The following is a 1,153,433-nucleotide window of genomic DNA, read 5'->3' as shown; positions in this document are numbered from 1 at the left end:
GGGCAATAGCTTGCTTAGTCTCCACACCGGCCCTAATTGCTAAGGATGCCTGGCTTCACCATGGGGGGTGCCCAGGAGTTGGGCGCCTCACAGGAACAGTCCAGGACGGGTTCCTCAGCGGTTGTGCAGTGCGGGGACACACTGGTAAGTGTAACCATGCGCTTTACAAGCTTCAGAATTACAATTATTACAGGGAGAGTTCACCAGTCTGCAGAAGCACGGCTGAAACAGTGAAGGTCCCCGGTGCAAGACCGAGCAGGCGCATACACACAAAGCCAGTTATGGTTCCTTTGAAGGTGAGCATTAATATTTGGAGGAATGGCTAAGGACTAAAGGGCCCGGTGGTAATGGATACAGCGCTTAGCGGAGCGTGGGCCAAAGTATCAAAATATAGAAGAGATTGAGTCACCTGGATCAGCTGCCCGTAATTGTTGGCTGAAGATGGGTATTCCCACTGCACCGCGGGAGTGACCATGTTCCGAGAGACAAATAGTTCCCTGTGACGTATATCCCATAACTCTCTGCACAAACAGGCTCGCTCTCTCTTTTATCTCTCCCGATCATGCCATCTGGTCTCCATTTCCCACATAGTTGTTGTCAGACTGGGGAATTTTGTGAGCATCTTACTTCCTACAGTTCCCTGTGACGTATATGATGAGAGATTCAGTGAAGGGGCATAAGCAATGAACTGACTTCTGACCTCCGATCCTAACAAAAAAGGCTAAGGCTTTAAGGGGAATCAAATCCTAAGGGCTACTTGGAAGCAGTAGAAATGCATACTAGGCTTGTGATTAGGAAAGGACCGAGAAGACCCCTGATATGTGAGCGATAAAAGGATGGGAAATGGAGACCAGATGGCATGATCGGGAGAGATAAAAGAGAGAGCGAGCCTGTTTGTGCAGAGAGATATGGGAACTAAAGAAAAATAAGCATTAAAAATGCAATAGGTCTCGCCTTTTATTAAGTTAAAGCCATTCGCTTTACTATACAATAACATTAGCAAAGCAAATGGCTTTAACTTAACCAAAGGCGAGACCTGTTGCATTTTCAATGCTTGTCTGTTGCATAGTCTGGAATAAAGGTAGAATAAAAATTGCAAAGACCAGTGAATGAAAGCTTTTCATCCTTACCTTTTGGCACGGGGCAATCTAATACAGTTTTAACCAAGACAGGCGTAGGCATATATCATTCCCATAGATGACATGTCCAAAGAATTCAATAGTTTCCTTTCAAAATTCACATTTTTGTTTCTTCACCACAATACCTCTCTCAGAGAAGATTTTAAGGGCCTTGTGTAAAATATGTTGTGCCCAAGAGCAAACTGAAGACCGGTAGGTTTAGAATTTTGTATTTCTCGTTCAGATGACATGTAGAGTTTCCAGAGCTGGCTATATTGTCTAAAGGGTTTGCAGTCACCTTCTCACAGAAAACAAATGTTTACATTCCACAAATGAAGAACTTGTGCGGAAAACTGCATGAAAATCTATTTCCTATGCTGCCCTTGCTGGACTAACATCCTCACTGTTGACTTAAATTGCCCTCATCATTGATGAACAAAAGACCCTTGTCAACAGAACAATCCTTGATGACGACCATGACGAGATCATAGTAGGTTATGGCACCAACAACAAAGATACTGCTGCTGATGACCCTATATGCGACCATTCTAAAGATGTCGTCCCCCCCACGCCCACTTTGCACCGGCGACACCATCGATGACAAAACCGTAGACAGTTGCCTTTCCTACAGCTACTTTTCACCCATCAAGGTGACTGCAAACATGCCCACCCAGATTCTGAATTCATAAGTAGAGGCAGCTCTCGACAACCAAGACCACCTACAGCTCTACGTAACTAGATGTGCCATACATCCCTGAATTGGAGAAGGATCAGGATGAAAAGGGGTATGACTATCAGCCACAAACTTTAATCACCGACTGTCCTCGTTTCAACGGCCCTCCTCACTACGGTAGTGCCAGAAGTCTTACAGGTGCCTGTTGCATTTTTTCCCCAACTTTGCAACAGATGATGAATACCTTTCAAAGATAACTTCCTCAGAAACCTGCAGGGCAACCTACACTTGCACTGCCCTTGGCACCTGCTTTATTTACACTGCCTCCACCACCTTGTCCACCTCCAACGAACATACCTCTCAGACATAAATGACTTGGTGGTTTACTGCACCATTGTGTCACAAAAAGCGATGCTACATCAGCACATGCCACTGATTAATTTGCACCCAAGAGTCTAAGGCCAGGCACTGCCTCCCTCAGAGTTACTAAATGTAAGAGTACTTGGATGAATGGCTCATCAAGGCCCCAATAAGAAAAGAGGCAAATACTTATACTCATGCCTGCATCTTTGTTATACAGCTTGGGACTGACTAAAACAACAAGAAATCCTCCATTGAACTGCACACAAACATTCTGTTCTTTGGAGTAATACTGAACACACAATTGTGAAAGGGCCTGTTCCTTCTCTGGAAAAAGTGATGAAGTTTCAGGCCATGGCAAAGAACTTCTCTACCAGTCAAAATGTCACAGCACAAATCTGCTGGGTCTGATGTCAACCTGCATAGGCATTATACCCATTTTCAGGCTCCAAGTATGACCTGTCCAACAAGAGCTGGGCATTGAATGGAAAGAAAGAGAGCTCGTGGGACAACATGGTCCAAGACACAAGATGGCTGAAACTAGTGGTGTTATGGTGGAGATTTCCCTCAAATCGCAATGCAGATCTATTTTACCATCCTTTATCAGACAGAGTAGTGCTATTCTGTGTACCTTTGGCCAAATTATTGTTCGAGGCATATGAGCTGCAGATCTCACACTGAGCTTTAGATCGCCACCTGGTGTTGGGCTCGGATGATTGCATGTTGTTGTCTTGGAAGAAGTCTTTGTAGTCACGAGATAGGTGACTCCTCCCTTGGACGATAGTGCGCATGGGCATCGACTCCATCCTTAGATTGTTTTTTTCCACCACTGGGTTCAGATGTAACTTTTCTGCTCCGGTTCGAAATCTACTTTCTAAGTAGTTTGACGCGTCAAAAATGTACTTAAACTCTTCTAAACAACTTTCGACATCAAGAACCATCAACTCGATCTCATCAGCTCGATTCCAGTCGTCGACGAGGGCCGTTGGGCCTATCCATGCCGTGAGGCCTACAGCTCATGGAAAGGACGCCGTTCAAGAAATGCCCTCAGTGTGGAGCACAATTCCCACACAGTGACCATCACAAGGTCTGTAACCTGTGCTGATCACCAGAACACGACGAGTCCAGCTGTCCAGCCTGCGCATCCTTTCGATCCAAGAAGAACATTCGAGATAGAAGGGCCGTCGACACATCATGCCGAGATCATCTCCAGAACCAGAGGACATTTTTGATGAGGGTCCAGATGTCCCAGAGGAAGATTCCGAAGATCTCGAAATCGTATCTGGGGCAGGTGACTCCATACCTTCGGGTCAACGCGTGAGTACTGCTGACCTTGCCCCAACCCCAATACCCAAATCGAAGGCAAAGGTCGACACTCCACCTCCGGGGTCCAGTCGCAACCGAAAAACTACTTCAGAAGCCCCGCCTTCGAGTTCGGCTCCGAAGAAAATACAAAAACCTTCCGGTAGCTCGGGACCGAGCTAACCGCATGTGCCGATACCACCAGCTCCCTCGGCACCGAAACCGAAAGAAGTCCCGGTTCTGAAACCATCAACTCCAAAAGACAAACCGGCTCCGAGAAAAATATGCCTGCTTCCGACGCTTCCAAGCCGATGAAACCAGCTTCGGCTTCAAAGCCAAGATCTTCGGAGCCAAAACCTACGCCAAAGGACTCTGCCACAACTCCTAAGGCTAAGGACAAAGAAAAGACACAACCACGCTCGGAACTGAAAAAATCGGCACCGAAAGCGGTTCCTGAAGAAGAGGAGCTTTTTCACCCTGATCCTAAACAGAAAAAGATCTACATTGACCCAAAGACAGGACATGTTTCTACTGTGCCAGACAGAAAGAGGAAGTTGGGTACAGCACCTCCACCTCCAGTGCCTGTAAAGAAGGACTGCCACATCACCTATGCGCCCCTCTTCTCCTATACCTCCCTCTGGTCCACCTCCTCTTCCTTCACCTCCTCAAAATTCTCCTCCTCATTTTTCACCACAACCTACACCTCCTCATAATAATGATGATATTATGGGGGGAGGGGACGACCCAAATGACCCTTTTAACTACCCAACAGATCCACCTGACTGGGAGTACCCAATCCCACTGGATGTCCCACCGGATGTACCAGATATCCCTGACCCATATACATACCCATCCAAACCATCTCCTTCAGAAGATAATAATGGGTTTGGACAATTACTCAATAGAGCTGCCATCCATCATGGGGTCACAATGCACTCAGATGAGGCAGAAGAAGATGTTCTACTTGACATTTTTGAACAATCCCAAAAGTCAGTTCAGATATTACCTATGATCAAAGGGGTCATTAAGCATGCACCAGAAGTGTTTAAAGATCCTGTATGTGCTAAGATCATAAATACCAGAATAGAAAAGAAATATAGGCCTGCTCCTGGGGATCCTGCATACATTAAGGGACAACTACCTTTAGATTCCCTAGTCATTTCAAACGCTAGAAAACAAGCAAACTCCCAAACATCAGGTGAAGCGCCACCTCCTGATAAAGAGTCAAAGACGATAGAGGCTTCAGGCAATAGAATAGCTGCCCAAGCAAGTAACACATGGTGCATAGCTAATACACAAGCCCTCCTCGCAAGATACCACAGGGCTCATTATGATCAGCTAGAAACACTCTTATAGCATCTACCTGACCAATATAAAGCTTAAGCTAATGACCTTATCCAAGAGGGTAAGCTAATTTCTAATGCTGCTCTCAAGTGCGCACTTGATGCAGCAGACACTGCGTCTAGAGCAATAAACACTAGTGTCCTCCTTAGACGCCATGCATGGCTACGCATCTCAGGCTTTAAGCAAGAGGTGCAAACTACCATATTAAATCAGCCATTTAACCAACAGCATCTTTTTGGCCCAGCTGTAGACACAGCACTTGATAAGGTGAAAAAGGACACTGATACTGCCAAATCTATGGGAGCCTTGCAGTCCCCACAAACAAGAGGCTCCTTTTGTCGCTCCTTCTATAGAGGAGGCTCCATACAAGCTGGCGCAGACAATTCGGCTTCCTTTAAAATCATTACACAAACATCCTCCAATAGGGGATATTTTAGAGGAGGCTACAGGGGCAACAACAACAACGGGAGAGGTTGAGGTAATTACAACAATCGAACCTCTCTCACCACAAAACAGTGACTTCCTTCCGCTCCCCCAACAACATTCCACTCCTGTAGGGGGGAGACTAACACAGTTCCTACCTGTCTGGAATTCCATCACAACAGACAAGTGGGTAAGACAGATTATCCAGTATGGCTACTGCCTAGAACGTACAGCTTCCCCTCCACATATACCACCCAGACCGTGTCCAATGTCTACAGAACATCTTGCGCTGCTCAAACAAGAGGTTCTATCATTGCTTCAAAAGGACGCAATAGAGAAAGTTCCATTACAACATCAAGGGACAGGGGTTTACTTGCTGCATTTCCTAATACCCAAGAAGGAAGGGACACTAAGACCAATTCTCGACCTCAGGCCCCTCGATCTGTATATACACTCAGATCATTTTCATATGATCACTTTACAACAACATGCTCCCATTGTCGCAACAAGGCGATTTCCTTACTACTCTAGATCTCAAGGACGCCTAGTTCTACATTCCCATACATCCTCACAGGATGTATCTAAGGTTTGTACTAGAAATACAACACTATCAGTTCAAAGTCCTTCCATTCGGGGTCACAACTGCACCAAGAGTGTTTACAAAGTGCCTAGTAGTTGTAGCAGCACATCTCAGAAGGCAACACATCCATGTCTTCCCATAACTAGACGATTGGCTCATAAAAGCCAAGTCATTCAATCACTGTGTCCAACACATATCTCAGACAATTCAAACATTGCATGACTTGGGGTTTACAATCAACTACACCAAGTCCCATCTCCAGCCCTCTCATGTACATCAATACCTAGGGGCTACAATAAACATGTCTACAGCTCTAGCTTATCGCAGTCCAGCCAGGATACAGAGCATTCAAGCCTTAATCACAAGGTTTCAAGACCGACACACTCTCCCAGCCAGTGTTCATGCTACTAATAGGCATGATGGCACCTTGCATTTTTATTGTACCATATGCAAGACTGCAAATGTGCCCATTGTCTAGCACATCAGTGGAACCAGGCTCAAGGACAACTTACAGACCTGGTGTTGGTAGACAGCCGCCCCCATCGCTCTCTGCAGTGGTGGAACACCAAAAACTTGTCCAGAGACAGTACTTACAACAGACACATCCCTGACAGGATGGGGAGCCCTTCTCCGACACCATACAACTCAGGGAAGATGGATCACGCAACAGAAAGTGTTCCACATCAGTAACCTGGAGCTGCTAGCATGCTGCCTTGATTTCCGGACTGATGCTGGTCTTCACGCGACGCCCCTTACTTTATTCAAATAATTAAGGATAAACAACGCATGGAAGATTGTTCTACAGTTTGATACGGATGTTTCCGCTGACTCTAAAAACATGCACTTTTCAGAGACGTCAGCGCCAAGTTGACGGCTGTGACCATTGATCAACTTCATGGTTTTTGTCTGTCTTACATAAACAATATAAGAGTCTCTTTTAGCAAATACCACTGTCCTGAAGATGGACTGAAGCCACAAAGACCGAAACGTCGACTCTGCCTTCTATTCCTGAGAAACTGTGTTATTCTCTAGCAACATATATTCTCATAAGGAGATCTGTCGCCTTTGATTTTGTTGGAATAGATGTTTGTCATGAACTGTTAGGTTAATCTGATTTCACTTCCTTTCATGACCGTTTGCTGATTTATTTCATGTGTTTGTACTCCCTTTTAAATGTTTCTATACATAAAAAAATGTATACTTTCAAACAATTAGGATTTCCCGTGTTTTCTGTACTGATAAATTGCATTGGTTGGTGTTGTCTAATGACACGTTGGTGTTTGTTCCAGATGGACAAACCCTCTAAGTAATTTTATATTTACATAAGTTTGTTGCAAACAAATACCCTTGTAGGCATCTTTTACCTGTTATAGCAATATTCCTAGCACTCAAGTCCTTCCAAGTACATGTACAAAACAAAGCTGTCCTAATCCGGACGGACAACATGACCGTCATGTACTCCATTCAAAAACAAGGAGGCACACATTCTCTGCAACTGTTCCAGCCTGGACAGAAAATTGGGAGATGGACCATTCCACAAAACATATATCTACTAGCAGAACACCTTCCAGGGGTTCACAATCAGATTGTAGATCTGTTAAGTCGACAGACACAACAGATTCACGAATGGGAACTACATCCGCAAGTTCTTCTACCATTCTTTCACAAGTGGGGTCACCCAGACATAGATCTGTTCGCCACACACGAAAACGCAAAATGCCCAACCTTCGCCGCTAGGTTTCCACACCTGCTGTCCAAGGGCAATGCGATGTGGATGAACTGGTCAGGCAGATTTGCGTACGCTTTTCCGCCACTCCCACTAATACCACTAGTAGTGCGCAGGCTAAGACAACAGTCTCTCAAAATGATCTTAGTAGCTCCCACATGGGCACGCCAACTGTGGTTCATAAGGCTGCTAGAACTCTCTCTAGTTCCACACCAAAGACTGTGTCTGACACCATCCATGCTAACGCAGAACCATGGAGACCTCAGACATCCAGATACAAGTCAACTGAATCTGGTGATCTGACTCCTGAAGTCTTAGAGTTTGGTTACCTTAATCTGCCACCAGACTGTATGAATATCATTAAGGAAGCCAGAACACCTACTACTAGAGCTTGCAATGTGGCAAAATGGAAAAGATTTGCCATTTACTGCACCAATAATCAAATTGATCCCCTGGATGCTTCCATTCAGAATATCATATGCTACTGTCTACACTTACAAAGCTGTAATCTAGCATATTCATCTACACGGCTACAAGTATGCAACTGTTTTTGGAGCCGGTTATTTTAATAAAAAGATTTTAAAAAAAGCATTCATGGAAGGATTAAAAAGAATCATTCCTCCTAGGTTGCCACCCTTTCCAGTGTGGAACTCACACATTGTTCTTACCAGGCTCATGGGACTCCCTTTTGAACCTTTACACAAATGTGAATTGCAATTCCTCACATGGAAAACAGCTTTCCTTATTGCTATTACCTCGGTCAGGTGAGTGGGTGAGATTTGAGCTTTCACTGAAGAACCATTTTTACAATTACACCGTAACAAAGAAGAACAAATCCAAAATTCCTTCCTAAAGTCATTACTTTCATCTAAACCAATCAGTAGAGTTGCCAGTGTTTTTTCAAAACCCAGACTCTGTAGCAGAAAGAGCTCTACACACCCTAGAAGTGAAGAGAGCCCTTCTCTATTACATTGACAGGACTAAATCCTTTCGAAAAACAAAACAATTGTTTGTAGCTTTCTCGCCACCACATAAAGACAACCTCATCTCCAAAGCTGGAATTGCAAGGTGGATTGTAAAATGCATTCAAATATGCTATCAAAAGGCAAAACGTACTTTAACAATTCCTCCTAGAGCCCACTCCACACGCAAACTAGGAGCCTCTATGGCTTTCTTAGGGAACATTCCCCTAGAAGACATATGCAAGGCAGCAACATGGTCTACAACACACACCTTCACTAAACACTATTGTGTTGATGGGCAAGCCAAGCAGCATGCTTCTCTAGGCCAAGCTGTCCTCAAAACTCTCTTTCAAACTACTGCAACAGATACAGGTGACCACCGCTAGGGGAGACACTGCTGTATAATCGATGGTCAGTGTGAGATCTGCAGCTCATATGCCTCGAACGGAAAATGCTACCTACCAGTCTGCATCTGTTCTTGGCATGTAGAGCTGCAGAGTCTCACACGCCCACCCGCCTCCTCGGGACCAGTATCTGTTCAAGCTCTATCTTACTTACATATACACGCATAGACATCCTTTTTTTCTTTCTACTAACTCCATCATTTCCCATCATGGCGAAAAACAATCTAAGGATGGAGTCGATGCCCATGCGCACTATCGTCCAAGGGAGGAGTCACCTATCTCGTGACTACAAAGACTTCTTCCAAGACGACAACAACATGCAATCATCCAAGCCCAACACCAGGTGGCGATCTAATGCTCAGTGTGGGACTCTGCAGCTCTACATGCCAAAAACAGATGCATACTGGTAAGTAGCATTTTCCTTCTCGTCTGTTACTCTAGCATTGTGGTCGGTGAACACCACATGTCTTTTGGGGTGGGGTGGGGTTAGAGAGAGAGAGAAAGACAAACACACATTGCTTATAGTCTCAAAAGAGGCCAAAGTCATACTAACCTGAGCAATACTCACCCAATTCATATCAGATGGGCCAGATGCAGCAAAGTTCACCATCAGATGTGGACTGGACACTACCAATTCACTAAGCAGAGTGATTGCTTCGTCGGTGGCCCTTCAAAGCCACGCCTCGTTGAGGTTTTCAGGAGATGTCCAAACTTCCCTCATGGACATGCCCTTAATGGGTCTCGCCTTTTTGGAAAAAAAGCAGATTCCGCACTGGAATTCTTTAAGAAACGCAGACCTATGGCTGGCTTCTCCATAGCCCCCTGCCAACCCTAGTCTGCTTTTCACCCCTTCCGTTGCTACAATAGTGACTAACAACCGCATCCTTTCCCACCCAGCAACCAAGGCCAACTGGTTTCCCAGCCATGTGGGAACACCAACCAGAAGTCGCGTCAGTTCACCAAAATCATCCCCCACACACCCCGGCAGCTGGGGTCTCCAAGTTCATTCACTTATACCAACAAGGATGCCCAGTGGAAGGCTGGATTTGCTATCCCCTGCCCCATTGGTACAACATATCATCAGACAAGTAGGTTGAATCCCTTTTGAGGAACCCCATCCCACCCACTTATGAGGTTGACGATCGATCCTTGCTACATCAGGAACAGTTGGCTGTTTTGGCCAAAGGAGCCATTAAGAGGTCTCCTCCATCAGCAGTAGGTCCCGCTTGATATTCCTGCTACTTCCTGGTGCCTAAAAAGGCAGAGGCCTCCACCCTATTTTGGCCTGCACCTTCACAACGCTTTGCTGAAGAAGTAAAAATTTGAAATGCTCACATAAGTACAGGTCATGTTTGCTCTGGACCCTGGGAACTGAATGGTGATGACTTGCAGAATGCCTATTTCCAACCCACCCCCCCCCACCCGTCTTGGCTGCCCACAGACGTTACCTGTGATGCACGGTGGTTCCAAAAGCACTTTCAGTTCGCTATGCTCCCTTTTGGGGTTACCAGCAACCCTCTTGTATTCACAGAGGGGATGGCAGTGGTTGCAGCACATCAGCGGTTTTTCAGTCTTCCCCTGACTGTACCATTGGCTGTCAAAGGAGGGCTTACCCCAAGTAGTTGTCTCCCACCTCCATACAGCAGCAGACCTCCTGCATTTGTTGGGGTTCACTATCAATGTGCCAAAGTCACACTCTACTACCTCTCAGATGCACTCTTTCATCTGAGATGGTCTGGACACAGTGCAGTTGTGGGCTTATCCTTCAGAGCAGCGAGTCCAGGATATTCAGGCTATCATACAATGTTTTCAGCCTCTATCCTGGATTTCAGTGAGACTAACTGAGGCTGTTGGACATCATTGCCGCCTGCATCTTGCTAGTGGCACATGCCCGTTGGCATATGCAGGCTCTGTATTGGGACCTGAAGTTCCAGTGAGCACAACATCAGGGAGAACTCTCTGAACTGGCCCAGATCTCGGAGGGAACTGTAAAAGATCTGCAGTGGTAGATAACGAGCTGTGATTGGGTCAGTGGATACCCCTCTCCCTTCCCCAACCGGAAATGACTGTAGTGACAGATGTGTCACTGCTGGGATGGGTCTGCATTTGTGAGAGGTGGAGATCAGAGGACTCTAGATAAACTCAGCCCTCAATAACTAGAGGATCATGAATGGCATCTCCCTCTAGAGGTGGTGCAAGGTCTCTTTCAAGAGTGGGGAAAGCCTTGGTTAGATCTGTTTGTCACTGCAGAGAAGGTGAAATGTCAATGTCAACAGTTCTGCCCAGGAGTTAACAAGGCAGCTTTCGCTTGGAAGCGCATGCCGTCTCGAGTGGTGCTCAGACCTCTTATATGCATTTCCACTGATACCACTCCTGCCCAAAGTTCTCAAAAAGATCAAGAACGACCAGGCCCAAGTCATTCTTGTGGCTCCAAATTGGGCACAGAGTCTAGTACCCTGAACTCCTGAGCATTGGCCCTCCAATCAGGCTGCCTCTTTGGGAGGATCTTCTGTCTCAGCAATAGGGCAGGGTACTGCACCTTAACCTGCGCACACTCCGGCTTCATTCTAGCAGATTGAGCAGCGGCAGGTGAAAGCCTTCAAATTCCCTCCCTATTCTGGCAACTAGGTGTCCTTCTGCCAAGAATATATCAAGAATACCAATATACTCTTGCTGTTGGGACAAGTTTGTGGCATGGTGTGCAGCCCAGGATTTTGGCCCTCTTTCTGCATCCATATCCAAAGTTCTATTATTTGTTCTTTCTCTGGGCCAGCAGAGATTTTCTCTTGGCACGGTTAAAGGTTACCTCTCAGCGATTCTGATATTCTTGCGGTTGCCGCACCAACCTTCATTTTTTTAAATCACCAGTTGTGACTAGGCTCCTCAAAGGTCTTCAGCAAATGTTCCCTCCAAGGCCATTTATTATGCCCCAATTACATCTCAATCTGGCCCTGACTTTTCTTATGTGCCCCTCTTTTGACCCACTATACAACTGCACACTTTGTTTGCATATGAAGGAAGGTCAGCAAATTGCAGACACTACCTGAGCACCATAAATTTTATCCAGACAAACTGGTTCTAAGAATCCGTGCATCCTTCCTTCAGAAGGTTGTGACAGCATTTCATGTTGGACAAAACATCACGTTGCCTACCTTTTTGCTCCGTCTCATCCTTCTAAAGAAGAGGTGAAACTCCACCCTTATTTTCGACACTGCCAAATTGGTAAAACCAAAGACCAAATGGACCTTCGATAGAAGACTCTTGGTCAATCAGGAATATATAATGCATATGAAAAGATGGGCTCAAGGCTTTTTCGACTGTAATCGGTTTAGTGCGTCAAGAATAATGGTCTGGGACTGCTTTAAAGCCGCAATAAGGGGAGAAACTATCTCATTTGTAGCCAATAAAGGGAAGAGTGAGGATAATATTAATGCACAGCTCATGCAAGAACTTTCTGATCTTGAGACCCATCATGCTACTCAGATAGGTCAGGGTGATTCAACTTCAGAAACCTTTAAAAAAATACTGATTCTAAAGAACAAAATTAATAATTCTTTAATTCAGAAAGCTGCTGAAACCTATCAAGCAAACAAAACCAAGCTATATGAATCGGGGGAAAATGTTGGCAGGCAGCTAGCTTTACGAACACGCCAAAAACAATCACATAGTAGCATAAAGATGATTGAACATGAAGCCAAGGAATACACATCCACGCAGGATATTCTAAACATATTTCAAAAATATTATCAGAAACTCTATCACAGTGATGTGTCATACTCTGACGCGGATATTACAACATTTTCGAACAACTGGCTCCCAGATCAAGATTTAAGTGCTAGGATTGATGATAGGGTCAAAGTAATTCTGGACAGAGAAATCACGTATACTGAGGTAGAGATCGCCTTATCCGAACTTGCCAACGGTAAAGCGGCAGGGCCCGATAAAATTCCCCTAGACTTATATAAAATTCTAGGTAATCAAATAATACCTTTATTAGATTTGTTTCTCGGAGTACAGTATCACTCAGTTCCACCTGACTCCTGGAAACAAACGAATATAATAATTTTCCACAAAAAAGGAAAACCATCTCATCTCCCCTCATCATATAGACCGATATCCCTGATAAACTCTGACTCAAAGCTTTATGCCAAAATACTAGCCAACCGGTTGAGTAGGGTCATCAAACATCTCGTATCCCCCTGGCAACACGGCTTTATTCCCGGAAAGGGCACTACAGATCATACCCGGAGAGCCATTACCCTGTTTGATATCATGGGCACCACGGGGGGCGAGATGGCGATGATTCTCCTCGATGCCGAAAAGGCTTTCGATCGAGTATCATGGCAGTTTCTATGGAACATCTTGGAACGAAAGAATTTTGGAAACAACTTCATTAGAGCTATTAAAGCCATATATATCAACCCTAAGGCAAACATCTCTATATGCGGCGTTGAGTCAGAGTTTATTGAGGTGCAAAGAGGTACAAGGCAGGGGTGTCCATGCTCCCCGATTTTATTTGCCTTATACATAGATCCCCTCATTCAGAAACTCCTTTTGACACCCTCAATCCAACCAGTTAAAGTAGGCTCATATTTCACCAAAGTCATGGCATACGCTGATGACGTTGCCGTTATAACCACTAACCCTACCGATGCAATTCGGGAAATTGAATTAGTTACTCAGGCCTTTGGCACCTACTCAGGATATTCTTTAAATAGGGATAAAACTATGGTGTTAGCTACTGAAAATATTCAATATGAAAGCTCTCTTAAAGTTAAAGAGGCTACATACTTAGGAGTATGCCTCTCTACTGAGGTGGAAAAAATTAATTATCTGAACTACACCCCCCTCATTGATAAAATTAAAAAAGATCTTAAAAGAATAGACAACCTACATTTATCTATAATCGGAAGGGCAAATTATATAAAAATGAATATTTTTCCACGGGTTCTCTACCTTTTTAGAGCGATCCCGTTGTTAGCGGGAACTAACTTCATTAAGACCATTGATTGTGCCATCACTAAATTTATATGGAGTTATGGTAAGATAAGAAGATCCCTCCGCTTAATGTCGCTACCACAGGATAGAGGAGGACTAGCTATTCCTAATCTAGAACTATATTTATGGGCAACATTAATACAATCTATGGATCCTCTGCTTACTGATAAAAAAATTATTAGCTCATTGCCCCCAGATTTATACATTCCTTCGATTTATGAGCTTAGCCTTGGTGATAAGTGCAAGGGGTTATTTTTAAGGCAGGTAGAGCCGTCGTATTATAAAAAAATTAAACTGAAGACAGTTTTAGATGCATGGGCTGTGTGGAAAGCTATCTCTAAATACCTATCTATTCCCACTTTTACAAAATATACCCCTTTGTGGCATAGTAAGATTATCTCCTCCTCTCTTAATGATGCTACTTCGCAGAGGTGGGAACGTCTAGGTATCAGTACAGTTGGTGACATTTTAGGACATAATATTCCCATATCTTTTGAATCTTTTCAAGAAAAATACTCCATTCCCACTTATGACTTTCTCAAATATTTTCAAATATTGTCGAGTATCCGCAACGTTATACCAATAATAGTACTAGATACCTTGCCTCTTTTTGAAGCTATAGGTAAGAAAACTACAAGAATAGGGGCTCTTTATCAGATGCTGATGGATAAAACCCCTGATGATCTTGAACGAACTGAACAATTCTAGGCTGTAAAATTAGCAAACCCTAATGTCGATATCGATCTCTCAATTGCTCTTTCGGCAAAATACTTTATAGCTTCCAACTTAAAAGCACAATACTATAGAGTTATATACAATCTATACTACACACCGGCAAAATTATTTGCTTGGGGTCTTCGGGCCGACGATAACTGCCCAAGATGCAAACAACCACTTGCTAATCTACTACATATGTTCTCAGAGTGCTCTGAACTGACAAGGTTAAAGACGATGATATTGGAGTTTTGGGCCCAGGTCTTTGGACATCAGATAAGAGACTCATTAACTATGTATATATTAGGCCATGATGATTCACTGGGCCATAATAGTGAGGAACAAGCGGTAGTTTTTCTGGGGTATGCCGTCTTTCGTATCATTTTGGCAGCTCGCTGGAAAGACCCGGAACCCCCTACTTTTCGTATGTGGCTAAGCCGATTCCTCTCAATCTATAAACAAGAAATTGCAATATATGCTACTAGAGGTAGAAAATTAAGAGCAGTAGGAGCACAGATCTGGGGACCCCATCTCTAGATGGTATACAAATGAGATGCGCTATTCAGATTCTGCCAGTGATTAATCAATTTGATTCTCTGGTTCTAGATTTTTATCTTTTATACTCTCTCCTCAGTATGTTGTAACTATGCCATTTGATATTGTATATCTTTTTTACACTATTTTTCGTTAATTAAGTTATGATATCAATTGCTACATTTATATTCTGTTTTTCTCCTGAATTTGTATTACGTTTGAATTTGCCAAATAAAAAAAAAAGAAGAAAAAAAAAGTGACTTATGTATGTTTAGATAATATAGTGGGCCCCTTGATCAAAATAAGTGGATAGGTAGAGGAAGATCAAAATGTAAAGTGATCACTGGCTAGTCATTTGCAATGGAAGCTTCTTCAGCATAGCCCAGCATCGTGTAGCTCCACTCCATCCTGAATGTGATGGCTGGAGCCATATATAGGCACCAACCAGGCGTGCTTACGTCAGTTCCCTTCTTTCCTCACCTCTGTACATGGCCACAGGGCTAGGTCCTCTTTTTCTTGTCATTTGACGGGCTTAGTTCTTCTCTACATAAAACTTTTTCCACTGTGCAAGGGAACTGTCACCACCTAAAACTATAGGCTGTAAACCTTGTGAACAAATGTCTGTGATGGATACCCACAAGTTGTTGGGCCACAACTCCAAATCATGTGGGGAGTGTGCCCTGATGATTTCATTACAAGACAGGAGAGCATCACCAGAAAGTGCATAAATGCCGCTCCTGTTTAGAGTCAAAGGCACTGACCCATTCCGATTCTTGGGCCCAGTGCCGCAACAGTTCATTGTCACACTCCCAAGTCATCAGTTACATTCAAATCGAAGAAGAAACGCATGAAGTCCAAGTGCTCCTTATCCCAGTCTCTCCACCACTCTTTGTGAAAAGTCACAAGGATATCAAGGTGTACCTCAGTCTTGCTCTTGGTCCCCTTCTGAGGAGCAGATTGTGCAACTGGTTCTGATGCACCCTGAGTTTCTGGGTCCATCAGCGATACTGCACCAAATTGAGGCAGTTAAGGAAGCCATGCTTGGCACCTTACTGGCTCCCTTTGGTGTGCCTTCTGTCCCCACTGCTCTGCAGAGGCCTCCAACTGAATTACAGCTGGTGGGTCAGCCCTCTGTGCCAGCTGTGCCTCCTGAACCTCCTTCAGTTGCATCTTCAACATCCAGCGCCTTCTTCCATGTCACTTCCTGCCTCATTGACTCCGCCACCGCCAGAGGGCACGTCAAGTCAGTAGTTCTGTCTGACTCCGAACCGAATCAATTTCAACCTCAAACTAAAGAGTCAACGTGATTACGGTGATTCTTCCCACACTACGGTAATAACAGTTTCTATATGGTTCTAGACAAGGTAAGTAGGATGGATGCTTTTCATTACATGGGGCTGGTACCCCTGGTCCTTCTGCAGAAGAATCCGTGTCCTCGGAAGGGTAACTACAAGGGCAGTCAAGTCAAGGTCCTAAATTTGCAATTACCATCCTATGAAGTAAAGACTAATGTCCTCAGAAAGGTCCTGCAACCCAATCTCCCTCTGAATTGAATATCATCATAGACACTTGGGCAAAACCTTGCTCATGCCCATCGATTACTATACAAGTGGCAGATCACCAAAAGACAGCTCCTAATGTTCCTGCCTTTTTTTTCTTATACATAGTATCCTACCCCGGAGAGTCTGTTGGTACAGGCTTCCACCAACTGAGTCAGCTCTAATTCCTTCCTTACAACTCGAAAAGATAGGGAGCTGAAGAGAATGGAAGTTTTTGGTACAAGGATATTTTCCTCTTCCAGCTTTGGCCGTCAGTGCCAGTGGTTTGCTGCGACGCTACTCCCATGCATTATGGGACTACGTGACTGAAATTTTGCCAGCAGTTCAGAGTCAAATTAGCGCAGACCATTCAGGATGTGGCCAAGTATTTAATCAGGTCAGGACTGGACACAATAGACTGCTTGGACAGAGTTGTCCATACAAACATGGTGCTTCTCCACCCGCAAAAATGAGATCCTTGGGCTTTTCTTGTGACGTCCAGGCATCACTCATGGATGTGTCTTGCCTTTTTGGCGAGAAGGCTGAATCCACTCTCAAGTGCTTTAAATAAAGCAGGACAACTGAGCACTCCCACTGCGCACACCTTCGGCCTTTCTACACCTGTAGTATCTACACAAAGGTCACCTCTTTCGAGGCAAGGCTAAATCTTTGCCCTCTTTAACCATCAAAGCCCACTATTCCAACACCATATACTTCAGTCTTTTCAAGGTCGCAGAAGAGGATCCAGCAAGCAACACCATCAAACGTCCCATGTCCCCAGCCCCTCCAACTGCAGCCTCTAAGCCTCTTTAGTTTCCCCTTGCAACACAAGACCACCCCATGGGAGGCTGTGTCACTCACTGGGAAGAGCCCTGGTTCGATCTCTTTGCCACCACTAAGAATGTGCAGTGACAGAATGTTTGCATATTGGAAGAAGGCTCTCTTTTGGATACACATTTGGCTTGGAGTGGAGCTTGGGACTCATATTTGCGCTTCTGCCACTACCTGTCATGCCACTAGTTCTGAAGCAGTTCTGGAACGACTGGGCCCCAGTCACCATACTGACTCCAGATTGGGCCAGAAGGATGTGCCCAGAAAATCTGGGCATGTGAATCTTATCTCAAATCATGTAGCTGCTTCAGGAGGCTTTTCTGTCTCCGAGGCATGTCTTGCACCCAGGCCTATGTAATGTACACCTTCATGCGTGGAGATTGAGCAGCAGCAGTTCTCCAGTATTAGGGGTGTCTTTCATAGATTCACATGCCTGAATCATTCCCCGTCGTCGGAGTAGGAGTCCCACGGTACATAAAAAAAGCAGTAATATGCCATTTGTACATAGCAAATAACAGTTATACTAAACCAGGAAGTAAAATAGCCCTAGCTACCATGGAAAAAACTTCCACATTAGTGACTATCTAAGTCATTATGTTAGACCAAACTGCAGCCAATCAGGCCACAGCTCCCACCAGAATACTCTCCCCAGAGACCCAGGCTGTCAGATTTTTTACCGCACGTCGTGTGATAGGGAGTCTCTCTGAGCTCTGCTCAGTTTTTTCTCTACTTTTGACAGTTATCACTTTCAAACATGTCTAAATCAAAGTCCCTGTTCAGGGCCTGTGAATCCTGCGGAAAGGCACGGCTGTTCAAGGAGGATCCGCATACTCTCTGCATCTACTGCTTGTACCCTGATCATCAGGCTAAGGAGTGCAAGATTTGTCGCACTTTTCCTTCAAAGACCCTCAGGGACAGAGAGGATCGCTTGCTGCTATGGATTCAGCGGATTAAAGACAAGGATGTCCCCCTCTCAGAGGTAGGAAGTTTGGCCTCAGTGTCTTCTATGGGATCTAGAAAAAGGATAGCTGAGGGTAAGGTGACTTCTCCTAAGCGTAAGGTGGCGAGGCAGGCCCAGCTCACTCAGGACGCTGTTGAGCCTTCTACCTCAAAAACAAAGAAATCCTCTGAAAAATCTGTGAGGCCACCAGACTCAAAAAAGACTGTCTTTATTGTCACCTCAGAGGCCTGTAACCAAGGCAGCGACTTCTCTGCCGGTTTCCTGTCAGACAGCCACTGCAGTGACTTCTACTATGACCTTTTCCTCACCGAAACCCTCTTTGGTGATGTGTTCAGGGTCCTCTCCAACTTTTGTTCATGTCCAGATTCGTCCCATCTCGTCGACGAAGAAAGTTACACCTCCCGTCGACGAGCCTCCGTCGACAAGAAGCTTGCCGTCGACGACGGCCTTACCGTCGACGAAGACCTTACCGTCGACGACGACACCGTCGACGAAGCAGCCGTCGACGATCCCATCGTCGACGAGGAAGACCCCGTCGACGACCCCGTCGACGAAGTCGTCGTCGACGGTCTCGTCCACGAAGAAGATAGTTCCGTCTACGGCCCCGTCGACGAAGAAAATGGTCCCGTCGACGATTCCGTCGTCGACGACGAAATCCAACGTGTCGACGAAGACTAAACAGCCACAGTCGTCGACGGAGCAATTATCGTCGAAGAGTGCATCGCTGACGACGAAGTCTAAGCCGCAAGACACAGACTTTCCAGTGGCTCAAGGGAATCCAGCAACACCAAAGCTGTCATCTTGCACAGATATCCAAGTCTGGTCAGCAAAAAGCAATGTGATACCGCTGCCATCTCCAGCCACCACTGCGGCTCTATTGCAAAAGCGTCCATCCCAGTCTGCATCTATGTCGCCACTAACGATGCCAGACAGGCTCTTGGATTCTGAGGAAGAGGACTCTGGTGACGAATTATTCCAAGCAGCCAAGAGTCCATCGGACTTGCTTATACTAGTAAAAGATCAGGACGAAGAGGAGCAAGTGACACAACCGCCCAGGTTGGACACTGCACCAACACCAGGGATGCAGATGCTTATGGAACTTTTCCAAAATTGACAGTACATGTTGAGCGATTACTATCGCCGTTTTCCACCTTCAGAGTCTGGCGAATCACAAATCTCTTCTCCACAGCCTCGAGTGACCCCGAATCCAATGCCTGCTATGGCAGAAGAAACGGGGCATACCCCATCAATACCGGTGACCAACAACCAAACGGAGGATGAGAATACTGATGAGGAGGCTCAGGAAGAAGGTGAATTAGATAAAACGGACTCGTCGGAGTATGAAGATTATCAAGCTGACACACCTTCTCCGGATGAACAACCAAAGGCTGAGTCGCCACCCGTGGATTTTGCGAATTTCCATAGGATTATGGACAAAGCAACTAAGATTTCTCATTACCATGGAGACTAAACAGGACGATTGTTTCCTGTACGACTTTAAGAGTTTGTCTCAGAGGCAAAGTTGGTCTATTCCTATTATAGACTTTATTTGGAAAGAAGGGCTAAAGATCATGGCCACGCCAAATTCTTTACCTGCGGTTTTACCGCGAGTGGATAAGAAGTACAGGGCACCAGCTTCTTCACCTGCTTGCCTGCTCGGCCAGGCCAAGACGGAGTCAGTTATTTCGCAAGCAGCTCAAAAGAGAGCAAAGAATCCGTCATCTCAGATCTCCACTCCTACGGACAGAGACGGGAGACGACTCGATACCATTGGAAAAAAGGTATCGACTATTGCAGCGACCACAGTTAGGGCTGCTAATTCGCTGGCAATTCTCGGCAGGTATGATAGACAAATGTGGTCAGACATATTGCCATACATTCAGAAACTGCCTGAACCAGACCGGACCGAAGCCATGAAAATTCTGCAGGAAGGGGAGTGTGCTTCGTCAGAGATCATTGACGCTGCAGTGGACGTAGCAGCTACAGGATTCAGACAGTTGGCAGGAGCTGCTGTCCTTAGAAGAGAGGGATGGTTGAAATCTACATCCTTTAGACAGGAGGTGCAAGCCAAGGTATTAAACATGGCTTATGATGGCGAGTACCTATTCGGCTCGCATGTGGATGAGGCTTTGCAGGCCATCAAGAAGGATACAGAAACTGCACGATCATTGGGTACTCTGCAGTATCGGAAGTCTTCCTTTCGTGGTGCTAGAGGAAGAGGGAACTTCACAAATAGAGGAGGATATTACCAACAGCGTTCATATACGAACAACCAAAATACCCAGAGGTACCAGCCATATAAGCAACAACCTTATGGCCAGAGAAGAAATAATTATTCACAGCCCGAGGGAAAACAACATATCGGGGTAGAGACAACACTAACAAAAAGTGAGAATCGCTTCCTGCCACCACTTTGTCCCAGCCAGAAACGAATTGGAGGAAGAATATCCCTACATTGCTCAAAATGGTCAAACATTACCACCGACAAATGGGTGCTGGATGTGGTTTCCAAGGGCCACATATTAGAATTTCTAAAAACCCCTCCAAATTCACCCCCAAAAGGACCGCCCCCAGCACATCTCAAAGAGCTGTTCATCCAAATCAATACAATGATTCGAAAAGGGGCAATCGAGAGAGTACCTCAACATCAGAGAGGAAAAGGTTTTTACTCTCGTTTTTTCTTGATCCGCAAAAAATCGGGGGAATGGCGCCCCATCCTCGATTTGCGTGCCCTCAACAAATACATCAAAAAATTAACGTTCAGAATGTTAACACTCCAAGAGATCCTCCAGTTTTTGGCAGAAGGGGACCACTTGGCAACACTCGACCTTCAGGATGCTTACTTCCACGTACCTATTTTCCCCAGACACAGGAAGTTCCTAAGGTTCAGAGTGGCTGGCAGGGATTTCCAATTCAAGGTGCTTCCCTTTGGACTACGTTCAGCCCCAAGGGTATTCACAAAGATGTTGGCACCTGTAGCGGCCCACTTACGATTACAGGGTATTCAGATATACCCATATCTGGACGATTGCCTTATCAAGGCCAATTCCTACGCCACAACAAGCAGACATGTCCAGAAATGCCTTTGCCTGCTTCAAAGCCTGGGTTTCTCAATGAACTTCGAGAAATCAGATCTGATACCATCACAAAGGAAGTCTTTCCTAGGAGCAACGCTGGATTCCAAGCTCGCTCACGTCTTCATTTCAAGCGAAAGACAAGAGAAGATCCAAAAAATGGCGACTACACTCCTCAGAAAAGAGTGCATTTCTGTTCGAAAATTCAAATCTTTCCTAGGGATGATCTCATCGTGCATCCCTCTCACTCCAAATTGCCGTCTGAGGATGAGACCCTTACAAGAGGAACTCAGTCACCAATGGGTGCAGGTATCAGGTTCCTTCGAGGATATCATCACCTTAACACCTCGAATGAAGAATGCAATCCTGTGGTGGAGTCAGAAACACAACCTGCAAGTGGGGTGTGCTTTCCTCGCAGAAGTCCCCAGATTCATCGTAACCACGGATGCCTCGCTAGAAGGTTGGGGCGCTCACCTTCAAGGGATGACGATCAGTGGCAAATGGGACAGACAACAAAAGAAATGGCACATCAATCTATTGGAATTATGGGCCATTTACCTCGCCATGAAATCTTTTCAGGCGATACTGGAAGGCTCGACAGTGTTGATTCGAACAGACAACACAACGAGCATGCATTACCTGAACAAACAGGGGGGCACAAGATCAGCCCGGTTGTCCCAGCAGGCTCAAGAGATCTGGAATTGGGCTCTGACTCACGACATCAACTTGTCAGTGGTGCATGTTCCAGGAGTAGCCAATGTGCTGGCAGATTCCCTGAGCAGGTCCAAGAGCAGCACTCACGAGTGGGAACTGCATCAGCCAGCGCTGGATCGGATCTTCCAGAGATGGAGTCACCCCGATCTGGATCTTTTCGCAACATATCAGAACAAGAAATGTACACACTTTGCGATCTGACAATTCAAGAAGGCAGGGTATATCATCCGGACCCTCATTCTCTGAAATTATCGGCTTGGCTCCTCAACACCATGAGTTTGCACACTTGAATATTCCGCATGACTGTCAAGAGGTCCTAGCCAATGCTAGAGCACCTTCAACGAACAAAGCTTACAAACTTAGATGGAAGCGCTTTTGTGTTTGGTGCCAAACTATGAATTTACATCCCATGAATGCGGAACCGGAAAAGATCTTACCTTTCTTTCTACAGTTGGCTAAATCAGGTTTGGCGCACTCAACACTTAAAGTGTTTTTAGCGGCTATATCCCGATACCGTCAGGATGGTACGAATTCTCTATATTCCTCAAGAATAATCCAGCAATTCTTTAGAGGTTTATTTCGTATGTTTCCTCCAATATGTCGGCCACCCCCATCCTGGCACTTGAATATAGTACTAGCTCAGCTCATGCGCCATCCCTTTGAGCCAATCCATAAAGTTGATCTCAAGTTCATCACTTGGAAGGTTGCATTACTGCTGGCGTTAACATCAGCCAGAAGGGTGAGTGACATGCAAGCGTTCACGTCTAAGCCACCTTTCTTGCAATTCACAAATGACTCTGTGATACTACGCACCAACCCAAAGTACATGCCCAAGGTGCCATCGGATTTTCATTTAAATGAGCCAGTGATACTTAAGACATTCTTTCCGAGTCCGCAGTCACCAGCTGAGCGGACTTTACACACATTAGACATTAAGAGATGCCTTAAGTTTTATCTTTCAATGACAGCTGCCATCAGAAAGACGGATCAGCTATTTGTAGCGCATGGCAGACCGAGACAAGGCTGTGCAGTAACTAAACAGACTATCGCCAGGTGGGTCTCATCCACGATAGGGCTCTGCCATCAACAAGCAGGTAAACACTTACAGACCTTACCTAGAGCACATTCTACGAGAGCAGTCTCCTCTTCAACTGCTTTGTTTGCTGGTGTGCCTCTCCTGCAGATCTGCAGAGCTGCAACATGGTCCAGCAGGCACACATTCACGAGGCATTACTGTCTGGATTCTTCAAGTGATACCGATGCCTCAGTGGGGAGAGCAGTCCTGCGTAATCTTTTTCAATAAGGTGAGCCTCTGATGATCTCTCCCACCTCCTCTTGCTCTTTTGACGCTTTAATATGTTATTGCATTACTTATGTTCATGCATGAACACTGTCACCTTAGCGTCTAAGAGCGATATATTATATTACTGCTAACTACTCGGATTCAGGCATGTGAATCTATGAAAGACACCCCTAATACTGGAGAAGAACAATAGTTACTTACCTGTAATCTGTGGTTCTCCAGTATTGGTGTCTTTCATAGATTCACATACACCCACCCACCTCCCCTCAGAGTCTCACCCAGACTGTTAGATATATATATATATACTCAAGTACACTCCGGTGCTACAAAATCTGACAGCCTGGGTCTCTGGGGAGAGTATTCTGGTGGGAGCTGTGGCCTGATTGGCTGCAGTTTGGTCTAAACATAATGACTTGGATAGTCACTAATGTGGAAGTTTTTTCCATGGTAGCTAGGGCTATTTTACTTCCTGGTTTAGTATAACTGTTATTTGCTATGTACAAATGGCATATTACTGCTTTTTTATGTACCGTGGGACTCCTACTCCGACGACGGGGAATGATTCAGGCATGTGAATCTATGAAAGACACCAATACTGGAGAACCACAGATTACAGGTAAGTAACTATTGTTCTTCACTGCAATCTATTTACTCCTAAAGTAGTGGACATAATCCTGGCAGCCTGGTGTCCCTCTTGTAAATCCATTTATGAAGGCCAAGGGGTCTGCAGTCAGTTCAATTGCATTAAGCAGCTACCAGTGCAGGTTTGTGCAATCTCCCCTGAAACCAGGATAGAATCAGACAGGTTCCACTCGTGCTGGGTGCACTGAGACTTCAGGCTCCCTTGCAAAGGCCACATATGGCACCTATGCACGAAAGAGTGCGAAATATTTCCAACATGACCTCACTTAAGACCTGAAGTTGTTGCAATGTCACTGATGAGTCAGGGTGGATTGGTATCCGGTGCAGAATCAGCTCCTCTGTGGGAGACCAGAAGCAAGACTGAGAAGTACTCCAACATCCTTGCAACTTCTCTGGCTGATAGTGATAGCACTGGAACGAACCCAGGTTGGCCTTCTTGTACTTCTACTTACTGGAAGATTTGTATCACGACAAGGGTCTGTCGTGGGAACTACCTAGAGAACGGGAACATGACTGTGACTTTGACCGGGAGAAGGACTTTCACATCTTCTTTTGGTTTTCTGCTATATACAGTTTTGCTCCTCGTTCGCAGATCACCTTCCTATTCATGAGGGCACACTATTCACGGGACTTGGGGGCATACTTCTGTTGCATAATTCTTGTAGTTTTAGGAGGGGACATTGTTCCCTTGCACACTGGAAAACAGGATAATTTTCAGAAGAAACTCAACTGAGGAAAATTTGGTAGCGAGCTTCGGACCCATGTAGGAAGGCGTAGAAAGAAAGGAACGGACGTCGAGACACAGGGGTGGAATCTTCTATGCAGCTCCATCATCACTTCTAAGGCAAAACAGAGGCAACATGGAGCCACATGATGACACCCACTGGTATGCTGGAGCAGTACTATTTAAATCAGCTGGATCCAGTCTATTGCTAGGGGATATTCTACAGGTGAGGAATCCTCAGTTAGAACTATCCATCAGAAATTAAGGTTTCATTTCTAAAGGAACAAAGTAAACTGTCATTACCCATATTTTGCACCTCCTTTATTACACCGGTCTTTTGCTACATTGAAGTTTGTTATCCCTGCCTTTTAGACCTACCAGGCCACATCACTGGCCTCGATTTGGGGGAGGGCCTAGGAAAATCAGCAATACAGCACCTCCACCAGCTGCTCTTCATGGTGTCTTTCTTGGCTAGTCCCTGTCCCAGCTACCCAAATAGTGTTTAAGGCAATCCCAAGTCTCGAACTCCAACCAACTCTTTCTCAGGTGGCCATGTACAATGGTCTCCATCCCCCCTCCCCCTACCCTATATCAGATTAATGTTATATTGATACAGGGTTTTATTTCACAACGTGTGGAAGGGTTGGTCAAGAAAAATAAAATCAATAAGGATTCCACTTCTTATTCAACCCAGCAAGCTCACACACCAATTTGCAGCATTTGAGCGAGTCGACACAATAGGCGAGAACTTGTCCCTTTTAGCCCTGGCTTCCATTGGTGTGTTTGTCTGCTTGTCTTGAAAGCTCATGCTTTACTACTTCAAGATCTAGATAAACAACATGAGGAGCCACATCCATCATGTATTATACTATATGAATCCATGCAAGCCAAGTTTCCCCTTCCAGCTAAAATGTCCATACTTTTCGCAAGACTATTCATTGTGTGTATGGGAAGGAATGTTCGTCGTCTTCACTATGTGGTGTTCGTGTCATAATGCAGAATCGTGTTTACTTTATCTATACCCAATATAGATCTCCTTATCTAAAAATATGTATGGTTCATATGCTTAATATTCATATATCATATCATAGTCTTTATTTCGATTATAGAATCATAAAAGACAAATACAAACAATAAAATAAATCCATTAGAATAAATAGTTAAAACATACACAAGATTCCCTAAAACAAGTATTAAACCACTTACCAAGACTCTCAATTTAGAACGATAATTGATACACAAGAAGTAAAAACACTCAGCATCTAAATCTTTATATGAATAGAAAAGGATAAAAACAGTTCACACTGCCCCACATCTTAAATCACCTATGGAAAGACATATCTTTAGACCCTGAGTTTATTGGCCCGAAGCCTCCATGCCCACCCTAGGAATTTAGCGATAACAATTGCCTCCTCGGGGCATGTTTGTAAGATCCTCAGGGCTTCAGTGGCAACCCTTGTGCCAAGGACAAGACATATTGGTTTAAGCCATTTCTTCCTCGGGACACTGTAGGCCGAACAAACAAATAAAATGTGGGGAATAGTTTCAGGATAAGTCTGACACAACGGGCATAAGTCCGTTGTGGGCCTAAGCCATCTACTGGTGAAAACTCTTGTGGGCAAGGAGCCTACCCTAAACTGATGATAGAGTTTCCTATCTAGTGGTTTTAAAATAAGATCCCAGTAGGGGTCAAACACAGGTACATGCTTAACGGAAAGGAAGTCTCTAGTTAGGGAAGGTCCTGTTGTTCTAGAAAAGCGTTTCTCCATCACAAAACCCATGTAAGTGGCCTTAAACTCCTTTTTAGAGGGAAAAGGAGTTGAGTCAGGATGATCCCACAAGGTACTCAGCCCCATAGCAACCAGGGTATCTCTAATATACTGAAGCCATTTGATCTTCGATACAATCCCAACCCCCCTGAAGTCCAGGAGGGCTTTAGCATAAAGATCAAGTTCAGGGGTGGCCCACAACCTTCTCCAGAGGGCTAGAGGCCTAAATCTGACCAGGTCCTCAATATGGTGACAGCCCAGGTCCAAAAATAGTGGGACCAGGGGAGAAGATTGTGGCAGACCTGTTAGAGCCCTCATAAATTTGTTTTGGGCTATAGCCAGACAAGTTAAGTACTCATGCCTCCATAATTCTGCGCCGTATAAAACGGCTCTGACCACCTTGGTGTTCTATAGTGTAAGTACTGGGGCAATAGGTTTAGTATGTGACAGTCTGTGTTCTTTGAGTACGGCCCCGGCAAGCTGAGCGTGCTTCAAAGCAAGCACGTTAATTTGCGGTTTCCAGTGCAACTTTCTGTTTAGAGTTATACCCAAATAAGTGAACACATCTGTCTGTTCAAGGGCAACATTGTTCATAAGGACTTTTCCCCTGACCGCTTTTGATTTATGGAGAATCATAAATTTCGTCTTTTCCACGTTTACCTCCAGCTCATGATCTCGGCAGAACTCCTCAAAACGTGACAGGGCCACCTGCAACCCAGATTGGGTCTTGGATAATATAAGAGTATCCTCCGCGAACATGAGAAGGGGGAATTGTATTCCCCCAAGCATAGGCGCGTCGGTGGGGCATGTTGAATAATATTGAACTACCCTGTCAATAAATAGGGAAAACAAGGTAGGCGCAAGGACACATCCTTGGCGCACTCCCTTTTCCACCGGGAATTTATCAGTGACCTCTCCGTGTGAGCCCCATCTAACCTGGAATCATGGAGCTTAACTAGCATCCATAAAAGCTCCAGGGGCATTCCCAGTTCTAAGAAGGAGCTCCACATTTTATTACGTGGAACGAGGTCAAAAGCTGATTTTAAGTCAATAAATGCCACATAAAGTGTGCCACCACCTACGAGAACAACCCTCCAGTATATCATCACAAACCTCAGGACCTGGTCAATCGTGCTAGTGCAGGGCTGAAACCCTGCCTGCATTGGTGATAGAATCTTAGCATCCTCTACCCACGATTGGATCCGGCATAGGACTAATCTAGCAACAATTTTTTGTATGCAATCTAACGGGCCTGTAATTACCTGGCTGCGCTCGCTCCCCCTTTTTGTAAACCGGAATTTTTACCGCTCCAGACCAAGTCCCGGGGATTTGCGCACCACTAGCAAAGGAGTTAGCCAAGAAAGTAATATAGGGCACCCAGTTGTCCTTATCGTGGATGTATAAATCAGCAGGCACGCAGTCCGGTCCCGGGGCCCTGCCTCTGGGAACAAGAGAAAGAGTAGTCTGAACCTCATAGTTGGTGAATAGCAGAGTTGGAATTAGGCTGGTTATTTTAAACCCATCTAAGTTCATATTAATGATGGAGAACTGGGCCCTAAAATACTCCGCCCACTGATCTGGCGGGACATGATTGATTGCTTTAAAAGGCATCCCGTCGCTCCCCCTTTTCACCAACTGCCAGAAGTAGGTCATGTTCTTCTCTTTGCTCGCTAAGAGAAGATTGTTCCAACGATCCTCATCCCATTCTTTTTTGGCCCTAAGCTGGGTTGCCTTGTAATTGACCCTGGCAGCCTTCACTTCACCCATATCTTTGGATCTGATGGCTTTGGACAGCTTACGGTAGGCCTCTCGGCAGTTTTTATTATACCAAGAGGCCTTTACAGCCCTGGCCTCCACCTTTTTTTTTTTTTTACATGTTTTAATAAAGAAATTTCTTAAGTTAGAAAACAGGTCACTGTGGACCTGTGGAGAAATTAAATCTATATCTGCCTGTGTGGGGCAGTTTTGGAAAAGGTAGATAGATTGAGCAACCAGGTCCTTCATTATAGCAAGATCCCCTTCGTTGTCAGCAAGGCTGGTCCATCTTACTCTCCTCATGTCCTGTGTGGGGCAGTTTTGGAAAAGGGAGATAGATTGAGCAACCAGGTCCTTCATTATAGCAAGATCCCCTTCGTTGTCAGCAAGCCTGGTCCATCTTACTCTCCTCATGTCATTGGATAAAGAAAATTCTCGCAAATGTTCACCTCCCTGCTCTGTTCGATAATTATGAGATACCAAGGCCTTAATTAGCAGGATCAGTGGGTCATGGTCGCGTTTCGGCCTTGCCTGAACCCTCATATCGATTAAGGAGTTCCAGCGTTCTACATTTAAGAAAATATACTCTATGCGGCTTCTCCTGCCACCATAGTTATAAGTGGGAGCACCCAGCCGGTCCGAAACAGTCCTCCCATTAACAGCACGCACACCCCTTTCCAGACACAGCCCTTTAAGTTGAAGGGCAGCTTCTGTCCATTTTCTAACTGGGCACAAATCTAAACACGGGATTCCCCACTGCTTATCCTAGTCTGCACAAAGGTTACAATCCTCCGAGTCCAGCGGTTCGAAGGTGCAATTAAAGTCACCCATAATTATCAAATTGCACACTTCCCTCTGGTGCTCTATGAGGCTATCCAGGAGAGCAACGGTCTCAGATCTCTTCCCTCCCGGAAGACCTCTAGTGTACACATTAAAAACTAAGATTGCCGGGGCGTGGCTTAGCAAGCGGCAATGGCGGTCGCAGCTTACTAGAGCTCCCGCTTGCCCGCGACATATCCGCTCATTTATCCTGATCCCCGAGCCTCTACATCACACCCAGAGTGAGGCGATAACTGCTGTGAGTGCCTGAATTCCTCCGGTGGGGTCGGCGGTGCCCCGGGCACCTTGAACGCGACCGGGAGACAGCAAGGAAAGTGCGGCCTGGTGCGCCGCTGAGAAGCAGGGGACTCGATTTTGGCGCACCTGCAGTGGGGGACGCCAGTGTGGCGTGACCGCCCCGTCGCTTGTCTGGCACCGAGATAGCCCAGCGAGACGCAAAATATTCGGCGCATTTCCCCTGAGAGCCCAGCGGGCCGATTGAAGATCTGAAGGGGTGTTAGCTCGTCCTGCTAAACGTTGCGGCCTGGTGGAACCAGCGAGGCCGGGGGACTCGAGTTTCGCGACCCCCGCCCGGGGCTCGCTGTGGATTGCGGCCGCCTCCGGGGCCAGACGCGGCCTCAGCGCCGTGATTGGCGGGGAACCTTCTTGCTGCCCCTGCACAAAGGGCGGCCCGGAGCACAGTGGGACGACGGTCTGTGGGCCCTGTAGCAGACGACGAATCGTGAGTACCCGCGTCTGGGCCCCAGACGTCCATGGCGGTAGCAGCCGGACCTATCACACGTGGGGAGTGCAACACGGCTCGACTAGTGCAATAAAGGACTTGTGGGCTGCTGGTGGGGTGTGGTGCGGATCCTGGGCCTGCCTTGACCTGCCTTAGCTGGGACACGAGACCAGAAACACGGGGGAACACACCCGGCAGTGGGAGCGGTCGGTTGAGTGAGTCCCTGCTGGGCTGCACAGACGTGATAAGAGACCCCATATTGTCATACCTGTGTTGACTGTTGGTGGCCCGTTGGTGGTTGGTAATCATGACCCGAGGAGGAGGTGGTGGTACAACCAAGCAGCCGACCATAGATAAATTCACGGGACCCACTGGAGGCCCGGGCCCCTCGGGTGGGGGACACCAACAACCCCCCCCAGGGGGGGGGCCGGACAATGCAGCTATTATGGCCGCCATCACCCAGTCCAGGGATGCTGGACGCCAAAATAGGCGCAGTTGGTGTTGATGTTACTTTGATCCGCCAAGATCTCCGGAACGCTGTAGCGCGGATTACCGAAGCGGAATCCAGGATCTCGGTGGTGGAGGATGATATGGGCTCCTTAAAGAAACGACTGGCAGTGGTGGAATCTGTGCAGAAGAATCTGGCGCTTAGGGCTGAGGATGCGGAAGGACGTGCTCGTCGTAACAACCTCCGATTCATTGGTTTTCCGGAACGTTGTGAGAAGGGGAACATGGAACAGTTTCTTGCTCAGTGGCTTCAGAGCTGGATGCCTCCGGAGCCCTGTCCAACTGCTTCATCATTGAACGTGCACATCGCGCCTTGACCCAGAGGCCGCCGGAGGGCGAACGGCCCAGGGCGGTGATAGCGAGACTGTTGAATTATCACGACCGAGATGCCATTCTGCAGGAAGCAAGGACCAGGGATGCCCTCCTTTATGAAAATCGAAAGATCATGATCTTCCCAGACTATACTAAGCTTGTGCAGCAGAGGCGACAGTCCTTCATGGATGCTAAGGCGAAGCTGCGGGGATTGAAACTCCAATACTCGTTGCTATACCCGGCTCACCTGAGGGTGATCTTTCAGTCCAAAACGTTGTTCTTTGATTCTCCGGAAGATCTATTTAAGTGGACGGATGAAACAGTGGCGCTCAGGCCACATGCTCAGCCGGGACTGAATCCGGGATCTTCGAGGGGGTCGTCGCAGGAACGAGGAGATCGACCGCCCAAGAGTAGGAGAAATCGGAGATCCCGATCACGGAAGCGGTCGGCCTCTGTCTCTGATGCACAGGAAAGTGGCAGACCTGAAGACTCGGACCATTCTGGGAAATGACACTGATGAACTCAGGTACTCTGTGTTCCCTGTATGATGGTGTGGCTCCCGGGGATTGGAGAAGTGGCGGCTATGGCCCGGTACACTGGATGCTTATTTGATGCCTCAGCGTCATCTCGAGACTGTGTTCTTGGACTTGAGTGGGGTGGCGGGAATGGCTCGGAGATCACAGATTGGGGGCAGTCCCTCTCCTACGTTAGTGGGATTTGTTTGGGGGGGGGGGGTGGCGGCGATAACTGGGTTTCCGGGAGTTGGGATCCATTGGCATGGTTGGTCTTAGGCCCTCTGTTTTGGGTTTGAGATTGCCCATGCCGCGACAGATGCTTCATGGTTTTGTGAGGTATAGGGGGGGGAGTTGGGAGGTGCGGGTAGTGGGTACAGTGTTGGTTGAGGTGGGGGGAGTTTGGGGAATGTGGGAGGGAACAGCTGTTGCTTTTCTTGAAGTTATCGAGAGTTTGGGCCGAAGGGGGGGGTTGCACGTGTTTTATGTGAAGATACTGATGTTGATGCGTGGTGGGTGGTGTGGGCGCAGAAGGCCTCCATGGCGGGTTCCACCTGACTATGGCTGATATGGCACACGGACTCCCAGTGGAGTCTCTACGAGTGGATACATGGAATGTCAGGGGGATGCTGAACAAGGTGAAACATGGGGCGGTCCTCCGCTGGGGAAAGAGAACCGCTGCAGATGTGCTCCTGCTTCAGGAGACTCATATGATGGGGTCGAGGGTGCTCAGCCTGCAGCGGTTTGGTTATCAGCAAGTCTTCCACGCTGGCTTTTCCAGGGGATCCAGAGGGGTGGCTGTTTTGATCCATTTTAGGGTGGCCTACATACATGAAAAGACGTGGGCAGACCCGCAGGGACGCTATTTATTTGTCAAGGGCATGGTGGGTACTGAGCCCGTAGTTCTTGGGAGTGTCTATGCCCCCCCCCCCCCTGCAGTGGGCCCTGGCTGAGAAGCTGTTCCAGATGTGGGAGGATATCCCAGAGTCCATGGCGGTAGTTGGGGGAGACTGGAATGAGGTGATGGACGTGTGTAAGGCCGGTCCCCCCTTCTCCCCCCCGCCCCTCCCTCCTCCCCCCCTACTAGGCTGCATGCAATGAGTGATGGAATGGGCTGGATTGATACCTGGCGACATATGCACCCCATAGCGCGCGAATATACGTTTGTATCTGCTGTACATGGTTCCTTTTCACGCTTGGATTATGTGTTTGTTCCCAGGGCGTGTATGTGCAGGGTGCGAGCAGCAGACATCTTGCCAAGGGGACTGTCTGATCATTCCCCAGTGTCGATTGAAGTAGAACTTCTTAAGAAACGTCAACCTTTCAGATGGCGGATGTCCTCGTGGCGTCTCCAACAGCCTGGTTATGTCAAGCATCTTCGGGAAGTCATAGATCATTACTGGCGGGAGAACCTAGTGGAGGATATTGACGCGGTAGTGGTGTGGGAGGCCTTGAAGCCCACTGTGCGAGGGGTCGACATTGCGTGGAACACTGCGACCCGCCGTGGGCGTCGCGAGGCGATCACGGCGGCTGCGGCACTGGTGGAGACACTGGAGCAGCGGGGTCGGGGAGGAGGGGATGAGGTGGGCATACGGCTACTGCTTCAGGCACAGCAATCCTATGCATCGGTCTTACTTGATGAAGCCAAACAGGCGTGGCTGGCCACGCGGAGCAGGATATACCAGTGGGGGGATAAATCGAGCTCCCTGCTCCATAGACTATGCCAATATAGCATTAAACCCGACACGCTGCCTGGTCTTATAGCTGAGGATGGGGTGGTCATTACTGATCCTGCCAAATTAGCAGCGAGCTTTGCCACCTACTTTGCGACGCAATATGCTCCGTGTGAGAGCTTATCAGAGGAAGAGGTGGCTAAATTTATTGCTGACCTGCCCCCTAAAGCAGTGTCAGATGAGGTTAGTGTTGAGTTAGGATATCCTTGGACGCTCCTCTTACGGCGGAGGAACTGGGGGAGGCTTTGGGACAGCTCAATGTAGGTAAGGCCCCTGGGCCGAGCGGCTACCCATGTGAATTCTTTAAAAAATTTCATACGCAATTAGGACCCCATTATCGTCGTGCGCTTGAGGCGGCACGTGCTCAGGGTAGGCTGCCTCCCGATTGGCGCCATGCCGAGGTAGTAGTTTTCCCGAAACCGGGTCGACCCCCCGATAGACATGACTCATATCGCCCCATCTCGTTACTCAACATTGAAGCCAAAATACTGGCCAAGGCCCTGGCGAATCAGTTGCTTCCGTATATAACGGATCTAGTACACCCCGACCAATCCGGCTTTATGCCTCGCAGGGCTACGCGCTATAATATTCGGCGTGCATGGGTTGCGATAGATGCTATGGGGGCCACGGGTGAGCAGGCAGCCTTGTTGCTTGCTGATATCAATAAAGCATTTGACTCAGTGAGCTGGACGTATCTATTCGCGCTCCTGCCCCGTCTCAACCTGGGCCCAGTGTTTCTGTCCTATATTAAGCTGCTCTATACAGATATCACAGCTGCAGTGCGTGTGGCCGGGGCGGTGTCGGAGACCTTTCGCGTTGGCCGGGGAACCCTACAGGGATGCCCGTTATCCCCATACCTATTCGCCCTTACTATGGAGCCGTTGGCCGCCTGGGTCCGTATAGATGCACAAATGCGAGGATTTGTGTGGCCCGGGGGTCTCTCTGATAGAATTGCGTTGTACGCGGACGATGTCCTTTTTTTCCTCACCGACCTGCGACGCTCAGGGCCGCGGGTATTGGAAATTATGCGGGTCTTTGGAGAGGTCTCGGGCCTTTACCTGAACTTAGGTAAATCCACTCTGTGGGTCCTTGGGGGTGGTGTGGTGGCGGATCCCTGGACATTGGACCTGCAGGTAGCGGTCGGTGGCTTGAAGTACCTGGGAGTGTTCCTCTCGGAATCAGTGAACCTCGCATGGGAGCGCTCCGTACTGCCGGTTTGGGAGCGGGTGCAGGCTGACGTGAAAACTTGGTCTCGGATGCCTCTTAATATATTTGGCCGGTCCGCCATCTTCAAGATGGTGGCGCTTCCACGCCTCCTATATCAGCTGCAGAACTATCCCCATCCAGTCCCGTCCTCATGGTTTCGGCAGGTCAACTCGGTCTTGGGACGGTTCCTGTGGGCTGGGGGGCCTGCCAGGGTGGCGCTGCGTACGTGCTTCTTATCTACATATTGTGGAGGACTCGCCACCTCGGACCTCATGTCCTACTATCAAGCTGCCCACCTGCTTATCCTCAATGACTGGTGGTACAGCGATAGGGGTGATCCGGCCTACGCGTTAGAACGTGTTTTGATGGGTGAAAATACGCTTCACATACTTCTCTACTCTGCTCAGCTACGGCGGGAATTGTCCCGAGTCACAAAAACTGTCTTCATTGTATGGCGTCAAGCGTTGCGACGTATGGGCTGGTGGGGTAAGCTGACTGCGGAAACACCACTATGGCATAACGGTCGACTGCCTGCACTGGCATCCCTGTCGGGTTTTGATGGATGGGACGCGATCGGGATCTCGTTGTTGGGACATGTGATGTCTGGGGTTGCCCTCAAGTCGTTCCAGGAGCTCAGTGCGGAGTTCCACATGCCACGGACCCAGTTCTTCCGCTATCTGCAGCTTCGGCATGCACTAACACCCAGCATTGCCGACTTGGACTCGCTCCCCGAATTCAGCCCTATTGAGGCGAAACTGTTCATGGGTGACCTCGGAGACAAAAAAAGTATCCCGTATATACCAAACGATGGTCACTCACTGCTCTTCCGACCTTCTTCCCCTGCGGACGGCCTGGGAGGCGGATATTGGTCCCATGAACGAGGATGATTGGCGGGAGGCTCTGGAATCTCCGCGAGGGACTGCCATCGCAATGAGGCTTAGGTTTATCCAATTCAAAATTCTCCACAGGGCTTACTACACCCGCGAGCGACTATGGAAAGCTGGACTGATTGACTCGCCGGAATGCCTGCGTTGTGGGGTGGAGATGGGCTCGCTGCTTCATACTGTATGGCTGTGTCCGAGAATAGCTGGTTTTTGGAGAGGTGTGTGGAACTGCCTGTCTGAAGTGCTGCACTGGGACCTACCCCGCACCCATCGTTTAGGACTGCTTCATATTCTTGAGGGAGTGGGGGGGAATATTTATAAGCGCCACTTATTGCTACTAGGGCTTGTCCTAGCCAAGAGAGACCTAGCACGGGCTTGGAAAGACGAAAGGGCCCCTCCTCTGTGTGCATGGAAAGCAGGATTAGATTTTTGTATGGGTCTGGAGCGACCGATATTTGAAGCGCGAGGATGCCCCCGCAAGCACTTTAAGATATGGAAAAGGTGGGCCGATTATAGGGACTTGCCACTGGATCCCCCAGTCGAACCGGAGGAGGGGATCTAGACTTCCTCCTCTGCATGGGCCTGTGACCTGCGCCATGCCTGCCACTTTATGCTCACACAACGTGGTTTCTTCTTCACACGTGCACGGGGTTAGGGAGGGACGACGGGGAGGGATGGGCTGTGGGTGGAGGGAGTTTTGGGGTGGGGGTGAGGTGGGGGGTAGTTTCTAAAGTACATGTTTTGTCATGATTCTAAATCGGACTCTGATCCTGCAATATATAATGTATTCAAATGCCTGGTGGTTTCTCCTGACTGTGGGGTGCCACATTGATTGCCGTGCTTGATTTATTCAATAAAAATCTGTTGTGAAAAAAAACAACAAAAAAACAAGATTGCCGGTGCGTGATTTACCCGAGGCCGTAGGGCCAGGATGTCAGGGCTGTCCGTGGAGACCTCCTCAACTGTTAACCCACTTTGCTGTCTCACCCAGCATATAAGTCCACCAGAAGGTCTACCTTTTCCGCCCCCCTATCACTGGCTTCGAGAAATTTAAGAACCCGGGATGGTGGACCTGGTCAACAGACCAGGTCTCCTGGAAAGCCAGTAGGTCAAATTGTTCAACAAACCCAGCCCATTCCGCCAATACAATTTTAGATTGTAAGCCTGCGATATTCCAGGAACCAACTGTCATTACAGGAGGAGGGGGGTGGGGGTTGGCTACCCTTGGACACCCTGGGGGAAGGGAAGATTTAAATTCCTTCTCCTCAATAGTACCACTTATCCAGTATTATGGGTGTCTTTCATAGATTCACATGCCTGAATCATTCCCCGTCGTCGAGACGGGAGTCTCCGGTACATAGAAAAGTAATGTCCTATAGACATACATAGAGAAAAGTAGGCCTAAGGGCCTAACCTTAGTAGCCTATCTATGTCCTTTTGTAAAAAGGACCAAACTCCAGAAGTTAGCCAATCAGCTACCACCTCCCTCTAGAACCTTCCTGTCAGGAGCCTCAGTCTCTCAGATTTTCTACCGCACGTTGTGCTAGGGAGTCTCCACCTGAGTTCTCCTCAGGTTTCCTAGTTTTATCTCTTTTCCTCACAGAATTTGGATATTTCCTTCATAAATCAACAATGGCTGATCAACAGAAGAAGGGTCTCTTCAGGGCTTGCTCATCTTGTGGTAAGAAGAGGCTCCACGTCGATGACAAGCATGAAACTTGCCTATACTGTCTTTACCCAGACCATTCTCCTAAAGAATGTAGAATTTGTAGAACATTCTCTACAAAAACACTAAAAGACAGAGAAGGAAGGTTGCTCCTCTGGCTGAACAGGCTGAAAACCAGAGACAACCTGGAGTCTTCAGAGGACGGTGAGATGGCTTCAGTTTCCTCTAAATTATCCCTGAAGAGGGCAAGGGTTGCTTCCCCTAGCCCTACAGACGTTCCTCCTAAAAAGACTGTCAAAAAGTCTTCAGAGGCAAAATCTACAACGTCTGACAAGGAGGTTCCTGCCTTCAGGAAGCCTACACCATCGTCGACCACGATTCCGTCGACGCTTCCCTCAGCGCTGAAGAAAACTGTCTCCACAGTCTATGTTTCTACATCGATGATGACGGTGTCGACGACGATGGTGTCGTCAGCATCTTCATCGACGACGACGACCACTCCATCGTCGACGGCAGGTAAGCCTGTTTCGTCAATCGTACTCATTAAGAAGCACTCAACGTTAATCAAGATTCCGTTGACGACGACACCAGCGTCGACGACGAAACCAAAACCGTCGACGTCTGCACCGTCGACGAAGACACCCTCGTCGACCAACGTGCCATCGACGAAGACATCGACGACGGTAAAGACATCGTCGTCGACGAAGACACCGTCGTCGAGCGCTCCATCGACGACGAAGGCACCGTCGACGAGCGCACCATCGACGACGGGACCGTCGACAAAGGCACCGTCGACCAAGGCACCGTCGACGACCTCCCCATCGGCAATCGGAATTCAGTCGACGACGACGACGACACCACCGTCGACGCTATGGAAACAATCGGATTTGATTCCAACGAAAAAGAGTACAAAAATACCAATTACACCAGATTTAACGTCTCCAAGCAGGGTGCAAAAATTACCCCCATCTTGTCTGCTGCAAGACAAGGAGTCAGACGATGACCAGTACGGTCAGGCCACCAGTCCTTCAGATCTCATAGTGAAGTGCCAAAGCACAGATGAGGATGGCGAGGATGTGGTTTTTACGGAGGAGGAGACTCTACATTCACAGGTCCAGACGCAAGTCGCACCTACAGTATGCCTTCCGGTGTCTATAGTCTCAGACCTTCGCACGCAGAAGCTGGAACAAGATCACAGCCGACCAGCTCGCCGCATCCCTGAGCCAGTACCCCCCCACCAGCTCAGAGGACCCCAGCCAGGCCGCTGACAACCTCACGAAATGGATCAGCAACTGCGCAGACGACCTCGCCCCACTGAAGACCCCGCCCAGCAGACCGGGCAGTAAGAAAGCACCCTGGTTCACCGACTAACTCAAGAGCTCAAAGAAGAACTGCCGAGCCCTCGAAAGAAACTGGCGCAGAGACCCAACACCAGACAACATGACCACCCTCAAGCTCGCCACCCGAAAACACCATCAACTGATCCACGCCACCAAGAAAATTGCATTCAAGGAACGACTGGACAACAACGCACACAACAGCAAGGAACTCTTCAACATCGTTAAAGAGCTCTCCAACCCCAACGCCGGAAACAACGACATCACCCCATCGCAAGACCTCTGCAACTCCCTCGCCTCCTACTTCCACGACAAGATCGCGGACATTCACAACAGCTTCAGCACACAACCAACGCTCCCCACGACCACACCTACGCCCCCCATCACCACCCTCCGCGGCTGGACCCCGATCAACACCAAAGACACCATCCGCACGATGAACACCATCCACTCCGGATCTCCAACCGACCCCTGCCCTCACCACGTCTTCAACAAGGCCGACGCTGTCATCGCACCCCACCTGCGGGACATCATCAACACCTCCTTCGACACCGCAACCTTCCCGGAGAGCTGGAAGCACGCCGAACTCAGCGCTCTACTAAAGAAACCATCAGCGGACCCCACCGAACTCAAAAACTACCGCCCCATCTCGCTCCTCCCGTTTCCAGCCAAAGTCATCGAGAAGACCGTCAACAAGCAACTGGCCGCCTTCCTCGAGACGAATGGATCCCTCGACCCCTCGCAGTCTGGTTCCGGGCCAACCACAGCACCGAGACCGCCCTCATCGCAGCCACCGATGACATCCGAGCCCTGCTCGACAACGGGGAGACAGCAGCCCTCATCCTCCTGGACCTCTCCGCGGCATTCGACACTGTCTGCCACCGCACCCTAGTGCAGCGCCTCAGCAACGTCGGAATCCAGGAGAAGGCTCTGGAGTGGATCATCTCCTTCCTCGCCGGAAGGACACAGAGAGTCCGCCTACCCCCGTTCAGATCAGAAGCCACCGAAGTCATCTGCGGCGTCCCTCAGGGCTCCTCGCTCAGCACCACCCTCTTCAATGTCTACATGAGCCCCCTTGCGGCCATCGCACGCAAACACAACCTCAACATCATCTCCTACGCCGACGACACTCAGCTGATCCTCTCCCTCACCAACGACCCCACCACCGCCAGAGCCAACCTACACAAAGGGATGACAGACTTAGCCGAGTGGATGACGACCAGCCGCCTGAAACTGAACTCAGACAAGACGGAAGTCCTCATCCTGGGCCCCTCACCCTCCGCCTGGGACGACTCCTGGTGGCCCCCTGCCCTGGGCAGCGCACCCAAACCAACAGACCACGCGCGCAACCTGGGCTTCATCCTGGACTCCTCCCTCTCCATGACCAGACAAGTCAACGCCGTCTCCTCGTCGTGCTTCAATATCCTCCGCATGCTACGTAAGATCTTCCGGTGGATCCCCACCGAGACCAGGAAGACGGTCACCCAGGCCCTCGTCACCAGCCGATTGGACTACGGCAACGCCCTCTACGCTGGAACCACCGCCAAGCTCCAGAAGAGACTCCAGCGGATCCAGAACGCCTCGGCAAGACTCATCCTCGACATCCCCCGACACAGCCACATCTCCGGACACCTCAGAGACCTGCACTGGCTCCCGGTCAACAAGAGAATCACCTTCCGTCTCCTCACCCACGCTCACAAAGCCCTACACAACCAAGGCCCTAGATACCTCAACAGCCGCCTCAACTTCTACACTCCCACTCGCCAGCTGCGATCGTCCAGCCACGCCCTCGCCGCCGTCCCCCGCATCCGAAGAGCCACAACAGGAGGAAGGTCCTTCTCCTACCTGGCCGCCAAGACCTGGAATTCCCTCCCGACCCACCTCCGCCTGACCCTAGACCACCTCGCCTTCAGGAAGCCGCTCAAGACCTGGCTGTTCGAGCAGTAGCGGACCCCCCTCCCCAGCGCCTTGAGACCCGCCGGGTGAGTAGTGCGCTATATAAATGTTCTGATTGATTGATTGACCTACAATTGTTGATCCAAGACTACAAAAAGCGATTTCCTGAATCGCCATCGGCCCCTTCAACGGAGAAGCCTCCAGTTACATCTGGACCTACCCCATCTCCAAGATCTAGACCGCCACCTTTGGTGATCCGTCAGGAGAGAGAACCAGTACAACATATCCCCTCTTCTGACGAAGAGGGCGAGGAACAAGAAGGGGAGGTACGGGACGACCTGTCCGACCATAGGGACGATGAGGACTACATCGCTCCTTCTCCGGCCACACCTGAGCCCACTACCTCGGACTCGCCGCCAGTGGACATTGGCGGATTTCACAATTTAGTGGAGAGAGCGGCCACAAGATTCCATATGAATATGGAATCCCATGAAACAGACTGTTTCCTATATGATTTTAAAGACCCGGTTACGATCAATTCCTATCATTGATCACATATGGGAACAAGGGCAGCAACTGATGCAGACACCAGCCTCGGTCTCCGCAATGGTACCTCGACTGGACAAGAAGTATAAGGCACCAACAACAGCACCAGCCTGTCTTACTGGGCATCCCAAGCCAGATTCCGTGGTTATCCAGGCGGCTCAAAAGAACTCTAGAAATCCGTCCTCGCCTTTGTCAGCTCCACCAGACAAAGAAGGCAGAAAACTAGACAGTATTGGCAAACGCTTTTCCACCACGTCGGCCATGACTGTCAAGGTAGCTAATGCCATTGTGCTTCTAGGACGCTACAACAGGCAATTGTGGGAGGATATTGCCCCATATCTGACGGAACTGCCCGAAAACTTAAAGGAGGAAGTTCAATCACTCCTTAAGGAGGGCCAAACATCGGCATCAGAACTTATTGATTGTGCCATAGACGTTGCAATGACAGGCTTCAGACAGCTAGCAGGAGCCGCGGTCTTTCGAAGACAAGGGTGGCTTAAGGCAACATCCTTTCGTCAAGAAGTCCAAACTAAAGTACTCGACATGCCCTACGATGGCCAGCACCTCTTCGGGGAGAAAATTGACGAGGCCTTACAAACAATCAAAAAAGATACGGACACGGCACGAGCACTTGGCACGTTGCAGTTTAAAACCCAGTCCTTTTGAGGGAACAGGGGTAGAGGTCAGCCCTCTTACAGAGGACAATACCAGAGCAAATCCTCGTACTCCTATAACCAAGGCCGATCGCAATACCAGCAGCGACAACAGCAGCAAGGTCGCCAGACCTCGTACGGAAGGTCCAACTACAGGGGAAAAAAACAGAGGAGACCCACTGGCGTACGCCAATGACCATTTCCAGCAGCCAGTCCGTACATCATCTCGTTCTTTCAAACTTGGAGGAAAACTAACACACTTCCTCCACAATTGGAGAGTAATAACAACGGATCGGTGGGTGCTCCAATTGATCCAATTCGGCCATTCGTTGGAATTCAACTCAATTCCCCCGATAACTCCTCCTCGCAAGCTTCAACACAGACATTTACGATTACTCCTTCAAGAGGTCTCTTCAATGTTAAAGAAAGGAGCAATAGAGCGAGTTCCATCAGCTCAGAAAGGGACAGGATTTTATTTCCGCTTCTTTCTAATACAAAAGAAAGGGAAGAAATGGAGGCCCATCCTAGATCTCAGGGCACTCAATACATTCTTGAAGAGTCAATCGTTCCGTATGGTGACTATCCAGCAGATCTTGGGGTCACTAGAGGAAGGAGACTTTGACGTCTTTAGACCTGCAAGACGCATATTATCACATCCCTATCCACAAACGCCACAGGAAATTCCTCAGATTCGCTGTAGCGGGGCAGCACTACCAATTCTGTGTCCTCCCATTCGGCCTCAAATCGGCACCTCGAATGTTCATTCACCAAGTGCCTCTCCCCTGTGGCAGCTTTCCTACGACAGCTTGGACACCAAGTCTTCCCCTACCTGGACGACTGGCTAGTGAAAGCGCCATCTATGGAAGGCGCAGCAGAGTCCTCCAACGCCTGTCTCAATATTTTCCAAAAACTAGGCCTGACGCTCAATCACGAGAAGTCTACCTTACAGCCCTCCCGAGTTCTTACCTTTCTTGGGGCAACTTTGAATACGGAATGTTCAAAAGCATTCCCATCTCGGGAGAGGAAGCACAAGCTGATTACTCTGGCCACCGCAGTGGCCTCGAAGAAAACCCTACGGGTCCGTACTTTCAAGTCCCCCCTGGGGATGATGTCCTCGTGTATCGTCGGCTCAGAATGCGCCCCCTGCAGGAGGCCTTGACCAAGCAGTGGACTCAAAGTACAGGCTCTTTCGAGGATCACATCGTGATTACTCAACAAATGACCAAGGCCTTGCTCTGGTGGAGGACGCCCACGAACCTCTCGCAAGGACTACCATTCTTGCTGCCTGCAGCTCCACACGTAATAACTACGGATGCCTCCCTAGAGGGATGGGGAGCGGTCCTTCAAGAATTGCAGATCAGCGGCAGGTGGACGGACCAGGAACAGCAGCTCCATATCAATCTCCTGAGGGCAGTTTTCCTATCTCTGCAGGCCTTCCTCCCGCGCATCAAAAACTCCCCAGTGCTTGTCAGAACCGACAACACCATGACAATGCACTACTTGAACAAGCAGGGAGGGACACGTTCGCTAACACTATCTCGCGAATCGCAGAAAATTTGGAACTGGCTTGTGCTCCACAATATCACACTGTCAGCAGAGTATGTCCCAGGCAAGGACAATGTCAAATCAGATGCTCTAAGCAGACCGAGATCGCTGTCCCACGAATGGGAACTCGAACAAAAAGTGCTGAACCACATCTTTCCGGAATGGGGGAGACCGCAGATTGACCTCTTTGCCACCAGGAAGAACGCCAAATGCCGCAACTTCGCAAGTTGGCATCCCCAGTCGCGGTCCCTCGGAAATGCATTTTCCATCGCCTGGCGCAACGTGTTTGCGTACGCATTTCCGCCATTTCCCCTGATACCAAGAGTCCTTCGGAAAATGAAAACGGAGCACTGCACCCTGATTCTCATTGCCCAGTTCTGGCCGAGACAGCACTGGTTCACGGACCTCCATCGCCTCTCAGTCCAACCGCCAATCCGTCTGGGCCAACATCCATCCCTGCTCACGATGTCCAACGGCCAGATACTGCACCCGAATCTGACATCACTTAGATTATCAGCATGGCTCCTGAGTACCGAGAGTTCTACCAACTAGACATTCCGCAGGAGTGCAAGGATGTCCTCGCAAAAGCAAGAGCTGACAGCACAAACAAGACCTATTCCTTAAAGTGGAAACGCTTTTGTATTTGGTGTAAGGACAAAGGTCTCCATCCCTTTCGGGTTACTCCGGAGCAGATCCTACCATATCTGTTACACCTGGCACAATCAGGACTTGCGCATGCCTCTATCAGAGTCCATTTGGCAGCAATTTCCAGGTTTACGAGAACTTCAAAAGGGCCCACTCTCTGGTCCCACAGGTTAATAAAGCAATTCCTTAAGGGGCTCTACAGATCCTTTCCTCGACCACGGAGAGTTCCACCAACATGGCATCTCAATGTGGTTCTCAACCAATTGATGAAACTCCCTTTCAAGCCCATCCACAGGGCAGATGTCAAATACATCTCCTGGAAGACAGCCCTCCTATTGGCTCTGACCTCAGCTAGAAGGGTCAGCAAACTGCAGGCTCTATCCATACAACATCCTTTCATGCAGTTCAAGAAATACAGAGTGGTTCTGAGAACTAATCCTCGATTTATTCCTAAGGTCCCTTCGGACTTCCATCTAAATGAACCCCTAGTCCTCCGATCATTCTTCCCAAATCCCAGTACTGCAGCTGAAAAATCCCTGCACTCTTTAGACCTGAAGAGGTGTCTTAAATTTTACCTTGACAAAACAAAACATTTCAGGAAAACGAATCAGCTATTCATCGCTTTCAGCAGACCGAGGAAAGGCATGCCACTTTCCAAACAGAGTATTTCACGTTGAATATCCTCTGCAATTGCCTTTTGCCATGACAAAGCCGGACGGCCATTGCACTCCAAAGTAAGAGCTCATTCTACAAGAGCTGTGTCCACATCGGCGGCGCTATTCGCTGGGGTGCCGATATTGGACGTTTGCAGGGCAGCGACCTGGAAGTCGCCGCACACCTTTACCAGGCACTACTGCCTGGATACGGAACTGATGCAGGATGCAGCCGTGGGCCAGGCTGTGCTTCGCCATCTATTCCAGTGAGGTGAGCCTTCCTCCTTCCCACCATCCTTGGCTGGTATGCACATTTATTTACTTGCTTATTGTTACTTGTTGATGGTTTCTAGTCGCATGATATGTACTATCTCAGACTGCTTATGCTGTTCCATCAGAAAAGTGCATAATGTATTGCTTGCTACTCTGATTCAGGCATGTGAATCTATGAAAGACACCCATAATACTGGATAAGAAATGCGTTACTTACCTGTAACTGCAGTTATCCAGTATTGGTGTCTTTCATAGATTCACATGCAACCCTCCCGCCTTCCCTGGAAGGTCTCACTTCTCTCTCTAACATATATTACGCCTACCTAGCTTGGTGCGTACGCAAATCTGAGAGACTGAGGCTCCTGACAGGAAGGTTCTAGAGGGCGGTGGTAGCTGATTGGCTAACTTCTGGAGTTTGGTCCTTTTTACAAAAGGACATAGGCTACTAAGGTTAGGCCCTTAGGCCTACTTTTCTCTATGTATGTCTATAGGACATTACTTTTCTATGTACCGGAGACTCCTGTCTCGACGACAGGGAATGATTCAGGCATGTGAATCCATGAAAGACACCAATACTGGATAACTGCAGTTACAGGTAAGTAACGCATTTCTTCCCAAAGGTGACTGAGTAAGTGTATAGCCCGGGGGATACTGACTGACCTGTTTTACCTGCGCTTCCCTGCAATGTTTATCATGAAAAGAGCAATCGCTCCCTTCATCCACCACTAGGGGAATATCTCTGGGTCTAATAGGGAGCTCTGGTGTATTGCAAGTGGAGGGATCATGTCCAGGTCCCTTCATATCCTTAAGAGGACAGAGCCCATTCGGGGCACTAATATCAGGGCTCGGCAGTCAATCAATGTCTTCAAGAGAGGCAAGGGCGTTGAATTGATTGAAAAGGTGGATGGGATGGTAGCTTTGACCAAACGGCTGCATGGGCCTCCGCCTTCCATCATAGCTAGGGACGTATGAAGGACGGTAAAAATACCCCAGGGGAAGAACAGAAATGCCTTTTCGCTCAGTAGCAGCCCCCACATTCTCCAAAATGTGCTGGACCACCCCCTTTTTGTAATTATTTGGACCAAACCAGGGGAACCAAAACTTAAAACCACACAATCACCCCAAAGCGTCTTTTGTGCCTTTTGTGACCCAGGAGACTCTGCGGACCATTTTAAATTCTTTAAACAATTGGTTGGTAAGCCCCGTCCTTGAACTCAATGGGTGTAGGGCCTTATTTCTTAAGGTCAGCCAATCTTCGGTTACCAATGGCGCCAACTTAGGGACATTGCCCATGACCATGGTATAAGGGGTGGCTTCCTGGGGGAGATGTAAGAAGGTGAGCTCTATTGCAGCATCAGGAAGACCCATTGTAATGGAGGGAAGTGATCGTCGAGCCAATGAGGCTGATTGCAGCCCCATTAGAGAAGATCCCCCCTGTAGATCTGGGACTGGATGACTAGGATTCGTAACTGGAACAGAGATAATTAGTTCGTCCAGAACATCCCCTCTTACTGGCTGATCCCCACCTCCCTTATGTAAAGCCCCCCACCCACCTACTAACTGTGCTGTGACTTGAGTGGGGGACGGTCGAAGTGAAGCCTGTTCCAATTTGCCCAATCTATCTGGCTTAATTTGTGCGTTAGGGGTTCGAGGAGATCGGCCATGCCCTGCATCAGTCGTTTAAAAAAGGACTCCTCAATCATGTTTAAGGGACTGTTAGCTATTGTGTCAGGTTGATCTGATTCATTAAAATGAGTGTATCCATCCTGCTCCCTCTGTACTGTTTTCCGTTTCACTCCTGCAGTAGACTGTAAATTATCCTTAGGAGGGCCCGTCCTTTTCTTTGAAGGGGGTTCTCCTTGTCCAGCCTGCAGGGCTTTTTTGCCACGTGCAGTAACCATTGCTGGACATGAATTATTAGCAGGTGGAGATGGAGATTCTAATGGGATCTCGGAACCACAACTTTGCTGGCTTGGAACAGTAGGGGGTGGTTAAGGTGAGGGGCCTGTGCATGTTGCCACTACCTGGGGGCTTACCCTCACATTTGAAATTGGAGGTAAGGGTTCTAGGGAAAGCCTTCTCTCGTTTATCTGAATCTCATGCATCAAAACCGATTCTGCCCTAGACAGGAAGGTATCAAGCGTGCCCACAACCCCCGCCCCTAATTTGCGCTTACAGGAGGGCCCCTTCCCCACCGAAGACATTGCCTCAAAAAATTTTGAAAAATACACTTCCCAAACACCAATAAAATAACAATGACAATGATCAAGAAATCCGATATGACTCAACCCGACCCTACCAGTTTCGTGCAGGCCCACAACGGGCACCCCAGCCCCCTTTTCTGCACCTCCTGGCAACGTGCGTAGATCTCCTTGTCAGATCCTGGCAAAGGTCCAGAACAGGGTGCCCTACAGTAGGTAGCAAAGATGATGATAGTGCACAGTAATGTTGTCAGTAATGTTTGCTGTTAGCTATATAGAAAGTTTACCCAGATCAATTGGTGCTTTTAATAATAGTTTTGTCAGCCTTGAAGGGTTATTCCTGGAGAATTGTGAGTAATTCCGGGGTTTACAATGATGCCGGCAACAGGCGTAACATCAACCAGGTAGCCCCACAAGCAGCGCGGTGCAAGCGATAACCCTGCACCGCTGCTCCTGCTCTAACTCCAAAGCTCCAACCCAGTTCTTTCCCCAGCTCCAGCTCAACCCCCTTAATATTTCAGTCTCCAGGTTATGTACACAGAGTCCCTTGTAAAATAGAAGAAATCAAGAAAAAGGGCCCGGCCGCTCAGACGGGCCCGTTTTGGTCTGGTCTTTGCCCGCTCGGCGTCCTCCGCACAGCGGGTATCCCCACGACTCTTGAGTCTTGAAGCGCTCCTGCACTCGTGACTCCTCCCGCAGGGCCAGCTGGCAGGGACCTGGTTAAAATTAGCAATGCAAGATCGCTGAAACATGGGCTGGTGACACAAATACAGCCAAGGCCAGTCTTTCAAAGCTTCCAATATTATGCCAATAGTATGTCTATGTTGCAGTCGCAGTCTCTATGAGAAATGTGAGTGCTAATAGCCCACTATGTTCAGGTGCTCAAGTAATCTCCCGGGCATAAAGGATGAGGTGAAGGGTGAGGAAAAGAGCGGGAAAATAGAGGCAGAGAACTGCACTCAGAGTTCTGCTCTGCGTTCTATGTACTTCCTCAGCGCAAGCCTCCTTTAGACTTCGCTTGGACTCCATGCACTTGGAAGGTTCTCAGCACAGTCCTTATTTTGGAAATAACTGGATAAGGATTAAGGGGAAAGGGGCGAGGTGGGAGAGGGAAGCATCGCTAAACTTGATTCTCCTAAAATCGCTCTTCACTCCCTGCTCCTCTGACCCACTGCTCCACAATGTACCCCACTCTGCCTCACCTCGCTCGTCTGAGCTGCTCAAGCTGTCTGCAGGCTGTCCCATGTTCGCTAATCGTCACGCCTCGGCAACCAGTCAGCTCCAGGACTGGGTCAGGTCCAGTAACTGGCGGCAGACCCAAAAACCGGCAGAACAAGCAACCGGTAAAAAATCGCAGCAAAACTGCAACTCGTAACCCCCGCGGCAGCTTAATTTAATATTAGTTTAAAGCAAAAGCACTGGTTGATATGACTTCCAAGAGTTTATTTTAAATAGTGGTCACAAGGCCTGTAAAACAACATACTATTCACAACTCTCCTGAACTTTTCCTGGACACCTGCTTAACAAATCAGAGTTCTGTTAATATGGAAAACGATAGTGTTAATATGGAAAACAATACTTTTATTTATAAAAACGAAATCATGTCCCTAGTAACTAAATCGGCCATCATGAACTCCACATCAACCCCAACTTGCAAATACATAGTCAGGCAAGCTTTGAAACCTAGGTCCGGGGTTACTGATTTATAGGTCACAGGTGGGATGATGGGTAGCAAACAGATAACCACACAAACAGGAAACCCTAGATTGTTGTTGGTCTCTGAGGCGGAAGCCGGGGACATAGGCGCTTGCACTTTTAAAACACTGTTTACTCTGTTATCCCTGATTGTATCTGCCCGCATATTTGCACAGTATCCTGACCCACTGTATGACATCCTTCCTCCCAGCCGAGTTTGGCGCTGATGCGGGAAACAACACAACGAGGACATTGACGCTCGCAGTTTAAAAAAAATGTATTTGCTTATTTGGAACCCTGATTTTATCTGCCTGCATATTTGCACATTCCCTTGACCTTTGTCAATCTTCCCCTCAGCCGATTAAGGCGCTGAGGCAGGAAGCATCTTAACGAAGCGGAGCCGCCATATTGGAGCGAGGCTGGGGGTGGAGTTCTAGTTGTTTTCCCTCCCACGCCCCCCATTGCATAAAATGTCCCCTCCTTCCCGGCCGCGCAGAGGGCGCGTGCAGCGGGCGCGCCGTCAGCGTGCCGAAGTCGTGCCCAAGTCCAGCCCGCCTGCGCCCGTCCGCGACCAGAACGCGGCCGGGGCCATCCACGCTGCTGGACAAATAAGTCCGGTAAGATTCGTTTACAACCTAAGTACATTACTTTCCTTGCGTCCTTCGGAATGTGCCCACCATCAACTCAACCCTCTAGATCTCTACAGACGGCACATCAAATGTTCATTCTGTGACTCCTCATTTAACACCTTAGGTGCCCCTATTAAATCCCCTAGGCAGATATTATCGAGAGCTCCAAACTTGCCTATATTCATTAAACTGGCTCTGATTAATTGCCGGTCGTTAGCCAAGCACTCTCTCGACATCCACCAATCTCTATCAGATAATGATGGGACCTTTTGTTTTTGACCGAGACATGGCTCTCGGAAGATACCAACCCTGCCATCTCTTTGGCTATCCCAGAGGGCTATAGCATTATTTGTGCTAACCGTCAAGGCGGTAAAAAGGGGGGGGGGGCGTGGCTTGGTGGCCGATGGAGGAAGACGTGTGAGCGCTGAGCTCCACAGCGGCCTTCCCCCATTAATCCTGCCGTAACTGATCCTGGTGGCCCTGGCGCCCTGAGACTGCCCGTGTCTCCTCCTGTACTCCTGGGGGCCTGCCCGGAGGCGGTGGTGGCGAGCCCCCGGCTGCATGGAGCCCGCACCGCACCGACGGATTGGTGGGCGGCGCCGGCCATATTGCGGCCTTGAAGATCAGCCGCATCCCCGGCCTCACGTACTCCGGCGGCCGACCTGCGGTGATACCTGGCCGGCCGCTGGCTGCCGAGTGGCCTGGAGCCCCGGGTGCGGAGTTCACCGCAGCGACGGGATTCGACCCGCTTCCTTGTGGGGTGCCTGTGGGGACCCGTCGGGGGAGCCTACAAACGAGAGGACCTGGTGAGGTGCCCGGCCCGGGGGGGGCCCTGTTGCTGCCCGGCCGAGAGGCTCGCGCTTGGGGTCGGACTTCTTCCTGTGTGGCCCGCCAGGGACACGGCGCCCGGCGCTGCCCCCTCCCGGCTTGATTTGGGGCCCCCGCTGTGCACCGCCTGTGGAGCGCAGGCTTGAGGTGCGGACCGTTACGGTGCAAGCCGGAGGAGGGGGGTGCTGCGGGCCGAGGGCCCCGGGACTGGGGTGCATCCGGACCTTGAGGCTGCCGACCTGGGGGGGGGACGCCCCTGCGCGACCCCTGGCCATCCTCCATTGAAGGACCCTACCACCACCGGCTGACGAACTGGTGATCGGCACCTGAGGACGCCCGGGGGCTCCTCTCTTGGGGCCCGGGCACGCTGATCCTTGACCCTCGTGCACTTGGGTCCCTGCACGGCCGCCCTGCCGCCATTTTGGACTGACGGAACTGCACGTCGCAGTTGGATTTGAGGGAGTGCTGCGGCAGGGGGGGCCCTTGGTGGCCGGCGGCCTACGTTATATCGAGGGGGTCCCTGGCATCGTCGGAGAGTGGCTGGTTTTGGGGACAGGCGAGCCCAGAGGAAGTGCCGCACGTCAGGAGGCCCCGAGGATTGCGGACTGGCGAGCTGTACACGGGGTAAGACGTTGACCCTGTTGCTGCGGGGGAGAGACGCGGCTGCCCTCATGGGGAAACGCCCCTTGAAGCCCCCCCCCGGAGGCTGCTGGGGGGCCTGTGGTTGATGGGGGCCCCATTTCGGACGCTGTCCCGGCGGCGGGTCTGCCGCAAAGTCAGCTGGAGCAGATCCTGAAGGCCATCGCTGATACCAGGGAGGCCCTGCATCGTGATATCGGGCAGGTGTCCACGAGCCTGGGCCTACTACGTGCAGACCACGGCAAATTGGCAGATCGGGTCAAGGAGACCGAAACCCGGATTGAAGCGCTGGAACCTTCGTCGAAAGCGGCTGGCGCCTTGCTGGGGGAGCTGCAGCAGAGGGTGCACCTGCTGGAACAGAGGGCGGAGGACGCAGAAGGGCGAAACCGCCGCAACAACATTCGCGTGGTGGGCCTGCCGGAGAAAATTGAGGGGACCGACATGCTGGGCTATCTGGAGGTCTGGCTACGGGACATGGTTGTCCCGGAGGGGCTGTCGCCGTTCTACACTCTAGAGCGGGCCCACCGCGTGCCGGCTCGCCCTCCGGCCGAGGGCCGACCTCCCCGCCCGGTGGTGGCGCGGTTGCTGCACTACAGAGATCGAGACCTCATTCTGCAAAGGGCGCGAGCTTTGGGGCCTTATAAAGTGGACAATGCCCAGGTCTCCATATATCCTGACTACTCCTGGGAGGTCCAGCGGCAGCGATCTACTTTTTTGGCGGTAAAGAAGGCGCTTCGGGAGGAGGGCGTCCGCTACTCTCTCCTGTTCCCAGCCCGCCTGCGGATCATACTTGATGGCAAATCTTCCTTCTACGACAACCCCGATGATGTCTGGGACTGGCTGGAGCTCTACAGGACCGGTGCGGATGCACATCACGCGCCTGAGGAACAGCGGCGGGCGCCGCCGCGGCCTAAACGGGGCAGGCGACGCAAGAAACGTCCGCCGAAGGATGCCCTCCAGGCGGTCTCCGACATCTCCCAGGCGCTGGACTCCGCGACGGCTGTGGAGTCGGGGTCTCGAGGTGGCACTGGCGGGGGGACCTCGGAGGACTCGGTGACTGGGGACCCCGCACCTCCGCATGTCACGCCTGGGACTGCAGATGGTCTGATGGACGAGTGAAGCTGCTGTTCTCCTGAACTGGTATCGTATGACCTGCTGTGTTCGTGCACTGGGATGGCGACATTGGCCTGCTGGGCCCGGGACTGGAGTTGGGCGGCCACCTCCTGTTGTGCTGATAGCTTTACTTGTGGAGGGGATGCGGGGGGCATGGGGCGCGTAGGGGAGGCCTCACGAACTCGGGGGAGTGAGCTGCTGGCGGTCTGGCGAGAGAGGCAACAGGCCGCCCCCTCATTTTTTCCCGCACCTATTGTGGGACTCTGGTAGTTACCAGGGATTGTTGCTGTTGGGTGCTACCTATTTGGATGGGTTTCTGCTGTTGGGGACCTATTCTGGGGAGGGGTGGGACGTGGGGCTGTTGGGATGTGTCGGGGTTCATTTCATGGGGAGTAGCCAGTGTGCGTGCGGAAGTTGCCTTCGTTGGGGTTGTGCTTGTTCTGAGGTATGGGGACCCTCCTTGACCTGAAGTGTGTGACCTGGAATGTGAGGGGTCTGAATTCCATGTTGAAACGCCACAGGGTCCATGCACATCTTGTCCGCAGGGGGGTGCAGATCGCCTTCCTGCAGGAAACTCACATTGATCGAACTGAGGGGCGGGCCCTGCAGCGCAGGTGGCGGGGGCATGTGTTTTGTACCACTTACTCGGCGTTTGCTCGGGGGGCTTTGATATGGGTTCGGGCGGGGGTTCCCTTTCAGCCTTTAGTGACGATAATTGATCCTGAGGGAAGGTTTGTTGCTGTACAGGGCCGCCTAGATGGGAGGGACGTGACACTCTGCAGTGTCTACGCCCCGAACGTGGACCAGCTTGCCTTCTTTGCGCGACTGTCTGGGAAGCTGGCGACTGTCCTGGCTGGCACGGTCCTGCTTGGGGGGGATTTTAACTCTGTGTTGGACGTGGGACTGGATCGCTCTCACCCGCCACTGGCGCAGGCAGCGGCTCACAAGTTAGCGCAAGGTAGAAGAGATTGGCAGGGTAGCTGGGGCCTACTCGATGCATGGCGGACCCACCACCCGTCGGAAAGGGATTACTCCTTTTACTCCCCCCCGCACGATCTGCATGTTCGCTTAGACAGCATTCTGTGCTCACTGGACATCCAGAGCCTGATCCGCCATAGTGAGTATTTGACTAAAACGGTGTCTGACCACAACCCTTGCCTAGTGTCGGTACAGTGGATGCGACGACGCCAAGCTATTCCAACGTGGCGGTTGAACCCACTGACGCTGGAAGACCCGGTGTTTAAGGCAAGTGTGCGTAGTGGGGTGGAGGGGTATTTTGACACCAATGTGGACACAGCCTCCAGCAGAGCTGTGGAATGGGACGCATTTAAGGCGGTGGTTAGGGGCGTTTGCATCTCGGCCACCGCAGGTGTCCGCAAGACCCTGCTGCAGGATGTGGAGCGCAGTGAGGACCGATTGCGCGCGGAGGAACGGCGCAACCACACGGACCCCGAGGCTTGTGGCGCGGTTTCGGAGGCGCGAGAGGGGGTGGCGACGGCATTGGAAAAGCTGCGCTGCTTTGATTATAAGGAGTTCCTGGTCCGGGCTCACGCTGAGCGGGACAAAGTGGGTTCGTTGCTGGCGTGGTTGGCCAGTCCTGGAGCCCGTGGCTCCCCAATAGTGGCACTCGCCACCCCGGAGGGGCGCATGGTCTACACGCAACTAGACATTAACGACCAATTCCTTCGGTATTATGAACACCTTTACGTGAGCAGGATGCCGGGCCTACCGGCAGGGCTGGAGGAGTTCCTGGTGTCGGCGCAGCTACCCAAGCTCGACCCGGAGCATGTGAAACAGCTGGGCGGAGACATCTCCGAGGGTGAGATCAGGGTGGCCATCAAACACATGGCTCGCCGAAAGACTCCGGGCACGGATGGACTCCCGATAGAATTTTATGCGGCCTACGCGGATGTGCTGGTTCCACGACTGCGGGCGGTTTACCAAGAGGCCTGGGACTTGGGGCGCTTGCCGGCGTCTACTCGCGAGGCCTTGGTGATACCCTTACTGAAGAGAGGGGGTGATGCGAGCTGCCGCTCGGCGTACCGCCCGCTCTCCATGCTCACCACGGATTATAAGATCCTCAGCCGGGTTCTCGCGACGCGGCTATTGACCCACATGCGCTCCCTGGTGCATAGCGACCAAGCGGGCTTTATTCCTCAGCGCACCACTGCCACCTGTGTGCGCCGGCTGCTCAGGATCATGGGGGGTGAGGCCGCCAGCTTTCCGAATGCCGCAATCCTCTCAATTGACATCGAGAAGGCGTTCGACAGTGTCGAATGGCCGTACCTGCTCCGGGTCCTGGAGACATTTGGGCTGGGTGAACGCTTTGTGAAGTGGACTGCCTTGCTCTATGCTGCGGCCACGGCCCGGGTCAAAACGGGGTCCACCATTTCTGCCTCGTATGTGGTGGGTAGAGGAACTCGACAGGGGTGCTCTCTGTCACCCCTGTTATTTGCACTGGCCATAGAACCGCTGGCGGCGCATGCCCGGCTGGGACGGGCGTATGCAGGGCTCCCGCTGAGAGGCGACGCCCATTACATCTCTCTCTATGCGGACGATTGCCTGTTGTTCTTGGCAGACGCGGGCGATTCACTACGCGGGGCCGAACAGCTCCTGTCGGACTTTGGTCGCCTCTCGGGGCTGCGAGTTAACTGGGGGAAATCTTGCCTCTTCCCGTTGACTCCGAGGGCCGATGACACCCAGCTAGAGGGTGCCTTGCAGTGGGAGCACCATTGTCTCCCCTATTTGGGCACGCACATCTATCACTCGCCTGCGGCCCTCCTCGACGGCAACATCAACAGGGCAATTCGGAACCTACGGGGTTGCATGGGCTTCTGGCAGACGCTGCCGCTCTCGGTCGCGGGTCGAGTCGCGCTGCTGAAGATGGTAGCGCTTCCCCGATTGCTGTATCTGTTCCGCACTCTGCCGATCTGGATACCCGTATCGGTTTTCAGCGGACTCCGTTCCCTGATGACGGGATTCATCTGGAGCTCGGGCAGGAGACGGGTTGCGCTGACCACGCTGATGCGCCCCAGGGCGGACGGAGGCCTTGCCGCCCCGGACTTCGAGTGGTACTATCTAGCAGCGCAGTTGCAGTGGCTGACCCAGGCAGTGGCTTTGGAGTTCCGTGGCCCGGAGGACGCGCCAGGAAAATTGTTCCCGAGGTATATCATCTCTTTTATAGTTCTGGGACAGAAACTGGACCTAGCTTTGCTCACTTTGGAGGAACGGACGATCCGCAGCTGCTGGCTTCGGGCGCACAAGCGCTCTGGTGCTGTTCGCCCTTACGCCCCAGACATCCCGCTCGGGATGTGCACTGCCTTCCCTCATGGTGGCGACTGGTCCGCCCTAGCAGTCTGAGAGGAACTTGGCCTGCATATGGTCGGCGACCTCTACAGGGACGGCTCGCTGCTCCCGTTTCAGGAGCTGTAGGACTTCTACGGTCTGCCGAGGGGTGGGTACCTGCTGCATGCTGCATTGGTGGCAGGTGTTCGCCGATATTGGAGGAGTGGGCTCACTGAACCCCCGACTTCGGAGTGCTGCCAGTATGTGGTGACGGCCGCTGGCACTTATAAGGCCGTCACGTGCCTTTACCGACGGCTGACATCTACGGCCTTGCGACCCTTAGACGGGCTACAAGCCAAATGGGAAGGGGACATCGGGCGTCCTATTCCTGACACGGTGTGGCCACAGCTACTGCGCAGAGCGTGGAAGGGCACAAGGAACGCCAGGTTCCAAATGGTCCAGTTTTTCACTCTACACCGAGCGTACCTAACACCGATTAAGCTCTCGCAGTATTTCGAGGGGGCTTCCTCGCTATGCCCCAGGTGCGGAACCGCGGATGCGGACTTCGCCCACATGTTCTGGACCTGCACCAAGCTAGCGGGTTATTGGGAGGCGGTAGTGTCTTGCCTGAATGCTGTCACGGACCGGCAGATCGATCTTGACATGGGCACATGCCTTCTGTTGTGGTTCCCTCACACCCCTCGCAACCGAGTTACCAGCAAATTTTGCGACCTGGGTTTAATACTGGCTAAGCGGGAGATCTCCATGCATTGGAAGTCAATTCGAGGCCCCAGCTACCTGCGCTGGAAGACCACACTAGAGCGCTGGGCGAAAGCGGAGAGTACATTGCGGCTGCGACAGGCTAGGAGTCTTGACAATGACAAAGCGCTGGAGGTGGCCAGGGCGTGGGAGGCCTTGGTGGTAGCGCTTCAATTGCCGGATGACGACCAGAGCGAGGATGAGGGGGGGACCCCGGGGTGAGGGCACCGAACTTGGGATTCTTCACACTCCCCAAGGTGCACACACTACTTACACTTACCGCTGGCTGATCTGGGGGTCGGGACTCTCCGTTGAGGGGGGCCTCTTAACCTCCATTGTGGTCCTTACTCAGGACGAGTGCTGATAACACATCATCGACTGGAAGAGAAGAGCATGACACACTGGCTACGGGGGGAGGGGACTGTAGGAGGGGGGGGGGGGTCAGTTGGGGACTGGTCATTATAAACGGTGTAGTGTTGGAGTTGTGCTGCTTTATCGCATCGTTAACCGATGCCTGACTTGCTTTATTCTGTATTGTATCTCTCCACCTGCTTGCCAATAAAAACCGTTTTTGCAAAAAAAAGGCGGTAAAAAGGGGGGCGGGGTGGCCATTATCTATAAAAACAAGTGGGTCATCTCATCCGGGACTTTTGACCCTATCGACAGTATCGATGGGCTTCCTTTTTGCGTGAAATGTTCGGCTTCTGTATCCTTCTCCGGCTTCCTTCTATATAGACCCCCTTCCTCTAGCCCTTCCCACCTCCCTGCACTTTTAGATTACATCACCCAGTCCTGTGCCCGGTACGCTAACTTCTCGGTTCTCGGAGATTGCAATTTACACATTGACAACCTCTCTTGTCCAGCCAGCTCTAATTTTCTATCTTCTCTGGCTGCCTGTAATATAAGACAGTTGGTCACTTATCCCACCCACAAGACAGGTCACACTCTGGATTTAATTCTTTCCAATATTCCAGATATAATAATCGAAGCCCCTCTTCCAGTCATCTGGTCAGATCATTGTTTAATCCCTTTTTCCATCCGTTTGACCCGCCTAGACCGTCCTATTTCCATTCCTCGAGTACAAGGAAGAAATTGGAGTAAAATCTCCTTGTCCTCTATGGAAGAGCATCTTAAAGACAGCAGTCCCCCCCCTGCTATCAATTTGGACTCTTGTATCACCAATTTGAACACCTGGATTACTAATGCAATTGATGCTTTAGCCCCCCTTAGATCAATAAAGACCTTTAGGGCTTCACCTGCAGCCCCCTGGTACTCTGACGAATTTAGTCAACAAAAATCATTCTGTAAAATATTGGAAAGGCGTTGGAGATCTGGGTATTCTGCAGAATCCAAATTGGCGTACCGTAAAGCCCTTAAAGATTACCGAAAACAAATGATAAAGCACAAAAGAGGTTTCTTAGCGGAGAAAATTAATAAAGCTAGCAACGCCCCACGAGAAATTTTCTCTATCGTCAGATCCTTTACTGACCCTCAGGCTCTGATTCGTCAACAACCTACTTCTCAAGAACTTTGTTCCCAGTTGTCCGAATTTTTTGAGGACGAGATTGCTCAGATACAGGCCTCATTCCCCACCAGTACCATTATTGATCATACTGAGAATTGTACCGATATTACCACTCCCGGTCCTATCCTCACTGATTTTGCTATTATATCAGAAGAGGCCTCCTTACAGGAGCTGCTAAGATGCAGATCTGGATCCCCAGGGGATCCCTGGCCAGTAAAACAATTTAAAGCCTTGGCCCCTCTTCTCAACCCCCACCTCAACACAATATGGAACGCTTCCCTTAGCACAGGTCATTACCCGGAAGAATGGAAACAAGCCTACCTCGTTCCTCTCTTAAAAAAAGCCAATTCCGACCCTGGTAATCCGGCTAATTACAGGCCAATATCCCTCCTCCCGGCCCCGGCTAAAATACTTGAACGGCTCGCACATCAGCAAATTGCGAGTTTCATTGAGACCCATGATCTTTTTCACGATTCCCAACATGGTTTACGCAGAGGATACAGCACGGAGTCAGCCCTCATAGAGATGGCAGACTCCGTGCGATGGGCTCTAGATAGAGGATCGCGGGCGGTGTTGGTGCTGCTGGATTTATCAGCAGCATTCGACACCGTCTCTCATCCAATCCTTCTGGATCGTCTGAAATCCATTGGAATCCAGGGCAATGTACTCAAAAGTTCTTTCCTATCTAACCGCACTCAACTAGTGCACACTCCCCCTTTTAAGTCTTCCCCTAAGCCATTGAAATGGGGTGTCCGCCAGGGCTCCTCATTAAGCCCTTTACTTTTCAATGTCTATTTTTCCCCGCTAGCTGAGATGATTTCTAAAACTGGCATCAAAACTACATCCTATGCGGATGATATTCAGCTGCTTTTTACCTTTGATAACCCCTCCACTATCACTTTTGATCCCCTCAAATCCTGTATCCGAGACATCGCGCATTGGATGGATCGCAACTCCTTGAGACTGAATGCTACCAAGACGGAAGTGCTGTTTTTTAATCAACCATCTCCTTTAGACCCTAACATCTGGTGGCCGGTTGATCTGAGCCCAGCCCCTAGCCCTAAAGAATCAGTTAGGAATCTTGGAGTTCGCTGGGACCAACAGCTATCCTTGAGCTGTCAAGTCCAATCAGTCATAGCTGCCTGTTTTTCCAAGATTAACATTTTAAGAAAACTGATTAATTACCTTCCAAGAGATCATAGAAAGACAATAGTCCACGCGTTGATCATCTCCCATCTGGACTACGCTAATGGACTTTACCTAGGACTTTCAGTTGGCCTTTGTCACAAACTTCAAACCGCCCAAAATGCTGCTGCCCGATTGATAGGTGGTCTCCCCCGGAGACACCCCATCTCTTCCTACCTTCATGACTTACATTGGCTCCCCATGAACAAACGCATCGAATTCAAGGCAATGACACTCGCCTACCGCTCTACCCAGGGTAATGGATCTGCTCACCTCAGATCAATTCTTCGTCCTTACTGTAATTCACATTCCTTACGCTCCAATTCCAAAGGCCTATTGGTCATTCCGAGATTCAAAAAATCTCGCTCTGGAGGAAGAACTTTTGAACTAGGCGCGGCCCAGCGGTGGAACAGGCTCCCTTTTAAACTACGCATGAGCAAAACCGAACAAGAATTTCGCCGCGCTCTGAAAACCTTCCTGTTTTGCCGTTAACCACCCATCTCTGGTCCATTTTTGAGATCCGCAATCATTTAGCGCCGGGACACCCCGTTGGGGTAGCTGCGCGCTTTATAAAAGACACAAAATAAATAAAATAGATCAATCCCATAGTTAGACTTTACAATGGTCATGGGAGAATGACCACAAAATGGCACACAGGGCCAGAGGGGGTATGCGCGCTCCTAAAACACCATAAAGCCAGATGCCACAGGGGTAAGGAACATATAGTTAATCAGAAGACAACACATGCAGTGATCACACACTACCAATGAACACGTTATTTTTGTCCATGCAAGGTCAAGGCCCACCTGTAGTAACCATTTGACCATTCATTTATTACTCTAAGGCGACAACCAACATTCCTCACCATATATGGTTCACTGGAAAAATGTACAAACTGAATGTAGATTGAGACTGTTGAAGATGAACCACCTGAGGAATATATTACTTTTGAGGATATTGAAATTCCACTCGCATACCAGGATCATGATCTCTGGTTTAAAGGCGCCCTAAAACATTACAATTGCATTACAAGGCTGGGTCCACTATGTAGACCAGGAGCAACATGGCCGATTTTAGCCGGCTACACACCTCATCCTGACGTTGAAGCAATGTCAGACGTAGAATTACTTAATCAGATACAAAAATTTATAGAATTACACAGTTAAACCACAACTTTCTGGAGGTCCTGAGAAGGACTCTATTAAACACAATCTTACCTCTTCTAAAAAGAAGTGGGAAAATAATAAACAACATTCAAAAGAGAAATGTTCTCAATCCTGACGTAGGTCTCCTTAAAAGGAGCCCTCTGAAAGGAGGTATAACCTCAGGAATAGGGATAATTTGAGAAAACCTGATAGGTATCAAGATACTGATACACGTTCCTCTCGTACCTTTCAGATATCGTCACAGACATCGGAAAGAAGACGACGGTGATAACTAAAAAACGCGTGACGATCAACACGTTTAGAAAAACAAACCAAAACCTCAATTCTCCAAGAAGAAGGTAGCAGGTCTGAAGATCAGACATGCAGAGGATTCTGAGAACACAACTCCAGTACGGAGAATGGGCTCAGACAATGCTGGACAGTGCAGCAGAAGTAACAATAGCTCGCCAGAACCTGAAGGGACTTCTGGAGACAGTGCACTTGTATGAGGATATTCAAGTTGAGACTGTAGACACCAGGGATAGTTCTCCACATAGGTTATAAGAAATAACACTCCGGATGGAGGGAGACATACCAAGAAAAGTGAAAGCACTCTTTTGGGAGCATCTTTCAAAGGGTTATGACATACTCTAGCAGAACAGCACTGGCCACCAGATTTTGTCAGGGAGTGCCCACATGGCGAAGACAAAAAAAAAGAGGGAGGTCCCCTTTTGATCCAATATGGAACAGGGGAAAGTATAAAAAGCAAAAGCGTCCCTATTACAGAATTCACATCTGAAAGATTTTAAACAAATTGATGTCACATAAATTAGAGATCGAACAGGAACACTAATGCCACAGTATCCACAACATGATTTCCAAAAAGCATAAAAAGTAAAGTTAAAAACAAAAATTATTCATCAAAAACATAATCTATTCAATACAATACATTGTCATATATGACAAATTCATAAATAACAATAAAAACACATGTTAAAAATACATTTCCTTGGGGGGCGTCGCTAGGCGAGCCAACATGGCGGACGCGGCTTAACTGAGCTCCGTCCCGCCCGGCTTTCATCCTGTAAATTATCCTGTCTCCCTCGGCTCCCGCGAGGCCCAGAGGGATTGATCTGTTGCCAGCAGCCAACGGCGAGCCTCTGGTGGCAAGTTGGGCGCTTCGGAGTGCCTGGCTTCCGGAGCCCTGAGCCGTGCAGAGCAGTGTGTGGCCCGGTGAGGCAGGGCGAGACCGGGGACCTTGATTTTCGCGAGTCCCGGCGGCTGTTGCGGAGGTGGCGCCACAGCCCGCCGAGAGCGGAGCAGGTCCCTAAATCTGCGAGACCCGCGACTGGCTCCTGAGGTGCATGCCAGCCCCCTTGGAGTTCCCGGGGGACAGTGTTAGCGGGCTCCGAGGGAGGGGCCCCTTCCCCATATTCCGCTGGGGCTCCCGCGCGGTAAGGCCTAGTGCCAGGCGGAGGAGCCGGGGGCTTAAGTTAGACGCGGCCCCGGCTGCTGACTCCGGCAGCTGTGCCTGCAGTGGGTGCTCGGGGGGCACATCGGCCCTCGGAAGAGGCATCCAGCATGCGGAGGAGATGAGGCTGGCCCGGAGTGGGGCATCTCGTCCCTGGGGAAGGGCACGGGCCTGGGACATTGCCGGTGTGCGAGGCTGAAGGGGGCTTGCAGACCATCCTACAGCGGTTAGATCGGGCCGCGGTGGTGGAGACAGCAGCGCGGAGGCCACAGCAGTGTCCTGCGGCCTGGAGTGGGCGCTGGCCTTCCTAAATTCTGGAGCCGGGTGACAAGAACGGGGGGCATGAAACTGAACAGCCGGCCCCAACAACGGGCGTCCATGACGAGGGACAAGGGCGGTGGCGGGGCCACGAAACATGGGCCCATTGATAAGTTCACGGGCCCTGGCGGAAATGCAGGTGCTGCGGGCGGTCAACAGGACTCTGGACCGGCTAACGCAGCTTTGATGGCAGCCATAAGCCAGTCCAGGGATATGCTGGATGCGAAAATCGGCGCAGTTGGGTCGCATTTCACGTTATTGCGCCAAGACTTGCGAAACGCCGTGTCCCGCATCACGGAGGCAGAAACCCGGATCTCGGGGGTGGATGACGACATTGCGGCCCTGAAGCGTAAAGTGGCCAGCATGGAGGGCATTCAGAAGGGCCTGGCACTGCGGGCTGAGGATGCGGAAGGGCGGGCCCGGCGGAACAACCTGCGTTTCGTCGGACTCCAGGAAGGCTGCGAGAAAGGCAATATGGAGGGCTTCTTGACACAGTGGCTAGAAAGTTGGCTCTCCCCTGATTCCCTCTCAAGATGTTTTGTGATAGAGCGGGCGCACATGGCTCTCATGCAGAAGCCGCCGGTGGGGGCACGCCCACGGCCTGTAATAGTCAAAGTGCTGAACTATCATGACCGCGACACTATCCTGCAGCAGGCCAGGGCCAAGGAACCCCTGCTATACGAGAACCAACGTATCCTGATTTTCCCAGACTACACGCGCTTGGTGCAACAACAGCGGCAATCAAGGCTTGCCTCCGAGACCTTAAGCTCCCATATGCCTTACATTTCCTGGCCCGCCTGCTGGTGGTTTTTCAGTCCCTCACCCACTTCTTCGATACTCCTGAGGAGGTATTTAAATAGACCGATGAAACGGTGAAAGTGAGGGTGCACCGCCGCCGGGATTGGAGTCGGATTCATCCTTGAGTGAGGCACAATCGCAGACCTCTCGGGGCCTGCAGAGGAAGGGGAACTGGAGATCCAGGTCCAGGCGGCGGTCTGCATCCGGCGGTGCCTCGAATAAGGGGAAGGAAGCCCCTGAACATCAGACAGTAGACCCTTGACTTTTCTAACTGGCGGGCATGAGGGAATTGGTTTGCATTACATTTTTGCATAGCTATGGGTTGATGTGCGCTGTTGATGTTACTGATTTGCAGGCGGGAGGGAGCTGGTGTGTGGATATTCGCAAGACCATGAGTGAACGTGGGTGGTGGTGGGGCGGAGGGAGCGGTTTTGTGGGCGGACTTGTTTCCCCTTTAGCTTAGGGCTTGTTGGGGTTGGCTTAGGGGTATGGGTTGTTGGGGGGTGGGGGGGGGATCCATTGGTGTGGACAGCCTCAGGTCCTGCGTTGGGGGCCGAGAGTCTTTTACGCCGCGACAGGTACTTCAATGTTCTTGAGGTATGGGGTTGGGGGGGTGGGGGTGAGGGAGAATGGGTGTTTTTGTTCCTGTGGGGGGTTTGGTCTGGTTGGGTATGGGTTGCAGTCACATAAAGGTCTCGCCGATTGTTGTGCATGCACCTACATGGTTCAGTGTGCGGGCTTCTGCACTGAAAGTTCCCTGATGATGAATCCTATGGGTAGGGCGCTGGGGCCCAGAGGCACTATTCGTGTCCTTAGTTGGAATGTGCGGGGAATCCTAGACAAGATCAAGAGGGGGGCAGTGTTACAGCAGGCAAAGAGGGCTGGAGCTGATGTTTTGATGCTACAGGAAACTCATCTATTAGGTACTAAGACACTGTGCTTACAGCGGTATGGCTACCAACAGATTTTTCATGCAGGCTTTACTAGGGGATCCAGGGGGGTGGCCATTTTAGTACATCGCAGAATTCCATATGTTCACGCTGCTCAATGGATTGATACACTGGGACGGTATTTATTTGTTAAGGGGATGGTTGGGGAGGAGCCTCTGGTGCTGAGATGTGAGTATGCCCCGCCCCATCTGCAATGGTCGTTGGTAGAGAAGCTGTTTGCGGTGTGGGCTGACATCCCTGATGCGTTAGTAGGAGGGGATTGGAATGACATCATGGATGGACTCAGGGAAAGGTATAGGCTTGGGGGGGTCAGGTAGTGGGCCATTCCATCAAACAGAGACATGGTTAGGGGCTTGGACTGGGTGGACACATGGTGGCACCTGCATGGCAACAGGAGGGAGTACACATATCTTTCAGCTGTTCACAAATCCTTCTCCAGACTGGATTATATCTTTGTTCCCAGGGCAGTAGTTGGGAGGGTGGAGTCGGTGGATATACTACCGCGTGGGCTCTCAGACCGCTCCCCCATTACAGTTGACATTTTCTTAGACAGGGGGCGGCAGCCGTTTCGATGGTGCCTATCCGTTTGGCATCTGCAACACGAAGAGTACCATAAACATATGGACGAGGCCATAGCTGCATATCTCGTTGAGAACGTAGGGTCTGTTGCCGGTGCCGGGACTGTGTGGGAGGCCCTAAAACCCACGCTACGGGGGGTAGACATTGCTTGGTGTGCGGCTGCCCGGAGGAGGCGCAGGGCGGAATTGGTACTGGCTGAGGCTGAGATTGAAGCGTTGGAGCGTCCGGGCAGTGCTGAGGGTGAGGGTCAAGTGGTGGGGCAATTACTACTGGCGCAGCAGTCCTATGCCTCTCTGCTGATGGACGAGGTACGCAGATATGGCTTGCGACGCGCAGCAGGATATATCAGTGGGGGGACAAATCGGGAACGATGCTGCACCGGCTGTGTCAGGGCACCTTCCAGGCGCAGGCCCTGCCGGGGATACTGGACGGAGCGGGTGCCTTGGTCACGGATCTGAAAGAGTTAGCGGAGGGCTTCGCTGCATATTATGCAGATATGTATGCCCCGAACGAATGTCTCAGTGAAGAGGTGGTGGACAAGTTTATTGCTGACTTGCCGCCTCGTGCGGTATCGGATGAGGTGCGAGAGCACCTTGAGCTCCTGCTGACGGAGGAGGAGCTGGGTACAGCCCTAGGCGAACTTAACACAGGAAAGGCCCCCGGACCCAATGGGTTTCCTAGTGAATTTTTCAAGAAATATCACCTACAGCTGGGTGCGCATTACACGACGGCCCTGAAGGAGGCCAGGGAACGAGGTAGCCTCCCCCCAGATTGGAGACACGCTGAAGTGGTGGTGTTCCATAAGCCGGGCCGGCCCCCAGAGCATCACGCGTCCCACCGCCCGATCTCTTTGCTAAATGTGGAGGCCAAAATCTTGGCCAAAGCATTAGCTAACCGGCTTTTGCCCCATATCACAGCGCTGGCCCACCCAGACCAGGCTGGTTTTATGCTCCGGAGGGCGACCAGACACAATATTCGGCGAGCACATGTAGCGGTGCTGCGGTTCAGAGTGCAGGGGAACATGCGGCACTTCTATTAGCAGATATGGATAGGGCATTTGATTGGCTGAGCTGGGTCTACCTGTTTGCGCTCCTGCCTCGGCTCAACTTAGGGCCCCACTTTCTTTCATATTTGCGACTTCTGTATACGGATTTGACAGCATCGGTACGAGTAGCGGGAGCTATATCCTCCAGATTCTCCATCGGGCGCGGTACCCGTCAGGGCTGCCCCCTTTCCCCGTACCTCTTTGCTCTAGCTATGGAGCCGCTGGCGGCATGGGTGCGCATTCATGCACAGCTGCGAGGGTTCGAGTGGGAGCAGGGACTGTCTGATAGGATCGCGCTCTACGCGGACGATGTCCTCTTCTTCCTTACAGACCTTAATAGGTCTTGGCCGCGCCTTCTGCGAATCCTGCAAATCTTTGGAGAAACATCAGGGCTCTACATGAACTCTCGCAAGTCGACCCTATGGGTGCTGGGGAAGCGCTCAGGAGTGGGGAATTGGGCATCTACACTGCAGGTAGGGGTGGGTGGCATTAAGTACTTGGGGGTGTTTATATCCGAGGTTCCCACGGTCTCCTGGGAGCGGAATATCACGCCGGTTTGGGAACGGGTCCGGGTGGATATTAAGACGTGGTCCCGCATGCCGCTGACCTTATATGGTAGGTCGGCCATTTTTAAAATGGTGGCCCTTCCCAGACTATTATACCAACTGCAGAACCACCCCTACCCCATTCCGCCTCAATGGTTCCGACAGGTAAATTCCGTACTGGGGCAGTTCCTCTGGGCGGGGGGCACTATACGGTAAGCACTGCGCACCTGTTACTTATCTACCTATTGTGGGGGCTTGGCAACCTCTGATATTCTTTCTTATTATCAGGCCTCCCACCTCCTAGTCTTGAATAAGTGGTGGTATGGCGACAGGGGAGACCCGGCATATGCCTTAGAGCGCAGCCTTATGGAGCCTCGCACGCTACACACCATTCTGTATGCGGCGCAATTGCGGAAGACACTACCACCAGCCACGCAAGTTGTGTTTCAGATTTGGAGACAGGCTCTGCGTTGCATGGGATGGTGGAACACCCTGACAGGTGAAACCCCCCCCCTGTGGCACAACGGGTGGATTCCTGGGCTTGCGAACTTGCAGGGCTTCCGGGGATGAGACAACATTGGAATTTCGACACTGGGAGATGTGCTGTCTGGTACGACGCTTAAGTCCTTTCAGGACTTGTGTAGGGAATTTAGTATGCCTCGTTCTCAGTTTTTTAGGTATCTTCAGTTCCGCCATGCCCTCACCCCGAGCCTAGAGGGCCTGGACTCCCACCCCAAGTTTAGCCCCCTGGAAGCAAAGGTGTTTATGGGAGATCTGGAGATGAAAAAGATATCACGCATATACCAATCGCTAGTCACACACTCTGCCCCTACATTGCAACAGCTCCGGGAGACCTGGGAAAGGGACGTGGGAGCATTGGAGCAGGAGGATTGAAGGGAGGCACTGGCAGCCCCCAGGGGTGCAGCCATAGCGATGCGCCTACGGCTCATCCAATTTAAGTACTTGCATAGAGTTTACTTCACCAGGTAGCGGTTATGGCGGGTGGGGCCGATTGCATCTCCGGACTGTCTCAGATGTGGCCAGGAAGTGGGGACGTTTATACACACAGTATGGAGTTGTGTCTCACTAGATCGGTTCTGGAAGGGGGTCCTGGATTGCATGTCTGAGGTTCTGGGGTGGGAGCTCCCCCATACACCGCAGCTAGGCTTATTGCATGTGATGGATGGGGTGGGCGGTAATGTCTATAAGAGGCATCTACTGCTGTTGGGCCTCACATTGGCCAAAAGAGACGTGACTAGAGCGTGGAAGGATCCGCGAGCCCCTTCTATAGTGGGGTGGAAGAGAGGGCTAGACTTCTGTATGGGGATGGAGCAGCCGATTTTGGTAGCCCGGGGATGCCCACGAAAGCACTATAGAATTTGGAAACATTGGGCTGACTATAGGGGCCTGTGGCTTGAGCCGCCAGTGGACCGGGAAGATCTTTCGGAGGTGACATGAAGGGGCCATGGTAAAGGGGCATACATGTAGCCATTTTACTGTTCAATATGGAGGAGATGTGTGACGGACTTAGTGCGACTTGGGTGGGTGGGAGGGGGGAGTTGGAGGAGGGGGGTTGGGGGGGGTGCTTAGTATTGCATTGTTTATATTTGTTTTTCAAAGAAAATTCGCTTGCATCTCAATTGATGTGGTATATTTGTCCTGCAGATATCTCTGGTGTGCTGAGCTCTGCGGAATGTGTGCAATCTATCAATAAAATCTGTTTAAAAAAAAAATAACTTTCCTTGTTGAACAATACAGTAGTTCAGAAAAACAGTTGTCGATGCAGGGTTTTGGGTAAAACACCTTCTTCAGGACAGTTTTTCTAAATGGCGAAAAACATATAATTAATCTCTAACATAAGATCTGTACACAATAACTATTTAGGTCCCCTACTTTTTTTTTTTAAAAAAGACAACATTTAAACCGCTCTACGAATGAATGAAACCTGATTTTAAAAGTACACATTGGACGCAAGAACACACAGATATCCTGCGCTCACTTCAAGCTGACATCTTAGTGACAAAACACTTATAAACACGCGTAAACGTACGCAACTTAGTGATCCAAATCATTCCGGGACAATGCGGATTCACCTACTTAACTTTTAACAAAGGTGAAACAGTACCAATTGCATACAAATCACATTTGTATACACAAGTAGAAATGAAATTTACATCAACAGAAAAAATTCTGACAGCAGTTCAAACCACTGTAGCAAAGGAAAGAGGCCTTGCACAAGGGAAACGCATTATGGTTGTAACTCCTGTACCAGCCTTAGAAGCAGTTACAAAAGCTAGCATTCCAAATGCAAAAGCTTTACATCCAAGATGGATACAATGGGTTAATTCACTTGCTGCAACTGATGTTGAATAGGTTTTGGATCCTTATTTGAAAACTCAAGCATTCCTGCAATATGAACACGAATGTCCTCTGCCTACTGAAATTCTCCCTCTTGACCAGTACGAATTTATAATTTATACTGACGGATCTGCACAAACCGCTATGGGGGGTAAGCAAGCTTATAGTGCAGCATGTGCGATCGTTAAAGGCGGATGTGCGATGGCAAATTCAGACCAATGCTCACAAAAACGCAATCTCTAGCAGATTGTACAGCTCAGAGAGCTGAACTACAAGCATTCAAAATGGCACTTGAAAATACGGATTGCGAATTCCCCACGCTCCTAGTGTGCGATTCTTTTTACTGTGTTCAATCATAATAATGAATATATACAGAATTGGCTTCAAAATGGTTTCAGAGATGCAATAGGTGGCACAATCAAGCACAAAACACTTTGGGAACAAGTAGTTCAGTTGCAAAACGGACTATAAAACACTCATGTGATACACACGCTGAGTTATCAACATGATGGCGTTCACGTTGAAGGGAGTTCATTGGCTGATGAATCCGCGAAGGGGGCTGTGTAAATGGCTTCCGTAGCTGCAATCACTTGTTCAAAAACAAAATAGACGGTGAAATAATACTGGCTGTCAATGCTTCAAGCAAAGGCAGCGGTGCCGTGTTCCCTCAAAGGTTTCCACTCAAATACTCATATATAATTGATGCGAACAGCATTCCGTTTGCTCAAATGCCTGGAGTGGGGGATAGGGTAATCCCAAACATGTAACGAAGAGCAGCTTTGATTTATGAATCACATCTGGAAGAGGATCTGACACATCAGGGGATCTCAAACTATTTTAAAACTAAAAGAGATGTACTGGTGGCCAGGAATGAATACATTGATTCACATTTTCATCAATAACTGCATAACAGATATCGCAGTACAGAACGCCACCAGGCACCTGACTACAACATAGCCAGCCCAGTTCAGACACCATTGTTAGACAGCATTAGACTATCTACATGCAGGTGTCCTTTTGAACAAATGCAAACCCACATACACTAAGTCATGTTTCCTTTGGATGTGGCCTCAGCGCCCGGCTGACACTCGCACTGTTATAAAAGATTTGAGAGTCTTTATCGGCACATACGCAATTGGCACACCACACTCTGACCAGGGTCCTACGTTTAGCTCTCAAGCTTACAAAGAAGCCATGGCCAGTTTGGGCGTAGCATTGCAGTATTCTTCTCCATTCCATCCTCAGGGAAATTCTGTTGTGAAAAGAAAAAAACGGGACATAAAGCAGTCTATAACAGCTAGGGTATTAGGTTCAGGTGATGGGTGGGTCAAACATCTTTATGGGTTCCAACGCTCATTAAACAATTTGCCAAGACGTTCTCTATGGGGTGTCACTCCATATGAGGTTCTATTTGGGACTAGAATGTTGGTACCGGACCATGACATGAAAGTCACAGTGGTGGAAAATAAGAAATTTGATATCCAAGATCATTTGGCTGTTTTACAGAACTTAAATGAACTAAGATTGAAACAAAGCAATGTGTTCCTGAAGCCAACCACCACTGGGGAAAATCCGGCTGTCCCAGAAAGGCCTGTCTGGATCCCAAAGCTTGGTGATCTAGTCAGAGAAAAGATCGCAGACAAGAAGGAATTTGGGCCTTCTTACAGACAACAAGTACCTGTCCTAGCAATCCACTGATAAAGAACAGTACTTTTGCCGCTCCTTGCTGGTAAAAAGGAGAAAAGATTTGTGTCCATCGACCTGATCAAACCACACTATGTGGCCGATACTAAGCAGTAGGCCAAGTGGACTCCGACAATGTAGCAGACGCACCCCTCTAGCTACAATCCAAGAGGTTCAAACTGAGAGACTCATCACCTTTGAAGATTCTACAGTGAGAAATGAAGGGCTAAGAAGCAAAGCTATGGAACTCATCCCTCTTGAAACCCAAATAACATTTAGGGGTCGATTCCGATCCGGTAAAATAATCCGGCGTATGAATCGTATCCGGAGCCGTTTCCGTACGACTCGTACAGACGCCGTACGACCGGACGATTCCGATCCCGATCGGCCGACCCGTACACGATTCGTACGGTACACGTCGATTCGTACGGAAAAGCGCACGATCACCTACACACTGTACGGCGCGTACCCCCCATGATCGCAGGGGTACGCGGCGTACCCCTGTGGTCATGCGGGGTATGTGCCGTACACCCAGCGTACATGGGGTACGTGCCGTACACTCACTGTACATGGGGTACGGTGCGTACCCCATATACGCTGGGTGTACGGCACGTACCCCGCATGACCACAGGGGTACGCCGCGTACCCCTGCGGTCATGGGGGGTACGTGCCGTACCCGGGGGGGGCGTTCCGTACCTGTTTCAGCACGAACTCTGCGTTTACGACTGTTTTCGGCTCCCGTAGGAAAAGGGTCGTACGGCGCGTACCCGACACGAATCGTACTTGCTGGGTCGTAAAAACGTGCCGCGATGTCGCGTACAGCGGGTTCCGAGTGAGATTCGTACGGAGATTTGAGTCGTACGGAGTCCTGTACGACTCGTACGGAGTTCGGCACCTAGTACGGATCGTACTTCATCGTACGTACGGGACGTCTACGGATACGATTCGTACGGGGAAAAAACTCTCCGTACGACCATTCGGAGCGCATTTTACCGGATCGGAATCGACACCTTAGTCCTGATAGACCATTCCAACCATTGACAGAACTTCCTCTGGCTATTCATTAACTTTGATACTTTTTCTGAGGATCCCAGCGAACCTGAAACAACGCCAGCGCAAAGAACTTTCAAAGACAAGCAACAGATTTTTTTCATGTCCTGAAAAAGACTTATCTGGTTTCACTATGGATTGTTTTGGGAATATTTTTCTTTCTACTTTGGTTAACTCTGGTAATAACTCTGGGTATGCTGATAAATGGAAGATATATTCAAATGGACACAGCAAGTAAAAGAGTGAACTTACTTCTCGAGCCAAACAAATCATCCCATCGTGAAGCAGTGAACATCAGTCGTTCCTATACCAGATGGTATAGTTTGGGAAAGAACTGAATATGACATTTTTGGCCCGTCTGAACTTTTGAAGATTCCACACTTATTTATGATTTCATTAAGTGACTTTATTACCTTTAGTACCTTTTCTGATGATTGGGACTTTGAGAGTGTTAATACATGATGTCTGATTTAGAAATGTCTGCAGAATTTACAAATCAAGAATTTTTAGACGGTTCGTCAGACTATGAACAAATGTATTGGGATAACCCCTATGGTCATCATTTCTTGCATAAGACTGCAACACCTAGAAATGTATTTATGTATAACCAATGGGAACATTGTCCTACACCTCCAAAGGGGAGCTCAAAAACTTATGCAAAGAAATGTCCTTATTTTTCAGGGTTCAACTTGTCAAATCCAGAAACATTTTATTTTAAAAATATGAACAAGACCGGAACAAAAAATATGTTAACCAATACAAAACAGATTGATTCTGCAGCCTTTATTGCCCAACTGTTTAGACAGGGTTTCGACTTTTGGAAAGACAACATTGAGACAAAATCTGTCTGGGGTACAAAAGATTGGCAAGGGCAGGGGATAGAAGCTTTGTTTCGAGCCTGTATCATCCCTAAGAAAATTATGTTTTTGAATGACACTGTCCAACAAACGTCTTGCCTTGGGTTAGCCAAGATCAAAGACATGAACACTCCGTCCATACCTGCACCTGCAAGTAATAGCACTACACAGGGGGAGGTCGACGTACATACTATTTTGCATCACAACAGATCAGATCCAGATTGGAACAAATGGTTGCTATGGCCCACAGACACAAACAACTGTCAAGATCGATTCCTGAACAAAATACAGAGTTTCACTATCAATAGGCCAGACCCACGCTATGTTCAAAGACAGCATCCAGGGGTAGTAACAACATCCAGTGCAGGGAAACTTTGCCTTGATTGACTACAGAAAGCTACACAAGAGGATGTGGACAAGACATAACTTTACATCAAGAAGGCACAGACCCTAGGGAATTCTTGCTAGGACCAAGAAAACTGCGTCAAAAAATGTTTCATACATGCCGGTATCTACGGCGCTTATAATGAAATATGGAAGGTTACCCCAGCAGAAACTGCAGAAAGAATACGAGAAATTGATCATATTGATTTAGAGCAATCTCTCGCTGTAGTAGACAACGGGTGAACTACTGTCGCCCATGATATATTCATTGGACAGCATTGTATCTTCTGCCATTGACATCATGGAACAAGACTTGGTCATGTTGCAACATAGTCAGGTCTCAACTACGTTCTATCATGCTATTAGGCTGGACGCTACAAAACCTGCATGCAGGCTATGTGCCTTGGCATTTAATCAACACTACGTCACTGTATTCAGAATTCAATCTCACTGATAAAAAGATCAAACTGGCACAAAGGAGAGCAGACTATACGGTGCTGAGCATTGAAAAACTGGAAAAATTACCATTCATGGTGGCAGAAAAACCAGCTACTGAATGGATCATACTTGGTAAAATTACTCTGCCTGTTACAACTTTCCATTTTCAGTATTGCCTAAAACATATACCACCAGGCAAAAATGAAAGGTTGGGTAAAGAATACATCAAGACATCCTGAGTTTTACCTTACACACACAGATTGTTGGAGTGGGGGCGTGAAGTGTTTCTTACCGGTACAAACTGTGAAAACGCACTAAGCGGTTCTCTCTTATGCCAGGGTAATAATTTACACGGGGCCTGCGATGGTTCCACTACAAACTTATCCTGCCACCTGCAAGGTTCACCAGCTGCAGTGATTAATCCAATTTTGGCTAACTTTCAAATGGAAGTTACATTATGTTGAATGATCACAGCTGCTGTGGCATGTTGCCAGGTATTCCATATCTAGTAACGGTTACATCCAGGGTCACTTGCTGTATGCAAGACAGCTAGGGAGTCGCCTTTATGGCCTTCACTGAACATCTCTTCTATACAAATTGATACTCTAAGCCGAATGAAAGCCATTCTTTTACAACAAACAGTGCCTCTGACCTCGGCCAAAGAAACCTATGATCTAAAAGTCGCAAGGACTTCAGCCGAGATACAAGCCCTTTTGAATACAAATTGCCCTATACATTTCTCAGAAACGTTGGAACGTATCTTAAAAATGTCTGATACGAGCGGTATTATACATGTATTTAAGAACGTGTGTTCAGGACTGTTAGCACCTTTTCAAGCAGTCCTCTGAATAATTCCCAACTTCGTGCACTCTATGTTTGATGGACTGCCACTACTGATAGCACTCGTTGCAGGGATCCTATTTTTGCTCCTACTGCTGCGATATGGCAAGCCAAATCACCAGCGTCACTCCAAGCACCATAAAGAGAGCTCTATTGGAGATGAAGTGTCGTGAGCGCATCGTCCACATTTTAGGTTTACCTCATCTACAATAATTAAATATCACATGGTTTTGGTCATTCAGACCAATCTGGTAAGATTACATCTTACCTGTTCTATGCTGCCTGCTTTGCGGTGAAGAATCCGTGCTAGACATCTGTCTAACACTTCCATCAGTCATGCCTATGGATATCGATACTCTGCTAGATCCGGTAACGGCCCATGCTCTGTGTTGTCCCCAGCGGCTACCAATCCTGATGACGGCATTCATTGATATCTCATAGATGCAAATTGCTACTGCTGAGGTACGAGAGGAAACAACAGGCGCGCAGGTAACATCCGATATGAACATTGCTGATGCGACCAATGCTGAAGGCTATGCTTCTCATCTATGTGCGGTTAGTCTTCTAAACGAGGTAATACAACTTTCACCTACAACGGTAGACTACTTTTTGTCAGGATTATAAGATTTCATGTTTTCTCCATCCCCATACACTGACTTTTGATTCAGCACAGAGGAAGATTCTGAATTTGACCTTCATTTTTTCAAAACAATGACTAAACTTGGAACTTTTTCCTATGATTATTATTTTTGTTTAAATTTGTATTTTTTCCTTATTGGCAAAGTAATCTGCTTACAGTAGAGCTATTCATAGAGAACAGGATTCTTTGAAAACACTTTCAGAGACAATATGTCCCCTTGTCAATAACAAATTGTTTTATGTAACTTGACATGAAATGGTTTCGACCTTTTTCTTCTGTATATACGAGCCATTTCATCATGTGTATATATAAATATATATATGTATGTTCATTCATTTAGCATTCACTGTGAATATATGCTTGGAATGGAACATTGCTTTAATATTTACAGCACCGTTGCATTTTATGCATAGCAATAGTTTTAATGCGTTTTTACAATGTATTTTAGACATGTTTTTAGCACTTCATTTGTAGCTATATTTTAGATATGTTTAGCATGTTTAGAATTTAGTAATGTTGTTCATACGGAAGTGGAGTAGGTGTTGTGTGTAGATTTAGATACCGTATATAGGTTTCCCGATTTATGCCCTTATATAGACAAAATTCGCGTTGCCCACATTTAGGCATAGAAATCCTACCCTTATTTAGGTATATCCATGCTAACTAAATACAGGCATGGCCACCTTCATCTGTCCATCCACGTCACAACGAGTTCTTGGAAAACTAGACTCTTAAGCCTTTAGGACTTGCCCTTGCTTGGATTATTGATTTCTCCAAGAACTCATTTATTATGCCTGAACATCTATTCCTTAGGGGTTCATTCATGACGTTCCTCTGCCCGACTTTTACGTCAATACTGGCATTCCGAAACCCCTTCACAGTATAAATATGCCTTCACTTGCCATGGCATACCACGGTTCGGCTGCATACTTGCCCAACACGGCTCGCCACGGCAAATTCGGAAGGAAGTCGAGTCCCCGCTTGACGCACTGACTAGACGCGACGGTCATCCTCCTCGCAGAGAATCCAGCTCCAGTGTTTCTGACCCCCCTTGATGGGTGTTAGAGATCGAGACCCGGAAAGAGATTCCAACCTCTCTCATTCGAAGGTATGAAGCGGACTAGAACCCAGAGGGACTTTTGCCAAATCTTGGCAGCACCAATCTTAAACTATAGCTGAACTAGACTATAGACAAACATCACCTACTTCTTACCTCGTACTACACTTAGGTTAGGTACACTGGGGTAGTACTAGCTAGAAGCACCAGATGAGTATTCACATTTTAGCCTGTTATTTATTTATGTATTTTTATGAATATACGTCATAGCTAGAAAACCATGCTATTGCAGTATTATTTCATCTTACTGCTAACACTGTGTGTATTATACTTTGCATTCTGTTTTACGATTGTAGCAGTTCATATCTCTTGCATGAGAAATAAGACTGTTCAATAAACCCTTTTTATTGAAACGCTCGTCTATCTATTTCTGTGTAAACTCTGTAGAAATGAAGCATGCACGATTGACTGAGTGAAACTGTTATCTATTGTTTCCACGATTCTAAGACTGTTCCGATTCTAAAGGAAACAAAGTTGTCATGTTTATGCGGTTGTCAGAAACTAATCCCTTCTTGTTTATTCAAGAAGTTTCTAGTGACCTCTGAGTTAGCTGGCCCATACAAGTAATTAAGTTTAATGTACTCGATAGAGACATACTGACCTCAGTTCTATTTGAAAGCAATAGTGTATATTATTCCAATGCGCAGAGCCTATCAGGGATATAGGAACTACAATACAATACAGTTCTCAGACCATGTGCCTGTAACTGTTCTCCTGGCCGCTACATTTAATTAAACAAACTGTTCCTTTTTTGCCAAATACCTCTGGCTAGCCAGCCAGGAGGGATTGGGACCTCGTACCTGACTGCAGCCAAAGGAAGGTGACCCTGCCCGGACAGATTCAAATTGTGCATTGACAAAGGTGGGCAGATGCCACAATTGTTTGGAAGTTCTGCTGAATCCGCGGGGCGGAGAGCCATCCTGAAGCAGCCATCACAGAGCGTAAAAGACCACACCTGAGCCGGATACATTGTTTTTTTTTTTTTTAAAGCATTTAGCATGTGGCAAACTAGGGAGAAGCGTAAAAAGATAACCTCAGCACCCTTCCACTGACAGGGTATGGCATATTACCTATTTTATATGTCCCAACTGTATCAGTCGTAAAGCGCCCTCTGAGGCGATCCCGCATAATTCACCTCTTTTCAATATCATACTAGTAAAGGTGAATATTTATTTATATAGCTCTTTACTCCTAGGATTTCTCAGTGCTACCAGGTTCTTAAACACAGTACCTCAAAGGAGTGAGAGGTGTTGGTCGCTTGGACCTCTGGGCATGACACAGAGCATGTGCTGGACCCCTGGGTGTGACACAGGGTGTGATTCAGACTTTAGGAAAAACTTGGACCCAGGAAACTGGGCATAACTTCTGTGTGACCAAGGAGGGCCGGAAATTCCAAACTTGCTACTCTTTGGTGTTTGTGACTACCATCTTTTTCTAGGAGCGGAGGGTGGCAAACTATCCACTTCACTCTCTTGCTAGAGGATCAAATATGTTGAAACACATCCATTTTGTTTTGGATAAAGTAATTTTTTCTCTGTCGATTATTGACGAAATGTATTACTGTGTACAATTTTATTGCATTTAATGACACTGAAAACTGTATTGCGTCCGAATTCATGAACAATTTGTTCTAATCCATTGCATACCCGCCCTCTGTTACAATACTACGTATGCAGTCTTATCTTGTTTTATGTAAGATATTGCCAGCGCTGAGCTCATAGTACGTACAATTGTAGTGCCCCACATAAATTTGCCCCCACGATTAGAACAAACTAAAAACTCCCAAAAGATTTGAGTTGTATTTGTCCACAAAACTACTAAAATTGCCATGGAATCCCCATTAAAGCACATAGAAACAACGGTTCGACACACAGGTAAAGAAACTTAATAAGTTTTGCCAAAAATTGCACGCACACATAAAGGCACACACATTTGCCTGGCCTAAGAAGGGAACATTTGACATCAACATAATTGAGCATGCTAATCCGATAGAACTGAATATACGTGTCAAAAGAGAGAGCCCTTACTAGAATTATGGGCCATCTTCGTAGATGCTTAGAGCCACAGCCCTACCACTCTGGTAGCAAGCAAGCCGCCAGTACCTCCCCCAACCATAAGCAGGAGCTGAGGTGCTCACGCCAGCTCCCCCCGCATTAGAAAATTAAAATCCAACAAGAAAAGAAGCAGACAAGTCCCCCACCGAAAGCACAGTTAGGCCAAGCACGAGAGAAATAAAAGCAGGGTAGCCCATATGCTTCCGGCGCAACAAAAGTTCCTTGTAAAGGTCACCAAAATCACAACACCCCCGTCTACCACGTCAAACACATAGGACCTCGACAGCAAGAAAAACACACACTCCCATAGGTGCAGGTGAACATGCTCGAGTGACTGGAAGGTTTATGGTTGATAGTGCTATAGCGAGTGGGGGAGCGGAACGGAGCTCCAGTCCCCTAGGAACCAATGACGAGGGTGAAGCTACAGGATCGCCCCAGGGAGCCGAGGAGACAGCAGAAAGTGAACTCGAAAGCAAACCCAGTTCATCTGGAGCAGAGCGTAGTCCAGAGAAAGAGACAGGCCAGACAGGGTGTGAGAGAAAGGGCACACAAGCACACATGCCACGTTCTTTCAACACAGTGCCAATCTGAAGAGGAACCCATAGTAAATTTACTCTTAAACAAACACCTTATAACTTCCTGCTAGACAAAGGAGCAACAACGTCATGCATAAAACATTTCTCCTCGTTGCGCCTCGCTATGCCACCTCTAGGGTGGCGTAGCATTCACACACATTTTAAGATTTATGATTTCTCGTAAATCTGGAGATGTGCCTTGTTCCATGGGTGCTGCGTGGGAACACCCACAGCAACACCCATGGAACGCCCCTTCCACGCACACTGCTGCGTGTGAAGGGGCCATATTTACGAGGAGAGGAAAAGTCACGCAGGGTGGCTTTTTCTCTCCTTGTAAATATGGAGGAGCCCCATGCACCGGCAGTACGTCACGAAAAGTGACATAGTGGTGGCGCAGGGGCTTGTAAATCTGCCACTCTCTGTCTACTATGGGTAATCCCACACTTGTTTACTCTTGAGGAACTGCCAGGTCAAAAGGGACTCACAAATGGGGAACTACAGCGCCTGGTAGGGATCTCTCACATCACCTACAATTACACTAAACAGAATATTAGTATCCCACATGCAGTACATAGCACCCTTCTACGCAACATTTGGCACTTCATTCGGCTCCCTAGCAATAGCCAGGTCGTGTTATGTCTGCTGATCCCATCTGTGGTAGGTGCAGCTAGACTTTACCTGTCGCAAGGGGTAGCCCCCGAAAAGGCAAAATGTCTTATTCACCTTTACTTATGTAGAATACGGGGCAAGACTCAGCCCAATGGAATAGAACCTCACTGGGTAGTTGTAAACCCGACCTGATATGACATGAACCAAACAGCATCATACTTCTTCACTGAACCTAATGATAGCCAAACCGAGCTGGACAGGATGCGTAGAAAGGGAACCGTAGGGGAAGACACTGTCTGGCCATGAGATATTTCAGGGAGGAGATTCTAGGAGGTAGCGAAGCCCCCAACTCAGTGCACAGACATGTCCGCTCCTGCATCTGTGGACCAAGGGTAACACGTAGCGTATTTGAGGGCGGTCTTTCTTAACAATTGGTCTCCCAAACAATAAGTCACGTGGGGGAAGATTGCACAAGAGTATATCCACCTCACGCCAGGAAATATGGGACACCAGAGTGAGGGGGGTTTACACTTTGTTAGACAGGCTAGGCCAACCTCCGATTGTTCCGAAGCTAACACTGTATTCCTTATGTTTCAGAGATGAAAGAACACTTCAGCTAGGCACCAATAACTGTGGCATAATATTGCACATTCCAGATATGCAGTGGGGCACCTCCACTCTTATGGATCACTATTTGCAATGCATCGAGTTTGCCTATACTCGGCTAGTCCTCGCATGGCGCAGACTCTGTTCCCTAGTAACCATGTACACCCCGACCCTGGTCATTCCTGGAGAAGAACTGACTGGTACCAACACCCATTAAAGAAATAGACAACCCTGCTGCACCAAACTCATCTCAAAAGATCTTGACTATTTTGGCTAGGCTCAGTTCAAAGACATTGCAGAAAATTTCAGACTGTTCGCAGAAATGCACGTCGGCAGGAGGGTCTGTACCAGTACTTAACATGAAAGAAAATAAAAATCAGTGCCAGTGCTCTGGTCAGGGGGCCACTGTAGCTTGCACCACACATTGTGCCTGCCATGCTGCCTATGATAGTAACAACACAGCCACTAACCATCAAACTCCTACAAGTGTGACAATTTTGATTATTTCAGGCCCCCACAGCTATGAAATTGGCCTGGGCGGCAGGTAATAGTTGTTTTTAATGTATATTCAATTAATAACTAACTGTTGTTGTGGGCATCTCTAAATAACCCAGACTATGCCACCTTATGGGAGACGGTTGTTGACAATTAAGTGCCTGTGCCTTAGCACTGGAAACCACTGGCTCAAATTAAGCACTGGTCTAGACCCCCGTTTTTGCCTTCTGTGTCACTTTCACGCCGCTGCGGCCCCGCCCCCGCTGTCCTATTCGCCGCCCCACTCCCGCCTCCTAGCTGCTTCTCTCTCCCACAGCCCCTCATATGGAGGCCGCGCAGCGGTGAAGGGAGCGACCCTTGACCCTGTCCTGAGGTAGGTCACCGCCCCCAGCCGCCAAGCGGTCCTCCTGTGACGCTGCCCCCCACTTTCTGCTGTAATCAGACCGCCTCTCCCCCTCGAAGGTCGGCCTTGCCCTTGCCTGTGCTTGTTTTCCTGCACGCGTCCTCCGCCGTTTCTGTTGCCTCTTTGTTTTTTTTCTCTCACTTGTTGCCTTTATTGTACTTATTGACTGCCACTGTTGTGCCCTGTGTGTACCCGCCCCCGGTCCCCTGTTTTTGCCTTCTGCCGAGGAGACAGCAGAAAGTGAACTCGAAAGCAAACCCAGTTCATCTGGAGCAGAGCGTAGTCCAGAGAAAGAGACAGGCCAGACAGGGTGTGAGAGAAAGGGCACACATGCCACGTTCCTTCAACAAAGTGCCAATCTGAAGAGGAACCCATAGTAAAAGTACTCTTAAACAAACACCTTATAACTTCCTGCTAGACAAAGGAGCAACAACGTCATGCATAAGGGAGGAGATAGTCTCTTTGTCAGAAGACAGTATGGTCATGCAAGGGTTTTCGGGTAAGGCGACGAGGATCCCATTTACAAAACCCCTAGAACATGACTGAGGAGTGGTACCAATATGATAGGCATTGACCCAGGGATGATTATTTGAGCCAGAGGGCAGAGGACATGGCTATAGTGCAAGACTGCATCTGGGATGGAGTAGGAGACCCCAAGTGGAACTTCTCCTACATGCAGGAATGCCTAAAGGGGCGTGGCTAGCGGCCGGCGGAGATGGTGGCAGACTAACGAGGCTCCCGAACCCACCGCCCGTAATCCGCAAAAATTATCCTGCATAAGACTCGGGAACCCCGTGAAACTACCGGGTGACCCCAACAACACATCGCTGCCTGCTCTGGTGCCGCGGAAGAGCCTTTTCCTGCACCGAGTGTGACGTACAGGTCCAAAACCACGCTGCGGACCTGAGGCGCAAGATGGCGGAGGCTCCATAACCGCCGGGACGCCGAGACCTGAGGCGCGAGCCCTGAAGCCCGCTTGAGAGACCAGGAGCGTGACCCGGGAGTGCTCGGAGGCGACTGCCCGACGACGGAATCCTGGGACCCCCTGCGGTCGAGGGGAGCCGCTGGAGGACCGGGCTCGGCGCCCCGCTGCCCTGGTGCGGCCCCTCCCTGTCCAGAAGGCTAAAATCGAGACCCCGGCGCCGGTGAGGCCTACTACCCCCGAGGTGAGCGAGCGCGCCCGACCGGCGCGGCGGACCACTACTGCTGCTCCGGCACGGCCGGCGCCCCTTGGGGGGGTGTCTTTCCCGCGCCGGGACCCCCGGAACCGCGCGACCAGCGCCCGTGAGGTGACGCCGAGGGGTGTTTCCCTACTGCCCGGAGGGACGACAGCTCTGCCCCTGTCCCTGGAGCCGGACTGAGACGCCCGCCCTCGCAGGGGGACGCTGTGGGTACTTGGTGGCTGAGTGAAATCTGGAGGACGTGTCGGGCCCTGATATTGAGGAGTGGCAGGACTGGGAGCCCCGACTCCGCCGCGACCTCCAACAACGGTCTGGGTGGTGAGCCGAGCCTACCGCATCTCTGTTGGCCTGGAGTGCCGGTCTGGCCGAGGGCGCTCTTGCGGCCCCCCCGACCCTAGGGGAGCACAAGCTGACCCGACTGGCCCTCGGCCTGAGGGCGGTGGTTCCGCGGCGGGGACCCGGACTGCCCTGACTCTGCTGGGGCCCGCGCCTGGTGGAGGCTTTGAGGAGCGACGTCACCTGATCATCAGAGGACCTGGGAACCCGTGCTGAGCCTTGCGTCCTCGGCCTCCCTAGAGGAGCTGCCGTCCACGGCTTGGTGGGACGCTCGCGAGGACCCCCGGACCTGGCAGGGGGGGACCCCCAACCGGACCAGACACGCCCCGATAGGGTTGCAGATCACGGTTCCCCTGGGGCCGCACAAACGGACAGGGGGGCGCCGGTCAGCTAACAGCTCGGCGGAGGGAGGATCCTGAGGGGCGCGGTGCATCGCCCTCCCCGGCGTACAGCAGCGGGCCGCGAAGCAGCCTGAGGCAGGCCTAGTTGCCACAACGAAAACTGCGCACCAGCGGCCCCTGGGACGGCGGAGGGCGCGATCTGATCTTCCGGGTTCTCCCGCGGAGAACCCCCACAGCCGCACCACATAAAGGCAGCCGGGCTCCCTTTTACACACCACTGCCTGCTCCCCTGCTGTCACGCTGCAATGGGGAAACCGAAGGGAGCGAGAGGAGATGCCAGCCCCGCTACGGACCCTCCGGAAGAAACCCCTCCGCCACCTACAGACCTACAACAAATGCAGGACACAATTCTCCGGGCGATTACAGACACGAAGGATGCCCTACACCACGATATTGCACAAGTTTCAACGGGTCTTGGACTCCTTCGTGCAGACCATGCAAAACCAGCGGATAGGGTCAAGGAGACGGAGGACACCATTGCGATCTTGGCACCAGCACAGAAGTCGATGGAGGGACGCCTCACCGAAGCGCTGGACCGCATCCAGGCTCTAGAGAGACGGGCAGAGGATGCTGAAAATCGTAGCCGCAGAAACAACGTGCGCCTTGTGGGCCTTCCGGAGAAAAAAGAAGGTACGGACATGGTGGGCTACCTAGATGACTGGCTGCGGACTGTAGTGGCCCCTGAGGGCCTCTCCCCCTTCTTCACTCTGGAGAGAGCACACCGTGTCCCATCCAGACCCCCAAAGCCGGGCCTGCCTCCTCGCCCAGTGGTCATCAAGCTGTTGCACTATAAAGACAGGGACTGGCTATTGCAGCGGGCCAGGGAAACAGGGCCCTTCCAAGTGGACAACAGCAGGGTGACCCTATTTCCGGACTACACTTTTGAAACGCAGAAACTGCGCGCCTCTTTCCTCTCCATCAAAAAGGAACTACGCACGGAAGGCATCCAATACTCTCTGCTGTTCCCAACCAGGCTCAGAATAGTGGTGGATGGAAAGGCACAGTTCTTTGCGACTGCGGAGGAGGCCTGGACCTGGTGGGACACCTACAAAGCAGGCACAGATTGAGCACGATTTAGGGCTGAGGAGGAGCGCCGAAATCAACCGGTGAGGAAATCACGGAGACTCCGGAGGCTGAGACAGCGCACCAGGAAACCAACGCAATCTCAAACGGAAGGCGAGCGGCAGGCGGCGCTCCAAGCGGTGAAAGATGTTTCGGGATCAACTCTGCTCCGATCGGAGAAAGAATCGGGCTCGGAAGAACGGGGTTCGGGCTCGGAGACTGAATTATCGGAAATGAGCAAAACTGGAGGTCCGAGAATCACGCCACAGACTTCGGAAGTGATAATTGGCAGCTGACCTTCTGGACATGGCCATGGGTCACCTGGCGATGGCATGCTGAATGGCCTCTATGCACACCTGAGCAGGACGCTGTTAGACTGAAGTATCGTAAGTTGTGCTGTATATGGCGGGAGGGAGTTGTGGAGACGACATCGGAAACTGCCAGTAACTAGCTCACACTCCCCAGAGCCCATAAGGCTTCCGTGATACTAATCACGGTCACATAGAAGTTTAGAGCACGATTGCTCACCTGTTTGGATGGGAACTACTCAGTTGCAGTTAGGTCCTATTCTGGGGGGGGAGGGAGCCTGGAGTAGTTGGGGGAGCTCAGGACTCAGTTCAAGGGGGGGGAATGTAGGGACAGTTGGGAGGGAGGGAAATGTTGTCGAACCTATTGTCTGGCTGCCAACCAAGTTTGAACTGACTCGTAAACAATGGGGCTATGGCTAACATGGGATCATTGAAATGTGTGTCCTGGAATGTGCGGGGGTTGAATACTATGATAAGGAGGCACAAAATCCACTCTTATTTAGTCCGTAGGGGAGTGCACATAGCATTCCTGCAAGAAACTCATTTGACACGGAAGGAGGGAGTGGCGCTACAGCGTAGATGGAGGGGCCACCTCTACTACACTACATACTCTGCCTTCGCTAGAGGGGTGTTGATCTGGATAAGAGCGGGCGTCCCTTTCCAGGTCACTAGACACACTGTGGACCCGGACGGGAGATTTGTAGCGGTTGAGGGCCTACTTAGAGGCCGACACATAGCACTTACTAGTGTATATGCTCCAAATGTAGATCAAGCGACATACTTTATGAAACTCTCTAGGACTCTGGCCAGCTACTTCACTAGTCCATTGCTGATAGGGGGGGGACTTTAACTCAGTTGCGGACGCCTCTCTAGACAGATCACACCCACCATTGCAGGCATCCCCAGTGTATAGACTAGCAAAGCACCGAGCGGACTGGCAGGGAAAATGGGATTTATCGGATGCTTGGCGGATACAACACCCGGGGGAACGAGACTACTCATTTTACTCCAGCATTCATGACCTCCATGTCCGCCTCGACGTCTTCCTATGCTCGCAAACAGTGCTCCCGTCAGTAGCCCGGACTGAATATCTAGCACGAACGATCTCCGATCACAACCCCTTACTCCTCACGCTAGACTGGATGAACGAACCCACACTTATCCCGACATGGCGGCTAAGGCCGGATACGCTAGATGACCCACCTTTCCGTGAGGCGTTGGGAGAGAGGATCGCGCAGTACTTCGTGGAGAACGAGGACACTGCCTCGTCTAGGGCTATAGAATGGGATGCATTTAAGACAGTGGTGAGGGGACACTGTATAGGAAAATTTGCGGGGGCGCGCAGGACGCTGATAGATGACTTGGATAAAGCTGAACTGAAATTGAGAAACGCGGAGCGGGAGCGCCCCAACCACCCTGAACTTAAGAGTACAGTCAGCGATGCGCTGGAGGCAGTGGCGGTAGAAGTGGAGCGCCTCCGCAGCTTTGACTATAAAACGTATTTGACGAGAACCCTCGCGGAGGGTGATAAAACCGGCACGCTCCTGGCCTGGCTAGCGAACCCCAGCCGCAACAGTAAGCCAATTATGTCCCTCAAGGGGAGTGGGGGCGACATGCTCCATACGCAGCCGGATATACTGGACTGCTTCCGCTCCTATTACGAACGGCTATATCAGAGCAGGCTGGTGGACCGGGGCGCGGCAACGGACGCCTTCCTGGCCGACCTGCATTTGCCCCAACTGACTCGGGAAGACGCTGAATCCCTAGGCAGCCCGATAGACTTGACGGAAATGAAGGGAGCAATAAAACATATGGCACATAACAAAACGCCGGGACTGGACGGACTACCCGTTGAATTTTATGCCAAATACCTTGACCAGCTGGCCCCTCGCCTCCGAATAATTTATAATGAGGCCAAGGAGGTGGGCAGACTTCCTTGTTCAATGCGTGAAGCCATAATGGTACCCCTCTTAAAACCTCGGCGAGACAGCACAGACCCAGCGTCCTACCGGCCGCTGTCTATGTTGACGACGGATTATAAAATCCTCAGCACAATATTGGCCACCAGGTTGCTGTCCCATATGCAAGGACTGATCCACAAAGATCAATCGGGATTCATACCCACAAGAAACACGACGCACAACATACGCAGGCTACTCAGACTGATAGATAATCCTCCTCCCGAGGCACGGACCCCCCTGGTGCTCGCGGTCGATATAGAGAAAGCATTCGACAGCCTAGAGTGGGATTACCTTTATAGAGTACTGAGGATCTTTGGACTAGGTGAGGGATATATAGCTTGGACGAAAGTACTGTACGCGTCGGCGAAAGCAAGAGTGAGGATCGGAGCCTTGGTGTCAGAAAGATACAACGTGAACCGAGGAACCAGACAGGGGTGTGCACTGTCCCCCCTACTATTCGCGCTCGCAGTGGAACCCCTGGCGGCGACTGCCAGACGGGGCGACCACTACTGTGGTTTGACCTCCGGAGGAACCCGCCATTTTATCTCCTTGTACGCAGACGACCTGCTCCTCTTCTTAGAGGATGCCGTGGAGGCGGTAGCGGGTGCCGAGAGACTGGTAGAATGCTTTGGCGACATCTCTGGTTTACGGGTGAACTGGGCGAAAACCAGTCTCTTCCCCCTACGGAAGGAGGAGGTGCATCCCCCAGCCCACTCGATGTTGAGATGGGAGCCCAACTGCCTGAGCTATCTGGGGGTACACATATACCATGACCCTGCGGACTTATTGGACGGCAACATTGGACGCTGCATCAGAGCCTTACAGAGCAGTATGACCTTTTGGGCAACCCTGCCCCTATCCATGACGGGTCGAGTGTCACTGCTGAAAATGATAGCCCTCCCAAGGCTGCTATATTTTTTCCGGACCCTCCCGGTATGGATACCCGGAGCAACCTATAAACGGCTTAAGTCGTTAGTAATCTCCTTTTTGTGGGGAGCGGGCAGGCGTAGAATTGCACTGGCGACGCTGACCCGCTCGAAAGACGAGGGTGGCCTGGCGATCCCGGACTTTGAATTATACTACCTGGCGGCCCAATTACAATACTTTACGCAAGAGGTTGCGAGAGCTTATCGGGGTCCGGAACATGATAGGGAACTGGGGATACCCCGCCATGTCCTGGCATACATTACTCTGCAACAGAAATTGATACTCAAGGGACTATCTTTGGAGGAACGAACGCTTCGGCTATGCTGGAACAGGTCACAGAAGCGAGCAGGGCCGATACACCCATATGCGCCCGAAATCCCACTGGGTATGGTGACGGCGCTACCCCATGGGGGGAACTGGTCGGGACTACAGGACTGGCAGGCTTACAAATGATAGGGGACCTCTATGACGACGGAGTTCTGGTACCATTTCAGACACTTCAAGAGCGCTACGACCTTCCAACGGGCGACTATTTAACACACACAGCAGTAGTGAGGGCCATACAAGCAAACTGGGGAGAGGGGCTGATCAAGCCAAAGACAACACTGGTGTGCCAATACGCAATGATGGCGGCGGGTACATTTAAAGCAGTCACATGCCTCTATTCCCGATTGTCTTCCGAAAACATTCAACCCCTCACTCCACTTAAAATGAAGTGGGAAGCAGACCTGCAGAAAGAAATCCCTGACACAACATGGTCCCAACTAGTGCGCAGAGCTAAGAAAAGTACCAGAAATGCGTGCTTCCAACTTATCCACCTGTACATCCTCCACAGAGCCTACTTAACCCCGAACAAAGTAGCAACATACTTCGGAGTAGCAGACGCAGCTTGCCCTAGATGCGGCCTCATAGAGGCAGATCTACTTCATATGCTCCGGGGGTGCCCTCACATACAGGAATATTGGAATGAGATAGGTGACACACTGAACGCAGTAACGGACAGGGAACTGCTTTACGACAATGAGGTCACACTCCTTCATTGGTTCCCACACACACGCAAAAACAAGCTCACAAGCAAATTCATAGACATGGGACTGCTCCTAGCCAAACGGGAGCTGACCAAGGGATGGAAATCAAAGGCGGGACCAACACACAAGAGATGGCTGAACGAATTCCTGAAGTGGGCAACGGCAGAGAGTACGATCAGATACCAACTGGCCCGCCGCAGTTCAGACGAGAAAGCGCAGGATGCGGCGAGGGCGTGGGAGGCGGTGGTCCAGGCTCTGAGGGACACTACACTAGAGGAACTAGAAGGGGAGGAGAAAGAAGGCCCACCAATTCAACTGGCACCCATCGTTCACCCAGCACTGGTACCAGACACACACATACAGAGTAGCACGTGAAATTCCTCCGTCCACTGCCGTAACTATAGGTACTAGCACCAGACATAGGCGTAGACACACAGTGAGGGTGGGGGAGGGGGGCGCAGTTCAGCATGAGCATTGACATAATACAACGATTAATATTGGGGGTAGAGCGGGAGGAGGAGAATAAACACATGAAGCAGAAGGCAACTGAACTATCCTCCCCCTACGAGAACCAGCACACCTATGAGCATACCAGGACCACGAGAATCGCCGCCCGACCTCCGGGTTGAGGGCTAAATGGCTGTGTATCATATGGTGGTGGGGACCGAGCCTGCAACTACGATGTACAAACTGTTGATGTGTCACATGTATAGCTCTGCAATAAAAATTGTTTTACAAAGAAAAAAAATGCAGGAATGCCTAAAAAGATGGGAATGCTATGTTGTGGAGAAACCAGTAGAGCCACTTGAAATAAGAATGTACCCGTTACTACAGAGGGGCAAGACGGGGATTGCATATGTGCCATGGACCCAGATGGACAAAGGGGTTCAAAACAAAGTTACTGACATTATTGGATGGGACAGAGAAATTAATTTCATGCTTCGAGAAGAACACTGCAGGTATCAACCTAGCGATAGGTGTCATCAAGAGCATGCTAATTAGCCTAACACAGTGTTTGCCCAAGCTTAACTTCCAGCAATTACGCTAACCAATATAGAGTGTGACAGGCCATGTTTAATTCGTACAGGCACTGGATATAACCAGCCCTGACAGATATTCCATGAGCACCCAAATGTAGGAGGGTCAATGGCAGAGACCATGGAGCCAGGGGAAAGCATAACAGATTTTCTGAGGAGAATGATGGAACAATGGGGTCAGGAGACAGGATAGCCGTGAACCGATAGAGACCCACAAGTCACATTTTTCTACAATATCCTTACAAAGATACAGAGCTGGCTGGACAGCGAAATTGGTTTAGATACCAAACCCGGGAGATACAAGCCATATACTACACTACCACAAAAAGAAGCAAGAAAAGGGTAGAGTAAAACAGAAGCAGGCCCAAAGAAACAACTTGAAACTGGTTCAACACAAATTGAAAAAGACTGCTCTCGAGGGGGCAGCAATGGCTGCAACTGTGCAAATGGCACCAGTCTCAATGGGGGCTCCACTGCAAAACCCCAGAGGATTCCAAACCGGATATGGAGGTAAAGTCCAAGGAAGTTGGCAGCAACCAGACCATAGGGATTGCTACTATTGCCATAGACCGAGTCACCTACCAGAGAGATGTCGGATAAAGGCATACCATGAGCAACAATAGCGAAACTAAAGAAAGCCGCCCAAAGCTATACCAAAAAGAAGGTTACATAGACCAAGGTGAGGTCAAGAACAGCCAAAGCCTGGTACCTGGAAGAGACGAGGGAGGGCCACATTACATGCCCAGTACAGAGAGAAGCATAAACCCATGATCCCAGGGCACGCTGCAAACACCAGCAGCACTAAACCGCGACACGCCCCTCATCATATATTTCTGTGCACATGTAGACTGAAAAACACAACACACAGCAATGACACACTCATGCACGCTCCAGGCAAGACATGTTTGTTGAGAAGTAGTGACATCCAAGGAACCCCTGCTAAAACATGATGCTGTTCGTCCCTATGCCCATTAGACAACACCACAAACATATTTTGCATCAATCTAAGCATCCCATTTGGAAAGTGGGAGGCTCAACAGCCTATAGAAAGAGTTGATCCGTCCAGGTAGCTAATAACAACCCTCACTCCCCGATATCACTAAAAATCGCTAATAAAGAAAAGAGTTGATCCATCCAGGTAACTAATAACAACCCTTTTTCTCCTAAATCACTAAAGATGCTTAACAGGGGTCACCTTCTGGGCCTCACTAAATCACGACTTCTGGAGTGTGCTGATCAAACCCGCTAGGTTAAAAATACAAGTACTCCAAAAGTCAAATAAGGACGGAGCATATGTAATGATTCTGAATTAACCATCAACAGAGTTTTTCAAAACTAAGTAACAGAGAAGAAAACAAGAGTGCACCAACGTGATGTATCATTAACCTTCCCTAAGCAAGAAAGAGTTAAACAAAAAAAAAAAGGCAATTTCACACTCACGCCAATGGAGGGAGGAAACACCCACAGCCTGCTTAACACCCTTGTGGATGCACCATACCTTCATGTAGTCAAGCCCTTCCATGAACTAAACTTTGCAAACATTTTCCGTTTGGGCAAAAGAAACACAGCCACCAGAAGAGCACAGATGGCTCTAAAGGGAATCCCACCTCGAATGACCAGATCATGACAAAAGGTATATATATTTTTGTACATATGTACTCTGGGGCAGATTTACAACAAAGTAACGCAGCAAGTCATTTTGCTGCGCCGTGCCGCTTTAGTTTGGAAAGCCCAGAGATGCGACATATTTACAAGAATATGTCGCATCTCTGTGCTTTCCCTGCGCTGGCGCACAAATTGCAGCCATGCGCCGGTGTAGGCAGCCTTGCACCATGGTGCAAGGGTGCCTGCGTCGTGGGGAGATTGTTTTGTGCAGGAAGGGAAACCTTCCTGCACAAAAACAATCACAAGAGGCTTTTTCCTCTTTCAATGCGTGCTGTAGAATGCAGCACGCATCGAAAGAGGAAAGAACGAGGAGAAATTAAAACATTTCTCCTCATTGCGCCTCGCTATGCCACCTCTAGGGTGGCGTAGCATTCACACGCATCTTAAGATTGATGATTTCTCGTAAATCTGGAGATGTGCCTTGTTCCATGGGTGCTGCGTGGGAACACCCACAGCAACACCCATGGAACGCCCCTTCCACGCACACTGCTGCGTGTGAAGGGGCCATATTTACGAGGAGAGGAAAAGTCACGCAGGGTGGCTTTTTCTCTCCTTGTAAATATGGAGGAGCCCCCTGCGCCGCCAGTACGTCACGAAAAGTGACATAGTGGTGGCGCAGGGGCTTGTAAATCTGCCCCTCTCTGTCTACTATGGGTAATCCCACACTTGTTTACTCTTGAGGAACTGCCAGGTCAAAAGGGACTCACAAATGGGGAACTACAGCGCCTGGTAGAGATCTCTCACATCACCTACAATTACACTAAACAGAATATTTGTATCCCACATGCACTACATAACATCCTTCTACGCAACATTTGGCACTTCATTCGGCTCCCTAGCAATAGCCAGGTCGTGTTATGTCTGCTGGTCCCATCTGTGGTAGGTGCAGCTAGACTTTACCTGTCGCAAGGGGTAGCCCCCGAAAAGGCAAAATGTCTTATTCACCTTTACTTATGTAGAATAAGGGGCAAGACTCAGCCCAATGGAATAGAACTTCACTGGGTAGTTGTAAACCCGACCTGATATGACATGAACCAAACAGCATCATACTTCTTCACTGAACCTAATGATAGCCAAACCGAGCTGGACAGGATGCGTAGAAAGGGAACCGTAGGGGAAGACACTGTCTGGCCACGAGACATTTCAGGGAGGAGATTCTAGGAGGTAGCAAAGCCCCCAACTCAGTGCACAGACATGTCCGCTCCTGCATCTGTGGACCAAGGGTAACACGTAGCGTATTTGAGGGCGGTCTTTCTTAACAATTGGTCTCCCAAACAATAAGTCACGTGGGGGAAGGTTGCACAAGAGTATATCCACCTCACGCCAGGAAATATGGGACACCAGAGTGAGGGGGGTTTACACTTTGTTAGACAGGATAGGCCAACCCCCGATTGTTCCGAAGCTAACACTGTATTCCTTATGTTTCAGAGATGAAAGAACACTTCAGCTAGGCACCAATAACTGTGGCATGATATTGCACATTCCAGATATGCAGTGGGGCACCTCCACTCTTATGGATCACTATTTGCAATGCATCGAGTTTGCCTATACTCGGCTAGTCCTCGCATGGCGCAGACTCTGTTCCCTAGTAACCATGTACACCCCGACCCTGGTCATTCCTGGAGAAGAACTGACTGGTACCAACACCCATTAAAGAAATAGACAACCCTGCTGCACCAAACTCATCTCAAAAGATCTTGACTATTTTGGCTAGGCTCAGTTCAAAGACATTGCAGAAAATTTCAGACTGTTCGCAGAAATGCACGTCGGCAGGAGGGTCTATACCAGTACTTAACATGAAAGAAAATAAACATCAGTGCCAGTGCTCTGGTCAGGGGGCCACTGTAGCTTGCACCACACATTGTGCCTGCCATGCTGCCTATGATAGTAACAACACAGCCACTAACCATCAAACTCCTACAAGTGTGACAATTTTGATTATTTCAGGCCCCCACAGCTATGAAATTGGCCTGGGCGGCAGGTAATAGTCGTTTTTAATGTATATTCAATTAATAATTAACTGTTGTTGTGGGCATCTCTAAATAACCCAGACTATGCCACCTTATGGGAGACGGTTGCTGACAATTAAGTGCATGTGCCTTAGCACTGGAAACCACTTGCTCAAATTAAGCACTGGTCTAGACCCCCGTTTTTGCCTTCTGTGTCACTTTCCCGCCGTTGCGGCCCTGCCCCCCACTGTCCTATTCGCCGCCCCGCTCCCGCCTCCTAGCTGCTTCTCTCTCCCACAGCCCCTCATATGGAGGCCGCGCAGCGGTGAAGGGAGCGACCCTTGACCCTGTCCTCAGGTAGGTCGCCCCCCCCCCCCAGCCGCCACGCGGTCCTCCTGTAACGCTGCCCCCCCGCTTCCTGCTGTAATCAGACCGCCTCTCCCCCTCGAAGGTCGGCCTTGCCCTTGCCTTTGCCTGTGCTTATTTTCCTGCGTGCGTCCTCTGCCGTTTCTATTGCCTCTTTGTTTTTTTTTTTGCTCACTTGTTACCTTTATTGTACTTATTCACTGCCACTGTTGTGCCCTGTGTGTACTCGCCCCCCGGTCCCCTGTTTTTGCCTTCTGTGTCACTTTCCCGCCGCTGCGTCCCTGCGGCCCCACTCCCCGCTGTCCCATTCGCCGTCCCGCTCCCGCCTCCCAGCTGCTCATCCCTCCCACAGCCCCTCATATGGAGGCCCCGCAGCGGGCGTGCCAAAGGCAAGCCCGTCTGCGCCCGTCCGTGCCTGGACCACGGGCAGCACCAGAACCCCTGGCCACCGCCGGAGCCAGGGTACCCGATTGAGATACGACACCGCCGCCCTCAGTGCACTCAACACCGGACAACCAACCGCATGCTACCGAGCCACCCCGAAACGCACCCACAGACCCTTCACCTGCCTAGCCTGCAAATTCACCTGCCTCCGATCCTGCACCCTGCCTGCCAGACCTAACAACAACCACCTCAAGTGCATCCTCCTCAACACCCGCTCCGTCCACAAGCACGCCATCGAACTCTGGGACCTCCAGAGTTCGAGAGGGAAACCTGAATGAACGCCTCCTCGGCCCCCGACATCGCCAAAGCCATCCTGGACGGCTACAAGATCACCCAGAAGGACCACGTCAACCAAACCGGAGGAGGAATCGCCATCATCTACAGGAACACCATCAGCGTTACGGCCAATGCCGAAGACACACTCTCCACCGCTGAGCACCTACACTTCCAGATCCACACCGACCCCAAAACCACACTCAGAGGGACCCTCATCTACAGACCCCCGGGCCCGCGCACACAATTCAGCCAAACCATCGCCGACTTCGTCAGCCTGCACGCACTAACCTCACCAGAATACATCCTCCTAGGGGACCTGAACTTCCACCTGGAAAACAACAACGACAACACCACCACCACCCTGCTCGACAACCTCGGACTCAAGCAACTGGTGAACACCCCCACCCACTATGCCGGCCACACGCTGGACCCCATCTTCTCCGCTAGCAACCACGTCTCCTTCAGCTACTCCACCGGACTACACTGGACCGACCACAGCTGCATCCATTTCACCTACAAAAAGACCACATTCCACCTTCGCACGCTACAGATCCCCCGCAGATGCTGGAGCAAAGTCACCACAGACCAGCTAACCACATCACTGAGCCAGAACCCACCAGCCGACACCTCTGACACCAACGACGCAGCTCACAATCTCACACAGTGGATCACCAACTGCACCGACAACCTTGCTCCACTGAAGAACCCCCCAGGCAAGACCAGCAACAGGAAAACCACATGGTTCACCGACGCCCTCAAAGACTCAAAGTAATCATGCCGAACTCTTGAAAAACCCGGCGCCACAAACGGACGACAGAAAACATGACAGCCCTCAAGAACGCTACTCGCGAACACCACCAGCTGATCCGCACCACCAAAAGGACATCGTTCAAAGAGCAGCTGGACAGCAACACCCACAACAGCAAGGAACTCTTCAGCATCGTAAAAGAGCTCTCCAACCCCAGCGCCAGCAACGACGACATCACACCGTCGCAAGACCTCTGCAACTCCCTCGCCACGTTCTTCTACCGCGAGATCGCAGATATACACAACAGCTTTGATGCCCAGACTCCGCCTCCAATCACCAAACCAATGACCCCAACCACCACCCTAACCGACTGGACCCCCATCAGCACAGAAGACACCACCCACGTCATGAACACCATCCACTCTGGCTCTCCCTCTGACCTATGCCCCCATCACATCTACAACAAAGCTGACACCATCATCGCACCGTCATAAACAACTCCTTCGCATCAGCCACCTTTCCAGAGAGCTGGAAGCACGCAGAGATCAACGCCCTTCTGAAAAAAACCACAGCTGACCCCAAAGACCTCAAGAACTTCCTCCCCATCTCTCTTCTTCCTTTCCCGGCTAAAGTCATCGAGAAGACCGTCAATTAACAGCTGACTGCATTCCTCGAGGCAAACAACTCGCTCGACCCATCCCAATCCGGATTTTGAGCCAACCACAGCACCGAGACAGCCCTCATCGCAGCCACCGACGACATCAGGACCCTGATGGACAACGGGGAGACAACCGTCCTCATCCTCCTAGATCTCTCAGCCTCCTTTGATACCGTCTGCCACCGCACCCTAATAACCCGCCTCTACAACACTGGAATCCAAGGAAAAGCACTGGACTGGATCACCTCGTTCCTCTCCAACAGAACCCAGAGAGTCCGCCTCCCGCCGTTCCACTCCACGGCCACCAAGATAATCTGCGGCTTACCCCAAGGCTCCTCGCTCAGCCCAACCCTCTTCAATATCTACAGGAGCCCCCTCGCCGACATCGCACGCAAACACAACCTCAACCTCATCTCCTACGCCGATGACACCCAGCTGATACTCTCCTTCACCAAAGACCCAACCACCGCCAAAACCAACCTCCAGGAAGGAATAAAAGACGTTGCGGAATGGATGAAGCTCAATCGGCTGAAACTGAACTCAGACAAGACGGAGGTCCTCATCCTCTGACAATCCCCATCCGCCTGGGACGACTCCTGGTGGCCCACAGCACTGGGCACCACACCGACACCCACAGACCACGCACGCAACCTGGGATTCATCCTGGACTCCGCCCTCACGATGACCAAACAAGTCAACGCCATCTCATCCTCATGCTTCAACACCCTGCGCATGCTCCAAAAGATCTTCTGGTGGATCCCCACACAAACCAGAAAGACGGTCACCCAGGCCCTCGTCACCAGCAGACTGGACTACAGGAACACCCTTTACGAAGGAACCACAGCCAAACTTCAGAAACGACTTCAGCGCATACAGAACGCCTGCGCACGACTCATCCTCGACATCCCTCGCCACAGCCACATATCTGCCCACCTGAGAAACCTGCACTGGCCTACCGTCAGCAAGAGGATCACGTTCAGGCTCCTCACCCACGCACACAAAGCGCTCCACCACATGGGCCCGAATACCTCAACAACCACCTCTCGTTCTACACTCCTACGCGCCAGCTCCGCTCCGCCAGCCTCGCCCTCGCAGCCATCCGACGGATTCACAGAGCCACCACCGGAGGAAGATCTTTCTCCTACCTTGCCGCCAAGACATGGAACTCCCTCCCCGCACACCTACGACTGACCCAGGACCATCTCACCTTCAGGAAACACCTCATGACCTGGCTATTCAAGCAGTAGTGGCCCCACCCCCTTCTCCCTTCAGCGCCTTGAGACCCTCGCGGGTGAGTAGCGCGCTCTATAAATGTATTAATTGATTGATGGATTGACCCTTCTTTGCCCTGCAGACAAATCAAGCGTCTGCTGGCTCCAGATCACTAGATAGGAGATGCTTAAAATGATGAACAGCACTGAGCTCTGCCTCAAATCGGTCAAGGAAGAACTGCAAGCAATCCATCTCAAGGTGATGCACCTCCAATATGTTTTAGACTTGATGACCGCAATGGAGGGAGGGGTGTGTGCCAAAATTGGTGTAGCCAGCTGCACCTTTATACCAGGGAATGACATGGACAAAGGAATTCTGACATTTGCCATCCAAGCATTACACAATATACAAAGAGGCATGGGTGAGGAGGGAGGTGCTCCTGAGCAGGAGTGGTTTTCCAATTGGCTCTCCGGGCTTCCACAATGGTTATTCTGATTGTGCAAATCACTGTTGCCAGTTATTGTTGTGCTTCTATTCACATGTGGAGCTGTACAATTAGGAATCACCGGCTGTAAAACGGTAGTTAAACACCATAAAGTCAGATGCCACATGAGTAAGGAATATATAGCCAATCAGAAAACAGCAAACATGCACTCCCCATGCCAGATAACTAGTCAAGATACCCACTGGGCACATTGTGTTCACACATGGTCAAGGTTCACCTGTAGTAAGGAGTAGTTTCTGTCCTGTAACTCCAGTTCTGTAGTAGGGGTATCTCTGTTATAGTCATAATCTAGTGAATAGTCCGCCCATGTGCGTGGACCCCGGAGCAATCAAAAATAATCTCTTACAGTGTCAAAAAATGCAGAAATGCATAGACACTTAAGAGAGAATTTAAAGACAGATAATGCAGCCAAAAAGGCTACACTGTCCAGTACTTCAACTAGAATTTCCACCATGAAATCCACAAAAACAGCAAAAGCCTGTACAGATTTCCATTGCTTTAACAGCAAACTCCCTCAGGAATGATAGAGAGAAGAACCTGGACAGACAAGCCCCATAGGCTGCCATTATGTGGCTTAAATAGGATACTGTGCCTTTAAGGAACCTTCCAGAACCTTCTCCCAGTATCCCAGAATGCATAGCAGGTCCAACTTAGTTTCAGTTCTTTTTGAAGGCGTAAAAACGCCAGACCTGTAGCGTTATGTATCTGAACAAATCTCCACCGGGGAGGAGGGCGGGCGCTTATGACTATAACAGAGATACCCATACTACAGAACTGGAGTTACAGGACAGAAACTACTCCTTCTGTAGTAGGGGATCTCTGTGTATAGTCATAATCTAGTGAATAGAATGGCAAGCCCATCCCCACATCAAGCGGCGGTGGAGAATATGAAAATTACGCCACTATTGTGCGAACAAATTCCGCAGCGAAGCCTGCCCAACCTGAGCGTCTGCCCTGGCATCAGTGTCCAGGCAGTAATGCTTAGCAAAGGTATGGACTGACTTCCAAGTAGCCGCCTTGCAGATCTCTGCAAAGGGAACATTGCGAAGCATAGCTGTCGTGGCAGCTTTGCCTCTGGTGGAATGAGCCTTAGGTTTACCCCCTAAGGTCTTATTAGCTTTGCAGTAACACAATTGTATACAGGACACAATCCACCTAGAAATGGACTGTTTAGAGGTAGCAAGACCTGTCCTGACTGAGCCATAATTAATGAACAATTGGTCAGACCTACGAATATCTTTAGTCTTATCAAGATAAAACTTCAGCACCCACCTCACATCCAGGGAATGTAAAGACCTTTCCGCTGGAGATGACGGATTCTGAAAGAACGTAGGCAAAGTGATAGTCTGATTGATATGAAAATCAGAAACAACCTTGGGAAGAAATTTAGGGTGAGTACGCATAACAACCTTAGCAGCATGAAACACAGTATAAGGTTCTTGGCAACACAACGCCTGAATCTCACTCACCCTGCGGGCCGATGTAATGGCCACGAGGAACGCCGCCTTCCAGGACAGGTGCTGCAACGAAGCCTTATGAATGGGTTCAAAAGGCTCCTTCATCAATCTGGACAGCACCACATTCAAGTCCCGCGAAGGAAGCCTGACAGGAGGGAACACTTTCTTCAAGCCTTCCAAAAAGTCTTTGATCACAGGGATCTGGAAGAAGGAAGTCTGTGAAGGGCCTTTCCTGTAGGCAGTCAAAGCAGCCAGATGAACCTTAATGGAATGGACATTAAGGCCCGACTGCGCCAGATGTAGTAGATATGGAAGGATGACATCTTCCTTGCATGTCGTAGGGTCATAGTTCTTAGACTTGCACCAGATGCAAAACCTCTTCCACTTGTAAGCATAAGAAGTCCTAGTGGAAGGTCGCTTAGCCTCCTTCAGTATGTCCATACAATCCTCTGGGAGACTCAGATGGCCATATTGCACTATTTCAGGAGCCATGCCGCCAAACTCAAAGACGAGAGGTTGGGGTGAACCATCCGCCCCCCGAACTTCGTGAGAAGGTCCGGCCTGCACGGCAGCTTCATGTGAGGAAGGAGAGAGCGGTGAAGCAGGTCCGTGAACCACCACTGTCTGGGCCATTCCGGGGCAATCGGGATCATCCGCGCCCTGGACTGGGACAGCTTGATGAGAACCGCCGGAATCAGGGGAATTGGTGGAAAAGCGTACAGAAAGCTGTTCGACCAGTTGATCCATAACGCGTTCCCCAGCGTCCCCGGCTGGTAGTACCTGGAGGCGAAGTCTCGGCATTTGCTGTTTTCGGCAGTGGCGAACAGATCCACGTCTGGAGTTCCCCACCTTGCGAAGACTTCTCCTAGTACTTCGTCGTTTATGACCCATTCGTGGTTTTCCTGAATGAGTCTGCTCAGTTCGTCTGCCTGAACATTCTGCACACCTGGCAGATGGGTGGCCGTTATCGACAGTCCTCGAGCCAGAAGCCAGTGCCAGATCGTCTGCGCCTCCTGCGACAGAGTGCGCGATCTCGAGCCCCCCTGCTTGTTGAGGTAATACATCGTTGTCGTGTTGTCTGTCTGAACAAGCAGAGAGTTGGTCTGAAAGGACGGGTGAAAAGCCTTCAGTGCCAAGTGCACAGCCCTGAGTTCCAGGAAATTGATGTGGTACGTGGACTCCATCTGGGACCACATCCCTTGAATTTGTAGGTCTCCGGAGTGCGCTCCCCAGCCCTGGAGAGAAGCATCCGTCACGATAGTCTGTGTGGGAATGTCCTTGTGGAAGGGAACCCCTCTGAGGAGATTCTCCTTCGAGCACCACCACTTCAGAGACTGAAGAGCATGCAGAGACAGTCGTATCTTGTCGTCCCAAGATCCTCTCCTCTGGTCCCATTGATCCTCCAAGCACTCCTGCAGCGGTCTCATGTGCAGCCGCGCATGTGGCGTCAGGAAGATACACAAGGCCATCGATCCCAGCAGAGAAGACACCGTCCTCACTGTCGTGGATGGAGTAGACATGAGAGCCTGAGCCTTCCGAAGGAGTGATAAACGTCGCTCTTCCGAAGGAGACACGCTTGCTGACAGCGTATTGATGGAGGCTCCCAAGTACTGGATGCGCTGGACCGGAATCGGGACCGACTTGGACATGTTGATGTGCAACCCCAGCTTGTTCAAGAGAACGCACGTCTTCCGGAAGTGTGCTTGAGCTTCCGAGAAGGAGGAGGCCTTGATCAACCAATCGTCCAGGTACGGGTAGACAAACACCTTGTTCTTCCGCAGGTGCGCCGCTACCACTGCCATGCATTTCGAGAATGTCCTGGGTGCAGACTTCAGCCCGAAGGGCAGCACCGTGTACTGATAGTGATTGGTGCCGACTTGAAAGCGCAGAAACTTCCTGTGTTTGCATGCAATGGGCACGTGGAAGTATGCGTCCTGTAGATCTATGGCACACATCCAATCTCCTCGTTGCAGCTGAGGGTAGATCTGATGCAACGACAGCATGCGAAACTTTTCTCTGCGAATCCACTTGTTTGCCTGTCGCAAATCCAGAATGGGCCTGAACTCGTTTTTGTCCTTCTTGCGGACAAGAAAGAACCGAGAGTAAAGACCTCTTCCTCTTTGAGACAGAGGTACGTCTTCTATCGCCCTTTTCCTTAGCAGAATGTCTGCCTCCGCCTGAAGCTCGCGCAGTTGATACTGCGAGCTGACAGGAGGAATCGATGGAGGAGGGCTGGTGAAACGCAGACTGTATCCATTGCAAACAATATTCAGCACCCACTTGTCCTGAGTAATTTTTCTCCACTCTGCCAGAAAAAATTGAACGCTTCCCCCCACCGGAGCGGGTAACGGACGAGGGGGAAGTAACTGCTCAGGGTCGAGACCTGGCCGGGCCCTTGGAAGCGGTAGAGGACTGCTGTCTACCTCTACCCCCCTGGCGTTTCTGGAAGGGCCTTCTGTACTGCTGCTGCTGATGTTGTCCGGCAGACTGCCCCCTTCCACGACCCTGCGACCCGAACTGGCGGTAGGGTTTCTTCTCCTTGGGCTTCTCCAAGCCCACCACCGTCAGGGTCTCCGCCTCGGCCTTCATCCTGGCCATCTCGTCATCCGCGTGTTTTCCGAAGAGGGTATCTCCGGAAAACGGGAGATTCGCCACACGTTGTTGTGCTTCCGGTTTAAGCGACGTCAACCTGAGCCAAGCATGGCGTCTCTGGTTAATCCCGTGGCAGTATCCGTGCGCAGACAGCAAGGAGATAGCCGCCGCGGCGCTGATGGCCTGGTTAGAGACCAGCATCCCCTCCTGGACGATCTCCATGAAGTCCTCTTTGCGGTCTCGAGGAACGAGGTCTGCAAACTGCTCCATTGAGTCCCACAGTGCACGGTCGTAACGTCCCAACAACGCAGAGTCACTGGCAGCTTTCATCGAAGAGGAGGACGTACCACACGCCTTCCGACCAGCAGAGTCGATCCAGCGGCTCTCCTTGTCTGGAGGCACCGTGGATGCAGGGGAGGTGGCATGAAGCTTCCGGGCCGCCGTCACAATTACCGAATCCGGCACCGGGTCCTTTCTCAAGAAGGCTGGGTCCGAGTCCGGAGCTCTGTACTTTTTGAGGAGCCTGGAAGGCGCAGACTTCACCACTGCCGGTATCAGGAAGAGCTGTTCAGCCGGCTCGAGGAGCCCCGGCACCAGAGGCAGCAGGGGGCGAGACATGTGTTTTTTATGTAATGTCTCAAAGATCACCGATGTCGAAGGTGTAGGCGCTTCAACCTTGATCCCCAACTTTGCCGCTCCACGCAGGAGAACCTCCTGGAATGTGCCTATATCGTCTATCGGGGACACTCTAGTCTCCGGCGAATCAGACAGGGTGGGAGAGTAAGAACGGGTCCCAGATGCAGAACGTGACCTGGACCTACGCCTCCTATGGCGATGCCTGCATCTCGATGAAGAACCACGTCCACTCCTAGATCTGTCCCTTCTCCCCGAGCGAGACCTCGATCTCTTGGGTCTCGGACGTTCCATTGGCCTCCCTGGTTCAGAAGCCTTAGGCTTCCTAGGAGTCTTCTTCGGTGGCGTCGGAAACTTGGGCATCGACACCGCCCTCGGCGGAACCGGGGGCGGGGGAGTAACCGGACGCGGGGCCTGCGGAGCCGGCAGAGGAGGCACCTGCGGAGGGGTCGGAGCCTTCATAGGCGGACCCTTCGGTAAAGGAGGCAGCGAAGGAGGTGCAGAAGGCTTCTTCGGGGCATAAACCTCGGAATACGCCGTTCCCGGCGAGCCATCATCCTGTTCGGACCGTGGGGAGCCCCCCACAGTCCTAGGCCTGTCCTTACGGCCTCCAGACGCTGAAGATCGGCGCCCAGACGACGACCGTGGATCCTTAGACGTCGAGCGGCCCTTCGGCGTCGACGGTTTCTCACTCTTCGACGTCGACCGGTGTCCACGTCTCGACGTCGACCCCGACCAGATGGACGAACCACGAAACCTCGACGACGAGCGATGGTGCCTCGACGGCGACCTCGACCTCTTCGTACGTCTCGACCTCGACCTCTTGGATCGCCTCGACGTCGATCTCTTTGAACGTCTCGACGTCGATCCCTTTGAATGTTTCGACGTCGACGTCTTCGGCGCCGGAGACTTCTCCCGTCTCGACGGCGGTCTCGACGACGAGGATCCCCTCGACGACGATGTCCTTGACGGCGAACGCCGACGCCGGGTCCTCCGATGTCGACCACTCGACGCCGACGGCGACGACGACGAGGAGATCGACACCGGCTTCGACGGCGGCCGGAACACGTCCCTCGACGTCGACGGGCGACGTTTTCTCAACCCAGAGCCCTGGGGAGACCGGGAACTGGCCGTGGACCTCCCTCTCGACGTCGTGGTCATCGCAACTGACCCAGACGGAGATCTTGGGCGCGGGCTGGACTTCCTGCCCCTGGGGAGCCCCCCCAGAGGCCTCAGCATGGGCAGAAGGAGCCCCTCCTGACCCACCTCGTGCCTTCAATCTTCTTTCTTCAAGTCCCTGAAGTCTGATTTTTCTCCTGTCCTTCAGGGTCCTTCCAGAGAAGCCTCTACAGATCACACAGTCCTCAGGGATGTGGGAAGAGGGAAGGCAGAGGATACAGACCTCATGGGGGTCTGACTTGGCCTTCTTCCTGGAGCACTCCGGGCATTTGTCAAATAATGCTGGCATTATGGACAATAAAAGAGTGCAGGAACCCAAGAAGAAAGTCACTAAAGTACTTTAAAAGCACCAAAAATCGAATTTAGTGTAAAAACACCAACAAAACCCTTGAAAAGGGAGAGCTCAATGCTCCAGGGTCCTGCTTGCAGGAGCCGGAAAAAAGAACTGAAACTAAGTTGGACCTGCTATGCATTCTGGGATACTGGGAGAAGGTCCCGGAAGGTTCCTTAAAGGCACAGTATCCTATTTAAGCCACATAATGGCAGCCTATGGGGCTTGTCTGTCCAGGTTCTTCTCTCTATCATTCCTGAGGGAGTTTGCTGTTAAAGCAATGGAAATCTGTACAGGTTTTTGCTGTTTTTGTGGATTTTATGGTGGAAATTCTAGTTGAAGTACTGGACAGTGTAGCCTTTTTGGCTGCATTATCTGTCTTTAAATTCTCTCTTAAGTGTCTATGCATTTCTGCATTTTTTGACACTGTAAGAGATTATTTTTGATTGCTCCGGGGTCCACGCACATGGGCGGGACTATTCACTAGATTATGACTATACACAGAGATCCCCTACTACAGAACCAATAGACCATTAATTTATAACTCATAAGACAGCAATCAACATTCCTCATCATATATAGTTCGCCGGAGAACTTTACAACCTTATGAAAATTGTATTGAAGAAAGACGCTGTCAGAAATGGGGGTCTCTATTTGGCAGAGGTAGGTACCTTTGACCAAATAGGGACCCTTGCTTGTAGTCAGGGTAAGTGGCTACACTCTAAAATAACCCCTGCTCACCTCCTTGGTAGCTTGGCACGAGCAGGCAGGCTTATCTCAGATGCAGGGTGTAAAGCAATTGTGAATAAATACAGTAATACAGTGAAAACACTACAAATGGACATCACAACAGTTTAGAAAAATCAGTAATCTTTACTAGACTTAACACAAGACCAAACGACAAAAATACACAATATTGTAATCAAAAATAGACTTTAAAATGGTAGAAATGGCTTAGTTCAATGTAGATGGTAAATGCGACACTTTACTCTCAAAGGGCCCGATTCACAGAACTAACTTAAGACAAAATCCTAAACGTATTACCATTTTGATATTCAAAGAAGGCACTTACTCACTTTGGTATTCACAGAAGATATTTAGTAGTCCTAAAGTTAGGAGTCCTAACTTTACTAGACCTAAACTGAGAAAAATCGTAACTTTAAGACTTTTGGTATTCACAGAAGGCATTTAAGATTCCTAAATGCCTTCTGTGAATACCGAAAGTCTTAAAGTTAGAATTTTTCTCAGTTTAGGAGTAGTATAGTTAGGACTCCTAAATGCCTTCAGTGAATACCAAAATGGTAGTAAGTTTAGGATCTTGTCTTAAGTTAGTTCTGTGAATCGAGCCCAAAGTACCTTAGATGCATCATGCAAAACAAGCAAAAGAGTCGCAGGGAAGTTGATGCTCCGTTCCTTACACTTAGGGGAGTGGATGCTTCTGTTCCTTAGTGCTGTGCAGGGGAGTTGATGCTCGCTTCCTTACTGTCAAGTCAAGTCAAGTTTAAATTTATATAGCGCACTACTCACCCAGAGGGTCTCAAGGCGCTTGAGGGAGGGTGGGAGCTTTACTTGTCAAATATCCAAGTTTTAAGTTGTTTTCTGAAGGAGAGGTGGTTCTGTGTGAGGCGGAGGTGGGTAGGGAGGGAACTCCAGGTCTTGGCCGCTAAGTAGGAGAAGGATCTTCCTCCCGTGGTGGATCTTTGGATGCGTGGAATTACGGCGAGGGCTTGATTGGATGATCGAAGGTGGCGGGTGGGGGAGTAGAAGGACAAGCGCGTGTTGAGGTATTCGGGTCCTAGGTCGTAGAGGGCTTTGTGTGCGTGGGTGAGGAGACGCTAGGTTATTCTCTTGTTGACGGGGAGCCAGTGAAGGTCTCTTAGGTGACCGGAAATGTGAGCTTGGCGGGGGATGTCTAGGATGAGTCTGGCTGAGGCGTTTTGGATGCGTTGGATTTTTTTCTGTAGTTTGGCTGTGGTTCCGGCGTAAAGGGTGTTTCTGTAGTCTAGTCGGCTAGTAATCAGTGCATGGGTGACCGTCTTTCTTGTTTCGGTGGGGATACAGTGGAAGATTTTGTTGAGCATTCGTAGGATGTTGAAGCATGATGATGAGACGGCGTTGACTTGTCTGGTCATCGAGAGGGAGGAGTCTAGGATGAAGCCCAGGTTACGTGCGTGGTCTGTTGGTATGGGTGCGGTTCCCAGGGCCAGTGGCCACCATGAGTCATCCCAGGCGGAGGGGGATGATCCTAAGATGAGGACTTCCGTTTTGTCTGAGTTGAGTTTTAGACGGCTGTTCTTCATCCACTCGGCTACTTCTTTCATCCCTTCGTGTAGGTTGGTTTTGGCGGTGTTTGGGTCTTTGGTGAGGGAGAGGATCAGCTGGGTGTCGTCTGCGTAGGAGATAATGTTGAGGTTATGTTGGCGCGCGATGGATGCGAGGGGGCTCATGTATACGTTGAAGAGGGTGGGACTGAGTGAGGAACCTTGGGGTACGCCGCAGATGACTTCGGTGGCCACTGATATGAAAGGGGGGAGGCGAACTCTCTGGGTTCTTCCGGCGAGGAACGAGATTATCCAGTCTAATGCTTTTCCTTGTATTCCGACATTGCTGAGGCGCTGTATGAGGGTGCTATGACAGACCATGTCGAAGGCTGCGGAGAGGTCGAGTAGGATGAGGGCAGCTGTTTCTCCGTTGTCCAGTAGAGTTCGAATGTCGTCTGTTGTTGCGATGAGGGCGATCTCGGTGCTGTGTTTGGCTCGGAAGCCGGACTGTGAAGGGTCGAGGGATTTGTTGGATTCGAGGAAGGCGGCGAGTTGACTGTTGATGGCTTTCTCAATGACTTTGGCAGGGAAAGGGAGGAGCGAAATGGGGCAGTAGTTTTTAAGTTCAGTGGGGTCCGCTGTAGGTTTCTTCAAGAGGGCGCTGAGTTCGGCATGTTTCCAGCTTTCCGGGAAGGTGGCGGAGTTAAGGGAGCAGTTGATGACGTCTCGGAGATGGGGTGCGATAATGGAGTCTGCTTTGTTGAAAATGTGGTGGGGACATGGGTCGGTTGGCGATCCTGAGTGAATGGTGTTCATCAGGCGGATGGTGTCTTCCGTGGTGATTGGGTTCCAGGCGTAAAGGTTGTTGGAGGGGGGTTTTGGTTCGGAGGTTGGTGGGGTGGGCTGGTCTCCAAAGCTGTTATGTATGTCGGCGATTTTGTTGTGGAAGAACGAGGCAAGAGAGTCGCAGAGGTCTTGGGATGGAGTGATGTCGTTGGTGCCGGCGGAAGGGTTGGTAAACTCTTTGACTATGTTGAATAGTTCTTTACTGTTGTGGGCGTTGTTGTCGAGTCGATCCTTGAATGCTGATTTCTTGGTGGATCGGATCAGTTGGTGGTGTTTGCGGGTGGCGTTCTTGAACATGGCCAGGTTGTCAGTGGATGGGTTTTTACGCCAGGCTTGTCGAAGCGTCGTTTCTTACTATGGCCCGGTGATGAGACAATATGGCGCCGCGATGAGACGATCCAGTGCAATGAGACAAAATGGCGTCCTTGATGCGATAAAACAATGTGGATGCGATGCGTGCACGCCCGACGGCCGTGCGGCAAACTTGGTCAACTTCTGAGCCGCGACAAGCCCTGCAAAACGCTTCTCCTGTGATGCAACGGCAACCTCTGTGGCAGCGACATACTTCTCCGGTGATGCGACACGCTTAGTCAGTGATGCAACGGCGAACAGCTGTGGCGGCGGCACGCTTCTTCGGCGATGCGGCGGCGACACGCTTCCCCTCGTTGCATTGTGCTTTCCATATCCTAGCGACACGCAGTCTTCTCAGGGGGCCCAAACAACAGTAAGCACCTCTCTGCAAGTAGAATTCCCAGCAAGGAAATTCAGAGGGGAAGCTGGTGGTGAAGTTTTGTATCCCTGAGACTTCAGGCAGGAGGCAAGCACAATTCAAGCCCTTTGAGATTCTTCTTTAAGATTGCAAAAGTACACACAAAGGTCCTTTTCTCCTTTCCTTGGCAATAAAGTAACTACTGCAGGCCAACCCCAACAGCACTGGGGTAGTTTCTCCTTCAGCATCCTTGGTTCTTCTCCTAGGCAAAGAGTCGTCTTGATTCCCAGAAATGATCTAAAGTTCTGGGGTCTGGGTCCCCTTTTTTTATACACACTAATCCTTGGTCTCTGAAGGCAGAGTGTGTCTGCACCTAGTCCAAACCAGTCTTGGGTGCATTATGCCAGTGCACGACTTCTTCCTTTGTCAGTGTGGGCCAGGGTCATCAGACGCACCACAGGAGGTGGAGCCAGCATTGTGGAAGGCAGGCACAGCCCTATTCAGGCCCATGTGCTACTACTCCCACCGGATGTATGACGTTACCACGCATCCTTTTACAACGCCTACCTTTACCACGCAATTTTTACAACGCAGGATCCATTACAACGAAGTACTATTACAACGCATTTTTTTACATCGCATATACCTTTACAACGCATCCCATTACAACGTAAGTATTGGTAAGTATATAATATATTTTTAAAAATGTAATTAATTAAAAATAATATAATTTATTTTAATTTTAATTTATTTTTACCCCGTACCCCTTAATTAAAATTAATATAATGTATTTTAATTTAATTTTAATTTAAATTTATTTTTACCTTGTACCCCTGTACCCCAAAACCCAAACCTAGCCCTGAAACCTTAAAAATACCCCTTTACCCAAAATTCCAAACCTAGCCCTGAACCCTAAAAATACCCTTTTACCCAAAAACCCAAACCTAATCCTGAACCCTAAAAATACCCCTTTACCCAAAAACCCAAACCTAGCCCTGAACCCTAAAAATACCCCTTTACCCAAAAACCCAAACCTAGCCCTGAACCCTAAAAATACCCCTTTACCCAAAAACCCAAACCTAGCCCTGAACCCTAAAAATACCCCTTTACCCAAAAACCCAAACCTAGCCCTGAACCCTAAAAATACCCCTTTACCCAAAAACCCAAACCTAGCCCTGAACCCTAAAAATACCCCTTTACCCAAAAACACAAACCTAGCCCTGAACCCTAAAAATACCCCTTTACCCAAAAACCCAAACCCAGCCCTGAACCCTAAAAATACCCCTTTACCCAAGAACCCAAACCTAGCCCGTAAAACTTAAAATACCCCTGTACCCAAAAAATGCGTTGTAAAGTACATGCGTCGTAAAAGTACTTGCGTTGTAATAGTATCCGTTGTATAAGTATGCGTTGTAAAAGTTTTTGCGTTGTAAAAAATCCGTGGTAATGGTATTGCGTTGTAAAAAATGCGTGGTAAAGGTTACATACCCTCCCACCACTCCCAATGCAGATAGGTCTATTCAACCTAGTGCTGACTCACCCTGTCTCCTGGAATCCTCCAGCCCTTGTCACTCAAACTCCAGGCATAGAATGCACAACCTAGCAAAGGCAGGCTTGGATAGTTAGGCAAGAAAATACCTACTGTCTAAAAGTGGTATTTTCAAACACAATGTTAAAACCAACTTCGCTAAAAGATGTATTTTATCATTCTGAGTTCAGGCATACTAAACTCTAATTTCTACCTAGTTCCTTGAGTCAGTTAGGATTATAAGATGTTATAATCAAACTGCCCATTCTGGCCTATGGGAACTGATAGCCTTGCAATAGTGAAAAACGAAATTGGCTGTAATTCACTGTCAGGGCATGCCACACACATCAGGGCATGCCCTACCTTTTTATATACAATGCATCCTGCGCATGGGGGTACCTTGGACATACCTTAGCGATGACTAACATGTAGACAAAGGAAGGTTTAGGGACTGGCAAGTGGGTGCACTTGCCAAGTCGACGCACTTGCCAAGTCGACATGGCAGCCCCAGACTGCACACAGGCTCTGCAATGGCAGGCCTGAGCCACATTTTACAAGCTGCTTCTGTGGGCGGCACAATTAGTGCTGCAAGCCCACTAGCAGCATTTGATTTACAGGCCATGGGCACACATGGTGCACTGTACTAGGGTCTGACAAGTATATCAAATAAGCCAGTCATGGAGTCACTAATCCTATACAACACTTTACAATAGGGAGCACGTACACTTCGGCACTGATCAGCAGTGGTAAAGTGCCCAGAGTCATAAACCCACCAACAACAGGTCAGAAAATAAATACAGGAGGAAGGCAAAAAGTTCAGGGATGACCCTGCAAAAAAGGCAAAGTCCAACAGACACCAACTGAATGTAGATTGAGACAGTCCTCATACCCTGTGCATGTTACTGTTCTCCCAACTGCTATGATTAATTAACCCCTTCGCTGCGGCGGCTATTCCGCCGCAGCGCTAAGGGGGTGGTGAGGTGGCGCGGCGGTCCCGTGCTCGTGACGGAACCGCTCCGTCACGGAACGCGGGTGAGCTGTGCTTGTGACAGAACCGTTCCGTCACGGCCCCGCCCGCTCAATAGAACGCGGCGCGCAGGCGCTAAATCAGCGCCTCGCAGGCGCGGCCTTGACGGAACCGTTCTGTCACCAGCACAGCCCACCCGAGGCTCGTGACGGAACGGTTCCGTCACGAGCATGGGAGGGGTTAAACATCTTCTCCTCTTTTGCCAAACGCCGCTTGTCTTTTGTTTTAAAAGGTAATTTGTTCTCAAATTTTTTAACAGCTCAAAATATTGCTGTGAAACTGGCATAATCCAAAAATCTTTTACAATACTTAGAAATTCTTTTAGAAGCGTAACTCTCAAGGCAAAAGTCAATCTGGTTTAATACTCCTGTTTGTGCGCACATTTTGCTCTGGGTTCACCTCACAAAAGTGATGCACTGATTTTGTTCACATCAATACAACCAACTGGTATGAGTACTTAGTGCAAGCTAGGCACTATAAAGAATCTGCTTCGAGTAGTGAGGGAAAATTTGCCTTCATGTTGATTTGAACATACATGTGTCAATACCATAGATTATTGATTCTCAGAGAATTCAGTTGATCTTGGGGTTTACTCATTTGACGTCAATCTGATTCTCGAGGGCAGGAAGAAGTATGCCAGAATAGGTCATTGCATACCCACCAAAGGAGAGCTGAAGCAGATGAGGAGGATGCAGGCGTCATGTGTCCATGGCTAGCCTCAGTGCACCCAAAGCCATGACCTCAGTCACTTTTGCAACCAGCACACTAAGGTATAGTTTTGAGCCCAGCAGTATATCACAATATAACTTTCATGCACAGACATTTATAAAAGGCAACCAAGGTTGATTTGCTGGCATTCCTGGTTCAAACAAGGTGTCCAAACCTGAGGACCGTGTTTCCAAGATGTTGTTCTCGATTTACCTAAATGAGCATATTCATGATGTATGGGCAGATGTGGCTTCCCAGACCATAATGCTCTGGAAGTAATTTGTCACCTTACTGTTGGTTGCTAAGTGTTGGTAAGACAATTATTTTCATGACTTCAATAAGTCATGCTACCTTGGCCGTTTATATGTGCTAGGGAATCCTAGGTGTGGTTCCTCTCCTCATTAAGCTCAACATCTATGAGCACCCACCAGGTGTACTCCCATAACAAAGCTGTAAGACATCAGAACTGGGCTCAGATGCCAAGGAGGCACCCAAAATGCATCCCTCCTTGCAGGAAGATCCAGCCTATGAGACACTGATCACAGTGCCAGGAGGGTGAAACTGGAGTGTATGCCGATAAATCTGTGCTCTGTACACATGATACCACCCATCTGACAACCTGCATCCTATCCTGCTCCCCCTAAACACTACCCCCCCTCCTTTTCAACATAAGGGAGGGTTTTCTGGTCAGCATAGAAACTCTTTTGTGTTTCATAATAGGGGCATTCCTCAGCAAATTACAATGTATAAGACTGAAACACAATCTGTGTATGTATATGGCAATTAGATCACGAGCCTAGCCAAAAGGTGAAAGACCCTGTAGTGTTTCAAACGTCACAGTTACAATCAAGCAGAGATTTGACAGTAGACGAGTACTGTTATACACTGTTATGTAGTTGTTTAAATGTGCCTTCAGCTCTTTCCTAAATTGGAACAGGTTTGGGGCAACCCTGATGGATACAGAAGTGTTGTTTCAGATCCGGGGTATATAGATGCCTAGCATTGTTTTTCTTTTATGCACCACTTTTCCAATAAGACCTGGCTGCAGCTGTATCAAGAGCCACCAGAGGTGATGAGCTGATCAGTCAAATAGGTAGGAGTGTAGTTAGACATGCCAATCTTGGCATGGTATTCCCCCAAACTTTATGCCTTCATTCCCTTACTTTGTTGAACTTGTGTTTGTTGGTATTAGTACGCAGCATTTTACCGCTAATAACCAGTGCTATAGTGCTTTTGTGTTCTCCTTAAAACATGGCCAAATAGACCTACAGCTAATTGGCACATTGTATTTATTTGTAAGTACCTAGCAGATGATATTACCTGTACCCAGGGCATACAGATTAAGTGCTACTAGTTGGCAGCTGCCATCTTTGTGCCACCTACTAAACTAGCATTGTACAATATGTCTCAGGCCTGCCACTGCAGCTTGTAGTAGTTATTAAATTGCCATTTGAGCCTGGCAAAAGAAACCTTTTTGCATGGCCTAAACCTTCCTTTTAAATACTTTTAGGTCACCCCAGAGTAGACCCTAAAGGCCCATAGGGCAGGGTGTATGGCGTTTAGAAAGTGGGACATCCAGGTTTAGGTTTTACAAGTACTGACTGTGGAGAAACTCCAAAAGTAGTCATTCACTGTCGCAAGGTCGGTCTCTCCCATAGACTAATACTGGGTTACCTAATTGCATTTAATATGTGCTAACAGATTAGGCGCAGGTAGCAATCTGCTGCTTACACTAAAATTAATTCCAATTTAAAATCCTCTCTAATGGTGAAGTCAAATTATCTGTCACAATTTTGAAAAGCCACTATTAGAAAGTTGGCCTTTTTGTTCCCAACCCAACTGCCTTTCTGTCAGTATACGGGGTCACATGGCTATGCTATTGCAGATTGTGTATTGCTTCCAGGAAGTCTAGGTGTGATGCGAAAGTGTCCTCATCACAGGGTGGCCGTGGAGGAGCTGTACCCTGCCGCGATTTAATTTCAAAGGGCCCTACCTGCACCACACACAAAGCAACCTAGCACCAGGCTTTCCCTTGCCACCCTGGACAGTTTTGAGCCATGTCTTGGGGAAGAACTTACCAGAACTAGTTTTGGGGGTAGGTCACGGGATTCCCCAACACAAAGGCTGGTACCACGCATCCAGAACCACACATCCGAACCTATGGAAGAACCATAAGACGTTCCGCCCTGCTGCTTGACGAACTGTCTTGCTGTTTGAAGAAGGAAAATTTGACCTATTTGCCTTGATCCCAGAGTGACTCCAACAATCAATTGGATGACCTCTGTGAGCCACAGAGGTGATGGAGAAAGGACTCGTAGAAAAGGGACTTGCTCGGACACAACCCTCTCACGTAACTTCTAACCTCGTATTAACCTTGTATTGTGTAAAATGAATATGCACAACAGACTCCACAAAAGAAGCTTGCCTATGTGTTTTACTAATAAGTAACTCGGGCGAGATTCTAAAATGGCCGCTAACTGAAAAGCTTTAGTGCGCATGCGTCTACTGCATCTACTTAGTTTGACGTGCTGTGCTTGGAGGGAATTTCTTGCGCTTGCGCAGTTGCTAATAACATGGCTGCTTTGAAACTCATATGCTTGCCATCTGCTTCGCTGAAAACTAAAATAAGCTATCTTACCAATGCTAATGCGGGGAAAGCATTAATAAGTAAATGAGGTTAGAATAGAGATAGGTGGTATACAGTGAAACCATTTATTTTTTATTTTAACATTTATCTTTTTGACTCTTTCAATCGTACTTATAAATGGGCCTTTTGCGTGAACCAAAGTCTGTTCTCGCCTGATTGCTGCACATGTGCAGTGCAATTAAACTGGAAGAAGTAATGCGACTCTTGAATACCATCCAAGGTCAAAAAAGGACACATATCCTGGGAAACGGAACAACAGTCTACTGACATGGATGGGAACCCATGAACATTTACAATTTGTGACAATTAAGATGTGAATGCGGGTGGGAATAAAGACTGGTGAATAAACATTAAGGGGTGGGATTTAGAACAAGGAACCAAGAGAATATATTAGAAAATAAGTATGGTATCCAAACGATGAACATCTATTAAAGGTCATGAAAGCAAAGCTGATACCATCTTTGGCCTATGGCTCAATGATTTTTCGTGGTAAAGACGCGAAAATTCATGATGACCTACAAATAAAAGTCTTCAAATCAGTCTTTGGGATCCCTAATTATATAGGACATGCTAATGTCAGATTAGAATTTGGTCTGAAAAGGCAATCTTTGATACGGCAATCTGCCTTTTTAAAAATGCTATATCCTCTGTATCGTTCAGAAAAGGTACCCGTACAAACCAGTAATGGCAGGAGATAACGCAGTATGAGCATGTTAGGAGTTGGCAAGTCTTTTTAAGTGAGAGTTTACATAATTTTAAGTGCCCAACCTTTGAAGAAGTTAGGAGCAAAGTAGTTTTTAAACAAACAATAAATCGTTCAGTCACTTTACTATTGAGTCTTCTGGATAAGGATGAGCTCAGAAAAAAGAATCACTCCTGGTCAGTTATCAACTCATTTATTAAATTAGAACCTCAATCATACCTGATGACCCAATCAAAACCATTTTTAAGGAATACATTTATCTTATTGCGGTTTGAGAGATATCAAACAAAGGATGGAATACCTAAATGGGAAAAAAAACGGTCAACTAAAATTTGTAGGTTATGTGGCTTCCATGACGAATCATTAATACATATTGTAACTACATGCCCCAACTGTTAGAAGAGTGGAAGACTCTGTTGAGACCTATTTTTAATGAACTAGGGGTAAGAACATGTTGACACGCCATTATTATCTGTTTTACTGGGACTATGCCCTGCTCGATCTCTCAATTTGTAAAGTTTATTAATATTGCCGAAAAAAAACTAATAACCAAAACCGATAATGATTGTTAATACAGTAACATGTCGTCAAAGATTTTAATGTAAAAACGTACATTTTCTACAAAAGTGCTGTATACAACTTCGAATTGAAGCTTCAAAATGTTTTAATGGGCAACAGTGATTGGGTAAACCAATTCAAGAGTTAAGAAGAAAATATATTTAAATTTTAATAATAGTTTTGGAAACTGTTCTCTGGCCATTAGCACAAATGCTCTTTATTCATTGCTGCTCTCTATTATTGCTGCTAAATTGTTTTAACTTATTGTGTTTTATTCCTGATTGTAATGATTTTTATTAATCAACAAATAAAGCAATTTTACAAAGCCAAAAAGTATGGTGTGATGATCCCCTCCCTTTGCCTGTCCAATCAGTTAGTATTTTTGTAAGCTCGATACATTAATGGGTGGTACATGAATACCAAAGAGTATAATTGAGGGAGTTCTTAGTTAGATGGAGATATGCTGAATGCTGCTGAGCTCGGGATGCTGTTGGAGTGACGAGAGATGCTGAAGAATCGAATTGCAGAACCATTTATTTTAAACTAATTCATCTAGAAGAAGATTGTGGAAGAATCACAAGGAGGAAGAGAGTGTCAGAGAGGGGTGCTACACATGCGTCAGTGGTAGAGAGGTCATCTATCTTGTCCTGATTCATGACCCAAAGCCTTTGGTCGCCAGATCTTTCCTTGGGGACCCTTCCCAGCTCCTTGGACGGGGCGTTGGTTTTCGCACCATACTTGGAAATATAATTATATGTCTGTATATGTGCCTATGTCCTTTTCTCTCCATCCTCTCCTTTCCATGCATAGTCATTGCATAGTATAAATGAATGTATTTCATAGTTGTATAATTGAATCTTTCTTCCTATGAGAGACGAAGACTGTTCTGTACTTTGTAAGTGGTTCACATGAAATTATTCTTAGATGAAGATTTAAAATATTTCCCAACTCTGTGATCATTCATATTTGTAAGTAAGTTGATTTCTGTCATTTCACCATCAACTAGTTCAACTAATGGTCCATTGACCAGAGGAAATAACTTTTTGATCAGTGAAAGATTAGTTAGGAACCAGAGGTAACTAATCTTGATATGGTAAGAAACTCATAAACATGACCCCAGTTTTTATTGCCAGGTTGTTGTGAATGTGTATGGGCCGAGGTGAGTATACGGTGTTGGATTACCTGTTGCTGGTAAGCAGCTGCATCACTTTTCTGGTGGCAGAGCTTTGGTTATTATTGACTAGTTTGGTGATTAGTATTAGGTATGTTATGCTTAATCCCTTTGGCTCTGCGTAAATTGTCATGCTGTGTGTGAGAACAAATGATCGCGCTGGTTTTAGACGGCCCCATCCTGAGCACCGAATCGGTTAAAAATAAAAAGAGTTTGCGTTTTCTTTTATGTTGTCCAGAATTCCTGGGAAATTGAATAGCGGGTGGTGACAGAAACCACACTGCAGGTATGTTGGAATAGCGCTGAGAAGCTATGCAGTGCTGGCAGTGTTAAACTAGGGACTATTTTGTATAAATGTGAGAGTGATTGATAGCAGAGTTTGCTGGTGAAACTTCGGTCTCATATCACCTAGTAAGGGTAACACCGAAGGGCTAGCAGGTTCCTCCGAGCTTGTTTGAAGGGTAAACAGAAAGTTTTACTCGCAGTGTATGAAAAGTAATCGGAAGGTCTTACTCAAAGAAGAGTGAGCGGAAGGTTTTACTTGCAGTAGAAAGAACTAATCTATACTTTGATTTAGTGGAACAGACAGAGTAGCATATGTTTTTATATTGCTACTAAAGGATTTTATTTGAAAGGAAAGTAAAGAAAGAATTTTCTCGATTTACCTTGTAAAGGGAGGGTCAGTTGCCAGAGATGCACTGACGTCACAGAGAGCTGCGCTGGGATAGGTGGAAGCAGCGTGCGTACGACTGACGCAGATTGGTAAAAGAGAAGTCGTAAGTAAGGAGCAGGACTGATGACATCGGAAAGGCCGCGTTAGCATTGGTCAGACCACAAGCGTGACCTGAGGTCTGATTGGAAGCTTGAGTGAAAGCTGAATTTAGATTGGCTAGCAGAAAATTTGTGTGCTGGATTTTCATTTATCCTTTTGGTACGAGTTTGCGTAGACAGGAACCTCGAAGTTGGCAGATTATTGTTCTATATATCGAGTGCTCAAAATGTATGGAGAAAGGAGAAAAATGTCATTTATAAAGAAAATTGAGAACTTCTTTAAGGAAGACAACCCTGTTTTGAATAGAAAGGGAACTCCTATTCCGCCACCTAAAACGCCTGCTTCATTTATGATGGAGAGAGGTTATCATACATGTGAATGAATGGAGAATTGAATGGAATACACACAGGATGATGGTGTCTTAGCTTTTCCAGAGCATGGTACCTTTAATGGGAGAATTTTACAGAATTTGAGGATGCAGATATAAGAATTAGAACCAAGACCTAGATTAACGCAGTATGAAGCATCAGAAGAATGGGAAACTGAGTTATTTGAGAAGTTTAGAAGAGGAAAATGTACAGGATTTTATACAAGACGTATGAATGGCTCACGTGAAGAGCAGATGAAACAGTGGAGAAGATCAATGGTATGAGAAGGTTTATATCCACTACTAATGGCAGATGAACAATCAGGGAGTAAGTGAAGATGAATTACTGGAGGATATTTGAACTAAAAACCCTCCACCGTATCAAGAAGGACCAAGTAGAATTACCCTAAGTGCACCAGTATTAGGACCATCTTGGATTCCACAGGTTTTACATGATCAGACAGTTAATAGAGTACTATATGATAAAGAAAAAGAAGCATTGAATGAAAATAGAGAAGAATTAATACAGAAAATGACTCAACTAAATGTAAATCCTGAAGCATTGATAATACCCGTAACTATAAGTCCTGTTGTTCCCTTGTATGGAGACAAGGTAAATTGTCCAAAACCACAAGCTGCTGCAATTCCTTTGAACAATCCCAGAAAAGAAATTATAATAACTGATGACCAAGCCAGTGAGTGTGTTTCAGGAATATCAATAATGGATCTACCAATAAGAGACTCAGTGAGCGAAACCCCAAAGAGAGCTGTGCCCAGGAGTCAGGAGTGCCACAGCAGTAACTCCAGAAGACTTAAAAAGACGGGTACAAGGGATTGAAAAACAAAGTTCACCTCCAAAAATATTAGATATTTACAAACTGAAAGTGGAATTGGAAGAAATTATAGCTGGAAATGTGGGGATAGATAGATTAAACCCCTAGAAGGAGGAAGAGTTGTTGTTTATATGCAGGAGTATAACTAGAAATGCAAGTTGTTTCATGAGAAATTAACAGAACTTTCTTCTGAAATGGGAATAGACATATGGAGATCGAAAGTATTACAGAAGCCCTATAGAGTGGATTTTACTGACAAAGATTTAGAAAATATGAATGTGTCTGGAAGGAAGTTACAAGTGAGAGTTGCTGAATATTTTGCAAAAATGGGGGACATTGATAAATGGAGAGTAAGGTGATTAAAGAAAAAGGAGGAAGCACAAGCAAAGGAAGCGTATACTGCATATTTGTTGAAAGAGGCAGGGAAGGTGGAAAGATTGTGTCCCTTGAGAGAGGTACCTGGTGGTGGATATGTTCTTGTCCCATGGAGCCGACTAAGATATTTTGTCCTTCACAAATGATTTCCCAAAATTAAGAGAGAATTCAGTTGAATGGTACAAACAAGTTGAAAGATTTGTAGAAGGTTCTGTTGAAAGATTTAGATGGACTGTTTGACATAGTGGTGCCTGCAGATTTATGGACAGAATATAAAATCACAGTTGACTGGCCTAGTGAAGACTATCCAAGAGATTCGAAAACAGGAGCACCCTCAGATGATGTAGTGAAGAAATATCACCAAGTAATTACTTTCCTGAAAGGGAAAATTTCCCCAAAAGAAAGTGATTGGGTAAAGATAGATAGAACCACACAATAATCAAATGAATCTGTTCATGCTTATTATGAACGATTGTTACAGGCGTTTACACAGTTCAGTGGTTTTGAAAATATTGGAGACAAGGTAATGGGTCATTTCGTGTATTGATTTGTTTATGGTTTGAAACCTGAGATTAGTCAAATGATTCAGCAACATATGCTTTGATGACATTTTGAAATGATATTGAGGCTAGACATAAAAAATGAAGAGAAAATGATGTGAGCATAAGTGAAATTGGCAAAAGAGGAAATCAAATTTAATGTTCTGACGGAAGATCAGGCAAAACAGCAGAATCAGAATGATAATGTGAACGGTGGTGGTAAACCAAAGGGATGAATGAATAGAGAGGATGCAAAGAAAAGGTTTCCTTGTCATGGATGCGGAAAGCTTGGACATTGGAAGAACGAGTGTAAGAATATTCAGAAAGATAATGGCCCAAATAAAAATGTAAATCCACAGACGCAGAATGAGGTGTATGTGAATCAATTGCAGGCGGTAGTTAATCAACAGTGTCACTTGCCACCTGCCCCATGCCAAATGTTGTGAACCAGCAAAAGTACAGTGCGGACGCCGGATTTCAAGGAAGTGGTAAGAAAAACGCTGTGGTTTCACAATACTTTTTGCAGAACAATGAAGAAAATAGTTATATGCAATGACGGTGCATGAGGGAGGAGGAAGAGGAATGCATACTTGGCGCATACTTGCCAGGTCCATTTATTGATGGGAATGTAGAAGGTAATGATATCACTTTTCTATTGGATACTGGTGCTACCCGTTCTACTGTGAGAACAGCAGACATCTCAAACCTACCCCTCTCTGGAAAAGCGATGTAATTAGTTGGAGTCTCAAACCAGCAGATTAGAACCCCAATCACAAAACCTATGGAGGTGCAAATTGGAACTTTTAAAGATATGCACAAATTTGTAGTCTGTGATTTTAGTCCAGTGAATTTATTAGGATCTTTTGAGCAGCCTTGATCCAAGTACCTCCGGGGCTTTTTCAAATATCAAGGGTGGGAGTGGAATTGCACACATTATTGCACACCGGATGGTGTTGCTTTTCAAACCCTTGGAGAAGTAATTATAGTGAACAAGAATTGTGAACAAGAATTGGGGAAATACAAAGTCCTACTAGCAGACTATAAAAAACTGAAAGCGACTTACTTCTCTAAGGAAATTAAAGAGGCAGAAAACTCCTCCAAAGAACTCTTTTGAATGGTGATCAAACTGTCCACTCCCCCTGTGAGAGAAAGGAGCAACCATTTGCAGGTATTTTGCGACAATCTAGCCAAGCACTTTCAAAATAAAGTTTTCACCACCTTTGATAATGGGGAGCATTCAAATCTGAAGAAACATAACATTTCAAAGGTATCACGTCCTAATGGCCCCACATCTGCAGAATTTCGAGAAGTAACAGTCGCTAAGATAAAGATTCTTATCTCTAAAATAAGATCAGGCTCCCCTTATGATCCAGTCCCACCCTTGATATTTAAAAAAGCCCCGGAGATACTTGGATCAAGGCTAACTCTCAGTTTTAACTCTATGTTTATAGATGGCGTTTTTCCTTCCATATGGAAGAGAGCCTCGATACTACCTCTTCAAAAAAAAAAACTAATCTTGATGCTCTGGATCCAGGGAATTACAGGCCCATTTCGCGTCTCCCAGTGCCAGCTAAACTAGCAGAAAAAGTTGTTAATAACCAACTGACTATATACCTACATGAGCATGACATGCTGGATGAGGTGCAATTTGGGTTCAGATCAGAGAACAGCACTGAAACTGCGCTGATTTAGGCCACCGACGAAATTAGAACAGTCATGTACACAGAGGGTGCTGCAGCACTGGTGTTGCTTGACTTGTCGGCGGCCTTTGATATGGCAGATCATAAAACCTTGCTAAAAACTCTGGGTATCTCCGGAAAGGCCTTGACACCTATCTTCCTTTCTTGAGGATAGGATACAATCGGTGGCCTTGGGGAATCTGACCTCTTCATCTTTCCCTGTGGAGTTACACAGGGTTCTTCTTTAAGTCCCACTCTTTTTAATGTTTATGTCTTGGAACTGGCATCCCTTATCAGATCTTTTGGGATGACATTAACATCATACGCAGATGATACCCAAATTGTGGTAACCATTACCAAAAATACATCACCCCCAGTAAACAGGTTTGGGGATTGCATGACAGCAGTTAGCTCCTGGATGAGCTCACACTGTCTTAAATTAAACTCTGGGAAAAGGGAGGTGATTCTATTTGGTAAATTCTCCACTTCATGGTCACAGATTTGGTGGCCAAATGATTTAGGATCAGCACCTGTCCCGGTTCCCAAAGTGAAAAACCTGGGTGTGATTATAGACCAGAGACGTGACTTTGAAGCTCAAGTTAAGTTAGTGTCATCTTCCAGCTTCTTCATGCTAAAAGCCATTAAAAAAAACCCTACCTCTGATTCCCACAGAAAGCAGGACAACGGTAGTTACATCCCTAGTCCTTTCCAGATTGGATTACTGTAACGGGCTATATCTCAGCATACCAATTAAACAATTTGAAAGGCTCCAGATGATCCAAAATGCAGCCGCTAGACTTCTCTTGGGGATTCCCAAATTTCTTTCTGTGGGTACCCACCTTCAAAGGCTGCATTGGCTGCCAATAAAAAAAAGGATCAAGTTTAAAACCCTGTGCATTACATACAAGGCACTTCATGGGGCCGGCCCTCAGTTCCTAAGATGTTCACTGAACTGGTACTCCCCAAACAGATGTCTGAGATCACAAGAAGAAAAAGTCATACTTTCCCAGAGAGTTTCTAAGTCTTACTGGGGTGGTAGAAGATTTATGGTGGGAGCTACCACGCTTTGGAACTCCCTCCCGTTTAACATCAGAAATCTTCCCTCTCTGACTATGTTCAGAAAAGCCGTTAAAACCAGGCTGTTCATTGATTAAACCCTTTACCTGCTTCTCGGTTTGCTTGCGCCAAGACACCATTGGTAATCATTCGCTGTATACATTTATAACATAACATAACAGATATGATATATAAAATAATTTTAGCTAAACAAGGCACCGAAATAGATGAAATGTATTCTCTGATAACAAAGAATGAATTACCAGAAGAGCTGAAAATGACTGTGAATCCAGAAGTATGGGACTTTACCGAAAAGGAAATAATGGCAAATGTAGACCCAGTGAAAGTAACTGTAAAAGAAGGTGCTGTGTACCCCAACATCCGACAATACAAAATTAGTCCAGAAGTTAAAGCAGGAGTAGCTTCTGAAATTGACCGCAAGGTTAAACAAGGCATTTTAAAGGAAATAATGAGTAGTCCTTGTAATTCACCTATAATAGGTCTTAAAAAGCCTAGCGGATAGACTACCGGATAGCGCAGGATTTAAGGAAGATTAATGAAAGTGTAGTACAATGTTGTCCTGTAGTACCAAATCCAGCAGTAATTCAATATCAGATACCCTGGAATGCTGGATGGTTTACTGTGATTGATGTAAGCCAGGCCTTTTTCTCAATTCCTTTACACCCTAACAGCCAGTATCTTTTTTCTTTTAAATTTGAGGATCGTATTTTTGTATGGAATACAGTTCCTCCAGGGTATACAGAAAGTCCTTCAGTTTTTAAACAAATTGTGAAAAAGTGGTTGGAAAAGATAGTTATGCCTCGAAATTCAGTCCTAGTGCAGTATATCGATGACTTGCTTGTAGCATCAAAAGCTAGAGAGGACTGCGTTACTCATTCAATCGCATTATTAAATGATTTGGCTAATGGGGGACACAAAGTATCTCCAAAGAAATTCCAATTTTGCCGAACAGGAATAGAGAAAGAGGAGTGAGGAAAGTGACCACTGAGAGAATTAGATAAAATCAAGCAAATGCAATTACCCCAAACTCAGAGAGAGATCAGAATGTTTCTTGGAGTTGAGTGATACTGCAGACAGTGGATTGTAGGATTTTTCTTACTGGCAAAGCCATTAATTCAGATGACACAAAAAAGAGTGAAAGACCCAATAATTTGGGACGATGAAAGCGTAGAAGCATTTGTAAAATTACAAAACTGTTTCTGTGAGGCCCCAGCTCTAGCTATGCCTGATTATACGAAAGAATTTGCACTATTCTGTTGTGTGAGAGAAGGTTGTGCACTCTCAGTCTTAACCCAAAGACACAGATTAAGCCGATGTCCAGTAGCATATTTTTCTGCTACCTTGGAATCTGTGGTTTCAGCATTTCCTGGCTGCCTAAAAGCAGTAGCTGCAACTCGTAGGAGCATAGAACAGAGTGAGTCAGTTGTGATGGGACATCCAGTAAAAGTATATGTTCCACATTCAGTCGAGATTCTATTAACTAGAACTCGAACACAGCATCTTACCCCTAGTTGGATGACTAAGTATGAAAGAATAATTCTGGGAGCAGAAAATGTGAATGTTGTTAAGTGTACCATGGTAAACCCGGCTACACTATTCCCAGACTCAAGATGTGAAGAAGTAAAGGATGAGGTAGAACATGATTGTTTAGATGTGACCGAGATGTGTACTAAGCCCCGCCCTGACATGCAGGAAGAGCCTCTGAAGGAGCCCGACCATGAACTATTTGTTGATGGCTCCTGTTTAAGGCTTGAGTAAGGTGGACTGAGTGCAGGTTATGCTGTATGCAAATTAACTGGAGTTGTTGAAGCATCCTGTTTAGGTGGAGTCAAGTTTGCACAAGTAGCCGAATTGATAGGTTTAATAAAAGCATGCAAAATTGGGAAAAATTGAAAGTGATCATATTTACTAATAGCCAATCTCGTTACAGAGTTGTGCATGACTTTGGCCAACTTTGATGCAGAGGGGATTTTTTACTTCTTCAGGATCCCCTATTTGGAATGGGTAATTTGTGAAAGGACTATTAGAAGCAATACAATTGCCAAAAGAACTAGCAGTGGTCAAGTGTGCTGCTCACTAGTAAGACAATGACTATTTGACTACTGGTAATCGATCTGCTGACCAGGTTGCTCAGTATTGTGCTAAAAACTACATGTCAATAAACAGAAAAATGGAAACAAGTGGAATCAGCTGCCAACGTATGTCCTTCTCAGCTATCGAAACATGGTAGGAGGTGAGACAGTTGCAGGATGATGTGGAAGAGAGTGAAAAGGAAAATTGGATAAAGCAGGGTTGTAAAAAGAGGCAGAAGATGATGTGTGGGTGTATCATGATGGCAGACCAGTTATGCCAGATGGTTTCTCACAAATGGCAAGAATGTACTATGGAGACACTCATGTAGGCAGGGAATACTATGGTATGACTATTCAGACAACATTGGTACAATCCAAGGTTTAGGGTAGTTGCAGAAAGCCTTTGCCAGAGATGTTTAATTTGTCAGCAAGTAAATCCATGCAGAAAAACAGTGGTCAGTTGGGGAAAAATTGGAAAAGCAGAAGGACCTTTCATTAGGTTACAGCTAGATTTCACAGCATTACCACCATGTAGGGGAATGAAACATGCCCTTGTGATTGTGTGTTTGTTTTCACGATGGGTAGAAGCATACTGTGAGAAGTTGGCCTGATATGCAGTGCTTACTATTCTAGTGATCACTATGTATCAGTCCAAACAACCCTTATTGATGATTGGTTGTAAGTCAACCTTATAGACCAGCTATCCTAGTAGCATGGATACGAGCAGTCTAAGGCTAAGACTCTAGAGGGTGTGTTAAGCCAGCTGTTTTACCATCACATTACCCCTTGAACACCAAGTGAAAGGACACCACACAAGTTGTTATGAAAATAAACAGATATTTATTTATAACAAGTCTACCCTGAACTCTTTATGAGTCAGGGAGCTAAGCACACAACAAAACTCTTACGAAAATACTTTAAGTCGCACAATTTACACAAATGCCCTAGGGGCACGAAAAACCATATACTCAGTAAGTGGAATGCGAACTTGCTAGCAGCTAAGTAATACTTTTCTAGACTCAGGAATCGCTAGGCCTACAATTCTAAACACTGGGAATAGATGCAGGAGTCCTGTGGACGTCGTGTGCAGAGTGGGAACTCTCACGCGTAAGGCGGGAAAAAGTCTATGGAGGCTAGCAGTTGCAAAGTTACTGTTCTCGGGCGAACCCGACTAGGTGGGACGAAAACGGGAGTGGATCCGAACACTTGGAGTGTTGGACTACGCTGGGGCACCGGAGTGCTGGATTTACCTAGCCCAGGGGCTGCGGCTGCATAGGGTTCAAGTTGCGTCGGAAACCCACGTTGACGGACCAGGAGCCTGAAGAAGAAGTTGCTGGCAGGCGGCCAGTGAAGAAAAGTTCGAAGAGATCCAAGCCTGGATCAGGGAAGAAGAAAACCTGAAAGCAGAGGGGACCAAGTTCTGAATCACTAGCCAGTGATTAAGTGGGCACCAGGATGGCACCGGGCGAAGTCACCGCAGTCAGGTGAGTGGGCGCTGCTGGGCTCTGCAGTCCCTCGGACCAGGAGGCGTTGTCGGCGACCAGGATGGAGGTGCGAGCTGTCCCACGAAGGTTCTTGCCGTCGACGTCGCTGGACCCAGGATTGGGGCAACAAGCCTTGGCAAATGCAAGGCCCACGCAGTGGACCTAAAATGGCGTCTTGAGTGGACCAGGAGGGTCCAGGGTGCTTCTCTGAAGAAGGGAAGCAAGGGCCAGTCTGGAGCAACCAGACCAGCAGTGTTTGTTGCCGTGGAGCGTCGTGAAGGGGCCACTAGCCAACAGGCAAGCGACCTGGACAACGCGGTGAGCAGCCAAGAGCAGAAGGGCCCCACACAGATCTCGTGGATGCAAGGGGGCTGAACTTCGGTGCTGGAGCTGCTCAGGGTCGGGGCTTCTCTTACCCCAAAGCACTCGGTCGAGGGTCACTCGGTGGTCGTGCTGGACAAGCGTCGTGCAGTTCAGAAGATGGCCGGTCCCTCGAGGTCTCGTCGCACCTACGGATCACAGCTGGGCTGATGATGTAGGTTGAGGTCAGAGGTGCCAGGGAAGCCGGTTCTCGTCGTGCTGAAGCAGTCTTGATCCGAAGGAGAGACTGGCAACAAACCGCGAAGCTTGGTTGGTGCCTGCTGCTGCAGGGTGACTACTCCTTAGTCACAAGGGAGAATCTTGGGAAGAAGTCTTGAGTTCCTTTCGTGGAAAGTAGTTTCAGGATTCAAAGATGATCTGATTTGGAAGGGGGCCAGTTCCTACCTTTATCCTGCAAAAAGGGGCTGGCACGCGACTAAGTCCTGCCCTATGGGTGGGACTAGGAGGGGGGTGGTTACACCCCTCTCCTTTGGCGGGCTTTCTCCAGCCCAGGGTCTGGTGTGCCCCTGGAACTGGTTCAAGCCGGCCTATGCACAGTGAGCACCGGGGTGCCACTTGCAGTCACCTTCCTCTGAAGCCCTGCCTACCTAGAATACACAAAACCCTGTCTGGGACGGTGCTGGCACCACCCCTGGCAGGAAACCCTTTGTCCTTGCCTCCTGCTCTGGGAGGACTCCCAGCAGCAGGAGGGCAGACTTGTGTCTCGGTGGCAGCATCCATTTTGTGGAGCTAAGGCTCTGTTTGACTTTAACCGGGGTTATAGGTTACATACATGTCGTGTCCCTCTAGAAGGGTGGAATGCTAACCCCGTCGCCAGAATTGGCGAGGGGTTAGTATTCCAATTCGTATGACACCTTACTCGACATGTTTTGATAAAGCGATACCAGAGTTGGCATATAACCGCGAGGATTATAATGCACTTAAGAGTATATGGTATGCGATATCATGGAAACGGCTAAGGGATAGATCCCGAAAGCCGCAGACAGGCTCAGCTCATGCCAGAGCACTATCTCACACGATTCCAAGCACTCTGCCTTCAGGATTGTCAAGGCCTGCCATAGGAATGACTGATAGGAGATCTGTGTGTCCATTTTAGGGTTAGATATAGGTATACTATATCTAAAGCAAAGGGTGATTACACCACCTTGCCCCAGCTGTCGTGCAGCCAGTTGTGTCAGATTTGGATGGCCAGCCAGGGGTGGCATAATACATGCTGCAGCCCCTGGTAGGCCCTGGGTACACCTATGCCCTGGGTACCTAAGGTACACTGTACAGGGACTGATAAGGTGACTCAGTATCCAATTAGATATGTACCTAGGGTACATGGAATCCATTTTACAGAGAGAGCAGTAGGCCTGGGGTCCTGAATAGCAGGGCCCCAGGTCAACTAAGTCAGAAAACCAGAAAAACACCAGGCAAAAAGTTGGGGGCAACCATAGTCAGGGATCTACCTTCCTACACATACCCTACTAGGAGAAATGATAGCATAAAAGTTGCCAAATTATTGTTAAGAGTATTAAAATCTGCGTTTTGGTATTCTAGTAACTTTGAAATCAGATAGAGGACCTCATTTAAATAATGAAATAATTTGAATAATCTGTGAAGCATTCAAAATTGAACAGAAACTGCACTGTGCATACCGCCCAGAGGCTTCTGGAGTGGTAGAACAATTGAATGTCACAATCAAAACCAAGACTGCCGAAGGTGTTGGCATCCACCTCAATGAGTTGGTCAGATGCATTGCCTCTTGTACTGATGGGACTCAGAAGTATTCCTGACAGAAACACAGGACTGAGTCCCCATGAGATTATCATGGGAAGAGCACTGAGACCGGCATGGTTGGCTGACCTAGTGCGTTCTGTCTCGCATCAGGTTGGAGAAGATGCAGTGACCAGGCAGTCGGATCAAGCACATGATTTGAATCCTGGAGATTGGGTGTTGGTAAAGAATCACACCAGAGAGTCGTGCATAGCACCCAGGTTGGATGAACCACAGCAAGTCATATTAGTCACCACCACAGCAGTGAAGTGTGCAGGTTTGACAAACTGGATACATGCCAGTCATACAAAAAGGGTGACAGTCCCTGATGAAGAAGGACCGCAACTGACTCAAACAGTTGAGGCTGCTGATGGTTGTGCAGTCGAAGAATCTAGATCACAAGATTCTAGGGAGACCGACAGAGAACAACTGAGCACAAGTCCGGAGGACTGGATACCAGTGGTTAACATGCCTGAGGTGGTTAACAGAATTAGATTAGAGGAGCAGGAGAGGACCAGATAGGTATAGAAGAACAAGCTCAGGAAGAAGTAAACAAAAAAACTGGAGACCCTGAGCAGGACCAGATAAGGACAGAAGAACATACTCAGGTACACAGATCAACCGAAAGACCTGAGCAGGGACAGACATGCATTGAAGAACACGTTCAGGCAGCAGAAGATCCAATTGTAGTAAGACCTGAACAGGACCAGCTAGGAAAAGAAGGACAATTACGGGAAGAAGAAGAACAGTCTAAGAGTATTCGAACAGGAACAGTTAGAAGAGGAACAAGTTCAGGCAGAAAAAGCCACACAGACAAGACCTGAACAAAGAAAGGTAGAGAGAAACTCTGAAGACAAGGAAAATCAAGTTGTGCCACAACATAACGAGAATAAAAGAGCTTGTGAAAAAGACGTAGAAAGTGAAAGTGCAGTGCAATTTAAATGGGTCAGAAAAGGTGATAATTGGCCAGGGGGAGTCAAAAGGTTGAAATATTACTTGAGAAAAACAAATGAAGACCCAGAACAAGTAAATGAAGTTACCAGTCAAACTGAGACTGAGCAGTCAGTTACTACAACTATTAGAAGTCCAAGATTATAGGTCTTGAACAATAAATTCAAGGGACCTGAATGGACTTACGTGATTCTTGAGGAATTCGAGAATCTAGATTTAAATGAAGAATCTGATGAAGAAATAAATCCAGAACAGATTGACAAAGGGTAAGTCAGGCCTCCTTGATGTACTTAAAGAAAAGAAGAGGAATCTTCTTAAGTCAAAATGGCTGAGAACAGGGTTGCAGAAAGACAAAAATGAAGTTGTGTAAAGAAATGTTTTAGAACTTGCATATGTAGTATATTATTAGTGATCTCAGTATGGCTATTTTTAACATTAGCAGTTCCTTATCTTATGATAACAGACAAAAAGAATGATACAAACACTAATTTAAAGATTGCTAACCAGAAAGGGAATAGAGAAGAATTAGAAGCAGCAGATGAGATAGATTTACATCACACCATAATAGATAATGACACCTCATTAAATCTATTTACAAAGTTGTTGTTTCAGTATGTAGACACATTGTAGATTAGTGATTGTTATGTGTGTATGAAATTACCTGCTTCAGTAGCAGAGGGAGTAACGTACCACCATTTACCTTTAACATATGGTATTTAATTTTTTTTGTCAAATCTGTTTATTAACATTTTATAGTTCTCAAAGTACATTACAAAGATCAATCAATGTAGCACGGCGATCCGGTCACGCCGGTTCAACATTCAGGCACCATAAATCAAGACAGAGTATAAACATGAAGACGCGCTGACTGTGTTTCATAAGTAAAGGGCATTTGCTCAGAACTGGCTGGTACGTGGAGGGCCTAGCTGGCAACCTCCAGATTAGTTCATGACTATCTACTGATTCAGTCTTGCACAGTAACATGTTTGTAGGGTGGATTCCTCTGCTATGAACTTGCGCATAAAAATGACATTTATCTAAAAATTGTAATGAAACTGAAACAACAGCGGCAAAATCACAGACACTCGTTTATGCTGATCCTCCTCCCGTCCCCCCTTTCCCCCCTCCTTAGCCCCCCCCGCACGCGCAACCCCATCTATGAGCGGACATGCATCGCAGGCCTGCATGCCCAGAGGCTGGTAGACTGCATGGCAGATTATCCGGACAGAGGAACAGCCCACGGTGCGCTCCAACCCACCAGAACATCCATCTAGGTTGCTTCAGCATCTGACTCGCCAGTCCCCCCCCGGCAGTTGTAAGGCATTGAGCATACGTTCCCACTGCTCCGCCATAGGTTCTTTTCGGAGCCCTGTCATTTCCTCCCTCCGAATGGCTATCCATTCCGATCGGGCCCACGCCTGGAGGGAAGAGACCCACGCCTGCGCAGCAGGTGGTTCGCGCGCCTTCCACTGCCTCGTAAGGAGGCGCTTCGCCACCACCAACCCCAGATCTAAGAAGCGGGAAGATGCCTTATCTTTGGGCGATCTCTTGAAGTGGTGTAAGATGTTCTCAGGCCAGTTAAAGGGAATGGTGCGACTCGTACACGCCCGAGCATCCCACATATCACATTCCAGTAAGCACCCAGTCCTGGCCAGCTCCATAAGAGGTGGAGAAGTCCAGCGTCCAGTTCACCGCACCTGGGGCAGGACGCATCGGAACGGTGGAAGTATCTATTGATTAGCTCAGGTGTGAGGTAGGCTCTATGGACGACAAAGAGTTGTATCTGTCGGAAGCGCATATTTCGGGGAATGCGTACCGGGCTTTTAAGAATTCTCTCCCACTCCTTATCAGTCAGTGCCCGTTTCATGTCTCGTTCCCACTTGCCTCTGAGCGGAGCCAAACTGGTCTCTGTGTGGGCCCTTAGCGACGCGGCAAACCAACGGACCAGGTGCCTACCCCTCCCCATAACGTGAAGCTATTGCATGGTTAAATGTTGTTCAGGCTCTGTCGCCATGTCTCCCCATCTAGCCGACATCTTTGCTATGAGGGAGCGATGCAGTAGGAACCCCCCAGGAAGGAGCCCGTCCCCGGATACCAGCGTCTCATAGGCCACCAGTGCTCCATCTCTGAAAAGGTCACCTCGAGTCTGGACATCAGCCTCTCTCCACTGCTCCAGCATGGGGTGCGTGAGAACCCCCCCGTCTCCTGGAGAGCCCTCCAAGGGTATAGCCGGCGCGTACGGGAGCACCTTTCGTGTGAGGAACAGGGCTCTACGAAAGCATTTATACGCCACCCCCAGCAGTGGCGGAGCGGGCCTCTGAGGCACCGTCAACGGGTGGAGGGGCTTGGTGATGCGACACAAAGAGTACGGCGGCTCGATCGTAGCAGTGTCTTCCCTACCCCTATCTGCCAACCAGCGAGCAATCCATTGAAGCTGCGCAGCCAGATAGTAGTGCTCAAAGCAAGGGGCGGCTAGCCCTAACCTTTCCGTTGGCAGAAACAGTTTAGTCAACGCTACCCGGTGCCGGGACGTGCCCCAGATGAAGTCCCTCAGGACCGCATTGAGCTTTGAGAAGAAGGAGGCCGGGATGAACAGGGGCAAATTGACAAAATAGTATAGGAGCCTGGGAAGCATGACCATTTTGGCAAGGGCCACTCTGCCCGTGGTTGTCAGCGGAAGCGTGGAGCAGAAGCCTATCTGGGATCTGAGCGCTGCCACCACTCGCCTCAGGTTTCCGTTGAACAGGTCAGCTGGTTGGCGATAGATCTGGATCCCCAGATATTTAAAACTATCTATCCCGCTATCAAATGCGTATAAACAGGACTTGTCCACATTCACCTGAAGCCCCGAGACTTCTGCGAACTTACTCAGCAGCTGGGCCAGTTGCTCCGGTATACAACTCACGTCTCGCACAAATACCAGCAGGTCGTCAGCGTAAAGTGAAACCTGATGTGTTGCATCTCCCAGAGGGATTCCCGCATCTAAAGTCTGCCGCATTGCCTCCGCCAAAGGCTCTTTCGCCAGCGCAAATAGTAGGGGGGACAGGGGACAACCTTGCCTAGTGCCCCTGCCCACCGCCACCGCTTCAGAGATGTAGGGGCCCAGTCGCACACAGACTATAGGGTTTTTGTAAAGAAGGTCGACCATTTGTAGGAAGTCTACGTCAAACTCGTAGCGCATCAGCACCTCTGCCAGATATCCCCATTCTAGGCAGTCAAAAGCCTTTTCCAAGTCGAGCATTAGGCATCCCGCCCTGGGCCATTCCTTCGTTGCCTCAGCCACTACTCTAAAGAACCTCCTGAGGTTCAAGGATGTGGACCGCGCCGGCACAAACCCGTTCTGGTCAGAGTGTATAAGGTGTAGAACCACCAACGCTAGCCTCTCAGCAAGCAGCTCTGCAAGGATTTTATAGTCGACATTGAGCAATGCCAATGGCCTGTATGAACCGAGTGCTGTTGTGTCTCTATCTGGCTTAGGCAGTGAGACCAGGAATGCCTCCCGCATGGACGGTGGAAGCGAGCCCTCATCGATTGCTGTGTTGTACATGTGAAGAAGTAAGGGCGCCAGGATGTCCCTGTAGGCCTTATAGTATTTAGCATGCAGGCCATCTGGCCCCGGGGTCTTCCCAGTCACCAGAGCTTGAATCGCATCTCCCACTTCCTCCAGTGTGAGGGGGCGTTAAGGGCACCCTTGTGCTCCTCCGAGACCACAGGCAAGGTGACCGAATCTAGAAAGTTTTCTAGCGCATGTCTGGTACCGGTTCCACGGGCCCTATACAGCTTGCGTGTAGTGGCCGACCAAAGCACAGTGGATTTCACGCTGCGTATACACCACCTCCCCCTCCGCAGTGAGAAGAGCTCCTATTGGGGCACCACAGCCTTCTCTCTGTATCAACCAGGCTAGTAGTCGGCCGGCCCTATCCGCCCTGGCGTGCGTTCTAGCTGTGTGCGCGAATAATTGTGGCACCTCAACTGTTCCACAAGAGCTGCATATGTCTAGCGCGCAGGTCGCTCAGCGTGCGAGAGTGTTCACCCGTCCCTTCGCCCTCCCTCTCGTATTGCAGGAGCTCATTTTCCAAACGCGTTAGGGAAGCGGACAGTGTTTTGCGTATGTTCCATGATGGCCCCCACGCAGTGCCCCCGGATGGCTACTTTGTGTGCATCCCATACCACCGCAGCACTGCTTGAAGACCCCTCATTAACCTCAAAGTAGTCAAGGACAGCCGTGCCCAGCGAGGAGCGGAACTCGGGATCCTCGAGCGCAGCAGGCTGTAGCCTCCACGTAGGCACAGGCGAGCGGTCTGCCTCCCAACTAAGTCGAAACCATAGGGGGTTGTGATCAGAATGTGTTCTCCCCAAGTACTCCGACTCGGCTAGTAGAGGGAGCAACGATTGGGTGCCAATTATCCGGTCCAATTGGACATGTAGATCATGAACTGAGGAGTAATAGGAATACACTCTGTTTGTGGAATGCTGTACGCGCCATAGGTCTTGTACCTCCCAGTGTGCGAGCCAATCTCTAAAAGCTTGCGCGTTGGACGTCACTGCTGCAGTTTGGAGTGGGGGGAATGAACGGTCTAGCCTCACTTCCAGTACCATGTTAAAGTCCGCTCCTAGCAACCTGGGGAGGCCAGCATATGGGTGAAGGACCTAATTCAGATCCGCCAGGAAGGAGGGCTGGTCCGTGTTTGGGGCATAAAAGGATCCTAACAAGACTTCCTGACCGTTCAACCTTCCCTGCAGAAGGCAGTACCTTCCCTCTGGATCCACTTTCACGTCTTTGCAAATGAAGGGGACACCTGCTCTCACCCATATCAATGTGCCGCGCACGTGTGCAGAGAAGGTTGTGCCATAGAGTGGCCCCCACCAGCGCCTTCGGATTCTGTCAAGTTCGACCTGTGTCATGTGTGTCTCCTGAAGAAGGGCAATCCCCACCCCATGACGCTGCAGGTAGGAGAAGACTGAGTAGCGCCTTGTCGGTGTGTGCATACCGCGGATATTCCAAGTCAGTAGTGTGTGTCATGTGCCATCATGCACCGCGCCCGCGCAGTGCCAGGGGGAATGCCTCCGGGGGGCCAGTGGACAGCATCTGGGGGTGAATATCAATGTGCCGCATAGTAAACATGAAAACAATTAAAAACATGGTAACTAAAAGGGCGAGGCCCCGATAGGGCGTACGTCCAAACTTCAACAAGATCCACCCTCCAAGGAAAGTGCTATGTCAGCGCAGTGGCTGTCTGAGTGAGTGTGGTGCCAACAACCTAATCGTTTCCCGCCCTAGTCGCAGACACCCAAGCTATCAAGGAGCGCAAGAGGGATCTAGCGCAAGCAAGCGCATAGGGTCGGTGCGGGTCTTCAGCAGAGGAGCCCAGGAACGGGGTAAATACCTAGCGCCTTCCGCTGCAGAGCAGTAGCCGCTCCCACATGCGCTTGACTAAATACCATCCTATAACAGCACGCGCATATGTGTCAGAAACCTCCCTCCCTCCGGGCGTAACACCATGTACATCGCTAGTACAGAAAGGATACAATGAACAGCATATTCAGAAGCATGGGGCCCCTATTGGACCGGTATAATCTACTGTTCAGTCAAATGAGTTGGTCGGCTGTTTGGGGCGTCACCACTGGCATGTTCATGTCCTCAGAGATCATCGTGGATGGGGATGATGAGCCACTGGTTTCCGGATCTCTATGCAGCTGGGAGTCCATGCAGCTGGCATCATTCGCTACTCCCAAGGTCGCAACCGTTTCCAGTGCTTCTTATCTTTCCAGTCTCATTTTCTCCAGGCTAGGTGCAGCTGAGCCCGGGCCTCCGCGGCCCTCTCTCCTCCTGCGTCTCCTTTAGCGCTGCTCCTGCCACCGGCCATCTTCTGAGCCCGTAGGCTGCGCCCCCATCCACTGACCCGTCTCTTCCAACCAGTCCCAGACATCCGATGTACCGCTTTGGCCGCTATAAGTGTGGCAGGGTATGCTCAGACGTGAGTCCCTTGCTCACTTTGCCACTGGATTCAAGCAAGCCGGGCTGAAGACGGCTGGAATGCCAGAAACCGGTTCTCGGAAGCTTGTTTCCGGTCCAGGGAAGGCATGGCTTGGCAGTTCGGGCTGGACTGTTCCCATGAGGCACAGGGTCAGACTGATGTGCATATAGCCATGTCTGAACTGGGGTGGCAGAGTGGGCTAAAGAACGGTGATGGATCAAACCCAGATCTTTTGACTGGGTGTGAGTGTTTGATTGGTTCAGATGCTCCGTCCATCACTACCCCCTTTTGTACCGCTCAGACATCCGATGGGGCATCGAAGAATCGAGCGCCGTCCTTCGAGATCATGCGGAGATGAGAGGGGAACAACATGGAGTAAGGCAACTCGATCTCCCTCAGCATCTTCTTCACAGCCATGCACGTGTTCCTCCGCCTCTGTACTGCTGCCGTGTAGTGTGGAAAGAGCATCACACAACTGTTTCTCACTGCAAGTTCTTCTAGCTTTCTAGTCTCGCGCAGCACCACATCTCGGTCGCGATAATTTAGGAGCTTAAAGAGGAATGGGCTGGGTTGGGCTCCAGCCCTGGGCACCTGTGCTGGCACCCTGTACGCTCTTTCGACTGCGAAATGTGGGGACAGCACCCCCGGGGGCAAGATCTCCTACAACCAGCTCTCAGTGAACCGCTCTGGGTCTTTCCCTTCTTCGCCCTCCGGCAGGCCAACCACCCATACGTTATTGCGCAGGGAGCGCCCTTCCGCATCCTCAATGCGATCCTCTAACACATGCATTCTGTCCATGATATCCTGGAGTGCCCAAGTATGCATTTGCACCACCGGTTGCAGTTCTTGAAGTGACTGACGTTGTGCGGTAACCGACTCAGACAGCTTGCGGTGGTCAGCATGTAGGAGAGTAAAGTCTGAGGTGACCTTATCGATCCGGGCCTCCAGCGACGCTTTAGTTTGCTCCAGGGTGTTTCCAATGCGTTCCATCGCCGCCAACACAGTATCCATCTTTGCAGCTAGGACAGCAGTCGGTCCCATGTTTCCACTCTAGTGCCCGCGGGGCGAGTCATCATCTTCGGACGCCTGCTGCCTTTGCTGGGCCTTGTCACTGAATCTGCCCATTGCCAGCTGTTGCACGGTAGGCATCCGCGTTGGTCACCGACAACCAGTCTCCCTGTGGCAGGACACCCCTCGAAGGCTAGGAGAGAGGCCGCCTCGCCCGTTCCTCCGCAGTTCCGACAACAGTGAGTGGTCGCCTATCTCCGCCAGGCGACTACGCAACAGGGTCCTGGCATCAAGTATCTCCTGTCGACTCAGGCGGTGTCACAGTCGGCAGCTCCGCTTCGTCCCCTTGTCGCAAGGGGGGAACTCCCCTATCTCTCGCTTCAGGGGCCTTCTCTCCTATGTCTCCTCGCCAGCAAACTGTGCTCTCTCCTTGCCAGCTTCTCTGTGCAGTGTGGGCTTGGTGTCTGAGATGAGAGAATCTAACCTGCTCAGTCCAGTCTCAAACACCTGATGCTTCTCTTGCACACGGCGCGAACCACGCTGCAGGAGGGGCCTCCTCGATTGCGAAGGCGGGAGTGATGGCCCCTGTCCTAAGACGGCGCCCAGTCCTCCGTATATCTGGCCGCAGTTTCGCAACCCTCGTGCCTCAATGCCCGGGAGTCATTGGAGCGTGTCACAGTTACTAGCACCGTCTGCAGCAGGCCACCTCCCCTGTCGCCACGCTTGGCTTGGTGCAGCGACCCGAACTGTCAGTTGTCTATCAGCCACCCACTCATGGCCAGAACGCAGGGGTGATGCGCTTGAAATTGACTAAACAAAATGGCTCAGCCACCCATCTCGTAGCCTCCGCTGTGCCTATTTAAATAGCTAAGGTGCTCATAGAGGTCCGCTCCGCTGTGAGGCAGGCCCAATTCCTGGTGCCAGTCCAAGCCCCTCACCAGCTCATTCGCGCAGTGCAAGCATGACCTCCAGTGCCTCCTTGCCAACAAACTGACAAAAGTGATGTCTTTAAAGTACCTCGGAGGGCAGTAGTATCTGTCCCCATTCACTGGTGAGGCTGCTTTCCCCCTGTATAGGCTCAGTGCTGGGGCAGTTCTATCAGTGAGTGGTCGCCTGCAATTACTCAATAGAAGGCAGAACTCAGAGGGTGCCTCCTCGCCCAGTGCCAAGATCTCAACAGGCCTCTGCTCTCCGCCGCCCGTCCTGCCTCTGTAGGCCTCCAAACACTGCCACAGTCGCTCCAGGCACCTCAAGGCGGCTCCCTTCCCCTGTATGTCAGCGCCTCCACGGAGCCTTCCCAGTCCGCCCCGGGTCCCGCTCCTCACCGGTCAATAGCTTTGGCCTGTTTAGCAGTCCCCCTTCCTCCGCAGGTCGGCAGCGCTACGTTCCGGCGAACCCACAGAGCCCCACGGGCCTCAGATGTCGAAGGGGCAGCATTGCGGGGCTCTGGGCCCGCCACACCTTCCGTCCGCCCACTCACAGGCGCAGGTCTCTGTTTCCCCGCCGCTCCGGGTTCCGCCGCCTTCTCAGGCTCAGCTCCGGTCCTCTCCCTCCACCAGCCCTGCAGACGACACTCCTCCGCCGAGATTGCAGGGCGCCCGGCTTGAAAGCGGCGCACGGGCACCTCACTTCATCCTGGCGGCAGCTCCAGCCGTTCTAACGGTCGCCTGGCCCCGGGGCAGTTTCACGCCTTTCCGCAGTGAGGCCGCACCGGTCCTGTGCTCTGTCAAACTCTGCCGCTGCGGCTCCGAACTTCAGTCTTTTGGTCTTCCCGGGCTCTTCACTGCTTCCCCTGCACCTGCTCTGCAATTCACAGGCACAGGGACACCTCTAAAGGATAATATCCAGGAGAACGAAGGGGTCCAAGGACGGAGCTCTAGCAGGACACGTCCGCCATGTTGGCTGGCTGGCCACGCCCCCTCAAACACATGGTATTTCATGTAGTATATTGTCAACTTCATTTTATAGAACAGGAAACCTTCCATATTATTATTCTAATATAGATGTAGTATTTACAGAAATTCCTATTCGAAAGAATATGAATCAAGTACTCAGTAGTCTAGATGCACGGTTTATGGGTGAATTTTTCCTAACTATGAAGTCATTAGATATAGAAAAGGCACATCAAAACAATCTAACATGCTAATTACGTGAAGAAGAGAAAGTATTTTTAAATTTAGTTGGAGAGGAGGCAGGATTTCCAAAGAAAAGCTACAGAACAGAAACACCATATTACACCATGGGCTGAGAGAGAGGGAATTTATATAGCTGGCAAGGCTCATGCTGCGATGTCCCTAGACTTTGTGAAGACAGGGAAAACATGCCTTCATAGATTAAAAACGTATTATAATAACGTATTTATTGGTTCCAGTGAATGTAAACATAACTTCTTAATTTTGGGAGGTTAGGGACTAAAAGGGGGAACTGATCCAGTATTTCCTGGCGTTTACTCCGTGTGTGCGAATCAAATCAAAGCTTATTATGAGCTGCCTGGTGGTGACAATTCTGTTTTCCCTCCAAATTTCTCCTTTGCTCTGTGCTAAGACCTGTATGTTAAAACAGTGCACCCCCAGCCACCATTTTGTGTTCACAAGCCAGTGAAACCAGCACCCCTCCCCCCCCCCACCCCACAGCAACAGGGATTTTCTACATTAGAGGGTGCTTCTGTGAGCTGTTTAAACTGTGTTTTACTAGGGCCTGTGCACTTCGTTTTTTGTCAGCAGGGGGAGTAAAGTTTTATTCAAACAGTATTCCTAGATTTTCAAGTTAGTGAAGTCCAAAGTGTGGGTTGAGCCTGTCTGTCTCCTAGGATATTCTGAACAGGAGAAGCAGATGCCCAGTCCCCACCCCAGGCCAGCAGACCATTGGCTATTCAGCTACAAGGCAAGTCTGAGATGTCCTCTCACACCTGCCCAGGCCCCTTAAGGCCTTGCTGGGTGCACCCCAAATCATTCTCCTCCATCTTGTGAGTTGTAGCCTCCCTGTGCCCCAGATTGCAGTGAGCAGAGTCCAGGAAGTGGTAAGGAGACAGACTAGTGCTGTCTCTTCCCAAGACAAAAAGTTGTTTAAAAAACGATTTTCACTTTGTGTTTACTGTCTATGCCTGTGGTTGTTACAGTTAAAAATTGTAGTTTTAGCCTGCCCCCCCCCGCAACAGGGATTTTCTACATCAGAGGGTGCTTCTGTGAGCTGTTTAAACTGTGTTTTACTAGGGCCTGTTAACTTCGTTTTTTGGTCAGCAGGGGGAGTAAAGTTTTATTCAAACAGCATTGTTAGATTTTCAAGTTAGTGAGGCCCTTACATGCTGAAGTCCAAAGTGTGGATTGAGCCTGTCTGTCTCCTTGGAGATTCTGAAAAGGAGAAGCAGCTTCCAACTTCCTGGCCAGCAAACCTTGTCTGAGGTTGCTGGGACCTTATATGGTCTGCTAGTGGTTGGTACATGTCTACACTATTGGATTAGGGTTAATGTCCTCATTGGTTGGATATTTGAGGGTTCGGATTGGTTTCTGGATCTGTGATTCAATCATTGTAGGGTTGGGACTAGGACTAGGGTTAGGGTTAGGATTTCAATTCAAAGTAGGGACTAGGGCTACCTTTGCCATTGGTTGCATAGACTTGTTTTGGGACTACTGGTAGGGCTAGGGCCTTTATTGGACGAAGAGATCAGGGTTTTTGAACTGACTGGGTGCTTGGACTAGGGCTAAGATTGGCTGTAAGGTCCTGGTCTCCTATTGGCTCTGGATTTTAGGGCTAGTGTTGTGATTGGATAGTGTTAGGGCTAGGGTACCCATTGGCTGAAGGGGTCACCTGATTACTTGGGCTATAAAAAAAGGCCAGGATTGGGGCGTCTCAGCCCGGGCGTCGAGGCTAAGGGCAGAGAGGACAAGGGCAGTTTCCTGTTTGAGCCTGTTAAGGGCAGGGACGACAAGGGCAGTTTCCTGTTTGAGCCTGTTCGGGACTAGGGCCAGAAATGCTGCCCTTTTTCACATTTAGCAATACCCAGCCCACACCATCCACATCCACAAACAGAGCAGCACACTCACACCAAAAGTACACCACGCACAACACTATGCACAAATGAATGTACCAGCCTGCACTACAAACCCAACCAAACCACATCTACACACCCTACTATCCCAACTACCACACATACCCCCATCACCTACAAACAGTACACAACTCTAGCCTATACCACTAACCAATACACTCATCACTAACAACGCCAATCAACAACATACATAACTACATCCCATTCAGACACACTCTCCCTGTTGTAATTACACCTAACAGACCACCTTTTATCTCCTACTCTACCCCTCCTTGCATCATGACACCTTTTACTATACTGATCCCCTAAAACAAACCTTTCTAAACTCTTTCCTCTGAGTCCTCCCCTCCAAAACTCCTTTTTACTCATCCAAAAGCCTCCTCCTATTGCTAAGACCTAAAAATAAATAAATACATCTTTCACTCTTTTATCCCTCCACTGTCCTTTTCAATCGAAATTAACAGTTCACTTCTCAAATTCCATATTAAACTATACTAATATACTACCCACTACTCAAATTACTTCATATTTTTTTACTATACTAATTTTCAACAGTAATCCTTTATGGGTTCCGGAGTTGCATGCTACTCGCCAGAAAAGCGCTTCAATATCCATCAGGGGTAACAAGTGCTATATGAATGCAAATCTTTCTTCCCCTTTTATCCCTCCGCTGTCCTTCTCACTCCAAGTAACTGACTAATATCCACCACTGAAACTACTTCCTATTTCACCATATTAATTCACCACTAATCCTTGGTAGGCTTCCTGAATAGCGTGCGTCAACAAGCGCTATATAAATACAAACCTTTGTCCTCCTCTATCCTGCGATTATTCCAAATAACTGACTAACCTATCCACCACTTAATATGAACTTGCATGTCTCACTATACTAATTCAACACTAATCCTCTATGGGTCCCGGAGTAGCGTGCTACTCGCCGAAAAAGCGCTTCGACGCCTCATCAGGGGTAGTAAGCGCTATATAAATGCAATTACAATACAATATTTAGTGCATGAATACCTTCAGGGGGGGTCGTTTTAAATTCACATAGAATCTGTCAGTTGTTAACAGTAGTTGATCGTCTTTCGACTGATACTGCTGGAGGTTTCTTGATGATTAATACAGAAATGGTTGCAATTAGATCTACGGTTTTGCAGAATCGACTTGCTCTTGACATATTATTGGCCAAAGAGGGTGGAGTCTGTAAAATGTTGAAAGTGCAACATTGTTGCACTTACATATCGGATAAAAGCACAGAAATTAAAGGATATATAAAGAATATTACGAAAATGCAAGAAGAATTAAACCACTGGAGGCTGACAGTGTATGGGAAAGACTAACCAAAAATATTTCTTCAGTAGGGACTTGGTTTACTAATATAGGGAAAAGTTTCCAAGGATAAGTAGTTTTCCCTTTAGTAGGTATAGCAATAATAGTTGTCAATAATAATATGGTGTAAGTGTTGCACTAATAGGTTGAGAAGGAGATATGAAATAAATAGAAAGAGAAACAAAAGAAAGTATGAAGAAATACAATTAGAAGAAATGAAAGGAAAGTTATACGAAAGAACTAAAGATGAAAGCAAGCATGAAGAAGGGAAAGAAAATGAGAAATGCCAAAGTTGGAATGTGAGTAGGGATAGGTAATGTTGTGATAGCTTTAAATTGCCATCCGAGAGGAGATTGATGGAGCAAGGACTCACAAGCCTCCACATGACTCCCTGAAACTGACCATCCTGGACCTGCCTGAGCTCTGCTGCTGGCCTCTGGCAAAGTGAATTCTGATTACCAAAGAGGTAATCCCCTGCCCAACCCACACCCAGGTCCTGGACCCTTGGCTGATATCAGTGACAACTCTTCAAGAAAGAAGGAAAATCCTGACGACTGAGCTCCTTGCGACTGTGCAGTAATTTAGTTGTGCCGAGAATCGACAACCGCCAACATAACTCCACAGCAGGAAACTCCACAGCAGGACCTGCTCTGTGCACTGGCAGCAATCGGCAATGCAAGACTCATACTTTGCACCGACAAGGGCAATCAACCAATACCACGCTCCAGTGATGATCAGCTCTATGATTCAGCAACGACCATCCGCAGGATTCGACCTCCTTCTCGCGCAGAAAGCCGCCTCCTCCTCACAGTCGCCACTGTGGACAGAACTTATCATGCCAGACTTGAGAAAGGCACTCTTCAGTGAGACTAACTTGGTCCTTGCAAACGATCCACACTCGATCGCAGTCAGCCTGAACTTGTTACTTTACCCCAGACCAGTAGCAAGTAAGCATAAATTGTGCTTTGTGCTCCTTAACGCCATTTTCACTAAAAACTTAAACACGGAATCACCAATTGGATTTTGTTTGTTTTGGTGTCATTGTATTTATTTAAATGTACTCTATTTTCCTAAAATTGGTTTGGGATTATTCTTGGGTTGTTTTCAGTTTATAACCATTTAAAGTGTTGCATAAATACTTTACACACTGTCTCCAAGTTACACCTGACTGCTTTGTGCCAAGCTAACAGAAGGTTAAGCACAGGCTAATGTAGTGACTTTTGTGGTTCACTCTGATAAGGAAGTGTTTATTTGAGTTGGGCTCCATTCCCTCTCAACTAATAACATCATTTTGTTACAGGTGCTTATTGTGAAGGCTTTGAAAATACAGCTAGTTCCGAGGATGGTGCGGGACAGCAAAACATTAAGCATCGGCTGAAGTGCAACAGTGCTATGGACCCAGTCAACCACCAATAAACATTGTTACAATTTTGAGGCACAAAAATGATCAATGGAGCAGTTTGTTTTCTTATAAAATACTGGTGCAAGGACTGCATGATCTGCCCCAACACTGCCAGCAACAACTCATCAAGAAATGAAGTGAATTGTGACTTTTCTATAGCAGCAGATACAAAATTATCAGTTTTCCAGATTCCATGAGTAGCTCTCACCATTTTCTCTTTATCTGGATACTTCTAGTCATATTTATCCTGTCGTACTTTAAGGATTACAAAAACTAGATTGCACAGGGAAAAACAAAACTGGATGAGCTACGTGCATGAACTGGAGTACACTGTATGTGGAACTAGACATACCATACACAGTAAAGTGGTGAATCAATAGAAAAAGGCACTTCCCTAAATGATGTCAATATTGAGCAGCAGAGAAGACTCATGTATTCTCTTTTGAAGGAAAAAAGTTGTTTTACCAAGATATTCCACTGAAGATCAAGAAACATTTTGCAGAAAAAAATATGTTGATATTCAAATATTAACTCAAAGGATTACAAGTGCAGCTCAATGAACACTGGGGCAGACTTACTGAAATATCTTTAGCATAGACAATATTTTTTTCGTGAACGCAATAGTGAAAAACCACCTCGGACGTGACATGCACATGGAATGACTCAAATTTTAGCTGGCAAATCCTCTCTCTTCCAATGTCCCGTGTGTGATGTTGCAAACATAACAGCCAAACTTACCAGAATAAATAACCCTTACCACCTATCCTATTTACAAAAAAGGCTTCTGTAAGACTTTTTTTTTTTTTAAATACACAAAGGCCTAATTCCTCTCTTGAGATCATCACATTTTGATTAGTAACTTCAACCTTTAATAGAGAAATGATAATAAACGCAACTCATCTATAATAGATCTTTTTCTCCGGACTAACAATTTACAATATCGTATCTATTGTAAACTCTAGAGACCTCAATCACCTCAACAAGAAGGCACTAGTTAGTATGATCCACTAGGCCAAACTACCAGCGGAGATTGAGGGTGACATTGCCAAACTAGTACAGCAATAGGACAATATGATTCTTGCTCTCACTGACAATCATAAGATCGAAACATACAGATGCTTCAAAACGACTCTAAAGAACTTTGCTAGATCATTCTGCAAAATCAACATAGGACACTCCACCTCCCACAGTAGAACCCAAATCCAACAATCTAGCCTAACACCTTGCAAACAAAATCATGAAGATTAGGGATGATATAGTCAAACTATCACCTTCCTCTCCCACCGATAACCCAAGTTCCATAAAGAAAAATACTGACACTACCTGGAGTACGTCCACCCCCATCACCATAGATAAAATGAAAACTGCCATCACAAACACAAATGTGTCAACCTTTGTGTTAGATCCCATCCCACCATCCCTACCCAAAGATCACTGATGCTTTTGCTCCAAATTATCAGATCCTCCCTAAACACTGACTCTTTCAAAATAGGACACAGCCATTCCCCTGTTTAGGAAGTCAAGCACAGACAACAATGTGCCTAAAAACTACAAATCTATCACAGGGACATCTTCGGTATCAACTATCATTGACAGATGTGCTACCAGTCAGCTAGAATACACCAATCATCTATTAGGAATCATCAAAACAGGGTTCTGTGCACTGAAACCCCTATACTTATAATTGTGGATAATGCTATACTTTTCTCGGATGACGAAGATTGTGTGCCTCCAGATATCATTCCCCTGTCAGCAGCCTTTGATCCAGTTGATGAGTATGGCCTCTTACAATTCGCAGAAACAGAATGGGTAAAGGAGGAACAGTGCTACAGTTTTTCAGCTCCTATCTCTGACAAAGCATCCAAGTAGGAAACTCTCTAGCTCTATCACAGTACTTTTTGGAGGATATGAGGGCTTCAGTCTCACTTTCTTGCACGTCCATCGTTATGTGGAATCACTAGACAATCTACCAGCAAAACACTAACACCGTTTTGTGATATGCTGATGATAGTCAGTGCTGCAGCCTTACAACCCTTACCTCCTCCCTTCTGGATATACAGAACCCCATGTTAAACATGAAATTAAAGTGGAAACCATAAATATTAAATTTCACCTTCTCTCCCTTTAAAAAGAAAATGAATTTACAGCACAATCGTCAAGAAAATACAAGGATATCAGCCTCACAGCAAAGACTATCTTCACAGCTACATTACTTGGCATCAGGCTTGACTACTTCACCTTGAGCTACATATCAAACAGATGGGCAGACAAGGAAGTCAGTGTTTTATCTAAAGATTCTTGTAACCGGACACATTATTTTTCTCAAAAACAAGACTTCCAGATGGCTGTCCAAGCTAACGCCATCTCACATACATGCTACAGAAGTGGGCTGCTGCCTAAATGTCTCCTAGCTCCCACCAAAGCAGCTCTCCACTCAGCAGGGTGTACGGTCTCAACCATAAAAAGCGCATCACACCAGTCTTTTCTTACAAACCGTCTGCCCTGCCTGTATGGATCCTATACAAGGTAATGAAATAGAACATACTTAAATACTTAGTCTATACAACTTCAGCTGTCTGGCAGAAAATAACTTTGAGAAGCAAAGACCTGATCAAGTGGGATACCCTCCTATTCCAAATGTTGTTCCCCCAGAGTCATACTGTAGAAATGCTATAAGGATTTGGAATGCTATGGGGACATACCCACAGATATGTCGCATCAATCTCCAATTTCAAGAGGCCCAAAACAGCATTTTATAAAACAATTTAAAAAAAACTTTCGTAAACAATACCACCTATTATATTTTGTCTTTTCAAATCCTGTACCACAAAGACAACCCATTCTCTTCCGAGAGCTAGATTACAAGTTTTCAGACATGCGTTTTGCTTGTCTCACTGTGCGTCTGTGCCTTGCCTCTGTACAGCGCTGTGCCACCCTAGTCTAGGGTTCTGTCAAGTTATATGAAGTACCTAAATAAATAAGTAAATATATAATCCCTAGAACGAGATATCAGCCACTAAAGGGCAAAACTATTTTGCAAAAGTTTTAGACACAGGTAGCATTTTACTTTTCAGTTTTAGCATAAATCCATTCTGAGAAACGTTCATGATCTGTGCTAATAGGTAAACAGCTCTGTTAAAGCCTACACTAATATCAAGAAACCGTACCCAGAGGCAAGGCTTCTGTCAAATTTTGGGTTATGAACAGTCTGACAACGCACAGCACCTGGAGACCAACAGTTAATTCACCTCGGACTGGATTCTGCAATACTCTGCAGTCCACCACTTTACCACTTCTTGCTGCACCAAAAACCAAATAAGTTATGAATTATTTGGTGATATCGTTTTTGCCGTAGCCAGAGTGAAATCATAGAACTCCCTTCCCAGTCAATTTGAGAACAGTGAGCCCTTTGATAAAGTTCACAAAACTATTACAAATCAGCCTTTTAGCACTCTAAATCTCTTATATACCTTGCCCAGTGGTTATGTTGCTTTAGTCTCACAGCACCAAGAAGCTTGGGTAATGCTGCAATAAGTAAAGTAAATTTGACAGAACACTTGTAAAAACCACCACCACTTAAGAAGAGGTGACCCAGACATCATAATTTGAACTGTTTGTAATACAACTAGCCTTATGAGCAAAAAATCAGCTGTGTAAAATAAGAGGCCAGAATTACTCACCGGATGATAGTCTGTAGAATTGTTTTAACCACCTCTTCTAAACACACACACACACCTGAATACTGCATTAACACACAGTTCGTAAAACTGCACAGGGTGGTATATAAAAATAGACCAAACAAGCATTTGCAATGCAATAGGTCTCGCATTAGGAAATTGTGAGCTATTGGTATTGTAAATAACACATTTTTTAAATATGTGTTGGCTTTGAAAATATATAAATTAGTATGGAATGGTTATTCATAAAGCCAATAGCTTACACTTTTCTAATGTGAGTCCTATTGGCTATGGCAATGCTTGTTGGTAGCAAGCAAGGACAGTGCAGTTGTGGTGCTGTGTGGTGGTGTTTCCGCTGAGTGATGTGGTGGTGTCCCCGCCTGATGTGGTGGTGCCCCCGCGTGAGGTGGTGGTGCCCCCGCGTGAGGTGGTGGTGCCCCCGCGTGAGGTGGTGGTGCCCCCGCGTGAGGTGGTGGTGCCCCCGCGTGAGGTGGTGGTGCCCCCGCGTGAGGTGGTGGTGGTGGTGCCCCCGCGTGAGGTGGTGGTGGTGGTGGTGGTGCCCCCGCGTGAGGTGGTGGTGCCCCCGCGTGAGGTGGTGGTGGTGGTGCCCCCGCGTGAGGTGGTGGTGGTGCCCCCGCGTGAGGTGGTGGTGGTGCCCCCGCGTGAGGTGGTGGTGGTGGTGCCCCCGCGTGAGGTGGTGGTGGTGGTGCCCCCGCGTGAGGTGGTGGTGGTGGTGCCCCCGCGTGAGGTGGTGGTGGTGGTGCCCCCGCGTGAGGTGGTGGTGGTGGTGCCCCCGCGTGAGGTGGTGGTGGTGCCCCCGCGTGAGGTGGTGGTGGTGCCCCCGCGTGTGGTGGTGGTGGTGCCCCCGCGTGTGGTGGTGGTGGTGGTGCCCCCGCGTGTGGTGGTGGTGGTGGTGCCCCCGCGTGTGGTGGTGGTGGTGGTGCCCCCGCGTGTGGTGGTGGTGCCCCCGCGTGTGGTGGTGCCCCCGCGTGTGGTGGTGGTGGTGCCCCCGCGTGTGGTGGTGGTGGTGCCCCCGCGTGTGGTGGTGGTGGTGCCCCCGCGTGTGGGGGTGGTGCCCCCGCGTGTGGGGGTGGTGTCCCAGTGTCGCAGGGATTCCGTTCTCATACAGAACTGTGCATGGAGACTTGGAACCTCAGTGAATTAGGGTGTGCCAAAACTCACCTTAGTACCCAAAATCCCCTACCAGACTAGCTACAGTGTCTCATTTGTTATTACAAACTCCCAATGTTTAGACAAACCAGAACCTGGACTTAGAACACCTCAGGTAACATGGAACACATGAACACTCTTTCGTTATACAATCATTTCAATCCAGAACAAGGAGTAAATGAGGACGTTTGCACATTTGAAATGTTTATTTTCTAATGCAGTGTTCTCAAGCGCAGTATCTTAGCTAATACAAGCCAACATATTATAAGAAACAAAGTAATCAGCATAGTTACTAGTCCATAGAATACAAAGGGTGAAAGCATGTTAAAATGCTAGAGGGAAGAAGGCTAAAAGTGACCTAATTCTCACCCTCCCTTGCTAGTACATTATATTATACATAAGGTCTCTTTGGGTTTTAGCAGGGCGGCCCCATACCTCAGATCATAGTGGTAATATCATCTTCCACCAGCTCACTGCATGCGAAGCACCATCAAATGTGTGTGTGTATGCTCTGTGTAATGCAATATAAAACGCGCCTAAAGCCAGAATTTGGCCGCAGCTGCATGCATATTATGTCTAGGAACGTGCGAAAATCAGACCTCACAACAACCACTAGGTCGAGATATCCTTGAAGGCTTCAGCACTCACTGTACAGACACAGCTCACCAAGCAAAGCTGATATCAGAGCAACAGCATATTATTCTCGTGTGAAGCAAAACATTCTACTAGGCTCAAAGGTAAAGTAACAATTATGTGTCGTGTGCAGAAGCAGCAGAAAGGTAAAATGGCGTTTAAACTCCTAATAAGCTCATGCTAACTTAACACAGCGTGTAGGCAAAGCATATCTATATATACACCCTCCCTTGATCCGAGCACGGATAAGATAAGGGGCACATATTTGAAATGCAGAGTTCAAGAACGATAGTCAATTTAAATTTGAATAAGTGAAAAAATTAAAAAATTTGTCACTCAAAAAAACAAAATCTCAAACTCATGACAGTTTAGTGTTCGCCTTCATCAAAGTCAATAGGTCTGGGTCTCAAAACATTTTTTTTTCAGAGCCTCAAAAAAATAAAAAATGTCCAATGTCAATAAAGGCATCGACAGACCTCAGCCTAGTACTGAATATGCAAAATAAGCAGCAACAGCTTCCAAAAGGAAGTCACTGTTCTCATTCCGAAAATAATTCAGACATCCAATTCAATAGTGGGAAAGCACACACATGCTCTTCAATTACCAGAGCCTCTAGCACCATCAGAGGACAACTCGGTGGGTTCTCGATGAAGCTGTGTGCCAAGAATTCTTGCGCCGCTGCAAATACATTCCAACGACCCAGTATTCCATGCATCGCTGCAAAGGCCATAATCCCTCCGTCAGAACAAAGCAATTCATGAGCAACTAAGGGGCTCATGAGTTGATTAAAATCACTTCAGGAGACACCACACTGCAGAGACACAGATCCAGGGCCCAGTCGAAATCGCAACTCAGGCAATAAAAAACACAGGCTGGACACGTAAAATAGGAAAATCGAAACGATAATCCATAAGCTGCACTTGAGGTGGCGAGCGGCAGCGTGCCATAGTATTCAAGCATCCTGTTGCAAAACAGTGCTAGCCGGGACTGCTTGTCTTTAAACACAGGATGTGCATCCATTTTGAATAAAACAAAATAGCACAAGAACGCCTGCAGCCAGTGCCAGTAAAACAGGAAATCCACCAAATAGGCTGGAAAAGATCGAATGGAAGAAAGCAGGAATGACCCCAAATATATTTTGAGATGAAGTCACAAGACCGCTGCTAACTACTTTAAAATAGTGCGCCAGCCCCGATGTGGAGGATGCATTAAAGATTGTGTGAATTAGTTCACCGAAATGCAATGGAAGGTCAGTATTTAATAAAGCATGCACCTCTGTGTGGGTGTTAGCTACGTGAAGGACAAATGTTTCACGAGCAGATGTCAGGGCAACTTCTTTTTGGGACAATAGAGCTCTTATGCGACTCATCTTATTGAACTCTGCTTTCAAGGTCAGAATCCTCGGCCAGACGGAAACATCCAGTTTCCCATGCGTGGGTGGATACATCACATTTTTACAGCAAGCCACACGCTCACTGACTGTAACGACATAAGCGATGCATTTTATTAACCCACAGCAATCTTCATTGTTTAATAGTAAATAACTCCCATTTGCCAGTAATGTGAATGTGGGAACGATTGCGGGAACGGGGGTACCTTTCAAAACACAGGCTAAATTAGGCTCGTTTTAATTACAAGAGCCGTGTAATTGGATATGTCTACACATTAATGAGTGATCCGGTGTTTCAGTGCATTCCTCACCTTTCAGATCAACTTCCTTGCCCTCTCTAAGGAATCTATATGTAAAAGGAAGCGACCAGGCTTCATGGAGATAGGAGCTACCAAGAGGCTCATACCTACCAATGGCAAAATACTGCATACAATTTTTAAATTCGAAAAGAGCAATCGGTAGAGTTATTAACCCATGGATAAGCCACGTTGCAGTAGTGGCCTCTGCCACAGAAAATGGTAAAGATTCCAAACGTTCAATATGTAACATGGAAAAAGAAGCATCCTTCATTGAAAGTAAACGTTGCTTATCAGTCAAATTAAACGGGGCAAATAGAGAACAGGTATTCATGTAATGCCATGGAACCTTCCCGGCCTTAAGTGTCTGCAGGGTCCAAGCAAACTGCATAACAGAACGCAATTGATTTTGACCATGTTATAACACAGACACTTCATCTTGCACAATATCAACAACAGATGACACAATATTATCCAATGTGTAAATGCGGGAAGAAAAAGTGTTAATGCTATTATCTACCACTGCAACCACTTTTTCTAAATTAGCCTGATCTATAGCCCTAAGGCAGGTAGCCGCCTCAATCTGTGATGTTTTCCAGAGTTCATTATAAACCGCATATATCCATCTTTTAGATCTACCTTTAGCCGGGCCTTTTATGAAATGATTCAGATCAACATCGTCAGTCAGCTTAGATAAATGCAGTTTAACTGACGCCAAGGTAGAATGTTTGAGCCAATTCTGACATAATTTGCCTACTGAATAGGTAGTTACAGAATGGTCACTCTCAAACCAGGGATCGACCCTGACCTGTGTAAAGCCTTTAGCTAAACCCAGAAAACGATGTTGGCACGAGTCAGCACTTCTGTGCCAGAGCAACCAACCATTGGGATTCAAACTGGATATATTAAAGGACGAATTTAGCAACAGAGTTTGCAACGCTCTGATCGAAAATTTTGTAGTATTACCCCAACCTGAATATTCTTCCAAATCAGGGAAGAAGCATTTAATTTCTTAGAAGTAGCCAATCCAAAGCATGTTGTCTGTGAAACAGTAGAATTCAAAAACAACATATGATTCGGGATGAGACATGCACGGTGCAAAGCCTCAGTGCCTTGTACCTGCCAATTTTTAGAACCCCAAACAGATTTAAGGTCAACTGTTTCCTTCCACAACTTGTAGCCTCCAACAGCTAGCTGGTCTAGAAAGGACTTAGAGTACAACAATTTAGTATCGGTAAGTCTAACCTTGGACGTGGATTTTTCTGTCATTTTAAAATAAAATGATGTAGTATTGGACTGATTAAAATCAGTAAAATAAGTGTACTTTTTCAAAAAGGTACTCGAACTGCCTTGCATAGGAGCCGGACAATGTTCCCATTGTGTATAATTTACAGTGCTCCTCCTGGAATTAGTTTTATGTAGGTAGTTGTTACCAAAATGTTGGTAACAAAATAAATCGCCATAATTAGCAGATTCTAAATACAAATCTTCAGCATCAAAGGCAGCATATTTCAAATCAGAAAACAATGCGTCTACATCCTGAACATCCCAATCATCAGAACGTATGTTTTGTTTAACTACATCCCCCATGTTAACTCTAAGCACATTGGGGACATTGATAACCTCAGTGGGGCCATGGATTTGAAATTTAACAGCATCCCATACAATCCCATCCAGTACAGACCAAGCAGTGATGTTAACAAAAGCCAAGTCTCTCTTCAATCTGTGTGCAGTATGTGAGGAGGAATGGGGTGCCAATGTTCCATTGAGATGTCAAATGCATGTTCTCTCTTCGACAGTGTCCATTGACGATTCGGAAAAAATAAAACACAAAACCAATTGACATAAAAAGGTAAATCGAAAAAAGCACCAGCCAAATATATGTCCAAGGGGGAATCAAAATTTTTTTTTTAAACCATCTTGCATAGACTGCAATCCTTGAAGGCTTTCCTGATGTGTGTCTGAAACAGTGTCAAATGAAAGTCTGGATTCTGTGGCCAAGCGAGTTTGTAAATCAGGCATCGATAAGTCAGTTGGGTAAGTGTAGTCAGTTTCATCAAGGTGAGTACCAGGCAATGTACTCAATAAAGGACTAAGAATTGCAGGCATCTCAGGGGCAACCTCAGGCTCGGGATTTGAAGCCGTGGCCAATACAGAATTTCTCACAATCGAAGGACATGAGAGTGCCGGTGTCATACTAAGAAGAATCGGCCACTCTTTGTATCTTGACATTGTCAATGGAGATATACCTGTTTTCTTTACGACCTGGGAGTGGTGGTAAAATGACTCTTCTTGTGCCTTTCACACCAAGCACTGGAACTAGAGCTCGATAAGAGGGACCAAATTCTTTCTTGTTTTCGATCTTCTCCCGAACCAATTCTCCAACTTGGGGTAGCCAGCCAACTACCGGGATCTGCAACACATCATCCGAGGTGGAGGGCAAATGTTCCTTTGCAAGACTGTCTCTCGTCTCCTGTAGAGTCTGTAAAACATTGCAATGTTCATCTACGTCAAATGAGGCAGCAACAGCCACCGAGTCTAGACCGTCAAGGTCCGGTACATACATCTTGATACCAAAGAGCATTTCGTATGGGGTCCACCCACCCAGAGATCTTCTAGGGAGATTATTAAGAGCACGCTGTACGCCATTGAGGTGGGCCAGCCAGTTCCTTCCAGTGCCTATAACTCGAGCTGTCAATGATTGCTTTAAGTCACAGTTCATTTGTTCCACAACACTATTACCCTCAGGTCTGTATGGAGACGAAAACTTGACTTGGACCCTCAACAAAGCCATGGCATCCTTATACGCCTTAGAGGCGAAAGCAGGACCCTGATCCGAATGGAAGGTACCACAGGCAAAAATACCTACAAAGACACGTAAATCCCTTGTGACAGTCCGTGAATCAGTGCTGCGGTGAGGCCAGACCCACACAAAGCGTGTGCATGAATCAACTGCTATTAAGATGTACTTATACGCAGTATCAGAAGAAAAAGGACCGCAGTGATCTAAATAAACACAACCAAGTGGTTTATTAGAAATGAACTGTGTTTGGGGTGGACGCGCAGCAGTGGAAGGCTTAATCTGCTGTCAAATTTCACATTAAAGGACATAATCATGCGTCTGTTTGTACAGTCCCCACCACCAAAAACGCTGTTGTAACTGAGCCACAGTGGCTGAAACGTCTGCATGCGCAGACGCAACTCCTTCATGGGCCGCTGTGATTAATGTATTTCTGTGATCCGAGTTGGGAATCAATCTTTCCCCAACGTCGGGTATTTTCACATAAGGAACCGTATCGGGACTTAAGTGGTATGAATACTTCGAAGGGAACCCCTTAGGATATTTACCTCCCTTCTCAGTGGCATCAACAGCTGCCAAGATATCATCATCAATCTTACTTTTGGACCTTGTAACTGCTGCAACTAAATATGTCGATACTGCTGATTTTGCTGCCTCATCTGCAAGCGAATTGCCAACAGCGTGGACTCCCACGCTCTGATGACCAAGAGTATGAATTACAAACACGAGTGGCAATTGCTCCTTAAGCTCAGCCACCTCGGACCCAGTTCATTTTATTTTTTATTGTGCTACCCTTGGAATCCCGAAAATCATTCTGAATCCAAAAGAACAAGTTCTCATTGTAAGACTGGACACAGTAGTAAGAATCACTTACAATAAGAGTCGTCACACTAGGATCAGCGTACTCTAATGCAAGCATCAGAGCACGAAGCTCTGCCAATTGTGCGGTGCAGTCCCCTAGAGTCTGCGTGTGCACGACTCTGGACTTAAACTCATCGTTCACCATGGCACCTACCACAATGGCACAAGCAGAAACATATGCGTGTTCAGACCCATGCGCAACCTGCGCCGAACCATCAGTGTATATGATGCAATGGAAATCCTCCATAGGCCGCATAGTGAAAGGAGCAGGATGAACGAATTCATATTGCAAAAACTCCTGCGACTGTAAGGGAGGCATCAAATATAAAGGTGACATCCTGAGATGTCAATGATGCTTCCCATTGTATCCACCGAGGGTGCAAAGCTTTAGAATTAGGTACACTGGCTTTCGTAACTGCTTCTAATGCAGGAAACTGGGTAACAATCAACATGCGTTTTCCCTGTGACAGAGCACGTTCCTTAAGAATCACCATCTGCACTGCCGTCAAAACTTTCTCTACAGTCGAAAATCGCATTTCAGCCGAAGTGTACAAGTGTGACTTGTAGGCAATAGGTACTGTGTCTCCTTCGTTAAAAGTAAGGTAAGTGAAACCCACCACCCCAGGGATGATTCTTATAACTAGGTTGGTGTGGTTATCACGAGTCAGCAAAAATTTAGATTCGAGCAGATCAGCCTGCAAAGATTGCAGAATAGCTGAGTGTTCTGGCAGCCAGCACGATTTGGTGAAAGTAGGTTGTATCAAAGCATACAAAGGCTTGATACGCTGGGCCTATTCAGGAATGTACGTCCACCCAAAATTCAAAAATCCCAGCAAAGACTGTCATTTTTTCAGAGTTGTCGGAGCCAAAGTTGTGCGCATTTCTCCAAGAAGTGAGGAGCCAATCCTCGACCTTCATTGTTGAACTCGTAGCCCAGGACCAACACTGTGTACTCAGTGCAATGTGTGATTTTGCAAAGTTGAATTTGTAACCGAAGTCCGCAAAGCTACACATTTTGCAGTCAACTCGACACAGATGCTTCTAAAGTTCGTCGTCTGTGAGATAAATGTCATCCATATACGAGCATGCACCTGGGTCGACTCTAAGAGAGAGACTATGCAGGCAGCAAGTACCCCAGGACTATTCTTATAGCCCATTGGTAAACGTTTGAACTGCTTTTGTTCGCCGCCGCATGTAAAACTGGTCCATTGGGAGCTTAGACCATCCAAATGGTGGGCATAAAAACCGTTGGAAATGTCAAGCGTTGTTTTAAACCGCTTACGCACAAGACTATCCACTAAGGCAGAGCTGTGAGTATTCTTTACTGCACAGGTACGGCAATGAGAGTTTAAATGTCGGTAATCCAATACCAAACAATATGATCCATCTGGCTTGGTCACAGTAAAAAAGAGGGTTATTCATCGGTGACGCACATGTTTCAATCACTCCTTGATATTCCAATTGCTCAAGGATTTCCGCAACAGAAGCCTTAGCTTCGCGCCTAATGGGATATTGAGGTTGAGGCTGTGGCATAGACCGCAAAGGAATCTCGTGGTGTGGGGAGAATTTATCCCAACCACAGTGTGTACGGTACAGAGCCGGCGCAGGGGCTTTAGCCCACTCTTCTGCAAAATTCAGCGCATGCCTAATTCGAGACTGTGTGCGCGTGAAACTAGGGAGGATTACCTCCTCCCCCCTCGGAGCTCTGAGAACAAAAGGTGGGGGCCAGTCAGCCTCCGCTAACAAAATGTCATAGGTAGTCTTAAGATTTTCCCAAAATACCCCTTTTATGGTACGCTGTATGTCACCTTCAATAAACTGGACTATTTCAGAAAGTCTATCAGGGGGAGCTACTCTGGTGTCAGCCGTCTCCACAACAACATGACGGTCAGTCGCTGTCACCTTCAGTAGTGGATGCAGAGCCTCTCACACTATGTTAATCTCCGCCGCGCTGTCCAGCAAGGTCAGAGCCCATGTCTGATTCCGAAGCTGCGTTCTCACTATCTGTGGCATATCTCGCTGTTAAAGCGGCGACTTTCTTTTTCTGAAACTGGGGTCTTTTCGGTGTAGAATCGTCCTGCTTGCCTTTACCGTCTTTCGGGCGGGGCTAGTCACGTCCTTGCTGGCCACCCCGACCTCTGCCGCCGCCGCCTCCACCACCGGTCGATGAGTCCTGAAAAGAACGAGGAGAGCGTTGATCAGAAACCTGAAAAACGATCAGGTGATTTTATCGTCACGCAAGTCATAAATATACGTTCTGGGGGCCAGGCAATGAGACGCAGGACAAGACTTCTGTCTCTGTTGTTGTTTACCGTTTTTGTTTTTTCTGCCAATTTTGTTTTTTGGTCTTGGGCTGTTCGTCAGTTTCTGACTTCTGCCCTTGGGGTTGTTTTTTCTCTTTAGTAGAAAATGGCTTGAGACCCACACTATTGCGGTCTACGGTTTTATAAGCCGCCACAATAATTCTTGCTAACTGTCTGAGTTTGTCGGCATTGGGAATCGCCTGCAAAGCATTGGACACCTGAAAGTTAACCGCATCTCCCTTGACATTCGGAAGTATGAGATCGGAAACTACATCAAAGGAGCCACAGAGGCGAATACCCAATTCAACCGCCTCAGGTCCATGCTCATCTTGAACACGTTTAAGGACAGTCGGAAGGACAGTCATAGACGGAGTGCCGTAACACCTCGCATAGACTGCTGCAAATGTTTTTCGCCATGTCTCACAGTCACCAATTTCTGGGGTCAAGTATTTCGGCATGCTAATTGTCAGAATCCTGTTTTTCACCAGGAGTCGTGTTAGGAAATATTGCTTCCAGCTGGTCAAACTTTTCGGCAAGCCAGAAAGGAAAATCATCCTTATCCTGGGGGCGCTTGCCCACCATCTGGGGCCCTGCCCGGGAGATTACAGGTAATGTATTGTACTAACGACATAATTACGCTGATTGCGACTACATGTATTCGTCTTAACTCAACTACGGAACATGCCCAGCGTTGAGGATGAGGTGTAAATCCAGCCAAAACAGGCCAAGTCGCGCCTGGAATGGACAAAGGACCTAAACTCTGAGCTGTCAAAGAGTGCTGCCAAGCATCAATAGGAACTTCCTGTGCCCTATACGGAGCATATTCCTGTGGCACAGCAGTGGGAGTGTACGGGTCGAACACAGTAGTATTTGCGTTCACAGCTGGGAAGGTCACCCACTAGTAAAAGATTTCATAAGGGTAAGCCACCTCTGCACTCACCACCATTATTACGGCCATGACATCCACAGGAACATTATAAGTCTGCAAATGATTGCGCACCGCAATCTGACTATGTTGCGGAATGTTCACCGCGGCCATAGTGACACAGAAAGAAAGAGTTACATAGTAAACCCTGTAGCACAACTGGGTAGTAATTCAAGGACACCGTTTTGAAAGATTCAAGCTTGAAAAGATCTATGTAAATATAGGTAGGTTTGTCCGACACCACAGTTAACCGGAAACAATAGTGAAGGGGTTAAGGAGTGAATGTTGCACTACTCAAGTGTCATGTAATAAGACCACCAACGGTTGGGCGCCATGTCGCAGGGATTCCGTTCTCATACAGAACTGTGCATGGAGACTTGGAACCTCAGTGAATTAGGGTGTGCCAAAACTCACCTTAGTACCCAAAATCCCCTACCAGACTAGCTACAGTGTCTCATTGGTTATTACAAACTCCCAATGTTTAGACAAACCAGAACATGGACTTAGAACACCTCAGGTAACGTGGAACACATGAACACTCTTTCGTTATACAATCATTTCAATCCACAACAAGGAGTAAATGAGGACGCGTGCACATTTGAAATGTTTATTTTCTAATGCAGTGTTCTGAAGCGCAGTATCCTAGCTAATACAAGCAAACATATTATAAGAAACAAAATAATCAGCATAGTTACTAGTCCATAGAATACAAAGGGTGAAAGCATGTTAAAATGCTAGAGGGAAGAAGGCTAAAAGTCACCTAATTCTCACCCTCCCTTGCTAGTATATTATATCTAAGACGGTCTCTTTGGGTTTTAGCAGGGCGGCCCCATACCTCAGATCCTAGTGGTAAGGGATCACATCATCTTCCACCAGCTCTCTGCATGCGAAGCACCATCAAGTGTGTGTGTGTGTGTGTGTATGCTCTGTGTAATGCAATATAAAACGCGCCTAAAGCCAGAATTTGGCCGCAGCTGCATGTATGTTATGTCTAGGAACGTGCGAAGATCAGACCTCACAACAACCAGTGTGTGGAGATATCCTTGAAGGCTTCAGCACTCACTCTACAGACACAGCTCACCAAGCAAAGCTGATATCAGAGCAACAACATATTATTCTCGTGTGAAGCAAAACATTCTACTAGGCTCAAAGCTAAAGTAACAATTATGTGTCGTGTGCAGAAGCAGCAGAAAGGTAAAATGGCGTTTAAACTCCTAATAAGCTCATGCTAACTTAACACAGCGTGTAGGCAAAGCATATCTATATGACACCAGAGTGATGTGGTGGTGACACCAAAGTGATGTGGTGGTGTCCCTCGAGTGATGTGGTGGTGTCCCTCGAGTGATGTGGTGGTGTCCCCCGAGTGATGTGGTGGTGTCCCCCGAGTGATGTGGTGGTGTCCCCCGAGTGATGTGGTGGTGTCCCCAGAGTGATGTGGTGGTGTCCCCCGAGTGATGTGGTGGTGTCCCAGAGTGATGTGGTGGTGTCCCCAAGTGATGTGGTGGTGTCCCCAAGTGATGTGGTGGTGTCCCCAAGTGATGTGGTGGTGTCCCCGAGTGATATGGTGGTGTCCCCGAGTGATATGGTGGTGTCCCCGAGTGATATGGTGCTGCCCCCGAGTGATGTGGTGCTGCCCCCGAGTGATGGAGGGTGAAGTTGACGTGTTTTTGCTGAAAGTTTGTTTGTGGCCACTTACAAAGTAGGCATGTAAACGTGCTCAACATCTGAAGTTTCATTTAGTAAGACAGTACACGATAAAAAAGCCTGACTTCGTGTATCTGTACTTTTTTTTTTTACTGAATGAAACTGAAAAAATAAAGCAACAGTGAGGGCTATAGAAAGAACCTTGTGTTGGGGCGCATTGAAATTATTTTTAATGAACAAGGCACTAGTGGGTTCCATTAATTCCTTTACAACAGCACTTTACACATTTCTTCAATGCTAAAAAGAGCAGGGAAGAGGTAGAGGGTAATTCCACACATATGTGAAGCGATGAAAGCGAGCATCAGGTAAAAATGTATGCAACGAGAGCCCGTGTGGATGAAACCTCGAGTACGGTGGAAAGACAAAAACACTTAAGTAATATATTTTCGGCAAAGGAATGAATGGCAGAAGGGGCAGAATGAGGTTTCTGCCCGTGGAAAGAGAATGAGGACCAGATTTTCTAACGCATGCAACGCAGTGCTGCGTGAAAATCTGCAGCGCTGCGCTACACGAAGCAGAATAAATAGTGCAATGCTATATATATTTAATAAGAGATACTCACTGATCTCACGTGAAAACAAGCTCTCGGCATTGCTGTGGCGGGGGCGCATTCCTTTGAAGTCTGATGAGGGGGGGGGACGCTTGGGAGCGGCAGCCTTTGAAGTCTGATGCAAGGCACAGTATAGGCATTTGACACAGGAATTGATTAGTGAAGGAGACAGCTCGCTGGAGGTAGGTGAGACAGACAAGACCGAGAGATGGGGATTAGTGAAGGAGACAGCTCGAGCAAACTTTCCCGGGGAGCGGCAGGTCTCATCACAAGGAGGATTAAAAAAAAAAAAGCTCTCGCATTGCGGAGGCGGGGCGGGAGCGCATTCCTTTGAAGTCTGATGCGAGGCACAGACAAATGATGGTTTGTGACGTGCCTGGTTTGTGCACACGCATAGGTCACATGAACTGTGGCTAATCCGCCGTTTTGGCAGACTTTTCGGACCGCTTACTAGAAATATCACCAAACAAGCATTGCTAAAGCAATGCTTTAGGTCGAGACCTAGTAAAGGAGACTACACAGACATAAGAATCAAAAACCTCTACCATACGTACCTTCCTATAGAAATGTCCACCTGCAACTAAATCCGCTAGGAAGTATTTGTCTAGAAACATACAAGGCCCTCACAATTAAAAATAGATCATTTCTGTATGAAGTTTTTTTGTGTTACAGAATTTTTGGCAGCAGTTTGAGTCTAGATTTGTATAGACTATATTTTTTTCAGTAGGATTTGACATGGACTCCGCACAGAAGCTTGCGGTTGACATCAAATAATACTTCCCAGATAGGCCTTGCTACATTTAATTCAAACATATAAGACTAACTATTCAAACGCAGATATGGTTCACTGGTACAATGCGACACTATACAATTATCAAGTAATAACAAGCTTTGCCAAAGCCAATAGGTATTGCTTAAGCAAGAGAGATTGGCTTTGCTAATGTTTTTAGCCATGTTGTACACCAGTGTGGCTACTCTCCAGCATGGCTAAAAGTTAGTGGCATAGTGTAGAGTAGCTTGGAGTGTCAGAGTGGAATGGTAGAGTGAAATAGTGTCATGGAGAGGTATAATGTGTCATGTTTTACAGTGGTATAGAGCGAAGCAGCAGAGTGCATTGGCATAGAGAGCAATGCTGCTGAGGGCAGAGGCATAGAGCACATTAGTGCTGGGTTGGATTCAGTGGTGGAGAGTGCAGTGTTGCAGAACATAGTGGCGTAGAGTCCAGTGATGCAAAGTAGAGTGCTATTGAATAGAGTGCAGTGGCAGAGGGTGGAGAGCTGCAGATTACAGTGGAGTGATATAGGGTAGAATGGCGTAGTGTGCATGGACATAGAATGCAGTACTGAAGATTAGAGTGGTGTAGAGTGCACTGTTGCAGAATAAAGTGCAGTGGTGTAGAGTGGCGTGTAGTGCATTGGCATAAAGTACCGCAGAGTAGAGTGTAGTGGACTAGGGTGGATCAGAGTGCAGTGCCTGCGAGTTGTGCTGAGTAGAGGGAACTGGTGTAGCATGCATTGCCGTATTGTTAAAAGTATAGTGGTGTAGAGTGCAGCTGTATAGAATTCAGCTACATACAATGAAGCATTGTAAAATGCAGTGGCATAGATTAGAGTTGTGCAGTGGCATGGAGTGATGCAGCATGGAGTGGCGTAGTATACAGTGGCATACAGTGCAGTGGCGTAGAGTAATGTGGTGAAGAGTGGCACACAGCAGAGTGGCATAGAGGTCAGTGGTGGAGAGTGCAATGGTACAGACTAGTGGCGCAGAATGCAGTGGCGCAGAGTGCAGTGTCATGGTGTGGTGTAAAGTGGCATAGGGTGAAGTGGTGTAGAGTAGTGTTGTGGTGTAGTGCAGTGTTGCAGAGAGCAGTGGCATAGCGCACATTGGCAGACTAGAGTCCCGTAGAATTGAGTGGTGCAGAGTACAGTGCAATGGGGTGCAGTGACGTAGAATAGAGTGGTGGGAGTGCAGTGGCGTAGCATGGTGCAGCGTGCAGTGGTGTAGAAAAGAGTGGCATGGAGTAGAGTGCAGCAGCATAGAGTGCATGGTTGCAGTGGTGCAGGGCCTTGTGTAGTGACAGTGTGTTGCAGAGTATAGTGGCATAGTGTTGTAGAGTATAGTGGCAGAGTGTGGACTAGAGTGAAGTGCTGCAGGGTATGGTGTCGTAGAGTGCAGTTCTGCAGGGTAGAGTGCAGTGTTGCAGGGATGAAAGCGTTGGCAGAGTCTGTTTTAAATGTCATGGAATTGGATACTTGATAAAAATATCTTTTGGAAAAAGACACCGATGTCTGGAAATTGATTGAAAACAAAATATATATGGTAATTGAAAATAGAGTGATTACAGATGCATGCAATTCGAATTGGTGCAGAGTAGGATACTACCATTACAGACAACACATTTTCAATTGAAATGACCACTACATTTGTATAGACATACAGTTTTACTAATAAAAATATACAGTGCACAAACGATAATGTCTGCAAACGGCATCACCTCATGGATTTGTTTTGACCATATTAAAGTATTTGTTTGCAAGTTACTTCAGAATTAACAAAAAATGTGCTTCATGTATGTGAACTACGTGTACAGTTCATTTGACTGTTTTGCTAGAACAAAACTCTTCCCTACCCCCAGTATCCAGAAAGATTGCTGCAAAAATCCTGTTACTATGAAGTCACAGAAAGAAAAGTAGCACCAAGCTCCATTGGAAGACAGAGCCGGACATTTGACCTCTGTCTTTGAATGCACAACAAATGTGACATGAACAACATTTACAGGCCTGTTTATAGAAAGGAGCAATCATAGAAAAATACAAGGAGAGGTATGTGTGAAAAGGCGTTGCTCCTTGGGAAGGACAAACTGAACCATGACAGCATAAAACAAATAAAGCCAGCAAATAAAAGCTAGAAACAGTGTGTTACAACCCACAAAGCCAATGGTAAGCAACAGGCGAAATGCATCCTAAGGAAGCTTTATGAATGACAGCTGGGCTGTCTGGTAGGCTTCGATCTAATGATTTTTATGTAAAACTGATCCTTTACGATACAATGTTTAGAAAATTTACTTTTATGCTGCCTGTTACTAGGTTTCCATAACTTGTTATCTAAGTCAGTGTTCCTTAAACTGCGGTCCAGGGATCCTTGGGGTCCACGTCGCCCTCTCATGGAGTCCACACCTGCTTAGAAAATCAACTAGTATTAATAAAGTGTATATAACTAAAGAAGAAAAATGTAAAACTGAAAATGTTCTGCAAATATGAATGATTCATTATAATACAGACAAATAACCGCAATTGAATTTAGAAAAGCTCCAACCTTTCCATTACAATTTTAAATACGTTTTAGTGTATTTGTGCACAGAATAAAATATTTCATCATTTGTGTATTTGTTAGGCGAATGCTTATTTCTGAACTTGTGTATTGTGTTTCAATTCATATCATTGAAATTTCTTGGACTGAGTCCCCGGTTTTAAATAATGACTCAGTGGCCGTCCCCAGATTCCAATATTGATTTAGTAGGTGGTCCACCGAAGTCTAGAGGTTAGGAACCACTGCTCTGGATATAGGCACAAAAGAAATGAGACCGCTTTGAGAATCACTGCTTTCCTGTTGGTTGGTTTTTTAATCCAACAAACGCAAAAAATCAGGCAGTGGTTACAAGCTAATAAGGCGCACACTGCGACAGAAGACAATGCATTACATTTTAAACAGATATTTAATGGGACAGAATTTGATTGGAACAAAGTCAAATTAAGTTCATAAAATAACCGCTTGTTTACTGTATAAAGCTTATGTCTGAAAGTTATCCACATTAATTGCCTGGGAAGGTAGGGTTGTCACCACAGTGAGGCTGCTTGCATTGGAATGCATGTGGATAGTAACACAGCAAGTGCTGATGGCCCAGGTGACCATTTCCTCAGAGCTCGCACCCAACACATTTACCACACCTAGTTGAAGTGGACATCACTCCATACCTAGCCTGTTGATTGTTTAAAAAAGCCCATCCTAAACATGAAAAGCTTTCCTAAAAGGCCCTCAATTTTGATGCCATCAACAAAATCTTGGTTTGGGACAGAAAAGTAGTAGGAAGACCCACAGAACAGGTAGCTGTGGTCCAACTTGAAACCAAAATATTTCTAGCAATACTCTGTGTAATGTATTTCCTCGAACAAGCAGGAGTAACAAAGTACAAGTGAAAGGTAAATATATATGACCATTTCATAATTGGGTTTGTAGCTAAAAGGTATGAAAAACTGAAGTGAAGTGTTACATCACCCAAAGATGGCGACTGTGTGATTCACAAACACTTCGCGAGTGGCTCAGAAGTACAGACCAATGTCCTATTGCTGAAGAGGCTGTTTATAAAGCTAGAAGCTTAAACAGGAGCTACTCCTGGGTACGGGGACTTTGGACTCTGCATAGAAATGGGGCTGTATTGTCCGGAACCTGAATCTGATGTTTGGGTACTCTTGTTAAACATGGGTGCTCCCTCTGGGACTGTTGGGGCCTCCCTCACTGATCTCCAGTTGCTCTCTGTGTCTCGAAAATTAGTAATAAAAAAAGGGTTGGGGAAAAAAGCTTCACAAATCAGAAAACAGGACAAGTAGGCTTTACATTCCTTTGGCATTTCATGGGCCAGATATTTAAATTTTGTATGCTTTATCACAGCAGAAAATCTGTATTAACACATAGGCCTTGGACTAGAAAGGGTGCAGCCTATACAATTCACCCAACACTGCCAGGCCAACTTCTACTGACTTAAGATTGGTAATGTTTGACAGTTTAAAGCACTAGTCTCTAGCCCAAGGCGTTCAAAGAAGAATTGGCCTAAACCATTGCAAACCCATTACCAAGGGCATTGCAGACATACAAGACAATATTTGTACGTAGAGCTCCGCCGTGCAGGTTAATATTCTACAAGTAACATTAAACATTGTCTTTCGATATTTTAACTAACTACTTGGAAAATTCAGAAATTAAGTAGACTTTTAATGATCTTTTAAAAAGTGACATAAGCAATTTGTGTCTCTCTCCCTCCATCTTTACGTTCAATCCAATTCACTAGCATCAGTTTTTGCACAGGTGTGGGCAATAAAAGCTTACAAAGCTCTCAAATATATTTATGCTAAAAGAGGAAACCATCTAGTAATTGCTCTCAAATTAAAGTTGGGTTTAGTTTTGCCAAATAGAAGGCACATTTAAGTCTCCATCCTAGCAGGTAGACTATTTCATGGGGCTATCCTGAGCCGGTTTACTATTAGTTATGTCATATTAGCTCCTATGCCCTAGAATATAGAAACCATTGAACAGGTTTGATTCGATTTTGTACAAGGCAAGCTTGTTTCTTCCAGTAAGAATTTGGATACAACCTTAAGTGACTCAAAACACAGTGGGTGCTGCAGGAAACTGCCAGTTGAAAATCAGCAGCCTCCAGGGCAAACATTACAATCAACCTCGTCATGTGGACTGTAGGTATCGTTTTAAATCTGAAGAATAAAAATTGATTTGCAAATATGACTGTGTTAACTTATCAAAGGTCTATAAAAAAAATTCATTACAATATGACAGACTATGCCAGAGGTGCGAACGTTTTATCTTTGAAAAGTGCGCCCCTGCAATAAAAAAATTGGAAACAAAAACCATTTTTAACATTGTTCTTTTAGACATTTCAGAAAATTGGTAAAATATGCATCTCAAATTTACGTACACTTCATTTGCTTCCATTTTAAAATTTGTTCACACCTTAGATAAAATTGTAAAAAAAACATTGCTCTGAAATGGATGAACATTGTTGATAAATATTAAACAGTTAACACCTAATTTCCCACACCATTTTAAAGTATTTTTTTGTTGTTGTTACGAATGCAGAATTACTTCATCAGTAGAGGATATAACTTTCCACTTGGACGACTAGTACAGGACATCATTGAGTCAGAGCAAGTGAAAGAATAAAACAATGGCCCCCTCTAAATTTCACAATCACTTCCTTGGACAGCCTAGTTTGTTCGGATATGAAAAATAAAAATCCGGTTTCCTTGATTAGTAGACTGTTGTTACGGACATCCTTATACAGGATCCCTGAGGCTTCACATGGAGGCCAGGTTTTTAGCTGTGACAGATTTGATGCATACACGAATGATTTACCTGCTTGTTGATCACAGTAACCTTTGGTATGACCATCAATCTCAAGTCTTGCTACATCACCGTCTCTCACCCTCCTGATAATGAATGAACATAGGTAAATTCCTCCCACAGATCTTAAAATCGAAACTGCAGATACAGTTATACAGGGGTAGGATATAAGAGTGGAATCACCCCTCAGTAAACCAGATGCCAACTTCAGTTTCCAATTCGGACTCCTTGATGTCCTTGTTCCTTATCTGCTGAAACTTTAGACATGCTCCACAATTAGGTCATTTCCCTGATCTACACAGCAGTTTGGGATGAACCAAAAGTGTTTGGCCATGCAAATTAAAGTGTGAATGTGACGGTTTAGTGAGAGACATGAAGTGACAGAACTGAATTTGAGAGTGAGAGTGTGCAAGTATGTTGGAGTGAGAGTGTTTATAAAAATGTGCTTGGTGTTTGATGTGGAGTAGGGGTTGTGTAGGTTAACTTTCAATTTTCTCTCAGAGATCAAACGTCATGGATTTATTGATGACACCAGATTTTTGATCATAGAACAGTAAATCCAACTCCATAATCTATACACTTCAATTACCAAGGCTGAAATTGAGAACGCGTAGAAGAAATGGTTGCACCTTTAAAAAGCCTAAAAGTAAAAACAGTCCGTACATATGCCAGCTGTTTGGTGAGGCCGCAAGCCTTACTTGATGGGTAGAGTCAAGGAACAAGCACCTTGGTATAAGCCATTACTGAGAGTTAGCACATGTGCAACATTTACGGAGAGCGGAGGCAATGGAAATGGGTGGATCAGGTTCGAAAAACAGCAAGCTGAGGATGAGGCCCTAATTTGAGGTCTCAAAGTACAAGTTCCATTCTGACCACATCACCTCCACCTTGCACCAACAAGATTTCCAAATCACAAGCCATCATTCTGTCGAAATGTCAGCCTGCATGTCACACCCCAGATGTCCCGGTTCCGTTTGTTGCCCACAGTTGGTCTTGCAATGGTAGTAAAATGGGAGCAGTTTATGCTTAGGTGAGGCAGTGTTTCTTTGAGGAGCTGGAGCGAACTATCAGTCACAATTCCAAAGACACTGAGTGCCTTTAAACCGGGAAGATTTCCAAGTTCACTAAAAAAAAAAAAAAAAGTACTTCAGTCGACTTTCTAAGACAGCAGAGTATAGAACAACAATACTTTTATGGGAACCTTCCATTCTTATTAGTTGGTCACCCTATATATTCTCTCTCATCCTAGATGATAAAACATGCGTAACCACTAAACCATAACTAAATATAACGAAAGCTAATAAATTCTACTAAATCTTCAGCTTCTCTCAATGTTTGCTTGAGTCAAATTATTTTCTATTCTATTCTATGGCTGGCATCTCATTTTATTTAGTGTTTGACTATCTTTGAAACTGCTATTCATCTTAATAAGAAATGATCTAGCATAGGATGTAGCTTTATGATCACCATTTTCCTCTCCCATCAGGTTTATCATGCCGTTACAGTTACCTCATGTCCACCCCGCTTTTAAGATGGCGACCAAAGGTAGGAGCTTACAGAGGAAGGTGTACGTCACAGGATACACCAAATGGGGGTCCATCGACGCCCAGCAACAGCAAAAAAACTAAACAGCAGGACTACAAAATAGTGGAGAAATCTAGACCCAAGCAATAGATGGCAGAAAAATGCACAGCACGTGGATTGAGAAAAGATTCACAATACAAAAAAGAAGAAATACAGTATTTGCTTGCAGTTTACAGGTGTGTGTTAGAGAGAGTTTGTTTAAATATCTAAATATTCATAGATCCATAGTGGGGCTCTGGATGAGACCTCTTCTTCCATTTGTTTATTCAACTTTCTTATTTTGCTTTCTTCCAGAACAACATACATTATGGGACAATGGCTAAGCCCACTTCAGCCATTAGCTCTCTTGCACTGCAAGTGGTGGAATTGGTCCTGATCAAATGGGCCCCTTTGCAGATAAAAGTTCACTTTACTTCCAAGACTTTTGGGCCAATACTTCATTTTGCCAACACTTTTTTTTACAATTGTCTTTATCCTTTTTGTAGTCATCCTTGTGTGTTCTAAAAAGGGTATGCCTGTTTAAGTACACATTGCACACTAAGAAGCACTTTCCCTGTTGTACTGAAACTATATGTGATTTAATTGCTTTACATTTTAAATGTTTATTGCAAGTCTTATTTTTAAGAATATGCTTGAGCTCCAGTGCACGCTTCTTCCACACGGGGGTTCAAATAATGTATAGGCTGCACAGAGCTGAGATTATTGCATTCATTACAAAGGGACCAGACAGTCAACAAGCTTGAAACGTTTGTTCTTGGCAGACATTTTGTCCTCGTTAAAATGTGTTGAATCCAAAAACCACACACACAACAGACCACAATAGGCCCCATTACGAGTTCCCTGTTATCTCTGCTGGCAGATTCCGGGGCTGGAATTAATGATATTGGGAGGCAATGCCCCATGGCATAATGCAGATTCCAAGTTATTTCCCATAGAATATGGAATAATATGCAGATCTGGTAATAGTGAATCCAATTTCGCTTATTTTGCCTCTTCTGACAAAAATAAGAGTCTAATCCGCAAACATTTATGGCCTACTTGTTGTGGGTAGTAAGTGCTGCAGGGCCTTATTCTTTTGCTCGTGGGATGGTGGAAGGGTAGCAGGGAGCTGCAGGAGGGCTGGTTCCTTTTTCCATCAGATGAGCAGAGAGCTTCTTCTGCTCCCTCAACTGAAGGATGCTGGCAGCCAGGGGCTATGTGCACCAGATGCCCACAACTCTGCAGGGAGGTCTCGCCTCAATGTCTCTGAGCCTCAAATGATCAAATATGGAGTTTGTGGACCTCATCCTTCTTTTGGGGGAGGGAGAGGGGGGGCATCGGGAATGAGATGCCATGAGCAGTATTACCCCAATATACCTCTTCTGGCAACTAGTAATGGGGCCCAATGAGGGAAAGGAAAACAGCTGAGCTGAGATTCTCCATTTCACTCTTGTGTATCAGAGAAGAGTGAAAAAGAAAAGAGATAGGGTGGATAAACACTTTAAAAGCACCTCTACAAAACAGCCACTTCTGTGCATATTCAGGTGGACAGTCTACAAATTGTGGATTTTCTAACTCGAGACTCTCACCATTTGAGAACAAGTGTGTCATTTGTTTAGACAGTCTTCCCTGAAGGGTTGTTTGTGGACTTTCCAGCAGTCACAAAACCCACCTCCACTTCCTCTCCTTGTGAGCAAAGGCTTATTTGGCTTATTCTATTTGGCTTTTACTTTCATTTTAAACATCTATTCAAATGCGTAATGGGCGAGAAAGATTCTCTGGCCAAGCCGTCTTTAATTTAATGTCTGTGGAGCAGGAGGTTGCGTGAATAGCAGAAAAAGTCCAGGCTTTCAGATGAGAATTGCTGGGTGTGGTGAGGGCAAGGAGTTAGACAGTTTTAGAGAATACATTGCACTTCCCCACTAACACTCTCCACCGCCATGGTTCAGGGTAAGTACCAGGTCAACCAAAGACACCAACGATGAAACTGACAGGCCAAACGACCCACTTCCATCTCATAAGAGAGCCAATCCACAGCTTTTCACAGCATGCATGAAGCAAAGAAGAAATTACTTCAGCGGTCATTCACACCCAGGACATAGGAGATATTCTCCAACCTAACACAGCAGGATGTATCCTAAGGCATATCTGTCTACCTATCCCCCGAAGGCATACCTGCCCCAAATCCCCTGAAGAGTTTGTCTGACTGCATACAAATACTCATGAACCAACCAATGCATGTATCTACATGTATGCATTTGCAGCAAAATGTGCTTAAAAACTGGCAGCCAGAGGCTAAATTTAGCACTAACTTGTGTAACGAGAAGTAAAGGGGCAGTGTAACTTACAGTAACGTGGCAGGTGAAATCTGATAACATCGACTGAGAGACAGGTTATTGAGGTAAATGAGCTGATGAAAGTCTGGAAAACACTCCGATGTCAGCATTACGCTGTCGCTAGAAACATAAAAATATGCAATTTGAACAAATTGAGTAACCCACAGGATAGTATGGTTTTTAAATTTTAATGCAAGATTTCATATTAAAACAACCGGTCCCTTGTCTTTAGGAATACAACAGAGGGTACAAACATTCTGTCAGATAGAGCAAGGTGTTTACAATTTTGTTTTTTTTAACTATTTACCTGTCAGAGGACCACTGTCAACAGAAACGTCTCAATGACATCTAAATGGTACCTAAAGTGCACCAAACCCCCCAACCCCCATTATGAAGATAATATTATACGCAAAGCAAAACATTGGATTAAAATTCAATTTTCTTCCAAGCCCGCTAACCTTGGTATACGGATATTTTTTTCATTACCTCATTCCCATTAATTGCAGCTATCCCATTGGAATGTATAATGCTACAACGCATACATTTACAATGCATGCCTTTACAACGCAGTTTTTACATCGCAACATACTTTGCAACTCATTCTTTTACATAGCATGCCATTACATCGCATTTTCAGAAACTACCTTTACAAAGCATTCCATTACATCGCATTATACCTTTACAACGCATACCATTACAATGCATACCTTTACATTGCATTTAAGATAACTGTTGGATAGTATAGGGGTAATAATTACTATTTCAACTCCAATGAGTGCAACAGTAGGGTAAGTGTCAAATAGTGTAAGGGTACTATGTAACGGTATGCACCGTAAAGACTTGCGAAGTAATGCCTGCGTTGTAGTGACATGCATTGTAATGACATGCCTTGTAGTGACATGCAATGTAATGGCTGTATTGTAATGACATGTTATGTAAAGGATGTTGCGATGTAATGACTGCTATGTAAAGGTAGTGCGATGTAATGACTGCGTTGTAAAGGTCGTTTCCCTCCCATTGCTCACAGTCAAGTGCCATTTTTCACAACAAATTAAATTGTTCCCACTGGGGACCACAGTATGGTTTTAAGCAACTTCTCTGTGCTGCCATGCAGGGGATTGCAGGATTCCTAGGAGGGCTGAATGCAGGACACCTGGACTTTTGACATACCACAGTCAGTGTGCACTGCAGGCACACCTGGGCAAAGACGGCCTTAAAGAATACTGGATGCTGAAGGATGCTGCAGTGGCCTGGATGCTTGCAATGGCTGCCCACTGCACCAATTACACATAGTAAAGTGTATTCAAGGTAGCAGTGGCCAAATAAAGACGAGTTAAATCACCAATTCAGTAAAGAAGCATAAAAGCAACTACTTCCCTAAATTAATGGCAATGTTATGTTATGTTAAGTGCGTTTTATAAAGCGCGCTGACACCGAAGCTTCCTGGCGCTGATAGACAGAATAGATGAGGGGGGGAGCCGAGATCTAACCAGAGGTGGGGAAAAGGTGGGTTTTCAACATTTTCCTAAAGTTCAGGAGGGAAGGGGAGGATTTGATGGGCAGAGGGAGGAGGTTCCAAAGCACGGGGGCCAGGTGAGAGAAGCGGCGGCCGCCGAATCTCTTAGTTTTGCTCTTGGGGGTGATCAGCAGATCGCGGTGAGCTGATCGAAGATTGCGTGTGGGACAGTGAGGGATTTTAAGAAAGCGGGACCAGGGCAGTAAAGTGCCTTAAAGGTGAGGCAAGCCACCTTGAAGGCGACCCTTCGATCGACTGGGAGCCAATGAAGGCACGTAAGCAGAGGCTTAGCTGATTGCCATCTAGGGGTTCCATGAATCAGGCCGCCTGGTTCTGGACAACTTGAAGGCGTTGTATAAGAAATTGCGGTAAGCCGTGGTAGATGGCATTAGAAAAGTCCAGGCGGGAGAGTACCAATGAGATAACGGTTTGGGTGAGTGCCGCCGGGGGAAGAAGGTAACGGACTTTGCGAATCCTCCGGAGTTGGAACATACAAGAGGAAACCACCGCTCCAACTTGAGCCCTGAGGGAGAGCTCGGTGTCAATGATGACACCCAGACTCTTTACTGTTTTTACAGGGGTAGGGGGGGTCCGAACTCCGACGGCCAGAACTGTGGACCCCAGTAAGCGTGACTGAGCCCTGGGAGAAGGAGCTCAGTTTTACCGGGGTTCAACTTCAATTGGTTCTGGTTCATCCAGAGTTGGATGTGAATCATGGCTCCGTGAAAGGTTTTGACAGCGTGTGGTTAGTTGAGGGAGAAGATGATTTGTAGGTCGTCCGCATAATTGTAGGTGACGATATCCCATTTCGAGAGTGACTGAATGAGTGGCCGGAGGTAAATATTGAAAAGGAGTGGGGAAAGGGAAGATCCCTGGGGGACACTGCAGGACGGCGGTCTAGGGGCCTAGGCGGACCGCCTGTGTTCTTCCGGTAAGGAAGGATTTGATCCACTCAAGAGCAACGCCCTGGATGCCTGCCTGCTCGACACGGTGGAGAAGGATGTTGTGATCCACCGTGTCGAACGCGGCCGACAGATCCAGTAGGACGAGGGCTTGGGGGATTCCCGCGTCCGCGCCGCTCCTGAGTGTGTCAAGGACTGCCAAAATAACGGCTTCAGTGGAGTGGGCAGGTTTGAAGCCGGCCTGATTCGGCTCGAAATAATAGGAGGATTCTATGAAGCTGGACAGGCAGCGGGTAACATGGGCCTCCATAAGTTTGGAGAAATAAGGGAGAAGGGAGATGGGGCGGTAATTCGACGGCTCCGACATGTCCGCACCAGGTTTTTTTAGAAGAGGTACCAGGATGGCATCCTTAAAGGCGGTAGGACAGATGCCACTGCAGAGAGATCTGTTCATTAGGTGTAAAACACTATCTGGTAGATTGAGGCAGATGCTCCGCAGGACAGAAGGTGGGCAGCAGTCATTCGGAGAACCAGATTTCACACGAATGGCTAGTTCTGACAGGGAAGTGGAATCTAGAGCAGGGAAGGAAGTAAGGATCGAAGGGTTGTTAGAAGAATTATCCGGTAGTGGCGATTGGGAAGGTGGAGGGATAGATTTTTTGATTTTTGAGATTTTTTCTACGAAGAAGGAGTTCAGAGTATCACAGGCCTCCTGAGTGGGGGTCTGGGCTGGGAGAGTTCTGTCATCTGTGGTTAACTCATTCGGAACTCTGAACACCTCCTTAGATTTATCAGTTGCCTGGAAGATCCTGTTGGCAAAGTGTTCCATTTTGGCAGAACGGATAGCTGTTTTGAAATCTTTGCGTGCGGCCAGATAGGATTGTTTGGCTGAGTCCGAATAGTCATGTCTCCAGGTGCGTTCTAACTGGCGTGTTTTTAATTTCCGGGCTTTAAGATCGTCGGAGAACCACCTATGAGAATTCCGATGTCTAGTACAGGGGAATTTGACTAAGGGGGCAAACCGGTCGCTAGCCGACTCTAGCCAGGAGGCAGTATCTCGTTCTAGTCCGTCGATGTCGTTGAGGTCGTGGATGACTGGGCATGAGTCCGCCAGGGTGGTGAGGAAGCCCTGGGAGTCGTATGAGCTCCATTTACGGGAAAAGCCACCAGCCATCAGAGGGACGGGAGTCTGACCGGCAACTGTGATGATGGTATCCACTAAGTAGTGATCAGACCAGGCACAAGGAAGTATGTCTGGTGGGGACAGTGCCAGATTGCAGGTCCAAATCTGGTCCAAAATGTGTCCCTTAATATGGGTGGATTGAGAGACCTGTTGGACGAGGTTCAAATCTCTAGAAGTCTCAAACAGCTCAGTGGCATGAGGGCCAGCGTTGGTGTCGCCGAACCAGTAGTTTAGGTCACCGAAGATAGCGAAGCGGGAGTGCAATGTAAGGAGAGAAGACAGTTGTTCACTCATAGTGGTGGAAAAGGATGGCATAGGATGTGGGGGCCGATATAATAGGAGGAAGGTAAGAGGGCCGGTATTCGTTTGCACGCTAATGAGGAGATTCTCCACCTCAGGGAGGGGAAGAGAATATGAGGAGATGGAATTCAGGCGTTTGGATATGATGGCCGCTACCCCGCCCCCGGGCCGGTCGCCAGGACGGTCGGCGTGAAGAATGTAATAATCGGGGGGGGGGGGGGGGGGGGGGGGGGGGGGGGAGCCGCCAGAATGTCTGGCAAAGATTCTGAAGTGAGCCACGTCTCCGTGAGTAGAAGGATATCAGGATGGGAACTAGAGAGCAGAATGAAGATGTCCTCAGAATGTTTTACCAACGAGCGAGTATTCAGGTATGGTACCCTGATGGATGTGGAGTTCCTAGTCGACGTGGTTGGAGGTAAGCATCCGTCGACAAGGGATTGGTCAAGGCGCGAGATGCCAGCAGCAGAGATGTGTTGCAAGACCATAGAGGATGGTAGTGTGGCAGAATTCTGTAAATCTCTAAGTGCTTGGGGGGAATATCTGATAAAGTGGTCAGCATGGCGTGCCCTCTGGCCCGTCCTGGCGCGGACGGGCGCAGACGGGCTTGCCTTTGGCGCGCCCGTCCGCTGCGCGGACGTGGAAGACACATGGTTTAAGTAAGAAGAAGCAGAAGGGGGCGTGGCCTGTTGTCGAGGGGGCGTGACCTGACCAGGCTTCCCCACAATGATGATGTCACCAGGAATGGCGGCCCGCGACAGCGTTAAATTGGCTGTGCAGGGGAAGTGCTAGCAAAGGTGATGGTAAGTGAGTAAAGTTAAAATCACAAAGAAAATACAATTTTTAAATGAGACTCGTTGCTCCCGGCTTTCCGCCTCAGGAGTTCTTTCTATCAATAGTTAGACACTGCTCAAGTTAGGCCTTGTTTCATGCGAACAAGAAAACAGCATACACACGTGCACCTGGATTGCCATTTTGGTGTTTGCTTAGCTCTGACAAAATAGAAGCAACAATAAGAACAAGGGAGGATATCTTAACAATGGGAGACATATCTGACAGCAACCAATTACAGACAGATGGAAAATTTCAGTAGTTTTGTCTGTCTGAGCCAGAGATATAACTGAGTTTTCAACCAGGTTTCGTCTCAGTTAGTTTCATGTTTTATTTTTACGGCATACTTGATTTGCGAACCATGCATGGCCAAACTTACCCAGCAGGGGTTGGCCACAGGTATCCTGGCCCAACCCACCACAGGTGGCCAATGTTAGCCAAGTGTAGTGAGTGTTGACAGTAGGGCATCCTACCCACCTCAGTGGGCAGCTACCCCTTGATGGGCACAGCCGAATGCCGCAGGGCATGCTTGTGGGGAGACCCAGTGCCCAAACCTAACTGGGCATGACCTTCCGCGATGCTCAGTAGGAGTTAGCTGCAGGCTCTGCGCCTACCTGCAACGGGTCCCAGCCATGCAGCACAAGGCCTTCTGTCAGATCTACATACACCTCAATGGGGATTAAGCGCAGAGCCTGACCACAATACTCTGCTGGTGGCCAACTCTCACTGCAGACAGCCTGCTCCCAATTTGCCACTGGTGGCCAGCTCAAGCTACATGCGGCCTTTGGTCGTGCACAGTGTTGGGGCCTGCGCCCAACTTGCCATAGTGGACAGCCAATCCCCACTGGTAGCCAGCATGGGCAGCCTTACCCTGCTATGCACGTCCTTTGACTGCTTTCTATTTCCTCCAAAAGGTTATTATTTTTTATCTTGTATTTTTATTTTAAATTGGAAAATTATTTTCCCCATATATTCTCATGTTTTAATTTCAGTGAAAATGTTTTATGAAAAGTGAGACGTTCAGCACATAATGGTACCTTTTTTGCGACTCACAAAATGGCAGCTGCGAGATTATATCTTCAAATACACACGAAACCACAAAGAGCACACTTTGAGTAAAGTTCTACTTTTATGCAAAGTTTGGTGTATATCTGTTCATCCGTTCTGGTCGCAGGCATGACTAAAATACCCTGAGCTAACGTGGGGAAAAACTATTATTTCGACCCCTTCCGCTTAGCTTTTTTCCTTTGCACGGATCTTCATGAAAATTAGCATGCCAAACCTTAGCTAACTACACCTAGCGATTGCCACATACATCCATGTGACCAAAAGGTATAGGCACATCAGAAAATGCATTTAAACAGGAAGTGAAGCTGAGCCATAACTACACATTGGCAGTCACCACCGTCTAATTATAGTTGGCGATACTAAAGGGGATGATGGACGGAGCGTTTGAGCATATCAAACACTCATCCCCAGTCAACTGATCTGGGTTTAATCCATCATCATTCTTTAGCTCACTTTACCACCCCAGTTCAGACATGGCCATATGCAAATAAGTCTGACCCTGTGCCTCATGGGAACAGTCCAGCCAGAATGGCCAAGCCATGTCTTCCCTGGACCGGAAACAAGCATCCTGGGACCGCTTTCATGTTCATAACCCTCATCAGCCAGGCTATCTAGAATCCAGTGGCAAAGTGAGCAAGGAATCCACGTCTGGGCATACCCTGCCAACTCAGGGCGAACAAAGCGATACCAGGGTATGCCCTGACATGGGTCCCTTGTTCATTTTGCCACTGGATTCAACCTAGCCTGGCTGATGACGGCTATTTAGCCAGAAACCGATCCCAGGATGCCTGTTTCCGGTCCAGAGAAGACATATCTTGGTAGTTCGGGCTGGACTGTTCCCTGGAGGCACAGGGTCAGACTGATTTGCATAAGGCCATGTATGACGGGGGAGGTGGAGTGAGCTAAAGAATGATGGATTAAACCCAGATCAGTTGACTGAGGATGAGTGTTTGATTTGATCAAAAGCTCCGTCCATCATCCCCTTAGGTATCGCTTAATTATAGTTGGGGCAGAGGTTTATTAGGAAGCATGTTTTTGTTTCACTAATACCCGCCACTGTTTGATGAACCTGCATGGAAAACCTTACAAAGTTCAAGGACCTCCACCCTTTTCTGGAAAGTTTTGGGTAGAGGCCAAGAAAACAAGCATTGGCATAGCCAATAGGTCTCGCCATTGGGCCCTTAGGAGTGTTTAGCCATGCAGCACATTATCCCCACTCACAAGCCCACTCACTCCAACAACACATAGCACACTGGGACCAGTAGGGCCAATGTTATGAGAAAGTAAAGTGATCAGACAGTGCCTACTCTTGTGGGGTACAAATAAAAGAACTGGAAGAGGCACATCAGACATGGGTCAACTTAAAATCTAAGCAGTCTTCAGAAAAAAAGAATAGTCTACAACTGTCAACAACCACAGAGGCTATTTGCCCTGTTGGTGCTAGTGTGGTGTAGTGAGGAGCAAATATGCTAGAAGGGTAGCTAAATAGCCATCATAATTATTGTTAGCACACCATGGATTGGCCCTTGTGCTAGGACTGGTGATCCAAAATAGCACCACACACATCATCCCAGGCACTTAACGCAGGACAGCTGAGAACCAAAGCACTGCCCTCTGGAGATAAAAGGGAGAAAAATCAGGGGATATTTATCCAGCGGATTAATAATCTTTAATGTTACTTCAGATAGAATAATAACAGGACATATACACCACCATTGCATCAAATAATAGGGGGGCCTGTAGCCTCTTTCTGCCATTGAGCACGCCAAGCCTCTCTCCCACCAAAACCTCCTCAATGGGGTCAGACAGTGTCCATCATTTCCGGCGGCGTCTCAAGCCCTTACCAAGCAGAGAGGATTGACCTGCCAAGGATTCCATAGAGTGCCCGTGGAGGAGGGGCGTGTTCTAGCTTTAGAGCGCACAGTTCATGCACTCTGCGTCCAAACCTCATCTTTGCAATCAAAGAGCAAACTGGAAGTAATAGGTTAAAAGGGCAGGATCCCTTCGAAAGAGAAGTGCTCAGTGTCGTGCATTGGAGTTCTTGGCAAATCACAGTCTAGCGTGACATTCCCACAAAGCATGAACAAGCCTAAGGGGTGAAAATAAACACTTGCACATAAATGTATATCCACAAATCCTTTTTGGGAAGCCAACTCTAGTAACTTAGGGCATGTTGTACTGACTGTTTACTAGGGAGGGACGAATATTGTCAACTGCACAATTATTAAAAGTACAATTATTGCATCAAATATTTAACACAAAGAATACATGATAGGGAATGAAAACAACATGGAACAATCCTTACAGCAAACACCGCATCACTACTTATTCTGACGTTTTTCGCCCCAGAATCAGGGCACAAGTGTTCATAACTGTTCAAGGGGTAACGGGTAGAGACGGATTCCTGAAATTCTTACACTTTATAGCGACCACAGGAACGTGATTCTTAAAACTACAATAAAACCTACAGATGTTGGGAGTGACACCAGCCAAGAACATGCTTCCTGCCAGCACTGAACTCAGCAGGCCAGGAGGAAAGGCTCAAATACTGCAGAGGAAGATAAGCAAAACAAGCAAAGCGAAAGCACAGCGTGTTGCGTGTAACCTGACTCACCAGGAATGCAGCTGCCACCCTGCGCGCCGCTGCTCGCTCCAGAGAGCAAAATGCCGTGTGAGTGACACATTGGAAAGCAGGTGGATATGCACCCGCCTTTGGCCATTTGCTTGCTTACATTATTGAAAAACACACGCAAAACCCAATCCAATGTGTGGGAGGAGTCAGACCCAACACAGAGAACTTTAGAGTGCTCACAAGAAGCCTCCCATAGATCAGTGTGTGCGTGCTGCGCTAAGTTTGACCTAAAAAGGATGGTGGAAGACTGGGTTTCCATGTTAATTACCAGCTCTCACTCAGATTATTAAATAACTGCACATTAGATTAAAACAGATTTAGAACCACATTAAATGACATTTGCCCAATTAAATAAACTTTAATTAAATATTATATAAAATTATATATTTGGCACCCGTAGTAATTAGTGCTTATTAAAACTGCATTCTCTTCAGAGCTAAAATAAGTATCCTTATAAAGCATACCTCCTCCTCATTTTTTTTTTTCTTCAAATATTTTTATTGGGTTTTCTCAGTTCGAAATTTACAACAAACAATAAAAAACCCCACCCTCCCCTTGTCTTTCACACAGTACTGAGCATCAGAGCATTTTATCACGTGACCACTTTCCGGAAGTTACACAGCCAATTGCCAACAACCCGAGAAAGGGGGCAGGCGGCGTTAATAGCAGTCTTCCCCGTCATAGCAGTTTATCCATTCTGTCCTCCCAGGTGATCTACTCAAGCACTCCCGTTAAGCAGCTAATCTTTCCCCACGCTATTGATGCGTTCTTCCTCCCCCGCAGTTCCAGCCTTTGCCCCCTCCCCACCGCCCTTGCCATGCATATGTGCCTGCAACAACCCCCAGAAATTTTTAGGGCGGTTCCTAGGAGGTAGCAGTTCGTTATAGTTTTCTGATTGTGTGCAGCAGTACAGCATATCCCGCGCCCAACATTTAACCGTAGGCGTCGGTCCTCTCATCCAACACAGGGCTTCCTCTCTTTTAGCCATTAGCATACCCATGCCCACCAGTCTGCGGGATGCCCTGGGCACCTTTCTGGTATATCCTAAGAGCGCTAGCGCAGGATCTGGATCCAACTCAACCTCAGTCACACTGCTCAACTCCTTAAAGATGTCCCCCCAAAATGCCTGCACTCCCGGGCAAGACTATGCCAGGTGCAGAAAATCCGCCTCTGGGGCGAGGCACCTCTCACACTCCGCATCCTCACGGAGGCCAAATCTACGTAAACGCTCAGGGGTGTAGTAGACTCTATTAATGAACTTAAAGTGGACCATCCTGTGTCTACCATTGAGTGAAATTCGCCTGGTAAGTTCACAGCAGTAACGCCACATTTCATCATCAATAGCTGTTTGCAAATCTCTTTGCCACACCAGTCTCGCCACTGTGTATTGATTCTTCCTATGCGTCATTGCAATCTTATAAAGGTTTGTTACCAACTTGCGTGGGGTCTCTGTTTTAACCACATAGGAAAGCTCAGGAACTTCAGGCGGCTCTGCAAGGTCGTCTCCTAACTGCTCCAGAAGGGCCCTACGCACTCTATAATACTGGAAACGTTGTAGTGGCGGGCCCGCCTCCCCAGTCCCGCAGATCTGATCCCAGGTCTTGGCCTTGCCTTCTAGGAATAAATCTCCCGCTTTCAGAATGTTTAGCCTGTGTAGGGAGTCTATCACTCCCCTATCTCTGCAGGGGAGCAGCCAGTGAGCCCATTCTACTGGCATGATTGGCGAGTACAACAATGCCCCTCCCTGTTGTTGCAGTAGGCAGTGCCAAGCGTGATTGGTGGATGTGATGGAGTCCACTATTCCCGTTTTTCGGTCTACTGCTTTAAATACCGTTGCTGTTAAGGGAAGTGGATCTGCAAACAGTGTTTCCATGCGCAAATGCGGGATGTGTGGGTACCCATGTATCCAGGTGTGCATGTGTGCCCCTTGCGCCACCCTGTAGTAAAGTTAAAAAATCAGGGGCGCCCAAGCAATATGGAGTGAGTATCTTCCATCTGACCCGTGGCTGCCTACCCGCCCACGCGAACCTCACCATGATGCATGTTAGTCGTTGGAAGAATTCCCGGGGTAACGCCATTGGGAGATTTGTGAAGAGAAAGAGCATTCTTGGAAGCACTACCATCTTCATGACAGATATGCGACCTAGGAGGGAAAGCGGTAGTCTACTCCATGTTTCTACATCATCTTCTAATTTGCTAATGGCCACGCCACAGTTCTCTCTAAACACAGTCTCTGAGTCTGCATGCAGGCGTATACCTAGATTTCTAACCGGTTCCGTAGTGCACAGTAGTGGAAATTCCATTTTGAATTCTTGCGTGGCCGGGTTAAGGGGGAAAGCCAGGAACTTCGATCAGTTAACCCTCAGGCCTGAAAGCGCACCGAAGTGCACCACCTCTCGGAGCACCGCAGCTAAATTATTTTCCGGTTCACGGACATATAGCAGCTTGTCGTCTGCATACATGGAGACCACGATCTTGTAGGTGGGGAAGCAGATACCTTCATGTCCGTCATATTCCCGAAAAGCGCAGGCCAATGGCTCCGCCACGATAGCATACAGCAGAGGAGACAGTGGGCAACCCTGACTGGTTCCTCTGCCTATTGAAATGGGGTCCGTAACCAAGTTACCAAGGCGAATCCTCGCCAATGGTCTGTTGTACAAGGTTCCAATCATTTGCAGGAACGGAGCTCCCAGCCCCATCCTCGTTAATACTTGCCTCATGAAGGGCCATTCCACGGAGTCGAAGGCCTTCTCCATGTGTAGTAACACCGCAACAGCTTTAACGTCTTGCTTTACGTGTTGCATTGTGCCTAAGACCGTGCGTATATTGTATGTGAGGTTCCTACCTGGTATGAAACCTCCCTACTCCGGCGCAACCAGCAGCGGGGCAAGAAGCGCAAGGCGGTTAGCCAACACCTTAGCGTATATCTTTGTGTCCACGTTCAGTAGGGAGAGGGGTCGAAACAAACTGCACTCATCAAGCGGCTTCCCAGGCTTGGGGATCGCTACCATAATAGCTTCTCTCATTGACTGCGGCATGCACCCAGAGTCACACAAATCACCATACAGCCTCGATAAGTGAGGGAGCAATAGGTCCTGAAATGCCTTATAGAATTCTACCGTGAGCCCGTCTGACCCCCGGAGCACTGCTAGACTTCATGCTCGCTATAGCTTCAACTATCTCGTCCCTCTCTATGGGTTGCATTAAGAATTCACTGTGTGTGTCCGTAAGGGTGGGGAGCTCAATATGCTCCAGGTAATCCACTATCTCCTCCTCTCAGTCCCCACTTTTAGTAGAATACAAATCCATATAGTATTGTCTGAATCTTTGTGCGACTTCTGTCTCCTCCGTGAGGACTACTCCTTCAGCTGACTTAACCCCCGAGAATTGTGTTGTACCCCGCCTCCCCTTTAGTACTCTTGCAAGGGTCGAGTTCGGCCTATGCCCCTCGCCGTACGTTCGGGCCATGGCATACTTCCCAATATGCTTAACCTCCCTGTCCGCTTCTTCATGGTACTCTCTGAGTAAAGTCTTAATCTATAGCTGTGACATTTTTTACCGCTCCTCTAATTGACCCAGCCGCTTCTCCAGTTCATTTAATCTGCGCCTGATGGACCGGAGGACCCCAGGGTGTTTGGACATAGCAATACCTCTGACATATACCTTAAACGCCTCCCAAATAGTTTGGAAGTTGTCTACTAAACCTATGTTGGCTTCAAAGAACACTTCAATTGCTTCCGCTAGTTCTCCCCTAAACAGTGGGTCTAGGAGGGAGTAGGGCGGGAAGCGCCAAGTAAAAGGACAAATTGTTTTCCTTGGGGTGGCCAAGACCAGCAGGATTGGTGAATGATCAGAGTGTGCGTGGGAGAACCCTGCAGTCCCGCAGTTGTCCCATCAGTGGAGAAGACCTCCTCCTCAGTTTTAAAGTGGATAAAATGTAGTTGAGGACAGAGATACAAATTGTATGGGTTTTTAAACATTAATTACCATTTGGGGAATTTTGGGAAGCGATACAGAAAAAAATTACTGAACGAAATTATACCAAATTTGGCAAAAAGTTAGAACTCTGCTCAGAATGCATGCAAATCAGTTAAGCTATTGTTGGGAAATTAGCATTTAAAAGAAGCTCAGATTGGGCATGGAGGGGTTAAAAAATGTGTTCCATCTGGACTGATGGTTCTGACTGGCCACTTTAAAGGGGACTAGTCAATCCTGATTTACTGGCCACCAACTGAATAATACAGGAAAAGCACACCTTTGCATTGTGTTACACTACCAACATGACTATAGCTCATGTGGCGGCACAAACAATGAAATGTGTGCTTTTCCGGAGTAATCCATTTACCTCTACAGGGCTGTCTAAGGAACCGAGCGGCCCATTTTGCATTATTGACTCCGTCTAGGAATACTATTGTATGTGTTGGTGTGACCACTTGCTCCACACAATACAAAGGTGTACTTCTCCGTTTCAAGGGAATTTTTGTCTAACTACTTTCTTCTGATGAGACCTGAAGTCTAACTACAGGTTGAAACATTGACATCCCCTCTCTAAGTTGCTTTCAAAACATGTTGCGTTTCGGTAGGAGATACCATATATGAACATACAGGATCTCCACTTAGGTTTGTTAGATATAAAATTCTATACAACCTTGGGATCTGTTCAGTGTCTTGTTCTATGGGGGTGTGGGGAATATTATATATATATATACACACACACACACACACACACACACATATACATTACATGTATTTGAATCCAAGTTATTGGTTGCTCCAAAGCCCGCCATGACGTCCAGGACGTAATGAAGCAGTGCTCAGGTATTGCACCTGACCTTGGGCGAGTTCTGACAGACTTGCCCCTGTGGCTATGAATACTTGGATTGACAGGCTAAGGCGTGTTGGGGACCCGAGGGAGAAACTTTGTTCAAGGTTTTCAAGACTGCACTTTAAGTTTCCTTTTTTCGCCAGTCACTTTGACGCCCAAAACCACTGTGTTGAGACTGTATAACGCTACCTACCTGGAATCCTGAATTGCATTCTGGTTGTTGCAGTTCCGTGGTACACAAGGAACTGTAACAGGTGCGTGATATGACATCAGGGAGCGTGGCCGCTCGCTCTAACAAGAAGGTGCGGCTGACTTGGAACATTTAGCGAGATGGAAGTATGTGCGATACATCTTGGGCGCTGATGAAGGCACAAAATTGCCGAAATGCATTCGCCATTTAAACAAGAATAAAGGTGCTTCCAAAGGATCCCCCCGTATGGCTGCTGTTCTTCATTTTGTGGTGAAGGGTGTTTTCATATATATATATATACATATATACGCCCCCCCTCCTTCCGGAGGGCAAATGAGTCGCACTCGCTGCACTGGTTCTTAACCTTTTATTGAGAGCAGCTTCAGGCAGGTTTTTCAATTGCGGGTAATCCTGACGCGTTTCGTTGACGGCTGTCAACTTCCTCAGAGGTCGGCCCAGCAAATGGAGAAGCTGCGCGGGGTCAGAAGAGTCTATTAGTAGCGTAACTGGCCCTCTAGTGGACACCTGTTGGTGCTTGCTCAGCATGCTGGTATATGTTGTTCCCCAGCCTTCCATTCACTTACTGCCAAGTTGCTCACTGTCTCTCACTGGAACCAGAGGTATCCAGTCGTGTAGCTCCTCGTCGCAGTCTTACTTTGAAAGGCTGCAGAGGAAACATGCCCCACTCTGGTGTTAGGCGGCAGACGGTTTCCCATTGTCCATATTACCGGAGTTTCAAAGTGTGTCCTTTTGGTGCGGGGAAACGTGGCGCTCTTGCTGTCGGTGCTGCACTCTGCGACAGGACACGGTCACCAAGTATGAGAACGTGGGCCCCCCCCCTTCCGGAGGGCAAATGAGTCGCACTCGCTGCACTGGTTCTTAACCTTTTATTGAGAGCAGTTTCAGGCAGGTTTTTCAATTGTGGGTAATCCTGGCGCGTTTCGTTGACAGCTGTCAACTTCCTCAGAGGTCGGCCCAGCAAATGGAGAAGCTGCACGGGGTCACAAGAGTCTATTAGTAGCGTAACCGGCCCTCTAGTGGACACCTGTTGGCGCTTGCTCAGCATGCTGGTATATGTGGTTCCCCAGCCTTCCATTCACTTACTGCCAAGTTGCTCACTGTCTCTCACTGGAACCAAAGGTATCCAGTCGTGTAGCTCCTCGTCGCAGTCTCACTTTGAAAGGCTGCAGAAAAATATTTTCAACTTAAGAAATTAACATCTATTGTGAGTGACCATTCTGGGAATACATGGCCTAATCGGCAAGATTCTGAGATGTTAAAAAATCTTGCATGGTTTGGCTACCAATACAGAGCAGAGGTACATTCAACTCGGGAAATCCTAAAAGACACTGGGGTTCCATTGGTAAGCCGTGACAGAAGCCCGTTTGGCCCTTCATCAACATTTGTGCCAACTATGCCAAAAGATGCCACAGACATTTTTAGTGATATGGTGACAGAAGACATGAAAAAAACTTCACAAGTCTATCAGAAACAAAAACTACAAGATGAAACATACAGAGCTGCAATACTACAATCTTATGCAAAAACTAAAACAGGTTAAAGATTTGATTATAAATGAGGCAGACAAAGGTGGCAACGTTGTCATCTGGCCATGAGACCAATATATGACTGAGGCAATGGTCCACCTGAATGACTCTATATGTTATAAGGAGGCTACATTTACAGTTCTGAACAAAATCAAAGATATGGTGCAGAAAGAACTGTTTCAATGGAAAAGACAAGGCCTTATAAGCAAAAATGAGTTTATGTATTTGAAAAAAGATCACCCTATCACATCAACTTTGTATTTTATTCCCAAGGTCCACAAACAAATTGCTCCAATAAATTCTGCCCAGAACAGTTCTTTCTGCACCATATCTTTGGGGTGGCGGTCCCAGGGGTTTGGGGGGCCTTTGAGCCCACTCAACCATTTTTCTTTGAAGCCCCGGGGGTGTCGGTCCTCGGGGCTGGGGGAGGCTGTGAGCCCCCCCCTGCACATACTATATTAAAGCCCTTTGGGCCCCCCATTACATATCAATATTGCCCCCGGGACTTGGATCCCCCCCGGGGGCTAAATAGCAACGAGCCAACGTTTCACTTTATTTTCACAGCAGGAGCGACGCACCCTGCGCGGATTTTGCAGATTAAAAAAAAAATGTTTTTGGCCGTGGGGGTCTTTGTGGGATCCCCTAAGCAGGCCTTAGGGGGTCAGGCGGTTTCTACCCTTTCCCCTTTTTGCGTCTTAGTTTGACTGATTTCTTGTCCCTCGGTTCTACCGAGGCACTAGATGTCAGCCAACACTTCCTGGTTTGGAGTGTTGACCGCCAATTAGGATGAAGCTCGTGCTCTGGAGGGTGCGCGGATCCTCCGCAGGCATAGATATCACTATCTTTATTCCTTAGTTTCTCAAAAACTACTGAACGGATTTACATAATTTATAAAAAAGTTCGCTTTCTGAGCCAACCAGTACCTTTTTGCCAAATTTGGTGTAATTCCGTTAAGCAGTTTTTGCTATAACAGTGTCTAAAGTTTCCAATGGGAAACTTGATTTTTTGAATTTCTCAGGAACTACTGAATGGATTTAAACAGTTTTAAAAAATTGTGCTTTCTGAACCAAGGGCTACCTTTTTGCAAAATTTGGTGTAATTCCGTTCAGCAGTTCGGGCTGTAGCCGTATCTAACATTTCCTATGGGAAATAACATGGGGGGCGGGCGGGCACACGCGCGCGGACACACACACACACACACGGTCGGCCGGTCTCTCTCTCTCTCTCTCTCTCTCTCTCACATTGGGCGCAGGGCCAAGACTGATTTGCATATGGCTGGGTCCAAACTAGAATGGCATGGTGAGCAAAAAAACGATGGATTTAGGCCCAGATCTCTGAACTGGGATGAATGTATGACATTGTTCTGCATTCTGTCCATTAATTGTTTTTTGCATTTGCATTTGTTTTCAAACAGTCTCCATTGTGTACTTCTTAGTCCCATCACCACGCTACATGTTGATCTCACCCATGTGCTTTTCCGCCACACCTTTCTGTGCTGTGCTTTCGCCCTGCATTGCTCTTTCGCCCTGCATTGCTTTTTCACCCCTGTGCTTCTCCCTGTTCCATACTGCGCTCTCTTGCCGGTCTGCCTCTGTTTCCCTTTGCTCCACACTGCTCTCTTGCCAGTGTTGTGTACTTCTACCGCTGGCCACCATGTTGCTTCCGACCACATCCTCCGTGATCCTTTGCCCCACCAGCAGCCTCCATGTTGCTTCCACCTAAGCTCTACTTGTTGCTCCCTTCCAACCACTTAAAAAAACAAAACAAAAGAGAAAGTGCGCTGGTACTACCTTTTTAAAAAATCTTTTACCAATTTAACTTGGATTAGTAAATAAAAATACCCTGCCCATTCATTTGGTGGGGTTGTGTATGTGTGATGCAGGCGCTAACAAAAGGAAACTGCTGCTGTGGCATAGCATCTTTTTGGGGAATTCATCTTTAGCAATGCAGCGCAGAGAAGCAAAAAAACATTGGCAAATTCAAAAATTACAAAAGGCGATATATACTAGATTTGCCACTGCTGGTCTTACAAAGCAGTTGCCTTTGTGAAGATGGGCAAAAAAGGGGGAGAGGGTAGGGGGAGGGGGTAGAGGGAGGGGGAGGGGGGGGAGAGCGATCTTGCGAAGGCCCTGACCACTCTATCTCAATGCCGACTTTTATAACAAGGAGAACTGTACTCTTCTTCCTGTGCCTTCTTCCATGAATGTTTCAGTTCTTGTTTGGTAATACATTTCCTCATACCTCTGAGTAACTTTCTGTTGTAAACTCTTTACATGAAAATATGCGGCAGGGCTATGTGCTTAGTATTCCTTTTTCCTGCCATTTCTATTTCTACAAGTTCTGCTTACTAAACTAACGTTTCCTCTCTTGTATCTCCTAATAAAGAACAGATTTTTTTCCCCCTGTCCCAGTTAATATTTCGACCTATGCAAATCCCTACCCGTTACACACATTCCCTGGTTTTCTTTCAACCAATCACTTGTAAAGCGCACTACTCACCCATGAGGGTCTCAAGGCGCTGAGGGGAGGGGGGTGCTGCTACTGCTTGAAGAGCCAGGTCTTGAGGAGTCTTATGAAGGAGAACAGGTCCTGGGTCTGCCACAGGTGGATAGGGAGGGTGTTCCAGGTCTTGGCGGCGAGGAAGGAGAAGGACCTGCCACCTGAGGTTCCTTGCTGGATGCGGGGGACGGCGACGAGGGCGAGGCTGGCGGAGCGGAGTTGACAAGTGGGGGTGTAGAAGCGGAGTCTGCTGTTCAGGTAGGCTGGTCCGGTGTTGTAATTCTTGCAATCTGTGCTTTCACAGTTCATGCATGAACTACCCTCAAACTTCTTGCTTGCAAATATCATAGTTCATTAAAGACATTTCTTGCAGAAACATTCAGGTTTCTAGTACTTCCATGAATTACGTTTGATCTCTGAATATTGGTGCTCCCCAAACCATGGCATTTACCATATCTTGCAATTCAAAACTCACAGGAGCATCTATTATGTAGGATGCCACACGATTCTAACTAGTTATCTTGAGTTCTTAATTTTCACTAAGAATTTTTCTTGTGTTCAAATATATTAGGACACCAAAGATAGGAAAGCACTAGTGTGTTATGTCCACTCATTTGCCTTTCAAGACCCCTTGTTCTGCTGCCTGGTTTCATAAGTTTTCTGCAACCACATGCTCCTCCTGCTTGTTTGTTTACTCACCTGTTGGTCTTTTTCAAGATACCACTCAAGCACTATGATCTGTAATGACTGCTTTATGTAAGTTTTGTTATATTTTGTCCCAATGCGGTCCTTGTAAATTTACGGTCAACGCTGTATAGCCTTTATAGAAATATATTTACTCAATGTATTGATGGGGGAGGGCTGGGGTGGGTGCAGGGAGGAATGAAGGTCAAATATAGAAAACATTAATACGCTATACACTAGCTAAACGAGCCAGGTCATTTACCTACCTTAGATCCAAGTTGGTGATATTAGGACATCGCTCAACTAACAACTTGATATCTGCAGAAATAAGAAAATAAAAAGGTTTATTTTACTGATAAATCGCTAACAAGCTGAACAGTCACTTAAAATTAAGATAGGTCTGGGGGGAGGGGTTAGGGATCAACTGTGGGTCTTATAGTGTTTCCATTTTTCATGGTAATTTGCTGTAGAATTTCTTATTTCTCTATAAAGGCCGTTCCGGCCTGGATATTCTGCTAGCATCCAATGAAATCTCATCCAATGAAATCTATCATGAAAAATTAAAATTAAAATAGCTACAGGGATACTGGCAGGCCGTTGTTGAGAAATAACACAAGGTTACTGGATTGTCGATCAAAGAGTCCATCCGCCACTTCTTGCTTGGTGCAGTGCCACCACCCAAGAGGAAGGGAATACAACAAGTTTTTACTACTAGGACAGGTGCGAGGGACAAGGCTGGGGACACAAGGAACAGACTTAAAACCCAGGGGTGAAGGGCCTGATGGAATGTGCCAGTACAGAGGAAATACAAATGAAAATGGTTCGCACAGACAAGTATTTGGCTGATGACTTAGAGAACTGGTCATCAAAGACCAGAGATCTGATGGTGGAAATTAGGGGGTAGATGGAGGGGAGCTATGGAGGCAGATAACACAGATCACCCCACACATGAATAACAACGGTATTGTGTGTGTGTACATGTGTCATGAAGGTGCAGGCTTCAATAATATGTTATGATGTAAAAAGCATAAATATATATATATTTTTTTTTATACACAAAGATAACTGCCGAATGTTAAATTGGTACATTTCAATTCAATGCATATGTATTTTTAGTGATCTCTCACTATATATACATACACACACACACATATATATATATATATATATATATATATATATATATACATACACACATAGCAAGAGATCACAAAAACTCATGCATTGAATAAGCAAAATCTATGTTTTTTTAAATACATTTTTATTTACCAACATGAGTATATATATAAAAAAATAGAAATAGTCTTCTTATGTAAACAATCCAAATACATAATATCAACAATAATAAAGCATAGTACATATCGTACAAAATTATACAGAAGTATACCTTTAGTCTTGAAGCAGTGACCCCCAAATTTTCTTAAATTTTCCAACTGAGCGATTACCCCTCCCTTTAGATGAAGCTTGTTCCATATCATGTATCTCTTTAACTAGTCCCTACCAAACTAAAGCTGATGGAGAACCGCATGATATCCAAACGCGAGCTATTGTAAGCCTGGCACAAACTATTAAAATAGTAATTAAATCCGCTTGGCTAGATCTTATGTTCTGTCCACTCATCATTACATCTATTACTGATAACTTTATTGGTCTCCCTAGTTTCTGAAACATTATTTGAGACACCTTTTGCCAGAATTCTGCTAACTCGGGACATTAAAAAAACATGTGTTTTAAATCCGCTGCCGGTAGTTCACATTTAGGGCATTTTGTCAGATCACAAGTATAGTTATTAGATGCCCATTTAGATATTCTTTCAGGGGTATAATATAGTAAACATATGGTTTATACTGTTGTAGCTTCAGACTGGATGAATGTACAGACCTATTAATACTGCCTAAAGCCAGTGAGACAGTGTCAGCCAAGATTAATGTCCCCATATTTTGACTCCAACGGTCTGCTAGTCTAACACAATCGTCTACCTTATAAGTGTTTAAACTTCTATACCCTATGCTAATCAGAGATTTACAATTAGCCCCTATAAAAACAGTTCCATATGTCAGCATCCAACACATTAGACAATTTCATAGTGTGTATAAAGTAATCTCGAATCTGATAATATTTGAATTGCATATTTTCTGGAAGATTATATAAAATCTACAGGCTCTCGAATGTGATAAAACCATTATGACCGTACAGATCCTCTAAACACTTTATCTCACTACTAGCCCATCGTTTTAAAGCCCCCCCCCCGTGAAATATTTCTGGGACACCGGGATTGTCCCACAAGGGAAGTTTGACATGAAAGAAAGATGTATTGCATTTAGCCATAATTGCCCGCCAAATATTTACACTATCGCAAGCAATCTTAAATTTAACCCGCTTGCAATAATTTGGGTCGTTAGTTCTAAAAAGGAACATATTATGTTCTTCCCCTAACATTAATTTATAAAAGAAAAAGGTACTGCCCATAGGATTCATTAGGCTGCGGAAGTGGCCCAAGAATGCTGCCCAAAAGTATCATTTAAAATCAGGAAAATCAAGCCCCCCCCCCTAATTAAATGGAAGCTTCATTAAAATCAATAGCTCGTCGCGCTTTCTTGTACCCCCTTATGAAGCTGCTACAGACCCCATTCAACCGTTTAAAAAAGGAGTTATTCACTCGTAGAGGAATAGACCTGAATAAATAGAGGAATTTAGGGAGAATTTTTATTTTTATTATATTTATTCGCCTAATAATACCCATGGGCACTTTATGACAATTCTTAAGTGACTTGACAGTTTTTTTAATAATGTCTCATAATTTAGTATTACGATCTTCTCTATACTAGCTGACACTCTAACCCCCAGATAAGTGGCAACACTGCAGACTCCCAGAACTGGAGTCGGGGATTTATAATTTAATATGACTTGGGTTTTGTGTTTAATTTATAGCCAGAGATTGCGCCAAACTTCTCAGCCTCTTAGACTATCCCCTTCAATGCTTCATCGGCGTCAGCTGAATATACAGCAATATCGTCTGCATACGCTGTGATTTTAAGGCTATGCGTCCCACATACAAAAGGGCTTATTCAAGACTGATTTTGCAGAGCAAGAATAAATGGTTCTATTGACAGAGCAAACAATAAGGGTGATAGAGGGCACCCCTGGCGGGTGCCACGAGAAATTGGAAAAATAACAGATTGTAGTCCAGCATATAAGATTTTTGCAGTAGGATGATCATATAAAGCTCTGAGCCATTGCATAAACCTGCCTTTAATACCGAATGCAGATAGTGTAGTCCAGAGAAAATCCCACCCCACTCGGTCAAAAGCCTTCTCAGCATCTAAGAGAATCATACAGAGTGGGGTGGATTTTATCCTAGCAACATCGAATGCTGTCACGGCCGTGTTTACATGAGCAGTGGTGTCCCTACCCTGAATGAAGCCTTGCTGTTGAGGAGACACCAAATCAGGCATTATTAAAGCGAGCCGAGTCGCCAGAATTTTAGCAAAAAAATTAGCATCGTGTTTATAAGCGATATTGGCCTATATGACCCGTATTTTTCCGCTGGTTTATTTTTAGAAAAAAGACAATCTGTGCGATGTTCCATGAGGCAGGGGCTTTTCCTCTAGCCCCAATAAAGCGGATTACTTGATTAAAAAGTGGAAGTAGTTCATCCATACAGATTCTATACAATTCAAGAGGTATTGAATCTTCTCCTGATGCTTTACCAGAAGGCAAAGCGTCAATAGCCAACTTAATCTGTCAATGTAACATCTGCCATCAGTGAGTCCGAAGCTTCATCTCCCATCCTTTTAACTAAATTAGTCTGTAGATAGCTATCTATATCGACCATTTCCGTTCGATTCACTGGAGTGTACAGATAAAAAACAATCTATCTATATCTATATTTATATATACACACACACCATTTGTATTGGGGGAAAAGAATGTATATCCCATTTCAAACGTGTTACAAGGTGACTAACAGTACACTGTTGGGTGTGCCAAACTACCTGCAACGGTGTTCATTATTCATAATTCCAACACTGCCAAAAGTAAAGGCAATATTTGCTCAGGGCATATACAGAGCAATATAATTAATTTTGCAGTCAATATAATTAATTTTGCGGGCATTTCTGAACGGCATGCTTTACTTTCATACATGATGTTGCCGAACTAAAAGAAGGTACAATACTGCTGTACAATTGCATATAATTGTCAATCATTCTGCATTTGTCAAATCTAACACCACAAACAAAACAATGCACTAACTAATATGTACTGAACAATGGTCAAATATCAGACTTTCTGTACACTGTAAGTGTGGGAATCTGAAAGTACGACAATTTTGGCTTGGCTTCCATTTATTTATGCGCATTTTCTTTAACAAGGTGTCCACAGTTGGAATGCTATATTTATTCGGTCACAATCAGATTCCCTTCTCCTGCATATTTGGTTCAAGCTTTGGTTGTTTCTCAATTCAAACCAACTCTTACGTTTATTCTTTATGTTGTGCTCCTGATTCCAAACCCTGCACTAAGGTCTCTTTCGAGACCACCTATCTCTCTTCAGGGGTTCTCGTGCTACTCCACCACCAAATGTTGTCACCTAGTTGAAGATCTTTGGTAGTGCAAAAGGGATGTTAAAAATAAAGCATTACTGCTTTTTTGGAGCTGCTGTCAACGTGGAACGTCCATCCCTCCAGTGCGATGGCCATTGTAGAGCTTTTTTATCTTATGTATAAGACACACAATCTAGCATTCGTCTTTTTTGTTTTGGCCTTCTCCTGATTAACTTTTGGTAGTATTGATCACAATGTGGCAAAGTCACATGAGAAATTGATGTATATTTTATTATAATACAATTATTTTGTTAAGGCCTCCTTGCACCCCTCTACTTGAATGTTTCCAAAGAACAAATACATAGAAAAGTAGTGATGGTGATAGAACGGATGACTAATGAAATTCTGAGACACCAAAAATCCATGCAGGACTCTTTATTGGTTATTTTGGGGGGAAATTATAATGTTTATCAGAGTACTTGCTGGAACGCAGTCTTTTTCATATTGGTAGATTATATAGCTCCAAAGATGCATTTAAAATTAAATAATACAATTAAACAAATAAAACTAGTCAAGTATGATAAATGGCAGATCCAGTAGGATGTTGAGAACATTTTCAGATCTAATAATACACATTTATCTAAAAGTACAATGCAAAATACTACTGTTCATCATATGGGAGTGCTCTGTAGGAAACGTTACCAGCTATCTGCAGATTTTGTCTATAACCGCTGGCGTTTAACTGTGTCACGCTTGAAGGAATATGGTTGATCAAGGCTTTAATGTGATCTGCCGTGAAGTCGCACCAAGATATGTTCAGCTCCTCCAACCTGTTCAGAGAACACAATGTGCAGCCATCAAATCACAGTGCATTCAGTAGAAAAGGGTAAAGTAGAGCAATTCTACGAAGAAGGCAACAACTGGATCAAATATTTTATGATACAAGCCAACACATACATTACAAACGGTAGACTGTGCTGCTGAATTTCTACTTTAATTTGGCCAGGAATATTCACATACTTTCATGGATTGCATCTGAAATAGATTTAATACGTTTTCAACCAAGGGATTACCCAATGATGCATGAAATCCAAAGAGGTCTGCTGGATGTTGGTCAGCTACCCAAGCTGGGGACAACGCAGGTCACTAATGCACCAATTGATGCATCCAAAGTAATTACATTTTGGTTAACTTTAGCTAAGGTTTTATTCTAAAAAGACAACACAATATTCGCATTGAGAGTATATAGCATGGTGCAATATGTTAGTATGTGCACAATACAAAGACTACTAGCTCCAGAGTGTTAGACCTGTCTGGATTTTTTGCGCAGTCCCTCCTCATTATTCTTTATTTTGTCCCCTTTTTGCCCCTCATACCCTTAATATTTTTTGTGTCTACTACTTTTTATAGGTGTTGGTCAAGGGGATAGGTGTTCTTTCTTCCCCCCATAGTCTTTTACCTCAGGCCCAGAGGCCTGTTCTGACAGGAAAGTTGGAACCACACAAAATGGTGGCTTCCAACTGCCCCAACTGTCGCACTCAGGACTTGGCCATAGCCTAACATAGGGCATTCCAGAACCTTCTGGTCCATGCTGGACCATTGAAGGGCAGCCTATAAAAGGCGGAATGCGGGGCAGCCATTTTGTCTACCTGTGGAAGTCAGCTGGAGGACAGGTGGTAGCTGAGGGTGGGAAGAGGTTAGACTTAGGGTTGATCTCCTGGACTGGGAAGCTGCCTTATTGGTCTAACCCACTATTCCCCTGTTGGTTACTTGTCTTGGCCCCGCTGTGGGAAGTTACTGGAGACCCTGGGCGCCTAGCTTGCCCCTTTTCTAAAGAATATAGGGGAAGTCTGTAGGAAAAGGAGACTGCAGCGCTGCGGAGCGCAGTCCTCTGCCCAGTTGGAGGGACTTGTGAAAAGTGTGCCTTTATCCTCAGCCTCTGTCCAGAGACTGGTAATTGTGCTAGACTGTCCCCTTGTTCATAATTCCCTGGAGCGTCACTTCTCACCTGCTGTGGTGGAGCGCCACTGAGGAGAACAGAAGCCAGGAGAAAACGGGCTGTTCCGCCCTTCTACCCCCCCAATCCAGCGTGGAGAGCGGCGTCGCTGTAGATCTGCCACTGCCAGCCCTGAGGCGAGGAGCGGAGAAGAAGGGCAGCGCAGCGCGACCAGCGCGGTCTCTGTGAGAGAGACACTAGCTCTCCGCGCATGCCTCGTTGAGCCGCCAGGCTCCGTGAGGCGGAGCCGGATCAGTGAAGGCGGGAGTAAGGAGAGCTTCGCGCATGCCCCCGTGATCAGCGCGTCCCCTGCCGGAGTGAGAAGGAGAGCTTCGCGCATGCCCCCGTGATCAGCGCGTCCCCTGCCGGAGTGAGGAGAGCTTCGCGCATGCCCCCGTGATCAGCGCGTCCCCTGGCAGTGTGCGGAGGAGCGCCGGGAGTCCCTCGGCGGTAGCTGTGCATAAGAGCTTCTCTCCCCCCTGCTCAAGCGCCCTACAGTGAGGCAGGCGCGAGCGGGAAGGGGGAGCTTAGAAGCCCAAAAGCGGCTGAAGAGTTCTGAGGCATTCTGCCTCTGTAGTGCTGATGTTACACGGAGGAGAGCTGAGGGGCCCCAGAGGCTAGTATAACTCGCCAGCACGTGGCTCTCTCTCTTGTCCTAACCACTGTCCCTCCCTCATCCTCTGGTACAACAAGAATATCACCGCCTGATAAACAAGTAAGGAGGTGTTTTGGAAGGGGAGAGTAACGCTATAACTTAACCAGGAAATAACTCAGTCATTGATCATTATTCCACAGTGGTACAGCCTACGGTGGGGAGGAACTTGAGGAAATCCTCAGTGACTATGTACTATAAGAAGGAGGTTACTGGTACTGTGTAAATCAAGCATAGTGTACTCCATAATAATCCCCTTCAACTACTTTTGGGGCCTAATTAAATGCTGATTTAAGTGGGCCTAACCCAATTGCATTCAAATAAGTAGTAGAAAATCTAAATGTCTTCTATGTAAATGAGAGTGTTGCTCTGCTTGGATTTAGGAGCTGTTCTTGCCAAAACTTAAAGTAATGCTGTGTTTGGAAATGATATAAAGTAAGCTGAGTACAGTCATTACCTAATTGAATTATAAAAGAGTAAGAGTTATTTGCCAAATGTCTAAGTGAATTATCTATTTTGCAAATGTTGGTTGTTCTTATGTCCTAGAATTGAAAAGTATTCCTGCTATATTCCACACAACCTGAATGGTAATTTAACTGTGAATTCTAAAAGTGAAAAGAGCCAAGATATATATATATTATTTTTATAAAGCAGTGCTTATTTTCCTATACTTTGGTGTAGTGTTGTTTTTGTGTGCTATTGCGTGGTTTTACTCTTGGGTGGGCTGCAACCTTAACACTGTGCCTCTGAAATGTATGTCTTGCCCTAGGCCAGGCTACCCCAGGTTCTAACATTTGGTGCCTAGCGGTGGGATTACTGACTTAGTTGCAGCTACTCACTAGTAATTCAACGCAATACACTAACCTACACCAGGAGTTTTCTCCTTGCGGCCCTCCTAATTTGAATTTTGTTTTTTCTAAAATTTATTTCTGGTGGTGGGTGGAGGTTAACCTCAGGTCACTTCGTGGTTTTCTCCTGTGAGTGATTTTAGTCCATGGCAAAGATGGAGTTGAATTTTAAAGAGCTGGAAGCCAATACTGTGGCCCAACTCAGAGATTGGTGTCAGCATCAAGGGGTATTTTTTAATAAAGGTGCCAAGAAAGGAGAGTTGCTGACAAGCATAAGGGCATGGGTGGAAGCTCATTTAAGGGAGGAACTAGAAACTGAAGAGGGTGACCGGGACACTGTCACTGAGGCTGCATTGTTAAACCAAGTGGGAGGTGGGAATCTGCTGACAGGTCCCAGGATACCTTCAAGGGCAAGCAGCAGCGTCTCAGACAGGGGTTTAACTGAAGCCGAGCTGGAAGATAGGAGGGAGGAGAGGAGAATGAAGCTGGAATTAGCTAGGATGGATATGGAAAGGGAGGAAAGGAGGTTAGCTCATGAGCGAACCATCAAGGAGATGGACCTACAAGCTGTCCTAAGAAGGTCTCCCCATCCTGATAATGGTGGCAGCGAAAATAAAGTGAACACCAGGGAATTCAGACCCTATTTACCCAAAGATGTCATTGCTAGCTACACCCCAGGTGATGACATTGCCAAATGGTTGGCCGCCTACGAGGTTTCTTTAAGGGCTCACAGGATCCTAGAAACTCACTGGGGAGGTGGGCTGTATAAATACATGCCACCTGCTGGCAGAGACACCTTGTTGGCTCTGGAGCAGGATGAGCAAACCCACTACCCTGCCATGAAGGTGGCACTGGTGAAAAAGTTTGGACTTACCCCTGAAAGGTACCGACAGAAGTTCAGGGGAAGTCACAAAATGAGTACCCAGAATTGGGTAGACTTTTTAGACTACGCCAAGAAAGCTTTGGAGGGTTGGGTCAAGGGCAGCGAGGTAAAAGACTATGAGGGGCTGTACAATCTATTTTTGAAAGAACACCTCCTCGAGAAATGTTTTCCCGAGTTGCGCCAACACCTGGTGGACAGCAAGCTGACCGATCCCCGGAAGCTTGCAGAGGAGGCGGACACTTGGGCAAGTACCCGGGTGTCCTCCAAGGGGACTGGAGGGGATTCTCAAAAAGCCGGACAGGGCGCCCCCCAGAAGAAAGAGGGAGGAGATAAAAAGAAGGAGTTCTCCAAAGGTCCCCAAAATAATTTCCAAGGTAAGGGAGCAGGTTTCACCCCTAGGGCAAACCCACCCAGAAACCCTAATCCTGGCCAAAGCCAGCAGCCAAGGGTTCTCCACTGTTTTGAATGTGGTGGTGTTGGACATTATAAGGGAGATGTCAGATGCCCAAAGAGACCACCCCCTCCCACCGGAGGAAAGTCACCGGGAGTAGCTAGTGTAGCGCTCGGGGAGGAGTTGCCCTTAGATAAGGGGGGTGAGTGGGCGGGTGTCACCTTAGTGTCCCTGGGAGAGCGGGAGATGGTACCAAAGATCCAGGTGCCCCCGAATACTACAAAGTATGGGCAATGGGTTACCATCAATGGCCAAAGAGGGGAGGCTCAGAGATACAGGAGCCAGTATGACTATGGTGAGAAGTCAACTGGTGTCTCCAGGGCAGGTTGTTCCTAATGTACTCCACCCCGCCGCGATGGCTGACGGCAGAATGGGCCACTATCCAGTGGCTGAGGTTCCCTTTGAGTGGGAAGGGGTTGCAGGTTCACTTCGAGTTGCCGTAAGCCCTGCCGTGCCAGTTAATTGTCTGTTGGGGAATGACATGGAGCACAACACTTGGAGAGAGGTGGAATACCGGACGCATTCTGCGATGCTGGGTACACCTGACTGGGCCTGTGTAAGCACACGGTCTGCGACTGCCCGGAGAGGGAGTTCGCCTGGGTTGGAGCCTGGAACAATGGCCCAACCTGCTGCCAAAAAGGGACAGAAACGGAGACAGGGACAGCCTGCTTCGGCTTCCACGCCCCATGGGACAGATCGGCCACCTGCGGTGGTAGGCCAGGAGTCCATGGAGGGGGGAGTAGACTCTCTGGAGGATTTACCCATCCCTGCTGAATGGCATGTGGAGGGAGGTCCTACCAGAGAGGAATTCTGTAAGGGGCAGAGGGAGTGCCCTACCCTTGAGGGACTGAGGCGTCAGGCTGAAGCCCAGGCAGCAGGTGATGCTACGGGACACCACCATATTTACTGGGAGGATGGCCTCCTCTACAGTGAACCTAAGGTACCTCTACCTGGCTCATCAAGGGCCTTGGTGGTCCCGCAGCAATACCGAGCCTTTCTGCTGGAATTGGCTCATGCGATACCACTGGCAGGACACTTAGGCCAGGACAAGACCTTTGCACGGCTTGTTCTCCACTTTTACTGGCCTCAGATGAAAGCGGCGTCCAACACATACTGTAGGACATGTGTATCCTGCCAGGCCAGTGGGAAGACAGGGGTGAAGCTAAAGGCTCCCCTGGAACCACTTCCTGTCGTTAGCACCCCCTTTGAAAGGGTGGGCATCGACATTGTAGGGCCATTGGATCCACCAACAACAGCTGGTCACAGGTTCATCCTGGTTCTGGTGGATCATGCCACACGGTACCCAGAGGCCATCCCTCTGAGGACTGTTACTGCACCTGTGGTAGCTAGGGCCCTGATGGGAATCTTTACTCGTGTAGGATTTCCGAAGGAGGTTGTGTCTGACAGGGGGACTAACTTCCTGTCCGCTTACATGCGGACCATGTGGAAGGAGTGTGGGGTGACCTACCGGTTCACCACTCCTTATCACCCCCAGTCCAATGGACTGGTTGAGAGGTTTAATAAGACCCTGAAGGGCATGATAAGAAGTCTGCCGGAGAGCTTACGGAGGAAGTGGGACGTCCTCCTACCTTGCTTGCTGTTCTCCTACAGAGAGGTGCCGCAGAAAGGAGTGGGCTTCAGCCCTTTTGAATTGTTGTATGGGCACCCTGTGCGTGGGCCTCTCAGCCTGGTGAAGGAAGGATGGGAGAAGTCTCCCAGAAAACCTCCCCAGGATGTGGTGAGCTACATGTTGGCCTTCAGAAGCCAGATGGCCAAGTTGTGGAAGCAGGCTGCTGACAACTTGGAGGCCAGTCAGGCAGTCATGAAGGAATGGTACGACCAAAATGCTTGTCATGTATTCCTATAGGTTCTGAATCGATCCCCCTATTCCTGACCCTATTCTGGTTAAACTAACTATCAACTTAACTAACAGTCAGCCCATGAGGCAAGAACAGCCCCCATGATGCAGATACCGATATCTGACGCAGTCACACTACGGCACAGGAACGTGTTATCTGATTAGGTCATAACGCTTGAGATCTAATTAGACAAGCGACATTCCTCCAGCCCCTGATAAGGCATACGACGTTCTCATAACAAATCAAACCTATGACAACCTGGAAAATCCGTGCGGCCATTGTTTTGATTTCACAGAGAACTTTAGTAAAGAATGTGCTAACGAGCAAGTCGTATGACATCTTTATTGACGTATCTATGTCCATCCTTACGTCAATCTCGGCACCTTTAAAGTATAAATATTGCCGATCTTGCCCTATGCAAACACACGCGTGGTGACAAGACGGAGCAGCCCTACTTGCCGAAGCCGAGAGCAGAAGCAGACCCCGCTGGCAGCAGCCCCGCCTTCCTGACGCGCTGAGAGACGCGCTGCTATCTCAAGCCGAGAGACCCAGCACCGGCGTTTCTGGGCAGCCCTCGCAGGCAGCCTGGAATATCGAGAGCAGAGAAAGAGATACCATTCCTCATTCATCCTAACTTCCAGGTACAGAACTGAAGAACCCCTCACAGAGAATTCTTTAGTTATTCACTTGGCAAAAACAAACTTAACTTAAACTGTAACTTTCTATTCCCGCCCACGCATTAGACTTAGGTCAGGTACACGGGGTAGGCGTATTTAGAAACACCAGTTGAGTACGTTTAGTCAAATGTATATGTGTATGTAAATATATTTTAATCATTTTAAACATCATATGGCTCAGAAACCATATCAATGTTTTTACAGTATTATTTTATACTATTGCTTTTAATGTATGCACTTTACTTAACTATAAGTATTGCAATAATATCGATCCATTTCTCATGTATGAGAAAAGAGACTGATCAATAAATAACACCTTTTTATTGAACACGCCCGTCTCTTCCTTTTCTCTACAATCTGATGAGACTAAGAATGCACGTACTGACTGAGTAAAATAATTGCCTTGTGCTCACACGACTCTTGAGATTGACTCTTGATTAGGGGAGAGCAAAGTTGTCATGTTCTATGGTTGTCAGAAACTAAATCCCTTCTTGTCTAATCAGGGAAGTTAATTCCTCCTTGAACATTCGAGAAAGTTTCTAGCGAACTCTGAGATACGCTGGCAAACCCAAAAATTAAGTCTAGTATCGACAGTAGTAGACCTAGTTAACGTCTGGTCTAGGCCTTTACTGCTGTAGGTATTATTCCAATGCGCAGAGCCTATTGGGAAAATAGGAGCTACACTACATGGCGCCCAACGCGTTTGGAAAGGGCGATAAAACTAACGTAAGACATTTAGAGTAACTCAGTCGTGCTTTCTCACTCAGACCCCTTTTTCCATTATACTCCAAAGACGTCTGGAGTGGGTGAAAGGTAATATCCTCCAAAACCTCGCAGGAGGGAACTCCTATGTATGGTTCTTGGTATAGTCAACGTTGAAGGATAAAAACATTCCCAAAATATTGTGCATCTAATCTCTGTTTCCATAAAGAAACCTGATCTGCAAACAAACATAATACCATCCTGTCTGTAAAATGGCAGAGAGTGATGATGAAAGAGAGGCAGTTAGATTAGCAACTGAACTCGCAGATGCTGATGCTACCATGCAAGCAGCAGACCCGAATATAACACTCATTCCGGTCATTAAAAGGAGATCTATAACTTTAAAACTTATAGAAAATGGACTGACACCTAGAGGTGGCACAGTCATATTCGTAATCGAGGCACACGAATATCGGCAGACAGAGGTATACTATTCATGGATACATTTTCCAGCAGCAAATGCTGTAACAAAGTACTTCCACTATTACAAAGTAGAGGAACCTCCTGAAACGTACACTCCTTTCGAGGAGGTGGAAGTACCACTCAAATTCCAAGAGCATTTGCTCTTATTTGATGGCGCCCTAATACATAACAATCACATTACAAGGCTCGGTCCTTTAGGAAGACCAGGAGCAACGTGGCCGGTCTTAGCCGGATACACACCACATCCAGACATCGAAAGAATGCCTGCAGCAGAGCTGTTAATACAGCTAAAACAACTACTAAAAATTCATAGACAATTAGTTCAGTATGTAATGCGGACTTCAACAATTCAGCCAGCGATTAAACTTCCACAGCTGACCCCTCACCAGGGGAACACAAATAAAATTACACCACAGAACATCCAATCCTGCCTAGGTAAAGTTCCAGCTAAACGGGAACAGATACCATTCTGGTTGGCACAGAAAATTACCCAAATAGAGGCGGTGTTTCCTGACACCACCCCATTAGAAAAACACAGGATTCTGACTATATGTCTCCCAATGGGAATCGCACCACACATTGAGGACTGTGACACTTGGGGTACAGTCTTTGCTTCCATCTACACAAAAACGCACGGTGTTCCATCCATTTCGGTAATACCAGATGTGCTAAAACAAATTCAAGATGAATACGGTCCAGAACCTGCTTTAACCCTTGGTATGAAATTACTAAAAGACTTCAAGCAGGTCTCGGCTATATTATTAGCCAACATAAAAGGTGAGGCAGCAAACGTGGCGATCCGCCAGAGGTTAAAAGAGACAGATATAGCAGACCAACCAGCTGAAATTGCCAGAATCATAAAAAAATCCTACGAAGAACTAGGCAGAGATAGTCTAGGTGGAATACCAGTAAAACCGCAACTGACTACAAATCCAGAAAAAATATTTTTTAATAATAATTCACCAAAAAAGAACTGGGATGGAAACAAACAATCCAATCCTAAAGAAAAGAAATTCCAGTCCCGAGGGAGGTCTCCCAGGCGAAGAGAGAAATCTCCAAACCAAAGACAGAGGTCACCGCAGAGTGACCCCTCTGGGAATAGATATAACCTTAGAAATAGGGATAATATTAAAAAACCTGATAGATATCAAGACATTGATACACGTCCCTCTCAATCTTTTCAGACTTCCTCGCAGAAATCGGAAAGAAGAGGACGATCAGAAGAGCACGCCAAGTCCAAAGACAAGGAACCTGCTCAGCCAAAAAAGAAATTACAATTTCCAAAAAAGAAGGTAGCCAGTATCAAGGTAGTTAAAAATGCCGAGAATACGGAGGACACAACTGAAAAACGGAGAATGGGCTCAGACAATGCTAGACAGCGCAGCAGAGGTGAGCATAGCTCGCAAAGTCCTTATGAATCATCTGGAGACAGTGGACACGAATGAATACCTTCAAGTGGAAACTGCAGACACCAGAGTTAGCAAGCCCCACAAGATATACGAGATAACATTACGTATAGAGGGAGATACGACTAGGAAAATAAGGGGACTATTTTGGGATAACCTCTCCAAGGGCTATGATATCCTTCTAGCTGAAAAAGACTGGCCACCAGAGTTTGTCAGGGAGTGCCCTCATGGCGAAGAAGTAATTATGCCTGCCTTCTCGAATCAAATCCCGATTCATAAAAAATACACACTTGCTAGAAAGTGGGCAGTGGCCTTAGCACCTGCTTTATATAAAAATCATGTAGGATGGGATGAGGACTCCCCTCCTCACAAAATCCAGTTAAAATCACAACCTACTGCACAAAGGCAGTACCCAATTAAGCAAGAAGCTAAAAAACAGGTAAATGAAATACTAGATCAGCTAGAATACCAGGGGGTGATTGAAACTTGCACCTCACAAATGAACAATCCTTTGTTTCCGGTCTCCAAACCAGACAATTCATATCGTCTAGTTTTGGATTACCGACACCTTAACACATGTTGCAAAACCTTTGCAGTGCAAAACTCACACAGTGCTGCACTAATGAATAACATAGTGCGCAAAAAAATACAAAACAACCTTGGACATCTCCAATGGATTCTTTTGTCAAAACATAGCACCAGAGAGCAGATATTTAACTGCATTCTCAGTAAATGGCACTCAAAAGCAATTCTGTCGGTTAGCCCAGGGGTACAAGAACAGCCCGGGGGTATTCTCAGCGAGAGTAACAGAATTACTACAACTATATGATGATGAAGCATTATCTTATGTCGATGACATTTACTTAACAGATGATGACTTGGAGACTCACTTGAAAAGGGTGAACACCATAATACTTGGGTTCGCTGCAGAGGGTTACAAATTCAACTTTAAAAAATCCAGAATTGCCCATCTGACAGTCTTGTACGTAGGATATGAATTATCAAGTATAGCCTGGTTGACAATTTTCTAAGAACTAGAAGAATTAAAAAATCTAAAATATGAAAAGACGTATCCTCTGCCAATCGACATTCTGCCTCTACGACATTACGCCTGTGTAATCTATACTATGCTAGGTTCTAACTTGACGGTGATAAACAGACTTCAGAGAGCTCAGAATGCCGCGGCGCGCACTCTATTCGCTCTGCCAAAAAAATGCCACACCCCCCCTATCCTCCATCGGTTACATTGGCTTCCCGTTAAACAACGTATCCAGTTCAAAAGCCTTTGTCTAATTCATAAAATCCTGTACAATACTGCCCCTCAAACCTTGCTGGGACTCTGCTCCTTCTATGTCCCCTCGCGCGCCCTTCGTTCAGCCGACCTGTCACTGGCACGCACGACTAAGATCCGCAGGTGCCGAGCTGGTGGTCGCTCTTTTAGGCATCTGGCGCCGAAGCTGTGGAATTCGATTCCCCTTGGGGCTCGGGCCACTTCTAACCACTTGCTGTTCCGCAAACAGATTAAAACTTGGCTGTTCTCTTCCATCTAGCTCCACCTTCTCTGTTGTGTTGCACTGCTTCTAGGTATGTCCGCAGCGCTGGGACGCCCCATTGCTGGGGTAGCCATGCGCTATATAAGCAGGATTAACATAACATAACATACAGACGGACATGCTCAACCCTCCGTTTGGGGAGAACAAGCATACAACCCTACATGTGAGATTACAAAAGAAGTGTGGCGCGGAGGTAAACTAAGACCTCTATTAACAAAATCACACTCAGTAGAAACTAATTCAGAACTACAAACTGAAATAATAGCTTTGAAAATGGCGCTAGATAATGCGGATCGCGAATTCCCGACACTTATAGTGTCAGATTCATATTACTGCGTCAAAGCATATAACAAGGATTTGCAGACATGGATTCAGAACGGTTACAAAGATGACACAGATGCACCAATAAAGCAGAAACTGCTCTTGGAACAAGTAGCTCTTTTGAAAAAAGAACTACCAAAGACTCACGTGACACACTCACTGAGTCATCAGCGTGATGGCGTTCACGTTGTGGGGAATTCATTGGCTGAAACAGCCGCAGCGGCAGCCACTAAATCGGCTCCCGTAGATCGAAAAAAGCGTACATTAAAATACATTGACGGTGAAACAATGCTGGCGGTGAAAACGTCATCAAAAGGCGACTGCTCAGCGTTACCGATCAACTATCCACTCAATTATACATACATAATCGATGCGAACTCCGTCCCTTTTGCTCGAATCCCTGGAGTGGGGGATAGAGTGATTCCAAACATGGACAGGAGAAGCTTGTTAATCGCAGACGCACACATGGGCGAGGGTCTCAGACACCTTAAATTAAAAGATTCTCTGGAAGAATTACAATCACGGTACTGGTGGCCAGGCATGAGCCTGCACTACACCATGTTTGTAAAAAACTGCCCAAACTGCAACAGAGATCGCAGTGGGGAGAGAAACAGTTTAATACCTCGTCGTATCAAGGCAGATAATATTACCAGCAAAAAGAATGGCTTGCGATTAACATATACAGGCTAGTTTCCACTTATAATGTAGATCACCAGCACTCGGCTGACGTCCGGACTATTATACAAGATTTGCGAGTCTAAATGGCATATACGCTAAGAGCATGTTACGTTTGACCATTGTTTTCACTCAGGCATACCAGCCTGGGGGGAAACATGGCCAAATGAGCACAGTCCAGCGGGAATCTTCTCACTTCCTTCCTGAGGGTACTGGATGGTGTAAAGAAAAAACCAAGGCAGAAAGCAATCTATAATGGAAAGGATATTAGGTTCGGGAGCTGGGTGGGTCAAACATCTAATAAGTGTCCAACGTAGTCTAAATAACTTGCCAAGAAATTCTCTGAAGGGATTCAGTCCGTACGAATTATTATTCGGAACTAGGATGTTGATCTCTGACCTTGATAGTCAGACTTCAGTGGTTAAAGAAAAAAGCTTTGATGTCAAAGACCGTTTGGCTATTTTGCAGGACTTAAACAAAACAAGAAAAGACCTGAGCAACATACAGTTGAAACAACAGCCAACGACCACTGAAGAATCACCACCTGTCCCAGCAAGACCTGTCTGGATTCCAAAAGTCGGGGATCTAGTCAGGGAAAAGATCGTGGTAAAGAAGGAATTTGGGCCTTCCTACAGAAAAGCAGTTCCTGTCTTGTCTGTCAACGGGACAAGATCAGTTGTACTACCGCCACTTGCTGGTAAAAAGGAGAACCGAGTTGTATCCATCGACCTGGTAAAACCACAAAATGTGGCCGATAACAAACAGTTGGCCAAGTGGACTCCCAATAAGTAGCAGAACACCAAGGTTTGCTACCAGCACAGAGGTCCTAACAAAAAGGCTCATCACATTCGAAACGCCTAAAGAAGAACAAGAAGGACTATGCAACAATGCAATAGAACTCAGACCTCTTAAAACCCAAATAAAGACATTTAGCAGAGACACACCAATCTATACTGAAGTACCAAGTGAAAATGCAAAAAACAGAAATCCTGAACCGATTGGAACAATTGACAGAACTGCATCCGGTTACTTCATCAACTTCGATGATTCCTCTGACGGCTTCAGTGAATCAAAGACACAGCCATCATCAAAATCCTTTAAAGACAAAGCGAATGAACTTTTGAAACATCTGAAAGAAACATATCTGGTTTCTCCATGGATTGAATTTTGGGTGGGTTTTGGTGCATTTATCCTCATACTTTGGCTCATCATGGTATTTACTTTGGGACGCTTCATTGAGGGAAAATATGCTAAAATGGACACAGCAAGTCAGAACATCAACTTGGTCCTCAAACCACACACATCTTCACACGTCGAGAAAAGAGAACTTTCTTCAGCCAACTTCACAGCCAATCCTATACCTGGTGGGGTAGCCTGGGACAACACTGACTATGAAATTTATGGTCCGGTCGAGATCCTGAAATATCCACACCAAATCAAGATCTCCTTGAGTGACTTTGCAAAACCAAACTCATTTGCTGATGATTGGGACTTCGAAAGTATTAACAACATGATGTCTGACTTAGTAATGTCTGCTAAATTTACAAAACATGATTATTTGCAAGGTTCTACAAATTATGATAGTATGTATTGCTATAACCATTATGGTAACCATTTTTTACATAAATCTGCACAACCTAGAAATGTTTTGAATTACAATCAATGGGAACATTGTGCTACACCTCCAAAAGGGAGCTCAAGAACCGTTTACGACAAATATTCATATTTTTCAGGTTTTAACATAAGTAATGCTGAAACATTTTATTTTAAATTGTCAAACAAGACAGGGATGAAAACCATGATAACCAACACAAAATTGATATATTCAGATTAATTCTTTGAAAAAATGAATACATTTGGATTTGATTATTGGGACAAAAATGTTGATTTGAAAAGTGTTTGGGGTACAAAAGAATGGCAAGTACAGGGTATAGAAGCTTTGTTTAGAGCCTGCATGATCCCAGAACAAATGATATTTTTAAATGACACTGTTCAACAAACCACCTGTCTTGGCTTAGCCAAAATCAAAGATTTAAATAAACCGTCTATTCCAAAGCCAACAATGTTTAGCAATAGCTCTGATACAGATGAAGAGATAGACGTAAAACATATATTAAACCAAAACAGAACACATCCTGATTGGAAACAATGGTTGATCTGGCCCACAGATACAAATAACTGTCAAGATAGATTCCTGAACAAAACACAGGGTTTCAAAATGACCAGGCCAGACCCTAGATATCCCCAAAGACATCACCCAGGGATAATAACAACCTACAGTGTGGGCAAATTATGCCTTCAATGGCTACAAACTTCCACACTGCCTGAAATTAAGCAACACCTAACTGTACTTACTGATGGTGCTGACTTGCGTGATTTCATAATGGGACCACGCAAACAGCGTCAAAAGCATTTCATAGCAGCCTCTGTATATGCAGCATACAATAAGGCCTGGAAGGTTACTCAAATTGAGACAGCAGAAAGAATACGGGAAATTGACCGTATTAATTTGGAAAAATCACTATCTGTAGTGGACAATGGGTTAATGACTCTGTCCTCCAGAATTTTTTCATTGGACAGCATTGTGTCTTCAGCAATCGATATATTATCGCAAGACTTACTGTTATTACAACATGGTCAGTCACAATTGCGTTCCATTGTACAGCTTGGCTGGACGTTACAAAATCTGCGTTCAGGCTATGTGCCTTGGCGTTTAATCAACACAACGTCACTATTCCAAATCTTTAACCTTACTGATAGACAAATCGGTATGGGGCAAAAGGGTGCTGATTATACAATCTTGAGCATTGAAAAACTAGAAAGATTACCAATGACAATGTCAGAACGACCTGTCAGTGAATGGATAATCCACGGAATCATAAATATTCCAATCTCAACCTTCAGGTTTCAATACTGCCAAAAATATATACAGGCTGGCATGTACGAGAAATTGGGAAAGGGGTACCTTAAAACAACTTGGAACCTGCCCTATTCACATGCATGTGTCAGTAATAAAGGACAGAAAGTGTTTCTTAGTGGCAACAATTGTGCTATGTCACTAAGCGGCACGCTTCTGTGTAACGGTATTAGTTTGCACGGAGCCTGTGAAGGGAATTCATACAACCTTTCATGTCACCAGCAAGGCGCACCTGCAACTGAAATAGAACCATTCTTTCAAAGACTCTATAATGGGAGTTACATTCTTATTGTAGACCGCAGATGTTGTAGTCTTATGCCCGGGACTCCTTATCTAGTCACTACGACGGCGAAGGTCAAGTGCTGTGGACGTTCTTTATTCCCCAGCTCCTTTCCAGACAGGGAGGCAAGGGCATGGCCCAGTTTGAAAATTACTTCTATTCGAATAGATACTTTAAGCAGAATGAAAACAGTGCTTCTTCAGACGCCTACAAGGCTCACGTCATCAAAAGAAACGTATGATCTACAAGTCGCAAGGACGACTGCAGAGATACATACATTATTATCAACTAATTCCCCCGTACATTTCGCGGAAATCCTGAGCGAAATCTTAAATATTTCTGATACCAATGGGATCTCAGGGGTATTTAAGACAGTATTTTCGATGGCATTAACACCATTCAAAGCCATACTGGGTATTTTTCCAGATTTCGTCCATTCGATTTTTGGCGGACTTCCCCTGATCCTGGGACTAATTGCAGGAATCCTATTCTTAGTCCTTATTTTTCGTTATGGCAACCCATGTCACAGATCAAACTCTCGCGACAATGGAAGATACGATCCTAGCCATTGGATACCGGGACCGGATATCAAAAATCCTGGGACTCTCCCGGCTTAGAGACCTAAACATGACTTGGTTTCTATCATTTCGACCAATGTGGCAAAGGTGTGTTTTACCTGTACTAAGGTGTCTGCTATGCGGAGAAGAATGCGTGTTAGACACCTGTCTGACGCTACAATCGGATGCGCCAGTGGATGCAGATACACTGTTGGTTCCTACCAAGGTTCACGCTTTGTGCTGCCCTCAAAGGCTGCCAATCCTGATGACGGCATTCCTGGAATCTTCACCACTGCGATTGAAGAGTAGTGAAGTTCAAGATGAAAGCAGCATCGAACAGGTACGACCTTCTGTCAGCAATGCGAATCAGAATGTCAATGCAGACAATCATGCGCACGAATGCATGGTTACCCCTATTTCCGACTTAGTGGAACTTTCCCATGAAGCTGTTGACAGTTTTTTCGAAAGCCTGAATGATATGATGTTCTCTCCAGAACAGAAATAGAGACTTTTGAGCAAGCTCGCACACGGCGTTCCCTGAATTTGGCCTTCAACTTTAAAAATAAAGTCACATGAACAATTCTTCCCACCAGTTCACGGACAACAATTTTTTAGCAGCCCCAATTATTTTTCACAAATTTTTCGGGACACTTATCTTCTGCTTAAAGTAAGAAACTATTCCTAGAGAATTAAGATTTCTATTTTTAGATACTTTATAAACTTTAGTTGCCCGCTGGGATGTTCACAAATATTTTATTATGTGATGAGATGGTCTCGAACTTCCTTTCTGTATAGCTATATTAAGAGCCATTTCATGTGTATTTTTCAAATACCAAATTAGCAATAATGCATACAAATGCATACAAATGCGTGTTTACTTTTGCATTTAATTCATAGCTTAAGTGCATACAATATATATGACTGCAATTTTTCAGTATATTTGAAAATTTCAAAATGCATTTATGTATTTTGGGGTGGTAAGGTATACACTATACTCTATAGTATGTTGTACTATGTTATACTATGCATAGATTAGTAAATATGTCCATAGTTAGCGTGGAGTGGGTGTCATGTATTCCTATAGGTTCTGAATCGATCCCCCTATTCCTGACCCTATTCTGGTTAAACTAACTATCAACTTAACTAACAGTCAGCCCATGAGGCAAGAACAGCCCCCATGATGCAGATACCGATATCTGACGCAGTCACACTACGGCACAGGAACGTGTTATCTGATTAGGTCATAACGCTTGAGATCTAATTAGACAAGCGACATTCCTCCAGCCCCTGATAAGGCATACGACGTTCTCATAACAAATCAAACCTATGACAACCTGGAAAATCCGTGCGGCCATTGTTTTGATTTCACAGAGAACTTTAGTAAAGAATGTGCTAACGAGCAAGTCGTATGACATCTTTATTGACGTATCTATGTCCATCCTTACGTCAATCTCGGCACCTTTAAAGTATAAATATTGCCGATCTTGCCCTATGCAAACACACGCGTGGTGACAAGACGGAGCAGCCCTACTTGCCGAAGCCGAGAGCAGAAGCAGACCCCGCTGGCAGCAGCCCCGCCTTCCTGACGCGCTGAGAGACGTGCTGCTATCTCAAGCCGAGAGACCCAGCACCGGCGTTTCTGGGCAGCCCTCGCAGGCAGCCTGGAATATCGAGAGCAGAGAAAGAGATACCATTCCTCATTCATCCTAACTTCCAGGTACAGAACTGAAGAACCCCTCACAGAGAATTCTTTAGTTATTCACTTGGCAAAAACAAACTTAACTTAAACTGTAACTTTCTATTCCCGCCCACGCATTAGACTTAGGTCAGGTACACGGGGTAGGCGTATTTAGAAACACCAGTTGAGTACGTTTAGTCAAATGTATATGTGTATGTAAATATATTTTAATCATTTTAAACATCATATGGCTCAGAAACCATATCAATGTTTTTACAGTATTATTTTATACTATTGCTTTTAATGTATGCACTTTACTTAACTATAAGTATTGCAATAATATCGATCCATTTCTCTTGTACGAGAAAAGAGACTGATCAATAAATAACACCTTTTTATTGAACACGCCCGTCTCTTCCTTTTCTCTACAATCTGATGAGACTAAGAATGCACGTACTGACTGAGTAAAATAATTGCCTTGTGCTCACACGACTCTTGAGATTGACTCTTGATTAGGGGAGAGCAAAGTTGTCATGTTCTATGGTTGTCAGAAACTAAATCCCTTCTTGTCTAATCAGGGAAGTTAATTCCTCCTTGAACATTCGAGAAAGTTTCTAGCGAACTCTGAGATACGCTGGCAAACCCAAAAATTAAGTCTAGTATCGACAGTAGTAGACCTAGTTAACGTCTGGTCTAGGCCTTTACTGCTGTAGGTATTATTCCAATGCGCAGAGCCTATTGGGAAAATAGGAGCTACACTACATGCTCACCCGGTGGAGTTGGAGCCTGGCCAGAAAGTTTGGGTGATGGAACCTGGAGAGCTAAGTGCCCTTCAGGATCGTTGGACAGGCCCATTTGAGGTGTTGGAGAAGAAGGGTAAGGCCACTTACTTGGTGGATCTTAAGACCCCGCGGCAGCCCCTACGGGTGCTGCATGCCAATCGCCTCAAACCCCACCATGAGAGGCCAGAGGTCATCCTGATGTTGGTGACTGATGGTGCTGAGGAAGCAGAAAGCGAGCCTCTCCCAGACCTCTTTTCATGTCAAGAGAAGGATGGGTCGGTGGAGGGAGTGATTCTCTCCCCGTCTCTCACTCCTGAGCAACGAGAGGATTGCCGTCAGGTATTGGGGCAGTACTCTTCGATGTTCTCCCTTGTCCCGGGAAGAACCCACCTGTGTACCCATGATGTGGACACAGGAGACAGCCCCCCAGTGAAATCCAAGACCTATAGGCTGTCGGACAAGGTGAAGGCTAGCATCCATGGCGAAGTTGCCAAGATGTTAGAACTAGGGGTGATAGAACCATCCAGCAGCCCTTGGTCCAGTCCGGTGGTGCTAGTCCCAAAAGCCGCCCCACCGGGCACCACACCAGAACTGAGGTTCTGTGTGGATTACCGAGGACTGAACTCAGTTACCAAGACTGATGCTCATCCAATTCCCAGGGCGGATGAGTTAATTGACCGGCTAGGAGCTGCCCAATACCTAAGTACCTTTGACCTCACTTCAGGGTATTGGCAGATCTCCTTGACAGATGGAGCAAAGGAAAGGTCAGCCTTCTCCACGCCTGAGGGACACTTCCAGTTCTGTGTGATGCCCTTTGGGCTCAAGAACGCCCCTGCCACATTTCAGCGACTGGTGAACCAGGTCCTCTCTGGAATGGAGGGTTTCTCGGCTGCTTACCTGGATGACATTGCTGTCTTCAGTAGCAGTTGGGAGGACCACTTGCAACATTTGCAAGCAGTTCTCCAGGCGCTGAAACAAGCTGGATTGACCATCAAAGCCAGCAAATGCCAGATTGGGCAGGGGTCGGTTGTGTACCTTGGACACTTGGTGGGTAGGGGGTCAGTGCAGCCCCTGCAGGCGAAGATTGAGGCAATCATGGCCTGGGAACCCCCCCAAGACAGACTGAGGTCCGAGCTTTCCTGGGCCTCACAGGTTACTACCGTCGCTTTGTGAAGGGGTATGGCACTATTGTAGCACCCCTCACAGAGCTCACCTCTAGGAAACAACCTCGACGGGTAGTTTGGACAAAGGCTTGTCAGCAAGCCTTTGAAAAGTTGAAGCAGGCTATGTGTGAAGCACCGGTCCTGAAGGCTCCCGATTTCTCCAAGGAGTTCATTGTTCAAACAGATGCATCCGAACATGGCATTGGGGCAGTGTTATCGCAACTAAATGAAGAGGGCCTGGATCAGCCTGTAGTCTTCCTATCCAGGAGACTGCTTCCCCGGGAACAGAAGTGGACTGCAATTGAGAGGGAAGCTTTTGCGGTGGTGTGGGCTCTGAAGAAGCTGCGGCCATACCTCTTTGGCTCGCACTTCCTGGCTCAGACTGACCACCGCCCCCTTCGTTGGCTGATGCAAATGAAGGGGGAAAATCCCAAGCTGTTGAGGTGGTCCATCTCCCTACAGGGAATGGACTTCCGGGTGGAACATCGGCCTGGAGTGGACCACGCCAATGCAGACGGTCTCTCCAGGTATTTCCGCCTTAGTGAAGAGGACTCCCAAGGGGTTGGGTAGTTCTCCCCACTTTCAGCTGGGGGGGACGCGTGTTAGACCTGTCTGGATTTTTTGCACAGTCCCTCCTCATTATTCTTTATTTTGTCCCCTTTTTGCCCCTCATACCCTTAATATTTTTTGTGTCTACTACTTTTTATAGGTGTTGGTCAAGGGGATAGGTGTTCTTTCTTCCCCCCATAGTCTTTTACCTCAGGCCCAGAGGCCTGTTCTGACAGGAAAGTTGGAACCACACAAAATGGTGGCTTCCAACTGCCCCAACTGTCGCACTCAGGACTTGGCCATAGCCTAACATAGGGCATTCCAGAACCTTCTGGACCATGCTGGACCATTGAAGGGCAGCTGGAGGACAGGTGGTAGCTGAGGGTGGGAAGAGGTTAGACTTAGGGTTGATCTCCTGGACTGGGAAGCTGCCTTATTGGTCTAACCCACTATTCCCCTGTTGGTTACTTGTCTTGGCCCCGCTGTGGGAAGTTACTGGAGACCCTGGGCGCCTAGCTTGCCCCTTTTCTAAAGAATATAGGGGAAGTCTGTAGGAGAAGGAGACTGCAGCGCTGCGGAGCGCAGTCCTCTGCCCAGTTGGAGGGACTTGTGAAAAGTGTGCCTTTATCCTCAGCCTCTGTCCAGAGACTGGTAATTGTGCTACACTGTCCCCTTGTTCATAATTCCCTGGAGCGTCACTTCTCACCTGCTGTGGTGGAGCGCCACTGAGGAGAACAGAAGCCAGGAGAAAACGGGCTGTTCCGCCCTTCTACCCCCCCCCAATCCAGCGTGGAGAGCGGCGTCGCTGTAGATCTGCCACTGCCAGCCCTGAGGTGAGGAGCGGAGAAGAAGGGCAGCGCAGCGCGACCAGCGCGGTCTCTGTGAGAGAGACACTAGCTCTCCGCGCATGCCTCGTTGAGCCGCCGGGCTCCGTGAGGCGGAGCCGGATCAGTGAAGGCGGGAGTAAGGAGAGCTTCGCGCATGCCCCCGTGATCAGCGCGTCCCCTGCCGGAGTGAGAAGGAGAGCTTCGCGCATGCCCCCGTGATCAGCGCGTCCCCTGCCGGAGTGAGGAGAGCTTCGCGCATGCCCCCGTGATCAGCGCGTCCCCTGGCAGTGTGCGGAGGAGCGCCGGGAGTCCCTCGGCGGTAGTTGTGCATAAGAGCTTCTCTCCCCCCTGCTCAAGCGCCCTACAGTGAGGCAGGCGCGAGCGGGAAGGGGGAGCTTAGAAGCCCAAAAGCGGCTGAAGAGTTCTGAGGCATTCTGCCTCTGTAGTGCTGATGTTACACGGAGGAGAGCTGAGGGGCCCCAGAGGCTAGTATAACTCGCCAGCACGTGGCTCTCTCTCTTGTCCTAACCACTGTCCCTCCCTCATCCTCTGGTACAACAAGAATATCACCGCCTGATAAACAAGTAAGGAGGTGTTTTGGAAGGGGAGAGTAACGCTATAACTTAACCAGGAAATAACTCAGTCATTGATCATTATTCCACAGTGGTACAGCCTACGGTGGGGAGGAACTTGAGGAAATCCTCAGTGACTATGTACTATAAGAAGGAGGTTACTGGTACTGTGTAAATCAAGCATAGTGTACTCCATAATAATCCCCTTCAACTACTTTTGGGGCCTAATTAAATGCTGATTTAAGTGGGCCTAACCCAATTGCATTCAAATAAGTAGTAGAAAATCTAAATGTCTTCTATGTAAATGAGAGTGTTGCTCTGCTTGGATTTAGGAGCTGTTCTTGCCAAAACTTAAAGTAATGCTGTGTTTGGAAATGATATAAAGTAAGCTGAGTACAGTCATTACCTAATTGAATTATAAAAGAGTAAGAGTTATTTGCCAAATGTCTAAGTGAATTATCTATTTGGCAAATGTTGGTTGTTCTTATGTCCTAGAATTGAAAAGTATTCCTGCTATATTCCACACAACCTGAATGGTAATTTAACTGTGAATTCTAAAAGTGAAAAGAGCCAAGATATATATATATTATTTTTATAAAGCAGTGCTTATTTTCCTATACTTTGGTGTAGTGTTGTTTTTGTGTGCTATTGCGTGGTTTTACTCTTGGGTGGGCTGCAACCTTAACACTGTGCCTCTGAAATGTATGTCTTGCCCTAGGCCAGGCTACCCCAGGTTCTAACACAGAGTAATGGGTGTGTACTAAGTTTAAGGAGAAATTAAAGGAAGTAATGCAACACCAGGAAACACAGTCCAAACTGATGTTCACACAGATAAATATTCTCTGTGTAGTCTGACTAAATAAACAGTCCAGCATCTGGAATCAGGCCAACAGTGTACATGTTGATTTACATCAGGCAACAAGACTTATTTCGAATTCTTCCTAAAGTGAGCTGGAACCTGGATCCAGAGCTATGCGTAGTGTGACTTAATTATTGAAAAGAGGGTGGAAGAGGCTGAAATCAGTGTGAATCCCAACACAGATTATTAAACAGTGAGCTGCTTCTTGACTATATTTTTACCAAAGCAAAATACACTCTTAATATAGGGTTGGATAGTAAATAGGACAGCATGTTAACCCCTTCCAGGCTGATGACGAGCTCAGCTCGTCATGAGCGTAACCTGCCGTGCGCTCATGACGAGCTGAGCTCGTCATGTAACGCGGTATTTTTAAAATTACCGCGCACAGCGGGAAAAGCCGCCGCATTGATGCGGTTAAGTGTTCGCTACGGAGATTGGTGTGCATACTGCAGGCCACATGTCTGAATCTTGGCAGGTCAACTCAGCCCTTAATACTTCGGAGGTTGTTAAACTGACTACCACTGGGATCTGTAATGATAAAAACCTCTTATAAATTAAGAAAAACACATTTGGCTTCAACCACTATAAAGACCTAACACATTAGTGTCTGCATGCAGCTGGGCAAAGCTGGATTGTTTTACCTGCATCTTGGTAAGTTCAGAAAACAGCTATACTTTTTAAATTGCTCTTCTTATACATAAAAGCTCGAACTACACAGAAGAAGCAACAAATGGAGAAACCAGTCCCTTTTAATTTCCTGGCAGTCTGATCAGTATGCAAGAAGAGGCCAGCTAGGAATGACCCTTGCTCCTGAAGACGGACTCCGGCACTGTGTCCCAGCAGCTTCTTTGAAGGGTGTAGATTGTGTTAGGCTTATGGGCTGCCAACCTGGGCACGTTCAGTGGTCTTCTACATAAGTGGTGGTACCGTAAGCAAAACGTATCAAGTCTTGAAGACCATGGTATGGAATGCATGAAGGTCAAATAGGACTAGCAGAATAACAGACTGGTGTGCATCTATTATGTTACTTTTGATGATATTCATAGCTTAGGGCTTGACAACTCAAGAGTTCCATAGTTACCATAAGAGCAACATTTGTGTCGGAGGACATTGAAGAGGACAGACTTTCCATTTTTTACTCATTCTGTGTAGGTGACATAACCTACCACAATACTGAGCAGAATTGATTTGTACTAACACTCTCAATGAAAGTAAACTTCCTTTACCACCTATACAGGATCAATACTTAGTTTCTTGGAATCTGCAGATACGTATCTGCTAAAAAGACATTCTACACATTTTGCCCAAATAGAGAAGAGTTGCAAAAAACATCCCCTTGTTCTTGTGTTTGCATCACGAAGATGGATCAGGCAGCTTTTCACTATGTACATAATGTGATGTAACTTTAAATCGTGGCATTCACAAACAGTGTACAGCTGGTTGAGCCTGAAGGGAAGGCCTGGGAAGCGTGCTACATTGCAAATCAATTTTAACACCCAATTATTCAGAACAATTCCAAAATATGTGCTTTCCACGACTATGAACTTTCTCTGGCTCCTGTGGCAAGACCACCAACACTGTTTAACACAGACAAAAACTGCAGTGTGGATGTTAGTGCTTTAGCGTTTGTAATGTTGCATCCACCGAATAGCAACCCTAACGACGAGGCTGGTGGCCGCATCGGGTGCTTTATTTGAAGTTTTTATTTAAACCCTTCGACGCTCATGACGAGCTCAGCTCAGCTCGTCATGAGGTACACCTCTCGTACACTCATGACGAGCTGAGCTCGTCATGAACCGCGGGTTTTCGAAATCTTCAGCGCACCGCGGTTAAGGCGTTAACAACCTTAACTTCCCCATCTACTTAAGGACCCTCAAGATCAAGAGTGGTTGAAGAGTATTACAAGGTGAAGGTTAGTCCTCGGTTGGTTCACTCAGACAAGTAAGGTACACAGGTGTAGAACAACAGGTGTTTTTATTTTTAGGTTTCCTCATAAATTTGATTGCAAATTTAAGTGATTATTTTATAAAATGGGGAGCTGCTTTTTAGATTTTCTGTTGGCAGAAGTCAACAGAGAAACCAACAGCACCGGGATAGTAAACTCTTTTTAATACCCATAAGAATGGCCTTGGCAATGGTTGAATCTCAATGGTGTTTCCATGTAAACCTTGGAGAGACGCGATACGACATTCAAGAGCCTCAGCTGCTGTCATAACAAAAGCATTAGTCACCTACTAAAGTAAATTGCCTCTTCTTGTCCAAACATCTAAAATACCTCTACAGAGGAGGAGTGCCAGGTAGACAGTTTTAACACACAAGCAAAACTGTGGAGTAAACAACATGCTGAGGAGAGTGGAACTATTGTTAACAGTGTCAGGAAAAAAAAAGGCAGCAATTGCCATGAGGGAGAACAACATCTTATCCTACTCCTAACAGGCTCTCAAAGACAGGCTCAAAGCTGATGTCAAAGCAAGGAATGCGCAAACCCAGAGAAAAGATCACAAATACAGAGTACAAACATGATAAAAAGTCATCAACATCATGAACCAACAACCATGTAGAGCAAGAGAGTATGAGAACCACCTTCTTAAGTTGTGTCAGAAGAGGCGACAATAAAAACGTAATGCAACTCCACAAAATTCAAAACCATCAACTTGCCTTTGCTCAAATGGGTAGGACAGTGGTGAGGTGCAGTAGTTCTAGAGACACATCCTCATTTATGGACAGAAAAAGTGTACTACTATAAAGTGTGCGCTTCCAATGTCGTGATAGTGAGGATATCCAACAGCATATATCCAGTAGAAGAACAGCATGTGAGTTGCCACGTGGGTAAAGCCTACATGGGTAAAGCCTTACCGAGAGCAGTTGATTAGCACCTCCTCTAGCGTTTCAGCAGAGAAACCAGAACAACCCGAGAGGTTTAAACGAATCAGTTCTGTATTCTGTGCAATGGATCTGAAAGAAAAACAAATGTATTAACTTGTTTCTGCTTCAAAGATTCTTATATTACATCTCAGATAACACAAATGATGAAATACACAGATCCTTCAGCATCTCACTTTTATTTGTCCTATTTTTTTTTTTAATTATCCTAACCATTTAAACTATTAATAACAAAAGGGTACGACCCTCCCAGCTTGATGGACTTCCAGTGGCAGGCTTCGACAGCCAGCATCTTTTTCCTACAGACAAGTCCAGTCCATATTTGTTTGACCTTTCAAAATATAACCGGCACCTCTGTCCTTGCCATAGGATTGATGCAGGTGTTGACTTGCCCCGCAAACTGGACAAAGTAGTCAGCAGGAGTGACAAATGGCGGCAGTTCATTTAGCTGCACAAGCATTTCTTGTTTGAGAAAAAAAAAGGTCAATTTATTGCATGTATGTACAAAAGTCTCCTTTGTATAAACCCGTAGTAGGAGAAAGAGCATTGATAGCGCGACATAAAAATGTGTTTAAACTAAATTGGTAACAAAAAAAATCTTGAAGTGATCCTACATAAAAAGGACAGTATAAAATTCTGTCCCGTACCTGGGATGATTTGTGGACCCCACACTTGCTGAAAACACTACAAATGGTTTGGAAGACTATAGAACGTTCACTGGTGCAGGTTTTTGGCAAAGGCACTAAATGAGATTAGTAAAAAGTTATATGTATGCAGAGCATTTTGCAGTAGGCCCATCAAAAGCACATCTGGAACCAGAAAGAGGATTTTTATTCAATATTCTACACAGAGGCCGACATCATTCAGCAGCTTCCTCATGTCTGGTTATCCTAACATGGTGCCTGCAACAAATGCCATGGACACTGCAATCTTGCATTAGATTTGAAATCGCACATAAAACCCCTCAAATTCACATTTCCATTAGCAGAGTAAAATATTTTACCGAACAGGCTAACTTTTTTTTAAAATCTTACTGGCCATGGCTTGTGGAGTTTATCTAAATAGCAGTGGTAACTTTTCAAATACATATCAGTCACATATTCTTTGACTAGGTTTCGAAACAGTACCATAAATCGATCAGCTGACTAGCAATGTATTGAACAGATAGACTAAGGGCCTGGAATGATGTATGGAATTTTTTTGCAAACAAAACTCACATCACCACCCTCCCCCAAACCAGATTCTGGAATTTATTGAGCATGATCAAGCCTGCCTACTCCGTGTACTAAGTACAGGAGAAAAATGGATAGATTTTTTGACAGTGTACTCAAAATCTTCATGTTCCAGGACATAATGGTATTTTCTCCTCAAATCTCGCAAAGCTTTGACCTGTTGAGATTAACCAGGAGATGTTGACTTTATCCCAAAAAAAAGGGCAGGGTTTGTGCCAGGGTTGGAATTTAATGGGTTAGTTTTACTCAAGCACTAAGAATAGTCAATCCAAAGTATTCAGAAGCATAATGTTCTGAAAGCTTTGCTTGTGTATACTAAAACATTCTTGCTCGCTACAACATTTTTCGGTTTGGATTTTGACAACATAGCTGTTAAACAAACCTACCGTCTAATAAACTTAGATTGGGACTTGGGTCCACCCTTGTAACAAATTGTTTTTTCTGGACCAGTCTTTCAGCCATTAGCTTTTGACTTTATCAACCACATCAACCCAAGGGAGAACCTACCCTCTTGACTGCTAGTGTTTAATTAAATCTCCAATGGAGTGGTTGCTTTGGGTCCATGAATGACTATTTTCGAATTACAGTCTTCTGTCAGCTGCTCAAGGCTCCTTCCACTTCCCTATCTTGTATTAGCCTTGGTTGCTGTCGCACTTCTTAGAACCCCCCACACCAGAGTTTCACCCCCACACCGAGTTTAATCCCCCCCCAGGACAGTAATGAAGACAATGGATCTTTCAATATAGTTTGTACTTCGTTTTTAGGGCTCGCCTGCTGATGCGCTTCAGCGCATAGCTGGCGAAGCTCTATTGTGGCTTAAACAGAGGTTAACCACCACTGGCGATTTCACTGGCGATTGCATGTAGTGCATGTGCTTTTTAGGTCATTGCGCAAGTGCAAGCCCTAAAAAGCGCGTGCACAATGCCACCAGCCGCCTGCCTGCCTGCCTCGCATTACCACATCAAAGGCAGCCCTCCGAGCGCATTTCTCACCCCCTAATTATTCACGGCCGGCCGGCCGGCACATCAAAGGCTGCTGCTGCCGTGACTCGCATTTCTCCTCCCTCCTCCCCTATCACTGCCCAGGCCGGCCGTACTTTCTCTTTACACGGGCGCCCATTCCTGAATCACTTGAAATCTCTCCACATTATTTGCATTTTGTTAATTAATAAAATACCGCTATCTGTTCTGAACTTTACCATGGTGCTCGGCCCCTTCTTTCTTCATTTCTTACTGACACGTGTCAAATATATTTTAAAAATGTACGTTGCGTAGTATATTTTTGTCATTTTTGCCCAGTGTTTTATAACGGTATTGACAACATCGAGTCTGCTGTGTCCTAGAATAAAAATGATTTGGCGTTGTGGTTATGCAAACACTTTCCTTTTTTGATAGCATAAGTCATATGCTTGTGTTTTTATGTGGACATTTTGCATTTGCAATGCCAGCTTCCATGCACGTTGTGAAGGAGGGCTGCCGCCTTGTCCACGTTGACGATGATGCTTGATGGGCGCATGCGATTTGTCCAATGCGCTATTTTCCATAAACGTGGGTTCTCCGGTTTCAGTTAAACAGTTACAAGCTGTCTCTGGAATGCGGCCAGGAATCCCCCGACGTATCTGGCTCAAGGTTGCAGTAGGAATGTTTCTGTTACATTTGGCAGCAGTGCGATGACATCGTGCTGTTGTTTTGCTTCGGTAGAAAAAAACAGGTCGGGGAAGGCAGTACCAGTGGATGCTTTGCTAGGGTACTCCCAATTCAGGCATAGGACGCACGCAAGGGCTGCATGTGCAGGCATTCTCCACGAGGAAAGATTGTATGGCTTGGAGCTAATGTTAATTACATTCTGTTTTTGCATGCCGTGTGTCTCTTGCTACATTTCATAGCATCTCGAGGTGTCGAAGGTACATCGTAACCCATGTAGAAAAATTATTTTCCATTTCCATGGTGGCCTATTGTTGAAAAATCCTTACTTCACCCGTAGAAGTTAAAACAAAACTGGAGCTTGACAATAATACATTTGATTCATGATTGATGCTACAAGAAAGCTAAGGTTTTTTTTCTGAAATAACTAGTATCGCTGTAGTTTAATTTGAACCCAATTATGAAAATGTTTCTTATTTGATGTTTGCATTTTGTGTTTAAGGGTTCTTCCGAGGCCTATTTAAATGAAGCATAGCCACCACAGTTTAAAGGCCACAATCTCCAAAACAAGTCTTGATGGTTAACTCGCCACAAATGACAGTCGGGGGCATTTACATGGCATAATGTATCCTAAACCAGGGTATGCAACAGCTGCACCATTGGGTACTTCACATTATGTAATGCATTGCTGTTGAATTTTCACAGGTAGAAACGTTTTGATCATACGTACTGCAGAGACAAACTTTATCTACATTGAATGATTGTTGGCGTACATTTGATCATGCCATACGGATCTCTATTCTGATTTGTGTACGTTCAGTCAAAATATCTCGAATCTTCAAAATGTGTGGTATAAGAATACAAACCCATTATTAAAGCTAATGCACAACCCATAGCCGTTTGAGAGTCACAGTTTATTTTTTAGGCTCTATCTCTTACGGAATATACGGCTTGAGAGGATTTTAGGTCTGATTTATAACACACCCTTGATTTGCACTGACAGTCTTCGTCGTTCAAAGTCCGTCCTGATAAATTTCGGTAAATGCACCACTTGTCTCACATTTCAAAGGGGAGATTTAAGCACAAAAGGAAGCAACTCTTCTCCGGAACTCGTGCAGGACCAGTTCGCAGCAGTCATCAAAAAAACAATATAAGTGACACAGATACCGTGTTTCTACGTTGCACTTAATCTTCCCATGGAAAGTACCCACAAAAAGCTAACTTTGATACCTTTGTTCCTCATCGACGTCAGTTTTCCATGACGGTAGGTGCTGTCAATTAGGTCATTCCGTACCATCCGACTGCGGCAAAACTGCAGTCCTAATTTTATGTCTGTTATGGCCTGATTTTTGCTTTTAAAAAATCTGACCACCATATATCTTAAGTGATCAGAAACCAACATATATCATTCAAAATGGAATGGAGAACTGGAAAGGGATGCTTCCCCACAGGTGTCCGACATCTCGAATCCGTCGCCCAATTTATCTTCCCAGGCGACAATGTATCAATCTGACATCATCCCACAAATGGATATTGGCAGATATCATCCTGTCTTCCTCTACATTTTTCAGTTTTATTGCTGAGTTAATTCAACAGCATTTTCAAACCGAGACATTTGAGAATGACATATTAGCTTTTGCTGGAAACTCATCAACGGCATCTTGTAATTTAGGTCTGTGTTCACTGTGCCAAAGGTACCATTTAGCGTTGATAGGTGGAAGTACAGGTGTAAAGACAAACGTGTTAAACTTTTTTTTCTTTTTAACAAAGAGGCCTCCTCCAGTTCCTGAAAATAAATATTGTGCAGCAGAACCTAAATGGTTCGAAGAAAAATGTGCATTTCAGAAACTTTTCGTGCCCAACATCACAATTTCTCTGGCCCAAGATGATGTAAAGTGTCTATATTCTCCGCCGGTAAATAATTTCCCCTCTTGACGAAATTTTGTGACTCCCTACCAAAAGACAAGTGTTGGAAACTCGCCGACAAGCACACAACGAGGTACGGTCACGTTTACAGGTGAATGTCCACATGCATGAAGAAATTGAATGAACGCCACGAAACAGATTTATTTGTACCGTGTTGCACAATTGGAACCAAACTAGTCGTTCCACGGTCAGCAGTTTAACCACTCTGATGCTGAGTGAGTAAGCACTCAGATTCTAATATTGCAAAACAACTTTCTTGAAGTTGATTTGAAATACATCTCCAGATAATGTACTATCCGTTGTTTTATTACAACCTGAGTGTTCTGACCAGGGCCTCCTCGTAATAAGACAATTGAATCCAGCTCCACCGAGGCACCCACCATACAGCTCCACCGATGCACCCACCACACAGCTCCACCGATGCACCCACCACACAGCTCCACCGAGGCACCCACCACACAGCTCCACCGAGGCACCCACCACACAGCTCCACCGAGGCACCCACCACACAGCTCCACCGAGGCACCCACCACACAGCTCCACCGAGGCACCCACCACACAGCTCCACCGAGGCACCCACCACACAGCTCCACCGAGGCACCCACCACACAGCTCCACCGAGGCACCCACCACACAGCTCCACCGAGGCACCCACCACACAGCTCCACCGATGCACCCATCACAGAGCTCCACCGAGGCACCCACCACACAGCTCCACCGATGCACCCACCACACAGCTCCACCGATGCACCCACCACACAGCTCCACCTACACAGCTCCACCGATGCACCCATCACAGAGCTCCACCGAGGCACCCACCACACAGCTCCACCGATGCACCTACCACACAGCTCCAGCTACACAGCTCCAACAATGCACCCACCACACAGCTCCACCGATGCACCCATCACAGAGCTCCGAGGCACCCACCACACAGCTCCACCGATGCACCCACCACACAGCTCCACCTACACAGCTCCAACAATGCACCCACCACACAGCTCCACCGATGCACCCATCACAGAGCCTCACCGAGACACCCACCACACAGCTCCACCGATGCACCCACCACACAGCTCCACCTACACAGCTCCACCGATGCACCCATCACAGAGCTCCACCGAGGCACCCACCACACAGCTCCACCGATGCACCCACCACACAGCTCCACCGACGCACCCACCACACAGCTCCACCTACACAGCTCCAACAATGCACCCACCACACAGCTCCACCGAGGCACCCACCACACAGCTCCACCAAGGCACCCACCACGCAGCTCCACCGAACGACCCACCACACAGCTCCACCGACACAGCTCCACCGATGCACCCACCACCCACCTCCACCGACACAGCTCCACCGATGCACCCACCACACAGCTCCACCGATGCACCCATCACAGAGCTCCACCGAGGCACCCACCACACAGCTCGACCGATGCACCCACCACACAGCTCCACCGATGCACCCACCACACAGCTCCACCGATGCACCCACCACACAGCTCCACCTACACAGCTCCAACAATGCACCCACCACACAGCTCCACCGAGGCACCCACCACACAGCTCCACCGAGGCACCCACCACACAGCTCCACCGAGGCACCCACCACACAGCTCCACCGAACGACCCACCACACAGCTCCACCGGCCCAGCTCCACCGATGCACCCACCACCCAGCTCCACCGATGCACCCACCACCCACCTCCACCGACACAGCTCCACCGATGCACCCACCACACAGCTCCACCGATGCACCCACCACACAGCTCCACCGATGCACCCACCACACAGCTCCACCGAGGCACCCACCACACAGCTCCACCGAGGCACCCACCACACAGCTCCACCGAGGCACCCACCACACAGCTCCACCGAGGCACCCACCACACAGCTCCACCGAGGCACCCACCACACAGCTCCACCGAGGCACCCACCACACAGCTCCACCGAGGCACCCACCACACAGCTCCACCGAGGCACCCACCACACAGCTCCACCGAGGCACCCACCACACAGCTCCACCGATGCACCCACCACACAGCTCCACCGATGCACCCACCACACAGCTCCACCGATGCACCCACCACACAGCTCCACAGATGCACCCACCACACAGCTCCACAGATGCACCCACCACACAGCTCCACCGATGCACCCACCACACAGCTCCACCGATACACCCACCACCCAGCTCCACCGATGCACCCACCGCCCAGCTCCACCGATGCACCCACCGCCCAGCTCTACCGAGGCACCCACCACACAGCTCCACCGAGGCACCCACCATGCAGCTCCACCGAGGCACCCACCACACAGCTCCACCAATGCACCCACCACACAGCTCCACCGATGCACCCACCACCCAGCTCCACCGAGGCACCCACCACCCAGCTCCACCGATGCACCCACCACCCAGCTCCACCGACACAGCTCCACCGATGCAACCACCACACATCTCCACCAATGCACCCACCACACAGCTCCACCGAGGCACCCACCACACAGCTCCACCAAGGCACCCACCACACAGCTCCACAGATGCACCCACCACACAGCTCCACAGATGCACCCACCACACAGCTCCACCGAGGCACCCACCACACAGCTCCACCAAGGCACCCACCACACAGCTCCACAGATGCACCCACCACACAGCTCCACAGATGCACCCACCACACAGCTCCATCGAAGCACCCACCACACAGCTCCACAGATGCAACCACCACCCAGCTCCACCGATGCACCCACCACACAGCTTCGCCGAGGCACCCACCACACAGCTCCACCGATGCACCCACCACACAGCTCCACCGATGCTCTAAGCTCCACCAATGCACCCACCACACAGCTCCACCAATGCACCCACTAAGCTCCACCGTTGCACACACCACTCAGCGTAACAACAGCATCACTCGGCGCAACCACAGCATCACTCGGCGCAACCACAGCATCACTCGGCGCAACCACAGCATCACTCGGCGCAACCACAGCATCACTCGGCGCAACCACAGCATCACTCGGCGCAACCACAGCATCACTCGGCGCAACCACAGCATCACTCGGCGCAACCACAGCATCACTCGGCGCAACCACAGCATCACTCGGCGCAACCACAGCATCACTCGGCGCAACCACAGCATCACTCAGCGCAACCACCGCATCACTGGTTCAAATATGTTCTTTCAATGTTTCAAGCTGTTTTCAAGCTTTCTTGCTTTATTACAAATCACAAAAAGATGTTAATATTTCACTTCTGTTCTTGGATTTTCGTCACAATAAAAAACACTGAACATAATCTTCACAAAAGTTATTTACAAAAGTTTAAGCTATTGCCATTACAAATTAAATAAATTATTTAAGTATTAATTATTTAAAAAAATTAAAAGCCATTGTTATTTGTAATATCAATACATCTAAGTCACGTAAATACAAAACATGTTGCATTACAAATGCTATAGGTGTTAGCGAAAGTTAGAACTATTGGCATTGTAAATGACAAAGCTATTAATTTAGCTATTTTAAAAAATAACACATAAATAAAAAAAAAATTCATTTATAAGACCAATAGCTCAAACTTTCCCAATGCGAGCCCTATTGCATTTCCAATGCTTGTTTCCATTTGTTTGGTTTAAATGTTGACAATGCTTGTTACTTAGGAGAAAGTAGTTTTATGTTATAAGATCCCAGCTACGTTATATTCAAACTACAATTGTCGGAACACTTAAATTATGCCAAGATGCCGCTCACCGTAAAATTTCATCAGACAGCACCAGTCCCTCCAAGCTCAGGTTTTGCATTTTATGGCAACGGCAAAGGATGCTTTGTAGAGCAGCAGTGCTTATTGTGCAGTTCGAAAGATCCATATGTTGAATACGCAGAGGGCTAACGAAGAGAAGAAAGTAAACTTTAACAATGGTTAAGGGACGGTACAGTTAACTTTCAGAAAATGATTACACTAACCGAAGATAAAAGCAAGCAGCTAAATTAGGAGTTAACCTACTTGCTGTAGGCATCTGCCTAGAATGTATAGGAATAGATGTACAATTATGAAAATAACATCCCCAGGCAAAAAGATCACGAAAAGGTAACTCGACCTGTAACTGCATCATCATACTATGAAAGGACTCAGTGTACATAAGACCAAAATTTAAAAAATAGATTCATTTTATTGATATATTTTCGTCTCTTGCAAATTCCTCAATCCAGCCATAATAACAAGCATTGGCAAAATAGCCAATAGGTTTTGCCAATGTGAGAGTTATTTGCTTTGTCAAATTCTTTTTTTTGTTGCATATTACACAGCAGCGTGAGCCAGCACTAACCACGTCATAGCACTTTTTTTCTTTAAGCCATGTTGCACAGCAACATGCGTGCAACATATAAACGACATTGACAAAGTCAATAGTTCTCACTTGCCTGATGCCTATTAGCTTTGCTAATGCTTGTTTTTACTCACCGTGGCATGGAGGTATTTTATTATTTACTTCCTTCCCCTCGAGCTACTCTGTGCTGGGATGTGATATCAATCACATCCCAAAGACAAAACATGAATAGGGTGAAATGCATCCGTCATTAATAAGCATCTTTGAGAGATATATATTTTTGTTGGCAAAGACACATTTAAAGTGCCACTGCCTAAAACATTACTTACACAACCGGAAGATTTTGTTAGAGGGGACAGATTTCACCCCACTTGCCCCTAAAAGGACCAGCGAGGTATCAATATAAGGAGTGTAGTTCTAAAGTCCCTAACATCACACATACACTCCTTATGACACTTTAAGAACAGCCATATTTCTCTGGCTTGCCTACCCCCACATCCCCCTCCCCCAGCAGCAAGTTATATTACTTTGCTCCCCAGTAGGAGGATCAAAGGCCTCTCCACACACCAGTCATTACCAGTGTTTGACACAGTTCCTGGGAAAAGAAAGGGGGAGGGTCTGTACCTGCTAATTAGACCATGTCTACAGAAGCAGAGGAGGAGGGCTAGACCTCAGGCGTAAACACAAGAGTTTTGGGGAAAGGAATCAGGCAGATGTCACAATATTGGGTTGTCCTAGAATGCTGGGCAGTAGGGTTAAGAAAGTGATAGAGTGAGGACATGGAGCACTCTAGGATTGGTGCCTGGGTTTTAGACTTTTCCACCCCCACTTAAAAACCCATGCACAAGGGAGACACAAATGGAAAGAAACTGGACCTGGCACAGACAACATCCAATGAATGCCTAGCTGGAAGGAGAAGCTACCAGATGCCCTGCAAGGATGGACTTTGGGAGTCTGATTGCAGCGGACTCTGGACTACATTGGGTGTCTCCAGGGCCAGTGGCACTCGCTCCTATATGCCTCTGAGGAACAGTTGGGGGAAATTGGCCTGATTGAGGGGGCCTTGTGAGTTTTCCTGGGACTTCGGTGGACTAGCCCTTTAATCCACTGACACACATGCGACCTTCAGGAAGTCAGGAGTCCTTGGTGAACGCGGCAGGGAAGTTGTTTAGCTGGCTGTTGGCATAAGGCAGGGCAACACTCTCCCATAAAAAGGAGACGAGCACCAGAAGCCAGGCAGGGGACAGGTCTGGAATAGGGTGCTAGAAAATGAAGCTTCCCACAGAAAGCACCCTTTAGATGCCAGGAGGCCTGAGGAGAATGCTCATGCTCGAATATCACCCCCCTTCACACATCCCCTATACCCCCACCCGCCTTACCCCCATCCCACACCTCACACGAGTCTCGCAGAACCCACCTCCACCGCACTGAGCATATTTCCCACGCCCCGCGACACGACCAACTCTCACCCTTTCTCCCCCCCACTCTCACTCCCCACCACCCTACCGGCCAGACTCACGGAACACACCACCTCCCTCAACCCAACCCCTTATCCTCTATCCCCCCCCCCCCAACTCTTAGCCCCCACCATCCTACCGTCATTCCTTCCTTCTCCAGCCTACACTCATCCCTCAACTCACCTGCGCCTCCTTCCTCCAGCGCCACCACCTACGCTACCAACCTCCCCCTGTCCTCATCCACGCCACCCATGCCCCTTGCTCACAAACTCTCTCATCCATCGAATGCCACCCCACCTACTACGGCCGCAGAGCCCTTTAACCCACCTACTACGGCCGCAGAGCCATGTACCATCGCGTGCACATCCCGCCCCATTCGATCCAGTGCCCACCCCATTGCCCCACTCAATCACTCATCCACTGTTCTCACTCCCAATACCATCCCCAATCCAACTCTGGACATGATCATATCCACCCTCCAACAAGTCAAAGAAGATCTTCAATCCATCAAAGAACTTCTTTTCACACACCCCAGACACCCCCTACCCTCCACTTCTGCGCCCAACAAGTATACCACTCGCCCCTCAAACCTCTTCACTCATCACTCCCCGCGCTGGCCCTCTATCCCCGACCGCAAGGTCACCGGCCGCCCCCGTCGCACCCTACACCCCCTCTCTGACCGAGACTTGCACACTCTACTCCGCTCATATGGCCCAGGTCCCACAAAACTCCCACCCACCACACACCTTCCCATACCCACGATTCTCACAAATCCCCTCAGGCCCCCCACGCGGAGCAATAGAGGCTCCGTCACCTGTAATCTCAGAAAAGTCCCCCTCTCCCTAGAACACTCTCCCACTCTCCTCACCCCCAGACTAAAGTGTATCCTGCTCAACTGCAGATCGGCCCCGAGACACTCCTCCTGCATCGCGGATCTCATCTTATCAATGGACCTCGATCTAGCCATTCTGACTGAAACGTGGCTAACTGAAGCCTCCACACCTATAATGGACATACTAGTCCCCCCCAACTATCACATTATTAGACTCGACAGAAATGGCAAGACGGGCGGGGGAATCGCATGCATCTACAGGAGCAACCTCGTTGTCACTGTAGGTCCCTCCCCCTCCCTCTCCTCCTGCGAACTCATCTGCCTCGATATTACTAGCGAGGGCAAACCTGTGTGCTCCCTTCATGTTATCTACCACCCACCCAGAGACTACCTCACCTTCTCCCAACAACTCATGGACACGATATCCACCAACGCCGGTCGACAGATCAATCAAATCTACTTGGGAGATTTCAACCTCCACTGGAACGACCAGAAAGACGCTGTGGTGAATAGCCTTAAGACTTTCCTCAACGCGCTTGACCTCACCCAAATCTGCAACCGTCCAACACATGAAAAAGGCTCTATCCTTGACCTTATCATCGCCAAAGAAGACTCTACCCAGCTGGAGGCAATCGAACCCTGTGACTGGTCAGACCACCACATCATCACCTTCTTCATCAACGAAAAGGTCAAACTTAACCCGGCTCAACCTGCCAAAACCAAGATCTGGAAGAGGGACTTGAGGAATCTTAACCCAAACTCCTTGCCTGCCCACACAGGCAGTCTCCTTCTTCCCACGACGGGCGTCTCTGATGTGCATTCACTGACCGACCTCTACCTAGACACTATGTCTGCAATAATCAATGAAGCCGCACCCCTGCAAATGAAGAGTCGCCACCAAGAACTCGAACCCATGGTATGATGGTAGACTCAATGAAGACAGACGTGCTATGCGCATGGCAGAGCGCACGTGGAGATCTGACCCCTCAGCACTGCACCTTCGAGCGCTTAAGAGTAAGAGAAACGCTTACTTCAGAAAAATCAAACGCTCGAAATCAGTCTTCTTTAGCCAACAGCTGGATCAAGCAAAAAACCGACCAAGAAAACTTCGAGTTAGTAAAAACCCAAACCAAGACGCAACCTCTACAACCTAACAGCTCAACAAAGGATATTCCAAGTTGCGAAGACTTTTCTGCTTTCTTCAAGCAAAAGACCGACAATATAAGAAGTGATCTCCTCAAGGATGTAAGTCGATACTCCTGCTCCATATGCATAACTAACACTCAACCTAAAAACAACGCTTCATGGACGTCCTTCGACACCTATACTGAAGAATCAATTCACAAGCTGCTCGGCACCTTGAAACCCGCCAATCACCTCACAGACCCCCTACCTGCCAACGCTGTTGAAGCCCTCACCCCCCTGCTCCTCCCACTCTGGACTAAAATCATCAACTGTTCCTTGCAACAAGGACTCACCCCAGACTCCCTCAAGATAGGGCAAGTCACGCCTATACTCAAGAAACCCACAGCTGAACCGGCCGACCTAAACAATTACCGACCTATCACCAATATCCCCACTCTGGCCAAATTGCTAGAAAAATGCGTACAACTCCAACTGACAAAACACATTGAGCAGTTTGACCTCCTCAACCCTCACCAATCAGGATTCAGAGCAAAACATAGCACGGAAACGGCTATGACTCACATAATTGATGACGCCCTCCAAATCCTTGATCACAATGAGTCCTGCCTCCTCATCCTCCTCGACCTCTCCTCAGCATTTGATACGGTCAAACACGAGAATATACTGGAGCTGTTAAACACCAGAATGGGCATATCCGGGACTGTTCTCAAATGGTTCACTTCCTTTCTGCACAACAGGTCTCAGAAGTTCAAGATCAACAACGCATTGTCCTCGCCTGTACCCGTAACACTAGGAGTCCCGCAAGGCTCCTCCCTATCCCCCACATTGTTCAACCTCGTCATGGAACCACTCACCACCTTGCTTCAAGCATCAAATGTACACTTCCATATGTACGCTGATGACACTCAGCTCTACCTCAAGCTTCAATCCCCTGAAGACATTAAACTTTTGAATGCCACACTAAGAAACACCCAGGCATGGCTGGCCGACAATCACCTTAAACTAAATGCTCTGAAAACTGAGTTCCTTCTGATCTCAACTCCTGCGAAAAAGGCCATCACCCAAACCTGGCTCAATCATCTAACCGCTCTAAATGTCCAGCCCACCATCGTGGACTCGGCGAAATCCCTTGGCATCACACTTGACTCCAATCTCGACATGCAGCAGCTTATTAGCAAAGCAACTAAGGGAGCCAACTTCCAAATCAACACGCTGAGAAAACTCAAACCCTTCCTACCACCCAAGGACTTCCGAATTGTTGTACAAGCCCTAGTCATTCCTCGCATAGACTACGGAATTGTGGCTCTCAGCGGGCTCCCCCTAACAACAACGGCGCCCCTACGAGCCTCCTTGAACGCGGCCGCGAGACTCATCACTGGTTCAAGAAAACACTCGCATATATCCCCTGACTTAAAAGCCCTGAACTGGCTGCCTTTTGAAGCCAGAGTTCCGCTGAAAATTGCCTGTATGACACATTCGGCCGTACACCACAAGTCACCCAACTACCTCACTCACAAGCTGACTATATCAGGAGGCTCAAGATCCAACAGAAGCACCAAGAATCTCCTCCTTAAACCTCATAGAATCCGGAAGGAAAAAACATACAAACGCTCCTTCTCAGGTATGGCACCTAGGATCTGGAATGCACTACCGCCAGAAACTAGGCTTATCCCCTCCTCTGTACTCTTCAAGAAAGAGCTAAAAGCCATCCTTATGGCTAAGTTCACCTGAACCCTATTGCTACTGGAACAATGACAGTACATGGCTCCTATATTATCGGCTACCTGGATGCTTATCTATGTTAGACTCTTTTATGGCTGCTACTGGACCAAAATCACTGCACGGATGCTATATTATTGGTTTCCTGATTGTTTATTAAGGCTGTACACTATGACTTGAGTGCTTTACTAACTTGCAATCCACTCACTACTGCCTACTATTCTGTTTTCAACAGTGTGTTTACTCACCCTCTGGGGTGCTATAATCTTATTCGAGTCGACATTGCACGGCTTCTATATTATTGCTTATTGATTGTTATTAGTGTGCATACTCTTGTGCGATTGCTACCCTAATTAGCAATTCACTCCCTACCGAATTCTATACTGTTTTCAACAGTTTGTCTATCCTACCTACTGTTTCTGTAAAGCGCTCTGATATCTGCAAAGATCTTGTTCGCGCTATATAAAACTTTAAAAATAAATAAATAAATAATGGTGGCTAGGGCTAGCTCACAGAATGAATACAAGCCAAAGAACAGTGAGATTGGTCTAGGGTTGAACTTACAAGCATTACAAGCGTGGCGAAACCCTGAGGAAACATCTGGCCCAGAGGCACCATCTCTTATGGTCCACCATAAAAGGGAAAAGTACAAGAAAATCAGGAGCCGCCCCTCCGCCAATCAAGATACTTCACAAGCATGCACCTTTACCATAAACATCTAGGAGGGACTAAACATTAGAACTTACTTCCACTTGGAAAGAGTACATTAAAGCAGTTTTTCCATATTTGAAAGTCGTAAGCCGATTTTGGGAGGGTCATGAAGATCCAGGCAATAACTTAAGATGCCTTCAAATTCCATATTTATGTTGTCACACTTGCTTTGCTTCTAAGATGTCAAATGTCAGACTATGTATTGTCCGCGACACCTAGGATAAGTGCCAACTCCCTGAGCACAACCAATATGAACGAATTCCGTTTTTTCAAATTTTGTTCCAATGAAGTTCAAATCAATACTGTAGTGGATTATTTCATCTTTTATTCCATGTTGTTTTCACGTGAATTCTTTAATCATCACATTAAAGTGGAACGTTTTCATATTTCAAAGCTGGTGTGACATTTAATTCATAATAAGTTCATCATCACCCAATGCATTTCGGACAACGTCCTTCATCAGGGGTGTTTAGTGATGGAACGTAGACCCGCGCGTCTACTTCATACGCCCTTCGCGAAGTATGAATATGAAAACGTTCGCCGCCAAAAATTGTTGGAGGATGCCCGTTTTAGAGACACTTCATACAACTGTCTCAGATTATTTTGGGGTTAATCAAGACACGGCAAGGGACTCCCTCGTTGATGGGATGCATTTAAGTTTGTGATTTGTGGCCACTGCATGGGACAAACAGTGGGAGTAAAAAGAGAACTAGACAGGGAACGAATAGTTTCTTACCGGTCGGTGTAGTTTTGCAGCTTGAAGATCTTTCTAGATTCACTATGCTGTGCATTATTCCGCGGTCTAGTGGTTGGTTCCGGAATGGTAGTCTTTTCTTTGTTTTTTTTTTTTGTAGCCCAGGTGGGCGTCAACGTCCCACCTTTTGGTGTCCTTCCTGTGACGTCGGCATGCTTTCTGTGGAAGCTCCCACCGTTGGGTGCCATCTTCGGATTCTTTTTTTCCCCGTTTGTGTTTAGTTTCCGAATAGTATGGCAATGTTTGAATATTTGTTTCACCGCTTTTTTCTTCAAAAGTCTGTTTAAGTCTTTGCCCCGTTTTTACCACCTCTTATTCCAGTCTCATCTTTCTGGCGGAGGTGGGTGGGTTCGTTAGTGAATCCAGAAAGATCTTCAAGCTGCAAAACTACACCGACCGGTAAGAAACTATTCGTTTTGCAGCGTGAATCTTTCTTGAATCACTATGCTGTTCATTGACTTTGTAGCGGTGTTTTATCATTGTGCGGCTGGGTGGAAGATGTGCTTTGATTTTTGAAAATGTGTTGAAGCACCTTCTATCCTACTTGTGCTTCTTTGTTCATTTGTATGTCCACACAGTAGTGCCTTGTGAACGTGTGCACTGAAGCCCATGCTGCCACCAGGCATATGTCCTGAATGGGAGTGTTAGCCAGGAAGGCTATTGTTGCTCCCTTTTTCCTGGTTGAATGGGCCCGCGGCCCCTCTGCCAGTTCTTGCCCAGCTTGTTTGCGGCAAAATTGTATTGCTTGCGCGAGCCATCGTGCAATTGTCCCCTTAGTAACTGCTTTTCCCATGAAACTGTCTGCGAATGACACAAAAAATTGTTTTGTTTTTCTGTGATCCTTAGTTCTCTCTATGTAGTGCATGACTGCTCGTCTGGCGTCCAGAGTGTGCAGTGCCCTTTCTGCGTTTGTCGTTTGTTTCTGGAAGAAACTAGGTATTTGAATAGTTTGGTTGATGTGGAACTTTGACACCACCTTTGGCAAAAAGTGTGGGTCTGTTCTCATAACCACCCTATTGTTGTGAATTTGTATGTAGGGTTCTTGTAGCGTTAACGCCTGTAGCTCGCTCACCCTGCGCAGCGAGGTGATTGCCACCAGGAAAGCTGTCTTCAAGGTTAGCATTTGTAGGGAGGCCGTATGGATCGGTTCAAAGGGCGCTTTCATGAGTTCCGTCAGTACTAGGTTGAGGTTCCACGCTGGTGCTGGTAACCTCTTTGGCGGTGCAATCCTCTTTGCACCTTCCAAGAATCTTTTTACAATTTGTGAAGCAAAGAAGCTTTTCCCTGTCTCTCCTCTAGTTTAAGCGCTGCACCATAGTGTGAACCTCTTCCATTTGGGCACGTAGCACTTCCGCATGCTAGGTCTTCTTGCCTCTCGAAGTACCTTCAGGGTGCTCTCAGGTAATTTAAGGTGTGCGAACTATGTCCTCAGGAGCCAGGCTGCCTGGCTGAGGCTTTCTGGCTCTCAATGCAACACCTCTCCATTTTCCATGGAGAGTAGGTCTTTCCTTCTCCCAAATCTGTGTGGTGCACTCTGTGTCATCTCCATAATCTGTGATTACCAGGTCTGCCTGGCCCACTGTGGTGCCACCAGTATCAGGTTCATGTTGCTCGTTCTGCACTTGCCAAGTACCTTGTGTATCAGGGGGATCGGCGGAAAAGCATAAGCAAATGTCTTTGACCAGCTTATCCATAGGGCATTCCCCAGTGACCCTTCCCCTGGTTGCCTGGATGCGAAGTGCTGGCATTTTGCATTCTGGCGTGTTGCAAACAGGTCTATCGCTGGTGTTCCCCCACCTGTCGAACAATCTCCTTGTCTCTTGGGCATTGAGCTCCCATTCGTGTGAAGCCGATGTCGGTCTGCTGAGCCAGTCCGCTTCCACGGTGTCCTTCCCTGGCAGGTAAATCGCCAGTAGATCTATTTTTAGTAGGATGGCCCATTTCCATATTTCCTGCGCTAGTTCTGACAGCGGGGCTGACTGTGTTCCTCCCTGCTTGTTTATGTAGAACATCGCTGTTGTGTTGTCTGTCTGGATAAACACTATTTGGTTGTACAGCTTCGTCAGGAATGCCTTTAGTGCGAGGAACACGGTCTTTAGTTCCAGGTAATTGATGTGTTTGACCGCATCCGCTGGTGTCCACAGGCCCCTCCCTCTGAGTTTTTTCATGTGTGCTCCACATACCTTCTGGGAGGAGTCTGTGGTGATGGTCACAGTTGGTGTTGGTGGTGTTAGAGGCTTCCCTTTTGTTATGTTTCCTTTGTTCCACCATGATATCTCCTTGTGCACTGCGTGCGTTACAACCACTAAGTCTTCCCAACAACCTGTAGCTTGTGACCATTGGTCCTGTAGCCACTCCTGGAGTGGTCTCATGTGGAGTCGTACATTCGGCACTATGTGTATGCATGAGGCCATCATGCCCATTATCTTGCTCGCCGTCCTCACGGTCAGAGGACGCCCCTTCTGGTAGAGGTGCTCTTCCTTCACCAGTGTCAGCATTCTCTTCTCGCTGGGGAACACCTTCTCCTGTACGGTGTTGATCTGCGCACCCAGGAAAATGTTCACTTGTTCTGGGTTCAGTGAGGATTTTCCCCAGTGGATGGAGAAATCCAGGGCCATCAGTGTATCGGCCACTCCCTGTGCGTGCCGTTTGCATGTCTTGTATGATCTTGCCTTTACTGGCCAGTCGTCCAGGTAAGGGTATACGTGGATCCCTTCCCTCCTTAAGTGTGGTTGCCCCTTGGTGCTGATTTCAGTCCGAATGCCAGTGCCGTGAATTGATAGTGATCTGTGTCGATGACAAATCTAAGAAGATGTTTGTGCCGCCTGTTCGTTGGGATGTGCAGGTAGGCATCTTTGAGGTCTATGGTGACCATGAAGTCCCCGCCTTGTATCTGTGAAAGGACCTCTTGCAGGGAGGTCATTTTGAATTTTTGGGTTTTTATGTATTTGTTGAGGAACCTTAGGTCCAGGATGGGTCTCATTGTTTCGTCTACCTTTGGTACCAGGAAGTACGTGGAGTACACCCCATTGTTCCCCTCTATGGGAGGTACAGGCTCGATAGCCTCCTTCAGCAGGAGTTCTTGTGCTTCCCCTTGAAGTAGCTCTAGTTCCTTCTTTGCTAGTGCTCTTTTTGGTTTTCTGTTTGGTGATGTTTTTTCCAACTCTATGCAGTATCCGTACAGTATGGTGTTGAGAATCCATCTGTCTGTAGTTACTTTCTTCCCCTCTGGAAGAAACGGTTCAGTCTTCCACCCAGCGGTGTTACGTGCTCTTGCATGTTTAGTCTGAGCCACTCCTCTTTGTTGTATCTGTGCTCCACCCCTGGAGTTTTTGAGAGGGTGTGCACTAGTAGTGTGTCAGAGTCCCTTGGAGGTGGGTTGTTGTCCACCTCTTCTGTTGTTTCCCCGGCCATTCCCATTCCCGCGAAAGGACTGGCCCCTCTGTTGGTATTGCCAGTGCTATTTTTGCTGGCCTTGTTGTGTCTGGGTGTCGCCCTGGTGTGCCTGGTGGAAAGTTTGGTGCGACGTTCCCGGTTGGTTTCTCCCTCTCCAGTTTGGTCTCCGTGACGGGGTTCCTCTCTTTGTTCCTCTGAATTGCAAGGCCCCCATGGATCTTGCGGTGTTGTCCTTTTTCAGCTGGGTGAGCTTTTCGTCCACTGGTGCTCCGAACACTGTTTCGTCGTTGAACGGGGTGTTCAGGATGCTGTGTTGCACCTCCGGTTTAAAGTCTGATATTCTGAGCCAGGCTTGTCTCCTTTCCGTGATGCCCAGCATCATAAGTCTGCTGGCTGTGTCTGCACCGTCCAGTGCTGTTTTTAGGCAAGAATTTGCCACGTTCTTCCCCTCCTCTACCAGGTGCGTAGCTCTTTGCTGGTATTCTTGTGGGAGGTGTTTGACTAACTGGCCCAGGTCATCCAGGATCTGGTATTGGTGTCTGTTCAGCAGAGCGTTGGAATTGGCCATGCGCCAGTGCGTTGCGGCATTCCTCTCGATCTTTCTCCCAGTCAGGTCCATCCTTCTGCTCTCCTTGTCTGGGGCCTTGAAGTTGTCGGGACATTGGCCCTTTTCCTTGCTGTTGCCGCAATGATGGAGTCTGCAGTGACCGTTCCCTGGATGTAGGGTGGGTACTTGGGGGAGTGCTTGTACTTCTTCTCCGTCCTGGGTGTGACGGGTTTACAAGTCGCAGGCTCTTTGAAGGTCTCTCTCCCTTGTCCTTTAATGCTTTCGAGCAATGGCAGGCACTGGCTCCTAGTTTGTATTGGGAGCAGTGTTTCCATGAGGAAATCCGCCTTCGGCTGTTCCTCCTCGAGTTTTACTTTGAACGCTGCTGCTGCGTTCTTGACGACTTCATTGTAAAGTCCAATGTCGTCGGGCGGCGAGGGCCTCGCCGGATATGTGTCCACTCCCTCTTCTGGACTCTCGGCTTCGAGGTCCTGCAACTCTAGGTCCTGTGTGTCAGAGTATGACGAGCCCTGAAAAGTCCTCTGGTCGTCATCTTCCTCCTCCTCGTAGTAGAGGGTCTCTTCTTCTCGATATGCCAGATCTTTCTGGCTCTCCGACGGTCCTTCGACCTCGAACTCCTCTTCTTCCTCGACGAACTCGACCACCGGTGGATTTGGCTTCGACGGAATTGTATACGCTTTCATCCTTTCGTCGAAATCTTTCTTTCGCTGAAGGATGTTCTCCATCTCTGCCTCGAGTCTTCTCTTCTTTCTTTCCATCTCGGCCGCCTGTTCGGCGTCGATTGGTTGTGCCGGTCTCTTGGTCTGGCTTGATGGCTTGATAAACCCCCAACACCTCCTTCCCAGCCCCCAAATCCCCTTGGACCGACAGCCTCATACCACTGGCCAACTGACCTGTAGGACATCTTCCGGACAACAGACCTATACTTACCCACCGAGCGACATTATGGTTTTCTTATTATTTTTGTTTGCTTTAATGGAGTTGTATTCAATAAACAGAAACTGCATTGCCTTCTCCGAATGTGCAATACAATTGCAATATTTCTAAGGTGGTCCCTATGACCATGACACCCAGAGCATCAAGTAATGCTAAATGATTGAACACAGTGTAGTAGTAAAGACATGAAATAAGCCAGACAGCACCTGGTCGCACTATGAAACATATATATCAATACAGGCTCAAGTGTAACCAAATGGGGCCAACATATAAGAGATAACACCAACCAATCTATGGCACTCAATGACCAATTGTTGACTATTTTAATGGACACTGTGTCATTCCAATAATGTACATTAGACAGATGTTTTGAGACAGTGTACTGAGTAAATGACCTCCTGTATTAATGAACACAACTGTACTGTTACCGATTTTAAAATTTGGCAATAAAAATATTTTGAAAAACTCCCACAAAAGGCTGTGATTAAAAAGTGTCACAGTCTTATTTAAATTTTCATCAAATTTCAGATTCTCGTGTTTACTGCTACATCAGGTTATTTCCAGCACAAGCAAGGAAGCTACTCTGGAAACTTCATTATCAAGGTGGAAGTCACAGCTTTGTGATCATTTGTGATCCAAACAATGAAATAGATATTAAAGACTACAAACTGGATGGGACATGCTCCTAAATCTATGTTCAATATGTGCATTACAATAGGCCTTCCTTCTGCAATCAACTACACAGAACTGGCAATTAAGATAATGATCACAACCACAGGAGTGCACCAGAAAGTGATTATCTGCTTTGTAAATTATTTTTTTTTAAAACAGCACAATAGACAAAATAAATACTGTGCTTTATGGTTGCACAACCCTGGTGTCCTTACCTGGAGGTTTTAAACAATGGATCAGCAACACAGGCTCGTGGGCAACGAAAAGCAACAATGCCAGCAGAAAGCACTTGACCAATAACTCCTGGGAGCAGACTTTTACCTGTCAGATCGAGACTGTGCCAAAGTGACTCATCAAACCTAGCCAGGAAAGAATATGAGGGATCATCAAATAAAGATGAAAATGTACATATTATTCGTGCGATCACTCGCTCTCTGATAATTTCATTGATAAGGGAACTCAAGAATAGGTCAAGGACCATGGGTATAGTTAGTTATAGAGGAACAGGCGGTCCCTTTCAACAAAACTTCATACAAAAATAAACTTACAAGTCAAATAATTTCTATGACATCACTGATGAAGTAATAACGCAATTTAATTAATATTGAAAAAAGTTAAAGAAAACAGAAACAATTAAAGAGAGAAACATACAAGACACCATATGATTTGGTTAGCCCAACTCAGACAAGACAAGTGACTACGTAAAAATAAACAAAGGGTGTCACGTCTATTAAGGTACCAATGCTATTGTTATTAAAATAAATGACAACGCAATAGTCATGGTACTACAGGTGAACAACGTTTCGATCCCATTTGAGGGTCTAGAAGATAACACATTAGCCCACTCCTGCTGGGAAGAAATCGAAAAGCAAGGGAGGCTAAATAATTCCATCGCCACGGTCCTAAAAGGTTCACTCAAGGACTTACACCTCGAAGGGGCATGGCACATAAATACTTCCCTCTCTGGCTTCAAAAAGGCAGTAAACAGCGCAATCAAACAAATTTCACAGCTAATGGACAAAACTGCATTCTCAAAGAAAAAACACGCTTGGGCAGTGATTAGTTCTCATCAGTTGTTTAAACCACAACCATACTTGTTAGATCACTTCTCACAACATAAAAAGCATTATCTTACTATGTTACGGTTGGGGTCATTCCCCACGAAGGACCTAACCCCAAAATGGAAACAAGTATGGTTAACAAAAGAATGCCGGCTGTGTGGACAAGGAGAAGAGAGCCTCTTACATCTTCTATGCATCTGCCCCACACTTCTAGAAATTCGGAAAAGGGTCCTCCGCAAGTTGTTGATAAAAAATCAGCTACGGACATGCAGAGCGGCAGTCATACAATGTCTTGGAGGCCACTCCATTGAACTTTTTTGCAAAGCCATTATGCTTTGGAAAATGGCAGCCAAAGAATTAGACAACAAACATGAATGAACTGGAGAGGTCCAGTTAAGACCGCTTGGACCCTTGTTCTTCTCTTGCACCAACATAATTTCTGGGCCCCTGGTGTACAGTACCGCCTCTCTCTGTTCAAAATTTCCTTTTAATATGAAAGTTTTATCTAATGTATTATCTATGGATGATTATCCAGGTCATGACAGCAGTGTGTTTTCATTTTTTTTAGCACCTTTTTAACCCTCATCAATTTATCTAATTACGCATTTTTTTGTTTTAACATGTTTGTATCATAGAACTTCTTCCACTCTTTTAGGATTTTTAACAAGATCAAATAAAAGTATTTCTGACTGACTGACTCATCAGGACTGAATAATGTATGCCTAAGACCAGAAATGCCTGGGGAGGAGAGCCCACAGTGCAGAATAGGTAAGAATGTGTCCTATGTCTGAGTTGTGCTAACCAAATCATATTGTGTCCTGTATGTTTCCCCACTTTAAATTGTTTCCGTTTTCTTTTACTTAATTCAATATTAATTAAACCGTCTGGTCCTTTAGAAGTGTCACTCTCTCGCTCAAAAGTGTTCCTACCACAAACATGAAGTAATTTTGTACTCATCTTACATTGAAGTGGTTTGTTTCCAAGCACCGGCAGATTGCAAACGTAAGTAAATGCAGGCCAGAACAGAATAACTAGGCGGAGCTAAATAACAGGGATGAGGAGGAACTTAAAATCCACAGTATGAGATTGTACCAATGAAAAGAGCTACTGATTTTGGTTAAAGTGTCAAAATAACTGAGGTGGAATGAAATACAAGAAACAATAATTGGGTTACATTTCACTAAAGCAGAGCCATTAAATCTTGGGACCCCAGACCATGGGATGAGGAAGACCCTCATACCCCACTTCCATTTTTATTAGGCCCGACTTGCTATCACAACTGACCACAAGACCTTTTGTTACCAAAACATTCAAATATACTGGGCTGTGGCTCAACCTGAGGAGTATTTCTCTCACCTTATGCTATTGGCTGTCTGGAGTGCTTGCACTGTAATGAATGAGGGATTCAACATCTCAAAAGTACACCAAACGCACAGAATTCGGTCTCACAGATGCACTATATATAGAAAGAATTGTTCTATGTTTTTCGACGCAGCTGTTTTTTTTAATCAATATGGATTTGTCAAATTAAATTTAGTCAGGACTTAAAACGCTAGCCAGTCCTAGTGGTTTTGCCAATGCTTGTTTTATCAAGTTGCCACAACCGTATTTAAATTAATAACTCTACTCTTAACTTATTTCCAATGTAGTATCTGAAGACAGTGGATCTGATGTAATAGGGGAACACTCCGATTGTGTGTGTGTGTGTATATATATATATATATAGACAAAACACAAACATTTTGATTTCAGAACATTAGATGTTAAAGTTGTGACCTATGTGCATGTCTGAGGGAATACCAAAACAAAAGTTGCATTTTTACCACAACATTTGTGAATTGAACATAGAAAAATATTAACCTTTAAGCTGATTTCTCTTGAATCCTTACTCCCCCTGACACCATATTGTCTGTCATTGTATACGAAGATATGGGTCTACCTCTATCACTAGCTGTGCCACCCTTCTCCTGCATTTCCTTCTTACACTAGCACCAACACCTATACTTAACCCTGCCCCATTACCTAAACCGCACATAACTTTAACCCCATCCTTCCTCAAAACCTAGTGTCTATTTTAACACTAACATGGACGCAAACCACTACACCTTTCCTTATATAGTCCCTTATTCTAACCCTAAACCATATTCCTTAAATCATACCTCACACCATACTTTGTATGCATGTATTATTTCCTAAAGCACACACCTAGCCAAAAGACAGGACAGCGCTGCACAGGGTCTCGGGAAAGGATATGGTCAACGAGTGATATAATAGGTAGCTGAATTCTGGGAGCAGAAGTGTACTGTCCCTGCACTGTGATGTAGTGTAAAGGAGAATCTTCAACTTTTTTCTAAAATTGGAGCAGCGTTGGAACGGTCCTGATCTACAAAGGGATGTTGTTCCACATTTTCGGTGCAATAGATGAAAAATGCTCACTGCCGTATTTTTTTAATTCTTGGTTAACAGTCTTATGGCATCCAGAATGTAGGTCTGCAGAGAGACACCATAGATTTTGAGCATGCCTGCAACATAGGCGGGGGTGCCAGCTGTAATGGCCTCTGAAAAGAATGCAACTGGTTTTAAAGATGGTTGGAGTTTCATCACTCTGGTGGTGGTGATCTATTTCGTGCGGTCATGGATGAGATTTGCTGCAGAACGTAATATGCCCTTAAAGAGAGCTGCCAATGTGGGTTTTAGCAAGATGTGGGGCAGGGAATTACCACCATTCAGATAAGAGTGCATGGTTGTGAGCAGAAGTTCTGAAGTCTTTCGAGTACAGCTTCACTTTATTCAGAAGAGATGGCTAGAACCAGGCAGTCTATCTTTTTCTGGCAATGGGTTCCTTGAGGGTGAAGCTTGTGTCTAGGTGAAATCTAATGGACTTGGCATGCAGTAAATCTTGGGGTTCAAAGCAGTTAAGGTCCATGTCATTGAGCCAGGTTTTTGTTCTTGCTTGTTGATCTTGGTAAATAACAGGAATTCTGCCTTGGAGGGGGTAGAGCTTTAGGTACGTGCTGTGAATGCAGGTCTGGATAACGTGCAGGCAATGTGACACGCTGGATGACTGAAGAAGGAAAGAGTTTGGAGTAGAGTGGAGTATTGTGTCTGGAATGATTGTGGAATGGCTGAAGAAAAATATTGAATGAATGTGGTGTCGTAATGGTGTTTGTATATATTGTTTTGAATTGGTGGTTGCATTTTTCTATTGAGTTTATTAATGTATTGATATGTATTTTCTAAAATTAGCTAAAAGTTTGAAAATAAAAAGAATACGTGAATTGATTTTGTTTTGGAACCTGTGATGTTTGTGCGCTAGTACCATTTAAAAAGTGTATGGTAAGTAGTGTTCAGTATTGGCACTTGTTTGGTTTAGCTTACTCTAATACTGGCCCAAAAACATAACCTAAACAAAACCCTTAAACATCCCTAATCCCATCTCTTATCGAAACCTTAACTCATGGATTTTTTTCATGAATGGTTTTCTATGTTTTTGTATACTTTACTTTTGTTTTTGTAGATATCCTTCCTTTCTAATGTGAGTACAAAGCTTTATTTCGATATAGAAATATCTTAAAAGCACATAATAAAAATACAATTCATGTTATTAATAAAAACACTTAATAAATAATTAAAAAGACAAGATAAAACAGTATTAAACCATTTACAGCTTTGAGTTGTTTAAGAAAAAAAGAAAAGAACAGGAGATTACCTAAAAAGAAATTCATCACATAGCTTTACATCTGATCACCCATGCCCAGCTAAGAAATTTGGCTACCCCACACGCCAATACTGTATTAGGGTTAGATTGTAAAATTCTTAACACTGGGGCATAGCCTCTGGTCTCAAGTAGGCGACAGACAGGTTTTAGCCATTTGGATCTGGACTTTTTGTAGGCACTGCAAACAAAAAAAAGACATGTGGAATGGATTCCAGCTCAGTGCTGCAGAGCGGGCAGGTGGCAAGCGTTTGGTAGGGGGGTTTCCATTTTGAGGTGCGTTCACGGACTGGTAGGGTTCCTATTCTAAACTGAACATATAAAGCCCAATCTTTGGGTTTTCTAATGAAGTCCATATAGGGTTCAAGCAAGGGTACGGTCTTATGCAGTCGAAACTCATCAGTAAGTCTACCCAAGTTATCCGCTCTAGATTCTTGGGCGTCGACCCACAGCCAGTAGGCCCGCTTGACTTCCAGTTTAGATATTGAAGCACCAGACTCCCACACTACCCATAAACCAATGGCCGTAAGGAGTTCCTTCATTTTAGAGAGCCAGACAATTTTGTGAGACCCCTGCAAGTTCATAACTTCTTTAAGGCCGTCTGCGTAGCACTCTAGCTCTGGTGTGCGCCACAGGCGGGCCCAATAAAGAAGCGGGCGCAGAATAAATCTAATGTGTTTGTCTTTGTTTTTTTTAATCTGTTCCTTCTGTGAATATTTGTTTGGAGTGATGTAAATACTCACGAAAGACGATGCCACCTCTTGCAGACCCGTGAAACCTTCAGAAGGGTAGTCAACGGTAAGTAGGAAAAGATGCTGAGAAAAAGCTCATCAGGGAGCGCTTCCCAAGATACCCCTGCAGAGGACAAATGGCATTAGTTTTGTCAAGCAATCAAAAGTAAATTCTACAAAAGAACATCCATCCCACCATGAACATACAAATAAGGATACTCTACAGAGATGTGTGTGGGTAAACCTCCTGTTGCAAGCCTTCAGAAATAAAATGCAGACACGAACACCAATTCCCCATAATTTAAAGGAAGAGGTCATGCCCCAAACATACAATTACATCATGGGAAAGACTACTAAAAAATCCAATCATGCATCAGTGCATAAAAGTGACAGATGTATATGAATTCATTAAGGAGTTTTCTTGGTTTACAATTTTCTATTAGGCTTGCAACAGTGCATCATCAAAAGGCTGCAAGATCATTTGTGGACAGTGATTTCAATTAACAGCAACTAACACAGCAATGACAAGTAGCAACTTGATAGCACACATGGCCTCTATTTATCCCAAAAAAACTCAACCCACTCTTCAAAGGCAACTAGATCACATACAAAAAAAGATTCCTTTTTACACTTGAGGCGGTAGCCTGGTGAATACCACCAATCTGTTCCTGCCATTAGCGCTTAATTAATCTTTGCACCCGAGGCGGAAGCCGGGTGGTAGCCTGCCTGCATTTTTAAACATTGTGTTATTTTATGTTTTCATTTGCGGCGTAATTTGTGATTTTTATTCAGCCCACTGCCTTAATCTACATACTGCATTACTTACGCGTGCCCCACCGAGCTCACAGACGATTAGGTACTGTGGCCGGTGACGCGGGATCAGCCCCCTCACAATTCCGGTGGGAAACTACAAGGCCCAGGGCCCTTGCGCTGTAGAAGGGACTACAAAGAAAGATGGCCATCGCTTCGCGCAGCGAGCGCGCCATTGTCGCGCCTGAGTCCAGCCCGTCTGCCCTCGTCCGCGCCGAGGGCGGGCCTAGGGCCAACCATCATGCTTAGGTGACAACTTTATCTAGAGGGGATATTTTAGCACTGAATAAAATTGGACACATTAACTGTGATCATGCACTTAATGTAGATAAATGGGTAGGCCCTACTAGCTGTCCTGCCTGTAGACACACTTTGGAACCCCATCATTTGATTATTAAGAAAGAGACACCCAAATATATGAAGTGTGGTCTGATTAATGCACGATCTATGTGTAAAAACTCTCTCCACATATTTGACCTGATCATTGAAAATGAGCTTGATTGCTTATTTATTACAGAAACTTGGCTTCGTGAGTGGTCTAACCCAGATATAGTATGTGCCCTACCTCCTGGGTTCGCTATCTGTAGACAAGATTGTGTAGAACAGCGTGGTGGCGGATTGGCTATTATACACAGGGACACTATGAAATGCTTAGTTAGGGAGCTTCCAGACACTAGAGGAGCTGAGAGCTTGAACTTCTGCATACAAGTGCATAACACCTTTACCTTTTCGGGGGCATTGTTATACCACCCTCCTGGCCATCCCACGCAGTTTCTTGCCAGCGTAGGGGAAGTGCTGGGTGATCTGACCCTCAGGTATGCTAATTTCACCCTCCTAGGAGATTTGAATCTCCATTTAGATGATCCGAATGATCTGCACGCCTCCAGTTTCAAAGAAACGTTACAGGTGTTGGGACTTATGCTAAGGACGTTAGAAGCAACTCATGAGGCGGGACATACCCTCGATTGCATTGGTTCCAACCTAGATGAAATGACGGTTAAAAGCCCCGCACCACAAGTTTGGACGGACCACTTCTATTTCGAATTTAATATTGAATTAAAGGGGAATGAGACAACCTCTAAAGAGGCAGATAATAAGGGAAGAACCCTACCAAGTTGGGGGAAAATTTTGGAGCACCCTGACCTTGGTAGATGGGCCAAGGAGAGTAAACCAACTCTCTCAGGGAACACCACGACGGACTATCAGAGGTTTGAGAGGTGTGTGACAGAGATTGGGAATAAGATCAGAAACCCAGAAAGAACTGGCACCAGAGGGAAAAGGAAACTATCTGCTCCCTGGTACTCAGGCTAACTTAAAGAGCAATTAGTAGAAGTTAGACTTTTAGAGCGAAAATGGCGACGGTGCTATGAAAATAAAGCTAAGGAGATATATAAGAGTGCCAGGAGATTATATCATGCCTCTATTAAAATTGCAAAAATCAAGTATTTTACCGCCCGCATTGAAGCATCAAACAACAAACAAAAAGAAATTTCTAAAATCGTTAATAGCTTCACTAAGCCCAAAACTCTAAACCAAGAGATCCCTCCCTCCCAGACTCTGTGTAATGATATAGCCAACTATTTTACCCAAAAAATAGACATCCTCACTAAAGACTTTCCCCAATTTGAGAAAGAAGAGCTTGGGGATGAAATGGATTTGAACCTGCATCAACCCAGATGGGAAAGCTTTAGTTACATTAGCTTAGAAGATTCCCTTCAGGGAATATCTGCCCTTAAATCAGGATCGCCTTTCGACCCCTGCCCCCCTGTACTGCTTAAATCGATAATCTATGAGGTCAATCCCTGCATAAATTCCATCATCAACTCGTCCTTCCAATCAGGGGAGATTCCCCCACAATGGAAGGTGGCAGCAGTGAGACCACTGCAAAAAAAGGCTATACAGGACCCTACAACCTTGTCCAATTTACGTCCCATTTCTCTTCTTCCCGCCATTTGCAAAATCACAGATTCATATGTCAACAAACAACTGACAGCATTTCTGGAAGAAAATGACATCCTGCACCCATGTCAAGCAGGTTTTAGGACCCACCACTCCACCGAATCTGCACTTCTGTCATCCACTGAAACCATTCGTGCTGCACTGGACCAGGGAAAGATGGCTGTCCTGATCCTATTAGATCTCTCTGCAGCATTCGACAGGGTTTCCCACGCTATCCTTTTACATCGCCTTGCTACGGCAGGCATAGCAGGAACCATGCTCGAATGGTTTAAAAACTACCTGGCGCATAGGCGTCAGATCGTTATGCTGGGTAATTTCTGCTCTGAAGAAAAAACCATGATAACAGGGGTTCCACAGGGCTCAAGCCTGAGCCCCACTTTGTTTAACGTATATATGGTCCCTCTGTGAAAACTAATTTCTTCTTTTAACATCAGTACAATTGCCTATGCGGATGACACTCAGTTGGTCCTGATACTGGGCAAAAATCAATCCAATGCGGAACTGACATTAAGAGAATGCTCGTCAGCAACCTTTAAGTGGATGACACACAACCACTTAAAATGTAATTCTGCTGGGGGCGTGGCCAGGCAACATGGCTGGCAGGACGTGAGCTCCGCCAGCTCCCGTCCGACGGACCCGAAAAATCCTGAAATTAATCCTTTCCATGCATCTTTAGCGGACTAATTCGACTGCCGGAGATCCCCTTGTCCTGGAGACCCCGTGGCTGGCGACTGGTTGCGACGGCGCCCGCGAATCCTGAGGAAGGGAGCGCTGTTGCGGTGGGGCCCTGCTGACCATCTACGCAGGGCCGGGGATCGCGGCCTGGTGCGGAGGGGTGCGGTGGGGGTGGCCTCTCTGGGCTCCCTGGTGCCGGCCGTGTTCTCGGTTCATCGGCGGAGCCTGCTGCCATCTGGGGCTCCGCCGTTTCAGCGCTCGTGAAGCCCCGGAGGGCTCTCTGGGAGCAATCGGCTCGGTCCGGGACCGGTCGGGGACAAGAGGTGGGGCGCGGCACCCGCCCTCTTGCCCGGAGGCTGCCGAGTGATCTGCGGGGTGCTCCCCTGCCCGGATCGATGCCCCTGGAGCCGGGACTTGGAGGCTTACGTGGAGCCCGTGGCGGGGTGGCCTTGTGTCCCGCCCGGTGGCTCTGAACTCTGGAGCGGAGGCCCTGCGGGGTTGGGCCGCCATCTTGTCCGCGGCATAGCGGGGACGCGGGCTGCCTTGAGGCCTGTGTGCGGCGGGGGTTTTAATGTCTTCTTTATCTGGGTCAGGTACGATTACTATCGGAGATCCACAAACCATCTGTCCAACACTCATTACTAGCGCAGACTGTGTTTAATGCAGAACCCTATTTGAACTTCAAATTAACACAATATGAAAAAATGCTGCTCACCCGTTTCAGATTTGATCTCTTTCATTTAATGGTTGCATTTCCAAAGCAAAATGTCTGGTCATCTACATTTTCTATGTGCCCCTGTGATCTGCAGTCCCCTCAAACAACTATCCACACACTGTTATTCTGTAAGTTTTTTACTGAACCCCGTAAACGTTGGATATTGCCCATCCTGAAATTTTGGGGCCTACGGCAGTGTCGTCCTGCATACCTGGCACTTCAGTACCTTGAAAACGAAAATTATGCCAAAGCAATTGCACATTTTCTCAAGTTTTGTATACGTCATCGTACAAATCTCTGAGCATAAACCATACTGCTGCCTTGCATAAATGAAAGAAAGCTAGCTAACTGGAAAACAGTAGGTTAAATTCAAAACTGAAAAGCTTACATAAACTGAGATGTTGCTGCTCGTTTTAATTACTTTTTAACAAACGTATTTTTTAATGATTTTATATTTTGTAATACTTGCATTTTACTCATTGTGAACTTTTATGGTGTTTTTCTTAAAACTACCGAATAAAGTTATTATTGAATTGAATTGATCTGCGGGGTGCTCCCCTGCCCGGATCGATGCCCCTGGAGCCGGGACTTGGAGGCTTACGTGGAGCCCGTGGCGGGGTGGCCTTGTGTCCCGCCCGGTGGCTCTGAACTCTGGAGCGGAGGCCCTGCGGGGTTGGGCCGCCATCTTGTCCGCGGCATAGCGGGGACGCGGGCTGCCTTGAGGCCTGTGTGCGGCGGGGGTTTACGGACCCCAGTGGCGGCGTTGTGCTGCTTTCCCCCCCCCGCCTACGGGGGCCGGGTGCCTGGGCGCCTCTGTGTTGGGCCGTGGAAAAGGGAAGAAGGGAGCCGATCCCCGGTGTCCCTGACTCAACGCTTGGTGGAGCCGTTTCTCTCCGCTGCTGCTGGGCCCCGGCCCCCCTGGAGTGTGCTGGTTCCCCTGGGCCCCTCCGGTGGCCTGGTGGGGAGGGGGCTGCTAGATCGCGATCCGGCTGCTCCTGGGAGACTGTTTCCTTGGCTGGTGGCCCTTGGGTGATTGACTGGAGGCCCGGTCTCCCCGCGGGGGCTCAGCATTGTGGGCAGGCCTCCCGGATCTCCAGGTGCCTGAAGAGCCGTACGTACATGGGAGTGGAGGACTAGTGGAGTGTTAGCCCATCACGACACCCTTGATCCCTGCATTGGCCTGCCGGATCTGAACCTCGCCGCTTGCTGGACGGAGGAGGAGGGGTGCATCCTGTATTCGCTCTCCTGGGACCCCTGGATCCATCCAATTCCTGACCGCTCCAAGGCTGAGCGGGTGGTCGACTTCAACTGCCCCCCGCGGAAGCCGCTGCTCTGAGGGGGCGAGGGTGGTCCTCATAGCCTTCGGCGCAGGTGTGTGGGCCTGCCTTGCTGCGGCCTGGGGTCCTCTTGATCCTCGAAGAGCTGCCTGGAGCCCTGAGGCGGGGAGACAGGGGGTACGAGAAGTCTCGGAGTCTCCCGGACAATGATTGTTGAGTCCTGTGGCCACCGGTGATGCGTAAAGACAAGATGTCGAAGTCCACCCAGCCCAACACAATCACGCAATACACTACCCAGAGGCTGCCCTCACAAAGAATTTCTCGTCAGACTGGCCAAGAGGAGGGTGCGGAGGGGCCGGCGGAACCATCCAGAGCTGAACTGCTGAAAGCTATACAGGGCTCCCACACTGCGCTTGAGCGGCAGATCGAGACAGTTTCTATTGATGTCAACCTCTTGCGCACGGATCTCCATAAGGTGGCGGATAAGGTCTCCGACGCTGAGGGCAATATCACTCAACTGCAGGGTGAGGTGGCCTCCCTCAAGAAAACGGTAACGACCCTCACGGCTGCGACACATGCCCTGGAGCGGAGAGCGGAGGACGCGGAGGGTAGGGCACGCCGTAGTAACATCAGGGTCCTAGGTGTGCCGGAACGATTGGAGGCGGGCAACGCCGAACGTTATCTGGAAACTTTGATTCGGACCCACCTGTGCCCACAGGGACTATCCAGTGTCTTTGTTATCGAACGGGCGCACAGGGCCCTGGTGCCGCCTCCGCGCCCGGGGGAACCCCCGAGAGCGCTTATCGCCAAGATATTAAACTACAAGGACCGGGACTGTATACTGAGGGAGGCGAGGGAAACGGACAACCTCACTATTGAAAACAGCCGCATCTCCATATATCCGGACTACACCCAGCAGGTACAGGAGCAGCGGAAGTCTTACCTGGCCGTGAAACAGAAGCTCCGGGAGATGAAGCTGCAGTATATGCTCTTGTACCCAGCTACGCTCAAAGTACTCTCACAAGGTCGTGCTCATTTTTTCGAATCCCCGGCGGAGGTCTGGGAGTGGCTCGAGATACGCGGCGATGATCTACCACCGGGAGAATGAGGAGGTCCCCGCGAGACGTGGGGCACCCGCCCTCAGCGACGGCACCGCGGGAGACGACGGCGCCGCGGGAGACGACGGCGCCGATCTGCCTCAATGGATCCTGCAGAGCCTAGAATCATGGTGGGTGAGGATGGCGTTCTCCTGCTGGGACCACCCGGGGGGGAGGCGGGCCCGGAGTCTCTGATCAGGTCTCTCCCTGGGGACACTTTGGTTCCGGACACCCTGCAAGATACGGTGCCCACCACAGACACCGAGGCACCAGTGATTCCTGAGACCGGACTACCCGAGACAATGACGCAGCCGGGCCCATCCTGAGGTACTTGTACACTCTGCAATGTTGTCCTTGGTGTGGGAGGAACTTTGATGCCCTTGCTGATGTTTTGTGAGGCGGGTGGGCTCCGCGGTTTGCTAGGGATGATGGGATGGAGCGGAGGACTTGCATCCAGTTGAGGGGGAATCTGGGGCGGGGTAACTGTATGCTCTGTTGTAGTATCTTGCCTAAGATTTGCTATGTTCGTCAGGGTCTAGCGGGGAGCTGGGTGGGTGGGAAATACCGGTTGGGTTGGTGTGTGTGTGTGGGGTTGTATGGAACGGATGGGGTGGCTGTGCACGTCCTGGCACTGGCAGGGGGAGGGCAAGGTAGCATGTTTTATTGTTTTTACTGCCTGTTTGCTCATGGGTGGGGGTGGTGGGGTGTGTTCTGGCAGGGAAAGTACCTTGTCTTTTAACCAACAAGCCAAAGAAGTAGCAGGGGTCTGTTTTAATATCATTAGAGGTCTCAGAAAGTTTTTTGACCTTCCTCTGAGTGCCAGACGTACGGTTGCTGTAGCATTAATAACATTCAGGCTGGATTATTGCAACAGTCTGTATGCAGAGCTAAATAAATCAGCCCTGCACAGACTTCAAATGGTCCAGCACGCACCTGCTAGGTTAGTCCTTAGACTGCCTAGGAAGTCCTCAGCCTTGGCAACCTTTTGATGCCTTACAATGGCTTCCAGTACATAAGCGCATCCTGTTTAAGGTTCTCACAATCACATACAGAGCTTTCCACCATCAAGGCCCACTGTATTTGCGTAAGTACTTTAGACCATACCATCCGTCACGGGCACTCAGGTCATCCACTGCAAATCTGCTCCATGTTCCCAGGTTCAGGTTGATGACCAGAGGAGGAAAATCCATAGCAGTCATTGGCGCCAAGGCATGGAACAAATTTCCTCCATCCCTGCGTCAATTGCAACAGAGCAAATCTTCAGAAAACTATTAAAAACATGGATATATTCCTCATCAGATTCTGGATGCTTAGCGTTAATCTGACCCCCCCACCGCAGACTGTTAGCTTTGCCATGGATACTCTGCTGCGTACTGTAATAAGGTTTCGAAGCGCCAAGATACTCCTTGGAGTGGTAGCGCGCTATATAAAGTGCATTTTCACATCACATCCCATCACAATGGCATCTCCAGTCTCCTCTTGCAGCTGTGCTCCAAAAAGCCGACCAATTCATACCCAACATTCTTCCAATAGGAATGGGTTTTGACGGCACCATTCTACACTAGTGTGCTTCCTACAGGAAAAACAAATTCCAAAAAGTCCATATGAAATCATGAGCCATCCCTGTGATGTGGAGAATCTTCCAAATCGCTTTCCTGCCACCCACTAAAGTTCGCCACTCAGGCAAAAACATCAAAATACATAGAATATATTCAGTTCTACTGAAAAGCCTCTCTCAGTGTCAATCACCTGAAGACTGACACTCTACCATACAAGTGAAATATTAAAGTCGCACTTGAAATGCAACCCACTGGGAACGGACTCAACTAACTGGAAAAGACAGCAAATTAGTGATCACTATTTTATTGCAGGTAGTGTTCTGTAAAGGAAAAGGAGCTGTGGTAAAAGAGAAAAAAAGTTAGAAACATTTTAAAAGTTCGAAAATAGATAAAAGTTCAAGAGTAGATATTAGTTCGGGCCTACTGTGGTATATAAATAAATAATACCGGATCTAGGTTTGACTGGACATAGCAATAACAGATAGCTCAATAAATAAGAGTCAAGATTCGAGGTAGTAGGAGTTTGCAGGTTTAATACAGCATAAAGGACAGGAACAGGACAACCTGCACGGGAACAGGATGGCAGGGCCCTACAGGGGGGGACAGGGAATGAGCGCGCTAACTTTAATAACAATGTACAAGCATATATACTAAAACAGTTGCATTACAATACATATGATAGGCGGAGCAGTGGGTGTGGTCAATAGCAGTCGCGAAAGATAAGGGTGAAAGTGGGTGTAACAGGAGGCGTATACATAGACATGTGATGTAAACGTAACAGAATATGTCATAAATGGGGCGGAAACATGGAGGGGGCTACCTAAGGAGCCGGGACCTCTAACCTAATGGTGCGCGCAAACTGACAATGACGTGTTACTAGGAGAAGCTGGGGGCTATGAACTCTGTGCTAGGAGCAGAGACTGAAGTCTGGAGAGTCAGGGCGACATGTACCTAAACCCTATCTAGTATCTAATGTTTAGAGGACATGTTGATATAAACTAAGAGTCAGGAGGGGAGAGGTTAACAGACTCTAAGACTGGAGCAGGCATTATTCTACATGTAGTGCGTATTGAGGAATATTAAATGACCATTAAATGCAGTATTTCTCCTACATGGAGACGTAAAGGCTAGACAATGACGGAAACTATTGATGCGATTCAGTAGCTTAGGAATGCAGAGAAGGAGGGCTGGACTGATAACTAGAATCATAACATACTCTTGGCAGACTCGTAGGCAGAGCCAGGCCGAGCCGGGCACTGTGAGGCAGGAAGTAAGTGAAGGGTCGAGGATACAGGTGGGGGCTGTATCGCTCCTCAGCGAGGGTTCAGGAGACAGGAGCTGAATCTGGTGTCCAGGCCCTTTTGAGGCCTAGAAACGGGGACTTTTCAATGAAATAACGTGCACACTGAGAAACGTGGCAACGTAACTTTACATAGGCCTGATATTCATAGTATTCACGAGAACTGGAAACTGGCATACTAGAGATGGACACAACTATAATTGCATCTTAAATCGAACAGGGAGAATACATATGCATATTAATCATGCACACATAACATAAGATGGAGGACACGTAGGGACACAGAACATGGCAAAATTTACTTTTCCACATTCCCTCCTTGTCACTACGTTTCCATCAGGAAACATCAATATTCATGATACCATCTATCATTTCATACAGTATCATTTGCTCGTCTCGAATTTTCTTGGAACGGGATTTAGAACGGGACTTGGGACTAGGAATACAAGAGGTAGCACAAATGCCGCAAATCGCAGGGCCACATTGTATACAGAGGCAGCAACTGAATATGATCGCTACTGCAATACCCAGAAATGACAATACTTTCCATCCCCAGGCGGAAATTATATTCCAGAACCAACCGGACCATGTCCAGGTGCCTGGATCTTGGTGTAACATATGGGCAATTTTATGGAGTCTGGTTATAGCTGAATAAACAGACGGCGCGTTATTAGGAATGAAAATGCAGCAACTAGATCCGATGACTCTACAGGCCCCGCCCCTATCGGCCAGTATGACGTCAAGGACAAGACGATTCTGGAGCACGACAATTCTCATAAAGGATTGCTCTTCGGTTAAGTTACTTAGAGCAGAAGTAGTCTCAATCACTACTGCTTCAAGGGTTCTCGTTAATCTACGTATCAGTTTACTATTCACGACAGTACCTAAATAAGGGAAGACACCTTTATTGATATCTATGTATTGTTCTAGAGCAGTTTCAGTATAATCGACAATCGGGAGGTCTCTTTTGTGTCTAGTATGTACTAGGTGGGAATTCCTATGGTAGTCAGGTGGGGCTAGAAAAACTGGTGGCAGTAGGAAGGCAATGTAACAGGTTCCCTCCCAATCGAGGGGCAAACGAACATATGCGGTCTGACCACAAACAAAATAAGAATGACGTGAAGCTTTGAAAATAGATTTCCTACTGTCACTATACTTGACAATAGTAGTACAATCACTATGGCCTACATGTACGGAACCATTCTTTCGGACACATAATTCGCCTTTAACTGGTAGTACTGACATAGCAGGTAAGTCTGGAGTAGTATCAGACTGAACATTCAGGACCATGAAATTCGAAGAATAATTACCTACATTATAAACTTCATTTTCTAGATCTAATCCTGTTCTGTGGGGAAGACCTTGCTTGTCTGGAAAACATGTACTGTTAAGAAAAGACATATCTGTTGAGGATGACGTTAACGTGGACCATGCTCCACACGAACCATTATGTGAAAATGGATAAGGAAAGAGTGGCAGAACTCCCTTCGGTGTCTGGAAAGGGGGGAGTCGACCACACACCCAACAATTAGTGGCATTGCTGGTCTGGTGTGAATAATGTAACATGCGGATAAAAGAATTATTTCGCATAGCGAGACGATATGAGAGTTCATGAGGAGGCAGATCATTAAACGTGTGTTCTACTGTAGCAATAGAAGACTTATTTACATAAGAAACTGGAAAATACAAATAAAAAGCATAACATGTGCAGGTAAACATAAGGCTGAAAAACAATATGAAACTTAGAAAAACGATACATCGGATTGAGTTTTGACTAACTCTCTCACTATGGGGGTCTATTATATACATGTCAGAAACCGGTCTAACCGTTTCACCTAGGGGAGGACTTAGACAATCAAACTGGCTGACTTATTTTACTAGACCTTAATTTGAGCTTATACTCCTGTTGCGGAGTTTTCTCTAACGGGGAGGGTTCAATATCATTGTCTTTTGCGGGACAGTCCTTAAGAATAGTACTTTGGCAGTCCTTAAGATCCTCGGAAATGTTCTTTGAAACAGGCTTCAATCCAAAAAATCTTTTCACATGTGACAGGTGGACCCAGCCCTTCCTGCCTTCCAGCTTGACGGCAGTACGGGTGGCCAGGAGGACCTGTCGGGGTTCCTTCCAGCGGGGCTCCAGCGGACTTGAACGATCAAAGTTCCGGACAAGAACCATGCATCCGGGACCGATGTCATGCGGTGCCACCTCGGTATTGTCTGGAAATGCGGCAGCAACCTGTGAACGACAAGAGTTGAGGGCAGACATCAAGGAAGCTAGGTAATCTGTCAGCATATTACTTGAAACATCGGTAATACTTCGAGGTCTAGGTGTACCCCACATGTTAGGGGGGCGGCCGAATAAGACTTCATACGGGGACAGACCTGATCTGGAGTGTGCGACCATGCGCATATAAAATAAAGCGACTGGCAGAGCTACTAGCCAGTCCACACCTTTCTCTTTACAAATCTTGGCAATACGGATTTTCAAGGTTTGATTATGTCTCTCTACGAGACCGGCTGCTTCTGGATGGCGTACACAATGGAACTTCCACTGGTACCCTAACAAAAGGGAAACATGTTTCATCAACTCGGATGAGAATGGCTGGCCGTTATCAGAATATACGACTCTAGGGAGTCCATAACGGGGGAAGAACTCACGAACCAACTGCTTGGCAGTGGTCGCGGCTGTGTAATCTGGGACTGGATATGCCTCTGTCCACCTGGACAAAGCGCATACAACTACAAGGACATACTTGAAACCTCGACATCGCTCCATTTGAATATAATCCATCTGGAGGACTTCAAAAGGGTGGTCAGGGGGCTGGAATCCACCTTGTTCCACCGGGACACTTTTACCTGGATTAAACTGGCAACATATCATACAGGTACGGACTTTCTGCTTGGCTGCAGCTCGTAAATGCTTGTTGAACCAAATGTTCTGGATACTGTCTAACATAGCTTTTTCTCCTAAATGGGCTGGACTATGTGCGGTATTGATAATGACTTGAACCATAGAGTCGGGGAGAAACCATGTGGCTTTACCCTTCGTTACCCATCCCTGATCTGTCTGGACCCCTCCTTGTTCGGACCATTTCTTGATTTCATCGGGAGTAGCATGTAACTGAATATCTATGACATCTTGAGTAGGGTCCTTAACTGTCATACAGGTAGTCGGAGCTGGAGTATGTGTCTGTGTCGGATTAACTGGAATGTCTGGAGTCTGTGCTGTAAGCTTGGCTGTGCGATCTGCTAGATCATTACCTTGGGAAATAATGTCAGTAACTTTCGTATGTGCTTTGCATTTCATGATAGCAATAGATGTCGGTAAGTGTATGGCATCTAACAGAGCTTGAATAAGGAACCCATGCTGAATCTTGGTTCCATGAGAAGTCATGAAACCTCTCTCCTGCCAGAGCACTCCAAAGTCGTGTACGACTCCGAATGCGTAGCGTGAATCTGTGTAAACATTAACTTTCAGGTTCTTGGCGTGTATGCAGGCTTGGGTCAGAGCAACTAGCTCTGCTGCTTGAGCAGACAGGGTGTCAATACGGTGTGTTTCTATAACTTCAGTGTCTGTAGTCACTGCATACGCGGCTACTAGTTCTCCTGTACTTGTTCTCATACATGAACCATCCACATAAAGTGTCAGGTCGGGATCTGGTAATGGAATATCTGTCAGATCTTGTCTTGGCTTTGTCATAATATTAACTACTTCCACACAGTCGTGTGTGGCAGGATTCGAATTAACTGACGGTAACAGTGTAGCAGGATTTAGAACGTTGCAGCGTCTGATTTCTATGTGTGGCTGGAACAGTGTCAATTCATAACCTGTCAAACGTGCAATTGTCAAGTGCTGAGTCTGTGTTCGATTTAAAAGAACTTCCACAGAGTGTGGAACTTGTACTGTCAAGGAATGTCCTAATACTATGGAATCACTTTGTCTGATCGCTAGTGCTGTGGCTGCAACTGACTTGAGACACGCAGGCAGAGCCTGGGCTACAGGATCTAGTGTGCTCGAAAAATAAGCACAGGGCTTGTATTGTCCTGCTTGATCTTGTGTGAGAACAGATAATGCTGTACCTTCACGTTCTGTGACGAAAAGTGTAAAAGGCTTACTGTAGTTCGGTGTAGCTAAAACAGGAGCTTGGCATAAGGCTTTCTTTAACTCATTGAAACTAAGTGTATGTTCAGATGTCCAAGGGAGGACAGTCGATACGGCTGCCTCCTGTGTCGTTAACTGTATCAGTGGCTTGGCTAGGAATGCATACTGAGGAATCCATTGTCTGCAATAAGAAGTGAGGCCGATAAAAGCACGTACCTCCTTCTGGGTCTTGGGCTGAGGAAGACTCGCTATTAACTGGATACGGTCAGGTGTCAACTGCCTACCCCTCTTGGACAGTAAGTGGCCTAAGTAGATCACTTGCTGGACACAGAATTGAAGCTTTGAAGGGGACACCTTGTGCCCCATCTCGGCAAGGAAATACAAGACTGTAAGTGATGCTCGCTCGCAAGCACGTTCAGAACGGGCTGTGATCAGTAGATCATCGACATACTGGAGCAGGGCAGTGTCTGTTGGCATGTGAATGTTGTCTAGTTGTCTCTTAAGCGCTTGACTGTAAATACTAGGACTTTCTGTGAAACCTTGAGGAGCTTGTGTGAATTTATAGCTCCTTCCATTTAAACAAAATCCGAAAAGAAACTGGCTGTCTGGATGAATGGGGACACTGAAAAACGCGTTCTTGAGGTCTATGACTGTAAAAAATGAGGCTTCGGAATCAATGGCTGTCAATAGGGAAGAGATATCTGGGACAACTGGGTACTGGGGAATAATACATTTATTGAGTTCTCGTAGGTCAATCACTAATCGATATACTGGGGGTGCATTTGGATCAGTACGTTTCATGACTGGAATGATCGGAGAATTACATACATTGGAGTCAGTTTCTACAACTACTCCTTGAGCGATGAGCTCGTCAATAATTTTGGATAAGGCTGCTACAGCCTCAGGTGGCAATCTGTACTGTCTGATTCGTGGTAACACTACACCTGGCTTGAGAGTCACACGATGGGGTGTGATTTGCATATAACCTACATCAGTTGGACCTTGCGCCCATAGATGCTGCGGAACATTGGACAATCTCGGATCAAAATCTCGTAATACATAGTGACCCTTGAAGTCACGTAAAAACAGGCGTATTCCCTCTGGGGAGCAGCAAATAACTGCACCTAATTCTTTCAGTGTTTTAATGCCTAACAGATTTTCTGGACACGACTTAGTAAGTAACAGATCAGTAGTGCGGGACAATGGACCTACTTCTAGAGTAACTGGCTTAGATATCTCGTTTACAATAGGCTTTCCTGAAAATCCAAGGGAAACATTTCTAGAGCCTGAGAGCGGAGCCCCTGGAACTTCGGCGTGACTAATGGTCGTCCTACTTGCCCCTGTATCAATCAGAAACTTTCTGTCTTTCCCTAGTACTTGACTATGAACATAGGGACCTTCTTGATCTACAGGAATCTCGATGAGAGGCAAGCCTACCTCCCTCTCTAGGCTGTTTCATGAATATGGCTGATACTCTGGATACTCGGATTGTGCATACTGGTACATCTGCTGTGTAACATGCTGTGTTGCAGCAATAGGCTGCGGTGCTGGAACTGTCTGTTGTGCATTCTGTGGCTGAGAAGTCTGTGAAACTTGTTCTTGTCTAGGCGGACGTGGTCTTTCTTTAGTCTTACCAGTAGCTATATTGTGTTTTAGAACTGCACACTCGTTTATAAAATGACCTGGCTGTTTACAATAATTGCAGGTCCCTTTGACGGGAACTGCAGGATGACTGGCTTGATTCGGACCCCTCTTCTGACTGTCTTGAGGAACAGATTGTGCAACTAGTACTTTCATTTTCGTGTCTTTCATACGTTTTCTTTCGTGATCTTGCTCTTCTCTGATTCTATTCTGGTGGTACTGAAGCATCTGTAACATCTGGGACGGGGTATTAGCTTGCCAGGTACTTTCAACTTTCAAAACTCGATTCTTAACTTGTGGACTCGAATTCTCGACTAATTTAGTAACAAAAAGATGAGGGTATGACTCGCTACTTGTCTTGAGGCCACTGTTTATGATAAAACATTTCTCAAATCTAGAATAAAAATCACTAGTGTCTTCGTCTTGTTTCTGTTTACAGGCTGAGATTGCATCCCAGTCTTCCTTTTTAGTGGCTAATAATCTGGGCAAAACTTGTATTAACAGTTCTGGTAATTCTTTACATTTCTCTCCAAGACCGGTACCTGGTACTCGTATCTTATCTTCAGCTTCTAGAACTGCCCAATCGATCTTTTTCTCTCCCACCTCCCATTCTTTTTCCTTGAGTTTTTCATATACCCCTGCGGGCAATAAGACTTTTAGCATTTTAATTATATCTGGATACGTGTATTCTCCCATACGGAGCATGTCCTTTAATTCTCGGTGGAACCCTGCTGGATCTTTGTCATGACAGGGAATTAATTTCTTCATCTCTAAGAGTTCCATCTTGGTAATCGGAGTGTAAACAAACACTCGTTGCATTTCACCATCTGTTGTCCTAACTGGGTGTACTTCTCGTAACGGATTCTGTCTATCTATGTAAAAGGGTTTACTTTCTGGGGGTGAGACATGAACAAAATGCGGGTTCAGAAACGTTCTATATTTGTGGCGCTGTTCTAGAATGACCCTAATTAAATCGGTACCTAAACCTTTCCATCTATACTGGAGTAACTCGTTCAGGACATCATGTAACGGACCTGGATCAGAATGTTGACCCTCATACAGAGTAATGAGGTGTTGGATCATATACATACCCACCAGTCGTTGCTCGGCTGGGGGCAGTTTCAGAAACATTTGTGCCACTATTTCGTCTGGAAAAGTGGTAGAATCAGTAATCCATCAGACTGCTGATCGGACTAGTTCTTGTTCATGCATAGTACTTAACTCACTGTAACCGATTCGTGACTTCAAAATGTGATCGGTAGCTTGAAATACTTGTTCTAGAGAACCTTGTTCTGGTGCTGGATGATGAACAGTTTTCTTGTAGTCTAGACGTAAATGTCGGTCTGGAAATCTAGATTTTCCTACATACGCTATTCTGACGGGATTCTCGTCCTCTACCTCTTCAGTAGAAGAGTCATTCTCTTTCTCGCTTACTTGTGCTGCTTTACGTTGTTCATGTAACTTTATTATTTCTTTACGAATTCTCTTGTACATACTCTCTATACTACTGATAGTCTTGTGCTTACCCTCGGCTATATTATCACTCCACCTTGTCAGGATTCTCATTTCGGCCGGATCTTTAGTCGGGTAGTCTTGTTCTCTTATTAGACAATTAATCAGAAACTTTAATATCATGAGCTGGATCTCAGCTTTCCTTTGGGACATCGCTTCACCAATACTTTCTGGATCATCCCCTGTACGGATGAAACGATATATTCTGTCTAGATCTCCTTTCATATCTGGTAGGGTGTCTAAATACCCTGTCACCCGTCTTACACGGATGGAATATATTACTGTACTATCATCACCTGCAACCGGATCATAGCGGCATTCAGTAAGAGCTCGTCGGATATCTGCAACGGACTTAAATTTGGGCGTACGTTGTAACTAACATTCATGTAACTCGGCCAACGTTCTACGTTGGTGTGGTGGCGGGGTACCAGGAGGACCTCCTCCTGCGGCCCCTATGCTGGAATCGTCGACTGATACTCTTCGTGCTGGCAGAGTGGGAAATTGTAATGTGGGCTGAACCGGGGGTACCGTGGCAGGTACTCCGGTGTCTGGAGGAGCAGGATTTACAGGGACTGGCGGAACAGGATTTGCATATTCTGGAACCGTGTCGTCCAAGTAGGACGAAATAAAAATATCAGCTGCGGTCGGTTTGTGACGTAGCTTGGTCGGAACTAATGGTGGCGGAAAATTACTGGATGCCTCCGGGGTCGCTTTTGGCAAGCCCTCGGCAAGAAGAGGATACATACCCTTAATGAGGGCATGCCTCTGTCTATCTGACTGTTCAGTTTTGACTCGTTCACCTATCTCGATTAGTTCCCTTTCTTGGGCTCGTTCTAAGGATTCTCTACTTAATTCTGACCTTCTGATTTCTTTTTCGGTTCTTTTATGAGATTCTTTGCGCCATAACTCGATGGCATCTTTCTGTGACTGTCTGGCTTTCTTTTTCCATAATGCTTCTTCTACTCGCATGATGCACTCGGCATCCCATGTACCCGATACGGGCCATCTATACTTTTCTTCTAACTGTTTGGTATACTCTACCCATAAATCTAGATATAATATGGCACTTATGCCATGCTTCTGATACATAAAATGACCTGGACTGTCCCTAGGCGGGACAGGAACTGCTTCTTCTAACAGACCTTTTCTAGTTCTTAACTGACGTAGTCTGGAAAATAACGGCATGACTGAACTGTTAATCTAGACACAATACAATACACAATAAACACGGTAATTACTCCACATTCATACCACGACATTAAAATACATGAAGAACATTTAAAATATCAGTTCGAACAGAATACTACCTGGAATACTGAAAACAGAATACATGAATTTCTCGAGAACAGAACTGACTAGAACAGAAACTAGATGTACTGCTAAAACAGTACGAAACTCACCGGTCTCATAAAGAGACACGTTAGGACCCGCATCCACCAAAGTGGACACTTCGTTTTGGGTCTGTGTACCACCAACCCACGGACCAGAGTCAATTTAGATTGACCCTGTCTAGATACTACCCCAGCAATGGTACTCACCGGGCAGCAAGAACGGAAGGCCTCAGACTGGACTGGACTACTTTGACGCCGGACGGACGAACTTCGGACTTCTGTTACGGGTGGGCCTCCGGATACCTCGGACCTTGGACTCTCGGCTTGGGCTCTGGTCGGGACTCGCCGCGTTCCTCCACCGCCTCGTCTGGATGCTGGACCGCCACCTCCGTCTCCTCCGTGGGCCTGAGGGATACTTGAAGCAGAAATATCTGCACGTGCACGGTATGGTTCCGTCACGGCTGCAGAGGGTCAGGGGGCCGGCGTGGCTTCACCGGCGCGTGGGGAAAGGGCAAGTCCCTGTTCGGGCGCCATTATGTGGTATATAAATAAATAATACCGGATCTAGGTTTGACTGGACATAGCAATAACAGATAGCTCAATAAATAAGAGTCAAGATTCGAGGTAGTAGGAGTTTGCAGGTTTAATACAGCATAAAGGACAGGAACAGGACAACCTGCACGGGAACAGGATGGCAGGGCCCTACAGGGGGGGACAGGGAATGAGCGCGCTAACTTTAATAACAATGTACAAGCATATATACTAAAACAGTTGCATTACAATACATATGATAGGCGGAGCAGTGGGTGTGGTCAATAGCAGTCGCGAAAGATAAGGGTGAAAGTGGGTGTAACAGGAGGCGTATACATAGACATGTGATGTAAACGTAACAGAATATGTCATAAATGGGGCGGAAACATGGAGGGGGCTACCTAAGGAGCCGGGACCTCTAACCTAATGGTGCGCGCAAACTGACAATGACGTGTTACTAGGAGAAGCTAGAATTGGAAGAGATCGAGTACCCACACTCTTGAGGGGCAGGTGGTTAACAGGAACTCCTTAGATAGGTAGCTAACAAGTGGGCCCCAGGCGTATTCAACATTTTTATATTTGTCCCTGAAAATGTCTCATACATTCTATAATGAGTGCCTGCCTTAAGCGTGCGTGCAATTGTGTCAAAGCTGGTGCCTCTTTCTTTTTCCAAGCTGCGGTAATGGCCTTCTTGGCTGCCCCCAAGCTGAGCCACATCTTGACTTGATCGGCTGTCGTTTGATATTTCAGACTGGAGTCTCTGAGACCTAGGAGTGAACAATCTGGGGTTTCTGGGATCAGAATCTCTTTAATTTGGGCTAGGATTTCCGTCCAGAAATTCTGGATTGTCAGGCAGTCCCCCCATATATGGCGAAAGCCCCCCCAGTAGGGCACAACCCCACTAACAGAGGTCCGAAGTCTTATGAAATGTCTTTTGGTGGGATATAAGTACCAGTAATAGAGTATCCTATAGTGTGCTTCCCGTTGTCCTAGAGAGTGGTTGTCGTCTGATGTCTCTCCAAAAGCTCTTCCATTGTATCTCTGATGTCATGGGGTAATGTACGTTTCTAGAATTCAGTGTGTCGTGGGGGTCTGGACGGTAGTGTTTTTAACAGTAGCGAGTAGAGGAAGGAGATAGGCCCTTTTATTGTCCCTGCCCTCCTTACATAGCGTTCTATTGCCGTGGCTCCTTCTCTGATGTCGGGTTGAAGGACCCAATGTCGCAATTGGATTTAGTGGTAGTAGTGTATGGGAGTTTAAAGTCCCTTTGGCAGTTTTCAACGGTCAATATGTCCTAGTTATGGAAGATTTCAGCTAGAGTGAGGCATCCCCCCTCTTTTCAAGCATCGAGGGGCCAGACTGTCGCACAGGAGGGAACGCCCTGTTGTTCACTCCACCTCTGGAATTCCAAAGGGTGAAACAGATAGGACTTTGTGGTGACACGCCGCAATGCCGCCAAATCAATTCTATCGCGATTCCTCAACCACCAGCAGGTGCAATAGATCATTGCTAAGTCCAAGCGGTATAGTGGCCATTTTGCTCATGGGGACGCCTTGATCTTTGTGACTGCAGACTTAACGCATTACACGGTGGTGCGCCAAAAGAAATTCTTGGTGCTTCAGCCGGTGCTGCGTAAACTAAACAGCCGATACTGCTTGCTGGAACGAACCATGATGCCGCCTATCAATGGGAAGAATTGGGAGGTTGAGGACCCAGAGGAGTTGGAACATTATTTGGCCTGCAGGGCCCGGCTGCTCTCCAGGATGTGAATCGCCTTTGTCTGCTACGCTATGGTGGGATTAGGCCTCCACCACCCCTGAACGACTGAGGCTGGGCTCTGTCCTCAAAAGATGGGAGGTCAAGGCACTCCGGGCCTGTGCGGAAAGTGGCTGACAGGGGTCAAGACAATTAAGATGTGATCTGTAGTCGCTCGGCAGACTACTGCGAGCTTTCTCTCGCCACGCTGGTAAGATTCATGTGCTTCCTTGGGAGATGGGACGTTCTCCGTGTTGGCCTACTTTGAGTTGCTTCTGGGGCAGTGGGTGTGGGGGTTTACTACTTTCAGGTCTTGAAAAATCATAAAGTTTTTAATAGACCAGCAGGTCTAATGACCAGAAAAATCTGCTCACTCTAACTGTAATGCGCTTGACCCATAAACTCGCCCAAATTGTGTGAGCCAAGGCAAATACTTTATTTCATGGAGTCGCCTAAATATGAGAGCACCTTCAAATATGAGATTCCAGCAAGTCTGCTGTACAAATCATTTTACATTTGATTGAATAGACTTAACATTTGTACTGTGGATAGTAAAAAAGTGACCCTCTCATTTGCCTCTTACTTCATGACATGCAGTTCTACTGATTTGTGTTTCAGCAAATATTTATCATTTTCACATCCCCAAGTAATGTGTTCCGATTTGTTTTGATTAAAATATTTGTTTCCATCACACCTTAGAATTGTATAAAAGTGCTTCCTCAACTACTGAAATACATTTTAGATATATCTGTACAGTTAATTTACAATGTTTTTAAATACATTCTGGAAACAAAACTGACATCCTATTGCCTTTCATTGCACACAGCATGACTGTCAGACAGTTAATTTGAAAAATTCCTCTAACTTTGCATTCGGAGGAAGAAAACACGATCTCCAGGATCAAATAAGTAACAATCAGTAAGAAGACATAAGCGGACATCTGACCTCGGTCTTTGAACGCACTGAAAATGTAAGAAGATTTTAAGGCATCTTTATTGTTCTTTCACTTTCTTAATTTGAAGACCATCTGTTCTTTGTCAGCTGGAGTCTCTTGCCAGACCAGGCCAGTAGTCCCTAAAAATATCTCGCCTTGATAAAATCTGACTCGGCAGAGCGAGTGGGCGAGTAGATTTCTCGAGGCCTGACTTTGGACTTCTAGAGGCTCCTGCATCTTGGAAGCCTGGCCATGTCTGTGCACCTGTTTGCCCCCTTTCCTTTTTCTCCACCCAGTGTTGTGTATGGGGAAGCCTTTAGCTTACATGAGTCCCGACCTGCTTTTTGCTCCTACTGTTGATTGGGAGTTTTGAGTGGGTGAGGGACTGGAAGGTAAGCTCACCTGTTGAAGTTTTGTTTTTTTTAGTCCCATCACCTTTGTGCCTGTTTTACATATCTTTTTCATACTTTTCCTGGGCCTCAGGGGGTTGTAGCCTTACCGCCCCCAATCAGTACCATTTGCCTTTCCTCTCCTCACTGTCGGGGCTTATGACCGAGTTTGGCACCACCAGGGTGATTATTGGGGAGGACTGGGATGTGGCACTACACCTCCCCGTCTTGACCGCTGGAAAAAAAGCAAACGCTAGAGATAGGGAAATCCTATATGATGTCATGAAGGGAATCATGGGTGTTTGACCCTTGGCGTCTGACACAGCCTTGCGACATGGGGATACACGTTCCTCTCTTGTGTACCTGGGATATTTTATGCATTGACTTCTTCCTTCTCTCCCACTCTACCTTGCACTTGCTGCAGGGCTGCGCTATTGCAGGGATGGGGGACGGGAAGATTTGGATTATGATCCAGTCCTCTTGGAGCTCAATCATGGCAATGTCTTCCATGCATGAAGCCCTGGAGGTTGAACCTTTCTCACTATCAGGTACTGGAGACAAAAGAACGCTGCAGGAGCATTGTTGCATCTTTCTGAGGCATAAAGAACCATCCACATCTTCTGCAAAGCTTCTTTAGGTGGCAGACAACACCACTGTGAAGGGGCTTTAATGAGAGAGATTGCGCTTCGCAAACGGGTGGCCTGGGACGAGCAGATCCAATTGGAAAGTGACATTTGGTGCCTGTCGGAGGCTTACACAAGGCATCCTTCCCCCAGATTGCCTACATTGCTTAGAGCACACCAAATGGGAGTCGAGCGCCCATGTCACCTCTCAGGCAGAGTATGCCCTGCTTCGTCTGAATTGGCGGCACTATGAACAAAGGGAGAAGGAGAACAGGCTGCTGGCTGCACCAACAGGTGGCTAGTAGTGCCATTTCGGCTATCCAAGGGGAGATGGGGGACTTTCAGATGTAACCCACGGAGATCACAGAGACGTTTGCCTGCTTTCTCTGAGCAGTTTATTGCTCGGCGGCATCTGCCGACCAGACTTTAGAACAGGATTTTTTCAGGGCCTTCCGACTGCCCACCTTGTTGGAGGAAGGATGTCAACTCCTAGAGGGCGAGATCACGGAAGAGGAGATTGTCGATGCTATTGGGACCTTGTCAAAAATAAGGCCCCTGTGGGACAATGGCTTGCTGGTACAGTTTTAGAAGATCAAGAAGGACCTGGTGGTCCCCCTGCTTTATAGATTCTTTAAATAGCTGGAAGGCTCAGACACCCTCAGACCAGAATGTAACAAAGTACTCAGTCTCATTTTGAAGCCCAATAAGGACCGAACTAGTTGTGAGAACTACTGTCCCATCAAAGCGGACATGAAAGTGCTTGCGAAGATTCTAGTGACTCGGCTCAAGAGGGTCACCCCGAATCGTATCCATGACTCCCAAGTTGGATTAATGTCTGGCCGCTCCTCTGGCAACCACATTCTGGTAAATTTCCTTGGCGTGTACATAATGATAGGGACAGCAAGCTTCTCCAGTATTCTAGATGTTGAGCAGGCTTACGATAGGGCGGAATGGGGGTACTTATTCAGCATGGTAGACAGGGCTGGAATGGGTCTCATTTTTTTGGCCAAGGTCAAATGGCTTTACACTATGTACACCTCCCTCCCACTCCACTCCTCATAGGTAGATTGCAATGGCCACTTGTCTTGGACCATTCCTATCCTTTGAGGGACGAGGCTGGGATGTTGGTTGTCCTCTCTTGTTTTCCTTGGCACTGGAGCACTTGGAAGCCGCCATCCAACAGTTAGCCCTCATCAGTAGTATTGATATCCCTGTAGGTGAATGCAAGATCCTGCTCTATGCAGATGACATTTTACTATCCTTGAGTGAACCATGGTCTTCTGTTCTGCATCTTATATCTTTGATTGATGAGTTTTTGATCTTTTCGCAGTACAGGACCAAAATTGAGGAGTTCCAACTGACACACTGAACCCCGGCCACCCATGACTGCGAAAGGCTTTATCTGGAAACTGAAGGGTTTGAAATATTTGGGTCTCCTGATCAATAGGGGCCTTTCTAATATGGTGCAGGATAACATTCTGCACCTTATGGCCCACATGAAGCAGGACTTCACTATGTGGTCGGCTCTGCAGATCTCCCTGTGGAAGAGAGTCCAGATGGTAAAGATGGTTAAGGTTCCCGTTTCAATTATGTTTTTGGCATGCTGCTGCTACAGACCTCAGCTTCGCCTCATTAACAGATGAATCAAGCTGTTTGTGTGGCCGGGCAGGAAACTTCAAATTAAGCCTACAAGGCTTCATGCTGATACCAGGGCCAGGGGCCTCCGTTTGCCAGGCATGTGCCTATACTAACTTGAGCACCATCTTTCTCTAGTGGCGCCCATGCAGCCCCTGCGGATTCTCTTCCACAGTGGGCCTCATGGGAACCACCGGGTACACGTGCCCAACGGTATGGTCTCCTTTAAAATGTTCTGCCAGCAGGGTCCGCACATTTCCCCAACTCTGTGGGTTACTTGGGTAACGTAGGCAGAAGCGCCTCTGCTTCTGTGAGTTCACCCCGCGGTCCATAAAAGGGCACCGTTGTGGTCTAATGCGGACATAACTGTTGCACAACAACCTATTATCTGAGCACTCCGGTTGAAACAGGGTTTCAGTTGGTAGGGACCTGGCCGGCGACTCCTTTAGTTCGCTTGAAGCCCTCATATCAATAATCCAGCTTCCCCAGTCACAGTTATTGTGTTACTGGCAGATACGTCAGTGCTTCCGGGGTCTTCTGGACCGCGACCCTGTCCATCTTCATGTCTTCCCAGTGCTGGATTTCATCAGGATTTGGGGTCTCACGCAGGGGGCAGTGTTGAATATGTATGAAATCCCGATTGTCATTATTCACTCCCGTGACATGCATGCCTCATTTTGAGTCTGCTGGCAGGAACGTCTGGTTACGGAGCATTCCGATTAGGACTGGAGTTATTGGATTGCCACAATCATTACCTCAGGAAGGCGCATCTGAAGTATTTCTACTACAAGATTCTCCATAATTTGTACTGGATGCCTTATAAACGTTGCCGACCTCAGTTCCTGCCAAGAGTTATCTGGTGGCTCTGGTCTTCTGATGAGTTTGATTTGCTCCATGTTCTTTGCTCCTGTTCGGCCCTGGTCCCCTACTGACATTCTGTGTAACTGACCCTCCAGTCTACAAGCTCCCCCCCCTTTCAGGACTCGGACAAAGTGGCGATGTTACATGACTATACGGAACGGACGTAGAGGAAGTTTCCTCACACTGGCGATGGTGGCTGTAGATGGCCCTGATGGTGGTTAAGGTCTGAATCCTTCGGCATTGGTACTCTCCCCAGGAGCCAAATGCACCAGGAATGGTCCATGGACTTGTACTGGTTGGCCACATATTAGGGGCAAGTGTATACACTTCAGGATCCCTTGCCTGTCCTGAAAGGGGGCCTCTGATGTGGGTTGGTACTTGGTCCTGTTGGGGGGTAGTGCACCTGTGCTTAGCTTGCCTGCTGAGGTATAGGGGGAGTCACAGATGGTTCATGGGACAAGCATGTGGCCGGTTTTGTGGGGCAGCAGTTGCACAAGAATGGGACTGGTCGGTTGGAGTGAGGTTGTGGCAGTACTTGATGTATGGAATTCATTATTAGACAAACTATGGAGGGTGAGCGGTCTTGTGAGGCGCCCTGTTTGGATGTGGGATTGTCTCAGTTTCTGCAGCTGTATATGCTCTTTTACTTGTGTCTCTGGTTGTATACCTTGCCTGTTTGTATTGCTGCATTTTCCAGACAAGATCTGTAGTATTCTTTTTACTCTATGTACAAGTCATGGGGTGTTGGCAGTCGATGACTGTTAACAATTCCTTATTCAAAAATTTAAAATGTTAAGAAAAAACAAAAGGTTCAAGACTTGGAGACACCTGCGAGAGACATAGCAACCCTTTGAAGCACTACTGTAGTGTGGTCATAGAATTAACTGCAGACATTGCTAAGTTAGCATATGCTTGGCAGCCATCTTGCCGCTTTTGCGCATGTTACTATTTGGCTTTATTCTCATGGATAGGCTGGTGCATTCTCACATGAGAACTATTTGCTTTTCACAAAATTAGCTGTACGCTGTGCTTCTCGTCTGCACAGCGTGTTAAAGGACGAAAAACAATGTATGCTGTTGATTCACTTTGGTCAGCCCCACGCCCATAGAGAACATCGAACACAGCTGCACTACTGAAAGTCAAGTGCTTTTAATATGGCATTGAATGCATGAAAAGGCACTCGGAGAGATTCATTCCAACAACGAAGAGCTGTGCTTGTCCTGAGATGTAATTCCTTGCCTCTAAACTTGGGTCCCCCTGACAAAGCCGAGAGGTCTTCTATACTAATAATAAACTAGCTTATAGCACGGGGAGGGTGGTAAGGCACAGTAGTCCTGTTTCCACTGTCATTATTATATAATTTCCCCTGTTGTGCTTTATGGAATTGTAACCATGCTGATTATAATGTTCTCATGCATTTTGCTGCTTGTTTTGGCTAGTATACTGCATTGTAAAGCATGTTAGTTAAAATAAACATTTTAAACTATATTGTCTCTGTTTACTCACGTTGTGGACAAGTATGAGTGTATAAACAAAAGAGTGTTCTTCCCGCGATTCCTGAGGGACGGAGTGACGTATTCTAGGATGTCTAATCATTGGTAGCTCCGATGTAGAACGGAGAAAGAATGAGACACTATAGCTAGTCGGATTGGGGTTCTGGGCACCGAGGTGGGTTTTCTGGTACTCCACTACACACCGAGGTCCTGGTTTCCTGCGCACAGTTCTGTGTATGTCAGAATCCCTGCAACATGGCGCACCTAACGTTTGGTCTGGTTCTGATTTTAGAAGCACTCTAGTAGTACTAGTGCTTGTCCACAATACCCTCACCTACAGAGCGTATCTTATCAAGAGAAAGGCTGCCAGAACTTAATAAATATTTAAAACAGCTGAAAAGAGCCTACAAACAGTTCTTGCATGAGCATGAATCTCCATCACAAGACCTGTTCGGAGAATGAATCTGCGAGGGCACCTCCAACAAGGACGCAGTAATTAACACACCAGGTGACACTAACCCACTTCTGCTAACACAGCACCCATACTATTTATTTGTGCAGTTTTGTTTGGACTCTTGCTATAACACTCAGTTGTTAAAGACAGAATACAGTTTTTTTTAAATTTAAGGTCACATTGGAGCAGAGGGATTTGGAATTAAGGCTCTAAGCAGCACAATGTTATTTTGATTATGAACATACTGCTTAAGGCAGCAGGAGAAGGCCAGATCACCTCAAGATTCAAGTTGCATTGCAAGAATGAACAGTTCCACAGGTAGAACAACAAGCCTTACTGAAAGATAAAGGCATTTTGGAGCAAACGCCACTACTGGCTTCGTTTCCAAAACCTTTTAACTTCCAGACACAGCTGATAAGCTTCGTTTATACAAGTATAATATGCGGCACTTGGGAATGAAGCATTGCTTGGTGAAGAAATCGAACGAGCTGCTAAGAGATACTGGCCCTTGGTAAATGGGTCACTGAATATTTTGCTTTAAAGGGCAGAAACTGTATTCGCAGAAAGAAAGAAAAAAGCATTGATAAAATCAGTACGTCTCACCTATTCAAGAGCTATTGGCTTTGCAAATGTGTTTCGCCATGTTGCATACCAGCGTGGCTGCTGTACAGCATGGCTAAAAGCTAGTGATGAGAGTAGAGTGTTGTTGAGTGGAATGGCGAAGAGTGGAGCAGAGTGTGTAGAGTGGAATGGCAAACGGTGGAGTAGTGTGTTGTGGAGCGGTGTAGAGTGTCGTACAGTGGACTGGCGTAGAGTGTTGCAGAGTATAGTGGCATAGAGTGCAGTGGCGTAGATTAGAATGTTGTGGATTGCAGTGGTGCAGAGCAGAGTGGCGTAGAATGCAGTGATGCAGAGTAGAGTGGTGCAGTGTATCTGTAGGTCTGTATTTGTAAAGCGCAAACTAATCACCCCTAGGGGTCTCAAGGTGCTGGGGGCCATCAGGGAGATTAAGTGAGCTATTGTCCAGAGTCACAGGGTGCTGAGCTGCCGCCGGAATTCGCATTGTGAGCCCGTGCTCTGGAGGCAGCCGCACCACACCTCTCCCATGTCTAGAGTATAGTGACAATGCAGTAGCATAGAGTGCAGTGGCGTAGAGTGGAGTGATGCAAAGTAGAGTTTCGTAGAGTTGCACAGAGTAGAGTGCAGTGGAGTAGAGTGCAGTGGAGTAGAGTGCAGTGGAGTAGAGTGCAGTGGAGTAGAGTGCAGTGGAGTAGAGTGCAGTGGAGTAGAGTGCAGTGGAGTAGAGTGCAGTGGAGTAGAGTGCAGTGGAGTAGAGTGCAGTGGAGTAGAGTGCAGTGGAGTAGAGTGCAGTGGAGTAGAGTGCAGTGGAGTAGAGTGCAGTGGAGTAGAGTGCAGTGGAGTAGAGTGCAGTGGAGTAGAGTGCAGTGGAGTAGAGTGCAGTGGAGTAGAGTGCAGTGGAGTAGAGTGCAGTGGAGTAGAGTGCAGTGGTGTAGAGTGGAATGGTGTAGAGTGGAGTGGTGTAGAGTGGAGTGGTGTAGAGTGGAATGGTGTAGAGTGGAATGGTGTAGAGTGGAATGGTGTAGAGTGGAATGGTGTAGAGTGGAATGGTGTAGAGTGGAATGGCGCAGAGTGCAGTGGTGTGGTGTAGTGTAGAGGAATGATTTAGTATTGCAGAGTATATTGGCATTAAGTGTGGCGCCATAGAATTCAGTGCTGTACAATCAGCATCGTAGAATGCAGTGATGTAGATTAGAGTGGTGCATAGGCGAGTGAGGTGGTACAGAGTAGAGTGACATGGCGTAGAGTGCAGTGGAATAGAGTAGCACAGAGCTATGGGGCAGAGAGTGCAGTGTTGCAGAGTAGAATGTCATGGTGTAGAGGGGCGGAGTGGTACAAAGTAGAGTGCATTGGTGTAGAATGTATTGGTACAGAGTGCAGTGGAGTACAGTATTGCACAGTGGCAGAGTGGAGTTGTGCAGAGTAAAGTGAAATGTCCTAGACTGGAGTGGTGTTGCGTTGAGTCGAATGGTGCAGAGTAGAGAGGCGTAGAGTGACGCAGAGGTGCGCAGAGTGGAATAGAGTACAGAGTGGGGTGGAGTGCAGTGGCACAAAGTAGAGTGCAGTGGTGTTAAGTGATGTAGAGTAGAGTGACAAACAGTGGAGTATGCATGGAGTGGTAGCACACTGCCATTACAGAACACTTTTCCGACAGAAATTACCGTTACATTTGCATGTATAGTTTTACTTATACAACTATACAGTTTGTGGAAACGCCATCACCTACTTGATTGATTTATTTTGATCATATTAAAGTATCTGTTTCCAACACACCAGAATTAACAAAAATGTGCTTCATTTGTGCTTTGCTAATTCTGAAATACAGTTCTTTGTTGTGTGCTACAAAAAAAACCAACTTTCTTCTACCCCCAGTATCCAGCAAGATTGTCACATTAATCCGTTCACAAGTCGGAGAAAAATAAATAAACACCATGCTCTCTCGAAAGACAGCCTATCATTTGACCTCCATCTTTGAGCTGCAAATGTGACAAGATAAGAACAAGATTCACAGGCCTGTCTCCAGGAAGGGGCACTTGTGAAAGAACGTAAGGAGAATTGTGAAAAAGCTTGCTCCTTGAGAGGGGTGAACTGAACCTGGACAGCCTAAAACAAAGCCAGCAAATAGAAAGCCAGAAAATGTAAGTTACAAACCACAAAGTCCATGGTAAGCAACGGCAGAACATTCCCTGGGAAAGTTTCTGAATGTTCGCATGATGTCTTTAACAAACCAGACCGCCGTGCTGTCTGGTAGGCTTCAACGAGAGAAAAAACAAGCATTGGCATAGCCAATAGGTCTCGCATTTGTGACCTTATAAGCGTTTAGCCATGCAACAGTTGGTGTTGTTGCACCAAGGATATTCTGCTGCATAACTAAATACTTATAGGGTCCAAAAAGCGAGACCTATTGGCTATGCCAATGCTTGTTTTTTAACTCCCCATGGTAGCAATCTGAACAGCTAATGACATGGAATTCATGAATAACAGATTGGAGAGTCAATCAAAAGATACACAATTTTCTGTATTTTCCACTTTTGAAAATATATGCAGTGATTTCTGTCTATATCTGTAAAAATCAGTAAAATCTGAAAATTGGGAACCTTATTCATAGTACACCTTTCAAATGGGATGCTGCTTTGCTTTCAAGTAATTTTTTGTGAGTTCACAGTCGCATCAGTGATGTTTTCTATATTAACTTCTCTGACATTAGCAAAAACAAGCTCCAAATTGTAGATATTTCTTGCTGTTAACGTATTTGAACGAATTACGCACCATGTGCATTAGTAGCATTCCAAAGAACTCATGTTTAGGGCATGTAAAGAGGATGCAGTTTTTTATTTTTGTATGTTGGCAGATGTGCGGGCCGGCCAGCAGTGAATAATTAGGGGAGAGAGAGGGGAGGTGCTGGGGAACAGACGGCCGTGAAGCAGGGGGCACCCTTTGAAGTCACGGCCTGCGGCCGTGAATAAGTGAGGGCGGGGGGGCGGGGCAGCGGAAGCCTTTGATGAGGCAAATGCTGCTGGCAAAGCTGGCTGGGGAGGGGGAAAGTTTATGGCCCAAAAGCGCGTGCCTGTGGCCACGTGAACTCGATGAAAACCGCACGAAAAAAGCGGTGGTTTCACGAGAATTTCGAGCACTTGAATTCTCGCCATTTCCCATTCCTTCGGAATGGAAAAGGCGAGACCTAAAAACAGGCAGCCAAGAAGTTGTCTGGAAAGGTGCTTTCACACTGACCGCAAAAGAAAGTGCAGGGCAGACAAAGCACATAGAAGCTAAAATTACCATGCATATGCAATATAATAATAAACATTTAAATGAAATGTGATTAATGAATCTATAACAATATACAAGCAACATCTGAAACTTTCTTTGCAAAACTGATTGATCTTTCACCCCTATGAATTGTTTTCCCACGCAGTCCTGGGTTGCGGGGGGGGGGGGGGGGGGGGGGGTGCACGAATTCGCCATTTGTCTGGGGGCAGAGGAGGGAAGAGGAGAGTGGATGTGAGGGAGGGGTAGAAAACAGGAGAGTCGGCAAGAAAACCTATGCACTCCCATGGAGTGCTCACAGATTTAGATAAATAGTTGTTTCTTGAACATGAGCAGTCAAAGTATACAAGCTATCCAATCAAAAGTATAGCAAGAGAGAGAAACAAGAATAGGAAAGAAACCTATCAAATAGGAAAATGGCATACGAGACTGACAAAAAAGCCAACCAATGGTCTTTAGCAACTCTCACCAAGTTTCGGTATTGTCCACAATAGGTCAGCTCAAAGCGGTCTCTATGGACATGACGTAAAAAAGGACTAGAGTTATCCCAGAATATTCTATTGGGACATTTCTTAGTTTATTCTGATCTTAGATTTAGCACTCTTACCAGTCACACCATGGATTCCCTTCAATGTTATCAGCCCAACTTCTAGTCTTGTTAAGCCCAAAAATGGTTTTGGCACATACCACGACTTATCTCCCGGCTCTGCCTGGGCCTTCGTGCAATCACAAAGCACTGATCACTATCCTTATCAGCAAGGCGCTTCCTTTTATGAGGTGGTGATGAACTCAGGATCTGTTCCTGGGGTGTGTTCTCGGTATCCAGCAGCTCCTTGTCTATAAGCGACACCCCCATCCCAGAGAGCAGCTCTGTCGTCTTGCTTGAATCCCAGGCCCATGTAAAGTTGGTAATGTTGTTGCTGGAAGCAGAGATATCCTGAAGATGTCGCCTAGCAGGAAAAATCCACATCAGAGATAAGTCAATTTTCAATGCAGATGCTTTTACACACCAAATGGAGGCACTAGTGTGGGGGAAAATGAGAAAACACTATGTCATGGTCATAAACCATTTGAAAAGTTGATCTCGCAACCAATAAACATGAGGCCATCCCAAACATGCAGCTTTGGGGAAGGGTGTAAATATAGCTGCCCTTCCATTATCTTTTAAGAAGCAGACCTTTGAAAAAAAATGCACCATTTATTGTTTTATAAGGTGGCATATTTCAATTTCTAGCCTCCTACAAGCAATGGGAATAATGCAAAATTATATTTATATTTCAACCCGGAAAATGTTGTGGTCCCAAATCAACAGCTGGTCTGTGGTCTGTAATTGGCAGGTTCACTATTCCCCTTGAGTTCAAGGAAAACCGTACTATATCTCCAGACCCTGCAGAACGTCAACAAAACATATGCAATATGTGCCACGATAAATACTTTACGACTATGGGCGTTCCCCTGTAGATAATGGGATCGTGAGTGTCAGCCACACTAAAATTGTGCATATAAATAATTAAACTAGCAGATGGGAGGAGGGGGAGGGGAGCAGTTGTCATAATGAACACCAGTAGGAAGCAAGCAGTCAACGTTCTAAAGTAAGGGATTATGGGAAACTTAAGGAAGATCAAACTGAGTAATACAAAAGAGAAGTCAACATCCGAGAACACACTAGGGACCCTATAACAGAACACATCACCAGGCAGGGTGCCCGTGCTTTCCAAAATCCTCATAGGACAGCTTGAGCATCCAATGATCTATGTTTCAGGCACATTGGAAACATTTCTAGCTGGGTAGAAAGACCATTCTGAAACCATTTTAAGATGTACTCCCAGTTAGATCCAAGACACCACTAATGTGCTGAACAAAATGGAGACTATTGGCTCTCTCCCAAAGGGAACAATATTGGAAACCTCAGACAGAGTTTCTGTACATACATATCCCAGACACAGATTGGACTGGCTGGTAACCAATACGGAACTATTGGTTGACACTGTAGCAAAGTGCAGAGAGTTCACATTCAACCACATCTATCACACTTTTGAAAATGATAAATCTAAAAGTGACTGGTATTACCACTGTAACACAGGTACTCTCGGTCTAGCTTTAAAGTGATTTTCTTACCACCTGTGACCACGTACCTTTAAGATACCTCTACAACATTGAGGAGAACCCCCTGAATGACTGCTTAAGACCGTTAGAGACTTAATGCACTTCACCCAAACATCAACCTTAAGAGTACATTTACCTCATGCAACACAAATTGACAAGTTACTAAACAGTCTACTGCAAACCAAGAAACCAAGCTACCTACCTAAAGAGAGACAGCTTCAACGGCTGTGATAACATTCAGCAAAGCTAAAAGTGGATATGCTCAGATACAACTGATCATGATGATGTCATAAGGCCTTGAGAGCTGACTTTTACAAACCATGAGTAAACACAAAGAACCATGGACAACCAGAAGCACAACAATGCAACCTCTTGGAATACAAGTTAAAAAGGCCCTAGATCAGGTCCCATACATTGTCACATACAGAGTTAGAAGCCCTAAGCAAGATTGCTACTCATTCTACAGCTGAATAAACTGAAAGATTCCTTCCCAAACAAGCCCCTTTTGCTACTTCTGGCATCTGAACACTCTAAAAGGAATTACAGTAGAATGCAAATTACCTAACCCATTCAAATAGAATGGGAAAATAGCATGCTACAGCAATGTTTCTAACCTGCCAGCACGTCCAGACTTCGAACGCAATAAACATTTCGCAAGTGGGAGAGGGTTGCAAATTACACACAAGTTTCACATGTATATCCAAAAATGTGGCTTAATCATGTGTGTGGATTGCCCCAATGGTTCCTATTATGTAGGAGACACAAACCAAGAATTACATGAACAAATGAACCATCCCTGCCCCCTTCAGAAACCTAAGGACAGCCTGGTGAAGGAATATTTTTTTTCAGGCACGAAAGACAGCGCCCCAAATTCTAAAATATTTTAGCACTCCCAAAACAACAAAATAGAAAAGGAAAAGTAGATTCATTAATGTAGGTCCATGCAACTTTTTTAAACCCGAGAGTTGTACTGAATAAGCATTGCAGCTTCATGACTATTTATCCCAATTGTTAAACTTCCAACCCTCTCCATGACTCTTTGCAGGTGCAGAAGCTGCAACATTCTGGCCTGGCACTTGTCCATCATCTGACTCAATTGATACTAGCACAAGCCCATTTCCAAGCAACTCATCTGAAGCGACTGGTACTGTCCAACCGCAATGTGACAACAGCAAAACAGAAGCTGAATTTTTGATATATTTTAAACGTTTTATAGAGCGCAAACAAGACTCAAACGGGTATCAGAGCGCTGTACAATGGACGAACGTTGGCATGATTAATAGCATTAGTATAGTACAATATGGAACATAAGTACCTGAAACATAAAAAGGTCATGGGGAGCAAAAGGAAGACAAATTGATTTTTAAAAGTGATCGACAGGTAGGCGCTGTACAGTCCTACCAGAGCGGTATGTCAAAAGGACAACCAAACACCAACAGGAGAAGGAAGTAATTTGAAAATGGCATCGGGGCTATTGATGATGAAGATAATTCAGGAGTAGCCCTCTGACATGCTTTTTGAATGAAACAGTTGATGGGTTGGATCTGATCTTAGGAGGAAGGGCATTCCAAATTCTTGGAGCAAGCCCAGAGAAGGCACGGTTGCAAGTTCTTTTCTTGTTGAATTCAGGAGGTTTCAGTAGTAGAGTATTGGAGCTTCTTACGTTCAGACTAGAGCCAGACAGCTCAAGTTGTTTTTCCTGGTAAACGGGGGTGTTGAAGTTAATAGCTTTGTGCATCAATCAGGCTATCTTGAAATGGATCTGTGCTTCAATGTAAAGCCAGTTAAGTTGAATTAAGTCAGGTGTGATATGGTCATGTTTTCTGGAGCCTGTGACGAGTCTGGCAGAGGCATTCAGAGTGGCTCTTAGCAAAGCAAAACTAGCTTTAGGAAGCACAGCTAGGGTCACCAAACCATATTCCAATCGTGAGATAATTAGGGTATGGACTGGATGTCCTCAGCAGATAAGAAAGGATTGTTTTCCTAAGAGTGTTGTGCTGATTGGCATTCCTAATAGTGGCACTGATGTGCGCTTGTGTATTTACGTGTTTGTCCAGGGTGCTGTCTAAAGAGTAAGCAGTCAACTATATGAGGGGTGCAGACGAGTGCGGAAAGTTGTTTGATCCAGTCTTGCGTAGGAGTCAAGTGGTTACAGGGGGCAATCAGGAGGAATTCTATTTGAGGGCATTGAATAGCAGATGATTAAGCGTTAACCATTGTTAAATTTTTAGAAGCGCAACATCAAGATTTTTTATGTCATCTGGAGAGGAAATCTTCAAATACAGTTGAGTGTCATCAGCAGACATATGGTATTGAATGCTAGAGTAGGTCAGAATATCAGAGAGAGGTCCCATGAAGAGGTTGAAGAGCGTGGGCGAGAGTGTGGAACCTTGAGGTACTCCAATTGTGACCGGGGTACTAGCAGCAAGTGATTGGTTAACTTTGAATATGGGGTACGGTTATGTAGGAAAAATGCAAACCAATTTAAGACAGGGCCAGATGACCCCATCCTATGTTGAAGAAGAGCAATGAAGTTATGTTTGATGGTGTCAAATTCAGAGGTCAAGTCAAGAAGGATCAGAAGACAAGGAGCATTTTGGTCAAGAGAATCAGGAATCCTCCCTTGCAAGACAGATTCTTGAATGATCCGGGCCAAGAGTGGGAGAATGGCAGAGTTGAGATCTTTGAGAAGCTTAGCAGGTAGGGGGGGGGGATCACTGAAATGGAGGGTTTTAAAGACGCCAAAGAATGTAACAGCTACGCAACATCCTGGAGCAGGAAAGAATTCCAAGAGGGGTTGTTTTTGTGAGTGCAAACTGTGTGGTAGAAAGGTGCACCCCCGGCCATAGGTACGGCAAATGCTAGGGAGTTCAAAGACCGCAAGTTAGGAGCAGCACGTTGTAGATCCAGTTCAATAATCCTAGACTTTTCTGAAAAGTGAGCTGAGAAGTCCACTTCAATGGGGCTGGGAGTCCTGTGTGCAGAGATAAGGTTAGTAGAGTGGTTAGCTTGTTGTTTGATGAGTCCAAACAATTTCTTGGGTTGGTTTTTAGCGCTCTCAAGCCTAGCCCTGAAATTATTTGTTTTAGCCCTGTGAATGTTTGTTGTAAGCGCATATCAACCTCCTTAACTGATTGAGACTAGTAGTGGAGAGAGAATTTCTCCATTGTCTCTCAGAAAGCCTAGGTTTACGACGTTCCTCATTGAGGGAACCATTGAACCAGGGTTTGGATTGTTTGATCAGAATCCTTTTGAGTTGCTTCGGAGCAACAGTCAAGAATACTTGACAGAGTTCATATAATGATACGTCAGCTCATCCAAGTTGGTCAAGTTACGGGGAGGTTCAAGAAGATTCTTGCTAATGTTAGTTAGATTATGCATGTTGATGTCGCTCAGATTTAAAACCAGCTGTTTGGTAATGTCATCAAGTTGAATGGTGTGGTCTCTAGCTATGATAAGGTCATGGGTAGCGCCCTTGTTGTGGGTGGGTTCATTGCAGGCCTGGATGAAGGTGAAGTCGGATAGGAAAGCCTTAAAAGGAGCAAATTAAGAGATCATTTGTGTCATTCCAGTGAAGGCAGAAGTCACAGAGGAAGATCTGGTTAGGGTGAAGGACCGAGCAAGCGGAAATGGACTCCATAATAGGCTCTGTGAAGCGCAGGTTATCTCTGGGAGGATTATATATTGTGTGAAGCACACATACAATCTTGCCATTGTTCCAGATCTCGGTGACTAGGTGCTCACAAGAAGACATCTGAGCATTTTGAGCCTCAGGAGGAATTAAGATGTTGAGCATTGGGGAGGAGCCAAGTTCCAGTAAGGATCAAGAGATCCAATGTTTGCGAGATGATGAGTTCAGAGATAACCGCTGCGTGTTTCACTGCTGCTCTGCAGCAGGAACCTCTGCTCAGCTGAGAACATCATGCCCACAGGAGCTGTGATCAGTTGAGGCAGCCAGGAGCCGGAGCTAAATGCGCATGCCTGGCTCCTTGAACTGAAAGTCAATTATGTGTCCAGCTGACCTTTGTCCAGCCTGACAGGCACTGTTCCTACAGGGCTAAAGGTGGAGGGCATGGTCCTTCCGCCCAAATTGATCGGCCGCGCCTGTTAAAAGGTAAGGTACTGGGGTACAACATTGGATGTGGAATAGGAGTGACACTAGAATTAGAATCACTGGCACTTGGAGAAGGAAAATACGGTGTATCAGGGTTGGGATTGGGAGTACTATACTTATTAACAGTGTCGGGGATGTATCAGAGCAGATCATAGTGAGTAAGGTGGAGGGGCGGAAACAAAGTGGGAGGAAGTAAGAGGTTCAGCAATAGCGGGGAGACTAAAATGATCTAGACTGGCAGGTTTAGAGTTGACGATAGGGTTGTAGAGGGAGGAGACAAGGTGGGAGGGAGCAGAAGGTACAGCAGCTTTAGGGAGACTGAAATGACCTATAGTAGCAGGATTAGGATTACTAAATATTTTTTAATCCTAATAAAAATACTGTCAAAGCGATTCAGATCAAGGTCAGAGGCTTGAATGAGGATGTTGCCATTATTGTAGAGAGATATGGTCAGTTCAGCACTAAGGACAGGAGAAGGAATTATGATCATATAGAACCCGTGGGGGGTTTTGCACAGAGCTTTGAAACGAAGTGTATCAGTTAAGGATCTTCTCCAATGGGCTCTTCTGGTTGTGTAGAAGAGAAGGTATGTAATCACTACCCCCTTTGATGCACAAAAATAGGTATCAGAGATCAGAGTTTCATGACAGCGTTTGAGTAGATGGTGTTTAAAGCTCTTTGCTGCTTTCTTCGAGAGTTTGGGAGGATAGACAATCTTGAATGCATTAATGCCTACCCGTGCCAGGAACTTAAGAGGAGCGAGTAGTAGGTTGTGCCATGGTGAGAATAGCGAGCAGAGTAAGGAGTGAGGAAGGCAATGGTCCAATATAGTTGAGTTCGCGAGAAGCAGTAAACCAATTTTTGGAGAGAAATATTCAACTCTTGGGTTACAAGTTTGACATTGTAATGTGCAATTTTCACCTCATAATTTTCAAGTTTGACAGAGCTATGTGCGAGGATGATCTTGTTAGTTATTAAGATATCACCAGCGGTATGTGAGCTATTAAACTCCTAGGTAAAAAGCAGTGCATAGTACCTTATTGCAACCAGACAAATTCCAAGCAGGACACACCTTAGAACATGCGACTGAATGTGGCAAGCTTAGGAACATTCCATAAGCACTAAGATTGACAGATTTGCAGTTTTTGTTCACAGCACCTTCTCAAGGAACAATGTGAGAACACTTTTAGCTCTTTGCTCACCATGTGTCGACACAAAGCAGTCTTACAGTTTGTTACAGCATTCTGGAGGTTACACTCTCAGTAGCACTCATGGAATAATCTGCACACTGATTCGACAACTGATTCCCAGACACGTTGGCTAAATCCCCACCCTGCAGTAGTCTCCCACCTCAACCTATCATACTATTGTTACCCCACACTCAAAACAGCTGGATGCTCCCAATGGACCTTTCCTACAAACCCTTGTTGTATTCACATTTCAACTCTCTGCTTGTTGGGTATCATTGTCTGGCTCTTCTTGCTGAGTAAAGAGCTGCTGTTTTAAATGATTGGAGCACCCCTCTCTGTTCCTTGCCTCAGCATACTCAAATGAAACCCTGGAACTTTTTGTCCTCTGCTAGGGTGATTCTGTGCTTTGACTCCTATTTTTTGGTACTCATTATGATGCCCTACTCACTTTGAAATCGAAACGCCACTGACAATAGGGGCATATGGAAAATTAAATACACTAAGGCTACCTGTATTTGATCACTGAACAGGATTGTTCTTTATATATACCACCCTTCCCCTGATTTCTACACACAATTTTTCACTTTGCCAATCTACTCTGATCACCAGAGCACTCAGCAACAAAACCTTGTGATACATTTTTTTGTATTTTGAAATGGCTCATATTTAAAGTTTATCATTGTGAAGGAACCATTCTATACGTAATATGCACTGGCACAGTTTTCTATCTTCCTCGTCTGATTCACTATTTTGTGATGGTAATTCTTTCGGACTGAAATTATCTCCCTAAATACCACTTGGAGCATGTGTGTTTTATTATAACAAACACCCTGTGGCATTGTCCTTGTACGGGTTGCTGTGCCGCCATTTTGAGGTGTGGTAAGGATGAGGGGCATAAGTGGTTACTACTTGAAGAAAAATACAGGACTGGTAACACCACACATTTCTGGAAGACTGAAGAGATTTAAAACTAGGAAATCAACCGATTCAATCTCTTTTGGTGGTGCAGGGAAACATTCTGAGTCGCTCAAGTCTTTGGATACTAGCCCACCTTCTGAATTTATGCCACAAACTGTGACACACCCCAACAAGGGCAATCACATACACGGCCAAGGCTCTCACAGGCACAGGTCATGGCCACTACACAGTGACGACAGATGCAGCAGAACTGTCCGATTCCCTATAAAATCCTTTTACTTTTTGAAATTTACAGGTGATTGATTTCCCTTACTTATTCCTTCCGTTTTGACCAGTTCCATTTTTCTTTCACTTCTCCGATCATGGCGATATATCAATGTGTCTAGAATTTGCCACATCGTTCTTTAATATATACTCAGTCTGGATAAAAAAATTGGGACAAAGATTACTTAGATATGATCTTCTTTTAGCCATACTTTAGAACCTGTCGGAGTAGACTGAACATCCCCCACTGCGGACATGTATGAATCATATATTACAATTATTTTCAATTTCAAGTCCAATGCCAGTTTTTGGAGTCCAACATCCTCTGCCGGTTTTAATGTTATCGCAGCATAATTGATTGAGAATTAATAAGATTTAAAAATAAAATGAATAAAAGTTTTTTTTCTTTTTTTTAAAAGGCAGTATCTTGAATTGCACCCACTAAATCATTAATTAGCTGATCCAGAAGCTGAGCACCACTAGGTAATAATCTTCATCCCCTACATAGCCACCAATGCCAGAGGAGCGCCATAACAAACATACCCAACGCCATATTAAATGTATCTACAGACCCAGCTTTGGCTTAGTTAGGTTCAAAGTGACTTTCTCAGATACACAATAAAACCATGCTTTTTCCATAACAGCGAAGAGCTCCTCGCTGCCAAAGTAAAAATATACATGGATATTAGCCATTAAGCTAAGGTCTATTTGCCCCCCAAAAAACATACATCGGGATAGGACAAATTGCTTATATGAATCTAGATTTTTTTAATCTTCGGTTTTATTTTTTACTAAAAACATACAATCCACTGTACTCTATACACCGTACTAGTGTAACAAGCTAGTAACATCATGTCCATTACAGACTCAGTATAAAGAAGTGCATGAGTCCCAGCCCCAAAGCGGCAAGAAAGTCAAATGGCAAGGTTCCCAGCCAAATTAAATGTTTTTCCAAGTAACCTGAGAATGTTTAAATCATTTGAAATTAATTCTACCATTTCCCCCATATCCTGGTGTCACGACTACCGCATGCTCCCTCTGTGTAGCAGGCCTAGGTTGCAAGGCTCGTGTTGTACTAACCCAGCAGTGCTTAATGGCATGCTAGGATACCTTGATTGATGTTCCCCTGATCCTGTGATTCCATTGTGCCTGAAGTCCCTGTAAGTGCCCCCCAGAACTTGTGAACTGATAAAGTACCTTGCACCTGATGTTACTAGGGCCTTGGTGTGCTTTCCCTAATAGTCTCTGCAAGCTTCCCCTAGAATCCTTTTAACTAAGATAGTACCTTGCACTTGCTGATGCTGGGGTCTTGGGTGTTTTCCATTGAGCACAGTTGAGCGAAAACTATACATTTTTTTTCTTTTTGGTTGGTTCCAGTTGTCAAGTTGCACCTGCCCTTCCTAAAAGGTCAAAGCGTGTACACTAACGTGTTTTCGTCATGGGTTCAAGAACCTTCCAGACAGCCATGTGCCCTACATGATCTAGCTACATCCGTGGAGCCTTCGGGAGTGTATATAAACCCTACCCAACCCTGCCGTGTGGCTTGGCCTTGCTCCCTGCGGAACAAGCTTCACCCTTCAGACTTACCTGAAGACTCCAGCCGAAACCGATAAGCGCTCGAGTCTCCACTAGTCCAAGTTGCACCAGTGTTCCCAGTGGCTCCAGCTCCCTTGACACTTCCATCTCTTCCTAATGCACAGCTACTCCTCCTACCCTGCAGCTCCCGGAGTCAAAGCCTTGAGACTTTCTTCAAACTACGAAGAAGTGAAGAACAAGGCTAAGTACTTGATATCCGGTTTGTGCAGGACCAAGTATCAGCGTCTTCAAATACTATAGACTTTTCCTCCATGCCCTCCCAGTGATTTCCTCAAGCACTCCTTGTGTTCATGCTCGTGTGCCTTGGTGCGTGAACTGTAATTTCACAAGATTTAAAGACTTAGCTTCATGTTTTTCTGAGTAATGCCAAGAGAAGGCACTTTAGAGCGTTTTGATATACGTATGAACCTTGTAACAATCTGTGTTCAGCATTTAACCTTTGGGAGTGCCACACTCATCTGTGAGTTTGGTAATTCTGCTCTCATGTCTTGCTGCTGATTAAACCTGTAAGTGTATGTCACGGAGGTCAATGCATGGTCATTGTATGTAGAGGCCTGTTAGGGTACGGATAGTAACTGCCTCCTCTTGTTATTTCGAGGGTATTGCTTCCTCACAAAACCAGAGGTTGTGGTCCAGTGCGTATCCAGCTCGCAGACACAGAAGGTCTCTGAAGCAGCAAATCCTGTAACTCAATGTCACACAGTCGCTGAGCAGAACCAGTACCGCAAGTCTCTCATTTTATTTTATGCCCTGCCCCAGGATGCGCTTGGTTTAAGGGGTTTCTGGTCCTTTAACTGGCTCATACCCGAGACGGACAGGAAGGTCCAGCTTCAGCTCCCGGGTTGTATCCACCGTTGGAACAAGGTGAGTGCATGATACTTGGTAAGTTTCTTCATGCATCCTTTGGTCTTATAGACTGATTCCTCAGCAATAGCATGGTGGTCCATACCTCTGATCCATTCCAACAAAGCTGGGGCTGCTATGACCTCCAATGACAGGTCATATGTCATTTACCCACCAAGTAGCCCAAAGTCATCAGTGTCTTGTCCACCTTGCTGCCGTCCCACTCAGACTGAATCCCCAGAAGAACACTCCTAGGGAATTATTTCACAGAAATGCCCACAACCTCACCCAAGAGTTTATTCATTTGTGTAAAGCATGTCTGGATGGCGAAAAAGTGCCAGATCATGTGAATAACGGGACAGAATCCTGTGGCCATTGCACATATAGCAGGACGTGGTAGGCATTTAGTGCAATTCTGTCCTCCGTGCCCCCCCCCGATCAATGCCCCATACATGCACGCCTAATCTTTTCAACTGAGAAAAGAGTTCCATGGCCAGGACGAAAGGCTAGGAGCGAGGGGGTAGCCCTGCTGGGTGCCTCTACTGATGGAGAAAGGATGAAACAGCACTCTAGTGACTTGGACTCGAGCTCTGGAGTCTAATGGGTGTAGTAAGTAGGCTCGAAAGCTGGGTCCTGCTCATGGTTCCAACAACCCATCATTGAATATAATATTATGGCCCAACTCAGTTGACCAGTCACATCTCGCCAAATTGCTTTCATGCCTCTGTATGGAGTGCTGCAAAGGAATTTAAACTGGGCTCACGTGAATTACACCTGAACAGGGCATGGGCTTTTCATCTGTTGTTGCAACATAACATCGAGCAGGTCTACACCTCTATCAGCACTTTGGTCTTAAACCCCCTGCCTAAATTGAACTGCAAGCCATTTCTGAACAAGGTGCCTCCTGTGGAACACCGAGTCCCTGAATGGCCCAACAAACATGAAGCGTGGCGCTGTTTCACATTAGGACGCTTAGACCCTACCTAGTTACAGTGGACCAGCCTCTACATTTTCCCCCTCACTCTACTCATTAAAGTGGCTCTTGGGCGACCCAGGCATTGTCAGACAGCATCTATTCCCAAATACACACACACACACACACCTCTAAACCCATTGTCTTGCTATTCTTTCTCTTTCGCCTACACTAGGCCAGTCTGAATCCCTGTGAGACCTAATTCCAGACACAACATCCACACTCATAAAAACTCTCACAACCTCTTGACTTTCTCTTCCACCTAGTCCATTAGTTGACCAAGGAATGCCAATGAGAGATTTGAAATATTCGCCTACTAAAGGGTATCACCAACACCATCCCAATGTCCTAACCCATGTGATTTATAAAGTGCCTAAAGCCAGCCAGTGGCCCCTGCAGACTTTTCTCGTAGTTTAGCCCGTGCATCCTGAACGTCAAGATTCCTAAAACTAGCCAGTAAGACTGCACTGTCCTACCATCATTCTTCAGGATCTTCAAAACAATCTAAAAGCACATCACAGATGCAACAAGCAATGTGTAATGTATTTTAAAATACATAAGTATACGCATAGAATCAAGTTGCAGCCCTCAAAACTGTTCTTGATTTATTTATGATCATGGACACCCAAGTTACAAATCCCCATTTCAACACTGCAATGGGGCATACTGTGCTTTAAAAATACCCAAACTAAAAGAAATAACCCCAGCAGAGAACCATGTGTAATGTTAAGGAGACAAACTGCAAAAGGGCTGTTTCTCAGAAATATTAAGCGGCATCGACCCCAGAAGAGACCCAAAAGAAATAGCATAGAGCCATATGCCCAGAAGAGCGCCCCTGGAAATATACAACCATGTCCCAAGCAGCAAAGCTAGTGCATCATGGACTAGCACCAATCAAATAAGAAGAATGCAATATCAAGACAGATATGTTTACAAGGGGATAAACACAGTACTGTTAGAAAGCCTTGGCCCTATCAGATCATATTGTGTATGTGTGAGGAGTCCAATACCAAACAAAGTGCCCCCCTGCCACAAACCATACACTTTTCTCATTTAAAATTACAAATCTCCACCACTTGTAAAGCAGCTATGTTATTTTAATGGAGCCCATCACTAGCAAAACACCTGTCAAAATGAAGGTGCCCAGTCCCAAGCAGACTATCCCTCTAGGGTATGCCTCCATATATTGTATGTCTGTGGTATTTATAAAATGTGAGCCTAGTCAAAGGCAGCAGAGTACAATAAAGGGTCAAGGGCAAAGATAGTTAGTGAGTGACTATAGTGTTGCAATATATTAGGACTGAACCTAATCCTAAAAGACTCCGCAGAGCAGGGCAACTCCTCATAGTTATGACCACATCCTGCGGAGTGTGGCATTAGTTTGTCCCAGAGTGCATCATTCTTCAAAATCCATAATGGCTGATTTTCCAGCAAGGAGGTAAGAGCTGGCTAAACACACCACCTGGGATGGCTTATTTCCATGGACTCTCCCACTACCATCTACACATACCTTCCTTAAGCCTAGCCCTGACTCTGGGTCAAGACTGTCAGAGTGGACTGAAACCCAGGCCTCCCCTCTGCCTTTGAAGAGCATAGTTTACAAAGCAACTTCCTGGCCTGGCATTCCTATAGAACAGCACACTGCCCTTCAAGCAGCCTGGCTTATCCACTTAACTCCGACCAATCAGGGCAGACCACTGAAAGGCTGAATTTGGACTTATAAACAAGAAAGTCTCATAACTTCTTGTATGTACACTTTAGGAGAAATTCAACAATATAATATTGTTGGATTTACTACTACCATTTTGGGAAGTTTTTGATTGGTCCGGCTAGTCCCCTCCTATCAATATTTATTAATCAATCACTTCCTACCATGTTAACCTATGGGCCACGGGGTTTGCAATGGGGAAAATTACTTGGGCCACTTTTCAAGAACCAGGGCTTATAAAACCATATTTAATGAGTATTTCCCTAATTTCTACAGGACCCCACCCCCTGTGCAACCAGGGGAGACTTCAGGGGTTCTGAATCTGCAGAGATCATGCAGATTATCCTTACCCAATTCTTCTAGCAACAAAGTCGAATTTGAGCAGCTCTTTAACACAATATGGGGAGTGAAATGTAAAATGTCCCTTTACCCAGGCATGTAAAAACTCATTTTATAAGGGCATACCTTATAGATAACTGACCCCCCACCCATGGGATACCTAGGGGTGGCCCTGGGGTCCATAATATCCAAAAACATGGTAGGTTTTTCATTTTAAAGGGACCCTACCCCCAAAGTCGAGTTTGGGCACAATTTAAGGTTTAAAAGCTGTCCTGGCCACCAGGGATGCTTTTAAACTGACCTCAGGCTTCAGCACTGCACACATGCTAGTGAAGAAAATCTGCTGGCCTCTAAACTGCCATGCCCCAGGATACTGGAGACTTCTAGGTAGTTTCAATCCCCGGCCCTATTACATACTAGGGGCTTATGGGGTAGATCATGCCAATTACAGGGGTACCCCACCATACCATAGTGTACCCTAGTGTATGTTGGGTGTCTTAACTGCATTCTAATGTGTTCCTTTTAGCTTGGCACTGGCCCTCGGCCTGGTTAAAGAGAGCCCAGTGTCAGTCAGTCAGTTAACACCAGTTCCAGTCAGCAAAAAGTTGGGGGTGTCCAGGGCACAGGATGACTTTGCAACACCGAGCCCAGACACACAAGCCATTACAACCAGACACTCATTTTTCAAACCTTAGCGAACACAAAGCACACAGTGATTCTGTACGAGAGGGTAAAAAAAACATGAACTCTTACTGTAGTGGGGGACGCGTCCAACCACAAATATCCTATAGTCTAACTTAGAAATAGATCGGAGAAACGGTTGTACAGACTTCCCTTTCTTTTACCAGGACCTTTGGGGTGAGATAAGTCACCATGCCATGTTATCCGACCTCCAGCTTGTTTTCAAAAACCTTGATGCGAATAGGGCTAAAATGCAAACTTAATTTTATTGAGAGCTATCTACTGTTGCCCCCATTTATGGCTTTGGTAATCACACCTACCTCTTCTGCCCTGATCAGACACAAAGATTTGTTAGCAATAATGATTCCATTGATTTGTTGCTTGATACACATAGCCATTTTCTGATACTGCTCTTTTTCAGTGCACATGATTATTTGGGCCGTTTTAAGTAACTTTCAGTAAGTGAACCGCACCCCTCCCCCTTTATCCTGGCTTCTCATTTAATCAGTTTTTTCCTACATTAAAAAGACACTGCCAATTCCAATAGGTTTTACATAGGCTAAACATATCTGCTCTGCCAATGCATGTTTAAATTTGTGTTCCCACTTGGACCAACTGTCGAAATAGCTCTAATTTTTAACCTTCATTTCTTAAAAACAGCTGAACAGATTTATACCAATCACAAAACAAGTTTTCTGGACAAAGATCTAGCTTTCTTCCAAGTTTGGTGTAGTTCTGTACAGGTTTTCTCTCCGCCTCGTTTAAAGTTCCAGATGGCAATTGCATGAGCAAAAAGTGTCTCTTTTACCCATTCTCAGCCACCAATTAACAGATCACCCCAAAACTTTCCAGTAAGAAGCAGAGATGTATGAATTTTTTTTAGAGGAAAGTTATGTGAAAATGTATCAAGTGCAGCAAAGTTATTAGCAAAACAAAAAACACTCTCCCTATGGAAACTCTGACTTACGCATAAGCAATTGCTACAATGCAATTATAATAAATATACACACACAGTTTTCTTACACAGCTATTCCATTTTCATTGTCCCCCTTTAGTACTACTTCTGTTTGGCCTCTAATCACCCTCATTTTTTTTGCGATCCGTCTCGAGAGGGCACATTGGTAAATATTACAGCCCCAATCACCAAAAGAGTTACCTCTCCCGCTCGAGGTAGCAATAAACAGCCCAGAACACAGAAGTGCAAAAATTGCAATATTAATTATGTCCGATTCCCAGCAGATGTGTAAAATCAAGATTGTAAACCCCCAATAAATGATGAACAGCCTGTATAAAGTTACGACATTCTAATACCACAATTTGCAATTGGGTGCTTCCGAGTGATAAGGACAAGTCTCACGCTTAATACTAAAGTATCCCAGCTGATCGCCCAACGTAAAGAACATATTTCTAGGTAATAGCAATAAATTACTTTATCACCCCATATAAATTAAAGACCTTTACTCAGGCAGATAATGCCACGTAACAGTAATTAGCTAAATGCACTGTATTTATAAGAAGCAATAGCGCCGTCCCACGGAGATCACCCACGAAATATTAAGAAAACTAATCCCCATCGGGATTCTTTAAGAATATAAAGGATCTCGGCCATAAATCCATGGCGGGATCGGAAACCGCGCACACACCGCTCCCGCCTTTACCTCTGCATCTTTCCTCCGTCTGGTCGCGCGTTTTCACAGCCTGCTTTCCCTTCCAGCTCCAGATTGAAACAAACTAGCTAAGATCCAACCCGCCAGAGGAAGCAGGCGTGACGTACTCCTACCCCAAGTCTAGACTGCGAATCTGATCAGGCAGACCATGGCCGCCATCTTACAATAGTGCAGACAGTATTTTCTCTCCAATGGAAATGAAAGATTCCGGTTAAAACACATCATGCACAGGCGTGCAAAAATCCTAGCCTGCCTACACTTAAGCTTCTTGAGCACATTGTATCGATTGAAATTAAGCTATATCCATAACAGAATATCAGCAATGCACGTATTAATGTTTACTATCCTCTATAAATCCTCGACGTTTGGTAACTTAATCGCTGCCCCATTCAAAGAAGAGCCTTTTCTTATTATATTCACGTGTATGGCGTTGCCTATGTTTCTCGGCGGCCATCTTGCAATGGTTGACATGTTAAGACATGCTCCGCTGGGGCACGAGTAAAGAATTATAAAACAGACCAATTACGTTGTTTACATTGTTAAAAACGTGCATTTTTCAATGTTTGAAAACCATCATAATTATTATCATTATCAATATCCTCATCATTATTTGACACTGTTCACAAAATTCGTTCATTTCTTATTCCGTTTTTACTTTGAGATAATTTTACTCCAAACGCATATCTCTTCAAGCGCCCTCGTTTTTAGGTCTCGCCTGTCAATGCGCATGCGCATTGAGCTTGCGAGACTATGGGGGCTTAAACAGACTTTAACCAACTTGCAAGGAAACGATGGCGATTCCTTGCAGTGCCCGTGAAATTCAAGCTCAATGCGCATGCGCATTGACATTAAAAGCGCGTGCACATGCCCCCAGCCGCCTGCCTTGCATGTCTTTTCCCTCAGCCGCACTCCTCCCACCCCCCCGCTCCGCCCCCTCCCCTGCCTGCCGTGTCGCATTTCTTCAGGGCACCTCCCCTCATCAGTTCCCCAGCAGCATCTGTTCCCCAGCCTGCCGAGAGCAGCTCTTCCTGCTCCGCCCTCTCCCCACTCTCTCTCCCCTCACGACGCTCCTCCCGCTCCACCCCCTCCCCACTCTCTCTCCCAGCACACCTCCCCCTCCAGCATACAGCACGGAATTCAGGCATCAGCTGGACATGCGGAAAATTCCCCAGATTCTTATAGCGCAACTTGTGGAGATTGCATAAACTGCTCGCTAAAGAAAGAAAGTTACACACTATTTTGTTCTGCAGCTCTTCCCGCTCCGCCCCTTGCTCTCCGCCCCCTGCCTCCCCAGCCGCCAGCACCTCCCCTCATCCGTTCCCCAGCAGCATCTGTTCCCCAGCCTGCCGACTCTTAGTCGATCAGCCTATAATCCACTTTACTGCTTGTCTTCCGTGAAACTGTCTGTTCTGCCTCGAGCGGAAGGAGGCTCAAGACGCAGCTTGCCTCTTGTGTCATACACCTATGCATCACCGCTTACAGTGCGGCTTCTTTGGTTGCAAGTCGCCTCCAGCACAGCCCCTGCCCGATAGCTTTCAGTCTCTCCTACCCATCTGTTGGCGGAAGCCTCTGCTCTCCACACCGATTCCTCTCACAGAACGGGGCATGTTTCCGAGGGCGCCCATAACAAGGATGCTCCGCCAGCAGCTCTTCCCCTCCCCACTCTCTCTCCCAGCACACCTCCCCCTCGCTCCGCCCCCTGCCTCCCCAGCCGCCAGCATTCCACACTGACACAGCCTGCCGAGAGCAGCTCTTCCTGCTCCGCCCTCTCCCCACTCTCTCTCCCCTCACAACGCTCTTCCCGCTCTGCAACCTCCCCCCCAGCACTCTAGCATACAGCACGGAATTCAGGCATCAGCTGGACATGCGGAAAATTTCCCAGATTCTTATAGCGCAACTTGTAGAGATTGCATAAACTGCTCGGTAAAGAAAGAAAGTTACACACTATTTTGTTCTGCAGCTCTTCCCGCTCCGCCCCTTGCTCTCCGCCCCCTGCCTCCCCAGCCGCCAGCACCTCCCCTCATCCGTTCCCCAGAAGCATCTGTTCCCCAGCCTGCCGACTCTTAGTCGATCAGCCTATAATCCACTTTACAGCAACACATCGCCCATAACAAGGATGCTCCACCAGCAGCTCTTCCCCTCCCCACTCTCTCTCCCAGCACACCTCCCCCTCGCTCCGCCCCTTGTTTAAAGCTTGAAAATACATCCCGCCTCTCCTCCCCCTTCCTTCCCTCCCCCCGGCTTCTTCCCACCCTCCTCCCTTTGCCCGAGGACATCACGAGAGCCGCTAACCCTCCTCCAGGAGCCAGATGATGAGGGAGGAGACGCACAACTGCGGACCTCTCCTGCTGGCACACGAACAACGTCACCTTCTTCACTCTTCAGCACACCAGCCATATTTTTGGGGGACTAGCCAGAGTTGTTAAAGTTGAGCTATATGTACTGTGAAGCCAATGCAGACAGCGGCAAAGTGGCTTTGAACGAAACTCAAAACAAGTCACTCTCACTAGGGTCCGCAAGGCTTTAATGTCGAGAAAGAGTGCACGCTCTAAGAGCTGAAAAAATAGACAACGTTCGCGTTCACTCAAATTCTGTGATGCTTCTATCCACAGCTCGAAAAGTTATTTATAAAGAAAGAGACATCTCTCACTTTCCTCTCGTTCCTGCCAGCTGTCACCTCCACATTCCATATCCTCCGTACTTTTAATTTTGAATCATTATGTTGCCCTCCTTCTCCGTAACTCATTCTTTCTCGCGACTTTTCTTCCCTTTACTCCTTTGTTATCTACTCCCAACGTACTTCTCTCTTCTAATTTCATTTAATAGGTCGAGCCTGGTCAGCCCATGCACTATGCAAGGTGTGCTGTATTGGAGTATGGACTTGAAGCCCTGCCCACTCTCTCCCCACCACCACATCCACCACATCCACCACCACCACCGCATCCACCACCACCGCATCCACCACCACATCCACCACCGCCACATCCACCACATCCACCACCACCACATCCACCACCGCCACATCCACCACCACCACATCCACCACCACCACCACATCCAACACCACCACCACATCCACCATCACCACCACATCCAACACCACTTCACCACCGCATCCACCACCACCACATCCACCATCACATCCACATCCACCATGATATCCACCGCCACATCCACCACCGCATCCATCACCACATCCACCACCACCACATCCACCACCGCCACATCCACCACCACCACATCCACCACCGCCACATCCACCACCACATCCACCACCACCACCACCACATCCACCACCACCACATCCACCGCATCCACATCCACCACCACATCCACCACCGCATCCACCACTGCATCCACCACATCCACCACCGCATCCACCACCACCACATCCACCAGCACATCCGCCACCTCATCCACCACCGCATCCACCACCACCACATCCACCGCATCTACATCCACCACCACATCCACCACCGCATCCACCACCGCATCCACATCCACCACCACATCCACCACCACATCCACCACCGCATCCACCACCGCATCCACCACCACCACCACATCCACCACCGCATCCACCACCACAACATCCACCAGCACATCCGCCACCTCATCCACCACCGCATCCACCACCACCACATCCACCACACCCACCACCAGCACTTCCACCACCACATCCACCACCACTTTCACCACATCCACCACATCCACCACCACATCCACCATCACCACCACCACCACATCCACCACCACCATATCCCCCAGATCCACCACCACCACATCTATATGTGTGTGGCTCTGTGTGTGTGTAGGTGCAAATGCAATGTTCTTGGATTTTTGTCACAATAAAATACACTGAACATAATCTTTCTGCCCTAACCTACCTGGATTGCTAAGGAGTGTGGACTCTCTTCTGCCCTTTGCTCTTTGAGGGAAACGGACCTTCTTCTTCACCTCCCAGCACCTCGCCGGACCCGCTTCGCGGGTCCCGCAGCGCGCCATCTGCTGCTGGTGATTGCTGTTTGCTGAGGAGGAGCGCGGGGAAAGGCAAGTCGACCAGCGGGGCTGCGAGCACAGGCAGGGACTCCAGTATCCAGGAGCCCCTGCGCACCCAACCTGCAACACCTGGGCTGCTCTCCCCGCTGGCCACGCCCCCCGCCTACAGAGTGAAAACCGGGCTTCGCTCTCGCCCCTGTGGGACCCTTGGAAGCTGCTTTCTGCCCTAACCTACCTGGATTGCTAAGGAGTGTGGACTCTCTTCTGCCCTTTGCTCTTTGAGGGAAACGGACCTTCTTCTTCACCTCCCAGCACCTCGCCGGACCCGCTTCGCGGGTCCCGCAGCGCGCCATCTGCTGCTGGTGATTGCTGTTTGCTGAGGAGGAGCGCGGGGAAAGGCAAGTCGACCAGCGGGGCTGCGAGCACAGGCAGGGACTCCAGTATCCAGGAGCCCCTGCGCGCCCAACCTGCAACACCTGGGCTGCTCTCCCCGCTGGCCACGCCCCCCGCCTACAGAGTGAAAACCGGGCTTCGCTCTCGCCCCTGTGGGACCCTTGGAAGCTGCTTTCTGCCCTAACCTACCTGGATTGCTAAGGAGTGTGGACTCTCTTCTGCCCTTTGCTCTTTGAGGGAAACGGACCTTCTTCTTCACCTCCCAGCACCTCGCCGGACCCGCTTCGCGGGTCCCGCAGCGCGCCATCTGCTGCTGGTGATTGCTGTTTGCTGAGGAGGAGCGCGGGGAAAGGCAAGTCGACCAGCGGGGCTGCGAGCACAGGCAGGGACTCCAGTATCCAGGAGCCCCTGCGCGCCCAACCTGCAACACCTGGGCTGCTCTCCCCGCTGGCCACGCCCCCCGCCTACAGAGTGAAAACCGGGCTTCGCTCTCGCCCCTGTGGGACCCTTGGAAGCTGCTTTCTGCCCTAACCTACCTGGATTGCTAAGGAGTGTGGACTCTCTTCTGCCCTTTGCTCTTTGAGGGAAACGGACCTTCTTCTTCACCTCCCAGCACCTCGCCGGACCCGCTTCGCGGGTCCCGCAGCGCGCCATCTGCTGCTGGTGATTGCTGTTTGCTGAGGAGGAGCGCGGGGAAAGGCAAGTCGACCAGCGGGGCTGCGAGCACAGGCAGGGACTCCAGTATCCAGGAGCCCCTGCGCGCCCAACCTGCAACACCTGGGCTGCTCTCCCCGCTGGCCACGCCCCCCGCCTACAGAGTGAAAACCGGGCTTCGCTCTCGCCCCTGTGGGACCCTTGGAAGCTGCTTTCTGCCCTAACCTACCTGGATTGCTAAGGAGTGTGGACTCTCTTCTGCCCTTTGCTCTTTGAGGGAAACGGACCTTCTTCTTCACCTCCCAGCACCTCGCCGGACCCGCTTCGCGGGTCCCGCAGCGCGCCATCTGCTGCTGGTGATTGCTGTTTGCTGAGGAGGAGCGCGGGGAAAGGCAAGTCGACCAGCGGGGCTGCGAGCACAGGCAGGGACTCCAGTATCCAGGAGCCCCTGCGCGCCCAACCTGCAACACCTGGGCTGCTCTCCCCGCTGGCCACGCCCCACCGCCTATCAAAAGGAGGGAGCCGCCCCCGCTACGCGGGAGCGTGCGGGAGCGTCCCGGGAGAAGCCCGGGACAAGGGCGGGACCGTCTGTGGCCGTCCGGGGCCGAAGGAGGCCGGGCTGGGCCCCATCTCTTGGCAGTGTCATATACCACCGACTTCAGTAAGTGACTTGAATTATTGTGTATAAACTGATTATTGTAACTGACATGGCGCTGTCTGAGAACATAAGCCCTGTAATTGGCCACTTAACGATTTTACCCACGGAGTCCGGTCCTTTGGCCATTGGTCCTTTGGACAAATTCTTTTTTAATCGATCAATGTCCATAGATAAGGAATTAACTTTGGCTGAGAAGCGTGCAGAGCGGAGGCTATCCATTGAAATTTTAAAGAACACTACGGACAAGTCTTCAATCGTTGCATACCCCACGTTGGTAACCCCCCTATCATCAGTGAACCTACCAGTTACCCTCGAACACTCGGAGGTCCAGGGTGATAAAGCAAACAAGAATGTTGTGGTAGAATCAAACAATCCTTGTGGTGGTAATTTCCTCCTATCGCCTCAGTCTGATCCAGGTTCCCGGGTTATATTGGTCAACTCGAAAATTGGGTCCAAAAGGAAACAACCAGTTCCAGTAAACAAATCTAAAAAGGGGGCAAGACCTCCCCAAAAATTCAGGAAGTTAAACAAACTTGTGACTATTGGAAAAACGGGCAATGAACAAGTACAAAGTCCGGGTAGTGCAATTTCTACTATCTCTGAGAACCAGGATAACCAAGATACAGTGGACAATTCTAGCACTGCTCCCAATGTACCAAGTAAAGGAAATACTGTATTATTTGCAGATATGCTCCCAGAATTTGAAAAAATGCTTAAACACTTGCTTACCCCTATTGAGGATAGAATTGCTAAACTCGTAGATAGGTTAAACCACTTCGAACAGACAACTTTAGACAATTTCTATTCTACAAAATCGCTAATTAAAGCAAATAAGGTGGAAGCAAATACAAATTCCCAGGTTGTAACTAATCACCATGCACAGGACAAGGGTAGAATTCCCCAGAATGCCTCTCCTTTACCTCCAAAGCAACATAAACCTCCAGCTAAAGGCGCAACAAAAATCTTAGATAGGGCCGATAGAGAGACTGCTGGCTCAGATCTTTTGCAGTCGACTACAATTCATCCTATACAGCCTATACCAACCCAGAAACAAAATTCATTAGCTATTGCAAATATTGCGGTTACTCAGTGCCAAAAAGTGGGTAAAGGGTTAGCCTCTGTCAACGTACACAACAGTACATGTATACCTCCACACAGCTCGGGGGGAGGAAGTGGAGCTAATGTATGCCAGTTGACTGGTAAAACTTTAGCAATGTCGCAAACAAATAGCAAACCACAGGCGCAGAAACCAGCCCCTCAACCTGACACCCAAATTTCCAAATCGATCCCACTGCCCTTACAAAAGCCACCCTATAGGAAACCCCCAATAAATCTCACTCCTGACTCCTTCCCCTATGTGGCAGTTCTTATCAATGTTCCACCCTTACCTCCAGGCCAGAGAGAAAATTTCCAGATGCTTAAAAATAAGACCATGCACTGGTTAAAGGAAAATCGTCCTCTGCCGGGTGACATTGATGGGCTAATAATAGGGGCTAGGAGAATTGATTGGATGGGTCATACATCAAAAACCCTGGGGGGGGACTGTATAGTGGTTAATTTCCAAGATCCCAGGGTAGTGGGATGGATAACAAGGCAGGGCTGGGGAACAAATAAGGGAGGTATTGGTATTGTTGACCTCACCTTTTTTTACCCCCGACCATCAAGTGTCACAACCAGTTTACTCAATGAGCCCTTAATTCCCCTACTGTCCCTTGGCCTGCTATTCCTTTACCACCTCCTCCTGGTGGTCATACCCACACCTTACATATACCTTATAACCCCTATGTAGGATGGCAGGATCCAAGTTGGGGGTGTTGACTTACTGGTATGGATAGTATGGGTGGAATTTTAAAAGATGCAGGCGGCTTAGGTGAAGCTGGTGGTAATACCATTGGTACAAATCTATTGGTGAGTAACTGCAAGTCTGGGTGCGCGGCTGAAGAAGGTGATTTAGGACTGGGAACTTTAAACACTAATGTCTTATACCCTGTTATAGATGATCTCATTGTGGATCCAATATTCAATCGTGAAAGCCAGCATAGTTTAATGGAAAGTCCAATGCCAGCCCATGCATTTTCACCTGTTAAAGACCGGGACGGAACACATACAGATATTGGTACCCTCTTATCATGGAATGTTGCCGGGTTGGCTAACAAGTTGGATTCCCAACTTTGGGTGGACTTCATAAGTGGTTTCGACATTTGTTGTTTCCAAGAAACCTGGGCTTGTGATCCACTCTTTTGCCTAGGTTACTTGAACTATTGTATACCAGCTACAAAAGGAGGAAGAGGGCGGCCTAAGGGTGGCCTAACCGTTTGGGTTAGGCAGGATTTGCACATAACCATAAAAACCCTAGATGTGGGAAGTATTGACTTACAAGCATTAAGAATTTCTGTTGTTAATGGTCAATCAATTGATCTGTATAATGTTTATGTGAGAGGAGATAAAGTAACAAATCCGTCCACTATTGAGTTGTTGTCTGACGCAATTGAGGCTGTTTCCCAGGAAAATGTAAAAATAGTTGTTGGGGATTTAAATAGAACTTTTGAACCCTTGAATTGCACAAATGACCCTATGGATAGTGATGTGGAAAAGGTCTGGGGAGTACCTACTCTTAATTTAAAACCTGTAAAGCGATGGACCAAAGAGATTCTATTGTTAAATGGAATTTGTTTGGAACATGGACTTAGAGCTCTTAATGGCAGAACCCCTGGTGACACGGAGGGTCGCTGCACCTTTGATAATGGTATCAACAGGAGTCGCATAGATTATATACTATGTAGCCTTCAGTTGTGGAGTGGGGTTGTTGATATGGCTGTTAGGCCTCGGGTTGAAAGTGACCACAACCCCCTATGTGTGTCTCACAGGTGGTGGAATACCAGCCCCGAAAACCTAGTCCAGACACACGACGAGACCCCATCCCTAAGTAACGATGAGCGCAGGTTAAAATGGCCTAGGGTACTAGCAAACGAGGCCACTATGTTATATATCACCGATAGGGTCAATAGTGCAATTTCGGCGATTGAAGCAGTCGTCCGAGTCCTTCCTGGGGATAACGGTACCACTGATATCCACAACAAGCTATTCTCCCTTATAAGACCATGTTTTTTTATTAAGCAAAGAAAGGGGAAGAAAACTAAGGAAGTGGGCAGGTGGTTTGATAAACATTGCAGAAATGCACGTTTAAATCTGGGGCAAGCAATAAGGAATAGGGACCATGCCGCAGTGGCAAAGAGTAGGAAATTGTACAAACTGGCCATTTATCGTGCCAAAAAGAAATGGGATGAGGACCATTGGGCCCAATTACAAGAAGCCTCTAATAACAAAGACTCAATGTTATTTTGGAAAATTATCAAGTGGGGTAGTGGTGTGGGCCCAGTAAAACCTGACAACAACGTACCAGTGGAAGTCTGGGTTGATTATTTTGGGCCTCAGTATGCGGAAAGTAACAAATACATGGTAGTTGAAAACATAACACCGGTTTATGCAACCAACGATCTATTTTCCCTTAGTGAGGCAGAAATTGCTATCTGTTCAGTGAAGTGTGGGAGGGCGCCAGGTCCTGACGGCATCCCATCCGACATTTTCAAACATGATGTGACTAGATGGGCTAGATACATCCATCTTGTAGTAAATGCATTAGCAAGGGGGGCAGCGGTTCCAGACACTTGGAAGGGTGCAACCATCATCCCCATCCATAAGAAAGGGGATCGATCATTACCTGCTAATTACAGGCCCATAAGTTTAATAGCCACCATGCAGAAAATTGTTGGGAGAATGGTAGTAAACCAGCTAATGGACTGGGTGGAAGATAACAGCGCCCTCTCCCCATACCAAGCGGGATTTAGAAAAGCAACTAGCACCATTGACCAGGTCTTTCGATTCACTATATTGCGGTGGAAGACCGTTGAGCTGGGAAAGGGTAGCCTGTACGTCGCGTTTGTCGACCTACGGGCGGCGTTTGACTTAGTTCCCCGGCGTAAGCTCTGGTCGGTCCTTTATAGGCTAGGTATCCCTGCTGAACTGCTAACACTAATTATGCGGCTACATGAATCCAATTCCGCTAGAGTACAATGGGGCGGAAGTAGTGAAACAACGTTGGACTTCCCAGTGGAAAGGGGTGTCAGGCAGGGCTGTTCCATGGCCCCTCTACTTTTCTCGTTATTCATTAACGGGATAGTAGAGAGAATGATGAGGGCTAGTGTAGATGCCCCATCGTTAGCGGACATCAGGGTTCCGATCCTGATGTTCGCTGACGACACTCTTGTTTTGTCTAAGACCCCCATGGGATTGCAACGTGCATTAAGCATTTTTGATGCTTTCTGCATGGAGCATGGATTAGAGGTGAATGTAGGAAAAACCAAATTAATGGTTTTCTCTGCAGGACGTAAGAGTAACCCAAATATAACTCTAAACAATAGCAGGCTTGATATAGTTAAGGAATTTACGTATTTGGGAGTGCAGATTGCGGGGGGGAATGCCTGGACGCATCATGTGAATAAAGTAGTCCTAAAGCACCAACAGCTTTCAGGTGCCCTAAGGGGAGAACATCGTAAATCAAAAACAAAACCAATAAAACCAGTAATGACAGTTTACGATGCGAAGGTCCTGGGTGCCACTTTATATGGCGCAGAACTTTGGGCATGGAATAGTCTGGTGGCTCTCCAGACTTCCGAGAACAAGTTCATGCGCGGGATTACTGGACTTCCACAGAGTACCCCCCTAACCCCATTGTTCTTGGAGTTAGGCAGACGTACGATTGTCGACAGAGCCCGACTGCGACCGGTCCTCTACTGGAGACGCCTTTGGACGACTCCAGAAATAAGGCAGTACGCGGAGGGCTTTTTGTGGATAATCAAGGAAGACATCTTCCACAAGATAAAATGGTTAAAAAATCTGAAGACCATGTTGGTTAACATAGGGTTTTCGAATTTGTGGAATAACCCCGAGGGAGAGTCCTTCCCAAGTAAAGAAGCCATCAAGGAGCAATATTGGGACTGGGTGGGAGGCAAGATGCTGAATGACACCAGGGCAGGCTCCATGTCCGGCCGTTTCCTGGAGATTAAAATTGTACCTGTCCTTGAAAAATACTGGGTTGATATTACTGTACCTATGGACAGGAAACTTGTCTTCCAGCTAAGGGCAGGATCCATCCCCCTTAAGAAATTAACATCAAGCTGGCACAGTCCTACTAATAACCTATGTCCCGTTTGTGAGAATGCTGTGGAGAGTATAGGCCATTTTCTTTTCGTGTGTCAGGCTTATGCAAAACCGAGGAGGAAGTGGCTCTCGCCGGTGTGCAGAAACCTGGGGACACGGGATAGTGTAGTGGCCCTAAGAATTTTGTGCACAACTACCCAGGATTCGATAATTATGGGGGTAGCGAAATATTTGGGTTGGGCATGGGCGATACGACGACGTTTTCTGGGGGGCAGCGGGTAATTTGGGGTTCCCTTTTTTATAGTTTTTATGTAAAATGTACAAAACTCTTTTAAGTCTAAATTTTGTATGAGCTGTACTGTGTTTAATGTCTTTTTACTCAGGCTATGTATTTTGTGTATTGTTTGATTTTATGTGCTTTTATGAGAATTCTCTCGAATAAAGCTTATACAAAAAAAAAAAAAAAAAAAAAAAATAATCTTCACAAAAGTTATTTACAAACGTTTAAGCTATTGCCATTATAAATTAAATAAATTATTTAAGTATTAATTATTTACAAAAATTAAAAGCCATTGTTATTTGTAATATCAATACATCTAAGTCACGTAAATACAAAACATGTTGCATTACAAATGCTATAGGTGTCACATTTGCAAAAGTTATAACTATTGGCATTGTAAATGACAAAGCTATTAATTTAGCTATTTTCAAAAACAACACATAAATAAAAAAAAATCATTTACAGGACCAATACCTCCAACTTTTCTAATGCGAGACCTATTGCATTTCCAATGCTTGTTTGAGATGGAGTTTCACAGGGCCATTTTGAGTCTTTTATCCACCACAGGTTTTCTCTGCTCTTTTTTTGGGTAATTTAATTTTCTTTACCCAATTGTAGACTGGGGACTCTTTTCGCAGAATGCAAAGAAATACTCTGATCTGAATGAGTTATTTAGACCTGTGAATTGTGAGCTTTGCATCTATTATCTTCTAAACACTGGCATGCCTGCCAAGTACCACGCAGGGGTTAGACTAATACATTTTAATGCTGGTGTCCGCATCATCACATTAAAATGCATTAGTCATGCATTGAAAGCACCCTGACATGCTTTGGGGATCATGTGGCGGTCAGAAAAACAAGGCTGGAGCGCAGCTCTTAGTCTTAATCTATTGCACTGCTGTCTGTCTGCGAAGCAATTTACCCTGCAAGTTGCTCCGACTCGTTGTTATGGTGAAGTGGAACGGCACAGTTAGATACATTGTTTAAATTCCCTACAAAAGCAAACTGTGTGCCTTCTGCGGCCCAGCCGGTGCCCTCTGACACACACGTGCAGCTGCTATCTCATCTAACACAGCAAAACACACAAGATGATGGACGGAATGTTGCACAATGGCAAAACATTCACCCCCAGTCACAGATTTGGGTTTAATCCATTGTTATTTTGCTCACCAAGCAACCCCAGTTCAGACATGGCCATATGCAAATCAGTCTTTACCCTGTGCCTCATGGGAAAAGTCCAGCCCGGACTGCCAAGCCATGCATTTGGAACCCCGAGTGGGACGGGTATGCTCAGACGTGAGTCCCGTGCTCTCCACACCACTGGAGTCAAGCTATCCTGGCTGATGACGGCTGATAGCCAGAAACCGGTCCTAGGATGCTTGATTCCGGTCAAGGGAAGACATGGCTGGGCAGTTTGGGCTGGACTGTTCCCATGAGGCACAGGGTCAAGGCTGATTTGCATATGGCCATGTCTGAACTGGGGTGGTGTGGATTGCAAAAAAACGATGGATTTAGGCCCAGATCTCTGTATTGGGGTGAATGCATGACATTGTTCTGCATTCTGTCCACCAACTGTCGTTTTTGCATTTGTCATTCGAGTGGGACAGGTATGCTCAGAAGTGAGTCCCGTGCTCTTCACACCACTGGAGTCAAGCTATCCTGGCTGATGATGGCTGATAGCCAGAAACCGGTCCTAGGATGCTTGATTCCGCTCCAGGGAAGACATGGCTTGGCAGTTCGGGCTGGACTGTTCCCATGAGGCACAGGGTCAAGGCTGATTTGCATATGGCCATGTCTGAACTGGGGTGGTGGCGAGTGCAAAAAAACGATGGATTTAGGCCCAGATCTCTGTACTGGGGTGAATGTATGACATTGTCCTGCATTCTGTCCATCAACTGTTGTTTTTGCATTTGTCACCCCGAGTGGGACGGGTATGCTCAGACGTGAGTCCCGTGCTCTCCACACCACTGAAGTCAAGCTATCCTGGCTGATGATGGCTCATAGCCAGAAACCGTTCTTAGGATGCTTGATTCTGGTCCAGCGAAGACATGGCTTGGCAGTTCGGCTGGACTGTTCCTATGAGGCACAGGGTCAAGGCTGATTTGCATATGGCCATGTCTGAACTGGGGTGATGTGGAGTGCAAAAAAACGATGGATTTAGGCCCAGATCTCTGTACTGGGGTGAATGTATGACATTGTTCTTCATTCTGTCCATCAACTGTTGTTTTTGCATGTCTCATCCACCACAGGCGGGCGGCTAAATTGTGAGTCATGGAAGTGGGGTTCTTTGGCTAGCGTGGGCAGCATCTTGGCAAAGGGAACACAGGAGCAGATTTTCACCCCAAGTAACCTCCGACATGCAGGATGTCTGAAGCTGGCAGTTTATGTAGTGAATCCAATTTAGGCACGCCATGCAAAAAGTCTGGACGACCATCATAGGGTTTACAGGATTTACTTTAATAATCCCAACTGCTCTATATGTGGTAGTGTGGTCAAGTAGCTTAGGCTTTTTAGAGGGGAGTGTTAAGCATGTGTTGCACACACAGTAAATATATTGTTCACACACTCAAAAAGAAACCCAAGACCAATGTATAAGAAGCGTTGGCATAGCCAATTGGTCTCGCCTTTTTGACCTTCCAAGTGTTTAGCCATGCAGCACATTATCCCGGGTCTTGTGCTGCCAGGGATTGAAGAGCTATACAATTACTACACACTTTTTTTTTTACAGAAGGTAAGGAACCATTTCATGGGTGTGGGGTAGAAGGGACAGGTAGAGAGGGCCTACAAAACAATAAAGCCTACAAGAAAATTATTACACTAGGCTCAACCTAAAAATATACACGTCATTACTGGCATGTGCCGGAGAAGTGATGTGTGGTATGCTTTCAGACCATGTATATTAAAGAAGAAGTAGGCCCATAGCATTCTCAAACAAAATAAGAATCGGAGGAGAGAGAAAGCCTAAACAAAACGTTTGAGGTTCTGAATCCAAAAGAAGTTAAAAGACCCTGCCAACAAATCGGGGGAGGCAGTGCAGAAAAGGAGCACAGAGGCGTGTCACCTAATGACATACTGCAGTAGCATGGAGGAGAGAGCCTGGACACATCCATGGCGGGATCCGCTAGAAGGAATATAGAGGGGGGGAGAGGTTTAACTGACCAAAGATGGCAGCACGAGGGAGAGACAGCAAAACACACAAGACGATGGATGGAATGTTGCACAATGGCAAAACATTCACCCCCAGTCACAGATCTGGGTTTAATCCATCGTTAGTTTGCTCACCAAGCCACCCCAGTTTAGACATGGCCATATGCAAATCAGTCTGACCCTGTGCCTCATGGGAACAGTCCAGCCCGAACTGCCAAGCCATGTCTTCCCTGGACCGGAATCAAGCATTCTAGGACCGTTTTCTGGCTATCAGCCTTCATCAGCCAGGATAGCTTGACTCCAGTGGCCTAGTGAGCACCGGACCCACGTCTGGGCATACCCTTCCCACATAGGGTGAAAAGCAAAACACACAAGATGATGGACAGAATGTTGCACAATGGCAAAACATTCACCCCAGTCACAGATCTGGGTTAAATCCATCGTTATTTTGCTCACCAAGCCACCCCAGTTTAGACATGGCCGTATGCAAATCAGTCTTACCCTGTGCCTTATGGGAACAGTCCAGCCCGAACTGCCAAGCCATGTCTTCCCTGGACCGGAATCAAGCATTCTAGGACCGGTTTCTGGCTATCAGCCTTCATCAGCCAGGATAGCTTGACTCCAGTGGCCTAGTGAGCACGGGACCCACGTCTGGGCATACCCTTACCACATAGGGCAGTGGTTCCCAATCTGTGCGCCGCGGCGCCCTGGTGCGCCCCCAGACATAGCCAGGGGCGCCGTGACACAATACTTCAATATCCCCGGCTTGTGCAATTACTTGCATTTTTTAAGCTCGCCATCTAAAACATATGTTTTGGTAAAGGTAGATGAAACTCCCTATTGTACCACTAGATCGCAGTCGTCATGTAAAATAACACATTAACTTCTCCTGTTTGTCATATATTAACTCAGTTCCCACAAACTATGAGCGATACGGAAATGTAAACACTTGCACAAAGGGAAGGCTGTTTAAAACATATAAAACGTAAGTGAGCCATTAAGTGAGTTTATTGAAGCTAAAAGAAAGCTACGTGTGCATTTGGGAACTCTGTTGCTTTGAGAATTAAGTTACAAGGCTGTATTGCATCCTGGTCTGTGGTTTAACGGGATTCAAGCATGACAATATCCTCAGCAGGATTTCACTTGAAACTTGGCCTCCAAGTGCTTCCTGGAAACCTTAAAAAATTGCAGCAACTAGAAATATTTGCCCTTTGCTTTGTCAGAGTTCCTAACATTTCTGCACTTTAAGAACACGCACATTTTGAATTATTCCTTCATATTGTAACCCACACTTTTTTTCAAAGAAAGTGTGACCTGCAACGAGCAGGCCAGGTCATATATAGTGGGTCTTCTTACTAGTCCCACTTTTTCTTCAGTATGAAGATCGCTCAGAAACACAATTCCCAACTACCTGGCTCATACATAGAATTAAATAGACATGGTAAAAGGCACTCCAGTGGAGATTCTAGGAGGGTGTTGCAGTGGTACCTGCCTCTCAAGCTGTACTTCAGGTGAAGCTAAACAGGGAGCAGATCCTGATAAGTCTCTAGTTTTAGCTTGTTAGCTGTCTTGCTTGGGTTCTGATGTAATTCCTGATCAGCCTCAGTCTACCTGCTGCTGACCTGATCGAAAAGACTGTCTTTAAGCTTGCAGTCACCACAGGTGAGTGTAAAACTACTGAAGCTATCAGTAGCTGGTAGCGCTGTTTTGGGATAGCTGTCCTGCTTCATTATATTTTTAAATGTTGCTTGTATGATTTGTTTTACCATCACCAACTCGTACAAAGATTGGGACTTAAGCATTGTACAGATGCCTCTGTACTTCCACTTGTCATGCTCCAGCACTCTACACCTCCATTCTTGAAACCTGGAAGTTGGCCAAAGTGTATATGTAGAACACCAAAACTTTACTAATGTGAACAAATGCTAATGGGATTAGTGGAGCAGCATTTGTATATATCAAAAATGGTTCATTAACAACTAAAATGATTTGTAAGAGAGCACCCAATGCTAGTGCCAAATTTTAAAAAACAAATAAAAAAATATATATTCTACATGCAAACCACAGTGCTGGGGAATATTCTTTCTGACTCAACCAAATAATATTTTTTTATTAAACCACTGTTACACTTTTATTTTGTTACATCTATGATTAGAATTCCTTCATCAGCTTCATGCCAATTATTTTCAGGGAATAAAATGGAAGTACTCCAGAGGCCAGGCTTACATTCCCCCATCTGCCAAAAACGTAACATAATGGGGAGTCGCGGTCAACGGCCAATAGGTCAAGGGAGCCGCAAGTGGAAAAAGTTTGGGAACCACTGACATAGGGTGAACAGCAAAATACACAAGATGATGGACGGAATGTTGCACAATGGCAAAACATTCACCCCCAGTCACAGACCTGGGTTTAATCCATCGTTATTTTGCTCACCAAGCCACCCCAGTTTAGACATGGCCGTATGCAAATCAGTCTGACCCTGTGCCTCATGGGAACAGTCCAGCCCGAACTGCCAAGCCATGTCTTCCTTGGGCCAGAATCAAGCATTCTAGGACCGGTTTCTGGCTATCAGCCTTCATCAGCCAGGATAGCTTGACTCCAGTGGCCTAGTGAGCACGGGGACCCACGTCTGGGCATACCCTTCCCACATAGGGTGAACAGCAAAACACACAAGATGATGGACGGAATGTTGCACAGGGTCAGACTGATTTGCATACGGCCATGTCTAAACTGGGATGGCTTGGTGAGCAAAATAACGATGGATTAAACCCAGATCTGTGACTGGGGGTGAATGTTTTGCCATTGTGCAACATTCCGTCCATCATCTTGTGTTGTTTTGCTGTTCACCCTATGTGGGAAGGGTATGCCCAGACGTGGGTCCCGTGCTCACTAGGCCACTGGAGTCAAGCTATCCTGGCTGATGAAGGCTGATAGCCAGAAACTGGTCCTAGAATGCTTGATTCCGGTCCAGGGAAGACATGGCTTGGCAGTTCGGGCTGGACTGTTCCCATGAGGCACAGGGTCAGACTGATTTGCATACGGCCATGTCTAAACTGGGGTGGCTTGGTGAGCAAAATAACGATAGATTAAACCCAGATCTGTGACTGGGGGTGAATGTTTTGCCATTGTGCAACATTTCGTCCATCATCTTGTGTGTTTTGCTGTTCACCCTATGTGGGAAGGGTATGCCCAGACGTGGGTCCCGTGCTCACTAGGCCACTGGAGTCAAGCTATCCTGGCTGATGAAGGCTGATAGCCAGAAACCGGTCCTAGAATGCTTGATTCCGGTCCAGGGAAGACATGGCTTGGCAGTTCGGGCTGGACTGTTACCATGAGGCACAGGGTCAGACTGATTTGCATACGGCCATGTCTAAACTGGGGTGGCTTGGTGAGCAAAATAACGATGCATTTAACTCAGATCTGTGACTGGGGGTGAATGTTTTGCCATTGTGCAACATTCCGTCCATCATCTTGTGTGTTTTGCTGTTCACCCTATGTGGGAAGGGTATGCCCAGACGTGGGTCCCATGCTCACTAGGCCACTGGGGTCAAGCTATCCTGGCTGATGAAGGCTGATAGCCAGAAACCAGTCCTAGAATGCTTGATTCCGGTCCAGGGAAGACATGGCTTGGCAGTTCGGGCTGGACTGTTCCATGAGGCACAGGGTCAGACTGATTTGCATACGGCCATGTCTAAACTGGGGTGGCTTGGTGAGCAAAATAACGATGGATTAAACCCAGATCTGCGACTGGGGGTGAATGTTTTGCCATTGTGCAACATTCCGTCCATCATCTTGTGTGTTTTGCTGTTTAGCACGAGGGAGAGAAACAGTGCAGAGGCCAGAAGAGAATGGATGAAAGGAGGGATTACAAGATCCTATAATATGTGAATAACAGGCAACCAACATGCTCATTTTAAACCTAAACCTAGTGTAAAACTATTTTTGTTGTAGGACGTGCATGAATTCTTCCTAGCAGTACCAGCTACAGCACCTAGACATATGTGTGTAACAGTTGCTAAACACAAGTAAATAATGAGAGTGTTGTATTTGTTTATGCAGAAGAGAAAGAGTAGAAGGGAAACAGAAGGAAAAAAAGAAAAATGGACCAACAAACGAAGAAATGGGTATGAAGAGAAAATGCAAAACAAGAAAAGGACGGGAGAAGAATGAAGACAAAACTAAAACAAGCATTAGAAATGCAATCGGGCTCGGATTTATTTGAGTTTGAGCTAATGGCATTGTAAATGCCAATGTATTGTTGCTATGTGTTATGGAGTGTGTTCATGTGGTGTGTACTGCCAGTGATCTCCTTGTGAGTGTGACAATATTGCACCGTTACTGCCTGTGATGTCCTTCTTGTGAGTGGGAGAAGCTTGCACCTCAGCTGCCTGTGGTCTCCTTGTGAGTGTAAGAAGCTTGCACTGCTGCTGCCTGTGATGTCGTTCTTGTGAGTGTGAGAAGCTTGCACCGCTGCTGCTTGTGACATCCTTCTTGTGAGTGGGAGAAGCTTGCACCGCTGCTGCTTGTGACATCCTTCTTGTGAGTGGGAGAAGCTTGCACCTCAGCTGCCTGTGGTCTCCTTGTGAGTGTAAGAAGCTTGCACAGCTGCTGCCTGTGATGTCCTTCTTGTGAGTGTGAGAAACTTGCACCGCTGCTGCCTGTGGTCTCCTTGTGAGTGTAAGAAGCTTGCACTGCTGCTGCCTGTGATGTCGTTCTTGTGAGTGTGAGAAGCTTGCACCGCTGCTGCTTGTGACATCCTTCTTGTGAGTGGGAGAAGCTTGCACCTCAGCTGCCTGTGGTCTCCTTGTGAGTGTAAGAAGCTTGCACAGCTGCTGCCTGTGATGTCCTTCTTGTGAGTGTGAGTAGCTTGCACCGCTGCTGCCTGTGGTCTCCTTGTGAGTGTAAGAAACTTGCACAGCTGCTGCCTGTGATGTCCTTCTTGTGAGTGTGAGAAGCTTGCACCGCTGCTGCCTGTGGTCTCCTTGTGAATGTAAGAAGCTTGCACTGCTGCTGCCTGTGATGTCGTTCTTGTGAGTGTGAGAAGCTTGCACCGCTGCTGTTTGTGATGTCCTTCTTGTGAGTGTGAGAAGCTTGCAACTCAGCTGCCTGTGGTCTCCTTGTGAGTGTAAGAAGCTTGCACAGCTGCTGCCTGTGATGTCCTACTCACTACTCTACTCTACTCACTACTTACTACTCTGCACTCACTACTCACTACTGACCGCACCGCCAACCAGACGGGAGGAGGCATCGCGATCATCCACAGAGACACCATCCGCATCACGACCAACACCGACGACACCCTAACCACCGCCGAACACCTGCACTTCCAGATCCACACCAACCCGAAGACCACCCTCAGAGGCACCCTGATCTACCGACCCCCGGGGCCACGCACACGATTCAGCGAGGACATCGCCGACTTCGTCAGCCCGCATGCCCTCCCCTCCGCCGACTACATCCTCCTGGGGGACCTCAACTTCCACCTGGAGAACAACAACGACCGCAACACCACCAGCCTGATCGACAACCTCGCCAACCTCGGACTCAAGCAACTGGTGTCCACCCCCACCCACCTCGCCGGACACACGCTCGACGCCGTCTTCTCATCCAGCAACGACGTCACCTTCAGCCACGCAACAGGACTCCACTGGACGGACCACAGCTGCGTCCACTTCACCTTCAAGAGAACGACGATCCACCACCACCAACAACAGGTTGCCCGCAGAAGCTGGAGCAAGATCACAGCCGACCAGCTCGCCGCTTCCCTGAGCCAGCACCCTCCCGCCAGCTCAGCGAGCCCCAGCCTGGCCGCCGACAACCTCACGAAGTGGATCAGCAACTGCGCGGACGAACTCGCCCCACTGAGAACCCCACCCAGCGGGCCCTGCAGCAGAAAAACACCATGGTTCACCGACGAACTAAAGAGCTCCAAGAAGAACTGCCGAGCCCTCGAGAAAGCCTGGAGAAGGGAGCCTACCACGGACAACATGACCACCCTCAAGCTCGCCACCCGGAAACACCACCAACTGATCCGCGCCACCAAGAAAAATACATACAAGGATCGTCTGGACAACAACGCACACAACTGCAAGGAACTCTTCACCATCGTAAAAGAGCTCTCCAACCCCAGCGCCGGAAGCAATGACATCACCCCGTCGCAAGACCTCTGCAACTCCCTCGCCTCCTACTTCCACAACAAGATCGCGGACATACACAACAGCTTCAGCAACCAACCAACGCAAGCCACAACCGCAACAACGCCACCCACCACCACCCTCCGCACCTGGACTCCAATCAACACAGAAGACACCATCCGCACAATGAACTCCATCCACTCCGGATCTCCAACTGACCCCTGCCCTCACCACGTCTTCAACAAGGCCGACGCTGTCATCGCACCCCACCTGCGGGACATCATCAACACTTCCTTCGACACCGCCACCTTCCCTGAGAGCTGGAAGCACGCCGAACTCAGCGCTCTTCTCAAGAAACCCACAGCAGACCCCACCGACCTCAAGAACTACCACCCCATCTCGCTCCTCCCGTTCCCGGCCAAAGTCATCGAGAAGACCGTCAACAAACAGCTGGCAACCTTCCTCGAGACGAACGGATCCCTCGACCCCTCACAGTCGGGCTTCCGGGCGAACCACAGCACCGAGACCGCCCTCATCGCTGCCACCGATGACATACGAACTCTGATGGACAACGGAGAAACAGCGGCCCTCATCCTCCTAGACCTCTCCGCGGCGTTCGACACGGTCTGCCACCGCACACTAGCACAGCGCCTTGGCAACATCGGAATCCAGGACAAGGCACTAGAATGGATCATCTCCTTCCTCGACGGAAGAACACAGAGAGTCCGCCTACCACCGTACAAGTCAGAGGCCACCGAAGTCATCTGCGGCGTCCCTCAAGGATCCTCACTGAGCCCCACCCTCTTCAACGTCTACATGAGCCCCCTTGCGGCCATCGTACGCCATCACAACCTCAACATAATCTCCTACGCCGACGACACCCAGCTGATCCTCTCCCTGACCAACAACCCCGCCACCGCCAGAGCCAACCTGCACGAAGGGATGAGAGAGGTAGCCGAATGGATGACGACCAGCCGCCTGAAACTGAACTCGGACAAGACGGAGGTCCTCATCCTGGGCGCCTCGCCCTCCGCCTGGGACGACTCCTGGTGGCCCTCCGCCCTGGGCACCGCACCCAAACCAACGGACCACGCACGTAACCTGGGCTTCATCATGGACTCCTCCCTCTCCATGACCAGACAAGTAAACGCCGTCTCCTCGTCTTGCTTCAACATCCTGCGCATGCTACGCAAGATCTTCCGGTGGATCCCCACCGACACAAGGAAGACGGTCACCCAGGCCCTCGTCACCAGCCGACTGGACTACGGCAACGCCCTCTACGCCGGAACCACTGCCAAGCTCCAGAAGAGACTTCAGCGTATTCAGAACGCCTCGGCCAGGCTCATCCTCGACATCCCCCGACGCAGCCACATCTCCGGACACCTGAGAGATCTGCATTGGCTCCCGGTCAACAAGAGAATCACCTTCCGTCTCCTCACCCACGCACACAAAGCCCTACACGACCAAGGCCCGAGCTACCTCAACAACCGGATCAACTTCTACACTCCTAAACGCCTCCTCAGATCAACCAGCCACGCCCTCGCCGCCGTCCCCCGCATCCGAAGAACGACAACAGGAGGAAGATCCTTCTCCTACCTGGCCGCCAAGACCTGGAACTCACTCCCGACCGACCTACGCCTGACCCAAGACCACCTCTCCTTCAGGAAGAAGCTCAAGACCTGGCTGTTCGAGCAGTAACGGCACCCCCCCCACCCAGCGCCTTGAGACCCTACGGGTGAGTAGTGCGCTCTACAAATGTCATGATTGATTGATTGATTGACTACTCTACTCACTATACTCACTACTCTGCACTCACTACTCACTACTCTACTCACTACTCTACTCACTACTCACTACACTACTCACTACACTACTCACTACTCACTACACTACTCACTACTCACTACTCACTACTCTGCACTCACTACTCACTACTCCACTCACTACTCACTAATCTACTCACTACTCTACTCACTACTCACTACTCTACTCACTACTCACTACTCTACTCACTACTCTACTCACTACTCTACTCACTACTCACTACTCACCACTCTACTCACTACTCTACTCACTACTCACTACTCACCACTCTACTCTCTACTCACTACTCACTACTCTACTCACTACTTTACTCACTACTCTACTCACCACTGTACTCACTACTCACTACTCTACTCACTACTTTACTCACTACTCTACTCACTACTCTACTCACTACTCTGCACTCACTACTCTACTCACTACTCTACTCACTACTCACTACTCTACTCACTACTCTACTCACTACTCACTACTCTACTCACTACTCTACTCACTACTCTACTCACTACTCACTACTCTACTCACTACTCTCACTACTCACTACTCTACTCACTACTCTACTCACTACTCTACTCACTACTCACTACTCTTCTCACTACTCTACTCACTACTCTACTCACTACTCCACTCACTACTCTACTCACTACTCTGCACTCACTACTCACTACTCTACTCACTACTCTACTCACTACTCACTACTCACTACTCTGCACTCTCTACTCTACTCACTACTCTACTCACTACTCACTACTCTACTCACTACTCTACTCACTACTCACTACTCTACTCACTACTCTACTCACTACTCTACTCACTACTCTACTCACTACTCTCACTACTCACTACTCACTACTCTACTCACTACTCTACTCACTACTCTACTCACTACTCACTACTCTACTCACTACTCTACTCACTACTCTACTCACTACTCCACTCACTACTCTACTCACTACTCTGCACTCACTACTCACTACTCTACTCACTACTCTACTCACTACTCACTACTCACTACTCTGCACTCTCTACTCTGCACTCTCTACTCACTACTCTACTCACTACTCACTACTCTACTCACTACTCTGCACTCACTACTCACTACTCTACTCACTACTCTTCTCTCTACTCACTACTCTACTCACTACTCTACTCACTACTCTACTCACTACTCACTACTCTGCACTCACTACTCACTACTCTACTCTCTACTCACTACTCTACTCACTACTCTACTCACTACTCTACTCACTACTCTGCACTCACTACTCTACTCACTACTCTACTCACTACTCTACTCACTACTCTACTTACTACTCACTACTCTACTCACTATACTCACTACTCTGCACTCACTACTCACTACTCTACTCACTACTCTACTCACTACTCTACTCACTACTCACTATTACACTCACTACTCACTACTCTACTCACTACTCTACTCACTACTCACTACTCTACTCACTACTCTACTCACTACTCACTACTCTACTCACTACTCTGCACTCACTACTCACCACTCCACTCACTACTCTACTCACTACTCTACTCACTACTCCACACTCACTACTCACTACTCTACTCACTACTCACTACTCTGCACTCACTACTCTGTCTGGGTTAAGGGAGACCCTCGAGGCCCTGGTGTCACTGCACCTGCTGCACCCTCACAGCCACTGGTAGTAAAATACAGCACTGTCTGGATTAAGTGAGACCCTCGAGGCCCCGGTGTCACTGCACCTGCTGCACCCCTGGACATCTCTGTTAAACTCTAACATATTGAAGGGAGGAGAAAACAGCAACGGAAATCACTCCTCGCAGAGAAGAGGCAAATGCGCACTTTTATTTTAGAAGACACGCGGATTGGCGAGCCAAGGGTGCTTGTTTAATTAGGAGATCCCCAAAGTCTAGGTTCACTTCTTAAATCGTATCAATTCCATTTTCAGGTTTGTCACTTGAAGTCTAGCCTTGCATACTTGAGTCCCTTTGTGAGCGCAATTTCAAATGATTCATGTGCCCCTATGTCTGCTAAACTCATGCATCTTCTGGGTCCCAGCAAAGCTTCAGTGCCTTCTGTTGAAGGAAAAGAAGCATCTGCCTGCCTGGCTTAGCTCTCTAAGCATGATAGACTGTTCTCTGCCATGGCAGTGAAGTCCATCCCTCCAATGAGCTGGCGGTGCAGACTTTAACTAAAGCCCTAATTGAGTAGACGTATTGCATGACAAACAAAATATAAAGAAATAAAATCAATATAATATTTAAATCAGTGACGGCCTCTGTTTGTTAAAGTTGCTGTTCTCAGACATGCTCTTGCTCACCCCGAACTCTCCGAAAAACATCTGCCTGGGAGCTCCGGTAGCTCTAACACGTTTTGTTAATGGAAGTTATAAAAATGCCTTGCAGGAACTGAGTTAGTTTTACGTTCGGCTGAAGGTGTAAGCGAGATGTATGAATCACCTGACGAATGAACCTAAACATGTCAAATATCCCGGGTGCCATGGTAGCCAGGCACCGATGTAAACACTGACGAGCATATGGTCCCGCTCAGGAGGGGAGAAGTCCGGCCTTGAATGAGACAGCGGCTACTGCGCGAGCAGCCTTGGGCTAAATGCACTCAGTTGAAATGTTTATTTATTCTTCTTAATGAAAAGGGGTAAAAGGCAGGCCGAGGCTGTCCTCTATATTGTACACTTACTTAAGTAATTAATGCACGTTCATACATCATATATTTGCGTAATGTTGCACACCTGGGCTTTTTCTTAACCTCCAGTCTTGTGACATTCGCTACAATGGAGCAAAACAATGTTTAAACATTGAATTTATAATAGAAACTGCTGTCAAGTAAGGATAACAAGTGAGGAGTCCTGTCCATTTTAAATGTTACTAGTAATAAGTATGGCATAACACAGACGTTTCTTAAGCCTAAGTGTGTGCTAGTGATAAATTAATGTGGGACAACAATAAGGTAACGATTTCCAAAGGCACTCGTTATACGCATTGTAACTTTTCTACGCTATTTTTTCAGCATCAACCACTCGAGCACGAACCTCTCTAAAAAGACAAAACAGCTCCCAGTTATAAAGCGCATGCTACCTGGATATTCGGACAGAGCCTTCACTTGCCCCTCTGTTTTTGTGGCACTGTTCAATTCCTCATCCTTTCTAGGCTGGACAGTGCTAATACCATTCTGAATGGTTTTCCTGCTTGCCTGCTCCATTTATGCGAGGTATCTTAAAAAGTACTGTGACTGCCCTTGAAGCTACAGGAAACTTCTTTCAATTATCTCCGCCGTGAACGCGGCACTCTGACAGCTCCTAATTAAAATGAATGGACTGCCGTGCGCGAAAGGTACATCTTACACGCACGCATGATACATCCAATGCAATGGTGAACGCGCTCCCACAATCTGTATTGCATTACACGGGCACTCTGACAGCTCCTAATTAAGTCTGCCGTGCGCGTAACCACAGACAATATGCCATGCAACTGAAATAAATGACGAACGAAAAGTAAATATAGCCTATCACGTCAAGGCTACTAAATAGACAGCACAGCGAAGACGAATCACTAGGCAGATGCCATAAAAAACGCGTCGCGCACTAAGGAATGTGCCAGCCAGGACCCCTTTCAGAATTCTTTTTTTTTCGAATACATAAGAGCTCGGAAGCTCCGCCCCCACTTCGTGGTGACGTAGGCCCGAGCCCTAAAAAGGTTGAAAACAAACGGTGTAAGAAAAAAAGAGACAAGAGCATGATGAAGTGAGGAGCTAAAGGGGACGGGGAAAGTATAGAACGAACGTAGGAATGATTAACCGGCTCGATAGTCAGCACCAACAGGGAGTAGTTTACATTCAAACGGAACATAAAATGATTGAAATGTGGTTTGGAAACAGTACGGCCATAACAGTGGGCCACAGTGCAGAAACGCACTTAAAGTTTGACGAGAGAGATGCACAGACACACTTTGCACCAGTGAAACTAGACACAAGATCGGAGTGAGAGGCTAGGCCGTGCAGTGCTACTCTGCAGATCATGGAAAACAACAGTTTATCATGGCAGGGCAAGAAGACGCAGGCTGCAGGAAGAGGGCAGGGAAAGAGGCGGCTGTTCGTAAAAGATGGAGACTTAAAGAGGACACCATGAGAAAAAAAGGCGGGCAGAAACAGGCGAATGAGGTGAGCGCGGGCACTGGCGACAGATATCAGGGCGACAGGAGGGAGAGGGCGCGAAGGAAAGGACAGGGGGTCACAAGAGCTTTCTGTGCTGGGAGGAGGAAGAGATAAAGGAAGAGGGAGGAGATATGACAGAGAGCACAATGGAACAACTCCCTCATGACCTCCTAATTTTTCGGGATTTAACCTCCAATTACATGGGCATAACCATACTGCAATAACACATTTTACTTTCTCATTTTTTTAATTGAAATTATTTTCTCATTATACATTTCTTTTCATATCATTATTTTCAGTTTTAAAGGGATTTTCTCACCACAAAATACATTATTATCAATAGCAATAAATCATAATACAAAATTCATTATTCCTATACCAATACATATACGAATACACATAACACCAGATAGAGAACTAAACCAAACACAACACTCTCTCTCACTCATACACAATCACAACTTCTTATATCCGGACTCGTTAACACGTTTTGTTGATTTTCTGTCTATTGCCCAATATATAACCAGTATAATTAGTGGGATTTCACAAGGGCTTGGTCAACGCGTTTCGGTGGAAGGTAACAGCGATGGAGACCACCTTTCACAGGGCCCGCCAGATATATCAATATATGTTCTCTAAACCCTGGAATTACTCTTAATTAGATCTTCAATTAGATCTTCAATTTATTGTTTATGAACCTCCAAAAGTTTTCACAGATCACGTCAGATTTTAACAATGCAGCGACCACAGATTAGCTACCTTAAATATCTTTGTAGTGGAGGGGTAGAAACTTCAATCCTGTCTTGGTTTAACCACCATGTTTTTTTCAAGATTGACACTTAAATGTCTTGTTAGAACGGAAACATCTTATATTCTGACTGTAAATGGCCTATATAAGTAGCTCTCAGAGTTCTCGAAAATGTAGTAACCTTAAGCTATTTTCTTTTGTATTCCTTTTTGTATGTTAGCACTTCCTCTATGCGAAAGTTGTCCAACTACATAAGTCTTCGGGTCGCGTACCATTCATCAAATCACTATTTTATCCTGCATTCCTCTCCATCAGCGTCGTTCCCCATACGTCGCACCTTCACGAAGAGCAGCAGGTGGAGGGGATGGAATGGAGAGATGTGGGAGGAAAGACAGAATAAAGGACGATGGAGGGAGGGGTAGTGAGGGAAGCAAAGAAATGTGGCTGGCGAAAGGGGGAGGGGGAAGAGATAAGAAGGAGCAAAAGTGTGTGCTCCTGCAGAGGGGAGGGAAGGGGAGGCCGGAAAGAGGGGGAGCATGGCTGAAGGAAGAGTGCAGGGAGAGAGAGATTGATTAATCACGTCCTTTGTGCGTGCTACTTCCTAATGGACTTCCAGTTGCAGAGAGAGAGAAAAATATCCGGGGCAGTGTAAATATCTACTATCCGACCATCTATCTAAAAATGCAATGTGAGACCGGCCGCCCTGCTCCCCGCACATTGTGTTGCAGCTCAAACAGATACAGTTTATAATAAAATGACAAAAGTATACACGTATTATACAATGTGTTTGTAAAGGTGGCGTCACGCGGTGGGATCAGGTATTTAAGTATTTGGGTGTTTGCTCATTAGTTTAGATGGTAATGGGTGCCTTATTGTATAGAACAATCATATAAAACAAGGAGGCACTGCAGCTCTGAGAGACTCACGCATTCATCATTTGTTAAGCAATTCAATGCTTTCTGATGTAAAAGCATTACTCACTGAACAGCCCCAGCCAATCGAAAAGAGCAAACCCGTAAACGAGCAACAAAGGGGAAAGCAGAATTAAACAAGCACTCACCTGGGGAACAACGGAGGCCCAGCACGGAGCGGGCATTTCGGCAACCCCGCCCACGGCCGCGGTAATGTGCGCTCGAAAAACATGAAGCACAGGGGGGGGGCGGGAACGGACAGCGGGAGGGGGGTCGGGAAGGCTTTCTCCGTTGGCAGTCGGCCGCGGAATGGCCAAAAAAACCTGGTCAAAAAAAATAAATAAACCCCGCCCACGGCCGCATGACTACACAAAGGGCACGCCCATGGAAAAAATCTCGGGAACGCCCCCGAATCTGGTCCGTGAATGACGGACAGATCTCTGTTCCAATGGCTAGCCTCCATTTATGGAACTAGCCAATGGAACAGAGGGCGGATTCAAGTGTCCCTTACTGAAGACTACAGATTTCTCCTGGAGGCGGAGCTAAAGCTCCGTGCTCCAGGCGAAACCTAAAAACGAAGGACAAAAATCATGGAAGTAGAAAACAAGCGCAGCCGCAAAAGTGAAAGTGACCGCGCTGTGTTTCATTAGTAACATGATGCACAACAACAAGGGAGGAATACAGCTTGCACAATGCGTGTGGCTGCTCGCTCCCGACACCAAAATGCTCTAGTAGTGAGCATTTAGAGAAAAGGTGGGACATACACCAGCCTTTGGCCATTTGTGTGCTTTCATTATTGAAAGCCACACGCAAAGGCTAATGGAATGTGTGGAAGTCGCAAAATCCACACGGAGAAGTTTCGGGGAAATTTGGAGTGCTAACAAGGAGCCTCCCATAGAGTAGCGCATGCACGCTGCACTAGGCTCAACCTAAAAAGAAAGCAGATTTTTATAAGAATTTAGACACCAAGACCTTTAGAATTACATTAGAGCAAACAGATAAATTGGTTTTTAGAAGGAATTAGAAAAATAGCTCAAATAACGATTTTTGACACATGTGCCTCAAACACTACAATCCTGTGTGGAAAAAACATGTATAGCAAAACGGAGGTCAGAGGTGCCCTCTGGGACTTGGAGTGCTAGAGGGCCAAGGTCAACAGTACCACCTGCAGTTTCATTTTACTTACCCTGGTGTGTCCAGGTGCAGAGTGTCTGGTTGGGATGGTAGCCTCGAATGCTACACCGATAAAGTCAATGGGATTTGAAACAAAGGCTGCAGGATGGGACTTGTCAAGTCTGGGTGAACCGAAAGGGGGGCCCAGGTCGTGGGGACACTTAGTCCAAGAGGACACAGTCAGAAGTGGTGGACCTGGGCTTGGCAGCTCGGTTGCAGAGTTGCATGGCTGGCTAGCCACTTGAATTTGAGCTCTCACGATTGTCCATATATCAGCAGAGGGGAGAAAACCAAAAAAACAGAGGCACTCTGGTCGTGGGTGTCATCTGTCCTGATGTCTCTTGATATTGATGGAACGAGTCTGTGACAACATTTTTTGTATACCCCTCGTGAAATTAGTTTCTCTTAATTATAACGTGTACTAATCGAGTGGATTTTTGTACTAACCAACGAAAAGGTTAAACAGACACAGAAAAGTACACGTGGAATACTAATTTGCTTGTGTTGCAAATCGTAATACATTAATCATGTGGATTTGTCATACTAATATAGTGCAATAACGCTCCTAATTTAACAAAGCTCTGCATGTATGCTTAATATAAGTCTTCATTGTGGCAAAAACGAAGGAGATTGGTAAGAAAACGATGCATCTTTGTAGCTGAAAGCTAGGTAACCACTAACAGGGTAAACTTAGAATGGTGGGAGGTAAACAGAAGGGCTTTATTTCGAAATCTAATGTTCAATTGTGTTTGTTTCTGTAATAGTTCCCGTTATGGCCCATGCGGCCTAACCAAACTTGGAGGGTTTGCGAGACTCCGAGAGAGTGCAATTCTACGCATGCGCGACTGTGCTCGAGAGATGTACTAGCAGCCTGTGCCTGGGCTACTGATGTCAAGGTCAGAGTGGTCTGAAAAGCAGAATGGTGCCAAAGTGGAATGCTCGAGTTGTGAGCGGGAAAATTTACCGAAGTGTCGATATAAGGACAGGACGAAATTGTTGCAAACATGAACAATTATGACCGTATGAGAATTATGGAAGTGACTTTGCAAAATTCGGACAATGAGGAGATGAGGTGATCTTCACCACCCCTCGAATGGACCAATAAGAAATGAGTGTGGACCCTAAAGTTTCAAATTTAAGTTAGATAGTTAGGGGAAAAGAGTATAAAAGAGGCCGTTTGGAAGAGAGAAGATACCTTGCTTTTGAATTATTTTCACATCACGACACTCTGTCGGACTGAATGATTTTCTGGGTGCAAAGACTTTAACATTTTTCCTGACTTTAACTTTTGAAGGGGTCAGAGTCCTGATGGGAGGTGAACATCAAGGAAGATAGAGAGGCTGTTTTTGGGAACCTGTGTCGTCTAATCCTATTCTTTCCTCCATGACCAAGAAGATGGGTAATATGTCTTTGAATTTTCTCATTTCTGACTATTCTGCTAATAAATGTAAACTGATTGAATTTACTTTAAAGTGATCAGAGAAATGCTTTATTATTTTTTTCTGAATAAAGATTAAAACTAAGTGTAAGGTTATGCTAGAAGATTTTTAAAGAAAAATAAAATTGAATAAAATGGAGAATTAAGCAGGTCATATTGTCCATCAACTGATCTTACTAGCTGGTCCATCGACCACAACAGTGGGGTGCCTTAAATGCTGTTTATGAGATTTAAATGCCATGGTGAAAATCAATAATATGCATATGTATATAATCCATAGAATTTAAATTGATAGATGAATTAGGGTACTCTGCTATCCAGCAGCTCGTCCTCTGATTTTCGCTGATCTTGGGAGCAGTGTGATTTGTGTGAATGAGTAACTCGAGGTGTTATAGGCCCCACCGACGAGTGAAGTGTGATGGCTCCTGGGGTTTTCAGTGATGGTTTGTAGGGTTGTTTGAGAGCAGCGCTGGATCAGTTTTCTTGGTAACAGGAGTCTGGTTGTTATTGGTTAGTTTGGATAAGCAATGTATAGGTTTGACAAGGTTAATGTATATAGAGTTCTGATGTACAGAAATTATGACTAACAGTATATGTTGAGTCTGTATCACGTTATGTGTAGTCAGAATTTTGAGGCTTCTGGGAAGTAGGAAGCTGGTTACTCTGACTACAGGCAGAGAGAACGTGTGGCAAGTGAAGTTGCACATTACATTGTTGTATAGCGTTTTAGGACCCTAGTGTAATTTTCCCGATTCATGCCCTTATATAGGTATAAAGTACTGCATCCTTATATAGGCATAGAAATCATAACCATATTAAGACATAGCTCAAGTAGTCCTTGGCTACTTCCACTAGTTCTGAAAATCTACAACGATTTCTTGGAAATACCCGCCTTCAGCAGTGAGGGACTTCCCCCTGCATGAATATTAATTTATCTAAGAACTCATGGAGTTTTCAGAGAATTAAGGGCCAGATGTAGGAGCCCAAATACCGGTCGGTAACGGCCGATTTCGGCCGTTACCGACCGGTATTTAGGAATTGGCATGTAGGGGCCATTATTTTACAGAATCGGTAAATTTACCGATTCTGTAAATTTACCGATTCTGTAAAATACCGAATCGGTAATTTTACCGATTCGGTATATCCAAATGTAGGTGACACTCCTGAGAGTGTCACAGGCCCTTAAGAGTCGGTATTTTACCACACAATCCTATTGTGTGGTAAAATACCGAATCCAGGTGTGCATGCACATCTGTGCATGCACACTGTGCAATGTGACACACAGACATGCCCTAAGGGCATGTATGTGTGCCACATGTCACACATGCCTTTACTTCGGGTGCTAGAGGGTGTCAAAGTGACACCCCCTGCACCCTTGCAACATTCGGTATTTACCGATTCGGTAAATACCGATTCGGTATTTACCATTGATTCCTATGGGCTGTGAAGCCCATAGGAATCAATAGGAAATACCGATTCGGTATTTACCGAATCGGTAAATACCGAATGTTACCGATTCGGTATTTCTACTTTAAAAAATACCTACATCTCCCACCTTCATATTTACCGATTCATAAATACCGAATCGGTAAAATTCGGTATTTATGAGTCGGTAAATTGAAGTTACCTACATCTGGCCCTAAGTCTCTAATGACGTTATTATGTCCAATCTTATGTCAAACTCGGCACCTTCAAAGTATAAATATGCCCACACTTGTCCCAACAAACACACGGTGGGTTGGCGCAGTTCGACTAACTACTTGCCCGACACGCCCTGCTGCAGCAAGTGCCGAAGGAGGCCGACCCTCCAGCTGACGCACTGCGAGACGCTGTACTTTCTCCAGCCGAGAAATCCAGCTCCAGTGTTTCCAGACTACCCTTGCATGTTGCTGGGAAATCGAGTCCTGAGAGAGATATACCAGACCTCCTACATTCTAAAACCAAGGTACGGAGCTGATTAGACGCTAAGAGAATTCTTGGATTAGATTCTTGGCAAAGAATACTGAAACTAAGCCACACCTCACTTACTTCTTCCCTTGTACTAGACCTAGGTTAGGTACACTGGGGTAGGCGTATTTTAGAAGCACCAGTTGAGTACTTTTAGTCATTATTTATCAATGTATATATTTTATGTACTATATGGCTTAGAAACCATATCATGCTTTTACAGTATTATTTTATAATACTCTTCGTACTGTACGCATTTTACTTTACAAGTATTACGATTGTAGCAGTTCATTTCTTATGCTTGAGAAAGAAGACTGTTCAATAAATACCTTTTATTAAAAACGCCTGTCTCTCTATTTCTCTGCACCTCTGGTGAAACGAAGCATGCACGATTGACTGAGTGAAATAACTATCTATTGTTTCCGCGACTCTAGAGATATATTTCTTGTTCTTGGGGAACAAAGTTGTCATGTTTTAAGCGGTTGTCAGAAACTAATCCCTTCCTGTTCATTCGAGAAAGTTTCTAGTGACCTCTGAGCTAGCTGGCACATACACAATTAAGTCTACTATATTCGGTAGAGACCTAGTCGACTTCAGTCCTACGTCTAAACTGCAGGATATACTATTCCAATGCGCAGAGCCTATTGGGAATATAGGAACTACACTACATGGCGCCCAACGCTTGGTAAGGTGATAATTTAACGCTAGATATTAAAGTAACTCAGTCGTGCTTTTCACACAGACCCTATTTATCCCGTAAAATACTCCAATAGACGTCTGGAGTGGGTAAAAGGATATAATAGCTGCCATAACTCAGTAGGACGAAAAGCCTATGTATTAGTTTTTGGTTTGTTCAACGATGTAGGATACAGTGTGCCAAAATATTGTGCACCTTATCTCTGTTTCCTTGAAACTAGCTCTGCACACTTTCGGTCAACAAAATGACGGATAGTGACGCCGAAAGGGAGAGAGCTGCAGCAGCTGCTCAGGCAGTTTTAGACGACACAAATCTCCAACACAATGACCCGGATGCTATACTAATCCCGGCAAATATAAGGAAAACAATCCCTATAAAACTTATAGAAAATGGAGTATCATCGAGAGGTTGTAAAGTAATCTTTGTAATAGAGGCACATGAATATCGGCAGACAGAGGTATTCTATTCATGGATTCTGTTTCCGGCAGCAAATGCAGTAACACACGAGTTCCACTACTACAAAGTAGAGGAACCTCCAGCGGAATACGTTATGTTATGTTATGTTATGTTATGTTATGTAACATTTTTAATGCGCACAGATGCTCCAGCGAAGGAGCGTCCTGGCGCAGGGAAAGGCAAACACGTTCCTTTCGAGGACGTTGAAATTCCACTAACTTACCAAGAGCATCAGCTCTGGTTTAATGGCACCCTACAACATCAAAATCACATTACCAGGCTCGGTCCACTAGGTAGACCAGGAGCCACATGGCCGGTACTAGCCAGCTATACACCACATCCTGACATTGAAAGAATGACAGCTCCTGAACTATTAGCTCAGCTAAACCAGCTAATTAAAATACACAGGCAGTTGGTTCAATATGTCATGAGGACTTTAACAGTCCAACCAGCTGTAAGAATTCCACAGCATATCCCTCACCAAGGGAACACAAATAAAATTACACCACAGACTATACAGTCAGTCATTGGTAAATTGCCCACAAAACGGGAACAAATTCCATTCTGGTTAGCTCAAAAAATTACTCAAATAGAGGCAGTATTTCCTGATAGTACACCTAATGAGAAACACAGGATTCTAACAATATGTTTACCAATGGGGATTGCACCACACGTAGAGGACTGCGAAACTTGGGGTACAGTCTTTGCTTCAATATACACAAAAACACATGGTGTTCCGTCCATGGCGGTAATACCAGATGTTCTGAGACAGATTAAAAATGAATACGATCCAGAACCGGCCTTAAATCTGGGTATGAAATTACTAAAAGATTTCAAACATGTCTCGGCTATACAACTAGCCAACATCAAAGGAGAAGCAGCATCAGTGACAATCCGCCAAAAACTAAAGGAAACAGATATAACAGAGCAACCTTTTGAACTTGCCAGTATTATTGAAAAATCCTATGAAGAACTAGGTAGAGATAGTTTGGGTGGGAAACCAGTAAAACCCCAACTAACTGAAAATCTTGAAAAAGTTTTTATTAAAAATAATCTCACTACTCCTAAAAAGAAGTGGGAAAACGCCAAACAGACACTTCCTAGAGAGAAGCGTTCCCAGTCCAGAGGAAGGTCTCCTCAACAGGAGCCCTCTGAAATAGGGATAATTTGAGAAAACCTGATAGATATGAAGATAATGATACACGTTCCTCTCGTACCTTTCAGACTTCTTCGCAGAAATCCGAAAGAAGAGGATGATCAGAACAAAAAGAAGAACGAGTAAAGTCCAAAGACGAACAACACGTTCCAAAAAATAAGAAAACTCAATACACCAAAAAGAAGGTAGCAAGTCTAAAGATCAGACATGCCGAGGATCTTGAGGACACAACTCAAGAATGGGGAGTGGGCCCAGACAATGCTAGACAGCGCAGCAGAGGTAACCATAGCTCGCAAGATCCTGAAGGATCATCTGGAGACAGTGGACTAGAATGAAAGCATCCAAGTTGAAACTGCAGATACCAGGGTTAGTGTACCACATAAGTTATATGAAGTAACACTCCGGATGGAGGGGGACATAACTAGGAAAATAAAAGCACTCTTTTGGGAGAAGCTATCTAAGGGTTATGACATTCTTCTAGCTGAACAAGACTGGACACCTGAATTTGTCAGGGAGTGCCCACATGGCAAAGAGATAATTATGCCAGCCTTCTCAAATCACATTCCAATTCATAAAAAATACACCTATGCCAGGAAATGGGCTGTAGCCCAGGCCCCAGCACTATACAACAAGCATTTGCAATGCAATAGGTCTCGTATTAGTAAAGTTAGAGGTATTAGTATTGTAAATGAATTTTTTTTTATTTATGTTTTTGTTTTGAAAATAGCGAAATTAATAAATTTGTCATTTACAATGCCAATAGAGTTAACTTTTGCAAACGTGACACATATAGCATTTGTAAAGCATAGTGATGTTGTGGTGCCCCTGAGTGATGCTGTGGTGATGCAATGGATAGTGAGGGCGATAGATAGATAGAGGGAGGGCGATAGATAGATAGAGGGAGGGCGAAAGATAGATAGAGGGAGGTCGAGAGATAGAGGCAGGGTGAGAGATAGAGGCAGGGCAAGAGGGCGAGGGATGGAGTGTGGGCGAGGGATGGAGTGTGGGCGAGGGATAGAGTGTGGGCGAGGGATGGAGTGTGGGCGAGGGATGGAGTGTGGGGCGGGGGAGGGATGGAGTGTGGGGCGGGGGAGGGATGGAGTGTGGGGCGGGGGAGGGATGGAGTGTGGGGCGGGGAGAGATGGATGGAGTCGGGGGAATGGATGGATGGACTGCGGGGATGGATGGATGGAGTGGGGGGATGGATGGATGGAGTGGGGGGATGGATGGATGGAGTGGGGGAATGGATGGATGGAGTGGGATGAATGGAGTGGGATGGATGGATGGATGGAGTGGGGCGATGGATGGATGGAGTGGGATGGATGGAGATGGATGGATGGAGTGGGATGGATGGAGATGGATGGATGGAGTGGGATGGATGGATGGATGGATGGAGTGGGATGGATGGATGGAGTGGGATGGATGGCGATGGATGGATGGAGTGGAATGGATGGAGATGGATGGATGGAGTGGGATGGATGGATGGATAGAGTGGGGGGATGGATGGATGGAGTGGGATGGATGATGGAGTGGGATGGATGGAGGGATGGAGTGGGGGGATGGATGGATGGAGTGGGGAGATGGATGGATGGAGTGGGGGGATGGATGGATGGAGTGGGGGCATGGATGGATGGAGTGGGGGGATGGATGGATGGAGTGGGGGGATGGATGGATGGATGGAGTGGGGGAATGGATGGATGGATGGAGTGGGGGGATGGATGGATGGATGGAGTGGGGGATAGATGGATGAAGTGAGATCGATGGAGATGGATGGATGGATGGATGGAGTGGGGGATGGATAAATGGAGTGGGGGGATGGATGGATGGAGGGGGGAAGGATGGATGTAGTGGGGGGATGGATGGAGTGGGGGGATGGATGGATGGAGTGGGATGGATGGATGGAGTGGGATGGATGGATGGATGGAGTGGGGGGATGGGTGGATGGAGTGGGGGGGTGGATGGAGTGGAGGGATGGATGGAGGGGATGGATGGATGGAGGGGATGATGGATGGAGTGGAGTGGGGGATGGATGGATGGATGGATGGAGTGGGGGGGATGGATGGATGGAGTGGGATGGATGGATGGATGGAGTGGGGGGAATGGATGGATGGATGGAGTGGGGGAATGGATGGATGGATGGAGTGGGTGGATGGATGGATGGAGTGGGGGGATGGATGGATGGAGTGGGGGGATGGATGGATGAGTGGGGGGATGGATGGATGGAGTGGGGGAGATGGATGGATGGATGGAGTGAGATGGATGGATAGAGTGAGATGGATGGATGGAGTGGGGGGATGGATGGATGGATTGATGGAGTGGGGGGATGGATGGATGGATGGAATGGGGTGTATGGATGGAGTGGGATGGATGGATGGATGGATGGAGTGGGATGGATGGATGGATGGAAGGATGGAGTGGGGGTGGATGGATGGAGTGGGATGGATGGATGGAGTGGGGGGATGGATGGATGGAGTGGGGGATGGATGGATGGATGGAGTGGGGGGAATGGATGGATGGATGGAGTGGGATGGATGGATGGAGTGGGGGGGATGGATGGAGTGGGATGGATGGATGTAGTGGGGGATGGATGGATGCAGTGGGGGGATGGATGGATGGATGGAGTGGGGGAATGGATGGATGGATGAGTGGGGGGATGGATGGAGTGGGGGATGGATGGATGGATGGAGTGGGGGGGATGGATGGATGGAGTGGGGGGTGGATGGATGGATGGATTGATGGAGTGGGGGGATGGATGGATGGATGGAGTGGGGGGATGGATGGATGGAGAGGGGTAGATGGATTGGGATGGATGGATGGGTGGAGTGGGATGGATGGATGGATGGATGGAGTGGGGGTGGCTGAATGAATGGATGGAGTGGGATGGATGGATGGATGGAGTGGGGGGATGGATGGATGGAGTGGGGGATGGATGGATGGATGGAGTGGGGGATGGATGGATGGAGTGGGATGGATGGATGGAGTGGGGGGATGGATGGAGTGGGATGGATGGATGGAGTGGACGGATGGATGGATGGATGGAGTGGGGGATGGATGGATGGATGGAGTGGGGATGGATGGAGTGGGGGGATGGATGGATGGATGGAGTGGGGGGATGGATGGATGGATGGATGGAGTGGGGGGTGGATGGATGGATGGAGTGGGATGGATGGATGGAAGGAGTGGGATGGGTGGATGGATGGAGTGGGGGATGGATGGATGGAGTGGGGGGATGGATTGATGGATGGATGGAGTGGGGGAGCAGAAGGCAAGAAAAAAAAACGAGTACAATCAGGGAAGCAGAAGGCAAGAAAAAAACGAGTGCAATCAGGGGAGCAAAAGGCATGAAAAACGAATACAATCAGAGGAGCAGAAGGCACAAAAAATGAGTACAATCAGGGGAGCAGAAGGCAAGAAAAAAACGAGTACAATCAGGGGAGCAGAAGGCACGAAAAACTAGTACAATCAGAAGAGCAGAAGGCACACAAAAATTAGTACAATCAGGGGAGCAGAAGGCAAGAAAAAATAAAATTAAAGTTTTGACACCAAAAAAAGCAAAGCAGCAACAAAAAGTGACCAATGACCTGCAGCGCTTCAACAAAGCGGTAAACTACGATTACAGACCGAGGAAGTCAAACTAAGCTTGTTTACAAAGCTCTTGCAGTTGAGTAGTATTCGGTGTGTACATTTACACTCCACGCAGAAAAGCACTAAGGGGTGTGACCGAAGGCTAACCAGGTCAGCTGGCTGGCATCTCAGTTAGAAAGTGCATGCCGGCATCAGCCAGGCCTTGCAGGATAAACAGCACAACTGCTGCACAGCGCTGGAAGGCGCGCCCTCTCCAAACCACAATTGTCAACACGTGTGGGCTTTGCTTATTTCAAGATGTACTGTTAGCAGCGCCGTGGTAATAGACATGGCACGTCCGATGGAAGACTCACATTCAGCTTAAGAATTCACTTCTTCTCCATTGAAGCACAGGGTCGTACTTTGTCTTGAAATATTCTGCCAGAACTTTAATTAATTCACCGGGTGGCTGTAAGCAGCTAAAAAGATTAAAGTAAAGCAATTTAATACACATTTTCAGGGAGGTGGGAGCGCACCAGACACACCCCAACGAAATTACCTTTTGCATGATGGTTCATGTAGTTCATTATTTCTCGCTCAGTTCCATTCAAAGTGTTCATAGCCAGTGCTGTATGAGTAGTTTCAATTCGTATCCCTAGACACGTGTTTCATGATTCCTCAATCGTCAGTAGGGAAAAATGGAGCGAGAAATAATGAACTTCATGTACCATCATGCTAAGAGGTAATTTCGTTGGGGCGTGTCTGGTGCGCTCTCCACCCCTTGAACTGTTTCAATTTAATACACACAAGTTTTTTTCAACTGTAAGCCACTCAGCTATATTGTGATCACGCAAACGTCATTAAAATACTAGTTATTTAGACACAAAGATGATAAAGATGCAAGTGACATAAGTGGTTTCCAACACTGATAACAAGATGTGCGGCGTCAATATTTATTATATAAATAAATTAAACAAGTCCAGAACAATAATAAATGTTTAAAAAAAATAAAAGTACACTGGGAGGGGGGAGGAGAAATGCGAGACATGGCCTAGCGGCCGTGAAAGTGAAAGTACGGCCGGCCAGCTGTGGGAAGCAACAACAGGGGTGAATAATTAGGGGAGGAGAAATGGCTGAGGCCGAGCGCACGCTGGGGGAAGCTTCAGATGCCTGTGGGAGGGAGGCTGGTGGCTTTGATGTGCACGCGCGTAACGCCCCACTGCTCCACACTTACTGTACGAAATCCGCCGATGGTTTCACCCTTGGTTTAGCCTTCATATCTCTCGCCAGTGCTTTTTTAATATCGGAGCATCCATTTTTTTATTTCTAAAACTTTACGCTGAGTTCACCCTACACTAGATGCACCCTCGGAATTGCGCTTTAAAAGCCAATAAATTGCTTCCACATAGACATTGCGTGTATTTCTATTAAAAGGATTTTCTGCATTTGAATTTTAGATACATATGTACTCTTAATATTTCCGTTCAAGATCATCCATTATTATTCTGTTTAATGGATTCTGAACTGAGACGTTTTGTTCTTATGAAGGATCCGCAGACAGGGGACGGTTCCGAACGGTTCGTTGCGGACGAGCAGGTGAGCTTAGGTGTTCCTATCAGTGCAACCATGGGAGATCTTGAGCCCATAGCGAGCGTAAGCAGTCGAATACTGGCGCAACAGTGCCATCTAGTGGCTAATGAACAACAGCATGAGCTAAAATTCTGCATCCCTCCATGCGCTTTATTAAACCACACATGCGCTTGGTTAAGGTATTAGTGGGGAAAAGATGCTGTGGGCGCGCGCACATTATGAATGTGAAATAGCTGTTCAACAGCTCTTCTACTGATATTTATGTTTTTAGGTGTCCTTTTAAAACAAATGCTGCCATAATCACCTGAAATAAATTCTTTAAGGCAGTAAAAAATGTAAAATGACGAAGGCGCGTACTGCTCCAGTGTCCTCAATCATTACCCTTGCATCCAGCCCCCTACCCCCTCCCTGCACCAGCCAGGCCACTGAAGTCCAAACAAATCATTCCCCATTGTTCATTGTATTTCTCTTCATCACTAAAAATTTATGGCCCTATTGAATTAGAGATACCAAGTCTTAACGCCTCTGGATTATTAATGGAAAAGTTAAACAAATCGTTGGGCATGTAGGCAGAGATAGCACATTCAGGTACTGGTTTTAAGCAATAGAGGAGGAAAAGCTCAAATGACAGAAAACGTAATTGGAGCCAATTCAAACAAGCTCTTGGCATTAGGGGGGGAGGAGAAATGCGGCTCGGGAGCAAATGGTAACGAGCGCGTGAATGGGAAGAGCGGCCGTGGGAGGTGGGAGAGGAAGTCGGAGAGTGCGAAGTGCAGGCAGGGGGCGGGGAGCGGAGCCGTTGAAGTGTGTGTAGCTTTCATGTGGTGATGCGAGGCAGGCGGATAAAAGCGCTTGCACGGGACACATGCACTTCTGGAAATCCGCATTTTTGAGAGCTTAAGTTTAGCTCTTAGTTTAGCCCCAATAGTTTTGTCCTATTCATTCCTTGCAGAATGGAATAGGACGAGACCTAAAAATCATGTAGGATATGATGAGGATTCCTCTCACCATAAAATCCAGTTGAAAACTCAAACAACAATGCAAAGGCAATATCCTGTAAAACAGGAAGCTAAAAAACAATCAATCAATCAATCATGCCATTTGTATAGCGCACTACTCACCCGGGAGGGTCTCAAGGCGCTTGGGGGGAGGGGTATGCTACTGCTCGAACAGCCAGGTCTTGAGTTGTTTCCTGAAGGCGAGATGGTCCTGGGTCAGCCGAAGGTGGATGGGGAGGGAGTTCCAAGTCTTGGCAGCCAGGTAAGAGAAGGATCTTCCTCTGGCGGTGGCTCTTCGGATGCGTGGTACGGCTGCAAGGGCGAGGCTGGTGGACCGTAGCTGGCGGGTGGGCGTGTAGAAGGTCAGGCGGTCGTTGGGGTACTTGGGGCCCAGGTCGTGGAGAGACTTGTGTGCGTGGGTGAGGAGCCGGAACGTGATCCTTTTGTCGACGGGGAGCCAGTGCAGGTTCCTCAGGTGGCTGGAGATGTGGCTGCGTCGGGGGACATCCAGGATGAGTCGGGCGGAGGCGTTCTGGATGCGCTGGAGTCTTTTCTGTAGCTTGGCTGTGGTTCCGGCGTAGAGGGCGTTTCCGTAGTCCAGTCGGCTGGTGACGAGTGCCTGGGTGACAGTCTTCCTGGTCTCGGTCGGGATCCAGCGGAAGATCTTGCGAAGCATACGCAGGGTGTTGAAGCACGATGAGGAGACGGAGTTGACTTGTCTGGTCATCGAGAGGGAGGGGTCCAGGATGAAGCCCAGGTTGCGTGCGTGGTCGGTTGGCTTGGGTGCGGTGCCCAGGGCTGGGGGCCACCAGGAGTCGTCCCAGGCGGAGAACGAAGATCCCAGGATGAGGACTTCCGTCTTGTCCGAGTTCAGTTTCAGGCGGCTGTCCTTCATCCACTCGGCGACGTCTTTCATCCCTTTGTGTAGGCAGGTTCTGGCGGTGTCGGGGTCTCTGGTGAGGGAGAGGATCAGCTGGGTGTCGTCGGCGTAAGAGATGATGTTGAGGTTGTGCTGGCGTGCGATGGCTGCGAGAGGTTTCATGTAGATGTTGAAGAGGGTGGGGCTGAGTGAAGATCCTTGCGGGACGCCGCAGATGACTTCGGTGGCCTCTGAGCGAAACGGGGGGAGGCGGACTCTTTGTGTTCTTCCGGCGAGGAAAGAGATGATCCACTCCAGTGCCTTCTCTTGGATACCGATGTTGCTGAGGCGCTGGACTAGGGTGCGGTGGCAGACTGTGTCGAACGCAGCGGAGAGGACCAGGAGGATGAGGGCCACTGTTTCCCCCTTGTCGAGCAGGGTCCGGATGTCGTCGGTGGCTGCGATGAGGGCGGTCTCGGTGCTGTGGTTGGCTCTGAAGCCGGACTGCTAGGGGTCGAGGGATCCGTTCGTCTCGAGGAAGACGGTCAGCTGTCTGTTGACGATCTTCTCGATGACTTTAGCAGGAAAAGGGAGGAGCGAGATGGGACGGAAGTTTTTGAGATCGGTGGGGTCCGCTGTAGGTTTCTTCAGGAGGGCGCTGATGTAAATGTAAATGTAAATGTAACGGGCATTTATAGAGCGCTACTACCACTCCAAGGAGTATCTTGGCGCTTACACAACCCAGATGGAAGGGTTGGATGGGGGAGAGAAATCCTGATTTTTTAAACACATCCACTACACTAGAGTCCTACACAGGGTGTCAGATATAGAGAAAATCCAAGTTTTCAATGCCTTCCTAAAAGGGGCTTCTTGGGAGAAAGATCGCAAGGAAAGGGGCAATTTGTTCCAGGCCTTGGTTCCTAGTACAAAGATGGATTTGCCACCCTTTGTGGCCAGTTTAAAGCGAGGAACAACAAATAAGTTCTGACTTGCGGATCTTAAGCAACGTACTGGGTAGTATCTTTTAAACCTCCTTTGTAGATAGGTCGGACCACGTTGATGAAAGGCCCTAAAGGTAATCAAGAGAAGTTTGAACAGGATTCTCTTTCCTATTGGCAGCCAATGTAAGGTATTTAGGGCTGCGGAGGCTGATGATCTACGAGGCAGACGCAGTACGAGGCGGGCAGCCGCGTTTTGGATCATCTGCAATTTATGGAGCACGATTTTATTTGCTCCAACATAAAGTCCATTGCAGTAATCCAGCCTAGAATTTATTAAGGCCACTGCGACTGTTTTCCTCGCCGAAAGAGGGAGGAGATCAAAAAATTTCCTAAGTGCTTTAATAATTTGAAAGCACATACCTGCCACTGCTACAGCCTGGGGTTTGAAGGATAGGCAATTGTCAAATTTTATGCCTAGGTTGCGGGCGGATGCAATTGTTTTGGGTGGGGCTTCTGCATCCGATGGCCAGCATACTGTAGGGGAAAAAGGATTATTGATCCCTAGGGGCAGGATTTCTGTTTTTCCGGCGTTGCACTTTAGATGGTTGTTATTCATCCATTTGAATGTTGCTGCAAGACAGTTCCTAAGATCTTCCTCGGCACCTGGTTGTTCCTTATCCAGCACCAAAATCAGTTGGGTATCGTCAGCGTATGAAATAGAACTGATCCTGAATGACGCGATCAAGTTCATCAGGGGTGCCATATATAGGTTGAAAAGGACAGGGCTCAGACTAGAGCCCTGTGGCACCCCTGAGCTGACGATTTTAGCCTCAGACTGATATGGGCCAAGCACTGTTATTTGGCGTCTGTTAGTAAGGAAGTTCCTACACCAAGCCAACACCTGTCCTCCGACACCTGCGGCAGCCAACCGGTCCAGTAAGATGTTATGGGACACGGTATCAAAGGCTGCCGACAGGTCAAGAAGGATAAGGACCGCCTGTTTTCCCTGGTCCATTGCTGTTCTTAAAGTTTCAGCAGAGTATAGTAAGGCTGATTCGGTAGAGTGTTCTGACCGAAAGCCTGACTGATTCGGATGGAGAACGTTATTCTTCTCCAAGAAGTTTGTCAGTTGACTATTGACAAACTTTTCAGTCAGCTTGAATAGAATGGGTAGCAGGGAAATCGGGCGCAGGTTGGAAAGGGTGGTGGGATCGGCCAGGGCCTTTTCTTGGAGTGGCTTGACAGCTGCAAGTTTCCAATTATCAGGGATACTTGCTGTTGATAGAGAAGAATTGATGATACTGTTAATCATAGGATTAACTATCTCTATTAAGTGGTGCAACACCGGAGAAGGGCAGGGATCAAAGGGGGAACCTGATTTGCTGGCTAAAATGGCTTTAGCAGTTTCCTCCAGGGAGACTGGGGCGAACTCGTCAAAGCGGAGGGGGGAAGTAGTGTTCGCTATCTCTTCATCATCCTTTGTGGTGATGGATTCTGATGGAAAGGTATTAGTGATGGTTAGGATTTTGTTATCAAAATAATCAGATATCGCGTTACATAGATCTTGCGATGGGGGATCTCTTGCGATAGAGCTGAAGGATTGATAAAATCCTTAACAATCCTAAAGATAGCTTTTTGTTCTTGGCCTGCTGAAGAAATGGCCTGAAGGTAGTAGGCTTTTTTTGCTAATTTTAGTCCTACGTGATACTTCCGCCTAGCTGCTTTATAGATGTTGCGTGCGGCGGTGTCGTAATTACGACGCCACCTCCGTTCAAGCGTTTTCACTTCGCCTAGCTCAGCCTTAAGAGCTGGTGAAAACCACGGAGCATTTTTTTTCTTATTCCTAGGTTTCATGTTCTCATTGTTAGGTGATGTGAGCAACTTGCCAGCTCCAGCAATCCAATCACAGAAGATTTGGTAATCTGAAGACGTACAACCGGCAAGAGCTGGTAATTCATTTTTAAGTTTTTCAACGATGTCAACTCTCCTGGCTAATGATTTCCAATTCGGAGTGGATTTCGTATGAGGATTATCCGTACATTTTAAGAAGTTAAAAGAGGATTTCCGAGTTTCAGCTATGAAAAAGGGAATTAAAAAATGATCTGTCCATACCTGGGGGCAGGGGGGTTTGACTATCAGGCTGGAAAAATTAGAGCAGATGCCATCTAATAGGTGTCCTGCTTGATGGGTGGGTTCGCGATTCACCAAAGTAAGTCCCAACACTTCAATTGTGTCTAGGAAGCAACTGACTCCAGGATCCGTTGGGGCCTCAAGATGTAGGTTGAGGTCACCCAGCACCGTAAAGTTAGAGAACCTGAGAGTTAAATCACTCAACGGCGTGCTTCCAGCTCTCCGGGAAGGTGGCGGTGTTGAAGGAGGCGTTGATGATGTTCCAGAGTTGGGGTGCGATGGTGGAGTCGGCCTTGTTGAAGACGTGGTGTGGGCAGGGGTCGGTCGGTGATCCGGAGTGGATGGTGTTCATCGTGCGGGCTGTGTCTTCGGTGGTCACCGTGGTCCAGGTGCGAAGGGTGGCGGTGGGGGGCGTTGGTTCGACGGTTGGGTGCGTGGGTGGGGCGACGAAGCTGTTGTGGATGTCGGCGATCTTGCGGTGGAAGAACGAGGCGAGGGAGTCGCAGAGGTCTTGTGACGGAGTGATGTCGTTGGTGCCGGTGCTGGGGTTGGAGAACTCCTTGACGATAGTGAAGAGCTCTTTGCTGTCGTGGGCGTTGTTGTCCAGTCGTTCCTTCAGGGATTTCTTCTTGGTGGTGCGGATGAGCTGGTGGTGCTTGCGGGTAGCGTGTTTGAGGGCGGTCATGTTGTCGGTCGTCCGGTCGAGGAGCCAGGCTTTCTCGAGGGTGCGGCAGGTCTTCTTGGAGTCCTTGAGGTCGTTGGTGAACCAGGATGCCTTCTTGCTTCTGGGTCTGCTGGGAGGGTTCTTTAGTGGTGCGAGGTCGTCGGCGCAGGCGGTCAGCCACTGTGTGAAGTTGCGGGCTGCTTCGTTGGGGTCCGTTGTGTTGGCGGGTGGGCTCTGGCTGAGGGAGGTGGTGAGCTGGTCTGCGGTGATCTTGCTCCAATTCCTGTGAGGTACCTGTTGCGGGTGGTGGTGGGTCATGGATCTTTTGAAGCTGAAGTGGACGCAGCTGTGGTCGGTCCAGTGGAGTCCGGTGGCGTGGCTGAAGGTGATGTACTTGCTGGAAGAGAAGACGGGATCAAGCGTGTGGCCGGCGTAGTGGGTGGGGGTGTTGACCAGTTGCTTGAGTCCGAGGTTGGCGAGGTTTTCCAGCAGGGCAGTGGTGTTGCGGTCCTTGTTGTTCTCCAGGTGGAAGTTGAGGTCCCCGAGGAGGATGTAGTCGGTGGAGGGAAGGGCGTGCGGGCTGATGAAGTCTGTGATGTCTTCGCTGAATTGTGTGCGTGGTCCCGGGGGTCTGTAGACGAGGGTGCCTCTGAGGGTCGTCTTAGGGTCAGTGTGAATCTGGAAGTGGAGATGTTCGGCTGCGGCGAAGGAGTCGTTGGCGTCGGTCGTGATGCGGATGGTGTTCCTGTGGACGATGGCGATGCCACCTCCGGTCTGGTTGATGCGGTCCCTCCTGATGATCTTGTACCCGTCCGGGATGGCGATGGCGATGTCGGGTGCAGAGGAGGCGTTCATCCAGGTTTCCGTGAGGAAGGCGACGTCTGGTGATGTAGCGTCGAGGAGGTTCCAGAGTTCCGCGGCGTGTCTGTGGACGGAGCGGGTGTTGATCAGGATGCACTTGAGGTGGTTGCTGCTGGTGTTTGTCTTGGCGGGTGCGGGGCAGGTTCGGAGGCAGGGGAACTTGCAGGTGCAGCAGGTGAAGGGTCCGTAGGTGCGTCTCGGGGTGGCTCGGCAGCAGGCGTGGGTCCGGCCGGCATTGAGTGCGTTGAGAGTGGCGGCGTCGTAGGTCAGTTGGGTCTTCTTGCCTCGGCGGGGAGGGCCAGGGGTCCTGGCGCTGGGCGCGGGCCAGGTGCAGACGGGCTTACCTTTGGCGCACCTTTGGCGCTCCCGCTGCGCGGTCGCTCTGGGGCCGTCATAAGTAAGGAGCCGGGAGGGAGGAGCAGCTGGGTGGCGGGAGCGGGGCGGCGAATGGAATCACAGGGGGCGGGGCCGCAGGGAGGCAGCGGCGGGAAATTCCAAGAAGCAGCGGGCAGCGGGAAATTCCCAGGAGCAGCGGGAAATTCCCAGGAGCAGCGGGCAGCGAGCGAAGGAATCTGCAGGCAGGAGGCGGCAAAGGCAGGCAGGAGCGGCAGCAGTGAGTGGGGCTACCAAGCCCTGTGGAGGGCTGAGCGGTCACACTCTGTGGTCCCCTACGGTCCCCTTAAGTAAGGAGCCGGGAGGGAGGAGCAGCTGGGTGGCGGGAGCGGGGCGGCGAATGGAATCACAGGGGGGCGGGGCCGCAGGGAGGCAGCGGCGGGAAATTCCAAGAAGCAGCGGGCAGCGGGAAATTCCCAGGAGCAGCGGGAAATTCCCAGGAGCAGCGGGCAGCGAGCGAAGGAATCTGCAGGCAGGAGGCGGCAAAGGCAGGAGCGGCAGCAGTGAGTGGGGCGACCAAGCCCTGTGGAGGGCTGAGCGGTCACCTCACCACAGGTCAGGGAGATCTTAAATCAACTTGAATACCAAGGGGTGATTGAAACATGCACCTCATCAATGAACAATCCTTTGTTTCCTGTCTCCAAACCGGACAATTCATATCGTCTAGTTTTGGATTACAGACATCTAAACTCTTGTTGCAAAACTTTTGCAGTACAAAACGCACATAGTGCAGCACTGATGAATAACATTGTGCGCAAAAAATATAAATTTACATTAGATATCTCAAATGGTTTCTTTTGTCAAAACATTGCACCAGAAAGCAGGTATTTGACTGCTTTTATCAATAATGGGGGCACAGCGACAATGTTGCCGTCTCCCCCAAGGATTCAAGAATAGTCCAGGGTTGTTTTCAGCCAGAGTAACAGAGTTACTACAAACGTATGATGATGAGGCATTATCGTATGTCGATGACATCTATCTTACAGATGATGGTTTGGACGTTCACTTGAAGATAGTGAACACCATCATACGGGGGTTCGCTTCAGAAGGGTATAAATTAAATTTTAAGAAATCATGAATTGCCCACCTCAACATTCTATTTTTAGGATATGAGTTATCAAGTGAAGGCAAAAGCCTGGCAGCAAACTTTTTAGAGAAATCACTGAAAAACTTAGTCAATTCTAGGTTTCCTGAATTTTGGAAGAACTTATGTTCTTAATTACGCAGAAAGGGTTAAACCTCTCTACGAACTAATAAAACCTGATTTCAAACCTACTAATTGGACACAAAAACACACAGAAATTTTGCGTTCATTGCAACCAGACATGTTAGCAAAAACACAGTTACAAACACGCGACAACGTGCGTAACCTAGTGATCCGAATCATCCCAGGGAGATGCGGATTCATATACCTATCCTTTAACAAAGGTGAGACGGTACCAATAGCATACAAATCACACAAGCTGAAATGAAATTCACTTCAACAGAAAAGATTCTGACAGCGGTTCAGACTGCTGTACCAAAAGAAAGAGCCCTCGCACAGGGTAAACGCATTAAAATCGTTACACCTGTACCTGCCTTAGAGGCAGTGACAAAGGCAAGCATTCCAAATGCTGAAGCTCTACATCCAAGGTGGATACAATGGGTTAATTCTCTTACCGCAATAGACATTGAATACGTTTTTGACCCATATTTAAAAACACAAGAATTCCTACAATACGAATTAGAATGTCCTCTGCCGACCGAAATTCTGCCTCTAGAACATACGGATGTATAATCTATACAGACGGATCAGCACAGCCCACAATTGGGGGTAAACAAGCCTATAGTGCTGCGTGCGCGATTGTTAAAGGTTGCTGGCGCGAAGGTAAATTTAGACCTATGGTCACAAAAACTCAATCTCTCAGAGACTGTACAGCTCAGCGAGCTGAACTACAGGCTTTCAAGATGGCGCTTGAAAATACCGATCGCGAATTCCCCACACTAATAGTGTGCGATTCGTATTACTGTGTCCAGTCTTACAACGAATATTTGCAGAACTGGGTTCAAAACGGTTTCAGAGACGCTAAAGGTGGCACAATTAAGCATAAACTGTTATGGGAACAAGTAGTTCTTTTGCAAGAAGATCTACAAAAGACTCACGTGATTCATACACTGAGTCATCAGCGTGATGGCGTTTATGTTGCAGGGAATTCATTGGCTGATGAGGCCGCGAAGGCAGCTGTGCAAACGGCTTCCGTAGCTGCAATCACTCGTTCAAAAACGAAAATAGACGGTGTAACAATGCGAGCAGTCAACTCCTCAATGAAAGGAAACTATGTAGCATTACTACGGAATTATCCACTCGGTAATACATACATAATTGATGCAAACTCAGTTCCATTTGCTCGAATCCCTGGAGTGGGGGATAGAGTAATTCCAAACAGGAACGAGAGAGGTGCTTTGGTTCACGAAGCACATATGGGAGAGGGTCTGATACATCAAGGGATATTAATGTGTCTAATAGAGTTAGAAAAGAGGTACTGGTGGCCAGGAATGAGCGTCCAAGTATACGAATTTGGAATTGACTGCGATACCTGTCACGAGGACCATAGCTTTGAAAACAAACAGATTCCTGACTACAGTGTAGCCAGCCCAGTACAGACACCATTGTTAGACAGCATTAGACTATCTACACGCAGACGTCATTATAGACGAATGCGGTCCCACAAATATTAAGACAAGATTAATTTGGATGTTGCCCCAGCGCTAGGCTGACGCCAGAACTTTTATAGAAGATTTACGAGTCTTTATCGGCACATACGCAATCGGCACGCTACATTCTGACCAGGGTCCTGCTTTTAGCTCTCAAGCTTACAAGGAGGCCATGTCCAACTTGGGCGTTGCATTGCGGTTTTCAAGTCCCTTTCATCCTGAGGGGAATGCGGTAGTGGAAAGAAAGAAATGTGACATAAAGCAATCTATAACAGCTAGGGTATTAGGTTCGGGTGACATGTGGGTCAAACATCTAAATAGTGTCGAACGTAGTCTTAATAATCTGTCAAGAAATTCTCTGGGGGGAATCACTCCATATGAATTATTATTTGGTACTAGAATGCTCATCCAGGATCTTGATTGTCAAACTTCAGTGGTGGAACAGAAACCCTTTGATATCAAAGACCGTTTGGCTGTTTTACAGGACTTAAATGAAACAAGAAGAAGTCTGAGTAACACAACACAAAGCCCAACGACCACTGAAGGAAAACCACCTGTCCCAGCAAGACCAGTCTGGATTCCAAAGATTGGGGATCTAGTCAGGGAAAAAATTGTGGTAAAGAGGGAATTTGGGCCTTCTTATAGAAAAGCAGTACCTGTCTTAGCAATCCTTGGAACAAGATCAGTGTTACTACCGCCGCTTGCTGGAAAAAGGGAGAACAGAACAGTATCAATTGACCTGGTAAAACCACAATTATGTGGCCGATAATAAGTAGTAGGCCCAGTGGACTCCCAAGAAGTAGCAAACGACCAAATCTGGCCACTATTCAAGAGGTTCAAACTGAAAGACTTATCACCTTTGATAAACCTGCAGTGAGAAAAGAAGGACTATGCAACAAAGCCATGGAACTTGTGCCTCTTGAAACCCAAATAACAGTTCGTCGAGAAACGCCTGTCTACAATGATATAGCCTCTGACTATACTAATATGACGAAGGAAGAAACAGCTCCATTGATTCCAAAAAATCCGGATGCCATCCCAACAATTGACAGAACTGCCTCTGGCTATTTCATCAACTTTGATACATTTTCTGAGGATCCCAGTGAACCTGAAACAACACCAGCAAATCAAACTTTTAAAGAAAAAATACCAGAACTCCTACATCAACTTGAGAGAACATATCTGGATTCGCCATCGGTTGAATTTTGGATTGGATTAGGTGTACTTTTTCTCCTGCTATGACTCATTCTTGTTTTGAGTTTGAGACAAATGATAGATGGAAAATATAGTACAATGGACACAGCAAGTAAGAACATCAACTTGCTCCTGCAACCTTACAAGTCATCTCATTGTGATTAAAAACTAGACTCTGCGATAAACCTACTATCATGCTCGATCATTGTGCTATTAACTCTAGCGGCTGCCCGTCTTGTGGCTTCCTGCTGGAAAACCCTGCTGTTCTTCTAAGAGGTGATACTCAGCATACTAATATCATGGGTTATAATACTAACAACACCTCCCAGAATTCAACATATACCGGCCACAACACAGGCTCCACAACCGACAACCACACAACAATAAAAAGCTTTCTGCTAAACCTCAGATCTATATCCAAACATAAATATGAGCTGGAAACATTAATAACAGATAGTGCGGCTGACCTGATTTTCCTAACGGAAACTTGGGCGTCCGACGCATCAGGACCAGACTGGAACATAGCTGACCCTATCGGCTACTCAGTAGCACAGGTCGACTGAATAGGAGCAATAGGGGGCGGAATCGCAAAAATTTACCGCTCCTATCTAAAAGTAAACATCCTCTCACAATCAGGTTTGGAAGCTGAGGCAATGACATTTAACATCAAGGACAAAAATCAAGAAATCTTATCAGGACTTCTGGTATATAGGCCCCCCGGACCTAGAGCCCCTTTCACAAGAGCGGTCCAAACCTTCCTAGAATCCTGTCTTGATACAGTCACCTTTACGGTTCTAGGAGATTTTAACTTCTATTTAGAGGCTAATGATGATACCGACGCGACCACCCTCATTGACAATTTCCAAGGGTTTGGGATGGAACAGATAGTCTCACATTCCACCCACCGAGCTGGTCATACACTCGATGGTATATTCACCAACAACGACCACATCACATTAACTTCGGTCATACCACTTCCTTGGTCAGACCAGGCAGCCATCTTTTTTAATTTGAAAATCAATTTTCACACCACCCGACGAAGGGACCACTTGGTCCCAGCTAAAACGTGCTCCTGGAAGAGTATTCAAGCTGATCAACTTACAAAAACTCTATAACGTAATGTCCCCTTGGTCACAGAAAGTAATACTGGGGCAATCAATTTCAACACATGGATCAGCCAGGCGATAAATGAATTGGCTCCCGAAGAAATAAAGAAACCTAGAAAACGACAAGTTACCTCACCATGGTATACTACCGACGTCAAACAAATAAAACTAAAATGCTGCCATTATGAGCGGATATGAAGATCCGACTACAGCACGTCTCATAGGATAGATTACACCAAGGTCCTGTTGGAATATAAAATAAAGATAAAACAGGCCAAGTCAGCCTTCTTTACTAAGAAGATCCAAGAGGCGTCAAACTCCTCTAAGGAACTATTCAAAACTGTAACAAATCTGGGAAAATGTCCTCGAGACGTAGTCTTTGCCCCTGATCAAACTTTTGTGGACAATATAGCTCTGTTCTTCCAAAATAAAGATCAAGCGGTCTATGATGATCTCCACAATCAGTCGATTACAACAACAACCGACCTTAAGGAACAGTCGGAACCTCCTGTAATCCATCTTTCCCATTTCACCTCCCTAAACGAAAATCAGGTCACAAATCTTCTAATTCAGACCAAATCAGGCACATACTCCACCAGGCCAGGGAGGCAACTAGTTCAGCCCTTATCCCGTTACCGAACGTGATAATAAACTCTGGAGTCTTTCCTCAAATCTGGAAAAAGGCCTGTATAAGGCCCATTTTGAAAAAGGAAACCTTAGACCCTTCGGAACCTAAACACTATCGCCCAATATCATGCCTCCCCCTACCGGCCAAGATACTAGAAAAAGCTATGAATCAGGAATTAATGGAGTTTGTAGACAAAAATAACATCTTAGATTCCACTCAACATGGCTTTAGGTCCTGTCACTCCACTGAATCTGCGCTAATTATGGCCACTGAGGGAATTCGACGAACCATGGATGAAGGAGGCAGCGCTGCTCTGATACTGTTGGACCTGACGGCGGCATTTGACATTGTCAATCACGGGGTCCTATTGGACAGGCTCGCAACAGTTGGCATTACAGATAACGCTTTAACCCTACTCAGATCCTTCCTGGAAGCACGAGTGCAGCAAATTCAATGGGAGGGCCTCCAATCAGGAGAGTTTTCCCTTCCTGGTGGGGTCCCCCAGGGGTCTGCGCTCTCCCCCACTCTGTTAATATGTATGTCACCCCTCTGGCAAAACTCATAAAATCTCACGATTTGCGTTTAGTGTCTTACGCTGATGACACACAGATAGTGGTGTCACTCCTCCAGATGGTGGAGACCACAGCGGAGCGCTTTCGCAATTGTCTTATAGACGTAAGGGGCTGGATGGCTAAGAATTTTCTCAAACTCAACACGGACAAAACCGAGGTGATTGAGTTTGGTGGCCTCCAGAAGCCAGAACCTGCCCGGTCCCAGCAAATAAGGTGAGAAACCTGGGCTTCGTGGTTGATAAAGAACTTACCTGCACCGCCCAAATCAGTCAAGTTAGATCGGCCTGTTTCTTTACAATCAAGGTGCTCCGTAAAATCCTGCCATATATCCCATTCACGCTGAGGAAAACAGTGGTCAGAGCCTTGGTGCTGTCCCGTATAGACTATTGTAATGCCTTATACCAGTGGTTCTCAAACTTTTGACTCCTGAGGACCCCCATTGAGTCACCACTGGAAGCCAGGGACCCCCAAGCAATTTGTATGATTTAAATTTCAAATATTAAAACAGTAATTCGAAATAAAACACGTATGCACACAAAATAAATACTCAAATTACTAAGGATTTTGGGGCCAGATGTACGACCATTTCATTTAGCGCCTCACAATTGGCAACACATTGCGAGTGGAAAATTGCGAGTCGCTAAATGAAATGTACAACAGTGTGTTTAACACTGTTTGGGTTTCCCAATCGAGTCAAAAATTGCGAGGCTCATTAATATTAATGAGTGTCTCGCAATTTGTGAGCCCATTGGGAATGCCAACCCTCCCAGGGATGGTGCCCTGCTGGGCTCAGCAGACCACCATGTCTGGGACTGCTTTTAAGTAAAGCATTTTTTTTAAAATGCAGCCCGTTTACATGCATTTAAAAAAAAAAAGAAAATTAAACATTTTCGTTTAATTTTTTAAGGGCAGGCAGTGGGATGGTTGGATCCGCATCTCCGTGACCAACTTTTAAATTGTTGGTTTTATTTCGCAGTACGAGGCCTTTTAACAGCATCAGGTTAATGAATGACTGGGAAGAAACATAAGTAACTAACTGGTACCAATCAGTTTGCAAGCAGCTCTTTGATGACAGTTTATAGGTCTCTCTGTAACAAAAGAATCTCTGTGACAAAAGCATTAACCACAGACCTATGCACATAAAATACTGCTTTTTAAAATGCATGTTACAGGTTCTTTGCAGTAGGTATATAAACCCTTTGTGCCACATTAGTTAAGTCAAAGCTGCCACTGAGCAAAACTCTCATCTCTCTCCAGCAGGTACATTAATCACTGGCATTATCTTGACACATTTATTGTTGCTCAAAAGCTGCTAATTATACAGGAAACTTTGCTGTGCTTTAAAACTGCTGCCTACGGACCCCCTGGGAATGTGTCAAGGACCCCTGGGGGTCCGCGGACCCCAGTTTGGGAAACACTGCCTTATACCTTGGCACGGGGGAAAAACAAATCGCAAAACTCCAATCGATTCAACACGCGGCAACCAGAGTCCTGTTAGAACTCCCTAAACGACATCCCACCTCGCACACTTTACGGCAACTCCACTGGCTTCCTGTTAGGCGTAGAGTACAATTCAAGGCACTTTGTCTACTCCACAAGTCCCTCAATGGAAGAGGTGCGAAGGATATGATAAACCTCTTCCCTCGCTACATGCCGTCCCGGACATTAAGGTCTAGTAGTCTGGATCTGATTTGTATGCCCAGAATCAGAAGAGCCCGTTGGGGCGGAAAGTCTTTCTCTTACCAGGCAGCAAAGCTATGGAACTCCTTGCCGCTTGCTCTACGATCTGACACAAATCGAACCAGCTTTAGGAAAGCCTTAGAAACCTGGCTTTTCTCAATGGTCTAACAGGCAGCTCTGTTTATCCTCCTTTTATAGCTTCAAGACGCCTCGGCATAAGTGCGCTCAATAAATAATTCAGTCAGTCAGTCAGTGAAGAGACCTATCATCAGTGAACATGACAGCCGTTCCTATACCTGGTGGTATAGCATGGGACACAACTGATTATGACATTTATGGCCCGGTGTAATTGTTGAAAATTTTACACCAGTTTAAGGTTTCTTTAAATGATTTTGTTTCATCAAGTACTTTTTCTGATGATTGGGACTTTGAAACTGTTAATAAATTGATGTCAGACTCAGAAATGTCAGCAACATTTCAAAAACATGAACACCTAGAAGGTTCAACAAGTTATGAAGAATTGTATTGTTATAATCATTTTGGTCACCATTATTTGCACAAATCTGTAAATCCTAGAAATATTTTTACTTACAATCAATGGGAACATTGTCTAACGCCACCAAAAGGCAGCTCTAAAACATTTTATGAGAAATTTCCATACTTTACAGGTTTTAATATGACAAATCCGGAAACGTTTTATTTTAAAAATATAAATAAGACAGGAATGAAAAACATGTTGACCAATACTAAACAAATTTATTCTGCAAACGTTTATGCTCAGATGTCTACATTAGGTTTTAACTTTTGGAAAGACAATATTGAGACAAAAACTGTCTGGGGCACAAAAGACTGTCAAGTGCAGGGTTTAGAAGCCTTGTTCAGAGCCTGCATTATCCCAGAACAAATAATATTTTTAAATGACACTGTTCAACAAACATCATGTCTTGGCCTAGCTAAGATAAAAGATTTAAACAAACCGTCAATACCTGAAGCCACACCTAACAGTAATAACACTGCAGATGAGGAGGTAGACGTAAAACACATTTTAAAACACAACAGAACCAATCCTGATTGGAAACAATGGTTAATCTGGCCCATAGACACGAACAACTGTCAAGATAGATTCATGAACAGAACACAAGTGATCAAAATGAATAGGCCAGATCCGAGATATTCCCAGAGACAACATCCAGGGATAGTAACAACATACAGTGTAGGAAAACTATGCCTTGAATGGCTACAGAAATCCACACTTCCAGAAATTAAACAACACTTGAATTTACTTAAAGAAGGCGTTGACTTGCGAGACTTCTTACTTGGGCCTCGTAAACAACGTCAAAAACGTTTTATATATGCCGGTATATAAGCAGCATACAACGAAGCTTGGAAAATAACACAAATGGAAACTGCAGAAAAAATACGAGAAATTGATCGTATTAATTTAGAGAAAGTACTCTCTGTAGTGGACAATGGTTTAATGACTCTGTCCTCCAGAATCTATTCTTTGGACAGCATTGTATCACCTGCCATTGACATAATAGGACAGGATTTGCTAATGTTACAACATGGCCAGTCTCAATTACGTTCTATAATGCTGCTAGGCTGGACGTTACAAAATCTCCATTCAGGCTATGTGCCATGGCGTCTAATCAACACCACGTCATTGTTTACTGTCTTCAACCTTACAGATAAACAAATCTGTTTGGCACAAAGAGCAGCAGACTATACAGTGCTGAGCATTGAAAAACTGGAAAGATTACCATTAACAGTTTCTGAGAAGCCTGTCGTAGAATGGATAATACATGGCACCATCGCGATACCGGTGCCAATTTTCCAATTTCAGTATTGTTTACGGCATATACCAGCAGGCCTGTATGAAAGGTTGGTTAAAGGATACATTAAGTCAACCTGGAATGTACCATACACAACCAATGTTGGAGTGGGGTAAAGGAGGTATTTCTTAGTACAAAACATTGTAAGAATACACTAAGCGGTACACTTTTATGTTAAGGTATTAATTTACATGGAGCCTGCAAAGGTTCTTTAAATAACCTTTCTTGCCACATGCACAGATCTCCAGTGGCTGTGATAGACCCAATTTTCAGGGAGCTTTCCAATGGTAGCTACGTTATGCTCAATGATCACAGCTGTTGTCTAGTTAATGTGTCGGCCAGGGTCACTTGTTGTATGCAAGTATTGTATCCAAAAACTAATACAGACAGGGAGACGGCGTTATGGCCTTCCCTGAATATCTCTTCTATACGAATTGATACTTGAAGCAGAATGAAAGCCATTCTTTTACAAAAAACTGTGCCACTGAACTCATTTAGAGAAACGTATGATCTGCAAGTTGCAAGGACTTCTGCAGAGATACATGCATTATTATCAACAAATCACCCAGTACATTTCGCGCAGAAATGTTAAGTCAAATCTTAAACATGTCTGATACCAGTGGCATCGCACATGTATTTAAGACGATCTTTTCAGGACTGCTAGCACCATTCGAAGCAGTCCTCGGCATTTTTCCAAATTTTGTGCACTCTGTGTTTGGTGGTCTGCCTCTCATTTTGGGACTCGTAGCAGGAATTCTATTTTTGTTCCTTCTGCTCCGATATGGCAAATCCAGTCACCGACGATACCCAGACTACAATGGAACAAGCTCTCCTGGCCATGCGGTATCGTGACAGAATTACACAGATTCTTGGCTTGGCTCGTTTAAGAGATCTGAATACCACATGGTTACTTTCATTCAGACCAATCTGGCAAGATTGCATCTTACCTGTTCTACGATGCCTGCTTTGCGGAGAAGAATGCGTGTTAGACATTTGTCTTACACTTCCATCAGCACTGCCAACGGATGTTGACACTTTGCTGGGTTCTGTAACGACTCAGACATCGTGTTGCCCCCAACGGCTGCCAATCCTGATGACGGCATTCATTGATATCTCACTGGCGAATCCAGCTATTGGTGAGGCACGTGGAACAACAGGCACACAGGTACCATCTACAGCGAACATTGCTAATGCAGATGACGCTGACGGCAATGATTCACATCTATGCGCATTTGATCTACTTGATGAAGTAGTTCCACTTTCACCAACTGTGGTAGATGGTTTCTTTGCCAGCTTAGATGATTTGATGTTTTCTCCCGACATCGAGAATAACTTTCGAAAAGTGCACACAGCGTTCCATGAACTCTGAAATTCGGCCTTCGGTTTTTCAAAACAAACCCTCTAACTTGGGAACTCTGTTTCTACAATCTACATTTGAATTTTTTTTCTCTCCATCCCAGAATAGAACTTTTTTACTTGCCACAAAGTTATCTGCTTAAAGTAGAACTATTCTTAGAGAACAAGAAATTCATTTGATACTTTCTATAGATAATATTTGGCATTTTATATATTTTGCTATGGAATGGCCTCGACCTTTTTCTTCTGTAAATTAGAGCCATTTCATAAATGTCATTTCATAATTCATTTAGATAGCATTCTTTAATGACACCTATTGCTTATAAAATACGTGCAAGACAAATACTCATGTATGTGTATAAACCATGTTTTGATGCATTTCATGTATTTTGGGTGGGATTATGAACACATGCTTTAGTTATGTTTTTTATGCTTATAGATTTAGTAATATTAGACATAATACGTGGAGTGGGTGTTGTATAGCGTTTTAGGACCCTAGTGCAATTTTACAGATTCATGCCCTTATATAGGTATAAAGTACTGTATCCTTATATAGGCATAGAAATCATAACCATATTAAGACATAGCTCAAGTACTCCTAATACAGCTTGGCTACTTCCACTAGTTCCGAAAATCTACAACGATTTCTTGGAAAAACCCGCCTTCAGCAGTCAGGGACTTCCCCCTGCATGAATATTCATTTATCCGATTCATAGAGTTTTCAGAGAATTAAGTCTCTAATGACATTATTATGTGCAATCTTACATCAAACTCCGCACCTTCAAGGTATAAATATGCCCACACTTGTCCAAACCAACACACGGTGGTTTGGAGCAGTTCGACTATCTACTTGCCCGACGCGCCCTTCTGCAGCAAGTGCCGAAAGAAGCCGACCCTCCAGTTGACGCACTGACAGGCGCTGTACTTTCTCCAGCCTAGAAATCCAGCTCCGGTGTTTCCAGGCTACCCTTGTGGGTTGCTGGGAAATCGACTCCTGAGAGAGAGATAACAGACCTCCTACATTCTAAAACCAAGATACAGAGTTGATTAGACCCTAAGAGAATTCTTGGATTAGATTCTTGGCAAAGAATACTGAAACTAAGCTACACCTCACTTACTTCTTCCCTTGTACTAGACCTAGGTTAGGTACACCGGGATAGGCGTATTTTAGAAGCACCAGTTGAGTACTTTTAGTCATTATTTATCAATGTATGTATTTTATGTACTATATGGCTTAGAAACCATATCATGCTTTTACAGTATTATTTTATAATACTCTTCGTACTGTACGCATTGTACTTTACAACACGTATTACGATTGTAGCAGTTCATTTCTTATGCTTGAGAAAGAAGACTGTTAAATAAATACCTTTTATTGAAAACGCCTGTCTCTCTATTTCTTTGCACCTCTGGTGAAACGAAGCATGCACGATTCACTGAGGGAAATAACTATCTATTGTTTCCGCTACTCTAGAGATATATTTCTTATTCTTGGGGAACAAAGTTGTCATGTTTTAAGCGGTTGTCAGAAACGAATCCCTTCTTGTTCATTCGAGAAAGTTTCTAGTGACCTCTGAGCTAGCTGGCACATACACAATTAAGTCTAGTATATTCGGTAGAGACCTAGTTGATATCAGTCCTACGTCTAAACTACAGGATATACTATTCCAATGCACAGAGCCTATTGGGGAATATAGGAACTACACTACAACATAGTCTTTTTCAAGGTGGTAATATCGTCGTGTATTACAAGTTAGGGACATTTTACTTGTGAAAATGGTGAATGTACAGCGAAGGACACCTGTAAAATCTTGGCTCTAAGCACAGGAGTCAAAATGTACTCTGACTAAAACTTAGCCCTAAGAGAGTAGCAGAGTTGATACCTAAGCTTGAGAGAAGGGTAAAGTAGAGGGAAGTGCTGCTTTAACGGCAAATCTAAAATTCTGTGGTATAGAAGGGGTAAGCGCTGTCTAATGGAAATACAGAATTCTTGTGAGTTTGAGCAAACTATCACTTTGGTTTTAGCGAAACCGGTGAATAGAAATGTTTTATGTGGTTACTAACTGATTTTAGTTGTATAAAAGTGTAAATACAGTCTGCCGATAAATTCTGTAAAGGAGGGGTCAGCAGAAGCTGCAGAAGCTGGAGTAGGGCTGATGTCAAAAGTGTCACGCTGGGATAGGTGCACGTGACTAAAACGTTTTGAGCGTTGGTTGGTGTGTTTGCAAGAGCTGTACAAGCATAGGTTGCAGTGATTGTGATGTGTTCTATTCTGATTGGTGTGTTAGTGTGAATCGTGCTGTAATAGGTTGTTGCAGCAAAGCAGTCTGAGAAAGAGCGTACGATTGTTTGGAAATAAGAAATCGACAGGAGAACGGAGTTTTATTACGGAGAAGAAAGGGAGAAACCTACATGGTTTAAGAAATGTAAGAACATGTTTAAAAAAGACAAAGAAATAGTTACCAGAGAGGGAAAATTGCTTCCTCCGCCTAAAACGCCTGCATGATACATGCTGACAAAATATGGCTATCATACCTGTATTTGGTTAGAGAATTGGGTGCGATATACTAAAAATGATGGAGCATTGGCATTTCCAGAAGTATGTTGATTTAGTACTGCAGTGTTGCGAAATGTGAGAGAGAAAATGACGAAGCTTGAACCAAAATCTAGACCGACTCAATTTGAGGCATTGACCAAATGGGAAGATGAGATGCATGAATTGGAGCGAGAAAGATTTGAAGGGTTCGGGGAACCAAGGTGTAGGCTGAGAGGTTTATGGGGAACGACTCATGAGAGTAGAATGAGAAGGTGGAGAAATGCTGATATGTGGGACGGAATGTATCCAGTGAGGACTGTTAATGAAGTGGTAGGATGGAAATGTACGGAAAAGAGGAATAATGTGGAACCGGAGAGAAAGAGTTATGGGATCAGTGATACAGAGGATGAGGTGATGGAGGAGATTTTAAATAGAAGACCCTTTCCATATCAACCGAGTTCTATAGTAGGGACCTCAAATGCACCACCTATGGAGACTAGATTTACTGGTACTCCAAGACGATTTTCTGGAATTAGGAGTAGTTCTGATAAAGGAGAGCAAAAACCTGAAGAAAATCCAAGTACCTCTGAATTCATGTGATCCACAAATGAGTTGACTGAAAAGATGCAGGAACTCACTAAAAACATAGAAGCTGTGACTGGCCTGTAACGATAGGTCCAGTAATTCCCGTGTTTGAAAATCAGAGGATAAAAGAACCATTGTTAACAGTCCCTTTGAACCAAAGTTTACAAAAAGTAAGAGAAAAGGTCTACCCAGAATTGTCTGTAGTTAGGAATACTGGTTGTATGACACCACCTGAATTAACCATAAATCAAAGTCTTCTGTACAAGTTTCCAATTGGTGCGGATTTGGAACCAGTAATATCTGAAAGGAGTGTAGATAAAATTGATTTGACAAGAACCCCAGTTGGATCAACAACAGAAGAGTTGAGTGATTGGGTTAAAACTTTGCAATGAAAAGATCAGGAACCTAAACTTTTAGATGTGGTCAGATTAAAAATAGATATGGAAGAATTAATCATTGGAACGATTGGAACTGAAAGGTTAAAAACTTACCAAGATGATGAACTAAAGTGCAAAAGCATTACATGGAGGGCTAAAAATCTGCATGACTGTTAGAAAGGCGACCCCCGGGGGAGGCAGAAGAGGTCTGACTGACCACCCCTAGGTCCACCTCTCCTTCGAGAAGTAGCCGAGCGTTGCGGAGGGGCCTCCTGAATGAGGGCCCTCTCCGAGGATCGTACAGCCAAGTAATCACAACACTACAAACGGACACCACACAAGAGATCAAGTTCTTAAGCTTTTATAAGTAGAAAAGGTTGCTGGTTCTTGGCAGTATATACAGATGGATCGAAGGATCCGTAAAGTCTCGGAAAGGGGGGTAGGTAGCGGGACAGTTTAGCTCTGGGCGGAGGAAGGGATACCCTACGCACAGCTCTCAATCCTCGAGCTGGGGGGTTCCGAGGGGTTCGAGCCGCGGCAGTGCCATCAGGCTTTCAGATGGTTCAGCAAAGTAGGCCGCGGCAGCGCCAGCAGGCTCTCAGATGGTTCAGCAAGGTAGGCCGCGGCAGCGCCAGCAGGCTCTCAGATGGTTCAGCAAGGTAGGCCGCGGCAGCGCCAGCAGGCTCTCAGATGGTTCAGCAAGGTAGGCCGCGGCAGCGCCAGCAGGCTCTCAGATGGTTCAGGTTACCGGGGATGAGTTCGTCTGGTGTCGGCCGTGACAGCGTCAGCAGGGCTTCCAGTCCAGGATACAACTGACGTCCTAATCCAGGGCTGGCCCAGATATAGGACTGGAGTCCTTTGATGTCCGGACCCTCGCGCCTGGGGGTCAGAAGGGCCGGGATGATGGTGTCCAGACACCCAGCAGGGGGGCGGAGCCAGCGCCCAGGGAGGCCGGAGGGCGATCGAAACCAGGCGTCCGGGGACGGCTGGAGGCCCATCGAAACACCCTTTTCTCCGGGATCTGTCGAGTGGCCACTCGACCACCTGGGTGGATCTTGGTGCCTCGATGTCTGGGCTTCGCTGGGGCCTGGGCCGGAGCAGAGGCCACGTGGTCGTGACGTGGTGGGCCCAAGATGGAGTCGGGCGAGGCCTCATGCTTAGGTCGTGAGGGGCCCACGATGGGGCCAGGTCGGTAGTGGGGGTCCGGGATGGTGGCCGGACCAGCAATGTTGGGGCGTGCAGTGTCGGGCAAAAGGGCTGCCCGAGGCTGGGTGGAGGGCCGATGTCGTTCTGGGCTCGCCATGCGGAAGGAGTAGGACCACGCCATGAGGCCGGGTCCAACAATGACCGATTAGAGGAAACAGCAAATGAACTTGGAATAGAATTTGCTAAAATTAAAATGCTGCAAAAACCTTACAGAGTAGATTTTACTGAAAAGGATAAAGACAATTTGAACACTGCAAGAAGGTTAACTCAGATAAAATATTTAATTGTATTGGTGAGAAAGTGGGAAGATGTGGAACGATGAGAAGAAAATGGGTAAAGAAAAGGGAAGAAAGCAGCGATAAAACATCATTAGCATTTCCAGTTAAAGAAAATCACTCTGTTGCTAGAGGGCCTCACGCAGTTTCCTTCACTTGAACAGACCGTTCCGTGTTTTCTGTTCCGCCGAGGGTTGCTGACGGAGAGTGGAGCTGAGCGGAGGCGCCGAGAGGCAAGGAGGCTGTCTCGGGAATCCATCGGGGGCCCCTTCAGCTTTCGCTACTTTTTGTCACTAAAGGCGGTACCTCATTTTCGCTGCCGAGGCTGGAGGCCGGAGCCAGGGGGCTCAGATAACCAGGAGCTGCAGAGCCTCTGAGCTTCAGAGAGCCTGACAGCCCGCTCGTTGAGAGCTGAGAGCTGTGCCGGACTTTGATCTCCGCTACTTCACCACGTTGCAGGGGAGCTCCTGAGGCCGTCACCAGCTGACGAGCAGATTGCCAGCTGGGGTCAGCTGAGGTCGACGGTCGACCGTTTCTGCGGGAGAAGGAAGGAGGGTGAGGCACGGTGCTCAGCCTGCGAGTGATTAGTGAGGAGGAGTGGGTCCTCGAGGAGTGGGGCTTCGAGGTAAGCACACTGCAAGCCGTGCCACTGTGGCAAACAAAATCACACAGCACACATCACCCAGCCCTTGTGAGCCCCCTGCTAATTCAAGACTTATGGACCAAAAGGGGTTCGTGGTCTCGTGATCAGTGGACAGTGATCAGTGGACAGCGGGGGCATAGGTGGGCAGGAGAGGGCCGGGGCCACGTGTGAGAGTGTTGCTTTCTGGAGATATTGGCCACATGAGGATTTCGAGCACGACCCACTCACTGAATTTTACACCAGGAACTGGCAGAAGCAAAGGCTGAGACAAGGCAGGGGCAGCGAGCGCCGTCTTGGGGAGCGTAGCCTGCCGTCATAGGAGAGGCAGGCAGAGGCTCCAGGAAACCAGGCTTTTACGACACTAGGACGCCAGCCAAAGCCCAATCAAGGCCCGAAGCCAAAGAAGCCAAGAGAAATCAAAATCAAAATCAGGCTACTGGGAAAGACCAAGACCAAGGCTACAGGAGAAAAGCAAAAAGAGTTTTTCTTCTCACAAAGGATTAACATTGAAAAAAAATTATCAGATAAAAACAGACAAAACTAAAGCAGAGGATCCAAAAGAGGACCCAAAAGGGAATATACACCCAAAAAACCATGATATCAGGATGAGTGCGTGGAGGGCCCACTACCATTAAGAACGTAAGCAGGAGGAAAAGGAAATTGAAAACTTTAGGAGGTTCAGTGGGTGTACCGCAGGCGAAGATAAGACCAGCAGGGCAGCAAGAGGGATCAATAATCAACATTACACCAGACACAAAATCGTTAAGAGAAACTATGTCAGAAAGCAAAATGGCAACAAATCGACTCTTCCAGCCGAAAATTGACACAAAATTTTGCTTCTTAAAAAATGCGGGCGACACACTGCTCTCAAGCTCTACAGCCGCAACGAGCCTACAAACTCCACTTCGGTCCCTTCGTCAAGAGAGCAATGAAAAGAAAGAAAGGAACAAGGGTGGCGAGGCGGAATCTCTAGGGCCAGCTAGCCCCATCGTAGCTCTACATGGTCCACTTCACTCCACTAGCCAAAGCTCCCAACCACTGGAAGAGACTGGAGGATACCCTGGAACATCACGAGAGAGAGAGAGATGGTTGGAGATGGATGGAGAAAGAGAGAACGAGAGAAAGGGAAACTTGGGAAGCCAGCAAGGAAGCCTCAAGTGATCTCAGTGTTAACCTTGAAACTGCAATAGCTCTAGAAATAGCAATAATAACAGCAACACCCACAGTAAGAACTCCAAATGCTTCAACACCCAGTTCCTCCTACCATTCCAAACACGATGAAGAAAACTGCGCCTCAACTGAATCATTAATGATACAAAGTATACATGAATCCGACAAAGGAAGCCTACAGCCGGGGGCCAAAATAGATACCCAAATGGATGAAGGGGCAAGGTAAAGAACATATTTGAAACAGCTTGAAGCTCAAAGGAGAAACCAGTTTCAGAGTCTATGCACATTAAGCCTGAGACCTCACAACTAAGAACCATAGAAGAGCCAGATGACTTTGATCAGTCTTCATATCTCGATAAGGATGAGTGGGTGGCTCTCCTTGAAACATACCAGCAGGACAAGCGCAGGAACGACACCCTGTCTAGTTCAAAACTAGAAGCACTGAAGGTAAACAAGGCTGAGCCGATAGTGGAGAGGACACAAGAGACAAAGAACCCATCCAATTGCACACATGGAGAATCCAGAGTTTATCAAGGAGAAGTACAAAAAATAGACCATGGGAATGCCTGGGCAAGCTTGCTAAAAACTGTGCAACTCTTGGTAGAGGCCTTACAATATCTATCAGACGAAATGGATATACAATTAACATTAATGAACACCTTGGCAGTCTTTGTGGTAGAAATTGACGGCAAACTAGGCATGCTAAATACTTCTCTCCAAAGTATACAGGAACACGTGCTAGCCAACAATCAAAATTGTGGGTGCAGCCCGATTGTTGATAAATTAGCTTCCCTACCGTCAATGCTGAGCGAGTTATGCTCACAAATCAAAAAGACAGTGAACGACGCCTCCAACCGATGTATGGACAATCAAACAGCGCATCAAATAGCGCAGGCAAACAAATGGTCATAGCAACTCAAGGGAACACGAGTGCTGAGGAATACTATCCACTCGTAATAACTAACCAAACATTAAACATAACAAAAAATGAGAACAGCAACAAGATAACAAAATTAAGGCAAGCGCCAGCAACCCAAGGAGATGAGAAAGGGGAAAAGAAAATGAACGCAAAAGAATGACGTGCACAAAAAAGAAAAGGACGAAACCAAAAACAAAGTCAAAACACGAGCGGGTTTCAGCGTCTCTTTGGGGTTACACCGGTGCAAAAAGAAATAAATCGACAAAGTACCGCATCGCCGGAAACAATAAGCATAAGGAGTACAGAAATAATCACAGGCTTCAGTCAAAGCCCTCCAAGTGGAATGCAAAAAGGAAGTGGGTCTAATCAAGTATGGGAGACAGTAGATGCAGCATCATTACAGCCCGACCTAACAGGGAACTCAACCGAAAATCATCCTAAATCTGCAGCAAAAATAGTGACGAGAATCAAAAATCCAGAACTAGCTCAGGACATAAGGCACACCGGACACACGCAAACACCAAAAACTAGTGAAAAAAAACCCTGAAGGAAGAAAAACAAACCCGAGAATACTGGGAAATCAATAAATCGAAAATGACAACACAAGGGAAGCGGATAACATAAGGATCAGTCAAAACCTCCAGAAAGGTCCGTCCGATATACTAACAATGTTAATAAAGACAGAACAGCACCAGGAGCAGTTCCTTGATACAATCCGAAACCACAACCAAATTAGTCAGGGATCAAGCCACCTAGGTAGCACTGATTGACAACTAGGATCAGAACAAAACGTACAGCAAGAACATACAGATGGGAGCCATATGGATTCAGGACGCCTACGGAAGGAGGTTGACCTCCCACCAAGAAGCAATGGAAAACCAGATCATCAAAGGCTAGGTGCGAGGGAGACAGGCGCGTTATGGTTCATCCCAGAATACTCTTCTAAAGGACCTCATGACATCATGAACTGCGGTAACATACTGCGGCTGCTATCCCACATACCTTCATTGAAAGAGGTAAAATCGGTGGACCTGGAGTCGATAGAATTTATCAAATGCAGGGACTCCAACGCAGGAGAAAAAACTAGAGCAATATGGACTTCTCCGATAATTGCGCACAAAATACTTTTAGAAAGTGACACCTTAAAGTTCTGGGGGATAACCATAGCTCCCTACACCAAACCAGGATATCCGGATATGCTAATCCCGGTGAATACAAGGGACTATCAGAGGATTACAAATGAACTAACAACGTCTGGGTTAAAAGGAGCAGTGGGGCACTGGCAAAGAGACAGGGCGCAAGAATCGGAAGAACCTAGTAGCCGTAGTGCTCCCTTAATGCTGCACAATCAGGATCCCGACATAAGATGGATCGCCAGAACTATAAACAACAAAAAAGATTGACAACCCCGCCGTCTGTCACCGACAATAACAACAAAAGAGCTTGTCCGGATATGCTCATGGAACGTGAACGGGCTTGCAAATAAGATAGCAGATCTCGACTTTCTCAACTACATTATGGCGTTCAATATAGTAGCATTTCAAGAAACATGGCTAATTTACCCCCTCACCTACAGGGATTCCTACGGTTCTTTACAAGTGCAATTAAGGGGGCAAATTATGGTCACTTACAAGGAGGTTTGGTCACATATGTTGTGAACACAATCGTACACACTGCCCGCGCCCATGGTTCAACAAACACGGGATTGTTAGCAGTAAACTTATTTGCTTCTTCAACCAAAACAAACATAAGGGACACTAACATCATGAGAAAAAACACCTATATTCAACCAAAACGGAAAACCAAAGCTGCCAGGGAATTGTGTAAACCTGCATAAGAGAAAGTCCCACACCTGAACTCATCCTAACTAGGGACTTAAATCTAAATTTAATGGGCTCCTCCTCGGACGAGGAAGTGCTACTCAAAAACACAATTTGGAATATACCAACACAAGGGATGACACAGACATGCAAACAAACCAAAGTAGGACAACTGATACTCGAGGAACTGGAACACCTTAACCTAAGAGCAACAAATGGCAGATCAGCCAAAGATAATCCTCCAGTAGCAACCCACAGCACAGCGAGAACAAGCGCAATACTGGATTACACCTTTGTCTCCCTAGATCTGTTCCATCAAATTACATCATTCCAGCTGGGTGATAAGGGTGAAAGTGTTCACCGGCCCCAGGAAATAGGGCTTAGAACGACTGTACCCACACTTGAAAGTTTCCAGGCACTTCAAGGATCGGAACTCGCCATCAATCTCAAAAGATTCAAGTTCAAGGCAGCTGCAGAAAGCAACATGCTGGAAATTGCAAAACAACACTTTGACTTGAGGAGCGGACAAGGGGAAGTTGAGAAATGGGAATGCTTTACCACGAACATGGAAGCATATGCAACCAAGATTAAACCACGACCCAGCAGAGATTCAGCAGCACAAATCGCATATTAGAAACTGCAAAGCAAGAAATCAGGTTCATAAAAAAATCAATTTATTGCCTATTGAGACAACTCCGTCACCAGCCAAATGACAAAACACAATTGCAATCACTAAAGAGGCAAAAAATGCTACTAAAAAACTGAAAAGGGTGCCATTAGGGACACGGAAAATGACCTTTGGGCAAAATTACACGACAACACCAAGCACAATAATAGTGCTAGATTCTGGAGAACTATAAATAAATGTATCCACCCCAATCACGACGGAACCTCTTCAAACATCTCAGAGGATGCCTGGCCAAATTATCTGAGGTCTCACTTCCATCAAGCCACGGAACACAGCGCTAACGTTCAAGAACAACAAAAAACAACGGAATCCCAAACCACCACTAAGTTCTGGGCTGCAAAGAACCTCATGGCACCTTGGAAATCAGGAAGCGATAAACTTAAAGAGGATCGGTACGTAAACCATACTAATTCCATCAAACGGCAGATAGGAAAGGGAAGGAGAGGTGGTGCTCCCGGCCCAAATGGCATTCCCCCAGTTCTCCATAAACAAGAGCCAAAGCTTTGGGCAGAAGCGCTGGAACCTCTTTTTGGAGAAATAAGGGAGCTGAACATCTTGCCATCCTCCTGGAGGGGTTCAATCATCTCACCAATACACAAATCTGGAGACAGGTCAAAACCAAAAAACTACAGTCTAGTGGCCCTAATAGATAATGAGGCGAAATTCTTTGCTGGAACACTACTAGAGGAGCTCCAAGCATGGGCCAAAGAAAAATCTGCTATACCACTACATCAGACTGGTTGCGCGAAATCAGTTGGGACAACTACAAACATACTCAGCATGGCAATGCTTATGGACAAGGCACAATCTGCAAGAATGCCCCTTTACTTATGCTTCATCGATTACAAGGCTGCCTTTGACCATGTCAACCAGAACAGACTCTGGCTTAAACTGCAAAGCTGGGGGCTGCCACAGTCCCTACTTAATCTGCTGATAAATCAGCACACCGATACATGGGTACAGATAAAGCTGGGCAACGGCTCTTTCCTGTCAAGGCGGATTCCAAAAGAAAAAGGGCTAAAACAAGGATTCGTTCTGGCGCTCACACTTTTATTTTTAACTGTTTTTATTAACAAATAAAAAATTAAAAAATAAAAGATCATCAGGTGAAATAACAGTTTTCTCATTGTAAGGTCAAATTATAGCTTGTACAGAATCACATGAAACAGTATATGCTTGCTAGGATCACGGGGATGCCTGCACTTCTGCTTCCACTCACCGCGCCGGAGGCGCACATATCCCACCACGATGACTATTCCATGCCCCCAGATCTTCCCCCATTTCTACGGGCAACCCCTGGCCACATATACAGCTCTCTCCCTAAACATATACCAGTCCAAATCCTCCGCGCACTTGGAAACTCAGGGTGGCTGGCTTGCTCCCCACAGCTGAGCAATATTTTGTTTCGCCACCATGCACGCCAGTGGCACCCATTGCTTCCAATACACATTCAAATCCGTGGGTTCCCACACAATCAGCATACATCTCCGGGCTTCCGGTCATATTTCCTCCCCCAATACTACTTTCATCTCGTCATGAACCCTTGACCAGAAGTCCAGTATTTCCACACAGTGCCACAAAATATGCATAAAAGTCCCAAGTTCTCCGCATCCCCTTCTGCACTCTCCACTCGCCACTCATCCCATATGTACTAGTCGAGGCCCAGTAATGTACGATCTATGTAAGATCTTTAGCTGCACCAGTCTAAGCCTCATCTGAATGGCCACCACTTTCGGGGAGGACACTGCCTCCACCCAATCTTCGTCATCCAACTCTAACCCATCTGCACTCCACAGTGTTCTAATACGTCCCAGCGGGTCCTCCATGTTATTTACAAGTTTTTTGTATATTAAGGAGATAGTTTTCTCGGGGCGGTGTCCATCCAACACTCGATCCTCGAGAGGAGAGGCCTCTGGAAGCGTGGTGTCCCTAGGTATGTGAGCGAGGAGGGCATGTCTAACCGGTCGATATCGATAGTTCTCGTTATCATGCAAACTGAACTGTTGTTTGAGAAAGTCAAATGTATGTATTTTGTCCCCTCCCCACACATCCCTGATCTGGCTCATCATCCCGATCAGATCCCACCTGTCAAATCGTTTAGATTTCAACAAGCTCCAGAGTCTCTCAGAATTGAACAGGGGGGTAGCCAACGTTAACCTTCCCTCCCAGCCCAAACATCTATTGGCAGCGTGCCACACATGCACTGCATGTGCAGTTGGGCCCGACAGCGAGAACCGCCCAGACCCGGCATATAAAGCCCTGACGATATCCCCACCGGGTGCCTGCCCGAGGTCCATGGCATAGCCTGGGTCCCCAGGGAGACCATACACAACATGATTCACCGCTGCAAGTTGCGAGGCCCAATAATATTTCCTTAAATCTGGGAGTCCAATGCCCCCATCATACCATGGTAGAGTTAGTTTGACAAATGCTATTCGGGGTCTACCATCCCAAAGAAACTGCCTCTGAAGTGTCTCTATTTCTTTAACATAGGAAGCCGGTACAGGGTCCATTGTATTCTGGAGTACGTACAAAAATCGAGGTAAGGTCATCATCTTAAACAGCACCGCCCTCCCAAGCAACGATAGCGGAAGAGCTCTCCAGCGCTCCAAGTCTTTTTTAAACCGGCTCAAGGGGGGGCCAGAATTGTTAGCGTATCTCAACTTTGGGTCTAGTGTTATGTATATACCTAGATATTTAAATCCTACTGGCTCAATCTGTATAGGGCATGACTGCGGAATTACCGGTGGCTCTCCCGCTAAAACGAAAAGCACCGATTTCGACCAGTTGACAGCAAATCCGGAGTACCTACCAAATATGGCTAGCACATCCAGGAAACTAATCAAAGACGCCCTAGGGTGGGTGAGATAAAGCAGGATATCATCAGCATATAGCAAAATTTTATCCTCCCACTCCGGCGTCCACCGCAAGCCATGTATAGACTGATCCCATCTGACCCACACCGCCAGAGGCTCCAGTGAAAGAGCAAAGAGAAGCGGAGACAGAGGGCATCCCTGTCTTGTGCCTCTCCCAAGAGAAAAATCGGCCGATTTACAATTGTTCACAACTACCCTGGCCAAAGAATTAGCGTATAATATTTGTCCCCCATCCAATGAACTCTGCTCCAAAACCCAATTTCGCCAACACTGCAAACAGATAGGTCCATTCGACCCTATCGAATGCCATGGTGACATCTAAGGACACCAGGACTGCCGGATCCTGTATCTTCAGGGGATCACCCAGGTTCCTGTGTAGCCTCCGCAGGTTTAGAGCCATGTTCCGGCGCGGCATGAATCCAGACTGATTGGGGTGTATCAAAGTTGTGACTACCTTGACCAACCTGGTAGCGAGTAATTTTGCCAAGACTTTAGGCTCAGCATTAAGCAGCAAAATGGGCCTGTACGAGGAGCATAATGTCTTAGGCTTGTCTGCCTTATGGATAACCGCAATATTCACCACCCACTGGTTGTATGGAAGCTGACCCTTCTCTCCAGGAACATAGCCTGGATATACGGGGCGAGTTTATGAGCATTCAATTTGTACAATTCTATTGGTATCCCATTGGGTCCAGTCGCCTTCCCAGATTTTATCCCTCTAATTGCCTGCGCGACTTCATAGTCAGTGAAAGGAGAGTCTAAATATTTCCTATCATCTTCAGACAATCCAGGCATGCAAATATCCTTAATCATTTCAATATTTTCCGCCTCCGTAAACCCACCAACCGTGGTGTACACCCCTTTGTAGTAATCAGAAAATTCATCAGCCACCACCTGTGGGTCTGTAATCCTGCCAGATTCTAGTCCCTCTAACTCTGGCACCAGCCTCTATGCCCATTCCTAACACAATCAATTTACCAGCCTTGTCCCCATGCTCATATATTCGACTCTGTATGGCGTTATTCTGGACAAGGTATTTGTATTCATCTTGTCTTAACTTCAAAAGGTGGAGGTCCTCCTGAGCGGCAGATCTAGCCACCCTTTCCTCCAGCCTTATCACATCGGCCTCCACCCTGACCACCTCTGCCTGGTGTTTCCTCTTCCTACCCGCCACCAAGGATAGGACCTCACCACTACTTTATATGCTTCCCACAAAGACTGCACTGAAGCAACAGTGCCCACATATTCCTGAAAATAACGTTCCGAAACCCGCACCACCTCTTTTTTGGTGGCAGGATCTTTCAAATGCCACGCACTAATAGGAGCTACCCTGCCTGCCGCTGGCTGTCCAAACTCAACTAAGTATGGGCAAATTTTGCGAATTTGCGGTTCGCGAATTCGCAAAAAAATCTGCGGATTTCCCAGTGAAATCGCGGATTTTTGGGCAACTGCACTATACTCAACTGGAGTACTTTCTACTGGCTAATCAGTAAGTGCTACCTCGTTGGGTAAATGTATCGTGCTTTTCCTACACTACAGGTGCGTAAAGGCCCAGAAGAGTTGTCTCCAGTGACCCCGTGTGTCTGTAACTTTGCCACCGCGCCTTGTGTGTGTGGGGCCGGGCTTCTGTGCGAGTTCACATGCCTCTTGTTTATAAAGGTCAGAGACCGATCAGAGCAGCAGATGAGGAGAAAGCAGGAAGTGCTACCTCGTTGGGTAAATGTATCGTGCTTTTCCTACACTACAGCTGCGTAAAGGCCCAGAAGAGTTGTCTCCAGTGACCCCGTGTGTCTGTAGCTTTGCCACGCGCCCATAGGCACCAAGGTCCCTCGAGTGAGCTGTCCATCACAGTGGGGGAAAGAGCGGGAAGAGGTTGCATAGCCTAGTGTGTGTGGGGCCGGGCTTCTGTGCGAGTTCACATGCCTCTTGTTTATAAAGGTCGGAGACCGATCGACCTTGCTCACTAGATTCTTGGGCTGATTATAAATGTGTTACTGAATTTGAGCTTGAACTCGGGCACCTGCTTTATTTATATCTGTAAGTGCTTCCTGCTGAGGTTTAATTTTTGTGACAGGAGCCTCGTTGCCTAATTGTAACTATGCTCTGACCCTGCTTCGAGGGTCAGAGCAGGGTCAGAGAATAGTTGCAAGTAGGCAATGAGGCACCGCTCAGGATGCACTTCATGGGTTACAGCAGGTGCCCAAGTTGAAGTTAATTTCTTTGTAACCCTTTTGTAAATGGTTACAAAGAAATTTGCTTCAACTTGGGCACCTGCTGTAACCCTGTAAGTGCTTCCTGAACAAAATTCGTCCCGCTCGCGGATTCGCGGATTTTGCTGCAATTTCGCGAGATTCGCGGATCGCGAAATTGCGGAAAATCCACAAATTACACGAGTGGAACAAATTCTCGGCCCATACTTACCTGCAACCACATTGTGGAATGGTCAGAAATGCCCCTACCAAGGTACCGTGCCTCTTTAACTGTAGCCACCACTACCGCCGGTATCAATATGTAATCTAACCTGGACATGCTATTATGCGCGGCGGATACGTGAGTGAAGTGTGTCTGTGCAGATTACATACCCGCCAGCTGTCTACCAGCCCTAACGTTTCAAGTCTGGGAGCCACCTCTGTGATGGCCTAAGTATCCGCGCCGGATATCTGTCAATCTCTCCATCAAGCACCGCATTAAAATCACCCCCCAATACCAGGAGGCCCAAGGGCACGGTAAGAAAAACGGCACTCAGGTCTCGGAAAGTGTCGGACTGAAGGCCAGGCGGTACATATATTGACAAAAAGGGAACCGTCCTCCCCCCATACTGCCCTGAGAGTCCGACATATCTGCCCGTCTGATCCGACCATGTGGTCTGGATTGTCAAGGGAAAGGAGTTCTTCGTCAGAATGCCGGCTCCTCTGGACCCCGTTGTAAACCCAGCATGTGCCACCAATTTATACCCCCCTTTATGGAGGGCCATGCAGCGGTGGCCGATAAGATGCATCTCCTGCAATAATACGACATCCGGGAAGTGCCTTCTAACAAGCTGATTTACCATCCCTCTCTTAATCTTGTCACCCAGGCCATTTCCATTCCAGCTCAGCACCTTTAACCCCGATCCCTGACTAACATGCGACATTCAACCAACACAAATAACGTCCCGCTGCGACATTGTCACCTGATGTAAAAAAAAAAAAAAAAAAGAAAAATGCGAAGAAAAACAAAACAATGCAGTTATTACTACATAGGATAAAATTAAAAAACGAAACCACAGAACCCATCCCAGTGCCCCCCCCCCTGCATCCCTGCATATGACAAATGCCCATTCCCAACTCGCAGTGTGCCTGTCACCTGATATCTCCCCATAACAATTAACTAAAAGTAGTAACAGGGAGGTAACCATAGCCCCGCCCCTCCCCCGACTCCAAGGTAGTATCTTGTGCCCTACATTTGTACACCGCCTTTATTATTTCTATTCAGATCAACAGAAATGGCAGCACTCTTGTCCCAACATTCGAACCTCCCCGCCAGCGTCTATAGGTCCCTGGACACAGTCTTACTGTTCAAATCTCTCCTCCTCAGTTCTGGATTTGTGTTCTGCAGCCCCAACCATGGGCCTACTATCGATCCAGTCCACTGCCACCTCCGGATTATAGAAGAACCAGGCCTTTCTTTCCATTTCCACTCGCAGACGAGCCGGATACATCATCGCATACCGCAGCCCGTTATCCCTTAGCTTCCTCTTCACGGGAAGGAAAGCGTCGCGTTCTCGTACCGTAGTGGGGTCCCCACCCTCGCCGCCTGCAGGATGGCATCGCAATCACAAAAATTAAGCACTCTGGCGAATCTGGGTCGAGGGGGTGCCCCGGATCTGGGTCTCCCCCTCTCCCCTCCCCCCCCCGGCACTCTGTGGGCCCTCTCTATAGTGAAAAAGTTGCTAAGACCCTTCGGCTTGAGATGGTTTAGGATGATGTCCTCTACAAATAAATCCAGCGTCTGACCATCCGACTTTTCGGGCACTCCGCGAATGCGCACGTTGTTGCGCCTGGTTCTCCCTTCATAATCGTCCAGCTTCTGGTCCGTGGCTTCTTGTGACGTCTTGGAGGCACGCACCTCCTGTTGCAGTTCCGCTACATCATCTATCAGGCTTGCCATCTTGATGTCTAACGACTTCACCTTCTTGTTAGCCTTCTTGAGATCTGCCCGTATCAGATTCACCTCTATAGTGACTGCATCCAACTTATTGTCCAAGGATTCCATTTTACCGCCAAGTGAAGATTGGACTCCGTTTATTGCCGCCATGCCGTCTATTAGGGTTGGCTCAGTTAAAGCGTCTAGTGTGTCTCCCCCCATAGACTGGGTCTTCCTGGGCTCTGCCGGAGATCCCTTGGGCATCGAGTAGCGATCTAGTTTGTTAGATTGCACATGTTTCCCCCCCTTCGAGGACCTGGGCACTGGCTTATCTGAGTCAGGTTTCTTCGCCATCGCCTCAATCTCCTCTCTCGCATTGAGAGCTGCTGGTTTCAACTGGGCACCTGTAACGACCTACTTCTCTGTATGTTTTGGTGCTTCTGTCAGTCACCAGGTCATTACTTACCACATCCTTTCTCAGGTTCCAGAAAGACACCACATTTCACAATACTTACCCAAGAAAGGAATAAACACTGACAACATATAAGACCATTGCAGAGGAGCTCGCAAATAACAACAAGTCACAACACCTCCCAATCCAAGAGGGTACGCAGAAATTCACAACACCTCCTAATCTAAGAGGGTACACAGCACATGCTCCTCCTAGCAATGTAATTTAGACACCCGTGATGGGAGCCGATTTCCCTCCCGTATCAACAATTACCCATTAGAGGGGAATCGCCCATCCCTCTGTAAGTACTTGGTAAAAAAAAGGGTCCCGACCTTCCCTCACAAGGAATGCAAGCAAATGATATGCTCTAGGGTTTCTTAATTACATGATAATAGGATGACAAAAGAAATAACTAAACATCACAGTACATATACATAGAGCCTGAAAATAAAAGCATAGTTAGATAAAGTTAGATATACATGGAACACCTCACCATAATCTTAGGCATCTTGTCATCTGAAGAAGGGTCCGTCTCTCTTTCCCTCTCTCTGGTTGGTTCCGGACTCTCTGTTGCACAAACACGACTGCACGTCTGCACCGTGATGTATCATCAGACCGCCAAAACACCAGACCAGCATCTCAGCATCTCTCCAGCTCTCCAGCTCTCAGCATCTCAGAATCTCTGGGACCCCCTTTCTCTAATATAGAACTCTATCCTCTATCGAAGATTCTGGAAGAAACCGCCTACCTTTCTCACAAGATTCCTGTACCTTTCCACACCAAGCACCCAACAGCAGCTGTCCAAGCGTTTTGTTATGGCGCCAATGCGAAGAAGGCACATTCCTCCTGATAAGAACTGGTCTGCTCTGGTTCACTGCCGGTGAACACCACATGTAATCTCAAATATCACCTCTCACCTACAGATGCTCAGAAGATGGCTGCAGTTTAAAATATGGAGTTGCTCAAGCATAGGCCTCTACTACTTGGAAGCAGAATGCTATCATACCACGTCAAAGCCAATAGGCTAAAGTCATAATTCACCTAACTCAAATAACACTATGCACTTAATCCCTCAGTATCCACTATGGAGCACCTGTGTGCACCATCACCAACAACACTGCACCTTGACATCCCCTACCTTCTATTCTTTGGCAGGATTATTCTAATGCAAGACCATCCTACATTAAGGCTAAAGTAACATAGCACACTAAAGTCAGTTCACAATGGTGGTGATCGAGGGTCATCACAGATCATCAGACCACTAAAGTGGCTCATGCACTACAGCACCTTCCATCAGAGATTAGCAATGATCCAGTGTCGTAGGACTCACACTGAAGTACCCGGTCTCCGTGAACAACAGTGCCCCTGCACTATACACAATAAATAATACTTCAATAGTACAAACTGAGTTATTCAAATACATTAATGCAGCTTAGTACAGCAATCTAAACATTTAGTAGAACTCCGAGAATCAGTATATATGAACAAAAATATAAACGTCGGTGGATAAATAGTCTGTTCCTGGAGTAGTCACTTCTGTTTATTGTTCCATTTCATAAGCCAACACGTGTTTCATCGCAGGGAACAAACTGCGAATCTTCAGGGCTAAATAGAAACATAAATTGGATCTTTACAAACATGTTCTATTTATGAACATGTCAAGATAGTGACTCATTGTGTTCACCGGAGTGACATGAAGCATGCCATATGGGTGACTTGGTGTCTATGTGGTGAAAAAGTCATTCGTTTGGTGACATGTGTGAGAAAGTAATTTGGAATGAGAAGCGAAAGATAAAATATATACTGATATTACGGACATAAAACACTGGCCGGTTTGAAAGGTGAAGTGGTAAAGTGAAAAGTGTGTTTATTCTAGTAGAGAGGACGACATCCCAAGTGACTTGTATGTGATATTTGAAAACCAAGGCAAAAGCGCAGCGAAGAACGATAGTACCCTTGGACATAGGCAATCATTTTATCAGTCTGATATAGTGCACATTTTCTCTGTAAATAGTTGATAGACAGGCGTCATGCGGTGATATTCTGAGACATTCGTGCACTACTATAATCCAACACCCTGTCATACATTAGATCCAGTAGACATTCCTAATGGCTATCGTACCTGGAATAAGTGGCTTTCAAGATTGGATCTACTTGTTCAGAGTAGTGACCGCACTGACTCGGAATCCCTCCATTATTATCCGTGAGGCAGACAAAGGAGGAAACATTGTGGTGATGAACGCAGACGACTACAACAATGAGATATTGAATCAATTAGCAGACCCTTCTTGCTATGAACCCATTGCACACAACCCCATGGGTGCACTAACGACTATTATCAATGACCATCTACTGAAATGGAAAGAGGATGGTCTCCTGAATGAAGAGGAATATATGTATCTCAAAGTATTCAAACCTACATACCCATGGCTCTACACCCTTCCAAAAATCCATAAGGATCTCCCTTTTCCGCCAGGTAGACCGATAGTTTCGGGAATTGGAGGTCCAACTGAAAGACTAGCAGAGTATGTGGATCTGTTTCTGGGCCCACTCGTCAGAAACTTACCCTCATATATCCAGGATTCAAAACACATTCTCAGCTTGTTAGGTGATTTAGAATGGCAACCAGGTACCACACTGGTCACTATGGATGTTGTTGCCCTCTACACCAGCATTAATCCAAGATTAGGCATAGAAGCAATTACACGAGTGCTGTCTAAACGTCCGGCCTCGCTTTGGGCACATACACAAATGCTAATTGCTATGATGAACTTAATTCTGAATAACAACTTTTTCATTTTTCACAAACAATGGTACCAACAAAAACGAGGAGTAGCCATGGGGTCGAAATTCTCACCCTCTTTTGCCAACCTTTTCATGGGTGCGTTCGAAGCAGATCACCTTTGGGGTACACAGAGTAGCCAATACACCGACTCCATTCTCTTCTGGGGTCGTTATATAGACGACTGTATCCTATTATGGACCGGTACAGACGAATTGCTACAAAGTTTTTTTGACTATCTCAACAAGAACGATTGGGAGCTGAGTTTCACCATGAAACAGAGCAAATCTAATATAGAATTTCTGGATCTGGAATTCTATGTCAAAAACAACACTCTACAAAGCAAGCTATACAGGAAACCCACATCCTGTAATGCTATTCTTAGAGCTGACAGTTTTCATCCCTTCCATCAGATCAGTTCTATACCATTTGGTGAATTTCTCCGTGCAAGACGGAATTGCAGTGATGATGATGAACTCAACAGTACATTAAAAGACATGAACATGAGATTCGAAAAACGAGGTTACCCAAAAGCTATCCTGTCCCAAGCAAAAACCAAACTAAACAAAATAAAGAGACAGGATACTCTGAAGACAAAAGACAACCAGAGAGCTAAAGATAAAACAGTGAGAATGATCACGGAATATAACGCTCTTCACAATTCAATCAGGAACAGTATGACCAAACACTGGAGTCTGCTAAGAGATGACTCAACACTTAAAGAAATGATCCCGACAACCCCTCAGATCACTTTTCGCAAAGGGAGAACATTGAGGAATAGGCTCAGCCCTACGGTTCCACGCATGGATATGAACCCGAATTGGCTAACCCAACGCAGCAACGGATTCTTTAAATGTGGTTTGTGTACAATGTGCAAATGGGCGAAACATAAAACCAAACACTTCAAGGGCCCTTCTGAAGAGCTATACGACATCAGAACTAATATCAACTGCACCACGAAATACGTGGTCTACATCATTGAATGCCAGTGTGGCAAAAAAAATACGTTGGCAGCACAATAAGATCTCTGAAAGACAGAATATCAGAGCACATGAGAGCTATTTAAAAGCAGGATCCCAAATACCCAGTAGCTCTACATATAGCTAAGTGTCAAGCTAATATAGAGGATTTTCGTGTCTCATTTTTTGGAAGAGAGACTGTGCCCATCCATGTGAGAGGTGGGAATCGGGAATTAGCTTTGAGACGCAAAGAAGCTACTTGGATTATGCGTCTTCGAAGCATAGAGTGTGGGTTGAACTATGACCCAGAACTGCAATTCTTTTTGGGGCAACTAGACTGTACCAACCTCTGAACTGTTTGTCCTGTTGGGTCTGTCCCCTTCCCCGTAAGGAACGGAATCACATGTTCAAAGCTTGAGGACACTACATGTTTTTTGGCAGCACAACACAGACAAACACAACAATTGTTAGCAATATGTATCGAAAAAAGAAATAACGTCACTGCAGTATTTAATTGTTGTTCTCATCTGCGTTCTTAACGAGCTGTTGTAAACATATATCCATGTCATTGACCACTTGTCCACTCAAGAAAGCTCAGTCCTCTTAAGTGTTATTAGGAGGCGATGATTATGAATGCAATATATTCAACAATAGTCTTGGAATATACAGAGAAAACTCAGGTTCTCACACCACACACATATGTAAGACTCGTTACTCGGCGTGCTTACATTTGGCTTGACCAAGAAATCTCCTTGGTTAACTTTTTCGTCATTGGAATAAATATTCCAAGCAATACTTTCTTGTCCTTTTCTTTTATTCCCTTGCTGGGTGTTTTTTTCATTTGATACAAATGTGTTCCTTTCCCAACCCGTAATTTTTTCTTAAACTCTAAAATTTCTTATATGTTATGCCTTATCGTCATTACACCAATAATGCTGTTCGTCCTAAATTCACAACAAGTCACGCGATCTAGGATATACCAATAACGGTGTACTTTCTTCCAGTTACTTGTTTTTTCTCCATTTTGTTAAATCTAAATTGAGCTCGCCAGGGCAACTAACTATATATACAAAACTAATAATATTCTCGACAAACCAAGAATTATTTCCGATAAACTAGTGAACTTAGTATTTCTTCTTCATTTGCCAACTCCTTGGAAAACAGTCCGTAGCCGACGTTCTAGCCTTTTCCAGCTAAGAACACCGGTATTTAACCAAACCAAGCTTCCGGTCACGTGTCCGTCTTCGATACACGGCGCCGGGAAACTAAGAGAGGGAGAACCTCACAGATTAGGTAAGCGTTCTCCGTCCCCTTCCATCTACAGACTTGAATAGACGCTATCTGCCTCTCAAACGCGAACTTTAGTTCTAAAAAACGTGTGGGCTTACCTTTTCCTATTTTTACTTAAGGTAAAGCACCCCGTGGACCTTAAGGCGTACCCGCCCGACCACGAACAATTTTCTCCTCCCGGTTCTCACCCTACTCGTGAAATATCGAGGTAGGTTTTGTTTTTCCCAGTAATTTTCTCTGCCTTTACTTGGTACATAAATTATAACGAGACAAATAGGAAATGTTGTGGTTTTTACAATCACTTGTATACCTTGTTTTATATGCAGATTTATCACAGCCCGAATCTATAATTGTTGGGATTACGTAATTAAGACTCCATTCAACGCCCCGACTGGGGCTGTTCACCCTAAAACGTATTATCTCGAGCAAACCTTTGCCTTTTTGGTGAGTTTTTCTTTCCCCTCTATTTAAACACCCAGCTTTATTCTTTTATATTGTTTTCATTTTCTCCTCCTTGTCTCATTTCTCTTCTGTGTTATGTAATTTCTCCTGTAGACACTAACCAGAGTCTACACACTGACCGGCCCTCCCCCTCTATTTTCATTCGTGTTAAACACCAGGAATTTCACTACTCTGAACAAGTATATCCAATCCTGAAAGCCACTTATTCCAGGTACGATAGCCATTAGGAATGTCTACTGGATCTAATGTATGACAGGGTGTTGGATTATAGTAGTGCACGAATGTCTCAGAATATCACCGCATGACGCCTGTCTATCAACTATTTACAGAGAAAATGTGCACTATGTCAGACTGATAAAATGATTGCCTATGTCCAAGGGTACTATCGTTCTTCGCTGCGCTTTTGCCTTGGTTTTCAAATATCACATACAAGTCACTTGGGATGTCGTCCTCTCTACTAGAATAAACACACTTTTCACTTTACCACTTCACCTTTCAAACCGGCCAGTGTTTTATGTCCGTAATATCAGTATATATTTTATCTTTCGCTTCTCATTCCAAATTACTTTCTCACACATGTCACCAAACGAATGACTTTTTCACCACATAGACACCAAGTCACCCATATGGCATGCTTCATGTCACTTCAGTGAACACAATGAGTCACTATCTTGACATGTTCATAAATAGAACATGTTTGTAAAGATCCAATTTATGTTTCTATTTAGCCCTGAAGATTCGCAGTTTGTTCCCTGCGATGAAACACGTGTTGGCTTATGAAATGGAACAATAAACAGAAGTGACTACTCCAGGAACAGACTATTTATCCACCGACGTTTATATTTTTGTTCATATATACTGATTCTCGGAGTTCTACTAAATGTTTAGATTGCTGTACTAAGCTGCATTAATGTATTTGAATAACTCAGTTTGTACTATTGAAGTATTATTTATTGTGTATAGTGCAGGGGCACTGTTGTTCATATTCTAAATTGTGGATCAGCTTGCTGGTCCATTTCTGAGTGGTTGTGAGGGATTACCGCTCGCCCCATTGCCTACACTGGTCATTTTCTGTATCCATCACCCAGCGGCTATCCAGGTGTTGCGCCTAGTTACTCTGGAACACTAAAAGACCTCAGTAGTTGTTTATATGTACCCGGTCTCCGTGGTTGCCTCAATCAGTAGTCTTTTCTCCATGCACAGAACCGCGCATCCAATCTCTCTCCGGGCACATCCACAGGAGCCTGTTGTAATTGCAACTGCACCGCACTCCTCCATAAACAGCCGTGGTCAATGCAGCAGGTGACGCAGACCGCGACCCCCAGTAGATCGTATCCCCTAGGCTGAGTCCAGTACCACCTCCGATGTTGCTTCTTGCTTCCGGTGTGATAGCTATGTGCTTGTCTACATGTCTCACCTCAGCTACAGCTACCAACACCTCAGTCTGCTCATAAATCAGGCTGCTGCACTCCCAAAGCGGTCGCGCTGGCCCCCATCAATGCCTTCTCATTTCGGCGCTCTCAGGCATCACAGCCGGGCCTTATTCCCTGCCGAGCATCACTTCTTCATGCCCCGTATATGCGCCCCATTTAGTGTGCATGACGAGGCCCCAGCGGGCAAAACGCAATCCTTGGCGCCCACCGCAATGCTCCCAACTCGTCTTACGGCTCTTGAGGACACTGCCACAGTCCGCCACCCGCCGAGTACGGGACGCGGCAGATCACCACGACTCTCCCCACTCTCGGGACGCCCCACAGCTGCGCCTCCAATTTCCATCACTTTCCGGGGCGTTGTCTGCTGCCACCCACTTCCGGGTGGGTCTCACCGCAATCGGAGCCGCCGCCAGAACAATGGGGGGAGGGGGTAGGACTACTCGCGGGGCTTGACCGGCAACTTCCGGTTGCCGGTCCCGTTGTTATTCAACCGCGGCCGGGGACGAGATGTACCTGAGACCCCGACTCGGCAGACAGCAGGCCTCAAACCTCGAAGGCGGTTTGAGGCCTGCTGCGGTGCGAAAAGCCGCACCGGAGCGAGACACGGAACACGGCGTCGGGCGTCGCTTCCCCTCCGTCGCTAAATTCTCAGCAAGGGGCACAGGATATATGCCAGTATAGGTCTGGAGGAGGCTCGTGTCTCGGGAGCTAAGAGCTCACGTGGCCATCTTGGTCTCGCGCGTGTCTCCTTCCCGCCGCGCCCACACTTTTTAATCTGTTTATAGTGGATCTAGTCCCGAAATTAATCAGCTGTAACTCACATGCCCCAAAAATAGGAGACATATCGCTACCCTGACTTCTATACGTGGACGACATAGTCCTGATCAGTCAAACAAAAGCAGGGCTCCAACACCTTTTAAATGCTACATTCGATTTCTCCAAAGCAAACGACCTACAGATAAATCTGGATAAAACGAGAACCATGATGGTTGGGGAAAAAAAGGAGACAGCCTCCTGCTTGGTTCTGGGGAGAGACCAGAATCGAGGACACAACGGAATACAAATACCTGGGGTTAAACTAGATAAAGGCGGACGATTTCTAGCTCAGAAACACAGCATTAGGCATTAAGGCGAAGCGCTAGCCATCTCCTTAAAAACGTTAAACATAAAACTAAAAGGCCCTACGATCCTGCCTTTGGCACAGGTGGCCCGCGCAAAGCTGCTACCAGCAATCACCTATGGCAGCGAGGCACAGAAAGGACGAGATGCCAAAACACTTGATGCCACAGTAACATCTGCATACAGGATCATCCAAGGATTCCGCCAAGATTCCTCACATTCAATGTGGAATCCCAGTGTGTCACACACACACTGGGAGTCCAAAGAAGGTAGCACCGCTTTTGAGACAGGTTCCAGCCCGTTTTGATGTTTGTATACATGGAAACATCTTGCCCCTTTAAAAATTCCCATTGATTAAAGGATTGCTTTTACGAATACTAAGAGCTGTTCGAGTGGAGCACTGGCGAATGGAAGGTTGAGTCCCTCCTTGAATAAGATCTTCCGTGAGGGTTATAATTCCACATTGAATTCTGAGGAATCTTGTCCAATTAAGAGAGACACTGATGAGATTTTACCAGATTTTGCACGTTAACCCATTATTAGTTGGACACCAGTATATATGACAATTATTGAAATTCATCAAGCACTATTGAAGAGTGCAAGGCGAAATAATAACCCCCTCCCGATGTGAGAGTGTCCACATACGGTCGATAGACCTCCTGCCTTAGACTGTTGAGGGTATTACCAAGCCTTGGTGATATTGCCCTTCCCTCTATTGTCCTGATGAAGAATCGCACGGCCGAGGTGTAATCTACCCGTCGGGCTACTAGACGAGTCGAAACGTCGACACCCTATCCATGATCTCACCCGGACCTTTCGCCCCTCTCCCCCCCATAATCCTGACGTGCTTATTTTGGAACCTATGTCCATTTTTGCATTGATCAAATTATAAAGAAGAGTATTAAGGCTGGGTGTTTACTGAGACGGTATTTTTCAAAACCGTCCGTTTTTCATTGTAAAGACTGTTACTGTATTTGTTGTCACAATTTTTTCTGATTCTTTCTCTTACTTTTCTAAAAACATTTATATAATTCCTTATCACGCCTGCTTTTGCACGTCCTCTCTTGGGGCATAATCACCTTTGGCCAAGTTATTGTATTAATGTATTGAATGTGACACTTGGAAACTGTTTTTATGAATTCAAAATATCCATTGAATTAGCAATGAATTAAATTGCCTGGTAACAAATAAGTCTGTTGCTGTTTTGCTTGTTTGCTGTACCATATGTAAGATTCATCTCATAGAGCTGCAGAATTACGATATGCTCTAAATAATTTTGACTCAGTAACTGTGTATTGACTCATGCTATGCTTTATTGATGGTAAGGACCATTGTTTCTCATATCGCAATTTACCCAGGTCCTGGACCTATTGGGTTGCCCCATTTTAGAAAATTTTAATGATAGATTCAGAGCAAAATGGAATGTTTCCTATGTTTGACAAAGAAAAGATACCAGGTGAACTAAAAGAAACAGTCAGAGAAGAATTGTGGGATTTTACAGGAGAAGAAATTGGATTAATGAGAGGTGTGAGTCCTGTGAAGATTTCTGTAAAGGAAGGAGAAATGTATCCAAATACATCCCAATATAAATGGACAACATAAATAATTGAAGGAATAACCCTTGTTATTGATAAAATGATTGAGCAAGGGATTTTGAGAGAAATAATGAGTAGTCCATGTAATTCACCTTTAAAGGGACTGAAAAAGACAAATGGAACGTTCAGAATAGGGCAGGATTTGCGAAAGGTAAACAAAATTGTTGTCCCATGTCATCCCATTGTACCAAACCCAGCAGTAATTTTATACCATTTTCCACATGATGCAAAATGGTATACAGTTATTGACTTATGTAATGCGTTCTTTACAGTTCCATTACACCCTGACAGCCAACCAATATTTGCATTCCGGTTTGGAGATCGTATTTTGGCATGGTGCCAAATTCACAGGGGTATAATGAGAGTCCTTCTATCTTTAATCAGTTGCTAAAAAAATCACTAGAGAGCCTAGACATGCCAGAAAAATCTGTACTGGTTCAATATATTGATGACCTACTAGTTGCGTCAAGAACCAAAGATGCATGTGTTTCAGATACAAGTGCTTTGCTGAATCATTTGGCAGAAGGAAGGCATAAGGTATCTCCATCAAAGTTACAATTTTGCCAGAAGGAAGTGCAGTATTTAGGTCACAAGATTGCAGAGGGAACCAGACAAGTTACCATAGAAAGAATCAGAATAATTCAAGGAATGAAACCCCCAAAACGCAGAAACAAGTGAGACTATTCCTAGGAATGGTAGGGTACTGTCGACAATGGATCAGTGGATTTTCACTGATTGCAAAGCCCACAAAGACTGACTAGACCAGATGTGAGAGACCTCATAGTGCTGAACAAAAGAAATGGAAGCCTTTGAACAATTGAAGACCAGTTTATGTGAAGCACCTGCATTAGGTATGTCTGATTATGAAAAATAATGTAAACTGTATTGCAGTGAAAGAGAGTGATGTGCATTGTCAGTTTTAATTCAGAGACATGGGAAAATGAGAAAGCCCATTGCATATTTTTCAGCAGTGTTGGATCCAGTTGCTAAGGCATTGCCAGGATGTCTGAAAGCAGTTGCTGCTACGAGAGTGAGTTTGGAACAGAGTGAAGGTATAGTGATGGGATACCCAGTGAAGGAGCAAAGTCTTACCAGGTTCCGAAAAGAGATAAAGACCTGGTTGTTCGACCAGTGTTTTTGAACAACCTCTGCTGTATATTCCACCATTTGTGCTGTGCTCTTAGGCGCCGGGAAACCCTTTTTGGGTAGCTGTTTGCGCCATATAAGTTCAAAAAAATAAATAAATAAAATAAATAAATACCACACTTGGTGGACATTATCCTCACTAGGACCAAGATTCAGTGCCTAACAAACAACAGGATGACTAAATATGAGAAGGTAATCCTGGGTGCAGATAATGTGACAGTGACGAAATGTGTAAATGTGAATCCTTCTACATTGTTACCTGACACTTTGGATGTGGAAGTGAAAGATGATGTTGATCACAAGGGTCTGGCTGTACTTGAGTATTGTACCAAGCCAAGACCTGACATTAAGGATGAATCACTACCTGAATCTGAATATGTGATGTTTGTGGATGGTTCATGTTTGAGAACTGATGAAGGTGTGCTGAGAGCTGCATATGCTGTATGATGTACAGTGCCGGATGTCCTAGAGCGGTACAAAAGGGGGTGGTGATGGACGGAGCATCTGAACCAATCAAACACTCATACCCAGTCAAAAGATCTGGGTTTAATCCATCACCGTTCTTTAGCCCACTCTGCCACCCCAGTTCAGACATGGCTCTATGCAAATCAGTCTGACCCTGTGCCTCATGGGAACAGTCCAGCCCGAACTGCCAAGCCATGCCTTCCCTGGACCCGAAACAAGCTTCCGAGGACCGGTTTCTGGCATTACAGCCGTCTTCAGCCCGACTTGCTTGAATCCAGTGGCAAAGTGAGCAAGGGACTCACGTCTGAGCATACCCTGCCACACTTATGGCGGCCAAAAGCGGTACAAAAGGGGGTGGTGATGGACGGAGCATCTGAACCAATCAAACACTCACACCCAGTCAAAAGATCTGGGTTTAATCCATCACCGTTCTTTAGCCCACTCTGCCACCCCAGTTCAGACATGGCTCTATGCAAATCAGTTTGACCCTGTGCCTCATGGGAACAGTCCAGCCCGAACTGCCAAGCCATGCCTTCCCTGGACCGGAAACAAGCTTCCGAGGACCGGTTTCTGGCATTACAGCCGTCTTCAGCCCGGCTTGCTTGAATCCAGTGGCAAAGTGAGCAAGGGAATCACGTCTGAGCATACCCTGCCACACTTATGGCGGCCAAAAGCGGTACAAAAGGGGGTGGTGATGGACGGAGCATCTGAACCAATCAAACACTCACACCCAGTCAAAAGATCTGGGTTTAATCCATCACCGTTCTTTAGCCCACTCTGCCACCCCAGTTCAGACATGGCTCTATGCAAATCAGTCTGACCCTGTGCCTCATGGGAACAGTCCAGCCCGAACTGCCAAGCCATGCCTTCCCTGGACGGGAAACAAGCTTCCCAGGACCGGTTTCTGGCATTACTGCCGTCTTCAGCCCGACTTGCTTGAATCCAGTGGCAAAGTGAGCAAGGGACTCACGTCTGAGCATACCCTGCCACACTTATGGTGGCCAAAAGCGGTACAAAAGGGGGTGGTGAAGGACGGAGCATCTGAACCAATCAAACACTCACACCCAGTCAAAATATCTGGGTTTAATCCATCACCGTTCTTTAGCCCACTCTGCCACCCCAGTTCAGACATGGCTCTATGCAAATCAGTCTGACCCTGTGCCTCATGGGAACAGTCCAGCCCGAACTGCCAAGCCATGCCTTCCCTGGACTGGAAACAAGCTTCCGAGGACCGGTTTCTAGCATTACAGCCGTCTTCAGCCCGGCTTGCTTGAATCCAGTGGCAAAGTGAGCAAGGGACTCACGTCTGAGCATACCCTGCCACACTTATGGCGGCCAAAAGCGGTACAAAAGGCGGTGGTGATGGACGGAGCATCTGAACCAATCAAACACTCACACCCAGTCAAAAGATCTGGGTTTAATCCATCACCGTTCTTTAGCCCACTCTGCCACCCCAGTTCAGACATGGCTCTATGCAAATCAGTCTGACCCTGTGCCTCATGGTAACAGTCCAGCCCGATTCCGAGGACCGGTTTCTGGCATTACAGCCGTCATCAGCCCGGCTTGCTTGAATCCAGTGGCAAAGTGAGCAAGGGACTCACGTCTGAGCATACCCTGCCACACTTATGGCGGCCAAAAGCGATACAAAAGGGGGTGGTGATGGACGGAGCATCTGAACCAATCAAACACTCACACCCAGTCAAAAGATCTGGGTTTAATCCATCACCGTTCTCTAGCCCACTCTGCCACCCCAGTTCAGACATGGCTCTATGCAAATCAGTCTGACCCTGTGCCTCATGGGAACAGTCCAGCCCGAACTGCCAAGCCATGCCTTCCCTGGACCGGAAACAAGCTTCTGAGGACCGGTTTCTGGTATTATAGCCATCTTCAGCCCGGCTTGCTTGAATCCAGTGGCAAAGTGAGCAAGGGACTCACGTCTGAGCATACCCTGCCACACTTATGGCGGCCAAAAGCGGTACAAAAGGGGGTGGTGATGGACGGAGCATCTGAACCAATCAAACACTCACACCCAGTCAAAAGATCTGGGTTTAATCCATCACAGTTCTTTAGCACACTCTGCCACCCCAGTTCAGACATGGCTCTATGCAAATCAGTCTGACCCTGTGCCTCATGGGAACAGTCCAGCCCGAACTGCCAAGCCATGCCTTCCCTGGACCGGAAACAAGCTTCTAAAGGACCGGTTTCTGGCATTACAGCCGTCTTCAGCCTGGCTTGCTTGAATCCAGTGGCAAAGTGAGCAAGGGACTCACGTCTGAGCATACCCTGCCACACTTATGGCGGCCAAAAGCGGTACAAAAGGGGGTGGTGATGGACGGAGCATCTGAACCAATCAAATACTTACACCCAGTCAAAAGATCTGGGTTTAATCCATCACCGTTCCACCGGATGTCCTAGAAGCATCATGTCTGAAAGGGATTTGTTCTGCTCAAGTGGTGGAATTGATTGCTTTGATTCGAGCATGTGAACTAGGAAAGAAAATTCGAGTAACCGTAGTGACTGACAGTAAATATGGCTTTGGGGTTGTCCATGACTATGGCCAACTGTGGTCCCAAAGAGGTTATTTAACTTCTGCAGGACCCCACATTAGAAATGCTGAATTTGTGAAGATGTTGATTGATGCAATTCAGTTGCCTGAGAAAATTGCTGTTGTTAAGTGTGCAGCTCACAAGAAAGGAGATGACTACATTACTGGAGGCAATCGTTTTGTTGACTTCATTGCTAAATTTTGACTGTTCCCATGAGGCACAGGGTCAGACTGATTTGCATAGAGCCATGTCTGAACTGGGGTGGCAGAGTGGGCTAAAGAACGGTGATGGATTAAACCCAGATCTTTTGACATTGTGCTAAAAGTTTTGCATCTATCAATCGGAACAGGAAAGAAGAACATGTTTCAAGTCCTTTAATGCTAACAACAGTGGTCGAAACTTGGCAGGAAGTAAAACAAATGCAGGAAGAAGCGAGTGAGGAACAAAAAGACATCTGGTTGAATGCAGGTTGTAGACAAAGAGAGGAGGATGAAATTTGGGTTTACAAAGATGAAAGACCAGTAATGCCTGATAGCATGATCTCAAATGTATCATGGTCAAGCACACATAGGTAGGGACGCCATGAGTCGAATTTTGAGACAAAACTTGGTATAATCCCAAGTTTAGGATGATCGCTGAGAGCCTTTGTCAGCGATGTTTGGTTTGCCAACAGCTAAACCCAAGAAGAAAAACGGTTGTGAGTTTGGGAACCATAGGATGGGAGGGAAGTCCTTTTATTAGAATGCAATTAGATTTCGATATGTATTTGTAATCATTTGTCTGTCTTTACGGTGGGTGGAGGCCTTCTCTACCAGGCGGAATGATGGAGTGACTGTTGCAAAACTCTTGTTAAGAGAAATCATTCCACGTTTCGGTATCCCAGTAACCATTGAGTCAGATGTGGTATACATTTCCAGAATGAACTTGTTCAGATGATTTGTGAAGCACTGGACATTCGTCAGAGATTACATTGTGCTTACAGACCAGAGGCTTCTGGGGTAGTTGAACAAGTAAATGGAACAATAAAGAGCAGAATTGCAAAAATGTGTCTTGCCACTGGACTGAAATGGCCTGATGCTTTGCCACTTGTTTTGATGACCCTGAGGAGTACACCTGATAGAAAGACAGGATTAACTCCTCATGAAATACTAATGGGAAGAGTAATGAGACAAGCATTTGTACCAGTTGATAAACTGTTGGCTATAAATGATGATATCATACTGGATTATTGCAAGAACTTTTCTGATGTGGTGACTTCTGTATTCCATCAGGTGGGAACTGACGCAAGTAATAAAGAGAAACAACCAGCTCATGATCTAGTCCCTGGAGATTGGGTTCAGCTAAAAGTGTACAATGAGAAGAAACTGTTTATTTCCTCGCTGGGAAAAGCCGAGGCAAGTTATCCTGGTTAGCACAACAGCAGTCAAATGTTCTGGAGTAAAGAGATAGGTGCACGCCAGCCACACAAAAATCCGCAAACGGATGAGGTAGAAAGCACTACTGACTCTGATTCTGAAGGTGAACCAGATCAAAATTGAGATATTGAAGCGCGACCTGTTCATTGACATCTGGAAATATCAGATACTAGTTCAGCATCTGAAGGAGAGGGTGAAGTCATTGAAGGACCAGATTCTGAAGATCAACCTGAAAGTCAAAGCAAAGAAGAAACTGGTAGCCAAATAAGTTCTGAAGGACATTTTGGAAACTCTGAAAGCAGGAACGTAAATCTTGAAACTGGTGAGAAGGAAAAGACTCACGATGAGGATGAGCTTCCAAGTACCAGCTATGGAGGAGTTCCTAACAGAGTAACTGAACTGACAAAAGAAAACACAGATTCAGTGAAAGAAACAGACATTATAAAGTTCAAAATAAGAGGAAGTCAATGGAAATCTGAAACTGGGTTTGATAACAGTGATGATGAGACACAATTAAGGAGGAGCTCAAGAAAGAGAGCTTGGAGATTGGAATGTGGTATTGTAGAACCAGACGTAAGAGACCACGTAAAGGAGACAATTGGCGTAAAGGAAATGATATACGAAAATTTAAACTGATTAATAAAGCCAAAAGGAGTTGTTGGAAGAAAGGAAAGATGGTTTGCAAAGTCCAAAAAGAGTAAGGAGACCAAATCAAAAGTACAAGTCACCTGAATGGACCTATGTTGCATTGCCTCCAATAGAGGAAATCAACAGCAGTCAAGAAAATCTGAATTGCCAAAGTGAGTAAAGAGAAATAAACAGACAAACGATTGCATAAACTGGGAAACAAAAGAGAAGGATAAAAGAAAGGAGATAAGAGCAAATTTGAATTTAAAGACACTGTTGTGAGTGTAAAGGGAGTTGAAAAGACACTATAAAGGTGTGGGAAAGGACTGTGAATAATTTGGGGGAAAGAAAAAAAAGGCTACTAATGAAGAACAAAAATCGAAATGTGCTATTTTTAGAAAATGGTGTAGGATGTGGTTGATATGTACAGGATTATTAATGGTGGTATGGTTAATATTAGCAATTGGGATTCCTTTTAGACCTGAATTTGAGACTACAAAGGCAAATGAAAGTACAAAAGAGAGGGTTTATGAGTCGAAAAGTGACGTGAAACATGTATATAATCCTGCTTTGCATAGAGATAATTCTATAAGTGATTTTTCAGAAAATATGTTTTCAAACTATTGTCTGATTATGTGAAAATGATGGACGCAAGCGACTGCTAGGTCTGTATGAAGTTGCCTGCATCTGTATCAGAGTGCATGACTTATCATCACCTCCCTTTGTCGTATGGAGTTACTTGTAGTGTGTTATCTAGTTTGTTTTACAAAACAGGTAAATTGGAGTACTATTATTCTAATTCTAATGACACCTTTGCAACCTTGAAAATCGTACCTGAGTTGAACAAAATTAAACCTGACAAAGTTTTTGGTGAATATTTTTTAGAAACGGAAGAACTGACTTTTGATTATGCGTTCAAACATAATTTGACTTGTAAAATGCGCAATGAAGTGAAAGCCTTTTTGGATATGGTAGAGGAAAGGAGAATCCAATACAAAAGAAAAGCAACTGCAAAGAAAGCAAAATCAACAATGTGGACCTTTGAGGATGAAAATATAGAGGGAAATAATGTGAATGTGGCAATAAGCATAGATACACCACAAATTGGGAAATTATGTATTCGAAGAGATAACACGTTGTATGATAATTATTTTGTGGGTGCAAGTCAATGTGAAGATACCTATATTATAAACGGGGGATGGGGATTTAAAGGTGGTGATGATCCTGTTTTTCCTGGTATTTACTTCCTGTGTGGTAACAAGGCTTACTATAGATTACCGGACCATTGGTATGGATCCTGTTATGTAGGTCTGGTCTTTCCTAAAATATTTCATGTGGATAGAGGAACTAATGGAATTCATGAAATTGGTAAACCATTAACCCGTAGGAGAAGGGAGAGTGTATTAGAAATAATAAGTGATGTTTTTAGAGCATTGATACCAGCAGTGGGCATATCTTTTAATGCAAACAAAATTCGAAAGTTGTCAACGATAGTAAATCGTTTATCAACAGATACAGCAAGGAGGATTTTTAATGGTAAACACTGAAATGGTTGCTATGAGAGCTAAGGTTATGCAAAATCGACTTGGTCTTGATATAATATTATATAATCACCAAATTCGCCAATGCTGCCAACACTATTTTACCAACACATTAGTTATTTTCCTCACTTACGAATAGAACATAAGGTGGGCGGCATCTCATTTCCTTGAATCAATCTTAAATTTTTATTTTTTATTTTACTTCATAGCTTTCTTTAGTTTGTTTAATTTTTTACAAAACAATTTTTTCAATTTACAAATAATATATAACATACAAAATTATTCATTTATGAAAACATTTACATCTCTTAAAACACTCCCTCTCTCTCATTCATACCAAAATTTAGTGAGTGAACCACTTGCATACACTAACATACACTCTCAGTAGACATCAAAAAATTAATTAACAATGTTTTTTTGAGAAAAATCATGCACTGTTAATACAACGTTGCCATAGATGCCAAATTGCTTATATTTTTCAGTTCATTAATGCAAATTAAACATTTCAAATCTTATGGCATATTATCCATACGGTCTACGCGTTTCGAACTCTGTTTACTTTGGAGTTCTCATCAGGACCAAACTGTAAGATATAAAGAGGGTAGCCTTGTTTAGGTTCAGTTCACTATCATTACAAAAACCATTTGGTAGCTCAACAGCCACCGTACGCAGCTTACCTCGTTTTTTAGTCACCTTAACTTGTGAGCTATATCAAAAAGAGACGACGCTGGACAACCTAAATGCAACCAAAAGATACTCTTTTTAGTTTACCCACACCACATATACTTGCTCACTGGTGTTTTAAGCCTAAATTTTACTCACCACTAATGATTGTCGACCCTGTGGATAGATAATGGGAAGGTTTTGGTTTTATAGGCATGTCAAAGTCTGTGCTTTCAAATAGTTGCATGCTCAGTGGGATAATATTTCTCACCTTTTTTTATGTAGCCGGGATCCCCAGATCTTTACAATTGCTTTTTAAATTGATGTCTCTGTGGGGGTAATCATATTTTATTTATTTGGTGCTGAGCAAAAGCCCATTGTATCTAGATAAAACACATGCGCCGAGTGTTTACCTTATTTAGCGAGACGCCATGCCGGGAGCCAGTTCGAGAATCTGTTGGGACAGAGTAATGCGTCTGTGTTAGAGCGCAACTCTCCGTATTGCATGGCAAACTGTATTTTGTTCGCTTAAGCGGCCGGGCATACTGTTGACAAGTTTTACCTTATGATCTCCGTAGTGCCACTTTGTACGCTGGCTCCTTGGGGTCCGTGTGTGCACCAGTCAGGTTCGGATCGAGTGCGCACGCATTCCAGGAAGTGCGTGTTGATTATAAGAAAAGTTCCCACAGGTCCATTACTTAAACAAGGCGATTTTGAGCGCCATGTTGGAAGGGGGTCAAATTGACGGTGCTCAATGTTTCTTCCTCTGTTATTGCACATAATCATTGCTCTGACATTCTCATTTTTGATGCTTTTATATTTTGTATATTTGGCTCCACGGTGGCATATTTTAGAAGTGGTGTGTTCACATAAGTTTTAATGAATATTGTCGTCCTAATTATAGCTTGTACATTTCAGATAATTCATTCAATCCCTCCATGGCAGAATTGAACCTCACAATTGTCATTGCTTCATATCGAGATAGTTTTGCATCCAAATCTCCGCCTCTATTGTCATTCTCCACCTTCATAATGACAGTCCAGCGTAAGTCAGTCTCGGTATGGTTTTTTAACTGCCAATGTTGAACCAGTGGAGCGTTGGGAACCTTCCTTTTAATTCTGGATCTGTGTTGTTGGATTCGAGTTTTAATTTCCTGGTTCGTTTTCCCTACATACAGTAAGTCACATGGGCATGTTATTCCGTAGATAACATACCGTGACTTACAGTTGGTAAATTTTTCATGTCTCCATGAAATGGTTTTGTACTTGAACACAATTCCTTCTTCTGTTGTGGCGCAACAATTACAGCTACCACATTTGTGGTGTCCCTGAATTGGTGGAAGTCCCATCATGTTTCTTAGGTTGGCCTGTTCTTTAGTGGGAATGGCCGCTCTTATCAATTTGTTTGCTATACTGGCCTCTTTTCGGAATGCAAATAGAGGTGCATTGGTGAATTCATCATTCAAATTTTTGATTAAGTGCCAATTGGATTTGATCACTTTTTTCAGTTTGTTGGAGTTTGGGCAGTATGTGCTCACAAGCACCATGCGGTTCATCTTTTCCTTGTTTTTCTTTTTTTTTTTTTTCCTTCCTGGAATGCGTGCGCACTCGATCCGAACCTGACTGGTGCACACACGGACCCCAAGGAGCCAGCGTACAAAGTGGCATTACGGAGATCATAAGGTAAAACTTGTCAACAGTATGCCCGGCCGCTTAAGCGAACAAAATACAGTTTGCCATGCAATACGGAGAGTTGCGCTCTAACACAGACGCATTACTCTGTCCCAACAGATTCTCGAACTGGCTCCCGGCATGGCGTCTCGCTAAATAAGGTAAACACTCGGCGCATGTGTTTTATCTAGATACAATGGGCTTTTGCTCAGCACCAAATAAATAAAATATGATTACCCCCACAGAGACATCAATTTAAAAAGCAATTGTAAAGATCTGGGGATCCCGGCTACATAAGAAAAGGTGAGAAATATTATCCCACTGAGCATGCAACTATTTGAAAGCACAGACTTTGACATGCCTATAAAACCAAAACCTTCCCATTATCTATCCACAGGGTCGACAATCATTAGTGGTGAGTAAAATTTAGGCTTAAAACACCAGTGAGCAAGTATATGTGGTGTGGGTAAACTAAAAAGAGTATCTTTTGGTTGCATTTAGGTTGTCCAGCGTCGTCTCTTTTTGATATAGCTCACAAGTTAAGGTGACTAAAAAACGAGGTAAGCTGCGTACGGTGGCTGTTGAGCTACCAAATGGTTTTTGTAATGATAGTGAACTGAACCTAAACAAGGCTACCCTCTTTATATCTTACAGTTTGGTCCTGATGAGAACTCCAAAGTAAACAGAGTTCGAAACGCGTAGACCGTATGGATAATATGCCATAAGATTTGAAATGTTTAATTTGCATTAATGAACTGAAAAATATAAGCAATTTGGCATCTATGGCAACGTTGTATTAACAGTGCATGATTTTTCTCAAAAAAACATTGTTAATTAATTTTTTGATGTCTACTGAGAGTGTATGTTAGTGTATGCAAGTGGTTCACTCACTAAATTTTGGTATGAATGAGAGAGAGGGAGTGTTTTAAGAGATGTAAATGTTTTCATAAATGAATAATTTTGTATGTTATATATTATTTGTAAATTGAAAAAATTGTTTTGTAAAAAATTAAACAAACTAAAGAAAGCTATGAAGTAAAAGAAAAAATAAAAATTTAAGATTGATTCAAGGAAATGAGATGCCGCCCACCTTATGTTCTATTCGTAAGTGAGGAAAATAACTAATGTGTTGGTAAAATAGTGTTGGCAGCATTGGCGAATTTGGTGATTATATTACGTTAGGCTGTGACTTGGCCTTGCTGCTTGGGAGTCCATACCCAGTGGTGTTTTCCTTGATATAATATTGGCAAAAGAAGGAGGAGTCTGTGGAATATTGAAGGTACAACACTGTTGTACCTATATTCTGGACAAAAGTTAAAATATTCAAAGGTATATTACAAATATTACGGAATTGCATAAAGAAGTTGCTCCACTGGAGGTTGATGGTGTTCTTGAGAAACTTGGTAAGAATTTTTCAGCTGTAAAGAAATGGTTTCTTGAAATAGGTAGATCGATAATAGGGAAAGTATTAATTCCACTGACTGTAATGATAGTAATGATATTAATCCTAAGATTAGCTTGTAAACTTAGAAAAAGGAGAACCATTAAAAAAATCTATAAAAAAGAAAGTTGAGGAAAGTAAAGAAAGAGAACGTGAGAAAGGGAAAATAGAGTTGGAAGAGTTTAAAGAAAGACCGTACATGATAGAAAGAAAATGGAAGATACAAGAGTTTAAGTCATATTAACTGAAAAGAACCTGAAACATGTTTTTGAAAAATTCTACAAATTCTTTTGGTATTATTTGGTGATTAGATCACCAAAGGGGGGAATTGATGGAGCGAGGCTGTGACAAAAAGTTTTGTATACCCCACGTGAAATTAGTTTCTCATATAATTATAACATGTATTAATCGAGTGGATTTTTGTACGAACCAACGAAAAGGTTAAACATACACAGAAAAGTACAGGTGGGATACTAATTTGCTTGTGTTGCAAATCGTATTACATTAATCATGTGGATTCGTCATACTAATATAGTGCAATAATGCTCCTAATTTAAGAAAGCTAGGCATGTATGCTTATTATAAGTCTTCATTGTGGCAAAAACGAAGGAGATTGGTAAGAAAACAACTCATCTTTGTAGCTGAAAGCTAGGTAACCACTAACAGGGTAAACTTAGAATGGTGGGAGGTAAACGGAAGGGCTTTAGTTCGAAATCTAAGGTTCAATTGTGTTTGTTTCTGTAATAGTTCCCGTTATTGGCCATGTGGCCTAACCAAACAAGGAGGGTTTGCGAGACTCAGAGAGAGTGCAATTCTACACATGCACGACTGTGCTCGAGAGATGTACGAGCAGCCTGTGCCTGGGCTACTGATGGCAAGGTCTGCCTGGCCTCAAAAAAAGCAGAATGGTGCCAAAGTGGATTGCTCGAGTTGTGAGCTTGGGAAAATGTACCGAAGTGTCGATATAAGGACAGGATGAAATTGTTGCAAACATGAACAATTATGACCGTATGAGAATTTATTTATTTATTTATGCGTTTTTATATAGCGCTGACTTTACCCGAAGGCGTCTGAGCGCTTCACAATAGGAACAGAAAATTACAAGTGAACAAATTACAAAAGCAGACGATAAGTTACATGAGGTAAAAGTGACAATTGTGAGCACACAAAATACATGAGGTAGCAAACAGTGCATTACAGGAGGAAAGAGTGACAAGTGTGCAGGTTAATCAATCAATCAATCAAAGCATTTGTATAGCGCGCTACTCACCCGTAGGGTCTCAAGGTGCTGGGGGAGGGGGATCCGCTACTGCTCGAACAGCCAGGTCTTGAGTTGCTTCCTGAAGGAGAGGTGGTCTTGGGTCAGGCGGAGGTGGATGGGGAGGGAGTTCCACGTCTTGGCAGCCAGGTAGGAGAAGGATCTTCCTCCCGTTGTGACTCTTCTGATGCGGGGGACGGCGGCGAGGGCGTGGCTGGTCGATCGTAGCTGGCGGGTTGGAGTGTAGAAGGTCAGGCGGTCGTTGAGGTATCTTGGGTCTTGGTTGTGGAGAGCTTTGTGTGCGTGGGTGAGGAGGCGGAACGTGATTCTCTTGCTGACGGGGAGCCAGTGCAGGTTTCTCAGGTGTTCGGAGATGTGGCTGTGTCGGGGGATGTCCAGGATGAGGCGTGCCGCGGCGTTCTGGATGCGTTGGAGTCTCTTCTGAAGTTTGGCTGTGGTTCCGGCGTAGAGGGAGTTGCCGTAGTCCAGACGGCTGGTGACGAGGGCCTGGGTGACCGTCTTCCTGGTTTCGGTGGGGATCCACCGGAAGATCTTACGTAGCATGTGGAGGATGTTGAAGCATGACGAGGAGACGGCGTTGACTTGTCTGGTCATGGAGAGGGAGGAGTCCAGGATGAAGCCTAGGTTGCGTGCGTGGTCTGTCGGTTTGGGTGCACTGCCCAGGGATGGGGGCCACCAGGAGTCGTCCCAGGCGGAGGGAGAAGATCCCAGGATGAGGATTTCCGTCTTATCTGAGTTCAGTTTCAGGTGGCTGTTCATCATCCACTCGGCTACGTCTTTCATCCCTTCGCGTAGGTTAGTCCTGGCGGTGGCGGGGTCGTTGGTGAGGGAGAGGATCAGCTGGGTGTCGTCGGCATAGGAGATGATGTTGAGGTTGTGTTGGCGCGCGATGGCCGCAAGGGGGCTCATGTAAATGTTGAACAGCGTGGGGCTGAGTGATGATCCTTGGGGTACGCCGCAGATGACTTCGGTGGCCTCGGATCTGAACGGGGGGAGGCGGACTCTCTGGGTTCTCCCGGCGAGGAAGGAGATGATCCACTCCAGTGCCTTCTCTTGGATCCCGATGTTGCTGAGGCATTGTACTAGGGTGCGGTGGCAGACCGTGTTAAACGCCACGGAGAGATCCAGGAGGATGAGGGCCGCTGTTTCTCCATTGTCGAGCAGGGCTCTGATGTCGTCGGTGGCTGCGATGAGGGCGGTCTCGGTGCTGTGGTTGGCCCGGAAGCCAGACTGTGGGTGGTCGAGGGATCCATTCTTCTCGAGGAAGGCGGCAAGCTGTCTGTTGACGGTCTTCTCAATGACTTTGGCAGGAAAAGGAAGAGGGGAGATGGGTCGGTAGTTTTTGAGTTCGGTGGGGTCCGCTGATGGTTTCTTCAGTAGGGCGCTGAGTTCGGCGTGCTTCCAGCTCTCTGGGAAGGTGGCGGTGTCGAAGGAGGCGTTGATGATGTCCCGCAGGTGTGGTGCGATGACGGAGTCGGCCTTGTTGAAGACGTGGTGAGGGCAGGGGTCGGTTGGAGATCCGGAGTGGATGGAGTTCATCGTGCGGATGGTTTCTTCGGTGTTGACCGGGGTCCAGGCGCGGATGATGGTGGTGGGGGGCGTTGGTGCGGTCGTGGGGTGCGTCGGCTGTGTGCTGAAACTGTTGTATATGTCTGCGATCTTGTTGTGGAAGAACGAGGCGAGCGAGTTGCAGAGTTCTTGCGATGGGGTGATGTCGTTGTCTCCGGCGCTGGGGTTCGAGAGCTCTTTGACGATAGTGAAGAGTTCCTTGCTGTTGGGGGCGTTGTTGTCAAGACGTTCCTTGAATGCGGTTTTCTTGGTGGTGTGGATCAGCTGGTGGTGTTTTCGCGTGGCGAGCTTGAGGGCGGTCATGTTGTCTGTAGTTGGGTCTCTGCGCCAGGCTTTCTCGAGGGCTCGGCAGTTCTTCTTGGAGCTCTTGAGTTCGTCGGTGAACCATGATGCTTTTTTGGTGCCGGGTCTGGCGGGGGGGGGGTCTTCAGTGGGGCGAGGTCGTCCGCGCTGTTGCTGATCCACTTCGTGAGGTTGTTGGCGGCTTGGTTGGGGTTCGTTGAGCTGGCGGGAGGGTTCTGGCTCAGGGATGTGGCGAGCTGGTCGGCTGTGATCTTGTTCCAACATCTGCAGGGGACCTGTTGTGGGCGGTGGTGGATCGTGGTCCTTCTGAAGCTGAAGTGGACGCAGCTGTGGTCCGTCCAGTGGAGTCCGGTGGCGTGGCTGAAGGTGATGTCCTTGCTTGAGGAGAAGATGGGGTCAAGCGTGTGGTCGGCGTAGTGGGTGGGGGTGGTCACCAGTTGCTTGAGTCCGAGGTTGGCGAGGTTGTCCAGCAGGGTGGTGGTGTTGCGGTCGTTGTTGTTCTCCAGGTGGAAGTTAAGGTCCCCGAGGAGGATGTAGTCAGCGGAGGGGAGGGCGTGCGGGCTGATGAAATCGGCGATGTCTTTGCTGAATTGTGTGCGTGGTCCCGGGGGTCTGTAGATGAGGGTGCCTCTGAGTATGGTCTTGGGGTCGGTGTGTATCTGGAAGTGCAGGTGTTCGGCGGCTGTGCGGGTGTCGTCGGAGCTGGTCGTGATGCGGATGGTGTTCTTGTGAATGATGGCGATGCCTCCTCCCGTCTGGTTGACGCGGTCCCTCCGGGTGATCTTGTATCCGTCCGGGATGGCGATGGCGATGTCGGGCGCTGAGGAGGCGTTCATCCAGGTTTCCGTGAGGAAGGCGACGTCTGGTGATGTGGTGTCGAGGAGGTTCCAGAGTTCCACGGCGTGTCTGTGGACGGAGCGGGTGTTGAGCAGGATGCACTTCAGGTGGTTGCTGCTGGTGCTCGGCTTGGCGGATGCGGTGCAGGTCCGGATGCAGGAGAACTTGCAGGATTGGCAGGTGAAGGGTCCGTGGGTGCGTCCTGGGGTGGCTCGGTGGCAGCCAGGGGTACGGCCGACGTTGAGTGCGTAGATGGTTGCTGCGTCGTAGGTCCGGCGGGTGGGCTGGAATCGGCGGGGGCCAGGGGTCCTGGCGCTGGGAGCGGGCCAGGAGCGGACGGGCGCATACGGGCTTGCCTTTGGCGCACCTTCGGCGCACAATCGGCGCGCCCGCTGCGCTCCCGTGCGGCGACCTCCATAAATGGCAAAGTGGGAGGGAGGAGCAGCTGGGAGGCGGGAGCGGGGTGGCCAATGGGTTACACGGAAAAAAGGGGGCTGGGCCGCAGGGGAGCTGCGGCGGGGAGCGGGGACGGGAAAAAAGCGGTGGAAAAAGGACACTGGGGTGGCGAGGATACCAGGGGCACAGTGGCACAACAATTAAGGGGCACAGGCATAGAAAGCACAACAATTAACAATCAGTGAGACACAGCAGAATGCAAATACGGGCACAAACCGGCAGAGAGCTAGCAGAGCGGCGATGCAGGCACACGGCTGTGCGAGGCAGCAGCGGAGGGGTCAAGGGTCCCGGCAGTCACGGAGGGAGCTGCGCGGTGTGTGGAGAGACCGGCCATGCAGGCAGGGGCAAAGGTCACCCTCTTTCAAGAGAAAACAGAGTACAATTAGAGGTAATATACTGCAATATATGCTAGACACTCAGGCACAAGAACAAACGTTACGTAGGCAATGGTGGCACTTGTGCAAGTATCAAAAGCAAACAAAATGTGAGAGGTAGCAAACAGTGTGTTACAAGAGAAAAGTGGGGTGTGCATGTTACAAAAGAGTACCAAACACAGGTACAAGGATAATACTATAATAAATGGTATACACTCCAACCACAAGAACACACTGGGAAGGTACTTCCCTAGTCATGGAGTTTTCAGTAATGGGAGGTCTTCCTTCAGATAATAGAGAGGGCGTGAAATTACTTTTGGAGGTGTCTTTGGAGGAGAACTTTGAGGTCCGTTTTGAAGACCTGGGAGGAGGTGGTGGTCCGGAGCTGAGGCGGAAGTGAGTTCCAGATTCTCACCGCATTGCCTGAAAAGGATTGGGCCATCGATCTTTCCTGCTTGAAAGTGGGAGGTTCAAGCAGTAGATTTTCCGCATTACGTGATGGTCTAGAGCCTCCAGAGAGTTTCAGTTTATTCGCCAGGTAGCGAGGAGAGGAGGAGTGCAAGGCTTTGTGGGTGATACAGGCAGTCTTGTAGATAGCTCTAGCCTCGATGGGAAGCCAGCGGAGGGTGAATAACATCGGTGTGATGTGGTCACTTCTTTTGGCCCCATAAATGAAACGAGCTGCTGAATGGAGAACAGATCTAAGGGGGGACAATTGGGATTTGGGGAGGCCAGTAAGAAGAGAATTGCAGTAGTCCAGTCTGGAGAGGACCAGCGATTGCACCAGGGTTTTAAGGTCCTGCTCCGGGAAAAAGCGATGAATTCCCCAAAGAAGGCGCAGTTGGTATCGAGTAGACTTTGCAATGGAATTGATGTGGGAGATTAGATTGAGTTTTTTGTCAAGTATGACACCAAGGGATTTTGCGCTGTCGACAATGATGGGTTTATTGTTAAGTAGATTCATCTGATCCATCCATTATTAAACCGGGGGAGGAGAGAGTGAGGAGGTGAGGTGGAGGAATTCAGTTTGGAGGGATTCAGAATCAGTTGATGAGTTGACATCCAGGTTTGAATGGAGTCGAGAGTAGAGCTTAGGATAAAGAGATCGTGAGTGGAGGCAACCTTGAGGTAGATTTGAGTGTCGTCTGCATAGAAATGATAGTGGATCCCAGATTTACTTAGGAGATTTCCCAGTGGTTCTAAATAGAGATTGAACAATGTGGGTGCAAGTATAGACCCTTGAGGAACACCTTGACCTACCGCCACAGGAGATGAAAGACTGTTCGCTATTTTGATCATTTGGGATCTATCTGAGAGGAAGGAGGCAAACCATTTAAGCACAGTGCCCTCCATGCCCATTCTCTGTTGAAGAGTGTTGAGGAGGGTGTTGTGATTGACAGTGTCAAAGGCTGCAGAAAGGTCTAGGAGAATTAGAAGAGAGGAGCCCCCCGAATCGAGTATCCTCAGCGCGTCATCAACCACTTGCAGTAGGGCTGTTTCAGTGCTGCAGTTTTGGATGAAGCCGGACTGACAATTGTCAAGAAGATCATTGTCCTTGATATGACGAGAGAGTTGTTTCGCTACACATCTTTCTGTGATCTTCGCAAGAAAGGGTAGATTAGTGATGTGGCGGAAGTTGTTGAGGTCATTCGCATCAGCAGTGGGTTTTTTAAGCAGAGGGGTGACCTGCCCAGTTTTGAAGGAGACAGGAAGGGAGCCTTGACAGAGGGAGAGGATGACAAGAGTGGTCCAATAGGAAAGGGAATGGGTATAGAAGTCAATGGCAATGGCACTGGGGATGGGGTCCAGAGAATGGTTGGAGGGCTTTGTTTCGCGAATGCACTTGAGGAGGGCATCTTCAGATATGGGTCAAAGTTCTGCCAAATGGCTGAGGATTTGCGCTCCTCTGGAGGGGTAGGATGAGCGACCTGATCCACAAGTGATTTCACTTTTTCATCGAAGAATATAGCAAAATCCACTGCTTTCTTTGTAGTATCCTCCAACTTGGAGGTTGGGGGAGAGCAGTTAGGAATCTTGATGAGATTGAATAGTTTTTTGGGTCTATTTTTGGCTGAGTCAAGAAGGGTTTTGAAGTGCGATGCTTTCCCAAGGAAGATGTGCTTGTGGTACTTGGATCTTGCTGAACGAAGCGTGGCCAAATTATCGGTGGAGGGCACTTGCCTCCATTGTTTCTCCAGGAATCTTAGCTGCTTCCTTTCTTCATGGAGGGATTTGTTGAACCATGGTGCTGAGGGAGTAGGCCTTATCTTTTTGCTTTTGAGTGAAGCTACGTTATTGATTTCGGCTGCAAGGAATGTGAGGCATTGAGAGGTGAGTACGTCAACATCTAGGTTCGGGTCTAGCCTTGAAAGTGATAACAAAGCTGATTCACAGAGGGGACCGACATCAATATTTTTAGCATCACGGAACCAGGAGGTAGCCCTCTTAGGTTGGCCAAGAGTTATTGAGTGTGATAGGCGAAGAGAGAATGGGATGAGGAGGTGGTCGGACCAGTCTACCTGAATAGGGGTAGTGATAGAGAGCATGCCTGCTTTAGAAATAACAAGGTCCAGGATTGAGCCCTTAGAGTGTGTTGATTCTGTGCAGTGTTGGATAAGATCGTTTGCAGAGAGGAAGGTGGCCAGCGAGTTCGCAGAAGAGTCATGTGGTATTCCCCAGTGGAGATTGAAGTCACCCACGAAGGTCTGATTGTCACTTCGCGAGTATTGGTCGCTGATGAAGTCAGTGAGTTCCTCCATAAACGAAGGGCCACTACCAGCCGGGCGGTAAATGACATGGAATCTGAGGGGTGAGCGGTAGTGCAATTGAAGCTCAAGAGAAAGGCATTCAAAGGTGTGGAAGGAGCTGATAGGAGAAGCCTTAAGTTGAAGGGAGTTTCTAAAGATGACTGCAACACCTCCCCCAATGTTGTCAGTTCTGTCATTCCTAAATATAGAATAGCCTGAGGGTAATAGCAGATCAAACATAGAGTGAGAGGTTTCGTTGAACCAGGTTTCTGTGAGGAAGATCATGTCAATACTGTGAAAGGTGATGGTATCGGAGATTTCAAGTTTGTGTCTTACTGCAGATCTGCAGTTGTGGAGCAGACAGCGCAGCTCTGTCAAGACTGTTTTAGTGACGGGGCACTTGGGCTCTGAAGGGTGATCGGGATATTGTACTTATGCGGGGGTGCTCGGGAGGGTTTAGGTGGATGCCTGGTTCTGACAGAGGACATTGTCGGAATAGTGTAGATAGTAGGGTTACTAGGGGATGCAGGTTGAAGAAGGGTGGTGTTCAAGGGCTTGTGTGAGTTAACGAAGTTTGCGGACGACAGGTTGAGCTTGACTGTATTGGGGTGAGTGGGCGAGGTGCATCTCGTGGGAAGTTGGGAAGGAGTAGAGGTGCATGGAAAGGTGGAAATCTTGCAGCTTAAAAGTGAAATGGCAGCTACAAGCTGCGAGATGGAGGTGATAAGAGAGCCTAGCTTATTTTCCAGAGAGAGTAAGGCAGAGCACAAAAGGTTGGGTGGCTTGATGGAAACAGGAGGGGGTGGAATTGGTGGTGGAAGGCAGGCAGAGGTGGGGGAACAGGAGGTGAGTTGGGGCATGGGGTTCAAGAGTGGGGAAAGGTGGAGGTTGAGAGCGGGAGTTGGTGAATCGGAGGTGAAGGGAGAGTCGTCTTTGTTGGCGTTGCAAGAGGGAGAGGAATTAAGGACATATTTAGGGGGAGATGGGTGCGGAACAAGGCGGTAAGGTGGAAGGAGAGGGGAGGACAGTGTGGAGTCATGGGAATGTAGGAGATTTGGGAGGAAAAGAGGCGAGGTGGTTGTAGAGGTCCTGTCAGCTAGGAGAGGTGGCTGTGAGGGAACAGGCATCTGGTAGAGTGAGGGGGGTTGAGACAAAGGGAAGTTGAGGAAAGGAAGTGGTTCTGCTGGGCCAGAGGGAGAGAAATGGAAAGAGTTACCGAGGGGGGAAAGGGAGTAGCACAACATTGCTGGAGGAGTCGGAGGGAGGAGAGAGATGCAGTGGGTTTGTAGAGAAATCGGGGTGAATAACGAGGGGAGAAGGGGGTAGAAAAGAGGGGGGAGGGAGGAAAAAGAGGAGCGTAGGGAAAGTTAACTGGGGGAGAAGGTTGGAGGAGAGGTGGACTAAAAAGGGGAGTGACAGGAAGGAATATGGGGGAGGAGAAGAGATTGGAGTACCGGGATGGTGCAGATTGGACGAGGAAAGTATTAGCTAGAGGTAAGGCTGAAGTGATGCGGCGGGGGGCATACTGTGAGGGGGGAGGAATAGGAGAGGAGGTCACAGGGGAGGGGGAGGGAAGAGGGCCGACCTGTGCTTCTCGAGAGTGCAGCCAATTGGAGTGTAGGGGGGTCAGGGGAGGAGCAAGGGAGTAATGGGTGGAGCTAGAAGGAGAGTCAGGGGAACCCCGGTCGCAGAGGAGGGGAGTAGGGAGGGGAAGAGGTGGTCAAAGAGCGAGAGACAGGTGTCTTTGCCTTGGATCATGGCAGTGCCGTTGTTATAGAGTGAGATAGTGAGGTAGCCGGAATTGTATACGCTGGTGGACCAAGAGGGAGTGTCCTGAGTGAAGAAAATTAAATCGTTTTTGAGCCTCCCAAAGCGACCATTGTAAAATTGATCAACAAAGAGGGCATCCGGGAAACGTTCAATAGTGTTATGCTTCAATCGTTTTATTGCAGCTTTAGTCTGGTTGGGAGGATAATTGATTTTGTAGCAATTAATTCCAGCCTTAACTCGAGTGGTGGCCATGTTGGGAAAGTGAGGCGGACGAGGGTGGGGGGAATATGAGAAGGGTGTTACTGGGAAAGCGGTGTTGAGGAGAAGTAAAAGGGCATAAAGGGGGCACATATTCCAGACATTGGGTGAAGATATCAGAACTAATGTGCCGTCCGGAAAGTGAGGTGGGTATTTGTTGGGACCTTCATCAAGGAATGCATGATGCCACCTGGCATTAGATAATATTTACAAGGGAATTGTTTACATATGATAGGAGCAACTTGACCACTTTCAGAACCTTCACAAAGCAAATATAGTCGAAGTAGAACAGAATATAAACGAACACCCAGTGACCATTGGTGAACACTGTACTTAACACCAGCCTGTTAACAGAACCACATTCGGCACCAACCGCATTGTACGCCCATGATCTCAACAGACTACTATTGGACCCTAAGCTCCTGAGAATCACTAACGTTAGGGGCAAAGAGCATAGGGTGGAGCAAAATCTGACTAGCAAAATCTGAATATGCACAACAACCTCGTTATCTTAAGACCACCTGTAGAGGTACTCAGAACAGTGTGCCGAAATCATGTTACATGAAAAACATTTCCTAGCACCACATATACGTACAAGGGCCTGGTGCCCCACAAACCTCGCAGTCTCCCTGGCCAACTGGACGTCTCAGAGGGGGACTCAAATGTCCTGAATCCATAGTGTCAATGGTGCTGCCAATGCAGAGGGACTCCTGACTCAATCAGAACTGTCCCCACATATAAAGTTGCCTAAATGGTGCAGCTGGCACTACTTGCTGCGCAGCTGTAAAAGGCCTAAACGGTGCAGCTGGCACTACTTGCTGCGTAGCTGTAAAAGGCCTAAACGGTGCAGCTGGCACTACTTGCTGCGCAGCTCTAAAAGGCCTAAACGGTGCAGCTGGCACTACTTGCTGAGCAGCTGTAAAAGGCCTGAACAATGCAGCTGGCACTTCTTGCTTTACAGCTGTAAAAAGCCTAAACAGTGCAGCTGGCACTACTTGCTGCGCAGCTGTAGATGGGGCAAAGGCCACCAGGGCGCCAAAACTACAATTTTCTTCCGCAGAACTTCCGAGGCTCGAAAATATCAGATTTTTTTAATGTTTACTTTCTATTATCCCGTTTGTTTGTATAGGGGGGAAACAGAGGCAACAACTTCGTTAACAACAAAATGCAAAAGATAGCCTGGGGCCAGTCTTAAAAACACCAGCTCAGCCCTAAATTGATCCCTGTTTTTATGGAGAGGGGCGCAAGTGTTCCTGGGGCGTCCCTGAGCCTGGGGGGCGCTCTCCTTCTGAGCCCCGGATGACGGCGGTGGGTTGTGGGTACAATTCACAGATGCCGCAGGTTTGTGGAGGGTCTTCCCTCGCTCGATACCACAGTAGGTCTGGTCGGCCGCACAACTCCGGACCCTCGGCTCCTCGCCCCAGTAGCTCCGCTGCAGCTCGGCGGCGGCTGGCGATGTAAATTGATACTTGTATAGCGCACTACTCACCCGCAAGGGTCTCAAGGCGCTTGTACGAATAACGCTGTGGAACCCATCCTGGCTTTCCCTGTGAGGTGCCCACTCCTGGGCACCCCCAAGGTGGAGGCCAGGCATCTTTAGCGTTGTGGGGGCCGTTGTGGAGATTAAGCAAGCTATTGCCCAGAGTTGCAGAGTGGGACTCCATGATTGGAATAGGCACCGAGGCGAGAATTATCAGGTCCGTGGAATTTTTGAGCCCAAGACCCGCCAAGGTGGGGAATTGAACCCTGGTCCCGGGCTAGACCTCTTAGTCGCTCCTCTCAGCCAACTTGTTTCTGCTATAAACAGAGTCGCTCGCGGGACGCCCCCCGGCCCGTACCTCCACGCCTTGGTCCTAGCGGTGTCTGGGACTCGGTGGCTGCCTCCAGAACGATCGGCTTTCATGGGTGAGCTCTAGATCGGGGAAAAGAAGACCCCACCGGCTCGTCTCTTGCTCCGGAGGTTGTGCGAAAACCATTCTTTGGGTAAACTGCTTTGTGGGTTGTACGCTGTCCTGTGAAAGGATGTTCTGCCCTCGCACCTTTGTTTTCGGGAGCATTGGGAGTCAGAGATGGCTCTTCATGCCTTTGTTTGTGTCTATCGGCTATAGCGCCCCCCTCTCTTTTTCTCTTGGGATAGAAGCACAGGAGGCCTGCTGATACCCCTGCTATCTCTTGTCCCCTTGTCTCTCCTCCTTAACCTCAGACCTTAACTCTCACTCCCACTTCTGTTTGCCTGGCAGGTCAACGCAAAACTTGCTGTGGTGCGACCGCCATTGCTGGTGTGTTGTTTGGGTATGGCTCTAGTTTCGGTTTCGGTTTGCGGTTTTATGAGGGGAGCTCGTACTCGGTCAAAGACGGTTCTTTTCGCTCCCTTCCGATTCTTGTACACAGTCTTGCAGCACCAGGATTTATACGCGCTCACATTCATTACATTCTGCAGCTTCAGTTATTTACGTCATTGCACTCGCCTTGCGCCTTGCTCCTTTTCGCTTCGTGCGTAATATCCCAGTGCTAGACAGAGGCCCTGTTTGTCTTTGTCGGTACCTGCTCTCTATGTAGGCAGTATAATTCCCAACCCGTCCGTCCCGTAGAGTCTCACACTGATTCTGTGATTGGTTTCGGTTTTGCTGTCGCCATCTTCCTTCCTTCGTCCTCTCCTCACCCTTAAAATTAGCTTATTTCTCCATTCTGAGGGCGTCTAGGACCTCAGAGAAGACAGCATCTCTGGGCCATATGGTTCCGACGCCTGAATCTTCAATCTTCTACCACGGGACATTATAAAACGGTAACATGACACAGCTGGGGCCGTGAGAAGCGCCAGCTGCGCATTGTCCGTTCTGTTTTCCGTTATGAGTCTAGTTACGCGAAATCGGCCCGAAGGCAAGGGAGCGGTTTGCGTGAGCACCGGTTAAATTACAGAGGCACACGTTCATGTTGTTTTGTTTTTATTTCAGGGCCATTAAGGGATTTGACCAGACTCACAAAATGTTAAAAAGGTGGAGGGACTTGAACTCGAACAATGAGAAGATGAGGTGATCTTCACCACCCCTCGAATGGACCAATGAGAAATGAGTGTGGACCCTAAAGTTTCAAATTTAAGTTAGATAGTTAGGGGAAAAGGGTCTAAAAGAGGCCATTTGGAAGAGAGAAGATACCTTGCTTTTGAATTATTTTCTCACCATGACACTCTGTCGGACTGATTGATTTTCTGGGTGCAAAGACTTTGACATTTTTCCTGAATGTAACTTTTGATTGGGTCGGAGTCCTGATGAGAGGTGAACATCAAGGAAGATAGAGAGTCTGTTTTTAGGAACTTGTGTCGTTTAATCCTATTCTTTCATCCATGGCCAAGAAGATGGGTAATATGTCTTTGAATTTTCTCATTTCTGAACTATTCTGCTAATAAATGTAAATTGATTGAATTTACTTTAAAGTGATCAGAGAAATGCTTTACTAATTTTCCTGATTGGGAGATTAAAACTAAGCGTAAGGTTATGCTAGAAGATTTTTAAAGAAAAATAAAATTGAATAAAATGGAGAATTAAGTAGGTCTTATTGTCCATCAACTGATCTTTCGAGCTGGTCCATCGACCACAACAGTGGAGTGCCTTAAATGCTGTTTATAAGATTTAAATGCCATGGTGAAAATCAATAATATGCATATGTATATAATGTATAGAATTTAAATTGATAGATTAATTAGGGTACTCCGTTATCCAGCTGCTCATCCTCTGGGTTTCGCTGATCTTGGGAGCAGTGTTATTTGTGTGAATGAGTAACTCGCGGTGTTATGGGCCCCACCGACGAGTGAAGTGTGATAGCTCCTGGGGTTTTCAGTGATTGTTTGTAGCGTTGTTTGAGAGCAGCGCTGGATCAGTTTACAGGAAGGCTTCCAAGGTAGTGGTGTCTGGGCTGGACGCAGAACAAGCCTTGGCTTGTGCATGTGCCCCGGTACACTGGGAATTAGTGAAGGGGAGTTCCTGGAGAGTTTAGCATCTCAGCACTTAGCTGAGAGATGGGGCTGACCTCCTAGAGCCACAAAGACCTCTTCCTGATATGATGCTCCCTCGGTGGGCCCAATGGCCAGCAACACAGTAATGTGGACAGATGCAGTTGGTGCCTGTGGATGCAGAAGGATGGCTCCAAGTACTCCAAGTGTTGGGGAGGATGTACAGCAGTAGGATGAGTCGGGTCTTTGCAACTGTTAAAGAGCAAGCTACAAGGCAGGGTTTGCTGCCAGTTGCTGTGCGGGTCCTTGGTTCTCGCGGTATCATCGCCTCTTTGTCCTTCCTTCTTCAGTTGCCAGGAAGTCGAATCTGTGGACCTGGTGTTGGGGGGACCCCTAAACACTCAATTTAGGGGCATTTAGGAGAGTATGAGGTAGTAGCAAATGGGCTGCTAGGGTAGCTACACCCTTCCTGTTAGAAGTGGACATAATCCTGACCCAGAAGTCCCTATCTCACCAAAAAGATGGTGGAACCCTTCTCTGGATGTTTTCTTTAGGTAGCCCACCTTAGAGGTATGACTGGTGTGTGGGTGAAACACACCTTCTTAAAAACTAATCTCGGACCTGCTCTGGTGCCAAATGTGCTCCAGGGTAGGGGCTGGCATTCCCCAGGTCTGGGATGAAGCCAGGGTTGCATGGCAAAAGCAGTAGAGGCCTTGAAGCCTCTGGTTTTGATATGTTGAACTGCTAGCCATCCTGCTGGAGGAAGGAGAACATCTTATGCTGACCAGGCATTGTTCCTTGCCTCTGAGAGAATGGGCTGTCCCTTGCAGAAGGCCAGAACCCCTTCTGGGGTTGGCAGGCTGGAAGATACCAGCCAGCCAACACACTAAGAGACTGGTAAGGCTACAGGGGGCACCTTTCGGGTGCCCTCTGGGTGCATGTCTCAATAAATATGATACCGGAATCAAACCAGATTTATTAAGACACAGTGTCTAATACCAAACTCCATTACTTACAGTGAAGTCATTATGTAGTTGGGTAACTCGTAATGACCAGTGCCCAGTACATGTCTTCAAAATGGCTTCTTGAATACTTGCAAGGACTAGCAAAGGAACTAGCCATCCCAGGGGGACATCTGCTCGTGAAGAGGTACCCTCACATTTAATATAATGCATCCTGCCTTAGGACATTTCTGCCATTTTCAGATCATAATTCGTATGACTGCTCCTTCCATCCAATATATTGGGATTTGAACCTCGAAATATTTGGTAATTGCGGAAAACTTTTGTTTTTGTTTTTCAACAATTAGAAACCTTTAGTTAATGTCTAAATTGCGTTTTCCTTGCTCATAGACAAATGCTGGAAACGCTATCAAAATATACCAAGATTTACCAAGACCTAATTTTTCGAGCTCTACTGCACAGACACCGTGTAAGTCCCCAAATTTGATCGTGTTTGGACTGCACTAGTGCAGTGATCTCAACCTGGTTAAAATTCTTCTTCATCATAATTTTTAGGCAGTTGGATTTAGTCACAACAACCGTAGAACCTTTCTTTCCAAATATCTGATGAGCAAACCTCTGTCATTAAACTTTTGAAGTAAGCTTGCATTTTCGCCTGAGTATAAAAGCGCGCAAATAAGCTCTATTAGACAAACAACCATAGCCTTCTTCAAATAACGCGCTTAATTCACGGTTGCCCGTTTCTAAAAATACTATAGAAATGTGCATGAATTATATGACACTGGGAGCACCATATCACTTTGTCCTTAAATTTTGTGCAAGACCATAGGACTAAATTTATTTCCATTAATGTTTTCAGGAAAGCTCACGTCCTGATGATGATCTAGAATTGTTTAGATCGAAACGCCATCGACATACTCAAGGAAACTCCCCTGTTCCATTGTATATATTTTTTGTGGGGAATAACCTTGTTTGTGACACTTTGTATATAACTGTTTTTTTAACAATTTTTCACTCAGTCACTATGAGCACTTTGTCACATATGTGAGCACCTGTAATATAAAATAGCTAATTGTAAAAACATTAATAAAGTACTTTACCTATATGGTATCTTGCAAAAAAACCTTCTCCCAGGATTAATTTCATAACTGAAGCTATACTCCCTTTTCCTTAGGACCTATTGAGGCCACCCAAAACCATTGTTATCTTTATAAATACGTCAACCCCAGGTTTTACTAATGGGGTACCCTTGTTCTCTTTAACTACTTCACACGCAGTGGCTACACTGCAAGGGTTCCGCTCATTGATTGGTTTTCTTTATGTCAAGTTTGTGCATTTTAGACTCCAATTAAGTTGGACATGTCTATACAAGTGGGTACAATCTATACAGAAGATTATATAGCAAGTAAACTCACTGGCCCTTCCTTACTTCAGGGCCCGCTACTAAGTTCTAGAGCAACCACAGATCCGGCCAATGATAAACTTTCTGAACTTGAGCACTTGAAGAAAAAGCATGTACGTACAGAACTGCATGCTCTTATGCTAACTGACTATCTAAGAGCAGAAATCATACCAGTAGGCCTTCAAGTGCGCAACGTTCCTGCCATCTTTATCCAAGACCCTAAATTCAAAACAGGCTTTGCCCATATTGGGACTACCTGTTCGCGCCATTGGATGGTGCTCGGTATCGATACAGCAATAGAACATAGTAAACAAGAACTGGAACAAATCAAAATATTAGAACAGGCCATAAGAGATTTGGATACTTTGGCAGACGCCAAAGCTTGTCTTGAAAAAATCGACCGCACCATTCAGGATTTCGAAGCCTTTGAAGTCCACAAGAAAACAACTAAAGTAACTAAAGATATTAAGAACTATAATAAAGAAAAAACCTATCCCTACCTTCAGGAAGATTTTTTCTCGGTAGGTGCCCAGGAGCAACAAAGATTTCCAACTGGCACCTGGGGCCGGTTTAAAAACAGAGCTCCAGTTACGTTTTCAGTTTCATCAGCTGAATCTGACGGATCAGACGGAACAGAGGGTCCAAGCACTTCAGCCTATAGTAACCCCCATTTTTTAGGCAGGGGCCAGCAGAGGAACACAGATCCCCCAAGCGGCAGAGGGCGAGGGAGAGGCAGATCCAGACCGAGGTACAATTTCAACCCGGGGAAGCGCCAAACCAGGAATCGCTTCTACCAGTGGGGCAACCAATACTAAATATCGAAACACCCACTCAACCTAATATGGAAACTATACCCATATTCAACCTCTCAAGCCACCAATTAAATTCTACAGACATCTCCCTCTTGAGTAGAGGACTTTCCTTTGTCCCATCTGAAAAACCCAATTGGTTTAATATTCAGTCAGAAATTTTTCTTTTCTTTCGAAAAATAAGGCTACAAGCCTTCTTTAAAGATAGAGAAGCTGTCCAAAAACACAACACTACAGGGCTACGACCTAGTTCCTCCTTCAATCCAGCAAGTAGTACTATGCCACCTGAGGTGATGACTTTTGAGCATTTAATCCTCAGTGAATTAGAAAACTTGAAAAAGGATTATAGGTTCATACCCTATAATATCAGCAAAGAGGAAAGAAACAGCCTTATTGAACTCAGACAGAATGACAAAATCGTGATAAAACCATGCGATAAGGGGGGAGGGATTGCTATTCAGGACTGCTCCTCATATGAAGCGGAAATTTACCGTCAAATAAACAACACAACACATTACGAGAAACTAAGACATAATCCCACAAAAGACATTAGGGAAACAATCCAGCAGATCACTAAAGACGCCTTAGAGGACGGGTACATTAGCAAAAATGAATATCTGTTCCTTAACAATAAGGAACCCCGAATCCCAGTGTTATATACACTCCCAAAATTACATAAAAACCTGGAAGCTCCACCAGGAAGACCTATCCTTTCAGGATGTGGTTCAGTTGTGGAACCACTAGGGAAGTACATTGACTTCTTCATAAAGGATTTGGTAAAAGACACAGCTACGTATATTAAGGATACCACACATCTAATAAACTTTATTGAATCACATCCATATCACCCCTAGTCATTGTATACTAATATACCTCAACAGAAGGGAATGGATGTAATTCGAAAACATCTCAATAGTCGACCTGCTCCCGACCAAGTCCCAACGGAATTTATAATGAATCTACTTGAGATTGCTCTCACAAAAAACTATTTCATCTTTAAAGACACCTACTATAGACAATGTAAAGGGACCTCGATGGGAGCTATTTTTGCTCCAAATTTTGCCATACTGTTTGTAGACGATCTAGAATCTACCATCATTCTGAATTCTAACAACCCATATCGTGAAAACATCCTTAATTGGCACAGATATATAGATGATGTGCTTATGATTTGGAAAGGGGACGAAGGCACACTAAAAGACTACTGTGAGTGGCTTAACAACAGTCAGACAGATTTGAAATTCACTTACAACTTTGATAGACATCAGATTGATTACCTAGATGTCACAATCAAATGTCATGAACAACAACTGTACACCACACTCTTCAGAAAGCCTACAGAGCGCAACACGCTCTTACAATATCAGAGTGCACATCCAAGGGCACTTAGGGATGGCCTTCCTTATGGCCAGTTCCTTCGAATTAGGCGCAACTGTAAGTTTAAACAGGATTTCTTTCTAGAGGCTGAAACTTTATGCTCAAAACTAATGAATAGAGGCTACCCCAGGAAGCTTGTAAGAAGAGCCATGAAACGGGCTTGGTACACCCATAGGGAGCATCTTCTAGAATCAAAAAAGAAAGAATCCCTAAAAAGAATAACTTGTGTGACAACATTCAGTACAGTTAGTACCAAACTCTGTAAAGTAATTAAAAAACATTGGCCCGTTTTAGCCCCATTGGAACTTGATACAGGGATTCCCCTATTTTCCTTCAAAAGGGGCAGTAAGGGGGGCGTGGCCAGCAGCCGATGATGGCGGCAGCTTAGAGGGCAAGCTCCGTAGTTGAAGCGGCCTCTTTGCTAAATCCGGCAATTAATCCGTCACAAACCTATCATTGACGGGTAGGTTCTGAAGCCCGGGACCGGGCGGCGCGTCTGGGGATCGGCGATTTCCTGATCCGTGGCTGAAAAGTGCAGATCGAGCGACGACCTGGAAGGCCGCTGAGGTGCCCGTGAGCCGGGGTGTGGTCTGAGGCAGGGAGCGGACCGGAAGTGCGGTGATCCGGGAGAGGCGGCGCAGGAAGCGCCCGCTCGGATCCGTGGGCCCGTAAAACTTTTTCCTCCCCGGGCGGAGACACCACCGGAGACACTGCCGAACGGGAAGAGGTCATTTGTGGGAATCGCCTGCACCACCCAGCCGGATTGAGCCTGCGGAGGTGTCCTGGTCGCCGCGAGGATCGCGGGTGCCATTTTGCCGACGATTGCTGGTGAACCCCGGGTCCCGGAGGGCTTGAGGGCGGAGTGAGCTGCTAAGAGGTCCGGACACTGCTCGGCCCGCGAGGGCTGCACGTCGGAGCCAGGAACCACCGGTGAGAGGAGGAGCCGAGGTGAGACGGCTTGCCAGGTGGGGACACGAGAGTGAGAGGCCTCGCACAGCCGGCTGAATACTTCTGATACTTGAGAATAGCACGCAGCCCTTTGGGCCCGGACTGGCAGGCTGGGTGACCCGCATATTATTCACTCCGCGAGACTTCACCTGTACCCTTGCACTGCCTACTGGAGCGGGCACCACGCTTCGCACTGCGCGGGGTGTGGCGAATTGCCCGGCACCGTTTCAGTGGATTGTGGTGACATAGCGAAGGTCCCAATTGTGGCGCACAAAGGCCCGCGAAGTTTACCCACAACACTACGGGTTCTGAATGCTGAGGGAGAACTGACCTGAATATCCCGGGGGGTTCACGGATTCTTTACGCCCTGCCTTAGCCGCCTCCATATAGAGGCTTCGCATACTGCTGGCTCCTTGGTACTGTAGCTGTGTTAGTGCGCCACACGCAATTCAGGAGTGATCTACGTGGGGGTGATCTCCCTTTGGCCTGAGTGTCTGTTGTGACATTGTCCACCAAGCTCTTCCCCCGAGTGCCGGGACAGGGGTCGCCACTGAGATGGCCGGGAAGGGATCGAAAGGAGGAGCCGCACAGGCCCGGCTGGAAAAATATGCCTATGATAGAGCCCCCTCCTCTTCGCCTGATGCGAAATCGATACAGGGCAAAACGGTGGAGTCGACGGGGGGCAAGAAGGCTACGATAGATGACGTCATGAAGGCCCTGGCTCAGGTGCAGGTGACGGTTGGAACAATATCGACTGATATCACACTCCTGCGAGCAGATCTCCATAAAATCTCTGAGAAAGTGCAGTCGATGGAGATAGTAACTAATTCTTTGGTGGAGGATGTCTCGGAGCTGCAGGTCAACATGGAGCGGATCACGAAGGAGAACAAGGACCTACGTGATAAACTGGACGATCAAGAGGGACGCTCCAGGCGGAATAACATCCGTATTATTGGAATTCCGGAGTCGGAGGGCACGGGAGCCATGGACCTCTACGTCGAGGAGCTGATTAAACAACAATTGAGGCCGAAGGGTCTTTCGGACTTTTTCTCTGTGGAAAGGGCACACCGGGTACCAGGAGGCCGCCCGAAACAAGGGGCGAACCCACGGCCAGTCATAGCGCACCTCTTCAACTTTAGAGACAGAGATGCGATTTTGCAGACGGCGCGGCAATCACCACCAGTTCGCATCCAAAACTCCACACTGGCGTTCTTTCCGGACTATACGGCGGAGGTGGCACGAAGGAGAAGAACATTCTTTGAGGTGAAAAAAGAACTCAGGGCCAGAGAACTGCCTTACTCAATGCTCTTTCCGGCCAAGCTCAGGGTGGTAGCAGATGGTAAGACATGGTTTTTCGAGACCCTGGATTCTGCGCAGGATTGGTTGGAGGGGTGGAGAACAGCAGCGCGGCCACGCCGTTCCAATAGACCGACCGGACACCGAACCGGAGAGGCACAACGAAGCTCCCAAACGTCTGGGGAGGAACTGAGTCAACGCTCGCCTTTGCACGACCTTCAGGAAGGGGAAGAAATGGCAGACCTGTGATCGCTACCAACTGCCATTGGGGAACACTTGTGACGCTGCCCGGGCGTGCCGCCGTGGATACTGGGCGGAGGGCCTCCGTGACTGAGAGGAGGGGCCGCTGACTCCGGAGGGTCCCTCACCCCAGCGCGCAAGTACTATGTTTGGGGATGGGTTCAGGCACTCTGCTGAGTTGGGGGGGCGGGCAGTTTGGAGTCCGTTGAGCAGGGGGGCAGGGTGGGGGGGAGTTGGGAGAGGGGGGGTTTTGATTGTTTCGAGTTACTTTGCAGGTGTAGATTGGAACGACGAGGCATACACATTACCTATGGCGAGCTCATGTCGAGTTTTTAGATCGCAATTGTTATTCTGCATAGACTTTCTCAACCACAGATGCCATGACACACACCACACGGAGTGACGCCGGGAGGGGGGTGAGCGGGGTGGGGCACATGACACCTCTGCAACTTATGTCCTGGAACGTGAGAGGTCTGGGGGACAAGGTCAAACGAGGATTGGTGCTCCACAGTATAAAAAGGTCCAACCCAGCCCTAGTCCTGCTGCAGGAGACACATCTCACAGGTACAGCCACACACGCCTTAGACAGGAAGGGCTACCGTATGATCGCTCATTCGGAATTTACAAGGGGATCCCGTGGGACGGGAATACTGATGCATAGATCCTCCCGTTTTATACTTCAGTCCACAAAGGTAGATACACAGGGCCGTTTCGCAGCAGCGCTCGGACAATGGGAAGGGAGACAGTTGAATATAGTTTCAGTATACATTCCACCGGCACTACACACGGTAGTTCTCCCAGAGCTTGGACAATTTCTGTTGGAACTCCCAGATGGGGACCTCATTGTAGGGGGGGGTTTCAATGCAGTGGCACATAACACACTAGATAGGTTCCCGACGCGAAAGCAGGCCCCAGGGCCCTCCCGGCTGCATGACTTCCTAGAGGCACAAGGCCTGATAGATCTTTGGAGGCGATTACACCCGACTGACCGGCACTACACCTACCACTCAGCGGTCCACGACAGTCTATCACGAATCGACTATTTCCTGGCACCGGGGCGTGGGCGGCTCACGGTTGAAGATGTACAAATTAAACCGAGGGGTGTCTCGGACCACTCCCCGTTGACGCTCACCCTTTCCAACCCGGAACGGTCCCAAGAACGCATATACCCGATATACCCGGGGTTCCTTAGGGTCCCACAGGTGTCCAAGGCTCTTAAAGCGGCGACAACGTGCTACCTCACGGAAAATACTGGCTCGGTCTCATCCCCATCGGTCCTATGGGAAGCATATAAAACGGTCCTCCGAGGCCAAGCCATCTCCACAATAACGAGTTATAAGCGCTCCCAGAAGAGGGAACTATTAGACCTAGAGGGCAGACTAGCCGAGGCAAATGAAGTCCATATGGCTGACCCGACCGGGGACACGCTCCATGCACTAAGGCTGTGTCAGCAACGTCATACTGATTTTCTACGTGGTAGAGTGCTTGAACACATGATGGCCGTTACCAATAGGATCTATGATGTAGGGGACAAGGCAAGTAAACTCCTAGCCTGGCTAGAGAAAAAGCGGGAGGGACAGAGGACTATCTTGCAACTGAAGGACTCTGTGGGGGTGATGCACACCCGCCCGGCACGGATAGTTGAACTCCTTGCTGATCACTTCCAAGCGGTGTATACCTCTGACATAGAGGTTACCCGAGAAATGGCGGAGACGGCGCTCGTGGGAGTGCCCACCCGCACACTACTGCAGGATAGCGTTGAGGACCTTGAGTCAGATTTGTCGGCCGAGGAGATAGCATCGGCTATTGCGGCATTGCACCCGGGAAAAGCCATGGGCCCCAACGGAATCCCGATTGAGTGGTACAAGACCATGTCCGAAACGCTCGCAACGCCGCTACTCAATATGTACGTAGACAGTTTTGACCGAGGACACTTGCCACCTGATCAGTGCATGGCCACCATAGTGGCGATCCCGAAACCTGGCAAGCCCCCAGAGGATTGCGGCTCCTATAGACCGATTTCCCTCCTTAATGCAGAAAGCAAAATCCTGGCGAAGTTATTGGCCAGCAGGCTATTACCTCACCTTAGCCACCTCATCCATCCGGACCAATCGGGATTCATGCCGCACAGAAATACAGCGCTGAATCTCAGGCGCCTACATGGTGTTCTGGCGAAAGCCCCGTTACTGACAACAGATGCAGCGATCCTCTCCTTGGACGCCACAATGGCGTTCGACTTGGTTGAGTGGCGGTACCTTTTTGCAGTCCTGGACCATATGGGCTTTGGCCCGAAATTCATAGGGTGGGTCAGATTACTGTACGAACGCCCGATGGCGCGGGTGACCGCGAACGGGCATGTTTCGAGAGTCATTTCATTAGCAAGGGGCACGAGACAAGGTTGCCCGCTCTCGCCACTACTGTTCGCCCTGGTATTGGAACCATTGGCAACTATCATTAGAACCACGCCACTGATGCGGGGTATCGACTGGGGTGATGGTTGGGAGGACAGAGTGTCCTTGTATGCTGATGATATGCTGGTATACCTGACTGACCCGGCAGAAGGGATTCCAATCTTGCTGGCGTTGTGTGAGCGGCAGGGTGTTGCGTCGGGTTACAAAATTAACTGGAGGAAATCGGTGCTCTACATGCTGCGTGGCACCCCGCCACGTCTGGAGGTGGATTGCCCCTTGGCGGTGGAGGAAGTTTCCTTCAAATATTTAGGAATTCAGATCACCCGCGATCACGTGACCTTTCAGGAACTGAATCTGAAACCACTGCTCGACAGACTGAAAGCGGACGTGCGCCACTGGAAGACACTCCCGCTGACGTTATTGGGCAGAGCGGCGCTTTTCAAAATGATGGCGCTGCCCCGGTTCCTCTATGTTTTGGAGAATACACCGACACTAGTTCCGCCTTCCTTCTTCAAACAGGTATCGGGGCAACTGTCGGGACTGTTGTGGGGAGATAGTCCGGCAAGGATAGCGCAGGTGAAACTGCTTAGAGATTGGTACAGCGGAGGGATTGCACTCCCGAACCTGGAATTATACTATTGGGCGGCTCACCTCAAGGTGATTAACCAATGGTTGCACGCACCGCAGGAGGACCCGGCGTACTTAGCGGACAGATGGCAGCTCGGCATTAACACACTTCTGGCCCCGCTCTACAACAAAGGCCTAATGGCAAAATTGGTTGGCCCAACTAAGCACACCGTAACGCTCTGGCATAAGGCTCAATCCCGACTGAAGTGGGGGGGGGGGTGATTACGCAACTCACACCCTTGTGGGATTCTGGGGTGCTGGGAAACTTGAGACGTAGTAAAGGATTTGACCGCTGGGACGCTATAGGGATTTCCACGGTAGGAGATCTATGGACAAAGGAGGGGGTGGTTCCATTTGCTCCTCTGAGAGAACAGTATGACCTGCACACCACTGAGACATACCGATACATACAGATTAGACACGCATTAATGGGCGCACTGACACCAGGTACTCAAGTCCCGGAATCGGCCCCTTTAGAGGACCGACTACTCACTGATTTCATGGAAGATAGCGCTACATCCCTCACGTATCGTAAGTTAGTGAATAATTTGCCTGACCCATTACAGAAATTGAAAGAGAAATGGGAGGAGGATGTAGGTGCACTGGACGAGGGGGAATGGAATGCCGCACTGGCATCGCCTAGGGAGGCGGGTATATCAGCAAGATTCCGATTAGTGCAGGTCAAGGTACTGCACCGAGTGTACTACACACGCACTACACTACACAAAATTCAGAGGGCAGATCACCCATATTGTCTACGGAACTGTGGGGAGGAGGGGACGCTGTTCCATACCCTTTGGTCATGTCCGACTATACTAGACTACTGGAAGCGTGTGGCACGCACGATCGCCCAGACGCTACAGCTCCCGTTCACTCCTGACCCTAGAAATTGCTTGTTGAATGTGTGGGGCCCGAACGACCTGACGTCATACGGGCGGAAATGGGTGGTCATAGGGGTGATGGTAGCGAAGCGAGACATTGCGCAAAGATGGGGGGCAACAGAGACACCGACATTGACACAGTGGTGCAAGAATATGGATATGCTCATGATGGTGGAACGGGCAGTGTATCAACAAAGGGCTAATCCACGTAAATGGAACAAACTATGGTTGCCGTGGAATGCCTACAGGGGGGAGCCTTGTGCACCTCTACAGGAAGAAGAAGATGTAGATAGTTCGGAGGAGGAGGAAGATGTAGCATAAAATTGGGACTGCGGGTGGGATGGGGTGGCAGGGGCGCGGATTGCCTAGATACTGTCTCGCCCTCCTGGCGTAAGGGATGTCAAGGATATGTGTGGGGGTTGAGGACCGACAGCATGCCTGGCACAACTAGAAAGCTTACATAGTCCTACCTTGCCTCTGTGAGATCAAGATATACACCTGAATGTTGTTTGTTGTTTAATGTTAAGGAAAAGAAATGTTGCGATTCAAACTGAATGTGGCGGAATGTTGACGCCAAGTATCTGAATGCTTGAACCAGTACATGTGCTGACATGGTGCAACAATAAAAAATTTTAACAAAAGGGGCAGTAATCTGAAAGATCATTTAGTGCGAGCTGCCACTACTACCAACAAAAATACCACCATAGAGGCATGTCTGAACCTTCCACCTATTGTAGGACACTACAAATGCAATAACTGCACTGCATGCGATTTCACGACTAACACTAAATTGTTTGAATATGAAAATTGTAAACACAGGCTAAAATCTTTTACTAACTGTAATTCAAAAAACGTCGTATATTGTATACAATGCCCATGCAAAAAACTGTATATCGGCCAAACCACGCAACAGATCAAGACCAGGATCTCGCAGCACAGGAGCAGAATACGCTGCAAGGTGCTAACTGCACCCCTAGTCGAGCACTATGTGGAGTACGGACACTCAGAAAACGATCTACGTTGGCAAGTAATTGATCAGTTTTTGCCCAATGCAAGAGGGGGCAATCACCAGACAATCTTGAATCGGCTTGAGTGCAAATGGATTTTTTTGTGTAAAAGTATTGAGAAAGGACTAAACACCCTGGACGAATGGAATAGCTGTGGTTAACACATAACCATAACCTCAAAGACTATTGTTACTAATGATTTTGAGAATGTATAAAAATGTGAAATTATTGTTTGGCAACTAGAAGATAGAAATGTGAGGTCTATTAATAATGTTTATATCACCTAGAAAGTTATTATGACATGTATTTTAATAGGAGTAGCATAAACTCAATTCCATTCTTCAAAATCCCCATCTAAAATGTCACAAAAAACTTGTTATAGAATCGCGCTATTGACACACTTTCCCGCTAGGCATGTGCGGTACAACAGTCTCAGGCGCATGTGCGCACTAGAAACTGGCCCGCGCAGGCGTACAAAGACAATCAGACAACAAACGGTAGTGCTCGATTGAACGCCGAAGCAGCGAAGCAGGGAGGCACAGACAGCGGCGCCGCTTACCGCGGTGATTAAGTGAGTGCATTCGTCGTTTTAAATAACTCCCTATCTGAAGCACACGTTTATATGCTGTGCGATAGAATTTAGCGCTAATCTAATTCTTTTTTCACTAGTTCCCGTCGGGACGCTGCACAGCCATTAATTTTGGGTATGTTAATCAGCGTCTATATTTGTGAATCACGGTATTTGTTAAATTGTAAATCTCTAAGTGAGCCATAGAGTTAAATCACTGTTTTTAAATCACTATCATTTCTGCCATTTTCAGATCATAATTCGTATGACTGCTCCTTCCATCCAATATATTGGGATTTGAACCTCGAAATATTTGGTAATTGCGGAAAACTTTTGTTTTTGTTTTTCAACAATTAGAAACCTTTAGTTAATGTCTAAATTGTGTTTTCCTTGCTCATAGACAAATGCTGGAAACGCTATCAAAATATACCAAGATTTACCAAGACCTAATTTTTCGAGCTCTACTGCACAGACACCGTGTAAGTCCCCAAATTTGATCGTGTTTGGACTGCACTAGTGCAGTGATCTCAACCTGGTTAAAATTCTTCTTCATCATTAATTTTTAGGCAGTTGGATTTAGTCACAACAACCGTAGAACCTTTCTTTCCAAATATCTGATGAGCAAACCTCTGTCATTAAACTTTTGAAGTAAGCTTGCATTTTCGCCTGAGTATAAAAGCGCGCAAATAAGCTCTATTAGACAAACAACCATACCCTTCTTAAAATAACGTGCTTAATTCACGGTTGCCCGTTTCTAAAAATACTATAGAAATGTGCATGAATTATATGACACTGGCAGCACCATATCACTTTGTCCTTAAATTTTGTGCAAGACCATAGGACTAAATTTATTTCCATTAATGTTTTCAGGAAAGCTCACGTCCTGATGATGATCTAGAATTGTTTAGATCGAAACGCCGTCGACATACTCAAGGAAACTCCCCTGTTCCATTGTATATATTTTTTGTGGGGAATAACCTTGTTTGTGACACTTTGTATATAACTGTTTTTTTAACAATTTTTCACTCAGTCACTATGAGCACTTTGTCACATATGTGAGCACCTGTAATATAAAATAGCTAATTGTAAAAACATTAATAAAGTACTTTACCTATATGGTATCTTGCAAAAAAATCTTCTCCCAGGATTAATTTCATAACTGAAGCTATACTCCCTTTTCCTTAGGACCTATTGAGGCCACCCAAAACCATTGTTATCTTTATAAATTAGGACTCTAAAAGGCCTGCTGCAGGGGTGTCTTACATATAGTATAACGGCAGTCTGCCTGAAGTTTGAGTGTGGGTCCTTTTTGGTGGCGTTATAAATGCTGCATCCTTAGGGACCCTCTTTAGTACCCTTGCCATGGGTACCAGGGATACATTTACCAGGGTCTTCCAAGGGTGCTAAAGTCCTTGCCAATTGAGTTACAATTAGCATTTGTGTCATTTTTAGGCAATGAGCACTGGTCCTAGGGGCCTGGTTAGCAGGAACCAAGTATATTTCCAATCAAAAGCATCAGTCAGTACTAGTGGCACTTTCCTACACAACCCCCAAACGAAAGAGAATGAGACTAACCTTTCTCAAGGGAGTCTTAAATGCCTAAGTGGAAAAACCTGGAAAGGCACCATCTGCATTGACATGGTCAGTCCCAGGTCTGTGTTCCACTGTAATGTCCATTCCCAGTAGGTAGAAGGACCAACTCAACAGTTTGTGCTTTTTACCTTTTATCTGCATTAACCACCTTAGATCTCTGTGGTCGGTCTGAACAAGGAAATGAATACCAAAGAGGTATGGTCTCAGCTTCTTCAATGACCACTCCACAGTTCTCTTTGGAACTTCAGCGTTGTTCTCTGGGGAGTAACCTTCAGCTAATAAAAGCAACAGGCTGGTCCTGGCCTTCATCCTTGGTCTGGGATAGTACTGCCCTTATCCCATGCTCAGAGGCACAGTCTGCACAATGAACCACTTTGAGTAATCTCGAGCTTTGAGTATGGCTGCTGAGCACATTGCTCCTTTCAGAGTGTCAAAAGCCTTTTGACAGCTCACTGTCCAGTAAACCATCTTTGGTTGCTTTTTGGAGGTCAATTCTGTGAGGACTGCCACTATAGTACCATACTCCTTCAGAAACCTCCTTTAGTACCCAGGCAAGCCAAGAAATGCCCTGACTTGATTCTGGGTTGTTGGAGCCACCAATTCTACAGTCTGAATATTGAGTTGCAAGGGTTGAACTTGACCTCCACCTACAAGGTGGCCCAAGTATCTGTTGGGCAACTAAACTTGAGCCCCCTGACCCTTTGCAAAGTACTTTTCCCCACCGCCAAAAAATCTGGTATATTTTGAATTGAAACCGCCAACATTTAATAAAATGCCTCTATATTGCCTTGCTCAGAGTTCTAATAATAGAGTGAGAAATACTCTTCACAAATACTCTTTACGCCATCTGTAACATTAACAAGCATATTATTTAACTGAGACAAGCGATGCCCAGCTTCAAAGTCTGCCACTCAAGTCGTTCCCCTACATCCTCTCCCCCCTTCTCTCCCACCACCTCCTATCTTTTTCCTCTTACCACTGTTTATAAAGAGGGGGATAGCTCTGTAGGTTAAGACTCGTCCTCCGTATATTATCCTTGCCTTACAGGCCACAGACTAAGTCCTAGCAAGACCTGTATTGCCTCTCAATGCCATCACTAGGGTTGGTGTCACCCAGTGCACCAGTATCTCGTGGTGTCACTCCCCCCCATGGACCTCTTACTGTACCCCATTATCTGTTTGCACAGGATGTTGTTTGTTTAGGCAGTGGATTGCAGTAATGAAGGGCAGGCCAGACTGGAGATGCTGCAGTGTGCACACAATGGAAGAGGCTCCCTCCAGAACAGTAAGACTCTCTGGAAGGGTACACATTTCTTTAGAAGCACATATAGCCTTATATACAGTCATGTTGATGAAGTGCAGTGCAGATGAATTTGGCAGATGGGCAGCCACACCGGTAAACGATTTAGCCCAGAGTTTCTCATTACTATTCAATATTGAAATTATCTTTGACGTGATGTCCTCCTCGGGATGTGAATCTTGTTTATGTATGTTTTTTTAAAGAAATGACAACCCACCTAGTTTTCATTTGCTGGTGGCTTTAAACTAATGAAACGTCATAGGTTTGTTATTCAAATTCAGGAAAAAGCATAAGGCTCCCTGACATACCGTGCTTGAAAAACTTACTGAAGATAAACATAAACAAACCCAATTCAATGCTGTTTTCCTGGTGTTTGTCAAGATGTAAAAATATAAAGTTAGGATGTTACCCTTTCTGGTAACTGGCAAACAAGCTGCAAACATTTGCATGCACAGCAATAATTAAACATTTTAAGCACCAGTGAGCAGGCCCTCGTCACTCGGATCTTTTGCTCCAGTTTGCCCATTCATTGGTAGTGCAGAACACCGAGGATTCTGCCGGATTCAGAGAAATTTAAATGCGTTTCAGAAAAATGCAGAATGTCTTAACTGTGCACGTATTGACACAAAAGACAGGATCCACACACCCTTCTCCAACCAAGATCAGAAGCAAGGATTTCCCCCAATTTGGTAACAAGGTGAACTGGGATATTCAAAATAAAAGAGCCGGTCAGACACAGAAATTAGCCTGCGAATCCCACTGGCGAATCTGATAATTTAAAAAGTGGCTTACATTTGCAAATTGGAGATGTCACACAAATCCCCACCTTATCTAACAACCGACATCCCCAAACCCACCTCACTGATGATGACCTCTCCACATTTCCCGGATCCTTCTTTCCTGAATGTCCACCCTCCCCCTCCCGGGGCCTACAACACCCACTACGAACTACACTCTCCCCACGCATGTGGAGGAAATTAAGTCCCGGTCCCTTCACCCACTGCTTCCCACCGCTCCCCCCACTACTCCTATACCTCCACCACCGAATTACACTCCTCCCCCTCATCATGATCTTACTCCCCCCCCCTCTCCCCATCATATTTCCTCCCCCGGCCTCACGACCTACCTGCATGAGTGACCCCTCCACCTCAACGTCCAACCTCCCTAGCTCCCCTCTGACTCCACCACACTGCATCTCCCCCTCCACCCATCAGGCTCTCATCTCCGGCCAACACTGAACCCCCATGCTCCCCTGCCTCCTCGCCGCCAGAGCTAACACCTTATCGCTCTGACGCTTTCCAACATTGAATTGAATCTCTCTACCATTCAGACCGAATTAATGAGACTCAGAGAAGACTTCAGCACCCTTTACAACAAGACCCTCCTTTATCAGAATGGCTCCACCTGCCCTTGCCTCACTTACACCTCCCAACCTAACCTCTGTAAAACTATTCCCCTCCGCAACAGATCTTGTAGACCACATCGTGGTAGGAATGGTTTCTCCTCCTCTGCCACTGCGGACTTATGCAACTCTTACCTTCCCAACCCCATGATCCCCGATCATACCCCGCCTTTTTCCAGCATCGCAGTGTTTATGGGAACGAGCAGAACCCCCTCCTTTCCCATCTTGCCCAGACCCCCAACACAACTTCCCACCATACACTGGTGCCCTACCACCAAAGCCAACCCTAAGCCCCTCTACTGCATGCTCGTTAACTGCCACACGGCTGTCCGACACGCAACTGAAATATCAGAAACCTTCCTCAGTGAATCCATCGACATCGCCTTCATTACAGAAACCTGGCTTACTGACCACTCAACGGCCATCCTTGACCTACTCACCTCCCCTGGCTACTCCATCATTACGAAAGACAGACCAGACAGAATTGAAGGTGGCCTAGCTATTATTTACAAAAATGAACTGCAACGCTCCTGTGTTAAAAACTCTGCCAACTAAACCTTTGAATATCTTGGTGCCGAACTCTCTATACAGGGTTCACCCCCAATTCACCTACATAACATATACCACCCTCCGGGTGATCCACTTCCCTTCGCTGAGGAACTATCCGACCTTCTTTCACAATCCTTTCTCTCCAACTCGAAAAACCTCTTCCTTGGAGACTTAACATCCACTGGAACAATGCTGCTGACCCCACAGTCACCCATCTCATCAATCTTCTAGACATCAATGGCCTTGTTCAACTTTGTCACTAGCCTCCCACACCAAAGGTGACACTCTTGATGTCATCATATCCAATAATTACCTAGCTTCCATCTCCAGCATCCATCCCATTGACTGGTCTGACCATCACCTCATCCTGTTCAAGATCGAATCCACTCCCCCCCCTATTAAAAATCACATACCCTTGAAATGAACCAGAAACCTCAATCAAATCCCTCCTGGCAAACTCGAGTCTAAGCTACAAGCTCAACTTCGTCTCACCCTTCTCTCCCAAGACGCAAATGAGCTCACCAAACTCTACAACAAGACTTCCAGTGAGGTCATAGACCTCCTAGCCCCTCCTAAACTAGAAAAGCAAAGAACCATTGTATCTAAAACTTGGTTTAACTCTGACCTCAACGACGAAAGATACTCACGTAGACTGACTGAAAGATTTTGGAGACAACACCCCTCCGCCGTCCACCTTGCCTGTCTCCGGGTGCCTATAAAAAACAGAAAAGGCCTCCTTTTTCCGAACACAACTCGATTGTGCCAAAAACAGACCCAGAGAACTATTTAACATTGTTCGCAACCAAACATCCACAGCCCCACTCAAACTTACTGCCTCATCAAATAGATGTGAGGAAATTGCCAACTTCTTTTCGGATAAAATCGCCAAAATTGATCACTCTTTCCATCTAACCGAGATCCCACCCAATTCCCCTTTTGTCTCTGACACTACAATAAACGATCCTCCCGTCCTGACTCTGTTTCCCTACCCTTTCCCTCTTCCTCTCGCTACTACCCCTCCAGAATCCAGCCTCCCCCCCTGCAACTAAAAAACAATGCATCTTAGACTAACTTCCACCACATGACTGAGCTTGAAGTCTTTAACAAAATCACCAAACTTAAGCCGTCCTCACACACCAAAGACCCTATCCCCTCTAGTCTTAGCCAGAATCTCAACACCATTATTACCCCTTACTGGACCAACATCATCAACACTTCCTTCTCCACAGGTTGTGTCCCGGACTCACTTCAACTCGGTCAAATCACACCTATCCCTAAAAATCCCACCTCAGACCCTAATGACCTGAACAACCTCTGCCCAATCTCTAACCTACCGCTTCTTTCCAAAGCCCTGGAAAAATGTGCTCTGCTTCAACTAGATAAACACATTAACAACTTCAACCTTCTAGACCCCATGCAATCCGGCTTCAGAAAAGGCTGCAGCACTGAAACAGCTATGCTAAATATATTCAATGACATCCACTCTTCCGTTGACAACTTTGAATCCTGCTTACTCATTCTCCTTGACCTCTCGGCTGCCTTTGATACAGTCAACCACAACTCCCTACTCAACTCACTCAAGTCTCGCTTTGGCCTTAATGGTCAGGTCCTTAAATGGTTCACCTCATTCCTCCAACACAGACCACAACGAGTCGAAATGAATGACTGTCTTGCTAACCCCTCTCCGGTTTCCCTAGGCGTCCCCCAAGGCTCTATTCTCTCCCCCTCTCTCTTTAACCGCTTTATGGAACCTCTTACCCTCATCCTGAAGCAAGCTGGCATCAACTACCAACTCAATGCTGACGACACCCAACTTTACTATAAGATTAGGTCCCACTCAGATGTACTTCATCTTAACCATACCTTAACCAAGATCCAACACTGGTTCCACTCCAACCATCTCAAACTTAACACCAAGAAAACTGAAATCATCCTCTTTTTCCCTAAAAACAAGGGACACCCCTTCCAAATCTGGATCTCTGACCTCAATGCACTCAACTGCTCGCTCTCTTTGTCCAACTCAGTGAAATCACTTGGTATTACCATTGACAAAAATCTTACCCTCAACGACCAGATAAAAAACTCTGCTAGAGGAGTTCTCATTACTCTCCGTCACCTGCAGAAAATCAAACCCTTCATCCCATCTGAAGACCTCAAATGGGTCGTCCAATCCCTGGTACTCTTTAAAATTGACTATGGGGACGCTATCCTCACAGGAACCCCCAAAGTCCACCTAGCCCCACTCAGATCTGTGCTCCACCTAGCAGCCAGGCTTATCACTGGCTATACACATTTTGACCACATCTCCCCAGCCCTGAAGACTCTCAACTGGCTTCCCATTGAAGGTAGACCCTCCTACAAGAGAGCATGCATCACACATAAAGCCCTACATCAGAATGCCCCGCTGTACCTCAAAAACAAACTTAAAAGAAGCAGTTGGCTCCAGAACGATGAGGAGCACTAACACTTTCCTCCTCATCCCCCCTTATTAAAAAAGAAACCCACTCCATCTCGCTCCTTCTCTGGAAACGAGCCGATCGTCTGGAATGCCCTCCCAAAGGAATTGCGTTGCAACCCCTCCTACATCGCCTTAAAAAAGACCTTAAACTGCACCTCCTAAGCAAATACTGGGGTCCTTAATCGGACCTCTAACCTCCAACCTTATCCTCCTTTACTTCACTCTTCTTCACCTCTCCCCTCTTCACTCCCTCACCTCGCACTATCCCCCCTTCTCGCCCACCCCCCTTACTCCCACCACCCTTTCTTCCTTCCTCTTAAAACCCTGCCCGTCAAAGACGGCGGAGATCAAGCTGCTCTTCACCAAATGCAAATAAAGGCGGCCAAATACAAAGCAATAGAAACCGATGCTGCCAAAACCCTTGCAAGAGACAGGTAAGGACGCATATACGATCAGGGGGACAAAGCGGGCAAACGCATAGCCTGGCTGGACAAACGGGAACAGACACAGAGACCAGTATCAGAGCTGAAAGGCCGTTTAGGTGCGGTTCTTACGGAACCTCACGACATAGTTCGCAAGTTCGCTGAACACTTTGAGCGAGTTTATCGAAGAGCTCGGACCTGCCGGAGCAGGATTCCTCCAACTTACTGGCAGACTTCCGACTGCCCACTCTTTCGGACCCCGACCGAGAGGCATTGGAGAGCGCACTCACCAACGACGAGCTGGCGGCGGCCATTAGGGATCTGGAGCCAGGTAAAGCCTTGGGCCCAAATGGTCTACCTATTGAGCTGTACAAGCTCAAGCCCGATGAACTGGCACCTTTTTTTAAAAGTATGTTTGAAGACAGTAGAGAGGTGGGAGTGCTACCACGGGACCAACGTATCACTACGCTGGTTGCCATTCCTAAGGCAGGGAAACCTAAAGATGAATGTGCCTCGTACAGACTGATTCTTTATTGAATGCAGAGCCCAAGATACTCGCGAAGCTTTTAGCAACTCAGGCCTGTCTTAGACAAAACTTGTCCACCTGGACCAGTCGGGATTTATGCCACACCGCAACACTGCCCTTAATCTAAGTCGACTTCACGTAGTGCTGGGGCGCAGCTCCACTATCCAGGAAGACGCAATAGTAGTTTCTTTAGACGCAAAGATGGCGTTCGATACACTGGAATGGGCATACCTGATGGCGGTCCTTAAAAAGTTGAGCTTCGGCCCTAATTTCATTGGTTGGGTGCGACTCCTATACACTGACCCACTGGCTCAATTGAACGTTAACAACAAAACCTCGGAATAGTTTGCGCTCGGTAGAGGTACGAGGCAGGGATGTCCACTCTTTCCTATACGGGGGTTTAAATGGACTGCAGGATGGGAGGACCGTATCTCCCTCTATGCAGACGACATCCTCCTATACCTCACCTCCTCTCAAAAGACAAAATTAATTAGAGCAAATCACTGTTATACGTTCTTCATGGAAATCCTCCCTCCATGCCAAAAGACTGCCTCATTCAGACAGTCACAGGACACCTACGAACACAACCTCCTCTCACCCTTGCAGAGATTCAAACGAGACACCGCTACCTAGAAAACTTTCCCATTGTCCCTACTGGGACAGGCAGCACTTTTTAAAATGGTGGCAGTGCCACGTTTTCTTTATGCCCTCCAAAATTACCCAGACCTGGTCCCACCGAAATTTTTAAAGATATTGAATCTACACAAAGAGACCTACTGTGGGATGGGAAGCCACGTATCTCACTTCACAAAATGACGCTAGGTTGATACAATGGGGGAATTGCTCTCCCTGACATTAAAAAATATTATTGGGTGCACACCTCTCAGCCATCAACCAATGTACATACCGCAATGGTGATGACCCCGCATATTGCATGGACAAGTGGATTCTACCTGGAGGCGATTTCACAAGGGCATTGTACTCCAAGCGCAGCAAATATCCCCTTACGGGACCTACGAAACACTCAGTTCAAATTTGGCATGCGGTAAATTGCAGCCTGGGCTGGGCCAATAAACTTACGCTTGCTACCCTGCTCTGGGATTCTGAGTGCCTGGGATCACTGTGTCGTACCAAGGGATTCGATAAGTGGGATCTAATATGGCTCTCATGCATAGGAGACCTCTGGGGACAACACGGAATGGTGACATTTGCTTCGCTAAAGCAGACACATGAAATGGCTGATTAGGAATATTTCAGTTATGTACAAGTTCGACACTCCCTTCAGGCAAACATCCCAGCAGATGCAATACTCCCGGAGTCCTCTCCCTTTGAAGATAGATTGCTAGATGGATATCTGACAGAAAAATCAATTTCCCTTACATATACAAAGCTCATACATTCCCTTACATATACAAAGCTCATAGACCACACTCCTGATCCCCTCATGACGCTGAGGGAAAAATGGGGGAGGGACGGTCTAGAAATAGATAATGAGGAGTGGCAGGAAGCACTCTCTTCCCCCAAGGAAGTACCCATCTCCACGAAGCTACGGCTGATCCAATTAAAGATCCTGCATTGGGTGTACCTTTCTGGGCGCAGATTGGTGTTTATGGGCAGGAGCATGGATGGCACGTGTAGGAGGCAATGTGGCCTGGAAGGGACTTTCTTACACATACTCTGTGGAGTGTCCACTAATCCAACGTTATTGGAAAGAAGTCCATGGATATATGAGCAAGGTAAGGGGGTGGAACTTCAACTTGAGATAAAAAGATGTCTCCTGAATATTTGGGAGCCCACGGACTTAAATGCGAAGGGGAAAACTTGGGTAACACTGGGACAGATGGTTACCAAGCGAAACATTGCTTGCCTCTGGGGAGCGGCAACACTCAGCGCATGGAGAGATGAAATGGATTGGTGCATGACACACGAGTAGCCAGTGTTTGTAGCTCAAGGTTGTCCCCGAAAATGGATAGCACTCTGGACCAAATGGAATGAATATCGAGGGAATGCGTGTGAACCCCCACTTGTCTCCTCCCTTGACGAACCTCCAACACCATTATATATGCATGTGACTAGAATGTGCTAACCTCAGGAATGTTCAAGATCATAATGTATTGCACCTCTGCCTGACGATGACAATGTAACACAGATATTCGTACTGCTATTGTATGCAATGACAGCTTCTTTGATTGTTCAATAAAAAGAAGTAAAACAAAAATCCCGCCCGGCTGACAACCCCCCTCCAACCTGGTTTCCCCCGCCTATCCTTTTTTTCTCATTTCTACCTCAGCCGCAGCTCAGCCCTGAATCTCCACCCCCTCTGCCACTATATATGTAAATTGATCTGCTTTTGTTGAGTCTCTGTTTATTAGACCTCAATGGAGCGTTTGGTTTTATTTATTGTTTATACTGTGCTCTTGAACAACTCCTGTAATCTTGTTTTCGCACATTTAAAGTGCTCTGATACCCACAGGTCTAGCCAGCGCTATATAAAACCTTTCAAATAAATAAATAAAATGAACGTGTGTAGATCCTGTATAGGTGTTCTTCAAGGTATGAGGGAATGCATGAACTTGCTGCAGGCAAAGTTTGTGGGATATCAGGGAAAACAAAAGTAAAAACTCACCCACCAGACCATAAACAGGGCCACAAACAGCCAAAAAACGGTCACATACCCTAACCTATCACACCAGCTCTTCTGGCAACTGCGAGGTTGCCTTACAGGCCAGTCCGACCCTGCATACAAGATGACATACAATGCTAACTTGTATGCATTGCTGTGCACCGCACCTCACAGGATTACATGTGCATACAGGTGGAAAGCAAACAGGGTACCTCTCAGAAGTAAGCACGTAGGCAGAAAGGCGAATACTGCACATGAAAACAGACTGCACCTGATATTTCTCAAATACATGTATGAACTGGGTGGAAAGTAGTACAGCTGTCCAAAATGCCTGGCTGTAAGTACACAGGAAGGTTATTCTGGACATGGGTTGTAATATACAGAAGATCGGGAGAGCTGAAAACGAAAAGGGAGACATGTGGAAGAGAAGTAATAAAGACAACAATGAGAAGAATGATGACCAGATGGTGGGGACCGAGAAGGAAAACATCTGAAATTTACAAGGGCCCACAAGTGAGAAACTCTAGACTCTAGACATCACTAGCACATACAACTGTTAAAATTGCCTCAGTTGAGAGGTTTACTTTTATCCTCAACTAGATGACCAAGAAAAGATTTTAAAAGATAGATTGACCGCTCTTCCTTGAAGACGCCGCTAAACAGCAACCAAGAAGCCTGAATCCATCCATTCGAAATGTAGGCAGCAATGGTTGTTTCAAAAAGTATCCAGCTTTCTTTAAACAAGAAAGGAGTGTGACTCTTTTGTTTTATTCCACTCTGTGAAATATAGAGCTTCTTTTTGACAGGGTACAGTACTAACCTTGCTGCTTCAGTGGCAGGCGTGGACCACTGGAGCCACTGCACGTGCAGTTTACACTGCACATGACCACACACCACACCGTGACCTGCCCTGCCCCACACTATGCCACCCCCTGAAGATACACAGTGGCGCTGGCCGCGCACAGTAGCTTGCATACACCTAATGTGAACATGCGGACGAGCCAGGCCTGCAAAGTATGTCATAGTAGCCAGCTTTTCAGGATATTGAGATGGGATAAACTAAAATAAAATTCATAAAGGAACCCACATACAGGCAGCATCAAGCGTGATATTATAGAATAATGCCAACCCTTGAATGCAAGCCTTCCACACAACCAGTTGCAACTATCACTCTTGCTCCACACAGTTGCTGTGACGCATGGAAACGAGGCGCCGATCGCACAATAAGTCACATACCACTGTACTCTTTGATATAGCAAAAATGGCCACTTTATTAAGACATGTATATAGTAGTATAAACTTCATTGATACAAACAAAGTAAATAACTCAACCTCCCTAAAACATGAGAAAAATCCTAACATTCCCTCCACCCTTAAAAATCCCCAAAAGATCAACATTGCTTCAATAAACACCATGGACTTCCACCTTTCCCCATTATTCTTTCCTTCCCCACCTTTTCCTTGTATACCCCAATCTCACGATCTCCCCCATCAAGCATCCTCAAGCAATCTGCTACCATGTTGTTCCAAGACACACCATTTACTCTTCACCTCCCCTGTGTTCAGTCCTCTCCCCAAGGGATAGATCAGCCCGCTCCAGACTGTACACTCACAGCTACTGCAGGGACACACAGCAGCAGCGGTGTACTCATAGCGACTGCAGGGACACACGCATAACCAATAGGTCTCGCCTATCGGAACTTATAAGTGTTTAGTTATCCAGCACAATATCCTTGGTACAACAAAATCAACTGTTGCATGGCTAAACACTTATAAGGTCCCAAAGGCGAGACCAATTGGCTATGCCAATGCTTGTTCTCTTTAAACCCCGTGGAGGAGGTTTGGGGACTAGAACTACTGGGCTAGCCCGGGGCTCTTATAGGGTTCAATTACCCCTAACTCCAGCATCTTGCTGACTTCAGCTCTGTTGCTTTCTTTGAATTGATCAGACTGTCAATAGATTTTGTTCTTGGCAGGTACACTGTCACCAGTGTCCACATCGTGGGTACACCAGTTTGTCCGACCAGGGGTCAAGGAAAAGAGCTTATAAGGAATACTGCTGCAAGACATAATTGCAATCAGCCTGCTGTTGGGCAGAGAGGGTGTCTGAGTAGACAACACCATCCACTGACCCATCTTTGGGGCTGAAAGAGAAGAGGTCAGAGAGAGGTTCACTCTCTGTCTTCTGGTCCTCATCAGTCACCATCAGCATGGTGATGTCAGCCCTGTCATGGAAAAGCTTAAGGCAGTTCACATGGATCACCCTTTTGGGTATCCTGCTTGTGCCCAGGTCAACCAAAAAGGTGACCTCACTTTTCTTTTCTGGGATGGGGTAAGGGCCACTCCATTTGTCCTGGAGAGCCCTTGGTGCCACTGGCTCCAAAGTCCATGCCTTTTGCCCTGGTTGGAACTCCACCAGTGCAGCTTTGTGGTCCTACCAGTGCTTCTGGAGCTGCTGCCTGGCCTCAAGATTTGTGGAAGCTTTTTCCATAAACTCTGCCTTACTGGACCTTAGGTCTAGTACATGGTCCACAATCTCTTGTTTGGGTTGTTGGACAGGTTTCTCCTAACCCTCTTTTACAAGACAGAGTGGTCCCCTAACAGGATGGCCAAAAAGATTTTCAAAGGGGGAAAGTCCTACTCCCTTCTGAGGCACCTCTCTGTAGGTGAAAAGCAAGCATGGTAAGAGAACATCCCATCTCCTTTTGAGATTTCCAGGGAGCTCCATAATCATGCCTTTCAAGGGCTTGTTAAACCATTCAACAAGACCATTGGCTTGTGAGTGAAAGGGTGTAGTAACCTGTACTGAACTCCACACTCTTTCTACATATGTTTCAGGTAAGTAGACATGAAGTGTGACCCTCTGGATGAAGCCACCTCCTTAGGAAACCCTACCCTGGTGAAGACACAAATGAGGGACTTGGCTACTGGAGGAGCTGTAGTAGTCCTAAGGGGACTTGCCTCAGGATACCTGGTGGCATGATCCACTACCACCAGTATAACTGTGTTTTCTGACGCTGTGGGAGGTTCAAGTGGACCCACTATGTCCACACCTACCCTTTCAAAGGGCTTTGTGTGCCCACCTGTCTTGCCACTGGCTTGGCAGGTAACAAAGGAGCTGACAAACTCCTTTACCTTCTGAGACATATGGGGCCAGTAAATGTGGCTAACTAGCCTTTCCCAGGTTTTGGTTTGGCCCAGATGTCCAGCTAGGTGAATGTCATGAGCTGAGGTTAGTAGGAACCTGCTGTACCTCTGAGGCACTACCACTCTCCTAGTGGCTCCAGGGTTGAGGTCTCTAGCCTCAGTGTACAGGAGTCCCTCTTCCCAATAGACTCTGTGGGTACCACTGACATCTCCCTTTTCCTGTGGAGCAGTGTGCTGCCTCAGGCTTTCAAGAATTGGACAGTCCTGCTGTTAAAGGCACAGCTCTTCCCTAGAGAGTTCCCCTGGTCCTAAGAGTTCAACCTGGTAAGGGTCAAGCACCATAGGTTTGGTTCTCTCTGGGGTTTCCAGGTCCTCTCCCTGAGGAGAGGGGTCCTGATGATTTTGCTGTACAGAAGTTGGTTTCCCAGTCTTCTTACCTTTCGTCTTGAAAGGCTGGGCCTTTCTTTCATGTGTCAACACTTCTTTTTCACCATGCTTTCGACTCAGTGCTCTAGTCTTGACACACACAATCTCAGGGATGTCCAGCATTGCTGCATGGGTTTTCAATTCTACCTCAGCCTATGCTGAGGTTTCCTGGTCATTACCAAGCAGACAGGCAGCAGGGATTTGGAAACACCACTATCTGTTTCAGGCCAGTAACACCCCCCACCCCACCCTCAGTCGAATGTCACCATAGCCATGGCATGGTTGATTTTAACACTGTCAGCGTTGGTGACTGGGTAAGATTTCCCATCAAGGTATTGCTCTGGGGGGAAACAAGTGTATCTCTCACCATAGTAACAGTGGCACCTATATCCCTCAGGGTTTCTATTCTAGTCCCATTGATCCAGGGGTATTGCAAATACTTCTTTAAGTTGGGGGCCACACAGCTAAAGTGGCAAACTCATCTTCACCCTCAGTGATTAGAACTGCTTCAGTGTGAACCCTGATTTGCTCTGAGCACACTGTTGGTCCTATCTGGAGACTGACTACACCAGGAGTTGCTGTAGGTGACTAGGGGGCTTCTTGTTAGGACAAGTAGCATCTCCAATTAAGGGTCCCAGTTAAGTGGCCAAACTTCTTACAGTTGTGACACCAGGCCTTTAGGGGATCAAAGTTCTTTCCCTTGTACCTATTATTGGAATGAGTTTAGTTTTGGGACCCACCCCCTGTGCAGGATTTTGGAGCCCTTTTGAAGACTTCGCTTTTTATCGTTGGTGTTCTCATCACCTTCCCCCTGGGTAGGTTTTGTAACCCCTTTCTTTTGGTCACCCCCAGTAACTGTTTTTGTCACCCTTATCTTGAACCAGTGGTCTGCCTTTTTTCCCAATTCTTGGGGAGAAATTAGACCTAGCTCTATCAAATGCAAATGTAACTTTTTATTAGTGCAATTGCTTAAAAAATGTTCTTCATAAAAAAATTGTAAAGTCCATTGAAATCATGCACATTATTTACAGTTAACAACCCATCTAGTGTCTTGACTGAGTAGTCAACAAAGTCAATCTAGGACTTATTTGGGGTTTTGTGAGCCCCCCTCAATCTAATTCTACATTCCTCAGTTGGGAGTCCAAAGCCCTCAATCAGAGTATTCTTCATGAGGTCATAAGCATCGGCCCCGGTAAGGGTCAGGAGTCTGTTCCTGCTGTTACCAGTGAACAGTTCCCAGCTACGAGCTACCGGTAGACATCAAAAGCACCCCCTCCCTGAATACCTTCAGGAAGACCCTCAAGACCTGACTATTCGGTTAAACTGATCTGCAGTCGGCTAAACAGATCTCCGGACCCCCACCCCCTTGAAACAATACATTCTGAAGATATAGATAACAAAGACGCCCTTGACCAATTGATTAAGAGAACATAAGAATACAATAAAATAGTGAGTAAGCGCGCTGGAGTGTTGATTAACAAATTCAAGGCACTCAAGCTGTGCGAAGGGAACAAAGCAGGCAAATTACTGGCATCATACCTAAAACACAAACAGAGACAATTTACTATCTCCTCAATTAAAAACTCAAATAATATCGTCCAAACCCAAAAAAATGAAATACTAAAAGCCTTTCAATCCTTCTATGACGACCCTACACAAAAAAAACAAGCAATGGATTCTGTTGAGTGCACTAAGTACCTTGAGTCATTAAACCTACCAAAACTAACAGAGGCAGATAGCTCTAAATTAGGGAACCCAATCACGGAAAAAGAAATCTCGACTTCCATAAAATCCCTCAAAAGAAATAAAGCCCCAGGCCCAGATTGCTTCTCGGCCTCCTTTTACAAGGAGTTCGACAGATCACTACAACCCACCTTACTAAAATGATTTAACTCTATAGCTAAAGAGGGCTCCGTTTCCAAATCAATGAGGGATGCCACTATCATTGTCGTTCCGAAAGAAGGTAAAGATCCCCTCTTAACGAACAATTATAGACCAATCTCGCTCATTAACTTGGACTGCAAGATCTACGCTAAAATCCTAGCCAATAGATTAAATGCGACCCTTCCAAAATTGATCAGCAACTCGTAGGTAGGGTTCCTCAAATACTGTATGTCTAATGACAACACTAGACTATTTTGCCATGTCCTAGAGAAAGCTAAAATAACACCCGCCCCCTCTATTGCCATTACCCTAGACGCTGAAAAGGCATTTGACAGGGTTTCATGGTCATTCTTAAAACACTGCATGTCATCTTTTAACCTTGGAGACTCATATATCAACATGGTGATGGCTCTTTATTCAGCCCCTTCTGCCGAATTGCTATTAATGGAACACTATCGGAGTCATTCAGTTTAGAACAAGGCACCAGATAGGGCTGTCCTCTCTCCCCTGCACTATTCCTCCTGGCCTTAGAACCACTAATCACAAATATTAAACAAAATGAAGAAATAAGGGGGGTAAAATTCGGAGAAACTCAAGTAAAACTAGCCGCATACGCAGATGATAGTTACAGAGGACCCAAAAGAATCTATAAAAGCCCTCATGACCACCATAGAAAGATACTCCAGTCACTCCGGCAACAAATTAAACCGTGACAAGTCCGAAGTCAAGCCTCTGAATATTCTCGTCACACGTGATATGCTGGGTAACTCTGGCCTCACATGGCAGCCGGGATACATCAAGTATCTAGGAATCGAATTGGGCAGCACAATTCTAGAGACGCTGCAACGCAACGAAAATATTACCCTAGAGAAAATTAAATCCCTTCTTGACGCTTGGTCCCCAAGATTTATTACATGGGGCCATCAAGATGATGATCTCTTCCCTAGTAAACTACTTAATTACTATGCTCCCCCTCCTGCTATCTGAGGACTTCCACCATAAGCTGGACGTTCTCTTTTCAAAATGTTTATGGAAAGGGAAAAGGGCACAAATTAGCATGAAAAAACTTAGGTTGGATGAGTCACTAGGAAGGGTCAACCAGGCTGACTTTAGACACCTAACAGACGGCATTCTTAGCGAAACAAGGCTCATACTGGCTTCTGCCATCAGTAGATTACTCCCCTGTGTGGCTAGACATTGAGGTAACTCTCTTAATGAATCTCACCCCAGTGGCCCTTCTAACCTCAAATCTAAATGTGGTCATTTGCTCCAAGTCCATATTAAAATATACAACATCGGCTCTGTTAAAGATAAACAAACTATTAGATACTAGGATCGAGCGGTCTACTCTTGAATACCTTTGGGACAGTCATAAACTACTATACAAAGGGAAGACTTTACATAACGAATCCTGGATTAACAAAGGTATCTTTTTCCCCCAGCAACTCTTTAATGGAGCCTATCCTTTTTCTTTTAGAAAAATACAGTCTAGATACAACCTAGACCCACCCGAATTCTTTAACTTCCTAAAAGTAAAGTCAGCAATAACCAAAGCAAAACTGTCCCCCCCTTGACTCTTCCCTTCCAAGTTACCTATTGAAACTTCATAATTTAGGCAACCAGGTCTCCTGGTTATATAAGCTGATACGCCCACAACAGTCTGCCCTTAATAAGAAATTCAAATCCTTCTGGGAGTCACACTCCTCTTCTCCGATCTCGGAGTTGGACTGGACCAAAACTTGGAACTCAACCATAAAAAACAAGATCAGCCCAGCTCTCTTCCAGACGAAGTTCTGGTTACTACATAAGGCCCACTGGACACCAGCCCGTCTTCACTCACACAATATCAGAGACGATCCCACCTGCTGGAACTGCAACGACAAAGTAGGTGACCTAGAACATCTATTAATACAATGCGAATGCGTGATACCTTTCTGGGATAGGGTCTTCGAGTTCATCTCCAAACTCTTCTCATATTCACCAAAGAGAGATCTTTCAACTCTAACATTCAGCTTCCTTAGAGCAGAGTCACTGAATGACAAAGATAGGGCACTCCTAGACCTTCTTCTAACAGCGGCAGTCAAGATCATACTAAACAATTGGAAAGACATATGTAAGGCTTCCTTTAGTTGCTGGTTAAACTGGGTCACTAACCTAAGAGGGGCTGATAACGTAACTGTCCAGAACTCACTGTGGAAATCATCCACCAGACACATGTGGGACACTCTTGACCTCTACTTTAGTTCACATAAACCACCATGAATCACGCCAAGTAGGATAAACTAATCTTCCCCATGTTCCAATCCCACTAGTGTCTGCCTTTCCGGACCAGCGTCAATACTCTAGTGTCCACTAATAAAGTCAAATACCTAAGTGGCCGTAAACACCGGGCTGAGGCTCACCCTGCTGACCATCTGGATATTCCTCATGCCATCGCTAACCATCTCAGCCAACTATAAGATACTACACCCGCTATTACATGTATCTAAAATCGAAAATTTGTTTTGAAATGTTATTTACTGCCATATCAGACTGACTACCGACATCTGTTTTATATTTATTTATTTACTTTCAGTTGTTTATGTCTTATTGTCTTCATTTTAATTATTGTATGTACTGCTTTATTTGGAAACAACCAATAAAAAACTTTTGAAATTAAAAAATTGAGAAAAAAAAAAGGTTGGTCTCCTCATTGAGGCTGTCCTCAATAGCACCTGATCGACCTGTGTAGCTCTAGATGCTGAGAGGTTTATTCTTGGAGTCAGGGCCACTGAGCCCTTCTCTCCCAATGAAGTGGGGGGGCTGGTAGTTATCCTAATCCCCTCCCTCTACTTCTTCACCTGAGAGGTCTTCACCATTCTCAGAAGGGTGGTCCTTTGCATACCCTGCCGATAGCTCCTGGAGCATTTGTTTGGAGGAATGGGACCCCATAATTATATTTTTAGGCTTGCATAGAGACCTTATCTACCTAAATTCTAAGTGGAGCTAAGGGGTGAGATCGAGCTCCTCAACCTGGTTCTCTATGCCATAGTTATCTTCACTAACAGCTGGGTTCTTGTTAAAAGACATTCTAACAAAAAGTTCTTAACCCCTCTTACCCAGGCGCGCAACACCCATTGGGCTCACCGGGCTTCAGCCCCCCCCGTCGTATTCTCCAGCCCGGGCTAATTTGACGCGCACTGAAAGGATAAAAGAAGGCTGCGCATCGGAGCAGAGAATGTGATTTTATGATGCTTTCTGAGGCCCAGCAGCCCGAGCCAGCCAGCCTCTGAACAGTTTCAGTTAACCTCTTGTTTTGCTTTACTGGCCCGAGGTGATATTGCCTGAAGGCAGGGATTTCACCTAAGCACTTGATGTGTTCAGCATGGGGTGGGGGTGGGAGTGGGAAGATGCACACAGCAGGGGGAAAGGGCTGGCCAGTGCAGGTGACGCTTTTCCTTTGTATAGGAATTCCTGCTGGCGTCTAACACCAGGGTTTGCTGTCTGTGCACTTGCATGGATGTGTAGTCCATACAAGTGCACAGACAGCAAACCCTGGGCTAAGACGCCAGCAGGAATTAATTTACAAAGTAAAACCATCACCTGCACTGCCATCCCTTTGCCCCTGCTGTCTGTGCACTTGTATGGAATTCACATCCAAGGCCCTGCTCACCAGTTAAATGGTGAACAGGGCCATGGATCTGTCTCTTTTTGCATCCATGGGCACCAATGACACAGAAGCAGAGGAGGCCCTGGAAAGGAGAAAGCAGGAAACATTTGACACACACCTATCTACACTGTGAGATCTTCGGGAGGGGCTGGATGCCAGGACGCAGTGCTGCTGATCAGCCCAACTCAACTGAATAGTATCAGAAGAGCAGGCAGCCGTTTTTTATGTAAGTTTCAGTAACTTTAATGAATTCTTCAGCACAGCATTACCTACTGCCTGCATATCTAGGTTACTCTAAGGGAATGTTGTTTTTGACTTACATACATGGAAACGTCAGAGGAGAGTCCCCTCCGAATATGTACATGTAGTGTAAGTTTGTAGTGTTCATTTTTTGGGGTGCTATGTGGGTAACTTTAGGGTTCAGGGTGGGTGTGGGTTTTAGGGTGCCAGCGAGTAATTTTAGGGTTCTGGGTGGGTTACGGATTGGGGTGCCTGGGGGTAATTTTAGGGTTCTGAGTGGGTATGGGTTTTAGGGTGCCAGGGGTAATTTTAGGGTTCAGGGTAGTAATGGGATTTGGTGTGCCAGGGGGTAATTTTAGGGCTCAGGACGGGTATGGGCTTTGGGGGCCAGAAGGGTAATTTAGGGGTTCAGGGTGGGTGTGGGTTTTCGGGTGTCAGGGGGCCAATTTTAGGGTTCAGGGTGGGTATGGGTTTTGGTGGGCCGGGTGGTAATTTTAGGGTTTAGGGTGGTAATGGGTGTTGGGGTGCCATGGTGTTAATTTTAGGGTTCAGTGCAGGTATGGGTTTTAGGGTGTGAGGGGGGTATTTTAGGTTTCAGGGTGGGTGTGGGTTTTCGGGTGTCAGGGGGGCAATTTTAGGGTTCAGGGTGGGTATGGGTTTTGTGGTGCCAGGGCTACTATTAGGGTTCAGCGTGGGTATGGGTTCTGGGGTGCCAGGGGTAATTTTAGGGTTCAGGGTGGGTATCGGTTTTGGGGGCAAGGGTGTAATGTTAGAGTTCAGGGAGTAATTTTGGGGGTCAGTGGTAATGGGATTTGGGGTGCCAGGTGTAATTTTAGGGTTCAGGGAGGGCATGGATTTTGGATACCCAGGGGTAATTTTAGGGTTCAGGGTGGGTATGGGATTTGAGGTGCCAAGGGGTAATTTTAGGGTTTAGGGTGGTAATGGGTTTTGGGGTGCCATGGGGTTAATGTTAGGGTTCAGGGCGGGTATGGGTTTTAGGGTGTGAGGGGGTGGATATTTTAGGGTTTAGGGTGGGTGTGGTTTTCGGGTGTCGGGGGGGCAATGTTAGGGTTCAGGGTGGATATGGGTTGTGGGGTGCCAGGGAGTAATTATAGGATTCAGCGTGGGTATGGGTTTTGGTGTGCCAGGGGTAATTTTAGGGCGGTTAAGGGTTTTGGGGTGCTATGGGGTTATTTTTAGGGTTCAGGATGTGAGGGTTAATTTTAGGGTTCAGGGTGGGTGTGGGTTTTCAGGTGTCAGGGGGGCAATTTTAGGGTTCAGGGTGGGTATGGGTTTTGTGGGGCCGGGTGGTAATTTTAGGGTTTAGGGTGGTAATGGGTTTTGGGGTGCCATGGTGTTAATTTTAGGGTTCAGTACGGGTATGGGTTTTAGGGTGTGAGGGGGGTATTTTAGGTTTCAGGGTGGGTGTGGGTTTTCGGGTGTCAGGGGGGCAATTTTAGGGTTCAGGGTGGGTATGGGTTTTGTGGTGCCAGGGCTACTATTAGGGTTCAGCGTGGGTATGGGTTATGGGGTGCCAGGGGTAATTTTAGGGTTCAGGGTGGGTATGGGTTTTGGGGGCAAGGGTGTCATTTTAGGGTTCAGGGGGTAATTTTGGGGGTCAGAGTGGTAATGGGTTTTGGGGTGCCATGGGGTTAATATTAGGGTTCAGGGTGGGTATGGGTTTAGGGTGGGTGTGGTTTTCGGGTGTCATGGGGGCAGTTTTAGGGTTCAGGGTGGGTATGGGTTTTGGTGTGCCAGGGGTAATTTTAGGGTGGTTAAGGGTTTTGGGGTGCTATGGGGTTAATTTTAGGGTTCAGGGTGGGTATGGGTTTTAGGATGTGAGATGGGAATTTTAGGGTTTCAGGGTGGGTGTGGGTTTTGGGATGTCAGGGGGGCAATTTTAGGGTTCAGGGTGGGTATGGGTTTTGGGGTGCCGGGAGGTAATTTTAAGGTTTAGGGTGGTAATGGGTTTTGGGGTGCCATGGGGTTCATTTTAGGATTCAGTGCGGGTATGGGGTTTAGGGTGTGAGGGGGAGCATTTTAGGTTTCAGGGTGGGTGTGGGTTTTCGGGTGTCAGGGGGGCAATTTTAGGGTTCAGGGTGGGTATGGGTTTTGGGGTGCCGGGGGTAATTTTAGGGTTCAGCTTAGGTATGTGTTTTGGTGTGCCAGGGGTAATTTTAGGGTTCAGGGTGGGTATGGGTTTTGGGGTGCCAGGGGGGAATTTAATGTTCAGTATGGATTTTGGGGTGCCAGGGGTAATTTTAAGGTTCAGGGTGGGTATGGGTTTTGGGGGGCAAGGGTGTAATTTTAGGGATCAGCGCAGGTATGAGTTTTGGGGCTCCAGGGGGGTGATTTTAGGGTTCAGGGTGGGCGTGGGTTTTGAGGTGCAAGGGGGGTAATTTTGTGGTTCAGGGTGGTAATGGATTTGAGGGGGCAAGGGTGTAATTTTAGGGATCAGTACGGGTATGGGTTTTGGGGTGCCAGAGGTAATTTTAGGGTTCAGGGTGGGTATGGTTTTGGGGGGCAAGGGTGTAATTTTAGGGATCAGCGTGGGTATGGGGGTTGGGGTTCTAGGGGGATGATTTCAGGGTTCAGGGTGGTAATGGGTTTTGGGGTGCGAGGCGGTAGTTTTAGAGTTCGGTGGTTATGGGGTGCCAGGGGTGTAATTTGGAGGTTCGGGTGGTAATGGATTTTGGGGGGCAAGGGGTAATATGCGGGTTTAGCGTGAGTATGGTTTTTGGGGTGCCAGGGGTAATTTTAGCGTTCAGGGTGGGTATGGGTTTTGGGGTACCTGGGGTAATTTTAGGGTTCAGGGCGGGTATGGGTTTTGGTGTGCCATGGGGTAACTTTGGGGTTCAGGGTGGGTATGGGTTTTGGGGTACCAGGGGTAATTTTAGGGTTCAGGGTGGGTATGGGTTTTGGACTTGCAATGATAAACATTTCACGAGCACATTGTCCTCCTATAGAGCAATTGTTGACGAACTGGCGAAAAAGGGTCGTCGCCTTGAAATGGCATTGTGAAAATTGGTTATATTGTGTTCCTAAAGTGCTTTGTAGTAAAATATATTAAATTGGCCTTTTAATTCAGTACATTCTGTTCCTTTTTCATCAGACAATAGGACATAAATGCATCAAATTAACAAAAATGTGTGCTCTAATTGTCCAGTTTCAAATGCAGAATTCATCACGTTTTCTCCGCTTGACCTGAGCATTAATCGATCCCGATTATCTGCCATTTTAGCCCCGCCCCATTGATTAACATTAGCCACGCCCCTTCATTTGCCATGTTAGCCCCCCCGAAATTAAGACCTAGTTGCGCCCCTGCTCTTACCCCTAAAGAAAGTGAGCTAGTATTTTTCTTAAATTCTAAAGGGACTTAACCAAGGCCCTAATAAGAATTTTAGTAATTTGCAAAAATGTGTCAATTTCAAAAATTAGAGTTCTAAAGACAATTTAGTAGTTCTGTCGTGTGATCAGGTGGTGACAAAGTCAGTCCAACAAATGCAACGTGCGCACGTCACAGCGTTAACATGGAGTACTGTACTGTAGACTTGAGCAAACAGAGCACCACTTCTTCCAAGATGGCCTCCGCTGACGTAGGCAACGAGACGCGTTGCGCCGTAGCTATGCAACCATTGGCGTCTCGTGAGCTTGAGGGCAGTTGGCTTGAAAGTTACAGCTGTTGAGGCGCTTGGTGCTGCTCAGCTGAGGTAAATAACGGAGCCTGGCAGTCAGGCTTTCCAAGATGAAAAGTTGTCAAACTCATGGTTCTGCTGTGGTCAAAAGGCGTGGCAGGTGCACAAACGCTACATGCTGTTGAGTGGCAGATACAGGGGCCTCAGACGTAGGTTCACGGGGTTAGAACATGGTAGCGACAAGTCTCTGGGAGAGGTGACAGTCTAGAGAAGAGTAGTTAGACGAATTGAATAATCCGGTTGGTAACAGCAGTATGAACTGTCATATCTGAGAGATGTCCATGAAGTGAAATCTGGACGCAGTCGCAGATTGAAAAGTTCATGAAGCTTTAGACTGATTTAAAGAATATGCAATTTCCACAGAACTCACTGACCTGATGTTGAAGAATCTTGCAATTGCCCACTGGAAAAGTAATCAGTAGCTAGGGGCTTCTTAATGGACGCTTGTAAATTCTTGAAAAATAAACATTTATGAAGTTAGTTACACGTTTGGTCCGGATGTTTTGGAAGCTCGTCGCCACATTTGTAAAGATGACAAGATCCGGGAGTAGCGTCCGGTCTCTGCAGTCATCAGTTGTTGTCTGTCAACATTCTAGAACATACAGTTGATGACAGGGGGAAGAGGGAACAAAGTAGTGAACAATGCAATAGACATTAACATTGACAACGCCTATGACTCTTCTTGCATTGCCGATACCTGATCGCTTTGCCAATGCTTGTTACTAACTGTAGACACATTAGTAGGTACCAGGGTTCTCGAGTTGCACATTGAATATTGTTTTTTATGTTCTTGCATTCTCTCTGCATTCTGGTACATCTAAACATACAATTATCATAATGGTGAGGTCACGGAAAAATAACAAAAGCACAAGAGTTACTAATCTTTTATGTAGGTAAATTTCAAGAACCGATGAAATACTCTGTCAAGTCGTAAATATCGCCATGTGAAAATTTGACTTACTTTCTAGACAGTGGAAAGATTTACGTCTATGGTTTTGTGAACATGTTCGCTCGAAATAAATAACTGCTGCAGCTAAGACGGATAAACCTCCGCTCACTAATAAACTACATGCCCCAGAAACCTCAGCCGTGACAGAACAGCTGAGGCCTGCGTGTGATGCCGGTGGTGTACGTCACGTGGTGAGAGATGCGGAAGTGACGCATCGAAGGTGCTGTGTAGCAGATCCAGCCTGTCATTTCTGATGTCAGCAGAAGAGTCGTAGCTGAGTTGTAGGGGTAGAAGAAGGGCGCAAAGAGCGTGCGGGTACTGAGGCAGCGGGGAGCGCAGAGCATCCCCTCCCCCGAGACGTTAGTAGGGTATGAGGGAAACCCTGAGAGCCGAGCACCGAAGGACGGCCATAGAAGAGAGCAGGTGAGCAATGTAGCCCTTCTCTGGCTGCCTCTTTATCATAGGTGTCAGTCCCTTCGTACAGCACAGACTCATCGCTCTTCGTTATACGGATCGCTTCCCTTTGGTCCCAGCACTCACGTTTCACCCATCCCATACCTGCCACTCCTTCCATCCCACTCCTGGCTCGCTCCCCACCCCAGCCATTGGCATCCCCTCCATCCTTGCAATTGGCATTCTCTACATCCTGGTCATTGCCTCCATCCCGGCCATTGGCATTCCCTCTATCGGTGCACTGGCACCCCCTTCATCCTTACCCTGGCATCCTCACCATTCAAACCATGACTGTCTCCCCATCCCTGCTCTAGCAGTTCTTTTCTCTCTGCACTTATTTATTTTTATTTATTTCATTTGTAAAGTGCTCTGTCACCATACGGCATCCTGGCGCTGAGAGACTCAAAGTACACAGTAAAAGGAACAAGCAACGAAAAGGTGTTGGCAGCTAGTAGAGAGCAGTGCAGTAACTAAACTTTGGGGAATAACAGAGTTTTTAGCCTTTTCCTAAAGGGTAGAAGCTCACCAATATGTCTTACTTCCGGGGGCAGTCCATTCCACAGTTTGGCTGCCACAACCGCGAAGGTTCTGCCGCCGGATCTGGCTTTCCTAAACCTAGCTACCTTAACTAGTCTAGCTGAAGCAGAGCGAAGATTTCTAGCTGCGGCATACCACTCGAACTTTCTCTGTAACGCACTAGGGCCCATCCCATGTAAAGCTTTGAATACAAGACAGAGAGATTTAAACTTAATTCTCTGTCCCACCGGCAGCCAATGGAGCTCTGCAAGAGCCCTGGAGGACGAAGAACGTCTCGGCCATCCCAGAGCGAGTTTAGCTGCGGCAGACTGGATTCTCAGCAGTCTGTCCAGCAGGAATTTAGGAGAATCAAGCAAAAGGGCGTTCCAGTCGTCCAGTCTACTCAAGACTGTACTCTGTACAACAAGGGCCCGTACTTGAGATGGTAAAAGAGGAAGAATTTTGCGTAGCGATCTAATGATTGCCAAGCAATTTCCCACTGTTTTAGTGACTTGGGCCTCCATGTTCAGCTTGTTATTAAACAGGATGCCCCAATTGCGAACCTTTTCCACTGGTCTCACATCCAATGACATTTTACTGGGACAAAAGTTACTGGGCAGCACTGAGGGAATTCTTTCAACGGGACAGAAAAGAATTTCCGTCTTACCGGCATTAAATTGCAAAGAATTGACTTCCCGCCACTGGGCCGTGTTACGCAGACAGCAATGAAACTCTTCAATAGAGGTAGATTGCTCCCCCTCCAATGAGAGGATGAGCTGCGTGTCATCAGCATAGTTTGTGATGCTGATCCTATGCTCTTTGACGACCGCAATCAAAGGTTTCATATAAATATTGAAGAGTATCGGGCTGATGGCCGAGCCCTGGGGTACCCCATGAGTGATATTAATCTGTTCAGACTGGTAAGGAGGAAGGGACACGGCCTGCGTCCGATCCATAAGAAAGCACTGGCAGTTCCCTTTTGCCTGCAATGGAAGTTTAGCCATCCCTGCTCTGGCAGTCTCGCCATCCCGGGACTGGCAGTCTCGCCATCCCGGGACTGGCAGTCTCGCCATCCCGGGACTGGCAGTCTCGCCATTCCGGGACTGGCAGGCATGCCACCACTGCACTGACTCCATTCAGCCACTCGATCAATCAGTCGATGTGTACAATGAGGCTAATCACAAAGTGGGTATCCGTGTGCTTGCAGGACGCAACAGGCTCAGTGGAATAGCCAATAGTTTTCTTGAGATCTTCAAAATTGTAACAAAGGTGAAAAGTACAAAAAATATAAATAATATACCGAACTCTACAAAGAATATGTAAAGTTCCATTCAACAGACATCTTTATGAGGGAGGAACATAGAATACAAAGTGGAAGCCAATTGTGTTTTGGTGTACATTCTACTTAGAAGTACAACTGGTAGAGAAGACGTCATAACATTGTATCAAGGATTGTAGCATACGAGTTATCATATCATGGTCATGTGTACATTCTATGATATAACATAGTTGAGCAAATTTAACATAATCCGCTTGTAACATATCTTTCTTTTCATTTTAATACCTTAATCTGAAGGACTTTTCTAGTAAGGAGTGCTTAGCATGTCTGGTTAGATACATACCCTGTGTGGTGGGACAAAAATAAGGAGAATGGCATCATAAATGCTTGACTTAAGGGAAAATTGTCAGTATTTATTAAGTACCCCGAGCTTAATATTACCCAGTGATACCGTTAAGTTATGCTCCCATATATATTGCCTAACCTTAAGGAGCCAGACGGGAGTGCCAATTGTTTCAAGGTGGCTCACATTCAAAGGAGAAGACATTAAGAGAATCCCACATTTTCCTGATGGTATATCGCCAAGTTGAGAACTGTAAAGAGATGTTATCAGCACCTCTAAGGAAGAAAATCCGTTCTTGCCACATGTTGAAGGAAACTGCTTTGGAGTTTTTCCAGTTACTAAGAATTAGTGTACATGCAAGAACAGGCGCTACAACATTAGAACCCATTCAAACTATTGCTCAAATGCTCCAACATATCCCCTAGTCCCAGCTATTTTGTTCACATGATTTTCAAGAGTCAGTCTGTTATTGAACCAGACTCACAAATTACCTACCGTGTTGCTGGGAACCAATGGGGTGGCAGGGGGAATGGGTCAGAAATCAAGCCGGAGTGTGGGGGTTTCTACCTCCTGCACAATGCAAGACTTCCGTCTTGTCGGCGTTGAATTGAAGAGAATTCTCTCTAAGCCAAAGAGCTGTATCTCGCAGACAAGAATGGAAGTCCTGCAGAGATACCGAAAGCATCTTGGTAAATCAAACTCAAACGGTCCACACTACCCAACCGTATCTAAAAAACAGCCCATTACCAACCCCTTTCCAGGAACCTACCCAAAGCGCGTGGAATTCAGCTCCCTACAAATGAGATAGGTGCAACCGGCCGACGCCGTATATGTAACAGGGCGCAGTTACCCGACGTCAAAAGACGTGAGGATGCATTCATGACATAGAATGTGCGCATCCTGATCGCATTGGCCATAGTTGTAGTTTCTTAATGTTATAATGAACTACACAACACGCATCACGACATGTCACTAATCTTTGGTGATAAAAATATGATGTAAACTGTAAACGAAGCATCCGCTCACACTGGACCTCATTTAATGTCACTACCTACACTTGTATTTATAATTCTAGAAGTGGACGGACTTGACACACAACCGGGATATGCGTGTGCCCAAAAATATATACTCAAAAGTTAAAAGCAGTATCAGTGAGTGTAAGTAAATTAACAGTTCTTATAAAATACAGTTTAAGGGTGAATCTCACACCAGAATCTTAATCAGGTTTTGGCGAATACGTTATTAAGATAAGGTCGACAGGATCTAAGTACTATCTCTGCACCGCACCCTCCATGTGAACTAACAGTCGTATAACAAGTACTAGAGAATACAGGAGATAGACAGTCCCAGAAAGAGAGTAAAAACATGCTGCTCATACTAAAATCTGGAATGACTTTATTATTATTAGACAAACATTGGTCTATGTGACACAGTATATGTGGCTATACGTAGAGTCTTACAGGCAAGCATCAATCGGAAATGTCACAAATAAGCACATTGTGAAAAAGTTGCAAGCCACTGGCCTTATATCCTAGCAATGCCCCGTTAAGCATAACATCTTTTAAGCAGAAATAGAATATGTAAAGTACATCAAGGCACGTTATTTGCAAGTACAGTGCCCCTGATCTTGTATACATGCCCAATGTCAATGCAATTGTATCACACATTCAACTAGATAACTAGATAACAACTAAAGAAGGCATCATTCCGGCACATAGAAAACAAATTAAATGTCCCTGATCTTAAATATATACAACACTAGTACCCCACACCACACTTCCACACTCTTCTGGGTGGTCTCCACACTCGCACACCAAGGTTTCTACCATGGGGGAACCCCTCTACCTGCACCTCTCATCTAGAGTCAGTCGAGCGTTCCAACCACCACTAGGAAAATGATCCCCTGTGTCAGTTCCCCAATCTACTTCAGGGACACTGCACACCACTGGAGCTACTTCATAAACCTGAAACCCCTGGTGTATGTCAACCCCCTCCCTCAAGTCAGGCGCCACATCTCTTGAGTGTTTGTACTTCTTCCTCGCACTAGATAACACAACTCAGCAGAGCTCACTTCCTAAGCTAAACACTTTTCTTCTTGCGGGGCTGAGACACTCATGGCCTCAAGCCTCTCGAGCTCCAAAACCGCTCTCTCATTCTCAATTCATGTGCCAAGGTCAATTTCAGTTCTTCCAAGGCGTAATTCTTCTTCCTCTCCATTTCCAAAATCTCCAACTCGAGCCTCAAGACTTCTAACTCATGATCTCTAATCCTTTGGTTTTCCTCCAGCTCCTCTGCAGAAAAACTTCCAGCGGAATGGTTGCTGCCAGCCCTGGAGGCTACTGTGGACACAGGCAGATCCTATGACCCGAAACCATCACCTTGTGCATCCTCATCCACCTCTGCACCATCTGTCTCCTCAGCCTCTTTGGCCTCCCACCAGGCCCATAAGGCCCTCTGTAGCTCCTCCTTCCTGGAGCAGCTCTTCTTGGTACACCCAAAGCTCCTGCAGAACTTCCTGAGTTGACCTACTTTGTAACCACTTAACATTTCAATATCAAACTCCAGTGCTGCAACATCACTTGCTGGCTTACCCTTCTGAGACATGACGCATGGATGACTCAAGGATCAGATCAAAAATAGAACCCAAGACTAAACACAGTATGAGGCTGCGTAGTGGTCTGCACTAATCTAGTGATGTACACCAATCACTGTGGGTCAAGTACAAATACAAGTTAAAATCTTCACCGCTGACCAACAATGTTAGAAATGGGGGTCTGTAGTTGGCAGAGGTAGGTACCTTTGTCCAGATACGGACCCTTGCTTATATTCAGGGTAAGGGGGATACACCTTTAGATAACCCCTGCTCACCCCCTTGGTAGCTTGGCACAAGCAGACAGCCTTATCCCAAAGGCAATGTGTAAAATATTTGTACCAACACAGTGAGAAAACCACAAATGGTTACCACACCGATTTAGAAAAATAAAATATCAGTATCTAAACTAAACAAGACCAAAACGACAAAAATCCAACATACAAAACTCTGTAGAAAGTCTTTAGAAAGGTTGCTGCAAAAATAAACTTGTAGATGATGAACTGCAACACATTACTCACAAAGTACCTGGGATGCGTAACACTAAACAAACAAAAGGGTTGCAGAGAAGGCTATGCGTCAATTCTACCTGCTCTCCGTTTCCGATGCGTCAAGATGGCGCCTCGATGCGTTGCGACGATCCGGTACGATACTAGAAAATGGCGTCTTGACTGCGATGCAACAACATAGAGGCATGCCCGACGGCCGGGCCGCGATCTCGGTGGTGTTCTGAGATGCGACAGGCCCTGCGACACGCTTCTCCGGTGATGCGACGACACCCTTGGTGACGGTGACACGCTTCCCCGGTGTTGCGGCTACGATCAGCAGCAGCGCGCTTCCTAAGTGATGTGACGACCCTGCGACACGCTTCTCCGGTGATGTGACGCCACCCTCTGTGCAGTGGCAAGCTTCCTCGATGATGAGACGTCGGCAGCGTCATGCTCCTCTCGTTGCGTCGCGCTTCCAGCTCCCTTCGGCAAAAAGGCCTCACACAAAATTACAGACCCTCCTGGCAGACTGGAACTCCCAGCAAGGAAGTTCAGGGAAGCTGGGGGTGAAGTCCTTTTGTGCCTGGGACTTCAGAAACAGGAGGCCAGCTCTTCTCAAGCCCCTGGGAGACTTTTCTTCAGAGGGACACAGCACACAGCAAAGTCCTTCTTCAAACAGGGGACACAGCGCACAGCAAAGTTCTTTAGTCCTCTCCTCAGTAGAAACAGTAAAACTGCAGGCCAACCCCAGACACACAGCAAGGGCAGTACTTCTCCTCAGTCTCTTCAGCTGATCTTCTTTGGCAGGGATTTCTCTTGATCACGAAGTAGTCTTGGAAACTTCTATAACCCTGTGTTTCCACAACAGTAGGCCAGCTCTTCTCAGGCCCCTGGAGACTTTCTTTTCAACACACAGCACAGCCCTTTCTTCAGGCAGGGGACACAGTACACAGCAAAGTCCTTCTCCTTCCTACTACATATAGCAATAGCAACTGCAGGCCAGACACAGCAAGGGCAGTACTTCTCCTTCAGCTCTTCAGCTTTTCTACTCAGCAAAGGTTCCTCCTTGATTCCAAAAGTAGTCTAAAGTTCAGGGGGTTCAGCTCTCATATTTATACCCCAAAAGTCTTTGTTGTCTATGTTTGAGGGGTCCTGGACCCAGTCCAAACTAGTTCTGGGTGCACTCAGCCAGTGCACAACTTCTTCTTTTGTCAGTGTGGGCCAGGGTCATCAGACGCACCACAGGAGGTGGAACCAGCATTGTGGAAGGCAACAACAGCCCTATTCAGACCCAGGTGCTACTCCTCCCACCACTCCAAATGCAGAAAGGTCTATTCAGCCTAGTGCTTACTCACCCAGAATCCTGGAGCCACCCCAGCCCCTGTCACTCTCAAACCAGACAGTCAATCCACAAACAAGCAGAGGCACACAGAAAGGTTGAACAAGAAAATAGCCACTTTCTAAAAGTTCTATTTTCAAACACTGAATTTAAAAATCATCCTTCCTAAAAGATGTGTTATTAAATTCTGAGTGCAGGGATACCAGATTCCAATTTTCTATCTTGCTCCTATGAGAAGATATGCAGGTAAATATGTTACACAGCATTCCCCATTCTGTCCCATGGGCAAGATAGCCTTTCAATAGTGAAAAACGAAATTGGCAGTATTTTCCTATCAGGACATGTTACCCACACTAGTACATGTCCTACCTTTCACATACACTGCACCCTACCCAGGGAGTTACCTTGGGCAGACCTTAGGGGTGTCCAATGTGTAAGGGAAGGGTAAGGCCTGGCAAGTGGGTGCACTGGCCAGGTCAACATGGCAGTTAATAAACTGCACACAGGCACTGCGGTGGCAGGTCTGAGACCACTTTTCAGCGCTACTCCTGTGGGTGGCACAATCAGTGCCGTAGGCCCACTAGTTGCATTTGATTTACCAGCCCCGGCACACTCAGTGCACTTTACAAGGGACCTACTGGTAAAACAAAAATACCAATCATGGATAACCAATCACAATAAAAATTTACACAGGGAGAGCATATGCACTTTAGCACTGATCAGCACTGGTCAGGAAAAATAAAGGAGGAAGAAGCAAAAAGTTTGGGGATAACCCTACAAAAAGGGCCAATTCTAACAGTCCTGAATTTCCAATGATTTCTTTGCTACCAATGTTATTGAGTAGCTTAACCTCTGTTTTATCCTTGTTGAGCGTATTTCCAGAAATTATGGGGAATTGTTGTATCGAGGAAATTATGGCCAGGATAGCGGTGTCTGCATTTTCAGAGCTAACCAGTACATCATCTGCGTAAGCAATAATCTTTATTGTGCATGTGCCCTAACGGAGACCTGAAATATCTTTCTTTTCCTTTAGGTGGTATAAGAAGGGCTCTATAGCTAGTAGAAATAGGGAGGGTGAGAGTGAGCATCCTTGTCTGGTACCTAATTTTACATTGTGAGGAAATAATACTCCCAGCTCTTACCCTAGTGGTTGGTTTGTGGTATAGTGCCATTATTAGAAAAAATAAGAAAAATTCAAAATTCCATTGTCCCCACCAACTGTAGCTCCAGGAACAAGAGGGATAATTCCAACTCATGCTTTCTTAACTCCTTCCCCTTGATGGATAAGAAATGTTTGTAAGACCTCGTAGTTAAGGTATAATCAGGCTCCCCTAAGGAGGACTGCCCCATAAACGTCTCAAAAGCAATCTATCGGTCCTTTCCTGATATTTTTCTTAAATTTCTTAACCACTCACTGTCCCTTGGCATTGTACTGCTTGCTTTTTAAAGAAGCAGTGGTTGTTCCACTTCAAAAAAGCAAGGCATAGATCCCAATAAACTGGAGAACTATAGACCTATTTCTCTTCTCCCATTCCCGGCAAAAGTGTTGGATACCCATGTGGCTTCTTGCCTCAGCTCTTTTCTGGAGACTACTAAATTCCTGGACAACCATCAGGCAGGTTTCCGTCCTGCTCACTCCATTGAAGCAGTGATTCTATCAGTTCTGGACGACCTCAAGGGACAGGCCGATGTGGATCGCTAAAGCCCTGGTCCTCCTTGATCTGTCTGTGGTTCCGCTCCTTTTTGGAAACCCGTAAACAGTCAGTGTGGCTATCGCCCTTCAAGTCCAGATTGGTAGATCTCAACTGTGGCGTTCCTCAGAGCAGCTCCCTTTCGCCAATTCTGTTCAACATCTATATACGTCCCCTGATTTCGGGTCTACGGCATATGGGTGTAGAAATCTTCAACTACGCTGACGACATGCAGCTTTTCTTCACCCTTGACAACTCTACAGAATCTAAGGTCTATGCTGTACATCAAAACGTGGATAAATGAAAACCAGCTAAAGCTGAATTCAGAAAAGACCAAGATCATTGTTCACGACAGTAAACTTGACTACTGGACCCCCTCCTATTGGCCCCCTGATCTAGGTGTGGCACCTACCTCTAACCCTGCTATAAAAAGCCTGGGTCTTCACATTGATGCACATCTCTTCAAATTGGCTCAGCGACATCGGCATGCTTTGTCCAACTGCGCAAATTGCGCAAGATCAGATGTTTCTTTTAGTAAGGAGGCCATCGCCCTAATCCTCTCCAAAATCGATTTATGGGAAAGTCCTCTACATTGGACTCCCACAATTCCAGAGACATCGCCTGCAGATGATTGAAAATCAAGCAGCAAGAATCATCTATCTTAAGGATAGGCGCTGCCATATCACCCCCCTGCTTAAAGACCTCCACTGGCTTCCAGTGGAGCTACAAGCCTTGTTCAAAGCTGGTTGCATACTCTTCAAAGTAATCCAAAACACTGGCCCAAGATTCATTGTCTCACTGATCAATAAACCCTTACCCAAGCAGACTTTGAGATCCTCACACCAGAACCTTTTGACTGTGCCCAGAATCCGATGCAAACGCATCGGCGGGACTAGGTTCTCTTTCATAGGTCCCATGATCTGGAATGCTTTCCCTGCTTTCCTCAGGCTTGATGGAGACTGTCTACGGTTCAGAAAACAACTGAAGACCTGGCTTTTCACCATGGCCTATAATTAGCTGCTTCTGGCTTAAGCTACACTCTTCTGTCACTTCCTCAGCGCCAAGACACCTGTTGTAGTATGTGCTCTATACAAATACCCATGTAACATAACATTATTAATGCGGATTAGATCCTCACCAAGGTCACAATTTTCAAATGTTGCTTTTAAGTATGTCCAGTCGACTTTGTCGAATGCTCTTTCAGCATCCAATGTGATCGGGACTCTGTTAACTTGTCCTTCTCTAAGGCATGGCACAGGATTCGCTTATTGTCGCTGGAGAGTCTGTGTTTTAAAAAACCCACTTGCGAGACATGTATAAGTTTGGAAATGTTTCTGCAGTCCATTAGCAAGGATCATAGCATATATTTTTCAGTCAAAATTTATCAGCGTTATTGGTCTATAATTTTTAGGCTGTGAAGGGTCTTTTCCTTCCTTGGGTATTACAGTCGGCAAAATGATTGAACTAGTTCAGAAGAGGAGGGAGTAGAGCGGTAGCCAAAGTGCCATTGTACCCGTCCGGGCCTGGTGCTTTCCCCATTTGAAGTTTTTTTGATTGTGTCTACAATTTCTTCTGAGGTTATTTGGTCCATTGATTGAGATTTTATCTTGTTTGGATAGAGTGGGCATATTGCATTCACTCAAGTAGCTATAGCATTTAGAGACATCAAACGCTGAATTCTTGTCATATAGATTTTGATAAAATTCTTTAAATATTGCCGCTATTTTGTTTGGATTGGTATGTGCAGTGCAGTTGGAGTCTATTAATGCATTAATTGTGTTTTTCTGAAGTTTGAATTTCAAGAATGAAGCTAGAGTCTTCCCGGCTTTATTGGATTCAGAGTATGATACTTTTTTGTTTATTAACCCTTTCGCTGCGGCAGCAATTCCGCGGCAGCGCTAAGGGGCGGGGGGCCGCGCGGCGCTCCAACGCTGGTGACGGAACCACTCCGTCACGCCCCTCGGGTGGGCTGTGCTTGTGATGGAGCGGTTCCGTCACGGCCCCGCCCGCTCAATAGAACGCGCCGCGCAGGTTCCGTCACCAGCGTGGGAGGGGTTAATCCACACCCCCTCTGGAGCTCACAATTTTATTATACTCTTATTTCTTATTCACTATTTTGTTTAGGAGTAAGCCATCTCTTGAAGAGGTACGTTTTTTCTCTAAACCTGCAATTTCTTTTTCTAATCTCAGGAGATTACTTTTAGCTTCTTTATTCATGGCGGATCTTATTTTGAGGATCTCCCCTGTAAGTGTACTTTTTATTGCCTCCCTTTGCGTGAGGTCAGAGGTGTCACCTATTTTATTTTCATTAAGAAAATTACTTGTAGCATCTTCAATGATTTTCCTGTTTGTTTTGGACGAGATAACTTCATCATTAAGTCCCCAAAAACGTTGTTTTTTATGGGGAGCCAGGTCAGTAATGGATGTAAATGTAAATGTAAATGTATTTGAGCTTGTAAAGCGCACTGCTACCCGTCCGTAGGTTTCCTGGCGCTGTATAACTCGGGGGAACCCGTCCTGGCTTTCCCTGTGGGATGGTCCCTGCTGGGAGTCCCCAAGGTGGAGCCAGGCATCCCTGGAATTGATGGGACCGTTGTGGAGATTAGGCAAGCTAATGCCCAGAGTTGCCGAGTGGAACCCCTGATTAGAGTAAGCACCGAAGTGAGAATTATCGAGTCCGCTGACCCAAGTCCACGACCCTGCCGCGTCGGGAATTGAACCCTGGTCCTGGGCCGACTTCTGCTCCCGGGTCTGCCGCCTCTAACCAGTGAGCCACACTACTCCTGGTGAAGCAAGAGTTGTCTGATATTACTCTTGATTCAAACGAAGTCTGATCGATCCTGTTTATGGCGTTACCAGTTATGAGAAGGTAATGGATGCGTGATTACGAATTATGGGGATACGAGTAGAAAGTAAAATAGCTTTCTGTGGGGTTCTGTGTTCTCCAGGTGTCCATCAAGTTAAATTGCTTACACATATTTCTAAAAATGTTATGCAATTTATTGGGTCGGAAAAGGCAGTGTGAGTTTCTATCTAGAGCTGAATCTTAAGGTAGATTGAAGTCCCCTGCAAGTATGTGGGTGGCTGAGTCAGGGATTGACTGGAGTTGATTTGTGAGTTCCTCCCAGAAACCAGGGTCATCTTTGGTAGGTGAATATATATTTTGGTGATGTAAAATTCCGTTTTGTGTTTGACTAACTTTGAGATAACCCATCTTCCCTGTAAGTCAGATGTGCTTGTGACTAGGTCAATGTTTGCTTTCTTTGCGATGAGTGTTAAGGCACCATTTTTCTTACCTTTGGCTGTGGAACCGGTCACGTCTGAGTATAGATTGTTTCCAAGTGAGTTGAATTGTTTGGAATCAATCTTCGTTACCTGCAAGAGAATAATGTCGCTTTTCTGTTTATATATAGTCTAGAATTTTCCTTCTTTTGACAGGGTGATTGACACCTTTTACATTCAAGGATATTATCTTAATATTCTGTTGTGTTGAGGCCATCAGGGATTTTTGATATATGGTGACTTAAGATTGAGTAGTGTGTGTAGATTCCTCTGTGTGTGTATATGTTGTTTGGAGATCGTTGTACGACTATTTAAAGGCCATGTATTCCATGGATCTAGACATAGTATCATTAAAAGGTGCTTCTTCCTGATAGTGTTATAGAGTTGTAGTCTGACTACTAGTAATATGGAAGTAATAGTCCCTTAGCACAGCTGACTGGATGTTGGATGAAACTATAGTTAAATAAAGAAACAATAATCGTAAAAATAATAATAAAAATAAGCACAAAGAACAGATATAACAGTCCATTAGACCACAAGCCGAAGCATGTTCCAGCTGATTCTTCTTCCCCTTTCTGTAATCCAAAGGTTTCCACGTCTGTTCCTGTCTTCAAAGGCCGAAAGTTGTTTAGTTAGTGAATTCGAGGTAATATTGAGTGTTTGGAGGGATTTACTAATGTTAGCGACTGAGTCCACCAGGTGACTGATCCTACTTTTTCCTTCTGCAATTCTGGAATTGGTTTCTCTGATGTCCTGACTGATTGTGAAGATCTCATTTTGCATAATATCTGTGTTTTCTTTCGTTGACTTGGCTAGTTCGTGGACATCTGCTAGTTTTTTTAAGATGGTTTCCATGTTTGAATTAATTCCTGTTTACTTTTTATAGGTGAGTCCGGATTCGTCTGATCACCCTTGATTCTTTTCAGACTTTTTCTGTTGTCCTTATCCGTCATATTTGGTTAAGAGGCACACTTTCTAGAGGCTTTAATAGAAAGCAGAATTTCCCTTATGTCAGCGACAGGTGACAGTGACAAGGTTTTTTTGGTCCTGATAGATGGTCATGACCAGTCACATGGTTGTAGTGCTTTCAAAGGCCTTTTCCTACAGTAATAAGGCCTGGTCTAGCATATATAAAGAGTTAGTTTGACATACAGAGCACTGGAATTCATGAGTTGCTGAAGTAGGCAGTGACTTGAACGAGATGTACACACTTTGGGCGACATTAGGCAAATCTCAGAGTTACGCAGTAAGAATTTGGAAGTGGCCGCCATTTTGTAATTCTTAATCCAGACAGCAAGTAACATTGGGTTTGCTGAGCCGGAGTATGATTGTCAGATTTGTTCACTTTTTGTACATATCCACTCCCCTTCTCCAGTATAAGGCTCGCATGTGCATGAGCTACTCTATATGCCTGGCTAATGAAGCCAGATGGAAGAACTGATGAGTTTCACTTTATCAGGTGTGTGGCCACGGTACTTAACACACCTTCTATCTGCAGAGGCTATTAATTTTGAAAAGTTCAGAGAAAGCAACGTGTGAAGGATATCTGACTCTAACTAGTTCCAGATTTCGCTCGGGCATTCGCGAGCGGTCACCATTTTAGGGACAGGCAGGCAGTAAGGCAAGTACACATCCAGCTGTTAACAAAAGTTCTCGCTTTTGTACAATGCTTATTGTTTTAATAGTCAAGCTTACTTGAGGAGAGTTGTTGCAGTCTGCAGTAGAAGAACCGGTAATGGGACGTCGGGAGCCTCGCGGCTCAGAGTTGCTTGTGAGTGGTGAGGCAGGAAAGACCTGGCAGGTTCCTCAATCCCATTAGCAGGAACCAAGTGAGTGTTGACGGATTTGACAAAATTAGTACCTTACATAAAGCGGCAATACTCCAGCCTTATTACAACCTAATGGGAGACCTGAAAGCATGGTTTTCCTGGCAAAAGCTTGTCTTTCTGAGAGGAGGTGCAGGCTCAAGCCGCCATCTTCCTCAAGCTCCAAACCATAGCTAAGTCTTGAGAGCTTTTTGGAATCCCAGTAGAGATGGGGAGGTAGAGAACTGCAGGGGAAGGTTGTGCCAGGCTTTCGCTGCGATGTAGGAGAAGAAGCATCCTCCGCTCAAGCTTCTGTTGCTACGGGGAGTGTGGGCGAGCACTAAGGAGGCGGAGCATAGTTGTCTGACTGGATAGTAAAAGTTCAGGAGGTGGTTGATGTAAGCTGGTCCTAGGTTGGGAAGGGCTTTACACGCGTGGGTCAGTAGCTTGATTTGGCATCTCTTCTGTACTGGGAGCCATTTGAGTGATGAGTCTTCCATCCAACACTTGCAGCTTCTTCATCCTAGAACCGCCAGTTAGCCTCCAGTGCTTATCCAGAACTGGCATGTCCACCATCCCAAAGCCACTCTTTCCTCCCAATAAGGACAGTCTCTTCATTCCAGCGAGGTTCTGCAAATCCGTTACAGTTTCTTCCCCAGGTCTCTGACCAACCATTGGCAAAGCCAATAGGTTACACTTTTGTGACCTATTGGCTTTGCAATGATTTTGAGCCGCGCTACATGGCCCAATGCTTTGCAGTGTAATTAAAATAAAAAAATTTAAAAAAGAAAAGAAAATATGCAAAGCATTTTTTAAAAATCATCAGGAGAGTAGAGAAGCATCATGAGGGACAAAGGGCAACACAGAAGAAACTTGCGGAGGGTGGGAAGAATGCAGAAGCAAATCGGGGAAGGGCAGGAGGGAACCAAAAGCAGCACTTGGAGGGTGGTAAGGATGTGAAAGCCACACAGGATTGGGTTAAGTAACACAGAGGGCAGGGGCTGGCGGAAGAAATAACAGGGAGAGAGAAGGAGGTTATGGCTGCCACAGTTATGTGCACAGTGGTCCAGCGGGGGTTATGTACCAACATAGCCCATCATCGAAACCAATCTTGATGTTTACTTTCATATTGTTTGTATGAGTGAGCAGTATAACATCAGCACTTGGATTGGTTAGAGCAGGCATACGCAGCATTCATACAGAGACTTGGAGGCACCGTCTGTGTTTCTATTGTCTTACACAGCTCAGGTTGGAATATATGAAGTTTGCATGTCGGGCTGACTGTGGCTAAAGAAATTGCCAATCTGACATGCACACTTCATTTCACTGCGACAGACTGGGTGTCTGCCAATCATCATACCTGGAGCAGCCCACTTCGCCACCGTCAAGCATGGCGAAATCATGTCAAAACAAGGCCCGAATTCAATTGTAAAACAGAACACTTGTACTTTGTATGTGACAGTTCGCACATAGGGGGGCATCGCCCTAGCACTCCTTAGGATGAGCTGCCGCTGGTGTCCTGATGCCAGATTCATGTTTTTCCTACTTACTTCGATGCAGATCTAGTCCTACCAATTTCGGAATTTGCTTATTTAAACCTCACCTCCAAAAATGTAGGATTTCATGGCAGCGTAGAAGGGATATATCCACCAAAAACAACAGGCTTTGAACTGCACCTGGCTTGTTGAAAGATTATATCAACCACGGGCTAGCAAGATGTCCGCCTATGGTTTCTGTGGACCAAGTATTTCTCCAAGTCCTGCCAAATAAATGCCCCCGATGCACCCCAGTGCGATGAAGGAGCAGGATGGAGGCCAAACTTAACATGGTCAAACATAAAAAAATAAAGGTGGTCCCGCTTCAGATCACCCTGATCAGGTAAGTCAAATGAACAGTAAATCTTTCAAGAAAAACCTAAATAAACACCAACAAGAATACTCGACTTCTAGGCACTTCCATTTGCTAGCGATATCACTTAATCTGCATCCGTGTGACTTGGACCCTGCTATTTATCTTCCTGGGAGCCCATTCCAAATACTGAACTGTTGTGTCATTAGTTCCCTAGGCCATCTTCAGTGGCTAACCTATTCACTTCTACAATTACTCCTTGTTTGGATAGTGTAATGAAGACCTTTTTGTGACCTCGATTTGCCTATTGGAAGTAAGGAATAATCCAATATCACAGAGTGAAAGATAAGACTGTAGAACAAAAAGTGGAAGCAGAGGAACACCGTGAGAGGAAAATAAGACACTTTGGTCCTGATTACAAGAGCCCTGGAGAGGGATAAGAATCTCACTTGGTGAAATATGCCTGGTTTGGAATTCATCACATATGTTGTTTACTTCCATTTACAATTATTGGACCACAAAATGGGGCATTCTGCATATGTCTATATATTCTTGGGGAAATTTGTAAAAGTGCAAATTTCATCACACCTGGTAACTGTGGTAAACTTAGCAGAACTTGTCATTCCGATCCTTGCACAAACCGGAGTTTGTGCAATGTTCAGAATTATCCTGTTCACTTGTAATCAGGGCCAAGATCATGATTCTAATGGGCATAGAGAAGATAGGTTGATAGATTGCTTAAGAGAAGGTGATGAGCCAGAGGAGGCAACCAAAAGACTAAAGAGTAGGGTCCAGAGAAAACCGATTCGAACTGGGATAGAATGACAATTTGCAAGCATGTTATAGTTGACTCTCGGATGTCCATATTTACTGACTGCTGCACATAAATTCAGGCAGAAAATATTGTGTTTCCCTGTCTCTATTTTTTTTTTTTAAGTTCTTTTTATTGAACATAAAACAAGCTTCAGATCATCATCAGTTATGTTAGCAATACAGGATAAACATTATTACAGGCACCCCAAAACATGGTGAATATCCTTGACACTTACTAGCTGGTATCATCCGTACAATCTATAGATATAGAAACATCTTGTCTCTTGGCAATTGCTAGCGCCCCCCCTGTGACATTGTCCACTGGTCTCTATATTACCCCCACGCCCCCATATCTATCCACCTTTGCGTGGGCAGCCCCGACTCTGGTATATCACCCATTCCGCACCATGACACCAGTCCAAATCTTTTTTCCCAGCTTCCAGTGTGGGAGTCGTTGCTACTCCCCAGGCCTGAGCGATGTTCCTCTTGGCCACCCCTCCTGCCATGGCCAACCAGGTCTTAGCCCATTGTGGCCAGGTCGTATCTCCAGTGACTCCCAGGATATGCCACCTCCTCTCTAGTGGAACACTCTCTCCCACCACCTCTGCCATCACTCAGGTAATACCCTCCCAGTATCTGTTGATTTTGGGGCTGGACCACAAGATATAAAACACGCATTTACAATGCAATAGGTCTCGCATTGACGCAAGTTTGAGCTATTGGCATTGCAAGTAACAATACCTTTTATTTTTGTTTTCTTTTTTAAAACATAAATAAAAGGCATTGTAATTTACAGTGCTAATAGCTTAAACTTGTTTTCCATTCCTGTGCATGTAGTCTAATTTATCCCACTACAAAACAAGCTCCACAAAGCAGAGTAAAAACCTGAACTGGAGCAGATGGTCGCGCATGGACTTGGGAATCTTGGCACCTGTAGTCACAAGTGCAGTATGAAGCGCTATATAAACAGAAGTTAGTATTATTTAAATGTGCCCTGTACCGGCTCAAAAAAGGCGCCCAGATAAATAAATAAAATTACCTTTTTAGACCGTGGGCGTCTAGTTCGACTTTGTTGAGGGACGCCTCCTTTTCAAATTCAGATCTGCGTGGTTGAATGGTCCCTGGTTCCCTTTCCTGGGCACTCTCTCTGGCCGGCCCCAGCAGTGTGATGGGAGGGTAAGGGGTGAGATTTATTTCACATCGCTATCTGTTAATGTAAGGATGTCCTCAGAGGACCACGGTTCACCGGCTGACAAGAAAGGACCCCTCGGTGCCCACATGGCTGCCTCCATTCGCTTTCACCTCCTGATGATTGCAGATCATATAAGGTGCTGAAGGGGGTCAGAGGAAAGGTCAGAGGAAACATCTGATTCCAATTAGTACACAGTTCCATCACGACAGAAGGATGCGTGCGCTCCAAAGTTGAAGCGCAAGTGAAAAGCCACGTGGCCTAGAAGCCGTTGTAGGTTATTAAGGACGCCAGTTAAAGCCATTAAATACCATGAACAGCCTGGTGTTCGGTGGCTAATATAAAGGGGCGGTTTCCCTCTTTTGCAGGTGTCATCAGCCTGCATCGGGCTGTTGGCCGGTTGTTGCTGAGCGCTATACGAATGACGAGCAATTTCAAAAAGTGTTTGACTCACTGAGCTATCTCATTGGATACCCGAGGAAGAGTCAAGCTAACTGGTTATGTTCATATGTTCTATGTGAAGTGGGCACAGTTAACCGGCCCCATTTCATGAGGGTGAGTTTCAATCGGTTCTGGATTTTCAACTGAGTCACTTCCCTTTTACCAATATATGTACTGGCCTACAAGGTCTTTGTGACTATGAAGACCTTCCTGGAAAAGAAGAACAGGGCAACTTTAAACTAGTCTTGGCAGGCATGGTAGGTCATAGCTTTTTTCCACAAAACGCCACCGAGATCAGAACCAGACATATGCAGATGAGCCTGTGGCCTGTTCCCAGCAGGAACAGGCTAGTCCAAAGACGAACTGTCCAGGAATGAATAGCACACGTTATTCAAAACGCCAAGAGATAATTCAGTATATCGTGGTTTGTATCAAACGGTGAATCAATCAATCAATCAATCAATCAGAGTACTTGTAAAGCGCGCTACTTAGCCGTGAGGGTCTCAAGGGGGAGGGGGGAGGGGGTGCCGCTACTGCTCGAAGAGCCAGTTCTTGAGGAGTCTTCTGAAGGCGAGTAGGTCTTGGGTCTGCCGTAGGTGGGTAGGGAGGGTGTTCCAGGACTTGGCGGTGAGGTAGGAGAAGGATCTGCCTCCGGAGGTTGTTCGTTGGATGCAGGGGACAGCGGCGAGGGCGAGGCATGCGGAGCGGAGCTGGCGGGTGGGGGTGTAGAAGCGGAGTCTGCTGTTCAGGTAGACTGGTCCGGCGTTGTGGAGTGCTTTGTGTGCGTGGGTGAGGAGTTTGAAGTTGATCCTCTTGTCAACGGGGAACCAGTGTAGGTCTCTCAGGTGGGGGGGTGATGTGGCTGCGGCGTGGGGCATTGACGATCAGTCGGGCGGAGGCGTTTTGGATGCGTTGTAGTCGTCGTAGTGTTTGGCTGGGATTCCTGCGTAGAGTGCGTTGCTGTAGTCCAGTCTGCTGCTGACGAGAGCCTGTGTCACTGTTCTTCTTCGGTCGAGATCCACTTGTAGATCCTGCGGGGCATGCGGAGGGTATTGTAGCAGGAGGAGGAGACGGTGTAGACCTGTTTAGACATGGAGAGGGCGGAGTAGAGGATGAATCCTAGGTTGCGTGCATGGTCGGTGGGTGTCGGTGCTGTTCCCAGTGTGGTCGGCCACCAGGAGTTGTCCCAGGCTGAGGGGGTGGGTCCGAGGATGAGTACCTCCGTCTTGTCCGAGTTCAGCTTCAGCCGGCTGTTCTTCATCCAGTCGGCGACGGCCTTCATTCCCTTGTGGAGGTTGGTTTTGGCGGTGTCCGGGTCCTTGGTGAAGGAGAGGATGAGCTGGGTGTCGTCGGCGTAGGAGATGATGTTGAGGTCGTGTTGGTGGGCCACTTGTGCGAGGGGGGCCATGTAGATGTTGAACAGCGTCTGGCTGAGGGATGAGCCCTGGGGGACGCCGCAGAGGATGTCGGTGGCCTCGGATCGGAAGGGCGGGAGGCAGACGCTCTGGGTTCTGCCAGAGAGGAAGGACGTGGTCCAGTCAAGGGCCTTCTTTTGGATTCCGAATTCTAGGAGGCGTGTCTTTAGAGCGCGATGGCAGACCGTGTCGAAGGCGGCTGACAGGTCCAGGAGGATGAGGGCTGATGTTTCGCCGTTGTCTGGTTGGCGCCTAATGTCGTCTGTGGCGGCGATGAGGGCTTTATCGGTGCTGTGGTTTCATCTGAACCCGGACTGGGACGGGTCCAAGATGTTGTTGTCTTCCAGGTGGCGGGCCAGTTGCATGATGACTATTTTCTCGATGACCTTCGCCGGGAACGGGAGCAGGGAGATGGGCCAGAAGTTCTTGAGGTCCTTGGGTTCGCCTTGGGCGCCTTGAGGAGGGCGTTGATTTCGGCATGTTTCCAGCTTTCCGGTAATGTCGCTGTTTCAAAGGAGATGTTGATGACCTTCCGTAGTTGGGGTGCGATGGCAGCGTCTGCTTTGTTGAATTCATGGTGTGGGCACGGGTCTGACGGAGATCCTGAGTGGATGTCCTTATATTATGCATCTGACATGGTTTGCCGTTTGTGCTGTGCTCCCAGCGGGGGTGCGCCAGCGTCACCCAATCAAAGTGTTGGCTGGCTGAGAGATTGCAGTGTTCTCTGCTCTCCTTCCAATGACGTATTTCCCGGCACTACCGCCTCTCATGAGGATGTAAGGTTCACAAGGACAACAAGGCAGCATGCATGCCTCGGTTTCCTGAAGTCAGCTTGGTCACAGACTGAAGATGGCTTGCCCATGTGGAACATTTTCTCCTGAGACATTTTCGTCTTGTCGTAGGAGTTTCTTTTTTTATATGCTCCAGGGAGGTATGGGGCATTGATTCTTCAGCCTGCAGTCTTAAGGACAAATTCCAGAAATATGCAGCATTTCCTCTTGAGGCAACAGTCTCTTTCAGGTCACGGACTAGGGCATTTGCTTCTGATACTTGAGACAGCTCCTCTTGAGGTAGCCGAAAAGAATCTTTAATTTACTCAGATCTGTGCTGCTGCTGCCCGAACCCTCTTAGCTGCCTTCTGGGATCATTCTGCAGAAGCAGGGCATAGGCTTGGGTCAGCACTCTCTGACCTTGTCTGCCATTCTGCTTAGCAGTCTCCTCTGTCGTGGCAGACTGATTCCCTACCAGTCTCTCCTTATCACAATACCCACAACAGTGGGGCTGTGGAACGAGGAGGGTTAGAAATCATATCCACAAAACTACCTCCTCTTTTTTTTTTTTTGCAGTTTTAAATAGAGCGAACTCGAACCGAAGGCATCAGAACGTTTTATATGCGCACCAGTTGCATTACAGAAGGACACATTCAGTTTTAGGTCCGGGAATATTAAGAGGTTTGCCCAGGATCACAGGATGAATGAGCCTCTTGCCAGACTCAACCTGGTTCCCCAGCTCCAAAGTCGCCCGCTCTAGCCTTTATGTGTGAGGTTCACGGACGCATCATTCTCATCAATCCATTTCAGATTGGCATGTTTAAACCAGCTGGCCCCAAAAAAAAAGCAGCAGTGAAAGCGATTGCGAAAGCAAGTGGTGCGCGCGCCACTGCGAGGCATGTATTCAATTATCGCGCCCGTGTCTGGGCACGATAATTGAAGACATATGGGCTTTGGTGCGCGTACCAGACACCAATAGGCCATGGGCGGAGCAACGCGACCGCCTATGGCCTATTGCGTGTTCTGTTAGAAAAAAACACACACTGAAAGCCCAATTAGAGAAGGGCAAACAAAAAACACACGCACAAGCGTGTTCAATTCCAGGATTCATTTCTGAACCCCGGACAAAAGGACTCTTGCCTGCGCGAGCAGTGCTGCGCAGTGCAACGCAGGTCACGAGACCTAAAAAGGACCCAGACTCCCGACATCCTTGAACACACTCATCCGTCGTACATTTACCCATGCGTATGTAAACCATGCACGAGGCATATGATCTATGGAGAATACGGAGCTGGACAAGCCTAATTTGTGCCCGAAGGCTATTTCTCTGGGGCTCTCCCATGCTTCGGCCCAGTCATCGTCCTCGAGCAGGCCCACGTCTGACTCCCAGGCCCTGTCTCTACATTTTTAATCTTGAAAATACAGAAATGTTTTTGTCTTCTGAGTGTTTGTTTAATTTTTCAGTTATGAATTTCAAGCCACAGTGTGTGCCGGTTGACCATATGTAAACCTTAATGAGGCATGAAAGTTCAGTTATAAAATGTGGAAATATTGTAGTTACAGCTTAATTTTGTCATAGGACACACAATGAGTATGTATGAGTATTGATAAGATGACAAAAATATGGATAATGTTGAAACTAATGTATACTGAAATATTAAATTAAAATACCATAAAATCTCAAGCAGTAAACATACTTTTATTGTGCCTTGTTTTGTACTGTTTTATGCTGGCAGTATTGCAGTTTCATTGAACTTGTTACTGCTACCAAACTAAAACGTTCTAATTTAATCATCATCTGAAGGGTGAAATGCTGAAAGAATCCATCCACGTTCACATGTGACCTTCAGGTTGCAAAGAGATTGCATTTGTTTGTTTGTTCATTGAAGGGCTTGGTAAACCGTTATGTCATGCTACAGACAGCCAATACATACAGACCATTTCCTAATCATGGACTGATGGTACTTTTAAAGATCAGGCTTGGAGGGAGCAAAGTCAGGCTTTAAAATTGCTGCTCTTTTGTGAGTCCAATATGGTGTCTTCACTGTTGTGTCTGTCTGGAATGTAGCTGAGTTCAGAGAGGCATGACATCTTAATACCACTGTTTCAGAACCTTTATTTATGTCTAGGGTCTGTCTTTGGTGTGGGGAGAAACCTAAAGCTGGTTGACATTAGGAGCTGTAATTCCTCCTTTCTGTTTCACCTCCGTAGGCTGAGGAAACCAAGATGGTGCAGACAAGTTGGTGAATTATGATAAGGCAGGATAATGGATGATGTGAAGAAGGGTTGGGTCACAATGATCAATTGCCTGAGTAACTATGCAACAGAAGCAAAGAAAGAAAGTTTGAAATTTCAAACTAAAAGAGGCAGGATGTCGGCACAGCCTGGTAGTCTTTTGAAGCCCCAATATTGTGAGGTGCCAAAGTTGGAGAAGTTTTAGGTTACACCGTTAAGTCCTAATGATATGTAGGAAAAGGGTGACATTACAGATTTGGGACCAACCTATCGTAGTCTATAGACTGGGTAAGATGGATTGTGGATACCTGCCTGGGAAAAATAGTAGAAAAAGAAAGGTGTGGGGGCAACAGCATTTTATAAGTCTCACACTTCTAATGAACATTGAAAAAGTGTGGGATCTGAAGGCCTTGTAAAAGAAAAGGACCTCTCTGTGGAGAAATGAATGCTGAGATGGTCCATCAGCTCACTACATGCAGATATTGATTCTAAAGCTACTGTGGCTACTCTGCAATTAAAGGTAGAGAGTTTAAAATGGAGGCATGTATGGGTACAGTTTTGTAAGTGAAGCAGACTGTGCAAATGATATGTGTTAACACTCTAGAGCGTTCTCATGCCTCACTTGGGTTTTCCATGGGCTTGATGCCAGAAGGCCATTATCGTGCAGTGTTAATTTTTATAAACATGAAGCAGAAACTGAACATCCTGGAATTCTGCTGATTCTTGTGTTGGATTTGCCCCATGAGCAAGGCGTGGACATTGCCTGTTGATCTCTGGGTCCTGTATTATATGATCAAATGTAGTAGGGTATTGAAGAGCATCTGTTTGACCTTAAAAAGTTGATCCTCTGCCAGTATTCACTGACGGTTCTTTGTCATTCTGCTTTTCCTTCCCCCTTCATGTGCCAGTGTTCTGGGTGAGACTTGCTGCATGGCTCTTGAGCCTTGGCCCAGTTCTTTTGAAATATTTTGTTGCAATAGAGTTTGTTCAACAATGCTTGTGGGAAAGAACAAGCTCTCTGGCAATTGTGTTATGGAGTTGTTCCTTGGTTCTGCTGCATATTTATCAGAACCAGGAAATACAATTAGTGACCTGCCAAGGGACAAGGTCACTGCTGATGTTTCAAAGTCGAGCTACTACTTTTCTGTAGGTGCTAACACCTCAACTCCCCCTGTACCCCCAAAAGAGCCCAATTGCTCACTGATTAGGTAGAGACCCTCCGTAGTCCGAAGTATCAATGGTCCAGATCCCTGGTGTTGGTTTTCTGCCCTCCTATGTGGCTCTGTGATTCTGAGTCATCTCTATTGCCCTTTAGCATCCCGGCAATGTGCTGCTCGGAGTTACCCAACGTTCTGCTTGCCAACACCTTCATAACAGAACATAAGATCATCAGTGTAGGAAACAACAAATGTGCACTGAATACCACCTCTCAACTACTCCTCTTCCATGCTCTATTAAACCCACAGCTCTTTATCTTTCACTAACCACTTCTGTAGACAGTGGTACAATAAGCTGTTTGTTTAGGCACAACTGCAACTCTGACAAGGTTGTGTCAGGTCCCACCTTATGAGCCTCGTCCACAACTATCCTTTCTAGCGTATGATTCTGAAGCAGGTTTGATTCTTGCAGACCTCTCGATGGACTTCTTTGCCCGCCCATTGTGGTTGTATCTCAAGGACATTTTTCACACTAAATACATTTTATACAAAGTGACATGTTGTCGCAATACAAAAGACTCAGTTGCTATGCTTTGTTTCTGACATATGTGTAGTACATGGCTGCCACTTCTGTGGTCTCCTTCTAATGGGTTGTCTGGCATGTGCATGACTTGACAATATGAGATTTTTGTGGGTGCATTGCCTTTCTGTACATACCTGGGGCTCAGAACCCAGGGTAAATAAACATGTTTATATCCTGATTACATGATTATGTGTGTGACCGTGCATTATCAGTGTTCAAAGTGATCTTTTCTGCAGTTGATGGAGGTTAGAGTTTGGTCCAGTTTTGAGGACACACATTCAACTATTCGTATTTACTTTGAGTGAAAAACCTACCCTTGTGCGAAAACACTATGAATTAACTGTACAGACCCGCACAGATGCTAAGATGCGTAGCCCTGTAGAGCAGTGTAAGCAGATCATTGCTGTTGATTCCTGCACAGCATAGGATTTAACAACAGACCATTGATATAGAAAGAGCTAACATTGTGCCGTGCTTTAGTAAGTTACACCTCTCTTCCTCTACTAATTGGGTGCAGTGAGAGAGACACAAAAATGTCCAGGCATAGACCCATTTAAACAGTAAGCCTAAGTAAACATACCTTTTGGTGTGACTATTGCTGTGAAATACTTCAGTGAATAAATATACCAAGAACCCCCAAAACTATCCTTAAAGCTATTTGAATTGGTCAGTTTCTAAGCAGTGTTAATCAGTTTGCAACATCTGTTTACGTATGTCCGTGTCTAATAGGATTGACAGATTTGTGTTTAGAATGATGTGTTTGACAGACTAGGGGATTGAGTAATATAACTGTAAATTTGCTCAGCATGACAAGATCTGCTCAAATTGCTGCATTGTGGGTTTTTTCAACTTTGTAAAAAAAGTTAAAATGCAAAAGATCTTCTCTGGAGGGCTGGCAGTTTGACCGATTGCCTCTGGGATTTATTTACATTCATTAATTGCAGCTTTGTTTTTCTTTTCCAGGTACTAACGCCTGCTACAGAGAAGGTGCTTTGATTTCTGGAGCTGAACCTTAATAATGAGTGGTGCAGCGTTAGGCATTGAGATAGTTTTTGTATTTTTTCTTGCCTTGTTCATACTTCACCGCTATGGGGACTTTAAAAAGCAACATAGACTTGTGATTGTTGCAACACTTCTAGCTTGGTGTCTTTGCTTTCTCATAGTTTTCACTCTACCTTTGGATGTCAGTACGGTAAGAAAAGAAACTTATCTTTTCCTTCTTATGTATGCAAATGAAGTTTGAATTTTAAGTACAATGATTTTATGTTCCTCTGCCCTCTCAACAATGAAATCCTGTGACTATGACGAATACAGCTCTCCAAGTATGATAGTGAATGTTGTGGCGCCAGTTCTAGTTTTTGTACTCTGGGAATACATACACAAAAACAAGGTGGCAATCGTAGATCAGTAAAACCTCTTCAAGGGGCAATGTCCTCGATCCAGCAGTCTACCCTTTACCTTGCCCCAATTATTACATCATTCTCAGGTCATGTTGCTGTTATGCAATGTTTGTGTTCTATTAATACCACTAAATGCATTGATATACATATTTCTATCTAATCTAGAAGTTTCCATGGTGGCTCATTTGGGTTAAAGACATCTCGGGGTTTCCAGAAATCCTTTTGAGGTAAATAGATCGGAGTTAATTTGAACGAGAATCGCACAAACCATTGATGGTTATTTTGAAATATTGCCAGGATCCAGCTTTGCGACAAATTATTGTGAATATCTAGTCTAGTCACGGTTCACTTTACACCTAAAACATAACCACTTTTTTCTCATAACATAAACAAAGGATAGTCTTTTTTAATACACATTAAAGAGAAGAATAGTGTTGGACCTGCGATGGGCAAGCCCAGCACAAAGGGGGTAGCTTGGCTCAAGTGACAAGGCAAGTGAAGGCTGTAGTGTTAAGCCGGCTCTGACCCAATAATAACTCCTTGTACATCCACACCAAAAAGAAGGACACCACACCACTGCTGTAGAAAAATACGATTCCTTTATATAAAAGTTCTTTGTTGTAAATAGGGTTGACTGGGAAAGCACATATACATTTCTTTTGGTCATACAGTTCTGGTAATAAATAGTATTAATAAATAGAATAACTTCAGGAATGAATATCACAATAAATATCAGAATAAATATCAGAATAAATATTGGTTCATTTAAATAAACAACCACATTTTTCTTCTGGTATCGCTGCCACCAATTAAATACTTTAGAATCATTACATCGGCAATACGTTTCAAATGGGAAAGATAACTCTTACAGTTTATGCTGTTTTCAATGACCAGGTATACGGCTTCTCTGAGCACAAAATAAGGTTTGGGACTCTTTAATAATCACTCAAGGCGTATGCGCGTATATCTAGAAGGCAAGGAAACACAGTAAATACATCATTTGCACTCGGCGGTCACCGGGATAGGATCTCTGCTTTGCCGGTGAAGTCTATGCGCGCCTACGGGCTTTAGCACCACTTGAGCACAGGCGGCACCAGTTCAAAGTCATTAGACTGACAAACGGGCTGCCGGAGAGGTCACACAACCTTCGCGCACAGTCAAATAAATGCCGGTTCACAGTTCCTTCACAACGCTGCATTCACTATGAGGAAACGGGCCCACCTCACATCGGCTGCAATTCAAGGTACGATTAAGTCGGGCACAGCACTCCTCTCGTTAGCGACGGGGCTCTCAGGGGCTCCACGGACCTCCCTCCGACTTCCGCATTCAGGGTGGTTCCCGCCCACAGCTACTGCTCCCGGGTCACTGGGGAGTGGCAGAGATGCTAGTCCCGCCCAACGAAGGCCGGCCTTTCCCTGCCCCGGCGCACCACCTCACCTTCAATCTGCGCAGGAAGCGCTCTAGGCTGGTGGGGCTCGGAGACGTCCGAGCTCCCCTCTAGAGGCACCTGTCGCGAAGGGGGCACAGCTGACGATCGCGCTCGCGGCGAACTTGCTCTCGCCTAGCGACTCGATAAATCGATCACAGTTCACCACCGGGGGGGGCGGGGGGGCACACGAATCTGGCCAAAGTCTTTGGGGGCAATGAGGTACTCGCTGGGCAGGCGCTGTAGGCGCTAGATCACTTCTCACGTAGCTGACTGGAACTCCAGTCAGACACAATGCCAGCAACCCTTTGCTGCTCTACTGCCTGCGCTACCAGCCACCTCAGGGGTCAACAGGGCAGGTGTCAATCTGGTGTCAAGTCTGGAATCTCTTAATCCTTCATTCAATCTAAAATGGCCGCCAGGGACTGGGCCTTATATAGCCAGTGCCCTGGGGTACTGGCACGAGCCAGAAGGTTCTAGAACCTTCTCTGGCTGTGACAATGACAAGGCACTCTTGAGGGGTATTTAGGACACTCACAGCCACCGTACTGGGGTTCTAGAGCAGCCATTTTGTGTACCTGAGGAAAATAAAGGAATTCCTGTCAGAAATGTGCGCCAAACAAAGGGCGCCAAAACCTCAAGAGGCCAGGGTTCATGAAGGCTCCAATGGGAGTCACTTCACATGAGAAAGAAAGGGTGCCCACCATTTTAGGTTCATTTATACAGGTTGACAACCCCAGTTTGTAATGCCACAGGTTTGGGCCAGGCGCCTTGTAAATAGGTGCCACAAACCTTGTGAGCAACTGGGCGTCAAGGAACATCTAACCCCATGAGACAACACATAAAAAGTCCTGGTAGACAAATAAAAAGCGACAAATTTTGGGAGGTACAGGGGAACAAAAGAAATCATAGTGGTGAGGGGACTCTCAGAAGCAGACGGGTCTAACACGCGTCCCCCCCAGCTGAAAGTGGGGAGAGCTACCCAACCCCTTGGGAGTCCTCAACACTAAGGCGGAAATACCTGGAGAGACCGTCTGCATTGGCGTGGTCAACTCCGGGCCGGTGTTCCACCCGAAAGTCCATTCCCTGTAGGGAGATAGACCACCTCAACAGTTTGGGATTTTCCCCCTTCATTTGCATGAGCCAACGAAGGGGTCGGTGGTCTGTCTGAACAAGGAAGTGTGAACCAAACAAATATGGTCGCAGCTTCTTCAGTGCCCAGACCACCGCAAAGGCTTCCCGCTCGATGGTACTCCACCTCTGTTCCCGGGGAAGCAGTCTCCGTGACAGAAAGACCACGGGTTGATCCAGACCCTCTTCATTGAGTTGCGATAGCACCGCCCCAATGCCAATGTCGGATGCATCTGTCTGGACAATGAACTCTTTTGAAAAATCTGGAGCCTTCAGGACTGGAGCTTTACACAATGCTTGTTTCAGAGTGTCGAAGGCTCGCTGGCAAGCCTCCGTCCAAACGACTCTCCTGGGTTGCTTTTTGGCCGTGAGTTCTGTAAGGGGTGCCACGATAGTGCCATCCCCTTCACGAATCGTCTGTAGTAACCTGTGAGGCCCAGGAAGGCTCGGACCTCAGTCTGGGTCTTGGGGGGTTTCCAGGCCATGATTGCCTCAATCTTCGCCTGAAGGGGCTGCACCGTTCCCCGGCCCACCAAGTGTCTTAAGTACACTACCGACCCCTGTCCAATCTGACATTTGCTGGCCTTGATCGTCAAGCCAGCCCGTTCCAGGGCCTGGAGAACGGCTTGCAAGTGCTGCAAGTGATCCTCCCAGCTGCTACTGAAGACAGCTATGTCATCCAAGTAAGCAGCAGAGAATGACTCCATCCCGGTGAGGATCGTGTTCACCAGCCGCTGAAAAATGGCAGGAGCGTTCTTGAGCCCAAAGGGCATGACGCAAAACTGGTAGTGTCCATCAGGTGTGGAGAAGGCTGACCTTTCCTTGGCTCCATTAGACATGGGAATCTGCCAGTACCCTGCAGTGAGGTCAATGGTACTGAGATATTGGGCAGCTCCCAACCGGTCAATCAATTCATCCGCCCGAGGGATCGGATGAGCATCCGTTTTGGTTACCGAATTTAGTCCTCGGTAGTCCACACAGAATCTCAAATTCTGGTGTGGTACCAGGTGGGGCAGCTTTAGGAACTAACACCACCGGGCTAGACCAAGGGCTACTTGAAGGTTCGATGACTCCTAGCTCCAGCATCTTAGCTACTTCGCTTTGGATACTGGCCTTCACCTTGTCAGACAGCCGGTAAGACTTTGACTTCACAGGTGGGCTGTCCCCTGTGTCCACGTCATGGGTACACAGGTGGGTCTTACCCGGGACAAGGGAGAACAGAGGAGCGAATGACCCCAAGACCTGGCGACATTCCTCCTGCTGCTCAGGAGTCAGGGTTGGCGAGAGTTTCACTCCCTCCACTGACCCATCCTTTTCTTGAGACGCAAAAAGGTCGGGGAGAGGCTCCCTGTCCTCTTCCTCCGATCCGTCAGTCACCATAACCAACATGACTTCGGGCCTCTCGTAGTGGGGCTTGAGGCGATTGGCATGTAACACCCGATGCGGATGCCGAGGGGTCTTTACGTCCACCAGATAGGTAGACTTGCCCTTTTTCTCCAATACCTCATAGGGGCCTGTCCAACTGTCCTGGAGGGCACTCAGCTCTCCAGGCTCCATCACCCACACCTTCTGGCCAGGCTCCAACTCCACTGGATGAGCGTTGTGGTCATACCACGCTTTCATGACTGCCTGACTGGCTTCCAAGTTGTCAGAAGCTTGCTTCCACAACTTAGCCATTTGGCTTCGGAAGGCCAGCATGTAGCTCACCACATCCTGGGGAACTTTCCGGGGAGACTTTTCCCAGGAGTCCCTCACCAGGCTGAGAGGTCCACGTACAGGGTGCCCGTACAAAAACTCGAAGGGGCTGAAGCCCACTCCCTTTTGCGGCACTTCCCTGTAGGAAAAGAGCAAACAGGGTAGGAGGGCGTCCCATTTCCTCCGCAGGCTTTCGGGTAGACTTCTGATCATACCCTCCAAGGTTTGGTTGAACCTTTCCACAAGACCATTGGTCTGTGGGTGATAAGGAGTGGTGAACCTGTAAGTCACTCCACACTCCTTCCACATGGCCCGCATATATGCTGACAGGAAGTTGGTCCCCCTGTCAGACACAACTTCCTTGGGGAATCCCACTCGGGTAAAGATCCCCATCAGGGCCTTGGCCACTACTGGTGCAGTAATGGTTCTCAGAGGAATTGCCTCTGGATACCTTGTGGCGTGATCCACCAGGACCAGGATAAACCTGTGACCGGATGATGTAGGTGGATCTAGGGGCCCAGCAATATCGATGCCCACCCTTTCAAAGGGGGTGCCAACGACGGGAAGTGGTTCCAGGGGAGCCTTCAGCTTCGTCCCTGTTTTCCCACTGGCTTGGCATGACACGCACGACCGACAGTATGTGTCGGACGCCACCCTCATTCGAGGCCAATAAAAGTGGGGGACAAGCCGGGCAAAGGTCTTGTCCTGACCCAAGTGTCCTGCCAAGGGAATCTCATGAGCCAACTCTAATAGGAAGGCTCGGTAACACTGTGGGGACTACCAGGGCCCGTGACAATCCGTGCACTGGCGCCCTGGGTTCACTGTAGAGGAGACCATCCTCCCAGTAAACACGATAGTTCCCAGTCTCGTTACCTGCTGCCTGGGCTTCAGCCTGTTGCCTCAGACCCTCAAGGGTGGGACATTCCCTTTGTCCCTTGCTCAGTTCCTCCCTGGATGGTCCTCCTTCCACTCGCCACTCAGCGGGGATAGGCAAGTCCTCCAACGGAACCATGTCCTCCTCCGCGGACTCCGGGTCCACCTCCACAGGTGGCCTATCCGTCTCACGGGGCATGGACCTCGAGGCAGGCTCCTCCTGTCCTCGAAATGTTCCCTCATTAGCAGCTGGGTGGGCCATTGTTCCAGGCTCCAACCCACGCGACTTCTCCTCCCGAGCAGCCGCAGACCTGGTACTCATACAGGCCCAATCAGGTGTACCCAGCATCTCAGTATGAGTCCGGTATTCCACCTCCTTCCAAGCATTGTGCTCCATATCATTGCCCAGCAGACAATCGACTGGCACGGCGGGGCTTACGGCAACTCGAAGTGAACCTGCAACCCCTCCCCACTCAAAGGGAACCTCGGCCACAGGATAGTGGCCCATTCTGCCGTCAGCCATCGCGGCTGGATGAAGTACGCCTGGAATCACCTGCTCTGAGGACACCAGATGACTCCTTACCATAGTCATACTGGCTCCTGTATCTCTCAGAGCTTCCCCTCTATGGCCATTGATGGTGACCCACTGCCCATACTTGGTAGTATTTGAGGGCACCTGGATCTTTAGAACCACCTCCCGATCACCCAGGGACACTAAGGTGACACCCGCCCACTCCCCCTCCTTAACTAAGGGCATCTCCTCCCCGAGCGCTACACTAGCGACTCCCGGGGCCTTTCCTCCAGTGGGAGGGGGTGGTCTCTTTGGGCATTTCACGTCTCCCTTATAATGTCCAATACCACCGCACTCATAGCAATGGATAACCCTTGGCTGCTGACTCTGGCCAGGATTAGGGTTCTTCTGCGGGTTAGCCTTAGAAGTGGAGAAGAAACTTTTCCCCTTAAAGGTATTTTGGGGGCCTTTGGAGAACTCCTGCTTCTTGTTATCTCCCCCCTCTTTCTTCTGGGGAGCGCCCTGTCCGGACTTCTGAGAATCTCCTCCCGTCCCCTTTGTGGACACTCGGGTACTTGCCCAAATGTCCGCCTCCTCAGCAAGCTTACGGGGGCAAGTAAGTTTGCTGTCTACCAGGTGTTGCCTCAGCTCGGGAAGACATTTCTCGAGTAGATGTTCCTTGAGTATCAGGTCGTACAACCCTCGATAGTCCTCCACCTCATTACCTTGGACCCACCCATCCAGGGCTTTCTTAGCAAAATCCAGGAAGTCAACCCAATTCTGTGAGCTCAGCTTGTGGCTGCCCCTAAACCTTTGCCGGTATTTCTCGGGGGTCAACCCAAACTTCCTGATGAGCGCCACCTTCATGGTGGGGTAATTAACCTGTTCCTCCCGGTCTAGGGCCAATAGGGCATCCCTACCTGTCGGAGGCATGTACCGGAATAATCCACCACCCCAATGCTTCTCATGGATCCCATGGGCTCTTAAGGAGACCTCATAGGCTGCCAGCCACTTGGCTATGTCGTCTCCAGCGGTATAACTGGCGACTACGTCCTTGGGTAAATGGGGCCGGGGCTCCCTGGCAAATTCCTTTGACTCGACACCCTTCGGAGTGATGTTAGGGGCCTGGAATTCGAGTTCTCGTAGCTTGAACTCGTGTTCCAGCCTCCTCCCCTCCCTCCTTTCTTCCAACTCCATTTTTGCTATTTCCCACCTTAACAGTCTTTCCTCTCTCCTGTCAGCTAACTCGGTTTCTGACAACCCTCTTGATGACACACTGCTGCCCTCCCGTGAGGTTGCCTTGGGGCTGATTGACATCTCACCCACCCCCGGGGGACATTCCGCAGTCCTATCAATGACAGTACCTCTGTCCGATTCCTCCTCCTCCACCGTTCCCTCCGTGTGTGCTTCCACCCATGCTCGCAGACTAGTACGGAGCTCCTCTCTTTTGGCCCCTCGCCTGACAAACACTCCCCTCTCCTGACAGAAATCCTTGAGCTGTGCCAAAGTATAGGTCTCCAGCTCTGACATTTCGAATTCCATCTTGTCAGTGAAAAGTGTGGACAACCACCCCGAAGTAGGTGACCAGGATAAGAACTTTGAGGGTCACTTCCACCCACCTCCAGGAAAGAATTTGAAAAAAACAAAACGTTGAATTGGAGGGCCGCTAGGAGAAAACTCCGGGTGTGTACCTGTGGTGCACACTGAATTATTATGGGGTTCAAAACAAGCACGGCTCGCAATCCCACCCGCTGAGCACCAATTTTATGTTGGACCTGCGATGGGCAAGCCCAGCACAAAGGGGGTAGCTTGGCTCAAGTGACAAGGCAAGTGAAGGCTGTAGTGTTAAGCCGGCTCTGACCCAATAATAACTCTTCGTACATCCACACCAAAAAGAAGGACACCACACCACTGCTGTAGAAAAATACCATTCCTTTATATAAAAGTTCTTTGTTGTAAATAGGGTTGACTGGGAAAGCACATATACATTTCTTTTGGTCATACAGTTCTGGTAATAAATAGTATTAATAAATAGAATAACTTCAGGAATGAATATCACAATAAATATCAGAATAGATATCAGAATAAATATCAGAATAAATATTGGTTCATTTAAATAAACAACCACATTTTTCTTCTGGTATCGCTGCCACCAATTAAATACTTTAGAATCATTACATCGGCAATACGTTTCAAATGGGAAAGATAACTCTTACAGTTTATGCTGTTTTCAATGACCAGGTATACGGCTTCACTGAGCACAAAATAAGGTTTGGGACTCTTTAATAATCACTCAAGGCGTATGCGCGTATATCTAGAAGGCAAGGAAACACAGTAAATACATAATTTGCACTCGGCGGTCACCGGGATAGGATCTCTGCTTTACCGGTGAAGTCTATGCGCACCTACGGGCATTAGCACCACTTGAGCACAGGCGGCACCAGTTCAAAGTCATTAGACTGACGAACGGGCTGCCGGAGAGGTAACACAACCTTCGCGCACAGTCAATTAAATGCCGGTTCACAGTTCCTTCACAACGCTGCATTCACTATGAGGAAACGGGCCCACCTCACATCGGCTGCAATTCAAGATACGATTAAGTCGGGCACAGCACTCCTCTCGTTAGCGACGGGGCTCTCAGGGGCTCCACGGACCTCCCTCCGACTTCCGCATTCAGGGTGGTTCCCGCCCACAGCTACAGCTCCCGGGTCACTGGGGAGTGGCAGAGACGCTAGTCCCGCCCAACGAAGGCTGGCCTTTCCCCGCCCCGGCGCACCACCTCACCTTCAATCTGCGCAGGAAGCGCTCTACGCTGGTGGGGCTCGGAGACGTCCGAGCTCCCCTCTAGAGGCACCCGTCGCGAAGGGGGCACAGCTGACAATCGCGGTCGCGGCGAACTTGCTCTCGCCTAGCGACTCGATAAATCGATCACAGTTCACCACCGGGGGGGTGGGGAGGCACACGAATCTGGCCACAGTCTTTGGGGGCAATGAGGTGCTCGCTGGGCAGGCGCTGTAGGCGCTAGATCACTTCTCACGTAGCTGACTGGAACGCCAGTCAACAACGCCAGCAACCCTTTGCTGCTCTACTGCCTGTGCTACCATCCACCTCAGGGGTCAACAGGGCAGGTGTCAATCTGGTGTCAAGTCTGGAATCTCTTAATCCTTCATTCAATCTAAAATGGCCGCCAGGGACTTGGCCTTATATAGCCAGTGCCCTGGGGTACTGGCACGAGCCAGAAGGTTCTAGAACCTTCTCTGGCTGTGACAATGACAAGGCACTCTTGAGGGGTATTTAGGACACTCACAGCCACCGTACTGGGGTTCTAGAGCAGCCATTTTGTGTACCTGAGGAAAATAAAGGAATTCCTGTCAGAAATGCGCGCCAAACAAAGGGCGCCAAAACCTCAAGAGGCCAGGGTTCATGAAGGCTCCAATGGGAGTCATTTCACATGAGAAAGAAAGGGTGCCCACCATTTTAGGTTCATTTATACAGGTTGACAACCCCAGTTTGTAATGCCACAGGTTTGGGCCAGGCGCCTTGTAAATAGGTGCCACAAACCTTGTGAGCAACTGGGCGTCAAGGAACATCTAACCCCATGAGACAACACATAAAAAGTCCTGGTAGACAAATAAAAAGCGACAAATTTTGGGAGGTACAGGGGAACAAAAGAAATCATAGTGGTGAGGGGACTCTCAGAAGCAGACGGGTCTAACAAATAGTTTAAACAACTTTTGTTATGTCAGATGTCAAATCTCCTGCCAAGATGAATAATGCATCAAAGGAGATTCTATGAGTTTAAAAGAGCACCACTGAAGTAAAGATGAATGCCTGAGTGGGAATTATAAGTTGATTGCTTGCCTTTGTTAGGAGAAAGTGTGATACATTTTTCTGTTGGCAGTGCCACGTAGCACTCAATATACAAAGAAGATAGGTTATTCAGAAAGCGAGGAGGTATAGCCCTTTTCTGCTGTTTTTACTCTTTATTTAATTAATTCAAATGAAATTCACAAATACACAAAAATAATAGTAGAAAGTATTTTCCTAACGTGCTGGTATCTCTGAAAGTCCAGTATTCTTGTTGCAGTCATGTCGGCTGGCCCTACACATCGACTGAATGTGTCCCAGGTTTACTGTTTTTTCAGTTAGTCCTGTTTGCCAAAGAGTCCAATGCTAGTGGAACACCAGTGTGCCCATATGCCTCTTTGTATTTTACATGTGTCCTAGATTTTATTTATGCCAGCATGCAGCTACATGCTCTTTATTATGAAAACAACATTAACATCATGTTCTCTATTCGTTAATCAGATGTACACTCAGGAGAGCACAGTAAGCAGCTCTGATTCTTTTGCTTAGATTTATTAAGTGTGGCATCGAATATATTAATATATTGCATTTTATACAATACTATGAGGGGCTTTGTTTCAGTCTCTTTCAGTCATTGGCTGCTTTGGTTCAAGAACCTTCAGCCATTGGCTGGCAACTTTGTCAGTCACATCTTGGATCAGCCTACTGGAATATTTCACTTACATATTGAAATTGATCCCATTTCTGATCACTCCTAATTTTGGCAGATACGCCAACTGGGGTGCTGAGAATTAAAGAATAGTCTTGTTTTCGAATTGACCTAAAATGATAGATTTTGAAACAAGATAGATACATATTGGGGCACATGCATCAAGATAAGGAATAGCGATTCCTTAATAGCGATTTTTAAGGAATCACTATATTGGAGTTGCAATTCCTTATGCTTGTAGGAATCGCAAAATAAATAACGATCCCCACACATTCCCTTATAGCGATTTGCAAATTGCGATTCGCTATTAGGGAATGCAGTCCCATTAATTTCTATGGGCCTAGAGGCCCAAAGGAATGAATGGGAAAGCATTCGCAAATTGAGATTACCAAATAGGTAATCACAAATTGCGAATAAAATTGCAAGGGTACTAGGGGGCCTAAGGCCCCCCTGATGCACCCCCAAAAAAGGTAAGTGTGCACATGTGGCGCACACACATGCCCTAAAGGCATGTGTATGCGCCACATGGCACATGGAAAAATTCTATTTTTTTCATTTTTCTAAGGATTAATAAATTACTATCAACTTGAAGTTGATAGTAATTTGGAAATCCTTAATGCAGAGGCATTTTTAAATGCTTCATGCATTGCATTTAGGGAATCGCAAATTGCGGTTCCCTAAATACATTCATAAAATAGATAATTGCAGAAATTGCGATTACCAATATTGCAAATGCATTTAGGTTTAATGCATCGGAAATGGCTTTTTACCAGTCTCAAACGAGCCGATTCTGCAAATCGGCCCATTGCGACCTGTAAAAAGTTTGATGCATATGCTACATTGAGACTAATAGGGCAGCTTACTGTGGCTGAATGCATCCCACCCCTATTGGTCTTTGTATGTGGTCCAATGAACATCTGCTTAAACTTGTGAGTAATGTTGAACATTTTGGAGCACATATGTTGCTTAAGAGTCTATATATTTTTCTTTTGTTTTTATGTAATGTTGACTTCCAAGGCCAGGCTGTTTAATTGAAGAACTATATTTACATACCAAAGGTACTCCTCAATGAAGTGCTTATTTTTCTGTTTTACATATATAGATAACCCTCTCACATTCCTTTATTAAGTAGTTGTTCAGATAACGTGGTTTGCAAAATCTGAACCCTAGACAGTGTTACATTTTCATACATGTTCATCACCACCCCCTTTTCTGTATCGTTTTTGGCCACTATAGGTGTGGCAGGGTATACTCAGACATGAGTCCCTTTCTCACTGCTCCATCAGGATTCAAGCAAGCCGGGCCGAAGAGGCTGAAATGCCAGAAACCGGTCCCCGGTAGCTTGTCTCCTTTCTGGTGAAGAATTGGCTTGGTAGTTTGGTCTGCCCTGTTCCCATGATGCACTGGGCCAGGGACAGACTAATTTGCATATAGCCAGGTTCTGAGCTGGGATGGGGCAGTGAGATAAATAACGGTGATGGATCAAGCCCTGATCTTTGGACTGGGTAAGAGTGGTCTGCTTAATTCAGACACTCTGTTCATCACCACCCCCTTTTCTGTATCGTTTTTGGCCACTATAGGTGTGGCAGGGTATACTCAGACATGAGTCCCTTTCTCACTGCTCCATCAGGATTCAAGCAAGCCGGGCCGAAGAGGCTGAAATGCCAGAAACCGGTCCCCGGTAGCTTGTCTCCTTTCTGGTGAAGAATTGGCTTGGTAGTTTGGTCTGCCCTGTTCCCATGATGCACTGGGCCAGGGACAGACTAATTTGCATATAGCCAGGTTCTGAGCTGGGATGGGGCAGTGAGATAAATAACGGTGATGGATCAAGCCCTGATCTTTGGACTGGGTAAGAGTGGTCTGCTTAATTCAGACACTCTGTTCATCACCACCCCCTTTTCTGTATCGTTTTTGGCCACTATAGGTGTGGCAGGGTATACTCAGACATGAGTCCCTTTCTCACTGCTCCATCAGGATTCAAGCAAGCCGGGCCGAAGAGGCTGAAATGCCAGAAACCGGTCCCCGGTAGCTTGTCTCCTTTCTGGTGAAGAATCGGCTTGGTAGTTTGGTCTGCCCTGTTCCCATGATGCACTGGGCCAGGGACAGACTAATTTGCATATAGCCAGGTTCTGAGCTGGGATGGGGCAGTGAGATAAATAACGGTGATGGATCAAGCCCTGATCTTTGGACTGGGTAAGAGTGGTCTGCTTAATTCAGACACTCTGTTCATCACCACCCCCTTTTCTGTAACATTTTCATACTTGGCATTTGGATTTTACATTTTGCTCCATGCCTAGACGAGGGCTGTTCACAGTACGACTTTGCATACTGAACCTTCTTCACATTGTGCAAATGCAGATTTGTTTTTCTTGGCAATATCCTAAATGGTTCATGCTCCATGTCAGAGTTAGGGGCTGGTGCACAGCAACTTTGACAGCAACCTAGTGACCTGTTCTTGTTGACCTTTTCTGGGACAAACCTGAAGTTTCCCCTCCCATGATCCACTATCGGCCTTGTCCTATCTCCTAATAAGTGCATAATTCTTCTGTACATAGATACTCCTAGCATCTTAATCCTATTTCTACCCATGTTTTTCCTTTCCTCACATTGTTTGATTTTAATAGCAAATAGAAATAGTTTGGTTATTGATGATGGTAAAGGCTGACAACATTGATGTTATGCTACATGTCCAGGTTTTTAATGAACACGTATCTTTTTTGCCTCCACATTTACAAAACTGCTTCTCACTGATATTTTAAAAAGGCAGATGCATCCGAACAAGCTGTATTGACATTCTTAGGACTTGACGGTGTGGTAATGGACATTTCTCTTATTTTCCTTTTTGTGTGTGTGTGTGTGTGTGAGTGTGTGTGTGTGTGTGTGCGTGTGTGTGTGTGTGTATATGTGTATATACATATATATATATATATATATATATATGTATGTATGTATATATATATGTATGTGTATATATATATATATATATATATATATATATGTATTACCTACTGGCGGTCGCCAGGTAGTTATAGTTAGGATTGTTTTCCATAGGGAAATCGCAACATTCTATTGGGAATAACTTTGGCGCCGGTTGAGGAATCTGCCTGAAATTTTCCTCAAATTTGCCTCGTGGCGCTCCGGTCCTTCCCTGAAAGTTTGGGGGGGATTTGTGAAGCGGGGCCGAGATAAAAGGGGGGTCCCAAAACGTGTTTTCCCCATGTTAATTTCCTTAGGGCGGTTGGACTCACTTTTAGCCCGAACGGCTGAATAGTTTTCCACCAAACTTGGCAAAATTGTAGGGACTGGTAGCCCAATGTGCCTTTGCTATGTCTCAAGATATGTGCTCCAGTGGATTTTGAGTAATTTAGGTTAAAAAAAATATATATATCTATAAGCACGCCCCGGTACGCGCACCGGGGCACTTACCAGCGCGCTACGCGAGTTCGCGCGCGGAAAGCTGATTGGCTCTGTGGTGTCTGTAAACATTCCAAACAGTCCGGAGCGGCCGCCATCTTGTGTCTCGGTAGGATCGAGACACAAGAGGTGGCAAAAACAAAGGGGGAAATGACCATAAGGGGGCAGAGTAGACTCCCCCTGACCCCCTAGGTTTGATGTGGGGGCCTTAAAAGGGCCCCGCTGGACACATTTTTTTTAACATTTTTTTTCGATTTTCGCGGGGGGAGAGCCCGGTACGCGCACCGGGGAGCGTACCAAGGGGAAAACCCAGTGAAACAGTAAAATAATAATTTAAAGTGCTTAGAGGTAGGGTAGCTCTGCATAGAGTTGTTGTGTTGTGTGGGTGATATAAGTACCAGCATGTAGGTACCAATGCAGAGTCTTAAATTCAATGTACACTTTGGAGATAATATAGTGGGAGAAAAGAAGTAACTATGAGCAAACTTACTATGTAACTCCAAAAAATTGCACAGTATAGTATAAGTCTCACTTTATAATATAATCTTTTTGGTACGACTTCATGAATTACATAAGAATTACATATAAAAATGAATAATGTCTGAAACAATTTTTAATTATTAAATAAAAATTTATTGTTGAGATTTTTCATACTCTATTAAAACTTCTAACATCAGATTATCTGGAATCTCCTCCACAATTTCATTGACTGATTCCATTGCTTCAAGACAGTTTATTAGTTCTTTATCCCCAGACTCATCCATGAAATCAAAGTCTTCGTTAAGGATGTTGTTATCCATAATTTCAAACAAAATTGTATTGGTCTCCTCTTTACCTTCCATTTTTTGGTTGTAAATTGCATAAAAAATCACTATATCAGTAGAGTTATGGCACTGTTGGGTTTAAGTTCAGACAGGTAGTTCTGATTTTTTAACAGTGAAGTTATCTTTTGGGCAGTGTATGGTATCAGGCAGGAAGTAGAAATATAAAAAAGTGTATGTGATGAAGCCTAAGTAAATTCATAATTATACAAGAGAAGCCTAACTCAATCCATAACTATAACAGAGAAGCCTATCTCAATCTATAACTATTACAGACGGATAGTATATAACTATCAGAAAATGTTTTCCCAAATTAACTTAAAGTGCACAACATACTTCACTTTCCAAAATAACAACTTACCTTTGTGAAAGCAGTTGAGGTTCTCAGTGAAAATTCTTTTCAAATGTACTTCAGGAAGTAGTAGTCAAAATGGCTGTGTTTCCCTCTCTTTTTTTTAATATATATTCGTGTACATAACCAATCAAATGTCAGGAAATAATAGTAGAAAATGAAAGTAACATTTTAATTGGTTGTAAATTCTAACACTTCAGATGTGTTTTTGTCATGTAATTTACCTCAGGATATTTAGACAGGGCTACAGGCCAAATGGCTCAATGGAATTCCTTCAAATTTGGGAAAATGGTAGGGACTGGTATGTAGTATGGCCTATTCTATATTTGGTGAACATCTCTACAGAGGTTTTTATGTTAATTAACTTTAAAAAATTTTTGGGAGCGCTTACCGGTGAGCGCCCCGGTACGCGTACCGGTAAGCGCAACGGGAGTCCTCCATTTTGTGTTTCGGTAGATTTGAGACAGAAGATGGAGGACAAACAACGTTGGGAATGGGTATAAGGGGGCACGGTAGGCACCCCCTGTCCCCCTAGGTTTTCTGAGGGGGGCTTAGGAGGCCCATATAGGCCAAAAAAAATAAAAAATGTTTTTACATTTTCTCGGGGGGAGCGCCCGGTACGCGCACCGGGAAGCGTACCGGGGAGCGTACTTTGGTGAAAATTAGTGAAAAAAGTTAGAGTAAAATAATCATTTTGAGTGATCAGATGTAGGGTAGCCCTGAAAAGAGCTTTTGGGTTCTGGGGCTGATTTAGGTACCTACAAGTAGGTTCCAATGCACAATCTTAAATTCAGGAGCAATATTCTATTCCCCTCATCTGAGAAGTGCACACCATCTCCTCTGTAGATATCTTGCATGTTGTAACGCAAGTTGTTGTATATTGAACCCATTCCATAGTCTCTCATGTAAGCAGAAACAGATTTATTCACATGTTTCCGTGCTTTCTCAAATTGTGGACAAAATTGGTTGGACCACTTCCATTTCTGTCTTTGGCATATATTGGAATATACCAAGGCAGTTTGTGGAAAAAGTGTCATCAATTGCCCAAAGGTGTCCTTTAAAACCATCTCCAGACCTACCCCAGTCAAAGTGCCTCGGTCATTTCCACCACAGTGCAAAATTATGAGGTCAGGATGTGGCAGATGGTAAAAGGTTTTCACCAATGGTATCAATTGATGACATCTCAATCCTCTTTGGCCAATCCACTTTATGTGCACATTTGGTAAATCAAGGTTGTGAAAATTTCTGATTGCTGCATACCTTTGAGCCCAGTGAATGTAGCTATGTCCAATAATCCAGACAGAGTACATGGTGGAGGAGGTTCTGGTGCAGTCAGATGAAGTGTAGGAATGAAATGGCAGTTGGAACAGTAGGAGTTTGCAACAAAAAAAACTGTGGAGTTTCAGTGCTCTTGAATCACAAGCAATGATTGGTGGATTCAGATAGTTGAAAACTGAAAGTTAGGGTGCATGGTTCTGTTCTGTGAAAGAAGTAATTTGAATGGTCAAGAAAAAGTCATTAAAAGAAAGATTGCACCTGATAAGCTGGTGTATTGAGAGGTCAAACATCCTTGCTGAGTTCATTTGCAACATTGTAGAATAAACTTTTAACCCTGAGAGCTCAGTGAGGAGGGAGTTGCTATGGTAACAGGTAAAAAGGGCTGAGGGGGGGAAGGGTGTTGATTTGAAAATAGAGAGGGAAGAGTTTTGATTGGTTACCATGAGGAATATGTGTGTAGAATTAGAGGTTTTCTGTGCCATTCATGGTTGCAGTGCCTGGAGTACATACCTTTTGCTCTGCTAAAGAAATATTGGTGTGTGTATCTGACACTGTTCTCAATCTCCCAAAGCATTTGTAAAGGTGAGTTATGATTCATTCAATATAGATAGAGAGTTCAGATTAAGAAGCACATTGAGCTTCTTTGCTGTTGGTTTGTGTGATGCTTTTTGAAAATGCATGGCATCAATATTTGCAATAGAGAGGAAATGTATTTTGTAAAATAGTGAGTTTTCAGTACTGAAATGGAATGCTTGTACATAGGACCTGCGTTCTGTTTCTAAAATGTTATTCAAAAAACGATTTTGGGGCAAATAAATGGCTTTTACATTTTTGAGAAGGAATAAATAGTGTGTGCATGATTACATAAAAATATTTGAACCTTTCACAATCATGTCACCTGTGTTACCTCAGATTAGGAAAGACACTGAGCTTCTTTGCTGTTGGTTTGTGTCATGTTTTTGGTAATGCTTGGTAGGAATGTTTGCAAGAGAGAGGAAATGTATTTTGTAAAATAGTGAGTTTTCAGTACTGAAATGCAATGCTTGTACATAGGACCTGCGCTCTGTTTCTAAAATGTTATTTAAAAAACGATTTTAGGGCAAATCAATGGGTTTCAGTAGTGAAATTGAATGCTTGTACATAGGACCTGTGCTCTGTTTCTAAAATGTTATTCAAAAAAACGATTTTGGGGCAAATCAATGGGTTTTACATTTTTGAGAAGGAATAAATAGTGTGTGCATGATTACATAAAAATATTTGAACCTTTCACAATCATGTCACCTGTGTTACCTCAGATTAGGAAGCAGACTGAGCTTCTTTGCTGTTGGTTTGTGTAATTTTTTTTGGGTAAAGCTTGGTAGGAATGTTTGCAATAGAGAGGAAATGTATTTTTTAAATTACTGAGTTTTCAGTACTGAAATGGAATGCTTGTACATAGGACCTGCGCTCTGTTTGTAAAATGTTATTCAAAAATCGATTTTGGGGCAAATAAATGGCTTTTACATTTTTGAGAAGGAATAAATAGTGTGTGCATGATTACATAAAAATATTTGAACCTTTCACAATCATGTCACCTGTGTTACCTCCGATTAGGAAGCACACTGAGAGCCTTATTTATGAAAACAGCGATGCGTCACTTTTCACTGCGCACTCCTTGTGACACCAATGATGTGTTATATTTAATGTATGACGCATCATGTCGCAAGGACTTACAGATAAGTCAGTATTTCTGACGTATCTGTAAGCGCAAAAGTGACGCATTGCTGGAGTGTGTCACAAAAGTGACGCAACTGCAGCAATGCGTCCTTTCACATGGGGAAAGCCCCATGTGAAAGGGCTTGCGTCAGTCTTACGCCTGCTGTGAGGCATTCGTAAGATTTTGACGTAACAGCGTCCTAAAAGTGACGCAGTGAAATCTCATAGATTTTACTGCGTCACTATTACGAGGCTTTTTGCGGGGGAGCGCCCCCTCTGCATACATTATACCTGACGCAGGTATAATGTAGGGCAGGGGTTTACAAAGTGACACATCTGCTTAGATGCGTCACTTTGTAAATAGTGCGCAACTGGAGGCATGTTTTACGCTGCCGATGCGTCACAAAAAGTGACGCACTGGCGGCGTAAAAGTGACGCATGGCCTCATAAATGTATATAGGACCTGCGCTCTGTTTCTAAAATGTTATTACAAAAACGATTTTGGGGTAAATTAATGGTTTTAACATTTTTGAGAAGGAATAAATAGTGTGTGCATGAATACATAAAAATATTTGAACCTTTCACAATCATGTCACCTGTGTTTCCTCAAATTAGGAAGTGGATTGTGCAGATGAGGTGAGGCATGTCCAGGGGTGCAAAGGAGTTGAGGCCTGTGTCCATGAGTGCAATGGAGAGGACTTACCTCCTCTGAACCTTAGACCAGCATTATCTAATCTGTGCCCCTTGGACAGACCTCAATACATTGAGTATAATTGATTGGAACAGGATGGAGATGAGATGAGGCGTGTCCAGGGGTGTAGATGAACTGAAGCCTGTTTCATGGTGCAGATGTGTTGAGGTCTATTCAGGGTTGCAGATGAGGTGAGGATTGTCCAGGGGTGCATAGGAAGTGATGCCTGTGTTGAAGAGTGTAGTGGAAGAGAGGTCTGTCCAGGGGTGGAAAGAAGGTGAGGGCTGTATCTAAGAGTGTAGTGGGGGATAGGCTTCATAAAGTCCAGTCCAGTGCACTCTTAGACACTGGTCTGACCACCTGTGCTCCCCAGAACAGGCCTTACCTCATGTGCACAATTTGCTTACTAATCTGAGGAAACACAGGTGATAGGATTGTGAAATGTGCAAATATATTTTTTTAATCATGCAGATACTATCTAATCCTTGTCAATTGTGGGAGAGGTGTGGCGCCGCGGCCAGGGCGACTGACTCTGGAATCTGGGGACCACGGTTCGATCCCCGGCTCCGGCGGCAGGTTAGCCCAGCACCATGTGACTCTGGGCAATAGCTCGCTTAATCTTCCCGACGGCCCCCAGCGCCTAGAGACCCTTACGGGTGATTGTGCGCTTTACAAATGTGGACTTTACTTAATAATGTAAAACCAATTCATGTGCCCGAAATATTTTTGTAGAATTATATTTAAAAAACAGAGATAAGGTCATATGTATAAGCATGAGTTAAATGAAAGCACAGGTGCACCATAAATTAAAAAAGTGCTCAAACACAATTATCTCGGAAGCACAAATAGGATTGTCCAGAAGTCCGTTTTGTTTGGATGATTTATTTTTCAACAGAGAGAAAATGAACAGCCGACGCGTTTCGTCCCTGACGGGACTTCTTCAGGGCAAGAATCGAGTGACAAATCCCTGGCGGTGTGTAGAGGCCAGTTGGTTTGCAGTCCGCTCTGTAAATTTCTATTATAAGATATTAGTAAGCGTAAGATATAATAGTCTTTAAGTGAATTCAATCCTATGAAGTCGTATATGCAGCTGGGCTTGGAAAAGTACTAGAATGAGCTATCAATGCTATAAGGAGAGTTAATTTTACTCCAATAGCAAATGGAAATGAGTATGGGGTGCACCAACCATGTGATGTGCACCTCAATCTGAGAATATCCAATTAAACCTCACGACTAGTAATCGTGAAGTCAAAAGAAGTCTCTCATGATTCATCCTCCAGGTTTCACAGAAAAAGTAATAAACGCAGGAAATGTGAGCCCAGACGTGGTGTCCCCTCAGTCCGTATAGTGCGTCAGGCGCTATACGGACTGAGGGGACTTTTCCAAGCCCAGCTGCAAATACGACTTCATAGGATTGAATTCACTTAAAGACTATTATATCTTACGCTTACAAATATCTTATAATAGAAATTTACAGAGCAGACTGCAAACCAACTGGCCTCTACACACCGCCAGGGATTTGTCACTCGATTCTTGCCCTGAAGAAGTCCCGTCAGGGACGAAACTCGTCGGCTGTTCATTTTCTCTCTGTTGAAAAATAAATGATCCAAACAAAACGGACTTCTGGACAATCCTATTTGTGCTTCCGAGATAATTGTGTTTGAGCACTTTTTTAATTTATGGTGCACCTGTGCTTTCATTTAACTCATGTTTTAAGTTCTGGCTAGAACTGGCATTGTGTTGGCGGGTGTCGTATCGGTGTGCACATAATCCCCGCCCAAGGGTTTAGATAAGGGGAAAAATTACAATAGTGGCAATTTATGTATCAGGTGCATCTTCATCAAGGTTCCGCCATCTACTATGTATTAGCAGTCATATGTATAAGCATTATAGTGTTTATATTGTTTGCTTATTGTCATTGTTTTGTTGTTTGGTAATAGTGGTCTATAATGAGTTTTTTTTTTTTTTTTTGTTTACCACAGATTGAAATCAAGATTTTAATAGTAAGGAAATATGCCCTCAAGGGAAAGGAGACGAAAAGATGCTAAGCGGAAAAAATCAAAAACAGCAACGGAATTAAAGCAGTCTCCTACAACAAATACTTCAAAAAACAGGAAAAAAGCTCCTGGTAAGACAACTAAGTCTTTCTAACGGAACATATGTAGATCAAAAAAAAATGTTGGACAGAATGTAGAAAAAGAGAAGGAGAAAGCAAATTTGAAGAGGAAGGAGAGATCCCTAAAAAATGTTACTACTGCAGCAGGAGACAATAATATGTATAGGAATAGAAGGCAACATCAATTTAGGGACATTCGTAAACGAATGTTTCGCAATAGGGTGGTTTTAAATTTGTTAAAAAATATTAAAAAAGGTAAACGGAGATCTGCTTTTTATAAGAAAAAGAAAAGTGTAGAGAAGATTGTTGATCAGGCTTTTGAAGTTAAGAAAAAATTATTTATTTTAATAATCAATAGAATTAGGACACTTAACAAGACAATTGATGTTTTCAAATCAAACAGTAGATGGAAAAGAGTAATTAATCTGAGTAATTTTTGTAAAGTTCTTTCAGGAGAATGGATGCACAGTTCAAGTTGTGAGCCATTTTTTAATGAGGAGAGTTACTTCCAGGAGAATGATTTAGTGCATGCAGTTGACACCAGTGGTCGAGCATATGAGGTGAAAGACGGTTGTCCGATTGAAAAAGAGAAACTTGTGCCTAGAGAACCAGAAGAGGTGTTAACTGATGAAGTTTTAGGGAGACGTACTAAGGGTCTAGTGTACACTTGGAAGTGTAGTAGTATTTGTAGTGTGCGACAGGAATCAATTGATTTGTTTTGTAATTTCTTACGTACATATAGTAAGAAAAGTCTAAAACAGAAAATGAAGATGTTGCAAGACTTAGATCCTTGCAGAGTGAGAGAAAACACAGGTTTGCAAGGGCATTCACTGGCTTGTCTTTCTAGAAAAGTCTGTCAGAGTGTTTTTCATCATTTTAGGATGTTAGCAGTGCATCATAACAAAATGAGGAAATTAGTGAGAATGTTGTATTATGCGAAAAGTCCAGCACTTAAGTTTAAACAATTAAACAGTGCTCTTTTGCATGGAACTGAATTAGATGTGAAGAAGATTTGTGAAGAAATTGAAATTTGTTATTTTGGTGAAAAAGAGGACAGTGTAGAAATTGACACAGAAATTCAAGGTAATGTGGAAGACAATGTACAGATTTCAAGTACAGAAAAGTTGGACCGGGAAATTACCAGGTTTAAGGTGAAATCAAGTGAAAGGCCGAATTTTACTTACTTGTGTGTGTTGTCGACGAACTCATTATAAGCATCAAACTAGATTAGTTGATTTATACGTAAAAAGTGAAAAGATAAATAATTATGAGTGGAAGGATTTTGCAACTTATTTGTGGGTGGAGAATTGTTTTGATTTGAGTTCTGATCAGCGTATTTGTAAATATTGTTATGATAAATTAAATCAAAACAGAATGCCTGCTAGAGCTGTTCATAATAATCTGGAGTTGGTAGACATTCCTCCTGAATTGATGGATTTAAATACATATGAGTCTATTTTGATTCAATGTGTCTATCCTTTTCAGGCTATTGTTCGCATGGAGCCTAAGATAGGGAAATTGCCTCCTTCAGATTTACAGAGAGGATTAAAGGGAAGAGTTGTTTATTTGCCTCTAGATTTCAAGAAAAATATTGATACCATTGGTGTAGAGAAAGTGGGAGAGGAACCTCTGGTTATTCTAGTTAATGGGGTTTCGACAAAGAGTAAGAAAATCTGGCAAGATTTAGTTGATGTTAGGAAAGTCAAAAAGGCAACGTTGTATTTGGTCAAAAATCAATGAGTACTACAAACATGTATGTGTTGAAGCAGAGGAAACCGCTGCAGATGAAGACAGTGATTGTTCAGCTGGCCAAATTGAAAAAGTTGATGTGTCTAGAAGTGAAGAACTATATGAACATTATACTGTTCATCCTTTGCATTCCAAAGAAGTGATGGGGAATGCAATTGACTTGTTTCAAATGAAAGCAGCAAAAGGAAGTCCCATTAGTGTATGGGAAGAAAGTTTGGAAGCTCGTTGTTTTCCACATTTATTTCCAACAGGTCGAGGTGGATGATATGACGATCGACCACTTCAAATTCCTGCATCTGAATATCAAACTGTAAGATTATATGCTGAAGATCCAAGGTTTCGTCAATGCATTCCCTATTTGTTTCATCTACTGTATGAAAGTGACTTGTCTGGGCTTTCTTATGCAGTAAACCATATACTGAAAAGTGGAGCACATCTTCAAAATGTTTCGGCGAGGGACTTTATGGAGAAAGTGAATCTGCAAGATAATATTTTGGAATCTCATCTAATCAATCTCATGGCATGTCAGCGTGGTACAAATGAGTATTGGTACCGTCGTCATGGGGAATTGAAATGTATGCTAAGAAACTTAGGAACTCCTACATGGTTCCTCACTCTTAGCTGTGCCGAGTATGCATGGGACGAGTTGCTTCAATTTCTACGAGAGGCAAATGCAAATATACAAAATATAGAATTCAAAACTGCTGGAGAACTGTGTTCTTTGGATCCAGTGAATGTATGCAGATATTTCTATCATAGATTTGAAGCTATGATGTCTTTTATTACCAACAAAAAAAATCCGCCCCTTGGAGAGGTTTTGGATTTCTTTTGGAGAAAGGAGTATCAAGCGAGAGGTGCTCCTCACATACATATGTTGTTGTGGATTAAAGATGCACCCAAATTTGGAACAGATTCGGATGAGACAGTGATGAGGTTCATTGAAGAGCATTCAACATGTGCTGTTCCGAAAACTACCGAAGAAAACAGTTTAAGGCAACAAGTTTTACGCTTTCAATCCCATCGTTGTGGAAAATACTGTCGTCGAAAATTCAGAAACAAGGACAAGTTCTACACAAAATGTCGTTTCGGGTTTCCACGACCAGTGATTTCTAAAGGAAGAGTAAATAATTTGATGTCTTCTCTGCGACATACTGTGACGAGGAAATCACCAAAAAATACATACAATTTAAAAAGAAACGAAGAGTCCAAGTACATCAACGACTACAACCCAGTGATTTTGTCCATGTGGAATGCTAACATGGATATTCAGTTCGTTGCTGACAACTCTATTGCTGTGGCTCGATATGTGACGTCTTACATCACAAAAAAAGAAAAGACAGAACTGAAGGAAATGTGGGAGGATATTTCACATGAAAAGAGTCTAAGCAAGAAATGATACAGTTACAGTCTGAAGGTGTTGTCACATCGAGAAATTGGAGCATATGAATGTTCTGATCGATTGTCATCAGCAAGTCTATATGCCAAATCTAGAACCATCATTTGGGTGAGTCTAGGTCTTGCTGCAACACGAAACCGAGTTTTGAAATCTGTACAAGAAATAGAGTATTTGGCGGAGAAAGAACCAGAAAGTACAGATATTTTGAAGACAAACATGTTGGATACATACTATCCAAATAGAAGTCCTTACCTTGAGAACGCTTGTCTCTATGAAGTTCTGCAAAGATATATTTATAAGAGGAACATCAGAGAAGATATCAATAATGGAATATATGCTGTCATTGGGTGTGAAGGATGTCTAGTGAAGCAGAGAAAAGGCCATTTGATTAATCATCGAAAAATGAGTTGCGAAAATCCAGAGAAAAGGAAATTTTACTATTTAGCTCTTTTGCAACTCTTTAAGCCATGGCGTACAGAAGAGGAACTACTTTGAGATTTTCTCTGTTACGAAGATTCATTTAATGCAACCAAGGATACCATAGAATGTCCTGTTTTTCCACATTATCTGCAAATGTTGAACGAAGAAATAGAGCAAGAAGCCACAATTGCTGTAGAGATTGCTAGAGACAGTTCTCAAGACAGTCAGAGTTCTGCTTCATTGAGTCAGGATCCACTTGGAGGACCAATTATTCAAAATGAAGCTGCCACTGCCATGGATGAGGTGGAAAGAGCTATGGAACAAGCTCAAGATGATGTAGTTAACTTAGAAGATTTGGTGAAACAACTAAACCTTGAGCAGAAACAGATATATGATGAAGTCACAGAACAGATTGAACATGGATTCAGTCATGAGAAAAAAAGAGTGCTCATGTACATCATTTAAGCCTGTCCAACTGTACGTGAGTGGAGAAGCGGGAACTGGAAAAAGTTTTCTGATTAAAGCAATTGCAACTTATCTGCAGAAAAGGACTGATTCATCGCTATCTTGTGGTGTTACCGCTCCAACTGGGCTGGCAGCACATAATATTAAAGGGATTACTTTACATCGTTTACTGATGCTACCAGTCGAGCATGATAACAAATTGCAATACCACAAGCTATCTGGAGATGCGTGTTCCGAAGTTTCCAGAGTCCTGAAGAAAATGAAACTTCTTATCATTGATGAAGTAAGCATGGTCTCAAATCTAATGCTTGCTTTTGTGCATTTGAGAATGCAAGAAATTCTTAGAACAGAGTATGATGTGTTATTTGGAGGAAAACACATTATTGTTTTTGGAGATCTACTGCAGTTGACTCCAGTGAAAGGACAACCAGTATTTAAAATGGTCACGCATGAAGATACCAGGAAGTGCCTAGGAGGCATTGGAAACGTTAATATATGGTTAAACTTCAAATATGCAGAACTGCTTCAAAATATGCGACAGGCAAAGGATGAAGATTATAAAAATATTCTACAAGATGTAAGAATCGGAAAAGTAAGTCAGCATGGGAAAGAAGCTTTACATGCACGATTAATTTCAAATTTGTACCCAAATGAAAACATTCTTCCCGAGAATATTTTTAAGAAAATTAACGAGAAGAAATCTGGGTTATGTTTGATGCCAACTCTGAAAGAATGTTCCATCTTCAACAACAAAATGTTAAAGTTAGAAAATGAGGAGATTGTGAAACTGTAAGCAATAGATAAAATAGAGCAAATGGGAGCAACAATTATTTTGTCAGAAAATGTGAAATCAAAATTGGATTCATTAGAGAAGACTATATCTAAAACTGCTGGTTTTGAAAAGACTGTGAATGTGTGTTTAAATTGTCATATCATTTTGAGAAGGAATTTAAATGTTGAAAGAGGTCTGGTAAATGGAGCAATGGGTCATGTTGTTGATTTTGTAAATTACAAAAATAAAGATGGAATTGAAATGTTAAAAATAAAATTTGATAGCATTGACGAAATAGAACAAATTTGTTGTTGTTCAGCTAGATTTTTGCTTGTGAAAGACTTATATGTTCGCCGAAAACAGTTTCCTGTTTGTTTGGCATATGCGGTGACAATTCATAAATCCCAAGGTTTAAGTGTAGATAGCGCTTTGGTGAACATTGGAAGTTCTGTGTTTAAAGAGGGTATGGCATATATGGCATTATCACGAGTCAGAACTTTATCAGGATTGTACTTGATTGAGTGTTATGAAACAAAGATTTGTGCAGATCTAGATTGTGTTAAAGAATACAATAGGTTAAGAAGAGAGTATGCTCCACATTTGCCTCAATATCCTCTGTTTGAAAAACGTGTGGTAGGCCGAAAAAGAAGAAATGAGAATAATTGCAGTGAGGTAGTAGCAAAAAGACAAAAAGTAGATGAAACGGTAATTGTAAGCAGAAAGAAAAAGGATTCTGTTGAAGATGTTGTTGGATTTCAGTTTGAAAACAGTTCTGGTGTCAACTGCTATGCTAATGTAGTGGTTAATGTTGTTTTTTTTCTTCAAAATTTACAAGAACAGATTGTTGAAAATCGGGATGAAACATTCTGCTGTTTATTGAATTCTGTGTTTGAGAAATGTAGCAGTGATAGAGCAAACATAGAAAGTGTTTCAGAAATTCGAAATCTTCTAGACATATGTTCTGGTCAAAATCAATTTTCACAGAATATTCAGCAGGATTGTCAGGAATTTTTAATGTATATGTTTGATGTATTGGAAGATGAAGGTGTAGATATAAAAAATCTTTTTAGCCTTTCTTATCAATGGCAGCATGACTGCGACAACTGTAGTTTATCAAGTAGTACTACAATAGACACTGAAAGATTTATATATTTGACTTTACCAGACTGCAAATCAGTGTCTTTTAATAATCTAGTTAAAGCAGCTGATCACAATATGGTGTGTAGCCAATGTAAGTCTGCAATGCTGTCCACATTATTTATACAAAATGATGGTCAGTATGTCATTTTAATGTTCCAACGATGTAGACCTGATGGAAGTAAATTGACAACTTCTATTAAAAATTTTGTGGCTTCTCAGTTATCAATTTCAGGAAGAACTTTTACAACTGTAGCTATTATTTATCATGACGGTCCTTCAACAACATCAGGGCATTACACATGCTATTTAAAATGTTGTAAAGGTTGGACCCACTGTAATGACACTCATTTGACTTTCAAACAACGTTTGCCTTTTGACTTAAAAAATTCTTACCCAGTGTTTTTAGAACCAAAATTTAAGTAAAGGTAATTGGCCTATGAAGACGGGAGCAGTTAATAAAAGTTAGTTTACTGTTTAAAATTATATTCTGAGTAAAAGTGATCCAGATAATATAAATAATTGAGTTGTCATATAGGTACTGTAAGTGGATGTCATAGTAAGTGATCTCAGTATCATACAAAATGATGAACATGAGTGAGTCAGAGATGAAATTAAGAATATTTAAATATTGTGAAAATGTTGTATGAGCCTTTCTTTCAGAACGTCGGGAAAACTGTAATTTCAGAGTTTCTTTTAATTAATTTGAAAATATACTCATACATCTGACACTATTTGGCCTAAAGGAAAAGTAAAGGAATGAGCAAAGAGCCATGACTGAAAAAAAGGAGTATTTGAAAATAATGAAAATATTTCAGATGTTCTTGGAGCTTTTCTTCTAGAAAGTCGATGAAATTGATTTTTTAGTGAACAGCAGAGTACTTTCCAACGAAAAAAGGACCTTCATGATATACTATTTGGCCTAAAGGAAAAGTAAGAGAATCAAAGATTAGTGTACATTTGTCATTTGTAAGTTTCTAAGGTTTTTTTTTAAAACACAATCTTTTAGATTGTGTTTTTTTCCCCGCTGTCATATGATGAGTAATTTGAACTCGCTGTTTTAAGTGAAATTCAATATATTCTGAGAACAGTAAAAATAAACTATGTAACATGTTGTACAAGTTATTCTATACTTTGTATTGTGTAATTTAAATTGTGTTCCCATTGTCTGACACTCACTTTCCTTTTTCCACCCTCTTTCAGCTCGTTTTACTCACTTATGTCTTTCTCTCACTCTCTCTCACCCCCGTTCCTTTACTCCACTTCTTTCACAACCCCTCATTCTCATTTCAACTGTCTGTATCCCCTTTCTCCCTTGCATAACTTTTCAGCTTTCAGTCTCTCTGCTTTACTTCCCTTTTCCGTATTTTCCTCCTTTGCTCTTTTAGTAATTCCTCTTTACAGTATTGTCGCACTCTATCACTATAAATCACCCACTCTCCCTCGCTTATCTTTGTTTGCTCCTTTCTTTTGACCTCTTCTCTCTATTTTTCGTTCACTACCTCTATGTCCTCAGTGCCTCACTCTCCTTGTGTTATGTTCACTTGTGTTTATCTACCTTCTATCATTTCTCTTACAACAACTTCACTGCTCCTCTCTCATCGTTCTTCATCCCATTTCTTTTACTCTGGTTCCATTACTATCCCTCATTTCCTATCTTTCAGTGTCCTTCTCTTTACTTTCATCTCCGAATCATTTTCTCTCAGTACCACTGTTTTAGTCCTCTTCTCCTCTCTTTCCTTTTTTTGCTCCCTTACTCATTTCCTTTCCTCACTCATTGTACTCCACTTCACTCAGTTTTTCTCTGAGTCTGTCTGTCTACTAACTTCCTCACTCCTTTTCCCTCAATCCTTCTATATTATCCTCTCTCCCTTCATCCCTTCACTCTAGGACTGTTCTTCACTTACTCTGTTATCTTCCATTCCTCATTCTTCTAAATGCATCCTTAATTAGACTCTTTTCCGTCTCAGTCATTACCTTTTTACTTACTACTGTTTCCTGATTTAGTTTTGCTAACTCACATTCTTTAATATCTTTCTTACCTTCAGTTCATTTCTTTGTTCTTCTCTTCCTCTCTGTCAGTGAATCTATATGCCTTACTCTTAGTAATTTGCTCTCCTTCTATTTCTTTTTCGCTCTTTTAGGCCTTCTACCTTACTTTATTTCCCTTTCTGTGTCCTTCACTCCTACTTTATTTCTAAATACACTGTTATGATTTTTAACCTCTTCATTTGTATCTTTTATTTTAAAATACTTATTTTACTAATTATAACTTATTTTTTCTTCTCTCTTTCACAGATACAAAGTGTAGTAAAAAAATGTAATTAAAGTTACATTTATTATATGGTAAGTGTGACTAAAAAAATGTAGTTTGTCATCACCCTTTGCTTTAACCTCACTAATATTTTCTCAGCCAACCTCACTTCTGTTTCTTTACTCTGCTTCCCTCACTTATTCTTATTCTCCATGTTTACTCCCCTTTCCCTATTTCCTCTCTCACATTCAACTTCTTTCAGTCCCCATTCTTTACTTCACTTACCCTCTGTTCCCTTCCTTTACTCCCTCACTCATTCTCTTTTTCTTAATTATTTACTTCACTCCTATAAACACACCTCACCTCCCCCCAACACATACACACACCTCTGACATACACCCCACACACACACCACACACACTCCACACACACACACACACACACACACACACAAACATCCCACACACACACACATCCCACACACATACCCCCCACACCCACACACCCCCCACACATATCTCACACACCCACACCTCCACCCACACCGAAACACCCCACACACCCACACCTACACCCACTGAGTCCCTATAAGTCACCCACACTGCCTTACTTACCTTTCTTTGCTGTTTCACCTAGACCCTTTCAGGCACTGTTTCCTTTACTCTCCATGTACTTTCTCTCTGTCACTCCCCATGTCTTATCCTAATTCAGTTTTTTCACCCGCTTTCACCCCTCTTTACTTACACTCACTGCTCTTTTCTCACCCTCCCTCACCGTTGTACATTTATCCCGGTTCCGTCACTACCCTTCATTCCCCATTCTTTACTGTCCTTCCTTTTTCTTTCAACACCCACTCACATTCTCCCAGTACCTCTACTTTAGTCTCCTTCCTCTCTCTTCCCTTCTTTCGCTCCCTTATTCATTTTACTTTTCTCACTTACACCCTATTACACCTTCTCTGTTTTTTTACTATGTAATAAACAATCCCTCTGTGTTGCTCCCTCTAGCTCTCTTTCTCTTAACATTACTCTCTCTGTGTTCTTCCCTCATGCTCACTCCTTCACTAATTTTTTTTTCTTTTTTTTGGGTGCGCGCCCCGGTGCGCGTACCCTAAGGAAAAAAGAATGAGAGATTCTTTAAAAATATAGATTTATTTTTATAAATTAAAGGTAGTTCTAAAAAGAACAGTTTTTTTATTCTTTTTGTTGTTTTATATTTTTTTATTGTTTTTTTGAACATTTTTTACTTTTTTTGGCTTTTCTGAACAGTTTTATATTTTTTTTGTATTTTTTATGGGGAGAAACAAAAAACAGGGAATTGTAAATGGCTCAACTGGAGCAAAACAAAATCAGGAAAAAAATTTGATTTTTTTGTGGTTATCACCAGCACAGAGGATAAGTTTTAAACTTTGCTCACCATAGCAAAGTGTCTTTCCACAAAATTTGCACACGATTTTAAAATCTGCAAACTTGGGTTGAACGGTACACATTGTCTCTCTTGCCTCTGGACCCGATGGAGTGGGTTGGTTTCTTTGGGAGGTGCTCGGTGAAGATTGAGAAGGGTTCCTGGCCATTTCTCGGACCTCTGCCCTAGCATAGTTGTTGGGATGCTTGCGCTCCATATGCCGAATCATGGTGTAATTACCAAATGAATATTTCCTATTAGGGTTCCCCCTTGAAAGTACCATGCCACAGATTAGGCAAGTCACCTTTGGTGCATTCACTTTCTTCTTGCCCTCTGGGATGGAAAAAAACTCCCATATAATGTGCTCTTTTGGCCTATATGGGGTATTGTCTTCTGGGAGGAATGCCCTTCTCCCCTCCTCGTCCTCCTCCTCCTCCTCTTCTTCTTGACCACCAATGTGATGTTGTGGTGGTCCTCTTGGTGGTGGTGCAGATGCTCCAGCTGCTGCTGCTACTGTAGCCATTTTAAAGTAGAAAAAGATTAGCGACAGATCTCCAAACAGGTCTTCCTCAGCAAAGGACAAAGTCAGAATAAGGAAAAAAGGTGGGGGCTTTCATCATTTGGAAAACAAAACTGTTCTGGACTAATGAAAAGTGTTATTTTCAAGTCACATGATCCGGGCTTTCATCATTTGGAAACCAAAACTGATCTGCACCAATGAAAAGTGTTATTTTCAGATCACATGACCCGACGCGCTTACGCTACTCGCCCCGGGGCGTGCCCGGGGGCGCGTAGCGTAAGCGCGTCAGGATGTTGCGCGATCGTATGCGCTCGCGTGCTTCCGGGTGCGCTTACGCAGTGCGTCATATGACGCATCACGCGGCTACGCGATACGTCACGATGTTGTTTTCGTTCGCGGCAATAGCGCTAACGGGACGCTCACCGGTACGCGCCCCGGGGCGCGCCGTAACACTGCGCTTACCGGTGAGCGCATCGGTACGTGCCCCGGGAGCGCTCCGGGGCAAAAATATAAAAAATAAATAAATAAACATAAAAAAAAATACTATTACATAATTATACAATATAAAATTCGTTATAAGAAATATTACTTTTCATACCTATAGATATTTGCTATTAAAAAACCTTTGAAATTCACTGAAAAAAACATAGGTTTCACACCAGTTATAGTTAGGAATTAGCATTTAAAAAACCTATTAAATTCACTGAAAAAACCATAGGTTTCACACCTGTTATAGGTAGCTGGAAGTTTTACCCGCATAAAACCATTGAAATTCCCACGTTATAGTTAGTTGGACTCACTATACCTTGCGCGTGCAATGCACTGCTGATGACGTCACATATTACATCACTCATGACATGGTCAGTGACATCACTCATGACATCACTGATGACACCATCCTTGTGACAGAGTGACAGACCTCCTTTCACTGTAATGTAACCCTTGAAACACATATTCAAAAATAGAAACTAACATTTTCAAAAAAATGGAGATACCCATACCAGTTACAACAACCAATTCAATAATTCCACCATCTACATACACATCCAGTCATTCACCAACAGTTCTATATAGTCACTCATACATATACTCACTCATCATATGTAGTGATACACCTATACATCCTGTTACACACCGACAGTCATCCAAAAGATACTCTCACACATACTCACACATGCAAATAAACTATTGAACATCCATTTATTTGCATATACAGCTATACACACACAACCACCTTACTTCTAATATTCACATATATTAGATTAAAACATATGTAGTTACTGATAAAGACACTAGTGAGACAGTCATTCAGTCACTAACACACACATATATACACTCATCCACCCATACAGTCCTGCACATATACTGTCTTCAAAACACATACAAACAGAGAGTCAGTCACTTATGCATCTATGTGCTAAGTAATACCCCCACCAAACCATACAAACACTCATACTGATACTAAAACAAACATCTAATAACCCATATACATACACATGTAGCTACTCACCAACCCATGCAGCCACTTATACAGAAAGTGAAACACTAATCCTTATATTTAAATATTTAAACATTACTCACTAATATATGTATTGCCTAAGATACACTTAATAAGCCAGTTAACCAATCAATTTTTTTTTTTTAAAACCCATCTAAACACTTATTTAAACATTTATTCTTCCATCAACTTTTACATATACATATATAACACATATTTATTTCTCGGAAAGACACACATTCACTGGATGGTGTCATCAGTGATGTCATGAGTGATGTCACTGACCATGTCATGAGTGATGTAATATGTGACGTCATCAGCAGTGCATTGAACGCGCAAGTTATAGTGAGTCCAACTAACTATAACGTGGGAATTTCAATGGTTTTATGCGAGTAAAACTTCAAGCTAACTATAACAGGTGTGAAACCTATGTTTTTTTCAGTGAATTTAATAGGTTTTTTAAATGCTAATTCCTAACTATAACTGGTGTGAAACCTATGGTTTTTTCAGTGAATATATATATATATATCACTCCATTGGAGTGATTTATAGGACCTACTCTAAAGAGGTCCCTGCGATGACACAACTCTCGCTAACGAGTGGCAAAGAAATACTCGGGAGAAGCGAGAGGATATGTATATATATATAATCAAAACAATACCCTTGCGGGCATAGAGTGACGCATAAATTATGCAAAAAAGAAGGAGAGAACTCTGGGTAGTTCCCAAGTTTAGGTGGAAGGCAGCTCCTGTATAGAGCACCCTCAACACCAGCGAAACACGTGTCAGGGGTTGCTTTTATTCATTTCAGGTTGGCTTGGATGGTATTTTACCAACCCAAAGCTGTAATATTGTGCCTGGAGTAGTAAATGGCTTTTGTCATTTTACAGCTCGACGTGGATAGCACTTTGCTAATCCTATGCTTAAAGACTTTGCTGTACAAATGGCAAAAGACTTTGTCCATTTCTATCTCGGCGTGGATAGCACTGTGCTAATCCTATGCTTAAAAACTTTGATAGAAAAGCTGACATTTGAGGTGAGCAAATTTAGAGTGTCGCTGGTGTTGCGGGTGCTCTATACAAGAGCTGGCTGCCTTCCACCTAAACTGGGGAACTACCCAGAGTTCTCTCCTTCTTTATTATATATATATATATATATATATATATATATATATATATATATATATATATATATATATATATATATATTTATTTATATCAGGTAACTCCCAACACACTCCTCATACCACGAAGAAGAAATAGCGCGGACCACAATAGCTTCTTTTAGCAATTTTACTTTATTGCCGTGCGAGGTGCAGTAGAAGCCATGATGCGTTTCGTCCCTCCTTGGGGACTTGATTACATGTATATATATGAACCTCCTTTCCCGGCTGTTCCTGGTTTTCAAAGTTACGGCGAGCCTGTGTGGGTGCCGGACACCCTTAAGATCACGGTCCAAATCTCTCCCTTTTACGAAGAAATACACAGGCTGCTCTCTGGATGCTCAAATGTTCTTTATTTAAGGCACAAAATCAAGTAGCTGCCTACCGACGCGTTTCGCCACTAAGGCTTGGTCACGGTACAATCGATATGTGCTAGGTGCTATTTACATACAGAAGTAGTTTGCACAGAAACAGGACTAGTATGACTCACTCTGCTGAAAATTAGTGGCAGACATTTTGGAGTGGTGAAATGTTTCTCATATCTCACACGTTCTCACGATGCCTCACCCAGCTATGTATTTGTAAACATTGATATATACAGGTTTAGCCCAAGTGGGCTGGTCTTCATCGTTGTTACAGAATAAACATGATTAGTATTTCATCAAATCTTGCCCAAGTGGGCATGTAAAAGTCTGTCCAATGTCCACCCGCTGGGTAATGTAATCGAGGACAACATTAATTTATATGTTAATGCTCAATTCCAAAATGTCTCAAGATGTTTCACTGGGTCCTGAATTCCTGTACAAAAACAATAGAGAAATAGCAAAAAAATTTGCATAAAAATAATTTTAAAAACTTCATACTCATCAATATATACAAGGATTAAAAAGAGAGACATATACAGAGGTAATTAGTTCTTATCACTGGATTATTATCATAAATGGACTGCTAGTTCTTCACTGCAATTCATCCCGATAGGCTGTAGTATTTCGAAATCAATAATAAATCTGGATTCCAGAATTCTTAATTGGCGAAGTCTATCACCCCCTCTCACGGATTGATTGACTGCATCTAACACAACATATTTAAGTAAATTGTCATTTTGATCATGGTACATCTTAAAGTGACGAGCAACTGGGTATTGTTCATTATTATTCCTAATTGCTCTTTTGTGCTCTAGTATCCTGATTTTTGCTTTATGTTTCGTGCTGCTAATGTAAAATTTTGCACAGGGGCAGATTAAGCAATAGACACATAATTCAGTATTACAGTCAAAGGGCCCTTTGATAGTAAACATTCTAGAGCTATTGGGTACCTTGATTTTCATACAGTTATTACTGCCTTTGCAAGCCTTGCACTTCATACAGCACTCAAAACCACCTAGACTGGAATTTTTAGAACTCTTTCTTGTTGATACTGCATTTTTGCTTAGATCATCCTTCAGTGATTTCCCTTTTCTGAAGGTTATCTGAGGGGTCTCTTTCACATGTCTACTCAGGAAAGCATCAGTAGTTAAGATTGGCCAATTTTTTGTCAAAACTTGGCGAATCCTATAAGCTTGCCCCGAGTAGGTGGTGATGAATCTCACCGTGTCCTCTTTCTCTCCCAACAACTTCTGTTTGGGTACTAGTAGGTCAATTCTCTCAATCTTATTTACTCTTTCAATAGCTTGATTGATTGTTTTATCTGTTTACCTCTTTCTTTGAACCGATCAACCATCACTGATTTCTCTGCTTCAAATTCCACCACATTGCTACTGTTTCTCTTGGCTCTTAGTAACTCCCCGTAGGGAATACTTTGGATAAGGCTGTAGGGGTGGGCACTAGATGCAAAGAGGAGGCTGTTGCCCGCAGTCTCTTTTCTGTGGAGTTTTGTCATTAATTTGTTATTCTTTATCTCCACTGTCACATCTAAGAATATTACTCTTTCTTTACTGATGTGGGATGTCAATTTGATGTTACAGGCATTATTGTTTAGGGTCGAGATGTAACTTCTGGCACTTGCCTCATCACCTTTCCATATCATAAATATGTTATCTATAAAACGAGTCCAAAAAATTACTCGCTCTCCCTGATTGCCTTGGCTACTGGACACCTGCTCCTCCCACCAGCCCATGAACAAGTTCGCGTAGCTGGGGGCGAAGCAGGTGCCCATCGCCGTCCCTTGTATCTGTCTATACAGTTGGTCATTGAAGTAGAAAAAATTGTTGGTGAGACAATAATATGTCATATCAACCAACATTTCTGTATGGAGTAGCGTGGTTGTTGATCTAGCTCGCAGAAAATGTCTTATGGCTTGGATCCCTGAATCATGTTTAATGGATGTATATAAACTTGTCACATCTAAGGTGATCAGTAAGTAGTCAGGTTCACAAGTTAGGTCGACGAGATTAAAACATATGTAGTTACTGATAAAGACACTAGTGAAACAGTCATTCACTCACTAACACACACATATACACACTCATCCACCCATACAGTCCTGCACATATGCTGTCTTCAAAACACATACAAAGAGAGAGTCAGTCATTCATGCATCTATGTGCTAAGTAATACCCCCAACCAAACCATACAAACACTCATACTGATACTAAAAAAAACATCTAATAACCCATATCTATACACATGTAGCTACTCACTTAATAAGCCAGTTAAACAATCATTTTTTTTTTTAAAACATCCATTTAGACACTTTTTTAAACATTTATTCTTCCATCAACTTTTACATATACATATATAAAACATATTTATTTTTCAGAAAGACACACCTTCACTGGATGGTGTCATCAGTGATGTCACTGACCATGTCATGAGTAATGTAATATGTGACGTCATCAGCAGTGCATTGCACGCGCAAGTTATAGTGAGTCCAACTAACTATAACGTGGGAATTTCAATGGTTTTATGCGAGTAAAATTTCCAGCTAACTATAACTGGTGTGAAACCTATGGTTTTTTCAGTGAATTTCATAGGTTTTTTAAATGCTAATTCCTAACTATAACTGGTGTGAAACCTATGGTTTTTTCAGTGAATTTCATAGGTTTTGTAAATGCTAATTCCTAACTATATATAGGGCCTCAAACCTATGTTTTTTTCAGTGAATTTCATAGGTTTTTTAATAGCTAATTTCTATAGCTATGAAATATAATATTTTTTATAATGAATCCTATATTGTATATTTATGTAATACTATTTTTTAATGTATATTTTTCCCTTTTAAAAAAAGAATTTTTGCCTTGGTGCGCTCCCGGTGAACGCACGGGTAAGCGCAGTGTTACGGCGCGCCCCGGTGCGCGTACCGGAGAGCGTCCCGTTAGCGCAATTGCCGCGAACGAAAACATTATCGTGACGTATCGCGTAGCCGCGTGATGCGTCTTATGACGCACGGCGTAAGTGCACCCGGAAGCGCCCGAGTGCATACCATCGCGCAACGTAAGCGCCGCCGGGCGCGCCCCGGGGCGCGCGCAGCGTAAGCGCGTCGGGTCATGTGACCTGAAAATGACACTTTTCATTGGTTGCTAACAGTTTTTTTAGAAAGAATGAAACTTCCACCCATTTCCTTCACTTCTTCTTTCACTTTTGTGACTGCAAGACCTCTCTTTTTGTTGTCGGCTCTTTGCTGAATTAATATCTTGCATTACCATGGCTGCCAGAGCATCCAGCAGTGAAGATGAGTCAGAGGGATTTCTGGATGAAGAGGTTCCTCAGCCGAAAATAAAAGAACACTTCATATGGAAGTTTTTTTCCATTCCACCTGATCAGAAAAAAGTGAATGCTCCAAAAATGGAGTGCAGGATTTGTAAAACTGTCCTGTCACGGGGTGACCCCAGAAAGAAATATTCATTTGGAAACTCGACGATGATTCGACATGTCGAGAGGAGGCACCCCCAGAACTTTGCCCGGGAGAGTGTCAGGGCTCTGGCACGAGAGGCTCCCAGTGATGGGGCCTCTACTTCAACCGGAGGACAAACTGCATCAGGGACGGAGCAATCAAAAGAACAGATTCCCAACATCCAGCCTGCTTTCAATAAAGGCGTTATTAAATGCAGATATTGCGATAAGTTACTTTGCTATGGGGAACAAAGTGTTCTGCTCATGGTTCGAGCATTGGATAACCATCGCTGCCGTTCCCAGCCCTAATTTTGTTTTATTTTTTTGCTCCTGTTAAGCAGTTTCCCATTCACTGTTTTTGTTCTAAAAAAAGAACAAAAGAAGAAAAAAAAAGTTCTTTTCAGAACTACCTCCAATTCCCATCAAGGAGCTGTGTTCTTAAAAAAATGAAAAAGTAAGTGAAGTGGAGTGCATTGATAAACGAGAAGAAAATGAGTGAGAAAGCACAGAAAGGGATGAGAGGAGAAGGGAAGTGAACTAGGGGGACTGAAAGAAGGTGAGTGTGGGGAAGGAGAGTGAGGAGAAGGAGAGTGAACATGGGGAATGTGGATATGCGAAGAAAATGTAGTAAAGGAACGGGGGTGTGGAAGGGTAAGAAAAGAGCAGTGGCTTAAATTATTATTTTACTGTTTCACTGGGTTTTCCCCATGGTACGCTCCCCTTTTTTTTTTTGCCCCGCGAAGCCCTTTTATGGCCCCCACATCAAACCTATGGGGTCAGGGGGTTCTACCCTGCCCCCTTTTGGTCATTTTCCCCTTTGTTTTTGCCACCTCTTGTGTCTCGATCCTACCGAGACACAAGATGGCGGCCGCTCCGGACTGTTTGGAATGTTGACAGACACCCGAGAGCCAATCAGCTTTTTGCTCGCTAACTTGCGTAGCGCGCTGGTACTCGCCCCGGTGCGCGCCCCGGTGTGCATACCGGGGCGCGCTTATAGATATGTATATTTTTTTTAACCTAAATTACTCAAAATCCACTGGAGCACATATCTTGAGACATAGCAAAGGCACATCGGGCTAGCAGTCCCTACAATTTTGCCAAGTTTGGTGGAAATCCATTCAGCCGTTCGGGCTAAAAGTGAGTCCAACCGCCCTATGGAAATGAACATGGGGAAAACACGTTTTGGGACCCCCTTTTATCTCGGCCCCGCTTGACGAATCCCCCCCAAACTTTCAGGGAAGGAGCGGTGCGGAGCGGGCCATCTTCTTTGAGAAATTCACGAAGATTCATCCACCGGTGCCAAAGTTATTCCCAATAGAATGTTGCGGATTTCCTATGGAAAGTAGATCCTAACTATAACTACCTACTGGCGACCGCTGGTAGGATATATATATATATATATATTACCTACTGGCGGTCAGTAGGTATATATAGTTAGGATTTTTTCTCTATGGGATTTTTGAAAATTCTATGTCTAGTAACTTTGGCGTTTGTGGACGGAATTGGCTGAAATTTTCAGGAAAATGGCACATTTTGTTTCTGAGCAGCCCTTGAAAATTTGGGGGGGGTTCGTCAAGGGGGGGCTGAGAAAAAAGGGGGGTCCCAAAACGTGTTTTTAACATTGAGTTTTCCATAGGGCGGTTGGCCTCACTTTTAGCCCGAACGGCTGAATGGATTTGCACGAAACTTGGCAAAATTGTAGGGACTGGTAGCCCGATGTGCCTTTTGTAGGTCTCAATATATGTGCTACAGTGGATTTTGAGAAATTAACGCTTAAAAAAAGATATATATCTGTAACAGCAGACCGGGCAGCGCTCCAGGACGCGTACTTTTCGCGCAACGGAGCTTTGTGAAGCGAAGCTGATTGGTTCTCCGGCGTCTGTCAACATTCCAAACAGTCCGTAGCGGCCGCCATCTTGTCTCTCGGTAGGATCGAGAGACAAGAGGAGGCCAAAGCGAAGGGGCAAATGACCATAAGGGGGAATAGTAGATCCTCGCTGACCCCCTAGGTTTGATGTGGAGGTTTTAAAAGGGCCCCGCGGGGCAAAAAAAAAAAATAATAATAATAATCGAACGGCTGAATGGATTTGCACGAAACTTGGCAAAATTGTAGGGACTGGTAGCCCGATGTGCCTTTGCTAGGTCTCAATATATGTGCTTCAGTGGATTTTGAGAAATTAACGTTCAAAAAAAGATATATATCTGTAACAGCGCACCGCTTCGCGTACTTTTCGCGTTACGGAGCTTTGCGAAGCGAAGCTGATTGGCTCTCCGGTGTCTGTAAACATTCCAAACAGTCCGTAGCGGCCGCCATCTTGTCTCTCGGTAGGATCGAGAGACAAGAGGAGGCCAAAGCGAAGGGGCAAATGACCATAAGGGGGCATAGTAGATCCTCGCTGACCCCCTAGGTTTGATGTGGAGGTTTTAAAAGGGCCCCGCAGGGCAAAAAAAAAAATAATAATAATAATCGAACGGCTGAATGGATTTGCACGAAACTTGGTAAAATATTAGGGACTGGTAGCCCGATGTGCCTTTGCTAGGTCTCAATATATGTGCTTCAGTGCATTTTGAGAAATTAACGTTCAAAAACAAGATATATATCTGTAACAGCGCTCCGCTTCGCGGAGATAAAATTATATCTGTATTACCTAGCTGTTGCTAACACCAGTTAGCGACGGCTAGTAGGAGATAGCGACCATCTTGGGCCCCACTTTGCATGTGAGTGATATTTATCACTAATGACATGCAAAGTGGGCATGCCAAGATGTTAGCGACTGGAAACAGTCGCTAACATCGCTATCTCCTATTATCAACTTTTGGAAATATTCGAGATAAGCGCGAATATCTCCAAAAAGTAACAGCTGCCCTGAGCAGTTCTTAGCCATGTTATCCAATGGGAGGTGGATAACATGGCTAAGAGCATTAGCTCGGTAATGCATGAATATCGCTGAGTTTTCAGCGATATTAATGCATTGCGGTCGTTTTTTATCGTATTTGCGATAAACCTTGATAATAGCAAGGTTTATCTGCGATAATTTCTGACGGTAAAAAAATCTTTGCAATGCATCGTTAGGGATAAATATCGCTTAACTTTGGTAATATGCCCCAACGTCTGTTAACGTTCGATTCGAAGGAAATCAGGAAGTGTTGAAAAACATTGTCTGCGCCATCTTGTCTTTTTTCAAATGCCACACTTTTGTCGTGCACGGCAGCCATTTTAGATGCCTTGACCAGACCCACTCTGTGCACGCTGTCGATCCTTAGCATGGCTTCCCACCCTCGCAAGCATCTCACCCAGGCAGTGGTCACCCCCGCTCTCTGTCTTATGCATGGGTAATAAACCTCCCCCCATCTGCGCTGCTCTTCCCTGAGAATCACACCCTGTGCCCGCCCGACACCTCCCTTTCGCCCTATTCACTACCGCACCCTCTGACACTCCTTTTCCTCTGTGTCCGATTGTCCAGGCCGGTCCTAGGGTATCAGCTAGCCCTGCAGATGTAGTTTATGGCCACAGCTGTAAAGAATCACCCCTCTTCAAAGGAGTTATAGTAGATCAAGGCCCACACTCGATGAGATCCGTCACAGCAGAAGCGTTGCTATTATCTGAAAACCATCCTGTATTGTGATTGGGGAGGGGACCGAGCGTGAAGCGGAAGATTCCAGGGATGACTCTTTGTACATCAAAGTTTTTACAATTATGTGTCACATTAAAAATATATAGCACTCCGACAAAGTAGTAAGATTATAAAACTTTAATAATTTATAAATATATACAAGAAAACAAAAATAGTAATAACATATAAACATTTTTAGGGAAAAACAACGAAGTAGCGGTCGGCTGTGCGAATAGTCCCAACGCAGCACAACGTCCAGATTTCCGGCGTGGGGCGTCGCGGGGCGTCGCGGGGGGTGGGTCATCAGTAGCAAACTGTTGTGCGAATAGTTCCAAGGCAGCAGAACGCGCCGAAATCTAGATGACACGAAAGTGATGTCTAGTAAGTTGCCACCCAGCAAATAACGGCGTGGGGCGTCGCGGGGGGTGGGTCATCAGTAGCAAACTGTTGTGCGAATAGTTCCAAGGCAGCAGAACGATGGCACCAAGGTGATGTCCAGTAAGTTGCCGCACTGGTTTTGGTATCCTACAATGCTGCTCCGAATAACGGCGTGGGGCGCTCCGGGGGAGGCGGCGTAAACGGGCCTCTCCAGGTGGAGTGTCATCTGTTGTAGTGGGGCGCCCTTTTACCGTTTCAGTTGCCATTCCGTCCGTTTTTGGTCCACTGTGTCAAAAGCCGCAATTCAGCTGAGTTGCGCTCACTCTTGCGGTGCAGCGATAGGCGGGTGTCACAGGACTCTCAAAATGGCGGCAGGCTCTTTCCTTTTTGGGCCTGGTCCACTGAAATGGCCCTGGGACACCTTGGAAATCGGACGCTTGTCTGCTAGGTCTTGGACCCCATTCTCGAAAGCGTCCCCTCCGCCTTGAGAATTCATCAAAAGTTTTGGGGGCCCCGACTCCTGCAGGCTTCTGGTGGGGAGCGGCTGCCATGATTGCTCGCGGAATGACCACGACGGAGCTACGAGATGGTGGTGCTCTCATGCTGACGCCAGCTTCAGTCTGAAACATCCAGAAACAAGGTGGGGCTTTCATCGTTTGGGAAAAAAAAAAGTTTTCATCCAATGAAAAGTGTTGTTTTTAGGTCACATGATCAAGCCTTCCATCATTAGGAAACCAAAAGTAAAATGAACCAATGAAAAGTTTTATAAACAAGTCACATGACCTGTTATGCGGCATAGGGTATAAAATGCGGAGAAAATACGTTGGCACGTGAGGCGGCGTCAGTAGCGGACCGATGTGCGAATAGGCCGAAGGCAATACAACGCGCCAAGATCCGGATGGCACCGAGGTGGTGTCCAGCAAGTTGCAGCACTGGTGTGGCCATCCTACAATGCTGAAAGTCGGCGTGGGGCGCCCCGTTGGCCTGTGAGTTTGCGTCAGTAGCGGACCGATGTGCGAATAGGCCGAAGGCAGCACAACGCGCCAAGATCCGGATGGCACCGAGGTGGTGTCTAGTAAGTTGCCGCACTGGTGTGGCCATCCAACAATGCTGAAAGTCGGTGTGGGGCGCCCCGTTGGCCTGTGAGTTTGCGTCAGTAGCGGACCGATGTGCGAATAGGCCGAAGGCAGCACAACGCGCCAAGATCCGGATGGCACCGAGGTGGTGTCTAGTAAGTTGCCGCACTGGTGTGGCCATCCTACAATGCTGAAAGTCGGCGTGGGGCGCCCCGTTGGCCTGTGAGTTTGCGTCAGTAGCGGACCGATGTGCGAATAGGCCGAAGGCAGCACAACGCGCCAAGATCCGGATGGCACCGAGGTGGTGTCTAGTAAGTTGTCGCACTTCTGTGGCCATCCTACAATGTTGAAAGTCGGCGTGGGGCGCCCCGTTGGCCTGTGAGATGGCGTCAGTAGCGGACCGATGTGCGAATGGGGCCAAAGGCAGCGCAACAATATTTTCTGATTTGAAGACACCACAAGGCGCTGAGATGCCAAGATCCGGATGGCACCGAGGTGGTGTCTAGCAAGTTGTGGCACTGGTGTGGCCATCGTACAATGGTAAAAGTCGGCGTGGGGCGCCCTGTTGGCCTGTGAGTTGGTGTCAGTAGCGGACTGATGTGCGAATGGGGCCAAAGGCAGCGCAACAATATTTTCTGACTGACACCACAAGGCGCTGAGATGCCAAGATCCGGATGGCACCGAGGTGATGTCTAAGTTGCGGACTGATGTGCGAATGGGGCCAAAGGCAGCGTAACAATATTTTTTGTATGGAAGATACCACTAGGCGTTGAGATGCCAAGATTCGGATGGCACCGAGGTGATGTCTAGCAAGTTGCTGTACTGGTGTGGTCATCCTACAATGCTGAAACTCGGCGTGGGTCGCCCCATTAGCCTGTGAGATGGCGTCAGTAGCGGACCGATGTGCGAATAGGCCGAAGGCAGCGCAACGCGCCAAGATCCGGATGTCACCGTGGTGGTTTCATAGTTGAGAGGCACTTCATCTGCAGTGGGGCGCCGAGATCCGGATGGCACCGAGGTGATGTCTAGCAAGTTGCTGTACTGGTGTGGTCATTCTACAATGCTGAAAGTCGGCGTGGGGCGCCCCATTAGCCTGTGAGATGGCGTCAGTAGCGGACTGATGTGCGAATGGGGCCAAAGGCAGCGCAACAATATTTTCTGAAGAGAAGACACCAAAAGGTGCTGACATTCCAAGATCCGGATGGCACCGAGGTGGTGTCTAGCAAGCTATGCAGTTGAGTTGTGTGCGCACTTGCGGCGAATAGGTCGAAGGCAGCATAACAATGTTTTCTGAATAGAAGACACCACAAGGCGTTGAGATTCGGTTACCACCGAGGTGATGTCTAGCAAGTTGCCGCACTGGTGTGGCCATCCTACAATACTGCTCCGAATAACGGCGTGGGGTGCCCGAAGGGGGGGGGAGCCGGCGTGAATTGGCCTTCCTAGGTGGAGGCTCGTCTGCTGTAGTGGGGCGCCCCTTTACCGTTTCAGTTGCCATTCAGCTGAGTTTCGGCTGCTCTTGATGCTACAGCGACAGGCGGCTGCAAGAGGACTCTCAAAATGGCGGCCTGTTCTTTGGATTTGGGCCTGGTCCACTAAAATGGCCCTGGGACACCTTAGAACTCGGACGCTCGAATTTTTTTTCCTTTCCTGTACATGCAAAAAAAGGTAAATGCCCGGTACGTTACACGCTTCATCTGCCACGATGAACTCTCCAGAGGAACCGAAAAAAAATATAGTTGTGGTAACTATACCATGCATCGTCATATGGAGAGGTGGCACCAATTAATTATAGTGCTGCATAAAAGAGAGATTTGGAGGAGAACCCCTGACCTGCTAGTACATTCATCAAAGAAGTGGCACTGAGAGCTTCAGAGGCAAGGGAAACGGTCCCAAATATTTAGAAGAACTTTGGAAAGATTAAAATGACATGTTTAGATTGTGGCAAATTAATTTCATGTGGACAGATGAGTGTTACTCTAATAAATACAGCATATGAACATCATCATAGTCGATGGTTGGTAGAGACATTTTGACTATATCCTGGACCTGCCCGTCCTCGCCCCAAATGGCGCCGGAATAAATGGGACTCGTAACTCCTTGTTGTGTACTGGTTGCAGAACCTTGAAATCACGAGATACGTATGCAGTTTTGAAGCACATGGCGGGCGGGGACGAGAATTGATTGAATATTTCGACATCCCTATTGATATTAAGTTCTGATGTGTTATTGATTACTGTACTGTTGAAAGTTCGAATTAACGTCACCCATGGTACTTGCCCGCAAATGTATATCTAGATAATTTTATTGTAACTGGCCCTGTCGTATTTTAATTATAAAATGTACGTCCACCGATTCCGTAACTGTTAGACACCTTAGTTCTTGCAACCTAATGGCCCGCCCGTTACGTTCCTCTACAGTGTAAATGTCTATTCATCATATACGATTACAGTTTGCTCCGTGGCAGGCCCACGTGGTTATAGGCTCGTATTTGTATAATGAAATTTTCACAATAAAGGTTTTTAAAAGAAAACATGGTAGTAGTATATACATTGGTAAAGTTTTTAATAATAGTGACTGTTTTAGAATCATTAAAAGGCAAGTGAAATAAAGCAGACCAATTACATGAAGGGTAAAAGGTATAATACGAAGGAACGCAGTAAAGATAAATGGTCAAGGGCTGTTGTGTTTTCAATTCCTGCAACATAAAGTGATCGATAAGAATCTCATATTCAGGCGTATCGGCGACTAAGACAGCAGGTCGACCCTCTTTTGCTCAACGGCTCCGTCATGGGACGAAGAAACGCTCTTTTTCTCGAAAAAAGAATATATTTTACTTGCAGGACAGTTGTAAAATTTCCGGGAAAGTACATTAGCCTGGAACATTATAACATATATTTAAGAAAAAATAATGTTCGGAAGTAATGAAAAGCGTAATTTTTAGGTCATATGACCAAGCCTTTCATCATTACAATAAGAAAAGTAAAATGAACCAATGAAAAGTTTTATTAACAAGTCACATGACTTGTTATGCTTACGTTACGCGCTGCGCGCCCCGGATGACTTCCGGATGCGCTAACGCGGCGCGTCATATGACGCATTACGCGACAACGCAGGTACAGAATATAGTCAAAATGTCTCCACCAACCAGCGGTCGGAACACAACCCCTTTCAGCAGGCTAAATAGTTCTGTTAAATGACAACAGAAGGGACAGGCAACAAGAACCATCAGTCAAAGAGGGGAGGGCTAGTTCTTCTCTACCGGGTTACATTGGGGCGCTACCGGAACTGATCGAATTGGTAGTCTACAGTGTTTCTGGATGTTTCAGACTGAAGCTGGGGTTAGCATGAGAGCAGCACCATTTCGTAGCTCCGTCGTGGCCATTCCGCAACCAATCATGGCAGCCGCTCTTTATCGTTATTTTGGGCGGGGTGGGTGGCGGAGCCGAGCTGTTTTGCAGCCATCATTGTGTGGAGTTCAGTTCATCTCACTAGTTTTGTATTTGTCATGAGGGGTTGTTCCTAATGTTTCTATTTTAGCGAGGTCAAAAAGAGATCCCATTAGTGGCCTACTGATTTTGCTCGATTCCTTTTCTTTTTTTTTACACGATTTTTCGTTATCTGCAAAGACTAAACAGAGTATTGCGACTCTGTGTTTGTTTGTAAATAGAGAATGAACCAAAGAGAACTAATTCTAAAACAGTAAATACTTGGATAACAATCAATCAAATGGAGAGAGAAGCAGGCACGACGGATTACAACGGGGGCAAAGGCCTGCGTTAACTACCTTTCACTATCTGCAAAGAGAGAGTACTCCTAATAGAAATGAGGGGGGGGGCACCATTCAAAGCAGATCAGTGTGCATAAACACGAAAATGTTTTCACTTACCACGTACTTGACATTCGACAGCTTATGATATTTGCTATTAAAAAAACATTGAAATTCACTGAAAAAACCATAGGTTATAGACCATATATAGTTAGGAATTAGCATTTACAAAACCTTGAAAATTCACTGAAAAAACCATAGGTTATAGACCATATATAGTTAGGAATTAGCATTTAAAAAACCTTATTTTACTCACACAAAACCATTGAAATTCCATATATAGTTAGTTGCACTAACTATATATCGCGCACCCGCAATCCACTGCTGATCATGTCACATATTACATCATTCATGACATGGTCAGTGACATCACTGATGACATCACTGATGACATCTCAAATGACATCACTGATGACATCACTGATGACATCTCAAATGACATCACTGATGACATCACTGATGACATCTCAAATGACATCACTGATGACATCTCATTTGACATTACTGATCACATCACTGATGACATCATTCATGTGATAATACGATGAACCTCTTCAGACTCTAATATAACCTTAGATACACTCAGTGTAAACAGACACTCATAGACTGTCACTCTTCCATGGAGTTACTCAGACACTTAGTCAGTCATGCAAAGAATCAATCACACCTCCATTTCCTCAACTATACAGTTATACACACCTTACTTATTCAAACATATACTAAAACATATTTACTCACTTATACAATCCTGGATACAAGTTCACAATGATCCATACAGCCACTCACACATTCACTGGCTCTTATGCACAGTTATTTATATATGTCAACTCTCACATGTACTGTGTTTTACATATGTACTTACTTTGACATGTAGCACTGAGATATCCATTCACTCACCAATACACTCATGCACACAGTCAACCGCCCATACAGCTGTTTCCACATGCACTTTTGAACCCATACATCTAGTCAATCAACTGCTCACACATCTATGCAGAGAGTCATACACCTCCCAGCCACCCAGACACACACTCAGTCTCCCATACAAATGCTTGGGCAACCAATCAATAACCCATACAGTTAATCATATAGCTAATGATCAACACATGCAGCAGTTTACAGAACAACAGACATAATGATGCACAAATTAAGACAGTTTAGTCACTAACCCATGCACTCAGTGAGACACATTTAATCAGTCACTCATACAGTCAGTCATGCACCTACTAAATCCTTCATCCAGACACTTATAAATCCACTCATTCTTCAATATGTAAGACATATTTTAACTTTACAGAAACATACAGTCACTGGATGTAGTCATCAGTGATGTCATCAGTGATGTCATTTGAGATGTCATCAGTGATGTCATCAGTGATGTCATTTGAGATGTCATCAGTGATGTCATCAGTGATGTCACTGACCATGTCATGAATGATGTAATATGTGACATGATCAGCAGTGGATTGCGGGTGCGCGATATATAGTTAGTGCAACTAACTATATATGGAATTTCAATGGTTTTGTGTGAGTAAAATAAGGTTTTTTAAATGCTAATTCCTAACTATATATGGTCTATAACCTATGGTTTTTTCAGTGAATATATATATATATATATTCACTGAAAAAACCATAGGTTATAGACCATATATAGTTAGGAATTTGCATTTACAAAACCTTGAAAATTCACTGAAAAAACCATAGGTTAGAGACCATATATAGTTAGCTGGACATTTTATTGACATAAAACCAATGAAATTCCATATATAGTTAGTTGCACTAACTATATATCGCGCACCCGCAATCCACTGCTGATGATGTCACATATTACATCATTCATGACATGGTCAGTGACATCACTGATGACATCTCAAATGACATCTCAAATGACATCACTGATGACATCTCAAATGACATCACTGATGACATCATCTAGTGTCTGTGTGTTTTTGTAAAGTTTAAATATGTTTTACATATTGAAGAATGAGTGGATGTATGGAAGACTGAGTGTGTGTGTGGCTGGCTGGGAGGTGTGTGACTCTGTGCATATCAATGTGTAATTGTATCAGTGATTGTATAAGAGAGTAAGTATGTGTTAGTATATGTGTGAAAAAGTATGGTGTTCTGTGTTTAACTGTATAGATGAGGAAATCGAAGTGTGATTGATTCTTCACAGGACTGACTAGGTGTATGAGTGCATATGATAGTGTTGTAATAATGAGTGACTGTATGTATGAGTGATTGTATGGGTGAATGAGTGAATGTGTGTGTAGACGTAGGAATCAGTGAGTGCGTATGTAGTAACTGGTATTGGTGTGTCATGATGTCATCAGTGATGTCATTTGAGATGTCATCAGTGATGTCATTTGAGATGTCATCAGTGATGTCACTGAAGTATGGTGTTCTGTGTTTAACTGTATAGATGAGGAAATGGAAGTGTGATTGATTCTTTACAGGACTGACTAGGTGTGTGAGTAACTCCATGGATGAGTGGCAGTGTGTGAGTGTCTGCATAGATGTATGAGTGCATATGATAGTGTTGTAATAATGAGTGACTGTATGTATGAGTGATTGTATGGGTGAATGAGTGAATGTGTGTGTAGACGTAGGAATCAGTGAGTGCGTATGTAGTAACTGGTATTGGTGTGTCATGATGTCATCAGTGATGTCATTTGAGATGTCATCAGTGATGTCATCAGTGATGTCATTTGAGATGTCATCAGTGATGTCATCAGTGATGTCACTGACCATGTCATGAATGACGTAATATGTGACATCATCAGCAGTGGATTGCGGGTGCGCGATATATAGTTAGTGCAACTAACTATATATGGAATTTCATTGGTTTTATGTCAATAAAATGTCCAGCTAACTATATATGGTCTCTAACCTATGGTTTTTTCAGTGAATTTTCAAGGTTTTGTAAATGCAAATTCCTAACTATATATGGTCTATAACCTATGTTTTTTTCAGTGAATTTCATTGGTTTTTTAAAAGCTAATATCTATAGCTGTAAAATATATTCTTTATTACGTGACGTATCACGTAGCTACGTGAGACGCCTCATGACGCGTCGCATAACCGTGACGTATCGGCTCTGCAGCGCAAACAAAACCTGTAACGTAAGCGTGCCGGAGCACGCTTACAGATATATATATTTTTTTTAACCTTAATTAGACAAATTCCACACGTGCACATATCTTGAGGCCTTGCAAAGGCACATCAAACAAACAGTCCCTACAATTTTGCCAAGTTTGCTGGAAATCTATTCCCTTCATTTTTTTTTTACTGTTTCTCTTGGTTTTCCCCTTGTTACGCTTACCGGGACGCTACCCGGTACGCGAACCGGACGCTCCAAAAACACAAGATGGCGGACTCCCGTTACGCTGCCGGTTAGCTGCCCGGTTCGCGTACCGGGAAGCGCCTCTACCGCGAAAAATCGCGGGGGACTTTAATATCCCCCTCATCAATCCTAGGGGGTCAGGAGGGGTTTAACTTGCCCCCTTTCCTTCATTTGTGGAAAAGTAAATTTTGCCATGTTCTGTGTCCCTACGCCTCATCCATCATATGTTATGTGTGCATGACCAATATGCATATGTTATTCCCCATGTCCGATTAAAGGCGCAATTCCAGTTGTGTCCACCTCTGGTATGTCATTTTCCAGTCCTCGTGAATACTACGAATATCAGGCCTATGTAAAGTAATGTTGCCACGTTTCTCAGTGTGCACGTTATTCCATTATAAAGTCCCCGTTTCCAGGCCTCAAAAGGGCCCGGACCACAGATTCAGCTCCTGTCTCCTGAAAGCCTCGCTGAGGAGCGATACAGCCCCCACCTGTATCCTCGACCCTTCACTTACTTCCTGCCTCGCAGTGCCCGGTGTAGCTTGGCTCTGCCTCTGAGTCTGCCAAAAGTATGTTATAGTTCCAGTTATCAGTTCAGTCCTCCTTCTGCATTCCTGAGCTACTGAACTGCATCAATAGTTTCCGTCATTGTCTAGCCTTCTCGGCTCCACGTTAGAGAAATACTGTATTAATGGTCATTTAATATTCTTCATCACGCACTACATGTAGAATAATGCATGGTCCAGTCTTAGAATCAAGTTAGCTTTTCCCCTCATGACTTCTAGTTTATATCAACATGTTCCCTAAACATTAGATACCAGATAGGGTTTAGGTACATGTCGCTCCGACCCTCCCGACTCTAGTCTCTGCTCCTAGCACAGAGTTCGTAGCCCCCAGCTTCTCCTAGTAACACGTCATTGCCAGTTTTCGCGCACCATTAGGTTAGAGGTCCCGGCTCCTTAGGTAGCCCCCTCCTATGTTTCCGCCCCATTCATGACATATTCTGTTACGTTTGCATCACATGTCTAAGTATACTCTCAGTTACACCCATTTTTACTGTTATCTTTCGCGACTGCTACGCGTCACGCTTTCTGCTCCACCCACTGCTACGCCTACTGCAATGTAATGCTATGTGTTCGCGCTATGTATATATGCCTGTGTTTTGTTATTGAATGTTAGCACGCTCATCCCAGACCTAGCCCCAGCAGCTGCTGGGCCTCTTTTCCCCTGTTGAGCCCCAGTTGTCCTGCTGGGCCCTGTCATTCTGTTCCTATGCAGGTTGTCCTGATCCTGTCCTTATGCTGTAATAAACCTGCAGAAACTCCTACTACCTCGAATCTTGACTCTTATTTTATTGAGCTATCTGTTATGCTATAAGTCTAGTCAAAAATAGGGTATTATTTATTTATTTACCACACATTTCCCCCTTCTTTTTTCACCACATCGTGTCTCTCGAACCTACCGAGAGACAAGATGGCGGCGCTCCGGACTGTTTACAATGTTGACAGCTACGCTGCCGGTTAGCTGCCCGGTTAGCTGCCCGGTGAGCTGCCCGGTTCGCATACCGGGACACGCCTCTACGGCGTAAAATCGCAAAAAAAAATGTTGTTTTTATTTTTTGCCCCGCGGGGCACTTTAATATCCCCCTCATCAATCCTAGGGGGTCAGGAGGGGTCTACCTTGCCCCCTTCCCTTCATTTCCCCCTTCGTTTTTCACCACATCTTGTCTCTCGATCCTACCGAGAGACAAGATGGCGGCCGCTCCGGACTGTTTAGAATGTTGACAGACACCGGAGAGCCAATCAGCTTCGCTTCGCGAAGTTCCGTTACGCGTCAGGTACGCGAACCGGGGCGCTAACCGGAGCGCTGTCACAGATATATATTTTTTTTAAACGTTAACTTCTCAAATCCACTGGAGCACATATATTGAGACATAGCAAAGGCACGTCGGGCAAACCATATCTACAATTTTGCCAAGTTTCATGTAAATCTATTCAGCCGTTCGAGCTAAAAGTGAGTCCAACCGCCCTATGGAAAAATGAATGTGAAAGACGCGTTTTGGGACCCCCCTTTTTTCTGGGCCCCCCCTTGACGAAACCCCCCCAAATTTTCAGGGGCTGCTCAGAAACAAAATGTGCCATTGTCCTGAAAATTTCAGCCAATTCCGTCCACAAACGCCAAAGTTATTAGACATAGAATTTTCAGTAATCCCATAGAGAAAAAATCCTAACTATATATACCCACTGGCTATCGCCAGTAGGTAATATACATATATAAACATATATAATCTGCATATCTATATAAATATAAATGCATGCATACATATACATATATGCATACATATGCATGTTATTTACATGAAAGTTTTAAAAACACTAATAAAAGCAAAGCTAAAAAGCCACCTCATTACAAACAGAATGGCTTTAACTTAAACGAGGGCGAGATCTATTGCATTTTCAATGCTTGTTTACTTTGGTTCTATCAAGAAGGCATTCAGATGTGTCACACATTTGCCATAAATTCTGAATGTTAGCACTCTAGTTGCTCATTAGATCACTGTAGTAAAGCTAGTGCTCACCAGGGAAGTCTGCTGCTAATCATGGTTTGCAGCCATTTTCGCGCATTTTTTATCCCGCAGACTTTCAGTCCGCATACCATTATCCCGCAAGGTCATTGACCTCGCATACCATTATCCCGCATTTTTTCAAAACGCATGTGCATTTATCGCGCATGCCTTTACAAAGAATTACGTTTTAAAGGCATGTATGGTAAATGCATTTGCGTTGTGAAAACCACGATGACGAGAGAGGTAAGTGGGTTTGTGTTAATTTTTTCGTGGGTTAGTGATTGTGTATTGTAGTGTATTGTAGTGTAGTGTTGTGTAGTGTTGTGTTAGTGTAGTGTAGAGTTGTGGTGGTTGTTTAGTGTAGGGTCATGCTGGGGGTAGTGTTTTAGGGTTTAGGGTTGTGTTGTAGTGTTTGCGTAGTGTAGGGTCATGCTGGGGCTAGTGTTTTAGGGTTTAGGGTAGTGTTGTAGTGTTTGCGTAGTGTAGGGTCATGCTGGGCGTAGTGTTTTAGGGTTTAGGATAGTGTTGTAGTGTTTGCGTAGTGTAGGGTCATGCTGGGGGTAGTGTTTTAGGGTTTTGGGTAGTGTTGCAGTGTTAGCGTAGTGTAGGGTCATGCTGGGGGTAGTGTTTTAGGGTTTTGGGTAGTGTTGTAGTGTTTGCGTAGTGTAGGGTCATGCTGGGGTGTAGTGTTTTAGGGTTTTGGGTAGTGTTGTAGTGTTTGCGTAGAGTAGGGTCATGCTGGGGGTAGTGTTTTAGGGTTTTGGGTAGTGTTGTAGTGTTTGCGTAGTGTAGGGTCATGCTGGGGGTATTGTTTTAGGGTTTTGGGTAGTGTTGTAGTGTTTGCGTAGTGTAGGGTCATGCTGGGGGGTAGTGTTTTAGGGTTTTGGGTGGTGTTGTAGTGTTTGCGTAGTGTAGGGTCATGCTGGGGGTAGTGTTTTAGGGTTTTGGGTAGTCTTGTAGTGTTTGCGTAGTGTAGGCTCATGCTGGGGTGTAGTGTTTTAGGGTTTTGGGTAGTGTTGTAGTGTTTGCGTAGTGTAGGGTCATGCTGGGGTGTAGTGTTTTAGGGTTTTGGGTAGTGTTGTAGTGTTTGCGTAGTGTAGGGTCATGCTGGGGGTAGTGTTTTAGGGTTTTGGGTAGTGTTGTAGTGTTTGCGTAGTGTAGGGTCATGCTGGGGGTAGTGTTTTAGGGTTTTGGGTAGTGTTGTAGTGTTTGCGTAGTGTAGGGTCATGCTGGGGGGTAGTGTTTTAGGGTTTTGGGTAGTGTTGTAGTGTTTGTGTAGTGTAGGGTCAAGCTGGTGGTAGTGTTTTAAGGTTTTGGGTAGTGTTGTAGTGTTTGCGTAGTGTAGGGTCATGCTGGGGGTAGTGTTTTAGGGTTTAGGTTAGTGTTGTAGTGTTTGCGTAGTGTAGGGTCATGCTGGGGGTAGTGTTTTAGGGTTTAGGGTAGTGTTGTAGTGTTTGCGTAGTGTAGGGTCATGCTGGGGGTAGTGTTTTAGGGTTTAGGGTAGTGTTGTAGTGTTTGCGTAGTGTAGGGTCATGCTGGGGGTAGTGTTTTAGGGTTTAGGGTAGTGTTGTAGTGTTTGCGTAGTGTAGGGTCATGCTGGGGTGTAGTGTTTTAGGGTTTTGGGTAGTGTTGTAGTGTTTGCGTAGTGTAGGGTCATGCTGGGGGTAGTGTTTTAGGGTTTAGGGTAGTGTTGTAGTGTTTGCGTAGTGTAGGGTCATGCTGGGGTGTAGTGTTTTAGGGTTTTGGGTAGTGTTGTAGTGTTTGCGTAGTGTAGGGTCATGCTGGGGGTAGTGTTTTAGGGTTTAGGGTAGTGTTGTAGTGTTTGCGTAGTGTAGGGTCATGCTGGGGGTAGTGTTTTAGGGTTGTGCTGTAGTGTTTGCGTAGTGTAGGGTCATGCTGGGGGTAGTGTTTTAGAGTTTAGGGTTGTGTTGTAGTGTTTGTGTAGTGTAGGGTCATGCTGGGGGTAGTGTTTTAGGGTTAGGGTAGTGTTGTAGTGTTTGCATAGTGTAGGGTCATGCTGGGGTGTAGTGTTTTAGGGTTTTGGGTAGTGTTGTAGTGTTTGCGTAGTGTAGGGTCATGCTGGGGGTAGTGTTTTAGGGTTTAGGGTAGTGTTGTAGTGTTTGTGTAGTGTAGGGTCATGCTGGGGGTAGTGTTTTAGGGTTTAGGGTAGTGTTGTACTGTTTGTGTAGTGTAGGGTCATGCTGGGGGTAGTGTTTTAGGGTTTAGGGTAGTTTAGTTGTTTAGTGTATGCTAAAGGCATATTCGTTCTAAAAGTTTTCGTTATTTTAATTTGCGGCCTAATAGTACATGCGGGATTTTTTTTGCGGACTGATGGTATGCGGGATTTCGTCATATATTCGCTAATCATACTTTCTATGGCAAAATGAACCCCCTCATTTTGTTCCTTTTTAAATTAAATGTTTTAAGAGTTACCACTTTATTCCAATCAAGATGGCTTCAGGTGTGCCATACCTTTGTAATAAGTAGGACTGTTAGCACTCTAGTTGTTCTTTAGAACACTCTGGGACATTCTGTCATTGGGCTATAGTTGGGCTACCTCTGGCTGATATTTGGGCTACATTTCTTTTTTTTGTCTCTGGTGGCCATCTTTGGGCTACATTGGGCTACATTGGGCTACATTGGGCTACATTTGGGCTCCAACATATATATAGCCCAATGTAGCCCAATATATATTTTTCAAAGTTAATTTTCGTAAAAACCACTGGAGCCTATATCTTGAGACATAGCCAAGGCACATCGGGCTACCAGTCCCTACAATTTTGCCAAGTTTGGTGTAAATCCATTCAGCCGTTCAGGCTAAAAGTGAGGCCAACCGCCCTATGGAAAATTGCATTGGAAAAACACGTTTTGGGACCCCCCTTTTTTCTCGGCCCCCCCTTGACGAAACCCCCCCATATTTTCAGGGGCTGCTCAGAAACAAAATGTTCCATTTTCCTGAAAAGTTCAGCCAATTCTGTCCTCAAACGCCAAAGTTATTCGACATAGAATTTTCAAAAATCCCATAGGAAAAAAATCCTAACTATATATACCTACTGGCTATCGCCAGTAGGAGATATGGATATATATATATATATATATATACATACATACACACACACACACTATTGTTTGGGAGCGTGTGACGATACCTTAAGCGCCTCACCAGTGCTGGCTTTGAGCACCCGGGACGTTGCGGAGCTGTGAACTAAAAAAATATTACCTACTGGCGGTCGCCAGTAGGTATATATAGTTAGGATTTTTTCTCTATGGGTTTTTTGAAAATTCTATGTCTAATAACTTTGGCGTTTGTGGACGGAATTGGCTGAAATTTTCAGGAAAATGGCACATTTTGTTTCTGAGCAGCCCCTGAAAATTTTGGGGGGGGTTCGTCAAGGGGGGGCCGAGAAAAAAGGGGGGTCCCAAAACGCGTTTTTCCCATGTTAATTTCCATAGGGCGGTTGGCCTCACTTTTAGCCCGAACGGCTGAATGGATTTGCACGAAACTTGGCAAAATTGTAGGAACTGGTAGCCCGATGTGCCTTTTGTAGGTCTCAATATATGTGCTGCAGTGGATTTTGAGAAATTAACGTTTAAAAAAAGATATATATCTGTAACAGCGGACTGGGCAGCGGCCCAGGACGCGGACTTTTCGCGCAACGGAGCTTTGTGAAGCGAAGCTGATTGGTTCTCCGGCGTCTGTCAACATTCCAAACAGTCCGTAGCGGCCGCCATCTTGTCTCTCGGTAGGATCGAGAGACAAGAGGAGGTCAAAACAAAGGGGGAAATAACTATAAGGGGGCATAGTAGATCCTCGCTGACCCCCTAGGTTTGATGTGGAGGTTTTAAAAGGGCCCCGCGGGGCAAAAAAAAATAATAATAATAATAATCGAACGGCTGAATGGATTTGCACGAAACTTGGCAAAATATTAGGGACTGGTAGCCCGATGTGCCTTTGCTAGGTCTCAATATATGTGCTCCAGTGGATTTTGAGAAATTAACGTTCAAAAAAAGATATATATCTGTAACAGCGCTCCGCTTCGCGTAACGGAGGTTTGCGAAGCTGATTGGTCATTCTGTCACTGGGCTATAGTTGGGCTACATCTGGCTGATATTTGGGCTACATTTGTTTTTTTGTGTGTCTGGCGGCCATCTTTGGGCTACATTGGGCTACATTGGGCTTCATTGGGCTACATTCGGCTAATTAGCAAATAGCTCATCGCAAACTAGGAATGGTAAAGAATCGCTATTTATTCCTTAAAGTTCGCTATTTAGGAAATGCAAAAAACTTTGATGATACATATGGCGGTTCATCTCTAACAAGATAAGAAGCATAGGGATACATTTATGATGACTGGCGCATCACCAGGGATGTGTTAGTCATTCTGTGCCGCTGTTCCGTCACCTATGGTGTGCTGCATTTACAATGCGGCGCATCATGGGGCAAAAACAGCACAGATGCGTGATGTATCTGTGCCGTAAAGGTGGCGCATTGCTGGAGTTGTATCGCAAGTGTGATGAAGCTCCAGCAAGGGTCGGGGGTGCCCCTGTCGCAGGGTTTCTGTTCTCACACAGAACTGTGGGCAGAGGATTGGAACCTCGGCGAATGCATTGCTGGAGTTGTATCGCAAGTGTTATGAAGCTCCAGCAAGGGTCGGGGGTGCCCCTGTCGCAGGGTTTCTGTTCTCACACAGAACTGTGGACAGAGGATTGGAACCTCGGCGAATTAGGGTGTCCCAAAACTCACGTTAGTAATCAAAAACTCCTTAGCAAGCTAGGTACAGTGTCACATTGGATATAACAAACTCTCAATGTTTAGACAATCCAGAATATGAACTTATAGTACCTCAGGATACGTGGAACTCATGAACAGTCGGTCGTTATAGATTTCTTAGAAACCAGAACATGGAGTTAAGAAGAACAGATGTGTATTTGAAATGTTTATTTACTAATGCCGTCTTCTCAGGCGTAGTACCTTAGATAATAAAAGTACACATATTATCAGTAGCAAAATTACCAGCATAGTTACTAGTACATAAAAAGCGAATGGTGACAGTATGTTAACATGCTGTAAATGAATAAGAGTTAGCAACACTTATAAGCAGCCGCGGGCCGTGGAGGGAGTTACGGTGGGGCAGGGAGGCGGGGAGGGGGAGGGGCAAGGTAGAGAGGGCTCCACCCTGCTTCTCCCCCTCCCCGCCTCCCTGCCCCATCGTAACTTCCTCCACGGCCCGCGGCTGCTTATATCTCACCCTCCCTAATACACATATTATATTATTTGCTAAGAAGGTCTCTTTGTGTTGGTTTAGGGCGTGCCCATACTTTAGTGTCTTAGATTTGAAGGAATCACATCAGCATACACCAGCTCTCTCTTCATGTGAACCGCATCAACTGTTGTGTATGTGTGTTCGGCAAAGCAATATAAAACCCGCCTCATGCCCAGAATTGGCACAAGTTGCACTTATGTTATGAGTATGAAGTCGTGGAGATCAGACCTCATAACAATTCTGTATCGTGTTGTTCTTGAAACTTTAGCACTCGCTGTACAGATATAGTTTAACAAGTAAAGCAGATAGTAGACCAATAACATATTATTCTCATGTAAACCACGATGAACTACTAGGTGGAAAGCTAAAGCAACAACTAAGTGTCTTGTGCAGAAGTTGCAAAAAAGGAAAAATGGCGTTTAAACCGGTAATGAGCCCATGCTAACTTAACACGGTGTAAAGATATCCAGGACCTAGATGACACCTCCCCATGATCCGGAAACGAACTGAATAAGATAATAGAAGTGCCATCTCATGAGAGCAGATTGCAAGTTTATATGTGGACGGTCCGCAAGGTAAAGCATTAAAAACTAGGAAAATTTAATGCTAAAGAAAAATAAAACAGCCAAGTACTTTATCGAGTCTTAAGCCAATAGGCAAGGTAAATAATAAAAACTTGACAAATAAGTCAATGAATTGTCAATGAAATGCTAGTACTCAGCATATCAAACATGAAAAAGGTCTATGACATAACTGTGTATGCAAAATAAGCTGCAACAGCCTCCAATAGGAAGTCACCGTCTTCATCCGAAAACAGTTCAGCCATCCAATTTAAAAGCGGAAAAGAACATACGTGCTCTCCCAGCACCGGATCCTCTATCACCATCAGAGGACAGCTCGGTGGGTTTTCAAGAAAGCTCTGTTCCAAGAAAGACTGTGCTGCCGCCAGTAAATTCCAGGGACCAAGTAGTCCATGCATCAATGCCACAGCCATAATCCTTTCGCCAGGACAAACCAACTCGTGAGTAATGATAGGAGTCATCAGCTGATTAAAGTCGACGTCAGGAGAAACCGGTCGGCAGAGACACAAATCAATGGCCCAATCGAAATCACAGGTCAGGCAGTGAAATACAGGCTGGACACAGGTGGAGTAGGAGAATCGAAAAGATAATCCATATGCCGTGCTTAATATCGCCAACGGCATTGTGCCATAATATTCTAGCATGCGATTGCGGAACAGTGTCAGCAGCTGCAGGGTGTGAGGTTGCATAGGAGGGACATCCATATTTAAAAATGTAAAAAAGCACAAGAGCGTCCGCTGGTAATGCAAGTAAAAATGCCAATCCACGAACCAGAGTGGAGAAAATGGAATGAAATGAAGCAGGGATGACTCCAAAGATTTTCTCAAATGAAGTCACGAGACCACTGGTAACAACTTTAAAAAAGTGCGCCAGGGACTTTGTGGAGGATGCGTTAAAGATAGTCGGAAACATGTTGCTGAAATTGAAAGGCAAATCTTAATTGAAAAGGGTGTGCACCTCTGTACGGGTGTTCGCTATGTGAAGTACGAAAGTTTCACGGGCCGAACTCAAGGCCACCTCTCTCTGAGACAAAAGAGCTCTTATTCTTGCCATGCCGTTGAAACGTGTCCCAAGGTTGGTATTTGTTTCTATTTTAGCGAGGTCAAAAAGAGATCCCATTAGTGGCCTACTGATTTTACTCGATTCCTTTTCTTTTTTTTTACACGATTTTTCGTTATCTGCAAAGACTAAACAGAGTATTGCGACTCTGTGTTTGTTTGTAAATAGAGAATGAACCAAAGAGAACTAATTCTAAAACAGTAAATACTTGGATAACAATCAATCAAATGGAGAGAGAAGCAGGCACGACGGATTACAACGGGGGCAAAGGCCTGCGTTAACTACCTTTCACTATCTGCAAATAGAGAGTACTCGTAATAGAAATGAGGGGGGGGGGCACCATTCAAAGCAGATCAGTGTGCATAAACACGAAAATGTTTTCACTTACCACGTACTTGACATTCGACAGCTTATGATATTTGCTATTAAAAAACCATTGAAATTCACTGAAAAAACCATAGGTTATAGACCATATATAGTTAGGAATTAGCATTTACAAAACCTTGAAAATTCACTGAAAAAACCATAGGTTATAGACCATATATAGTTAGGAATTAGCATTTAAAAAACCTTATTTTACTCACACAAAACCATTGAAATTCCATATATAGTTAGTTGCACTAACTATATATTGCGCACCCGCAATCCACTGCTGCTGATGTCACATATTACATCATTCATGACATGGTCAGTGACATCACTGATGACATCACTGATGACATCTCAAATGACATCACTGATGACATCACTGATGACATCTCATTTGACATCAATGACCACATCACTGATGATATCATTCATGTGACAATACAATGCATCTCCTCACATTTTAATATAACCTCTGTTTCACCCAGTGTTAAATACAGAGTATAATTTTTGAAACCATTGACACACCAATACTAGTTACTACATACGTACTCACTGATTCCTACGTCTACACACACATTCACTCATTCACCCATACAATCATTCATACATAGAATCACTCATGTTTAGAACACTATCATATGCACTCATACACCTATACAGACACTCACACTCTGCCACTCATCCATGGAGTTACTCACACACCTAGTCAGTCCTGTAAAGAATCAATCACACTTCCATTTTCTACTCTATACAGTTAAACATAGAGCACCTTACGTTTTCAACCATATACTAACACATACTTACTCTCTTATACAATCATTGATACAAGTACACATTGATCTGTACAGAGTCACACACCTCCCAGCCAGCCACACACACACTCAGTCTCCCATGCAAATACTTGGGCAATCAATCAATAACCCATATAGTTACTCATATAGCTACTGATCAACACATGCAGCAGTTTACAGAACAACAGACATAATGATGCACAAATTAAGACAGTTTAGTCACTAACCTATGCACTCAGTGAGACACATTTAATCACTCACTCATACATTCAGTCATGCACCTACTAAATCCTTCGTCCAGACACTTATACATCCACTCATTCTTCAATATGTAAGACATATTTTAACTTTACAGAAACATAGTCACTGGATGTTGTCATCAGTGATGTCATCAGTGATGTCATTTGAGATGTCATCAGTGATGTCATCAGTGATGTCACTGACCATGTCATGAATGATGTAATATGTGACATCATCAGCAGTGGATTGCGGGTGCGCAATATATAGTTAGTGCAACTAACTATATATGGAATTTCAATGGTTTTGTGTGAGTAAAATAAGTTTTTTTAAATGCTAATTCCTAACTATATATGGTCTATAACCTATGGTTTTTTCAGTGAATTTTCAAGGTTTTGTAAATGCTAATTCCTAACTATATATGGTCTATAACCTATGGTTTTTTCAGTGAATATATATATAGATACATACACATACTTACTTACTTACTACTGGCGGTCCCAAGTTGGTAGTTCTAGTTAGGACCTATTTTCCATAGGAACTCCGTAACATTCTATTTGGAATAACTTTGGCGCCGGTTGACGAACCTTCGAGAAATTATAAAAAAACTGGTAGGGCGCTCCAGTCTGCTCCTATCCTGAAAGTCTTGGGGTTATTCGTGAAGTGGGGGCTGAGAAAAAAGGGGGGTCCCAAAACGGGTTTTCCCCATGCAATTTTCCATAGGAACCGTTCATCGCTGCTACAGCCCGAACGGCTGAACGGAATTACACCAAATTTTGCAAAGAGGTAGTCCTTAGTTCAGGCACGTGCCTTTTGCTTAAATGGTGTAAATCAGTTCAGTAGTTTCGGAGAAAATCACATTTAAAAGTACATATATATCTATGGCCTCACGCATCCTGAGCGCACCCTATGCGCACTGTGCCGATCGCGCGCTGAATGCTAATTCGCTGTCAAGTGGTTGTCAAATTTCGAAACCAGGAAGTGTTGGCAGCCATTTTGTGCCTCAGTAGAAGCGGGGATCTAGAAATTAGGGGAACAAGTGTTCAAAACGTATAAAGGGGGCAGGTTAGAAATATTTTGACCCTCTAGACCTGCTTAGGGGGTCCCACACATTTTCTGGGAGGGCCAAATCCCAGAGTCTAAAATATTACATTTGATGTGGGTTCAGAGGGGCCCTGTAGCCCGGGACCGCCATTCCTCGGTGCTACAAAATAAATGGGTGAGGTAGCTCAAAGGTCTGTCTAAGCCCCGGGGATTACCACCCTCCGGGTCTTTTTATATTTTGGGAGGGGGGCCGTGTGCTCCCCATTCTGGAGCACTCAAAAGCCTTGGGGAATACCACCCCCCAGGAGCGGCTCCTGCTGTGTCTTGGGGTGCCTACCCCCGGGGACACTGCTGTATGCTATGACAGGGCGGGAGTGGAGGTTCCCGCTCTGTCATAGCAAACTTGAGGGCATATTAACAAGTGCCATTTTGCTGCAATTTTTATAAAAAAGCCAAAAATGCGGTGAAAATTAGATCACCCTATTTACCAGGCGACGCTAAGATGCATTAACGCATGGTAGGTGTTCCTGTGACAATATAACATGGAAGAGGGAGGTATGACAACAGCATTGTATTTAGAAGGCGGCCCTGGATTTAAAGGACCGATAGCAAAACTCTTGGTAATTGCGGTTTATGTCGGTTCCTAACATCTGTTCTAAAGTAGACTTAAGCATGTTTAATATGCGAGGTGGATTGATATGTTAAGTCCACAGTCTTATATTAACAAGCTTTTCACTTGCGAATATGAATTATCGCTGTATTTCTCACGGTATTGGGGGCATATTTACAAGGACAATGTTAAAATGATCGTTGTTTTAGCGTTCGGAAAGTGCTGTTAAAGCGGCCATAATGGGCTTAATAATAGGCTTTTGAGAATTCGTGAGAATTCCAATAGAAGCCAGGTTTACACCAGAACATTTCAACGCTGTCATTGTAAATATGCCCTTTACAGACTCCTAATTTTACTGTAAAAAAAAAAATCACCTTGTACTAATTTTTGTTCTTCCTCGGGATCCCATCCCATGGGCGTATATTCAACGTTGGGGACTGTGGGTAGAGGCCCAATGTCCCTACGGTGCCAGTCAGCTCCCTGCGTCCTTCGGAAGCCACCATTACTTTTCCACACGGGGACCTGCTAATATGCAGCTCCCCATGGGGAAAAGCATTCCGCTTTGCATTTTAAAAGAAAGAGTAGGTTTTCCTGTTCTCTCTTTCAAAATGTAAACCAAGTTTGCTATGGCAGGGTGGGAGCATCGGCTCTCACCCTGCCATAACAAACAGCAGTGTTGAAAAAATCTTCTGGTAAGATAACAAAGGATTTTGAAGTCCATTATCGCCGTTTTAGCTGTAGTTTGCTGCCGCTAAAGCGGCGATAATTTTAACGCCCTCCTTGTAAATATGCCCCTAAGTTTTGGAATGTCGACAATCCCGTCTCCCATTTAAATAGGCACAAAGTATTTAGTGAAGTGCACACTGTGAGTCGTGAAGCAACAGTGTCTAATTGTGATCGATAAAGAATTGCTCATTGTTGAGTACAGAGTAGGCAAATTGTACATGAGGTTTTGTAACGTCAGTGGCTATTCCTCGAGCCCTCTCTTGTGTACTTTTGCTCGTAATGTACATAGTGTTCTGTCGTCTCAGGTGCTTTCCCCTCTGTCATGTAGAGGATCCTGGGTAAATATAACGGCTTCTGTACAGCCAGTACCTTTCAACCCTACGCCCAAACTGCTTACTGCCTGTTACCATAGTAACAGTTCATGGAACACTTAACTGAGCACACAGGTCACAAGTTCACCACACAATGTTGCTAATCCAAACAGCAAGTGTGCTGGACTTTTTAAAGTTTTTCATAGGAACCGTTTATCGCAGCTACAGACTGGTAAAGAGCTGATAAAGAGTTAGCCTCAGTATTATACTTCTAGTTATAAACATCATTTCTACTTTTGATTTTTAAATCTTCTCTAAGCATGTGATTATCACACTAAATAATAGTGAAATATCTGAAAAAGAAGATGTATACATTCAGTTTTTTTTTAAAATTAACTTTTATAAAAAAAGAAATAGAAACGTAACTTGAACACAACAGTATAATGAACAAAATGTAAGATGGACTCCAATGGTAGGAGCGTAGGTAACCTGCAGAACAAAAATGAAAATAAGTCTTTAAAATTAGATCGATGTGACTGAATGAGGTCAAAGATCACAAATTAACATAACACTTGCCAATATTGCTTATTCGCACGTGTGCAGTGTGCCTGATACATCAGACCCCTCTCATGGGCCCGCGCTGAAGAGGTGTCTGTAGGGAATTGCCTGCTGGGTCAGATCTACAGTATGGTCCAGCAGGTCTTTAAAATGATTCTGAGATGAGACTGAATTTGGTGAGAGATCACGTCATTATACAGGACAATATTGTTTATTTGCTGTGAGTTTAATTGGAGGCATTGTGTATCTAGGCTGCTCTGCTTACCTTTGGAAACACTGTTTTCAGCAGAGCTCACAACTTGAATTCTGCTTTGGTTTTATACTGCAGACTGTATTAAATTCAGCCTTGATTTATTTATCTGCAGAGTGGACAGCAGCGTTCATAACTTGAAAAGAGAAACAATGTGAGAGAGAGAAAGAGAGAAAAAACGACATTGAAAGTGTGTGAGACAGAGAAAGTAATAGATGGAGCAGGAAAGGTAGTGTTGATACTGGAGAAAATCTTCGTAGCTCACCTTTTTGCCTCCTGTGTGTGTCCAAGCATGTGCCGGTTCATAGTGCACCCTCAAGTTTAGTGATCTGAAAGATAGTATAGAGTTAGTAATAGCAGAGTACATACAACTGCACAGGTATATTTCGGCGTTATGCCTTTGGACACTCAGGATACTGTATTACATCAACTTCCACTGCAAGGAGGTGTCTGTGCCCTCTATTTCTCCCAGAGTACTAGACCCATGCACTCCTACTGCATAGCGATGAGTTCTCCCTACTGCGTAGCCAGACTGTTGCACCCTATTGACTCCCAGTGTCCGGAGGGGAGTGCCCTTTCTTGCGCACCCAGACTGTTGCAACCTATCCACTCCCACTGTCCGGAGGTAATTGTACATTCGTACGCAGTCAAGTTGCTGCACACTATCCACTCTCTCCGCCCACAGGTGACTGCTCGTTGCTTCGGAAACAAGCTTATTTGCTCACCTTGTGCCATTGGCGTGATTCAAAGGGGGTCCCCCACGTGTCGAAGCAGCCTTCTTATGCGTTGTTACGATGTCCACGCAGCATCGCAGAATTCTCACATATTGAGCTTTGGAGGTGTTGGGGTGCGGGGGGGAAAGGGGAACGCCAATTTGTGAAACAGAACCTGTTAGACAAAAAGGAAGATAAGATTGTGCGTCATTTGTTTATCAAAGGAGAGAGAAAGTGAGAGAGTGACTGAAAAGAATATTCTCAGCTCACCTGTCTGTCACCGGTGTGTCTTCCACCACGTGCCGGGACATAGTGCACCCTGAAGCTCTACATCTAAAAGATAGTAAAAGAAAGATGTTATGATTGGTAATTGTCACTATCTTAATGTGGAGTAGAATAACATCGCCCTTTCACACACCTTCCCTCCCGCATTAAAAATACAACTATTTGTACAGTTCCAACTTGTTTAATGGGCTTTGATTTATAAAGAATTAGTAGAGTAGGAATATTTTCCATCCGGTTATAGAAACCGAGTGGTGCGCAGTGATACACGTGGTTTCGATCATCACAAGCGACGGACTTTTGACCGACTATAAAAACTTTCCTGTTATAGGAAAGAAAAAAAAATGCAATAAGATACGGTATATAGGACTGCGTACGCCTAAATTGCTGCGTCACCTTTTTGTATCCAGTCTGCTGCACCCCATCTACTCCCTCCGCTGCGCACCCAGGCCTCACTGCTCACCTTTTCGCGGACAGGATACGTTCTACATCATGAAGTCCCGCTCTGCCACCAAGAAGTCTCACATTTGGTGCTAAGTCTTGATATCACTATGGCAAAGGACATACTAGTGTACCCATCATCATTGCAGGTTCCTCACCCGCTCAGTCCTTGCGGTACCACTAACTCAGTGACCAAAGAGGCCAGGCACGTGGTGGGTCCCCTGTTCGGTAGTTCGGGCTTACATGCGGCGTCCGAACCACGAGGACGGGCCATCACAGCGCTTGCGATGGCAGCAACTCCAAAATGGCGTAGAGCATGTGCGCCCCGTCTTTTTTTTATTGGTAGGGTCACGTGTGTTGTGACACATGTGCTGGATGGGTGTGGTGTGGGTGTATACCGGCCATGAGGGAGTATGCCAGTGCTGCGTGAGCCTGTCAATGATGACTCCGGAGCTGTGGGCGTGGTTTCGTCGTGAGCTATATGAGAAATCAACTGATTTGGGTGTCCGTGTTGTAGTGCTACTGTCACCTGGCTCTTAAACGCAAATGTGTCAATATGTCTGTAAAGTCCCACAACATGGAAGGTACAGGGTATTACTGACCCTGTATTCATCAATAGTTGCGCATGATGGTGGACATGGCGCATTTCTGCGAAATATGAATGTTTGCTGTACATTCAGTGGAGTGTTGTAGCTGTAGTAATACAGGGCTATGAAAGCTTTAGGTTGCAGTTTTGGGCATGTGAAGGGCAGCTAATATATATACGTATGTGGTCATTCGGGTATACTGTCGAACTTGGTGTTGGAAATCAGTGTTCGAGGCTCAGAGTCGTGTCCGCATCCTGTTATTGTAGAGAAATCACATAATCTACGCGTGCCTGAAGATGTACTGTAAATACGGTGCTCTTGTAAATTGCTGATATAGTTTTGTGTCGACTTTGCGCTATATAAATATGCTAAGAAAAATAAAAAATCGAGCAATAGCACACATTTATAAATTTACTATACACTTTGTTTGCAGTATTGTAATGATCCAGTTTGTACGTTCGTATTTGTAGAATGAGCGAGAGAAAGTTATATAATCGAAGATTTTGTTACTGGCAGAGGTAAGATGGTTGCATACGCTGTTTACAGTACAATATAATGTAGGTTGCAGTAGCAGCATTTTACAAACATAATAAATACTCAGACACAGATAGATAGTTGAAGTGGATACGGGCACGTGTGCTCGACTCCATTTTATTTAGTTGCTGTTGGTAAAATGTAGAATAGTAAACATGATATCATACACAGATATTCAATCATAAATGGTTTATGACTTCTGCTGTACAAAGCTAGGAGCACTATATGTGAAATAATACACAGAAGATTCTATCGTAAAGGGTTCATGAGTTGTGGTACACTGAGGTAGGAGCGGTTTGTGTGGAGCCTGCGATGAGACGTGGTTCAGGCAGACCGCACTGGTAAGAATGTGTTCTTACTACTGAATTTTGCCTTAATAAGGCCACGTGGCGATTATTTATGGTGTACTGAGTTAGTGGTACGTCTGGTGTTTACCGTGTGCTCACCTGCGATGATGCGTGGTATGAACGGGCTGCACTCAAAGCATTGACTGTTGCATACTGTATGAACTTTAAGGGGGGGGAAAAACCTAGCATCAATGGTTATCAATTGCTCTGCAAACTAGGTCTACTGATTGCTCCCCATAACAAATTAAATGATTGCACTTCAGGCAGTGCATTCTAACTTTCCCAAATTGGGGATGCATGTCTGGTGGCAATGTTGAAGGTGATGCGCTAGAGGTACTTGGTATTGCCGATGGTGGAGGTACATTTTGGCGCAGTCTTCTACATTCTTTGTGAGCATAGTTCACAGGATGCAGGGATTGAAGGTGCTTGCACATACTAGCAGTGCCACAGGAGTAATTTTTGTCTCTGCTTTAAATTAATCGAGACTGAATTCAATGCTGTCTGTAGTGTATATGCAAAACTGATTTCAAGTTGTAAACCCTGCTTTCCGCACTGTACATCGAAGGCAGTAGTCAGCACAGTTATAGAAGAATGCTTTTTTTCACTTATTTTATCAAAATCTGAATACATACGGTATAATTGTCTCTGCATTAAGTAAATCAAGGCTGAATTCCCTACTCTCTGTAGTGTAGATGCAAAGCTGAATTCAAGTTGTAAACCCTGCTGTCCACAGTGTAGCTCTTAGGCAGTAGTCGACACAAACATCGAGGAATGCTTTTTGTCACATCCTTTAACAAAATCTGAGGACATAGAGTACAATTGTCTCTGCCTTAAATAAATGGAGACTGAATTCAATGGTGTCTGTAGTGTTGATGCGAAACTGGTATCACATTGTAAACTCTGCTGACTGCACTGTAGATCAAAGGCAGTAGTTAGTACAGGCATTGAGGAATGTTTTTTGTCGCAACCTTTAACACAATCTAAGGACTTAAAGTACAATTGTCTCTGCCTTAAATAAATCATGGCTGAATTTCATACTGTGCGTAGTGTAGATCCAAAGCTGAATTCAAGTTGTGAACCCTGCAGTCCGCACTGTAGATCGAAGGTAGTAGTCAGCACAGATATCGATGAAGAATTTTTGTCACTTATTTTAACAAAATCTGAAGACATAGAGTACAATTGTCTCTGCCTTACATAAATCAAGGCTAACTTCAGTGCTGTCCGTAGTGTAGATCCAAAGCTGAATTCAAGTTGTGAACCCTGCTGTCCGAAGTGTAGATCGAAGGCAGTAGGCGATACAGACATAAGTCTGCGGTGCTGTGGCGCTGAGTTCGCAATGGGCCTGTATCGAGGAATGAATGAATATACATTTTGTAGAGCGCGAACTTAGCCCAGGGGCATCAAAGTGCTATGGACAGAGATCATGGTAGGAGAAATCAAGGGATTACAGGGTTTAAATGTTAGGACTAGTGAAAAGCCAGGTCTTCAAGGCTTTGCGGAATAGGGTGTGAGTTTCCAGAGTGGCAACAGGGAAGGGAAGGGAGTTCCATAACTTGACCCCAATCAGCGAGAAGGCCCTGCCTCCCCACCTAGCTTTTCTAGCCCTGGGAACGGTTAGTAGGTTCTTACTTGCAGGTCTCAAGACCTTGCCAGGTAGGTATCTTTGAAACATTTTATTAATGCCTTCTGACCCCTTATTGTGGACAGCCTTGTGGACCAGGCATAAGGCTTTGAACACAATTCTACTCCCCAACGGGAGCCAGTGCAAGCTTCTGATGGTAGCTGAGACTGAATGGAATTTGGGGAGACCTATCACCAGCCTAGCGGCGGCATTCTGCAACAATTGGAGTTGATGTAAGAGCCCCTTGTTTATCCCTAAATAAAGGGCATTGCAGTAGTCCAATCTGGACACCACAAGGGCCACCACTGCCTGTTTCCGTGATGAGAGGGAGAGAAAAACGGAAGATCTTCCTGAGAGTCTGTATTATCCCAAAACAGGTAGAGACAGATCAATTTATTTGTGAACTCAGAGAAAGAGAGGAATCAACAATGATGCCCAGATTCTTAGCACTGGGACAGGGGCAAGGACAGGACCCAGGCCTCCGACCAGATATCCAACTGGTCTCCAAAGATAAGAACCTCTGTTTTGTCCCCATTGAGTCTTAAGAAGTTCTTGACCATCCATGAAGCCACCGCCCGCATGCAGTTTTTAAAATTTACTGCAGAAGTTGAGACACTGTCAGTGATGGAAATCATGATCTGCGTGTCATCAGCGTAGGATAGCACTTCTAGGCCAAAGGATCTTACCACAGAGGCGAGCGGGGCTACATAGATATTAAAAAGGGTAGGACTCAATGAGGATCCCTGGGGGGCTCCACTAAATAGTAGTTTGGGGGCAGAAAGGAGCTGGCCCGTCTTGACTTTTTGTGATCGGTTCAAAAGGAACGATGAGAGCAAGTTAAGTGCGGAGTCCTCAATACCTATTTCCCGGAGCCTGACAACCAGTCTGCGAGGAGAAATCGTATCGAAGGCTGCCGTAAGGTTCAGGAGGATCAGTAGGGTGGTATGACCTGTTGTCGGATGTTGTTAAAGACAACGGTTAAGGCCGTCTCAGTACTATGTTCACTCCTGAACCCATGCTGCGAACCATCGAGCAGTTGGTATTCCTCCAAGATGATTTTCCAGGATTTTAGCTGGAACAGATAACGGGGAAATAGGTCAATAGTTGTTTAATTCTGTCGGGTCCAGAGAGGCCTTCTTTAGGAGGCCAGAGGAGATGACAGTAATAAGGATGGTGGTCAGAGGTGGTACAATGGCCTCCCGTCCTAACTTCAGGATCTTAAGAGGACAAGGTTCAAGGGGAGAGCCAGATCTAATGCCACCTAACAACAAATCAGTATCCTCTTAATAGGAGGGAAGGAGCGCAAACGGCAATCCTTCAACTGTACAACCAGAGAATCTGAAGAAGGATCCGAATTAGCTCCAGCAGAGTTTAAATTCTCCAAGGAGGACTAGGTGTCCTCAATTTTGGCATGGAAAAAACCTGTGATTTTATCGCAAAGGTCCTGAGAGACCTCGGTGTTGACATTGGTCGTGGTGATTAAAAGGGAGTTAATCATGATGAAAAGTTCCCTCGGAGATCTCATGGATTCCGTCATCATGGAATAATAGGAGACCTTTTCTTCATTGATAGCTTGCTTGTATTCTCCTAACCTGATTTTATGCAGATCCCTTTCAACTGTAGTGGAATCCCTGCGCCACTTTCTTTCCTGATGACGGCAGACCTGTTGGAGCTTTCTCAGTCTCTCAGAGAACCAAGGGGCTGAGGGACGCTTTCATGCCACATAGTGTTTCTAGAGAGGGGCAAGGGAATCCAGCGCTGCCGTCAACCAATTGGAAAATTCTTCATACACAGCATTGACATCAGTGTGAGGAGAGCAGAAATTGCTGAGAGTATTGAGAGATCCTCCTTACTAATCCGACTGAGGTTTCTCTTCAACTACACCCTGTTCTTAAGGTTAGGGTCTATGTTAGAAACTGACATTTCCAGAGTCAAAGGGATGGCAAAATGGTCAGACCAGGAGAGTGGAATAGGATCCATGACCTCTATCCTAGGATCATTTGAAAAAACCCCATCCAAAATATGTCCTGCTGTATGCGTGGTGCTCTTCACTAACTGAGGGAAACCACAGGATTCCATGACTTCCAGGAAGGCCTGCGTTTCAGGGGAGAGGGTTTTCTCCAAGTGAATATTGAAGTCACCCAGAAACGTAACCTTGGAGCTAGAAAGATAGGGATCTATTCGGCTACTGAAGCTTTGGGGCAACTGGGCTCTTGTCCAGGAGGCCGGTAGGTAACCACTCCAATGAAACTTTCAGTGGGTAGCACCTTCAAAGAGAAATAAAGGGCCTGATAGGGATCTGTGGGAGAAGTGAGGGCCTCGGTAAAACAGGAGTAGGAGTCTTTATACATTACTCCTAATCCCCCACCCGACCCAGGAGGCACGTGGCAGAGTCTTTTCTCTTTGCAGAAGTGAACCATGCCCAAGGCGTAGGCTCAATATGTATACTCTTACGCTGGAGATGCGTACGTTGGACCAGCCCACTCCGCTTCTGCTTCAAGTGGGGGGTGGAGGGGACAACACAGCTACATGACTGAGATATTCCCCAGAGGCTGAGATAATATAGTTGCGTCCACTGTGAGGTACAACACACGTATCAATAGTATATCTACACACAGAAAAGTTTTTGGTTTGTATAGTGAGTTGTGTGTAGCATTTCACCGGTAGTCTTGGCATTGTGTAAATTATTGTTGATGTGCGTGTTTCCTTCCTTATTCCTAGTTAGTTGCCATATCTCTGAACATTGAGCTAGTGTGCTGTTGAGGGGATATATTATTTTGGGAAGGTCCATTGTCCTGTTTTACGCTGCCTCTGCGGTAGTAGAGGGGGAGGGGTCTGGAGGGGTGGTTGTAGTGGTGGTGGCGCTGGGTGTTGTGATTTTGTTGTGTGTCGGAAGTGCATAATTAGTACTTCTATCACATATTCGTCTTTAAATATGGGTGAGTTGGATGTAATTCACGCAGTACATAGTCGACGTCCTTACACTAGTTAAATGTTGATATTAATTTGTTAGTGGTAAATGGAACTATCGCCTCTTTTTTTAGGTAGCATTGTAGATTTGGTTTGTTGAAAGTATGGGGAAGTGGTGTTTTTTTTGGGTTTTTTTTCTACGGGAACGCCTAGTTTGTATATTGTTAACGTTACTTGTGGTTCTGGTATGTAGCGATTTTCTTGGAAGAATGAATAAATTGAAGAGTGGTAATAATTGCAGTTTTTATTAGGTTGAGAACGGGATGATAATTAATAAAGATAGAAAACCCCCAGATATTTTTATTGAACATTACAATTAAGAATGGTCATTGAAAACACCTTAGAAATTCACTGAAAAAACATCTATCTATCTATCTATCTATCTATCTATCTATCTATCTATCTATCTATCTATCTATCTATCTATCTATCTATCTATCTCTATATATATATATATATATAGATATATATATTATCCACCAAAAGAAAATAATGTCCGCACTCGCTCAATTTGATAAGTTGGGTTTATTCGACAGAGATTACAATACATCCCCCTTCAACTACGCGTTTCGACCGCAGGTCTTGTTCACAGTGTTGCCACTAGTCCCTTGTCTCTTTCTAGCTTATATACCTTCCAGTCCATTTAGCACATAATGGTGCATTCTGGGTGAGGTAGTTTTTCAATCACTTTTGAAAACTTTAACGTTTGTTTTGCAGTGAGTCCCATACCAGTTTTAAGTTCATAAGGTCACTAGGATTATTTTTGCTACCTTCCAATTGGTTTATAAGGTTATCACATGCCACTATTTGTCGCTTTTCATGATAGGATCATCCCATCATTTCCTTTGTAAGGGTTTACAGCGACAGACGATTGACAGGCAATCCATTTTGTGATTCTCAGACGTTTGCTGTCACTTTGATGTTGTTTTATTTAGGGCTCAGTGCCCTTGCGATTTCCTTTTTCAACCACTTGTTTTTACTTTTTCTTAATTTTTTCTTAAATGTAATGTTGGGCTCAGTGCCCATATAGTCCTTTGATCTGACCTATATTTTATCAAATTCTGGCATTCACTAAAACAAGAATGTAAACGGTTGGAGAGACAGTGGCGAAAACATTTCGAGGAAGAGAGAAAAACCAAATATAAACTCTCTCTAAAAAAATATAAATCCGCCCTTAACGTGGCCAAATCCACTTTTTTCGCAGAAAAAATAGAGATCTCGGCCAATGCCCCAAGAGAGATGTTCAAGATAGCTAACTCTCTGTTAAAAGCCCCCGACCCGCCATCACCACCACTCAGCACGGAGGAGGCTGATGCTCACTGCAACAACCTGGCAAATTTTTTTGCTGAAAAAATTCAGAAGATCCTCCTGTCCCTCCCCCCTCTATCTTTGGAAGAACCAATCCTCCCTCTGCCTGATGAAACTGATTTCACTCTGCCTTGCCTTTCTTTCTTCTCCCCCCTTAGCACTGAGCCTTTACCCTCACTCTTCAACTCTGTAAAAAGCGGATCCCCGTTAGACCCAGCCCCTATGAATATTCTAAAGCTGGCCCTGCCTAATATCAGTACACACATCATCCATCTAGTCAACACCTCACTTGAATCAGGAAGGGTACCCCAAGACTGGAAACTGGCCATGGTTAGGGCCCTGTTAAAAAAGCCTCATCTCGACCCCCAGGACTTTTCCAACTATCGTCCCATCTCCTTGCTCCCGGGCATTAGTAAACTTGCCGAGAAATGGGTAAATAAACAATTAGCATCCTTTTTGGAGACCCACAACCTACTCCATCCAACCCAAACTGGGTTTCGGAGAGGGCAGGGAACGGAGACGGCACTGTTGAGGGTGGTAGAGGATTCCAGGAGGATTCTGGACGCAGGTGGCAGCGCGGCCATTATCCTTCTGGACCTCAGTGCCGCCTTCGACACGGTGAACCACCGGGTCCTCCTGTCTCGTCTCAGAAAGCTGGGCGTCAAAGACAGGGCACTCATGTGGCTGGAATCCTTTCTTGGTGACAGATCTTTTAAGGTCTTCTCAGAAAATAGCTGCTCTCCACTAATGCCATTACAGTGTGGGGTGCCACAGGGTTCCTCCCTTAGCCCCACACTGTTTAATGTATATATGGCGCCCCTGGCGGAAGTAGTAGCTCCCTTTGGGATCCAACTGGTAAGCTATGCTGACGACACCCAGCTAGTTGTCTCTCTCAATCAGGTGGAATCCGCCCCCTCCAGGCTTTGCCGTTGCCTGGAGGCAGTAGCAAACTGGATGGACTTGTCCCACTTGAAATTGAATGGAGGAAAAACAGAGCTGATGCTATTAGGAAAACGAGCCATATTCAATAACACGATACATTGGCCCCCTTGTATGGGTCCAGGACCTACCCCAAAGACCGAGATAAAGAGTCTCGGGTTTTGGTTGGATGCAGAGTTGTCATTCAAGACCCAGGCAAGGAGGACAGTGGCCACCTGCTTCGGATTGCTGAAAACAATTCGGAAAATCCTCCCTCAGCTACCCGAAGCAGCAAAGAAAACCATAGTCCAGTCCCTTATTCTGTCTAGGCTGGACTATGGAAATGCTATCTATCTTGGAGCCCCCGTGTCGGTTATCCGGCAACTTCAGGTTGTCCAGAATTCCGCAGCACGGCTACTTACGGGCACCAACCATCGTACATCAGCCAAGCCCGCACTCTGCACCTTGCACTGGCTCCCCATAAAGGAGCGAATCCATTTTAAGACACTCTGCACGGTCCATAAAACACTCTATGGGAGTGGCCCCCCCATTCTAGATGACATGATCAGACCATACAAACCCACCAGGAATCTCCGCTCGAACCAACAAAACCTGCTGATAGCTCCCAGGATCAGCAGAGCCCGCACAGGAGGTCGTCTGTTCTCCCACAATGCGGCTGGGCTGTGGAATGCTCTTCCTCCACCTCTTCGTCAGGAGCCTAACCTTCTTGTCTTTCGGAAAAAGTTAAAAACTCTTCTGTTTCCAAAAACTAGATAATTCAGATCTCCTTTTTTAATTCATCCCTGTCTGGTCAGTTTTAAGCGCTGGGATGCTCCCGAGTGGCCATGCGCTATAAAAGAACCTTTTAATAATAATAATAATAATAATTCACTGTTGTTTCTAATTGTCCGTTTTCTACATACACTTTAGTATCCAGTATTTAGTATTAGTATTTTTTTTTTTGGATACTAAAGTGTATGTAGAAAACGGACAATTAGAAACAACAGTACACCGAAAAAGTACAGCTACAAATAGTGTACTACATGGAGACCGCTTCCATCCAAAAAATCTGAAACGAAGCATCCCCTATGGGGAGTTCATCCGCATGAAAAGAAATTGTTCCAATACGAAAGAGATGAACCATAAGTACAAAGAAACCACCAACAGATTCCTCAAAAGAGGATACAAGTACAATGATGTAAGAAAAGGAGAACTCAAGGCCAGAGCATTGAGCAGAACAGAAACCGTGATCAACAAAATGGGAGGTGAGAAGACACAAGTACAACCTGAACCTATAAGGATGATCATAACATACAGTAAAGAGAGTCAAAACATAAGAATAATACTGAATAAGTATTGGAATGTCATCAAGAAGGTTCCCGACATTGGAGGTCAATTGGGCGAGTATCCCCTAATGACATTTAGGAAACCACCCTCACTACAAGACAAACTAGTAAGGAGTCATTTCCAGTTAAAGAAGAAATAGGACTGGTTAACATCCAGGCAAAAAGGCTTCAACAAATGTCTTCAATGCAAGGCATGCACAATAGGGGAATCATTAAAATCTTTGACAGACCCACAAGGAAAGATCTTCAATATCGAGGATGCAATCACATGCAAGACCACGCATGTGGTATATATGCTGACGTGTGCATGCGGAAAACATTATATTGGAATGACTACCTGCCCTTTACAGAAAAGGATACTGGAACACATCGGAGCCATTCAAAATGGCGACATGTCTTACGCCATAGCGAAACACATGCTCCAACATACAGGAAAAACATGGAAAGATTTACGCTACAGTGGTCTGGCAACCATTCTTCCGGATGAAAGAGGAGGGAATAGAAAACTCCAACTGAGACGCGTGGAGTCACGCCTCATTATAAGATTCAAGACTAAGACACCAAAGGGATTAAATATGGACGAAGAAATGTATGTCCACCTGTGATAAATAATGTGAGGGACATGAATCGGACTATGCTTGTTTGTTCAAAAAACCATGAATGCCAGAATTTGATCAAATATAGGTCACATCAAAAGACTATATGGGCACTGAGCCCAACATTACATTTAAGAAAAAATTAAGAAAAAGTAAAAACAAGTGGTTGAAAAAGGAAATCGCAAGGGCACTGAGCCCTAAATAAAACAACATCAAAGTGACAGCAAACGTCTGAGAATCAGAAAATGGATTGCCTGTCAATCGTCTGTGGCTCTAAACCCTTACAAAGGAAATTATGGGATGATCCTATCGTGAAAAGAGACAAATAGTGGCATGTGATAACCTTATAAACCAATTGGAAGGTAGCAAAAATAATCCTAGTGACCTTATGAACTTAAAACTGGTATGGGACTCGCTGCAAAACAAACGTTAAAGTTTTCAAAAGTGATTGAAAAACTACCTCACCCAGAATGCACCATTATGTGCTAAATGGACTGGAAGGTATATAAGCTAGAAAGAGACAAGGGACTAGTGGCAACACTGTGAACAAGACCTGCGGTCGAAACGCGTAGTTGAAGGGGGCTGTATTGTAGTCTCTGTCGAATAAACCCAACTTATCAAATTGAGCGAGTGCGGACATTATTTTCTTTTGGTGGATAATTTATAGTAGGGGGACGTTCATCCCTACTGTCCAGCACCAACCGTGCAAAGAGTGCACTTCCAAGTGAACGAATTGGTGGATAATATATATATATATATATCTATCAGGTCGCCGGGGGTGCAGGTAGACCCCTGCCCCAGGGCGTTTTCACATTAAAGTCCTACCAGACGGCACTCTTCATAGTGCTGATGGTTGTATTTTGAATGATTGTATATATTTACATAGATTACCTACTGGAGTTCGCCAGTAGGTAGTTATAGTTTGATTGATACCAGCGTGTTATTCTTCCTGAGGCGAAAAGCCGGGAAGCATTATTAATTGCACATCGGAATAGCGTGTTAAAGTGTGACTTTATTTTTTCAACTGTGTTCTCTGCTTTTAAACTTTTAAAATTTGCCTATTTGCACATACTTAATTGCGACACTGTTCACACTGTTTTCTGCTCCCTCCTCGGACCGCACAGCAGATTGAACGCTGTGGCGGCTCGAACCGGGGTCAGCCGCCATCTTAGGGAGGTGCAGGGATCGCGGTCTAGGCTTTCAGACCCTCCCGCCCTCCCGGGGTATTTAAACGCTCTACTTGCACTGTCTGGTGATTGATACCAGCGTGTTATTCTTCCTGAGGCGAAAAGCCGGGAAGCATTATTAATTGCACATCGGAATAGCGTGTTAAAGTGTGACTTTATTTTTTCAACTGTGTTCTCTGCTTTTAAACTTTTAAAATTTGCCTATTTGCACATACTTAATTGCGACACTGTTCACACTGTTTTCTGCTCCCTCCTCGGACCGCACAGCAGATTGAACGCTGTGGCGGCTCGAACCGGGGTCAGCCGCCATCTTAGGGAGGTGCAGGGATCGCGGTCTAGGCTTTCAGACCCTCCCGCCCTCCCGGGGTATTTAAACGCTCTACTTGCACTGTCTGGTGATTGATACCAGCGTGTTATTCTTCCTGAGGCGAAAAGCCGGGAAGCATTATTAATTGCACATCGGAATAGCGTGTTAAAGTGTGACTTTATTTTTTCAACTGTGTTCTCTGCTTTTAAACTTTTTAAATTTGCCTATTTGCACATACTTAATTGCGACACTGTTCACACTGTTTTCTGCTCTCTCCTCGGACCGCACAGCAGATTGAACGCTGTGGCGGCTCGAACCGGGGTCAGCCGCCATCTTAGGGAGGTGCAGGGATCGCGGTCTAGGCTTTCAGACCCTCCCGCCCTCCCGGGGTATTTAAACGCTCTACTTGCACTGTCTGGTGATTGATACCAGCGTGTTATTCTTCCTGAGGCGAAAAGCCGGGAAGCATTATTAATTGCACATCGGAATAGCGTGTTAAAGTGTGACTTTATTTTTTCAACTGTGTTCTCTGCTTTTAAACTTTTAAAATTTGCCTATTTGCACATACTTAATTGCGACACTGTTCACACTGTTTTCTGCTCCCTCCTCGGACCGCACAGCAGATTGAACGCTGTGGCGGCTCGAACCGGGGTCAGCCGCCATCTTAGGGAGGTGCAGGGATCGCGGTCTAGGCTTTCAGACCCTCCCGCCCTCCCGGGGTATTTAAACGCTCTACTTGCACTGTCTGGTGATTGATACCAGCGTGTTATTCTTCCTGAGGCGAAAAGCCGGGAAGCATTATTAATTGCACATCGGAATAGCGTGTTAAAGTGTGACTTTATTTTTTCAACTGTGTTCTCTGCTTTTAAACTTTTAAAATTTGCCTATTTGCACATACTTAATTGCGACACTGTTCACACTGTTTTCTGCTCCCTCCTCGGACCGCACAGCAGATTGAACGCTGTGGCGGCTCGAACCGGGGTCAGCCGCCATCTTAGGGAGGTGCAGGGATCGCGGTCTAGGCTTTCAGACCCTCCCGCCCTCCCGGGGTATTTAAACGCTCTACTTGCACTGTCTGGTGATTGATACCAGCGTGTTATTCTTCCTGAGGCGAAAAGCCGGGAAGCATTATTAATTGCACATCGGAATAGCGTGTTAAAGTGTGACTTTATTTTTTCAACTGTGTTCTCTGCTTTTAAACTTTTAAAATTTGCCTATTTGCACATACTTAATTGCGACACTGTTCACACTGTTTTCTGCTCCCTCCTCGGACCGCACAGCAGATTGAACGCTGTGGCGGCTCGAACCGGGGTCAGCCGCCATCTTAGGGAGGTGCAGGGATCGCGGTCTAGGCTTTCAGACCCTCCCACCCTCCTCCTGTATAAATGTGCATCATTTCCCGTCCGCGCAGCGGGCGGGCGCAGCGGGCGCGCCGATGGCGCGCCAAAGGCGCGCCAAAGGCGTGCCCGTCTGCGCCCGTCCGCGCCCAACCGGGCCCCGGGGCCATAACCCCTGGTCCCTTTCCATCGGCTTCGCGTCCATACTCCAGAAAACAATTACTTGACTTAAGATCTGTCAATACGCATATAACGCACTCCTTTGATTTGCTCGGTAATTTTCCTCTGCACTGCCCTGACTGTCCTTTCCTATTGAATACTCCTGACTTATGTAAAAGTCAACAACACTTAGTCACCAATCCTTCTCCTCCTGGTTTTACCTTCATCAGCCACAACTGTCGCTCTCTACCCAAACATAAACGCAATCTCTTCGATTTGCTTACTGATGAGGCGCCTGATGCACTATTCATTACTGAGTCTTGGCTCAACGACAATTCTGGCCCTGATATCGCCGAAGCATTGCCCAGTGACTATGCTATTGTCCGTTGTGACCGACCTGTAAGGACAGGTGGCGGTGTGGCAATAATTTTTAATAAAAAATACCAATGCCATGCTGATTCTATTACTTTGAGCAAATGTGAGGCTCTCCACTTCAAGCTCACTTTAAACCCCAATTTTACTATTACTGGACTTTTAATGTATTGTCCCCCTGGCACTACTAATTCCTGGTACACTCAATTCCTGGATTATATGGCTTCTGTGCTCGTATCTTCCAGTAACTTTTTTGTCATTGGGGATTTAAACTTGCATTTGGACAACCCCAATGATAAGGCTGCTGATAGCTGCATTACTGATCTTGCTGCTATGAATTTAACTCTACATAACACGGGCCCCACCCACAGGGATGGTCATCTTTTGGATCCTATTTTTTCAAACTCCTCTTTTATAACAAGTTTTCCTGCCTTACCTGTCCCTTGGTCAGATCATTATCTAGTTAAATTCACGGTAGTTTCCAATAAGATTCAGTCCACATCCAATTCCTCTTTTAATCTTAAAAGGAGAATCTGGAAGAATTTGGATATTACAGCGCTCAACGTAAAACTGCTTGATCTTTTGCCTAAATATCAACTCAACTTAGATAACATGAACTTAGCTGCTAATTCAGTGAATTCCTGGCTCTCTGATGCTATAAATATTTGTCTTCCTCTCACAGACAAGAAAAATGTTGTCCATAATTCTCCCGCCCCATGGTTTAATGAAATTCTTCGCCTTCACAAAGCCCAATGTAAGAGACTAGAACGGGCTTGGAGGAAAGATTACTCTATTGCTGCTGGGCTTACGTATAAAGCCGAATTGAAGCTATACCACAAGGCCTGTGCTCACACCAGAGCCACCTATGCCACAAATTTGATTACAGAAGCCATGAACAAATCGAATGTTTTGTTTAAAGTGGTAAAAGACCTTGCTGGCTCTCAGACAGTCGCTATACCCCCTCCTCTTTCGAGTAAGAAATGCGACGAACTTGCTTTGTATTTTACATCTAAAATTGACATAATCTATAGAGATATTAAATCTCTTGAGGAATCTACTGACTGCCCTGGGCCATCCCCTGTTAGCACTATTCCTCCCCTGGCCTCTCTGCAGACCTGGCCTGATCTTGTACCTGCCACTCTCTTAGAAATTCTAAACAACATCAAATCTGGCTCACCCATGGATCCCGTACCTATTTCGGTTCTACGCCAGCTCGAATCCTCCCAACTTGAAGTGATCTGCTCTTTGCTTAATGCTTCCCTTGCTTCTGCCACGGTCCCCCATTGCTGGAAGCATGCAATGGTTACTCCGCTCCTCAAGAAACCCACTGCAGATCCTAATGTCGCTGCCAATTTCCGGCCTATTTCATTGTTGCCAGCTTTTTCTAAAATTTTGGAAAAACACATTCATCTACATCTCTCACGTTTTGTCACTTCTAACAATCTTCTTCACTCATCCCAATCTGGCTTTCGCCAAGGCTTCTCTACAGAAACCACCCTATTAGGCGTTACTGAGAACATTCGCCAATTATTGGATCAGGGTCAAACAGCTGCACTGATTCTGCTTGATCTCAGTGCAGCTTTCGATACTGTCTCCCACAATATCCTCCTCGATAGCCTTGCCTCCTTTGGCATTTGTGACAAAGCCTTACTCTGGTTTTCGTCCTTTCTTTCCGATAGGACTTTTCAAATCTTTTCAAATACTTCCACTTCGAACATCCACTATTCCCCTCACGGTGTCCCCCAGGGTTCTATTCTTAGCCCTCTCCTCTTTAATCTGTATGTTGTTCCGTTAGCCCATGTTGCACAGCTTTCTGGTCTTAATCTTTTCACTTATGCTGATGATTCTCAGATTGTTTTTTCTTTATCCCAAGCTGATCCTTCTTCACCTTCTTCTCTGCAATCCGGTCTCAGCGACATTTCCCGCTGGATGAGCCGTAAATTTTCTAAAACTTAACAGTGAAAAGACGGAGGTGCTTGTCTTCGGTAACAAGCCTGACCTTTGGAGTCCGAGACACTGGCCATCAACCATGGGCGTTATACCTACTCCTTCTGAACGTGCTAGGAACCTCGGGGTTCTCATTGACAGAGATCTGTCGATGAAAGACCAAGTTAATAAAGTCTCAGCCACCTGTTTTACTATTCTTAGATGGCTGAGAAAGATCTTCTGGATTCTGCCATCTGACACCCGGAGATCTGTTGTGACGGCCTTGGTGACCTCTAGATTGGACTACAGTAATGTACTCTATCTGGGGGTTACCAAGGCGGGCTTGCGTCGTCTCCAATTGGTCCAGAATGCTGCTGCCCGACTTCTGTGTGGATGTCGGAAATATGATCCTATCACGAAACGAATTAAGCAACTTCATTGGCTTGATATCGAAAATCGTGTAAAATTTAAGGCACTATGCTTTATGCATAAGATTAAAACTGATGTTGCTCCTACTTATCTTCGAGCACTCGTCAAGCCTTATTTACCCATCCGCTCACTCCGTTCTTCTTCCCAACATTTGTTCTGTGTACCTAGATTCAGACTTTCTAGAATGGGAGGCCATTCCTTTGCTGTACTGGGACCCAAATTGTGGAACTCTCTTCCTATGGACTTACGAATGGAGCAGTGCCATCTCCGTTTTCGAAGAGCCTTAAAGACCTGGCTATTTGCCCAATAATTCTTCTCCTCAGGATCAACTATGTGCTTACTGTTAATCAGCGCCGGGAAACCCTTATGGGTAGCTGTCGCGCTCTATAAGATTAATTAATAAAATAAAATAGTTGGGACCTAGTTTACATAGGAAATCCGCAACATTCTATTTGGAATAACTTTAGCGCCGGTTGACGAATCTTTGCGAAATTATCAAAGAAGATGGGGCGCTCCTCTCCGCTTCTTCCCTGAAAGTTTGGGGGTGATTCGTCAAGCGGGGGCCGAGAAAAAAGGGGGGTCCCAAAACATGTTTTCCCCATGCAATTTTCCATAGGGAACTTTAGACACGGCTACAACCCGAACTGCTGAACGGAATGACACCAAATTTGGCAAAAAGGTAGAGTTTGGTTCGCAGATTACGCTTTTTGGTAAATGGTGTAAATACGTTCAGTAGTTCCTGAAAAAATCTAAAGTAAAATCATAGATATATCTATAGACAAAGTAGGGTACGCGTACAGTACGCGTACCTTCCCGAGCACGAGCTTTATGCTAATTGGCTGTCAACACTCCAAACCAGGAAGTGTTGGCATCCGTCTTGTGCCTCGGTAGAACCGAAACAGAAAATGAAACGCGAAAAGGGGGCAGGGTAGAAACACCCTGACCTCCTAGGCCTGCTTAGGGGGTCCCACAAAGACCCCCAAGGCCCAAAAAAATCGCGGGATGCGCGTATGGTACGCGTACCCTGCCAATAAAAAAAAAATGCAATTTTGTTTTTTTAGCCCCGGGGGCAATGGACTCTTTGTAAAGGGGGGACCAGGGGACCGCCACCCCCTGGGCTTTACTAAATTATGGGCGGGGGGCTCTGAGGCCCCCCCCCAGCCCTGGGGACTGCCACCCCCGGGGCTTATTTTAATAGGGTGGGGGGGCTCTCAAGCCCTCCCCTCCCACACGCCCCAGGGACCGCCACCTCCCCGGGTCACTAATATTCAAAATAGGGGGGTCGGACCCCCCAGCCCCGGGGACCACCACCCCCCAGGACTTTTAACTGTTGGGAGGGGGGGCGCGCGGCCCCCTCCTGGAGAACTTGATGGCCCTGGGGACCGCCACCCCCCAGGGACACTGCTGTTTGCTATGGTAGGGTGGGAGCCTCACGGCTCCCATCCTACCTTTCAAAAATCAAAGCGGATTGCTTTTCTGCATGGGGAGCAGCATGTTAGCTGCTCCCCAAGCAGAAAAGCAATGCCGGCTCCCGCAGGATGCTGGGAGCCGGCAGGGACCGTGGGGGGCCAGACCTCGGGGGATGGGATCCCCGGGGTCAGAAGTGGCCCAGGAGGGTGGCCACGCGGCCCCCCTCCCAAATAATATCTATATATTTTTTTTAAAGATGTAGGCCGGCCCTGGGGGATGGGGTCCCCGGGACCTTAAGTGGCGTGAGGAGGGGGGCTATGCAGCCCCCCTCCTTAAAAATTCAAAATAAAATGTGGCATGCCCCAGGGGATGGGGTCTACGGGGCCTTGATTAGCCACGGGAGGGGGGCCACACGGCCCCCTTATCGTTAAAAAATAAATTAAGTGATGATATCAGTGATGTCATTTGAGATGTCATCAGTGATGTCATGAGTGATGTCACTGACCATGTCATGAGTGATGTAATATGTGACGTCATCAGCAGTGCATTGCGGGCGCGCGAGTTATAGTTAGTTGAACTAACTATAACGGGGTAATTTCAATGGTTTTGTATGAGTGAAATGTCCAGCTAATTAGAACATGTGTGAAACCTATGGTTTTTTTCAGTGAATTTCTAAGGTTTTTTAAATGCTAATTCCTAACTATAACGTGGCTGAAACCTATGGTTTTTTCAGTGAATATATATTTGTGTGTGTATATATGTGTGTGTATATATGTACAAATGTGTGTGTAATGTATGTGTATGTAAGTGTGGATATATATATATATATATATATATATATATATATATATATATATATATATTACCTACTGGCGGTCGCTAGTAGGTAGTTATAGTTAGGATTGGCTACCATAGGAAATCCGCAACATTCTATTGGGAATAACTCTGGCGCCGGTTGAGGAGTTTGTGTGTAATTTTCCAAAATTTTGCCCAGCTCCGCTCCGCTCCTTCCCTGGAAGTTTCAGGGGGATTCGTGAAGTGGGGGCTGAGAAAAAAGGGGGGTCCCAAAACGTGTTTTCCCCATGTTAATTTCCATAGGACGGTCTGACAAGTCTACAGCCCGAACCGCTGAATGGAATTACGCCAAACTTGGCAAAATTGTAGGGACTGGTACGCAGATGTGCCTTTGCTATATTTGGTGGAAATTGCTCCAGTGTTATTTTTTTTAAATTAACTTAAAAAACACATATATATCTATAGGCGCGCTCCGAGCGCTCACCGGTACGCGTACCGGGGAGCGCACCCGGCGCGCTACGCGAGTGGAAAGCTGATTGGCTGTCGGGTGTCTGTCAACATTCTAAACAGTCTGGAGAGTCCGCCATCTTGTGTCTCGGTAGAATCGAGACATCTGAGGTGAAAAAGAAAGGGGGATATAATTAAAAGGGGGCAGAGTAGACACCCTCTGACCCCCTAGGTTTTCTGAGGGGGTCCTAGAAGGACCCTGAAGGGCAAAAAAAACGTTTTTAAAAAAAAAAAAAAAATTCACGGGGTAAGCGATGGGTGCGTTCCCGGGTACGCTCTCCGGTACGCGCACCCTGAGCGCACTACGGGGAAAAACAGTGTAAAAAAATAGAGTAAAAAAATAATGTAGAGTGTTTAGAGGTAAGTTAGCTCTGAAAAGAGCTGTTGTGTTATGTGGGTGTTTTTAGTACCTACAAGTAGGTACCAATGCAGAGTCTTATATTCAAGAGGAAAACTCTATTCCCCTCATCTGTAAAATGCACACCATCTCTCCTATACATGCCTTGCATGTTGTAACGCAAGTTGTTGTGGTAAATGGAACCCATACCATAGTCTCTGAGGAAAGCAGAAACAGATTTATTTACATGTTTCCTTGCTTTTTCAATCTGTGGACAAAATTGGTTGGACCAGTTCCATTTTTGCCTTTGGCATATATTAGAAAATACCAAGGCAGTTTTTGGAAAAAGTGACATCAATTGCCCAAAGATGTCCTTTAAAAGCATTTCCAGACCTACCCCAGTCGAAGTGCCTAGGTCATTTCCACCACAGTGCACAATTATAAGGTCAGGGTGTGGTAAATGCATAAAGGATTTTACCAATGGTATCAATTGGTGACTTCTCAATCCTCTCTGTCCAATCCATACAATGTCCACATTTGGTAAATCAAGATTGTAAATACCTCTGTTAGCTGCGTATTTTTGACTCCAGTGGACATAGCTATGACCCACAAACCAGACTTTTTGCATGTTGAATGTAGTTGTGCTTCTAGTCAGATGAATTGTGGAAATGAAATGACAGTTTGATTATGAAAAAAAGTGGTTGGGAATCAGTGCAGTTGAAAAACCAGAAATGATTGGTGCTTTCTTAAAAATCTCCACTGAAAATTAGGTTGCATGCTTTTTTTTTTGTAAGAAGTCATTTCAATGGTTAAGAAAAAGTCATTTAAAGAAACATTGCATTTCATTAGCTAGTAGATTGAGAGGTCAAACAGCCTTGATGGATTTTTTTGCAACACAGTATGATGAACTTGTGAACTGTGTGCTGGTTTAAGAGGGAGTTACCATGGTTACTTGAAATGAGCACTGGGGGGATGGGTGAATGTTATGTGAGTTTCAAAGTCTTGAAATGTACAACCAATTAAAATGTGCAGTTTGGTTTTGAATTTGTGTGGGAATAATTTTAATCGGTTAGGTACAAGAATATGGCTCTGAAATGAGAAAGAATCTATGCCATTATTCTTTTCTTCCTCTCTCTTCCCATCCTTTGCTCTTTCACTGTTTTCCATTCCCTTACTGTCCTTACTCCGCTTCACTAATTCCTTCTCTTACTCCCTCTGTCCTCTTACTTCTACACTCCTCTTACCTCATTCTCTCTCTGTTAGCCTCATTCTCTCTGACCCCTTAGTCTGTCACTCCTCTTCTATCACACTCACTCCCTATAACACAGCCACACTCCCTCACTTATGTTTCTTTCCTCTCTCACTCAGGGCCTCATTTATGAGAAATGACGCATCGCTGCGTGAAAGCAGCGATGCATCACTTCTCAGTGCGCTCTCCTTGCGACATTCCTGATGCGTCATATTTAATGTATGACGCATCATGTTGCAAGGAGTTACAGATACGTCATTATTTCTGATGTATCTGTAAGCGCAAAAGTGACGCATTGCTGGAGTGTGTCACAAAAGTGACGCAATTCCAGCAATGCATCCTTTCACATGGGGCAAGCCCCATGTGAAAGGGCCTGCATCAGTCTTACGCCTGCTGTGAGGCAGGCGCAAGATTTTGACGCAGCGGCGTCCTAAAAGTGACGCAGTGAAATCTCATAGATTTCACTGCGTCACTTCTACGACCTTTCCTTGCGTCAATACGCCCCCTTTGCATACATTATACCTGGCGCAGGTATAATGTGGCGCAGGGGTTTACAAAGTGACCCATCTACCTAGATGCGTCACTTTGTAAATATGACTCAACAAGGTGCAATTTTTACACCACTGGTGCGTCACAAAAAGTGATGCACCGGCGGCGTAAAAGTGACGCATGGCCTCATAAATGAGGCCCTCAGTCTTCTACTCTCACTTTTTCTTTCACTTTCTCTGTATCTTCACTACCTTACTCACCTTGTCTCACACTCGCTTGTCTTTATCCAGTCTGTATCTCCACTCTTTCCTAAACATCACTGCTCTTTTCTTACCCTCCACACCCCCGTTCCTTTACTACATTTTCTTCACTTATCCTCATTCCCCATGTTCACTCTCCTTCCCCACACACACCTTCTTTCAGTCCCCCTACTTCACTTCCCTTCCCCTCTCGTCCCTTTCTTTGCTTTCTCACTCATTTTCCTCTCCTCTCTCACTGCACTTCACTTACTCTTTTTCATTTTTTTAAGAATACAGCTCTTTTTTGAGAATTGGAGGTAGTTCTAAAAAACAGGAGCAGAAAAAAATAATCAAAATTAGGGCTGTGGACGGCAGCGGTGGTTCTCTATTGTTCAAACAATGTTCATAATACTTTGTCCCCCATAACAAAGTAGTTCATCACAATGTTTGCATTTGATTGTGGCGTCATTAAAAACAGGCTGAATATTTGGGATCAGCTGTGCTGGTCGCCCCCTCACCGATGCAGTTGCTCCTCCAGTTGAAGTAGAAGCACCATCCCTTGGAGCCTCTCGTGCAAGAGCCCTGACACTCTCCCGGGCATAGTTCTGAGGGTGCCTCCTCTGGACGTGCCGAATCATCGTCGAATTTCCAAATGAGTATTTTCTGGTAGGGTCACCCCATGACAGGACAGTGTGACAAATTCGGCACTCCACCTTTGGAGCATTTACTTTTTTTTTGTCTGCGGGTATTGAAAAAAATGTCCATATGAAATGCTCCTTTACTCTAGGCTGAGGAGCCTCTTCCTCTATGAACCCATCTGAGTCCTCACTGCTACTGGTGGGTCTAGCAGCCATGATAATCCAAAAAAGATTAAGCAGGAAAAAGACAGGTCTTGCAGTCACAAAAGTGAAAGAAGAAGTGAAGGAAATGGGTGGGGATTTCATTCTTTGTAAAAAAAAACTGTTAGCAACCAATGAAAAGTGTTATTTTAAGGTCACATGACTTGACACTCTTACGCTGCGCGCACCGGAGCGCTTCCGGGGGCGCTTACGCGGCGCGAACGTAGGCGCTTCCGGGGGCGCTTACGCGGCGTGCCTGAGTGACGTTTTGGTAGCTTTACGGTAATGCAAAATCATTTTCATTCGGAAAATCAAAAATACTGCTTTTATAAGTATGGTACTGAATGTCTTGCATTATTATTTAGTTTTCATACATATTTTTTTTTACGAACACAGAAATAGCGCTCTCGCTGCGCTCTCGGGAGACCTTACCGGTGCGTGCACCCTGAGCGCTCCAAGACAAAATTATACGGGTAAGCTTACCGGTGCGCACACCCTGAGCGCACCAGGAAAAAATGCACTATATTATCACATGGATGATGTCATCAGTGATGTCATCAGTGATGTCATTGACCATGTCATGAATTATGTAATATGTGACATCATCAGCAGTGGATTTGCGGCCGCGCGAGTTATAGTGAGTCCAACTAACTATAACGTGGTAATTTCAATGTTTTTGTATGAGTAAAATGTTCAGCTAACTATAACTGGTGTGAAACCTATGGTTTGTTCAGTGAATATATATATATATATATATATATATATATATATATATATATATATATATATATATATATATATATAGTCACTGAAAAAACCATAGGTTTCTGGCGTCTTATAGTTAGCTGGACATTTCACTCGTACAAAACCATTGAAATTCCTCCATTATAGTTAGTTCTACTAACTATAACTCGCGCGCCCGCAATACACTGCTGATGATGTCACATACTACATCATTCATGACATGGTCAGTGACATCACTGATGACATCTCAAATGACATCAATGATGACATCACTGATGACATCATCCAGTGAATGTGGTTTGGTTCGATATTTAAGTATGTATTATATATATAGCAATCTGCATTGAAGAATGAGTGGAAGTATAAGTGTCTGGATGAAGGATTTACTAGCAGTGTTATTGACTGTTTAAGTGACTAATTTAAAGTGTGTTACTAAATATATGGGTTAGTGATTAAACTGTGTGAATATCTATATCACTCTGTCTCTCATGTTGTGTAAACTACTGCAGAAGTTGGTTACTGGCTATATGAAAGTCTATATTAGTTATTGATTAGTTAATTGAGTATTTTTATGGGAGAGTGAATGTGTGTGTGTTTTGGTGGAAGGTGTGTGACTGTTCAAAGATTTGTAAATAGTTGATTTAGTAGGTGTAAGAAGTTAAGACTGCATGTGGAAACAGTTGTTTGGGTGAGTGAATGACTTTATGGGTGTAGCAATGAGTAAATATATTTCTCAATTATACATGTCCAACAAAGTAGAAATATAAAAGGCAGTGTATGTGACAGTTGTTGTATATAAATAAGTATACATAAGACCCAGTGACTGTGTGAGTGACTTTATAGATAACTATACTTGTAATAGTGATTTTATAACACACTAAGGATGAGTTCCTATATATATAAATAAATGAAGTGGTGTTTGTACAAGTGTGTAGCTGAGTAAATGTAAGTATGCTACATTTTTTGCATACGTGAGTAGGATGACTGCATACGTGAATAGGATGTATGCTTGTGTGTAATATTGAAATAGGTGTATAAGTATATTTGATAGTGTTCTATTGATCTTTGTCAGCATGTATGAGTGAATCTATAGGCAAGTGTTTAGATGTGTGTGTAGATCTAGGAATCACTGAGTGGGTTTTTAGAAACTTGTATTGGTGTGTCAATGGTTTCAAAAATGGTACTTTGTATTTTATACTGAGTGATTAAAGGTTATACTAGTGTGTGGTAAGGTATTTCAGATTGTCACGTGGATGATGTAATCCGTGATGTCATCAATGATGTCATTGGATATGTCATCAGTGATGTCACTGACCATGTCATGAATGAAGGAATATGTGACATCGTCAGAAGTGTATTGCGGGCGCGCGAGTTATAGTTAGATGTACTAACTATAACGGAGGAATATCAATGGTTTTGTATGAGTGAAATGTGCAGCTAGCTATAACATCCCTGAAACCTATGGTTTTTTCAGTGAATATTATTTGTGTGTGTATATATGTGTGTGTATATATGTACATATGTGTGTGTAATATATATGTATGTGTATATAAGTGTGTATGTATATATATCTATGTATATATGTGTATATGTTTGTGTCTGTGTACATATGTGTGTATATATATGTGTGTGTGTGTGTGTGTGTGTGTGTATGTATGTATGTATGTATGTATGTATGTATGTATGTATGTATATATTACCTACTCGTGGTCGCCAGTAGGTAGTTATAGTTAGGACCATGTTTCCATGGGAAGAGCATTTTTGGTTTTGCTTATAACTTTGGCGTCGTTTGATGAATCTTCATGAAATTTTCAAAACTAATTCTTTGTTGATATCAGCTCCTATGTTGGGGGTGATTCGTCAAGGGGGGGGGGCCGAGATAAAAAGGGGTCCCAAAACGTGTTTTCTCCATGTTAATTTCCATAGGAAACTTTAGACAAGGCTCCAGGTCGAACGGGTGAACGGAATTACACCAAATTTGGCAAGGAAAAGGGTCTTGGTCTAGAAAGCACGCTTTTGTTTATTTGGTGTAAATCCATTCAGTAGTTTTTGAGAAATATCGAAATTTACAGATATCGATATTTGGGAATTCTGCCATCTGATTGGCTGAGGCATCACGAGCTTGCTGCTGATTGGCTGCGAGCGATTGCAACTAGGAAGTATTGGCCGCCATTTTGTGATTCCGTTGAAACGAGTAAGGGGAAAAAAGGACGAAAGAAGTGGGAAAGAGGAGGGTAGGAGCACTGTAACCTCTGTGGGGTGTTTACGGTGTGCTATAGAGGGGGTGTGAAGTGAAGTATTCACCCCTACCGGTGTGGAAGTGGTGGGCTACGTAAATGAAGGGAGATATTGCATAGAGTGTGATGCTGCTAAGGTGAGCTGGTGCGGGACTCGGGGATTAAAGCGTGAGCCCAAACTGTGTGTCTTATACGGTGAAGTCATGTGCCCTGACTGCTGCAATACAGCTGTGAAAGTAGTGTCACCATGTGTTTATACCTACTAGGATGAGCTACTGACCCGTACTGGTCTGAAAGTCCTGGGGTACGGAAAATATGTGAGGTATTGTCTAGAGTCTTTTGCAACTAGGAAGTGTTGGCTGCCATTTTGTGATTCCGTTGAAGCGAGTAAGGGGTAAAAAGGGTGAAAAAAGTAGGAAAGAGGTGGGTAGGAGCACTGTAACCTGTGTGGGGTGTTTAGGGTGTGCTATACAGGGGGTGCGAAGCTAACTAGTAAAAGTGCTGGGCCACAGAAATTAAGTGAGGTATTGTCTACAGTCTACGGAAATTAAGTGAGGTATTGTCGAGAGTCTCATGGTGCTAAGCTGAGCTGCTTGCGGACTCTTGGATGAAAGCATGAGCCCAAACTGTGTGTCATATGCTGTTAAGTCATGTGCTCTGGCCGCTGTGCCACATCTGTCGTGTGAGCATGTAGTTATACCTACTCGGATGAACTTTTTTTTAGAACATTGTAACTTGTGTATGGTGCTTAGGGGGTGTTATACAGGGAGTGCGAAGGTAAAATCGCGCATATCAAATCAATTTGGTGTTTGTGTAGTATAAATTACTCACTCCTACGGGTCTGATGGCGCTGGGGGCGTAAGCTGAGCTTCTGATGGACTCTGGGTAAAGTCGCTGAACTACTGACCCCTATCGGTCTGAAAGTGCGGGGTACCGAAATTAAGTTAGGTATTGCCTAGAGTGTCATGCTGTTAAATTGAGCTGCTGCTTGACTCGGGCATGAAACTCTGAGCCTCAACTGTGTGTGCTATGCTGTGAAGTCATGTGCTCTGGGCGCTGTGCCACACTTGTCCAACCTGTATATGATGCTTAGGTGGTGTTGTATAGGGAGTTCGAAGGTAAATCAATACGGTATTTGTAAAGGGCAAACTACTCATCACCCCTATGGGTGAGTAGAGTCGATGATCAAAGCGAGAGCTATGTGTTGCAAAGTGAGATGGTGTGGCCTCTGTTGCACAGCTGTGTGGAGAATACATTTTGACGAGGGTCCGGGAGTTGCTGTTACCTGGCCCTAAAAGCGGGAGTTGCCGTTACCTGGCCCTAAAATAGCGGGCCTAATTTGTAAGTTATAGGATGGCTCTAAAAAGAACCCTTGTGTTCGTTAGTTGGAGCTACATATAAGTGCGGATGCTCAGCTTTAAGTTATTCAGGAAAACTCGATTTCCCTGATCTGTGAAGTGTACTCCATCACTTCTGTAGATATCAGCCATATCAAAACGTATGTTGTTGTTGTAGATGGACCCCATTTTGTGGTCTCTAAGGTATGCAGACACAGCTTTGTTGACTTTCTCCCTAGATTTTTCAATCTGAGGACAAAATTGTCTTGACCATTTCCACTTCTGTCCTTGGCATATATTGGAATATACAAAGACAGTTTGAGGCAAAAGTAACATAAATTTTCCAAAGGTGTCCTTCATAAGCATTTCCAAACCTACCCCAGTCAATGTGCCTAGGTCGTTTCCACCACAGTGCACAATCATAAGGTCAGGGTGTTGGAGATGAAAACAGGTTTTAACCAAAGGCAACAATTGGTGCCACTTCAATCCTCTCTGTGGAAACCATTTAATGTCCACATTTTGTAAACCTAGGTCGAAGTCAATACGTCTCTGTACTGCATACCTCTTGCACCAGAAAACATAGCTATGTCCTACGATCCACACTAGAATTTTGAAGGTATGGCTGGAAGGTATGGAAAGATGTCTGTAGCTCATGCAGTTTCTAAGAGATATGTTTAAAGATGGGGAAATAGTTTTTTTTTCAGATACAAAACGATACCTGATTGGCAGATGAAAAGCATTATTTTTTAAAAGTAGGGTGCACATTTGTTTTGTGGAAGAGCATCTTTGTGATTGGTTAAGAAAAAGAAGTTTGAACGGGAAGTACATATTATAGGATAAAATTTGCTCAACTCAACCACACCTGCTACTTGCATTTGGAACAAAACAACCAGAAAGCCAATACTGTGACTTCTATTTAGCTAAAGTAACCTACGCGCAAAGAATTAAACTGAGTGCGGGACAGTGACATAGATCACAGATTAAATCTCTTTTATTTTTAGATTTTTGCAAAAAGTTAGTTGGTTCAAAGTTCACCAAAAATTTTGCACAATTTAGAACACAAACAATACAGGGAACAATATTCATAAAAATGACATTTTCTTACAACAAACATTAATAACACAACAATTAGTGAAATTACCTACTATCATCCTAAGTTGATCAACATTTACAACCATAACTCACTCTCTCATACACACCACACACTCCAGACTTATTATACAATCGTAATGTCACAAACTAGTTAATTAAATAGAAATGAATAAGGAAAAGAAGGGGGGGGAACACCATAGAAAAAAGCTCTTGGAAAAGTAAATCAGCTTCTTTTGAGAGATTACACGAGGAGTAATTTATTTTTTGCAGTCTTATGGTGTTGTAGAATGGTCTACGCGTTTCGAACCCTTAATAACTGCATAGGGTTCTCATCAGGACCTCATTACTTGTATGAGAGCTCAACATGTGAATGGACCACCCGGACGTTGGCCAAATACACATGGGGAAGGGGAAGGGTTTTGGCCGAAGATTTTTTTCAAAAATGCTGTTGTTTTTTCGGGAGGGACACTTGTCAGACGCAGCGAAGTTCGATATGAATGAATCATGGGCTTGGGGCTTCGAATTGCAGCACCGGCCAGTCCTCTGTATTGGGGTCAGCGTGACTGACAGACTTGCATTTGGAAGGCACTGTTCCAACTTAAAGCCATCGTGAACTTTTAACCTGCACGTGCCATTAAATGTTTGGGAAAATGTTGTTAGGTTTAAAAAAAATTGATGAACTTTTAACCTGCACGTGTTGTAGAATGTTCTTGAAAGTGTGTTGATAGAATACGTTGCACTGCTGACTTCAATGTGTCGTTGAAAATGAAAAAACTGTTTATATTGAAAATTTAAAAGAAACTAATAAAGAAGTTTTGAAACGTAAAAGAATCAAGGAAGTATTCTAATTTGTTCTTTACATGTATTTATGTGTGGAGGAGCAAAATTATCGAAACAACAACAGCAGCAGGAAGTGGAAGAAGCAGGGAGTGGGGGGACGGGGAGATGGGCACAATGGCACACATGTACAATCAAGTACAGCACAAGTATAAACAAACAATGGCCAAAATGAAACATACCAACAAGGCGCATAAGTCGCACAATCCGGCAACATCACACCACTGAACGAGCATAAAAGTGAAAACCACGCTGAATTCATACAGGATGTGTACAAAGGCCGGTTGTGGGTGTTGTGGGATATCTGCGACCATGGTCATCATGGATGTGATGCCCAGCTCGTGGCACATGAGCGGGTTCACTGTGTATTACTTTGCCAAACAGCTGCTCCTCCATCCCACGAGCCCCCACACTTTTGTACCGTGCGCTGTTGTATCCCGTGCACTCGTACGGCACAGCATTGTAATGCCTATTCCGCCATGTCCTGCGGCATTTCAACTACACAATGAGAGTGCCGTTTGGTGGCGGTTTATGCCACTTTACAACATCGTCTGCTGCGGCCCTTGTGGCAGGCCACACCAGAACACAGAGACACACTTACCGCACTTCCTGCACACGGACATATCCAAGACACCCCGTTTCCCTTGCCAGATAGGCACACCCCTGCTCTGACCTGTGTACGCCGGACCAGCACACGTCTGTTGTGCTTGCAGGAGGATGCATGCGTAGCTACATGTCCAGGATCACTGCCAATGCTGAGGTGACATGGTAACGCCTGCTGAAGAGAGCACACTGTGATGTTGCAGGGCCCGTGCCTATCATGTTAACACAATGACCACACAGACACACTTGCTCAGATGCAGGTTTGGGGGCTTTGGTGTCCTGGGGTTGTTGCGATGAGTGTTGTGGCCCTCATGGGTATCCCTGTACAGTGCTGATTGACTATGACACCTGTGGTTGTTCTGGTGTGGCTCTTGGCTGTGTTTCCTTTCATGCTGCAGGTAGTCGTCCTGTTTAACACCATCAGAAAGCAGGTGTAAAATTCCTGGTGGTAACGTGGGTTATCGCCGGAATTAATTTTGCATTGCAGTTGTGGTGTCATTTTTTCATGTGCAGAACAATATACTAACTGGGCAGTGTATCCCGTCAAGATCCAGCACCTGACGTACTATTCCTAATCACTATAAATACAATGAGATTTCTTCATTGATTTTTGTGTACACTGTAAGTGCAGGCACTATCTCAGTGCAATTCAATACAGGATTTTAATATTTAGAATGAATCGCAAAGGTGCACCTCGTGTCTTTTTGCACGGGCACGACTACTATGCATTTCATTATCAGGACTTTAATGCAACTAAAGTTGAGATAAATGTAACACATTATTCAGAAGTTGGTGCAAACTGCAGAGATCACCGGTATTCCCGCGATAAGTGGTCCAAAATTTAACTTAAGGTGGATACCAGCAAATAACAGTAATAAGAACAAGAGTCAGACGGCAGTTAAGAGAACAACGGAAAAGGTTAATCATTGTCAAACTTTATTTTTTATAAACCATAAAAAATTATTTTTTTCCAATTATGATATTTAAAAAATAAACTAATAAACAAAATTTAATAAACATAATAGAAAAAAACAGAGCCTGAAAAATAAAGCACAAAATAAAGACGTGTGTAATGCGCATATCAAAGGACTGAGAGAGAGAAACAGAGAAGGAAAAACAAGCCAGAGAGAAAAAGAGAGTGAGAGAGAGAGTGAGAGAGAGAGTGAGAGAGAGAGTGAGAGAGAGAGTGAGAGAGAGAATGAGAGAGTGAGAGAGTGAGAGAGAGAGTGAGAGAGAGAGTGAGAGAGAGAGAGTGAGAGAGAGAGAGAGAGAGAGAGAGAGAGAGAGAGTGAGAGAGAGAGAGTGAGAGTGGGAGTGAGAGAGAGAGAGAGTGAGAGAGAGAGAAAAAAAAGCAATGGGCGAACTGCACATGCCCGTCAAAACCCCGCCGATCTCAGATGTGTTGCTGAGTCATGAATGGCGGAGACCACATCCGATACTCCATGCCACGTGGTGGTAGGCTCCTGATGGCCACATGAGTACGACAGAACAGGGCAGGGATAGACACAACCACGCGGACGGCTTGTAGTACTATATCTGGGAGTCTAGCTGATGGGCCGCAGCTGTCCCTCTACGAGCCTGGGTCCGAACTGTTGATAACTCACACTATATAAGTATTGAAAAACCATTTTATGATTCAGTCCGTCAGCTGGCATCTGTCTGAGGCATTTGTGAATAGATATCGGAGTTATTTCTGTGAGTGATACCCCTTTGACGCTCCCTCTCCCCACATTACCAACATACCCCCAACAACCTTTTTGGGCCCGGGAGTGTCCCTGTGCGGTTGGATAAAGAAAAATCTTAGTCATGTATAGATTTACATATAAAAAATGTATTTAAAGAAAAGAACAACAAATAAGACTAAAGGGAGTCTGGTGCTGAAGTTGGGGTTGCTGCCACAAAGTTGGGGTCATTGCCATTCAGGACTCATGACACAGTTACACATGTGGGATTGGTTTGTGTTAAATAGGGTTAGTGGCACCAGAAGCATTGAGACTGTATGCGCCTGTGATGGTGCTTGATGTGGACGGACTCACTGGGAGTAATGTGTGTTGCCTACTGGACTGCGTCATGTGGAATCAGGACTCTATCTTAATTGTGAGCTCTGCTGACCGTAGTGTAGGCCAGAGGTAGCGATGAGGAAGGGCCCACATCCATGTGCATACGTTGGTGGCCCCACCGGCCTGCGTAGTGCAGGTTTAGTAGCACCACTTGTCAGCAGACTTTATTCTGTAAATACTCCTCACTAATCGAAGGGAGTGAGGTGCTGTGGTTGCTGCCACGAAGTTGGGGTCGTTGCAATTCAGGCCACAGGACCCAGTTACACATGTTAGATCGGCTTGTGTTAAAGAGGGTTAGTGGGACTACGTGCCGCCGGCCTCGGATATCGAAATATGCCTCACTGATCGAAGGGAGTGAGGTTCTGTGGTCACTGCCACGAAGTTGGGGTCACTGCAATTAAGGACTCAGGACACAGTTACACATGTGGGATCGGCTTCTGTTGAACAAAGTTAGTGGCACCAAGTATCGCCCCCGTTGCATATGGAAATATGCCTCACTGATCGAAGGGAGTCTGGTGCTGTGGTCGCTTCCATGGACTTGAGGTCACTGCCATTTAGGATTCAGGACACAGCTATGTGGGATCGGCTTGTGATAACGACGGTTAGTGGCACCATGTGTCGCCGGTGTTCCACAGTGTGGGACAGAGATAGCGGTGAGCAAGGGCCCACAGTCACGTGCATACGTTGGTGGCCCCACCGGCCTGCGTAGTTCAGGTTCAGTGGCACCACGTGTCGCTGGCCTTCCATATGCAAATTTCGCTATTGCTAAAAACAGAGCCAGGACTGACTCCAAACCTGCGCACCTTCCTGTCTGCCTTATCATCGTCTGGGATCCCTCTGCTGTATTGCGGGTGAGCTGGTGTGCTCGAGGAGCTCCGGGACATCTGCGGACCGACTGCTGCCCTGCCACAAGATCCAGGGGGCAGCGCGGTCTCGCCGGAGGTGCTCGCCACTAGCCCCGCCCTCACTCGGATCTTTAAAAATTGTGCGGGAGAACGCGTCGCGGGACGCTATTACTAAAAACAGAGCCGGGACTGACTCCAAACCTGCGCACCTTCCTGTCTGCCTTATCATCGTCTGGGACCCCTCTGCTGTATTGCGGGTGAGCTGGTGTGCTCGAGGAGCTCCGGGACATCTGCGGACCGACTGCTGCCCTACCACAAGATCCAGGGGGCAGCGCGGTCTTGCCGGAGGTGCTCGCCACTAGCCCCGCCCTCACTGGGATCTTTAAAAATCGTGCGGGAGAACGCGTCGCGGGACGCTATTACTAAAAACAGAGCCGGGACTGACTCCAAACCTGCGCACCTTCCTGTCTGCCTTATCATCGTCTGGGACCCCTCTGCTGTATTGCGGGTGAGCTGGTGTGCTCGAGGAGCTCCGGGACATCTGCGGACCGACTGCTGCCCTACCACAAGATCCAGAGGGCAGCGCGGTCTCGCCGGAGGTGCTCGCCACCAGCCCCGCCCTTACTGGGATCTTTAAAAATCGTGCGCGGTTTCCGGGAGGTTTCCAATTGGTCGTGGGACCCGCCAGGGCTGCCCGCTGTCTCCGTACTTATTTGCGTTAGCAATGGAACCCCTGGCCTCTTGGGTGCGAATTGACGCGCAGCTACGGGGCTTCAAGTGGAATGGGGGACTCACCGACAGGATCGCACTTTATGCGGACGACGTCCTCTTCTTCCTTACAGACCTGGATAGGTCGGGCCCTCGGGTCTTGGAAATTATGCGCATATTCGGCGAGGTTTCGGGACTGTACCTTAACCCGCGTAAGTCCACCTTGTGGGTGCTGGGAGATGGGGCGTCTGCGGGTTCCTGGGCGTCGCCCTTACCGGTGGCGGTCGGAGGCTTGTTGTACCTCGGTGTGTTCCTGTCCGAGTCTGCGACGATCTCTTGGCAGCGCAACGTGGTACCAGTCTGGGACAGAATTCAGTCGGACATTAGAAAGTGGTCCCGGATGCCCCTTACTATATTCGGTAGGTCTGCGATTTTTAAAATGGTTGCGCTCCCACGCCTTTTGTATCAGCTGCAGAACCACCCGCACCCGGTTGCACCCCAGTGGTTCCGGCAGGTTAATTCGGTGCTGGGACGCTACTTGTGGGCTGGGGTGCCGCCAGGGTGGCGCTGCGTACATGTTTCCTGTCCACATACTGTGGTGGGCTTGCGACATCGGACGTGCTGTCATACTACCAAGCCTCCCACTTGTTGGTGCTGAATAAATGGTGGTACGGAGATAGGTGAGACCCAGCATACGCCTTGGAGCGCTCGCTGATGGGTGTTCACACATTGCATATGATCTTGTACTCGGCCAGATTGCGGAGGCGGTTGCCCCGAGCCACGCAGGTGGTGTTTACGATATGGCGACAGGCGCTGCGTCGCATGGGTTAGTGGGGCAGACTGACAGCGGAGACTCCATTGTGGAATAACGAGCGACTCCCCGCATTAGCATCGCTGCCAGGGTTCGGCGGATGGGATTCTATAGGGATCTCTTCGCTGGGAGATGTCGTATCCGGCGTGGCCCTCAAATCGTTCCAGGAGCTTAAAGACGAGTTCCATATGCCCAACACTCAATTTTTTAAATATCTACAGTTCCGCCACACGCTTGGACCCAGCTTGGTGGGTCTGGAGTCGCTGCCGGAGTTTAGCCCTCCGGAGGCGAAGGTTTTCATGGGAGACCTTGGAGACAAGAAGGTGTCCCGTATTTATCAAACCCTAGTCAGTCATTGTTCCTCCTCCCTACTTCACTTGAAGGAAGCCTGGGAAAGGGAAATTGGCCCATTGGATAAAGACGATTGGAGAGAGGCCTTGGAGTCCCCGTGAGGGACTGCAATCGCGGTGCGCCTAAGACTAGTGCAATTTAAATATCTACATAGGGCCTACTATACGCGAGAGCGACTGTGGAAAGCGGGCTTGATTGGGTCCCCAGAGTGTTTGCGCTGTGGAGCTGAGATGGGTACTCTGCTGCATACTGTGTGGTCTTGTGCTGGTCTGACCCGGTTCTGGCGGGGTATATGGCGTTGCCTATCGGAGGTACTGGGATGGGATCTTCCCCGGACCCATCGTCTGGCCCTTCTCCATGTGCTGGAGGGCGTTGGGGGAAACACCTACAAGCGTCACCTGTTACTGCTGGGCCTTGTCGTGTCCAAGCGGGACTTGGCGCAAGCATGGAAGAGTGATCGAGCCCCCCCGCTGAGCGTTTGGAAAGCTGGGATGGATTATTGTATGGGGTTAGAGCGCCCGGTGTTCGAGGCAAGAGGGTGCCCCCGAAAACATTACAAGATATGGAAGAGGTGGGCGGAATATAGGGGTTTGACTTTGGATCTTTGAGCGGAACCTGACGATGATGTGGATTTGGTAGATGGGCTCCAGGCCTGAGGAGACGCTAGTTTCCTTGCTTGATACAAACAGTTACTGGAGGCTGGCTGTAATTACGTGCGCTGGGTTAGGGAGGGATAAGGGGTGGGTAGAGGGGTCGTTGGGTGGTCGTGGGTGGTGGGGGGGGGTTGGGTGGGGTTGTTTCTGATTGGGTTTGCACCGTGCTCATACATGCTTTGATGTTTTGGCAGGGCTCTCCTGACTGTGGAGGACTGCATATATGCTTTACTTGATCAATAAAATAAAAAAAATTTGTGCGGGAGAACGCGTCGCGGGACGCTATTACTAAAAACAGATCCGGGACTGACTCCAAACCTGCGCACCTTCCGGTCTGCCTTATCATCGTCTGGGACCCCTCTGCTGTATTGCGGGTGAGCTGGTGTGCTCGAGGAGCTCCGGGACATCTGCGGACTGACTGCTGCCCTACCACAAGATCCAGGGGGCAGCGCGGTCTCGCCGGAGGTGCTCGCCACTAGCCCCGCCCTCACTGGGATCTTTAAAAATCGTGCGGGAGAACGCGTCGCGGGAGAAGCCCGGGACATGGGCGGGACCGTCTGCGGCCGTCCGAGGCCTGGAGAGGCTGGGCTGGGCAACCTCCCTGTAAAGTAAGACATTGGACATTTGGCCTGTTGTGGACTACATATTATATTGTACTGCTGTTGCATCCTATGGCTGTAAATCGTAAGAACGCACAAAAAGCGGGGGAGGGAGTTGTGGGCACAATGGACGCTTTCCTGATTAGAGCTCAATCAGTCTTGCAACGAGAGATAGCCCTGACCGAGAGGAAACTATCACTAGGCATAGCTGAGACGCAGAAGAGGTCTTCTCTGGGTAAAATTAGCGATGCCAAATCCCCTGCTATAAATCTCTATCCTGTAGCCCTTATTAACAAGCAAGGCAATGATCGAGGACTTGGTAATGGACACGATGTGGTAATATCTGTCATAGACACAAATGAACCCATTTCTAGTGGTCAGCCCAATATTTCACCATCACTTTCTCTGGCCACAGCTCGCACACCTCCTCCCAGCCCAATAGAGGCCTCACCAAACACACCTCGTTTGTCTATTACCCCAATGATTTCTGTCGTTTCTTCCTCTGATGACGATAGACCCAAATCTAGCCCTACACTGGGAGCGAGACTTCGCTCACATAGACTAGCTGCAGCACATAAGGTGCAAGATCAGGTACAGAAGAAAAATCCGGTAATCCCGACATCAAAGAACAATAGATCTAGTAAGGAAGTCGGGGGAGCTAGACCAAAAACCGGAAATAACCATGTGAGGGGTAGACAAATGGTCTTAACAAAGACCATTAGCATGCAAACAGACATTGGAAGCACTATTTGGGACACAGGGTTGGAGAGACGGCTTGGGAAATTAGAAGCAACACTGAAGGATTCCCTTGAAGTAATGTTAAAGGAGAAAGTGGAGGGACTCGAGAAAGATCTGACATCCAGTTTAATGCAGTTCACCGCGAGAATAGAACATCTGTGTGAGAAACAAGGGAACGCAGAACGAATTATTAGCCTGAAAGAGAGTAATCCCCCATCTCAAAACAACCCAAAAGGAAGGGAAGTAGAGGGCTCGGTGACAGATTCTAATCCTCTTCAAAAGGTCGTTCGCCCGAATGATGGTAGAAGGGACCACATAAATAAGACCGCATGTGATAATAATGGGAGGGCAGATAGACTGACAGGTCTGGAAAACCCAAGTAAAACTAAAGGTACGACTAAAGTGTATAGCCCAAAAGGAACTGATTTGATGCCGAATACTGATGTTCTACAATTACCCCCGGCATCTTCGCCATATGTAACAGTCCTAACAGGGGTACCCTCTTTAAAAAGGGATCAACAAGAGTCTTGGCAAAATTTGCGTAATAAGGTAGCTCACTGGTTGGTAAAATTTAAGCGGTTCCAGCCGGGTGAGACCCAGGACATTTTGATGGTCCGCAGAGTAGGGTGGATGGGACATTCACCCAAAGACATAAGAGGAGACTGTGTGGTCATCAACTTCAGGCGTCCACAACAAGTTAGGAGGATCTTGCAGTGTAAGGAAGAACCTCAGGGTGAAAATACGCTTATTAGTGTATTCCCCTTGAGTTACTTCTACAAGGCAAGGTATGATGGGAATCGAAGACAGCAGTGCCTTATTGTCCCCCTGGAGAATAGATTTGACGGCTTCATTGATTTAGAGGAGGTAGATTGACTACCTAAATATAGCCCAATTGCAACTCCTCAGGAAGATTACAATATAGAGTTCAAGCTGGGCAGGGTAACTGAGTCTTGCATTACTAAACAAGTGCCAATTAAACTAGGACGGAATGCATCGGACACTGGTGATGGTTCACTATTTCTATCCCGTACCAGCAGCACTGAGTTAGAAATAAATAGCACTAGTAAAATCCAAAAAGGAGGAACCGGTGACATACTTACCACAGCAGAGGGCATAGTTGCTCAAGCTTGCCATGTGGATCCACCACCAATAACTCCCCATGGAATCCCGGTTGTAAAACTAATGTCTTGGAATATAGCAGGCCTATCCAGGAATCTCCGGGATATTGTTTGGTGTACTTACACTGACGATTACGATGTAATTCTCCTGCAGGAGACCTGGGCCCTAGATATCACACATAGGCTTGGTTATAAAACCTTTTTCTGCGAAGCTATCCCCTCAGAAAGAGGAAGAGCGTCTGGGGGCTTAGTGATCTCGGTAAGAATCACTCTGGAAATTGAAGTTACCCCTCTCACTATCCCGTCCAAGGATCTTTTAGGTATAAAGATAGCGACAAAAAATAAAGAAACTGTATATCTAATAAATGTATACAATAGGCCAAATCCTCTAAACAAGGAATCAAAGGTGATTGAAGAATTGGACTCTTATCTTGATACACTAGGACTCAATACACAAGTGATTATAGTTGGGGATTTCAACTGTAGATTTGAGCCAGTACTGGGCCTTGATAATCTATTTGAGGAACAGGATAGGGCAAATAACATCCCCGCCCTTGATAGTACTGGGGTAGTCAAAAGCACGGTGGCAGCAATACAGATCTTACAGCTAACTGTGGCACACGATCTAAGGGCATGTAATGGCCGCTTTCAGTCAGACAGCCCATCAGTACCAACATTCTGTAAAGGTAACTGCAAGTCTCATTTAGATTTCATATTGGTTTCCCTAAGTCTATGGCACTTAATTACTGATTTTAAAGTAGACTTCAGGACAGAGAGTGATCACTTACCGCTTCAACTATGTTTAGACTCCCAGCCCTTCTTATCTAAAACAGCTGCAGATGTTGTGTTAAACAGTAATGATGGCGACCTCCAGATAACAAACAATAGGCGCGCCCTGAAATGGCCTTATATTTAGGCCAATGAAGCAACGATGGTAAATATTTATAATACCTTTGCAGACACCGTTGCATCCAGTCAGAACCTCTCCCTAGGTGCCCAAGGCCTCCTAGATATGCACTATCAGCTGATAGATGCTTTAACACCTCTCCTGAGTAAAATTTATAAGGAAAATAATTCAATTAGCAGTCACTCAGAACTAGGTAACCCCTGGTATAATAAAGAATGTCGTTTAGCTAAGTCTCACCAGATTCAGGCCGTTAAAGCCAAGAGCCCACAGGGTATAAGAGACAGCAGATACACGTATAATAAGATCCTTAACCACTTGGCTGCTAAGGTACATCCCCCTCTTCCCATTGACTTTCCATTGAAATCAATGGAAACTCCATGACGAGTTACCCTTGTCATTAGCACTGAAGGGGTTAACCAGAAAAAAAAAGAGTGGGATGAGGCTATCTGGGAGGATCTCTTAACTGCAGCCAAAATGAGAGACCAGGGCACCTTCTGGAGCTTAATATCAAAGGGGAATAAGACAGGCAGATCATCCAAGGACCTGTACCTAGATGAAAAAACATGGTGTGACCACTTCTCTAAACTATACTCCCAAAATGAAGAGGGTTCGTATATAGAAGAACAAGAGGTTGATTTAGCCTCTAGCACAGTTTCTCTACATTTTAGTTTAGAGGAGACCACTCAGGCACTCCAGTCCATTAAAGCAGGTAAAGCCCCAGGACCTGATAAGATCCCTGGTGATCTACTAAAACATGATATGGAAGTCTGGGGACCTTATATAAACTTCTTATGCAATTCCATAGTGGCAGGAACTCCTATTCCTGAGACTTGGAAAGGGGCAGAAATTGTAACCATTTTTAAAAAAGGGGATCGTTATGACCCAGCCAATTACCGACCAATTAGTTTAATTGATCTTTTACAGAAAGTTTTTGCCAGATATATTTTAAACAGACTTTTCGGATGGATGGAGGAGACTCAGATATTGTCTAAATACCAGGCCGGGTTCCGAACAAAAATTAGCACTGTGGACCAAGTAGTTAGGTTCACATGCATTTGTTGGAAATACATTAATATAAGGAAGGGCAGTCTGTACGTTGCTTTTATGGATCTGAGGGCCGCCTTCGACCTCGTCCCTCGTACCCTCTTGTGGGACACACTAAGAAATATGGGGGTCCCAGGCGAACTTCTTGTAGAATTGATCAGAGTTCATGCAGGGAATTATGCCAAAGTGAGATGGGGGAAGGGTGGGGAAGTCACAAAGGCCATACCCGTGAGACGGGGCGTGCGCCAAGGCTGCGTGTTGGCGCCTACGCTCTTCTCGCTGTATGTTAATGATATACCTACATACCTGGGGGGGTTGTAACCATGACTCCCCGAAATTGGCAAATGAAGCGATCACGGCATTATTATTTGCCGATGATACAATCCTCATTTCTCAGCCTCCGAAGGCACTCCAAAATCTGGTGAACTAATTTCATAGCTATTGTGTGGAAAAGGGTCTCGAAATCAACTCATCCAAAACTAAATATATGGCTATGAACCCGCAAAAATCATTCAAGAAGAATTTGGCCTTAAACAATCAAAAACTAGAATACGTGGGGAGTTTTAATTATTTAGGTATTACGTTGGACAGTAATCTATCGTGGAAGGGGCATCTGGAAAAAAGTAGACTATCTTTTAAACAAAACTCGATGCCTATCTTAAAAATACATGGTGGGAGACTTTCCAAGGCTATTACACCAGCCTTGGAGGTGTTTAAGGCCAAGGCCCAATCAGCGGCACTTTATGGTGCAGAGGTTTGGGGGCCTTCCTGTAAGAGGAATTTTGAACGGGATGAAAATAATTTTATACGTAGGTTACTTAAAATCCCGATCAGAACTCCCCTAGTTCCATTGTTTCTGGACATTGATATTAAACGTACAGATTACCAAGCTACCTTAAGGCCTCTACTTTATTGGGTAAGGATATGGACTACCCCGGAGTTGTGTAACTATAGAAGCAGTTTAATAGAAGTCATGCAGATTGATGAGTACAAAAACATTGAATGGTTAAAACATATTTCACTTTGGTGCATTAGGTTAGGGCTATCCCATTTCTGGGAAGATCCTCTGAGCATGACACCTTCTTGCAAAAAGCTTCTAAAGTTAACCTTCTGGTCTTACATCAATAGCGAAAGATTGTATAGCTCATCAACTGGTACCTTGACCCAGAAGTTTCTAACTGTAAAGTATAGTGCTTATTTTGAACCTTTTATGAACGAGATAGAGCCACCATTAGCAAAATCTTTATATCTGCAATTTAGATACGGGGTTCTGCAGATGCGAATACTTGTAGGTGGGGGCGCAACAAGGAGACTGATCTTTGTATGCTCTGTTCACAAAAGGCGAAAGAGGATGATGCACATTTACTTTTCTTTTGCCCGGCCTATAAGTCCCCAAGGGCTCGATGGATCAGACCCTTATGCAAAAATATGGGCGTAAGGTCCTACAAAGAAGCTGAACGTATAATTAAATCCAACACCTCACAACTGGTAGTATTCTGCATATGTAGGTTCTTATTTAATGTATACCTGATTAGGAAGAAGCTCGGCCTTAAGCTTTAGTGCAATTAATCTGATTCCAGTCTCCTCTATTGTACATCTGTATATTGTATATTTTTAAGTAATGCATTTCAATGTTTTATATTCTGGCTTTTGAATCATAGTTTTTATCTTATTTATGCAATGAGATTGTTGGTTTTAGTGCGATAATTGTAATCATGGATAAATTATATACTTGTCCCTTTCTATCTTATCATAGCCTGATCATGTGGATATTTAGCTGGAAAAGACATAATGGATACTTGCTTGTAAAATGTTTTATTTTTTTTGCCTTTATGGCTAGAAAACCGAAATAAAGTTGAAACAAACAAATATCCCTCACTGATTGAAGGGAGTCTGGTACTATGGTTGCTGCAAAGAAGTTGGGGTCGCTGCCAATCCGGACTCAGGAACCAGTTACACATGTGGGATCGGCTTGCGTTGAACAGGGTTAGTTGGAACCACGTGTAGACCAGAGGCAGCGGACACCAAAGGCTCACAGGCAGGTGATGTTGACTTGTGCTGCACACATTGGGAGCATTTTGGTCTTCTTAACCCATTCTAGTCTCTTACACAAGTTGCGTCGCTACTAATCTTGAATTGTGAACCCTGTAACCCCAGTGTAGGGTGCAGGCAGTGCTCAGGATAGGCGCACGGCTACGTGGCGTTGAGTTGAGCTGCACAGTTAGTAGCACCTAGAGCACTCAGCTTGTGCGCACCCTGCGATGATCCGTGGTCCCGGCGGGCCGCACTGGGAGAAATGTCTTGCCTTGATAAGGCCACGTGGAGATGACTTATGGTGCAGTGAGTTAGTAGCACTTGAAGCACACAACATGTGCGCATTCTGCGATGATGCGTGGTCCCGGCACTGGGAGCAACGTGTCTTGCGAACTGGACTGCGCCATCTGCAATCGCCACTGCATCTGAATTGTGAGCTCTGCTGCCTGCAGTGTAGATCGAAGGCCGTAGTTAGCATAGACATCGAGGAATGCTTTTTGTCACTTCTTGATAAAATCCGAGGACATAGAGTACAATTCTCTGTGCAATTAATAAATCAAGGCTGAATTAAAATTGTGAACCCTTCTGTCCGCAGAGTAGATCGAAGGCAGTAGTCAGTACAGACATAAGTCTGCGGTGCTGTGCCACTGGGTTCGCTGGGGGCCTGTGTGGAGGAGGCCCGCGTTCACGGCTGCAGCCACGTGCAAGGGTGAGGGCCACCACTTTGGCAGACTCGTTGGTCTTCCCAGAAGTGAACCACGCCTAGGGCCTGGCCTATTTATTCATACTCCTACGCTCGAGTGGCGTACGCTGGATCAGACTACTCCGTTTCTGCATCTTGGGGGGGACAACACAGCTACATGACCAAGATCTTCCCCACTGCCTGAGCTAACATGGTTGCGTCCACTGTGCACTACACTACAAGTATCAATAGTATATCTCCACATGGAGAGGTTTGTGGTTTGCATAGTGAGGTCTGTGCAGCACAACAGCGTTACACTTGGCATTGTGTGCATTATTATTGATGGGCGACTTGCTTTCTTCATATATAGTTGGTTGCCACATCTCCCAACATTCAGCTATTGTTCGGCTGAGTGGCCATGGTATTTTGGGAAGGTCCATTGCCCTGTTTTGCGCTTCCTCAGTGGTAGTAGCGGGGGGATGGTCCAGGTGGGGATGTTCTGGTGGTGGTGTCGCTGGGTGTTGTGGCCTTGTTGGGTATCGGAGCTGCATGATCAGTAGCTCTATCATGTGTTGGTCTTTAGATGTGGCTGTGAGTTGGGTTCAATTCACGCAGTAGATAGTTGACCACCTTACACCAGTCAAAGGTTGATGTTAATTTGTTACTGGTAAGTCGGCTTATCGTCTGCTTTTTGGATCGCATTACAGATTTGGCTGGTTGTTTAAAATATTGGGAAGTGGTGTTTTCGTGTTTTTTTTGCACAGGAACACCTACTTTGCATATCATTAGCGTTAGTTGTGTCTCTCGTTTGTGGCGATTTTGTAGGCGGAAGGTATCGATGGAAGAGTGGTGAGATTTGCAGTTTTCACCAGGTTGAGAATGGGATGATACTTAAAAAACACAGGGAAATAAGATATGTTTAATGAACATTATAATTAGAAATTAGCACTTAAAAAACCTTTGAAATTCACTGAAACAAACATAGGTTTTACAGACGTTAAAGTTAGGAATTAGCATTTGAAAAACCTTAGAAATTCACAGAAAAAAACATAGGTTTCAGGGACGTTACATTTAGTTGGACATTTCACTCATACATAACGATAGAAATTCCGCTGTTATAGTTAGCTGGGCTAACTATAACTCGGCCCCTGCAATGCACTGCAGATGACGTCACATATTACATCATTCACGACATGGTCAGTGACATCACTGATGACATCTCAAATTACATCACTGTTGACATCATCCAGTGAATGTGTGTTTCTATAAAATGTAAATATGTTTTATATATATATATAAGCCAAAGTGTATTGACGAATTAATGGGTGTATAAGAGTCCGGATGGATGATTAAGTAGTTGTGTGACTGACTGTATAAGTGAGTGATTAATTGTGTCTTGCTTAATGCATGTGTTAGCGATTGATTATTTACTACACTATGCTAAGATCTGCCACCTGACATATGGCTAGTATGTTCTCATAGCGCCGGGACACCTCCATGTGAGGTAGCTGTTCGCGTTTTACAAGACTCATTATTATTATTATTATTATTGATACAGACATTCACACAGTTTAGGTTGTCAGAAGGTGTGTAAGTGGTTGCATGGTTTGGTTAGCATCTAAATGAAGATCTATATGGGCTATTGATTGCTTGTCTGAGTATCTGTATGGGTGCCTGAGTGTCTGTGTAGGTGGGTGAGGGGTGTGACTCTGTGCATAGATGTGTGAGTGGATAATTCACTGGGTATATGTGTTCAAGACTGTATCTGTAAAGAGCAGTATGGCTGGGTGAGTGTGTGTATGAGTGTTAGTGAGTGAATGAATGGATACCTCAGTGGTGCATTGGTGAGTAACTGCCTATGTGAAAGGCAGTATATATGAGTGTTGGACTGTATAAATGACTATTTGAGAGTGAGTGATGGTGAGCGTGCCTGTATATATCAGTGTGTGCTTGTATTACTTATTGTATTAGAGTGTAAGTATGTGTTGGTATATGTTTAAATACATGAGATAGTATGTGTATAACTGTACAGGTGAGTAAATAAAAGTGTGATTAATTATTTCCATTACTGACTAGGTGTGTAAATAAGTCTATGAATGAGAGGCGGTGTCTGAGTGTCTGTATACATATGTGACTGGATATGATAATGCTGTATTGATGGATGACTGTATGTATGAATGACTGTATTTGTGAATGAATTGATGTGTGTGTAGACCTAGGAATTAGTCAGTGGATTTGATTTCTACAAATGGGCAGTGAGGTCTATACTGTGCAAGTTCTGACGGATTAAGTACCTCTAGTTCTATAATTATATAATTTGCATCAAAAGGAAATCTAAACAGCCACTACCTCCGACTGTCAAATCGCAATTGCTAGCAATTGCATCAATACATTTAGTTAAGATTCCCTTAGCATATTGTATATCTCTTCGATATGTCAGTGTTTTTTTTTAATTAATTTCTTATTTCTGTGATTTTCCACGAAGACTTGTTAAGCATTTCTTCCGCTTCCAGATAATGCAATCAATACAGCCTTCCAGATAATGTAATCAATACAGCCAACACGCGTGTTTCGTCAATGGAAAATTGTCCAAAAGTCTTCATCAGGGCTGCAATACATAAGTTTATACAATCAATTACCATCTAAAAACTCTCTCAGTTGGGAGCTAAGCCTAACCTCCACCGAGTAAGAGGAGTGAAAATGGAACAGAAACAGAGAAAAAGGAAAAAAGAAAAAGCCCCCAATTTATGTGCAGTATTGTAAGCCAATCACCAATGCGTGCCTTTAAGAACCACAATAGCACAAATCTCATGCCACTAAAGGCTCACAAATACTGAGCCAATTTCATGCAGTGCAGCGTGAATCTACAAAAGGGTTCTTAGGTTCCGTATATATAACCAACCTACTCGCCTAGAGGAACTAATTTCTCATCACCTTCTCACTGGTATTCACCATTATCAGAGAAACTAGATGTGTACAAAATCAAAAGCACTACCATCAGTACCAGTAAATATAATATACTGGAATTATAGATGTCTCTAGGTCATTGTTTATTTCCATCTTCTTACCCAAAGTAATTCACTTCAATTCCCATTGATCCATATAATCCAAAACTCAATTTCTAGCACATTGGCCGAGCAGCCACATCCTATATCAATTATCCAGGCTGTCAATCCCTGTTATAAATATAATTCCAACCATCAGGACAAGTGTCATTTTTTCAAAGATATTTTTAAATCCGCAAAATGACTTTGTTAATAAGTCTTATCATTTGTTTATTGTATTACTTTAGCTGCATTAACTTCCTTATTGTAGTCATATACTTTTAAAATTTCCCCGCGAAAACCATTGCCTATCGCAATGCTAACTAAAGGCTTGGAATAAAATGACTATATTCAAAACAACATCATACCCGAGTCAGGCATTCACCTCTTTATTACATTCGTATCCTTATTTAAAATAAACTGTCTCGATAAACCCACTGCGGGTCGCAATACTAGCAATATACCGGCATAATCTTCCGTATGTCAAAGATATTTTTTAAAATCAGCAGAATGGCTTTGTAAATCTTATCATTTGTTTAACATTTTACTTTAACTGCGCCGCATTTACTTCCTTATTATAGTCATGTACAGCAGGGTGTCGCGTAACTATTTAAAACTTCCCTGAGAAAAACCATTGGATATCGCAATGCTACCTAAAAGCCTGGCATAACATTACGTATATCCAAAACCAGGCATTCACCTCTTTATTATAATCGTAATAATTAAATTCCTACCTGTATCTTGGACCGAAGGCTCACGGCGTGTGTGATCCGGAGCAGTAGTGGCGTGCTGAATAACTGCCATACCTTGCGTCTCTTTAGCAACCTTCCTAAACATTGAAAACTGACTTCCAGGACCGCGAAAAGTATACGGGCGCCATATTGAAGTGGCAAACGATTCGAATACTGACTAAGTTTTATAAAATATCAGTATTCATTGCCATAATCTTTCTTTGGTATAAACATACTATTTAAAAATATATATTTCGGCGTTTAATTCCGCCAAAAAGTATCTTATTATCAAAAAACACAACGACCCACCAGCATGCTGCATCAATCAATCAATCAATCAATCATATCATTTGTAAAGCGCACTACTCACCCGTGAGGGTCTCAAGGCGCTGGGATGGGGAATGCTGCTACTGCTCGAAAAGCCAGGTCTTGAGGAGTTTTCTGAAGGTCAGCAGGTCTTTGGTCTGCCGTAGGTGTATGGGGAGGGTGTTCCAGGTCTTGGCGCCGAGGTGGGAGAACGATCTGCCCCCTGAGGTCGCTCTTTGGAAGCGGGGGACTGTAGCGAGGGTGAGGTTGGCGGAGCGGAGCTGGCGGGTGGGGGAGTAGAAGCAGAGTCGTCTGTTGAGGTACGTTGGTCCGGTGTTGTGGAGTTCCTTGTGTGCGTGGGTGAGAAGCTTGAAGGTTATCCTCTTGTTGACCGGGAGCCAGTGCAGGTCTCTCAGGTGGGGTGTGATGTGGCTGCGGCGAGGGATGTCGAGGATGAGGCGTGCAGAGGCGTTCTGGATGCGTTAGAGCCGTCTCAGGCGTTTGGCCGAGGCTCCTGCGTAGAGGGCGTTTCCATAGTCCAACCTGCTGCTGACAAGGGCCTGAGTGACTGTTCTTCTCGTTTCAGTGGGGATCCACTTGTAGATCCTACGGAGCATACGGAGGGTGTTGAAGCAGGAGGAGGACACGGCGTGGACCTGTTTAGTCATGGAGAGGGTGGAGTCGAGGATGACCCCTAGGTTGCGTGCGTGGTCGCTGGGTGTTGGAGCGGTTCCCAGTGCGGTCGGCCACCAGGAGTCGTCCCAGGCCGAAGGGTTGGATACGAGGATGAGGACCTCCATCTTGTCCGAGTTCAGCTTCAGTCGGCTGTTCCTCATCCATTCAGCAACGGCCTTCATTCCTTCATGAAGGTTGGTTATGGCAGTGTGGGGGGTCCTTGGTGAGGGAGAGTATCAGCTGGGTGTCATCGGCGTAGGAGAGGATGTTGAGGTCGTGCCGATGGGCGACGTGAGCGAGCGGTGCCATGTAGATGTTAAACAGAGTTGGGCTGAGGGATGAGCCCTGGGGTATGCCGCAGATGATCTCGGTGGCTTCGGAGCGGAAGGGGGGAAGGCGGACGCTCTGTGTTGTGCCGGAGAGGAAAGAGGTGGTCCAGTCCAGGGCCTTCTCTTGGATCCCAGCGTTGTGGAGGCATGTTCGTAGTGTGTGATGACAGACCGTGTCGAAGGCGGCTGACAGGTCCAGGAGGATGAGGGCGGCCGTTTCTCCGTTATCCAGCAGGGACTTGATGTCATCGGTGGCGGCGGTGAGGGCAGTCTCGGTGCTGTGGTTGCTGCGGAACCTGGACTGGGAAGGGTCCAGGATGTTGTTCTACTCGAGGTAGCGGGTCAGTTGTTCGTTGACTGTCTTCTCGATGACCTTTGCCGGGAATGGGAGCAGGGAGATGGGCCGGAAGTTCTTGAGGTCCTTGGGGTCCGCCTTGGGTTTCTTGAGTAAGGCGTTGATCTCGGCGTGCTTCCAGCTCTCCGGGAAGGTTGCTGTCTCGAAGGAGGTGTTGATGACTTTCCGGAGATGGGGTGCAATGGATGTGCTGGCTTTGTTGAAGATGTGGTGTGGGCATGGATCTGACGGAGATCTGGAGTGGATGGTGTTCATGATCTTGATGGTGTCATCGTCGTTGATGTTGGTACAGTAGAGCAGGCGGTTGGTGCGGATTGTGGTTGTGGGGGTGGAGGTCTCAATGGTTGTCGGGGCGGTCGTGGCGTTGAAGCTGTCGTGGATGTCTGTGATCTTGCGGTGGAAGAAGGTGGACAGCGAGTCGCACAGGTCTTGCGAGGGTGGGACGTCGTTGATTTTGGAGCTGGGGTTGGAGAGTTCCTTCATGATGTTGAAGAGCTCTTTGCTGTTGTGCGCGTTGTTGTCTAGGCGGTCTTTGAAGGAGGCCCTTTTGGCGAATCTGATGAGGTGATGGTGTCTGCGGGTGGCATTCTTGTGGGCGGCGTGGCTGTCCGATGTTCGTTCACGGAGCCAGATCTTCTCCAGCTTTTGGCAGGTTTGCTTGGAGGCCCGGAGGTCTTCCGTGAACCAGCTGGCTTTCTTGTTGGTATGATTGTTGGAGGGTTTCTTGATCGGGCGAGGGTGTTGGCGCTGTCGTTGATTCACTGTCTGAGGTTGCGGGCGGTGGTGTTGGGGTCGGTATGGTCGGCGGTTGGGCTCTGGGTGAGGGTGGTGGTTAGCTGGTCTTCGGTGACTTTGCTTCAGCAGCAGTGAGGCATCTGTTGGGTGCGATGGTGCGTGGTGGGTTTCTTGAAGGTGAAGTGGATGCAGCGGTGGTCGGTCCAGTGGAGTTCGGTGGTATGGTTGAAGGAGACGTGGGGGCTTGCGGAGAAGATGGGGTCAAGCGTGTGACCGGCGGACTGGGTGGGTGTTGTGGCAAGTTGTCTGAGTCCGAGGTTGGCTAGGTTGTCGATCAGGGTGGTGGAGTTGGTGTCGTCATTGTTCTCGAGGTGGAAGTTCAGGTCCCCGAGGAGGATGTAGTCCGTGGAGGCGAGGGCGTGTGGGCTGACGAAGTCGGCGATGGAGTGAACTGTGGTCAGGGTCCGGGCGGTCTGTAGATGAGGGTTCCTCTGAGGGTGGTGTTGGGGTCGGTGTGGATCTGGAAGTGCAGGTGTTCGGAGGTGCTTAGGGTGTCGTCGGTCGAGACTCTGAGAGTGTTCCTGTGGACGATGGCGATTCCTCCTCCTGCTCTGTTGGTGCGGTCCTTGCGGGTGATCTTGTAGCCTTCCGGGACGGCTATGGCTATGTCGGGTGCCGAGGCGGGGTTCAGCCAGGTCTCCGTCAGGAAGGTGACGTCTGGGGAGGTTGAGTCGAGTAGGTCCCAGAGTTCAACGGCATGTTTTCGGGCGGAGCGGGTGTTGAGAAGGATGCATCTAAGGTGGTTGGGTTCTTTCCTGGTCGGCAGCATGTTGGGGCGGATGCTTGTGAAGCTGCAGTTCCGGCAGGTGAAAGCTCCGTGGGTGCGCTTCGGGGCGGCCAGGAAGCAGGTGTGTGATCGTCCGGTGTTAATGCGTGGAGGGTTCTGGCATCGTAGCGGTGTCGGGCGTCGTGGCGTTCGTGGTGTCCAGGGGTCCTGGCGCTGGGCGAGGTCCATGCACGGACGGGCACAGATGGGCTTGCCGTAGGTGCGCCAGCGGCGCGGCTGCGTAGTGGCTTCCATATGAGGGGATGTGGGAGGGAGGAGCAGCTGGGAGGCGGGAGCGGGGCGGCGAATGGGATTGCAGGTGGGCGGGGCCGCAGGGACGCAGCGGCGGGAAAAATGGGTGGGGGCCGTGAGAGAACTGGGCACAGGAAGGAAAAACAAGTTTAGGCAAGAAAACAAATACAGGCACAGAGGAATAAAAACAAGTCTGGGCAAGAAAGCAAGTACAGGCACAGGGGAAAAATACAAGATTAGGCAAAAACAATGCAGGCAGAGCCGTGCAGCAGCGTGGGGAGCGACCTGCCTGCGAGCAGGGTCATAGGTCATAGGTCGTAGGTCGCATATATCTGAATTAAAAACTATTAATTCCACGCTGACTGCTACCAAATAACTGTATTTTTAATAAAGGGCACTTGAGTAAAAATAAAGTAAAACGTTGAGCAGAAAGGCACCTATTTGAGAGAGATGATAACACCCAAATAGTGATATAGATAAACAATATCCTCCACTTAGAGAGTAACACAATAATTTTAACTCGCAAGTCATCGCTTTAAAGACTGATTCCCCATGCTTAAGTGCTGTGCTGTTTTGTAATTTTCTTCCCAAAACTTTCCCTACTCCACCGTTTTCTCTGTCTAGTACATTCGTCCAATTTTCCATCTATTATCGGGACTGTCCCTCAAGGGTGCAGCAATCAATCAATAAAGCTGTGTGGTTTCAAAAGAAATTTTCTACCATGTGGCAGCTGTTTTTATTTCAGCATGTCATTAAGCAGCGACGTAGCTGATGATACAAACTCCGATCCTTTTTATTGATTCCAAATTGCTTTTTACACTTTTAGAAGAATATAATGTCTTAATGTATCTAAAAGAAAGGTTCTGGAACACACACAGTAAGCATGGTACAATATTCTGCTTTTTATTTACGATCCTGCTACTCCTGAAATATGGAAGTACTGAAATCTGAGTAAACCCCTTTTAATAGACCTCAAGTACTTTAATATTGGCATCAGATAATTGTTAATGAGTTGAGTTATTTGGGTCCGAGGCTTTTGATTAAATTTGCATTGACCCTGAATAGGACCAAGTGACTAATATTCTGATATTCAAAATAAATCATAAATTGCGAATAATAATGGGTTGTGATTGGGGATTTCATATTTGGAATGTACCAAAATGTATTCAGTAAAAGTGGTCGCAATATACACTGACTTTTTTTAAATGCATTGGTATTTTGGAGAGCCATCTTATGAATTAATAGTTTGGGTCACAAAATACAAAACTGTAGTGGGTTGCAATTTGACTTACCTCAATCATTTCCATGAAGTAGGTTTCACATTTTCTGCTACCATTTTGTTTTTTGGATTAGGCAGTGGTCCCAGGGACCTCTGTCTGCTCCTAAAATGATTTGTCCACATGCACAAAGAGAAGGGGAGGAGCCCTTCTCATTTGCGAATGGTTGCCAACTCCTTTGACTTGGTGGTAAAATATTAAGGTTTTGCAACTGGATTTCAATTGTAAAACATTAAAACACAATTAAGGATACAGTATCTGTAATGGACACCCTCCACGCTCCATCCAGGTACTGATTCGGTTTTTATTCGCAAACCCAAATGTATTTTCTGTAATGTGTTACCGAATTGCAATGTGGGTTTTGTTCATTTTAAAATGCCATTTAGAGGTCACAAAGACTCTGATTTGACCTATGTGGCTGTCAAATTGCTATGTACAGCATGTCCCAATTTCCTTAGGCTCTCAACCTTCACATTGGTCAAGTTAATAATCATCAACTTTGATTCTACAGCATTATTATGGAAACTGGATTTTGTGCTATATTCATGTAATACCTCATACAGTTTAGAATTGGAGGTCTTTGGGTCTGGGAGTGACACTAAGGTGTTGTCTTTAAAAAAGAGAAACCTTATGTCCCATATTTACAAAATGAATCTACTTGCCCCTATTTGTCACCATGGCTCTCACGTCTACTGGTTCAAAAGAATGTAATAATAAAAACAAGAAAGCCCTGCATCGTCCCCAAGTATAAATATAGTGGCATACACTACATCCTGTTATGAAGTACTCTTGCTCAAAGAGTCATAGCTATCTAGCATCATCTATGTTTTTCTAATATTTGGTATAATGTCTTTTTTAACCGCCTATTTTAACTTGGCCGTTTACAACAACAAAAGCAATACATCTTAGTGAGAACAAACCAAGTTTGCTGTTCAGGAGGACAAGAGAGAAAAAATATTTGTAACAATGCAAATAACACTGTTGGTAAAAATAGTAGAAAGTATTGTCATGTCAACATTGTATTGCCTGAGTAGTGCATTAATATTAGAGAAAGTAGGAAGAGGAAGAAAAGGAGAGTGGTATGAAAGAGGTATAGGTGGAGGTGAAAATGGAGAAGGACACAGTCCATCAAGACACACTATTAACCCACTTTGAAGAACTATTTAAATATTGTGGGAAGATAGATAAGACTGAGGGCACTGCTGCTGAAGCTATCATTGTAGTGATACACAAGGAAGTTAAAGATCACCTGGAACTAAAGAACTACAGACCGATATCACTCCTTAAACATAAAGTATATGTGAAAGTATTGACTCTAAGACTAGAGAAGATCCTTCCAGCCCTAATAGACCTACCACAAACTGGTTCTGTAAAGGGGACAATAGCCGTGGACAGCATACGACTGTTAGGCCATGTAACAGGCTAAATCTGTGTCTTCACCCAACATGGCCATTGCGCTGGTAGCAGAGAAGGTCTTTGATAAGTTCAGTGCTAAGCATATTCCAACTTGGTCAACGCTTTGATCGCATGGTAGTATTTCTATACTCTCAGCCATGAACCTGTGGTAAAGTCAATATCCTTATATCAAAGACATTCTATTTATGACCAGGCACGAGACAAGGATGCCCTCTATTGCTATTACTGTTCCTCTTAACTATAGGGCCTCTACTTATTATCATCCACTCAATATTTGATTTTAAATGTATCCCATTTCTCTCAGATGAACAAAAGCTTGAAGCCTTCATAGATGATGCCTACATTTTTTTTCTGAGGATGCGGAATTAGTCATTCCTGAGATATTAGAAGCAATCAGCTGTTATGCAGAGGTTTCAGGCTGCTCATTCAATCCAGAAATGGCCTGCTTTTCATAGTCATGCAAACAAACCTTAAATGGCAGTCTAATCGACTGAAATGTCTTTGAATAGACTTTAAAGGTAGCCTTTAAGAACGAAGATCACACTTTGAGAGCAATTTATATACCAAAATCAAAAACATAACGGACTCGTTGTCACCTAAAGACATAACTTGGTGGAGCATGATAAAAGCATGAAGATGATGATGATCTCACTCCAAATTATCCTTGTTATCGGTATGTTTCCACTCCAACTTCCTATAAATGTCTGCAGATCACAATATAAACTTTATCTCAAAAACAAGCAAACTGAAAGGAGGCCTTGGCCTACTAAACATCCTCAACTACCAAACAGTGTTCTAACACTTACTGTCCTCCTTGGTTGGCAATAAAAGCAGACTTAGTTAAACTTCTTTCCCTTATAAACACTTTAACACTAAAGAATGTCCTACAACATACAGAAATATATAATATCAGCCATCAGAACCCTGGATACAAAGAATTTAACCAAATTGAGAGGGTCTGAAGTAGCTGCATTATGGTTTAACCCACAAATCAATAAACAATTTAAACTTCCAGCCATTGAGTCCTAAAGTAGCCATAAAGAAGTTGGGAAAGCCATACAAACCAGACATAAAATTCCTGGGTTGTGTTTAAAAAAAGAAAAGAAAAAAGTTGTATGGCTTCCAGAATATATAAACCCATAGAGCAAAGTATTACCCTTAACAGCATACAGTTTCAAAAGAAATTGGAGCATTTGTGCTCTTCCATAAAAGTAACCTCCCGCCCTCTATCTGAAACTAGTTGTGTAAGCATCTTGGGCTCCTCGCACCTGCTTTATGAATGTACATTTTGGATGAGATACCATTGTTTCTCGACCCAGAGAGATTATTTAAGATCTTAAACTTGAACAAATACTGGCACTGCTCAGAATCTCTAGGTGACTTAGAACATATGCTCTTCAACTGTAAGTATATCTGGATGTAAGACTATCCAACATTCTTTAAGGAAAAAAGGTCTTCCATGCCAAGATCAGCCTAATCCCCATCAGACTTTGAGTCCTTTGTCTTTCCTTATCTCATTGCATAGGATTTACACATGTTGGATCACCTATTAACAATTTGTATTAAAACCATACTTTCTGTTTGGAAAATCTCTCATATTATCTCATCCCACACCTGGTGGGCAAGGATCTGTTCTTAATAGGAGCTGACAACCTTGTACAGTAATATATTTAACCCCAGATGATCCTGGTCACTGTAGAATAACCTAGATATACACCTATAAAAGGCCAAACCACCTAAAATGCTAACTTAACACAAGCCCCCAGATCTCTCACATCTAATTTGTCCAACCCCGCGGTATTTAGCAAGTGCATAACATATCTAGAAACGCCCTCACGCCTCCATTTTTACTTCCAGGATCATCTTAATACAGCTTAATTCAGGATCAACTTAATATTTTCTCTTTGAAAGAGCAACTCTCTTTTCAAAACACTATCCATCGATAATAGTACTGTTTTGCCCTATAGTATGTATATAGCTTCTTAATTGAAAAAATGGTAATTTGCGGGTAATGTCAATAAAATTGCTTAGTGTGTCGCTGCCTTTGCTTTGAAATGAGTGCTTCAAGTCTGCCTTCAAGGTTCCTCAGTTGATGATATTCTGTATTGCACAGATTGCTTTTATTTCAGCTCATGTTTTTTTAATGTTTTATTTTAGCCTTTAAGCCTAACTGGTTTTCAGTTGGATTTTTCTCACTGATTCCAATGTTATTCTGCTCTTTATTATTGGCAATCTGTTCCCGTCAGTTAACTGAAGAAGACAGTGATGGTAGTAAGGGAATCCTGGTTACCCAGTACACAAACCAATTGATTTAATGCGTATCACTAATCTCTTCAGCTCAATTATTGTAGGTGCTCTTTCAAGTGGCTTACTATCTTTGTGACTTTGGGTTGTGTGACATACGGGCATAAAATCTATTTGTATGTATCAAATAGCATCATATTTTTAAATTGTTGAAGCACAGTTTCTGATCCTGATGCCGGCTAGGAGCCACTCTACAACGCTGTTTTAAAATGTCCTAGCCGTACCAGAATGGTCACTAAATAGCTTTCCATATTTCAAAATATATGCTACATTGATCAGTTGCACACCTGTGATGATCTAATCCATTCCCCATTAAATAAGCAAAAGCCTGAATCTTGTGAAGTTTAGAGAGGGAGCCTAACACTCAATGTTTGCCTTTTCTCTGCGATGGTTCGCTTTATGATTTTGTGCTTGTCATCTTGAATTTAGACAACCAGTCTGCTTAGTTGCTCTAGTAAAATAACAGTGAAACCTTTATGGATGCAAAAAGGTTGTTTTAGCTTTTTGACAATACATGTTGCATTGAGAACTGTTGTAGCCACTGTCTAATGCTACTTTTTTCCTTATTTGCCTTTGGCTGAGGATATGAACAAAGCATATGACAATATCTTTAATATTATTAAATGGGTCTTTTTTGTTTTTAATCTTTCAGACCATTTACAACCGATGTCTTGCTAGAAACAGTGTTACACCAACATCAGACAACTGGAGCCATTCTTCTACCACACCGCTTGCATTAACTAATGCCACTGGAACTCACCCAACTACTACCCAGAGGTAAAATATTTTTCATTCCAATAATTGAATTTAATATTTCAGAATACATTTATTCAATTGTGCTTTTGAAATTTGCTAATTGAAGTTATAGTACTAAGACACAATGAGCTATTCTCTGCTTTAAGAATAATGAAACATATATGGTGGCATTTCTCGGTCTTCAGGGAAGAACTACATCTTGTTCATCACAGAATCATGGGGAGATGAAGCATCAGGGCCAGATTTTGTGCAAGCTACCCCTGAAGGTTATAGCGTAGCTAGACAAGATAGAGCCTCGGGGCGAGGCGGAGGCTTAGCCATTATTTATAGGGACATTTATCGAGCCAAATTTGAGCCTATTCAAAGTACCAGTTGCGAAGCTTTCGCATTTACTATTAATCTTACACATAAACAGGCTTTCAAAGGAACCCTGGTGTACAGGCCACCTGGGCCGCGCACTAAATTCCTAGCTGCACTTACTGAAATTATGGAATCAGTAATAGAATCCCCTACTTATACGATTCTTGGGGATTTTAATTTTCCTCTGGAAAATATGGAAAATAAAGATACATCCCAGCTTATCACTGATATGCAGGCAATAGGACTGCAGCAGCTGGTGAAGGGCCCCACGCATGAAGCCGGACACACGCTGGATGGCCTGTTTTCTAATGACCAAAGCATTGAGCTAGGAGCAATTTTACCTCTAATATGGTCTGACCACCAAGCCATTACTTTCAGAATTCGGATGTTACCACTCAAACCCCCTCAGACCAGCGTCAGAGCATCAGTGGGGGTGCGGATGTGGAAAAATGTAGATATACCACATCTTTCAAATCTTCTGTTGTCATCAGCCCCGGAAAACGGAGGCGACACTGAAACCATGTCCACCAAATTTCAGGAATGGATATTAAAAGCAGCGAACGAAGTTGCACCTGAAAAAATCTATCGCCCCAATAGAGCGACTCCTTCTGCTCAGTGGTATACAGAGGAGCTGCGGCTCCAGCGTCAGTTCTGTAGAAATTTAGAAAGGCGCTGGAGAAAGCACTATAGTCCTTCGGCTAAACAAGAATATAAAAGGCGCTAGCAATATATAAAAAAGCAATCAGTACACAAAGGAATCTGTTCTTCACAGGTCGAATTGAGCACGCACAGAATTCAGCTAGGATGCTATTTCAAGTGGTGAACTCTCTGTCCAATCCTCCAGCTGGATATATAATTGAGAACTCGCAGGAATTCTTTACCGCACTAGCCACATTTTTTACCACTAAGGTAATGGATATTTATTCCACTTTCTCCAAAGAGCTGGCAGGAAGAATCGCTGATTTAACCATTCAACCAGCACTGAAGTATCCCTCTCTTACTCAGTTTCAGTCAGCTACCGAAGATCAGGTCAACTTACTTGTTGGCAAGATTAAATCAGGCTCTCCATTGGACCCATGCCCTCCGACCATAATGAACCAACTATACAATGTTGTTACCCAGCCGCTGACCAACATATGCAATTCCATCTTCGAAACTGGTGTCTATCCACAGACCTGGAAGAAGGCTATTGTTAAACCTTTGATTAAGAAGCCTTCCTTAGACCCTACCATCACCTCCAACTATAGGCCTATTGCCTGCCTCCCCTTCCCTGCCAAAATAGTAGAGGCAATAATGAACAAACAGCTCTCCGAGTTTATTGAACAACATAAGCTCTTAGATGATACTCAGTTCGGGTTCCGGAAGGAACACGGAACTGAGACAGCACTGGTAAAAGCCTCGGACGAAATTCGAGAGATCATGGATTCGGGAGGCGCGGCAGTGCTTATCTTGTTGGACCTGTCTGCTGCCTTTGACACGGTCGACCACGGCATCTTGGTCGACCGTGTCGCAGCCCTTGGAATTAGTCATCTGGCTAAAGATCTTATAGCCTCGTTCCTAGTCAATCGCAAACAGGCAGTCAAATTGGGCAACTACTATTCGCCCACTTCTGAACTGCTCTGTGGGGTCCCTCAAGGATCCTCGCTAAGTCCCACGCTCTTTAATATCTACGTTGCGGACTTAGCGAGGGTCATTAAATCTCATGGGATGCGATTGACTACCTACGCGGATGACACCCAACTTGTGTTGGCAGTACACAAGAACGGTCCAGTGGTAGCAGCTAAGTGTCAGAAGCTTCCAGGGTCTTCGCAGGAGCAGTATGGATGCTAGTCCCAAATGCCCACCCACCAGTGCACCCGCTTCAAGAGCAGAGTCACTAGTCGGGGGGGAAACGGGGAAGTGGACAGAGAAGAGAAAAATCCTTGTGAATGGCTGGCTCCCTCTGTGTAGTTGCAAGCTGAAATGGATTCTTCTGCTTACTTTCTTCAGGTAGCCTAATGCACAGAACAGGGAAACATAAGAACACTAATCTCTCTACTCCAATTACTCTATGAAATAATTAAAGCTGGTCCTACCATAACTTCACAAGGAAATGCTTCTCTTCTATTGATTGAATGCCCTACAGGAAGCAGTGACTGAAATTGAGAAAAGAGTATTTAATATCCAACCAATTTCTCTACCTGACTCTTCTTATTGGTGAATAAGCCTCCTACCTTTACCTGTTGCTCTCCTGCAGGTAACCTTGTAACTGGGGTCTGGTTGCAATTACAGTTCAAGCGCAGTGATGCTGTCCTGACTCAGGTATCCTCATGTAGCGCGCAAAAAGGTACAGGGAAGGAGAAGCGGGGAAGGAAAGGCAAGGAAAAGCGCAAAGGAAGAGTCAAAGTCAAGGGAACAGAACACTGCACTAGCTTGAATGAGACTGTCCTTACTGTCTGTGCTGAAGAATTCTGCTCGCTCGAATATTCTCCTTGGAGTCTGTACTTCACTTTACTCAGCAGGCTTCTTCTGTGGCTGGCGGTAACGACGCTCACTGACAGTATTGACTGCTGTCTTTCAAGGTACTGCTCAAGGAACTCACAATTCTCCTCACTGAACTCTGGAGATACGTGATACTCTGACTGAGCTCACTCGGAAACACCCGTTGCTAACTAACCTACTCTGGAACCAAGTTCGACAATTCCGTTTCCTCCCGTCACGAATTCTTGACGCGGAGAAACGAGAAACTGCGACTCTCCTCAACACGGAACGTTATTGAAGTGCGCAGATAACAACGCGCGAACGTTCCAAGTACGCTAGGCTGCTCTACCTTCTTCTGGAAACAAGACGGCCACAGCGGCGGCCATCTTTGGAGGAATTCTTTAACTGTGAACAGGGGAACCAAATACCTACACTATGTGGCTTGCACAAAGGACGTCTTCGGGCAGCTAATGTAGGCACGCTAATAGTAGCGATACTAAGGTTCCTGACAGTACCCCCTCTCAAAGACCGATTTATCGGTCCTGGTTTGAGTGGTTTCTGTACATGAAATCGTTTTATCAGCTGCGGGAAATGAATATTAGACACTGGTTCCCAAGATCTCTCCTCAGGTCCATATCCCTTCCAGTCAACTAAATAGAATAGTTTCCCTTTCTTTAACTTAGAATCCAGAATCTCCTTGACCTCATATTCAGTGTGACCTTGGATTTCTAGGGGATCTGGAGGTCTAGTCAATCTCATGTGTGGTTTCGCCTTCTTTATTAAAGACACGTGAAAGACTGGGTGGATACCTATGTTAGCTGGTAATTTTAACTTCACCGTGACTGGCCCCAACACCTTCTCAATGGAATATGAACCCACAAATCTTGGTTGAAACTTTCTATTGCCTTTTAAATGTAGATTCTTAGTGGATAACCACACCTGTTCTCCCACCTGATAGGATGGAGCAGGACGTCGGTGTCTGTCAGCACTCGCTTTATACACTCCCTTTGCTTTAAGTAAGTTTTGCTCTGCGACCTTATGAAGAGAGGCTAACTCAGTCATCAAATTTTGTACTGCAGGCACTTTCAACTCTTCCTGAGTAACGAAAAGGTTAGGATGACGACCGAAGTTCAAGTAAAATGGAGAGTAACCTGTGGAAACACTCTTAGCATTATTACAAGCAAACTCTGCCATCCATAATCTATCTACCCATTCTCCACCCTGATCAATTAGAAATAAACGGAGGTACTGTTCTAATTCCTGATTAATCCTCTCCGTTTGGCCATCTGATTCTGGGTGATAGCTAGTTGAAAGTCTACTCTCAGCTCCCAACCCTTTTAGGTAAGCCTGCCAAAACTGAGAAATAAACTGAGGGCCTCTATCGGATACCACCACCTTGGGCACTCCATGAATTCTCACTATGTTTTCCCCAAACACTCGTGCTAACTCAGAAGCTGTTGGTGTGCCTGCCAAAGGAATAAAATGACTCATTTTGGTGAATGTATCCACCACTACCAGGATAGTGTCAAAACCTTTACTCAGGGGCAGATCTACGATTAAATCCATAGAAATAGTATGCCATGGATGAGTTGGGGTAGGAAGTGGCTGTAACAATCCCTGAGGGGCTTGTCTGGTAGGTTTACTTTTAGCACATAACTCACAAGATTGTACATATTGTTTGACATGAGCAGACAACCCAGGCCACCAAAAATAACGTTGCACCAGATCCAAGGTTTTAGTGATTCCTTTATGTCCGGCCAAGGGATGATCATGACAACTCTTTAAGGCCTTCTGCTGGAGGGTTGAGTTAGGAAGGTACAGGGCTTCCTTGTAGTAAGGTAATTGCTGATGAGTATGTCTCTCTTTACCTTGAAGTACCCACTGCTGGATGTCTTCCTTTGAAAAACTCTTCCGAACTTCTTCTTGAAAATTATCTAGAGAGATGGTACAGATAATCTTTTCCTCCGGAATTATAGGTTGCGGATCCACTGTATGTTCAGAATCTTCTGTGTACAGGCGGGATAAAGCATCAGCTTTGCCATTCTTGGTGCCAGGACGATATGTGATTACAAAATTAAAATCTGCAAAATAAAGCGACCATCGTAACTGATGAGGAGTAAGAGTCTTGGCCGACTTTAGAAACTGAAGATTCTTGTGATCTGTGAAAACAGTGACTGTGTGTTTCGCACCCAATAGGTAATGCCTCCAAACTTCAAATGCATCCTTTACAGCCAAAAGTTCCTTTTCGGCAATGGTGTAGTTCAATTCCGCTGCATTCAGTTTCCTGGAATGATAGGCCACCGGATGAAGTTGACCAGTCTTGCCATGCCTCTGCGAAAGAACCCCCCCGATGGCTTGATCGGAAGCATCCGCCTCCACAAAGAAAGGTTCCTCAGGGTCAGCATGCAACAAAATGGGCGCTGTCACAAATTGCTCCTTGAGGACGCAAAAGGCTTGTTCCGCCCCTGTAGACCATTCGAACTTAACTCCCTTTTTCAGTAGACGTGTAATTGGTGTAATCAATTGCGAAAACCCTTGGATAAAACGTCGGTAAAAGTTGGCAAATCCCAGGAATCTCTGAATTTCTTTGATATTCTGTGGAGATGGCCAGGTCCTTACTGCTTGCACTTTTTCCGGATCCATGGTGACACCATTAGGGGAAAGAACAAACCCCAAGAATTCAACAGTAGTTGCATGGAAGACGCACTTTTCCAATTTTACAAACAAGCAATGGGTCTGTAATCTCTCCAACACTTCCCTTACATGCCTGGAATGATCTTGCACATCCTTGGAATAAATTAAGATGTCATCCAGATAGATGATTGCAATCTTGTCAAGCAGGTCTCCCATCACATCATTTATAAAGTGTTGAAACACTGCCGGTGCATTACATAGACCGAATGGCATCACACAATATTCGAAGAGTCCAAACTTTGTGCGGAAGGCGGTCTTCCATTCGTGCCCTTCTTTCATACGGATAAGATGGTAAGCACCACGCAAATCGAGCTTGGTAAAGACTTGAGCTTCCTTAATCTGATCTAATAAAACTGAAATCAAGGGTAGTGGGTACCGGTTCTTGATGGTTGCTTGATTCAATGCACGGTAATCGATACAAGTTCTTAAACTTCCTTCCTGCTTCTTAGGAATAAAAAAGAGTGGCGAAGAGACAGGTGATTGCGAAGGTCGAATGAACCCGTTAGCCAAATAACGGTCCAGATACTCTTTTAAATGCTCATTCTCCGCCTCTGTCAATGCATAAATTCGACTGCACGGAAGGACTGCACCCGGCTCCAGATCTATTGTACAATCATAAGCTCGATGGGGTGGCAACACCTCTGCCTCTTGTTCACTGAAAACGGTCGCAAAGTCTTTATATTCTTTAGGAATCTCTCCCGAATGAATGACACCAATTGATTGTCCTCCGAAGGATAACAAAGACGCAACAGAAGGTTCGGATGTACTTCCTTCAAGATGATAGCAATGTTCTCGACAGTAACTGGATTGCATCTTCACTGTCCGATTTTCCCAGTCAATTGTAGGGTTGTGGGTGGCTAACCAAGGCAGTCCCAGAAATAACTGGAACTGTGGCGCATCAATCAAATTAAATTGCAACACCTCTCTGTGACCGTCAACTTGAAGCAATTCCAATTGCTCGGTATGACTAGTGATAGGTCCCGATGACAGATTAGTACCGTCCACAGCACGAACCAGCGCTTTCTTTTCCTTACGAATGGCTCGTATGCCCAGTCGATGAGCATATTTTATGTCACAAAAATTGCCGGTAGCTCCGGAATCCAGCATAATGGCAACTCCAGCAATTTGATACTCTCGAAACTTGATGGTCATATGCAAAATCACATGGGGAGTTCGAGTTTGTAAAGTATTCAAGATTAAATGAGGTTCAGGAGCCGTTTTCTCATCCTTCACCACCAGAGCGACTCCGCCTACTGATGGCTCGAATCGTTTCCCTTAAACGGAGTTTTCGGACGTTTGGGACATTCCTTCACAAAATGACCAGAGTCCCCACAATATAGACATAACTTCTTGAGACGTCTTTGTTCCTTCTCTTCCTTACTTAATGGGCCCCTCACCGCTCCAATTTGCATGGGTTCCACATCATTATTGCCTCCCGTACCCTTTTCACTTCTCATCCTGTCAAAGCGAGGAAAATGTATTCTCCAATCTTTTTTCTTTTCTCCTTTACGTTCCGAATTTCTAAAATCCAACTCCAACACCAGATCCACCAATGCTGTCAACTCAGTAGGGCGATTTGGAACTTGTGCTAAAACATCTTTGATTTCATCCCTCAATCCGCGATAAAACAGAGCGGTCCTCTTCTCCTCTGGCCAGTTGGTCTCTAAGATGAGTTTGTTGAACTGAGTAAGGTAAGTAATTAAATCTTTTGAACCTTGGCGCAATTCTAATAGCTCATTGTCGGTAGCCTGGGAAATCCTTCTCCTGTCAAAAATCCTAAGGAATTCACTCTTGAATTTAGCAAAATCACAGAGTAGAGGATCATCCCTACTGACCAAGGGCATAGCCCAATTAGCTGCATCTCCACTTAGGTAAGAGAGAATAAAGGCCACTCTAGATTGTGCATCTGGGAAAAGGGTAGGACGGCACATAAAATGGAGGGAACACTGTGTCAAAAAAATCTGTGCCTTCTGAGGGTCTCCTGAAAATCTTTCTGGGGCCACTAAGGGAATTAACGGGGAAACAGAGTGAATAACCTGCGTCACTGCCTTTGGGTCTGTGATTGGGAGACTAGTACTGGGGATTGTGGAATCCTTGACTGGGTTTCCCATAGCTAAATTATCTACCTTCTGGGCTAGCGCTCTTGCCTCTAGACGAGAAGCCACCAACTCTTGTTGAAGATTTTTATTTTCATCCCTAACTGCAACTATCTCCCTTTGAATTCCTTCTAAAATCGGACCTAAGGACTTTAAATCCATTCCCTCAGCCATACTACCCAGGCGAAGAATTTAACGTGGGCACTTCAATCTGTCAGAAGCTTCCAGGGTCTTCGCAGGAGCAGTATGGATGCTAGTCCCAAATGCCCACCCACCAGTGCACCCGCTTCAAGAGCAGAGTCACTAGTCGGGGGGAAAAGGGGAAGTGGACAGAGAAGAGAAAAATCCTTGTGAATGGCTGGCTCCCTCTGTGTAGTTGCAAGCTGAAATGGATTCTTCTGCTTACTTTCTTCAGGTAGCCTAATGCACAGAACAGGGGAACATAAGAACACTAATCTCTCTACTCCAATTACTCTATGAAATAATTAAAGCTGGTCCTACCATAACTTCACAAGGAAATGCTTCTCTTCTATTGATTGAATGCCCTACAGGAAGCAGTGACTGAAATTGAGAAAAGAGTATTTAATATCCAACCAATTTCTCTACCTGACTCTTCTTATTGGTGAATAAGCCTCCTATCTTTACCTGTTGCTCTCCTGCAGGTAACCTTGTAACTGGGGTCTGGTTGCAATTACAGTTCAAGCGCAGTGACGCTGTCCTGACTCAGGTATCCTCATGTAGCGCGCAAAAAGGTACAGGGAAGGAGAAGCGGGGAAGGAAAGGCAAGGAAAAGCGCAAAGGAAGAGTCAAAGTCAAGGGAACAGAACACTGCACTAGCTTGAATGAGACTGTCCTTACTGTCTGTGCTGAAGAATTCTGCTCGCTCGAATATTCTCCTTGGAGTCTGTACTTCACTTTACTCAGCAGGCTTCCTCTGTGGCTGGCGGTAACGGCGCTCACTGACAGTATTGACTGCTGTCTTTCAAGGTACTGCTCAAGGAACTCCCAATTCTCCTCACTGAACTCTGGAGATACGTGATACTCTGACTGAGCTCACTCGGAAACACCCGTTGCTAACTAACCTACTCTGGAACCAAGTTCGACAATTCCGTTTCCTCCCGTCACGAATTCTTGACGCGGAGAAACGAGAAACTGCGACTCTCCTCAACACGGAACGTTATTGAAGTGCGCAGATAACAACGCGCGAACGTTCCAAGTACGCTTGGCTGCTCTACCTTCTTCTGGAAACAAGACGGCCACAGCGGCGGCCATCTTTGGAGGAATTCTTCAACTGTGAACAGGGGAACCAAATACCTACACTATGTGGCTTGCACAAAGGACGTCTTCGGGCAGCTAATGTAGGCACGCTAATAGTAGCGATACTAAGGTTCCTGACACTAAGTTTCAGGAGGGGCTACTGGATGTACAATCATGGATGCACAGTAACTGCCTGAAACTTAATGCAGAGAAAACCGAAGTTATGACCTTCGGTAAGATCTCCCCCGAATGTTCCTCAACATGGTGGCCCAGTCAGATGGGCTCTCCCCCGGTTCCTGCTGTTAAGGTTAGGAATCTGGGAGTTATCTTCGATAACAAGTTATCATTTGGTTACCATGTAAATAAGGTGGTCTCTGCTGCATTCTTCGTGCTGAAGAAAATAAAAAAACTCATGCCATACCTGCCTGCCTCGGCAGGGAAAACACTTATCACCACCTTAGTGTTTTCGAAGCTGGATTATGGAAACGCCCTCTTCCTTGGTACAAACAAATGTATTCTGAATAAACTACAGTCTGTGCAAAATATGGCAGCACGGATCCTACTTAATATCCCCTGGCGACACTCCACTTCAGTAGCCATACGCCATCTACACTGGCTAAGGGTGGAGAGCAGAATCAAATTTAAGGCTCTCTGCATCGCCTATAAGGCCATCCATCAGACTGGACCGAAGTTCCTAAAGGAAGCTTTTCAGGTGTACATACCTGGAAAGGATGTAAGATCAGCGGCAAGCTGTCTATTGCATGTCCCCCGCACAAGAACGGCCACATGGGGAGACAGACGTTTCCTGGTAGCAACCCCCAGATTGTGGAACACACTCCCCTTGCACATTAAAACAGCACCAACAATCATTGCCTTTCGCAAGGCCTTGAAGACATGGCTATTCAACCAATAAGTTCACGCCCTGAACTTTGTGCATCCCAGAGTATCTAATTGCGCCTAGACACCCTAGGGTATTAGTTGCGCATTAAAAATTCCATAAATAAATAAATAAAATAAATAAATCATGAGACCTTCCAAACACCATTGGAAATTTGGCTGTACACTGATTGTATTAGGTCAGCCGGTGACCCCACAGAGATACACTTTGTGTACACTTTGGTACCAAGATATAATCTGTGTATTCAAGTATTAATTTTGCAGGTGCAACATTGGGTTTTGGCTAAATTGTAGAACTCTAGAAATCATTAATTTTGCAGAAATCTTAACAGTTGGTCCCTTGGAATGTAATGCCTCAGGTCTTGACCTAATTAGCAAATGGGTGGCCTATCCTGCTTTGGGTTATTCATGGCATTTAAAATATTTGCAGCACCTGTTCAGATCAATTGCAGCTATCCCTATCTGTACGGCTAGAAGCCAATTGTATTAAGATTCCATTTTATTGCCTATTTTAAAAAGGTTTATTTGAGAAACTAGATTTCTCCAAAGTAATTACAGATACGTGTTTTTCACATTTACATATGCCTTTCAGAAATATATGTTTTATGTGGGTGCCACCACCTGTAGAAAAGTCGTTTAGGGGCTGATTACGATGCGGTCGGACAGCCGGAGCCTTTCCGACCGCATCGTAATATGTTGCTTCGATTCCTTCCCAACCGCCTCATTACGATGGAGGCGGTCGGAAAGGAATCCAATCAGTCATTCCGACTTGCTTAGGGAAGGGATTGTAGGCAGTAATCCCAAGGGTGACTCTTTCTGCTTGAGGGATTACGATGTTGGATTTCAACAGCCTTTGTGTTCCGGCCTTTCTGATACAGAAAGGCGGTTGGAACTCGACTTTGGGGGCCCCCAGCAGGGCCCCCATGGGTGCACGGCCCCTGGTTGGAGGCTGAAGGAGCACCTATGCCCCCCCATTGATCCATGCACCCCATTGCAAACACCTTGAGGTGCCTGCCGCGGGGTGCAGGGATGTACTGCACCTCCTCCCTTATAATGGGAGCATGTATTCCAGCCGCTATACATGCTCCCATTGTAAAGTATAGGCATGCGACTGATCAGTTTTCGGTCACATCCTAATCAGTCAGTCGGGAGCGCCGACTTGGTATCGGTCTGTCCCTTGACCGAGACCTCATAATGAGGCTCATAGTGTTTAATAGCTTGTAGGCAGCTGGGTGTCTATACGTTTACAGTAGTGACCTACACAGTTTCAGAAAACAAAGTTAATTTACAAAAAGACAACCATTGCTCTCAAGGCTATAATAAAAGCATCACATTGCAGAGGCTCTGTCCCATATCTACCAGACATGTTTACTGTATTTGCTTTTAATAGTGTGTTGTTCTTTATACCAGGGGGCCTATTTACCACTAGGCCACGCTTATGATCTTTACAAGCACAGATGTTTGGTTTAATTTCAACAAATGTGCCTAATGTATGATGCCTGTATACCCGCAATGGTGCGAAGGAGAACAGTAATAGTATGAGTGGTGAATCAGAGCCCTTGACTAATGCTGAAGTGACCCTGCTAAAATGTTTAGGAAAGGATGGATTTTTCCTGCATGTAGACTCCAACCTAAATATTGCCCTATCACATTATAGGACTTGTTTAACAAGGTTATTGTGCTGAAAGGAAGCCTTCATAGTCAGTTATCCCAAATGATCCCATTGATTTGCAATTCTAGATTACCTCAGGGAAAGTATGATGTCTTCACAAACTCTTGAGCTGAGATTGGACAAACCATGTTCCCAGAAATGAAGTTTACTCCCTCGCCTGCATTTGGAAGAAGCCCAGCAAGTTTATGCATGTTTGTGGAAAATGGCCATCACATGTTTAGGTGCAGTAAACAGCTGAAAAATTGATATGCCAGTGGTGAGCATGGAATTTATGGAGGTGCCTGATGCTTGCAAGATTTCCAGACTGTCGTAAGATACATATACCTACATTCATTATAAATTGAAGCCTTTAATGTATTCAGTGGTTAGACTGAAAAGTTGGCATGGATCTTGTGTGGACCAATGTTGGACATCACAACACTACAGAGATCTCTGCAGTGACATAAAGAAAATTAATTCTCAGCATTGAGATGGCCTGACATTTTCTATTGAACGTTCTAGAAATGTTAAGACATTGCAAGTTAATTTCTGAAATCACAGGCAGAGAACTGCCTGCCGGATACAGAAAAGGCAAGAGCAGAAGACTGAGGAGGGGGGGGGGGGGCGGGGGGAGATCGATATTTTGTAGAAGGAGAGAGGCAAGAAATGAGAGAGAGTTTGCCCAAAGGGAATAAGTTCAAGTTCAAGTTCTGCATTTATATAGCGCACTACTCACCCAGAGGGTCTCAAGGCGCTTGGGGGAAGGAGGGTGCTCACTCATCGAATATCCAGGTTTTTAATTGTTTTCTGAATGAGAGGTGGTTCTGGGTAAGGCGGAGGTAGGCAGGGAGAGAGTTCCAGGTTTTGGCCGCTAAGTAGGAAAAGGATCTTCCACCCATGGTGGATCTATGTATACGTGGGATTACGGCGAGGGCTTGATTGGTCGATCGAAGTTGGCGGGTGGGGGTGTAAAAGGACAGGCGCGTGTTAAGGCATTCGGGTCCAAGGTCGTAGAGTGCCTTGTGTGCGTGGGTGAGGAGACGGAACGTAATTCTCTTGTTGACGGGGAGCCAGTGGAGTTCTTTGAGGTGACCAGAAATGTGAGATTGGCGGGGGACGTCTAGAATGACTCTAGCTGACGCGTTTTGGATGCGTTGGAGTTTTTTCTGTAGCTTTGCTGTTGTTCCGGCATACAGGGTGTTACCATAGTCCAGACGGCTTGTGACCAGAGCGTGAGTGACCGTCTTTCTTGTTTCGGTGGGGATCCAACGGAAGATTTTTTTAAGCATACGTAGGATGTTGAAACATGATGAAGAGACGGCGTTGACTTGTCTGGTCATCGAGAGGGAGGAGTCCAGGATGAAGCCCAGGTTACGTGCGTGGTCTGTGGGGGTGGGTGCGTTTCCCAGGGCCGGTGGCCACCATGAGTCATCCCAAGCGGAGGGTGGCGATATTAGGATGAGGACTTCAGTTTTGTCTGAGTTCAGTTTAAGGCGGCTGTTCTTCATCCATTCGGCTACTTCCTTCATTCCTTCGTGTAGGTTGGTTTTGGCGGAGTTTGGGTCTTTGGTGAGGGAGAGGATCAGTTGGGTATCGTCTGCGTAGGAGATGATGTTGAGGTTGTGTTGTCGTGCGATGGAAGCGAGGGGGCTCATGTAAACGTTGAAGAGGGTGGGGCTGAGTGAGGAACCTTGAGGTACGCCGCAGATGACTTCAGTGGCTTCTGATCTGAAGGGGGTAGGCGGACTCTTCCGGCGAGGAACGAGGTGATCCAGTCCAGTGCTTTTCCTTGAATTCCAACATTGCTGAGGCGTTGTATGAGGGTGCTGTGACAGACAGTGTCGAAGGCTGCGGAGAGGTCAAGTAGGATGAGGGCAGCTGTTTCTCCGTTGTCCAGTAGTGTTCGAATGTCATCGGTTGCTGCGATGAGTGCGGTTTCGTGCTGTGTTTGGCTCGGAAACCGGATTGTGATGGGTCGAGGGATTTGTTGGATTCGAGGAAGGCGGCAAGTTGATTGTTGACGGCTTTCTCCATGACTTTGGCGGGGAAAGGAAGGAGTGAGATGGGGCGGTAGTTCTTAAGGTCAGTGGGGTCTGCTGTGGGTTTTTTCAGGAGGGCGCTGAGTTCAGCATGTTTCCAGCTTTCCGGGAAGGTAGCGGAGTTGAGGGAGCAGTTGATGACGTCTCGGAGATGGGGTGCGATGATGGAGTCGGTTTTGTTGAAAATGTGGTGGGGACATGGGTCGGTAGGTGATCCAGAATGGATGGAGTTCATCAAGCGGATGGTGTCTTCAGTGGTGACTGGGGTCCAGGCGCGAAGGATGTTGGGGGGGAGTTTATCTTCGGGTGTGAGTGGGGTGGGCTGATCTCTGGGCTTGTTTTCGAAGCTGTTGTGTATGTCTGCGATTTTGTTGTGAAAGAAAGAGGCTAGAGAGTCACAGAGGACTTGGGAGGGAGTGATGTCGTTGGTGCCGGCGGTGGGGTTGGTGAATTCTTTGACGATGTTGAATAATTCTTTGCTGTTATGGGAGTTGTTGTCAAGTCGGACCTTGAAAGCTGCTTTTTTGGTGGAGCGGATCAGTTGGTGGTGTTTGCGGATGGCGTTCTTGAACGTGGTTAGGTTTTCAGTGGTTGGGGTTTTTCTCCAGGATTTCTCGAGTGTGCGGCAGGACTTCTTGGATTGCTTTGTAGTGTAGTTCCTATTATCCCAATAGGCTCTGCGCATTGGAATAATATCTTCAATAGTATAGACCTAGGGCAGAGGTTAACTAGGTCTTCTACCGACGATATTAGACTTAAAGTTTTGTGTTTGCCAGCTAGCTCAGAGTTCACTAGAAACTTTCTCGAATAGGCAAGGAGGGTCTGAACCTCCCTGGGTAGACAAGAAGGGATTTAGTTTCTGACAACCATAGAACATGACAACTTTGCTCTCCCCTAATCAAGAGTGTATCTCTAGAGTCGTGTGAAAACAAAAGACAACTTATTTTACTCAGTCAGTTCAGTGCATTCTTAGTTTCACCAGATTGTAGAGAAAAGGAAGAGACGGGCGTGTTCAATAAAAGATGTTATTTATTGATCAGTCTCTTTTCTCGTACAAGAGAAATGGATCGCTATTATTGCAATACTTATAGTTAAGTAAAGTGCATACAGTAAAGACAGAATTATAAAATAATACTGTAAAAGCATTGATATGGTTTCTGAGCCATATGATACTTTAAAATGGATAAAATAGATACATACATATATACATTGACTAATCGTACTCAACTGGTGCTTCTAACCACGCCTACCCCAGTGTATCTGACCTAAGCCTAATATGTGGGCGGGAGTAGATAAGTAGCAGTTTAAGTTAAGTTTGTTTTGCCAAGGGACTGATTCAAGAATTCTCTGCAAGGGGTTATTCAGTTCTGTACCTGGGATCTAGAAGGTTGGAGGGCTGGTATCTCTTATCCCAGGTCTTGATATTCCAGCTGCCTGCGAGGGCTGCTTGGAAGCGCCGGAGCTGGATTTCTCGGCAGGAGAAAAGCAGCGTCTCTCTCTCAGCGCGTCAGGAAGGAGGGGCAGCGTCTGTGGGCTTCGCTCTCAGCTGGGCTCCTCGGCAAGTCTCGCTGCTCCAATCTCGTCACCACCACTTGTGTTTGCTTAAGGCAATGTCGGTAATATTTATACCTGAAAGGTGCCGAGATTGACGTAAGGATGGACATAAATACGTCAATAAGGATGTCATACGAACGGGTTCATTCGCACATTCTTTACTGAAGTTCTCGATGAAATCAAAACAATGGCTGCGGGGATTTTCCCAGGACGCTGTAGGTTTGATTTGTTTTGAGAACTCCGTATGCCTATCAGGGGGCTGGAGGAATATCGCTTGCCTAATTAGATGGCATGCGTTATGACTTAATCAGATAACGCGCTTCTGTGCCGTGGTGTGGCTTAATCAGATAACGGGTTTTTGCGCCGTAAGATGGCTGCTAGTTAATTATTAACCAAACCAGGGTCAGGAATAGGGGGATCGATATAGTACCCATAGGAATGGATTGGTGTCACTACATCGCGTTTTTTTACAACGCATTCCGTTACATCGGAATTTTTACAACGCAGGATCCATTACATCGGATGCCATTACAACGCATGGCATTACATAGCAGATGCTATTACAACGCATGGCATTACATCGTAAGTATAGGTAAGTATAAAAAATGTAATTAAGTTAATTTAATTAATTTAATTTAATTAATTGAATTAAAATAAATTTTAAAATAGTAATTAATTTTATTTAATAAATGTAAATCTATTTATTTAAATTAATTTTAATAAAAATTGTAATTAATTTTATTTAATTAATATAATGAAATTAATTTAATTTAAATATTTTTTTAATTGTAATTAAATTAAATTAATTAAAATAATTTATTTAATTTAATTATTTTAATTAAGAAATGTAATTAATATAATATAATTAATTTAATTTAACCTAAAAACACCCCTGTACCCCAAAACCCAAACCCTACCCTGAAACCTAAAAACACCCCTGTACCCCAAAACCCAAACCCTACCCTGAAACCTAAAAACACCCCTGTACCCCAAAACCCAAACCCTACCCTGAAACCTAAAAACACCCCTGTACCCCAAAACCCAAACCCTGCCCTGAAACCTAAAAACACCCCTGTACCCCAAAACCCAAACCCTGCCCTGAAACCTAAAAACACCCCTGTACCCCAAAACCCAAACCCTACCCTGAAACCTAAAAACACCCCTGTACCCCAAAACCCAAACCCTACCCTGAAACCTAAAAACACCCCTGTACCCCAAAACCCAAACCCTACCCTGAAACCTAAAAACACCTAAAAACACCCCTGTACCCCAAAACCCAAACCCTACCCTGAAACCTAAAAACACCCCTGTACCCCAAAACCCAAACCCTACCCTGAAACCTAAAAACACCCCTTTACACCTGTACTTATTTTAAAAATTACTTTAATTAATATAATAAATAATAAATTAATAATATTAAAAAACATAAATAAATATATTTAATTATAATTAATATTAATAAAATTAAAAAAATTAAATACTTACCTATACTTACGATGTAATGTCATGCGTTGTAATAGCATCTGCTATGTAATGCCATGCGTTGTAATGGCATCCGATGTAATGGATCCTGCGTTGTAATAGTTCCGTTGTAAAAGACTCCCGTTGTAAAAGTTGCGATGTAACGGTGCATCACCATAGGAATACATCACAGCTTGAGTTCTTTGTTGAACCAAGGGGCTTTCTTGCTTCCTTGTTTGATTTGGTGTTTTTTCAAGGGTGCTAGTTCGTCAGCACTGTGAGTGATCCATTGTGTGAGGTAGGTGGCTGAGATGTTTGGGTCCGATGATTTTGAGGGGGTGTTATGGAGAAGCGATGTGAAGAGCTGGTCCGTGGTAATTTTGTTCCATTTTCTGCGGGGGATTGGTTTTAGGTTGATGTGGGTTGTGGTTTTCTTGTAGTTGAAGTGGACGCAGCTGTGGTCTGTCCAGTGTAGCGTTGAGGTGTGAGAGAAGGAGATGTATTTGCTGGAGGTGAAGATTGGGTCGAGTGTGTGTCCGGCACAGTGCGTAGGGGTGTCAACAAGTTGTTTGAGTCCGAGATTGGCGAGGTTGTCCAAAAGGGTGGTGGTGTCGCTGTCGTTGGTCTTTTCCAAGTGGAAGTTAAGATCTCCTAGTAGGATGTAGTTCTCGGAGGGGAGGGCGTGTGGGCTGATGAAGTCAGTGATATCTTCGCAGAATTGTGTGCGGGGACCTGGTGGCCTGTAGATGAGGGTGCCTCTGAGAGTTGTCTTGGGGTCAGTGTGGATCTGGAAATGAAGGTGTTCGGCGTTTGCGAGGGCGTCGTCGGAGCAGGTCGTGATGCGGATGGTGTTCTTATGGACGATGGCGATGCCTCCTCCTGTTTGGTTGCTGCGGTCCTTACGTATAATCTTGTATCCGTCAGGGATGGCTGTTGCGATGTCAGGCGCTGATGAGGCGTTCATCCAGGTTTCTGTGAGAAAGGCGACGTCCGGCAATGTAGTGTCAAGTAAGTTCCAGAGAGCAATGGCGTGGCTGTGAACCGAGCGGGTGTTGAGTAGGATGCACTTCAGGTGGTTAGTGTCGGGGCTATTTTTGGCGTTAGTGGGGTTGGTGTGGGTCTTGGTGCAGTCAAACTTGCAGGAGTGGCAGGCGAAGGGACCATGGGTGTGTCCAGGAGCGGCTTGGTAGCAGTTTTGAGGCTGCCGGTGTTGAGTGCCGAGAGGGTGGTGGCATCGTACGTAATGCGCGAGGGGTGGGTGTTACGGGGACCAGGGGGACTGGCGCAGGGCGCGGTCCAGGCGCGGACGGGCGTAGACGGGCTTACCTTTGGCGCACCTTCGGCGCGACCGCTGCGCGTGGACGCTGCACGTAGGTCCATCTGTCTTAAATGTAGAGTGGAGGGGGGCAGGCCGTGGGCGAGTCAGCTGGGAGGCGGGGAGGAGACAAGGGCCACGAGACAACAAACAACCAAATGGCAGGAAGCGAAACTGGGGCACAAAGACAAAAATGCTTTTCAAATCGATGAAATTACACAGCAGTGCAGCACAATTAATTTAAATACTAATACAGGCAACTTGGCTAAAATGCGAAGGCAGATAACGATACCAGGCGCTATGTCCGCGTTGCAGCGCTCTGAGATTGCAGGCGATGTCGCCGAGGCAGGCAATCAATTTAGCTGGAGGAGGGGTGCAGGCAGAGAAGGGGCTGAGGCAGGGAGCGTGTGGGAGCGACCGCAACGGAGCGAGTCCAGCAGGTCACCTGAATGTTTGAGAGAGAGAGAGAGAGATCACTTTGCAGGATGTTTAAACCACAGAACCATCGAGATGCTTCTTAACATTAGGAACAGAAGAAGCGCGCTTCTAATACTATTCTTCAGCACTATATTCCAATAACACATGTAACACATCAGACACACTTTCTACATACTCACACATAATTAACATAGTGCGGATAGCCATGCAGGTGGCAACTTGTTGCTCTCAAAGAAAATTAAACACAAATGAAACCAACAACTCACAATTGCTTAGCACTTCCTAAAGTGTTTCAACATATCAGACATGTGAGGGGTTCTTGTGATGACCAATAGCTATCCTCCATTGAAAGCATATGAGAATGTGGTGCCACATAGGACAGGTACACTTTTTTTTGCATGCCCGTTGGACCAATGCTTTACTTTTAGAGCCTGGATAGTTGGGTTGGGAACTAGTTGAGATGATGGTAGCCGAATGTGAAATCTGCTCTAATATAATTTTGTGTTCTTACTGTTTTCTGAGCGAGCATTGGGAAGCATTATTTTGAGGTGTATCGGATTTGGGGGTGCAACCGGAAAACCTTAGTGACTATGGCTTATAACTTCCATAAGGGATCTGAGATGGTTTGTGAGCCCAATTATTTCTTTGTTGTTTGTATGAAGTGATTGCAGTTTGTTAGGCTTAGATTTCACTCATTTTGTGTATGATAATTTCAACATTGGCTAGTCATATATTGCACACTTAATTACAATTTGAGTTGTTATTATTAACTAATTTGCACCTATTTCCTTAAACTCGGAGGATTTAGTTTGTGACCTGTAGCTTAAAGAGACCATAAATCCAATTAAAGAAGTGTTATCTGACATTGCGCGTCATTACTCTACTAGAAGGGCAACCTTTTATTCAGTGATCGGCAAGAACTTTTGTAAACCTGTGGCTTTAATTGCCCTTTTATCCTGGTCCCTAGCCTTCGCAAACATCTCTGCAACCATTGAGGGTCATGCCTCCTGCCCACAACAGAAGCCATCTCTCTTATGCAACTTATTATTCCAAGCCATTTTCAAGCCAAACCAAAAAGGTTGATTCTCTTTTGCTGCCTTTCAGGAAATCTGGTCATAACAAGGTTTTCAGCAATAATGCCTTTCAAATGATTCATGCAGTGATTACTTTTCACTCTGTAATGTTTATCTCCCCGTTGTCTATGTATGTCTTTTTTCTTTGTCTATATGTGTATGTATATGTTAATTATTTATATATAATTTTTAAAGAGCACATTGCTTTATGCTGGTTCAAAACACTGTGGGCCCTATTTAGAGGTCAGCAGGCCGACTGGTTACATCAGTAAAATAGGTGGTGGAATCGCATGCATCCACAGGAACAACCTCTCCGTTCTGAAAGGCAAGTCCACCTCTATAACATCCCCAACATCCTTTGAATACATCTGCCTCGACATTATCAGTGGGGACAAACCGATATGCTCTCTACACTGCATTTACCACCCACCCAGAGACAACCTCACCTTTTCTCAACAAATCATGGATATGATCTCAACCAACTCCGGACGGCAGCTCACCCAAATATACCTTGACGACTTCAACCTCCACTGGAACGATCACAATGACGCGGTGGTAAATAGTCTTAAAAGTTTCCTCAATGCCCTTGACCTCACCCAAATATGCAATAGCCCGACCCACGAGAAAGGCTCTACCCTCGACCTTATCATCTCCAAAGAGGACTCTATCCAACTAGAGTCTATCCAACCTTGTGACTGGTCAGATCACCATATTGTCACATTCTTCATCAATGTAAAAGTTAAATCCAACCCGGCTCAATCCTCCAAGCCCAAAGTCTGGAAAAGAGACCTGAAAAAACTCAACCCAAGCTCTCTGCCTCCTAACAGCTGCAATCTCCTACTACCACCGCCCAGCGTTAAGGACGTTCAATCACTGACTGACCACTACCTCAATGCTATGTCCACAATAATAAATGAGGCGGCACCTATGCAATTAAAAAGAGTCTCAACTAAAATGTCCAACCCATGGTATGACGGAAGTCTCAATGAGGACAGACGTGACATGCGAATGGCAGAACGCACCTGGAGATCAGCTCCCTCTGCACTGCACCTAAAAACTCTGAAGAAAAAGAGAAACGCCTATTTCAGGAAAATAAAACGCTCAAAACTAGACTTCTTCAGCCTCCAGCTCGACCAAGCTAAAAACCGTCCGAGAAAACTGTTTGAGCTAATCAAAACACAATCCAAGGAACAACCCCAACCACTCAGCACTGTGCGCGAAGCTCCCTCCTGTGAAGACTTCTCCGCTTTCTTTATCCAAAAAACTGACAACATAAAGAGCGATCTCCTCGCGGACGCAAGGCTCTACTCCAAACCTCACTGCATAGCACCCATTGAACCAAAAAACAATGCTACATGGTCATCCTTTGGCACATACTCTGAAGAGGAAATTGGCAAACTGCTCAGCACCTTGAAACCATCCAATCACCTCACAGATCCCCTTCCTGCTAACGCTGTAAAAGACTTTGCCCCTTTGCTTCTCCCACTCTGGACTAGAATTATCAACGGCTCACTTCAACAAGGAACCATACCCGACTCCCTCAAAGTTGGATAAGTCACACCCTTACTAAAGAAACCTACAGCCGACCCCTCTGATCTGAACAATTACCGTCCCATCACTAATATCCCCACTCTCGCCAAACTGCTGGAAAAATGCGTACAACTACAATTGACTAAACACATTGAACAATTTGATCTCCTCAATCCTCACCAATCAGGTTTCCGAGCAGGACACAGTACAGAAACTGCTATGACTCACATAATTGACGACGCACTTCAAATGCTAGACCAAAACGACACCTGCCTCCTCATCCTTCTTGATCTCTCTTCAGCATTCAACACCGTTAAACATGAGAACTTACTCGAACTATTAATCACTAGAATGGGATTATCTGGAACTGTTCTCAAGTGGTTCACTTCCTTTCTTCACAACAGGTCGCAGAAGTTCAAGAGCAACAATCTGATGTCCTCGCCAATACCTGTAACGCTGGGCGTCCCCCAAGGGTCCTCACTATCCCCAACTCTGTTCAACCTAGTGATAGAACCTCTCACCACCTTGCTACAAGCATCCAACTTACACTTTCACATGTACGCCGATGACACCCAACTATATCTCGAATTACAATCCCCCAAAGACATTCTGCTCCTGAACTCAACGATCAGAAGCACCCAATCCTGGCTGGCCGATAATCATCTCAAACTCAATGCTCTGAAAACAGAGTTCCTTCTGATATCACCTCCAGCGAAGATCTCCACCACTCAAAGTTGGCTCAAACACCTAACTGCACTCAATGTCCAACCCACCATCGTGGATTCAGCAAAATCTCTAGGCATAACCCTCAACACCAATCTCAACATGCAACAACACATCAACAAGGCTACTAAGGGAGCGAATTTCCAAATCAATACCCTGAGGAAACTTAAAGCATTCCTCCCAGCCAATGACTTCCAAACTGCAGTACAAGCACTAGTCATCCCTCGAATAGAATATGGGAGCGTCGCCCTCTGCGGACTCCCGCTAACTACTACCGCACCTCTAAGAGCTTCTCTAAACACTGCAGCGAGGCTCATAACTGGGTCAAAAAAGCACTCTCATATTACCCCTGACTTGAAATCCCTGAACTGGCTGCCTTTTGAAGCCAGAATACATCTGAAAATCGCCTGCATGACACACAAGGCGATACACCTGAACTCTCCTGGCTACCTCACTTAGAAGTTGACAATCTCTGGCGGCGCTAGAAAGACTAGAGGCACAAACAATCTTCTGCTGAAACCTCGTAGATTCCGGAAGGAAAAAACATATAAACGCTCCTTCTCAGGAATGGCACCCAGAATCTGGAACTCAATCCCCCCCGAAACTAGGCTCATCTCGTCCACTACACTCTTTAAGAAAGAAGTAAAAGCTATCCTCATGACAAAATACACCTGAACTGTTAAGTAGGTCTCCTTAAGAATAGGCACCGATCTGTATTATTTGTATGACCCCGTTGCACATTTGCAATATTTGTATTATTGATTTACTGATTTACATGTTTGGCTGTGCCCTCATTTATTTGTACTGTATGCTCCTCTGACTTAATTGTTTTGACTATGTTCCCTCATGTACCCCTTCTGTGTGAAGCGCTCTGATATCTGCAAAGATCTTGTCCGCGCTATATAAAACTTTCAAAATAAATAAATAAAATAAATCAGTTGCATTCTGGTCGCAATTCATAGTTCCCCACTTTTTTTGTTTATTTTACAAAGGCAAACTCCCAACTATGGATTTGCTTTTGGAGAACAAAATCATAATGTTCCTAAATTGCTGGGAGTTTTCTCCTCGTGCTTTGAAGACATAGAAAATGTTCTATAGGTACACCACTCAGCTAAGAGCTCCCCTCATATCTGAGCTCACATCAGAGTCCAAGGCATTGAACTTCTAAGGCCGTGGTCTCCAACCTTTTCTGTAGTGAGAGCTACTTCTGATCATTGAAAATCATTATGAGCTACTAAAGGCCAAGCCACTCGTGCAGTGTTACCAGGCATCCCATGTCCAGTTTCATTGAATTTAAGCCTATAGAGTCAAAGACTTTGGTATGAACAACATACTTTGACTAGGGGCACTATGACAGGACTGCCATGTGTACCAGTGACAGTGTGGTCTTTTTATTAGATGTGTGCATATGAATGGGATGAATATTTATGAGTGACTGAGAGCCTATGTTGTATGTACTTGTGTCACTGGAATACCTTTTGTCATGTGTGGCACCGTTTCATGTATGGTACAAACCATAGAACCATTTTCTTAAACGGGAGAAATTTAAAAGTGTAGAAAACGTTCTGCAAAAATGTTATTTACATTTCTCCCACTTAAAATAATGGCTGTATTTTTCAGTTATAAATATGGCACCGTGTCTACCAGCCACTAGGATCTAGATGCCTGCTGTGTGTAAAGGAGACACTTTGAAATGAGAGAAAATTAAACTGAAAAAGTTAACTTTATGTTTATAAGGATTCCATAAAGCTCATCATTTAAATGTAATCCCATTTCCAGGGTTTCACATTACAAACACCAGGCATCCTGCTCCCAGTGGCCTGTAGGTAGGGTACCTTCATATTTATAACAGAAAAATGCAGCCATTTTTTAAAAATTTGAGGAATTTAAAGTGCGGTAAAATGCTTCATGAAACATTGACGTAATTGGCCTAATTGACTGTGGAGAAAACCACGAAGACTTAATGTTTTATAGAAATATTTTTCTTCGCTTTAAATTTCTCCCATTTGAAAAAGAGGACTGTATTTTTCAGTTATAAATATGGCAAAGTGTCTACTGGGAGAAAAAGGCCTGCTGTTTGCAAATGCAGGTCTTTGAAATGGTAGAAAATTAAAATGAAGAGTTAATATAGGGGCATATGCATCATGCACGAGTCCTTAATTGAGATTTTTAAGGAATCGCAATTAAGGACTCGCAAATGCCTATGCATGTAGGAATCACTATAAAAATAGCGATTCCTAATAATTCCTTAATTGCGATTCATAAATTACCAGTCACCTGTAGGCCCATAGGAAAGAATGGGAAATTGCGCATACAATTTCAAGGGCGCATGGGTGTCAAAAGGACACCCTGTTGCTCCCCTGAAATTGTGATGTGCACCCTTGTTGCGCACACGCAAACCTTAAGGGCATGTGTGTGTGTGCAACATGAAACATGAAACATGGAACTTTTGAGGAATGCACTTAGTGCATTTTTTATAGTTTTTGCTAATTACTGACCAGTTCAATTGCTCTGTAATTTGCGGCCCCGAAATTGCGAAATCGCTATTTCACAGTGCTTTTTGCATTGCATTTAAGGAACCGCAAATTGCGATTCCTTAAATGCAATCGCAATTAGGGAAATAGCAAAAAATTGCGGTTACCGAAATTGCGCGTGCCAGTTTCATGCATCGCAAAAGCCCATTTTTTGCCGATTTTTGCAAATCCCACCGTTTGCGATCACAAAAAGCTTTGATCCATGTGCCCCATATCATTTAAGTGACTTTTCATTTTAATGTTATAAACATTCAGACACATCATTTTGTTCTCCCATTCCAATATTTGGATGACAAGTACTTATTTAAGAGTTATAAAACCCAGTTCTTCACCTCTGTGCCTTGGGTCATAAATCTTACTCCAGCACTGCTCATTATCAGGCATTGCTGTCTCCAGCCTGAAGATGGTAATGTAAAATAAACACAGCCTTCCCTTAACTTTTAAATGAAAATGTGAACCTGTGCTTTAAAAAAAAAAATGCACTGAAGGCTGTGAGCTATTCTTAAAGTGTCAACGATCTACTGGTAGTTTGCGATTCACTGGTTGGAGACACCTGTTCTAAGGTATTGCCTCAATGCTTACGCTTTTGTAAAGCACGTTTGATGTTCTGATTTATTGTACTGTACACATTTACATTGAACATGGGGATATTTGCTCCTTAAGAGGGAAATATTTTCAGACTGATGAAACACCAGTTCTGAGGTTTTATGTGAAAGCTGTGCCATAACAGAATGTTTTCCTTCCACAGGGTTATTTTTTTAAAGTTTTATATAGCGCTAGCTAGACCCGGGGGTATCAGAACGCTTTACATACACAAGGGAAAACAAGTTGAATTACATAGCAGGACATAAGGATGCATAAAGATATAAACAAACATTATAATTTGGCATACATTACATAGCAGCACATAAGGATGCATAAAGCTATAAACAAATCATTATAATTAGGCATAACAGTGATGGGGAGCGAGGAAGCTCAGGAGGTTGAAACAGTCAGATCAGATAACCACCTATCCTTGATGGACAAGTGAGCAGGGAGTCAGCTGGGTTATTGAAGTATAGGTTCATTGACTTGGACAGTATAGTATTTCATGAGGAGAAGGAGTTTCAGGTCCCCTTTGAAGCAGGGGAAGGAGGGGTTGCATCTGAGGTCTATAGGGAGTGAGTTCCACATACTGGGTACGTTACCGGAAAAGGATCTGTACTGAGTGGTTCTCCTTTTTAATTTCGGAGGGATGAGAAGAAGTGACTTGGAGCTTCTGGGCGTTCTGGATCTTCCAGCTTTTACCAGTTTGCTGTTTAGGTAGTTGGGGGAATGTGAGTGAAGGGTTTTGTGTGTGATGCATACCGAATTTGTAGATACATCTACCTTCAATGTGAAGCCAGTTTAGGGAGTGGAGAGTTGGTGTGATGTGTTTAAACCTTTTTACCCCAGTTATGAGTCGAGCTGCTATGTTGAGGACTGACCTTAGTGGGGCTAGGTGAGCTTTTGGTGTTCCTGTTAGGATGGCTTTCCCGTGGTATAGTCTGGAGAGGACTAGGGATTGTACAATAGTCTTGAAATCATCCTGGGGAAGGAAAGGTTTCATTTTCTTCAGGCGTTTTAGTGAGTAAAGCGCACCTTTTGCCGAGTTTTTGATGTGTTCCTGTAGGAGCATAATCTGTGTTTATTTTCCTTCCAGAACAGGCTTGCAGCAGAGCTTAATTAAAATATAGCTCACATCATTAAGTGAAAGACTGTCAGTGAATGAAAATGTGTTGATTATTTTCTGTTTCAGACAACACGATGAAACCGAGGCTCATAAATGTTACAAACCTTGGAGTTACATCCCAACAGGGGTCCTGCCTATCTTCTGGCGTGTAGTGTACTGGACCTCGCAATTTTTGACCTGGTAAGTGACTACGATTCCCCTCCAGGTATCCTTTGACAATATTGTACAGTCGTGAATTGTAACTTGTGAAAGTCAAAGACAAATCTTCACACAAAAAAACTGCGCCTTCACTAGGGTAGGATTCCAGTTTCCAAGTTTTGATTTCAAGTTTGTAGGATCTGTACATTGTTAGTAAAATAAAATGTGAAAGCCTGTATTTTTTAAACTATGCTGAACTCCTATTTTCGAAGAGGTATTTAGTGACAAAAGGAAAAAAATTGGTTTGTGCTGGGCAGAATTCAGCCAGCTGCGGAATCTGGATTAGAATTTGGGTCTCCTCGCTCTGTTCCAGTCTGTAACCTAGTAGTGATCTCTTCCTAGAACTCCGTTATTATTAAGTAGGCCTATACTATCTGGAAGAAGCCCACACATCCTCCATCATAATTAGGGTATACTTAGGACCCCTCTGCATTCTCTACCCAGCAAATGTGTAAACCTACAGGAAGAGGCTGTGTCACATGTTAAATAATATAATTGTTATTGATGTACTGGATAGACTATTGTTAAATTTAAACATCAGATTTTTTGAGTTATCCTATATAACACATGATGATGTTACACAAATACTTTGGTTAGCTTTATAATTGAACCCCTATAAAAGTATATAAAAACAACATAATCTGAAAGTAGAAAGTCATAAACGTGCTAACTAAAACAATGACAAGAGTACCTCAACTTGGCCAGTCCAACTTTTGCAACATTAAATCACAGTATATGTGATTACACTTTTTATTTCTCTTTGGTGGTTTTTGATTACATGAATTTAGAATATGAAGATAAACAAGAAGTCGTACGATTATTTATTTACTTTAAAATAAGTAAATCCTTTTAGATGGCCACAACTTTCAGTGCTGTTCCATGATTAATTGTACATAATTCTTTCTTTACTAGTCAATGTACAAATGATTTAGAACTGACATGAATGTGTGGATCATGGTCATAAATCAGGAATTGGGGTCCAAATTGGCAAGCAACAGGGAATACATGATCAGTGGTGCACATTTTAGCTGTACCTACAGTTTTACCTGTTGAGGAATTTTGGATGACCTTCGTTTTTACTCAACTTGTTCATAGTCTCAAATATAAGGGTTGTGAAACGTTTTTGAATTACAAAGCCCATTGTTCTTGGAGATCACCAAAAGATTCAAGGGGAATCCAGGGAATTTGTATTTAACTGAGTTTTTGTTGGTCCTGTGCACCAAGACACATTATCTGCAGTCTCAGTCCACTAGAGATGAGCATACACAAATAAAATTTCCACTGAAGAATTTTAGAATTAAACATGGGTCGTCTGTTTAAACTGAAAGGGGCAAAAATGAACCTAAAAGTAACCATAGTGGGGATAGTGCCTGTGGGCTCAATGATGGCTTGCTGAACATGGACACCATTTCCATCATGACACTGGGAGCTACAGCCTTACATTCCTCTTATTAGCTTTTATCTCCTAGGTGGAGATTGAATGTATTTTTAGGCATGAACAGAAACAGGGTGTCATATTGGACATCTTTTGGCACTAGACAACAAACAGAGGGACCCACAAAAGAAGATTTTGCTGTTCAAAACATGCTCAATGAACTGTATAGTCTGAACCAATTGATGGCTCAAATCTTGAAACTGTTGCATCATGGGGACTAGCTATCATCTGTAGACCTTCAAGATACTCATTGTTTTATCCCCAGTAACTAGCTTTGGTAGTATCTTTAGTTTGTTATTGGAAATTAGCATTATAAATACATATATCTTCTATTTACCATCACCTTAACTCTGAGGGCCAGATGTATGACCCACCAATTTGCGAGTTGGAAATTGTCGCATTTGCGAATCGCAATTTGCAACTCGCAAATTGGGATGCACAACAGTGTCTGAGATACTTTTTGCAAATCCCAATGGGGTTGCAAATTGCATGCCTCATGCAAATTAATGAGGCTGTCGCAATTTGCAACCCCATGAGGAATGGCTGGCAATCCTAGGTATGGTGGCATCCAGTTTTCCTTAAAGGAAAACGGGATACATTTAAAAAATGTAATTTAAACTTTTCAGTTTCATTTATTAAGGGCAGCCTGTGGTCCCTGGGACCACTGCCTGCCCTTAACATTTTTTTTAGAGCCACTCACAAAGGATAAGGGGTCCCTTGGGGACCCCTTTCCGTTTGCGAGTGGCTTACCACCCTTCTGTGAAGGGTGGTAAACTGCGACTGTTTTGCAACCACAATTGTGGTCGCAAAACAGTCATGCATAGCTTCAGGAGTCGCCATTAGGAACGCCCCTTCCGAATAGCGAGTCGCTAATCCTATTTTGCGAGTCACAAATGTATTTCCGACTCGCAAAATTGGATTAGTACATGGGCCACATGTCTTTTGCGGTCGCAAAAGGGTCTAAAACCCATTTGCGCCCGCAAAAAAACGTTAGTACTTGTATCCCTAGGGGTTTATTCAAAGGTACTGTCTGCAGTGGCATCCCGACTTTACCTCTGAGCGCTTCACCTTTACTTTGATGAATAGTTACTTACTGTGAAGGACCGTGTAAAGAGCTTTCACTTAATACTTTTCACAACATATGATTTCTCTGTCCATGCCAAAAGGGCTCCAACTTGTCAGAGGTTCAGTTCATTAGGCCATATTTCTCAGTGTGAAACCTTTAAAGAAAACAAATTCCCACTTTTTTCTTAAGAAGTCAGACATCCGCTTGATAGTTTCAGATGCTATTTAGCTATATGACCTCTTTCATAAAGTAGATCCATGTGCATCTCTGAAAATTAAAGCAAGGTAGCTTTCTCTGGCTGATCACAGAGATGTATGCCTTTTAATAGTGATTTCATAAGAAAAATCAGTTCACATTCAGGCCTTCCAGCCACAAATCTTTCAGACAACAATGAATTGACGTAGTATTCTTGGGGCACGCACAAACAGGACCTGAACTTCCATGTTCTGTGATTGGCATCGGAAATTCTATGCCATCTGGAGTTGAAAGTCATCTTCTTGGGACTGACACAAAGATTTCACAGATTTCATAGACAACACAGCCGCTATGTTCTTTGAAAAAAAAATGAAAGGGCTGAATTATCATATCCTTTGTCACCTGTTCAACTGGGGGACTTGGTGATTTATTTTCAACAGAGGTAAATTGTCAGACCCTCCAGTTTGCACCCCACTATATAGCTGTGAAAACACCTTGAGGGATGCACTAGTTCAGGCCTAGAATACTAATTTCTTTGAGCTGAAGAAATCTTCAAAACAACCTCCCCAAATCAAGACATGATTATCACAGCATAATTCTGATACAGAGAGGTTTGGTATTTAGACCTCAGAACCAGACAGATTGATAGAAATGGAAAAGCATTATCCTACAGCCATGCCTTCTATAGCTAGACTTGATAGTCTACTTTAGGTGAAAAAAAGCACACTTGGTTTTGATGGATTTCAGCATTGCTGTTGCAAGCACAGCCAAAATAAACTAATTAGATGTCAGTACAAGAACAATTATCTTTGTTATTTCCATTTGGTTCTTAATCGAGACCTTGACCTTTCTTGCTAGATGATAACTTTTATATCTCAGCTATCTGAATCAGTAATCGTTGCTTTTTCCTGCAAACATTCTCTCTCAACTATTGCAGCTTATCTTAGAGAGGAAGACAATTACACTCTTAAACTGAGGCATTTAAGAGGTGCGTTAGTGGCCTGCATTGTACTTCAAGCCGTTGTGTAGTGATTCATGACTGGATAGACAGCAAGTGTAATCTTCTCAGTCCAAGGTTCCTATTGATATTCATTGCCATTATTGGTTTGGATGATGGCCCTGATAATGCTTTTTGATTTTTCTTTTTGAAACTTGAGTTTCTTGTGTTGTGTCCAGTTTCTACACACCTTGGTTATTTATTGACTTGTATCAATGAAGTCTATGAAGCCTGTCATGGCAGTTTATATTTCTTATCTATAAAATACAAGGCATACAAATCTCCCACTGTAATTAAATCCTTGATCGTTAATATCCCGTTTGTTATCGGATGACTGTGAAATTTCCATTATTTATAGTAGAATTCTTGCTCTGAAGTAATCACTGTACAGTATGTTGTGTTTTATATGGTCTTTCATACTTTTCTCAACAATGCATTCCCTAGAAATATACTCTTTTACTTTGGTGTATATTTTGCTCTGTTCTTCTCTGATATCTCCAACTTTAACCAGAGGATCAAAACCTCCGCAGACTAAGGTTTTTGATAGGTGCGAACCACCCATCGCATCCTTCGAAATTCAAAAACACCACGGAACCAACAGACAGGCCAACTGGTACAGAGACAAACTCTGGGAATCCAAAAGTTAATGCAAGCAGCTGGAAAGGAAATGAAGGTTCAACTACAAAGCCAGCACTCGGGCACTACTACCATCTCCTGATAAACATAAAAGCCCGTTCTGTAAGGATTGAGGCAGCTCCAACAATGTCAAAGAGATCTTCGCCATCATCAAGGAGTTCATCACCCCACAGGCCACAGCCAACTTAATCACTCCCTCCCAGGATCTCTGCAACAACTTCTTCAATTTCTATGACCCCAAAATCAAAAAGATCTACAAAAACTTTGAAAAATAACCAAACACCAAGGACATCATCACCAACCAGGACACCCACCTAACCAACTGGAAAGCACTCACCGAGAATGACACCACTGCAATCATAGGAACAGTCCACACCAGGGCCCCCACAGATCTGTGCCCCCATCATATCTACATCATTAGAGGACCTCTGATCAGCTAAAACCTCTCCCTTCATCAACACCTCAATCAAAACTGCCATCTTCCCAGAAGGCTGAAAACAGGCAGCAGTCACGGCCCTCCTCAAGCAACCTTCGGATGACTCCAGCTAAAGGAGCCACTTCTGGCCTATCTTCCTAGCCAAAGTGACCGAGAAGACACTCAACTCACCAACCACCTGAAACTCCATAACCTAGTTGACCACAACTAATCCGGCTTTCGAAGCAACCACAGCATGGAGATAGCACTTATCGCTGCCATGGACACAATCTGCACCCTACTTGACTGAGGAGAATCTGCCGCCCCTTATTCGACTTGATCTCATATCTGCATTGACACCCTATCAAACTCCAGCCTCATAAAAAAACTACACTTAAAAGGCCTTCAAGGACGGGCCCTCAAAAGGATATGCTCCTTCCTCACTGGAAGAACGCAGAAGTGAGACTCCCACCATATGCATTAGTACCCAAGTACCTGATCTGTGTAGTTCCACAGGGTTCATCTCTCAGCCCAACCATGTCCAACATTTACATGACACCACTTGCCAACGTCATCAGTGCACACAGCATCTCCATCACCTCCTCCATCGATGACACCTAACTCATCTTATAAATGACTGACAAGTAACCAAAACCAGAACCAACTTCACCAAATACATGATCAATGTAGCATAGTGGATGAAAACCAACTGCCTAAGACTAAACTCTGTCAAGACGTAAGTACTAATCTTCAGCAACAGAAACTCCTTCTGGGACTTCACCTGGTGGCCGTCCGAGATTGGCCCCATACTAACTCTTACCAACCATGCAAGAAACCTAAGAATCATCTTAGATCACAAACTCAACATGGCAGCCCAGGTAAATGCAGTCAGTTCCTCCTGCTTCCACATGCTTAGAAAAATATTCAGATAGATTCCCAGAAACACCTGATGCTCTGTCACTTAAGCCTCATTACAAGCAGACCATGGCAACCTACTTTATCCTAGAATTTCTAAACACCTCCACCGACTTCAGACATTGAGAACGCCGCATCTGGACTCATCCTCAACCTCCCGCGTCACACTCACATTACCCCAGATTTCAGGGAGCTTCACTGGCTACCAAAACACCAATTCTGCCAATTCAAACTCCTCAGATGCACAACATTGGACCTCCTTATCTTAACAGCTGCCTGCACTTTCACCAACTCAAAAGACACCTGCACTCTGTCTCGCTCTCCCTCGCACACACACCCTGTATCAGCAAAAGCATAACCAATGAACAATCCCTCAATCCCCCCACAGACTCATCTACACACTTGCTCCATCTTTTGTATACCCTATTGTGGGGTAAGTGGTGCCCAATAAATCTATATAACATACCATCATTGTGGAGTGCTCAACCAAAAGAAAACCTCATAGCAAAAAAAAGCAGAGTGGGAACATGGCTGGTGGTGGGACAGTATGGCGACCTACTTATTTGCCCCACGTTTGGGCTTACCCAAAGGAGTATGATGGCATCCAGTTTTACTTAAAGGAAAACGGGATACATTTAAAAAATGTAATTTAAACTTTTCAGTTTCATTTGTTAAGGGCAGTCTGTGGTCCCTGGGACCACTGCCTGCCCTTAACATTTTTTTAGAGCCACTCACAAAGGGAAAGGGGTCCCCTGGGGACCCCTTTCCGTTTGCGAGTGGCTTACCACCCTTCTGTGAAGGGTGGTAAACTGCGACTGTTTTGCAACCACAATTGTGGTCGCAAAGCGAGTCAACTACACTATTAAAGGCCTTTATATATATATATATATGATATTGAAAAAATACTACCAGAATTCCTATTTGAGTCTTTGAGACTGAACAGCACTGGATCCATATTGGTATGGCGGTATTGGGAAGTGCTCCTTGGGTGATACACTTGCGCCCTAAATATGCAATACCATTGGTCTGTTACTACTTGGACATAATCAATCAAACCGTATACATTTCGGGCTACCTAAATGGGAACCAACATTTGACTGAGTTCTCCCCCCCCCCTTACTCCAATGTTTTGCAACTTAGACTTCTCGCCGGGGATCTTGAGAACTACTTTGCTAAATGGCTAGCCGCTGGATGTGGAATCCTAAGTGTACTTTATTACCATGAGTTTATTCAAAGTTAACAAGACTACAGTCTCCATGTAGATAACTGTTTAGTTTACTTCCAGTTGAGGCATTTGGCCCTCTTTCCTTGGAACACATTTGCTGTAACAAGACCCTTAACAACATAGGAGCATCCTAAGGGGCCTATTTCCGATATCTTTGGTGTACTGACAGAAGTGGAGCAAAATGCAGAGTGGACTTACATAAAAAAGTGGTCCCGGACCATGGGGATTTCTATAAACACCTCATAATGGGAAAAATTGTGGTCTGATTCCCGCTTGGATTAAAAGTGTACAACACAGAGAACCGATGTATAGAATAAAATGATGCATTTGGCACCTGACACCAGCTCATACAGAAGGCATGTGTTGGAGGAAATGGCAAGAAGGAGATGCATTACATGTCTGGTGGTTGTGCCCGAAACGAATGATCTTTGGTTAGAGATCCTTGTCATATTTGTGAGGTAATTGGATATTCACTGATACCGAATCTGGCGATGCTCATTCTTGACATCCTCCCACCGTAACTTGCTCACATGACAAAAGGGGACTTGAAATTCATAATAAATATGCTCCTGGCTGCCAAGATACTGTTGGTATTGAAGTGGAAGACCACATTTCTCCTAACGATGCAGCTGCTGACCTTGGAGAAGGTGACATGGTCACCTGTTGAAATGGGCCACATATTTGACAGCAGTGACATCCACTAGTGGACGGTTTCTTGGCCAAGAGCCTGGCTTATGGTTGTCCCAGATACCCGAGTTTTCAGGAATGGTTACATGAGGCATAGGATATCCTTGCTGTAACTCACCATTCAACCCACATACGAGGACGATTTGTTGTAACTCTAATGAAAGTATGCTTGAATTGCTTACATGTTTGATTGTTTGAGTTCCTCTTTCTAGCTTCCTGTGACTTGTTTAGGTGAGTTGATGATCTATTACAGTAACTGTGGAAGTGGTATTACTCCTGCTTGTAAGCTTGAACATAAAATCAATAAGATATCAGATTAAAAAAAAATCAATGCAGAGATGTTATGACGAAAATGCATTTCAAATTGCTATAACCATAAATTATATATTGCTTATTAGTATTAGTAAAAGAGTAAACAGGCCTAAAAATTAAAGGAGTAAAGAAATGCTAAAAAGGTGTTAGTGTTCATGGTAGACCATGTTTTGGGGGCCACAGGGCTGACAGGTGCTAATGGGTCCCCAACCATGGCGGTTGAGGTTGGCTGCCACTAGTGTTTTGGGTTCATCCTACTAAGGCTGTGCAAACTGGGCCAAGAACAACCCTTTCCGAACTTGACTCTCAGTGCAGTGAGGGTGAGAAGTCACAGGCTTTTCAGGGAGGCAGTGTGGGTGCAAGAAATCAGAACTTGACAATCAACCAACAGATTAAATAAATTATTGCGCAGCCCAGTGCTTCTCTTCCGGAAAAAAAGTATCTTTTAATCTCACATAAATACTATACTGTACAGTTCAAGTGTATGACAACCAAGGTTGCAGAATGCTGTGCTCTTTCACTGATGCACCTTTACCTTTTTCATTACCTGTAATACCCCCCCCCCCCCCCTCTCCCTCTGCAGTTTACTGTTCACACTATTACCGTCACCACCCTTTGATAGGATTAGCTCCAGGGACTGTTCTCAAAAATATTCTCAATGGTTTTAATGAGCAACCCATTTCAATAGTTTATCGTTTCTTAGTTTTAATTTAACAGTCTCCGTGGACATGGCTGACTGGCCTGCACCTTTTCTGTCTCTTGCTGAGTCCTATGTTATACCTGCACGTTACTCTTTCGTCAGCCATAGGAGGGAAGTGGATGCCGTTGCACCTTCCTCGTTCACAGTTCGGATTTCATACTGGTTTTCCAGACTGCATGTCCAGAAGGATTTGGGGAGGCAAGTCTTCATGTCCTCATTTATCTCCACAGTGCCTTTCTTGCTCAGCTAAACGTTTTTGCCTCCTCCAAGCCAAATAGTCTCACAGCAATTATTTAGGGTCTGGCAACCCTTAGGCACATCAGGGTTTTCTCTCTCTGATGATGCCATCCCTTTGCTCCTTGAGCGTGGTTGCAAAAATTGATGATCGTGTCAGCTGCCTGGGGACCCATTTTAGACCCATCCTAGCAATTCAATCCACTGACTGTGCAGGTATGCTGCAGAGACCTTCCATGAGGGGTGTATGTTCTAAAACACGCTCTTTGGGTCGTCCGCTTGCTCTGGCGTTCCATTTGCTAGAACCCGGCACATGCCATCATTCTCCCAGCAGGCAATCAGACTTTTAGACACTTCATGCAGGCCTTCAATTTCTCTGGCAGAACATGTTGACTTCAGGTGATGTCCCTTCAGCCCTAGCGGTGACTCGTGCCAGGCAGACCTCAGCCCTGTTTAAATAGAGGCACTTTGAGTACTCTGCGGAACTCTCTTTTCATTGTTCAAGAAAAACGTCAGCTGGAACGAAGTTATGTGGTTTGGATTACAACTTTATACCCATTTTCTAGTCAGGAGATGTGGAGCCACTGTTCTCAAACATACACACCAGTTTGGGGTACTTCCCTTTTGAGGGTCCTTCAAAGGCTGCTCTCCAGACCAGTCTGTAGGAAAGTTTCCTTTTTGACAAGGTCACTCCCCACTTTTTGCCTGGTATTTGATGTGATTTCGACTGGAAGTGCTTTGGGTTCCTGCTAACCAGGTCCGCAGCGCCATATCTCTTTACCAAAACTGTCCAATTGTTTTCCCCAATTGGTGTTAACTTTAGTATCGTCTGTAAGTGCCTAGTAAATGGTACGTGAGATGTTAAAGAGGGTCCTCATGGGTGGAAGCATGAATTGTGCCACCCCAAGGGACTCCTTACCAAGCTCATTCAAACTGCCACTGCAGGCTGCGTGTCTTGGTGCAGACAGAAGTGAAAACATGACATGTCACACAGCCTGTGTGCCATGCCTGCAGACACTGCATGCAGCATAGGTAAGTTGCCCTTACCGCAGACCTTACAGTCTTAAGGCAGGGTGCACTATACTACATATGCTGGCCTAACTGCAGATATGCCCCCGTACTGGTCTGTTCCATTACTGCCAGTACGAGTGATCAGGGAAGCCATTTTAAAAGCATGTGCTGGACACAGGTGAAAACGTATTCCCCAGCTAAATTATGGCTTCACTGAAAATAGGGAAGTTTGGTATCAAAAATCTCATGTTCAGGGGGGTGTGGCCAAGATGGCGGCGAGATATGATGTGTGTTCCTATCCCTCCGGCGCCGCCACTCATCAGCTTTGCTTTGTCACCCTTATTGGAGCCCATCTACGCTTACCGGCAAGTGTGGCTGCTCAAGTTGTTGCCCCGACACCGATGGCGTGCCTCTTTTCCTGCTCTTCGGTGGCCTTTCCTGTTTTCCACGGCCTTCCCGGCCCAGGCATTGCTGCGGCCCGGCAGGCCCGGTGCGGGCCTGCGCTCATCGCAAAGCTGTCGCTGCTGTGATTGCCTGTTGAAGGGGGCTGTAGTGCGCCCCCCTTGTGTGCTGTCCGCCTGGGAGGCGGATCGGGTGGTGTAGCAGCTGGCGAGTTTGTGGCGAGGAGTGACTAGGGGCTGGCGCCATTTTGAACTCTCCTGCCGCGGCCTGATCGGGGCCCTCCGGAAGACTGCGGGCAAAGGAATGCCGGCCTAATGGTCACGAGGGACTGCCCTTGAATGTTCCCGTTGCTTGGGGCCTGTACCCGGCTGAAGTGCCTGTGAGCTGCGGTGTGATCCGGACCGCCTGCGCTGACGAAGCAGATGGCCCCCCAGAGGTTCGGAGGTGAGGAGCAGAGGGCTGGTAGTATGGGGCACGGCCTGCTGGTACTATACCCGGTCTGCAGGTTGGCGGACGGTGCCATGGCGGGCAAGGGCTCTCGCCGGTATTTGCTGTCCGTGCCGAGAGGTGTGTCTTCTCCTGTGGGCCCCACCCCTGAGACTGCAGCGTCGAGGGCTGCCGCGGTCATCGACCGGCTCCCGGAGGGTGTCTGTTGGTGAACTCGGGGTCGGGTGGAAGAGGAGCAGCTCTGTAGACTTGGGCTGAAGTTGTGAAGTCGCAGATATTGTGGGCCAAAGTGGGGGATCCTAGCATTATTTTTGCCATGGCGGATGCAGTGCTTTTCTCTCTGTGTGGGGCATGATAAGGGATCTGCCTGCCCTCCAAAGGATTGGGAGTGAGGAGAGCGTTGCCTGTTGTGTTCGGGTGGACAGGTGGGGCTGACTCTGTAGTTCGGCGGACGGCGATTTTCTCAATGAGGCCTGTCATCAGTATCAGAGGGCTACAGTGTGTGCATCGCTTTCCCTTGTGAGGTCCCAGGAGGTGCCTATTTGCTGTGCAGACGACCACAGGCCGGTCGGCGCGAGGGGGGGGGGTTGATGACTGTGGTGTGCTCCTCCCCCCCACCTCTTTCACGGCTGTGCTTTGAGACCTGTGAGGAATTGAGTTGAGCGCCCGTAGTGTCTTTATACAGCTCTGAGGCAGCGTGATGCCAGTGACCTTCGAGTCCACTTGGCCTGCTATAGTGATTTGCATCCTCCCCGACTTGGCCCAGAGTTCCGTTGTGAGGGAGTGCTGGCCCGGAGGGAGATATTGACCGACCCGCGGTCTGGTGAGAGGTGCAGTTAAAGAGACAAGAGTTTGGCGATGGCCCACGCTGCGCAACAGAGACTACCACCACTCCTAAGACTGGACGGAGTTCTGACTGAATTACCCACGCCTGGCAGTGTGAAGGCAGTACTATTGTGGGGCTTGGCACGCTACTTTCTCCTGTGGCGCAGTGGGAAGAGTGGTGAAAAGGACTGTGACCTAGTTGCTCCATCATGTCGTTTTCTAGAGGACGGAAACAGAAATCATTGAAGGAACTCCTCCAGAAAACGTCTGGGCCCTCGGATGATATTCAGGAACTGCGCTCCCAGCGGACCTAAGGGAGGTCCGGCGTGATGTTGATAGCATAGGAGAAAGGGTGGCAACTCTGGAGGAGCAGGATCTTGGGAGGGAGGAGGACATACATTAGCTACAACAAGAAATGGTGCGCCTATGGGAGCAGAATATTGACCTACAGGCCTTTGCGGAGGACTTGGAGAACGGCTCCAGACGTAATAACATCTGAATTCAAGCGGTCGCTTATAAAGAGGAAGGTGACTACCTTTGTGCCTACGTCAGAGCGCTGTTCCACCAGATCCTCGGGGATGAAGAGGGCCAAGAGAGTCAAATGGGCCGAGTCCACCACTTGGGGCTTCCACACAGAGCTGAAGCTCTTCCCCCAGATATCCCGGTCTGTATCCATACCTTTCAATTGAAAGAGCGTATCCTCCGCAAGGCAAGAGATCTTAACCCGGTGCAGTTCCGTGGCCACCAGCCTGCTCTCTTCCAAAACTTGGGGGCCTCCACATTGATTAAACGCAGAGAATTTAAACCTATCACCAACCACCTCGAGGACAAGGCATCCCCTATTCCTGGGGTCATCCGTTTTGCCTCAGTTTCAAACACCAAGGCAAACTCCTGCAGATTCGGGCCTTGGAGGAAGCGTATAATATCTTGGGACTTGAAAGAATCCCTGCTGCGGCAGGAGATGATAAACCTCCCCCTCGTAGACGCCGGTGGCCCTAGGGTTGGGGAGCAGCGGGTCGGGAGATCGGAAAACCTGACATGGCCACTAGCAAACTTGAAAGAGATGCGGCCATTTCGTCGGTGTCAGAAGTAACAGACGTCCCTGACGTCCCTTGATTTCCTGAGGTATGGTATCCACCTGGGTGTACCTGCTGGCGCCGGAGGGAGGAAACAGTCTGAATGTGTGCAGTGACACCACTCCCTGGTCATCGGAGTGAGAGCTTCGTACTACGTGGTACTGACTGGGTGTGCACCATGTCCTCCTGAAAATTTGGTCAATGAGACAAACGTTTGTCATGCTTTTTGGTTTTCCCCTTCTCCTTTTCCTGCTTTGCTGTTTCTTATTGTTTGGGGTTTTCAGGTGTTATGTTGGGGCTCCACATCAGTTCATGGGCGAGACAGGCAGGCGATCAAACTAGATATGAATGTTGTTTAGGCTTGCGCGAGTACCTAGCTACCCCCCAGCCCCCCCAACACAACGAACGTTCGTGGGTTGAATAATCCCGTAAAACGTTCTGCAATACTCTCACTCCTTGAGAACGCTGATAGCGATATTTGTCTGCTCCAGGAAACCCACCTCCTCTAGCTGAAGATACCAGGCACATGACGGATAGGCGCTTCCCGCAACAGTTCTGGTCATCTGGGCCTTCCAAGAAAAACGGAGTAGCGATCCTATTCAGTGTGCGCTCTCAATGCAAAGTTGTTTCCACATTGGCGGAAGTTAAAGACAAGTTACTAGCTGTTAGGGTACAATGGGGGGATGCACATCTTACAATAGGGTCTTTATATGCTCCTAATGAACGGCAAGAATCCTTCCTGCGCCTTGCCCTATCCAAGGTTCTTGTTTCTCCTGATGCGGCGCTTTTGGTCGGGGGGACTTAAACGTGGTAATGGATCCAGACCTGGATAGATCGGGGCAGAGATCACACCAAATAGGTGCGCTTTCGCATGTTGGGAAACAGTGTTTGGCTAACTGTGGATTGTGCGATGTATGGTGAACGCAGCACCCCACCGAGCAGCATCATACCTACTTCTCAGCAGCACACAAAACATATGCACGTCTTGATCACTTCTTAGCCTTCTCATCTCTTCTTCCCTAATTGCACACAGCGGAAATCACCCACGCTCTCTCCTAGACCATGCTCTCATTTCGCGATCAACCCCACCGGGTTGGAGACTCCGTTAATCCCTCCTCCACTCTGAAGCGGTCACCAAACGGATCTGAGATACTATTGTACACTACTTCTCTGAGAATGATCAGGGGGATACACCTCCCGCTGCAGTTTGGGAGGCTTTGAAGCTAGTGGTGCGGGGTGAATTGATCGTGGTGGCGGCAGCATTTTCGAGCTTATGCAGAGAGAAGCGTGCAGAACTAGAAAGGGAGGTGGGAGAACTAGAGACGGTCCATAAACGGACGGGCGCTCCGAGGGTTTGGAGGGAACTAGAAACCCAACGGTGAATGTTGAAACACCTTGACCTGGATAGGGCTGAGCATGCTCTTCTGAGGTTGCGGCACAAATTCTATCTCAGTGGGGACAAATGTGGGAAAATGCTAGCACATAGATAGCGAGCGCAGGCACAGATGTCTGCAGTCCATTCCATACAGGATCAGAACGGGGTGGAACATGCCACAGATGCTCTTATCGTCGACTCCTTTTGTTATTTTTATCGTCCTTACTCAAATCTTCGGCGGAGAACTTAGATGCAGCCATTCGCATAGAAGAGGTCATATCAGCGATCTCAAGATTAAAGGTTGCTAAGTCACCAGGCCCGGATGGCTTCCTGGCCATGTCTTATAAAACGTTTTGTGTGGAGCTGGCTCCCTTTTTAACGCAGCTTTTTAACGCTTTCCTGTACACCGGGAGGTGACACCTACAATGGCCGAAGCAGCAATTTCTGTTATTCTGAAGGCCGGGAAAGAGCCCAAGGAATGTGGGTGATACCGACCTATCTCGCTCCTTAACATTGATGCAAAATTGTTTGCGGGCATTTTAGCTGCACGCCTTAACCTCCTTATGGAAGATATCGTAGATCCGGACCAGTCCGGTTTTATTCCGACTTGGCAAGGGAGTGACAATTCTAAACAACTGTTGCATCTCCTTGACCTCATCCATCGCTCGCGAGCACAGACGCTTCTACTCTTGATCGATGCGGAGAAAGCCTTTCATCGTGTTGACTGGGAGTTCTTGTTCACGGTGATGCTGCGGTTTCGGTAATAACTTTATCCGGTGAGTTTGTTGCTTATACGCTTCCCCCACAGCCTCGGTGCGGGTTAACGGATGTAAATCGGCCCTCTCCCCAATCGCCCGGGTAACGCGTCAGGGCTATCCCTTCTTTTATTTGAGATCTATATGGAGCCATTTGCACAGCGAATTCGGTCAAATCCTGACATCTTTGGCCTCAAATTTGGAGCTGACATACATAAAATTAGTATGTATGCCGATGATGTCATCCTTTCGCTCACCCAACCACGGCTGTCGCTGCAGGCCCTGACTCGACAGCTTACTGCTTTTGGGAATGTTGCAGGATTCATAGTTAACTTTGTAAAGTCACAGATTCTCAACATTTTGATACAAGAGAATGAGGTTCTGGATCTGCAACAAGAATTTGCGTTCTGCTGGGCGCCCACAGACATTACTTACCTGGGTCTTCGGCTAACTTCAACCATTGCTAAAACTGTCTCCCTCAACTATTCCATGCTGATGGAGCAAACGACCAAAGCGCTGGCTGCCTGGTCATGCCTCAAGTTGGCGTGGTTTGGAAGAATAGCGGCGGTGAAGATGACAGTGCTCCCACGTATCCTTTACATATTCCAAATGCTATCACTGGCACCACCGCTTGGTGCGCTTCAGAAATTGCAAGGGCTACTTAATAAGTTTATACGGGAGAATAAGAAGCCTCGCATCTCCCTTGCCCACATTGTTTTCTCGAAGGCTGAGGGAGGGCTGGGCTTCCCGTTGGTGGACGCTTATTACCAAGCGGCGTGCCTTCGCTACATTGTTAAATGGAATAGGCCCCTGTCCAGCACACACTGGAACTTCATGGACCAATCTGTGGCCGGACAGAACATTTGGCGTGAATGGTGGCTCCCGCGAAAGCATAGAGCATAGGGGCTGTACTCATCACCGGTCACCTCCCCGACCCTTAAGGTGTGGGATCGTCTAGCAGGGCCAAAGGGTTGGACCACATTCCCTTCTCCCATGTCCCCTATTGTAGATAATTTCGACTTTCAGCCAGGATGCTCGTCCCCGGTGTTTCATCGCTGGAGGGAAGAGGGATGCAAGAGGGTGGGCTCCCTTTTTGACACTGAGGGTTTAATCGCCTTTACTCAATGGTGTAAAGACTATGACTTACCTGAGAACTTTGCCCTAATGTCTAATCCCCTGACTTCCTTCGAAAAGTGGCTGGTTTGTAAAAAAGATGACCGCAAACTCATATCTGAACTCTATGCCATGATCATTGCACATCCGAAGGGACTCCGCTCGAAAGCTCAAGTAAGGTGGGAGCCCGAACTGGGTAGGCCCTCATCACCTAAAGAGTGGGATCACATTTTTTATTGAGCTCACCACACTGCTTACAACACAGCAGGAGCGGAATCTACATACAAAGGGGTTACTTACTGGTATTATTCGCCAGAGCGCGTTCACTGCTGGGACAAGTCCAAGACAGACCTCTGCTGGCGGGGATGTGATCTAACTGGTACCCTTGCTCACTTACTCTGGCACTGCCCGAAACTGGTGCGATATTGGTCAGCGATCATTGATGATATCGATGCAGCATTCCAGGTTCCTGAGCACACACTACTGGGACTTCCCCACTCTAAGTTCTTCCCGCTGAAGTCACTGAGGGGCAGACAGATCGCATTGGCACTGCTTGCAGCGAGTCAGGTGCTCTTAGCGCAATGGGGGTCTTCGACAGTCCCAGAACTCTGGGACTGGATCCACCGCCTCTGGCAACTTTTGGCCGTGGAGCGCCTATCGCTTAGCATAGAGAGGAAATGCAGCGAATTCGCGAAGCTATGGCCCCTTACTTGCAGATTCTTACCAAAGATATGAGAGAAGACACATACCCGAAATATTTGCAAATCTTACAGCTTATCCCAATAGAACCACACAGCTTATCTGCAGCTAAGGTAGCTAGATAATTGAGTACTGTTAAATGCGTCTGTAGTGAGGTCGCTGAGGTAGGGCTTGAACTGATACAGAGAGGGGGTGGAGGGTGGGTCGTTTCTTTGTTATGTTGATCCTTTTTAAAAGTGGTATCATCGCTGGGTGCACTAAATATCAACTAATGATTGAATTCTTCACGGGGTCGTCTTCCGGGATGTAGACCTGTACGCTAAGTATTTCTAAGCATCTTTTGCTCTGCCGGCACCTTGATGTAGGCAGCTAAGCTGTGTAGTCGCCTCTGTATTACCACGCAATTAAAATGATTAATTCTAAAAAAAAATCTCATGTTCATTAACCCACACTGATGCCAGTGCCTGGTTTAGTAACACATGGACCCCGGAAATCCAACCATCCACTTGTGTGCTGGCCTACTGGTACTAGCAACGTTGCCATCAGAGATGAGTTTCTGACCCCCAAGGGTGAGGGCCTTTGTTCTCCGGGAGCCATAAACCAAACCTGCTTGTGCATGGGGTGCTTTGCAGCCCCACCCACAGGATGACCTGCTGATTAGCATTCCGGGGCGGGGAGCTTTCAAGAGGCCTACTGCCTTTGGTGAGCAAATCTCACAGGAGATTGTCCTGAACCTTTTGGCACCTACCTGTACAGGTGGTAAAATTAGCTGGGCAAGACAGGCATGTCCACCCTCAGGCGAGCACCACCTCGGAACTGGATGCGACTTTTCAGGTGACCATTTGGTGATGGCAAGTTAAGGATCTCTGGGACAGGTTTATACCCACTTCCCCCAGGAAATGGTCCTATGGGGAGTGAGGGGGTAGTAACCCCCCCGGAGTCAGTAGCCTTTTGGCTACTACCCTGTACTCCCCCTAACGCCCCTAAGTTCAGTAAAGTGGAGCCCTGGCACCTGGAAATTAGATCCTTCCAACCAAAAGAAGGACAGAATATCTGGGAAAAGCAAGAACTGTGGAAGAACTGATTTGGCGCCAATCCTGCCGGCCTGTCTGCTGATCCCGATGATTCCCCAAAGTCCACTCATCCTGCTAGCGGCTGTGCCTCCAAAAGCCTGGGAGAACTGTCAGCACTTATGCCAAGACTCAGGAACTCCTGTGAAGCTGCAGGGCTGCTTCCCTGCATCCTTTAGGCACCAAAAGAGGCCTGAGAGGACTTCAGACTGCCAAAACCCAACAGTGGAAAGTACCCCTGCACCCATGCCACCTAGCCCAAGCTGAAGTGGACCAATGGTGCCAGCGGGGTCCCATGCCTTATAGAGAGAAAGCCCACCTTGGGCATGCCCACCGTGGACTTCCCGACCGCGCTTGCAGCCTCTGTTTGCAGGCCCCCTCTACCACGAGAGCTCCTTATGATGAAAATCCAATGCCTGAAGACATTTCTGCACGTGTTGCCCCTGACCTGTGGAGAAGACCTGCTCTAAAACGGGACATCCATTGTGAGCATACCCCAAGCCATATCTTGGCTCTAATGGTTAAGTACCAGCTATCAAATGCTGTACACTTTGGGTGCCCCTATCCCTGGTTTACATTTTATTTTTTTAAATAAGTGTCTAGCCCCAGTACACAGATGGACTAGTATATTGCTCACACCAAAAATCTTTTGCACATCACAACAAAGAAAAAACGTGTGAAGGTAATAGAGGCCCCTCACGGAAACACCACCATGGGAGCTACTGATAGGTTCTCATCAGTGTGCTCCGATTCTCCGACAAACCATAAAGAAGTAATGTGAAAAAGGTGCACAAACAAATTGAAAGTTTGAAAAGGTAAAACACGCACTATGAAAAAACTTTTGTGTGCCACCAAATCCTGACCCCCTACTTATCAAAGCAAAACATCCTACTCTTTTTGCTTTTATAAACTAAAAACGAGCTTAACCACCACTGGCACAACCAGCAATTTTTAATCACTGACGTTTGTTTGCTCAATTTAAAAACAAGACATACTGTCGCACTCCATGAGTTGTAATGGAAAGCCAACATGTTTCATTGCCTTTTAACAAATTTCCAGCTATTTCCTCAGGGCTAGGGGTCGGTCCTCTCCACACTGTTAGTTCAGTAATGTACCTGAGGATAATAGACACAGACAAAACGTAACACACAGTTAGGCACAACGCACGATTAAAATCACTCCGCGCTGCTTGCGTTTTATGTGACTCTCTGCTCACATATACAAAATATTTACCCGATGGTTGCCCACAACTTGCATACCAGCAGCCCCCTTTCCTGGGGATGTGTACGTGTCCACACCACCCAAACATAATTATTACGGTTGCTATCTGTCGTCCTGAAAAAAGATATAGACCTCGATTAATGGTGGAAAAAACTGGATATTTTTATTCGTAGTGCAATTCGGGATTCGCTCCACTCCCCACCTTTACATATGTCTTATACTAACATCTCAGACACAGCTGGGGTGATTGTCTGCTTCTCTGTGCCTGTTTAGACCCAGACCCCATTTAAATTGTCCCAGTCTTGAGGAGAAGGTTGTAGCAGTCGTCCCTGCCCCCATGGACCAAGCCCAGCCCTTACTTGCACTCACCACTAAGAATCTGCTCTCATGCCCGCTTACTGGTACTTTGCTAGCGTCTGGCTTCAAACTCCGTGCTCACTGGTTCTGTTCCTTCGGTGTCTATTTAAAACACTTCATGGGCGCCATCTTTGGATGGGGAGAATGCTGAAGTATGGTTTCCAAAAAACATTGTGTTGGTATGTATATATACAAATGTTAATTGACCTGTATTATTGAACGGACACAACCGGCATTACTTTACCATTGACTCCCCATAGATCTAGCTAGTATGTCAATTCCTCTCTCATAGTATGACAGCAATTAAAGGTTGACTCTACCATTGTGCCCCATCGAGTGTAATGCTCCGGTGTGCGCAAATCACATGCTGTCTTACTGTATGATACAAATACTGCCAGTCCATGACGTAATGCACCTAGGTGTATGTCCTCACCTTGTTCCATTCAATAACGTTATTAAGGCCACTTTGGCCACCCGCTCCTGATAGATCCAACGAGCCTGTTTAGTGGGAGAGTCTACTCTCAATGTTATACGTGTCTCCCACCACTCTCTCAAGAACAACCCACTTAATGTCTTTGTAGTTGTGTTTCTGTTCTTGGAAGTGACCCACTAGGTGTGTAGTTTCCCTGCCTTAAGCGTGCTCAGATGTTCTTGGATTCTGATCTTGATTTTATGTGATATCAATCCAATATAATGTAACCAGCATGGGCTTGTCAGCTTGTAAATAACATTTGACGTGTTGCAATTGGTAAATTTGTTCAGATACCAAGTTCTGCCACTTATCAATTGCACACTTTTAGTCACCCCTGTAAGTTCACATACACAACATCCACCACACGGGTAGTGTCCCGATGGAAGACCCGAGTTTTTTAACTCATAAGTTGGGCGGGTGTGCACCATCTGGTCACGCAGGTTTCTTGATCTTTTAAAAGCAAACCTTGACTGTGGCATTTCAAAACTGCTTGTGCTCAACAAAGGCCAATGCTTCCTGATGATCTGCGGTATCTTGGTGGCTGGGGGTCAAACATGGTGACTACCGCTAGGCAGTCCCCTTTCACCTTGACATTCCGCTCCATTAGGGCTGCTCTGGGTGTATTTTCTTGGGATATGCCCGATTTTCAAGTTTTAGTGCTGGGGGAAATACAGGAACTTCTAATCAAACTAGCGACACAGGCCAAAGAAAGGAAATTGATTACCTTCAAAGAGTCTGAATTTTTAATCAATGCAAAATCCAGGACACTGGCATTTTATATGCTGCCGAAAATACATAAAGCGCAGCGGCCACCACCGGGTGGCATCCAGTCCGTGTTGGAGCCGTTGTCGCAATTTTCTGATTTCTTTCAGAGGGAATGTATTCTCACACAACTGTCGTATCTTCAAGATACTACGGATGTCTTGCATATCTTGCAGACACTAGAATATCACCCTGATCAACAACTCTTGGTCACAATTGATATTGAGCCGTTCTACACAAACATACCCCAGGTAGCCACGCTCGTGGCAGCAGCGTGGGCACTGGGGGAATGCGAGTGGTTTTACCACACTCCACAATCATTTGTTCTTCAGTGCATTGAGATAGCCCTGATGAAAAACTTCTTTGCGTGCAAAGATCAACTGTACCTCCAAGTGTCCGGCACTTCGATGGGGATAACTTTTGCCCCTAGTCTAGCCTGCATTTATGTGGGCCAGTTTGAAGCTAACTATATCAATCACTCATCTAATCCCTTCCAGAATTACATCTGTCTCTGGAAGAGATTTATAGGTGATGTGCTCTGCATTTGGTCAGTTACAGAGTTGAGCCTCAAGGAGTTTCTGGAATGGCTCAATGGGCTTGATGAATGCCTTAAATTCACATGGTGTGATCAAGCAAGGCTTGGGTCCGTAACTCCCCAATCTGAAAGAAACAGGTTAGTGTTAGATTCCTTACCTTAGAATATCCCAAGGCGTCAGGCTGGATCCGGAAAGTTTTTGTCAGCAATACCCTTGCGCTTCGGTAGGCATCGCCTGCGGCTCTGCGTCCGTCGTCGGCGTCATGATTGCTGGAATGATGTCGTCGGAGTACTTAGACGCCACCCTCGGCGCTGACGTCAGTTCTTTTTTTCGCTCCAGCGAGCGCAGATCCGGGAATAGCAGTACTCTTAGTCATTTTTTGACTATCTTTTTGATCTAATTTGTATCTTTTTTTCGAGTCGACTTCAACTCCTGGTGCCGTAGGGATGCCTGGCTTCAAGCTGTGCGACGCCTGTGACCACCTGATGCCGGTGACCGACCCCCACTGTCGGTGTCATTAGACCAATGTGCCAGCAAACGCGCAGCGGACGCGCGCAGCGCCGTAGGGGCGCGCCAAAGGCAAGCCCGTCCACGCCCGAACGGGGCAAGGGGCAAGCCACTATGCCCAAATTACCACCTACTCCTCTACCGAACTGAAATCCCTTCACCCCAATAAGCTAGAAATTGACCAACGTTGCCGGGCTAAGATAACTGCAAACGGCATAATGGCACCAAGATCCTCATCCCCTGAACTCAATAAGGATATACATCAAAATAAAAACATGAACCTTAAAGCAAAAAACGAAGGAAACCCCCTCCCAGTAACTTACCTCAATACCCGCACCCTGGTTAAACACCAAGCAGAAATACACAATTTACTCTCAACCGATGAACTAGACATCCTACTGCTAACAGAAACCTGGTTAACACAGGACTCCTCCTTCGATGTCCTAGCGGCACTACCTAGCAACTATTACATCCTCCAAGCTAACCGCCAACAGGGAAAAACCGGAGGGGGGTGGCAGCCATAATACACAGAGACCTAAAATTCACAGCACTAGCCCCCCTAGACCTGCCACTAGTGGATAATCTAGTGATAAAACCGGAGTCCGATTCGGCTCCTCTTATCTGTGTCATACTTTACCGACCTCCACAAAACATGCCACAATTTCCACAATCCCTAGGCGAACAGATGACTCCCCTCATAACCAACCACGCAAAAACTTTACTCATTGGAGATCTCAACTACTGGGCTAATGACTCAGCAGGCGGCCCTCACGCGGCAGAGTTAACTAATCTATTGATGGGGCTTAATCTTGGCCAGCACATCACCTCCGCGACCCACATCAAAGGGCATATATTAGACCAGGTATGGTCTTCAAACCTGATTATAACTAATCTAGATGTGATCCCCTGCATTTGGTCGGATCATCATCTCATTAAATTCTCAATAAACAACCTAGCCAAACTTAAAATCCCCCAACCAGACCCAGGATTCTACAGGAGCTGGAACACCATTAACAAAGGCCAATTTCTTGAAACTTTGACTAAAACAGTCCCTGTCACCTATGTCGCCATTGAAGAGTATGAGGGAAACCGATTGGCTTGCCAAAGCCAGCAATGAACATGCTCCGCTTAAGAAAATACAACGTGCCCGCCACCATAATGCACATAAGTGGTTCACCTCTGATCTAAAAAAAACTTAAACTGGCGCTACGACAAGCAGAAAGGAAATGGAGAAATACCTATTCACTAGAGGACAAAAACATCTACCACTCTCAGATCCTACAAAATAACAATCTTGACAGCAAAAACTGAATATTTCTCACAAAAAATCCTTACCCCAACAAATCGATCAAAGGACATGTTCTCAATAATCAACGAACTCTCTAACCTTGACAGAGTAACCCAAAAAATTATACCTTCACAAGCCCTTTGCGACTCCCTAAACAACTTCTATGTTGACAAAATCAAAAACATCAAAGCGAGCATCCCCTTATGCGCAAAACCCACGTGTCAAGCAAAACCTCAAAACACACAAAAGCTTGAACACTTCCCAAGGATAGACCAAGAAGCATTCACAGACCTCATGACGAAGGTTACATCTGGCTCCGCGAAAGATTGCTGCCCCCCCTTGGATCCTAAAGGAAGTATTTACAGCCTGCTTAGATCCTCCCATGACCCTACTAAACATCTCACTATCTCAAGACTATGTCCCCAACACCTTCAAAGAGGCAGCCGTCATCCTTCTCCTGAAAAAACCAGGAGCAGACCCCGGGACCCTTGCCAACTACCGACCCATATCATTACTCCCCTACATGGCCAAACTACTTTAAGCCCACGTAGCCAAAAACCTGTCGGCCTTCCTGGAACAGTCAGACTACCTGGACACTCACCAGGCAGGGTTCTGCCCGGCGCATTCCACGGAATCAGTAGTATTATCAGTCCTGGACCACCTACGAGCAAAAGCGGATATAGGATCCCCCCAAGCACTTGTGCTCCTTGATCTCTCCGCTGCGTTTGACACGGTGACACGGTCGACCACAACATCTTGGTCGACCGTGTCATGGACGCTGGAATCCAAGGTCTAGCTCTTAAATGGATAAGCTCTTTCCTAAACAACCGCTACCAAGCAGTCCGCTTATGAAATTTCACAACCTCCAAGATCCAAAACACATGTGGAGTCCCCCAAGGCTCCTCCCTTTCCCCTCACTTTTTTAACCTATATCTTCTCCCACTCATCCATGCACTTAAGGAAAGAAAAATCCAAACCTTTAACTACGCTGATGATTTTCAGTTAATCTTCCCAATCAACAACTCCCCCACCACTATTCACGAATTCCAGACAACAATGCTGTTCATCCGTGACTGGATGAACAGCAACCACCTTAAATTGAATCCGGACAAAACGGAAGTCATCCTCACAGGCGGCCTAATGAACCCCTGGAGCCCTCTTTTCTGGCCTAAAGATCTGGGACAATCCCCCACCCCTTCTACCTCAGCCAAAACCCTGGGGGTAGTAATAAACAGCGATCTTACCATGAACAAACAACTTGGAGCCGTAGTCTCCACTTGCTGCTTCCAGCTAAGAAAAATAAGGAAAATTAGTAGATTCCTTAGCCAGGAAGCGAAGATTCAGGCAGTCCTTGCGATGGTAATATCCCACATTGACTATGCCAATTCTCTATATTTTGGCATCCCGACCTACCTCATCAACCGCCTTCAAATGATCCAAAATCAGGCGGCCAGGCTGGTCCTCCAAGTAAATAGGCGCCAACATACCACCCCTCTGCTGAAGAAGCTACACTGACTCCCTATAATCCAGAGATGCGCTTTCAAAGTGGGATGTATGATTTTCAAATCCCTGAACAATAAAAACCCTAAATTCATCGATAACTTGATAAACAGATACACTCCCGCTCGCAACCTACGATCTGCCCATCTGCACCTTCTGGTCATATCCTCCTTCAGGCTAAAACGTGTTTGAGGATCAAGATTCGCCATTTTAGCCCCCAAACTATGGAACTCCTTACCTCTGGAAGCCAGAGCTTGTACAGATCTCATGATTTTCCGCAAACTACTAAAAACTTGGCTATTCAAGCTGGCATACCTTTAACAGCTCAGTCTATTCAAGCAGGCATACCTTGTCATCTCAGTCTAAATACCTTAGAACAGCGCCAAGAAACCAACCTGGTGTACGTGCACTTAATAAATAAAGATTAACATTACATAACAAGCCCTCCACAGTGCCCCCTGTGGATCGGAACGTGGCCCGACGCCACTGCCCAGCTCCGGGCGACCCTTAGCTCTCTGTCTATGCACCCCACCCGAGAGCCTGGTGATCCAGGTTTCGACGTCCCAGACCGCATTCCCGATCGCTCCCTTGGATCGGGAATCCAAAAGGTTTAATCAGTTTGGGAAGAAACTGTTCTCCTCATTGAGTTTGGGGTTGCTGTCTACCAATACCGCTTGCCTTTTGGGCCGTTATACCTCCTCTTTATGGGACACAGTTGCGGATGTGCTGCCCCAGTGCCCGGAGGAGGCCTGGCCTGGCTCGCCCAAGCCCATGCGGAGGGGGGAGATGCGGCGCGTTATTCCATCAGGTGTGGACTGGATACCACGGACTCGCTGGGAAGGGCGATTTCCACGACGGTGGCGGTTCGCCACCACGCCTGGCTGTGGTCCGCCAATTTTTTCAGCGATGTCCAGGCCACGCTCATGGACATGCCCTTCGATGGCCGTCGCCTCTTTGGTGACAAAGCAGACAGTGCGCTTGAACGTTTCAAGTACTCCAGGGCTACGGCCAAGTCCTTGGGCCTGTCGGGCCAGCGCCAGCAAACTTCTGCTTTTCGGCCCTTTCGTGGCCAAGGAAGGGGCACCCCTACACGTCCTGCCAACCACAGGCCTCAACGCAGCCGCGGACATGGTAACCGCTGTGGCGGTGCCGGGGGACAACGGCAAGGCCAGTCCACATCCGCTCCCGCAGCATCTGCCTCAAAGCCTTCCTAGTCCGAGCTTTCAGGCCCATTCGACGCTAGTGGGGGGCAGGGTCCGCCATTACCTCCTCCACTGGCACTCCATCACGTCGGACAGGTGGGTGCTGCAAATCGTCCAAAGGGGCTACTCCCTCCCCTCCAGCCATGCCACCGCAATACCACCGCATGTCGGGGGATCACTTGCAGCTTCTGCAATAGGACGTTATGGCCCTCTTGGCCAAGGAGGCCATTGAGCGCGTTCCTAGGCCAGAAGTAGGACGTGGTTGCTACTCCCACTACTTTATGGTACCTAAGAAGGGCAAAGGAGGCCTACGCCCTATCTTGGACCTCCGGAGCATCAACGCCTTCCTCCGGAAGGAGAAGTTCAAGATGCTGACTTTAGCACAGGTCCTAGCTGCCCTAGACCCTGGAGACTGGATGGTAGCGTTGGACTTGCAGGACGTATATTTCCAAATTCCCGTCTTGCCGGCTCACCGGCGCTACCTGAGATTCACAGTAGGCCACGAGCACTTTCAGTTTACTGTGCTCTCCTTTGGCCTTACCAGTTCACGAAGTGATGGTGGTGGTCGCAGCTCATCTGCGCAGATCAGGGGTTCCAGACTTCCCCTATCTCGACAACTGGTTGTTGAAGGCGGGCTCGCCCCAGACAGTCGTCTCCCACCTCCAGACTACCGCCGATCTCCTGCACCTGCTGGGGATCTCCATCAATGTGCCGAAGTCACACCTGTGCCCCTCTCAGAAGCTCCTTTTCATCGGTGCAGTTCTGGACTCGGCGCAGTTTCGGGTTTATCCCCCCGAACAGCGGGTTCGGGATATTCAGGCCCTGATTCCGATCTTTCGGCCTTTATCCAGAGTCTTGGTCAGGTTGACGCTGCGGCTCCTGGGGCTGATGGCCTCCTGCATCCTTCTGGTGCAACACGCCAGGTGGCGGATGCGGACTCTGCATTGGGACCTGAAGTTTCAGTGGGCACAGCATTAGGGCAACCTGGCCGACCACGTCCTTATCTCGGAGGGCACTGTGAGTCAGTTGCAGTGGTGGCTCACGAACCGCGATTGGGCCAGTGGCAGATTCCTCTCCCTACCCCAACCGAAGCACGTAGTAGTGACAGATGCGTCCCTCCTGGGATGGGGGGGCCACATGGGAGAGGCGGAGATCAGAGGCCTCTGATCTCCAGCGGGGTCCAGGCTCAACCTTCTCTAGCTGCGGGCGATCCGACTTGCACTGAAGGCATTCCTTTCCTCTGTCCAGGGTGCAGGTGTTCACGGACAACACCACCGCCATGTGGTACTGCAACAAACAGGGCAGGGTGGGGTCGTGTACCCTTTGTCAGGAGGCTCTGCGCCTCTGGACATGGCTGGAACACCAGTGCGTCACCCTGGTGGTTCAACACCTGGCAGGTTCCCTGAACGCCAGGCCGGTGCATGATGGATCACGAATGGCGTCTGAACTCGGATGTGGCGCAAGGTCTCTTTCAGCAGTGGGGAGAGCCTTGGTTAGATCTATTCGCCACTGAAAAGAACGTGCAAGGTCATCAGTTCTGCACATTGGAATTTCCAAGGCAGCACTCGCTCGGAGACGCTTTTCGTCGCGAGTGGAGCTGCGGTCTCTTGTACGCCTTTCCCCCTTTACCACTTCTGCCCAGAGTGCTGAAGAAGATCAGGCGAGACCGGGCCCAAGTCATCCTTGTGGCTCCAGACTGGGCACAAAAATACTGGTACCCCGAGCTACTCAGCATGTCAGTCGATCCCCCGATTCGTCTGCCTCTTCAGGAGGACCTTCTGTCGCAGCAGCAGGGGGCAGTCCTCCACCCGAACCTGTCCAGTCTCCACCTACCTGCGTGGAGATTGAGCGGCGGCAGTTGAGGCCATTTGACTTGCCTCCTGAAGTCTGGGATGTGATTCTGGCAGCCAGGCGTCCCTCCACAAAATCAGTGTACGCCTGCAGGTGGAACAAATTTGTGGCATGGTGCACAGCAAAGGCTGTGGATCCACTCCCTGCCCCCCTTTCAGAGGTTCTACTCTTCCTCCTTTCTCTTGCCCAGCAGGGCTCTGCTCTGGGCACTATCAAAGGCTACCTCGCGGCCATTTCAGCCTTCTTAAGGCTTCCTGATCAGCCTTCTCTTTTCAAGTCCCCTGTTGTAAATAGATTCTTGAAAGGCATCACACACATGTTTCCTCCTGTTCCCTTCGTGTTGCCTCAGTGGGACTTGAACCTTGTAATGACTTATCTGATGTGCACTCCCTTTGATCCACTTCATAACTGTCCTCTTCGTCTCCTGACTCTTAAAACTGCATTCCTGGTTGCCATAACCTCTGCCAGGAGAGTACGTGAGCTCCAGGCTCTATCTTCCAAACCTCCTTTCCTCTCTGTCCATCCGGACAAGGTTGTTCTGAGGACTCGTCCTTCTTTCCTGCTCAAGGTGGGTACAGCCTTTCATATTGGGCAGTCCATCACCTTGCCCACCTTCTTTCCGCTTCCGCATCCCTCGAAAGAGGAAGAGAGGCTCCATCTCTGGACCCAAAACGTGCGCTCTCCTTCTATCTAGACCGCACACACCAGTGCACGTTATATGTCATTTTTATATATCATGTAAATAACCATCTTCCTACAAAGTATTTGTGTAAAGTGATGCTTCTCGCAACAGTTAGCACTTGAGCTGTCTTCAGTCAGGAGCACTCACAATGTGGGCACAACGAAGTGTGAGTTTTCTGTACTAGGTTGTCATCAGCCTTTCTGAAGCAAAGTGGGAAGATGGCTTAGACTCTTACTCTCCTTGAACAACTGAAGCTGCAGTCTAACCATTCCCCCTTCGATTGACAGATGGCAGAGCCCAGGAAGAACGAATCAGTCGCCCCTTGCAAAATGTAACCCTGTCTCCATCCTCCTCACTTCATTGTCTGGGTCTCCACCCATTGGAATAAGGCTATACACTTCCACCATGGGAGTAGTTATGCTTATCCTCAATCTTGTGCCATGCTGCAATCACATTAATGCAAATTGAATCCACTGTTTTTACTTCTCAGATTCACCCACAAAATCCTACTACCTCACATGCACTACATTCACAATATAAATGTAAACACAAGAGACATAAATATGGGATGTCAGCACAAGGTTCTGGGTTCCACATCCTGGCTGTACTTTACACAAGGAGCATCAGTGTCCCACACTCTCATTGACACAGATCAAATGGTCTGGTCTGGTTACATTAAGGAGTCACAAAACATGGCACGCGGAAGTACCTGTTTAGATGCTACATTTGGGAAAGGGGTAGTGTCTACTGTCTACTATGACAGCAGACTTGGTGCACCCCCCCAAATTACAAAATGGATCCTGGATGTTGTATGGTCCAGGACAGGCCTATGCTTCTGCATCCATGATAGAACAGCATCACACCATGGCCCCAATAGAAGTCCAAATACCAGTTTCATATGCAAGCCTGCATTTAAGGCAGGGGTACACACCAATTCACTGTGCAGGAGAGATTCTCATCACAATACTAAGAGCTAGAATGTATGTATTCAATGGTTTTATGTAGGACTTTGCACCATAAAGTTCAATTGTTCTTTACAATAAATGGGCAGGATATCCACATGATATTATTAAGATTAAACACACTAAAACAATAGCTGTGATGTGGTAGGTTCTGGTAGAGGATGGCATTTCTGGTCAGTTGTAGTAAATACTGGTATTTCAATATAATGAATACATTGAAGAGTAATGGGTTTAGCGTGGTTTATGCGTGAAGTAAAGACTAGGCTTTAGAGTTAGGGTATGGGTTCAATTTAGTGTTAGGGTACAGTAGAGATTTAGGGTAAGTGGGAGAAATGTGTGGTTGATAGCAGTTTTCTTACAGATTTTCAATTTGTTTAAATGTTAATAAACTATCATTTTGCTACAGTGGATATCCATTGATAATAATAAGCACTGAATTATTCCACCCACATGTGACATCCTGGGGCCCTCTGCAAAATACAAATATATACTTTTCTTGTACTTTTTTAAACCAAAACAGATTTGATTGCCTGTTGAAGGCTATTTTGGACATTATTTTTTATTTTAATTTTAAAAAGTAACCAATTTTAATTGAGAAAAGTCACTGAAGAAGGATCAGTGTCAGGAAAAACTCACAAATCTGTTTTCCAAGAAAAGCAAGAGAAAGGGAGGGCAATCTTGAAAGGTAGACTGAAGCCTAAATAGCCTGGAAAAATGACAATACATTTTTTAAGGAGGCACACTCCACTACTATCCCATCATGCTCTGTCAGCGGCAGTTGCTTTTTGCTTCTGTCCTTTTCCCGCTCTTGGACACAGATACAGAGGCACCCAACTCATCCTTTGTGGAAAAATACTTCCAAACTTTCCATTTAAACTCCTCACTCAACATCTTTTGGTTTAAGGAGTATGTTTTCTATGTCACGGCACAAATACTCTTCCTATGGTAGGAGGAAAGCACAGAATGTTCCTCATGATGTCTACATAGTCTTTCTCAATGATTCCTATCTTCTGGAGAAGTGTTTTCACTGTTAGAAGATGACAAGGATGACCCTCAAGGTCACAGAGATGATTCGTTTTCATAGGCTCCTTTTTCCAGAACTTCTCCAGGTGCAGACCCAAAAGAGAAGTCCAGGTATGGAAAATGTTGGTGTTCCTGGTTGAGTACCAACTTTGCCACAACATCCAGCGGAGGCCCGACACAACCTCTAGCCATAGTAGTAAGTCACGAAGTGTCAGGAAGAAAGTCAAGCTTTCAATTCTAGCACCACGTACATCAGAGGAATACAACTTAAGTGCAGCAAGGTATTTTAAATCTACCCTTTTCATATACCACACCTTTCGGTTCTCACACTGATAAATAAATACAGTGGATAAAGACTGATATGAAAACTGTGAATGCATAGGCTTGGAAAGGAAATAGGAGTAAAATAAGCTGTGCATGTCTTACCACCCAAGGATAGTTTAACCCCCTCAGTAGCCTCAACATCACCAGTCAGACTCTTCCCTTCACTATCTCCTGTACATCACTGCAGTGGGGAAGCATCATGAAACTCCTTCAGAAGTGGGAAAGCTTCATCAAAGACAAATGGGGAATGAATATTGTGCAACATAGCTGTTCTCTGTGATTCACATAATCTCCTGCACCTATTCCTCCAGAGAAGTCTTCCCATTCCCAACAGGAAAGCTTCAACAAAAGCTCATCACTGTTCTATAGAAATAGGCTGTTGAACTAGACTCATTTTCCAGAAAAGGAAATAAACCAGAGCACAAATGCAGACATAATCTCGACTTGAAGATAGACAACTGATGGTTAAAGAGATAAAAATATGGATGCTGGTTCTACATTAGATCTACTATCTACTTGAGTAAGATGAATTAGATACATGCAATAAACCTTCAGGATGCATATTTCTATATTCCATTAACACAGAAACATCAGAGGTTCCTATGGTTTAATGTTGGTAATCATAATTACTAATTCAAAATCCTTCCATTCAGCCTGAAATTTTCAAATGACTTTCTCCAAGTGTATAGCGGTGGTAGCTACTGATCTGAGAAGAAAAGGAATATTTGTTTTCCCATACTTAGATTACATGTTGATAAAGACTTCCAATGGCTCAACATGTCTTGCTGCATTTCCTGAAAACTCTGAGCAAGCTGGGTTTACAAGTCAACCATCTGAAGTCCACTTCAATACCAGTTCAGTCCATTCCCACATTCCCAACCTGGAATCTGTGCTGGAAATGCAGGTGGCAAAAGTATATACTTAGGAGGGCAGACTGTTATCAGTCTCAACATTTTATGAATTCATCACGAGTAACTGCTCTCCAGATCTCTTCTTCCCCTGAGTTCCATGGTATCCTGCATTTTTCTAATACCTCACGCTTGTCTCCACATGAGGACTCCCCAGCAGTGTCTGAATTATCAGTAGTGCCAGTACTCCCAACAGTTGTAAGCAATACAGTCTTTATTGTGGTGGTGTAAGGAAGAAAATCTTCTTGAAGGAGTTCCTTATTACCAAGACATTCTGACTCAGGCAATTTTAACAGATGCCTCTGTAGTAAGTCGGGAAGTTCATATGAATTATTCTTTAATAGAAGGCACATGGTCCCACAGAATTTGTACCGTATCGACCTACTAGAGTTTAGAGCAGTCCACTTGGCTCGCAGAACCTTTCTCCCTGCACAAAGGACCAATATATTGCTTGTTCAAACCAACAAAACAACAACAAACTATTACCTGAACAAGAAAGAGGACCCCAAATCCAGACTGATGTCTTGAAGCGCAAGGAAATGGTTTATAGCCAGAAACTTGCAAATCATAGCAGTTCACTTTCCAGGTATTCAAAATGCAATGGCGGGTTCACTTAGCAGTATCTTTACTGGAAATCGCAAGTGCGACATGATGTCTTCGACGCCTATAATATTTACAACTAGGTCAGCTCATGGATGCAGAAAACAGGAAAGACCCAGACTTTGCCTGCATGTACCACCAACCAGAGAAGAAGGAGAATTCTCATTGATCAAATGGTTAGGGAAGTTTCTGCATGCATATCATCAGATACACCTGATCCCATCCATAATTATCAAACTGGCTTACTCCGTAGCAAGGATGCTCTCCATAGTGCTAGACTGGCCAGGCAAATGGTGTACATTGACCTTCTACATCTTTCAAAGTGACCACACAGGAAGCTTTTATGCCGACCAGATCTGTTCTAAAAGCTCAGAGGCCAGATCCTATTCCCAGCTTACCATTCTTGAAGTTTTGCGGTATGGGATTTGAATGAATATAGAATGGCCTCAGGACTGTATCATCATGATAAAGGAAGCCAAGCACCCATCTACCAGTGCTTCCAATGCTTTCAAAAGAAAAAGGTTCTAGATCTGTAATATTGAGGATACACATTGTTTCAACTAAGTGTGAAGAAGAGGCCTGATCAGGATTGCATTTCTCTTCATTAAATGTGCATCATGCTGCATCACTGGTTATAGGAAACGTTCTTCACAAATCTCTTGTTCAGGGTCCTTCTAATGAAATTCTTCCTATAAGGCATTAAAAAGGTTTTCCTTCTTCCCCTTTGGAACTCACAGCTGTTCCTTTTAATCTAATCTTTTTAATCTATTTGCTGATACTTAATTCTAATTCCACCTTGTAGCATGCTTAATGGAAGGCTGCTTTGTTAGTGGCACTGTTAGTGACATTAATGCCTTATTATCCCACAAACCATACAATGTGTTTCATACAGATAAGTTAGAAATGAAATTTAGAATCCTTCCACTCCAGCTTTAAAGATCTTTACAAACTTGTGATGTAAGGAGGGGATTTAGGCTTATCTTGGTAAGACAAATGGCTTTTGCTGGTCTGACTCTGTTCATAAACTGTTTGTCTACCTCAAATCAGTCCTTTTATTTTAGATAGAATGTCTGTTACGTAGCACACTGATATAAGAAGGCTAATGCATCCTTACTGGGTAAACCCAGGGATCCTTCTAATGTCTTTGATCAAACATAACTGGAGCAGCTGTCACTGAGAAGACATGATTAAAACTAGTGGAGTTTAATTCCTCAAAGGAGCACTATCTGTTTCCTAGCCTCTTTAGGCTGCAGCCTATCTTGCTACAATGCATTTATTGAAAATAAATAAAATCTGTACAGTAATATACAAGGTTTGGTCAGTGCTAGATAGAAGCAGTTCTTGTTTGTGGTCAGGAATCGCGAATGATGAGCTACCAGTTGGACCGATTGTTTTCCTTGTCTCCTCCTTCCATGTATTGTTGAATAGAAGTCTGTGTGAGAGCTCGTTCCTTCCGAAGTCGAGAATAGAACTGCAAGACCTGGGGATTGGCACGCACAGCCTTGGGGTCAAAATCCATCACCCGTAGTCCTTCGAGGCTGCGAGCTCTCGACAGAGCTACGTAGACCTGGCCGCTCTCAAACACTCGAGCCAGGGAGATCTCCACGCAGTCCAGCAACATTCCCTGGCTCTTGTGGATGGAAATGGCCCACGCCAACTTCAGAGGGAGCTGCTGACTTGTTAGAAAAATCCCCCCATGGGCTTTGAACACCCAGCGCTTCATCTTGATGACTTCGGTAACTCCACAAAGGAACCGGACTTTGGACAAACCTTTCGATTCAGCTTGAATGCCAACTACCACCCCTCGTGCACCGTTCTCAAGGCCCCGGCCCACATCCAGGTTCTTAGCAAGCATCACCTGGGTACCTTCCTTCAGCTTGATAAGGCGTTTAACGGGGCACTGCGCATTGATGGTTTTCACCAGCATTGGGTCGCTGTCCAATGCCTTAAAGCTGTGCATCTCTCCTGGCAGCTGCGCCAATCGGCTCTCGTTGGTCACCTCCACGTCATCCTTGTGCGTGCACAGTCGTGTCGCTAAGATGCCGTCCCGCTCTATCCGGTGGGTGACGGTGTGCGTGAGCTGGTACGTCATTTCCTCTGTGCACCTCCCCAGCTGGACTGCCTGCAGAAGAGAGATGAAGGTCTTGTCCGTCTGTCTGCGGACCGCGGTCAGCTCCATGTTCAGATGGATGCACTTCTGCCAGCTCTTGGCCTGGAAGCAGAACGTGGTTCGTTCAGATGTTTTGGTGACTGGGGGCAACTGGAGGAAATCCCCACATATGATCAGCTGGATTCCACCAAATGACTCATTCTTTCTGCGCACCGCTCGGGCAACAGCCTCCAACTTGTCAAAGAACTCCCCCTCCACTATGGAGACTTCATCGATAATCAGGTGCTGGCAGCTGATCCAATGCTGACGCACCCCGGGTCTCTGCGCCAGTTCAATACACTGATCGAGAGGGGCCTTCCCAGAGCCGATCCCTGCAAAGGCGTGCAGCGTGGTGCCACCGATGTGGCAGGCGGCCACCCCGGTGCTGGCGGTGGCATAGGTGCTTTTGGGTGGCAGGGAACCCACAATCCTCTTCAGAAGGTAGGACTTCCCAGTGCCAACACTGCCCGTAAAGAAGACGTTCTTGCCACTGAGCACCGTGCTCAGGACCAGCATCTGCTCACTGGATAGCTGGACCCTCGAAGGCATCGTCAGGGTGGGCTTTTTGGGGGGACGCAGGTTGGCGACTGCACAAGTTTCTGAGGACACGCTTCTCCCTCGCTTCTGTTGACCATTGGCACCTCTGTTTCCAAGCCCCTTGGCCTTCACTGGGTCTCATTGGCCTTGGCCCTCTGCTCGTTCGCCTGTTGCACATCCTTGGCCTGGATTGGACTGATGGTCTCAAAGGTGCGCGGGAGGCCGGAGAGCAGGCGCATGCTGTCACTGACTCGCTTGGTCACATTCTGATCCACTTCATGCTTCACCATCAAGGCCTTCATGAAGAGCTTGAGTTTGTTGGGTGGGCAGTTGGCAATCAGCACCTGGATGTTCTCTGGCACCAGCAAGATGGTGCCCTTCCCGTCTTGCAGGAAGCGCGAGAAGAGCTTGATATGCCTCAGCACAAAGTTCTGGGGTAACTTTCCGTCGTTCACTTGCAGGACAATCTCCCGGAACTCGTTGCGGCCGAGTGTGAGCACAGCACTGCGCATCACTTTACGCTTGGTGAACTGCCCAGCGGCATTGAGGTTTTCAATGGTGGCACTGCACTGGACCTCCGCAGACAGCTGTGGACCCAACATCTTGGAAGGCGTGTTCTTTCCTGCTGACGGCGCTGGGGTCCCGGCGGGGCTGGATCCGGCAGGCGCTGAGGGTCCGGGGCTGCACCGGGTGGCAGGCGCTGCGGTCCCGGCTCTGGATCTACCCCGCTGCTGCTGGTCCGGCCCCCGGTCCTTGCTGTCAGGCTCTCCTCGAACAGCAGCAGCCCCAGCAAGAAGCACTTTAAAAAAAGCCGGCATGCTACAATGCTTGCCTTGTCCCTCACTTTTATTTTAAAAGGTTGTAATGAAAGTGTTTTTGGCCCTTTTCCCTAGTGACTTTTCTAAATCAAAATTGGCTACTCCCAAAACAAATAAATGACTTAATTGGCATGTATAGCCTACAGTGGTCTGCCAACTTTTTATTTTTTTAAAAAGAAAAAATAGCTCTTCTAGAAAATAATATGCATTTTTTTTTGTAAAGTGCTCTGGGGTGGGACAATGCATTGCTTATGATGTCATTAGAGAATCCAATTAAAGAAAACTAAGATTACAGTTAAGCAACTGTTCCGTTTTAGGAGATTCTCAGCCAAGTCCTCTTTGTAAAGGTTTTGCTTATTCTGACAACGATCTGTTTCATTAGTTATTTTACATTACACATTGGTTGTTCCTATAAACAAATACATTCTTCTGAATTTGTTTTTAGTTTCTGTTTTAAATAAACTTCTGTTGAAAGTCCTACTTTATTCTTTCCTAGGATTATGCTGCCTTTCATGCAGTCCTATGCACGATCAGGAGGATTCTCTATCACAGGGAAGATAAAAACGGCATTGATTGAAAATGCTATATATTATGGCACATATCTGTTAATCTTTGGAGCACTTTTAATATATGTTGCTGTTAATCCTGTCTATCACCTGGAATGGTAAGTAGTGGTAGCCAAGTAAATGCCCAGTTAGTTGTATAATTATGGATATGTGTTTGTCTATTTTGTTTAAATGTCACTGTCTACATTTCAGTAAGTTCAAAAATGTGTTTTTAGAATTTGTTTATTTTGAAAATATTCTTTCAGTAGTATGTTTTCTAAACCTATCTTTTCAAAAATATGTTCTATTCACAATTTTTACATGAAAAGCAAACGTTTGTCTTCTTCGCAGTTTGTTCAAATTACGTTTACCTGCTGGAAGTTATCGACTCCCCAGTATCTCATCCTTCCTACTTCTTCTTCTCCTAAATTAATGTTAACCCTAGGCAATAAATAAACCATATAAAACGGTTACATGATTTTCCCTCAGATATCTTGACATTTTCACAATCCCTACCTTGTGATTCATCAGTTTTTCTCTATTCAAACAGTCTGTTTGCTTGATTGAGTGGGGTTCATGACCAGCTAAGTTAAAGATGACTGCTTTCTCTTTGAGCTCACTTAATGCTCACGTTGAGGGCCCCACTTAACTGTTTGCCAGTGTGGTTCCATGGTGGCTTCTTTTCAATTGTGTAGGAATTTTGAATTTGAAAGCTAGTTCACAATTTCAGATCTGCGTGTTTTCCCTTGGGGACTGCTCTTGGGGATGACACTGAAAAGATTAATTCCTCGGTCTTCATCCAATGAGCAAGTGCTGGTGAGAAGCTGTTAGGGGTGAGGTCAGTGGCTCTCATTCCTAGCTAAACCACTGGGCTGGAATCAGTAGACCCAGGAGAGATTGTATGGTTGGAATACTTGCAGAGAGGGGCCATCTAATATAGTTGCATGTGAACCAGACATACAAGAAAATATTTGCTGAACTAGGAAAGAGCAGATGTGTGGAAAGTGTGGGTGAGGGGACAATGACCTCACGATCATTGGCTTTTCTTACCTACATCTGGATTCAAAGTGTACCTCGCCTGGCTAAGGGCGCTTTATTTATATGAATATACTTTGCATTTTCAGCGGAGCACCCCTCCCCTCACATATGGAGATACCAGACATGAGTCATGAGTATTTTGGAATGTTAAAGGATGGAGATTGGTTCTTGTTCACAGCGGCTGACAGGTGGATGCACAGCGAAGAGGAATTATTCATACCTCAAGGCTTAACAGCCAAAAAAAGGACAAGGAGATGGCCAATGAGTCTTACAAAGACTCAGAAGTTAATAAAGGAGAGAACTTGTTGATATGCTAAGTTTCTGTCCCTTCATTAGGGTGTAAATGAAAAAATAAGTAACATCAGGATATTCATGGGAGTACTTGAGGTGAAGATGGAGAATCTGGTAGCTGGGCTGCAGGAATGAAATGCGCTTTAACAAAGTCAGACAGTAAGGTTCAAGTGCTGGAAAGTCAAAAATGTGTTGCAGAATACGACTTTCTTCAAGGACTGTGTGGCTGGTAGCATCAGAAAGCTGGACTCCTAGATGGAAGTCATGTACAATTTTAAGCCTGAATACCCAATCACAGTTTTTGGAGGTCCACCCTCAAACTGAGTGAAATTGTGAAATGTCCAGAGACGCTGGGTGAGCAATTGTGGCAGAGGGCTTCCAGACTGCCTTCAATGGTGAAAGTAAATGATTCCAAAGTAGGCTGAACTGTACTAACTGTCATGTGTTTGGCAAAGCGCTGTACTACGAATTATTTGTGAAATTGGAAGACATCCTTTTACTTCTGTTCCCTGCCTGTAACTTGCCTGGAAAGGACGTGAAAATAGGTATGTTAGCTAAAGGGATTGCAGCCTACATCAGCTTTCTAATAAAACTAAATGTGACCCATCATGAAAACAATGCATCTTGCTCCAGAGATTAAATTCCCAAAGTCAAGTCAAGTCAAATAAAGCTTTATTTCGACCATATTGTCATAAAAGCACATAAAATAATACAAATACATTTTATATAATAATAAAGGTACAGATGTTAGAATAAAATGTCATCGTAAAACTAAATGTTCGTTGCCGCTATATTAAAACATTTTTTTTTAAAAGAGTGCAAGTCCAGATTGTACAAGATTTTCTGGCTCCGCATCGAGTGCACTCCCTCTTAACAGTTCTTAGTACTAAAATAGTGCAGGTAATATTCAACAGTGGATGTGTATTCTAAATCACAAGAGGGGTTACAATATCCCATGTTATTAATGATAATAATTGACTCAAATCAATCGGTACATAAATAAGCTTCTAGCTTTAACTGATAGCCCAAAGGCATATATTAAAAAACATGTTAAAAACGATTGAGATATAAAACATTTAGAAGAGAAAACAACCCAAGAGAAAATAATTTACGGAACAATATTCAAGCAGTAAAAACGTGCAGGCGTAACATAGCAACATTTTGATGGCAATGGGAGCTAAGGATTTTCTATATTCTTTTTCTTTAAAATGCCCCTACGAATACACCACATCGCATAAAGAAACCTGGAAATAGCAAACACAAATAGTGTGTCTGTTTCGTATTTGAGGAGCCTAAAGACCTCAGTGTGGTATCTAATCCCCAAATTTCTGCAGAGCTGGAATACCCACTTAGATCTTGGCCTATTATAGGCGGGGCAGAAGAAAATAACATGTTGTTCTGTTTCTTCAACTGTATCAAGTTTGAGTGCTCCCTGCCAGTTATTGATAAATGCTCGAAGCGGAAGCGCCCCGTGTCTAAATTGGAGGAACAGTTTCTTTCCCAAGAGTGGTTGGATACTATCAAGTGCCAACTCCAACTTGTATTGCTGTTTGAAATCCAGAAATCTAGAGGTCAAGCTGCTTGAATTGGTCCGCTGGCATAATTGGGCCAATTTATATTCTCTGTAGGAGACAAGTAAAGCCTTTTTGAGAATTGTGGGGCAGATCTCTTCGGGTGTTGACCACATGTTTGCCCTCCCTAATGCCTGGCAAGAATTCCTGCTATGGATTAACCATGGTAAGATCCTTGTGCCCAGGAGGGTCATGACATCCTTCAATTCCTCTCTGTAGTTGACTAGCTCTGTTGTGCTCCAGAGACGGCGCCAATATAGAAGTGGTCTAAAGGCGACTACATCGGCTATGGGACCAATCCCCAAGTCCATCCTAAGTGGTGTTAGTGGAGTGCTCCTAGGGAGGCTCAGCAATTGCCTGAGAAATAATGACCCCATAGTTCTGCCCCGTATAGTGAAGCTCCCCTAGCCTTTGTTTTGTACATTTCTGCTGGTGGACCTATCACTTTCTGAGAACAATTTTTGTGTATTTTTAAAATTCCCCCTGTAGACTGAATCAATTTTAAATGAGCTTTCTTTACTTGTGTCTCCCAGTCCATCTTATCTTTAAGTGTAATCCCCAGATAATCAAAAATGGACACCCTCTCTAGGGCCCTGCCATCCAATTGAGGGTGTGGGCAATTGGTGGTATTAGCATGGAAAACCATGTATTTTGTTTTTTGGAGATTCATCTCCAGTCCCCTCTTCCTGCAAAAAGCACTGAATTCCTCAAGTACCCACTGCATACCCATGGGTGATTTAGAGAGTAGCAGCGTATCGTCCGCAAACATAAGTGCTAGAATTTTACGGTTTGCCAACCTTGGGCGTCTGTCTTTCCCAGTCAAAGTGACGTCAGATGTTCTTTTGCTTTTGGCAGTAGCAGGCTATGCTGCAAGATAATCTGCTCTAAATCTGACCTTCCCTCACCTTTGTAAAATTGTAGCCAATTATCATTCAAGCTATTCACTGTGTCTGTGCTGCCAAATGATACCCCCCTAATTCGGGAGCACCCATACTGTCACACTCCTCCAACTTCTCTAACACCACCCATAGCTTGCTCAGACTCCATATCAGATCTCTTAGTAGCATATCCAGATACTTGAAAGCCTTGACTGGTATCGCCACTGGTAGATTGGCAACATAATATAAGAGGTGGGGTAGCATGATCATTTTAGCCGTTGCTATTCTGCCAGCCACTGCTAGTGGTAAGGTTTTCTAGCAAGAGATCTGCACTCTCAGGGTTTTCAGGAATTTGAGCAACTTCAAAGCATAACTGGAAACTCTTGTCTTCTTTTTGGCCCATGTCCAGGTCATTGAAAATCTCTGGAACTGACTCCTCAGGCAACATCTTTTACCCCAAGGCCTCCAGTCACCTTATGAAAGTCATTCATATTTCTACCCACTCTATATACTTCTGGCCTATGTCCATTTGCATTCATTTAGCTGTGGTTCCTCTCCCTCCATCTAACACTTCACAGTCCAGTCCTGGTCATAGTAGTTTTTGGTTAGCAGTCCAAGTGTAGCGTTAGTTTTTCATGCATTTGAGTTACTTCAGTTTATTTCCTGCCTGTGGGGTCCCTATGTGCTACGCAAACAAATGATGGACAGAATGCTGACTAAATCATACATTCACCCCAGTAAAGAGATCTGGGTTAAATACATTATTCTTTTGCTCACCATGCCACCCCAGTTTAGATCCAGGAATATGCAAATCAGTCTTGACCTTGTGCCTCATGGGAACAGTCTACACCGAACTGCCAAGCCAGGTCTCCCTGGACCGGAAAAAACCTGGGACCGGTTTCTGGGTATTACCCTTCATCAGCCAGGCTAGCATGCATGCATCCAGTGGCCCAGTGAGCAAGGGACCCACGTCTGGGCATACCCATCCCACTTAGGGTGAAAAGTGCTACGCAAACAAATGATGGACAGAATGCTGAATAAATCATACATTCACCCCCAGTCAGGAGATCTTGGTTAAATCCATCATTCTTTTGCTCACCATGCCACCCCAGTTTAGACCCAGCCATATGCAAATCAGTCTTGACCCTGTGCCTCATGGGAACTACTGGTTTTTCCTCTATATCACCTTCTGATGCTGTTGATCCAGATTTTATCTCAGAACTTTCAGTCCCTGACCCTTCTATAGCCACAAACCTGTTCTGTTCACGGAGGGTAGGCACTATTGCAAATGCCTCAGGTTTAACTTCATGTACTTGCTTTGGAGTGGGACCCACCTCAGGCATTCTACTTTTCAGTACGGCGTCTCACCTCTGATGTTGGTAAACTAACTAAGAAGGGGCACGTGCAGCTGATATGCAGCTCAGTCTTTTTTTTTTATAGTCCTCATATTTGACAAAGACGAGCGAGATCTAACCGAAGGTCTGAACGATCTGAACGACACGCACCTTCCAAGATCTGTGCAACCGGGAGCCAGCCTTTTCCTACTCGCAGTTGATGAGAAGTCTAATGGTTGACACCATTAATCTCATCAACTCATTGAGATTGTCTTAATCATTGGAGTAGGCGGACATAAGCAACCCAGAGGAAAAGTAACTTCACATTCCCCTAAAAAATTTACTGGGAGTGGTAATATCAGAGACCAAGTGAAATAAAGGAGGCCCACATTTTTTCTTTCTTGAACGAACCCATCTGGCAGTCTAATCTAGCTATGTGTCTTGAAAAGCTTAACCAGTCCGCACAGGCAGGGGGGAGTACAGAGACCCACTTTAGGCAAATTTCCCTGCATGCGGTGGTTAATAAAGTAAAAAGCAAAGATGTGATATTTTTCCCCAAGACAGTTTTATCTGCCTGCCGTACTCCAAATATAACCAAATGAATGCTTACCTCAATGTCAAGACCCAGGATTGTATTTAATACTTTACTCACATCTCGCCAGAAGGGCTGGATAGCTGAACACTGCCAAAACAGTGTGTATATCATTTGCGTTCTCCAATTGACGTTTCAGGCAGCATCTTCTTTTATTTCCTCGCATCATGGCAAGCTTCTTGGGAAAACAGTAGTCCCTGTATATGGTAAACAAATGATTCCTCCTTAGTGGTGCCAAGGTTACTGAAGCACATAGTATAGCAGCAGATACTTGCCATGAATTTTGTATATCACAGCCTGGCATGTCCAGCTTCCAGATTTCCTCGGCCAGGGTCCCCCGCCATCGTTCCCTTGTACCAGTGCCCAGTAAAACATTGAGATGTCCTTCCTGTAGGTTTGCGTCTTCACTAAATCCTTCTCGACCTCCAAATCCACCCCGAGGTTTGACAGGGATTGCGACCAACTGTCCAACTGGTAGTATTTTAATCTGGATACGTTGAAATCTGTGGTCTTACCAAGGGTAGCCCATGTTAGTAGCATGCCTTCCTCCGCGGGTTGACCCCATCTTAGTAGACCAGCGTTTACCAGTAGGGAGGCCAGGCTGCCCTTCAAACATAACTGGGTCCCTGGAGAGTTCCAGATTGGTGCCATGCAGCTGGTAGTATGGACTCTCTAGACTTTTTTTTTACCTGAATCCAAATTCTGCATGTTGGAATTAGGGTCTTAAATTACATTTTTGGGAAAAATTTAGCATGGCCAAATTTAAATAAAACAACCTTTGCCTTCTTTTCCTAAGTTGCTTATTAGAACCCTGTATCTCATCAGCATGTCCTGGGGGGCCATCAGCAGTCACCTAGTATTTTTTTTTTTTTTTTAAAAGGCCCAGTAATACAGGTGGAAATCCCGGAGTGCTATTCCCCCCCTCCAGCTTTTTCTTCCTGGGTTTTTCCAGGAGATTCTCACACTCTTGCTGCACCAATTAAAACTACTGAGTTTCTCATGACATTTTTTAAACCATGCCGGCTTAAAGAACAAAGGAAGAGTGTTTAAAATAAAAGTAAATTTATGGAGAATTGTCATTTTAACTAGGTTAGCCCTCCCTAGAATGGAGAGCGGAAGGGGAGCGCAACTTTGCAAAGGTTTTTTAATCTCTTGCATAAGTCGAGTGAAGTTGATATCCGCAATTTTGTCCAAGTGTTTTGTGACTCGTACTCCTAGGTATCTGATCTCTGTCTTATCCAAGTGTTTAAGGTGGATGGGGACAGGGTTTTTCCACGACATAGTCTGTCTTATCTTCATTGACTAGATAGCCCGAGATTCGCCCAAAGTTGCCCGCTAGTTCCATGACTACTGGTAAAGATGTCTCCAAATTGGCTGTATAGATTATCAGGTCATCTGCATATTGGGCCTCTTTCCTATACCAGTCCACATGCTGAAATGAGAGGATTCTTTGGCCTACTCTTAATCTCCATGCAAGAGGCTCCAAATACAAATTAAACAACAGCGGTGAAAGTGGCAGCCTTAACGAGTCCCGTATTTATCCTAAGACTAGTGGTTAGGGAGCCGTAGATCAGTATTTATGCTGTGCGGGCAGCTAATATACCTTGGACAGCATGGAGGAAATTACCACCAAGACCATTTTGATTTATCACTTTGTACAGATAGGGTCAACTAACTCTATCAAAGGACTTGGCGACATCAACCATAATGACAGATAAACTGGACCCCGTCACAGGGGCTACATCTATCACACACACCAGGTCTTAAGTCCGATCATAGAGCTGTTCCCCTTCATGAAGCTCTTCTGGTTTGTGCCTATTACATCTCCTAGGACCTTATTCAATCGTTTAGCCGGGACTTGTGAGTAAATTTTGTGTTCTGCATTTAGCAGATGAATTGTCCTGTAAGATTCAAATTTTTTCGGGTCCTTATCTGGTTTGAGTATTAAAGTAATCACTGCTTCACTCCATGTGAGGGGAAGGGGTGCTTGCTGTGTGTATATAGTGTTAAGCATCCCTACCAAGAAGGGAGTGATTTCCTCTTTCAGGGTTTTGTATATCTCATTGGGTAGGCTATCGGGGTCCAGACCTTTCCCCTTTTTTAGATTGTTGATGATACTATCTATTTCCGCAATAGAGATCTCTTGATTGAGAGCTGTCTGCTGAATGATATTTAGGCCGGGGAGTTTGTCCTGTTTTAGCCAATCTTTCATCTCCGGTTGTGACCCTTCCATATTGTCGGTATAGAACTCCTGAAAGAAACTCCTGAAAGAAACTCACAAAGCTTCCTCATTGCGCTCTCTTCCATACACTTACTTCCTGTTTTGCTATTTATTACTGTCCTTATGTCATTTCTAATCAGATCTGGTCTTGCTTTCCATGCTAGCATCTTCCCGCATCCTTCCCCATATTTATGATTCGCCAGCCTACTAGCTTCCCACCTCTGTTTCACTAGTCCCTCTAGATAATCTGATAAATCCCCTTTGCTTCTGTCAATTTGTTTTGTAGCTCCTCTTTTGTTGAAGTTTGGACAGATGCACTCTCTGCTAGTTTCCCTGGATTTCTTCAAGGTCCTGTTCATATTCCCTTACTTTGTTCTTCCCCACCTTATTCTTATATGCAGCTCTACTAATTAATTTCCCACGGAGATACGCTTTATAAGAGTACCTGACAAGGTGTGGTGGAGCAGAGTGTGCTTTTTGTTTAAAAAAGAAGACAGTTTCCTCTTTCAGAGATCTTAATACTTCTGCATCCACTAATAAGGTTATATCTAAAGTCCACCTTGTCTGTACTAGCGGGGCCTTGACCAGAATCTCCAATTTAAACGCCCCATGGTCAGATAAGTGTGACGGTTGATGAGTTACTGTGAGAATGTTATTGTTTAGGTTCTGGTGAGTCAAGAAAAAGTAATTTTTGCATGAGTGGGCCAACTTTTTATTCTGCAAAGTATACCCTCTCTCCTGTCCTACTTTCACTCTCCAAATATCCACCAGAGCTAGATTTTTTTATCAGATGGTGAACAAAATCCCTAATTTTGGGGGAGTTTACTTCTGCCTGGGGGTAGATTTATCGAAAACTGGATTCAGCAATGTATTCAAATCCCCTCCCAAAATGATATGGTGTTTTGTAATGAGAAGCTGTTCATATCATTCCATAAGTGGGGCGGGATCAGCAATATTTGGGCCATAATAGGCCACAAAAGCATAACCTATGTTACTGATCTCAACATAGCTTATTGCCCATCCCACCCCTACTATCAGTCATGGAACCCTCCAGCCTAGCTTGAGACGATTTTTTGTATACGACTGCCACTCCCTTCACATTACAGGACTAATTTGAACACACAAGGTGCAAAATCCATCTATTCCTCTTTAAGACTTCTTGCCATTCTTCGGGACACAAATGTGTCTCCTGTAATAGGATAACGTCACTGCCTGAGAGTCTGAGGAACTCCAGAATCTTTCTTCTTCTAGAATTTACCCTTAGGCTATTGACATTCCAAGAAGGTATTTTTAGACTACTAGCCATTCCTACCCTTTCCTTTGAGGCGATAATCTTCAGCCCTCCCTCTCCATGACAGTGCTCTTTCCCTTTATATCTATGAGGACCATATATTTTTTTCCCCACCCTGTGCTCAAACTATAAAATGTAAAAATGTCTGTGTCCCATCCTCCCCCTCCCACCCTAGGGAACCCTCCCTACATCCTGTCTGGGTATTCCCACATACCCTATTTGAACTCCGTACCTCCGCCCTATAGAATAATTTAGAGCTATTAGGAAACTTTATGTGACTTAATCTTAACAATCAAGTTTTCTACCGTGGATACCTCTCTCACGTTGTTCATTCTGTTGTTCCACATTATTCTAAGGGTCGCCGTAAATTTCAGTTGTGCCGTTTCCCTTAAAGCCTTCCAATCCTGGATATACCTTCCTAATTCCCATTGACGAGTTTGAGTAACCTTGGTGATATCTGATCTAATCTTGAAGGACCAATCCTGTCTTTTAAACTGTTTGCCTCTAAGAGCAGCTGAGAGGATTAGCTCCTTGATTGTATAAGTGCGGAAATTTATCAGAATTTTCCTAGTCTTTCATTTGTCCAGGGATTTCCTAAAAGGATCACAGTGTACCATCTGGATGTCGTTTTCTAGGTCAAATTTTACTGCTTCTGGGAAGAATTCTGTCAGCAGATCCACTACAAAATTCTTTAAATTTCCTCCCTCACTGCCTTCCGGAATGCCCAGGACCGGATCACTGAAATAATATCGACTACCAAAATATCGACTACCCAAAATATCGAGGAAAAAATATCTACAACCAAAATATCGAGTTTGTATGTACAAACAGGTAAGTACAAAAATATCGAGTACAAAATATCGTTTACAAAAATATCGTTGTAAAAAATATCGACTTTTCTAAAAACAATGTTTAATTACATTAATATAAAAAATTAATTACTAAAATATAATTAACAATACTTAAAATAACTTTTAATAATTAAATAATTAATGAAAGTAAAAAAATAATATTTTTTTAATCATATTTCTTTAAACATATATATATATATAGTAACAAAATTTAATTAAATAATAGGCAATATTGTATATGTACCCCAAAAACCCAAAAATGACCCTGAACCCTAAAAATACCCCTTTACCCAAAAACTAAAAACTGACCCTGAACCCTAAAAATACCCCTTTACCCAAAAACTAAAAACTGACCCTGAACCCTAAAAATACCCCTTTACCCAAAAACTAAAAACTGACCCTCAACCCTAAAAATACCCCTTTACCCAAAAACTAAAAACTGACCCTGAACCCTAAAAATAACCCTTTACCCAAAAACTAAAAACTGACCCTCAACCCTAAAAATACCCCTTTACCCAAAAACTAAAAACTGACCCTGAACCCTAAAAATACCCCTTTACCCAAAAACTAAAAACTGACCCTCAACCCTAAAAATACCCCTTTACCCAAAAACTAAAAACTGACCCTGAACCCTAAAAATACCCCTTTACCCAAAAACTAAAAACTGACCCTCAACCCTAAAAATACCCCTTTACCCAAAAACTAAAAACTGACCCTGAACCCTAAAAATACCCCTTTACCCAAAAACTAAAAACTGACCCTCAACCCTAAAAATACCCCTTTACCCAAAAACTAAAAACTGACCCTGAACCCTAAAAATACCCCTTTACCCAAAAACTAAAAACTGACCCTGAACCCTAAAAATACCCCTTTACCCAAAAACTAAAAACTGACCCTGAACCCTAAAAATACCCCTTTAATTTAACATAATTAGCAATTAATCAATTAAATTAAATTAATTACCAATTACATTTTAATTAATTAACAAATATTTTTTAATTAACAATTAATTAAATATTACTACCAATTATTAAATTTACATATTTAATTAATTATAATTAAATTACTTCCCACCCTATTCCCCTATAAACCCACAACCCGCTACAGAAAATACATTATTTTAATTTACATAATTAGCAATTAATCAATTAAATTAAATTAATTACCAATTAAATTTTAAATAATTAACATATATTATTTAATTACCAATTAATTAATTATTACTACCAATTAACAAATTTACATATTTAATTAATTATAATTAAATTACTTCCCACCCTATTCCCCTATAAACCCACAACCCGCTACAGAATAAAATTACACAATAATTAAAAAAAATCATTAATTAAAAATAATTATAAAATAAAAAGACACTTTTCACACATATAACATAAAAACACTATAAATAATTAAATATTATTTAAAAAACTATATTTTTTACTATCTAGATTATATACTTGGATATTTTCACTGTCTATATTATTTACAGTCGATATTACTTCACTTACCTTAAAAACGATATTTTGGCTGTCGATATTCTGTCTAGTCGATATTTTCTCCAAACGATATTTAAAACTCGATATTCTGTCCAAACGATATTTTGGAGTCGATATTATGTCTGTGCACCCCCAGGACCCTTAGATTGTTCTGTCTTGAATTGTTTTCCAGCACTCCAAGTTTGTCTCTCAGCTCCTTTTCCCCTGTCTTCAAAGCCGCTATCTCTTTCTGATTAGTTTTTACCCCCTCTTGCAACGACCCCAGAGAGGCTTCCATGATGAGAAGTCTTTCGGTGATTTCGACCAATTTCTCCTCCAATCCCTCACATGCTGCTTGTTTTTTGGTTTGATTCTGCTCTGAGACATCAAATTCTTCTTTTATGTAATTTGATAGGGAGAGAAGAATCTGAGTAACCTCCATATCAGGCATTTCTTGTTCCTTTCCTGATACGCATAGACCCTCTATACTCTGCCCGTTTCCTGCCTTCCCCTATAGATTTTCAGTATTCGTAAGAACATGATTTAATCCTACACCTATCTGGGGGGGTCGGTGGCAAGATGTCCATGGAGGGGCTATGGAGCAGCTTATCGCACAGTAGGGGAGAGAAGCGGTTTTCTGAGAGTAACTCGGGCTCACCTTCGGGGGCGGGTTGGAGAGGCTCCATTAGGCAGGACCTAATCTGGTTAGACTGAGACCCTTCGGTACTCTTGATCTTAAATTATGATCTTAGTGAAGGGGTGATTTTGACCCTCTCTCCCGAACTCCTGGTAAATGATACCATAGGCTTGGTACCCCTTTTGGCGGTCTTCCGAGAGGATACTTGTGTGGGTATTTGGGATCGTGCTCCTCCCAAACTGACCCCCGGGGCAGTTGTTATGGTGCATTAATTCTGGGTCACTCTATTTTCCTGTGATTCTCCCCCCACAAACTTTGCATTTCTCAGAGTATACCTATTTTTTCGTACACTGTAGGAGACAAGCGTGGAGGAATCAGGTAAGAGCCCCTCTGTGACTGCTAACGCCTCCTCTTTACTAGATGACTAAGGTGCCTGCTCAGTTACCTTTTTAGAAACAGATGACTTTAATTTCCTGGTAGCTCGAGGATTCAGACCTTCTGTTGGGGGTCATAGGTAAAGTAACTGACCTACCTTTTCCCACTTCTCTCTTCTGGGCGCCTGGCAGGGGATTCACTGCTGGTGGACAGGTGCTGACTCTTCCCCCTATGCCCTGGAAGCAAATCCGAGCTACCACGCATCGGTCGTATCGGAGCTCTGAGGCAGTATGGAGGCTCTGCTTAGGTGAAGAAACTGTGCAAATTGTAGCTGCAGTTGCAATGGCTGTTTGGTGTCGGGCGGCTCGTCGGAAGGCGAGGAGGACCGTGTCTACATATACGGTAAGTAAGCCTCAGCACGGTGAAGGCACTGGAGCTCGCAGCCAGCGTTTTAGCGGGCTACCATGTTCCCCTGCCTAGCGGGGTGCAGCTCAGTCTTGTTTAAAAATAACATATTTCAATATATGGATATCACTGCTATTTATGAAGTGTTCTGTATTCTATGGTTCTCTTAGGACTAATGGCTTACTTCAAGGCACATCTAACCATCTTCTTCAAGTGGAATTGGTCTTACTCTGCCATGCACTGCTCACAGTTTTTGGCATTGCTGTCTTATCTCTAGGCACGTAACTACTCTCCAATTCTTTGACGCTTTCGTGTTCTGACGAGGGGGTAGGGACTCCTCCTTTTCAATGGCTACCTTTGCCAACCTGCAAAGTGGCATCTCATGGTGTCTAGGTGGGAAGAGTCCCGCTACTAGGGGCGGGGCTCAAACAATCTTAATCCGCACCCTGTAATGCCAGATTCATTTAGGACCAGTTTTATTGAGCTACGATGTCCCCACGCTTACAGGCTAGCTCAGAGCCAAAGGGAGGCCTGTTTATAATTCACCAGATTCATTACCCTCACAGCCTCTGCCCTTATTCCTGACAGATGTTTTCTTCCTGCACTTTTTCCTCCGCCTCGTCGTCCCTGGGCAGCAGTCTCTGTAAATGTAGGTAGTAGAGTGGGAACACAAGGACTCTGCCAGACTTTGTACCATTAGCTATGGTGTTGACAGCCCAGGCTATGTTTTTTTTTTTTTTGTAAGAGTCCGTAAAGTTCTTTGAATTGTATCAGGAAACATCTGGGCTACATTTATTTTTATTTTCCGTATTGCACTAAAAACCTTTTTTGAGGATGTAGTGAAGAGTGACTTCACTCCCTCCCTCAATCTTTGGTTTATTGAAAAGAAATATGTTTCTTTATGATAATCATTTTGGGAGTGTATGTGTGTTTTACTAGCCTTCAGAAGTACAGGGCGATTCTACTTGCCTTTTACCTTTGATTTACAAAATGTTTGCAATGTATCTTCATAGTTGTTCTGGACACAACCTAATATTAGATAGTCGTGTTTTTGTTAGGTTTACTGTAAAAAGTGAAAACATTTGTGTGCATTAGGTACCAGCTTCGGACTATTGCCATTGCTGCTGCCAATACTTGGGGTCTTTTCTTGCTTGTGTTGCTGTTGGGATATGGCTTGGTGGAAATCCCTCGATCATATTGGTACGGAGCCAGAAGAGGGTACCTCCTGATGAAGACTTATTTCAAGGCTGCCAAATTAATGACTGAGAAAGCAGATGCAGAAGAGACCTTAGAAGATGTTATGGAGGTGAGAGTGGCTGCGGTTTTGTAATATTGTTACCAATTGTAAATCCATAACTCAGTGAAAAATCTTTGTTCCAGCATTTAACACTGTGCTATTCGATGCAGGATGTATTAAGCTTAACCACCTACTTAACATTAATTTTCTTGCAGTCCAAAGCATTTTGACGCTGATCTCACTTTCCAGTTGCCAGTGTTGCATGTTACCTAGCAGCTAATAGAAGTAATGAAATATGTGACGTAACAAAGACTTCTATTTGTGTCATATAATTAGCTATATAATACCATGTCATTATAATTTCTGCCAAATATGTACTCGTTCCTCGCAAGCTGCACCTAAACCTGATTTTCAAGTTTGCCTGCTTACACGCATAAAATACGCTTTCAGTAGGAAGGGGGTTCGGGGGGGAGGTGTTAGATAAATGCTTGCGTCTAGGTGATCAGGAGTATGGTAAAAAATCTTTTTGACATCCCCAATTAAAAATCATTTTTTCCGGCACTACTTTTTTGAATGAAACTGGGATGTTTTACTTTTACAACATGTACTTTTTGGTAGTAAATCATTCAAAGCCTCTGAAGTATTGCCTTGATTGAGTCAAGACTCCTGAAAGTTCTCATTATTAGGGGATTAGTAATCCTGATCCAGCCTGTAACTGTAGGTATCAGTTGCATTGGGGTTATACCAAAAAGTTGTATTGCTGATGTGTTCCACCCCAGATATTTCTGATGCCAGTGACTGGAAATGGAGGATCTGCAATCGATGCATTTACGCAAATGACCTTGCTTATTCCCATTTCCCAGGTTTTTACCTAGATCCACTCATAAAGAGACTTCCTCTCTGTAAGTAGTCAAACTCTCAGTTTACCAAAAGGTTTCTATGCGCTGTGGAATATGTGTTGACACACAGCCATTAGTGGTGTCCTATCTGCCACAAGGCTGACTTCTTTATTGCAGTGGGAAGTCTGCCTTATTTGGGGCAATGCACATTTTCCCTATCTATCCCTATCTGGGTCTACCAAGCAAGGTATTGGGAACCCAGATAGAGAAAATGAACATGCACAAGGAGAAAATAGTCTCGGTGGCAGGGTTATTGTTTGTTTTCAATTTCAGACACAAATGGGTTTGTTTGTAAAAAAAAACAAACTAAAGCAGTGTAGAGTGGGTGGCAACAACATGCTTCCCTGTTAAGTCTTTTTGTTGAGAAAAAGACATCCATGGCCTCTACGGAAGCAGTTTAGTGAAATAAGTTCCCTGCCTCATAAAAAGGATCCGTCAGTAGCCCAGCAATCCTCCTGCCCCTGGTTTAAGTGAACCTCAAAGTCTCTGAAAGTATCTACAGGTGACTCACTGTAAAATATAGCTGAGCCCATGTCATATCCCTTCTGAGAACTATGCAGGTTATTTTGTACTTGTGATATCTTATTAGCCTCTTCCACCAGCGGGTGTTCAAAAGTGATCTCCATGAAATTAAAAAAGTTTTTTATTTGTAGTTTTATTAACCTTAGTTGTACAGTAGGGGAGAGTGCAGTTCACTGGAGTAGTTTTAATTTTGTGACTAGTGAGATTGCAACAGTTGATATTTGCATTGGAATATTTAAATTGCATTTATATAGCGCTTACTACCCCTGACAAGGCGTCGAAAATTTGAACTACCTCTCATTTAACTTTCATTTAACAGTACTTTCGTTTAACAGTCTTGCATGTTTGTTTCGCAGGAAGTTCGTAAAGTGAATGAAAGCATCAAGTACAATCACCCTTTGAGAAAATGCATTGATACAATATTGAAAAAGGTAATTAAACTCTAACTTGGGCATATTCTTTTTGTTAATTGAGGCACTACAGCTAATATCATTGGATCTAGGGTTCCTACAGAGTGATTTTTTTCCCACACATAAAACTTCCTGACAAGTGAGTTTTACCATTATTTTTTACAAAATAGTACTAATTATATATTGCTTTTAGCATGAATATTTTAAAACAAAATGAAATCTGTCAAAGGCGGGATCCAGACAAAACTAATTTCTTTGATCGAGAAATCCACCAATTAGATCTCTTGCCTGAAAAAAGAACTGAAATATAATATATGTTAGACCTGACATCATTGGCGTGAGTCTCCCTTCCATTTCTGACTGATTGCCTCCTCTGTTTTGATATGTTTTTGCTGGATTTATGCTTTGGGCACTGTGTCACTGCTAATCAGTGCCACAGTGCAAGTGCTCCCTATGTTAAATTAATGTACGAATTGGTTATTCCATGATTGGGTTATTTGATGTACCTGTCAGGACCTAGTACAGTGCACCATGTGTGCCCAGGGCTTGTAAATCAAATGCTGCTGGTGGGCTTGCAGCACTGGTTGTGCCACCCACAGAAGCAGCTTTTAAAGTGTGTCTCAGGCCAGCCATTGCAAGGCCTGTGGGCAGTCTAGCACTGCCATGTCGACTTGGCCAAGTGCACCCACTTGCCAGTCCCTAAACCTTCCCTTTGCTTCATGGTAGACACCCCTATGGCAGGCCCACGGGCAGGGTGCATTGTAAGTATACGGTAGGACATGCTCTGATGGGTGTAGCATGTTCTAATAGTGAATTACAGCGATTTTCGTTTTTCACTATTGAAGGCTACCTGTTCTCATAGGCCAGAATGAGCAGCTAGATCATTACATGCTTATAATCCTAACTGACTCCGGGAACATGGTAGAAATTTGAATTTAGTATGCCTGAACTCAGAATAATAAAATACATATTTTAGTAAAGTTTATTTTAATATTCTGTGTTTTGCAAACACCACTTTTAGACAGCAGGTATTTGCTTGCCTAACCATTTGAGCCTGCCTCTGCTGGGTTGTGTGTTCCTTGTCTGGGTTTGTGAGTAACAGGGCTGGGGAATTCCAGGAGACAGGCTGGGACAGCCCAGCGGTGAATAGAGAGATTTACATCCAGATGGGAAGGAGGAGTGCACCTGGGACCTACAATGCTGGCTCCACCCCCTGGGGCTTGGCTGATGTCTCTGCCCTGCACAGTGAAAGGAGAAGAGGAATCCTGTCAACAGAGTGCTCCAGAGCTGTGTCTTCCTTCCTCTGTGCTGGCTCCACCTCCTGTGGGGCGTTTGATGTCTCTGCCCTGCACAGTGAAAGGAAGAGAAGAGTCATGGCAACAAAGTGCTCAGGAACTGGTTTGAACTAGGCAGAGACCTCTCTGCCTTCAGAGAACAAAGGATTTTGGGATATAAATATTGGGACCCTGATCCCAAGAGATTAGATCACTTCTGGAACAAGAAAGCTTTCTGCCAAGGAGAAGAACCAAGGAAGCTGCAGGGGTTTGGACTGCCCCTTTGCCAGTGTGCTGTTTGTTGGGTTGGCCTGCAGTGGTTGCTTCATTGCCAAGGGAAAGGAGAAGGAACTTTGTAAGGACTTTCATCTACAGAATATTCTCCAAGGGCTTGAACTGTGCTTGCCTCCTGCTGAAGTCTCAGGGACAAAAGACTTCACCCCCAGCTCCCTCCTGAATTTCCTTGCTGGGCATTCTGACTCCAGTCACTTGCGTGCCGCTGGGAGCTGGAAGCGCGGCGCATCGAGAAGAAGTGTGTCGCCGCCGCAGCTCAAATCATTGCAACGCCGGAGAAGAGAGCCTTCGCCGCATCTCCCTGGAAGCGTGTGTTCATCGAAGCTGTCTGCTGTTGCAACACCGGAGAAGCGTGACGCCATCGTGAAAGTCGCCATCGCATCACCGGGGAAGCGTGTCGCAGGGCCTGTCGCGGCTCCAAAGTACAGAGTCGTCGCAAGGCTGCCAGGGCGTCATCGCATCGCTGCATCAATGGCGCCATCTTCTCGCATCACAACTGGATCATCGCATCGAGGCACCATCTTGCGCACCGCAACAGGCCCGCAAGCCGAGAATCTACGCATCCCCTCCGCTGGTAAGGCTCACGACGAGTCCCCTACTCTGCGCATGCATTGAGGCAGGACGCAACCGTTCCCCCGGATCACGGAACCGACGCATCTCCCCTTTTGCGAGCCTTTTGTTCACTTTGCGTTACGCATCCAGGTACTTTGTTGAGAACTTTGTCGCATTTAACAGCAACCTGATCTAAGAGACTTTAATCATCTTTTAAGTAATCTTAAGTGTATTCTTGTGGATTTTTGTCGTTTGTGGTCTTGTGTTTCAGTCTATATAAAGAATACTTATTTTTATAAAACCTGTGTTGTGACCATCTGTAGTGTTATCACTGTATTACTGTGTATATTCACAAATGCTTAACACACTGCCTCTGAGATAAGCCTGTCTGCTCGTGACAAGCTACCAAGGGGGTCAGCAGGGGTTATTAAGGAGTGTAATCCCTTTATCCTGACTTAGAAGTAAGGGTCCCTATTTGGACAAAGGTGATGGCCATTGCCAACTAGAGACCCCCAGATCTAACAATATACATTACAACTTTGACAGCATATATAAAATGACAAAATAAACAAAATATTCAAATGCAGTATTATCACAGAAACGTTTCTTCTGAAGGGCGATGGATAGAGGATGAAATAGCTGAAAGATTTGTTCAGCATATGTTTATAAAATAATTTGAACCAAAGAGCTAGCTAAATGTGTAGAGGACTAGATATCCACCACAATGGCAAAATTAAACTGTTATCTTCATGTTAACAACATTATCACCATGGGAAGGACTGTGGAAACAGATATCCTGACAATTGCTTGCATTATCCTATTAGCCAGGACTGTTATAGATTCAGATTTTGTATATTGTCTTCCATCTGGGCATTGGGTCTAGTGCCCTTGCCATGTAGAAACTCGGATACAGATATCACAACAAAAAACCAGAAACAGTATCTAAAGATTAATCAACTAAACTATATTTCAGAAAGCTATTAAGAAAGCATGTCACATGAGAATGATTTATATATTTTTAGTTTTGGAATTTCGTCTATGCTACAAACTTCATGAAATGTCTGTCCCAGTTGCAAAACTTCTAGTTTGTGACTATTTTTAAGTCGAGCCTGAGTCAGTGCACATGTGCTGCTCTGCAAGACTGCTTTAGTAGAGTATGGAAGAGAAGCCCTGCCCACTCTCCACCCAAATTTTTTATTGACTTGTGTCTTTGTCCTTCGTAAATGCTGGCTTCTGATTCCTTAATAGGCTTGTTAGTCCCTCCTTAGTATTGCTTTGTCTTCATGTGTAACCTCCCATGGCTACTGGCCCGTTTACTTCGGTTGGTACGTGTTATTAAGTCTTGTAAGTACTATTTTCTTTATTGAGTTTCTCCCACTTCAGGCACGATGATGTGCTTTGCTTATATTCAGCGCGCTGTGTGCTCTTTCACTTTCCAAGCAGCTGGAACAAATGCGACCGCCTATTTGCAATGCCATAGGTCTCGCATTTAAATACGAGATCTATTCAATTGTAAATATTTTTTTGGTTTACTTAAAATTATAATTCTGATGTTTTATCTCCCTGTGCCCTCTCTCCCCACCCCCTCATTCCTCCCACAACAGTACTAGCACACCCCCACCACCCCAAGATCACTGTGATCGCTGCTTTTATGTTTTCAATTATATTTGTAAACTAACGTTAGCTGAAATCATTGCTTTTTTGTATTACATTTGTGCATTTATATAGCACGGGCAGAGCGGACAATAATTAATTTAAATTTTTTTTTACGTATATTTACAAAATATTGAGCCGACACTGAGGCTCGAACACCATCCCCATTCCCCAAGCCGGTAGCTTGCAGGGAGGTTACAGTGGAAAAGAGTTCACTGATTGGCTGTGCCCTTTCTCCCCACCCCTTATCCCTCCCAAAATGATTGGTATGGAAATGCCCACGACAACACCCAGACTTCAGACACAGGGCTGCCATTATCTAACGGCCCCGGCATGGTGACCAAGCCGGCCGGGCCCGGGCTGGGGCACCGCCACTCGCCTTAATGTGTAACCGCTTCGAAGACGTTTAATGGGAGAGTGGCCGGCAGGTTAGTTAGTCATTTTGTGGCATGGTGCCTCTGACAGGTTGGTATGGCTGGAGCTGGGCCAGTCACACATTGGTAGACTAGTGTAGAGGGAAAAGTGGAGAGTTTGCAAAAGTTTGATACAGAAGAAATGCTGGTTGGGCTGGGCTCGAGTCAGCCACCCACCAGGTAGATCCGTAGGCATGCGTCACTGAAAGGCTGACAGGCCTGTGTCAGAGCAGCCCCAGCTTTACAACCCTTCAGAGGTCTGGCGCGGGTCGCACAATCTCTGGATTTTCCTCCGGATGCGTCTGCCTTTGTTGTGGAGGATCTAATAGCAGTTACCAGGGACCAGATAGCATGTTGTTTTCCTTCTTCAGCCGAGGCAAGGCAGTTGTCTAAAAGTCTTCACCTCATATTTGTATTTAGATCCGTAGTCTTTGAAGTTTATTAGCAAATTTAGGACCCGACTGCTAACGTTTTGGACCCAGTTGCAATGTAGGTGTACAGACACTGGTGAAACTTTCTTCTGATCTGTACCATGGTGCCAGAAATGACAATAGTATTAGAAGTGTGTAAAATGCCCAGCAGTTCTTTATCTGGTTTCATTTTTTATCTCACTTTTTTATTAAAAGCAAACTTAGCCATTTTATAATTAGAAAGGATGAGCAATAGATATGTTGAGCATTCTCAGAAACATCGACTTCCTTTTTAATTTCAAATACCCATCCTGATGCAGTAATGATAGATGTGTCTTCCCATGCCTTTATCATGCATTGGAAAACACTTGGTGGCACTGTTCGATGTCATTGGGTGTACTGGGTACTACTGCATTATTTTGCATCTTGACATGTTGAAAATGGGGTCAGGTCAAATAAAAAAATCATGAATTGTATTCTTTGTGTTGCTACAGTACCTTTATGTGATGTTTGGTTCATAACATTTAAAATTGATTGCAAGCTTTTTTTTCCCACAACTTAATTTTATTGTAGCCTGTACAGTAATTGACGATAATACTGATCTCAACATTTTCAATATTACTATAACATTGTTTATAAAATAAACATAATTGACAATAACAGTGCCATATTAACCTTGCAGTGAAAGCAAGTAGGTCTGGGATAAATAAGTCTGAGCCAACCATTTTAACAACAAATATGATCAACATCTAAATCGCAGCATAATACGATCATCCCAGCAATTCCTCTATAGCAGAAATGGAAGGAATAAGTTCTAAATTAATCCCTCTGTATTCCGCCCACCTCATCCATATTTTACAATGTTTCTGGGGGTAGCCCCATGCCTTAAAGACAGGTATTTCCAGACCCATAGAAAAATCTAGGCCTTTTTTCCAAATTGCAACAGATGGTAGAGACTCATCTTTCCACGCTCTGCCAATATCGTGTTTAGCTAACGTAAGGGCAAGAAATAACAGGGAGTGCTTGTATCCGTTGCCGCCCACCCCCTCAGTGATGTGGAGCATGGCCAATCGTGGCGGCAATGGGATAGCCCATCCCAGGACCCCCCTCCAGAACCTCGATAGGGTCGTGCACTGCCATACCGTATGGAAAAAGGTACCTTTGGAGGCCCGCATCATAGACAGTGAAGGGAGGTGACCAGTCCAGCATGCCAGAGCTTGTGTCTGGTGAAGTAAACCCGATGTAGATATTTAAATTGGATAAGTTTCAAGCGGGCCACAAACGCCGCACTGCGCGGGGATTTCCACCACCTCCACCCAATCATCATCATCTAGGGGACCCAGATCCAGCTGCCACGCGTCCCGAGTTTTAATTAGTGTAGTAGGACTATTATTCAATAGTGTACAATATATTTGGGTTATTTTATGATCCCCAGCTCTCCCATAAAAACTTTGGCTTCTATGGAATTAAAGTCAGGCATACCCTCTTGTTGTGCTAGGTACAGGGGAAAGGCATGCCGAATTGGAAGTACCTGTAGAATTGTGAACGGGGCATGGCGTATTCTCTCTGGAGTTTCTGAAAGGACTTTAAGTTCTGACCATCCCTGACTGCTCCCACTGTATCAATCACGATAGCCTCCCAACCCCGAAATCTGGTTAATAGCGCCAGTTGAGGCAGCAGGTTATTAAGCAACAGAGGGGTTTCTCTTGTCAATTTACCCCACCATCCTATTGTGCATACTGCTCGTTTACAGGTCATGAAAAGAATGGGGGTTGGGAGCACACTGCCTCACAGTCCCAGCACAGCTCGCCCCTTTGCACCCTGGTAAATGCAGTACACAGTACAAACTTACTTCAAAAATAGCTGGAGTTTTTCACCAAAGTTGGTACAGACATTGCTGTATATCTCTAGACACGTGTTTCTGGGTTGAGCCCATCATCAGTAGAGAGCAGCAGTATTAGAGAGCAAATAAAAATCATCTGGGGTTGCTGGAAATGCTGCCAAGTTCCTCTCAGGTCACAGTACCACTCACAGGCACACAGGTGCATCTTCAAAGCTCGTCAGCTTGCTGGTTCATGGGAGCCTTTTAAGCAGAATGGGGGTTGGGAGCACACTGCCTCACAGTCCCAGCACAGTTCGCCCCTTTGCATCCTGGTAAATGCAGTACACAGTTCAAACTTACTTCAAAAATAGCTGGACCCTGACATAGCGCGTGGTGCACGGGGGCCCGCAGGAAGCGCAGATGCGAGCTGGTCAGGGCCGAAACGGAGGTGGAGGCCTTGGTGTGTCGGAGCCGGGAAGCAGACAGTGGTCTGGCCGTGCGTCAGCTATTGCAGGCACAGCAGTCGTATGCCTCACTCCTCCTGGATGAGGCCCGTCAGGTCTGGCTGGCATCACGCAGTAGGGTCTGCCAATGGAGGGCCAAATCGAGTAAAATGCTGCATCGGCTCTCTCAGGGCGTGTTTCATCCGCAGATGCTTCCAGGGATGCATGATGAGAATGTGGCACCGCTTACGGACCCCAGGGTTATCGCGGAGAGTTTTGCCACTTATTATGCTGATTTGTATACTCGGAGAGAATGTCTGCCTGAGGAAGCGGTGGATAAATTCATCGCAGACCTTCCGCCCAAAGTGGTCTCTGATGATGCTCGCCAACGGCTTGACCTCCCCCTATCGGTGGAAGAGCTGAGCAAGGCCCTGGGAGAACTTATCGCGGGTAAAGCCCCTGGACCCAATGGTTTTCCCGCTGAGTTTCACCGCTAATATAATTTTCAGATGGCGACCAATTATCGGGCTGCGGTGGAGGAGGCCAGGTAGATCGGTCGGCTCTCCCCGGACTGGCGGCACGTGGAGGTTGTAGTGCTTCATAAGCCGGGTCGGCCCCCAGAACAGCAAGCCTCCTACCGCCCCATCTCCCTCCTGAATGTGGAGGCGAAAGTATTGGCTAAGGCCTTGGCCAACCGCCTTCTGCCGTATATTTCCGTTCTGGTCCATCCGGACCAGGCCGGGTTCATGCCTCAGAGGGCGACTCGTCATAACATTTGGCAGGCCCATGTAGCACTAGCGGCGGTCCAGTGGACGGGGTGCAGGCGGCATTTCTGCTGGCGGACATGGATCGGGCATTCGACTCTTTGAGTTGGGTCTACCTATTCTCCCTGCTCCGTCGGCTTAATCTCGGGCCCAGGTTTTTGTCCTATGTGCAGCCTGGGTCCGCATTGATGCACAGATGGCGGGCTTTGAGTGGGCTACTGGCCTTTCGGATAGAATAGCATTGTATGCGGACGATGTCCTTTTCTTTTTAACAGCGCTTAATAAGTCAGGGCCGCGGATCCTGGAGATTATGTGAATCTTCGGGGAGGTTTCCGGATTGTACATAAACCCTCGTAAGTCTACGCTTTGGGTGCTGGGGGCCCGTGAAGGAGTGCGTCCATGGGCGCCCTCGCTGCAGATGGCGGTGTGGGACCTTAAATATTTAGGCGCCTTCATATTAGACGTTCCGGCGGTGTCTTGGGAGCGGAACGTGGTGCCGTTCTGGGATCGAGCACAGGCGGATATCAAGACATGGGCCCGAATGCCGCTGACGATATATGGCAGGTCAGCAGCAATATTTAAAATGGTGGCACTCCCCGCCTGCTGTACCAATTGCAGAACCATCCGTATCTGATTGCGCCCAAGTGGTTCCGACTGGTGAATTCGGCGCTGGGACGGTTTCTCTGGGGTGGAGGAATTGTGCGTGTTGCATTGCGCACATACTTCATTTCCACGTACTGTGGAGGCCTTGCGACATCGGTTATCCTTTCTTATTATTAGGCCTCGCATTTATTGGTCCTCAACGAGTGGTGGTATGGCGACAGAGGGGATCCGGCCAATGCGGTGGAGCGATACTTGATGGGGCAGTCCACTCTTCATACAATACTCTATTCACCAGCGCTGCGCAGCGCTTTGCCACCGGTCACGAACGTCATCTTTCAGATTTGGTGCCAATCTCTGAAGCGTATGGGGTGGTGGAACACACTTACGTAGGAAAGCCCCCTGTGGCACAATGGTCATTTGCCCGACGTGGCGGCCCTTCAGGGCTTTCGGGGCTGGGATATCATTGGCATTTCCACCCTGGGGGACATGGTGCAGAATGGCTCCCTCAAGTCATTCCGTGACCTGCAGGATGAGTTTGACATGCCCCAGTCGCAATTTTTCAGGTACCTCCAGGTCCGCCACGCGCTTACTCCTCATCTTGACGGCCTTGACCCACTGCCGGAGTTTAGTCCACTGGAAGCAAAGGTCTTTATGGGAGATCTCGAGACCAAAAAGATATCGCGCATCTTTCAGACCCTGGTCACCCACAGTGCATCCCAGCTGGAGAAAACGAGAGGGGCCTGGGAGGAAGAGTATTGGAGGAGGAGGATTGGCGGGAGTCCTTAGCCGCACCTAGGGGGGCAGCCATAGCTATGCGTCTCCGCCTCATCCAATTTAAATATCTCCATCGAGTGTATTTCACTCAGGTGCGACTGTGGCGGGCAGGGCTGGTGGCATCCCCGGAATGTCTTTGGTGTGGTGGGTCGGAGGGCACGTTCCTGCACACCATCTGGCAATGTTTGTCGCCGGACCGGTTTTGGAGGGGGGTATTTGCCTGTTTATCGGAGGTCCTGGGGTGGTCGCTTCCACGTACTCCGCAACTCGCCCTTTTGCATGTGATGGAGGGCATCGGAGGCAATCTCTTTAAACGACATTTATAGGGGCCTGTGGCTGAAGCCTCTGGCTGAGGCAGATCATATCACTTTGGAAGGCGGGTATGGACAGGGTGGGGGGGCCAGGTGCAGGGTAGGTGGCTGATTGTGGTGTATTTGTGCTTGGGTGGGTGGGCTTCGGTGGTGGGGGCGCAACTCTGGGGGAGGGAGGAGGGGGATAGTTGGGGTTTGGGGGGGCTGTTATTGTCAGTAATTCCTACTGTTGACTATGCGGATACTCCTGTTTTCCTTTTAAAAGTCAATTGCTAATACATGTCTATGTTTTGCGATGCTGCAGTGGACTCTGCCTTACAGAGTCATGCGCCCTTTGTGCAGATTGACAAATAAAGATTGTTTAACAAAAAAAAACACGTGTCTAAAGATTTACAGCAATATCTGCACCAACATTGGTGAAAAACTCAAGCTAATTTTGAAGTAAGTTTGAACTGTGTACTGCATTTACCAGGATGCAAAGGGGCGAACTGTGCTGGGACTGTGAGGCAGTGTGCTCCCAACCCCCATTCTGTTTAAAAGGCTCCCTTGAGCCAGCAAGCTGACGAGATTTGGAGATGCACCTGTGTGCCTGTGGGTGGTACTGTGACCTGAGCGGAACTTGGCAGCATTTTCAGAAACCCCAGATGATTTTTCTTTGCTCTCCAATACTGCTGCTCTCTACTGATGACGGACTCAACCCAGAAACACGTGTCTAAAGATATACAGCAATGTCTGCACCAACTTTGGTTAAAAACTCAAGCTAATTTTGCAGTAAGTTTGAACTGTGTACTGCATTTACCAGGATGCAAAGGGGCGAACTGTGCTGGGACTGTGGGGCAATGTGCTCCCAACCCCCATTTAGGTCATGAGAAAACTTTTTGGTCGCAGGCGACCGCTCCTTAAGTGTCCGACCATAAAAAAGGACCATATGCAGTGGCCTGGCTCCCATCAGCCAACGCTCGACTGCATATGCTGGGTCTCCTCTATCACCATACCACCAGTCATTAAAAATGAGAAGATGTGAGGCTGCATTATATGCCTGAACATCCGGGGTAGCAATGCCGTTGCCGGGCAAGGATTGCATTAAGGTGCCGGAACCATGACGGCCGTATCTAGTACGGATGATTCTGGAGCTAGTACAGCAGGCGGGGCAACAAGACCATTTTAAATATGGCAGATCTGCCAAACAGGCATATCGGTAGATGAGACCACGAGCGCACCTGGTCTCCTGTCTGTGTCCACAATAGGGCCACATTCCTGTCCCAGGAGAGAGACTGAGGGGCCGACAGGAACACCCCCAGATATTTGAGCCATTAAGATTCACCGTCATCTCGAGTGACCAACCGCCCAGCCAATCACCTCCACGCAGGGGCCACAAATTTCGCTCTGATTCATGTAGAGTCCCGAAGTTTCACCAAATATTTGAATGATTCTGTGCAGGCGCGGGCCAGTTCTATTGGGTTGCTTGAGAAAAAACATGTCATCCGCATAGTGCGCTATGCGGTCCGAAACTTCACGCGACCATTCAAAGCCATAAATCTGCTCATCCACCCTCACCCACGCCGCCAAGGGCTTCATGGCCAGCGCAAATAGATATGAGGAAAGGGGATATCCCTGACGGGTTCCCCACCAAGTGATAAAGCTTCCCGAAGTGAAGCCTGCCACACGGACTGATGCTGTGATATCTGTATATAATAGGCGTATTAAAGTTTGGAGGTGAGGGCCAATATTCAGGCGGCTGGGCAAAGCAAAGGCCTTATCAATATCTGTGAGGAGGAGTGCAGCCGGTCCCTCAAATCGGTCTACGATGAATATTATGTTGTGTAGCTCAACGGGGCATAAAGCCGGCCTGGTCGGGTTGGATCATTAATATGTGGAACTAAGCGATTGGCAATTGCTTTAGCCAGGAGTTTAGTTTCGATGTTTAAAAGAGAAATTGGGCGATATGACAAACATTGTTCTGGCTCCCTCCACGTGTCGCCAGTCCGGTGGAATGCAGTTGTCCTCCACTGCGACATTGAGAGCCGCGAGATATAGTTCCATCAATTGAGACTGATTTTTTTGGGAGAACTCGCAAGGTAAGACATTTGGGTCGGGTGCCTTGCCTGAGCGCATATCCATTAATGCTTTTTGTAACTCCTCTATCGACAGTGGGGTGTCGAGGGCCTCCTGTACAGTGTCAGAGAGAGTCTGCAGGGGGAGGTTTTGGATGAACTTGTGAATGGTATCTTTGGGCAGGGTCTCCTGGGGAGCATATAGATCTCTAAAATGCCGGCAAAGCTAGCCACAATCTGCCATGGATCCGTGAGTACCTCACCGTTTGGGCCACGTATACCTGGGAGGGTCTGTTGGTGGGGTGTCTGTTGGCATAAGTGTAGGGCGCTAGATTTGTTGCCCCACTAGTAAATCCGGCTACGGGTAGCTAGCCAACAGAGTCACGCTTCATCCAGGAGCTCACTGGTGTATTTTTGCTGTGTATTGAGCAGCTGCCTGCGCGCAATGCCCTCATCTTCCGCTCTGCTTCTACGCTCTAAGTCAATCAGCTGGGCTTCAGTCTGCAGGAGGTTCTCCCGGTGCTGTAGACGCCTCGCAGCGCAAGAGCAATGTCTACCCCTTTGAGTGTGGGTTTCATAGCTTCCCTTAGAATTGTCAGGGATTCAACTGTGCCTGTGTTACATGAATAATAGTCATGATGCATGTGTGGATATGTAGCCTATTTTGCTCATCTTGCAGCAGCCATGGCGAGAGCCTCCACCAGACTGGGGAGCGGCTAGGGTCTAAAGACAATTGTACAGATACTGGTGAGTGATCAGACATGCCCTGGATTAGGATCTTGGCAGACTTTAGTCTGTCTGTGTGGGTTGTGGTTATAAATATATAGTCTATGCGGGAAAAGGACTTGTGTACCCCATAAAAGTATGTGTATTTGTGTCCCATGGGGTGCAGCGCCCTACAGAAGTCCACCCAACCCATCCCCTGAATCAGAGGCAGCAGTCTGGATTCTCGGACCACAGTCTGTTGTCCTGTACTGCGCCATCTGTCTTTAGTTGAGTAAATTACATCATTCCAGTCTTCACCCCCAATTGTGAGACCCGGTGGGATCTCGGTCCAGAGCGTTGTTAGACGCTCCACTAGGTCCCACGCAAGGGTGGGGGAGCATATACACTTCCCTAAACAAGGGGTTCCCCTTACAGTGTGCCAGAAATTACTATGAATCTGCCCTGTGAGTCAGGCCACGTCCTGCAGTGGACAAATAGAACACTGCGGTGGATTAGGATCGCTACGCCTCAGGAACCCCTAGTGAACCCAGAATGAAAGGTTTACACAAATCCGAATCTTGCCAGGCATGGTGTCTTAGTGTCCAGTGGGTGGGTTTCCTGCAGGAGCAGGCCTTCTGCTCTGTAACGCTTGGCCAGTCGGAGTATGGCGCCTCGCTTAACTTTATCAAGGACGCCACGGATGTTCCAACTAAAAGATCCGCAGTTCACGACTTTCAATCTCATCAAATTAAATGTCATGTCTGGCATTGGGGCATATAAAGGAATGTACCTATCTGGGTGACTTGATCATCCCGGAGACCAAGTGTGCAGTATCTGGTAATGGCACTAAAACAAAACAAAAACTTCCCAATAAACCCCCAACTGACCCCCCCCCCCCCCTCCCAATACCTCATAAACACTGAAGTATCTATCATGGCATAATGTGTGCCCGACCCCCAACGAGAAGTAGAAACAACAGTTAGCCAATAGATCCCCAATAAGAGTCCCCTGCGCAAAGTAAAGTCTGTTGGCAGAGGAACATATGTATAGTTGTATATATAGGAATTGGTGGTAGTGTCTCTCTAAAAGAGAAAAGTAGCTGCCAGCAGTGGAGGTTCCTCTCGGACGGCGTTTTGCAAGAGACTTATCACGGTCCATCAACAGACTATAGAAAAAGGAACTAATCTCCACGCAGCAAGACCTCTGAATTGACCAAGACAACTACCATTACTACCGATCTTGAACGTGGACTATATCCTATGCATCATATAGCAACACAAGTGAGAAGAGCGTGATTATTATAACTGCGTCTTCCCGGCTTACTTTATTCGGATTCATATGTAATGTGACCATCGATTTCCCCAACACTTTTGCTGCGAGACAAGATTCGTCCTATTAGAACATCTTACAAGAATTTCCGTTGCCTCGAAAAAGTCTTCTAAAGACGAAACACCTGTCGGCGGTGTATGCTGGAAATTTTTTAATGTTTATGAAATAAAGAATTTGGAGTATAAACATCTGACTTGGATCCATTTTTTTATTTATTTTTTTTTAAGACGTTTATTAGTGTTCAAAGGTACAGTACATATAGCAAAGCCTACAACCCTGCGGGCCGGCTGCAAATGAACGGTGAATCGTGAGGGTGTGGGTCATCATAAAAGAGCATGTCATTGCGTCCCTCGCGTCCCCGGTGTGCTAGGACATGGATAAGATAGTCACATTTTCGCAAGTCTAGAAAGGAAAAGTCCATAAATGACGCCTTGTTTTTCTTTTTTTTCCTAGAACTTAGCCATGAAATCGGCAAACTAAACAAAACAGTTCGTATCGGTATGTCCCAATGTTCCTTTCGCGACTTCCCCACTCGAAGTCCGCCCCACCTGCACGATGTTAGTAGGAACCACCTCTGATCGGTGTGTTGTTTGCCGATGCTGTTACAGTGCAACTGGAGGTCAGAGGTGTGTGTGCGCAAGTGTGCCTGAACTTAGAGTGGGACAGCCCCTGTGGGCCATGATGTGTCATCGGTCGCCGGCCTTGTTAGTGGAGCATGTTGCAATCAGGTGGAGGAGCCTCGCTGTCGGTGTGGCTATCGGCGTCTACGCCTGCAGTCGCCGTCTGTAGTGCCGCCAGTGGCTCCTACCCACTTCAACACGGTGGGTCAGGGAGGCCACCGTCTGTGAGCAGGGGTCCGAAACTGTAAACATGTAAACATATATGTGAAAGTGGGTGGGGGGGGGGGTGGAGTGTGCTTGCGGGGGCGATGTCAGCAACTCTGTGCTTGGGGCGCGCTGCTGGGCAATGGCTGCTGATGGGCGCCCGCATTGGCGTTGGGTCGTATCCGAGGTCTACGCGCTGGCTGTTTCTTGTCTGTGTCAGGAGGGGGGGGGGGGGGCGTCGCTTGCGGTGGTTCCTGCGATACAGCATTAGCCTCTGTGACCCACCTCCGGTTTCACTTATTCTACGTGAGCCCTCTGGCAGTGCCCTCCCCCTGCATGGTCCCCAGGATGCCGTCCCAGAGCTGTGCTATCGGGAACTGCCGCAGACCCGCTATTTCTTCCCGGTAGAGCGCCGTGCCTTCCGCCCTGGCCCAGTTTGTAAAGGATGCGAACCAGTGTTTTGGGGTAGGCAGTTCCCGCCGTTTCCAGTGTCGCGTAAGCAGCCGTTTGGCCGTGATGAGGCCCAAATCCCAGAATCGTGCCTGTGTTTTGTTCAGTTTGGTTCTGTTATAGAGTCCGAGAATGCACGCCTCCCACGTGTCTGGCAGGCCCGGGCCCGTGCTGTGATTCAGGAGTGAGGTCACCTCCCCCCAGTACGTGGTCAGGGTTGGGCAGTGCCAAAGCATGTGCAGGATATCTGCGCCCAACAGGTCGCATCTGGGACAAACGGCAGTGTCGATCGCGAAGTATCTGTTTATTCTATCTGGCGTTAGGTATGCCTGGTGCAATATGTACAGTTGGATGATGCGGAAGCGGGAGTTGCGGGGGATGTTTACGGGGCTAGCTAGTACCATGTCCCACTCCTTATCCGTCCAATCCCTCCCACGGTGCGCCGCCCACTTAGCCCTGATCTGCTGTGTGGGTGTTTGCGTGTGGATGAGAAGCGCCTGCGCTAACCAATGCGTGATGTGCGATCCTCTGCCCATTACATGTAGATATTGGACCAGGTGGTGCATCGGCGGCTCAACCTGGATGTCACCCCAGGAGTCAGTGTATGCCCGCAGTACCGACGCATGGAGTAGGAACTGCCCGGCCGGGAGTCCCGTGGTGTCAGATAACTCCGCGAATGAGAGCAGGGCCCCGTCAACATACAGGTCACCCATGGTCTCTACTCCAGCCGTGACCCAGTGTTCCAGATTGCGCGGCGTAACCATCCCGCTCCTCCTGGGGGTGCCCAGCAGGGGGAGGGCGGGAGCATATGGTCTGGTAGTGTGCGTCAGCTTCAGGCTGCGGAGAAAACATTTGCGGGCCACGGCCACATGCATGGGCAGGGGACGGGGTCCTTTGGTCAATGGGTGAAACAGGGCGCAGATCCGGGAATGCGTCCACTGGTAGTCCGCAGTGGCCGTATCGTCCAGATGTGCATCGTTGAGCCAGTACGTCACCCATTGGAGCTGTGCGGCCAGGTAATACAACTCCATGTTGGGGACAGCCATTCCTCCCTCCGCGGTCGGGGAGTACAGTTTAGCCAGCGCCACTCGAGGTCGCCCCGTGTTCCAGATCAAGCCACGAAGCATTGATTCCAGATCGCGGAATATCCGCGTGGGGACATACGTGGGGATATTCGCGAAGTGATATAGCAGCCTAGGGAGCGCTATCATTTTAGTAAGAGCTATGCGGCTGGGCACGTTCAGCGGAAGGGTTTTCCAAAAGGACATCTGAGCTCGCAGAGAGGAAATGGCGCGCACCAGGTTGCCCTCCAGTAAGTCCTGTGGGTCCCTATAGATGTGTAGCCCTAGGTATTTAAACGTGGTCGGGTACCAAGCGAGCCTGGCCCCTCCAAGATGCACATCGCATTCCTCCTGGTCACTGCTGAACGAGTATGCCCCGGACTTGTCCCAATTGACCCTGAGGCTAGAGACCTCTGCGAAGGTCTGGAAGACGTCCGATAGCTCGGCTGGCACCGCGGTGAGGTCCCGCACATAAAGCAGCAGGTCGTCTGCGTAGAGTGAGACTATGTGCGTTCCCTCAGCCAGTGGGATCCCCCATTCCGCTCCTCTGTCTCGTAGCAGAGCCGCTAGTGGTTCAATGGCTAAGGAGAAGAGGAGGGGCGACAGGGGGCAGCCTTGCCTGGTGCCTCTACGCACCCCGATCTTCTCCGACAGCAGCCCTCCCGTCCTCACTCGGACACTGGGTCTCTGGTAGAGCAGTCCGACCATGTCAGCAAATGCCTCACCCACCTCGAATCTGTCCAGCACGGCTCCCAGGTATGGCCATTCTACCGAGTCGAAGGCCTTCTCCAGGTCCAGGACCAGGCACCCCGCTCTAGGCATCTGACTTGGATCCATATTTTGAAACTCACAATCCATAAATGAACTTTACTTGTACAGCAGTTAAGAATGACTGTTATTGAAACTATCTGCCTTACTCACTTCAGGACTTGAGAATGATGATAACTATCTTCTGAAATACTAGCAATTTAGAGAGTGCTTGCTTAACCTGTTCTCTCTTGGCATATGTATAGTTGTAGCCCAATTGTTCTTGTCATCCAAATTGTACTACGTTTTATGCATTTCTCTGCGGGACATCGGTTACAATACTGCAGGTTCCGGCTCTTCATCTGTCTGTCGCCTATGGGACTTGCAGGTTTTAGATCTTTTATTAGGGCGAGATCGGTGACCATGCTTGCCCACAGCTCTAGGGGATCCACGCCAAGGCCCCCCAAATAAGGAATCTGATTCGAATCTCGGAGGCGTAAGAGGCTTAAGTTTTAGGACTTCGTCCATCCAGTGGAACACCTCCTCCTATGTCTCAAAGAAGTGTGTCCGTGACTCTCAAGCGAGCCGGTAACAGTAAGGAATACTGGATGTTCGAGGCATGTGGGCTGCTGAATTTATATCTATGCATAGATCGCCGCCTAGTGTTGGGTCCGGATGATTGCACATTGTTGTCCTGGAAGAGTCTTCGAAGTATCACGAGATAGGTGGCTCCTCCCTTGGACTACAGTGCGCATGGGCATCCTCTCCATCTTCAGATTGTTTTTTTCCGCCATTGGGTTCGGATGTACCTTCTCGACTCCAGTTCGGAGTATACTTTAACTACTTTCGCGAGGCCAAAAGGCCTTCGGGGCGTCGGTATTGTCTCTCGTTCGGTGCCCAGTACTTCATCCAGTTCTTCAAACAGGACGTCGAAGGCCGTTTTGCCTTTCGACAGCTAGGCCCCGACGAGCGTCGACGATGGAACGAAGCCCGTTCAAGAGATGCCCCGTCTGCAACTCCAAATACCCTCACATCGATGTGCACCCGGTGTGCAACAAGTGCCTATCCCCGGACCACGACGAGGCCAGCTGCATGGCCTGTTCCAAGTTCCGGTCGAAGAAAACACTTCGGCTTCGACGCGCTGCGAGGCAGTCGGCCCAGCAAACGGCGCCAGATCCAGAAGATATCTTCGAGGCAGACGTCGTCGAGGGCGACGATCAAGAGGATCCAGACCAGCAGTCGGACCCTGCATCGGAGCACGAATCACACTATAGTGTCGACGAAGAACAGGACTACGTCCATGATGAAGACATCGTCGAGGTAGGAGACAACGCAGAACCCATCGGAGCCGTCGATGACGACTCAAGCGATGAGCAAGGCCCATCCACAATTGGGGGTCCCAATACCGACACTATACTCTCTACGGCTCAGGTCGAGGCATCGCCAAAAGGCCTTAGCTGAGATCTTTACCCGCATTCTATAGCCCCGCGTCCAGGCCCGGCTAAGAATACTTCTACAGAGCCTTCAATCGATCAGCCACTTTCAGCGGCAAAATCGAAACCGAAACCGACAGCAACTGTATCGAAACCGAAACTGATGACGTCAGTCCTCTGATCGACAGCTTCGGATTCGTCGGCTCCAAAGCCATCTAAAAGTGTCGTTAACCCTTCGGGGTCACAAGGCGTCGACCTGAAACACGGGACGCCGAAGACTGTCTCTGCCGTCAAGCACATCGCGCTGACTCTGTCGACGTCCACGCCCAAAGCTGGCGACACCGGCAAAGGACTCAAGGCTAAGAAGAATGTCGATCCAAAACTTCCAGCCTCGGCGCCGATCTCCAGAAAAGCCTTCGAGTCGAAGAGCGCACCCGACCCGAAAGAGCACGTTGCGTCGAAGCAAAAGGGCGTACCTGTTGCGCGCCAACAGCTCGAGTCAACGCAAATCAGCAAGCAGCCAAGTGATCCTAAAAAGTTGGTCGGATCGAAGACCGCGACACCCTCAAAACCGGTCGGCTCGTCTCCACTGCTTTCACAACCTATTAAATATGGACTACCCCCAACCGCTCGACCAAAAACCGTCGAGCCACACAAAAGCACCGACACAGCCAAAAAAGTGTCGACAGTTTCCAGGCGTCAGTCCACTGAAGAGGATGTCGTTTTCCAACCACCCTCCTATGACAATCAATCCAAACTGTTCATCGACTCGGATACAGGGAGACTCAACATTTATAAACGGAAAATAGCTCCAGAAAAACCTTTGGAGTCATACAAAATCCCTCTAAAGAGAAAAAGAGACTCAGAAACGTCACCTGTTCTCTCTGAGCCTGTGGAGTCCTATGAACAAGACTATTCCTATTCACCCACATGCACCTATGAAGATATAGGGGAGGGGTACAATGAAGATGAGTTCAATTATCCTGCTGACACTGATCAGGATGAACAGCAAGCTTGGTCTGACCCTGTTGACCCTGGTGAACCACAGACCACACCTGACACTCAGTCCTATACCATCAAAACCTCGCCTACTGAAGATACTGCTGCGTCTAATTCTTTGATTGAAAGGGCAGCCAAAAACCATGATGTGGACATGCATGCTGACCCAGTAGAGAAGGACTTTCTGTTTGATACTTTCTTAACTTTAGAAAGATCAGTAAAAACATTGCCTATGCTAAAAGGTGTCCTTAAACACGCTACTGACATCTTCAAGGAGACCACAAGGGCACGGGTTGTAAACCCAAGGATTGAAAAGAAGTACCGGCCCGCACCAGTGGACCCTACGTACATCAAAGGCCAGCTCCCGTTGGACTCCCTCGTGGTGGCTAATGCTCGTAAACGGGCAAACTCTCAGACAAGTGGTGATGCTCCCCCTCCAGACAAAGAATCCAAAATCTTTGAAGCATCTGGCAAGCGAGTAGCGGCTCAAGCAGCAAATATTTGGAGGATCTCCAACACACAAGCCCTATTAGCCAGATATGATAGGGCACACTACGACACGTTAGAGCAGCTACTGCAACACCTGCCTGAGACTTATAAGGAGGGAGCAGAAATGCTAATACAAGAAGGGAAATTAATCTCCAATGCGTCCATCAAGTGTGCAGTAGATGCAGCAGACACGGCAGCTAGGGCCATAAACACAAGTGTGATGCTTAGAAGGCATGCCTGGCTACGCATCTCTGGTTTTAAGCCGGAAATACAAACTACTTTACTCAACCAGCCGGTTAACCCTGATTTTCTCTTCGGACCTGATGTAGACACGACCCTTGAGAAAATTAAAAAAGACACTGAGACAGCAAAATCCATGGGGGCTCTGCAGTCACAACAGTTCAGGGGCAGTTCCTTTCGTCGCTCCGGTAACAGGGGAGCCTCCAGAGGTCAAGCATCACAGCAAGCCCAATACAACAGAGGGGGCTCGCAACCACCTATAACAAAAACAATAGGGGTGGCTATCGTGGAAGCAGCACCAAGGGCAGAGGACGCGGAAATAATAATACCAGATCCTCCGCCTCGACGTCTTGTCACTGCCCCCCGACCATATAACACCAGTCGAGGGGAGACTACAGCAGTTCCTGCCAGTCTGGGAAAGCATAACCACAGACAGGTGGGTGAGAGACATCATACACCACGGCTATTGTCTAGAACTAACCTCCACCCACCATACCCCCAAGGCACCGTCCTATGTCCGCCGAGCACATGCACTCATTGCAGCAAGAAGTCCTCTCCATGCTGCAAAAAGGGGCCATAGAACTTGTGCCTTTAGATCAGCAGGGTACAGGGGTGTACTTCTTAATCCCAAAAAAAGACGGGTCTCTCAGGCCCATTGTAGACCTCAGACCCCTAAACCAATACATCTTGTCAGAACATTTAAACATGCTCACTTTACAACAAGTTCTACCGTTGCTCAGTCAGGGAGACTTCCTAGCAACCCTAGACCTAAAAGACGCATATTTCCACATTCCCGTTCACCCAGGACACAGGAAATATCTCAGGTTCACTATAAACAACCACATTACCAATTCAAGGTCCTGCCTTTTGGGGTCACTACTGCCCCCAGGGTGTTCACCAAGTGCCTAGCGACAGTGGCGGCACACCTTCGGAGACAACACATCCAAGTCTATCGTTATCTGGACGACTGGCTTATTCAGGCAAAGTCAGCCCAGCAGTGTGCCAGCAACATGTCCCGCACAATTCACCTCCCACACAGTCTAGGATTCTCGCTGAATTTCCCAAAATCGCACCTTCAGCCCGCACATGTGCAACAATACCTGGGTGCGACCATCAATACTCTGACAGCGACAGCGCACCCAAACTCTGCCAGAGTCAACAGCATGCAATTGCTCATTCAAAAGTTCAGGCCCCAACACTCGCTCCCAGCGCAAGTGTTCATGCAGCTAATAGGTATGATGGCCTCCTGCATCTTTGTAGTCCCCCACGCAAGGCTACACATGCGTCCGCTTCAGGAGTGCTTAGCACAACAGTGGAACCAGGCTCAAGGACATCTGAAAGACCTAGTGTTGGTAACCGGTCGTGCATACAACTCTCTACATTGGTGGAACACACAAAACCTTTGCTGGGGACGACCGTTCCAAGAGCCGGTACCACAGATAGTGCTGACAACGGACGCCTCTCTCCAGGGTTGGGGAGCGCATGTCCTCCATTATACAGTGCAGGGACTATGGACGGCGCAGCAGCAAAAGATGCACATCAACCTATTGGAGCTCATGGCAATTTTCATGGCACTGAAGGCCTTCAAGCTGCATCTGTGCAACAAAGTCGTGCTGATCCGGACGGACAACATGACTGCCATGTATTACATCCAGAAGCAGGGGGGCACACACTCTCCACAATTATCTCATCTAGCCCAGAGCATGTGGAAGTGGGCCATTCAAAGGAACATGTTCCTCATGGCGGAACATCTCCCAGGCAAGGACAACCAGATGGTGGACCTCCTCAGCAGGCACAGCCACCAGATGCACGAGTGGGAGATACACCCCTCAGTGCTCCAACCATATTTCCAGCAGTGGGGTCATCCAGAGATCGACCTGTTCGCCACAAAGGAAAACGCAAAATGCCAAACCTTCGCCGCCAGGTTCCCACACCCGCAGTCTCAGAGCAATGCGATGTAGATGAACTGGTCAGGCAGATTTGCGTACGCTTTTCCTCCAGCACCGCTCATACCACTATTGGCACGCAAACTCAGGCAGCACTCCATGACGCTCATCCTAGTTGCTCCAAAGTGGGCACGGCAAGCGTGGTACACCACGTTTCTGGAACTTTCAGTGGTGCCTCACCAACGGCTGCACCTCAAGCCCAGTCTCCTCACTCAGAACCGTGGAGACATTCAGCACCCAGATCCGCAATAGTTAAACCTTGTGATATGGCTCCTGAGGTCATAGTTTGGCTACCTCAACTTGCCTCCTGACTGTATGGACATCATCAAGGAGGCAAGAAGGCCTACAACCAGGGCATGCTACGCGGCCAAATGGAAGCGATTTGTCATTTACTGTTCTACTAATGACATAAATCCGCTAGATGCGTCCACGCAACACATTATATGTTATTTGTTGCACCTATACAAATGTAATCTGGCATACAGTTCCATTAGGATACATCTGGCCGCACTGGCAGCTTATCTTCAAAACAGACAGCATCTTTCTCTTTTTAGAGTGCCAGCCATTAAAGCCTTTATGGAAGGACTCAAAAGAGTGATTCCTCCTAGACACCCTCCTTCACCGGTCTGGAATCTGAACATAGTACTCACCAGACTAATGGGACCACCCTTTGAACCTCTTCACTCTTGTGAGGTACAGTTTCTAACATGGAAAGTGGCTTTTCTAGTGGCAATCACATCGCTAAGGAGAGTTAGTGAGCTTCAAGCCCTAACTATCCAAGAGCCATTCATACAAATTCATGCTAATCGGCTGGTGCTGCGTCCCAACCCAAAATTCATGCCAAAGGTAGTGTCGCAGTTCCACATTAACCAAACTATAGAACTGCCCGTTTTCTTCCCTAATCCAGACTCGGTGGCAGACAGAGCACTGCACACGCTGGACGTCAAAAGAGCTCTCCTGTATTACATAGACAGGACAAAGGATTTCAGGAAGACTAAGCAACTGTTTGTTGCCTTCTCTCCACAACACAAAGGCAACCCCATTTCAAAGTCAGGTATAGCCAGATGGATAGTTAAGTGGATACAAATCTGTTATCAAAAAGCAAAACGCACATTAACAATTCCCCCAAGGGCGCATTCCACACGCAAATTAGGGGCATCCATGGCTTTCCTAGGTAACATTCCTCTAGAGGATATATGTAGAGCAGCCACATGGACCACCATACACACATTCACCAAACACTACTGCGTGGATGTACACTCCAAACAGCAAGCTGCTGTAGGTCAGGCTGTTCTCAGAACTCTTTTTCAGACTGCTGCAGCTGGCACGGGCAACCGCCGCTAAGGAGGATACTGCTATTTATTCTATGCATAGATATAAATTCAGCAGCCCACATGCCTCGAACGGAATATGCTACTTACCAGTATGCATCTGTTCTTGGCATGTAGGGCTGCTGACATTTATACTGCCCGCCCTCTTCCCCGGTGCCTGTCGCAGCTGTAGCACTCAGAATCATTCTCAGGCATGGTCATCACTTACTGTATTACACTCCATCTCTGCCGCAATGGCGAAAAACAATCTGAAGATGGAGAGGATGCCCATGCGCACTGTAGTCCAAGGGAGGAGCCACCTATCTCGTGATACTTCGAAGACTCTTCCAGGACAACAATGTGCAACCATCCAGACCCAACACTAGGCATCTATGCATAGATATAAATGTCAGCAGCCCTCCATGCCAAGAACAGATGCATACTGGTAAGTAGCATATTCCTTTAAGGCCACGAAGGCGAGCCTTAGCCTCCACAAATCATTGTCTGCGCTGTACTAGCTTAGTATAGTCCGGAAAAATCATAATATGTTGAGACGCAAACGTAAGGGTTGCTTTCAATCTGGCTTGCTGCAAAATCACATCTCTGTCTTTGTAATTGAGAAGACACACTTTTATTGGTCTAGGACGGGCGTCCGGCGTGTGCTTCTGGAGCAGTGCCCGATGTGCACTCTCGATTATAAAACCGGGGGAGACCTTGCCAGGTGGGAGCCACTCTGTGAGCCACTTGACAAGGCATTCTTCCACCCTGCTGCCCTCAGGGAAGCCATCAAAGCAGAGATTGTTTCTGCGGACACGCCCCTCAGCCCCTCAGCGTCTTCCACTCGTGTCGATAGGCCCTTCGTAAGTGTCTTTAAGGTGGATACTTTTTTCTGGAGTGTACAAACTGTGTCCTCTACCGTTGAGATCCGGGATTCTGATTCAGTGATGCGTTGCACAGTGTTTTGGAGATCCTGTCGAAGCAGCATGACATCGGAGCCCACGGCGCCAATTCTGGCCTTGAGCGTCTCTTTGACTGTGTGATTGCTTCCAGCAGTGCTACATTATTCGGCATGTCAGCCTCCTGGTGTTCCAAGACCTGAGCCACTGCCCCAGTATATTTATCAATCGTGCTTTGCTTGGATGACACGCCAGGCGGCTAATCTTTGGCCAATTTGCGTTGCACAGTGTTTTGGAGATCCTGTCGAAGCAGCATGACATCGGAGCCCACGGCGCCAATTCTGGCCTTGAGCGTCTCTTTGACTGTGTGATTGCTTCCAGCAGTGCTACATTATTCGGCATGTCAGCCTCCTGGTGTTCCAAGACCTGAGCCACTGCCCCAGTATATTTATCAATCGTGCTTTGCTTGGATGACACGCCAGGCGGCTAATCTTTGGCCAATTTGTGCGGGTGGGGAATGAGAAGTTGTCTGGATGTAATGCACCAATCTCACGCGGCGGGCCCATATGGCATGGGCAGCCCACGTCCACTATAGCGCCCGCGCGCCGCGGCACGATCTAGCCACTGAGACAGAAGCCAGTTGTTGTCAGCCTCACACTCCCAGCTGGTGCTCCAATCTGCCTCACCTCTTGGGGCGCAGCCGCCTCTGCAGCTCAACGCCAGCTGGTGTCCGGATATGCCAGCTAGGTGTTTCTTCCGTTGGCGCGATGCACCATGCCGGGGGCTGCACACTATCGAGCTGGGTTACAGCCACCAGGTTTTGCGTGAACCGGGACCCTCAATGTGTAGCAGAAGGGTGTCCGGGACTCTGCCCAGCCTCTAAATTGCATGGGGTATGCGGATGACGAAAGATTAATGGAGGATGTTTCAAGGCTACGGGAACCTCGCTAAGACGCGTCCGCCATGTTGAACAACAAAGCCATGCCCTCATTGTTTTTTAGCTTTGGTGCCACAAACCATCATAGTGACCATGGAACTACAGTATATAATAATAAATAAAACAAATTAGGTTAAATGTAAAATATTTTGGCTTTTTTTCTTTTTTTCTTTTACAAAATTGAAAACATGCATCCTTTGGAGAGCCATGATTTATCCTTAAAGACACTACACCTACTACCCCAAAGTTGTTCGTAAAATGTTATGTGTTGAATGGCTAAACACTTATAAGCAGTGGTTAATTTGAAAAATAAGTGCCAGGGCTCTTGTCAGGAAGCAGCTTCACCCAGCCCATTTCTCCATAGAACCAACAAACCATACAAGTAGGGAGAGAATGTTGCATAATGGCCAGAGCTGCTGCCCTCGGCTCTAGCAAACCAGGTTTGAGTCTTGGCGTCAGCTCAACATACTGTGATTCTGGGCAAGTCACTTAATCGACCTCTGCCTACCGAAAATGAATGTCACCTTAACTGGTGCTTAAACGCCGGTGTTAATGATTAAGTGCCAGTGCTGAGCATTGGAAACCACAGGCTCAAACTAAGCACTGCTTATAAGGTCCAAAAGGCGAGACTGATTGCAGTGCAAATGCTTGTTATTCTTCTGACTACAATGGATATAAAGTTATTTGCTAGTTCTGTATTGGTTGTCAGACGCTGATCAGGTGATCGAGTAACAGCGTGAGAGGAGCGTGGATAGGTGAGGCGGCAGGCGGTGTTCGGAGGTTTGCGGCAAGTGCCTCTTAGGATCCTGGCCACGGTGGCTACCCCAACCCGTCCACCACGAACGGGGTTGCTGTATGCAGTCCTCGGGAGCAAGTGCTCCCCTGGTTCTCCTTGGTCCCAAACACCGAAAATATGAAAGCTGCGAAGCCGTGAGCAGCCGCAGAGGCGGTAGCGGGCAACAGAGGACAGAGAACAGCAGAAAGTGTGGCGTTTGCACAGTGAGTGCTCAGCCCAACCACACCACACCCATCCAACCATCTCCCGGGCTCCGCTACTTTGTTTAAAATCACCCTGCACACCGAAAATCACAGAGGGCCTAGCAGACAGTACTCGAGCAGCACTGCCACTCAGAGGAGGGACAAAACGAGAAGAAAGAAGCATATTGGGAGGTATTGGAGTATTTGACATATTGGCGCAAACACAGGGCCCAGGGAACTCAAATTATGTAAATGCCCAGGCTCTGGCTGAGGTAGAGTGTGCGTGAGCAAAGGGCTGTACCCAGCCTTGTAGGTGAGAGCCCCTGAGCAGGTGGAAACGTCCCAGCTAGGTCTGACTGAGGCTTGGGGGCACCTAGTGGGCTCTCGCTTACCTGTGTGAACAGAATTCAGCTTGATCAGGATATTCGGACACAATAGGACACTCTATGAGCGACCCTAGACCCTTCTAGGCAGGTAGCTCCCCACGCCGCACAGCACCACCTGTGTGCCATGCCCCAGCCCAGCTGCCGCTGCTGCTGACTAAGTTCGAGCCCCTCCTCCACCTGCAGACTGCCACCTGCGCCTCATCCCTGGTGGCCAGTGGTAGGCCAAAGGCTTGCTCTTGCTCCCGGTATCTTGCTTACTTGTTCTGTCTTATTTTTTCATTCCTCCTCCCTCTACTGCCATTGCTGTGCCCTCTTGCCTTTTGCAACCCTTGCCTCGTGTTTCCCATAAATTGCTGATCTGTGCATAGTTTCATTTTTTGCTGATCTGTGCATTGTTTTATTTTTTCATTCCTCCTCCTTCTCGTGCCTTCGCTGTGTCCTCTTGCCTTTTGTGCCCTCTTGCCTCGTTTCCCCCGTCATTTGCTGATCTGTGTCTTAAATGTGTTATTCCTCCTCCCTCTCGTGCAATTACTGTTCCTTTGCCTGTTTTTCTTTCCCCTTTTTGCCTTCTGTACCCCTCGCCGTTCCTCACTCCTGCCGTTCTCCCGCCGCTGCGCCCTCTGCCTCCCGCCCCCACTCTCCCATTCGCCCGCTCCCACCTGCTCCTCCTCCTCTTCTTATGGCGGTCGCGTGCAGCGGCCGTGCCTAAGGCAAGCCTGTCTGCGCCCTTCCGTGCCTGGATAGCACCGACCACCAGAACCCCAGACCCCCGCGAACACCTTGACACCCGTCTCCACTACGATGCCAGCACCCTCCACGCACTCAACGCCGGACGATCACGCTCCTGCTGCCTGGCCACCCCAAAGCGCACCCAAGGACCTTTCTCCTGCCGGAACTGCAGCTTCAACGTATCCGACCTGCCAGCACACTGACCAGGATAGATCCAACTACCTCGCCAAACTCTGACTCAGACAACTCGTCATAACTCCCACCCACTCCGCTGGCCACACGCTTTACCCCATCTTCTCCGCAAGCTCGCACGTCTCCTTCAACCACACCACCGAACTCCATTGGACCGACCATCGCTGCATCCACATCACCTTCCGGAAACTCACCACGCACCACCGCACCCAACAGATCCCCTGCCGCTGCTGGAGCAAAGTCACTGAAGACCAGCTAACTACCACCCTCCAACTGGGAACAGCTCCAACACCCACCGACCACGCACACAACCTAGTGTTCATCCTCAACTTTACTGTCTCCATGACAAAGCAGGTCAACGCCGTCTCGTCCTCCTGCTTCTACACCCTCCGCATGCTCCGCAAGATCTACAGGTGGATCCCCACCGAAACAAGAAGAATGGTCACCCAGGCCCTCGTCAGTAGCAGGTTAGACTACAAAACTGCCCTCTACGCAGGAGCCTCGGCCAAACTCCTGAAACTACTTCAACGCATCCAAAACACCTCGGCATGCCTGATCCTCGACATCCCTTGCCGCAGCTACATCAAACCCCACCAGAGAGACCTGCACTGGCTTCCCGTCAACAAGAGGATCACCTTCAAGCTCCTCACCCACGCACACAAGGCACTCCACAACACCGGACCAGCATACCTCAACAGACGACTCAGCTTCCACACACCCAATCCCCAGATCCGCTTCGCCGACCTCGCCCTTGCCACAGTCCCCTGCATCCGACGAGCAACCACCGGTGGCAGATCGTTCTCCCACCTCGCCGCCAAGACGTGGAACACCCTCCGCATCCTCCTACGGCAGACCCAGGACCTGCTTACCTTCAGAAGACTTCTCAAGACCTGGCTGTTCGAGCGGTAGCAGACCCCCCCACCCCCCCCAAGGCCTTGAGACCCTCACGGGTAAGTAGTGTGCTTTACAAATGTTCTGATTGATTGATTGATTGAGGACTACATCCCCCCTATTGCCATGTAATGGACCATCAGCTTTTTGCAGGAGGCAGCCCGTACATTGAGCGTATATTGTGAAAACAGATTAAAAGACCACTGGTCAAAGAATATTAAGGGCGAAAGCTAACATCATTGGTAGAGAGGGAGCCAGCGTCTGCTTCGACTAAGTAAGTGGTTGCACCCATGAAATTAACGGAGCCAAAAGCAGTTGCAGTGGCACGGTAGGCACTGCGCCTCTGGGAGTGGCAATTACGAGAGTGGACTTCAACGTGTTCTCTAAGCTGGAAGCTCGCCCATAAAATGTCTGAGTTCCGTGTAATCGGGAACAAGGCAAAAAGAAAGCTGGCCAATCACAGGGCTGGGCCCATGGGAGAGAGAGTAAGCGAAAAGGATCAGCCCCTGTCCCTACTGGGCCCATGCAAAAAAGCTGCCCCAAGGGCAGACCCAGAACAAAACAAATCATGAGGCAGAAAGGTTGAGCGCTTTAGGTGCCAAGGTAAGCTGGTCAGGCTCCACTATGAGAAGAAACAATACCATCCATAAATACTTTACTAGGACCAGGGCAGCCTCTTCAAATGTATTAAAAGGCAGCAATGCTCTAGCAATCCAAGGGATACCATAGATGCAAATATCTGCAAGCTCTTCACCCTTAGCAAGCCACTTGCAGGCATCGGATGAAAGAACACCGATGGAGAAGTCAATTAGTCCAAGAGACACAACTACTTAAAGGGCCTCAAGATCTTGCCCACAATTATGGCATGAACAGGACGATTGGAGCTCATAGAGCTTTTCTCAACTTACACGGAAGTCACTAAACCCGAGGCCATTAATAAGGCTTTCTTCCGCTCCGAAGAGTCAAATGATTCAAACAGTGAAGGTTCCCCCAAGGGACAGAGTATTGTGACTCAAACACACCAATTGCCTTATCATCAATTCAACCCAGACACAATGGGGCCTCAACAGTGATAAGCTGGCAAGCTCTAGCCCATTAGACAACTGTAAAGAGAGACAATGGTCCCTGCCCAACTTTGCTGATCATACCCTTATTGGATCACCGCAATTAATAAGCTCTGAGTCCTCCAGACTCTCCAATCAGGAACCACCAAGACCAGGCAATGCCGCAGTGCAGGACTATGAGGCATATAACTTAAAAAGAGGGGAGAAAGGAACTAGCCCGTACAATCCAACGAACAAACAGGCTCGCAGAAGGAACATGATCACATACTGGATATGATTCTCAACACCATTAATTCCTCCCTGCTAGCCACGGTCCAAGCTCTGTAATGGCAGTCACATATATTAGAGGTTCAAGTGGACCTCATGAAACTGTTGGCTCAAAGCAACCTAATGCTCGACAAAAGACCAATTAGACATCCTAAGCACAGGAGAGAATGCAAATGAAAATTCACTAGAAATATTGCACACAGAGACCCCCCGGAGGTGGAAACGTGACAAAAACCATTCTCTCGTCAGGAGAAGAAAAAACTGCGGAAATCACAGTAAAGAGGTACAAATCAGTGCAGTCAATACCAGAAACATGAGATCCAGCATAACTGAGACCAAACTAGTGATTTTAAACGTCGAAAAGCAGAGCCAAGACAAAACAACTGAATGAAATTTGAATTGTATCCCATTTTCTAACCCAAATCAGTGACCGATGCCAAGCGCAAAAGTTAAATCTCAGTTGCTGAGTCTGCAACACACAAGTCAAGTCCACAAGATTCATCAAACTGCCACAGGGGTAAAGCAGGGGTGTATCTGTGTCAGAACTGCTGGCATAATTAACCAGACAAAGGGTGCTGGACCTATTATGGTAACCTCAACTGAAGCTGTACAGGAGCACCTGCAGGAAAACGAAAACCAGGAAACCTCCACTAAATGGAAAGTGGATAGCACCCAAAGACCAAACAACGTCAGACTAGTAGAACCACCAACCAAGGGGACGGTATTAAAAATGGCACAGGATCCCCCACAGGTCATCGCACAGCAGGGGCACAGTACTAATTGGAAGGCGGAAAACTTTGCAAACACGACTCTCCTTATACCAAGCCCACGGACGAACATACCACCTGTGAGGCTATACATGTGGAAAGCCATTTAGGAGTACACAACAACCCACATACAGAAATATCTCAACTTTGTACTACGTCTTTGTGAGTCGTTACCTGCGAAGAAGGTGTGTTAAATATATGATCCCCGCAAGAACAGAAAGTGATCATTACCCGGTAACGATAACAATTTATACTTGTGCCACTACTCACATCCTTGCTATACATCATTAATTCTCATCAGATATGTCATAGCAAGCCCATGACCTGCCAATCCTGAAGTGCATTTTAAAGAAACAAGGAAGGGTCCTTTTCAAAGAGCAAGACATTTACATGATTAGGCCGATCTCGGGGACCCCGGGACTCTACAGCACTATGTGGATATGGCCAGTCGGCAATACATCAAAACTGCCCAAGAGAGCCATGTCTTTAGGAACTTGTTGAATACAAGACTCCTGACGTCGGCACCCTCCAAATTTAGAACACATTGGGAAGTGTCACTGCCGCTCTCACAGCAGTGTAGACTGTGTACTAAGTCTACGGAATCAGTAATTCGTCTACTGAGCTGCTGCACGGAACTGCTGCTACAAAGGCGCCTCTTATAATGCAACTTTTCATTTGAACATGTAAGGAGGCGGTTTACCTTGTCTACACATGCATGATTCCAATAGGCATATCCAGAATCTCGAAATGCTATGCCATAATAAGAAAGAAACTGAGGCACCATCGTATGTAATTTTTAATAAGTAAATCTGATGGCTGGGACTCGCCTGTAGCACGAGCTAGGACTACAAAATGTTGTGCTAATATCCTCATTCTCATGATTGGACACTCCTTCACTTTAGCTTCTATAGTTCCAATGAGTCAAATAAGGTTTATTTGCACCAGCGATGCCAGGCCATCAATGGTGCTGCTCAATCACTATTGCGAACGCACATACAGCATTATCTATCTCTTTGTATACACTTTGGTCCATATGGACACAATAAGACAAACAATGTTAAAATGTACTTATCATATCAGGCCAAAGTTCATTCTGCTAAAACCGTCACTATCATGACTTCATACTCTGATTTATTACTCTTTTGAATGCACCTCAGCCTGTTTGGTCTCGATGAGTAGAAACAATGTTAAATTCCACCTCCTGAGTCTGCATGCGGCAGGATTTGAACACTCTTTAGTCCACTACTTTTACTAAACTGAATGGTACTTAATTGCCCCTGTGAAGTCAGTGCCCAGATGATGTAGCCAACCTTGCCTGTAGCATGAGGTTAAACTGAAAAACAAGGTTCTTAAAAGTCATCGCCATCATGTTGGCACTCATAGCTCTTAATCCTCTGATTGCACTTTAGCCCATATATAATATTAAGTTTCTCTTATTAAACCAGGGATAAGGCAAAGCTGCTAATACTACCTGATTCAAATTCAAATTCAAAAGATGCTTTATTCGGTTTGTAAAGAAATACAACCATATAGCAACATACATTTAAAAGAAAAGGAAAACAATTTTACAAAATAGCACTCATGATAGGACATTTTAGCAAAATCAATAGAGCATAGTCATTGGGTCGTTCAAATATTGACTTAAGATTTTAACAATCCTACGACCTTTAATTATGTACAAATATGCAATTTAAAGTGCTAAATATTGTCTCTACATTAGTATATGTGCAAGTTGGCAATTCTAAAGTGCATATGCAAGTAGCAGCATCTAGTCTAACTATTAACTAAAAACAATGATAAAATACAAGTGATAAGCCTACCCTACAAAAAAAAAACATAATAGTAGCAGCAATTAGTCCGACAAACATATGTGTGCAAAATACAAACACGTGATTCAGCAACATCAAATTTAAAGTGCATAGTACATTTTAGCAGCTAAGGGAACTCATATAATGATTGATTTTCTTGCATAGAACATTTTAAAATATAAGTAGCCACATGAAAGCATACATCTGGGGACTCTAGGTTAAAAACTAGTGTCATTGCTGTTTGTAGATGATGCGTATTGTATTTTAAAAAGATGGGTTTCAAGTAATATTTCCTTAAAAAAGTATAAAAAGTACAAGACAACATAAAGTGACACGTGCCCTGTTTTGATTTGCCATCGCATGGGCATACACAGGTTCCAGGTTTTTTAGGCACAGGGAAAGCCACAAGATGATGCACAATTCCTAGACGGAGGCGGGTTAAAACAAATCGGTGGGTGGGAATACTAACTGTTACAAAATAAGATTGGAAGCCTACATTAATATTATATTGCTGGTAAAGATTGAATGTACTCTGTTTAGTATATTTTTCCATCCTGGTCTCTTCTGTAAATTTCATAAACGAGACCTTCAGCTCCCGCTTTGATAAAATAGGGTCCATTATTAATTCATTGTAAATGTCCAGTCCATGTAAAGTTTTATACCAATGATGTATATGCTTCAGCCATGGAATGTTCGAACGGCGATCAAGTTTAATACAATCTGTTATTACGTCCTGTGTAAACTTGGTTTCCTCTTTTGCCCATATTGAGCGCCACAGGGATAGAGGACGAAGGGCTACTACTACCTGATACCTATTTGAATACATTATAGACTGTACTTCAATGAGTCAAATATTGTTCAACAGCATTGCACCAGGCCAAATTTGATGTTGCTAAAACTGTTATTTCCTATTTTTCTGAATGTACTTTTACCTGTATGGATTTAATGAGTGGAAATATTGCTAAACTCTACCTATCAACCCTGTCTGTGGTATGATTGCATACAAAGTTTAAATCCCTTGAATTCATTTTTAACCCAAATGTTTCCTTTATTTTTTTATTTATTGATTTATTTTAAAGGTTGTATGTAGCGCTTGCTAGACACACAGGTATCCGAGCGCTTTACAGAAGCAAGAGCAGGTCAAATTCAAAGGAACAGTAGTTACATGCAAAATACAATCAAGTACATGAGAATCTCGGCATCATAACAAGAGAAAGGCAAAACTCTTGAGATTAGAGGGTTATATACAGTTAAATAAAAAAAGGGTGGTATAACCTAGGAACAAACAGTAAAATAAAACATAGGAACATTTGTAGGGGAAGAGGGATGGGGTAACTGAAGAGAGGTCAAGACAAATTAACAGAACGCAAATAAACTTACAGAAATGACATTAAAGTCAAGAAAATAAATGAGAGAACCAAGGAGAGCAAAGGCAGGTGTACACATTAAGGAGAACACAAGGAAAACGAAAAGTCCACAGGTTAACAGAGAGATGACCTGGACAGGAGATCAGAGAATAACAGGTTCTGAAAAAATGAAGGACTCCAGTATTTATTGAGGCAATGGCGTTTTAGGTCTCTTTTGAAGCTGAGATAGGACGGGTTGCAGCGAAGGTCCCTCGGAAGGGCATTCCAGATGCTAGGCGCATTTCCTGAGAAGGAGTGAATCTGGGTGGATTTCTTTTTTAGTATCGGGGGCACGAGAAGAAGAGCATTAGAGCTTCTCATCGGTGTGGTGCTTCCCGCTCTTGTGAGTTATTAGTGAAGTAAACCGGAGATAGAGAGTGAAGAGCTTTGTGGGTGATGTAAGCTGTCTTTTAGATGTATCTTCCTTCGATGGGGAGCCATTTAAGGGATTTGAGGGCAGGCGTGATGTGCTCAAACCGTTTGCAGTCGGTAATAAGCCTGGCAGCCATGTTGAGCACGGCCAGGTGAGGTTTAGGGGCTCCAGTGAGAATAGCGTTGCCGTAATCAAGTTTGGAGAGGACTAGTGATTGAATAACCCATTTAAAGTTGTAATAAGGGATGAAGGGTTTGATTTTTTTAAGGTGTTTAAGAGTCAAAAGTGCTGCTTTGCCTGTGTTGTTGATATGGTCCTTCAGTGCCAAGGGAGACGGTTGCTTTTGGGGGGGAATAGAATGATTTCCATTTTGTTAGGGTTCAATTTTAGATGGTTGGAGTAAAACCAGGATTGAATCTTGCTCAGAGTGTTGTTTAGATGAAGGACATCGCTGTGTGATTTGATTTTGTGGTAAAGTGGCGTGTCATTAGCATAAACGTGATAATTGATCCCGGCTTGTTTCAGAATGATAGTAAGGGGTTCCATTAAGAGGTTGAAGATAGAGGGGGGTGAATTGAGCCCTGGGGGACACCCAGAGAGACAGGAGTTGGATTGGAGAGGCAGGAGTTTATTTTAATTTGTTGTGTTCGGGATTGAAAGTAGGAAGTGAACCATTTAAGGACGGTGCCATTGAGGCCAGAGCGAGACGTGAGAGATTCAAGTAAGGAAGAATGATTGACTGTATCGAAAGTAGCTGAAAGGTCCAGGAGGATAAGAAGGCAAGCCTCTCCATTCTCTGATGAATGTCATCGGCAATTTTCATCATGGCGGTTTCGGTACTACAGCCTTTACTGAAAGTGGATTGAAACGAGTGAAGTAGGTTGTATTTGCCTATCTGACTGTCGAGTTGTGGTAAGACACATTTCTCCATAGTTTTGGCTAAGAGTGGAAGGTTAGAGAAGAAACAGAGGTAATTGGGATCATTAGGGTCAGCCTTTAGATTTTTAAGAATGGGAGTGATTTGCCCAAGTTGAAGGGAGTCAGGGATGCATCCAGAGGCAAAGGCAGTGTTAATAATGTTTGTCCAACATGGGCCAATGATTTGGTTAAGGTTTTGTACTAGCTTAGCCGGGAGTGGGTCTTTGGTATGAGAGGTCGGCTTTAATTTCACAATAAATTATATCTCCAGAACCAATGGAGTAGATTGGTGAAGGAAAGGATTAGGAGGGTAGGTAGATGTGGAGAAAGGGGGGGGATGTCTAGAGATGTTTAAGGATAGGGAAAGGCCAAGATTTGTGAGAAGGATTGATACTTTTTTGTCATTGAAGAAGTTGGCAATTCCCTCACATCTTTCATTAGAGGCCATCGGTTTTGGAGGGGCAGATGAAGTTTGTCTTCTGACAATGTTAAAGAGTTCTCTGGGCATATTTTTAGCACGATCCAGTTGGGAACGAAAGAAAGATGCTTTTTCCATGAAAATGTGCTTGTTGTATGTTGATCTTGCAGATCTGAGGAGAGCTAAATGAGAAGGCGAGGGGTGATGTCGCCAAGTTCTTTCTGCTAGTCTAAGTTGTCTTCTTTCATTATTAAATTCAGGATTGAACCAAGATTTAGATTGGATAGCTCTTTGTTGTTTTAGTTTAAGCGGTGCGACTCGGTCAAGGACATCAGAAATTGCCTTGTTGAAATGTTGAGTGAGCTCGTTAGCATTTTGGGAGTGCTGGAGAAGTTGCAGTTGAGCTTTAATTTTTGACTCTAGTTCAATAGGAGGGACTTGTTTGAGGTTTCTGGTCAACGTCTTGGGTTTCATATTTAATACTGGCGGAGGAAAGAAGCTGGTCAAGATGTTGAACAGAATGAGATGGTGGTCTGATCAGTCAAAACTGAAACTCTGTTTTGTGAATTATAGCTGTTCTGTCAGATTTGTCCTGTCTGACCTTCTCTTGGTACTGCCAGCGGGAGGAGTCCAGGGACTGGATGAGGGCGGTGGCGTGGCCGATGAACATGGCATAGCACGTGGCGCCGACGATCATGCTGAGCATGATCCCTGGCACATGGAAGAACAGGATGGTTCCCATCCCATTGAGCTGTGGAAAACCTGTGGACCACTTTCCACCATGTGGTTAAGGGAGACCCAGCAGTCACCCGGGAAATCTTGCAGTATTGGGACCAAGAACTGCAGACAACCGTCCCAGTGGCAGAGCAGCAGCATCATGCCGATGAGGTTCACGATCCGCACCACAGCACTCGCCAGATCATACGTCATGTGGAAGATCTGCAAAGAGTGACAGCAAGACAGGAGGATTGAAAAGATGCCAATAACACTCAAAGTTGTCACATTCTCCAAAGTAGATTAACACAGCTCTAAAAAATGTAAAAAATAAAAAAAATAAAAAAAGAGTTGTCCTGTCTAATGATGGATTAGCCGGGAGGAGTAAGTAAGTCCAGGATGGCTATTTAGTGGTTATTGAGCCAGGTTTCTGTTCGGAAAGCAATGTCACTAGCCACACTGAGGATGATTTCAAAAATCTCTGTAGGATGTATTGCTACAGATCTGCAGTCAACGAGCATGGAAGAGAGAGGATTAGGATTATTCTTTTCTGATTTGAGGGTGTGGATGGTGGTGAGTTGAGCAGGAGGTCTAGGCGAGTTGCGAGTTGAGGGTACTCGGTTAACGCCCAATATTATTGGGATTTTGGAGTAGGGGAGATGATCAGTCGCCTGGGACTTAGACAGACAGGATTTGCTAAGGGCATTGATGTCAACAGTGGATAGAGAACAAACAGCGCAATAAGGGCTGTGAGCCCATCTGCAAAGTGGGATGGTCAGCCACAGGGCGTTTTGAGATAAGTTGGAGGAACTAGTGGGAGAAGTATCAGAAGTGTAGGGACACGCCCGGAAGTTATGGTTAGAGAGATCCCCTCTAAGATGAGTTAATTCTGTAGCCTGAGAATTGAGTTTAAGTTCGATTCTGTTCAGAATCTGTGCAATAGAGTTTGGGGGGATTCCCGCAGTGAAGGTGGCGGGGGACGAAGTTGGGTTAGAGGTGATTGGGGAGGGAGATCACATGAAGGGAGGGTGATCAGAAAAGGGGGAGGGAACCAACACATTAGGCAGGTGGTCAAAAACACTCGGACTAGTATTTAATAAGCTCTGAGCGATATGCTTAGATATGACCGTACGAAAAGGTGAGGAGTTGGAAGAGAGATAGTAGGAGGGAATATTCAGGGCATGAACCTTATCGTATCACTTGGAATGTATTTAGTTAGAATTTGAGTCACCAAACATAGAGGGGAGAGCAGTAGTAGAACAAAAAAAGGCAATTGTAAAGGATGTGAGTTTGAGGGTGAAACTAGGAAGAAGGTAGGGGCAAGTTGAGATCGATTGTTGGTGAGAGTAGGTGAGAGAGTGGTCAATCTTGGGACGGGGGGGGCTGTGGGTCCTACGCTGCAAAGTGAAACCAAGTCAGAGGTTCTGGGGATGGCCCTCAACAACAAGGGAGCCACTGGATTCAAGATAGCCTGGCTGATGAGGATTATGAATCCGAAACCGGTCCCAGGATGCTTGTTTCCAGTCCATGGAAGACATGGCTTGGCAGTTCGGGCTGGACTGTTCCCATGAGGCACAGGGTCAGACTGATTTGCATATAGCCATGTCTGAAATGGGGCGGCTGAGTGGGCTAAAGAATGGTGATGGATTAAACCCAGATCAGTTGACTCGGTGGCAGACAGAGCACTGCACACGCTGGACGTCAAAAGAGCTCTCCTGTATTACATAGACAGGACAAAGGATTTCAGGAAGACTAAGCAACTGTTTGTTGCCTTCTCTCCACAACACAAAGGGAACCCCATTTCAAAGTCAGGTATAGCCAGATGGATAGTTAAGTGGATACAAATCTGTTATCAAAAAGCAAAACGCACATTAACAATTCCCCCAAGGGCGCATTCCACACGCAAATTAGGGGCATCCATGGCTTTCCTAGGTAACATTCCTCTAGAGGATATATGTAGAGCAGCCACATGGACCACCATACACACATTCACCAAACACTACTGCGTGGATGTACACTCCAAACAGCAAGCTGCTGTAGGTCAGGCTGTTCTCAGAACTCTTTTTCAGACTGCTGCAGCTGGCACGGGCAACCGCCGCTAAGGAGGATACTGCTATTTATTCTATGCATAGATATAAATTCAGCAGCCCACATGCCTCGAACGGAATATGCTACTTACCAGTATGCATCTGTTCTTGGCATGTAGGGCTGCTGACATTTATACTGCCCGCCCTCTTCCCCGGTGCCTGTCGCAGCTGTAGCACTCAGAATCATTCTCAGGCATGGTCATCACTTACTGTATTACACTCCATCTCTGCCGCAATGGCGAAAAACAATCTGAAGATGGAGAGGATGCCCATGCGCACTATAGTCCAAGGGAGGAGCCACCTATCTCGTGATACTTCGAAGACTCTTCCAGGACAACAATGTGCAACCATCCAGACCCAACACTAGGCATCTATGCATAGATATAAATGTCAGCAGCCCTCCATGCCAAGAACAGATGCATACTGGTAAGTAGCATATTCCTTTAAGGCCACGAAGGCGAGCCTTAGCCTCCACAAATCATTGTCTGCGCTGCTGTACTAGCTTAGTATAGTCCGGAAAAATCATAATATGTTGAGACGCAAACGTAAGGGTTGCTTTCAATCTGGCTTGCTGCAAAATCACATCTCTGTCTTTGTAATTGAGAAGACACACTTTTATTGGTCTAGGACGGGCGTCCGGCGTGTGCTTCTGGAGCAGTGCCCGATGTGCACTCTCGATTATAAAACCGGGGGAGACCTTGCCAGGTGGGAGCCACTCTGTGAGCCACTTGACAAGGCATTCTTCCACCCTGCTGCCCTCAGGGAAGCCATCAAAGCAGAGATTGTTTCTGCGGACACGCCCCTCAGCGTCTTCCACTCGTGTCGATAGGCCCTTCGTAAGTGTCTTTAAGGTGGATACTTTTTTCTGGAGTGTACAAACTGTGTCCTCTACCGTTGAGATCCGGGATTCTGATTCAGTGATGCGTTGCACAGTGTTTTGGAGATCCTGTCGAAGCAGCATGACATCGGAGCCCACGGCGCCAATTCTGGCCTTGAGCGTCTCTTTGACTGTGTGATTGCTTCCAGGAGTGCTACATTATTCGGCATGTCAGCCTCCTGGTGTTCCAAGACCTGAGCCACTGCCCCAGTATATTTATCAATCGTGCTTTGCTTGGATGACACGCCAGGCGGCTAATCTTTGGCCAATTTGCGTTGCACAGTGTTTTGGAGATCCTGTCGAAGCAGCATGACATCGGAGCCCACGGCGCCAATTCTGGCCTTGAGCATCTCTTTGACTGTGTGATTGCTTCCAGCAGTGCTACATTATTCGGCATGTCAGCCTCCTGGTGTTCCAAGACCTGAGCCACTGCCCCAGTATATTTATCAATCGTGCTTTGCTTGGATGACACGCCAGGCGGCTAATCTTTGGCCAATTTGTGCGGGTGGGGAATGAGAAGTTGTCTGGATGTAATGCACCAATCTCACGCGGCGGGCCCATATGGCATGGGCAGCCCACGTCCACTATAGCGCCCGCGGCACGATCTAGCCACTGAGACAGAAGCCAGTTGTTGTCAGCCTCACAGTCCCAGCTGGTGCTCCAATCTGCCTCACCTCTTGGGGCGCAGCCGCCTCTGCAGCTCAACGCCAGCTGGTGTCCGGATATGCCAGCTAGGTGTTTCTTCCGTTGGCGCGATGCACCATGCCGGGGGCTGCACACTATCGAGCTGGGTTACAGCCACCAGGTTTTGCGTGAACCGGGACCCTCAATGTGTAGCAGAAGGGTGTCCGGGACTCTGCCCAGCCTCTAAATTGCATGGGGTATGCGGATGACGAAAGATTAATGGAGGATGTTTCAAGGCTACGGGAACCTCGCTAAGACGCGTCCGCCATGTTGAACAACAAAGCCATGCCCTCATTGTTTTTTAGCTTTGGTGCCACAAACCATCATAGTGACCATGGAACTACAGTATATAATAATAAATAAAACAAATTAGGTTAAATGTAAAATATTTTGGCTTTTTTTCTTTTTTTCTTTTACAAAATTGAAAACATGCATCCTTTGGAGAGCCATGATTTATCCTTAAAGACACTACACCTACTACCCCAAAGTTGTTCGTAAAATGTTATGTGTTGAATGGCTAAACACTTATAAGCAGTGGTTAATTTGAAAAATAAGTGCCAGGGCTTTTGTCAGGAAGCAGCTTCACCCAGCCCATTTCTCCATAGAACCAACAAACCATACAAGTAGGGAGAGAATGTTGCATAATGGCCAGAGCTGCTGCCCTCGGCTCTAGCAAACCAGGTTTGAGTCTTGGCGTCAGCTCAACATACTGTGATTCTGGGCAAGTCACTTAATCGACCTCTGCCTACCGAAAATGAATGTCACCTTAACTGGTGCTTAAACGCCGGTGTTAATGATTAAGTGCCAGTGCTGAGCATTGGAAACCACAGGCTCAAACTAAGCACTGCTTATAAGGTCCAAAAGGCGAAAACTGATTGCAGTGCAAATGCTTGTTATTCTTCTGACTACAATGGATATAAAGTTATTTGCTAGTTCTGTATTGGTTGTCAGACGCTGATCAGGTGATCGAGTAACAGCGTGAGAGGAGCGTGGATAGGTGAGGCGGCAGGCGGTGTTCGGAGGTTTGCGGCAAGTGCCTCTTAGGATCCTGGCCACGGTGGCTACCCCAACCCGTCCACCACGAACGGGGTTGCTGTACGCAGTCCTCGGGAGCAAGTGCTCCCCTGGTTCTCCTTGGTCCCAAACACCGAAAATATGAAAGCTGCGAAGCCGTGAGCAGCCGCAGAGGCGGTAGCGGGCAACAGAGGACAGAGAACAGCAGAAAGTGTGGCGTTTGCACAGTGAGTGCTCAGCCCAACCACACCACACCCATCCAACCATCTCCCGGGCTCCGCTACTTTGTTTAAAATCACCCTGCACACCGAAAATCACAGAGGGCCTAGCAGACAGTACTCGAGCAGCACTGCCACTCAGAGGAGGGACAAAACGAGAAGAAAGAAGCATATTGGGAGGTATTGGAGTATTTGACATATTGGCGCAAACACAGGGCCCAGGGAACTCAATTTATGTAAATGCCCAGGCTCTGGCTGAGGTAGAGTGTGCGTGAGCAAAGGGCTGTACCCAGCCTTGTAGGTGAGAGCCCCTGAGCAGGTGGAAACGTCCCAGCTAGGTCTGACTGAGGCTTGGGGGCACCTAGTGGGCTCTCGCTTACCTGTGTGAACAGAATTCAGCTTGATCAGGATATTCGGACACAATAGGACACTCTATGAGCGACCCTAGACCCTTCTAGGCAGGTAGCTCCCCACGCCGCACAGCACCACCTGTGTGCCATGCCCCAGCCCAGCTGCCGCTGCTGCTGACTAAGTTCGAGCCCCTCCTCCACCTGCAGACTGCCACCTGCGCCTCATCCCTGGTGGCCAGTGGTAGGCCAAAGGCTTGCTCTTGCTCCCGGTATCTTGCTTACTTGTTCTGTCTTATTTTTTCATTCCTCCTCCCTCTACTGCCATTGCTGTGCCCTCTTGCCTTTTGCAACCCTTGCCTCGTGTTTCCCATAAATTGCTGATCTGTGCATAGTTTCATTTTTTGCTGATCTGTGCATTGTTTTATTTTTTCATTCCTCCTCCTTCTCGTGCCTTCGCTGTGTCCTCTTGCCTTTTGTGCCCTCTTGCCTCGTTTCCCCCGTCATTTGCTGATCTGTGTCTTAAATGTGTTATTCCTCCTCCCTCTCGTGCAATTACTGTTCCTTTGCCTGTTTTTCTTTCCCCTTTTTGCCTTCTGTACCCCTCGCCGTTCCTCACTCCTGCCGTTCTCCCGCCGCTGCGCCCTCTGCCTCCCGCCCCCACTCTCCCATTCGCCCGCTCCCACCTCCCAGCTGCTCCTCCTCCTCTTCTTATGGCGGTCGCGTGCAGCGGCCATGCCTAAGGCAAGCCCGCCTGCGCCCTTCCGTGCCTGGATAGCACCGACCACCAGAACCCCAGACCCCCGCGAACACCTTGACACCCGTCTCCACTACGATGCCAGCACCCTCCACGCACTCAACGCCGGACGATCACGCTCCTGCTGCCTGGCCACCCCAAAGCGCACCCAAGGACCTTTCTCCTGCCGGAACTGCAGCTTCAACGGAACTGCAGCTTCAACGTATCCGACCTGCCAGCACACTGACCAGGATAGATCCAACTACCTCGCCAAACTCTGACTCAGACAACTCGTCATAACTCCCACCCACTCCGCTGGCCACACGCTTTACCCCATCTTCTCCGCAAGCTCGCACGTCTCCTTCAACCACACCACCGAACTCCATTGGACCGACCATCGCTGCATCCACATCACCTTCCGGAAACTCACCACGCACCACCGCACCCAACAGATCCCCTGCCGCTGCTGGAGCAAAGTCACTGAAGACCAGCTAACTACCACCCTCCAACTGGGAACAGCTCCAACACCCACCGACCACGCACACAACCTAGTGTTCATCCTCAACTTTACTGTCTCCATGACAAAGCAGGTCAACGCCGTCTCGTCCTCCTGCTTCTACACCCTCCGCATGCTCCGCAAGATCTACAGGTGGATCCCCACCGAAACAAGAAGAATGGTCACCCAGGCCCTCGTCAGTAGCAGGTTAGACTACAAAACTGCCCTCTACGCAGGAGCCTCGGCCAAACTCCTGAAACTACTTCAACGCATCCAAAACGCCTCGGCATGCCTGATCCTCGACATCCCTTGCCGCAGCTACATCAAACCCCACCAGAGAGACCTGCACTGGCTTCCCGTCAACAAGAGGATCACCTTCAAGCTCCTCACCCACGCACACAAGGCACTCCACAACACCGACTCAGCTTCCACACCCCCAATCCCCAGATCCGCTTCGCCGACCTCGCCCTTGCCACAGTCCCCTGCATCCGACGAGCAACCACCGGTGGCAGATCGTTCTCCCACCTCGCCGCCAAGACGTGGAACACCCTCCGCATCCTCCTACGGCAGACCCAGGACCTGCTTACCTTCAGAAGACTTCTCAAGACCTGGCTGTTCGAGCGGTAGCAGACCCCCCCCCCCCCCACCCCCCTTCCCCAAGGCCTTGAGACCCTCACGGGTAAGTAGTGTGCTTTACAAATGTTCTGATTGATTGATTGATTGAGGACTACATCCCCCCTATTGCCATGTAATGGACCATCAGCTTTTTGCAGGAGGCAGCCCGTACATTGAGCGTATATTGTGAAAACAGATTAAAAGACCACTGGTCAAAGAATATTAAGGGCGAAAGCTAACATCATTGGTAGAGAGGGAGCCAGCGTCTGCTTCGACTAAGTAAGTGGTTGCACCCATGAAATTAACGGAGCCAAAAGCAGTTGCAGTGGCACGGTAGGCACTGCTCCTCTGGGAGTGGCAATTACGAGAGTGGACTTCAACGTGTTCTCTGAGCTGGAAGCTCGCCCATAAAATGTCTGAGTTCCGTGTAATCGGGAACAAGGCAAAAAGAAAGCTGGCCAATCACAGGGCTGGGCCCATGGGAGAGAGAGTAAGCGAAAAGGATCAGCCCCTGTCCCTACTGGGCCCATGCAAAAAAGCTGCCCCGAGGGCAGACCCAGAACAAAACAAATCATGAGGCAGAAAGGTTGAGCGCTTTAGGTGCCAAGGTAAGCTGGTCAGGCTCCACTATGAGAAGAAACAATACCATCCATAAATACTTTACTAGGACCAGGGCAGCCTCTTCAAATGTATTAAAAGGCATCAATGCTCTAGCAATCCAAGGGATACCATAGATGCAAATATCTGCAAGCTCTTCACCCTTAGCAAGCCACTTGCAGGCATCGGATGAAAGAACACCGATGGAGAAGTCAATTAGTCCAAGAGACACAACTACTTAAAGGGCCTCAAGATCTTGCCCACAATTATGGCATGAACAGGACGATTGGAGCTCATAGAGCTTTTCTCAACTTACACGGAAGTCACTAAACCCGAGGCCATTAATAAGGCTTTCTTCCGCTCCGAAGAGTCAAATGATTCAAACAGTGAAGGTTCCCCCAAGGGACAGAGTATTGTGACTCAAACACACCAATTGCCTTATCATCAATTCAACCCAGACACAATGGGGCCTCAACAGTGATAAGCTGGCAAGCTCTAGCCCATTAGACAACTGTAAAGAGAGACAATGGTCCCTGCCCAACTTTGCTGATCATACCCTTATTGGATCACCGCAATTAATAAGCTCTGAGTCCTCCAGACTCTCCAATCAGGAACCACCAAGACCAGGCAATGCCGCAGTGCAGGACTATGAGGCATATAATTTAAAAAGAGGGGAGAAAGGAACTAGCCCGTACAATCCAACGAACAAACAGGCTCGCAGAAGGAACATGATCACATACTGGATATGATTCTCAACACCATTAATTCCTCCCTGCTAGCCACGGTCCAAGCTCTGTAATGGCAGTCACATATATTAGAGGTTCAAGTGGACCTCATGAAACTGTTGGCTCAAAGCAACCTAATGCTCGACAAAAGACCAATTAGACATCCTAAGCACAGGAGAGAATGCAAATGAAAATTCACTAGAAATATTGCACACAGAGACCCCCCGGAGGTGGAAACGTGACAAAAACCATTCTCTCGTCAGGAGAAGAAAAAACTGCGGAAATCACAGTAAAGAGGTACAAATCAGTGCAGTCAATACCAGAAACATGAGATCCAGCATAACTGAGACCAAACTAGTGATTTTAAACGTCGAAAAGCAGAGCCAAGACAAAACAACTGAATGAAATTTGAATTGTATCCCATTTTCTAACCCAAATCAGTGACCGATGCCAAGCGCAAAAGTTAAATCTCAGTTGCTGAGTCTGCAACACACAAGTCAAGTCCACAAGATTCATCAAACTGCCACAGGGGTAAAGCAGGGGTGTATCTGTGTCAGAACTGCTGGCATAATTAACCAGACAAAGGGTGCTGGACCTATTATGGTAACCTCAACTGAAGCTGTACAGGAGCACCTGCAGGAAAACGAAAACCAGGAAACCTCCACTAAATGAAAAGTGGATAGCAACCAAAGACCAAACAACGTCAGACTAGTAGAACCACCAACCAAGGGGACGGTATTAAAAATGGCACAGGATCCCCCACAGGTCATCGCACAGCAGGGGCACAGTACTAATTGGAAGGCGGAAAACTTTGCAAACACGAACTCTCCTTATACCAAGCCCACGGACGAACATACCACCTGTGAGGCTATACATGTGGAAAGCCATTTAGGAGTACACAACAACCCATATACAGAAATATCTCAACTTTGTACTACGTCTTTGTGAGTCGTTACCTGCGAAGAAGGTGTGTTAAATATATGATCCCCGCAAGAACAGAAAGTGATCATTACCCGGTAACGATAACAATTTATACTTGTGCCACTACTCACATCCTTGCTATACATCATTAATTCTCATCAGATATGTCATAGCAAGCCCATGACCTGCCAATCCTGAAGTGCATTTTAAAGAAACAAGGAAGGGTCCTTTTCAAAGAGCAAGACATCTACATGATTAGGCCGATCTCGGGGACCCCGGGACTCTACAGCACTATGTGGATATGGCCAGTCGGCAATACATCAAAACTGCCCAAGAGAGCCATGTCTTTAGGAACTTGTTGAATACAAGACTCCTGACGTCGGCATCCTCCAAATTTAGAACACATTGGGAAGTGTCACTGCCGCTCTCACAGCAGTGTAGACTGTGTACTAAGTCTACGGAATCAGTAATTCGTCTACTGAGCTGCTGCACGGAACTGCTGCTACAAAGGCGCCTCTTATAATGCAACTTTTCATTTGAACATGTAAGGAGGCGGTTTACCTTGTCTACACATGCATGATTCCAATAGGCATATCCAGAATCTCGAAATGCTATGCCATAATAAGAAAGAAACTGAGGCACCATCGTATGTAATTTTTAATAAGTAAATCTGATGGCTGGGACTCGCCTCTAGCACGAGCTAGGACTACAAAATGTTGTGCTAATATCCTCATTCTCATGATTGGACACTCCTTCACTTTAGCTTCTATAGTTCCAATGAGTCAAATAAGGTTTATTTGCACCAGCGATGCCAGGCCATCAATGGTGCTGCTCAATCACTATTGCGAACGCACATACAGCATTATCTATCTCTTTGTATACACTTTGGTCCATATGGACACAATAAGACAAACAATGTTAAAATGTACTTATCATATCAGGCCAAAGTTCATTCTGCTAAAACCGTCACTATCATGACTTCATACTCTGATTTATTACTCTTTTGAATGCACCTCAGCCTGTTTGGTCTCGATGAGTAGAAACAATGTTAAATTCCACCTCCTGAGTCTGCAAGCGGCAGGATTTGAACACTCTTTAGTCCACTACTTTTACTAAACTGAATGGTACTTAATTGCCCCTGTGAAGTCAGTGCCCAGATGATGTAGCCAACCTTGCCTGTAGCATGAGGTTAAACTGAAAAACAAGGTTCTTAAAAGTCATCGCCATCATGTTGGCACACATAGCTCTTAATCTTCTGATTGCACTTTAGCCCATATATAATATTAAGTTTCTCTTATTAAACCAGGGATAAGGCAAAGCTGCTAATACTACCTGATACAAATTCAAATTCAAATTCAAAAGATGCTTTATTCGGTTTGTAAAGAAATACAACCATATAGCAACATACATTTAAAAGAAAAGGAAAACAATTTTACAAAATAGCACTCATGATAGGACATTTTAGCAAAATCAATAGAGCATAGTCATTGGGTCGTTCAAATATTGACTTAAGATTTTAACAATCCTACGACCTTTAATTATGTACAAATATGCAATTTAAAGTGCTAAATATTGTCTCTAGATTAGTATATGTGCAAGTTGGCAATTCTAAAGTGCATATGCAAGTAGCAGCATCTAGTCTAACTATTAACTAAAAACAATGATAAAATACAAGTGATAAGCCTACCCTACAAAAAAAAAACATAATAGTAGCAGCAATTAGTCCGACAAACATATGTGTGCAAAATACAAATACGTGATTCAGCAACATCAAATTTAAAGTGCATAGTACATTTTAGCAGCTAAGGGAACTCATATAATGATTGATTTTCTTGCATAGAACATTTTAAAATATAAGTAGCCACATGAAAGCATACATCTGGGGACTCTAGGTTAAAAACTAGTGTCATTGCTGTTTGTAGATGATGCGTATTGTATTTTAAAAAGATGGGTTTCAAGTAATATTTCCTTAAAAAAGTATAAAAAGTACAAGACAACATAAAGTGACACGTGCCCTGTTTTGATTTGCCATCGCATGGGCATACACAGGTTCCAGGTTTTTTAGGCACAGGGAAAGCCACAAGATGATGCACAATTCCTAGACTGAGGCGTGTTAAAACAAATCGGTGGGTGGGAATACTAACTGTTACAAAATAAGATTGGAAGCCTACATTAATATTATATTGCTGGTAAAGATTGAATGTACTCTGTTTAGTATATTTTTCCATCCTGGTCTCTTCTGTAAATTTCATAAACGAGACCTTCAGCTCCCGCTTTGATAAAATAGGGTCCATTATTAATTCATTGTAAATGTCCAGTCCATATAAAGTTTTATACCAATGATGTATATGCTTCAGCCATGGAATGTTCGAACGGCGATCAAGTTTAATACAATCTGTTATTACGTCCTGTGTAAACTTGGTTTCCTCTTTTGCCCATATTGAGCGCCACAGGGATAGAGGACGAAGGGCTACTACTACCTGATACCTATTTGAATACATTATAGACTGTACTTCAATGAGTCAAATATTGTTCAACAGCATTGCACCAGGCCAAATTTGATGTTGCTAAAACTGTTATTTCCTATTTTTCTGAATGTACTTTTACCTGTATGGATTTAATGAGTGGAAATATTGCTAAACTCTACCTATCAACCCTGTCTGTGGTATGATTGCATACAAAGTTTAAATCCCTTGAATTCATTTTTAACCCAAATGTTTCCTTTATTTTTTTATTTATTGATTTATTTTAAAGGTTGTATGTAGCGCTTGCTAGACACACAGGTATCCGAGCGCTTTACAGAAGGAAGAGCAAGTCAAATTCAAAGGAACAGTAGTTACATGCAAAATACAATCAAGTACATGAGAATCTCGGCATCATAACAAGAGAAAGGCAAAACTCTTGAGATTAGAGGGTTATATACAGTTAAATAAAAAAAGGGTGGTATAACCTAGGAACAAACAGTAAAATAAAACATAGGAACATTTGTAGGGGAAGAGGGATGGGGTAACTGAAGAGAGGTCAAGACAAATTAACAGAACGCAAATAAACTTACAGAAATGACATTAAAGTCAAGAAAATAAATGAGAGAACCAAGGAGAGCAAAGGCAGGTGTACACATTAAGGAGAACACAAGGAAAACGAAAAGTCCACAGGTTAACAGAGAGATGACCTGGACAGGAGATCAGAGAATAACAGGTTCTGAAAAAATGAAGGACTCCAGTATTTATTGAGGCAATGGCGTTTTAGGTCTCTTTTGAAGCTGAGATAGGACGGGTTGCAGCGAAGGTCCCTCGGAAGGGCATTCCGGATGCTAGGCGCATTTCCTGAGAAGGAGTGAATCTGGGTGGATTTCTTTTTTAGTATCGGGGGCACGAGAAGAAGAGCATTAGAGCTTCTCATCGGTGTGGTGCTTCCCGCTCTTGTGAGTTATTAGTGAAGTAAACCGGAGATAGAGAGTGAAGAGCTTTGTGGGTGATGTAAGCTGTCTTTTAGATGTATCTTCCTTCGATGGGGAGCCATTTAAGGGATTTGAGGGCAGGCGTGATGTGCTCAAACCGTTTGCAGTCGGTAATAAGCCTGGCAGCCATGTTGAGCACGGCCAGGTGAGGTTTAGGGGCTCCAGTGAGAATAGCGTTGCCGTAATAAAGTTTGGAGAGGACTAGTGATTGAATAACCCATTTAAAGTTGTAATAAGGGATGAAGGGTTTGATTTTTTTAAGGTGTTTAAGAGTCAAAAGTGCTGCTTTGCCTGTGTTGTTGATATGGTCCTTCAGTGCCAACGGAGACGGTTGCTTTTGGGGGGGAATAGAATGATTTCCATTTTGTTAGGGTTCAATTTTAGATGGTTGGAGTAAAACCAGGATTGAATCTTGCTCAGAGTGTTGTTTAGATGAAGGACATCACTGTGTGATTTGATTTTGTGGTAAAGTGGCGTGTCATTAGCATAAACGTGATAATTGATCCCGGCTTGTTTCAGAATGATAGTAAGGGGTTCCATTAAGAGGTTGAAGATAGAGGGGGGGTGAATTGAGCCCTGGGGGACACCCAGAGAGACAGGAGTTGGATTGGAGAGGCAGGAGTTTATTTTAATTTGTTGTGTTCGGGATTGAAAGTAGGAAGTGAACCATTTAAGGACGGTGCCATTGAGGCCAGAGCGAGATGTGAGAGATTCAAGTAAGGAAGAATGATTGACTGTATCAAAAGTAGCTGAAAGGTCCAGGAGGATAAGAAGGCAAGCCTCTCCATTCTCTGATGAATGTCGTCGGCAATGTTCATCATGGCGGTTTCGGTACTACAGCCTTTACTGAAAGTGGATTGAAACGAGTGAAGTAGGTTGTATTTGCCTATCTGACTGTCGAGTTGTGGTAAGACACATTTCTCCATAGTTTTGGCTAAGAGTGGAAGGTTAGAGAAGAAACAGAGGTAATTGGGATCATTAGGGTCAGCCTTTAGATTTTTAAGAATGGGAGTGATTTGCCCAAGTTGAAGGGAGTCAGGGATGCATCCAGAGGCAAAGGCAGTGTTAATAATGTTTGTCCAACATGGGCCAATGATTTGGTTAAGGTTTTGTACTAGCTTAGCCGGGAGTGGGTCTTTGGTATGAGAGGTCGGCTTTAATTTCACAATAAATTATATCTCCAGAACCAATGGAGTAGATTGGTGAAGGGAAAGGATTAGGAGGGTAGGTAGATGTGGAGAAAGGGGGGGATGTCTAGAGATGTTTAAGGATAGGGAAAGGCCAAGATTTGTGAGAAGGATTGATACTTTTTTGTCATTGAAGAAGTTGGCAATTCCCTCACATCTTTCATTAGAGGCCATCGGTTTTGGAGGGGCAGATGAAGTTTGTCTTCTGACAATGTTAAAGAGTTCTCTGGGCATATTTTTAGCACGATCCAGTTGGGAACGAAAGAAAGATGCTTTTTCCATGAAAATGTGCTTGTTGTATGTTGATCTTGCAGATCTGAGGAGAGCTAAATGAGAAGGCGAGGGGTGATGTCGCCAAGTTCTTTCTGCTAGTCTAAGTTGTCTTCTTTCATTATTAAATTCAGGATTGAACCAAGATTTAGATTGGATAGCTCTTTGTTGTTTTAGTTTAAGCGGTGCGACTCGGTCAAGGACCTCAGAAATTGCCTTGTTGAAATGTTGAGTGAGCTCGTTAGCATTTTGGGAGTGCTGGAGAAGTTGCAGTTGAGCTTTAATTTTTGACTCTAGTTCAATAGGAGGGACTTGTTTGAGGTTTCTGGTCAACGTCTTGGGTTTCATATTTAATACTGGCGGAGGAAAGAAGCTGGTCAAGATGTTGAACAGAATGAGATGGTGGTCTGATCAGTCAAAACTGAAACTCTGTTTTGTGAATTATAGCTGTTCTGTCAGATTTGTCCTGTCTGACCTTCTCTTGGTACTGCCAGCGGGAGGAGTCCAGGGACTGGATGAGGGCGGTGGCGTGGCCGATGAACATGGCGTAGCACGTGGCGCCGACGATCATGCTGAGCATGATCCCTGGCACATGGAAGAACAGGATGGTTCCCATCCCATTGAGCTGTGGAAAACCTGTGGACCACTTTCCACCATGTGGTTAAGGGAGACCCAGCAGTCACCCGGGAAATCTTGCAGTATTGGGACCAAGAACTGCAGACAACCGTCCCAGTGGCAGAGCAGCAGCATCATGCCGATGAGGTTCACGATCCGCACCACAGCACTCGCCAGATCATACGTCATGTGGAAGATCTGCAAAGAGTGACAGCAAGACAGGAGGATTGAAAAGATGCCAATAACACTCAAAGTTGTCACATTCTCCAAAGTAGATTAACACAGCTCTAAAAAATGTAAAAAATAAAAAAAATAAAAAAAGAGTTGTCCTGTCTAATGATGGATTAGCCGGGAGGAGTGAGTAAGTCCAGGATGGCTATTTAGTGGTTATTGAGCCAGGTTTCTGTTCGGAAAGCAATGTCACTAGCCACACTGAGGATGATTTCAAAAATCTCTGTAGGATGTATTGCTACAGATCTGCAGTCAACGAGCATGGAAGAGAGAGGATTAGGATTATTCTTTTCTGATTTGAGGGTGTGGATGGTGGTGAGTTGAGCAGGAGGTCTAGGCGAGTTGCGAGTTGAGGGTACTCGGTTAACGCCCAATATTATTGGGATTTTGGAGTAGGGGAGATGATCAGTCGCCTTGGACTTAGACAGACAGGATTTGCTAAGGGCATTGATGTCAACAGTGGATAGAGAACAAACAGCGCAATAAGGGCTGTGAGCCCATCTGCAAAGTGGGATGGTCAGCCACAGGGCGTTTTGAGATAAGTTGGAGGAACTAGTGGGAGAAGTATCAGAAGTGTAGGGACACACCCGGAAGTTATGGTTAGAGAGATCCCCTCTAAGATGAGTTAATGCTGTAGCCAGAGAATTGAGTTTAAGTTCGATTCTGTTCAGAATCTGTGCAATAGAGTTTGGGGGGATTCCCGCAGTGAAGGTGGCGGGGGACGAAGTTGGGTTAGAGGTGATTGGGGAGGGAGATCACATGAAGGGAGAGTGATCAGAAAAGGGGGAGGGAACCAACACATTAGGCAGGTGGTCAAAAACACTCGGACTAGTATTTAATAAGCTCTGAGCGATATGCTTAGATATGACCGTACGAAAAGGTGAGGAGTTGGAAGAGAGATAGTAGGAGGGAATATTCAGGGCATGAACCTTATCGTATCACTTGGAATGTATTTAGTTAGAATTTGAGTCACCAAACATAGAGGGGAGAGCAGTAGTAGAACAAAAAAAGGCAATTGTAAAGGATGTGAGTTTGAGGGTGAAACTAGGAAGAAGGTAGGGGCAAGTTGAGATCGATTGTTGGTGAGAGTAGGTGAGAGAGTGGTCAATCTTGGGACGGGGGGGGGGCTGTGGGTCCTACGCTGCAAAGTGAAACCAAGTCAGAGGTTCTGGGGATGGCCCTCAACAACAAGGGAGCCACTGGATTCAAGATAGCCTGGCTGATGAGGATTATGAATCCGAAACCGGTCCCAGGATGCTTGTTTCCAGTCCATGGAAGACATGGCTTGGCAGTTCGGGCTGGACTGTTCCCATGAGGCACAGGGTCAGACTGATTTGCATATAGCCATGTCTGAAATGGGGCGGCTGAGTGGGCTAAAGAATGGTGATGGATTAAACCCAGATCAGTTGACTGGGGGTGAGTATTTGATTTGCTCAAACGCTCCGTCCATCATCCCCTTTTGTATCGCTTTGTTCGCCCTAAGTGTGGCAGGGTATGCTCAGACGTGAGTCCCGTGCTCACTTGGCCACTGGATTCAAGATAGCCTGGCTGATGAGGATTATGAATCCGAAACTGGTCCCAGGATGCTTGTTTCCGGTCCATGGAAGACATGGCTTGGCAGTTCGAGCTGGACTGTTCCCATGAGGCACAGGGTCAGACTGATTTGCATATAGCCATGTCTGAAATGGGGTGGCTGAGTGGGCTAAAGAATGGTGATGGATTAAACCCAGATCAGTTGACTGGGGATGAGTGTTTGATTTGCTCAAACACTCCGTCCATCATCCCCTTTTGTATCGCAGAAGGAGTATCGCTATGAGGGGAGGAATCAACTCTAGGATTTGATGAGGGGGGGGGGGGGTAGGGATGGGCCCAAGTCTCTAATAGGGGCATGAGTATTATTACGGATAGTATTAGAGAGGACGCCCATTTGAGAGTGCAGAGACATCATTAAGTAGGGCAAGGCACAGCAGTGAGAATCGGAATGGGTGATAGGGATGCAGGAACAATTCAGGTGGTGCCTTGATGAGGATGATAGTATAGGAGGGGGAAGGCCAGACTGATCGGGGAGAGCGAGTTGAGTCCCAGGGGAGCAAGGCATTTGGGTGAAAGTTTTTTTTGGCCCAGTTGAAAGAGCAAAGTGGCCATAGTACTGAACTATCTGTCAAAAATGTTGAGGTGAAGGTCAGATCCTTGAATAAGAATGTTCCCATTCCTGAATATGGATATATCAATTTCCTCATTAAAAGAAAGGGAGGAGGTAGTTGTCAGGCTAATTCCATACGGAATTTTGATTTTTTTGGTGATAGGAAGGTGGATAAGGAATATGTTTTTCCATTTAGTCAGGGCTGTGGAGGAGAATATAAAGTCCGTTTTCTTCGAGGTACAAGACAGGCTGTGGTAGGTATCCACTATTAACATTTCAGGGTGAAGCTTCATTAATTTGTGTTTGAAATTTTTCTTGCCGTGCTTAGAAATATTTGACAGATATATGATGTTCCATGAGTTAGGGCCATGACTAACCAGAGCAGGGTCAGGGGAATGATGAGGGGGCTTTATTGGAGACATGATTCAAAACAAGAATAGAATAGAAGCAGTCTAGGACAGGGAGGTTTCAGTTTGAACAACGCTGTGCAGGGAAATTTCAGTTAGAAAAATGTTAGATAGGTAGAGTATTCACAAAATGCAATAGCACACAGGTAATATCAAAGCATCAGATGGAAGCCAGTGTCGGCAGAAATTCTTCGGAGATGCCTTTTTTGTGTAAATGAAGATCAGGTATGAGTCACAGGAAGACCAACTTTCCTTTCCCTTAGAGCAATAGGAGGTCAGATAGACCAGTATCTCTAAAAGAGGGCCTGTCGATAAAACTGTTCTTTTATTTATTTTGAAAGTTTTATATAGCGTGAACAAGATCTTTGCAGATATCAGAGCGCTTTACAGAGCCGGTAATACCAACAAGAGAGTGAAATTAAACATAATAAGTGGGAAGGGTAGGTACGTGAGGGAGCAAAGTAGTACATCGCATCAATAATATAAATATTACAGTTAAATGTGTGCATAGATAGTCAGTAGCGTCAATAATACATGTGAAATACATAGACATAGAGTTCGAACAGAATAATACAGGATTTGCGAATTTGCATTTGTAGTTGACATACAGTGAATTGCTGATCACCACATAGTGAGAGCAGACCTATAACGCAGCCACAGGTTTCCATTTCTATAATTTTGCTGGAAGATCTCCATGTGTTTTTGAAGACGTCATGCCTGGTTCAGTGAGGATGGAAAAGGCAGCAACCAGATGCCTGTCGCCAGAGGAGTTGGCAGACAGGGCAGCAGACAGGGCACATGCAATGGAGATGGCAAAGTTAGCTGGACAAATAGAATTGGAAAAGCAAAAATTGGCAATGGAAGCGCAAAAACGCCAAAGAGCTCATCTCTTGAGGATGAGAGAACTTGATTTGGAGCTTGAAGCCAGGAGGGCTTCAGCCCCACAACAAGAGATTTGTGTAGCTCACAGATTGAGCTTTGCTGAGTTGGAGGTGGAGTACAGCTCAGCTGGTGGCAGCAACATTCAGGTATCTAGTGCTGACAGCATAGTGCGCGCACCTAGAGATATGGCACCTGACTTGGAGGGGGTTAACATACACCAGGAGGTTCAAGGGCATGAGGTAGCTCCAGTAGTGCGCAGCGTCCCTGAAGGGAATAGGGTGGCTGGTGTAGGAGTTCATAGTCCTAGTGGTGGGAGGGATTCCCCCATGGTTGAGGTCCTGGTGGGTGAGTGTAAGGACCGCCCAAAAGAATGTGAGTTGTGTGACCGAGACAGTCCGCTACTGTCTGGCCAGTCTCAGAAGAATGGTGTGGAGTATGTGTGTAAGGCGCTGGATGGTGAGGTGAAGGATAGTTTGGTTAACCCTGCTAGGGGGCTGTGTAATCCAATTGTGGGAGAGCATACTTTAAGTCCCAGTTTTCCAGAGCTATGCCAACACCTGTTTGAGAGTGAGTTCTCTGACCCCAGGGAGCTCACATTGGAGGCAGACCTTGTGGTGGATTCCAGAGGGTCTGGAGAGGCATTGGGGTGTGATCCTGTGGGGAGTGGCTCAGGTATCTTCCAGCCCAGAGTGGTGGAAGTGGCGCAGAGTAGCCCAGCTAGGTCCTGTAGTAGTGAGAGGGGTGTAGGCCCTCACGTCCTGTCCTTAAGGGGAAGGAGTGAGAATGGGTTTTGTCCCGGTAGTGCCCAACCTCAGTCTCAGAGCCTGGATGGTTCTTTAAGGGAACACCAGGTAGGAAGCCTAGGCTGTCCGGATGAGTCACCCGCTGAGGGGGATCCCCCAGTGGCTAGAGAATGTGGAGGCTCTGTAAACAGAGCTCCAGTAGTTCTGGTGTCTGGCAGTACCGCTCCAGTTGTGAGGGTGCAGGAGTCCAGGAGGAGGGGCGAGAGGGGGAAAGAGTCCCCAGTGGAAGAACCAGTGGGTCAGGGGCCAGCCAGCAGGGCTGCGTCCCCAGTGAATGACCATGGGGACACCACTTCTGTCCTGAGGGATCTCCCCACACTGTCAGAGGGACAGGGGTTGGGAGATCTATGCCAGGCAGACTGTCGCACGACACATGAGTTAGTGCCACCCTCAGTTGGGGCATGCGTGCTCCCCGGGAAGTCCTGGTGCGCCAGGCAAGGGTTCAACTGCAGGGTTGGGTCCCTGAGTTGGAGAGTCAGGTTCAGGTGTTGTCTGACCTGGAGGGTGGGACCACTGTAATCAGTGTCCTGGCCCATGTCACTTCTAGGGGTACCACTCCAGATGGGAGTGGGCAGTACTCTGGAAGGGGGTGCAGAGGGAGGGAGTCCTTGCCTCTGACCCCGGTGCAGTTTGAGGGTTTAGACCCTAGGATAGAGGGCCAGGTGCAGGGTGTCCCCCCTGACCTGGTGCCCCAGTTGCAGGATAGCACCCCTGAACTGGTGGGCGAATTGTGCAGGTCACCTGCCACAGGTGCCCTGACCATTCTGGAAGGGGATACCACTCCAGGTGGGAGGGTACAGAGCCCCAAGGAGGAGGACCGGGTGTGGGAGAGGCCACCCCAGTCTTTGGTCCAGCCGCCAGGTACAGGCCTGGGGCTGGTGGGTCAGTGCCAGGATGACATACCTGACCTGACAGGAGGGAGAGTGGACAAAGGGTGCCAAGCACCTGGTGCTACTGCCCCCCGCTCTCTGAGGCCACAGAGGTTTGGGAGCCCTGAGAGGCAAGAGGCCTGGGTCTCCGCCCTGACTACTGTCAGTGGCCACTGGGAATTGATGTCGGTCCGTTGGGACACACCTGTGAGCAAGTTAAGGTTAGAGGCTGCACAGGTGGTGTCCACAGAGGAAGAAAAGGGTGCCCCATGGATTAGCTGGGTGGACCCTGAGAGTATGGACAGAGGATTTGAAATAGGTTCAGATTGGTGTAGAACTGGAATGTGCCCCTGCTGTTGTGGGCCAGGTCCATGTTCTATCGCCCAAAGCAGGGAAGCCCATCACAGTGGTGATTGGTCTACCCTGCGTTTTGGCTGGAAGGGGGTTGTGTTTGACCTGGCAGGGTCATCCCTAAACTTTTTGCCTTCCTCCAATACTCTCTCTGACCTGTTTTTGTTGGTTTAATGACTCTGGGCACTTTACCACTGCTGACCAGTGCTAAAGTGCATATGCTCTCCCTGTATAAAGTGTAACTGTGATTGATGTCCATGATTGGTTCATTGGATTTACTGTCAGTCCCCAGTAAAGTGCACCAGGAGTGCCAGGGCTTGTAACTGCCAATACTGCTAGGGGGCCTGCAGCGCTGGTTGCGCCACCCACAGAAGCAGCCTTAAAATGTGTCTGGGGTCTGCCATTGCAGAACCTGCGTGCAGTCTGGTACTGTCATGCTGGCTGGGCAAGTGCACACACTTGCCAGCCCCTAAACCTTCCCTTAACTTCATATTAGTCACCCCTATGGTAGGCCCAAGGGCAGGGTGCATTGTAAGTGTAAGGTAGGACATGCTCTGGTGAGTGTGCCATGTCCTAATAGTGAATTACTGCCAAATTTGTTTTTCACTATTGTAAGGCTACCTGTTCCCTTTAGGCCAGATGGGCTGCTGGATTTATTACACTCTATAATCCCAGCAGGCTCAGGGAACATGGTAGAAAATAATGTTTAGTATGCCTGAACTCAGAATAATAAAATACTTCTTTTAGTAAAGTTTATTTGCCCCAGTATTGGAACTTTCATAGATTCCCATGCTTTGTATCATTCCCCGTCGTCGGACTGGGAGTCTCGGTAATAAAAAATATCATAGTAGTAGGTACAAAAGAGAAAGAAAAGGCCTAGGCCTCATTCCCTTTTGTAACATATCAGCCTCTTTTTGTAAAAGAGACCAAACTCTAGGCGTCAGCCAATCAGAAGAGCCTCACCCTTAGAACCTTCCTGAAGGAACCTCAGAGCCTCAGATTTTCTACCGCACGTTGTGCTAGGGAGTCTCCATTGAGCTCTGCTCTATTTCTACTCTTTTAAACCCATTTCTACAGATATTTCTTCAGGATTTCCTTCAGTTTTCTTCAGGACACTCTTCTTCTTCAAAATGTCTGAGGTTGAGAAGAAAAGGGCCCTTTTCGAGCCCTGTTCCACCTTTGGGAAGAAAAGGCTGTTTGTGGAAGACAAACACAAGGATTGCATCTACTGCCTGTATCTAGATCACAGGGCAGAGGAATGTAAGATTTGTCGCACTCTCTCCACCAAGACCTTGAGAGATCGTGCTGGAAGGCTTCTTACATGGTTGCAGAGGCAGAAGGAAAGGAAACATGGAGTTTCCAGTGATGAGGAGGAATCGGCGTCTTGTGCTTCCTCTAAAAGGTCAGTGAAAAGGGGTAGAGGTTCCCCATCTTCCTCTATTGGGCGCCCCTCTAAGGCTTCAAAGAAAACCCCCAAGGAGTCTGATGGCCGGGGTTCAGGAGGTTCCCCCCACCGCAGTGGGTCGGGCAAGGCAGAACTGGTTTCGCCTCCTAAGGGTGAGAAGACAGACCCAGCCTTCAAGAGACCCTCTTCACACTCTTCAGAGAGGAGTTCCAAGTCCTCTACGACGAAGACTTCGTCGACGGTGGCTCCGTCGACGACGAAAATGAAGCCCAAGATCCAATTGGTCCCGTCGACGGGCTCGTCGACGGGAACGTCGACGACGAAGGCTTCGTCGTGGTGTAAGAAGACCTCGACGACGGCGGCGTCGACGGGAAGTATGCCGACGGCATCGTCGACGACGGCGAAGACATCGTCGACGAAGAAACCATCGTCGTCGACGACGGTGTCGACGACGGCAGTACCGACGACGACGTCGTCGACGGTGTCGACGACGGTCATGTCGTCGACGAGTGCTTCGACGACGACAACAATTTCTACATCGACGGCGGGCTCGTCGTCGGTGGCGTCGACGACGACATCTACTATTCCTATCTCGTCGACGAGGATTTCACCAGCGTCGGCGGCCCAACCAACGATACTGGCTGCGGAGAGAAGGGTGACAATATCTCTCACAAGGATCACGCCTGAAATGACGTCCCCAAGGAGGGTGACCTCATTACCCCCAACGACGTTGCTAGACCAGGACTACTCTGAGGGAGACGGTCAGGATAGCTTTGAGTATGCAAATAGCCCATCTCAGCTTCTCATTAAAAGCCAAGAGACGGACTCAGAGGAGGCATATGAACAAGGTGGAGGTGCCTACCCACGAACAGACCACTTAATGGACTGTGAATCACAAGGCATGGTTTCAGTACCGACGTCCTTCCTGCATGACCTGCACAAGATGTTGCAAGACTACAAGTCCAAGGCCGAGCGACCAGCGCCGAGGAGGTCTACTCCGTCAACACCAGTGAAGGACCACTCTTCAAGTGTCCCTCCTGTACACCCAGTGCAGACTCCTCCTCAACCACAGCGGCCAGTGCCCCAGACTGCGTCTGGATCAGCGGATGATCCGGATGAGGATCATGATAATGATACGGATGCGTCATCCGGTGATAATCAGGACTCGGATCAGGAAGGGGATGAATACAATGACTACATCATCCCGGATCCAGCTTCGCCCCACCAGGACCTAGGTGACTCTCCTCCTGTTGACATTGGCGGTTTTCACCAACTAATGGAACGTTCAGCCGGCCGATTTAAGTTGGTATTGCCTGCACAAACCACAGACTGTTTCTTGTACGATTTTAAGGACACTCACCGCAAGACTACGAGGTCCATTCCGATTGTGGACCATCTATGGGAGGAGGGTTTGAAGACCATGAAAAACCCAGCGACGGTGGTCCCTGTGCTACCGCGCCTTGATAAAAAGTATGAAGCGCCGGAGGATGCACCGGCTGCCCTGACAGGTCATCCCAAACCGGACTCTGTAATCTCACAAGCGGCGCAAAGGAAGTCACGGAACCCTTCTGCTCCCTTGACAGCCCCTCCTGACAAGGATGGACGACGGATGGATAACACGGGCAAGAGATTTTCATCCATTGCTAGCCTTCTGGTTCGCGCCGCCAATGCTTTGGTAATATTGGGACGATATGATCGCCAGTTATGGTGCGATATAGCTCCCTACTTGGATCAGCTTACACCGGAAAACGGGCTGGAAGCCAAGAAAACCTTGCAAGAAGGTGAAGCGGTCTCCATGGAGATAATAGATTGTGCCATGGACATTGCCACAACGTCCTTTAGGGCTTTGGCAGGAGCAGCAGTATTAAGACGCCAAGGGTGGCTAAAAGCGATTTGGTTTCGGCCAGAAATCCAAAACAAGGTCCTTGATCTACCTTTTGATGGCGAGGCACTCTTCGGCAAATTGATCGACGAAACGCTGCAACGCATCAAGAAGGACACGGAGACAGCTAGATCGCTGGGCACACTCCAGTACCGCAAAACTCCTTTTAGGGGCACAAGAGGCAGAGGTGGCACCTATAGAGGCGCATTCCAACAACAGCGCTATTCTTCAAACAACTCTGGGTACCAGCCGAATCGCCAGTCATACCAACAAAGACAGGGCCAGTCCTCTGGTTATTCACGACCTTACAACAAAGGCAAGCAAACTGCCCGTGGACGAGACTCGTCCAAACGCCAATAGCGGCCTTCTGGCTCTGCTTACTGCTCCCTCCTCCGAGAGATCATCAGTTGGAGGCAGGGTGTCAAAATTCCTTCTGAACTGGTCTCAAATTACATCGGACCGTTGGGTGCTCAACATCATCAGACGGGGACATACTTTGGAGTTTACGGAAGTCCCTCCACCCAGGCCCCCATCAGCCATCCCTTCAAAACATCTGCATCTCCTGCGGCTAGAAGTGCAACAAATGCTCCGCAAAGGAGCGATAGAGCCGGTCCCCTCCAATCAACAGGGCCACGGTTTCTATTCCAAGTTCTTCCTGGTGAGAAAAACGCAGGAGACATGGCGTCCCATCCTGGACCTCAGGGAGCTAAATGCCTATCTCATCTCCTTATCCTTCAGGATGGTATCCCTACAGGATGTTTTGAAAATGATCAACCCGGGGGATTATATGGCCACACTCGATCTGGAGGATGCGTACTTCCATATCCCGATTCACCCAGCGCACAGAAGGTTCCTACGCTTCACAGTAGCCAAGAGCCATTTTCAGTTCAGAGTCTTGCCGTTCGGCCTTCGCTCTGCTCCAAGGATTTTTACGAAGGTGCTGGCACCTGTAGCAGCATTTTTGCGGAAACACCACTTCCAGGTCTTCCCTTACCTGGACGATTGGTTACTAAAGGCCCCGACCAGAGTATTAGCGCAGGACGCGGTGCAGGCTTGCACCACTCTGTTCCAAAATCTGGGTCTCACCTTGAACATGGAGAAATCCACGCTGCTGCCGTCACGGACAGCGCGGTTCCTGGGAGCGATGTTGGATTCGCGGCTCTCAAAGGCATTTCCTACTCGAGAACGGGTACAGAAACTGCAAAGATTAGCAGGAAGCCTTCAAAGAAAAAAGTGTCTTTCTGTACGCAGCTACAAGTCGCTGTTGGGGGTGATGTCATCTTGTATACCCCTGATCCCGCACTGCAGGCTACGGATGCGCCCCCTGCAGGAGCAACTGGACCTCCAGTGGCAGCAAGTGCACGGATCATTCGACGACAAAGTAATGGTCACTCGAGCGATGAACGAGGCAGTGCTGTGGTGGTCGAATCCACAGAACTTATCCCAAGGTCTATCCTTCGCAAGCGTTCCATCACCTCACATACTGACGACGGACGCGTCATTGGAGGGATGGGGAGCAGTGATGCAGGACCTGCAGGTCAGCGGCCATTGGTCTCCAAGCGACCAAAAGCTACACATCAACCTGTTGGAGCTGAGAGCGATCAGGCTAGCCCTTCAAGCCTTTCTTCCGCGTCTCCAGGGTTCACAGGTGCTAGTCAGGACGGACAACACCACGGCTATACATTATGTGAACAAGGAAGGAGGGACAAGGTCACTCCCCTTGTCGCGAGAGGCTCAACAGATTCTGGAATGGACAATTCTTCACGGAATTTCTCTAAAGGCGGAGCACTTACCGGGAGTGCTCAACGAGGGCGCCGACAGGCTGAGCAGGCTCGCCTCAGTCAGTCACGAGTGGGAGCTGAAACAGCAAGTGATAGATCTACTCTTTCAAAAATGGGGCACACCAGAGGTGGACCTTTTTGCAACACCGACCAACAAAAAGTGCCTAGCCTACGCCAGCAGGTTCCATCACCAAGGCTCATTGGGCAATGCCCTATCGATTGCCTGGACGGGGAGGTTTCTCTATGCATTTCCACCGATTCCCCTGCTTCCTCGTCTCCTCAGGAAAATGAGGACGGAACCATGCAAGCTCCTCCTTATAGCCCCGGCATGGCCAAGACAATTCTGGTACACCGCGCTCCATCTGCTATCGCTAGTACCTCCGATAAAGCTGGAAGATGTTCCGGATCTCCTGGCAATGTCCGAAGGACAAGTTTGGCATCCAGACCCAAGATCGTTGCACCTGACTGCATGACTCCTGACCAGCGAGAATACATGAATGTTCCTCTTTCCAATGAGGTCAAACACATCCTCTCTCAGGCAAGGGCTCCGTCCACAAACAAAACATACAGACTAAAGTGGAAAAGATTCTGTATCTGGTGCAATAAAGAAAAGATTGATCCTTTCACGTCAAAACCTCATCAGGTCCTACCTTACCTACTCTCGCTAGCTAAGTCTAATCTGTCCCATTCTACTATCAAGGTTCATTTAGCGGCGATTTCGAGATTCAGAAGATCTGATTCTGGTCCTTCGTTGTGGTCTGCAAGAATTATCAAACAATTCCTCAAAGGCCTGTTCAGGGTCTATCCGCCAGTGCGATCTCCTCCTCCAACATGGCATCTAAACTTAGTTCTGGCTCAACTAATGAAGGGACCTTTTGAGCCGATTCACCGCTCAGACCTAAAATTCTTATCATGGAAGTTAGCGTTACTCTTGGCCCTCACATCAGCGAGGCGAGTGGGGGAGATGCAGGCCCTAACTATCCAAGAACCGTTTTTGCAGTTCAAAAAGAACACTACCATCTTAAGGACGAACCCAAGGTTCATTCCCAAGGTCCCCACTGACTTTCACCTAAATGAGCCGGTCATACTAAAGACATTTTTTCCGAACCCAGTCACTCCAGCAGAAAAGACATTGCACACTCTGGATTTGCAACGCTGTCTAAAGTTCTACATGGACCGAACCAAAGACTTTAGAAAATCTTCACAATTGTTCATTGCTTTCGGCGGTCCAAACAAAGGTCTCCCTCTGTCTAAACAGGGGATCTCGAGATGGATTTCAAGTGCCATTCTGCATTGCCACAAGTTAGCAGGAAAACCTCTAGTGGGCAAGATCCGTGCTCACTCGACGAGATCAGTGGCTTCTTCTACGGCCCTCTTTGCGGGGGTACATATCAAGGACATCTGCAGAGCTGCTACCTGGAGCAGCGTGCACACGTTCACTAAGCATTATTGCTTGGAGTCATTGCAGCAGGATGATGCGGCTGTGGGCCAGGCTGTCCTGAGAAACCTCTTCAAGTGATGGGTGAGCTTTCCTTTCTATCCCACCTTCCATGGGTGACACATTTTGTAATTTTCTGGCTAATGTTATGATATACTGCTTTACAAAATGTGTTTATGATGTTTACTGCTTGCTATTCTGATACAAAGCATGGGAATCTATGAAAGTTCCAATACTGGGGCAAGAAAACAAGTTACTTACCTGTAACTTTGGTTCCCCAGTATTGGTAACTTTCATAGATTCCCATGCGCCCACCCACCTCCCCGGGGAAAGCTCAGCCTTCAGCAACTATGGTGTCTAGCACACTACGGCTACGAAAATCTGAGGCTCTGAGGTTCCTTCAGGAAGGTTCTAAGGGTGAGGCTCTTCTGATTGGCTGACGCCTAGAGTTTGGTCTCTTTTACAAAAAGAGGCTGATATGTTACAAAAGGGAATGAGGCCTAGGCCTTTTCTTTCTCTTTTGTACCTACTACTATGATATTTTTTATTACCGAGACTCCCAGTTCGACGACGGGGAATGATACAAAGCATGGGAATCTATGAAAGTTACCAATACTGGGGAACCAAAGTTACAGGTAAGTAACTTGTTTTCTTTAATATCCTGTGTTTGCAAATGCTACTTTTAGAAAGTTAGCCCTTGCTTGCCTAACCCTTTCAGCCCGCCTCTGCTTGGATGTGTATCTGACTGTCTGGGTTGTGTGAGTGACAGGGCTGGGGAATGACAGGTGGTGAATGGGAGGATTACACCTTAGTGGGAGGTGGGAGTTTCCCTGGACTATGCATCAGGCTGTGCTCTGCCACCACAATGCTGGCTCCGCCCCCCTGGGAGCGACCGATGACTCAGCCTGCACCTGGCCCAGGAAGGGCGAAGCCTGTCAACAAAGTACTCCTGGCTGCCCCTGTCCACACAATGCTGGCTCCGCCCCCCTGGGGAGCGGCTGATGTGCCTGCCCTCACACTGAAAGCAGAAGCCAGAAGTACCCCCAACAAGTGCTCAGAGGCTGAGAGCAGTTATGCAAAGGCCCCCCTGGCCTGTGAGAACAAAAGAAACTGTGTATAAAAGTAGGAGCCCTGCTCTTGTAAATTAGAATCCTGTTTTACCACAAAGGACCTCTACCCGACTAGAAGGAGAAGAAGACGCTGGAAGGACTGGCCTGCTGCTTGCCTTGCTGAGAGAGGAGAGGAAAAGACTTGAGGAGAAAATACTTTGCTGCTTTGTGCTCTAAACATTCTCCAAGGGCTTGATTGAGCTTGCCCCCTGAGCTGAACCCCAGGACCAGTGGGTTCATTGTGCCTTCGCTCGCTTTTATTTGGCCGTGTGCTTCCCTGCTGGAGCTGAGACCTTGTGCCCCTTCGCCCCCTCCTAGGGCCGTGACACCCAGGAGCCTGGCAGCCCGTGTCCTGTGAGAGCCTCGCTCTTCCTTGAGTCGCTCTCTTCTCCGTGGACCTGGCCGCCTGCTCCCCTGTTGCCGCCTGCTACTGGAGCGCGTTGTGTGCTCCCTCCCGCAGGAATTCCTCATCTGAGGGTGATCTACGCCTCGGGCAGCCGCTGTACGTCTACAGCATACCCGGCCGCCTCGATTCGCCCTTTGCCCTGAGGAGAGGCCGTGCCGCCCCCCTGAAGTGCTCCCAGTACGTGTGGTACTGCCAGAGCTGGGCCGCACCTGCCTCCTGAAGCCGCCGCCGCCTAGAAGTCCGGAGGTGCCCCCGCCGCGCACTAGAAGAGTGCGGGCCGACCCTGCTTCCCTGGGACATCAAGAGAAGTGTTCGTCTCAATCTCCATCGGGCTCGGGGCCCGCAACGCCTTCTTTCCCCGTCATCCAGCTGTTGCTCGACTGAGAGCCGAGCAGAGAAGTCTCCGTGTGCCCGGAGCCCCCACGGGTGAGTGAGAGCTGTGCATTCCATCAGCACTCCCCGTCAGGGACTCCGAGCTTCCCCCTGCCTGCCGCGCTGCTCCCAGAGCCCTCCCGCACCGCTGGGCCGGCCCGCAATTGACTCTGTCCTCGAGCCGAGAGGAAGAGCCGGGGCCGGCACAGGCGTGCTCATGCCCGATGCGTGAGCCGCGGTAGGGGCTGAGTCAGTTTCACCGTAGAAGGCAGGAGAGGCGCTGCAAGGGTCCCAAAGCCACAGAACAGAGAGAGACTATCTTTTGAAAGGGGATAACACTGAGAGAACACTGAGAGAATTTAAGACACCCAGAGAATTGAGTGAGAGACTAGCTTTTAAGAAGAGATAAAGTGAAAAGAACTGTTATTGGAACATATAACAAAGAAATCTCCATTTGAACTGCAACTAAGAAGAAAAGTGCCTATTTACAATCTGTGGTGCTACAAAAACGTTATTTGGTCTTGTGATAAGTCTGCTGAGATACATATATATATTTTTACATAAAGAAGCGTATTTTTTATATATTCACAGCCTGGTGTCCATTTGGGGGGGGATTGGTATATTTTACTGTATGTGTGATTACAAATGCTTAACTAATAACGCCTGAAGAATAGCCTTGGCTGCTCACGCCACGCACCACTGTTGGAAATGGGATCTCCGGCTGGCCAGGGCTCCCAAACCTCTGTGGCCTCAGAGAGCGGGGGGCAGTAGCCCCAGGTGCTGGGCACCCTTTATCCACTCTCTCTCCTGTCAGGTCAGGTATGTCATCCTGGCACTGACCCACCAGCCCCAGGCCTGTACCTGGCGGCTGGACCAAAGACTGGGGTGGGCTCTCCCACACCCGGTCCTCCTCCTTGGGGCTCTGTACCCTCCCACCTGGAGTGGTACCCCCTTCCAGAATTGTCAGGGCACCTGTGGCAGGTGATCTGCACAATTCTCCCACCAGTTCAGGGGTGCTATCCTGCAACTGGGGTACCAGGTCAGGGGGGACACCCTGCACCTGGCCCTCTATCCTAGGGTCTAAACCCTCAAACGGCACTGGGGTCAGAGGCAAGGACTCCCTCCCTCTGCACCCCCTTCCAGAGTACTGCCCACTCCCAACTGGAGTGGTACCCCTAGAAGTGACATGGGTCAGGACACTGATTACAGTGGTCCCACCCTCCAGGTCAGACAACACCTGAACATGACTCTCCAACTCAGGGACCCAACCCTGCAGTTGAACACCTGCCTGGTGCACCAGGACTTCCCGGGGAGCACGCATGCCCCCCCTGAGGGTGGCACATAGCTCATGTGCCGTGCGACAGTCTGCCTGGCGCAGATCTCCCAAACCCTGTCCCTCTGACAGTGTGGGAAGATCCCCCAGGACAGAAGTGGTGTCCCCCTGGTCATTCACTGGGGACGCAGCCCTGCTGGCTGGCCCCTGACCCACTGGTTCTTCCACTGGGGACTCTTTCCCCCTCTCGCCCCTCTTTCTGGACCTCTGCACCCTCCCAACTGGAGCGGTACTGCCAGACACCAGAACTACTGGAGCTCTGCTTACAGAGCCTCCACGTTCTCTAGCCACTGGGGGATCCCCCTCCGAGGTTGACTCATCCGGACAGCCTAGACTCCCCACCTGGTGTTCCCTTAAAGAATCATCCAGGCTCTGAGACTGAGGTGGGGCACTAACGGGACAAAACCCATTCTCACTCCTTCCCCTTAAGGACAGGACGTGAGGCCCTACACCCCTCTCACTACTACAGGACCTAGCTGGGCTACTCTGCGCCACTTCCACCACTCTGGGCTGGAAGATACCTGAGCCACTCCCCACAGGATCACACCCCAATGCCTCTCCAGACCCTCTGGAATCCACCACAAGGTCTGCCTCCAATGTGAGCTCCCTGGGGTCAGAGAACTCACTCTCAAACAGGTGTTGGCATAGCTCCGGAAAACTGGGACTTACAATATGCTCTCCCACAATTGGATTACACAGCCCCCTAGCAGGGTTAACCAAACTATCCTTCACCTCCTTATCCAGCGCCTCACACACATACTCCACACCATTCTCCTGAGACTGGCCAGACAGTAGCGGACTGTCTCTGTCACACAACCCACACTCTTCTGGGCGATCCTTACACTCACCCACCAGGACCTCAACCATGGGGGAATCCCTCCCACCACTAGGACCATGAACTCCTACGCCAGCTACCCTATTCCCTTCAGGGACGCTGCGCACTACTGGAGCTACCTCATGCCCTTGAACCTCCTGGTGTAAGTTAACCCCCTCCAAGTCAGGTGCCATATCTCTAGGTGCGCGCGCTATGCTGTCAGCACTAGATACCTGAATGTTGCTGCCACCAGCTGAGCTGGACTCCACCTCTTAACTCAGCAAAGCTCAATCCGCCAGCTACACAAATCTCTGGATGTTGGGCTGAAGCCCTCCTGGCTTCAAGCTCTAAATCAAGTTCTCTCATCCTCAAGTAGTAAGCTCTTTGGCGTTTTTGCGCTTCCATTGCCAATTTTTGCTTCTCCATTTCCAATTGTCCCTTTAATCTCGCCATCTCCATTTCATGTGCCCTGGTTGCTGCCCTGTCTGCCAATTCCTCTGGCGACAGGCATCTGGTTGTTGCCTCTTCCATCCTCACTGACCCAGGCATGACGTTTCAAAAACACACGGAGATCTCCCAGCAAAATTATAAAACAGAAATGGAAATCTGTGGCTGCGTTATAGGTCTGCTCTCGCTATGTGGTGATCAGCAATTCACTGTATGTCAACTACAAATGCAAATTCGCAAATTTTAATTACTTTTAAAAACTTTTAATTATCTAATTCACAGGGACAGCTTGGGGGGATCTGGGGAAAGGTCCCTTATAACATTTCAGATTTCCTGGGAAAGAAAAAAGACTATTTCATTCTCCATTTTAAAGGGATTGCGAGGAGAATAGTCCTATTACCATTTCTGATTTTGTGGGACCATCATCTTAAGGAAGAATTGTACAGGCTAGGAGGGATCCTGAAACGGCAGCCCAGGCATCAGAAAATGGAGATCTAGGGGAATCTCAAGTGATGAGGGGCAGACAGAACCGCAGACCCTAGGAGCGCAATGAGAAACTCCACCTCCCTGACCCACAATCATCGAAGGGCATCCTGAGCCAGTGCAGTCTCTAGATCAGTCATCACCGTGATCATCACAGCGGACCAGTGCCTATATTGATGCACTAGCACACATCGGTCAGGGCCTGCAGTGAGCAGCAGCAAAGGTCAAAGCAAAGTACAACCATGGGCAGGACTTGTTCTATCACAATGAGCAGCCTGCTCCCGGGAAGACAATGGTGGCCATGCCCGATCATCGGTCGGTTCAGGTCAGTGGCAAGGAAGATCCCTAAAAAAGAGCGACCGTGCTGGACCCAGTGTACGGGACGGGGGGCTCACCTAACTCAATGCCTCTCCCTTACCTCGTCACTGGGTGAAAGACCGATGAGGTGTTGCAGCGCAGCCGCCGTGATCTCAATCCATAAGGTTGGGGCAAGAGGAACTTCCTGCTCCGTGCCTCGTCCCAGATGTGGTGGTGTTACAGCTCCGTTGAGCTGGCGTCAATGGCTCTCCGGTCTGGCTAGAACGGGCGGGTTTCTGACCCAGAAAGAGGGCTACACCAGAGGTCGGTCGGAGGGAAAGGACGAGATCGCCACCAGAGTCAGATCACGTCCAAAGTCATCCCGACAATGTATCGTCCCTCGTTGGACCATAAGTCGAGGGGCCAGAGATCGTCACAGCATCTGCAGTACATAAGACATCCGGAGCACGAGACTGCCGGTAACAGCACAAAACAGACAGTAATAACTTGATTGCTGTCTTACACCAATTTGCCAGGGTGGAGACAGGGCTGATACAAAAGGGGATGATGGACGGAGCGTTTGAACAAATCAAACACTCACCCCCAGTCAACTGATCTGGGTTTAATCCATCACCATTCTTTAGTTCACTCAGCCACCCCAGTTCAGACATGGCTATATACAAATCAGTCTGACCCTGTGCCTTGTGGGAACAGTCCAGCCCGAACTGCCAAGCCATGTCTTCCCTGGACCGGAAACAAGCATCCTGGGACCGGTTTCGGATTCATAATCCTCATCAGCCAGGCTATCTTGAATCCAGTGGCCAAGTGAACAAGGGACTCACGTCTGAGCATACCCTGCCACACTTAGGGCGAACAAAGCGATACAAAAGGGGATGATGGAGGGAGCGTTTGAACAAATCAAACACTCACCCCCAGTCAACTGATCTGGGTTTAATCCATCACCATTCTTTAGTTCACTCAGCCACCCCAGTTCAGACATGGCTATATACAAATCAGTCTGACCCTGTGCCTTGTGGGAACAGGGCTGAGCCAGATTTCACAGAGATTTACGCTGATGGTGATCCTTATCCTCAGATTCTGCAAAGAGGCCCTCCTTCTCCATCGGCCATTTTTAACCGAACATTTTCCTTTAATAAGCCTCAACGTAGTACATTTTCTCTGCGAGGTCAGTCAGTGCACAGATGATGTAGCCAAGTTTGTCAGTTTCAGGAGGTTAGACAAAAAAAAATGTTGCCCAAAAGCCACACCATTAACTTTGCACATATAGCTATTACCCTCTGATTGCACTTTGCCACATATGGGTTTAATGTCTTAAATAATGCTGATTTGCACTTATGAGGCCAATAAAGCTGTGGATGGTGATCATATCATGCATGTATGCACATATGATTTAAATACTTTTGAATAACCTAATCCTGAACGATCGCAGGGAATTCGTTAAGTTTCAACAAGCCAAATTGTTTGTTTGCTCACAACCATTTTAACAAAGTTGTTTATGGAATATTTTTAATCTGTATTTACTGTGAATATATTGTGTAGATTTTAATTATTCAAACAATAAACTTGACTTGGATATTCATATGTAATGTATTAGAGGTTTGACACGTAGACTCTGAAAATGGATAGTAAAATACAGTACCAACCCAACCTCTCCATTATATTGAACATGAGCGCCTTCATAAGTTATATGCTTCACAAACTGAAACCACGGGCATGGGGCATACTTTTACAATCTACTTTCGTAGCAGAGTGTAATAATCTACCAAAGAGGAACTGCGGATCTGATTTTCTTTCTTTTTAAAAAATACTAATAAATCTTTACCCAGTCGTTATATGTCTGGGCAATGCACAGCGTGAAAACCTATAGTAGATATCAATGTTACAAAGTACTGTTAAAGGTAAGGAACTTGTTTCTTTACATATCATAATTGGCTATGTTTTCTTTGTTCTTGGATATGTTTTCTGATGAGTTGTGTAAATGTCAAAAAGAAGAAATTTAAGGACCAGCATCAAGGAAAACTGTTTTAGGTAAATAAATAATTTCTTTGAATTTCAAAGGATGTTGATAACTTTGATGCAGGTGCAGTTCGGCCATTTCAACCATTACAAGTCATTTTAGTGTATTTGTTTCCAATGTACCTTAAAATTTTAACAAGCTTTCTCTTGTGTCAGTGCCCTGTTGAATATCAGGAGAAAATGGGTAGAAACATGGATGACTATGAAGATTTTGATGAAAAACAGAACAGTTACCCAAGTGAAAAAACACTAGCAAAACTTCATAAACAGGTGACTTTCCATGGAAAATTGTTGAAACAAATTGGGAAACATCAATTAAAACAGTACAATCTGTCATCCTGCATGCATTCTGTGCTTTCTTTTCTATCAGCGGTGGCATAATGCATTGGTACAAAATATACTAGCGAGCTATTTTTAATAATGTAGTTTGAAATGTCTGTGATCGTGTTTATTAATATGTCACACGTTATTCTAAAGTGTGTACTACTCCTTAATACGATTAAAAAAGATCTAGACATGAACATTGTTTTCGAAACAATACTACTCTGTTATATCTGGATATAAACCTTTAACTTTGCCATTTTTTCTTGAAGTGATGTAACAACTGTGTTTTCCAAACTCCAGAAATATATACTCCAGCCATGCACCCATAACTTCCCCTGTGCATTCCTCATAACATAACACATACAAAAACAAAAAAAGGGATGGGTGGAATGCTTGCATTACTCTCAGCTACAGCAGCTATAGCTGCTCATGCTGCATCAATCAATCAATCAATCAATCAATCCGGGTGCTTATAAAGCGTGAATAATCACCTGTTAGGGTCTCATGGCGCGGGGCGGGGGCTTCTGCAGTTCAATCGAAGAGCCGGAGTCAATCATATTGCATTCCAGTCCATTGTTTTTTGCGCAATCTTTGACGCTAGACAGCCATCTGCAAATAAGTATGTGCTACTTTAGACACAGTCTAGGCTTAGCTGACCGGACTGGAAACGCAGTCTGAGTAATTACCAGTGGCTGATATTAATTCATACATTCCACCTTCCACCTTTTTGTAAATACGGTACCACATCTGAATGTGAAGGAAAGAACTGTTGTAATGTGTACATTTTCCCTCTGATTCCTCATGATTAGCTCGACTTTAGACTAAATCCAGGTGATGCTGTGCAGCTCCTGCTGCAGATGTACTCGATAGCATGCCAGAGGTGATGAGGCAGGCACATAAAGTTGTCAATGGCAATATCAACATTGGTTTATTTTTTTAAATGCTTTACAGATGTGGGATCCAAAGCTGTGGACTTTTAATTATTTTCTAGGTATTAGACCTACCTCTCCTATGAATTATTTCAGGTTTAATGTAAGCATATGTCTGTAAAAAACCCTTTTACCAAGAGAGTGCATACAAATTGTGCTAGCTCGTCCACCTCATGGATATTCACTAGAGAGAAGCAAATCCAATGGGGCTAAACCCATTTTGTCCTTTAGCACCAGTTCTCCAGTAATGTAGTGGACTTTGCACTATACCACTCCTAGTACATGATAGTGATAATTGTTCCTCCTTCCCTTGAACAAATTAAAGCCTTCCCGCAAAGCTGGTTGACTGTTTTTTAGTTTCCAAAATACGTTCACTCTAGCGTGCCTCAGAACCTGCTGCCTTACTTATGGACTGAATGATGCTGGTCCATCACGTGATGAAGCTGATGGTTTTGGCTGTGAAACTTTCTTGCCATTGCCTTCTCAATTTGTAACCTTAAATGTTAGCCTTAAACAGCCAACAGTGATATCTCTGAATCATAGCAAACAAGTCTCTTCGATTTTGTAGCCTTTAGCATTAGGCTTATCCTGTCAGAAGAAGGTTTAGTTTCAGTGGTGATGTTCTTGACCTGACCTTCTTTTTTTCCCACAACTACATTAATAGTTTTTATTGGCTAAACTTTGGAGAGGAGGCTAAACTTACTCACTGGATGTGCCTATTCTGCAGATTCTACTCGTTGTCACTCTGGCCTTTTATTTTAATGTATTTGAGAGATGTACTTTGCACTTAATATTTTTCGATATTTCTGCACAAGTGTTTACATATTCCTTCTCTTTCTTAGGTTTCCGCTACCTACAGTGGAACTATTGTGATCATCTATACCTGTTGCTGTAACAGTCTCCCACCTCTGTTTTTTTAACCTAGATACATTGTTTCTGTGCTTTTTCCTTTTACACTGTACTGATTTACTGATATGAGCACTGGTAAAAGATTATATGGGATAATTGAGTCCTTTTCATGTGATGGTAGTAGATAGCTTAGTAATTCAAATGCTAACACCTAAATTTAATCAGCAGGTCACAAATTTGACTCCAATGAAGGATGATTTAAGTTTTCATCCTTCCGTGTTTGATAAATTGAATAGTATTGAGGTGGGTAATATTAATTCCCATAAAAAAAAAAAACTGAAAAACAAGTTGTAGCAAGTGCCATCTAGAAAATCTGACAAATTCTAAATAATTTTGTTAGTGACATTTGTATGTTATTAATTGACAGATTAATAGTAGCTAACTTAAGCAATTAATCACATATCATGTTCCTCTTTGTTTTTTGCTTTATTGAGCAACGTACACATTACAAAATAAATAGCCATGTACAGGATATTCAGATAAAGTATATCATAGTGCAAATTACTTTTCATATAAAAGATATATTAGGAAGGAGAATAAAAAACAAAAAGTTGTATTTAGAAATCTCTCTGAAAGTACCCAAAAAGTAAAGTGCAGCAAATGAAGTGCAACATAACACCTTCTCTTGAGGGTTTACTCGTAAGCATTAAATCTTGCTTCACTATTGAACAGGCAAAAAAGTACACTCCCATATCACCAAATCTGTTTATGCATCTTGCAAAATACATTTTAAATAATCTGCTCAGTGTTCTATAAAGCTGATATCTACCGAAATATTTCATCCCCCCCTAAATTTGCTCTTACCACTGATTTATGGATATTGCAATGTAAGGTCTGCCATTACTCAGTTGAGAGATCAAAACTCAACTTTTCCTTCTGCTGCCAGGATTTCCTTAAAATCGGAAATTCTTCCTTACAAAGTAATTTATGTAGTTTTAAAAATAAAACCATTGATCCGGGATGAGCACACAACTTTTCTATTATGTAATCAGTTTATCCTGCTATATATTGCTTTTGAAAGGAGTCTCAAGCTGGAAATCTGTACACAAGCGTTGCCATAGCCAATGGTTCTGGTGTGTAAATGAAAATGCAAACCAGACCTGTCAGCTTTGCTGGTTCTTCATATTAAATACCCTGTGAAGCTTAGCTGATCAGTGGTACAAGAGATCCTTCCAATCCGACATACCTCCTTGCTGTAGCAGGCTGGAGTACCTTTGGTTGCTACTAGTGATCACTGGATTCAGAAACATACTTTCGCTAGCAGACGTGTGTGCCTCGGGTCGTTACTAGAGGATCTCTGGAGGAAGGCTTCTGTTCCTCCTGTAAAGAGGCTGCAGTACCGTATGAGGTTACCCAAGGTCCAGAAGGTGTCCACCACATTCCCTTCAGCAGCAGCATACTTATGAATAGACCAGATGCCGTTGAATGATGTTGTTGAAAGTGGAAGAAGCACAATGGCAGAAAGTTGACTGTTATTTTGTTTTCTGCAGTTCAGATCACGGAGGGGCATGGGTTCAACATAGATTTGCCTATTCGCTTTTGCAAATCTTTTGATTTTTGCTAGTTTTCTTTGTTCTAAAGCAGGGTTCTCCAGCAGGGTTCTCCAGCAGGTAGCCTAAGAGATATCAGTCGCTCACCTGCTGATAGTGAGTAGTTCTTGGACATATATCCCACCCTACTACATGGTTCAGAGGATCCAGGACTTGCTGTGTTACAGCCTGCATAGGGCAGTGGCAGCACCATAGAGACGCGGACCCTTGAAGAGTTAACTAGCCACACCAGTGGCAAACACTAATTTCCAAATGCACACAAGGTTACTGACACCACAAAGCTTCCAACATGAGCAGTCACCATGCAGCTTGAAAGCCACCTACATATGTCCATACTGTGTGTGTGAACACAGGGTGAGAAAGAAGAGCAGAGTAGCTCCAGTGCAAGACTGTAGGAGTCTGGGTGTAAGTGTGCTAGCTTAATGAAAATATCAATTTAATGACCTGATCTGATGTGGTAAATTATTACAGTTAGTTCTCAGATTGTGCTGCTGTAGATATACATGCTTAGCATCCTTCTGCCATCCCCTCTTGGACGTTTGCAAGTTCCAAAATGGCAAATTTCTTCCACTAGAGCTGGTAAAGATGGCATTGGTTCAGTGAGTGCTTTAATAACATGGTCAGCATAAAGGCTGATGGTGTGCATGGACCCTCTGAAGGGGATGCCCAATATAGTTGGAGTTGCCCTCACCTGTTGAGCCAGGGGCTGCATGTAAAGGACAAATAGGAGCGGAGAGAGTGGGCACCCCTGCCATGTGCCCCTCTAGATAGGGAAGGTTCTAGACAACACTCAGTTGACCCCCACAGTGGCCCGCGGGGAGCTACAGACACTCTGAACCAATCAGCAAAACTTATCCTCAACGGCGAAATGTTTCAGATAAAACAAGCCAATGTACTCTGTCATACACTTGTTATGCATCAATAGAAAATGCAACACCTTCTTATCGGGCTGGTGGATCTTGTCGATGAGATGGAGGATAAGTTTAGTATTTTCTCTGCAATGCCTACCGGGATGGACCTAGTCTGGTCGTGTCAACCAGGCCGGGCATTAAGTGGGTAAGGCGGTGCACCTGGACACTCGTAAATAGATTAGTGTCAACGTTAACGAGTGATATAGGGGTAAAGAAGCTGCACAGTGTTTTGTCTTTGCCAGGCTTGGAAGTAATTGTAATGAAGGCTTCAAGCATATATTCAGCAATTGTCCTCATGTCAACGAAGGTGTTGAAAAGTTTAGTGAGACGCGGGGCTAGCGTGTGGCAGAATGTTTTTAGAACTAGGGAGTGAAGCTGTCAGGGCCTAGGGATTTAAGTGGCTTCAGTCTGGCGATGGCAGAGATCACTTCCTTAATTCAAATGGGTTTCTCCAAGCTCGTTGCTTGTATTGAGGTAAGTGTGGTTACCTGGGCGGCCTCTAAGTAGGTATGAATACTGGCAGGACCATGTCTGTGAGCTGTGTAGTGTTTTATAAGATTTGTGAAAAACATCTGCTATTTGCGTATCTCCCCACATCTCCTCCTCCAGGGCCTCTTGTTTGACGGGCTTTGTTTGCATTTTAAACTAATGGCAATGAGCCAGCATCTGGCTGCATCTGTAACTTCCGACATAGAATGTGTTTGAGATGTATCATTGCGACTCCGCCCAGTCTAAGTCAAGTCTTTTGAGGCGAGTTAGCGCTTTCTAAATCCCACCAGACCCTAGGAGCACTTGTACTCTTTTGCATGGCTTCTAACTCCGGCACGGTTTTTCCCAATTGCCCTAATTTCTCCCGCCACCGATGGTTATCTGCCACGGAAATGGCTATCCGCTCCCCTCTGATTACTGCCTTTAACGCCTCCGAGAGGATAGCCATTGAGATCTCCCCAATGTTGTTCTGTAGGAAGTCAGAAAAAGATTATAGTATTAGACTCATTCTGGATGAGACTATCATACAGTCGCCAGCAAGAGGGCTGCTTGCCAATCCCATCCACCTGGAGGACTATTCTGAGGGAGGCGTGGTCTGATAATGATATGGGAGCAATGCTCATGTCTTTGATAGCTTGTAGTGTAGAGGTGGCTAGGTAGTAATCAATATAGATGTATGTTTTTTCAGCTGGTAGTAGAATGTATACTCTTTAACAGTAAGATGGGATTGTCTACATACTCCACCCAGGCACATTCAAGTAACCACCTTAACCCTCCAGCTGTTTGTCCAAAACGCTGGCCCGACCTGTCCAGATCATTGTGCATGACCATGTTTAGGTCTCCTCCCACTAAGATGGGTGCATCTCGGGATTGCAGTATTTGTGTCTGGGCCCCTTCAATGAATTGCTCCTGCTGGCCAATAGGCAGGCAACGTCACAGGTAGATGACCAATCTGCATCTGATATGCAAGCATCTGACCAGGAATCTCTGCCAATTTTCCAACCACCTAGCCCCGAAAGGCGTTTGAGAGCAGTATCGCCACACCACCATCCTTTCTGTGCCCTGAGGACCAGAACTGTTGAGGGAACCAGCGGGACCTCATCCTGTGTTCATCCCTGGTTAGCAGTAGGACGGTTAATATCTGGATTGTGGCGTAAACATTATCGGCGCCATCTTGTCCTTTTCAGATCCATACGTGCGCGTAAGCAGCAGCCATTTTGATTGCCTTGGCCTCTCTGCCCACTGCCAATAGCCTGCGCGTCTCTCCCCCTCACTCCGCGGCCTCGCAAGCATTCCCCCGCGCCCCGACAGCCCCCGGTCTCTCCTGCTTGGGCCATAAACACACCTCTAACGCGACCCTGTCTCCGGGCCACATCCCGTGCTGAACCCCCTCGCTCTTTCATCTCATTCAAAGAACAGGCCCTTTTGATAACCTCTTCCTCCCTGCCCGATTGTCTGACCTGATCCCAGGCCATCACCTAGCCCAACAGATGCAGTTTATTGCCCCCTACAGTAGGACCTCGCCTCACATCAAAGGAGCGGGGATTAATCAATGCCTTCACACCCCTAGATCCGACCGATCGCCCACATTCTTGTTCCCAGCGGAATGTCCAGCTGCGCGATAGCCATCATGCTGAGATTTGGGTGGGGACCTCTACTGTAGATATGTGTGAGAACGGGCCTGAACCGGGGATTCCAAAGATACCTCTTTAAACTTCAAAGCAATACCACGGATGTCATAAATGTAATAAAGTCATAAACTTGTGTATAAGAGGCCAGGCCTCAGAGATGCGGTTAGAGCACCTCGAGAAGATACCCTGTTGTCTGATTTGACGTGTTCTGCTCTGTCGGAATAAACTCCTGTTTCCTGCCTTCCTGTCTCCAGCGCCTGCCTCTTTGTTTGATAATATTGAATGGTATGAGAGGCGGCTAACGCCGGGCAAACATTGAAGGTTCTTGGTCGACATTGGCCCTACCTTTCAACAATTGGCGTCCCAAACGTGGGGCCCATCAGCGACGCGTGGATCCAGTGGGAGAGGTCCCAACGACAGAGTGAACGACTGCAACGATCGGGAAGAGCTCCTGCCCGATAGACCCTCGTCTGGCAGCCGATCATCCGAACTTCACCGGTTTCGAGCAGACCTCTCTCGAGTGATCTACGGTCCTGACTGGGAACCATCAGGAGTGCCACAGCAATTACGGAGAATAGAGGACGATCAGGCGCTGGAAGCGGAAGACGAGAAACCGTCCATGCGGTCCGGGTAAGGTCGTGTAACACGACGAATTGCGAAATTGATTGTTTGATTGTTTGAAAATACTAGTATTACTCATTTGATTGTTTCTGAGAGATTCTCTATTTGCAAACAAGCACAGAGTCGCAATACTCTGTTTAGTCTTTGCAGATAGTGAAGGGTAGGTAACGCAGGCTTTTGCCCCCGTTGTAATCCGTCGTGCCTACTTCCCTCTCCATTTGATTGATTGTTATCCAAGCATTTACTGTTTTGGAATTGGTTCTCTTTGGATCATTCTCTATTTACAAATAAGCACAGAGTCGCAATACTCTGTTTAGTCCTTGTGAATAGTGAAGGATAGGTAACGCAGGCTTTTGCCCCCGTTGTAATCCGTCGTGCCTATTTTTATCCCTCATTTGATTGATTGTTTGTCCGAACATTGATCGTTCGGAATTGGTTCTCTTTGGGTTATTCTCTATTTACAAATAAGCACAGAGTCGCAATACTCTGTTTAGTCCTTGTAAATAGTGAAGGATAGGTAGTGCAGACTTTTGTCCCCTTTGTAACCCGTCATGCCTATTTTTGCCCCGTTTGTTGGTAGTTGGTTCAGCCCGGACCGCTTATTAGAGGTGAACCATCCGGCTCCACTGGAGGGCACCCCTAATAAGGACATGTTTACTAAATATGGACTAGTCGCCGTGGTTTATAGTAAGCTGTGGCATAAATACACGAGAAAGGATCGGGAAAGTCAGTGGCCACTGATAGGGTCCTTTGATAACGACAAAATAAACGCGCTGGAAACAGCCCTTTATAACAATAAGACAACACCCACTATGCTCAATAGCTTCGGCATGTGGCGCAAAGAAACAGAACAGCGGAAGAAGAGAAATGAGGTCAGGTTAGAAAAGGAATTACGCAAAGCAGCTCACCTGGCCGCTAACACATTAAAGGAAGAAATAAAAGAAAGAGAGGAAACCAAGCTAAAACAAGATTCCGAATCATCAGGCCAGTGTCCCGTCAGGACACCCTCTACACTTTACCCCGAGCTACCTTCGAAACAGCGAACGAACGATGATTTACTATTAGGTCCCCCGATCATCTACATGCCCCCTCCATACGCCCCTTCCCAACCCTTAGCGCAGCACCCGCAACCCCCACCGACAGGCGAGAGTAGTGCCCAAGCCTCGGTCCTCATGGCCTCTGCGCCGACCGAACCCCTCGTACCCAGCGTAGCACGAGCAGCGACTTCAGATGATCCCGAAGCTGGGAGGAAAGACCCTGCTAGATCGAATAGATTAAGTAAGGATGAACGAGCTGGGATCGATAAGATTGTAAAGACACTGGTGGTGCGAAAGGAAAGTGAGGATTATATAACGGATATGTACAATACATATGCCAATAGCCACAGACGACACTTTGTCGTACGCCTTTGTTACCATACCCTTAATGCCTATGAAGACCGATACCAAGGAAAAGGCCCTGAAAACCTAACGACTCTGTATAGGAAAATTGATGTCGGAGATGGGGACGAGTGTGATGTGACGAACCTCTTCACGCGTACGCTTGAAGTTTTCCGCCACCTCACGGAACAGAAACCATAGACTAACACCACGACTCCTGCAGCAACTGAAGCCGGAGTAGAAAAAATTGACACGATGATGCCCATAAAGGAGGCCGCTCCGTATTGGGTTCCCCCACAAGGACAGGGAACACACGACGATATTAACCACCAAGATGCGAGAGGGAGGGTAGTTTACAACTGGGTTTACCAACCATGGGATCGGCAAGACATCCTGACTTTCCGAAAGTCCTTGCCTGATCTGCGAAAGAACCCCACGGCCTTCTATACAGAATTAGCCACCGCTTTGGGTTCAACGATTATGACCCTAGCGGATATCGATTTGTTTTTCGGGCTATGTCTGCCAGCTGATGTGTGGAAGCAAATCCGGAAAGTCGACCACCTTGAGCTGTTCGGACATACCTGGATACAACTTGGTAATGTTGACAAACAACGGGAACCGGGACAGAAACCTTTGAAGGCCATTCTAGACCTACCAGATAAGATTGTGCAGAAATTAAAAACCCTAGTTCCAGAAAGGAAGGTGGACTGGTCGATAGTAACGGCCTGTCGCCAGAAACCCCAGGAAGACGTATCAGAATACTTCTCCCGGTTTGAAACGGTGTTCTCCGATTACAGCGGCCAGGACATGACCACTGCAACCGGACATCACTTGTTTGTCCAGAGCTATGTGAAAGGCCTGACACCAGAAGTCTCGCAGAAACTACCGACTAGCAAGAGTAGTTGGGCGGCCTCCAAGCCCGCAGCTATCCTTCAGATGGCTCAATACTATGAGCGACAAAAGAATGAGAACGATCAAGCGACTGAGAAAAAGAAAAAGGACTTGAAAGAGAGGGTGATGATTGCTCAGTTGCAAGGGGTGACTATAGGGAGGGAACAGTATAGAGGATACTACCAGTCGAATGCTCCTAGAAATCCACCCCCTAGAGACCGCACACCCGCACCCGGCGCTCCACGAACAGACCTCGATGAGGACCAGTGTGCGTTCTGCAAAGGATTTGGCCACTGGAAGTCTCAATGTCCAGTTCTGCAGGAAGCACTCAGAAATAAAGACACGAGAGACATAGCGGGCGGGCCGAGAAATAGAGGACAGGGACGAGGGCACACAAACGACACCAGCAATGTCAGACCTAGCAGACCGAACACGTTTGATTGTCCCCGACAGAATCAGTGCCAACAATCTGACTGCGACAATGCCCACGACTTTGCATAGGACTGCCAAGGGCAAGGAAGGGATCCAGTCGAGCTCTATGTTGACCAGCAAGGTCCTTATGTCACCGCTAAGGTCCTAGGTACGAAGTCTCCATTTCTGGTAGATACTGGTGCAACACGTAGTGCGTTGTCTAAACGATTGATTCCCAGGGCACCCTTGTCTGGCTCACATGTGACATCAATAGGTTTTGATGGAACGCCCTCCACTAATCCCTTGTCCACACCGATCTCCTTTAACTTGGACAATAACACCGCTGACACGAAGTTTTTGCTCTCCTCCAACACCCCCGACGCCATTATGGGACTTGACTTATTGAAACATTTTCGAGCCACCATTAGGTGTTCACAAGACGGAGTTCGAGTCATTCTGTACGACAACCCAACACTGCTCAGATCTTGTCGCACACAACACATGTTTTCCATCACTGACGCTGACTTGTCCTTACTCGACACCCTACCTCTGTACCTATGGGCAAAGACTGACTCGGACGTAGGACGCATGATGATAGACCCTGTACACATAACTGTTCGACAGGACGCAGTACTCCCAAAACTCCCACAGTATCGGATATCGCCCGAAGGCGAGAAGGCATTGGTAGAAATCATCCAGTCCCTGGTAGACGCAGGAGTGGTAGAAGAAGTAGTTAGCAATGTGTGCAACAGCCCTATCCTACCCATTGTAAAGAAGCAAGGTGAGGGAGATGAAAAAGCGTACCGCTTCATTATCGACCTACGAGAAGTCAACAAAGTAGTTGTACCTCAGTACCCTGTAGTCTCAGACATCACCACCATTCTGACCCTGATTCCTTCCACTGCCACCACCTTCACGGTAATCGATCTCAAGAACGCATTCTTCTCCATCCCCATTCACCCAGATAGCCGCTACCTTTTCGGCTTCACTTTAAAATCCCGCTCATATAGATTTTGTAGAGCACCCCAGGGCTACACTGAAAGTCCAAGCATCTACAGCCAGGCCCTCAAGAGACAGCTGGATGCAGTCCAGTTACCGGATGGAGTGGTGTTGATACAGTACGTCGATGATATCCTTTTGGCGGCCGACACCACTCCACTTGCAGTCACAGCCACCATCCAACTCCTGCACTTCCTCGCGGAAAATGGCCACAAGGTCTCCAAGATGAAGTTGCAATTCTGCCAACCTCAAGTCACTTACCTAGGCCACCTCTTGTCCAAAGACGGGAGAAAACTCACACCCGATCGAATTCAGGCTATTCTAGAGACCCCTATCCCTAAAACCCCGAAGCAAGTCCGCTCTTTGGTAGGCCTCACCTCCTTCTGTCGACAATGGTTGCCAAATTTCAGCCTCATTGTGAAACCACTACTATCCCTATTGGCTAAAGATGTCCCCTCCCCGCTCCCTTGGACCCCTGAATGTCAATCCTCCTTCAACGAACTGCGAGACGCCCTTTGTTCAGCACCCGTCCTAGGAACCCCTGATTATACAAAGCCCTTCTCTCTCTACACTCACGAAAGGGAGGGATGCGCTTTGTCTGTCCTGACTCAAACCATTGGCCCCAAACAACAACCATGTGCCTATTTCTCTGCCACTCTTGACCCTGTAGCAAGAGCTTTGCCTGCCTGCCTTCGAGCAGTAGCCGCTGCTGCTGTCTCTATCCGACAAAGTGAGGGAATCGTACTCTCGAATTCCCTCACAGTACTAGTGCCTCATGCTGTTGACACCCTCCTAAACCAGACCAAGACACAACACCTGACCAGCGCACGACTGACTGGGTACGAACTGACACTGCTCGCACCTCACATCACGTTGAAACGATGTACCACACTGAACCCAGCCACCTTGCTGCCTCTGCCTGAGAACGATCCCGATGTGCCCCCAATACATGACTGTGTGACCCTCACGGACGAACAGACTAGGAGAAGAGTTGACCTCCGAGACACTGCCTTCCCAAACCCTGACGGAGAGCTATGGGTAGACGGCTCTTGCATTAAACTCCCCGACGGCACCACCTCAGCTGCCTATGCAGTTACCACAGCCCGAACTGTAGTTGAAACCGCCCGCATCACGCAACGATCCGCCCAGGCGGCAGAACTGATTGCCCTCACATGAGCCTGTATCCTAGCAAAGGGGACGACAGCAAACATTTACACGGACAGCCAGTATGCCTTCGGGGTGGTTCATCATTTTGGGCTTTTATGGAAGGAGAGGGGATTTCTGACATCTCATGGCACACCCATCCTGCACGGAGATCTAGTCTCCGCTCTGACTGAAGCGGTTCTCCTCCCCAAACGACTTGCCGTAATCAAATGCCAAGCACACAAAAAGGTGACCGACATCATTGGACAGGGAAATGCACTGGCCGACTTCACTGCCCGAACCACAGCTGAGAACAGGACGACGACTCGCATGTACGTGACTAGGTCACAAGCAGAAAAATGGACGGACGCTAGGGAAACTATTAGGGACATCCAAATGGCCAGCTCACCACAAGAATTGACTGAATGGGCACGGGTGGGATTAAAGGACGATGAAGGCTGCTGGCGGACAAAAGACACGAACAAATGGTTGCTACCCAACTCGTACCTGATCCCCATACTGACGATGGCCCATTCCCCTGCACACATAGGATCTGCCCCTATGACCGAACTTGTCTACCGAGTTTGGCATAACGATAGAATTGCAGACTCGGCCAAATGATTAGTCCAGCAATGTCTAGTCTGCCTGCAACACAACCCTGGGAAAGGAACTGTCGTACCCCGGGGAGGGTTTGGGGTCCCCAACCATCCATTTGAATTCCTACAGATGGATTATATCCAGTTAGAGAGATGTCAAGGACTGAAGTATGTACTTGTTGTTGTATGCGCTTTTAGCAAATGGGTGGAAGCCTACCTGACGCGTGACAACACTGCCATTGCCACTGCAAAGGTACTACTGAAAGAGTTCTTCCCTCGCTACGGCCTTTGCCGTATTTTATGGAGTGACAATGGACCCCATTTTGTAGCCGAGGTTATCCAGCTCATCCTGAAAGGACTGGGGGTACGACAGAAATTCCACGCAGTTTTTCACCCCCAATCTGCTGGACTGGTCGAGCGGCACAATGCCACATTGAAACTAAAACTGGCGAAAATAGTGGCTACCACAGGACTAAAATGGCCAGACGCTCTTCCCCTAGCATTGCTGTCCATGCGTTCCACCCCCACCAAACACCACTTGACCCCTTACGAGGTCGTTTTCGTCCGGCCCATGAGTATCTGGTCCGCACCCAAACCGACATCTATTCACGACGTCCCGGACGTCCTAATGTCTGACTATCTGTATAACCTAACTAAAACACTGTCTGTTATTCATCATCAGGTGCTGCAGGCCATCCCCGATGCTTCCAGGGGCCCCGGACATGCCATCCAGCCTGGAGATTTCGTCCTGATTCGGAACTTCCAGCGGGAGAAGAGTCTGGAACCCCGCTGGACGGGCCCCTGGCAAGTCTTGATCACCACCCGAACAGCTCTTCGAGTGGAGGGGAAGCGAAATTGGCTGCATGCACATCATTGCAAGAAAATCTCTCCGACCCTGACGTCGACCGAAGACGTGACCACCCAAAAAGAGCTCCTGAACAAAGACCGACCTTCCCTGAGCTGCTACCCTGAAACAGAGACACTCGAATTGGCGAAATTCCCTGATCCCACTGTGCCATCCAGAGAAGGGTATAACCTGCGACGAAAGGAGGGAGCTTCGGCTAAGTAGACCACTGACTAAGTTACCATTCTCAGAGCGGCGGCCTAACACTACAAAGGCTGCCAGGAGAGAAACCAAACGAAGTCTGTGGTTCTGCCCACTACCGAGCACCTTGAAGATGATGGAAGCGCCCGATACGAAGATGATGGAAGCAACCGGACATCCGAAGACCCACTACAGGAACCCGAAAACTGACAGGTTGCACAGCTCAAAGACTATTGCTCTTCTTATCACTCTTCTCTTTTGCCTCCTCCTCATGACTACCTTCTGGATCGTGGAAGAGAACGCACCGGCTCATAAGACATTCCTAACGACTGCACAGCCTACCACCATGAAAGAACACTACCTGGTCTCTCTTCCACCTCAAATCCAAGAAAGGCGTAAGGAATTCTGGAACAACTCCTTCGTACAGTTGCTGCACCAACACAACCTTGCTGCAAATGCCACGAATTGCTGGATCTGTGGGTTGATACCCCATGCCACTGGACATTCCATCCCCTTCATCCCTTCACCTTTCTCTGTTCATGGCTCCTGCCTTGCTTGGCTGATCCTCTTGCAAGAGAGCTACAGAGACAATGCCACTTCCAGCGAAACTATGTCACACTTTTATCATGGAGTCTGGCTGAACAAAACGGGAAGAACTGCTGCTCCCTTTTGCCCTCTATCCTCCAATGCCTCTGTTCATATGGACATCCCCGCCAAAGAAATGGTGGAGATGCAAATATTCAACAATCCAGCCAGACCCACCTTCTCCTACCTCCGGAAACGAACAGCTGCCACCCTGACCGTGGCCCTATCTGTCGTCAATGTCTCGGGCCTTGTATGCATCACAGGCCATGGGACACAAATGGTGGGCCGCAGCACTTGCCGCATCACCAGAACTTTGGACTCAACCGACCCGCCCTCATTTGTCACCTCTCCAAACATGTACTTTGTCTGAGGTACAAAAGCCTACACCTGGCTCCCAAAGGGCTAGGGAGGTACCTGCTACATTGCCTTCATCCTTCCTCCGACCTATGTGGCTCCGGCAAACCATCACCGACAAAAACGAGCAAAGGACATTGAGCAGGCCGACTCCACTGGAGCACAATTCTTGGATGCAATAAAGGGACTTGTTCCACTTTGGGGTCCGATGGCGAACAGTCGTGCCATTCGACATTTATCCCAGGCAGTCGAGACAACGATGAACATTACAGCTGGTATCCTCACAAACAATACAGCCGAGCTTCAGGCGGTCCGTCTGGTGGCTCTTCAAAACCGCCTTGTTCTAGATGTGGTTCTGGCGGACCGTGGAGGAGCATGCCGTATCATCGGGTCCAGCTGTTGTACCTACATACCAGACAATTCGCCCTCAGTCTACAAAGCCATTGAACACCTCCACAGACTCTCCTCAGAAGTTCATCAGGAACAAGACGGATGGTCGCTTGGGAGTTGGTTCTGGAGTGCTGTAAAAGACTGGGGATGGAGGTTGTTCATGATCGTACTGATACCAATCGTCGTAATATGTGGACTCTGCCTAGGTATTCAATACTTGCCGCCTCTGTGCTCACTGTTTGCTAACTGTATTTGCCCTAAGACTCCGAACTTCGAAGCTGAACGTATGAAAGCTTTGTATGATATCGAAATACGTAATATAATGGGGATAGACATAAATTGACAAGCTGGCTAGATATGTTAAAAAGGGAGGACTGTTAAAATCTGGATTGTGGCGTAAACATTATCGGCGCCATCTTTTCCTTTTCAGATCCATACGTGCGCGTAAGCAGCAGCCATTTTGATTGCCTTGGCCTCTCTGCCCACTGCCAATAGCCTGCGCGTCTCTCCCCCTCACTCCCCGGCCTCGCAAGCATTCCCCCGCGCCCCGACAGCCCCCGGTCTCTCCTGCTTGGGCCATAAACACACCTCTAACGCGACCCTGTCTCCGAGCCCCATCCCGTGCTGAACCCCCTCGCTCTTTCATCTCATTCAAAGAACAGGCCCTTTTGATAACCTCTTCCTCCCTGCCCGATTGTCTGACCTGATCCCAGGCCATCACCTAGCCCAACAGATGCAGTTTATTGCCCCCTACAGTAGGACCTCGCCTCACATCAAAGGAGCGGGGATTAATCAATGCCTTCACACCCCTAGATCCGACCGATCGCCCACATTCTTGTTCCCAGCGGAATGTCCAGCTGCGCGATAGCCATCATGCTGAGATTTGGGTGGGGACCTCTACTGTAGATATGTGTGAGAACGGGCCTGAACCGGGGATTCCAAAGATACCTCTTTAAACTTCAAAGCAATACCACGGATGTCATAAATGTAATAAAGTCATAAACTTGTGTATAAGAGGCCAGGCCTCAGAGATGCGGTTAGAGCACCTCGAGAAGATACCCTGTTGTCTGATTTGACGTGTTCTGCTCCGTCGGAATAAACTCCTGTTTCCTGCCTTCCTGTCTCCAGCGCCTGCCTCTTTGTTTGATAATATTGAATGGTATGAGAGGCGGCTAACGCCGGGCAAACATTGAAGGTTCTTGGTCGACATTGGCCCTACCTTTCAACAGGGCAACTCTTCAGCACGTGCACAAAATCTGTGGCAGGAACTCCACATCTAGCACACCGGTCTCACCATGTGGTGTATATTTTGTGTAAGGTCTTGGGTGAGAGATATGCCTGATGGATGTACTTATATTGTATCTGTTTAATGCACGCGTTGGAGCTCACAGTGTGCACACCCATTTGAACCTTCTCCCAATCCTGTGTGGACAGGACCTCACACAACTCTTCTTCCCATGCGACCTAGGCACTATCCTCGGCAGGACCTCCCTCAGTACACAGTATAAGTGAGATATCAGTCTCCGACCCCCGACATTGCCAGTAGCATTATTATTGTGTCTGCTATGGTACCGGCTCTTCCAGAAAACAAGGCCATATCTCTCAGGCTGTTGCCGATATCTTGGTGTTTTGTAGATATTGACCTGTACCCAGCACAAATGAGTCCATCGCGTTGTCTCGTGTGATAAACTGACCGCCTAGATACAGATCTCCAAGAATCTTGCAGCCTCCGCCCTTCCATCTCTGCACGGGCATTACCTCCACTATACTCACAAAGTACGTTAGTGCCCAAAGAGGGACAGCTTGCGCATAAGGGGCGTGATGCAGAACCCTCATGACTGCTTGCTCACACACCCGACCCACATGACGTATCAGGAACGGCGACTCTGCCGGCACCTCTTGCCTTTCAATAAGCTGCTCAGGGAGCGTCAGGTCTCCATGAGAGCCCCTCCGGAGTCTCTTCTCCCAATTGTCCCCTTTATCAAGCCAGTGGACTACATACTTAAGGTGAGCTGCAATATAATTAAAGTTCTATATTGGGTAGTTTAATCCCTCCCCACTCCCAGGTCTGCTTCAACATAGATAGCTCTTTCCGTTTTCGTTTAGTGGCTCATTGCAAGCCTACTATTAAACTATCTAATTTAACAAAGTACCTCCTGGGGATCTCATGTAATGTACCCTGCAGGGTGTATGAACACTTTGGCAGCACCACCATCTTAACCAGTAAAACCCTGCCCATCAGTGGCAAACTGAGATCTCTCCAGAACGAAACTGACGCTCCCAGGCCCGGTAGCACTCTGCCTATATTCAGCTCCAGAAATTGTTGTTTTGTATAGGCAATCTTGATACCCAAATAGCGTATCCCATCTGTATCCCACAAAAGTATTCATTGAAAGCTCCTCAGGGTGCACTGTGGTCAGGCGACAACTGGGTTTGTGGCTATTCACAAAGAGCCCCAAAGGCCCCCGAAACACACTGGAGTGCAGGGATAGTTTCCTCCAGGGCACATTTGTACATGTGTTATCTCGCCTACTGGGATACCTCGGGGTCTTTCTGTGTAACACAGCATCGCTGCCAAGGGCTTCATGGCCTAGGCAAATAGTAGGGACAATAATTGACATCCCTGTCGGGTACCTCAATGCGATTGGAAATGTGGTGACACCATACTGCCCATCAACACCCTGGCACCTGGGTCAGTGTACTGCAGTTTAATCAATTCTACATACTTGGGGCCCAGCACTACCTTCTTCAGTATGAACCAAAGGTACTTACAGGCAACGGAATTGAATATCTGTCAAGTGTGGTGCATGGATGACCTGGGATACTCTACGGAGGTTGTACATGGTGCTTCTTTGCTGGATAAAGCTGCACTCATCAACATGTATCAGTGTCAGCCGATTTGGGAGCAGCTGCGCTGCCAGTATTCCACTCAGTATTTTAACATTTAGGAGTGGGGGTGGTCGATAGGACAGTGCTCCACCGTGTTTTTACCAGGTTTCAGAAAAAACACTATGAAATCCTTGCGCATTGCTTCAAGTAGGCGACCCCACTTCAGCGCTTCTTGATAAACCTCCAAGAGTTTATTAGCGACTTCATCTGTATAATTTTGATAAAATTCACCCGGGAGGCCATCGCCTCTCGGTGTTTTTGTGGGTTTCTGTAGGTGCAGCGCCACCAGGAGTTCCTCCCTCATATGGGCTCTTCAAGAGCTGCCCTCTCCTCAATCCCTAACCTAGGGAGATCTATCTCAGTCAGAAAGGCCGCCCCATGGTCCCCTGGTCCCCCACTACGCTTCCCATATGCCCTACAGAGGTGGGCCCAGAATATTTCATTAACTGCAAGCTGGGTGTTGACTAGTGTCCCGCTCATGTCGCACAGCATCAGAACCAGTTCTCGAGATTCCTGCTGTCTCACCAAATGTTCCAACATGGTGCTTGTCTTGTCCTCCTCCTCATGTAACCTCTGCTGGTATGCTGTGCAAGTGTGTTTCTCCAGTCTGCACTGGTCTTCCAAAAGGTCCCTAACAGTCTGGTGCCATTCCTAGAGTCTCTGTGGTTGTGAGGGGAGTGCCCTTTCTATATCAAGCATGTGTGCTGTCGTAGAATGCCATACGTGGTTTTAAGACTGATCCCTCTGATAACCACTTTCATCAAATCCCAGTCATGAGTGGTACTGCTTGAGCGGCCCCAGTTTTCATGAAAATAGTGGGCGAGTTCCTCCTGCACTGTGGCCGCCAATGGTCAGTCCTCGAGTGCCTCTGCGCCCACGCGCCACCTGGCGCTGTGGGACGGGTGCACCCTCTCCTAAGGCACAAAAGGAGAATGGAATTATCAGATAAGTAAAGCACTAGGTAGAAAACCTTGTTTACTTGCTGCACCAGTCCAGTGGAGACAAGGCAGTAGTCTACGCGACTATATGTCCCTGTGGCAGGTGTATAACTGGAGAACATCTTAGAGTCTGGGTGTCTTCCTCTGTAGATATCTAGCAGGTTCAAGCTTCACTTCAGGTCTCTCAATTGCCCTGTCGTATGGCTTCGTGTTTCCACGTGGTGGCTCACATTCAAGCACCCCTTCAAGCACACAATTACACTCACCTGCCAACACCATATCTGCTGTCAGGTACAGTGTGGCAGCTGTCGCCACGTCTGTATAGAAGTTTCTCACAATCTGTATTGGGAGCATATACATTTAGTAGGCACACCTCGCACCCATCTAGGACTCCTTACAAGATGACAAAGCGTTATTCCAGATCAACAGCATGCCGCTTGTGATGGAAGGGCACCCCGGGAGACACCCAATTCATGGCCTCACGGCTTATCCCAATACAGTCCCCCCACACGAGTCTCCTCTAGGAATGCAATGGAGACACAATATTGTTTGAGGTAATCGTGTACTCCGCGCTGTTTCTCTAATTTCGCCAACCCCCTGACATTCCATGTCAGGAATTTAGTACCTCATCTGCGCACATAAAACCATCTCGTGACCAAGGGCTTCAAGGCACGCCCCCGCCACATCAGGCCTTTTGGCCTCATCAGTGCCATGCACCAGAGCTTGCATCCATATGAGCAGTTGTTATTCCCCTTGAACAGTAAAAGGAACAAAACATCACCCCACCAACACCCCAACCAAGAGTTCTGCAGACTGGCCCTCCTTCATTTCTGGGAATCCTATGTAGCACAGGTTTTTCTCCACTATTGTGGTATCTTTCATAGATTCACATGCTTGAATCATTCCCCGTTGTCGAAGTGGGAGTCCCACGGTACATAAAAAGCAGCAAGTCATTATTCTAACATTAAAGTTAATAGAGAAAAACCATTAACTTTAATATCTCTTCCTAGTCATTAGGTATGGTCCAAACTCCAGCCAATCAGGTGAGAGCACCCACTAGAACCCTCTCCACAGAGAATCCAGGCTCTCACATTATCTACCGCACGTCGTGTGAAGGGAGCCTCCCTGAGCTCTGCTCAGTACTTCTACTTTACCTTCTGATTTCTTCAGATATTACTTCTGAACATGTCTTCTTCTTCAAAAAGATCTCTCTTCAGGCATTGTGAGTCTTGTGGGAAATTAAGACTTCACTCAGATGATCCCCACAAGAAATATATCTACTGCCTTCCCCCAGACCACCAGGTGAGAAACTGCAAAATCTGTTGAACATTTGCTCAGAAGACCTTTAGAGATAGAGAAGGACATCTTCTTCTGTGGCTACAGAAGCTCAAGACAAAGGACAATCCTTTGTCTGATGAGGAGAGTGACTCCTCTTTAAAGACAACAGCGTCTCAAAAGAGATCTAGTGAGGCGGAGTTGTTCTCTCCTAAGGCTGCTAAGTTCTTGAAAATGCATCATCACACCTCAAAACAGAAAGATCAGCCTTCATCGATAAAAAAGGAACCAGCCTCTCTTAAGGGTCAATCCGTGCCGTCTACGCCTTCAAAATCCTCCTAAAAAATGAAGCAGGTGTCCAGGTATCTTCCTGAGACAATTTTACCTCACAAAAAAGGCGATCCATCGATGAAGTCATTGACTGTTCCTTCGTCGACGAGAACGTCCGTCGCCACGACTACGACAGTGACTTTCTCATCCCAGACCAAGATGATTATGTAGTTGGCATCTTCTCCATCGACGTTGGTATCTGTGAAGGTGAGACTGTCTGTGATGACAACTTCGTTGTTATCGTCATCGGTGATGAAAAAGAAGCAGCCCTTGTCAGGACCTTTGTTGACGGAAGCATCGTCGCCGCTGATGCTGGCTCTCAAAAAGTAAATCTCCCTCGTCGATGACAGTACCTTCGTCGGCGGTTGCCTCTTCGGCGGTAGCCTCGTCAATGGTAGCCTCGTCGACGGAGCCGAAGACTTTGGATCCAGATCCTCGTCGACGAAGTTCGTCGACGTCCAGACCGTTGACGGAAGAACGGTTGATGAAACCTTCATCTTTGCCATCTTCATCTGTGATTGACCCGACATCTTCATCGATGCTTGTTCCATCGACTGTTCTAGCTGTTTCTAGGAACAATATAGGACAATAATGCCTCTCAGGGGGTATTATTGCCTGTACACACCTCTCCAAGTAAGGTGTCTCCTTGCCCTCCAGAAGAAATGTTTGACTATGGAGCAAATGAAGAGGAGTCTGATGATGATAATAGGTTTGGAGCAGCTCACAGTCCATCCGAACTCCTTATAAAGTGCCAGGACGATGAAGACGAAGACTATGTTTTTTACCCTGAGGTTACTAATCGGGACAGAGAAGCGGAACAAACAATCTAAAGGCTAATGTCTCTTATCTTAAACTTACAATACATGGTAGAGGATTACTACCGCAGATTTCCTCCCTCGGAACTGGCATCTTCCGTTCCTCAGACACTTATTCTGCAACCTTCCTTGCTCATCAGATCCCTCCCCTCCGGTTTCTCCAGTACCTGCAGTAACGCAGCATCAAGACCAAGAGTTTCATAGTACTGTTGAAGAAAGAGAAGAGGGAGAGTTGGACGAGATGTCCCTCCCTAATGAATGGGATGATTACCAGATCCAGACACCATCGCCTTCCACTCCACCGCCTATAGATTCACCACCTGAGGATCATGGAGAGAGCGGCAAATAGGTTTCCGCTCCCTATGATTATTCAGCAATTTCTTATATGGTTTCAAGGAACAAACTAAAAGACAAGTCTGGTCTATCCCTATTGTAGACTTCATATGGCAGGAGGGCTTAAAGGTCATTAAGACGCCAGCTTCAATCCCAGCAGTCTTGCCTAAATTGGAAAAGAAATACATAGCACTGAATAATTCTCCTGCCTGCCTTATCGGGCAACCTAAACCTGACTCGGTGATATCACAGACGACCCAACTCCGTGCCAGAAATCCTGCATCTTCATTATCTGCCCCTCCCGATAGAGATGGAAAACGTCTCGATTCCATCGGCAACATTTTCCACCATGGCAGCAACAACTGTCAGAGCTGCCAATTCTCTCGCTATCTTAGGCAGATATGACCGGCAAATGTCGTCAGACATTTCGCCATTTATAGAGATGTTGCTGGATGAATCCAAGGCTGAAGCATTAAAGATTTTGCAGGATGGAGAAAGAATCTCGGCTGAGATAATTTACTGCGTAGAGGATGTTTCTTCCACAGGATTCCTCCAACTGACTGGGGTGCTGTCCTTAGGCGTCGGGGCTGGTTGAAGGCTACTTCTTTAAGACAAGAAGTTCAAACAAAAGTGATCGACTTGCCTCATGATGACGAATCCCTATTTGGCCAACACATAGACGGAGCCCTTCAGACCATAAAAAAAGATTCTGCCCTGGTGTTTGTTGCCGGTGTGTATTCAGTGGCGGGCACTCAGCCTCACTGTGGTTTACTTGGGGCGAGGTCGGGAGGGCCGGGACCTCTCCTGCAACCTTCACAGCCTGTTGTGGGGGGCGTGCTCTGCTCACCTCTCCGGCGTTGTTTCATCCCTTCCAGGGCCTGCAGTGCACGCCCTCTGGGACCCCTTGTTGCCTCTGTCCAAAAGTCATGCCACTCCCCCTGTCCACGGTGAGATCCTAATATCAAGCAGGCCCCAGTCGGGCAGCCCCACTCAGCATTGCTTAGGGCCCCATATCTGCTGCCAGCACCCCAGGCTGAGGCCAGTCATTCCGTGGATCTTCACATTGAAGGGATCATGTCTTTGAATATGTGTCTCCCGATCAGAGACGGGATACACTCAAGCGTCCACAATCTGGTCAGGGAAGCGCAAGCACCAGCCCATATCCCGCCTCCCACTCACATATCCGGGGTGGGCCAGTACACAGCTCCCGCTGTCTTCGTGACTCAGGCGGTCCCCTCAGTTGCCATACTCGCAGTCAGGTGGACACCAGTTAGGGGCTGCGGCTCTGTCCGCACCTCCCCGGCCAGTTAAAACTAGGAGTTGGTCTCAGGCACTAGATGGGGCCGTTTATTCAGGATTTAGAAAGTGGCTGGCCGGAGCTCCGGTAGAAGGGACTAGTTTGCCATCTTGCTTGGCTATGGCAAAATTACCACAGACTTCAATCATATATTTGTGTAAATTATTCTAACAAATGCAACTAATTTCTGTATTTCATGATTTTTTTGTCAACTCTTACTTTTTAGGTTATTTATGCAGTTCAAAGGCATCGTCGTACCCAGGTCCAGTGGCGAATACTTTTAGAACAAGCATTTTATCTGGAGGATGTAGCTAAAAATGAAACAAGTGCTACACACCAATTTGTTCATACCTTGCCTCCACAAGAACCAGAGAGTTGGATCACCCGACGTTTTTATACACCAACTGTAGGTACGTTCTGTTTGTCACACGCAGGTTTTTTGGGGATTGTGGTGTACTTGATAGTGCAAGATTCTCAATGCTGTAAAGTAATTTGATGTAACATACAGAGCAAAGTATCCTCTCTGTTTAAGGAAAAGACTAAAAAGACAATTCTAGATTGAATGGATTTTGTTCAGAGCAGCAAAGTTTGTAATGCTTTTTAGAAGTAAGTTTGGTTACTTAAATGACTGCAGCCTGTAGAATGAAATACACATCTGCTGGAGAGCGAGCTAGGAACAGTGTATAATTGAAGTATGCAGCTATTGATCTCTTGAATGAATTTCAAGTTAATTGGTCAGAAAGACAAGTACGGGGCACGATTTACTCTTCAGATTAGGCGTTTGATCTTTTGTCTTCTCAAAAGATTCAGTTGATGAATGCATTTAAGAACTATAGATGTGCTCTTATTTAACAGTAACTATAAGACTTTTGCAGATTTATATATTTCTTTGAATGTAATCTAGGCATTGATCGTTTTGGAACACTAAAAGGGAGCATTGAATGTAGAAAATGAACAATTCTCTTAGTCCAGCCCTGAATCCCTAACGAGTAAATCAAGCAAATCGATGTGTGTGTGTGGCTTTTGAATTAAAACATAATTGCCCCATTAACTCAGCAATGGTGTTATAAAAATGTAAGGGGACCCTGCATCAGGCTTCCCACATACCCTCACCCTATATGTGCAGTTACCCTTCCTATGCCACATGGCCTATGATGGCAGAAGAAGTTTGTGTACTTTAAATAAAAACAGGTACTCATGTTTGATTAGATATGAGAGTGGTGGCATAGAACACCAGAAACTGATTTCTATGCTATTGATTTAAAAATGAGGGTGCAAGAGGTTGAGGGACTGAATGTGTTCCCCTTGCCTCCCAGATGCTTAATTGAACGCACCCACTTAAAAAAGCATCTTTGATAGGACTCTTTGTATTGGATGTGTAGGTTCAGATATAAGTTCACCAACTAATGACCTGAAGAACAAAATTATTTTCATTGCTACCCTTGCCAGTGATTAAAAACTGTGTTTTCAGATGGAGCGATCTATGCGCCAAGTTGACTGCTTTCTTATAACGTTCTGTCATTGAACCATGCTCCTTGGACGGATTCTTGTGGTGGAGCTGTTGACTAGTTTTGAACTGTGTCCTCTTGTGGTATCCCACCAAAGTGAGTCTCAGTAGACTGGGAGTCCTTGACTGGCTGGGGTGGTTTGCTCCCACTGCCTGCAAGATGGTGACTACGCAAGAGCAACATCAGATATTCAAATCCATCCTTCCATCATAATACAGAGGCTAACTTTGTGGGGTCCTGCCCGTTTGTTCCAGATTTTGGGGTCTGCTCTGGGCCAATGTAATGGTGATAAGTTCCGGAGGCCTCTGCAGAGGCAAACGTGGAGGACTGTTATTTTATTTAGTCTTTGTCTGATGGCGGAGGAGCATCTGGGATAACGTCGATCATACTTACACCCCACGGATGATATGTTCCAAAGAGAACAAACCTCTTTCAGGAAAGTGTAATGAGGTTTTTCCTTCAGGACCTCACCCACTAGATATTGTGAAATAAAGGCCAGGGGCTAATTGAGAATGGCATTAGGGCCCTCACTTGAGAAACCACTAGCATGGCCACACCGAGAGGTCTTTGAAAACATCATGGTGGATTGAGGTGAAGGTGGAAGTGATGGATGCCTTCGTGGACATAAACACCCACGTATCAGCAGAACGTGATATTAGAGCCCTACAGCAAAAAATAGTGACTGTTGAACAAAAAGGCCAGTCATGTGGAGGTGCAGATGACCATAACTTGAAATCTAAAGTCCAACAGTTCCCTCATGAGATAGTTTTTATGGGGAGGTAGAATCTTCAATGTTTGTGGCACACACCGTCCTGTGTTAGGGTCAAGTAGGACACATTTTGTGAAATTAAATTAAAACAATAATGCTGAAATTGGTGATATTCATAATGAGTAAAGTACTTGAGGTCTTGTGCTTCTGTTCTCTCCATCTTGTTTCCCCACTCAAAGTTGTTTGGTTGTATAAAAGGTTGATAACCTCTTAACTCCGAATTGGATTATTGAGTCTTTTGGTGAGTCAAGTAAGGCCAGAGATATGACAAAAGTTCTCTTTATTTTAGAAACTGTTACTGTTGGTGCATGTTTCCATGATAAAATATACGAACATAAAACCTGTGTTTACTTCCTTCGCATCTCTAGTTTTCTGGGACGTTTCATAGACTATTATTACACCTCGTGTGGTGATACTCGCATTCCCCATCTAAAGAAATATTATCTTGTTGGTGGAGTAGATAAGTAGCCTAAGACCTTGTTAACAAAACTGAGCGCCCCTAGACAAGACATTGTACCTTGGTATATTTGACAAATTGGAAGTACCTATGGGTGACACATTTTGTAACGAGTGTGCGATCCAAGTGGAGGGTGTGTGTAAGGCAGAAGACGAAAACTGTGACCAAAGGTTCCTCTTTACTACTCGGTGTTCCAAAGAAAATTCCTCGAAAGGACTCCTGGTATTCTACAGTGCTACTTAACCCAGCAAATAGTGTATGTTTGAAAAAACAGTGCATCTGATAGAAACATTTAATGTACTAAAGAAAAATATGTTTGCTCCAGGAAAAGCATTGTTTGTACCAGTTATTAACCTATCACAATGTGTGTGCCTGAAAATCAAAGATCATAGCATTTTCTGACAATACAGTATAATAGCAACACATTTTCTGCTGTTGTCTTTTTTTGCTGAATAAAATTATATTCAACTGTTATATCATCATATAACACAATTATGGCTAGAGCACAGTGTTTGCAAACTAGGCTGTTGCCTAAAGAAACATACCTCTTGGATTGGTTATGGCAGGGATTTGTTGCCGAAATCTTAACTTCTGGCAATTACTTTGTGCCACACTTTGTGCATTACAGACCATAATTTTTCTGACCGCTGTGCCATTCCAGACAAGGAAGTATTATTGTGCAAATTTGTCTTGCACCAGTAGGAATGTTCCATCCTCACTAGTCGTGGCGTTGCTGGGCCTCATTAGTTTTAAACAAACTTTTATTGATTTTGCACAAACAACATACAGCCATGCATCACTGGTATCTCCAGTGTCATGATACTTACCAGTATTACATCTAGAACGCCCCACAATTTCAATGCCCTAACCATCTCACTCCCCCTCACCCCCACTACCCCCACCCCCCATGTCAGTGTGCCTTGATTGTCATTCCTACAGCTCATCATAAATCTTCATGAAATAGCGTGTGACTTCTCCCCAGTCTCTAACTGTGACTCCCCAGCCTAGAAGGGGTCCAAAGGCTACCCAGAACAGTGCATGCCACCCATTCCATCTCCCACAGCCCTCGGTATAAGCATTCAAATCCTCGCCTTTTACTAGTTACGCAGGCCTAGCATACCACTTCCCCGGCCAACGTCCCCGCGCTCCCCGCCCCTGTCGCCTCTTCCTGGCTCGCCTGCGCTCCCATCTCACTACCCTCAGCGACTTCTGACATTGATTGTAAGTCTACCACTAGCGCACTCCATGCCCTAGCTGTTTCTAGTGCTTTATCATTAGCGGTGCGTCTGGCTAATTGTAATCTAAGAGTCCCTTCACTAGTCGCCCATTGCTGGAAACACCCCCGCCACCTCAGGAAGCTGGGGCCCCCCCTAGATTTCCAATGTAGCGTGAGCTCCCTCTTGGCCAGGATTAACCCCAAATCGAAAAATGTACTGGTAATCTTCGTAGTTGGGGTGTGCGGAAACCAGAGTAAGAGGCAAGCCCCCATGTCCGTGTCAACTTGGCGTCCCGTAACCTCATTCAAGCAAATCATAACATCAGCCCAGTACGAGCCAAGCCCCGCGCAGGACCAGAACATGTGCCCAAAGTCAGCACCCTCCGAATTACAACGGGGACACGTCGATTGTGCCCCTCCGAAGACCCGTTGGATTTTGGCCGGCGTCCAATACGTCCTATGTAGAGTGAAGTATTGGACCAGTTGAAACCGAGCATTGCGCGTGCCCTTCCAGGCCCGACGCACAAGCTGGGGCCAGGTCGTCTCCGGTATCTGCCGGCCGAGGTCCGCCTCCCAGCGCTCCCGTAACCTATCTAGAGGGGGAGGGCCATCTAGCGCCAGTCTCCTGTATAGACAGGTGATAGCTTTGAAGGCCATCACGATGTACTGGCAGCCCAACAACGTGGGGGGTTCCGCTAGACCCATCCTCCAGCGTTTCTGAATCCCAGATACTAGAGCCGTGTGGAGCAAGAAGTCACCCCTCGGCAGATCGAATGCCTCTTGTAGGTCGTGAAACGACAGCAAGACACCGTCCCTATAGAAGTCTCCTATCATGTGGACTCCACGGTCCTCCCAAGTGGCCAGCCCTGACCAGTCCCCGCCATGTGGGAGGACAGTGCACATGCCCAAGGGGATCTCCGGCACATAAGGAGTATGAAAACCCGCCCGCTTCTGACTACGAAGCCAGCATTGGCGAAGGGTGCGCTCCTCCAAAGTCAACCGGTCCAACCGAAGTCCCTGCTGGAGCACTATGAAAGACAGGACATGTCGCTGTATAATCCTGCCCTGTGAGCCGTCTGGGCCCCTAAACTCCCGCGCCACAGCCTGCGTGAGCCATTGTAGCTGCGCTGCCAGAAATACCATTCAAAATCCGGCACTGCCAGGCCTCCTTCCTCCCGCGATCGAAGCAGGGTGTTTAAAGCTACACGCCTCCTGCCAGAGCCCCATATAAACCCTATCACCATCGACCGCAATGTCCGAAAGAAAGAGAGCGGAATCCACACCAGCAGTGTGCGAAAAAAATAAAGTAAGCGTGGGAGGACCACCATCTTCAGCAGTGCTATTCGTCCGGCCACAGACAACGGAAGAGTGCGCCAAAACCCCATACTGCCTCTGATGCCTCTCAGCGCTCTGCCCACATTTCCCTCATACAGGAAAGAGTGGCTATGATAAATGTTAACCCCGAGGTACGGTAGACACTCCGACTCCCAACGTAGTTCCCCAAGCTCCGCAGGCTGGACACAGCGGGGGGTCAGGGGGAATAAGCAGGTCTTGGACCAGTTAACTCGTAATCCCGACAGTTCGCCAAACTCTCGGAGCAAGGCCCGCGCGCTCCACACCGAAGTCTCCACATCAGCCAGGTACAACAGGAGGTCGTCGGCATATAGGGAAATATAGTGCTGAACACCGCGCAGTAGCACCCCCTCATAATGCCGAGCCTGTGCTGCCAGAGGTTCAATCGCCAAAGCAAAGAGGAGCGGGGACAGGGAGCAACCCTGTCTGGTGACTCTTTCCACCGAGCACGTCGCGGATATCGAACGGCCCGTAGCAGTAGCAGAAGCATACAACAGCTGCGTCCAGCGGACGAAACCGTCCCCCAACCCGAACCGACGGAGCACGCAGAACAGATACGGCCACTCCACACTATCGAACGCCTTTTCGATATCCACCGAGAGCACAGCCGCGCCCGGGGGGCCCTCTCCCTCAACTTCCATGACCCGTATCAAGCGCCGTATACACGTCGAGGCGTTCCGCGTGGGGATGAAGCCCGACTGGTCCGGGTGTACCAGAGAGCACATGTGGGCAGATAACCGCGTGGCCAAGATCCTGCTCAACACCTTATAGTCCACAGTGAGCATCGAGAGCGGACGGTATGCCGTTCTTGCCGTGGGAATGCCGCCCTTCTTCAATAACGGCACTATAATCGCCTCCCTCGTCGACGCCGGTAACCTGCCCAGTTCCCATGCCTCTTCATAGACCTGAAGCAGTTGAGGCGCCAGGAGGTCAATGAATGCGGCATAGAACTCCACCGGTAGTCCATCACCCCCTGGTGTCTTCTTTCTGGCCATGCGTTTAACCGCTGCTCTAATCTCCCCCAGGGTAATAGCAGCACTCAGGGAAGTTCCCTGCTCCGAGTCCAACCGCGGCAGCCGAGCCTCATCCAGGAAGGCATCCAATCCAGCCGAGAGCACAGACAGTCTGCTCCGATAGAGCTCCGAGTAGTAAGCCAGGAACTGATCATTAATTTCCTGTTGGGAATGAACCAGCTCCCCGGCAGGCGTGGTCAGCGACAGAATCGGTGTGCCCCCAGAGTGGGGGTTGGCCAGCCACGCCAGCAACGAACCGGCCCGATCCCTCTCGGCGTGGGCCCGGACCATGTACTCCCGGTAGTCATGGCAGCGAAGCCTCTCCACTTGGGTGGCTACTCGCTCCCTAGCCGCCAACACTTCCTCCCTATTGCCGCCCTCCGTGTGGCTAGCCTTCTCCACCTGCCGAAGTGAGGCCTCCTCCCGCTCCACATCAGCCAGCAGAGTCCTACGTACCCCCGCCGAGGATGAGAGGCACGCGCCTCGTACCACCACCTTGAAGGCGTCCCATTCGATCGCCCTGGCAGTCGCGGTACCCGTGTTCTCCCGAAAATAGCGCTCAATGCACTCCTGCAACTCCGCGTGGAATATCGGTTCTTCCAGCACCAGTGAATTCAACCGCCACGTGGGGATCGGCTGCCGCTGTCTGGACCAGAGGACCGTAAGTAAGCAAGGGTTGTGATCCGAGATAGTCCTCGCTAGGTATTCGCTGCTGCGCGCGAGTTCCTGGGCCCCAGATGTACAGAGAATAGTGTCAAGGCGTACGTGGAGATCATGAGGCGCGGAGTAAAACGAATAGTCCCTGTCGACTGGGTCCGCCAGGTGTCCAAGAGGCCCCATTGCTCCTGCCAGTTCCTCCGGGCCTTGGCCACCCTGCGCACCACCGACTGATCCAGCGGGGGATGAGAACGATCTATTTTTACATCTACCACCGAATTAAAGTCCCCCCCCATAAACACCGTTCCCACCAACATAGACGCCAACCTCTTCGACAGCGCCGAGAAGAACGCGGCCTGATCAAAATTAGGAACATAAACACTGCAAAGCGTAACGTCTCGACCATCCAGACGCCCTAGTACTGCCACAAACCTCCCATCTGAATCCACCCTCGTCGTCATGGGCTGGAAGGGGACACCCGCTCGAACCCAAATCAACGTTCCTCTAGCATGAGCGGAATAGGTAGTATAGAAGAGTTGCCCCCTCCATCGCCGCTGCAGCGCTTGCCCCTCAGCCAGAGTTAAGTGCGTTTCCTGCAGAAAAGCTACCTGAACCCCCCTGCACACCAGGTATGCATGCACCTTATACCTCTTCCTCATGGAGTTGAGCCCCCGCACATTCCATGTAACACATTTCAGTTCCAGTCTAGCCGCCATCCATAGGTCTATAGCGGAGGCCAGTTCCTGACAACCCCATCGGCACACTGACAAACCCCTGCAACATGGAACAACCCCAACCAACCCCCAACCCACCCACCCCCAGAACAGGCGCCAAACAGTTGTTACCCATCCAAACTTTTACCCCAGTAGGTGGGGGAAGCTCTGGAAACCACCAGAGACTCACAAGTTAAGTGAGACAGAGGGGGTAGCTCTACACCCGCCGGGCCGGACAGCAAGAGACCCACCACACCGTGATAGGCCGATCCCGACTAAAAGAAGGCTCCCCCCCCCCCCCCCCCCAGCAGCACCCCCGCCCAATTGAATTCACAGTTCCCTAGGGCCCTCGTGTGTGCCGGTAATACCCCGGCAAAACAGGGGGAGGGGCCACACCCAGTGCCCCGGATAACAGGACTCCACCATCCCCGGTAATGTCATCCCCACAGGGTGAGCACACCCTCTTACTGTTCCTCGCTCAGCTTCCTGGATATCACTCGTCCATCAGTCCATCGGCCGTTTGTGGGGTAACCTGTGGCAGCTCCCCAGGGTCCTTCTCCGAGCCCCCATCCGAGCCTCCCAGTTCCGCTTCATCAGAGCCCAATCGGGAGCCCAAGTCCAATACCAGGGCCTCCGTCGCCACTCCAGAAATGATCGACACTGCCTGCAGGGCGGCCTGCCTCTCCAGCTCAGTCTGCGACGCCGAGGGGGACCGCATGTTCTGCTCTCGCTTCCGGTTGCGCCTGCTCCTACGCGGCTTTGGTCGGTCCTCTGTAGCCTCCGTCCATGTACCTGTGCCATCCTTGCCCGCTCTGTATCGTTCCAACCACTGCCAAGCGTCGTCCGGTGTGTCGCAGAACGTCGCCACTCCATCCACCAGCACCTTCAGGCGCGCCGGGAACAGCAGAGAGTACTGCACCCCCTCGTCGCGGAGAGCCCTCTTGACAGCGACGAAGGAGAAGCGGCTGCGCTGGACCTCCTGGGAGTAGTCGGGAAAAAAGAGACACAGATTCATTGTCCACCTTGTACGGGCCAGCTGACCTAGCTTGCCGCAGGATAATGTCCCGGTCTCTGAAGTGCAGCAGCCGAGCTATCACTGGCCGGGGGGGACGGCCCGGGGCCAGAGGCCGGGCCGGGACCCTGTGAGCCCTCTCCAACATGTAGAAGTGCGTCAGGCCCTCAGGGACCACCACATCCCGTAACCAGTTTTCAAGGTAGGAGACCATGTCGCCCCTTTCGACATTTTCGGGCAAACCCACCACTCGGATGTTATTGCGCATGTTGCGCCCTTCTGCGTCAGCCGCCCTTCTTTCCAGTTGCTGCACCCTGCGCGCTAGGTCCTCCAGTGTGGCGTCCGTCGCTTTCTGGGCCGGTTCTAGCGTCTCCAGCGCCAGCTCCGCAGACTTGAGTCAGTCAGCGAGCTTGTCGTGGTCCGCCTTCAATAGGCCGAGGCCCGTGGAAACCTGTGCAATGTCCTGGCGCAGCGCTTCTCTCGTGTCCCCTATGGCTTTGAGGATCTGGTCCATCTGTTGCTGTTGTAGTCCTGTGGCCTGGCCGGCGCTGGTCGTGGGCTTCAAGGGAGTCCTCAGCCTGATCCGTCGGAGCCGTGCCCGCACCCTTCCGTGGTTTCCCCATGGTGCACCACCTGAACTCGCAATTACGCCAAGCGCCAGGAGTCTGTCCCGTGGCGCGCCCCAGGCCGCGACGTGCACCTCCACTTATCCGGCTGAGTCAGGAAACAGGGTGGCGTCCACAAGATATCTCCGGGTGGCGCAGCAGGCCCACAAGCGCCCGGTGCTCAACTGGGAGTCCCACTCTCTAGTCCCCTCGTCTGCCGACGTGGATCGCCTGTGACGTCAGGCCGCCCCGGACCCCTGATGGGCGCTGGGAAATCCAGAGGACAGGTCCCACGTCCGGGGGAGCTCCAATGCGACCCCGGGCCCTCGCCCGTGCACACTGGGGTCTGCGACAAGAAGTTCGTGCCAGGGAGACCAGCCCCGTTGATGCAGGGCCGCCAGGGGCCTCCTATGTTCCGGGTCCCGTGACGCAGACGCCAATGCGCCACTGCCCGCGTCCACACCGGGCCAGGGACACGGCCCCCTCAGTGCAATATCAGGCCCTCCGAGTGCTCACCGGCCCTCAGCCCTCCAGTACAACAACCGGGCCCTCAGCAGGCCAAGCGCCGTCCCCCGCTCCTAGCTCCAGGGAGGCTTCGCTCCTAGGTCGGGATCCTCGGTCCCGGTGCACCGGATAGTCGGCCACAGATCAAAACAGCACCTCTCAGCGCCTGCTCCGCCGGGTCCGCCGTGGGCGATGGTCCCCTCTGGATTACACCACACCGCTGTCTGGACACAGTGACGCCCCAGCTCTTCCCCGTCTGGGTCCTCCGTTCGCGGTTGCCGGCCAATTGTCGCAATCGGCGCAGGGCACTAGCGTTGGATGCCCGTGTCTACCTCCGCCAGAGGGCCAGTCCCCGAGCCGCACCGGTTCCCGCACATCCGCGGGTGGTCAGGTCTCTCGGCGGCCCCTCCAAAATCGAGGCCGGGGATCCAGAAGCGGCAGTAGGCCCTCGGCAAAATGGCCGGCAGTCGGAGCCCAGGCTCCCTGTCAGCCGCCGATTTCAAGGCAGCCGCGGGACCTCTCAGATGCCCAGCCGCCGGCGAGGTGCCCCTCGTCCTCCAGGAACTACGCTGGGTCGGTGGCGCCGCCGGGGAAGGAATCAACCAGGATAAATGCCGAGATCGGCTCGGAGCTCGGGGCTCAGGCGACCATGCTCGGCGGAGTCCAAGCCACGCCCCCGCTGGGCCTCATTAGTAAGGTGCAGCTTGCAATCTAATGAGGACCCACAAAGCTTAATCCAGTTGGGTCGTTTGTGTTTCTGTCAGGGGGGGGCGTGGCCTGGCAGTTTGGGCTGAACTGTTCCTTGTTGTAGCAGGACAGAGTCTGATTTGCTTATGGCTGGTCGATGTCTGAAGTAGTATATTCGGCAATAAAACAATGGACTGAAAGCAGCTTGAGCTTGTAGCTGAGATGAATTTTAGCACGCAACCCCACACTTTTTAGGTCAAGCCTAGCGTTGCAGCACATGCGCTGCTCGCTTTGTGAGGCGTGCTGTATTCGGGTATGTTTTAGAAGTGGTGTGGAAGCCCCCCTCATATTTTTCATTGGCTGGCGTCATCGTCCATGGTAAATGCTGGCTTCCGATTGATAGTGAGGCTTAATAGTCCCTCCTTGTTACCGTCCTCTCTCATTTTGGGACCGCCCATCAGGACTGGATCTTTTCCTTGCAGCGTTATACTGTTTCCTTCAATTAGTCGATAAGCACTTTTTTTCCATCCGCACAATGGCGACAGCTTGTTCTAAACGCTCTCACTTTTCACTAACTGCATCACAATAAGCTCAACTTTTCCTTGGATCACACATATTGGTCTACAGGGGAGCCAGGATTTGAACCTGCGTCCCCCTGTTCTTTAACCCCTTGAGCGTTCGTGACGGAACCATTCCGTCACGAGCCACAGTGGGGCTGTGCTGGTTTGGCGCCTGCGCGGCGCGTTCTATTGAGCGGGCGGGGCCGTGACGGAACCATTCCGTCACAAGCACAGCGCCACCGCGGCTCGTGACGGAGTGGTTCTGTCACAAGCATGGTGGGGCCGCCCGCCCCCCTGCCCCCTAGCGCCGCGGCGGAATTACCGCCGTGGCCAAGGGGTTAATGGCATCTTGCATTTAGACGTCGCCATTTTTTGTAGAAGGTGTACAAAAATACCTCAGTTTACAGACTCCGCTTGTTTCTAATCTCAGTTTAGCTTTTGTGCGTAGAACTGGCTCTGAGTTTGTGAATTGCGATTGATGTTAATCTGGTGCTTTTAAGAACACCCAGTTTTGGTAGACAAGGGGCATGCCATGGGATCACACAACGCCTACTCCTGGGGAAGCTGGGATTGGAAGTTATGTCAACATTTTAACGATTAGGATTAGGGGGAGGATTGGCAGCAATTACTCCCCAGAGCAGTAAGTGTTTCTGTACAGTTGGCAGTAAATATCGTGTTATAGGCCGAGGCTTACTGCCTCACAACCCGCGGGAGCTGCGTAGACGGCAGGTTCTGTGCCTCGAACCAGGCAGCTCAGTCCCGCCGGGGACTACCTCTGTCTTTCTAAACATACTGTAGACATGCTGACAAGTGCTGGTACATTCCACTGAGAGCGCCGTAGAGCTGCGTTGAAGTGCTGGGACTGTCCTAACAAAAGTGCTGTAGAGCTGCAGAGAAATGCTGACACTGTCCCAATAAAGGTGCATTAGAGCTGCAGAGCAGTGTCCATTGAAAGCTCCATAGAGATGCTGGGAAATGTTGGTCATGCTCCAAAAAAGTGCTGTAGAGCAGAACAGTGCATTATTCCCATTGAAATCTCTTCAGTTGATGAGAAGTGCCGGGACTTTCTCATTTAAAGTGGTATAGACTGGTAAGAAGAGCTGTCCTAACGAAAGTGCCGGAGAGCTGCGGAGAAATGCTGATACTGTTCCACTTAAACTGCTATACCCCTGATCAGAAGTTTTGGTATTGTCCCATTGAATGTACTGTAGAGCTGCAGAGAAGTTGAAGTAGATAGACATTGAAAGTGGTGTTTAGACGTGCTGGTACTGTCCCTCTGAAAGTGCGCTACAGTTTGACAATGGCTGGTACTGTCCCTTCGAGAGATTTATAGAATTAATGACAAGAGCTTGTATTGCATCTTTGAAAATGATGTGCAGCTGGTGGGAAGTTCTGGTAATGTCCCATTGAAAGTGCTGCACAGCTGTTCAGAAGGTTTTGTACTGTCTCATTGAATGCGCTGTAAATAAAGGTCAGCAGAGCTGGTGTAGAGCCACAGAACCAGGTCAGCAGAGCCGTTGTAGAGCCTGAGAACCAGGTCAGCAGAGGTGTTGTAGTGCCAGAGAACCACGTCAGCAGAGCCGCTGTAGAGCCAGAGAACCAGGTCAGCAGAGCTGATGTAGAGCCAGAGAACCCGGTCAGCAGAGCCTTTGCAGAGCCATAGAAGCGGGTCAGGGAAGCCGCTCTAAAGCCAGAGACCAGGCCAACAGAGCTGCTCTACAACCAGAGAACCAGGTCAGCAAGCTGCTGTAGAGCCTGAGAACTAGGTCAGCAGAGCCGCTCTAGAGCTAGAGAACCCGGTCAGCAAGCTGCTGTAGAGCCATAGAACCAGGTCAGCGGAGCCGTTGTAGAGCCTGAGAACCAGTTCAGCAGAGGTGTTGTAGTGCCAGAGAACCACGTCAGCAGAGCTGCTGTAGAGCCAGAGAACCAGGTCAGCAGAGCTGATGTAGAGCCAGAGAACCAGGTCAGCAGAGCCTTTGCAGAGCCATAGAAGCGGGTCAGGGAAGCTGCTCTAAAGCCAGAGAACCAGGCCAACAGAGCTGCTCTACAACCAGAGATGCAGGTCAGCAAGCTGCTGTAGAGCCTGAGAACTAGGTCAGCAGAGCCTCTCTAGAGTTAGAGAACCCGGTCAGCAAGCTGCAGTAGAGCGCCAGAGAACCAGGTCAGCAGACCTGCTGTAGAGCCAGAGTCCCAGGTCAGCAGCGCTGCTGTAGAGCCAGAGAACCCGGTCAGCAGAGCTGCTGTAGAGCCAGAGAACCAGGTCAGCAGAGCAGCTCTAGAGCCTGAGACCCAGGTCAACAGAGCTGCTGTAGAGCCAGAGAACCATGTAATCAGAGCTTATGTAGAGCCAAAAAACCAGGTCAGCAGAGCCGTTGTAGAGCCAGAAAACCAGGTCAGCAGAGCTGCTGTAGAGCCAGAGAACTAGCCCAGCAGAGCTGCTCTAGAGCAAGAGAACTGGATCAGCAGAGCCATTGTAGAGTCCGAGAACCAGGTCAGCAGCGCTGCTCTGTAGCCAGAGAATCAGGTCAGCAAAGCTATGCTAGAAACAGGTCAGCAGACTCGTTCTAGAGCCTGAGACCCAGGTCAGCAGGCTGCTGTCGAGCCAGAGAACCAGGTCAGCAGAGCTTCTGTAGAGCCAGAGAACCAGGTCGCAGAACTGCTGTAGAGCCAGAGAACCAGGTCAGCAGAGCTGCTGTAGAGCCAGAGAACCTGGTCAGCAGAGCAGCTCTAGAGCCTGAGACCCAGGTCAGCAGAGCTGCTGTAAAGACAGAGAACCAGGTAAGCAGAGCTTCTATAGAGCCAGAGAACCAGGTCAGCCTACTCGTTCTAGAGCCTGAGAAGCAGGTCAGCAGGTTGCTGTCGAGCCAGAGAACCAGGTCAGCAGAGCTTCTGTAGAGCCAGAGAACCAAGTCAGCAGAACTGCTGTAGAGCCAGAGAACCAGGTCAGCAGCGCTGCTGTAGAGCCAGAGAACCAGGTCAGCAGAGCTGCTGTAGAGCCAGAGAACCAGGTCAGCAGAGCAGCTCTAGAGCCTGAGACCCAGGTCAGCAGAGCTGCTGTAGAGCCAGAGAACCAGGTCAGCAGAGCTTCTGTAGAGCCAGAGAACCAGGTCAGCAGAGCCGTTGTAGAGCCAGAAAACCAGGTCATCAGAGCTGCTGTAGAGACAGAGAACTAGGCCAGCAGAGCTGCTCTAGAGCCAGAGAACCGGATCAGCAGAGCCATTGTAGAGTCAGAGAACCAGGTCAGCAAAGCTACGCTAGAGCCAGAGAACCAGGTCAGCAAAGGCGCTCTAGACCCAGAGAACCAGGTCAGCAGACTCGTTCTAGAGCCTGAGAACCAGGTCAGCAGGCTGCTGTTGAGCTTGAGAACCAGGTCAGCAGAGCCGTTGTAGAGCCAGAGAATCAGCTCAGCAGAGCTGCTGTAGAGCCAGCAAACCAGCTCAGAAGAGCTGCTGTAGAGACAGCAAACCAGGTCAGCAGAGCTGCTGTAGAGACAGCAAACCAGTTCAGCAGAGCTGCTGTAGAGCCAGAGAACCAGGTCAGCAGAGCTGCTGTAGAGCCAGAGAACCAGGTCAGCAGAGCTGCTGTAGAGCCAGAGAACCAGGTCAGCAGAGCTGCTGTAGAGCCAGAGAACCAGGTCAGCAGCGCTGCTTTAGAGCCATAGAACCAGGTCAGCAGAGCTGATGTAAAGCCACAGAAACCAGGTCAGAAGAGCTGCTTTAGAGCCAGAGAACCAGCTCAGCAGAGTCACTCTAAACCCAGAGACCCAAGTCAGCAGAGCTGCTGTAGAGCCAATGAACCAGGTCAGCAGAGCTGCTGTAGAGCCAGAGAACCAAGTCAGCAGAGCTGCTGTAGTGCCAGAGATCAGGGTCAGCAGAGCCGCTGTAGAGCTAGTGAATAAGGTCAGCAGAGTTGCTCTAGAGACCGAGAACCAGGTCTGCAGAGCTGCTGTAGAGCCAGAGCACGAGGTCAGCAGAGCTGCTCTATGGCCAGAGAACTGGGCCAGAGAACCAGGTCAGCGAACCAGGTCAGCAGAGGTGTTGTAGAGCCAGAGAACCAGGTCAGCAAGCGGCTGTAGTTCTAGAGAACCAGGTCAGCAGAGCTGCTGTAGAGCCTTAGAACCAGGTCAGCAGAGCCGTTGTGGAGCCAGAGAACCAGGTCAGCAGAGCTGCTGTAGAGTCAGAGAACCAGGTCAGCAGAGCTGCTGTAGAGCCAATGAACCAGGTCAGCAGAGCTGCTGTAGAGCCAGAGAACCAAGTCAGCAGAGCTGCTGTAGTGCCAGAGATCAGGGTCAGCAGAGCCGCTGTAGAGCTAGTGAATAAGGTCAGCAGAGTTGCTCTAGAGACCGAGAACCAGGTCTGCAGAGCTGCTGTAGAGCCAGAGCACGAGGTCAGCAGAGCTGCTCTATGGCCAGAGAACTGGGCCAGAGAACCAGGTCAGCGAACCAGGGCAGCAGAGGTGTTGTAGAGCCAGAGAACCAGGTCAGCAAGCTGCTGTAGTTCCAGACAACCAGGTCAGCAGAGCTGCTGTAGAGACTTAGAACCAGGTCAGCAGAGCCGTTGTGGAGCCAGAGAACCAGGTCAGCAGAGCTGCTGTAGAGTCAGAGAACCAGGTCAGCAGAGCTGGTGTAGAGCCTGAGATCCAGGTCAGAACAGGTGCTGCAGGGACTGGAGAGGTACGAACGTAATCAGACACAGAAGAGGTGCAATGAAGCAGCATAACATGGCACATTCTGTCGCAATATTTTGCTCTTTTGTAATTTTACAACACAGTAGTACTGTCTGGGCAAACGTTTCTCCTCATTAGCAGCACTCTAACACCCAAATACAGCCGTCTGCAATGAAATGGAAATGCAAAGCGCCTGTCCCCCCGGGGGACCACGGCGATGCTTTTTAGAGCCTCTTTTGATACATCTGAGCTAGAATCAATGTTTGCAACTGATACAGAAAATCTGAATCATGCGGCAAGTGTGGAAAATATGTAAATACTCCGAAAACGCGGCGGCCACAATATTGCGTTATTCCAGTGGTCCTGCCTATGACTTGTAGTGTAATAGCCTTGATTTACTGACTGTGTTGTAAATCCATGGAACTGTCCCCCAGAAGAATATTTGGGCAAAAAATAACCTCGAAGTACTGATTTTGTGGTACTGATAAAGTAAGGGTAAAAGTGGAGCCATGCACTGAAGTCGGGAAGGAAAGGGCCGTTCTGGACAGCAATGCCATTCTCCTGGTAGCAATTCCCATGCAGAGCAGCACCAAGTTGCTGGGATGCAACAAGCATTTGCAATGCAATAGGTCTCTCATTTACGCGAGTTGAAGCTATTGGCATTGTAAATGACAATGTCTTTTATTTATGTTTTAAAAACCAAAACATAAGTAAAAGGCATTGTCATTTACAATGCCAATAGCTCAAACTTGTGTAAATGCGAGACCTACTGCATTGCAAATGCTTGTTTATTTAGGTTAATGAGGGTCTCTGAGCATGACCAGTATGCCCACACAAGAGTTCCGTGCACACTGTTTCACCTCGCTGATAAAGTCCAAGATGGCACAGACTGGTCTGGGGATCATTGTGTTTCCATCTCCTGGGCATCTGGCTAGCCAGTTCCTACTGGAACAGGACAGCGTCTGATTTGCATAAGGCTGGTCCCAGTCTGGAGTGCATAGCAATAAACAAAACGGACTGATTTCCAGATGCTGAGTTTAATTCATACATTCTACACATATATTGTTTGTTTTTGTAAGTGAAACGTATTGTTAGAGTGGGCGTGGTGATCAGTTAATAAGAGGTGTCTGATGACTAAACTGCTATTCCTTACCTGGCACCCTCACATTAAGCCTTTTTTTTACCATTTAGTTTCTGTGTATCGGAGCATAAAAACCACCTAGAGGCAGTGCCCTGGGCCTGTCTAGTTATCGCGCAGAAAGTAAAAACTGACACCGGAAACGGATTTTTCTGTAGGTGCTTAAATAAGAGTTATTTTGACTAACTGGATGTGTGTGATAAGTTGGGCTGTCACCTATATATCAAAAACGTTGGTATCAATCATGCATTTTATATGAATGATTTAAAAACATGATCTAGTGCCTTTCATTGGTACATAGGAGAAACATTACTTAGAATTAGCTGTCATGTTTGGCGTGTAGGGAAATCTTGGAGTTGAGCAATCTGATGTTTCGTTCCATAGGACCATTTATTGTATATCACTTTCACTGCATTGCTCCTCTAAATAAATTTTCGGGGATCACAGAGCACCAGATAAGGCTTCAGGCGAGTCAGCTGTCCACAGAAAGGTCAAAATGTATCTCCACAAAGGACAGAATTATCCCTTGCGTGCGTCCTACCCAGAGTACATGTTGTCAGATGTTCCTGGATGTTGCTCAAGTAATATTGGGTGCTTCGGATACCATATTGCTCAATGTAGCAAACAGCATGTAAGAGGTACTGCTTTAATAATGCATGTTTGTTCAGTGAGCCCATGTTTTTGCTGAAGTATGCCTGAGCTGCTTCCCTTGCTTGGGGCCGATTGAGGTGCAATGGCTTCTGATTGTTACATATTACGCTCTTGTTAGGGGCCTTACGAGGCTAAGCCGCAGTTTTATACCATGGGTTAGCATTATTTCCTCAATGAGAGTTTATGCATCACCTCAAAACACCATGCATTGTTATGGATGCTTCTCACACTGACCTATTCATACATATTGTACTCCAAGGTAGCTTAAAGGAGAACTGGTGTTGATTCGTATGATTGCACTCAGAGTGGCCTGGGCATAGATTGTTCAATGCCTTGATATGTCGCAGTGCATGAAAAGAAGGTGCTTTTATTGGACGTTGCAGAAGAAAGCGGATATCCTAAGGTCCAGTAGGCACAAACCCCACCCCTGCTTTGGATGGGTTTATTTTTTACTTCAAGAAAACCCACAGGATAACAAATGAAATAGAACTCTTGGCTCTGGCATCAAATAGGATTATGACACTGGAAGGCAGATTATTTATTATGCCCATACTAGCAAACAAAGGGAAATACAACAAAAAAAACACTGCTACTTAGTAATTTTGGGTTGAAGTTTGAACAGCTTTCACTTATGTCGACATTTATACACTCTCTGTACTGTGTGATTCATATTCCATAGTTCATCTCATGTGACTGACAAAACAGTCCCAAAATTTACCAAGTTAAGGCTTATTTCTGTACGGGACTCGTCCCCTGCATTAAACTAAGTTAGTGCATGCACTTCTCGGTGTTCATGTAGGTTATAATAGTCAAACACTGCACGTATATCTATAGGATCAAATGTTCTTGCTCTCTCCAAGGTCTTTTTCTAAGTGTTTGTGCCTAGAAGTATTAAACAGCCACTGGTACAGGTAGGTAAAACTTTCTAAAACTGTAAATAATATGAAGGATTTAATATGTTGCAAATGTTAACTACTTTTTACTATGACCATTTTTATTCATTTCAGAATGGTACTGGGAATGCCTTCTACGACCGTGGTTCTACAGGTTGCTTGCCATTGTGCTGGCTACCTTCTCTGCAGTGGTTGTATGGTCGGAATGCACTTTCTTTAGTACTCAACCTGTATTGTCGCTCTTTGCAGTTTTTATACAGCAAGCCGAAAAAACCTACAACTACATTTATATTGAGGTCAGTACTGTTCAGGCAGATAAAGTACTGTAAGTAATGTAGCATATTCTGAAAGCCATCTTTCTGACATAGTTGTTAAGTTCTATAAAAATCAAGATAACAATAACCTTTAGTTAGTTTATTCTTATCATCTTTATGGTAAGTATTTTGTAGCTGAAACCTTGGGCTGGTCTGAAGACCAAAATGTGATTCCTGCCTACTAGGAAGGCTTTTTACATAATGTCATATCGCCAATTTTGTTTGCATGGAGTACAACATTTACATAATTTGAAATTATCAGTCTTCATTTGACCTTTATTATTTTTCTGTAATATAGTTTATTAGTTATGATATTTGTATGGTGGCTATTTTTTTTGTTTTCTAAATGTTTTCTTATGTTTACCAGATTTATGGGAATATACTATGGGATCAATTGACAAGCTTTTATTAATCGTTCTGATGTTGCAATATTAATGGCAGTAGCGATGATAGTAAAGATTATCTTTTTGAGACATTGATTAGAGAATTCAGAAAACATTCCTTTGCAACTATACTTGCTTCTTCAGCACTTGATTTGTATAGATTAATTTGCAATTTGAACATATCTTCACATCAGGCTGTAAATCCTCTGTAGTTCCAGCTAGACATGGGGAGATGTTGAATTAACTAGAAGGGAGGATATAATCATGGCCAGGAGAGTAGGGTGGGTTGGACCCTCAAACAAATGCTTAGAGGGGGATTGCATTGTCCTAAATTTTAGAAGGCCCCAGCTGGTGCGCCACCTTTTATCTGTTACTGATGAGACATTTAACCCTCCGACTAACATCAGTACGCTCCCTCTGGGCTACTTTTACAAGCCACCTTTAACCCCAAATAGAGGCACTAGAACAGCTATCTCCCTAGCGAATAATTACCAAGTCCTCTCCAGTTTGGATTTGCAAGATTGACCATCAAACATGCTATCGGTTGTAGATGCTAGTGACACGCTAACCCAAAACACACTAATCAGACCTAATTGTGCCCAAGGGAGGACAGATTTAGCAAAAAGTGACAATGGAGCTAGTCTGAGTGTACTGAGCTGGAACGTGGCAGGTCTCCGAACAAAACTTGATAACACAGAATGGGTAAATTGGATTAGGGATTACGACATTCTCATGTTCCAGGAAACCTGGGCCACTGAAGATCTATATATTGAAGGTTTTCATTGTTTTTGTGTGCTATCCCAAACACCTAGGATGGGAAGACCATCTGGAGGATTGTTTATGGGGATTAACCCCTTGCACGCTGATGACGGAACCGCTCCGTCATCAGCTGCGGGTGCGCTGTGCTGATGACGGAGCGGTTCCGTCATGGCCCGCTCGCCGCTCATGCGCGGTGCGAATTCCGCGCCTGCGCTGAGCGTTCTATTGAGCGGGGCGGGCCATGACAGAACCGCTCCGTCACAAGCACAGCCCAACCGCGGCTGGTGATGGAGCGGTTCCGTCACCAGCATGCGGCCGCCGCGCGGCCGCCCTGCCCCCTTAGCACTGCGGCGGAATAGACGCCGCAGTGAAGGGGTTAACGTGGCAGCCGGGGGAAGTTTCAAGGTAATCGCAACTCACAGTTTAGATTATCAAGCTGTATTGTTTAAAAGAGGGATCCACTTTTATTTGATACATTTTTATAATAACGATTTTCAGTCAGTTCCAAACAAGAGTTTTATAAAGCTTTTTGATTTTATCTTAGATTTGGATAACCAATCTAATAACGGGGACCTCTTGGGCATAGTAGTGGGGGGTGATTTCAATGCCAAAATTAATGATATGGGATCTAATAAAGGAACAGCTTATTTCGCACAATCTATTAGCAGAGGCAGAGAATTCGAACGTCTGACTAAATCGCATAACTTATCCAATGTTATCGACTTGGTCGTAGGGTCAACCACGAACAATCATCCAACTTACAGGGGTAGATCCATAATTGATTACATTTTTGTATGCCCTCTGATTGAAAAACAGTTGGTCTCTGCCGAAGTCGTACCCTCTGACTTCGGAGACCACAACCCCATTCAGGTAATGATATACACAGCCCAATGGCCGATCTTTCAGACCGAATGTGGGGCTGCAAATTTAGTTGTATCAACTGACAACTTAAGATTGTGCTGGAAGGGGGCAGATAATTCGGAAACTTTTGGGAAACTGGTAAAGGATAATATGCATCTTATTGATTCCTGCCTCTCACTAGAATTACCACCAGTGCAGATAATTGAGGATTTTGGGAAGATCTGTCAGACGGTCAAATCCATCCTTTCTAAACCCCCCTAAGGTGGCACCCATCCCTAGATGGTTTAACCATGATTGTTCCCAAGTGAATAGGAACTTACGGAAGGCCTTAGCTACCACGCCGAGGTGCCCAACAGAAGTCAAATAGGCTAGAGAGGAATATAAGGAAGGATGCAGGAAGAATGAACTCCTGAGGGAACGATGGGATAAATTGTCAGAGGATGCTAGTACAAAAAATGGTAATATCTTCTGGGCAGCGGTCAGGAAAGTTTGTTCTATGGGCCAGTCTCTGACCCTGATTAGCTGCAATATTGCTAGCGACGCATGGGTTGATCATTTCTCAGCTATTTATTCCACTCCATCTCCATGCGAATCAACCTTTAACCCAGGTAACCCAATACCTATAGACATAAGTATTTCAGAAGTAGTGGAAGCGATTAACCAGAGTTTAGGCAATAAAGCGCCAGGCCCAGACGGGCTCCCTATCGACTTAATTAAGTAGAACCCGGCTTTCTGGGCCCAGCTGCTTTTGAATATTTTTAATAACCTGACATTGGCAAAGATACCTGAAACTTGGGCTAAAAGTATAATAGTCCTGATCTTTAAGAAGGGAGATAGGTCGACAATTACACGGAAGAGATCTATCGACCTATCTCCCGAACACCCTCAAAATCCTAGGAAGTGTCCTGTGTAACAAAATTGTGGATTGGATAGAAGCAAACGACATCCTAGATCCATGCCAGTTGGGCTTTAGGGGTAAGGTAGGAACCAAGGAACAATGCCTCAACCTAAACCTAATTATTGGTAAAGACGCGATCGCAAAGAGGTCCCCTGTCTACATGGCTTTCATGGACTTGTCCCCAGCCTTTCACCTAGTCAATAGGTCAAGGCTGTGGGCAATCCTGTTGGCTGGTGGATTGGACGAAATTATGGTAAATTTTCTGGCATATTTGCATAGTGACCTCAAGGCCCAAGTAAGGATTGGGGCGGGCAGAGAGGTTTCGGGGCCTATCAATATTGGCAGGGGGGGGTCAGACAAGGATGCGTGTTGGCCCCCTGCTTTTTATTATATATATCAACAGCCTCAATGCCTCTCTGTTATTGGCAACCAAAGATGTCCCATATATTAACAAAGAGCCCATTCCAGTGCTGCTTTATGCAGACGATGCGGTTCTTATAGGGCGTACTCCAAATTCACTGTCTTCTTATTCAAAATTTTAACATTTACATGAACAAATTAGACCTGCGGGTGAATTTTAAGAAATCGTTTTTAATGAGCAGTGGCCCGGGGAAGCGCGACATAGGCCCGATTGCGATAGATGGCCAAAAATTGACATCGGTAAGATCTTTTGTTTATTTAGGATTGGCCTTTGCTGCGAACGGCTCCTGGAGTGAGAATTTAGCTCACGCCAGGAACAAGTTCTCAAAGGCCACCAATTCGATCTTAATCTTACCTCGTTCAAAGACCACGGGTGCGCTTTTAGCTGTACAGAAAATGTATAAACTTCAGTGCACTCCGGTAGCCACATACGGCACCGAGATCTGGGGAACGGCCAACTGGTCTGTAATCCAGCAGGAAGAACATAGATTTTGCAGGAAATTACTGAACGTCCCAATTTCTACCCCCCTAATACATATTTCACAAAAAGCTCAATATTAATTTTATTTAATCATTTTATTCGGGCACGTCCGGCACTCATGTGGGTTGCAGTGTGGAAGAACGAAACGGCATCCTTGACACAGCTGATTATTAAGGACTGTCTACGCTGTGACAGGGGCTTAGAAATCCCATGGCTAAGCGGTGTGCAGCTTGTTATTCTTCAAATCAAATAAAATAAATATATGTTGTTTTTTCGTCATATCCAAAGTCCGTGGTCAATCCTTCGCACGCTAATTCTTGAGTGTACCCGCGAAGGATTGACCTCGGACTTCGGATTTGATGAAAAAACAACATGTTTTTATTTTATTTGATTTGAAGAATAACAAGCTGCGATTTATGTGAGTTGTATAGACCACAAATCCTATTCAAAAAGCCTTGAGAAAGCCAGGTCCTACCGACGGGAGGGCGAAACACGTGTCGGCTGTTTGGTTGCTATATTGTTAGAGCACCATATGTTACATCAATAATAAAGACATTATTCACGACACATATTGGACAATCTTTCTCTATGGATAATATTGATTTAAATAAAGTTCTACCATCGCTGATAACAACTATATAATGCAAAGAAGAGCTAATGCTCAACACTCAAAAACACGTTTATGAATACGAGGCTGGAGTGGTACAGGGCCTCTAGCAGTAGCACCTCACAATAAAATCACAAAAAATAAAGGAAATATTCCAGGTCTAGGATCCTTGGACCTCGTCTTAAATTCTCCCAACAATCTCTAAACTGCCTGTGCCAGATAACTGTGCCCATGTTTCTGCAAGAAAGTGCATCTCCAGATCTAGGAGGTTGCAGTCTAGCACCTGAGCCCTATCTACTAAACCAGCTACAGACTTAAAAGTCTATAAAGAACCTGAACAGCTAACCAGTTCTGTACTTTACATGCTTTGTGAAAATGTGGCCCTTTAAAGACTTACATAAGGGCCCCTCAGCCTTCTCCCTTTTTCAAATTTTGTAATTTGTATAATTGCCCTATAGTAACTGCAAGCTCCAATTCTTTCTAACTGGGTTCATTCATCCCTAAGAGGTCCCCTGGCATGCAATTTGCTAGAAAGAAAAACATATTTTCTTCTGTAACTTTAACTGTTGATATTTCCTCTTTCCCCCTGAATCCATTAGCAAACATTTCCCAGAGGTTTTTACTATTGTTGACTAGCAATACATAGCACATCACGTCACACCTAATATTTGGCGCTCCATACTTTTTCGTAAATTACATTCTTTTTTTTTTATTTTTTTTTATTAGAAACCTTTATTTGCAAGAAATAAAATACAGATATATGCTTACAACCCACTGGGCCGGCTAGTGCAGTTTCGCAAATCAACGTAATGTTACACAGCTCATCAGCCGACAACCAGGGGTCCGGCAGCCATGATGCATGATATCGGTTAATTCCAGAACGACAGGATATAGAAAGGCTTCATTTTTAAACAACCAAACAAAGAAAAAACGAAATAAAGAAAAACAAGGCCATGCCCTAATTATTGTGTCTGTTCCATATGATGCGGGGAGAGACAGTCCAAAGACAATATGAAGAAACAGGAGAACCTTCAGGAGAATAAAAAGGGGGGGGGGGGAAGGAGGGGGACCCAGAGCCAGTGAACTATCGATAACACAGTAAAGGAAGGAGTCGAAACGTACAGTCAAGGGGAACAAGGAGTGTCAGGAGGATCAACGAAAGGGGGGTCGCATATATCCCCACGGAATGAGTTCCATTGGTCCCATACCCTACCCCATTTTTTGGGCCTGCCACGGGAAATATAAACAATCTTCTCCCTGAACATGCACCAGTCCATATTGTCTTCCCACCTGGAGATTGATGGAGCCCTCTGAGATCCCCACAATTGTGCAATGTCCCTCTTCGCAACCATGTTCCCCAGTGTCACCCATTGAGTCTGCGCAACATTACAATCATTCGGTTCCCATACATTCAAGAGACAGCGCCTGGCTTCAGGTAGCAGCTGAACATTCGTAACTTCACTCATCACCGCATGTATTCCATTCCAAAAGGACACAACCTCCGGACACTCCCACACTATGTGGAGGAAGGTAGCAAGCACATCACAGCCCCGCCGACACAGTCCATCCTCAGAGAAACCCATATGCATCAATCGGGGACCCGTGACATAGACCCGGTGCAGAATTTTCAGCTGAACGAGTCGCAAACGCGCCGGAATCGCAACCTCTTTAGGAGAGGATATCGCGGCCTGCCAATCCTCATCATCCAGCTCCAACCCATCGTTAGTCCAGGTACTACGTAGGTGAACAAGCAAGTCCGATCGAGTATTAATAAGCTTCTTATAAATAAGGGAGATAGTGCTGTCTGGAACATGACCGTCCAGCACCCTGTCTTCCAGGGGGGAGCTCTTCGGGATGTCAGAACCGGCCGGAAAAACCGACCCAATGGCATGACGAACCTGAAGGTATCGAAAAAATTCCGAATCATTCAATCCATATTCCTGCTGTAATTCAGCAAAGGTCTTAACTCTATCCTTAACCCAGAAGTCACCCAACTTACTGATCCCGATGAGCTCCCATCTATCAAACCCTTTTGAAGTCCATAGTTCACCCAGCCTCTCCGCGGCAAACAGAGGGGTCGCTCTGGTCAACCTATCTGTCCATCCAGTAGCCGCGGTTGCGCTGCCCCACACCCGCACTGCCACTCCAGTGGGTCCCGTCCAATTCTTCCTAGCACCTCGAGAATAGAATGCCCTGTAGTAGTCCCCCCCGGGTAAGAGCAACCGGTCCATTTCGAAAGCAGGATTAGGAACTGGACCGTACATAGCATGGTTTACAGCACTCAATTGAGATGCCCAATAATATCGTCGTATATCAGGTAACGCAATGCCCCCATCGTACCAGGGCAACGTGAGCTTAGCCAATGCAATACGGGGTCGGCCAGCCCACACTAGCTTCCTCTGGAGGCACTCGATTTCGCGAAAGTAGCTAGCCGGCACTAGATCAAGAGTGTTTTGCACGGCATACAAGAACCGGGGAAGAGACATCATCTTAAACAAGGCCGCCCGTCCCAGGGGGGATAAGGGCAGATTACACCAAGCCGCGACGTCCGACCGAAGCCGGGCGAGCGGGGGCAACAAGTTCTGGTCATAGCGCAACACAGGGTCAAGTGAAACATAAATCCCCAAATACTTAAAACCTTCAGTACGAACCGGGATCGGGCATACTCGGGGCAAAGAAAGAGGGTCACCGGTGAGCGGGAAGATACAGGATTTGGACCAATTGATAACCAACCCGGAGTTACGTCCAAAGGAGCGCAGAACATCAAAGAGAACTCCCAGTGACTTACGGGGGGACGTCAAATACAACAAGATGTCATCGGCATATAACGATACACGGTCCTCGAAATCAGGGGACCACCGAATACCTTTTAGGGAGGGTTCCCATCGAAGCCAGGCGGCCAGCGGCTCGAGCGCAAGTGCGAACAACAGCGGCGACAAAGGACATCCCTGCCTCGTGCCTCGCCCAAGAGCGAAGGGCTCCGAAGCTCTACCATTTACCACCACCTGCGCCAACGGCTGTTCATACAGGAGTTTAACCCATGCAATAAATTTTGGGCCGAAGCCGAACTTGGCGAGAGTGGCCCACAAATATGGCCACTCGACCGTATCAAAGGCCATCGAAGCATCAAGAGAAACCAAGATGGCCGGTTCACGAAGAGATCCCGCCCTCGCGAGGACGCCATGCAGACGACGAAGATTGAGTGCAGTATTGCGCTGGGGGATAAAACCGGACTGATCAGGGTGAACCAGTCCGCTAATCACCGTGGCCAGTCGATTCGCCAGTATTTTCGCCAATATCTTGGGTTCAGCGTTTAAAAGGGAAATCGGGCGATACGATGAGCAGCGCTCGCGGGGCTTGCCGCCTTTATGAATGACTATAATAGAGGCCAGCCTCTGGTCCCTGGGGAGAAATCCAAGGTCTCGCGACGCCGCAAACATACGTAGCAGATACGGCACCATTTTGTCTGGGCATAACTTGTACAGCTCAACCGGTATACCGTTAGGGCCCGAAGCCTTCCCTGAACGAAGAGAGCGAATAGCGAGCGCAACCTCATCGATGGAGAAATCAGCCTCCATCAACACCCCGTCCGATTCCGAGAGACTGGGCAACTCAAGATCACGAAGTAGCAAACGCGAGTCCTCCTCCGGCAAGCCCGAAACCGGCGCGTACACGACCCGAAAGTGCTGGGCAAACACCTCGACTATCCCAACCGGGTCCACGACTTGCGCTCCATCAACACTCTCAACCACAGGCACTACACGATTCAATCTATCTTGCCTATCCAGCCAAGCAAGCAACTTCCCCGCTTTATCACCCACATCATAGAGACGCCCCTGCTGCATACGATGCATTGCCTCAGCCGAGGCAGTCACCAAAGCTCTGTAATCGGATTGCTTGAGAGCCAAAACATGCAGCGTCTCAGGCGTAACCCCAGCCTCCAACCGTTCCTCCAACCCAGTAATCTCAGACTCCAAGCGTGCCACCTCTTCTTGTTTACGCCGCTTCTCATCAGCAACCAGGGACAAAGTCTGACCACGGATCACAGTTTTATAGGCCTCCCATAGGGAGACTGGGGAAGATACCGACCCCTCATTTTCGGCAAAATAAAAATTCATGCATTTGACCACCTCAGATCTGATTTTGGGATTCTGAAAGTGCCATGGGTTGATCGGGGCAATTCGGCCCCCAGTCCCCAAACAGATATCTAAGTGGAGCCAAATCGGGGAGTGGTCTGAGATCCCTCTAGCCAAGTGTTTAATTTCACGCACAGAGATCAACTGCACCATCGGCACGAGGATATAGTCAAGTCTCGAGAGACTTCCATGGGCTCCCGAGTGGAAAGTATACTGAAGCCGGCCAGGGTGAGGTTGTCTCCAACAGTCGGCCAACCCAAAGGCATCCAAGAATTTCCCCAACCATAACTGCGATGTAGGGAGGAGCCTAGGGGGGCTACGATCACTCTCTCCATTCGCCACAGAGTTAAAGTCTCCACCCAACACCAGCAATCCATCGGGTAAACCCAGAATGACCTCACCCAAGTCGGCGAATGTGGTAGATTGCAGCCCAGGCGGAACATAAATAGACAGTATGGAAATCAATTTCCCCTCCCATCTCCCCGTAATGCCGGCATAGCGGCCTCTGTCATCCAACACTGTACTATCCAATTCCAGGGGAAGGGAGTTCCTGACCAGGATACCAGCCCCTCTCGATCCCGAGGTAAAGCCGGAGTGCGCCACCAAACGATAGCCTCTTCTGTTCAGTGCATGACATGTATTGCCCACCAAATGGGTCTCCTGGAGCAAGACCACATCCGGGGAACATCTCTTCAAGTATTGTAGCACAATCCCACGTTTTATTCTGTCCCCAAGACCGTTAACATTCCAGGTCAACACCCTAAGCCCCCCATCCCGGAAGGAGACTGGCCGCCCTCCCCATCTCGAAACAGTCACATGAAAGCAAATGTAAAGCAAAGCACAGCCTCGGAACAAGCAAAAAGAAAAGAACCCCCCCACCACCCCCAGTGAACCCCTCAAATTCAAACCCCCCTCCCTGCACCCCTGCGGTAGACCTAAGAGCCACCCCAACTTGCAGTGTGCCTGTCGCCCCATTGAACTAACCTACAGAAAGAGAGAAAAGTCCCCAGAGGAGGAAGATCCCCTGAACCCCCCCCACCCCCGGGCATTCACACCATGCTTGAAACATAGTCTCTAAGCCACTGCAACGGATTCTGGCTCGCCGACATAGACTCACTGCTCCTGGCCCTCCACGCCTCCCTCAGCGCCTCTCGAGTCCTCTGGGCCCTCATGACGCGACGATAAAGTGTCCAACCAGTCACTAACCACCTCAGGGCGGTCAAAGAAGAACGCACGATCAGCATGCTCGATTCTCAGGCGGGCCGGGAAAAGCATAGCATATTTCAGTCCCAGGTCTCTGAGTCGCTTTTTCACACCCGTAAAGCCCATCCTTTGTTTCTGTACTGCCTGGGTGAAGTCCGGGTAAAAACTAATTGAAACGTTCTCAAATTTAGTGGGCCCATTGGTTCGCGAAGCTTGCAGGATAGCGTCTCTATCACGAAAATTGAAGAGTCTAGCAATTATGGGCCGCGGAGCGGCCCCCAACCTTGGCTTGCCACCCGGGACACGGTGGGCCCGTTCCACAGCGAAGAATTTACTTAGGCCTTTCGGTACCAGATGCTTCAGCACGAGGTCCTCCACCAGGACATCAACAGGCAGGTCGGCAGAATTCTCCGGGACACCCACAATGCGAACGTTATTGCGTCTGGCCCGGCCCTCAAAATCTTCCAACCGATTGGCAAACAAGTCACAAGTAGACCGAAGATGGCGGACCGTGGTCTGGAGTTCCGAGACATCCGTGGTCAAACTAGCAGTCTTGAGGTCGAGAGATTTGACACGCTCGTTTGTTTTCCCAAGGTCCGCTCTGATGAGGGTGACATCAATCGCCACCGTATCTATCTTAGCCGCCAGAGTTTCATATTGCTGGCCCATGGCGGATTGGACACTCGCAATAGCGCCCATAACGTCTTTCAACGTTGGCTCCTCGTCGTCAGGAGTACCGTCCCCAGCTTCCTCCAGGGCACCACTCGATCCGCCCGGGGAGCCCCTTGGTCGAGTAAATCGATCAATGGTCTGAGATTGGGCGACCCCCCCTCGGGACGAACCTCTAGTGCCGCGTCTCTCAACGACTGTTCTGCCCGTCATGACGTATAGGGAGCCCCAACGGGAATCGTAGAATCCAGTCAAAACGATCTTCTCGTGGCAGGCTCGGAATTGCGAGTGGATAGGGACACAGCGCTAGCAACAAGCTGGCAGCGATAGCAGAATCGGAACTCCGATCTGGAACTGGGCGTTCACAACAAGGATCAGAAACGAAACCGAAAGTACACCAGGGGCAGAGGGCGTGGCTTATCGGCCGTTGTTGTTCGATTGCCACCTGGGTACCTCGGGGACGCAAGCCCCCAGCTGGCATACGATGTAGGCCTCAAAGTCCAGGGTGCAGTAAGTCCAGCATCCGACGGGCAAATCGATTTTTGAAAGGAACGCTGGCATCAGCAGGGCATCAATAAAAAGTACCCGTCGTCATAATCAGGATAATTCACAGGATAGTCGCAGGAGGCGGAAGGGGTCTCGGGAGCCCTTAGCTCACGCGTCCATCTTGGAATCGCGCAAAGCTCCTGTAAATTACATTCTTGAAACTAAGTCTCAACATCTTTTTTATCAATGCAATTCTCATGGTAGGTAAAGTTGTTTGACTTTTGGCATTTTATATTCCGCTATCTGTTACCCTTCTAAAAGATGCATCAAATAGCTCAAATTCCAGAATGCCTCTATGCTCAGCTGCTACACCTGCCTCCCCTAGGGTTTCCATCCCTAGTGCTTGTTACATTTGTTAAATTCTCCAAGACTTATACAACATGTAACTCGTTAGAACTTTGGCCAGCTATGATCATTTCCTGTACAAGAAAATCTGTGTTATTCATTGCTTTTAATTTTCTCAGCTCTCCCCAATCTTAATTTCTTTCTTTTTTCTCTTGAGGATTCTGCAGCGTATTAAACATCATTGATCACTTGTTCCTTTTCCAGCATTAATATTCAAGGGCAATGGTCACTGTTCATTTGTGTGCATATGTCAACATTTATATAATGGCTCCTGAAAGTAACACTGACAAAAGTGTCAATTATGAAGAGTACTCCATATATTATTCTAGTTGATCTTGCTGTTCTGTTCCCTGGAATGTTCCGATTTGTCAGAATCGTATTATATGCAGCTGCAAAATTCAGATTGCTTCACCATGCTTGTGTTTTCATGGAATTCAATACTCTCCTGATGATATATCATAAATATCAGTCAGACATTCCCGTTTTAAAGTTCCCAGTTAAAATGATTCTGTGTCCAGGGACCACTTACACACAATCTGCAGTTGTTGTAAAAATGTAATTAAAAGAAAGTTGGTCTTCTAGCTGGTCCGCATGCAGGTGAAATAGATATTAATTAATTGCAATCTTAATAAATTATTTCCATCAAGAGAAATTAATTCTCCTTGGGCTAAAGTTTAGTTGGTATCAACTTTTTCATTACATAGGTGCATGATTATTAATCATGGCAATAGAAAAAAAATCAATGTTGCTCTTTTTCTTGTTAGTGACAAGGCACAGCAAGCCAGAAGTGGCTTTAAAATATTTTTTAAAGGTTTCTTTTTGGTTCTTAACAAACAAACAGTCCAGCAGTCAATAAGATAAAATCATCTTATGCACATTAGCCAGTGCGCTGAAGCCAACAGTCTCCCAGTTACAAAATGTCAAGTGACAATGAGGCAAGATAAAAACATTACATTAGGTACATGTGGTTGGGGGGAGTCGCACAGCTGTTCTGTACATATTGACTACTCTGTGGACCCATTATCCACTCCACCAGATCCGAAATGGCTTTAAATTTAACCATGTTTCCTGGAAAAGTAGAATTTTGTAATGACTAAATCTGAAAGAAACAGGTTAGTATTAGATTCCTTACCTTCGAATATCCCCAGGCGTCAGACTGGATCCGGAAATGTTTGCGTAGCAGTACCCATGCGCGTCGGTAGGCGTCGTCCGCGGCTCCGCGTCCGTCGTCGGCGTCGTGGGCGCCGTGATGACGTCATCGGAGTATATAGACGCCGACTCCGCGCGCTGACGTCAGTTCTTTCTTTTGTCCGCGCCAGCTAGCGCAGATCCGGAAGAAGTTGTACCCTAGTCACTTTTTGACTAACCTTTTAAGATCCTTTTTGATCTACTTTCGAAGTCTACTCGACTCTGACGGTGCCAGTAGGGATGCCCGGGTGCAAGCCCTGCGCCGACTGCAACCGACTGATGTCGGTTACCGACCCCCATCGCCGGTGCCTGCACTGTTTAGGCCTGGACCACGACAACAAGTCCTGCTCCGACTGCCGGGCCCTGATGTCTAAAGCTAGACGGAAGCGGTCCCGTGAGCGACTCGAGCTTCGGCAGTCCGCCCCACGCCGCTCGAGGTCCAGGTCCGAGAGGAGGTCGAGGGACCGGTCGCGGGGCCGGAGCCACCACAGTTCAGGGAGTAGTCATCAGTCTTCGGGCTCGAAGTCCTCAGGTAAGAGGCACAAGAAGTCAAAGAGGCACCATGGCTCTTCTGACTCCCCCCGACACTCGCGCGATGCGGCCAGGGGTTCGGGCGACACCGCCCACGCGGCTCCGCTGGAGCCGCAGGTGTTGTGGCCTGCTCCATACCCGCCGGTCCCAGGGCAGGACGCGACGCCAGGGGAGATTGCAGACTTCCTCATGGCAATGAGGTCGCTCGCTCCTCCGTCGAGTTCTGCGGCTCCGACTGGGTCCCCACGCGGGCCTGGTGCTTCGGCCCCGGCGCCGTCGGCGACTTCGGTCCCGACGCCGCAGGGCCCCACTGGGTCCGGTTCCGGATCCGGGTCGCCACCGTTCGACCTCACGACCTCGCCGGCCCCATGGGTGTCACCCCCGGCGCCGTCCCAGGACGACGTCGTCCCTGGTCCTGCCCTCGATTCGGGCTCCGGCGCCGATGGGAGATTTTTATTTCTATGACCCGACCCCATCTTTTGAGCCTGAGTACCAGGCGATGGGTGACGAAGAGGATTGGGAGGGGTCTGAGGACCCTCTGGCACGTGAGTGTCAGTCTTCTGAGGACTGGACTGGAGAGCTTGGGGAGGCCAGTGGTCTGGACACTTCGCCCAACAATGGTTTTGTCTCCCCTCCTACCGTGGCTTCGGAGGAGGGAGCTGCTTATGGCGTGGTGCTGATGAGGGCGGCCAAGGCCTTGGGCCTTGTGCTCCCCGTCGTGGCCGTGAGGACTAACCTCCTCACTGAGGTCCTTAAACCGCAGTCAAGCTCGGCCGGGCCTCTGCTGCTGTTTAATGAGGCCTTGTCAGACGTTCTTTTGGGCACTTGGTCCAGGCCCGCCACAGGGCAGCCTGTGGATAGGAACGTGGCCGGGCGCCACCGCCCGGCTCCGGGCGACCCTTGCTTTCTGTCTACCCACCCCACCCCCGAGAGCCTGGTTATCCAGGCCTCCAATTCCCAGACTGCATTCCCGTCGGCTCCCCCCGACCGGGAATCCAAGAGGTACGAGAATTACGGAAAGAAGGTATTCTCCTCCCTGAGTTTGGGATTGCGGTCAGTCAATACCGTGTGCCTCTTGGGCCGCTACACCCACTCTCTGTGGGACACGGTTGTGGCCGTGCTGCCAGAATGCCCGGTGGAGGTCCGGGCTAAACTCGGCCAGGCCCTTGTGGAGGGCCGAGATGCGGCACGCTATTCCATCCGGTGTGGGCTGGACACTACCGACTCTCTAGGCAAAGCGATGGCAACAACGGTGGCGATTCGTCGTCACGCCTGGTTGAGGTCCACCAATTTCTCGGCTGATGTCCAAAACACACTTAGGGACATGCCGATCCATGGCCGTCGCCTCTTTGGGGACAAGGCAGACCATGCGCTTGAGCGTTCAGCGCGGTGGCGGACGTGGAAACCGCCGTGGTGGCGGTCGGGGACAACGGCGAGGCGAGGCCATACCTGCCCCTGCAGCATCCGCCTTGAAACACTCCTTGTCCAAGCTTTCAGGCCCATGTGACGCCAGTGGGGGGCAGGGTTCGCCATCACCACCTCCACTGGCGCCCTGTCACATCGGACAGGTGGGTGCTGCAAATCGTCCGAAGGGGCTACTCCCCTTCGAGGCGACCCCTCCAGCCATGCCACCGCAGTACCACCGCGTGTCAGGGGGATCATTTGCAACTTCTGCAAGAGGAATTTACGGCCCTCTTGGCCAAGGGGGCCATCGAGCGCGTTCCTGGGCCAGAAGTAGGGTGTGGTTGTTACTCCCACTACTTTCTGGTACCCAAGAAGGGCAAAGGGGGCCTACACCCTATCTTGGATCTGCGGAACGTCAACGGCTTCCTCCGGAAGGAGAAGTTCAAAATGCTGACACTGGCTCAGGTCTTAGCTGCCCTGGACCCAGGAGACTGGATGGTAGCGTTGGACTTGCAGGATGCTTATTTTCACATCCCCGTCCTGCCGGCCCACCGGCGTTACCTGCGGTTCACGGTAGGCCACGAGCACTTTCAGTTAACCGTGCTCCCCTTTGGCCTTACCAGTGCCCCACGGGTGTTCACGAAAGTGATGGCGGTGGTTGCAGCTCAGCTGCGCAGGTTAGGGGTTTCAGTCTTCCCTTACCTCGACGACTGGTTGTTGAAGGCGGGCTCGCCCCAGACAGTCGTCAGACTACGGCCGACCTCCTGCACCAGCTGGGGTTCTCCATCAATGTGCCGAAGTCACACCTGTGTCCCTCTCAGAAGCTCCTCTTCATCGGAGCGGTTCTAGACTCGGCGCAGTTTCGGGTTTATCCTCCCGAACAGCGGGTTCGGGATATTCAGGCTCTGATTCTGATCTTTCAGCCTTTATCCCGGGTCTCGGTCAGGTTGACGCTGCGGCTTCTGGGGCTGATGGCCTCCTGCATCCTTCTGGTGCATCACGCCCGGTGGCGGATGCGGGCTCTGCAGTGGGACCTGAAGTTTCTGTGGGCCCAGCATCAGGGCAACTTGTCCGACCATGTCTTGATCTCGGAGGGCACTGCAAGACAGTTGCAGTTGTGGCTCACGGACCGCGATTGGGTCAGCGGCAGATCCCTCTCCCTACCCCAGCCGGAGCACGTAGTTGTGACGGACGCGTCCCTCCAGGGCTGGGGGGGCCACATGGGAGAGGCGGAGATCAGAGGCCTTTGGTCTCCGGCGGAGTCCCAGCTCCACATCAACCTTCTGGAGCGGCGGGCGATACGACTTGCACTGAAGGCATTCTTTACCTCTGTCCGGGGGAGTGTAGTGCAGGTGTTCACGGACAACACCACCGCCATGTGGTACTGCAACAAACAGGGCGGGGTGGGGTCGTGGACCCTCTGCCAGGAGGCTCTGCCCCTCTGGCAGTGGCTGGAACATCAGGGCGTGACCCTGGTGGTTCAACACCTGGCAGGTTCTCTGAGGCCCAGGGCGGACGAACTCAGCCAACGGTGCATGATGGATCACGAATGGCGTCTGAACTCGGATGTGGCACAAGGCCTCTTTCAGCAGTGGGGAGAGCCTTGGTTAGATCTATTCGCCACAGAAGAGAACGCGCAATGTCATCAGTTCTGCACGTTGGAATTTCCAAGGCGGCACTCGCTCGGAGACGGTTTTCATCGCGAGTGAAGCTGCGGTCTATTGTACGCCTTTCCGCCTATACCACTTCTGCCCAGAGTGCTGAAGAAGATCAAGCGCGATCGGGCCCAAGTCATCCTTGTGGCTCCGGACTGGGCACGAATATACTGGTATCCCGAGCTACTCAGCATGTCAGTCGCACCCCCGATTCGTCTGCCTCTTCAGGAGGACCTTCTGTCGCAGCAGCAGGGGACGGTCCTCCACCCGAACCTGTCCAGTCTCCACCTCCATGCTTGGAGATTGAGCGGCGACAGTTGAGGCCATTTGACTTTACTTCCTGAGGTCTGTAACGTAATTATGGCAGCCAGGCGTCCCTCCACAAAATTGGTATACGCCTGCAGGTGGAACAAATTTGTGGCATGGTGCACGGCAAAGGCTGTGGATCCCCTTTCTGGCCCTCTTTCAGAGGTTCTTCTCTTCCTTCTTTCTCTTGCCCAGCAGGGCTCTGCTCTGGGCACTATCAAGGGCTACCTTTCTGCCCTTTCTGCCTTCTTGAGGCTACCTGGTCAGCCTTCTTTGTTCAAGTCCCCGATTGTTAACAGATTCTTGAAGGGCATCACTCATATGTTTCCCCCTGTTCCTTTCGTGATGCCCCAGTGGGATTTGAATCTGGTCTTGACTTACCTCATGTGCGCTCCCTTTGAGCCACTCCATAACTGTCCTCTTCGCCTTCTTATTCTGAAGACTGCTTTCCTGGTTGCCATCACCTCTGCCAGAAGAGTGAGTGAGCTCCAGGCTCTTTCCTCCAAGCCTCCTTTCCTTTCTGTCCATCCGTACAAGGTTGTGTTGCGGACAAGACCCTCTTTCCTGCCCAAGGTAGTCCCAGCCTTCCACATCAGGCAGTCCATCACCTTGCCTACCTTCTTTCCGCCTCTGCATCCTTCTAAAGAGGAAGAGCGGCTCCATCGCCTGGACCCAAAACGTGCGCTGCCATTCTATCTAGACCGCACACGCCAGTTCCGGGTGGATGACAACTCTTTGTTGGTTACGCGAAGAAGGGGATGGCGGTGCACAAGCGGACCATCTCTCGGTGGGTCGTGTTGTGCATCAAGGCATGCTACTCTTTGGCTAAAAAGGAGCCTCCTGTTGGGCTGAGGGCCCATTCCACTCGGGCCACGGCGGCTACTACTGCCCTAGGCCGGGGAGTCCCCTTGCAGGACATTTGTCAGGCAGCTACGTGGGCTTCGTTGCACACGTTTGCGAGACACTACTGCCTGGACAGCCAAGTCCGGAGGGATGGCTTTTTTGGCCGTTCCGTCTTCCACGACTTTCTGGTGTGATCATTGGTTCGCAGACCCACCACCGGGGTTGGTATTGCTGGGGTATCTATTCTAAGGTAAGGAATCTAATACTAACCTGTTTCTTTCAGATGCACGAGTTACTTACCTTCGGTAACGATATATCTGTAAGAAACAGTAGTTAGTATTAGATTCCTTACCGCCCCACCCATCCTCCCCGTTCTGCGAACCGATATCTAGGGTTAAGGTCATCCCCTTTCAGGGCCTTAGTTTCATGGCACCAGAGTTGGTTTTTATCATGGCTCTGCGTTTCTGGCGCGGAAAAATTGTGTATAAGAACTGACGTCAGCGCGCGGAAGCGGCGTCTATATACTCCGACGACATCATCACGGCGCCCACGATGCCGACGACAGACGCGGAGCCGCGGACGACGCCTACCGACGCGCATGGGTACTGCTACGCAAAAATTTCCGGATCTAGTCTAACGCCTTTGGATATTCTAAGGTAAGGAATCTAATACTAACTACTGTTTCTTACAGATATATCGTTACCGAAGGTAAGTAACTTGTGCTATTAGACAAAACTAATTTTAATGCCTACCCTGTAATATTCCAAGATATAGAACTACAAATATATTGATTTACAATTATCAGCAATATTACCTGAATTAGTGTGAACTCAGTTTACTTGATGGAAGCAATGACATCTTTAATCCCACAGGGAAATTAAGCCAATTCACATTTAGCCCACATCATTCTGTGCTGCAAATGCTCACATGGTCCACTAGTGTTTACAATGGTGCCTGAAGCTTTAGTAAATACAATTTTAGTAATACCATCAATCATAGGAAACAATTGTTATCCAATTAAATTAGGAGGCAGGGATGTTGCAGATCTCCTGACATTGAGCCTTAGTCACAAAACACGGCCTGAGTATTTTTAGGGAGCGCCATTGTCCAGAGTGGACTATCAACTTCCACCTGTTTGAAGCTCTTTTTAGGTAGTCCGTATTTGGACACATGCTATTGATGATCTCTGTATGAATAAAGAGTATGAAATATGATATCATTGCATCCATTTTTGGCATGAACAAAACAGTTTCCATTAGCTAAACTGATTTTAAACACATAGTTTTGTATTCACTTATCATTTTCTCACCAGTGACATTTTTTACCACCTTCATTGTGTCTCAAAGATATGTGATGGTTAATATGTTAGGTTACAGGTCCATTCCCATTGGTAAGATACTGTAAACATTTCTCAGATTATCCGTAAACCACAAAGGATTACTTAACCTTGGTCAAAGCAGCTATAGATTCCCTTAATGACATTCCAAATTCACTACTCTAATTTTATGTCACTTGCCTAGAACAGAATCCTTCATTTTCATCGGCAAACGATAAGAACCACTTGATCCTCTTTTTGAGTTTCTGCAGTAGCTGGTTAGTTCCCTTTAAGAATTAGCGTGTTTGGATCTATTTTTACTCTTTTTACTATGAAATTTATATAAGACTTGTTCCCATTCCTCCTGCACCTCCTCCTTGAGTATTTTTGTCCAGTGTACAGATCCCTAGGCCTATAGCGTTGAGTGAATACAATGTTTTGCACACTAGTTTGTCTTCACCTCTTGTGGCAGCTTTATCTAGTGTCATCACAAGGCGTTTAACAACCAACTCGTGATCTGCAGCCATGCTGCTCGGTCGAATGAGGTCTCTGTCTCAGTAGTTCAGTGTTTGTACTAGCACTAGTCTCAGGTAAGAGCCCTGCAATGACAGGCTCACAAGCTCCCCTTGAGCATGTTCAGCTACACAAAATTGAGAGGGACCCTGAAGCTCTTGTGCCATGCGCTTCCCCATAAATATGACAATATGAGTGCTTTCAGTTTTGTGATCCGGGATTTCCAGTATCAATGCAATAGCTTCTAAAATCTGACCAAGTTTATTCAGTTGTATGTTTCCCGCCACGGTCCACATTGTCTGACACTGTGCAATTCTGCTGTATTTGTTGTGTACTCTGTGTGACAAGGTGGGGAAGAGGTCCCTGACTTTTTATTCACATATGTCCACAGCATAAGAATACAGTTAAGTATAACTCACTCATGGTTGTCAATATAGTGCTTATCCCAGCAATGAGTGTCATATCACTTATCGTTTGAATTTTACTACAACACAAAGTAATGAAAAACTCATACCAACTCCCCTCCCTCACTCCCCTCCCCTAGTACTCCTTCGACAGTCCTAAAATATGTCGGCTGTGGTGAGGTGGGTTTAATCTATGTGACCTCTACTTGTCTCAAGGTCTATTCCATCTCTAATAGTCTGAGGATTCGTAGATATTTAGGGCATGTGAGCTTTCTTAATTCAATATATAGAAGGATGAGGAACGGGCACCAGACCTCGCTGAAAGTGGCTTTAGTAGTCGTGATGGTGGCCGACATCCTTTCCATCCCCAGAATAAACCAAAGTCTACGTAGCCAACCTAGGTGTGTAGGCCGCTAGAGGTTCCCCAATGTGCAAGTATGTTCTGGAGCACGGCGCCGATCTCCAACCCCATCAGCCTCCCTTTGCTAGATTTGAGTGGATAGGTTAAGAGGTTAGACAAGCCCAAAACTGAGTATGCGGGGAACCGTGGTATCTGTGTGTCAAAGTATGCGCCCACTTCATCTAAGATTCGATCCCAATAAGATGTCAGGCTTGGACAGTCCCATAGCAAATGTAAAAGTGTGCCTGCTGCTCCACTTCCTCACTAACAGTTATGGCTACGCTCCAGATTCCCTTTGTTAAGGTGTACTGGGGTCCTATACCAATAGGTAGCTATCTTGGTAGCTGTCTCAATACTGGATGTATTCTGAGCTGTATGTCTGGAACGATAATATATCTCTGCTCACTCCTTATTGGATATTTCTCTCCCCAATTCCGTTTCCCAACTTTTTTAGGTCTCGGCTGGTGAAAGCAGCGCACATGCGCTGCTCTCGTCATACGAGAGCTTCTTGGAATCAATACAGCTTCGAAAGCTCTCGGAAGCGGAGTTGAAGCCCCACCCATCTTCCTCATTCGCTGGTGTCATCCTGCATGCAAAACGCGGGCTCACGAATGAAAAGGAGACTTCCTAGTCCCTCCTTGTTGCCGCCTTGTCTACTTTTAGCCCCGCCCATCTGGATTGGATGTCTCACTTGCTGCTTCACACACTCTCCTTCATTAGCTGGGACGCACTATGTTTTTCACCCAAACGCTGACAGCTTGTTAATTGAATAGTTGCTTCTGGGACAGGGCTGCCAATAATTGAAGTTTAAGAATAAGGATAACATATTTACTAGTTTACAAGTAATATATGGGAGAACAGGTATTGTAGACATTTGGCAACTAGTGCAGTCCCTGCCCTAGCTCTTTACGTTTCCAGTGCTGCTGCAGTGCTCCGAGTCTGACACGCTTTCGAGCCGTCTGCAGCTTCTGCATTGTGTTCAAGGGAATGCGTGCTTTTCGTTGTGCAACAAACCAGATTCCCTGACCATTAGCCACAATACTGGATGGGTCGCTCTAACTGCACCCCATCAAATTTCTAAGTAGAATTACAGACCACATGCTATTTATTGCTAAACAAGCACTTCCGGGGCGGTGGGCGGTGTTTCACGGGCCAGCTGCGCAATCTATTCCGGGTCAGTATCCTTTTGTGGTCAATCGCAGGACAGATGAGGGTTGTGTTGACACCCTGTTCCTTCTCGTTTGCTTTTGCTTGTGGTACACTGTGATGTGCCTGTCTCCTCGTTCGCCTTCGCTGTTTGTAGTCACCTGGTTTCGAAAGAAAGAGGGAAGCATTACGACTTAATGATCCTGCGTTGGGAGGTAAGACTGGCTCCCTGAAACTCTCTCAGGGATCACGGAGGGTCGGCCCCATGCTCATCTCCAGTAAAGCCTCACTTACTTTCTATCTTCTATAATTTAGAAAAGCTCTAAAGACCTGGCTTTTTACGCACTAACCTTTCAGGTCTCTCATACTATTGTCAGCCAGTCAGCGCCAGGACACCTTCTGGTAACAGTGCGCTCTAAAAATGTGAAAAATAAATAAATAAATTAGAACCAAGATACACATCTGAGACAGAGCACTGTTGCATGGTGTTTTAATAGAAGCACCCACCACCAAACGCCTACGCCCCACTATACCTGGTCTGGTTTTTTTTTTTTTAGTTACTCATGTAAGATGCTGGCAGCCCTAAACCTTTTCGAACAGGTGCAGCAGCGAGCCTGGCGTAGCTTAGTGCCTGATTTTCCTTTTTGGGAGGGCGTGTGAGAGAGACTGTTTGACTTGAATCACCTGGAGCACGGAGAGCGACCCGAGGAGTGACAAGAGGAAGGGGAGAATCAGGGGGGCCGCGGAGAGGATCCCTGTCGCAGGAGGGGGCCGGGGCACAGTCTGAATAGATGAGGTGAGTGCACACCTCCCTTGCACTGGCTACTGCTGTGAAACGTGGATGTTTGCAGGCACTCATCCGTCTTCCCCCGGACAGCAGGCAGGACGCGCAGTGTTGTCGTCTTTTTGGCACCTAGCAGGGAGTGCGCAAATTTACCAAACTTGTTGCACGGTTCCGGTGGGCCCCCAGAGAGTGCTGGAAAAGGCAAGTTGGGGCATTTCTGTACCCTTTCAAATTATTTATGTATATTTGTTTTTTTCCAAAATCTGACAAGAATACTTTGTAATTTTGTTAGGGGTGGGACACACGCAGCTAGATAAAACCCTTTACACACTCGCACACACTGTGATGTCTGTTTGTCCTAAATTATCATTTTGTCACTTTCGCAGACCCCTTTCCTTAATTTTCCTCCCCTCCTTGCTTAAAAATCCACGAAAAGACGAAAACAAACCGTAAACAAATATTGAACGAGAACAAAATGAAGTTTTGCCCCTTCTTCCTGTTTTTTTTTTGCCAAAGAGGGGCTAGTTTGTTTGCGCGTGATTGTGATGTGTGTATGTGTTGAGCTGTCACGGTTTAGGCTTGCAGGGTAAAGAGTCACATCTGTGTGTGACACTGAGCCAATCCGACAAACCCTGCCCTAGAGACACAGAAAAACAAGCATTGAAAATGCAATAGGTCTCGCCTTTGATTAAGTTAAAGCCATTTGCTTTGCTAATGGTATTGTATAGTAAAGCAAATGGCTTTAACTTAATAAGAGGTGAGACCTATTGCATTTTTAATGCTTTTTGACTAGGTGTACGCTGTGTTAGGGACAGGTTGACGCAGCAGTGTATATAATTCGGAGATCAAGCGTTATTCCGTGTTTTTGTAACCGGGCATTTCTCATATTCTGTGAGCCGTCTGTTCATTGTGGGAAGATTAGAGGGATGTAGCACCCAGTGCTGCACCTAGAGGTAGCGCATCCTTTCTGTCTCTGACAGGTTATACTGTGATAGCAGTTGTGAAAAGGAAACTATACCCTCTTCATCGAACATATGGCCTGCGGTGCAACATGGGGCTGGCGCCATGCCCCGAAAGCTCTCCCTTCAAGGCCGTGGGTAAAGTCCCTATTCTCAAGGCGAAGTGTCAAAGGGGAAGGGACTGTAGTGAGCCCTCTGAGAGTAGCCCATATCTCTATCACTGTCTTCATAATGGGGTACTTCTGTAGGGTTCGTGGCCTGTCAGCCTTCTTAAGGAATGGTACCTTCCATAGGGGTAGCTGCGCGATTGCTCTATCTTGGAATAACCAGTGTTTTTCGGATTCCTCTCTGCTCCATTCTACAAGATAGCTCAACTGCTCCGCCTGAAAATAACTTGGTAGATTTGGGAGTCCCATTCTCCATTCATCTGGACCTAAATAGCTCAATTCCTGTCTCATACGTGGTAAAGCTCCCGCCCACACGAACCTGTGTAGCGCTTTCTGCAATGTGAGCAGCATCCCTTTAGGAGGGGAGACCAGTAATGTCTGAAATAAATACGTAGTCTACATTTTAATAGCGGCAATTCTATACTGGTAGTCACTATCGTGGGAGCGCTACGGATCCCCAGGTAGGGGAGCGATTCTGTAGCCCATTTCACTGGGAATCAACCATAAAGCTCTTGTAAGCGGTCTTGTGTGGACGACAGAGCAGGGCCTGTGATTTACTGACGTTTATTTGGAACCCTGAGGCCCCCAAATGTGGATATTTCGCTGTGGGTGACTGTGGGTATCCCTGTGGGGTCGCTCTATTAATCGAGAAAGAGTGTGAGGAAACGCCATTCACCCTGACTGAGACCATAGGGGTGCTGTAACAGCTTGCCCGAAATCGTTCTTCAGTTCTGAAATGGGAGAGAGTTTGCTCCTTATATTGCCAATGTACTCGGTCAAGTGCCTTTTCGGCGTCTACCGTTTGGACGAGGGCTTCCGTGTCTGTGTGATGTGCCTTATCGATTAGGTGTAGGATCCTTTTCGTATTATCGCTGCTCAGTCTTTCTGTATAAATCCTGCCTGATCGGAATCAATGATACTTGGCATCAGGGTCCTAGCCGCTCCGCAAGTATACTTGTGAAGAGCTTAATGTCTACGTTTAGCAATGATATGGGGCGGTAGGATCCACATATTTGTCTGTCTTTCCCTGGCTGGGGAATGACCACTATAGACACCGCTAGCATATTTGAGGGAATTGACCCATGGCCCACAAAGGATTTAAACAATCTGGTTAAGATAGGCGCTAAAGTCTGATAAAACGCTTTGTAAAAGCTTGCTGGGTAGCCATTGGGGCCCAGAGATTTTAAGGGCTTAAGGCGAGAGATCGCCGCGATCACCTCCTCAATCCTGATAGGAGCGTCTAGGGAAGCTGCCTGATCTGCAGCAATCTTGGGAGTATGTGTTCCTTCTAGGTAGGAGGTTATGTTTTGGACATCTACCGCCGGCCTCGTATATAGCTCTGCATAAAAGTCCCAGAACTCTTTCGCTATACTTTCATCGTCTACCGGCACATCGCCGCCTTGGGACCTAAGAGATTGCACTATCATATGTTGTCTTCGGGCCCTTGACTTATTAGCTAGAATCCCACTGATTCATCTCCATAGACGTAATATGAGTGCTTCAGCCGGAGAGCGGCATATTCTGCTCTATCCAAATCTAAGTTCGAAGTTGATGCCAGGCTCTCTGGGCTCCAGTGTGGCTTTGTACATGTTCAAGTTCTCTAACCTGGGCCATTAACTGTTCCCTCTTTCTTTACGACTTTGTTATCAGCGGCTGAGATTGCTATGAACTCCCCTCTCACCACTATTTTCAGTTCTTCCCACAGCGTAGAAATGGAGATGATGGGGTTATCATCCAGTTCAAGGTAGTTGTGTAGTGCCTTTGTGAGCTGTTGTGTCCCCACAGGTCGCAGGAGCATAGTCTCCCTTAATCTCCAGTTCCCAATGTGTTTTTTTAGGGCAGGGGTGGGGTTGGGGGGTGGAGTGTAGGGTGAGGGTCACTACATCATGATCTGAAAGCGCCGCCGGCAGTATATCTATGTTTCCCATGATATTATACACCTCCATTGTTCCCAGCATATAATCTAAGCGTGCATAAGTTTTATGGGCATGAGAGTGTTTGGGTCAAACAAGGGTTTGCCTGCCTCCAAAAGTCCATCAGCCTAATCTCCTGCAGCCATCAGCTCCCTCCCTATGACAGAGCCCCTGCTTGAACAGAGGGGTTGTTTGATCTATCCTTTTCAGCATCTAGTAACATTTTTAGATCTCATCCCATAAGTGTCATGCGTTTCTGCATACATTTCAATAAAGAAAATAATGCTTCGGGAAAAATAGAAACAAAATACAATAGGTTAAAGGTATGCTTACATTATCTCTTCCTATGTCAATTATTCACAAGAAGAATCTGTGCAATGTTTCCATCTCAAATCAAAGGCATTTCTGAAAAGTTACAAGTGCTTATCTTTTGAAATAAAGGCTTGTTTGTATTTTATTTTGCAATTTTTCTAAATATGAATAAAGAAACTTATTTTCTCTCTTTTTTTTCAACATATAAATACCGACATATACATTGTATCGACATATATTTATATATACAATATGTACATTTAACAAACAAACATATGTTTTGTTTCATTTTTTCTATTTGCCCTATTTAATCAAAAAAGGATGCTCCTTAAACAGTTTTTAACAACAAGCATTCCTTTACAGAAGATCACCCTTCATGTGAGACCAAAGGTTAAATACTCCAACCTCTGTTTTTGCAGTACTCCTAATTTATCTGTACATTTAGATTTTCATGGGTGTCTTCACAATAACTGTCGACGCGTTTCAGCTCCTTTGTTTCTTGGGCCTCCTCAGGATTAGGGCAGGTGAGTGCTTAAATTTCCAAAGATCCACCTAGATTCTGTTGTTCAACTGTCAAATGTATCCTCATTTCTGTTCATCACGGTGCCCAAGCAAGCGGGATATATAGATTTTTGCAGCCTCTCTTCAATTCTATAATTCTGATATCAGCAGCAGTGCTCTCTCTTTGTCTTGCGTTTCTCCCGCCGCGTATTCAAACCATCGCCTTGTCGCATCCAAAAACCTTCTGCATAGTCGTCACCTCTGAAACTGCCGCCTGTAGAAATTGTTCCTGCCCTGTATTTGGTGCGTATATGGTTCCTATCGCTATGTAGTGTCCCCCAATTTGCATCATTTGGGCTAATAGCCTGCTCTTCACCTCAGCCACCTTAGGGCCCACCTTGCCCCTGAAATGCTTTACCACCAGGACTGCAACCCCTGCCTTTTTATTAGAGGAGAAGGAGACGAATTGTTGAAGAAATGCCCCAGCTCGGAGGTGGTGCCAATACTTACTCAGGAGGTGAATTTCTTGTAGGAGGCAGATATCTGCCCCTTTGTTTTCCAGATATGAAAGCAAGTGAAATTATTTTAGTTGCGTCATGTCAGGTGTGCTCAGGTGCAGTTATCTAAAATACTCTGTAGCGACATTCCTCCCGTCTTGACCCTCTCCTCATCTTTCGATATCGATCCTCGGTGTGACCCTCATCTCCCTGCAGCTTGCTATTACGAATACTGGGCCCCCAAAAAGATACAAACTAAATTGAACATTTAATTTAGTCCATTTGAGTCCAGGACCTGTAGTTCGAGTCCAAGAGACCCCAGTAGGTGTAGTTGTTAGGTGCATGTTGTGACCTTTAAATTCCCCCTTGTTCCCAAAAGGTTAATTGAACTTAAGTGTCTAAACAAAGATCTCTCACTCTTCCCCATTCTGCTTGTCGCTAGACGGCAATTCCAGGACTGCCTGCCATTTCATTGATATCGTGATGGGATCAAGTTTTCCCTTGCTCTCTGTTGAATTTCGTCTCCCTGACCACTGCCACTTCCCACACAGTGACCCTGGCTCTCTTTTCTCGAGATCCTCACCTGAAGGGTACTCCATTCTGAGAATGCTGGAAGTCTCCTTAAGCAATCTAAGCTGGTACAATGTACCCTCCCATCTGAAAATTAGTCTGAAGGGGTGGCCCCAGGAGTATGCAACTCCCATGTTCCTCAAATGTAGCGTTGCTAGTCTAAATTCTGTCCTTTTCTGTAAGGTTATCATGGCTAAATCTTGATATACTGAGGGAGTGTGACCTTGAAATGATAGGGGTTGTCTTTCTCTGGCTTTCTGCAGGATCAGCTCTTTTAATTGAAAATCCGGGAGGTAGGCCAGAATGTCTGGAGGCGGCGCCGAGTGGCACCTCTGAAGGCCAACTCTATGTGCCCGATCTATCTTTATCTCTGGTTCTGTTGGGGCCCCTAAAATATAGCTGAAGAGGTCTCTCCAGTATTGATGGATGTTGGAACCCTCTGCCTGGGATGGCACCCACTTAATACGAATATTGTTCTCCCGAGAACGATTTTCCAAGTCCTCACATGTGCTTGGCGCTTTCTTTGACTTTCACGCAACCCAAATCACCTCTTGTTGTAACTGTTCCACTTCCTTATTACGAGTGTGCTCCTGGTCCTCTATCATCGCCACCCGTTCCTCTATCGCATCTACATCATGTTGAATCTCTTTAATATCATTGGACAATTCCCCTCTGAGAGTTTGTAGATCCTCCCGCAGTGTGGAGAACAGCAACTCTAAGGAGCGTGTGACTGGCTCTTCTGCGGTTTGTATCTTGACCAGAATGGGTGGTAGGTGACACCCGTCCATCTCCTCTGCTGCAGCTGGGGTTTTGCTCATCATGTCTTTCAGCATCTGATCCTGCTCCCCACTTGCAGAAAACATGTAGAAGAATTTGGGTTACGTCTCCTTCTTGAGAGGACCACTGTTATAGTGGGGGACTCTCGCTCTCAATCAGGGTTCAGTGTTCCCTATAAACATATGTGGATGCTCCACTGTATGCTTGTATCAGGTAACCTGTACTCAGGGGTCAAGTGGCTATTCTCCCCCGGTTGTCTGTAAGTTTGGGGCCTCCTTTAGCCACTTTCTCGAGGCTCTCTTCTCATTTAGGGCCCCTTACCCAGATTCTTAGATGTTGCAAGGTTCTCCTTTCTTCTTTTCCTCCAAACAGGCACCCTTGGATATCCACCGGTCTGACACCCCAGGGTGTACCCCGACAATGTTCAGGAATTCAAAAGGGGCTGCTGCGTATTGTTTTCCGCGAATCCCACCCAACTCTGCTGTGGCTACGTCCTCTGAGCTGCTGTGTGGATCGTCCAATATTCCCTCACTGGTAGGGATCTATTTCTGTCGCTACGAGATCACAAGGTCTTGTTGGGGACCAGGCTCCAACACCTCTGTGTCCGCGCTGCACCTGGGCAAGCTTCCTCAGCCTCAATCCCGCCTGCACTGGTAGGCCGTTGCTCTGGGGGTCCGATCAGGCATTCGTCTACTAGCGAATCTCCCCTGGAGTGGGACCGCTGCCCCTGAGCGCGCACTCCTCGGGAACTCCTATCTCAAATGACCAGGGCCACTTGTACTTCAGTGATTCACTGGGAGCCACCACACCAAGGCCCGCTTTCCCTCCAGGCTCCCTACTGGGCTGTCCGGTAGAACCCTGTGAGCTCTGTGCACTGAATGTCTCTTTGATCCCGGGCCAGCCGCCCCTATCCAACCCTCTCCCGATGGCTTGGGAGAATCTCATTCAAGGCCTGCGTCCACCAAGAACCCCTCTGGTGTTATAGTAGGGGTCTCTTGGTAGAACAAGGCAGGCACAGCGTTACTCTTTAAAGTCTGCTAAGCTCACCACTCAGTGTTTGTGAGCCGGTGCTGGCTCTTTTCTCCACGGCTGCGCCAAGTCGGAATAGCTGTAGCATTGGCTTTCGGTTCCCGGGCCCCACCTCCGCTCTCGCTCCCCACGGACCTTCGTCGTCGCTGATCTGCTTGGCGGTGTTCAGAGTGTACCCCGCTCAGGGGTGCCTCAACATACCAGCGCTGCGTCTCCCAGACAGTGTCTTGGCTTTCGAGCCCCCAGTTATCCCGCTGTTGGGCGGTCCATTCATGGAGCCCTCTGGGCTGCCGCTCCATTGCATGTGAATGGGCACGTCACTTCTTCCCTGACTGGCGGGCTCCAGGTTGAAGCAATCCCGTAGCAACTGAGCCTCTGGAGATCTGCTCGCTCCCCCACTGTTGCTCCCCAGTCTTTCGGGTAGTCTCGAAGTGGGCTTTGAGTGCGGCAGGCGATCGGGAGATGGGAGATGAAGAATTCAAGCCTTACCCGTTCGCCATCGTGGCCACTCCCCCCTTTACCATTCTTTTAAGGTTGCATGAAGTCTCGGGTTGGTGCAATAACAGTAAATGGCTCCAAAGATCCTCTGGGGCACAGTACGAGTGTGCAGTGTTAATTTACCTTTAAACTGTTCCAGCCTCTGCTTTCTAGTAAAAGATCACAGCATCTGGACCAGCATGGCACAAATAGCTTTCTTGCTCCCAATCTCTGTTTGCCAGTTAAAAAGCACAGAATTAGGGCCTGTTCATATTCTTACCAGTGTGATCTTTAGAGTGCCTTATGCTTCAGCAATGAGGCCTTACCGAATTGCTCAGGTACCATGCAAAAGTAAATTAGTCCTTCCAGCTCAGTCTACCTTTTACCCCAGCCTCGTTACACATTTCATAATGGATTTGGCTTGATTCCGTTGCGGCTGTCATAAGTAGTAAAGAATACAAAAAATTATAGATGGAATGCTTGAATTAATCTCAGCCACTGGTAAATGCTCACGAGCACCGCCCGAAGTGACAAGGCAGTCCTCCCTGAACCAGAACACAAGCAACCCAGGACCGATTTCGCCCCTTGTTGTGTGGGCATATGCTGGGCATAGCTTGATTTCAGTGACAGTGTGCACTGGACCCACGTCTGGGCCTACCCATTGCACTGTGGACGACATACTAAAGTATACAAAAAATAATGGATGCAATGCTCGAATTAATCCCGGCTATTGGTAATGACTTGAGTCACATCTCGTTATTTTGCACACCATGCCACCTCAGTTTGGACCCAGCTAAATCCAAATCAGTTTTGGGATGCTACAATGGTTAAGAGTCTAGCCCAACTGCCAAGCTAGGTTCTCCATGAACCAGATCACAAGCAAACCAAGACCAGTTCTGCCATTATTACGGGCTCATCAAACTGGTTTACCTTAGTTCCTGTGAAATAGTGTGCACGAGTACCACATCTGGGCATACCCGTTCCACTTAGAGCGACATACTAAAGTATACAAAAAAATATGAATGGAATGCTTGAATTAATCTCAGCCACTGGTAATTACTCTGGGTCGCATCCCAATCCATTGTTATTTTGCCACCATCCCACCTCAGTTTGGAGCTAGCTATATGCAAATCAGTCTTGACCCTTCTCCAATGGGAACAGTCTAACTCTGGCTACCAAACCAATTCCTTTCTGAACCGGAAAACAAGTAACCAAGGACCAGTTTCCTTCTTGTTATGGGCTAATGTGCCGTCTCAAATAGGGCTGCTATTATTCCCTTCCATGTTGAGCCCAATTTTCGTATCCACTTTGTCTGATCCTTTCCACCACAGACTCTGCTCAGGCCTCCTCCACATTCAGCTTGGATTCGAATGTTGTCGCCTCGATCATGCCTCCCTTCATTTTACTAGTGTCCATCTTTCCTGGAGAGCAGTTCCACGTTTTTTTGACAATTCACCCAGTTTTCTGTGTTAGGTTACTCACGTTTTTGGGTCTCGCAGTGTAAAGCGTCCCTGTGCATCCCTGCTGCATTTGACTCCCGACAGCTTGAGGGATGAGGACGCCATTTTGATTGCTCATGTTCATTGTGATCTTCCTGTCAATGGTGGCTATGTGCTTGTTTCTCCTCTACAATCTCAATCTAAGCAGGATGCCATTTCCCCTTGATCCTGGTCTGAAAATGTAAAATCCTGGAATATTAGGAATGCTTCAGGTGGAAGCAGCAGGCCAGAAGTTAAACAGTGCAGGAAGTTGTAGTTACAGCCAAATTGTTAATTAATATTACTTACAACGACCAAAAGGGTATCTACTGCCATTCAGATTCTTTTAAAGATAAATAAGCATTAAAACTGAGGCAGCCTTCTTCATCCAGTATATCTTAAGCACAAGCCTCCCACTCAGTCTAAGATTTTTTCAAACACCTTTTGGGGACTTCAACTGTTTGTGTTCCCAAAAGTTGAGGAGCATGTATTGCAGTGTTGGTGACTTTCCTTCTTTTAGAGTTGTCTGCCAGTAGTGAAGACCAGTGGGTTCTGAAAATATTTTAGAATGTTAAATTGCAGAGGTAACAGGGAAACAAGTCCCGCTGCAGCCTAAATGTTGTCTTTTGAATGTGTGGGGACCTGCACGGTTATTGATGATTTTTTAAAATGTTAGCGAAGTTGCTCGCTTGTACAAGTGGTCCGTGAGCAATCGGTCTTCTAGGGGTGACGATTCCGGGAGAGTCTCGGCAGGAGGGAGGACCGCCTCAATGGCATGTTTAATTTGCATATAACTAAACTGTTCCTTCGGGCCATTTTGTACTGATCTTGCAGATAGGTGAAACTGACCACCTCTCCATAAAGCCAAAGGTCCCCCAGCCGGGAGATTCCAATCAGGTCCTAGTTTCAAAACCCTTTGCTGTTGCCTAATGTTCCTAATCGGCCTGTGTCCCATAGGGGCGTGTGTTGTGTAAATCTGCCCGTCCATCCCAGGTGTCTGTTAACCGTATGCCATATACGAATAGTATGCATCGCTGGGCCCATGAGGCTACTGGTTCTGCGTTGGGCATGAAGTGCTCTATTAACCCCTCAAACCCACAGGGTCATCCTGTATAGGTGATATGTGGGATCCGTGTCTGGAATGTGCAGCCATTGATTAATTACCATGAGTTGTGAGGCCCAATAGTACGCTTTTATGCCTGGCAGGGCTATCCCGCCATCGTACAAACTCCGCGTCAATTTGTGTGCAGCTATTCCGGCCGGTTTGCTGTCCCACAGAAGGGCCGCAACTTCTGAGTTCACTACCTTAAAGTATGTGTCGGGGACTGGATATGGTGTGTTGTGCAGGACAGAAATGAATCTGGGCAGGGCCATCATTTTAAAGAGGGCCGCTCTGCCCAGCACTGTGAGCGGTAGTGCCTTACAATGTTTGGTGTCCCGTTTCAGTCTTTGTAAGGGGGGCTGCAGGTTGAGGGTAAAAAAGGAGTCTTGGTCTGAGGTAATATGGATGCCCACGAACTTAAAACTGTTCATGACTATCTGAACCTTACAGTCTCTCGGCAACCGTGGGGGCGCTCCATGTAGGACCTATAGTACCGATTTATCCCAGTTAATGGCATATCCTGATACCGAGCCGAACACAGCACAGATATTAAAAATTGCGTGAAGAGATTGTGTAGGCGAGGTAATATATAGTAATACATCATCGGCATTGAGGGTGATATACTGTCCTCCCATTCCTCCCTCCACTTTATACCTCGTATCATAGGGTCCCACCTTATCCAGGTCTCCAATGGTTCTAGGGCTAATGCAGATAGGAGGGGCGATAGTGGACAGCCCTGTCTCTTCCCTCTACCCAGGGTGATTTCCTTTGATATATGACCATTCACCACTACATGCGCTATAGGGCGTGTAGAGTAAGTGTACCCATGAGCAAAATGTTGGCCTGAATCCTAGGTGTTGGAGTACCGCGAATAGGAAGGTTCATTCCATCGAATCGAATGCCATCTTTGCATCCAGCGATAGGACTGCGGCATCTTCCAGTATAGAGTGTTTTCTGCCCAATACGCCGTATAGCCGTCTTAGATTTAGTGCGGTGTTTCTACCGGGCATGAAACCGGACTGGTCCGGATGAAACAGTTTGGTGAGATAGGGTGCAAGTCGAAGCGCCAGTGTTTTTGCTAATATTTTCCCTTCACATTGATTAATGAGATCGGGCGATACGATGAGCATTCCTCCACTGGTTTGCCTGGTTTATGTATGGCAACAATAGTGGCTAACCGTTGTTCTTTAGGGAGTCTCGATATTTCTCGACTTGTTTCATACATGCGCAACAAGTATGGGGCTATCTTATCTGCTGTGCACTTATATAATTCTATTGGAATACCATTTGGACCGGTGGCCTTTCCAGATTGTAATTTAGTGATAGCTACTTTGAGTTCGTCTACTGTCATGTTAGCTTCTAGTCTGTCGGCTTCTTGGGGTGTGAGTCGAGGCATATGAATATCTTTAAGGAAAGCGAGTGCTTCCTGTATGGTGGTGGTATTTGTGGAGGTGTGAACTCTCTCATAGTGCCGTGCCAGCGTATCCACTATGAGTTGTGGGTCTGATGTAATTTCGCCCCTATCTGTTTTAATCTATGCTATCCATTTATGTGATTTTTCCCTTTTGTCAAGCCATGCAAGGAGCTTACCCGCTTTATCTTCGGATTCGTAGATCCAGGGTTGGGTGGCTTTCAAGCGGGACACGGCAGCATTTCGGAGACGTTCACGATATTCCTGTCTTTTTAAGCGCAGAGTGTGATTGTTCCCATCTGTAGGGTTTGTCGCCTGCCGGGATTCAAATCGCTCTATCTCATGCTCCATATTTTCTATATCCTGTTTTCCCCTTCTTATGTCCCTCAATTTGCGATATAGCATGAACTCTTATTACTGGCTTGTATGCTTCCCACAACGTACCTGGGGAAGGGACTGACGCTTCATTATCTCGAAAGTAGTGTGTAGTTGCCCTGATTAAGGCTTTCTTAATCTTAGAGTTCAGGAGGTATCCCGGGTATATAGGATACATACGACTTTGAGTAGTGGGATGTGTTATTAGTTCTGCCGTAACCGGTGAGTGATCTAAAATTTCCCTGGGTAAATGTGCGACTCTGCCAAGCTTACTCAAACAAGTATGTAGTCTATACGGGAAAGGCTGTTATGAGCGCTGGAGTGGAATGTGTAGTGAGTCTCATTTGGATTTTGAAACCTCCATATATCTAAAAGGCCATGTGCATCTAAGAAGTCGGCCAAAGGTGAGCCAATACAATGTTGTAGGCGAGTCGGTGTGCGATCTAGTGTGTCGTTTGCGGTCATCTTAAAATCTCCTCGTATTACTAAGTCTCCCTCTGGTAACATTAAGAGAAATTTGCCCAGATCTTGTAGGGCGGGAGCTTGTAGCTCAGGTGGTATGTAGACAGATACAAAATTAATCGTACGTCCTTCCCACTGCATCGAAATTGCAGCAAATTGACCCTGGTCATCTTTAAAATTTCGATGGAGAATGAGGGGGAACTGTTTTCGTATCAGTATCCCCACCACCCGGGAGCCGGTCGTGAACTCGGAGTGCGACACTAATTGAAACCCCCATCTATCAAGGGCCCTACATGTGGAGCCCGTTAGGTGCGTCTCTTGTAGCAGTGTGACGGCCGGAGATACACGTTTCAGGTATTGGAGTACCAAACCTCGTTTTATCTTTTCCCGGAGGCCATTGACGTTCCAGGAGTGGAAGGACAGGTTTGGCCGTATGGTACTCTCCGTTGTTAGGTCATGTGACGCCATTGGGTATGTTCGTCTTTGTGACATGTTGAGGTGTGAGAATCGTTATGTGCATATTTTCCAAGCGAATATACAGTGAAAATTGCAGATCTATAACCATTAGAACTTCAACATTATGAGCATTTCTACCGAGAAGATACACCGATAGCGGTAATGTCTTTCCCATCACTTCCCCCCCCAAACACATCCCCCCTCCCTGCATCCCTGCCTAGTAGGTTCAAAACTAACCACCTCCCCAATAGCAGAGTGCCTATGATCATAACGTAGGATTGCGTGGTGTGACGCCTGATAGTCTCTCCCTCCCGGGCCCGCAGCAATCCCAATTACATTATATTTCCCTAATGGCGCATATAAGTGTCTGAAGTCCCCAACTGAAACAGTGCGCCCCCAGTCTGTTCATGGTTGCCGCTGAGGCATTCCAATTATAGCTTTTCCACCCACCATTATGGACAGGCCAATAAGTGAGATATCTACCGACCTTTGTCATCGTTGCAGTCCTTCACTTCCCGGAGCATGCAGTATCTGAAAGAGACACGTTAGTGATAGATTCCTTACCTTAGAATATCCCCAGGCGTCAGACTGGATCCGGATTTTTTTTGCGTAGCAGTACCCTTGCGCGTCGGTAGGCGTCGTCTGCGGCTCCGAGTCCGTCATCGGCGTCGTGGGCGCCGTGATGACGTCGTCGGAGTACTTAGGCGCCGCCTCTGCGTGCTGACGTCAGTTCTTCTTTTTTCCGCGCCAGCAGCGCAGATCCGGAAAAAGTGGTACTTTAGTCTTTTTTGACTAAACTTTTTGATCTCTTTTGATCATTCCTTTTCGAAGTCTTCGACTCCGAACGGTGCCGGTAGGGATGCCAGGTTTTAAGCCCTGTGAGGATTGCGACCGACTGATGTCGGTCACCGACCCTCACCGTTGGTGTCTCCACTATCTCGGCGTCGACCACGACGACAAGACCTGTTCCGACTGCCGGGCCCTGAATTCGAAGGCTAGGCGGCAGCGGTCCCGCAAGCGGCTCGAACTCCGGAAGTCGGCCCCGCGCCAGGAACGGTCTCGGTCCGGACCGAGGTCGAGGGACCGGTCGCGGGAGAGGAGCCATCGGAGCTCCGGGAGTCGACATCACTCCTCAGGGTCGAAGTCGTCAGGTAAGCACAAGAAGTCGAAGAGACGTCATTGCTCTTCCGACTCCCCCCGACGCGGCCGGGGGTTCAGGTGGCATCGCCCACGCGGCTCCGTCAGAGTCGCAGGCGTCGCGTCCGGCCCCATACCCTCCGATCCCTGGGCCGCGCGCGACGCAGGAGGAGAACGAGCGGTTCCTCATGGCCATGAGGTTCCTCACTCCTCCGACGGGCTCCGCGGCGCCTTTGGGCCCAGCGGACCCGTCTGAGGGTCCTAGCGGGTCGGGGGCTTCGGCCCCGACGCCGTCAGGTGCTTCGGCCCCTACGCCGCCGGCGCCTTCGGGCCCGGCGCCGCAGGCTCCCACTTGATCCGGGTCCGGATCCGGATCGTCTCCGGTGGACTTGACGACCTCCCCGGCGCCGGTCCCTCAGGTGTCACCCCCGGCGCCGTCCTCGGGCGACGCCGTCCCCGATGCCTCCCTCGACCCGGTTCCGGCGCCGGAGGGGCACCGATGGGCGCCGCTTTTGACGCCGTTCGGAGAGTTCACTTTCCATGAACCAGGAGATGGGTGATGAGGAGTATTGGGAGGGGTCTGAGGACCCTCTGACACGTGAATGTCAGTCCCAGGAGGACTGGACAGGTGGACTTGGGGATGCCAGCGGTCTGGACACTTCGCCAGACACTGGCTTTGTCTCACCTCCTACCGTGGCTACGGAGGAGGGGGCAACCTACAGTGTGGTGTTGACGAGGGCGGCCAAGGCCTTGGGCCTTGAGCTCCCCGTCGTGGCCGTGAGGACTAACCTCCTCACTGAGGTCCTTAAACCGCAGTCAAGCTCGGCCGAGCCTCTGCTGCCGTTTAACGAGGCCTTAACTGACGTTCTTTTGGGCACTTGATCCAGGCCCGCTACAGGTTCGCCTGTAGATAGGAACGTGGCCAGACACCACCGCCCGGCACCGGGCGACCCATGTTTCCTGTCCACCCACCCCACCCCTGAGAGCCTGGTGATCCAGGCCTCCAATCCCCAGACCGCATTCCCGTCGGCTCCGCCTGACAGGGAAACCAAGAGGTATGAGCAATACAGCAAAAAGGTATTCTCCTCCCTAAGTCTGGGACTGCGGTCTTCCAACACCGCATGCCTCTTGGGCCGCTACACCCACTCTCTGTGGGATACGGTCGCGGACGTGCTGCCAGTATGCCCGTTGGAGGTACGGCTAAACTCGGCCAAGCCCTTGTGGAGGGCCGAGATGCGGCACGTTATTCTATCCGGTGTGGACTGGATACCACCGACTCTCTGGGCAGAGCGATGGCAACGACGGTGGCGATTCGTCGCCACGCCTGGTTGAGATCCGCCAAATTCTCGGCTGATGTCCAGAACACACTCATGGACATGCCGTTTGATGGCCGTCGCCTTTTTGGCGACAAGGCAGACCATGCGCTTGAGCGCTTTAAGGACTCCAGGGCTACGGCCAAGTCCTTGGGCCTCTCGGCCCCGTGCCAGCAATCGGCTGCCTTTCACTCCTTTCATGGCCACGGAAGGGGTGTACCCACACGTGCTGCCAGCCACGCTCCACAGGGTAATACCCAACGCGGTGGTGGCGGCTGTGGAAACCGCCGTGGCGGCGGTCGGGGACAACGACGAGGTCAGTCCACACCTTCCCCCGGCAGCATCCGCCTCAAAACCCTCCTAGTCCGTGCTTTCAGGCCCATGTGACGCCAGTGGGGGGCAGGGTTTGCCATCACCTCATCCACTGGCGCACTGTCACGTCGGACAGGTGGGTGCTGCAAATCGTCCAAAGGGGCTACTCCCTCCCCTTCGAGGCGACCCCTCCAGCCATGCCACCGCAGAACCACTGCGTATCGGGGGATCATTTGCGGCTTCTGCAGGAGGAAGTTACGGCCCTCTTGGCCAAGGGGGCCTCAAGCGCGTCCCTGGGCCAGAAGTAGGGTGTGGTTGCTACTCCCACTACTTTCTGGTACCCAAGAAGGCAAAGGGGGCCTACGCCCTATCTTGGACCTAAGGAACGTCAATGGCTTCCTCCGGAAGGAGAAGTTCAAAATGCTGACACTGGCTCAGGTCTTAGCTGCTCTGGACCCAGGAGACTGGATGGTAGCGTTGGACTTGCAGGACGCTTATTTCCACATCCCCGTCCTGCCGGCCCACCGGCGCTACCTGCGGTTCACGGTTGGCCACGAGCACTTTCTGTTTACCGTGCTCCCCTTCGGCCTTACCAGCGCCCCACGGGTGTTCACAAAGGTGATGGCGGTGATCGCAGCTCATCTGTTCAGTCTTCCCCTACCTCGACGACTGGTTGTTGAAGGCGGGCTCGCCCCAAACTGTCGTCAGCCACCTCCAGACAACGGCAGACATCCTGCACCAGCTGGGGTTCTCCCTCAATGTGCCGAAGTCACACCTGTGCCCCTCTCAGAAGCTCCTCTTCATCGGAGCGGTTCTAGACTCAGCGCAGTTTCGTGTTTATCCTCCTGAACAGCGGGTCCGGGATATTCAGGCTCTGATTCCACTCTTTCAGCCTTTATCCCGGGTCTCGGTCAGGTTGACGCTGCGGCATCTGGGGCTGATGGCCTCCTGCATCCTACTGGTGCATCACGCCAGGTGGCGGATGCGGTCTCTGCAGTGGGACCTGAAGTTTCAGTGGGCCCAGCATCAGGGCAATCTGTCCGACCACGTCCTGATCTCGGAGGGCACTGCGAGACAGCTGCAGTGGTGGCTCACGGACCGCGATTGGGTCAGCAGCAGATCCCTCTCCCTTCCCCAAACGGAGCACGTAGTTGTGACGGACGCGTCCCTCCAGGGCTGGGGAGACAAATGGGAGAGGCGGAGATCAGAGGCCTCTGGTCTCCGGCGGAGGCCCGGCTCCATATCAACCTTTTGGAGTTGCGGGCGATTCGTCTAGCACTGAAGGCATTCCTCCCCTCTGTCCGGGGGAGTGTAGTGCAGGTGTTCACGGACAACACCACAGCCATGTGGTACTGCAACAAACAGGGCGGGGTGGGGTCGTGGACCCTTTGCCAAGGGGCTCTGCAACTCTGGCAGTGGCTGGAACGCCAGGGCGTGACCATGGTGGCTCAACACCTGGCAGGTTCTCTGAACGCCAGGGCGGACGAGCTCAGCCGTCGGTGCATGATGGATCACAAATGGCGTCTAAACTCGGACGTGGCGCAAGGCCTCTTTCAGCAGTGGGGAGAGCCTTGGTTAGATGTATTCGCCACCAAAGAGAACGCGCAATGTCATCAGTTCTGCGCGTTGGAATTTCCAAGGCGGCACTCGCTCGGAGACGCTTTTCGGCGCGAGTGGAGTTGCGATCTGTTGTACGCCTTTCCGCCTATACCACTTCTGCCCAGAGTGCTGAAGAAGATCAAGCGCGACCGGGCCCAAGTCATCCTTGTGGCTCCGGACTGGGCACGAAGGTACTGGTATCCAGAGGTACTCAGTATGTCAGTCGATCCCCCGGTTCGTCTGCCTCTTCGGGAGGACCTTCTGTCGCAGCAGCAGGGGACGGTCCTCCACCCGAACCTGTCCAGTCTCCACCTCCATGCTTGGAGATTGAGCGGCGACAGTTGAGGCCATTTGACTTGCCTCCTGAAGTCTGTAATGTCATTCTGGCAGCCAGGCGTCCCTCCACAAAGTCGGTATACGCCTGCAGGTGGAACAGATTTGTGGCATGGTGCACAGCAAAGGCTGTGGATCCTCTTGCTGCCCCTCTCTCTGAGGTTCTTCTCTTCCTTCTTTCTCTTGCCCAGCAGGGCTCTGCTCTGGGCACTATCAAGGGTTAGCCTTCTGCCCTTTCAGCCTTTCTAAGGCTGCCTGATCAACCTTCTTTGTTCAAGTCCCCTATTGTAAATCGCTTTCTGAAGGGCATCACACACACGTTCCCTCCTGTTCCGTTTGTGCTGCCTCAGTGGGACTTGAACCTTGTTCTTACATTTCTGATGTGCACTCCCTTTGAGCCACTTCACAACTGTCCTCTCCGCCTTCTTACTCTGAAGACTGCTTTCCTGGTTGCCATCACCTCTGCCAGGAGAGTGAGTGAGCTCCAGGCCCTTTCTTGTACTCCTCCTTTCCTTTCTGTCCATCCGGACAAGGTTGTGTTGCGTACTAAGCCATCTTTCCTGCCCAAGGTTGTCACAGCCTTCCACATTGGGCAGTCTATCACCTTGCCCACCTTCTTTCCGCCACCGCATCCCTCTAAAGAGGAAGAGCGGCTCCACCGTCTGGACCCAAAACGTGCGCTTTCATTCTATTTGGATCGCACACGCCAGTTCCGGGTGGATGACCAACTCTTTGTTGGTTACGTGGGCGCTAAGAAGGGTAAAGCGGTGCACAAGAGGACCATCTCTCGGTGGATCATCTTGTGTATCCAGGCATGCTATTCCTTGGCTAAAAAGGAGCCCCCTGTTGGATTGCGGGCTCATTCCACCCGAGCCACGGCGATTACAACTGCCCTGCGCCGGGGAGTGCCCTTACAGGACATCTGTCCGGCAGCTACGTGGGCATCGCTGCACACGTTTGCAAGACACTACTGCCTGGACAGCCAAGTCCGGAGGGATGGCTTCTTTGGCCGTTCTGTCCTCCAGGACTTTCTGGTGTGATTATTGGTTCGCAGACCCACCACCAGGGTTGGCATTGCTGGGGTATCTATTCTAAGGTAAGGAATCTATCACTAACGTGTCTCTTTCAGATGCACAAGTTACTACTTGTGTAACGATATATCTGTAAGAGACATTAGTTAGTGATAGATTCCTTACCGACCCACCCATCCTCCCCGTTCTGCGAACCGATATCTAGGGTTAGGGTTATCCCCTTTCAGGGCCCTAGTTTCAATGGCACCAGTGTTGGTTTTTAACATGGCTCAGCGCTTCTGGCGTGGAAAAGCTGTGTCTAAGAACTGACGTCAGCACGCGGAGGCGGCGTCTAAGTAATCCGACGACGTCATCACGGCGCCCACGACGCCGACGACGGACGCGGAGCCGCAGACGACGCCTACCGACGCGCAAGGTACGCAAAAAATTTCCGGATCCAGTCTGACGCCTGGGGATATTCTAAGGTAAGGAATCTATCACTAACTAATGTCTCTTAAAGATATATCGTAACACAAGTAGTCACTTGTGCGTCGCTTCCAGGACTCCCAGACTTGGAGCTTCTGTATCTTGACGGTGAGCGCCGCCTGTCTTCGAGTCTGTGATCTGTGTCTTTGGAGTAGGAATTGGCGTTTCTGTTGGCGGTGTCTTCTGTGCGGTGTTGGGACGTAGCCGGTTCCCTGTCAAGCCATCGTTGGGCGTCGTCCGGTGTCGTGAAGAACCAGGCTTTTTCTCCATCCAGTACCTTCAATTTAACTGGGAAGAACATCATATATTTTAGGCCTCTGTCTCTGAGCGCCCGTTTAATGCCTTCAAAAGAGCGACGGTCTCTCTGCACTTTCAAGGTGAACTCCGGGAAAAATCTGATCATCGCGTTATCATAGGGGAAATCTCCTTTCACTCTAGCTGCTTACAGGATTGCATCTCGGTCTCGAAAATTCAAGATACAGGCAATTATAGAGCGGGGCGGTGCACCAGGCCGTGGCTTTGGGATTGAAGCCCTGTGTGCCCTCTCGATGGAAAATAACGGGGAGATTCTCTTGGGTTTGAGGTTATTAAGGATAAGGTCTTCCAGGAAGAGGTCTACGCTGGGTCCTTCTGCCCCTTCAGGCACCCCCACCACTCGTACGTTGTTGTGACGGGCTTGTCCTTCCTGATCGTCCAGGTGCAGTGCAATTTCCTTATGCTGGTGAGCCAGTTTTTGCACCTTTTTCTCCAATTCACGTGCAGCGTCTTGTACTTAGATTTTCTTCCCTGCCGTAACTCTTTCAGACGTCTTCCGCATGTCGGCCCGCATAAGGTTCATTTCGATAGTGATCTTGTCTATTTTGGTCTCCAGGTTAGATCTGACTGCCTGTATTGCTGCCATTATTGAACCTAGTGAAGGCCTTCCGCTGGTGTGGCCTCATCATTTACCACAGAATCAGTTGTGAGCTGTCTTGGTACTGCGTATTTATCCATTTTGTTAACCTGGTTGGCGGTAGTCCCATTCTTCGGCTTCGTCATGTTACGGAGAAGTCATCTGGACCGCTGCAGCGTTCAGCTTTTTAATTGTCTTATACCGGGGTGGTCACGCGATGAAGGGCCGCGGTATTCCGGCGTGGCAGTTGTAATGTCCCGGTGATTCTGGGGGGGAGGTCTTGGTGCAGTACTTGAGCGATCCGCTCTTATTAGTGGCTCCCCGGATTGCGGACTCGTCCCCACTGCCGGTGGTATGCCGCGTCTGTCGCTTTTTGTTGGGTGCTTCCCCGCGGCCCCCGTCGGAGGTCCCTGATCCAGTGTTGCCGTCCGCCAATTCCTCTGCTCCAACCTTGCCAGGATTACTATATCTATGGGTGACAGTGGAGCATGCAGTGACTAGCGCTTAGTTTTGCGCACTTTTCAGCGTGGCTTATCCCGCACATGACTCACCTGGTCTTCCTCTCTACTGCGTCACACTTGCCTGTGCCTCTCTGTAGGGTACTGCATGCACCTCTCGCATCTTTAGGGATGGACAATGTATAAAGTATTATCTCCCGCCTGGCTGCCGCTTTCTCGTGTACCATGTAGATCTCGGTTTTCTGGTGCTATGCAAGCTTCACACTTGGGGAGGGGGGGGAGGAGTGATTGCCAGTGATTTCCCCCTCTCTGGTCTCACCTCAGCACTTGGTCCCTGGCTATTTCGTTCAGTTTGTGTGGTTCGGGGCTTTTCCAGGGCTGTGATGTGTGCAGCTGTTGTAGGCCTGAAGCCGCGGCCCTCGCGTACCGCGGTCCTCAGCCTTAGTGTCCCGCCATCTGCAACGAGGCTCTGCCCCCCCCGCCGTCAATGTCGGGTCCGCGTTACGCTGATTCTCAGCGGCTTGGATTTTGTTGTATTGCGTGCGTCTAGAGTGGTGAGATTCTACCCACTGCCGGTCCGCAGCTATGGGGGTCCAAACGGCACTGGTACCTTTTGAGGGGTTGTGGATTACTGCCGGATTTCGGGTTTATCGCTGCGGGCCCTGCCGGAGTTCCGCTGTCATTACGATTGGCGCCAAGCCACGCTCCCCCAAACAAATAGCACTTCCAGTCGAGATGCTTTCTTTCCGGGTCACTGCAGCACCTAGGGTGTTCACAAAATGCCTAGCGGTAGCAGTAGCTTACTTATGCAGGCAAAACATACACGTTTTCCCTTTTCTGGACAACTGTCTCTTCAAAAGCAAAACTATCAGAAGCTTTTCAAGATGCTCGACCTACCATGAACCTACTTCACCTTCTAGGCTCTTCTGATACAACCTTACCTAGGGCCATTCTCAACTCACACATGGATGCCTTTTCCGAATGCTGAAAGGACTAATTCCTTCCAAACACTCATTCCACAGTTTCGCCCTCATCAACAAATAACCGTAAGAACAGTTATGCCCCTCCTAGGCATCACGGCATCATCCATAGCCATAGTTCCTCATTCCAGACTCAATATGCGTCCGTTGCAAGAATGCTTAGCGCATCAGTGGATTCAAGCAGAAACTCAGCTAGAAGATCTAGTGTTGGTGAGCCATCAAGCTTGCCACTCTTTGCAGTTGTGAAATACAGTCATCTTCTAAAGGGACGGCCATTGCTGGACCGAGTTCCGCAGAGAACCATAACAACAGACGCCTCTCTCACAGGTTGGGGGCACATTTACAGGAGTTTACTGTACAGGCACAATGGACTGTCAGCCAAACACATCTCTTTATCAATCACCTAGAGCTCTAAGCTGTTCATTTAGCACTGAAAGCATTCCTTCCCCGTCTTATTGGCAAAGTAATTCTCATCAAAACATACAACATGGCTGCAATGTAATATCTGCAAAAACAGAGGGGCACCAGGTCCTCTCAGCAATCTCATCTAGCCCAGAATGTCTGGAGGTGGGCCCTCTGGCACAACATTCACCTTTTAGCAGAATACCCTCAGAGAGTGGACATTGACTTTGCAGATCTCAGCACGAGACGTCAACAAGTCCACGAATGGGAACTCAACCCACAAGTTCAACTTCAATTCTTCCATCAATGGGTTCATCCAGACAAAGACCTCTTCGCCACAGCAGAAAACGTGAAATGCCTAAACTTTGCCTTCAGGTTTCCACACCTACAGTCCAAAGGCAACGCACCATGGATGAGTTGGTCAGAGATATTTGCTTACGCTTTTCCACCTCTCCAACTCTTTCTCTTATGATTCGCAAACTTCGGCAGACGTCTCTCATCCTCATCCCAGTGGCTCCCACATGAGCACGACAACCATGGTACACCTACTACTGAAACTCTTAGTAGTTTCACACCAGGTACTCCCCAGTTGGCAGGACCTTCTAACTCACAACCGCAGTGCAGTCAGACACCCAAATCCCAGATCTCTGTCTTGCGATCTTGCACCTGAAGTCTTAGAGTTCGGATATCTAAAAGGTAATGAAATGTAAATTCTTAAAGATACAAGAAAGCCCACTGCTGGAGCCTGTAAAGTTGGCAAGTGGAAACGCTTTGTCCACTATTGCCGTTCAAAAAGCATTGATCATTTAACAGCAAATGCTCAAGATATCGTATGCTACCTATTTCATTTACATATCTTTGAGTTAGCGGTTACTTCTATAATGCTACATCTAGCAGCAGTCGCTGCATATTTACAGAACAGACAACGCACTTCTGTATTCAGAATCCCTGTAATGAAAGTATTCTTAGAGGGCCTCAGAAGAGTGATTCCACCAAGGCTGCCGCCAGCCCCTACTTGTACTCTCAACATTGTGATAAGTAAGATCCTCCATTTGAGCCTCTTCACTTCTGCTCTCTCTAGTTTCTCTACTAGAAGGTTACATTTCTCATTGCAATCACTTCACTCAGTCAGTTCAGTGAGCTTCAGGCACTAACTTTAGAAGAACCATTTTTCCAGCTTCATAAATACAAGGTGACACTACGTACCAATCTTAAATTCCTGCCAGAAGTGGTCTCTCAGTTCCACTTTTAATCAATCTATTGAATTACCAGTTGTTTTCCCCCTCAACCTGACTCCGTTGTGGAAAGGGCTTTACACACACTAGATATAAAAAGAGTTCTTTTGTACTATATCCATAGAACTCAGTCATTTAGAAAGGCACTGCTACTCTTTGTTGTATTCTCAAAACCACACAAAGGCAAGGCTATTTCTAAATCGGGCATTTCACGTTGGATTGCTAAATGTATCCAAACCTGTTACGCTAAAGCTAAACAAACTCTACCTATCCCACCAAAAGATCCCTCTACTCGTAAAAAAGGTACTTTAATTGTCTTTCTAGGAAACATACTTATAGCAGACATATGTAAAGCAGCTACATGGTCTACACCGCGTACTTGTGTAGATGTCATGGCCCATCAACAAGCTAATGTTTTATATACATGGTTTACTCAGCACGACCTTACACACTCATCCACAGTAAAAATACAAGAGATTTGTTATTTAACTATCAACAGAATGTAGCATGAATGCACATACTCCATCATTAATTTCTTTCTTGACAGTTCCTTAAAACATCTTGCCGCCTGTAGCCAATGTGTTTTGTCCTTACGGACTTCTTCAGGGCTACATAAAATATGTACACTTTAAAATAGTATTCATACTAATCAAAGCCCATCAAACACTTACACTGTGAAAAACAGAAAAACATTCCCCATTAAAAACCTTTCCTCCCACTCCGTTTTATATTTTGTGATGTTGCCTCCAGTACCCTCTCAAAACACCTATAAAATGTCTTTGTTCAATGATTAATTTTCACGTTGAAGGCCCATCATACATTTACATTGTGAAGAGCAGAAGTACATTCACCATTACAATCCTTCCACCTTCTGAATTATTTTTCTTGCAAAGTGGCCTCCAGTAGCCACTCAAACCACCCATATAATTTTGTTGTGCATCATCTAATTTCATGTTTTTTATTGGTTTTAACTCAACTCGTAATTTCGACCCCAGCGCAAATAGGGCTTTATACAGGCGTCTGAAAACAACAACCCATTCGAAATCAAGGCCATGGGGCTTATTTATAGTTCTGCATAAATGGGGCAGAAGCTAAAAAGTGGCAGACATCTCACCCTCTGCATTAAGAGTGAATTACGGCTGATGGCATTCTAAATGCAGTCAACAGGATACCCAACACTTTTTGGCTGCTCTACAGGACATCCGCCACTTTGTAGCGGATGTCTTACTTTGCCAAACTCTAAATAAGGTCCTTATTGAGTACGTATGTCTTATTTTAACCCTATGTGTACCCAGTATCATCCAATGAAGTACAAATAAATGCCACACAGCATGAAGTGAAAAAATAGTGGCCTGTATTTCAAGATTAGTATGTGGAGCATTTATGTTAGAGCAGCTAGAGCTCAATTTGTACCCTCTTATCATAGGTTTTTTTCTGTGACCCAACAAAGTTACTTACTGTTAAAACTTTAATACTGCCAATTGAAATGCATTGTTGTATGGTCAAAACAGCAGTTTCAAATATACATTTAAATACAAGTATCTCTCAGTTGCTACAGCAGATAATTGCCAGCATTGGCTGCATTTCATATTAGGTTCAGGAATGGGCAGCTCTGGTGACACTCACTTTTAGGTGTACTGTCTAGGAGTCTGGATGGACTAGTGTAGTCATTTCAGAGTCTTATCTTTGCGTTGGGCACATGAGGTTCTGTAGTAGGGGATCTCTGTGTATAGTCATAATCTTGTGAATAGTCCCGCCCATGTGCGTGGAACCCGGAGCAATCGAAATAGTCTCTTAAGGTGTCTTCTTCTGCAGTCCTGCATAGACACTTAACAGAAAATAAAAGACAAATAATGCAGCCTAAATCTACAAGGCTACATTGGCCAGCACTTCATCTCGAAGTGAAAAAGATGGACAAATAATATTAAATTTTACACACTTTGTAAAGTTTCACACCTAGAGAAACTCCCCTTCACAAAAATCCTTTGTCATGATAGAGAGGAAGGGTTGGACAGACAAGCCCCATAGGCTGCCATTATGTGTCTGGAAAATGGATACCGTGCCTTTTAGGAACTCTCCAGAGACCCTCGGTGTCCCAGGATGCACAGCCAAAGGCCTTTTACTTTCAGTTCTTTTTTCCGGCTCCTGCTAGCAGGACCCTGCAGCATTGAGCTCTACCTTTTTGGGTATATCCTCAATTTTTGGAACTTTTCCAGTGTTTTGAGTGTTTCACTCGACGTCTGGGGTCTTCCTCTTCCAGTTGCTGTCTTTTTTTTACCAGTTTTGCCACCTCTTTTTTGTCAAAATGCCAGCTTTATTTGACAAGTGCCCTTAGTGTGGTAGGAAGAAGGCAAAATCTGACCCCCACAGAGTATGCATACTCTGTCTCCCTTCTACCCATGTCCCTGACTCCAGTGATATCTGTCACTCTTTCTCCAGGAGGACCGTGCATGACAGGGAGAAGATTTGTCTCCAAGGCCTGGAGCAGAGGAGACATCAAGAACTAGGTGGGACTTCTGGGCATTGAGGGACTCTGTCATCATCCTCTGCCCGTGCATCGGCCTCTGGTGGGCTCCCCAGTCAAGAAAAGGCCCAGAAAAGGTACCGGTCCCAGTCGACGTCGATGGCTTAGACATCGGCGTCGAGAGGTATGACTGCCATCTGGTCCCCGTCGACCCGGGCTCTGGGTTGAAGCGACGTCGACGTTCGTCGGCGAGGGGTAGGACATCGAAACCTCGGACGAGGTCGTCGTCGAGGACTTCACCGGCGTCGACACACTATCGACGGCGTGAAGAGTCCCGAAGAGGCAGGCGCTCGCCGTGGAGGCGACACCGCCGTTCGCCTTCAACGTCGACACGGAGATCAACGTCGAGGAGAGAAGGATCGACGTCGAGGCGAAGACACTCGACGTAGTTGAGTTCGTCAACGTCAGGAAGAACGACGTCTAGAAGAGAGATGTAAAGAGGTCGACGTAGAGGAGGGAAAAGTTGATGTCCAAGAGGAAGTCGAGGCCCAGAACTGTGTGTAGTGCCTCTGTGTTTAGCGTCTCATCGTCAATGTCATCGGCGAGTCCCCGGTCGCGGCAGCCCTCACCTTCAGAGAGGTCTGCCTCCAGAGCGTCCTCCCCGAGGCCTGCTCGTAAGAAGAGGAGAGTTCTTAGGTCACCGGACTCTGATTATTCCCGAACCTACTCACCCTCAAGGCCCAGGATGCCTACTCCTCCTCCTCTTACTCAACTTCCTCCTACACCACCTCCACCACCTCCTCCTCCTCCTCCTCCTCCTCCTCCACCACCTCCTCCTCCACCACCTCCTCCTCCACCACCTCCACCTCCACCTCCACCTCCTCCACCTCCTCCACCTCCACCACCTCCTCCTCTTCCACCTCCACCACCTCCTCCTCTTCCATCACCAAACCCTTTGGTTCTGGCTCAACCTCTTCTGTTTCCGCAGCCTCCTGGGCCGGTGGTTCCTACAAGGCCCAGAAAGCCAAGGTCAAGATCCAGAGGGAGGCATCGCTCTTGCAGTGAGCGTAGATCTTCAACGAGGTCACGTAGTCGGAGGGAAAGATCAGGGTCCAGGTATACGGACTCGTCCAGTGACAGGAGATATTCTCCCACTTTGTCGGACTCTGCTCCGACGAGAGTGTCACCAGTGGATGACATTGTGACGTTCCAGGATGTGCTGCTGAGTGGGGCAGCAAAGTTGGAGATCACATTGACTGTGCCCACCCCTTCCACTTCTGTAATTTTTTAAACATTACAGCGCAGGCAACTCTCTCACCCTTTGTTGCCTTTGGTGCCAGGACTGGAAGAACCGGCCATGGAGCTGTTTCTGATGCCGGCCTCGGTGAAGTCGGCGCCATCAAGACTTCAAAAGAAGTACAGGCCCTCGGATTCTGATCCCGCTTTCTTGAGAGCAGTTCCTGTGCCGGATTTTGTCACTGTGACAGCAGCCAAGAAGCAGTATTCCACTGTCCCTTCATCTATGGTCCCGCCAGACAAGGAGAGCCGTCACATGGATTCGGCGGGAAGAAAAGTCTGCAGTACAGCTGCCACTTCGATGAAAGTGGCTAGTGCATCAACGCTTTTGGGTCGGTATGACCGCTCCTTGTGGGAGTCCCTGCAGCAATTGATTGAGCTCCTCCAGAGGGACAGGAGGGAAGACTTCCAGGCGATCTTGAATTGGGGGCATGATGGTCTCCAATCAGGTCATCAGTTGGGCGCCGGATGCCTCTCTCCTGGCTGCGCATGGGTACTGTGATAGCATAAACTTGAGACGACATTCCTGGTTGCGCCTTACCTCTCTTAAGCCTGAGACTCAACAACGGATTGCTAACTTGCCTTTTTCGGGATCTACCCTCTTCGGGGCTCATGCGGACGAAGAGATGGCCCGCATGAAGGTGGAAGTGGAAACGCTGAAGGCTGTAGGTTTGGAGAAACAGAAGGACCAGCGAAAGTCATTCCGTCCCTTCCAGAGGCATTACTCTTCCCAGAGATATCAGCGGGGGCAAGGTCGCCAAGCTGGCCAACAGCAGCAGCAGCAACAACAGCAATACCAGCGACAACCCTTCCAGAAACATCAGAGGGGCAGAGGCGGACAGCAGGCCTCCTCGGCGAATAAGGGCCTGGCCGGGTCTAAGCCCTGAGGAGTTACTTCCCCCTCGTCCATTACCCGCTCCGGTGGGGGGAAGCATACAGACTTACTTGGCATAGTGGAGAAAAATTACTCAGGACAAGTGGGTGCTGAATATTGTTTGCAATGGATACAGTCTTCGGTTTGTCAGCCCTCCTCCAGCTAGTGCACCGGTTCCTTCGCACTACCAGCTGCGAAGGCCGATACCCTGTTAAGAAAAAGGGCGATAGAGGACGTCCCTCTGTCTCAAAGGGGAAAGGGTCTATACTCAAGGTTCTTTCTGATACGAAAAAAGGACAAAAACGAGTTCAGGCCCATTCTGGATTTGCGACAAGCAAACAAATGGATTCGCAGGGAAAAATTTTGCATGCTGTCCTTGCACCAGATTTATCCTCAACTGCAACGAGGAGACTGGCTTTGCGCAATAGATTTGCAGAATGCGTACTTCCATGTGCCCATTGCACGGAAACCAGGAAGTTCCTGTGCACCCTGGTCAGCACCAATCATTATCAGTACACCGTACTACCATTTGGACTGAAGTCTGCACCCGGGACTTTTTCAAAATGCATGGCAGTGGTGGCAGCGCAACTGAGAAAGAACAAGGTGTTTGTCTACCCGTACCTGGACGACTGGTTGATCAAAGCCTCCACCTTCCAGGAAGCACAATTGCATTTCAACAGGACGGCCGTTCTGTTGAATCAACTGGGTTTGCATATCAATATGTCCAAGTCCGTACCGACTCCGGTTCAGTGCCTGCAGTACTTGGGTGCCTCCATCAATACTCTCAGAGCAAGCGTGTCTCCTTCGGAGGAGCGACGCTTATCGATCCTTCGGAAGGCTCAGGCTCTCATGTCCGTTCCATCAACCACAGTGAGGACTGTGTCTTCTCTTCTGGGGTCGATGGCCTTTTGCATATTCCTCACACCACATGCATGCCTCCACATGAGACCGCTACAGCAATGTCTGGAGGATCAATGGGACCAGAAACGACAAGAAACGAGGGAGCTGGGACGACAGGATCCACTGGTCTCTACACGCTCAACAATCCCTGAGATGGTGGTGTTCAGCAGAGAATCTCCTCAAGGGGGTTCCGTTCCACAAGGACATTCCCATACAGACTATTGTGATGGATGCTTCTCTCCACGGCTGGGGAGCGCATTCAGACCATCTACACATTCAAGGGACTTGGTCCCAGACAGAATCCACGTACCACATCAACTTTCTGGAACTCAGAGCTGTTCATTTGGCGCTGAAAGCCTTTCATTCGTCCTTCCAGACCAACTCCTTGCTTGTACAGACGGACAATACGACCACAATGTATTACCTCAACAAGCAGGGGGGCTCGAGATGGCGCACACTGTCCCAAGAAGCGCAGGCGATCTGGCACTGGCTGCTAGCCAGAGGACTGATGATAACGGCTACCCATCTACCAGGTGTGCAGAATGCTCAGGCGGACGCACTCAGCAGGCTGGTCCAGGAAAACCACGAGTGGGTCCTAAACGACGAGGTACTAGGAAACATCTTCGGAAGATGGGGCACACCAGAAATAGATCTGTTCGCGACCGCCGAAAACAGAAAATATCGAGACGTCGCCTCCAGGTTTTACCAACTGGGGACTCTGGGGAATGCGCTATGGATCAGCTGGTCGAACAGATTTCTCTACGCTTTTCCACCCATTCCCCTGATTCCGGCAGTGCTCATCAAGCTGTCTCAATCCAGAGCGTGAATGATCCTCATTGCTCCGGAGTGGCCTCGACAGTGGTGGTTCACGGACCTGCTCCACCGGTCTTTCCAACCCCTTCCATGTCGGCCAGACCTTCTAACGAAGTTCAGGGGGGAAGGTGGTGTACCCCAACCTCTCATCGTTGAGTGTGGCGGCATGGCCCCTGAGATAGTACAGTATGGACACTTGAACTTGCCTGACAACTGCATGGAGATACTCAAGGAGGTTAAGAGACCTTCCACCAGGACCAATGCCTTCAAGTGGAAAAGGTTCTGCATCTGGTGCACGTCCAAGAATGCTGATCCTACCTCCTGCAAGGTAGAAGTCATCCTTCCATATCTCTTGCATTTGGCTCAATCTGGCCTTAATTTCCATTCTATTAAGGTTCACCTCGCAGCATTAACTGCGTATAGGAAATGCCCTTCACAAACATCCTTCTTCCAGATTCCTGTAATTAAAGATTTTTTGGAGGGATTGAAGAAAGTATTTCCCCCTGTAAGGCGTCCGTCGCCTTCATGGGAACTGAATGTGGTGCTGTCTCGGTTGATGAAGGAACCTTTTGAACCTATTTATAAGGCTTCTCTGCAGCATCTTTCCTGGAAGGCGGCCTTCCTTGTGGCTATAACATCGGCCCGCAGGGTGAGTGAGATACTGGCCTTGTGTTGCCAAGAGCCTTATACGGTGTTTCATGCTTCTAAGGTTGTCATGAGGACTCTCCCTAAGTTCCTGCCTAAAGTGATTTCTGATTTTCATGTCAATCAGACGATAACTTAACCTACGTTTTTTCAACATCCTTCCTCTCCGGTGGAGAGGTCTCTTCATTCCCTGGATGTAAGTAGGGTGTTGAATTCTACTTAGATAAGACCAAGGACATTCGTAGGTCAGACCAATTGTTTGTAAATTATGGTTTGGTCAGGACTGGTCTTGCTATATCGAAACAGTCCATATCTAGATGGAAAGTGTCCTGTATACAGTTATGTTACCAAAAGGCTAACAAGACCTAAAGGGGTCAGCCTAAGGCTCATTCCACCAGGGGCAAAGCAGCTACAACAGCTTTGCTACGCAATGTTCCCATTGCAGATATCTGTAGGGCTGCCACTTGGTAGTCGGTCCATACCTTTGCCAAACACCACTGCCTGGACTCTGATGACAGAGCAGGCGCTCAGTTTGGGCAGGCTTCGTTGAGAAATCTGTTTGCACAGTAGTGGTTTTTCTCGGTTTCCTCCACCGCTGGTTTGGTTTGTTGGGATGGGCTTGCCATTCTAGTCACAAGATTGACTATACACAGAGATCCCCTACTACAGAAGGAGTAGTTTCCTCTGTGTCACTCTAGTTCTGTAGTAGGGGTATCTCTGTTATAGTCATAAGCGCCCTCCCTCCTCCCCGGTGGATGAAATGATAATGTACTGAATGCTACAGGCCTAGCTTTATACACGTTCAAAAAGAACTGAAAGTAAAAGGCCTTTGGTTGTGCATCTTGGGATACCGAGGATCTCCGGAGAGTTCCTTAAAGGCACGGTATCCCTTTTACAGACACATAATGGCAGTCTATGGGGCTTGTCTGGCCAACCCTTCCTCTCTATCATGACAAAGGATTTTTGTGAAGGGAGTTTCTCTAGGTGTGAAACTTTACAAAGTGTGTAAAATGTAATATTATTTGGCTATCTTTTTCACTTCAAGATGAAGTGCTGGCCAATGTAGCCTTGTAGTTTTAGGCTGCATTATTTGTCTTTGATTTTCTCTCAAGTGTCTATGCAGGACTGCAGAAGAAGACAACTTAAGAGACTATTTCGATTGCTCCGGGGTCCACGTACATGGGCGGGACTATTCACAAGATTATGACTATAACAGAGATACCCCTACTACAGAACTGGAGTTACAGGTAAGAAACTACTCCTTTGGTGGGCCAGCCTGCAAGCACATTAAGGTTTAGTCTCTTGGTTTTCCAGTTTTCATGGTGGCCTTTGTTGGGCAAATATTCCTAAACATACAAATGAGAGGATTGTAAACAAGCCCTCATTAATTGAAACAGTTTAATGTCTGCTCATAGTTACTGAATAGAGATGCCATCTTTAGTGCTCTTGCTTTTCTATTGAAAATGTACAATGAGAAAGAGTCTCGCAATACTGGAGCTGTAGGATTGCAATACTTATGCATCTACCATCATCCTAGAGATAAGTTTATATTATGTGCTTGAGACAAAACTTTGCTCTAATATGACGTCTTTTTAGCTGAAATTGCATAATAAAACAATTTGTTTGCTTCTAGATTGCCTGCTTCATATCCATCTTCTTCTTGAGTATCTGTGTTTACTCCACGGTCTTCAGGATTCGTGTCTTTAACTATTATTATTTAGCTTCGCACCATCAGACAGATGCGTACAGCCTTCTTTTCAGTGGCATGTAAGTAAGCAAATTATCCTTGCAAGTTATTTGTTTATTTAGCAAGTGTCCAGAATGTTAATCTGTCATTCAATGTCACGAGTACAGCTCAGGACTAACAGCACATTTTGTGAAGCATTTCATTCCACTCCTGTATTTTTATAATATATGTTTGATTTGAAAATGCCCTGAAGTAATTAACGAACAAACACACACTCAATCTCTCTCCCTCTCCTAAAGAATGGCTTCAACTCTGTATTCTATTAATTTGTTGCCTGTATTAAATTCAAGGCTCTTATCATTGCTAAAGAAGAAGCATGGTCTCAAAAACCAGAAGTAAGGGCATACAATTTAGGATGATGTAAGCCTGTCTACTAACTCGGGTCAGCCAACTCTTCTGTTCACATTCTCACACTTCACATAGATGGCTGAGATTTTCTCTGTGATGCCTGCAAGCCTTTATAGCACCCTTTATTTATCTCTACAAAGTCTTCGCTTTTGAAATTTCATGTTTTAAAAAACCTGACTATTTGCCCTTTAAGTTCATCAAGGCCTCTTTCTGTTTAGTAATAGGTGCAGACTTTTCAGCACAATACCGCTTATATAGTCTTATACTCAATAAATAAACATTACATAACACACGCACAGTCATATACTCACATAGCTTAAGTTCCTTTCATGGTCACACATTTTCTTTTTTTAAACTGTTTTTTAATTAACTATACAGTTGCATATCAGAACATCCAGGACATAAGCTTCTGTTATTGCATTACATATTTTGAACAGGGTTCTCCACCACTTTTTTTTTTAACTGTTGAACCACTTTGTTGCACTTCCTTTCGTCTTGCCTGTCGTTTCCTCCCACATCCTCCTTCTCTTTATGTCTCTCATTCCCTCCTCTCTCAATGTATTGAGACCGAAATATTTTGTCTGATGCCCGATGGAGCTACCTGGTTTAGCTATAGGGGAGACGGGCCGTGGATTCCCTCCTGGCCGTCACCTACCCAGTCGGTCTTTAGACATACTTGCTTTCGTCTCTACGGTTGTCTCTTCCCTTATCCTCACTTTCCCTCCTCCCCTACCCCCCACTACTTTCTCTCCTCCCGTAATGTATTGCTGATTTTTTGATATAATGTTTATTTGTTTGATCCTTTTCTGGTATATTGTTGAACCACATTGTTGCACTTCCTTTCTTCTCTCCTGTCGTCTCCTACCGCATCCTCCCTCTATTTATGTCTCTCCTTCCCTCCTCTCTCAATGTATTGAGACTGAACTATTTTGGCTGATTCCCGATGGAGCTACTTGGTTTAGCTATAGGGGAGATGGGCCATGGATTGCCTCCTTGGTCGTCACCTACCCAGTCGGTCTTTAGACAGACTTCTTCTCGTCTCTCCTTATTGTCTCTTCCCTAGCTCCTATCCCTTCCCCCCTGAATCTCTCCCCTTGCCTGCTACTCCGCCTACCCCCCTGTCCTTTGTGCCCTTTGACTAAGCACCCCTTCTCCCCTTGTTGGAGAAAGATCCAATATTTATACTCTGGAGTCTCAGCGAACCCGCTGAGTGAGCCCACTGCGCCAAGGGAGCCACTCTCACTTGAGGTATGGTATGGCACCCCTTGCCAAAGCACTCCCTCTCCCCTTTTTGGGGAAGGATCCAGTATGTAGGCCTTGGAGTCTCAGAGACCCCTCTGACAGAGTCCACTGCGTAAAGGGAGCCTCTCGCAACAGAGATAGGGAAGTGATACCACTTTTCCTGGGATCACAGCTTACTGGACTTTGGACGTTGTCTTGACTCGTCTACCGGTTTGTGTCCCCGTCACCCTTCCCCTCCTCTTCCCATGCTGTGTCTCTCACCCTCCCCTTCTCTTTCCCGCCTTCATTATCTGTCTACTTCCCCAGCTCCAACCCCCCTCCCCTGAATCTCTCACCTTGCCTGCTTTTCCCCTTACGTATTTGTGCTTATTGTTTATCTCGACCTTACAATTAACTATGTTGCCATGCTCTAAGAACTATGTAACCTTTGTAACAATATAACCTGTAACTATGATCTGATGCTCATGTAAAGCGCTCTGATACCTCCGGGTCTAGCCAGCGCTATATAAAACTTTTTAAATAAAAATAAATAAAATAAAATAAATCTATGCGATATGCAATCTCCTGCACTTTCCAGCGACCCACCCCTCTCGTCCCAGGCTGGCGTCTACCGATGTCCTAACCCCCATCACACATTGATTTATTTTCTTGTGCTCATTCAAGGCCCCCTATATTCCACCCAGACCTTGTCCCATTTCCGGGGCTTCCTCGGTTCTGGTAGATATTCTTTTCTGCTGCACAGCACCAATCTAGGTCGTTTTCCCATTCCCTGACAGAAGGGGGTTGCGCTATCCCCCATGCCTGGGCTATATTTCCTTTGGCTATTATATCTGCAAGCATCATAATGCACAGTATATGCCATCTGCCATCCATCAGTAACTCCTGTCCCAACACTCTTGACTTCACACTAGTGACTTTACTCCAAAGGTTCTGTAGCCCTGGGCAGCTCCATATTGTGTGAAAAAAGGTACCAACCTCCCCACAATCCGTTAAACAATTATGTGAAGCACACCCACCCATTCGTTGCACTCTTGCTCTATTTGTGCACGATCTATGTATGATTCAAAGTTGTATCAGTCAAAAACATGCTCTTATAGCAACCTCCCTAGGGCTCTGCACGACCCCCAGCTAGTCATCTTCCTTTAGGATACCCACATCTCCCTCCTAAGCCTCTCTAAGTACTGTCAATGGATCCGTCATGTTATTCATAATTTTTTTTTATAAATGAGGGAGGTGGCCTTTCACAGTATCTGATCCATTAGTACCTGGTTTTCTAGTGGTGCGTATTCTGGTAGGTGTTCGTTCTTTCTAACATGCGCCTCTAGAGCATGCTTAAGTTGTACGTAACTGAATATCTTGGAGTCAGACATTGGATGGTATGACTGCATACTCGGGAACTCTATCTTCTTTTGATTCTTCCATACATCCCCATGAAACTCAATTTCTAGAAACGCCCATGCGCGGAATCCATTTAATTTCCTCACTTCACTCAGCAGCACACTATACCATAACGAGGTGCCCTGCGTTAATTTCCCTTCCCGGTCTAGAAATTTAGTAGCCTCTCGCCATATTCTAACAGTCGTTTGTGTATGTGTTGGTAGTCTTTTGATCGCCTGTTTGCTGAATAGTGCCTCTGAGTATCCTCTTTGCCCCATCGACCTGTGGTCCATTTGGTATGCCGGCTCCTACCTTCCTGCAAATAACCAGTTATTTATTGTTACTTTACTGTGATGCCCAGTAGTACTTATGAACATCTGAGATGGCAAGCCCCCCTCATCACTCCCCACTGCAGTTTATGTAACGAGATTCTTGCACTCCCCCAATCCAACAATAGCTGTCTTATTTCGGAGTCAATCTTATGGAAAAACTCCACGGGTATCCTGTTTGAGGTATTCTGAAGTACATACTACAATAATTGTGGTAGTGCCATCATTTTAAAAGCTCGTCCCATCAGTGAGAGTGGTAACTTTCTCCAATTCGCTACATCCCTTTGCAGTCTATGTAGTTGGGGAAAGACATTTTCTTACATAAATTCTTTCTTGTTTAGCGATATAAATATACCTAGGTATCTGAATTATTTTCTAACCACTAGAGCATCACCGGTGGTCCGTATGATTATTGTATCTCCCGCCAGTACAAACATTAGTGACTTGTCCCAGTTAATTCGATGGGCAGAGTAGCTACCAAACAGCTGGACTATATGGAGTATGTGGTGCACTGTGGAGCGGAGCCTCGTAGCATATAATAGTACATCATCAGCATACAATGAGATTCCTTCCTCCCATTCTACTTCCACCAATATACCTCTTGTGATTGGGTATTTCCTGACCCATGCCGCTAGTGACTCAAAAGCTATAGCGAAGAGCATGGGTGAGAGCGGTCAGCCTTGGCTTGTAGACCTTGTGCAGCGTCACCAGTTTGGACACGGTACCATTTACTCTTACTCTGGCCATACGGTTTGTATATAGCAGTTGCACCCAGGTCCGGAATTTGGGACCAAATCATAATCGCTCCAGCACCGCTAATGGATAGTGCCACTCTATACTATCAAATGCCATTCGGGCATCCAGTGAGAGTAGCACTACGCTTCCTTCCGGTTGGGATTTTGTGGTTTGCATCACAACATATAATCATCCTAAATTTAGTCTAGTGCTTCACCCAGGCATAAATCCAGATCGATCTGGGTGTGTTAGGCCATATATTACTTTGGTGAGTCTATTTGCTATAACTTTTGACAGGACCTTAGGTTCTGTATTTAATAGGGAATTTGGCCTGTATAAGGAGCAGTCATCTGGGGGCTGATCCGGTTTCAATACAACCACAATTGTGGCTAACCTTTGGTCCTCAGGCAAGCTACCTCGATCTACCGATACCTCAAACATATCTAGCATATACGGGGCCACCAGTGTCACAGCTCCCTTGTATAGTTCAGTGGTAATACCGTTTGGCAAAGCCACTTTGCCTGATTGGAGAGCCCCAATCGCTTTGCATATCTCATCAGTGGTTATGTCCTCATGCAAGTCATTGCTATCCTCCCGTGATCGTTTAGGGAGTTTCATCTCCTTAACCAATTCAATGTAGCCTGTTTTAGTTTGTGTAGGGCTAGATTTGTATATCTGTTCCTAGTATGCGGCAAATGTCTCTGCTATGTTCTCATCAGTCCTATGAGTTTGTCCCCCTGCATTTTATTTTTTTTATATTTCTTTTTATTGAAAGATTTTACATAAATAGCAAGGCAGAAAAATATATTACATACAGTACCGATTCCAGGACGGGGAAGGAAAGACAATACAAAGAAATCAGCAATCAATGTAGGAGAGGGAGAGGGGGGGAGGGCAGGGCAAAGTTACAGCATATACAGTACAGTAAGTGGAATGCGGGGTTAGGGGGAAATAGGAACATCTGGGACATCTACAACAGGTGGCGTACATATATCTCCACGGTAGCCATTCCAGGGTCCCCACACTCTACACCATTTCCGGGGTCAGCCCCGGGCCAAGTATACAGTCTTTTCCCTGAACATGCACCAGTCCGTGTTGTCCTTCCATGCCGCGACCGAAGGCGGCCTCGGGGACCCCGACAATTGAGCAATATCCCTCTTAGCAATCATGGCCCACAGGGTCACCCACTGTGTTTGCGCTGCGTTGTGGTCCGTAGGCTCCCAAACATTCAGTATACAGCGTCTAGCCTCCGGCAAGAGGGCAATCCCCGTCACTACATTCATTACCTCATGTACCTCTCTCCAAAAGGTCGCAACCTCACGACATTCCCAGATAATATGAAGGAATGTCCCCACCTGCCCACATCCTCGCTTACACAGACCATCCTCAGAAAAACCCATGTGGACCAAGCGAGGGCCCGTGACATAAATCCTATGCAGAATCTTAAGTTGAACCAACCGGAGTCGAGCTGGGATTGCGACCTCCTTTGACGAGAAGATCACAGATTGCTAGTCCTCGTCATCCAGTTCAAGACCGTCACGTGTCCACAAGTCTCGAAGATGCAATAGGAGGTCTGATCTATCATTGATTAGTTTTTTATAGACTAGGGAGATGGTGCTATCAGGCACATAGCCATCCAGCAATCTATCTTCGAGCGGAGACGATTCTGGAATTACCTCCCCGACTGGGAAAACCGACCTCAAAGCAGGGCGAACCTGGATATAGCGGAAGTATTCCGAATTACTTAAGTCAAACTCCTCCCGCAACGACTCAAATGATTTCACCTGACCCTTGACCCAGAACTCCTCCACCTTACTAATACCAATCAGGTCCCATTTATCGAACCCCTTGGTATTCCACAGTTTGCCAAGTTTATCAGAACCAAATAGCGGGGTCGCCCTAGTCAAACGATCCGTCCATCCCGTCACGCTAGTCGCGTCCTGCCACAGGCGTACTGCTATCCTCGTAGGTCCCGACAAAGCCTTGATCACCGATTTAGAATATAGTGCCCTATAATAGTTGCCACTGTGCAGAAGCCACCTATCCATGGCAAAGGCGGGGTTCAAGTCGGGACCAAACATACCGTGATTAATCGCTCCCAATTGGGACGTCCAATAGTATTGCTTTATATCCGGGAGAGCAATACCCCCGTCGTACCACGGGAGTGTCAGTTTAGTGAGCGAAATACGAGGTCTACCGTCCCATATCAATTTCCTTTGAAGATCCTCTATTGCCCGAAAATAACTAGCGGGAACGATATCGAAAGTATTCTGAAGAGCATAGAGAAAACGAGGTAGAGACATCATTTTGAAAAGGGCAGCACGACCAAGCGGTGAAAGTGGAAGCCCACGCCAACCGGCAACATCTTGCTTCAATCTAGACAAGGGCGGAAGGAGATTACGTTTGTATCGAACTGCAGGGTCCAATGAAATATAAATACCGAGGTATTTGAACCCCGTGTGCGCAATCTGGATAGGACAGTTGCGTGGGAGAAGAGGGACGTCACCCGAAAGGACGTATAAATAGGATTTCGTCCAATTAATAATGAGGCCTGAGTTCCGACCAAATTAATTCAAGACATCGCATAACACTATCAAAGATTTTCGTGGCGAAGTCAGATACAATAAAATATCGTCCGCATAAAGCGAGATACGATCTTCGAATTCAGCGGACCACCGAATACCTTTCATCGAAGGTTCCCACCGGATCCACGCAGCAAGGGGCTTGAGGGCCAACGCGAACAGGAGAGGCGACAAAGGACAGCCCTGACGCGTCCCCCTCTCGAGACCAAACGGAGTTGAGACTCTGCCATTAACAACAATTTGCGCGAGGGGGTCCTCGTAGAGCAACCTCACCTAGCCAATAAAACCTGGTCCGAACCAAACTTAGCCAACGTGGCCCACAAGTACGACCACTCCACGGTATCAAAGGCCATCGTGGCGTCCAACGACGCCAAGATGGCCGGCTCACGCAACGTCGATGCTCTCGCGAGAACACCATGTAGGCGCCGGAGATTCAGGGCGGTGTTCCTATGCGGGATGAAACCGGACTGATCCGGGTGTATCAGCTCACCAATGATAGTGATCAATCTATTAGCCAGGACCTTTGCAATAATCTTAGGTTCGGCGTTTAATAGGGAAATAGGACGATACGACGCACACCTATCTCTGGGCTTCCCCTCCTTGTGAATCACCACAATGGTCGCTAAACGCTGATCACGGGGGGAGAGCCACACTTCCGAGACTCCAAAAACATATCTCGCAGATAGGGAGCAATTTTATCAGGTTTCAGTTTGTAGAGTTCAATAGGTAGGCCATTAGGACCCATTGCTTTCCCCGATCGCAAGGAGCGAATCGCTAAAGCTACCTCATCTGCAGTTATTGCAGCATCCTTTGTTCCCTATCAACATCAGACAGTCGCGGCAAGGATATATCCTGTAACAAGAGATGTGAGTCCTCCTCTGGTCTATCAGAGACAGAGGAGTACACCGTCCGAAAGTGATCCGCGAACTGCTGAACTATATCTTTAGGATCAGAAACCCGATCACCTCTAGCCGTCTCAATCACAGGAACTACCCGACTAGCTCTATCCTTCTTATCCAACCACGCAATTAATTTACCAGCCTTATCCCCAACATCATAAAGGCTTCCCTGCTGCTCTCTACCCATGGCCTTAGCTGCGTCGGTGACCAAAGCTCTGTAGTCAAGTTGCTTCAGTCGTAATATATGCATCGCAGCGTGGTTCACCCTCCCTCCAGGTCCAGCTCCAAGTCCGCTATCTCCGCCTCAATCTTGACCACTTCCCTTTCCTTCTGTTTCTTAACGGTTGCTATCAATGACAGGGCCTGACCCCTGAGGATGGTCTTGAAAGCCTCCCAAAGAGATACGGCTGAGGAAACTGAACCCTCGTTCTCCGAGAAATACTGGTCAAGGGATTTTACCAAGGCCGTCCGAGTTTTGGGATTTCGGAGGTACCAGGGATTGATCGGGGCCACCCGGCCTTCAGTCTCAGAACCCAGTTCCATCCGGAACCACAAAGGAGAGTGTTCGGAAATACCACGGGCCAAATGTCTAACCTCGGTGACAGAGAGGGCCTGCGCCGCCGGTACCAGCACATAGTCAATTCTAGAAAGGCTACCGTGCGCACCAGAATGGAAAGTATACTGCTGCTGTGCTGGGTGCAACATTCTCCAACAATCAACCAGACCCAGGGTATCAAGGAAATCAGATAGCCAGTTTTGTGCACTTCTCAGATCCCTGGGTGGGTGCCGATCCAAAATACCAGAGACCACCGCATTAAAGTCACCACCCATGAGCAGTGCTCCCTCAGGGAGAGACAGGAGAAGCTGCCCCAAGTCCGCAAAAGTAGTCGACTGCAGGCCAGGGGGAACATACACAGAAACCTGAGAGATGGTCCTGCCCTCCCACCTACCCGTAAGAGCGACATAGCGCCTCTATCGTCGGGGACCGTGGAGTCAATTTCTAGTGGGAGAGAATTCTTGATCAGGATACACACCCCCTGGAGCCAGAGGAGAACCCAGCATGCGCAGCCAAACGGTACCCCTCCTGTTCATAGCACGACAAGTATTGCCAATCAAGTGCGTTTCTTGAAGGAGGACCACATCGGGGGAAAGACGCTTCAACAGTTGCAACACGACACTACGTTTTATCCAATCCCCCAGACCATTTACATTCCAGCTCATCGATTTCAGCCCTCTACCCCCCATCCTGAAAAAGAAAGAGGATCCAACCCCGGGTAGAATACAGCACCTCGGTCAAACTAGACATGAATACATTGCCTTGCAAAGAAACACACAAATTCCCCAACAAAACACCCCAGCCCCCCCAGCAACATCCCGTTACAACACCCCCCACCCTGCACCCCTGCGGAATAGTAGAAAACCACCCAAACTTGCAGTGTGCCTGTCGCCCCCCCATCTAACTAAGCAAGAAGAAACACAGAAGAGGAAATAGACCCACTACTGACCCCACAACCCCCAAAATATAGATCAAGTCAATTGTCAGGATTATCGAACCACAGTTCGAGACCAGCAAGAGATCCCAGGATACCATCTGCCGGCACCTATTCTTGTTCAGTCGGGCCTCCCTCCGCTCCACCAGACTGTTTCTCCAATGGAGGCTGATTCGAGAGAGTGTCAAGCCAGTCCGCCACCACCTCCGGACGATCGAAAAAATGAGTCCGCTCCGCATGTTTAATTCGTAACTTGGCCGGAAAAAGCATGGCATATATTTTTTTTTATCAAATTTTTTTTAATTTAGGTTTAGCCGAGTAATACAACACACAATACTTTTCACATGGGCCCTTACTCCCCCTCCCCCCCTCAGTAGCGCATATACCCCCTTTTCTTTTCCAATGGGGATGGTCCGCATGTGTCCATGTAAGCTCGTGTGTTGGTAGCTCAAAGAAACCTTGTGGGCCAGAACCTCTATAGCCAAATCCCTCCCTTGACCCTCCCTAACCCCAACCAACTCTCCCTCCCCGACCCCTGCCACCCCCTTCCCCTCGGTGTGTTCAAGTCAGGTCTTTGTCTATGGGGCTCGAGTCGAGGCCTTCTGCGCCTCCGTGTTCGTCTTATTGTGGAATTCATCTGAGAGTCTGAGAACTCTTAGGTATTTAGGGCAAGTGATCTCATTGAATTCTTGGGTAAGCAAGGTGAGGAGCGGCTGCCATATTTCTTTAAACGTGTCCGAGGTTTGTGTGAGTGATGCCTGGATCCTTTCCATCCCCAATATGCACCACAGGCGATGCAGCCAGCCCGTGTGTGTGGGTTTCCGTGAAGTCCCCCATAGGGAGAGGATGTGTTGTGTCGCCGCACCCAGAGCCAGACCTATCTGTTTTCCCCTGATCGATTTGAGTGGGAACATGAGTTTGTTTGGGAGGCCTAGGATCGCGTTGTGGAATAAAAAAAGGGTGGCACTACCAACCAGAATATAAGATCCTTAAGTATTGCCCGGCGGTGTCGCCTCTTGAACCCACAAAGAAGTTAAACTATTGAAGAGGCAGGCGCTGGAGACTGGAAGGCAGGAAACAAGGTTTTTATTCTCTCCGGAGGAGAACACAACAAAACGGGCAGAAGGTATCGTTCTGAGGTGCTCTAACTGCATCCCTGAGGCCTGGCCTCTTATACACAAGTTTATCTCTTTATTGCATGTAACACATTCTCGTCGATACTTTGATGTACGGAAAGACATCCTCAGAATCCCCCCTTCCCAGCCCGTTCCCACGCAAGGTTACAGTGGAAGTCCCCGCCCCGTTCACAACAGGTGATGATCATCGCGCAGCTGGATATTCCGCCGATTCACGGAGTGTGTGGGGTTCGATCGGATCTCGTAGGGCGGGGGGCTTTGATCAACCCGGGGATCCCTTGCTGGGGGGAAACTTTCTATTGTACGGGGAGGGGCAAGGAACAGTATCGGCAGAGCTGGGTGTCGGCCTGGGAACGAGGAAGACGAACGGGCACACGGGGAAAAAGGGGGTTTGCATCAAAGGGCCGGGGATCATAAATGGGAAGAAGGGAGGTGTCGCGCTGGGAACAGGACAAGGGCCTGGGGCAGAGCAGCGCCGAAGAGGGGTTTTATGATTCGCGGCAGGTGCAGGCAGGGGGGGTTGTCAGCGAAGCTAGGAGGGGGAGAGAGGCGCGCTGGCTCTCGGCGAGAGCAGGGAAGCCATGGTGCTCTAAATGGCGGCTGTTTTACGCGCACAAAAGGTTTAAGGAGAGCAAGAGGGCGCCGATAATGTTGACGGTTTCAGCCCAACTTTCAACAGTCCCCCCTTTTCAACATATCTAGCCACCTTGCTTTACTCAATGTCAATTTTCATCAAATTCCTAACTTCGGTATCATACAATGCTCTCATATGTTCGCTTCCAATGTCCACAGTTTTGGGAAAAATACAACTCGCACATAAAGAACACATAGGTGGCAGACATTGAATTCCTAAGCATAGGCCACATATTACAACTACGGGAATCAGGATAATGGTGAGCAGTCTCCAGCCCCAGCTTTTGACGGTGTCCCAGAACCAACCACCAAGCGACCATTCTTCTTGCTCTTGGTGAACTTCCGAAGAGAGTCTGTGAAGATGTTCGATGGCTTTGTACACTGAGGGTGAGTTGTCCGGTATGTATGTACAACAGCTGGACCCAATAATGCGGCATGCTCCTCCACGGTCCGCCAGAAGCACATCTAGAACGAGGCGGTTCTGAAGAGCCACCAAACGGACCGCTTGGAGCTCGGCAGTGTTGTTGGCAAAGATGCCCGCTGTAATGTTCATGGTTGTCTCGACTGCCTGAGTCAAATGTCGGATGGCACGGCTGTTTGCCATCGGGCCCCAGAGGGGGACGAGTCCTTTCATAGCATCGAGGAACTGCGCCCCTGTCGAGTCGGCTTGTTCAATGTCTTTGGCTCGTTTTTGCCTATGGTGGTTCGCTGGGGCTACATAAGTCGGAGGAAGGACGAAGGAGATGTAGCAAGTACCCCCCCAGCCTTTGGGGAGCCAGGTGTAGGCCTTCGTGCCGCAGATGAAATACATGTTTGGGGATGACACAAAGGAAGGTGGATCCGTGGAATCCAAAGTTCTGGTAAAGCGGCAAGCGCTGCGACCCACCAGCTGTGTCCCAAGTCCTTCTACTCACATGTGGCCTGTGACGTTGATGACCGACAGGGCCACAGTCAGAGTGGCAGCCGTTCGTTTCCGCAGATAGGAGAAGGTGGGTCTGGTTGGATTGTTGAACACCTGCATTTCGATTCGTTCTTTAGCCGGGATGTCCATTTGGATCGAGTCGCTGGGGGTCAGCGGGCAGAAGTGTGTCTTTGTCTTGTTTCGCCCGGCCCCGTGAGAAGAATGTGCTGCAGTTCTGCTGGAGGTGGCATTGCCCGTATAGCTCTCTTGCAGGAGGATCAGCCAAGCAAGGCAGGAGCCGTGGACAGAGAAGGGTGAAGGGATGAATGGTATTGAATGTCCAGTGGCATGGGGTAGCAACCCACAGATCCAGCAGTTGGTGGTATTGGTGGCAAGATTGTGCTGGTGAAGTAGCTGCACGAAAGAGTTGTTCCAAAACTCCTTTCGCCTCTCTCTTAGTTGAGGAGAGAGCGAAATTAGATAATGTTCCTTCATGGTGGTAGGCCGAGCAGTGGTTAGGAATGTTTCGTGAGCAGGTGCGTGTTCTTCCATAATCCAGAGCGTAGTCATGAGGAGAAAACAGAGGGGGATTACGATGAAGAGTGCAATTGTCCTTGAGCTATGGAGTCTGTCTGTTCTCGGATTTCTGTAGTGGGTATTTCCTGCTGTCTCCGTCGGCTTCTTATTTGACGCTTCCATCATCTTCTTATCTGGCGCTTCCATCATCTTCGTCTTCAAGGTGCTCGGTAGTGGGCAGGACCACAGACTTAGTTTTAGCTTCTCTCCAGGTAACCCTTGGTAGCTTGGGTCACCGTTCTGAGATCCTTTAACCTAGTCCGTGGCCTACTTAGCCGAAGCTCCCTCCTTTCGACGCAGGAAATACCCTTCTCGAGATGGCACAGTGGGGTCAGGATGTTTTGAAAGTTCAAGTGTCTCAGTATCAGGATAGCAGTTCAACGATGGTCGGTCCTGGTTCAGGAGCTCTTCTTGGGTGTTGACGGTGTCTGTTGTGGCCAGGGCTGGAGAGACCTTTTTGCAGTGATGAGCGTGCAGCCAGTGTTTCTTCCCCTCCACTCGAAGTGCGGTCCGAGTGGTGATCAGCACTTGCCAGGGGCCCGTCCACCGGGGTTCCAAACTCTTTGATCGCTGAAAATTTCGGATCAGCACGAAGTCCCCCGGCTGGATGGCGTGACCCGGACCCCTGGAAGCATCGGGGATGGCCTGCTGCACCTGCTGATGAAGGACAGACAAAGTTTCAGTCAATTTGTACAGATAATCAGACATTAGGACGTCCGGAACGTCATGAATGGAAGTTGGTTTCGGGGCAGACCAGACGCTCATGGGTCGACCGAAGACAACTTCATAAGGGGTTAAGTGATGTCGGGTGGGGGTAGAGCGCATCGATAGCAATGCCAATGGGAGGGCGTCTGGCCATTTCAGGCCCGTGGTAGCCACTATTTTGGCCAGTTTAAGCTTTAGTGTGGCATTGTGTCGTTCGACAAGCCCAGCAGATTGAGGGTGGAAGACTGCGTGGAATTTCTGTTTAATACCCAGCCCATTTAGGATGAGCTGGATAACTTTGGCTACAAAGTGGGGGCCATTATCACTCCATAAAACACGACAGAGGCCATAACGGGGGAAAAACTCCTTTAACAGAACCTTTGCAGTGGCCATAGCGGTGTTGTCACGGGTTGGATATGCTTCCACCCACTTGCTAAATGCGCACACCACGACGAGTACATATTTCAGGCCTTGGCATCTGTCTAGCTGGATGTAGTCCATCTGCAGGACTTCAAATGGGTGGTTTGGGACCCCAAATCCCCCCCGGGGTACTACAGTTCCTTTCCCGGGGTTGTGTTGCAGGCATATTAAGCATTGTTGGACCAGGCGTTTGGCGGAATCTGGGATCTTGTCATTGTGCCAAACCCTGGAGACAAGTTCGATCATGGGGGCTGATCCTATGTGGGCAGGGGAGTGTGCCATGGTCAATATGGGAATCAAGTACGAATCAGGTAGCAACCATCTGTTCGTGTCTTTTGTCCGCCAGCAGCCTTCATCGTCTTTCAATTCAGTCAATTTGTGTTGTGTGCTAGCCGTTTGTATGTCTCTAATTGTGTCCTTGGCGTCAGTCCAGTTTTCTGCTTGTGACCTGGTCACGTACATACGTGTTGTCGTTCTGTTTTCAGCTGTCGTTCGGGCGGTGATGTCGGCTAGTGCATTTCCCTGTCCAATAATGTCTGTCACTTTCTTGTGTGCCTGGCATTTGATAACGGCAAGTTTGTTGGGGAGGAGGACAGCTTCGATTAAGGCGGAGACTAGATCCCCGTGCAAAATGGGTGTGCCGTGTGAGGTCAAGAATCCTCTCTCCCTCCAGAGGAGCCCAAAATGGTGAACCACCCCGAAGGCATACTGGCTGTCGGTGTAAATGTTCGCTGTGGTTCCTGTTGCCAGGATGCAGGCTCGTGTCAAAGCAATCAGTTCCGCTGCCTGGGCAGATCGCTGGGCGATGCGGGCTGTTTCTACTACAGTTCGAGCCGTGGTGACTGCATAGGCAGCGGAAGTGGTACCATCGGAGAGTTTGATGCAAGAACCGTCCACCCACAGCTCCCCGTCGGGGTCAGGGAAAGCCGTGTCTCTGAGATCGACCCTACTCCTGGTCTGTTCGTCCGTGAGAGTCACGCAGTCATGTACGGGGTGCACATTGGGATCGTTCTCTGGCAAGGGTAACAGAGTTGCTGGGTTCAGTGTGGTGCATCTTTTCAGGGTGATATGGGGGGCAAGCAAGGTCAGTTCGTATCCAGTCAGTCGTGCACTCGTCAGATGTTGCGTCTTGGTTTGGTTCAGGAGGGTGTCGACTGCATGGGGTACCAGTACCGTGAGGGAATTCGAGAGTACAATCCCCTCACTCTGTCGGATAGAGATTGCAGCAGCAGCTACAGCTCGAAGGCAGGCAGGCAAGGCTCTGGCGACAGGGTCAAGAGTGGCAGAGAAGTAAGCGCACAGTCGTTGCTTAGGGCCGATGGCCTGGGTCAGGACAGATAAAGCGCACCCCTCCCTTTCGTGAGTGTAAAGGGAGAAGGGCTTTTTGTAATCAGGGGTACCTAGGACAGGGGCTGAGCAAAGGGCATCTCGCAGTTCTGTGAAGGAAGTTTGACACTCAGGGGTCCAAGGGAGTGGGAAAGGGACGTCTTTGTTTAGCAGAGAAAGCAGTGGTTTTACAACGAGGCTGAAGTTTGGTAACCATTGTCGGCAGAAGGAGGTGAGGCCTAATAGGGAGCGAACCTGCTTCTGGGTCTTAGGGACAGGGGTATCTAGAATGGTTTGGATTCGATCTGGGGTGAGTTTTCTTCCATCTTTGGACAAGAGGTGGCCTAGGTAAGTGACCTGGGGTAGGCAGAATTGCAACTTCTTCTTGGAGACCTTGTGGCCATTTTCCGCAAGGAAGTGCAAGAGTTGAATGGTGGCGGTAACCGCTAGAGGGGTGGTGTCGGCTGCCAAAAGGATGTCATCGACATATTGTACCAACACCACTCCGTCGGGTAACTGGACTTGGTCTAGTTGTCTTTTGAGGGCCTGGCTGTAAATGCTAGGGCTTTCCGTGTAGCCTTGAGGCGCTCGGCAAAACCTATATGAGCGGGCTTTTAGGGTAAAGCCGAAGAGATATCGGCTGTCTGGGTGGATGGGGATGGAGAAGAATGCGTTCTTGAGGTCGATGACGGAAAAGGTGGTGGCAGTGGATGGAATCAAGGTCAGGATGGTGGTGATGTCTGAGACCACAGGGTACTGGGGTACCACCACTTTATTGATCTCTCGGAGGTCGATGATGAAACGGTATGCTTTCTCATCTCCCTCTCCCTGCTTCTTGATAATGGGCAAGATAGGGCTGTTGCTAACCACTTCCTCTACCACTCCTGCGTCTATCAGTGACTGGATAATCATTACCAATGCCTTCTCGCCCTCTGGCGATATCCGATATTGTGGGAGTTTTGGGAGTGTTGCGTCTGGTCGGACAGTAATGTGCACTGGGTCAATTAACATACGCCCTACGTCCGAATCCGCTTTGGCCCACAGATACGGAGGTAGAGTGTCAAGCAGGGACGCGTCAACGTCGGTGATGGAAAACATGTGTCGGGGAGAGCAATGTCTAAGCAGAACGGGGTTGTCGTAAAGAAACACTCGAACTCCATCTTGAGAACACCTGATCGTCGCTCGGAAGTGTTTCAGTAAGTCAAGTCCCATAATGGCGTCAGGGCTATTGGAGGAAAGCAAGAACGTGGTGTCGGTGGTGTTGTTTTCTACGTCAAAGAGAATCGGGGCAGACAAAGGGTTGGTGGAGGGCGTTCCATCGAAACCTGTCGATGTTATGAGTGAGCCAGACAAGGGTGCCCTTGGAATCAGTCGTTTAGATAACGCACTACGTGTTGCGCCAGTGTCTACCAGAAATGGAGACTTGGTACCCAGGACCTTAGCAGTGACATAAGGGCCCTGCTGGTCAACATAGAGCTCGACTGGATCCCTCCCTCGCCCTTGGCTGTCCTATGCGAAGGTGTGAGTGTCGTCATAGTCAGATTGTTGATATTGGTTCTGCCTGGGTCGATCGAACGTATTTGGTCTGCTTGATCTGTCATTAGTCGCGTCATTTGGGGGCCCTCGTTGTTGTCCCTTAGGTCTCGGTCCGTTTGCTACATCCCTGGGGTCTTTGTTTCTGATCATTTCCAGAAGAACTGGGCACTGGGATTTCCAATGGCCAGTCCCTTTGTAGAAAGCGCACTGGTCTTCTCTAAGGTCTGTGCGTCCACTGTAGGAAGTCAGAGTGCGGTCCTGGGGAAATGTAGTCTTAGGGACGTTTGTCTGGTAGTTTCCCCGGTATTGGTCTCGTCCTATAGTCACCCCTTGCAGTTTGGCAATCATCACCCTCTCTTTTAAGTCCTTCTTCTTTTTCTCTGTCGCCCTATCGTTTTCATTTTTCTGATGCTCATAATATTGGGCCATTTGGAGAATCGCTGTAGGTTTGGAGGCTGCCCAACTACTCTCGCTGGCCTGTAGTTTCTGGGAGATTTCCGATGATAGGCCCTTAACATAATTCTGGACAAACAGATGGTGTCCGGTTGCAGTGGTCATGTCCTGGCCGCTGTAATCGGAGAACACCGTTTCAAACCGGGAGAAGTATTCCGATACATCCTCCTGGGGTTTTTGGCGACAGGCTGTTACTATCGACCAGTCCACTTTCTTTTCTGGGATTAGGGTTTTTAATTTCTCTACGATTTTATCTGGGAGGTCTAGAATGGATTTCAACGGCTTTTGTCCTGGTCCCCGTTGTTTGTCCAGGTCATCGAGTTGTGACCAGGTATGTCCAAACAGCTCAAGGTGGTCGACTTTCCGGATTTGCTTCCACACATCAGCTGGTAGACATAACCCGAAGAACAAGTCGATGTCAGCCAGGGTCATAATCGTTGAGCCCAGGGCTGTACCCAATTCAGTATAGAAGGCAGTGGGGTTTTTACGTAGGTCGGGTAGAGATTTCCGGAATGTCAGTATCTCTTGCCGGTCCCATGGCTGGTAGACCCAGTTGTACACTACCCTTCCCTTCGCATCTTGGTTGTTTGCATCATCGTGAGTCCCTGTACCCCGAGGAGGAACCCAGTAAGGGGCAGCCTCTCGTATCGGCATCATGGTGTTAGATTGCTCGGTTGGTGGTTCGGTCACTACAGAGGCTGCGGATTTAGCTCCCGGCTTTCGTTCAGTGAGGTGGCGGAAAACCTCAAGCGTACGCGTAAGGAGGTCCGACACATCACACTCGCCCTCATCCCCGATATCGACCTTCCGGTACAGAGTCCTTAGGCTCTCGGGACCTTTGTCTCGATATCGGTCCTCGTATCCATTCAAGACATGATAACACAGTCGTACGGTAAAATGTCGTCTGTGACTCCCTGTATACGAGCTGAACACATCCGTGATGTACTCTTCATCCTCCTTCCTTTCTACCAGTGTCCTTGCTATTTTGTCGATCCCCGCTCGCTCATCTTTGTCTAGTCTGTTTGTTCTTGCAGGGCCAGCCCCTCGAGTCTCATGGTCGTCTATCGTTGTTGTGGATGCGGGTTTTAATACAAGGGGTTCGGCTGGCACAGAGGCCATTGGGGCCGACGCTGTGGCGGTACCTTCGTTTGTACCTGGGGGTGGCGCGTGCTGCGCCAAGGGTTGAGAAGGGGCATATGGAGGGGGCATGTAGATGATAGGAGGACCTAACAGCAGGTCCTCATTGGCTCGTTGTTTCGAGGGTAAATCAGGGTAGAGCATGGAGGGGGTTCTAACTGGACACTGGCTTGGCGTTTCCATTTCTAGTTTCTGTTTAGCTTTCTCTCTTTCCTTTATCTCTTTTTCTAGTTTCTGGGCAGCTAGGTGGGCTGCTTTTCGCAGCTCTTTTTCCAACCTACTCTCAGTTTTCTTTTTACGTTGTTCAGTTTCTTTTCGCCACATGCCGAAGCTGTCAAGCATAGTAGGTGTTGTTTTTTTTTTACCCAGGGCAGTTTCTAGCGTTTTTATTTTATCATCATCGAAGGATCCTATCAGGGGCCACTGACTTTCTTGACCCTTTTTTGTATATTTATGCCATAGTTTACTATAGGCTATAGCGGTCAATCCATGCTTCATGAACATGTCCTTATTAGGGGTGCCTTCCAGTGGGGCTGGATGGTCCATCTCTAATAGGCGGTCCGGGCTAAACAGGCTACTAATCAGTGGGGAGAAGACAGACATGACGGCTCGTAACGAGGGACTAAAAAGTCAGCACTGCCTATCTTATCACTAGGTGCAAAGACTGGACAGAATATTTCTATTCTACGTTGTTTGCAGGCAGTGAATACCTCATGGATCAAAATAACAAAAGACCAATAAATAACAATGGGGAGAATGAGTAGGTCCGCAAAGATCTGCGTTACCTACCCTTTTCACTGTCTGCAAAAAGGGTGGTCTCTTCCCTGTTTGCAGACAGGGAATCTCCAGGAAACAATAGTTTTGCGAACAACAGTTCAGTTTCAAGTGATTATTGAGTGGGGGAGAAAAAATAAGCACGGTTGCTGCCCTACCTATCCTCCACTGCTTGCAAAGAGAGAGCCCGTTGTTTCTCCGTTTGCAGACAGTGAATCTCCAAATAAATAAAAAGAGCAATACTAGTATTTTTAAACAAACAAGCAATCAAGCAATCATTTCGCAACTTGTCGTGATTACACGACCTTACCCGGACCGCATGGACAGTTTCTTGTCTTCCGAATCCAGCGCCCGATCGTCCTCTCTTCTCCGTTATCCTCGCGGCACTCCTGATGGTTCCCAGTCAGGACCGTAGATCACTCGAGAGAGGTCTGTTCGGAACCAGTGAAGTTCGGATGATCGGCTGTCAGACGAGGGTCTATCGGACAGACGCGTTCCCGATCGTTGCAGTCGTTCACTTTGTCGTCAGGACCTCTCCCACTGGATCCATGGGTCGCTGATGGGCCCCACGCTTGGGACGCCAATTGTGGAATAAAAAAAGGGTGGCACTACCAACCAGAATATAAGATCCTTAAGTATTGCCCGGCGGTGTCGCCTCTTGAACCCACAAAGAAGTTAAACTATTGAAGAGGCAGGCGCTGGAGACTGGAAGGCAGGAAACAAGGTTTTTATTCTCTCCGGAGGAGAACACAACAAAACGGGCAGAAGGTATCGTTCTGAGGTGCTCTAACTGCATCCCTGAGGCCTGGCCTCTTATACACAAGTTTATCTCTTTATTGCATGTAACACATTCTCGTCGATACTTTGATGTACGGAAAGACATCCTCAGAATCCCCCCTTCCCAGCCCGTTCCCACGCAAGGTTACAGTGGAAGTCCCCGCCCCGTTCACAACAGGTGATGATCATCGCGCAGCTGGATATTCCGCCGATTCACGGAGTGTGTGGGGTTCGATCGGATCTCGTAGGGCGGGGGGCTTTGATCAACCCGGGGATCCCTTGCTGGGGGGAAACTTTCTATTGTACGGGGAGGGGCAAGGAACAGTATCGGCAGAGCTGGGTGTCGGCCTGGGAACGAGGAAGACGAACGGGCACACGGGGAAAAAGGGGGTTTGCATCAAAGGGCCGGGGATCATAAATGGGAAGAAGGGAGGTGTCGCGCTGGGAACAGGACAAGGGCCTGGGGCAGAGCAGCGCCGAAGAGGGGTTTTATGATTCGCGGCAGGTGCAGGCAGGGGGGGTTGTCAGCGAAGCTAGGAGGGGGAGAGAGGCGCGCTGGCTCTCGGCGAGAGCAGGGAAGCCATGGTGCTCTAAATGGCGGCTGTTTTACGCGCACAAAAGGTTTAAGGAGAGCAAGAGGGCGCCGATAATGTTGACGGTTTCAGCCCAACTTTCAACAGCGTAAGCCGGGAATCGGGGAAGTTCAGTCTCAAAATATGTGTCAATGTCTTTGAGTACTCCCTCCCAGTAGTCCTGCACTGCCTCGCATTCCCACAGTATGTATGTCATGGTCCCTATCTGTCTGCACCCTCTCCAGCAAGCGGGGTCGCGCCGCGGGTTACTGTGGTGCAGACGTTCCGGTGTCAAGTGCCAGTAGTAGACCACTTTCACTGCCGACTCCCTGCTGGCTGTGTTTCTAGCCGTGTGGTGTGCCCAGAAATAAATGTCTCGCCATTCTTTGTCAGATAATGTACGTCTTAGTTCCTTCTCCCATCTTTTCTGACCCGCCGATCTCGTCGTGGGTGGGGTGTGTGCTAATAGTTTGTATAGCTCTGTGATAGTCTTCGAGTCTTTAGATTTAGTTAGGAGCCATTTCTCATATGGGGTGAGGGGCCGGCCTACTAGAGGTTCTATGTCCTTGTGTGTGAGCCAGTGCCTTTGTTGGAAGTATTGATAGTGGCGTGGCTTGTCCAGCCCATATGCGTCTTTCATTGTGTCTAGTGTCATAAAGCCTTGTAGGTCGAATAAGTGTCCTGCGGAGCAGTGGTCTATTTGCCGCCATTGGGGAAAGGAGCTCGGGATCATCCCTGGAGGGAACGCCGGGTTGTCCAGCAGGGGCGTCATAGGTGACGGAAAGGTAGTCAGGCCTCTCGGGACCGCTACCGCGTCCCATACCTGGAGAAGTGTTTTAGTGATGGGTGACCTCTTAAGATAGGTAGGCCTGTCAGCCCTTGCCAGAAATGGGACTCTCCACAGTGGCATTCCCGCCATCGCCCTGTCTTGAAAAAGCCATCTTTTCTCGGAGAGTGGTCTGGACCATTCCAAGAGGTATCTCAACTGTGCCGCTTGGAAATAGCGTTTTAGGTCGGGTACTCCCAGACCGCCCTCCTCTGCCGTTCTCGTGACCAAATCACGTCTAAGTCTGGGACGTTTATTGGCCCAGACGAACTTCAGTATGGTGTCCTGTAATTTTTTGAGCATGCCCAGAGGGGGGGTGACCGGGATGGTCTAAAAGAGGTAGAGCACTTTTGGAAGCAGTGTCATTTTGACAGCGGCGACGCGACCCAACCAGGAGAGCGGTTGTTGCCGCCACCTCGAGATGTCGCCCTGTATGCGTGCCAGGAGTTTGGAGTAGTTCAGTTCCACCGTCTGGGCTGTGGAGGGAGTCAACTCGATTCCAAGGTAAGGGAGCTCCGTTTTCACTGCAAGTCCCCCAATGTGGAGCGATCCTCTGTGGGCGTGTCTGGTGTTGCTGCCCAGAGGGAGAATGGTCGATTTTTTCCACATTCATCTTAAAACCCGAGACCGCCCCGAATCTCTCCATCTCCGCCAGGAATGCCGGTACGGACACCCTAGGGTTGTCTACTGCTACCAGGATGTCGTCCACGTATAGACTAATGGGGTGTTCCTCCCCTCCGAACTTGATGCCCTTGATCTCAGTATTGTTCCGGACGTGCTGGGCGAACGGCTCGATGCAAAGGGCGAACAGTAGAGGTGACAGCGGGCACCCCTGTCGGGTGCCCCGCTGAATCTCGAACGGCGCAGAGCTAATACCGTTGACCTTAATCGTCGCTTGGGGGGATGCGTAGCAGCTGGCCACCCAGGCTCGAAACCTGTCCCCTAGGCCAAATCTCGCTAGCGTGCTATCCAGGTAACTCCAGTCCACCCTATCGAACGCCTTTTCAGCGTCAACTGACAGCAAAGCCGCATCCGAGGCGTTGAACTGAGCTTTATCTATGATGTGCATTAGGCGCTTGGTGTTGTCAGCGCCTTGCCTGGTAGGCACAAAGCCTGCCTGGCCTGGTTCTATTATCCCTGGTAAGCAGGGGCCTAGTCTCGCTGCCAAGATCCCAGTAAACAACTTCAAGTCCGTGTTAAGGAGTGAGATCGGCCTGTATGCCGCGCATCTAGTCGGGTCCTTGCCTGGTTTCGGCAGGACAATAACCTCAGCCTCCAGCATCTCTCTCGGGATCGATCCCGGGCCTTGAAATGAGTTAAAGAGTTTTGTCAACACCGGAGCCAATTGAGGGCAGAATGCTTTGTAGAAGCCGGCAGAGAAGCCGTCTGGGCCAGGTGCCTTCAGTGGTTTGAGTCTTGCAATCGCCAAGATTACCTCTTCCGGGCGTATCGGAGCCTCTAGAGCCCGGACACTCGGCTCGATCAGAGCCGCAACGTCGGCAGATTCCAGATACTCCCTTCCGGCTCCTTGATCCACCTCTGGGTCTGCCTTGTATAGCTTAGCATAAAAGGCTCGGAAGGCGTCCGCAATGTGGTCATCCTCCCTGACTTCCCCAACTCCCTCCACTTGAATGAGCGGGATCTTGGCGCGGACCGTTTTAGCTTTTAGTTTGCTGGCCAATAGTCGGCCCGTCTTGTCTCCCCCCACATAGTAAGTGTGGCGGAGGCGGAGTGCCGCGTATTCCGCTCGGTCCAAGTCAAGGCTCGCCAGCTGTGCCCTGGCAGCTTTCAATTTCCGCCAGATCCTCGGGGCCCCCGTCCGGCAGTGAGCCCTCTCCAGTTCCGACACTTGTTCCGTTAGTTCTTTACGCCGCTCCTTCCGTTCTTTATCTGCCTCCGTGATCGCCATTATTTCTCCTCTCATAACCGCTTTTAGCGCCCCCCAAACTGTCGCCTGCGCCACCTCCCCCGTGTCGTTCCGGCGTATGTAGTCAGTTATGCTGCGGGACAGTTGCTCCTTAACCTCCTTGCGGGTGAGTATGTTTTCCCTAAGGCGCCATCTGCCCCCCTGACGTCGCGTGTGTGGGACTGTCAGTCGAATCACTACCGCGTCGTGGTCTGACAGCGCCGCTGGGGTGACTTCTATGTCCTCCACCATGGAGGTCAGGTCTGTAGACCCGAGGAAGTGGTCTATTCTAGCGTAGGTATGGTGCACGTGGGAATAGAAAGTGTACCCTGCCGCCGTGTGGTGTTTCGCTCGCCATTCATCTACCAACCCCCGTTCAGTCAGCCATTGTTTCCCTGAGGTGGAGAAGGCCCCGTGTCCCCAAAGCGCCGCCCTGATCGATCTGCTACATTGTCCATGACTAGGTTGAGGTCTCCCCCTATCAATACGTGTCTGGTGTCCCCGGTAAGTGCTTCGGATAGTGCCCCTTTAAGAAAAACCTCCTGTTTAGAATTAGGTGCGTAAATGGAGCCTACTGTAAACGCAAGCGCGCCTATCCGCACGGTATGGGCCAGTAGTCTGCCCTTGATCTCCGCCACTTTGTCACCCATTCGCCCCTTAAAGTGCCGTGCCACCAGGATAGCTACCCCCGCCTTTTTCTCATTTGTGGAGGAGTAGTATTGGTGCGGGAAGGCCCTGGACTTCATACGGTGCCAGTCCTTGGTCAGCAAGTGCGTCTCCTGGAGTAGACATATGTCCGCCCCTGAGTGCTCCATGAATGAGATGACCGCCCTCCTTTTGACGGGATTATTGAGCCCCTTTACGTTAAGGGTGAGAATCTGGATGTGCCCCTTAGCCATTAGGAAGTGTGTGCAATACCCACTGGAGATGCGGCCTAAACCTGCCCCTGACCCCTTCGAGTACCTCCTGAAGAAACCGAACACACCGAGCCCCTACCCCCTGCCCCGCCCATCCCCCCTCCCGACCCCCATCCCCAACTTGAAGACCCCAACTGGTGAACATTGTCCCAGGCCTCTTCGACCGCAGTCCAGGCCTGTGGTAAAGTGTCAGGTAGTGGGAAAGCGTGTCCACAGCGAGCCTGCGGCCCACCGTCCCGCCTCCCCCGGCAAAGCTACTGAGAAGCTAATATGCACCCCCTCCCTTGTGTGCTCATGATCCGGCGTTGGTGTCCTTGGACACCTCCATTATAGCTGCCTCGTGTTCGAGTGCCACCGTCTCGGGGTCCGGCTTGAATCCTTTTCTGGGTGAACGCCTGCGTCGCACTTGCTGCCATTCGTTGTTCATCTGTTGCGAAGAGCTTGCGTGGGGTGGCCGCTCTCTTGTATCCGCATCTTCCGAACCGCCCTCTTCGTGTGGGATACCCAGGACTTTGCATGTGTCTTTCAGTGACCTGAGTTGGTGGAGGGTCCCTTTCCACTTAAAAATCAGTCTGAAAGGGTGGCCCCAGGAGTACGGGACCCCGTTGTCCCTCAGGACGGCATCTCGTGCGATCTTGGCTGTCCGAGTGGCGGAGGCCCAGCACGCCGACGTGCTATCTCCTCTGAGTACGCGGCAGAGGCCGCGGCCTGCCGGCTTCTTTCGCGCCTCGCGACTTTGCTCGAGTCGCGTTAGGGTGCCCAGGCCTCTCCCGGGCCTTGCCGTCTTGTTATTTCGCCGCGGAGGGCCCGGCTCCTGCCCTCCGAAGGTGGGGTCCGCCTCTCCTGAGCTCCACAGCTGTATCTCTTCACCACCCCCTCCGTGCCTGCCCTCCGGTCGTGCTGGGCGGGCCACCCCGGCCTTTCCTGTTAGACCCCGGTGCTCTTTGCGGCCTAGGCCTCTGCCACCCCCTTCACAACGCCTCTGCCGCCTTCCTCCCCGATGGGGGACTCGCCGCTGCACTGTCTGCCGCCAAGGGTCCGATGTGCGTCGCTCCTCGTGGGGCTCCGAGCTGCCGCCTGACTGGGCTGCCCTTTCTCCTTTTCCCCCTCTCGGCTGGCGTAATCTCCAGCCACCCGGGTACTTGCCTCCAAACCCGGTCGTCTCTGTCTCGCCGTCTATCTCTGGGCCCCACTATGCGCCGCTGGCCGACTCTCTCCTCCCTGGGGGCTCGATGGCCGCCCCCCGAACCGCCGCCCTCACTTGCGCCTGCCGCCCGCACCTCACCTCGATTGCTCTGAGAGGCGCTGGGCCTCAACGGACGCCTCCGGTGCGGCCCCCGGCTGTGTGCCTCTCTGACGTGCGCTGACCTTCGCGCCGTCGGTCGCCGGGTGGGCTGGCTCGGGCAGCGGCCTCATCCCCCGCCAAGCCCCTGCTGGCTGCTTCGGCCCGGGCTTCAGCCGGCTCCGCCTTAGGAAAACTGCTCCTCTCCGCTCGCGAGGGATCCGCCTCTCAGTCCCCTCCGGCCTCCAACGTCGGCTATCCACTCTCACAGGGCCGATTTGCCGCCCTCAACTTGGAGACTACTGGGCAGAGTGGACTCCGTGTCACTCCCTGCAGCTTCCGACCCCGTGTAGGAGCGGGTGGGTGCCGTGAGAATGTTGCCGAGGGGATTTGGGAAGAGGAGCCTCCGCCGGTTGCGACTGCTCAGGCCGCCATCTTGGCCATCCCCCAGCATGGCATATTTGAGGCCCATGTCTCGCAATCTTCTCTTCACACCCATGAAGCCAAGTTTTTGCCTTTGGACCGATTGAGTGAAGTCTGGGTAGAAGCTGACAGTGGTGTTTTCAAATTTTGTAGGGCCACTGGTCCGTGAGGCCTGCAGGATAGCGTCCCTGTCTCGAAAATTGAGGATTCTGGCTATTATAGGCCACGGCGGGGCTCCCAACCTCAGCTGGCCACCTGGAACTCTGTGAGCACGTTCGATCGTAAAGAACTTGCTCAGTCCCTTAGGTGCAAGATGGCGAACAATTAAGTCCTCAACAAAGAGGTCAGCTGCCGGATCCTCCGCCTTTTCCGGAACTCCTATGATACGGACATTGTTCCGGCGGGCCTTCCCTTCATAATCCTCGAGACGACGTAGAATGAGATCACTGTTGGTCTTCAAGCGACGGATATCAGTCTGCAGATCAGTGACAACACCCGTCAGACTGGATGTCTTAATGTCCAAAGATTTAACTTTCTCATTAGTTTTGCCCAGATCTGCACGGATCAGATTGACATCAATCGCCACAGTGTCAAGTTTATGTGCGAGAGCTTCAATTTGGTGTCCTAATGAGGACTTGATTCCATCAATCGCGGCCATGACATCTTGTAGAGTCGGCTCGATCGCAGAAGTAGGCGGGTCCCTCGTGCCAACTCCACCGGGAGAACCCTTAGGCTGGGTATAGCGATCCATACTGTTAGATTGAGTGGAGCCACCTCGCCGAGTGTTCTTAGGTTTCAGCCTGTCACCCTCCGGTTTCCCCGCCATTAGGGGAGATGGGCCAGCGTGGTTCGATGAAGCAAGGCAGGAAAATGGCGACCCCTGGCCACCACGGGCGAAGACAGCCCCGGCCAGAGGGCCCAAGTCGAAAGTTCTCCAAATCCGTCCAAAACAGTCAGAATCACAGTCGTAGGTGACCAGGCAGCTGTCTATGGGCACAGGGGTAGGCTCGTTCCCAGTCGCAGGTCACTGTGAAGGCAAAACCAAAAGTGAAACCAATCGGACCGGTCGTGCCAAACCCCTTAGGCCGATGATGTTCAACTACAGCTCGGGTAGCATGACCACTCCACAGCCAGGCATCACGGAGGCATAGGCCGCAATCTTCAGGGCACCGTAACTTTGGCTCCCGGGGTCCGATTAAAAATCCGAATTCAGATTTCGCCTCACGCGTGGTTCATCTTCACGAGAACATCGATGAAGAACAGGATATAGGACAGGATAGATGCGGGAGGTTGCAAGGGTCTCGGGAGCCCTAAGCTCACTCGGCCATCTTAGTTGCATGCGAAGCTCCTCCTCCCGCCAGCATTTTTAATCTCCAGTGGTTCTCCCCGCCGCAGTTGTCCATTACATCAAGAGGACGCCGCGGGGGGGGGGGACTACAGCTCCCAGGCTGCTCGGCGCTCACTTCCGCCTGCCAGCGTGCCCGTAGGCGCTTGAAAAGGAACAGGCTCCCTCCGCGTTGCGGGACGCGCGCGGGACTAGCCGGGCTAAGCCCGGGCAAAGGGCGGGCCGTCTGTGGCCGAAGGAGGCCGGGCAGGGCCACCCCCCCTGGACTTCCTTATCAGGTTCGATTTACTGTGTATATTATACGCCACTAATTAGTAATAGGCGTACTCAATTCAGTCCTTTGAAGCAATCATTTGTATATAAGTAGTATTGTGTTTTTTATTGAGAAGGTTTCGTTTTATTTGGAGGTGTGTGATTTTTACGATTTGATTGTTCCATCACCTAAATATACCTACACTTCTTGCGGGAAATGGGGAAGAATACCCCCATTCAATCACTCTCTAAAGGGAAACAAAGGGTAGTTCCTAATCCCCCCTTACCTAGTCTGACAGCAATAGACCAAATGTTACAAAAGACCATTGGGGTGCTCGCTTCCGCAATTGAAAGTACAGAAAGACGTTTCTCACTTTCATCTGGTACTCTTCCGCCTCTACCCAACACAAATATATCAATGCTAACTACTAATTCCCAGGATTCCATATTAGCCCCATCCTTTGTTGCTTTGCCTGGGGTCCATCCTATTATTCCAACAAATGAGTCATCTCTTGGGGTGCCCCTTGATGATACTGATTGTTTGCCTACGTCACCGAGGCTATCTGTGACCCCGACAATATTCACTAGTAATCAGATAGGTCATTTCAGTTCTCTAAATGAGGATATACTAGATAAGGAGGGGCAAGGTACTTCTGGGAGTCCAATTTCTGTCCTAGACACTAATGACAGCCCCTGTGTGAGGACTAGAGGGCAGAAGGCTAGACGTAAGCAAAAACATATCACTAGGGAAAGGCAACCCACTAGGAGTAGCAAAAGGAACACCAATAATAAACAAAAAAATGATGTTGGAAAGTTAAATGGGAGTAGAGTAAGTGAGGAGAATAATCAAATTGAAACTGTACCTCCACCAACTACTGTTAGGGACTCAATAAAAGAGGACCCTTTTTGGGTAAGAATGGAAACTCTTTTAATGACTTTCCTAGAACCTATCAACCTAAAGGTTAAGAATATAGAAAAAAGGCTGGCCAGTATTGAGGGAAAGCTTGACAAGAAGCAGAGACCAATTGAGGAAAACCTAACTGTTAAATGACCTCAACTTAGTGCTACTTGTTCGAAAGTAAATTCTAAAACTAGCACACCGGCCTTCTTAACTCATATTCCAGCTCCAGCTAAAGTTACTAATCCCAATCCAAAGCCTACTGGTCGACCAGAGCATAAAAATTCAAGAGGGGATATTGCATCTAATACCAACGGGCCATCTGCCTCAACCTTAGCAGCTTCTAATGCATCTTCCTATGTACCACCTCATCAAAATGGAAGAGCAGAGGATAAACTTGAGACAAGAGTAACTCCAAACCTACTCAATTTAAATTTGCCCCCAGAAGCAACACCATATACTGTGGTTTTAGCAAATGTTCCACCATTACCCTCCAACGCCACTGAACACTGGTCGACCCTAAGAAATAAATCTCTTTATTTCTTATCTTCCAGGATTGGACTCAAAAATCACCTGTTCGATGAGTTCAAAATGGCTAGAAGAGTGAGATGGGTAGGCACCTCCAATAAAACACTGAGGGGTGACTGTGTAGTTCTATCGTTCCGGTCCCCACAACTGGTCCATATTCTGCTCGAGAGAGGAGCCACGGGGATACTTGATTCACACTCTGTTAATATTCTTCCCCTTCGTTATTTTTATTCCCCGCCTCGACCAATTAGGTGTCCTGCTCCCCCCTGCCCGCCTTTGAACCTGGAAGGACCATGTGGTAGAAGATATGGTATTCCAACATTTAATTATTATGAATCTCTTAGCGGTCTGGAAAATAATGATTGACTACAGCTAGATTTTACTACCTCTAGTGTGCCAGATATAGAGTTAGATCCTACTCCCTACTCCTGTAAAAGAGAAATTATAGGAGCAAGTGGGGAGAAATTATTATGTGCAGTCCCAGCTATATTTGAGGTTCTAGAAATTGCGGGGAGTATTCTGATAGCAGATGAGGGCATGGGGGGGGAGGGAATGATCAAATGGTCCCCTTCTTACAAACTGACCTCACCATTGTGACTCCTGCTCCCCCGTCCATCCCCTTGAAAGACCCACCGGTGCTCAAAATCTCATCATGGAATATCGCTGGTATCAGATCTAAAATCACTAATCCAATTTGGTGGGATTTTATTCAAACAGAAGACTTGCTATGCTTCCAGGAAACCTGGAGTCTTGAACCTGTACATCTGAATGGTTATAGGACTTTTCATACTCCGGCCCTTGCTGTTCTGCATGGAAGAGCAAAGGGTGGTTTGAGTGTTTATTTGTCCAACAAACTAGATCTTGTAAGAGTTATTGAACCTGTCACCGATATTTACTTTCAACTATTAGTACTTGTTTTGGTCTGTGATATTCCAATTGCTATTGTCAATCTATATAACAATATTCCTTCTGGTGATGTATTTATTGTTTTAAGTAAACTGAGCAAAGCATTGTTTAAACAGGAAAATATTTTTAAGCATAAATTGATGATAATTATGCTTGGGGATTTCAACTGTAACTTGTGTGACGTAACCCAGGACAATAGGTGTGGCCTAGTACAGGATGACGGTGAAGGCCGGCTACATTTTAATCACTCCTCTTTAGGAGAACAGTTTAATAGCTTGCTAGCTAAATTTGATTTGGGGTTTGCAAACGAACTGTGTATCTTACCCTCTGTTTCATCTTCAACATTTAATGGTTGGGGTTGCTCTACAATTATAGACTATGTTACTGTTTCCAATAAATATGCAACTAGAATTCACTCTTTTAATGTCTCTGATGTAGCACTGAACGATCACTTTCCGCTCTGTGTGGCCGTCCTGCTACCTACTACATCCCCTCTGATAGATGAAAAAGTAAGTGACAGTCTGGACATGAACTTAGCTATATATGCTAAAATGGTCCATGGTGAATGAGGCAGAGACTACTAAATTAGTGGTTGATAAATGCTTTTCAGAAATAATGACGTGCTTAAGGGCAGACTCACCCCCTGAAATTCGTCTTGTATGCTTCCTTTCAATCTCGAATGAAATTAAGGCTTCCCTCACGAGGCAAGTTAAGAATCAAAAAAAAGGAGGGAGGCTGGTTTGACTCCAAGTGTAGTAGGGCTTATGCGCTCCTAAAGAAGGAGCTGCATAAAAAAACCTAGATGTGCTGGGGAGGTTAGTAGATGTAGGAAGGAATACAAAACAGCAATTAAAGACAGGAAAAATATTCTGAGGAATTAAGCTTGGGAAGCTCTTCATTCTGCTTCAATGAAGAATGATAGTGCGAGTTTTTGGAAACTTGTCAAAACTCCCTTCCTAAGGGAAGAGACTGGCCCGAAAATAGAAATTGCAATTCCTGAAGCGGATTGGGTCAAGCACTTCTCGAGAGTATATAAGGGTGAGGGACAAGTAGGATCTGTGACGCCTGTTTTTAAGCATCCCCCCTCTAGAAATCTACACTTTACTCTCGAGGAAGTTGAAAAAGCTCTGTGTAAAAGCCAATGCGGTAAGGCACCTGGCCCAGACGGTGTCCCCATAGATATATTTAAGACCACTTCTTCTCTGTGGGCACCCCTTCTGGTCCAGGTGCTTAACGCTAGTTGTCTTACAGATTTTCTGCCCACTTGGGTGGAATCTGTAATAGTTCCTATTTATAAAAAGGGGAATAGACACGATCCGGGCTGTTACAGGCCCATTTCCCTTTTGGATTCTTTTACTAAAATTGCAGGCAGGGTAATCTTGGATCGGCTTTTGTAGTGGGCAGAGGAAAACTGTGTTCTTTGTGACCTTCAGTATGGCTTCTGTTCTGGCCTGGGGACAGTGGAACAGGGATTGAATCTTTTAATGCTGGTCGGGAAATACACGAGGGCAAAACAGGGTAACTTTTTTTTGGCCTTCGTTGATCTCTCGGCCGCTTTCGATTGTGTGGTCCATTCTAAGCTGTGGATATTATTAGAACAACTTGGGGTTGAAGATAATATTATTTATTATCTTAAACGTTTTTATAGCGATGCTTCAGCCCGCGTTCGCTTTGGCCTAAAGGGAGAATGCACGGAACAAATTCCAATTAGGAGTGGGGTCAGGCAGGGCTGTGTCCTGGCCCCTTTCCTTTTTAATCTGTATATAAATGGATTGGAAGAAGCTCTGTGCAAAGATAGTTTGGATCCCCCATATATTGGTGGTCGTCCAATCCCAGCGCTTTTGTACGCGGACGACGCTGTACTTATGTCGCGTACTCAAGTGGGTTTACAGCGTGTGGTTGACAGCTTCTCCCGTTTTATAAATGAGCTGGGCCTTAAAGTCAATACAACAAAAACATTCTTTATGTATTGTGGCAGGCAGTGTAAACCTAAGAGGCCTATATTTATAGCAGGACAGAAGCTTGAATTTGCCAAACAGTTTTCTTACCTTGGGATACTTTTCTCTCAGAATGAAATGTGGTCACAAGCTGTGTTAGCAAAAAAACTTGAGCTGACCCGATCGACTGCTGCTCCCAAAATCTTTTCAAATAAGTTAGGGACTAGACCACCTGTAGAATTAATTAAAATTTACCAAGCGAAGTGTGTGGCTGGTGCTACATATGGTAGTGGGGTTTGGGGTTTTGCAAACCCCGCTCCCATTCAGACGGCTGAAAATTATTTTTTAAAGTATATATTGGCGCTGCCTAAAAGCTCTTCTAATTATAGTTGCCATGCAGAACTGGGTCTTGTTTATATAACTGACTTAGTTAAACTAGAACCTGTGCTATTATGGCACAGGCTCTGGGCGCAAGATGCAACACAACTAAACAGAGATGTTCTGACAGACATTTTAAAATTAGAGGGAGCCAAACGGATACCATGGGTGAACTATGTTCATAACTTTTTAAAAGATATTGGGAGAGAGGATTATTTTTTGAATCCCACTAATGTTTTAGCTATCTCACAGAAAGATTTGAAGAAGCAGGGCCTAGCTTTTCTGGATTCTCAAAGAATTGTAATGGAGGTCCTAAAACCATCTGTCCTGCAGCACCAAATGGTTTTAACGACTTTTAAAATGCAGCCCTATCTAATCTATGTATCTAACAATTATGAGCGTTTTTTACTTTCACGCTTTAGATTTGGTATTTTTCACAGATTAGTTAGTTTTCCTATGATTAATAATTGGACGCATGATTTACCTCTCTGCCCCTGAGATAATATTTCTCCCCAGAGTACTACCCATGTTTTTCTTTTCTGTAAATTTTATGATGCAATAAGAAAGAATGTTTTACTACAATTTTTAAGAGAATTAGGACACCGTCCGTGCCGTGTGGCTATGCTTAATATTCAATGTCTTGACAATCACTTATGTGTAGCAACAACAACACTGTATCTAAAAAATGTGATTTGCAGTAGGAAAAGTATGAGTATGACTATTTAAATGCACTTTGAATCCTATATTTTTCTTGAGTTTGAATCCCTTGAAATTGATGAACTCCTGTATTATAACTATGTATTTTTTAATATTGTAATGAAATGTGCTTCTTTTTATTTGTACTTTTATGATTGCTTCTAACAATCGAATAAAGATATTTGACTGACTGAATCTCCAGTACCCAGTTCCTTTCCCTGTCTCTATGTTCCAGCCACGCCATAGGTTTCATGGCTTTGTCACCTATTTCTTAGACTCTCCTTTGGGATGCCCCTGCGCACTCCCTTGCTTTATGGTTTCCCGCCTGGGGGTGGTGCTGGGTGGCTTCCAAGCCTCAGTCTTTGGCCCTCGTGGAGTTGGAAGGGGCTTGCTTCTTTTATCTGCATGGGCCCAGTGACGGGGCATGCCACTCTGTATTCTATTTGGCTGTTGCAGGGTGTAAATGGGAGCTGTAGGGTGGATAATAATTGCTTTGCATCTCTTGCCTCAGCAATGTGTTGAGTTTATAGTCAAGTGCCACACTTGGCTATTTTTAAAATTGTTGCCATACTCTTTCCTTCCACCTCGTTGTTAGGCTCACTCCTCCAATACCTCCACCCCCAGCTGTGCCTCTAAGCTCTCCCCGGGCTCAGCCAGTCTCAGCTGCACGTACTGCTCTCACTGTGAGCCCGCCGTAGTACACTCTTTATTGGCCCATCGTCTTAGCCAATGTTTCCTCCCGGCCGGGCTCCGGAACGCACCTGCAGGGATTGCCTTGTCTTTCTACTACCGCTGCATCGCTCCCTCCGCCCCGCCCGCCCCGCAGGGGCCTACTGCCTACGTACCCAGCTCTGTCTCTATCCAGGCTGCTGCACGGGCCCGATCGCCGCAGTTTTTGTGGTCGCGATTTGGCAGTCGCACTCAGGCTCACTTTCAGTATTTTGGAGCCTTGTCCCACCAGCTGTTACGGATTTATGGGCGACTGTTGGGACCGGACCAACGGAGTTTGACACAAGTATGGTACGTGCACATGCAGCTTAAAGCAGTTAAGTGAAAAATTATTGTCAATTTTTGAGGTTTGCTTCTAGCCCTTGCTTTTACCCCCGCTGCCTGACGCACAAAGAGGCCACCTCTGCTTAAGGCGAAACTCTCTGTAACAATCATGAGTCGATGAATCCCCACAGAAAACAGTATAATTAGAGATAAATGTATATTTATTGTTGCAAAACATTACCGAAATGTAACATTAATCTACTGAACCTCATCTGAATTATGAAAAACCACAGAAAGGCACCCATCTGTAGAGAGCTGTCCAGGCCTGTTGCACTGGCATGCACTCCTCGGACAGGCTCGTCCTGAGGAGATAAATAAAAGCCGGAAGACCTCTCTGGGTCTTCCGGTCGCACACAGTAACACGAGTGGCGTGTAATCATTTCAGCGCTGCACAAGGCCGAACTGCCCTAGGACGCACCGTGCTACATTGGTAACGAGGCTGGTCGAACTCTGGTGCCTCATCCACCTCACCTGCGAGGCCAGCGACGGTGTTCCACACCGTCCGACGCTGCTCTGCTGCCAATAAGCTATTGTGCCTGCTCGCGTGCCCACCGCGACAGTCCTGAGGTTGCGCTTCCTCTGCCCTGATGCGGGCATTCCGAGCCGCACCTCCCGCTGCTGCTGCGTAAAGAACAGTGCTGCTCATGTGCTGGAGTCGGGGCGTATGAAGAAGTTGCTGCTCGGCCACGCCCCAATCAGCTGCGACGCCTGGTGCGCTCCCCGTTCCCTGATATGCCGGGAGACATGCTCCCTGAGGCCACGTGGATGTGCGCTGAGACTGCCTGTCTACTGTTGGTACTGCTATCGGTGTGGCTGAGGGTGAGGCACAAAGGGGATCCATCGGCCTGGGAAGACCCCGCTGTCCATGCCTCATCCGTGTGCTGGCTGAGCCCTGTGACTGGGGGCAAGTGCTGCAGGAAGAGCCACACAAACAAACAAAACACAGTGAACGGCCTGATCCCACATCCAAGAGCTGAGGGCTGGTCTGGCCCACCCTCCCTTCACGCAGCTGGTACAGACTGAGAAGCCCACAATAAGACGCTCTATAACTGAGGGGGGAGGACCATGTTCAACCCCAGACGGACAGCACCCCGCGATCACAGAGTCTGGAACAATCAGCGCGCCACCCCAAGCAGGCGCCCAGGCCCACAGGCGGATGCGGGTGGAGCACAGGGAGAGGTCAATGCTCTACCGCAGTTGCACAGTCACGCTGCCATCTCCCCACTGCCTCTCTTCAGCGAAACCGCTGACCCCGCCACAGCAGCTGGAAGGCATGGATAGGGTGCCTGAACCAATATTTCAAAGGAACCAGAGAGACTGATGGAACAGTGAAAGGTCGCTGCTCATGTACTATGGCGGCGCGGAGATTTATGACCTCTTCAAAATGAGGTATTCCAAAATGCCATCAGGGAAGCCCTCTCCGGCCTGCAAGGCATAATCAATCTGAGTGACGACATCCTCGTGTTTTTGAACACCCTGGAAGACCATCTTGCCCACCTCCGAGCCACCCTTCAATGGCTGGAAGACTGCGGTTTAACCCTTCACAAGGAAACATCTTTACACAAGACTGGCTGAGAGTGGACCAAAAGAAGGCAATAGCCATCCATGCTGCCAGCACACCGAAGACACCCACAGAGGTCTGCAGTTTCCTGGGTATGGCCACATATTGTGGCTGGTTCATACTAAACTTAGCCTCCCTCTCTGAGCCCCTTCGTGCCCTTACTCAGAGCGATCAAGTCGTGGGAGTGGACCACGGTGGCCAACACGGCCTTCAACACCATCAAGGTGGCCCTGATGGACAAAGCAGTAATGGCCTACTTCCACCCAGGACGATGCACCGAACTGGTTGCGGATGCCAGTCCTGTCGGCTTGGGGGCCATCTTTCTCCAAGAACACAAGGGTGAAACGTGGGTGCCGGTCGCCTATGCCAGCCGTGCTTCATTGGACAACGAAACGAGGTATGCCCAGATAGAACAGGAGGCCCTCGCAATAAAGTGGGCGTGTCAACATTTCCACTTGTACCTGTATGGACAAGAGTTCCATGTTGTAACGGATCACAAGCAGTTGCTTCCACTGTTTGCGTGGTCATTACGACTGGCGCCCCGAGGATAGAGCGGTGGGCGGTGCATCTGCAGGCGTACAACTTTAAGGTCGTCTATCGCCCAGGCACACACAATCCTGCGGACTATCTGTACAGACACCCAGAGCCATCGGCCATCCACCACATGCCCGCCGATGTTGCATACTCTGAAGCATTTGTCAAGATGGTCACCTATGAGGCGTGCCCCAAAGCAATGACACTGGAGGAGATCGGGCTGGCCATGGCTACCGATGAAACTCAGTAGTTGGACATGTTTTCTGGATGGGGCCCAGTTGTTCAATAGCGTAGATAGCCACACCCGACAACAACTCTGGAGGGTACGCAGTGAGCTGAGCGAAGATGAACATGGGGTAGTGCTATGAGGACACATCATTGTCATCCCAAAAACACTGCAAGAGAGGTTAGTGATGTTGGCACACGTTGGACACCAAGGGATGGGGAAAACCAAAGCACGTCTGCGAAATAAAGTATGGTTCCAGCAATGGACACCATGGTGTAAGACAAGGTACGACAATGCCACTTCTGTACAATCACCGGCAGTGATCCAGCACCAGTCATCTCCGAAGAGCCCAGTGAGTTTCCATGGTCCAAGATCAGCATAAGTTTTGAGAGCTTCCCGGATGGACGCAACACCCTGGTGCCGGTGGATTCCTGGATAAGGTATTTGCACTCAAGGGCCTACCGGATGAGATCCGCTCAGACAATGGGCCCTTTTCCAAGACCGGGAGTTTCAGGAGTACCTGGAGAAGAGGGCGATCTGGCATCGGAGGATCACCCCATTATGGCCTCAGGCAAACTGTGAAGTAGAAAGTTTTATGCAGACCCTCAACCGAGCCTTGCTGATTGCCGTGGAGAAGATGCGAATTCGCAGCTGAACCAGTTTCTGGACGCTTACAGACAAACTCTCCACAGTACAACCCGCTGTGCTCCGTCTCATCTGATGTTCAAAAGAGTCCCGCGAGACAGCATCCCGACGGATCCAAAATGAAAAGCCTCCAGAGAGAGACAACGTGGCCATACAGGCAAGAAGGGCGGAGACAAATCAAAAGGCCAGTGTGTCCAGAGGCGCGGGTGGAAGTTCCGTGCACCCTGCGATCCGCAGGTGTGGACCGTGATCCGAGTTCAAGGTACAATGGTACCAGCACAGAGGGGCAACCAGTTGGTTACCCGGAACGTGGTTGCTTCAAGAAAGTTTTGAGGCCCACCGCGGATGCTGCAGAGTGCGATGAGCCAGGTGGGGACCAGGACCAAGAGGATGTTGGCTCACCAAATTCACCAGTTTCTCCACCAGAGGTGCAGAGAGCGGGCAGTGGTGCGACGGTCCCTGTCCCTGAGAAACCCAGTCAAGGCGTTACCAACTCACCGTCACCCTGCAATCTGGCTCAAACAGAGACTCGTTCCAACTCCTGGAACCAGAAGTATGGTCTCCAGCCGAACCCTGTGCCGAGTCAGAAGTTCAATGACTTTGTTTGTACGTCCCCATGAGCATGCCGGCTGTGATGGACAGATACTAAAAAAAAGGAGGGATGTAGAGAGCCGTCCGGGCTCTCCTCTAAAATGTTGCACTGGCATGCACTCCTCAGGGCGGACTCATCCAGAGGAGATAAATAAACGCCAGAAGACCGCTCGGGGTCTTCCTCCCACACACAGTAACATGAGTGGCATGTAATCATTTCAGCACTGCGCAAGTCCGAACTGCCCTAGGCCGCCCCACGCTACACCATCTACAAATACCCTGTATCCAACATACAGAGTCACAGCAAAGCTGCACGTCTCGTCCGGTCTCTTTTGCTATCTCTCACTCTTTCTATCCATATATTTTTTTCACTCAATCCCTCTCATGCTGCTCTCAGTATTTTCATCTTCAATGTTTAAATTTTTGGGGGAATTAAAAGCAGGTAATGATCTATTCCATGGGAAGAAATAAATTGCTTTGTTTACATTTATCATCGAACACATTCCCTAATTTACCTTGCTCTTCTGTGACAGAGGTCAGCCCCCATGGACATAATATCTGTTTGTCATGTTACTACCTGTCTCAGCTCCTTCATTGAGAGTACACACTTTTTGGACCCCCATCAGGCAGGCTTTCGTCCTGCGCATTCTACAGAGTCGGTCATTCTCTCTGTATTGGACGAGCTTAGATACGGAGCAGATGCCGCCTCTTCTCAGGCCCCGGTTCTCCTGGACTTGTCAGCCACCTTTGACATGGTCCATCTTGATCGACCGTGTCAAGGGTGCAAGCATTCGGGGATCCTCCCTGGCTTGGATCACCTCGTTCCTGGAGAACCGCCAGCAGGCCGTCCAACTGGCTGGTTTCTCTGCTGCTCCTCGCCTTATTACCTGTGGTGTCCCCCAAGGCTCGTCCCTCTCTCCTCTCCTTTTCAATAACTACATCTTTCCCCTCATCTCTGCTCTTCAGAAATTGGATGTCACGGTGTTTAATTACGCAGATGACCTCCAACTTATCTTTAACATCTCTTCTCTCTCTTCTTCTGTTTTCAATTTTCAATCAGTTATGACTTTCATCAGTGACTGGATGAATTCCAACCACCTTAAGCTCAACCCTGATAAGACCGAGTTAGTGCTTACTGGCGGTGCCCCCAGCCTCTGGTCCTCTGCCTTCTGGCCCTCTTCCCTTGGTGCCCCCCCCCCCTCTCCCTCTCCTTCTGTCAAAAGTCTTGGTATTAGAGTCAGCAGCGATCTCTCCATGCACTCTCAAATCAGTGCGGTAGTTTCATCTTGCTTCCTCAATTTATGGATTATACGTAAAATCTCTAGTTTTTTCTCTACCGAGGCACTGAAACTCATCTTGCTAGCCATGGTCATATCTCGCCTGGATTATGGAAATGCTCTGTATGTCGGTATTCCTGCATACGAACTTCGTTGTCTCCAATTAATCCAGAACCAGGCTGCCAGGTTAGTCTACAAATTCCCTAAACACTATCACGTTACCCCACTGCTGAAAACATTACATTGGTTACCGCTTTCTGAACGTTTCTTTTTCAAACTTGGATGTTTGATCTTTAAGGCCTTGGCCGGCACAGCGCCTGCCTTCACAACTGCCAAACTTAAGGCTTATGTTCCCACCTGTGATCTCCGGTCTTCGTCTAAGCACCTTTTGTGCATTCCTCGCTACAGAAGGAAGAAACGCCGTGGCAGGAGCTTCTCCTTCTTGGCTCCCTCCTTCTGGAACACTCTCCCTCTCAGCATTAGGACTACTGCTTGGATTTTCGTAGGGCTCTGAAGACCCAGCTCTTCTCGCAAGCCTTTGCCGAATAGGTGTCACCCCCGCTTCCCTCGTACTTCCGTCCTCAGCGCCAAGAAACTGTGTGGTCTACGAGCGCTTTATAAAACTTTTAACTTTAACTTTTAACTTTAACTTTCTTCTTGAAATTAAGTTATTTAACAGTTCCAAGTCTTCTTCATAGCTCATACAGCGTGGGCAATTGCTCAGCCCCCTTCAGCCATTGACTATCTCACCAGTGCATTCACTTTTTGGATCAGTTAACAAGACAAACATTAGCCGTTTGGAGTGTGAATGAAAGCATTTTGGCTTTTATGGAGCAATTATTTTTATTGAATTCTGCCAGCCTGAAGACCGCTAGCTGCCGACATCACACAACATAATGCACAGCTTTTTGCCTACAACCCAGAGCCCGACTACTTTGTGCAGATTGGATACCAATTTAATAAATGAGAAATGAGAGTAGGAAAGATGGAGAAAGGGAACATAATGGGAGAAGCAAAACTACTGAAAGATCACCCGCCTCCCCTCACCCCACCCTTCCTCGTCTCCTCCGCACCTGGAGTCCCAGTAAGCAGTTCACATAAACAGGTTAAGCGAAATCTCGAGGTGGTCCGCTCGTCGGGAACAGCTTAGGACTGCATTGTGACCCCCTCCAGGTGTAGCTGTAGAATTTGTTAGTTTTTCGGACATCTTAGTTCCCGTAATTCAGACGCTAAGATATTAATAAACGGGTCCCATAGATCCAGGTATTGTGATGCCCTATTATCCGCTGTTATAGACAAGCGTTCCATTGCCAGGACCACCCATAATCTATGCAGCCATGAGACCCGGTCTGGAATCTGCTCCGTTCCCCACCAAGCAAGATTTGCTTGCCAGGCGGCGTTTAGAGATAGCGACATTTGTCTACCTCTGAGTGAACGCAGGGGGAATGTCGGGGTGTTGGGCAGGCCCAGGATCGTGTATGCAGGAAAGCGGGAAAGGGGCATGTTGAATGTGCGGTCCATTTGGGACAGGACCCCATCCCAATATCGAGTCAATTTGGGACAGTGCCACATCAGATGGAGGAGTGAACCAGTTTGCTCACAGCCCCGCCAGCACTTTTCATTGCGCTGTCTTTGCCACCTATGACGTATCGCAGTGGTTAGGTACCAATAGAAAGTGAGTTTAAATACAGTGTCAGTGCCTGACGTTTCGTGTGCTGTGTGGTGTGCTCTCTAAAATATGCCCTGCCATTCTTTTTGTTTGTAACGGGGAGCTCAATTTCTTCTTCCCATCGGAGCTGGCTCTTAGTTTTAGAGGCGCTTGCCTCGTCAGCGAGGAGAGCATAGATGTCTGAGATAAAATGTTTGTCCCCGTTTTTTAATATTAGCCATTTCTCAAATCGAGTTAGGGGGTGGGAGGCACCATGCTGATAGCCCGGGAAGGATCTCCAATGCCTAACCGGAGCTTAGCCAGACAGATCGGTCTCTAGTAAGTCATAGTCCTGCTGTACCTGATCAAAAGGGATAATCCCCGGTGGGTCAAACAGTGAGCCAATGCGTTTACATTCTGCTTTTTAATATTGGGAAGGGTCGAGTTTTATACGGCAGAGAAGTCAGCCCCCCACCATGCTGGAGATGGGACCGTAGTCCACAAACATAGAGGGTAATGGCGTCTGTCGATATTTCAGTATGGCACCTGGAGACCGAAATAGATCAGTGGGCTTAAGCCCCACCTAAAACAGCTGCCCTGATTTCACCTCAACTCTTGCTAGACTTTAAAGCCATCTCGTAAAGCCGGCATGGGGAACATCAAACTTCCAGCCACTTCGTCCTTCTGCATTGTTGTATTTCACAAATTAGACCAACCAGTAAATGTGGTCAAATGTTTGCATACAGAAGCTGGTACCTTCATTTAGACAACTACATTATTTGCATATGTCCCAGCAAGATTTTTAAGGTCAAAAGAGCTGGCCTGGCAGTTCAGGCTACACTGTTCCCATGAGGAGCAGGGTCAAGACTGATGTGCATATGGCTGGGTGTGGGTAGTGAGCAAAAGAACCCAGATCTGTGGCTAGGGGTGACTGGTTGAAAAGTTTCAGCACTCGATCCATCATCTTGTTGTGTTTGCTATGATTTTGAAGGGCGGCATATCATACAAGGAAGTTCACTTTCTAGTTGTTTATCTGTAATAATTCAGAGTACGTAAGAAAGATGACTATCACATTTATCTCAGTTAATGGGCAGGCATTAGGAAATGCCAGGGAAAACGCACACACTATAAGGTATGCGTATGTAGGGTGGAACCACTCGTAACCTACGATTTTCACCCATTCTTTATGCATTTTATTTGCTACCAATTAGGGCAAGATGGATCTGGAGGGAGATGGTGCCTAAAGTCACACTTTCATCAAGACCGACAGCCCCCCATTGAACTGACTACCGTCCTGCTCGGGATGTGTTCACTGAATAGGGTTTTTTCTATCATTTCGGTCCTGAAGAAAGCCACTTTGACTCAAACAGCACTCATATTTGGCTGAAACATGTCAGCTTAACACTAGGATGTGAGAGATCATTAATTTTTCACCACACAGACACCCTCACTATTTTTAGTCCTACCCAAGGAAGCCACAATTAAAACATTTTCCGTAAGGGTGGATATCCTGGAGGTAGTTATACGATTAACACTCACAAATTCATCATGCCACACAAAGAAACCAGCTCCGCTGTAATTGGGCATTGTAGCACACCTAAGATGCATTCGGCATCTTAGGTGGGAACCGAGTGATGAAGCATGTCACCAACTAGGTTGGTGGGTGAGGGTTCTATTAAAAAACCTAATGGTTTGTCTGAGACGTGAGTGAAAGACATTCGCGGCCGTAAATTGGGATGACCACGAGCTCATTCTAATTTCTTTGACATATGTATGTATGCTATATTTCTCTCTACATTTGACATCGTTTGATATTATTTATTTTATTTTGAATACCCCGAAGAAAGCATTAAAATTCTTCTCAATCTTCCTTTAACCCCTTCGACGCTAATGACAAAGCCAGCTCGTCATGGGCGTTACCTGCGCTACGCGGATGACGAGCTGGCTTTGTCATAAACAGCGTGATTTTTAAAAATCAGCGCACAGCGGGAAAACGCGGTAGCGGTTAAGTAGACATCTGTCCCACCTGCTTTATATCCTTCCCCCTGTATCTGAAAGGTACAACAATATGGGATACCGAGCACCACCCTAGACTGTATAATGGTTCACTACTTTGAAAACGATGATATCAGGGGTATCTATACAGTTATTTTTTGATGGAACCTGCTAGAGACAAGCACGGTTCTTAAGTAAAAGCCAAACGCATTAACATACTGCACGCATGAATGCTATAATTTTTTCTTTTAACTGTAGAAAGTCACTTATGTGGACATAGAAATAGTATGTTCGAGGCATGTGGGCTGCTGAATTCATATCTGTGCATAGATCGCCGCCTAGTGTTGGGTCCGGATGACTGCACTTTGTTGCATTGGAAGAGTCTTCGAGGTATCACGAGATAGGTGACTCCTCCCCTGGACTACAGTGCGCATGGGCATCTTCTCCATCCTCAGATTGTTTTTTTCCGCCATTGGGTTCGAATGTTACTCCAAAACTCCAACTTCGGAATCGAAACAAAACTTTTCTAAAGGCCAAAAGGCCTTCGACTTCGACGGTATTGTTTTCGTTCGGTACCTCTCTACTCGATCAAGCTTTCCATCTCGTCTCACTCGTCGACGCGGGCCGTTGGGCCTTTTCGACGCCACGTGAGACTGCCGTCGATGGAATGAAGCCCGTTTAAAAGGTGCCCACAATGCCACTCCAAGTTCCCACATACTGACAAACACTCAGTATGCAACAAGTGCCTTTCCCCAGACCATAGGGAAGAAACCTGCCCAGCCTGCTCCCAGTTTCGGTTGAAGAAAACCATACGGATCCGACGGGCCGCTAGGCAAGAGATGCAGCGACAGGCACCGGAACCGGACAACATCTTCGATGATGACCAAGAACTACCGAAAGCTCCAGATTCGGACCTAGAGATCGTCACCGTCGAGGACTACTCGGACTCCGATGACGAGATCCCGCCGGGGCAAATCGTGAGTACACAGCGCCCGACACCAATTACCCCGTTACCAAAGGCTCCGGTCGAGGCATCGCCAAAAGGCCTTAGCCAAGATCCGAAAAAAGTTTCGCCAGCCCCGCCATCCGGCTCGGCTCCGAAACCGAAACCTTCAGAAACGCCAGGGCCGAGTACCATCGTCCCTAAGAAGGTTCCAGATCCAAAGAACGTCGTCGACCCGAAGGGCGCCGAACAGAAAAAGGCCGTACAGCCCAAAAGCGTCGAGCCAAAGAAGACTGTCGACCACAAAAAGGCCACTCAGCCAAAAAGCGTCGACCCCAAAAGGGTAGTCGAACCGAACAAGGACATACAGCCAAAGGGCACCGAACCAAAAAAGGTCGCAGACCTGAACAAGCCCGCTGTACCAAAAACCGTCGACCCGGCAAAGGTCGCCGACAAGAAGGATGCCATACCGAAGCCCGTAGCACGGCCGGACAAGGCTATCGACCTGAAAATAAGTGCTCCAAAGACACCAGTCGATCCAAAGAAGACCATCGACTCGGAAAAGGACAGTCAACCAAAAAAGCCTGTCGAGCACAAGAAATGTGTCGAGCCGAAAGATCCGGTCGACCCGAAAAAAGGGCACGAGCCAAAGAAAAGCAATAAGACACCAAAAGTCATCGAAAAAGAAGGTGTTACCGACCCAAAAAAGTCTAACACTCAACCAAGGACTGTAGAGGAAGAACTCTTTCATCCAGATCCATCAGACGACCAAGCAAAAATATATATTAATCCAGAGACTGGTAAAGTCACAATCCTGCACAGGAAGAAGAGGCCACTGGACACAGGCTCTCATTCACCTATTCCATTGAAGAAGAAGGACTTCTCCCTCTAGGCCCTTCATCCCTTTCTATCCTATCATGCCTACTACACCTTTTGCTCCTTACTCTCCTTCTTACCACGGGGACAATGAGGGGAACACAGGGGAAAATCCACAGCCAGAATATGATTTTCCACAAGATCCTAAACCACAAGAGGAACCATGGGAGGAGCCAACAGACCCATACAACACCCAACCCATCCCTGATGTACCCTCTTATCCAACTAGGCCGTCACCTACTGATGACACCGTTGTCTTCAACCAACTCATAGACAGGGCAGCGCAGTACCACAATATAGACATGCATAATGACCCTGTTGAAGAAGACTTTTTATTTGACACCTTCCCCACTTCAGAAAAGAGTGTCAGAACTCTTCCTAAGTTAAAGGGAGTGCTAAAACACGCACCTGACATATTTAAGGATACAGCCAGGGCACGAGTAATCAATCCCAGGATAGAGAATAAGTATAGAGCAGCCCACACAGACCCTACCTACATCAGAGGGCAGTTACCATTAGACTCACTGGTAGTGGCTAATGCACGTAAAAGGGCCACCTCCCAAACAACGGGGGAAGCACTTCCCCCTGATAAGGAATCAAAGATACTAGAGGCGTCAGGTAAAAGGGTAGCAGCACAAGCCTCCAACTCATGGAGGATTGCTAATACACAAGCCTACTGGCTCGTTACGACAGGGCACATTATGACCAGCTCGAAAGCCTAATGCAACACCTACCTGAGCCTTTTCAAGCACACGCTGATGACCTCATACAGGAGGGAAAATTCATTACAAACGCCTCCATCAAATGTGCGCTTGACGCAGCAGACACCGCAGCCAGGTCGATTAACACTAGCGTCTTACTACGCAGACATGCATGGCTGCGCATTTCAGGCTTTAAGAACGAGGTGCAGTCCACCATTCTTAACCAGCCAGTCAATCAGGACTTTCTATTTGGGCCTGCTGTCGACACCATTGTAGACCAAATGAAAAAAGACACAGAAATCGCAAAATCAATGGGGGCATTACAATTTCAGCAACATAACGGCTCCTTTCGACGCTCCTCATACAAAGCAACTACACGAGGAAATACCTCGCAGACGTCATCCTCATACAAAAGCAACACACAGGGTTCCTTCACCAAAAACTCAAACAGAGGAGGTTATAGGGGCAACAATAATAAGGGAAGAGGACGTGGAGGCAATAACACCAGAGCCTCCACTGCCACAAAACAGTGACTTTATCACCCTACCTCCAGACCACCTAACACCGGTCGGAGGCAGACTCCAACAGTTTCTACCTGTCTGGCACGCAATTACCACGGACAGGTGGGTGAGAGAAATTATCCAGTAAGGTTATTTCCTAGAACGGACTTCTACACCACCAAACATACCACCCAGACACCGTCCGATGTCCACAGAACACATCACCCTGCTCCAACAAGAGGTGAAATGCATGCTGGAAAAGGGGGCCATAGAGCCAGTCCCTTTCCACCAGCAAGGGACAGGAGTATACTCCCTATACTTCCTTATTCCCAAGAAGGACGGTTCCCTCAGACCAATATTGGACCTCAGACCCCTAAATCAATACATACTGTCGGAGCACTTCCATATGATCACACTACTGCAAGTGCTCCCGTTGCTACAACAAGGAGACTTCCTAGCAACACTGGACCTCAAGGATGCGTATTTTCACATACCTATCCATCCAGCCCACAGAAAATATCTCAGGCTCACAATAGAGGGGCAACACTACCAATTCAAGGTTTTGCCCTTCGGGGTTACCACGGCTCCAAGAGTGTTTACAAAATGCTTAGTGACAGTGGCAGCACATCTCAGAAGGCAACACATCCATGTGTTCCCTTATCTAGACGATTGGCTAATACAAGCAAAATCGTACCAACAGTGTGCAACACACACGTCTCAAACACTTCAGTTGCTACACAGCCTAGGGTTTTCGATAAACTACCCAAAATCGCATCTGCAACCATCCCACACACAACAATATCTGGGACCCACTATAGACGCCTCCGTGGCAAAGGCATACCCAAACTCAGCGAGGATAGCCAGCATGCAGATACTTATTCGAAAATTTCTGCCTCAACACTCTCTGCCAGCTCGAGTCTTTATGCAGCTCAGAGGCATAATGGCCTCCTGCATATTCTTTGTCCCCCATGCCAGACTTCAAATGCGTCCCCTACAAGAATGCCTAGCACGGCAATGGAACCAGGCTCAAGGACAACTAAAAGACCTAGTGTTGGTAGACAGTCGCGCTCACAACTCTCTGCAGTGGTGGAACCCACAAAACCTTTCCAAGGGGCGACTGTTCCAAGAGCCAGTTCCACAACTAGTACTAACAGCGGACGCATCACTGACAGGCTGGGGAGCCCATCTCCTTCAATACACAGTACAAGGGCTCTGGACAACCAAACAAAAGAAACTGCATATCAACCAACTAGAGTTGCTAGCGATATTCCTAGCCCTGAAAGCATTCCAGAAATACTTGTACAGCAAGACTGTGTTGATACGGACGGACAACATGACCGCAATGTACTATATCCAGAAACAGGGAGGAAATCACTCTCCAAAGCTGTCCCACCTGGCACAAAGCATATGAAGGTGGGCGATTCCCAAAAACATTTTTCTCCTAGCAGAACATCTTCCAGGAAGGACAATCAGATAGCGGACCTGCTCAGCAGGCACAGCCTACACCTACACGAATGGGAAATTCACCCCCAAGTTCTCCAGCCATTCTTCGAACAGTGGGGTCACCCAGAGATATACCTGTTTGCCACAAAAGAAAACTCCAAATTCCAGTACTTTGCCGCCAGGGTCCCACATCCGTTGTCAAAGGGCAATGCGATATGGATGAACTGGTCAGGCAGATTTGCGTATGCTTTCCCCCCAGCACCGCTGATCCCGCTGGTGGCCCGCAAACTGCGGCAACACTCACTCACACTAATCCTAGTTGCTCCCACATGGGCGAGACAACCTTGGTACACAACGTTCCTGGAACTTTCAGTAGTTCCCCATCAAAGACTGTGCCTCGCACCCCATCTTCTAACTCAGAACCATGGAGAAATCAGACACCCAGATCCCAATCAGATGAACCTAGCGATCTGGCTCCTGAAGTCTTAGAGTTTGGATACCTTAACTTGCCTCCAGACTGCATGAACATCATTAGGGAGGCAAGACGACCAACTACACGAGCGTGCTATGCAGCTAAATGGAAGAGATTTGTTATTTACTGCAACAATAACCAAATCAACCCATTAGACGCTTCCATACAAAACATCATATGTTACCTGCTGCATCTACAAAGATGCAACTTAGCATACTCTTCGATACGACTACACCTCGCTGCTATAGCAGTAAACTTCAAAACAGGCAACACCTTTCACTGTTTGGAGTACCAGCAATCAAAGCCTTCATGGAGGGTCTAAAAAGGGTGATCCCTCCAAGGCACCCCCCTTCCCCTGTCTGGAATCTAAATATAGTACTTACCAGACTTATGGGACCTCCTTTCGAACCGCGAACTACAATTCTTAACGTGGAAGGTAGCATTCTTGGTTGCCATTACCTCACTCAGAAGAGTAAGTGAATTACAAGCACTAACAATCCAAGAACCTTTCATGCAAGTACATGCCAACAGGGTGGTTCTTAGAACAAACCCTAAGTTCATGCCAAAGGCCGTATCCAATTTCCATATTAATCAATCAATAGAAATGCCAGTATTCTTTCAAAATCCACAGTCAGTAGCTGAGAGAGCCCTACACACATTAGATGTAAAAAGAGCTCTACTTTATTATGTGGACAGAACTACAACAAAGCAACTATTTGTTGCTTTTGCACCACAACACAAAGGAAATCCTATATCAAAGTCAGGAATAACCAGATGGATAGTTAAATGCATTCAAATATGCTATCAAAAGGCAAAACGCACTTTAACCGTCCCCCCAAGAGCACACTCTACAAGAAAAATGGGGGCATCCATGGGTTTCCTAGGGAATATTCCTCTTGAAGACATTTGTAAGGCAGCCACATGGACCACCATACACACTTTCACAAAGCACTACTGTGTAGACGTGCAAGCAAAACAGCAAGAAGCTGTAGGCCAGGCTGTCCTCAAAACTCTTTTTCAAACTGCTGCAGCTGGCACAGGTAACCTCCGCTAGAGGAGATACTACTATACAGTCTATGCACAGATATGAATTCAGCAGCCCACATACCTCGAACGGAATATGCTACTTAGCAGTATGCATCTGTTCTTGGCATGTAGGGCTGCTGACATTCATATCGCCCGCCCTCCTACTCGGTGCCTGTCGCAGCTGCAGCATTATCTCTGGCATGGCCATCTCTTACTTTACTATCTCCATCTCTGCCACAATGGCGAAAAACAATCTGAGGATGGAGAAGATGCCCATGCACACTGTAGTCCAGGGGAGGAGTGACCTATCTCGTGATACTTCGAAGACTTTTCCAAGACAACAAAGTGCAATCATCCGGACCCAACACTAGGCGGCGATCTATGCACAGATATGAATGTCCGCAGCCCTACATGCCAAGAACAGATGCATACTGGTAAGTAGCATATTCCATCCATAGGATAGAATCCCTTTCTTCATAGAGAAGGTGGTGCGTAATGACATTAGTGTGTAAATGCTTAGCTTTACAATTTTAAATTAGGTTTCTTTATGAAGATGACCTTACATAAAACACTGGTGGATATCTCAGTTAGCGAAAAAAAGAAGTAATAAAATGTGACCGTTGCTTTTCTTTAGTCCGTTGTACCAAAAATGTTTTGCTATGTAGCGTTTTGGATATAATGTTTGTGCGCATTTTGTTTTAAATTACACAGGCTCTTCTGCCGGTTAACCCCACCACTATGTCTGAATTTCTTGGGTTTGACTCATATGGATTCATTAATATCTCATCAAGACATTCAGCAAACTGCTTATACCTCAGTAAGTTAACTGCTTGTGATAATGAGTATACAGTGAACATTTACAAACTGAATTGTGTATTGGCCACATTAATCCCAGAATAATGAGAGAGAGAAGAAAATTAGATGAGAGGTAGGGAGGAGATGAGAGAACTTTGGCATTCTACTTTGAGTAAACCAATTATTAGCTTGTTCTCACAAAGTTTAAGCTCATCTCATCTCTGATCAAGAGACAACTGAAGAAAAGCAGTGTTCTGATGCAAGAAAATATATGACACAGTTGGCCCTCTAGGGAATATTTACAAAGGTATTTTGGAGTATGTAAACTAGTATTTCTATACTACTCTTACCTGTCTTTGTGAATTGGCCTCAACCACCTAAAATAAAAATATTATGTAAATATTTATTTACAATGAGTAGAAATAGAAAGTGCCATTTATCACATAATCTAATATTGAGTTCAACATTTCAGAGCCAATTCACAAAGAGCACTTCTTCTAATACTGCTTCTTGTGCTCATGAATGTTTTTTTGAATTGTCTCCTCTGTTTGTACCTCTACCAGGAAACATTTGAAGGAATAATGATGAAAAGGTAAGGGTTATTTGTTTCCAACACAGGATTGAAGTGACACAATAGTGCAGTAACTGACAGCAGGGATGAACTAATATAAGTGATATTTTGAAAATAGAGCAAGGCCTTTAACATCTTTTTGAACTTTAGTTGATCATTATATTTACTGAGGTTCATGAAGTGAGTTTCTGAGACTTGCAGCTAATGAGGAGAAAGCCTGCTCACCATGACGTACGTTGGAATTGCAATATGGTTAGCTATCACAAAGATGCTTTTGTTATTTGGCCATGAAGAAAGAGAGGATCACCATTTTAAAAGGTTGATAATTGATTCATTACATTTGCAAGTAGATTTTCTTTTCAACAGGGAGCCTGCAAAGAATATGAAGTTGAGGAACGTGAGGGGTCCCAGGGCAATCGGGCTACTGGGCATGATTCTTGGTGGCTTAGGTTGTTTGCCATTTGTGTCCTAGGTCCCATCCTACCATGGCTCTGTAAACTAAGGCCAGGTACAACCCTGTCCTCACCGGACTCTCAGGGTTCCTGATGGCATGTAGTGATAGGCTTCTCAAGAAAGTAGTGAGGCGTGCCCAAGCTCAGCACTCAATAATCAACTAACAGACACAGTACACATCCAGCCCAATGGTTTTCTTTTGAAGAAAATAGAGCACTTTTCATCGCACTGCAGTATTTAATACTACACAGTTCAACTTTCCAGACAGGACAATGGTCCTATGTACAGTCCTTCTTCTTGGTACTACACTCATTGCTTGCTGGTCCCCTCCATCAGTAGTCCGGTGAAAACATGAATCAGGCTCGGTGCAATTCTTAATTTCCCCCACATTGTAAAGCGCTCCCAGTTAATATTTGTTCTCAAGTAGAACCCAAGACCTTCCCTTCTTTCTTCCCAAAGGAGCAATGTGTAGATGATAGTTCATCCTAACTCTTTCCGAGCAGATCAGGTAGCCATTCGGCACTCTTGTGGGAGGGGCCTGTGGTGAACAAAGGAAGTTAAAGGCTGTGGAGAAGGCCAAGTGCGAGACCTATCTCAGGACACATCTCTGTCTCTGAACCTGCCCAGCTCTTATACTGTGGTGCAGTGGCTCTGGCCCAGTTGTGGGTCTAGCTGCAGCAGCTTCTTCGGACAGCACAGATATTGTGAGCCCAATCCGAGCTAATAGAAGTTGCAGTCCATTAAAGGATGATGATAGTTGCAGCCTCCTCCAGCTCAATGGTAAAAGCATCCTTAATCGGGCCAAAGACCGTAGCAGTTTTAATCGAGCCAAAAGCAGTAGCAGTCTGATCAGACCAAAGGCGATGATCAAAGCAGGTGTGGCCCTGACCGTCCCAAAGTCACTCACAAGGCTGTAGGAGATAACCACAGCAAACTTATCCCAGTCTGGGCAAAAGATATTTGCAGCATTAATTGTGCTGCAGACGATGATCACAGTGAGGATGACCATGACTCCGAAGACGATGACCATTGCAGGTAATGGCCTACCTATACCCAATTCACAGCCTCTTGCAGCAGTTCAGTCTAGAAACCAATGGTGAGAGACCAAAGAGAGACCCTTTATGGTGTGTACCGTTCCTAGGGACATTTTGGACCTTTCGTCTCCTGGACGTGTCTCCTTCTGCAGGGTCAGGTAGATACATTTCCTCTCTTTGAAAGCATGCAGTCTTCTCGGTACATCATACAGATCCTCCAGCAGAAAGTGCAGACTTGAGGTGATGCTCCTCATCTCTGGGAGGCTGACTGTCAGGCAGATACCAGCCCTGGTTACACAGCAGTCCTTTAGTGCTTTGCCGCATACTCCTTTCCACAGTCCTGAATGACTTGGAAGTATGGTGATTTCTTTTCCAACCGGTTTGTAATAGTTCTTCTTTCAAATGTCCTCCTCAGACTGCTCTCCAGACATAGTTTGTATATAGTGATGATGCAATCAGGTCGCACCGGAGCGGTCTCCAAACAAAAGAACCCTCAACACAGGTAAGATGACGTGTGCGTTTTCTGCACCTGGCTGTTGTCAACCCAACTAAAGTAGTATTCACAGATGAACCAAAGGGTAGGCCTGACCTAGAAACGTCCTCACCTCACAAACAGTGCAGTCTCACCAATACACCCTACCTTCAAAGAAATGGAAGTGCTTAGGAAGATTAAGCAGCATCCCTTTGCCAACAAATGGCTTTATCGAATTTCTAAAGACAGGCCTGTCTTCATCTTCCTCCCTTCAATGTCTCGATCTCCTCCCTCCAGTGGCAGAAATGTAGGCAGCACACTCTCACTGTGTGGGAACACAGTCTTCACCTTCCATCTTGTCGGCCAGAGGCACTCAAAACGACTCCCACTAACTTGTGTACTCCGGCTCGCCCACGCACACAGTCTGCTACACCTACATGCATGATGTTTGCATTTTGCTTTTTTTCGAAGAAGTCTTTCCAGTCACGAGGTAGCTGACTCCTCCTTTCGGTGATAGTGCGCATGGGCATCGACTCCATTGTTAGATTGTTTTTTTCCGCCATCGGGGTCGGATGTGAATTGTTGCACTCCGTTTTGGCACTGTTTCTTTGGGCTCCCCTTGACTCGCAATCCACTACCCTCGACAGTATTTTTTATCGATCGTGTTTCCCATTCTCCGCGTAACGTTTGCTCTCTCCTTCAGCAAGGTGACTTTCTATCCACTCTGGATTTAAAGGATGCTTACTTTCATATTCCAATACACCCTGTGCACCGCAAATACCTCAGGTTTGTTGTAGCAGGCCAACATTATCAATTCAGAGTCCTTCCCTTCGGAGTGACAACCGCTCCCAGGGTTTTCACAAAATGTTTAGCAGTAGTCGCAGCCCACCTGAGAAGACAACATGTTCACGTCTTCCCATAATTAGACTACTGGCTCATAAAGGTCAGTTCACACAACAGCTGTCTGCCCCACACACAAACAACTGTGCAAATCAGACCAAAGCCCATCTCCAACCATCCATGTCTCAAGACTATCTAGGAGCTACTATAGACACACAAAAAGCTCTAGCATACCCAACTCCAGCCAGGATCAGAAATATTCAAAACCTGATGTCTTAGTTCCAGCCTCAACGCTCCTTTGCAGCTCGAGTGTTCATGCAATTACAGGGATTGTTGGTGCCTTGCATTTTCATAGTTCCCTATGCAAGTCTTCAGATGCGTCCCCTACAGGAATGTTTAGCACGTCCGTGGAACCAGGCTCAAGGTCAGTTATCAGTTCTAGTGCTGGTAGATGGCCTAACCCATCGCTCTCTGCAGTGCAAAACCTTTTGAAAGAGCGGCCCTCCAGTGACTCGGTTCCACAGATAGAACTGACAGCAGATGCCTCACTGACAGGTTGGGGAGCTCATCTCCAAACCCACACATTACAAGGCATGTGGAGCTCCCAACAAAAATAGCTTCATATAAATCATCTAAAACTGCAAGCAATTTTTCTGGCTTTGAAAGCATTTCAGGTTCAGCTAGTATGCAAGACTGTACTAATTCGTACGGACAACATGACAGCCATGTACTAAATTCAAAAACAGGGGGACACACTCCCTCCAACTTTTCCACCTAGCCCAGGACATCTGGAGGTGGACCATTCATCACAAAATCTATCTCCTAGCAGAACACTTCCCAGGAGTAGACAATCAGAGATGGCAGATCTGCTAAGTCGTCAGACACAGCAAATCCCTGAATGGGAACTACATCCTCCAGTTCTCCTCCCATTCTTTCAAATGTGGGGCTTCCCAGACATAGTCGTGTTCGCCACACACCTAAACACAAAATGTCCAAACTTCCAGGTCCACACCCATTGTCCAAAGGCAATGCACTATGGATGAACTGGTCAGGGATATTTGCTGACGCTTTTTTCCGCCTCTTCCACTCATTCCATGAGTGGTTTGGAAGCTCAAACAACCGTCCCTGACACTAATCCTAGTTGCTCCCACATGGGCACGTCAACCATGGTTCACAACCCTATTGGAACTTTCGGTAGTTCCTCATCAAAAACGACGTCGTAGCGCTCTGCCGGGGGAGAGCCAGCGGGGGCTGGGAACAGGCTGTGGGGCGCCGGGTCCCCTCGGAGACCCTCTGAATCGCCCACCAAGCGCCTGCTGCTGACTCATATCCAGCCTGCCGACTCCACAGCGAGTGAGTCCTTCGGGCCCCCTACTCCTCGCCAAAGACTTGCTCGGCGGGGCCACCGCTGCTCGGGCCTTAGAAGTAGCGCCCCCCCCTCGAACTGTGACTGTGGGAGCGTGGCGCACGCTCCCCCACCTCCGCCAGGATTACCGGTGAGGGTAACCTTCTTCCCACCTTCTATCCTTCTCCAGCAAGTTCGCCTCTTGATCTTCCATCACCACAGCCCCTGGCGGAGACTGGACTGGCAATAGCCTCCAATAAAGGAAATCGGCCCCCCACTCAAAGGCAAATAAATAAACTATCGTGGGGCACTAGAGGAGACCCCAAAGATGCGGCTCCAGACGCCACTCTCAAAGCGACAACCCCCCCTCCACAGGGGAAGCCTTCTCCCACGCTAGACAACGTCATGGAGGCAATTGCGGGGGTCCGCTCTTCACTCGAAACCCGCATTGACTCAGTGAGCGTGGAGGTGACCCTGCTGCGTGCCGACCTCCGGAAGATGGACTCTAGAGTAAAGGACATTGAGGTTAAAACCCATGAGCTCGTCGATGACACCTCCACGCTGCAGCAACAGGTGACTCAGCTACAGAAACAGCAACACCAGATGGAGGTGCTCCTGGATGACTACGAAGGACGCGCCCGACGTAATAACCTCCGCATCCTGGGTGTTCCCGAACGCCTTGAAGAACCGGCCGCCGACCTCTTTGTGGAGAAATTGGTCCTGCAACACCTTCAACCAAAGAACCTCTCCAATTATTTTTCCATAGAACGGCCGGCCTGGGGGCCGGCCAAAGCTGGGCGCTTCCCCCCGCCCCATCGTGGCCCGCGTGTTCAACTTCCGTGACCGTGATGTCATCCTTCAAACGGCGCGAGCAGGACCGTCCTTGCGAATAGACAATGCGCAAATCACGATCTTTCCGGATTTCACCATGAAGGTACAGGCCCGCCGACGTAGCTTCCTAGAGGTGAAGAAGGCGCTCCATGCGCAATCTGTCAAATACTCTATGTTTTGATCTCGCCGTAGCGAACACCGGTTGTCCGTGTTGCCTAAAGTCGTGTTACTGCAGATAGCACGTGGAATTCAAGCCACGCCTGTCCCTCGCTTGCCTTATCCAAGTGGACTCACTGCGTATATATAAAGGAAGATTTCCTTGTCTTGGGGCCAGATAGTGATCTCTGCCCCATCCCCACACCCCCACGAGGGCGGGTGTGTTTGCGGGCTGCCAACACCTGTCCGAGAATTTACGAGGACCGATAAGTATAGAGTACCCATTGTCCTGATGAAGCCTACATCATCTGGCTGAAACGCGACCGCGACTGCGTCGACACCTTTTGCTTCAATTGGAGTCCCTTGTTATGATGAAATAAGTTGTTGGATTTTTTTCTGATTGGCACCTATATAAATATAGATTGGGTTGATTTTGTAACCCCCAGGTGCTTTACTCTTGGGACTACCATTGTGTTGTGCTCTCATTATAAATTAAGTGGAGGCACCGATCCGAATTAGGATTATATATATATATTTTTTTATATATATTGTTTGTTTTGTTTGGGGTACATAGAAACGTGATATTGTATATATGTATATATATATGTATATGTGATATTTTGTAGATAGACTGTTGGTTGTTGTGTTCCCCTTGATGTCCGCTCATATGTGTGCTGAAGAATTTATATATGAAAAATATTTTTTGCATGTTTGATTTCTATGTCGCAAGAGAACTAACTGTTTCTTGTTTGAAAATTAAATTTGGATCAATCCCTTTGGTACCTTTTGTTACTACTTTTTCATCTTAGGATGTCTCCTGCTCAGGTATGGGAGGGTTAAATGGGCAGAACCCCAGACCATTTTTTTGCTAGTAAATACTCTATGTTATTCCCGGCGAAGCTCCGCATTGAAGCGGAGGGTAAGACCTGGTTTTTTTAATCTCCTGCTGATGTGTGGGACTGGCTCGAGGGGTGCGACAGTCGACTTCCACCCACAACCGGCGCAGGAAATCCACAGATCGCTCTGACGAGGGCATGCCGCCGGAAAGTCAAGACCTATTCACGGACAACGTGCAGGAAGAGTAACGCCGAACATTCTGGGTAAGATTGAACAGTTCAGTCGCCCCTCTACGAGCTGATATGCTCTCCGCTATGACCGTCCGACTCTGCTATCTGATGGTTGGCGCATATCGGACCCTCTTCTTCGAAGACTCACTCGTTTGAAGCACAGCCCACCTCCTACTTCACTCCTGCTTGGACTCTTATATATCCTCTGTTGTCTTCCTTCCGGGGTGGGTTACTCTACCCGCTGTCGTTGATTGAACTACTTATGTCACTATTGAATTCACCACTCTCGAGAGGGACATCACCCTCTCAATGCCCATAATAGGGGGAGGCAGCTCAACCCCGGTCGACGTTTCTTGGACAATGTGAGGTGATAGGCGAGGAGCCTGTGGACTCTGGAACTGGTTAGAGCTCCTGCTTCTCCCTCTCAGGTGGGTTGTCGAATGTTACAATGATAGACTCGGCGGCGCTCTCTGAAGTTGCCCCTCCGCCCAGAATGGTCTCCTTGTGACCCCGGGCGCAGGACCAGCTCCCGTTTACGTACTATCAATGACTCCTACTATGTGAATGCTATTGCTGATTTTGGTTGTATTCTTTGCACTGGATGACATCATCCGAGTATTGGCTGACGAGGGCACCCTTGGCTCTCCACACTCCTCTCTAATCTTCGGGGGGGCGACAGGCACTCTGCCTAGTTGGGGAGTGGATAGTTCTAAGTCCGTGGGCAGAGACGCAGGGAGGGGGGTTGTTGGGAGGGGAACAGTATGGGGGGTGGGTTTGGGAGGGACGGGAAATGTTGGGAAGTTGATGACGAGACTTCTATGGTCTCTGTTCTTGTTCTTGCTTATTCATTGCAGCGAATTCTTGATAGTAGAGCGCGACATGCAGCGCGCCGCTACCTCTTGCGTTACCTCTGGCGGCCTGTCGCCGTTGAGCCCACCTGTGCGTTGCCATGCGCCATCACGCTATACCTATAGCTCAGACTTCGGCCATGCTTGGCCCCGAACAGGCTCCACGGTAACCCTCTCCCTTAGAGCCCTTTATCATAGACAGCACTCTATGCACCACATGTCACTGATCCGTATACAATCTCACTCATTTAGGCCGCCATGACGCCCCCCTCGATAACGTCCCTGACCATTATGACGTGGAATGTTAATGGTCTTGGCAATAAGATAACAAGAGGGGTGGTGATGCAGTATCTCAAACGCCATTCTCCAGACCTGGTTCTCCTCCAGGAGACGCACCTCATGGTTAATGCATGCCAGGCGCTAAACCGGGGCGGTTATAAATTGCTAGTGCACGCCGGTTTCACCTCTGGATCTAGGGGCACCGGTATTCTGGTGCGTAAGAATGTGGCCCTGACATGCACGAAAACATGGGCTGATCCTCTTGGTCGGTATGCAGTGGTGGAGGCCACCTGGGAAGGCAAGCCACTGAATGTTATTTCAGTCTACATCCCTCCAGCCCTAGGCACAGCCGCACTCCAGACCCTACAACGCCTAATGCTCGATCTTCCGCAGGGACCCCTACTTATTGGGGGCGACTTCAATATGACAATGAGTGATGCCATTGATAGACACCCCCACCGTCCCTCACACAAGTCAAGCTCGGACCTCTCCCACTTTACACAAATGATGGGGCTCGCAGACTTATGGCGCCTGTCCCACCCCCATACGCCCTACTACACGCACTACTCCAACGCTCATAATAGCAGTTCTCGTATAGACTACTTCTTCTCACCCGTCACTGACTTACAATTCTTTCGCCATCCAGAGGGGCTCCCTAGAGGGATCTCCGACCACTCCCCCCTTACGGTGCAATTCACACATCACCGCCAACAGACACGCGGCCCCATAAAAATCGTGCCCTGGCTCCTAAAAATCCCTGACATACATGATAGCTTGCTTGAACACACCGAATATTACTTTGCCGAAAATGTAGGGTCAGTGACTTCAGCCATAACAATATGGGAGGCATACAAAGCCGTGATCAAGGGTAAGGCGCGAGCTCTCAAAACAGGTTACATCCACAAACAGAGTGAACTCTTGTCACAAGTGGAAACAGATCTACTTAACCTGGAATCCCTCCACAACACGAACCCCACGGATGAGACAACGACCCGCCTTCAAGCGAAACAAATAGAATATAGGGCGCTGGCTTTGGAAAAGGCGCAAGCCAAGCTCTTGAAAACCCGCCACCGTGTCTACGAGTTGGGGGACAGGGCAGGCAAGATGCTCGCGTGGCTCAAAAAACGGGAGCAGGGTTCCCGCTGGATTGCGGAATCAACCCTTCCGGACCAATCTACTGTCACAGATACGGGCGATATAGCGGAGGCCTTCGCCACCCACCTGGAGGGGGTCTATACCGCCAGAGCCCACTACAACGCGGAAGAATCCAAACTGCTCTTAGCCGAAATTAGGCTCCCTTCTCTCTCAGAGACCGAGAGACAGGAGCTGGAGGCAGACCTCACAACGGAGAAAGTGAGAAACGCCTTATTCGCTATTCAATCAGGCAAGGCAATGGGCCCCAATGGCGTCCCTATTGAGTTCCTGAAGGGCATGGTGGGTGAGATCCTCCCACATCTCAAGGCGATGTTCGAGGAAAGCTGCGAAGTCGGCTGCCTGCCACCGGACCTGCGATTGGCTTCGATTGTGGTTCTCCGTAAACCCAATAAGCCAGTTGCTGACTGCGGCTCCTACCGACCTATTTCTCTCATTAACACTGAAGTAAAGGTCCTTGCCAAGCTCCTAGCCACCAGACTCATGACAGTTCTCCCAGCCCTGATACACGAAGATCAATCGGGCTTCCTGCCGGGCGACAACACTGCGCTCAATCTCCGCCGTGTCCATAATGTCATGAGTAGGATACCGCACCTCCGAGAGGACGCGGCCATCCTGTCCCTCAACGCAACACTCGCCTTCGACTCTATCGAATGGTCTTACCTCTTCGAGGTGCTCCTCCGCTTCGCCTTTGGCCCCAGATTTATACAATGGGTTCGCTTACTCTACACTGACCTTTGGGGACAGGTTTGTGTCAACGGGCATACGTCCAGGCGCTTTCCCCTACATAGGGGCACACGACAAGGCTGCCCGCTGTCCCCCCTGTTATTCACCCTCACTCTCGAACCGCTAGCCCACTGGATACGAACCGACAACTCCATCCGAGGCCTCCGATGGAACGCTGACACGGTCGACAAGATTTCGCTATATGCGGATGACATCCTGGTATATCTCTCCTCCCCTAGATCCTCCCTTAACAGTTTGCTGCACGTGATCACTAATTTTGGTAAATACTCGGGCTTCACCATCAATTGGTCCAAATCGGTGCTGTATGTTCTCCATGATCCACCCCCCCTCTCCCGAAAGGCTACTCCGTTGAAATTGCCCAAGGCGGTTTTAAATATTTGGGTATCTTTGTCACTCCTGACCCCCAACTGTTCCATGACCGCAACCTTCAAGGCCACTCCAGAGACTCCATGCCGACGTCTCACACTGGAGAACGCTCCCCCTCTCTCTACCTGGCAGAGCTTCCCTGTTTACAATGCTTGCGCTCCCTCGGTTCCTCTATGCCCTTCAGAACTGCCCATTCCCTGTACCTGACTCCTACTTCAATTCAATCGAGGGAGACCTCCGCCTCCTCCTATGGGATGGCGGCTCTCCGCGCATTGCTCTCCTCTCTCTCACGCAAGGGTGGTACGACGGAGGTATCGCCCTCCCTAACATCCGCCTCTATTATTGGGCAACCCAATTGGTCGCCACCAACTCATGGATCTATGGCACACCCACAAACCCTGCCTTCCACTTGGAGAAATACCAGACGAGCTGTGGCGGCTATCTCGAAGCTCTTTACGGCAAACACTTCCGTGCTCGATATATAGGCCCAATGTCTCACACACTGTCAATATGGCACCGCGCGAACAAACTACTCGGATGGGCCAACACCCTCACTCTCTCCACCCCACTCTGGACCTCGTACAGGCTAGGCACCCTATGCCATTGCAGAGGCTTTGATAAATGGGACACATTGGGCATCTCCACTATTGGCAACTTGCTCCACAAGGGCAAACTACTGACATTCACAGAACTGCAAGACACGTACAATTTGGCACAATCTGAGACCTTCCGATTCCTCCAAATTAAACACGCCTTACTCACCAACGTCCCAGATCTCGCCTCCCTTCCACAATCCTCGCCCCTCGAGGACAGACTCTTATCTGAACCCCTTCAAGCCAAAGCGATATCTTACACATACCGCAAATTGTGCAACAATATGCCGAACACTTTTCATCTCCTGCGGGAGAAATGGCAAACTGACGTTGGCACTCTAGATGATGTAGAATGGCAGTCAGCACTAATGTCCCCGCGCGAATCAGCCATTAATCACAGGTCCCGGTTAATACAGCTGAAAATACTGCATAGGACGTACATGTCAGGCCCCCTTTTAGCCAAGATAGGCCGACGCCCCTCTGACCTTTGCCTCCGTCACTGTGGCTTAATAGGTACTTTCTATCATATCCTGTGGGAATGCCCAGCGGTCCAAGACCTTTGGAACCGGGCCGTCCTGAAAATGACTGACGCCCTAGGGAAGCCGGTCCCTCTCACTCCCAAATGTGCGCTCCTCAATATATGGGACCCTACAGACCTAACCGCAATAGAGCAGCGCTGGGCGGACCTAAGCTTCCTTCTCTTGAAGCGTGACATAGCCATGCAATGGGGTTCACCACACAAACTGCTCCTGATTAGGTGGGTGGCCGCAATGGACGTGTGCATGCTGTCCGAAAAATCGGTTTACAAAACCAGGGGATGTCCCGGAGTCTGGGATAAGAAATGGGGTCGATGGAATGCCTATAGGGGCGAATTATGTACTTCCCCAAGGGCGGATATGGCTATGGCCAGGCGTATCATCCCTCAGTAAGTGTGATTGTGCTTGCTGCTGCACCGCGCGCGCTCTGTGGCGAGAAGGCTGTCTGCTATTGTTCAGATTAATGTTTCCTCTGCTTCGAACAACCACGTTTTGTTTATAAAAAAAAATTTAAAAAAAATACCATAGACCTATGGATTATCCCGAATAAGACTTTGGCTACTCTATGCATACCTTGCTACCACACCGCCGGACCTCCGGGGTGTCGGCTGAATGGCTGTGTTTACTCTGGAATTGTTGCTTGGTAACTATACATACCGCAGCCGGCCCTCTGGGTTGTAGGCTCTATGCTGTGTCAATTCATGACTGTGTAATAAAGGTCTTGGAAAAAAAAAAAAAAAAACGACGTCGTACACCCAATCTCCTTACACAGAGCCATGGAGACATAAGACACCCAGACCCCAGTCAACTCAATCTGACGATCTGGCACCTGAAGTCCTAGAGTTTGGCTATCTTAATCTACCGCCAGACTTTATGAATATTATCAAGGAAGCTAAACGTCCTACCACAAGAGCCTGCTGTGCAGCAACGTGGAAACAGTTGTGATTTACTGTAATAACAACCACATCAACCTTCTTGATGCTCTGTCCAAAACATTATATGCTATTTGTTACATCTATAAAGTTCCAATTTAGCGTACACGTCCAAACATTTACATCTAGCTGCTAATGCGGCATATCTCCAAAATAGACAGCATCTATCTTAAAGCGCTTGTGGAGGGACTCAAAAGAGTTATTCCCCTGAGACGTCCACCTGCTCCGGTGTGGAATCTCAACATTGTTCTCACCAGACTAATGGGTCCACCCTTTGACCCACTGCACAGATGTGAGCCGCAATTTCGCACATGGAAAGTTGCTTTCCTAGTGGCTATTACATCACTCAGAAGAGTGGGTGAACTTCCGGCATTAACTATAGAACCTTTTTTTACAAATGTATCAAAGCAAAGTAGTTCTTCGGACCAACCCTAAATTTCTTCCTAAAGTAATTTCTGCTTTTCATATCAATCAATCTGTTGAGTTGCCTGTGTTATTCCATCAACCAGATTCAGTAGCAGAACGTGCTCTACACACATTAGATGTGAAAGGATAAAACCTGTCCGTAACACAAATCAGCTTTTTGTCGCTTTTGCTCCACCACACAAAGGCAATCCTATATCAAAATCAGATATTGCAAGGTGGATAGTCAAGTGCATTCAAATATGGTATGCAAAGCCTAAACGAACATGACCAGTTCCCCCTAGAGCACACTCTACACGCAAACTGGGGGCTTCTATGGATTCCTAGGAAATATACCCATAGATGATGTATGCAAAGCTGCAACATGGTCTACACCTCACACGTTCACAAAACACTATTCTGTGAATGTGTTGGCAGCACAGCAAGCTAGAGTAGGCCAAACAGTTTTATCTACACTCTTTCAGACCACTGCAACAGCTACAGGTTCGCCACCGCTTTGGGAGATAACTATGCAAAAGCATATGATCTACGGCTAATATGCCTCGAATGAAAAATGCTACTTACCCAGTATGCATCTGATCTTGGCACATAGAGGTGTATAGTCATATGCACCCGCCCTTCTCCCCGGCTATACCTGTTGCAGTAACATCTTACTACGATACATGCATTGATGGACATCTCCCTCTTACTACTCTTACTAACTCCATTATCACCCTCTGCGGGAAAACAATCTAACAATGGAGTTGATGCCCATGCGCACTATCACTGAAAGGAAGAGTCACCTACCTCGTGACTAGCAAGACTTCTTTGAAGAAAAACAAGGAGCAAACATTCGGACCCAATACTAGATGGTGATCTATGCAAAAGCATATGACTCTACAGCTCTATATGCCAGGAACAGATGCATACTGGGTAAGTAGCATTTTCCTTTTCTTTTGGTGCTCACTGCTTAACAACCTTGGGAGGCACTATAACAAACGGTAACACATTTATAGCATGATATTTTGTAGGAAGGAAGATGCTGCATTGGCCTAAAACTTTCCCATGCTTTCTGGGTAACAGTTTGCATTCAGATGTAGGTTGAATTTGGGTCACTTGCCAGCATTGCTTTGCAGCCCCTGCCCTAAAATTTTAAATCCCCAGTGTTTTAGAGGACAAAGAGCAGCTTCCCTGTCCCTGTCCTGGGAAACACTTAGCAGCAGACGAATGGTAGAAACTAGCACCTAATGCTTCTGATATTTTCCCGCTCAATGCCACCTTCTTAAACTGACTATTTTGAGGTTGCTGCCTCTCTGTTCTCTGCTTTTAGACTTTGACTGGATCTAGTTAGCTCAGCACAACTCATAGAAGCGGTTTGTGCCGTAGAGCCTGTAGTGTCTTGGAGGGTCCCCCAGGGATTACACGACACACAAACTTCATTCAGGTACCTTTATTGTATCTTGTTGCTACAGCTTCCATGTACGTCATTCCTCTGTCCCCGCTCTCTGCAATGTGTCCTGCCCCCCTCTGGGGGGGGGGGGAGGGGGCAGGCGGGGGGGGATGGGGGAGAGAGGGGAGAGGGGAGGGAGGGGGATTTATTTATTTATTTATTATAAAGTTTTGTATAGCGCGAACAAGACCCGTGGGTATCAGAGCGCTTAACATAGAAGAAGTAAAGGATTAAACAAATATATTAACAGTTATACGAACAACAGACATGAGGTAGATGATATATATTCAGAACACATGTGCAGTTAGTGTTAATAGTCAGTTGCGGCTAAACTTCTATCATAGGCAAATATATATGCATAGACATATAGACATATATGAGGTAGATCGTTATAAGTTCATGTAGGATGTAGTTATCAGTTCGGTCACGATAATGTTTGGTGATATACTTTAGGTCGATCTAACATCCTAGAATTAGCGTTCATTATATTACTGACTGTGCCTCCTTTACTGATGTCATAGCTGTTTTGTATTAGGGTAGTAGTAGATCAGATCCGTGCTCAGAAATCGGCTCTAAGTAATGTATTTATTCATCAGAAGGCTCTTCACTTCCCGTTTGAATGTTGCCAAATTCTGAATCTTCCTAACTTTAGGAGGGAGTGAGTTCCAAATTCTGGGGGCAGCTCCTGAGAACGCTCTGTCATAGGTTTTTTTCTTTCGGAAAAAGGCTGGCCGTAACAGAAACTCCTCAGCACTCCTAGCTGGTCGGTTACCAACGGACAGCTGAATTTTCTTCGCTAGGTATCTTGGGGTGTTGTGGTGTAGCGCTTTATGGGTGATACATGCTAACTTCATTTGGATTCTGGCTTCATAAGGTAGCCAGTTTAAAGCTTTCAAGTGTGGGGATATATGATCATATTTCCTAGATCCGGTGATAATTCTTGCCGCAGCGTTAAGGCATGCTTTCAGTGGTGCTGTGGGCGTTTTTGGTAAGCCAGCTAAGGTGGTGCAGCCATATTCGATCCTCGAGATAACCAAGGATTGGATTGCCAATTTGAGATCCGCCTCTGATATGAATGGTTTCAATTTTCTTAAGTAGTTCAGGTGGAAGCTGGCATTTTTAGCCATTGAGTTAATGTGGGCTTTCATGTCCAGATTCTCATCTAAGGTGATTCCTAGCGATTTAGCTGAATGAATTAGTGTTGGGGTGCAGTTTAGGGCGGTCACGAATTTCGTCCATTCCTTTGTTTCTGTATGGCTCCTTGCTGGTGAGATTAGTAGGAACTCTGTTTTGTGAGCATTTAGCTTCAGCTGATTGGCAGTTAACCATTGTAGGGCCATTTTTAATGCCTCGTTCATTCGTCCAATGTCTTTCAGGGATGCGATCCTTATGTATATTTGCGTGTCGTCTGCATACATGTGATAAGATATCTGTGATTTTTGGAGAATTTCTGTAAGCGGTTCGACGTATAGGTTAAACAGATCTGGGGATAGCGTCGATCCTTGAGGGACTCCTATTGAAATAGGGCATGGAGGCGAGATTGATTGGTTGACCAGGAATCGCTGTGTCCTGTTCTGTAAAAAAGAGTCAAACCAGTTCAGCACAGTTCCTGACAGTCCCATCCTGTCCCGCAGCCTGGTCAGTAGTGCTTCGTGATTTACCGTGTCGAAAGCCGAAGACAGGTCCAAGAGGATCAGTAAGCATGCTTGATTTTGGTCAAGGGCCTGTAGCGCATCATCAACAACATGGAGGATCGCTGTTTCCGTGCTATGTCCTGCTCTGAATCCTGATTGGCATTCATCTAGCAAGGAGAACTTGGAGATGTGTTTGCTCAGTTGGTTTTATACACATTTCTCAATTAGCTTGGCCAGTAGCGGGATGTTGGTCACTGGGCGAAAGTTGTTTGGATCTGATGTATCTGCTGAAGGTTTTTTGATTATGGGAACGACTTGACCTGTTTTTAGGCAGTCAGGGAGGATCACTTGTGATAGTGACGCATTTATAATTTCGGTCCATATCAGAACCAAAACGTGGTTGATTTCTTTTAAACATTTTGCGGGAAGGGGATCTTGGTAGTGGTTGTTTGGTTTGATTTCTGAAAGCGTCTTGGCGATAGTGTGCTGGTCATACAGTTCGAACATATCCCAGTTTGCCTTGTTTTTTGTCTTAATACATTTCGTTGAAGCGTCACTATCGCTCGTAGGCAGGTGTTCAATTGGAAGTTTCGCCACGGCGTTTATGAGCTCTATTTCAAGCGATTTCGCCTTCTCCGTGAAAAATGTGGAAAAGTTTCGCAGTTTAGGGGTGTTTTTGAATTCTCATGAGCGGATTTGGCTAGTTTGTTTGATTGTTGCTTTAGGATTTCAAAGAGTTTTCGGGGTCTGTTTTTGGCATTGTCCAGTTCTGATCTTATAAATTCTTTTTTTGAGTTGAGGATCTTTTTATTATATTGGTTTCTTATTTTTCTGAGGGCTTTCAGCTCAGGGGATGAAGGGTGTTGTCTCCATTTTCTTTCGGCCATTCTCAGTTTGCGTCTTTCTTCATTTAGTGCTTCATTAAACCAAGGATTTTTTGTCTTCTCCGAGATTCTTTTTAGTTTTAGTGGCATGGTGTTATTGACGATGTTTTCAACAGCTGTTATGTAATGATCGGTCAGCTCGTTGACATTCTGCAGGTTGCTGGGGGGCTTTAGGTCTCTTTCACAGCTCTCAACCAATAGCTCCATATTTGCTTCTTTTGTGTCTCGAGCCCATTTTTTGGATCTGAAGGGTTGCTTGGTCTTGCCTTTTTCCATTATGGGTATCACGAATGTTATGGCATGATGATCAGACCAATCACATGGCATTATGGATAGGATTGTTGTATCTTTGTTTTTTGAAATAATCCAGTCTAATGTCGCTCCTTTCACGTGTGTGGGTTGTGTGCACGCTTGGGTGAGGTTCAATTCGACAAGGAAATCTTTAATCGTGTTGACCAATTTGTCATTGCAGTCATCCCAATGTAAGTTGAAATCACCAAGAAATATGTTCTTGGCTCCGTTGTTAGCGTTGGCCGTTATGATCTCCATTAACTCCTCCGTAAACTTTCCGTTGTCTCCTGGTGGGTGGTAAAAAGTATGCAGTTTGCATCTTTGATTGTTAGTTGATCTTATATTAAGACCTAGATATTCACAGGATTCTAGTGGGTCGGCTTGGATTTGTTTGACCTCTATTACAGATCTATGAATGCAGGCTATTCCTCCACCTAACTTTCTGAGTCTGTCCAGTCTCAAAATGTTATATTGAGGTGGTACCAAGAGATCCATGGTTGGCGATGAGGATTCCGTAAGCCATGTTTCTGTAAGGATTGCCAGATCAATGTCCTTGTTGATGATGAGGTCCGCTATGTCCGATGCATGTTTGGTTGCCGACCGACAGTTGAGTAGTAGACACGTCAGAGGTTTTTCTTTGTTGCTAAAGTTCTCATTTTCGGCTTCTGTTGTAGTTAACTGTACGTGCTGTAAATTGTAAGGGTTGGATGTTCTATCGTTCTTTCTCGATGTTCTGTTAGAATCGAGTGGTACTGTTTTGATTCTTTCCTCTCCCTCGTGGTCCGGTATTTCATATGTTCGGATTAAGGTCCGAGTTTCCTCCTTTGACAATGGTTTTGTCCTATCAGGTCGGTTGTCTCTATTTTTTAATTGCCTGGCCGTCTCGTTACTCTTTCTTTGTGAGGAGTGTACGAGGTTTTGGATGTGCGTGACCTTAGAGTGAGTGCTCGCCGTCATCTCCCCAATTTTTTCGATCGCCTGTAAGGTATTAATAGTGACTTGTGTCAGCTTGCTCACTAGTTTCTGAAGCTCCTTAATATCTTTCTTGTTCTGGCGTCGTTTCTTAGGGCAGACTGGTCTGCTTATCCGGGATTTGTATTCTGCTCTTTTCCGTTTTGGATCTGTTCTTAGTTCCGCAGCCTTTTTCTGTGTATCCCATGTTTGATTTTCCCTTCCGTTTCTATTGGAGATATTGACAGTGCTAGCTACGTTCTGTGTTGCTGTGGGTGGGGGTCTGCACGACGCTGGTATTGTACTAGAGAGAGGTATAGGATGGTTGGTATCTTCTACCTCATCCAATTCCTGGTTGTCATAGGGTATTACGCTCGAGGCAGATGTATGCTCTACGTGGGACGTCTCATCGTTTGGAAGCGACGGCGACTCTTCTCTTTGGAGCTGGTCTTGTTCCTCGTTTGCCTGATTGGTAGACCTCTCTATTCTTTCTGTCGCGTTCTCAGGTACATACATTGCTATTTCAAATCTATCTTCCGGATTAGTGCTTTGAGCATGGTGTCCCCTGTTTCTATTGGCGTCTCTGGTGGTATCATAGGTGTCGGGCGTGTCTTCTGGTGGGGTCAGGTGTAGATGGTGTCTTGGGCCTTCTAGTGAATCTTTTACTGCTTGGAATATCTTTGCAAATTTCTCCAGTTCTTGATTTGCTGCTTGTATCAACACAATTCCCGATTTTTATATGGTTATGCATAGTTCGGCTCTGCATCTTGTTGATGGTGAGGTCATCAATTTTGTGCCATGAGGGATGTTTTTCGTGGCTTTTATGGTAAGCATCCTTGAGAAGGCATTGCGCCATTTAGCTGTTTTATTTGTGTAGAATATGAGGTCATTAATTGTCGCGCCTTTAATTACATTGAAATATAGGTCAACAAATAGTGTGTCCTGTTTTTTTCTCAGGGTGTCGTGTTTGAACTTCTTAGCTGCATTTTTGGTTAAATTAGGAGGGTAATTTATATTCTGGGCATTCGAGCCGACAGTCTCTAGGTATCTTCTGTTCATTCTAGCTCCGTGTTGCATGTCTTATGGTGTCTCTTTCTCTGTTTTATTCCGGGTAGAAAATTACTGATGTTGTTTCCAGATCTAGGCGTGTATCGATAAAGAGTAGTGGTAGATATATTTTCTCTTTCACATATTTTTCTTCTGTTTCCTCATTAGTGGTTGTGGTTCCTGATGATAGTAATTAGTAATCTCTTAGTTCTCTTAGTTATCTCTTACTGGTTGTGGCTCTTGATGCTAGTAATTAGTAACTAGCTGACTTCCCTTTGTTATGCTCTGGGTTGTGTATTATAGTATGCAGACATTGTAAGATGGCTGCCGTTATGGTGGTTCTTCAGTGGGCAGAGGGGAGAGAGAGGGAGAGAGAGGCAGAGAGGGAGAGAGAGGGAGAGAGAGAGAGAGAGAGAGAGAGAGAGGGAGAGAGAGGGAGGGAGAGAGAGGGAGAGGGAGAGAGAGGGAGAGAGAGGGAGAGAGAGAGAGGGAGAGAGAGAGAGAGAGAGAGAGAGATATATAGATATAGATATATATATATATATATATATATATATATATATATCGGTCCATTGTCCTCTTCCTTCACTGCTGTTGTAGTTAGTGTCATCGGTTCTTTTTCTGTCTTCAGTTCTTTGAAATGCCAACTGTTCCTTCTGATCTGTGTCACCTTCTTTTATTTTTAGTTTGTGACTCGTGTGCCAATTCTATTGTTTGCTTCCTCAGCGTGCGGGGCATCACTATTCTTGTTCCTCTCATCAGGATGCCATTTTCGGTCTCTGAGAGCTCTTCATTAATTTTCTTGAATGATAGCAGTTCCTCCTTTATTACCCCTTCATCCACAATGCTATTGTTGTTTATGTGTCTCCACCTTAGTTCTCTTGTCACTTTCTGGATGGCTTTCATGGTGGGGTCTTGTTTTGTCTCCTGTTCCAACTCTGACATTGTTTTTGAGGCTGGCATGTTGTGTTTCAGGATTAAGTTCAGATATTCCTCCGCCATGGTCGTGGCCTCAGCTTTGTGTGGCAATGGATGTCTACACATATACTCAGCTGGGTTGTGTTCTTTGCCAGGCTTGTGTATTATTTTGAAGTTATAGTCCATTAGACTTATTCCCCACCTCTCTATTCGTGGTGGTATCTTAGCGTTTGGATTCCCATAAATTGTAATTAGAGCTTGGTGGTCCGTTACTATCGTGAATGGTTTCCCGTATTTGAACATGTGATAATGTTCGCAGGCCCACACAACTGCCACACTCTCTTTCTCCGGTTGAGAGTATGCTCTCTCAATGTCCGATAGCTTTTGCTCCCATAGGCCACTACGCATCTTGGTGAGTCCTTTCCTGGTCTGTGTTGCGCCAGTATTGCCCCCAACCCTACTGGGCTTGCGTCTACTGTTAGTTCGGTGCACAACAGTGGATCAAAGTAGGCCAGGTGATCTACGGCAGTCACAGCCTCTCTTATTTCCTCAAATGCCTTGCTGCAATCTTTTGTCCATGCAAATTTCTGTCCTTGTTTTGTCAGTTCCCGCAGCGGTGCACTCACTGTCGCAAAGTCTTTGATGTATCTTGCACAGTAGCTGGCAAGACCAAGGAATGACCTTACTTCGGCAACGTCGCTTGGCTGCTTCGCTTTTTCCAGAGTGTCCACCTTGCTACGATCTGGCCGCATTCCTTTTTTTGAAAAAATGTGGCCAAAGAATACCAGTTTATCTCGTCCCAGTTCACACTTGTCTTCATTTAGTGTGAGTCCGGCCTGTTCTAGCTGGGAGCATACTTCTTGCAGCGCTTTCTGGTACTCCTCATCTGACTTGCCGAACACCAGGATGTCATCGCTATAGTTCAAACTATTTTTCACTGGCCTGATCACTTGTCTGACAGTCTCTTGGAATATTTCGGCTGCTGACGATATCCCAAAGCTCAGACGTTTATAGCTGAATAGACCTAGGTGCGTGGAGGATAATGTTATATATCTTGACTGCGGATCTAGCTCGAACTGGTGATATCCCTTGCACAGATCCAGTTTGGAGAATCGTCTCGTTCCTGTCAGGCAGCTGATCATGTCCTCAATGTGAGGTCCAGGGTGTCTTTCTCTTTCAATTGCCGTGTTCGGTACCCTCATGTCGACACAGATCCGAATCTTTGATGTGTTTTTCTTTGGCACGGCCACTATTGGTGACACCCAGGGCGTCGGTCCTTCTGCCGGCTTTATGATGTCCTGTTTCAGCAATGATTATATTTCTTCCTCCACTTGTGGTTGCAGGTGTATTAATACTCGCCGGTGGTGATGAGCTACTGGTTTTATTGTTTCGTCGATATGTAGCGTAATTTGTCGCCCTTTTTGCTTCCCCAGTCCTTTTAGTAGTTTTGGATACTCTTTTAGGATGCTTCCCTTTTCTGACATATTGTAGGTCATCTCTAGTAGGCCCATCACTTGTGCTGTGATATTGCTCAGCAGGCACGGTGCTGGAATATCCCCTCTCAGCACATGAATCTCTTTTGTCGTTTGCTTTTTGTATGTCAAGTTCTCTGTGAATTTCCCTAGGTTGGTCACTGGTTTTCTTGAACCCCATGTGAACACCTCACCCCTTGATGGTTGTAGCGCTGGTTTTATTTCCATCTTCTCATATTCCGATGCACACATGATGTTGCATGTGGCGCCGCGTTCAAGCACGAACCGTGCTTTGTGTGGTCCTACGTCTATTGTCACAGACTCCGTCTTTTTGATTGTTTTCTTATCTACCAGGGTGATGCTTTCTTCAGTTTTATCCTCATCTGTGGACATGAGGTAAAGTCGCTCCACCTTTTCTTCTTCTTCCTCGCCTCCTGACTCTAATGATGAGCTTCAGTTTGCTGTTTCAATGTGCCTGACATGCCTGTTCGTCGTCATCCATGGTCTTCCCGGTCTTCCTCTTTCACTTCTAAACTGCATCCCTTGGCACATGCTGGCAAAGTGGTTGCTCCGGTTGCATTTTCTGCAAGTCTGACTAAACGCTAGGCATGCGCCTCTATGTGGAAACTCCAAGCTGCACCTGTAGCACTGTGATTCTTGTTGTTTCTTTGTTCTTTGTTCATTTTGTCCCTTCTCCCAGTTGCCGGCACGGCTGTTTTCTGTCATGCGGTGTACCTGTTCAACTCGTCGTTCCATTTGCTTTGCTTGTAGCGTTGCCCTTGCTTCTGCTCTTGCTAGTGACAGGATGTCGGTTCCCTCAGAATTCTTGTGCGGAACTCGGTGTTGCGACACCCTTCGATGATGCGTAGGCGAATTGCTTGTTCGTTGTCATATTTATCAAACTCGCAGTACGTTACTAGCTTCCTTAGTCGCGTTGCAAAGTCATCCAAAGACTCGTCTGCCTGTTGGAATGCTACGGTGAAGGTGTATCTTTCGAAATCAATGTTTCTTTGAGGGTCAAACTTGTTTGTCTGGCATTTGATGAGGTCTTTATATGTTGATATCTCATTTGCTGGCAAAGTCACTAATAGCTCATCCACTTCCTCACCCACTAGGTTGAGGAACAGACCTAGTTGCTTGGCCTCTACAACATCAGTGGCCTCCATGTATCTTTCAAATCTTGTGACCCATCGCTCCCATCTTATTCCCACTTGTGGCTCTGACATGTTGAATGGGAGGGGTCTGCGATATTGTGCGCACGGCCTTGGCTCTGCCATTTCTCCTTTCTTTGTTGTTTGTTCTTACGTATCTCTCTGTGTCACTTCCTTTCTCTATTTCCACCTCGTGGTGCTCTTTCTGGCACTTGATTCCTTTGGGGCTCTTTCAGGGCCTTTTTAGATCTTTGTCTCTTTTGTGGCTTTTTCTGGCTCTTTATTTTTGTTATTTGCTTTCTTTTGTCACCGTTCTGCTTCCTTTAGGGCTCTTTTCGGCCTTTTTTAAAAAAACTTTTTCCTTACTTTAAAATGGCTGCCCGCTCTTTCCGACTTATTGGCTCCTTCGCCTGACCTCAAAATGGCAGCCGAGATTCTCGCGAGATTTCGGGACCAATCGGGCTTTTGCCTGACTTCAAAATGGCCGCCCGTCTTTCCTGCGCGCTGATTGGTTTATTCCGCCTGTCCTTAAGATGGCTGCTGAGACTCTCATGAGAGCTCGCGCCAATTCCTTTACTTTCACACACTCACATACGGCGCTTACCGGGCACAGGCGATCTTGCTCTCGCAGCGATCGGGGTGGGCTCCCTCATCGCTGCGCTTCGTGGGGGTGCAAATCTTTTCAATGATTCTTGTCCTCTTGCACACGACGCGATCCAGGGTGGGCTCCTGGTTTCAGTTTGCGATGCAGGCGATACGATGCAGGCGATACGCGTGACTTCTTTAGACCTTTGTCGCCAGTTGTAGTGTCTTGGAGGGTCCCCCAGGGATTACACGACACACAGTCTTCATTCAGGTACCTTTATTGTATCTTGTTGCTACAGCTTGCATGTATGTCCTTCCTCTGTCCCCGCTCCCTGCAATGTGTCCTGCCCCCCTTGACCGGATGTGGTGTCCGGTGTCCTTTCCCCAGTGTCCCTGACCCTGTGGGTCCTAGTGCCCAACTGCCTGGTCACGACAGAGCCATTGATTGCCGTCATTATGGAAAATTGCAAGCTCCACCACCCAGTTGTAGGAATATAATAAAAAGAAAGTGAATTGTTTAAGCTCATGCTCCATTTTCATAACTGAAAGAAACACTGAGTTACTCTCTAGTAGTATACTTTATAAAACTACGGGTGTACGAAATTTACATTATTTGTTATTGGGAACATTATCGCTAATTATGAGGTTTGCTAATCTGTCATTGAACGCTACGTATTAGTGGGAAATGCATCCTCACATCAACTTTTTATTCAAGGACAAGTTTTATGCTATAAAATAGATCGAAAACCTATTGCTACAGTCAGCAGCTCGTGTTTTGGTTATATGTGTTGTTCCAGCTTTTCAGAGGTTTAATTTTGCTACGAACGGTAATGGGTGTGACAAAGTGAAATATTAGTTGGGGTGGTTGGGAGACCTCACCAAGTAATAAAGCCACTATTCTCTATCGGCTCCAGTTAGGTGACCGTAATTTAAACTTTAGCTCAATCCTGGGTAGCTGTGTCACAGAACAGTAAGGCATAACTCAGAGGAACCAAGTGTAAAGCATTTATCCGTACCCAAAACAGTTAGTCAACAATGTTATGTTATGTTATGTTATTAATTTTTATAACGCGCACAGCTGCCCCAGCGAAGGGGCGTCCTGGCGCGTGAACAGGTACTAAAACATAACACAGACAGAAGAGGAAAAAACACCTAACCAGGTACAGAAAACAGAAAAGTTTTAATCGCACGTCTAAAAACAGTGAGGTTATTCAAAGCACGGATGTGTACCGGGAGAAAATTCCACAGACCAGCGGCAAGTACTCGATAAGAGCGGCCACCCATCCTGCTAAGTTTAAAACGGGGGCAGACCGCAAGATGAAGAGCCTCCGATCTCAGAGACCTCAACGGGATGTAGGGGCTGAGCAAGTTTGCAAGTGCCGGCGGCGAGGAAAGCTTCATGATTTTAAAGGCCAAGCATAGCGACTTGAACTTAATTCTTTGCCTAACCGGCAACCAATGAAGGGCAGAAATCGTGCTGGACACAGAGCAATGTTTAGGAAGGCCAACAATGGCCCGAGCCGCAGCATTCTGGACCCTTTGAAGCCTGGATGCCTCAGCCTGGTTGATCCCCAAGAGCAACGCACTGCCGTAGTCCAGCCGAGATAGAACCGTGGCTTGAACCACGAGCTGCCGGGTGGAAGAATCAAAAAACTTGAGGACCGGTCTTAAGCCACGCAAAATACCGTAACAGGTAGCTGCGACCTTCTTCGTGTGGCTCAAAAAAGAGAGGGCTGAATCCATCCAAATTCCCAAGTTCTTTACCTCGGAAACTGGAACGGGAGTGACGCCCAATTCAGGCGGCCACCACTGATCTCCCCAAAGCTCTGCGTGTTTCCCCAACACCATAACTTCAGTTTTTTTGGCGTTCAGTTGTAAGCAATTGGATCTCAGCCAATTTGCTACGGCCAAAAGTCCTGCTCGGAATCTAGGGGCATCCACCTCAGGGTCACCACTCAGTGTCACCGCCAGCTGCTTATCGTCAGCATATGAGGTCATCGTCAAACCCCATTGTTTGACGATCGCAGCTAGCGGTTTCACATAAAGGTTGAACAAGGTTGGGCTCAAAGAGGAGCCCTGAGGAACCCCTAGATCCAGAGGATGGAAGGTGGACTGGCCAGGTGGTATAGCCACTTTAAAGGACCGACCGGAGAGGAAAGAGCAGAACCACTGAAGAGCAGTCCCCGCAATACCAGCCTCCTCTAGGCGCCGAGTCAAAACTCGGTGGGACACAGTATCGAATGCGGCGCTCAGATCTAATAAAAGGAGCGCCGCCGTTCGCCCCGAGTCGAGCACCCCGCGTAGGTGCTCGGTCATATAGAGCAATGCAGTCTCGGTACTGTGTCCCGACCGGAAACCATTCTGACTTGGGTCCAGAATATGATTGCGAGCAAGATGTTCAGATAGGATGGAATTTACATAGGTCTCAGTGACTTTGGCTATCCAGGGAAGAAGGGATATGGGGCGGTAGTTCTCAGGCAAGAGCGGGTCTAAATTTGCCTTCTTCAGAACAGGGGTGACTACCGCCTGCTTCCACGAGGAGGGGACCGTTCCAGTAGATAGCGACAAATTAACCAAGGAGAGCATCGGAGCACGACACCAGAGGGGAAAAATCCTGATTTGATCAGGCTTCAGCGGATCCAACGGCGAGCCAGATTTGATCCTCAGACTCAGCGTGTCAAAAGCCTCCGAAGACAAGTCCGGCAAGGAAGACAAAATCTCCACAGCCGGGAAGTTAAAGGCCACTGGCTCTGGGTCGGGCAGCGACAAGTCAAATCCTCGATAGATCGTCTGCACTTTCTCTAGAAAGAAAGATGCCAGACTTTCACAGTGGGCATCGGTGCAGATTTCAATCGAGGAAGCCCTTTTATTCAAAAGGTCTTTGATGACCTTGATGATTAGTTTAGAGGGGTTGGTGCTGGATTGGAATTCCTGAGCATAGAATGCGGCCCGGGGTCTGCAGGTTGCCCTGTGATAGATCTTAAGTTTGGCAAAATAGGAGGACTTCAGACTAGGATCGTAAGTCTTCCTCCATTCCCTCTCAGCTTTCCGGCAGATTTTTTTAAGCTCGGCAAGAGAGTCATTATACCAAGGGCTCGGTACTTTAGTATGACATTTTGACCAGCGCATTGGTATTAGGGAGTCGAGGGCATCTGAAATCCATTTGCAAAATAGTTCGTAGCCTTGTTCCACATTCGAAATGGAGCTCAGGGGCTCTTTCTCCAGAAGCCTATAAAACTCCTCGAGTTTAAGCTTATGCCACTGCCTTTTAAAGATCAACCTATCCACCAATGTAAATGGCAGATCAATGGGACAGGAGACTTCCACCAACAAATGGTCAGTCCAGCCCACCGGGATCGGGTTGGACGCCTTCGCCCTCTCAAGAGTAGTAAAAAAGGGGTCCAAAATATGTCCCCCAGAATGAGTGGGCAGTGTGACTAATTGAACAAGTTGCAGTGCTTCAAGGTCCGTAAGCAGAGTGTCTATGGTCGAGGACGCCCTACAATCGAAATGAATGTTGAGGTCGCCCGTAATATTGAAATTCGCACAGCTAGGCGCAAGGGAACTTACCATATCGGCAAGAGCGGCCTTAAAAACTGTGTCGCTGCCTGGAGGACGGTAGATGAGGATACCGCTGAGCGTAAAATGATGACTAAAGGCCACTTTAAAAAGGGCACTCTCACAGGCTGGCAAACCAAGAGATTTCCATTCCGAGGGGAAGCACGATTTAACTGCCATGGCGATGCCACCACCCCTCGTAGCACGGTTCAATGTGAACACCGTGTATTCCGATGGAAAAGTGAGGTTAAGGATGGCGGTGTCAGAGTCCTGTAGCCATGTCTCGGTGAGGAAGAGTAGATCGGGCGAATCCTTAACAAGGAGGTCATATACATATTGGTGATGCTTGACCAATGACCTCACGTTCAGGTTCCAAATCCGAAGCACACGACCCGCGGTGTTATTACGCGTGGTCGGGACACTCTCTTCCAGAGCTCGAATCCTAGTCGGCTTGTCTAGAGACCAGCCATTACAGGCGCATACATGTGGGCCAGATAGAGGGTCTACCGGACAGCACCGACAGACGGCGAGCCCACCGGCAATGGACAACAGATCTTCCCGAGTATAGCTGAGTAGCGGTACCGCCTGCATGCTAGAAATCCAGCTTTGTGCCCAGAGCCCCGCCCCGGCTCGCGCTTCCTCGTCGCTGACGGGCGCAGACGGGCAGGACTCTGGCACGACTCAGGCGCAGGGAAGGCGCCCCGACTGCGCGTCCCGCTGCGCGGGAGAGGGCGACTTTAAATAACAACACAATCCCATTCCAATTATTAAATATAATACAACAATTCATAAACACCAACACGACAAAACTTGGATCAAAGATCTGGAGATATGATTTTTAGGAGTGTTATAGTTTTCTGTTGCTTGAAGGTGCGGTAGACCTTATCAAAGCCAAAAGTTAGGGCTGACTGTGATCGAGCGTGGGTTGGCGACAGGGACCAGGTTTGTCCCGGTGAAATATTTACCTTCGGATTTTCTTTTTTTTCTGGAGGAATTTTCTTACCTGCGGGTGGGCTGCGATGTGTTCCGACAGAGGGCTCAACAATGCCTGGTTTCTGTTCGCTGGTGAAATCCCTCCAGTCCTTTGAATCAGCCTGTGCAGCTCTTTTTGTGTTTTCCACACATCCAGCAGTGTTATGAGGAAGGTAGCCCAGGGTGCCACCTTTTATGCTTGTCGCCATGCCTGAGAGCAATTCACTCCTCCCAGCAGGCTGCCAGGGGACAGTTGCGGATTGTCTTAAAAAGGGCGACTAGAGGCTTTAGACAGGAAAATTCCACGTTTCCACATGTAATACAGCCCTACCTGGTATCTGTCCCTTTGTGTCTAACCCCCTTGTTGCTACATTTCTAAAAGTGGCATTTTCAAAATAGTAATTTAAAATTTGACTTTACTATCTGGTTGTATTTTAAATTACTATTAATTTCAGTCCTTGAATCATGGGAATATCTAATTCCAAATGTAAGGTATACGTTATAAGTTGCTATAATGTAACACAGTTTCTGTGGGAGAGGCAGCCTTGCCGCAGGGGAAACGACTTTGGAGATTTTACACTGTCAGTACACACAAAACTTAAGAACACACATCCAACTTTTTAAATGACCATGCACCCTGCCTTATAGCTACTTAGGGTCTACCTTATGGGTGACTTATCAGTATTAAAGAAGAAGGTTTAGTGCTGGTAAAAGGTATATTTTGCCACATCAAATTTGCCGCTTAAAAACTGCACAGATAGACCTTTGTGGCAAGCCTAGAGTCTTGTTTTCGCTGGTCACTTTAGTGGTAACACAATAAGTGCTATAGTCCACTAATTAACCTACAGGCCCTGGGTCCACAGAGATCCATATACCAAAGGTGTATAGGTGAGTTACATTTGTTAATCAAGTATTATCCATTTGCACATATACTTTAGGGGTCAGAGTACATACAGTTGGCACTGGGTGTCAGCGCCCCTTTGTACAGAGTCAGTAAACCAGCACTAAGTCTAGCAAACAGTGGGTGTGTTCCTGCAAAAAGAGTTTTTCTACATATGTGGCGTGGCATAATGGCATAATTCAGGGAATTTTGCATAAGAGGCGTGACGCAAAAGTTGTGCAATTTATGTCCCTCATGCTAACATGATTTAAATGTCACCCTGGGCTAGATAAAATTTAGTGGAGCTATAAGCAAAGCATGCATTTCATTTATTGTTTTACTATTACAGATTATGGGATCCATGAAGGTTCTGTCCTTCATTGCCCATGGCTTCTACATATATTACCCGATGTTGGTTGTCATACTATGTATCGCTACCTACTTCAAGTAAGTTAATTTTTATAATTTTGATGGTAAAATAACATTAAAGACTGAGGGGGTAGCCATGCATGTTCGCCGTAAGGTTGATTAATGATTATGGTATGCATTGCCATCTTCAATAGAAATGTGCATTGTGAATATATTTGCTTAGAATTCATATGTTTTAAGGAGTAGATATTTTATGAACGGTATTACACAGTATGCGAAGTGGACCTGTACTAAACATCTATACTTGGCAAAAAAAAACTTGTGTGATTAGAAAAATAGAACTATATATTCACATCTCTACTTGATCACCACATACATCAGCTATGACAAACTGTTAAAAGTGTTCAAACCAAAATATATGCACCGTAATTTAAGCGTGTTGGAGAGTGAATTTGGAGAAAAATAATTTGTGGACACAAAGTTTGTGGACCCATATTCCCAAGGCTGTTTTCATGATCTGTAATTAATTGCAGATATTCCACATTATTCAAATAAGAAAAATTCACAAAAATGTCTTCAAATTCCCAAAATAGAAGGATTTCGAAGTTTGTGTATTCTGTTAAAAAAAACAAAAAACGTTGCAACTATGGTTAAAGTTAGGGAATAAATACTGCTTAAGGTAGCAGTGGTGCTTTTTAGGTCTCGCCTACGCAGCCCGCATGCGTTGCAAAGGAGAGAGACCTAATGCCATCGGCACAGCTTTGGGGGCAAAAACGTGCACGCGTTGCATTGCTTGCAATGGCAACGCGTGCATTTCTGGCCAGTCCCTTGCAGGAGCGCGCGGCGCCACATGGTCGCACACTCCCGCAAGGGAATCTCGCAGACCCCCTCCCCTGCTGCCGAGGCGTGCGCTTGTTCCTCGATGGGAGAGTCACAGCAGTTTGGGGCATTTTCAGGCCTGTGACACTTCGATGCAGAGAGCAGGTTCTACTGGACAAAGATGACTTCTAAGGGAATGTCCAGATGTTCTGATAAGAGATCTTCTTAACTTAAAACATGTCAACTCTTAAGTGTTTCCACCAAAACACAACAATGTTAAAGATTTTAAAATTGGCGATTCTGAGGCCATTGAAACAGCTCAGCGTGTCCTTGCACATGCTGCAGAAATCTGCGTGAATCCGGAACGAAAGGGCCTATCTCCGTCTCTCATCCTGCCAAGTTGAATAAAATGAACACAGCTTAATAAGTACACAGAAGCAGAATGTGTTATTCACAATATTGTAAAGACAACATCCTCCAGCAGCAAAAAGGTACAAAGGGAAGCCTCGAGTTCTAATCATAGTGTTCCCAGGGAATTGGGGACTGGGGGATACCTTCTGCACGGAGAAGCCTGTGGAAACGTGCCTGCCACATAATTCAAACCATCTCATAGGGGCTGGGGCCGGGCCAGGCCTCTTGCAGGACAGATGGTGAATCTGAATAGCAGAGCTCAGCGCTGCCTGCCCCCCTGATGGAGGTCTATTGACTCTGTTCCCGTTGCCCCCCGCACATCACCCCCAGCAGAGGCCTTTGCAGCTCCCAGGTTCCTGCAGAGATGTCATGCACACTGCAAACGTGTGTGTGTGGGGGGTGGGGGGGAGGGGGGTGGAGTATGGGCAGGATGAGGCAAAGGGGTGCTGAAAGTCACACTCGTGCACATACACCTACAGCAGCGAGTGTGCCACATTTGGCGACGACATCCGGTGAAATAAGTGCGGCTGCTCCTTCCCCCAAATACACTCAGCTTGTGATGACAACAGAGGGGGAGATAACACCCACTACCCGCCCTCATCCCCCACAGTATATAGGTAGCGTCAGGCTGAAAAGGATTTATAGTGCCATTAGGTCCTTTCATTCACAAACCCCTACAGTGCGTGCTCCAGAGCTCAGAGGAGGGTAAGGGGAGTGTCACGTCCCCTCCGGTCATCTCCAGGCTGCCTGCCAGCTGCGAGGAGGGCTCGCAGAAACTTGACAGGGAGTTCGGGAGTTGTGTGTGGTCTTCTGCAGCCATTGCGTCCCCCTGACTGTGGAATAAGCACCCACAAGGCAGCAACATGAAGGTCAATGTGAGTACATGGTGCAGTATTTTTTATTACCATTTATTTCTGTTGGTGTTAATATATATAGCGCCTATCCCGCTTTTCAGTCGCACCATAGCGCTACACCTTCGATTTTGTTCATATAGTGTGGAATTTAAAGTTACGTATGCTGTGCCAGCTGTTTAGTGCCAAGAAGCAGTGCACTGTTCTGCAAAAATCTGCAAGTGTATATCTTTCTCAGCTGTGTTGCACACTGATGGGTGTTCGTGCAGCCATCCATTGACGATGATGTGTGTATTTTTATTTTTAAGTATGATTCTTCTGAACTACTTTTCCAATTAGGGAGATTTTCCTACTCTGACTGCAGCGCGCAGTTTCATTCCACCTGGGTTATTTCTGCTTTGACCCAACTTCATGCATTAATTGCAACGTGACCTTTAAAATAAAGGCGAAATATTCATGGGAAATTTGATGCAACAAATTGCGCTTTGAAATTGCATTGAGAGTCTCGCAATGCAGTGTGTTCGCAAAGTGCTAATTTCTCAGACTAACGTCATCAACACGGACTGGTTCAGGGGGTGTGAATTGAACAGAAGGTCTGTGGCGTGTGTCTGTTGGCTGCGTCTAGGTGTAGGTATGGGTGTGAAGTAAGGGGCAAGCTTTCACTATATGCTATTGGAATGTGTATAGTGCTTACTTCCATGGCGAGGCGCTGCAGCCCTTTGCAGAAGGGCAGTACATTACTCTGCTTTGTCAGAGTTCCTTCATCATTTGCACTCACAAATGGGGGTTTTGTTTTGTGTTGCCAAGGCTGCTACTAAGTTGTGTTGTTTTGTGTTGTTTCCCTGCCTTGAAATACAGAATGTTCCCCCCTGCCAGTTTCAGAATGAATGTATTTCTTTTCTGGAGTGCTGTAACAATTCTTAGAAAACATGCTTTTATTTGTATTTCTTTACATCAGCAAAGAGAGGAAAAGAGGGTATTGAAACTAGCGAGACAGGAATCCGGAGCAAAAAAAGTGAAGTTTAGAACTTATGTGAAGTTTATGGTGCAGGGATAGCTCAGTGAGTTTAGTGGCACTGCCGAGAGTGTACATGCTATTTTTTATGTAATCTGCTTGAAAAAGATTCCAATATTTCTGGGCAACTTCAGTTGTTCAACCTACCAAGGTCGATAAAATGAGACTTTGGGTTACACGTCATTCCTCACTAAAGTCAACCAGGTGAGCTTCCTGGCAGTCATTCGTAATTGTTGTTTTGAGGAGCATTGTGCAGAGTATCAATGACAACACATTTGAACAGGTAACTAACCACTGAATCGAAGTCTGATCCTGTGCTCACCTCACCAATGTTGCGATCTTGGGCGAATCACTGATATGCCCCTGTAGCTGGTTTCACGTGTCTGCCAAAAAGTGAGAGCCCAAATATTTGTTTAATTATGGCCTGTAAATTGGTTTGAAATCTGCTCAAATATTAGTTCTAGCTAGCTCTCCTGGTAAGCATTAAGCTTACATTTGCTCTTAATACAGAAGGCGGGAGGGGTGGTGAGGATTGGGGGGGTGATGGTAACTTATGCTGCCCTCAAAACCCTGCCCTGGCTTGCAGTCCTGGCTGTCCAGTCCAGCCCTGGTAGTGCTGTGTATATCAAGCAGTACAATTGCCTAACTCAGTGTTACTCATTTAATTTACCTCAGAAAAAATCAAATATTCACTGCAAAATGCTCACATTTTCACCGCAGATGCATTGATCCACTGAGCTATCTAATTGACTTAGTACCCAGGCCTTAATCCAATCCATCACTTCCATGGTAGATTGATTTTTCTTGTCTTCACCTCCCAGGTTTTGGCATACAACACACAGATGAGGTAATATTTTTAGAGAAACCATACGAAATATTTTATGACCTATATATAATATCTGATTCCCCTAGAATGTTGCACAACACACTGTCCCATATAACACTCAGGCTGCAGAGCTCTGGCACCCCTTCGGAATTTTTCCTAGAACCAGACCTCTGCTCAGCTGTCAGTTTTAGATCCCATGACGTCACCACTTGGGAGGCCCGCAACCTGCACTTCTAACAGGAAACACAAAACACTAACAGCTGGAAACCTTTTTTTTTTTCAATTTAAAAGTAAAATGACCACAAACATCCCAGGCGCTTCTTCCCAACAGCAATCTTTCCATAAAACGTTTGCAAAAAGTGAAAGAGAGGCCCTGTGAAGTGTCCATACCACCAGAGTCCATTTCGAATGAGACCGTGAAGCTTTGTTTACATTTTCTTAGTGAGTGAAATGCCATTTGCCCAGAAGAATGCATTAATGCCAGGAAGTGTGTCCTGCTTTGCCCAGTATTCAGTGCATGAAATAAAACAAACCTACCGAAATTAATATTATGCTGGAAAGCTTTCGCTGTGACATATTTGATAGAAAAGAGGTGTGCTTGGGGAGAACCACTTTCTATTGTCATTATTACCATCATTTGGGAGCAGGTGTATATAATCCAAGTCTCCAATGTTTCTTTATCTGGGTAATATCCTTTCATCAAAATTCCAGTTAGCCATTTACAAATGTTTTTTACTGGATGTTTGGCACATGCCCATTTTTTGACTATGCACGGACATCTGAAAAATAAAAAAACAAATTCTGAAACCCCAGTAAGAACTCCCACTGAACTAAACAGACACAGTTACACTCACATAATGCCGATCCTGCATAGCAATTCAATCCGGCAGATGTTAAACAAGCATTGGCATAGGCAATAGGTCTCGCTTTTGGGACCTTTTAAGTATTTAGTTATGCAGCACAATATCCTTGTTTTTAGGATGACAGTACACTAACGCCCTGACTAGGAGAGTCTCGTAAATGGGAATTTGTGTCTAACTCTAAATGATAACTTATGCACAGACTCTGCGCACTGGAAGGTTTAATTCACACGATCTTCACCACACCAGGTAAAAACTGGAGTCAACAGGACCAGCAAGCAGCGCACCTGCACTGTTTGCGCAATCTGGAACGGGGAGAATGCTATTGGCACCTTATCCTCTATGCCGAGTGTCGAGGGCCCCTTGTGATGCACGGTCGTTCTTGTCCTTCTTATTCTGCCAGATTGTCCTTCTTATTCTGCCAGATGTAGGAATGAATCCTTCCTGCAGACACGTTTCTGCCTCATAAACAAAATAAACAAAGGGTAGCAAAGGTGCTCTTCTCAAAGGAGCTGCCAAAAGAAAGAGAAGGACTTGCAGCTTATAAAACCTCCTGGATAGTAGATCTGTCAAGAATGATGGAAGAAGTACAGAGGACAGCGCAACCAATAGCAAGACTGGAGTAAGACAATTCTAGAACAGGTTCACAGAGGCGATAAACACTGCAAACAAAAATTACGAGCAAAAATTTGAAACTTTCCAGCGCCGCCTTCTCAAGATCAGGAATCTGGGGTCTTACCAGGAAGTGGCATCAGCAAAAGTGAGGAAGCACCATCTTGGTCTGAGAATTCCTGACATGTTGCCAGGAATTATCCTATCTAGGACTAGGACCCTATATAATGATGACTCTGCCCAGTATTGGTAAACTTCGGATGCTAAAATGGAAAAATGGAAAATATAGGTATTTCATAAAATCTTCTTTTTCAGAAAGTTTTTTAATTTTGATATATGAAGTGTGAATTCATGAGAAAAAAACAGGGCTACAGCAACTCATGAGAACTGATCGCGAGCCACTGAAACCTCGGCCCTATCGACCTGGACCATGAGGAGGATGCATCTAGCTTCCCTGAAGAGTGAAAGCTCCAGTGCCTGTGGTGATGACTTCGCCCTCAGGGGCAGTACCATCGTCCATGGCGTGCTTAGCTTTTATGCGGTCGCTGAGAGGAGCAATCCCTCGCCTGTAGGACTGGCATTGTCGCCTACGACATTGCCTTCGGTAGGGTAGATGTATACATCGAAAAGTAGAAATCTCACCATGATGTCAAAAATACCTGTTTTTGGTCATGTTTAGACTCCTGCGCTCTGCCTCCCTTTTTCTTGCCCACACCCCCCGTATCCACCGAAGCCCCAGTAGTGGTCATTCCTTCTCCTACGTCACCGCCAAGGCCTTGAACGACCTCCCTCTTTACCTTAAAACATCTTTCTCTCTCACGGAATTCAGAAAGAGACTCAAGGCCTATGTTTTCAACTTAGCCCAGCGAAACCTTAGCTCCAGGATACCCTCACGGGTGATTAGCCGCACTCTACAAATACAGATTGATTGATTGATTGAATGTAAATGTCTTCATTCACAAACTCAAGACTCAATTGAAGTTTGAAACATTTGGATGTTCTGACATTGGATCCAGTGTCGTGTGTGCTTGTGGCTGTCCTCCTAGTGGTTTCTTCAAGAGAGTTTTGTTATTCCTGTGGCTCTCTTTTTTGCATTGAATGTGGAAAAAGCTGGGGCTGATGGTTGATGGCTTATAATTCACTCCAATTTTTTTTCTGAGGAACGTCTTGTGCATCTGTCTCATCTCTGGTCTGATTTTTGAACTGTCTCAAGAGCCCGAGTATGGTTTGGATTGAAGTATAGCTTGGTGGCTTGATCACCACATGTTGACATTTGTGTGCCACCTCTGGTCACATGTTTGAATCCCACTGAGCAAGTGAGCCTTTATCATTTCAAGGTAGGTGTATTCTGTGCCACATTGCTGACTGGTGATATCACCTATTGTTAACTGAGGGAAACAAAAAAGTGGTGGGTGGAATGTTTGAATTAATCTCAGTCACTGGTAATTACTTGAAGCTCGATCTCAGTCCATTGTTTTTTGCCCACCTTACCACCTCAGACAGGAACCAGTCACATGCAAATCAGCATTGGTCCTCCTCCAATAGGAACAATCCAGTCCGAAATGCCAAGCCTGGTCCCCTCTCACTGGGAGCGCAAGCAGCCCGACTGCTTTTGTCCTGGAGTATTTGGCACTGATTGTCCAGCATCAAGCAGAGCTAACATCTGTAATAGGTGCAAGAAATAACTGCAGATACATATTTTGTTGAGGGAAGTGGCCCGTGATCTTTGGTGGTGTAACTGATGGCATACGACAGCCCAGACCTTAAAACAGATTTTTGGAACACATACATGTAATCAGAAAGCCCTTGCTTAACAGTTGTTTGAAAGTTTTGACAAGAATAGTATGTCTTACTTCCTGGCAAAGTGGCTTTGCACCACTTATTTTCTATATTCAGTATGCTTTTTAGGTCTCGCTGAGTCATTGCGCATGTGCTGCACGGAGAGACATTTAGTAGCGGCTTTGGGAAGTGCTCCCAAAGCGGCGACCAGCTTGCTAGAACGCGCAACATGCATGCGCGCTGCTCCGCACGCATCCCTTGCGTTGTTTCCCTGTCCTTGTCATTATGTGGGCTCGACTTGCTTCGGGTTTTTTTTTCACGTCTTTTTTAGCAGTGTGACGTGGTGCACACATTTCTCTATGTGCGGGTGTTTCACGAAAGTATGTGCTGATCGTGCCATTGCCCTGAGACAATGTTTGCATTCTCAATGATCAATGCAATGGTTTTCGTTCTCTTTTCTATGTACCTTTCATTCTCCCCCTTCTCTCTCTTTCATCCTTGTGTATTTTCTGCATCTCTCTCCCCCTCCATGTCCAATTCCTCTCATTGTGTGACACCTTCCACATACATGCACAGTCAGAAAAGCGTGGCATTTGATTACAAACCTGCCGTGGGCGAACAGACTTCACATTGTACGCATCACGCGTCTACCATGAATACCTATAACCCAAACATGGCGATCCTGTGGGAATTCATTTCAATGTGTGTGAAACACACCCCATCAGATGGTTTTGGGTCAATGTGGCTGCAGTAGCAGCCAGTGTAATACCACATGCAAAGTTCCAGCTAACTATGGAGTCTCCACAGCTATGATAAATCAAATAGTGTAATGAAACATACTGCCCGCCCATGGGATATGTTTAGTAAGAACAGCGTGGGGGCAGGCCTGGACCCCACTTCTCTTGCCCTGCTGAACTGCTTCTGAGCTGCGGGGGTTAAGCAGGGTGAGTCCCAGGGGAGTTGTTCCATTGAGGCAAAGGCCGGTGGCTATTTGCGCATGCGGAAAAGGATGTACCACTGGAAGACATTGGGAGATGAGCTTGTTAATAGCATCCTCGCGCTCTTGATCCCTCCGTATCCGGCAGAAACCACTCCTAGGTAAGCACAAGGTCTTGTGCTCAGCAGGTAAGAGGAACGAGCAGGAATAACAGCTTCTGTAGCTCTATAAACCCCCACACTGCAGCACTAATGTGCACATTCCGTGCCTCACTGAAATACTCTGTGTGTTGGTGAGTGCTTTCCCGTCTCTAACTATCCGTCTAAATTCCCCTTTCTATGAATTTCTGGAGAGTTTTCACGGAGAGAGCCGGAAAGGATGGTGACTGCGCTTCTCGGATGATCAGGCGGTTTCATTGTGTGTTGGCTTGTGCATACTGCATATTATCTTTCTTTTCTGGGGATTTTGGAGTCATCATTTTGCACCTCTTGATCTGTGATAGAACAGACAGACTTCGACCAGCAGAAACGGGTGCATACATGCGCATCCGCACGAATGGGAGGCATAGTGAGGCACTGGATCTGGGGCTTAGTTAATTACACAATCATTTCTTTAAACCCACCCATACCAGTGCAGCATAAGGTATCCCCGAAACCCAAAGGATACAAAGCAACACCCTTCACCAGAAAGAAGAACCACACTCCATTCTAAAATACAAGACTATTTGAGCCCAAAAGCGCTTGTGTAATGTGAAAGAGGCCAGCTGTGGCCATAGCGGACTGTCAAATGTATTTCACGCTTGGCAAGAATCTCATTAAACAGGCTCATTCTCCTAGTACTCGAGAGCTATACATACCTCACTATACTATATATATCCATGGTACATAGGACTGCTGGGAATCTTGCTTTAATGTTTTCTGGACGGCATGTATGACGATTCTGCATTGGATACTCTCCCTATACTGAAGTCATCTTTGGAACATTCCAGAAAGAGAGGCACTTTCAAGTAAGGGACAAGTGCTTGCTCCAGGCCCCGAGCCATGCATTTGTAATGTTCTCTAATGCACATTGTCCATCTGTTTGCAATTGCCCTTCACTATGCCGAGGTTCAAGGACAGATGTAAAACTGGCCCATAGCAGGCATGTGCACTTATAATGAACGAACTGTGCAAACACCTGCCTGTGATTTTTAAGGGGGTCTTGTTGTTTCATATGAAGCCCAAACCTGATTCATGGATGGTTTGACAACAATACAGTCCTTGTTATGCTCAGATCCGTTCTCCGAGTGCTCAACTACAAGAGACCGGTTCCTTTTTAGGAGTTATGGATTTCCTGCCTGTGTATCTAGACACACCACACAGCCCTGACCACATATAATGTAAATACTGGGTGCTTCCTGCAGCATTCCCCCCCCCCCCCCCCCCCCCCCCCCGGGAAGCAATCATCTGTCTGCTGCCAGTATCTCAGTACGTAATTGCCAATTTCCTGTGTTGTGCTCCAAGGCCCATGAAGCCTGGTCCATGCTATAGAAACCCACACATTGAAAGAACAAAATAAAGCATTGGCTTAGCCAATAGGTCTTGCCTTTGGGACCTTATAAGTGTTTAATTATCCAGCACAATATCCTTAGTGCAATATTAAAGAAGAAACTCCAGTACTACTTGATAATGTAATTCAAGGCTAAGGCTTAAATAAAAATAGCTGGTGAATAATTAACTATAACACATATAAGTATACAGACATTAAAACAATATTCAGCAAAGCTTATGAGTCACAGTAGCTCCTATATTCTGTTCATTTAATTAACAAGTGGATGTAGACAGGTGCTGTGCATACAGATTTATTATTATATCATCACTTAAGTTTGATTAAACATTTTCCACCGTCTCATGATTTTCTCACTTTTCAATGTATTATTAAACGAGAGCACTTCTGCTGACGTGTTTCACACCCTCTGCCTCCAGGTTTGGGGTTTCCTTTTGGCTGAAAGTTGCAGTGTAGCCTATGTGAAAGTAAACAACTCTCAATTTCTAATACGTAGACATAGCATGCACTGAATCTATAAAAATTGTAGTCAAAAGAGGTGAAAAAGTGGTTATTTTGGGCAGGGAAAAGATGAAAAACCTGATTGATTCTTACCTTAAGTCCACGGGGTAAAGCAACAGTGAAGTCAATCAGTCAGTTAGGATCTTGTCCTAAAGTTTTGGGGACCACCCTGGTCCGGGACGACATTCTGTTTCTTACCCGTACCATTATAAATAGATTTGGTGTGGGGTGGGGACAACGGTATCCGGTGTCCTGTTTAGACTGCCCATTCTTGTTCTACTTGCTCGTCTGTGTGGTATGTTTCTTGCCTTGAAGCCTTTTAGGGATAGGTACATGTACTTCAAATTTGGAGTCTCTGGCCAGAGAGGCAACCATATTGGACACAACCACTGTAGACTATACAGTGTTCAAATGAGGGTACACCTTGTTCTGTTATAGGTGCAGAAAGGAGGGGTGTTCTTGGATAAGGTAATAAGGATGTTTGGGGGCGAATTATCCGATTGCAGTCATTAGGCATTGGTTTAGTCCGTGGGACTATATTAAGTCGGCTGGATTACTGTAATGGTCTTCTCCTGGGGGCCCCAAAAAACTTGTTAGGGAAGCTGCAGAGGGTGCAGAATATGGCCGCTAAACTGGCCCTTTCACGACCCAGATCTAGCTCTTCTACTCTTGCGCTTCGAGATCTGCACTGGCTCCCGGTAGATCTACGGGTCCAATTTAAAGCGGCCTGTTTGGTGTTTAGAGCAGTACACCTCTTGGGCCCTATTCCGCTACAAAACATGTTTGCATGGTATTCTGCCCCACGGCTCTTGCGGTCGTCATCGGCTCACCTTCTGGTGGTGCCTAGGTTTCAAAGAGTGAGGATGGGCGGCCGCTCATTTAGAGTGGCGGCAGCTAAATTGTGGAACTCCCTCCCACTCACTCTCAGGAGCTACAAGGATTATCTTCCGTTTAGGAAAGCCCTAAAGACATTTCTTTTTCCCAAGTAATGGCTGCGCGATTGCTCGTGTCTAGTGCGGGGTTCTCTGATCAAAGCGCCAGGATGCCCTCTGGGTGACAGGTCTGCGCTCTATAAGTATGCTAAATAAATAAATAAATTTAGCTATCATTCCATATTATTGATTTGTATCATTAATATCCTTACTAATACTTAGGAATTGCCATTGTGAAGAACATAGAGTTTTGCCTTATTTTGTGCGGTTTTACCAGAGTTTAGGTGAAGGTGGCAGCTATACTGAAAAGGAACTTGGTGGCAGAAATTATTCTGCATAGGGAGCTGTCCTAGTCCTGAGGTTGATGCAAACGGTTAAGTTGTCTGAGATTCAGGTGGATTTGACGTTTTACAGGATTGACAGTTTTTGGGACCATTAGGAAGAATTTCTATTTGTAAAAACACAATATACATCAAAGAAAATAATGAAATTAGAAAATATTTTTTATTCACAGACCTAGGTATGCATAGCGTTCAAGTAGCCCCTATTGAAACACATGCTTCATAACAAATGAGATATAGTACAATATATCGATGTATACAACATTTGGAAAAACCATTACACAACCATATGTATATGCTTTTACCTAGTATGGCATAATACGTTACAGGTTGGTCAATACACTTTAAAGAACACGAGTACTTCATAACAACTGAGATATATGACATTGCATCATATTTATGTGACTTAGAAGAGTATGTCATACAAGCAAGTATATTTGAGGTCAAATATAGATTTGGATTGACAGCCGAGCTGTTGCTACACCTTCTGTGATCAACAGAAAAAGAGCTTTAGGAAACACTGCTGAGAGACTGGCTTTAGCCACTCTCACATGCTGATTCTTTCCCTACAGTATTTGTTGGGAAGATGTTGTGTGCCTCCACTGAAAAACAGTGCTTGTGTTGCACAGATATTTCTCAATATGGTAGTCCTAAATTGATTATGGTGACAAGTCAGTGATCCAGTCTACGGGGCTGATTGTTTCATTAGGAAAAACTATGTCAGATGCTGTAGGTTAGACTTGTTTATTATCAAAAGTTATGGCAAAAGGGGGCGTGGCTAAGCGCCAACGAAGATGGCTGCTTAACCCGGAGCTCCCCAGAGCCGCAGCCTTCCATCCCGTAAAGATCCGCTCATCGCCTGCCCCACACGAGCCCCACGCCCTGATTGACCTGCAGAACTGAGGCGGAGAGCGGCGGCTTGGCCCCGGGGCGAATCGGACCGGCTGCGGGGGAGCTGCGGGACTCGAGCCGAGCGCCGGCTGCCGACTGACGCTGCTGGTGCTCTTCGGGCGGCCCTGCCCTGAAATCGAGGCCCCGGCTTTCGGCCCTGGTCGGGCCGGGACCTGGTGATCGACCTTCAACCACGGCCTCCCCGGGGGGGCGCAAATCCGCTGGTGCGACTCTGCTGCCGCTGTGCGCAAGGCGCGGACTCCTGTTGGCCTCCTGTACGCCGGTGGGGAGACGTACTGATTGCGCTCGCCTGGGGCCAGGTAAAGGCAGCAGCCCCGGGCTCCATCTTGTGTCACTATCGTGACGGCCGCCTCGCGGTGGTGAACCCTATCCACGGCCGTATCTGGGTCTTAAGCTAGCGACCTAGAGGAGGGATCAGAGGGACAGCTAAGAAGCCCAGCGAGGATACACGAGTGGCCGTGCCCCTGGGGATCATTTGAGGAACGGCCTCCCACAGCGCCAAAGGGAGAGTGGTCGCATTAAAGACGCTCATACAGCGCACCTTTCTCTGGGGTCTCTGCATAGTGGTGCACAGCACTCTGACTGATGTGGAATCAGCGGTGAGACAACGAGGGACAGACTAAAGGGCCACTACGTCGCCCCAATTCTACGCAGGGCCAGTGAAGCAGGGGCCAGCTGGGAGGAGACCCCACTCTGCAATCATGCGGCCAAAACAGACAACGACCTCACAGTCCAACAAGCTGGACAAATACACGGTGCAAAAGGGGGCACCGCAAGCGCACGCCGCCACAGGCGAGCAACCTGGGACTAAAGAACCCTCCCTGACCTCCATCTTGTCCGCCATCCAGACGCTTGGCGCCGCGTTAGAAACCAAGATTGACAAGGTTCCAATAGAGGTGAATCTACTGCGGGCAGACCTCAACAAGACCTCCGAGAAAGCCAAAACCAATGAGGCTGACATCCGCGAGCTCCGGACAGCGTCCACGACGCTGGAACAGCGTGTCAACGAACTGGTGCACCAGCACCGTCAGATGTCCATCCGGCTGGAGGACCAAGAAGGGAGGGCCCGAAAGACCAACATAAGTGTGGTAGGAGTTCCGGAGGAACTTGAGGGGCCCAGTGTCAAACTTTTTCTTGAAGACCTAATCCTTAATCACCTTAAGCCCAAGCGTCTGTCGCAATTCTTCACCATAGAGCGTGCTCACCGAGCTCCTGTCCCTAAACCCAAGCCGGGTGCCCCACCGAGGACAATCATAGCCAAAATCCTGAACTACAGGGACAGGGACGCCATCCTGCAGACGGCCAGGCAGGTCGGGGACTTGTCTTAAGAAAATGCCACGATACGCTTCTTCCCGGACTTCACCATTCAGGTGGCAAAAAGACAGGCGGTCCTTTTTGGGGGTGAAAGCGGCACTACGTGAGAGAGGGATCAAATACATGATGTTCATCCCGGCCAAACTGAAGGTCCTTTCTGGTGGCAAGTCCTTATTTTTTACATCACCGGCGGAAGTGCAGGAGTGGATCGATCAGCAGTCGCCCCGTGCCAGGGACCGATCAGAGGGCAAAAACTGGAGGGACACTCAACCGGCTTCACCGGCATCACCGATCGGCAGGCTGGAGATGGATACGCAGAGCCAACGCTCGTGGAGATCGAGATCGGCGAGTCCTGGCCACAGGTCCTCTGGAGGGGCGACGGAGAACGGACGGCGGAGAGACCATTGCTGCTTCACGCTGACACAGTAAAGTACTATGTTTTATGACTCAGGGGAAAGGGCCTACTGGCCTTTAAAGTCCTGCTGTTAGAGCAGAACTCAGACACTTCTTCTTCGCAACCAGAGGGGGGGGGGGGCCTAGCACGTACCTCCTCGGTTTCAGCTGTCCCCATCCGGGCCATGCTGTGTTCAAGACCGGCGATACCCTCAAGGGTGGTAGTGTGGCCCGTTCCGGCCCAGGAACAAAGATAGGAGAAGATTGGATTCTGTTGAAGTGTGGGGTGGGGGGGGGGTCAGGTGATGATGGCTCACTCGATGTTCATTACTTCTTGGGATGGGAGGGAGGGGAGGAGGGTGGCGGCTTGAGTTGGGGCTGATCCACGCACCGAACAGGGAAAGTACCGAGAGGAGGGACGGCAGGGGGTGTTCTTTGCTAGTTTCTCTTCCTTAGGGTAGGTCGATAGGCACCCTGCTAATTGGGGATGTGGGTACTTTCGAACCTACGGAGCAGGGCAGCAGGGAGGGGGGCGGGAGGGGACGAGTTGGGGAGCTGGGCTGTTGGGGGGGGTGGGGAGTTGGGGGGAGGAAGGGAAGGTGGGGCATCGGGAATTGCCTGGTGCGGTCACTACAAATCCCTGTGCTTCTAGAATTACGCTATGCCTGGAACCCGGTTAAATCAGTAGCAGGACAGAATACTTGCCAGTATGAGGTGGGATAAGAGCCTCAAGGTCAGGAGTTGGAACGTCAACGGGCTGGGGGACAATCTTAAGAGGACTATTGTGATGCAATTTATCAAACGACATGGGCCCGACATTGTACTCCTCCAGGAGACCCACTTACTGGGCAACTCCTGCCACGCTCTGAACAGGTGTGGGTACTCGCTCTTGGCGCATGCTGGGTTCACCTCGGGGTCTCGCGGGGTGGGCCTCATGGTGCGTCGTAATCTGCCGCTGGTAGTGGATCGCACTGACTTGGACCCTCTAGGTCGCTAAGCTGCTATTTCTGGAAAGTGGGAGGGCCGTTGGGTGAGCCTGGTTTCCACCTATGTCCCGCCCGGGCTGCAGACACAAACATACCAAGACTTGGGACAGTTGCTTCTGTCGCTTCCAGATGGGCAACTAGTAGTGGGAGGAGACTTCAACGCAGTGGTCTCGGGCACTCTGGATAGGCACCCTCCTAGGATCCTGCCATCGGGACACACATGGCTGGCGGACTTCACTGACACATTCGGCCTTACTGAGCTATGGCGACTTAAACACCCACATGACACCCAATACACCTTTTTTATCGGGCCCACACCGATCCTTCTCCTGCATCGACTACATTTTAGCACCTATACAGCAAGGAACCACCGTGCGAGAAGCCACACTCCTGGTGAGGGGCATTTCAGACCACTCCCCAGTGCTGGTGCATTTCACCTTGGGCGAAAGAAGGTTGGGCTGCATAGCACCTATAAATGCGTGGTACCTCCGCAATGAAGATACGAGGAAGACACTGACTCTGGCCATCACCCGTTATTTCGCTGAAAACGTTGGGACGGTAGACTCTGCGGCGGCACTATGGGAGGCCTTCAAAACGGTGATCCGAGGGGAAGCCCTCTCGACGATCGCTGGTCGCCGCAAGGAGCGAGAGGCTCAATTGGTCCAACTTGTGACAGACCTCCAGGTATTGGAGGCGGCAGCATCGACCCAGGACGATCCGATGACTACCCACCAGATGCAGCTTAAAAGCGCGGAATATAGAGCGCTAGCCACTGATGCAGCTAAAAAAGTCATCAGAGACAAAGAAGGGAGGATATACGACCAGGGGGTAAGGCGGGCAAGCTGATAGCCTGGCTGGACAGGAAACAGCAGATGCAAAAAGTAGTAACGGAGTTTAGAACTGACTCAGGAGTCACGGTCACAGACCCAGCTGATATTTTGAACTGCATTACCGGAAGGTAGTAAGGGGTCAGATAGACCGGAGGAAGACTCCACTGACTTATTGAAGGACATCCGGCTGCCGGCCCTGTCGGAGGAAGACCGCGGGGCCCTTGAGGCACCACTCACTACCGAGGAGGTAAGTCGTGCCATCGGCGACCTTCACTCAGGGAAAGCTCTTGGTCCGAACGGTCTGCCCATTGAGCTTTTCAAGGTCAAGGCTGACACTATCAGTCCTTACTTAAAACAGATGTTCGAAGAAAGCAGAGATAGGGGTCAACTGCCGCGGGACCAACGTATAGCCACTATAGTGGCCATCCCTAAAGAAGGCAAGCCTAGAGACGCATGCGCCTCATATAGACCCATCTCTCTGCTCAACGCGGAGCCGAAGGTGTTGGCCAAGGTGCTGGCTAACTGACTTCGTCCTGTCCTACACACGCTGGTCCATCCGGACCAATCGGGCTTTATGCCCTGCCGTGACACAGCACTTAATCTTCGGCGATTACACGGAGTTCTGGGGCGTTGCCATACTCTTGGGGAGGACGCGGTAGTGGTGTCGCTAGATGCCACGATGGCGTGTGATACCTTGGAATGGCCATATATGATGGCGGTCCTCCGAAAGCTGGGATTCGGTTCTGAGTTTATAAGGTGGGTTTGTCTCCTCTATGCGGAGCCTTTGGCCCAGGTGACAGTCAATAACAAGCTCTCTGACGTTTTCAATCTGGAGAGGGGGGCGAGACAGGGGTGCCCCCTGTCCCCCCTACTGTTCGCCTTCTCCCTGGAGCCTCTTGCGGCCTGGATCAGGCAGGACCTGTCACTGAAGGGTATCCGTTGGACGGATGGATGGGAGGACAGGATTTCGTTATATGCGGACGATATCCTGCTTTACCTCACGCGACCCCGCCAATCACTTAACGTAGCCATGGATATTTTTACGAGTTTCGGAAGGAACTCGGGATATAGTATTAACTGGGGCAAATCAGTGATGTACGTCCTCCATGGGGACCCTCCCGTGCCCCCTCAGAATTGTCCCATTACCACCGCCGCGGACGGGTTCCGCTATTTGGGAATTTTTATCTCCAAAGAGAAGTCCATCAGATACGAACATAACCTCCTGCCTCCACTGCAGCGCTTCCAGCGGGACTCAGCGTCGTGGAGGAAGTTACCGATATCCCTCCTTGGACGGGCATCCCTCTTTAAAATGATGGCGCTGCCAAGATTTTTATACGCCCTACAGAACCATCCTGATTTGGTCCCACAGTCTTATTTTGCTTCTATTGAATCCGTGTTACGAGAGTTGCTATGGATGGGGATGCCCCACATCTCCCTTAAGAAACTCACCCTGGGCTGGTATGACGGGAGAATTGCACTGCCGGACATTCGGGCATATTACTGGGCTGCCCACCTTTCGGCCATTAATCAAGACACGTATGCAGACGGCGCAGATCCAGGCTTTGCAATGGACCTCTGGCTACTACCGGGGGGGTAATTTTGAGGCTGCACTATACTCAAGGCCCGGCAGATACCCCCTCACGGGACCCACCAATCACTCGGTTAAACTATGGCATACGGTCCAGCGAAAGCTAGGATGGGCTGACACCTTGACGATGGCTACCCCGCTGTGGGTGTCCGAAAAGTTAGGTACCCTTGGTCGGACGAAAGGGTTTCACAATTGGGACCTCATTGGGATTTCCCATGTCCGTGACCTGTGGGGCCCCGGGGGGGTCGTCTCCTTTGACTCACTCCAGCGCACGTATGAGCTTACACGCACAGAACATTTTAGATACTTGCAAGTCAGACACTCACTGCAATCTAATATTCCCCAGGGAACCATGCCCCCTGCTGCCTCCCCCCTGGAGGACAGACTCCTTGATGGCCACCTGCCTGAACATGCCATATCCCTTACGTACAAGAAGATTATTAACCACTCCCCAGATCTACTCCAGCTACTTAAAGGGAAGTGGGAGGCGGACGGGTTGGAAATCGATGAGGAGGAATGGAGGTCCGCCCTGGCGTCCCCAAGGGAAGTGGCCATATCGGCCAGACTACGGCTGATTCAACTTAAGGTTCTCCATAGAGTCTACATATCTGGTACTAGGCTGAGGTTGATGGGCCGCAGTGAAGACGGGCTCTGTAGGAGAGGGTGTGGGGCGGAGGGGTCGTTCTTCCACATACTGTGGGAATGTCCGCTGATCCAAACCTACTGGCACCGCATTCACCAATGCATGCAGGAGGTGTGGGAGGTGGCATTGAGAGTAGAGGCGAAAAGGTGTCTTTTAAATATCTGGGAGCCTAATGACCTAAATACGCATGGGAGGTTGTGGGCCACGCTGGGATTTGCAATCGCTAAACGGAACATTGCCAGGCAATGGGGGGCAGGTACTCATCCAAAATTGGCCTCATGGCAAACTGACATGGACTGGTGTATGCTCCAGGAAAAGACAGTATACGTGGCCAGAGGCTGTCCCTGGAAATGGATTGGTATATGGACTAACTGGAACGAATACAGGGGCCATATCTGCGAACCCCCACATGTCGCCCAGGATGATGACCCAACAGTAAGACCGAGTGCTCATTGAATGACTTAAACAGCTGCTTGTAACCACCTAAGATATGTAATGAAGGGTTTACCAGGAATATTTGTAATTCACTGTATTGAATGTGACAACCACCGCTGTTTACCTATAATTAATAAAAAGAATTATTAAAAAAAAAAAAAAGTTATGGCAAAGGCAGTGGGTGTGAACTATTTATTTCAAAAAAGCATATGTTGAAGTCAATAGGCATTTATGGATGGAATATAATTACACCATCTTGAGCCTGCATGCAAGCATTTTATGTCCTGGATTCCTCCAGAACACCATAGCAGGCTTTAGTTTTAATTGTTCCCTATGACAAACACTGCGTTCTTTGTACGCGTTTCATTGATTTGGCCTGCTTTAACAGCTTAGCTGTCTTTCAGGGGTTATAAGATCACCATCAAAAAACACCTGTAAGAAGCAATATTTAGAGAGGGACTGTGGTTTCACCTGCATGTTAATCATCTTCTCTTCAAGCATTTGATTGAAAATAGTTGCATAAGCCCGCCGTTGCTCTTAACAGATAGAGATATCATTAACCCATATACCAGGTTCAATACCATAGGAATAGTCTTTGCATGGAGTAACTCTATGAACAGGAAGGGTTTTTACCTTTACTGCGTGTTAAAACCAATACAAAGTGGCTTTACATTGTGACCTCTGAAAAATACAATAGGAAGGGGTTTTACATAGCACATACCTTGACAAATACTGTAGGCAGAGGCTTTACACTGCGAATACTGACAAATGTAAAAGTAATATGTTTTACACTGTGCACTCCTTGACAAATGCAATAAGAGGGGGTTTACATTAGAACTCCATTACAAACACCATAGGAAGAAGCTTTACATTTTGAAATACTTGACAAATACAGTAGGAATGGATTTTACATTGTCTATTCTCTTACAAATGCAATAGGAAGGAGTTCAGTATATACATCACTTTTTAGGTCCAGTCACAGTAAATACTTGGTGTTCCCAAAAGAAGTTTGAATGTTTATATCAATACATGCTTTATGACTGACTAAATTGTTTGAGGTTCTCTATAGGCAACAGCCACTTGTTCAAGTTAATGTTTAAGTTAAAGCCAATAGGTTAGCTTTATTGATATTAAATATGGTGACAAAGGTAATGGATTTAACATTTAGGATTGTGAAAAGCCTCATGTTCCCAAATAGGCACATATGGGACAGTTGCTGGTTTTTACAATTAAATCCTGCAAGTCTTATGTTTGAACTCAGAACTTTCTAAAAGTGTTTTGGACTTGTTACCCCTCCGAAAAGACATCCGGGATGCAGTTGTTACTGTATCTCTGTGAAGAGCTGTTGGTTAGGAGATGCTAATATTTTCCCAGGATGTTCCTTATTGTGCGGTGTTCTTCATTAAATGTTGAAGTTAATCTTATTTTTTTATTCTTTGGGGTTTCGTCTTTCTTGGTTAATACAGAACACCTATTTCTTTGTTTCCCTTGTCTTCTGTTTGTCTTCTGTTGTTCTGTAAAGGCCTTCAACATGTAGTGTGGGTTGCAACCTCCCTCTTTGAAGCACTATGCTGCCTCTATGGTTTTGGTTTCAAAAACACATCCTTCACTATATTGTATCCCTGATAGTTTGGCACTGATGGCTGCACTGTCCGTGTAATATGGAGTTGACTGAGATATCCTGTCTGTGTAATTGTATCTGTAGTTTATTGTCCATAATGTTAATTACTAAATCCAGAAATATTACTTAGTTCTTGGAGATATGTTGTTAAAGTTAAATGTTAAAGTAGTTTGTATTAATTTCATTGATGTATTATTTTAGTTTTTCTGTCTCTTTCCTCCAAATGCGTGAGATATCATTGATATAACCACCGCAGTTTGTCACGTAGGGTGTGTATTCAGAGATATCCTCAATCTAAATCCATGGTCTTTCTACCTACCACATGCAGATGTAAGTGCATCATGTTATCCCCAGCCTTGCTAGTCCCTGCAGTTGTACAAAAATAACACTGTTGATGGTGAAATCTTTATTATGGAGGCTTTGAATACAGCCTTTAAAGAATGATTATATTGCTTGCCTTATAATGTGCACTGCTGGTGGATAGTGCTTCTATTATATGTGTCGAAGTCTAGGGCCAAGTGCTGCTATTGCTTAGGTACTAAGCTGAGGAAATAAAATTATAAGATCTATGTCACAGCTGGTCCTGACCTTTGGGCAACCCTGATAAGGGCAGGCAGTTGCCAGGTGGCTAGTAGACTCATGGATTCCTGCCAGAAGGACAACTGACCAACCGCCCACTCAATGAGAATAAGGACTGCAACAGTGGCAATCATGACTAACTCTCCACTGGTCAACAATTCCAAACAGGAAACCCAGAAGCCATCCCAAACCTTCTGTCAAAACTACATTTTGAATGCTAAAGCAAAGTCTAATGCGTTGGGACAAATGGTGCTGAATCACCTATTTCAATGTGATGTGACCGTTCACCTGCCTCCGCTGTACATATTGCTTGGTATTCTACTCAGATAGCAATTGAATCAATAAAAGAATCATGGCTGGCAAAGATTAAATTACTTGCCTGTAATTATGGTTTTCCAGAGTATTTTATAGAAACAAATGCATCCCTCCTGACCTCCCAGGTGAGTTGTCTCATTTGTTTTGACAACGGTGCTTTATTTTTAAACCAGAAGTGCTACAGAATCGGAGGAAAGGGAAATGCTAGAGGTTGGTGTTGCTGGAGGCTGGTGACAGGTGGATAAAAATATGATCAAATGACAAAATAAAAACACCCCTCTGTTGCGCTTTCTGTTTAAAAACATACCATGTTAAATGATGTATCTGATAGAGACTACTAGCCGCAGATTCCTTAACGTAGAATTATTTCCAGGCGTGAGACTGGATCCTGAAAACTTTTTTGCCTCAGCATCTCTGCGCACCGGACGATGGCATCACGTGACTCCACCCTGACGTTGTCCACGTACGTGATGTCAGCGAGGTCACATAAGTCCTACCCCGGCCCACCAACATCAGTTCCCCTTCTTTTCCGCGTAAAACGCGGATCCGGATTAAGTTCAATTGACCTGTTTTTCGGCCTTCTTTTAACGTCTTTACTTTGGGAACAGTGTGCAAATGCTTTCGGGTTTCAAGACGTTACTTCCTGTACGTGTCAGATGTCGGCGATGGACCCTCACCCTATTTGTATGTGGTGTTTGGGCGAGCACCATGATTCTACGTACAGCGACGCTTGTCAGCATCTCAAGCCGAAGTCCCGGCGGGAGCGCTGGATGAAATTGCTTTCGGCCCACTGGTCCAGATCGGTCTCGTCACCGCGTCCGTCGCCTACCTCAGAAGGGTCCAGAAGCCGCCGGTAAGTCCTACAGTCTGTCACTGAGGCCTTGTCCTCATTCTGCAGAGGGCGCGGGTTCCTCCAGGGACGTGCGCCCTTGCCCATCGCCACCCTATCCGCCGTTTCCTGGCGTTGGGTCGACTAGGGCCCAAATGGAGGCCTACACTACGGCTCTGCAGGCTTCTTTGGGCCCCCCTTCTCTTCCTGAGACGTCTGCGGATCCCTAGCCATACTCTGGCCTTCCGCAGACTCGCTGGCGGCTTCGACCCCGGCGCCGAGGAGTTCGGCTTTAGGTTTTGGAGGTGTGGTGTTGTCGAGGTGTGGCCCTACGGGGTTCCCCTCTTTGACCCAGGGCATCCCTGCCTAGCCGCAAAACCCCGTGGGGTTCCCTGTGGTGTCGCATGAGGTCGTCGGGACTCACGGTTCGTCCCCCTCGGTCCTCTGGGCAGGCGGCTGTCTTATCAGGGGCCAAGCGGACGCCTTTCCTGGAACACGAAGACGCCAGACTCATAGGCCATCCTTGGAGCCCACATCTCCGTTTTGGACGGACCCGTCCCCTTGCTACTTTAGACCCTTACCGTGCCTACGCCGAACCGTGACTGGTTTGAAATTTTCACCGGTCCTGCGATTCATCCGATTTCAACCATCTTCAGCCCTGAAGAGTCACATCTAGACATGGTGTGATGAAACATGTGTCAGCTGATTTAATTTGTGTTGTATTGATCAAGTTGAATATATCGCTTCTTACATGAAACAATTGTTGTCGACCTCCTTCATTTTCTGAGTATTTGAACAGCAAAAAAGACGTTTGGCTCATCTACTGACCCTCATTACCCTATATACGTGTGCACAGGACTTTGAACATTTGCTGGAGGTTCTCCACCAGGGCTCTGGTGTAGGGAAGCTGCTTCTTCCATTTGAAGCTTCGCTCCACAACTCTCTTCTGGGGGCTGGGGGCGTCCTGCTACGGGAGATCTGGTGCCTCAGCCGCTCCTCCACCACCATCGTCCTGCTCCGCACGTACCAGTCTGCCTCTTTTCCCACACTTCTGCCCAGGGCCCTGTCCTGCAGACTGCTTTTCCTTCCTTGCTTTCAGTGTTGCTCCCTCTGTCACGTGAGGCCCGGTGGTTGGACTCTGCGACTAGAATCGTCTCTACCAGATACATCATTACCGGAGGTAAGTAACTTGTACTTTTACCTGAGCATTCACAGCTTGATAAAGGCCCATTTTCAAATATCATCCGAATCTTTAAAAAAGGCATGTGCTGGAAAACCACCTTTTGGTTTATGTCATTTTTGTTGAATCATTAGAACAAAAGACGGAAGAAATTGGGTATAGCTCACCGGATCTCACAAAAATAAACCACATACAACAGACAACCGTCATCTTGTATGTTAAGGACCCTCTCCCATCACCAGCCCACCAATTGTACACACTTTCAACTGTTAACCTGTGATATCATTCCTCATATTATTTCCTCTATCCACGAACATCTCCAAAGGAAAAGAGAGGGAAGAGGACCTGGTTTAGCAAGAAAAAGAAGAGAAAATGAGGAATACCGAGGACGGGAAAGAAAAAGAAAGAAAAACAAGGAGTAAAGTGGGGGAAAATCAGGAACGAAAGCAAGAATCTAAACCTAATTTTATCAATATGGAAAATAACATTAGAACCAACATAGGAAATAATAAAACCTTCTCAAATTTCATGCCACAGTGAATTTTAAATGTTAGAGTGAATACAGCAGTACAATTCAGAAACCAATCATTTCACTTCTGATGCTCAAGAACCAGGAGGTGATCTCACTTTTCGACCATCAAGAAAGCTTTGTGCTGCCTTCTCCTACGAAAAAAAGGTATTGCAATCGTGCCAAACTTTAAGCTTAGCTGGATTACACACGGATATTAATCACATAGTGTTGGACCTGTTACATCAAGAAGACATTTAGTTTTGATGTAACAGGCCAAACACTGTGACTAATAGTAACATGAATGAGGGAAATGCTTTACATGTATTTCTGTAAATATACAGGAAAATGACCTGAACTGAAGATTCTCAATTGATGTACAGCCTTTACCAAATAATGAAAGTTATTGGCGCTGGAAGCCCGAATATAAAATGTTTGTAGATGTAGTATGTACAAAATGTGTGATGAGTGAATAGTTGTTATGTATTTTATGAGGGGATGAATATATGTGAGGTGGGAATGTTAGACTAAATCTATGTTATTGAAGTTGTACTAATTCAATTAGTAACCAAAACGAGCACTGCATGTCTCAAAATCCTCTGTGATCCTTCACTTCCCTTCAAGATTCTTATAAAGACCCTGGTAAAGTTAGTGTGGTAAATCATAGTAATTATGTGAAACCATGAAATACCCTGAGGGTTGCCTGTCATTCTTGCCATGTCATGGATCTCTGCAAGCAGCCTGACACGTCCATATATTGCCCTGCCCTACATGTCATGTATGATCATTTCTTTTTTTTTTTAGGAACATGGGTATCTTTTGACAAGAAGACAAGCATGTGTTCATCCTTATGCGAAGTTCCTGTAGTATTTGACTACATAGGGCACAGTAATTATTCTGGTTCAGACTTGTGTCCAAAGTGCCCATATTCCTTGGTTGTGGCCCCATTAAGAAGAGTTGTGGGGGACTGACTTTTTGCACTGCAGTATAGATGGTATAGATTTTTTTAATGGGACAAAACAAGTAGCTATGCCAAATAACCAGTTCTTCATAAACCTCTTGAGGAATCCACACATACCCAATAAACAGAACAGCCCTTCAACTAAGACATTATTGAGAAATGTTACCTTCTGCATAAAGGTTTACTTGGATAAATTGTGGCTGACTTTTGATGTCTCCATTGAAAACAATGTTGGTCAATTGGTACAGAAATTTGTACATCCTGCACAATAATTGGCAATTTTTTAAAAACTAATTAGCGGTTGAATTTTGCAAGCTATTCAAATTTGTACCCCTCAATTCCATCACTTGCTTGAACTGTTCATATTTCATGGCTTGGCTTAACTGCTCTGATTTTGCACATTTACAGAGGCCTTTATAGGTATCGTGATCACATAAAATTGTAGAGATGCAGAAATTGTTTAACAAAATGTTCTCTCTCCAGTCCTTGATTGGTTCTTGGGCCATAAAAGAGCTTGTTTTTGCTATAATGATTCTTGTTCTGTTGAAATGTTGCAACACTTTTATCCCTATGCCCACTCAGGGGAATGTATGCAGATTGGTTAAAGTCTTTTGTACCCCATCATATAGGGTAAGAGTATTTGCACATGAGACATGAATTAGTTTGTGTTCATATCAGATAAAGCTCCAGGCTGTGGTATTATATTATCTTCAAAGCATTCACAGGTTATTGATTTAGAATTGACTCAGATACAAAAGAGGCTCATCGTAGTCTGTAAAAGGACTACACAATTTCTCTTCTTTGTTTAAGTGCTGTTCTCTGATGAAATGCACTGTTGTTCCCTTGCAGGAACACTTTACAAAATATACGTGTTGTCATTTTTACAATATTTACTTGGCTGTGAAATGTTGAGCATTCTAGTATTGTATTACTCCAGAGATACGTATCAGTTTTCTTAACCATATAGTATTTATTTTCATAACTCACAAAAAAACTCACTGATCTTCTTTCTGACTTCCCTGTCTTTCATTTTAGTTGGATTGCCTTTGGCCAGTCGTTTTAAAACGTCTCCATTATATGCATTCAGAAACAAAGATGGCCACTTTGTAGTATATACTATAGATGCATGGAACTCTTCATGCTATATTTCTTCTGGTATCTTATTTGGATGGACCTAACTATACTGACATACATTTCTGATTGAGACTTCTAACTGCAGATTCCTCACCTTTTTAGGCATCAGACTGGATATGGAAAATTTTAAGCAGTACCACTGCGTGCCGAAAGGTGATGCAGTGCTACCCTATGTAGCCATCACCCATGTGCACTGATATTCTTTCTGCACCAACAGATACGGATCCAGAGCTACCCCTCTTCTCTTTAGAGACTACACTTTTCAGTTTTATAAAATGTCCTACAGTGTGCAAGGGAAAATGCCATCCCACAAATCTATGGGGTTTAACCCTTTGGGTAATGTTGCACACAAATCCCTGACTTACCTGCACGTAGTTTGCCTGTGGTGCCTGGGATCGGACCACAACTCTAAGGACTGCAGTAAATGCTCTTTGATGCACCCCAAGGCCATCCAGGATTGGGAAACAAAGCTACTCGTAACCAAGCACACCATGTCGTGACTAGTCGAGGTATAAAGGAAGATCTAATTTTCGCGTCCAAGGTCGTTCCCACAAAAGATTGTCATTGCGGTCCATGTTTTGGGGTAAGTCAAAGAAAAAGCACAAGAAGTTCAAATGGGTCTCAGCCCTACCCCTTCACTTTCCATCTCCTGAGATGGCACAATGGCCTCGACGTGCTTCCTGGTCAAGCTCCTAAAACCATTCCCCTCCGGTTTAATACCAACTCTTGTCCAATTGCAACCTTAGTTTCTATGACTGTTGGCAATGCTGCAGGAAACTGAGGAAGTTTCGGATCCATGCTGCATCTTTTTGTCATATCATTGGTTCCCTCTCGTGCTCTTGCGTGCCCAAAGAGCCAAGAAGACTCTAAACTGGGCTTCCATTGGTGGGTCTGCGTTTAGTGCCAGTTGGGCCTTCTTGTTTAAATCCGGATTACCCCAGTGTTGTAGCTTTCATAGATTCACATGCCTGAATGATTCCCCGGCATATAACAAAGCAATGCTTAGCTACATACCAAACTGAAAAGAGGCCTAGGCCCGTTTCCATTTTGCAACCCATAACTCTCGTTATGTAAAAGAGACCAAAATTGTCCCTGAACCAATCATAAACCTCTCACCCTCTAGAACACTCCTGAGAGAACCTTTTTGCCCCTCAGATTTTCTACCGCACGTTGTGCTATGTAGTCTCCTTTGAGTTCTGCTCAAAATCTTCTACTTGAGATTTTGAACTTTGTTCTGTGGATTTCATCTGATTTTATAATCTTTATTGCTGCCTACTAGTCCATTCTTCTGAGAACGTCTGGAAAGGAGAAAAAGGGTTTATTTAGAGCATGTGCATCTTGTTCCAAGAAGAGGCTCTACACTGACGACCCTCAAGCTGATTGTATTTACTGACTTTATTTGGACCATCAAGCTAAAGACTGTAAGGTATGTCGTACCTTTTCAAGTAAAACCCTGAGGGATCTTGAAGGGCGCCTTTTGATATGGCTCCAAAAGCTAAAGGCCATAAAGGAGGCTATGTCCAGTGATAGTGATGAGGCATCCTCTTCTTCATCTACGATATCTCAAAAAAGAAAGAAATCTCCTCATGCTCATTCCTCAGAGGAACGTCCTGAGAAGGCACTCAAAAAGACCACTCAAGGGTCTTCTGGGCGCAGTCCCTCAAAATTTCCTCAAGCCAAGAAAAGGAGAGTAAGGGGCATGCTTCGGGGGGGGAAAAACATACAAAAAAGATGAGTTCTGAGCCGTCAAATTCACCCCCTCAAGTCAAGCAATCTTTCAGGAAGCCTTCCTCAATGCCTCCTTAGGTAAAATCAGCAAAAACTGCATCGTCGACGGGATCGTCGCTGAAGAAATCTTTGTCGTTGACGACAAAGATTGAGGTCAAGTTAATACCGAAGAAGCCTTCACTGCCTGTTATGGTTGGCTTTCCGTCGACGGCGTCACCGTCGACAATGGTTTCAACGCCAACTTCGTAGACGATGGTGTAGTGTAGTTCCTATATTCCCAATAGGCTCTGCGCATTGGAATAATATATTCAGTAGTGTAGACGTAGGACTGAGGTCGACTAGGTCTCTACTGACTATATTAGACTTAAGGTTTGCCAGCTAGCTCAGAGGTCACTAGAAACTTTCTCGAATAAACGAGGAGGAGTTTAACCTCCCTGGATAGACCAGAAGGGATTAGCTTCTGACAACCATAAAACATGACAACTTTGCTCTCCCTGAATAAGAGTATATCTCTAGAGTCGTGTGAAAACAAAAGACAGCTATTTCACTCAGTCAAATGTGCGTACTTAGTTTCACCAGAATGCAGAGAAAAGAGAGACGGGCGTTTTCAATAAAAGGTATAATTTATTGAGCGGTCTTCTTCCTCATACAAGAGAAATGAATTGCCACAATTGCAATACTCATAGTAAAGTAAAGTGCGTACAGTAAAAGGAGGATTATAAAATAATACTGTAAAAGCATTGATATGGTTTCTTAGCCATATGATACTTTAAAATAGATAAAATATATACATACATATATACATTGACTAATCGTACTCAACTGGTGCTTCTAAATACGCCTACCCCGGTGTACCTGACCTAAGCCTAATACATGGGAAGGAGTAAGTAAGTAGCAGTTTAAGTTAAGTTTGTTTTGCCAAGAATCTGACTCAAGAATTCTCTGTAAGGGTTTAGTCAGCTCTGTACCTGAGTAATAGAAAGCAGGAGGTCTTGTATCTCTCTCTCAGGACTCGATATCCCAGTAACCCGCGAAGGTATCTGGGAACACCGGAGCTGGATTTCTCGGCAGGAGAAAAGACAGCGTCTCTCTCAGTGCGTCAAAGAGGAGGGGCAGCGTCCGTGGGCTCTCGCATCAGCTGGGCTCTCGGGCAAGTAGATAGCTGCTCTGCTCCAAAACCACCACCGTGTGTTTGCTTAAGGCAACGCTGGTATATTTATACCTGAAAGGTGCCGGGTTTGACGTAAGGTTGGACATAAGACGTCAATAAAGATGTCACTAAGAACTGGCCGTTCTTACAGTGCTTTACAGGAGTTCTAGGACGAAATCAAAACAAAAGCAAGGGGGATTTCCCAGGTTGCTGGAGGCTTGGTTTTGTTTAAAGAACTCGGTGTGCTTTCTAGGGGGCCGGAGAAGTAGCCTTGCTTAATGTGACAGCATGCGCTACGACTGAATTATGGATATGATTACTATGCCGTTGTATGGATATTATTGATTATAACCGGACAAGGGCATAAAATAGAAATATCGATTCAGGTTCCTAGATAAAAACACTACACCCACTCCACGAATTTATGTCCATCATTACTAAAACTTAAGCAATAGTAAACATTTAAAAGGTGCATGTGTATACCAACCCACCCCAAAATACATTTTTGCATTTGAAATGGTGTATGCGAAATACATGAAAATGATTATAGGTACTGTACGCTTTTCAAGCAGTGTAATCATTCATTAAAAAAGGATGCATATATATATCAGCTGAATGATAGTGCGAAAATTACATATGAAATGGCTCTTAATACAGAAAAGAAGTGCGAGACCATTCCATCACATATAAATACAGTTATTTGTAAATATGCTAGAGGCTGAGGTAATATACTGTCTCTAGAGTTCCTAAAAATGAAAGCTCTGTTCTCTAAGAATAGTTCTACTTTAAGCAGAGTACAAGTGCCAAAAAAAAGTAAATATTTTGGAAGGGAAGAATTATTTTTTCGCTTTCAGGGCAAAAATAGTTCCAAATATTTTCAGTAGCTTTTTGTTTATCAAAGCTGAAGGCCGAATTCAGAGTTCATGGAACGCTGTGTGCTTGTTTGCTTAAAAGTTATTCTTTCTGTTCAGGGGAGAACATCATTTCAGACAGACTCGCAAAAAAGTTGTCTACGGCTTCAGGTGAAAGTACAACCAAGTTTGAAAATACGGCAACTGTGCAGTCTTGAGCATGATTGCTATAATCGATGACAGGATCAGCAATGCTCACAGAAGGTCGTACCTGGGTGATGCTGCTCTCATCTCGTACTTCACTACCACCTAATCGTAGTGTAGAAGTCTCAACGAATGCCGTCATCAGGATGGGTAACCGCTGGGGACAACACGATGCAAGAGCCGTTACAGGACTTAGCAAAGTGTCTGTATCCAATGGTACTGCTGATTGTAGTGTAAGACAGACGTCCAACACGCATTCTTCTCCGCACAGCATACATCGAAGCACAGGTAAGATACAATTCTGCCAGATGGGTCTGAATGAAAGAAACCAGGTCATATTCAAATCTCTTAGCCGGGCTAATCCAAGGACTTTAGTTATGCGGTCCCGATAGCGTATAGCTAGGATCGTTTCTTCCATCGTTGCTGTAGTCTTGTCTGTGTCATGGCTTGCCATAACGGAGCAGAATTATCAAAAATGAAATGCCTGCTACGAGTCCCAACAGAAGTGGTAGACCGCCAAAAACAGAATGGACAAAATTAGGAAAAATGCCCAGAACTGTTTTGAAGGGTGTTAACAGTCCCGAAAAAATTGTCTTAAATACCTGTGGGATACCAGTGGTATCAGACATATTTAGGATTAGGCTTAGCATTTCTGCGAAATGCAGGGGGCAATTTGTTGATAAAAGAGTATGTATCTCTGCCATTATCCTTGCAACTTGCAGATCATACGTTTCTTTTGATGACGTCAAGGGCACAGTTGTCTGTAAAAGAACAGACTTCCTTCTGCTTAAAGTATCAATTCGAATAGAAGAGATATTCAAAAAGGGCCACATTTTTGCCTCCCTGTCTGGAGTGCTGTTTGGATACAATACTTGCATACAGCAAGTGACCATGGAACTAACACTCACTAGATAAGCTTTTCCTGGCACCATGCCACAACATCTGTGGTCCACTATTAGAATATAGCTCCCGTTAGAAAGCCGTCTAAAGAATGGCTCTATTCGTGTTGCAGGTGTGCCATGCAGGTGACATGAAAGGTTATTTGAAGTCGCCTCACAGGCCCCATGCAGGTTAATACCTTGACACAGAAGTATACCACTTAGTGATCTTTTACAATTATTACCACTAAGAAATACATTCTGTTCCTTTTCACTATAACATGTGTGTGTGTAAGGCAGTTTCCATGATGACTTAATGTACCCTTTACCCAACCTTTCATACTGGCCTGCTGGTATATACTCTTGACAGTATTTAAATTGGAAAGTCGTTATCGGAATTGTTATTATTCCGTGTATTATCCATTCAATGACAGGTCGTTCTGACATTGTTAATGGTAATCTCTCAAGTTTTTCAATGCTCAGAATTGTATATTCCGCTCCTTTTTGTGCCAAGCTGATTTGTGTATCAGTAAGGTTAAAGATAGAGAATAATGACGTTGTGTTGATTAAACGCCAGGGCACATAGCCTGAACGCAGATTTTGCAACGTCCAGCCAAGCTGTACAATAGAACGTAATTGGGACTGACCGTGTTGTAACATTAGTAAGTCCTGCTCTATTATATCTATAGCAGATGATACAATACTGTCCAGTGAATATATTCTGGAAGACAGAGTCATTAACCCATTGTCCACAACAGAAAGTGATTTTTCCAAATTAATACGGTCAATTTCCCGTATTTTTTTCTGCTGTTTCAATTTGCGTTTCTTTCCAAGCTTCGTTGTAAGCTGCGTATATACCGGCCGCTATGAAACGTTTTTGACGCTGTTTGCGTGGTCCCATTATGAAATCACGCAAGTCAGCACCTTCTTTAAGTAAAGTCAAGTGTTGCTTAATTTCTGCCATTGTGGATTTATGTAGCCATTCGAGGCAGAGTTTCCCTACACTGTATGTTGTGACTATCCCTGGATGTTGTCTCTGGGAGTATCTAGGGTCTGGCCTGGTCAATTTGAACCCCTGTATTTTGTTCAGGAATGTATCTTGACAGTTATTTGTGTCTGTGGGCCAGATCAACCATTTTTTCCAATCAGGATGTGTTCTGTTTTGGTTAAAAATATGGGATACGTTTATCTCAACATCTGTAGTGCTATTACTGTCAGGTGTTGGCTTTGGAATAGACGGTTTGTTTAAGTCTTTAATTTTGGCTAGGCCAAGACAGGTTGTCTGTTGAATGGTGTCATTCAAGAATATAATTTGTTCTGGGATCATGCAGGCTCTAAATAATGATTCTATACCTTGGACCTGCCAATCTTTGGTACCCCAGATTGTTTTTGTTTCAATGTTGTTTTTCCAAAAATCGAAACCAAATGTAGTCATTTTTTCATAAAATGTTTCTGAATAGATTAATTTAGTATTTGTCAGCATTGTTTTCACTCCTGTCTTATTTAACAGTTTGAAATAAAACGTTTCTGCATCACTTGTGTTAAACCCTGAGAAGTATGGGAATTTCTCGTAAAATGTTTTTGAACTGCCTTTTGGTGGAGTTGCACAATGTTCCCATTGAGTATAATTTAAAACATTTCTAGGTTGAGCAGATTTATGCAAATAATGATGTGCAAAGTGGTTGTAGCAGTACATTTCTTCATAATTAGATGAACCCTGCAAGTAATCATGTTCTGTAAATTTTGCTGACATTACTAAATCTGACATCAAATCATTTATACTTTCAAAGTCCCAATCATCAGAGAATGTGCTCGGCTTTACAAAGTCACTTAATGAAACCTTAAATTGGTGTGGATACTTCAAGAGCTCGACCGGGCCATAAATTTCATAATCTGTTTTGTCCCAAGCTACCCCACCGGGTATTGGATTGGCTGTGACATTTACTGATGATAGTTCTCTTTTCTCGATGTGAGATGACTTGTGTGGCTTTAGGACCAAGTTGATGTTCTGACTTGCTGTGTCCATTGTACTGTATTTTCCCTCAATGAATTTACTCAAACAAAGTACCATGATCAGCCAAAGCAGGAGGAAAAGTACACCTAACACAATCCAAAATTCAATCCATGGAGAAATCAGATAGGTTTCTTTGAGTTGATGAAAGAGTTCAATTACTTTGTCTTTAAAAGTTTTTGTTGTTGGCTGTTCTTCAGGTTCGCTCGGATCCTCAGAAAAGTCATCGAAATTGATGAAGTAGTCAGATGCAGTTCTGTCAATTGTTGGAATCGCTTCCGGATTATCATTTGCTTTTGGAATTTTCTATGTTTCTTTAGCATAGTCTGTGGCTACATCGTTGTAGACAGGTGTTTCTTGATGAACTGTTTCAATTCGGGCTTAAAGAGGCATAAGTTCCATGGCTTTGTTGCATAGTCCTTTTTGTTTCACTGTAGGTTAATCAAATGTGATTAGTCTCTCAGTTTGAACCTCTTGTATTGTAGCAAACTTTGGTGTTCTGCTATTTCTTGGGAGTCCACTTGGCCTACTACTTATTACTTATTATTGGCCACATGATTGTGGTTTTACCAGGTCGATGGATACAACTCGGTTCTCCTTTTTACCAGCAAGGGGCGGTAGTACAACTGATCTTGTTCCGTTGACAGCTAAGACAGGTACTGCTTTCCTGTAAGAAGGCCCAAATTCCTTCTTCACCGCGATTTTCTCTCTGACCAGATCCCCAATCTTTGGAATCCAGGCAGGCCTTGCTGGGACAGGCAGTTTATCTTCAGTGGCTGTTGGCTGCTGTTTTAGCTTTATGTTGCTCAGGTCTTTTCTTTTTTCATTTAAGTCCTGTAAAATAGCCAAACGATCTTTGATATCAAAGCATTTTTCTTCTACCACTGAAGTCTGACTATCTAAGTCCTGAATATGCATTCTAGTACCGAACAATAGTTCGTACGGACTGAAACCTTTTAGAGAATTTCTTGGCAGATTGTTAAGACTACGTTGGACACTTGTTAAATGTTGGACCCACCCATCACCCGAACCTAATACCCTTGCTGTTATAGATTGCTTTATGTCTCGGTTTTTTCTTTCCACAATCCCGTTTCCCTCAGGATGGAAGGGACAAGAGTACCGCAATGCAATGCCCATGCTGGTCATGGCCTCCTTATAAGCTCGAGAGCTAAAAGCAGGACCCTGGTCAGAATGTAGCATGTCAATTGCGTATGTGCCGATATAGACTCACAAATCTTTTATAGCAGTTCTGGCGTCAGCCGAGCGCTGGGGTCTACATTTTAAGTGAATCTAGTCTTAAATAATATACATTGGGACGCATTTCTCCTGTTTGATTATGCGTATAGATCGCCTTATGCTTTCTAATAGGGGTCCTGGCACTACTCTGGCCGGTTCACTACTGCGATCTCGATTACAGTTCGGACAATCCTCTGCAAATTTGTAATTTTGCAGGCTCATCCCCGGCCACCAGTATTCTGATTGCAATTCTTTCAGAGATTCCTTGATCGTCTGGTGTCTTAGACCCTCACCCATGTGTGCTTCTTGAATCAAGAAGATTCTCCTGTCCGTGTTTGGAATTACTCTATCCCCCACTCCAGGGATTCGAGCAAAAGGAACGGAGTTTGCATCTATTATGTATGGTTTCCCCGTCTATGTATTTTTCTGAACGCTTTTTTGTGACTACGGAAGCCGGATTAGTTGCTTCCGCTGTGGCTGTCTCAGCCAATGAATTCCCTGCAACGTGAACGCCATCACGCTGATGATTCAGTGTATATATCACGTGAGTCTTTTGTAGTTCTTTCTGTAAAAGAACTACTTGTTCCCAAAGCGATTTTTGCTTGATTGTGGCACCTGTGTCATCTTTGTAACCGTTTTGAACCCAGTTCAGCAAGTCATTATTGTATGATTTGACGCAGGAATGCAAATCGCACACTATTAGTGTCGGGAATTCGCGATCGGCAATATCGAGCGCCATTTTTAAAGCTATTAATTCAGTTTGTTGACCTGAATTGTCTTTTACAGATTGTGACATTGTTACCAGTGGTCTCAATTTACCTCCGCGCCACCGGCATTTAACAACCTCGCACCTAGCATTGTAAGCTTGTTTTCCCCAAACTGAGGGTTGTGCATATCCGTCTGTAGATATTACACAGGCGTACTGTTGTAGGGGCAGAATTTCGATTGGCAGAGGATATTCTTTTTCATATATTAGATCTTTCAGTTTTTTCATGTTCGGGTCAAAATAGTATTTCACTTTTTCTGTAGCAAGAGAATTTTCCCATTGTATCCATTTTGGATCTAATGCCACGGTAGTTAAATTGCGTGGGCTTGTTAATGACTCAAAGGCTGATTCTGCTGTTAAAACAGTTATCCTTTGGGCTTGGGCTTGGGCTCTTTCTTTTGCTACAGCTGTTTGAACCGCATTTACAATGTTTTCTGCTTCTGTGTACAAATGTGATTTGTAAGCTATTGGTACCGTTTCTCCCTCATTAGAGGTCAGGTACGTGAATCCGCATCTTCCTGGGATGACTCGGATTACAAGGTTGCGTGTGTTATCGCGAGTTTGTAATTTTGTTTTTGCTAACATGTCTGTTTGCAATGATCTCAAAATTTCAGTGTGTTTTTGAGTCCAATTTATTGGTTTAAAATCAGGTTTTATTAGTTCATAGAGAGGTTTAACCCTCTCTGCATAATTTAGAATATAAGTTCTTCCGAAATTCAGGAAACCTAGTATTGATTGTAAGTTCTTCAGCGTTTTTGGTGCCTGGAGTACAGCGCATTTCTCTAAGAAATTGTCCGCTAGGCATTTGCCTTCACTTGATAATTCTCATCCTAAAAATAGGACTGTTAGATGGGCAATTCATGACTTTTTAAAGTTGAATTTGTAACCCTTTGCTGCGAACCCAAGTATTATGGTGTTCACCCTTTTCAAGTGAGTATCCAAGTCATCATCTGTCAGATAGATGTCATCGACATAAGATAATGCCTCATCATCATACATTTGTAGTAACTCTGTTACCCTTGCTGAGAATAAACCTGGGCTATTCTTGAACCCCTGTGGGAGTCGACAGAAATTTTCTGCGAACCCATTATTGAGAAAGCGGTCAAATACCTGCTTTCAGGTACTATGTTTTGACAAAAGAACCCATTAGAGATGTCTAATGTCGTTTTGTATTTTTTGCGCACGATGTTATTCATTAGTGCTGCACTGTGTGAATTTTGTACTGCAAAAGTTTTGCAACATGAGTTAAGGTGTCTGTAGTCCAAAACTAGACGATATGAATCGTCTGGCTTGGAGACAGGAAACAAAGGATTGTTCATTTGTGAGGTGCATGTGTCAATCACCCCTTGGTATTCAAGTTGATCTAAGATCTCCCTGACTTGTTTTTTAGCTTCTTGCTTAATTGGGTACTGCCTTTGTGCAGTTGGTTGACATTTTAACTGGATTTTGTGAGGAGGAGTCCTCATCCCATCCAACATGATTTTTATATAATGCAGGAGCTTGGGCTACTGCCCACTTTCTTGCAAGTGTATATTTTTTATGAATTGGAATATGATTTGAGAAGGCAGGCATAATCATTTCTTCACCATGAGGGCACTCCCTGACAAACTCTGGTGGCCAGTCTTTCTCAGCTAAAATGATATCATAGCCTTTGGAAAGGTTATCCCGAAATAGACCCCTTACTTTCCTAGTCTTATCTCCCTCTATACGTAATGTTATCTCGTATATTTTATGAGGTTTGCTAACTCTGGTATCTGCAGTTTCCACCTGAATGTATTCATTCGTGTCCACTGTCTCCAGATGATTCATCAGGATCTTGCGAGCTATGGTCACTTCTGCTGCGCTGTCTAGCACTGTCTGGGCCCACTCTCCGTTTTTCAGCTGTGTCCTCAGTATCCTCGGCATGTTTGATTACTTTAATACTGGCTACCTTCTTTTTTGGAAATTGTAATTTTTTACTTTGATGAGCAGGTTCCTTGTCTTTGGACTTGACGTGCTCTTCCCTGTGTTCTGACCGTCCTCTTCTTTCCGATTTCTGCGAGGAAGTCTGAAAAGATCGAGAGGGACGTGTATCAATATCTTGATATCTATCAGGTTTCTTCAAATTATCCCTATTTCTAAGGTTGTATCTTTTCTCAGAGGGCTCCCTCTGGGGAGACTTGTGTCCTTGGTCTGGAGCTCTTTCTCTCCGCCGAGGAGACCTTCCTCTGGACTGAAATCTTTTTTCTTTGGGAGTGGATTGTTATTTCCATCCCAGCTCTTTTTTGGACTATTTAGATTATTTTTAATACATTTTTTTAACGATTCTCAGTTAGTTGGGGTTTTACTGGTTTCCCACCCAAACTATCTCTTCCTAGTTCTTAATAGGATTTTTCTATGATTCCGGCAAGTTCAAATGGCTGTTCCGCTATGTCTGTTTCTTTCAATTTATGGAGGAAAGTTATATCCTCCGTTGCCAATTGAACTAACTCTCTATATGCCTGTGTTAATTCTTTTATTTTAACAAAGAGTTCTTCGCTTGACATTTTATTAATGTCAGGATGTGGTGTGTAGCTGGCTAGAACCGGCCACGTTGCTCCTGGTCTACCTAGTGGACCGAGCCTGGTGATGTGATTATTATGTTTTAGGGCGCCTTTAAACCAGAGCAGGTGCTCTTGGTATTTTAATGGGATTTCCACCTCCTCGAAAGGGGTGTACTCATCCGGAGGTTCCTCTATTTTGTAATAGTGGAATTCGTGTGTGACAGCGTTTGCTGCTGGAAAGTTTATCCATGAATAGAATACCTCTGTCTGCCGATATTCATGTGCCTCAATTACGAATATGACTGTACCACCTCTTGATGTTAGTCCATTTTCTATAAGTTTAAGTGTTATAGTTTTCCTTATGTTTTCCGGGATGATAATTGCACCCGGTTAATTTTCATTAAACCCTGTAACATCGAAACCCCGTTGATTTGCATCTACTGCAGTTTCACCGGTTTCGTTGCTGTCGCCGTTAGTTGACATTGTTTTAATGAAAGTTTGCAGAGCAGGTTTCCAAGGAAACAAAGATTAGGTGCACAATATTTTGGAACACTGTATCCTTCAACGTTGAATAAACCAAAAACTATACATAGAAATCTCTTCCTACTAAGTTCTGGCGGATTTTAACCTTTTACCCACTCCAGGCGTCTTTTGGAGTATTTACGGGAAAAGGGTCTGTGTGAAAAAGCACGACTGAGTTACTCTAACGTCTTGTGTTAGATTTATCGCCTTACCAAACGTTGGGCGCCATGTAGTGTAGTTCCTATATTCCCAATAGGTTCTGCGCATTGGAATAATATATTCAGTAGTGTAGACGTAGGACTGAGGTCGACTAGGTCTCTACTGACTATATTAGACTTAAGGTTTGCCAGCTAGCTCAGAGGTCACTAGAAACTTTCTCGAATAAACGAGGAGGAGTTTAACCTCCCTGGATAGACAAGAAGGGATTAGCTTCTGACAACCATAAAACATGAAAACTTTGCTCTCCCTGAATAAGAGTGTATCTCTAGAGTCGTGTGAAAACAAAAGACAGCTATTTCACTCAGTCAAATGTGCGTACTTAGTTTCACCAGAATGCAGAGAAAAGAGAGACAGGCGTTTTCAATAAAAGGTATAATTTATTGAGCAGTCTTCTTCCTCATACAAGAGAAATGAATTGGCACAATTGCAATACTCATAGTAAAGTAAAGTGCGTACAGTAAAAGGAGGATTATAAAATAATACTGTAAAAGCATTGATATGGTTTCTTAGCCATATGATACTTTAAAATAGATAAAATATATACATACATATATACATTGACTAATCGTACTCAACTGGTGCTTCTAAATACGCCTACCCCGGTGTACCTGACCTAAGCCTAATACGTGGGAAGGAGTAAGTAAGTAGCAGTTTAAGTTAAGTTTGTTTTGCCAAGAATCTGACTCAAGAATTCTCTGTAAGGGTTTAGTCAGCTCCGTACCTGAGTAATAGAAAGCAGGAGGTCTTGTATCTCTCTCTCAGGACTCGATATCCCAGTAACCCGCGAAGGTATCTGGAAACACCGGAGCTGGATTTCTCGGCAGGAGAAAAGACAGCGTCTCTCTCAGTGCGTCAAAGAGGAGGGGCAGCGTCCGTGGGCTCTCGCATCAGCTGGGCTTTCGGGCAAGTAGGTAGCTGCTCTGCTCCAAAACCACCACCGTGTGTTTGCTTAAGGCAACGCTGGTATATTTATACCTGAAAGTAAGGTTGGACATAAGACGTCAATAAAGATGTCACTAAGAACTGGCCGTTCTTACAGTGCTTTACATGAGTTCTAGGACAAAATCAAAACAAAAGCAAGGGGGATTTCCCAGGTTGCTGGAGGCTTGGTTTTGTTTAGAGAACTCAGTGTGCTTTCTAGGGGGCCGGAGAAGTAGCCTTGCTTAATGTGACAGTATGTGCTACGACTGAATTATGGATATGATTACTATGCCGTTGTATGGATATTATTGATTATAACCGGACAAGGGCATAAAATAGAAATATCGATTCAGGTTCCTAGATAAAAACACTACACCCACTCCACGAATTTATGTCCATCATTACTAAAACTTAAGCAATAGTAAACATTTAAAAGGTGCATGTGTATACCAACCCACCCCAAAATACATTTTTGCATTTGAAATGGTGTATGCGAAATACATGAAAATGATTATAGGTACTGTACGCTTTTCAAGCAGTGTAATCATTCATTAAAAAAGGATGCATATATATATCAGCTGAATGATAGTGCGAAAATTACATACACCGGTAACTACGTCGTTGACGAGGGATAAGGCATTGCGGTTGGTGTCGACAGCTGCATCGGCGACGGTTGTGTCGTCGGCGATCTCGTCGTGAGGCTCGTCGACGAGGGAAAAACACCAGAAAAGTTGCCAGGAAGAGGAGGATTATGCCAGAAAATTACCTCACCAAGCAAGATTACACCTCTTGTGCCATCACACTTGCTGGAAGAGCAGGATTCAGAGGAGGAGGAGGATGAAGGCCCCTTTGGCTACACGTGTAGCCCCTCACAATTGCATGTAAAGTGCCAGGAGGATGACTTTGAGGAGGAGTACGGAGAGTATCAATATCCTCCCCAGGACATGGTTGGCATGCCGTATTCTGGCGGACAACAGAAAGAGGTTTCCACCAACTCCGGCCTCTCAAGAGGTGTCATTAGCTGCTCTGCGCCCACGCTCCATTCCTACTAGTACAGTTAGAAGCCGGGAGTTACTGCCAGAGCCCTTGCCTAGATCACCACAGCCAATGCCTCAACAGGATTCAGTCATCACGGATAATGACCAAGAGGAGAGAGAGATAACGGACCCTAACAAGGAATGGGATGATTACCTTCTTTCAACGCCTTCTTCTCCCTCTCCAGTGCCTATTGATTTTCTGTCGGAGGACATCGGCGGGTTCCATAATTTGATGGAAAGAGCTGCGAAGAGGTTTGAACTTCCGATATCAACTACCCAGACAAGGTGTCTCTTGTATGATTTCAAGGAGCCATACCGGAAATCAGTTTGTGCTATTCCGATCGTTAGCCTTGTTTGGGAAGAAGACCTGAAAGTCATGAAGACACCGGCGACAGTCACACCGATACTCGCCAGACTGGAGAAGAAATATAAAGCTCCTTTGGACGCTCCAGCTTGTTTAGTGGGTCATCCCAAACCGGACTCTGATATATCCCAGGCGGCTCAACAGAAATAAAAAAATCTGCCAGCTCCTATTACAATGCCTCCCGACAGAGAGGGTAGGCCCTTGAATAATGCAGAAAAAAGATTTTCTTTCATGTCTGCTCTTCTAGTTAAAGCTGCGAATGCCCTTGCCATTCTGGGCAGGTACGATAGGCAAATGTGGTGTGATCTGACACCTTACATAGACCTGATTCCTGAGGATAGTAGACAAGTGGTCAAGAAGATCCTTCAGGAGGGAGAAAGGGCTTCGGCTGAAGTCATGGACATCGCAACCACAGCCTTCAGATGGCTTGGAGGATCTGCGGTGTTACGCCGTCAGGGATGGCTGGGAGCAACAGCTTTTAGACCGGAGGTCCAAAATAAAGTCTTGGATCTTCCCTTCGATGGGGAAGACTTGTTTGGGAAACATGTGGATGATCCGCTACAAAGTATCAAGAAGGATTGTGATACCGCAAAGGCCCTAGGAACACTGCAGTACCGGAAGGTGCCCTTTCGAAGGGCTAGGGGTAGAGGCCAACATCATATAGAGGAGAATACCAACAGGGCAGATACCTCTTTTACTCGACATCTTCTCAGCCGTACTGTCAACAGTACGGTCAACGACAGGCAGGGGGCTATACAAAATCTGCCCCTAGAGGAAGAGGAGGTCGTCAAGGAAAGGACAACTCCAGAAGACAATGACAACCTTCAAGAGCCGGCTACATATATCCCTCCACAGGTCCCCCTGGGTGGAAGAATTTCGTATTATCATTACCATTGGCAAAAAATAACTACGGACCAATGGGTCCTCAACATAATACATTCGGACATACTTGTACTCCTCCGACACTTCAAGAGGTCAAGCATCTACATTTGATGCGTCTGGCGATTCGGGCAATACTCCGAAAGGGAGCAATTGAACTGGTGCCGATCTCCCAGAGAAGAAGGGGATTTTATTCCTGTTTTTTCTTAGTCCAAAAGAATATTCTTCAATGGCATCCTATTCTGGACCTTAGATCTCTAAATATTTAACTTATCTCAAGAAGAAATCTTTCTGGGATGGTTGCCCTCCAAGACATTCTGCTACTCTTAAACCCGGGGGATCATATGACCACCTTAGTCCTACAGGATGCATATTTTCACATCCCCATTCATCCTTCCCAAAGGCACTATCTTCGGTTTGCGTTAGACGGAGACCATTACCAGTTCAAGGTACTGCCATTCGGCCTTAAATCAGCCCCAAGAATTTTTACAAAATGTCTGGGTCCAGTGGTGGCTTTCCTAAGGAAACAAAGACACCAGGTGTTTCCCTACCTGGATGACTGGTTAGTCAAAGCGCCTTCAAGAACATCGGCTCAATCGTCGACAGCGACATACCAGGAGTTGTTTGCAGAGCTGGGTTTGACTCTGAATACGGAGAAGTCCTCCCTTCATCCTGCAAGGAACATCACTTTATTGGGGGCGATTGTGGACACCACAGTAAACAAGGTGTTTCCCTCCATGGAGAGACAACGGAAGCTAATCTCTTTTTCCCAGGCTTTTGCAAAAGAAAGTGTCTTTCAGTACACCGTTACAATTCACTACTAGGAACAATGTCTTTTTGCATCCCCCTTGTTCCTTTCTACCGATTGAAAATGCATCCGTTGCAGGAACAACTGGATCGGCAATGGCCTCAAGCAGAGGGATCCTTCGACGACATTGTGAAAATCACACCGGCCATGGTTCAAGCAGTAGCGTAGTGGACCCAAAAACGAAATATTTTAGTGGGTCTTTTCTTCCTTACCGAGCCTGCTCTGCTGGTGATTACCACCGATGCATCTCTGGAAGGTCGGGGAGCCTTTCTTCAAGACCTCCAGGTCAGTGGTCGTTAGAAGTTACAGGAACAGCAACTTCACATTAACTTACTAGAACTCAGTGCAGTGGAATTAACATTGCTAGCTTTCCTGCTGAGAATACAAGGATCTGCTGTACTAATCAAGACAGACAACACGACAGCAATGCATTATCTCAACAAACAGGGAAGTACAAGATCACTCTCCCTGTCTCAGGAAACCGAAAAAAATATGGGAATGGGCTGTTCAAAAGGAACATCCCTAATAGCGGAACATCTACCAGGAGATCAGAATGTGAAAGCAGACACTCTGAGCAGGCTAAAATCAACCTGCCACGAGTGGAAATCAATCAAGATATCCTAAAAGACATCTTCCTAAGATGGGCAGAACCGTCAGTGGACCTCTTCGCGACAGCTCAGAACAAAAAATGCTGGTTCCTCGCAAGCTGGCTTCACCAACGGGGGTGTTGGGGGAATGCATTTTTGATGGCATGGTCAGGCATCTTTGCCTACGCCTTTCCTCCAATTCCCCTCCTGCCACGCATTCTGACAAAGATCAAAAAGGAACCGGGCAGAATGATCTTGATAGCCACTTGGTGGCCCAGGTAGCATTGGTTCACGAAGCTGCTTCTACTGTCGGAGGTTCACCCGATTCCCCTTCAACCAATACCTTCGCTCCTGACAATGTCCCAGGGACAAGTACTTCATCCGGATCTGAATTCACTACGTTTAGCGGCCTGGCTCCTGTACACTGTGAACTTCAACATCTAAATATTCCATCGGAATGCAGAGATATATTGTCAAAGGCCAGATCGGAGAGTACAAATAAAACATACAGGATGAAATGGAAGAGGTTTTGTATATGTTGTCAAGAAGCTAATCCTCTGAGGTCAGCAGCTCATGAGATTATCCCATATATTCTGCTCCCAGCAAAATCTGGCTTAGCTCATGCTTCTATTAAGGTGCATCTGGCCGCTATATCACGTTACAGAAGAACTTCCTCTGGACCATCTTTGTGGTCGGCTAGAATCATCAAACAATTCATGAAGGGGTTATTTCGAAACTTCCCTCCGGTAAAGCCTCCACCAACTCTCTGGCAGCTGAACATTGTATTATCTCAATTAAAGAAGCAGTCCTTCGGTCCCATTCACAGGGCGGATCTCAAATTTCTATCGTGGAAGGTAGCTCTTCTCATAGCACTCAATTCGGCCAGGAGAGTCGGGGAGTTACAGGCTCTCACTATGCAAGAACCTTTCTTACAGTTTAAGGAGGAACGGATTGTACTCCGAACTAATCCGAAATTCATAACCAAGGTGCCTTCAGACTTTCATTTGAATGAGCCAATAATTCTTAAAAGATGTTTTCCTCAACCGACTACAGCGGCGCAAAGAGCTCTTCACTCTCTTGATGCACAGCGCTCAAGTTTTATGTACAAAAGACAAAACCTTTCCAAAAGTCTGTTTGTATCTTTTAGTGCACCTAGGAAGGGTTTTCCTCCATCCAAAAGAGGTATTGCCGGATGGATTTCCAGTGCGATACAATATTGTCATCATGCAGCAGTGAAGCCGTTGAATGCACAAGTTTGTGCTCTTTCTACAGGAGCAGTGTCCACTTCCACTGCTATGTTTGCGGGGGTCCCTGTCCAGGATATCTGCAGGGCGGCTACCTGCACACCTTCACCAGACATTACTGCCTGGATGCAGCCGCTGAGAAGGATGTGGCAGTGGGACAAGCAGTGCTGAGAAACATTTTCCAGTGACGGTGAGCCCTCTTTGTCATCCCTCCTTCCTTTATGTATTGCATATTCACATTTTATTGTTATGCTTTTTCAGTGTTATATATTTTATTATGTTCGAGGCATGTGGGCTGCAAAATTCATATCTTTTGCATATCTTTTGCATTAGATCGCCGCCTAGTGTTGGGTCCGGATGATCGCACATTGTTGTCCTGGAAGAGTCTTCGAAGTATCCTGAGATAGGTGGCTCCTCCCCTGGACTACAGTGCGCATGGGCATCGGCTCCATCCCCAGATTGTTTTTTTCCGCCATTGGGTTCGGATGCGGTCTCGACGTCTCTCTGTCGGAACCGAGAAAACTAGCTTTTTTACGGCCAAAAGGCCTTAGATTCATTGCGTCGGTATTGTTTGCTTACGGTCTCGAGTTCTTCCGTCTCTTTGAGTCGGAATCTACGGAGTCGTATCACTCTTCGGACATCGAGGCCTTCTCATCGCAACCCGACCGCAACTTTTTGCCATGGAGCGGAGCCCGTTTAAGTACTGTCCCGTCTGTGGGTCAAAATACCCACATATCGATGTGCACCCGGTCTGTAACAAGTGCCTCTCGCCGGACCACAACGAGGACAACTGCATGGCCTGCTCGCGATTCAGGTCAAAAAAGACACTCAAACTTCGGCGCGCGGTGCGCCTTGAGGCCAGACAAGCGGCCCCGGATCCAGAAAACATCTTCGGCGACCAAGAAGAGGAGGGCCAGAGCCATCATCTTCAAATCTCACCGCCCGCGACGGACATCGAGGCGGATCCGGAAGACGACGACGGAGTCGTGGGTCAAGGCCTTGAATACGTCGACGAGGTAGGGGACGTCGAAGAAGTTTATGGGGCCGCGGAAGATACAAACAACTACAAACTTAGGGGTCTAATTGGGGATTCAACAGTAATCCTCTGCTCGTAATCGCCTTATCAACAGTACAAGGGTACGATAACAATAACACTAACAAACCAGATCACAAGATGTGAAGAACCAGTAACGTAAGTCACCCCTGGTATAGGATTCCCATCAACAGTCTTGTAAGATAGCTCAGGGGATGAGCTATGCCCCGAAGGTTACACGGATCAGGCTCGGGTCACGGGATCGCCAGTCGGCCTTACCCAAGACCCCGCACCGCAAGCCACGGCCCCGCCCTCAGGCCCGGCCACGGACATACTTGCTGCGAAGCCCGTATCGAAACCGAAACTGAAACAAGCGGTATCGACTACACCTAAAATGGCCGACCCGAAACCGAAACTTACGGATTCGAGCGTTCCTAAGATGGCGGCCGCTCCACCAAAAACACCAAAACCTGCTGCCTCATCGACTCCGTCGACCTCCGGTCCACAGAAGTCGAAGAAAACTGTTGATTCGACGGTGTCGAAATCGTCGGCGGAGGAGGTTTCCTCTAAGAAGGGAGTTCGGCACGGGTCGACAAGTGCGACGCCGTCTAAGCCCGCCAAAGCCAGCGACAAGACTCCGGTGCCGACTGGGACATCGTTAGTCGGACGCGTGGTGGAAACGGAGCCTGCAAAATCACACGGATCGAAAGCTGGAAGCTCAACACATCGGTCCAAAGACTCTGTGTCCACGGCTGCAGCATCCACGTCTAAGACTCAAAAGGGCCAACAAGACGTCGGATCCGAGGGCAGGGTGAAGGCCTCCTCGTCGGCGCCAAGTGTCGTTGTGAGTGACGCGTCCCCCATCGTCTCTTCACTACAGAGGATTCGGGAGAAGGCCTCTGCAACGCCGGCTCCGACGCCGTCGCACCAGAAGCCGATGGACTTGCCGGCAAAGCCTGCAGGCAAACTTCTCTTCCTTCTGCCGCCAAAGGAGGCACCGAAGGCCTTTACCACAAAATCGGCGCCAAAGACGTCGGAATCATCAACGTCTGGAGCACTTTCAGGTCGACTACTCGACTCAGAAGAAGATTCTGAGCGTTTTATCGACGCAGACACGGGCAAATTGACCCTTTACAAATGAAAGATCACTTCACAGCCAGTGGACTCTTATGTCATCCCACTAAAGAAGAAACGGCTTGCTCAGGACGCTTCAGCCCTGATGGAACCTATACAGCCTCCTCCTAGAAGGAGCCCAACACCTTCCCCTGAACACTCTGAGGGTGAGGGATATGGAGAAGATGACCAATACACTTTCCCCATCAATGACCCTGATGCACAGCAGGATTCCTATGACGACATAGGTGACCAAGACACCCAGAATGTGGGGCAGGACCCACAGCCTTTCATTGCACGTGCATCCCCAACAGAAGATTCTGCAGGTTTTCACGCACTCATTGAACGGGCAGCTGCTAATCATGATGTGGACATGCATGCTGACCCAGTTGAAGAAGACTTTCTATTTGACACTTTTTCAGTCTCTGAAAGGACAGTAAAGACACTGCCTATGCTCAAAGGGGTCCTTAAACATGCTGCGGACATCTTTAAAGAACCAACCAGGGCGAGGGTGGTCAATCCTCGCATCGAGAAGAAGTACAGACCAGCACCTGCAGACCCGGCATACATTCGGGGACAGTTGCCACTTGACTCCCTTGTGGTCGCAAATGCCCGCAAACGGGCGAACTCCCAATTACCCCAGACAAGGAGTCAAAAGTGCTGGAGGCAGGGGGCAAAAGGGTAGCTGCGCAGGCTGCCAATTTCTGGCGTATTGCAAATACACAAGCACTATTGGCACGTTATGATAGGGCGCATTACGACACCCTAGAGCAAGTTTTACAACACCTGCCTCCGCAGTTTCAAGAGCCTACCAAACTGCTTATAGAAGAAGGCAAACTAATCTCCAATGCAGCCATAAAGTGTGCACTTGATGCCGCAGACACAGCGGCTAGGGCTATTAACACTAGCGTCATGCTGAGACGACAAGCGTGGCTCCGCATATCGGGGTTTAAACCGGACATTCAGACAACCATACTCAATCAGCCCGTCAATCCTGATAGACTGTTTGGTCCTGATGTTGACACCACCCTCGAAAAGATTAAGAAAGACAACGAAACAGCTAAGTCTATGGGGGCCCTACAATCACAACAGTTCCGGGGCAACACTTTTCGTCGCTCAGGTGCACGTGGAGTCACCAGAGGACAGATGGGTCAACAGTCGCAGTTCTCTAGAGGTGGAGCACAGTCCTCGTACCCCAAGCAGAACAAAGGGGGTAATCGAGGAAACAACACCAGAGGACGTGGCAGAGGAAACAACAATTCCCGTTCCTCTGCCCCAAACAAACAGTGACTCTCTGTCACTGCCCCCCGACCATTTAACACCTGTCGGGGGGAGACTCCAGCAGTTCCTGCCAGTCTGGACAAACATCACCACAGACAGGTGGGTACGAAAACTTGTCCAGTACGGTTATTGTCTAGAGTTAAAGTCCACTCCACCCAACATTCCACCAAGGCAACGGCCTATGTCCGCAGAGCATTTGCACTTATTGCAGCAAGAAGTAGTGGTGATGCTGCAAAAAGGCGCAATCGAGCTCGTGCCAGTGGAGGAGGAAGGCACAGGGGTGTATTCCCTGTACTTCCTTATTCCAAAGAAGGACGGATCTCTCAGACACATTCTGGATCTGCGTCCCCTCAACCTGTATATACTGTCAGAACATTTCCATATGCTAACACTGCAACAGATTCTTCCCTTGTTAAACCAAGGGGACTTCTTAGCAACCTTGGACCTCAGGGATGCTTATTTCCACATTCCACTACACCCGTCCCACAGAAAATACCTCAGGTTCACTATCCAAGGCAAGCATTATCAGTTCAAGGTCCTGCCCTTCGGAGTGACCACAGCTCCAAGAGTGTTTACCAAGTGTCTGGCGACAGTAGCGGCGCACCTCAGGAGGCAGAACATCCATGTCTACCCCTACCTAGACGACTGGCTCGTCCAAGCCAAGTCGGAACAACAGTGCGCCGCGGACATGTCGTCTACCATTCACCTCCTTCACGACCTGGGCTTCTCCTTGAACTACCCAAGTCGCATCTTCACCCGGCACATGTCCGGCAGTTTCTAGGTGCGACGATCAATACCCTGACGGCCATGGCTCAGCCGAACCAAGTCAGGATAGACAGCATGCAGTCTCTAATCCAAAAGTTCAGACCACAACACTCGCTCCCAGCGAGAGTGTTCATGCAGTTGATTGGCATGATGGCCTCCTGCATCTTCATAGTCCCTCACGCACGTTTACATATGCGTCCGCTCCAGGAGTGCTTAGCAAATCAGTGGACACAGGCTCAGGGACAATTAACAGACCTAGTGTTGGTTACCAGTCGGGCATACGACTCTCTGCATTGGTGGAATCCACACAACCTTTGCAAGGGCCGACTGTTCCAGGAGCCAGTGCCACAGATTATCCTGACAACGGACGCGTCTCTCCAGGGATGGGGAGCTCATCTGCTCACTTACACAGTGCAGGGACTATGGACGACGCAGCAACAGAAGATGCACATCAACTATCTGGAACTGATGGCAATCTTCATGGCGCTCAAGTCCTTCAATGTACATCTGTGCAACAAGGTAGTGTTAGTCCGGACGGACAACATGACCGCGATGTACTATATTCAAAAGCAGGGGGGCACCCACTCGCCACAGCTGTCTCATCTGGCTCAGAGCATGTGGAAGTGGGCCATTCAGAGGAACATTTTCCTCATGGCAGAACACCTCCCGGGCAAGGACAATCAGATGGCGGATCTGCCCAGCAGATACAGCCATCAAATGCACGAGTGGGAGTTACACCCATCAGTACTCCGCCCGTACTTCCAGCAGTGGGGTCAGCCGGAGATAGACCTGTTTGCCACAAACGAAAACGCAAAATGCCAACACTTTGCCGCCAGGTTCCCTCACCCACAGTCGCAGGGGAATGCGATATGGATGAACTGGTCAGGCAGATTTGCGTACGCTTTTCCGCCAGCCCCTCTGATACCGCTGGTGTCAAGAAAACTAAGGCAGCACTCGATGACACTCATCCTAGTTGCTCCAACGTGGGCGCGCCAAGCATGGTACACCACGTTTCTAGAACTCTCGGTGGTGCCGCATCAAAGGCTGCGCCTCACGCCCAGACTTTTGACGCAGAACCATGGAGACATTCAGCATCCAGATCCGCAACAGCTCAACCTGGCGATCTGGCTCCTGAAGTCCTAGAGTTTGGATACCTTCACCTACCTCCAGAATGCATGGACATCATCAAGGAGGCGAGAAAGCCTACTACCAGAGCATGCTATGCTGCAAAATGGAAGCGTTTTGTCATTTACTGTACGGCTAATAACATCGACCCGCTAGATGCATCTATCCCTAACATCATTTGCTATCTGTTACATCTTTACAAGTGCAATCTAGCGTACACTTCCATTCGGATACATCTATCCGCCATAGCAGCTTATCTTCAGAACAGGCAGCATCTCTCTGTCTTCAGAGTGCCTGCCATTAAGGCTTTTCTTGAAGGTCTGAAACGAGTCATTCCCCCAAGAACACCGCCAGCTCCGGTGTGGAACCTCAATGTGGTCCTCACCAGACTGATGGGACCACCTTTTGAGCCACTACACTCGTGTGAACTCCAGTTCCTAACGTGGAAAGTAGCTTTCCTAATAGCTATTACGTCACTGAGGCGTGTTAGTGAGCTGCAAGCGCTCACAATACAAGAGCCATTCCTTCAGATTCATCCAAATAGGGTGGTACTGCGTACTAACCCCAAATTCCTTCCGAAGGTGGTGTCACAGTTTCATCTCAACCAAACTATTGACTTGCCTGCATTCTTCCAAAACCCACAAACGGTGGCGGAAAGAATGCTTCATACTTTGGATGTCAGGAGGGCATTGATTTACTATATTGACAGGACACAACACTTTAGGAAAACAAAACAACTTTTTGTTGCCTTCTCGCCACAGCACAAAGGCAACCCTATTTCCAAAGCAGGAATAGCCAGGTGGATTGTTAAGTGCATCCAAATCTGTTATCAGAAGGCTAAACGTACCTTGACAATACCCCCAAGGGCGCACTCCACACGCAAATTGGGGGCATCTATGGCTTTCCTGGGGAACATTCCTTTAGAAGACATTTGTAGAGCAGCCACGTGGGTTACACCACATACCTTTACAAAACACTACTGTGTTGATGTGCATTCCAAGCAGCAAGCAGCTGTAGGACAGGCTGTTCTCAAAACACTTTTTCAAGTTTCTGCAGCTGGCACGGGCAACCGCCGCTAATGGAGGGACTGCTATATATTCTATGCAAAAGATATGAATTTAGCAGCCCACATGCCTCGAACTGAATATGCTACTTACCAGTATGCATCTGTTCTTGGCATGTAGGGCTGCTAACATTCATATCGCCCACCCTCCTCCCCGGTGCCTGTCGCAGCTGCAGACATACTCTTGCATTCAATCATTAGCATGGACATCCTTTACACTTTACACTCCATCTCTGCCACAATGGCGCAAAACAATCTGGGGATGGAGCCGATGCCCATGCGCACTGTAGTCCAGGGGAGGAGCCACCTATCTCAGGATACTTCGAAGACTCTTCCAGGACAACAATGTGCGATCATCCGGACCCAACACTAGGCGGCGATCTAATGCAAAAGATATGCAAAAGATATGAATGTTAGCAGCCCTACATGCCAAGAACAGATGCATACTGGTAAGTAGCATATTCATTTAATGTTAAAAGTGATCTCGATGTTGGAAGACAGCTACAAATTTGTATGTTGATGGTATGCAGTTTTTTCAATCCCTATGCTGCCTAAAGTCACAATGAAATGTGCTGGTTTACTGCTTGCTTTCTGATTCAGGCATGTGAATCTATAAAAGCTCTAATACTGGTGTAAAAAAACACGTTACTTACCTGTAACTGTAGTTCTCCAGTATTGGAAGCTTTCATAGATTCACATGCGACCCACCCTCCTTCCCTGAGAGGCTCACCTTTCCATTTTTGGCACAAAAGATATTTGAGGCACAAGTGCTAAAATTCTGAGGGGCAAAAGGTTCTCTCAGGAGTGTTCTAGAGGGTGAGAGGTTTCTGATTCGTTCAGGAACAATTTTGGTCTCTTTTAGATAACGAGAGTTACGGGTTGCAAAATGGAAAAGGGCCTAGGCCTCTTTTCAGTTTGGTATGTATCTAAGCATTGCTTTTTTATATACACCGGGGACTCCCATCTCGACGACGGGGAATGATTCAGGAATGTGAATCACCTTCCCCTCAGCTCAGTAGGGGCCTGAGGTACCGACGGACAGAGCGGGGCCTCATTACCTGAGCGAGTGCCAGGCGAGGTGAGGCCACTCCCAAGTAAATTTTGGGAGAGGAGTTTCCACAACCATGACTTTCGAGCCTACCAATCAACACATTGCCAGATGGTAGGGTATTTATGCAGGGTATGTAGTCCTCATTACACTTTGGTCACAGTTGCAGTAGTGTTGTTACCATAGGTCCTGAAGAAAGCCTTTTTAGGCTGAAACATGTTGACCAGTTAACTTTACCATCAGGATAGTAGTATTTGTTGAAACACTATCTACACTCTGCTTTTAACCTTGTCATCACGGTGACCGCCATAATAAAGTTCGTTCTTAGGCACCATGCTGGTCAATTTTAATGCACTATTTACTTTACCAGCACATATTCTTTGAGCACTGCAACTTTTCTTCCCACAACTCCTACTACAACTGCTCTCTGGCTTCTCATCACTGGTGGATCCGGTTCTAAGGTTTACTCGCGATATTGAGAGTGAGTGCCTTAGTGGATACCAGTTCGCACTTTCAAACCCCAGATGATGAAGTTCCGCCAATGGGTGGGCTGATGGGTTTTCTTACCTCTCTTCAGTCTGTACACACACTCCTCATGAGAAAGCAGACACTTTCTAGCCTATCTAGACCAGTAGCACCCCCTTTTGTGTTTGTTGTGAATCTATGAAAGCGTCCAATACTGGAGAACTACAGTTACAGGTAAGTAACTTGTTTTCTTCTAGACCAACCTAGATACCGGTTCCTGCTCCAGCTCCACAACCTGCACTGGAACATGTTCCACTAATGCTGTCGCAATCGACTCCTGACAATGACCAACCCATACTGCAATTCGATGCTGAGAGGGCGGCACCCCAACCTCGACCAAGGCTGAACCCGCTTTGACTGAGCTGCAGCCCTGAGCCACTCTTCTGTTCCAAACACATTGCCCTTGCCTCCCTGAAGAGCTTATGTCCTCCTTGAATTATTTGGTACAGATTCTGATAATGGTGGCCGACGCCGAGAATAAGTTTGTCCAGCCCTCCCTTGAGGATAATTGGTATGAAGATCTTCAGGGGGCTAGTGTTCTTCCCCAGACACTGGATTGGGTTCTTCACTGGGCCCTGCCACAGACAAAAGTGCCTACTTTGCAATTGTTGTGCAGATTGCAGCAAAGGGTCTTGATCTTCGGCACTCCGCTTGAGAGGTAAAGACTAATATCTTAACAGATGTGTTTTATGCATGGTCAAACAAGGTCTGAACCCTGCTTCCCTTTCAATGAAGTTCTGACGGACACTCTTAGGGACCTGGGCTAAACCTGTTCAGGGCCCCTGTCAGTCTGCCGGCTGCCAGAAACCATTGCTCTGCTCGGGCAACCCAGACTTTCTCACTCAGTATCCCACATCCGAAAGGCTTGTGTTGCAGGCTTCAACAAGCAAGGTTATCCCAAAAGCTGTTCCCGACTACTTCATCTGACAGGGAATCAAAGAGGATAGAGACCTTTAGAAAAAGGGTTTTTTATCCACAAGTCTAGCCCTTATCTCTGGCTCTGTGAATGTCAACTGCCTTTTAGGCCTTGTGGGAAACAGTTGCCCAGGTGTTACCTATGGTTCCGGAAAAAGCTTGTTCCATCCTCTCTGAGGCTAAACAGAAAGGTTGAGATGTAGCCAAGTTTATTATTCACTGCAGGCTGGACAACACAGAGTCTTTTGGTAGAGTCATAAGAACCTGTGTCGCCCTTTGTAGGCATGCCTGAATGTGGTCCACTGGCTTTCCAGGGGACATGCATGTCAGTCTCATGGACATGACGTTCAACAGTTCCTGTCTCTTTGGAGATAAGGGGAACTGTGGAAGGCTTGGGTCCTGTCACTGACCGGCCTGGACCACTACTACACGGAAAAACAAAGCATTGGCCGGGCAGTATTAAATTAACATCACAGTACACAGACCTAGTGTAATAAATCACTGGGTTGGACAACCATTTGTGTTGATTGACTTATTATTTTTCATATAAAATATTTTGTTACAACCATCACAAGATACACAGTAGATACCAGCACCTGATGTGGTATCTACTGTGTATCTTGTGATGGTTGTAACAAGGAGGTTTTTTCAAACATTATAGTCCCCTTGTTCATTTCATATCCAGGATTGGAGCCTCTGTAAAGTGATTAATTTGAGGCCTTTCCGTAGTTGTCTATGTTATTTATGTATGACAATTTCTTTGTTTTCACACTGTTTTGATAATTTTTTCTCAGTCCACTGAATTTGGTTTTTGTATTGTGTTATGAATGTTGTATTGTATCTTTTGATGCCAAAGAATTTCTTGCACAAAATATTTTATATGAAAAATAATAAGTCAATCAACACAAATGGTTGTCCAACCCAGTGATTTATTACACTAGGTCTGTGTACTGTGATGTTAATTTAATACTGCCCGGCCAATGCTTTGTTTTTTCTTTGGAGATAAAGCAGGGTCTGCCCTGGAGTACTAAAGATATCACTGTCACAGTGCTCTCCCTGGGCCTATCTGCTATTCCATTCCAGCTGCATTTACAATTTCCCCTCCTCTGTGGTTATGGTAGAGGCTTTCAGTATTGCCAGCAGATGCAACCAGTACAGCAATCTTCTCTGCCCTTTTGTGGCTACAACTGCTACACAGAATACATTGACAACAGGGGTAGCGTGCAACCCTATCTTTTGCCCCTCCAGCTACTGTAGCCTCCAAGGCCATTTAGTGTGCTTTGCTTTCTGCCATCAAAGGGGAGCTGATGTAGGTGCTCACAGACAGCACCATAACCATGTGGAACTAAAACAGGCAGAGAGAGGTAGGATTGTGGACCCTGTGCCAGGAGGCCCTGCCCCTCTGGACATGACTGAAACGCCAGAAGATTTTCCTGGTAGTTTGCCACCTGGAAGGATCTTTGAATGCCAGGGGATATAAGCTTGACCGCCGACGCATTGGGGAACAGGTATGGAGGTTAAATTCGGAGATGGCACAAGGAATGTGGAGAACCTTGGTGCAATCTTTTCATCACCACCAGGAACCCGCAATGTTAAAATATTTGCGTGTTGGAGTTTTCAAAGCATCTCTCACCCTGAGACTTGTTCCACGTAGAGTGGAACACCCTACCCCCTCGGCGCCTTTTTGCCAATACTTCGTCTGTTCCAAGTTCTAAAGAAGATCAGGAGTGACCTTGCCCAAGTCATCTTAGTGGCTATGGATTGGGCATAGGGAGTATGGTATCCCAAACTCCTGAGCATGAGCATCTGTCTTCCGATCAGACTGGCCTTTCAAGAGGACCTTGTGTCACAGCAGTAGGGCAGGGTCCTGCACCCAAACCTGCCCACACTCCACCTCTATACTTTGAGATTGAGTGACAGCAATTGAGGACTTTTGATCTTACTACCAAGGTTGTTGATGTCATCTTGGCAGCCTGGTGCCTCTCTATCAAGCCAGTATGCACCTTCCTCTGGGAGAAGTTTGCACCTTGTGTGTACCCACTTCAAGCTAAACTGTCCGAAGTGCTGTTTGTGGTGTTCCTTGCCCAGCAAGGACTTGCATTGGGCACATTTAAATGGCATTTCTCAGCTCTTTTGACCTTATTATGGTTGCGTGACCATCCCTCATTGTTTAAATCACCTATAGTGATGTGTTTTGTCAAGGGTTTACAGTATGTTTCCCCCTTCTCTGTTTATTATGCCTCAATGGTATTTAAATGTGGTTCTTGCATTCCTCATATGTGCTCCTTTTGAACCTCTTTACACCTGTCCTCTGCGGCTGCTTATCCTCAGGACAGTCTTTTTTGTTTTTTTTACATTGGCACTGGAAATGAGCGAGCTACTCTGTCAACCCCCCTTACACTACTTTCTACCCAGACAAGCTGTTTTACAGGCTCAAGCCTCCTTCCTCCCAAAGGTTGTGACTCCATTTCATGTTGGGCAGACCATCACCCTTCCATCGTTCTCCTTTCCTCCTCAACCCTCTAAAGTGGAGGATAGTCTCCATCGATTGGATACAAAAGGGGCTTTTCCTTTCCATATTGATCATAGAGGAGAACACCGGTTGGACAATCAGCTCTTTATTAAGAAGTATTACGATCGGGTGGCTAAATCGATGCTGGCGCCCCTTGACCACCTATGTTAAGTGTCTGCAAAGGGCAGGAGGTCTACATGTGTTGATTTTAAACACACTGCACGCATCTGACGTCCATATCATGTCTTCCTCTGAACCAGATGACCGTTCTGTCGAAATGTGAACACTGTGTGAGGGATTGGCGTAATGATTCCCTTTGTATACGGGTGAATATAATGTTCGAGGCACATGAACTGTAGATCGTATACTTGTGCATAGATCGCCATCTGGTGTTGGGTTCAGATGTTTGCACTTTGTTTTTGTCTTGGAAGAAGCCTTTTGTAGTCACGAGGTAGGTGACTCCTCCCTAGGACAACAGTGCGCATGGGCATCGACTCCATCTCCAGATTGTTTTTTTCCGCCATCGGATGTGATTTGCTGCGCTCCTGGTCGGTGTTGGTTTCGAACCCCCTGCGATGCACAATTCCTCTATACTCGACGGTATTGTCTTGATTGCGTTTCCCTTTCGACCCGCATCTTTAAACAAATTCCTCGACCTTGATCTTCGACGCGGTCTGTAGGCCCTATCCGCGCCGACCACACTTGCAGTCAATGGAAAGGACTCCTTTAAAAAAATGCTAAGTTCCCACACACCGACCTGCACGAGGTTTGTAACCTCTGCCTCTCCTCGGAGCTCAAAGAAAATCTTTCAGGTCGAAGAAAACCATCCGTGATCATCAGGCTCGACGTCACAAAATGTCACGGGGAAGCAGCTTGATTCCAGACATCTTCGGAGCACATCCCAATGTCCAGCTGGAGCAACAAGGTGATGATGAAGAAGACATCTCTGTCTCCGAGGCCAACGTCAAAAAGAGACACTCTGCCAAGCTCAGCGAGTACCGAAATCCCTCTCCCAAAAACGTAAGGCTCCGGTAACACCCTCGCCCTCAGGTCGACACCAGCAGCATGTCTCAAACGCCCAGCCCTCGGGCCTGGCTATGAATCCTAAAGAGTAGCCTTCTGGCACGGGCTCGAGCCAACCCTCTTCCGGTGCCGAAAAGTCACCTTCGGCACCGAAGCACAAGACTAGAATGTGCCACGCCCTTCTTCGTCAGCACCGAAGCCCTCGGCGTCGAAACATACCAAGGACAAACATTCGATACCGAAAAAATCTTCGGAGCCGAAAACGGCTTTGGAACTGAAAAAATAGTCGGAGCCGAAAAAAGTCTCAGACTCACAAACTCCTATAAAAAAAACTACAACAATGTAACCTAGCGTATACATCCATTAGGCTACATCTTGCGGCAATAGCAGCCTATCTCCAAAACAGACAACATTTGTCTTTGTTTAGGGTACCAACTATCAAGGCATTTATGGAAGTACTTAAAAGAATAATTCCACCTAGAGTCCATCCCTTTCCAGTATGGAACCTAAATGTGGTACTTACCAGGCTCATGGGTCCCCCATTTGAACCTATGCATAAATGCGAATTACAATTTCTCACCTGGAAAGTAGCTTTCCTGGTTGCCATCCCCTCTCTCAGAAGAGTCAGTGAACTCCAGGCATTAACCATACAAGAACCATTTCTCCAAATCCATCATAACAAAGTGGTTCTTAGGACTAACCCAAAATTTCTACCTAAAGTCATCTCTGCTTTCCACTCAAACAGTCTGTAGAACTCCCAGTGTTTTTCCCTGTACCAGACTCAGTAGCCGAATGGGCTCTTCACACGGTAGACGAAAAAAACGATACTTTACTACATTGAAAGAATAAAATCCTTTAGAAAGACTAAACAACTTTTTGTGGCTTTCTCCCCACCTCATAAAGGCAATCCTATCTTTAAATCAGGGCTTGCAAGGTGGATTGTTAAATGCATCCAAATATGCTATGCTAAAGCCAAACGCACTTTAACCATTCCCCCTAGACCTCACTCCAGACGTGAACTAGGGGCATCTATGGCATTCTTAGGGAACATTCCCTTAGATAACATCTGCAAAGCAGCAACTTGGTCTACACCACACATGTTCACAAAACACTATTGTGTAGATGTGCAAGCAAAACAACAAGCTAGTGTGGGCCAGGCTGTATTAATAACACTTTTTCAAACCACTGCAACAGATACAGGTAGCCACCGCTAAGGAGATATTTGCTGTATAGTCTATGCACAGTATATGATCTACAGCTCAACCTTGAACGGAAAATGCTACTTGCCAGTATGCATCTTTTCTTGGCATGTAGAACTGTAGATTTGTATACGCCCACCTACCTCCCTGGATACCTCTATCTGTTCCAGTACTATCTGACTTAGATACATTACACATGGGCATCCTTTTCTATTTCTTACTAACTCCATCATAACCCTACATGGCAAAACAATCTGGAGATGATGTTGATGCCCATGCGCACTGTCGTCCTATGGAGGAGTCACCTACCTCGTGACCACAAAAGACTTCTCCAAGACAAAAACAAAGTGCAAACATCCGAGCCCCACACCAGATGGCGATCTATGCACAAGTATATGGATCTAGAGCTCTACATGCCAAGAACAGATGCATACTGGTAAGTAGCATTTTCCTTATTCTTCCCGTTATGTGTGCATCTGATTTATTATCTCTGGCTACTCGTAATGCTTACCTGTTTTAAAAAAGGAAAATAAAATCATAAAAAAAAAAAAAAAGATGTATTAGGCACTGGCCAGAAAGCAGTTCCCAGGTGCTCCACCAGAGCCACTGGGTGCCTGTCCTGGACATTTGCTAGGCGGCGACTTGGCCGACCCTATGTTCATAAAGCACTATTTATTGCCTGGACAGTCAGGTCCATCATGAGGTGTGCTTTTCCCTCTAAGCCATGTAGGGCATTTTAGTTGAGCTAGTTCAGACTCACCTGGGAAATGCTGCTTTGGTGTCTACTCAAAAGGTGATGAATCTGCAGTTAGAAGTCTCTATCAGAAGAACAAGTTACTTACCTTTGCTAAGCTGTTTCTGGTACAACTTCTATCTAACCACAGATTCCTCACCAACCCACCCATCTTTCACATTTTGTGAATTGGACTCAACTCATTTAAAAAGGTCCCCTTTAGAGATTAACACTGTTTATTACCAATATGGAAATTGGATTCCGCGTCTGAGGGCGCAGACAATTCAGAAAGCATGGGTGGCGTCTATTTAGGGCCCGCATGTACCATCCTGAAAGGAGTGCAGTCTATGCAGAGTCATATAGTGCCACCTGTTGCCCTGGTAGAGTACAGTTTAAGAATTTCCAGATCCAGTCTGGCACCTGGGGGACTTTTGAGGTGTGAGTGGGGAATCTGTTGTTAGATAGTCTCTACCGGAAGTAGCGTTACTTAAGGTAAGTAACTTGTTAATTAGGCTGATAGAATTAATTAATTATAAAATAATATAAATCAATTGCCAGGCACATATATCTTTTTTTTTTGCCAGAGCACAGAATGGTTATAATGATAGGAGCAGCTCAGTAGCTTATGGACAGAGGAAGCACAAACGTGTATTAGATTGCAAGTCTGCACTGCAAAATCCTTCTCTTTAAAATGAGTCTGTTATGATTCTTTTTCTAATCCACGGAATTGAAATATTTGTAAGAGGTACTTTGTAACTGAAAAAAGTATTTTGACGTTTAGGATGAATTTAATATATATTTATTTTGATAGCTTGGGAACTCGTTGCTTAAACTTACTTGGATTTCAACAATTTATGGGAGACAACGATATGACATCTGATTTGACTGATGAAGGAAAAGAACTAATTCGAAGAGGTAAGATTTGAAAGATAAAGTGTTCCTTGAAGCTTGTCAGAGATGGCACGGAGTCAACATTTGTATGCCAATCACCAAACATAAATAATCATGATCCCCAACTTGAAACATGGGATCACGTGCGTCATAGTTTTTAATTTTATGATTATAATAGGCTGGTCAATATTATTTGCTTGGAAGATGGCAGACAGCTTTTTGAATAATTTTGGTTATTACTTTATTGTCATGGATAACATGCATTTGAACAAACAATGGGTCTGACTTGTTCTAGGTCAATGTGTTCTTTGTTGTAATGGCTGTATGTTGTTGTGAGATATGTTTTGATGCATAGTCACAAAACACGTGTTATTTTTATGTCACATGTATCTTCTGGTTGGTGCGCAAGAGCCAAGGCAGCTGAAGGCTGTCGACCCAAAGCTCCTCTCTGTGTATGTTTCTTGGTTCATCACTGTATCACTTGATCTCCGGCACACAGCTAAAACTGGGCCTCTAGTCAGACCTATAATGGGTTTGGTTAGGAAATAGAATGGCCTTGGAAGTGGAAATAAGGGTCATGTTGTGTGAGGAGGGTTGGAACGATAGACCAAGACAAGGAAGAATAGAAAATGGTGGGTAAAGACCTATGTTTGACTCCATACAGAGCTGTACCATTCTCTTTATCTTGTTCTGCAGCTATGCAGAAGCACAGAAGGGAGCTATTCTGTCAACTAAGTATGCACTAACTATAGAGCCTTGAAAATTGCTGTTGGGAAACATATACCAACAATCATCGCTTTTGTTTCTGATCTGTTTTATTTATTTATTGAGTTTTACATATTATCAGGCAAAATAATCACAATCATTGTCATCAAGAGTGTGCATACCAGCTACAGCAGTATTGCAAAGACTTGCATAAACACATCAATGAGTATAGCATTTTTCCAATGGCCACTATCTATTTCTAAGACATAAGGCAATTGCTTCATTACAGTCATATCACGAGTATGGAGACACAATATTTAGCGGCTTCTACCTGGGAGATGATATACCAGTCATTCAAAATGAGAGATCCCAAATATCAGCTGTCCGAAAATAGGGAGTACATTGACTGAAGAGAGAGAGCAATTAGGCCTCATGTCCAGCCTGTGCAGAGTGCTCAAGGAGATGCAATTTAAGTGGGTCCCAAATATCTTGGGGCCGGGACGAGAGTGGGAGTACTTCAGCATATGTGCAAGTTTGCACCTGCCAGAGTGTCAGATGCCCAATCCAGTCCTTGAACTTGGGTGCCCGACCCCATTTGCAGGCCACCTGGCACCTGGCAAGTAGGAAAGTGAAGGAAATAAATTTGGGGTGAGCCACCGGTATCTCTGCCGTGTAACCAAACAGTGCAATGATTGGGAATAAGGGGATTTGTAATGAGGTCATCGCTTCTAGCGCGGCAAACACCTGATGCCAGTAAATGAGAATTGAGTTACATCCCCAAGTGTAGTGTAGTTCCTATATTCCAAATAGGCTCTGCGCATTGGAATAATATATCCTATAGATTTGACGTAGGACTTATGTCTACTAGGTCTCTATTGAATATATTAGACTTAATTGTGAGTGCTACCTAGCTCAGAGGTCACTAGAAACTTTCTCGAGTTCACAAGAAAGGATTTACAGCCTGATTCATGTAGGTAAATTGCACTCGCAAAGGGCCAGATTCTGAGAATCTTGCCCTTTGCGAGTGCGATTTTTGCATTTGGTATTCATGATACCAAATGCAAAAATCGCTATTTAAGAAGTCGCAAATATGCGAGGAATAGCATTTAAGGAATCTCTAATAGAGATTCCTCAAATGCTATTCATGAAACATCAAGAAATAGCGATTTTGAACTTTTGGGGCCGCTATTTACCGACAGGTCAGACCTGTCGGTAAATAGCAAAAACTCAGAAAAATGCTTTTAAAAGCATTTTTCTAAGTTGCATGTTGCACACACACATGTCCTTTGGACATGTGTGCGCGCAACACCTGTCCAAAAGTGCATTTTAGGGGTGCTACAGGGCGTCCTTTGGACACCCCTGGCACCCTTAAAATCGCTATCTTAGTTGCGAGTAGCAAATTGCTACTCGCAAATCCCCATTCATTCCTATGGGCCTCTTGGCCCATAGGAATGAATGGGGAGTATTTGCGAGTAGCAAATTGCTACTCGCAAATAAAGAACATGTAGGAATCGCTATTTAAGTAGCAATTCCTACATGAATGCCGTTTTGCGTGTCCTCAATAGCGAATCGCTATGATTCGCTATTAGGGACACGCAAAACGGCATGTACATGAATCAGGCTGTAAGTTTCTGACAAACGCATAGACATGACAACTTTGTTTCCCCAAGATAAAACTGATCTTCAGAGTCGTGGAAACAATAAATAGATATTTTACTCATTAGTGCATGCTTCCTTTCACCAGAGTTTTGCAGAGAAGCAGATAGACGGGCATTTTCAATAAAAGGTATTTATTGAACAGGCTTCTTTCTCAAGCAGAAGAAATGTACTGCTACAATCGTAATACTGGTTGCAAAGTATAATGCGTATAGTAAAAAGAGTAGGATAAAATAATACTGTAAAAGCATTGTATGGTTCCTAGACCATAGATAAATACATACATAAATAACAAAGGCTAAAAAGTACTCAACTGGTGCGTCTAAAATACGCCTACCCCGATGTACCTAACCTAAGCCTAGTATGAGGGAAGGAGTAAGTGAGGTGTAGCATAAATGTAGTATCTTTTGCCAAGAATCTATCCAAGATTTCTCTACGGGTCTAATCAGCTCCGTACCTTGGTTTAGAATCAAGACGGTCAGGCTCAGGACTCGATTTCCCAACAACCCGCAAGGGTAGCTTGGAAACACTGGAGCTGGATTTCTCAGCAAGAGAAAAGACAGCGTCTCTCTCAGTGCGTCTGCTGGAGGGTCAGCTTCCTTCGGCACTTGCTGTAGCAGGATGCGTCGGGCAAGTAGATAGTTGAACTGCTCCAAATCACCGTGTGTTTGCTTGGGCAAGTGTGGGCATATTTATACCTTGAAGGTGCCGAGTTTGACGTAAAGGTGGACATAATAACGTCATCAAAGAGTCTCAGTTCTTTGAAAACTCCATGAGTTCTTGGACAAGTCCGTATTGAAGCAAGGGGAAGTCCATAGCTGCTGAAGCCGAGTTTTCCAAGAAATCTGTTGTATTTGGAATGCATGAGCTATGTGTTAATATGGTTATGATTTCTATGCCTATATAAGGATATGGTGATTTATACCTATATAAGGGCATGAATCAGAAAATTACAGTAGGGTCCTAAAATTCAATACAACACCCACTCCACGTTAATCATGTTCAACTAAGTTCAAGCACTAAAACATTTTCTAGAGCATGTGTTTACAATCCCACCCCAAGATACATACAAAATGCATTTTGAAATGGTTGTACTAAAAAAAAATTAGCATTTGTACTGAACGCATTTAAATGCAATGATTTCATCGTAAGCACATAATATCATATTGGAAATGCAGCCGAATGAATAACAAAATTACATTTATGAAATGGCTCTTACTTACAGAAGAAAGTCGAGACCATCCTGTGGTAAATAAATAATTAATTACCGGTACTATTTTTCATATAATCAATAAAACAGGTAGCTCAATAAATAAGAGTCAGGATTCGAGGTATCTTGAGTCGACAGGCTTTAATCAGGCATAAGGACAGGAACAGGACAGCCTGCAATAGTACGGGATGGCAGCTGCCAGGGAAGGGACAAGGGAAACTGGGCTTGGACAACTTTCAGTAACAGTTCACAGTATATATATCAAAACAATTGCATTACATTCAATACAGTAGGCGTAGCAGTAGGCGTTTCTTGTAGCAGTCGCGAAAGATAAGGGCAAAATGATGTAACAAGAAGGCGTGTACAGGGCGTATACATAGACATGTGATGTAAACGTAACAGAAGTGTCATAAACGGGGCGGAAACATGGAGGGGGCTACCTGAGCAGCTGGGACCTCTAACCTAGTGGTGCGCGCAAATGGGCAATGACGTGTTACCAGGGAGGACTGGGGGCTATGACTTCTGCGCTAGAAGAGGAGACTAAATTGTATACAGAGGCAGCAACTGAATATGATCATTACTGCAATACCCAGGAATGACAGTACTTTCCATCCCCAGGCAGATATAATACTCCAGAGCCAACCGGACCATGTCCAGGTGCCTGGATTCTGGTGCAACTGATGGGCAATTTTATGAAGTCTGGTTATAGCTGAATAAACAGACGGCGCGTTATTAGGAATGAAAATGCAGCAACTAGATCCGATGACTCTACATGCTCCTCCTCTATCGGCCAGTATGACGTCAAGAACGAGACGATTTTGGTGCACGACAAAACGCATAGCAGATTGCTCTTCGGTTAAGTTACCTAGAGCAGAAGTAGTCTCATTCACTACTGCTTCAAGGGTTCTGGTTAACCTACGTATTAACTTACTATTCTGGATAGGTCCTATAAAGAAGAAGAAACCTTTATTGAAGTCTTGATACTGTTCTAGAGTAGTTTCAGTTTGATCGACAATTGGGGACTCGATCTCCCTTCTATGTCTAATGTGTACTAGATGTGTGTTTCTGTGATAATCAGATGGGGCTAGAAAAACTGGTGGCAGTAGGAAGGCAATGTAACATGTTCCATCCCAATCGAGGGGCAGACGAACATATGCGGTCTGACCACAAACAAAATAAGAATGACGTGAGGCTTTGAAAATAGATTTCCCACTGTCACTATACTCGACAGTAGTAGTACAATCACTATGTCCTACATGTGCGGAACCATTCTTTCTGACACATAATTCGCCTTTGACTGGTAGTACTGAAATAGCAGGCAAATCTGGAGTAGTATCTGACTGAACATTCAGGACCATGAAATTCGAAGAATAATTACCTAAATCATATACTTCATTTTCTAGATCTAACCCTGTTCTATGGGAGAGACCTTGCTTGTCTGGAAAACATGTTCTATTCAGAAGGGGCATATCAGTTGAGGATGACGTTAAAGTGGACCATGCTCCACACGAACCATTATGTGAAAACGGATAGGGAAAGAGTGGCAGAACTCCCTTCGGTGTCTGGAAAGGGGGGAGTCGACCACATACCCAACAATTAGTGGCATTGCTGGTCTGGTGTGAATAGTGCAACATTCGGATGAATGTATTATTTCGCATAGCAAGACGATAGGATAACTCGTGAGGAGGCAGATCACTAAATGTGTGCTCTACTGTAGCATTAGAAAACATATGTACATGTGAAACTGGAAAACATAAATGTAATGCATAACTTGTGCAGGTAACCATAAGACTCAAAAATAATAGGAAACTTAGAACAATAATACATATTTTAGAGTTTTGACTAACTCTCTCACTGTGGGGGTCTATCTCATACATGTCAGGAACCTGTCTAACCGTTTCACCCGAGAGGGACTTAGACAATTAAACTGGCTGACTTATTTTACTAGACCGAAGCTTCTCTTTATACTCCTGTTGCGGAGTTTTCTCTAACAGGGGAATTTTGAGTTCAGAGTCTGTTTTTAGGCAGTCTTTAGGAATAAGGCAGTCCTTAGCAAAAGTCTTTTCTCGGAATCCATGGAATTTCTTTACGTGGCTCAGGTGGACCCACCCCTTCCTGCCCTCGAGCTTTACGGCGGTCCTTGTTGTTAGTAAGATCATCCGAGGCTCCTTCCAGCGGGGCTCCAGCGGACTTGAACGATCAAAATTTCGGACGAATACAAGATCACCGGGAACGACCTCATGCGGTTTCACCTCGGTGTTGTCTGGAAATGCGGCGGCAACCTGTGAACGACAAGAGTGTAGGGCAGACATCAAGGAAGCTAGGTAATCTGTCAGCATATTACTGGAAACATCTGTAATACTGCGGGGTCTAGGTGTACCCCACATGTTTGGGGGGCGGCCGAATACGACCTCATACGGGGACAGACCTGATCTGGAATGTGCAACCATCCTCATATAAAATAAAGCAACTGGCAGAGCTACTAGCCAGTCTACACCTTTCTCTTTACATACTTTTGCAATGCGTATTTTCAGAGTCTGATTATGTCTCTCTACGAGACCGGCTGCTTCAGGATGGCGTACACAATGGAACTTCCACTGGTACCCTAACAGAAGGGAAACATGTTTCATAAGCTCGGATGAGAATGGCTGGCCGTTATCTGAATACACGACCCTAGGGAGTCCATAGCGGGGAAAGAATTCACGAACCAACTGCCTGGCAGTGGTCGCGGCTGTGTAATCTGGAACTGGATATGCTTCTGTCCACCTGGACAAGGCGCATACAACTACGAGGACATACTTGAAACCTCGACATCGCTCCATCTGAATATAATCCATCTGGAGGACTTCAAAAGGGTGGTCAGGAGGTTGGAATCCACCTTGTTCCACCGGGACACTCTTACCTGGGTTGAACTGACAACATATCATACAGGTACGGACTTTCTGCTTGGCTGCAGCTCGTAAATGTTTGTTGAACCAAAGGTTCTGAATACTGTCTAACATAGCTTTTTCTCCTAGATGTGCTGGACTATGTGCGGTATTAATAATGACTTGAACCATGGAGTCGGGGAGAAACCATGTGGCTTTTCCCTTCGTCAACCATCCTTGATCTGTCTGGACCCCTCCTTGTTCGGACCATTTCTTGATTTCTTCAGGAGTAGCATGTAACTGTATGTCTATGACATCTTGTGTAGGGTCCTTAACTGTCATACAAGTAGTCTGATCTTGAGTGAATGTCTGTGTCGTGTTAACTGGAATGTCTGGAGTCTGAGCTGTAAGCTTGGCTGTTCGATCTGCTAGATCGTTACCTTGGGAAATGATGTCAGTAACTTTCGTATGTGCCTTGCACTTCATGATAGCGATAGCTGTCGGTAAATGTATTGCATCTAACAGAGCTTGAATGAGGAGACCATGCTGAATCTTGGTTCCATGAGAAGTCATGAAACCTCGTTCTTGCCAGAGCACTCCAAAGTCGTGTACGACTCCGAATGCGTAACGTGAATCTGTATATATGTTTACTTTCAGGTCCTTGGCACGTATGCAGGCTTGGGTCAGAGCTACTAGCTCTGCTGCTTGAGCAGACAAGGTGTCAATACGATGTGTTTCTATAACTTCGGTTTCAGTAGTCACTGCATACGCGGCTACTAGTTCTCCTGTATTTGTTCTCATACATGAACCATCCACATAAAGTGTCAGGTCAGGATCAGGTAATGCAATATCTGTCAAGTCTTGTCTTGGCTTTGTCATAGTGTTAACAACTTCCACACAGTCATGTGTGGCAGGATTTGAAGTAACTGACGGTAACAGTGTAGCAGGATTTAGAATGTTGCAGCGTCTGATTTCTATGTGTGGCTGGAACAGTGTAAGTTCATAACCTGTTAAACGTGCAACTGTCAAGTGCTGAGTCTGTGTTCGGTTTAAAAGAACTTCCACGGAGTGTGGAACTTGTACTGTCAGGGAGTGTCCTAACACTATAGAATCACTTTGTCTGATAGCTAGAGCTGTGGCTGCAACTGACTTGAGGCACGCAGGCAGAGCCTGGGCTACTGGATCTAATGTGCTCGAAAAATAAGCACAGGGCTTGTACTGTCCTGCTTGATCTTGCGTGAGAACTGATAATGCAGTACCATCTCGTTCTGTGACAAAAAGTGTAAAAGGCTTACTGTAGTTCGGTGTCGCTAGAACAGGTGCTTGACATAAGGCTTTCTTTAATTCATTGAAAACAAGTGTATGTTCCTGGGTCCAAGGGAGGACAGTCGATACGGCTGCCTCCTGTGTCGTTAACTGTATCAGTGGCTTGGCTAGAAATGCATACTGAGGAATCCATTGTCTGCAGTAAGAAGTAAGGCCGATAAAAGCTCGTACCTCCTTCTGTGTCTTGGGCTGTGGAAGACTCGCTATTAACTGGATACGGTCAGGTGTCAACTGCCTACCCCACTTGGACAGTAAGTGTCCCAAGTAGACCACTTGCTGGACACAGAATTGTAATTTAGAAGGGGACACCTTGTGCCCCTGCTCGGCCAGAAAATACAGAACTGTAAGTGACGCACGCTCGCAGTCACGTTCAGAACGGGCTGTGATCAGTAGATCATCGACATACTGGAGCAGGGCAGTGTCAGTTGGCATGCGGATATTGTCTAGTTGTCTCTTAAGTGCTTGACTGTAAATACTAGGACTTTCTGTAAAACCTTGAGGAGCTCGTGTGAATTTATAGCTCCTTCCATTTAAACAAAAACCGAAAAGGTACTGGCTGTCTGGATGAATGGGGACACTGAAAAATGCATTCTTGAGATCAATAACTGTGAAAAATGTAGCTTCAGAATCAATGGCTGTCAATAGGGAAGAAATATCTGGGACTACTGGATACTGAGGTATGATACATTTATTAAGCTCTCGAAGGTCAATCACTAATCGATATACTGGAGGTGCATTTGGATCAGTACGTTTCAGGACTGGAATGATAGGAGAATTACATACATTGGAGTCAGTTTCTACAACCACTCCTTGAGCAATAAGTTCGTCAATAATTCTGGATAAGGCTGCTACAGCCTCAGATGGCAATCTGTACTGTCTGATTCGTGGTAAAACTATACCTTGCTTGAGGGTCACACGATGGGGTGTGATATGCATACAACCTACATCAGTTGGACCTTGCGCCCATAAATGCTGTGGTACATTCAATAATCTTGGATCAAAATCACGTAATACATAGTGACCTTTAAAATCTCTCAAAAACAAACGGACCCCTTCTGGGGAACAGCAAATAACTGCTCCTAATTCTTTTAATGTCTTGATGCCTAACAAATTTTCTGGACATGATTTCGTGAGTAACAAATCAGTGGTTCGGGACAAGGGACCAACTTCTAGAGTAATTGGTTTCGAAATTTCATTAACAATTGGCTTTCCTGAAAATCCAAGGGAAACATTTTTAGAGCCTGAGAGCGGAGCCCCTGGAACCTCGTCATGACTGATAGTAGTCCTACTTGCCCCTGTATCAATCAAAAACTTTCTGTCTTTCCCTAATACTTGACTGTGTACATAGGGACCCTCTTGATCTACAGGTATCTCGATGAGAGGCAAGCCTACCTCCCTCTCTAGGCTGTTTCATGAATACTGTTGATACTCTGGATACTCTGACTGAGCATACTGGTACATCTGCTGTGTAACATGCTGTGTTGCAGCGATAGGCTGCGGTGCTGGAACTGTCTGCTGTGCATTCTGTGGTGGCTGAGAAGTCTGTGAAACTTGTTCTTGTCTAGGCGGACGTGGTCTTTCTTTAGTCTTACCAGTAGCTATGTTGTGTTTCAGAACTGCACACTCGTTTATAAAATGACCTGGCCGTTTACAATAATTGCATGTCCCTTTAACGGGAGCTGTAGGATGACTGGCTTGATTCGGACCCCTCTTCTGACTGTCTTGTGGAACAGATTGTGCAACTAATACTTTCATTTTCGTGTCTTTCATACGTCTTCTTTCGTGTTCTTGCTCTTCCCTGATTCTGTTCTGGTGATACTGGAGCATTTGTAACATTTGTGACAGAGTATTAGCTTGCCAGGTACTTTCGACTTTCAATACTCGATTTTTAACTTGTGGACTTGAATTCTCGACTAGTTTGGTAACAAAAAGATGAGGGTACGATTCACTACTTGTTTTTAGACCACTGTTAATAATAAAACATTTTTCGAATCTAGAATAAAAATCACTAGTATCTTCATCTTGTTTCTGTTTACAGGCTGAGATTGCATCCCAATCTTCCTTTTTCGTGGCTAGTAACCTTGGCAAAACCTGTATCAATAACTCGGGCAATTCTTTAACTTTACCCCCAAGACCGGTACCTGGTACTCGTGATTTATCTTCAGCTTCTAAAGCTGTCCAATCTATCTTTTTCTCTCCCACCTCCCATTCTTTTTTCCTTGAGTTTTTCATATACCCCTGCGGGCAACAGGACCTTTAACATTTTAATGATATCAGGATAAGTGTATTCTCCCATACGGAGCATGTCTTTTAATTCTCGATGGAACCCTGCTGGATCTTTATCGTGACAGGGAATTAACTTCTTCATCTCTAAGAGTTCCATCTTTGTGATAGGGGTGTAAACAAATACTCGTTCTAGTTCACCACCCGCTGTCCTAACTGGGTGTACTTCTCGTAACGGATGCTGTCTATCTATGCAAAATGATTTACTTTCTGGAGGTGAGACATGAACAAAATGCGGATTCAAAAACGTTCGATATTTGTGGCGCTGTTCTAGAATGATACTAATTAAATCAGTACCTAAACCTCTCCATTTATACTGGAGTAACTCGTTCAATACATCATGTAACGGACCTGGATCAGAATGCTGTCCCTCATACAGTGTAATGAGGTGCTGGATCATATACATACCCACCAGTCGCTGCTCGGCTGGGGGCAGTTTCAGAAACATTTGTGCCACTATTTCGTCTGGAAAAGTGGTAGAATCAGTAGTCCACCGGACTGCTGATCGGGCTAGTTCTTGTTCATGCATGGTACTAAGTTCACTATAACCGATTCGCGATTTCAGAATATGATCGGTAGCTTGAAATACTTGTTCAAGAGAACCTTGTTCTGGTGCCGGAGGAGGGAAAACTTTCTTGTGATCTAGGCATGAATGTCGGTCGGGAAGTCTAGTTCTACCTACATACGCTATTCTGGAGGGATTCTCGTCGTCTACCTCTTCAGTAGAAGAGTTGTCTTCTTTCTCGGTTACTTGTGCTGCTTCTCGTTTCTCGTGTATCTTTATTATTTCCTTACGGATCTTCTTGTACATACTCTCTATACAGTTCTGTGTCTTGTGTCTTCCCTCGGCTATATGGTCACTCCACCTGGTCAGGACTTTCATTTCTTCCGGATCTTTATCCGGATAATCTTGTTCCCTTATTAAACAATTAATTAGAAACTTTTAAAAGCATGAGTTGAATCTCGACTTTTCTTTGAACCATGGCATCGCCAATACTTCCTGGATCTACTCCTGTACGGATGAAACAATATATTCTGTCTAGATAACCTTTCATATTCGGTAGGGTGTCCAAATATTCGGTCACCCGTCTTACACGTAATGAATACAGGACCATATCATCATCGCCTGGAACCGGATCATAACGGCATTCGGTAAGTGCTCGCTTGATATCTGCGACTGACTGAAGTTTGGGCGAACGCTGTAACGCTCGTGCATGTAGCTCGAGTAATGTTACGCGTCTGTGTTGAGGCGGGGTTCCAGGAGGACTTCCCCCCGTGGCCCCTAGACTAGAATCGTCAACGGGTACTGTACGTGCTGGGAGAGTGACTGATGTAGCGGGTACATGTACTGTAGGCTGGACCGGGGGTGCCGTAACAGGTGCTGGAACGGGTGCCCCGGTGGCAGGAGGAACAGGAATTACATTATTTACGGGAGCTGGCGGAACAGGATTTGCATATGCTGGGACTGTGTCGTCCAAATAGGACGAGAGAAAAATATCAGCTGCGGTCGGTTTGTGACGTAACTTAATCGGAACTAATGGCGGCGGAAAATTACATGGTGCTTCCGGGGTTGCTCTCGGCAAGCCCTCGGCCAGAAGAGGATACATACCCTTAATAAGGGCATTTCTCTGTCTGTCTGACTGTTCGGCTTTAACTCGTTCTCCTACTTCGATTAATTCCCTTTCTTGGGCTCTTTCCGAGGATTCTCTACTTAATTCTGTTTTTCTGATTTCTTTTTCGGTTCTTCTATGAGATTCTTTGTGCCATAACTCGATGGCATCTTTCTGGGACTGTCTGGATTTCTTTTTCCATAATGCTTCTTCTACTCGCATGATGCACTCGGCATCCCACATACCTGATGTGGGCCATCTATATTTCTCTTCTAATTCCTTGGTGTACTCCACCCATAAGTCTAGATATAATATGGCACTTAAGCCATGCTTATGATACATAAAATGACCTGGACTGTCCCTAGGCGGGACAGGAACTGCTTCCTCTAATAACCCTTTTCTGGTTTTTAACTGACGTAACTTGGAGAAAAGAGGCATTGTCTAGGCTGGAATCTGGACACAATACAATACACGATAAACACAATAATGACTGGAAAAACAAATCATTCATACCACGACATTGAAAACACATGGAATAACATTTAAAATAACAGTTCAGACAGAATATTACCTGATATACTGAGAACAGAACACATGAATTTCTCGAGAACGGAACTTACTAGAATTACTAGATGCACTGCTAAAACAGCACAAAACTTACCGGTCCCATAAAGAGACACGTCAGGACCCGCATCCACCTAGGTGGACACTTCGTGTTGGATCTGTGTACCCAAACCCACGGACCAGAGACAAATTAATTGACCCTGTCTAGATACTACCCCAGCAACGGTACTCACCGGGCAGCAAGAACGGAAGGCCTCGGACTGGACTGGACTGCTACGACGACGGACTACGAACTTCGGACTTCAGTTACAGGTGGGCCTCCGGATACCTCGGACCTTGGACTCTCGGCTTGGGCTCTGGTCGGGACTCGCCGCGTTCCTCACCGCCTCGTCTGGATGCTGGACCGCAACCTCCGTCTCCTCCGTGGGCCTGAGGGATACTTGAAGCACAAATATCTGCACGTGCACGGTATGGTTCCGTCACGGCTGCAGAGGATCAGGGGGCCTGCGTGGCTTCGCCGCCGCGTGGGGAAAGGGCAAGTCCCTATTCGGGCGCCATTATGTGGTAAATAAATAATTAATTACCGGTACTATTTTTCATATAATCAATAAAACAGGTAGCTCAATAAATAAGAGTCAGGATTCGAGGTATCTTGAGTCGACAGGCTTTAATCAGGCATAAGGACAGGAACAGGACAGCCTGCAATAGTACGGGATGGCAGCTGCCAGGGAAGGGACAAGGGAAACTGGGCTTGGACAACTTTCAGTAACAGTTCACAGTATATATATATCAAAACAATTGCATTACATTCAATACAGTAGGCGTAGCAGTAGGCGTTTCTTGTAGCAGTCGCGAAAGATAAGGGCAAAATGATGTAACAAGAAGGCGTGTACAGGGCGTATACATAGACATGTGATGTAAACGTAACAGAAGTGTCATAAACGGGGCGGAAACATGGAGGGGGCTACCTGAGCAGCTGGGACCTCTAACCTAGTGGTGCGCGCAAATGGGCAATGACGTGTTACCAGGGAGAACTGGGGGCTATGACTTCTGCGCTAGAAGAGGAGACTAAAGTCTGGAGTGTCAGAGCGACATGTACCTAAGACATATCTGGTATCTGGTGTTTAGAGTACATGTTGATAGAATCCAAAAGTTATCAGGGCAAAGGCTACTAGACACTAAGACTGGTGCGTGCATAATTCTACATGTATTGCATGTACGAGGAATATTCTATGAATATTAATACAGTATTTCTTTTACATGGAGACATAAAGGCTAGACCATGACAGAAACTATTGATGCGATGCAGTAGCTTAGGAATGCAGAGAAGGAGGGCTGGACTGATAACTGGAAGCATAACATACTCTTGGCAGACTGGGAGGCAGAGCCAGGCCGGGCCGGGCACTGCGAGGCATGAAAGTAAGCTAGGGGTCAGGGATGCAGGTGGGGGCTGTATCGCTCCTCCGAGTGGGTTCAGGAGACAGGAGCTGAATCTGGTGTCCGGGCCCTTTTGAGGCCTAGAAACGGGGACAATTCAATGAATTAACGTGCACACTGTAAAATGTAGCAACGTAGGTTTACATAAGCCTAATATTCGTTGCTTTCACGAGAACTGGAAACTGGCATACTAGAGATGGACACAACTGTAATTGCGTCTTTAATCGATCAGAGGGGAATACATGCATATCGATCATGCACATATAGCATAATATGGGGAACACGTAGGCACATACAACATGGCAAAATTTACTTTTCCACAGGTCAATATTGTTTCTAGGAAGTATTCAAAGAATTCTTGTTCTCTAAGAATAATCCTACTTTAAGCAGATTGCTTTGTGCCAAAGTTCAGTTTTGGAAAAAGGTTAAATTAATTTGTAAAGAAAAAATAGAGTTCCAAAGTTAGAAGCTTTGTTATGAAAAAGTGAAGGTCGAATTTCAGAGTTGAAAGAACGCTGTGTGCTAATTTCAAAAGTTATTCTTGGTGTCAGGAGAAAACATTAATTCGTCTAGGCTGGCAAAGAAATCGTCTACCACAGTAGATGAAAGTTGAACCACTTCATTAAGTAGATCAATCGTACACAGATGAAAAGCATTGCCGTCAGCGTCAGTCGCATTAGCAATGTTCGCAGTTGATGGTACCTGTGTGCCTGGTGGTCCGCGTATCACAACTACAGCTGGAATTGCCGGTGAGATGTCTATGAATGCCGTCATCAGGATTGGTAGCCTTTGTGGGCAACACAATACATGAGCCGTTACTGGACCCAGTAATGCGTCAACATCCATTAGCATTGCTGATGGAAGTGTTAGACAGATATCCAACACGCATTCCTCTCCACAAAGCAGGCCTCGTAGAACAGGTAAGATGCAATCTTGCCAGATTGGTCTGAATGACAAGAACCACGTGGTATTCAGATCTCTCAAAAGAGCCAAGCCAAGGATCTGTGTTATTATGCGTTCACGATACTGCATTGCCAGAAGAGCATTCTCCATGGTAATCTGGGTATTGCTGGTGACTGGACTTGCCATGACGGAGCAGAAGGAATAAAAATTGTATCCCTGCTATGAGTCCCAAGATGAGAGGCAGGTCGTCGAACACAGAGTAGACGAAGTTAGGAAAAATGCCCAGGACTGCTTCAAAGAGTGCGAACGGTCCTGAAAAAATCGTCTTAAATACATGTACAACACCACTTGTATCAGACCTGTTTAAGATACGACCTAACATTTCTGCAATGTATGGGGCAGTTTGTTGATAATAATGCATGTATCTCCGCAGAGGACCTTGCAACTTGCAGATCATACGTCTCTCTGGACTAGGTCAGTGGCACAGTTTTTTGTAAAAGAATGGCTTTCATTCTGTTTAAAGTATCAATTCGTATAGAAGAGATGTTCAGTGAAGGCCATAGTGGCGACTCCCCGTCTGTTTTAGTTTTTGGAAACAATACTTGCATACAACAAGTGACCCTGGCTGACACACTAACTAGATAGGCTTTCCCTGGCATCATTCCACAACAGCTGTGACCATTCAGCATTATGTAGCTTCCATTGGAAAGCTGCCTAAAAATTGGATCTATAACTGCTGCCGGGGAACCCTGCAGGTGGCATGATAAGTTGTTTGAAGAACCCTCACGGGCTCTATGCGAATTAATGCCTTGACATAGAAGTGTACCGCTTAATGTGGTTTTGCCATTTTTACCACTAAGAAATACCTCCTTTCCTTCACTCCCACATTTGTGTGTGTATGGTAAATCACAGGTTGACTTTCGCACGACCCTTAGACAAGTGAGATGGGACCGGAGGCTATCTAGACAAACACCATTATGGCATGGTGCCTGGCTGCGGGAGGCCTCGTCCTTGGGAGGTTTCCGTCGCTGGGACCTGGTGGAGATTTTGCTCCTTAGGGATGTGTGGGTGGGGGACCACATGCGCTCCTTCTCGGACTTGCAACACAGACACGCCCTCTCCCACTCCCAGTTCTACAAATACCTACAACTCCGCCATGCCCTCCACACACATCTCCCAACACCCACCACTATCCCGGAATTCAGCCCTCTGGAAGCTCAGGTAATGATGGGGAACCTGGGTAGGGGGGCTTGTCCCGTATCTACCGAGATCTGGTAAACAACTGGCCTACATCCCTGGACCGACTTAGGGAGCGTTGGGAGGGGTGGGTAGGTCCTCTAGACGATGCTGACTGGCACGACGCCCTTACGGCACTCAAAACCCTGACTACATCCTCTAAGTTATGCCTGGTCCAACTTTATTACCTCCATGCAGCGTACCTTACCCCAGCATGTCTCGTCAGAGCCGGCTTGAGAACCTCCCCGGCATGTGCGCGCTGCGACTCTGCCCCTGCAGACTTCTACCATGTGGTGTGGTTATGCCCGGCCTTAGAGCCTTCTGGAAGGGAGTGGAACACGAGCTTGCGCAGGCCTTGGGGTGGGAGGTTCCCCATGACCCAAGGCACGTGCTGCTGGGGGTGTTTGATGGCCTAGATTGCACCAGGGCTGACAAGCGCTTCCTGGGGACGGCCCTGGCGGTGGCGAAGCGGGTCATAGATGCCGGTTGGTCCCAGGCTGGGGCTTCGACGCTGAGGAAATGGAGGAGGGGTGTGGATTAGTGTGGGGTGCAAGAGGAGTCCCTCTTTGAAGCCCGGGGTTGCCCGGAAATGTTCAGCAGGGTGTGGGGGAAAGTGGTTCGGGGTGTTGCCTTCTTGAGGGTCTTAGCCTCATTCTGCGTATATGTTCTATCAAAGCTAATGTAACCACCCAGGGGGGACTTACTATGCCAGTGTTGTCGCCAAAGAGGGGAAGATTTTTAACATTGATGTGTAATATGCTACCAATGAATTTGTTTGTTCCAGAAATATCAATAAAAATTGATTATTTAAAAGAAAATCTCAGGTCGACTTTATGTACTCTTTACCCAACCCTTCATACAGGCCTGCTGGTATGTGTTTTAAGCAATACTGAAAGTGGAAAATCATCACTGGTATCGTGATGGTGCCATGTATTATCCATTCAACGGCTGGTTTCTCAGAAACGGTTAATGGTAATCTCTCCAGTTTTTCTATGCTCAGCACCGTATAGTCTGCTCCCCTCTGTGACAAAGAGATTTGTTTATCTGTAAGGTTAAATACAGTAAACAATGACGTGGTGTTGATTAGATGCCAAAGCACATAGCCAGAATGAAGGTTTTGTAACGTCCAGCCTAGCAGCATTATAGAACGTAATTGAGACTGGCCATTCTGAAGCATTAGCAAGTCTTGTTCCATTATGTCTATGGCAGAGAATATGATGCTGTCCAAAGAATAAATTCTGGATGACAGAGTTGTTAATCCATTGTCAACTACAGAGAGTGCTTTCTCTAAATTCATACGATCAATTTCTCGTATTCGTTCTGCAGTTTCCATTTGCGTGATTTTCCATGCTTCATTATAAGCAGCATAAATACCAGCGTATATGAAACGTTTATAACGTGGTTTGCGAGGTCGAAGTAAGAATTCTCGTAAGTCAACGCCATCTTTAAGTAAAGATAAGTGTTGTTTTATATCTGGGAGTGTGGATTTTTGTAGCCATTCAAGGCACAATTTTCCTACACTGTAAGTTGTTATTATCCCTGGATGTTGTCTCTGGACATATCTTGGATCTGGCCGTGTTATTGTAAACCCTTGTGTCTTGTTCAGGAATCTATCTTGACAGTTATTCGTATCTGTGGGCCAGATTAACCATTGTTTCCATTCAGGATTAGTTCTGTTTTGTTGTAAAATATAATTTACGTCTACCTCCTCATCTGTAGTTCTATTACTATCAGGTGTGGGCTTAGGTATGGACGGTTTGTTTACATCTTTTATCTTAGCCAGGCCAAGACAAGATGTCTGTTGAACAGTTTCATTTAAGAACATTATTTGTTTTGGGATGATGCAGGCTCTGAATAATGCTTCTAAACCTTGTACCTGCCAGTCTTTTGTGCCCCAGACAGTTTTTGTCTCAATGTTGTCTTTCCAAAAGTCAAAACCTAATGTGGACAATTGAGCATAAAAGGCCACAGAATAAATGTGCTTAGTATTAGTTAACATACTTTTCATGCCTGTCTTATTAACATTTTTAAAGTAAAAGGTTTCTGGATTTGTGACATTAAAACTTGAGAAGTATGGAAATTTTCCATAGAAAGTTTTAGAGCTACCTTTTGGTGGCGCTGGACAATGTTCCCATTGATTATAATTTAAAATATTTCTGGGGTTTGCAGATTTGTGTAAATAATGATGACCAAAATGATTAAAACAATACATTTCTTTCATAATTTGATGAACCATCTAAGTATTCATGTTTTGCAAATGTTGCTGACATTTCTAAGTCTGCCTTCCCGTTATTAACAGTTTCAAAGTCCCAATCATCAGAAAATGTACTCGGTGAAGCAAAATCACTCAAGGAAACCCTAAATTGGTGTGTAATCTTCAGCAGCTCTACCGGGCCATAAATGACATAATCAGTTCTATCCCATGCTATTCCACCAGGTAGAGGAACGGCTGTGATGTTCACTGATGACAGGTCTCGTTGTTCACGATGAGATGATATGTTTGGTTTCATGAGCAAGTTGATGTTCTTACTTGCTGTGTCCATTTTACTATATTTTCCCTCTATTAGCCTTCCCAAACTTAAAACAAGAATGAGCTATAGTAGGAGAAAAAGTACACCTAACACAATCCAAAACTCAACCCATGGTGAAACCAGATATGTATTTGCAAGCTGGTGAAAAAGTTATGTTACTAGTTCCTTGACATTTTTGTTTGTTGGCATTGTTTCAGGCTCACTGGGATTCTCAGAAAAGTTATCGAAGTTGATGAAATAGCCAGAGGCAGTTCTATCAATTGTTGGTATTGCATCCGGAATATTTGAAATCGCTGGAGCTGCTTGTTCCCTTGACATGTTAGTATAGTCAGATACTACATCATTGTAGACGGGAGTTTCTCTGTTATTTGGGTTTCAAGAGGCACTAGGCTTTATTGCATAGTCCTTCTTTTCTTACTGCAGATTCTTCAAAAGTGATGAGTCTTTCAGTTTGAACCTCTTGGATGGTAGCACGATTTGGTCGTCTGCTACATCTTTGGAGTCCACTGGGCCTACTACTTATTATCGACCACATGGTGTGGTTTTACCAGGTCAATTGATACAGACCGGTTCTCTTTTCTTCCAGCAAGTGGCGGCAGTAACACAGTTCTTGATCCGTGGACTTCTAGTACAGGTACTGGTTTTCTGTAAGAAGGCCCAAATTCCTTCTTAACCGCTATTTTTACTCTGACCAGATCCCCAATCTTTGGAATCCAGACAGGTCCTGCTGGGACAGGTGGTTTTTCTTCAGTGGTCGTTGGCTTTTGTATGGTGTTGCTTAGACTTCTTCTTGTTTAGTTTAAGTCCTGTAAAACAGCCAAACGATCTTTGATTTCAAAGGGTTTTTGTTCTACCACTGAAGTATGACGATCGAGGTCATCAACCATCATTCTAGTACCAAAAAGGATTTCATATGGAGTGATTCCACCCAGAGAATTTCTTGGCAGGTTGTTAAGACTACGTTGGACACTTATTAGATGTTTGACCCACCCGTCACCCGAACCTAATACCCTGGCTGTTATAGATTGCTTTATGTCACGGTTTTTTCTTTCCACAACCGAATTTCCCTCAGGATGGAATGGACTTGAGTACCGCAATGCAATGCCCAAGCTGGCCATGGCCTCCTTGTAAGCCTGAGAGCTAAAAGCAGGACTCTGGTCGAAATGTAGCGTCCGATTACGTATGTGCCGATAAAGACTTGCAAATCTTTTATAACAGTTCTGGCGTCAGCCGAGCGCTGAGGCCACATCCAAATGAATCTTGTCCTAATAGTTGTGGGACCGCTTTTGTCCATGGGGACGTCTGAGCGTGGATAGTCTAATGCTATCTAACAATGGTGTCTGTACTGGGCTGGCTACACTGCAGTCAGGAATCTGGTGGCGTTTCAAGCTGTGATCTCTAACAGATATCGCTATTAACTCCAATTCGTAAATGTGGGCACTCATTCTTGGCCACCAGTACATCTCTTGGAATTCTAATAGAGATTTAGAGATTCCTTGATGTATCAGACCCTCTCCCATATGTGCTTCTTGAATCAAAGCACCTCTCTGATTCCTGTTTGGGATTACCCTATCCGCCACTCCAGGGATTCGAGCAAAAGGAATGGAGTTGGCATCAATTATGTAAGTATATTCGAGTGGATAGTTTAGAGGTAACGCAGCTCCGCTGCCTTTGCTTGTGGTATTGACAGCTAGCATTGTTTCACCGTCTATTTTCGTTTTTGAACGAGTGATTGCAGCTACGGAAGCTGTTTGCACAGCTGCTTTCGCGGCTTCATCAGCCAATGAATTCCCTTCAACGTGAATGCCATCACGCTGATGACTCAGTGTATGGATCACGTGAGTCTTTTGTAGTTCTTTCTGTAAAAGAACTACTTGTTCCCAAAGCATTTTATGCTTGATTGTGCCACCTTTTGCGTCTTTAAAACCATTTTGAACCCAGTTCTGCAGATATTCATTGTAAGACTGGACACAGTAATACGAATCGCACGCTATGAGTGTGGGGAATTCGTGATCGGTATTTTCAAGTGCCATCTTGAAAGCCTGTAGTTCAGCTCGCTGAGCTGTACAGTCCCCTAGGGATTGAGTTTTTGTGACCATAGGTCTGAATTTACCATTGCGCCAGCGACCTTTGATAATCACGCACGCAGCACTGTAAGCTTGTTTTCCCCAATTGCGGGTTGTACTGATCCGTCTGTATATATTACACAGCTGTAATGTTCTAGAGGCAGAATTTCAGTGGGCAGAGGACATTCTTGTTCGTATTGGAGAAATTCTGATGTCTTCAAGTAAGGGTCAAAAACGTATTCAACGTCTGTCGCAGCAAGAGAATTAACCCATTGTATCCATCTTGGATGTAGAGCTTTTGCATTTGGAATGCTTGCCTTTGTCACTGCCTCTAAGGCAGGTACAGGAGTAACGACTTTTATGCGTTTACCCTGTGAGAGGACTCTCTCTTTTGCTACCGCAGTTTGAACCGCTGTCAGAATTATTTCTGTTGAAGTGAATTTCATTTCAGCTTGGGTGTACAAGTGTGATTTGTAAGCTATTGGTACCTTTTCACCTTCATTAAAGGTTAGGTATGTGAATTTGCATCTCCCTGGGATGATTCGGATTACAAGGTTGCATTTGTTTATGCGTGTTTGTAAATGTGTTGTTGCTAACATATCTGTTTGCACTGAACGTAAAATTTCTATGTGTTTTTGAGTCCAATTAGTAGGTTTGAAATCAGGTTTGATTAATTTGTAGAGAGTTGAACCCTTCCTGCGTAATTTATAATGTATGTTCTTCCGAAATTCAGGAATCCTAGAACTGACTGTAAGTTTTACAGCGTTTTTGGAGGTTGGAGCAGCAGCACATTTTTCTAAAAAGTTTGCTGCCAGGCTTTTGCCTTCACTTGAAAGTTTGTATCCTAAGAATAGGACGTTGAGGTGGGCAATTCTTGATTTTTTAAACTTGAATTTGTACCCTTCTGAGGCGAATCCAAGTATTATGGTGTTCACCCTGGTCAAGTGCCTGTCCAAGTCCTCATCTGTAAGATAGATGTCATCAACATAAGATAATGCCTCATCATCGTACGTTTGTATACTATGGCTGGAAAAAATCCCGGACTATTCTTGAACCCCTGAGGGAGACGACAAAAGTGTTGTTCTGTTCCCATTATTGAGAAAGCGGTCAAATACCTGCTTTCAGATGCAATGTTTTGACAGAAGAAACCGTTTGAAATATCTAATGTCGTTTTATATTTTTTGCGCATGATGTTATTCATCAGTGCTGCACTGTGTGCATTTTGTACTGCAAATGTTTTGCAACAGGAATTTAAATGCCTGTAGTCCAAAACTAGACGATATGTATTGCCTGGTTTGGAGACAGGAAACAAAGGATTGTTCATGGACGAGGTGCATGTTTCAATCACCCCATGGTATTCAAGTTGAACTAGGATCTCCCTGACCTGTTTTTTAGATTCTTGTTTAACCGGATACTGCTTCTGAGCAGTTGGTTGATTTTTGTAACTGGATCTTATGGTCAGGAGAATCCTCATCCCATCCCACATGATTTTTATATAATGCTGGTGCCTGGGCCACAGCCCATTTTCTGGCACAGGTATATTTTTTTTTTAATAGGAATATGATTTGCGAAGGCTGGCATAATGATCTCTTCGCCATGTGGGCACTCCCTGACAAATTCAGGTGGCCTGTCTTTTTCAGCCAGAAGAATGTCATAACCCATAGATTATTCCTCCCCAAAGAGTGCTTCTATTTTCCTAGTTATGTCCCCCTATATTCGCACTGTTACTTGATATAACGTATATGGTACACTAACCCTGGTATCTGCAGTTTCAACCTGAATGCATTAATTGAGGTCCACTGTCTCCAGATGATCCTTCAGGATCTTGTGAGCTATGGTAACCTCTGCTGTGCTGTCCAGCATTGTCTGGGCCCACTCCCCGTTCTTGAGTTGTGTCCTCAAGATCCTCGGCATGTCTGATTTTTAGACTTGCTACCTTCTTTTTGGCGAATTGAGTTTTCTTATTTTTCAGAACGTGTTCATCGTCGTTGGACTTCACGCGTTCTTCCTTGTGTTCTGATCGTACTCTCCTTTCGGATTTCTGCGAGGATGTCTGAAAGGTACGAGAGGAACGTGTATCAGCATCTTGATATCTATCAGGTTTTCTCAAATTTTCTGAGGTTGTACCTCTTTTCAGTGGGCTCCTTTTGAGGAGACCTACCTGTGGATTGAGAACGCTTCTCTTTAGGAAGTGTCTATCTGGTATTTTCCCACTTCTTTTTAGGAGTAGCGAGTGTGTTTTTAATAAAAACTTTTTCAGAATTTTCTGTTAGTTCAGGCTTTACTGGTTTCCCTCCCAAACTATCTCTTCCTAGTTCTTCATAGGATTTTTCTATTATTCTGGCCAGTTCATATGGTTGTTCAGTTACATCAAGTTCTTTTAGTTTTTCGCAGATTGCCACGGATGCTGCTTCACCTTTAATATTAGCTAATTCATAGCTGAGACCTGTTTGAAATCTTTCAGCAATTTCAAACCCAAATTTAAAGCAGGCTCTGCCCCGTATTCATTTTGAATCTTTTTCAGGACGTCTGGTATTACCGCCATGGACGGAACACCATGTGTTTTTGTGTAGATTGCAGCAAAGACTGTACTCCAAGTGTCACAGTCCTCCAGGTGTGGTGCAATCCCCATTGGTAAACAGATTGTAAGAATCCTGTGTTTCTCATGAGGTGTACTATCGGGAAATACTTCCTCGATCTGAGTAATTTTTAGAGCTAACCAGAATGGACTTTGTTCCCTTTTTGTCGGTAATTTACCAATGACTGATTGTATAGTCTGTGGTGTAATTTTGTTTGTGTTTCCCTGATGAGGGGTGTGTTGTGGAATTCTTATGGCAGGTTGGACTGACATAACATATTGTAACAATTGTATATGGATTTGAATTAATTGTTTTAGCTGAGCTAATAGTTCTGTACCTGTCATTTGTTCAATGGCAGGATGTGGTGTATAGCTAGCTAGTACCGGCCATGTTGCTCCTGGTCTACCTAGTGGACCGAGCCTGGTAATGTGATTTTGATGTTGTAGGGCGCCTTTAAACCAGAGCTGATGCTCTTGGTAAGTTAGTGGAATTTCAATGTCCTCGAAAGGAACGTATTCCGCTGGATGTTCCTCTATCTTATAGAAGTGGAACACATGTGTTGTTGGATTTGCTTGTGGAAAGATAATCGATGAATAAAATACCTCTGTCTGCCGATATTCATGTGCCTCTACGACAAAAATTACCCTAGCACCTCTTGCTGAAAGGCCATTTTCTATGAGCTTTATAGCTATTGTTTTCCTTACGTTTTCCGGGATGATTATAGCATCTGCATCGTCTTGTCGAAAACCTGTAATGTCAAGACCTGGTTGGTTTGCATTTACTGCAGTTCCACTTTCCCTGGGATTATCCTCGTCGGTATCCGACATTTTGTTGAAAGTCTTGCAGAGCAAGTTACAAGGAAATAAAGATAAGGTGCACAATATTTTGGAACACTGTATCCTTCAACGTTGAACAAACCAAAAACTAACAAATAGGATATTTCGTCCTACTCAGTTATGGCGGATATTTTATCCTTTGACCCACTCCAGACGTCTATTGGAGTATTTTACGGGATAAAGGGGTCTCTGTGAAAAGCACGACTGAGTTACTCTAGTATCTAGCGATAAATTAGTGCCTTACCAAACGTTGTGTGCCATGTAGTGTAGTTCCTATATTCCCAATAGGCTCTGCGCATTGGAATAATATATCCTATAGATTTGACGTAGGACTTATGTCTACTAGGTCTTTATCGAATATATTGGACTTAATTGTGAGTGCCAGCTAGCTCAGAGGTCACTAGAAACTTTCTCGAGGTCACAAGAAGGGATTTAGTTTCTGACAACCGCATAAACATGACAACTTTGGGTAGTCAGGAGCGGGACGTGGCTTGGCGGCGACCAAGATGGCCGCATAGTTTTGCGGCGCTCCGGTGGTGATCCTATCGACCCCTGAAATCCGCCACTGATCCGCCCGATAGACGACGTCTGACGCCGGAATTGAGAAGCCCCCTTCCTCCGACGCCAGCTGTTGCCTCCCTGTTGCGGATCCGATCCCGGGCGGCGGAGATACGGGAGTCGGCGTCTGGGGGCCGGCCGCGGCCTTCGCTGCAGAGACCCAGCGTTGGAGCACCGGCCTCGAGTAAAGAGAGGCCCGGGGCAGAGACGCAGGACGGCGGCTGAGGGCGGCGCTTGGCGCCGAGGAGCCCTGGATCGTGACTCAGAGTGACCATTTGCTCCCGGCCCTGCACTGGGGCGGTGACTGGACGGCGACAGGTGGTGGACCGGGGGACGCCCTGTCTGGGTCCCCGGCGGCTGGACTGGACCACCAGCGACATCGTGGACGCCTGCGGCGGCCGGGTGGCAGACTTTGCGGCCCACTCCTCCCGGCGGAGCCCCTGGAGGACCTGGGACGCACTCCTCTGGAGGCCACTCCGTGAACCACTACAGTGAGTGCGGTGAAAGAGGCGCGGGGCCCAGGAACATTGCTGGGGGGCCTCGATACACCGGTGGACTAACTGGGGCTTGAAGCTGGGTCCCCCCCTCCGGGGGAGTGTGAGGACTTACGGCCTTACACGGCGGCTCCAACTACGGGGCCCTCTGACCGGCTCGCCCCGAGGGACAGGGCACTCTACACGTGGGCCAGAAGTGGCTTGCATCCGCACGTGCGTCGGGCCTGGCTGATAGGCCCCAGTGGAGAGCAGAACACGGGGCGGCGGCCTCGATTGGCGCTGTGTGACCTGGCAGACAGGGCTCACCTCGATGGCGGGGGTCAGTCACGACGCTGGACACCTAGGGGCAGAATCCCTGTACATGAGGCTGGCCACGCAGGGGTGGACCGTTCGGGGGGAATACTACTCTGCCTGACTTCCGGAAGGGGCCCGTCCCGCAACTGGGCTTCTTAACTGAGGCCCACTGCATCAAATAGACCTCACGTTTCACTATTTTGGCTGGCCGGCGGCAGGGCCTGTTCCACGGGTGGGGGGGGGGCCCCTACAAGCCTCAGAGACTGGAAATTGACGATTGGAGCACATGAACTACTTCGGCTCCTCTTGGTGACGATCTTGTGGAGGGCCTAGGAGTGGCCACCCGGCATCTTCTGCGAGTATGCGGAACAAGAAGACCACGGCGACTAAATCCAACACTATGGATAACTACACGGCGGGCCCGGCCGGTGATGATCTGCCCCACCCCGGGCCATCTGAAGAGCCCCGTGAACTGTCTCTCTCCTCCATTATGCAGGCCATTCAATCCCTGGGCACTACATTGGAGTCTAAAATAGACAAAATGTCCATTGAGTTGACGCTCCAGCGGGCGGATTTGAACAAAACATCGGAAAAGGCCACACAAAACGCTGCTGCTATTACAGACTTACAGGGGGCCGCCAAGTCGCTGCAACAGCAGGTCTAACAGCTCACGCAACAGCAAAAGCAGATGGCGGCACGGCTGGAGGATCAGGAAGGGAGAGCCCGAAGGAACAACCTCAGGGTGGTAGGCATGCCAGAAAAAATGGAAGGGGCCAGCGTGGAACTGTTCCTGGAGGACCTCATCTTGAACACCCTGAAACCCAAGAGACTGTCTAAGTTTTTCGTCATAGAGCGAGCGCACAGGGCGCCAGTCCCACCGTTGCGCCCGGGGCTCCCACCGCGAACCATTATCGCACGAGTACTCAACTATCTGAAAGAGACACGTTAGTGATAGATTCCTTACCTTAGAATATCCCCAGGCGTCAGACTGGATCCGGAAATTTTTGCGTAGCAATACCCCTGCGCGTCGGTAGGCGTCGTCTGCGGCTCCGCGTCCGTCGTCGGCGTCGTTAGCGCCGGAATGACGTCGTCGGAGTACTTAGAGGCCGCCCATGCGCGCTGACGTCAGTTCTTCTTTTTTCCGCGCCAGCTAGCGCAGATCCGGAGAAGCTCTACCCCTAGTCATTTTTTGACTAAACTTTTTGATCTTTTTCAATCATTTCTTTCTTGAGTCTTCGACTCTATCGGTGCCGGTAGGGATGCCCGTGTTCAAGCCCTGTTCGAAGTGCGACCGACTGATGTCGGTCACGGACCCCCATCGCCGGTGCCTGAAGTGCTTAGGCCTCGACCACGACGACCGAACCTGCTCCGACTGCCAGGCCCTGACGTCGAAGGCTAGGCGGGAGCGGTCCCGCAAGCGGCTCGAGCTCCGGCAGTCGGCCCCGCGCCATTCCAGGTCCCGGTCCCACGGAAGGTCGAGGGACCGGTCGCGGGGTCGGAGTCCTCGCAGCTCCGGGAGTGGACATCGGTCGTCGGGATCCAAGTCCTCAGGTAAGAGGCATGAGAGGTCGGAGCGGCATCATCGCTCCTCCGGCCCACCCCGACGCTCGCACGATGCGGCCGGGGGTTTGGGCGATACCGCCCACGTGGCTCCGCGAGAGTCGCAAGCGTCGCCGCCTGCCCCACACCTTCGGGTCCCTGGGCACGGCGCGACACCGGAGGAGGTCGAGCGGTACCTCATGGCCATGAAGTCCCTCCCTCCTCGGCCGGGCCCCGCGGCGCCTCTGGGCCCAGCGGTCCCGGCTGGAGGCCCTAGCGGGTCGGGCGCTTCGGCCCCAACGCCGTCGGGTGCTTCGGCCCCGGCGCCGCCGGGGACTTCGGTCCCGGCGCCGCAGGACCTCACAGGATCCGCTTCCGGATCCGGGTCGTCGCCGGTCGACCTCACGACCTCACCGGCGCCGGCCCCGAGGGTGTCGCCCCCGGCGCCCATTCTGGACGCCGTCCCCAGTCTTCCCTTCGGTCCGACTCTGGCGCCGGAACGGCGCCGTTGGGCGCCGCTTCCGACGGCCTTTGGAGATTTCTATTTCCATGAGGAGGCCCAGTCTGTTGACCCTGGATTACAGGAGACTGATGCCGGAGGTGATTGGGAGGGGTCTGAGGACCCTCTGGCACAGGATTGCCAGTCACAGGAGGACTGGACATATGAGCTTGGGGAGGCCAGTGGTATTGACACCTCGCCAGACACTGGATTTGTCTCCCCTCCCACCGTGGCTACGGAGGAGGGGGCTGCTTACAGCGTAGTGTTGATGAGGGCAGCCAAGGCCTTGGGTCTGGAGCTCCCCGTCGCGGCCGTGAGGACTAACCTCCTCACTGAGGTTCTTAAACCGCAGGCAAGCTCCAGTGAGCCTCTGCTGCCGTTTAATGAAGCCCTATGTGACGTTCTTGTGGGCACTTGGTCCAAGCCTGCCACAGGTCCGCCTGTGGATAGGAACGTGGCCAGACGCTACCGCCCGGCCCCGGGCGACCCTTGCTTTTTGTCCACCCACCCCACCCCCGAGAGCCTGGTTATCCAGGCCTCCACTTCCTAGACCGCATTCCCGATGGCCCCTCCCGATCGGGAATCCAAGAGATAGTTCGGAAAGAAAGTGTTCTCGTCCCTGAGTTTGGGACTGCAGTCTGTCAACACCGCGTGTCTCTTGGGCCGCTACACCCACACCCTGTGGGACACGGTCGCGGACGTGCTGCCACAATGCCCGGAGGAGGTCCGGGCTAAACTCTCCCAAGCCCTTGTGGAGGGTTGAGATGCGGCACAATACTCTATCCGGTGTGGACTGGATACCACGGACTCACTGGGCAGGGCGATGGCAACGACGGTGGCGGTTCGACGCCACGCCTGGTTGAGGTCCGCCAATTTCTCGGCCGATGTCCAGGCCACCCTCCTGGATATGCCGTTCGATGGCCGTCGCGTTTTTGGCGACAAGGCAGACCATGCGCTGGAGCGATTTAAGAACTCCAGGGCTGCAGCCAAGTCCTTAGGCCTCTCGACCACGCGCCAGCAATCGGGTGCCTTTCGCTCCTTTTGTGGCCACGGAAGGGGCGTCCCCACACGTGCTGCCAGCCACGCACCGCAGAATACCCAGCAGCGCGGTGGCGGCTGTGGAAACCGCCGTGGCGGCGGCGGTCGGGGTCAGCGGCGAGGCCAGTCCACACCTCCCTCCGCAGCACCTGCCTCCAAACCTTCCTAGCCCGAGCTTTCAGGCCCATGTGACGCCTGTGGCAGGCAGGGTTCGCCATCACCACTTCCACTGGCGCACTGTCACATCGGACAAGTGGGTGCTGCAAATCGTCCGAAGGGGCTACTCCCTCCCCTTCGAGGCGACCCCTCCAGCCATGCCACCGCAATTCCACCGCGTGTCGGGGGATCACTTGCAACTTCTGCAAGAGGAAGTCACGGCCCTCTTGGCCAAGGGGGCCATCGAGCACGTTCCTGGGCCAGAAGTAGGGTGTGGATGTTACTCCCACTACTTTCTGGTGCCCAAGAAGGGCAAGGGGGGCCTGCACCCGATCTTGGACCTACGGAACGTCAACGGCTTCCTCCGTCAAGAGAAGTCCAAGATGCTGACTTTGGCTCAGGTCTTAGCTGCCCTGGACCCCGGAGACTGGATGGTAGCGTTGGACTTGCAGGACGCTTATTTTCACATCCCCGTCCTGCCGGCCCACCGGCGTTACCTGCGGTTCACGGTAGGCCACGATCACTTTCAGTTTACCGTGCTCCCCTTTGGCCTTACCAGCGCCCCACGGGTGTTCACGAAAGTGATAGCGGTGGTCGCAGCTCATCTGCGCAGGTTAGGGGTGTCAGTCTTCCCCTACCTCGACGACTGGTTGTTGAAGGCGGGCTCGCCCCAATCAGTCGTCAGCCACCTCCAGACTACGGCCGACCTCCTGCATTTGCTGGGGTTCTCCATCAATGTGCCGAAGTTGCACCTGTGTCCCTCTCAGAAGCTCCTCTTCATCGGAGCGGTTCTAGACTCGGCGCAGTTTCGGGTTTACCCTCCCGAACAGCGGGTTCGGGATATTCAGGGTCTGATTCCCATCTTTCAGCCTTTATCCCGAGTCTCGGTCAGGTTGACGCTGCTGCTTCTGGGGCTGATGGCCTCCTGCATCCTACTGGTGCGTCACGCCAGGTGGCGGATGCGGGCTCTGCAGTGGGACCTGAAGTTTCAGTGGGCCCAGCATCAGGGCAACTTGTCCGATCACGTCTTGATCTCGGAGGGCACTGCAAGACAGTTGCAGTGGTGGCTCACGGACCGCGATTGGATCAGTGGCAGGTCCCTCTCCCTACCCCACCCGGAGCACGTAGTTGTGACGGACGCCTCCCTCCAGGGCTGGGGTGGCCACATGGGAGAGGCGGAGATCAGAGGACTCTGGTCTCCGGCGGAGGCCCGGTTCCACATCAACCTGTTGAAGTTACGGGCGATTCGTCTAGCGCTGAAGGCATTCCTCCCCTCTGTCCGGGGGAGTGTAGTGCAGGTGTTCACGGACAACACCACCGCCATGTGGTACTGCAACAAACAGGGCGGGGTGAGGTCGTGGACCCTATGCCAGGAGGCTCTGCGCCTCTGGCAGTGGCTGGAAAGTCAGGGTGTGACCCTGGTAGTCCAACACCTGGCAGGTTCTCTGAATGCCAGGGCGGACGAACTCAGCCGTCGGTGCATGATGGATCACGAATGGCGTCTGAACTCGGACGTGGCGCGAGGCCTCTTTCAGCAATGGGGAGAGCCTTGGTTAGATCTATTCGCCACTGAAGAGAACGCGCAATGTCATCAGTTCTGCGCGTTGGATTTCCAAGGCGGCACTCGCTCAGAGACGCTTTTCGTCGCGAGTGGAGTTGCGGTCTGTTGTACGTCTTTCCGCCTATACCACTTCTGCCCAGAGTGCTGAAGAAGATCAGGCGCGACCGGGCCCAGGTTATCCTTGTGGCTCCGGACTGGGCACGAAGATACTGGTATCCCGAGCTACTCAGCATGTCAGTAGATCCCCCGATTCGTCTGCCCCTTCGGGAGGACCTTCTGTCGCAGCAGCAGGGGACGGTCCTCCACCCGAACCTGTCCAGTCTCCACCTACAAGCTTGGAGATTGAGCGGCGACAGTTGAGGCCATTTGACCTGCCTCCCGAAGTCTGTAATGTCATTCTGGCAGCCAGGCGTCCCTCCACAAAGTCGGTATACACCTGCAGGTGGAACAGATTTGTGGCATGGTGCACAGCAAAGGCTGTGGATCCACTCTCTGCCCCCCTTTCTGAGGTTCTCCTCTTCCTTCTTTCTCTTGCCCAGCAGGGCTCTGCTCTGGGCACTATCAAGGGTTACCTTTCTGCCCTTTCTGCCTTCTTACGGCTACCTGATCAGCCGTCTTTGTTCAAGTCCCCTATTGTAAATCGATTTCTTAAGGGCATCACGCACATGTTCCCTCCTGTTCCCTTCGTGATGCCTTCGTGGGACTTGAACCTTGTTCTTACCTTCCTGATGTGCGCTCCCTTTGAGCCACTTCACAACTGTCCTCTTCGTCTTCTGACTCTAAAGACTGCTTTCCTGGTTGCTATCACCTCTGCCAGGAGAGTGAGTGAGCTCCAGGCCCTTTCTTGTACTCCACCTTTCCTTTCTGTCCATCCGGACAAGGTTGTGTTGCGTACTAAGCCATCTTTCCTGCCCAAGGTTGTCTCAGCCTTCCACATCGGGCAGTCCATCACCTTGCCAACCTTCTTTCCGCCTCCGCATCCCTCTAAAGAGGAAGAGCGGCTCCACCGTCTGGACCCAAAACGTGCGCTCTCATTCTATTTGGATCGCACACGCCAGTTCCGGGTGGATGACCAACTCTTTGTTGGCTACGTGGGTGCTAAGAAGGGGAAGGCGGTACACAAGCGGACCATCTCCCGGTGGATCATCTTGTGTATCCAGGCATGTTACTCCATGGCTAAGAAGGAGCCCCCTGTTGGATTGAGGGCTCATTCCACTCGGGCCACGGCAACTACAACTGCCCTGGGCCGGGGAGTGCCCTTACAGGACATTTGCCAGGCAGCTACGTGGGCATCGCTGCACACGTTCGCACGACACTACTGCCTGGACAGTCAAGTCCGGAGGGATGGCTTCTTTGGCCGTTCCGTCCTCCAGGACTTTCTGGTGTGATTATTGGTTTGCAGACCCACCACCGGGGTTGGTATTGCTGGGGTATCTATTCTAAGGTAAGGAATCTATCACTAACGTGTCTCTTTCAGATGCACAAGTTACTACATGTGTAACGATATATCTGTAAGAGACATTATTTAGTGATAGATTCCTTACCGACCCACCCATCCTTCCGGTTCTGCGAACCGATATCTAGGGTTAAGGTCATCCCCTTTCAGGGCCCTAGTTTCTTGGCACCAGTGTTGGTTCTATCATGGCTCTGCGTATCTGGCGTGGAAAAGCTGTGTATCAGTCGCGTCAGCGCGCATGGGCGGCGTCTAAGTACTCCGACGACGTCATTCCACATTGCACACAAACTGTTTAATGGTCTTGGCCCTGCTATTCTGAGAGACCTGGTTACCCCTTACATGGCCCCCAGGTCCCTTCGCTCGGATAATGAGCGTCTGGCCAATGTCCCCAGATACAGGAAGACTCGTACCGGCGGCCGACGCTTTTCTGTTAAAGCATCTTCCGGGTGGAATTCACTTCCCCGCCCCCTGCGGCTGGAACCCAGTCATCTGATTTTCAGGAAAAAACTGAAAACGCTGCTATTCCCAAAATAAAGTCCCCTCCTTTTCTCCTCTGGTCTCCACAAATGTTATAGCGCGGGGATGCCTCCGGGTGACCAGGCGCTCTACAAATCGCTAAAATAAAATAAAAAAATAAAATTCCGGCGCGAACGACGCCGACGACGGACGCGGAGCCGCAGACGACGCCTACCGACGCGCAGGGGTATTGCTACGCAAAAAATTCCGGATCCAGTCTGACGCCTGGGGATATTCTAAGGTAAGGAATCTATCACTAACTAATGTCTCTTACAGATATATCGTTACACAAGTAGTAACTTGTGCACCGCGACCGGGATGCAATCCTGCAGGCGGCACGACAGCATGGAGACTTGCGGGTGGAGGATGCCACAATACGCTTTTTCCCTGACTTTACGCTCAAGGTCCAGCAGGAGCGCCGATCGTTTGACGCAGACAAGAGGAAACTTCGGGAGTGTGACCTCCGCTACATGATGTTCTTCCCGGCACGGCTCAAGGTTTTGGCGGAGGGAAAATCCTTCTTCTTCACCACCCCGGAGGAGGCACATACCTGGCTGGAGGAGCGCGGACAGCGGCGGAGGGGCCCAGACTGTGTGGGTAGTTGGAGGAGCGCGGCCCCCCGGTCTCCGGCCTCATCTGTGGAGTTGTCGGGGGCGCGGCAGCGCCAGGAGAGTCCGCGCCAACGGGCGCAGAGAAGGGCCCGCAGCCTCTCGGCATCACCGGATCTGGAGTGAGGGGATGGACTGGGTCAACTCGGACTGGCAGGATCTTGCGGACATGTAATGTATGAAGACACTGTAATGTTTGTTGAGACTGTGAATGCTCCTCTTGCTGATATACTGAATGGGGGGGGGGGCATTGATCTGAGCAGGGCTCTTGTACTGAATGGACTAGTACACCTGCGATGGCTGCTCGTTCCCGCCTTGGCGGGGGGGCACTGTTTCCGTTAAGGTGGGGTTGATTATCCATTTTGGACCATTGGCTCTGGACGTGACGTTCATTGAACTACTTATTGTATTGTACGGGGGGTCGGGGTGGAGAGCCCCGGAGGTTGGATTTGGCTTCACCACTCACCCCTAAGGTTATCGTTTCAAGGGCTACAGGCGCTCTGCTTACTGGGGATGTCCGGCGCGGTTGGCCGGAGTGGCAGGGTAGCAGGGTGGGGGGCTGTTGAGGGGAGGAATGGGGGGTTCGGTTCTGTTACTTATTCTTGGTTTTTGTATTGTATAATGGTTTTGATTCCATCAACACATTTACGGGGCGGATGGGAGGGGGGTGGAGGGAGGGGACGGATCTCCCCCATTAAGCTTTGGCAGAGGACATGGCAGGCTCACACTCACCTAAGACGCAACACATAGACATCTTATCCTGGAATGTGAATGGCCTGCAGAATAAAATCAAGCGGACGGTCGTTTTGCAATACCTTCGTAGACATGCTCCAGATGTCGTCCTCCTACAGGAGACACATCTGCTGGGGAATCACTGTAGGGCTCTGGATAGATTCGGTTAGACCCTGCGCGCACACTCTGGCTTTACGACAGGCTCAAGGGGTGTGGGTATACTTGTTAAAAATTCACTGCCATTGGTTCTGGGGCGAAGTTGGTCTGACCCCCTGGGCCGCTATGCGGCACTGTCTGCGCAATGGGAGGGTCGCCCTTTGAACTTCTGCTCGCTCTACATACCTCCGAAGCTACACGCGTCCACCCTCCCGGATGTGGGGAAGTTGTTGCTGGAATTGCCTCTGGGGACGTTAGTGCTGGGTGGAGAAATGAATGATGTGACGGCCAGAGATTTAGATAGGTCGTCACCCTCACTGTGTGGGGTGTGGGGAGGGGGGGGGGGGTACACCACCTCAGGGACTTTACGCAGGCAATGGGCTTAATCGATTTATGGAGGGCACACAACCCGCACCTGAAACAGTACACGCACCTTTCAGCAGCCCATGGGTCCTCCTCTAGGATCGACTACATTCTCATGCGCACAGAATGCATGAATCTGTTTCGAGATGGGCACCTTAAGGCTAGAGGAATCTCTGACCACGCACCGGTGGGGGTCCAGTTGTTGGGTTCCACCCGGGATTGGAGCGTCCCCCCTCGGCTTGACTCTTTTCTTTTTAAGGATAAGGACTTTCAGGAGCGATTCAGGGAGAGAGTGGGCCAACGTAGGTTCAGTGGATTCCCCGGGGATAGTGTGGGAGGCGTATAAAACTGTGGCCAGGGGTTTTGTACAAGGTAAAGTAGGGCGGAGGCGTAAGAATAAGCATGCACAGGTGAAGCGCTTGGAGTCAGAGCTTCTGGCTTTGGACAGTGAGACGGGGCTTACCCCAGAACAGGACCAAGTTAGATTGCATAAAGCGCGCCTCCTCAGCAAAGAAATAAGGGATGTCCAGACGGAACAAGCACGGGCGCATGCACTGGCCATTCAGCGTAGAGTATATGACCTGGGCGATAAGGCGAACAAAATGATCGCCTGGTTGGAGAAGAGAGATCGGGACCACCGTTGGGTACCGAGAATAGTGCACCCAGATGGGTCGGTGAGTACCACGAGCAGGGCCATAGCGGAGGACTTTGCGCACTATTATGAGGAGGTCTACCGGTCGCTTACGTATCGTGATGACCAGGAATGTCGTGGCTTCCTGGCCCCCCTGCAGCTCCCGGTGCTAGAGTCGGCGGATAGGGATGTGCTGGAGGCGGACATTACGGTCAAGGAAGTGGAGGACGCCATGGGGGACCTGAAGACAGGGAATGCCCCTGGGCCCAATGGGTTTCCAGCGGAAGCATTCGGTTGTGTGGCAAGCCACACCGCACCGCATATGTGCAATATGTTCCTTGAGGCGCGGGAAACGGGGCAACTTCCGAGAGATCTGCGATTGGCCACGATCGTGGTGATCCATAAAGTGGGGAAACCACAGGGCGAATGTAGCTCGTACAGGCCTATCTCCCTCCTTAACTATGAGACGAAGGTCCTGGGGAAGATCCTTGCTACACGCCTGGGTGCAGTGATCCAATCACTGATCCACCCGGATCAGTCGGGCTCCATGCCTCACCGGAGCACAAGACTTAATTTGCGCCGCTTATTCGGGGTTCTACAGACAGCTGCCGTGCCCGGAGGGGTTCCAGCGTCTTTGCTCTCCCTGGACGTCCATATGGCCTTTGATAGTATCGAATGGAGCTACATTTACGCCGTACTGGAGAAACTGGGTTTTAGAGACAACTTCTGCTCCTGGGTGAAAATGCTGTACACGGGTCCGCTGACGCGGGTCAGAGTTAATGGGGCCATGTCCCATGAGTTCCGATTGGGGCGCGGCACGAGACAGGGCTGTCCCCTGTCCCAGACCCTCTTTGCCCTGGCATTAGAGCCACTGGCGCACTGGGTGTGGAGGGACCCTGGGGTGTGGGGGATAGAAATGAGGGGCGGTTGGGAAGAACGTATTTCGCTCTATGCCGACGACATACTGCTATACACCCAGAGACCGGCGGAATCTATACAACGTCTGATGGCTATGTTATGTACCTTTGGGGAATACTCCGGGTACCGTGTCAATTGAAGCAAATCCCTAGGCTATGTTTTGACGGGACCCCAACCGCCCGCAGTGGTCGGATGCGAGGGCCTGGTTTGGCGAGAGACGTTTCGCTATTTAGGGATATGGATTACGCCGTCTGACTCGGAGTTTCTCAGACTGAATGTGCAGACACAACTTTACCGCCTGCACAGTGACGTGCAACACTGGCGGACCCTCCCGGTCTCCCTCATGGGCAGAGCTGTACTATTTAAAATGATGGCCCTGCCACATTTGTTGTACGTGCTACAGAGCTCCCCCTTTCCGATCCCGGATCATGTCTTCAAAACGGTGGAGACAGAGCAGCGTTCCCTTCTGTGGAGCGGGGGGTGTCCGCGGATTGCCCTTCGTAAGCTACAGTGCGGTCCCTATGAGGGGGGACTGGCAGTACCCGACATCCGCCTATATTATTGGGCGGCACAGCTGGCTAATAGTAACGGGTGGGTATTTGCCCCGCAGGAGGAACCGGCATATCGGATAGATCGTATGGCCCTGGGCGCGGATACTTATTTGGCGGCCCTCTACTCTAGGGCACGGTGTAGTCCGCCTTTGCCCCCTCAGACCGCGGTGGTGGTCCAGATATGGAAGTGGGCAACGAAATTGCTTGGTTGGGAGAGGAGGCTCACGGCTCAGACGCCCTTATGGAAGGGCGACTTCCTTAGGGAAGTCGTACAACTCCACGACCTACGCCAGTGGAGCCTGATAGGCATAGATCTATTGGGAGATGTCTGGAAGAGGGGGCAGGTGGTGGAATTCGGGGCTCTACAGTCTGAATTCCATATGGGGAATGGGGAATTCCTCCATTATCAGCAATTCAAACATGCTATATACTCACATTAATCCAAGGGGATCCGATACCTGAGTACGCCCCACTTGAAGACAGGCTGCTGATGGATCCAATGATTGATAAGGCTATATCACTCACATATAAGAAACTAATTAACAATATTCCAGATATACTCGGACCACTGCGGGAAAAATGGGAATCCGATTTGGGCTTGTTAGAGGACGATGATTTGAATGAGGTCCTGCAGTGCCCCAGAGAAGTGGCGATTCGAGCAAGATTCCGCTTGGTGCACCTCCGCATCCTTCACAGGTCCTACACCCCACGCACAGTGCAATTTAAAATGGGATATGCGACATCACACTTTTGCTTGAGAGGGTGCGGGGATGAGGGCATATTCTTCCACATCCTTTGGGACTGCCCTAAAATTCGTCCATACTGGGTTAGACTGAAGGACATAATGGAGGAAGTGGTAGGGGCGGAGATGCAGCTGGAGGCTAGGTGGCATATTCTAGGAGTCACGGGAGAGGTAACGTGGCCCAAGGGAGATAAGGTGTGGTTGGCTTTCGCAAGCATGGTGGCAAAGAGGAATATCGCACGTCTCTGGGGAAATGACCTGGTACCGACGATAGAGGAATGGGAGCGAGACATGGATTGGTGCCAGAGGGCGGAGAAGGTCATCTACAATAGTCGGGGTTGTCCCAAAAAATGGGAAAAGATCTGGCAGGCCTGGAGGAGGTACAGAGGGGAGTGGCTGGACACCCCGAAAGATGCGTAGTGGGACGTTCCCTTGCTAGACACCGCCCACGGCATGCAAATGATTCTTTCTTCCAGGGAGGTGATGGACCGAGCCTCTGATATGTTTTGCACTTCTGGTGGGGGGGAAGGGGAGGAGGGGAGGGTAAGAGGGAGGATGGCTAGGAGGGCAGGGGAAGGGCCGAAGGATGGGGCCGGGGTAGAGGACGCACTGGCTTGGAGGTAGACCATCACAGTACCCGCCAATGACTGCATTGATGTGATTTTCTGTAATGTAAGCACTACTGCACTTTCACTGCTCCATGATGGAACTGTTTCTTTCAATAAAAAGATGTTTAAAAAAAAAAAACATGACAACTTTGTGTCCCCAAGATAAAACTGATCTACAGAGTCGTGGAAACAATAGATAGATATTTTACTCAACACATATGTATGCTTCGTTTCACCAGAGTTTTGCAGAGAAGTAGATAGACGGGCGTTTTCAATAAAAGGTATTTATTGAACAGTCTTCTTTCTCCAGCAGAAGAAATGAACTGCTACAATCGCAATACTGGTTGCAAAGTATAATGCGTACAGTAAAAAGAGTAGGATAAAATAATACTATAAAAGCATTGTATGGTTCCTAGACCATAGATAAATACATACATAAATAAATAACAATGGCTAAAAAGTACTCAACTGGTGCGTCTAAAATACGCCTCTTCCGATGTACCTAACCTAAGCCTAGTACGAGGGAAGGAGTAAGTGAGGTGTAGCATAAATGTAGTATCTTTTGCCAAGTATCTATCCAAGATTTCTCTAACGGTCTAATCAGCTCCGTACCTTGGTTTAGAATGAAGACGGTCAGGCTCAGGACTCGATTTCCCAACAACCCGCAAGGGTAGCTTGGAAACACTGGAGCTGGATTTCTTGGCAATAGAAAAGACAGCGCCTCTCTCAGTGCGTCTGCTGGAGGGTCGGCTTCCTTCGACACTTGCTGTAGCAGGCTGCGTCGGGCAAGTAGATAATCAAACTGCTCCAAACCACCGTGTGTTTGCTTGGGTAAGTGTGGCCATATTTATACCTTGAAGGTGCCGAGTTTGACGTAAAGGTGGACTTAATAACTTCATCAAAGAGTCTCAGTTCTTTGAAAACTCCATGAGTTCTTGGACAAGTCAGTATTCAAGCAAGGGGAAGTCCCTAGCTGCTGAAGCCGAGTTTTCCAAGAAATCGGTGTGGATTTTTCAGAACTAGTGGAAGTAGCCCTGCCGTATTTGGACTGCATAAACTATGTCTAAATATGTTTATGATTTCTATGCCTCTATAAGGATATGGTGATTAATACCTATATAAGGGTATGAATCGGGAAAATTACAGTAGGGTCCTAAAATGCTATGCAACACAAGCAAGATGAAGAAAGTCTGCTGCTTCCTCCTTACATCGGTCGCAGCGGGTTGTTTTGCGCAGTCGGTATTTGTGCAATTTAACAGGAGTATAATATAGACTGTGTAGGAACTTGTAGTGAGTGATGCATAAACGGCTACTGGAAGAGACCTGCTCAGTTTGCTTGCAGCAATACAACCATTGTGGGTCCTTGATCTCATGGCCGAGGTCCGCCACCCATTTTTCGCTGGAGGTGAAGGGGGGTGGGGGTAGGCCATCTCTGTGTATAGGCTATCTTAAAGTGTAGAGACCAGATGGGATGCATTATCGAGGCTCAGTACATGAAGTACTGGAGCAACAGTCTGGGGCTCCTAAGGATATGAGATGGTGTATTCCCTAAGACTCTGTGGCAGGCGGACGTACATAAAACTGTACATAGAAGAGGGTGATGTGTCTCTAAATAATTGTTTCATGGTGCGGAACCTGCCATAGAGGTCACCCCACCACTTAATATTATGTTTAGTTTTGGTTTTGTGGAAAACTCCTTCCTGTAAAACCGGCATCTTTGGGTGGTATGTAAGCAGAAGTAGCGGGGAGTATAGGAGGGGGGCTTGAAGGCGGTTTGTGATGTGATGCCAAGCTGCAAGTCGGGCAGGATAGGGTACGATACCCAATGTTCGCTGGCAACATGAGGCGTGTATCGAGGCGGGTGGAACCAATACTGAGCATACTGAGCATAATGCGCATGTGTACATATGTAGTACAGCTCTAAGTCAGGGACGTCCCGCCCCCCCTGGGAGTATGGCCGTGTAAGTATAGCCCATTGTAGGCGTGTTTGTTTACCACCCCAAACTCCGCGTACAGGAATATGAGGATAGGGCGGAGGTAGCATTGATGCGCCTTATCTGGATGAAGTTGCCTAATTTTGGCCCCCAGCGGCGCTATAGCAAGGCTGATAGAGGTCAGCCTTATCGGGTGCCCAGAGTATGATGGAAGGAAGGGGAGGTATGACCATTGATCAGAACTCTTGCAGTGGGAGAGGCATATAACAGCCGTATCCATGCCAGGAAACCTACAGGTAGCCCCATGCACTGCAGAATGGTAAAGAGATAGTTCCATTCCACAGAATCAAAGGCCTTTGTGGCGTCAAGAAATACTGCCACTAGGGCCAGTTGGGGATCAACCATCTGAAGAATGGAGAATAAGGTACAGAGATTGTGAGAGGTAGCCCTACTGGGGATAAAACCTGCCTGGTCGGGTAGTACAAGTTTCTCCATCAATAAGCTGGGGCGATTAGCTAAAAGTTTTGCCAGGATTTGACTGTCTGTGTTGATGAGGGATAGGGGTCGGTAAGAGTCGCAGTGATCTGTAGGCTTCCCAGGCTTCAGGGGGGATATGATGAACGCCTTGCGCATCGTATCAGGAAGCATCTGCGCCTCTAGGGCTTCAAGATAAATTTCTCGCAGCACAGGGAGTAATTGATCCAGGTATGTTTTGTAAAAGTCAATGGGGAGACCGTCAGATCCCGGAGCTTTGCCAGATTTCATCTAGATAATGGCCACGCGAAACTCGTCATCTTCAAAGGGGGCCACCAGGAATTCCTGCTGATTATCCCCTAACCATCCGAGCGCGTATGGAGCGAAGTCCGGGGGCGCGGACCTTCGAGAATGATAGATGTTTGAGTAAAAATCAGTGAATGTGTGTAAGATTTGGAGGCTATCACAATGTCGTGTGCTATCTATTATGTCCACGATATAATTGGAGAATCCGGGTTGGTGAATTTACGTTGCTAACCCCCTCCCAGGCCTCTCCCCCTCTCCAAACTGCCGTGCAGTGAAGTATTTGTCGCGGAAGCGGATCTCCCGAGCAGCTGTGTCAGTGTATTTGGAGAGTTTGTCCCTAAGTAGGGCTTTCTTAGCTCTGGTTGCATCCTGCTCCATGTCTTTTTTTATTTGTTTGAGCTCTCCTTCAAGGTGGTTTAAGCTGCGGCGAATGTCCTGCAGGACACCAAAGCTTTTGTATCTACAGAACCCACAGATCTGGACCTTAAAGGCCTCCCAGAGCGTGCTCATATGGGTGACCGTGCCTCTATGTCTCTCAATGAAATCGGAAATCTCCTCCCCAAGTTCCGCTTTGAAGACAGTATCTAGTAGTTCTTCTGGCATTAGTCGCCACGTATGTGGAGCGGCAATCAAGTTAGGGGGTGCAATTTTCATGCACACCAAAGCATTATCAGAGAGGGCCCTGGCCATGTGTTCCACCAAGAGAATCCAAGGGGCAACTGCTCGGGAGACGATCCAATATTCAAGACGTGACCAGGATGCATGTGCCGTTGTGTGATAGGTGCCTTCCTTGGCAGTGGGGTGAACGTGACGCCAAGCGTCAATAAGGCCATAATTGGAGAGCAGGCTGGACAGTGTGTCATAAGTTTTGGTGTAGTGATGAGGAAGAGGATTGGAACTGTCCATTGAAGGGCAAAGGGCGGTGTTAAAATCCCCACCCCAAATGATATGAGTGGAACCCACTTTGAGGATGTGCCCCATAATGTAGTAAAGTAGTCTGGGTCATGGATATTTGGCCCATAGCAATAAGTAAATGGAGTGCCCAGAGTACTCCAGAGCAGGCAGCTTCTACCAGTCGGGTTGCTGAAATTGTCGCCAAGGATAAAGGGCGTGGTCTTTTTAACTAAAATCAGGGTGCCACGGGAGTATGTAGAATAAGGGGAGAACACTCGCTCAGCTGCCCATTTACTCCCGAATTGGAGAGGGCGGTGTGAGTCGAGGTGCGTCTCCTGGAGCATGGCGATGTGTATTTGGTGTTTATCTAGATAGGCAAGGATTTGCCGGCATGTCACAGAGACCTCTGACAATCCCCGTGAGCAATTTATTATATATAGAGTATCTGGAGCTGGAGGCATTATCCGGGGGGAAATACGTGGCAAATGTAAGGTTCAAGAGGACATGTGCAATACGAGGCTAAGTCGATGTATGCTGGTATGATTATCTGCTGATGCATAACCAAAAGAACAGGCAAAAACAACATTTCCCCTTCCACCCACAGCGGCACCCCATACGTGCCGGAATGACAGAACCCACCCAACACCCAATAAGACTGTGACATTGTAGTCAAATTCTAGAGAATCAAACAACTAGGGGGATCGCCCGCGTGGGGAGATCCTGGTGGGTCACGGTTCCCTCCCTGCTCACTCGTGCTGCAAGCAGCCACCCTGTGGAATGGGGAAGAGTTGGGAGAGAGAGGGAGGGAGACTTGGCATAGTTCAGTTCTACTTATCAACCCATGTAGATAATCTGCTGTTCCAACATATATAGTATTTGTGCGTAGTTCATCACTTATCTGGCCGTCATGCGTCAGGAGCCCACAGGAGACCTGGAATATGAGGATTTTCGTGACTGCAGACATCAACATCAGGAATACGCCAGCTCTCGAGATCATGGGCTTCACAGGCGAGAAAGTGTGCATGAGGCGTTAGGGCAGCTTCCAGCTTTGATGTCAGTATAGGGGTTAGACTGCATCAAGGGATGGGCATCTGGATTCGCGGAGATTGGAGGCCCCCGTCGGGGAACTCCGAGAGATGGATTTGAGGAAGTCATCCACTTGCTGCGGATTGGTGGAGATGGTGGTCATCCCTTGGTAGGAGTTCCGTAGACGTGCTGGATATAGAAGGGTGTATTCAATCTTTACTTTCCGAAGCTTCTGTTTGACTGCCAGGAATTTACGCCTAGCCTCCCGCACTGCGATGGTGAACTCTGGGAAGATGGTGAATTCCAACCCCTTGTAATGTAGGGGTTTATTCTCACGAGCCATTTGAGCACAGTGTCTCGATCACTGTAATTAAGGAGGCGGGCCACAATGGGGCGAGGTTTACTGCCTGGTGGAGGTCAAGGACCCAGGGATTGGTGTGCCCGTTCTACAATGAGTTGCGAGGAGAATGCGTTGGCACCGCACGCACCCATCAGAAGGCGTTCAACAAAGTCCTCTATATGGCCCGTGTTGGTGCTCTCCGGAATGCCAATAATGCAGGTGTTGTTCTGCGGGCTGCGGCCTTCTAGATCCTTTTTTTTTGCCACGATGACTTTAAGCAATTGGTCTGTCTGCGACACTTGAAGCTGCAGCTGTGCTGTGGTGTCCTCAGTGTCTGATATACGATGCTCCACCTCCTTGATCTGCCCATCGTGCTAGTCCACCTTCTGGACTAGAAAATCTAGGTGATTGTTCATGGTGTCTATTTTCCCAGAGAGGTCTGTATGGCTGTGTTGCATAAAGGAGAGAAGAAAAAGCAACATAACCATTTTAACACCCCCCCCACCCACTACAGCCGCCCAAATTGGCTGAAGAGCATTCCCCCTACAACAGATAGGCTGCAAGTGGCCAACAACAGAATATAACATGGGACTCGCCGTTTCCCAGCGCTTGGATGCTGGGTGGCTGGACAAATGACACCCGGAGGGGTAGTCCCTTATGTAGTCCGCAACCTTGGTCGGTTCCTACGTGCCTCATGTGTGGGATACGTGTCACCTGTGGAGGGGCGCAAAAAAGAGATCAGTCCGGGGGCGTGGCTTGGCCGGCAGCGATGGCGGCTGTGTGTTGAGCTCGCTCCGGCCAGCCCGACATTTATCCTGGCAATGTATCCTGCCCTGAGCGCTTACAACTTGCTGCCCGGGGTGTAGAGACCTGCCGCCGCTGATTGCTGGCCCTGGAGACCGGCGGCGGCTCCCAGAGGGCTGCGGAGCACTGCTGGGAAGAGCGGGCGGCCTGTGCTCTCCCGCGATTTCGGAGCCGGGGCCTCGATTGACTGGCCTGGCCCACGCGGTGGACCCTGGTCCGGCGGGCGAGACCCGATTGCCGGCTCGGGCGGAGCGCCTCATTTGGGAGAGCCCGGACTGGCGAGAGACAGTGCGGCCAAGGGTGTGGGACGGACGGCGGTGCCCCCCTGGGAGGCGGCAGTAGCAATGAGACTTGGTGTGGCCAGGAGGTGCCGCATAAGCACAGACGCGGGCTGCTGGCTGGCCCCAGAGAGACGGGGGGCCATTTTTGATGCCCTGAGTTAATGGCTCTGACCCGGGCGGCGCACCCATTAGGCCTGGCTGAGCGTGGGGAGCGGTGCTGTTGATCCTACACGGCAATGCTGTGGCCCCCTGTACTGGCGAAGTGAAAGCAGTTCCGGTGGGGTGCGGACGGCGCTGAGGTACTGCGAGAGGGGACGGCGGCCATCTTTCCTAGCGCTGAGGAAGGTTTGCTGTGCCATTGTGGACGTCGCGGGGCAGCTGGCCTCTGCCACGTGAGTGAGACATTTGCTGTGGGGGGAAAAGTCCTGGTCTGGGGCCCACCTTGTTGGCTCATCTGCCCCCCAGCTGGCCGGTGATTGTTGGTGTTGGTGTGTGGGGCTCAGCTGCCTACCATATTCTTTGCTGCCACGGGGCGGCCCTACCAAGCAGGGGACTTTGGACAAGTTTACAGAGGTGGGCCAGGCGGCGGGGGCAGTGGAGGGCCGCAGAACCCTGTGCGCTAATGGCTGGATGCCAAGATTGGGGCCGTCGGCTCCGATGTGATGCTGCTCCGTCAAGACCTGAGAAATGCGGTTGAGAGGATCACTGGCGCGGAGACGCGCATATCCAAGGTTGAAGACGATGTGTCTGTGATCAAGAAGAAAGTGGCTGCCATGGAAAAGACACAGAAGGGTCTCGCCATGAGGGTCGAGGATACGGAAGGGCGCGCTCGGCGGAACAACCAGCGTTTTGTGGGATTTCCGGAGGGATGCGAAGGCAATAATGCGGAGCGCTTTTTGGCCAAGTGGCTGGAAAGCTGGCTTCTTTCAGACGCTCTATCCCGCTGCTTTGTGGTGGAGCGGGCCCACCGGGCTCTTATGCAGAAGCCCCCTCCCGGAGCGCGCCCAAGGCCCATTATAGCTAGATTCCTGAATTACGCAGATCGAGACACTATCTTGCGACAGGCGAGGGCGAAGGAACCTCTTACGCACAATAACACCACCATCCTCATTTTCCCCGACTACATGCGCCTCGTGCAGCAGCAGCGTCAATCCTTCCTCGCTGCCAAGGCCCGCCTTCGGGGTCTCAACATCCAGTATGCCTTGCTGTACCCGGCGCGGCTGCATGTCATCTTCCAGTCCTGCACGCTATTCTTTGATTCCCCCTAGGAGGTCTTCCAGTGGACCGATGAAACAGTGAAACTCCGCGTCACCACGGCCCCAGGGGGGATGGGGGGGGGGGGGGGTAGTCTGATTCATCATCTAGTGGAGTGACCCGGGGGGGCCTCCGAAGTCAGCAGCGCCGCCGCAGGAGATCGCATTCTGGCCGGGGCTCCGGTTCAGGCTCTGTGCAGCGCCAGGGGAGTCCGGCGCCGGATCGACAGCGGAAAGAGGGGACTTGAACGATCGAACTTTCACCTGGGACATTGCTGGTAGACACCATGGACGCACAGGTGCTCAGGTATCGTGGGCTGGTTTCCTGCCCTAGTTGAAGGGGGTTGGGGGGAGTGGGGGTTCCGTTCTTATGGGATGCCACTTGGGGATCTATTGGAGGGGGCAATCCAGGGTCCCCTGTTGGGGTCCGGGCCGTGGCCTGGCCGCGACAGGTGCTTCTATGTTTGGGAGGTGCAGGGTGGGGGGTGAGGGGCAAGGGGGATGGGGTTTGGGGGTGGGGTTGAGGGGGATGTTTGCGCTAGCTATGTTGTTTGTTGGATGCATACGGTATATGCTGGGACATCAGGGTATTTAACATTTATGTAATGCTTTGGTCTTATGTCTGTGCGGGGTAGGGAGGGACGGGTAGGCCTTGGTTCCTTGCATATAGTGAGCTGGAATGTGCGTGGGTTGCTAGACAAAGTGAGGGCGGGGCGGATGTCCTACTCCTTCAGGAGACACATTTGCTGGGAACAAAGATACTGTGCCTCCAACGGTTTGGGTACACACAAGTATATCATTCAGGCTTCACTAGGGGCTCGAGGGGGGTGGCCATCCTGATTCACCGCAGGGTTTCCTATGTACATGGGCAACTCTGGACGGACACACAAGGCAGATATGTCTTCGTGCAGGGCAGGATAGGGGGTGACATGGTGACTCTGGGTAGTGTCTATGCCCCGCCACCCGCCCCTGGTTGAGAAGCTTATGTCCCTCTGGAACGATGTGATGGACTTGAGTAGTGACAGATGGCGTGGTGGGGTGGCTACTGGGAGAGGGGAAGTGGGAGGTTCTACCACTAAACTGCACGCCCTGGCGACAGGACTGGACTGGACGGACACATGGCGATACATGCATGGCTCGGGGAGGGAATACACGTATTTCTCTGCTGTACATGACTCGTTCTCTAGACTCGATTATATATTTGTTCCACGGGGACTGACCTCTAGAATTATATTGGTGGACATCCTGCCGAGGGCCTTGTATGACCACCCACCAGTTACTCTCACCTTTAATGTAGGTCTGGCCAGGCAGCCGTTTAGATGGCGTTTGCCGGGATGGCACCTGGCACAAGAACACTATAGGGCACACATGGCCCTGGAATTGGATCGGTATCTAGAGTCCAATGTAGACTCAGTTGACTCTCAGACTAGCATTTGGGAGGCCCTCAAACCCACTATGCGTGGCGTGGATATTTCTTGGTGCGCGGCTGCCCGTAGGGAACGGCGGAAAGAGCTTGTGCAACGTGAGGCGGAGCTGGAGGGTTTAGAGCGCAGTTGTCGGGAGGCGGACGGGGGCCTGGGCAGGCGACGATTGCTCCTGGCCCAGCAGCAGTACACTGCGGTGCTGATGGACGAGGCGCGCCAGGCTTGGCTGGCCACTCGTAGTCGGGTATACCAGTGGGTGATAAATCGTGTAAAATGCTACACCGCCTATGTAAGGGCACACTACATGCCCAGCCGCTGCCTCGGATAGTGGACCCCGGGGGCAGGCCTATACTCGAACCCCCGGCGATTGCGAAGAGCTTTGCTCTCTACTGCGAGGAGCTATATGCGCCGCGGGAGAGCTTACCGGCTGATGTGGTCCAGCGATTTATCGACAACCTCCCCCCACAGGCGGTGTCTGATGAAGTGCGGGATCTGCTGGATTGACCGCTGACAGATGACGAGATAGGTACGGCTCTGGGTGAGTTGAATCCTGGTAAGGCGCCGGGACCAAACGTTTTCCCCTGCGAGTTTTTTCGGCGATTTTTCGTTCAGTTGGGCCCACGGCTCCGGCCGGTGATAGAGGAGGCGCGTGAGGGGGGGGTGCTCCCGGCGGATTGGCGTCATGCCGAAGTGGTGGTCTTTTTGAAGCCGGGCCGGCCTCCGGAGAGCCATGCGTCCTACCGCCCAATATCCTTGTTAAACACCGAAGCCAAGTTCCTCGCCAAAGTCCTAGCCAATCGTCTTAAGCCTCATATCAGGGAGTTTATGCCCCAGAGGGCTACCTGCCATAATATCCGGCGAGCCCATGTTGCTGTCTCCGCATGGAGGACCCTGGGGGAGCCGGCGGCGCTGTTCCTTGCCGATATGGACCGCGCCTTTGACTCCTTGAGCTGGGTCTACTTGTTCGCCCTACTACAACGCCTCAACCTCGGTCCGCGCTTCTTGGCGTATGTGCAGCTCCTTTACACCGACCTCATTGCCTCGGTGCATGTCGGGGGGGATATCGCGCCCCCTTGCGGTTAGACTGGGGAAGCGACAGGGCTGCCCCCTGTCTCCCTACCTGTTCACGCTCGCTATGGAGCCTCTCGCGGCATGGGTGCGCATAGATGCCCAGCTCAAGGGATTCCAATGGTCGGTGGGCCTTGCTGACAAAATAGCGCTTTACGCAGATGATGTGTTGTTCTTCCTCACTGACTTAGATCGCTCGGGCCGCGGCTGCAGCGCATTCTCCAAATTTTCGGTGAAACCTCGGGCCTCTATATGAATCCTGCAAAGTAAATAAAAAATGTAAATTGATACTTGTATAGCGCACTACTCACCCGCAAGGGTCTCAAGGCGCTTGTACCGCTGTGGAACCCATTCTGGCTTTCCCTGTGAGGTGTCCACTCCTGGGCACCCCCAAGGTGGAGGCCAGGCATCCTTAGCGTTGTGGGGGCCGTTGTGGAGATTAAGCAAGCTATTGCCCAGAGTTGCAGAGTGGGACTCCATAATTGGAATAGGCACCGAGGCGAGAATTATCAGGGCCGTGGAATTTTTGAGCTCAAGACCCGTCGAGGCGGGGAATTGAACCCTGGTCCCGGGCTAGACTTCTGCATCAGGGTCTGCCGCTCTAACCATTGAGCCACACTTCTCCACTAGTCAACGCTGTGGATACTTGGCGGGCCGGGACGGGTCGGGAAGTGGGCCTCTGGCCTCCAGATTGTGTCGGGTGGAGTGAAATACCAGGGGGTGTTCCTGTCAGAGGAGGCAGCGACCTCTTGGGAGCGCAACTTAACTCCTGTCTGGGACCGTGCACGTGAGGACATGAAGGTGTGATCCCGCATGCCATTGTCCATTTATGGCACATCAGCCATCTTTAAGATGGTAGCCCTCCCTCGTATAGTGTACCAGCTACAAAACCACCCTTATCGGATTCCGCTGCGCTGATTCCAATTGGTTAATTCGGCGCTGACTGGGTTCCTGTGGGAGGGTGGGATCGCGCGAGTGGCATTGCGGACCTGTTTCCGCTCAACTTATATGGGGGGGACTGGCCACGTCAGACGTTCTCTCATACTATCAGGCTGCGCATATTCTGGTCCTGAACGACTGGTGGTATGGGGACAGGGGAGACCCTGCATACGCGGTTGAAAGATTTCTTATGGGCTTGGCTTCAGTCCATACGCTGTTGTATTCGGCCACTCTCTGACGCTGTCTTCCCCCGGACACTCAGGTAATATTCTATATTTGGCGGCAGGCACTAGGCCGAATGGGTTGGTGGAACGTGCTTACCCAGGAAACTCGTGGCATAATGGTCGCCTGCCCCACCTGTCCGCGCTCCCGGGCTTCCGGGGATGGGACGCTATTGGTATCTCCTCATTGGGAGATGTGATGTCAGGTTGCTCCCTGAAGTCGTTCCAAGACCTACAAGAGGAGTTCGCGATGCCCCGTTCCCAATTTTATAAATATTTGCAATTCCGCCACGCCCTGACGCCCTTCCCTCATCTTCTGGCTCGGAGGTTCCATCTCGGCAATGCGCTCGTCATGGTTCGATACCTTGTCCCTGAGCTGGTCCAGACGGTCCGGCATTAAGTCAATTTTTAGATCGATTGACGACAGGGAATGCTTTAAGCCTGTGAACATGTCCCGGATGTTTGGATCGGGGGTCGATGAGGCGTTTATATTTGTTTCTGCCTGGTCCTCCACTGGGGGAGTACTTCCCCCTAGAGGTTTTATGCTGCTCGAAGAAGATCTTTGATTGCCTCATGTCCGCTTTGCCCATGGCTCGCTGTCTAGTCGTGGGACAGGGGAAGGCCTCAGCCGGGACAGTTGTGTCAACTTCTGACTCTATCTTTCAGTGGGGTGATTGCACACAGGGCCTTCCCACAAAAGGAGCTATCCCTTAGTCTTTGCAGCAATGGTATCCAGCAGGGTGCCTGCCTCAAGACTCCCCCACAAAGACACAATGACAGGTGAGGTCCGCACTTTCAGCTACCCACAATCGTGGATGCTCTACACCTCAGCATCCCCAGATTCACAGCCAGCGCAGACCCATTGCAGAGGGCGGGGGGAGAGAGCGGCAAATAGCCTCCAACCCCCCTCCCCACTACAGGATCAGTCTGCTGCACCCAGACGCAGCCTCTGTCACAGATGATGACGCCGCAGCAGTCCGGGCCCCCCGCTTGTTGAAAATGCCTGTGGCTCCCGGTCTTGCCCCCAATGCACTACATTGATTGTGCTCATGCTGCGCGGCGCAGACCTTGGTCTGGCCTGTTAAACTCTGCTCCTCCAGGCCATATATCTCACTCTGTAGAGGGCGGTGTTGAGGGGATCACCCTCACAGCTGCAGTCCCCCCCACCTGCTGCCGCCACTGCCAACTCCTGAGTCCGCTCGCAACGTTCACTGCATGGCTCCGTACCGGCCCACACCAGTTCCCTAGAGAGCCGGAGATCCTCATACAGCGGGGATCAGGAGGTCTTAGCCGGGAGAGGCCCGCGCAGGCCGTCCACCACGCGGCAGACTCCCCCAGCTGCATCACCTCACAGGCCTCCCTAGTGCAACCGCAGCACCCCTCCTCCCACGCAGATGTACCCAGGCTCACCTTGGTTCAGGGCACTGGCCTCACCAGGATCCTTCACACTCCTGGGTCGCTAGGGCCTGGAGCATGGCCCGCCGTGGGCGGCCTCTCGCAGACCGGCAGCGGACCGCAAAGTGCGTCGTCTGTAGTCCAGGTAGTCACAGCTTCTCCTCCACACACCGATCAGCCTAATGTGGGTTTCCAGACATCATTGCTGGTTCCAAAATCACCACTCTGGCTCAGCTCAGACTAGGGCCGCCATCTTGTCTTTGCAGGCGGCGCCTGTGTCTCTGCTCCGTAACCACAGCCGGCCACTGCCGCAGCTACTCAGGGGATAATTAATGGATGAACAGTCCAGCCGGCAGATCCTCACTAAGTGGCGGCCATCTTGCAGCCGGCACTCTAGCGCCTCGCCCCAGTCAACTAATTTAATTGGCAACCTTTTTATCAACTCTTCTTCTGTAAGCAAAAGTCAAACCTGAAAAGGGTTACTTAGCATCCTTAAGTCGGATGACTATAGAATGGACATGCAATCAGTAGTGGCCGTTGACTTTTCAAAGTAGTGAGGCGTAAAATTTGGGGATGTATTTGACTTAGAGAGTAAGTGAAGTGAGTGTGCCAGACAGATAAAAGGAGGATTCGAGGTGGGTCGGTCCCCAAAATCTTTTGAAAAAAAGGCAGGCGCAGGAGTTTGGTGAAAAAGCAATAAGATCTATAAACCAGTTCTGATGGTGTAGTCTTGAAGTACTTAAAAAACCTCAAAGAGTTGAGATTTCAGATGAAAACGTGAGAGTGATCTATATCTCTCAGTGTTAAACTGTTACACCTTGACTGTGCTTGGCTGTGTGACTAGACTGCACTCAAATTTCACCAGCAAGTGCATTAACAGTAGAGGTCTTCAATTATTTTCATGGCGAGACACCCCCCCGCCCTTCAAGATTTTTCAGGCGTAAGGACCCCCTCCTGACAAACATTTTGAGAAATTGGTACTCCTCATCATTGACACCTATCGCCAACCATAAATGCCCCCAGTTCCTATAGCAAATCATTTTTACAGTGGTGAAATAATATTAAAAGTGTTTTTCCAAGTAAAGGTCAGTGAGAGTGGAAGCGTGGTCAAAGGTGTAGCTAAAAACAAAGGCCTCATTTATGAGGAATTGGAGTGGGTCAGCGCTGCAAGTCTTCTTGCTGCGCCGGCCTACACCAATGTGAAAGGGCAGGAATGCACCTTATTTATGAAATATGGTGCATTCCTGTCCTCCCCCCCCCCCCCCTGCGTTGGCACCCAAATTGATCCTAGAGGCAATGTACAAATGATTGTTTTTGTGCAGGAAGGAGTGCCTTCCTGCACAAAAACAATCCAGAGAGGTGTTTTCCTCTTTCTATCAGAGCTGCAGAATGCAACACACCTGGAAAGAGGAAAAAGCGAGGAGAAATGAAAACATTTCTCCTTGTTACACCTTCTGTGGGGAGGCGTTTAAGGTTTTGGCGCTGCCCCAGGTTGACATGGTTTTGTAAATCTGGGGCAGCGTCCAAATCCATGGGTGTTGCGTGGGAACGCCCACCGCAATGCCCTTGAAATGCCTACTTGACAGACATCTATCAAGGAGGAGTCTTTAGTATATTCATAAGGAGTGGTTTAAGAACTCTTTGATGACACAATAAGAGCAATAGAGAATAACCCCCTTTGCCTTAAGTGTCAATCTAGACTACCTCTGTATCACCCAGACTAAAAGGGTGGACACAATTACAAATTGTTATGGATATTGGCAACGTATAGTTGATTGTATGATTTTTGTATATATCTTTTTTACATGTTATTTTGTTTGTAATTATGTGTTGTTTATTGACCAGGTTCCATTGTATATGTGTGTCTTTATCAATGAAATAATGTGTTTGAAGGAACTGATGTGCTCTACTCAAAAATAAAAGACGATATTAATTCCTCGATACCAGCCTCCTTTTGTATATGATATTGTCACATACCCAGGTAAAGGAGGGTAATTTGGGTATACCACGTATATATATATATATATATATATATATATATACTTGACAGACAAAGTCAAGGAAGCGACTTGCACTGCTTTGGCTACTCCATATGTATGAGGCCCTGTAAAGGCACTTTGCGTCTCCTCATAGATATGATTGAGACGCTTGTGCCGCCGGAGCTTCCAAAATAGTGAAGCTCCGGCAGTGCAAGTCTCTCAAAAATCGGCCTCAAAATATTTTGTTATTTTTTTGGGGTCTTTCACCATCAGGTACCTACATATAACATAATTGGCTGCTTAAATGAAAAATAAAGCTTGAAAAGTTGTTACTCAGTGGGAAATGCACTGTAGTACATTATGAAACCTCTATTAGTTAATGCACTGCAGAGGTCTGTGTGTAACCAGAGAGCCACAGAATTAAATTTGGTTGTGCAGTTGAGATGAGTAACTTGTGTATTTTTAGTGCTACGCGGTCACAGCCTGTGACAGAAAGAACTGTGAATGTGTAAGTCATTATTTTATTCTTGCATTACACACATCATAAGATAGACTGATACAAACTGTGCAGATAGTTTTAGGATAAAATGGAGGTTCCAAATGTAGGTTTTAGTAATACCAAACCATAAGTAATGCATATTTTTCTGTGCATAACTGTCACTTCAACACCTCCTCAGGGGTACTAAGTGCTGTGTAAATTACGATTAAAAAAGTATGCACTTCAGAGCCCAGTTGTTAACTCTTCCTACTAGCACTCAAAACAGAACCAAATCTTTGCCATCACAAAGCAATTAAAGCCAGAACCGCTCCCAAGCACCCTTTACATTTGTAGATTAACTAGTAATGCACAATTGCATTTCATTCAGGCACCCTGGCACAAAGGCTTGTTTTACCTGTCTGCCCAGCCTCTTCGTTTAACAGCACAAGAGACTCAATTAACTTCAGCTGAAGCATTTTAATGACCAGAATAAAGCCTTGCGGTTTCCAAAAGGAAGTGCACATGTTTTAGATTCCAGGCAGAAGTGAGGCCTGGAAATGTGCAACCCCCTTTCCAGGGTTCCACATGTTTGACAGATAACCATAAAACATCTGGGCTGACATTATTACATTATATTACCAGTGCATTTGAGCTCACTCGATTTTTGGGACTATACACTGCTCTCATAAATGACCTTATGCCATCCAGTGCTGGAACCACCACACTGCCGTACCAAGGCTCCTGAAACCATGTGGTGTTGACAGCACTTTATTGCTCTGCAAATGGATCTCAATCCATTAAACATAGGGATAGACACACAGCTCAACAAATGCTCCTCCTCCACTTTAGATTAGAGACCACCCTACTGCTCTACCAAAGTATGTTTGCAGTACCTGCTTTGGGAACATCCTAGTGCTCAGTAAATGCACTGTAACACATTTAGGTTTAGAAGTTGAACCTCCACCTTGCTCTCTCAGTGCACCTCACATCTGTTGATGTTGGAACCTAAATGCTACTCTCTCACTTCACTTCAATCGATCTAGGACAACTATATCACTCAGCCAATTCACTTGAACTCATCAAGGACCAGGGGCCTCTACACTACTCCGCCATTACAGAATTGTTAGAAATGAGGTATCTGGTTGCCAGTTGGTATGCATCTTGTACAAGTAGGAACCGTCACTCTAGACAGGATGAGTAAAGCACACACCTACGTTTACCTGTGCTCACCCTCTGGTAGCTAGACACAGAGCAGTCTGGCTAAACTACAGAATAATTTTGTGAAGCATTTGTACACACATACAGTAACACAGTGAAAACACCACAAAAGGACTCCACACCAGTTTAGAAAAATAGCCAATATTTATCTAATCAAAGCAAGATCAAAACGGCAAAAAATCCAACATACATAGATCCAGATATCACTTTAGAAACAGTTCAGTCCATAGAAAACTATGGATGCTTCACTTTTAACACAAAGTACCTGGGATGCGGGGGGGCGTGGCCACGGCGGCGAGCGGAATGGCTGCTCCGCAGTGAAGCTCCTCCGAGCGGGCGCCCGAAGACGGCAAACGGATTTGTGAACTGGCGCTCCTGACCACACCACAGGCCAGTACCTGCCTCCGGAGGACTGCGGGCCGCCGATGAGCTATTTCCGAGTCGCGGGAGCGGCCGGACGCAGAGACCACGGCGGAGGGGATCTGAGGCCTCCGGGCGTCGGCGCCATCTTCCCTCTGCGCTGGAGCGCCGGGTGAGTCCTGCTCTGCCTTGTCGGCCGCGACCCCATCCCCCTCTGCTGCACTCCCAGCTGGGCTGTTGAGGGCGCCGCTGCTGCTGCGCGGTCCCTGTTTCCCGGGTTCCCCGGCCCCCGTCTGCGGTTGGGGCCTCCGGCCCGGACGTGTGGGGGAGCCGGGGCCTGGAGTACGGGCTCGCGCGGATCTGGGGTGGTGCCTGCGGGGCCCTGCTGGGGGTGGGGGGGGGGTCGCGCGGCTGCTGGGGGGCTGGGAGCATTGTCCGGCGCTACTTAGTGGCCCCGCCGTGCCTCTGTGATTTTTATCAGGAATATAAGGAAGAACTAGTGCCCATACTTATGGAAGTGTACGCCGAGGCCCTGGACTCCGGTATTCTTCCCCCGACGCTTCGCGAAGCGGTCATAGTTTTGTTGCCTAAGCCGGGACGCGACCCCACGATCTGCAGCTCTTATCGCCCACTTTCGCTCCTTAACCTGGACTATAAAATCTTGGCCAAAGCACTGGCGATGCGGTTAGCGTTGCTGGTTAACGCCATTATATCACCAGCACAATCGGGATTTGTACCTCAGAGGTCGACGTCACTGAACCTTAGCACGATTTTTCGGTTCTACACAGAATCGATCCAGCCACCCCTGCTGCCGCGGTCTTTCTAGACACCGAAAAAGCTTTTGACACGCTAGAATGGCCCTTTTTTCTGGATGTGATGCGTAGGATGGGCATGCCCGCGATGTTTGTCGTGACAGTGGAGCTGCTGTACACTGCTCCAGCGGCTCGCATTCGCCTAAACGGCACCATTTCCGACAGATTTACTCTCTCCAGTGGTACCCGCCAGGGATGCCCCTTGTCTCCCTTGCTCTTTATTTTGGCAATGACGCCCTGGTGCGACACTTGCAGGAACAACATCTCCACGGAGGGTTCCGCACGGGCCCTCTCTTGGTTTCGCTCTATGCGGATGACATGGTCTTATATGTCCGTACTCCGGAGACCAATCTGCAACCCCTGCTATCTGAGATCGCACGCTTTGGCGAGTACTCTGGTCTTAGGGTTAATTGGCATAAGTCGCAATTGTTTCCCCTCACCCCTGCCACCGCGCAATGGCCCTGCTCCCTCCCACTGGAGTGGTGCGAAGAGTCTGTCAAGTATCTGGGGATACATGTACACCTTGACACCGTGTCCATTATCCGCCTAAACTATGGACGAGCCCTCGACTTTCTGGAAGATAACACCGATAGGTGGCTCCGTCTCCCTTTATCCATGGCTGGGCGCATTGCCATTGTTAAGATGGTTGTCCTCCCCCGGTTTTTGTACCTTTTCAATAATATTCCGATTCCTCTTACCAAGGTTTTTTTTACACAATTGCGTACTGCCTTGCTGAGATTAGTATGGGGGGGTAAACGCCCACGACTTGCCTGGCGCACACTAACTCTACCTTACGAGCGGGGTGGCTTTGGGGTCCCAGATTTCTACCTTTACTACCTGGTCGCCCAGTGTTCCTACGCTCACTCTTGGTATCATCCTGATGCCAGGATTCCGCATTTGCGGCCCGAAGCTGACGCGGCGCTCCCGGTGAGCCTCGGGACGATTCTTCCCAGGGGCCTCCCCCGAGAACCACGGGACATACTCCCACTCACTACAACGACTTGGGCTTGGGACAAACTCAGGCGCTTGCTTCGCGTAGACACACAATACTCTTCCGCCCTCCCGCTGCCCAACGCCCACTGGCTCCCTATAACGGGCGAAACGGTGGTACGCAGATCGCTGTCGAAATTCCAACTGCACACGATTGGCGACCTATTCCCCAATGGCCACGTTTTCACACTCACTGAAGACCCCCGCTTCACTGATCGTACATTTATGGACACATTTATACTTACAAGAGTGCGGGCGCTGTTGAGAGCTACTTTCAATACATTCCCTCTCCCGCCGGATGATACCCCAGCCCTTACACACATCATACAGACCACATCGGGGCCCATATGGTGTCCAAACTTTACAAGCTGTGCTTGTTTTCACTTCCCTCGTCAGATGAAGCGGTCTGCACCGCTTGGGAACTTGATATAGGCTCACAGATGACCAATGGGAGGCGTGTTGTCTAATGACCAGGGAGGTCTCCATGAATAGCAAGCACAAACTTATACATTTTAAATTTCTTCGGAGACTGTACCACACACCGGCGTTTTCACATAGGATTGACCCCACCAGACCCCACACCTGCCCTAAATGCAACGCCCCTCAGGCTGACTTTGCACACCTTTCCTGGACTTGCCCGAGTTTGTACACCTACTGGGTTGAGGTACACGTAGCGTTGGGTGAAATATTGGGTCTATCACTGACTGTCACTCCTGAGATTGCCCTGCTGGGGTATGTGTCCAATTTCCCTTGCAAAATTCGCAAGTTGGCGTCCATTTGCTTCCTGCTGGCTAAAAGAGAAGTGGCACTGCTTTGGTGCTCGCGGCGCGCTCCTACAGTCGCGTCGTGGCTCAGGAGCGTGGCGTTCTGTAATGTGAACAGCGTGGAGTATTCGGAACAGCTTCCGACATCCTCCCGCCCCTTGGATATCTGGGGTCCATACCGCCTCTATCTAGCTGGGAGGGCGGAGGTGGCACCCTCTCAATCTCTACATCCCAACACTCCGACCGGGGTGGGTTAGACCGTGTACCTTCCTTCTTTGACCCCGCTTTGGTGTTGACCTCGTTGCAGCACACTCGTTCTCCTGGTGGGTAGTGGCCGGGTTCTTGTGGGCCAGGGGTTCCTCATCCTTCCCGGCACTGAATCCATTTTTCCCTGGTGCTGCAGGCTGTAGTGCTGTCCTGGGTCCGGCTTGTGGACTGCTCTGTCTTCAGCTGCGTTTGTTGGCTCGTGATGGTTGCTTGTACCCTTGAAGGGTGGTGCCGGACATCGTCTTTTTTTTTTGCTCTAGGGTGGTTGTTTCCAATAGTACTGTGCATTGTCATACTGACTGAATTGAAGTGTTGTTCTCGCAAGCTGATCGAAATGTGTTCTGGGGTTTTTTTTTCCCCCTTTTTCTTTTTCTTCTCATTTACGTGCAATTTGTGTTGTTATACAATCATTTCTGTTGCCTTATCAGAAAAAAATGTACACTGCTGTATACCTCCTATCCTGCTATGCGATCACGATGGACAGTTACATGCACACCTTATTCTGTTGTCAATGCAACTTGCTTTTTCTCTGTCCATGGTGTGTACCAGCTTGATGACAATGTGGATTGCTTTACTTGCCTCAATAAAGTGTTTAAAAAAAAAAAAGTACCTGGGATGCGTCAAAATCAAAGACAAAAACATGCTCTAGGGAGATGAGGCGCCGGAGAAGCAAAGCGATATGTCCGTTTCTTACTCTCAGAGAAGGTGATGCATGGGTTTCTTGCTTCAAGGGATTGATGCGTCGAATCTTCAGCCTCAAAGCAGGGCCTGCATCGGATTTGATGTGGGTGTTTCGTACGTCTGAGACACGGTGCACAGGACTTGGGCTGCTGCGATCCTGCAGCCAGACGACAGGTGCTGTGTTGATTTTTCTTCCACACTGTGGCGATGCGTTGGTTTGTTAACCGCACAGTAAGCTTGCGGCAGGAAAAGCAGGTGCTGAAGACCGGTGCTGGGATTTTTTTCTTTTCTTGCAGCAGAATTCACCTCCAAGGGCCCAGAACTGGAATTGGCACCACTTGGCAGGTCAGAATTCCCAGCAGAGGAGTTCAGGGGCTGCAGGTGAAGTCTTATATGGCCCTGAGACTTCTTAACAGCAAGCAACACACACGAGCCCTTGGAGAACCTTGACAAGCAGGACACAGATAGCAAAGTCAAGTCCGTTTACTGCATAAAACAGAAGCAGCAAGCAGTAGGCCAGCACAAGATAGCAACAAGAAAAATGGCAGTTCCACTCCTGCAGCTTCTTTAGCTATTCTTCTTTGCAGAATCTCATCGTAGTCCAGAAGTGCTCTAAAAATGTGGGGTAAGCGGTACAATACGTATACCACAATTGACCTTTGAAGTAGGCACACTTCAAAGGAAAGTCTGTTGTTCACAAAATTCTGCCTGGGCTCCAGACGTACTACAGAGGGGTGGAGACAGCATTATGAGAGGACAGGCACAGCCTTATTCAGGTGTCTGTGACAACTCCTCCCACCACTCTAGCTCAGGAAGACCCATCAGCCTGGGCCAAAAGGATATGCAGGGCACACCTCAGCTCCCGTTGTGTGTCTGTCTAGAGTGAATGTACAAACATCCCCTGTACAAAGAATTGCTCTTCCAAGCACTCAATAGTCAATATTTAAGTAAAGAATCCACCGGATGTTTGTGGACTGCCGATACGGAGTACAGATCACGTACACGTGGATTGGATAATAACTGGGAACGAGAGAGTTTTTAGACTGGGAACTTTCATGATTACTTAAGGTGAAAGTGGGATATTGGATACGGAGGAATTGGATGACATTACTGCATTTGTTTTAATTATTTGATTTTATGGCCAATTTGGATTAACATGGCTTAATCGTGTACGTGCAATGTGATGGAACATTGCCTCTTGAGATTTAGATAAGCCCTGAAGAAGTCTTATGCCCTGTAATGGCTAGACGAAACACGTGTTGGCTGTGCATTTTCTTCTGTGAATTGGAACTTTGATTTCTTTGGAATAAAAATGTGGATGCTACTGACTGAAACTACGACTATTGGAGGATACTTCTTTACTTAAATATTGACTATTGAGTGCTTGGAAGAGCAATTCCTTGTACCTTTGTTAATCCCACCCATTGGGGGGATACATGTGGGGTTGTGGTAACTGACCCTGTTTTCTTCCTTGAACACCACTTATAGACAATTGAACTGTTACTTTTCCCTGGATTGCTGTGCGCTTGTTTATAAAACTGGTTACCTATTTCTTCATAATACAAACATCCCCTGTCGATCTAAACCAGACGTTGATTCCATAGGCAGGCAGTGACACAGAATTGTAAAGCTAGAAAATGCCCACCAGCCAGGACTGGTGGCTCAGTGGACTAATGCATCTACTGCAGGGGACTGTGTTCGACCTCATGGTCACAGGTTCAAATCCTGGCGGGTCCACTCAGCCTTTCATCCATCTGAGGTCGATAAAATGAGTACCATTGAGTTCGGTAAGAACAAACATCTGTTATTCAGCGCCAAGATGCCCGTAGTGGTGAACGTGCACTTTACAAATACACTTGTTATGTTACAAATACACTTGTTGTTAAAAGTGGCATTTTCTAACACACAATTTATAAACCAACTCAACTAAAAGATGTATTGTTAAATTCTGACTTCAGGTAATCCAAACTCCAAATCGCTATCTCTTCCCAATTTAAAGTTACTCCTGTAAGATGTTACAAGGCAGCTCCAATGATGACCTATAGGAGTGATAGGCCTTACAATAGTGAAAGACGAAATTGACACTATCGGGACATGTCAAACACACCAGTACACGTCCTACCTTTCACATACACTGCCCCCTGTCCATGGGGCTACCTAGGGCCTACCTTCGGTGTGCTTTGCATATAGTAAAAGGGAAGGATGGTGCCTGGCAAGTGGGTGCAATTTCGGGTTCGACATGGCAGTTTAAAACTGCACCGGCCTGAGACATGGTTACAAGGCTAGTCATGTGGGTGGCACAAATAGTGCTGCAGGCCCACTATTAGCATTTGTGTAGCATTTGATCTACAGGTCTTGGACACACAGTGCCCTTCATTAGGGACTTACCAGTAAATCAAATATGCCAGTCATGGAGAACCAATCATAATCACAATTTTCCAGAGGGTACACTTACACTTTAGCACTGATCAGCAGTGATAAAGTGCCCAGAGTACCAAAACCAGCAAAAACGAAGTCCAGCATACAGTCAAAAATACAGGCGATTGAGGCAAAAAGACGGGGGAAGCCATGCCAAGGATGCCAAGTCTAACAAGAATACACTTCTTTGCTAACACACACCGTCTTATGCCGTGCTAGCCACCCTATTCAGTTCTGCCAGTTCTTTTCAAATCTTCCAGATCTGGGACCATTTTACAACTCATTTCTTCGTTCCAACCAAGTGAGCTTGTACAATAGTGCCAAAGGAAGCAGGTCTACCAGAACACAAAGCTTTTAAAAATGTAAATAAAAATACATGTGCTTTGTGGCCTCATCCACTGTCCAGCACAATGTGCTGTCCGATGCCACTTAGTGAAAGTAATGCAAATAAACATCCTATGGTTGAATACAAAATGTGTTCTCAGGAACATCCCAGCTTCCCCAGTATATCACAGTATATAAACCTATGCAAGAGACTTTACTTCATTGTGCCTCATTTGAATTAAACACGAAATCTGAGAGCACCTTCAAGAAAGTCAATTCAGGATGTGTACCATATAAAAAAACTAACCTGTGGTTTAACATTGGTGTTCAATGGCGTTTTTAATATGAAAGTGTCATGTTTTAATTGGCATTTCCTGTACCATTTACATGCTGAATGTCGACTCGGTTTATGCTTTCACTCCAAGAAGCAAGCTAGACCTCTGTCCCAGCACTACCTTTCATTTTCTCTCCTTATGCTATCTAATAAATAGAGTTGCTCTGGTCCCTTGTCCACCTGACACCGGAAAAAAGCGAAAATATGAGATTAACAAGTGCTTTGGCTGTAAATATTCTCACCAGAAGAGCTATTTAAGTTGCTAAATCTCAAAACTTTATTTCAGTAGCTGCAACAGCGTGCAGGAGAACATGCAAAAGCAACCAAAGTACATTGAAAGTAATTGTGAAGGTGTATGATGTATCCATATGTCTCCTGCTCATCCTACAGCCTTCATTTGCATTTTATCTGAGAAGTCAAACACCTCGCAGTCTGATATTTTTATTTCACATACCTTGACTTTAGCTCTTTTCACTGAGTTCTTCTCTGCTGCTGAAAATGTCAAAATAGTGCATGTGTGCTTACTAGCCAGGCTGCCCGCCCTGGGAGATTGTGGGCCTGTCGTCTTTCTATCATTGATCTGTTTTTCCCCTGCTTCTGATGTGAGGAGAAAGAGTACTGCAGTACAGAGTGCACTGATAAAATGCGGGCTCAGCTTCACCTTCCTAACAGAGTTTACCTTATCTAGTTGGTTAGTTGGACCCCTCCTCTAGGCTGCAGCCTGCCTTTTTAGGGCTCGGGCCTGCGTAGCAGTGTGGGCGGAGCCCAAGAGTCCTGTAGTTAGCATCTCCGAAAAGCTACCTAAAAGATTCCTGGCTGCTCGTGATTTTTCGTCCTTCTTTTTACCAGCTGGATGGCAATTGGGCCTCGCATGCGTGTTTTTTTTAGAAGAGAGCACGCAATAGGCCATAGGCGGTAGAGTAGCTCCGCCTATTGCATATTGTGTGCGGTCACGCGCACGAGAAGGCCATATTTCTTCAATTACCAGCTGTCAGGGGCCGTGGTAATTGAAGACAGATGCTGGGCATACGTTTCTTTTTTTGTCATCCATTTCAAGGAGCTCTCCGTGTCAGCGCCTCTTTGTGTGTCTACGCTTTCCCCATCGCGTGCAGCACTCTACTCCCCCCCCCCCCTTCTGTTGTTACATGTGTACCTGCCTGCAGTGTTCTACCTACGATAACAAGGACACTGAACAGGCCAACATTGTAAATACCCTTTCTTCTAGCGTCTTTAAATGAGTTGTATTATTTCCTTTTAATAATTGTAGAATTGAATGAGCATAATGAAAGAATACTGATGTTCTGTCTCAGTGACAGTAGGTGCTATCCCCCTCCCGTGGCATTAATGACTGTTAATTGCGTGCCGTGAATACAGGGGCCTGATCTGAAGGCGCATAACGATTCCAGTGACAGTTAACATCTGCTAATGGGCAGCAGTGCGTGAACCATGAAGCCATTCGCCACAGTTCCCTTGATCTCACCCAACACTGGCAAATAAATACACGTAATCACTACTTCAGTCGGCTCGTCTGTGCCATGCCCACAGATCCCAAAATGTAGAGGCAAACAGTAGTCCCTGTGTGCGCATTAGCCGCGTTTTGATTGTCTGAGTCAATAGCTCTTGTGTATTTATCGTGACGGTTCATTACTGTCATTTGATTTAAGGATGCTCAGACTCACGAGGTCAGCGGCAAATAACGGTCAGTATAGCACTTTGCAATTGACTATAATTGTATGTTATTGCGCTGTTTCCAGTGATACCGGAAGACTGTAATTATGCACCCAGACTGGCGCAGCATATTTGTATTCAACTTTTATTCGATCTAAACTTGGAATACGTTTTAATATTTTTTTATCAGAGGACTGCTGCGCGGTGTTTAAAATGCAACGTTTGGCCTCACTGCTATCACTAAACATGTACAATTGAACCAGGTGATGGCGATTACTTAAACTGTCCGTCATGCACAAACAGCACACAAAATGCATGCTTTCAGTGACGTGTAAAGGCGCATTGAGGCCTTCATGTCTGTTGGCATATTGTTTCCTGGCACTTCGCGAGAGTGACAGTGAGTGCGAGAGTGACAGTGAGAGTGCAGAGTGACAGTGAGTGCAGAGTGAGTGCTAGAGCGACAGTGAGTGCAGAGTGAGCGCGAGCGTGACAGTGAGAGTGCAGAGTGACAGTGAGTGCAGAGTGAGTGCGAGAGTGACAGTGAGCGCATAGTGAGCGCGAGAGTGACAGTGAGAGTGCAGAGTGACAGTGAGTGCAGAGTGAGTGCGAGAGCGACAGTGAGTGCAGAGTAAGCATGAGAGTGCAGAGTGACAGTGAGAGTGCAGAGTGAGTGCAAGAGCGACAGTGAGTGCGAGAGTGTGAGTGCATAGTGAGTGCAGAGTGACAGTGAGTGCAGAGTGAGTGCCAGTGACAGTGAGTGCAGAGTGAGTGCCAGAGTGACAGTGAGTGCAGAGTGATAGTGAGTGCAGAGTGACAGTGAGTTCAGAGTGAGTGCAGAGTGACAGTGAGTGCAGAGTGAGTGCAGAGTGAGTGCAGAGTGACAGTGAGTGCAGAGTGAGTGCAGAGTGACAGTGAGTGCAGAGTGACAGTGAGTGCAGAGTGACAGTGACTGCAGAGTGACAGTGACTGCAGAGTGACAGTGACTGCAGAGTGACAGTGACTGCAGAGTGACAGTGACTGCAGAGTGAGTGCAGAGTGACAGTGAGTGCAGAGTGAGTGCAAGTGACAGTGAGTGCAGAGTGAGTGTGAGTGCAGAGTGAGTGTGAGTGCAGTGAGTGAGAGCGACAGTGAGTGCAGAGTGAGTGCGAGAGTGACAGTGAGTGCAGAGTGAGTGCGAGAGTGAGAGTGCAGAGTGACAGTGAGTGCAGAGTGAGTGCGAGAGTGAGAGTGCAGAGTGACAGTGAGTGCAGAGTGAGTGTGAGTGCAGAGTGAGTGTGAGTGCAGTGAGTGAGAGCGACAGTGAGTGCAGAGTGAGTGCGAGAGTGACAGTGAGTGCAGAGTGAGTGCGAGAGTGAGAGTGCAGAGTGACAGTGAGTGCAGAGTGAGTGTGAGTGCAGAGTGAGTGCGAGAGTGACAGTGAGTGCAGAGTGAGTGCGAGAATGACTGTGAGTGCAGAGTGAGTGCCAGAGTGACTGTGAGTGCAGAGTGAGTGCCAGAGTGACTGTGAGTGCAGAGTGAGTGCCAGAGTGACTGTGAGTGCAGAGTGAGTGCCAGAGTGACTGTGAGTGCAGAGTGAATGCAGAGTGAGTGCAAGAGTGACTGTGAGTGCGAGAGGGACTGTGAGTGCAGAGTGAGTGCGAGAGTGACTGTGAGTGCGAGAGTGACTGTCAGTGCAGAGTGAGTGCGAGAGTGACTGTGAGTGCAGAGTGAGTGCCAGAGGGACTGTGAGTGCAGAGTGAGAGTGAGTGCAGAGTGAGAGTGAGTGCAGAGAGAGCAGGGTATGCTTTTGCGCTGACATGGTGCACTGACACACAGGAGCTAAAACAAAGAACAGCTGAACACATGTCTTTGGAGCTTCATGGAGGCAGCCGGCCCTCTGTGAGGGGAGCAGCAAGGAGGGGACGCCCCAAAATATCGAGCGCAACTACTCACAAGCTACTGTACGATTACAACACAGGCAAAAGGGCAGAGCTAGGTCTTTTCGCATTACGTAGGGTGAGCAGTGTATGAGCATGCAGGGTGAACAGTGTGTGAGCATGCAGGGTGAGCAGTGTGTGAGTATGCAGGGTGAGCAGTGTGTGAGCGAGCAGGTTTAACAGTGTGTGAGTGTGTAGGGTTAGCATTGTGAATGTGTAGGGTGAGCATTGTGAGTGTGTAGGGTGAGCAGTGTGTGAGTGTGTAGAGTGAGCAGTGTGTGAGTGTGCAGGGTGAGCAGTGTGTGCAGCGTGAGCAGTGTGAGAGTGTGCGGAGAACAGTGTGTGTGTGTAGGGTGAGCAGTGTGTGTAGGGTGAGCAGTGTGTGTGTGTGTAGGGTGAGCAGTGTGTGTGTAGGGTGAGCAGTGTGTGTGTAGGGTGAACAGTGTGTGAGTGCTTAGGTTAAGCAGTGTGTGAGTGTGTAGGGTGAACAGTGTGTGAGTGTGCAGGGTGAACATTGGGTGAGTGTGTAGGGTGAACAGTGTGTGAGTGTGCAGGGAACGAAAACTCGAACTAAGTCCACCACACACACACACACACACACACACACACACACACACACACACACACACACACACTCAAGACTCCACACATAAGACCCCACACATAAGACCCCACACATAAGAGCCCACACACTCACCACCACACACTCAGTGCAAACTTACACACACACACCACCACACACAACCACACACACAACCACACACACAAGCACACACACACACACACACACACACACACACACACACAACCACACCGTCAGTGCAAACTTTCACCAGACACAGACACCATAAGTCGTCTGTGCAGGCTTCCACCAGGCACACACCACCAGACGTCAGTGCACGCTTTCACTAGGCACACACACCTCCAGCCGTCAGTGCACGCTTTCACCAGGCACATACACCACCAGCCGTCAGTGCACACTTTCACCAGGCACACACACCACCAGCGTCAGTGCACGCTTTTACCAGGTACACACACCACCAGCCGCCAGTGCACGCTTCCACCAGGCACACACACCTCTAGCCGGCAGTGCACGCTTCCCCCAGGCACACACACCACCAGCGATCAGTGCACACATCAATTGTTAAAGCATCCACAATTAACTATTGTAGCAATCGCAGTATGGTGCACTTTACTTTTAAACATATTCATCTAAAGTGCAGCATGCCACTATTGCTACAATTCCAATCCAACCCACATAATTCCACTACACACCAAATGCATACACTCCATAACACATGGCTAAAAGACATAGCCATTTACAATGCCATTAGCTCTAACTCAAATAAATCCGAGGCCTATTGCATTTCCAATGCTTGTTCCTTTTGACTTTTGACACACACTCCTACAATGTTTACATCGACCTGCCCTGCCTCCGGACATTTAAATAAATGGCGCTTCATTAATTCTGCCCTGGGCCATTGAAAGAAACGCCCCGAAACCAACCCTATGCATGCCATTTTAATTTAACACAGTCTCCACAGTGATGTAACTTCTGCAGATTGTGCATGCAGGGCAAAGAACCTCACCCACCCCAAGAACATATGAAGGCACAGATTCTGCAAACTTCATCACTTAGCAGCAAGTAGCTATTAGCAGCTGCTCGGTGTTTCATCTCCTCCTTTTGCCTCTCCCCAGCATGGTATTGAGACACCGACATACAATTGTAATTGATTGAGTTTCAAGGGTTACATACCAGAGTATATTCAGGTATGTTGTGACATGGCTCACGGAGTGTCCTGAGTTTAGCAAACATAATCTTACCCAGTTAATAGAGGGCAGAGCTGTGTGCCCGCTTGTAGGAAAATCATCCTTTTTGCCCTGATCACCCCCCATTTTTTGACTAATTCTGGTGGTTACTCATGCTGAAAGTTCCCCTGGGCTCTGTTAACCAGGGCCAGTGCTCTGTCCTCTAATGGTATATGGTAATTGGTATAATAATAATTGACAAAGGAAACCTACCTGAAAGTCCCTAGTATAAGGTAGGGCATGGAGTTTTAGAGACCCCAGTGGATGTAATGCTGTGGTGTCTGGAGTCCTTATTAAACCCAGACCTGCCTAATAGGCTGGTTTTAAAAATGAAACTATGTCTATGTATGACTTTGGACTTAAAAGTACTTCCAAAGCCAAACCTAACTTTTTGTAAATTGTAGGTCTGTCCTTAAGTCTGCCCTTGGCGCCCCATAAGTAGGATGACTTGTTATAGAAAGCAGTGATAATATAAAAGATGTTTTATATGACCTTGTAGTGAAAATCAGCCAAAGTCATTTTCTCCCAAGGGCTTGCACCTTTGTCCAAGTAGGGACCCTTCTTCCTAGTCAGGATAAGGGAGTTACACTCCTAAAATAACCCCTGCTCACCCCCTTGGTAGCTTGGCACGAGCAGTCAGGCTTATCTTTGAGGCAGTGTGTAAAGCATTTGCACATAACCAACAGTAATACAGTGTAAGCACTACAAATGGACACCACACCAGTTTAGAAAAATAGCCAATATTTTTATGTACAAGACCAAAAATGATAAGAATCCACAATACAGTACTTAAAAATCTACAGTTATCCAAATACGCTTTAAAAATAGTTCCTTGATGTCAATACCTCCATCGGGGGCTATCACGATGTCGTGAGCAAACAAATCCAAATAGTTCAGGCTGGTTGCGGTGTTGCGTACCAGCTACGGTGTCGGGAAGACCCGCAAACAGTACCTGTTAGAGATGCAGGGCGCCAAGGCCCTTGAAGTCACTCGCGTTGTAGGTCGAGCTCCTTTCTGTTCTGTTGGGATCAGGAGTGCTGGTGTCGGGTGCTGCAGTGCGAAGTGCAGCTGTGCGGCATGCAGTGCCCTCAGGTCGCGGTGCAAGCAGCGGCTCAGTGGCAGCGTCAGATGGCGTCGTTGGTGAGACCAGGGTCGCAGTGCGAGATGAAGGCGGTGCTCGTCACGGTGCTGGCAGGTCGCGGTGCAGGCAGATCACGGTGCAAGCAGGTCACTGTGCAAGCAGCGTCGTCGTCGTTGCTGAAGCACTGTCGTCGGCTTACGAACGGGAGTCGATGGTGCCGGCGTCGGTAGGCCAAGGCTGCGGTGCGGGAGGAGGGCGATGCGTCGTGTAACTTTACGAGCGGTGCCCTCAAACCACGGTGCTAGCAGCGGCGTCGATTTCGGCATGTAGCGTCGTCGTCGGGGATGCCAAGGCGTCTTTGTGAAGCAAGGCGGTGCGGAGTGTGTTGCCCACATGACGCGGTGTGAGCAACGGCTCAGTGGCTGCGTCAGCAGGCATCGTCGGTGAGACCAGGGTCGCGGTGCTCTCTGAGGTGCCCATTCTTCAGAGTGAAGCAGGGCGGTGCGGAGTGTGTTGCCCACAGGACGCGGTGTGAGCAACGGCTCAGTGGCTGCGTCAGCAGGCATCGTCGGTGAGACCAGGGTTGCGGTGCGGCGGTGCTCTCTGAGGTGCCCATGCTTCAGAGTGAAGCAAGGCGGTGCGGAGTGCGGTGCCCACAGGTCGCGGTGCGAGTAGCGGCTTGGTGGTGGCGTCAGCAGGCATCGTCAGTGAGACCAGGGTCGCGTTGCGGCGGTGCCCTCTGCGGTGCCTTCAGGACATGGAGTCGGCAGCGGCGTCTTAGACGTCGTTGAGTTGCTTTTCTTCTGTCGCAGCACAAAACACAAAGTCTCCAGTGCTGAGGGCAGAAGAGCTTGAAGTCTTTGCTGTTCCTGAGACTTCTTGAACAGGGGGCAAGCTCTACATCAAGCCCTTGGAGGAACTCACAAAAGTAGATTGCAGAAAGTTCAGTCCAGTCCTTTCACTGCCCAAGACAGAAGCAGCCAGTGTAGGCCAACACAGCACACAGCAAAGTGGTATTCCCTCCTCCCAGCTTCTCCAGCTCTTCTTCTTGGCAGCCTTCTTGATCAAAAAGAGTTCCTAAGTCCAGGGGTCTGGGCCCCAGTATTTGTATCCAAATATCCTTTGATCCTCTAGGCAGAGAGTGTCTGTGCCCAGCCAGAACCATTTCTGCTTTTTCTGATGTGATTTCCCAGGAGGAGGTGGAGACGGCATTCTCAGGGGCAGACCATGCCCTTTGAGGTGCAAGGAAATCTCCTCTCTCGTCCCCCATCGCAGCACATGTCTATTCAGCCCTTTCCTGACCTACCTAGACTATCGGGAGCCACCCTTGCTTCCTAGCCATCTGTCGTCCGAAACCCAGACAGGCAATCTTGATAACACCACAGGCACAAGGGATGACTGAGCAAGAAAATACCTACTTCCTAAAAGTGGTATTTTCATACACAAAATGTAAAAATCACTTTACTAAAAGATGCATCGTTAGCTTCTGAGTTCAGGCATACTACATTTTATTTTCCCACCTAGTTCCCAGGGAGTTACACACCTAAAATAACTCCTACTCACCCTCTTGGTAGATTGGCACGAAAAGTCAGGCAGGCTTATCTAAGAGGCAGTGCGTAAAGCATTTGTACATAACAGACAGTAATACAGTGTAAGCACTACAAAAGGACACCACACCAGTTTAGAAAAATAGCCAATATTGTTATATACAAGCCCAAAAACTATAAGAATCCACCTACACCATCCCCTAATCCTGATGATGTAGACACAGACTCTGATGACACAGATGGAGGTGCACATGACCCAGCAGAGACTAATAGTCCCCCTCAGTCACCTAATCCATGGGATGATTACAATACCCCTGATGTGCCTTATGTCCCACAAGATGACATATACCCTTCTAGACCCTCCCCACCAGTGGACACTATAGGTTTTAATCTACTAGTCCAAAGAGCCGCCCAATATCAAGTAGTGGACTTACACACAGATGCAGTGGAGGAAGATTTCCTATTAGACACTTTTGATAACACACGAAAGTCTACTGCCATTTTGCCAATGCTTAAGGATGCAATCAAACATGCAACGGAAGTTTTTAAAGACCCCGTCAGAGCTAGGGTCCTCAACCCTCGCATTGAGAAAAAATATAAAGCTGCCCCTACAGATCCAGTCTATATTAAAGGTCCAGAACCATTAGACTCTTTAGTAGTTACTAACACTTCCATTCGCTGTGCCCTAGATGCGGCAGATGCCGCCTCAAGGGCAATTAATACCAGCACCCTTCTACGTAGACATGCTTGGCTACGTATCTCAGGTTTTAAACCGGAGGTACAAAATTCCATTCTTAATCAGCCATTTGATGAGACACGCTTATTTGGCCCAAATGTTGACGTGGCTTTAGAAAAAATGAAGAAAGACACTGATACAGCAAAATCTATGAGAGCCTTGCAGCAGCAAGCTCCCAGGCGTTCTTTTCGTCGCTCATCATACAGAGGCAACACTAGAGGCTACTCCTCCGAAAGTCCCTCCACCTCTTACAAAACCCCTAGCCAATCCATATTCACTACGGGCTACCAAAGAGGGGGTTACAGGGGTAACAGCAACAAAGGCAGAGGCAAAACCAACAACTCCCGCTCTGCCTCTACCCCTACCCAATGACTTTCCTCCCCTTTCCCCCCAACATTCCACTCCTGTGGGGGGAAGACTGCAACAATTCATTCCTGCCTGGATCAACATCACATCAGGCAGGTGGGTGCGACAAATTATTCAATCAGGTTACTTTCTAGAACTAACATCTACACCCCCAAACATACCACCCAAACTGTGTCCAATGTCACAAGAACATCTAGCACTGTTAAAGCAAGAAGTGGAATCCCTACTACAAAAAAGTGCAATAGAACCTGTTCCCCTGCACCAACAAAACAAAGGGGTTTACTCTCTATATTTTTTTTATTCCAAAAAAGGACGGCTCTCTAAGGCCTATTCTAGACCTCAGACCGCTAAACATATACATACAGTCAGACCATTTTCACATGGTCACACTCCAACAAGTCCTTCCACTTCTGTCACAAAATGACTTCCTAGCTATTCCAGATCTCAAAGACGCATACTTCCACATTCCCATTCACAAAGCTCACAGGAAGTATCTCAGATTTGTAATAGACGGGCAACACTATCAATTCAAAGTACTCCCATTCAGAGTCACAACAGCACCAAGGGTATTCACCAAGTGCTTAGCAGTAGTGTCAGCGCACTTATGAAGACAACACATCCATGTCTTCCCGTACCTCGACGACTGGCTCATAAAAGCCAGTTCATACAACCAGTGTGTGCTACGATACAACTGCTCCACAACTTGGGGTTCACAATAAACCACGCCAAGTCCCATCTACAACCATCCAAAATACAACAGTAACTCGGTGCCACAATAAACACCTCAAGGGCGCTAGCTTATCCCACTCCAGCAAGGATAGCCAGCATGCAAACTCTTCTAACAAGGTTTCAGCTACAACACCCTTCCAGCAAGAGTGTTTATGCAACTCATAGGGATGATGGCCTCTTGCATTTTCATAGTGCCCCATGCAAGAGTTCAAATGCGTCCGCTACAAGAATGCTTATCAGGTCCGTGGAACCAGGCTCAAGGTCAATTAACAGACCTAGTGTTGGTAGACGGTCAGCCTCATCGCTCTCTGCAGTGGTGGAACACCAAAAACCTTTCCAAGGGACAACCGTTCCTAGAGCCAGTTCCTCAGAAAGTCTTGACAGCGGACGCATCGCTCTCCGGCTGGGGAGCCCACCTACAGAACACACCATGCAAGGCTGGTGGACACCACAACAAAAGTTACTCCATATCAATCATCTGGAGTTACTAGCAATATTCCTAGCACTAAAGATTTTCCAAAAGCAAGTATCAAACAAAGCTGTTCTAGTCCGCACAGACAACATGACAGCCATGTATTACATACAGAAGCAGGAAGGCACACATTCCCTGCAGCTATCTCAACTAGCACAGGACATATGGCGGTGGGCTATACCCCAAAACATATTCCTTTTAGCCCAACATGTTGCTGGAGCACAAAAGCGGATCTGTTAAGTCGTCAAACACAACAGACCCATGAATGGGAACTTCATATGCAAGTTCTTCTGTCATTCTTTCAGATGTGGAGACAACCTCAGATAGACCTATTTGCCACCCACGAAAATGCCAAATGCCCAAGCTTCGCCGCCAGATATCCACACCCACTGTCCAAAGGCAATGCAATATGGATGAACTGGTCAAACAGATTTGCATACGCTTTTCCACCTCTACCACTCATGCCACTAGTAGTACGCAAACTACAGCAGCAGTCTCTGACCCTCATCCTAGTTGCTCCAACGTGGGCCAGACAGCCATGGTACACCACACTGCTACAACTGTCGGTAGTACTGCACCAAAAATGACACCTGTCTCCACACCTATTAACACAGAACCGTGGAGAGATCAGGCACCCGGACCCAGCTCAGCTCAACCTTGCGATCTGGCTCCTGAAATCCTAGAATTTGGATATTTAAACCTTCCTCCAGACTGCATGAATGTCATAAAAGAAGCTAGATGTCCGACCACTAGGGCATGTTCCAAGTGGAAACGTTTTGTAATATATTGTCACAACAACAATTTCAATCCCCTAGATGTGTCTATTCAACACATCATAGGGTACTTACTGCATCTCAAAAGATGTAACTTAGCCTATACGTCTATTAGACTACATATTGCTGCAATAGCAGCATATCTGCAAAACAGACAACATTTATCTCTATTCAGAGTGCCTGCCATTAAAGCCTTTATGGAAGGCCTTAAAAGAATAATTCCTCCCAGAGTGCCACCTTCCCCTGTGTGGAATTTAAACGTTGTTCTCACACGGTTAATGGGACCTCCCTTCGAACCCTGACACAAATGTGAACTACAATTTTTAACATGGAAAGTTGCATTCCTAGTAGCTATTACCTCTCTGCGGAGAGTTAGTGAACTACAAGCACTAACCATTCAAGAACCCTTCTTGCAAATGCATCACAATAAGGTAGTTCTGCGTACTAATCCAAAATTCTTACCCAAAGTAATTTCTCCCTTCCATCTCAATCAATCTGTGGAACTGCCCGTCTTCTTCTCGCAACCACAGACAGTACCAGAGAGAGCTCTTCACACAATAGATGTCAAAAGAGCATTGCTATACTACATAGAGAGGACACAACCCTTTCGTAAGACAAAACAACTTTTTGTGTCTTTCTCACCACCACACAAGGGTAATCCGATTTCAAAATCTGGGATAGCTAGATGGATTGTCAAATGCATACAGATTTGTTACCACAAAGCTAAACGTACCTTATTTGTTCCTCCTAAAGCCCACTCTACAAGAAAAAATAGGGGCTTCAATGGCATTTTTAGGGAACATTCCTGTAGATGACATCTGCAGAGCAGCTACATGGTCTACACCACACACATACACAAAACACTATTGTGTAGATGTGCAAACCAAGCAACAAGCTAATGTGGGCCAGGCTGTTCTCAAAACATTATTCCAAACTACTGCAACAGATAGGGGTGGTCGCCGCTAAGAGTGGGTACTGCTATACAATCTATGCACAGGGTGCAATCTGCAGCTCATATGCCTCTGTTCTTGGCATGTAGAGCTGCAGAGTTGCACACGCCCACCCGCCTCCCCGGCTACCCTTGTCTGTTCCAGTATTATCTTAATTAGATACAAATTACATGGATATCCTTCCTTTTCTTGCAAAGCTCCATCATTTCCCTAATGGCGAAAAACAATCTGGGGATGGAGCCGATGCCCATGCGCAATGTGGTCCAAAAGATGAGTCACCTATCTCGTGACTTCCAAAGAACTTTTCAGGACAACAACAAACTGCAAACATCCGGGCCCAAAACTAGGTGGCGATCTATGCACAGTGTGCAAATCTGCAGCTCTACATGCCAAGAACAGATGCATACTGGTAATTAGCATTTTCCATTCTCTTGCGAGAAAAACATTCAAAACGGTAATTTCCGCATGGCAGTGCCCTCATTAAACACATGAGGACATTGGCAGATATGGCCAAATAAAGAAAATGTGACATTCTTGAAGTTATGCAATTAGTACACGTATGTAGTGCTCTGAAAGTGAAGAAGAGTGCTGCTATTATCACAGCAGTCACCGTATCAATCTCATAAGTGTGAACAGCTGTGTCAGCCCTGCCGAGATTCCTAATTGACTTTTAGGTTTACACAACTTCTACCTGGCTTGAAACTAGCAGGTGAAAAAAGCACAGCGGGTCCATCGTGGTTTGCAGGCGTGAACAGATAAAACAAAGCAATGCTTCCATGCCACGATCCGCACAACGCCACTCCTTAGTTAGAACAGGCATGGTTTTGCTTGTATCGCCTAGTAGAGTGAGGAAAAGGCTGGTACAGAGCGCCTTGACCACTGCTAGCAGTGATGTAGCACAAACACAGCTCGTGGCCAAAGGCGGACGCACAGTTCCGACAACAGAGGCCTACTGTAACCAAACACTCGAACGCGAAAGACAAACCACAGAGGGGGTTGTGTGAACCCAAGACAACGCTCAGAGACAGGGCATGGTAAATAGAGAGGGGCAGCGTGGCCACTTCCTGATGGCCGCTCTAGTCCTTGACACCTCCAACTGTCCATGCCCCCCAGTGGCCGTCCTCTGGCCTTTACAGGGACAATACTTAAGGAGGACCGCTAAGGATTTAAAAACAAAGCAGGGGCAGTCCCTCCCGGCGACCCTTGGACAGTATCCGCCGATCGCTGGAATCTTCCCCACTAGGATTCAAAACCGTCGTAGCCTGCCTCGGCTGGGAAAAGCGCCTTCCAGTTTATTTGAGAATATGTGGTTGTATCTGTTGGGTAAAAGGATACACCAAACATTTGAAAAACCAATAGGTTTTGTCATTTGGCTTAGCCAAAGCAAATCTATTGGGTTTGCCATTTTTTTTTGCCTTTGCTGTTCTTCTTCAGCCATAAGTTCAAATTAAATGCCCATGCTGAAGAACACTGGCAAGAAAAAATGAAATGATGCGCATGTATCATGGTGCATGCATTCATAGGTATAAGAACACTATGGCAGACCAGCATGACGATCTGCTTGCCAACACATGCATACACATAAAGAATGAACAGTTGCATTTTTTTTAATTCTATGTTCCAGAATGTAGGACATTCATCGTGAAAGTACGTGCAAGCGCCTTACATGGAGTGGCATGTCGGTAAACTGCAGCTGTTAGACTCTCCACATAAAAAAACAAGTAGAGAAGAACAGCCGGTAAGGAAATATTCTTAAAAGTGAGGGAAAGTGCACAGTGTGTGAATTGAGTGTTAAGAGAAAGTGGAAATGATAAAGATAGGCGGCACGGTAGGAGAGTATAGACAAGCGTGACTACGCGGCCGCGAAAGGAATGTCAGGAATGCAGCTGGCCCAGTGCGGGCCGCTGCTCGCTCCCGAGCACCCTAGGCCAGGGGACAGAGAAGGCGGGACATGCACCCGCCTTGGGCCAATTGCGTGCTGTCTTTCTTAGAAAGACGCATGCAAATGTCAAAAGCGGTAGATTAAAAAAAAAGAACAGGCACAAGCGTGTGATTAGGGTTTAAAGCCCTTACTAAAAGCCTCTCAGAGCTGCGCCGCACGCTGGCTCAGGCGAGACCTAAAAAGCAGTGACAATATAAAAGATGTTTTATATGACCTTGTCGTGAAAATCCGCCAAAGTTATTTTCTCCTATTGTAGTGCTACCGGCCCCATAGGCTAACAAGGGGAAGGCTTTAATAAGCTTATTAAAGATTACCTTTGCTTTGGAGCTATCTAGCAATCTCATTCAAAGAATCAAAATAATGGTTACAGTAAGTAAACAATTTGCAAAGTTCAGATTTATTATACCTATTACTGGAAAGTAGTCTTAGAACTTACTATCTTGCAGTTACCTAAAGCCTTCTGATTGATCAACCTTTGACAGGCTGAGTAGGTGTAAAAAGGTCTGGGGCTGCTTTGATGGGAGGAGATTTACTTCTTGGAGAAGACAGGGAGAGGAAGGGGGGTGGGGATCTAAGCTGGACTTTAAAGGCAGGAAAGAACAGATGACACAGCACCCATGCCAGCCCGCACTTCCTTGATCCCCAGCCAGTTGGGAGCCCTCCTAATAAAATCAGTAGAGGGGCTGGGGGGACCCCTTCTTATTTGAGAATGGGTTACCACCTACTTAAAGAAGGTGTTAAAATATAAATGTTTTACAACCGTATTCCGTTTGCAAAACATTCACACATACCATTGTGATTGGTATTAGGAAAGAACGCCCTTAACGCACCCCTTCCTAATACCGAATCGCAAACCCAATTGCGATTCGGTAATAGGTTCCAGAATTGCAAATTGGGCTTTTGTGCATTCAAAAATGTATTTTTGCGGTTGCAAATGCCTGATTCTGCGCATCGGGCCGTTTGTGGCTTCAAAAAAGCTTTGTATATCTGGCCCTAATCTCAAGATAAAGGTTTGAATGGGACCTAGCACTCTGCATAACCGACCCGTGCTCCATCATGGTTGGCCTAAACCTTTGACTTTGTCCCCGTCCAGCCTGACCAGATAGCCGCGAGTGGTGGTTTAAGCTTTTTGCCGCTAGGATGCACAATTTTGAATTTCACCTTTAAAAAATTCATATCTCTGGTTGCCTACATTGGATTTTTGTTGTTTCGGTGTTGTTGTAAGGATAAGAATATTCTCTATTTTTATAAACTGGTCTTGGATTTTTATTGTGTTGTCTTTTTACTTATTTACTGTTTTAGTGATGTTAAATGCTTTACGCATGCCTGTCTTCTAAGTTAAGCCTGACTGCTCGTTTGCTAACCTACCAAAGGTTGAGAAAGGATTCATTTATTGAGACATGGCCCCCTCATTATACTCAAGTACAGCTATCTCCCATCTTACAACTCGACTGTCTGGCAGTCCGTGTCAGTTTAATTCAAATAGCCCACATTCTCTCAAAAACACCTTGGCCACCAGTAAACCAATTTTGCAGCAGTTGTACAAAGCTATAATCAGTGGCATTGTTCGTTGTCCCATCCAAAGCAAATGCTGCCAAGCCACGTGCACTATCTATATCCATGCACAGCTTTTCTGTCTAAATCGTGTCAATATATGTTCTCAGGTTATTCTGTTACCATATGTTGTCAGGTAAGTGTGCCAAATTACCCATTTATATTTACCCAGACACAAATGTACATATTGTGCTATTAAAATGATGTACTTTTTATGGGAATTCTTTGCAGGTCAAATTTTTATTGGTTGGCTGAATCCAGCCGTTCATGGAAAAGTGGCATATTCTTGAACCTGTATTAGAGTAGATTAATAATAATAGTTAGTCCAATACAGTTTCTTTAAGTAACATATTGTGGTAATTGTGCAGAAAAAAACATTTTTTTGTGAATATATAAGATTTCATGTAGTATGGAAAGCAACTGTGAAAATGATCCTTTGACTACTTGTAAATGTATTTGCATATTTCAAGTGTATTACCAGTACTTGCCTTGGCAACTCTTGGTGTTACCTACTCGCCTGAACTGAAGGTTCAGCAGAAATGACTGATCACAATATAAAAGAGTTATTTTCTAAACATTTTCAAATTGTGGCTTTCGATGAAGATCAAGCCCAGACATCTGGTGCATTGTTCTCTCCCCCGGCTTAGGCACCTCAACAAGCAGGATAATAAAACAAACATTGGCAAATGCATTAGGTTTCAAACATGTGATTAATAATACTTTTTTTCCTAAGTTTTAACTTGCTGAGCAGTTGTGCAATATAAGTAAAAAAAAAGTGTTATGACTTGTTTACTGAGAAAGGCAATATATTGTGTGTTAACTGGTGGTATTCTAAAGGGGTTGGGTAAAACAAAGAGCAGGGAGGAGTACATGGTGGGTGTTAAAAGCTCGGCGAGGAGTGATGGGTTAACATTTCGTGCCGGTAACTTACAAATGCCCATAAAGGCAAAAAAACAAGGCACCTCCAAAAGAAAGAAAACCCAGCAAGGGAACGACCTCTGTAACCTGACCAGATGAGGTAACACAAGACACCCAGTTAAGAACGCTGTGTCCCAGCACCAGGAGTAATGCCATATCATGGAAAGGCTCAGTACCTACATAAAGACCAAGAGCACCAAGCCTCATGCGTGCTTAGAAACCTCAGCAGTGCATTGTAACTGGCCGGGGACAAGCCTGGCTGCAACACAGTGAAGCACCAAGCTGGAGTATCAACGCAAGGCAGTGCTCCCCTGGCAAGACAGAGCATTCTGGGGCAATACGGCTACCGCGCAACACTATACTGTTCAGGGATACTCTTGCAGTTTTAGGGTGAATAAAGCAGCACCCATTCAAAATGCTGCACTTTTGCAGGCGCTCTACGAAAGTACATATTGCAATTGTGGCAAATGCGGAACTCCCGTTCACACACTGTAAAATAAAGTGCATGAAACATCGCACATGGTAAGGGTGAATAAATCAGCACCCATACAAAATGCAGAGCCTTTCCAGCCGCTCCACAAAAGTACATTAAGCAAATATGGCAAACGTGGCACCCCCACAGCCGTCCAACCGTCCACACAGAAGCAAATAGAGGCCGCACCATCGCAGCCACTCAAAAGTAAGCAATAAGAAATGCTTTAAAAAACAATGCAGCCAAAGTGGCATCTTCGCAGCTGCCTAACCGTGCATGGAGAATCAAATGTGAGAGCCAGCGCCACCGCAGCAGCTCAAAATGAAGCAATAGAAACGCTTCATAAAATCAGGGCGACAAACGCAGTGCCCTCGCAGCCGTTCTAACCCAACTGCCGAAAAGCACATAAAGGCAACACGAGAGAAGCTGCGCCGTCACAGCCACCCGCAAATTTATTTATTTATTTATTTATTTATTTATGAGATTTGTAAAGCGCAAACAAATGCCCTTGGGCGTCTCTGTCCCAAATAAACCACAGTGCCCACCAACCGAAATAAATTAGTTCATTTGGCATGTACACGTATCTTAAGAGTGGACGCATCATGAGGGGGCAATGCAGTGCGTCACCAAGTACAAGGGAAGGGCACAAGAAAATAAGCACTTTGCAAACAAAAATTGACAGAGTGTGTAAACCGGCATCTGAGCCAGAAATAGTAAAAAAAAGAAATTGAAGAAAAACACTTAAAGCGAGCTTTAAATGCACGCATGAAAGTAAACGGTATAGAGTTTTAACAAAAAGAAGAAAGTTTGAACCGCGGATGGGGATGAGTAGTTAGGCCACTGGAAACTGTTAAGAGAGACACAGAAGAAAGAACAGGCTACAACCAATAGGAACTGAGGAAAGAAAACTGGCAAGCACATTGATCAATAAGAACTGAAGGTCCCTTTTAGGATATATTAAAAACAAAAATTTCACAAACACAGCGCAAGCGCTGTGCTGGCGAAACCTAAAAAAGACAAGAGGGACGCAACATCTGCCTCCCAAAACACAAACTAACGAAGAAGCAGGGTTATGATGGGGACCACTATAAATAAAGAAAGACAGTATAAAAGAGATGTGGGGGTGCAAATGCAATAAAAACAAACTTCTGAGTAGCGGCCAACCTCTTCACCGAGAAGAGCTGCTCGTTTTGGGGAAGCGATACTCTTTAAAAAAAAAAAAAAAGCATAAAAAGAAAAGTACACAGTGGAAGGCTGAACATGGAAGCAGTTATGCAGGGATTTATTTTTCTGTAGGACAAACACTGGCACAAATCTTGCATCCTTGAACGTCCTGCGGAGAAAAGCCCTAGAAATAACTCCATACGGCAGGGTGATAGGCATACAGGTCTTACTCTAACACACCATCATCTTAGAACCCCATAATACTGATTTCTTATTAAACTAGGTGTTATTTTTCTTGCACATGCATATCACTAGCCCTGTGTTTGCAGGTTTTATACTGTAAAGATACTTCCTAAAATCAACTGTGCTTTTCAGTCATGAAACTAATCAGATGTTGTAAAAGCATATATCTATTTTTCTCATCAAATATTTTTCCATTTCTGCTAGAAAAAAGAAAACGTCAAAGACTTGAAGAAGGCGAAACTAGACGAAGGGTAAAAACAATTTTTGGAGGCTTGTTATTTGGGAAATGACTTTAAATGTACAAATATTATGCAAATCTAAATGTATATATTTTAACTTTGTTCACCTTTTTACCTAAATTGGCAACATTCTAATAAATCTTGCTAAAAGTCTGAATTTTGAACATAATGTCTTCTTGGGCGTGATCTGGTACTCCAGCAGGTAATTTGAAAACCGCCAACTCCCACCAGTATCTTCACACCAAATCTGGACATTACAAGATAATGAGCCAGCAATGCAGAATTACCTGTAGGCCTGTTTTTCTACTGTTATTTCCAGTTACTTAGACAGTACAGATGACTTTATGCTCAACTGCAGATTGTGTAGTCCTGCAGTGTGGGGATGGGAGGCTGGGATGGGGCTGCTAGTGCTGGGTCATGGTAATTACATGGTCTTACCATGACCCATGACCTTCCCCTCTAACTCCCCCGCTCCCACCCCTTATTCAAGAGGAGGATGGATGGACTCTTGGAGGTTCAGCAGCTTTGTATCAAGTCCTGGTCTACTGTTTCTGGGCTTGAAACTAACGTGTGGACCTGATAATTCTATCATTACTGGCTAATCAGAATGACCGACTCTTAGATAGCCTTAGTGCGTTCTTTTAATCACTGAAACCAATTCCCTATAATTTCAGTCTCAAATTGACATAGCTTCTAACCAGATTAAAAGTAATTTCTCCATTTTTAGGTTTTGGCCAGGTATTTCGCCAGCATCTTGGTTCCCAAAATAATTATAATAAAAATTGAAAGTAATTTATATAGATACAGAGCCTTTCCACTAGCCCTTTTCCCCCACTGGTCTGTTCAAGTGTCATTCAGATTTTACTTTCACCCACCACAGCATACAGCATGTGGCAGTGGGTCAGCCCACTTGAGCTGTTTGCTCTCTTCACTGTAATTGTAATTATATATGGCTTACTATCCCTGACGAGGTGTTGACTCACTTTTTGACGAGTTGCACACAGGGAAATTTGAGTTGTTAATTCGAGCGGTGGTCATGTGAGTCTGTTAGTTGGATTGAATAGGATAAAGGATAAAGGAGGGATAGGGGAAGGGTCTAGAAAGTGTTATGTAGGAAAGAGACAACTCTTGAGTGGTCTTCAGAAGATAAAATAGTTAATCGTGAAACTTGTTTGGGGTAGTGGATTTCATAGTTTGGCTTCTTGAACAGAGAAAGATGTACCACCAATGGGTTTTTTCTTGTACGCTTGGGTTTTGAGGTGAGGTGCCAATCTGGAGCAGAGGATTCTTTGTTCTGTGTATTTGGTGATTTTATGCTGCTGAAAATTTTTCCTGTTCCATGTATTGCTTTGTGGGTGACATAAAGCAGCTTGAAGGTGGATCTTCTGGCAACCTGTAAACAGTGTATGGACCTAAAGGCGGGGGGCTTGTGGCTTTACATGTATAAGTAGTCTGGAGGCAGAGTTCTGAATTCGTTGTTGTCTTTTCATAATTAGTAAAGATGATCCGTGGGAGAGGCCATTGGTGTAATCAAGTTTAGCAGCACAAGAGTGATATTAGCTTGGACCCTGTGTGAAAATCCTAGGTGGTGGAAGATGCGTTGCAGAATCTTCTTAGTAGTGAAGCTTGAGCTTGCTAACTTAGCCACTTGGGCTTTCATCGATAACTTGGAGTACATGGTAATTGCAAGGTTTCTTACTTCCTTCAATACTTTAGGAAGTTGTCCCAGATCATTGCTGTAACACCAGCTCCTTAGGCCAGGTTCAGAGTGGCTCATAATTTTTCCAGTCACCACACGTTAGTATTTCAGTTTTGGATGCATTCAATTTGAGATGGCTCCATGTCATCCACTGATCAACGACTGTGAGACAACTGAAGATTTTTGAGTTTCCAATGTCTTTGAGGCTATCCAGTTTAAGAAGTATTTGTGTCTCATCTGCATAGCTATAGCATGTGAGTGGAAATTCATTGATTCCTGTGGGAATTACTTCATGTAGATGTTGAAAAGCATGGGTGAGATGAAATACCCTTGAGGGACCCTGCTTTTGTGAAATACGGTTTGGATGAGAAAGCGGGAGTATGGATGACATTTATTCTATTTTGAAGGTAGGATGTTCTCCAGTCAAGAGCAGTCCCCTCTGTGCCAGCTAGTAGAGTCTTTGGTTTAGTGTGCCATGATAAACGGTATCGAAGGCTGCTGAAATGTCCAAGAGAAGTAGTGCAGTGACTCCATTCCGGTTTACTGTGTTTTAAGGTCTTCCCAAATGGCGATGAGCGAACATTCTGTGCCTCTGTTTGAAGTCAGAAAGTAAGGGGTGGTCTTCAATTAATTGTGAAATCTGGGTGAATGCTGCTCTTTCAATTAGTTTGTCCAGGGAAGGTCCCTTTGTAATCGTTCTGTAGTTATTTGGGTCATGTGGGTCTAGGTTTGTTTTCTTTAAAAATTTCATTTCATTTCATTTGCAAAGTTTTATATAGCGCTGGCTAGACCCGGAGGTATCAGAGCGCTTTACATCAGCAAGTTACAGGATACCTAGTTATATCATTTGAATCAACGAGTTACAGGTTACATAGTTACAACCGTTTGAATCATAGAATCACAGAGGGAGGGGGAGTGAAGGAGACACGAATGGGGAGAGGAGGAAAACAATGTCAGATGACCGGCTGGGTAGGAGACGGCCAAGGGGCCAGACTCCTCTATAGCTGCATAGGACAGCTCCATCGGGCATCGGCGAAGGTTGCTCGGTCTCCGCGGTAGGTACAAACAGATTTGGTATCCTCCCAGGAGGCGTCATCATTGTTCCATCGAAGGGGGAGAGAAGGAGACACATAACGGGGAGACGAGGAGAAATAATGTCAGATGACCGGCTGGGTAGGTGACGGCCAAGGGGCCAGACTCCTCTTTAGCTGCATAGGACAGCTCCACCGGGCATCCACCCAGGTTGCTCAGGCTCCTTGGTAGGTACAAACAGTTTTTGTAATTAACATCAGTTGAATCAGCGAGTTACGGGTTACATAGTTACATCAGTTTGAATCAAAGGATCAAAAGAGGGAGGAGGAGGGGTGGGAAGGAGACACAGACGGGGAGACGAGGAAAAGAATGACAGAAGACCAGCTGTGTAGGTGACGGCCAAATAGGTGCTGGAGAATAGTTATATGAGTTACAAAAGCATAGCATAAACATAGGGTGGAGGGGGTAAGAAATAAAACGGGGAGACGAGGAAAAACAGTGTCTGACGTCCAGCTGGGTGGGTGACGGCAGAGGGGTGAACCCAAGCCAATCTCCTCTTTAGCTGCATAGGGCAGCTCCACCGGTTATTGGCCAAAGGTTGCTCGTTCTAGATTCAGCCTAGAGGGGCATCGTTAAAAAGTTCCATCATGGGCGCCGGTCACGGCGCGGCTCTTGCCTGAACTTGATAGGTGGCGTCTGAAGTGCCATTCTCTGAGCCGGTAGAATCCCGCAGGCAGAGATGACCTGCTGCTTTGGTAGCATAGTGTCAGTGCGGTGTATGGCGTTGAGGCAGGCAGCGGCTCCCGCTGTAAAATGTTACCCGGAATCTGGTCCCCAGCTCCCAATCCCTCATTCAAGAAGTTGGGCCTGTTGCAAGAAATTACCCTCTGGCTGCCATCTTAAGGTCAGGCAGCATGCGAGGTGAGTTGTCAGCAGACCAGTGGCAGCTGGGCGATATCGGTCATCGGGTGGGGAAACAAAGGTGGCCAGTCCTCCTCGTCCTCCCCCCTACCCTTGCCGCTGGCTCCGAGCTGTCTCGGGTGCTCCCTCACCTTACGGGCGCCATTTTGGAATCAGGCAGGCCTCCCCTCGTTGTTCTCCTCTGTCGTAGACTGCTCACTGCAGGCAAGAGAAGCACAGGGGCCCGATCCCAGTGGCAGTTGCTGCTCTCCCCCCAGCGCCACTGCTTCTAAATGCGAGTCTGCTCCCTGCGTGCTCCCAGGAACATATTCGTGAGCCCCCAAAGCCGCAAAAGTTCTAATGCGCACATCTTCTAAGGTGCAGTGGGAAGGCGCTGTCCCAGCTCCCCCGTCGGTATGGGGGATTGGTGCGGCGTTTCGATATGGCGCTGACCTGGCCCGCAGCAACAGCGGATTCCACCAGGCGCACACACAACCGCTTGATATTGCCCTCGGGAGGAGGGGGAGAAAGGAAGTCCCAAACCCCTCCACTCACCGTCAGGAGTCAGTGAAAGATTCATACACCTCCTAGCATAAGCCCATGCGCACATTTTCCTTGCTGTTCTGTTGCCCCGGACATCTGTGGAAACTGTACTTCTTAATGTCATAAAACTCCTGGCTCGCGCTGCCGCTGGACACGTCACTTGGATTGTCTGGTGAATGAGATCGCCTCCTGGCTCATCAGAGGCCGTGTTCTCACACAGGCGCGCGCTTTCTAATGAATGTTACCAGTTTATTTACGGCCTGCGCGTGGCCCCCGCCCAAGAACCGAGAGGCGGAGAGGGAAGAAGGCGTATCTAAACCTTTTTTTACATTTTCTGGAAAGAATTATTGATGATTGTTCTGCCTGGTGTGGCAGCAGCGGTAGTTAAAAGAATGTTCTTGAAGATTTGTGCTGGGTAAGGTTCAGAAGGGCAGCTGGCTGACCTGCTTGCTTTGACAAGATCCATAAATTAATTTTATGGTAGTTGTTTGAAGGAATGTAGACGCTGGGTTAGCCTACTCTTGGAGGGGATTGTTAGAAATGGGTTGGTACTGGTGGTTTTTCTTTGTTTTAAATAGGAGTCCAATATGTCTGCTTTGATTTTGTAATCATTTGCAACTTTGTCAGTAAATGTTTGAGAAATTCAGGGAGAATTTAATAAAATTCTTAATTTATTTTTGTATTTTGAATTCTGTTTGAGTATTACCTTTTTTTTAATGGTATTGTGATAGCAAAAACTTCCTGGAGCCATTGATGGAGATTTTGAACTGACTTTATTGCATCTAGGTCTGTGTTGGAAGTTAGTTGGATTTCTATGTGTTCATAATTAGGGGTGTCTACAGTCGATATGGCTGCATGTAAGGTGGCCTTAGGTATGGTGATTTGTGGTGCTTTGTTTTGGAAAACTACCACTGTGGGTAAGGGTGTACATCTGACTAAAATATGGTTAAAGTAAGTACCGAGCCGATAGGCCAATCTATCCTGTTTTTCCTTTTTATTTCATGGTGTTTTTTTAAAGAATAGCTTCTTTTCACTTCTAATTTGCACACTACACCAGCTGTAGACAATTGCATTTTTACTTTTTAATTACTTTTAAACTTTTAGGACCAGGTGTATGAACTCATTTTCGTGACACAAACTCTTCAATCCTTTAAATTGCTGGGTTTGTGACAAGAAAATGTGTTTTGCAAATATTCTTTCAACTTAGCATTAAATACCCGTCCCCTTAAATGCCATTAATGGAAAGCCTCCTTCTTGTCTACTCTCCAATAAACTTTTCCTTCAATTAAAGATGATGTCTCTCTTACCTCGCTGTGCTAACAGGTCGGTTTGCAAAATACCAAATCATATTTGGTTGCGGATTGACCTGCCTAATTAATATTCATTAGGCAGGTCGAAAAATGTGCCTCACTCCAACTAGTTTGTCACATGGTGACCTGCAAAAGTCTGCAGACCGCTGTCCATATGATTGTATTACTAAAGTATTTTTCAAAAGCAGTCCAATTTTCTTAGAGAAAACGGAGCTTCTTAAAAACCAATTTTGTTTCAGTTTTGAAAAACTTCAGTGAGAGTTGGCAGTTGTGACCTGAACCACTGCCTACTCCCCCTGAAGCTGCCACCTCAGTTCTCAAAGAGGAACAGCCCCAAAGGGAACCCATTCCTTTTTAAAAATCCACGACCTCCCCAACGTGAGTCAATGATTTATACCCGACATTTGAGCTACGAACTATTGACAAATCTGGAAAGGAAGCTCAGAACACAGTCCTTTCAAATTGCGATTTGATATTTGTAAACCCATTTTAGGAATAGCTAAAATTCTACTAATTCCTAAAATGCGCTTAGTACATAGTAACTAATTTTTTAGTTGTCCCAAACCCTCTAATTTCATAAATAAAAGGGTTGTCAAATAATAAAAGGTTTAGTACATCTGACTCACAATTTCCACTAGACCGCTGCCTTTTCCACCTGAAGCTGCCACCTCGTTTCTCAAAGGGAAGAGGTCCCAAGGAGACCCTTTCCACTTTGCAACTCGGTTACCATCCCAAACTTTGGAGTCGGTAATATAATTTGGGTACTTCTCAGTGGTGTGCAACTGCAATAATTCCAAGTTACTGCAAGCCATTGTTACTTAAGGTCCTGAATCGTAATTTTGGAAGGAATGCCCTAAACATGCATTTTCCAACTTGTGATTGTGTATCCATTTCTAAACCTATTTTAGGAGTTGGTAAGTCCTGCAATTGATTTAATACACAGCAAGTAACTTTTTAGCGGCCGCAAACCCTTAGATTTTGTGACTGGGAGGGTTCGTGACGCTAAAATGTTCAGTACATTAGGCTCAAAGTTACCAGTCTGCATTGTTTAACATATTGAGCATGTCATTGCCTAGTTAAATAATGAGTAATATATTAGTCTAACTGGTGCAATTAGTACAATATGTAGAAGAGTCGTAGCTCTGTGCAAGGTTTTCAGGGACACCTTTTAGATGCTGCATCTTAATCAGCACAAGACATTTGACATGCAGTCTATTAGCATAGGATAGGGTAGTCGGGGATATTATAATTGTATTTAGATCCTAAATGTTCCAGGAAAAAATGGCTAATGACTAAAAGAGTCACAGTCTCTACATCTATCTATTGCAATCACCATACTTCATACTTTAAGATAGATCCATACATGCATAATTTTATGAACAACCATTAAGAACAAACCATGAACCCCATACGTTCAGTTCTATTTATTATCTCAACCGATGCTGACAGCCTCATCAGCCAATGAGTAATCAACCAATGCAGTACAACACATGCAAGAACAATTTGAGAGTGGGCTGTATCATGCCACACTTTCCCTGAAGACACTCATCCTTATCTTTCTATTGATAAATGTACACTCCAACCAAAATCAAACGTTTTATTAGCAGCTAAATGTAAGTATAATAAACAGTAAAACAACAAAGAATCATTGAGTATTTGTATATCTGATAGTATGAGCAAATAAATATAGATGTTTCAGACAGGCTGTTTATTTCAAACATCTAGCAACTAATGCACTAAGCCACTAGTCACCGACAATGTGATTCCCAGGGAAATTGTTCCAGGTGAAGGCCTCCCCACCACATTTGAGAGATTAACCACCTTTCAGGGAACAACCCAGGGAACAACCCAAGGATGTTCTTCTAGGGACATCCACCATTGCTCATGCATGAAAGCCATGTATTATAATTCCATAGTATATATTTTTGAATTAAAACACTCAGATGTGCAGTAGGGCTGGCATGGGGGAGCGTGCACAGAACCTGTGATAGGGTGTACAAGATCACCCGTAGAAAACCTTGATAACTGGGCTGTCCCTAGTAATATGTAAAAAGGTCCCATCTCTTAAGTGGTGTCTCAGGCATGGTGGGTAGTAGTCTCAATCCATATTACATAGTCCAACAACAAGTATTATAAATGAGCGTAAGCCATGACAATATCAATAAACAGTTATCAAATCTAATACATAGAAACTGGACCTCAAGACATCAAAGCAAATAAAGGTCCCAGTAAAATGAGCAAGATTGTATTCTGGCAGTGGGGAATCATTGGTGCAGGTCAAGATGCAAATATGAACTGTTCACCAGAAAAAGCTATTCATTTTTAAAGCGTCCCTCAGTGGGCGATAAAAGTTGTGCAGGATAGGCAAAGTCCACAGTTTATTGATCAACTCTGTTTTGATGTTGATGATGGGTATAATAATATACAGGGCATACAAGCTCTACTAAGGGTTTTCTAGACTGTATCAAATAATATTGCTGGAGAGCAACATTGAAGGTAAAGTAGGCATGATAAATCCTCAAACTGGATCTCACATTTTTCACATGCAGTACACAAAATCATATCCCTCTCCTAAAAGTGAAAACAGCCATGCTTAGATTCAAGGATGAAAGGGAAAGAATTAAGGTTCTAATGAAGACATTCATTAATAACCCTCGATGAATTTTGGGTGACTCGAGTTCTGGAAGCAGTCGCTCAAGATAACGCTCCATTTTGACCTGCTCAGATCTTTTGATAGTTTTAGTGGATATTTTCAATTGAGCTACCTGCAGGCTTGATCTACTAAGTGCGTCCAACATTTTTATCTCCGGTAACAACACATCCCACAGAGAGTAAGAGGGAAAGAAGAATTCAAGACCACCTACCTTTCAGTATCAATTTGTGGATTTAAACTCAACACAATTCCAACTGGCAATATAAGCTGCTTTAGTTTGGGAATAGTTACTATTCAAATCTTCTCAGCCACTGTCCGTTCACCTACATCTGTGCCAAAGGTCATACATTGGTCTCTTATCCTACATTTAATGGATTACTGTATTGCTCTTTCCAAGCAAAACATCCAAGGTTGTCAGACTGTTGTACAGTTGCTCCTTCCTTTGACAGGAGAGGAAGCCAAACATATGCAAAGTAACCATGTTACCCATCACCCTCAAAAATACATAACCACACATTCCCAAAACCGTTGGACAATTCTGCAGGTCAAAGTAATTTCCAGAAAAATAAACATCTTAGGCAATCCCCTTAGAAAGCCGAATACATTCTAGATAGAACAGCAGGTGTGAGACACGGCATTTGTAGATATTTGAAATGTGTAATGCATTGCTGTGGGCTGTTTTAGTGCAGGCCAGTGTCTTAGACCTTCCACAGTGCATATCACATTTAGCTCCGATTGCCAGTTCATTATGAGCACTTTCCACACAACGCTATGTACAAGGATGCCAGTGGTGAAGTGCCAACAGGTTTCCATTGGCGGATAACCTATTTCATCACAATACACAGATGTTTAGATAAAGTTGAATGAGCTGTTGAAGTACCAATGAATGTCTTTATGCATTTAACAGGAGTGGAAAGAACGGTATGGAAATCGAGGCGAGGATTCCACAAGAAACAGAAACATTAATGGTGACCCAAAAGACTCAACCTACACAGAAATGAGCACAAACAGACGTAGGTTCCCACCATGTTTTCTCTCTCTTGTACTTGCTTTGATTTATTAGCCCTCGTTTAATAATGTAACGTTCATAGACTCTAATGTTTACCAAACGATCCTGTTCTGTAGATATGTATTTTTCTATTCATCAAAACAGTCCTAAAATGTATTCTACATAGATGTGTAGTAATAGGATTTATTTAAGAATAAAGATACATGGATGTGCTGTATGCCCACAAATATCCTAGATGTAAAATGGGCAGAACGTAACACGTATTTTCTATTTGTATTGTATTTGGTGGTATTGCTGGGTAGGCTGTGAAATATACTGGGTATCCCAACATCTGTTACTATTTACAGTATTGCATTTCCACATCATCTTGAGGTCAAATGCCAGTTACTGATTGAAGGCAGTAAGAAGACCGATCTTAAACGAACAAGTCAAAAATTAATTAAAGTGTTTCAAAGAGGGTCACAAATCCTCTTGAAAGACCATTGTAATACCACTTATGGTTGCTCCAGAACTGAATGATTAATTTTGGTTCACTAATCTTCACTTTCTTTGGAGGATTTCGTAGAGTTTGAACACATTTTTGCCGACCATTTCCTTCGAATGTACCAGCCTTTTCAGTTTCATCGTAATTTTCATTTGACTAAAACTAATAAATAAATTAGACCTGGTCTGGAGTTCTATAAATATGCTGATGACATACTGACTGTGTTATAGGCAATATTTAGGCTAAATGCTTCTCCCTGGCAGTTTGCCTGGCCAAGATTGTTGCATGAAGCAAATCAAGAGCCATCTTAGGCTATTGAGTGTGAGTTCCAAGAAGTTATCTTTTCCTGGATCCTCTATGCTGTATTGACCAAGGTGCACAGTGTGGCCGTGGAGTAGGACCAATAACAGATATAGTCTCAGATTCTTCTTTTTTGTTTTTTTGATGGACCCTATTTGTAATATTTGTTTTATTTCTCACAGTTAGACAAGCTAATGATAAAAAGAATGAATTATGTGATCCCATAACACAGCTGAAAAAAACGGACAAATATTTCCCCATGGAGAAAACCCTTCCCTACACCACAACTAAATTTGAAGTTATTATTTTCCCATTCCCAACCCGAAAGTATATCTAATACTGTCCTTAACAGGAATACATCTCAAACACATCCCATTGCGAGAATGGGTCATCCACATTTTTGTGAATACCCACCAATTCCCGAATTGATGGGTGTTCCCAAACTTTCTGGGGCATCTTGTCCTGGAACGCTGAATCTCAACCCATAGAAAAGGATTTACTCATGCATAATTTTGCACCATGGTTGGGTAACATTATGGATGAGTAAATCTGCATATGAGAATAAATTCACTTTTATTAATTTCAAAAATGAATTTACGATCCTAAATCGAACCATTGACATGTGAAAGTTGAACATCACATGAAAATGGCTCTGTGATGTTGCCCAAAAAAGAGATAGAGGTTTACACATTCAGCTTCCAAGATGCACCCCTCTTAAAAATCGCGCTTTGGGTGGAATAAACACATCAGCTAAAAATGTATTCCTTCTCAGTCATGCACATTACATAAATCATGTCAGATGTAATGAATCAGTTATGCAGTAGTGTCGCATACACAAATGCTTAAGAACCTCTGTGGCACACATCTTTAACACACCCTATATGCAGAGCACCTAGTGACACTGCAGGCACCACACAATCTGATGGCTCTAACAGAGACACAGCTTGGGTCAAGCACATTTCAATCTGCTGGGATCCACTTTCACTTCTATTGAACTAAAATAATACAAAATATATCAAAGTTATTAATCTAGAAATTCCTCATACCTATGGTACTAGGTGCATCCAGTTCTGGGCTCTTTTTGGGGGGGATCTGTCATTAGCCAAGACATTTTGATTTAGAAAAATATAAATACATACATACAGAAACATTTTTAAAGGGACTTTCAGTCCGCTTTCTACATTCAATGGTCTGTTTGTGTGTCATTCTCAAGTTGCTTTCGCTCTCTACAGCACACAGCATGGGACCGGGGGTTAGCCCACTTCAACCACTGGATAACATCACTTTGAGTGACTGAATTTTTCCGAAGATTATACCCACACATAAACTAGTTCTCTACTGTGCAAATGTTTTGTTTCAAATGTATTACTTTGATGTTCCCTTTGTATTTATGTGTGAGAGATAGCAGTACCTTTGATGCTAGTGAGCCAGGTAATGACACATGCCACATTCCACACTTTGAGTACCTGTCTCTGGCCAATGCTGTTGTACATTATTTTTGGAGTGTCTTTTATCTGACTGCTGGCATTTCACATCTTAACAGATTGCATCCATTTGAAACTGTTCTGTATTACATTGTCTAAAGCTTCAATATTACACAAGTGAATTCATAAGGCAACAATTCTTCTTGGACGTTTATTCCGGTCTCAGTTTCACCAATGGTTTTTTAATAAACTTTGCCCAGGAAGAAAACCAGCGTTTATTGTGTTCATTATACAGCACTTAAAAAACTTTTTTTATTTCCATTTTTTCTTTCCTTGTTCTTTCTTTCATCTTTACTTTTTTCTTTCACTCTTCCATTCCTTTTTGCTTTCTTTCTTTCTTCTTTCATTCCTTCTTTCCTTTTTTCTTGCTGGTTTTTTCTGTTTTTTCTTTCTTCCTTTCTTAATTTCTTTTGTCCTATCCTCCTCTCTGTTTTCCTTCTTTATTTCTTTTTATTCATTCTGTCCTATGTTCTTTCTTTCTTTTCTTTCTTCTTTCATTTTTTCTTTCTTCTTTCATTTTTTCTTTCTTTATCTGTTTCTTCTTTCATTCTTTCTTTATTTCTTTTGACCTGTCCTCTTATCTATATCTTTCTCTCTTTCTTTATTACTGTCATTCCAAAAGTCCTATTTTCTTTCTTTTCTTTCTTCTTTCCTTCTTTTATTTCTTCTGTGCTTCTTTTATTTCTTTCCTTCTTCCTTAATTTCCCTTTTCTTGTATTCCTTCTTTGTTGCTTTCCTTTTTTCCTTTTACTTTCTTTAGTTTTCTTTCCTATGCCCTTTTCTCTTTTATCCCCTCTGTCCCATTCTTTTATTGCTTCTCTTTCTTCCTTGATTTTCTTTTTCCTTTATTCCTTATTTCGTTCTTTCTTTCTCTTGCCTTCTTTCTTTCCCTCTTTATTTTTTCTTGTTTCCATTCCTTTTTTCCTTATTTCTCGCTTTTATTCCTTCTTTCTTGCTTTCATTCATTCTCTCTTGCTGTTGTTCCTTCATTCCTTCCTTCTCTTACCCCCGTTCTTTTTCTTCTCCTTCCTTACTTTCTTTTGCTTTATTATTCTTTCCGTCTTTCTTTTACTTTCTTTCACTTTTCTTTCCTTCCTGCTTTCACTTATTCTTTCCCTCTAGCTTGCTTTCTGTCTTTCTATCTTTTCTCTCATTCCTTCCTTCCTTCTTTCTGTCTTTCTATCCTTTGTTCTCTCTTCCTTGCCTTCATTCTTTTCTTCTTTCTTGTCTTCCTTCTTTATTTCATGCATTTCTTCTTGCCATCATTCATTCCTGCTTTCTTGCCTTCTTTATTTCTTGTTTTCATTGCTTTCTTATTTCCTTCCTTACTTGTTCTGTCATTCCTTCTTTCTTTCTTAAAAGGTAAGAGGCTGGTAGCCAGGATACAGCTGTTTACTTTTTTAGGAGTGTTAGTTAAGACCTTTTGATTTTACAAAACTTATGTGTATGACTTAGTATCTTATAGGGGTTTTCAGCTGCACTTAATCCATTTGTCTGTAGTTGTCATTCACATTTTTCTCCACCCCACTTGAACACGCATCAAGGGGTAAGGCGTCACCCACTCCAGCCATTTGCTGACTTCACTATGAGTTAAGGCATGCTGGCCTTTCACAAGGAGCGCATCCTGACACAAATTAGTTCCCTTCAGTGCCAGGGAGTACAATGGTAATGTGTATGTTTTTTACGCCCCAAAAATGTTTTTGCCTTTATTCAGTTTTTTTTTTTTAGATTGACAAATGTCCGGCAGATTTCCAAACAATATAGTTCTCGATGCCAATGGTCCCGGTGGCGCCCACCGGTGGTACAATCCCCAATCTGACCCCCGACTCCGATATGCAGCCAGAGTACCTCACCCGACGCCGTATACGACACCGACTACGAGACTTGCCTCCTAGATCGGAGCCCGAGCCCTATTCCCTTGGGTTACGACTGAGGGAGGACTGAGAGGTGTCTCTAAACCCTAAGGAATACCAGCTATACGAAAATAACCCTAAAGTGAAGTGCTGTGAGGTACTGGGTGAAGCCAGTGGACTGGATATTTCTCCAGATACTGGTATGCTTTCTCCCCCTACTGTGGCTACGGAAGAGGGAGCCTCTTATACAATTGTGGTGCAAAGAGCAGCTGAGTTCTTGGATCTTCTGTTGCCCCCAATGGCAGCCAAGACTAACATCTATGCTATGCCCGTTTAGCGAAGCCCTCACTGACGTCCTTTTGGGGACTTCGTCTAATCCCAATACAGGGGCTCCTTTGAATTGGAAGACTACCTGCCGCCATTGCCCCTGTCTTGGGGACACAAATTCCTCACCCAACACACTACCACAGAGAACTTGGTGGTCCAAGCCCCAACTTCCAATGTAAATCCTAGCACATTCCCTTCACCAATCCCGGATAGGGAATCCAAGAGGCAGGACTCTTTGGGGAAGAAGTTGTTTTCTTCTGCAAGCCTGGCATTGCAGTCTGTGAACACCGCATGGGCCACTACTACCATGCTCCGTAGAGCACGGTTGTGCGGTGCTGCCAATGATCCCGGGGCCTGGGCCATGCTCTCTCAAGTAGTTGCTGATGGGGGAAGCAGCAAAGTTCATTATTCGTTGTGAACTTGACATGACCGACTCACTGAACTGAGTGGTTTCATTGATGGTGGCCATGAAGCACCATGCCTGGCTTTTTGGGGGGTTTCCAATCTTATGGATATGCCCTTGAAGCACCCATCACTTCGGAGCAAGGCAGGTTCAGCGATGGAACGCTTCAAGGAAGTTTGTGGGGCGTTCTATGGCCTCACGTCCCTCTCAATCCCCATTTTACGGCTACAGAAGAAGTTTCCGGCCGTGCCAATACCCTCCCAGCCACCACAATGTGCATGCTCCTCAGCCTCTGTCCACATGGCCACAGGTGTTGTACCCACAGACCGTGTGGGTCATGCTGCTAGTGGTCTAGACAATCCACCTTGCTACCTTTTTACCAACATGGACACCCAGTTGGCGACAGGATTCACCATCACGTACCCTACTTGCCGTCCATAGTATTGTGCAGGTGGGTTTTGCAAACTGTAGGAAGGTGCTAGTCCCTCCCACCATGCCACCATCTCAAGACCGGCTGACGGAGGATCATCTGTGCTTTCTCCGCCAGGAAGTCATGGTTATCTGGGCCAAGGGTGTAGATGCCACAAGTGGGTCCTGGTTGCTATTCCCGCTACTTCCTCGCCCTTCGGACCCTGAGGTTCTTCCTCAAGAAGGAGAAGTTCAGAATGCTCACTTTAGCTCTGGTCCTGTCTGCTCTGGACAAAGGAGACTCAATGGTAGCATTGGACTTGCAGGATGCATATTCCCACATTCCAGTCCTGCCTGGCCACCAGCGTTGCCTGCTGGTTATAGTAGATAACAAGCATTTCAATTCACGTGCTACCTTTTGGCCTTACCAGTGCCCATCGGGTGTTTCACCAAGGTGATGGTAGTGGTTGCGGCTCATCTACCAAGATCAGGGGTGCCAGTCTTCCCTTATCTCGAGAACTGGCTGTTGAAGACGGGTTCGCCCTATTCTGTCGTATCCAACCTCTAAACTAGGACCCCTGCACTCGCTGGGGTTCATTATCAACCTGCCGAAGTCACACCTAACTCCCTCTCAGATGTTTCCTTTGATCGGAGCTGTTCTGGACACAGTGCAGTTTCAGGGTTATCCTCCTGAGCAGAGAGTCTAGGATATTCGGGCTCTGATACCAATGTTTCAGCCTCTATCCTAGATTTCGGTGAGGCAGGCCTTGAGACTGTTGCAACTCATGGCATCCTGTTGGTAACTACTGCCAGATAGCATTTGTGGGCTTTGCAGTAGGACCTGAGTTCTAATGGGCACAGCATCAGGGGAATCTCTCTGACATGGTACAGATCTCAGAGGGAACTGCAAAAAATAATCATTGGTGGCTCACAAATCGCTATTGTGTCAAAGGCAAACCCCTCTCCTTTCCCCAACCAGATCTCACAGTAGTGACAGATGTGTCACTTCTGTAATGGGGCGGCCATCTGGGAGCGGTGGAGATCAGAGGACTGTGGTCTCTATCGTAATCCAGACTCCAAACTAACCTGCTTGAGCTCCATGCTATCCGTGCAGGTGCTCATGGACAACACCACCGCCTTGTCTTACTGCAACAAACTAGGCGTATGGAGTCGCAGCCCTTCTGTCAAGAAGCCCTGCGTCTCTGGACATGGTTGGAACATCATGTCATATCCCTGGTGGTTCAACACCTGGCAGGCTCTCTGAACACCAGGGCGGATAAAATCAGCTGTCAATGCCTAGCGGATCTCGAATGGTGTCTCCACCCATAGGTGATGTATTTCAGCAGTGGGGAAAGCCTTAGTTAGATCTGTTTGACTCTGCTGAGAGATTGCAGTGTCAGCAGTTTTGTGCACTGTAGTTTCCAAGGTGGATCTCATGAAGAGACACTTTTTATCTAGAGAGAAGCACAGACCTCCTTTACGCCTTACCGCCGATACCACTCCTCCCTAGAGTTCTTAAGAAGATCAAAAACGACCCGGCCCAAGTCAGCCTTGTGGCTCTAGATTGGGCTTGGAGAGTCTGGTATCCTAAGCTACTGAGCATGGCCATCGATCCTCCGATCAAGCTGCCCATTCAGGAGGATCTTCTGTTGCAGCAGCATGGGACGATTCTCCCCTCGAACCTGTCTAGTCTCTGCCTTCTTGCATGGAGATTAAGACGCAGCAATTGACAATTTTCGACCTTCCTTCCTAAGTCTGCAACGTCTTCTTAGCAGCTAGGCATCCCTGCAAGAAGAGGTTATGCATTTGCTGTTGACAAAAATGTGTGGCATGGTGTGCAGACAAAGCCATTGATCCCCTTTCTGCCCCCATTTCCGAAGTTCTAATTTTCATTCTTTCCCTTGTCCAGCAGGGCTCTGCTTTGGGCATTCTTAAGGGCTCTCTTTCTTTCTTTTTGTGGTTACCTGACCAACTCTCCCTTGTCAAATTCGCTATTGTACATAGGTTGCTGAAGAGTCTTGTTCATCTTTTCCCTCCTTCACCATTTGTCATGCCTCAGTGGGACCTTAACCCCTTCGACGCTCATGACGAGCTCAGCTCGTCATGAGGTACACCTCTCGTACACTTGAACCGCGGGTTTTCGTAATCTTCAGCGCACCGCGGTAAATCTGACTGTGGTTAAGGCGTTAATCTGGTCCTAACATTCTTGATGTGTGCTCCTTTCGAGCCTTTCCCTAAAAGTACCCTCAGGCTTCTTATGATTAAAACAGCCTTCCTTGTGGCTATTATATCTGCCCGAATAGTGAGTGAGCTGCAAGCCTTTCCATTTAAGCCTTACTTTTCAGTCTATGCTGACAAACTGGTGCTGCGCACAAGAGCCTCCTTTCTCCCAAAAGTGGTCTCTGCCTTTCACATAGACCTATCCATCACACTGCCTACTTTTTACGCTCCTCCACATCCTTCTAAAGAAGAGTAGCACCTCCACGATCTGGACCCAAAAATGAGTATAGATGTTCTATCTTGATCGCACACGACAGTTTCAGGTGGACAACCTTCTTCGCACCAGCATACTCCACGAAGAGTTGGTCAGGGTGTGCAGAAGCGTACCATCACCACATGGGCCGTGCTCTGCATTCAAATCTGGTACACATTGGCCAAGAAGCAACCTTCTGGAGGTTTGGGAGCTCATTCCAGCAGAGATAAAGCTGTGACCACTGTGTTAGTCCACAGGGTTTTGGTCCTGGATATATGCCAGGCAGCAACATCAGCTTCCCTGCACAGGTTCACAAAAATGACTGCCTGGACAGTCAGGTCTGTAGGGATGGGCATTTTACCCATTCGGCTCTGCAGGACTTCCTTGTTTGCAATTGGTCAGCAGACTCACCTGCGTGGATGGTATTGCCTGGGTATCAATTCTAAGTTAAGGAATCTTCGGCTAGAAGTCTCTACCTGATTAACAATTTACTTATCTTTGGTAACACGTTATTTAGTAGAGGCTATCTAAAAGTAGGTTCCTTACTGACCCACCATTCCTCCCCACTCAGCAAACGGATTTCTAAGGACAGAGCTTTCCCCTTTCATAGCCCTAGTTGTCCACACCAGTAGATGGTGTTCTTCATTGCTCTGCACTTCTGGAGAGGAAAGAAACTAACTTCATTGCGCATGTGTGGAGCCTATAGAGGTGCCACGAACCTCATTTCCGGCACAGACGCATGTGGAGCCGAACAATACCACCTATTGGCAGGCAGGGTTCCTGCTCACGAAAAATCTTGTGAATCCAATCTGATGCCTGGGGAAATTCTAAGGTAAGGAATCTGTGGCTAGAAAGTGTCTCTACCAGATATGGCGTTATGGAAGGTAAGTAACTTGTTCTACTAGGGAAAATTCTATAGCAACACACATCTGACTGGTTAGTCATATATTAACTGTGGAAGCACATAAATAAGCATTTTAAGCACTTATAACGTACAACAATTGTCATCAATTTTTACAGGGGTAGATGGTGATAGCAGCACTGCTCGTATATGTTTGTAATAAAGGTGAGTGCTGCGTGTATGCTAACAGAAAAATTGAAGCACAACTTCCTCTAAGTTATTTATAAAGGAAACTGGTCATATATGGCCAAGCAAAGACTGATCCATAGTACTGAGAGGAATGGAGTAGAGGAAGGGGAGACAGGCTAGAGAAATTTGAAATAATGCTGGGGTACAAGACCTGTAGAAATAGAACAATTTGGTTGCTGTAAAAGAACTAGGTAAGTGAGGGAACGAGCAATAGCAGCAAGTGGAGAATGTGAAGGAGCGGGCTCTCTGGGAATTGTACTGTATCATGAAATCTAGGCACATCAGCTAGGTAGCAGTAACAGAGAGTACATATTATTTTGGAGATAAACAAGAGCAGGTAAATTGACTGGTGCAGTGAACAGTGAGGGCAAGTAGCAACATATCAGCAATATAGGTGATCTGAAACAAAAACTGCCACATACATCAGAAACAAGCATTACACAAACAAATGTTCGAGGGGTTACAACAGAAAGAGCAAAGGGTGGCCATAAGATGATGCACATTAGGCCTAGAGATTCTAGCACCTAGTGCATGTTTCCTAAGGTGAATGTTTCTCAAAAGGGATATGAAACTCAGAGAAGAGGATGCATTTTTGATGTGTAGGAGTGTTCCACATTATGATAGAGGGGAAGATTCACTGTTTTGTAAGATGAAAAGAATTTTCGATTTCTTTTGCAGCTGTAACAAAATACACCAGGTCAAACAACAGAACTGAAAAGGATCGCATCGAGCTTCTCCAAGATGCAGAACCTCTGGACTTTAATGCAGACACGTTCACTGATGATCCCCTTGAATCAGATTCTGGAAGGTGAGAGTTCTAGTTGTATTACTCACACTATTGTCAGGCTCCTTGAGTGACTAGGATATTAGGGTATATCATAGGAAGGCAGAATTGGGTGCTGTTGGAAAACCTGTTTATTTCAAGGAACGCAGCCAGCCGTTAACAGAGTATTTTTCTTTTGATGTCTTGTGTCTTTTTTTAAGCCTTTTGATCAGCCTATGTAGAGAGCTTGATAATGGACTCAAGAGAACACTTGAAATAGGGAACATTGCCAGGCTACTCAAGAAATAAACACTGTATGTATTACCAAATTTACACCGAGCCCCTTTCAAATATACATGTGTACCAGGTACAAAAATTGTTTTAGTCGAGTGGATAGGCATGGACTCAATATTTGAACAAAGGTCATTCTTGAGTTAGTACATGCTAAGGCAGTCACCAGTGTAGTCCTGGCTTCCCAAAAAGGGCCCTTCCCTGTGTGTAAGGCCCATTTGTTTTTGAGCTCCTCTTGCCAATTTTAGATCCCACCACCTACCCTGCAATGACTAGCTCCATCCCTGGATCGATCTTATGCACTTCAACGTCAGCCCATCCATAACTGAGCTGATGCTAAACTGATCCTGAACCCCCCTGCAGGTGTCTAGCGCCACCTAGCACATGATCTGTTCCAATCCTAAGACCTTGTCTCCAACCTGTGTCACAGCAGCTAGACCCTTGCTGCAGCCTATCTGTATCTACATCTAGATTTCAGCACTCAACCAATCCTCTGCACCCAAATGGAGACCATCCCTTCATGGCTTCAGTGCAAGACCAGCTTCTAAAGCCATCTGTGTCCATCTTTTCGACATCCTGCCGTGGTACATCCATGCGTTCTGCCACTTCTCAGTGCTGAGCTAACAAATAAGCAAGACCTCACTTGGAGATAAGTGTATTCTGTGCTTGAGCCTCTTGATGCACACCCCATAGTTGGCTCCAGTTCCAGCTCCTGCTTCTTCCTCCCACTCCCCTTTTCTCCTTCCCTGCTTCTCTCTCCATCGCACATTTTGTGGCTCCTTTTCTCCCTCATTCCCATCATTAGTGCCTCCCTGGCTCGACGCCAGTCCCAATGTTGTTTACTCCTCTGGACTCCTCCACATCCGAGTCCTGTACCCACATCCCGCTCTGTCACAAACCTTTTTGGATGCTCCCACTTCATTCTGCTCCAATCCCACTTCATGCAGCTATTCCCCTGCTTTCTCTGTGCATTTATCTGAATGAGCGTATGCGTGAGGGCCATGGGTGATCTGGTGTGAATGGGTGCTTGGTCAGACAGTGAGTGAATGAAAGAAGGAGAGGGGCTCTTGCGTTACTGAGAAGACTTTTTCCATTCCGCTTTTCATATGTCTGAGTGAGTTGACAAGAGAATGTGCAGGTCATGGTGAGCTCACATGAGTGGGTGCCTGGTGACACAGTTGATCTGCTTGAAAGGGTTATTCTTATGTTATTGTGATTGTCTGCATGTTGAGGTAGTGATAGAATAGAAGCATTGGCTTCAGTGCACGACTGAGGATCATGGGTCAGCCTGGTTTAATGGGTGTACAGTGAGTGAATGCAGTTGTGTTGATGTGAATGAGTACTTGAGTGAGGGTCTTGGGTGAGGTGGTGTGAGTGGTTGCTTTTGGAGACATTGAGTGCATGAGATAGGTTGTGCTTTAGTTTGTATGAGTGTATGCAAGTCGAGACCTTGAACGTAAGAGTGCATCCGTGTCAGTGAGTGTTAATGGTGAGCTGTTGGGAGGGGGTGCTTGATGAGACAGTTAGTGAATGCATCAGTGTTGATATGAGTGGGAGTAAGGGGTCAGTTGGTGAGAGTAGGTGTATGAGTGAACACACTTGTGTTACTTCAAGTACGCGCATGCTGTGGTCTAGAGTAAGCTACGGGCAATGGGTGCTTAATGTTACTGCAAGTGAATACATGGGTGCACTGCGGGAGTGTGTGCTTAGTGTTACCGTAAGTGAGTACATAGGTGAGGTGCAGTGAGTGAGCGCGGGGTGAAACAGTTGAGTGGATGCATTAGTGTCAGTAGGCGTGAGTTAAGCTTCTTTACACCTCTTGCTGCTCCCTCTTAGTCCTTTGCACTACCTGATGCTTCCTCCCCAATCAACTCCGAGTCTTACCTCAAGCTGCCTCCCTCCTTGCTCCCTTCTTCATAATAAGTCAATATAGTGTTACCCAAAAAATAAGCTTTTGGCGTGAAAAACTTTGAAGAGCAGAACAAAATGTGATGCTAGATAATGGAGGCTTTAACAAGAGCCATGTGTGTGTCTTAGCCTAAGAACCTCAAGCTTTAGGGAGCTTTAAGGAGCAGACACAGTACTTCCTGTGATTCATCTACAAGACTACATATAGTTTGGAAATGCAGTATAACTACAAAATCAGAAGAAAACAGTGCAGCACAATGGTAGATCATTGGCTAATACATAATGGCAGTCGCTCCCATACCAAAATGCGTGCCCCTTGAACCCCTTGCAGGTGGCTAGCGCCACCTTGCACATGATCTGTTCCAATCCTAAGACCTTGTCTCCAACCTGTGTCACAGCAGCTAGACCCTTGCTGCAGCCTATCTGTATCTACATCTAGATTTCAGCACTCAACCAATCCTCTGCACCCAAATGGAAACCATCCCTTCATGGCTTCAGTGCAAGACCAGCTTCTAAGGCCATCTGTGTCCATCTTTTCGACATCCTGACGTGGTACATCCATGCGTTCTGCCACTTCTCAGTGCTGAGCTAACAAATAAGCAAGACCTCACTTGGAGATAAGTGTATTCTGTGCTTGAGCCTCTTGCTGCACACCCCATAGTTGGCTCCAGTTCCAGCTCCTGCTTCTTCCTCCCACTCCCCTTTTCTCCTTCCCTGCTTCTCTCTCCATCCCACGTTTTGTGGCTCCTTTTCTCCCTCATTCCCATCATTAGTGCCTCCCTGGCTCGACGCCAGTCCCAATGTTGTTTACTCCTCTGGACTCCTCCACATCCGAGTCCTGTACCCACATCCCGCTCTGTCACAAACCTTTTTGGATGCTCCCACTTCATTCTGCTCCAATCCCACTTCATGCAGCTATTCCCCTGCTTTCTCTGTGCATTTATCTGAATGAGCGTATGCGTGAGGGCCATGGGTGATCTGGTGTGAATGGGTGCTTAGTCAGACAGTGAGTGAATGAAAGAATAGAGGGGTTCTTGCGTTACCCCCTTGAATTGGGGAACGTCCCCTGGTCAATGCTGTGTCCCCTTTGGGGCTGTAAATGTTTCAGTCCTTATTTCAACAGAATAAATTGTATCATCCATTTTTTTTAATTCATTAGTTTTTATTTATTTGATTCTTCTGGTAATTAGAGTTGTTAATCACTCTTATTTCCAGATCCTTTTGATGTTCAAATGCATGTTAGTACATGATCCAATGCATTTCGGCTAATACAAGCCTTCATCTGGGAAAATGTGTCTAAAAATAAATGTTTGTATTTAATACACGAGGATACATAAGATTAGTTGCTCAAACCATGATTATCAAATAAATAACATGGACGCTATTCCATAATGGTGAAATTACTGTGTGTCACAAAGTGAAACAGTGATACAATACTTCAAAAGAATGTTAACCTAAGTAATCCATAGTGTTGCCAATTTGAACTCAATCGTTATAGTTTTCATTTCCCTCTAGGACTAGGTGAATATATCGGTGTGTCTAAATCCGTGATAATATGATAAGTGGGTTGTGGCTCACAGTGAAACTGAGCGCAAAACGGTAACAACGCGAATTGATTCCCGCACGGGTATTATCTAGGGTGCTTCTTGGTGATGCGGATGCTTGTTGGCATTATTTAAAACGTTTAGTCAACTAGATAAGCTGCTCGAGGTGTGGTGCATAAGTCTAAGTCGTACTTTCAGTGATTTGCGTGGTATTGCTGTTTTGCAATTCAGTACGTGCTGGATATGCTGCTCGAGGTCTGGTGCGTGAATCTAAGTCGGACTTGCGTGGTATCACTGTAAAGCAAATTAGTGGCAGTTGCCGTGTGTCTAGGTCTTACGTGCTCACAGCGTGAATCTAGTTTAGTTTTTAACAGTTGCGTACAGGGTGACCAACTGGCATGGGTGAAAATTCAGGACGGTCAGTGTAAAAATTCAGGACAAAGGGTCAAAATTCAGGACGGAAGGTCAAAATTCTGGACAAAAATTCGGGTTTTACAGACACTACAAAGGAGGTTGCGCAATATTATATAAGTAAATAGACAACCATAACTACAAGTCACAATAAGTTTATATTAGGTTAAAACGTTAATCTACAGGCCTTTAAAAGTTGTTGTGTGTTACAAAAAAATTGACAGCTTACATCCTTTGTTTTCACATGTCCTTTACCACCACAAGAAGATTGGCAACTAATCGACTTTTCTATTCTGTACTCGACTGCAAAGTGAGAGAATTTTGTAAACACCATTCCACGTGTTAAAGGAATAAACAGGAATTTGTCAAAAGAAACAGCCTGATATTTGTCCTCTATTCTTAAAAACATAGCACTTGTGACAAGCTGAAAAAAAATGTAAAGGCATCTATATTGCCCATTAAACATCTCAACTGAAACTCATAGGGCTGGGATGTTTGTGTGATAGATTGCATCATAGATATGGACAAAGACAAAGCAGTGCAAGTCCCTGTATTGCCTTACTCTGCACCAGCGAGGCGTTCCTTGGGCTTTGCGGTGGGCTTTCCCCCAGATTTACTCAAATCACGCAAACCTGGAATAGCACCACCACCTTGCGCCTCCAAAGAGCAGGCATAACAATGAGAAATATTTTAATTTTTCCTTGTTTTTTACTCTTTCCATGTGTCCTGCACAAATAGATAGAGAACAACACCTCTCTGGATTGCTTTTGTGCAGGAAAGTGGCCCTTCCTGCTCAAAAAAATCCTGCATGCAATGCAGAAATCCTTGCACCATGGCGCATGGGTGCCTGCATTGGCATTACGCAGCCCATTCCTGTCCTTTCCGTCAGCGCAGGGGGAAAGGACGGGAATGCACTGTATTGCAAAAATATGGTGCATTTCTGCCCTTGCACTTTTGATTAGGGCGGTGCAGCAAGAAGAATTGCGCCGCTGCCCTACGCCAATTCTCCATAAATAAGACCCACAGTGAAGAATGAGACCGCATGCTAGACAGAGTAAACCTTTGGATATCAACATAGTCACCCCACCAACCATATGAGGCAAAATACAACTGTTGGCATGGAAGCCATGAAAGAGCAACATTAACACACAGTGGATATAATGAAGGAGAGCTTATTATCATGCAGTTCAGGATTCAGGAAAGGTAGATTAATAGCATCCTTCATGTTTAACCTCGTAAAAAAATTACTTTTGCATCCATTGCGTAATATAACAACTATGTAAGCATGCACTTGTATTAGTAATGTCATGGGCTGGAGACTCAGCAGATGGAGAGATGTTCAGTACTAGCAAAACAGTAAGAAAGACAGTAAACAATCTTCTAGGCCAGTGCCCCAATCTACCTGACTTGGCATCGTCACTACCAACATAAGCCCTATAATGTTTATGACTGCCAAGTCTACATTTAGCAAAGAGAGTTCTATTGTTTTATTTGCACATTCATGATGATATTTTCTGATTTTTGTACATTTATTTTAATGTTATTCCAGCATGTTTTATTCCTACTTGCCTTGAACACGTTATGCATAGTAAATAAATTAAATAGAAAAAAACAAAAATACAAATTGTATGTAGAAATGCATATCTGCAATGATATAACCTCCCAAAAGAAATGGTAACTCGTAATGAGGTTCTCAGGGTGAGGTAAGGAACCACATGAATGTAAAATGCCTTCAAAATCCTATGTGTAGGTTTTTTGCTCATGAACAGGAATTATGGAGGAGAACGAAACACTCACCTGCTACTCCACAAAGTGACACTTCCACATTTAAAGAAAAAATGCCTTCAAATTCACTCCTGTGCGAAGTGCTGAGTAACCACACGCCCTGAGGGACACTGCCAATGTCCTGGCATTTTAGACATTGCCCTGGCTTTATAGCCAACAGTGCTTTGTGTTGTGTAATTTTAATGTATGATTTTAGCACTACTAGTATTGGGTTAACCATCCCAGTATACAAAGTCCAGTCACCAAGTTAGTGACATGGTGGAACCACTTAAGAGGTATGACAGACTTCCAGGGCACAAGCATCGCCATGTCAGGCAATCTATGCTCGATTCTCTGTAAAAAAAAAAAAAATCTAAGCATGCTTTTTAGGTTCACACTATCCCGCCTGGCATTGTTGTACCTCTAAGGAGCATGAGGCCCGGCAACCAAGATGAGGAAAACACATTCTGTGAACCTCCAGATTCATCATTTTTTTAATTTAACGACTTTTCCTCACGACCTCCTCTGCTCACCGATTCTTTCCAGTCGTCGAGAGACAAAGATAAGTCCATATTTAACGTGATGCTGCCCATTAGAGGAGCTGGGAGCTAAAAATATGCTGTCACGAGGCCCTGGAAGGGTGGAGAGTGATTAGGAACGAGTACGCCAGGGGGAGCAGAGAGTAAACTAAACAGACAATAAATGCACGCACATGTAAAATAAAGAATAATGAAAAGCACTTTTTTGCAATTTTACTGAGAGCTCGATAAGTTGTTTGCAGGGGGTAATAAAGACTGTGGCTGACTTTGTATTCCAGTTCTTCAAGGTCTGCGAGTCTGCTGCACAGCTGCCCACAAAATGCAGGAGTCTGTAGCGTAAACACGAATCGAAAGACCCTAATGTAATGATGTAAGCAGACTCCAATGATGACTCTGAGCCCTTACTGTAGTTAACAATTATTTATTTGCTATAACTCGGATAATTCCCAAAGAGGCCGAGCCTCCGCTCCAGCGCCCGCTCTTCCCGCTATATTTTCGCGCTCTCGCGCTCAGCCACGCCCCCAACACCAGCAGCCAATCCTGGCCGCCTGCACGTCACGTCCGCCGACGTGCCGTGCAACATCTAGAGCGTCTCTACATATCTCCCCTTTTTCGCACAAACATTTCAACTTACAGTCCGTCGCTCAAATCATAGTCTCTGAATCTCGTTGGTCTCACCACAGCTCTACCACTCCGTGTTCGTCTCGCAGGGGTGGTGTTGGTCTCTTCTTCTCCTTGTCTGACTCTGTTATCGCCATTCTCCTCAACTCTTATCTCCTGCTCTCTGTCCCTTGCTTCTCCTTGACTTTGCTCTCCTTCATTCAACGTGATCCCATTCTCCTGATGTTCTCGCTTCTCACTCTCACATTCTTCTGATTCTCCGCCTGCCCTTTCACAGTCCCACACTAGGATCTTATTACATCTGGCCATGCGGTCTTGTGACCATATGTTTCCGTCACTCAGCCTGGCCGCTCTTCCCTTAATTTCCTTCACCTGCAGGGGCTTGCTGTATTTGCTCTCTCCTTTTCTTTGTAGAGTGGGCAGCTTGACTCTAACCCATTCTCCTTCTTTGAGTTCTGTGTCTCGCACGTTCCTCCGGGCATTATAATGTCTGGTGTACACTGCCTTGGCCTTCTCAATGTTAGCCCGCACCACAGCAGGGGACCATTCACTTACTACAGTCTTTTCCTTCCACACCCGGTTGTCCTGGGTGAATGGTTCTCGGCCGCGCAGCAGCTGGAAGGGGCTGTATCCCGTACTTGTGGGAGTGATCCTGTACGCCCACAACATGTGCCATATGTCCTTCTCCCAGTCTTTGTGGTCTGAGATGGCTGCTTGGATCGACCCCATCACCACCCTATTGAAGCGTTCGACTTGGCCGTTTCCCGCAGGGTGGTATATTGATGTGTGCCTCGCTTGGATTCCGTTCCTTCCTAGGAAGTTGTCCCACTTTTCCGATCGGAACTGGGGTCCATTATCGCTGAGGATTGACTTGGGTATGCCTTCCCTTACGAAAGTGTCTGCCAGGAACTGCACTATGGTGTCCGTGTTCATGGTTTCCTCGATCTTGATCTCTGGCCATTTCGAGAACCTGTCCACCAGGACACACACGTACTTCTGGACCCCTTGGGTGTCTAAGACGGGGCCTAAGATGTCGACAGACAACTCTTCCCAGGGGTTCTTTGGAGTTTCGAATGCACCCAATGCAGGGCGCAGGGGTTTGAGTGTCTTGTCTGCGCCCTGGCACCTCACGCACTCTCTCACATGTCGTTCCGCTCTTATGTCCATTCCCGGCCACCAATAGTTCTGCTTGGACCTCAGTTTGAGTTTCCCTATGCCCAGGTGCCCTTCGTGCAGCATGTCCAGCAGTCGGGGTATGATGTTCGTTGGAGGGACAACTTTCTCTCCTCTATATACAAATGTTCCTTGATTGTCCAGGGAGAGTTCCTCCCTCACTTCAAAATAGGGGTTGAGTTCCTTCCGAACCCGTCTCTTATCCGGCCATCCATGAGTGATGTAAGTTTTCACCTCTTCCAACGTCAGGTCCTCTGCATACGCTTGTGTCCATTCCTGGAGGCTGATGACACTTTCATGATCCTCCATCAGTGCCACCCATTCTTCCGTGCATGCCTTGTCCTCTTCACTGGGTTCCATAGCCGCCGCTCGGCTCAGGTAGTCTGCTACCTTGTTCTTGCTGCCTGGTATGTGTTCCACATCATACCTAAACTCTAAGAGCTTAAGCGACATCTTCGATATCCGGGGTGTCGCCTCTGCGTGGCCACTCGATGTCAGCACTCTCAGTAGTGGTTTGTGGTCGGTCCGTAGCTGAAATCTGGTGCCCCACAGGAATTGTCGGAAGCGCGTGGTGGCCCACACCACCGCCAGCATCTCCTTTTCTATCACACTGTACTTCCTTTCTGTCTCACTCAGTGTGCGCGAGGCGAAGCAGATCGTCTCCAGCTGACCTCGCCCTCGGTCTTGCATGAGGACTGCACCCAGTCCCTTGTCGCTGGCGTCCGTTGTGAGGACGGTGTTGCCTTGAGGGTCAAACCCTTGAAGGGGTATGGCCCCTGCCACTTCCTTTTTGATAGTCTCGAATTCCCTTTGTGTGTCCTCCGACCACTTGAATTCAGTGTTCTCTTTCGTTAGTTGTCTCATATGATGAGTCTTAGAGGCAAAGTGCTGTACAAATTTCCCATAATACTCTGCCATCCCCAGGAATGACCTGACCTCTTCCTTGGTGGAGGGGGGTGGTGCTTCACAAATCGCCCTGACATTGTCGGCCTTGGGGGTCACACCTTGTGCCCCTATCTCATGCCCCAGGTAGGTTACCGAGTCCATCCCAATCTTGCATTTGGACCATTCAGCCGTGAGTCCTTTTCCTTCTAGGATCTTCAAGACCACTGCCAACTTCCTGTCGTGGTCTGGTATGTCTCTGCCCATCACCAGGATGTCATCTTGGAAGTATTGGACGTCCTTGATGTCCTTGAACAACTGGTGCATCATCCTCTGGAACACCGCCGCTGCAGAAGCTAGACCGAATGGCATCCTGCGAAATTGATAGCACCCAAACGGAGTGATGAAAGATGTTAATTTGCGGCTGTCCGGATGCAGAGCAATCTGATGATATGCAGAGGTCAAGTCTATTGTTGAGTACCACTTAATCCCCCTGGTGCTGGCTAGCATCTCCTCTATCCTGGGCAAGGGGAATCTTTCCACCACAATGTTTTTATTTAGTTCCCTCAGGTCAACGCACAACCGGACCTTACCGTTGGGTTTCTTAACCACTACCAGGGGCGCCAGCCACTCGGCGCACGTGATGGGTTCTATGATGCCCTTGTTTTCCAGGTCTTGTAGTTCTGCTCTCACAGCGTCTCTTACTGCCAACGGGACATTCCTGGCCTTGTGGGCCACCGGGACAGCGTTCTCCTTCAGGATGATCTTGTGGGCGAATTTTTCCAGCTTCCCCACTGTGCCCCCAAATACCTTTGGATATTCGGTTTTCCATTTGTCCAGACTTGGCCCGGCCACCTGGTCCGTCAGGAGAATTTGCTCCTTGCCACCCGGATCCAGCTTGATTCCTAGGTCGCCCTGATCCAGCCAACCCAAGACTGACGGGCCCCTCTCCGACACGTAGAGTTTACAGTGTGCTGACCGGCCTCGAAATTCGAAGGTCAAGGGCCTGAATCCTGCCATGGGGATCCGATCTCCGTTATACGTGACCGGGCGGATGTCTAGCTTTTCAAGCTCTGGCCCGAGCCGTGGCACAAATTTCTCCTCCCACACTGCTCTCTGGATGATGGTGAAGGGAGACCCTGTATCTGCCACCACGTTGATCTTGACGCCGCCTATAGCCATCTCCAACACCGGTTTCATCGTGCGTCTACCTTCTCTGTCTAGAACATTTCCCTCCGTGCTTAGTACCTGATCCTCAATGTAGATCACCGTGACTTCTTCCGGCTCCGAATCGCCGTCCGGATGGTCATCGCTTTGATCCACGCATCTCACCATGCTCTTGGAGGCCTTCCTCCTGCAAACCTTCTCGTAGTGGCCGATTATTCCACAGAACGCACACTTGGCGCGAAACGCAGGGCACTTCCGATCGTGCGCCTCGTGCGACCAGCTTCCACACCTGTAGCATGACTTCCTGTTGCCTCCCACTTGTTTACTCGACGTGTTCGTGCTGTTTTGCCACTTGCTGGGCCCTCTTTCTGTTGGTTTCCTGTTTCGGTATTCTCTGCTAGTCCCCTCTTCATCCACTTTGTTCACCATCGTGCTGGACGCCATATCCTTTTTTGTCACTTCAGCGCACCGCCGTGCTAATTCCGCTCTCTTCACGATGACCAATACCTCCTTCAGTGTGGTGTCTCCACTAGCCCACAGCTTGTCTTGCACATTCGAGCACGTGGTATGCATCACCACCTGGTCCTTGATGAATTCCTCTTCCCAGTTGGCGTACCTGCACGTGGCTGCCAGTCGTTTCAGTGCCGCCACATACTCCTCCACTGTTTCTCCTTGTTTCTGCTTCCTCTGTTGGAAGTTAAACCTATCCACCGACACGCACATTGCCGGTCTAAAGTGTTCGTTGAGGTCTTCGAGCGCCTGTGCGTATACATCGTCGTCTGTGGATGTTCTCTGTTTCGGGACTAAGCTCTTGTAAATCCGGAGTCCTTCTGGGCCTAAGTTCAATAGTAAAATACGTTTCTTCCTCTGGGGTTTGAATGCCTCCTCATTCTCATCTTCGAGTACGCCTATGAAATTGTCGATGTATTCCCTCCAATCCTCCCATTTCATGAGGGGTTCTCCCGGGCGCGGTAAGAACTGTACCGGGGCCATCGCGTAGCCTGCTTGCGCGCTCATTTTCTCGCTCTTCACAGCAGGTAGCGATCTTACTTGGCCACGGGGACTCCCTGGTGCGTCGTCTTGTTCTTCTCCACTTGCTGGGGTTCGGGGACTGTCCTTGTCAGCCCCCTCGGCTCCTTCTGAACCCTCCAGCGCGTGCTCACTGGTCTGTTGCTCGCTGGGTGGGCTGGCGCTCTCCTTCTGCCTTACTTCTAGGGTTCCTGGGTTTTTTCCTCCCTTTTTCCTTCCTCTGCGCCACACCCTCCTGCGTGCCGGGCTCTGCCGCGCTCTTTGGGGTACCTGTTCTCCTGCACCCGGTAGTCTCGCTCCTCTGTACCTTGTGGGGTGGTTCTGAAGCTTCTGGTGCTTGCTTGTCTCTTAGGGCCGAGTCTGAGGTTCTGCCTTGCTGGGGGGTCTTCAATCCCACCTTCGTCGCCACTGTAATGATGTAAGCAGACTCCAATGATGACTCTGAGCCCTTACTGTAGTTAACAATTATTTATTTGCTATAACTCGGATAATTCCCAAAGAGGCCGAGCCTCCGCTCCAGCGCCCGCTCTTCCCGCTATATTTTCGCGCTCTCGCGCTCAGCCACGCCCCCAACACCAGCAGCCAATCCTGGCCGCCTGCACGTCACGTCCGCCGACGTGCCGTGCAACATCTAGAGCGTCTCTACACCTAAGAGTGCCCTGCAGATCCTAAAGCAAGCTAAGGCTGGGCACCCTAAAGCTGTTCTCATTGGCCTTGAAGCATCAGGGCCAATGAGAACCGTCGAGCAGCGAGCACTAGGATTGGGTTATGACTTTCAAGCCAATCCTATGTATCGAAGAGTGAAGAACACACTAACAATGCTTGGAAAACACAACATCATTGGACGTCATCTAAAATCATCAAAATTACGGACAAATGGCGTCCGTTAAAGATGTTATCACGGACAATTGACAAGAGGTGAAAATTATGGACTGTCCGTGAAATTTACGGACGGTTGGTCACCCTAGCGCGTAGTAACTTACTTGTAGTATTTCGATTTCCGTGATGAGGTGTAGCTGCTTGTGCCCGTCTCATGCAGTGAGCGAATGCTTATTAGTTACTGGTGAAATAGTGAACGGACTAAACGCTGGTCCCCTGGTCACAGCAGTGACCAGGGGACGTTCCCCAATTCAAGGGGCACACCCAGGAGCATGCAACAAATACGGAAACTGCATAGAAACTGGTGTGCAAGCGTATATCGAATTAATACTATAGTCGCTCCCATAGCCCAGGCCATCCTCCTTTTTGTTTCTTTGTATGATCTCTAGGCGCTTAATTCCTCCCTGTCTTCCCAGCCGTCCTGTTACGGGCGACTGGAGAGACCTATTTTTGCTTTGCTTAAATGAAAACCGCAGCACTTTAAAATATATGTACTTGTTTTTTGTTATTTTTATTAACGGTACATAACAAACATTGTTGGCTTCATTACTTTACAAATAGTGTACAGGGGCGTATACAATACTTCAAATATTAGCTGCATATATATTTATGAGTAGTGTTTATTTTCTATTTTATTTTGTTTTGTGCAACTTTTTAAAAAATGGGCTTGTAATATTCGAATTCGTTATTGGAGACTCTGCTGTATCATAAGGCAACATAGAAAGTGAGGTTAGTTCAGGCTGCTGTTTCGTAGATTTGAGATGACTTGGAACAGGGAAGTAAAGGTATGAGAAAGTAAGCACTGGATACAAGGTCAGACGTATAGTGTGTCAGACTTCATGTACTAGACAGTCTGTTTTAGATATCTTATGTATAGATGAGTAGAGGACCACAGTCCACACAGCATTCATATTTTAAATATTTCTATGGACTTGCTTCTTTACTGAACTGAATTGATGTGACTATAACCTGTGTTTCTTTTGTCTGAACCTCTACCGTATTGCTGCCACACTTCAATTTAAGTAGCCTGTTCTATCTTCTCTACTACAGGTATCAGCCTGGTGGAAGGTATTTGTCCATGTCTAATTCTCAAAGCAAAATTTTTGATGATGTCTAAAGTCTCGAACAACAGAAGGAAATGCGAACCAGATGACTACATACCACCTATCAGCTTCCTGTGCAGCAACACTAGTGATACAAATCAACAAATAAATACTTCAGTGTGTGAGGAAACAAAAAGAGGCATGTGCAACCCACTTTTTCGCAGCCCACAACTTGATCCTAAGTCTCAAGAAGTTGGTTCAGAACACTGTCTTGATTATTCAGAAAACATTCATGTACAGCTGTACATTATGAAGGAATTCAAAGCACATCATTCAGTCTGTGTATCTACCCATTGAGCTGTCTTTTGACAATACACGGCTTAAAATGCATTATGAACTACATGGTCCACACACAGGTTCAGATTTTGAGCTGGCTAGGAAGAGTGTAACAAGCACTGATACTTTTAAATTCTGTTGACCATGAAAAGTGACCTCCAAAATAAATTATCAAATATTATTAGCTGTTAATCTTCAATGCTGCCCAGGTTATGCTTGGGACTTGGCAGCCTGCCATCTCATTGTTCATGTACACGTGCCTTTTAGTGAGGCACCTATGGTGGCTTCTGTTTGTGAAATCTTAATCACCCTTGCTGGCTTGTGGAACCATCTGAAAAGCCTCGTGCGCTACATGACAGCTGGGCATGATAGAAGCATTGAAAAATGCAAATTGTGCAAGACTGTACTTGATATGTTGTTGTGTACGCACACATGCTCTAATATGAAAAGGAAATTGTTTTGTAACCTTTAGTTAAGAGTGCACCTTTTAAAGCATACACAGACTACTCACTCTTCTTCTGTACTTACATATATGTGCCTATACATTACAAAAATGATGACTTGTAACAATGCAAATAGTTACATTCAAAAAGAAAACTCCAGAATTGTGTTCTTCGTATCAGATTGTGCCTGCACAAATATTTAACCAGTGTTTGAGTCAAATCAACTACAAGCATGTTATCTGAACCATACTGCGCATTCTAAAGATATGTAACGTAGATACATGTAATATATGTTATTTCACATTACTACAACCCGTGGGTTGATCCTGATGGTTTTGTATATGTTTGAGGAACAGTACGATGTGTATAGTCTTGTGAAAGTTAGGTTAATGTAACAAACCTTAAGCTTTTACAGGTCACATCATCGAAGCCAAAGTTTGCACTAAGGGACTATGGGCCTGATTTAGATCTTGGTGGATGGGTTACTCCGTAACAATAGTGACGGATATCCTGTCTGCCGTAATATAAATCCCATTATATCCTATGGAATTTATATTTCAGCGGACGGGATATCCGTCACTGTTCTGACGGGGATTACCCATCTGCCAAGATCTTAATCAGGCACTATGTCTATCAATGTGTCTTCATGTATAGATGTTGCGAGGCATAGATACAGATGCCGCACTGTAAGACTTGCACTCATCGTTCGTTCATGTTGTGTCCAGTTTGCTTTCTTGAAACAGGAGTATTACTGATTTTGCCTAAAATTAGCTATTCTTGAGAAGGAGAAGTATTGTTTAAAGCTCAGAAGTTTAGAGGTCCGGTGCAGAACTTTTCTGCTACCCACGCGATCATGACGGTTTTTTGTGTCTGTACAATAAGCTATATTGTTTATATGTGATTGGATAGGCCTTTCTACACTTTTATTTATAGTCGAAGTTTTGGGGAATGAGACCGCTTAGTTGGTTAATTCAAGGATGTTTGACAATTGTATTTAGTCTAGAGGTCACAAATTCTAATTCAAGAGTTTTGACCGAGTCTCAGCTGCCCAAGGTCAATGACACGAGAGCTGTTGAATTGAGCAAAAGGTACACTTGCTTTTCAGCATCACAGTACAGTTGTGAATGTGCTATGAAAATGATCAGCATGGCAATTTCTGCTGAAACAGCTTTTATAATGAAGAGGGAGACTGCATTTATGTTTTGGAAATAGCATATTAAAACATGTTTGCAAATAGTTTTGAAAATACAATTCTTATCCAGTTTGGGAGTAGTCAAAATGTCTCACCTTGAGACCTAAATCCTGTCCGTGTTTTGTAAATAGCAACCAAAGGGGTCAAAGTAAAAAATCTGCCAGAAGCTGCTCTGTGCGTTGTATACAGTGGTGTGTTACAAATCAAGTACCACGTAATATTTTAACATCCTTTCGCAATTATAGTGGCGCATGTTGATTATATTATCTAAAAAAAGGTGGTGGGTGATTACTATATCACTTTTTGGAAAATTGAGCCCCTTTTAAACTTTACCCTTTCCTTAACCATAAAATATTGGTGCAATTCAAACAATTTATTATTTTAGAAATATTACATGTCAGCAAAATTTAACTTTCATGTTGTGTTGATTAGTTTTCTACAAAATAGCGTGTTTTTGAATTTTGATAACGGTTGCTTTCTTATAGCCAATCTCTTCCCAATTATTTTATCTTAGTCCTTGGATTGCGCTTAATAACATGTCACAATGGCTGTGTACACCATCATGGATTTGTCTAAAACTCATGAAATCTGTTCCAGGAGAATGTATTCAAGTCTTCCTCCTCCATCTGTCTCTCGCCCGGAGCCAAACTGGAGAACTAAAATCAGCCATGACAAAAATGCTCAAACAATCCCCTCGCCCGTTGTCTCCTGATGCAACCTCCCCTTTTTCATCCATTTTTTCTCTGCCTCACTCCTATCTCTCCCTCCCTCCCTCCCTTTCTTTCTCTCTCTCTCTCTCTCAGCCTCCTTGTTACGGCTGCAATTTACCTCGGGGAGATGGGGACAGTGAGAGATGCCCCGGGAATGGGCCAGATCTTCCAAAACCGGCATAAAAGAGCTCCAGCCCACCCAAAAAATGTCAGGTGGAATATAAGGCCTCTTCGGTCCTGGACACGCCCCAGTTTGTATTTAATTTGCAGATATTTGGGTATGTAAATTAGGATTTCTATTTAATTTGTGATCTGCACGTAGATCCAGTGGTCATTTTAAATGCGTGATTTACCATTTGGAATGCGTAAGCAAGTTACAGAATCTGATTCCTCTTTCGACTCGTGCCATGGTGTGTCAGCATTTTAATGTACTACGTGGTGCAGCTGGAATGACTTTCAAAATGGAGCTTCTAAGTTTGTGTTATTACTTGCAGCTGAATGTCCTATCAAACATCTATGTGAATGGAAAAGTCCTATGACTTAGTGGCTAAGTAGATAGCAGAGGCTCAATGAAGAGCTAAAAGTTTGTGTGTTTTCACTGCATGGTTTGATCAAACTGCTCATAGCATATCTGCTAGTTTACTCGTTTTTTGAATGTTTTGCCTTTTGCTAGGAAGTGGCGTACTACCTTTGTGCTAGGGGTTTAATGCCTATACCTTCTTTACCTAAAGGTGATGCTAAATGGTCCCACAAGTACTATGCTTCTTTGATCCCATTGTAATATACCATATGACTCACGGGCTTCCTTTCCATTATAGTGAAATAGTAACTGATGGATTTTCCTAGCAACTATGTACTACTTAGCACACACTATCTTTTACCTGGTATTAGGACATGAGGTACTATTGGTTTTCTTTTGATTTCTAACACATGTTCATTTATCTTGTGTGATCTGTAAAATGTTGTTTAAAGAATGTGTTAAGAAAGATATCCTGTCAGTAATTGTTTTCTAAGAATTAATCTGTTGCCTTTATTACTGCAGTAGACAATCTGAACGTACATGCACTTGATATCCCACAGCCACCTACTCAAACCTAGGTTCAGGGAAACGATCGAAGCGAGGCAGAAGAGGATTTGAACAGCATTTGAGAGTGTGAGCACTGTGTGGCAGCAAGTTGGAGAATAGTTGTAGCATTTAGTGGAGCACAACGAGAATATGATATATGGTGTCATTCTCATTAGAGGAAGAAAAAAACACTGCACTGGATCCTTCCCATGAAGGGGTCCTATATTGGGTACATCTGGAATACTGCATCATGTCAAACAAAAAAAGTAGTGGGAACAGCAGCAACAGTGAGTTAGAGTATTGCCATCAAGAGGTTTGCCCCAACGTACGACAGAAGGGCCTCATGCTGAAATTGAAATTGCTTCCACAATTTCATTATCTGCACCACATCACCTGACTAGCTACACCCCTGCCATGAACTAGCAATTTACTGGATCTACCTACCTTCAAATCTCTTTCTTCATGTCCATATTTTGCTTCCTTTCCATTTTACATGCAAGAAAATGCTTTATAAAGTAACCTACTCGATGTCCCTATCCACAGCTTCCTACTTCATGGAAAGCAGGCTGACCGCTTCTTATCTTAGCAGCAGCTTGTAGTGCTCCCCACCTCTTATCATTCACTCAGTTTAACTATCTGTCTATTCACCATCTGCTTTGGTATTAACTTTAACAGAGCCCTCGGATTTCTTAGTTTTCCAAAAAACATTACACTGCATCTGTCCCCAAAGTCAATTTTCAATAATTATGGATTATGCAGGCCTGCCTAAATTTCTTCTGTCTGGGGCTGCTTCTTAAGGCATACAAAACCTGCTGGTTGCACATTGTCTCCAGCTTTAAGGCAACACATATTAGCCTCTTCCTTCCAATCTAAGCAAGCTCTTCAGTTCAATTTCCTCAAGAACTGTGTCTTTGTAACATCACATGTTAAAGTGGGCAGTTCTTTCACAATATTCGGTGGGCAACCTAACTTCCTTGTTCACATTGAACTTTCCAATTTGAATAGCATGTATCTGTAGTCACTCTCTTGTTTCAGTTGCATTCCATATCTCATTTTTCAATTAATTTCCAGACGTTAGTGTCTTTTTCCATAAAGTTCTTTTTATTAAGTATCCAATTCCACATTTAGAACAGACCCAACCAACGCGTTTCATCTCTTATTGGGACTTAATCAGGGCCTAAAAATAAAAATAACATGTAATCAATACTTTTTACCTATTAAAATCAACAGCTATTTTGACATTACATTTTCGAAATGTAAAAAAAAAAATTGTGTGTAATTTGTAATCTAACATAAAACCACTTCCATTTCAAGGAGTGTATCGATCCACATTTCTGTACCACCTCTTGTCCGGTATACAGACTAATATTTACACACCATCCCCAAAAATCAAATTGATCTGTGTATTTATTAAACCAAAATACACCAACTTTCTAAAAAGTGGTTGCAGTTACCAGGTGTAATCTGCCAAACTAACACCTCTAGTATTCCTCAAATGCGCATACAAGAAGATCACTACTTTACTTACAATTTGATTTACTCGCCTTCTCCAAATTCTGCTTTTCCATTCATTCCCCTTTTAAATGTCTGGGCTCCTATTGCCAAGAAAACAGTGTCTTGTGTCAATAAGCCTATAGCCTTTCCATCTCTTCCTCCTGTTTCTTAAGTTATGTTTTTCCTTGTTTCTTTTTAACCTGCTTGACGCAGTGTTAGCGAACCATCCCCTGATTAAGTTCCGACCCCTATAAAGTGGGCAGTGTTGTTGAATTCCTTTTGGGTCTTACATTTCCCTCTCTTTAGGCAAGAGCAGATAGCAACTACTCAGCAGGTTTTCCGCTGGAATTTTATGGGAGTCAATCAGGTTGGTGCCTATGAAGTAACATCTATCAGCAATCTGTCTTCGTTTTTGAGAACTACTCTATTAGTGACCTTTTTGTTCATCTGAACAGTTTTCAGTTTGTTTTGTTTGTTTAAAAATTGGAGCTATAGGTCTTTGTGTTTCTTTATTGCTCTGACCCTCCTTGTCACTTCTCAGTAGACACTGCTTAATTCGTCTTGCCTGCTGTCCGTCTTGTATTTTGATTTGCCGTGTCTTTTCACTCTTTTCTCAGTCCTAACCATGGCAGCAAGCACTAGATCACTTGCTTATGATGGAGCCTTTGACTGCTCATTGTCTCTCTCCCTCTGGTTTAGGATAGGGTAGAGGCGTTCAAAGGCATGGAAATCCTGTCTTACACTTTCTTTAACCATTGCTGTCGCTCAGATTGGCAACTCTGTTAAATGCCTTTAACATCACCACATACATTTGAAATACCATACACTTCTCTCTGCATTGCTTTTTGTTTTTTGTTTTTGGCTATTGATCTCCAATCCAATCACTTCCATGGCTGTTCTCCAGTATTGAATCTTTCATAGATTCACATGCTTGTATCTTCCTGTCGTGAAGGTGGGAGTCTCACGGTAACAAAATGACCTCAGCAGTACTAGAAAAAACTGCATAGAAAAATCCCATAGGGAATCACATTATTTGGTAACCAAACCTCATCATTATTTGGTCCAAAACTCAGACAATCTCCTGCCAGCCCTGCATCACACTCCCCAGCAGACCCATCATACCTCAGATTCCCAACCGTCTTTGTGTGAGAAGGAGTCTCCTTGAACCTTGCTCAGTTTTGTTCCTGAGTGAACTTTTGACCTTTCCAACTGCAAGTTTTCTTCTGGATTTAAGGTACTGTTTTACATCTAGTATCTAAATATAGCTGAAAGCTCTAAAAAGAGGCTTTTCAGGCCCTGCAGATCTTGTGGGAAAGCCAGACTCTATTCTGAAGACCCCCACAAAGACTGTATTGTCTTCATCCCAAACATGTGGCTAAGGACTGCAAACACTGCAGGACCTTTTCAGCTAAAACGTTAAGGGACAGAGAGGCACTCTTGCTGTTGTGGCTTCAGAAAAAGAAGGCCACCTCAGATAATTTCTTCTTTTCCTCCATCAAATCTGCTGGATTTACAGGAATCGGAGGATGAAGAATCAATGGGTGTAGCTTACAGTCCCTCTTAGCTACAGATTAAGAGTCAGGACACTGATGAAGAGGAGTGCCAAGAGGTTCAGGAGGTTTACTCTTTCCAAGATCGCCCAGTGTCCGAATCCAAAAGATATGAGTCGTTCCAACAGTCATATGAGTATGAGGAGGAAGAGGAACCGCATCCTGAGGAGAGGGAAGAGTCCATCTTGATGCCTGTTTCTCTGGTAACTGACTTACGTCACATGATGAACAACTATTATTGTTGTTTCCCTGAAGCTATCGCTCCTGCCTCAAATACTTCAAGTGCTCCTACCCAGGTTCTGGTAGTTCAACCTACACCTACAGTGCAAAAGATGCGATCTCCCCCAACTATCACAATAAGGGATGATTTTGCAGAGAGTGATGGAGAAGACCAGCCAGAAGAAGGGGAACTTCTTCTAGATACTCCTGTAGGTATTGAATGGGATCAATATAGTTTGCATACAACACCATCTCCATCGCCATCATCAGCAAACTCTCCACCACAGGACATTGGAAGATTCCATGACATTATGGAAAAAGCCTCAAAGAGATTTGAGCTTCCGCTTTCAGTGCAGGAAGCAGAATGCTTCCTATACGACTTCAAGGAAGAGTCAAGGAAGTCTATGAGATCAATTCCCACCATTAAGCATATCTGGGACGAAAGCTTGAAGATCATGAAAACTCCAGCCTCGGTGGCGGCTTCGGTGCCCAGAATAGAGAAAAAATTATTGTGCACCAGAGTCTTCTCCTGCATGTTTGATTGGACATCCGCGTCCAAAATCAGTAGTGATGCAAGCGGCTCAGAGACAATCCAAAAATCCTGTCTCGACTTCTGTGGCCCCCCCAACAAAGAAGGAAGACGAATGGACGGTGCGTGGAAGCATTTTGCGATGATGGCAGCGGCTTTCATTAGAGCTACAAACGCTCTAGCTCTGATCAGTCGAATCAGACAATGTGGTCAAATATTGCGCAATTGTTGGCTCACCTCCAGATGACAAAAAGGAAGAAGCAGCAGCCATTTTAGAAGACGGGCCTAGGGCGGCCTCCGAATCCATCGATATCGCTATGGATATTTCATAAGTAGCGTTTAGACAAATGGCGGGAGCTGTGGCTCTCCGAAGACAAGGATGGCTTAAAGCCACTTCATTCAGACAAGCAAAAATAATGGACATGCCTTTCGACTGAGAGAATCTCTTCAGAAAGCATATAGACGATGCTCTCCAGAGAAGGTGTTGGGGTCTCTTCAACGAGGCAGATTCCAGTCCTTTCGGAAGAGAGGTTCTAGAGGCCAATACAATCAAAGTTCTTCGTACCAGTCCAATAGGTACCAACCTTACAGTCAGCAAGAGTATTGCCAGTATTCGAACAACCAACAGTATCGTTCCTCAAACTCCTCTTATCACCAGGAGGTAAGAATGCTGCGAGAGGAAAAGCTCAGCAATCCAATAGACGACAGTGACTTTCTAAAGGCGCCCGCCACCTGGTCAGACATCAATAACGACCATTACCGTTCTGTCTTTTCTCAGCAATGGCTGTCGATAACAACAGACAGATGGGTACTGGATTTGAGTCATCAAGGCCATACCCTGGAATTTATACAGAAGCCCCCGAATCAACCACCTGTTCACAGACAGCAACAACATCTGTCAGCTCTCAAAACAGAAGTATTATCTCTTATAGTAAAAGGGGCAATAGAGGAAGTTCTGTTTCCTCAGCGAGGGAAAGGATTTTACTCACATTTCTTTCTGATAAAGAAAAAACAGACATCAAAATGGAGGTAGGTAATGGACCTGAGAAGTCTGAACCAATTCATCAAGAAGATTCCCTTTCGTATGCTATCCCTTCAGGAAATACTCCTGCTGTTAAGGAAAGGAGACTTCATGGCATCCCTGGACCTCTTAGATGCCTATTTCCACATTCCAAGTCACATAAATCACAGGAAATATCTGCGTTTTGCAACTACCAATTCAAAGTCTTGCACTTTGGCCTAAAATCGACACCAAGAGTCTTCACAAAGTGCATGGCGACGGTAGCAGCACACCTGAGACTACAGGGTCACCAGATTTTCCCATATCTGGACCATTGGACTCATAAAAGGTTCAATTTACAAGGAAGTTCTGATCTCCCTACAAAGCTGCATGGATCTCTTTCATTCCCTGGGTTTACGAATCAACTTAGAAGAATCGTCCCTTATTCCATCAATCAATCAATCAGGGGTTGGTAAAGCGCGCTACTCACCCGTGAGGGTCTCAAGGCTCTGGGAAAGGGAAAGGTAGGGCTGCTCCGGTCAGTCGAAAAGCCAGGTCTTGAGAGCTCGTCTGAAGGTGTGCAGGGTTGGCGAGCGTCTTATTTCTACTGGGAGAGTGTTCCATGCGGTGGCTGCGGTGTAGGAGAAGGCTCTTCCTCCAGCTCTGCTTCGGTGGATGCGTGGGATCTCTGCTAGGGCAAGGTCGGCTAAACGGTCTTTCTGCAGTCTGGGGGGATCCACTTGAAGGTCTTACGTAGGATCAGGAGGTAGTTGAAACTGGCGGAGGAGATTGCGTTGATTTGACGGTTCATGGAGAGGGAGGAATCTAGGATTATCCCGAGGTTCCGAGCATGGTCCGTCGGGGTGGGTGGGGGTCCGAGGGCGGGATGCCACCAGGAGTCGCTCCAGGCGGAGGGGCGGGGTCCGAAGATGAAAACCTCAGTCTTTTCAGATTTGAGTTTGAGGCAGCTGTCCTTCATCCAGGTGGCCACGTTTCTCATTCCTTCCTGGTAGCTGAGTCTAGTGTCTTCCGGGTTGCTGGTGAGGGAGGGGATGAGCTGGGTGTCCTCAGCGTAGGACACGATGCTGAGCCCGTGCTGCTTGACGATAGCGACGATGGGGGCCATGTAGATGTTGAATAGAGTCGGGCTCAGAGAAGATCCTTGGGGAACTCCAAAGATGATGTCGGTGGGTTCGGAGAGGAGGGGGGGAGCCTGACCCTCTGTGTTCTATCGTAGAGGAAGGATCGGATCCAGTTGAGGGCGTCTCCCTGAATAACTGCGTCGTGGAGCCTGATGGTTAGTGTGCCATGTGAGACTGTGTCGAAAGCTGCGGAGAGGTCTAGGAGGATGAGGGCTGCGGTGTGGCCCTGGTTGAGCAACATACGGATGTCGTCAGTGGCGGCGATCAGGGCTGTCTCGGTGCTGTGGTTGCTGCGGAAGCCGGATTGGGAGGGGTCAAGGATGCAGTTTTCGTCCCAATTGTCGATTGCACATGAGGCCTCTGCAAGAGCTTCTAGACAAACAATGGATACAATCCCAAGGGTCCTTCGAAGATCGGATCACCATCACTCCTCAGATTCAAGACGCCCTGTCATGGTGGAGGATCAGAAAAGATTTAACAAAAACCTACTATTCGAGCCTCAGCGTCCCAGTTATGTTATGATGACAGATGCATCACTTCAAGGTTGGGGAGCACATCTCCAAGACCTCAAAATACAAGGACATTGGTCCGACTACGAAGCTCAACTTCATATCAACCTGTTGGAGCTAAAAGCAGTGTTCTTGGGGTTGCAGGCATTCCTCCCCAGAATACACGATTCTACGGTAATGGTCAGGACGGACAGTACAACAACAATGTTCTACCTATTAAAACAAGGAGGTACAAAGTCAAAGCTCTTGTCGAAACATGCACAGGAGATTTGGAGATGGCTACTGCTGCACAACATCTCTCTTCAAGATTAGCACGTTCCAGGGATACACAACACAAGGCCGGATATCCGGGGCAGATCAGCCAGTGTTTCTCACAAGTGGGAGCTAACTCAAAGTCAACTCCGAAGAGTGTTTTGTCGGTGTGGCACCCCATCGTTGGATCTGTTTACAAACCAACACAACTCGAAATGCAAGCACTTTGCAAGCAGGTTCCCTCAGGCTGGATCGTGGGGCAATGCACTGCATCTACGCTGGACAGGAATGTTTTGTATGCATTTCCTCCATTCCCTCTGATATCGAGAGTGCTTCGGAAAATAAGATCAGAACCATGCCACTTAATTCTGATAACCCCAGCATGGCCAAGACAAGCCTGGTTCTCGGAGCTTCTCCAGTTGACAATAGCCCCCAGAATTCAATTTCCACTATCTCAGGACCTGATCTCTATGAACAACGGACAAATTCTCCATCCAAATTTGACATCGCTGAACTTGTCAGCCTGGAACTTCACGAACATGAATTCCAATCCATGAATATTTCTCAAGAATGCCGGGATATACTGGCACAATCTCAGGCAATTTCAACAAATAAAACATATACAGCAAAATGAGATTTTGCCAGTGGTGTGCATCTCAAACTGCCACTCCAGAGCAAATACTCCCATACCTTTTGCATCTGGCCAAAGCAGGTCTCTCTCATGCGTCACTAAAGGTGCACCTAGAAGCAATTTCAAGATATAGAAGGGTTCCTAACCAACCATCGCTATGGTCGCAAAGAGTGATAAAATAATTTCTCAAAGGGCTTTTCAGAATGTTTCCCCCGATTCAACACCCTCTAGTCCCTTGGCAGCTTAATACGGTTCTAACACAGCTCGTGAAACCACCATTTGAACCACTGCATAAAGCGGAATTACAGTTTATTTAATGGAAAACTGCTTTGCTGTTTGCCCTCACATCAGCTAGGAGGGTCAGCGAGATTCAAGCTTTCTCAATTGCAGAACCATTTCTTCAATTCCGCCAAGATAGAGTTATGCTAAGAACAAATCCAAAATTCTTTCCGAAGGTCCCTTCCATTTTCATCTCAATGAACCTGTAGTGTTGCCTACATTTTTTTCTAAATCCTTCTTCGGAGGCGGAGAGAGCTCTTCACTCTCTAGACATTAAACGATGTTTGAACTTCTGCACTGACAGAACAAAGTTGTTTAGGAAAATAAATCAACTATTTGTAGCCTTTTCTGGGCCTAGAAAAGGTCTAGCACTTTCCAGATTTAGTATCTCGAGATGGATAACTTCTGCCATTACCATATGCCACGAGAAAGCTGGAAAACCTCTGCGATCCAGTGTGCACGCTCATTCCACAAGAAAGATGGCAACTTCAGCAGCTCAGTTCGCGGGAGTGTAGCTTCCAGACATCTGCAGAGCGGCGACATGGAAAAATGTGCACACCTTCACTAGACACTATTGTCTTGACACTGCGTGGAAGGAGGATGCAGCAGTGGGACAAGCAGTTCTCCGTCATTAGTTTCAGTAAGTTATTTCATAAACTATATGTTGATATATCAAAGTATGGATGTATATATATATATATATATATATATATATATATATATATATATACAAAACTATGCATATTTATAGTCACTCTTATATGAATAGTGTCTTTGCATATGAATTTCTCCCATGGCCTGTTCATTACTACTGGATGGCGTCCAAGAGTTTATATATCCTAATGATTAGGATCAGACCCCCTAGATAATAGAGGGTTCTGTCCTGGAAACGCAAGTAGGTATGTGTACTGCTCTCTATTCTGATACAAGCATGCGAATCTATGAAAGATTCAATACTGTAGAAAAAACTAGTTACTTACCTGTACACTATGGTTCTCCAGTAATATCTTTCATAGATTCACATGCGGGCCGCCCACCTCCCCGTTTCTCAGGTAGACAATTTATCTCTGGATATATCCTCGTCTCTCACTTGAGGCTGGAAATCTGAGGTATGATGGCTCTGCTGGGGAGTGTGATGTCAGGGCTGGCAGTTGATTGGCTGAGTTATGGACCAAAAAATGATGAGGTTTGGTTACCAAATATTGTGATTCGCTATGGGATTTTTCTATGCAGTTTTTTCCTAGTACTGCTGCGGTCATTTTGTGACCGTCAGACTCCCACCATGACGACGGGGAAGATACAAGCATGTGAATCTATGAAACATAATACTGGAAAACCATAGTGTACAGGTAAGTAACTCGTTTTTTATGGGGGAATAGTGAGATGGCTCCGTTTAACAACCAGTCAATATTGTGGATACAACTGTGGAGCTGTGGATGATCAACATATACAGTATCATCGTTTTTCAACTTATGTCAATCGGTATTCCCCATAATTCTTTAATATACTTCTATACAGTTATGTTAATTCATCTTTCATTCCTTCATTTTTGTGCTGAATGAAGTTTCTTCTTTTTTATTTGTATAGGTTATATTTTCCGTACCTTAGGACTACATTTTCCTTTTCTATTTAGCTACAGCCTAAAAGGATTAAGCTGTGTAGAAGTGATTCAACTGACAGTTTAATAGTGAAACTTAAATTACATGATTCTTTCTTTTTAGCAAAAAAGGGAAGATGTGATCTTTTGTACATGATTATTTTATTACATGTATATTGTCTGTGCTCTGATTGATACTTAGAATTCCAATTTCCACTATTGTAGGCCATGACAGTGTGATCTTGGATGTAATTAACTTATTTTTTTCTGTAAAATTTCAGTATTCATTGATCTGATACTTCATTTGTACAAGTCAACCTATTGTGACATTACTCAGTGGATTGTTAAATTTCCAACCATATGTTAGACAGCTGACTACCAAGGCTGAAATACCTGATAGAGCTGAAAAACACCGCATGTGTGATAATGCATACTTGCTGTAGAATCTCCTCACATACAGAACTACAGAGTAGATTCAGGGACCTGATCAGTTTCAACTGGCTTTATTTATGGTTAAATACACTAAGCTGCTATTATGTGTATATAGTGAACGGTTGTACAGTAAATATTTTGAAAATGATATAACATTTGTAGCTCCCTTCATCTCGGTCTCTTTCCTGTCATGTTGATTCAGTCCAGTGACTGGTATTCAGCAGATGTAAACAATGATTTAGGCTTGCTCCTGGGGAGTTTTTGTATCATTGTTTGGCTTTATAAAACATGAGCCACATTAAGTTGGAAAATGGCTTCATTTGGGTGCATTTCACATGTTTTAGGAAAGGTCGTGTAGGACTTCAACAGAAGCGGTAGATCTTTCATTCTATGTTTTTTCCAGATTTTTCTTAAAAAAGTGAAATGTATCAGTCACGCCATTCCATTTCATATTTTTATTTATTGGTCTTTAAAGAAATAAGTGAATCAGATTTGCCTTCGACCACGTTTACTGTGAGTACCATCTTAGTTAGTACACTATGGATGGATCTCTACTTTCAAGCTGCACGAGACTAGAAAGAGGGCAGTCATTTGAACATAGAAACTTTACAAGCATTGAATGGCATTATTAGATCCCATTAATTAAACAGTATGTATAAAACTATTACGAATTTCCTACGGGTTTGTTTATTTTATAAACACCCCCTCCTGTGTTGTTTTGATGAACAAGATCAAAATGTTATAAACCTGTGAAAATCCAAACACCCACTGTGGCACCATCACTCATCTGCATAATAAATGAAAATCATGTTTAAACATTTAATCTGAATAATGCAGCTTATGGATTTGCAAACAAATTACTTCTGTCAAATGTTTCAACTCGTATTGCAGTATTTTAGGTATGTTCTTGTAAACCGGATTTAATTAATTATCCCTATTTATGGTTTTAATTCACTGTTTTGCCTTTGAATAGCGATCAATTAATGCTTTGTAAACTGAGAATCAAAGAATAGTATTTTAATGATCGTTTTAATAGTTTGGGATATTTTTAATGCTTTTAAACATAGTGCATGTTTTTTGGTGCAGTACAGTTACTTGCAGATCGTGTAAGTGTACTGCTTCATTTAAACCTTTAACTGCTTGATGGCTTGATGGTATGTGGGTAATCTTAGCCTGAAAATGGAAAACTACTAAAATGTGTTGTGTGCTATTTATTTTCTGTACATACTTATTTTTACTGAATACATAAATAATAAAAACCAGACTTAAAAATGTAAAGTATTTTGTACTCCTGGAGCACATGAATTGGTGGAAGTTGTTTCTTTTAAAAAATAGATGAGCTTTGTGATGCTTTTAAATTCCGTATTGTGTGAAATAAAATCTTATGCAGGTTGGCATTTTCTCCAAGAATACATGTAAAGTCAAGTAAGCTATCACAAAAATAGTCATGGGCTATTTTCGTGTGTGTGCATTACAGTTATATTTTTAAATATCACGCATCTCATTTTAGACTGTTTTATCATTATATCATCCCCGCAGGATGTAACCTCTAACCTTTGTCACGCAGACTACAGAGAAAACACTTTTATAAATATTACATTGTCACCAGTTGAACCCGTAGTCACTGTCACCATTCCTTGCAGACCAGACCAGTGGCCGCTCCCATTTCGGTCTACCTACCCACTCAAAGGGGTGGGTAGTTTGGGTGCAGCACTGCAAATTCAACTATCATCTAACACAACGTAGTAACCATAGAAAAGTTTAAGTAAGAGCGGCCCCATTAATACTCTGATCCTAAAGTAAGCAGGGATTGTAGACTTTGGCACCATCCTGGGGGACAGATGGTGTATGCAACACTGGGCAGAGGAATTGTTTGAGAGATGCTTAACCAAGAGCCTGATATTCCTTGAGCTCTTTCCCATTATTGTGGCTTTGCATGTTTGGAGGTCTAAGCTCTCTAGGAATAGGATATCTTTTTTTTGTCTGACAACATGTCTGTCGTCGCTGACATAAATAACCCTGGAATGCACTGCCCAGTCGTTCTGCGCCTTCTCAAATCGTTGATTCTGGTCTGCCTCGCAGGAGTGAAAAACACATTTACTGATTCCTATCTCGTTTTAAGATTTAAAAATTCTGCTACCAGAGGCAGACCAAAAGATGCAGCCTGTTAGACCTGGTACCATTGGCGTGAGTCTCCCTTCCATTTTTCACTGATTGCCTCCTCTGTTTTTGATATGTTTTGCTGGTTAGATGCTTTGGGCACTGCGCCACTGCTGTTCAGTGCCACAGTTCAAATACTCCCTATGTTAAATTGATATTGATTAGTGACTCCATGATTGGCTTCTTTGAATTACTTGTCAGACCTTTTTATAGTGCACCATGTGTGCCCAGGGCCTGTAAATCAAATGCAGCACTGAATGTGCCACCCACAGAAGCAGCTTGTAAAGTGTGTCTCAGGCCTGCCATCGCAGAGATGTGTGCACTATGACTGCCATGTCGACCTGGCAAGTGCACACACTTGCCAGTCCATAAACCTTCCCTTTTCTACATATCATACACCCCTAAGGTAGGCCCTAGGGCAGGGTGCATTGTATGTGAAAGGCATGACATGCCCTGATGTGTGTGGCATGTCCTAATAGTGAATTGTAGCTATTTTTACTATTGCAATGCTACCTGTCCCCATAGGCCAGAATGGGCAGTTTGAATATAACATCTTATAATCCTAACTGGGAACATGGTAGAAATTCAAATTTAGTATGCCTGACTTAGAATGATAAAATACATCTTTTAGTAAAGATGGTTTTAACATTCTGTTTTTGAAAATACCACTTTTAGAAAGTAGGTATTTTCTTGCCTAACCATCTAGCCTGCCTCTGCTAGGTTGTGTATTGTATGTCTGGTTTTGTGAGTGACAAGGGCTGGGGTGGCCCCAGGAGACAGGGTGAGTCAGCACAGGCTGAATAGACCTATCTGCATGTACAGTGGTAGTAGGAGTGGCACCTGGGCCTGATTATGATTGTGCCTGCCTTCCACAACGCTGGCTCCACCTCCTGTGATGTGTCTGATGACGCTGGCCCACCCTGCCCAAAGAAAGAAGAAGTAATGTAAACAAAGGGCTCCAGGACTGCACAGAACTGGTTTGGACTAGGTACAGGACCCTCTGCCTTCAGAGGACAGAGGGTGTTGCAGTATAAATATTGGAACCCAGACCCCAGGACCTTAGATCACTTCTTGGAACACAAGACAAACCTTTGCCAAGGAGAAGAACCAAGGAAGCTGCAGGAGTTTTGACTGTGCCTCTGCCAGTGTGCTGTTTGCTGGGTTGGCCTGCAGTGATTTCTTTATTGCCCAGGAAAGGAGAAGGAACTTTTAAAGAACTTTCATCATCTTGCAGAGTATTACTCCAAGGGCTTGATTTGAACTTGCCACCTGACCGAAGTCTCAGGGATACTAGACTTCACCTCTTCTGTTTGCCTGCATCTGGAACTTGTTGTTCTAGCTACTACAGAAGGAATTCGGCAACACTGATGCCTGCGAGCACCGCCGCCAGCCGGCCATAGCCGTGAGCGCTGCTCCGACTTGCGACGTAGGCCTGACACCTGCTGCTGTGCCGTATCGACGTATGTCCCTGAGAAGGATTGGGGAGCGGGGTTGTGGGGCTGCTTTGTGAGTGAAGGGAGGGATACATTGTTAGACCTACCCAGTGAGAATAGGATGTCTAATGCCCACATGAAGGAAGCCCTGATGACAAGGTATGGTTTGACTCCAGAACTCTATAGACAGAGATTCAGGAATTGTAAGAAGCTGGAGGCAACCATTTGGGTAGAATATGTATCTTTCTTTTGCAGAGCTATGGATGGTTGGGTGAAGGGTAGCAAAGTGGATACTTTTGAAGCGCTCTACGATTTGTTTGCATGGGAGCACTTGTCTTCTAATTGTTTTCCTGAGCTACGCCCGCACCTTATTGGTAGCAAGTTGCCTAACCTTAGGAAGCTTGCTGTGGAGGCGGACTGCTGGGTCAGCACCAGGATCCACAAGGGTCACGTGAGAGACTTTGCCAAAGGTGGGCAGGGTCCCCAGCAGAAGTGTGGAGGGGACCAGGGTAAACAGAGGGAGTTCCAGAAAGGGCCCCAAAGTAATTCCCAAGGGAACCAAGGGAAGGGTTCCCAGCCTCCCCCTGAGAAAAAGTCAGAGCCCCCGACAGATGAACCCGTTCACAGGAGGCCCGCTACATGCTTTCAGTGTAAGCAAGTGGGACACCGTTGGTATGATCCCCAGTGTCCCCAAAAGGGTCAGTATGTGCCACCCCGTGCACCACCCCGTCAGATGGCGAGTGTAGCCCTGGAGGGGGAAGGAGATGGGTGACCAAGGTGGGTGGAGTCCCGAAGAAATGTCCCTTGTCTCTTTAGGAGACTTTGAGATGGTCCCTAAGACCCAGCTGCCTGATGACACTAAAAAGTACAGGCAGTGAGTGACCATCAATAGGCCAGAAGGTGGAAGCTCTAAGAGACACCGGGGCTAGTGTGACAGCTGTCAGGTGCCAGTTGGTGTCCAAAGAGCAGGTTCTCCCCATGCATTCTTCCCTGTAGTTTCCGCAAACAACTCAGAGAACCAGTGTGAGGTGGCTCTGGTACCCTTTGAGCGGGGCGGTCTCAGGCACTCTCCAAGTAGCTGTGAAGCCAGCCATGCCTGTTGTCTGTTGTGCAATGAGTTAGAGAGCTCCCCTTTGGCTAAGGTGGAGAAGAAGACTCATTTGGAGATGTTGGGTCTGCCTAAGTGGACGTGTGTGACCACTCGGTCTATGGCAGCCAGTAAGGGTGTTGAAGAGGTCCTGGAGCCTGAAAGTATGGCCCAGGAACCTGCCTAAAAGAGAAGAGGTAGGGGGCGCAGGAAACCCGACCACATTGTTCCCACGGTCCAGGAGGAGGCAGACCTTGAGGGGGATGCCCTGGAACCTATAGGGGAAACAGGTTGCTGAACTGGGTGACCTGCCTGAGCTAACCCATTGGCAGCAAGAAGGAGGACCCTCCAGGGAGGGATTTTATGCAGAACTGAAGAAGTGCCCTTCTCTTCTGGGTTTGCGGCGACAGGCCACAAACCAGGCTGCAAGAAAGCAGCAAAAACTGGGGATATTAAAAAATCTAAAGGCCCAAAAGCAACTCGCCCCTCTCAGAAGAATACCCCTTCCCTTAAAACCTACTTTAAAATTATGGAGCAGGTAGCGGGCTCAGCTCGGGCCATAGATATAGCCCTGTCTGCGCAAGGCAGTGCCCCCCCATTACGCTCGAAAATCGCTTCTCGCCCCTGGAAAGTATAGTGGATCCGGAGAGGAGTTCAAGTGGAGCGGTTGGGGACAGTGCCACGAATTTAATGGTGCCCAATCATGGGGGTCCCTCCAGCTGCTCTAGCGATACTATCACCAGTGACAATGTTTTAAGTACCTCTTTTCCTCCTCAGGCCCCTTCAGCCTACTTGGCTCTACAGCCTCTACAAGAATTAACAGAGGTTGAGGGCAATGCTGGAAGTACTGGAGGTATTGGAAACAGCCCCTCAAGTATTGTAGTGTTGAAATGGGTCAATCTCAAGCCCAAGGTGGAGAACTTCACACGGACAGCATTATGCAGGCATCAGGACGGGCTAATAAGGACCGGAATAGTCTAGGCTCTTTGCTACAGGCATTAAGGGGGGGACCTTTTGACCAAGTTCGAAATATCCGAAGCAAACCAGAAGGGTATTCACGATAAGTGTGATGCCCTTGAGTCAAAACTGGACGACATATGCACACGTACGGGATCACTGGAGCTTAAAGTTTAATCACTATCAGAATCTGTCCAAGGGAACTCTAAAGATATAGACGCTTTAAAAGCCCAGAATCGATCCTTACAGATGGATATGGAGAGGTTGGAAATGCAAGCCCGCAGGAATAACCTTAGGATTCTGAAGATACCGGAGGGAGCTGAGATGGACGACATAAAGGGGTTCGTATGTAAGTTGTTAAGAGAAGGGGTGTTAAAAGATCGACTAGATATTGATCTAGAGGCTGAAATACAAAGAGTGCATAGGGACACTTTTAGGTTGCATCCGGATAGAAACGCCCCCAGGAAAATCCTAGTCAATTTCCAGACCTACAGTATTAAGGAACTAATTTTAGGGAGGTGTCTAACACGGTCTACTCTTCACTATCGGGCCAACCCCTACCAAATTCGGTCGGACATCGGGGGGAGAACAGCGCAGAGGCAGTGGGAGCTAGGCTTCAGAATGCCCGAACTAAGGTCACTTGGGGCGCAGGCTCTCCACACCACTGGAGTCAAGCTATCCAGGCTGAATGAAGGCTGATAGCCAGAAACCGGTCCTTGGATGCTTGATTCCGGTCTGGGAAAGACATGGCTTGGTAGTTCGGACTGGACTGTTCCCATGAGGCACAGGGTCAGAGCTGATTTGCATATAGCCAGTGTCTAACCCAGAGTGGTGTGGAGTGCAAAACAATGATGGATTTAGGCCCAGATCCTTGTACTGGGGTGAATGTATGACATTGTTCTACATTCTGTCCATCAACTATGTTTTTTGCAATTTTCACCCCGAGTGGGCTGGGTATGCTCAGACGTGAGTCCCAGGCTCTCCACACCACTGGAGTCAAGCTATCCAGGCTGAATGAAGGCTGATAGCCAGAAACCGGTCCTTGGATGCTTGATTCCGGTCTGGGAAAGACATGGCTTGGTAGTTCGGACTGGACTGTTCCCATGAGGCACAGGGTCAGAGCTGATTTGCATATAGCCAGTGTCTAACACAGAGTGGTGTGGAGTGCAAAAAAATGATGGATTTAGGCCCAGATCCTTGTACTGGGGTGAATGTATGACATTGTTCTACATTCTGTCCATCAACTATGTTTTTTGCAATTTTCACCCCGAGTGGGCTGGGTATGCTCAGACGTGAGTCCCAGGCTCTCCACACCACTGGAGTCAAGCTATCCAGGCTGAATGAAGGCTGATAGCCAGAAACCGGTCCTTGGATGCTTGATTCCGGTCTGGGAAAGACATGGCTTGGTAGTTCAGACTGGACTGTTCCCATGAGGCACAGGGTCAGAGCTGATTTGCATATAGCCAGTGTCTAACCCAGAGTGGTGTGGAGTGCAAAAAAATGATGGATTTAGGCCCAGATCCTTGTACTGGGGTGAATGTATGACATTGTTCTACATTCTGTCCATCAACTATGTTTTTTGCACTTGGGGCGCAGGTTCAGATGAAGTTTCCCGCATTGTTAAAAATAATGTGGAAAAACAAGATGTATAACTGCAGTCAACCTGAAGATGTAGATGATCTCCTGTCCCAGATGAGAGGGTGAGGGGAATGTTATGTGGCAGGGTCTGGTCTTGGGGGAAGAAGAGGGTGAGTGGAAAAGAAAGGGAAAAAATATATATAAAATAAAAGGGAAGTATAAAAAATTGTTTTTTTTATATAAAGTAAGGTTACACAGGCTACACTGGATACAAGTTGGAATAGTTTCCTTTTTCAGTGCTGACAAAGAAGATGCTGTGCTGCCTTAGGGATGGTTCCTAAAAGGCGGTTTCATCGCCAAGCATCAAGGGTGGGTTCCTCAGGAGTGGGTTGGGGTGAGGATACAAGGGAGGGAGGAGGGAGGGGGGTGAAATTCGAAAAATTGTCCTCATACAAAATGAAAGAAGGTTATTTTTTAGCTCTAGATGTGTGGCTCATACGGATAGGCTATGATAGGGTCATCGAAGATAAAATTCCTCTCCTGGAATGTGAACGGTCTAGGAGGGGATAGGAAGCTATTTCAGGTCTGTGAGTTTCTAAAAAACAGCGAAGCACATATTTATTTTCTGCAGGAAACTCATTTGGAAGCCACGGACTGCAAACAAGCCTTTAGTAAATTAGGTTGGGTGCAGGAAGTGTTATGTTCCAAACAAAGAGGGTGCACAAGAGGGGTAGCAATAGTGGTAAGAGCAAATAAGGGGATTAAGGTTGAGAAATGGGACACACACCAGTCTGAGAGATGGTTGGTGGCAACTTTGTCCATATGCAGCTCGACAATTATTTGTGCTGTATATTATGGGCCCAATGAGGTCAACTCGGGTCCTCTCTTTAAACTTGAGACTAGCTTGTTACACACGTCTGCCCCAGTCATACTTGGTGGGGATTTTAATCTAGTCTTTGATAAACAATTGGACCGGACTTCGAAAGCGAAATATTCTGTTCCAACTAGAACACTTTCTATACTTAGGAACGTTATGAAAGATTTTAATTTGCTTGATATTTGGGGAGCAAAATATGATAATGTTAGAGAATATTCGTTCTATAGTAAGAAGTACAAGCAATTCTCAAGGATAGATTCTTTTTTAGTAGATCAGGGGTTTTTCTCAGATGTAGGATCCATTAGTTATATTCCAACTATTGTTTTAGATCATTCTGCAGTTGAGTTAGTCCTTAATCTTGGGTTTAAGACAACAGAGAAAAGGTGGACCCTAGAAAGGACTTTGTTATTGGACGAGAGAGTGAAGGTGGAGCTAAATGATAGAGTAGGCAATTTTTTTAGTTTCAACATAGGCTCCTCCACTGAACAGATGGTCTGGGAGTCCTTTAAAACATATTTGAGGGGGCTTCTGAGTTCTCTAATGACCCATAAGAGGAACACCAGCAAGAAAAGAGAAATAGATGGCCTTAAGGATATTAAGGAAAAAGAGCTGGAGTTGCAACAAGCAGCTCTGACAGCTAGGGGACGTATTCCTCAGTTGGAGAGGGAGCTGGTTAGTCTACAAGCGAATTTTAATGCTAGATTGGATAAGATTATGAAGTACAGGTGGGATGCCAGCAAATTACAGAACTTAGCCTATGGCAAAAAATGTTGCTCCCTCCTGGCGTGGAAATCAAGAACAGAAAGGGTGAGAAATAACATCAAGAGTTTGATACAAAGTGGGTCAGGGGTGCTGCTATTTGAAGATGATAAAATTAGAGAGGAGGCCAGTTCAATTTCAATTCAATTCAATAAGCTTTATTCGGTAATGATAAAAACAACCATAAAAGCACATATAAAACTTATTAAAAGCCTATACAATTCATTTAGTTAATGGTATACAATCATGACTATTAAAACAATTTAAAACAACATACTTTTCCTTACATCAATTGATCTTAAAATATATGTCGCAGTATAGAAACAGATATCTGGCTCTCGCAATGTAAACAACAGACTCATAGCCGCATTCGTAGTTAAAGTGCAATATTTTTTAAACAAGGGTTTAAGGAAAGCAATACGGAGGTTCAAATACAAGTCACATATAAGTAGAAAGTGCAAAGTGCTCTGTTTTGTATGTCCATCACATGGGCAGGGGGAAGCGGGATACTTTTTTACACAAGGGAATGCTACCAGGTGATGGACGAGGCCTAATCTCATTCCAGGTCATTTATGCAGAGTCTATATTAGGAGGATACTACTTATATACCAGAGGAAGTTAAGACATGTTTAGACCTTAGGGATCTAACCCAATTATCCGAATCGGACAAGGAATATCTAGCTTCCGGCATTACGGAGGGGGAGATTAGAGAACAATTGAGGAAAATGAGTCGGGGCAAAGCTGCTGGCCCAGACGGGTTACCAATTGAAGTCTATCTAGGCCTTTTAGAGAAGGTGGTGCCGGTATTAAAAGTACTTTTTAATAAAATACTTATACAAGGTGAATGTATTCCCCTATCCTGGTCAGAAGCGACAGTATCACTGATTCCTAAACAAAATAAAGATCCCCAAAAAATTGAATCGTATAGACCTATCTCGTTATTAAACTCTGATTTGAAGATTTTCTCTGGGATATTAGCCACTAGGATCGCCAGAATTATTAAAACCATTAAACACCCGGATCAGAGACGGTTTATACCAGGGAGGCAGCTCAATGAGCTTACTTTCCAGGTAATCGGAGCAATCGACTACTCGGAGGAAAAGAAGTTCCCACTTACCATCATTACAATCGATGCCGCTAAGGCGTTTGATCAGGTCAACTGGGAGTATCTCTGGGAGACCATGAATAAGTTTGGCCTCCCCAAATATTTTATTGGAGAAGTTAAATCTCTCTATTTGAATCCTAGGGCGAAAGTCCTAGTTAATGGTGCCTTAACGGGGTGGTTTAGTATTCTTAGAGGTACCAGGCAGGTGTGTCCCCTTTCCGCCTATTGTTTAATGTATATATCGAACCCTTTGTTTGTACACTTAGAATGGATCGTAACATCACACCTTTTAAAATTGCGGATTTAGAGCTTAAAACTGCTCAATATGCAGATGACCTTCTTTTGTACACCTCGAATCATATAGTTGCAATCCCACGGTTATTCAAACTGGCTGAGGAATTCGGTAGAATCTCTGGTTATAAGATCAACAGAGAAAAAAACGAGATAATGGGGTGGAATAGCTTAGGCACCATACAGGGGGCCGGAGAACAGATGAGATACCTAGGGATCTATTTAACCCAGAAATTGATAGATATACCTAAGATAAGCTGGCAGAAGGTATCTAAGGAGGTGTGCAGTTATTGTTGAGATGGGGGAGTTTACCACTGAATATTTATGGGAGAGTCAATCTCGTAAAAATGACGATTCTGCCCAAAATAACCTTCCTGTTCAATACAATTCCACTACCCTTTAATTCTAAGGATATCGCCAGTCTTCAAGGGAAGATTGGTTGCTTTATAAGGGCAACCAAAACATCCAGAATAGCCTGGAAGAAATTAAGGAGAGGTTTGAAGATTGGAGGTTTGGCCTTACCCGATTCACTTTCTTATTGTCACACCTTCCATTTTAAGAATTTTAAGATATTAGCCAATAAACTAGACTATTCCTCGCAGGGTCGCTTATTTAGGGAAATGCTACATGATGTGCCACAGGGACAGGAATTTTTTCTTTTTAAATTTGGTGACCCCCAAGTTTTACAAAAAAGTACGTCTTAAGATCCTGCTGGCTGCTCTTAAGAATTGGGGCTATAACAGTAGAGTCCTGGGGATATCATATTACTCCTTACAGGCTCCGATCTGAGACTCCCCCGGCACTCCTGATTACTTCAACTGTGTCAGCCGCTTAAATTAGCTGGTATCATGGTGTTGGGCGACCTCTGTAAAAACTCGCAGCTTATGAATTTTGAGTCCCTCTCCAACCTGACAAATGGGACACTAACAAGATTTAAGTTTACCAGCTCTCTGCCTGGTGGGCAACACAATCCTGGGGCAAAGAAGAAGATAGTTCGCCCCTCGATTCCATTTCCAGAGCGGGCCAATGGAAACGTGATATCTCTTTCTGGTACAGGACCCTTTGTGAAGCAGGGGAATGTTTGGACTCCGAGTTGGAGAATCTCTGGAGTAATGTTCTTACAAAAATCGAGAGGATGTACGGAGAATCTGGTGCGACTCCTTCACCATGTCTCAGACAGTGGTTAAACCCACGAATCTTAGGAGGAATCATCTTTATACTGCTTATAGAGTGTATTGGACTCCGGCTAAATTATCCAAGGTAACCACAAGGATATACTATTGCCCTAGATGTAAGCACCAGGCTGCGGACGACCAACAAATGTTTATTGGTTGCCCAAGGATTGCTCCATATTGGGCTGCGGTATGTGGCTTTCTGGAGGAGGTCCTATTAAAGCCAATTGAAGTCAGTACCAGATTGGGTTTCTTTGGTCTTCCGCCGGACTACTGTATAAGTACTCCCGCTTCAAAATTTCTGTTTTATGTAATAGTCATTGCCAGAAGGGAGATCTGTAGGGCATGGAAATCAGAGGCCCCGCCTACATTTGCTGACTGTCTTAAAAACATCATTATGACTAGCCAGTCAGATATGGCCTGTGATTAATCTAGTATTAATAAGATCTGGTCAGCTCTAGAGACCTGGAGGAAGAAGTAACATCGGTCCTATGATTATCCCAGAGGATTGTTGTCCGGTCCTCGGTAGTAACCTGTGGTTTGTTTAGTTGGGGGAACGGGAGTGGGACCAGGAGACAGCCTTACCTCTGGGTGAACTCTGTATCCAGGGTGGCTATTGAATATGTCTGTGTGGAAGGCGCAGAGGGACCCCATCTAGAGTTTATCTGTTCTGGTGGCATGTATTAGGACAAAATAAAAAATAAATTAAAAAAAACAGTACCAGAGGTATGGGGCCACCTTTGTAATCCCAAGAGACCTTCTGTAGATATAAAATAACCTACTAGGAAGGGAGGGTGAAATATAGGTATATTTTAAACCTGTTTCCATTTAGCATTATAACATGCGTTCTCCCTTTGTATTTTATGCAATAGTAACTATGCTGATCATCATGTTGCTTATAATATGTCTGCCTGTATTAGCTAAGATATACTGCACATGAGAACACAGCATTAGAAATAAATATTTCAACTTGCACGTGTCTTCTTTTACTCCCTGTTTTGGACTGGTATGAGAGTATAACGAAAGAGTGTTCATGTGTTCCACATTGCCTGAGGTAATCTAAGTTCCATGTTCTGGGTTGTCTAATCATTGGTGTTATGGAAGAGCCAGTGAGACACTGATGCTAGTCTGATAGGGGATGCTGGGTACTAAGGTGAGTTTTGGCACACCCTAATTCACTGAGGTCCTAAGTCTCTGTGCACAGTTCTGTGTAGGAGCAGAATCCCTGCTACAGTGGATGGTGTCAGACTCTCTGCCACACTGACCCCTGAGAAGCAGCAAGATTGTCGCCAACTGTTGGGACAATTCTCTGATTTGTTCCCTGGTTCCTGGTGTCACTGAATGGTGCCTCCATGATGTGGACACTGGGGACAGTCCTCCCATGAAGCACAAGGCTTACAGAGTGACCGACAGGGTCAGAGCATACATCAAGGAGGAGATCTCCAAGATGTTTGCCTTAGGGGTGATTGAGTCCTCTTACAGCCCTTGGGCCAGCCCAGTGGTCTTCGTCCCAAAGGCTGTCGTGCCTGGTGCCACACCAGAACTCCGGTTCTGTGTGGTCTACCGAGGGCTCAGTTCAGTCACAAGGACTGACACACACTCCATCCCCAGAGCTGATGAGCTCATTGATTGGTTAGGGGCTCAGCATGTTTGATTTGACGTCTGGGTACTTGAAGATCGCCTTGAATGATGGGGCTAAAGAGAGGTCCGCATTCTCCACACTAGATGGGCACTACCAATTCTGGGTTAGGCCCTTTGGGATGAAGAATGTCCCTGCCACCTTTCAGAGGTTGGTTAACCAGGTGTTGGCTGGACTGGAAGATTTCAGTGCCGCCTACCTGGATGACATTGCGGTGTTCAGCGCCATTTTGGAAGAAAATATGCGCCACCTCTGGGAAGTGTTGATGGCACTGCGAAAGGCAGGCCTCACGATCAAGGCGAGCAAGTGCCAGATCAGGCAGGGTTCCATGGTGTACTTGGGGCACCAGGTAGGGAGCGGCCAGGTGGCGCCCCTACAACCCAAGATTGATACCATCCGGGCATGGGAACCCCCAAAGACTCAGAAACAGGTGAGAGCCTTTTTAGGACTCACGGGGTACTACAGGAGGTTTGTCAAGGGGTATGTTGCACCCTTGAGCTGACTTCCAGGAAGCAGCCTAAGAAAGTGAACTGGACTGACACCTGTCAGAAGGCTTTTGATGCCCTGAAGACTGTCATGTGCACAGCACCCGTGCTTCAGGTGCCCAACTTCTCAAAGGAATTTGTTGTCCAAACAGACGCTTCAGAGCATGGTGTGGGGGCTGTTCTTTCACAGATTAATGAGGAAGGCCTAGACCAACCTGTAGCCTTCATCAGTAGGAGGGCACTTCCACGGTAACAGAGGTGGAGTGCAATTGAGCGTGTGGTCTGGGCACTGAAGAAGTTGTGACCATACCTGTTTGGGACTCACTTCAGGGTTCAGGCAGACCACATGGCCCTCAGATGGTTGATGCAGATGAGGGGTGAGAACCCAGTTGTTTAGGTGGTCCGTTTCCCTACAGGGGAGGGACTTTACGGTGGAACACCGCCCTGGTACAGAACACGCCAATGCTGATGGTCTGTTCAGATTTTTCCACCTTAGTGAAGAGAACTCCCAAGGGGAAGGGTAGTTTTCCCCACATTTCAGCTGGAGGGGACACGTGTTAGACCTAGTACCATTGGCGTGAGTCTCCCTTCCATTTTTCACTGATTGCCTCCTCTCTTTTTGCTGGTTAGATGCTTTGGGCACTATGCCACTGCTATTCAGTGCCACAGTGCAAGTGCTGCCTATGTTAAATTGATATTGATTAGTGACTCCATGATTGGCTTCTTTAATTTACTTGTCAGACCTTAGTATAGTGCACCATTTGTGCCAGGGGCCTGTAAATCAAATGCTGCTGGTGAGCTTGCAGCACTGATTGTGTCACCCACAGAAGCAGCTTGTAAAGTGTGTCTCAGGCCTGCCATTGCAGAGATGTGTGCACTCTGACTGCCATGTCGACTTGGCAAGTGCACCCACTTGCCAGTCCCTAAACCTTCCCTTTTCTACATATCAGACACCCCTAACATAGGCCCTAGGGCAGGGTGCATTGTATGTAAAAGGTAGGACATGCCCTGATGTGTGTGGCATGTCGTAATAGTGAATTACAGCCACTTTTGTTTTTCACTATTGGAAGGCTACCTGTCTCCATAGGCCTGAATGGGCAGTTTGATTATTATATCTTATAATCCTAACTGACTTGGGGAACTAGGTAGAAATGAGAGTTTAATATGCCTGAACTCAGATAACATACATCTTTTAGTGAAGTTGGTTTTAATATTCTGTGTTTGAAAATACCACTTTTAGAAAGTAGGTATTTTCTTGCATAATCATCTAGCCTGCCTCTGCTAGGTTGTGTATTGTATGTCTAGTTTTGTGAGTGACAAGGGCTGGGGTGGCTCCAGGAGACAGGGTGAGTCCGCACAGGCTGAATAGACCTATATGCATATAGAGTGGTGGGAGTAGTGGCACCTGGGCCTGAATAGGACTGTGCCACAATGATGGCTCCACCTCCTGTGGTGTGTCTGATGACCCAGGCCCACCCTACCCAAGGAAAGAAGGAGTCATGTAAACAAAGTGCTCCAGGAGCGTACAAAACTGGTTTGGACTAGGTTTGTCCTCTGCTTTCATAGGACAAAGGATTTTGCAGTATAAATATTGGAGCCCAGACCCCAGGACTTGAGATCACGTCTGCGAACACAAGACAAACCTTTGCCAAGGAGAAGAGCCAAGGAAGCTGCAGGAGTTTGGACTGCCCCTCTGCCAGTGTGCTGTTTGCTGGGTTGGCCTGCAGTGGTTTCTTTATTGCCAAGGAAAGGAGAAGGTACTTTTAAAGAACGTTCATCATCTTGCAGAATATTACTCCAAGGACTTGATTGGAGCTTGCCTCCTGACCGAAGTCTCAGGGATACCAGACTTCAACCCTTCTGTTTGCCTGCATCTGGAACTTGCTGGTCTAGCTGCTACAGAAGGAATTCGGTAACACCGATGCTGGCGAGCGACGCGGTCATCTGCATCGAAGCTGTGAGCGCTGCTCCGACTTGCAACGTAGACCGGACGCCGTGCCACATCGACGCCTGCGAAAGACATCGTAAGCCTGCCATAGCCGTGAGCGCTGCTCCGACTTGCGACGTAGGCCCAACGCCTGCTGCTGTGCCGCATCGACTCTGAAGCCGACATCATCGCGGAGCCCATCGTCGACGTGGGTGGTCAAGAATCCATTGACATCGTGACATCGTACAGAACCGTGGTTTCAGCTTAATCGTGACATCACCTCCTCTCCGGTTAGGAACGGACGCCTCCCGTGCCTGCGCCAGCATCCAGGACATCAACACCTCATCTCCCCCGAAGCAAGGAACCCCCGCCGTAATGCGCCAATGACGCCGCACCTCCCCAACGCTGTGAGTTGTCTATTTTCGCTTTTCCAAGGTACAGTTCTCTGTGGGTCTGTTTTGACGTCACGGTCGGCGCCGTACTTTGGGATTTCTTTGACCTTGACATCGTAATAACTCTTGTTGGGGTGCTGCTTTTAAGTGAATAACCTATTTTTTGAACTATGTCTACCATCTTGAAGTATTATTATTGATTACAGTATTGTCGATTTTTGTCTTGTGCTAAATCTCCATAAAGAATACTTATTTATATAAAACCTGTGTGGTGTCCATCTTAGTTTTAACACTGTATCACTGTATGTGTTCACAAATGCTTAACACACTGCCTCTGAGATAAGCCTGTCTGCTTGTGCCAAACTACCAAGGTGGTGTGCAGGGGTTATTCATCAATGTAATCCCCTTTCCCTGATTGAGAAGCAAGGGTCCCTATTTGGTGAAAGGTGTATACCATTGCCAACTAGAGACCCAGTTCTAACACAGCCTTTCCCTGCAAGCCTATGGAAGCTTGGTCTCCCATTGTTCCGGAGCTGATAACTGCAGCACTGGAGCCTGGAACAAAGCGTGCATGTGAAGTCACATGTCACACATATCAGGCCTCCATGCCAGAGTGCAGTACGGAGGGTCTCTTTCAGACAGCCAGGCAGTCTTCTTTGGTGTTCTACAGAAGCCAGGGAAGTTAGTGGCAGCATTGAGATGCCAGCTATAAGCAGTTGCATTCTTTGCTGGTCTATGGGGGGTGGCAGATTCAACCGAGGACTTTAGAGTAAAAAAGGCCCTTAAGTGGTGGGAGCGGCTAGTGCCCACCAGTCAGGACAGCAGGAGACTGATTGATGTAGCTAGACTAACAAGCTTTTAGGTGTTTTGCCCAAGGTATGTTTTTCACCCTTTGAGGTCATGCTGTTAAGCTTGGCTTATTACTTGGCCTTCTTCAGAACTTTCTGAATTTCAGAATTAGTAGATAGGTCACAGAATGACACACAAACAGGGATTAAGTGAGAAGACTTGGTACTTGGTCTGCATTCACTGAGCCTCTTAGTCAGAAGATCCAAAACTAGTCAGAATCAGTTTTGGACACCTGTTTTTAACTTTATTCTTGTTATTAGTGCTTTTACCTTGCTGCGTGCACGCAGATCAGTTGATTGCCTCGCCCCGGTCCACCGCAGGAATCTCCCATTTGTTGTGGAGGGCTTTTGGCGATTTCCGTTTACGAGGGAGGTTGGCGTTATAGCGGCCCCTGCCTCCTTCAATAAAACTGGATGTCTAGCAGAACAAGCAGTGGGGGCGCCGGCGGCGTGCCAAAGGCGTGCCCGTCCGTGCCCTGACGTCGCCAGGAGCCAGGAACCCTGGTTGCACGGCCTCCAGTCTGGCCTCATCCACCTTTGTAATATCTTATTCTAGTGGAGAACTGCACAATCTGAGAAAAACGTCGGGACTGGGGTATCCTGCTCTCACTCAGGATGCAGCAAGGAACCAGATTTGGCAGGCACCTGAGGGCCCCTCCTCCTGCCTATTTTGCCAATACCATTGTAACTCTCTGAGTTATAATACTGCGGCAAACGACATTGGTCAGGCCTCCTTTGCCGGTCACCCTTGCGGCAATAAACCTTTATGCATTGCCAGCACTAGTAGGGTGCCATAAATTGTAAACCTCTGCAAAGGATGGAAAGGCTTGCTTTGTAACGTCAGATCCCTCCCTAAACACGCTACGGAGGTCTGGGATCTCTTATCCTCCGACTCCCCTGAGCTTGGCATCCTTACAGAAACCTGGATCAAGCCCTGCCCTACCCCGGCCATTGCACTAGCTCTTCCAGAAGGGTATAAAATAATCAGTCAGGATAGACCACTTAAAATAGGGGGAGATAGCCATTATCCATAAAGATGGAATTGAAGTTACTATTCTTGATCAACGATGTAATGCGAATTTAGAAATTCAAATTTTTCTCCTGGATTTACACCCTCGGTCGAGCTGGAAGGGTGCTCTAGTCTATCGCCCCCTGGTCCCCGTGGGGATTTTTCCATCCAACTAATGGAAATTTTTGTCCTGTATGCTATTTCGAACTATTTTTTGCTGTTGGGGGGACTTTAATGTCCATAGCGAATGTTCTGCCAATATGGAAGTATCCTCTTTCCTAGCGGACCTAGCAGCAATAAACTTAGTCAAGCGTAATGATGGCCCGTCGCACACAGCCGGGCACACACTTGACATTATTTTCTCCAACTGCCCCGGGATTAGATGTGAACAGCCCCTTCCTCTAACCTGGTCAGACCATTCCTTGATTGAATTTCACATACAAGGCGCCAGAGAGGTAGTTGCCCACCCTACCCAAGGAAAGAAATAGTCATGTAAACAAAGTGCTCCAGGAGTGTACAAAACTAGTTTGGACTAGGTTTGCCCTCTGCTTTCATAGGACAAAGGATTTTGCAGTATAAATATTGGAGCCCAGACCCCAGGACTTGAGATCACGTCTGCGAACACAAGACAAACCTTTGCCAAGGAGAAGAACCAAGGAAGCTGCAGGAGTTTGGACTGCCCCTCTGCCAGTGTGCTGTTTGCTGGGTTGGCCTGCAGTGGTTTCTTTATTGCCAAGGAAAGGAGAAGGAACTTTTAAAGAACGTTCATCATCTTGCAGAATATTACTCCAAGGACTTGATTTGAGCTTGCCTCCTGACCGATGTCTCAGGGATACCAGACTTCAACCCTTCCGTTTGCCTGCATCTGGAACTTGCTGGTCTAGCTGCTACAGAAGGAATTCGGTAACACCGATGCTGGCGAGCGACGCGGTCATCTGCATCGAAGCTGTGAGCGCTGCTCCGACTTGCAACGTAGACCCGACGCCGGACGCCGTGCCACATCGACGCCTGCGAAAGACATCGTAAGCCTGCCATAGCCGTGAGCGCTGCTCTGACTTGCGACGTAGGTCCAACGCCTGCTGCTGTGCCGCATCGACTCTGAAGCCGACATCATCGCGGAGCCCATCGTCGACGTGGGTGGTCAAGAATCCATTGACATCGTGACATCATACAGAACCGTGGTTTCAGCTTAATCGTGACATCACCTCCTCTCCGGTTCGGAACCGACGCCTCCCGTGCCTGCGCCAGCATCCAGGACATCAACACCTCATCTCCCCCGAAGCAAGGAACCCCCGCCGTAATGCGCCAATGACGCCGCACCTCCCCAAAGCTGTGAGTTGCCTATTTTCGCTATTCCAAGGTACTGTTCTCTGTGGGTCTGTTTTGACGTCACGGTCGGCGCCGTACTTTGGGATTTCTTTGACCTTGACGTCGTAACAACTCTCGTTGGGGTTATCTGTTGGTAAAGACTGCTTTTAAGTGAATAACCTATTTTTGAACTATGTCTACCATCTTGAAGAATTATTATTGATTACAGTATTGTCGATTTTTGTCTTGTGCTAAATCTCCATAAAGAATACTTATTTATATAAAACCTGTGTGGTGTCCATCTTAGTTTTAACACTGTATTACTGTATGAGTTCACAAATGCTTAACACACTGCCTCTGAGATAAGCCTGTCTGCTTGTGCCAAACTACCAAGGGGGTGTGCAGGGGTTATTCATCAATGTAATCCCCTTTCCCTGATTGAGAAGCAAGGGTCCCTATTTGGTCAAAGGTGTATACCATTGCCAATTAGAGACCCAGTTCTAACACAGCCTTTCCCTGCAAGCCTATGGAAGCTTGGTCTCCCATTGTTCCGGAGCTGATAACTGCAGCACTGGAGCCTGGAACAAAGCGTGCATGTGAAGTTACATGTCACACATATCAGGCCTCCATGCCAGAGTGCAGTACAGAGGGTCTCTTTCAGACAGCCAGGCAGTCTTTTTTGGTGTTCTACAGAAGCCAGGGAAGTTAGTGGCAGCATTGAGATGCCAGCTATAAGCAGTTGCATTCTTTGCTGGTCTATGGGGGGTGTCAGATTCAACCGAGGACTTTAGAGTAAAAAAGGCCCTTAAGTGGTGGGAGCGACTAGTGCCCACCAGTCAGGACAGCAGGAGACTGATTGATGTAGCTAGACTAACAAGCTTTGAGGTGTCTTTCCCAAGGTATGTTTTTCACCCTTTGAGGTCATGCTGTTCAGCTTGGCTTATTACTTGGCCTTCTTCAGAACTTTCTGAATTTCAGAATTAGTGGATAGGTCACAGAATGACACACAAACAGGGATTAAGTGAGAAGACTTGGTACTTGGTCTGCATTCACTGAGCCTTCTAGTCAGAAGATCCAAAACTAGTCAGAATCAGTTTTGGACACCTGTTTTTAACTTTATTCTTGTTTTTAGTGCTTTTACCTTGCTGCTTGCACGCAGATCAGTTGATTGCCTCGCCCCGGTCCATCGCAGGAATCTCCCATTTGTTGTGGAGGGCTTTTGGCAATTTCCGGTTACGAGGGAGGTTGGCGTTCTAGCGGCCCCTGCCTCCTTCAATAAAACTGGATGTCTAGCAGAACACGCAGTGGGGGTGCCGGCGGCGTGCCAAAGGCGTGCCCGTCCGTGCCCTGACGTCGCCAGGAGCCAGGAACCCTGGTTGCACGGCCTCCAGTCTGGCCTCATCCACCTTTGTAATATCTTATTCTAGTGGAGAACTGCACAATCTGAGAAAAACGTCGGGACTGGGGTATCCTGCTCTCACTCAGGATGCAGCAAGGAACCAGATTTGGCAGTCACCTGAGGGCCCCTTCTCCTGCCTATTTGCCAATACCATTGTAACTCTCTGAGTTATAATACTGCGGCAAACGACATTGGTCAGGCCTCCTTTGCCGGTCACCCTTGCGGCAATAAACCTTTATGCATTGCCAGCACTAGTAGGGTGCCATAAATTGTAAACCTCTGCAAAGGATGGAAAGGCTTGCTTTGTAACGTCAGATCCCTCCCTAAACACGCTACGGAGGTCTGGGATCTCTTATCCTCCGACTCCCCTGAGCTTGGCTTCCTTACAGAAACCTGGATCAAGCCCTGCGCTACCCTGGCCATTGCACTAGCTCTTCCAGAAGGGTATAAAATAATCAGTCAGGATAGACCACTTAAAATAGGGGGAGATAGCCATTATCCATAAAGAGGGAATTGAAGTTACTATTCTTGATCAACAATGTAATGCGAATTTAGAAATTCAAATTTTTCTCCTGGATTTACACCCTTGGTCGAGCTGGAAGGGTGCTTTAGTCTATCGCCCCCCCTGGGGATTTTTCCATCCTGGACATTTTTGTCCCCTATGCTATTTCGAACTATTTTTTGCTGTTGGGGGGACTTTAATGTCCATAGCGAATGTTCTGCCAATATGGAAGTATCCTCTTTCCTAGCGGACCTGGCAGCACTAAACTTAGTCAAGCGTAATGATGGCCCGTCGCACACAGCCAGTCACACACTTGACATTATTTTCTCCAACTGCCCCGGGATTAGATGTGAACAGCCCCTTCCTCTAACTTGGTCAGACCATTCCTTGATTGTATTTCACATACAAGGCGCCAGAGAGGTAGTTTTACATACCGTTCCTCACCGGATCGGCAGACAGTGGTATAAAATCACCCCTGACCTCTTTCAAAACGTTTTGTCAGCCCCTGCTGTTATCGAACCCAATACATTAGAGGATGGGCTAGCCTTGTATAATTCGGCGGTCAAACAAGCCATTGACCAACTAGCCCCCCTGAAATCTCTCCCCACCTCAACCAGGCGCCCACAAATGGTCTGGTTCTTCTCTCGGCTTCGGGCTGAAAAAAAGAGATGTAAGAATTTAGAGAGACACTGGTGAAGAAACCATGAAGACAGGGACAAGGAAAATTTCAAGACAGCTTTTGCCTTATACCACAAAAATATAAAAGGCGCCCAGAAATTTTTCCTAGCCTGTCAGCTAGCACAGGCAGGTAACACATCTAAAACGCTGTTCCAGATCCTGAAAACGTTTACTAACCCTAAGGGTTGCGACTCAGTAGAGGTTCCATCTCGAGCCCTATTTAATGACATCGATCGTTTTTTTTTACTCAGAAGATCAATTCTATCTACGACAAAATTACTCTTTTGGGGAGTACTCTGGTCTTCCCTGTCCATTTGCCACAGGGGCCTGATTTCACGCAGGTGCTGGATAATTTTCCCCCGGTGACCCTGGAAGTAGTGGAAGCTTTACTAGGTACAGTCAAATCGGGATCCTCACTTGATAGCATCCCGGCTAAAATTGTAATCTCTCTATCCCCTCTCCTGGTTCAATTTATTACCCTGGTGCTTAATCTTTCTATGACGGAGGGCTTTCTCCCGTCAGAATGGAAGGCGGCTCATGCTGCAAAGTTCCTAAGTCTACTTCATGAACAATCTGAACAAAATGTATTAAATGGAAGTAGTGACACTAGGGATAGAAAATACTAAATTATTTATTGCAATATATATTATTTAAGGACATTTTGTTAGATCACAGAACAGGAGCTATACAACATTCTAACTACAATCATTCATCTGTGCATTCATACTTCGTGCTAAGGGTATTTTTCGTATATGTGTATAATACAATGTCCGCATCCTGAAATGATTAAATGTCTGACCAAAGACACACATAAAGTGAATGATTAGAACAATATAATCTTATGGATTTCTATCATTGAAGGGTGGTTTCTAAGATGTCTCAATGCGCGTTTCGGCATAGAACCGCCATCCTCAGGAGAGCCACCTTCAATAAACTTTGTTCGAAATCAAGAGGGACCAAATATCTAGCCAAGTAGGACACAAACTGCATTGATAGGTATGTCTAGAAAATATGGTCCGCTACAGGTAGCACAATACGCTGTAGAATGTTCAAGGCAGGTCCCAAAAGGTATGCAGAACTTTCAAAGATGAGGATACTGCTCATGTCTCGTGAGCAATGCAGGGAAAAAATTATGTAGGCGGACTGTTCGTCCCTACATGCGCAAGAATGTGGAATAATGTGAAACCAATCAATCAATCAATCAATCAATCATAGCATTTGTATAGCGCGCTACTCACCCGGACGGATCTTAAGGCGCTGGGGGGAGGGGTCTGTTTACTGCTCGAAAAGCCAGGTCATGAGTTGCTTCCTGAAGGCGAGATGGTCCTGGGTTCGCCGAAGGTGGGTGGGGAGGGAGTTCCATGACTTGGCTGCCAGGTAGGAGAAGGATCTTCCTCCGGCGGTGGCTCTGCGGATGCGCGGAACGGTGGCGAGGGCGAGGTTGGTCGATCGTAGCAGGCGGGTGGGCGTGTAGAAGGTCAGTCGGTTGTTGAGGTACTTGGGGCCCAGGTTGTGTAGAGCTTTGTGTGCGTGGGTGAGGAGTCTGAACGTGATCCTCTTGCTGACGGGGAGCCAGTGCAGGTCTCTCAGGTGGTCGGAGATGTGGCTGCGTCGGGGATGTCCAGGATGAGACGTGCGGAGGCGTTTTGGATGCGTTGGAGTCTTTTCTTAAGTTTGGCTGTGGTTCCGGCGTAGAGGGTGTTTCCGTAGTCGAGTCGGCTGGTGACGAGTGCCTGGGTGACCGTCTTCCTGGTATTGGTGGGGATCCATCGGAAGATCTTGCGGAGCATGCGCAGGGTATTGAAGCATGATGATGTTACGGCGTTGACTTGTCTGGTCATCGAGAGGGAGGAGTCCAGGATGAAGCCCAGGTTGCGTGTGTGGTCCGTTGGCTTGGGAGTGGTGCCCAGGGCGGGGGGCCACCAGGAGTCGTCCCAGGCGGTGGGTGATGATCCCAGGATGAGGACTTCCGTCTTGTCTGAGTTCAGTTTCATGCGGCTGTTCTTCATCCAGTCGGCGACATCTGTCATCCCTTCGTGTAGGCTGGTTCTGGCGGTGGCGGGGTCGATGGTGAGGGAGAGGATCAGCTGGGTGTCGTCGGCGTAGGAGATGATGTTGAGGTTGTGTTGGCGTGCGATGGCTGCGAGGGGGCTCATGTAGATGTCGAAGAGAGTGGGGCTGAGTGATGATCCTTGTGGTACGCTGCAGATGACTTCGGTGGCCTCTAATCTGAACGGAGGTGGACTCTCTGGGTTCTTCCGGCGAGAAACGAGATGATACAATCCAGTGCCTTGTCTTGGATTCCGGTGTTGCTGAGGCGCTGCACTAGGGTGCGGTGGCAGACGGTGTCGAATGCTGCGGAGAGGTCCAGGAGGATGAGGGCCGCCGTTTCCCCGTTGTCGAGCATGGATCTGATGTCGTCTGTGGCTGCGATGAGGGCGATCTCGGTGCTGTGGTTGGCTCGGAAGCCGGACTGTGACTGGTCGAGGGATCCATTCGTCTCGAGGAAGGCGGCGAGCTGTCTGTTGACTGTCTTCTCGATGACCTTGGCCGGAAACGGGAGGAGCGAGATGGGGCGGAAGTTCTTGAGGTCGGAGGGGTCAGCTGTTGGTTTTTTCAGGAGGACGCTGATCTCGGCGTGCTTCCAGCTCTCCGGGAAGGTGGCGGTGTTGAAGGAGGTGTTGATGATGTCCCGGAGTTTGGGTGCGATGGTGGATTCGGCCTTGTTGAAAACGTGGTGGGGGCAGGGGTCGGTAGGGGATCCGGAGTGGATGGTGTTCATCGTGCTGATGGTGTCTTTGGTGCTGACCGGGGTCCAGGCGCGGTGGGTGCTGGTGGGGGGCGTTGGTTCGGTGATGGGGTGCGTGGTTGGTGCGCCGAAGCTGTTGTGTATTTCGGCGATCTTGCGGTGGAAGAATGAGGCGAGCGAGTCGGAGAGGTCTTGCGAGGGAGCGATGTCGTTGTTTCCGGCGCTGGGGTTGGAGAGCTCTTTAACGATGTTGAAGAGTTCCTTGCTGTTGTGGGCGTTGTTGTCCAGTTGTTCTTTGAGTGTTGACTTCTTGGTGGTGCGGATCAGCTGGTGGCGATTGCGGGTGGCGTTCTTGAGGGCAGTCATGTTGTCTGTGGTCTGGTCGATGCGCCAGGCCTTCTCGAGGGTGCGGCAGTTCTTCTTGGAGTTCTTGAGTTCGACGGTGAACCATGAGGCTTTCTTGCTGCCGGGTCTGCTTGGAGGGGTCTTTAGTGGTGCAAGTTCATCTGCGCAGTCGGTGATCCACTGTGTGAGGTTGTTGGCTGCTTCGTTGGGGTCCGTTGTGCTGGCGGGGGAGTTCCGGCTGAGGGAGGTGGTGAGCTGGTCAGCGGTGATCTTGCTCCAGTTTCTGCGAGGGACCTGTTTGGGGTGGTGGTGGGTCGTAGTTCTTCTGAAGCTGAAGTGGACGCAGCTGTGGTCAGTCCAATGGAGTCCGGTGGAGTGGCTGAAGGAGACGTGTTTGCTGGAGGACCATGTCAAACCATGTTGAATCTCGTGATGAGTGGAAAAGGGTTCACTGTAGACAACAAGGATGCACGGTAATTTAAAAGCATTGATAACATTTTGTATTAATGAACAAGAAGAATCCCAAGGGGGACGTCCACGCCTCTCCAACTCCTGTGTCCCGACAAGGCGGATGCCCCAAAGTAGTGGAAGCTTTACTAGGCTCGGTCAATTCGGGATCCCCACTTGATATCATCCCGGCTAAAATTGTAATCTCTGTAGCCCCTCTCCTGGTTCAATTTATTACCCTGTTTCTTAATCTTTCTATGAAGGAGGGCTTTCTCCCGTCAGAATGGAAGGCGGCTCAGACCATTCCCATTCGCAAATATACTAAGATTCCCTACGTCAGATCTCTCCAATCTTCGCCCCATCTCTCTCCTCTCGCTCCTGAGCAAGGTTTTAGAGAAATGCATCAATATGCAGTTGTCGAATCCACCGGTGCTCTAGATCCCTCACAATCTGGTATTAGACTTAATCATAGCACGGAAACTGCCCTCTTAGCGGTCACGGATATCAGAATGACCCTATATAGTGGCCAATCAACAATCCTGGTACTCTTAGACCTCTCCGCTGCGTTTGATATGGTCTCGCACCGTATCTTGCTCTGGAGACTGGAAGAGATAGGACTGAGAGGGGCAGCGTTGCAGTGGTTGTCAAGTTTTCTTTCTTCTAGATCTCAGACAATCAATCTGGGCCATGGAACTTACGAGGGGAGTACCCCAGGACTCTTGTCTGACTCCTACCTTATTTAACATCTATGTGGCTCCCCTGGCCAACCTTCTGAGGTCATTGGGCTTTGTCCCAATATCTTATGTGGATGATACGCAACTGCTGTTCTCATTCAGTAAGTTCACCCCCACAGTTCAAGCCTCCTTTTCCTCAGGGATGAGTGCCATCTGCAGCTAGATGAAGAATAACTTCCTGCAGTTTAATGCGGCAAAGACTGATATTATGCTCTTCGGTGAGGCCCCTTCGTGGTGAAACCAGAATGGTGGCCCGAAGACCTGGGTGCCCCTCCTTCACCTAAGATCTGTGTAAAAAATCTAGGCATTCGCCTTGACCTAGCCCTGACCCTCAAGGAGCACGCAACTGCCACTGTTGGCTCTTGCTTCCATGTACTGGGATTACTTCGGAGAGTCTTGCCTCTGCAGGCGCTGTTGCTGAGTCGTCTAGATTACTGCAACGCCATGTTGATCTCAGCTAATGAGTCGTCTTTGCGGTGGGTCAGAACACCGCTGCGCACTTGTCTTAAACGCCCCCTTCAAGACTCTCTTTCTCCCGCTACTGCACCGGCTGCATTGGCTCCCGGTGCCCCAGTGTGTGTGGCTCAAGTTCTGCTGTACTGTGCACAAGACGCTACATAATAAAGACCCCTCCTACCTGGCTGAAAGGCTCATCAATTACATCCCTAGTAGAACCATTCACTAAGGCACTAAGGCCCTTCTCAGGGTTCCCCAGATTAGGAGAGCAAGGTTAGGAGGGAAGTCCTTCTCTTAACTGGCCCGTCGTATTGGAATAAGCTCCCCATCCATTTGCGCCAATGCTCTGACTACATGCGATTTAGAAAGCTACTTAAAACCTTCCTATTCTAGATATCTGCTCTTTAGCTCTCGCCTGCAACGTCCTTGCGCTGAGATACCCCTCCAGGGGTGATTCAAGCACATTATAATTCTCCTAAATAAATAAATGCTGGAGGTAAGGGCACATGGGTACAGCTAGGTGAGGCACCACTCTGCCATGGCTGCGCGGTTACTCTGGCAAGAGTTTTCCGAGTGATAATATTTTTCACAAAGCATTTACACATGTAAGTGCACTGTGTCCCAAGTAAAATAGAACCTTATAAAGATAAAGAGGTGTGAACAATTGGTAAGAAGGTTTCTATATACAACAAACGACCACAATACAATATGTTCAAATCATCAATCAGTCCTCTAGAATAATGCTAAGGGTCCGTGAAGGTGGTTTGTTTGAGGAATATGTTGACGACGTTTTGACCACCCCAAGAGCAATGAGGGGGTCTCAGGAGGACCTTTTGATATGGAACACCTTATGAGTCAGACCACTGGAAGGACACCCCAATTTCCTGGTGCATGCTAATGGGGCCCCCATGGCTTGGGCACAGTTCACACAGGCCTGCCAGAAGGCCCTGTGAGTGTTGGAGGTGCCCACAGTGTTTTTTTACTTCACACTCTTTTACAATTGCAGCTACACCGGCAGAAGGTAAGGGAATGTTGTCAGAAGGGATTAAGGCTATTGGAATATGAAAATTCAGTTGCTTTGAATGCTATGTCTGGCCTCATTTGGCTTAGGGTCAGATTGGTTAATGAACTTCCTTCCCTCCCTCCATACCCACCCACCACTACTTTGGGGGCAGTGAGTTGCAGCCTCCTTATGTTTTTTTTTACATGGGAGATGAGCCTCAAAATGGAACACCATTGATTGGTTGAGGCCGTCCTTAAGTTACTATACCTGCAGTAGGTTGAGTGAGGCTCTTGAGCTTGGTTGGCTTCCCAAGCCAGAAAGTCTACTTGCTCAAGTTGGGGGGAATTGCATGATCCCACTGGTGAGGCGAGGAGTCCCTGAAGAGCTCATATCGATGTTTGCTAAACTGCGCCATTTGCTCCCATAAGACCTGTTATTGTGGTCTGAGGTCATCCCATGGGGAAGATGGCCTGACAGCAGTGAAAAAGCGAAACCATTTGGTGAAGGCTATTCTGAGGATGGCATCCATAGACCCCTTTAGGCACGGGCTACTGCACCTGGGTAATTTTTAATTATGTGGAAAAGAAGGCATTCATCTGTCAGAGGCTGGACTTGAGGCTTTCCTTCAAACAAGCTTTAGGGCAGTTGATGTAAAAAGGAAACTCTTGGAAGTGGATAGGGCAGACTCACCAGTGGCCTCTCCGCCCTGTGGCCCATTGTACCAGAATAGTGGCACTGTTTCCTGAGTCCACTAGGTTGCCCAGTTGGCCGCCTCCTTTGGGAGAAGCCTTTCAGGGGTAAGGGTGGTTGGATGGGAGGCTGACCTGCTGGTTGCCCTACACTTCTAGCCCTACCTCCGGTACCCCTGAGGTTATGGGGCGTGACCAAGAGTCATGGGATGCATTTGAAACAAGGGTTACCCTTCCCACAAGGAACCAGAGTATCAGTATTGTAACACAGAACAACGGTTCCTGTGGCCTATGTGTCTGGATACTTAATAGGTAGGACGCCCAATGGCAAATATTTGTGTCGGGGGTGAATGTCGGAAGCAGAATCAGAGCCACACATTAGATGTAGTTAGCAAAACAGACAATTTTACTGAGTGATAATATTTTTCACAAAAAATTTACACATGTAAGTGCGCTGTGTTCCAAGTGAAATAGAACCTTATAAAGATAAAGAAGTGTGAACAATTGGTAAAAAGGTTTCCATATACAACTAACGACCACAATACAATATGTTCAAATCATCAATCAGTCCTCTAGAACAGTGGTTCCCAAACTTTTTAGACCAGCGGCTCCCTAGACTCGTTGGCCGTGGCTCCCCATTACGTTACTTTATTTGGGTGGGTGGGGCAGTGTAAGCCCGGCCTCAAGAGACTTCAATTTTTCTCCCTGAAAATTATTGAGATGTCCGTGTGTTGGGTGAAGCGCGCATCGAGTGTCTGGGTAGATGAGCGCTGGGTGAAGTAGCAAGTAGTAGTTGGAAGGTAAAAGGTGGCTGCACACGTACCTTGACTCAGCTTGTGGCCCATCTGTAAGTGGTCTCGTATAAGTCCTCATTATGTTCTATTTGTAAGCCGGGGAATGTGGTCTCCTCAGTTAAGGAACTGCAGTACACTCTATTGGTTATGAGGCATATTTGAATACTAGCTGCTCTGTTTGGCTAGAGTTGTGCCATCACTACGTGCTGATGAGAAGGGTTGTTTATGCATTATGTTTGAAGGAGGCACAGCAATATTCCATTCCTTACCTTCCATTCCAAATCACTTGTTTAGCATAACTGGTACTCATGTAAAGCACTATATAAAATAAAAAAGAAAACTGCAAAAAAAGAAAAAGGTTTCTTGTACTTACTGTGCGCCAGACAGGCTAGCAGCCTTTGAGTAAAATACGGTCACTCTCTGCTTGGCCCCACTTCAAATGCATTTATACTCTGCCTTCTCCTGAACTCTACCACGTGTGCACACTTCAAAGATCTCGCACTTCCTTATTTCTGTTATTGAAGGAAGCAAAGCTTCAGTGTCCTATGTTGCCCTTTTATTTTACAAACATTTGTTACCGGGATTTGCATGACCTCGTTAGACGAATGACTCGTACCATTTGACATACACCGATGCCTGAAGGGCACGTGGCAAGGGTGAAGGTCTTCCTTTCAGTTGGCGCTGTGAGATGAGGGACCGCCTGTGCTTTGCCACCACTGCTGGGGTATCTGCTGCACTGCAATGTGTCTCCGCAAGTGTACGAGCAGATTCTATGTGTGTGGCCGCGTCGATGAGCAGACGACTCAGCGATTTTCCTAGTCCAGGAATTCAGATTATGTTTGTCGGCTCCAGGCACCCAGTTCTTTCCTGTGGTCTTATTGAGTTTTGAGTTGCTGCCGTCTCAGAACTGTTGCTTGGCCATTTCTTTTCAGTCATGCACGCGCCTCACTAACCCCTTCAAACTTCAAAGCACTGATTTCCAATTAGTGCTCGCGGCGCCCCAGACTAGTTTTGATGGCACACCAGGGTGCCGGGGCGCAGTTTGGGAACTGCTGCTATAGAACAATGCTAAGGGTCCGTGAAGGTGGTTTGTTTGTAGAATATGTTGACGACGTTTCGACCCCAAGAGCAATGAGGGGGTCTCAGGAGGACCTTTTGATATGGAACACCTGGAATAAAGTGATAAGGAAAAATGACTAGAACTGCCAAAACAGCACCAAAGGGGGGGCATTTGTAAGTTGTTCAGTTATCGCTTATTTGAAAAATACCTGAGTCATGACAAAGAACTGCTAATGTGCTCAGTGAAAAAACACCCGGAAATTTATGTGGCTCAAGGCTGGAGTGTGAAAGAAAATGAGAAAGAATACCCACAGTGGGAACGGGTCGGGCACTGTTGGTAAGAGAGAGAGAGAGAGGCACAGCTGAGGATAGGAAATACATTGGACTGTGCACTGGGATATACATGAGTGTTGGAGGTACTCACCCATGGTGAGGGGGGTGGGCGTGTTAGCAGTCTTGTTCGGTCTTGGGGTAAGGTCCCTTCAATCGTAGTACAGGGTTGTTGACTTCCCAACCAGAGAAAGGCCCACCTTAGTCGTAGATGCGAACGGTCGGCACGGGCAGTAGTCACCTGATTCGGAGCTATGTGAAGGCAATATAGGGAGTGACCAATACATCCGTAACTATGATAGATACGCTGTGTGATGGATGTGGGGAGAAAAAGCCTTAGCCATCTCTCAAGAATGTACAGTATCAGCTAGCAGCGTGGGTGTTGAAGAATACAAATCGGTAGTTCTGTATAGGCCTATTAATTGTATAGGTTTTGGTTAGTCTGCCCATTGACCACTTATGGGAGCTTTATTGCTGGTCACCCATTGATCGTGAGACAAGTATTCAAGGTGAACAGATAAGTGAAATCGTAAATCTATATATGTGCCTTTAAACTAAACAATCACGCCGCGGGGCTTGCTTCCAACCCGTAATTAAATCCCTTTGGAAAAACTCCCTCCATGTCACCAGGTAGCCGACCTAGGTGTTGGTCTCACTATATGCCCGATTGGGTCAATCTTTTCCTCGTGGTGAATCCACGTAATATACAAGATAGTCCCTCTTGTACAAGAATGGGAAGGGTGTAGATGCCATATGGAATTCTGAGTTAAAGGAGTCTTACCCGATTGAGTTAATCTGCCATGTCGTAGGCGGCTGCGGATGTCAGCTGGTCATGAAGGAGGTAGCAATGCGTCTTTCTCCCCTGCAGGACATTCTGCAATGAGTCAATTACCGGAGTGCGCGCGCTTCTCACTACTTAACCCCTTCCATGCTCATGACGAGTGGGCTCGTCATGAGTTGCACCGCTCGCATGCTCAAGACGAGCTCAGCTCGTCATGTAACGCGGTTATTTTAAAAATGCAGCACAGCGCGAAAAAAGCCGCCGCACGCATGCGGTTAAGAAGCTGCATCAAAGGGCCATGCAGCATGACTTGTCACCGTCCATTGTGGTATGGAGATGGGATAATTCTATACGGAACCAAGAATAGCGAAATCTTGGAGAAATGAGCATAGTTTATAGTCAAAAGTCTTGGACTGTAAGACGTGTGATCTGATGGTGATGGAATGCACGCCCCGTCCTCCGTCTTCCCATTGCGCGAACACAAGCCAATGGTATTGGAGTGCTTTAATTGCTCACCAGTTAACATTCTACAATGACACGGCCTCAACATCATCTCCAACGCAGACGACACCCAGCTTATCCTCTCCCTCACCAACGACCCCGCCACCGCCAAAGCCAGCCTCCAGGAAGGAATGAAGGACGTCGCGGAATGGATGAAGCTCAGCCGTCTGAAACTGAACTCAGACAAGACGGAGGTCCTCATCCTTGGACCATCCCCCTCCGCCTGGGACGATTACTGGTGGCCCCCGGCTCTGGGCACCGCCCCCAAGCCCACAGACCACGCACGCAGCCTTGACTCCTCCCTCACGATGATCAAGCAAGTCAACGCCGTTACTTCTTCCTGCTTCAACACCCTTCGCATGCTCCGCAAGATCTTCCGCTGGATCCCCACCAGAACCAGGAAGGTGTTCACCCAGGCCCTCGTCACCAGCCGTCTGGACTACGGGAACGCCCTCTACGCTGGTACCACAGCCAAACTACAGAAAAGACTTCAGCGCATACAGAACGCATCAGCACGACTCATCCTGGACATCCCCCATCATAGCCACATCTCCACCCACCTGACAGACCTACACTGGCTCCCCGTCAACAAGAGGATCAAGTTCAGGCTCCTGACCCACGCACACAAAGCTCTCCACGACATGGGCCCCAAATACCTCAACAACCGCCTCAAGTTCTACACACCCACCCGCCAGCTCCGCTCCTCCAGCTTTCCTTGCCACCGTCCCGCGGATCCGCAGAACCACCACCAGAGGAAGATCCTTCTCCTACCTGGCTGCCAAGACGTGGAACTCCCTCCCCACCCACCTACGTCTGACCCAGGACAATCTCTCCTTCAGGAAACAACTCAAGACCTGGCTATTCGAGCAGTAGCAGCACCCCCCTCCCATCCTCCCAGCGCCTTGAGACCCTCCCGGGTGAGTAGCGCGCTCTATAAATGTTCTTGGTTGATTGATTGACACTTTAGTTTTTCTCGCGGATCCTGCTTCAATTAAGGTATATTTTCCCCCCTTCATTAATGCCTCCCCCACCCACTCCCGTTGTTACTTGTCCATCTCCCCATCCTCTCCTGCTTGACCTATCCCCCACTACGAACCTCGTTGCTGCTTTTTCTTTTGCACAATCCAATGGTATTGGATTGTTTGTTCCGTCCTCCTTCTTACCATAGTGCTAAGACCAGCTGATGGTATTGGAGGGCTTTAAGTGCTCACCAGTTACAATACACAATGACTCATTCATTGTCGTATGCAGGTGGTTACATAAGTGAATTCCCCATAAACACAAGCTGTTCAGCTGACCTCGAGATTCAAAACTAGTTCCCCAGTGCACCTGTCAGCAGCTCTGGCAGTTAAGCCACATTCTTGCTTCATTTCAATGCTCCTCAAATGTTTCTCTCTATCACTTCCGTATTTGTTCGGCAAGACCCTGTCAACACAGAACAAGCACTGGCAAAGCCAATGGATCCTTGCAATGCCCAAGCTACTAGCCTTGTCAATGTGACTGCCTTTTAGCCAGGTAGTCTAGCCGCACATCTTCTGTTCAGCATGGCTGAAAGTCACCGCAAAACGTGCCATGATGTGGCCAGCGCAGGCCACATTATAGCGCTTTGTTGTGTTAGGAGGCACAGTACAATAAACTAAACATGGGGGGCGAAGAGGCTTAGCGTCGGCTCAACATCCTGTGATTTGGGCTTACAGTGACTTTCAGCCATGCTGAACAGCAGAAGTGCTGCTAGACAACATGGCTAAAAGACATTCACATTGACAAGGCCAATAGCGCAGACATTGTTGAGACCAATTGACTTTGCCAATGCGTGTTTAGATTTAGCTCATTAAATGAGCATCATTGTTTGGTTCTGCTCAAGAGAAAGTGCCACTCAAAGTGTCACACATAAAATTATATGTCACTCATAATCACACTGAAGTCATGGAAATGTTATACTTGCCAGCTATTATTCTGTGCATCCAATGAGAGTTAAGTACTTTATTTCAGAAGTGCTGTTTCTAGAAACAATTGACTAAGTACGCAAAAACGTTCTCACACATGATCAAGAAAGCGCGTATCAATAAAAGGAACCAGCACTGATGGCTGTTGCAAATTCTCACAAAAGGCTTTTCCCTAATGAAGTATCTCTTGGATAGTGTTAAAGCTTTTGTGTGTTCCATTTAAATATGTTGTACATATTTTACTGCAAGTTAGTGAACCATAGGAGGAACACAATTTCTGTTGCACCATTACCCATTATGTGTCTGAGGGACGTTTGGCAAAGTGTATGTGTCTAAGCAAAACTTTCCCAAAAAGTTCCCTTTTTTCCTCGGCTCCTGGAAAGTTTCCAGGTGGTGAAGGAGGCACTGAAGCAACTGAACACCCCATGAGTGAACCGTAGCTTCCTGCCCAGGTGAGAGTAAGTGAGGCGAGAACCGAGGACTCGCCTGGCCACAAGAGACTGTGCGGTAGGCTGCTCACACAGTCGAGAGGAAAGGTGCTGCAACTGAGTGCGCATCAGCCGTGCGGTGAACCTACAGGCCTGAGAAGAGACCCCAGCAAACAGAAATAGAATAAGGATATTTGCAAATAAGCGCCCGACCAGGGGTTACGCAGGACCAGAGCAGACTGGCTGGGGAGTGGTGAGTAGCAGTGATGCACCCCTGGTGTGTAAGGGCATGGACTAACCCTCCACACCTGAGCAGGCAGGTTCTAGCGCTTCGAGGAGATGAGAGACCCATTGCAGCAAGGCTTGGAGGGCCTTGGCACCCCACAGAGTCAAGTCACAAGCTCTATAAGTCTGTGGGTCCAGCTGCACATGATAAGCCTGAAAAGTAGAATGGAGGGAGGGCGGGGGGATGGGGGGGTGGTAACCGGCATGAGCGTCAGGCTTTCAAGTACACTGCCAATAAGATATAATCAACTGAGTGGGGCAAGTGATGAAGGCTGGGCACAAGTCGGGGGTACACGCAGGTACACAGCGTCCACCCACTCTTTTCACAGGGTGGATGCGGTCCTCCCTGCCAACAAGTTGGACCCCACAGAAATATGCTGAACTAGTCCCAGTGTAATTTTCAGACACCGGGACATGTTCAGCAGGACCTGCACATTGTCTGCTTTCGATTCCCAGCAGGAATGTTCAGGCCACGAGGGGGCTTTTTTCACCTCCAGCTGGGCTGAAGTTAAGGGGCCATTTAGGCCTCCCTTTGTTTGAATGTCCTGGCTGGAGGCGGCCTGAAATATCACACTTAGATATAAATGCCAAGTAGGGGGGAAACAAGGACAAACAGCTTGTTAACTCTTCACAAGCACTTAAGAGAGGCAAGTTATGCCTTTGATCAGCCCCTCTGTATAAAATGTAATCGTTTTTTATTAGCAGAACAAATATTAAAACAGTACAACACAAATTTGCGTACAACCCAATGGGCCCGCTGTGTTAACCGTCACCAAAGAAATGGAACAAATAATTATAGGATTTTCTAATGCAAATTAAATACACAGCAAGCCGCCTACAACCCAACCTGGGCTGGCTGCATCAACCAAAAAGCTGGATGAGGCCAGCTGCTTTCTAACTTCAGTTTTTGAGGCGAACATCAGCCAACTGTTCGAGGTGCCCTCATAGCGCTTCAGGCGTAAACAGCTATTACTACACCGATAAACACACAACACAAAAAGGACCTTCTTGATCCACACTAGTGGGACAAGAAATACACCTCCCAACCCTCCCTATCCCTCTCCAAATGAGCCAAGATTCCAGTAAAAAGAGCAAGGGCAAAAGCACTCAGGGGAACATCCAGAATTGCCCCCGTGATCCTCACTCACAAGCAGAGGTCTCCCCCAGCGAGTACGGTATCAGTTTCAAAATGCGCAAATAGACGGGACAGGTCAGCTCTCGGAATTTGCAGGAGAGTATTGCTATAGAGGGAGCCCAGATCTTTGTAGTCGGATTTATCCCCCATGGTGGCCATGGACATTCGTTCCATTCCCAGAAGGGACCACAATTGGTGGAGCCATTGTGTGTGCTCCAGGATTCCATCAGACTTCCAACAAGATGAGAGTCACCGATGGGCGGCATTAAGTACCAGGGCCATCTGTCTGCCCTTAATTGAGCTTAGGGGAACGGTCAGTGTATTTGGCAAATTCAGTATTGTATAAGCGGGGACCTAGGGATAGCAGTGTCAAAGGCCTTATCTATTTCATCTAAGATTTTATCCCAATATCTAGTGAGGTTTGGACTATTCCATACAATATGAAGGAAAGTACCAGGGCTACCACAACCTCGCCGGCGTAGCCCATCGCATTGAGGGTTCCACTTCATTAATCGAGAGGGTGTGTACTACAAATATGAAATGATTTTGTACGATGTTTCGGTATGTCCCATAGTATGTGCAGTATGATGAATCCTATAAAGAATGTCATCCCACTCTGTGTCTGAGAGTGTCCGGCCTATTTCCGCCTTCCAACTCTTCTGACCCTCAGAGCTGACCTTGAGAATGTTCCGGGAAAGAAACGATTATGTTTCAGAAATTCGTTTTTTGTCATCACTCTTAAGAAATATTCACTTTTTGAATGGGAACATTGGCCTGCCATCAAGGGGACGAGTGGATGCACCCAACACCCAATGTAGCATTGGTATGTGGAGAAAATGATCTGAGGTAGAAAGGTCATAATCAACGGCGAGTTGTGTGAAAGGGATCTTGCCATTATGATCAAAAAGGCAGCCCAGTCGTTTGCACCCACCCCTTACCCAGCGGACATCTACCACCTTGGCCGTACCAGGAGGGAAGTCCGAATTCGAAAATATGGGGGACATAGATGAAGGGAACATTGTGAGGTTTGCAGATAAGGCCACCTTATCCCAGACCTGTAAGGTTGGCCGTGTTACAGGAGAAGAATAAAGCCCCCAAGCTCAGCAAGACCTAGGCAACCACGCCTCCCTCCCTCCATACATGGCACCCCACAACCGTCTGATCCATAAATACCCAGTGTTTTTTACGTACTCGGACGGTTCCACCCCACCAAGTATCGTAGTAACGATGCCTGATAATAGCAATTCATATTTGGCAACGTGAGGCCACATTCCTGTTTCGGACGTTACAACAGGTGTTTCTGAAACCTAGGGGATACCGATCCCCAAATGAAATGCTCAATCTCCCTTTGGATGTTAGGAAGTGCGCCCGGGGCGGCAGAAGCGGAAGAGTCTGAAAAATGTATATTGTGCTTTGTAAGACATTCATCTTCACAGGAGCGAGCCTGCCCAGCCACGACAACGGAAGCCACTGCCATTGTGTCAGGTCCTTGCGTATGCATGCGAGTAATTTGGAATAGTTTGCTTTGGCGGTTTTCGCTAGGCTCTTCTTGAGGACGAGACCCAGATATGTTATCTCCTCTGCAAATGAATCAAAGTCAAACTGAGCACTTAGGGTTCCCATGGTGTTCAGATTGGTAGTCAAGTTCAGTATTTGTGACTTTTGCAAATTGATTTTAAAATCATAAGCTTGGCTAAAGGTGTGTAAGTCCGCCACAATAGCTGGAAGAGAGGTCAAAGTGTGAGCAATGGAAAAGATAACGTTATCCGCATATAGACTGACCAAATGTCGGTCAGCGCCAAATGGAGTGCCTCTAGCATTAGGGTTAACCTGAAGTCTTTGTGCGAAGGGCTCCATGTAAAGGGCAAAGAGCAACCGTGATAAGGGGCAACCCTGTCTCGTACCTCTGCCGATTACGAAACCCCAAAATTGTACTCTGTTCACCTTGACTAGGGAAGCTATATATGCTTGCAATTCAGTTACGGAAATGTATGCCCATTCCGTAGCGATAAAGTAAGGATCAAAGGCCTTTTTGACATCAACCGCTAACAACAAGGCCTCCTCGCGGGACCGCTGTACCTTATCGATTAGATGGCAGATGAGTTTATTGTTGTCCCCGCATTGTCGACCAGGGATACATCCAGCCTGATCTGGCTCCACTAAACCAGGCATCAAAGGTTTAAGAGTAGGGCAAGGAGACTAGAGATTAACTTTGCATCTACATTTAGCAAAGAGATCGGAAAATACGAGCTGCAGAGCGAGGGGTCCTTACCGGGCTTGGGTATCACGGTAATCGAGGCTTGGAGCATCGTTTCGGTGAGCGTACCTGTATCCGCAAATGAATTTAACAAACGAGTGAGCAAGGGAGCTAGTTCAGTGCAGAAAGTCTTATAGAAGACTGTACTGAACCGTCGGTTCCTGGCACCTTCAAAGGCTTCAATCAGGCAATCGCAGATATCACCCCCTCAATACATATAGAAGCATCAAGATTTTCTGCCTCGTTAGAAGGGAGGGAAGAGACCACTGTATCGTTTATTTAGGCATGTGTATCCAAGGAGATCAAAGGCTCTGCAGAATATAATGAATAAAAGGCCTGAAAGGCGTCAGCGATTCCAAGGTCATCTGTGACCTCCGACCCCACGGCTCCCTGCACTGTTTTAACTGCTTGTGCTATGCGCTAGCATGCATCCTTACTTATTTGTTTCCACAAAGTATTTATGCTTCAAGCGCGTAACTAAATGTTCAGCTCTATCCAAATCTAGTCCCCGAAGGTGGAGCCCCTCTTCTTCGAGTTGCCTCCAGATCTGGGGAGCTCCGGAGCGTTTGTACATTGCCTCTAGTTCCTTTACTTTCGATTCAAGCTCCTCCCTCTTAGCCCTTCTTACCTTATTCTCGTGTGCAGCTTTAGTGATTAAAGCCCCCGGGTGACCAATTTAAGTGCCTCCTACACTGAGGACAGAGCAGTGGAACCGTCGTCATTAAGTGATAAGTAATCCGTCAATGTGGTCTGTAATGCATTAACAATTATTGGTGACGACAGCGTCGAATCTCTCAGACGCCACTGTGGTGTCGAGGGAAGTATGCATGGTCAGAGTGATGTGCGAATGGGCTTCGATAGAAGAGGCCTGGATGCGTTCTCAGGTGGCAGAGGTAACAAAAAAGTTGTCCAAGCGAGCATAGGATTTATGTGCTGCAGAGTAATATGTGTAATCACGGTCTCTGGGGTGCACGCCGCGCCAAGCATCTCTCAATCCACATTCCTCAAGCCATTCCCGACCAGGCAATGACAGGGCTCCCACTCCCCCCCCCATCCTCAGACAAGAGCGCTCTATCTCTGAATCCATCACCAAGTTCAAGTCTTCACCCAACACAACTGCAGGATCAGGTGTGTGAAGCACCTTGGTGATTGCCTCTATCAAGAAATCTTCTTGATGTTCGTTAGGGGAGTAGATTGAAGCCACTGTGTAAAGAAATGTACCCATCTGTACCCGCAGAGCTAGCAACCGACCCTTATCCTTGGCCACAGATTCCAACACCGTGCCCCTAAAGCGCTTGTAAAATCAGATAGCCACACCACCCTTCTTGCCCTACCCGGAGGACCAGTACTGACATGGGAACCCTCTAGCTTGCATTCTAAGGGTGTCCTTTGAGAGAAGGTGAGTGTCCTGAAGAAGACAAATATCTCGCCCAGAGTGCTCAAGTAGGGAGAGTATTCCTTTCCTCTTAACATGGTTATTAAGACCTCGCACATTGAGGCTAACTATGTTATTCTCCATAAACCTAATAGGGATAGCAAATCTATGTAGGTTTGGCTATTGTACCGCTGAATATTGACAAACCAAGGAGCGTGCTGTCCAACTGTGAACACTATGAGAGACAATACCTGAAAGGAATATTCTAAGAGGCTCATCGGAGAGGGATTCCTAGCCACCCATAAACAATTCAAACGAAACAACGACCCAAATACAAACAGAAAAGAAAAAGTACAAAAAGAGTCTATCCCATAAGGGGGGCAAGAAATATGGAGGCAGCCAAGAAAGCGAGGGACATCTCTCAGCATTTAGATATTCCCCATCCCCTCAGGCCCAATCATGCAGTGCACCTCACGCATCCATTGAAACCTCAGCCATTAAAATCCAGGGAATCCCCCTCCGCGCCGGAGAGAGATCAAAGCACTGCAGATCGCTCTTTTACCATTGTTGCAGGATCAGGACGTAAGCAGTCGAGTCTCGACCCAGACCGTGGGCCCCGTGGTGGGTAGATGGGGCCTCATCCCCTGTAGTTGAGGGCTGGAAAGCCAGGCTGCCCATATCTAGGTTTAACAGCGTGCAGGTCTCTGCTAGAGAGTGACATTGTAGAGATTTGCCTTCATATTGAAAAATGATGCGGAACGGATAGCCCCAGGAATAAGTAATTCCAGCTGATTGTAAATGATTGGTCACAGGGCGAAAGTCGTTCCGCTTCTGAGGGGTACTGGCTGCCAGACCTTGGAAAAGCTGTGGAAAGTGGTCTATGGATTGCAGTGCCTAGTTGGAGCGAGCCGCCTTGAGAATTGCCTCCGTCACTCTAAAGTTGTTTACACAAACCAGGATGTCTGCCTGGGGGCGGTTGGATTGCAGAGGGGGCCCAACCCGATCACAGCGATCTATTTTAACAGTGTTCTCCGCCGGAGTGTTCAGAACTGCTCAGAACAAAGCCTAGACAAGTCTTCACCTTCTGCGCGAGTGGGGACTGAGCGAATTCAATCATTGTCCCATCTCGACCCCAGGTCTTCTGAGTGTGCCTGAAGATCAAGCTGTTGATCTTGCAGCCGGATGACCTCTTGCTGGAGAGCGGTGATTTCTTCGTCTCTAGCCTTTGTGGATTCTTCAAGTGCCGCCACTCTCTTGCCTACCGCATCAATATCCCTCCGCACCTCTCTCAGGTAGGCTTGTAGGTCAGTTTTTATGGCCAGGGTATCTTCTCGCTGCAAGTGACTCCAAGAATTCATGGGTCACTGCCCCCTCTTAATCGATAACCTGTCCAGCACCTTGCGGATCCCCCGTTGGTTTCATAAGGAGGTTGTTCACCAAGCGCTCTTTTTTAGTTTTGGCCGTCATCGTGACCTGTCGGTTGCCCCTTGTGTGTATGATAGCCGCTATGACAGGGATGGGTCAGCGGGGCCTCCAGCAGTTGCCGCACAGCCTGGATGATATAGAGGCAAAGCCAACCGGTCCCTCCCCGGGTATGGGGTGTATTTTTCACCGGTCAAGGAAGCCGATCTGGGCCTCTCTCGGCTCCTCATCTTCAAGTGTTGAGCTTGGCAACCCGGGCCGCTCCCAATCCTCTGTGGCTTGAGCAGAACAGTGTCACATGACAGGCGAGGGCTGAGCTAATTCTGGGTGGGTTATTCTTGACAGACTCCGGGCCGTCTTCGATGGAACAGTAGTGGGCCAGGCTGAGGGTAGTCAGTCAGTTTATGTTTGCTGTTGGGCACCTGCTTTGACTTATTCTGTATGTTTAGTTTTTCCTTGTTTTTATTCACGCTCTTATAACTCTTTTCACTTAGGTATTTTTTTTTTTACAAGTTAGTGATTGATTGGATCTTCCTGCTCTGCACACCCCCTCCCGGAGCCTGTGAGTAGATTGTATGGAGAAAATTAAAACTTTTGGTTTTACTGATGAGGATGTTTGTAAGCTTATAGGACAAAGTACCCCCTCGGATAGACTGTTTACTCTCAATAAAACAGACAATGATGAGTGGTTCAAACTTTTGAACCTAAAAAAGAAAGCCAAAAGAACAGAGTTGCATGCAGACTTTATGTTGGCCTATCTCAAGGCTGGTGTCATTCCCAATGTACTTCGAATAAGAAATATCCCAGGGCTCTTCGTAGAAATCAGGACATTTTTAGAGAAGTGGTCCCTAATTGCTAATTGCTGCTCGAGGGATCTTATGATCCTTATTATAGAGACAGCATGTGAGGTTGTAGAGACACTCCTCAGAGAAATAGCGGAATTAGAGGACACCCTTAGAAAAAATAATTAGTAGATGAGGCCATAAAAAAACTGGATGAGGTAAACTTGGAACTGGGCTCGTTCAATGAGTATTTGATAAAGAAAAAGACAGAGAAACTCTAAAAAGATATCCGGTATATCTCTGAAGAAAAAAAATATCCCTATCTTGGAGCACAATATTAGAATACTCCCAACGATCAAGGTCATCAGGGAGATTACCAACATTGGTCGAACAAAAAGATTCTCACTTTTTCTGACTCTTCCGAATCAGAAGGTGAAGCAGGACCTAGCTCATCTAGGGGGGGTTCCTACAGGAGACCCAATTTTCAACAAAACTACAGAGGGAACTGTTTTTTAGGGAACCGACAATTTACTCCGCGAGTGAGATTCAGAGTACAGGGAAGGGGACAGTATCTACAGACAGAGGACCAATACCAATATCAAGAGAACTACCAACAATACCCCCAAGCGAGAAGACAACAGTATTGGAGACAATGAGTAATTCGGGCCATATGGACCTTATTCCTACCTTCAATCTCTCAAAAATTCCCTTAGACACTAACATTCATAGCCTCTTATCTAGAGGATTGTCGTTTGTCCCAAGTATTGGTCTCAACAGGTTTGAACTTAACAAAGATTTACAAGCATTTTCCAGTAAAATTAGGCTTAAAATGTTTTTCGAACAGCATGAACCCGCCCAGAACAATAACCGCACTGGATTACGCCCGCCTTCTAGTTTTACACCTACACTTGAGGAGGTAGGCCTCGAGGTTGGGATTTTTCAGAAAATTGTGAATTCCAAAATACAGAATCTTACTAAATATGTACCGAAACCGAAGTACAACCTGAACTATGAGGAATATATGGCTCCGAAATCTCTATCTAAAAACAAAGAGATAACGTTCAAACCATGCGATAAAGGAGGAGGAGTGGTGGCACTGGACAGTGCTGATTATGTACAACAGATAGAGAAGATGATTAATATACCCGAGCACTATCAAAGGGTGAACACCTATCCTGGTAAAAGGATAAAAAATTAGATTCTAGGTTTTACCCAGAGTGCTCTCGGAAGAGGCCCTATATGCCAACAAGAATTTGAATATCTCAATCCGACATACACCAATATCCCTATACTCTATGGACTACCCAAAACACACAAGAATGTAGTCCAGCCCCCTTATAGGCCGATAGTTTCCACCATTGGTTCTGGCACAGAACCACTGTCGAAGTATGTGGACACATTTTTAAGACCTATGGTGGAGGCACTCCCAGCGTATATTAAGGACACAGGACATCTGATTAGTACTATCGAAGGCTTGCCATTTAATGAGCACACTGATGTCCTAGTCTCTAGGGATATAGAGGCATCATATACAAATATACCCCAAAGAGGAGCCCTGGAAGCAGTTAAGAGGGCTTTGGAGCGTAATAACAACCATGAGGACAATCTATCCTTGAGTGCCTGAGTACCATTCTTCAGGAGAATTACTTCGAATTTAATAGATCGATTTTCAAACAGCTACTCGGAGTGAGTATGGGCGCGGTCTGCGCACCGAGTGTCGCCAATATTTATATGGGCGAGTTTGAGGACCGATTTATTTTCAATGCAATCGCCCCCTTTTTTGAGAACATCTATAAATGGCATCGATTCATCGATGATATTTTCTTTATTTGGAGAGGCCCCGAAGAACAACTCAATGAGTTTATTCTTTGGTTAAACCTATGTGATTCTCATCTTAGATTCAGCACAAATATGAGTAAACACCGAATAGAATTCCTTGATATTTGGATTCAGGCGAATGAAGATCGGATCGAGGTTTCATTATATACCAAACCAACGGCACGCAACACACTTCTTCAATACCAAAGTTTCCATCCTCGCAGTCAAAAGGATGGCATTCCGTTTAGCCAATTTTTACGACTGCGACGGAACTGTACGAATATGAGAGACTTTGAAATACATGCTGAGCAATTAAGAACTAAATTGCTCACACGCGGATATCCCGCTAGGCTTATTCGGGACTCCTTTAATAGGGCCAAATATCATGACAGGACTGCGCTTCTGCAGAATAGTAAAACACATAGTGACTCTAAATTGTTGTGCGTAACCCGGCACTCCAATATGAACAACGAACTACGTAGGATCATTTGCTCCAATTGGCATATTCTCAACATGGGGAGCAATGAACCAGTGTTACCTAAACCTATGTTTGCTTTCCGCAGAAATAAAAATCTGCGCAACTATCTGGTACATTCTAAGTATACAGCGAATGAGTCTATTTCAAAGATCCATTACAGGAGGCAATCCCATTACATGAACACATAGATGTGGGAATCGCCATGCATGTAATTCAGCAATCACCTCTTCAGAACTTACGTGGGGTAAGAGAAAATTTACATTCCAGGAGATGACTAACTGTAGGTCTTCCAATGTAATATATCTGATTTTGTACCCATGCTCCAAAGGCTATGTTGGCGAGACTAGCCGCGAATTTAGAGTGAGACTGAGTGAGCATAAATCGTCTATAGGAAATAACAAGAGAGGGGCACCGCTAGTGGCGCACTGGCATGAGAAACAGCACTCGCTCACAGATATCAGGTGGATTGTCTTGGAAAAAGTACATAACCCGAAGGATAACAACATTAACGGCCTAAGAGGAAAGAGAGAGGTATATTGGATATACACTCTTCAAACAGCATTGACAGGATTAAATGAATGTATCCCATGGGGTAACGCTATACTCTAATGGCCCTTTTCTTTAACTCTGTACCTACCTCTGGATACCTTCCTGCCTTGAGATTTTGGTGCAGCATATCTAGTCTACCTTCCTGGCCAGTTAAATGGGCCAACACAATGGTCTACTACATGAATTGCTTTCTTGAAATATTTTTGCCGTATGTACGTATGATAGTGGGAGCTCTTCTGTATTCTTTGGGGCCCTGTACTCGCTTAACCTTCATGCCTGGTCCTTTTTAGTGCATTATTATGATCCTTATTCTCGTTTTTACTGTTTAGGCTTCTCGAGCTGTCGCTATGACAACCATCCAGCGCTTATTGTGGCTCTACATAACTCTGGATTACTGGTATAATGAGAGGTCTGTGTAATTTTGGGGCGCCTACCCCGGTGGACACTTTTTCTTCTTATTTCCCCAGGGCACCACATTTTCATGATTCTTTATCGGGACCCTTTTATCCCCGTATGCGCTATATCGCAGCGTTCTTCTGTGAGCTGTTACCATTCTAAAATGGCACCTGTTTTTCCGTGTTCATTGTCCTCTCTCTATGTTTAGTCCCATGGACAGTGTGATCGGGTGCTCTGCATTTCGAGTGTGATTTGGTAGTATATTAGAAGCTCCCTTTTTCGCCATTAATTTACCGCTGTTTTGGCAGTATAGACCCGGACGAGTTACGGATGGATTACCGAACTTTATTCAGGTACGAGGGATGTTAGACCGTACTCCCCCAGGGTGTGTAAGATACTCGTATATGGAATGGGAGGCTCCTCGGATTGGTAGCCATTAATGAGGGATCGCCTTTTTTATATATCGGCTGTTAGTTTGTGACGGGTCCGAGGCGGTTTATCGAACTAATAGTCCCGCTTTTTACTCTTTCTACAGTGTGAGCGATATCTAGAGATCCACTACTCTGGGGAAGGTGAAGATATTTCTTTCCCGCTATCCATATTTCCGCGTCATCAACCGGAGACGTTCCATAAAGAGACTTCAAAGTATTAGCATTTTGTGACGGCGCACCCGGGATTGGCATTGAATAGGGACCTGCGCCGATTTTCAACAGAGCAAAGAGTGTACTCTTGGTAAGTTAACTCGCGCTTACTGTAAGCGACCTAATGTTGTCAGCTCGATTAGTTATGCGGTGCCCCCCTAGCGTGTCTTTAACGCTTCCGCTCGGTGCAGTGGGTTCCGGACCGTTATTTCTTAGAAGCAGGATCTAACGTTTTTAATTAGATACTTTAAAGGATAACCTTGTATTTTGATTGGGCAGCTTGGTAGGTGGATTTCCTGACTTGATCTACTTGGTTTCTATTTTCAATTTCAGATGTCCCTACCCTGAGATTAGTGTGGGACCAACTTAACATCTCGCAGAGATACAGACTGGCTATTCCCCCGTATTTGTCTCACTTTATTAAACAGAGACATAAGGGTATGTTGAGGCTTCTTGAAAGTATATCCGATGGTGATATTGAGATGTAACTTTAACCCTTCCTCTGCCTCTATGCATATGGTTCTTGACTTCTGGGCGTTTTCTATGACTGGGATATCTTTCTAGCTATTCCTTTGTTCCTCTGATCTTTGATTCCTTCTTTATCACACTTTGAATGTGGCACCTATTTCTGTTTTTTGAGCACTTATGGGCATCCTGATTTTTTGATTTTTTACTCTGCACTTTGGTATTGATTCCCACAGCAACATTATGAAGTAATGAACTATTAGATTATGGATGTATAATTATTGTTTCATTGTCCCTTACAGATTATATTGTCAGATATTTACACCGACCACAGATTTTGCCCCCGTGTGATTATATTGTTGGATGAAAGGCATTGTAATATAGAATCAAGAAAAAGATTGTCATACATGGAAACAATGATGTAATGCGCCCTGACGAAGGAAGCTAGGACAAGATTCTTTTTCCGAAACGCGCGTCTGCGCTTCTCTTTTGTTTGTGTTGTGTTGTATATATATTACATGTTTTGTGAATTCTTTATATTGTGTTAAATTGTTTTTTTTGTTATTCGATTCATGTGTTGAGTTTGTGAGACTGGTTAGACTGTGTGTCCGGATGAGTTGTGTGTTTGTTTTGACTGGGCTTGTATGTGTGATTTCTGTGCTTTCTGGGGTTATTGTATATATTATAAATATGTGTACATAGAATATGCAAAAACATAAATTAGTACCACGATCATGATATTGTGCTGTTATAATGTTCTAAGCGATACAAAAGGGGATGATGGACGGAGCGTTTGAACAAATCAAACACTCACCCCCAGTCAACTGATCTGGGTTTAATCCATCACCATTCTTTAGTTCACTCAGCCACCCCAGTTCAGACATGGCTATATGCAAATCAGTCTGACCCTGTGCCTCATGGGAACAGTCCAGCCCGAACTGCCAAGCCATGTCTTCCCTGGACCGGAAACAAGCATCCTGGGACCGGTTTCGGATTCATGATCCTCATCAGCCAGGCTATCTTGAATCCAGTGGCCAAGTGAACAAGGGACTCACGTCTGAGCATACCCTGCCACACTTAGGGCGAACAAAGCGATACAAAAGGGGATGATGGACGGAGCGTTTGAACAAATCAAACACTCACCCCCAGTCAACTGATCTGGGTTTAATCTATCACCATTCTTTAGTTCACTCAGCCACCCCAGTTCAGACATGGCTATATGCAAATCAGCCTGACCCTGTGCCTCATGGGAACAGTCCAGCCCGAACTGCCAAGCCATGTCTTCCCTGGACCGGAAACAAGCATCCTGGGACCGGTTTCGGATTCATAATCCTCATCAGCCAGGCTATCTTGAATCCAGTGGCCAAGTGAACAAGGGACTCACGTCTGAGCATACCCTGCCACACTTAGGGTGAACAAAGCGATACAAAAGGGGGTGATGGACGGAGCGTTTGAACAAATCAAACACTCACCCCCAGTCAACTGATCTGGGTTTAATCCATCACCATTCTTTAGTTCACTCAGCCACCCCAGTTCAGACATGGCTATATGCAAATCAGTCTGACCCTGTGCCTCATGGGAACAGTCCAGCCCGAACTGCCAAGCCATGTCTTCCCTGGACTGGAAACAAGCATCCTGGGACCGGTTTCGGATTCATAATCCTCATCAGCCAGGCTATCTTGAATCTTAAAGACGGCTGGAATGCCAGAAACCGGTCCTCGGTAGCTTGTTTCCGGTCCAGGGAAGACATGGCTTGGCAGTTCGGGCTGGACTGTTCCCATGAGGCACAGGGTCAGACTGATTTGCATATAGCCATGTCTGAACTGGGGTGGCAGAGTGGGCTAAAGAACGGTGATGGATTCAACCCAGATCTTTTGACTGGTTGTGAGTGTTTGATTGATTCAGATGCTCCGTCCATCACCACCCCCTTTTGTACCGCTTTTGGCCGCCATAAGTGTGGCAGGGTATGCTCAGACGTGAGTCCTTTGCTCACTTTGCCACTGGATTCAAGCAAGCCGGGCTGAAGACGGCTGGAATGCCAGAAACCGGTCCTCGGTAGCTTGTTTCCGGTCCAGGGAAGACATGGCTTGGCAGTTTGGGCAGGACTGTTCCCATGAGGCACAGGGTCAGACTGATTTGCATATAGCCATGTCTGAACTGGGGTGGCAGAGTGGGCTAAAGAACGGTGATGGATTCAACCCAGATCTTTTGACTGGTTGTGAGTGTTTGATTGATTCAGATGCTCCGTCCATTACCACCCGCTTTTGTACCGCTTTTGGCGGCCATAAGTGTGGCAGGGTATGCTCAGACGTGAGTCCCTTGCTCACTTTGCCACTGGATTCAAGCAAGCCGGGCTGAAGACGGCTGGAATGCCAGAAACGGGTCCTCGGTAGCTTGTTTCCGGTCCAGGGAAGACATGGCTTGGCAGTTCGGGCTGGACTGTTCCCATGAGGCACAGGGTCAGACTGATTTGCATATAGCCATGTCTGAACTTGGGTGGCAGAGTGGGCTAATGAACGGTGATGGATTCAACCCAGATCTTTTGACTGGTTGTGAGTGTTTGATTGATTCAGATGCTCCGTCCATCACCACCCCCTTTTGTACCGCTTTTGGCCGCCATAAGTGTGGCAGGGTATGCTCAGACGTGAGTCCCTTGCTCACTTTGCCACTGGATTCAAGCAAGCCGGGCTGAAGACGGCTGGAATGCCAGAAACCGGTCCTCGGTAGCTTGTTTCCGGTCCAGGGAAGACCTGGCTTGGCAGTTCGGGCTGGACTGTTCCCATGAGGCACAGGGTCAGACTGATTTGCATATAGCCATGTCTGAACTGGGGTGGCAGAGTGGGCTAAAGAACGGTGATGGATTCAACCCAGATCTTTTGACTGGTTGTGAGTGTTTGATTGATTCAGATGCTCCGTCCATCACCACCCCCTTTTGTACCGCTTTTGGCCGCCATAAGTGTGGCAGGGTATGCTCAGACGTGAGTCCCTTGCTCACTTTGCCACTGGATTCAAGCAAGCCGGGCTGAAGATGGCTGGAATGCCAGAAACCGGTCTTCCGTAGCTTGTTTCCGGTCCAGGGAAGACATGGCTTGGCAGTTCGGGCTGGACTGTTCCCATGAGGCACAGGGTCAGACTGATTTGCATATAGCCATGTCTGAACTGGGGTGGCAGAGTGGGCTAAAGAACGGTGATGGATTCAACCCAGATCTTTTGACTGGTTGTGAGTGTTTGATTGATTCAGATGCTCCGTCCATCACCACCCCCTTTTGGACCGCTTTTCGCCGCCATAAGTGTGGCAGGGTATGCTCAGACATGAGTCCCTTGCTCACTTTGCCACTGGATTCAAGCAAGCCGGGCTGAAGACGGCTCGAATGCCAGAAACCGGTCCTCGGTAGCTTGTTTCCGGTCCAGGGAAGACATGGCTTGGCAGTTCGGGCTTGACTGTTCCCATGAGGCACAGGGTCAGACTGATTTGCATATACCCATGTCTGCACTGGGGTGGCAGAGTGGGCTAAAGAACGGTGATAGATTCAACCCAGATCTTTTGACTGGTTGTGAGTGTTTGATTAATTCATATGCTCCGTCCATCACCACCCCCTTTTGTACCGCTTTTGGCCGCCATAAGTGTGGCAGGGTATGCTCAGACGTGAGTTCCTTGCTCACTTTGCCACTGGATTCAAGCAAGCCGGGCTGAAGACGGCTGGAATGCCAGAAACCGGTCCTCGGTAGCTTGTTTCCGGTCCAGGGAAGACATTGCTTGGCAGTTCGGGCTGGACTGTTCCCATGAGGCACAGGGTCAGACTGATTTGCATATAGCCATGTCTGAACTGGGGTGGCAGAGTGGGCTAAAGAACGGTGATGGATTCAACCCAGATCTTTTGACTGGTTGTGAGTATTTGATTGATTCAGATGCTCCGTCCATCACCACCCCCTTTTGTACCGCTTTTGGCCGCCATAAGTGTGGCAGGGTATGCTCAGACGTGAGTCCCTTGCTCACTTTGCCACTGGATTCAAGCAAGCCGGGCTGAAGACGGCTGGAATGCCAGAAACCGGTCCTCGGTAGCTTGTTTCCGGTCCAGGGAAGACATGGCTTGGCAGTTCGGGCTGGATTGTTCCCATGAGGCACAGGGTCAGACTGATTTGCATATAGCCATGTCTGAACTTGGGTGGCAGAGTGGGCTAAAGAACGGTGATGGATTCAACCCAGATCTTTTGACTGGTTGTGAGTGTTTGATTGATTCAGATGCTCCGTCCATCACCACCCCCTTTTGTACCGCTTTTGGCCGCCATAAGTGTGGCAGGGTATGCTCAGACGTGAGTCCCTTGCTCACTTTGCCACTGGATTCAAGCAAGCCGGGCTGAAGACGGCTGGAATGCCAGAAACCGGTCCTCGGTAGCTTGTTTCCGGTCCAGGGAAGACCTGGCTTGGCAGTTCGGGCTGGACTGTTCCCATGAGGCACAGGGTCAGACTGATTTGCATATAGCCATGTCTGAACTGGGGTGGCAGAGTGGGCTAAAGAACGGTGATGGATTCAACCCAGATCTTTTGACTGGTTGTGAGTGTTTGATTGATTCAGATGCTCCGTCCATCACCACCCCCTTTTGTACCGCTTTTGGCCGCCATAAGTGTGGCAGGGTATGCTCAGACGTGAGTCCCTTGCTCACTTTGCCACTGGATTCAAGCAAGCCGGGCTGAAGACGGCTGGAATGCCAGAAACCGGTCTTCGGTAGCTTGTTTCCGGTCCAGGGAAGACATGGCTTGGCAGTTCGGGCTGGACTGTCCCATGAGGCACAGGGTCAGACTGATTTGCATATAGCCATGTCTGAACTGGGGTGGCAGAGTGGGCTAAAGAACGGTGATGGATTCAACCCAGATCTTTTGACTGGTTGTGAGTGTTTGATTGATTCAGATGCTCCGTCCATCACCACCCCCTTTTGGACTGCTTTTGGCCGCCATAAGTGTGGCAAGGTATGCTCAGACGTGAGTCCCTTGCTCACTTTGCCACTGGATTCAAGCAAGCCGGGCTGAAGACGGCTGGAATGCCAGAAACCGGTCCTCGGTAGCTTGTTTCCGGTCCAGGGAAGACATTGCTTGGCAGTTCGGGCTGGACTGTTCCCATGAGGCACAGGGTCAGACTGATTTGCATATAGCCATGTCTGAACTGGGGTGGCAGAGTGGGCTAAAGAACGGTGATGGATTCAACCCAGATCTTTTGACTGGTTGTGAGTGTTTGATTGATTCAGATGCTCCGTCCATCACCACCCCCTTTTGTACCGCTTTTGGCCTCCATAAGTGTGGCAGGGTATGCTCAGACGTGAGTCCCTTGCTCACTTTGCCACTAGATTTAAGCAAGCCGGGCTGAAGACGGCTGGAATGCCAGAAACCGGTCCTCGGTAGCTTGTTTCTGGTCCAGGGAAGACATGGCTTGGCAGTTCGGGCTGGACTGTTCCCATGAGGCACAGGGTCAGACTGATTTGCATATAGCCATGTCTGAACTGGGGTGGCAGAGTGGGCTAAAGAACGGTGATGGATTCAACCCAGATCTTTTGACTGGTTGTGAGTGTTTGATTGATTCAGATGCTCTGTCCATCACCACCCCCTTTTGTACCGCTTTTGGCCGCCATAAGTGTGGCAGGGTATGCTCAGACGTGAGTCCCTTGCTCACTTTGCCACTGGATTCAAGCAAGCCGGGCTGAAGACGGCTGGAATGCCAGAAACAGGTCCTCGGTAGCTTGTTTCCGGTCCAGGGAAGACATGGCTTGGCAGTTCGGGCTGGACTGTTCCCATGAGGCACAGGGTCAGACTGATTTGCATATAGCCATGTCTGAACTGGGGTGGCAGAGTGGGCTAAAGAACGGTGATGGATTCAACCCAGATCTTTTGACTGGTTGTGAGTGTTTGATTGATTCAGATGCTCCGTCCATCACCACCCCCTTTTGTACCGCTTTTGGCCGCCATAAGTGTGGCAGGGTATGCTCAGACGTGAGTCCCTTGCTCACTTTGCCACTGGATTCAAGCAAGCCGGGCTGAAGACGGCTGGAATGCCAGAAACCGGTCCTCGGTAACTTGTTTCCGGTCCAGGGAAGACATGGCTTGGCAGTTCGGGCTGGACTGTTCCCATGAGGCACAGGGTCAGACTGATTTGCATATAGCCATGTCTGAACTGGGGTGGCAGAGTGGGCTAAAGAACGGTGATGGATTCAACCCAGATCTTTTGACTGGTTGTGAGTGTTTGATTGATTCAGATGCTCCGTCCATCACCACCCCCTTTTGTACCGCTTTTGGCCGCCATAAGTGTGGCAGGGTATGCTCAGACGTGAGTCCCTTGCTCACTTTGTCACTGGATTCAAGCAAGCCGGGCTGAAGACGGCTGGAATACCAGAAACCGGTCCTCGGTAGCTTGTTTCCGGTCCAGGGAAGACATGGCTTGGCAGTTCGGGCTGGACTGTTCCCATGAGGCACAGGGTCAGACTGATTTGCATATAGCCATGTCTGAACTGGGGTGGCAGAGTGGGCTAAAGAACGGTAATGGATTCAACCCAGATCTTTTGACTGGTTGTGAGTGTTTGATTGATTCAGATGCTCCGACCATCACCACCCCCTTTTGTACCGCTTTTGGCTGCCATAAGTGTGGCAGGGTATGCTCAGACGTGAGTCCCTGGCTCACTTTGCCACTGGATTCAAGCAAGCCGGGCTGAAGACGGCTGGAATGCCAGAACCGGTCCTCGGTAGCTTGTTTCCGGTCCAGGGAAGACATGGCTTGGCAGTTCGGGCTGGACTGTTCCCATGAGGCACAGGGTCAGACTGATTTGCATATAGCCATGTCTGAACTGGTGTGGCAGAGTGGGCTAAAGAACGGTGATGGATTTAACCCAGATCTTTTGACTGGTTGTGAGTGTTTGATTGATTCAGATGCTCCGTCCATCACCACCCCCTTTTGTACCGTTATAATGTTCTAGCTTATCAGAAAAGTGTGTAAATAAAAAAAAATAATGTTTTTTCAATAATCTCTGTTTTGGGACAATGTTATTATTTGAATTGATTTAGGATATATTACCTAAATTTAATTGGATACTAGTGAGAGGTCTTTGTTCTTGTTGTGGGCCAGGCTCTACACAGAGGCATGGGCTGCGGCCATCGTCCCAGGTCTCTGTTCTTTACCGCGCCACAGAACGCTCTGCAATCTTCCCCAGCCCTCATAGATCGCGGCACTGCTGGGAGCGGACCTCTTCTCAGGGCTGTTCTTTTAGTAGGATTACAATTTATGAACTGGGGGTAACAAAAGGATCTCAGTTTTAAAAGCATTAACCCACTTTACTATGTACATAAAATTAAAATGTGTGATCTGCGTGCTCGATGATATGCTTTGCAGGAGACACATTTACCTTCTCTACTACTTTGATTCAAATCTGGGACTTTACAAAACCCTGATCTCTTAACCCAATCAAATATTTTAAATTGTAGACTTTGCAACCAATTAGTCATAACAGATCTACTACCATGCTTCTCCTTGTTACCAATTCCTTTGTGGCAGGGTTTAAAAAAATAAATGTATTAGTTAAGGCCCAGATTTTCCATCGGGATTGCGCCACTTTTTTGCCACAACCCCAATGCCAAATATCATTTGTTAAATCTCATAATGCGCTTAAATGTACCCATAATATACCTGATAAACAGATGTGTGAGGTCTTCATTTCTTATGTCACATCCTGTGGAATCACACGTGCAATGTCGCACGAAATGACATCATGCGCTGTGATGGCATGCCTAATGATTTCACTTGCATACTGCCTAACCTGGTTAGTCACCCCCCACTTCTTTTTTAGGACTAGTGCCCTGGATGAAGGTAAATGCCCCTGCCATGGAAGCAGCATAAAAAAAGAAGAGGCCTTCCCTGACAAAAGAGGATCTCAAAGTGTGACCTGGAAAAAACTTTTCACAAAACCTGTACGCTGAAGTCGGAAAAGAGGTGTCTGAGATAAAAACTGATGTGCAGATGTTGGGCTAGTGATTTGAAAGAGCAGAGGAATTTATTGAAAAGGCAACGGAAGCGGACCAAGTGGTCACCTCCACCATTTGCCACCTTGAGTCCCAAGCGTCCTAGCTGGCAAAAAAATAACGAGGATATGGAAAAACTATCCAGACGAGAGAATATTTGTACTCACAATCTAAAAGAAGGAACTGAGGGAGATGATATGATCAAATGTGTTACAGAGCTATTTAAAGCCGTCGTGCAGGCAGATGCGGACCGATCTGCCAGCATAGAGCAAGCTCACAGGGTGGGGCGTAAAACACGAGAGGCGAAAAAGGCACCATGGGACATTGTGGTCAAACTCACAAGCTTCCTATGAAAGAATCCATAGTGATGATGGCTTGTAAAAGAAGGAAAACTCCTTAGGGGGATAGGGAAGTATCCCTCTTTTGTGATCTCTCACCGACCACTCTTCAGAAACTCAGAGGCTTCAAAATAGTGACTAGGAATTTCAACAAACAACAAATCATGTGTTCTGGAGGGCCTTCATTACATGTGGAAAGGCTCAGAGAAAACACTGAAAACCCATGAAGAGGCAGTAGGGTCTTGGGTACCCTGGCCGAGAGCGAAGAGAGTGACCACGGAGAGAGGCCACCACGTTCAGCGAGGAAACAACAGAATAAACTACCATCAAAAGACTGACCCTACACTGACCCCCCCTCTAGAAAGAATTGAGGGGGCCAAGACAAGAATAAAGGGGTGAACTGAACTCTGAATAAACACGTAACCTGCCTGCAGGAGTTACGCAGGGAGGAACAACGAGGGCAGAGGAAAATTCCAATAGCAAAGGCATGGGATATGTTGTGTGAAGTCTTTAAAGGCTGGGATGGGTGCACTCAAGTGGCAGATGTTTGATAACTGAAAGGTCACAGGTACCATCACTGGTCAATCAGTATGATTGGGGTATACTACTGGGCAGACTTTAATGGTAACGGGAATAATGGTGTAGGGGAGATAGCTATCGTTCATGTGATTCTCTAGAATGAGATATGAAATACTGTATTGTGCCACTTGCTCTGGTTATCAAAAATCACAAATATTTTGGTGTACTATGTGTGTCTGGACATATACCAATTGTGTTTCCCAGTTAGCTACTCGCGGGGGCGGAGGGAGCAATCCAGGGTGATTGGATTGGGTTTAATAGGAATATATACCACTCACTAAAAATTATTGTATGAGGTTCACACAGAAAGGGAGTACTTATACTGCCGAAAGATTATGCTATGCAACTATATGCACTGTAATAAAGGACTGGCTAGTGTGTGCCAAGACGAAATTTGTGATACGCACAAATGTGAACCACATTTGTGTTTTCATGTACTGGCATGGGTGCAAACTGTTTGCATGTACTTTTGAAATATCTCAAACTTTGTATTTAAAAAAAAAAAAAAAAAAAGCTACCTGCAGGAAAAGCCCTCTCATGGGGAGAGTAATCAGGGACCAAGCTGGGTGAATTGGGCCCGCACAGGAGGATGCATCAAGGCAACATCAGGGGAAATAGTGGCAATGGGGGTATAAAGGGCCAGGGTTACTGTACACATCCTACAGGGGTGGGGGCTTGATGAGATACCTAAGGGGTGCACAGGTAGGGTGGGGATAAGATGGGACATCACCGCTATTTCTGATTGCCAGAGGCTCAACTATATACGATGCACACTGGCCTCAGTCCGTGACCTGGAGGTGAGTGGATCAACTTGCTGATGGAATCTGCATACTATTAGGGTTTCTCCCTACCCATAAAGGGGACACTTTAGTTTTGTTTCAGTTTTGTTACAAGGGACAAAATACATCACACTACTCTCGGGGTTGAATGCTTTAGGGCATATTGTCCCTTGGCCACCTTACTTCAACATACAGCCTAAAATACATCACCCTGAATGTAGCGTGTTTGAACTCACTACGAAAACGATGCCTTGTCTGGTGTTATCTGAACCAACAGTCCAATATTACCTTCTTCAAGGAGACACATCTCTTGAAGCAAAAGCAGTTCAGAATGGAACACGAGGGATGCTCAACATAGTACTAGGTTTCAAGAGAAATAAAAACAGTGGAGGTAGCGACTCTCCCTTCAAGGGAAAACAATCCCTATACAAATACAACAGGTGCAGAAAGATAGGGACGGCAAATAGCCAATTCCCCCTTCACACTTATCAATATATATACAACAATCAGGAAGCCATTCTAGAACAGGGAGGGAATTTTAACCAGATATGGCATCCAGAATTGGATAGATCACCACAAAACATACAGGCTACAAGAGCAGCTTCACATAAACTGAAAGCACATTTTGAAGAACTGGGCATAATAGATTGCTGGAGGCATTTTCACCCACACACAGCTGAATTCTTCTATTCTCAGGTCTACAAGTCATATAGTAGACTAAACATGTTTTTGTCTCTCCAGGTACCTGATTAGTCAGTTACTGAAATATATATATTAAAGGGGACACTGTAATATCAGACCATATCCAAGTGGCCTGCAGGAGGAAGATGCTCAAGTGGAAGCAAAAAATAGATCCTAGAGATTCCCACCCAGTGTTGTGAGGGATGCAAGACTCGAAAGACCTTTCACAAGGTGGAAGGGGCAATCTATCTCATGGCTAAAGAGGATCAATGTGGTGAAAATTAATATAATTTCCATATCTTACATGTGTTTTAAACCATTCCCACTGCCATATCTAAAAACAGGCTACAATCCCTGCAATACCACATTATTAAATATATCTGTTGAGGGGAAAGAGTGAGATTTAATTAAAGAATATTGATGGCTCCACTAGAGAAAGGAGGTTTTGTACTTCATGACATCTCCAAATCTTATGAAGCGGCTCACCTCTGCATTTTAATAGAATGGTCGAAACGCGAATCTGATAAACGCTGACTTTTTATGGACGTCACAGTAGTAGCAGAGATGTATGGGACCTGCGCTGGATACTAAGACCTCAAAGAGCTAGAGTCCTCTATGCATCTGCAATCACCAAAACAACAATGGTAATTTTGGGATGATGTGTCCAGGTCACCCGGTCTCTCCACACCTGTAACACCGTACAAACCAATCCATGCAAATCCTAGCTTCACTCCAGCCCTAGATTTCAGAATGGGAAAAAAGGGTGAGGGGGGGGGGGGGTGCCTTACAATAAAGAGCATGTTCCGTAAAGGCAAGATAAAGTCCTTGAACGAGAGCAAGAAATATTTTAAGCTGTCTGTAGGAAAGTGCCCCTTTTTGAATGGTTGCTCCCCCACTTTTTGCCTGATATTGATGCTCTTTGACTAAGTGTGCCCTGGGTTCCTGCCAAACAGGTATCAAGAGCCTATGTTCTTTCTCTTAAACTGTACTGCGTACCCTCAAATTGGCACCTATCTGGCCACATGTAAGACCCTTGTAAAAAAGGTATCCTAGGTACCAAGGGCCCTGTGACCAGAGAAGGCCTATAAGGGCTGCAGCACGTATTGTTCCACCCTTAGAGGTCCTGTACCTTAACACCCACACACTGCCATTGCAGGCTAAGTGTTTTGGTGCAGAGAAAAGGGAAGACTCGACATAGCACACATCCCTGTGTGCCATACCTCCAAACCACTGCCTATGGCATAGGTCAGCCACCCCTCTAGCTGGGTGCACTACGCCAATATGAGGGTACAGGTACATGAGCCATGTACTCCCTCAGTGTCTAAGTCTATTCTTAGACACTGTAAGTGCAGTAAAGCTATAAAGAGTATATGATCTGGGAGTTCATCATTACGAACTTCACAGCACCATAATGGCTTTACTGAAATCTGGGAAGTTTGATATCAAACTTCTCAGCACATTAAACCCACACTGATGGTGTAGGATGTGATGGAAAATGCATTCAGAGGGCATCTCAGAGATTCCCCCTGAAAAACGACCTAACTCTAGTGTCCTGGCTGACTGACTAGCTGCTACCCCCAGACATGTTTCTGAACCCCTGTGTCAAGAGCCTCCCACTCTCGGGATTTCGAAACAAAACACAGAGGTGCCAACTCTCCTCCCCCAGGATGGGCAGGGTCCACGAAGGGGAAGCTTCAGAGGCTTGCCGCCTTTGTAAGCTGACCCATCCATTTGCTGATCCCAGCAACTGGCCCCAAAAGGTTCTTACCCTGAATTGGGGCAGGAGAATCAGCGGGAAAACCAAGATAAGAGGAGAGGTGTGCCCATCTTTGCCAACTCCACCCCTCATGTGGGGGAGGAGAGGTGGAGCACAACTCTAAATTCCCGCCATCTTGAAGATGGGGAACACAGTCATCCAGAGTGAGGCTTATGCCCCCCTACCACTGGAGGGAGGCATAATAGGGAGTGTACCCACCCCAAGGGAGGGACCCATTGGTCCCAACCTGTACCTGCCTGAAACACCCATAAATCTAGTATTTAGGGGCAACCCCTAACCTTGCCTCCTCAGACAAGAAAAAACAAGAAGAAGGACCGAAGAGCTGTGCTGAAGGAAGAAGAGGACACCAACTGACTTGGCCCCAGACCTACTGGCCTGTCTCAACCTGTGCCAGTGGACTCCCCGGATGTCCTGCAGCCAGCACTACCCCAGAACCCGAAAAACCTGCCCTGCCTTCACTGAAAAGACTTTGTCTCCCGTGAGCACCGGATTTGCGCACCAACAGACGCTGGCCAAATCCGTGAGTCTGAACCACTTTGCACCAGATGCCCAAGGCTTGGGTTCGAGTGGCCTAATTCTACGAGGAGGTCCCCCCGGCAATCCTGACCTGGGATCTGGTGCTCACTGACCTGCCTTGAGTCTCCAGACTACGCCTGCAGCCCCTTTCTGGAGGTTCCCCCAACAGCGACCTGAGCCGGTAAGAAAAATAAGATTCCAAAAGACACCCCTGCACCGATGCCTTGGGTGGCCCAACTGACGGTGTCCCAGCATCCCACAACATCCTAACTTACCTCTCCAACCGGTGGTCGCCTCCAGAAGGTCCCTGAGCCTGCAGTGTTTGTTGCAACTGGAGAATCCTCATTTAAAACAACAGGCCATCCGATGCCAAAACAGCACCCTGCACCTGGCTGCTGTGGGTGAAAAGTGTGTGCTAACTTGAACCCCCACTTTGCCCTGAGCCTAATTCCAGGATCTTTGCTCCCACAACCTTGTGGCCCTCTCGTCAGCAGCCACCAACCGGAAGCACCCTATTCCCGATTGGATAACATTGGGCCTCAGCACCCAGCCGCCTTAGTGCTACTGAGGGTGCTCTTGGAGTGCACCCTTGACCCTGGGGGAACCCTTGTTCTAACCCCAGAAAACTGACTTCCAAACCAAGTACTTACCTGTAAACCGATAACTTCATTTCCTCCCATAGGATTGCATTGACTGCTTTTCTCTGAAAAACGTTCTAAGTGTGGAGTTGGAACATTGTATGAAAACTTAAGAAACTGTGTGCTTACAAAAAGTGATTTACTTACCTTTTATTTAGGAAATGTCCCAGTGTGATATCTAGGCATATCACACTGAGTAGAAAAAGTAATCTGAAAAGTAATCTAAAAAGTAATCATACAGTAATTGCAAAGTAACTGAAAATTATTTTCAACTGTTTCTGAATATTTGACCTACCTGTATCCAAATCAATTACCTACACCTGCATTCAACTGTATTATTCCCTCAAAGTATTATTTCACTTATATGCACCAGGCCTGGCTTGGTTCTAGAAATAAAATACAACTAAATAATATTTTTATAAAAAACATATTGGTCAGAATCCAGTCTTTGAGTGTGTGACTGCATTTCTTGCCTGAGTGTGTACATTAAATGCTTAACACTTCCCTCTGATAAAGCCTTACTGCTCGCCCACACTACCACAAATAGAGAGTAAGGTATTATCAAATTTGACCTTTTTGAGCCTTTAGGGATCCACTGGACTCTGTTCACACTATACCTTACTTTTGTATAGTGTATACAGAGCCAGCTGCCTTCACTGTCCGAAATGGAAACACTACAGTTTGCTCAAATACATCAATGGGTCATGCAACCGGATATCGAAGTTCGGGTAAATGGAAATCTTACCCGTTTGAAAAACTACTTGGTACCTATGATACCACAAAATAGCTTATAGGAGCACTATATAAAATCTTGACAAACAGGTTGACCACAGTGGACCTATAGAGGTGCATGGGAAAGTGAGCTGGTCCATGCTTATGGAGATAAAATGTGGACCTCACTATGGCAAGTAGTCTAAAAGAACTTTAAACGCCTGCAACATAGAGAGACAGAGTATTAATTACTTATGAGTTGGTATCTCACGCCCAGCTGACTCGGGATTGTGTACCCATCAGTGTTGGATTGATGCTGGCATTGTGGAACAGGTTAGGCATGTTTATTCACATCTGGTGGGCCTGGCCAACGATCTAGACATTCTGGAAAGAAATACTGAGCTACATGGACTCCATATTGTGGGTCACAGTCCCCAGAGAACTTGCATTGCTGCTCTTTGCCATGGCAATAGGGAGGTGAGGATGTGGCAAGGGGAACAAATGGAGGTAGAGGCAAAGGGCTTGTGGGACATCTCTTAGGGGCAGCCAAAAGGCTGATCATGGTGTGTTAGTAAAAACAACTGGGACTGCCAACAGAGGTGTGGATACATAATCAGTGGCACACAATGGTCCTGGAGAACATAACATATTAACTTGATGAACAACAAAACTTTGAGAGGATATGGGCCCTCCTGCAGCAGTACACCAACTCCCTACCAATGGCGCGGTCTATACCGGGGTATGCCCCCTGTTGGTCATGGGACCCAACTGATCACTGTGAGTAAGCACTTTGAGCAGGGGACGCATTTGGGAGGGTGAGAAACAACTCCAATATGGCACTAGAAGTGGATGGTGAGCAGCGTGTGTGACGTTGGGCTGAGGTTGATCCATTGTTTCTTTTACATGAACCGCAATGCACAAGTGAAACGGGCATTGGGACGTGGCCAAAAGACTTGGTGAGTTGACGAGATTTCTGCTATGCCTGCCCTGTTACGAAGCAGGATAAGTTTATTAAATACCAATTACCTTTGTTATACAAAAAAAAATAATAGACCGATCTTTATTTTCCTCTTTGCTCACCTAATTTCCGCAGGGGTGAGGAGCCTTCAGGAGCGGGTGTTCTGATTGTCTGGCCGCAACATAAAAAGCAATGTTTCGGCAGCCATTACAGGACTCAGGGACTTTCTCCCCTGTACTAAAAACGTTTAAAAAAACAATATAACGGGGAATGGTAGGGTTAGCCTGCCACCCTAGCCCTTGTGGCGCCCCCACCCCCATCCACCCCACTGAGGCAAAAAATAAAACATTTTTTGCCATGATCCAGCGGGCCTCCCTATGGATCATTGGAAAAATAAACAAAAATGGCGACCAGGGCGTGGGAGGTTAAACACATTTTTAACATTATGAGGAGGAAGCGTGCGTGGGCCCCCACTCCCCGACCTAAATGCAGCCCTGGGACACCACCCCTTTGGGCACACTTTATTTATAATGGGATAGTGGGACACGTGGCCCTCACTTCCCAAGCCTCGAAATGTCCCAGGAACCCCATTCCCAGGGGCAGTATTTACTTAAAAAGAGTGGGGGCATGTGGCTAGCCTCCCCAAGCCTTAATCAGACCCCAAAGACCACATCCTCTTGAGCCATTGTATAACTGTACATGAGGGTGGTACATGGCCCCCCTCCGAGCCCAAGTAGGCACCGGAGCCCCCATACCCTGGCGTCGCCTCTGTCGTTGGTTTCAGAGAGTCAACCCTTTGGACACTGTTTCCACGCCCACAACAGCATGGACAGAGGAGAGCTGTATACTCCCCCCCTCGCCCCCCCCCTGTTGGGAGATGCGAAAATGCTCCCGCTGGACTGAGAGCACACATTTTCTTCCCTGCCCACACTCTTGTGGGTAGGGAAAATTGAGATTGCTCCTGCCTATCGGGAGCAGAATAAAAGCCTGCTCATGCTGGGCCGGAGCAAAGTCGGCTCTTGCTGCACCCAGGATGGGTGCATGCAGGATAGCCGGCGGGGCTATTGGAATCCCTCTGTGGCCCCCCAACATTGTGTGCAGTGGGTACCCTGGATGGGACCTGACGCACATCTCATGTCCGGGGGTTGAAGCCCCCGGTCCCGCTATTGGCTTGGGGTCATACCTTCCTCTCCCTTAAATGTATGTCTGACCCTAGGTATGGGGTCCCAAGGGCCAGAATTGGCTTGGGAAGGGGAGTTGCATGCCCACTCCCCGTTTAAAAAAAAAATTCCATAGGGATGGATTCCACAGAGCAAGCAATAGCTTGGTGAGTAGGAGGCTGCATGGCCCAGTATTTCTTTAAAAAAAAAGTGAAACTTGAATAATAACCGGAGAAAGAGCTGCTTATTTATTATTTAATGCACCTAGCAAGGAGTGCCCTATAATGCCCAAAGGATTTTTCATACAGCACATGTTCTTTCTAGTGATACCCCTAGAAGAGGCAGGGGTACTGCCAACGATTTGTTTATGATGTAGGAGCTGCAGGGAGTGCAGCAGCCCACGAGCAACATGAAAAAAACAGTAAGTCACCTGAGTAGATTAAATCTATAAACCCCTGAGAGCTTACCATATTTTTTAAAAGCACTCTGAGCTGGAGCTGTATGTTTAGTAGCTGGAGTGTGGGCAACTCTAGAAACTGATTTTATGGTTTACTTTGTGCCTTGAAAAATGTTAAAAGAAAAACTCAGACATGGTGATGTCCTTCACATTCATTAAATATTGCATCGAATCCGTTTATGAAAAATCTAGTTTGTTATAATTATCATTGTCTTTTTGACAAAGCCAAAATGGCAACATTACATAAAATTACACCCTTCATATTGTTACACGTAGCCCTGCCTTGGTTTCCAGCAGGGGGAGGATGACTGCGCCCAATCCCCCGCTGCACACACCCAAAGGTTGTGCACTATGGGGGTAAGGCGCCCATAAGGTTTGAGCACGGACAGGCCCTGTTTCAAACCCTGCACAGTGTATGGCGATGGACTTCTTAGTTTATGTTAGAAAAAATGGGATTGACTGAAAAAACAAAGGTTAAAGTGACATTATAGTTAGGTATATTAGTAATAGCCTGCATTAAAAAAAAGCCTTAGCAATTCCTTGAAAAAAATCGAAGGTTAAGGAGAACCTATAGTTAGGTGAAAATGTCAGTTAGCAGATACTGTTTTAAACAGAAAAAACAATGAAATTCACCGTCTATATTTATTCTATGTTACCTTAACTCATGGCCTAAAGTAACTATAACTCACGTCCTCACAATACACATCTAATTAATTCACATATTAAATCGCTCATGAGATGTTCTATGATATCATTGGTAACATCACTGCAACATGTGTAATTACATCACTGATGACAACACTATGCATGGCGGCAGCAACATGTATAGTTACTTTAGGGACCATCTTGTTTTTTTCGAATTTGCAGTACAGCAGGACTGCTGCTGGGAAAACATTTTAAAATCTTGATTTCTCAAAAACTACTGAACACATTTACACCAATCAGAACAAGCACACTTTCTGAGTCCAGATCTAGCTTTCTGCTGAATGTGATGTCATTCCGTTCAGCTGTTTTCTCTTCTTCTCATTTTCCCCATGAAAATGTTATACCCCCCACCACTTTCCTCATGCCTCCGCTTGATGGACCCCCCTGAAACGTTCCAGGAAGGAGCTGAGATGGATACACATTTTTGGGAATGTTTTGTGAAGATTCGGCAAATGGTGTTTTTAGCACCAGAAAAAAAACTCTCCTCGTGTGGATTCTCTGACTGACTGATGTATAATTACTAGTGTCTTATATATCTGTATATATAGATGCTTATATATATGTGTATAGGTTTTTGTGAGCCTGCAATCCCTATATAAAAGACTGTCTCTGTACGCTAAGGCTGTGTCCTTGCCCCAACATTATTTACCCTTTACATTAATGGGATAATAGGAGAGCTGTATGATTGTGGTGGTGACCCCCCAACATTAGCAGGCAGTGTAGTGCCCTGTCTGCTTTTCGCAGACAACACGTTACTCATTGCCAGAACACCTAAGGGGATCCAGGACCTTCTGAATAAATTTGACAAAGCCTGTAAGGAGAGGGGGTTACAAATAAACTGATCCAAGACAAAATATATGACATTTAACCCATATAAATCCCACAAGGGTAAACTTATACTGGGTACGTAAACCTTGGAGCAGGTTAAGGCATTTGATTACTTGGGAGTATGCATTAGCGACAGGCTGGTCTGGACACCGCAAACTGAAAAGAGTACTCTGACCCTCCAACATGCAGACTGTGCAATAGTCAAGAGGGCCAGGGCGTCTCCATACCGGCCGATCTCGCCCATTCTGAAACTTCATAGGGCTAAAGGTCTAGGAGCAGCCCTATAGGGGGCTGAGCTATGGGGGCTGAAACATTTGAAGGATTTAGACCAAGCTGAAAATAAATTGATTAGGGCAATCCTGAACCTACCTGTAAATACTCCTCTCCTGCCGCTTAGACTTGATCTTGGTCTTAAACCTATAAACCACTTTGCTATATGTCATAGCTTGTTTTAAAATACAATTTTCTTATGAAATACTGGTTTGTAAATTTTAACTGTTTTTATGTATATGAATTTTTCTTTTAGGATGTAAATGATCATATTTTTGATCGAATAAGGAAATATATATAATTTTGGCCCGTCAAAAGAGGGGTGAGAAGGGGTTCCATTTTAGTACCCCTGTTGTTCACACTCTATATTAATAATTTAGGGGCCACTCTAACTTCCAGTTGTAAAGACATCCCAAGAGCCGGTACCAAAATGATCCCTGCTCTGCTTTACGCAGATGATGCGGTTTTGCTGGCAAGGACCTCAAGAGGGCTTCAAACTCTTTTAAATTGTTTTATTGATTTTATGGATTCTCTAGATTTGGTCACGAATTTTAAAAAGTCCCATTCTATGTCCATTGGCTGTGGCAGAGCAAGGAAGGCTAAATTCTATTGTAAGAATATGGAATTAACAAAGGTCCCTGCTTTCCCTTATTTGGGGGTTCTTTTTGACGACAGACGCTCGTGGGTTACCCAGCATATGCATAAAAGGAATACCTTAGCCCGAGCCTCGGGGACCATTGTGGAATTTACAAAAAGAATTGGCTCGAAACCTCTCCCCGCTCTTTTAAAATGTACAACGCCAAGTGTCTTCCAATGGAGACTTATGGGAGTGACCTATGGGGTTACTTAGAGACGGGTGAAATCCAGGCAGTTGAAAATGGGTTCTTTCGTAAATTACTGTCGGTCCCGGCCTCTACCCCTGTTTTTAACATCCATGAGGATCTTGGAGCTGGCTTCATCTCAGATCAGATTGTGGTTGCCCCTATAATGTGCTGGCTGAGAATCTGGGCCCAACCATCGTCCAATCTAAACCAGCTGATCATACAAGACTGCATCTCGCTAGGGCCTAGATATACCTTGGGTTCGTTATATCAAGTCTAAAGTGGCTTCTCTCGGTTGTCCTGAGCTATTCTTGAGCCAAGAACTCTGGGCAAACCAGCAATTAGAGACTTGAAGCGGCAGTTTTTGGACAGACCCATGCTGTTTAGGGAGGAAAGGGAATTAATTAAATCCACAGTGAGAAGTTTTGTCACACTGAGATAGGTAGACAGCTGCAACCATATCTAACATGTATAAATAGGCCTTATCACTTGTTTGTCTTAGTTAGATTTAACCATACCAAGGTTCCCTGGCTACTGGCCTACCCAAAAGTTTTTTTTTAAAGAAGGTTCGTTAAGACCCTGTCCTTGTGACAACTTCTCAGAACAAAATATTCTTCACATGATATTTTTCTGTGAGTTCTACGTCTCGCTACGTAGGAAATTTATTATTCCCCTTCTAAAAGGTCAACATTTTGAGAAAGTCAGACCAGCACTAGCATATTTACAAATGTTACCGTCGTCCGTGGTGTGCTTTGGGGTTGCCAGCTACATAGCGGGCGCTATTAGGTGCAGGAATAGGCTGATGATATGGTAGATGGGATCATGTTTTAAATGAAGTTATTTATTTAATATTAAGTGTGTTTTAATAGTATATTATGTAAAGAGTAGATATTTTTGATAACTGTAGATTTATTATTATGTATTTATTCATTTAGGACATATTATGTTGAATAGGATGGCGTTGTATTTGATTTTTTTATATAAATTGTGCAGTACTATGAAACTTGGAATAATAACTTATGTAATAATGAATTGATTGCATTAGAATGTTCTGCACTTTGATGGTTTTAATCTAACCGAATAAAGGTAAACTTGACTTGACTTGATATATATATATATATATATATATATATATATATATATATATATATATATATATATATATATATATCACCGAAATCTTCAGACCTCCACTTGTGCGGCGAAAGAAGAGACAGACCCCACGATATCCAGGCAGGTTGTTTTATTCACAAGCCTTCAAAATGCAACGTTTCGAGTACTGGCGTACTCTTGTTCACACACCACATTTGTTTTTTTTGGTTTACTTTTATCTTGTTGGTTCTGACCCCACCTATGGGCCACACCTCCCACACGTGCATCACATAATCCAGCCCGTGGCCCGGATTTCACAGATTTAAAGCAACAATGCTTCATTTTGAATGTAAAAGAAATCAGGGATAATGGACAATGTCATGAAAGGGCATTTGACATACATAGCGATAAAAATGATACCACTGATATTGATTCTGCCACAGTACACACTCGTTGGGAATATGCACAGAAAATTACTGTATAAATACATTGATGACATTGTTGATATATCTTGACTGCCTAAATGCAGATAAATAGTCCACTGATTAGTTTAAAATACAATGCCTACATGCATAGTACACAACCTTGTGAGCTACATAGTTCAATAGACCACATTTTTTTTAAATGATCATATAATGACATTGTAGACAAGTTTAAATGCTAGGCCTGACGCAATGTTGATGGAACTTAGACCAGAACTCAGCTGGATCATGTGCGACATAGGAATTACCACTAAATGCACCTACGTGTTTAACCGTGACTATGAGCTACAGTCCTATATATTTATTAAAATGTATGCATTTATAAATTTCGTTTTTCATAAATATTAAGACCTACTAACAAAAAATTATAATTATAATAATAAACAAGTGCTCCTATATATTCACAGTGTAACTTAACCACCCAAAGAATAACCAAATAATGTTTAAAAGACAGCATTGTTTGATAACCAAAACAACCAATCTAAAAATGGTAGTAGGACTGCAGGTCATCATACTGGAGTACACTCTTTGTTTTCATCTTAATATGTGTTTTATGAACTATTTGTGTGTACCCCAATCTAAAGTGCAAGTAAGACATTGCTGAAACCTCCAACATGGAGGTGTAAGGGCCTAAATACGATGTGGATGCGATTGAAACGATTATCTACAAAAAATTGTGCAGATCCTCAGTCGCGTTCAACCCGTTGGGTTGTTTGCTGTCAAGCTTAATTATGTACCGCGTTTCCAATCTGCGTAGTAGTTTGTCGCGGTCGCCACCGCGTCTAAGAGGGGCAACGGCGTCAATAACATAGTATGTAAGACAAGTCAGATCCCTGTTGTGTCTGATGTTAAAATGACGCGCCACTGGATATGCCCCGTCATGATTGACAATGGCACGTAGATGCTGCAATATCCTGACATGCACCTGGGCGCTGGTACTACCCACATAGCGCAGACCACAGGTGCATTTCAGTACGTAAACAGCGAACTCAGTGCGGCAATTGTAATTGCCATGAATGGATAATTCCATGTTGGAAAATGGGGTACTATAATGGGTGGTGTTTTGACCATATTTGCAAGCTCGACAAGAGAAGCATTTGTGGAAACCTTTACCTCCAAACCACTGATTTGCCTTTGGCAGTTCAGGGCTGGATTTGACCAGCTTGTTGTGCATACTGACTGCCCGTCTGAATGTCACCACTGGTTTTTCAGCGGTCCTGTCACGAAGAACACCATCTGTCTTGAGTATAGCCCAGTGTTTGTTAACAATGGATTTGATTTGACGATGTTGTCTGCTGTAAGTTGTTATCAATCTAACAGTGTCTGTACTGGTATTGTCATCAAGCAATTTGGGTGCCAGTAGAGAGACTCTTGATCGTTCTCTGCTCTTTGCTAGTGCATTAAACAAGCAGTTTTTACTGTAACCCCTAGCTTGTAGTCTGGCCATCATGGCAACTGCTCCTTCCTCAAATTTTTCCTGGGTGTTGCAGATTCTCTTTAAACGCAACAACTCACCCAAAAGGATACTGGATATTACGTGTCTGGGATGCCCACTGCTGGCATGCAGAATACTGTTGCCTGCAGTGGGTTTTCAATGCAGTGAAGTGCCAATCACTGCGCCGTTGATACTTATACAGACATCTAGAAATTCAGCAGAAGAAGTGCTGATGCTTGATGTAAAAAATAGATTGAAGCAATTAGTGTTGAGAGCATCGACAAAGATTTTAGCACTGTTTGTGTCGCCCTCCCATACACAAAACACGTCATCGATGAATCTCATCCAGTGCTTCACATGTTGGATACCAGGGACATTGACGAGATCCTGCTCCTCCCACAACCCTACGTGCAAGCACGCGTAGCTGGGAGAGAAGCAGGATCCCATGGCAACACCGCGTATCTGCCTCCATATCTCCTTACCAAACGAGAAATAGTTATTGTTGAGGCACCACTGCACCAAGTCACATATCATTTTGTTATGGCTGTAATATGCACAGGATTTACGTCCCAAAAAATGTCTGATTGCCTCAATGCCTTTAGTGTGTTGAATACATGTGTACAATGACTCGATGTCTAACGTAATAATACACCAATTGTCTTGCCATTGTATGGACTCCAGCTTAGTCAAAAAGTCTCCTGTGTCTTTAATAAAGCTGGGCAATATTTGGACGTGCTCCTGTAAATAAACGTCAATATACCGTGAAATGTTCTCACCCATACTCTTGATCGCTGAAATGATGGGTCTTCCCGGTGTTGGGTCTTTCATTTTATGCACCTTGGGAATAAGATACAGATGTGGCATAACCGGATGTTCCACCAAAAGGAAAGCACATTCAGCTGCTGAAATCAAGTTACTTCTTTTGTATGATAACAAAATTTTTTTGACGTTATCCTTGGCATGCTTGTATTGGACACCGTTGCTTTTTACGTAGCAGTTGATGTCTGCAAGTTGTCGCATTGCTTCCTTGATGTATTGATCTTTTTGCCACAAAACAATGTTGCCTCCTTTGTCGGAAGAGTTAACTACTATTTCTTGGTTTTTTGACAGTTTTGCCATCAGGTTGTGATATTGTTGGGTTTGAAAACTGGACATATTGTTTGTACTCTGGATTTGTTGGTTGAGGTTTTTCAAATCCTCGATGATGCACTCATGAAAAATGTCCACCGCATCCTTTGGCATGACGGGGACAAATTTACTTTTGGGTTTGAAGGGGCTGTCGCCGGCTCCCTTTTGTTGAATGTCGATCGCTCGCAGCTCACTCTGCGTGTCTAGAATGTCGTATTGGTTGTCGGTGGAACTGTTCCCATGCTCAAGTTGCGCAATGTTAAGAGCGTTCTAGCCTCATTAGCCGCGACAAGTGGGGAAACAGTAGTTGCAGCAGCTCCATCATTAGCTGCTGGCGCGTTTGCATTGGGCTTGGATTTGATTGCATAAAACTTCTGTTTTAATTTACAAATGTACAAAAAGACATCAGCTCGCGTATTGACATAATTAAAAGAACTTTCGGGACAGAAATTGAGCCCCAGCATGAGAAGTTGTTGCTCAGCCGTTGTTAAAATTACGTCAGATAGATTTATAATTGTATTTGAGCTCATTATTGTTTGTTGTTTTTCTTTTTGTGCCACTTCTTTTTTTGCGGCTGCGGTGGTTTTGGTACGTCGTCTCCTTGCCCTCCGCCTTGTGTTTTTCCTCTTCCTGCGTTCTTCGATCGCGTCCGTGGACCTAGGGATTGCAGATGGGCCTCGACTAAAAAATCCATTTCTTCACCTAAGTTGAGGATAGCGTGTGGTGTATTGTCGTCAGGCAAGCTTAATACCGATCCGCATGTA

The 1,153,433-nt window shown here is 46.6% G+C and overlaps 3 protein-coding genes across 4 annotated transcripts; 1 reads left to right on the top strand and 2 right to left on the bottom strand.

The window, feature by feature from the left end:
- Positions 1-159,669: 159,669 nt before the first annotated feature.
- SKP2 (S-phase kinase associated protein 2) lies at positions 159,670-288,145 on the bottom strand. The gene is made up of 10 exons (XM_078674949.1): positions 288,013-288,145; positions 272,310-272,572; positions 241,136-241,247; positions 235,832-235,975; positions 222,851-222,985; positions 214,268-214,366; positions 189,424-189,551; positions 184,445-184,496; positions 166,017-166,124; positions 159,670-163,229 (listed from the first exon to the last, which is right to left on the bottom strand). The coding sequence occupies exons 1-10, from the start codon at positions 288,018-288,020 to the stop codon at positions 163,016-163,018; spliced, it is 1,263 nt and encodes a 420-aa protein (XP_078531075.1). The 5' UTR covers positions 288,021-288,145; the 3' UTR covers positions 159,670-163,015.
- Positions 288,146-435,972: 147,827 nt separating this feature from the next.
- Positions 435,973-1,072,476, top strand: LMBRD2 (LMBR1 domain containing 2). Of its 2 annotated transcripts, XM_078674947.1 has the most exons (18): positions 435,973-436,206; positions 460,984-461,212; positions 580,699-580,823; positions 606,662-606,775; positions 642,579-642,746; positions 656,682-656,892; positions 658,601-658,675; positions 728,794-728,907; positions 751,898-752,081; positions 770,187-770,368; positions 823,452-823,585; positions 872,010-872,115; positions 900,860-900,957; positions 959,610-959,713; positions 1,038,447-1,038,493; positions 1,047,526-1,047,631; positions 1,057,128-1,057,257; positions 1,070,471-1,072,476. In XM_078674947.1, exons 2-18 carry the CDS (start codon positions 461,039-461,041, stop codon positions 1,070,535-1,070,537), a joined length of 2,139 nt encoding a protein of 712 aa, XP_078531073.1. In that variant the 5' UTR covers positions 435,973-436,206; positions 460,984-461,038; the 3' UTR covers positions 1,070,538-1,072,476. The 2 variants fall into 2 exon arrangements, with proteins under 2 accessions (XP_078531073.1, XP_078531074.1); XM_078674948.1 differs by lacking the exon at positions 1,070,471-1,072,476 and having other exon boundaries at positions 1,057,128-1,057,261.
- On the bottom strand, positions 639,951-641,910 carry LOC144819350 (ATP-dependent DNA helicase PIF1-like). Its single transcript, XM_078677288.1, is given in 2 exon segments — positions 639,951-641,401; positions 641,404-641,910. Coding segments are annotated over 2 exon segments (1,914 nt in total). The 5' UTR covers positions 641,867-641,910.
- Positions 1,072,477-1,153,433: the final 80,957 nt, after the last annotated feature.

The sequence above is a fragment of the Lissotriton helveticus genome, chromosome 2_1 (genome assembly GCF_964261635.1).
Source record: "Lissotriton helveticus chromosome 2_1, aLisHel1.1, whole genome shotgun sequence".
Classification (NCBI taxonomy): domain Eukaryota; kingdom Metazoa; phylum Chordata; class Amphibia; order Caudata; family Salamandridae; genus Lissotriton; species Lissotriton helveticus.
The sequence above is the reverse complement of the archived record's forward strand: the minus strand, read 5'-3'. Positions and strand labels throughout refer to the sequence as shown.

Coding starts and splice junctions, on each gene's coding strand:
- SKP2 (XM_078674949.1), bottom strand. Junction 189,552..214,267: donor GTGCTAATCAACTGCTCTCG/GTAAGGCTTTAC, acceptor TTCTCTGAACAG/GTTGGAGGAGCTGAACATAT. Junction 166,125..184,444: donor ATCACCAACTTGGATCTAAG/GTAGGTAAATGA, acceptor TTATGTTTCTAG/CGACAGCGTAATGCTGACAT.
- LMBRD2 (XM_078674947.1), top strand. CDS start 461,039: ATGAGTGGTGCAGCGTTAGGCATTGAGATAGTTTTTGTATTTTTTCTT. Junction 606,776..642,578: donor ACCTCGCAATTTTTGACCTG/GTAAGTGACTAC, acceptor ATTCTTTCCTAG/GATTATGCTGCCTTTCATGC. Junction 900,958..959,609: donor TGTATCGCTACCTACTTCAA/GTAAGTTAATTT, acceptor TTATTTTGATAG/CTTGGGAACTCGTTGCTTAA.